Below are 867,826 nucleotides of genomic sequence, written 5' to 3'. Positions count from 1 at the left end.
ATATGGTATCTGACAGCCCGCAAAGACACTGTGCAGAAAGGCGGGGATTAGTTAATTTATTAATCAAATTAAATTAAATCAAATAAGCCTTTAGATATACAGCAGCTTTCATTAAGTTTACAATACAAAATGCTTCACAGAAATTAATAGGAGAATAAGTAGAAAGATCAACAACAATACTGTAATAGAAATCACAATGTTGGTAGAATTAAAATTATTCACCCCATCGCGCAAGCCCCCCAATGTATGCCATAATGCCTGCGTCCTGAGACTACCCAAAACCAGACATTCAGTACTCCTGGAACCAACTATGAGTGGAAGCAACAAACGCTGTGTTCTGGCTTCATTATTAAACCCTTAAGTCTCGGGCTGGGAAGGTTTCTTTTGCATTTATTCCTTTTTTCCACGGTGCAATTTTCAATCACTATGGTAACAGGATATACCGCTTGAAAGCTTTAAAACTCACCTATTTTAAGATGCCACTGTTTTAGTGACAATAGCTCTTTACTTTGTAACGTAATCGGGATGAAGTCCCCAAACACCTGTCTGACAGAGCAAAAACACTCTTCAGGAGGCAGGCATGCATGTTTCAGTGACTATGGTGCACAGAAGACTTCACAAACAGAACTACAGAGGCTAAACTGCAAGATGCGAACCACTAAATAGCCGCAAAAACAGGATGGCCAGGTTAAAATTTGCTCAGTACATAAAGAACATGCAGAGTCTCAAGTTTGAGACCAAGTTTGACTTGTATCAGAGTAATGGCAAGAGCAAACTGTGGAGACGAAAAGGAACTGCCCAAGAACCAAAGCTCATCCCTCCCCTCCCTCATCTGTACATATGGTGATGGGCATGGTTTAGACATTTAGCTGCCACAGGTACTGGCTTACTTGTCCTCATTGATGGTGTAATTGTTGACAGCAGGAGCAGAATTCATTCTGAAGCCTCTTATCTGCTAAAATTCAACCAAATGCCTACGAACTCCAATTGGACGATGCCTCATCCTGTAGCAAGACAATGATCCCAAATAGACTGCTAAAGCAACAAAGCAAAGTTTTTCAAATCCAAATCTGGACAATTCTGACTGGCTAAAGCCTGATTTATACTTCTGCGTTGAGTCTACGCATAGCCCCTACACCGTTGAAAGCATTTATACTTGTGTGTGGGGGTGTCTGCGTCGCTCTGCAATTACACCGCCAAAACGCTAGTTTTTGTCGTAATTAAATCCCACTATCATTTGCGATTAACTGTATGGATCTTACTTCCTTTAAATTAATGGCGGCTGAAAGCAGCGGCGGAGTTCACAAAGAACTGTAAAAGAGCTTGCCCACAAGTGCAAGTACACAATGGGCTCGACATTATGTTTTAGTTATACTTTCTAAACAACGTTTGAATTGCTTAACTCTGAAATAACGTATGTAACCTCAGTGAGCTAGCCAGCTAAATTGCCTAAACTGACAACTTTCTGCTTTCAAAGTGCGTCTCAATCGTGTGCTGTGAACACACCTCCAAAGTTGTTTGAAGGACAGATTACTAATCAGGCAACTAGGAAGTGAACAGATTTCGCTTTCGGACAGGCGACTGTAGGGTACACGTCTACGAAGAGGCTACGCCGTAGGGTACACGTCTACGCAGAGGCTACACCGTAGGGTACACGTCTACAAACAGGCTACGCCGTAGGGTACACGTCAACGCAGAGGCTACGCCGTAGGGTACACGTCAACGCAGAGGCTACGCCGTAGGGTACACGTCAACGCAGAGGCTACGCCGTAGGGTACACGTCTACGCAGAGGCTACGCCGTAGGGTACACGTCTACGCAGAGGCTACGCCGTAGGGTACACGTCTACGCAGAGGCTACGCCGTAGGGGACACATCTACGCAGAGGCTACGCCGTAGGGGACACATCTACGCAGAGGCTACGCCGTAGGGTACACGTCTACGCAGAGGCTACGCCGTAGGGGACACGTCTACGCAGAGGCTACGCCGTAGGGGACACGTCTACGCAGAGGCTACGCCGTAGGGTACACGTCTACGCAGAGGCTACGCCGTAGGGTACACGTCTACGCAGAGGCTACGCCGTAGGGTACACGTCTACGCAGAGGCTATGCCGTAGGCTATGCCGTAGGGTACACATCTACGCAGAGGCTACGCCATAGGGTACACGTCATTTTATGGGACCAAAGGTAATTGGACAATTGGTTTCTCTGATGTTTCGGATTAGTCAGGGGTATTCAATTGCTTCTGTAACCCATGTATTTTTCCCCTATATAAGAAAGGGTTCATATTTTCTATGATTTGTGTGTTTATGTAAATCCCCCTAGTTCCACTAGAGGGCGCAGCGGACTATGTCACGTAGGTCACGTTCCTATGTCACGTCAGTCTAGCAATTACCAGCAAACGGTTGTTTTTTTTTGTGGACTTTGAGAAAGCTGATTGGCGAGCCAGGACCCCCGAGAACGAGCGCCCTAGCTCAACTGCATGCACGCGCTCCACTCTGCATGTTCTCAACTCAGCACGCCAGGAACAGCATAACCATTTGTACCCAGGCTGCAGCAACGCACAGGAGACAGATAAGCAAATTGAGCGCTCCGAACTATTATTATTTTTTTTTCAATGTTGCAACCTATTAGTCACAGGAAATCTTATTGGCCAATGTGTACATATGTTTGATATTATTGATAAGGGATTTGATTATTGCTAATGAAAGACCGGCATTTAATATTTGTTTTTTTTATACCTTGTCCGTGTGCCTTGAATACTTGAATACAACCTAGAGTCTTTAAACCTTTACTATAACTTCTTTTTTTTACTAGAACAAACACAAATTAAGAACTCCGGTTCTAACCCCCGGAAACTTTTCTCTATTTTCTCCTCTCTCCTCAACGCACCGCCTCCTCCTCCTCAGTCCTCCTTCGCTGCTGATGACTTTGCTGATTTCTTCGATGAGAACGTCACAGTCATCCTCAGATCCTTTACAACCACCGCCCCCCTCACTGTGCCCTTCACCCCCTCTAGGCCCATCCCTTCCTCTTCCACTTTCTCCCCCCTTACAGACTCTGATGTTTCTCAACTCCTGCTCTGCCACCGCCCTACAACCTGTGCCCTTGACCCTATTCCCTCTTCTCTTCTCCAAACTATCACACCTGACATTCTCCCATTTGTCTCCCTTGTCAACTCCTCCCTGTCTTCCGGCTGTTTTCCGGCATCCTCCAAGAGGGCCCACATCACTCCGCTGCTAAAAAAGCCTACTCTGGATCCCGCCATCATCCAGAACTACCGCCCGGTATCTCTTCTTCCTTTCCTTTCTAAAACTATAGAACGAGCCGCTTCTACTCAACTTTCTTCTTTCTTTTCTAACAACAACCTGCTAGACCCCCATCAGTCTGGCTTCAGATCGGGCCACTCGACAGAGACTACGCTCCTCTCCGTCAGTGAGTCGCTCCATGCCGCACGAGCAGCCTCCCTCTCCTCTGTCCTCATTCTTCTAGATCTCTCTGCTACCTTCGACACTGTGGATCACTCCATCCTCCTGTCTGCCCTGTCAGCAACGGGCATCTGTGGCACAGCCCTGGACTGGATTGAGTCCTACCTCTCTGGTCGCTCCTTCCAGGTTGCCTGGGCTGGTTCGGTATCAACACCTCGGCCCCTTGCCACAGGAGTTCCCCAGGGCTCAGTCCTAGGCCCGCTTCTTTTTTCTCTTTACACTCGCTCCCTTGGCCCTGTGATCACTGCACATGGGCTATCCTACCACTGCTACGAGGACGATACCGAACTCTTCGTCTCGTTCCCGCCGTCTGATACGCAGGTTTCAGCCCGTATCTCTGCTTGCCTGAGGGACATCCAGAGCTGGATGGACAACCACCATCTAAAGCTCAACCCAGGCAAGACTGAAATGATATTCATCCCTGCTAATACCTCTCCCCATCTGGATCTCTCCATTTCCCTCAGGGATACCACACTCACGCCGTCACCCAGTGCAAGGAACCTCGTGGTAATGGACAGCAGACTGTCCCTTTCCGAGAACATTGCGGCGGTGACCCAGTCTTGCAGGTTCTTCCTATACAACATACGGAGAATCCGCCCCTTTCTCACCCCCTACTCGACCCAGCTCCTGGTCCAAGCGATGGTTCTGTCCCGCCTGGACTACTGCAATTCCCTCTTGGCTGGCCTCCCAGCGTCCGCCATCGGACCCCTCCAACTCATCAAGAATGCAGCAGCTCGTCTGGTCTTCAAACTTCCCAAATACTCACACGTCACCCCCCTGCTTACTTCCCTCCACTGGCTGCCTGTCATGGCTCGCATCAAATTCAAAACATTGGTGCTAGCCTTCCAAGCAGTTAAAGGGTCTTCCCCAGCTTATCTACAAAAAATCATCAGACCCTACACCCCTGCCAGACCTCTTCGTTCAGCCTCCACAGGCCGCTTGGCACCTCCCCCTCTCTGAACCTCCACCTCACGCTCACGACTACTGTCTGTTCTGGCTCCACGGTGGTGGAACAAACTCCCCGTTGAGGTCAGAACTGCAGAATCTCTCCCCGCCTTCTGCGCAAGCTGAAGACACACCTCTTCAAGCAGCACCTCTCCCCATGCCTCCCTACCTCCCTGTGAACCTTAATTGTTGTCTTTGTGACTTGCTTTGTGTATCGGTATTTTTAGTTGGCTAGGTAAGCAGTGTTTGGATAGTTAACTTTGGTCACTTTTGCTCCGTTTGTTTGTTTCTTTGTTCAAAAAAAACCCTCTAGGGTCTTTCAGCGAACTTATCCCTGGTTATGGGTATGCACTTTGTTGTACGTCGCTCTGGATAAGAGGGTCTGCCAAATGCCAATAATGTAATGTAACTAGAGTGTTTAACCCTTTGAGTTTTGATAAGAATTCATGCATCAGATATCTAGGCCCAAATAGGACCTGTTACACTTCCATAGTGCAAGTATAACAAAGCTTTCAGTAGCTAGTCTTGATTATAGGTTTTTGATTGCCTGAGTCTATTCTTGGTGTGACAATGGTAGATACGAAAAGAACCATTTCTCCAGAATATGTTTTCCATTGAGATGGAGAAACCTTTATTTTTGTATCTACTGCATATCTGGCAGCAGCGTGTTAGTTTGAGGCTGAATCTAAGTACCACCCACCCAATTCCCATACATATTCCCAGATATATTCAAATGCAAAGAGTTTTTGTATCGCTTGTAGGACAACCTGGAAATAAGATATCCAGACTGATGATGTTGATGGGTCACAGACATCAGGAGGCCATTTCATGCATACTATCATTTACACAACATTGTTGTGTCCCATACGTTATGGTGCCCTGAAATGGGGGGGACTATGTATGAACACTGTTGTATATCTCGTGGTGAAACCAAAATATATAAAAATGCCATTTATTAAAATCTGACAATGTGGCAAATGGAGTACAGAAGCAAATAAATAAATGATGGGTCTTTGTCCCAAACATTATTGAGTGCGTTGTGAGTAACTTAATTTTTGTATGCTCTGGTTGACATTACTAGGGGATTTATTTGTGCATGGCACAAGACATATTTATATAAAATCTACCAAGGTTTGTGTAAATATTATTTTTTATTTAGTAGTTAACAGCTACAATGTAAGACCTGAAAAACATACAATTACAAAGGGACTTAAACAGAACAAATGGGAGAAAATTGTATTTTTATTGGCTCTGAATTCAAGCTGAATTAAGCTTCCTTCATGTGCTTAACGTACATATTCTCAGAAAGGGTATTTTTCTGAGAATATGATTAGATTAGGAATAAAAAAAATTCTGAGAGATGAATTTTTGATGTAGCCTACTGTATTCCCACATTTGCAATTATTGAGGTGAAAGTCCTACCTGTATCCCAGAGAGGTATGCATTCACCGGACCAGGACCACACGTCTACACAGACTGACAGCTCAAGCAGTTCGCATTCAATCAAGTTATGTTATTTGGTTATTTTAAAAGTCCCACGATGATATACAGCTATGTAGCTGCTTGATGCTTGTAGACTATGATGTGTCCACATAATGCTACATGGTCACGCAAATAACATATAACCTCTATTATAAAGTAAAGAGTGAGGAAACACGCCCCCCTAATCAAGTTCTAAGGTCACACTAAATTACCATTTCCAGGGCTGATTACATTGCATAATGTTAAACAGGCACTTTCAGCACACAATACACCACACATTTCATGACGACAGACCCTAATTATGACAGGATATGGGATTTAATCATGAATTTAATATAGCATTCTTAGGCAAACCAATATTGCGGGCATGTGTCATGTACATACGGGCCTGTACCATCGGTAACATCGGTGCACCCATAATTTAAGCCATTATGCTGAGCCCAGAATCATTGTCCTAAGTTAACAATTAGACATGCCAGTGCCCCTCGACCTATGGAATGAAAGCAGCCCAAAAACATCACTGACCCACCCCCATATTTCAGAGGGCATGAGGTGCCTCTCTTTTTATGCATCCGTTTTGATGCTGAAGCTGTCTCTGACTAAAACATTCAATTTTTGATATTATTACGAATCTCAATGCAATCAAAAACGTGTGCATTACAGAAAAACCTTGCCAGAGGTGGATGCACCAAGTACTGAACCAGATGTGCCGACAATTATGAAAGCTTGATTGTAGTTATTTTTTATTTATAGATGATTTTGGTTGGCTAAATTGAAACATTAATAAAGTATAGTATTGGAAAGCACATAGCAACAAAGCTAGCTAGCACATAGCAACAAAGCTAGAACATAGGTTGTTGCTTCCACTCACAGTTTGGTTACAGGAGCACAATGTGCGAGTTGAGTCGGGAAGCCAGCTCCTTGACCACTAGGGGACTTGTGCGAAGGGTTTAAGGCAAAATGAAGTATTGAAATCTTGTGCTTATGCTGTAATGATGTGCTCATGTGCTGCATGATTATGGTGCGGTGCTTTAGTGCAGTGTGTTGGTGTGTCAAGTACTCACTCAGAGGTGGGGAGAGGTTCCTCAAGAAAGTAGGGGTCCTGCATGGCCTGCTCCGATGTGATTCTGCGAATGGGGTCCATGGTGAGCAGCTTCTGCAGCTGGGACAATGTTTGCACATCATCACAATATCACAGAGCATCAAATTAACATTCTTCCAACACAACAGGCATGCAATGCATGCAAGGCAGCTGAAATGCCATATAGTGTATTAAGCAGAAGTCCAGTTAATCTGGTGTTTAATGTGGAAACTCACCAGGTGGAATGCTTTGCTGTCTGGTTTGACTTTGTGTTTCTCCATGTACTTTGTGAGGCTGCAGTTGGTGTACCTGATGGGGATATTTAAAACGCACACAGAGGAAAAAAAAACACTGGGGTGACGAGGCTCTGCTGTATACTTTGACCATTTTTACTAGGAGCCACACAACCTTGTAGCATTCTTGCATTGCCCTGTAAAGCTACAAAACCAAAGGAGTGGGCTTGTGTACCCCTGCATGGACTGGTGACCAAGTAAAATTAAGTTGTACCCATGAGTCGGGATGCTGCTGCATATGCTCATGGGTTGTCTTTCCTCTGTATTCTCGGCTATGCCTTGTTCTCAGTCAACATGTGTGCACTAATCTCCGACCGGGTCTATGACTTTGATATCATCTGGAAAGATGATTCTTAAGTGACTATGTCACGCTACAGTTTTGTAGAAGTCACTCTAGATTATTTCTACTGCTAAAGCAGGGGTCGAAAGTGAAAGTAGTGATCAGGCAGACACTGTACCTTGATGCTTTTCAGGTGCATGTTCCAGTGAGGCTTACTATCAATAGTGTCATGCACAGCCAGGCTGGGCATCAAGATCACTGGTAGCACACAGTCTGCCCACCAGGCTGATGCCTCGTCTCTCTTGAAAGTGGTAGGAGAAACACGTACATACTTCAACAGGGACAGGCGTGAGCTGTTCTTTGAGGGCCATGTGGTTGAAAACCTTGACTTCTGGCTGGGATCCCATTCACAAATGAATTATATTTCTATCCAACCAGCGAAACACCAGCTCCAGGTCAGTGACTGTGTTTATCAATATGCCACCAATCAGACACCCATGGACAGACATTCTGTGAGAAGAGCTAATGTGCTCCATGCTCCCGCAAAGGTTTCCGTTTGGCCGGGTGAGTACACTGAACTTCAGCTGCCTACTGAGCTCCACAATATTGACAGTAAATTCACTGTCGAGCCACATGTAGGCACCGCATGCGACGCCAGGTACAGGAGCTTCAGCCCAAAGTGAGACCCTTGGGGTGGAAAAATTGGTGGTGCCATAAATGTAGCTTATGAGCACATATTCCCCTTTCAGAATAATGATTAATAACCCATTTTACCTTTATGTTATAGACTGTTTTCAATTGCAATTTAGAAACATATTATATTTTTAGCAACTGACGAACAGCTTAGTTGCATTTATATAGTGTTTCTCACACTCAAAGCACTTCACTGTGATGAGGCCACCCCCACCACCACCAGTGTGCAGCACTCACCTAGGTGATACAACAGCAGCCATTTTGCTCCAGAATGCTAACCACACATCAGCTTAGGTGGATAGGGAGAGAGCAATTTTTTCAGGGAATCGAAATGATTAAGTGGCAGGTTGAAAGAGCTAAGTTGGGAATTTAGCCAGGACACCGGGGGAACATCCTACTCTTTGCAAACAGTATTGTGGGATCTTTCATGACCACAGTGAGATTTAAGAAGAAGCCATTTCACCAGTGAAACCAAAACCCTCAAGAGGGCACATCAAGCCAGCATTAAAAGACAATGAAAATTGTTCTTAATTCGAACTTCAGCTCAACAGCTTATAATATAATATTACACAATGTAACCATGGTAACAGAAACAGAAAATATCCACACAACAAATAGTTTTTTTTGGCCTTGCTTTACAAAATCTAGGCACTTTGTTTGAAGGGGCCTGTTTTTTTGCACATTTACAGTTGGAGGACACTAGATAGGTTTCTCAGTGAGGTTGGTTATTTGTCTCAAGTTGGCAACACGGTGTGCAGCTCTTGCTCATGGTTCTTGGTCATAATTCACCCTTTGCCAAACACTACCCCCTTGGTTGCCGTTTCTTTGTCCACCAAGGTTTCTGGGAGCAGCAGAAATGCCTGCAGAACGCATCTGAAGTTGGGATGTGACAAATCATCAGTTTTTGTAAATGGCTACCATCCCATTTTTTAAACTGTTCACCATGTAACCAACATGGCTTAAGACCGCTAGGGGGGGTATCATTTTTTAGTGACAAATTTAATTGCATTTTCAAACTTTATTTTTGGCCATCTTAATAGTTAAATGTCAGATAATAGCCTAATTGCCAAATTAAAGATTTACATTTGCATTGACATTGTGCAGTGCAACCTCACAGTCTGTAGTTAAATCCCTGTACTTTACGTCCAAGCACGCTGGTCGATCATGTGTCATTGTTTAAAATGCATCAGTTAAAATGATAATTCTTCATGTTTTCATCCCTCTTCCCAAAGGGAAGTGCTCTCAATTCTGTGGTCACACAATATTTGCCTGATATAATATAACACCGGGTCTATTCTACCATAGGCGACTGGTCTAATAATTTTACTTTTATTCCAATACAGGTCTCTGTAGAATTTGATATATGAATATGTAACAGTAAACTTTGCCAATGCGTTTTATATGACGCATATAGTATGCATATTATATGCATAGAGTGGAAAGCAAAGTTCAGTTTGCCGGTAGTTTGAATTTGGGTGTCAATGAATAAACACGGATGAAGAAACGCCATACAATAAGCCATAAGTGAACTAACAGAGACAGATTTAAAGCACACAGAAATTAGCATTCTTGTTTGCATTCGTGACCCTCTGAAATGGCCGCAGATTGCTTGCTAGTACTACTGAATCTGTCGATTGCTAGTTTAGAATGTGAACATACATTGTATTGTAATATTACGTGCAATATTTGTCCAATGATGTATTGCTTTGTTTATTTTTATGTAGATACAGCATAGTGGAAAGCTACGTTCTCTTTGCCGGTAGTTTGAATTTGCGTGTCGACAAATAAACACAGATCTACTGTGAACCTTAAGAAACGACATAACGTTTCAATAAGCCATAAGTCAACCAACAGCTACAAATATTTTGTTGATAACGCTGATATTATAGCATTCAATTCCCTTTGGTGTTTGCATTTAAAACCCCCTGAAATGGCCAGATTGCTTGCTAGAACTACTGTAGCTTGTTGATGGCTAGTTTAGAATGTAAACTGCACTAATACGCCTGGTGGTGAATGTGCATTTATTTTAAACTGAGATTACCATTTCAGCTTCAGCAAAAAATATTGGTTATCGGTTAGCTATTTTTCATAAACGTTTACAAATCAGTTTCGGTTAACCATTTAAATGTCCATCTGTACACACCCCTATTGCTAACGAGGTTAAGTGCCGCTATGGAAGATATACCTTATATAGAGTTGACATTAGCTACAAGCTTAAATTCACCCTATGTTTAATGAATGAGCATAACTAAAACGTGAATGAGACTCTGAATGGAGCACATCCCTTGTAGTTTTTTAACCACGTCTCATATCTATGCGTGAAACACATGATTAACACCTCTAGTCCTATTGTTGGTTAGCGACTGTGCTACCCTGTATAAATTGATGATAATTTCACTGAAAACAAGATACTTCAGGACTAGACAAATTAAGTTCATCACACTGGCAAGGGTGGGCAGCTGTGCTCACATTTGCCACCTGGTGGTGCTTCTGTCAAAAACAACCCTAAACCTTTACCTTAACTACTATGGGCAATCTTGCTACAAATGACTGATCCGCCTGTTAAAAGGTCAAAATGCAACGCGACTCTCAAGTGTTTTTTCCCGGCAGGAGATATACCAGTCACTTGTGAAGACTAGTCTGCTCCCATATTATCAATTAATTACATAAACAAAGCTGATGGCAAGATGGGGTGATGAATAAACACTGAATAATTCATTCTGCTATTCAGAATCAACCCCTGTAAGTGTGTCATGAAAAAATTATACATAGATAATTATTCATTTTAACTTGTGCAGTAAAGTTTGTCAAGAGAAGGCATGTAGCGTAGTGGTTAAGGTAAGGTAAGGTAAATGACTAGGACACACAAGGTTGGTGGTTCTAATCCCAGTGTAGCCACAATAAGATCCGCACAGCCATTGGGCCCTTGAGCAAGGCCCTTAACCCTGCATTGCTCCAGGGGAGGATTGTCTCCTGCTTAGTCTAATCAACTGTAAGTCGCTCTGGATAAGAGCGTCTGCCAAATGCCAAAAATGAATGTAATATGGTATTTTCAATCATTTTTAGTGTTGGGATTTGTTTTTTATTTTCTAGATCAGCCCAGAATTGAGAAATAAGCTTTTTTTCGCTAAAAGAAATATAATCATCTGCCTAGAAAGATACACATCGGTCGACTTCCACTCATCTTCCTCCATAATCTGTTATGTAACACAATCTCTTTCATTTTTACACTCTTATATCCTGCGGTTTATCTGTAAGGGTTAGTTCTCAATTGTCCCATCTGGTTAAATAAATTAAATTAGAACATTAAACTCATAGGATTAGTTATTTGACCAGATCAGATTAAAACCTCCTCCTTCAGATCCACTGTTTATCACTGCAGCAAGAGACCTACGTGTTTCTCCTGAAATCTTTCATCAGGGTTGAGTGTTCTGGCATCTTCTTAATGTCTTCCCAGTCCTTATCTAACATACAAAAAGGGAATGAGGGAAGAAGTGAGGAGGAGAACAGGGGGACAGAGGAAAAGATGAGTGGAAAGAAAAACTGGAACATGAGGCTTCATCTACACCTGAACAACACATCCATGGAGGGTGATTAATGCCTTCATTAATATTGTACTTTGAAAAAAAGCACTGCTTGGGGAAGGTGATCATTTGGAGTGAAGGCATGTTTGGTAACGTACACATGCGGAAGGAGGATGCACTCATTAAAGACTTGCAGGAAAGAGTAAGTTTAGGGACTGGAGACGGAAGGAGGGGCCAGGCAGTGAAGCCAAGGAAGTAATGGGGAACAGCCTCTTCTGCGCATGTTTAGTGCAAAAGGCCCATTGGACTCATTACTGAAAATCAAATTGATTTGACAACCAAACAACACCTCAATGGTAAATTTTCTTCAATGTTGTAGATTCATTTTAAATGGATAAACCTGTCATTTTTGCCCATCAATATACAGTCAACTACAGTGATCGAGATTTCAGAGTTGACTAAATTTGCTAAAAATTCTATAACATTTGTCATAATAGGTTATTGAGTGTAGATAGGCAAAAATGGCTATTTGATCAATTTCAAATGAAATCTACAACACAATAAAGTGTGCAAAAAATTTAAGGGGCTGAATACTTTCTGAAGCCAATGTACAAATTTATGAGACCACTCTTAAAAACCTCTTGTTCACCATTACATAAGAACTCTCCTTTGACATAACTGGGGGCAGCGGGAGGTATTGAAGGAAAGTGCACATTAACTAGATAGCTACTATTTACTTGACTAGACGTTAAGTTAATTCGCTATCTATCCAGTGAGAATGCTAAAAACAGCCCTGGGTGCACCACAGTCTTTATTAAATGTATAATTCTGGCTAAGCCCCCAATGTTTCAAGATCCTAACAACGTCTCTGGCTTACTGTCAGCCTATATTTCCTTTAGCCTACTTTTTGTAATGACTATGCATGTGTACTGTAATAATAACAATAATAATAAAATAATAAAATATGGTTTGCAATCACAAACTTTTACACAAACTCTTTAATTTTCTTATTTATATCATAAGCAACCCTTAACACCCACCACCGTCCAGAGAATAGGCCTAGTAAAAAAAGTGCTGATAGCAGGGGGATAAATGGGAATGGGGAGTATCTGCCCGCTATAAAAACTGATGAGAGCGAGTGCTAAATAGGACTGGTCTACATGGAATATATAACTTTATTTAAAAAAGCTGATGCACTTATAACAGGCCGGGGGTGTCGAATCTATTCTTAATCAATAACTCATAACAGGCAGTGGTATATAGAAATTGTATCACAGCTAAGTGGCTTTGTTCCTACATACCATGTCCTGGAATGAGTTTTATAAAACTGTTACCACACATAATAATACAGATATTAAAGACACAATCCAATTATTTTTTTATGAAAAATTTCATTACAAGAATAATTTACAAGAAAATAGCTCTCCCCCATACTATTAAGTAGTGACAGGTGGTTGCTATGCAACGTTAGTAAACTACAATGTTATTCTGCCAAACACGCTAGCTAGTTAGCTCTCAAGCTACTGCAAGTGAGCAAACAAGAGTTTGTGCCTTTTTGATGTTTATTTGTACATTCTCATTGCAAGCACTGAAAAGCTGTCCAACATTAGTTGGAGCACGTTGCGTAGGTCTACTGAATTTATTATTTCAAGAAGCTCTGCTATTCTCTGCTTTCTCCAGTCCACCAAGTCACTCTAAAGCCCTCACACTTCTGCCTGCTCACAGACACAAATCTCTCTCTTCAAGACCCGCATCAGATAGTTTCCGATCACATGAAAGCGTCCCTGGGCAACATTGTTCCAAGTTAAATGGTAAATGGTTGTCATTTATATAGCGCCTTTATCCAAAGCACTGTACAATTGATGCTTCTCATTCACCCATTCATACACACACACCCACACCAACAGCGATTGGCTGCCATGCAAGGCACCAACCAGCTCGTCAGGAGCATTTTGGGGTTAGTTGTCTTGCTCAGGGACAAGGTGATTGAAAAAAATGATCTGAGGTAATATATCCACTCACTTCATGTGTATTTCAGTGAATATTAATCATCACGCTCTCGCTATGGATTTTTTCCCCCTGCCGGTGAAATTCGTACCGCAGAGGCAAACCGCCTAATAAAACATGAAACCACTGTACCTGGGTAGCTATAGCTTTCTCAGTTAAGCTGGGAAAATTTGGCCCAGTAGGTTAGGTAGTAGGCAAATACCTAGGCTAGCTATAGTTAGCTGCCTCTGCACATCAAAAAAAAAAAAAAAAAAAAAGAAAAAAAAGCTATTGAATTGATAAATATAATATGCATGTTATATTGAATGTAACAGCCGATTAATCAGGATTTACCATGCGATGCGGGTTCTGATTTGATCAAATCATTACATGAGACTGTGAAAAACTTTCCTTCCTGAATGTAGTAGGGACAGCTTCAGGAAAGTTTCAATTGACTTAGAAACTTACTCTGAGGTAACTCCACAAATGAATTCCACCGTGGTGATTCTGTGAAGCAGATGGTGTATATATTTGATCAATTCAATCGGCTGAGGGGGGAAAAACAGCCATTCAGTGGTTGACTATCTGTTATTCTGGACCTTTTTCATATTCCATTACGATTATGAAGACTTGCAAAAAAACTAACACCACTTCGGAAAGCGGTTCAGTCCAGCTGACTTACGATTGTAAACACACACATAAACTAAGAACATAACAGAAAACTTGTTTGTTTCCACAATATTCCCGATATAGCTAATGGAATTTATGGAATAAACACATTCAAAACCATATGTAGCGGCAACTGGTTCTCTGCCAAGCTACTAGTGCCTCATCACAACCAAAACCGCAATGCCCATAAAGCCACAAAACACATTTCCTAACATTTTGAAGTAATATAAGTAGCCAACTAAGACGGAAATGCCTCAATGAAGGAAGTAAATGTAGCCTATGGCAAAAATGGGAACTATATTACAACATTGCTCCTGGGTTCATGGGAAAGCAGTTTCATCACAGATATGTTCCCCAGGTTGACAACCTCCGAAGCCTTATCTTCATGACGAACTGCACCTGCTAGGACTTCATGGTTTCACCGATGACCACTTAATTTCCTTCTCCCTCCCTCTTGCTCCCCAACTTCCCACCCCTCCTCCCATCCCCACTATTTCAGTCTGGTGTAACTTCCGCTCCCTCTCAGCCTCTTCTCTTGCTCCCAGTCACCTTTTCTCCAACCTCCCCAATTACTCTGCATCTGCCACCCTGCTTTCATCTCTCTCCTCTGCCTTTGACTCTGTCTGTCCTCTTGTCCCTAGGCCAGCTTGCACATCTCCTCCCAGTCCTTGGATGTCAGATACCCTATGTACCTCCAGGGCCAACCTTCACGCAGCTGAGAAGAAGTGGGGGGAAATCCAGGGACCCATTGGATCTCTCAACCTACCATTCCCACCTGGCGGCATTCTCTTCTGCGGTCACCACCTCCAAGGTTACTGCTATCAAATACAAGTTCATAACTCTACTTCAAACCCTCAGCAACTGTTCTCTATTTTTTCCTCTCTCCTCAGCACGCCTCCTCCTTTGCTGCTGATGACTTCAGAGTTCTCATAAATGAGAAAATTGCAGACATCCGCAGCTCCTTCGCACACCACTGTCCCCCTCTCTGTGCCCGGCACCTCTTTCTCCACTTTCTCTCCCCTTACAGACTTGTCTGGTCTTCAGCCTTCCCTGACACTCCCACGTCACCTCCCTACTCACTACCCTCCACTGGCTGCCTGTTATGGCTCGCATTAAATAAAAAATATTGGTGCTAGCTTTTCAGGCAGTTAAGGGATCTGACCCAGCTGACCACTAAAAGATCATCAGACTCTACATGCCTGCCAGGCCTCTTCGTTCAGCCATCGCAGGACGCCTGGCGCCTCCCCCTTTCCGCACTTCTAGTTCTCAGTAATGACTACAGTCTGTTCTGGCTCCACGATGGCAAAACTACCTCCCCGCAGAGGTCTAAACAGCAGAGACTCTGACGACCCTCAAGTGCAGACTGAAGACACACCTCCTCAAGCTGTACCTCTCCCTGCCACTGCCTACCTCCCTCTTAATTTCTCACAATAGTGTGTATAATTTTTACTAGACTTGTGTTCACTAGGATGGTTTTATTGTGACTTTTGTTTGGCTTTGTAAGTGGTTAATTGTTGTTCCTACATAGGCATACATCATGCACTTTGTTGTACATCGCTCTGGATAAGAGCGTCTGCCAAATGCCTATAATGTAATGTAATGGTCAGGGGCACCCTATTTGCTTTAATTATCCTTGAGATGAGTCTAGAAATGCTGTTAAATGTCTAGTAAGCTTGCTCACCATGAGTAAATGAAAACCGATATCGCTCCTTGGTTTTTTAAATATCAATAGCCAAGAATTGGCAAGAATTTGCCTTGTTCAGAATGGTAGAACTTAAGGCTACTTGTATCTTACATCCTGCCGTATCATTCTGCTTCTGTTAGCCACAAGTACCACACTAAAATTCTGAATGGCATACATCTGTGTACGCAACCACTGTGTCCTTTCACTACCGAAACATGCTTTTCAATTGCTTATTAATAAGCAATGTTACAGCTTCATTGTTCATTCATTTTTGTACCAACGTTTACTTACAAGCAACAAACCTAAAGTGATTTCATGTTTCATTTGGCATTTTGCTTTTGCGGCAACAATGCCACCTGCCAGGAAAAAATACTTGCCAGGTCCCAACAGTAGGGGGCAGTGGGGGCAATGGGGGTCTTTCTCATCCTACTTAAACACCAGGCTTGTTAATCAGCATAAGACTCGGCTCTTGTAGTGTAGTTGAGGTTTACTCATTATCTAAATCAGAAAAATGAAGCTTGCTAAAATTGATTGCAAGAAAAATAGAAAAGAAAAGTAGGCTAAAGAAAATGTAGGTGCAGTAAAGCAGGCTACAAGGCCATGTTGTCTCACATCATTAAATGTAGAGGAACAACCTGTACTCGCCTGTACTCGTTACTGCCTTATAACCCACAAGACAGTGATTTAAATGACGTATATCTAGAGTGTGTGCCATTCACACATCATCAGTTAACTAAAAAAAACAAAAAAACATTACTTCTACAGTTTATTTCTGCTGCAGAACAAAGCTACACATTCTACAGCTCCTAAAACTTGATACAAAAAAAATACAAAATATTATATTTATGTCTGAAGCCAAAATGTTTATCATTAAACTCACAAAAAAGTGTATTCAAGAAACTCAAGAAGCCCACATAAGATAGCCCCATAATTAAGTAAAGTAGATATTTACCATTTACCATTTAGATATTGATGTGCAGGGTTCAAGAAGCTTGCATTATGTTGGCTACTCTATTCTCTTCGTTGATAATCTAGCTTTTATCTTTTGCATAGAGTAACCACAGAGAAAGCCAACCGATTAATTTGGTCTCCGCCCAGCGTTTCTACAGGAAACGTCCTGGAGAGATGCCCCTTCCCAAGGAGTTGATTAGTCAAAGGGACTTTCAAGCGCAGACTGAAACCCACCTCGTCAGGCGGCACCATTCCTTCCCTACCTCACTGATATAATTAGCCATGTAATCTACTTGAATGCTATAGGTTTGATTTGCACTTTTGTATAATTATTTTAGTATTCAGGGTATTCTATTTCCATCTGTGGCATGCTACTTGGAAACTTGATTTACTCTTCAAGGGTTCAAGTTTATTTTTGTGATTACTGTAGGATTTAGGATTGTACTTTCCTCAAGGGTCTCCAATGCACTTGTCCCTGGTTCTGATTTGCACTTTATTGTATGTCGCTCTGGATAAGAGCGTCTGCTAAATGACTTGAGTAATATGTAATGTAATTTTGACTATTTTCAACATAGGCTACGTGACCTCGCCTAGGCTTCTGAAAGTCGTGAAGATTTTTGATTTTGAATAAATTCGCAAAAATGTCTAAAAACGTGTTTTCACTTTGTCATTTTGGGTTATTCAGTGTACACTGGTAGGCAAAAAGTGCAATTCTATTAATGTAAAATTAAATCTACAACACAATAATGAATGCAAAAAAGTGAAGGGGTCTGAAGCCAACGTTTTTTGATTATTTAAGTAGTTAAGTAGTTCTGTCGCATTAGCTATTAGGATCGAAGTAAAGCTAACCTTCTGAACAGTAATGTTAGCAAAATGCAACAAGAAGCAAACGTTAGCAAACCTGAACTGGGGAAAATATATATGATTTATTGCCTGTTGATATGTGAGAATATCATTTATTTATTTATTATTTAAGTTTCAAAATACCATCAGGCAGGTTTTATTTTGCCTTTAAAAACTGATATTCCTCATTCACATTCACGGGGAGCTCCAGACATGCACAGTACAGGCTTACTTTGGGAGCTTCAGAGCTTAGCTTGTCTGAGGATCTGCTTTCCTGTCTTGTTAAATATGCAGGTCTAAGATCGCCATTCCATGTGAGTAATTGCACTGTGCTCATCTTCATTATGTGGGAGCAAGTCTTGTGTGTTGTCACACTACATGAGTAATCCCACATTCTGCAAGCATATTCCACTCCCAAGTCAGAATCTTACTACAGGCATTAATCACCCGACATATCACCTTTGATTACACCCATCAATGAACATGTCTCTAATGGTCATACCAGCAGGGAAGCCCATGACATTGAATATGCGATCCAGCTGGTCATGGTGGTATGGATTGCTGGTCTTTATGTCCTCCTGTCGACAGTGGAATATGGGCTCAGATGTCAGCAGCTCTGCAAAAATACAGCCAATCGCCCAGATATCTGTGAAGAGAGTTTGAGTTTTAAATAAACTTTTTGGTGTTTAACAAAACTCATATAGAAGCACATCTGAACAGAACAAAAAGCAAATAAAAATCAACCAAACATTACAAAACATACAATATTACCTGTAATGTTTGGGGAAAATACATTATTTTCTTGATTTGACCCTGTTTTTCACAGTTTACACAGACAATCTGTACCAAAACATTGCATAGCTGTACAATAATTCAAGCTCACTGGTTGAAAATTGTTTGAATTTACACAGCCAACGTCAGCGCGTTCACAGAGAAGAGCGGGATAAACAGGGTGTTTGTTGCTGCAATTCCTCTCTTGACCATTTGAAGTCCAAAATTACCTACTGTAACTTTAAGGAGCCCACATTTTTCAAATATGATTAAAAATACCTGCAATATCAGTGTTCTGAGATAATTCTATGGTCATTCTTGGTGCATACTATACTGCAATTATGAGTGTGTCATTGATAAAAGTGGGATTCAGTATTTGGTTTCAGATTCAGATGTTTAGTAATGGATTTGGAACAGACAAAGAAACCCACACCAACAAAAACAACCAAACACAGAAAAGTAAACAAACACACAAATACACGCAAACACATACACACGCCCTCTATGTTCTAAATATATCTTTGACATTTCCCCCTTTACTCCACTCACCGATGGCTTTGGTGTAGTGTCTGGCACCCAGCAGCAGCTCCGGGGCTCTGTACCAGAAGGTCACCACCACAGGGTCCAGATCTGCTAAAGGCTTCAGTGGTGAGTTAAATAGTCTGGCAAAGCCCATGTCCGCTGCAGAGGAAACAGAAAGTCAGGACACAGAGATGAAGTTGGGGCAGAGACAGGAAATCAGGAAAGTATGTTGAACAGAGCAAGGAGTAGGTTGGTTATGGTTAAGTACCTATTTTGACACGCCCCCTCTCTGGCCCTTCTCCCATAACTAGAATGTTGGCAGGCTTCTATGGAGAAAAACAACATGTACGACATATAACAACTAATCTTACAGAATAGCATACACAGACAGCATCTTATACACAAGTGCACACACACAGGTTCCTGTCATTGAGGTTGAAGGTGTGCACAGTATGAAGTAGCATGACTTACAAGGTCGCGGTGCAGGACCCAGTTGGCATGCAGGTAATGGATGCCGTCTAGGATCTGGTAGAGCAGGGACTTCACCATTCCCCTTGGGAGCTGCAGGGGCTTCTTATTGGCCTTGGAGGCTCTGTGGAATTTTATAATATGCTGCAGAGACAAGCATCACACAGTCAGGATTCCCCCATGTGTCTGTGTGTTGGTGCGTACATGTAGTGTACAGGGTGTGAGCATGTGCATGCATGTGTGAATAGTGCACAGAGTGTATGCATCTCACCCATAGATCGTGTTCAGCGTAATCGAACAGCAGCCACACCTTGCGGTCAGCATGCGATAGAAAAACCTTCTGTAGTGAGATCACATTTGGATGTTTCAGTTCCCGTAGCAGCTGGAAAAAAAAAAAAAAAACATTTCAAAATTAATATCCTGACCACAGACACATATTAAAAACCATATACAGTGAGCATGGCACAGACATTAATTCTTGATTTGGCTCTGTACAAACTTTACATCTGTATCAAACAGTTGACTTGTGGTAAATAGGGATGCTCCGATCGATCGAGTGCCGATCATTATCGCCCGACATTCACTCAAAATCAGGGGCGGTTCTATGATTTATTTACTGGGGTGGCCAAGGGGGTTACAAGGGTTGTCTGGGGGTGGCCACCATATCTCCTGGCTTCATGCGAACAAATCGTTTCTGGGGTTATTCATGTTTTTTTAATTGTTTCACATGTGAAAGTCTACTAAGCATTACTGGTCTACCAAGACTAAACGTAAATAAATAGGCTATCGGCTACAGATAAGCTAACGTACAGGATGACATTAGCAATGACAAATAAATAGGCTATCGCCTCATTTGTCATCAAGACCCTTCTCTGAGCACACTAACAAAAGTTAAGGCTTTTCAGGAGACAAAAGCCCTAAGCAAACCACCAAACAAAAATGCATTATGCAAACCCTGAGTTTTATCTAAGTCATGGACTGTGTTCTGCAGAACAAACTACAAGGTGTAGAGCAATCCCTGCCATGGTACACCAACATAATAGCAATACTTACAGGCTTGTTTCAATCTGAGAAGAAGAATAACATGAAGTGACTGGATAAGTATGCATCAGAGCTCGTGAGAATGTGATTTTGGACAAAGCAAGAATGTGTATTATCATGATGTACCTGAGATTTATTACAATAAATAATGCTCAGACCTACAGTACTGTCTTTATAGACTTTATTATATATGTTTATTTTTGAGTGTGTGTCAGTATAAAAGAACACATTTGAGATTTCCAAATATATTCATTTTCTAAAAGATTTAATTTTTGTATTTAATTTTAAAAAGTAACATATTACTGTAAGCAATTGACTACTTTTTACATAAAAACCTGATCAAGGCTGTCTGAGATCAGAAGCAAGGAGCCAACCAAAGTCTGCATAAGAACTGTGGCAAGTTCTCCAACATGCTTGGAACAACCTCCCTGCTGATTGTCTTAGCCAACACTGTCCTGCAGTTCTATGTCTCAGAGAAGTGATGCAGTTTTAACGCCGAAGGGTGGTCACAAAAAATATTGATTCATTTCAGTTTTTAACTATTCTGCCAAATTACTAAAATGTAATGTAAAATGTATAGTAGGTTTATTCAGGACCTTTCATTAAATTATTTTTGAGAGACTGTTATTCCGGGGCCTTAGACTTATGGACCAGAATTATGGACCAGAGCCCACACAGTGGGTACAATATTATTATGTAAATACACATTCTTTCAAACCATCTGTTACAATGTTTGGGGATCGAACCACCAACCTTCTGGGTCCCAGACATGTACCTTAACCACCATACTACAGCCCGCCCAGTTTTTCTCCTATGTAAGCCTCTGTTTATTGAAATATACCATTATGTCTAGTAGACTACATGGATGTGTAGTTATTTGGTTCATAGTCTGTTGTTAGCAACAGCTTCATGAAACATGATACTACCGTTTTATAAATGAGTCGTTTGACTCCTGAAAATGGCACAAATTTTCTGAGGCAAGGCTTTTATTTAAAAAACACATGCATTATAGAAAAGCCATGGAGGGCATTGCATTCATTCTGTTGCAGTAATTCAAAAATAAAAATAAGGCGTGGCATCCTGTAGTGTTAATACTGCAAATAGGTGTATAAATATAAATAGGCTACAGTATAAATACAGCAGAGTTTAAACCTGACAGTGCATGACGTAGAAGCTTCCCCAGAAAGCCATAATGGTGTCTATTACATTCTAGCTTACACCTGCTGCTATTGGTGATACCAGCACATTATTACGGTTGGGCTACTTTCTACTGGTGGCATAAAACGAACATCCCAATAGGTTTAACCTGCACGTTTGACTGGCTAGCAATCCCAGCAACCTAGCTTGCTATATCAAAACTGTGCAATGTCTTAGTCACTAAAAGACTGTTTACGATTACACACATTTGAATTCCTTGGCATACACACAGAATGCCGTAGCCAAAAGACCCATCCAATAAAACAAAATCACTTGCACTTCAAGGGTGCCAAAACAGACTTATAGACTTGGCCGCTTAAAACAGCTAGCTAGCTAGCTCTGTGTCTTGTATACAAGTATATAATTTGTATAGATAGATGTAATATATATTAAATATATTTTTTTTTTCTTTATTTTATTTTATATATTATATCTATCTATACAAATGATATACTTATATACAAGACACAGAGCTAGCTAGCTAGCTAGCTAACGCTACTTTACTGGTGCTGAGTATCTATCTCCAAATCGAAATCGAAATCTAATTAATTTATATAAATATCGATACAAATTTATATTGTAGACAGCGGTCTACATTCTAAAGCTCCACTTTGCCCCCCCCTAATAATACATTGTTTTATATAGATGGTAGGCTATCAGTTCTTAACTCATGTTAAGATTAACCACATAAAGATTTAGAGATTTAATAGAGATTTGCCTGCTCAACAGAGTGCAAAACTGTAGCAGCTAGTTCTGCTTCAGGTTGTGCTATTCGGAAAATTGTGAGGTGACACGGTTCGGAACAATTCACTTCAATGTATCCAAGTTGTGTGTGTCTGGGATCGCCAATAAGCAGCCATAATCATAAATGGCCCTCAGGAGAAAAACTACCGTTGAACGAACATTAAATTCTGGTGGGAGCAGCCGCTCGGGACACAGTGAATCTATGTTGGTTTAGCCAAGTTAACCAACTTAGCTTCAAAATGAGCTTATTTGGGTAGATGATCCGTTTGCCATTTTATCATTTAGCCACCTAAAATGCAACTGACAACCGAAAGTAAAGCATATTGCCGGAATTGTATATTATGTAGGCTACAATTACACCATATAACAGCCAACTGGCTAGCTTAAGCTAAAAGAATGACCTGTACACAAACTTATATCCTGAAAGCAATAATATATATGGGTTGACCCATGCTTATCAGTGCAGAAGTGGAACTGGACTATCACACTTTTTAAATTAAGAAAAAAAAAGATATAATATTATTTTGGTGATAAAATAGCTCTCCCATGAAACCAGAAGGGATGTTAAATATAACTATGAATGAAGGACATTTTATTTGTGGAATTACCTCAGAATTGCATTCTAAACCAATTCTAAAGTCAGTGGAAACTTCCCTGAAGCTGACTACAGTCAGGAAAGTCAGGAAGGTAAGAAAATGTAAGAATCTGTGTACATAAATTACGCCGATTTAGAGAGTTTGTTGGGGCTTTAATTTTGAGGTAATGAATGGGAATGAATGAAATAGAACTGCTAATGCAAATTCACTACCTAGAAAATATTTCAGCTTTCATTTGTAACTGAGCTACCTGAGGGCTATTGGAAAAAAACTGCCAGTTTTTCATAAAGAGAAGCATTCTGTAGTACTTGATGAAATTAAAAGCCGGCCATGTAATTTTTTTTTACTGTAATCTCCGCTAACAGAAAACATTATTCTTGCCTGGTCCCTACCAGTCCGGCAAAAACAGTCAAAGACATAGCCCAAACAATAGGCTTACCAGAACTAACTGTTTGGAACATCATTAAGAAGAAAGGGAGCACTGGTGAGCTCAGCAATTGCAAAGTAGGCCAAAGGAGACCTCTACAGTTAATTAAGAATTCTTCTCATAATGACAAAAAACCTGTCTGACAAATGAAGAAAACTCTTCAGGAGGCAGATGTGGATGCGTCAGTGACTACTGTTCACAGAACACTTCAAACAAAACTATAGATGAAATCAGAATGTTTGTAAACGGAGGTCACTACGATACTTCCGGGTGGCCACTCAGCTGCGGAACAAAGTAACGTTACTTCAAAATCGAATGAAGCAGAACTGTGTACAAACAGTGAGCTAGATAACGGTTTCATGTTGTGTTTTGGACTGGAATGCCAAATTAAATCAGGCACACAGTGGATTGGGATTTTTCTGATTCTTTAAAGGGTGGATAACCCAGATCAGGTGCTTGGCACAGTCAATAACAGCTGACACACGCCCGACATATGTTTCAAAGTGTCAGAAACAGGACAGGAACAACAAAAAACAAAACCAGAATTTCGGATTGTATTGCTCATGTCCTTCACAAACATTGTTGGCAGCTAAAGTTAGCTAATAAATACCAGTCGCTCATCGGTGGCCGTATAACTAGATAAAACACTGGGATGAAAACTTTATTACAAACATAAAACATTAAATCCGACCTAGGTAACTCGTTTTGTTAGCAAGCTAACTAGTTTTGGTGTAATGTTACAGTAATACGGTTTCCAATAATGCTAGCTAGCCAGTTTGCACTGGTTATTCATGTTAATGTTGGCGAGCTAATGCTAGCAACAACGTTAGGGGGTGCTGACAGCGAACATTAATGTTACATACTAGCTAGACCACATCGTACATATCATATGAAAAAACTTTGTTCAGTTTTCACAAATTATTTTTATAGTCTATAAACAGAAATTGTACCACTGTCCAAATAATTAAGACTGCACTGTATATAAAAACATATTCACACAAGAAACAGACACACTCACTGCGATTTCTCTGCAGGCTGACATTGAGATGCCTGTCCCTTCAATCTGTTTCAGAGCGTAATCCTTATTATCCTTCCTGTTGAACAAAGAGGGAAAGCCATCACATGCATATATTCATATAAAAATGGTCTGTGTATGTGTAAACAGAGGGCTCGTGAATTACTGTACTGGCACCCATGATAAATACACACAAAAAATCCCCACCACCAAAAAAACAGGTTTTACTATTATTAGCACCCTAATGATAGCCTTTTCAGAATCATTGATAAGAACATGGATGTTTGATTTGAGTTGTCCGACTGGACAATCCACCTAAACACGACCCACCTCCATATTTGACAGCCTGTATGTGCGTCTCCTTGTATGCATTCCTCTTTGACACCAAACATTTTGATGGTCTGTACCCAAAACCAAATTTGGTCTCATCTGAACATAGCACTCACTTCCAGTCATAATTACAATGATGTTCAGCAAACTCCAGATGCTTGGTTTTGATTATTGTGTTCAGTATGGGATGTCTACCTTCCACCCTCCCAAATAATTTGTTGGGATGCAACTGATCTCTGCTATTCTTAAACTGTGATCCTTGGACCTCACAGTCCGTGGGCACAACATGCACTAGTGTCCTGGAAAGTTTAAAGTTTGCAACCATTCCATAAGTTTGACTTTTTTTTATTGTCCTTAAAGTGCTACATGGTACGTATGTCTAACTGTTTATGCATTTTTGTACCAATTACCATTTTCGATGAACTCATTTATTTAACTCTAGGGAAACAGGAAGTGATGTGAAGACATAATATGGTTCCCTTTAAATTGAGATTTAACAAAATTAAGTAAAAAAGCTATTGGCAATATCACAATAACTGTTATGGGTGCCAGTAATTTTCCTACCTATGGTTTTCAGAAAAAAAAAAAATCAACTTTTGAATAGAATATTTATTAGATTATCTAAATTGTTTATTTATGCAGCTTTTTTTCTTCATTTTTATTAAGGGTGCCAATAATTCTGGTGTCTGCTGAATACAGATTGGTGACAAATTAAAGGAAAAACCTGAATAAATGAGTGGAGACACATTATGGAGGCAGGGAAAAATAGCGACTCTGCAGGCAAAGTAATCTAGTTATTCATGCGATCAGCCGTGGCAGCAGTGCAATGCAGACAGAAACACCTTGTTAATGAGAGCCATCAGAGGAGAATGGCCAGACTGGCCAAAGCTGACAGGAAGGTGACAGTAAAGCAAATAATATATTTGCACATATTACAACAGTGGTAGGCAGAAGAGCATCTCGGACAATTTAACTGCATTTTCAACCTTAATTTTTGGGCCATCTTAGTAGTTATACTTCAACATTCTAAGTCAGATAATAGCCTCATTGCTAAATTAAAGATTTACATTTATTTTACATTTATGCCAATGATATATTTTCATGCAACAGTAAACTTTGGCAATTCATTTTAATGCCGAGGTACAATCATGGTTGTGAGATTAACATGGAGAATTTTTCGCTGAATTTCTTTTGCTTTCAATATCCAATGGATAAATAGCCTAATGATAGTGCATTGCTTTATTTATTTTTATGTAGATACCACATAGTGAAAGCTACGCTCAGTTTGCCGGTAGTTTGAATTTGCGTGTCAACAAATAGACACACATTAAAAAACGCTGTACAATAAGCCATAAGTGAACCAACAACTACAGATTTAAAACACACAGACATTCTTTGATAACTATGGTACTGTAGCATTCAATTCTCTGTGGTGTTTGCATTCTTAACCCCCTGAAATGGCCACAGATTGATTGCCAGTTTAGAATCAAAACAGTGTATTGCAATATTGCTTAAATCGCAATAATACGGCTGGTGGTGAATGCGCATTCATTTTATTTTAAACTGAGCTTACCATTTCAGCTTCAGAAAAAATAGTTGGTTTACAGTTAGCAAATAAACATTTAAACTAGGACAAATTTGCTTTTGTGAATCAATTCCATCAATGTACAAATGATCTTTCTTATTGATCTTTCTAAATTTATCTTCTTAGCTTTACGCTCTGAAATTGCTTTTGATAGACATAGCCAACATCGGGATTCTCAAGTACATTTCTATGCTCATCAATATTAAAGGGGTTTCTTTAACTATGGGATATTGTGGACCAACGTGTTAAGGCGGCACTCTCCACCACTACCATCATCAAAACACCAAATGAGGGAATATCTTATGGAGGAATGGTGTGCCATCCCTCCAGTACAGTTCTAGAGACAATCTATGCAAAGGACTACTGAAGCTGTTCTGGCAGCTTGTAGTTGCCCAATTCCTTACTAAAACTGTTAATTCTTCCTTTAATTTGTCACCCTGTATAGTGTTTCGCGTTTCACCTTTTCAAGAATGGAAGAAATACTTGCAAGGTTCTGACAGTAGGGGGCTGGCGCACTGCATTATGAACTTGAACAGGCGGAGCAGTCATTTGTAGCAAGATCACCCATAATCCATAGTGGTGTTTTTCACACAACCACCACCAGGTGGCAAATGTGAGCACTACTCTACAACTGTCCTGAGCACACCCTTGCCAGCATGATGGACTTAATTTGCGTAGGTCTACCATTTCTTCACTTTACTTGAAATGGACAATTCTAGCATTATGGATGTGAAATTTGGACACAAATTCAAATTGGAAACAAAACTGTGTTAATATCCGAATCCAGAGCTCCCAGGAAACAGAAGGATTCGGCTTTATGATGGTGAAGATGTCAGCGTGGCATGTCACGAGCAATCCGAGGCAGTGGGTTGTCTCCAGGGGGCCCTGGGAGTGGCAGGCCCATGGAGGATTTATTATCCAGCCTCAGCAGGGGCTCCCACTCGAGGTGGCGTGAGGAGCGTCGTCCCCTATGTCCTGTTACCGATATCCATCAGTCGTGGCAGCAGGAGATGAGCAAAAAATGAATTTAGGTCCAGCTCCAGATTCGCTCCATGGAAGGCCAGTGGTGGAATTATTGGCCATAGCACCAGTGCATTGGGAGACCCAAAGGGAGTCAAGTAAGTCTTCTCCTTCCTTTACCTGGCGTAATGTTTTCAATTCTACCTTCCAGCTCTGTGATTTTCGGGCTCAATGCCACACAGCGAGAACATTGAGCCATGGGGATAGGTGCCACCATGAATTGAGAACAAAAGAGAAAAAACCCTATAGACACCAAAAGTCTAAAAGTACAAACCTAAAACAATTAAATACAGTAAATCCTCAAATTGTGTCCGGGATTCTATTTGAAGCCGGGCCTCGGATAATAGCCGGGGGCGTGGCTGATTCAGACAAATAAAGGCCGGCCCCCAAATACAAGCCGTGGTAATATTGCCTACCAGTAGGGCTATCAGTCCATGAGCACTAGAAGACATTGTTTCGATTTAACTCAATTAAATAAAAGAGCTCTTCTTAATAGAAGCGGCTGCCTTGACTCGCAATAAACAGACGGGTGGAAATCCCGACACTCTTTCAACTACATAAAACATAACAGTGAACCATCAAATACCCCCCAGATTTCAGTGCCCATCAGTCCCAACATTTAGCAATAGAATCAAACAGTCCAAAAGTAAATTAAATCCCAAACCAAAGCGAAAATCTTTTGATAGCCTACCGGTATGCTGCTCCAAACAAAACGCCTGTCTCACAATAAAACGCACTTTAGAAAAAAAAGATCCTTAACTTGCTGTTATCTACGCTAATTTGTTATTGTTCATGAAGGCGTGTCTGGCAAGTTGTTATTTTATGGATTCTGGACTTCCATGTCATTTATTGTGTTTGAGAACATTTGCAATAAACTAAGTCTGTTAAGACTGACACTATGACTTACCAAACGGTGTTCCTGATTAGCCTACACTAATTGATTTCTGAACGGTTACAGGAAGTGTTGAACAGTGTTGGCCCACTTTAAGTGTAGCCTTTTACTTTATTTCTAAGAATAAAACAACATTACAATACAACAGAAACCTAATAGGAAATAAAGGCCTGCCTCGAATACAAGCCTGCCCCAAATAAAGGCCTGTGCTTTGTGCAGCCTAAGTAAATAAAAGACCCCGGCCACAATTTGAGGATTTACGGTAATTAAATAACTAATATAATAACTAAAAATGCTCAGTAGCAAGCGAGCTGATGCATGAGAGCTGTTCAAAAGACTCACTGCAGCAGCTGTCATCAGCTATATACAAATGTCTGATCAAGACATTATAAAGCCAATTAAATAATTAAGAGCAGAAGTTGGCACAAAATCCTGAAGCGGACTGGCCCTTGCTGTGCACCCTTGGTCTATATACTTCAGGATTAATTTTGCTTCTACCATCAGCAGTTATATTATCAATGAAGATAAGCGAGGCAGTACCTTCAGCAGCCATACATGCCCAGGCCATAACACCCCCACCGCCACATTTCACAGATGAGGTGGCATGCTTTGGATTTTGAGAGTACTCACCAGTACTCTCTTTCTTCTTAATTATGTTCCAAACCAATCATTTTCTTTTAAGCTTAAGGTTTGGCCAATATCTCTAACCATTTTGTTATTGTTGCGCAGTCTCATAATGGCTTCTTTGACTTTCCTGAGCAGAACTTTGGTCCTCATGTTGATAAACATCAATAATAGTTTCCAAAGGTGATCAAAAGACAAGAGGACGTATAAATACTGTTGTAGTTTCTACATGGTGAAACCAAAAAGTATAAAAATACCCTTATTGAAATCTGAGAATGTGCACTTGAACCACATGTTAATTGAGTGATTGCAAATATAAAATTGTGGCAAATCAAGACATAATGGGTTGTTGTCCCAAACATTATGGAGGGCACTGTATTTAACAAAGTAGTAAACATGAATACTTTACTTTACATAACATTAATATGTCCAAAAAATTATGGCGTCTTGAAATGGGGGACTACAGTGCAGTCCGTTAGTATTTAGACAGTGGTACAATTTATTTTCTTTCGGCTCAGTACTCCAGCACATTGGATTTGAAATGAAACCATGAGTATGAAGTTAGACTGTCATCTTTAATTTTAGTTTATTTTACAGCCATGGTTTAGAATTATACATGGGTGATCCATGCAGAAATTACATCCTTTTATACATAGTCCCTCTATTTTATGGAACCAGAAGTAATTGGACAGTTGGCTTCTCTGCGGTTTCTGATTAGTCAGCCGTATTCAATTGCTGCATAGTGCAGCTATAAGAAAGCTTTCAGTATCTAGTTTTGATTCTAGGCTTTTAATGGCCTTTGGACTGTTATTGGCGTTTGTCAACATGAGAACCAAAGCAGACAGTCAAGGATATAGAGGATATGAGATATAGTCAGAGATATATGCCAAACAATATAGGCTATTTAACAAAATTAATTGTTTGGAATATCATCAAGGGCAAGTGTTGATTTTCTTTAAATAAGAAATAAGTAACTTCATTTTTGTATGCTCAGCTTGACATTACTATGGAATTAATGTGTGTGTAGAACAAGTCAGATAGCAAATGGTGAAAAAAAAAAAAAAAAAAACTTTTTTTATATGAAATCTAGTTTGCTTTTTAATTTAGTGGTTTTATGGGAAAAAAAACCCATGGGCGCAAATATGTTGGTACATCCCATGAGACTGACCAGCCCAGGATAGATAACATCATCTTTGTTGTTGCATTTGGTACAGAAATCTACCCCACCAATTATTCAACCATTAAGAATGTGAGTTTTGCACACCCGTACTTGGAGTACGTCAAAAGGTATAATAGGCTTACTTGTGCACAAAAACTTCATCAATACTGTAATGCATGTGCATGTTTCGATCGGTTGAAACAGGACCTCAATTTACAGGAACATATACAATCTTCAGTAGAAGTTGTTTAGAAAATGGTTTGTGGTTAGCTGCTGCTGTTCTTCTTTTTTTCCCATTATTTTCCCATTTTATATCAATGTGAAAAAAAGCTATAAATATATACACTAATGCAAAAATGTTTTGATCATTATTATTACTATCATTTAGCCACATTTTTTATGTTATTTATATGTAAATGTTCTTGTAAATTGAGATCAGTTTTGAACTGATCAAAACATGCTAAGGCACTGCATTATCAACTATTTGTTTGTACATAAGCAGGCCTATTATACTTTTTGAAGAACATAATTTCAATTTTATTGAAAATTTTCCACATACTTTGGAACTGTATAATTTTGGAATAAATTATCAATTTCACTACATTTCCTTGTGGCTATTCTTAACCATAATATCTACGAGTTTTAGAAGTTTCGAGGTCATAAACAAAGTGGTGCTGTTGTAGTAAGCCATCAAATATTGATGCGAGTTCACAATCTGAAAGTAGATAGAAAATTGCGTCAACCTGAAAACCTTTTTGGGTACCACCCCCCTCTGTTTTAAGAGGTAATATCTCTAGAATGACCAATCCAATGAGGCTAATGTTTGGGATGTTCTTTACTGAATATAAAAACATTTCCACAAAGTTTTAGCAAAGGTCAACTCCCACACCTCTAATTGATTTTAGACCGAATTTCTGATGCCCCTTTTTGGAAGCATCAAAATATGCACAAATTATCATTTCATGAGCTATATGATCATTGTTAATCACCTGATTCATTGGAATCTTTTATAGGAGACAGGCCTCTCATAAGACTTCTACAGACAAGAAATGAGCTTTTTGAGATGACACCTGAAATGGATTCTTGCGAATAATTTATCACTTTTAAGGCCCAATATTTTCAAAATGAACAGATTTTTTTTTTTCCACAGATTTGAAGTTTGCTTGTAGAATTGCTTGTAGAGATTTCATGCAACTTGACATTTCTTCAGTGATTGCCCCCTTAATAGTGAAGGCTCATTTAGAAGGTTCTAGCAAAAAAAAAAAAACGAAGTGGCGTTTGAAACTACTGCACACTGCCATACTGTACATCTTCAGGAAATGGCTCAGCATGCAGGAGTTTTATGCCAGTATTTCTCACACTTGGTCCTGGAGAATGGAGACCCGCTCTGTGTATGTGTTACACCCAATCTCTTGATTGATTAAGGTTATTGAAAATGCATCTCCTATAATTTTTTTCACCATAAAATTCAACATAATTTGCTTTGTTTCAGAACTTTTTAATTTCCCTTGGCTTCATTTAAGTGATTGGGTGTCCACTGTTTTCAGCAATGAGTGCCCAAGTGATTTCTCCTGCTGGTCTGTAATTGAATAACTTAAATTTTTTACCATTTTCTTTTAGACTGACTCCTCATTTCACACGTTACAGAGATCGAAAATTACAGTTATTGTAGCTGACGTGAACCAACAAACTTCCAGGTCAAGCACTTAAGACTGCCTACATGAAATGAAAGCAGATTATTCTGATTCAGTGTCCCAGGATGTGACTACGGCACGTTTATTTAACGTGTGCATAACTAGCTCCGACATACATTGCCTTAATCTGACCAGTCGGTATAAGTGACTGACAACGATTGATAACAGTTCGTTACAATTCAGAGACGGTTGGAACGAAAACTAGTATGACAAAGGGTCCCCATGGCCGAGTTTGGGAACCACTGCTATTTATGGCACTTGAGTTTTATGGCATTATTTTGTGATTACTTCGTCACAATAGTATGATTAAACCAGCTTCCAGTTACAGCTCGGACTTGGTAGCAACACAGTTTGTCCCGAGCGACCACCAGTGTCCCGAGAGCGTGACTTTATGCTTTGCAAAGGACAAATAAGCCTGCTTCTACATGGAATTCAGCTGCCATCGCGCAGCAACTAGACTAATGTCAGCGACACAAGCAGCTTTGTCATGCTCTTCAAGAGCGGAGCCCAGGGCAAGGCGTAACGTTAATGTGTATAAACTCATCGAATTTCCACCCGTCACCGCCATACTATGCTCCGTCTGTTAGTTAACTACCTCGGAGAAGACAAGGTAGATAGAATGCGGTCATAGGGGACGTGCAGATTCAGCTTCCTTTTAGTTTTATTACAGATGCCATATGGGTTCGAAGGCCGTAGCTAGCTCGCTATGAACTTACCCGTCTTTTCTCTTGGCTTTGTACACATGACCATAAGTCCCTCTCCCAACTTTGCAGCCCTCGTATTCAAACAAGTCTTCCACCCGTTCCCTCTCTCCGGTCAGCTTCACTTTGAAATCATAGTCCATTTTCACTGTTGTTTTGGTGTAATTTTTCCTTTCTTTTTAAAGCAACGCTTGGGAGGACACTAGACAGCCCCGCGGTGGTGCTCTGCGCTGCCGGCCCTCGCGTCGCTTGTTCCTCAGCCTATATTCAACATTTACCGGCGTAGCTAGTCAGTCAGTGTCGGAGATTAGCACTGGTTTTGTCGTCGGTAAGAGACCGGGTGAGAGCTAGAAGGCTTCCCTATTTAAATCCCGCACCTCCGCTACTGCGCCTCACTCCTCTCTCTGCCGGTATCTCACCAGAGAGATAAGCATCCACGCACGGCAGTGTCGTAAAGCGTCGCGAAACTATGGAACGCCAACTGTGCCAAAACGTCTTACAAAGACTCTTACAAAATACATTTTTAACCGGTTAAGACCGCAGAAACTGCCGTAATAACACCGAATTTTGCTGGCCTTAACAGCTTAAAAGCACTTCTGCCAATAACAATGTAGGAACTGTGTGCTCATTAGCATATTTACGTAAAGCCATGCGTCAACGCTATGACATTTCCCCAGCGTGTTTAAGCGCTCTCCTATATTCATGAGACTGTGACGTACGCCATAACGTAAGCCATGACGTACGCCATAACGTAATCTTCTGGAGCGTGTTATCGCGTTCTGGAATATTAATTACAATGTGATGTACCCCAGAACGTAAGCCTTCGTCACCGTAACACTCCTCTGACTATAACCAGCAGGTCACTTCCATGTGACCTCAGCATGAAAACTTCCTGTGATTACATTGAGGCTCCTTGGGTTAGGGCGGAAACCATTGAACTGGCTGAAACCTAAAGGAGCACTGTCACGCTTTTTTGACTTGAGCTTATTTGGATTATCGGTAAATGCTGAAATGATGTGTGTAGACATGGGGCAAAACTTATCAAAACAAACACGCCAGTTACGTCACTGGACGTGTTTGGCTTGACTCTCCAGCCTGAATGCAGAGTGGTTTATGTACGGCCACCCATCCTGGCGATCACGTAACCAAGTCTGCACAAGTTACATTCTGTCACATGAAGGACAATAGAGTTTTGCGCCCAAAGTTTATTAATGCTAGTACATACAGCACAATGCATATTGGGAATCTAATTTGCAATATTAATACTGACCTGATACAAGTAACGTTATGTTCACTGCCTTCATACTGTCTGTAGAATAAGAATTAACAGCAAATTGCTTAGTATATATACAACTACAATATTCATATGAAAGCAATATTCTTCATCATACAGTGCAGCTTTTGCGATTCCAAATTGATATTTTATCAGCGGTATCCAGCATATGAATTTAGACCGGTGATCATACTGATAGCCTAACAACATTTGCTAATACTGCCTTGATTCAAATATCTGTCTTAAATATCAGCTTCTGTCCTAGCATACGAATATCATAGAACCTAACTTGACTAGCCTGAACGATATGACGGACAGCTCTGACAGCCGAGTTAGAGTTCTTATTTAACTCCATAAAAATTATAAAGTGGGTGGCTATTCACATCGGCGACATCATCACAGCCCCAGTCTCTCAAAATAATTATGAGATTGGAGCTAGCTAGTTAGCTAAATTATCTGGTTACAATGAACCAGAGCATCGTTGCTTTAATCTAATGAGTGAAAACATCATAGCTGTCGACATATAAAGTGAGCTAGCAAAACACAACAGTAGGCTGTCAGATGTATTGATGATGGCGATGGCTGCAATGGAGCCGGTAGAATGTCAAAATGATGGCTGATGGCGATTCCAGTACAGCCGTGCCCTAACTCGTTGTACGTCGCTCTGGATAAGAGCGTCTGCTAAATGCCTGTAATGTAATGTAACTCGGCGAAGTCAGAGCTGTCCTCATACCGCTCAGAATAAACAAGGTTACAAGTTCTAGGTTCCCTGATATCTGTACGCTAACGTTACTGTGTTTTCGTTGGAGTGTCATGTGATCGCCTGAATGGGTGGCCGCTGTCACAACAAATTCTATCCCTTACAAAACGTATCCCCTCCGGGGTCAGGTTTCCGGTTCCGTCTCTGCGATGACGTCAATCATATTTGTTTACTGCTGTGTGTAATAGGCTCTGCATCAGCAAGCTAGCGATGCTTTTGTGAATATGCAGTGCTTCATATGTAACACATCGATTATTTATATACATTGAATCACGATATAGGCTACATCAAGCTAGCTAGATAGAAAGATCCCTAGCCAGCTAGGAATAAAAAACATCTATGGCTTATCTTCCTAGTTAGCAAGCGATCTATCCGTCTGGCTGTCTCGCTAGCTAGATATTTCTTGTTTTGCTAGCTAGGGAGCTAACTGAAATATATATACCTATGTCATGCTTATCCACTTCTCTACATATATTTATTGCCGAATGGTTTGCTGTCCGTTTCACAAACTAGCTAGCGGTACTGATACTAGTCCACCGAGAGATGAGCACTTGCTATCTCTATCGCCATCTTAAACTGAAGGGAAATTGGCACTTTATATGTTTCGCTAACTTGCATACACCGGACTAAATAAATGTTTATTGACAGAGTAATGATTAAGCGTATGCCGTTCACAAAAAGACGGGATAGAATTTGTTGTGACACCGCCCATAAATCAGTCTCTGCGTTCAAGAGTGAAGTTTGAGCTCCCGTTACCTTCTGGGTAACACAGGCTGGAGGTTCAAGCTAAACACGCCCAGTGACGTCAGTGGATGTTTGTTTTGATAAGTTTTGCCCCATATCTAGGAAACTGCTATACTGATGGTGATTTAAAAAATGCCTACATGTATCATTTATGCTTTTAATCCAAATAAGCTCAAGTCAAAAAAGTGTGACAGTGCTCCTTTAAATCTCGATTCACAAATGACTAATCCATGTAGTGTGCCTTATAGTTAAATAAACACAAATCCGCTGCTGTGCATGGCCACAAATGCTAAACATATCCTGTAGTTGGTTCTTAAAACATTACTCCAGAGATATTGTAGGGGTCCTCGCACGGGACTCCAAATTATGTAGGGTCCTCGCACGGGCCGCCAAATAACGCAGGGATTTTACTCTCTACGAAACCGGGGCGCCAGTTAAACGTTGTGTAGCAGTATAACTGCGAAAAGTCTCATAAATCAATCAGTCTCATAAAATTACTGTTATCAGAAATATCCAACCACAAATTTAGTATTTTAATTAATTCAAATAACCAATATTAATGATTGAACATACCGATAACCTGAAGGTTGGAAGTTCTTCGAAAGACTGCTTTAACTCGGCTCTCATGTCTATGCGATTCCAAAACGGACACCGGGGTTTAATAAAATATATTTATTAAACAAACATACAAACACATAACAGATAAACTAACGGGAATTAGTAGGGGAAGTTAGTAGGTTAAGTTAGGGCGTGTATGTGTGGGTCGCGCGAGCGCGCGTGTCGCTTGAACAAAGGAAAGGTGGGAGTAGCTAGCTTGAGTAAGCTAGAGTTCTGGGTGTGGTAATGAGTTAGAGTTAGCTGTGAGAAGGGACTACTTGCGTAGTTTTACTCTATATATGCGCAACAGACGGCGAATCAATTCACATACATATATGTAGCTAACCAAACACATTACAATGGTTGGATGGTAAATATTGAAACACAGATTCACAAAAACAGTTAAGACTAAACTAAACACTGGCTATGCCTGAATGTTTGTTTTCTTACTGAGTCCATAAGCATTGCTGGATCCAAAAGACATGCTGTCCTTGTAGTAGCGGCGATGGTGCTGTGAATGGTGTCCGGGAGAGATGCGCAGGCTGGGGTGTTCCCGTCTTAGCAGCGCGTTGTCGTCTGATCCGCTGGTCCTTTTCCAGGTGTAAAAGTTCGTTGCTGTTTCGTTGTTGAGCTTTATTGGGGTAAACTGATGTAGCGTTCCGCGTACACTAGTTTCCACTCGCTATAGGCCACGAAGTTACCACAAGGTAACTGGGTGTGTCCGTAGGCCTGGTAGTGCGCTATGCAGCATTCAGCCTCTGTCCGAGTCTCGGAGCAGATGAGCTGAAGCGAATGGCCAAAAATGGTGCGTCGAAGAGAAGAAGCAGAAAAGAAATCCCAAGAACGTGTCTTGCTCTTATACGGGACCGTTTATTGCTCCCGCCATTACGGGATTGGCTGAATCAAGTTAGACGTCATTCGTGGTGGACGTCGCAGAATTTTCCTGTGGGAATGTGGAAGTTGTAGTCCCTACATCCCCCCTGTGGTCTCAGGATGCGGCTGAAGCCAGTGTTCCTTGAGAGCACAAAAGTCAGTTCACAGTCCGCAGATCAAGTACATTGGGTCGGTAACACAGTTCACAATTGACTGACAAACATCCAGGCATTTATCAACAATTAACTAAACTGGTCTAAAACACATGATACAAACAATGTGAAACACTAAGGTCGAACAGTGAATACATTGTCACAAAACATGAGAAACCTTGGTGAAAGGGTTAGTCGTTTTGTTAGTTCAGGTGTTTTGTTAGTTATTGGATGGTGTCCAGAAGGTGGAGCACCAACAGGAATGACCCAGCCATGAAAATGTTCAGATGATGTAGGGGTCTAGGATGGAGAGGCTGTAGCCTTTTTGGAAGTCTTGTTCAGACTGACCAATTGTTCTAGTCCCTACAGTCAGGTTGCTGACGAGGGTTGTCATCTGAAATATGTGGGGGCATTTTCAAATTAGGGCAGCTTTCTGTATCCAAGTTTAACCTTATGGCTGTGTCATCAGGAAGGAAATGGAGAGGTGGTCTCATTTCTAAATGATGTGGTAAGCTCACAAGTGGTCTTGTCTTGCTTGGGGAAGAGGTGGAGTAAGGCACACTGGGGTGTGGCAATATACTTGTAAAGATTACACTGTAGTTTCTACATGCAATACTTTACGATGGTTCAGTAGGTGTAGAAAGAAGCAATGAACGTTTAGGAGTTATAACAGGTGTTGGATTTAACTCTACAGTACCTACTTACGATCTGCGTTTGCTGCTGCTACATGCAAATCTAAGTGGCTGCTATAAACTACCAGTTTATTTTGCCACCCCCCTTTGGTAGGAAAGGTGTGCAAAAGAAAGTGGTCAAAGCTTCAGCTGGGAGTCTGCCTGTGAGGAGACCATGGCTATAGATCAGTCTTATTCAACGTCTTTTGAACAACAGTGGTTACTCAAGGCATACACACTACTGAACAAAGGTTAGAGGCTTTAGTTGTCCTCAGAGGAACTGAAGAAGCTCTCTTCAGACAAGGTATCTTCCCTATTAGAGACATGCTGGTGACTCTGAGGCTTGAGCCTACCGGGTCGGTCTTCTCTCCAATTCTGGCTGGAATCAGAGTGTGAGAAGCGACCACGGTGGCTCTTAACCGGGAACTTACTCACATGCCGTTGTTTTGAGCCATTAGACTTTAATGGGGCAACTTGGGAAGTGCCGGCGGGCTTGGTTGGAACAACGTGCTTAGCTGTTTCCAATACCTTGTTCCTGGGCACAATCCTTAAAGTGTCCCAGACCATTTGGGCTTCATTTCTTAATTCAAGGGCTGAGTGTTGGCCCCTTGAAAACAGTGAAACATGAGTTCGGACACAGGGGTGCAGGTTGTGCACAAAAAGGGATTTGAAGGCTTGATCTTCATCTAAGCCTGGTCCGTTTCTGCCCTGGAAAAAAGCATGTTTAAGTCGTTGGTAAAAGTCTTTTGGTCGTTCTGTACGGCTATGTTTAACCTCCACAGATTTGATCATGGCTGTGGCCTGATCAAACCGTGGCAGGTACTCAGCTACCAACGCTTCACAAACCTTGGGATAGCTGGAACGAACCTGTGGTGGAAGTTGTTCCATAAATGTATGGATCTCTCATCTCTCTGGTTGAGGTTTTCCATACAAGTTGTACCTTTTCTCGATCGGTTGCCCTGGGCAGATCCGAGAGACAGTAGTCAACTTCTCTCAAGTAACTCAGAATGTTAAATTCGGAGTCCTTGGGGTCAAATGTGTGGACATACTTCGCCATGGCCTCTAGCTCCTCAAAGCGAAGACCATGTGAAGTTGCACTAGTCTGCCTGTTTGGAGAAGGAGAGACTGAAATCACATTTGAATGTGAATGCGTTTCATGCAGAGCTCAACGTCCTCGGTTTGGTTTAGGGGGCAGAGCTACAAAACAGTCATTCTCACAATGGTTGGCAGAAGATGAATTGTCGCTGTCAGTGTACTGTACAGAGCTGTCACCTATCCTCTCAGTAATAAAGGGAAAGCTAGCAGGATTAGCGTTGCTTTTTGTGTGCCCAATTAATAACACTAGATCTCCTCTACCGTGTCCACGGGAGGGTTCCCTGACCTCCTCACGAGAGGGGTGGGCATGGATGGTGCAGTCCTGTACTTGCCTGACTGTTTCTCCCTTGCGGAGATGGACCACCATTGGGATGGAGTCCCCCCTTTCCCTCTCCAGGGAAGAGGTGGGCAAACCATTGCATGGGTGGTCAACAGCACTGCAATCTGAGGAGACTGACGAGTCTCCATCAGAGCAAGCTGTGGAACCAGGATCTGACAAACCCGAATCAATTTGTGACCCCCCTTCCCCTGCCTTGTGGTGTAAGGAGGAAGCAGGAGAAGCTGGAGTTGGGCAAGCCTGAGAAAGCAGGCTTACAGAAGAGAGTGGATGTGGTAGCTTGTGGCATCCACTCTTCAACTGAAATAATTCCTCTCTGTAGGAACAAAGATCTGATTCGGCTGAATGCAGATCACACAAGTATTGTACTGCTTTCTTGCCAACAGTTTGAAGCTCAAGTAAAACACTGGTGTGTTGTCCTTTGAGGTATGCCATCTCTGATTCTAAGTTTTTGTTGCTCTGAAGAGCAAGACTAATCTGCCTGGCAAAATTCAAGACCAGACAACTTAGATTTGGGTCTTTTGAATAGTTGGGGGAGTGGCCTTTCTCGTTGATTAATGAGAACATTTCTTTCCTACAATCAGTGAGGTTCATCTGATTCAGGAAAGTTACGTAGCCAGGTGCTAAACCATGGGCTAAAAAGGAAAGGTACTCATCAATAGATATAGGTTCCATATCTCAAGCCAAATAAAGCTAAAAGCTAAATCAGTAACTTAAGAGGGTACTCGTGAAGTTAACAATTTGACAAGGGCCTTGAGCTCCTAACAGTTGGCAATTAATTGTTTCCCAATATCACAATCCAACATACAAGTTGTGATGAAGGATAAAGAATTTAAAACGCTCTTTGAATATTCTCTAACTATAGTACAAGGTAGCTATAGCATCACACAGGGACTCGAGTTGCACTAGCGGTACTGCAATGCAACAACAGCAAAATGACCTAACATATGGTGGATATTGAGACCGTAAAATAGGAACTGTGATGCTCATCACATTAATCCTAAATACCAGAAATTGAAATTACAATGAAATTAGAATTTAAAAGTAACATTCAATTAATTATTAAAATTACTTTGATAGAGTAATTATAATGAATAAAGTACGGCTAATACTATTATTGATAATACGTATTATACCGGAAAATAAATGCAAATCAACAGACTGCCGTGTAAAATTACGAATGTAATGCCACAATGTTACACGAGGGGGCAGTGTATTGAGAAAGCGGCTCATGCAGGCTTTCAAAAATGGTACAAGGGTGACATCTAGTGGTCTTTACAGAAAATTGCACTTGTGGCTATTTAGCTGAGAAAGCCAAAAAATGCCGAGAATTCCTTCTGGAGTCATGACATGAAATATGAGCCAAAGTTCGTCTTTCTAACGTAGAGCTCCAAATAATGAAGGGGAATCCGTTATGAAGTCACAAGACATGAAATGTGAGCCTAAGCTAGTCTTCCTCACACGGGGCGCCAAAATACGTAGGGGTCCTCGCACCGGACTCCAAATTATGTAGGGTCCTCGCACGGGCCGCCAAATAACGCAGGGATTTTACTCTCTACGAAACCGGGGCGCCAGTTAAACGTTGGGTAGCAGTATAACTGCGAAAAGTAATCAGTCTCATAAAATTACTGTCATCAGAAATATCCAACCACAAATTTAATATTTAATGAATTAAAATAACCAATATTAATGATTGAACATACCGATAACGTGAAGGTTGGAAGTTCTTCGAAAGACTGCTTTAACTCGGCTCTCATGTCTATGCGATTCCAAAACGGACACCGGGGTTTAATAAAATATATTTATTAAACAAACATACAAACACATAACAGATAAACTAACGGGAATTAGTAGGGGAAGTTAGTAGGTTAAGTTAGGGCGTGTATGTGTGTGTGTGGGTGCGCGGCTGCGCGCGAGCGCGCATGTCGCTTGAACAAAGGAAAGGTGGGAGTAGCTAGCTTGAGTAAGCTAGAGTTCTGGGTGTGGTAATGAGTTAGAGTTAGCTGTGAGAAGGGACTACTTGCGTAGTTTTACTCTATATATGCGCAAAAGACGGCGAATCAATTCACGTACATATATATGTAGCTAACCAAACACATTACAATGGTAAATATTGAAACACAGATTCACAAAAACAGTTAAGACTAAACTAAACACTGGCTATGCCTGAATGCTTGTTTTCTTACTGAGTCCATAGGCATTGCTGGATCCAAAAGACATGCTGTCCTTGTCGAAGCGGCGATGGTGCTGTGAATGGTGTCCGGGAGAGATGCGCAGGCTGGGGTGTTCCCGTCTTAGCAGCGCGTTGTCGTCTGATCCGCTGGTCCTTTTCCAGGTGTAAAAGTTTGTTGTTGTTTCGTTGTTGAGCTTTATTGGGGTAAACTGATGTAGCGTTCCGCGTACAACAATTTCCACTCACTATAGGCCACGTAGTTACCGCGAGGTAACTGGGTGTGTCCGTAGGCCTGGTAGTGCGCTGTGCAGCATTCAGCCTCTGTCCGAGTCTCGGAGCAGATGAGCTGAAGCGAATGGCCAAAAAGGGTGCGTCTAAGAGAAGAAGCAGAAGAAGCAGAAGAAGCAGAAAAGAAATCCCAAGAACGTGTCTTGCTTTTATATGGGACCGTTTATTGCTCCCGCCATTACGGGATTGGCTGAACCAAGTTAGACGTCATTCGTGGTGGACGTCGCGGAATTTTCCTGTGGGAATGTGGAAGTTGTAGTCCCTACAATATTAAACCTATTTTTTCTCTTGTAATGCCCAGTGAAGATGCAGCTCACTTAACCCTTATTTTCTGTGTGGGACATGTAATGTTAAAATAACACATTTTCTCTGAGTAAATACATCCCCCCTATACATTTATATCTGAAAATTGAACAGAACACAGCAGAATGTGAAGAATGTCATTGGCGCTTTTAGTCAAGGCTAAATGTAACCTACTCATTCGTTACAAATAACGTTACATTTGGCTGTCAGGGCTTGGGACAGAAGAACCATAAGCAGACTCAGGGATAAGAATACGGGAGGCTTTATTAACAGGGGGCAGATCCAAAACGCAATCCAAAGGCAGACAGGTACATTCGGGGCAGGCAGAGCGTAATCGTAAAAAATGCAGAGTTCAAAAACCAAGGAGACGGACCAAACCAGCAAAAGTACAAAAGCAAAATCCAAACAACACAGGGAGTCCAAATACCAGGCAGAGATGAAAAACCAGAATATCCGAAAACAGAGCAAAAACCAGACAGAAAAAATACAAGGGCAGAGGCACAGGGGACAGGAGGCTAGAATCGGGGACAGGAATATACATGGACAGACTATGAATATAGGATGACAAACTAGCACTGAACAAACAAAATAGACCAGTATATAACAGATATCAAGGGGAAAAAAGGATAAGGTGTGTGAAGTACATCTTATGTTGTATTATGTTGGAGTGGGAGGTGGAGACAACAAATGAGCACAGGTGAAACAAATGAATGAGAGGGAATTAAACTGAAAACAGACTACGGGGGAAACGAGGCAAAAACGCTAGAGACTTAGAAAACAGGAAAGAGAAACACAGGTGGCCAAAAGGGCACAGACATGACACTGGCATTTTCTTGCAGCCCACATACCACATGGAACGATGGCACAGAAACGGGCCGCATGTGGTTGCCGGAACTCCCTGTCACAGGAGGGCCATATCTCAGCCACCTTTAAACCACAGCTGCCGGAAACTGGCCCACTACTAAACCACCACAACTACAAGTGGGCCATTACTGGGCTATGTGTACAAAAATATGAATATGATTGTCACTTATTTAGTCTTAATATATGTCTTCATAAATCAATCAAATGAAATTACTCAAACATAATTCAGTATAAATGTTTATTAGGAAATAAGCATGATTCAGATTCATGCAGCTAAGTTCATAAAATACAAAGATGTAAAAATAACACACACAGGAATGGGAAATGTTCTTATCAGTAACGGACAGGTGTGTATTATGAGTATGTGTATATTAAGTAACAGTAAAACAAATTAATACAAATAACAGGCATCATTGTATATTGGGGGCGGCACGGATGGTGCAGTGGGGTAGCACTGCCGCCTCACAGCAAGGAGGTCCTGGGTTCGAATCCCCGTCAGCCGGGGCCTCTCTGTGCGGAGTTTCCTCCGGGTACTCAGGTTTCCTCCCACAGTCCAAAGACATGCAGGTTAGGCTGATTGGAGAGTCTAAATTGCCCATAGGTATGAGTGTGTGAGCGAATGGTGTGTGTGCCCTGCGATGGACTGGCGACCTGTCCAGGGTGTATTCCTGCCTTTCGCCCAATGTATGCTGGGATAGGCTCCAGCCCCCTGCGACCCTGCTCTTCTCTCCCATCTTGCATGCCTTCCTCCCTCACAATCTACTGCAAGGTTCAGCCACCGCTTCACCCAAATCTGTGAAGTCATTTAATTTCTTTTTACAGCACGCAAACATGACAATATCCAAACACTGATCAATTCTCTTCTGTACATCTTCGAACAGTTGGAGCATCCACATTTACAGAAACAGGTTTCACTGGCATGGTCTTGATTAACTCCTGTTAATGGTGGTATATCAGAGCAAGCCTGATTAGGCGTTTTGATGGATTGTTAACATAGTAGGGTCCAGAAGTTTGAGTTCACTACCAGTAACTTTATTATTATCATTTAAAGTTAATGCATCCTTTTTTCCCTGAATCAATACCATAATTTTTCACTGAACCCAAAATATTTGTTAGCATTTATTTAAAGTCAAAATATCTCAACATTTGGTGTGTCCATTTGTCCACAGTAGTGCTTGGATAAAGTGGTATTGGTTCTTTAGTACTGGACTGTAAATGAATGCCATAATTATTGAAACTACAAAGGCAAATGCAAAGCCACCATCAGACCAATTTTCCGACCTGTTTTCTGAGTTGTTGCCATCCTTTAGCAGAGTGAGTTCGGTTGAAAGTGCTACGTGCCCTCGTGATTAACATGTTTGGCACATTTAGAAACCAATTAATGGATTATTTAATTGATCGAGGGTGTGTGCAGTAATAGATGTCCACAGTGGTGATAGATTATAGGGATGTTAGGGGTATGTGAAGAAGTATGAAGTTAGGATAGTGGAAAGTGTTTTATAAACAAAACCCACCGAGTACCAAATCTTTTGTGAAAAGATTAAGCATGTAACTTCAGGTCTAAATGTGCCAAAAATAGCCAAATTGAATATTCCATATCTAAGCTAATGTTATTAGTGATGTGTTTATCGTCACACGGTGCCAAAGTGCTCTCAGATTACAAATACAGTTGTGTTCAAAATAATAGCAGTCCAATATGACTTACCAGATCAATCACTGTTTTTGGTAGAAAATATATTACTACATGGCAAATAATTTACGAGTAGGTGTAGTAGAGTCATAGAAACCGACAGTCCCAACATTCATGATACACATGCTCCTGAGTCTGTGTAATTGAATAATTAATTGAAAGAGGCGTGTGCAAAATAATAGCAGTGTGGAGTTCAATTAGTGAGGTCATTCATTCTGTGAAAAAACAGGTGTGAATCAGGTGGCCCTTATTTAAGGATGAAGCCAGCACATGTTTGCATGCATTTCTCTCTGAAAACCTGAGAAAAATGGGTCGTTCCAGACATTGTTCAAAAGAACAGCATACTTTGATTAAAACGTTGATTGGAGAGGGAAAAACGTATAAAGAAGTGCGGAAAATAATAGGCTGCTTGGCTAAAATGATCTCCAATGCTTTAAAATGGAAAGCAAAACCAGGGAGACGTGGAAGAAAAGGAAAGACTACCATTCGAATGGATCGAAGAATAGCCAGAATGGCAAAGACTCAGCCAATGATCAGCTCCAGGGTGATCAAAGACAGTCTGAAGTTACCGGTGAGTACTGTGACAATTAGAAGACGCCTGTGTGAAGCTAATCTATCGGCAAGAAGCCCCCGCAAAGTCCCACTGTTAAAAAAAAGACACGTGCTGAAGAGGATACAATTTGCCAAGGAACACATAAACTGGCCTAAAGAGAAATGGAGAAACATTTTGTGGACTGATGAAAGTAAGATTGTTCTTTTTGGGTCCAAGGGACGGCCACCAAACACTGAATTCAAGCCACAGTACACTCTGAAGACAGTGAAGCATGGTGGTGCAAGCATCATGATATGGGGATGTTTCTCTTACTATGGTGTCGGGCCTATTTATCGCATACAAGGGATCATGGATCAGTTTGCCTATATCAAAATACTTGAAGAGGTCATGTTGCCTTATGCCGAAGAGGAAATGCCCTTGAAATGGGTGTTTCAACAAGACAACGACCCCAAACACACCAGTAAGCGAGCAGCAGTTCTAGACCAACAAAATTAAAGTTATGGAGTGGCCAGCCCAATCCCCGGACCTTAATCAGATTGAAAACTTGTGGGGTGACATCAAAAATGCTGTTTCTGAGGCAAAACCAAGAAATGCAGAGGAATTGTGGAATGTTGTCAAATCATCCTGGGCTGAAATACCTGTTCATAGGTGCCAGAAGTTGGTCGATTCCATGCAACACAGATGTGAAGCAGTTCTCAGAAACCGTGGTTAGAGAACTAAATATTAGTTTAGTGATTCACAGGAATGCTAAATCCTGAAGATTCTTCAGTTTATACAGTAAATATTTGAGTTTGTATAGAAAAATGCAGACACTGCTATTTTTCTGAACAGCCCAATATTAATTTTTCTTCATTTTCTGTAAAGTAATTAAAAAATTGACACATTTTTCTTCATGTTTTGATTTAGGATATAATGTGCAGTGTTCCCAATGCATCGAAATAAAAACCATTATAAGGATTTTGAGCTTTACTCACATTTTTAAACACACTGCCATTATTTTGAACACAACTGTATGACACTAAAAATGTTTACTTTTGGAGATATGACCCTCCAAAATGGGTCCACAGTGAAGAAAGTGGTAGTAGATGCATGCTTTCTGAGGCCAGATATGAATTCTACATCAAATTACCCAAACATACAAATATAAAGATTTACAGCTTTTCTTTACAAAATTATGGACCTCTACATTACATTTTAGTCATTTGGCTTTTAATCCAAAGCGATTTACAAGTGCATAGGTTCTTCCACAAGTTAAAGCATTACATCCATAACTAGTATAATACACATGAAGTGCTGTTCTAAACAAAAAAATACAGTCGTACAATCATAAGTGCAATTTTTGATTTATTTTATTTTTTGGGTTAGACGAGGGATATTGGAAGGGGGGGGGGTGGAAAATCAGGAGGGAGGACTAAGGTACAGTTCGAAAAGGTGTTTTTTTAGTCTGTGTCAAAATAGGGGGATGGATTCTGCTGTCCTGACAGTGGTAGGCAAGTCATTCCACCACTGAGGAACCAGAATGGAAAACAGGCGTGAACGTGCAGCTCGACCGCCAAGCGCTCGTAGTGAGTGAACCATAAGGCGACTGGAGTGGTCTAGCTGGGGAGTAGGGAGTGATTAAGGATTGTATGTAAGGTGGGGCAGTCCCCTTAGCAGCCTGAAATGCCAACACTAGGGCCTTGAAGCGGATGCGTGCGGCAATTAGAAGCCAGTGGAGGCCAATGAGGAGTGGGGTGACATGAGCCGACCTGGGCTGACTGGTGATCAGGTGGGCTGCATCATTCTGGACCAGCTGGAGGGGCTTGATGGCACACGCTGGGAGACCAGCTAGGAGGGAGTTGCAGTAATCCAGGCGGGAAATGACGAGTGCCTGGACTAGGAGCTGGGTGGCTTTCTCCGTCAAGAGATGACGGATACGGCATATATTATAGAGGAAGAACCTGCAGGTTCTGGCAGTGGAGGATACATGTGGAGCCAGGGTGAGGCGGTTATCAAGAGTTACCCCAAGATTATTGCCCGTATGGGAGGAGGATACTACAAAGTCCTCAATAATCAGTGAGAGGTCGATTGTCGGAGAGGACTTAGCCGGGATGTAGAGAAGCTCAATCTTGGCAAGGTTAAGCTTCAGGTGGTGGGAAGTCATCCACACAGAGATATCAGCCAAGCAGACAGATCTGTGTGGTGACCTGGGTATTAGGGGGGAAGGAAAGAAAGAGTTGAGTGTCATCGGCATAAGAATGGTAAGAAAAGCCATGGGAAGAGATAACAGAACCAAGAGACATGATGTATAGAGAGAAGACGAGAGGACCAAGAACTGAGCCCTGCGGGACTCCAGTTTGTAGGGGGTGTGGGTCAGAGACTGAGCCCCTCCAAGTCACCTGGTAGGAACGACCACAGAGGTAGGAGGAAAACCATGCCACTGCAGATCCTGTGACACCCATCCCAGTCAGCGTTGAGAGCAGAATCTCATGGTTGACTGTATCGAAGGTGGCCGACAGGTCGAGGAAGATGAGGACAGAGGAGAGGGGTTTGGATTTAGCAGAGTGGAGTGCCTCAGGGACCGTGAGCAGGGTGGTCTCAGTGGAGTGGCCACTTTTTCCTGTCATGTTATGTTTCATGTTTAGTTCTTGTTACCATTTATTTCTTAGTCTTGCCATGTCATGTTATATAGTTTATTGTCATAATTTTGCAAACTTGTTCTGTCACGATTTATGTTTGTGTCATGTTATGTTCTGTTCACTGATTAGCATACACCTTTCTGTGTCTTTTTGCAAACCTTGCATTCCTGCTTTCTCCCTCTCCCTTTCTGTCACTCACACCCTAATTGTTTCAATTTCCCTTGTCTTCTTACTAATCTACTAATGCTAGATCAGGGTAGCTAGATTGGGTAATACTAACATTCTAACCATGTATTCATGTTACCTTACGTTTCTTGTGCATGTCATTTACTAATTTACTAACGCTAGGGCAGGATAGGTTTATTACTAACGATTACTAATTACCTCGTTAACTTGTCAATCCTCCACACCTGATTTCCATTCTCATGCTGCTCTCAAACTAATTGTCTACACCTGTCTACACCTGCATATAAAGCTCAGTTTCATGTCATGTCTTTGCAAAATTGTTGCCCCCCTGTTCGTCAGTGCACCTTTTGCACGTTTTTGTCAAGCCATTGTCTACCTGTTACGATCCAAGCCTGTTTATTGACCAAAGATTATTGACTTCTGTTTTGTTGACCATTGCCTGCCTGTACCACGACTTTGCCTGCTGTTTTTGTACTTTTACCCCGCGGAGCAGACTTCGGTCTTGAATCTTGCGCCGTCTTTAAACGACTCCAGGTTTTCTTCCGCTTCGATGATGTTGACTCCACCGCCCTGCATCTGTTGATTGAGATGATTGAGAGCATCGAAAATATCGGCCATGTACGCCAAAATGAGAATGAACTCAGAATTTTCGAAGCAATCTGCGTGACAATGTTGGTACTCTCGCAAAACAGGGCTAATTCCACACGCATGGCAAAAACACGAATTCAGAGCCCATTTCATTACACAGCTCTTTGAAGATGCGGTGCTTCATAGCACTATTTTGCACGTAGTTCACACATTCAACTACAATTTTTAACACTTCTGCCAGTTTTGGAGGCAAGGTTTTTGTTGCCAATGCATGCCTGTGCAGAACACACTGCGTAACAATGATGTGTGATGCATCGGATTTCACCAGCGCTCCAAAACCAGAGTGTCGTCCCAGCATGGCTGGAGCTCCGTCCGAACAAACTGCAGAAACCATATTCCACAAAAGATCTTTGTCTCTGAAGAAGTCATCCACGAGTTTCTTCACATCGCCTGCCTTGGTTGTTGTTATAAGAGGCTTACAAAATAAAAAATCTTCCTTTATCACGTCGTCTTTCACATAGCGCACGAATACAACAAGCTGGCTTAGATTGGAAACGTTGGCGGTCTCGTCGAGTTGGAGGCTGAATTTTGCTGGGCTTGAAATCAGATCTGCAACTACTTGAGCCAAGATGTCATCGGTCATGTTGTCTATTCTGCTGCTGATAGTGTCATTTGAAAGAGGAATTTGGGATAACTTCTCTTCAGCAGCTTTTCCCAGCATGATATTAGCCATCTTCAACGCAGCTGGTTTTACGAGTGTTTCACCAATGGTGTGTGGTTTGCCCTGCTTTGCGATCAGGTACGCAACTTCGTATAATGCTGTGAGGATCGGTTTGTCGATGGGTACAAAGCCGAGAACAGGCAGAGTAGCCTTTTCATCAAATCTGGCTCTCTTCACCTTGAATTCAGCGAGCGTTGTGTTCTTGTATTTTCCATCTCCATGCAGCTTTAGGAAGTGTTCCCTTAGTTTTGCCAGTGCTAGACTAGAATTGCTCAACTTCATCATGCATTGAGGACGCGGACGCCCATCACGTTCCTTTATACACGTGAATCCATATTGTATGTATTCGTCCAACCACTTTCTTTTTTTGCTCGACATAGTTAGTATGAAGGGATTGAAAAATTAAAATAAAATCCCAAATGACATACAATCACAACAGGCACAAGTCGACTACTGAGCGCATCAAGTTCCCTGCAGCACAGATATCAAAGCCAAGCGATGTGGCGTGATCAGCTGTAGCCAATGATGGTGGGCTGAACGGAACGGACACACACACATAAGCCTGGCCGATTTTTTGCCTTGTTCAAAACGCTTTTAATTTATTTATATTTTTTTTTGATAAATTTTTTTAAATATTGTTATAAAAATTCTTTCAATAAACTAGTTTATCATGGAAATTTATTTTGTGTAACAAATTTTTACTAAGCAACTAAATATTTGTAATCTAACACGGCAAAGAAAATTGTATGTTGCCAAATTGTCGGCAGCTGATTTTTTGATGGCCGACAAAAACGGGCCGACACTGCTAGTGTGAACCGGGCTATACTGTGTGTGTCTTGACCCCTGCCGAACCCCTGAGACTCTCTCAACAAACCCCTGGGGTTCGATCGAACCCAGGTTAAGAACCACTGGGCTAGTTCATTCTGTCATTGTGGGCTATGGGAACCAATTGCAGACTCAGAGGTAACAAGAAAATGGCGGGTTTAATAAAGGCAGGCTGACAGAGCGTAATCCGAAAAAACAAGCAGGGTTCAAAAACCAAGTGGTCAGTCCAAACAGGGCAGAAATCATAATCCAGAGAGAGAGCCAGGCAGGAGTCAAAACAGAAATCGATAAATAAATAAAAAAACTAAAAACAGATTTAAAACTGAGAGAAGAGACTTACATAGGGGAAACAGAACTGACAAACTAGCAACAAGAACTGAAAAAGGCTTAAATATACTAACAAATTAACTAAATGATAATCAGGTGTGGGGGAACAGCTAATGACAAAACAGCTGAGACAAAACAGGAAGCAAGTGCATATAACGAGTGGGGGGCAGAGACATGAAATGGGGAGAGAGGCAAAAAAAGGACCAGAGCGAAAGCAGAGAAAAGGAAAAACAATAGGAAAAGGGGCACGGACATGACAGGCCTTATTATGTCTGGAGTTTGTTGCCTCCCTTCATACAAATGAGAGTATACAGAGGAACCATGTACATATGTTTTCCATAAAGAATTTACTGTCATTTTACTGTTGAAGTCTTGAAGACTGACAAAAGCCAAGTGTCACAAGATTTTTGTGAACATTGTCAAATAATGCTGGGATAACATGAATCATCAGGTTTTGTCCTTGATTGTATGTTGCCATTAAAGCAAAAGGTGGACATACCAAATACAGTATATAGTTAATATGATTTCTTCAAAGATTCAACTTTTCACTCAAATTGTTATGCTGAAAATATAATTAGTAATTCAAAAGTTTGTATTAAATTAGAAAATAATGAAAAATAGAAGCATTTTCATTAGTGGTCTCAGACCTCCCCACTGTATATATACACCACCTTTTACACACATCTTACAAGTCCAAACAGCTCATATACATTTACTATACAGGCAATTCATATACTATACTGTTCACAAACTATACAATATACAGTGAAATTGCATCCTTTTTTCTTTACAGGTGACTGCTGCTGAGAGAGAACATATCTATCATATAGATAAAATCCAAAAGCGACCTTCTCCGAGGCAACTGCCATGCACATATTGTCCATAGCACTATTAAACATGCCCTGGATCAGCTCACAGTTAATGTGGAAAGTATTGTCCACAGTTTCTTTTCCACCTCTGCCAAAAGGTCCCTAAAGGCGTTTGTGTCTTTTGTAATGTTAAGTTCCATGAAATCCTGCGCCCCGTGGTGACCAGATGGCTGTCACTCAACCCTGCAATCATCTGCCTGCTGTAGAGTTTATTGACCTGTGACCTGTTTTTGTCTGCTTTGAATGTTTGTTATCGATCCTTCACCTGTGACTACGACCCCGTTTTGGATTATCCTTATTGTTCCTGTTTGCTGGTGTATTGACCCATTGCCTGAACACTTAACCACAAACTGCTTTATCCCTGCTGATTCTGTTTGCTGGCTACCGACATCCGTTTGTTTGACCCACCTTTATTTTAATAAAGACTCTATTCTAAAAAGCTACGCCTTGGTCTCGCATCTGGGTCTGGTGTTCTACAATCCTGATAGGAAAGGCCCAAGTGTGAGGAAAGAAGGGATCTGCTCATGATCCAAAACATATGAGCTCATCTGTGAAGCACGGTGGAGGAAGTGTCATGGCTTGGGCTTGCATGGCTGCTTCTGGAGTGGGCTCACTAATCTTTACTGATGAAGTAACTCATGATGGTAGCAGCAGGATGAATTCAAAAGTCTACAAAAAATCGACATGCGTTTGATTCATGCTGTGACAGGATATAGCCTAGCATTTACCCCCCAAACTTACATTTTAAGCCTGCAGACACCATATCATAAAACATCATACTTTATTTAATATGGGCTCCCTATATGCATTTTAACATGTTGGGCGTAGGTAATGACAGTATAAGCAAATCATTGAAGTAGCCCGACATCTTTTTCACTGGCCTACAACATGCTGTCGACCATAAATCAGATAGAACAATTAATTGTCCAGGAAATAAGATACTTTGCAATTAGTTCACATTATTTATTTTAACCTTCATTTAACGAAGGAAGCAACAGCCACAATCTCGATTCTTGATTCTCGATTCTTGCTTTTTGTGTCCCCAATTTTTCTGTTTGTGTTTCTGCACCCTGATTTTTGGGATTCTTTTGTTCTTCTACCTGGTTTTGACTTTCCCATTTTCTGTCTGTTTTTCTGCACCCTGATTTTTGGGATCTTTTGGTTTTGGGTCTTCCCTGTGCTTTTTGTCTGCCTGCTTATTTTTGTCAACCCTGAGTCTGCGATTGGTTCCCCCTGCCCGGGATCCTGACAGAACGAACTAGCCAAGATTGGAACCATTGAAATAACGATAAGTTAGTTTATTGTAATTTTAACCTTAGGTGGTGGTTGGTAGCCTAGCCAGCTACTTTAGGCTGACTGTACAGTAGTATACGTCAGACATCACTCGATAGCAAGGTATGGGGCAGTTTAGTTCTGACATTACTTATTTTGAAATGTACCGATTGTTTCTTTATGTTATATATTCAGAACGGATGACTCAACATTCAATTGTACAGCTATAAGTTTTATTAAAGATGACATGAATGTGACATTCAGTACTGTGCAAAAGTTTTAGGCAGGTGTGAACAAATGCTGTAAAATAAGAATGCTTTAGATGTTAATGTTAATAGTTTATTTTGATCAATTAACAAAATGCATGAACAGAAGAAGTGAATGAACAGATCAAATCAATATTTGGTGTGACCACCCTTTGCCTTCAAAACAGCATCAATTCTTCTAGGTATACTTGCACACAGTTTTTGAAGGAACTCGGCAGGTAGTTTGTTCCAAACATCTTGGAGAACTAGCCACAGTTCTTCTGTGGATTTAGGTGGTCTCAAATGCTTCTGTCTCTTCATGTAATCCCAGACAGACTTGATGGTGTTGAGATCACTGCTCTGTGGGGGCCATACCATCACTTCCAGGACTCCTGGTTCTTCTTTACGCTGAAGATAGTTCTTAATGACATTGGCTGTATGTTTGGGGTCGTTGTCCTGCTGCAGAATAAATTTGGGGCCAATCAGATGCCTCCCTGATGGTATTGCATGATGGATAAGTATCTGCCTGTACTTCTCAGCATTGAGGAGACCATTAATTCTGACCAAATCCCCAAATTCATTTGCAGAAATGCAGCCCCAAACTTGCAAGGAACCTCCACCATGCTTCACTGTTGCCTGCAGACACTCATTCTTGTACCGCTCTTCAGCCCTGGCTTCTGCTACAGCCAGATATTTAAAATTGTGACTCATCAGACCTGCTGCCATTTTTCTGCACCCCAGTTCCTGTGTTTTCGTGCATAGTTGAGTCGCTTGGCCTTGATTCCATGTCGGAGGTATGGATTTTTGGCTGCAATTCTCTCATGAAGACCATTTCTGACCAGACTTATCCTCACAGTATATAGGTGTACCTGGGTCCCACTGGTTTCTGCCAATTCTGAGCTGATGGCACTGCTGGACATCTTCCTATTGCGCAGGGAAGTATGAAACATGATGTGTCTTTCATCTGCTGCACTAAGTTTCCTTGGCTGACCATTGCATCTACGGTCCTCAATGTTGCCCGTTTCTTTGTGTTTCTTCAACAGAACTTGGACAGCACATCTGGAAATGTCTGCCTTGAAATTTCTGCCTGGGTATTGCTGATGCAGTATAACTACCTTGTGTCTTGTTGCTGTCCAGTTTTAACCCTCCTACACAGCTGTTTCTGTTTCAGCTAATGATTGTGTTTCAATCTACATATTAAATTGATGATCATTAGCTCCTGTTTGGTATAATTGGTTAAACACACACCTGACTGTATGCCTACAAAATCCCTGACTTTGTGCAAGTGTACCTAGAAGAATTGATGCTGGTTTGAAGGCAAAGGGTGGTCACAGCAAATATTGATTTCATTTAGATTTCTTCTTCTTCTGTACATCGTCACTTGGATCACTTCAACACCGTAGTAACATTACCATAACACATATCAATATAATAACATTTAACCATGTCCCAACTTTTTATTTTTTTTATATGTGTACCAGTGTACCATGACAGTTCATGCATAGTCTTTGAGGTAATGCAATCTAACCACAATACGACCCGATCTGGTTGTAACAGACTATGTTTCCCCAGTGTTACTTCCTTCAGGTGGGGCAGTCTCTGGTGCTGTGCTGGTTTCACCAGTCACTGGTTGGATTGGCTGTGTGCCCTGACTCAGTCTGAGGTGGCGTCTATTCCTCCTCAGAACATTACCACTGTCAAGTCTGACTTGGTCGACTAGTTTCACTACTGTGGCTCTCTGCCAGACAGTGTGAGGTTCAAATGGCTGGATTCTGACACTGTCTCGTGGGTTTTATGTGGCCATGTCCTTTGCTCTTCTGTTAAAGTATGACATCAGTCCCTGTGTTGTTTGCTTTACCTCTGGCTGTGGGAGATTGTGCTTGGTAGGTAGCAGTGTCCTTATCCTCCTACTCAGCAGTCTTTGAGCCGGGCTCACATTCAATCCTTGTGTGGGTGTGTTGTGATGGTCCAGCATGGCCAGGTAAGGGTCCTCACCTGCCATCTTCGCTTTCATCATAAGACGCTTGGCTGTCTTGACAACAGACTCGTTGCTTTGTGGAAACCTGTGTGACGAGGTGTCATGCTGGAACTCCCACTTTTGACTGGATCTCTGGAACTCATGTGATGTGGACAGCGGCCCGTACGGCAAAGAATCTTGGGGTGACTCTTGATAACTGCCTCTCCCTGGCTCCACAAGTATCCTCCACTGCCAGAACCTGCAGGTTCTTTCTGTATAATATACGCCGCATCCGTCATCTCCTGACGGAGAAAGCCACCCAGCTCCTAGTCCAGGCGCTCGTCATTTCCCGCCTGGATTACTGCAACTCCCTCCTAGCCGGTCTCCCAGCGTGCGCCATCAAGCCCCTCCAGCTGGTCCAGAATGCTGCAGCCCGCTTGATCACCAGTCAGCCCAGGTCGGCTCATGTCACCCCGCTTCTCATTGGCCTCCACTGGCTTCCTATTGCCGCACGCATCCGATTCAAGGCCCTAGTGTTGGCATTTCAGGCTGCTAAGGGGACTGCCCCACATTACATACAATCCCTGATCACTCCCTACTCCCCAGCTAGACCACTCCGGTCTGCCAGCTCTGGTCGCCTTACGGTTCCCTCTCTACGGGCACCTGGCGGTCGAGCTGCACGTTCACGCCTGTTTTCCGTTCTGGTTCCTCAGTGGTGGAATGACTTGCCTACCACTGTCAGGACAGCAGAATCCCTCCCCCTATTTCGACGCATACTCAAAACACACCTCTTCAAACTCTACCTTAGTCCTCCCTCCTGATTTACCCCGCCCCCCCCTTCTGATACCCCTATCCCTGTCTAACCCCCCACCAAAAAAAAAAAAAAAAAAATTGCACTTATGATGACGACTATATGTTTAGAACAGCAGTCCAGGTGTATTTTCCTAGTTCTGGATGTGATGCTTTGACTTGTGGTAGAACCTATGCACTTGTAAGTCGCTTTGGATTAAAAGCGTCTGCCAAATGACTAAAATGTAAATGTAAAATATGAAAAAACCCTGTCTGGTATACCCTGCCGAGCAAAATGGGCTTTAAGCTCTCTAATCACAGTACTCGACTTTCCCAGGGTCTGCTCGGTGTCTCATGTGGATGTAGTGTCTCTTTCTGTTGTTTTGTATCCTGCGACCTTCAGGTATCACACTTTGTTATGAATATCTTTGTGTTTGTTCATTCCTTGCAAATAGACACATTCTCTTGCTCTCCTAAGGCACCCTTCAATCCCCAGGTGTGACAAATGAATACGGTGGGTTCTCGCCTTTTTGTGGCCAATCACACCACCAATGGTTTTGATCAGTGTCTGCAATGTTTTGTATTGTTTTGTACTCCTTTGTAGCCGATCTAATGGTACTGAGTCTCTCCTGAACCATGTTGATGGTCTCTTTCAGGTGCTACTGACCCAGCCATTGTGGTTTGAGGTAGGTACGCTCTGCTCAGTGTATCAGCGAGCCACATGTCCCGACCAGGCACATAAGTCACATCTATGTCATATTTCTGCAGCCTAAGTGGCATTCTCTGAAGTCTCTTTGGAGCACTAAGTAAAGGCTTCTGTACGACGTTCTCTTGTGGTTTATGGTGACTTTGTACTGTCGTTTTCCGGCCATAAGTATATTGGTGGGATTTCTCCATACCAAACACTATAGCTAGGCACTCTTTTTCAATTTGAGCATAACCCCTTTCTGTCTGTGTTAGTGCTCTACATGCAAACGTCAGCAGCTTACCTCCTTGTGTGAGAGCAGCACCAAGCCCAGTCTCAGAGGCATCACACTAGTGTTAGCTCTTCCTCTGGGTTGTAGTACTTCAGTACTGGTGCTTTCGCTACCATCTCTTTGATTTTGAGGAACGGTTATTCGTATGTTTCTGTCCAGTCCCACAAGCTCTCTTTGTGTGTTAATTGTGTTCGATCCCCCTGTGTTGAAGTGTCCCTGAGCAAGACACCTAACCCCCAAATGCTCCTGAGGAACTGGTTGGTGCCTTCCATGGCAGCCAATCGCCGTCGGTGTGTGAATGGGTGAATGAGAAGCATCAATTGTACAGCGCTTTGGATAAAGGTGCTATATAAATTACAACCATTTACCTTTTACCATTTACCATTGGCATCCTCAGCTATCTGAATCTACCAAAGGGAGTTGCAAAGGTAATTAGATAGCTTGAGTCCTCTTCCAGCTGCACATGCCAGAACCCACTTTTCACATCACATACTGAGAACACCTTGGCCTTGGACAGGTCTGGGAGGATGTTGTCAATCGTTGAGGGGGGAAAATGACTCCATATCCTTGTTTTACCATTAGGTTTCTGAATCGTGACTAGGCTGCTTATCCAGTCTGTTATTTTCTCTACAGGTGCAATGATACCTCTCCGTTGCAGGTCTGCCAACTCCTTCAATGCCTTCATCATAGAAACTGGCACTCTCTGTTTAGGTAGCTTCACTGGCTCTACCTTGTCATCGATCTCAATCTTGTAGGCTCCTTTTACATTGCATTATTGGCATTTGGCAGACGCTCTTATCCAGAGTGACGTACAACAAAGTGCATACCCATAACCAGGGATAAGTTCGCTGAAAGACCCTAGAGGGAAGTACAATTTCAACTGCTACCTGTACAACAAAGATAAGGACATGGGCAATTTTTTTTTTTTTTTTTTTGAACAAACAAACAAACAGAGCAAAAGTGACCAAAGTTAACTATCCAAACACTGCTTACCTAGCCAACTAAAAATACCGATACACAAAGCAAGTCACAGAGACAACAATTAAGGTTCACAGGGAGGTAGGGAGGGATGGGGAGAGGTGCTGCTTGAAGAGGTGTGTCTTCAGCTTGCGCTTGAAGGTGGGGAGAGATTCTATAGTTCTGACCTCAACGGGGAGTTCGTTCCACCACCGTGGAGCCAGAACAGACAGTAGTCGTGAGCGTGAGGTGGAGGTTCGGAGAGGGGGAGGTGCCAAGCGGCCTGTGGAGGCTGAACGAAGAGGTCTGGCAGGGGTGTAGGGTCTGATGATTTTTTGCAGATAAGCTGGGGAAGACCCTTTAACTGCTTGGAAGGCTAGCACCAATGTTTTGAATTTGATGCGAGCCATGACAGGCAGCCAGTGGAGGGAAGTAAGCAGGGGGGTGACATGTGAGTATTTGGGAAGGTTGAAGACCAGACGAGCTGCTGCATTCTGGATGAGTTGGAGGGGTCTGATGGCGGACGCTGGGAGGCCAGCCAAGAGGGAATTGCAGTAGTCCAGGCGGGACAGAACCATCGCTTGGACCAGGAGCTGGGTCGAGTAGGGGGTGAGAAAGGGGCGGATTCTCCGTATGTTGTATAGGAAGAACCTGCAAGACCGGGTCACCGCCGCAATGTTCTCGGAAAGGGACAGTCTGCTGTCCATCACCACGCCGAGGTTCCTTGCACTGGGTGACGGCGTGAGTGTGGTATCCCCGAGGGAAATGGAGAGATCCAGATGGGGAGAGGTATTAGCAGGGATGAATATCATTTCAGTTTTACCTGGGTTGAGCTTTAGATGGTGGTTGTCCATCCAGCTCTGGATGTCCCTCAGGCAAGCAGAGATACGGGCTGAAACCTGCGTATCAGACGGCGGGAACGAGACGAAGAGTTGGGTATCGTCCGCGTAGCAGTGGTAGGATAGCCCATGTGCAGTGATCACAGGGCCAAGGGAGCGAGGCACCCATCTCCTGTGAATGCATCTCTGTACTCTTTCAGTATGTTCCCTTGTCCACTGACCCCCTGATGGCTTTTCCTTAGTCACAATACGGTCTATGGCTAGGATTTTCTTGTGCTGGACCTTCACTAGAGACATACCTTGGACTGCCTTATTGCCCAGTAGTGGCACTGTAGAGCCCTTGTCTCCCACCATGAACTCCAGCTGGTAAAGTTTTCTATTTCTTGGATTTTTCAGCTTAATTCCTTTGGCCACATTCACAGTCTCTGCTTTTATAGTCTCTGTAGTAACAGTGATGATCTCTTCATATTGGTCACTGTCCTCTTCCATAGTCACACTGTGCACAGCTTTTCCTTTCCTTCCTGGTTCTGGTTTTGATTTACATTTTACAGCGAAATGATTGTCCTTTCCACATTTTTAAAAACTTTTTCCAAACGCTGGACACTTCCTTTTATTTCTCTCATGTGTTTTTCCACAGTGCATGCATGCAATGGTGTACTTCTCTCTATACTGTCTCACTGTGTTTGTCACCGCGTGTACTTCCTCTGCTGCGGCTCTGGCAATAGCTTTGCTATTCTCACGTGATAACTCTGTGGCTGTGCATATATGCAGATATTTATCTCAAGTTAATTGTTTTTCTCTGAGGAGTCTCTCTCACATACTTGAACCATTGGTACCACACACTATTCTGTCACGGATAAGTGAGTCCTTAATAGGTCCAAAGTTGCATGTGCTGGTTAACATTCTTAACTCCATGACATACTTATCAATGATTTCATGACTTTCTTGATTTCTAATAAAGAAGCGATACCTTTCGACTGTTTCATTCATTTCCAGGTTACAGCGTTCATCAAACTTGGCCATCATGTTATCCAGAGTCCTCTCGACCGCAGGCACATCGCCCATCAGAGTCTCACAAAGTTCCCTACCTCTCTCCCTGATGAGGTAGTAGAAAAGCTTCAACTTCATAGATGCCCGCTCGTCATCCAGGGTCAGATCAACATACAGTTTAAAATCATCCGTCCCCGATTTCACCAGATTATGTGAATCCAGGCTCAAAGTAGCTGGTGCTTTCAGGCTCTCCATAGCGAATAGCAACGTCCTTTGTTTGCCAGTTGTGTTTGCTAGCTAGCTGCGCGCTCAAATTTCTCTCGCAGTCTCTCTCAGTAAAAGTTTCCTTCCTTTTCTTGACTTTTCACCGGGCGAAAGTTGTCCCCACTGCCACCATGTTTATGTTATATCTTCAGAATGGATGACTCAACATTCAACTGTACAGCTATAAGTTTTATTAAAGACAACATGGTTGTGATGTACAAACCGAGCCCGCAGGCATGCTGCATCTGGCTATATCTCTACCCAGTGTGTTTACCTCTAAAGTCCGTGCTGCAACAGCAACTATTAACAATAATACTGTTACACCGATAAAGGAGCACAATTGAAAAGATATCTATCCTCGCTACTTCCTGTACTTATTTTGATATTCTTTTTTTCTCAGGACATCTATTTTAACCACTATAGATTGGAAATCGTAATACATGGTGGCATTGATGGCTATAGCAAGCTTGTAGTCTTACTCCGGGCAGCCGACAACAACCACAGCAGCACTCTTGATCCAGCCAATGAAATGCACATATGGGGCATTTATGTATTTAAGTATTTAAACGCGGAAATCTGTAATCGATTTTGAAAACCACGCGCTCAGTTTCCCAATCCGTATCCTCTGTTTTGTAAACCGTGCAACACTGAGGATACAGTTTGGCAAACTGGGAATATGGATTTTCATGTAACACATTTTAGAACAAAGGCACTTCATTTCTTTGAGACGCTTGTTAATGTCAATTTCACATTTATATGTATTGGTTAATGAGAATTTGGTTTTGTATCATTGAATCTCATGTAGGCTACCAAGCAAATGCATATTCCAATATCATCTTTATCAAGAGCTAGGCCTACAGGACAGGCATTTTATGGTATACCAGCCAAATGACTTTACAGAAGTGAAATGGCATGATTGAGCAAGGAGATACTCTCACACATTATGAAAAAAAAGAAACATTAGCTGTATAGTGATGGAAAACCCCTTGTTTTCATGTTTGCCATCCATGATAATCCTGGCTCTGACTCATTCTATGTTCAGTCATATTCTACTAGGAAATAGCATGTACAAATAATGTGTCACCAATGCTGGCATATTGCTTTTATCTTTGGTAAGCCCTGCTCGGTTTCTCTCATATACAGTACTGTGCAGAAGTCTTAGGCACCCTAGTCTTTATTATATATATGTTTATTTTTTTATGTGTGTTAGTATAAAAGAACACATTTGAGATTTCCAAATATTCATTTTCCCAAAGATTTAATTTTAGAGACATTTTTGTATTTAATAAAAAAAGTTACATATTACTGTAAGCAATTGACTACTTTTTACATAAAAACTTGATCAAGGCTGTCTGAGATCAGAAACAAGGTCCCAACCAAAGTCTGCAGAAGAACTGTGACAAGTTCTCCAATGTGCTTGGAACAACCTCCCTGCTGATTGTCTTATTGAACTGCAGGATGTTCACATTAACCATCAGAATGGGGAAAAAAGTGATCTAAGGGGGTCCAGGAGGGAAACTAAGCAACAAGGAAGTAAATATCCAGCTAGCAAGCTCTATCAAAAATGTGGCTGTGTATACTTCTTCCAATGAATCCTCCTATTGCTGCAGAAGAAGTTGTAAAGTACTGCCGGATGTAGCAACGGTTCAAACAAAATTATTATTGGCAGTGATGCAATCTATGTCTTCGGTTGTCCATGTTCCTCCGCTGTCTGTCTCTCTAGCAGTAGTCACTCACCCATTATTAATGGATAAATGTATATTAAATGATAAAGAAGCTATGTGTTACTTGCCAATGAATTAGTCCTATCATTGGCACGTTTGCTAGTCAAGTGAAATGAATGAAAACAGATTGAGATTATTTGGTTAAAGGAAAGTTTTGAGCTTCACTGTCATAGTCCGCCATTTTAGGGCTATTTCTGAGTAGTCAGGCGTATTCAATCGCTTCCTCACAGGAAGTACAAGAAAGCTTTTTATTGCCATTTTTTTATTGCCATTGGAGTCTGTTTTTGGTGTTTGTCGACATGAGGACCAGAGTTGCGGCATTTAAAGTAGAGGAAGCCATTATAAGGCTGAGAAATAATAAAATAACAGAAGAGAGCATTGGTGCTTGATTGGGATCATTTCCTTGCTATGAGATGACGCACTATCCAATAAGTTTGCAGGCATCGGATTGAACATGGGCTGGTAGGGTCCTTCAGTACATTTCAGAATTAATTCCGCTTTTGATATCAGCAGTTACATTATCAATGAAGGCAAATCAGACTTCCAGCACATCCCACTGATGCTCAATCAGATTGAGATCTGGTGAATTTGGAGGACAGGCCAACACCTTGAACTCTTTGTCATGTTCTTCAAACCATTCCTGAACAATTTGTGCAGTGTGGCAGGGCACATTATCCGGCTGAAAGAGGCTAATGCCATCGGGGAATACAGTAGCTCCGTTCTGCCACTTTGTGCCGTCTGGCGCCTCCCCCTCACCACACCTGCACTTCTCGCTCACAACTGCTGTCTGTCCTGGTCCCACGATGGGCACTTCATTGTACGTTGCTCTGGATAAGAGCGTCTGCTAAATGCCTTGTAATGTAATGTAAAAGGGGGCTACCTGGAGCGCAACGATGTTTAGGTAGGTGGCACGTGTCAAACTGATGTCCACAAGAATACCCGGACCCAGGGTTTCCCAGCAGAGCATTGCCCAGAGCATCACACTCCCTCCCCCTGCTTGTCTTCTGTGTACCCTGGTGCCATCTCTTCCCCAGGTAAATGGTGAACACATACCTGGCCATCCACATGATGTAAAAGAAAACAGGACTCATGGGACCAGGCAACCTTCTTCCAAGGTCCAGTTCCGACACTTGCATGCCCATTGTAGGCCCTTCAAACGGTGGACAGGGGTTAGCATGGGCACATTGAGTGGGCCGTGGCTAAGCAGAACCATATGCAGCAGGTTGCATTGCGTGTTGTGATGCATTCCTTCTGCAACCATCATTTTCTGTGACTTGTGACAGTAGCAGTAACCCTTCTGTCGGTTCGGACCAGACAGGATAGCCTTAGTTGCCCTTGTGCATCAATGTGCATTGGGTGCCCAACACCCTGTCACTGGTTCATGGTTTGCGCCTCCTCAGACCACTGTCGGTAGGTAATCACCAATACAGACTACCCAACAAGCCTTGCCATTTCGGAGATGCCCAGACCCAGTCAACTGGTCATAACAATTTGGCCTTTGGTCTTTACGCCTGCCCCTGTATCTAAAACCTTGACTACGAGAGCCAACTGCTTGCTTACAGTTGAAGATATCCCAGACCTTGACGTGCCATTGTTATGAGATAATCAACATTATTTGCTTCATCTGAGAGTGATCATAATGCTTTGGCTCATCGGCGTAGGTATATACAGTGGGCTCCAGAATTATTGGCACCCTAAATAAAAAAGGCTGCATATAGTAAACAACATAGATAATGATCTATAAGTTCAAGCATATGGGAAAACAATTTACTCTCATGTTTAAATGTTTTTCATTTAGTAATCTAATTTCCTCTGAAAACCACAGGTGCCAAAATGATTGGCACCTCTAACAATTATTGTAAATAATATCAAAGTGAAATTGGCAATACAATTTTGCTTAATTGAGTTAGTCTCAGTCTAAAGGAACTATATTGTGTCATTTCATCACTTATTCTTTGTGTACTTGAGTATAAAAATCAGGTAACAAGCATGTTAAATCCCTTTGTCTTCAGCACCAACAAAAGCCTGTCAATTCAAAACATACCACTTCACAGTGCAAGAAGTAAAACAAATGGAATGGTTGCAAACTTGCCAGGACGAGATACAACAACAACAACAAAACAACTTTAAATCACGCTGGTCCAGAACATGGTGCCCAAAGCACTTGTCATGCACGTTGTCCCCACAGACGGTGAGGGTGATAAAGAACCCAATGATCACGGTTGAGAATTGCAGAGATCGGTTGCAACTTGGGGTCACCAAGCCTAAAAAAAAAAAAAAAAAAAAACATAAAACGTCACCTTCACACCAAACAAACGCTTTGGAAGGGTGGCGCAAAGAAAGCCCTTACTGAGCCCAATAAACAAAACCAAATGTTGCCAAACATCATTTGAAGGGAGTGCTATGGTCAGAGGTGAAGGCCATTTGTCTCCAGACTTAAATCCCATGAGAAACCTGTGGTCTGAATGGAATAGGGGGGTATCCCAAGAATATCAATGATTCTGAAAAGTTCTGAATGGAGGAATGGGCAATAATCCCCAAAAAACCCAAATGTGCTCTCTAATCTCATCACAAATTATAGGAAAAGGCTGTAATCTTTGCCTGGGGTATTTGCACAATGTATTAAATATTGATTAGTATTAGTATTAACACCCGTCCTGTCACTCATTCTGTCAGCTCTAGCCAAATGAATTGGCATGCATCTGCCCAATGACCAATCAAAACCAGCCCAAATAAAATAAGCCTAATAAGATTATGCCTGCATAGTGGAATTCCATTTATGCAAATCAATGCAAAAAGACATGATCTCTGGTTGTTATAAATAAAGCCATCGTATTCGAGTGTTGTACTTAGTGCAAAGTTTTTCCTTCACCAGATGTGTTTTTGCCAGATACAACATTAGTCAATTTATAGATAATGCAGTTATGAGAGGCTACTAGGCATGTGACGGCTGCAACTAATTGCCGTCCATAGTTGCCAGTTAACCCGTCGGTATCAAAACCTCTCACCCTATTTCCTCACTTAGTTTGTAGCACGTTTACTCACAATACACATATCATCACCACCATATAACTACACGACACATAGTTTGTTTTCACTTTATTAGCATTACTGATTATACATGTTTCTAATTTGAGTGCGCACATTTTAGTTAAACATGTCTATCATTTTGCTGTTATTTACTTTGCAACTTACATACTTTTCTCCTCCACCACCTCTCCTGACTGCCAAAGAGTGAGCAGCTGTTCCGGCCACTACTAAATACCGGAGGGGGGTGGTGGACTGAACCATCTCCCGGGAGACTGAAGGGGGGGTTGGCCTTAGTTCAGTTGTTTAGTTGTATTTATTTTGTATTAAAACTAGATCGTTTGATAATTATTTAGATGTTAAAGTCTTTATTTATTAAGGTAATTACTTGTGTTAGATGTATTTGAATATACAATTATATTTTGTGTAGAAGTTAATTACTTTATTCCCCCTGTGTTTAAATGTACCTGGCCAGGTCTTTATATACCTTGAGTTTGCCATTTGGCTAAAAGGCTCCTGTTCTGTTCAGTTCTATTTTCTGTTCCGTTATTTATAATATAGTTTGGGCCCACAATTTATGGTTTTTATTATCTTTTTGTAATTCACAATTGGGTTTGTTACCTTTTGCCTGATTTTTGGGTAAATTAAAACCCTTAATTTTGCACTCGACTTTGTGTCCTCGTGCCTGCTTGCTCGGTCCATCACAAGGCAGTATATGCCACCAAAGCACCTTTGCCACAGGACCTTCTTCAGTCTTGTTTTTTGCACACATCTTACAATCTGACATCACCATTTTCTCAAACTGACAGAGAAACATTATTTGCATTTTTTGGTTAAAGGTACACTAGGTAATATTTTTGTGTTAAACATCGTTTCAAGACCATTGTAAATCCCTTCCTATCACTGACATGTTGACTTTCAAAGTGTACATTTGTCAGGCCATCACTGTATCAAAACATTGTACACTTTTATTGCTTCCAAGCGAAGACTACATATCTAGTAAGAAAACAATACCAGTTCGCTATCGGTAGCAACAAGCAAATTAGCTATACTTAGCTTGACAAATTTACAAATATCCACTTACGATAAAATATAGGCAATATGAACATACAGTTGCGTTCAAGAAAATAGCAGTGCAACATCAGTAACCTGATGAACCACTGTTATTAGTAGCAGTGATATTTCTGCATGGCAAATACTTGTAGATGTAATAGAAAAACAACAGACCCAACTGTCATGACATGCATGCTGCTTGTTCTGAGTAATTGAGTCATTCATTGAAAGGGGCATGTTCAAAATAATAGCAGTGTAGAGAATAAGAGAATTCATTCATTCTGTGAAAAAAACAGGTGTCATTAACTGTCCTTTATTAAGGAAGAAGGGGAGCAAATGTTTCACACATTGTTATAAAATATATTTCTAAGTTGCTAAGTAAAATGGGCCGTTCCAAACATTGTTCAGAGGGACGTCATTTGATCAAAAAGTTGATTGGAGAGGGGAAAACGTATAAATAAGTGCAGCAAATTATAGGACGCTCAGATAAAATGATCTCAAATGCTTTAAAATGCAACAAAAACCCAAAACAAGCGGAAGAAAACGAGCAACTACTGTTCAAACGGCTCGAAGAATAGTCAGAATGGCAAAAATTCAGGCATTCATCAGCTCCAGAAAGATCAAAGATGATCTACAATGACCTGTAGGTACTGCTACAGTCAGAATACATTTCATCAAAGCAAAGCTATCAGCAAGAAGCCCCCATAAAGCACATTGTTGAAAAAAGGGCATGTGCAGAATCGGTTAAAATTTGCCAAGGAACACATTGAATGGCCCAAAGAGAAATGGTGTAACATTCTGCGGACTGATGAGAGTAAAATTGTTCTTTTCGGGTTGACAGTACATCAGACGGCCCCCGGGTACTGAATTCAAGATAGTGAAGCATGGTGGTTCAAAAATCATGGTATGGGAATGTTTTCCATACTACGGTGTTGGGTTCGTGTACCAGGGATCATGGATCACATCAAAATACTAGATTATGTTGCCTTATGCTGAAGAGGAAATGCCCCTGAAACAACCACAAACACACGAGTAAGTGAGCAACAAGATTGAGGTAATGGAGTAGCCAGCTCAATCCCCCGACCTCAACCGCATTGAAAACATGTGGGGTGACATTAAAAATGCAGTTTGCTAATGCTTTGATTTGGAATTGAATGTGTAATCTTTCCACAACTTGAGATATTGAACTTAAAGCTATTAAAAAATATTTGCACTTTATTCACTTTTTTAACGCACTATTTATTTGAACACAAATGTAGTAGGGATGCATAGTGCCCAAGCGTTGTGCTTCAGGTGGATATTTGTAAATTCAGGAAGCTAACTAGTAATAGCTCATTTGCTTGTTGTTACTGATAGCAAATTGGTATTGTTTTCTTACTAGATGAGCAATAGTATACGGAGTTTCAGTGATCACTTGTCTGGAGTGCAATTTGGGCAGCTACAGGTTCCTTTGATCTCTTTACGTGTTCAATCATCCGTGTCTAGCTAAATCTTTATTTCTCTCAAACTGCAAATTACAGTTGCATCATATCTTAGTCATATAGCCAGCTAGTTACATAGCCAAATAACTTGCTTGCTCATAATATAGCTAGTTAGTGAAAGTGAAAACTTCAAAAAGCATACCAAAGTCAAGATTTCATGAAGTCTTAATAGAACACTACGAAAAGACGGCAGGCACTGTTGCATTTGTCACTGTCAGCTTTCCAAAACAGTGCACAAGAACAATGAACTGTGTAATAATGCTTTACATTACGCCTTATATTCATAGACTGTGGGAACAATGTTGTGGTTTGAGGTTGTTGCTGCAATTCCTCTCTTGACCGTTAGGAGTCTGGAATTACCAATTGTACCTTTAAATATGGGCGGTAGTATACACTAAAACATGTTTTCAACTCAAAGTGCACCAGATTGGTGCATTCAGCCGTCAGAATGGCTGCTCACTGGATGTTTTTTGTTTTTTGCACATAAACTCTAGAGACTGTTGTGAGTGAAAATCCAAGGAGATCAGCAGTTTCTGAGATACTCAAATCACTGTGTCTAGCACCAACAATTATTCCAGGGTCAAAGTCACTTAGATCACATTTCTTCCCCATTCTGACATTTGAAACATAGCTGAACTGCTTGACCACATCTGCATGCTTGTATGCATTTAGCTGTTGCCACATGATTGGCTGATTAAATGTTTGCATTAACAAGCTGGTGTACAGGTCTACCTAATAAATTACTCAATGAGTACCATCAAAAACAGGTTTGGAAAACAGCAGGCTAATTGCCCATGTTTCATACAACAGGTTTGGACCAAAGACATCAGGTTTGGTTTGAACCAAAGAATTGGTAAAAGCTGTCTTATTGTACATCACTTGCATGTTCTAGGCCCAATGTCTATTATATTCCTAAGATCGTCCCACATCTAGTGAACTTAAGAAGCATTATTTTGGTTATTTGGCTTTACATCATCATTAGTATAATACAACAATTTCCTATTTTTGTGGGTAAAAATATAGCACAATATTTGAGTCATTTCATATTATTTTTGTTGATCTTTATGAAGGGTCTGTGAATAATTGTGGAGGGAATTGTATAAAACTTACCATCTTAAATGTTACATACAATCAGTCTACACAGATGTTCACTCAAGCGCATCTTTAATGCAGTGAAATTCTTGGATTTACTTTACAGAAAATTATTTTATGTAACAGAGATGAACTAACATTGATAAAGGTGTTCTGTTCCTCACACCTCAAACAACTGAACCCCCACCTCCCACCCACCAAAAGAACCCAAAACCAAAATCGAACATTGTTTAGCACCCTTCATGCATGTGATTTGACTTATTTTGGAAACTGAGGGAGAGAATGATATAGACGCAGAGATGGCACACACTGAAATAATGGCTCAAGAGGTACGTCAGTGCGTGTGAGTTGCAGAAGTCAGACAGCCCACAACAGACAATGCAATAAAGTAGAGCATGTCCTTTCAGCATCAGATCAGGTCCTAAACATAAAAACAGCGACAATTCAACAGAAACCCCCATCCTATTGACAGGGAGGTCCATGGCCCCTTTGCCATGCACATACACACAACCTACTAAAATTTAAACAAACTGTTCTGATGTCCTGATGATGGACAGTTGGTTTAGGTTTTCCGGGGTTAAAATGGCAAGTGTAAGAAGAAACAGCAGGTTTTGGCAGTGATATGTATTTACATGTCACTGTCATGTTCGTGGGTTTGGAGACTGAGAAAGGATTTGGCTTGGAAACCAATGAAAGGCAAGTATGAGGCTGTGGAGTCTGCAATTCATGAAAATGCTGCTGATGCATTCATTTACAATCATTTTTTCTGAAGCCATACATACGGAGACAAAGTGCTGCACTGGAAACTGAAAGCATAAAGATTAAATTAGAAGTTTTGCTGCTTGGCAATGTTGCCAATTATTTTCCTCTCCTGTTTGTTGTTTCTAGGTTCCACCTTCAATATCAGTTAAGAACAAAGTTAATATATTTACAGAGGCCACATCCTTTTTGGTGCGTGGGGGGGGGGGGGGGGGGGAGTGCTTGGCATGGTGTCCGTCTTGGTGGGTGGGGTCAGGTGGAGAGAGTGGGGTCGGTGGCCAGTATGGGCTGCCTACAGATGGGGCAGGTGTTATTCTGGGATAGCCAGCGGTCGATGCAGTGGATGTGGAACTCGTGCGTACAGGGCAGCTGCCGAAGCTTGTTGCCTTGGGTGTACTCGTTGATGCAGACACTGCAGGTGCGTCCTAGCTCACCCTCCAAGCTAGCCTGGCCATAGGTGCGTGTGGACAGATCGTCGATCTGCTCTTTGGTCAGGCCATGTGGGTGCTCATCCTCCTCTTCCTCATTTAGGAGGAAGAAGTGCGCAAGGCGCAGGATCGGCAGGGTGCCATTCTCCACCAGGTTGTTGGTGTCCCTGGTAGTGACTCGCGTCTCACCAGTAGCCCCACCTACACGCGTCCGCTCCTCATCCCCGCTCCCCCCCGCAGTACCTTGCCCTTCGGCACTGCGCTGCTCCTGGTGCCCCGTCTCTTCAGTGTGCATGCGGTAAGCCTGAGGTGGGCCAGGCACGGTGGCCACAGTGTCAGCCTCTGTCTCCATAAGGGAACTAAGTTCACCAAAGCCAGTCATGATCTGGCGCAGGATGGAGCGCAGCGCAGTGGAGCTGGGCTCACCCAAGCCGGTCTCCGAGATGCGGCGCAGTGGGATGCGGATGGTGCTGACATAGGTGCGAATTCCGGCACGCTCCGACCGGGAAATGGTACGACGGAAACCGCCGCTGTCGCTTTCAAAGGTGACCGTGTTTTCAGCGGTGCGAACGCGGGAGCGGGTGCGGCTGGCGATGCTGTCACGGTCTCGGTTCTCCCCGGGACGGATCCGCCGCACCTGCAGGTCAAGCATGATAGTGGGATGACGTCGGACTCCACCGCCCACAGTGCCTGTTGCTTGAGACTCTGCCTCCGTGACTGGCTCCGTCAAGGGTGCCACATCTACCGCTGGCTCCCCTGCCATATCCATGGCAACCTGGGCTTGCCCATAGGGCTCAGGTATGTCGGCCTGGCTGGTGCCAGGGGTAGGGGGTCTGTGCAGTGGGGAGCGACTTCGTCGTGAAGAACGGCGGTGGGCCCCACCTGTCCTGTGGCCCCGCCCCCGCAATCTAGTCCTGCTTCTACAGGGCAAGGCCCTCTGCTGGCCAGGCTGGGCCAACATTGAAGGTGGGCAGTCCTGGCCCTCCCGTGCAACCCGAGGAGGAGACCGAGTGTCACTGCCCTGGCCACCATGGGGCAAGACTGCTGGCTGATCCAGCGCAGTCACCCTGCTCAGACTAGTGCTGTGCTGTTCTGGCTCAGGCGCAGGGGGGGGTGGATTCAGAGCCGGGCCATGACTGCTGCGGGTGCGCCGTGCCTGTGTCCTCCTGCTTTGGGTGGAGTGGGTGAGTGTGGCGGAGGCAGGGTCACCTGTGGAGTCACCAGGCTCTGGCTGCTCGTGGTTGATGTTTATCTCTAGGCTGAAGCGAAACTCGCCGCTGTTGGGGTTAGTGCGGCTGACGGCACGCCAGGTCTGGTTCCCACTCTGCCCACTGCGTGTGGCATTGCCCGTGCGCCGGAAAGTGTTCAGCCACTCAAGCAGCGAGTCCCCATTAGAAGCCTCCCTGCCTGCATCCACACCCCCTGCAACACAGGGTACTCATTTTCATTATCCATGTTTAACACTTACAAATGCATTTTACCATCAGGGCAGTATTACCCAATACCCCCTCCCTCACCACTGCCCCCGTCATCATCTCCCGTCTCACTGCTCTGTGACCGGGGCTCGGAGAGCGGCTGGGAGGACCGACGCTCCTTGGCTCCATCCAGACGCTGCCGTAGCTCCTCTGCCGTCACCTCACCTGCAACACAAAGACTGGTGTGGAGTGGAGGGGGCAACGCTTTCAGTAGGTGGGTTGTAAGATGTGATACATGCCACATAATGGAATAAATACTGGACCAAATTAGCTTTATTTCCACAGTCAATCAAACTAGTTTGAGCCAAAGCCTAAGAAAATGTATCCCAAAAGCCTCATGATAACGACTGGTAGTGTTTGATCATCCAGCTGAAAAATATTTAATGGGCTTGCAAATACTTTGAGTTATTTGGGGAAAAATAAAATAAAAGAAATAAAAGTATTTAATGATTTGATGTATTTGGAAGTGCATTTATTTTTATTATTGGAATTATTTGAAAGCCAGTGTGAAGCAAATATTTGAAAGGAGGTATGTACATTTACTTTTGATTTTATGGATGTATCGCAATACTCTCAGTGCCTTTAACAAGCAGGACAATGTTTGACCTAGGGGATTTATTGTTTTCTGTATTTCATCAAGATGCCTAGAACATTTGACATTTCATGTGTTTACCATGAGTGTTTACCTTTTGATGTAATGGTGTTTTAGTGTTACTATCCCTAGTTTTCCCCATTTATTTGTATTGGAATTATTTTTTGGAATGACGGCACTATTGAATTCTGACATGAACTAGATGTTGAAAATGGTTGGTGAAGTGTTCTTTTCTTTCTATTCAATATGTGATATATACATTAATTTAAGTTTTTAGCAGGTGTATGCACCTTTTTGCAAGAGAGGGAATGTCAGGTAACTAGTTTTGATAACTGGCATTGAGACCCAGGCAAAACCGTTTGTAAATTATTTTCACAAACTTGCATTGCCCACATGACTGTAGTAGCCTGCTCCGTTAATCATGTGGAATGCTGTCAGTTCTGTCTCTATCACTCTATCATCAAAAACTATGCTGTTAATTACTTTATGGCTTGGGAAGAAGAATGCAGCAAGGAAGACGCACCTGGGGTCCAGCACAATTTTTTGTCTATTGTCGGTTACTTCTTTGTTTAAGGTAGCTGACCCTTGTCTTTAGATTTAGACTTCAAGTTTTATGTTGTAATTACATAAAATCGTGATAAATCTTAAGTTGTGCATTTTGATACACATTGATCCAAAAGGTTGCTTGGCACTTTATCTAATACATTTATATGATTATTTTTGTAATAATTAACAAATTAAATTGAATATTTATTTTACATGCTGGATAAGTGCAGAGCTTTAACAGTTGACACGCTTGTGTTCGGTAAGGGTGTTGGCAGTTAAAATGGCTGGATTCGGAAATCAACCAAATTTCACCTTAAACTTCACTTCCGCAACAGCTTCGTATACGGGAAACCCAGGGTTAGAGCTTGATGTTACCTCACTTAATTTAATTAAGTTACCTAACTTTATTTAATTACCATAATTTCGCTTCGTAGTACACCCCCCAGGTAAGCTGCCTGTCAATTGTTGCATTCTTTTACTATTGTACTTGGAGGAGAAGTGACTAAGATGGTTGGACAGTCCCCTAATACATGGAATAATGTGGCTGGCTATCACAATATTCAAACCTTGCATGCAGCATCGAGGGCCTCAACAGCATCAACAGCTTCACAAAGAACATTCTTCTCATCAATGGATAGTTTAGAAACTCCCAACTTAGTAACTCCCAACAGGTCTAACTCTGTTTTATTAAGCTCCATCTTGTGACACTGGCAGGCTGCCGTTGATTTTCCCCCTCCAAGATATTGTGCACAACAGTAGAATGGCGGTGGTGAGGGACTAAGTTTGATGCTTTTGAAATGGCCTTGTTATGGTATTGATTTTAGGCCGTCGTTGCTTGAAATGTCAGTAACAAAGGCAGATTCTCAGACAAGCAGGGGAAGAAATACAAGGCAGGCCAATACACACAATTAAAAAACATAATGCCAAACACTCCACACAGCTTGAATTCAGAATTGATATAGCATCATATTTGCCTGATTAATGTCAGGTGTGTTCAGTCTCCATCAGGCTATGACTCCACCTCCCCTAGCAGCAGAAGCCCATATTCCTGGGCACTGTATTAGATGGTATATACAGTGCCCTCCATAATTTTTGAGACAAAGACCCATTATGTCTTGATTTGCCACAATTTTAGATTTGGAATCACGCAGTTAACATGTGGTTAAAGCGCACACTCAGATTTTATTAAAGGGTACTTTTATACATTTTGGTTTCACCTTGTAAAAATTACAGCAGTGTTTGTAGATAGTCCCTCAATTTCAGGGCACTATAATGTTTGGGACACATGGCTTCAGATGTCTTTATAATTGCTCAGGTGTGTTTAACTGCCTCCTTAATGTATGAAAGGTATAAGAGAGCTCTAAGCACCAAATCTTTCCTCTCCTCCTTTGATCATATTTGGAGACTATTATTGCTGTTCATCAACATGAAGACCGAATTTGTGCCAATGAAAGTCAAAGAAGCAATTATGAAACTGAGAAGCAATGATAAAATAGAGGCCAAAACCTTAGGCTTACCAAAATCAACTGTTTGGAACATAATTAATAAGAAAGAGAGCACTGGTTATTATTTTTCTGGTGAGCTTATTTAATTATTAATAAAGGACTAGCATGCCAAGAAAGACCTCCACAGATGACAGAAGAATACTATGCATAATAAAGAAAAATCCCCAAACCTGTCCGGCAGATCAGACACACTCTTCAGAAGTCAGGAGTGAATTTGTTGTTTGTTTGATCCCAAACATACTGATAAAGCAACAAAGAAGTTTTTCTAAGTTTTCTAAGCAAGTCAATCACCTGATCTGAATCCAATTGAGCATGCCTTTCATATGTTACAGAGGGACTAGCCCCCGAAACAAGCATGAGCTAAAGATGGCTGCAATACAGGCCTGGCAGAGCATCACCAGAGAAGATGCTCAACAACTAAGGATATGCAAATACTAAACAGGACTACTTTCATTTACATAACATTGCTGTGTCCCAAACATTATGGTGCCCTGAAATGGGGAGACTATGCATAAACCCTGGTGTAATTTCTACATGGTGAAACCAAAATGTATAAAAATGCCCTTTAATAAATTTGACAATATGCACTTCAATCACATGTGATTTTTTGTATTACAAATCTCAAATTGTAGAGGCAAATAAATAAATGATGGGTCTTTGTCCCAAACATTATGGCAGGCAATGTATATTAGGAGTACAAAAGTATTTAAAATAGTATTTTTGGGAAGTATTTAAAAATATTTCAAAAATCCATCCACCCATCCATTATCTTAGCCCACTTCAAAATACTTCAAATACAAGTATTTGTTTTTTGCAAGAAAGTATTTAAATTGCTTCAAATACAAAACATTTGTTTGGGGCAGTTAATTTGAAAATAGTTCAAATGCATAAAAACGACCAAAAAAAAAACAACAACTGCATTTTCTAATAAAATATTTCATTAGTATCTGGATTTGACGCAGGTCCGTTACCCTCAATAGAAACATTATTGCTAGCCATAATAATGCCATCCAAGACCAAGATCATGGACCTTTACCCGTCTGGCCCAATGAAGATCAAGGGGACCAAGATGGCAGGACTGAATAACTGCAAAGCCCACAGCTGTGGAAAAGCAAGAAGGACACACAATCTCTCCAGGCATTGGAATGGCTGTGAAATGCAGATATTGAAGGATGAGTTAAAGGTCATGGATCAGGCAGTTACAGGGCAGGTGATGTGTGTGTGTGTGGGGGGGGGGGGGGGGCAGAGGGTGAACTGGGTGCAGTCTGACCAGGGGTGCCGAGCAGGTTGCTGTCCCTCATTAGCCGGTACTCCTCTTCGCTCAGCCCATTGATAAAGTGGTAGTAAGCCTCTTCCCTTTGCAGGCGTTCCTGCTGCTGCACACGCTCGTCTCGTCTGCCAGGAGGGTCCATCACCACGGAAACCACTCCTGCTGCACATGCCATGCACACATAGGGGGCATCAGAACACATTTCAGCAGACAATGTTACCCAGAGTGACTTATGTAGCCTGTGTAGCTTGCCTCGTTCGTTAGTAGACAGTGAGCTGCAGTAACGCAAAGGCCACTCAGCAAGAACCCTCAGGATCAAAATCACAATATCGGCCTTGACCAGCTGGGAACGCATTCTTCTTTGGAGCCTTCGGGCAAGTGAGAGGTACGGGTTCAAATCTCACCTTGGGTGAGCGCTCGTCAAAATCGATTGCACTGGATTTTAGACTATTTGTTTACTCAGTTTGAGGGACTGATGTCCGAGGATTAATGTCCCGTCTGGGGCGGTGAGGTGTGGTGAAGTCTGTGGCTGGGTAGGCATTGGAGAGAAAGGCAGATTTACTTTGAGTAGATCAATCATAACAGAACCAACGCTCTGAAGGACGCCAGGCGTTTACAGCTCAGGCTAGTAAATCATTTCCGTCACATGTGCAGCAGTTAATACAGAGTCATTATCATTTAACACAAATCCCACTGTCATTTCCATACAAGAAAAGCTGAATTTTAAGAATGAGTTAAAAAATGTTAACAAAATTGATGAATATTTAGGAAACCAAGGCTTCTACACATTTGCATTGGCAAAGTAATGAATAACCATTTCCATTTAAAGTGTCCTTTTCTCACGGATTGTCAGAGGCTTGTACAAAAGTGTGTAAAAGTATTAATGCTGATATGGTGTTGGAGTTAGGTTGTGATATGGACAATGGAAAAATGTAGGGCAGCCTCCCAATGACCATCAGCCAGATAACCTTTCCACGACTACGATTTTTTCAGTCGAATAGTCGCAGGCAAAAGTAATTCTCTTGTGCATTAGCATAAGTGTCTGGTCGCATGGTGTACCATGATAGCAAATGGTTCCTTAACAGCCAAAAGGCCTGAGCAGGAACCATCTGCATGAAATGTAAACTGATTTTATAAGTCGCACCTGCTCACAGAACGCAATCAAAGTTGTGTGTTATCTAAAGAATTTATGTGCAAGAGATAGAGACAGTGTGTGCTTTATGGAGAAGCAGCGGAATGTGAAACACTTTGTGTTTCTTTAATTAGCTTACTTTCTCGGTTTTGAGTTTTATCTTTGCTTTTCTCAGCGTGCATAATATGCAGACAAAAACAAAACTGCTATAATTTAGAAATAAAAAGCTGAAATCGATTCAGTTATGCCTTTTTTGGCCATTTAAAAAAATTGTTTTTCACTTTCATAATCTGTATGAAAATTGATGCCACCTTTCGTTAGGTCAGCTATAAGCTTTTTTTGTCATTAGACTGAGACTGACTGCATCTAATTCTCAGCACAAACATCAATGAGTGCGCTTTCACTTCGAAAAGGTGCCACAAAACTAGCAGGAAAACGTGACATTCAGTGTTCCTTCCTTATGTTATTAAAATAAATATTTCTGGACCTTTTCTTCATTGTTACAAAAGTAAAATATTATGGTCCATATCGTCTTTAAAGTATTCAGAAAGACAATCTTCATATCCTCTCAAAGCGTTTCCGTGATTTGCACTTTTATATAGGCCACAGTATTTGCTTTGGAAATGCGCTCAGCTTTTGCTACATAGCATTTAAAAACACATCTTGGCTAGTTTGCATAGCACTTTGGTGGACCAGAGTTGTGCCAGTGACTGTCAAGAAAGCCATTATGAAGCTGAAAAATAAATGTAATTGCAAAGGGGCTGGTAGGCCAAGGACGATCTCTACAGCTGATGATGACCAAATAATTCTCACCATAATGAAGAAAAACTCCCAAATACCCATCCAAGAAATTAGAAATACTCCTCAGGAGGCAGGCTTGGATTTGTCAGTGACTACACTCCAAAGACATCTTCACAAATATATATACAGACGGGATGGCCGGGTTAGCTATGTACAGTGGTGTGAAAAAGTGTTTGCCCCCTTCCTGATATTTATTTATTTATTTTTATTTTTATTTTTTTGCATGTTTGTCACACTTAAATGTTTCAGATCATCAAACAAATTTTAATATTAGTCAAAGACAACACAAGTAAACACAAAATGCAGTTTTTAAATGAAGGTTTTTATTATTATGGGAGAAAAAAAAAAAAACCTACATGGCCCTGTGTGAAAAAGTGATTGCCTCCTAAACCTAATAACTGGTTGGGCCACCCTTAGCAGCAACAACTGCAATCAACGTTTGCGATAACTTGCAATGAGTCTCTTACAGCGCTGTGGAGGAATTTTGGCCCATTCATCTTTGCAGAATTGTTGTAATTCAGCCACATTGGAGGGTTTGAGCATGAACCGCCTTTTTAAGGTTATGCCACAGCATCTCAATTGGATTCAGGTCAGGACTTTGACTAGGCCACTCCAAAGTCTTCATTTTGTTTTTCTTCAGCCATTCAGAGGTGGACTTGCTGGTGTATTTTGGATCATTGTCCTGCTGCAGAACCCAAGTTTGTTTCGGCCTGAGGTCAAGAACAGATGGCCGGACATTCTCCTTCAGGATTTTTTGGTAGACCGCATTTATGGTTCCATTTATCACAGCAAGTCTTCCAGGTCCTGAAGCAGCAAAACAGCCCCAGACCATCACACTACCACCACCATATTTTACTGTTGGTATGATGTTCTTTTTCTGAAATGCGGTGTTACTTTTACGCCAGATGTAATGGGACACACACCTTCCAAAAAGTTCAACTTTTGTCTCGTCAGACCACAGAGTATTTTCCCAAAAGTCTTGGGGATCATCAAGATGTTTTCTGGCAAAATTGAGACGAGCCTTAATGTTCTTTTTGCTCAGCAGTGGTTTTCGTCTTGGAACTCTGCCATGCAGGCCATTTTTGCCCAGTCTCTTTCTTATGGTGGAGACATGAACACTGACCTTAACTGAGGCAAGTGAGGCCTGCAGTTCTTTGGATGTTGTTTTGCGACCTCTTGGGTGAGTCGTCGCTGCGCTCTTGGGGTAATTTTGGTCGGCCGGCCACTCCTGGGAAGGTTCACCACTGTTCCATGTTTTCGCCATTTGTGGATAATGGCTCTCACTGTGGTTCGCTGGAGTCCCAAAGCTTTAGAAATGGCTTTATAACCTTTTCCAGACTGATAGATCTCAATTACTTTCTTTCTCATTTGTTCCTGAATTTCTTTAGATCTCAGCATGATTTCTAGCTTTTGAGGATCATTTGGTCTACTTCACTTTGTCAGGCAGGTCCTATTTAAGTGATTTCTTGATTGAGCAGATTGTGTGGCAGTAATCAGGCCTGGGTGTGGCTAGAGAAATTGAACTCAGGTTTGATAAACCACAGTTATGTTTTAACAGGGGGGGCAATCACTTATTCACACAGGGCCATGTAGGTTTGGATTTTCTTTCTCCCTTAATAATAAAAACCTTCATTTAAAAACAGCATTTTGTGTTTACTTGTGTTGTCTGACTAATATAAAAATTTGTTTGATGATCTGAAACATTTAAGTGTGGCAAACATGCAAAAGAAATAAGAAATCAGGAAGGGGGCAAACACTTTTTCACACCACTGTATTACCAAACAGAGCCTGGAGTTCTGGAAAATGGTCTTGTGGACAGATGAGACTAATATTGACTTATAGCAGACTGATGGCAAGAGCAAAGTGTGGAGTCTTAAAGGAATGATAGTTAAAAAAATTGCGGGGGTGTTATAGTTTCAGCATGTATGGCTGGACCTGTGGTGCCGGCCCATCACTGGCCTTTGGGGCGACATTGGCTCAGGCGGTAAGCAATTCTCTGCCAGTCGAAAGGTTGCCAGTTTAATCCTGCCCTGGCTGTGTCGAAGTGTCCCTGAGCTAGACACCTAACCCCCAAATGCTCCTGACGAGTGTGTTGGTGTGTGAGTGTGTGTATGAATGGGTGAATGAGAAGCATCAATTGTACAGCGCTTCGGATAAATGTGCTGTATAAATGCTAACCATTTACCATAATATGACAGCTGATAGCAAAAGCAGAATGTGTTCTGAAGTGTACAGATACATGTAATCTGCTCAAGTAAAATCAAATGCCTCCAAACTCATTGGACAGCGAGGCAATGATCCCAAACATACACCAGCACTGCATGCTCTCTTTCTTCTTAGTAATGTTCCAAACAGTTAGTTTTAGTAAGTCTACTGTTTGGCCAATATCTCTGTTTTTGTTTCTCAGCCTCATAATGGCTTCCTTGACTTAAATTGGCACAAATCTGGTCCTCATGATGACAAATGCCAATAACAAAGGCAACCAAGCCTAGAATCAAGACTAGATACTGAAACCCCACTTATACCTGCATAAGGAAACAACTGAACAAACCTGACTAATCAGAATGATGTGTGAAACCATTTCAAATCCAATGTGCTGGAGTACAAAAAAAAAAAAAAAAAGAATTGTCACTTCACAGAAATTGAAGGCCTAATTTAAAATCACAGCATTAAGTAATAACAACATTAAAACAAATAAAACCATAAAACATTGATATGTTGCAAGTTTAAACATATCAATCAATCACTCATGCTTTATTTATAAACCCATTAGTAAACACACCTTAGTAAAACATTACATATTTCTTATAAATTTCTTATATACAGTCCCCTCAAACTATTGGAACAGCAATACACTCATTTTGCAATACACTGAATAAATTTGTGGTTGAGATAAAAAGGTGAGCACGACACATGAGTTCAGAACTTCAACGTATATTTCCTGGTATTTACATCTAGATGTGTTAAATTATATAAAAATATAGCATCTTTTTTTTTCTTTTTTTTTTTTAGGTGAGAAAAAGTATGATAACCGAGAGTATTTAAGTAAATTAAAGTATATAGCACTGAATATTAGGTAGTATATCCCCTGCTTGCAATAACTGGTTCAATCCAGCGACCCAGTGACAATCACACAAGTGTTGCATTCTTCTTTCGTGATGCCTTCCCAGGCTTGGACTGCCGCGTCTTTCGGTTGTTGTTTGTTTTTGGGGGGCTATTCCCTTCAATCTCCTCTTCAGGAGGTGAAATGCAGGCTCAGTTAGGTTAAGGTCTGGTGATTGACTTGGCCAGTCTAAAACATTCATGACCCTCACCTTTGTTCAAGCCATGACACTTCCTCCACTGTGCTTGACAGATTAGCTTGTATGTTTGGATCATGAACAGATCCCCTTCTTTCACCACACTTTGGCCTTTCCATCACTTTGGTAGAGGTTAATGTTGGTTCCATCAGTCCAAATAACTTTGTTCCAGAACCTTTGTGGCTCATCTCTTCGCCTTCTGATTCTTACTACTGATGAGTAGTTTGCATCTTGTGGTTTAGCATCTATATTAGTGCTCGCAAAGTCTTCTTCAAACAGTTGATTGAGATACCTTCACCCCTGCCCTGTGGAGATTATTTGTGATGTCACTGACCGATGTTTTGGGGTTTTTCTTCATAGCTCTCACAATGTTTCTGTCATCAACTTTTGTTGTTTTCCTTGGTTGAGCTGTTTGATGTCTGTTGCTCAGTACGCGGTTTCTTTCTTTTTCAGGAGATTCCACGTTTTTGTACTAGTTATTCCCATTGTTTGTGCAATGGCTCTGATAGAGGGATTTCCCCTCTTTTCTAAGCTTCAAATTGGTTTGCTTTTCTCCCAAAGACAGCTCTCTGGACTTTGTGTTGGTTTAACTTTTCTAACACAAATGCAGTCTTCACAAAACCCAAGGCTAAATATGTCCCAAGTTGTTGCACAGATCCAGATAAAAATAGCAGGAAATAAAAGGTGAAATTCAGATCTGTCATCTCATGTACATCTTTTGACCTCAATTATCTTCAGCGTATAGCAAAAACAAAGGAATTAACATTGCTGTTCCAATACTTTGAGGGGACTGTGTACAGTGGCTTCAGATAGTATTCAGACCCATTTTTGAACACTTTGTGTTGTAGATTTAATTTTAAATGGATAATTAAAAATAATTATTTTTAAATTGCCATTATTTGCCCATCAATCTACACTCAATAACCCATAATGACAAAGCGAGAACATGGTTTTAGACATTTCTGCAAATTTATTAAAAATCAAAAAATCTCTCATTTACATAAGTATTCTGACCGTTTGCTGCGGCACTCCAAATTGTGATCAGGTATGTCCTACTTTAATTATCATTGAGATGTGTCCAGAACCTGATTGGAATTCACCTGTGGCAAATTGAATTGATTGGACATAGTTTAGAAAGGTACACACCTGTGTATATAAGGACAGACAATTCACACTGCATGCCAGGACAAAAGCCAAGCCATGAAGTCCAAGGAAGTCTCTGTAGACCACTGCAATATGTGGGAAGGCTTAGATCAGGGCAAGGGCATAAAACCATTTCTAAAGCGTTGAGTGTTTCCTGGCCTCAATAATCGTGAAATGCCAGACGTTGGGAACTACCAGGAGTTCCTAGAGTTGGCTTTCCGGCCAAATTGAGTAACCGGGCAAGAAGAAACCAAAGGTCACTCTAACAGAGCTTCGGAAATCCTCTGCAGAGATGGGAGAATGTGCCGGAAGGACAACCACCTCAGCACTTAAGAAGTTTGCCAATTGGCATTTACAGGACTCAGAGCAGGAGGAAAAACATTTTTGTCTCATCAGATAGTGCTTGACCAGAACTTCAAGTTCTATCTGGTGAACACCAGGCACTGCTCATCACCTGGCTAATGCCATTCCTACGGTGAAGCATGGTGAGGCAGCATCATGCTATTGGGGTGCTCAGCGCCAGGGACAGGGAGACTGGTCAGAATTGAGAGACGGATGAATGCAGCCAAATACAGACAGGTCCTTGGAAGAGAACCTGCTCCAGAATGCATGCGACCTCAGACTAGCGCAACGGTTCACCTTTCAGCATGACCTGAAGCATACAGTCAAAACAATGCTGGAGTGGCTTCAGGTCAAGTCTCTGACAGAGTGGCCCAGCCAAAGCCCAGACTTAAACCCCATAGAAAATCAGAGACCAGAAGATTGCATTTCACACATGCCTCCCATCCAACCTGATGGAGCTTGAGAGGATCTGCCAGGAATAATGGGATAAACAGCCCAAATCCAGGTGTGCAAAGCTTGTAGAGACTGGAAGTTGTAATTGCTGTCAAAGGGTCGGACTATTTATATAAATTAGAGATTTCAGTTTTCTAAAAACATGTTTGCACTTGAGTAGGCTATAGATTAATGGGCAAAAATGCCAATTTTATCCATTTATGGGCAATTCCACAGCAATGTCAACCTGAGCATGAAAAAATGTACTTACTTCCCAATTAAACCTATTATGTCCCAAACAGTTGATTGTGACCATTTTGAAATCTGATAAAATGTAGGCTAACAACAGGAAAATGCGTAAAAATTGATTTATTAGTCCCATTACCATAGGAAATCAATGCTATTTGGCAGCCATCTTGAAAACATTCTAAACCATTTCAGATGATAACAAATGTGTTTTGATAAAATGTGATTGGGTAGTAGATCGTCAATCAATGTGCATTTCAGACCTGTCACATCCATAACACAATGGCGCCATATCCATAACACAGGTATCTCCTCATATATATAAATATTAAAGAATTTCTATTTTTATGTTCAGCCAAGCCTCCTATATTACATGGATATCAAACTTTCTGCATTAGACTTGACAGTTTTTAGAAAGTATATAGTCTCCCCAAAAGCCTGTCCACACTGTAATCTGCTCCATATGACTTCCTTCCAATTCTCCAAATCTTCATTTTACTGACTTGAGTATTTGAAAGTAATGCCTCCCTTTATTACTGTCCCACTGACTTTGCCAGACAGCCATCCCCAATGATATTACTTCACTTCTGCCCAATGCTACTTGTAAAATGGCAAATGTCAGGCATTTATATAGCGCCTTTATCCAAAGCGCTGTACAATTGATGCTTCTCCATTCACCCATTCATACACACACTCACACACCGACGGCGATCGGCTGCCGACCCCAGGGCCCCAACCAGCTCGTCAGGAGCATTTGGGGGTTAGGTGTCTTGCTCAGGGACACTTCGACACAGCCCGGGTGGGGGATCGAACCGGCAACCCTCCGACTACCAGACGACTGCTCTTACTGCCTGAGCCATGTCGCCCTTGTAACCCCCTCTCTCCCCCCAGCAATCTTAGCCACCACATCTGCATTCTCATTAATTTCCAGTTCAACATGAGCAGGTAGCCAACAGAAACAAACCTTGACTCCCTTCCGCTCCAACCCCATCAACATCACCATTATGGCTTCTAGTAAATCTCCCCTATCCAATCACCGAGAGCCATTTGATACTGCAACAGTCAGAGCATATCACTGTGATTGGTTTTTACCTCCTCAATCCATTTTAATCCAATAATCATTGTTACCAACTCTGCTGTATATACTGATTGATGGACTGATAGCCGATTACATAACCTTATGCCAAATTCAGGAATATACAGTGCAAACATCTATATTTGGCAATCTGTGTAGGAATTACAGCCTTTTCATATAAAAAATAAGGGGAAAACAGTCAATATGGGCCAACAATATACTTACTCAATCAAACTATTGGGAACAGTTGCACTGGCATGAAGCACCGCCCAATGCATTTAGAGGCATTTGATTTAACTTGAGCAGATGCTTCTGTACCATTTAGAATTAATTCTGCTGCTGCTATCAGCACACTATTAATGAAGTCAAGTGAGCTAGCACCTGAGGCAGCCAAACATGCCCAAACTATAACACTCCCACCATGTTCCACAAGTGAAGGGAGATAATTTGGTTCTCTTCTTGTCATCTTGGTCTCAACTGTCCACAAGACCCTTTTCAGGAACTCTGCAGGCTAATTTAGGTATTACTCAGCAAACTGTAACCTGTTGCCTGACCATCTTGTTTTAGCAGCTAACTAGTGGTTTGCAAGACACCAAAGGCAATCAAAAGCCTAGAATCAGCTTTCTTATACATGCACTAAGGAAGCAAAATTAATACACCCGACTAATCAGAAACAGCTGAGAAGCCAACTGTCCAATTACACATGAAATGGGGGGGGGGGAGACTATGCATAAAAAGGGATACAATTACCACAAGGATCAACCGATACGGATGCAAAGAGCCTCAAATTAAAGATGACAGTCTGTATTTAACCTCATATTCATTGTTTCATTTCAAATCCAATTTGCTGGAGTACAGAGCCAAAAGAGCAGAAATTGTACCACTGTCCTTATTTACGGACTGCACTGTATACCTCTGCTCCCACCCTGCCACTGACCGGATCCTTAGTCCACCTCCAGACACTTTAACAAATGCATAACACTAACCATTCACATATCTCTGCACATGCCGAAGTCACTACATTCCTCCTTCTCATCCCAATGTCTAGCCATGCATTACACCACATGTTTCCAGGAATTAACTTATTTCATGATCCAAGGAAGTAAATAATTAGTGAAATCAGGTGGCGTAGTGCATGGCAGGAGCCGATACCTGCAGACACTGCAGCCCACCGGACTTGGGAGTTGAGTAGCGTTGGTGTACAGCCAGCTGGGGCTAGATAGCCGTACGTTGTTGACAGTCACAAAAATAAAGACATACAGATATTATGTACTATTCAGAACAACGCAACCTATTCGGCTCCTATTCGGCGACAAAAACATTATCTGCCTAATACCTGACAGTCCTACACGTGATACATGCCATACTGTAGGCCGCGATGAAGAAAGCAGAGGAGCTCGTCAGCTACCGACAGTGCCCCGAGCTACTAATCACTGCGCCGGAAAACGTTTTAGACACTCGGAACAACCAATAGTCTCAGCCGGGAGGTGGGATCTGACGTATTGAGCCCCATGTCGACTCGGTATTGGGAAGCAGACAATAAAGACGCTCACCTTTGCTAAACCAACCTGTGATAAACAATGAAACGTTCTCAAACCACTTCGACCGTCTTAGTTAAATCATGTCTTCGTAAAGACGCCAGGATGAATCTTAAATGCGCAATAAAACTGTTACCAGGCCATCGACAGCTTACTACAGAAACATTTTGACAAGCTATGCGATTTGACCGTGATAAATGAACACTACAATCTATTTACGCAACGTCATTGCTGGTTTTAAGTGTAATGCGTTGGCATGACAATGCATTTTAGACATAGTGTAGTACCTGAAACAGCGGCAGTAATATGGACGGGTCTGTTCTCTTCTCGTCGTTGCTGTCTGGATACAATTTAGCTAAGATGGGAACGTCGGTGCTACATTCTCTACTGTCCGTCCTGCATCTACAGGAACGCTACTAGTAGTTCCCCTCAACCCCTTACGATGAGCGAGAACAGATCGGTAATTCAATGTTCAGAATATAGATTTTACGAACTTTCTTCAGTTACAGCTGAAAGAGAAAAAAATGAAATGGCTATGTATGTGATCTTTCAATAGTTATGTGAATTTTTTACTGGCTACTTTTGGTTTCGGACATACTAATACTATTTTGACATCCTAAATAGTAGATAGTATATACTATACCGGACGCAGCCATAGATCGTCGAAACATAGATCGAAACATTGTATTAATTGACGTGGCTTTTGATTGACATTTGTATTGCGTCTTTATGAATGATAATTAACAAACTTGGTGGTGATAATGATGCTACAAGGTGGATCGTTTTGAAATCAAATAAAGACTGCTCTAATCAACTCGCATGCGGTCTTTTGTTAATTAATGTGTAGAGTTTGCACACGATATGATGGTTTGTTAAATCTCGTGTGGAGTTTTCATAATATTCAATGTGCCCTTTTGTTCATTTGTATATTGAGTTTTCATTCTTAGACATTGTCATTTGACAATAGGAAATGCGGCGTGGAATAGCTTCCATACTAACTGCGTAGCCTTTGTAATGAATGAGTCCATGGCATTTAATATCCTATAACTAGCCTGCATTGAAAAATATGCTAACGTTAACCACAAGAGGGAGCCATCTGCCTGCGAATAGTGGCTTGTATAGACAGACCGATATAAACGAATATTGAACGCACTGATTCGATTATTTTATTATGTATGTGATTAATAAACTTAAATGAACTAGTTCCATTATTGTTAATATAAAAAGCTTTAACTATGTTTATGTTTCAGCGTTCTTCTTTAGCTTTCAGAGATATATGGTGGTGGCGAGTAGTATGACTAATACGTTGATTGTTAAATGGAAGTGGACAAAATAGTTATCCGCTGTTTAAAGCATATTATTGTAAAGTAAGAAATTAATGTTGTATACAGATGTATAATTCCTACTCCCATGCTGCTAATCTTTATGAAAAATAGTGGAGGCTTTGTATATGCTAAGTCCAATGGCCTATATTGTTATAGCATACGAAAAAAAGTAACAAACTATTTCTGTGCAGTTTTGCAAGAAAATATCATGGCAGTAAAGTATCTGAACTGCATTTTACATGCCTTTATGGGAGCTGTGCGCTGTCTAACAAAGTGGTAACCAACCCTGTTGGGTTCCTAGAGATCTACTGTCTTATTGGTTCTCACTCCCAACCTTAACAAAGCACACCTCATTCAACTGCTAGATATCCTTTTGAACTGCTAATTAGTATAGTCAGGTATGCCAAATTGGGATTGAAATTAAACCATTCCATGACATTAATGGCATTTGGCAGACACTCTAATCCAGAGCAACGTACAGTTGATTAGACTAAGCAGGACATAATCCTCCCCAGGAGCAATGCAGGGTTAAGGGCCTTGCTCAAGGGCCAAACGGCTCTTATTGTGGCTACACCGGGGATCGAACCACCAACCTTGCGGGACCCAGTCATGTACCTTAACCACTACGCTACAGGTCTTTTCTGCACTGTACAACTTCTTCAGCTTTTAACCTCGACATGTCATTCCAACTTTATAATATTCACACTGGTCCAGAGTAGATTGATTGTATACACTGCTGTAAAATCCAGCTATTCCATCTTTCAAATTGAGTCGGTCTGCAGGTCAAGTCATAATTTGGTCACTATTCATAGTCACCACAATCTAAATCAATTTCTTATATGCTACAGTTTACTAACATTTTCTTCTGGTAACAGCTAAACAACTGCTGAAGTAACCACATTGATTAATTTCATGAACTTTACATTCTAGTTATTTTTTACTTTTAATTTCCTTACTTCTTCCTATTTTGGGCCAGGCGATTTGACTAGACTCCTGGATTTACCATAGAGGGAGGAGTCTTGGGGCTTAATCTCTCTTTCCGCCCAACTCGCTAGCTTGTGAGGAGCGTAGAGTAAGTGTTCCCTTTTAATAGACTTTCAAATAATTGCAGTAGTTATCCGTAACATTTTAAATATGGTACTACTTAATGATAATTACACAGTACACGACCGTGTCGTAAAATTTGACATAAGGCATGGCTGTATTATGAGAAAATATGAAATTATGGAGAACTATTATAGCCGAGCTATCGGAGCGTGGCGCTGCATGTGCGTTCGGTTAACTTTATGATGGTCAACAGCCGTAGTTGGACCAGATGTCTTTTGCGTGTAATGTCATAGCCGACACATGTTATTGTCCGGAACCCTTGATTTAATGTAAAAACAAAATCATGCAATGCCGATTGCATTCCCTGCAGTGGATCTTGCACAAATAACTCTCGACTGTGCCTGTGGAACTACAGTTGGCTAACAGGCTCTCGAGAATGTAGTCTAGCCTAACTCGGTGTTCTTACAGTGACCGACTTGGTTGACGGGTGTACTAGGCTGAGGGAGGGGCAAGGCGTAAAACGGTGTATATCAGGCGTATTGTTTTTGGCATATCCTTTTTTTTTCTGCTATCTTGCTAGCTAGAAATATCTCAACCCTGGTCGCTAGCGACATGAGTTGGGTAATTAGAAGTATTATTGAACTGAATAGATGGTTAACAATAGCCTGCTCGCCAGTGCCCTAAAAAAACTGTTTTGCCGCTAATATGACCAGTGGCGGCTGGTGGCCATTTACCTGGGTGGGAAGACTGAAGATTGAGTGTGTTTACCAGTTTTCTATTGCCCTTCAGTAAACCACCATCATGACCAACACCAGAGGCAAGAGGAGAGGGACACGGTACATGTTTGCTCGACCCTTCCGTAAGCATGGTGAGTATCAGCCTGCAGTTAGGGTGGTTGGGGGAATGTGTTTAATGGAGTATTGCCTTGAAAGTTTATGGCTAACCGTGTAATTCTCTTTGTTCAACAGGCCCTATTCCCCTGTCTACTTACATGCGCATATTCAAGAAAGGAGATATTGTCGACATTAAGGTTTGCTTGTTTTTCACCTTCCTGTTTTTCTCCTTCAAGGCCCCAAGGTGAACTTTTTTGGGGGGTGATCAATGATGATGTCTCCGACAATTGTCTTGTAAACAATATGAACTCGTCTTTACTGGCACAAAGCAAAATGTCTGTGTGAGTGTTGAAACTGTAGAATGTTATTTCTAGTATGAAAGTATTCAAGTATATTGAGCAAGACCATTGTTGACTGACATTTATATGAAAGTACTTTTTGACTTATTTCAAATAAGTTTTGGAGATAAAGCACACTTAAATGCCTGCTTATATTCATGTCCTTCCAAGTGTGCAGCAACAATATTTTTGGGTCCAGTGTTTCATGTGCCTGCTAATGTCTTCAAGGTAATATACAGAAGTCTTTCAGATAACAGCATATTTGTCTTCCCCAGGGATGTGAAACTTGTCTATTTTGGAGTCATTCCACACAAAGTGAACCAATTATCTTCTCAGGTTTAACTATAAACAGGCATACACATTGTTTTAAATGGGTTCTGAAAGATTGCAAGGTTTTTTTTCTCCATAAATAATAGGAAAAAATACACTTGCAAATTAGCATTTCATTTTAGGGCATTTTCAGAATCCTGTTAATATAGGTATCACCATTATGAGTGTTTTTGTGTGCATATTCATCGTGCCAAAATTGGGGTTTAAAGTATTTTAGGAAGTGCATGGAGTGTTTTGAACAATTGTATACATGATGTACAAACAGGATTTATAGACTTATAGAAGGTACATTTGACCTTTGGTGAATTTGGCACCAGCTGCGCACGAACACAACTTGAGCTGCCTGCATAGCCATGTGTGATAAATGGTAAAATGCTAAAATGTTTTCTGTCTTAAGACAGCTTAAAATTCTTCATGGTGATATTTTTATTCGAACAGGTTTTACAGGCTGCTGAAAATGCTCTAAAATGAATAGCAAATTTGTGAGTGCATTTTTTGCTATTATTTAGGTTTTGTTAAGAGGCATAACTCTGAGACCATGTGGTGGGAGGTTTTTCTAAAATGTGCCGTTTTCACATGGAATGATTTTTTTGTGTTCTACAGGGAACAGGAACCATCCAGAAAGGAATGCCTCACAAATGCTACCATGGCAAGACTGGGCGTGTGTACAATGTTACCCAGCATGCTGTGGGCATCATTGTCAACAAGCAGGTCAAGTACGTACATGGAGTAGAACAGTGTTTAGGTTGTTGTTGTTGTCCTGCAGGAGGTGTTGTTTGTCCCCACTTTCACTTTGCCACAAGGGAAATATAGTTTCCTTGATGGTCATTCATGTGGGGTAGAATATCCATCCTTTCACAGCTTAGGCAAACAGAACCTGGGTTTGCACTGAGGCCTGTCAAAGGAGACATGTGATCTTGTTTCACTGCTGTGTTCTGTGTTGGTGTGACAAGTGAGCTCTCCCTGCAGGGGCAAGATCCTGGCGAAGAGAATCAATGTGCGCATTGAGCACATCAAGCACTCGAAGAGCCGGGACAGTTTCCTGCAGCGTGTCAAGGAGAACGAGAAGAAAAAGATTGAGGCCAAGCAGGCGGGGACCTGGGAGGAGCTGAAGCGTCAGGTAAGTTCAAAAACTCAATACTGCAGTCCTGTACAGTACCACATTGCCCTGTGATCTTACATGCTCACAGCTTACACAACAACATGCTCATAATTGCATCCCAATGGGCTGCACTGTTTTGGAAACCTTCTGCTTCTATGTAACTGGCTTTTATTAATTTTTCAGCAATTTATGAAGTGAACCAGTAGGGCCAGTATGTGTCAACTCAAATGCGTCTCCAATTTATTTTTCATTTATGTTGTGGTTGGCAATGATGAATGGAAATCCAGAGAATTCAAGCTTCATGTGCTGCTTTGTTTTTCTGCTCGAGCCTTCTGAAATGTAGGGGGCCATCACCTAAAAAATGCTGAGTTGTGTGAAATCAGATTAATTGGCTATAATTCTTCAATCAAACTGCCAAATCATTTAATATTTGAGAATCTTCTGAGAACTTTATAGTATCTTGTTTTCACCTTAATCACATACTAATTCTACAATGTGGGTTATGTTGGAATACTTTGACTTAATTATTTGCATTAACGATTAAAATTCTTGACATTTAAAATGTCATATCTTCTGTACTTCCTGTTCTCTAATACCATTACAAGAGGTGATTAAGTGGTTTAAAGCAGGGTTGCACAACTCCAGTCCTGGATGGCTAGTCTCTGTGCTGGTTTTTGGTTTTAGTTTCCTACAGCACTATAACCTGAACTGTTTCACTCCTGTATTTGCATTCTGCAGCTGTAGTTGTTTCGCCAATGTGTCCTCTTAATGGTCTTGTGCAGCAATTTCTTTTTGTTGAAGAGAAATAACGGCGAGACACAATATACTAAACTTTTTTTTTTCAACAGTATGTTTATTGCGTTTTCAACATTTTACAAAATAATAATAAAATAAAATATAAATAAACCCTTTATGTATGTATCGGACAGCCACACAACTGGTATATACATAGATACATATATATTAGTGAACAAACATAACATTTAAAAATAAGGGCGAAAAAAAGTTAAAAAAAATAAACAAACAACACATGTCAAGGGAGGCACATTACAATGGACATTTTTACAATACTTAAACATTCATCACAGGATTTGCCCTATTTATTTATGTCAGCTGCTCATATAACCACTATTACAGAGTTAATTATCCTTCCCCAGAATCAACCAACATATGAGACAGATCCTTGTCCCTGAGATACAATATACTAAACTTAGTCTATATTTGCCATGAAGCCTGTTTTATAGCTGCTCCTTCATTGTAATGAGTGAAGCTGGGCAGAACAATTTAATGATTGGCTGTCTGACAATACCCATGAATATAAACTGAGGCATGTTTTTTCTGGCAGTTTTTTTTTGTCAGTCACAGTTGCCGGGTTGCTCAGCTTCATAAAAAAAATGAATGGGTTTCCGGCAACTGGTTAACGTAGTTGCTTACTGTGAACGGGGGTTGGCATTTTAGCGTGCCTGTAGCGTGGTTAAGGTAAATGACTGGGACAAAGGTGGGTGGTTCTAATCCCGGTGTAGCCACAATAAGAACTGCAAAGCCATTGGGCCCTTGAGCAAGGCCCTTAACCCTGCATTACTCCAGGGGAGGATTGTCTCCTGCTTAGTCTAATCAACTGTATGTCGCTCTGGATAAGAGCGTCTGCCAAATGCCAATAATGTAATGTCCAAGAAAAGGATTTTTTTTTTTTGCTGAAAAAATTCCAGTACTTGGACATACAAGGTGGTCAAGCATGAACTGAAGAGACAGAGGCAGTCTCCACCATTTTATAATCGAAAAAGTTTAACTATGAGTTAAAATTTCTACCTCTGATTGGTACATGGTTATTTGACTCATTTGACTGTCTTATCATATAAAATACTTAATGCATGAGCACACTGCAACCCCTAACCTCCAACATCAACAAATTTCTAAATCTGAATTATTTGGTCTCCCAGAATCCTATATTTTTCAGGATTGAAGATGAAGTGTCTCTAGTGATAAGATGGGCCATACATCCTTGAGCTTGGGATGCAAGTAGGTGAAAGGCTGCAGGCCTGCAATGTGAGGGAGAATGGAGAGAAAAGGAGGGAGAGGCTGTATTTTGCAGGCTACATTTTGACTCCTGCTTGGCATTGGGCAGCTGAGCCATTGCTTCCCTGGAAGGCCTGGCATCTATTGCCACATCTGCTTCTTGAGACCTCACAAAGGACTTAATAATTTAGTGAATGTATGTAAGTTTCACTTAATTTAATTACACAATGAGAACTCTTCTGTTTACATTAAATCCACAAGCTACAGTTGTACAAGCAAGCAATCTGCGGCCATTTCAGAGGGTTAAGAATGCAAACACTGCATGGAATTTAAAGCCACAGGATTACAGTTGTCAAATAATTCCTGTGTGTGTTAAAATCTGTAGCTGTTGTTCACTTATGGCTTGTTCTATGGCGTTTTTTCATCCATGTTTATTTGTTGACAAGCTAATTCAAATTTCCGGCGAACTGAACTTTGCTTTCCACTGCGATATCTACGTAAAATAAATAAAGCAACACATTATCATTAGCCTACTTATCCATTGGATATTGAAAGCGAGAATTCCCTGCTTTCAGCGAAAAATGGACACATTAATCTCACCACCACGATTGTCCCATGCCATATAAAATGCATTTGCATTTAAAATACAAGTTTACTGTTACATAAAAATACATCAAATAGTTCAGTGACCTGTATTGGAATCAAAGTAAAATCATTAGACCAGTTGCCTAGGGTAAAATAGCCCTGGTGTTACATCAGGCAAGTATTGCGTGACCATGTCATTTGGAGTGCACAATCCTGTCTGACAAAGTTGTTAGCAGCAGCATATTTTCAGATTTCATGCAAATGAAGTCTATCAGGCAGAAGCCATAGGGAAGACAGATGAAAACATGAAGAATTATTATTTTAAACAACGTATTAAAAAAAATGAATAAAAAATTTAAAAAGACTCCCGATTGGTCAGCATGCCTGGATGTAAACTACAGATTTTTGCTGTGAGGACACACTGCACGATGTCAATGTATATATTTAATTTGGCAATTAGGCTGAATTTCCATTATCTGACTTAGAATGTTAACATTTAACTTTTGAGATGGCCAAAATAAAGTTTAAAAATGGAATGGAATTTCTCAGTGAAAAAAGATACGACCTCTTGCGGTGATAAGCAGTATCGGTTAACCGGTTAACCGTTTAAAAAATGGGAATGGTAACCGGTTACAAAAACTGGTGATATGTCACATCCCTACTTCAAAGTGGACATGGCAACGGTTTACTGTAGTTTTCATAGCAAACCTGAAATCAAATATTAATTTACAATTCAATATAATGTTCTAGGGGATACAGAATTAGACTGCATCCATATTATTGTATTGTTCTTATGCGGTAAAGTTTCTTGAAGACCCGCAACCATGCAGCATATATTACATGTAACCGGGCGGGCATGGAGGACGAAATCAATGAGCTTGTCTTCTGGAATTATGTGTGTTAGGTACTCGTGGGCTGCTCAGAAACTGCCTTTGGAAACATGCTTAACAATAACTGCACGCGATTACTCATTTTCACTAACACCACAATTGCTACCGTTTTCCAAGTGTGTTATTGTTAAAGGGTCATATGCATCAGCACTCTCTTCCTGGTTTTAGTATCCAAGATGCCCACAAAACGTTGGCAATCTGTGACATAGGTTTTTTGAGAAGTCGATAAAATTACTTTTTCGCTAACCCTTCCCCCTCCGCCTCCTGTGAGCAGCTTTCTGTTAACATGCACCGTGGCAAAAGTGTAGCTGAAGTGGAGAGAATATAATAGTGTAATAGAAATGAAGAGGGATCAAGGAGCAAAATCACCAGTAAATAACTTAACTGACTAATCAGTAAGATCAACAGGGCTCTCAGAATGTTTCAAGGCTTTTGGCTGTTTTAGAGGCAGATTACGTAGACTCAGAGGTTGGGAAAATAGCACTTTGACTCTAAAATATGCATACTTAGACCAACGTTTTCTTTATTAAATCTTTATGGAACACAAATCAAAAACTCAGACATGAAAAGCTTAAAAACAAGGAAACTGTATGTAGGCCTTTTAACATTGCATGTACTTATAGATCTTTTGAAATGGTTTGAAATTCTGTTTCAACAACAGTTTAGTACAAGGAAGTGCTATATTTTTATTTAGATTATTTATCCCCACTGCCAAAAGCTCTGTGACCCCCCAGCCTTACTTTCCCTCAACACATTCTCTGTGGTTAATTATCTGTTTTTTTACATACACACGTAATTTTTTAAGCTATGCCAAAATAATTGCGCAAATGTGTAGGCCTAGCCTATGTTGTCTTGATCATGTTTTCGGACATGCCGTCTTAAAGTAATGGATAAAAGATGGTGCTGATGTCAAAGGGTTAAATGTTTCTATTTGTGTTAAGAGTTGCGCTTCTCTGCCATGGTCAATTATATGTTTTAATTTGTGAAAGTTTAGGTCTGTGTTGAAATGAATGTTTACATATGTCTTTAGTTTCGCCTTCTTGAAATGACTGAACTATGGACTAATCGAGTCGAGACCTATGCTAACTACACTGTTGTGCTTGGCTTTCTTTATATTTGGGCTATAGCTTATAGGCTTCATCCTTTCACAGTAACTTGGATGGATAGCTAACTAGCTAACAATCTTTGCTACTACCTGCATTCATTAGATAACTACCAACGTAGTTGTATAATAAACACATTGGTGCCAAGTCAATAAAATGTTTTACATTTTTACAACTCGTGAGCATTTTTCATTTATTACATTTTCCTGGCAAAAACCAAACACAAGCATAATTTTCATTAATGGCATTTGGCAGACGCTCTTATCCAGAGCGACGTACAGTTGATTAGACTTGTCTAGGTGACAGTCCTCCCCTGGAGCAATGCACGGTTAAGGGCCTTGCTCAAGGGCCCATTGGTTGTATGGGTCTTATTGTGGCTACACCGGGGATCGAACCACTGACCTTGCGGGTCCCAGTCATGTACCTTTAACCACTACACTACAGCCCCCCCCCCTTCAGTCATATATATTTTGGGTATGTAGCCATTTCGAATTTGTACTTTGGTTCTTGGTTACTGTAACATTAGTTAACTTGGCCATATCACAAAGCACAATTTCTGAGCTCATTGGAGAAGTTCAGAGTTAAATCCAGGACCCTTCCAAAACTGGACTGGAAATGTTTGGTCAGGGAATGTTTTCAAACTATTTTGTACATTAATCAGGCAACATTGCCGATTGCGGAGTAAAGGGTTAATGCAGCGTAACTTGCATTTATTCTAAGCCAATATGGGTAGGACTTTCTGCTAAATGAAGGTAATGACTTTGAAGCAAACTACTAGGTAGACTGGTGTTCCTTTTTTAGCTGTTGCCTTTTTTCAGACAGTGTCGTTAAATTTTTGCTCAGTCCTTACAAGTTAGTCTGTTTATCCATTAAAAGCTTAGCTTAACTGTATTCATGTTACCAACATCAGGCATCCAATCATTGTCCCCCACCCAATGAAATTGAAGGTGGCAGCAGTGCTTGGAGTGCTGGCCAAAGTTTACCATTTGCTTGTTTTTATTTGTACTTTTCTACGAAAATAAAAGTCCTTGAGCCGTTAAGAAATGTAGAATTCTGACCAGTGATGCCTCAAGTTACAATTGCACATCTGACCGGACTTGATCCATGGTGAATTGGTTTGCTTTTTGTATTTAACCCTCCACTAACATGCCTTATGCATGCCTACATTCATCATGCAGTCACATCCGTAATCATGGTCTGCTAGTTCTCATGTCTGTTTTGTCTCTGTTTGCAGCCAGCTGCCCCACGGCCTGCCCACTTTGTCAGCACCAAGAGCAACGAGCCCCAACTGCTGGAGCCAATCCCTTATGAGTTCATGGCTTAATGTAAATCAATAAACTTGTTTCGCTCACACTGATATGTTTCTGCCTTTTTCTGCCTCTGTGTCCGCACATGAACCTGACTCTCTGTTGCTACCTCCTGGTAGGACCCTTTGTCCTCTTATGTGAATCATGCCCCATTGGCTCCACCAGATGAAAGGCTTATGGAATGCAACCTATCACCTACCAATAACCTATCAATCGTCCTACTCCGAGTCCGGCCATGCCAATTGTTGGGCAAGGCATACATAAGGTAGAGGAAATTATATTTTGTTTACAGCCTAACAGCCTGGAATTGTGGACACCCTACTGACCAGCAGGGTTCACTGTTGTACTATGACATGCTGTTGAAACCCTCCCTTCCCTGTGCATCATCCTATGGGACTGCCCCCTGCAGCAAACACTGGTACTTTCCAGATTCAATACACTGGGCCCATAGATGCACAAGAAAAGTTAAGGTTGAGTCTCCCAGCAGCCCCCTCTTATTTAAGATGTGCTGATGAACAGTGCTTGTGAGAGTGTGTGCCTACATGTATGCCTAAAGTGCATATGTGAATGTGTGACTGGTGTGAGCATATTTCTACATTGGCTTCAGAAAAGAACCTGAAGATATATCCAGACTTTCATGATGTTGATAGGTCACATTAGGAAGTTGTGATTTAAAGGATTTGCAACAAAATGACTAAACATGACTACTTTAATTTACATAACATTGCTGTGTCCACTTTATGGGGCCCTGAAATGGCAGGGGGACCTCAAATTGTGTCCGGGGTCTTTTATTTACTTAGGCTGCACAAAGCACAGGCCTTTATTTGGGGCAGGCTTGTTACATTACATTACATTACATTACGTGGCATTTAGCAGACGCTCTTATCCAGAGCGACGTACAACAAAGTGCAAATCAATCACAAGAACAAGTGCAAAAGTAGACCTGAGAGGACAGTACAGTTCTCGTGTAAACATACAGAAATTCAGAACCCTTGAAGAGTACAATCAGCTTTCAAACTAACACCACTGTTGGCAGCTAGAATACAACAACAGCCAATAAAAACAACAATACCTATACAAGTAACGATATCTATACATAAGTGCCATTACGGTCTAAGGCTAATCACAGTGATTGTGAGTTGGGGAGGGAAAGGTGTAGCCTGAAGAGATGGGTCTTCAGTCTGCACTTGAAGGAGGTCAGAGACTCTGCCGTTCTGACTTTCACCGGGAGGTCATTCCACCACCGTGGGACCAGGACAGACAGCAGTCGTGAGCGTGAAGTGCAGGTATGGCGAGGGGGAAGCGCCAGACGGCACGAAGTGACAGAACGGAGGGGTCTTGTTGGTGTATAGGTCTTGATAAGGGATTGAATATACACAGGGGCTGATCCTTTAACTGCCTGGTATGCAAGCACCAAAGTTTTAAATTTGATGCGAGCCATAACAGGCAGCCAGTGGAGGTTGCTGAGCAGGGGGGTGACGTGAATGTCTGGGAACATTGAATACCAGACAGGCTGCAGCATTCTGGATGAGTTGTAGGGGTCTGATGGCAGATGCTGGAAGGCCAGCCAGCAGAGAATTGCAATAGTCCAGGCGGGACAGGACCATTGCTTGAACAAGGAGCTGAGTGGAGTAGGTGGTGAGAAAGGGTCGGATTCTCCGCTTGTATTCGAGGCAGGCCTTTATTTATTATTAGGCTTCTGTTGTAGAATTTTATTATTAGAAATAAAGTAAAAGGCTACACTTAAAGTGGGCCAACACTGTTCAACACTTCCTGCAACCGTTCAGAAATCAATTAGTGTAGGCTAATCAGGAAACACCGTTTGGTAAGTCATATACAAGTCCAGAATCCATAAAATAACAACTTGCCAGACGCGCCTTCATGAACAATAACAAATTAGCGTAGATAACAACAGGATCTTTTTTTCCCTAAAGTGCGTTTTATTGTGAGACATGCGTTTCGTTTGGAGCAGCATACCGGTAGGCTATCAAAAGATTTTCGCTTTGGTTTGGGATTTAATTTACTTTTGGACTGTTTGATTCTATTGCTAAATGTTGGGACTGATGGGCACTGAAATCTGGGGGGTATTTGATGGTTCACTGTTAAGTTTTATGTAGTTGAAAGAGAGTCGGGATTTCCACCTGTCTGTTTATTGCGAGTCAAGGCAGCCGCTTTCATTCATTCATTGAACATGCGCTGTGCTGTAAAAACATGGAAACCTTATTGCGTAGCCAAGTAGCCTAAATTGAGTTAATTTTTTATTTTGCCTGATTTACTTTTTATTAAATTCGTAGGCTGGAATGCCTTGCGGCAACAATTGTGTTTAAATGTATACTGCTTCAGCCTTTGGCAAGCTACTTAGAAGCGGGCGGTAAGCGACTGGTAGCTTGAGATCAACGTGTTGGAGAACCATGGTGTAGGACAACGACTTTTTATTGGCAACAGAATTAAACCAACCAACAATATAAAATATTAAGAAGAGCTCTTTTATTTAATTGAGTTAAATCGAAACAATGTCTTCTAGTGCTCATGGACTGATAGCCCTACTTGTAGGCAATATTACCCCGGCTTGAATTTGGCGGACGGCCTTTATTTGTCCGAATCGGCCACGCCCCCGGCTATTATCCGAGGCCCGGCTTCAAATAGAATCCCGGACACAATTTGAGGATTTACTGTATGTATAAACACTGCTGTAATTTCTACATGGTGAAACCGAAATGTATGAAAATGCAATTTTTTAAAATCTTACAATGCACTTTCGCTAAGTGATTTTTCTGTTACAGTCTCAGTACAGGCAAATGAATGATGGGTCTTTGTCCAACATTACAGAGGGCACTCTGTAAGGTCCTACAATTCACACTGCACACTGTAATTACTGCTTCTTGGGGCTTCTACAAAGGACTGAATTATATTTATATAACTGAGATTTCAGTTTAGAATTTTTTATAAATTCACAAATACATTTAGTCATTATTGGTTATTTTATCAATTTAAAATGAAATCTACAAGACAATAAAATGTGAAAAATGTTCAGGGGTCTGAATACTATCAGAAGCCTTGATAAGTGCAGGTGTGTGTGTGTGTGTGTGTGTGTGTGTGTGTGTATGGATTAGGAGCTCCCTGTCCTCTCTGATGCCTGTCAGGCTGTTTAAACAAGGAAACTCAATGTCCTACTTAATGTCTGACAAACGTGTTATCTCAGTCCTGCTGATACTTTACACAATATTTACTTCAATTACGGCCAGTTTATCCATGCACACAGGAACAAAGATGGGAACAGCTGCTCTGTAGTGTGGGAGGTGTTGTTCCACATAAGTGCGCAAGTGTTTGTGAGTAAGAGATTAAATTAGTCTTCTCAAAAATGGACTTCTGCATGTTCAATATGTGGTTAGAATGTGTCTAATGCTGTGCCTGATTCTCTCCTCTCTGTGACTGATTCTCTTCTATTGGGAGCCGAATTGTGATGTTAGAATTTTTCCTGCAAGCACCTTCATTTAAATTCTACCATTCATTAATCCATTTTTATGCACATTGGATTAAAATCAAATTAATTACAAGTTTGCGTTTCATCCTTTATTAGGCTTATATAGTATGTTTATTCCAAACTGGAATTTTTTTGGGAGTTTTGGTGTTTCAAAGTGGGAAAATGTCAAGGTGGTGTAATCATCCGCACATAGATGCAAAGAATAAAAGTGCTGTAAAAAGGCACTATTTCTCAAGAAAACAATAAATTAAATTATTTGGCATGTTTTTACATTAGATTACTCTTGAATTAGGAAATTGAATTAGGAGGTGGGCAAGAGGTTTGTTTGCTACTGTCCTTTTTATATTACGCCACCAAAAGCTTCTGTGCTTTATACATGTGCATGATTTAAAAAATAATTAAATTAAAATGTAAAATTGTTGACAAATTGCACCAGAAGGGTTTGTGAGATACAACTAGTGTTTCAGAGCTGGTCTCTGCAATTTTATGTGAGGTAAACAATAAGTAGTGCATGCACAGGTTGTTCAAAATTACTACAATGAGACAGAGGTTGAAATTCCTGAGATGACAGCAATAGTCACAGTACACAAAATGATGGAGAAAAGACATACACACATTTTTCAAAAACAACAACACATGGAACGTTATCAGAGTTGGAGTGTTTTAATCAGAAACTTGATTCCCTGGCAAAACACCATTTCAATTGGCTCCACCAAGCAAAAGTGTGCAGGGAACTGAAAGAATGCCTGAGTGAAAGTGAAATTAGCATTCACATTGATTTCTCTGAGAACTTTTCATGCAAGCTGTATAGTAAAATTCAGTCTTTTTATTTTGGAGAAAGTAGAAACTGCAGACACATGCTCAAGGAGGAAGATATGTACAGGCCCCAGAGGAACGGTATGATTTGTTAAAAAAAAAAGATTAGTATCCAGTATTGCAAGATAAGTAATGAGAAATTGGATTGGAAAATATGACAAGGCTGTTACAGACTACTTTCTTGTGATGAAAGGAAAGCTAAAGATTCACCAGGTGACTGACACTGACTGAACCAGTGCTGCGGTCCCTCAACATTGGAAATATCTTCCAAAATCAAAGCAAACAACCAAATAATAATAGTCCCTTTCATCATCCCTGAAGCCAAACAAGTTGAAGACCTGAATGGAAAATTCTTATTTGTCAGGGATGAAGATCAGCCCATTCAAAAGGAACCTCTAATATAAAAAATCTTTAATCACTTAATCCAGTTTTAATAATCAATGTAACTGAGCCTTTGTTCTTGTTCATTGTTCTATGATGACCACTATCTTGGCATTTTGTCTCATTGTTAATATTACCAATTAAATGTTGTTTATTGTTTTAATGAGCATACTTGCATGATGTTACCATTTACTGATGTACAATCCCCTCCAAAAGTATTGGAACAGCAAGGTCAATTATTTTGTTTTTGCAATACACTGAAGATAACTGAGTTTGAGGTCAAGAGATGTATATGAGATGACAGCTCCAAATTTCACCTTTTATTTCATTGTATTTTTTTATCTAGATTTGTTAAACAACTTAGGACAAATCACCTTTTGTATCAGAGCACCCACTTTTTAGGTGAGAAAAAGGTTGGCATTTATATAGCGTCTTTATCCAAAGCGCTGTGCAATTGATGCTTCTCATTCACCCATTCAAACATTATTTCAATTGCCATTGTGTAATTCAAAAACAATTGTATGAATGGGAGTGGTGGACAGTGTGACGCATTGTACTGTATCTCAGCTGCAGTGAAGTTGTCTGTTTGGGTATCCTCTTTGGGTTTTAATAGAAAAGTAAAACCTGGAACCCTCTTAACCCGCTTCAGACAAATTACAGTCCCCTCCAAAATGTAAAACAGAACCAACTGCGGCACTAGCTACCTAGCCAGCTGCTGCTACGTTATCAACCTAGTCTACTTCGGCTACAGTATATTATTTAGCTTCAAGTTAGAATGACATTAGCTATGTATGTTAACTTGCAGAGGTGTGCAAGGCCCTGCATGCCATTGATGGAGGTAAATTCTCTGGTATGGACATGCTTGAACCTCAACTGATAAAAACTGCTGCTGACATAATAGCAAGACTCCTGACTCACAATTTCAATCTCTCAATCTAAATCTCAATCTACTATGCCCTCATAGAAATTGGCATATGTTCTACCACTGCACAATAGTGGAGATCCTTAAAATTTGAATGAATGCAGACCATGCCAGTTCTAGACTACAGTGATGATTTATATGCACGCCACAACCTCTGCACTCCTAACTTTTGATTCCCTCTATCACTCAGCTTTATATTTTATCACTAACCTCAGACCATTGACCTCATCACCACATTAGCCACTGGTTATTGGTATACTGCCCTCTTACTTAACCACCCTCCACATATTCACTCATTTCTACAGTTTAAAGTCATAGTCCTGTATTTGTAAAATCCCCAGAATCAGAACTGTTTACTGATACGCTTCCCCAAAAATAACATATAGCTTTTATACATTTCATGTTGACAAATTAACGTTCAGCTCGTATACACTTTAACATTTTATTTTCCAATCAATCTACAGAGAGAGAAAGTAGATAGAAATTAAAATAGAAACTGAAGCAAATGCATTTTGGGCAATTTTGCTTCACTAAGTGATTTTGGCTCTGTTAGAGGGAGGAAAATCAAGGAATTGAGAGCGGTCAATGGATCCTCCCTCCACTTTCTTAATTTCGATTGGAATGCCCTCGTTGGTCTGGGCCACTGTGGGGATTCCTCCCTCCAATCAAGGGTGAGTGACTATGAGGAAGCAAGCAGTTTGGAATGGGGCCCTGCTCTCTGCGACTGATGTTTTCCCTTACGCGCCAAAGACAGGGATTCATTGGTTATTGCAGGCAGTAAAAGCACTGAAAGTTCACAAACAGGAAGGATAGAAGAAACAATTCGACAGAGCCAGTGAAACTGCCCAACATGAAAGACAAACCAAAAAGTGCATACGGACATTGATTTTTACATTGAACTCATCAAGAAACGTATTAGTCTAGAAAGCAGGTGTTAACTGCGCATTCAACCACTTTAATGAACCAAGTAAGTATTTTTTTATTTTTCCTTAAATTTGATTTAGCCAACTCTGTAGTCATTCTTTTACTAGCATAAATAAATAAATAAAACAAAACAAAATTAACTCTTCCCATTACTATGAGAGAATTTAAACTAGGATGATTGTTAGGTTTTGATGTTTATGTGTTTCTTGGGGGGGGGGGGGTCACTAATGCCTCCCGGTTAAAGCAGAGACAGTGATTGGCTCTATTTCTGCATCACTACCACTGACCCTCTGTTTGCTCTTTCCATCAGGAGAGGCACGGACCTGGTTAATATGTAACCAGTACTGTCAATATGACGATATCGGACTGCTGGGCTGTCTCATGGGCATAATCTCTCTGTGTCAAAAGACTGTGATTAAGGGCTCATACCTCACTGGCCCTGGCCTCTCTTCAGCCATCCTGTCACCCTGGGGGTGGGGAATTTCCAGTGTGTAACTCCCTGTGGGGGCATGGGTGGGGGGACTTTGGTGTAGTTGGTGGTTTTTGTCATAGATTATTAGTTATCCATTTGCTCCTGGTCACACAACTGAATAAGTTATGTGCAACTCAAAGGCTCAGAACAACATGGGTCTTCAGATTGTGATGTCACCCAACCTAACTAAAGAAAATGCACTTGCACCTTAAGGAGTGCACTGAGGCCTTAATCATGTCCCAGGAACTTAAAAGCAACAAACAGCTATCAACAAACACATGCTCCATTTACCTGTGATCCCAGCCTGTGTTCTGGACTGGACGGCAGGGGGGCGTTGACCGAACTTGAACTTTGTCAGAGAGAGATTTGGGGTAGCTACTGTTCTGAACTGTAAACAGTATTAGTTTGTGATTGATTGGCATTTTCTGATGCCTGCCCAAGTACCTGGCCATTGTAATCTTTAGTAAAGCAGGTAGTTGGAACATATGCAGATGTTTGGTGCTACATTTCTTCACTTTACATTACAGGTAGACAGTTGGCTGAGAGCTCATTTTAATCAGGAGGTCAACTGAAATTCTACAAGTAAAAGTTCATTTAAGGGTGGAATTCCCCTTTAAATGTTCACACAACACAAAGGTCAGAGTGCAAGGATATCTGCCTTATGCACACACATGCATGCATGCACAAACAGACACTCAAACCATGACATCAGTGTAGAAGGATAAACAAAATATCCCAATACAGGGTACACACAGTAGATTCCAAATATTAGAATTATGAACTTTCTCTAATGCGCTCTTCTACAACCTACTTTACTAAACATATTAAAACCGATTTGTTCTTAAATGTCTGTGGTGGCTGGGCTTGGTGTGCAGGAAGGAAGCAGGGCAATCAGAGGACTATGTCTACTGGTTAAGTAGGCACACACACCTTGACAGTGTTACGAATCAGTCCAGTTAAAAGTGTTAAAAAGTGTTAAAGTTAAAGTGTCCTTCTTTCCACAGTACGTGCCTGAGATCAAGCCAAGACGGCAGACATTCGAAAAGCCAGCCAGCTGAAAAGCTGCACATGAGTCAGGTTATTTCCTTTGCATTTCTTATTTTAGTTTATTATTTTAATGTGTGACAATGCCATAGTCCCTGTATGTGTGTCTCAGTCTCTTCTGTGACACTGGGCTGAGAGTGGCCACTGGTCATGTGGTGAACAGATCAGAAAGGAGGGTTGGCATGCTGCCTTTTATTCAGAAAACACAAAACAAAATGACTTTCTCAAACCAGAAATAAGCCTGGCATCCAAATAGGGTTGCCAAATGCCATTAATAATAATAAATACTGAACTCATAAAAAGAACAAGAAACTATCAGAAACAGCACCCTCAGAAATGTTCTTTCAGCCATGCCCACAAAACATCTTCCCAAAACTCAACAACTGTCTCAGACCTGAAAACTAGGCCTCTTATTTAGCCCCGTAATGAGATAATAAGCCACAGCTACAGTGATTGCAATTAATCACAGCTGTGGCCATACCTGTATGAAGCATATACAGTATACATATATATATATATACAAAAAATTCAAAAAATTCTTTAAACTGTATAAACTTGTCTATTTTGTCATATGTCATTATATGATATGTGTATATAAGCAGATAATCACAAGTGAATTATATCCAAAATTAAATTTTTAAATGAAAATGGAAATCTTGTAAACTCATTAGTAGGGAGGGGGTGTATTTTTTTGTTATTTAAATATCTTGGTACGTACTGGTATTCAGGATCATGTTTATCTGAACAGGTGCTCCAGGACCTGTAGATTACCTGAGAAGCTTCAGGTAATTTTCACATCAACCATCAGAATGGGGAAAAATTTTGATCTAAGTGACTTTGACCATGGAATGATTGTTGGTGGCAGACAGGGTGGTTTGAGAAAAAACGCTAATGTCCTGGGATTTTCACGCGCACTAGTTTCTAGAGTTTGTAAAGAATGGTGCAAAAAACAAAAATAAATCCAGTTAGCTGTAGTTCTGCAGACAGAAATGCATTGTTAATGAGAGACATCAGAGGAGAATGGCCAGACTGGTCAAAGCTGACAGGAAGGTGACAGTAACCACACATTACAACAGTGGTATGCAGAAGAGCATCTCTGAACACATAACACATCATGACTCTAAGTGGATAGGCAACAGCAGTAGAATTCAAAAAATAATTAGCAAAACAAACTTATAATTCTACCAAACCGGAATTATGTCGGCCAGAAATATGTGGAATAAAATGGTAAATGGTTGGCATTTAAATAGCGCCTTTATCCAAAGCGCTGTACAATTGATGCTTCTCATTCACCCATTCACACACCAATGGTGATTGGCTGCCATGCAAGGCACCAACCAGCTCGTCAAGTGCATTTGGGGGCTAGGTCTCTTGCTCAGCAACACTTCGACACACCCAAGATGGGAATCAAACTGGTAACCCTTCGACTGCCAGATGTCACCCCACTGAAAGTGAGCGAAGAGGGAAAAAAAAACAAATGTGTTTATTCATGCAACTTCTGAATTTTATATTTCTGTTCTTATATTGGAACATGATTTTTGATGTAGAGAAATGGTATCAAGGATTGTGTCTTTTATTGTCTGAGTCTGTGGCAAGGTGAGGGTTGTAAACCGTGAGTGTGGAGAGGGGAAGGTTGCTGATAAGCATTTAAACTGCTGTTCTCACAAGTTGATAGGGGTAATTCCAGCCATTACCATCTCCATGGTTCTTTGAATGTTGCAGAAGAGTTTGTGAGCCCTTGTGGCATATTTTGGAACCGCCAATTACTAAAGGGAGTGGTGAAGTGTTTTAGGCCAACGTTCTTTTTCCTGAACATCCAGCAGGTTGTAGCTTTTTTTCCAAGACACTAAACCAGCAAAAGTCTCCTCTATTCTTGGAAGAGCATCCGTCTTTTTACGGTTGTTGAGTTTACAATAATCTCCAACCATTCTGAGATCATCATTTTTTTCTCACTAGAACTACTGGTGATGCATAAGGACTGTTTGACTCCTCTATAATTCCAGTTGCTATAAGTTCCTTCCGGAGCTGTCTTAAATCTCTGGTGATACATGCCGCATACGCTCTTTAAGAGGAGTATAATCTGATAGGTCAATTTGATGAGTAACGCCAGAAACATGGCCAACATCCAAGTCATGGCTTGCAAATGCATTTGCCACTTTATTTGTTTACTCTTGCCTTTATATGTTTCTTGTACTATTCATACACTGGGGAATTTTCAAAGTTGAAGTTAATAAGATCGACTGTAGTGTTCATGAGGAGCTGCCCTTTGTTGGGAGCATCCCGAACAGCGACATTTGCATGAGCTGCTTTGACCCACTCTACTAATGCACATTCGGGAATCACTTTTGTTAGGCTGCAGAATGATGCTGTGGTCTGAGACATTGCAAACAAACACTTTTGTGTAGGATCTGGGCTTCACCTGAACTATCTGAGCCCTCCTAGATTGGAATATATTTCAAGCTCCTTCAAAATGGCTGTCCCTTCACCTCCAGACAATTTGGAACAAAATATACCAGCTACTTCACAAACCTTGTGTTTAGGAATGGTCACTGGTTTTTGACCACAAAGACACCCTGGCATGGTTGTGGTACACTGGTTTTGAGAGTTTCCCCACTGGTAACATATGCAGTTATCCAATCCAAAGAGTGGAGGGCAGTGTGCTGAGATACTGGTTGCCACCCAATGTCTGGCAGTCTTGAATTAGTCATCTAAGAATATTTGTACCAACTAGAAGGGGTACACTGTGATTATAAGACTGATCAGGGCATATTAGAATTTTCCGGACGATCCAGATGCCGCTACTTAGTCAAGTTAGTCAAGTACGAGCAGTTCATTGTCATTTTGATGTAGCTTATTGCAATTTTCCAATCAGACAGGTCTGAATTTCACCCTTTTGAAACAGTCAATAGATATTTCAAATTTCTTTGTAGAATTTGGTGACTACAATATTTATGAATGTTTAGATCCATTTTTACTGAAAACTCTTTTTGTGACAACCAGCCGGCAAACTTTTTGGGATGAACATCTGCCTTCCATTGTATTTATAGAGACTACGGAAATTGCCAATACAATCTGCGCAATATACTTGGGTCTTATAGTTAATGAAACAAGTGCAGTTGATTGGATATGAATTAATCAAGGTGTACAACACCCACTGATAATATAGTCAGCATAATCCAGCCAATTTTACACCTGTGCCATGCACCTTGAGCTGTGTCCCCCTTGCTTCACCATATGAAAATACCAACATTCAGAAGCCATGCCCAGTGTGCCACGCACCTCACCAGTGACTATGCCAATGCACCATATTTCCACTGTCAAAAACATTATTAGAAAATTGAAGATAAATGGAACAGTTGAAGTCAAGGCCAGGTCTGGAAGACTAAGAAAATGTTCAGATACAATGGCCTGAGACCTGGTGAAAATTGCTCAGAAGAACCCAAACCTTACTGCAAAGGAGCTACAAAAAACAGTAGGTCTTGCTGTTCAAAGGCCAAAAATACAATGTATTTTAACCAACATGGCAGAGTTGCCAGTAAGAAGCCTTTCCTATGACCTAAGCACACAAAAGCAAACACTGAGAATTCTGAAGCCTTTTAGAACAATGTGTTTTGGACTGACAATATTGTGCGAGTGGAAGGAAGAATGGATTCCACCACATCAATAAATTCTAGAGGCTAATTTTCGAAGGTCAGTACAGACATTGAATTTGAAGAGCGGTTGGGTATTCCATCAAGACATCATCATCCCCAGCATACCTCAAAATCAACCATGAAGTACCTCCAGAAAAGACGGATGAAGGTTTTGGAATGGCCACCACAGTCCCCAGACTTCAATATTATTGAAAATCTGTGGAGAGACCTGAAACATACCGTACATGCAAAGAGGCTGAAGAATATTTCTGAGCTAGAGGTATTCTACCAGGAATAATGGGGGAAATTGAAAGACTCAGAAAGCTGCAGAAAGCGTTTGCAAGCTGTTATAGTTGCCCTAGGAGGAGTTACCAAGTACAAACTGACAGGGTTCCCAAACTTTTGCACAGGGCCCTTTTATTTATAATTTTGAAACTGTAAAAAAAATACAGAAATCTTGCTTGCTTAAATTGTGAAGAAATGTGTCATGGTTAACTTAAACTGTTCACTTCTGTTCACCAAGATATTCATTGTAAAAGGCTTTTTGACCAGGGGTGCCAAAATATTTGCATACGACTGTATGTCCCTGAGACAGTCCGTTCCAAAGTACTGTCCTGGGCTCACTATCCCCGGGCCTGCCATCCTGGAGTCGCATGCACGATAGCGCTACTTACCTGTCGGATCTAGTGGTCGACCATGAGGAAGGATACTGCGGACTATGTGGCTACATGTGTATACGTTCTCACTATTGTTGATTGGTTCTCAAAGTCTGTTCACTTCGTTGCCCAGCCAAATCTACCCTCCACCAGAGAGACTGCAGAGACGTCTTTCGGCTACATGGCCTTCCCCGGTAGGTGGTTTCAGACCGTGGGCCCCAGTTCACCAGTAGGTTCAGGCGTCTGGCCGAAAAGACCCCTGCTTCCTGGTCCCGTACGCTCGTGTGGGCAGAGTACACACACAACTCCCTCCCTGTCTCCTCCACTCCCTCCACTGCTGTCGAGGGGGCCAGGTCCAAGTTTGGCATGTCACACCTGGAAAGCTGCCAGGGCCACCCTTCTATGTCACCTGTCCAGAATTAAGAGCTTGCTCACTATGCGGTTGGCCAGAAGATCTGGTTTGGAGTATATTCACACATGCAAATAATCACACAGTATATAGCTGGAAGTAACAATTGGGGGACCAAGCCCCTGTTATGTTGTCCAATGCAACCAGAAGACCTTATGTGATCTGGGAGAGCATTCTAGCGGTGTGGTCCCAAGAATACAGCACAGTTCAAAAGGTAAAATCAAAGGATTTGAAGGATAGGTCAGTCATTTTGACACCTATCTTTTAGGGGAATTAAATTATTCCTTGTGAAAAAGGAAACCTTGATCTGTAATTTTATTCAAATGAATACAATTTTCCCATAAGGAGCTTTGAGCATACAGTATAGAATGTTACATTTTTGTCATGTTCAGTCATGTTTTGCTCATCTTTACTTTACTTTTGAAGATGACTTGTACCTTTCCAAAGCAGGCTATTGGGGCCTTTTCTCCCAATAGAATGTTTAAATAAGCTCGTTCAACTAAAGTCAGTCTGAGTAATGCTGCTTAATGGCACCTTTGTGGAGGAAGGAAACTGTTAGCTGAAGGCAAGTCTGCAGTAGATGCAAATGTACAGCTGCAGTTACAGCTGCAGCCATGAATGTGATAAAGCACTTTAGGATATACAGCATCTACAAATGCGTGTAATGATTTTAAGTGAAAGTAAATACCATTTTGCCTTGCCAAAAGGGGAAGGCAATAGAAATAAAGTAATCAAACAAGAACCATGACTGCCATAAACGCTTTTAGTCACTTGTAAATTAGCCGGCAAAAAAAGAAATCACACACACATACACACAGTGCCACGAAGAAGTATGTGTTCACTTCCCGATTTCCTCAGATTGCAGATTGGTCACACTAAATAATTGCAGTTCTTTAGAAAAAATTTTTTTGTATTAACCCTTTCCACTTTGCCCCGAGAGGGCAATTTCCACCGATTTTGTTCTCATCTTATAAAAGTGTCAATATCTCAAAACTATTTACTGCACACACATGGTTGAAGACTTAAATTAAAGAAGAGACTTGTACCATTCAGAAATTTTAGACATTTTATGTCAGAGAATCTACATACATTGCACACAAAAGTTACACTAAAATACAAAAAGCTTTGTGTTTTTATAGTTTAGCAATGCATATCGCGAATCAATGACTAACCTAGAACTGTTATATTTTTATACAAATTTGATGTCAACTTGTATACAAAATATGGTAAAGATATCAACAGGCATTCAAATTCTACGAGTTTTCCCAAAACTGAACCCAGATGTCCTCAAGTGTTCCCAAATCTATACAAATACAAAACATCTGCATATCTTTTTATCCCGATACGTAAATGATCAGAAAAGCTTATTTTTTTCTATTAAAACGGATTTAAAAAAAATACAAAATGTGAAGAAAATGACTGATGCTTTAGACATTAGAAAGTGTCTAATGCTTTCTAACAAATCTGCATCAAAATGGAACGGCAAAAACATAGTTTTCTCAAAAATGGCTGAATGGATTACGAAATGTTAGTCAGAAAACAGTCATAGCTTGATAACCAGGTAACTCAGGGCACACACACCATTCACTCACACACTCATACCTTTGGGCAATTTAGACTCTCCAATCAGCCTAACCTGCATGTCTTTGGACTATGGGAGGAAACCGGAGTACCCAGAGGAAACCCACGCAGACACAGGGAGAACATGCAAACTCCGCAGGCCCCGGCCAACGGGGATTCGAACCCAGGACCTCCTTGCTGTGAGGCGACAGTGCTACCCACTGCACCATCCGTGCCGCCAGTTTCCTCACTAGCTCCAGCTAATTTCAAACCTCCCTCCATCTTAGCTTCTTTGTTTTCCTTGAGCAAGTGTATATCTGCACACATGCAGTAGAACATCCAACCTTCCCACATGGCTGTGCAAGCGTGCGGCCAAAGCTAACATGCATACGCATACACACACATAGTTTGTTGTACATCACTTTAGTGAATTGTGCTTTGCCCTGTTCGGTACTTTCCATAGTCCATTTTCTGTTCATACATTGTCATTCATTGGTTTCACCTGTTGTTACTTCCTTCTTAGTGTCCACACCTGATTCTCGTTTCCCCCTGTTATCTGTGCTATATATACCGGTCTGTTTCGTATGTTCAGTGTCAGATTGTAATGTGCTCCTGCCATCTCTCCAGCGTTTTTCTTGTCTGATGCTCCTGTTTGCCTGCTAATGACCTTTGTCTGTTTTACCTGCTGTAGGGTCCTCGCACGGGCCGCCAAATAACGCAGGGATTTTACTCTCTACGAAACCGGGGCGCCAGTTAAACGTTGTGTAGCAGTATAACTGCAAAAAGTAATCAGTCTCATAAAATTACTATTATCAGAAATATCTAACCACAAATTTAGTATTTTAATTAATAATTAAAATAACCAATATTAATGATTAAACATACCGATAACCTGAAGGTTGGAAGTTCTTCGAAAGACTGCTTTAACTCGGCTCTCATGTCTATGTGATTCCAAAATGGACACCGGGGTTTAATAAAATATATTTATTAAACAAATGTAAAACACAGAACTGATAAACTAACGGGAAGTTAGTAATGAAATTTAGTTGGGTATGTGTGTGTGCGTGTGTCGCTTGAACAAAGGAAAGGTAAAAGTGGGAGTAGCTAGCTTGGGTAAGCTAGAGTTCTGGGTGTGTTAGTTATTGTTAGCTGTGAGAAGACTACTTGCGTAGTTTACTCTATATATGCGCAAAAGACAGCGAATCAATTCACGTACATATATAGCTAACAAAATACATTCCAATGATAAGACAGCAAATATGGAAACACAGATTCACAAAAACAGTTAAGACTAAACTAAACACTGGCTCTGCCTGAATGTTTGTTCTCTTACTGAGTCCATACACATTGGATCCAAAAGACGTGCTGTCCTTGTAGGAGCCGCGATGGTGCTGTGAATGTGTGTCCTGGAGAGATGCGCAGGCTGGGGCGTCTTAGCCGCGCGTTGTTGTCTGGTCCGCTCGGTTGCTGGAAGGATGATCATTGGTCCCTTTTCCGGGTGGAAAGTTTGTTGCTGTTGTTCTTTGGTGAGCTTTGCAGGGGTAAACTGATGTAGCGTTCCCAGTTTCCACTCGCTATAGGCCACAAAGTTACCGCGAGGTAACTGGGTGTGTCTGTAGGCCTGGTAGTGCGCTGTGCAGCATTCAGCCTCTGTCCGAGTCTCGGAGCAGATGAGCCGAAGCGAATGGCCAAAAAGGGTGCGTCGAAGAGAAGAAGCAGAAGAGACAGAAAAAGCAGAAGAGAGATCCCAAGAACGTGTCTTGCTCTTATACGGGACCGTTTATTGCTCCCGCCATTACGGGATTGGCTGAACCAAGTTAGACGTCATTCGTGGTGGACGTCGCAGAATTTTCCTGTGGGAATGTGGAAGTTGTAGTGGCCGACTCACTGGCATGCACCCAAGCTACTCACTCCTTGTCTGTTCGTGTTCCCAAGCGTTCCAGTTCCTGGGCTTTCTTGTCTTCCGAGGCCAGTTAGAGATGGACCTGGAAAAGACCACGGCTGTCGTTAGTTGGCCTCCTCCTATCAACCGCAAGGAGAGAGAGACTAAACCCCCGCCAGGCAATGTTTTTTAACAGTTAGTAGGCTAATGTAGCTAGCTACATTAATCCTAAAATCGAGCTTGTGTAGACACACCAAAGAGGCAAGCAACATCTGCTGGTTTAATGCCACTCCATAGCTGCCAACTCTCACGCTTTCGGTGTGAGACACACGCATTTGCCTGTTTTCACACGCACATGCAAATGCGTGTGTCTCATGCTGAAAGCATGAGAGTTGGCAGCTATGCCACTCAGGATGTACGTTTCCAACACCTCAAGAGGAATCTCATAAGAGGGTCGTCCTACACTTCTCCCTTGTTGATTTTCTAATGCAGCACGATGCAGAATCATCTGCAGGTTGCTCCACACAACCTCGTCCACATCAGAATCAGTCAGTGCTGCGATTTCTACAACGCTGTCTACAAAGTCTTCCACTGTTTCTATAATATTATTGAGTGGTACATTACTACTATCAATGGTATCTGCCAGTCTTAACATTTAATTTCTTAGCTCCGATAAAAGCTCCATTTTGGTACCTAGCTAACCGGTACAAGTCACACTTGTAAAGAACTTGTAGACAATCCAATCCCAGCATAGGGCCACTGCAGTCCAATCAGAACAGCTAGCCCAACTGAAACCCACCCCCTTATTTGCATGTTGGAGCATGAAATCCTTAAATAAATCCATAAATAAATAAAAGTGTCAATAAATCATTAAATAAATAAATAAATAAAATGGTAAATAAATAAATAAATAAATAAAATGGATTTAATTAAGGATTTATTTATTAATATGTCACAAAGCGTCCTCCATGGTATTTAAGATCGCCCAGTTGTTCAGATATTTGGCAGATTGTAATGTGCTTCAGCCATTCTGCAAGCTAATAAAATAAAAATAAAATACATGCATAAGAACATGAAACATGAACATGAAAAAACACACTGGTTTCCGATCGGAGTGACTGCTGACTGAACAGATAAGGCGCCAGGATTAATAAAACCTGGCTGTTAGCCAGGCTAGCTGCACAGAATAAATCCCCATGGTAACATATATGCCACTGAGTCATGGCTAAATTCAGCCAGGATAATCGGAAAATCCCAGCATAGATAGTTACGTCAGAGGTTGAAGGTAATGGGTCAGATGTCGCCACTGATGAACAAAATGTTCCGAACTACCGTGCTTTCGTGCTCCAAGTGCGGACTCGGGAGCACGGAACAGCATCTTGTGTGAACAACCTGTCAAAACAAACGAACTGTTTATAATCATTGGATTACTGTCTGATCGTTTTTGCTAACAATAACGTCTTTTTGAAATATTAAAAAACATAATCAATACATTTTGAAAGATACGTTGTGTATGAGCGAAATACATATTTTGCTTTTATTTGGAAATTAAAGAGATAGTTTTGGATCGTTCAAGTGGTCATTTACTTGGTGTTTCTTGTCTCCACAGTGCTCTCCAAATGGGCAGGCCAACTCGAAATACGAGCATGCACATGATGAACAAAATGAGCTATCTGATGTGACGCGAGTCGTTCTTTGCCGCACCAAATTGCAATTTAGTCCGGCGTAGCATCAGCTCTCCGTCTGAATTTAGGGTAAGGTTGTGACAGCGCCTAGTGAATAAAAAAAAAAGGAAAATCTGTACTTTCTATTAACAGTGTAAATGGTCATATATTTTTTAAGGAACATTTACGTCTGTTCTAGACATATTACATTGCTTTGTTGGTGTGTGTATTTGGCGTGTAGATTCTTAGCGGGCTTTGGGAAGGACAGCGCTGCAGAAGGGTCCTGACTGGGGTCCTGAGTAGAGAGGAAGAAGCGGAAAATATTTGCCTTGGCGACCTTAGTCAGTTGTTCGGGGACAATATTAATATCATGGCTGACGAACAGGACTTGGAAAGGTCAGTTGTTGTCGTGCGGCCGTATATGAGTATGTAGCATTGGTAACCACATATATGGCATAACTTCGATTACAATACACATGTATTTCGCTTCCGTGAGGGAGAAGTCCTAGCAAAGATTTTACATGATAGGCATGCGCAGTAGTGCTTTTCAACAGCGAGTAACAGTAACATGTATAAGAACATATTATGATAAAATTCAGTGGAGCAACAAGTCGCTAAAGTTAGCTCAAAGTACTTGATAACTATAACTTATAATTAGAAAATTCAACGTTAGCTATAACTACCTAGCTGGAAATCGTTGCAGGTGCGATTCCACCTGGAATTTTACCTGGTGGAATTTTAAAGTGATAAAATTACTATTTTTGGGGACTTGCATATTGTATGTGGTTTGAGCTGGCTATATTATTGCCCTGTTTTTGTTGAGTTGTATGAGACTGTGAAAAGGGATAATTCAGGGTAAAATTAACGCAAGGCCTCTATGCATAGGGAATGAACAACTGAAAACGCCTGAACAGCTTAAAATTGGTCAAATTTATCGATGCAGCTAGATGTATAATTTCATCAAAGGCCCAAAGCTGAGTACGCTATGTATTTTTTCTGTTCCTCGCTACCTCAACTAGCTGGCTAGCTAGGGACAAAATTCATGCATAGCATGCTCATCTTTGAGCTTCTGATCGAATTTGCAGAGTTAACATTACTCCCAACCTTTGCAGACCTAGCCAGCTGGTCACGTCAGCTAAAAAAGGCTGCCACTGTTAGACACACAAATATTAAAATAGCAAGCCAGATACCTTGCACTAAGATCTTACGTAAGCGCGCCAGCCATCTGCGCAAAGGGACCATGGAGAAAACCTCCATACACTTTCCACATTTATAGATCGATAGCTAGGCCTATTTGTGTGTGGATTGCACAGGAACTGTGCAATATATTTGAGACTGGTTCATTGCAAAACAAATACACACACAATTCTGATACGTATTTTTACTCTTCATATTCAGAAGACACAAGACACAACTTGAGATATTTGTGTGTGGATATATAAAACACATTTGGAAATCATCTCTTATATGTTCGGCGCATTTGTGAATAATATTGAGACTAATTTCTCTCCCTACTGACAGGCTCATCAAAGACTTAAATCTTGCAATGTATGCCCTACCAATACAAACTTTAGATTTTTCCTCCTCTGTCGTTCAGTTTGCTACTGAATAGTGGATCAGACATTCCCACTAGGACTATTAACTTGTCAACATCTTGTGGTATCCATACCCCAAAGAATTTAGGCTGTTTTGAGAGGAAAGATGCTTTTAATCCAAAGCGACTTACAAGTGCAAGTTCTTCCACAATGTAAAAGCATCAAATCCACATATAGCAAAATACGCATGCAGAGCTGTTCGAAACAAAAAGACAATATGGTTAGGGTTAGACAAGAGGGATATCAGGGGGGGGAATCAGGAGGGAAGACTACGATATAGTCTGAAAAGATGTGTTTTTAGTCTGTGTCAAAATATGGGGAGGGATTCTGCTGTCTTGACAGTGGTAGGCAAGTCATTCCACCACTGAGGAACCAGAACGGAAAACTGGCGTGAACGTGCAGCTCGACCACCTGGTGCTCGTAGTGAGGGAACCACAAGGCGACCAGAGTGGTCTTGCTGGGGTGTAGGTAGCAATTAAAGATTGGATATAAAGTGGGGCGGTCCCCTTGGAATGCCCAAAGTATAGTATAGTGTTCTGAATAAAATTCTCAGTGAGTGTATCTCTGTTGTCATGGTCAATATATTTTGGAAATGCTATTGACACTGCCTTGTTGTATAAAAATTTTCCAGTCTCAAAAGCAAGGGCAGTGACGTATGATCTAGCATCCGTTTTTTTCTCTGTCTAGCTTATACATTTAAGTTGCTTATACATTCAAGTCAAACAGTCTACCCAGCGCATATACTGCAATATGCAAGTAAGCTTGTGTGTAATTCAAAGGCATACTTTGTGATCTTGATAGGCTACAGCCAAGCTAGACCTGGTCCATAATGCAATGTATTTGGAACTAGTGGTATAGAGATGTTGGATGTTGTTAACATTTGCTCATCAGTACAAACATTAACTTAAAGTAAACAAATGTTTGTTATACAACTAGCTGATGTTAGCTGTCCCTGGTGTAAAATATAGCAATGACCAGCTTGAGATACCAGCTACCCATCTGTTTCAGAACATATCTTGAGCTGGTCAAACCATGTTGAGTGGAGCTGTTCTAACTGGTCAACCTCCTGTTTCAAAACCTAGCCTAAGTTGTTGTTTTTTTTCTTCAGCTGAGGTTGTTATTCGCTTGCAGAGCTGGACAGTAATGTTATGTTACAAGCAATGTAACGTATTGTCTTAGGAACTTGTGAGGGATAAAGTGAGGTTTCGGATCAGTTTGTTTTGTCTTCACCCACCCCACCCCCCTGAGAAAATGCTAATGTGTGTAGCTATGGCCCGTTATTCCTTTGAATGACTGTAGATTTCAATGCTTTTGATATGGTGAAACTTGAGTTGATGTGTGTCCCTTGACTTCTTGTAAGATGGAGAAGAAAAAAGGGATTATTTATCCACATTGCACATACAAGTTAGCAAGCAACACGCTGGTTAGTCAAGTGATGTGTCAACATAACATATTTACGATATTAATTAATCAACAACATTATACAACATTACATTAAAAGTTATTGTAAATGTGGACTACGAATCTAGCATTGAATCATCTCGGATAATTGCACAATTTCTTTTTACTTCGGGGGCTTAATATTAAGGAATGCATTTCGAATTCCCATAACCTATGTTGTCGTATTCACAAATCAAACATGGCCTAGGTGGACAAAATTAGAGAGAAGCTGGCAGGTATTTTCAGATAAATAAAATTAGCAATAATAATTTAACTGAATGCAGTACTGTGCAGAAGTCCTAGGTACCCTAGACTTTATTATATATATGTTTATTTTTTTGTGTGTGTTAGTATAAAAGAACACATTTAAGATATCCAAATACTCATTTTCCCAAAGATTTTATTTTACAGAGACATTTTTGTATTCAATTAAAAAAATTACTGTAAGCAATTGACTACATTTTACATAAAAAACTTGATCAAGGCTGTCTGAGCAAGCAAGGAGCCCACCAAGTCCCCTGAAGGAAGATATTTAGACGTAGGCATCACGTCAAGTGATTGTCTTAGCCAACGCTGTCCTGCAGTTCTGCAGTTATATCTCAGAGAAGTGATGCAGTTTTAACGCCGAAGGGTGGTCACAAAAAATATTGATTTGATTCCGTTTTTAACTATTCTGCCAAATAACTAAAGTGTAATGTAGAATGTATAGTACGTTCATTTCGGACCTTTCATTGAATTATTATTGAAAGAATCTTATCTGTACAGAATGTTATACAGGTGCCTAAGACTTTTGCACAGTACTGTAAATGCATGGTCTGAATGGAATATACAACATTACATTAAAAGTTATTGTGGCTGATGCATTTATAACAGACGAGGGCATGTTGGAACACAGCGTTCCAATGTACCCCGGCTGCGCTAGTTGTACTCCAGCAAGGCTTGCATTGCTCCTGACGTGTCAAATCTATAAAGTCTTATAATCCACAAGACAGCCATTTAAATGACACATATTTGATCATCAGTTTTTCTAAAAATACTTTGGTGAAAAAACATTACTTTCATGGTGCTAAAACACAGATTTGTTAATGAATCTTTAATGAAGTATTCAAACCAGTCACTCACACATGATAAGCGTGTTGCCATAGTACATCAGTGAAAACAAACCCCCATGTTTGTACATGTCCCGTGTTAATTTCCGCCCCAGTCTGATGATGCTGATGAATAAAATCGTAATTTCGTAACCAATTACTTGTATAACTTAAAGTGCAAGTGGTTAACTTCACATGACATTTGGGAGGGCTATGGAAATATATATTTGTTTGTGATGATGCACTGGAGCCTGGGTATGGATTTATGTATGAAACGAGAGGACAATTAAAGTTTATAGTATTAATCGTTGGAGGTTACTGATTCCCTCATGACTAAATTGGAGGCGCTCAAATATATAACATTAAAAGGTGTCCCTTCTAAAAATGTTCCCTTCTAAATTATCTTCTTACAAAGATAACTTGTTTGTCGACAAGGAGCTGGCTTACAACAGCTGAGCTAATTAAAAAGTGTGATTTCACCAGGTGGTGTATATAGACTACGTACATGTTATCCTCCTAAATTAACCTTAAACCTAGGTTTTTGCAGGTTTGTGCTTAAGACACTGTTATCTATTTAATCTGGTGAGTATATTGGTACTGTTCGTTACTTACGGAAACAGACTTTTCAGATCTTTCATGATAATGAATGTGACTTGTGATGAAAAAGGATACTGCTGCCCTCCTACTGTCGGAACCTGCAAGTACATCAGGCCACTGTGGATTAGTGCCCTATGCCACCTGGTGGTGGTTGTGCGAATAACAAGTAATTACTGTAGAAAAAAAAAAAAAAAATCTCCCTCTTCCTGGCAGATCTCCAGAGGCAGAGGCAGCAAATGACACATGAAACTACTGTAGAAACAGAATGGATAAAATACTGTATTTTGCTTACTGAAGTATACAACACTTTTTATCGTGAAAAAAAAAATGTTTGCACCTCCTCCCTGTCTGTTACTATCCCCCTACCTCTCCCTCTTCTTGTGCTCTCCTCAGATAGCAACCTGTCGAGAAGATTGTAAAAATATGTACAATAATCACAGTAATAACATACTAATATATTGATTGACGTTTTTGTAAAATTCATAGTATTCCGTGACATCACTCAAAACTAACCACGGCCATATTGTACGGATGCATAGTGCACCAGCGGGCTAAAAGACCAACCTTTTAATACTTGATTCCTTGGAAATCCCCTGAAGGAAGATATTTAGACGTAGGTATCACATATTTTTTGTAAAATGTCAACCTTTTTGTTCATAAGAAGAGGTTTTGCCGAAGCATAACAGTCTCAGTGTGCATATTGAAATTTCGTTACACAGGCAAAAAGATGCTGTGTTGTTTTATGAAACCCTAACAAACTATACACCGTTGGAAACGAAATGCCATTCGCTAAAATGCTTCTCAGGTGTTACTTCAATACCATACCACTAGCCTGTTCTATGCTCAGCTTATTTTTTACTCACGGATGGGGATCACAGCTTTACTGTGCAACTGGATTACCAATACTGGTCAGGGAAACTCGTCCATGGGCTCTTATCAACAAAATGTAGATTATAGCATTCCTATGTACAAGTACTTTTGTAGAAGTATGCAATGGCAAATTGACAACAATGATAATTCCTCAAGAGAAATTCTAAGTAAACAATGGACATTCTATCGACATTTCTTTTAGTTAGCACATTTTTAGAATTGCATTATACATTTGGTTTGCTGGACCCGTGCTGTGAAAAGCTGGCATTATCTTATTTTGTGTAGTTTATGGACTTCCAAAATACAGGAAAGGCAAGGTCCCCCCACGCTTGTTTTGCCACCCACATGCTACAAAATAAGGAACTGTTGTCGCTAAAGCAATGGCATCTTAAAATAGGTGATACAGATAGAAGCGTGAGTTTTAACGCTTTCAAACCGTATATCCTGTTACCATAATGATTTTTAAAAAAGGAATGAATGCAAAAAAACCCCACTTAAGACTTAAGGGGTGAAAGCCTATTTTGTAGCTCTGGAATGTCACTGTTTGGCAATTGTCATACCATATATGTACAGCTACCAACTTTACCCAGATGGGGTGTATACGTTGAGCTAATGTCGATTATACAATGTCATTTTTGTTGGCCCAACTGTAGACAATAACACCGTGGAGGCGACTGTTTGTCCATCGACCCAATGCTGGTCAGACTTGCCAAACTAACCAAACGCATCTAAAAACAATAAGAATAACATAATGCCAAACACAACTGAACTATTTATATAGCATCTTTATTGCCTGATTGATCTCATTTTACCATTTCAATTTCAGTCGGGAGAAGTTCAATATCAAATTTAGAGCTATAGCTTGCTCTAATGGACAATGCTCAAAATTGTTCTGAGCTGGGGTTGTATTTTGCTCTACTAGAGGACTGGAAGCTGTGAAAGAAAAATGAAAGCTGTTTATGTAGCACATTTAGTTGTTGATGTAGTACATGTCTTAATTTCCCCCCAGGAAAGCAGTGGAAGAGCTGCTTCGGGAAGCTGCCCGAGCCAGGATACGAGCTGAGACAATCGGCCCTGCTGGATGGTGAGTTTCAGCCCTGTCAATGATGAGCGACTTTACCTGCTCAGAGTAGGAAATGTACATTTTAAAGGAGCATTTTCCAAATAAATCCAGGGGCATTTTCCAAATAAATGCCTTTTTACAAAAGCTTTTCAGCTTTGTAAAAAACTGTAGTAGTGACCTACTAGTGTCATATGTGGACTGCCATCAATAAGTAAAAACTACAAGCAGAGGACGTGAAGACTGTGGTCTCACAGGATTTCTGATCCCAAAGCGACATTCTGCTTGGCAAAACCTACCCCCTCCCGGGAGACGAAATCAGCACAAGCATTAGCAGACCTGGCCAATGCATTAAATGGCTGGAGAGCCAGATACCATCGGCTAATTCTCCGGTGGAGCCACTGGAGTGGGGCATGATCCGAATAGAGGACAAAGGATTTTCCCAGTACGTAATACTGGAGAGTCAGGAGAAAAGGAAAAGACAAGTCAGGGCCAATCAAGTGAGGACCGCCACACAAGCATGCTTTAATTCTCTGGTTTAATTCACCACCTGGCACTGCTCCGTCTAATGGAATGGATCTGAGGCTCCCTTTCCAGTGAGGTCAGTTAAGGGACTAGCGAGACTAGAATAATCCAGAATAAACCATCAATAGTAGTTCGCTAGCTGGTCCAGTCCTTGCCACTTGGGATGCTGATGGGAGTAATACCAGGACTTTGTCTCCCGGTTTGAATATTCCCACTTCTGCATTGCATTGCCGTCTCTAATGTTCTTGAGCCTCAATCAAAAAATGTTAGCGTGCAATTTTAGAGTGAGTGCTGCTTTGCTCGCAGGTCCAACACATATTGAATTTCGTTTTTAAATTGGCTTGGACTCATTTAACAGCTTCTAAATGCCACGGGGTCTTCGCCCATACTGTAGCTCAAAGGGGAAAACCCTGTGGAGGCTTGTGGAACCTCTCTTATGGCAAACGACAGGGGACCAATGAGTTTATCCCAATTTTGGATATCAGTGGAAGCAAACTTAGAAATCATTGTCTTCAGTGTCTAATTGAACTGCTCCACCCGCCCGTCTGTTTGAGCGATGCAGCTTGAAGAAGGCGTGTCGTTCTCCTTCTGGCTGCCAGGGGACAGGGTTGTAGCAGTGTTTCCTCAATATACATTGGCAATTGAAATGAATAGATAGGGTACAATTGGCCATCAAATTGTGAGAAAAATCAAGAACACATTTTTATTAAAAAAAGCATTGCAGTTTCAGAGATTGATTACGTTTTGGCATCACCAACAATAAAACACCAGCTCCATACCAACAAACTCCTTGGAAGGGTGGCACGAAGAAAGCCCTTACTGAGCACAATAAACAAAACTAAGCACCTTGAGCTTGCCAAACCTCCTTGGAATTATGACTGGAAGAGAGCTGCATACTGAAAAATAATTTGGAAAATGGCCATACACACCATCAACATGTTTGGCAGCAAAAAAGGAATGCATACAAGGAGAAGCAAATACTGTCAAATATGGAGGAGACTCAGTGATGTTTTTCTGCCAGTGGTCCTGGACAATTCAAGATCAGTGGCACAATAAATTCAACAAAGTACCACATTTTTGCAGAAAATCTGGTTGTCTCTGCTAGGAAGCTGTGACTTGGTCGTAGGTAGATTGTCCAGCTGGACAATGACCATTTCAGTCTCCGGACTTAAATCCCATCAAATGGGGCCCTTAAATGCAAGGAGACCCCATGGACGTAAATGGTAAATGGTTGGCATTTATATAGCGCCTTTATCCAAAGCACTGTACAGATGATGCTTCTCAGTCACCCATTCACACAGCAACGGCGATTGGCTGCCATGCAAGGCACCAACCAGCTCGTCTGGAGCATTATTTTGGGTTAGTTTAGGTTAGGTGTTTTGCTCAGGGACACTTCGACAGACCCAGGGAGGGATCGAATCGGCAACTCTCCAACTGCCAGACGACTGCTCTTACCACCTGGCCCAATGTTGTCCCAATTCTGAAAAGTTCTGCATGGAGGAATGGTCAAAAATCCCTCAAAATGTGTTCTCTAGACTCATGGCTGTCTTTTCCAGGGGTGCCAATAATTGTGAAACCTGTTTTTTAGGAAAATACATTTTTTATTTAAAAAAACAAGAATCAGCTTTGGTTGATTTGGCTTTGGTTGGTTCCATTGAATCATCATTAAAGCACACTACACATGTTGGAAAATAAAGTTTGTGTCAATAATGCTATCATTTGTTCGATTATAGTATTTTTGTGCATATTTATTAATAATAAATCATTCTGGAGCCCACTGTATGTCCATAGATTCAAAGGACTTAATGATCCATGCCACACCACCTTTAGACGCACGGCATTGCCCCAGAGCCTGAAAATAGTGCCCTTGGTCTCATTGACTTTAAATAGGTTCCAGTTAGATACTGTCTTACTATGTGAAATGAGGGTTCAGTACCAAAAAGCCATGGCTCAGACAATGTTCCCCACAGGCTGTTTCCATGGTCTGGTTGAACTAAGCTTTCATAGTCTTAAGATTAATTGTTGGGACCTGTTCCTGTTTCCCCCCCTTTCGGTCTCTCATTCTTGCTCTCTCAAATTCTCTCTCAGGGCAAGGTGTCCACTGCGCAGCACTAACAAACGCTTCCTACTTAACACCCTTCGAAAAACTACGCTGCAGCAACGCACAGAGCGTGCAGGATCCAGCAGAGATGGGAGGCAGACCACTGAACCTTGGTTCAGGAGACCTCAGCGGGTGTGGGCCAGTGACGACACTCGCTCCCGTTCCCCCGTTAAAACTCAGGCAACCCGCAGGACTCTCTCACCGAAAAACTCACATGTACAAACCCACCACAATGACAGACACAGACACATACACAGACCAACCATAACAGCACACACACCTACAAACAGATTGACCAACCATAATGACAAATGCACAGACCGCTCAACCAAAATGACAGACACACATAGACAGGTCAGGGTGACAAATAAACACACACACAGTGCAACAAAGCAAGCCCCCTCCAGCTCCCATAAATGACTGCTCTCTGACATCAGTGTTTATAACCGTGTTTGTTTGTGTAACAACATGCCTTTGCTTGTGTAAATGTGATTGTGCACATGTATGTATGCATGTGCCAGACATTAAACAAGCAGAAATATGCTGAAGATATGTGACTACTATGTATCATGTTCCTGCAATATTGTTGTACAAGGCTTTGTTTGGGACTATTGACAGCTTTTTAGTGTCTTGGCACTCTGCACGCAATCTTCAATAAAGTATGCCTTTATTTGTACTGTATCTTCAGCGTTTTAGGTTGTGGAATGGTAATTGATTACTGGTTTTCATGAATCTGATGAACTTGCACAACTCGCACCTGAAAAGCTACCTGTATTTTGGCCAGGCTTGACATTCATCTGGATAAATGTGTTCTAATTACCTGCATCCAGCTACCTGTCTGAAGAGATGACATGTTCATGCAACAGTCAGGTTCTGGCACATCACGTTCAGTCATAAACAAGCAGTTAAACTGATAGTAATATTAAAAACTAAAAATAAATTTATAAGCGGATTATCTTCTCTCTTCTCTTGATACACTTTTCAGAGTGCATTTTTATTGATTGTCCACCCACCAAAGGGGGGACTCTGGATCGGTGTCTGTTAGCCCCTTTGTTTGTTGGTTGGTTAGTCACAGTGACTTTGTGCTGCTAGGGAGCGACATTGACAATGAATGGGGGACATACAACATTTTACATTACATTTAGATTTTAGTCATTTGGCAGGCATAGGTTCTTCCACAAGTTAAAGCAACACATCCATAACTAGTAAAATACACATGAAGTGCTGTCTAAACATAGTCATGAAACACAGTTTGAAAAGGTGTGTTTTAGTCTGTGTCGAAATAGGGGGAGGGATTCTGCTGTCCTGACAGTGGTAGGCAAGTCATTCCACCACTGAGGAACCAGAACGGAAAACAGGCGTGAACGTGCAGCTCGACCGCCAGGTGCTCGTAGTGAGGGAACCATAAGGTGACCAGAGCTGGCAGTGGTCTAGCTGGGGAGTAGGGAGTGATTAAGGATTGTATGTAAGGTGGGGCAGTCCCCTTAGCTGCCTGAAATGCCAACACTAGGGCCTTGAATCGGATGCATGCGGCTATAGGAAGCCAGTGGAGGCCAATGAGGAGTGGGGTGACATGAGCCGACCTGGGCTGACTGGTGATCAGGCAGGCTGCAGCATTCTGGACCAGCTGGAGGGGCTTGATGGCACAAGCTGGGAGACCGGCTAGGAGTTGCAGTAATCCAGGCAGGAAATGACGAGCGCCTGGACTAGGAGCTGGGTGGCTTTCTCCGTCAGGAGATGACGGATACGGCGTATATTGTAGAGGAAGAACCTGCAGGTTCTGGCAGTGGAGGATATTTGTGGAGCCAGAGCGAGGCTGTTATCAAGAGTCAACCCAAGATTCTTTGCCGTATGGGAGGAGGAAACTACAAAGTCCTCAACAGTCAGTGAGGTCGATTGTCGGAGAGGACTTAGCAGGGATGTAGAGAAGCTCAGTCTTGGCCAGGTTAAGCTTCAGGTGGTGGGACGTCATCCACGCAGAGATATCAGCCAAGCAGGCAGAGATCTGTGTGGTGACCTGGGTATGGGGGGGAAAGGAAAGAAAGAGTTGGGTGTCATCGGCGTAAGAATGGTAAGAAAAGCCATGGGAAGAGATAACAAACCAAGAGACATGGTGTATAGAGAGAAGAGGAGAGGACCAAGAACTGAGCCCTGTGGGACTCCAGTTTGTAGGGGGTGAGGGTCAGAGACTGAGCCCCTCCAAGTCACCTGGTAGGAACGACCAGAGAGGTAGGAGGAAAACCATGCCAATGCAGATCCTGTGACACCCATCCCAGTCAGCGATGAGAGCAGAATCTCATGGTTGACTGTATCAAAGGCGGCCGACAGGTCGAGGAAGATGAGGACAGAGGAGAGGGGTTTGGCTTTAGCAGAGTGGAGTGCCTCAGTGACCGCAAGCAGGGCAGTCTCAGTGGAGTGGCCACTCTTGAAGCCGGACTGGTTGGGATCGTGGAGATTGTTCTGGACTGGATTGTTCTACAACAATGAATAGGGACTCAGCTGGGTTGACGTGTTGAAGTGAGAGTCAATGGAGAATTTTGGGGAGAACCTCTAATCACAAGACGGCCTACTTTTAGCACTTCGAGAACATTGTAGACATCAGACTGAGTTAACCAGTAGATACCCACAAGAAGGCCTGATCCCATATTGTAGAACATGGTGTCAGCCAATCAGCTTCCAGGATGGAAACAACCTGTTTACTGTTTTTTGAACTAATGGTATAGCTGTCATTTCACTCTCACCAAGTTGCCACAATTGGCTTTCCCCCGAAGGAGAGAAAAGTGACTTATTAATAGTAAATTCTGTTTGTTAGCAATGCAATGAATGTGTGTGGTTATGATGGAGTTATCTAGTTTGCATGCAGTTTACAACTAACTGGTGGTGTGCTCAAGCCTGAATGTATATATATATATATATATATATATACACACTTATGATGAATTAATGAGCAATGCAATGAATGTGTGTGGTTACGATGAACAGAATAGACTAGAATGTAATATAATTTGCTATTGAAACCACACATGCAAGGAAAATTGCTTGTATTTGTTGCACTTTTGAGCAACTGGAAAAAGCGACCAGGCTTTCTGCACTCGCTTAGTCATGACTCCCGCAGCTTTTTTGTCCATAGGTTTTCAGTTTAAACATAAAGTAACCTTTGCATAAAGTATTCTCTTTTCATGTTGACTCTTTTCATGTTACAACTTTCATGCCTGCGTTTAAAAAAGGGAAAATGTTTCCAGCTATTATTACAAGGTGGCATTTTAACACAACGTGCGCTTGTTCTGTGCGCTTGTACATATTTCTCTCTGCCACTTGCTGGTATATCTGGAGCATGCACAGATCTTGCAGTGGTTTCATGACAAGTCTTCAGAAGTCCTCTGCAGAGATGGGAGAATCTGCCGGAAGGACAGTGTAATAGTAGCCAGTGAACGAGTCGACAGACAAGGCCAGATCATTTATAAAGAGAACTGTTCTTTAATTTTTTTATTCTTTTTATTTTTTCTTAAGAAGTGCAGATATTTACAGTGCAAACATCAGGACACGTCAAAACAAAAACTGTACAAAAACAAAAGAAATAGGTATAAGTTGCCAGGCTTTGCCCAAAGACCCTAAATAGACTTTACCATTGGAATGTACCTTCTCACATGGCAATGCTCCCCATACTCTGGCCATGGGGCCAAATACAGCCTTAGGCTAGCTGTAGCCCCACCCACTGGGTAATGCCAACTCTACCAAGATCAATGAAATAACAGCATAGTTCTCACAGAATAATTAACAAAATGAGCAACCACAAAACATATTCAGCACTTTCCTTTCATCCAGACCACTCGGTGTAGATAAAATTCCCGTAATTGTAATTTACATTAAAACACCCCTGTCTACGTGGTCTAGTCCACCAGTAGCCTGCAAAATACCCCAACTTCCACGTAGTGGTATGGCCGTGCGGTTTCCCAAGTGAACCAGGAAGTGTACGGTGTAACAACATGCAGTTGAAAGGTGGTAAGTGAAAGCATATTAATGGAATAGTTAGCATTTGAGGATTTTCTAACATTTGTTGCTTACGAAAAAGCCTTTCCTCGCATTTTAATACAACATTGCATGCGTCCTGCTACAGACTGGGGCGAAGGTTCACCTTTCAGCACGACAATGACTTACAGCCAAGACAACACTGGAGTGGCTTCGGGACAAGTCTCTGAGTGTCCTTGAGTGGCCCAGCCAAAGCCCAGACTTAAACCCCATAGAACATCTGGGGAGAGACCTGAAGATGACACACAGATGCTTCCCATTCAATCTGACGGAGCTTGAGAAGATCTGCCAGTTATGTCAAATGCATCTTTAAGAAGGGTTGTGGGCATTCTGTGGGTTTCATATGAGACAATTTAACAACACTAAAGAAGAAGAAGGGCACACACTAGTCATGTTCTGTGTTTTTAGCAGAGATAGGCTAAAAGGATAATGGGTATTGTGGCGTTATGAATACAATGTAAACATACGCTGGAACTGGATGGATGAAAAACAAGACGGAAATTCGTTCAAACATATAAATGGTGGAAATAGCATGTCTATAAAGAAAGGTGCGCACGTGATGGTGCTGGCGTTTAGCTATATCATTTTTCTTTTTCTTTCACTATAGCCACTGGGCTACTGGGCTTCTGAAACTGTTCAGTATAAGATGTGTCATTTTCCAGCCCTCCTTCCATTATTTCTTGTCTTGTGTGTTTTATGTGTGTATTTTGTGTGGTTATTGTGGCTCTCTTGCCTACCTGGCCAGACCCTACCTACCCCCACACTTAGCTGACATAATTCTCTCTCTCACTCTCTCTCTGTCTGATTTATAGTAGATACTGTTAAAGATTTTTAAATTATTCATTTATATATAAGGAGCCTCCTCCCCATAATCAATCTTCTGAGAGTCTGGGTTGCTCAGAACAAACCTGATGTAGTTACTCTTTCTGAAACATGGTTAAATAATACATTTTGTATTGATGAGATCGGATTATCTTTTGTTATATAGAGCTGACGGGAATAGAAGGCATGGTGATATACACTCACTGAGCTCAATATTCGGGTAAAGGGCCTCCCTTTGCTCTCAAAATAGCCTCAATTATTTGTGGCATGGATTCCACAAGATGTTTGAAACATTACTTTGAGATTCTGCTCCATGTTGACATGATGGCACCACGCAATTTATGGACTGGGAAGATTATGAAGATACTGAAGAACTCATTGTCATGTTCATGAAACCAGTTTGAAACAATTTTTGCTTTGTGACATGTACATGGTAAATGGTAAATGGTTGGCATTTATACAGTGCCTTTATCCAAAGCACTGTACAATTGATGCTTCTCATTCACCCATTCATACACACACTCACACACACACACACCGACGGCGATTGGCTGCCATGCAAGGCGCCGACCAGCTCGTCAGGAGCATTTAGGGGTTAGGTGTCTTGCTCAGGGATACTTCGACACAGCCTGGGTGGGGGATCGAACCGGCAACCCTCCCGACTGCCAGACGACTGCTCTTACTGCCTGAGCCATGTCGCCCCATGGTCAGCAACAATACTCAAATAGGCTATGGCATTCAAGCGTTGATTGATTGGTATTAATGGGCCCAAACTAAGAAAACATTCCCTACACCATTACACCATTGCCACCAGCCTGGACTGTTGACACAAGGCAGGTTGGGCCCATGGATTCATGTTTTGCCGCCAAATTCTGACCCTACCATTTGCATGCCTCAGCAGAAATTGAGATTCATCAAACTATGTCTCTCCTCAACAAGGCCTTTATATCCACAGAAATGCTGCTCACTGGATGTTTTCTGTTTTTTAATCATTCTGAGTAAACCCGTCTGGCACCAACAATGCTCAGAATCTTTTTCCCATTCTGATGGTTAATATGAACATTAACTGAAGCTCCTGACCCGTATCTGCATGATTTCATGCATTATATGCATTGCACTGCTGCCACACGATTGGCTGATTAGATACTTGCATGAATAAGTAGGTGTACAGGTGTTCCTAATAAAGTAATCAGTGAGTGTACATAATTCCTTAATTATTCACTTATTTGTATTATTTACCCATTCATGGAGTAGGTATCTTATGTGGGTAATGTGGGTTGGTTGGGTGGGATGCATGGGTGAATGGGTAATGTTGTACAGTATGTGTTTGTGTCTAGTCTGATGTACTTCCAATGTATGTGTATCTGTGTTTTTGGACCCTGTTGAAAACAAGATGGTTCATCTCAGTAAATTGCTATACTTCAAACTACAGTGCCCATTGGGGTGTGTATTTCCTGTTCTATAAAGTCGATTCTTTCGAAGTCTTTCTGCAACCAAGCTACCCTATGAAGGAATCAGTTATGAGGAAATAACTGCCATTCAGGGTGGTAAACAGCTCTCTCCTTCACATCAATGCACATTCCATTCATGCAGAAAATTGGAATTTCACAGAGGTTATTTCCTTTTTTAAATTTAACATTGTTATTTAGTATATTTCATGCTATTTAGTGTTTCACGTTTTGTGCCTACAGGTTTGTTCCAGTCTATGAAATTAGACATGAAGTTTGGGATAAGATTAAAGATCACATGTTGTTCTTTTGATGATTGATAATTCTATGTTCCTTGTTTCTACATACTGTGCTTCCCACCCACACATACACACACGCACACCTATCATTGAGTGTACAGTACTTGGATGGATTTGGTCAAACTTTTTGTTCATTGTTGCTTTTACCATTTAATTTGCAAAAGTTTTTGTCATTTGTTACCATACTTCATACAAGATTTTCCTCCAAAATTTTGCTAATATTTTCATCCGTAATATCCATGTGGTGAAAGCATAGTGTATTCTGCATAGATTGATGTTGGACAAAGATTTGCCTGCAATGCAAACGCTCATTGATCTGTGTATTTTGTCTCTGTGTTTAGTCTAAGTCCCCAGCGTTTTGTCTCTTGTTTCCCTCTGGGTTCAACATAGTTCTGTATTCTACTCATCTGTTTCACCTGTTCATTGTTACCTGATTCCCTATTACCCCGCTGTTAGTCGTTGAATGCAGTTATCTGTCTATTTATACCCGCCTCTGTCTTCAGTTCAGTGCCAGATTGTTATGTGCTTGTCACCGCTAACGCTCCTGATTTTTCAGTATCCTGGATTTGTTTCCTGATTCTTGTTTTTGTCCCTGTTTGGATTTATTGGTTACAACTTCAGACCGAACTCTGTACTCACGATTATTGATCATCCCTCTGTACCGTTGCTCTGTTGGACTGCCCTTCCCTTGCCAAACTTTGCCTGTGACTGTGATTCTGATTTTGGATTATGTGAAGGAGGACTGAGCCCTGAATTGTAATTACAAAACAAAATAGAGGGTCCTGTGGCATGCTCCTCTGGATAATCTTTTTTTATATATAACCCTTTAAAGGCCGCTTCTGGTGGCATTTTAGGTAATAGTTTTAGACAAAATTAGGCCTTTTATAAAACTGAAACACTACACTGGTGTATAGTCATAGTCTTACTTATCTTACTGTCAGACATCATGTATTTCTTACTGAATACATGGTCAATATCTTAACAATCTAAGCAATTTATCAGGCTGTTAAGGACAATATCCACTTACTTGTTGTAACCAGTCTACTGTTGTCTAATGTGTCATTTATAGGCATACATCTGTCTGGGAGGTGGGCAAATAAAATAACAATTAACTACCTGATGATCACCTGGCTCCTGTGCTATCTTTCAGTGGCTCCTCCCCATCCTACTCTTTTTCTGATCTTTTCTGTCTTCTTCACAGGTTTTGGGCACTAACGTTAACTACTATCCAAATGTTTCCTCAGTTTTGGTGCACAGCCATAGAGATAAACAACCATAAACAACCAACTGCAAAAGAGGGAAAGGGAAGGACCAGAGTTGCTGAGTAGACAAGAGAGTTTATTATGATTTGTCACTGCCATTGTCAATGACTCAACCTCCAGGACAGATCACACATAAACTGGAGATATTTTAGGGGGGATGAGATGAAAAAAACCTGTAAAATCCATCAGAACATATTTGGTTCAGACAACTGGTTTCTTGTTTTGTTGTTGTTTTTTGTCCTATAATAAACCTATGCATTAGATTTTCCTAAAAAAACGTTGTGGTGTTTTAAACATGTTTTTGCCCTTTGGCTGATGGCCGGTTATTGTAACTCGGCAGTCTTCAGCAGTAACATGTTTTTCTTATAGGTATTATAGGTATTTACCTCTTTTATTTGCAGTAGGGGAGACTGGGGCACAAACTAAATCCATTTCCAGTCCGTTTTCTGACATTTCGGATGCTGTTTAAACGTGCCCCTTTAATACGCTTTGAACTGAGATAATCCATTTCCATCCACAATTCCATTCTGTTTCTGTTCTGTTGTCTGCTGCTTGCATAACTGATTTACATGTCATTCTATTTGCCTATCCACAAGAGCCATTGTTTTATGGAGCAAGGAAGTGTGCCTGTTAGTGGTCACAAAGCCGCACAACGACAGTGTGAACCGTCTCTGTGAACATCTCACAAATAGAAACCACTTAACTTCACCCGAGGCGAACTAATTCCCTTATCCTTATGGTTAGCACAAAATGCCCTGTTTACAATAAAGTAATTCCGTTCTATTCATTTTTTCTCCACTCACTCAATTGGAGTATGAGGTACAATTGGATGATTACTATATGAGATCTGTTTTTCAAATAGCCCAGTTTTATATCCCTCCCAAACACAACCCTAAGGAGGAAGTGAGAGTGAAAGGGAGTTTGTTTGCTAATGTAATTCTCTATCACGAAAGCAGATGAGATTAAATGAGTGGTTAAATGAGCCATTTTAATGGGTACATTTTTTCCAGAAATGCAGGCTGCAATTATACAAAGAGGACTCTGTAAACACGTCTGGCCTAGAGAGTGAAAGTGATGTTTGAAGTGTGTGTTTAGGTAGTGGCTTGATCTTTGATCCTATTTGAGTACTCCCAACTTACTGATGGTTTCCTCGGCAACTGCCTCGCAATCCCAATGTTTCTACCAGGGGCCAGTTATTCTGCAGATCTTGAACTTACAGTGGTCTGTAAAACGTTGCACCCCCCTGGTCAAAAAACCTTTTACAATTCATTTCTAAATGAACAGAAGTGAAACTGACCTCTAATTGGTACAACCTTAAATATGACACATTTCTTCACATTTTAAAGCAAGATTACTTCTAATTTTGAACAGTTTCAAAAAAATAAAAAAGCTGCCCTGTGGCCCTGTGCAAAAGTTTGGGAATCCTGTCAGTTAGTACTTTGTACATCCTCCTCGGGCAACTATAAAGCTTGTAAACGCTTCCTGTAGCCAGCCAGTCTTTCCATTCTTGCTTTTTGAATTTTTCCACATTCTTCCTGGCAGAAGACCTCTAGCTCAGAAATATTATTCTGCCACCTTGCATGTACGGCATATTTGAGATCTCTCCACAGATTTTCAATAATATTCAAGTCTTTGGACTGGAATCCATTCTTCCTTTTACTCGCACAATAGTTCCTGTGCCCCCAGCTGCCACACAACCCCAAAAGCAAAATGGATCCACCTCCATGCTTAACAGTTGACAAGGTGTTCTTCTCTACAAGGGCTTCACCCTTTTTTCTCCAACATAGCTTCTTTGATTGTGGCCAAAAAGTTACATTTAGGTTTTATCAGGCTTCTCAATGTTTTCTTTGACATACTTCAGATGCTTAATTTTGTGTTGAAGCGGTTCTTTCTGGCAACTCTGCCATGTAGGTCTTTGTTATTTAAAGTACGTTGTATTGTTGTCCTGTGTGTCTGCTACTCTTTTTTGCAGTTCTTTTGCAGTGGTGTGTGGGATACTTATCAGCATTTCTCAGCAGGTGTCGGGCCATTCTATCTATTCAATTCAATTCAATTTTTGATGGTTTTATGAAGCTAAATGGGTAAGAGCCCTGACACTACTGTATACCACGTCTTTTGGGTAATGTTTTCCAGAGCCACTTTGAAATAGGTGGATAGTTGTGACTTTTTAAAGATAAATGACATAAGAGGGAGACAAGTAAATACATTTTTGTTTTGTTTAGAATGACCATGGGAATCTGCAAGTAGTATTTAACTGATCGACTGGGCTTTCTCATCTGACTTCATGAGAAACATCACAAAAAACAATATCCAAATGAGTTCTAGTCGTAGGCAGGTAGTCGTGTTGTAGTCCGACAGTTTATTGCAAGATTCACTCATTGCCCCCGCCGTCTCCAGTGACACATACCGTAATTATCCGTTTTGTTCTCAATTTAAAAAAACGTCCACATGTCAATTACGAGACACACACCGTGCGTAGGCTAGGATAACCTGTAAACTACTGTAGGCAATGAATGTGTGTGGTTACGATCAACAGAATAAACTAGGATAGAACATAAATTGCTATTAAACCATGCTTGTATTTGATATCGTACTTTTGAACAACAAGAGAAAGCGACAAGGCGGTTGTCACTACCACTCGCGCAATCACAACTTCCGCAGCATATAATATAGTTTGTTATTAAACCATGCTAGCAAAGAAAATTATTTGTATTTGATTTCGTAATCTGTTTTCATGTTCATGACTACTTTCATGCCTGCATTTAAAAAAAGGGAAAATGTTTCCAGCTATTATTACAAGGTGGCGTTTGAACACAAGGAAGTGGGTGGGTATAATTTCATCACAGCTTGCTACTAGCCTACTAACAATACAGTTATTATAATTGTATGTTTGTCACACTGTAACGTTGACTTTGTGCAGCTAGAGGGCAGCTGGCAAACCATGTATGAATGTCTGTCCTGTTCAGTTGAATACATTCATGCAAATATATCACTGTAACGCGCAAATATAATCACTGTAACGTTGTCAGAGGGACTACATCGCTGGTGTGGGACGACATGTTTACTGTGTTTTTTTTCACCATTGTTTTCAGTGATTCAATCAATCAAATACAATTACAAACCATTTTCATTCAGAATTGAATTAATTTGAATTGAAATCACTTTTCACTCACTTTTCAATCCATTAATTAGTATAATTGTGATTTGATGCAAGTTGAAAATTGTTATTGATAGGCTAAGCATTTTTACGTTTTACAGTATATTATTAAACATTGTTTTCATTACATTCACAATGTTTTCATTACATCCCACTTTGTCTACCAAAGTGTCCCACTCAACCTGAATGTTACAGTAGCTAAAGAAGGGTGCCAGATGCTGTTTAAAGGGATACAGCATTTATTTATACATTGATAATATCAATAATAACTTCACCATAAGAATATTGATAAGGCCCCATTTAAAAAAACAAAATGCATCACACCCTACAGTAACAATTCTAAAGCATATAGGATTGTTAAAAGTGCAAATAAAAGCACAAACCACATGTAGTACCTATCTTATCTACACTGAGCAACCATCCCAAACCTGAGCAACCATTACATAGCTAGCTATTCTGGCACAAAACACCCAATATGTAATATAAGGTCATCAAACTTCTATGAGCTCAGGGTCTGTATTCCTGATAACGGTGTCGCTTAGCGATTTATGAAGACTAGAAAGGTATACCTTACTAAAGTTGTTTACTTTTCTAGGTGTTTTTCCCGAGCTATACCTTAGGAGGTTTCTTAAAACCTGATTTATACTTCTGTGTCAAATCTACTCAGAGGCTACGGCGTAGCCTACGCACAGCCATGTTTCCTACGCTGTAGGCTATGGAGAGGCTACGACACGTAGTTACATTTCTGGGGAGGTGCACGTCAGGCAACGCCTAAAGCCTAATTTATACTTCTGTGTCGAATCTACACAGAGGCTAGGCGTAGGCAAAAGTATGAATCAGGCTTTAGGGATAGCTTCTATGTGCAACGTTTCTAGGCCCAACGACTGCTCCAGGATTGTTTATTCACTCCATGCAGTGACTGCTTGACTGCATTATGAGAGAAAGTAGTGTTATTTATGAATAAAACACTGCAGGAATATGTAAAAATATTGCATTTATAATGACTAGTGGGAACTCATTAATAGAATTGAAAACTTACAAGCTGAATTATCCAACCATATATACGCCACCTGGCAATACACCTTCTTTGGCATGTCATGTTGTATTTACATTATTTTAATGTCTTTGTTGTGGTGCCTTAAATGGCTTTGCAATCAGGGTTGATTTGCCAGAAGCACCATCACATTACTGGTGTAATTCACCATTTTCTCTGATTGGCTGAGGTTTTTAATAAAAGCGCACCAACACAAAAACAACATAAGCTATGGCGGGAAAAAAACAAAAACAAAGAAAGAAGCGGTCCCACAGCTTCACAGAAAACAAAATGGAGATATTGTTAGAGGAGGTGCCGCTGAATAAAGAAACATTATTTTCCAGTTTTAGGACTACGGCGTCCAACAAAACAAAAAAGAACTATGGTTAAACATCGCTGACGGTTAAATATCACAGCCGACAGCTGATTTCAGAGACTTGCGTTCCTAACAGTGGTGGCCACTAGCGGAGTGAGCTTACAACATCAATAAGGTATAGCTAAGAATGGTCCAGACCAACCTTACGAAAGTACAACTTACAGAACGTATACTTAGCGAAGAACATTTCGGGAAACACGCTGAAACATTAAGCTAGAGCATGATTCTTAACCAATGTTAAACAAAAACATTAGATTTTTTTTTTTAAGTTACTACGTAGCAAACACGTGAAGTGTTTGGCAAGTTGAGTTAAACAAATGGTGCTTTCTCGGGACAAATAAGGGACGTCACCCTCAAAACAAGCCCTAATAACTGGATACCCTATCCAGTTTGCGATTGCGGACTGGTGCTGGGGGTTGAATAACTAAATGAATTGTAAAATTAAAAAGCAAGCTCGTGTTACATTTCCAAACAAGGTGAAAGCTGCAAGCTCTTGTCAGCCCAAAATTGTCAAGCGAATAAGGGGAAAAAAAGGGATGCCCCAATTTTTGCACCCGGCTGTCAATGCAATTGAATTAATTCCAAAAGGTTATTGTCAATAGTTCAAATACAATTGAAAGTTTCATTTCCCACAACAGCAGTCAGACTAGTCCTCTTCCCCAGCCTTCCTCCTATAAGCTATAGGCTAGGCCTATGAACTCAGAATTAGGCTGCTGTTTGCATTTCGTCCAGCTGTTCAGTCGAAACTGTGATTAGAGACATGTGTATTTAGCCAATCAGTGCCATTAGTCAGACACCTTCCGTGGATTCCCATGCTCACCTGTCTGTTTCGTTATTGGGAGAAAAGGATATACAAGTATAGGCCTATAGTACAGCTGCAAGCAAACACTCATGTTTGTTGAAGGAAATGATTGGCACATGGTCAAATCTTTTCAATTATTGTCGCATCGTGAGGCATGGGAGAAACAAGAAACATGGTGCGGTTCTGTAGCCTAGCTGAATTTTTTTGGGGGTTTTTAAATACGCTGATGGCTAAATGTAAATTGGGTCACGTGACACCAAAGACGCACCTATAGGCCCTTAGCCTCGCCAGCCAGAGGACCCAGCAGGTATACAGCACGAGTTCCTATTACGGCAGCACCGAGACTCATATGCACCTGCGGAGTTCCAGTCATCGGCAGCCATGAACAGGGAAGATAATTACTTCACTCACGGGGTACTTTACCAAAGACCCCACGGCGATAATTATAACAACAGCCCCCCACCCTGCCTTTATATGGGCCGACAGCCACAGTCCGTGTACGCCGCGCCTTCTCTCGGCGCGCTGGACCAGCCGACCCTTCCCGAAGTTCCATACGAAATGCCTCTAATTCGGGAGGACCCAGAGGCGCCGCAGCTGCACCACTCACAGGGGCCGCAGCCACCCATCGAGCAGGTTGGGGCTTACGGAGACGCTGCAAATCTGGCAATGCTCAATCAAAGAAGTCGGTACCAGCTGCCCTTTCCCTGGATGAAATCAACCAAGTCGCACGCACATACCTGGAGAGGACAGTGGGCAGGTAATTTGCTAGACTGGTTCACTGGCGATGGTAGTGATGGATGCGTGGCGCGGTTTTATCGGCTATGTCAGCACAGGGAAATTTTACAAAAGCAAAACTTGGAATGCTTGCAAAAGTCCTTTCAAATGGGAGCTTTCTTAAACGCGTTACCAAGCTAAATTGTCTATATCCTAGGATATTACGTGTAGATAGCTTACACAGTAAAATGTCCGGTGGTAGTGTTAATTCAACTAACAGTACGAGGCCAGTCGGTACCATGCAACCAACTCAGTGAAAGCGGTACGTGTGAAAGGGATACAAGAGTTGATTTAACGCAGGCCCTTCAAACAAAATAGGCACATAGAAAAATGTGCCATTATAAATTAAGCCAGATGATCAGATATGGTGCTTTCAGTTTGAGTGGGACAGTGACTTTACAGTGTCACTTTTGTATGTTAAGCCAAGATCAGACACTTCATGAATAAAGATGTAAAAAAGAAAAAGAAAGAAACAAATATATTACTATTTTTAATTTGTTTAGGCGAATGCATACAAAAAAGTACATAAATAGGTACAGGCCATATTTTAGGTAAATAATTACAGAAAAGACATAAAAAGCACCCACACAGCAGGGAAAGAGAATGAGAGAACAGGGAAGTGAAAGGGGAATAAACTAAATAAAGAAAGGACGCTATATAGGAAGGAATATACAGGTAGGAAGGGAAGAAAGGACTGGGGGGAGCTATAGAAGAGTGTCAAGAGCAAATGGGGACAGGGCAAGGATCAACCCCGAGTCATTTTTGGTGAGGGATTGGAACATCCACAAATCCACACTTCAGAGACTGGTAAGAGGAAAAAGAAAAATCAGGGATACTTATTTGATGGTTTTATGAAAATAAAACTTCCGCTGTCTCCAGTGACGCATGCTGTAATTATCCGTTTTGTTCTCAACTAAGAAAAACGTCCAAATAACGAGACACACCGTGAGTAGGCTAGGATAACCTGTAAACTACTGTAGGCTAAACAACGTGGTCGTGTAAGACATTGCAGCCACGAGAAGAGTGCAATGATTTCAGTGTATTCCGTTGAAATCATGCGTCTTGCATTTAGCATTTGTTTCTCATGCATAGCCTTGTTTGTGCAGAAAGCTTGGTGGGTAGGATATTTCAGTTTTGTCATTCCTAGATGTTCGACATGTTGGATTTGTTGGTTACGATGATTTACAACAACAAAAAAATCACGCACATGTACGCTATACTTGATGACATTCCGGTGAATACATACGTCACATATGTCTTCAGGTGTGTTTGCAATCTAAATGGAAAATGTCATTAAGAAGTTTGTGCTAACAAATTGTACTTCAAGGTATGCTGCGGAGTCAGTTTAAATATCCTTTCGAATCAAAAGAAATTAAACTTGCAGAAGTAGTAGAACATAGTTCATCACTTTCCCGAAACTGCTAATGCCTAACGCACATTCGTGGTAGGCTAGCGGCTAGTTTTTAGCTAGGTATTTTTTTTAGGCTTTAGGCTTTTCTAGGCTCAATTATTTGTCCTCTACCATAGCCTACAAATGGGTTGAAGTTATTTAGGTTGGTACCCGCAATATGGAATCTCATAATTAGTCCCAGGATGTCATGGAATTTTTTATTTTATTTCACATACGACTTGAGTAATGACGTTTCGGGAAACACTCGAGAACACTCGAGCAAGTCTTCATTCTTACAGCTACGAGATGATTCGGGAAACTCACCCCTGCTCGGCCACTTAGAAATTCAGGATATTATTCTCATTGTGTTGCCATGAGGCTGATGAAATACTATATTTGTTTTACCATTGTTTTCGATGTTAATTAAATCAATCAAATACAATTTAAAACTATTTTAATTAAATGAATTTAAATCACTTTTCACTCACTTCTCAACTGTTGAATCAATTCGTTAGCATAATTGTGATTCGATGCAAGTTCAATATTGTTATTGATGCTTTAGGCTAAGCATTTTTTTTTTTTACATTTTACAGTACATTAATAAGCATTGTTTTCGTTACATTCACAATGGGTTTTAATGATACGTGTCCCACTTTTTCTACCAAAGTGTTCCACTCAACCTGAAAGTTGCAGTAAAGAAGGGTACCAGATGCCATTTAAAAGGATACAGCATTTATTCATAAATCAATTATAACTTCACCATAAGAATGTTGATAAGGTCCCATTTAAACAAAAAATACATCACACCCTAGAACAGTGGTTCTTAAACAATTTGTCTGGCGACCCCACAAAAATAACTGGAGAGGTCTGGCGACCCCACTTTCCCAAAACCTATTCCAAACCCATGTTAACAACTGTCAATCAAGCAAAAACGAATAAGGCAATGTAAGAAATAGCCTAGGCTACAACAATTTATTAAAACGAACAAGAACAGGAACAAACAAAGCAATCACGATTAAACAAATGCACAAATCATCAGATCCAGTCCAGATCTAAAACGGGAGCCAAGAGTCACAACACCAGAGCAGCTAATCTGGAGGCGGAGAGAGACAGAAACACGGCTATAACGATCTCACTTTATTTATTTTAGTTTCTTCCTCTGGTTTATTTTCTTTAATAACATACATAGGCTATGTTAAAGAGAAGGATGGGCCTGCTTCCGCGAACATAGCAAGTTAATTCTTGGATTGATGCTGCACACGGCGACACGAAGATTTTCCTCCACGCCTCCACGCCGACATCTGTATTTATTTTTTATATAGGCCAGAGACGAAAATGTCTTCTCGCACAGATAGGTCGATCCAAAAGACGTGAGAATGTCCATGGCAGCCCTGGACAATCCGGGGTATTCCTGCACAATTGACAGCCAGAATTCATCCAGTGTTTTTGAGGCAAACAACGTCTGTAATGTGCGGTCGCTGGACAGCTCAATCAGCGCATCCTCGAGCTCAGATGGCAGGTCGTTTGAAGAGCAGCTGGTGAATGGTTTTAGTATCCAGTCATAATGCTCTACATTTTCCGTGAGAAAATATTGATGGAATTTGTCGAGGAGACTTCGGAGATTAATGGTAATTGAGGCTTTCAATGAATTGCCATTCATGTCATTCTCCTCCAAAAAGTCATGCAGCTCCGAAAACATTTCAAAATCCCCACTCTCCGCACGGGCTGCCCAACGCTGCAACTTTTTTGTGAAAGCGTTCACTTTGTCCGAGAGGGTCAGGATGTTAGTGTTGAGGCCTTGTAGTGACAGGTTGAGAGTGTTTAATTTGTCAAATATGCATGCCAGGTAAGCAAGACGTGATATCCATTTCGAGTCAGTGAGATGGAGCGCAAGAGGGGAGTGCGCGTCTGAGAGGAAGGTGCGCACCTCGCTTCGCAACTCAAACAGGCGTGTAAGAACCTTGCCCCGTGAAAGCCACCTTACTTCTGAATGGAAAACAAGGGATTCATGTGTAGACCCCATTTCCTGACAGAGAAGGGCGAAGAGTCTGGAATTTAGTGGGCGCGATTTTATGAAATTGTTAAGATCGGGCTCAAGTGTCTTGGATGCCAGGGCCTCCCTGTGGATAATGCAGTCAGTGAACTTGACGTGTGGTGCAACGCTAAGGACCTTTGCCTTCAGTCCTTTATTTTCCCCCAGCATAGCTCCGGCACCGTCAGTGCATATGCTTATGCAGTTATCCAATACAGCCCTGCCTCCTCCATCCAACCATCATGACAGTTAAAAATGTCACCACCGGTACACCTTCCTTCCAACGGAGAGCAGAACGGCATGTCCTCATGAAGTTTCCCGTCATAACTGTAGCGAATAAATACCATTAAGTGCGCGACATTAATCAAGTCAGTGGACTCGTCTAACTGCAAAGAAAAACAGTTTTTTTACTCGATTAGCTGGCATTACATGTCATTAGCGATCTCGTTAATGCGCTTGGACATGGTATATCATTGGAGAGGGGGATTTGTTTGAGCGCACTTGCAATCTTTTCACCATGCATTGCGGTGGTCATCGCAATTGCTGCAGGAAGGATGAGGCTTTCAGCAATTGTGTGTGGCTTTTGTGCTTTTGCTACAAGGTGACTTCGTATGACGCTGCCAAGGCTTTGGTGGGCATAGTAGCTTGCCCATGCACTAGTTTTTTTGCCCATGCAGCGAAGCTTCTTTTCGCAGAAAGAATGTCACAGGTTTCTGAGCATCATCGGGATGTCGGCTTTCGAGATGTCGTTTCATTTTGACATGTTTTAAACTCTCATTTGCCAGAACATCGCCACAAATTACACATTGTGGGTGGTCGAGCTCATTTTTAACTTGGCACGTGAATCCATATTTCAGAAATTCTTTCTGATAGTGGCGACGCCTCGTTGGTGTTTCTTTTTTATTCTCACCGGCCTGTAGTCCCATCTGAGGATCGCGGAAGAGTAGACGCACTGGTAAATGGCACTTCTGAGCTTTTTTAGCAGCCATCTGTCCATTTTCCATGCAAGTTATCGTGGCTAGTAACGCAAGAAACGTGGCTAGTAGGCTATGTCGTTTTGTTTTGTTTTATTTTAAAAAACCGGGAAGAAGTTGAGTTTGAGTTTGCGTAGTGGGAGCAGATAGTTACATTGTTTCTATTGGAGGACCAGTAGCCCATACTAAACCAGAGCCATTGAAAGACGGAGCACTTTTTATTTCTCTCGTCTCTTAACAGCGTGTAGGAATTAGAACATTTTATTGACACTTTATTTTTCGTTGTTTCACCTGGCGTAATAACGGGCTAATTTCCGACTGAAGAAACAAATCATTTGGCGACCCCACGAAAGTTTTTGGAGAATCACTGCCCTTGAGTAACAATTGTACAAATGTTGCATTGTTAAGAGCGAATGCAGTACGGGAGCAGTTAAGAGCGCATGCAGTATGGGAGACCAGGGATGGTTATGACATGGGTTGGTTGTTACACTGCTTATATCTTGCTCCCTAGAAGTAATTTCATGAATAAGCCAAACCAAACAAGCCAAGCATTGAAGTGAGGGTGGGAGGTTAAGGTTTTTCATGTCAAAAAATAAAATTTCAACTCATTGATGTTTTTCTTCTTTACTTTACTGCAAATAATTCACCTTATAACAATTATCAACATTGAAGACAGCGAAGGGATATAGTTTTTTTCGTTAGGCTACAACGTGGTCACTGACTATAATTCTAGCAAAAATGCACTGTTAGAGATGGTTTACCTTGGGGTTGGTTGTCATATGTCATTTTTCATGACAAATCTATAGCCTAAAACAAATGTCTGTCACTACGCATTTGAAGTGTTATCTGGTTATGTCCATCAAAGACGTGCTTTTTACCTAAGCAGTACCTTACCTCATTGAGAACATTTGGTATGAGAGGTTGGTGAAAAACCAGGAAAACACTCACATTTTTCTTTAATTACAGTCATCCATCCATCCATCCATTATCTGAACCCGCTTATCCTGATCAGGGTCGCAGGGGGGCTGGAGCCTATCCCAGCATACATTGGGCGAAAGGCAGGAATACACCCTGGACAGGTCGCCAGTCTATCTCAGGGCACACACACCATTCACTCACACACTCATACCTACGGGCAATTTAGACTCTCCAATCAGCCTAACGTGCATGTCTTTGGACTGTGGGAGGAAACCGGAGTACCCGGAGGAAACCCACGCAGACACGGGGAGAACATGCAAACTCCGCACAGAGAGGCCCCGGCCGACGGGGATTCGAACCCAGGACCTCCTTGCTGTGAGGCGGCAGTGCTACCCACTGCACCTAATTACAGTCAGTGTGTTCTAAATAAACATCTTTACATTTGGTTTTATTTAATATATATTTCAAATGTCTACAAATGTACAACTTATTTGGTGAATACTATATTTATGTTTAAAAATATCATTTTTTACCGAACACTCTTTTTGTGACAGCCAACCCCATCACCCCTTGTCTTTGTGAGTTTCTAACTTTTTCTTATATTAATGCAAGAGGATAACATGTATACAGTACCTACTATTACCTAAGACTTAAAGGGTTGCACTAGTGTTTAAATGACTTTTATATGACGTTCTGAAATGAGTGAATGGCAGGTGAGTAAAAAGTGTAACAACTCTCCTTGGTCTAGCCCTGTAGGGATGTAGAGAAATCCGTCGATATTGGAACCCCATATTCAAGTAGAGTTGTAACTCTTTTTGCATTTAGCATTAACACGCAAACACTATTGATGGTGAACATCTATTTACAAAACAACAAGCTTATCTAAATGCTTATCTAAAATCAGTTTAATCTGCAAAACACATTCATCTGCAGTTATTCAGGAATTACAATGCGATTGTTTTGGACACAGTGAACTGAATCAACGTTAAACAAAAACAGCTAGGATTAGATATTTTTTAGGAAAAATGTAAGTGTTTGGGCAAGTTGAGTTCAAATAAAGGACGTCACCGTCAAAAGAAGACTAAGTGTGTAGGGTTTTGCGATTGCGGACTGGGGCTGGGGGTTGAATGCCTAAATTAATTGTAAAATTAACAAGCAAGCTAGTGTTCTTGAACAATTGTACACTAACACAAATTTAAAAAAATAAATTTAAAAAAGCAGGTTGTTTGTTTCTAAACAAGCTTAAAACCGTAAATATATATGGCACTGTTCAAAAATCTAAATTTCAGGACAAACCATGAATTTCTTGAAGTACTCCGTGCCCGGTATACATGCCATCGAAAATGTGAATGTTTACTGTAGAAATGTGTAATTATGGGATTGATCATCCAAAATGGTAACTGTATTCAATACATCAAACTGTTTTCATGAAAAAACGCTTATATCTTGAAGACCCTCCCAGGGATACAGGCCATCGACAATGTTATTATGGGACACCAATAAAAAAGTAATTTGCTGCAAATAAAAAAAAATCTGTAAGTGATCCATTATCGATAACGATAACTTGTTAAGGTAGAGCTTAAGGTATAACTTCGGGAATAAATTATAGGCTTCGGGAAACGCAGAACTGATCGGTTTTTGTCATGCGCTTACAATGTTTTTAGCCTCGACCAAGTCAACTTCTTCTTTCGACCAGTTTCTCTTCTTGCATGGAGGGCGGTGTAAGACTAGTAAAAAATAAGCGTGAATGCAGCCGAATACAGAGAGGACATTGAAGAAAACCTGCTCCAGAGTGCACACAACCTCAGACTTGGACGACGGTTCACCTTTCAGTACGGCAATGACCAGAATCATACAGCTAAGACAACGCTGGACTTCGGGAAGTCTGTGACAGACCTTCAGAGGATCTGCCAGGAGGAATGGGATAAACTACCAACATGCAGGTGTGCAAAGTTTTTTTTAAATAGTGCCATGTATTGAGATTATTGGCCAATATTTATTTGACGTCCCATAATTCCAAATTCCTACACTAAGGAGGCACAGAATTCATGGCTTATTTTTCTGGGATGGTCTTCTTCAAGTATGTCATGGTGTGTCCTGAAAACAGTTTGATTTCAATTCTTCATAGATTTTTAAGTTGCGCCAGGTGTTAAATACAATTGCCATTTCGGAGCAATTTGAAATCCAACAATTCCACATTTGTACAGTATAAATTGTCAATGGCCTGTATACCTGGGATGGTCTTCTTCAAGGTACAAGTGGTTTTTCCTGAAAACAGTTTGAATTCATTTCTTCGTGGATTTTTAAATAGTGACATGTATTGAAATGAATGGCCAATATGGTGGAGTTGCCTACCATAATTCCAAATTCCTACCGTAAAAATGCACAGAATTGATGGCTTGTTTACCAGGGATGGTGTTCTTCAAGAATGTCATGATGTGTCCTAAAAACTGTTTCTTTTTTTGTTGTTGAGATATCTGAATAGCGCCATGTATTGAAAACAACTGCCATTCGTACAGTAAACATTCACCGAATCAATGCCATATAGACTTGGTATGGTGATCTTCAAGACTTTAGTGTTTTTTCCTGAAAGCATGTACACTGACAGAGCACTTTATTAGGTATTTATTATACTGTAGCCTATCCACGTACAGTTACAGTTGTGTTAAAACATTTTTTATCAGTAGTAGAGATATTTCTGCATGGCAAATAATTTACTTGTAGATGTAGTAGTGTAATAGAAAAACAACAGACCCAACTATAATGACATGCACGCTGCTTGTTCTGAGTAATTGACTCATTCATTGAAAGGGGTGTGTTCAAAATAATAGCAGTGTGGAGTTTAATTAGAGAATTAATTCATTCTGTGAAAAAACAGGTGTCATTAATTGTCCTTTATTAAGGAAGAAGGGAAGCAAATGCTTCAGACAATATATTTCCTTCTGAATTGCTAAGTAAAATGGGCCCTTCCAAACATTGTTCGGAGGAACAATGTCATTTGATTAAAAACCTGATTGGAGAGGGGAAAACGTATAAAGAGTAAATTATAGGATGCTCAGCTAAAATGATCTCAAATGCTTTAAAATGGCAACAAAAACCCAATCAAAAAACGGATCAAATAATAGTCAGAATGGCAAAAACTCAGCCATTCATCTGCTCCAGAAATCAAAGATGATCTACAATTACCTGTAAGTGCTGTTACAGTCGGGAGACGTAAGCTAGAAGCTAAGCTTGGTTGAAATTTGCCATGGAACAAATCAATTTGCCCAAAGTGAAATGGCGTAGCCTTCTGTGGACTGATGAGAGTAAAATTGTTCTTTTCAGGTCTAGACCCCTGGGTACTGAATTCAAGCCACAGTGCACTGTGAAGACAGTGAAGAATGGTGGTGCAAAAATCATGGTATGGGGATGTTTTTCATACTACGGTGTTAGGCCTATTTATCGTATACCAGGGATCATGGATCGGTTTGAATACATCATGTGTTGCCGTATGCCGAAGAGGAAATGCCCCTGAAATGGCTGTTTCAACAAGACAACGACCCCAACCAAACGAGTAATCGAGAAACAAGGATTGAGGTAATGGAGTGTCCAGCTCAATCCCCCTACCTCAACCCCATTGAAAACTTGTGGGGTGACATTAAAAGTGCAGTTTCTGAAGCAAAACCCAAAAATTCACAGGAACTGTGGAATGTAGTTCGTTCATCCTGGGCTGAAATGCCTGTTTCTAGGTGCCATAAATGGTTGACTCGATGCAAGGCAGTTGCGCAGCAATGATTATGCAACTAAATATTAGCTCAGGGGTGCGTTTCCCGAAGCCTTCTTAACGCTACGTCGTTCGTAAGTTGTACCTTAAGCTGTACCTTAACGTTTCAGCGTGTTTCCCGAAACGTTCTTAGCTAAGCATACCTAAGCATACCTTAGCGATGGTGTGAGCTCACTCCGCTAGTGGCCACCACTGTTATGACCGCAAGCCTCTGAAATCAGCTGTTGCACTTAGTTACATCTCAATCTGTTAAGCAATATATACACTAATACTTCTACAGTTGTAGTTGGCTAATACTATTACTAAAATAACACATTAATGGCATTGTTTTCATGCAAATAATACAATTGTAAATTACGAAGGGTGCATGTTGCACTTTATGGAACATGTTGCCTAATTGCCTTTTAAATGATATTCATAAACTGACGATTTCCCACTATCTCTGTGTGCTGGAGCGATGTTTAACCATAGTTCTTTCTTGGTTTTGTTGGACACCGTAGTCCTAAAACTGGAAAAGAATGTCTAAAAATATCTCCATTTCGTTTGCTGTGAAGCTATGCGACCGCTTATTTCTTACGTAAAAAAAATAGGTGCTCTTTTATTGAAAACGTCAGATAATCAGAGAAAATAGTGAATTTCACCAGTAATGTGATGGTGCTTCTGCCAAGTCAACCCTGATTGAAAAGTCATTTAAGGCACTATGACAAAGATAAAATAATGCAAATAAAACATGACATGCCAATAAGGCGTATTGTTAGATTTCATTGCTTCCCGTAAAAGAATAACGCAGACTTGATAAAATGTGTTAATGTTAATTGAATGTGTAATGTTTCCACTACATTTGAAACATGGAACTGAAAGCTATGAAAAAATATTTGCACTTTATTCACTTTTTTTACGCACTGCTATTTATTTGAACACAACTGTATGATGCGTTGTGTGTTCAGAGATACCACTGTTGTAATGTGTGGTTATTTGTATTACTGTTACCTTCTTGTTCGCTTTGACCAGTCTGGCCATTCTCCTCTGATATCTCTCGTTAACAATGCGTTTCTGTCTGCAGAACTTGCTCACTGGATTTATTTCATTCTCTTGTGCCATTCTTTGCAAACTCTAGGGACAAGTGCGTGAAAATCCCAGGAGATCAGCAGTTTCTGAGATTTTGGATTGACTTTGCAATGCCATAAATGCACAGAATCGATGGCATGTATACCTAGCAGTGTATTCTTCAAGAATGTCATGGTGTGTCCTGAAAACTATTTGGAGGATTTTGAAATCCTATAATTCCAAATTCCTACAGTAGAAATGCACATAGTCAATGTCATGTATACCTGGGTTCGTGATCTTCAAGAATAGCATGGTGTTTCCAGAAAACAGTGATTTCATTTAAAAAAAATTGTGCCATGTATTGAATAGTGAATATGTTGGAGTTTGCTTTCCAAAAATTCTAAATACTCACAAAAACGCACGGAATCGATGGCACGGCGGATACCTGCGAAAGTAGTTTTCATGAATACGGTGTTGAAAACAGTCGACTTAAGATTTTTATGGAATTTGAAAAATCGCCATTTTTTGTTATTATTTGTATTATTGAATGTTTAAAATAATCACGATATAATTTGGAGTATTAAACGAGCGAGTAGTGGAGTTCAGCTGTATTTTGTCGCCCAAACACGTTTACCGTAACAACGCAATGTGCGCACGAGGGTTTTTAGTGTGGACAGTTTGACCAACGTTTTTCGAAGTGCAGATGGCGTGACCGCAGTGATACAACTATTATGTTGCCTTTTCTGAAACTGTAAATTAATTACATTTTTTTTTTTTGCCATCCCTAAGTTTTTCCTTAAATGAAGCCCCTGAGCTAACTCTTCACAATTAGGCAGTTTAATAGCCTAGGCTTTATTGATTTATTTTGATTTGCATTACGAAATTGTGTACATTTTATCAACATTATTTGCAGACACGTGTACACTTCTTTCAGAGACTGGAAAAGATCTGCAAAGATTGTAAACAATCTTGAAGCGCAGGTTTCGTTATTGCTGCTTTTTCTGAATCATCAAGTAGCCTACACTTAACAAAAAGATACACAATTCTTTTAACGGATATTTAACGGATAAATTCAATGTATGATTTAATCCCCCGAACACAATATGAAGAAGCAGTGTGGTACTTGCCAATTGGTTAGTTCTATCGTTGGCACGCTTGTTAACCAAGACAAATTAACAGGTTGAGATCAATGATTAAAGTAGTTTTGTGCTCCACTAATTTTCATCTTACCAGATGCCATTGGTAGTAACACTCAGTAAAACCGACAGATAGCCTACTAGCCTATTAAAATGCCATTGCATTATCCTCCACATGTATTTGATTTCAATTCGGTCGGTCGTATGTAAACACGCACCGTATGTGAATTTTCAGGCTGCAAAAGTTTTATTAGCATTTTTTTTTTTCAAACAATTAACAATTTTATTTATTTTCTGGTTTATGAACGGATATCTGGATGTCAGAATTTTCTCACCGCCAGTAGGGGAGAACGGGGACCAACCTAACACTTTTACGTTTTCGGTTAATTAAAAAATGTATACACATATTGAAGCAAATATTTTCATCCCGAATGAAGACAAGCCTACATGTCTTTGCTATGGCAATAGACCATCAGTAGCCAACAGTTATGCAGTCTTTCATGCTCAGCTGATAGTACAAGTAAAAATGAATAATAAATAATAATAATAAAAAAAGATTAAATTCAGAATTATCATTCGTTCTCATTGTACATTTTTAACGAAATCCCATTTACTCCGAAATCAATAGAGATAGAGACGGAGATCCCATATCTTATGACACACAACTTGTACACGTCCTTCACTATTATCGACTGTAATTTTCATTCTAGGATATATGAGTTTAACATAAATATCCCGAGAACGGACCAACTGCAACGTTACTTTTGTCCCTGCTCAGCGGAGAGAGTCGAAAGTAACGGTAAACTAGGGGTGCCCAATGTGCGTCATATCTGTTTTTCGGGTTTGTTATTCTCTTTACTTTCATCACATGTTTGTAGACTAATTTTCAATTATTATGTCAGTTGATTATGGCAACAGTGACCCTCGAATTGTAGCCGAATGTTTTATTAAACCAGTAGATAAATATTTGTCGTGAGGACTCAAAGCTTATCAAGCAGTCACAATGCTAATGATGCGATATTTGTTCACTAATTTTCAAACATTAGGCAGTTGATTTTGGCAGTGAACTAGAGGAGACAACAAACTTGTTTTGGTAATTTTTTTACTGCAAGTAGCCTGAACAACGCGTAAGAGTAGACATAAGAACGAGCAAGAAAAAAACATCTGGAATTAAAAACTATTAGTTATATATATACATATTGGGCCTCATTTATCAAACGTGAGCCGAACGAAATTCACCATATATCCATCGGAAATGCTTTTACACAAATAATGTGGGATTTATCAAAGTTTTCGGAAGTCAGTTTTTTCGTAGGAGCCGTTCTCACGCTGTTCGTATTATGCGCGGAAATAAAAGCGCACGGTTGTAAAGCGTGCTTCCATTCATTTATATTTTATTTTGATTTTGATTATTTTTTTAATGAGCCAATTGAATGTTATGATTATTCATATCATATAAAAACGGAACATTCCGGTAATCCTGATTAATTAATGCTTAAGTGGGGTTTAATATAAATTCCATAAACACGTAAAACGTTTGTTATAAATAGGGCGTAGCCTGCATAGGCCGTCATTTATATGTCTGGTCTCTCTTTACATAACTTTAGCCTATTAGAAGATTTGGGGCATGGGTTTAGTTTTTTGTCTCGCGTTTAATTTCCGAGGTTGACGTGAACCGTTTTTCCCAATCGGAAGGTGGTAATTCGGTCATTCCGATATTACGTGAAGAAGCATGAGACAGTCTTTACATTCCGTTTAAATATATTGCTTATATTTAAATATTTAAATATTTATATTAAAGCATGGTTTACTTCCAGAAAATGGTCAGATTCTTTCCGTCCTCAGCTTCTTGCGGACTAGCAAAGGATAGTGAAAATGATAATCGCTCCTTGATAATCCCAGACAGTGACGTCTCTCCTGTAATTGCATAACTTTGCCTCCGGTTTTATGTCAACCATTTTTGTTTTACATGTATATTACAGTCCTACGTGGCGCGTACGTAGTTTATGTAGCCTATATAAACAAACGTAAGCTAATTACTATTATTTAGATGTTAGTTTGGATGAAAAAAAGGAAGCCTGCACACTTATATGCGCCTTGGTTTCTCCACCAGGACAATCATCTTCATTTCTTCGTTCATCGTTCAGAATAAACAATGGCCAATAACGGTTCAAATTCAAGTTCAAGTATATTATCAGTCCTAAATTAGTTTTCATATATATTTTCATGTTCGCAAAGACAAGTTACAAAGTGTGTTATGATCTTCCCTGTTTTTATTTTGTTTAGTAAAACTTAAGAAATACTTGAAAGTATTTATTTCCTAGTTATAGAATAGCGCGTTTAAAGTAGCCTATTGAGCTATATGTTTAATGGAGAAATGCAACTAGCCCGTAGTAAAGGTTTCGGCGATGTTTTATTGAAATTCTGACAGAAGAAAATAGGTAGGATGAATTTTCAAAATGAAAAATAAAATAAATACTATGCTATGAGGAATGCAACAAACAAGCACTGATTCAATGAGAAACAGGGATTAAATAGAAAGGCACAATCAAACCACACGGCAGACAATTGGAATCAGTCGTCAGCATGAGAGAATTGATTATCTAATCGGCATTCATTGCCAATGTGAAACTAATTCAAACAGGCAGAAAGTGCCTGAAAAGAGTCGAGCTGAGAACCATGAGAAATACTGTTTTTCCATGACACTGTTCATCCTGGATGGGTTGAGAAACAATCCTGTAAGCACAAAATATATAGTTAATTATAAATCAGGACTATGATATTTTAATGTAAGTCCATTTGAGACAGTGAAACTCTTGGTGGTTTATCCTCGGATAAGGAACCAACCAGACAAGACAGGAGAACAATTTTTTTTATATAGGACCAATGAATTGGATGTGAAAATAATATTATTCTTGGACTTATTGACTTTAATTCAACCTTTCTCTAATATCAAAATGCAACATGGTTATGAATGAACAGTTTCCCATTCAGTAATCATAATAATAATAATAATAATAATAATAATAATAATAATAATAATAATAATAATAATAATGTTCAGATGGAACACTCAGATTTTCATGCAAGGTGCAAGGTATCTTTGTTGTCATGCAAATAAGCCTGTTACAATTCAAACTATAACAGCAATAACATTTTGTAACTGTTGTCACTACCTTACAACTTCTGCCTTAATTTCTAGCAACTGGTAAGTGAATGAAAAAGATTTTACTTATATACAGATATGTTGTTGCATGTATAAATATATATATTATGCATAATTAAAAAAATGGCGGCACGGATGGTGCAGTGGGTAGCACTGCCGCCTCACAGCAAGGAGGTCCTGGGTTCGAATCCTGGTCGGCCAGGGCCTCTCTGTGTGGAGCCTGCATGTTCTCCCCATGTTTGTGAGGGTTTCCTCCCACAGTCCAAAGACATGCAGGTTAGGCTGATTCTAAATTGCCTGTGGGTATGAAGGTTCTCATGAACCTTCTCCAGCATTGCACTCTATGCTTGGCCCCTGTGTATCACTGCTATACAGCTACAGTGGGCTCAAAAATTATTGGCACCCCTGACAGAAAATGAACAAACAATACCAAAAAAATTCTAAACAATATATTTATAGACAACCTCAAAATACCAACATGTGATAAATACTGTGCTATATTAATATTTCAATGGAACCAACAAAAATCATTTACTGATTTAATTATAAATCAATTTCCTCCAAATCAATGTTTCACAATTATTGGCACCCTTAAAGATTATTGTAAATAACACCTACCAAAATTAAACCAGGTATTAAATTCCACTTATTTAAGTTTATCTATGTGTTAAGGAACTGTATTAAGTGATTACATCACTTCCTGTTTCACTAGGGTATAAAAATGAGGTAACACACTTGCAATATCCCTTTGTCATCCAACACCATGAAGACAACAAAAGAATTGGCAGTTCAAAAGAGGCAGATGGTCGTAGACCTTCATAAACGTGGTAATGGCTACAAGAAAATTCACAAACTATTGAATATACCACTGAGCACTGTCAGAGCAATTATAAAAAAGTTCAAAAGATATGGAACTGTTGAAAATCTCATGGGTAGAGGACGCAACTGCATCTTGCCCCCCAGGATACTGAGGAGAATGGTAAGAGAAGCAACAAAATCCCCAAGGATCACAGTGAAAGAATTGCAGGCCTTGGTGGCATCTTGGGGTCACCAGGTTTCAGAAAGCACCATCAGACGCCACCTTCATAACCACAGCCTCATTGGAAAGGTTGCCAGAAGAAAGCCTTTTCTGACCACAAGACACAGAAGAAAGCGCTTGGAGTTTGCCAAACGTCATTTACATTATGACTGGAACAAGGTTCTCTGGTCAGATGAGACCAAAATTGAACATTTTGGTCAGATACAGCATCGGTATGTTTGGCGTAGGAACAGAGATGCATACAAGGAGAAGCACCTCATACCCACAGTGAAATATGGTGGTCGGTCAGTCATGTTTTGGGGCTGTTTTAATTCCAGAGGTCCAGGGGCACTGGTTAGGATTGATGGCATAATGAATTCCAGCAAGTATCAGACAATTTTGGCTGAAAATCTGGTTCCCTCTGCCAGAAGTCTGGGACTTACCAGTCGTAGGTGGACTTACCAACAAGACAATGACCCAAAACACACCTCAAGATCCACACAGAAATGGTTCCGTGACAACAAAATCAACGTTCTGCAATGGCCATCTCAGTCACCAGACCTCAATCCAATCGAAAACCTGTGGGCTGAGTTGAAGAGGTTAGTTGATAAGCACAAACCCAAGAACGTGAAGGATCTTGAAAGGATATGCAAAGAGGAATGGTCCAAAATCCCTCCAAATGTGTTCCTTAATCTTGTCAAAAATTACAGGAAGAGACTCCATGTTGTTATCCAGAGGTGGTTGCACTAAGTACTAGGTGAAGGGTGCCAATAATTCTGAAACCTTGATTTTGTTGAAATTTATTTTTTATTAAATGATTGTTATGATTTTGGTTGTTTCCATTGAAACATTAATAAAGTACAGTATTTGGCACATGTTGGTGTATTACCTTTCTCTATAATTATATTATTCTTTTTTTTTTTAAGCCTTGTTTGTGCATTGCTGGTGAGGGGTGCCAATAATTCTTGAGCCCACTGTATATTTATTATTAACATTGTTAATATTATTGGGTAAAACGACCATTAGACAGGATTATTATAAGAACAAAATCCTAAAATGTCAGCTTGAGTAATTGTAACATAAGCACTGGACAAATAACAAAGCACCGTATTTTTGCACTTCAGGATCCTGGATATGTTTGCACTTACAAGAATGTGCCAAAAGAAAAGAAGACACAAAGATTTTGGCAGTCACAAGTCCCCTCAAAAAGTATTGGAACAGCAAGGTCAATTCCTTTGTTTTGACAGTTGAGTTTGAGGTCAATTGATGTACATTAGATGAGAGATCTGAATTTCAGCTTTTATTTCCTGGTAATTTTATCTAGATTTGTTAAACAACTTAGAACACATCACATCTTTTGTATCAGATGACCCAATTTTTAGGTGAGCAAAAGTATTGGAACATGTGACTGACAGGTGTTTCTTGTTGTCCAGATGTGTCTGTTTGATAGATAGGTTAAAGAATACATCGTTTTGAATGTCTACCATTGATTTTAGCCTGGGATCGCCAGTGAAGACTACATTTGTGTTAGAAAAGATAGACCAACATGATGAACAGAGAGCTGACTTTGGGAGAAAAGCAAGCCATTTTGAAGCTTAGAACTTGGAATGTCCTGAAAAAGAAAGAAATTGCTGGTGTACTGGGCAACAGACATCGAACAGGTTGACCAAGGAAAACAACAGCAGTTAATGACAGAAACATTATGAGAGCTGTGAAGAAAAGCCCCAAAACATCAGTCTGTGACATCACAAACAATTTCCTCAGGGCTGGGGTGAAGGCATCTCAATCAACCGTTCGAAGAAGACTTACAGACCAGCAATATAGAGGTTATACCACAAAGATTTATGGACTGATGATACCAAGTTTAACCTCTACCAAAGTGATGGAAAGGCCAAAGTGTGGAGAAATAAGGGATCTGCTTATGATCCAAAACATACCAGCTCATCTCTGAAGTACGGTGGAGGAAGTGTCATGGCTTGGGATTGCATAGCTGCTTCTGGAGTGGGCTCACTATTCTTTATTGATGATGTAACTCTTGATGTTAGCAGCAAAATGGATTCAGAAGTCGACAAAAAATCTGCCAATTTACAGGGAAATGCGTCCAAACTACTTGAGAGGAAGCTCATCATGCAGCCAGACAATGACCCAAAACATAAAATAACAGATGCGTCTCTGACCTGTGCCTAGCCACACGCATCAAAGGACTTAATTAGGGAGAAAAAGCGGAAGGTTTTAAACTGGCCGAGTCAATCACCAGACCTTAACCAAATTGAACATGCATTTAACCTCGTAAAGAGGAGATTGAAGGGAACCCCCCCCCCCCCCCAAAAAAAAAAAAAAAAACAACTGAAAGAGGCTGCAATAAAAGCCTGGAAAAGCATGGTGGCCTGGTGAAGCCAATGGCTTGATGCAGTTATTGCAAGCAAAGTATATCCTACCAAATAGTGTTATCTACTTTCATTTACTTAAAAACTCTCTGTTCTAATACTTTTAATCACCTAAAAATGTCTGATACCAAAGGTGCTATGTTTTTTTTTGTTGTAGTTTTACACATCTAGGTCTAAATACCAGGAAATAAAAGCTGAAAAGCTTGTCTCGTGTTCTTTTCATTTCAACCCCAAAAGTTTTAAGTATATTGCAAAAACAAGGAATTGGCCTTCCAATCCAATGTTCCAATACTTTTGGAGGGAACACATTTTCTCTTTTATCAGGAGTGATATAATAATGACACAATTGTCACAATGACATCATTATATGAGAAATTGGAAAAATGCTTGCAGGAGAAGGGATTAAAGTCGACAGAAAGAAGTAAAAAAAATTCTCAGCAGGAAAATATCTGCAGAATTTAACAGCTCCATTCAAATAATCCATGACCAGAGTGGGAACTAATGATTGTGCCAAACAGTATATCATTAAAAGATGTAGTCTTGGAAAATCAGGTCTTCATGAGCTGAGAATCAGAAGGTTCTATCTGCGTTTTGAGATAATGAGTGTCATGTATCAACTCAAAATGAAGGTAAACACAATGACGGGGTCTTAGTTCTTTTTATTTGCTAACCCAAAAAGCACGGTTCATGCTCAACACAAGCAAAACAGACAAAGAGCATATTTTTAGGCATTCAACTTGAGAGCACGCCAAATGCACAGAGTGGCGCTATTTAACCTGGCACGCTCAGCCAATCCTGATCCAAGGGCAAAGGTTATCCAATCATTAATTAATACATAAAATGTCTTATCCTTTCTCACTTCCTTTTAATTAAACACATCTTTTCTGCTGCCTATAGTATATAACATTGAGCTTCAAAGGTTCCAAAATGAATGGGCAGATAGAAGCAGATAGAACTTACAATTTGGCATTTGTTCATACTTTTAAACAGTATTTTTGTATAAAACTTGTACACATGTATTTAGTGCCCTATAAACAACAGCTGTATGACAATAACACATTTTTTCAAAACCATATAATTCTCAGCTCATGTTTGGCGGAGAGAGCTCAACACTTCCATGTCCTCTGATTTAAGGAATTTCATTGACAAGACAGCATCACATCTGTGAAATGCTATAAAGAACAATCAAAATGTAATCACATGGCCATATCATCCAACTGTTTTGTAGAATGATGCTGTTAATATACCTGAGCATTTTTGACCGGTTTCTCACTGTTCTGTTAACTGGAGACTTCGATAACAAGAGCATTTCTCAAAGAGTGAAGACATGAATACAGTCTTTCAGTCAAGACATAATCCATGCAGTGACATGTGGGATGTGGCCAACAAAAGCCTTCGAAGAATTTCCTGTTGCCATATGCAGTAAGATGTTGAACTAATACAGACAGTTCACAGACTGGGACATGGAGTCTCTTATAGCCAGCTTGAATAAAATGATAAAGCTAAAGTTAGCTGCTGTTCAGCAGACACTCCTCCCAGCAACTATTCATCCACACATCTTTATAACTCCTGGGATAATATTGATTGTCTGGACCGCCTGAATGGCACTGCAGTACAGGCAAAGGTTTTTGGACCCCATCCTCCTAAGCCTTCCTGCTGTCTCCAAACTGAAACAGAGATCTATTTCTGGTGGGAATCAAGAGCTGTGTTTGTATATCACCGGAGAGAGAACTGGACCTTAACCTCTTACAGCTGATGACTACATAAGAGAGAGAGAGACAGGCTGCCATAGCTAGAGGTAAAACATTTGTTTGGATCCTCACAGGACAATCTGAGAACAACAACCACAGTATTCGAAGTTGGACAGGGTTTAACACGAGCAGAAGAGAAACAACAGTCACAAAGGACACAATTGCTTATCTTCCATCAGGAAGAACTGGCGTTCATTTATTACATTACATTACATTACGTGGCATTTAGCAGACGCTCTTATCCAGAGAGACATACAACAAAGTGCAAATTAAACACAAGAACAAGTGCAAAGTGGACCTGAGAGGACAGTACAGTTCCGAGTCCAAGTGTAAACATACAGATATTCAGAGCCCTTGAAGAGTACAATCAACTTTCAAACTAGCATACCACAGTTGGCAGCTAGAATACAACAATACAACAGCCAATAAAAACAACAATACCTATACAAGTAACCATATCTATACACAAGTGCCATTACGGTCTAAGGCTAATCACGGTGATTGTGAGTTGGGGAGGGAAAGGTGTAGCCTGAAGAGATGGGTCTTCAGTCTGCGCTTGAAGGAGGTCAGAGACTCTGCCGTTCTGACATCCACTGGGAGGTCATTCCACCACCGTGGGACCAGGACAGACAGCAGTCGTGAGCGTGAAGTGCAGGTGTGGCGAGGGGGAGGCCCCAGACGGCACAAAGTGGCAGAACGGAGGGGTCTTGATAAGGGATTGAATATACACAGGGGCTGATCCTTTAACTGCCTGGTATGCAAGCACCAAAGTTTTAAATTTGATGCGAGCCATAACAGGCAGCCAGTGGAGGTTGCTGAGCAGGGGGGTGACATGAATGTCTGGGAACATTGAATACCAGACGGGCTACAGCATTCTGGATGAGTTGTAGGGGTCTGATGGCAGATGCTGGAAGGCCAGCCAGCAGAGAATTGCAATAGTCCAGGCGGGACAGGACCATTGCTTGAACAAGGAGCTGAGTGGAGTAGGTGGTGAGAAAGGGTCGGATTCTCTGGATGTTGTACAGGACGAACCTGCACACCCGGGTCACCGTAGCGATGTTCTCGGAGATTTATGAAGCCCTGATGAGAATAGCCTGGCAGGAATTCATTATCAATTCATTATTCATTATCATTATTCAAGAAAAACATCCAAATACGTATAACTTGGAGGCAGAGGAGGTGTGGGAGTTAATAGCATATTCAGCCCAAGGCAACAGTTGACTCCACGAGGAGGTGTTATGCTCACATAAGCACCTAAGCACAGTTTCGATAACCCGGTTGGCCCGCTCAGTCTGGCCATTGGTCTGTGGATGGAAACCCGAAGATAAGCTGGGAAGTGGACCCCATGAGTGTACAAAAAGCTTTCCAAAAGCGTGTCGTGAATTGAGGACCTCTATTGGTGACTATGTCAGAGGGAATATCGTGAAGACAAATAACATGTTGGGTAAGTAAATTAGCTGTTTCTTTGGCTGAGGGAAGTTTAGTGATGAGAACAAAGTGCACAGCTGCAGAAAACCTATTGACTATGGTGAGTATGCTGGTGAAAGTGTTGGAAGGAGGCAAGCCAGTGACAAAATCTAGTGCTATGTGGGACCAGGGGCGGCGAGGGATAAGGAGAGGCTGTAACAGACCTGACAGGGGTGAGTGAGAAGGTTTACCTTGAGGACACCTGAGCAAGCAGCAACAAAGTCCAAGACGTCTCTCTTCATGCCTGACCACCAGAACCTTCTCTGAATAAATGTGGTAGTGTGTGAGATCCCGGGATGGCATGAGAGAAGAGAGGAGTGTCCCCATTGTAACACCTGTGATCTGGCTGCTGGTGGTATGTACAGGCAGTTGTCCGGACAGTTACTGGGGCCTGCTTCGCCATTCTGAGCATTGCGGACGATGTCCTCGATCTCCAGCTGTATAGCATTGACAAAGCAGTTGGATGGTAAGGTGGTGTCCAGTTTCTCCTCCTTGCTGGAGGGTTCGAACCGTCTGGATAGTGCGTCAGGCTTGACGTTCTTGGATCTGGGACGGTAGGCAAGTGTGAAATTTAAACGTGAGAAGAATAATGCCCACCGGGCTTGGCGAGAGTTGAGCCTCTTGGCGGTTTGCAGATACTCCAAGTTCTTATGGTCGGTCCACACCAAAAAGGGGACTTGAGCTCCCTCCAGCCAGTGCCTCCACTCCTCTACGGCCAGTTTGACTGCCAGAAGTTCCCAGTTGCCGATGTTCTAGTTTTCTTCTGTGGTTGATAGACGGCCCAAGAAGAAAGCACAGGGATGGATCTTATTGTCTTTGATGGAGCGTTGTGATAGGACAGCCCCTAACCCAATGTTAGAGGCGTCCAATTGTCTGGTAGGTTCTGGGTGGATCAGGATAGGGGCTGTGGTAAACCGCTCCTTGAGATCGAGGAATACCTGATTGGCCTCATTGTTCCATTGGAATACTTTCTTGTTGGAGGTGAGTGCAGTGAGGGAGGCAGCAGTGGTACTGTAATTCCGGATTAATCGGCGGTAGAAGTTGGCAAAACCCAGGAAGCGTTGCAGGTCCTTGTGACTGGTGGGTTGTGGCCACTCGACCACTGCAGTAACCTTCTTGGAGTCCATACAGATGTTGCCGGCCGAAATGATGTATCCCAGGAAAGATGTTGTGGAGCAGTGGAAGACACATTTCTCAGACAAACAGATGGTTTTCTAACAGACGCTGAAGGACTTTACGAACATGCATGATGTGTTCTTCCCTGGTCATGGAGTGAATCAGGATGTCGCCAAGGTAGACAAACACAAATGTATTGATCATGTCCCCCAGCACGTCATTGACAAGGTTCTGGAAGAGGGCAGGTGCATTCGTTAGCCCGAACGGCATCACCAAATACCCCCAATGGCCAGTAGGGGTGTTGAATGCTGTTTTCCACTCATCCCCCTCGCGGATATGCACCAGATGGTAAGCATTGTGTAAATCTAGCTTGGTGAAGATGGTAGCCTCCTGTAGCTGTTCAAATGCCGATGCCATGAGGGGGAGAGGTGATGGTGATGTCATTCAGGGCTCGGTAGTCAATACATGGGCGTAAGGAGCTGTCCTTTTTGCCCACAAAGAAGAATCCTGCTCCAACAGGAGATGATGAGGGACGAATGATGCCTGCATACAGAGACTCCCTGAGGTATTTCTCCATGGTCTCGGTCTCAGGGCGGGACAAGGAGAACAGACTGCCTCTGGACGGGGTGGTTCCTGGAAGGAGACTGATAGCACAATCGTAGAGTCGGTGAGAGAGAGGGAGAGAGGTGGCTTGGGACTTGCAGAAGACCTCTTTCAGGTCCGGAACCTTCTCAGGAATGCTTCTCGAGACAGGAACGTGGGCTTGGTGAAGGCAATGAGCAGAACAGAATGGGCACCAGCCCAAAATCTCATGCCTTTTCCAGTCCATTTCAGGATTGTGTTTCACAAGCTGTGAGTGGCCCAGGACGATGGGGGAATGTGGGGAATCTATGATTTGGAGCACCAGCTCCTCTTGATGGTTGCCGGAGATCAGCATCTTAAGGGGGATGCTTGTGTGGGTGATACTGGCAAGTCTTCGGGTAGTTCCCAGGTCAACAACTCGTCCTTCATGCATTCAGCCAGGCCGTTAAGTAAGGTGTCATACAGGGCTCGGCTCGCCCAACCATAGGTTGTTCCCCCTGACGCATGCGCAGAATCTCACGCGCAGCTTCATGACCATGCCTAGACCGGTCGAACATCCTCCTCATCTCCTCAGTGAACAGCCCTGAGGTCTGGACACAGGGTAGTCCAGCTTCCCAGGCCGCTGTTCCCCACTTCTTAGCACGTCCTGTGAGTTGCGTGATGATATATGCAACTTGGGAGCGCTTAGTAGAGAAGGTAGTGGGCTGCAGCTGGAAGATGACACTGGGTGATGAAGGACCGGGGTTGGTGGTGCCGTGGGAGCAGCCAGAGCAATGGGTGGTGGAGCGCCGGGGTTGGGGTTCACAGATTGAAGGGTCATGGTCAGGTTAGCCAGACAGGTGGTGATGGACTGCAGCTGTTGGGAGTCTAACTGTTGCTGCTGGCGTTCCAATGCAGCTCCGTGGTTCTCCAACACGAAGTGCAGCTGGGACTGGTCTGCTGGGTCCATGATGGTCAGAACGTACTGTTATGTACGGCACTGAGGACCCAGACGCAGACCATGGGATAATCCATAATCCTATTTATTTATTTATTTATTTATTATTTAAGTAAAAACAAGGCAAAAAGGTAAAAAATTAAATGAAATAAATCAAAGGGTGAAAGTACAAAAGGGCAAATGCAAAAATCTAAGTCACAAAATAAAGCAAATTATCAAAACCAAGAAAGCAGATCGGCAAACAAAACCAGAAGGCAAGGCAAGCTTGAAAATCAAAATCAAAGGGGTGTCTTCAGGAATCTCAAGAATAGGCGTACAAGGAACTCGGCACTATAAATGATCAATGTTCTAACAAGGGATGAAGTGGAGACTGAGGTTTAAATACATGAGGGAAGATAACAATCTCGGTGGGGCTGGGGAGAAGGTGGGCTAAACAAATAGACAATAGGTGGGGAAACATAATAGGGTAATAATACAATAACGAGGGGAGACGAAAACACGGACTGGATGAACGTTAACAAACATGTAAAACATACGGCTCCTGATTAGGGAGTAGACATTTGCATTGATTGAAGACGTAGTGATAGTCAGAGACAGGTGCGAACACTTCGCTGCAACTAAGCAAGTAATCAGGGATAGCATAGGGAGGCGGATTTGTAGAACAGTACGGATCAAGAATGAAAAACTGTAATGGGAAACAATAACCAGGGATGCATGTTAATGAATAAATAACAAGAATAAACAATAATAAACACTAATACAGACAGGACAGATACAGAAACATTACAGCAACGTGATTCAAATTTCAACACTTGGTAACTTTGTTTACAAATAAAGTTATAATCACTATTCTTGAGTCGCAGATGCAGATTACGCCTAGTCCTATTCCAAATTTTATTGGAGATTATCCATACAAAGCTGCATTTAGTCCAGGATTAATCTTAATATGTATTCATGTAACCAGCCCCTATTATTGACCATCATCTTATATTACAGCTCATGGTAATGCTAACATTATGTCACATGAGTCACACAGAGTTCTTAGAAAATAGAATGATATATCAATTACCTGCCAAGCCAGACCTGAGGTTTTGGCCAGACCTGAAGCCTTTCTCCAGCCATCTTGAGAAAGGCTTTGCCAAAACGTTGGCTCAGGCATGGTAGTTCATTGATATAGGAATAAATAAATGAAATAACCACTATCTTTTTGTGTGCCCCTGATAAGACTGCTTCTTCAGTTGCAGTTCATTTGTCACACACTTCATGTCATATACAAAATATGTCTTCTACACTTCTGCCTTCTATATCTTCAATTAGCATAGGAATCGTGATAATTTGTTTTGCCATACTGTTGTTTAGGCTGCACCAAGAGACTTGACTCGGACTCTAGCTCAGACTTGAGGCTTGACTTGGACATGCATTTGATGACTTCCGAACATCTCTGCTTCAGCCACTTAACGTTATGCATATTATTATATTAGGCTACTGTGTAACTCTGCAAAACTTTGACCACGGTTTTACATTCCGTAATGGCATCAGCGATTGAGTTTTGTAAGACAAACAAAAGGCAACACCAGCAGCTGTTATAATTCTCAATGTATATATCCTGTTTTACAAGCAGTTTTAAAATCTTGTCTAAATGAACCAGTTGTAAGGTTAGTTTTATAACGTCTCTGATTTTATTTATGCGATGTCTTTGCAGTGGAAATGGCAGATGTCCAAAGTCATAACATGCGCAACATGTGTAAACTAACTAGTGCGCAATTAATGAGTCACATTCAAGATATAAATAACTTCTCTTAAAATATGTTTGTTCAACAAATTTGAATTTCAATGTTGCCATGTCCAAGTTTAACATCACCCTAATAAACAAGTAGCCATGTGCATACTGTGTAGTGCACAGATGAACAGAAATACAAGCATCCGCAAGTAATCATAGTGCAGCCCCTCCATTGGATAATCTCATAAATGTTTTTCAACATGTGGCTACAGGCATAGGTACAATTATATATAATGAAAAACAATGTCATAGTAACTGGTGGGTGTTATATTCAAGATAATAAAGTAGCTATAATGATTCAATACATTAAAAGCAGTAAGACATGGCATGTAAGTGACTCGCCCTACATGTATACTATAGTAGGCATCCACACTACACAGCATGCATAAATAAACTTCATGGCTCATGATGAATATTATTATCAATATTATTAATATAATAAGTACAAATCTTAATATAAAATCTAATTGTAATTTTGAAGTGTACGTGTAAAATTGTGCAACTGTGTCACTTACTGTAACTTTTTTCTTGCACTTTCTTTCTCCTAGTAAAATACTAATCTGTGTGGATGATTTGAGCTCTTTACTCACTATGTACTATGGGTCTCCTGCAGGTTGAGAGAGAGGCAACTACCCAAGTGATTTAAGGATAGTATTATCGCACTTCAAAAACATGTCAATGCATTTTGACATGTTCAACTGGAAATTGAATCAATTGCCCCCCCGTAAATTAATAATTTAGATTAATTTCAGCCCTTAATGTTAGTTAGTTTCAGCCCTAAATGTAACACCATGTGCAGACTCAAGTCCTGTGCAAATCAGCCTAATGATGAATTATGAAGATGACTATTAAACTGAACTGAAAAGCGAAGGAAATTGTTTTTTTCTAAATGAATCTGGAATGTCCACTTCACACTATGTACAAGCAGGATCTTATATAGCTCAGGAGAGTGGAGACAGACCACGGTCCTCCTCCAAGATGTACGTCAGTTATTGACTGCTTCTTTTCACACCATTGTGACAAGCCTTGCACAGAACGAGGCAGAGGAAACCCATTCATGTGGATGCTCAGAAAGCAACCTACAGACATCTTGATGGACAGCAGGAGTTGCTCGAGCAACAAACTAACTATCCCTACCTTTTCTTATATCCACAAGCAGCACAAAGCCAATTGTGTGCTATTCCTGCGGGCTTCCAGCTAGCAAGTGGTACTACCAAGTGAGCTAGCCAGTAGCAAAAATGTTGTTTTACAAATTATTGTGGGATATAAAAGTATTAGAACACCCTCATACTTGCAGACACACTGTTGCAGAGATTAATCAGTTGCTAAATGTATTTTTGCAATTTCTCATTATTTAGAATCCTAGTCAATAGATTCCATTTTTGCAATTTCTCATTATTTAGAATCCTAGTCAATAGATTCCAATGCAGGTCCCCAAGAAATGTATCGAAATTCTGAAGCCCCAAGTTGCAATTCTTCTCATGAAGAGGGTTATTTTTACTGCTATATAACATTAATCGATTTAAAGCTTATTTTGTGTTATTTCAACTACTACTATGGGGAGCACCAGACAAAAATGTATAGGGTGGTTAAACCTTGAGTAGGTGCATTGTCAAATTGCATTATGATATCATAAGACATCAAAGGTCAAGTTCTATTGATATCAGGGTACCAAATATTGCACTGTATGTATGAGATGTATGAGATTGTAAGCTTTCCATACATATATGACTTCATCATATTGTACATTGTTTACTGCTTTTTATGAGTTGTTTTTTTTAAAGAATATTTTTATTGCTTTTTTTCATATACAACACAAAACACAGCTCAGGCACAACATGACAAATCGGATGAGTAGATAATTAAAAAATTTAAAAATAGGTTTAAAAAAGAGAACATTCCATTCTTTCCTTTCCCCCCTACCCCCCACAGCCAATGGGGAGAAGAAAATAAATGAATAAATAAAAAAATAAAAAAAATATATATATAATAATAATAATAATAATAATAATAATAATAATAATACAGGCAGCATCATAAGAATGGATACTTAGATATAGGAGCTACAAGGTTACTACAAAGTTACATGTAGACTGGCTTCCCTCAAATGAAGTACCAGAAAAGGTTAGGCCCCTTAAGGAAACCCCTTTAATAAGGAGGAGGATAGCGTAGAACCAATATAATTTAAATAAGGGTCCCAGACTACAAAGGTACCTATGGAGGAGTGCAACAGACACAATATGTATTCATTTGGAATACACTCCATTACCAATTTGTGGCACGATCTTTTGGTTGGGGCAGTATCCTTGATCCAGAATAACAAAATATTCTTCCTGGCAGCAAAGGACAGTAAGTTGAATAACCTCTTGTGATTGTTATTTGTTATATGACAATCTGGAAGGCCCAGTAGTAGGTACAAAGGGTCTAATTCAATTCGAATACCAAAAATGAGACACAATTCATCTACAGTACCAGACCAGTACCGTTTCAACTTCACACATTACCACAAACAATGAATATAATTACCAGTCTCTGTGTCACACTTCCAGCAAAGCAGAGATGTATTTGCATTCATTTTGTTTTTAAGAACAGGTGTTATATGTGTATGGTGTAAAATTCTAAGCTGTGTGGATTTAGTTCTGTTACAAATGGAAATTTTACCCGCATGCTCCCACACTCTCTGCCAGGCTTGCTTAGTGGCACCGGAGGTTAGAGATAAATTGGAATTTAGGGCTCTATAGAATATACTAATGCGCTTTCTAGTTATCTGTAAAGAGAAGACTCTTTCCACATGTGAAATAGTATTATTGGTCATTAATGTAGTCTTTAGCAATGAAATGTCTAATCTGCAGATATCTAAAAAACTCAGATTTGTGTAGGCCAAAGCGGTGCTGTATCTGCTGAAAGGATAATAAAATCTGGCCCTCAAATAGATCTCCTAGCTTTGTTATCCCCTATCTGTGCCACCTTTTAAGGCCCTGGTCTTGACAGTCTGGGAGAAAGTCTGGGTTGTGCAGAATGGGAGTAAGAGGAGATGTAAATTGAGCACAGCCCTCTATATTGCGAACAGACCTTACGAACCTTAACTGCGCTTAAAGTGATAGGGTTACTGCAGAGGTCCTTAACAGACTTATAGTTCTTTACAAACAGCAGGTTCCACAGGGGATATCTGGACTGAGCGGATTCAATATCAAGCCAGATTGACGCCGGGTCGGATTTGAGCCAGTCAGCCAACACCCGAAGATGGGCAGCTAGCTGACAGAATCTCACATTTGGTACATCTGCACTCCACCCCCCCCCCCCCCCATCTCGGAGCTAGCCATTTGGAGTTTTGCCATCTTTAGTCGGGGCTTCCTTTTGCTCCAGGTACTCAGCCAGCCCTAAAGAATCTTAATAACCTTGTTTGAAAGTAAAATAGGAATCATTTGCAGTGGGTAGAGTAGTCTAGGCAGAATGTTCATTTTTATGACAGCAATTCTGCCCAACCAGGAAAGCCCAACGCTCCAAGTCCGCCTTTATAGCCTCCAAAAGGGGAGGGTAATTGGTCTTAAACAGCTGACCAAATGTAGGTGTTATATGTATTCCCAAGTAAACAAAACCAGCGGGTGACCAAAGGAAAGGAAAGGGTTGAGACAGGCCTGGAACAGACGATAAAGATCCCAGTGGCATGGCCTCAGATTTTACCAGATTGATCTTATAGCCTGAGAAGGTGCCGAATGTAGAGATAGTTTGAATCAGACAGGGAATAGAGGTTTGTGGTTTTGATAAAAATACTAGCACGTCATCGGCATATAGAGTCATTTTGTGTTCCCTCTCACCAATGGAGATACCAGATATCAAGGCATTCTGTCTTATGGTCTGGGCCAAAGGCTCAATAGCTAGATCAAATAGCAATGGACTAAGAGGGTCACCCTGTCTATTTCCATGATGAAGGGGAAAGTTATTGGATCTCAGTCCATTAGTCAAAACTGCTGCAGTTGGGGAGTTGTACAGAACCTTGACCCATTTGACAAAGTTATCAGCCAGACCAAACGCCTTCAGTGTATAAAACAAATAAGACCATTCAACCCGGTCAAATGCCTTCTCGGCATCAAGAGAAAGCACAAGACCAGGATCCCTACGGCCCTGAGACAGCTGAATAATATTAAGGAGCCTTCTCATGTTATCACATGAATTTCGACCTTCAATGAAACCAGTCTGATCCTCCCCAATAATGTGGGGCAGCACTTTTTCCAGACGCAGGGCTAATATTTTGGAGAGCAACTTTTGGTCGGAATTGAGTAGGGCTATTGGCCTGTAGGAGGCACAATTGTCAGGGCATTTTCCTTTTTTGAGGATAAGAGATGTATTAGCCTTCCTGAGTGATTGAGGTAGGATCCCCTTGTCAAATGAATGATTCAGCATGGCCAGCAAAGGGTCCAGAAGAAAATAGTTGAACTCCCAAATCCATCCGGCCCTGGGGCCTTCCCTGATGGCATGGACTTCAGAGCAAGCAGTGCTTCCTCTCTTGTGATGACATCATAAGACATTTTAGCATTTAGCTGTTGTTTCTGAGCTTCAGAAGCATTCGGGAGTCTCAAATCCGAGAAAAATGAATGCATAAGGGCTGGGGCATTGTCAGGCTGTTCCGACTTGTATTAGCATAAAATAATTTTTAAATTTTAAACCTTATTAATAGTTTTGGTGTCAAAAGATCTAACATTATTGACATCTGTAATTGAAACAATAATTTGAGAATCTGCATTTTTTTTTTTTACCAGATTGGCAAGATATTTACCGGGTTTGTCCCCAGACTCATACAACTTTTGTCTGATTTGTCTGCAAACTTAAGGGAGTGTTCAGATTGTTGAAGCAACAAAGTATTGAACGCAGTACGAGAGGCCTTTAGTTCTTTGAGTGAATCTGAGCCCAGGCTTAATATGTACTGTCTCTCTAGGTCAGCTAGCCTACATTCTAGGAGCTTGCACTGTTCATTCTTCCGTCGTCTCCTGGACGCCACAAAAGACATAATCAGGCCCCGGGAGTATGGTTTACATGTCTCCCACAGAAAAGAGGGGCTGTCCGTAGAAGGAAAGTTAATTGAATAGAATAGAAAAGAACTAAAAACATTTTAGATGAGGGAGTTAAAAAATAATTGATCCTGACATTTATGGGGGGGCAGAGAAGAAAGTGAATTTTGAGTCATTTGGATGACACTCCCTCCAGACATCTGAGTACCCTATGTCCTTACATATGGAGGAGAGCATCTTGACTTGCTCAAGGACAATACCTGGAGGCAGTTTATCAAGAGAGGGATTAAGATGGCAATTGAAATCTCCTCCCACAAAGGAGTTCTCAGAATCCAGATCTACAAACCAAGGTCTTTGTAAGAAAATCAGGGGAATAGCCCGGGGGCAATATATACTCATAAGTGATATAGCTTTGCCAGAGATTATTCCCCTAACTATTACATAGCGGCCCTCCCCATCTTTAACACAATCCAGGAGCCTAAATGATAATTTTGTACTGACCAAAATGGCCACACCCCTATTAAAAGAAGAATACGATGTTGCAAAGCCTTGTCCCACCCACTTCTTTTGCAGCTTGGAGATATCTTTGTCTACCATATGAGTCTCCTGGAGGAGAGCAATGGAGACATCTTCTTTTTTCAGAAATGATAATACTGCCACTCGGGCAATATTTTCCAAAGTGTTCGCCATGATACAACCTGTGCATTTGGTTTGTGCTTTTGGAGATTATGATCCTGGCAGATAGTTTATGTACTCGCGTTTCAATTCCGGAGTGGTTTCTTTGCGCCTCCATGAGAAACATGCAGCGTAGCCGGGAAAAGCATAGCGTACGAGATTCCCTTTTCTCAGAGGCGTTTAACCCCATCATATGCCTTGCGTTTCTTCATCACTGCAGACGAAAAATCGCTGTAGAACAAGATCCTGGAGCCGTTGTAAATGATGGCACCCTCCTGACTGTCACGGTGAGCAGCTTCCATCACCATTTGCTTGTCTCTGAATGTGTGAAGTCGCAGCAACACTGACCTGGCGCTCTTATTCGAATCGGGTCTAGGAGCTAGCGAACGATGTGCTCTTTCCCGTTTAATGTGCCCGTTTTTGGTATTCATTTTAAGAACAGAGGGCAGCCAAGATTCAAAGAAATCCACCGGGCGCTCTGTTTCTGTGCCTTCCGCTAGACCCACAACCCGAATATTCAGACGCCTGTTATAGTTCTCTGCTATATCCAAACTCTCAGTTAGAGCACTGACCTGCTTTTCCAATTCTAGGAGCCATGGCTATAGCGCTGCATCAGAGTTTTCAATGGTGTTTATTCTTGCCTCCACTTCGTTTAGAAATTGCTAGCAATTTCGAGCTCCGCAGAATGTTTATTTATGGTCTCGACCAGGGGGCTAAGTTTGTCATCGATCACTTTTACAATATTAGCGGTCATAAATTTGAAAGCTTTGGCGAGGGTTGGGTCAATTTCGTCGACGCATCCGTTTCAGCATGGTCGCCATCTCGTGTGCCTTCCTCTGGCGCGATCGACATGTCTTTTTTGCCTTTAATCCTCTGGCTCCTTCCTATTTCTACAAAAAAACTGAGGCCAAAAGCTTTCTAGGGACATAGCACGAAATATTCATACCAACAAAGGCTTCAAATGCACAGCTGTTATCCGGCTTTTTTAATAATTATAGCCGAGTGGCACGGAGCTCAAGTCGAAAGGCTGTGTTCACCTTGCCGCCATCACGTGACCCCCTTTTTATGAGTTTGAATAAAAAAATCAATGAAAAATGTATTATGATGGAGGGATGAAAAAAACGAGTATAAACATTGTGGCAAGGGTAGCTTTCTATCATCCATTTCCTAATACAAAAATCCATCCATCCATAAACCTTACAAAAAAACACTATGGGACATAGTTCCTCAAGTGAGCATGATGGCCAAAATTTGAGGGTCTTGACTCATGCACTAATATTGACTAAATCTAGCTTCGACTATGTGCCTTGTTGATGTTTTTGACTGAAAAGCAACAGATAATAATATTAGATACTAATCTTTTAATGTTTTATGCGGAGAAACGTATGCTTCTGTTATTTTGCTTCAACATGCGGGGCATCATCTCAATATTTGGGACGCGGGAGAAAGGGTCAAAATGCTGTGCAGTGCAACGTAAAGTGGGTCACCCTACCTGGTGCAGTCACCTGGCAAGGTGTGTGGCATACTGGGTGTGCCCCTTGCTTGACTTCGTAAAATGGCAACAGTAGCCATGCCGAGTACGCCATGCACCTTGCCAAGTGACTGCGCCAATGCAGCATGTGAAGTTGATTCTGGAAAATATGGCCCTTAAAGTCCAGCAGAGGCGTGTCTATGGGTCTAAGCCTTGCCCACCCAGAGGAATCTGCCCATCCAATAAAAATGGGAAAAATTACTGTTATAGTTATTTTTTGGAGCATTTTTTGTAATTTTGTCATTAGTCATCAAAAAATGCACTGCTTTCCTATTGGCCATTTTGAGGGTGTGGGTGTGCTTAGTCAGTGCTCCTCCTTTACATTATCGCCAAACCATGACACTTCTTCACACATGCGGTTGTTACGACCCGGTCTAGGGTCAGGCTGTGACAGGGTAGATGATAGGGAAATGTAGTGTAGAATGGTGGGTGGGAACAAAACGAACACTGCAGCCTAAACAAATCTAAATACACCGTGGCTAGTCTTCAAAGGCTTACTGGGCTCAAAGTGGCCCAATGGTGATCAAGTCTCCTCCCGGGATCGCCTTCAAAAAAAAAAAAGGAAAAATAACAGTAACAAACAATGTCCCGTTGGAAGGGTGCAATTCTGCTGGAGACACTCTTTACCAGAGTATACAGTGAGCAGAGGGGCGAATCAAAGTCACAGTCAGGGTGGGCAAACAGAGTCGAGCACTGGGGCAAACAGATCAAAACAGGCTGGGCAGGAATCAGAGTCGTAAGGGATGCCAAGGTCAAAATCTAATCAGCAAACAGATCCAAAAATGGGCTAGGCAATAATCAAAGTAAAAAATAAACGAGGCATGGGGTGTCTCGGTGGCACAGCCTGCAGAGCACTGACCGCATGCTCATTGTGAGCCGCGACGTCAACGGTTGGAATCCGACGGTCTGACAATTTGTCGCATGTCTTTCCCTCTCTCTCGCCCCCATTCGTCCTGTCTCTATATACTGTCCAATAAAGCTGAAAAAGGCCTAAAAAATATCTTTAAAAAATATCAATAAATAAACGAGGCAATGGTCATACACAGACGGCACGGATGGTGCAGTGGGCAGCACTGCCGCCTCACAGCAAGGAGGTCCTGGGTTCGAATCCCCGTCGGCCGGGGCCTCTCTGTGCGGAGTTTGCATGTTCTCCCCGTGTCTGCGTGGGTTTCCTCCGGGTACTCTGGTTCCCTCCCACAGTCCAAAGACATGCACGTTAGGCTGATTGGAGAGTCTAAATTGGCCGTAGGTATGAGTGTATGAGTGTGTGAGTGAATGGTGTATGTGCCCTGTGATGGACTGGCGACCTGTCCAGGGTGTATTCCTGCCTTTCGCCCAATGTATGCTGGGATAGGCTCCAGCCCCCCTGCGACCCTGTTCAGGATAAGCGGGTTCAGATAATGGATGGATGGAATGGTCATACACGGTATCCGAATAGTGAAGAAAGCAAAAAGGCTAGGTGAATCGTAGGTCAAACAAAAATACGGACATACAGAAGTGCAGTCACAAATCCAAATCCAAAGTCAAACGCAAAAGGGTCGCAGAGCTAGTCTACCCTGATCGGTAGGATCAAACGAACGACCCGGTAGCGGAAATGACCAATTCTGTGGCAAACCGTTAGTAAACAAAGGTGGTGGTGCATCCAGCAAAGATGGACAACCGCAAATACAAAAGCTTACAACAGCGGTCGTTAAAGACATGCAGTGAGCTACTTTTGTGGAAGCAAACTAGCTGCCCAATACAATGTGATGTTGATTTTTCAATTGTATTGGCCACCTATTTTAGTTCCAATCCTGATGGTCATATATTTTTACTCCAGCCCTCTTGGTCAATTAAAACCAATACAAACTGCAGCATGCTCAAAGATATTGGTTGCGCTCAATTATTAGCTCTTTGAGCAACCAATGGCTCTGAATTTCCCCATGACCAGAGAACCCTCGGAGTGTTAATAAATGAACGTATTAAGTGACTGAAATGTAGGCTACTTGTTTCTTGACTCTGTTTCAGGAGGCAGGTTAAACACCCCTTTCTACTTTGCTCTGGTGGAGTGCATTACAGATCTTTTCCAGTCTATTCTGGGGAGCAGCTTGTCTATTCAGTGGGGCAGCCTGTACATAATTAGGAACCAGAAGGTTGGTGGTTCAATCCCTGATAAGATCTGTACTGCCCTTGAGCAAGGCCCTTAACATTACATTGCATTACATTAATGGCATTTGGCAGACACTCTTATCCAGAGTAACATACAACAAAGTGCAAATTGTATACCCATAACAAGGGATAAGTGCGCTGAAATACCCTAGAGGGCAGTACAATTTCAACTGCACCTTAAACAAGGCCCTTAACCCCTGCTTATTATGGGATTTTTAGGATTAATTGGAATAGCCAAATGTTACCAAAAATGTTTTCATGTATATTGGTCCCAGAATGGCGAAATGACACAATTTTTGCATGTAAGTGTGGTGCGGACATTATCTAATCTAATTATTGAGAGCACTAATCAGGGCATGGCTGGTGCAGCCGATGTGCCTTAAAGAGTATCACTGAGAGAACTGAAGTGATCCACTGAAAATTGTTAGATCATATCCAATGCATTCAATCACTTTTCCTTGTTATTGAAATGTTCATTAAGCCACAAGATAAATATGTTCACTCTTTTTTCCCCAAACATGCAGGAGACAAACATGCAGGAGAATAATAAATACATTGTGTCTGTTCTGTTCTCTGTCAGGCTCCTACTTTGTTGAGGCAGAGGAGAATAAGCGCACACGGACAGCCTACACACGTGCTCAGCTGTTGGAGCTGGAGAAGGAGTTCTTGTTTAATAAGTACATCTCACGGCCACGGCGTGTGGAGCTGGCAATCATGCTCAACCTCACTGAACGCCACATCAAGATCTGGTTCCAGAACAGACGGATGAAGTGGAAAAAAGAGGAGGACAAGAAGAGGGTTAGAGGGGGAGACCCCGAGCAGGACTCTTCCATCAGTTCTGGAGACCCTGCTACCCCCTCCTCCCCCCAGAGCACCCAACATCCAGCCCAGAAGCCCAACAGTGGCACACAAGTACTCTAACTGGCTGGACCAGCACTGTGCAGCTCAGTGCCTTATTGCTGGCAATTTATGGGTAACCAATAGTGTTTGTGTATTTCAATGGCAGACTACTGGTTTGGTGTAATATTGGCTACAGGTGTATCTCTGGTCTCCCTGCTGCCACACCACATACTCCTCTCTGCTTCCATGATGGACAGCAGGGCAGGGACAGATGACCCTGCAGCAAAGCTCCACCCCCGGCTGAACTTTTTCCAGTGACTATCAAGTGGAACTTTTTGAAATAACCATGAATCACAGAGGGATGGATCAACTACACATCCACCATATATCTATTCAAAGTAATAACTGTAATAACACACATTTCATTCAGACATAAATTCTGTATGTCAGGATTGTATTAGTGTGGTCTGGACTGCCTCACCACCCCACCTCCTTCCTCAACTCTTCCCAAAATGTACTACCAACAAGTAAATCATATTAGTGAAGGAGGGAGACTGGAAGAGGGATAAGATCTATAGAGGTTGGTAGATTAAGAACTAAACAATAACAAGATGCAAACTCCAGATCGAATGACTCCCAGTTGGGATTCAAACCCTTGACATTGCTATCCACTGCATCACCATGCTACCACATAGCTCATGCTACAAATCTCTCTATAGAAAATCTCTATATACAAATCTCATGAAACTATGAGATGAGATATGCCATTAGGCCTGAGAATTCTTGATGTCACCAAGACTCTGACCCAATAGATCAGAGTCTGGTAATAAATTGAACTCCACCCATTCAATCTCCACATAGGAATAGATGAAAATGTTTACACTGATTGTTTTACAAGATATTGCAATGCATTTGATTTCTGTAATTTTACTGGTGCTTAACCCCTGGGCCAGAGTGGGTTTTTTGCATTCCATCCTTCATTTTCAATCAATATGGTCACATGATATACTGTTTGAAAGCATTAAAACTCCCAGTTCTATCTGTATACACTATTTTACGATGCCTTTGTTTTATCGACAACAGCTCTTTATTTTGAAAAATGTGGGGTGGCCTCACCTTCTCTGCATTTTTCAATCCACAGGCTATACAAATCAGGGTAATGTCGGTGTCATTTTCACGCCGAGAGCCCAGCAAACCAAATCCATTTTAGTTTAGAATTCCAAAAAAATGCTAACTTGGAGAAACATGGATAGAATGCCCTTTGTTTACTAGAAATTTCTCCTGAGGAAACTTTTGTCCATTTCACTGTTGCATATGTTAACAAACATACTTAAACATAGGAATGCTATTACCTACGTTTTGTATTGCCTCTTGAGCATGATCACTCTTTTATTTGCACCAGTTCCGGCTGACTTTGGACCATATTCAGAGAAGATCTGGCCTAGAGATGCTTGCTATCTGGGAGGTCCACCTATGGGTTCAGCTCAGTCAAGAACAGCTGGTGAGGTGTACATACAGTACTGTGCAAAAGTTTTAGGCAGGTTTGGAAAAACTGCAGTAAAGTAAGAATGCTTTCAAGAATAGAAATGTTAATTGTTTATTTTTATCAATTAACAGAATGCAAAGTGAGTGAACAGAAGAAAAATCTAAATGTAGTCAATATTTGGTGTGACCACCCTGACCAACCAGCATCAATTCTTCTAGGTACACTTGCACAAAGTCAGGGATTTTGTGGGCATATAGTCAGGTGTGTGATTAACCAATTATACCAAACTAATGGTAATCAATTTAATATGTAGCTAATGATCATCAATTTAAAATGTAGGTTGAAACACGATCATTATCTGAAACAGACACAGCTGTGTAGGAGGGTTAAAACTGGGTGAGGAACAGCCAAACTCTGCTTCCAAGTTGAGGTTGCTGAAGACAGTTTAATGTCCAAAGTCATACACCATGGCAAGACTGAAGACAACAACAAGACACAAGATAGTTATACTGCATCAGCAAGGTCTCTCCTAGGCAGACATTTCAAGGCAGACAGGGGTTTCCAGATGTGCTGTCCAAGCTCTGCTGAAGAAGCAAAAAGAAATGGGCAACGTTGAGGACCGTCAATGCAGTGGTCGGCCAAGGAAACTCAAAATTTTTAATATTTGGCTGTAGCAGAAGGTAGTTTGTTCGCTGAAGGGCTGGAGAGCGGTACAAGAATGAGTGTCTGCAGGCAACAGTGAAGCATGGTGGAGGTTCCTTGCAAGTTTGGGGATTTGGTCTGAATGAATGGTCTCCTCAATGCTGAGAAGTACAGGCAGATACTTATCCATCATGCAATACCATCAGGGAGGCATCTGATTGGCCCCAAATTTATTCTGCTGACCCCAAACATACAGCCAATGTCATTAAGACTATCTTCAGCGTAAAGAAGAAAAAGGAGTCCTGGAAGTGATGGCCCCCACAGAGCTGATCTCAACATCATCGAGTTTGTCTGGGATTACATGAAGAGACAGAAGCATTTGAGGCTGCCTAAATCCACAGAAGAACTGTGGCTAGTTATCCAAGATGTTTGGAACAACCTACCTGCCGAGTTCCTTGCACAAAACTTGCACAAAAACTGTGTGCAAGTATACCCAGAAGAATTGATGCTGTTTTGAAGGCCTTTGAAGGCTGGTTACCACAAATATTGATTTGATTAGATTTTTCTTCTGTTCATTCATTTCTTCTGTTCATGCATTTTGTTAATTGATGAAAATAAACTATTAACATTTCTATTTTTGAAAGCATTCTTATTTTACAGCATTTTTTCACACCTGCCCAAAACTTACTGCACGTCTTCGCAGGCAGTTTTTATTTGATGTATTTTGATCAAATCTATCTGAGGCTATGTTATCAAGATAAGATAGTTTGCTAATCTGGCCCTATTGGTTCACTTGTTCAAAAAGTCTCCAGTAGCCACTGAGGGAAGGAAGTAACAGTAACACAAGTGTTTAAATGTTCACTCAGTAATTGTATTGGCAATAGTATACCTGTAGTTATAACCCTGTGGTTTGTGCTGAAATCACAAGCTGAATTTCCAGTAGCCAATGAAAATGTAACTTTGAGGAAGGGGGGTGGGGTTTGGAAGTAAACACAAGAGCCAATGTTTGCGATTGCTAAGCTGAATAAATGTGTAAAATCCCGTACAAATTATAGCACAAAGCAAAATTATCGCAAGCTGTGTGTGCTCCATTTTTGTTTTGGTTTCAAAATATGGTGGAAAAAAATCACACAAAATTATTTGTGCCCTCAAAGACAGTAAAGTGTGCATCTCTGTGTTAGGAAATTGCTTACATTTCCAGATGCCCTTTTGTGTGTCGGCATTTGGAATTTCAAGCATTGCGTTGTCCTGTTTTTCAGGGGTTTTTTTGGGTTTTCACCTACAAAGAAGCACGCTAGCAAGTTCTAATAACAAACCACCAATAAGAATATAACTTATTTTTATGATCACTGATAAAAATGGTGAGTATTTACAATACAGTCCGTAAATATTTGAACAGTGGTACAATTCCTGTTCTTTTGGCTCACAAATTCAACATTGGCTTTGAAATGTAACAATGAATATTAGGTTCAAGTCCGGACAGTCTCTGACAGTTTTTTTTCAGCCTCATAATCGCTTCATTGACTGTCATTGGCAGTCATCTAGTCTTCATGTTGACAAATGCAAAGACAGAATCCAAAGGCAATCAAAAGCTTAGAATCAAGACTTTCATATACCTGCACATGGAAGCGATTGAATAGACCTCACTAAACTGAAACAGCTGAGAAGCCAACTGTCCAATTACTTTTGGTCCTGCAAAATGGAGGGACTACGTACAAAAAGGGATGCATTTTCTATACGGATCACCCAATATGGATGATAACAACCTGAAATGAATAATGAACCAATGACTTTTACCTCATATTCATTGTTTCATTAGAAATCAAATGTGCTGGAGTACAGAGCCAAAAGAATATAAATTGTACCACTGTCCAAATACTTACAGACAGCACTATAGCTGAAACAGGATTTTTATTTTCATTGACTTAATTTGCGCATGTTGGGGGTGCATTGAAAAGCAGTGAGTTTGCAAACTGCTGTTTTTTTTTGTTGTTGTTATTTTCAAGGATTTAGAGCTACAAAATGAACTTAAAATGCCCTTAATTTGTGGAACACTTGCAAATAAACTGCAATATCTGCCTATTTTGGACTGGTTCCTCATCACCGATGTGTTGTCTTGGGAAATACTAATAATACTAATAATATTAATAATTGGCAGGGGCGGGGTGTTTGGGGTGGCAAGTTGCCTTAGAATAGAATATTAATACATTTTGGGTGACCGCTTGATTGTCCCTAACATTAAGTTTTAATAATAACTAGAATATACATTTCATGTGAATCGGCTCTCAAGTGCACTGTAAGGGGGGAGGTTGGAACGATTCCAAGGGTCCTGAGCAAACAGGGGCCCTCAAAGATTTTACCATTTATTTTGGTTGCACATATAATTCTGTCAGAGTTAAATTATTCTTAATTTGAATATGTTATTGGTTAAGTAATACTTTAAAAAGTACTTTTAGAATACTAAAAGAAATGCATTCTGTCAGCCCTCCAGTGTGCCCCCTACAAGTAAGCGCTCAGTGGTTTAGTCCCTCCATGGTCTGTAATGTTGCAATCTGAGCTGACTCATTAAATCAAATTGAAGATTGATTGCCACCAAACTGGCAGTTTTTCAGATTGTGATACAGGTAGCTAGGATAACAGGAAATATATTGTCAAATATTAACTAGCTAGCCATTTTTCAACTTGCTGTTGCTAACATTTGCTAGCTTGTTCATTCATATCACAAATATGTATTCATATTGTGTTAATCATAATCTGCTTGTTCTCTAGCATTTCATATCTATTTTTCTTTCTGTCAATTGATAGCAGCATAACGGGTAGCACACTATCGTAGACTGACTGTGTTCCGAGCAGAACACAGGGAAGCGGCCGCTTCCACCAGAAGTCCGTAGTTTTTCTCCTGAGGAATGTTGTTTATGATTATGGATTCATGTGAATTGAACCAATAATTATAGAGAAAACAACAAATAACTATAGAACTTTCCTTTGTTTGGAAGACTGTGTTACTCACAAACAGCACCTGAAGCACAACTACTACAGTTTTGTACTCTGTTATGCAAGTGAATCTTTATTAAATCGTTATCTGGTTAATCTTAACATTAATTAAAAACTGATACTGTCAATATAAAATGGTTTGTGTCAGTGCGGGAACAATTTTACAAGGAACACTTTTGACTGAGCCGTTTAAGCCTACCCACCTTGTAGTCTCTCTTTAGCAACAGCTTCCCCACCACACTGTCACAGGGGAGCACCATTACCTTGTCACTGTATGCTGAAGTGGATCGCGTATGTGACTTGTACAACATTTTTATGAAACGGAAGGAATTACACACACACAATAACCAAATGATCTGGAAGTAATTACTTATTTATTCATCATGAAAGTTGCACTGTTTTGAAACATTGTGAGGTAGCTTGGTGTTCACCTAGCTGGCTTTGACTGCATGTCTTCTGGCCATCGACAGAATCTAGGCGGAATCTAGAATCTTGTTTCTCTGTTTCAGTTCTCGGCAAATCGATATCAAAGTGATAAGCAGCCTGTTTTTCATCACGCCATGTTTATAATTTTGTTGACAGCATGCAAGAAAAGAAAACACATTATTTAATCATTTTAATGTCTGTTTGTTTTTTCTGAGATTTCTTTCTCTGTAAAGCAGGCGAGCTACCCCAAACATTTGGTGACAATTGTTACCTTGCAATAATTCTCATAATTACTTTAACTTGGTTCATTCTTATATTAATGTGGGGAAACTGTTTTCTTATTAATATCCCTGTTGCTGGCTGCTATACCCATCAAAATAAATCACTTAATTCAACTTATGCTTGCAGAGGAGACAGGTTGTGAGGCAAGGGGCCCAGTGCATTAACCTTCCAGGGGGCCAAAATTTCATACAAAGGGTTTACCCATTTCCGGTTTTGCTCTCTGATTGATTGAGCAGAGAGCTGCCTCATGCACAGATCTCACTTTTCATCAATTCTAGCCTACAGTAGATTATTCTAGTGATCAGAACTGCATACTATCACATTTATTTTATTATTTTGTCAAGGTTAATGCAAGTGCATGGAATTACATTTTTTTCAATAAAAATAACCTTGTTTGAATCTATATACATGCAAAAAATGCAACGCAAATGATATAAAATAGGTACACATTAATATCAGCTAACATTAGCAACTAAACTACTTTAAGGAATTTAATGAATATTTTACTGGCAGAGTATGACTTTCATTTCCCTTCCTCTGACGTTCAGTTTGCCGCTGAATGGCGGGCCAGACACATTCCCACATAACACAGCTATCAACACCTCTTGACTATTGTCCAGCATAAGACTCACCCTCTCATCTGGTTGATGGCTAAATATCTAAATCAGGGAAATGAAAAGCTTGTTAAAATTCTGTGGTTGCAAACCATAAAAAGGAAAATGGAAACTGGTTTTATTTTAATTGTATTATTTTTACAGTGCACATGCATAGCCGTTACAGAACAGTAGGTTAAAGAAAGATGCCGCAGTAGGGGATGAAGGCTATTAGTCATGTGAGCGAGTCATGTTGTGTCTGGAGAAGTTGAAGGGGGGGACAGACGAGTTCAGTTTGGGGATGAGTTGTAAATAGAAGCTTGAGGGTGAAGAGCTACGTTTTTGAGGAATTCTCAAACTGGGGTTATTCGTGAGCCATATTTGGCAGGGAATAAAACTGGGCCAGCTGGCTAGCAAAGCAAGCGCTGTGTTTTCAGTCCCTTATTTAGACATTAACTGTTGGCGCTCGCCATAATATGAAGTCATGAGAATTTAAATGACACAGTGAATGGTAAATCCATATCAGCACATACAGTACAAAAGCTATTTGTGAAATGGCAATGGTCTATATTTTGGTACTTATTTGTTGGTTGTGGCTACATTGAACAGAGGATGGAATTATGGTACAAATAGGCCTATGATAATTATCGTAGCCTACATCTGGCAATGACATCCATTTCACACTGTGTATGTTTTCACACATGTATTTGTCATACCCACTTAGAAAACGCAAGTTAATTTAAAACATACAAAACACTAAATTTCAATGTAAGCTCTGGCCTACAGGTCAAGTATTGCAAGGAAAGACAGATGAAAGTTTTAAGTCCCCAGATTTAAATATTATTGAAAATCTGTGGAGAGATCTCAAATATGGCATACATCCAAGGTAGTGTTGCCACATTTGATTTGTGAAAAACCGGGACATTTGACGTGCGACGCGAGGCGTTAAACCATATGTGCAAATATACTATGTTAACAGTTGTAGGACTCCTTTTTGCCTCTCTTACCCCTATTTGTCCTGATGTAGATGCACTCTGTGGCAGATTTTGTCTTTTGTCTGATTTTGTTCTCTTGTCCTCCTAAATAAATCAGAAGTATTAGGCGATTACCTCTAGGCTAGTAGCTAGCTGAACTTTCCCACGGTGGGGTCATTGAAGTGAATGCACGCGCCAAACTAACAGCCTGTGCAGCAGTTGCTAGGTGATAAGGTAAACTTTCGTATTTCTGCTACCAATGAAAAAGAAGTATATGCATATGGCCAATCGTCGCTGTTTTTTACTCATTTTTACCTGTTTACAGACACGGGATTGGATGTCTAAACGTAAAGAGGAAAAAACAGAATAGCAGTAGAAGAATCCGTGTCCTGGGAAATAATAGTCATTTTCCGGGGCAGTCACTCAAAAAAGAGAACAATCCCGGAAAAACCAGAACGTGTAGCAACCCTAATCCAAGAAGACCAAATAATATTTCTGAGCTAGAGGTGTTCTGCCAGGAAGAATGTTGAAAAATGTAAAAACTCTTAGCTGGCTACGGGAAGCATTTACAAGCTGTTATAGCTGTCCGAGGAGGAGTTACAAAGTACTAACTGAGAGGGTTCCCAATTTTGCACACCACTGTAAGTTTAGTCACAAGACTTTTCCAAATAGAAATGTTTCCCTCCCAAGCACCAAGACTGTTCCATATATACAATTTCCAAAAAATCTATCCTCCATTGATGGTCTGACAGTGATTGTAGGAGTTTCCATCTTAGGCCTATCTTCTTTTTTTTTTTTTTTTTTTTGCAGCTGTGAATATAAAATTAATTTGAGAAGCTTAGATATTAAAGGATAGCTAGGAGGACAAATTTTTTCAAAATTCCCACTCCATATGCAGTAATGTACCCACTACTTGTGGGAAAGGAGCTGTTTGGGTTGGGGACCCTTTTCATTTGAAAACGTTTCTGTGGGGTGAGATGAAGCCGATGCACAAATGTATAATAGGTCAGGGTTTCTTGAGGAGAGATGGATGTTTTTCCAAACCATATTCTAATTGATTCCATTGTCTAAATTAAAGTCTTTCATCCATACAAGATCAATTGGAAGTGGTTTATAGGAAGACCCTCAACATTGTTACATATAACTTACATATACTAAACACTTTGTTTTACCTTTAATGCACAAGAAACTGCACAGTGGATGCATTGTGACCTTCTGTTTCCAGGGTAAACCATGGGCTTTTAGTCCTCACCTAAGTTCTAAATAAAAAAAGAATAGATAGGTATGTCAAGCTTAGTCTTTATGTATGCAAGAAGGCCATCGTCTCCCAATATGTACTGCTCCTTTGGAGGAAAGTGTTTTGGTCTTGTTTTTTTTCCTTGTAGGAGTTTGTAATTATTGAAAATTGGGGTATGAGGATGCCATACTAAGTATATTTTCAGATGTTTTTCTACCTAGCTCCACACAGAGTTCTGATATTATCGGCCCAAAATATACTTTGCGCCATTTAATATTTCAGAAAATGACATCTTTAAGCCTCTAAGGATAGCCTAGTATTTCTTCTGCATAGATACACCCTCAGTACTTCTTTCTCTGTGGATTTTTTTTCCCATCTTTTACTGTTCCAGATAAATGTAGAAATAACAGAATCTGCTTTACCCCAAAAATCAATAGGTGGTAATAGGAATATATTTATACTTTTAAATAATGTTGTTAAAATGTGCACAATTTTATGATACTACAGACACTGGAGTTCAGTCCCACTGCTATAGTGACTGCTATAAAACTCGGAGTGACGCACTACAGCAACCTGACAGCATAGGGCAAGTGAGCGCATAATTCTTTCTATTTCATGTAGCATTCTAGGGGTATATATATATATATACAATATAACAGTGACTTACACATTGAGACTAGCCATGTTATTAGCATTTTGGCTATTGTATTATATGCATTATACTGCTTTTTCTCCAGTATATCATTGACTATTTATGAGCAGTTGTCTCACTCTCGTAACTGCTTGGGGTTTCAATCACAGTCCATGTTGCTATGCAGCCATAGATAACTCCAGGGAGGACCACTTCTACAATCCCCAATGTCCCTGTTAATACCTGTTTCTCTCTTCCCTAACAGCCGACTCAATTTTCCCCTCTCCGTAGTGGCAGCGGGGGTTTGCCCCAATGCTGTAATCTTAACTCTGTTGTCTGGCCACCTGGTAAGACGGAGGAAACATGAGTATCTCACTAGTTACCTAGCTATGGTTGAACGAACTAAGAATAAGTAGTTTTTTAGGCTGCTATATAATATAAAATAGGCACTACTGGACAATTATAGCAAATGTATTTGAAATAGAACTACAATTCCCTGTAATACATCCAATGGTGCTAAATAGGAAAATGGCGCCAAATTGTAGTTCGCTTTGATGGAAAAAATAATAATAATTGTATTAATATTAATATATTAAATATTAATGTTCATGTCATCCATCATAGGAACTGGCTAGAGTGAGCTACTCTAGCCAAATGCTACGCCATAACTATGTATACCAAATGGCTACTCAAATAACAAAAAGAAAAATGTTTTTACAAGCTATGATCTGATATACCAATTTCCTATATTGATATTATTCTCACTGTAATGAATACTCATTATTACATCATATGTACAATTTCTAACATTCATGTGATGACAATTTTATCTATATAAAATATTATTACTATATAGCTACCATCAGGTTTTAAAAGACAAAATTGCCAATATATGAATATACTCTGCACATAACGTACTGCAGTATTTGTATGAAAATTCACAGATCACATTAGTCAGATTATTCACAATTAAATACATTAATACATTACATTAAAGGCATTATCAGACGCTCTTATCCAGAGCGACGTACAATGGAGTGCAAATCAAACCCAGGGACAAGCACATTCAGGACCCTAGAGGAAAGTACAGTTCCGAGTCCAAGCATGATCATATAGCTACAAACTGAACCCTTGAAGAATACATCAACTTATCAATGAGCATACCATGATTGGCAGCTAGAATACCCCGAGTACTATAGTAACTGTACATAAGTGTTATTATAATGTATGGCATAATAATGGTAGTGAGGTTGGGAGGGAGCTAACTGCTTGCTTTTATAAACCAGTTAGCCAGTGAAGTTGCTGTAGCTACAAACATTATGCTCTATAAGCTAATGATGAAGACAGACAAAGTCCAGCCATTTTGGATGGCTAAACTAAATAAATATTTGAACATGAAATAAATAAATTACTTACCTTACTTGCTACATCTGTGATGGAGACAAACGGCTCCAGGCTGCTGCTACCGTTAGAATTGCAGTCCAACACCCACTGTAGACCAACGTCTGGCAGTCGGCGCTCTAGCAAAGGCTCTCTGGGCTTCTGGAAATAGCATATCTATGACCCAGGGGTGTAGAAATGTGCACCCCGTCAGGTTTCTGGCAGCAGCCAATCAACATGGCAAAAATTGAAAGAGAAAACACACCCCTCCAATTGATCCCCCATGTGGGCGCAATCCGATCTCGGTGGCGAGCTAGCTAATGTTAACTGAAAAGAGTATCGCTGCTGTAGCCATCATAAGCAAGTTGTTATCCAGTAACATGACAGACAATATATAAAACAATTGCAGCCTCTTATGTCAATACTGCGACTACACATTCACCTGTCAATACTGTATTGTTCTCACAATAGCCAGTTCAATAAATAAATATCCTACTATTTATTATTATTATTTTACTAAAATTTATTTATATTAAAATAATAAATAATAATAAAGAAAATTAGCTAATAGCTAACTCGGGTATAGCTTAGAAGGTGTGCACTGTCCCAGTCAAATAAACAAACAAAGAAATTAATTATACATTGATAGTTATATACACAAGGCATTGGAACATTGGCTATTATTATTTCAATGAAGCAATTTAGAAGATAATTTAAACAATGTTAACCATCTATACATACAGATTTTTTTTTTAAATGTAAAAAATAGATACTAATTTTCAGAAGAAATACTCTGAACTCTTGGTAGAGTCTGAAACGAGTGACCACACCCTACCACGATTGCTACTGATGCTCCAGCTGCTTTTTAAGTTCTATGTGGGCCCCAACATATCATCCTCAATTGGCTCTGACCGACAGCATTGTAACATACATTGTGAATGATCAGAGAAACCTCAGAATCTCACACCTCAGGGTGCCACCACTGCAAAAAAATAATTTGATAAATCAGATGCAAAAAAGTGATGATGTTTGCCTGACTAATCTATGAGGTCTTTTTTTGGCACGACTGGTCATTTCGTTTGAAATTTTACATTACAAAATGTTGTGTAAATTGCATATCTTTGTATGTAATTTGTAAATGTAAGTTAGGCTACTTTGGGGGGCATTAACAAGGCACTGCTGCAAAAGTCAACTACACATCCTCAGTCAACTTAAATAATGGTTAATAAAATAACAAATAAAATGATAATAATGTTGAGCTGCCAGCATTTCAACGGGAGGCCACATACAGTCACAAGGACAATTATTTTGTTTTTGCTATATACTGAAGACAATTGAGTTTGAGGTCAAAAGATGACATGAGATGACAGATCCGAATCTCAGCTTATATTTATTGGTATTTTTATCTAGATTTGTTAAACAACTTGGAGCATATCACCTTTTGTATCACCAATAGCTCAGACTCAAGTAATAAACTGAATTTAATCCTCACATAGGAATAGATGGAAATGTTTAGACTGATATACTGTAAGTCAATGTTGCAATGCATTTTCTTTCTCTAATTTTGTTGATGCTTAATACATACCATAATAACCCCATACAATGTAGTATGAATCCATTCACAGATTTTCCTTTCCAGTCACTTTAACTACTCAAGAACACCCCTGTGCACTTGAGATATGCTATAAGTATATACATACACCAGCCCTTTCCCTGATGCCACTGGGAGAGGAATTCAGCACGTTTCATTCAAAAACTGCATTGTTTAAAGAAAAAATCAGATAACAACAAGCAATTGTAGATTTATAATTGAATACATAGAACCATTGAATTCCATAGCTATTACGTTTTACTCAAACATACACTGAACAGAAATATTATTGTTATATAGACATAGCATATTTTTATATAGAAGAAGCAAGCAATTTCTGAAGGTGTACATTGTAAATACTTAATACAATTAGGTGGATTGGTTTACATGGGCTTTACAGATTTACCTGAGAGTGTGACCACCTTGAATAAACCTTGAATATTTACTCCAGTTAAATGGTTAAAATGTGCGTGATGTGTTTGTGTGTGTATCTTTTTGACTGAAAGTTTAATCTGAGGCAATGACACTGCGGTATTGCTATGGAGATTGGATCAGTTCCACTGAGGTGCTGGACTCCGGAATTCCTCTTAGGATCTGAGGGATGTTCTTGTAAATTCTGGATGAGCTTCCTGTGATGTTGGAGTACACCTAAAGAAGAAGGGTCCCTGTCAACTGAATGTACTTTTATAGTCTTTTTATATATACTGCTCCACCCTGAACACTGCTCCACACTGAACACTACTCTATACTGACCACTGCTTCATATTGTTACTCTGACCAACCACACTTCTGCTTGACACTGATCACTACAGATTGAACTGTGGTCCACACTGCCATTCTATGCTGAATACTGCTCAATACTAACCACTGTTCCACTTTGCTGTTCTCTACTGCTTCACATTCTTACTCTGGCCACTGCTCCATAGTACAAGGACAGTTCTCTGTCTCACCTTTTCCTCTATGTCCTCCAGCTCAGTCTCCATGAAGGCCACCAGTCTTGAGAATGTTGGCCGGGCATTTGGCTCTAGTGCCCAGCAAAGATGCATTACCTGGTACCTGAAGATAGCAGATCATAAAAATGTTATTACTTTATGTTATTACTTTCACAAACTCATGTATTGCAGTGTAGGGGTTTTACGCTCTATGAAATAGTGATGATGACTATTTGAAACATATACGTCTCAGTGCTCACACGAGGCACCAATTATGTGGGGGATATGCTCCTACACTGTATGTATAGATTTGCAAGGATTGATAATTAAGACGTTTCCTGTAGTGAATTGTGCTTTGCCCTGTTTGGTACTTCGTGTATAATAAACTTTGTTATATCTTCAAAGGTTGTTCGTATGAATATTGCTCCTATGTTGAATGAAGTCAGCCTCTGCTAATTTAAAGAACTCCCAAAATGCCTTCACCTTCTTCGCTGATTCATTCACATTAGTTTGGTATCAACTGAATGTATTGTATTTTGATTTAGGTAAGATTCATTATGAATGCGTAATTCTAATAATAATGAATTAAATTATTCATTGAAATTACCAATTTATAGTTATTATAAAATATTTTATGAGACTGATATTTGTAGAAAAGTGGTATAACCATCTATCTCACCTAATTGGCGCCATACGTGAGGATTATTAAGGAGGAAACATCTTAATTATCAATCCTCGCAACTCTACACATATCGTGTAGGAGCATATCCCCCACATAATTGGTGCCTTGTGTGAGGACTGAAACCTATACATTTCAAATAGCCTCACTATTTCGTAGAGCGTAAACCCCCTAAATAATTGGTGTGAGGAATACGTAAATTTGTCTCAAATGATGCTCTTGTGATATCTGAACTGCAATTCTAGCTTGCCCTGCTTTCCCTAAATAGCCGTGGAGTGCCCTTGCAACACTTTTGAAAGCCTGCATGCCAGCTTTCTCAATACACTGCCCCTTCGTGTAGCATTGTGGTATTGCACTGTGGTCTGTTAATTTGCCTTTACCTTCTGGAATAATACATATTATTGATAATAGTATTATTAACCGTACCATATTAATAATTAATAAAAATTCTCACAATAATATTCTTTATTAATCGCATTTTACTTTTAAATCAGAATTTAAAAGCAATTGTAATTTTTACCCCTTTTTCACATTTCAGTACTTAAGATACTGTCATCATCAGTTCTAATTTGTGGTCTGAAGAATTTGAACATATGCTGTATGTTCTGTAAGTGTGCTGTTGTTTCATTGCATTCCTGCTAGTGTAAGGGAAGTCCTTATGTGGTTCTGTAGCTACCTTGTACTATAGCTAGAGAGAATCTGTATGTTGGATAGTGATTGATAGTGTATAAATCCTATTGTCACTGCACTAATAGGTCTAAGGCCTTGTGCAATAGTTAACTTGAACCCATATCTTATCTTTCGCAACCTTCCTTTCTTTCTTAGCCCAAGGTCTAGAACCTGGTTATATAGAGTTTCTGAATCAGATGAACCTCACTGATTGTAAGAAAGAAGCTTCCTCGTTTATCAATGAGAAGGGTCACTCAGTCACAAGGCCTAATTCTCTCATGTCTTGTCTTGAATTTCTCCCGACAGATTTGCCTTTTTTCAGCATGTAGCTACAGGCATAGATTCATTGTATATAATGAAAAACAATGTCACAGTAACTGCTGGGTGTTTTATTATTTTAAGAGAATAAAGTAGCTGTATGTATATCAATAAGACATCATACTGCAACAAAATGTCAATACATTTTGAAATTGAATCAATTGCCCCCCCCCCTCCCCAAAGTAAAGTTATCGTTTAGATTAATCCACTAATCGATAAAAATAATCGACAGATTAATCAATAACAAAATAATCGTCAGTTGCAACTCTACCAGGTATATGAAGATGAAGATCAAGCCGTCAAGTCCCTGTTTGTGCACAACCTGCACCCCTGCATCCGTACCCATGTGTCCCTGTTTTCAAGAGGCCAACACTCGGCCCGTGAACTAAGAAATAAGGCCCAAGCGATCTGGGACACGTTGAGGATTGTGCCAAAGTATGAGGGGCTAGAAACATCTCCACAAGGTGTTCCACACAATAATATATATATAATATCCATTAGTTCAATATTTCAAATTTCAATATTCCAAATCAAAGCATTAGTACATTTTATCAAGTCTGTGTTATTCTTTTACAGGAAGCAAAGAAAAGGAATTTTAATCTGTTCAAAAAAATGGCAGTGTCAACATTTCTTCAAACTGTATAAACTGAAGAAATGTCTCAATATTTAACTTCACTGTAAATTACTGAACTAATAACCATTGTTTTTTTCTGCATTGCACTGAGTCAACCAAGTTCTGGCACCTAGAAACAGGTATTTCAGCCCAGGATGAACAAACTACATTCCACAGTTCCTGTGAATTTTTGGGTTTTGCTTCAGAAACTGCATTTTTAATGTCACCCCACAAGTTTTCAATGGGGTTGAGGTTGGGGGATTGAGCTGGCCACTGGTAATCCTTTTTGTCTGGGACCAAGATGTTGCTCGCTTACTCATGTGTTTGGGGTCATTGTCTTGTTGAAAGATCCATTTCAAGAGCATTTCTTCTTCGGCATATGGCAACATAATCTCTTCAAGTATTTTGATGAATTCAAACTGATCCATGATCCCGGGTATACGAACCCAACACCGTAGTATGAAAAACATCCCCATACCATGATTTTTGCACCACCATGCTTCACTGTCTTCAGAGTGTATTGTGGCTTGAATTCAGTACCAGGGGGTCGTCGACAGTATGTCAGAAAATAACAATTTTACTCTCACTAGTCCACAGAATGTTAACCCATTTCTCTTTGGGCCAATCAATGTGTTCCTTGGCAGATTTTAACCGATTCTGCACATGCCCTTTTTTGAACAATGGTGCTTTACAGGCTTGCTGATAGCTTAGCGTTGATCAAACGTCTTCTGACTGTAACAGCACTTACAGGTAATTGTAGATCATCTTTGATCTTTCTGGAGCTGATGAATGGCTGAATCTTTGCCATTCTGACTATTCTTTGATCCATTTTAACAGTAGTTGCTCATTTTCTTCCACGTGTTTCAGGTTTTTGTTGGCATTTTAAAGCATTTGAGATCATTTTAGCTGAGCATCCTATAATTTGCTGCACTTTATATATTTTCCCCTCTCCAATCAACTTTTTAATCAAATGACGTTGTTCTTCTGAACAATGTCTGGTACGGCCCATTTTACTGAGCAGTTCAAAAGGAAATATATTTTATAACAATGTGTGAAACATTTGCTTCCCTTCTTCCTTAATAAAGGACAATTAATGACATCTGTTTTTTCACAGAATTAATGAATTCTCTAATTGAACTCCACATTGCTATTATATTGAACATGCCAATTTCAATGAATGAGTCAATTACTCAGAACAAGCAGCGTGCATGTCATAACAGTTGGGTCTGTTGTTACACTACTACATCTACAAGTATTTGCCATGCAGAAATATCACTACTACTAACTGGTTCATAAGGTTACTGATGTTGTACTGCTATTTTCTTGAACAGAACTGTACACCTTCATAGCTTCTCCCCACACTGACACTTGTATCCGTACCTCCTGTTACACCTTTTCCAAAACATCATTTACTAACAAAACAACTGACTCTTTCACCAAGGTTTTATGTGTTCTGTTACCATGCCTTTCATTGTTATGTCATGTCTTAGGTCAATTTTGAACCACCTTTGACGGTCACATGAATTGCCTAAATGTTCATCAGCATGTCCCCAGCGACTGGGGACTCAGTAAGACTGACCAAACATCCCAGGTATTGGCTACTGTTTAGTTTAATCTTAATTGTGGTTTGCCTGCTGTGAATGTATGTGTTTTCTGTTTGTAACGTTAGTTCACTGTATTACGTAAGTATGCTGTTAGCTGTGTAGCTTATTTATATGAATTGGTGCGCCGTTGTCACGTATATAACCTGTATTATACACACACCTGTTTTACTCCTTGCCTACCACTGTCAGGACAGCAGAATCCCTCCCCCTATTTCGACGCAGACTCAAAACCCACCTTTTCAAACTCTACCTTAGTCCTCCCTCCTGATTTCCCCCGCCCCTCCTTTCTGATATCCCTATCCGTGTCTAACCCCCCCCCCAAAAAAAAAAAAAAAAATTGCACTTATGATGATGACTATGTTTAGAACAGCATTCCATGTGTATTTTCCTAGTTCTGGATGTGATGCTTTGACTTATGGTAGAACCTATGCACTTGTAAGTCGCTTTGGATTAAAAGCGTCTGCCAAATGACAAAAATGTAAATGTAACTCCTAACCACAGCTAATTCTTCCAAACTCCATGAATAACTACTAATACACACTACAGAAACACACTGTGTCCTCTCTCTTTTTTTTCCAGAGACAAAAAGAGTTACAGAGTTAATAACGCACACAGAAACTGCTGATCTCCTGGGATTTTCAAGCACACTAGTGACTTTGCAACTTTTTTTAAATCCAGTGAGCAGCAGTTCTGCAGACAGAAACGACTTGTTAATGAGAGATGTCAGAGGAGAATGGCCAGACTGGTCAAAGCTGACATGAAGGTGACAGTAACGCAGATGACCACACAATGGAATGCAGAATAGCATCTCTGAACACACAGCACATCATAACTCGATGTGGATAGGCTATAGCAGTACAATTAAGTCTAATAAATACCTAATAATGTGCTCACTGAGTGTATAATTACGATATTCCAACCAATGTTTTTCATCATACATCATACTCTTGCTATTCCAAGTTGATATTTTATCGGCGGTAGCCAGCATATGAATCCCCGTCGGCCAGGGCCTCTCTGTGTGGTGTTTGCGTGGGTTTCCTCTGGGTAATCCAGTTTCCTCCCACAGTCCAAAGACATGCAGGTTCGGGATAAAGAATTCATAATTGATATGAAGGTTCCCATGGCTAACTCTTTCTTCCCCAGCTCTGTGTATGCATGCCTTACCACAGCAATGTGAAAATAACTCACAAGATGAATTCCTAGTAAATCACTTGTGTTATGAAGCAAAATCCTCAGGCGCTTAAATGAGCTATGTACCATAAGTGAATTGGTGTGTTACAGAGCAAAACCATCAGCCGGCTGCTGGAGTTTAAGACACATACACTGGCTCACTGGAATAGTATGGCCGGTCCATCTGAAAGCCATTTTCAATCAGACCATAGAAGTTCTGATCCAGCTTCATCCCTGGATATGGTGTAACACCTTTGGAGGGGGTGGGGAAAGGGGGGGGAGAGAGAGAGAGAGAGAGAGAGAGAGAGAGGGGAAGTCAAACTGTTTAAAAAACTATAGACGTGGGGTATGTTGAGTTTATGAATAAATGTCTCTGTATGTGGGAAAGCAGGGGCGGACTGTCCCCATAAGAAGAAAAAGAAATCTGAACCAAAGTGAACGCTGGAATATGATTCTATCAAACAAGGTGAATTTACATTATAAACTGAATAATAGGAAAAATAAAAAGAACAAGTTTTGTAATGATTGTGGATTACATTCATATTCAGTAGGCCTTCTTTCCAATTCTTGAGTTGAGAATCAATTTATTTTCTCATCCACAAGAATGTGTCCTTTACTATGATGACCATATTATTATTTATTATTATTATTATTATTATTATTATTATTATTATTATTATTATTACTATTATTATTATTATTATTATTATATGGAAAAATAAAATGAGTAATAAATAGTAGGGGTGAGCAACTAGTGCATTATTCGTATCTGTTTCCGTATCCGTTCAACCAATTAAATTATCTGTATCCATAGGCTACTTGTACTTGGAAGTGGGCGTGACATAAACCAGTAGTACTACATTGCGATTTGCATTACATTGAAACCAAGACTTTCACCTGAAGCACAACTACTAGAGTTTTGCACTCATGCAGGTACATCTCCATTAAATCTTTATCAAGTTAACCTTAACATTAATTAAAAAGTCTGTATAAAACGACATGCGTACGTGCGTGAACAATTTTACAAGGAACACAATTTTACAAAGGCCGCCTGGCCTTTCGTATAAGCACCACTATCCACATTCCTATCACACTTGCTCTTTAAACACATACCCACGCTGTCCTAAAACACTATACTCTTAAGCAACACATCTGTCAGTTTGTTACATTAATGAAATAATGCAGATAAAAATCACTGAAATAAAATACCGTAAATCACTGTGTAGAGGTGACTTAACAAATCCAAATCGCCTCTACTTAGGTGAGTCGGAGATCCCAACAAACAGTTCCATACAAAACGGAGTGACGTGGGTATAAAATAAACACATTCCTTTATTGCCTCCAAAACATATTGCAATCAGCATTAGCCATTACTACTGCTGTTGAAAACCTATTTGCTCCCAAAAGACTCCCCATTTCCTGTTCTTATATACTGTATCCTACATATCCAGTCAATTCAAACACAAGGGGGCGATGACAACATAAATAAGTCAAAATAGCATTCAATAGAGAATATACACTTAGAAGCAAATATCAGAAGCAAATATTATCATAATCAAAGCAATCAACATCATTGAGAATTCAAAATTAATATTAGGGAATAAACAAAACTAACATGTTGGCCTAAATGGCTCCGACACTTCTGGCCCCTAATTGTTACTCTGGAACAATTATACTCAATAACACATAATGCAGGCGGCATGGATGGTGCAGTGAGTAGCACTGCCGCCTCACAGCAAGGAGGTCCTGGGTTCGAATCCCAGTCGGCCGGGGCCTCCCTGTGTGGAGTTTGCATGTTCTCCTCGTGTTAGCGTAGGTTTCCTCCGGGTACTCTGGTTTCCTTCCACAGTCCAAAGACATGCAGGTTAGGCTGATTGGAGAGTCTAAATTGCCCGTGGGTATGAGTGTGTGAGTGAATGATGTATGTGTGCCCTGTGATGGACTGGCAACCTGTCCAGGGTGTATGCTCCAAGAGGGCCCACATCACTCTGCTACTAAAAAAGCCTACTCTGGATCCCTCCATCATCCAGAACTACAGCCCGGTATCTCTTCTTCCTTTTCTTTCTAAAACCATAGAACGAGCTGCTTCTACTCAACTTTCTTCTTTCTTTTCTAACAACAACCTGCTAGACCCCCATCAGTCTGGCTTCAGATCGGGCCACTCGACAGAGACCGCACTCCTCTCCGTCAGTGAGTCGCTCCATGCTGCACAAGCAGCCTCCCTCTCCTCTGTCCTCATTCTTCTAGATCTCTCTGCTGCCTTCGACACTGTGGATCACTCCATCCTCCTGTCCGCCCTGTCAGCAACGGGCATCTGTGGCACAGCCCTGGACTGGATTGAGTCCTACCTCTGTGGTCGCTCCTTCCAGGTTGCCTGGGCTGGTACGGTATCGACACCTCGGCCCCTTGCCACAGGAGTTCCCCAGGGCTCAGTCCTAGGCCCGCTTCTTTTTTCTCTTTACACTCGTTCCCTTGGCCCTGTGATCACTGCACATGGGCTATCCTACCACTGCTATGCGGACGATACCCAACTCTTCATCTCATTCGCACCATCTGATACACAGGTTTCTGCCCGTATCTCTGCTTGTCTGAGTGACATCCAGAGCTGGATGGACAACCACCATCTAAAGCTCAACCCAGGTAAGACTGAAATGATATTCATCCCTGCTAATACCTCTCCCCATCTGGATCTCTCCATTTCCCTCGGGCATACCACACTCACGCCATCACCCAGTGCAAGGAACCTCGGCATGGTGATGGACAGCAAACTGTCCCCTTCCGAGAACATTGCGGTGGTGACCCGGTCATGCAGGTTCTTCCTATACAACATACAGAGAATCCGCCCCTTTCTCACCCCCTACTCGACCCAGCTCCTGGTCCAAGCGATGGTTCTGTCCCGCCTGGACTACTGCAATTCCCTCTTGGCTGGCCTACTTTGTGTTTCGGTATTTTTATTTGGCTAGGTAAGCAGTATTTGGATAGTTAAGTTTGGTCACTTTTGCTTTGTTGTTTGTTTTTTTATTTGTTTGTTTAAAAATAATAATAATAATTGATAGGCCCTGGTCCTTATCTTTGTTGTATGGGTAGCAATTGAAATTGTACTTCCCTCTTGGGTCTTTCAGCGCACTTATCCCTGGTTATGGGTATGCACTTTGTTGTACGTCGCTCTGGATAAGAGAGCCTGCCAAATGCCAATAATGTAATGTAATGTAATGTATGCCTGCCTTTCGCATAATGTAATGTAATGTATGCTGGGATTGGCTCCAGCCCCCCTGTGATCCTGTTCAGGATAAGCGGGTTAAGATAATGGATGGATGGATGGATGGAACACAACGTAATAAACGCAATGAGCTAATCTATACATATGAAATAATATATATATTTTTTTTACAGGTCAATTCATTTTCTTAATTCACAGTAATATCACATTATAATGTCCACTTTTCACGCCATGCTTGTGAGCGTGTCCATAGATCCCAACTTTCATTGTTGGCTTGCATCGTTTCGTTCACAGTTTAGTGTGTGTGTGTTCTCTGGCAGAGAAAGAGTCCAGTGTTGACTGTGTGCTCTCCAACAGAGAGAGAATCCAGTGTTGACTCTAAAAGACCCTCACCCTCCCTGTTTGCACATGACCCTCTGTTGGAGCTCAACCCTTTGGTCTTCTCTTTACCTCCTATCCTTGGACACTGAGTAGCAGGGTGTTATTTGTCTGTAGAGGTTCCTGCAGCAGACACATCTTGGTGATTGGTCGCTTGATGATGCTAGTCAGGCAGCGTTTCAATCACTCGTCCAAGTTGCCATGAGTTGAGTTGTGTGGTGCTGTATCATCCGCCACTAGCACTACATCTCCTGAAGCAAAACTTCTCCTCTCCCGGGTCCACTTTTGCCACTACTGCACGAGTGGAAGATACTGGTATTGCTTGTGAGCAATTGTAGGCCATTTAAATAGGCGTGTCAGAGCGACGCTAGCGTATATTAGACTGGCGAAAGTTGTCCTTAGTCAGTAAGTGCATCATTCTGACCAGGTGTTTAGTATCGCTGCGGGTTTTCCTCTAGACGCGGTAACGTTGATTTTTTTAAATTGCTCATTTGAACAGCAAGGGTTAGGGCTTGAGCCAGGTTGTTTGTCTATTACCTGTTAATCACTTCTACTGGTTGCATACCTGTAGAGTGATTGAACATTTGTCTTAAATAACTTAAATAGCTGTGGAATTTATCAGTAGATTATCTTTGATTTGGTATTGCTTGCCTCAGCCTCCCTGGGAAAGCTTAATCTAGGGTACTGGAAAGGAGGCTCCGACCGACGGTCGAACCTCGGATTCAGGAGGAGCAATGTGGCTTCCGTCCTGGCCGTGGAACAGTGGACCAGCTCTTTACCTTGGCAGGGTTGCTGGCGGGGTCATGGGAGTTTGCCCATCCAGTCCACATGTGCTTTGTGGACTTGGAGAAGGCTTTCGACCGTGTCCCCCGGGGAACCCTGTGGGGTGTACTGCGGGAGTATGGGGTACCGGGGCCGTTGTTACGAGCCATCAGGTCCCTGTATAACCAAAGTGAGAGCTGTGTCCGCATTCTCGGCACAAAGTCAAGCACGTTTCCGGTGGGTGTTGGACTCCGCCAAGGTTGCCCCTTGTCACCGGTCCTGTTTGTGGTATTCATGGACAGGATCTCAAGGCGCAGCCGAGGTGAGGAGAGTGTCCGGTTTGGTGACCTCAGAATCGCATCTCTGCTTTTTGCGGATGATGTGGTTCTGCTGGCTTCATCGGACCGTGACCTTCAGCACGCACTGGAGCGGTTTGCAGCTGAGTGTGAAGCGGCCGGGATGAGAGTCAGCACCTCCAAGTCCGAGGCCATGGTTCTCTGCCGGAAAACGGTGGATTGCTCCCTCCGGGTTGGGAACGAGTCTTTGCCCCAAGTGAAGGAGTTCAAGTATCTCGGGGTCTTGTTCACGAGTGAGGGTAGAAGGGAGCGTGAGATCGACAGGCGGATCGGTGCAGCGTCAGCAGTAATGCGGGCGTTGCACCGGACCGTTGTGGTGAAGAAGGAGCTGAGCCGGAAGGCGAAGCTCTCGATTTACTGGTCGATCTACGTCCCAACCCTCATCTATGGTCACGAGCTTTGGGTAGTGACCGAAAGAACGAGATCACGTATACAAGCGGCCGAAATGAGCTTCCTCCGTAGGGTGGCCGGGCTCAGCCTTAGAGATAGGGTGAGGAGCTCGGACATCCGGAGGGAGCTCGGAGTAGAGCCGCTGCTCCTTCGCGTCGAAAGGAGCCAATTGAGGTGGTTCGGGCATCTGATCAGGATGCCTCCCGGGCGCCTCCCTTTGGAGGTTTTCCGGGCTCGTCCAACTGGGCGGAGACCCCGAGGGAGACCCAGAGCCCGCTGGAGAGATTATATATCTCTCCTGGCCAGGGAACGCCTCGGGATCCCCCAGGAGGAGCTAGAATGCGTTGCTGGGGAGAGGGACGCCTGGAATACCCGGCTTTGCCTACTGCCCCCGCGACCCGACTCCGGATAAGCGGGTGATGATGGATGGATGGATGGATGGTATTGCTTGTGAGCAATTGTAGGCCATTTAAATAGGCGTGTCAGAGCGACGTCCCAGTTTGTGATGTTATGTTTCACCCCATCCCAGTCTGCTCTCTCCCTCGAAGACCCCCCCTGCGACGTGGGCCTCCACGGCGTCGGAACCCCTCAAACCTCAGCTATCCCCCGCTGACCCCCTGTGAGGACTTTGCTGTCACAGGGGGACTATGGAACTGCCAGTCTGCCACTCGGAAGGCTGACTTCATCCCTGCGTATGCCTCCCTCCAGTCCCTACAATTCCTTGCCCTCACGGAGACCTGGATCACACCTGACATTAACACCGCCACTCCCGCTGCCCTCTCATCCTCCTTCTCCTTCTCGCACACTCCCCGGCCTTCCGGCCGTGGCGGTGGTACTGGTCTTTTAACTTCCCCCTCAAGGAAATTCTCTGTTCTCCCCCTCTCTGACCTGTCCATATCCACTTTTGAATTCCATTCTGTTGCAGTATCCTACCCTACTAACCTTTTCATTGCAGTTATCTACCGTCGTCCAGAGCCCCTGGGAAACTTCCTTGATGAGCTAGACACCCTTCTCAGCTCCTTCCCTGAGGATGGCACCCCACTGATTCTCCTTGGAGACTTCAACATCCACCTAGAAGCCTCCCAGTCTGCTGCCTTCCTACCGCTAATCCACTCCTTCGGCCTCTCCCTGCAACACTCTCCTCCAACCCACAAGGCGGGCAATGTCCTAGACCTTGTCTTTGTGAGGAACTGCTCATGCTCCGATTTCACGGTTACCCCTCTGCATACATCTGATCACCACTTCATCTCAGTCTCCCTCCCTCTTCCTCCCCATCCTCCTCCCCCTCCTCCCACCCACACTTCCTCAGCCCGCCGTAACCTCCGCTCCCTCTCACCCTCTTCCTTTGCCAGCACCGTCACCGCCTCACTCCCCCCTCTCGAATCCTTCTCCAAACTCCCCGCTGACTCTGCATCTGCCACCCTCCTTTCATCTCTCTCCTCCGCCTTTGACTCTCTCTGTCCCCCTGTCTCAAAGCCACCTCGCACATCCCCTCCCAGTCCTTGGCTATCTGACACCCTCCGTACCTCCAGGGCCAGCCTCCGCACAGCGGAGAGGAAGTGGGGGAAATCCAGAGACGCTTCCGACCTCATGACTTACCAGTCTCTCCTGGCGGCATTCTCTTCCGATGTCACTGCAGCCAAAGCAAAATACTATCAAACACAAATTCAGAACTCTGCTTCTAACCCCCGGAAACTTTTCTCCATTTTCTCCTCTCTCCTCAACGCACCGCCTCCTCCTCCTCAGTCCTCCTTCGCTGCTGATGACTTTGCTGATTTCTTCGATGAGAAGGTCACAGTCATCCGCAGATCCGCAGATCCTTTACAACCTCACTGTGCCCTTCCCCCCCTCTAGGCCCATCCCTTCCTTTTCCACTTTCTCCCCCCTTACAGACTCTGATGTTTCTCAACTCCTGCTCTCCCACCGCCCTACAACCTGTGCCCTTGACCCTATCCCCTCTTCTCTTCTCCAAACTATCACACCTGACATTCTCCCATTTGTCACCTCCCTTGTCAACTCCTCCCTGTCTTCCGGCTGTTTTCCGGCATCCTCCAAGAGGGCCCACATCACTCCGCTGCTAAAAAAGCCTTCCCTGGATCCCTCCATCATCCAGAACTACCGCCTGGTATCTCTTCTTCCTTTCCTTTCTAAAACTATAGAACGAGCCGCTTCTACTCAACTTTCTTCCTTCTTTTCTAACAACAACCTGCTAGACCCCCATCAGTCTGGCTTCAGATCGGGCCACTCGACAGAGACTGCGCTCCTCTCCGTCAGTGAGTCACTCCATGCCGCACGAGCAGCCTCCCTCTCCTCTGTCCTCATTCTTCTAGATCTCTCTGCTGCCTTCGACACTGTAGATCACTCCATCCTCCTGTCTGCCCTGTCAGCAACGGGCATCTGTGGCACAGCCCTGGACTGGATTGAGTCCTACCTCTCTGGTCGCTCCTTCCAGGTTGCCTGGGCTGGTTCGGTATCGACACCTCGGCCCCTCGCCACAGGAGTTCCCCAGGGCTCAGTCCTTGGCCCGCTTCTTTTTTCTCTTTACACTCGTTCCCTTGGCCCTGTGATCACTGCACATGGGCTATCCTCCCACTGCTACGCGGATGATACCCAACTCTTCGTCTCGTTCCCGCCGTCTGATACGCAGGTTTCAACCCGTATCTCTGCTTGCCTGAGGGACATCCAGAGCTGGATGGACAACCACCATCTAAAGCTCAACCCAGGTAAAACTGAAATGATATTCATCCCTGCTAATACCTCTCCCTATCTAGATCTCTCCATTTCCCTCGGGGATACCACACTCACGCCGTCACCCAGTGCAAGGAACCTCGGCGTGGTGATGGACAGCAGACTGTCCCTTTCCGAGAACATTGCGGCGGTGACCCGGTCTTGCAGGTTCTTCCTATACAACATACGGAGAATCCGCCCCTTTCTCACCCCCTACTCGACCCAGCCCCTGGTCCAAGCGATGGTTCTGTCCCGCCTGGACTACTGCAATTCCCTCTTGGCTGGCCTCCCAGCGTCCGCCATCAGACCCCTCCAACTCATCCAGAATGCAGCAGCTCGTCTGGTCTTCAACCTTCCCAAATACTCACACGTCACCCCCCTGCTTACTTCCCTCCACTGGCTGCCTGTCATGGCTCGCATCAAATTCAAAACATTGGTGCTAGCCTTCCAAGCAGTTAAAGGGTCTTCCCCAGCTTATCTGCAAAAAATCATCAGACCCTACACCCCTGCCAGACCTCTTCGTTCAGCCTCCACAGGCCGCTTGGCACCTCCCCCTCTCAGAACCTCCACCTCACGCTCACGACTACTGTCTGTTCTGGCTCCACAGTGGTGGAACGAACTCCCCGTTGAGGTCAGAACTATAGAATCTCTCCCCACCTTCAAGCGCAAGCTGAAGATACACCTCTTCAAGCAGCACCTCTCCCCATCCCTCCCTACCTCCCTGTGAACCTTAATTGTTGTCTCTGTGACTTGCTTTGTGTATCGGTATTTTTAGTTGGCTAGGTAAGCAGTGTTTGGATAGTTAACTTTGGTGACTTTTGCTCTGTTTGTTTGTTTGTTCAAAAAAAAAAAAAAAAAAAGGCCCTTGTCCTTATCTTTATTGTACAGGTAGCAGTTGAAATTGTACTTCCCTCTAGGGTCTTTCAGCGAACTTATCCCTGGTTATGGGTATGCACTTTGTTGTACGTTGCTCTGGATAAGAGCGTCTGCCAAATGCCAATAATGTAATGTAAAAGATACTCCCTGAGCCACCGTTTCCAGAACAGGTCTGCGAGGTATTGAACTTGTCTCCACCGCCTCCTTGAGTACGTATCGTCATGCTGGAACAGGCCAGGTGGCATAATTGGTTTCCTTTTAATAAGCAGCAGATTGTTAGATGTGAGAGGCTGTAGGTCGTTGGGATCAGTGGACGTCCCACCATTCGCTCCCATATTCCACCATGGTGGGCACCAGAGTGGGGATTGAATGTCCATCTGATGCCATCTTTAATGTATCTCACAGCTCCTTTTCAGCTCTGATGAGGTTTTTGCCATTGTCTGATCTCATGTCTGTGACCTGACCCCTTCGGCAGATGAACCGTCTTATGGCATTTATACGGGAGCTGGTGTTGAGCGAATATGCCATCTCCAAGTGAATAGCTTGGGTTGCCATACAGGTGAAGATTACCCCATACCTCTCGACATTACCACACCAACGGATGTAAATGGAGGGTTATCAGGCGACACCCTGTCCAGAGGGAGATCAGCCATCTTTTGCTGTCCAGTGGAGGCACGTTGGAGTCGACAGGTGGTGCATGATAATGTCTGCCAGCATGTCCAAGTCTCTTGTGAATATCAGTCAGAATGAGTTTTGAAATGTGGTTATTCTTGGGAATGATTGGATGTTTCATTTCCATAGGCATAGCACACCTGCTGAGCCATCCTCCAACCCTTGGGGTGCCATCATCCATCCGTGGGTCCAGTCTATAGAGAGAACTTCTCCTCTGGATGGGGTTACCCTTTTGCAGATGGAAATCTCCTCTCTGAAGAGTTGCCTTTGAACAAAGGATATGATTGCCTTTTCTGCTTGTTGTAGGTCTTCTACTGAGAGACTCTGCAACCCTCAAGAAACTGCCTGCTTGTTTCGGTTGCCCAATCCAGTATAACCAATATAATATTTACGTGCATAACCATTGTTTTTGATAACTGCTGCCCATCTGCATTGCATCGATTCGACTAACTTCTGGCACCTAGAAACAGGTATTTCATCCCAGGATGAACAAATTACATTCCACAGTTCCTATGAATTTTTGGGTTTTGCTCCAGAAACTGCATTTTTAATGTCACCCCACAAGTTTTCAATGGGGTTGAGGTCGAGGGGCCACTCCATTAGCGCAATCCTTTTTGTATGGAACCAAGATGTTGCTCGCTTACTCGTGTGTTTGGGGCCGTTGTCTTGTTGAAACAGCCATTTCAGGGCACTTCCTCTTCGGCATATGGCAACATAATCTCTTCAAGTATTTTGATGAATTCAAACTGATCCATGATCCCTGGTATACGAACCCAACACCGTAGTATGAAAAACATCCCCATACCATGATTTTTGCGCCACCATGCTTCAATGTCTTCACAGTGTACTGTGGCTTGAATTCAGTACCCGGGGGTTGTCGGACATACTGTCAATGACTACTAGACCCAAAAAGAACAATTTTACTCTCATCAGTCCGCAGAATGTTACGCAATTTCTCTTTGGGCCAATCAATGTGTTCCTTGGCAAATTTTAACCGATTCTGCACATACTCTTTTTCAACAATGGTGCTTTACTGGGGCTTCTTGCTGATAGCTGAGCTTCAATCAAATGTCTCCTGACTGTAACAGCACTTACAGGTAATTGTAGATCATCTTTGATCTTTCTGGAGCTGATGAATGGCTGAATCTTTGCCATTCTGACTATTCTTTGATTTTAACAGTAGTTGCTTGTTTTCTTCTGCATGTTTCTGGTTTATGTTGCCATTTTAAAGCATTTGAGATCATTTTAGCTGAGCATCCTATAATTTGCACTTCTTTATATATTTCCCCCTCTCCAATCAACTTTTTCATCAAATGACGTTGTTCCTCTGAACAATGTTTGTTACGGCCCATTTTACTTAGCAGTTCAAAAGGAAATATATTTTATAACAATGTGTTAAACATTTGCTTCCCTTCTTCCTTAATAAAGGACAATTAATGACACCTGTTTTTTCACAGAATTAATGAATTCTCTAATTAAACTCCACACTGCTATTATTTTGAACATGCCCCTTTCAATGAATGGGTCAATTACTCAGAACAAGCAGCGTACATGTCATGACAGTTGGGTCTGTTGTTTTTCTATTACACTACTACATCTACAAGTAAAGTATTTGCCATGCAGAAATATCACTACTACTAATAACAGTGGTTCATCAGGTTACTGATGTTGTACTGTTATTTTCTTGAACACAACTGTAGGTACAGGCAGACAGTGTGCTACAGGAATGTCACTTCTAGATGAGAATCTGTGACAAACGCTCACAAAACTCGGAAGGCAAATTTCTCAAAACCACTTCTGTCGAACACACATATTTTAACAAGCCATATATGGATAATGATACCCCCTTTACTGCACCAAGTCACATTTTCGTAGTTGAGAATAGGATACAAGACTAGGAAATCCTGTATAAAAATTCATGAGAGCTAGCATTACTAGGTACTTGTAAGAGTGTGTCTGTACAGTAGAGTATGCAAGTATGTACACCGATCAGCCAAAGCATTATGAACATTCACAGATGAAGTAAATAACGTTATCTCATAACAACAGCATATGTCAAGGTCTATGATATATTAGATGGTAAGCAAAAAGAGAGTAGTCTCGTAGTCGATAGTCTCATAGTGTTGGACAAGGAGGAATGGGCAGGCGTAAAAACCTGAGCGACTTTAACAAATCATTGTGGGCAGACGACTGGGTCACAGCATATCATCATTGCCCTTGCACCCAAGGCTCATCGGTGCAATCAGGGCTCTGGTCCAAACCGACTGAAGGGCTACTAAGTCACAGAAAAGTTTAATGATGGCTACAGGAGGAATGTGTCAATACATGGCGCCATGCTGTGTATGGTGCCATGTAGCCGCAGACTGTTTGACATGTGCCACCTACATAAACATTGTTGCGGACCAGGTAGACCCCCTTCATGGAAACTGTATTCCCAGATGGCAGTGGCCTCTTTCAGCTGGATAATATGCCCTGCCACAGGAACATGACAAAGAGTTCAAGGTGTTGCCCTGGCCTCCAAATTCCCCAGATCTCAATCTATAGGGATGTGCTGGAACAACAAGTCTGATCCTTAGCGGCTCCATCTTGCAGGAACGGCTGTGAACGTCTTGGTGCCAGATACCACAGGGCACCTTCAGATGTCTCACAGAGTCCATATCTTGGTGGGCCAGAGCTTTTTTAGCGGCACGCAGAGGACCGACAGCATATTAGGCATATTAGGCTTGTGGTCATAATGTTTTGGCTCATCGGTGTATGTGCGTGCTGTGAATTTTATGTACCGAGAGAGAATATTTCCCACAGTAAGATTCCATAAGACCAGACATCACTTTGCATGGTGTACACTCCCTTGAAAAGAGACTCTGGAGCCATCCACTTCACTGGTAGCCGCACCTGGAACAAAAAGCCAAGCCCACACCTGAGATAAAGCCACACCCACATCTACAATGCAGACCAGAAACAGAAACGCCTACATCTCAGACACAAACACACATGCACATGAAACGCTGACCCACCTGGACATGAAACAAAGCCACACCCACATCTGAGACAGCCATTCCCACACATTGCACACTGAAACACCTCAAACAACCACATCCACACATAAGACTTGAGTACACATTGAATTCACCAGTTTTCTTGTTGTATTTTTGAGGACCGTAAATTGTAGTCGGCCCCGGAGCACATTTTCCATTCTCAGTAGTCATTGCATTTTCAGAGCTGACAGCAAAGTACAATTGAAATTTTTAATATTCAATCAATTATAACAGAATATATCTAGCTAAAAATACAATGTAGCAGCTAATGAGGGCATGAAAAATGCCTGTGGCACTGGGGATGAGTAACGTTAGCCAGAATATCACTTTTCTCAAATCTTAACCATAATATAAATGAAGCATTTTTTTCTTTTTTACTTCATAAATAAAACTAAACCAACATAAGTTCACCTCAAATTCGTATAACAAATGTTTTTCTAACGTAAATAGGATGAGTTCACAAGTACACAAGTGTGCAATTTCAGACAGCCATAAACACATTGTCACCAAGCATACTGTATTCCAACAGCCCTGGTTTTGTGGTCTACTCACACATGGTCTTAGCAACACCTACATTTCCCCTGACAACATAGTTGGAGTCTTTCTCAATGTCCCTGGCAAGTCCAAAGTCCCCAATCTTCACAGTTTTGTTGCGGGTCACCAGCACATTCCTTGCAGCCAAATCACGATGTATACACTTTCAAAAAGAAACACAAATCAGACTAATCAAAACAGGAATCAAAACAATGTTAGAATCACCCACTGTTTTGTTGCTTTATGGAGATATACAATTTGGGTGTTGCATTTATGTTCTATGTATTATTTCATCAGTACACACGCTTTCTGCACATGCAGAACTCATTACATGAGTGTGCACTCCATTCTCAAATTACATGCATTTTGGCAATACAGTGGATTCATAAACTATTCAGACCCCTTTATTTTTGCACACTTTATTAATTCATTCATTATCCTAACCCGCTTATCCTGAACAGGGTCGCTTGAGCCTATCCCAGCATACATTGGGCGAAGGTAGGAATACACCCTGGACAGGTCGCCTAACCTGCATGTCTTTGGACTGTGGGAGGAAACCCACGCAAACACGGGGAGAACATGCAAACTCCACACAGGAGTTTGCATGAGGCCCCGGCCGACCGGGATTTGAACCCAGGACCTCCTTGCAGTGAGGTGGCAGTGCTACCCACTGCACCATCCGTGCCGCCCTTGCACACTTCATTGGTTGTAGGGGAGGGACTTGGCAGGGTTAGTGGGATCGCCGCATACAGTGCCCCGGGCGCCTCGGAGTAACGGTCTAATTGAGACGAGACAGCTTTGAGAAGGCCTGTTGCTCTCAGGGTCGCAAGATCCTACTGGGCCGCCGAGGGATGGGGTCGTAAGATGGTGTATCCCCAGCTAGCGCTAATTGGATTAGATAGGGTATAATTGGCTACCAAATTGGGAGAAAAAGGGAAAAAACTGAAAGACCTCTCTTAAAGGTGAACTAAAGTGTTTCTCTCACGCATATCCTTGTGTTTTGTAAGCATTGAGGTTCTTGGCGTTACAAGGTTTGTTTGAAGCATGCTGAAGCCTAATGGCTGGGTGTCGGTATTGGCTAAAGTTACATAGCAGTCGGGAAAAATCTCAGAAAACTGAAAAGGCGGTAATCGCAGTGTTAAAACATGAATCTATTAAATTCATACATCCAATGCATACTAGGAAATTATGAAAATAAAGTGCCATTGTAATGTGCTTCTGTTAACTTTTAACTATCACGCATTGGGGAAAAGAAAGAGTAGCCCAGGAAATGCTTTTTGCCTTTGACAGAACACTGTATAGAAATCACATGCTCACCCAGGGACATCTTATAAGATACTCGACATGACATAAAAAAATCTAAGTGTAATTGACCACAAATAAGCCAAAGCGTATTTATTTTAATTTGTTCCTTTTTTATGGGAGGCACAGAAACAAGGTTTAATGGCTGAGTTACTGTATCTAAAAGGTTCTCATTTTAGCACTGTATTTAATATTGAATTGCCTTTAATAGGCCTTCTTTTGAATTACATACTGTGATTCAGGGGTGTGAAAACATGATCACTCGAGAAATTAGCAATTCAGACCATCTTTGATTGCTACCACTGATGAATAGCATTGTTGAGATGTTGACATTAAAAAACATTTCACTGAACACTGAGCTGTCATTAATGGCAAATGTCACATTATAGTGGTGTTTTATGACACTTGTCATGACACTAGTTACAGGGAATAAAGCACATAACCAAACAAAACCATATTTATCTCTTTTTTCAATGAATTTTCATATTTCATATTGGACTTGGGGCATTATTTCATCCACACTGATTGATTGAAAATGTTAAGCAATTCCACTAATTGTGAAAGGGTTATAAAAGAGCTGGGTGATGACCGTGTGTAACGATGCGCAATGGCTACTTTAGCACTGTTGGAGGCTTCAGATGGAGAGGGTGTTCAGGGACCACAAGGATTTTCCAGCCCAGATTTTCCAGGCTTATGAGCCAATTTCGATTCCGAAGAGCAATTCTGTAGGAATTGTGTGCTGAATTGGGCTCAGCATTAGAGGGACCAACCTACAGAAACAGGCCAGTACCAGGCCCTTAACAGATTTTGACCACTCCTGGGTTTCTGGCAAACAGCACGTTCCAGAGGGAATTGGTGGACAGGTCGGGGATTTCACAACCCTCATTGAGCCTTGTGATGCCATCCGTTTGGGAAGTCATAATAGGAATGACCCAGCATTACATACGGTTTCTCTACACTGTGGATGAACTGGCCAACATCAAAGCGCAATTTGCTGCACGTTCCCAAATGTAATCAGTGTTTGTCGATCGCGTGTCATTTTTAAAAATGCATTGGTTGAATTCTCCCTGTTTTCATCCCTCTTCCCTATAGCTTCTGCCTGACAGACCTGGTTGGCATGAAATGTGGCATGTAAATATGCTGCTGTTAAGAACTTACAGATGGGGTTGTGCATTCCGTTGGAAGTGCAATATTTGCCTGATATAATATGATAACACAGGGTCATTGGTGACTGGTCTAATGATTTTACATTTATGCCAATACAGGTCTCTAAAAAATGTGATATATTTTGTATGTAACGGTAAACTGTCAAGTCAGCAGTCTTCTCCATGATTGCCTGACCAAGTATTGAGTGCATAAATTAACATACTTTTCAGAAGGTTGACATTTCTGTATTATAAATCCTTTTTTTGATTGGTCTTATGTAATATTCTAATATTCTGAGGTACTGGATTTTTACAGCTGTAAGCAGTAATCATCATGTCATGTTTTATGCTTGTCACTTCATGTTTTCATGTTATTGTATTGTCATGTCACGTATTATGTTAGTCTGGTCTCGCCACGTTTTTATGTTTTATTTCTTGTTACATTTCATTTTCATGTCATGTTACGTTTCATGTTTAGTCTTGTTACGATGTATTTTCTAGTCTTGTCATGTGACGTGATAATTTATTCATGTCACAGTTTGCTAACTTGTTATGTCACGATTATGTTTGTTTCATGTTATGTTGTTCCGTTCATTGATTAGCATACACTTTTTCGCAAACCTTGCGTTCATGTTTTCTCTCTCTCCCTTTCTGTCGCTTACGCTTCCCTAATAGTTTCATTTTCCCTCGTCTCCTTACTAATTTACTAACATTAGATCAGGATTGGGTAATACTAACATTCTAACCATGTGTTCATGTTTACCCTACGTCTCTTGTGCATGTCATTTAATAATTTACTAACGCTAGGTCAGGATAGGTTTATTACTAACGATTATTAATTATCTTGTTAACTTGTTAACACACCTGATTTCCATTCACATGCTGCTCTCAAGCTAATTGTCTGCACCTGTCTACACCTGCATAAAGCTCAGTGTTCATGTCATGTCTTTGCAAAATTGTTGCCTTCTGTTTTTCAGTGCACTTGAGCGTTTTTCCAAGCCTTTGTCTATCCGTTAAGATCCAAGCCTGTTTACTGACCAAAGTTATTGACTTCTGTTTTGTTGACCACTACCTGCCTGTACCATGAACTTTGGCCTGCTATCTTTGTGCTCTTGCCCCACAGAGCTGACTTTGGTCTTGACTCTTGCACCGCCTTTGACTTTAAGACTGCCTGCCGTCCATCTGCATTACTGCCCCACTGACAGCTTTCCTGGTTACTGGATTATTTGCAGGGTGTACCAATTACAGGATTGCCTTCTCCCTCGGTACTGTACTTTGGTTTTGGCTGGATTTCACGTGTATGAACTTTGCTCGTTTTCTACTACGCTCATTGGACATTCCTTTAATAAAGCCCTTACGGGACTATCACATCTCTGTTGTCTCAGTTGTGCATTTTGGGTCCAACCCCCACGCACCCGTCTCAGAACAATTTCGCCACGATGGACCCTGCTGACTCAATGGCCGTGTTCTACGCCCTCCATTCGTTTGGACAACCGTGCCAGACAACACCGAATTGAGAGACAGGTCCCACTCGGCCAGCCATACCCCAGACAAGGGTCAAGTTCCCGACCAGAGGAGAGGCAAACTGAAGGAGTCGAACCCATGGTCCTTTCCCGTGCGGGTATGAAAATCTCACCCGAGGAACGGACACGTCGGAGAGCTACTGGTTCCTGCTTCTATTGTGGGAAGCTGTGAAACACCCAAGTTCGGTGCACCCTCTGGTGAAGTGAGAGCGCTCGACAGACATGAAGGGTCTGCCAGGAACGACCATCGCCGCAAACATACTGCTATGTTGATGCTTCCCGACAGAGCAATCCAGTTTAACATGTTGGTGGATTCCGGAGCTGACGGGAACCTCATTGATGAAGTAATAGTAATGGAACTGGACATTAAAACCTTCCCACTGCCCCACCCCGAGAATGCTCGGTCGTTGGATGGAAAGACGTTTTGCCGCATGACCCACATCACCACACCCATCCAGCTGATCATTTCTGGAAACCATGATGAAATGATTCAGTTCCGCGTCATCCGGTCCCCTAATGACCAGCTCATTTTTGGATTACCCATGCTCCAGAGACACAACCCCACCATCAAGTCCCCAAGCCCTCCCTGGAGAAGGTGCCCACCCCTTACCACGACCTAGACACAGTCTTTTCCAAAATGCAGGCACAAACGCTCCCCCCTCACCAACCCTATGACTGTGCCATCGAGTTGCTACCCGGTTCCACACTCCCCTCAAGCCGTCTCTAAAATATCTCCAGACCGGAAAGGGAGGCCATGGAAAAATACATCTGGGACGGCCTAGCCAATGGACTGATTCGCCCGTGCTCTTCACCTGTGGGTGCCGGATTCTTCTTTGTCCAGAAGAAAGCTGGCTCATTGTGTCCCTGCATTGACTACAGAGGACTCAATAACATTACTGTCAAAAACAAATATCCTCTGCCATTGATGGACTCCACTTTCCATCCACTACAGGATGCCACCATCTTCACCAAGTTAGACCTACGCAATGCCTACCACCTAGTTCGTATTTGAGAGGGTGACGAGTGGAAGACCACCTTCAACACTTCAACACTTCGACACTTTGAATACCTGGTCATGCCGTTCGGCCTCACTAATGTAACCGCCGTGTTCCAGGCATTAGTGAACGATGTTCTTCGGGACTTACTGGGCCGACATGTATTTGTTTACCTGGACGATTCTAATTCTAATTTACTCCACCAATGCCAAGGAACATGAGATTCACGTCAGGCAGAGACTGTTGGAGAACAAACTGTTCATCAAGGAGGAGAAGTGTGTGTTCCACACTGACACTGTCAAGTTTCTTGGCTTCATTCTGGAAAAGGGACAGATCAGGGATCCCAAAAAGGTTCAGGCGGTCACTAAATGGCCCATATCTGTCTCTCGAAAACACCTCCATTGCTTCTTGGGATGCGCCAACTTTTACAGAAGATTCATCAGGTCCTAGAGCCAGGTTGTCTCCCCCCTCACCAAGTTTACATCCACTGCCATGCCATTCCATTGGGGTCCCGAAGCAGAGGGGGCATTTCTCAAGATCAAGAGACTATTCTCCCCCGCCCCCATCCTGGTGCACCCCGACCCCTCCTGCCAGTTTGACGTGGAGACGGATGCTTCCGACACTGGGGTGGGAGCTGTGCTGCCGCAAGTCTCTGCCTCCAACAACCGGTTACACCCATGCGCTTCCTTCTCCAAAAAGCTATCACCAGCGGAGAGAAATTATGACGTGGTGAGTGGAATTGGCGAGTGGAAGCATTGGCTGGAGGAATCCAAGTAACCTTTTGTCATCTGGACAAACCACAAGAACTTGGCGTACCTCCAAACGGCAAAAAGACTCAACTCACGCCAAGCTAGATGGGCACTATTCTTTGGAAGATTCAACTTCGCACTCACCTACCACCCAGGTTCCAAGAACGTTAAGCCAGATGCCCTGTTACGACAATTTAACGCCTGTCCCAAGCGTGAGGCACATGAGAACATCCTCTCAGGTTCCTGCACTGTCGCTTCAGTAACTTGGAAAATTGAGGAGGTGATCCAGAGGGCTCTACAAGAGGAGCCCGATCCCAGGTCCAATCCCGGAACACGCCTCTACGTCCCCTCAGCTGTTCAGAGACAGGTGCTTCAATGGGCTCACTCGTCTCCCCTGTCCTGCCGTCCCGGCTTTACCCGCACATTGGCGGTGCTTAATTGGAAGTTCTGGTGGAGCACCATGATCCCCGACACTAGGCACTTCATCAAGGTGTGCACCACCTGCACCAGAAGCAAGGCCTCCCACCAAGCCCCTGCTGGTCTGCTCCAACCTCTGCCTGTGCCCAGCCGACCCTGGAGCCACATTGGGGTGGACTTTGTTACTGAACTTCCCCCTTCCGAAGGTAACTCCACCATCCTTACTGTGGTGGACCAGTTCAGTAAGGCGGCCCACTTCATCACTCTATCTGGATTACCCACCGTCCAAGAGACCGCGTGTTCTGCATCCATGGAATTCCCTCAGACATCGTATCTGACCATGGCCCACAATTTCTCAAGTGTGGAAGGCTTGCTGCTTCTCCCCAGGCCCTGCTCCTACATTTGCGCCCTGTCAGACCTGTCTCTGTATTACGCACTACCACTCCATCCCAGATCCCGTCTCCTATTTCACACCGAGTCCAGCTTCTACTTTCGTCCCAGGTCCAGCCTCCTGCTTCGTTCCACACTCAGCTCCCTGAACTATGGCAGGTCCATCTTCCTGTTCCGTCCCAGGTCCGGTCTCCTGTTTCACCCCAGACCCGGTCCCCAGCATTGCTTTAGGCCCAGCTTCCAGCTCAAGCTCAGGTCCAGTCCGCAGCGCCTCTCCCTGTCCAGTTTCCAGGACCTCTCAGACACAGCTTCCTGCACTTCACCAGTTCCAGTCTCCAGCTCCTCCCCAGAATTAGTTCCCAGTGCCCTCTTGGACTCTGCTCCCCGGGTCACCCCAAGTCCTGTCTCCAGAGCTTCCCTGGGCTCAGTCTATAGTTTCGCTCCAGTTCCGGTTCCCAGTACCTTCCTAGATCCAAGCTCCAGCTCTATCACAGGCGCCTTCTCCTGCCTCCCTTTGAACTCTGTTCTCTGGGCACCCCTAGACCCTGTCTCCAGTGCTTCTCCTGACCCAGTCTACCCAGCCGCCCCAGGCCTGGTCCCCGGCTTTGTCCTAGGGCCCGTCCTCAGCACCGTCCCAGGCTATGTCCAAAGCTCTGTCCCTGACCCGTATCCAGTCCCAGCACCGTCTCTGCTCAAGGACCTGTGTCCGGTCACTGTGCCATCTCTGACCCCTGAAACCCCACTACAGACACACACTCTAGTCTTCTAAATGCATTGTGACAGAGACATTGCGTAAACAAGCAAGCAACAGACATGGAACGGTAATTCACTATAATTTATTACATTACATTCCATTAATGGCATTTGGCAGATGCTCTCATCCAGAGTGACGTACAGTTGATTAGACTAAACAGGAGACAGTCCTCCCCTGGGGCAATGCAGGGTTAAGGGCCCAACGGGGCTGTGCGGATCTTATTGTGGCTACACTAGGGATCCAACCACCGACCTTGCGGGTCCCAGTCATGTAAACTAACCACTACGCTTCTGTCTAGCCACTCTACCATTCAGTCAGAACCCTTCACTTTTTGCACACATAATTGTGTTGTAGATTTAATTTGAAATGGCCCATCGATCTACACTCAATAACCCATAATGACAAAGTGAAAACATGTTTTTAGAAGATTTACTGAAAATCAAAAACTGAAATCTGTCATTTATATCAGTATTCAGACCCTTAATTCAGTACTCTGTAGAAGCCCCTTTGGCAGCAATTATTGCTTCGACTCTTCTTAGGTTAGTCTCAACAAGCTTTGCACACCTGAATTTGGGCAGTTTATCCCATTCTTTCTGGTAGATCCTCTCAAGTTCCATCAGATTGGATGGGAAGCATCTGTGAACTGCCATCTTCAGGTCTCTCCACAGATGTTCTATGGGGTTTATGTCTTTGGCTGGGCCACTGAAGAACAGTCAGAGACTTGTCCCAAACCCACACCAGCATTGTCTTGGCTGTATGGTTCAGATCTGTTGTGCTCAAAGCTGAGCCTTCACACCAGTCTGAGGTTGCGTGCACTCGCGCAGGAGCAGGATTTCTTCAAGGACCTCTCTGTATTTGGCTGCATTCATCCTTCCTCCAATTCTGACCAGTCTCCCTGTCCCTGCTGCTGAGAACCACCCCCATAGAATGATCTTGCCACCATCATACTTCACCGTAGGGATGGTATTAGCCAGGTGATGAGCAGTGCCTGGTGTTCACCAGACGTAGTGCTTGGAGTGCCGCCCAAAGAGTTCAATTTTTGTCTCATCAGACCAGAGAATTTAATATGCTTTTTACTCAAGATTGGCTTCCTCAAAAGTCACCTCTCTGACCAAGGCCCTTCTTGTCCAGACAGCCAACTCTTATATCTTTGCCAAGAATTATGCCTCACCACAATTCTACCGCAAAGGTCTACAGAGCGTTCCTTGGAATTCATTGCTTGGTTTTTGTCCTGACATGCAGTGTGAATTGTGGGACCTTACAGTGGGCTCCAGAATTATTGGCACCCTTAATTATTGGCACCCTTAATAAAAATGGAGACAAAAGGCTGCATATAATAAACAAACTGGATAATGATCTACACTCAGTGAGCACTTTATTAGGTATTTATTAGACTTCTACTGCTGTAGCCTATCCACATAGAGTTATGATGCGTTGTGTGTTCAGAGATGCTCTTCTGCATACCACTGTTGTAATGTGTGGTCATTTACATTACTGTCACCTTCCTGTCAGCTTAGACCAGGCTGGCCATTTTCTTCTAACATCTCTCATTAACAAGGCGTTTCTGTCTGCAGAACTGCTGCTCACTGGATTTATCTTTGTTTTTTGGCTCATTCCTTGCAAACTCTAGAGACTATTGTCTAGAGACTAATCACAGGACATCAGCAGTTTCTGAGATACTCAAAACACCCTCTCTGCCACCGACAATCATTCCACGGTCAAAGTCACTGAGATCACTTTTTTTCCCCATTCTGATGGTGAACATTAACTGAAGCTCCTGACCCGTATCTAGACCTACATGATTGTTTACATTGCACTGCTGCCACACAATTGGCTGATTAGATAATCGCATGACTGAGTAGGTGTAATAAAGAAAAATGTTCTTAATAAAGTTCTTGGTGAGTATATATTTTGTGTTCAAACATATGAGAACATATGAGAAACTAAATACTTATATTTCAATACTCTCATGTTTCAATGTTTTGTATTTAGTAATCTCATTTTTCTCGAAACCACAGGTGCAAAATTATTGCCAACCCTAACCAGAATAAATTGTAAATAAAATCAAACAAAGTGAAATTGCAATACAATTTTACTTAATTTGTCATTCTGTCACTTCCTGTTTCACTATAAAAAGTATAAAAATGAGGTAACAAGCATGCAAAATCCCTTTGTCAACCATCAGCATGGAAAAAGCCAAAAGCAAACGTCAATTCAGGAGATACAGATGGTAATTGAAACCCACAAGTCGGGTAATAGGTACCAAAAAACAAACTGTTAAACAAACCGCTTAGCACTGTAAGGGCAATAACAAAAAGGTGTAAAACATATGGAATGGTTGCAAACTTGCCAGGAAGAGGAAGTGCATATTATCGCCACGGAGGGTAAAGAAGAGGGTGAGGTCATAGGTAACCCAAGGATACATATTAAGTATTAAACCAGGAGTGCCATTAATATATATATTTTTAATCATTAATAAAGCACACTGCTTCACATATCAATCAATCTCATGTCAATAACTGTATGATTTATGAGTTTACATGATTTTTGTGTATATTTATCAAGGGTGCCAATAATTCTGGAGCCCACTGCAGATATGTGGATGCACAGGTTGAAGGTTGATGCACCTGATCTCAGTTTTAGATTTTTAATAAATGTAAAAATCATTAAATAAAGTAGAAATGTAAACTAAAAAGATGTTTTCCTTCCGTCATTATGGGTTATTGAGTATAGATTTAATAGAAATGAAATCTACACCACAATAAAGTGTGCAAAAAGTGAAGTCTGAATACTATCTGAAGCCACTTTATGTCACTTTTGCAAGTGGTGTTCCTTGAGATTCTGTAAATTTGGAAAGTGTGAAACAGTGCCCTAAGTATCAACAAAGGCAAACTTCCACCTTTTCAACCGGAAATTAAAATGCCAGTACTCGTACACTAGAATTCTATCAGCGCCATCCTGGACAAATAGTCTAATAGTCTCGCACAGCAATTTCTGAGCTTTTTAGTTTCCCAGTACATTATGGATACTCAAACCAAACTAATACAACTACATCATTATTGATAGGCAGTACAATCCTACTGCCAGAAGCAAACCTCTAATGTGATGCTCTGGTTGCAAAATATGTGTATTATAGTGAAATAAATAGCGTCACAAAATCACTTTTGGATAATGAATGGGTTCGGGGGGCTACAGCCTGGGTGAAGGGTGTGCCGCTGTGTAGAGGTAAAACATATTATTCAATGTAAATGTATTACATTACATTACATTACTGGCATTTGGCAGAGGCTGTTATCCAGAGAGACGTACAGTTGATTAGACTAAGCTGGAGACAATCCTCCCCTGGAGCAATGCAGGGTTAAGGGCCTTGCTCAAGGGCCCAATGGCTGTGCGGATCTTATTGTGGCTACACCGGGATTAGAACCACTGACCTTGCATGTCCTAGTCATTTACCTTAACCACTACACTACAGGCCGCCAGGCCGTATTAATCACATTATGGTAGGTTTTTCAGTGAGGGTGCAGTGTTCACTCTGCTCTACGGCATGCAGAGGGTGCAGTGTAGTGTGGCACTCAACTCACATTTTTTGAGGAGAGATATTCCATGCCCTTGGCCACTTGGTAAGAAAAGCTCAGCAGGTCATCATAGGTCAGCACCTGCAGCTCGTCCTCGTAAGATAAATCGGTTTCCTCATAGATCCCTGCAAAACAGTATAAAATATACAGTGAGCTGTTTGGGACAAAGATATGTCTTTTTCCTGATTTAGCTCTGTGCTCCATAACTAGAATGGTTGCTCAGCAACCACACTGTATGGTCTCTTGCATACTTATTTTATTATTATTATTAGGGGCTAACACCAAAGTTTTATTATTTTTCTTCCGCCATGGGAGACTATGGCAGCCCATAGAACCATATGGCAAAAAGGTTTAAAAATTTTGCACACTGATGATAAAGAATCCAATCAATCCAATAACCTATATTGGGATCTGTAATTCAAGCTCTCTAGTGCCGCCAACAGGCCAATTTCTGATGTATGTTTGTGGTCATAACTTTTGACTCATTTTGAATTTTTGAATAAATACTTTATTTCCTCTGAATCATTGGATCATACTGAGTTTTGCTACCCCTCCTACACATTTTGTTGAATGTTCACTTGGCTCATATCACCTTGAGACCATGCCTCACAGAAGTTATCCAAAGTTATCCACATTTGAGATACTCAAAAGCATTTGCCTGCAGTGCTCAATAAAGGTTCTGGCAAAGATGCCAAACAGGAAGTAAGCTCATATCTCAATGCTTTTGGATATTGACATCACATTTGATAGATATCATTGTGACCCCTTTCCGAGAGAAGGCAAGGCACCAAGTTTGGCACCAGTTGATCAATAGGGAGTGCTATAAAGAAAATAACTTTGTATGTTTTTGGGTCAGCATCATGATTCTCATTTCCAATGATTCCTTGAGTTTGGCTGAGGTCATCTGATGTGAAATTGTCATGCTTACCATACCTCTTGGTGAAGTCACCAAATAGGAAGTAAGGCTATATCTCCGGAATACTTTTGCATTTTGACATTACACTCAGTAAAATGGTAAATGGTTGGAATTTATATAGCACCTTTATCCAAAGGGCTGTACAATTGATGCGTCTCATTCACCCATTCATACACACACTCACACACCAACGGCGATTGGCTGCCATGCAAGGCACCGACCAGCTCGTCAGGAGCATTTAGGGGTTAGGTGTCTTGCTCAGGGACACTTCGGCACAGCCCGGGCGAGGGTCGAACCGGCAACCCTCCGACTGCCAGACGACTGCTCTTACTGCCTCCAGCCGTGTCGCCCCTCCACTCAGTACGTGATCTGGATCTGACCATGAGACTGTCTAAAATGTAAAAAATTCAGGTGTAGGGTGACCACCCGAAAATGGAACGTTTGTCCCGTGTCCCGCATGAACAGAGCAATGTCCCGCATTTCAAAAATCATGGTCAAAAAAAAAAAAATGTAGTTCCTTTAATGCCTCGCTCCACTTACCCTCTTATATTTAAACAAGACTAGGCAAGCCTAGCTCAGCTGGACCCGGATGCAGCTAGTTGTTAGTGGGGAAACGTCATTGGTTAAAAACATTTTTTGATAACGCGCGCATCTGTCAAAAATCAATGCGCAGCCGTGGCGTGGTGCGTCGTTTTTATGTGGAGAAGACAGCTGAAAATAAAGTTTAGCTAGCAAAACGAGAAAATGGAGGAAACTCCTAAGAAAAAAAGACTCTGCTCATACAACAGAGACTGGGAGAGGAGATATACGTGGCTGAGATCTGCTTCAGACGATCCCCAAAAGGGCGAGTGCAGGATTTGCCGCCGGAGTTTCACCATCACCCATGGAGGAGAGGGGGACATTAAGAGGCATAGCGATGGTGAGGCTCACAAAAAAAATGCACAGCAAAAGAATACTAACACTAGTATGACAAGCTTTTTCTCAAAACCTAAAGACAGCAACACAGATAAAGTCACAGCGGCTGAGGTGACCAGTGTCTACCATAACGTGCAGCATGGCTTATCATATAGATCTGGCGATTGTGGATCTAAACTTTCCCCCGTCATGTTCCCCGATTCAGAGATAGCTAAGAAACTAGCGTGCGGACGCACCAAGAGCGCAGCTATCGTTACCGATGTACTTGCACCTGCATCCGTGGAGACATGCTTGAAACACTTAAATACACCAATGGTTGCAGACAAACCAGATTCTCTTCCATTTTTCTCAATTGCGTCTGATGCGTCAAACCACGGCACTACCAAGCTATTCCCACTAGCAGTGCGATTTTACACCCCAGAGCTTGGCGTGCAGAACAAATTGTTGGACTTTTACGATGACCACAAGGAAGACTCCGACGCGATATTTAACCAGGTCGTTTCGAGGCTCGAGGAGAGCAACCTGGGGTTAGAACGGGTCTCTGCATACTCGGCAGATAACGCCAGTGTGAATTATGGGGTACATAAATCTGTGTATAAAAAGTTGAAAGACAAGAATGGTGCAATCATCAAAGCCAACTGCGTGGCCCACATTCTGCATAATTGTGGGAGGTGACAAGCTTAAAGTGGACATCGAGAGCGTAGTCACGAAAATATACAACCACTTTTCAGCATCCGCTAAACGTGTCCAAGAACTGAAGGACATTTTTGATTTTGTGGATGAGGAGTACATGACGCTTTACAGACACGTGCCAACACGGTGGCTCAGTTTGTGGCCAGCTGTCAAACGGCTTCACGACTGCTGGCCTGCTGTCAAAAGTTACTTTTTGTCCCTTGGAGAAGACAGCTGCCCAACAACTCTTTGGAAGTTTTTCGCAAATGACGAGGATGGCGAGGGAGTGCCCTGTGAACTGCAGGCATACCTGATGTTTTTGCAGAATAGCTTAAAGCTTTTTTACGACGCAGTGCTTGAAGTTGAGGGGAATGAGAAAACTGTCTGTGAGCTTTTCTAGCTCATGACCAATCTAAGACTGAAACTTGAACAAAGGTCAAAGGACCATTTTTTTGGATTCCAGACCAGCGCTCTCCTGCAGAGGTTTCCTACCGCACAGGCTGCTGCAATCGAACAGGACTTTCTAATGTTCTATCAGAGAGCGCTCGCTTACCTAAACAAATGGTTTGATTTTTCTGATCAGAATTACCTGAAACAGATCTCATGCTTGGGTCTCAAGACAGAATTCAGCTTCCAAGAACTTCGCGAAGCAGCTGAAGCTCTTAACATGAGCAGCAAACTGGACATGGACCAGTTTTACGATGAGTTCTGTGTTCTGTTGCCACGGGTGAGAGAAGTCGCAGCGACAAGAGATCCTGTCACAACAAAGTGGACAGCACTGCTCAAACACGCAATTGCGCCAAACATGACTACTTTGGTATCCTTCGCATTAAGCATCCCAGTCACCAACACTTTTGTCGAGAGACTGTTTTCATTGATGGTGGGGGCCTGGACCGATCAAAGGAACCGCTGCAGTGTTGAGCAGGAGTTTTACACCCATGTGCTAAAAGAGAAGGCCCTGCTAGGTGCTGCCCGTTCCGACAAGAAATACAATTTCAAGCACTGAATTAGGGAAGAACAGTTAATTTACAAGCTTGTTTTAAAAGCAACGGTTCAAGATGCAACAATGTATTTGATTCAATACCAATACGATTTGATACTGGTATGGGGCGAATCGATATCGATATATTGCTATATTATATGATGAAAATGTATACAAACAGTGTATCATCTGATTATTCTGATATGACAATATGCATTACTGATGTACTTTAGGGTACAAATTGAGTCAAATACAGAATGCACTTTAATATTCCAATTTCTCTATTAGAAATGAAATGTCAAATCTCATAAAAATATATATGTTTTTAACACATTGTGTTTAACAAAACAAATCTCATAATTGAAAAGAAAAGAAAAGGAAAATCACTCCCCAAATAAAGATATTTATTGCATAGCGACGCCGTTATTTCCCGGGAGGTTGGCGCAGTGGTTCGTCCACTAACAAAACCGCCCGTTGTCTCCGTTACGTCGTTCCTACGGCAGTAACGTGGACTTGTTATACGCCGGATTGTTCCCCACACTCATGTGACAGATTCGGCGTTATCCGCTAAGTCGTGACGTTTACGGTTTTCGAGAAATCCCCGTTTGAATCTCGGCTGTCGGTGTATGAACGCTTGCATGGCCGCAGCTATGAGTCTTCGTTTAGGCTCTGTTTTTTGGTTCGGCAGCTTATAAAAACTTGTTGTGGGTTCTTTCCCCTGTTGTTAGTGCATCCCACTACACAGCAGCTTTTAGGCATTTTTATTTTGTTTGATATCAGACGGAACAGTCAAGGAAGCTCCTTCGCACAATGTTGTAAGTCAATGGGGACCGGAAGGGAAGCTTCCCGCTAGGTGTGGGCAGGACTTAAATGCGCTCTGTCTCTATGTGCTATTTTTGGCTGCAAAATATGTCAAAACAAGGTATCGATATTAGGATTTGCCGAATCGATTCACAGCGATGTATTGGTGTATCGATTTTTTTGCCCAGCACTAATTATTATTATTATTATTTCCCTCTCCCATGTGTCCCGCATTGTCCCGCAAAAGCAGTTCTGCTGTCCTGCGACTGAACAATTTTGACCTGGTCACCCGATTCAGGTGCACCATATTGCCTTGTCCGCCATTTAGAATTTTGAGGACAAATTTGAAGAATCTTTACTTGAAGAAACTTGGCTTATATGATCTTGAGGCCATGCCTGAAATTTGGTATCATTTGACCACAATGTGGCACTATAATTAGGAAGTTTAGGGTAATGCTTAATTACGCCAAGCTTCTTCAAAACTATTTAGGTCCTGTGTTCAGTTTATCATTGCAATCTCACTTGGTGAGACTAAGTAAATATTTTTGGTATGATTTCTTTGAATGTTGCATTTTTGCAAAAAACTGCTAAACTGGAATAATAAAATAAAATAAATAAAAGCACCGCCAGTCCTGCCCTTAGCTACGCCCCTGGTCAAGGCTAACTAATGTGCATGCACAGTCACTCAATGATAGTGTCACCCACAGATGACATTGATTCTGTTATCATGTTCTGTTACATTTATGAGATTGAAAATAAATGATCTCACAATAATAATATGCTGCCAATGCTATGCAAATAATTGGGTTTAAATGAGAACGCTTTGTTCTGCACAAACTGAATATAAACTGTAGCATGTTGTGAAAGATCTGTACTAGTACACCTTGATGGAGAGCAGGCTGATGTTCAAATGAGCAGTGGCGTTACCAGCATCGCGCTTCCGGGGATTCAGCCGGGAATCTTTTTTGACTAGCCCCCTGTGTTCGCGAGTGTTCTCGATGTGTACAGTTGTCAGTTGTTTGCTAACTTTCCAACTGGCCAATACAAACATAAGCACCAGTTCTGTCCACACTCCTCCACAGCCAGTGAGTATAACAGGGCGGGCTGTCTGAGACTACTCCAGCCTTGAGAAGATAACATTTTTACTAAGAACACTTTTGGCTAAGCCGCCTTCCCATTCATATCCGAACACCAAACCGCATTGCCATCACACACCCACGTTGGCCTAAAGCACGATGCTCTTAAGCAACAGATCTGTCACAGTTTGTTACATAAAATAATTCAGATAAAAATCACTGAAATAACATAGGCTACCGTAAATCACAAACACACAGAGAGGCAATGGAGGCAATACACCTCATTCAATATACTGGGCTCGCATGGATTATCGATACGTTTCAAAATAAGTAACAAAACTGCCCCATACCTTGCTATCGGGTGACGTCTATCCATCACCCACACTACAGTACAGTCAGCCTAAACTAGCCGGCTAGGCTACCAACCACTAAGGTTACAATACACATGCTTATTTCAATTCAAGATAAAATGTATTCATTGACATGATCATTAAAACCCGATAGATTTCTTTAACAACTCTGACCGGAGAATGCAGTAAATCTGACCCAGGTCACTCCATACAAAGTGCCAGCATTAATACTTTGAAATATTTGGGGCGTTATGGGTTTATTCAGCACAGTAATCCTGTTTTGTGAAATACCACCAGTTCAGATTGCTAGCTAGCTGTAGAATTCCATTTTAGCTACAGTATCTGCTGTACTAGCAACACCAAGATAAGGGTTTAACATTATAGGAGACAAAATGTTTCACACATTAAATTGTGTTCGAACCACTTCAGATCACAGGTGATCTGACCGGAAAAATCAAGCAAGCTCACTAGCAACTACATTAAAATTACAGCAATCTAGAAAATCCACTGGAACATCACCACAAACAACTTCAACAAACAAATCAAGCCAATGGTAATCGCCATGTGTCACAGCACAATCCCAGTACTTAGCTAGCTGGCTAGTAAACATGTTTAAAAGTGAATAACTAAATAACAAGAATCACCTTCCATCCGAGTTGTCTGTAATGCAACATTACCTATGACATTGTGATCTTGACACTGCATGATGATTGAAGCAGGTGCTTCATTACACAGAAAAGGTAAGTTTAAAAAACATATATGACAAGACAGCTCATAAAAGTAAGTGTCAATAGTGAGGGACAATGTTAATTAATGTTACATGAATGAGGTTACCCTAGGGTATCTTTAGTGTTGTCTGATTTTTAACTTTCCAGCATTTTACTTAGCTATGTATGTAACATTAGTTATGTAATGTAATAACTATGTAAGGTTAAAAAAAGGAGACCCTTGTGAACCACTGCTGTGGATTGTGCGAGCACGAAATAGCAATAGGAACTTGTTGTAAGCCTATGCATAAAAAGAAACAAACAATACAAGTTTTTAACAAATTTTGTTTATGTGCAAGTAATTATCATGGAAGTAAAGTATCTGAACTTAGAAGTCTGGAGCTATATTGGAGCTGTTTGCTATCCAACTCAGTTGTAACCAACCCTGTTCCTGGATATATACTTATGTATTTCGCCTAATGTTCTATAATGGTTATGCATGTGCACTGTAAAAATAAAAATACAAAATAAAAGTTTCCATCTTTCATTAATCTTTTTATGGTTTGCAATACAAAAATACAATACAATTAGCATGTTAGCCAGGGGATGTGTCAAAAAACCAGCTTGCTAGCTGCTTACACCAATCCAAGATATTTTTTTTAACTATAGTAATTAAATTCAGCCTTACTCCATTATATAAATGTGAACTTTGATTTGATTTGTGAATCTAGCATTGAATCAGATAAAAAAAAATTTTTTTTTACTTTGGGGGCTCGATACAAAGCAATGCATTTCAAACTCTCATAGTGTAACCTATGTTGTCTTTTGCTCGCAAATGAATGATAGTATGAGCAGCCAAAATGAGAGAGAAACTGGTATTACTGGACAGTATTTGCATTTAAATTCAATTCGTAATAATACTTGGATTTACTTGCTTTCTAATAATGCCAGTACAATTAAACATGAAATTATATCATTTCTGTGCTGGGAAGATTAGAAAAAAAAAGCAATGTTTCAGTATTTCAGCAATTTCGAAAAAGCAAGTAAATCAAAGTATACTTATGAATAATAGCGTAAATTCATCAACAATTACTTGTACAGCGTAATAGGCAAGTGGTTAACCTCACAGGACATTTTGGAATGCTATGGAAATATGTATATGTATATAATTATGCATTGAAACCTACATTGCATTTATTTTTGAAACAGAACAAATTCAATGTATTGTATTAATCGCTGGAGGTAAATGATTCCTGATTTATGAGGCGCTCATAAAGATAACATTAAAAGGCCTTGTTGAAAAAACAAGCTAAATGCTGTCCGAAGCCACCATTACTAAGATTTTGCTGTAAAATGATTTTATTAGTGCTCCTACCATTATATGTAGCCTTAACCTTTTCTGTCTGGGCAGTCTCTGCCTCCCTGCCCATTTCATTCTGTATCCTCCCTGGCCCCCCATTCTCTAGTTTAAATAATCCAGTGCTACCCAAAGCATATGCTGACCCAGAGCAAAGGTTCCCCCCCGGTTCAGGTGCAGCCCATACAGCTTGTACAGCTCACCCCTGTCCCAAAAGGAGTCCCAATGCCCCATAAACCTGTACCCCTCTTTTCTACAAAACATTTGTAGCCACGTTAAACCTCCAGATAAACTTATGCTTCCCTCTGCCAGCACGTGGTACAGGTAGAATTACGGAGAATCAAATCTGCCCTTACCTATGTTATTGGTCCCTAGGTGGACCATGACCACTGAATGCCTTCATATACATAATGCTTCATGGCTCTTTCTTTAGTGTACAATTAGTGCATTAATGGGGAAACCATGCGTTTCAAAGCTGTATGGTGTATGTGTTAGTGTGTGTGAAAGTTACGTTTCAAACATGTATGTCCAGATTGTCTGATGGGGTTGGGTTGGTGGGGGGGCTTTCCTTATCTTTTTTTGCCAGCTAACTATTAAGCCTTTGCTTTTGTTTATAGCCTTACCTGGAAGCACCAGACCATTATAGTCGCTAATAGAATTCTGAAATAACTATTATTTGCTAAAGGAGCCAAATTCACGTTGAAATGTAATTATTGTCTCTCATTAATGTCTGAAATTACCATTACTTTACATTACATTATTGGCATTTGGCAGACGCTCTTATCCAGAGCGACGTACAACAAAGTGCATACCCATAACCAGGGATAAGTTCGCTGAAAGACCCTAGAGGTAAGTACAATTTCAACTGCTACCTGTACAACAAAGATAAGGACAAGGGCCATTTTTTTTTTTTTTTTTTTTTTTTTTGAACAAACAAACAAACAGAGCAAAAGTCACCAAAGTTAACTATCCAAACACTGCTTACCTAGCCAACTAAAAATACCGATACACAAAGCAAGTCACAGAGACAACAATTAAGGTTCACAGGGAGGTAGGGAGGGATGGGGAGAGGTGCTGCTTGAAGAGGTGTGTCTTCAGCTTGCGCTTGAAGGTGGGGAGAGATTCTATAGTTCTGACCTCAACGGGGAGTTCGTTCCACCACCGTGGAGCCAGAACAGACAGTAGTTGTGAGCGTGAGGTGGAGGTTCTGAGAGGGGGAGGTGCCAAGCGGCCTGTGGAGGCTGAACGAAGAGGTCTGGCAGGGGTGTAGGGTCTGATGATTTTTTGCAGATAAGCTGGGGAAGACCCTTTAACTGCTTGGAAGGCTAGCACCAATGTTTTGAATTTGATGCGAGCCATGACAGGCAGCCAGTGGAGGGAAGTAAGCAGGGGGGTGACATGTGAGTATTTGGGAAGGTTGAAGACCAGACGAGCTGCTGCATTCTGGATGAGTTGGAGGGGTCTGATGGCGGACGCTGGGAGGCCAGCCAAGAGGGAATTGCAGTAGTCCAGGTGGGACAGAACCATCGCTTGGACCAGGAGCTGGGTCGAGTAGGGGGTGAGAAAGGGGCGGATTCTCCGTATGTTGTATAGGAAGAACCTGCAAGACCAGGTCACCGCCGCAATGTTCTGGGAAAGGGACAGTCTGCTGTCCATCACCACGCCGAGGTTCCTTGCACTGGGTGACGGCGTGAGTGTGGTATCCCCGAGGGAAATGGAGAGATCCAGATGGGGAGAGGTATTAGCAGGGATGAATATCATTTCAGTTTTACCTGGGTTGAGCTTTAGATGGTGGTCGTCCATCCAGCTCTGGATGTCCCTCAGGCAAGCAGAGATACGGGCTGAAACCTGCGTATCAGACGGCGGGAACGAGACGAAGAGTTGGGTATCGTCCGCATAGCAGTGGTAGGATAGCCCATGTGCAGTGATCACAGGGCCAAGGGAGCGAGTGGGCCAAGGACTGAGCCCTGGGGAACTCCTGTGGCGAGGGGCCGAGGTGTCGATACCGAACCAGCCCAGGCAACCTGGAAGGAGCGACCAGAGAGGTAGGACTCAATCCAGTCCAGGGCTGTGCCACAGATGCCCGTTGCTGACAGGGCAGACAGGAGGATGGAGTGATCCACAGTGTCGAAGGCAGCAGAGAGATCTAGAAGAATGAGGACAGAGGAGAGGGAGGCTGCTCGTGCGGCATGAAGTGACTCACTGACGGAGAGAAGCGCAGTCTCTGTTGAGTGGCCCGATCTGAAGCCAGACTGATGGGGGTCTAGCAGGTTGTTGTTAGAAAAGAAGGAAGAAAGTTGAGTAGAAGCGGCTCGTTCTATAGTTTTAGAAAGGAAAGGAAGAAGAGATACCGGGCGGTAGTTCTGGATGATGGAGGGATCCAGGGTAGGCTTTTTTAGCAGCGGAGTGATGTGGGCCCTCTTGGAGGATGCCGGAAAACAGCCGGAAGACAGGGAGGAGTTGACAAGGGAGGTGACAAATGGGAGAATGTCAGGTGTGATAGTTTGGAGAAGAGAAGAGGGGATAGGGTCAAGGGCACAGGTTGTAGGGCGGTGGCAGAGCAGGAGTTGAGAAACATCAGAGTCTGTAAGGGGGGAGAAAGTGGAAAAGGAAGGGATGGGCCTAGAGGGGGGGAAGGGCACAGTGAGGGGGGCGGTGGTTGTAAAGGATCTGCGGATGACTGTGACCTTCTCATCGAAGAAATCAGCAAAGTCATCAGCAGCGAAGGAGGACTGAGGAGGAGGAGGCGGTGCGTTGAGGAGAGAGGAGAAAATGGAGAAAAGTTTCCGGGGGTTAGAAGCAGAGTTCTGAATTTGTGTTTGATAGTATTTTGCTTTGGCGGCAGTGACATCGGAAGAGAATGCCGCCAGGAGAGACTGGTAAGTCATGAGGTCGGAAGCGTCTCTGGATTTCCCGCACTTCCTCTCCGCTGCGCAGAGGCTGGCCCTGGAGGTACGGAGGGTGTCAGATAGCCAAGGACTGGGAGGGGATGTGCGAGGTGGCTTTGAGACAGGGGGACAGAGAGAGTCAAAGGCGGAGGAGAGAGATGAAAGGAGGGTGGCAGAGAGGATTCGAGAGGGGGGAGTGAGGCGGTGACGGTGCTGGCAAAGGAAGAGGGTGAGAGGGAGCGGAGGTTACGGCGGGCTGAGGAAGTGTGGGTGGGAGGAGGGGGAGGAGGATGGGGAGGAAGAGGGAGGGAGAATGAGATGAAGTGGTGATCAGATGTATGCAGAGGGGTAACCGTGAAATCGGAGCATGAGCAGTTCCTTACAAAGACAAGGTCTAGGACATTGCCCGCCTTGTGGGTTGGAGGAGAGTGTTGCAGGGAGAGGCCGAAGGAGTGGATTAGCGGTAGGAAGGCAGCAGACTGGGAGGCTTCTAGGTGGATGTTGAAGTCTCCAAGGAGAATCAGTGGGGTGCCATCCTCAGGGAAGGAGCTGAGAAGGGTGTCTAGCTTCACACATAGCTTTGTCTGTAATACTGTGCAATGCACCCTAGTTATCCCAGTGGAGCTGAGAAATTGAAAAATATGAGAAGAAAAATTACAGTATTTTTAAAGCACGTATTTGCATAAAACGTATTTTCTGCAAAACTGTTTCCATAATTAATAAAGTATTAATATTCTTTCACCACTTTTAAGTGTTCTAAGTTATCTTCTCAAGCATCTTACTCCCCATGTTATAATTTTCCCAGTTCCAAATGGTAGGGGATTACCTGTTATGTACTAACAATCCTAACTAATCCGATGTATGGACAAACATAGACTGAGCTCCGGTCTAAATTATTAAACACACCCCTGATCCTTGTCTGATTCTAGACAAACTGACACATCTGCTGGAAATCCTTTCAGATGCATAACTCACAACATTGTTGTGGCAATGAACATTCTGTACTGAAACACAGCACTAGAAACTCATGTTATGAGCAGGGACCTCTGGTACTAAAAAGTCAGACAGAAGGAAGGACAGAACAGAAGGAAAGTAGGAGCTGAGCAGTCACCCCAGACTGACCATCACACTGGTCTTCAGGAGGGTCCAGGCCAGTGAGGAGCTCCTGAGTCTCTGGCTTTCTGGTTGCAGCAGGAACCACGTCGGGGCTATGGAAGGAGGTTGGCCCACCACTGCCAGAGAAAACATATCTTTTATATTAGTCACATAACTGAACTGTTCGCGGTTGTATCCAAGGGGAAAAATGACCCACCTGTGCGTGCACTGTGACTGGAAATTGTGGTACAGGCAGCTGAAGTGGTTTTTGGTGAAGACGTCAGTCAGAGATTGGTGAAACCTTTCTCTGTTTGTCTTCAGGTAATTGAGAAGGTCTCCCTTAGCGCAGTACTGGAAGATGAGGTAGGTAGGCCCTATAAATGAAACACAAAAAAAGGCAGTATCCCTCAGCAAGATGCCTTTCCCCCCCTGTAATTGCTCCTGACGAGCTGGTTGGTGACCAATTGTGTGCGTATGAATGGGTGAATGAGAAGCATCAATTGTACAGTGCTTTGGATAAAGGCGCTATAGAAATGCCAACCAAGATCACCCTGTCTGGCACCAACAATCAGTCACTTAAAGCACATTTCTGACATTTGGTCTGAAAAACAGCTGAACCTCTTGACCACATCTGCATGCTTTTATGCATTTAGTTGGTGCCACATGATTGGCTGATGAAATATGTGCATTAACAAGCTGGTGTACAGGTCTACCTAATAAAGTGTGTGTACTTTTCTGCCTTACATACCTGAGCCAGTGCAGGCCCCCAGCAGGTTGACAATGTTGACATGGTTACCAATATGCATCATCATCTTCAATTCTGACATCAGAACTTCCTTCTCCACTGTCTGGTGCTTCTCTGTACAAGAACACATACAGTTAGTGTTGCACAGTCTGTTATTACACTGGTTCAGTGTTGCACTCTTACCTCAATCTCAGTGGTACATAGCCTGATCTCTTTGGCAGAAAAACAATGGCTATAGTACAGTGAATTTCAAACTCAGAACATCTACAGTGGGCTCCAGAATTATTGCCACCCCTGTCTGGCAATGCTCAAAAAATACTTAAAAAAAAACAAAACAATATTACTACTGAGATAAACCCAAAATTCTAAACATGTGAAAAATACTATTGATGTCTCAATGAACCAAACAAGCATTGATTTAATAAAAAATAGATTTCACCAAAATCATGGTTCCATAATTATTGGCACCCCTGGTTTAGTATTTGTTTGCATCTACCTCTGGCAAGGATGACAGCATGGAGTCTTTTCCTGTAATGTATGACAAGTTTACGGAACACATTTGGAGGAATTTTGGAGCATTCCTCTCTGCAGATCCTTTGCATTCTTGGCTTTGCCGTTGTCGACTGCCCTCGTCAGTTCAGCCCACAAGTTCTAGATTTTAGAATTGAGGTCTGGTGCCTGAGATAGCCACTGCAGAACATAGATTTTGTCACAGAACAATTTCTGGATTTTTTGGGTCTTTGTCTTGCTGGAACATTCACATAAAGCCAAGTATCAGCATCATGGTCGAAGCTACCAGATTGTGTTCCAAAATTGCCTGATACTCGGTTGAATCTATCACACCACTTAATTTACCCAGTGCCCCTGGACCAAAACATCACTGCCCCACCACCAAATTTCACCGTAGGTATGACGCGAAAATGTTCTATTTGGTCTCATCTGACAACAAGAGCTTCATTAAATCATACTTGAAATAACCAAATGAGACTAAATGAGACCAAAACTGATTTCTGAGATGGTTAGAGAACTCATTTGGAGGGATTTTTGACCATTCCTCCATGCAGAACTTTTCATATCATTGATAACATTGGGATACCCCCTTCTTCAGTTCAGACCACATGTTTTTCATTGGACTTAAGTCTGGAGACTGACAATTTGAGATAAAAAAAAAAACTTTACCTGTTGAAATGCCTGATGAGCAGTTTAATATCTAAATACAGTACTGTGCAAAAGTTTTAGGCAGGTGTGATAGAAATGTTAATAGTTAATTTTGTATCAATTAACAAAATGCAAAGTGAGTGAACAGAAGAAAAATCTAAATCAAATCAATATTTGGTGTGACCACCCTTCGCCTTCAAACCAGCATCAATTCTTTTACGTACACTTGCACAAAGTCAGGGATTTTGTAGGCGTATAGTCAGATGTGTGATTAACCAATTATACCAAACAGGAGCTAATGATCATGTAGGTTGAAACACAATCATTAACTGAAATAGAAACAGCTGTGTAGGAGGTGGGTGAGGAACAGCCAAACTCTGCTTCCAAGGTGAGGTTGCTGAAGACAGTTTAATGTTAGTCATCCACCATGGCAAGACTGAGCACAGCAACAGGACACAAGGTAGTTATACTGCATCAGCAAGGTCTCTCCCAGGCAGAAATTTCAAGGCATACAGGGGTTTCCAGATGTGCTGTCGAAGCTCTGTTGAAGAAGCACAAAGAAACAGGCAACGTTGAGGACCGTAGCTGCAATGATCGGCCAAGGAAACTTAGTGCAGCAGATGAAAGACACTTCATGTGTACTTCCCTTCGTAATCCAAAGATGTCCAGTAGTGCCATCAGCTCAGAATTGGCAGAAACCAGTGGGACCCAGGTACACCCATCTACTGTGCAAAGTAGTCTGGTCAGAAGTGGTCTTCATGGAAGAATTGTGGCCAAAAAGCCATACCTCTGACGTGGAAACAAGGCCAAGTGACTCAAATATGCACGAAAATACAGGAACTGGGGTGCAGAAAAATGGCAGCAGGTTCTCTGGACTGATGAGTCAAGTTGAAATATTTGGATATAGCAGAAGGCAGTTTGTTCGCCGAAGGGTACAAGAATGAGTGTCTGCAGGCAACAGTGAAGCATGGTGGAGGTTCCTTGCAGGTTTTGGTCAGAATTAATGGTCTCCTCAATGCTGAGAAGTACAGGCAGATATTTATCTGTCATGTAATACCATCAGGGAGGCATCTGATTGGCCCCAAATTTATTCTGCAGCAGGACAACGACCCCAAACATACAGCCAATGTCATTAAGAACTATCTTCAGCGTAAAGAAGACCAAGGAGTCCTGGAAGTGATGGTATGGCCCCCTCATCTGCCTGGGATTACATGAAGAGACAGAAGCATTTGAGGCTGCCTAAATCCACAGATACCTGCCAAGTATACCTAGAATAATTGATGCTGTTTTGAAGGCCAAGGGTGGTCACACCAAATATTGATTTGATTTAGATTTTTATTCTGTTCATTCACTTCTTCTGTTCATGCATTTTGTTAATTGATAAAAATAAACTATTAACTATTTCTGTTTTTGAAAGCATTCTTATTTTACAGCATTTTTTCCACACCTGCCTAAAACTTTTGCACAGTACTGTATATATGGATGGGAAAGAAACCCAGAATAAATATTACACCCAACAAATATGACAATAGGTATAAAAGTTTGATATCTAATGGCTTATCAGCTTATTGCACCTTCATAAATAAAGGTAAAACTGTGGGTTTCCAGGAACTTAAGGACAACTACTATTTACAGGACCAAGATCACTTTAGGTACCTGCAAATAAGAGATTATTAACAAGACAATTCTAAAATAAAGAGATGGACCATGCTGAAGAACAATTTCAAAGTTGAATTTAGGCCTCCAGCAGGTGAATGAGAAGCATCAATTGTACAGCGCTTTGGATAAAAGCGCTATATAAATGCCAACCATTTACCATTTTACCATAGCAGGAAATAAAAATACCTACTTTAGCTCATGCTTGTTTCGGGTGCTAGTCCCCTTAGGTTTTCTCTGTAACATATGAAAGGTATGTTGAAATGGGTTCAGATCAGGTGATTGACTTGGCCACACAATAATTGAAATTTCTTTAGCTTTGAAAAACTCCTCCTGTTCCTTTAGCAGTATATTTGGGATTATTGTCTTGCTGTTGAATGAACCACCATCCAATGAGTTTTGAGGCATTTGTTTGAACTTGAGCAGAGAGGATGTGTCTATACACTTCAGAATTCACTTTCAGCAGTTATATCATCAATGAAGATAAGTGAGCCAGTACCTTCGGCAGCCCAGGCCATAACACTCCACCACTATGGTTCACAGATGAGGGGGTATGCTTTGGATCTTGGACAGTTCTCCTCCATACTTTGCTCTTGTCTTCACTCTGATATCACTCTCATCTGTCCACAGTACTTTCTTGGCAAACTGTAACCTGGCCATCCTGTTTTTGCAGCTAACCAGTGGCAATGCAGCCTCTGTAATTCTGTCCATGTAGTCTTCATCGGATAGTGGTCATTGACAAATCCACACCTGACTCCTGAAGATTGTTTCTGATTGGTCGGACAGGTGTTTGGGGATTTTTCTTTATTATAATCTTTATTATTATCATCAGCTGTGGAGGTTGTCCTTGACCTGCCCGACCCTTTGCGATTAGTTGGCTCATTATATTTCAAACAGTTGATTCTGGTAAGCCTAAGGTTTGGCCAAGGGCTTTAGCCTTTTAAAAAAAATAATGGCTTCATTGGCACAACTTTGGTCCTTATGTTGATAAACAGCAATAATAGTTTCCAAAGGGGAAGTGCTGAGAACTCCCTTATACCAGCATTAAGAAGGCAGTTAAACACCTGAGAAATTACAAACACATGTGAAGCCATGTGTGCCCTGAAATGTGAGGCTTATGTATAAATGGCGCTTGAATTTCTACATGGTGAAACCAAAATGTACTGTGGTTTTGCGTTTCATTTGGCGCTTCTGCCTCATAGGATCTGGCAGGCAGCGGCAAATTATCTTACTAATCCACAAGTACTCCAGAGCTCTCTGAAATACTTGCAATTTTCTGATAGTAGGGGACAGCAGTAGTATTTCTAATATAGGCTTACATTTCAAGAACATTACATTACATTACATTACTGGCATTTTGGCAGACGCTCTTATCCAGAGCGACGTACAGTTGATTAGACTCAGCAGGAGACAATCCTCTCCTGGAGCAATGCAGGGTTAAGGGCCTTGCTCAAGGGCCTAACGGCTGTGCGGATCTTATTGTGGCTACACCGGGATTAGAACCACTGACCTTGCGTGTCCCAGTCATTTACCTTAACCACTACGAACAGTCCACAAACTCCTCCAAAGCTATCTAGAGATACAGGAAACTAGAAATATGCATAACTTCATTCTGTGCAATAACTGTCATTTCATAAATAATGATGTTCTGGATCATCTTAGCGTTATATTGTAGGCTAAAATGCTGATGGAAAATCTGATAATTATATTCACTCCAGCCAAATGCTAGAATGCTAGATCATGCACTCAACGAGCAGGTCTATGGTCATTACAATAAAGAACATAATTCAACTGTTTTGTTTATAATCCCTCTCTACGTGCACCTGGTGGTCGAGCTGCACGTTCACGCCTGTTTTCCGTTCTGGTTCCTCAGTGGTGGAATGACTTGCCTACCACTGTCAGAACAGCAGAATCCCTCCCCCTATTTCGACGCAGACTCAAAACCCACCTTTTCAAACTCTACCTTAGTCCTCCCTCCTGATTTCCCCTGCCCCTCCTTTCTGATATCCCTATCCTTGTCTGACCCCCCCCCCAAAAAAAATAAATAAATAAAATAATTCACTTCTGATGACAACTTCGTTTAGAACAGCATTTCATGTGTATTTTGCTAGTTTCTGGATGTGATGCTTTGACTTATGGTAGAACCTATGCACTTGTAAGTCGCTTTGGATTAAAAGCGTCTGCCAAATAACTAAAATGTAAAATGTAGAGTGAGTTAAACCAGTGATTGCTATTTCATTGAATACAGACATCGATTGTTCATATTCAACTTGCCTGCTTCTATTGCTTCATTTAAAAATACTCAAGACAAAATGCAAGTTCATGTTTTGGCATGGCAAATGTACCCCATGCATTCAAATTTTTTCCTTTAATCTTTGAAGATGCGACCAGAAAACGATCTGTTAGTGGATTTAAAAGCTCAGACACCAGGGGCCTCATTTATAAAACTGTGCTTAGGATTTACGTCAAAAGGTTGCGTAAGCATGAAACCTAGGACGTGCGTACGCAAAAAAATATTCTGATTTATAAAACAGTGCATACGCACGTCCCACGCCAGTTTTCCTTTATAAATCACAATCAACTCGAAATGTGGCGCAACTTTGCCAGCTTCATGTCCCGCCCACAGTTGCCTATAAATAGGCAGTGAAACACCCCTAATGAATATGCATTTCACGAAGACGACAATGGCAAACGCTGAAAAGAAGGCCAAGAAAAGGGATTTCAGCCATTTGATTGCCTCTGAAAAGCTACAGGTGTGGGAATTACCCTGATTGATTGTAAATGACGAACAGTTCTGCACAACGAATGTGATGATGACGATGATAATAATAATAATAATAATAATAATAATGTATTTATGTAATAATGTATGTAATATATGAATATGATAACAATATATGAAACTTTGCTCGTATCTGCTGACTGACGCATTGTAAACGGCATCAGTGCAGCGCAATTTGTCCGACTGTTCACCATATTATTTATGAGAATACATTTAATAACATGAAGTATTGTTTAACAATTCGTCTACATATTTGAGGGATTATTTTACAACAACATCTCCGTTTATATTTATCATCCTAAATCATATTTTTTGGGCACTCCAGGGAGCATCAATCAAACAGCTGTTTGTTTATTCGTTGTGAGAGGCTTTTATCCATTTTTGCAAATTAACTCTTCGTATATGATACGTGAGAGGTAATATTTCATTACATTACATTACATTACATTACATTGCATGGCATTGCATGGCATCTTAACCAGGGCGACGTACAACAAAGTGCAAATTAAACACAAGAACAAGTGCAAAGAGGACCTGAGAGGACAGTATAGTTCCGAGTCCTAGTGTAAACATGCAGAAAATCAGAACCCTTTAAGAGTACAATCAACAACAATCAATTTCGATTTATTTTACACAGTGGTATCTGTTGTGTATCATTTTCGACTTCTCTCGTCGCCAAATGTTGTGTTGCACTTAGGAAGGGAGAGAACCCGTATAGCGAGATTCAACAATACAACACTTTAATAAGTATAACAGGGACGAAGCACGTCCTTACAGCAGCCATACCCAGCCACAACTCCCGGCAAATCTTTATACCTTTTTACATCCTGTTTCACTTCCCGTTTTCCTGGTCTTACGTCACGAGCATTAAAGGCACAGTTTCTCATTTCTCCAGTTAATGTGCGTACGCATGGGTCAGAGTTTCTGTGGAGGACCGCACATTTTCCGGTCAAGTTCGTTTTTTATAAATGCCAAAGTTTGCTTAGAAAGTGCCTTACGCATTCTTTTGTGCCTACGCAACGTTTATAAATGAGGCCCCAGAAGAGTATCTCAGAAGTTTGCTTTCGCCAGAGTGGCCGGTGGTTTATGTGAAAAATTTACCTATAGTCTGAATATGTTAGCCTTTATGAAAAGACACTGACCTCTTTTTTTTCAAAGCAATGCTCAGCAAAGACGGTACATTTTAAGATCTGCTTTTTCAGAATTTATAAACACAATCTCTGAAATAGCTCTCAATGTTTTACACGATAATATGCATATATTAATATGAGATATCTATAACTGAAGAAATTAAAGAAACAAAATGGAGGTAATAAATTGCTTGCCGAATAAATTAAAAGTAATAATCAAACAAGCAGATTTATTCTACCTGTACTGAGTGTAGTAATACAGTATCTTACCAGTTTGTTTGCACCGTGGAGCATGTGCAAAAGATGTTTCTTGTCCCTCTAATTAAATGACAAACTACGCAAACTTTCATTGATGCCAGAGCCCATCAGACTGTTGAAAATGAACTGGATGGAACCATATGCGGTATATTATTAATAACTGATACAATAAGACTAAACTGTTCATGGCAGCTCTTCAAAGGTTTTTGGCTTTTGTGAAACAGGGTCAGTGAAACCAACACACTAACTTTAAGGAGGCCGATGAAACTTGGGGAGCCAAAGAGAAACGGCATATAAATGATAGACAAAATACCAAGCATCATGATATTGCAACTTGGAACGATTGTGGGATTGAGGGTTCACACATTGATGATTTGATTACAGATATTACAGCAATAAGACTGCTGATGATAAAAGACCCCTCAGGTGGCAAACATTTATTGAGGCATTAGCTATAATTCATCTGCCTCTTTCTGTCATACCAAACCAAAATAAGTTTGTACAAGAAATTACCTACCGCATCTATAGCACTTCGGCCAAAGGCTCGTGAACCAGACCCCAGTCTAGAAGACTATGAAATACCTCAGCCTGTTTTTTCCACCCATTTTAGACCATTTGACATGGATAGTATGTCAATAGTATAAAGGATCCGTTGCAATGAAATAAAATTATTTTATTAAAACAAAGACATTTTACATGAATTTGACTGCCGTCTTTTTCTGTTTACTGAAAAGCATGACATTTTTTAAAGTTTATTAAATGGTTTACACCATGGATTTTTTTAAGTAGAGAAAGGAGTACCCCAAGGATCCATACTTGGACCAATTTTATTTACAGTCTATATAAATGATATTGCTAGCAAGATAGCAAATTGTAAGGCTCATTTTTATGCTGATGACACAGTGCTTTACTCCTCAGCACCAACGGGCACCCAGGCCCTTACTTACTTACTTACAATCAGCTTTTAATGTTATACAGCATGCTTTAGTTGGTCTTAAACTTGTTGAATACTGAAAAAACGAAGTACATGATCATTTCTACAGGGAATACAACTATGCCAAATACTGCCATATCCTCATTGACTGGTGCTCAGATCAGTACTACAAATATTTAGGTATCTGGCTGGATCAGGATTTCTCTTTATCCCCAAAAATTAAGACCAAAATCAGGTTTCTTTACAGAAATAGATCCTGTTTTTCATTGGGTAACAGGAAGAGGATTATGCACGTGACAATCTTACCCTTATTTGACTACAGAGATGTCCTGTACAGGCATGCCTCTAACAGTACTTTACGGCCCTTGGACGCAATTTATCATAGCACATTGCGCTTCACTACAGGAGATGGTTTCCGAACACATCACTGTGCTTTATATAGTTCAGTAGGATGGTATTTTCTTCATTATAGAAGGAAGCAAAATAGCATTCTATTTATTTATAAAGCCTTGCTAGGCAAATGTCCTCTTTACCTGACCGGGCTTCTGTCCATCAAAACCACAAGTCGTCATATCAGATCTCAATTCTGGGCAATACCTTATATGTGGAATAAATGTCAGGATATATTGAAGTTAGTTTGCCTTACCCCGATCGAGTCCTTCAAGAAATTAGTGATGGATATGATACTAAAAGAGGCCGAATGTACCTGCCTTTAGTGATAAATTAGGACATCACTATCTTCACAACTTCATTGTCAGAACGTTGATCGTGACTCAGAGCCGAGATACCTGTACGCCTGTTTTACGAGATTCATTACGACAACCATTTGCCTTGTTTTTCGAGTTTGCCTTGCCCTCTTGTTTAGTCTGCCCTTCTGATTATTTGGTTTTTATTATTTGCTACGACTTCGACTTTAGCCCTTTTTGTACCTTTGCCTTCTGATTTCTTGTTTACCGACCCCTGCTGGTTTTTTTCAACATTTCTTTGCTTTTTGTTTTGGCTGTTGTCACTTGATCTCTTGGCTGTGAACTGTGTTTATTGGACTGAATAAACACAATGTTTTTGAATTATCCTCTGGTCTGCTTTTGGATCCTCAGTACTGTACGTAACAATTTATCCAGTCACTTCATGTTATTCTTCTTCTCATACTGAAACAAGCCTGGAAATATTGGTATTATGTTGCTCTACAGTTAAATAGCAGTGCGTTAAAAAAAGTGAATGAAGTGCAATTTCTTTTTATAGCTTTTAGTTCAATATTTCAAATGTAGTGGAAACATTACACATTCAATTCCAAATCAAAGCATTAGCAAATTTCATCAAGTCTGCATCATTTACATTTTACATTTTTGTCATTTGGCAGACGCTTTTAATCCAAAGCGACTTACAAGTGTAATTATTTTACAGGAAGCAAACAAAAGTAATATGAATCTGTTCAAAAAAATCACAGTGTCGACATTCTTCAAACTCTCTTCAAACTGTATAAACTGAAGACATTTTTCAAGATTTAACTTCACTTTAAATTACTTAACTAATATCTAGTTGCATAACCATTGTTTTTGATAACTGCTACACATCTCGGTGGCATCGAGTCAACCAACTTCTGGAAAATTCCACAGTTCCTGTGAATTTTTGGGTTTTGCTTCAGAAACTGCATTTTTAATGTCACCCCACAAGTTTTCAATGGGGTTAAGGTCAGGGGATTGAGTTGGCCACTCCATTACCTCAATCCTTTTGGCTTACTTGTGTGTATGGGGTTGTTGTCTTGTTGAAACACTGATTTCAGGGGCATTTCCTCTTTGGCATATGACAACATAATCTCTTCAAGTATTTTGGTTGCTTACTTGTATGTTTGGGGTCGTTGGCTTGTTGAAACACCGATTTCAGGGGCATTTCCTCTTCGGCATATGGCAACATAATCTCTTCAAGTATTTTGATGTATTCAAACTGATCCCTGATATACGAACCCAACACCGTAGTATGAAAAACATCCCCATACCATGATTTTTGCGTCACCATGCTTCACTGTCTTCAGAGTGTACTGTGGCTTGAATTCAGTACCTGGGGGTCTTCGGACATACTGTCAACGACTACTAGACCCAAAAAGAACAATTTTACTCAGTCCACAGAATGTTACGCCATTTCTCTTTTGGCCAATCGATGTGTTCCTTTAACCGATTCTGCACATGCTCTTTTTTCAACAATGGCGCTTTACGGGGGCTTCTTGCTGATAGCTTAGCGTTGATAAAACGTCTTCTGCTTGTAACCGCACTTACAGGTAATTGTAGATCATCTTTGATCTTTCTGGAGCTAATGAATGGCTGAATCTTTGCCACTCTGACTATTCTTCGATCCGTTTTAACAGTAGTTGCTCATTTTCTTCCGCTTGTTTCGGGTTTTTGTTGCCATTTTAAAGCATTTGAGATCATTTTAGCTGAGCATCCTATAATTTGCTGCACTTCTTTATACATTTTCCCTCTCCAATCAAAGTTTTAATCAAATGAAGTTGTTCCTCCGAACAATGCTTGGAACCCGTTGACCCCCTTGGCCACCCCAGTAAAAAAAACCTTGAACCACCCCAGTTCTCTCCCTTTCTGCCCCTTCCCTTTTGCAAAAAAAAAAAAATGCTTTTTTTGGATTAAAGTTTTCTGTCTCCACTGCGGTTTTCCGTCATATACGTATATTCTGTAGAAGCCTATCTGTAAATTTAAGTAACAGAAAGAAATGGTCGCAATTCACCATTGTCAACACAGCCGCCCAGACATTAATCACTTGGAAGTCTATTGGACCCGTTGCTTTACTGTAAATTCTACATATACAGGTTTTTATTTTGTGGGCATTAGCCAGGTAGGCAATGTCCCAGGATTCTGCAATAGCGAATGTCGTAGTAGCCTACTGTACTACTGTACTACTGCTTGGTCATAACGCATTTCAAACAAACTCATGTTTCCATTTTGCTAGCTCCCGATAATACATTTGCCTATATTTATCTTAGAATTTAACGTAATAATATTAGATGAGAGATAATTAAGGCTTTGGAAGTTCAACCGGGGACAAGCCCGATTGATAAAAATGGGCAAAAGGGGACGTGGGCTTGTGAGGATTAAAGGAGCACTGTCACACTTTTTTCAGTTGAGCTTATTTGGATTAAATGCTTAAATTATGTGTATAGGTATTTTTAAAATAACCATCAACGTAGCCATTTCCTAAATATGGGGCACATCTGACATCACTGGACTTGTTTGGCTTGAATCTCCAGCTTGTGTTACCCAGAAGGTAACCGGCGTTCAAACTCCACCCTTGAAGACAGAGACTGGTTTATGGGCGGCCAACGAAAATATGGTAGCGTTAGCATACAGATATCACAAAGCCTACCTTGGCTAGCCTGTGGGATATGAGGACAGCTATGACATTTTGACATTCTACCGGCTCCATTGCAGCCATCAACATCATCAATAAATCTGACAGCCTACTGCTGTGTTTTGCCTGATCATTTTAAATTGGATGTCGACAGCTATGATGTTTTCACTCATTAGATTAAGCAACAATGGTTCTGGTTCAGTTATAACCAGCTATTTTAGCTAGCTAGCTAGCCGATTCTCTAACTTTGACACTGCCATCAAATGTTACAGTGGAGCCGCTGTCATTAATGACAATGGATTTGTTCTCTCAGCATCCGATGGCTGATGGTGATTGCTGACATCATAGTTTTTAGCCGGTATATACAAAGGAAGAATTGCGTGAGTGAGACAAGGGGTAATTAATAATGTGAACATCAGTAGCTTGTCCAATGGGGCTTCCATGGGCTCTTATGATTTTACATCGAAGCTGTAAAAGTGTATTGCTTAGGTAAATGTAATCTTCCCTATTTCCAGCTGTGAAAAACTCAAGAGGACCTGTGTCTGAAACAATGGTGGTATGTCCACATATACTCCCATCCAAAAGTATTGGAACAGCAAGGCCAATTCCTTTGTTTTTGCAATACACTGAATACATTTGGGGTTGAGATAAAAAGATGCACACAAGATAAGAGTTCAGAATTTCAGCTTTGATTTCCTGGTATTGACACCTAAATGTGTTAAACTATTTAGAAAATAGAACCTTACTATACACCTTTGGTGTATAGTAAACAGCTTTCATACTTCTCAGCATACATCCTTCAAAACATTTGGAATAATGAATACACTGTAAGCTTTTATTTTCAAACCATTGTACAAGTACATCAACTCTCCTCTGAATATAAAATCATAGGTGGATATAACATGACACATTGGCCCCCCTGTACACTCCACCTCAGGGTGTCGGCATCTGGTTCTGACTGGAGAGCACCATCACTGTCCCAGATTTCTCTCTTGACATCACAAATAATTTTCTCACCGACAGGCCCCTCGGCGGTCCGTCTCATCTCCTGCAGCTTCTCTCTGATGTGAGGTTCCTCCTTGAGATCCGAAGCGAAGACATCGATACCTCCCTAAATTCGGCCCAGTGCTGGTTTAAGACCCAGCACACTGAGAGCTATTAGGCTATTAGGACTGACAGCCACACACGGCTGCTTCAGTTTTCTGGTGAGTTTGCAAAGTGTTGCATGAAGTAGAGTAGAGCTCAGGATTGCATAAACAGAAATGGCGCCTCTGGCTTGGGTGGTTCACAGCACAGCCCAAAAAGTTTAATCTAGTTGTGTATCCTTTGTTAATGATGAAATAATAGTCACACCGAAAGCCTGGTTCCAAACGCCACTCCTGATGGTGTATACATCGCCGTACTCTGCGCAGGGTTGTAGCGGTTTTCTTTGGAGCTTTGGGTGCTGTGAGAGTCGACATCTTGACATCTAGTCAAGCCAGAGTGGTACAATTTTTTGGCAGGGACTTGCTAGTGGGTTGTCTCCTCCCTTCCACACACTTGCTTGTTTGTTTCAAAGTCCAGTTTAAAACATTTGTCTATCTGCTTGTTAGCCTTCATAAACATAATATAGTCCTTTTTAAAACAGTCTTTAAGCTTGTTTTAAACTCCATTATTATAAGGGGTATATCGATATGATTTCTTCCTAAAACTTTGCTAAACTTACCGCATGGCTTTTCTCATAACCATTTTATCAAAATTGCCTTTAACACACGCATTACATTACATTACAGGCATTTAGCAGACACTCTTATCCAGAGCGACGTACAACGAAGTGCAAATCGAACACAGGGGCAAGTTCGATGAGGACCCTAGAGGAAAGTACGGTTCCGAGTCCTAACGTTACCATAGAGATACAATTTGAACCCTTGAAGAATACATCAACCTACCAACTAGCATACCACGGTTGGCTGCTAGAATACCCCAAGTACAACAATACAATATATACATTGTAAGTGCCATTATAATCTATGGAATGCACAAGGCTAATCATGGTGGTCGAATCACGCTATTCAATACACAGATTTAAAACATTGCTTTCTGGCTTGTTTTAACATTATTTGTTTTTTATTCATTAGTACAGAAGTGTAGTATACTATGTTTAACCATTTATTTACTTTTAGCCATTACCAGACTTCTGTCTTCTGAATGGACAGTTCTTTGTCTTTTCCCTTGCTTATGATTGACAAAGGGATTTTGCTTGCTTGTTACCTTGTTTTTATACTCCAGTTAAACAGGAAGTTATGACTCAATGTAGTTTAGACTGAGATTAACTATATTAAGTAAAATCGTATTGACAATTTCAGTTTGTTTGATTTTATTTACAATCATTGTTAGGGGTACCAACAAATTTGACACCTGTGGTTTTCAGAAGAAATGCGATTACTACATTAAAAACATTGAAACATGAGAGTAAATGTAAATGAAATAAAAGTATATAGTTTTTCCTTATGTTTGAACATAAAATTTGTATCATTATCCATGTTCTATATTTTATGCCACAGTCTTCATCCATTTTTATTAAGGGTGCCAATAATTCTGGAGCATAATGTATATAGAAGAACAGAAATCTTACCACTGTCCAAATAAGACTGCACTGTATATTGCAAAATACTTAATCTGAGTGATTTACAGTCCTAGGATTTGAATGCAAGTGGAGTGGGGAAACCTGATTGATAGCTGCTTGAGTGGAATTGAGAGGCAGATTGTTATTTTATACCTTTCAGCATCTTCACCGCCACCTGTTCGGAGACTCCTGGTTTGCAGATCCCATAGGCTGTGGCCTCCACCACCATGCCGAAAGCTCCTGACCCAAGCTCCTTCCCTGAGGGCCACAGCAAGGGTTAATTCTGGGACCCAGAGAACCCCATACCCAATTCACCCAACTCTTATTTCACCCTTCTCTTCAGCACTCACTCATCCCATTTACTAATCTGTCTATTCACTCCCCTCTCCAAAGCCGATCCTACTCTCTCTCCATCCATCCATCCATCCCTCCATCCAGTCACCCCTCTATCCATTCACTCATCTCTTCTGGCACACGTCACTCATCTCTCCTACCCAGCTCCAGGTTCTCACGAGGAAATTCCCAACGCTGGTCATACTGGAACTGTTTAAAATCGATGTAAACGTAGTCATTGTCGATCATCTGCACGATCCTAAGCTGGCTTTCATACTGGGGCTTCTGAAAAGAGAAATTATGTAAATGTTTTGACAACCTTTTGATGACCAAAATTTCATACTTTGTTTATTAGGATAGTGACGATGCTATACTAGGGGTTTCTGAGCTGTTGACCACAAGAATCTGATCTTTTCATGTCAGATTTTGGCCACTTCCATGTGGACCAGACCTGAGTGAAATATGTAATTGTTTAGTATTCAAATACTTTTCTATGCTTTACTGAGTTTGTCTGGTGTGTCGCAATCTCTGAAAAAGTGGAAACCCCACCTTCTGTTCCTCTTGGTCTATCTGAACAGGTGCAGATCACATGTTGATTTTGTTGCTAGCCCTTTAAAGCTCAGTGTAGACATGGGCTTTAATCTCTGTGTATGACCTACCCAGCATTAATTTTAGGTAATGAATGAGGATAAATTAATTAGTACTGCTCGGTGCTAGAAAAACAGAATTTGGCAGTACACCAGTCTGTCTTTATGTGCGTCTGTGATAACCACAATGATTACACATCAATTATTTATTGTTGGGTCCAAACATTTACATTTCAGCTGTCTTTGTATGTATAGTTCTTCATTGAATGAACTGAACTTTATGAATAGTTAAAAACACAGTTATGCTTTTTTTCCCCCCACAGTCTCATGTTACCTAGTGACAGGAGTGTGCCTAGGCCCTGGCTATTGGGCACAATTATTATGCAATTAATTATCAGGATTGAGAATGCGAAATATAATGTGAAATAAATGCTCAAGAATGATACTCTTGGTATCAAGCCGTGTATTCCTCTCTGCCCCACATATGCGGAGGAGGAACCTAGGCTATGAAATCAAGGCGAGTGAATGTGTGTCCCCCTCCACATGTTAGAGAGTTTCCCTGCCACCTAGAGCCATGAATTCCATACAAATGATTGAGAAAACTCCAAATTCAGTAGCGATGCCATTATTGCCAAATGTAGGCTAAGCCCATGTCATATCAATTCGACACCCATATCTGCTTCAGGATTGCTCACGTTTTTGAAATTTTATTTAAAATAGTCTCCAAATATGTCAAACGTGCAGAGAATGCTGATATTGTAAACACATTTAATGAAGTTATCTGTGGTAGCCTAGTTTCTTTTCGAAAGCAGTATATTTCTGATAATATGCAAACATAGCAAGTGTCTATTTTTTTTTTGATGATGCAGAATTATTTAGCTTACTGTAGCTAGTTTTAGTGGTGAAGTTTGAACATCAGCGACAGCTAGTCATGAAGAAAATAGCAAAGATGAGTGAAGCAAATTAAAATGCCTTAAAAAAGGGGGATCTCTCAAGAAAATAGACCAGCAGAAAAGGTAGCCAAGTTGTTTTTTTAAAAGCAATTGCAAACCCGCAACCATGGCAAAACTTCTGTGCAACTATAGCAGGCTACTGTTGTCAGCAACGGTTAGAGATTCATCAATACAGTTGGATGTAGATAGTCGGGCTGAACAATTAATCTATTTCACACTGAAATCGGGATTTAAAATCGTGTTAAAATTAAATTTGCAAATCGCGCAGGCTGCAGCTTTTATAAGATAAATTAGTCCTTAGGTTTTCAGTGCTTAAAAAGTTGTCCATCTGGAGGAGGTTTGTGACCCAATCAACAGGAATAATGCATAATGCAAAGCCTGCAAAGCTAGTTCGGGCAGACAACTCGAGAAGTGGTGCCCCCTCACATGATCCTTATGTCTAATATGAGGGGCTATATAAACCAGAGCCTGACCTGTTCAGGCCCTTGCTCATTTCACACTGCTCTAGAAATCATGCAAAAGCTACCCTGCTGCTTGGCTCATTCTGCATGCTAAAGCCATAGTGCTACCTGGTTCTTACTGCTGCATTGCAGTCTAAAAAAGTCTAATAAATACCTAATAAAGTGCTTGGTGAGTGGAGAGTGCAGGTGAGTTTGGTATAGTTAGAAAGCTCTTTCGGACAGTTTCAAAAACTCAAAATATATTTTGAGGTCAATACAACTGATTTTGATAGAGCAGGTCACATATGTTGTTGCCTTCCACTGGCAAATATGTAACACAACTCAATAGGGTGAACTGCACATACAACATCGGGAATTATTTTGCATGCTTTGCCTAGGGACGCTTGACCATCATGACAGGATGGTTACTTTTTGTTACTTTTTTGGTTAACACTGGACCACATTTCTTAGCATTCCACAAGGAACTTCCTTGACATTTACAGCATAACATCTAGTTACTGTAACTCAATAATGTAGCACCAGAAGCAATAAAACCTACCTATAGTATAAAACCTAGGACACCATTTCCTTGTGGTAAAGCTTACCTAGTGGTAACATTTATAGAACTAATTAGCACACGCTAAAGACCCCAGCTTTGCGAGTATCCCAACTGAAGACATCCACAGGATTCCCAGCTCCCTACCCACAGCCATTCTGGAGACTATTTGTTTCCATTTGTCTTTGTTTTTATCAAGTGAATGCATTATGTTAGCTCTATGTTTACATGAACAGGTTTGCAGTCATTTGTGTGTGTATAGCATTAACCTACACACGTAGTCTCTCTCCCCTCGCAGCTAACCAACTCTCCCACTGAGAGCTCTAACTAACCATCTTGGTCTAGTTTGTGAATGGCCTAGTAGTTACTTCTATCGCTTCCCTCTCTGAGGAATGATACTTGTAATATAGTTAGGTTAATTCCACCACGCTGACAGGCCCACTAACACTACCTTTACCCTTTTCTTCCTTTGTTCAGAGAAAGGAAACATGTGCCTACATGCCCTACTGCCCATTCCTGTACACCCACACACACATCTCTCACCTAGCTCTCCCTGTTATTGTAACCATTTTTGTTCTGTGTTTGTAAATACATTTAATGCATTAATCGAGATCTTGAAAACTGCAAGGAGTAGGCGGACAAAATAATAATCAACAAAACTTTCAGTTAATAGTAGTGTTTTGTAGTGGACTATTGCTACTACTGCTAATACTATGGCGATTAAATGTTAGCATTTACAAGCTGGTGTACAGGTGTACCTAATAAAGTGAGTATATTGCATACAGGAACCAGAACCGAAACTCACAAAATGATGGCAAATGCTACCGCACAGTCTAATTAACAAAGTATCCCAGTGAGCAAAAGCCAGAATCTAGACATGTAGACTGGTGGAAATCTAGCTTGAGACGTTTTGACATAAACCCACAGTCTGATTGACTGTAGGCATGTAATTATGACAATTATGTGTTCGTTTACTTGTACAATACGTTTAATATTACTGTTTTAATCTCTGACAGAAATTCATTCTGTAACACAAATGTTTTATTTCCATGTTCCTGTCCTGCCTTCCATAATCCCAATGTCCCAATCCCAATTCTTCCCCCACTGATTGAGCCCACTTCAATTTCTAAACAGTAAAAATAGTCTAAATCAGGGGTCGGCAACCCTGGTCCTGGAGAGCCACAGGGTGTGCTGGCTTTCGTTGTTGCTTGGCATTAATTGATCAATGAAAGCCGTTGATTACACAGTTAACTCACCTCACCTGGTTTCTTGGGTCTGAGACGCTTGCTTATTTTAAGGTGGAGACGAAAGCCAGCACACCCTGCGGCTCTCCAGGACCAGGGTTGCCGACCCCTGGTCTAAATAGTCCACATTGTTTTAAGACCAGAGAAGACTTCAGGATACTTCACCTGAATGTCATACGCTTGCCGCAGCATCAGAAATGTGATCATTGGAATATTTTGATTTTAGAATGGAACCCCGATATTCTGGTTTTGCCTGAAACTGTTTTCCCTCAGACTAATATGTTATGCAAAAGGCTAACAATTGAGCTAAATATTTTACGGCACCCTTGCTCAAAATAGCCTAGCAGGCAATGCAACTATGAAATTTCCTTGCTAAGATTTGATACTATTCAATTAATATTTTTACATTAATGGCATTTGGCAGACGCTCTTATCCAGAGCGACGTACAGTCGATTCGACTTAGCAGGAGACAATGGAGGCCCTGGAGCAATGCAGGGTTAAGGGCCTGGGTTAAGGGCCTTGCTCAAGGGCTGTGCACATCTTATTGTGGCTACAATGGGGATCAAACCACCAACCTTGCGGGTCCCAGTCATGTACCTTAACCACTATGCTACGGCCTACAAGGAGGGCGACATACAGAGTAAAAATATCAAATAAACATTTGAATAATGAGACGTGCTGTTTTCAGTGAAATTCTGGTGAAAGACCTCACACTGAAAATGTCAGCCTGCACCAGTGCTTCCAATCCTGTGCTGACAGGGAACAGAGTTAGACATCACATTACCTCAACCACACCCGCACAGTCAACCACACTTGCACTTACTCAGCTACACCACATTTAGTCAGTTGCTACAACTAACTGAAGCAATCTCTAACTGCTGTTTTTCCTCCAACAGAACCAGACACGTAGGAGACTGTAATGACACACATTAAAGTGTCCTTGACAAATTGACAATGTTGGCATTTATGTGCGATTAATGAACACGCAAGAACATCAGTCTTACAGCTCACACTGGGTTGAGAAAGACTGCAATATCGGACACTGTTTTACAGACCAAAGCACTGGACGGCTGTCAGACAGAATTAAACACATCACAAAACTCAGAAAATGTGCGCCGTTCATTCACATGTGCAACAAACAGCCACCGGGCAAATGCCGAATGGCCCTTTCTCCTGAAAGCAAATGCTTATTTTGGCATGTCATTTTGCAAAGCTCCAGTCAATTTAACAAGATGGCGGAAATTCAGCAACAGTTTGGAAAAATTATCCAGTCTTGGAGGCCTATTTGATTTCATTTTTTTATTTTTTCCCGGCGATGAAAGTTTGCCTCCCGAATATAATGTTTTAGGCTGTGGGGAATTATTTATGATGGTATTGGATAGAGAAAATGTACTATGTTTATGATGCTTCGATTGCAAGATGTTTCTACGAGCCTAGTGTTACTCTATTTATTGTAAATTTACCCTCTTTTCAAATGTTGTGAAATCAATCTTATTATATCCTGCACGGTTTTGGCTACGGTTACAAAGAAGCACTGAGACATTCTGGCGAAAATATTGAAATCAAAAAGGGATGTCAATTGTTCTTAGTTATCGGTTTACTGGAAATAAGTTATTGGCTGCATCTTTACTGCTGGTGTCAGTTTTTGCCTGAAACGCAGAAAAAGACAGAAAAAGGGGTGTTGTAAAAATGTATAAAGGCTGTGGCTGGAGAGGACAGACACAGAACATAAGCAGTCCTTATAGGGTGATTTATAAGGGCTTAATGGGCCCAATGGCGATCCCTGTATATCTTCTCCTGGTATAACAGACCTGGGCTCCATTGTACAGAACCAGTGTGGTGAAGCGCTGACCGGCGTCTTTTCCCCGTCCCTACAGGAACATGCGCTCCTTGCTGTGGGAGAAGCGCGTGTTGAGCTCCTGGGACGTCTTGAGCAGAGACTTCTTCTGCGCCTCGTCGAAGCAGTTGACCTGCAGGTCGTTGTCCCTGTCGAAGGGCTACTGTTCCGCCGGCTTCTCCTCGGCCTCCGCCCGCTTCTTCATCTTCTTGCTGTGCATGCTGATGAGCGACTCGCCACGCTTCATATCATTGTACTTGGACACCTTCTCCGCCATCTGCAGGTCTTTCTGGGAAATGTGCGGAAGCTCCTCCTCCTTCTTCTTCTTCTTCTCCTCCTCCTCCTCTCCACCCTGCTTCCCCTCCAAACGCTGCTGGGCCTTTCCCTGGCGGTCTGCAGGAGTGTCGGTCCAGATGGAGCGGTTCTTGTTCTCCGGGCCGGACCTCTTCTTGAAGGTTCGGGCACCCAGGCCGATGTGCTGGAGCTCAGGGGGCAGTTCGGTCATCCAGGTCTCCCGAGCCAACTCTACTGGGCCATCATCACCAGAGATGAGTTTCTCTTTCATCTTCTGTGCCCTCCGTTCAAAATCCATGGCAATGGTGTTCTGGACACCCCCTTTGGATGGTAGGGGCCCTAGGATGTCATCATCATTGCTGGAAGCCTCTGCTCTGTAGCCAGGAGGCAGTGCTGGTCCAGGGAAGCCTTCACTGTCTCTGTCATCATCATCATCATCATCATCTTCTGCTGGTCTCCGGAACCCTGGGGGCAGGGCTCGGCCCAACACTGGACACCTTTCAGGTGAGCTCTGCTTCTTCTGATACCCTGGAGGAAGGGCGGGCCCAAAGAAACCATCATCATCCTCCACAGCATAGTCCATAGGTCCATCTCTACTCTCTTCTCTGCCCGTGCTGGGTCTTCCTCTTTTGAACACCACCTCTTCCTTATCACTATCCTCCGAAGAACTGGACAGATCCCTCGCCGAATAACCCGGCGGCAGCGCTGGACCTACAAGCGTGTCTTCTTCGTCGGAATCGTCATTGCTGCTTTTCCTGAAGCTTGGAGGTAGGGCAGGTCCGACTAATATAATTAGTCTATTCAAATATCTAAACACCAAATGTTATCTAACTAATAGGTGGGTAACGATACAATGCTTACATCTTAGCTAATTTCCTCCCAGTTAAACAAGCCCTGCTTATTGAACCATACCAGTCTCTCCACCACAGGGAAATTCTGTTGTAAGTTGACAAAGGGCAGAGAATGCCATCAGTTGGTTAAAAGTTCCATCCTGTATTTTTTTGTCTTTTTGTTTTCTTCTTGTCTCAAAAAAATCATTTTGATGTCACTCAGGATACTGGATTATCTATTAAGCAACTGTAGCCGAGAAGTAGATCTTCAAAGAATAAGGAAATTAATGGAAACCAATGGCTGTGTGGAAGGTAAATAAAACAAATTCAGTAATGTAAAAAGCTGTTGTATGCTTTGCTAATTTTTTCACAAACTTTGTAGTAAATGGGCTTGATTCAAAATACCTGTATGATCCTTTATGTTTCATAACAGTAAACATCACTACTTAAAGTGACTGTAAAGGTAAATCTGTGAATGGCTGCAAACTGAATTGTGTTATTATGGTATGTATTAAGCATTAGAAAAATTTGAGAATTCAATTGCATTGCAATATCAACTTATATAAGTCTAATTGATTGAATGGGTGGAGTTCAATTTATTACCAAACCTTGATGACATCAAGAATTCCCTGACCTATAATGTATAATGACCAATACATTTTTATCTGAATAAAAGCACTTCTTCAAAGAAAAGTGGGCTAAAATACCTCTGCAACAAAAGACTAATAGTAGTTATTGCTGATAACGGTGGTGCAACTAGTTAAGATTAAGGGGGCAATTACTTTTTCACAGGGGCAATTTGGATGTTTGATAAGAAATCCAAAAGTACATTTTGTCTAAAGATTTGAAACCATTCTGTGTGGAAAAATACAAAATGAGGAAGGGGCAAATGCATGGCACTGTGTACGTAACACATTACAAAAAAATATTACACATTTTCTGTGAATTTTCTTGTGTTTCTTTGAAGAATCTTTTGTGAGACTCCTAGCTGTTATGTTCCTGTGTTCTGTGTGTTAGTGTATCATTGTTTAGTATTATTTATTCTTGTAATTTATTATTTTTCATATTTCATGTCTGGTTCTGTTTATTTTCATTTGTCTTTGCACTCGTCCTCCCCTGTTATGTCTGTGTCTGAATGTTTTCCAGTCGAGTCACTCCCCTGTCTGCGTGCCCCACTATTCAGGTGTTTACGGTATTTTCAGGTTTCCAATTAATTCCTCACTCGCGTTTCTTACTTCCTACTTTGTCTTGGTAGTTAAATGTTGTAAAGCACTATTCTTACTAACCACTACTAATCTAGGTTTTGTACAGTACTAATCTGATTAATACACTTACTATCTGTCTAACTAACTAACTAACAATCACTTTTATTGGGTAGTTTAGAAATATTCACGTTACTAACTCACTAATGCATCTCTTAGCATTTCTGCGCTGTTCTATAACTCCGCCTTCCTATGCTATCCCTTATTACTCGTTTGTTTCAGCGAAGTGTTCACACCTCTCTCTTAACTATCACTACGTCTTCAATCTATGCATTGTCTACTCTCTAGTCCAGAGCCGTTTGTTTTACATGTGTGTCTTTGTGAATCCAGTCCGCGTTTTTGTTTTCCCCCTTGTTATTGTCCTATTACCCTTTCATGTGTTTCACCTGATGTTTATTTGTTAGACTGCCCTCACTCCCATGCCCCGCCTAGTTTGTCTCATTCCCGTGTATTTATACCTGTCCTTTTCAGTTGCACGCTGCTAGTTCGTCTTGTCCTGTTCTGTTCCCGAGCCCTTGTTTCCGTCCCCCAGTTCTAGCCTCCTTGTTTCCTTGCCCTTGCCCTTGCCCTTGCCCTTGCCCTTGCCCTTGCCCTTCTGGTTTTGACCCCTGCCTGCTTCCCCGGACTCTTCTTCGTTTGTTGGATTTTGTACTTCTGCATTTTTGGACGGACCTCCTGGTTTTGACCCTGGCATGTTTTTCGACTCTGCTCTGTCTGCCCCTGCTGTAATTACATCGCCATTTTTCTGCACCCCCGTCTGCTTCTGGTTCCTCTGTTCCCCCCAGCATAACACTAGCTCATAGAGCATTTAACAGGTTTGGATGTCAGATGGTTGACCTTGATCGATTTCCTGGTCAGTCAAGGACCAAGGAGACAAGGACAGATAAAATAAGTGATTGCAATGGCCTGAAGAGATGACTGTTTTAGTTGGAAGTGACTAAAGTGTATTGCTGCCGTTGTTTGGTTCACTATGATGGACATCAACCAACCAGCAAACCAATCCTTTTTAGACTCAATATTTGTCTGTTCACCACATGATGCAGAGGCCCTCCCCATCCATCACAATGTGTTTGTGGAGTGTGTGTGAGGAACAGTTTACATGAGCATATGACATTAGCATATGTGTCTGTGGTGTATACCTTGTAGGTGTGCATGAGTCTATGAAAACATATCTAAATGGGCATGTGTGTATACACTTGCGGGAGTTTGTGTCTATTAACTGAATATCTTTGAGAGTGTGTCAGTGTGTCAGAAAGAGACGGACAGATGACACACCTTCTTCCTGAAAGAGGCGATCAATGTAGTGGTGAGTAGTAGCAAGGAAATGCCCATCAAGCCCATCAGCAATAGTAAAGTAGTAGAGGAATTGTCTGAAAGAAACAACATGACTTTATATAATTTGTATCTCCTCCCTCTCCACCTTTAATAAGATCAATCTTTAAAATTTTAATGAAACATTCGTGATTTTGAATAGTAAGAATGTATAGAAACATCAATATGTAGAACAATGATATTTAGCGTGCATATTGAAAAAAATGAAATGTACTGAAATAACATTATATAGTTTTCCTATACAATTGAACATAACATATAGATTGTTATTTATGTTCTTTATGATATGCAACCTTTTTTCTACATTTTTAACAAGGGTAGCAATATTTCTGGAGCTGACTGTATGTATGCAGTAGGCTCTGGAAGTAATGGCACCCCAGACTGGCAATGCACAAAAATGAAACAATGTAATAATTTAGATGAACTCAAAATGGCAATGTGAAAAATACTGTTGGTTCCATTGAAATGGTTCAATAGAACCAACCAAAATCAAGCATTCATAAAAAAAAATATATTCAGTACTGTGCAGAAGTCTTAGGCACCCTAGACTTTATTATATATATATATATATATATATATATATATATATATATATATATATATATATATATTTTTTTTTTGTGTGTGTGTTTTAGTATAAAAGAACACATTTGAGACATTTTTGTATTTTATTTTTAAAAAGTAACATATTACTGTAAGCAATTTACTACCTTTTACATAAAAATTTGATCAAGGCTGTCTGAGATCAGAAGCAAGGAGCCAACCAAAGTCGGCAGAAGAACTGTGGCAAGTTCTCCAACATGCTTGGAACGACCTCCCTGCTGACTGTCTTAGCCAACGCTGTCCTGCAGTTCTATATCTCAGAGAAGTGATGCAGTTAACGCCAAAGGGTGGTCACAAAAAATATTGATTTGATTCATTTTTTAACTATTCTGCCAAATTACTAAAATGTAATGTAAAATGTAAAGTAAGTTTATTTAGGACCTTTCATTGAATTATTTTTGAAAGAATCTTATCTGTACAGAATGTTATACAGGTGCCTAAGACTACTGCACGGTACTGTATATTTATATATGTATGTTTTAGGCAGCAAAATTCTGTAAAATAAGAATGCCCTCAAAAATAGAAATGTTAATAGTTTATTTTCATCAATTAACAAAATGCATGAACAGAAGAAAAATCTAAATCAAATCAATATTTAGTGACTACCCTTTGCCTTGACTACAGCATCAATTCTTCTTGGTATACATGCACACATTTTTTGAAGGAACTTGGCAAGTAGATTGTTCCAAACAGCTTGGAGAACTTGTCACAGTTCTTCTGTGGATTTAGGCAGCCTCAAATGCTTCTGTCTCTTCGTGTAATCCCAGACAGACTCGATGATGTTGAGATCAGGGCTCTGTGGGGGCCATACCATCACCCCCAGGACTCCTTGTTCTTCTTTACGCTGAAGATAGTTCTTAATGACATTGACTGTATGTTTTGGGTCGATGTCCTGCTGCAGAATAAATTTGGGGCCAATCAGATGCCTCCCTGATGGTATTGCATGATGGATAAGTATCTGCCTGTACTTCTCAGCATTGAGGAGACCATTCATTCTGACCAAATCACCAACTCCATTTGCAGAAATGCAGCCCCAAACTTGCAAGAAACCTCCACCATGCTTCACTGCTGCCTGCAGACACTCATTCTTGTACCACTTTCCAGCCGTTCGGCGAACAAACTGCCTCCTGCTACAGCCAAATATTTCAAATTCTAAAAATTCAATGAAAGGTCCTAAATAAACATACTATACATTTTACATTACATTTTAGTCATTTGGCAGAATTGTTAAAAACTGAATCAAATCAATATTTTTTGTGACCAGCCTTCGGCGTTAAAACTGCATCACTCTCTGAGATGGCCAACGCTGTCCTGCAGTTCTATAAGAAAATCAGTCCTGGACAGCCGCAGGGTGTTTGCTGGATTTTGTTGTTACTTAGTTAAAGTAGCTAATCACTACTCACCTGGTTTTTACATAGACGGCAACAACTTCATAAGCAAATTAAGCAAACATAAACACAAAATTACAAGGCTCCAGATCATCTGCAAATTGGCGCTATGCAGCTTTTATTTTATTTTTTTAAATGTTTGTAGTTATGAGCATATGGTTAGATTTGTGTACTAAATGCTACAACAAAGATGATGTTATCTAACCTGGGATGGCCAGTCTCACGGGATGGAGCAATACATTCGTGCCTATGAGGTTTTTTCCCCCAATTGACATTGATTGCAGGTCACCATCGATAGGCCAGTTAAGTCGCATTTTCTAAATCACACGAGTTGTGGTGATAAATTAATACAAACACACTGTCAGTGGCATTAGAATGGTCCAATTGTGGAAATTTTGTCACTATGAAAGCATTATGGGAGGCTGAGTTTTAGCTTCACTTGGCAATCTAAAAGCACAGAACATGACTTTTACGAAATTAAATCCCATCAAATTCATAGCTATGTATAAAATCAAATATCAATGACTATAGCGATTGTGTATAGCCTACTAGGCCATCCGTAAAAATATTATATACATAATATGCATATAATATGTAACATTTAATATATGGGCCTAGCCTACAGTCAGTAGAGGCAGCTGGCATGCAAAAAAGAAAAAATCTTAAAACAAACAGTAGCCACCCATTTCATTTATATTTCTGGATTCACAATCAAACAAATTGGCTGAATAATCAAAACCAATATGTAGCCTAGAGCAGTGATTCCCAAAATCGATCCTGGAGTACTCCTGGTTTTTGTTCCAGCCACAACTGCAATCCAGAACAAGCTGTTAAGATACATACCATAGAAAATAAAATTCCCATGTTCATATCGTAGTAAATTGTAAACAATTCATACATTTTGCTGAAAAATAGCACAAAAAGTTGTTGATTATTTTAAAATGATCAAATTAAAGACAATTAAAGAAACTATACACCTGGCCACTAAAACCAACCATTTGGAAGATAAGGAAGAATTCAAAGGCAAAGCAAATGATAACAAGGCAAACCTGCATTGTTTTGATACGTTTAAGGAAAAAAAACTCAAATGAATCATATATTCAACTACCTAATTAGGGGCCTGTTAATTATCCGCAGTCTTTTATTTGTTACCTTTTCTGATGTAATCGTTTGCAAGATGGTGCAGTAAGCTAAGCACAATATGAACATGGTAATTGTATTATTCATGCAATTAGAAAACTATTTCTGGCATAATGTGGTTTAAGGTAAATAATACACCTAATTAAGAAAGATTAACAGCTTGTTAAAATTTTAGATAGCAAAAAAATGAACTCAAAATCCCAAAGCTTTCTGAATTCTATCTCACTTTGTAACGTTTCCTTCTCATAAAGTTATGGAATGTACGCTAATTCAGTAAAACGCCACTCCATTTATTCAAAACGATTTCAGGCACACAACGGGTTTGATTCAGGCTATAGCAAACAAATTTATGAACATCTTTGAACTGCAGATTAAAGTCTTCAAGTGACATTTTCACAAATCAAATTCACTAATTATAAATGTGGATAGGAAAATTCTGTACAAGTTTATGATGTAAAGAACAGTAATAGATTCTCAGAAAAAAACTGGTAGGCTAATCATTTTACCTATTGGTCTTATTTAGTGAATTAATTGTCTGATTGTTAATCAGGCAATCAGGGGCGTGGGGGAGTGTGGGGGAACCCCTGGTCACTTCTCATCGCTTCGCCTCTTTGCCTGGCATCGGCAGGTATCCCCTCCCTTGCGGAATGCGAAAAATCTCCTCCCATTGGAAATAAATGATGTTGATGTGATAGTTGCTTCTCGTCACAGGATGTATGGCTTCAAGCTTAGGGGACCAAAGTAATTGGATAATCGGCTTCTCAAATGTTACTTGGACCAGTGGTTAAGTTTCATCATCAGTTTATGCACAACAGAGCTAGCAAAGGGTCTAGAGTTGATCCTAGGAGAGCTATCTGCATTTGGAGTCTGCTGTTGTTATCACTCAGCATTTATTTAATGTATTTTTACTTTATTTATTCAGGTAGCCTCATTGAGATCAATATTTAATTTGCAAGAGGGACCATTAAGAGAAGACTACGCCAAGATAACCTCTGAGGTTTCACCGCAAGATGCAAACCCCTCCCTTATGAAAATTAGCCATGGTTTTACCATGGTACGCAGACTATGGTTAACTATGTTTTATTGGTGGAGATCACATCCTGACTATCAATGAATGAACAAAGAGCTTTGTATTTGGATTATAGTAAGCCATGATAATAAATGAACAAAAAATGGTTCCTCTCTTTTAGCCATAACAAACAATGTTAGCATCATCAATAAGGGTGCAATAAGCATAGATACCATAAAGTGCCATAGATAAACCATGGTAATACCATGGTTAGGAGCATAGGAATCATAATTACCGTAAAGTACCATGGTAAAACCATAGTAAATTAATTTCCGTACAGACTGGCAAGCAAGTGTTATGGACAGAGGATACAAAGATCAATTTGTACCAAAGTAATGGAAAGAGGAAAGTGTGGAGAGAAAAAAAAGTAACAGCTCATGATCCAAAGCATACCACCTCATCCGTCAAACATGGTGGAGGTAGTTTTATGGCTTGAGCATGTATGGCTGCCACTGGAAGTGGCTTACATGTCATGGTGGCAATGCTGACAACAGCAGCAGGATGAATGCTGAGGTATAGAGAAACATATTTTCTGCTCAGATCCAAGCAAATGCTACAAAACTGATTGGACAGTGTTGATCAAGACAATGATCCAAAACAGAGCCAAAGCAGGAATGTTCTTGAGTGGTCAAGTGAAAAGGAATGTTCTTGACTGGTCAAGTAAATCACCTGACCTCATTCCAATTGAGGATGCATTTCACTTGCTAAAGACCAGCCTGAAGGAAAATAGTCCCCAAAACAAGCAGAAGCTGAAGAGGGCTACAGCTGAGGCCTGGGTGAGCATCATCAGGAAGATACCCAGCATCTGGTGATGTATATGGGTCATAGACTTCAGGCAGTCATTGATTGTAAAGGATTGCAACAAAATATTGAATATGATTATTTTATTTCAGCTTGTTTTAATTTGTCAAATTACTTTTGGTCCTACATGGTTCAACCAATATGCATACAGAAACCCAAAAAAATCACAGAATCAGTGCTTTTATTATTTATACATTTTGGTTTCACCATGTATTAATTACAGCACTTTTTATATGCAGTCCCCCATTTCAATGTTTGAGACAAATTAACAATGTCAAATAAAAGAGTCATGTTTTGGATTTGGTTGCATATCCTTTGCATGCCAAGACATCCAGATGTCTGTGACCTATCAACATCATCAGAGTCTGGATATATTATTTGCAGCTGGGCATGAGTGCATGTACATCCACATCAGGTGATCCATGTAGGAACTGCATCCCTTTTTATACATAGTTCCCCATTTTAGTAATGGACCCATGGCTCTGTTACCCGAATCCGACACACATAAAATATTTTTTTTTTAAACAAAGACCCATACAGAAATGGTTCAGAGGACATTTGTACCCATTCCAATATAGACCTGAGGGCAAGCGGACCTGATGGTCCATAAGTTAAACTAAATTGCATGGCGCAAACCCTAACCCTAACCTGCCTGGTGCTGGGCAGCATGCACCACTGTGCCCCATCACTATACAAAATGAGTTACCAATAGCCTACCATGATAATGAGTTAATCGCATTACCGGAGATCGCAGTCATTTTTCACATGTTTCAGTATTAGCATTTAGAATTTTCCAGTTTTTCTCAATTGGACCATTCTTCACAACATTTTTAATGTTCTAGTAAATGTTGGTGCATTTGCTGAAACATTTTCTGCATACAGCACAACATTATGTTTCACCTCCAAAAGCGGTCCAAAAATATTCAAAATGTTTAATGTTTAATGTTTAAAAATGAAATAATTGTTTCAACGAATTAGTCAGTGTCAAAAGTCCCTTCATCATTGTTTCAAACAATGTTTGAAGACAGTTCACATATTGACAGTGCACCCTGGAAGAATGTTTGTTACAGTAACTTCAAATCGGTCTCTCTTTCTGCAGAACAATATTTCAGATTGAAATATGTAAAAGACCACTTGCAAGAGACTGACAACAATCTTACCTGCTGAGAATATATTTTATTGATACTGTGACACAGTGAACAGTAAACAGAAGACACAACAATGCAGGGGAATCAGTTGTAAATCACCAATGCATCATAGTATAGTTCATGTATTCATTATAAACTTCAAGTATACATTTACTGAAATAGCGTGAAGAATTACAATATTCCATAATTGATAACATCATGGACCAGGCAACATTAGGTTGCACTCTTCAACTAGCCTCTGTCATTGTAAGACTGTGACTGATTACATGGTCCACAGTGGTTGCCCTCATTTCATTGGAGACAACCATGTGCCTTTGTCCTCATCTGCCTCTCTTTTCTGGTCTTTACCTAACCATACCTCCACACATCCTTCCTCTTCCTCTTGGATGAGCAGGCACTTCCCGCTGTTCAATGTTTGCAGCAGGTTTGTTGCAGGTTCCTTCATGTTCAGAGACTGTAGTACTGTAATCGTGTTGCACCTGTGCCGTACAGTACAGCTTGACTGCAGATGTGACTGGTTGATCCCTTTAAGTGAAATCCAAAATTCACCTGAAAAACAATTTATTAATTTAGCTGACATTACATCAATACCATGTCATTAAAATCTAGGGAATTTCTACTTGACATATTATGATGGTTGGATGGACCATTTTGCATATGATGTGCATAGATGATTTACAATTTGTAGAAAGCAATGAGAAATGGTGTTCTGCTATGAACAAGTGATGTTATGGCGTGGAGGTTTTCAGATGTGTCCCAATGCAAATACACCCTCCTCATCATGGCAAGATATTTTTTTGAAAGGAGAGCATAACCATGGGCAGTTGCTACATGGTCAAAATAAGATGGCTCTGGTTGTAATAATGTTAACATACTTTATAATAGGCTATATCAACTAACTTTAACGAACTTTACCAGCTACCTAACATTAGCTGCAGTGAACATAACATTAAACTCAGTGCAGCTTGCATCTGAGTGAGATTAAAATATCATTTTTGCCGAATTGTTAATTATTTAATTATTTAATGATTTAAGCACCAGAACACTGAACCCAAGAGCAAGACCACAGGCAACAAAATCCAAGTAACAGTCTTTATTAGATTTTGAACAGTTCAGACAGGCTAGGGTCAATTTCCAGCAAACAGTAATAACAGAGATCAGGCAGTTAGATAATGAGAGTCCAAGCAAAGGTTCGGTACACAGGCAAACAGGTACAACTGGGATAATCCAGAGAGTAGTCGATATCACAAGCAAAGGGCAGTCCAAACAAAAACAGAATCCAAAATCAAAAACCAAATATCCAAACAGAGTCCAAACATAGTGGGTCAAAACAGAACAAGAGGGTAATTCCAGAGACGTTGGTCGAAGACAAAACGAGTCACAATGGGTATTAAACAGGAATAAATGCTGGAAAGTATGGATAAGGCTCATGACAATCTGGCAAAGAGTGACACTAACAAAGGGGTTTAAATATACGTAACTAACAAGCATCAAAACGAGGAACAGGTGAGTGGAATGACAAGAGACAGGAAGGAAGTACATATAAAGAAATGCTAATGACTTACACAGAAAACTGATACAGAAAACACGGAACCTGACAAACAGGTTGTATGTAATAGTCCTGTGTCCTGACAACGTAAGCATACATCTAAAAAGAAAAGGGGCACACTATATTTGTTTATGTCCGTCTAGAAATTACTTGTTAAATGAACCCTTTTTAGAAAAGAAAAATCAATTGATCTCCAGTCATTGTGAGTGGTTGCTTAGTTGGTTACTGTTTTTGAACCCTTTCTGATTGCCCTGACTGTACAGTCCCCTCCAAAAGTATTGGAACAGCAAGGCCAATTCCTTTTTTGCAAAACACTGAATACATTTGGGGCTGAGATGAACACGAGACACAAACAAACAAATCTAGATAAAAATACCAGGAAATAAAAGCTGAATTTTTTTTTACATCTTTTGACTTTAAACTTAATTGTCTTCAATCTATAACAAAAACAATGCCTGCCTTTTTTGTGTTATTCCCGGGTCTGCGTTTGGTTCTCCTGTCCAGCATCCTGACTGTGAAAAAAGCTGAGAACTGTATTTTGCAAAAGAATAATGTTCTATTTTGTACTTTAGTTTCATTTGATGAAATAAAAATGTAAATTTTGGAAGTCAGATAAGTTCACTGGATAGCTACAATTATTGTTTTAATGTCACTTACATTAAAGCGTAGTAAACGTCTGCATTTATATATGGAATGCAGATGAGTGCATCTAACTATAGGCTACTGATTAAGTTTTGTTTCTTGGTTAATCATCCATCCATCCATCCATTATCTGAACCCGCTTATCCTGAACAGGGTAGCAGGGGGGCTGGAGCCTATCCCAGCATACATTGGGCGAGGAATACACCCTGGACAGGTCGCCAGTCCATCACAGGGCACACACACCATTCACTCACACACTCATACCTACGGCCAATTTAGACTCTCCAATCAGCCTAACATGCATGTCTTTGGACTGTGGGAGGAAACCGGAGTACCGGGAGGAAACCCACGCAGACACGGGGAGAACATGCAAACTCCGCACAGAGAGGCCCCGGCCGACGGGGATTCGAACCCAGGACCTCCTTGGTGTGAGTCGGCAGTGCTACTCACTGCACCATCCGTGCCGCCACCTTGGTTAACCAACTAAAGTCAAATTAATTATTTTGTCAAATAAATGATCTACCCAATCCTATTGGGTATTTCGTGTGAAACACACAATTGAGTTTGTGGCAGAAGGAATGAAAACTGCAGGTTTTTATTTTATATTTCAAATGTTCTCTTTCACATTTGAACATGGTAATTCTAATATGATTCGAAGTTCAAATGTAAACGCAAGAGCCCTACTGCAAACATACTGCCCAGGATCTGCCACCGACAGAGTAGGCTACGTCATGTGTCAACAGCGTGTAGATTTTTTTAGCTACAAGCACGGCTACAGCATCAAAAGTAGCATTTCGACTTCCATTTCCATATATGAAAGATTGCGGTAAACAGTCAAGCGTGCCTTCAATTTGTGAGGCAGAAAAGATAGTGAGAATGAGATGAGAATGAGCAAGAGCAGGTGCATGTAAATACGATAATCTATAGGTTCTGGGGATTTTTTTTTAAATAAGTATGTTCTCTATGTGTTTAGCCACCTTTACGGTATGTATTTTGTGAACATTCTCAATGAACATTCAAGATCTTGAGTTTAGTTATTTTAATGAAAAAACATACTTGGTTGTAGTGTAAACAGTTAAAAGAATTTTTTTTAAAAAGTGTTTTTTTGTATTTCTTGGTTACAATGCCATTTTGTCATTGATGTACAGCAAAGTAATAATTCTCACCTCCCCCTCCCTACATTTCTTTACAAAATCAAACTGAATAAATAAATAGCAATCCAAAGTAGAAGTTATATACAAGTGATCTCTGAAAGGGCTCCAGCTAATTCAAAATGCAGCAGCTCGTATTCTTACAAGAACAAGGAGATTTGAGCACATCAGCCCAGTGTTAGCTAAATTCCGAATAGATTACAAAATACTATTTCTGACTTTTAAAGCCTTACATGGGCTTGGCCCTCTGTATTTAAACAATTTACTTCATCCTTATACTTCCTCACGAATACTCTGTTCGCAGGGTGCAGGCCTCCTTGTTATTCCTAGAATAACTAAAAGTTCCATAGGTGGCAGAGCCTTTTCCTATCGTGCTCCTTTCCTGTGGAACAAATTGCCTGCTCATGTTCGGGGTGCAGACACTATCACCTTATTTAAAGCTAGGCTAAAAATGTATCTCTTTAGTCTGTCCTATAGTTGAGGGGCAGGAGTGGGTGGCTGGCATAAGCTATAGAGTCTCTGGTGGACTTGGCGGTTGGTGCTATCAGTGGATCATTGTTGGTAATGCTGTGTTAAGTTCACCATGGTCTGGTGGTGACCGTCTCAAGCCTGCCCTCATGGCTGTGTTGGCCACTGCCTCCGTTTCCCTTAGCTACGCTGCCATAGCCTTATTCTGCCGGGGTTCTCCTTATCGCACGCAGGTACCTCTCCCTCCTGCTGTGATTGACCAATTACTATCTGGACCCCCTAACAATGTTACTTTCCTCTTCTCCCCGCTCCGGGAACCAACTTTCCTGCGCACCCCCTCTTGGCCCGGAGCGCCAGCCCAAGACCAGCTGTACAACTCCCTCCTGCCACTGCTGATTCAGCTGTGCCACCCATTGGTGTTCCTGCCATTGTTTCTACAAACTGGTGTCAACCAGCGGCAGATGGGTTCCCCTACTGAGACTGCTCAAGGTTTCTTCCTGTTTCCAGGGAGTTTTTCCTTGCCACTGTTGCCCTAGGCGTACTCTTGGGGCCCGGTTTCTAATTCTGTAAAGCTGTTTTGCGTCAAAGGCCCTTTGTAAAAAGCGCTATACAAATATAATTGAATTGAATTGAATTGAATTATGGCCAAACATTTTTAATTGTTAAGAAACAATGCCAGTGCATATATAATCATTTTATAATGAGGCTATATGGGTCTTTCAAAATTCCAAGGCACACTTGACATGGCACACTGTTTGAAAACCACTGTTCAAGCATTTGACTGGAGAGATATTAATTGTATTTCATAAAAATACATTCGGTGCACCTTGATACACAGCTCCATGTAAGGGCGCGGGGGGCGGGAGACTAAGAGCAACGGAAGGGATCACAAAGTTACCAACAATAAGTTGAATAACCACTGAAATAAGCTATGAACCCCTCACGGGGCCACTAGTAGAGGAATATAAAAACCGAAAAACTCCCTGGCGAAATGCCAACTGAAAGAAAACCATGAAATTGGTCGAACAGGATAACTAGCATGGAATGCCCGAAGAAACGGGCGAGTTTTGTGTGAAACAATAACTGAAAAAGGAAAGGAAAATCCCCGGCGATTCGCCAACCGAAAATTTTACCTGAACTATAACGATCAGGAAAAGAACAAGATTCCTGAATGGCAGAGTCTCAAAAGGGCGAACTCCGCCGCTCGCTCCTCTAAACAGAAGAGGGCTTAAGCAACCACCCCAAGAGAAACCGAATTGCAGGTCCCTATACTTCTAGTTAATTTCTAAAGAGATAACTGAATGCTTTTCCAGACTAAAAGCAATTCAGTCCTCCAACAACCTCTGTACCGGCTCAGTGTACGTGTCAAAATGAAACACCAAAGCACAGAGCAGTGCCAGGAAGAGACTTAAATAGCTCTCCACGCAGCTGACAGCAATCAGCCATGATTATACCCGCATTCCACATGCGGGAGGTAATTTTCTCCTGCTCAAACTACCGGCACGCCCTCTCAAGGTCTATTTCCAGAAGTAGGCAGGGAAAACCATGACACTCCAGAGTGAATTTGCAATTATGTGCAGATCTAGCATCAGATTAAAAAAATAATAAATCTAACCATTGTAGCCTAAAATATAATGCTAAACTCATCCTGAACATAATTGTGAGATGACAGTCATCGCACAGATCGAAGTTCTGAATATTTCGAATTTACTGTATCTTTACATTGTTTCGGAGGAGTTTGTGGACTATTTTTGAAATGTAGGATTATATTAGAAATATGACACTGAGCTACTGTCGGAACATTGCAAGCATTTCAGACAGCTCTGGAGTGCTCACATTTGCCACCTGGTGGTGGTTGTACGAACAAAAAGTAGTTACTGTGGAAATATTAAAAAAGATATGCAAATTTTCCATCGTCTGGCAGATCTCCGGAGGCAGAAGCGCCACATGAAACATGAATCCACTGTACATCTGCATGTGTTTTTCCCAAATAAGTATTGTAATTAAAGGTACAATAGATAATTTCAGACTTCTAACGGTCAAGAGAGGAATTGCAGCAACAAACATGCTCAAACCAACACCCCTTCTCTATGAACGTGCTGAAGTTGAAATGCCATTGGCTGTGGCAATTAGAACCAATTGTCAACCAATGAGCTTTCATTATTGTACAGCTATAGATGTTTTGGTAACGTGCCGGCCCGTCAACTGCCTATTTTGAAACCCAAATTTAAGGACTATAAACACAGGCACAGGCTGAGTCAACATGTCAGTGAGCCTTTTTCAATCATAGGAAGGGATTTACAATGCTCGTGTAACAATATTTTAACACAAAAATCTTACCTATTGTACCTTTTCAGGTCAAATACAGCGATAATCCAGATGTATAATGGTTTCATTTTTGCGCAGTTCATGGTTGCTGAAATTGAACTGATTAGGAGATAAACAAGCCATTCTTATGTTTTCTTTAAGATTATTCTGTGTTATGTTCCTGAGTCTGTCTGTTAGAATATATTGTTATTCTTGTCATTTATTACTTATCTTCTGTTTATTTATACCTTACTATTCATTGCATTCGTCATTCCCCTGTTATGTATGTGTCTGAATGTTTCCGAGTCAGAGTCACTCCCCTGTCTTCCTCACCTGTTGTTTAATTGTTTAGCCCTCCTCACTCCCGTGCCCCGCCTAGTATGTCACTTCCCTTCATGTATTTAAACCCCAGTCTCTGGTAGAACCCTTGTCAGAACGTTGATCATCTTTCCAGTGCTGACTCTAAGTAAACCTGTATTGTATGAGATTCCTGAGACACGCCTTTGCTCGACCTTCAGTTTGCTTTTGCCCTTTTGATTTGTCATTTTCCGAGTTTTTTGGTTTTGATATCCATTTTGTTTCTTTGACTTCCCATTTGCCTTATCCTTTTGTACTTTTGCGCTTCTGCTTTTTGGATTTTGATCTTGGACTGTTTTACCCACTATTCTTTTGCTACTCGATTTGGAACTGTGTGTATTGGAATACCTGGCTTTGACTACTGGACTGATTAAACTACGATTCTGATTATACCTTGGTCTGTGCTTGGGTCTCTAATCGGACGTCACAATTCGGAGAAGAAACACAAAGGTTTTCAGAGGAAAGAAGAGCAAAGTCGATATCCAACATAAGTACGCAAGGTATGACAAGATTTCTTCTGATGAGTAAGTTTAGGCTACTTTGAATGTGTTCTATCGTATCACTTCCTCCTATTAGTGTTGGGATGTTTGATTTATTCAAATAAATCAGTTGGTTTGAGTCAGTGCAACAAAATGAATCAAACTTTCAAGCTCTTTCAGAGTAGAGTATGCCATTTGTATTCAGTACAGTGCAAGGGGATCTTTCCACACTCGGTGTAAATTCACCCATAGTTCAATAACTATTGATACAGAAAGTGCTGTTAAGCACACGTTACTACTACTAACCATCCCCATTTTAGCCGCTATAACATTTATTCCACAATATCTGAATAAATAAATTTGATGCACCGCATCTTACTATGCACAAATAATGTTGTGATATCTCTAACAGCAGCAAACGCTATAGTATTAAATATGAAAGGCTATGTGGTGAACAATGATAAAACAACTGTGCCTTCAGAGCGTGTTTTTCCAAAACCAGGACAAATTGTACAAAACAGCATGGTCTTCTTGAATGCCAATTTCCATTCCATATTATGTAGCTTACATTTATTGGTGTAACCAAGTCCTAGAGGGGTTTTGTATTTTTATTTAATTTATTTTCCTATAATTATATAATTAGTCTATTCTTATTCTTTATTAATTTTATTATGAGTAGAAGTATTACCATTGATAGTTCAGTACGTAATGAGTTTAAAAACATTACCTCATATTCAAGCTAGCATTAGCCAGTGAGCTACAAAGGGCCAGTTGCATTACATTACATTTACATTTACATTTTAGTCATTTGGCAGACGCTTTTAATCCAAAGCGACTTACAAGTGCATAGGTTCTTCCACAAGTCAAAGCATCACATCCATAACTAGGAAAATACACATGAAATGCTGTTTTAAACATATAGTCTTCATAAGTGCCTTTTTTCTTTTTTTGGGGGGGGTTAGACAAGGAGGATAGGGATATCAGAAAGGGGGGGTGGGGGAAATAAGGAGGGAGGACTAAGGTAGAGTTTGAAAAGGTGTGTTCTGAGTCTGCGTCGAAATAGGGGGAGGGATTCTGCTGTCCTGACAGTGGTAGGCAAGTCATTCCACCACTGAGGAACCAGAACGGAAAACAGGCGTAAAAGTGCAGCTCCATCGCCAGGTGCTCGTAGTGAGGGAACCATAAGAGCGACCAGAGCTGGCAGACCGGAGTGGTCTAGTTGGGGAGTAGGGAGTGATCAAGGATTGTATGTAGGGTGGGGCAGTCCCCTTAGCAGCCTGAAATGCCAACACTAGGGCCTTGAATCGGATGTGTGTGGCAATAGGAAGCCAGTGGAGGCCAATGAGAAGCGTGATGACATTAGCCGACCTGGGCTGACTGGTGATCAGGCGGGCTGCAGCATTCTGGACCAGCTGGAGGGGCTTGATGGCACAAGCTGGGAGGGAGTTGCAGTAATCCAGGCGGTAACTGATGAGCGCCTGGACTAGGAGCTGGGTGGCTTTCTCCGTCAGGAGATGACGGATATAGCGTATATTATACAGAAAGAACCTGCAGGTTCTGGCAGTAGAGGATACTTGTGGAGCCAGGTTGAGGCAATTATCAAGAGTCACCCCAAGATTCTTTGCCGTATGGGAGGAGGAGACTACAAAGTCCTCAACAGTCAGTGAGAGGTCGATTGACGGAGAGGACTTAGCAGGGATGTAGAGAAGCTCAGTTTTGGCAAGGTTGAGCTTCAGGTGGTGGGAAGTCATCCACGCAGAGATATCAGCCAAGCAGGCAGAGATCTGTGTGGTGACCTGGGTGTCGGGGGGGGAAGGAAATAAAGGGTTGGGTATCATCAGCGTAAGAGTGATAAGAAAAGCCATGGGAAGAGATAACAGAACCAAGAGACATGGTATATAGCGAGAAGAGGAGAGGCCCAAGAACTGAGCCCTGCGGGACTCCAGTTTGTAGGGGGTGAGGGTCAGAGACTGAGCCCCTCCAAGTCACCTGGTAGGAGCGACCAGAGAGGTAGGAGGAAAACCAAGCGATGGGAAGCGATGAGAGCAGAATCTCATGGTTGACTGTATCGAAGGCGGCCGATAGGTCGAGGAAGATGAGGACAGAGGAGAGGGATTTGGCTTTAGCAGAGTCGAGTGCCTCAGTGACCGCGAGCAGGGAGGTCTCAGTGGAGTAGCCACTCTTGAAGCCGGACTGGTTGGGGTGATGGAGATTGTTGTGAAGAAGATAAGTGGACAGTTGGGAGCAGACCGCCCGTTCCAGAGTTTTGGCGAGAAAGGGAAGAAGAGAGACAGGCCAGTAGTTGCTCAGAGCAGAGGGGTCAAGAGTAGGTTTTTTGAGCAGGGGAGTGACTCTGGCCCTCTTCAGGGAAGAGGGCATGGTGCCGGAAGAGAGGGAGGTGTTGATTAGAGAGGAGAGAAAAGGGAGAATGTCATTGGATATAGATTGTAGAAGGGGAGAGGGGATGGGGTCAAGAGGACAGGTGGTCGGGTGGTGGGATGTAAGGAGTTTCAATGTGTCAGAGTCAGAGAGGGGAGAAAAGGAGGTTAGGGAGTTGGGGAAGGTAGGAGGGTCAGCGGGGGGAGAGGGTTGGGAGAAGGAATTGCGAATGGCGTCAACCTTCTTTTCAAAGAGTTGTGAGTGATGAGGGGGGTGGGGGGGGAGGGGGGGCCAGAAGAGAGGAGAAGATTGAAAACAGCTTGCGGGGATTAGAGGCGGCCGCGTTAATTTTCGAGTGAGAGAAGGAAGATTTAGCTAGAGAGACAGAGGAATGGAAAGATGATAAGAGGGAAGGAAGCTATATCACTGGGGAGACAGGACCTTTTCCATTTTCTCTCCGCTGCCCGCAGTTCGATTCGGACAGCTTGTAGAGCATCAGAAAGCCGAGGACTGGGGGGGGGGCCCCAAGCTAATTTGGTGGTGAGGGGACACAGAGAGTCAAAAGAAGATGAGAGGGAGGACATGAGGGTTGTAGCAGCATCATCGGGAGACATTCAAGAGAAAGACTCTGTGGATGGTAGGGAGGAGAGGATTGTAGATGAGAGGTTGGAGGAAGACAGGTGGCGTAGGTTCCGCCGACAGTGGATGGTGGGAGAGATGGATGGGTGTTAGAGGAGAGTGGAAGAGAAAAAGAGATGAAGGAGTGGTCAGATATATGGAGTGGTGTTACAGAGAGGTTGGTTGTTGTGCAGCTCCTTGTGAAGATGAGGTCAAGAAGGTTGCCTGCTTTGTGGGTGGGAGGGGAAAGAGTGAGGGTAAGGTCAAAAGAAGAAAGGAGGGAGAGAAAGGTAGACTGGGTGGACTCTGAGTTGAGGTTGAAGTCACCCAGGAGGATCAGGGGGGTGTCATTGACTGGTGAGGAGCTAAAGAGGATGTCCATCTCATCCAAGAAGCTCCCCACAGGACCCGGGGGGCAATAAACAACAAGGGCCTTTAACCTTCCACACCAGAACCTTGCCATTGATCAGCCCATGGTGGCCATGAAGGCACAGCACGGGATGAAGCAGTTAATGAAGAATAAACCGGCAAGATGGGGCTTCAATCTTCAATCTGGCTGACAGCAAGACTGGCTACACATGAGACTTCAGCATCTCTCAGGGAAGATTGCTCACCCCTAGCAGAAATAGACTGAGCTATGATGCTGTCATGAATCTCATTCAGGTGCTGTGTCTTGGAATGGGTTACTACATTTATGTAGACAACTCCTACACCAGTGCAACACTCTTCAGGCAGCTCAACCTGATCAGATATAGAGCCTGTGGCACCATCAGGGAAAACAGGATTTGTTTTCCCAGGACCAAAGTGAACGCACTTCCCAAGAGAGCTGTGCGAGGGGACATGAGCTGGATCAGGGACGTTTCTGTACTGTATGTTTAGTATGAGGTACATGGAGGGTGTCATCCAGTACTACAGCGTCAGACAGAAGACCTCGCGCTGGTACCGGTTGCCATCGCTGTGGTGAATGGCTTCATCATTCACCACAACTCCGCAGGAAGGTGTGCAACAGTACAATCTTCTAGTGTCGTTTTTGGGATGTCCCTCTCTGCACTGGAGCACACTGCATCTGTTTTAAGGAGTGGCATGACCTATGAAGGCATGCACTGTGAAGGAATGAGCATGCAGCCAGGTGTCTTGTGTAAGTAGTTCACCATTTTTGAGTATTTTTGTTTTTACCTTCCATTGCCTCCTAAAGTCCAACCCCTAATGCATGCTATATGAGGTGGTAACAACACATGGTTTTCTTATAGGTTGCTATTATGGGGCCAGTCTTTTTTTGGTATTCTTAAATGCTTATTTTGTTGAATAACTGTGCTGGCTAATGAGGTTCTGGTGAAAAAGTGACCAAAAATAATAATATTTGAAAGGTTTTGCATAGGTTTTTGGAGCACAACATTTTAGGACCCTATGCTGATGACAATATAGTAATTCCCATATATAGTCCAAATATAGTAATTTTCTTCATAGATCTTTAGTGGTTCAATCACACTTGTGGTCAAAGAGTATAATTCAGAAAATTATTTTAAATAAATAAATTTACCTCCTACCTGTTTGTGATGCTTCTTATTTCATTGCAAGGAGAACAACTTTTTTTTGTATTTGAAGCACTTTATATATACCTAAATTATCAAGTTATTGTAAATGGTATTGCTTCATTTAAGCCATTTCTCATGTCTCTGTGATGCTCATCTCTGGAGTTATAAAGCCTCAAACACTGCAAAATGGGTGAGGGTTTCCAGATCTTCAGGGTTGCCCAAAGGGGTTAAAAGGGGTTAAAAGTTTAAAACTATATCTTTACTTAATTTGGCATGAAGACATACAGATTATGAAAGCCGAGATATTGTTCTACAACAGGCCTATTCAATTAGCGGCCCGCGGGCCACATGCGGCCCAGAACCAACCCCCGAGTGGCCCAGCCTGTGGTCCAGCCCGCCTGAATTGAATTGAATTGAAGCGATGCAGAGGGCAACTCGTTTCGCAAGATTTCAGAAATTCCTACAGTGCTTCAGACCGTGAATGCAACACTCCACGTAGCCTAGCAACAGTCTACCCCCAAAGTAGCGCGTTGTTTTGAAGCGTGGCTAGCGGTGCTGACAGGAGTAGTGCCTAAGTGTCTAAAAACATGTCCTTTTCAACTCTGAAACATAGAATTGACAATGAAAACCGTAGATTTAACCCTGTCTGGACGGACAAATACTTGTTTATTTTACCATCAAGTTCAAACGCCAAACCCATGTGTTTAATTTGCCATGAGTGCGTTGGGGTACTAAAAGATTACAATGTCCGGAGGCACCACATCGAGAAACACCCGACTTTCCGGACAAACTTCCCAGAGGGATCTCAGGAGAGAGCGGTAAAAGTGCAGAGTTTGATTGCATCTTGCAACCGGAGCTGTACTACGATGGTGCGGACATGCACAGCTCAAGAGAGAGCTACAGCTGCTTCCCTCCGTGTTTCGTGGATTTCGGCGAAGAAGAAAAGGCCATTTACTGACTCTGAAGCTGTGAAAGATTGTATGCTGGCCATCGTGGATGAAGTGATAAATGACGACAAAATGAAAACGAGTGTGACATCTGCTATTAAAAATGTACCCCTGTCAGACACGTCAAACATTCGCAGGGTTGAAATTCTAGCTACAGATGTATTTGAAACGCTGTTAAATGAACTGAAGAAAGCCGATGTCATGTCTATAGCAGTAGATGAGTCCACGGACAGAACTGATACTGCACAATTGTGCTTATACGTCCGTTTTTTTTATGGCAAATGCTTCAGAGAGGAACTGCTTGGCTTACTGCCGTTAGAAGGACACACAACTGGCGAGGTAGTCTTTGAGAAGATTTCAAATTTTTTCAAAGACAATGGTCTTGATATGGAGCGTGTGTGCATGCTTGTGACAGATGGGGCTCCATCCATGGCAGGTAAAGTAAGTGGATTGGCAGCACGTTGGTCCGCTGTTGCACCCCAGATAACATCCTTACACTGCATCGTGCATCAGACGGTGTTGTGTGCGAAACTTAGCGGGGAGCTTAAAACGACAATGGACAGTGTGATGGCTACAATTAATTTTATTCGTTCCACATCAAGCCTCCAACATCATCTATTCCGCAAGCTGCTGTCAGAAATGTCTGCTGAGCACCACGACCTTCTTTTGCATAATGACGTCAGGTGGCTGTCCAAAGGTAAAGCACTGGAGCGTTTCTGTGTTCTCAGAGAGGAGATTACAACTTTCCTCCACAGCAGCAAGCAAAAAAAGGCGGAAGCACACTTGAAACACATACTGGACGACAACTTCATGTCCGATGTTTGCTTTCTGTGTGACATATTCAAACACCTGAATGACTTAAATGTGGGACTACAGGGTAGAGACAAAACTGTCACTGATCTTGTGGAACAGATGCGCGCATTCCAAGTCAAACTGGACCTTTTCGCGACCGACTTGAGCACCAGCAGAATGCTGCATTTTTAGACGCTACGCAAAAGCATCTCATCCCCGGCACATATCACGGATGTGATGACAGATTTCATTGCGAGGTTGAAAGAGAATTTTGCCAGTCGATTGGATGGACTTGCTCTGGACACAGAAGTAATGGGCTTTGCCAGGGACCCTTTCACTGTTGCAACAGCAGGGGGAATATCCACCAGAGCAAAGGAGGTGGTCCACTCCATAGACGAGGGGAAATTCATACTGGAACTTGTGGACTTGCAGTCATCCCTAACTATGGCACAAGAACTTCGTACAAAGGGACCTGTGAAGTTTTGGAGTGATGTCAACAAGCACCAGTTCCCCAACGTTCATAAAGTAGCCATCCGCGTGCTCAGTATGTTTGGATCAACATACACATGTGAATCAAGCTTTTCACACATGAACTCAATAAAAAGCAGCACTCGCTGTTCCCTGGCTGACAGCACTCTTCACCAATGTCTTCAAATTGCACTGACATCTTATGAGCCAAAAATTACTGCTCTTGTTCAGAACAAAAAATGTCACTTTTCCCATTGGAAAGTCAGCGGGGTACTGTGGGATGTGTAACTAAAAAGAGTTTCCTAATCACACATGTGGTGATTCAAAACAAACTGCAGTAGTAGATGTGTGGTTTAGTTTCATTCATATGTTTGAGAGTTTTTTTATTCAGTTAAATGCACTTTGTAATGACCAGAAACAAATGTTATTGCTACAACTGTGCACATTTTGTTTTTATGCACTTTGAGATATGCCTGGGTAAGATGTGACCAAAATGATTATTTACAGAATTTCATTTTATTTTTTCATTCTATTCATTTTATTTTTATTTAAGTGAAAAAATATTTCTACTACCTCAGGTTCTGTTCAATTACAGCTCTGTTATTGTGTTTTTATGCACTTTTTGATGTGCCTTTGTCATGTTACCAAATTTAAAAGGGAGACTATGAATAAAAAGTGCATATTTTTCATCACATTGATCTGTATTGGTTTGAAATTTGTCATTACCAGCTGCTTACTGGGCGCTTAACATGTCTGGCCCGGCTACATTTCTTGATTTTAAAATTTGGCCCAAATGAATTTGTAATTGAATAGCCCTGTTCTACAATATTAAGATGAAAGTCTAAAACAGCCAAAAAGATTTTTTTACAAAAACATTGATTTATGTAAACTTGGTCATCGCTGATTATGATTGAACAGGTCACATATGAAGCAACTTAATTTACACAATAAATGGTAAAACCATCTCACCACATACAGTAGGCTACAAAAGCTATTTGTTAAATGGAAAGGTTATCGTACATTTTGGCACCTTTTGCCATCATTTATCGTACATTGAACAAAGAGAAAATTGTGGTATGAATACGATAATTATCATAGCTTGCATGTGGCAATTCTATCCATTTCATTCTATCCTTGTGACAAGGCACTCATCATACCCGCAAAGAACAACGCAAAGGACAAGTAAGTCAATTTAAAAGATATGATAGCCTTAACCTCAATATTAGCTCTGATTAAAATATCAGCCTATATGCCTTCTCTGTCAATCTTTGTATGTCCTTTCATTAATCTGTGACAGTACATTAACAGTTGCTCTACCTATTGTTTTATATCAAAGATAGTATCAAGTAAATGTTGCATGATGCAATCATGTCAACATGGAACAGAATCTCAAAGGAATGTTTACAACATCTCGTGGAATCTATTCCACAAAAAATTGAGAGCAATTGTTGTGAGAGCAAAGGGAGGCCCTATCCAGTATTAGTATAGTGTTCCTAATAAAGAGCATCCAACGTTACAATTGTAAATTATGTGCTGGATATTTGTGAGACCAAAAACACTTGGTTGAAATGACCATGTTCTGCATGGATGTTTAACCCAGCAAACAATTAGGAATGTATATTAGTTTATTGTGAAATCACACAAGTTGTGGTTTCGCATTTTTGTCTCAGAAATTGTGCCCCTTTCAAAGAAATACATATTTAAACCCATTTAACTGATAACAAAACAAAACATAACCATGATTCAAATGTCTATGTTGTTAATTTGATTGCCACAGAATTGTGGTATGAGAGTTCCGTGTTTAATGCATGTTCCCTCCTCATCACATTCCCTATGATGTGTACTTGTACTGGTACTGTATTTACTTCTGGAAACAAACGTTTCACTTTTAGAATGATAATGCAATTGCCTCATGATGAAAAAGGACACTGCTGCTCCCCAACAGTCTTTCAGAACACTATCGATTACAGTGCTCACATTTTAAACCTGGTGTGGTTGTGCGAACAGCAAATAGTTGCTGTGGAAAAACCATAGACCATATAAAAATATGGAAAAAGTGCTCAGGACATCTGATAGCCGATTCAGGCTGCTGCTATTGCACCATTTGCAACCAATGCAAGCGCAGTGGAATGAAAGGGTGGAGGACTACAGTGGAATCCAAAACAGGATTATTCAGAGTTAATAGCTTTTTCTTTAGTCCATGTTCCAGTTTTGGAAGTGCTGAAATGTCAAATACATTCCAATAGCTATTTTATTTGCTTACTACTCGTTTGCTGCAATGCTGCTACTGTTTTAATATATTTTTTTCATAATACAGAATTATTGGAGTCAGGTTGCCTTCAGCCCATTAGAGCAACATTGTAATTACTTATTACATCCTGTTATTAGTCTATAGTAATGTTGTGACTGGTCTCCTAGCCAGTAAGTTGTTGAAGAATAAAGTTTGAGAATGGTATGAAGACCATATGTAACTGTTAAGGCAGAGATTGATTGCATCTTGGAATCACCAAGTAATAAAAAGAACCTTACAATGGCACCTCCTTACCAACAAACTCTTTGGAAGGGTGGCACAAAGACAGCCCTTACTGAGCACAATAAATAAAACCAAATCTTGAGTTTGCCAAATAGCATTGGAATTCTGACTGAAAGAGAGTGCTATGGTCAGATGAATGTTTTAGCCATACACACCCCTCCACACCCCTCCACAAGTTTGGCGGTATTTGTCCTGTGTGTATTTATGTTTATTCTTATCCATTTTTCATACATCCTTGGTTATTGTTTTCCATTACAGTTCATCCCCTGTTATGTCTACCAGCCTAGTCACTCCCCTGTCTCCGTGTCCCACTATTCGGCTGTCTCTGACTATCACTACGTCTTCAAATGTCTACTCCCTAATCCAGAGCCGTATATTTCACGTTTTGTTACATGCATCCAGTCCGCATTTCGCCTCCCTCCCGTTATTATGTTATTACCCTATTATGTTTCCCCAGCTGTTGTCTATTTGTTTAGCCCACCTTTTTCCCAGCCCCGCCTAGATTGTCACCTTCCCTCATGTATTTAAACCTCAGTCTCTGGTTGAACCAGTGTCAGAACGTTGATCAGTTTTAGTGCCGAATTCCTCGTAAGCCTAATTCTTGAGATTCCAGAAAGACACCCCTTTGCCTTTGATTTCCGAGCCTGCCTTACCCTATTGTTTTGTTTGCCATTCAGATTTTCTGGTTTTTGATATTCTGCTTTGTTTACTGACTACGATTTTTGCCTACGCCCTTTTGGACTTTTGCCTTTTGATTTTCTGGATTTCTGACCTTCTTGCCTGTTTTTTCCACCATTCTTTTGCCTTCTGTTTTTGTCTTTGTATCGGATCTCCTGGCTACGATTACGGACTAATAAATTACGATTTCGGATTATCCATTGGCTTCATGCTGTTTGTGCCAAATTCTGACCTACCATCTGTATGCCTCTGCAGAAATCGAGATTCATACCAGGCCAGACCAGGCTATGCTTTTTCAGACTTCATCTGTCCAGTTTTGGCATTTCTGCCCGCCAAACTGCTGCTCACTGGATATTTTTTGTTTTTTGCACCATAGAGACTCTAAAGACTGTTGTGCATGAAAATCCCAGGAGATCAGCAGATATGTAAATACTCAAATCAGCCCGTCTGGCACAATCATGCCATGCGATAAATGTTTTTCCCCATTCTGATGGTTGATGTGAACTACTGACCTGTATCTGCATGATTTTATGCATTGCACTGCTGGTACACAATTGGCTGATGAGATGATGAATAAGTGCTGAATAAATAAAGTGCTCAGTGTGGGCATATACATTTTTTTAGTATGATGGAATGTAAATTTACATATGGAACAACCTCAATATTAAGCACATGAAAACAGCAGTGTAAATGAAAAATGATTAATGTGTATCAAAAATGTAACAATATAAAAGACAAGTGAATATATAGTATGTAATACAGAGGGGAAATATATAGCTAGCTTACATATCAGGAGAAAAAAACATTTGAGGCTGCTACAATGGACATATTAAGCGACATGTTGTCTAACTCTACAACGTTTAAGTAATCAGTTAGGCTAACGTTAGGAGCCTATTTTGCATTACACAGGATTTCATTTCATTTCCTGTGCTTATTGGTCCTGTTATGCTAAGTTTAAGATTCTTTCGCATTTCTTCACACACAATTTTGAAGAATGCAACCCATTACTGTTATGTTCCTGTGTTCTGTGTGTTAGTTTATCATTGTTTATTATCTTTAGTCTTGTAATTCATTATTTTTCATATCCATGTCTGGTTGTTTATATTCATTAGTCTTTGCACTCGTCTTCCCTTTTGATGTCTGAGTCTGAATGTTTACTAGTCTAGTCACTCCCTTGTCTGCGTGCCCCACTATTCGGGTGTTTACGGTAGTTCCGGGGTTCAATCTTCCTTCCAATCTTGCATTCCTTACTTCCTGCTTTCTCTCCATTTCATGTTTGTACAGTACTAATTATACTAACACACTAATATGTTTGTCAAACTAACAAACTAACATTCACTAGTTTTGGGTATTTGTAATTTAAATCACTTAACTAACTTACTAACGCATCTCCAGTTTTAATTCTGTTCTGTAACTCCGCCTCCCTATTCTATCACTGATTACTTGCTTAGTTTCAGCGAAGTATTTGCACCTGTCTCTCTGTATCTCTGCATCTCCTGATTCCCTGCAACTGTCTACTCCCTAGTCCGGAGCCGTTTGTATTACATGTGTGTCTTTGTGAATCCAGTCCGCGTTTTCATTTCCCCCTCGTTATTGTCCTATTACCCTTTCATGTGCCTTACCTGATGTTTATTTGTTAGACCGCCCTCACTCCCATGCCCCGCCTAGTTTGTCTCATTCCCCTGTGTATTTATACCTGTCCTTTTCAGTTGCACGCTGCTAGTTCATCTTGTCCTGTTTTTGTTCCCAAGCCCTTTATTCCTTCCCCCCAGTTCTAGCCCCCTTGTTCCTGAGCCCTTGCCCCTGTTGATTGGATTTCCAGTTTTGACCCCTGCCTGCTTCCCTGGACCTTTTCTTTCGTTGTTGTGGATTTCTGTACCTTCGCATTGTTGGACTGACCCCCTGGTTTTTGACCTTGGCCTGTTTTGTAACTACGCTCTGTCTGCCCCATCACCTGTGAGTAAACTTGCCATTTTCCACACCCCTGTGTCTGCTTCTGGTTCCTCTGTCCCCCCTGCCGTAACAATTACAGTACAAATTATTGAATGATGATTCCATTTTTGAAACTTCACATGTACATTTAGCTTTTTCTCTGGACCTTGTATGCTACCAGCCTGTAGAATATTTTCTCAGGTGGTAAAAGGCTGATCTGCTAATTAGTTCTCACTAACTATTAATACAAATAGCCTATATTTAAAAACATATTTAAACATATTTAAGGAGCATAATGGTTTATTATAAAACTTGCAGCTGTACCTTTTGTTTACTATAGCCATCAGCACAGGTTATCTCCTGCTTGGTCAGTAATACCGCTGCACAATGATCGCCACCATGCTTCCGTAGGTCATGGCCACTACATACTAAGCTCGTTCCAACGGATTACCAATGTGCCAGCAAGCAAAGCAGTAGCTATTTTGAAGGGCGGGGAGTTGAATTCAGTGACATAAAATGAGGAGGGGGAAGAATGCATGCCACTGCGTGTAAGGGGATTGATTGGAGGGAAACAGAAAATTTAGTACAGTACCATGGTCAAAAAGCCTTTTACAATTAATATCAAAGTGAACAGAAGCGAACCTGACCTCGAAATGGTACAATGTTAAACATGACACATTTCTTCACATTTTAAAGCAAGATTAATTTTTTACAGTAAAAAAAAAAAAACTATAACAGCTTGTAAATGCTTCCAGAGTCTTTCAATTCTTGCTTTTGTAATTTGTCAACATTCTTCCTGGTAGAACACCTCTAGCTCAGAAATATTCTTCAGCCACCTTGCATGTATGGCATGTTTGACATCTCTCCACAGATTTTCAATAATATTCTGTAGTCTCGGGACTGTGGATATTCCAAAACCTTCATTTGTCTTTCCTGGAGGTACTTCATGGTTGATTTTGCGGTATGCTTTGGATCATTGTCTTGCTGGAATACTCAACCTCTCTTCAACTTCAATGTTTGAACATTAGCCTCGAGAATCTCTTAATATTTGGTGGAATCCATTCTTCTGTAATGTTTCTGTATTTGTCCTGTATGTATTCATGTTTATTCTTGTTAATTATTCATTTTTCATAGATCATTGAATCAGATCATTAGTGTTTTCCATTACAGTTCTCATTTGTCTTCCCCTGTTATGTCTGCGTCTGAATGTTTACCAGCCGAGTCACTCCCCTGTCTGCGTGTCCCACTATTCGGGTGTTCACGGTAGTTTCGGGTTTTCAAAATTTCCTTCCCAACTTGCGATTCTTACTTCCTGCTTTTTCTTGGTAGTTAAATGTTGTAAAGCACAATTCTTACTCACTACTACTAATCTTGGTTTTGTACAGTACTAATCCCATTAATACACTTACTATCTAACTAACTAACAATCACTTTTATTGGGTAGTTTAGAAATATTCACGTAACTAACTCACTAACGCAATCTCTTAGTATTTCTGCACTGTTCTGTAACTCCGCCTCCCTATGCTATCCCTGATTACTCGTTTAGTTTCAGCGAAGTGTTCGCACCTGTCTCTATCACTACGTCTTCAAGCTAAGCAAATGTCTACTCCCTAACCCGGAGCCGTATGTTTTACATGTTGGTTACGTGCATCCAGTCCGCGTTTCCGTCTCCCCTCTATGATTATGTTACTACCCCATTATGTTTCCCCACCTGTTGTCTATTTGTTTAGCCCACCTTTTCCCCAGCCCCGCCTAGATTGTTACCTTCCCTCATGTATTTAAACCTCAGTCTCTGCATTGTTCCTTGTCAGAACGTTGATCAGTCTTAGTACCAAATATTTCGTAAGCCTAATTACTTCGTAAGCCTTTTGATTTCCAAGCCTGCCTTGCCCTTTTGTTTTGTTTGCCTTTCTGCTTTTACATTTACATTTTACATTTTAGTCATTTGGCAGACGCTTTTAATCCAAAGCGACTTACGAGTGCATAGGTTCTACCATAAGTCAGAGCATCACATCCAGAAACTAGCAAAATACACAGGAAATGCTGTTCTAAACATAGTTGTCATCAGAATTTTTTTTTTTTTTTTTTTTTTTTTTTGGGGGGGGGTTAGACAAGGATAGGGATATCAGAAAGGAGGGGCAGGGGAAGTCAGGGGGGAGGACTAAGGTAGAGTTTGAAAAGGTGGGTTTTGAGTCTGCGTCGAAATAGGGGGAGGGATTCTGCTGTTCTGACAGTGGTAGGCAGGTCATTCCACCACTGAGGAACCAGAACGGACAGGCGTGAACGTGCAGCTCGACCGCCATGAGCCGACCTGGGCTGATTGGTGATCAGGCGGGCTGCAGCATTCTGGACCAGCTGGAGGGGCTTGATGGCACACGCTGGGAGACCGGCTAGGAGGGAGTTGCAGTAATCCAGGCGGGAAATGACGAGCGCCTGGACTAGGAGCTGGGTGGCTTTCTCAGTCAGGAGATGACGGATACGGCGTATATTATACAGAAAGAACCTGCAGGTTCTGGCAGTGGAGGATACTTGTGGAGCCAGGGTGAGGCAGTTATCAAGAGTCACCCCAAGATTCTTTGCCGTACGGGAGGAGGAAACTACAAAGTCCTCAACAGTCAATGAGAGGTCGATTGACGGAGAGGACTTAGCAGGGATGTAGAGAAGCTCAGTTTTGGCAAGGTTGAGCTTCAGGTGATGGGAAGTCATCCACGCAGAGATATCAGCCAAGCAGGCAGAGATCCGTGTGGTGATTTGGGTGTCAGGGGGGAAGGAAATGAAGAGTTGGGTGTCATCAGCGTAGGAGTGATAAGAAAAGCCGTGGGAAGAGATAACAGAACCAAGAGACATGGTGTATAGCGAGAAGAGGAGAGGCCCAAGAACCGAGCCCTGCGGGACTCCAGTTCGTAGGGGTTGAGGGTCGGAGACTGCGCCCCTCCAAGTCACCTGGTAGGAGCGACCAGAGAGGTAGGAGGAAAACCAAGCAAGTGCAGACCCTTCCCAGACAGCGATGAGAGCAGAATCTCATGGTTGACTGTATCGAAGGCGGCCGATAGGTCGAGGAAGATGAGGACAGAGGAGAGGGATTTTGCTTTAGCAGAGTGGAGTGCCTCAGTGACCGCGAGCAGGGTGGTTTCAGTGGAGTGGCCACTCTTGAAGCCAGACTGGTTGGGGTCATGGAGATTGTTGTGGAGAAGATAAGTGGACAGTTGGGAGCAGACCGCCCGTTCCAGGGTTTTGGCGAGAAAGGGAAGAAGAGAGACAGGCCGGTAGTTGTTCAGGGCAGAGGGGTCAAGAGTAGGTTTTTTGAGGAGGGGAGTGACTCTGGCCCTCTTCAGGGAAGAGGGCATGGTGCCGGAAGAGAGGGAGGTGTTGATTAGAGAGGAGAGAAAAGGGAGAATGTCCTCAGATATAGATTGTAGGAGGGGAGAGGGGATGGGGTCAAGAGGACAGGTGGTCGGGTGGTGGGATGTAAGGAGTTTCAGTGTGTAGGTGTCAGAGAGGGGAGAAAAGGAGGTTAGGGAGTTGGGGAGGGTACGAGGGTCAGCAGGGGTGGAGGGTTGGGAGAAGGAATTTTTGAAGTAATGTTTTTTTGACATTCTGCTTTGTTTTCTGATTTCGATTTTTGCCTCCGCCCTTCTGTACTTTAGCCTTTTGATTTTCTGGATTTTTGACCCCCTCGCCTGTTTTCGACTATTCTTTTGCCTTTCGTTTTTGTCATTGTATTGGATCTCCTGGCTACAATTTCGGACTAATAAACAACGATTTTGGATCATCCTGTGGTCTGCGTTTGGGTTCTCAGAGCCGTACATAACATCATCTTTCCACTGGCACAATATTTCCTGTACCCCCAGCTGCCACAACTCCAAGGCGTAATAGATCCACCTTCAATCTTCACAGTTGGCCGGGTCTTCTTCTCTACAAAGGCTTCACCCTTTTTTCCCCAAAAAATACCTTCTTTGGTTTTGGGAAGTTCCTTTTAGCATAATTTTTTGCTCTTCATCTGTGCATAGCACTTTGTTCCAGACGTTTTGCAAAATGTGACCTGGCACTATTCTTGAGACTTGCCAGGGGCTTGCATCTTGTGGGGAACCCTCTGAGCTAATGCTGGCATAATCTTCTCTTGGTGGTCATCTTTGACACATCTACACCTACAACCTGGTGTTCTTGATCTGTTGAACAGTTACAAAGGTATTTCTTCACCATTCGAAGGATTTTTCTGTCATTCACTGCACTGGTCTTCTGTGCTCTACCAGGTTGTTCGCCATTGCTCAGTTCACCAGTGCATTCTTGCTTCTTAATGTACCAAACAGTTGAGTTTGACACTCTTAATTTTCTGGGCATGTCTCTTGATTTATTCTGATATTTCAGCGTAATGATGGCCTGCATTACTGGCATTGACTCTCAAACAACAACTACAAATGCAGGTGGCACTCCTAGAATCAACTCTAGACCTTTTGCTAGCTGGGCTATGCTTTTGTGCATGAACTAATGATGAAAATTAACACACATGTCCAAGAAACATTAGAGCAGCCAATTGTCCAATTACTTTAGGTCCCCCTAAAATTGGAGTGTATTTAAAAAAAAACACTACAATTCCTTCACTATTCACCCAATATGGATGAGAATGAATTAACCTATACTTGCTAATAATGATAAACATTGCAGGCCATTCCCGCAAAGTTAGTCTTGCTGACAGTCTTCCATTCCAAAATGTCATAGCTCTATGACAATTCTTCAATGATTGTTTCACAATTTTTAATTAAAATGAAACAATGTACAGGCAAAGTTGACTTACCTGATTTAGAGATGTTTTTGTTCTCCGGTGGTTTCAAGTAGCCTCTCTTCTCTTGCATGTCGAAAACAAAATGTATATTCGCGCTTCTGTTTTTAAACACGAGTTGCAGTGCACAGTAACATGATGAGAGATGTGAGACTGCAGCAGTGCCTAGCCAATGTGATGTATAGCCTTCTAATCTATCAGCACCCGTGGTGGCCAATCACATTTCTGGTGGGCATGTGCCCCCCCCCCCCACGACACCCCCATTGCCGCCCCACCCCACCCCACCCAACCCCACCCCCCACCTTGGACACAACTCTGACTCTCTGACTCTCTCACATTTCAGCAGTGATATTTCCTGGCTGCAACGCTCGCCTGCAGAGTTGTAGGCACAGCATTTCAGTTTGGTTTGGTGCTCCAAATCGGCCAGGGGCAAGGAACTGGACACTTCCTTCTGACACAGCCTTTCAGACTTTGACACGTGCAGTGGTTGATCTCGCTCACCTCTCCAAGAGGAAGCATCCAGGCAGCTGCAGACATGAACACATTACATGACATTACATTACATCACATTTGGCAGATGCCAAATCCAGAGCAACGTACAGTTGATTAGCAATCTCCTCTCCTGGAGCAATGCAGGGTTAAGGGCCTTGCTCAAGGGTCCAACGGCTGGGCGGATCTTATTGTGGCTACACCGGGGATCAAACCACCACCCTTGCGGGTCCCAGTCATGTACCTTAACCACTACGCTACAGGCTGCCCCATACACAGGGACACACACAGCCAGATCTCATTAATTAAAACAGCTATATTTGTTCCACTCTTATGTATGTGGACCAAACACTTGTTAGTACAACTATTTTCACATGTCTCAATACACCTGTTACTCAGTTTCATATAACTTTTATTCTGTTTCCACCTGTTTCTATGTCACTTTTTTTCTTACCCATCACCTGTCTTACCTATGTTACGTCATACTATTGACTCTCTCATACCTACAGTAGTATTCAGACCCCTTCAATTTTTGCAGACTTTGTGTTGTAGATTTTATTTTAAAGGGATAATATTGCCATTTTGCCCATCAATCGACACTCAATAACCCATAATGACATGAAAACATGTTTTTAGAAATGTGGGCAAATTTATTAAAAATCATGCTCTGAGACAAGAAGATTATCTGGTCTGATGAGACAAAATGCTAAAGGAGTGCTTCTCAGTGGCAGGGACAGAAAGACAGGTCGGAATTGAGGGAAGGGTGGATAGTTCACCTTACAGCATGACAGCCAAGTAGCAATGCTGGACTGATTTCGGGACAAGTCTGCCCTTGAGTGGCCAAGGAATGCCAGGAAGAATGGGATAAACTGCCCAAATCCAGGTGTTTAAAGCTTGTACCCAAGAAGACTCAAAGATGTCATTGCTGCCAAAGGGGCTTCTACAAAGTACTGAATGAAGAGTTCTAAAAACATGTTTTCACTTTTGGAGTGAACCTCACGCTTTCAGGCTCTGTCTCCCACCATCACATTGCATGTTTTTTTTTTTACATAGAGGGCAATGCATCTCACACTAAAAAATTATTTTGGAGGGAAGCATTTAATCTCATGCCAAGACAGCCCTGAAAATTGGCATTTTGGGTTATTGAGTATAGATTGGCATAAATGCCATCAATCTAAATCTACAACACAATAAAATATGCAGGGGTCAGAATACCTTCTGAAGCCACTGTATTTCTCTCAGGCTTCACTCCAGAATAGAAACAGCCAGAATACAGACATACTTGGTAGAGGGTGGGCAGGTCTTCCAGGTGATCTTCAATGGCATAGTGCTGTTGGTTCTGCAGCTGAACCTGTCTGCCTCCTGAATGAGACTCACACTGGGCATGTCTGCAGAGAGACAATAATAAGAATAATACAAACTATTCTAATTCTAATTTGTGGGGGCAGATCTCGGAATGCTTTACATCAAAGCAAGATAAATCAGGCAAAAAAAAACCTTGATGGCCTGTCGGTAAACAAGGGTTTTGTGGCCTGTTTTGAAAGCATAAATAGATGGGGCAGTTCTAAGGTGGTCAGGGAGGGAGTTCCAGAGGCAAGGGGCAAAAGAGCAGAAGGCTCAATCGCCCATTGTCTGAAGGAGAGTACGGGGGACCTGGAGCAGAAGGGAACGGCTGGAAGAAAAGGAGCATGCAGGTTCATGGATGGTGATGAGGTCACTGAGGTAGGTGGGGCCTTGGCCACTTAGGACTTTATAGGTCAGGAGAAGGACTTTGAAATGTATCCTGTAGTGGACTGAGGGGAGCCAATGGAGTTGGCCAAGTATATATAGGCTAACTTCTTTGATCTGGTAGCAGTGCTGTTCTGGATAAGTTGAAGGTGACTGGGAGACCAGAGAGGAGGGCAAAAATGACGTTTGTTAGCATCAGGTTTGGAGAGGAATGTGGCTATGTTTTTGAGATTAAAATTAGGTTGAGTAGATTGTGTTTGATGTCGGTTTGGAAAGAAAGTGTCGGATCAAACTTATACTTAGGTTGGTGATGACAACACAGGAAGGAGGGACTTGCTTGGGCATGCCGATCAGCATAGCCTCTGTGTTGTTCGGTTTAGCTGAAGGAAGTTGGCCTTTACCCACCAATGGCTGTCCTCTAGACAGTTTTGGAAATAGTGTTGATGGGGTTGGGTTCTGATGTACATATGGATATCATCTGCACCGGATTGAAAATTGATGATGTGGTAGCTGATGATTTGACCAAGTGGATAAAAATACTGTAGATTGAAAACAGGATACTGTAGAATGAAAGCACTGACCCTTGCGGGACGCAGCATGTCACTGCGATATCGTTGTATCTGGAGCCCCCCAGGGAAACGTGACACCACAGGTTGATGAGGTAGGAGGAAAACCACTTCAGCACTATATGTAGGTTCCGAGGCGATGGAGGAGGATGTTGTGGTCTGCAGTGTGAAACTGGGTGAGCCAGAGTCATCTGCCATCAGCAGGTCATTGGTCACCTTTAACAGATCTGTTTCAGTGCTCTTTCCGGCGGGCTATGACTTTCTCCCAATATTTTGGAGAGAGGTTGGAAATTGGCCTGTAGTTGGATAGTTTTTAAGGCATACTTTGCAGGATATGCACATAGACAATATTACAAAACAAAGATTCTCAGTCATTAATATGATACACTGGAAACCTGTGTATGTTATACTTCTGCCCAATACCTTGCTTATCTACTTGTATATGTTATTTTGCTTGTGCCTCTGCTGGCCTCTACAACTCATCAATCATTGCAGAGCAGTAAATTGAGCAGGCAGTTTTTAGGGTAGCTGCATAGGCAGATTGGTGGTCTCTGAAGGCCATCAGATGGACATTGAGGTCCTATTTCTTCCCCAGCATCTCCAGCTTGCAATCATAGGTCTTCATACTGCCCAGATTGTCAGTGAACCACGAATAAGAGCATTGGAAGGTGACTTTCCTTACTTGGTCTGGGGCCAGGGTGCTATGGGAGGTAGTCAGTATGGTATGCCAGTGACAGCATGACAGCATTGTGGTCAGAGACTCCGAGATTCAAGATGTTGAGGTTAGAGGTAGATACAAGAATCAATCAATGAATCAAGATGGTTCAGGAAAGGAGCAGCCATGGAGGAATTGGGGGAGTCCACATGTATATTAAAATCACCCAATATCATCATATTGGAGACAGTGGGACATACAGTTTAGAAAGTAAAAAAATTCTGAGATAAAGGATGAGAATGGTCGACCAATACATAGGTCTGCCGATTAATTGGGCCGATATCTTTATATCTTATATCTCGGTGAACCTATGACTGTGTCCATGTGGCAAATTGCCTGATAGCGCTCCTCCTTGTGTCAATTCAGTCATCTGCAGACAGGACCAGAGATGGGGACTTGAGTCAGCGAATTGGACTTGAGTCGCACTTAAGTCGCACATACACAGACTCCATAATTGATTCGGACTCGTCAATAAATACTCGTAAACAATGAGAGTTTGGCCAATGCCATCGTGAAAATTACAAAGTGAATAATGACAGCCAATGATTATTTTTCCATTATTTATATGAAAGATATTCCTTAGTTATGTGCCACACTGTACGCCTTTCAGTTGCAACTATACCAACACCCTACGCTGTATTTCTTGCAGCATAGCTCATCAAGATTACAGTTCCGCATGTTGTGGCCTTTGAGTTTAAATAATTCAGGTTCATCGAGCCAAACAAAATGATTGCAACTACCAAATTGTGCAGACGTCAAATTTCAACAGACATTTGAAAACTGATACAGAAAGGTAAATCAGGTTACCAGCACAGGATCTGAACCCGCCGCTGTTCACTGTTGTGTTTACGTAGCTTGTCTAAACTGTTGTGTTGGCTAAATGATGCGTTTCAGACTCAGTATAATGTTCCTGTCACCATTTAATCTGCACCACAGAAGCACATATTTTCTTATGTTTTGACTGGCTAGTTGTAGTGATGTTGGCTTGCATTTCAAATGGTTGATCTTGAAAAGCTATGCAAGCTAGAGAACCAGGAGCGTAAGGTACAGTAATGTTAATGTAATGTTATGTACTAGTTGCGTGGACATTGTTTGGTATTCCAGTGTCATACAAATATGAACTGTATTTTCAAGAAAATACAGAGTTTTTGTTTGTAATTGATGTTAACATTAAAAGCTACTGTAGAACCCGAGTTTGGCATGTACTATAGTTGCAAGCAGCTTTGAAATCATTTATAATTTTACGATGCATTGGTTAATGGCATTCCTTAGCATTCAAGGATAGGATGTTTTTTTAGGATTTTTTCAATAGCATAATATAGACATAGTGCCAAAACATAGCTCCCTTAACTCACAGATGCAGATTAAGCCTAGTTCTAGATTAAATTAAATTGGAGATTGTAGGGTCCTCGCACGGGCCGCCAAATAACGTAGGGATTTTACTCTCTACGAAACCGGGGCGCCAATTAATGTTATGTAGCAGTATAACTGCAAAAAGTAATCAGTCTCATAAAATTACTGTTATCAGAAATATCTAACCACAAATTTTGTATTTTAATTAATTATTAAAATAACCAATATTAATGATTAAACATACCGATAACCTGAAGGTTGGAAGTTCTTTGAAAGACTGCTTTAACTCGGCTCTCATGTCTATGTGACGCCAAAACAGACACCGGGTTTAATAAAATATATTTATTAAACAAACATACAAACACAGAACAGATAAACTAACGGGAAGTTAGTAGGGTAAGTTAGTAGGGGGGTGTGTGTGTGTGTGTGTGTGCGTGCGTGCGCGTGTGTGAAGCGCGCACGTCCATTGAACAAAGGAAAGTAAAAGTGGGTGTCTTAGTTATTGTTAGCTGTGAGAAGACTACTTGCGTAGTTTACTCTATATATGCGCAAAAGACGGCAAATCAATTCACGTACATATATATAAAATACAAAATACATTCCAATGATAAGACGGAAAATATGGAAACACAGATTCCCAAAAAAAGTTAAGACTAAACTAAACACTATGCCTGAATGTTTGTTGTCTTACTGAGTCCATACGTGCTGTCTTTACAGGAGGCGCGATGGTGCTGCGAATGATGTCCTGGAGAGGTGCGCAAAGCTGGGGAGTTCCCGTCTTAGCCGCGCGTTGTTGTCTGGTCCGCTCGGTTGGATGTTCGCTGGCCCTTTTTCCGGGTGGAAAAGTTTGTTGCTGTTGTTCGTTGGTGAGCTTTGCAGGAGTAAACTGATGCAGCATTCCACATACACCAGTTTCCACTCGCTATAGGCCACAAAGTTACCGCGAGGTAACTAGGTGTGTCCGTAGGCCTGGTAGTGCGCTGTGCAGCATTCAGCTTCTGTCCAAGTCTCAGAGCAGACGAGCTGAAGCGAATGGCCAAAAAGGGTGCGTCGAAAAGAAGGAATGGGAAGAAGAGAAGAAAGAGAGAGATCCCGAGAACATGTCTTGCTCATATACGGGAAAGTTTATTGCTCCCACCATTACGGGATTGGCTGGACCAAACTAGACGTCATGCGGGGTGGACGTTGCAGAATTGTCCTGTGGGATTGTGGTTGTGGTTCCTACAAGATCATCCATACAAAGCTGCATTTAGTCCACGATTAAGATTAATCTGGGTCCATGTAACCGGCCCCTCATCTTATATTACAGGCCCATGGTAATGCTTACATTATTTCCCAGGAGTCACACAGTGTTCTTAAAATAAATAACAATTATATTTTTTATCTTATTCACTGATATATCAATTACCTACCACACCAGACCTGTGGTTCTCCAGCCAGCTTGAGAAAGACTTTGCCGAAATGTTGGCTAAGGCATGGTAGTTCATTGATCTATGAAAAGACAAATTAAATAACCACTATCTCATTTTGTGTGCCCCTGATAATATTGCTTCTTCTGTTGTCACAAACTTGATGTCATATACAAAATATGTCTTCTACACTTCTGGTTTCTATATCTTCGATTAGGCTAGGAATGTGATCAATTTCGCTAGCCATACTGCTGTTTAGGCTGCACCATTCTGGAGACCTGACTTGGACTCTAGCTCAGAGACTTGAGAATTCACTTGGACCTGCATTTGATGACTTGTGAGCATCTCTGGAGGGAATGGTTGGAAATGTACTGCCAACACTGAAAGTGCCTGAGAGAAAATGAAAGACTGTACACCTAACTTTCAAAGCTTAATGTATTTAATTGGCCATTCTTAACATCATAACTAAATTTACAATGCTTATTATATGTATAATTTTAATGTTTCAGGTCTTTTAGTGAGAATGTGATTCTGGTTGGAAATTGACGTTATCCAGTGCAAGCTAATATGACAATTTTAGCAAGCTTGTTAAGCCGCTAAATGTAAGCTTTTGCTCAGCATAATTAAATTCATTATTCAAACAATGTCTTTGTTAACTTGACTACTTTGACACTTTGTGCAAGTCTTTGTTTGTATTGGAAAATAACGTTATCTGTAATTGTTACTTAAAGCCAACTCGTGCCTGTCAGATTGGATAGTTTGTGACCGAGAGACGTGACTTGACATAACGTTACTGCTGTGATTTATAACCAATCAAGTGCCATGTAAGATGCTATTACCATGATTACATGACTCAAATTCCTTTGAATGAAATACGCTGGTAAAGTTGCTAAGCTAGCCAACAAATTTGCATTCCTTATTCAATTAGGTTAAATTCGGTATGTTTTCAAAGAAGAGAAAATGGACTTTCAACGCACAGTTGAAAAATTCTGTATGTAGTGTTGGGAGTGGAGGAAGAACCTCTATTAAAGAGCACGAAGGAGTTAGCAAACATCAAGCTGCACTGAGGGCCCATGCCAGCTCCACCTCTGTGACCACTTTCTTTAGGAAAACTGAGCCATCCAAATTTGAATATGATTTGGCTATACAAGAGGGCATTTTCATCTATCATACCATGCGACACAATCATAGCTTCAGGTTGATGGACTGTACAGCAGCTCTGAATATAAAGCTGTACGAGCCCAAGTTCAGCTGCGCAAGAACAAAATGCGATGCTATTGTAACAAACGTGTTGGCACCCTGGGCTAACAATGAGGTGAAGAGAGATCTGGACTATGTTGAATTTGTGTCACTATCAGTGGATGCTTCTGACCATGGCCACATTAAGTTGCTGCCCATTCTGGTCCACTATTGCAAATTGTATGATAGGACCATGTCAGCTGAGACAAAACTGCTTGATTTTGTGGAGCTGCCCTGGGAGATGGCCGAACAGATAGCCGACAAGATTATTGTCGGTCATTCAAAAGTTTAACCTTGAGAACAAGGTGGTTGCCTACTCAGCAGACAATACCTACACCAACTTTGGGGGCCTGAACCGAGCTGGGAGGCAGAATGTCCACACCAAAGTTAAGCTAGCGCTTAACGAGGTTATTGGCCTGGGGTGCCCCGCTCACATTGTGCATAAGAGTACGCACACAGCACTCAATATAATTCCAGTGGATGTTGAATATATCCTAACAAAAATATTTGGATACTTCCACATTTTCACAGTGCGAGAAGAGCGTCTGCGAGGGTTTTGTGAATTTGTGGGTCACAACATCCTGGGCCACAGCAATGTGAGGTGGCTCTCCATTCTCCCTGCCTTTATGCAGTTTGTTTAAGAACTGTCCTAGTTGTCTTGTCTTTGTTCATTGTTTCATGTCTCTGTAAAGAGTTATTGTTTTGGATTATAATGTGTGCCTATATTTCATGTAGCTGATGGTTTCTGCTAATTCATAAATTCACTTTCACAAATGTTATTAAATTATCAAATCAATTATTATTTGAAAAAGATGGTGATTTTTTTTCTTAACGTACATGCTCTGCTGTCGCACAGTTACACCGAATGAAAATTTCCCCGGATTTGCTCCAAGAAATCTTGTCACCTTAATGTGTGAGATTCACCCATTGACATGCTTGAGTACATCTACTCCCTGTGCTTATTGTTAACTGTGCTGGTAACTGTGGCATCAGGAGAGAGGGGTTTTCCACATCTCAAACTTGTATTATCTGTAATCAACAATGTCACAAGATCGTTTGAATGGGTTGGCCGAAATTTCAATAGAGCACCAAATCGGTTGCAAATTGGATTACTGCAAATTATTACAAGAATTGAAAAGTTTGCAGCAGCCAAAGCCAAAAGGTCCCCTCTTAAATGGTGAGTCAACGGTATTAATTAATTTATTACACCCATCTTAAGTCAAAAATAGGGGTTAGCCCTAGTTTGCTCATTAATACATAAGGTAAATATTCCGATTAAAAACTAAGAAATCACATGAGTAATTCCATTATTTCATGCAGATTACAATCTAATATAAATCTTATCCATTAACAGGTTGTATTAGATGGCATTTTATTAATTGAGATAGAAATATGCAATATCATGATCACTGTGGGGTATAATAGCCTATTAGATTGTAATGTAGTTGGAATAATTGAATTGTACACAACATTTCTTAGTTTTAAACCAAATACTGATTGTGATATTGCACGTATTTTCTATCATAATTAATAAAATACCATCAAATACAACCTCTTAATGTATAAGATAATCATTTATATTAAATTGTAATGCGCATGGAATAATGGAATTACTCATGATATTAGTTTTTATATATTTTTATTTTTTATATATTATATATTTTATATAATATATATTGAGATATTTTTGTATGTTATTACACCTAATCCAAACATAAAGCAAGACGAGCAAGCAAACAGCTGAACGACCCAAAAAAAAAAAAAGGAACATGTTTCAATGAAGATGTCTAGTCTGACAACAAACCCAAGTGGGTGTTGGAACATCAATGACCATTGCAAAGGCTGCTGGGAAGGAAAATAATGTTTTTGTTTGTTAAATAGCCAAGTTTTACTAAATGTAATTTAGAAATACTCTGGAAAAGAAGAAGATGGCGCAAAACCGGGAGACTGCTAGTTATCAGTGTATTATCTGATTCGTTCCAATGTCATCAGGACACAGTTATCGGAATATCAAGACAGGTTTGCGATATGACAAAGCCCTCTGATTGCTCACATCACAGTGTGTTTGGATGTTGTGTTAGGTGCAAAAAAATTTAAAGATCTATATATGGGCATTATATCAGCTGTCGCATCAACTATCAGCATCAGCCATTAAAAAAACATATCGGTGGACCACTAGGATTGAGTTTCAGATGCTGTCAGTGGTGGGAGGGATATGCAATAGATTCTTTATAAAGGACAGCAATACCCTGCCATGGCCACGAGCATGTGCTTTTCCAATGCATTTATGTAGATGGTAAAGATCACCCTCTTCAAGTGAGTCATTCTCAGAGGTAAAGTGTTCACTCACCCACACTTGAACAATCCCACTTAAACACACAAACACCCACTGACACACCCATGCATACACACATTCACAATAACCCTATTGCACACATCTTCCTAAATAGACCCTCACACATACCACACTCACCTGTGACACAGAGGGACAAGTTCCTTGTGATGCATGCCTTGCTGTTTTCCACATGAAACTGATACAGGCCTGGAGCAAGATCACACAGCTCAAAAGTACTGGAGGAGGAAAACCACATCAACCACAATCCTGAAATGCATGCTTCAAAATTCACATATAAGCAATATGAACCACTGGGTGAAAGAGATGTGTGTTTGAGATAGAGACAATCAGAGTCGACGGAGCTCACCTGTTCCCCCAGAATGCGCTGCGCTCTGGGCATGGTACCTTCCCATTTGGAGTAAGCCAGTGACAATGTGGCTTGGGTTGGGCAAAAAGTACTGCTCGGAAGCAGAACTTGGCCCTGTCCCTCGCCAATACATTGTTCACTTCATTCAGCTCCACCAGGTTTATAAATCCTCCTTCTGCAATGAAATGGGATAGGCTAAATTGCTTCCAGATCTTGATGCACTACTGGTCCATGAATCAGGGAGGTACCATACACTCAAACAATGGAAATCACCCTCCACACTGAAGGTGAACAATGAAATGGCTTTTATGAAAATATTGCATACTGTACTGTTGCAAGATCTGTCATAGAGGAAGGTTTAGATGCATGAATTATCCAGTATTACAGCTGAACATTTAAAGATGAAATAGTGAAGTTCAAATATTTGAGTATAACATGGGATAGGCTGAATGAGGGAACATGAAAAGGCAGAGTTGCAATGAAGAACTGTAATGGGGCAGAGGTTTAATATTTTTGCATATTAAGGGTGTAGTTTGCATGTCTGGACATACCACGAACTTGCACATAGGTGGACTTTGTTCTGTTGTCATGGGATATGCAGGTGTACATGCCACTGTGATCCTCATTCACAGAATCGATGAACAAATAGGTCAGTGATTGAGAGCCCATGTCATCATGCAATACCTGGGGGACAATCAGAAATATTGGAACTGTGGCCAGACTCAGACAAATGAGAGTGAGAATTACTTTTTCAACTTTATTGAACCATCAGTTATTTTCAAGAGAAATGAAAAGCATGATGTATCCATGAGGGTGCTTTCACCAGTGCTCTTAATTATGTTCCAAACTGTTGATTTTGGTACCAATCAAACCATTTTATTCTTGTTTCTCAGTCTCATAATGGCTTCTTTGACTTGCATTGGCACTTTTGTTGATAAGCAGCAATAATAGTTTCCAAACGTGATCGAAAAACAAGAGGAAAGACTGAGCTCTCTTATAGCTGCATCAACTAGGCAATTAAACACACCTCAGCAATTACGAACACCTGTAAAGTCATGTGTCCCAAACAGTGCCCTGAAATGGGGCTACTATGTACACTGACCTAGCACTTTATTTGGAACATTTTACTTTATTACACTTACTTATTCATGTGATTATCTAATCAGCCAATTGTGCGGCAGCAGTGCAATGCATACAATCATGTAGATACGAGTCAGGAGCGGGTAAGTAACTCTGACCGTGGAATGGTCTTATCAGGGCCACACAAAAAGGTAGTGGTTATTTCATTAATTTATTCATATAATCAATGAATGAACACCTGAGCCAACGTTTTGGCAAAACCTCTTTCAGGCTTGAGAAAGGCTTTGCCAAAACATTGGCTCAGGTGTGTTCGTTCATTGATTATATGAATAAATAAATAAATAACTAAATAAATAAATGAAATAACCACTACCTTTTTGTGTGGCCTTTCTCAAGCTGGCTTGAGAAAGGCTTTGCCAAAACCTCAGGTCTGGTATGGTAGGTAATTAACATACCAATAAACAAAATAAAATAAATAACTCTATTTTTGAGTGACTCATGTGACATAGTGTAAGCATTACCATGGGCCTGGAATATAAGATGAGGGTCAATAACAAAATAGGGGCCGGTTACATGATTTGTACATGATTTACATTAACCCCTTAAGTATCATCCCTTTTCTTGACATGTTTTGTGACTCCAAAAGGACACGTGGAAACTAAATATTATCATGGGTCTCATGAGGTGTAAAATGATGAATTTTTCTTACTAAACTATACAACACTTTTTATCCTGAAAAAAAGCACTCCCCCCCCCAAACGCCCTCTCCTTGCAGCTATCCTCAGACAGCAACAGGTCAAGAAAAATCACAAAAGCTAAATACCATAATCACAATAATACCATGTTGTATACTAATATATACATTGAGGTCCATTGTTTTTGTCAAATACCCAACCCCCATCAACAAGATAAAAACACATTCCATAATTGCACATGCTATTTATTATTGAAAAGCAGGCTGGTCCCTTATTTCTAAGCATACTAAATAACAAAATATCCTGAGAATGTTTTTAGATGCTCACCGATATAAAATGGGGTCATGTCACTGAAAATGCCCTCTATTGTGTTGTCAACAGTGTTACATTACATTACATTACATTACATTACATTACATTATATTATTGGCATTTGGCAGACGCATACTTGGCAGGCGAAGAAGTGCATACCCATAACCAGGGATAAGTGCGCTGAAAGACCCTAGAGGGAAGTACAATTTCAATTGCTACCCGTACAACAAAGATAAGGGCCAGGGCCCATCATTTATTTTATTTTTTTTAAACAAACAAATAAACAAAAAAACAACAAAGCAAAAGTGACCAAACTTAACTATCCAAATACTGCTTACCTAGCCAACTAAAAATACCAAAACACAAAGTAAATCACAAAGACAACAATTAAGGATCACAGGGAGGTAGGGAGGGATGGGGAGAGGTGCTGCTTGAAGAGGTGCGTTTTCAGTTTGAAGGTGGGGAGAGATTGTACAGTTCTGACCTCAAGTTTGTTCCACCACCGTGGAGCCAGAACAGACAGTAGTCGTGAGCGTGAGGTGGAGGTTTGGAGAGGGGGAGGTGCCAAGCGGCCTGTGGAGGCTGAACGAAGGGGATGTAGGGTCTGATGATTTTTTGCAGGTAAGCTGGGGAAGACCCTTTAACTGCTTGGAAGGCTAGCACCAATGTTTTGAATTTGATGCGAGCCATGACAGGCAGCCAGTGGAGGGAAGTAAGCAGGGGGGTACCGTGTGAGTATTTTGGCAGGTTGAAGACCAGACGAGCTGCTGCATTCTGGATAAGTTGGAGGGGTCTGATGGCGGACGCTGGGAGGCCAGCCAAGAGGGAATTGCAGTAGTCCAGGCAGGACAGAACCATCGCTTGGACCAGGAGCTGGGTCGAGTAGTGGGTGAGAAAGGGGCGGATTCTCCGTATGTTGTATAGGAAGAACCTGCACCACCGCAATGTTCTCGGAAAGGGACAGTCTGCTGTCCATCACCACGCCGAGGTTCCTTGCACTGGGTGATGGCGTGAGTGTGGTATGCCCGAGGGAAATGGAGAGATCCAGATGGGGAGAGGTATTAGCAGGGATGAATATCATTTCAGTCTTACCTGGGTTGAGCTTTAGATGGTGGTTGTCCATCCAGCTCTGGATGTCCCTCAGGCAAGCAGAGATACACAGAAACCTGTGTATCAGATGGTGGGAATGAGATGAAGAGTTGGGTATCGTCTGCATAGCAGTGGTAGGATAGCCCATGTGCAGTGATCACAGGGCCAAGGGAACGAGTGTAAAGAGAAAAAAGAAGCGGGCCTAGGACTGAGCCCTGGGGAACTCCTGTGGCAAGGGGCCGAGGTGTCGATACCGTACCAGCCCAGGCAACCTGGAAGGAGCGACCAGAGAGGTAGGACTCAATCCAGTCCAGGGCTGTGCCACAAATGCCCGTTGCTGACAGGGCGGACAGGAGGATGGAGTGATCCACAGTGTCGAAAGCAGCAGAGAGATCTAGAAGAATGAGGACAGAGGAAAGGGAGGTTGCTCGTGCAGCATGGAGCGGCTCACTGACGGAGAGGAGTGGCCCGATCTGAAGCCAGACGGATGGGGGTCTAGCAGGTTGTTGTTAGAAAAGAAAGAAGAAAGTTGAGTAGAAGCAGCTCGTTCTATGGTTTTAGAAAGAAAAGGAAGAAGAGATACCGGGCGGTAGGTCTGGATGATGGAGGGATCCAGAGTAGGCTTTTTTAGCAGCGGAGTGATGTGGGCCCTCTTGGAGGATGCTGGAAAACAGCCAGAAGACAGGGAGGAGTTGACAAGGGAGGTGACAAATGGGAGAATGTCAGGTGTGATAGTCTGGAGAAGAGACTATCACACCTTTTTTCTCATCGAAAAAATCAGCAAAGTCATCAGCAGCGAAGGAGGTGGAGGAGGCGGTGCGTTGAGAGAGGAGAAAATGGAGAACAGTTTCCGGGGGTTAGAAGCGGAGTTCTGAATTTGTGTCTGATAGTATTTCGCTTTGGCGGCAGTGACAGCAGAAGAGAATGCCGCCAGGAGAGACTGGTAAATTGTGAGGTCTGAAGGGTCTCTGGATTTTCCCCACTTCCTCTCCGCTGCGCGGAGGCTGGTCCTGGAGGTACGGAGGGTGTCAGGTATCCAAGGACTGGGGGGGGATGTGCGAGGCGGCTTTGAGACAGGGGGACAGAGAGAGTCAAAGGCGGAGGAGAGAGATGAAAGGAGGGTGGCAGATGCAGAGTCAGTGGGGAGTTTGGAGAAGGATTTGAGAGGTGGGAGTGAGGCGGTGACAGTGGTGGGAAAGGAAGAGGGTGAGAGGGAGTGGAGGTTACGGCGGGCTGAGGAAGTGTGGGTGGGAGGAGGATGGGGAGGAAGAGGGAGGGAGAATGAGATGATGTGGTGATCAGATGTATGCAGAGGGGTAACCATGAAATCAGAGCATGAGCAGTTCCTCACAAAGACAAGGACACCTAGGACATTGCCCACCTCGTGGGTTGGAGGAGAGTGTTGCAGGGAGAGGCTGAAGGAGTGGAGTAGCGTTAGGAAGGCAGCAGCCTGGGAGGCTTCAAGGTGGTTGTTGAAGTCTCCAAGGAGAATCAGTGGGGTGCCATCCTCAGGGAAGGAGCTGACAAGGGTGTCTAGCTCATCAAGGAAGTTTCCCAGGGGCCCTGGAGGACAATAGATAACTGCAATGAAAAGGTTAGTAGGGTAGGATACTGCAACAGAATGGAATTCAAAACTGGATATGGACAGGTCAGAGAGGGGGAGAACAGAGAATTTCCATGAGGGGGAAATTAAAAGACCAGTACCACCGCCAAGGCCGGATGGCTGGGGAGTGTGAGAGAAGGAGAAGGAGGATGAGAGGGCAGCGGGAGTGGCGGTGTTGTCAGGTGTGATCCAGGTCTCCGTTAGGGCAAGGAATTGTAGGGACTGGAGGGAGGCATACGGGGGATGAAGTCAGCCTTCCGAGTGGCAGACTGGCAGTTCCATAGTCCCCCTGTGACAGCAAAGTCCTCACAGGGGGTCAGCAGGGGGTAGCTGAGGTTCAAGGGGTTCAAACTGGGACCGAGCGACGCTAGCGTTGCTCTGACACGCCTATTTAAATCGCCTACAATTGCTCACAAGCAATATCAAATCAAAGCTAATCTACTGACAAATTCCACAGCTATTTGTCAGTATTTGTTAATCACTCTACAGGTATGCAACCAGTATAAGTGATTAACAGCAATAGAGACAAACAAACTGGCTCAAGCCCTAACCTCTGCTGTTCAAATTAGCAATTTACAAATCAAACGTTACCGCGTCTAGTGTTCACGTCTTCCTCAGAAATATTCACTCAGATGAGAGATTCCTTGGACCTCCTCCAAAAGAAGTCCTCAATTTAGAAATAGGCATCGCAAAAAAACTGCTTTTGCCGACACGCAACATTCATTATGCAGGTGAATGTTGTGTTGATTTTATGCAAGCCTAACAAATGATACACTGTGAAATGTCATTAGCTAAAATGCTTTTCAGTCGTCACAATGACATGCTCATAGGTTCTTTGATGAGCTGAAGTTAATTTTCTTATACACGGATGGGTGTAATGAGGGGTCTTCAGCTCTTTGTCGGACAGAGCATTGTCTGGCAGTTGTACTTGAGCTCATCGTGTTTGAGAGAGCCTATACAAAACGTAGATAAGAGCACCTATATGTACAATGGACAACAGTTCCTCCAGAGAAATTCTGAGTAAACAATGGACATTCTATCAACGTTTCTCATTGATTTTAGAATGAGAAACTATTATGCATTTGATCCGCTGTACACTTGTTGTGAAAAAGAAAACTGACATGACCTTATTTCTTGTAATATGTGGATTTCCAAAATGCAGAGAAGGTGAGGCCCCCCCACACTGGTTTTACCACCCATGTTACAAAATAAGGAACTTTTGTCTGAATTAATGCAAAAAAAAACCCTCACCGGCCCACGACTGAAAAGTATTTTAATAATTTGTTAATAATTACTTCATGATAAACTATTAACTTATCATTTATAAAGCTTACTTAATATTATTATTATCATTAATAATAATTACCTGTATGGTCCTTCCTTAACCTTTTTGCCTTCCATTGTTGCTAAGATAATGTTACACGTGATATACCCTTCTCCACACATTTATGTCTGCAGGAACAGGGACTTTGAAACTTTTGAAACCACACTTTGAAACAGGAACCGCACTTTCATTCATACACAATACAAAAAGCAGCTTGCCTATTCTGAACCAGTAACCACAGACATAGGCTATGACACGGAGGTGTGAAAAGCCCATTACATTAGTCAGCTACTACCCCAAACCATGAAAGCCCCTTCATTTTTCTTTCTTATATCTGTTCTTGATGTTAATGGGAATGCGTTTGTATAAAACTTGTAACGTTCCCCTTAATTAATTTAAAACAAAGCTAATTTTGTCAGAACATCTAGTATATGACCATATGCGAATATGCAATTGCTCTATCTCATAATAATAAAATATATCAATTGCATAGCTACCGCATGTAACTCCCCTTTTATCCTTACAGTACAGTAACAATACAATGTTTATAACTTGATGAATGTTCTTGAAGAAACCGTGGGCGGACATTCATGGAAAATTTTCTCCATTCAATAGCAATTGGTTTTCAGTATAGAAGCATGGCTTGGTACATAGCTACTGACCCATATAATGGTAGAATGGCCTCAAGCCAACTGGATGTGACTGGCTTCTTCCAGTAGCCGAATGTCAATCACATATTTTTTATTTTTTTATTTAATGGTCTATTTGACAGGGACAATGCAGAGCACATTATAACAGGTTCCAACACCATGAAACAGATGTGTTGCATGTAGGGTTTCTAGCCAAGGCTAATTTGCAACCCCTGTCCCTGGTTAGGCTTTTCTAAAAATAAGAGGCTCAATACAAATGTTACAGCAATTACACAATCAACAGTTACATCATACAATAATTACATCACATTAACAATTATATCACACATATGTGTGTTCACTGATTCATGGCGATATACTATGTGTATGTATGTATGTATGTATGTTTATAAGTGTGTATGTGTCCGTGTGCATGCGTACTTGTAATCTTTATGAGTATGTTCATCAGTTTATGTATGTCTTTTCCTCTTTGATCAGTGATTGCATGTTTGGCTTTGTTTCAGCCACTGTTTGACCTCTCCATTAAACATTTTCAGCTCAGCTTGTCTTTTTATTTAATTTGGTAGGGCATTCCAAAGATTTATCCCTTTTACTGAGAAAGATGACTGACCGAAAGTGGTTTTGCGCTGTGCCACCTTGCAGTCATCACATCTAGTGTCCTTCTTACTAACAGTGTGTTTGTGTATGGTTGTTTGTGGGTTGGTTCATGGTTATGACCTGACTTATTCATGTAAGCTTGTGTGGAGGTCTTCCAGAACAGAGCCATTCCGCCAAATATAACTGCATTGCCTAGGATTGTTAATAAAGATTCTAACTTTCACAACAGTTCTGACTGAAAGTACACAGTAAAATGTCTCCAGACTCCCCTGTCTTTGATATATTTTCATAAACTTATATATATAATAAAATGTGACATAGTCAAAATAGGCAATTCTCAAAAAATAAAGCCTTTTTTTAAAAATTGAAATGCAGTGAATTTAAAAGTACATACAAATACAAGTGAATATAACTGACAGATCCTCTCAATGGTTTTCAGAATGTTTTCAGAAGATCCCTAGATGTTGTTGTCTTTTACTTTTGCAACATAAAAAATATATTTGCCATGCCAACAAAGCCCTTTTCAACATGAACTTGAGAAATAGAGAGCGAATACCTGGAGGCCATCTTTCTTAGGCAACCAGCGTAATCCAGTGGTGTAGGGTTCTTTATCACTGCAGCGTAATAGCAGAGGCTGACCTGGGGTCAGTGCAACCACAGAAACTTCAGTGGAGTCTGGAAGCCATAGGTCTAAAACATACAGGACACTCAAATTCAAATTCACATTAAAACTCAAATAAAATTCAAATAAATGTAAACTTTAATTACATAACAGCTCAGTGTGCATAACTGCTGGGTTTGTAGGCATGAAATACCCAGGCAGCAACCCACCACTCTTCTTTCGACATGTTAACCAGCACAGCCAGTGACAACCCTCCAGACCCTGGACCATCTCTGAGATAGCACACATAGCCCTAACAGACCCTGTACCAGTTCTGACATTATACACCATTCCCTGCCACATACTCTGCACTGGCTTGACCAGTAGTTACCCCACCCAACCGCAGACACTGTACCAGCTCTGACATTACACAGTTCACAGTACCACAGGTCTCACATTAGTTACCATAATTGTACAGTCTGGAACACTCCTTGCCCAGACTGTTTTCAGCACAGCATAGAACAGTCTTGTTGTAGAGTTCGAAGCTTGACACCATGCTCACAGCTGTGCTCCCCTGAGTAGACAATGGTATGGGCCTGCTGTACATAGGGAAAGAGACACATTATGCTGTTCAGAGACACTTGGGCCAACTTAAAGATTAACAGTGCTTTTTGCTATTTTTCTTTCATTATTTTTTCTAACCCTTTAATGTTCCCACCCATTAAAGAGTCATGGAAAACATATGATATGCTCTACCAAACGGTCAAGCAGTATATTAAAGGGTACCATATTTCCAGTTCCAAATTCCGAAACAAGTTCATTATTGTATTAAAAGTATATTTTTAAGAGTAAACATGTTGATGCTATATCTGACCAAAACACTCAATTTCGGTCTCATCAGACCACAGAACCACAGTACGTAAATAAACCAACAAACAAGGAATCACAAACTATCGGAAACTGATCTCAATCTGAATCTTTTTAGAACAGCTTAACCGCACGAGTGAAAACACAAATAATAATTCCATTATGTGGGCAAACACAGTGGAACTGCATAGTACAATGGATACATAATTCACACATTGTGATTGTTCATGTTAGAGAGCCTTAACCGATGAGCTCGGAAGTTATTGTTTATTGTTTACTTCCTCTGTGAAGTTCATGTCTGCGATTACAAAGTAAAGCACAATTATTGGCACCCGTGGTTTAATACTTTGTGCAAACACCCCTAGCAAAGATGACAGCCATGAGTCTTTTCTTATCATTTGTGATAAGGTTAGAGAACACATTTGCCCTCATTTCACTGTGTAGGATTTCTCTTGTCCTCCCTAGTTCCCTCCATGTGTTTCCTTCCCATCCCTGTCCTCTCTCCACTCCCCAGGTCCCAGTCAGGTAGGAGGTTCACTTCCCGCCAACATGGGCAGAATATCTCAAACCTCATCTTCCCTCCCAGATCCGCTGGTATTGATCTCTGTGTGGCTGGTGGCCTCTAGAACTGCCAGTCCGCCATCCAGAAAGCAGACTTCATGTCAGCCTATGCCTCCCACCTCAACCTTCACTTCCTTGCTTTAACCGAAACGTGGCTCTCACCAGAGAACACAGCCACCCCAGCTGCCCTTTCCTCCGCCTTCTCTTTTTCCCACACACCCAGAACCTCTGGCAGAGGTGGTGGCACAGGTCTCCTAATCTCATCCTCATGGAGATCTAGTGTCTTCTCCTCATCCTTTGCCTTCTCCTCTATTTCATGCGGTTTCTGTTACTTTGCCGCGCAAACTGTTTATTATTGTTGTTTATCGCCCCCCCGGGTCCTCTGGGGAGCTTCTTGGATGAGATGGACATCCTCCTTAGCTCCTCACCAGTCAATGACACTCCCCTCATCCTCCTGGGTGGCTTCAATCTCAACTCAGAGTCAACCCAGTCTACTTTTCTCTCCCTTTCTTCTTTTGACCTTACCCTCACACTTTCCCCTCCCACCCACAAAGCAGGCAACCTTCTTGACCTCCTCCTCAAGGAGCTGCACAACAACCAAACTCTCTGTAACACCACTCCATATATCTGACCACTCCTTCATCTCTTTTTCTCTTCCACTCTCCTGTAACACCCATCCATCTCTCCCACCATCCACTGTCACCTGTCGGCGGAACCTACGCCGCCTGTCTACCTCCACCCTCTCATCTACAATCCTCTCCTCCCTACCATCCGCGGAGTCTTTCTCTCAAATGTCTCCCGATGATGCTGCTACAACCCTCATGTCCTCCCTCTCATCTTCCTTTGACTCTCTGTGTCCCCTCACCACCAAATTAGCTTGGGCCTCCCCCCCCAGTCCTTGGCTTTCTGATGCTCTACAAGCTGTCCGAACCGAACTGCGGGCAGCGGAGAGAAAATGGAAAAGGTCCTGTCTCCCCAGTTTCCTTCCATGTCCTCCTATCATCTTTTCACTCCTCTGTCTCTCTAGCTAAATCTTCCTTCTTTCACTCGAAAATTAATCTCTAATCCCCGCAAACTGTTTTCAACTTTCTCCTCTCTTCTGGCCCCCCCTCCCTCATCACTCACACCTGATGACTTTGTCTCCTTCTTTGAAAAGAAGGTTGATGCCATTCGTAATTTCTTCTCCAAACCCTCTCCCCCTGCTGACCCTCCTACCTTCCCCAACTCCCTAACCTCCTTTTCTCCCCTCTCTGACTCCGACACATTGAAACTCCTTACATCCCACCGCCCGACCACCTGTCCTCTTGACCCCATCCCCTCTCCCCTTCTACAATCTATATCTAATGACATTCTCCCTTTTCTCTCCCCTCTAATCAACACCTCCCTCTCTTCCGGCACCATGCCCTCTTCCCTGAAGAGGGCCAGTGTCACTCCTCTGCTCAAAAAACCCTACTCTTGACCCCTCTGCTCTGAGCAACTACCGGCCTGTCTCTCTTCTTCCCTTTCTCGCCAAGACTCTGGAACGGGCGGTCTGCTCCCAACTGTCCACTTATCTTCTTCACAACAATCTCCATGACCCCAACCAGTCCGGCTTCAAGAGTGGCCACTCCACTGAGACCTCCCTGCTCGCAGTCACTGAGGCACTCGACTCTGCTAAAGCCAAATCCCTCTCCTCTGTCCTCATCTTCCTCGACCTGTCGGCCGCCTTCGATACAGTCAACCATGAGATTTTTCTCTCATCGCTAACTGGGATGGGTGTCACAGGATCTGCACTCGCTTGGTTTTCCTCCTACCTCTCTGGTCGCTCCTACCAGGTGACTTGGAGGGGCTCAGTCTCTGACCCTCACCCCCTACAAACTGGAGTCCCGCAGGGCTCAGTTCTTGGGCCTCTCCTCTTCTCGCTATACACCATGTCTCTTAGTTCTGTTATCTCTTCCCATGGCTTTTCTTATCACTCTTACGCCGATGATACCCAACTCTTTATTTCCTTCCCCCCCCGATACCCAGGTCACCACACAGATCTCTGCCTGCTTGGCTGATATCTCTGCATGGATGACTTCCCACCACCTGAAGCTTAACCTTGCCAAAACTGAGCTTCTCTACATCCCTGCTAAGTCCTCTCCGTCAATCGACCTCTCACTGACTGTTGAGGATTTTGTAGTTTCCTCCTCCCGTACGGCAAAGAATCTTGGGGTAACTCTTGATAACTGCCTCACCTGGCTCCACAAGTATCCTCCACTGCCAGAACCTGCAGGTTCTTTCTGTACAATATACACCGTATCCGTCATATCCTGAGGGAGAAAGCCACCCAGCTCCTAGTCCAGGCGCTCATAATTTCCCGCCTAGATTACTGCAACTCCCTCCTAGCTGGTCTCCCAGCGTGTGCCATCAAGCCCCTCCAGCTGGTCCAGAATGCTGCAGCCTGCCTGATCACCAGTCAGCCCAGGTCGGCTCATGTCACCCCACTTCTCATTGGCCTCCACTGGCTTCCTATTGCCGCAAGGCCCTAGTGTTGACATATCAGGCTGCTAAAGGGACTGCCCCACCCTACATACAATCCTTGATCACTCCCTACTCCCCAGCTAGACCACTCCGGTCTGCCAGCTCTGGTCGCCTTATGGTTCCCTCACTACGAGCACCTGGCGGTGGAGCTGCACGTTCACGCCTGTTTTCCGTTCTGGTTCCTCAGTGGTGGAATGACTTGCCTACCACTGTCAGGACAGCAGAATCCCTCCCCCTATTTCGACGCAGACTAAAAACACACCTTTTCAAACTCTACCTTAGCCCTCCCTCCTGATTTCCCCCGCCCCCTTTTCTGATATCTCTATCCCTCTTGTCTAACCTCCCCCAAAAAAAAAAATTATGATGACTCTATGTTTAGAACAGCACTTCCTATGTATTTTCCTAGTTATGGATGTGATGCTTTGACTTGTGGAAGAACCTATGCACTTGTAAATCGCTTTGGATTAAAAGCGTCTGCCAAATGACTAAAATGTAAAGGTAATGTAAATTTGGAGGGACCTCTCCAAGCATAACTTTTCAGAATCAGTCATATCTTTGGGATACCAACCTTTTCAGTTCAGAGATTTAAATCTGGAGACTGAGATGACTGTTGTAGAACATGGTTGTTGTTTCAACGTAATCTCTGGGTGGAATTTGATGTGTGCATTCAGGTGAATCAGATGAATCAAATTTCAGTTTCAGTGCACACTGTGGAGGGCGTACTATATATCCCTTGATGATGCTTATTTCATTTTTTCCTTTTTTTAAATCATCCCCAATAGTAATAGTTTACAGAATTTGGAGACAGCTCCATGATTAGGGCATCTTCTACTGCACTGGACTGCTGTGTGTATTTACCTGGAGGTTTTAGGGGTCCAGCTGATTGTTGGTTTGGGGAAACCCATTGAGCTACACTCATAAGTACTGGAACGTCCTTTTCCTCCAGGCAAAATTTTCAGCTGTGGCGTGGATGGTCCTGGTGACAAATTCAGAGGAAAACTAATTGTAAACATCTGCATTTCACTGTCCATGTAAATCTGGTTCTGAATTTACAGTAGGAAATGGGTTGAATGAGCCAGTCTAGCTCCAAGTCAAAGAAGGAAAACAAGTCAGAGAATATTTGGTGGGGGTGCCTGGAGTTGAAATGAAAACTCAGATAACAAGGTGTGGTCACTCACGGGACTCAACTGTCACTGAAAAAGCCACACAGATGCGCTGGTTGCCAGACTCACAGCACAGGGAAAAATTCCCAGAATCCCTCTCAGTGACCTGGGAAATATGTACAGTGTAGATCCCCCTGTGGATAGAACAGGGAACTGCAAATACTGATTTAACACTGTTTTCATTCACTGGTATGTGCATTTTAAACTGATTTAGCCATGGATTTAACTTATAAATTATGAAGAACATATAATAACAAATAACTTTTCTAAAAATTGAACATAAACAAAGCATAGATGCAGCAGACAAGATAATGGGCAATTATTAATTTAATTCCCTCACACACACACACTCACACACACACACACACACACACACACACACACACACACACATACTCACTCTGTGTCCTTCTCAGAGTAGGTAGAGCTATTTGTGCTGTAGTTCCAGGAGCAAGTCTGTGGAGATGGGAAGTGTTCAACACTGATCGTGGCTGTTTCGTGTGGTTGGATCTTCACTTGGCTAATATTTGGGCTCTGCACATTCCACTCAAATAGCCAGCATGGAATCTTCTTTGTGTCCCAATTGCTGCAGTGGCTCTAAATAAAATCACATCCAGGTGAAAGAAACTCAAAGTCAACAGTCAACAGCCAATTAACAACCAACCAACCAACCAATCTATCACCTAGGCATATAAGCAATGCAGGCACAAATCTTTTTTCCATTTCAGAAGAGCTGCAGATCTGAGTAGTTCCGACACCATTTTTTCTATACCGAGTCCGATACCTGAACTTGTGTATCGGCCGATACCGAGTACTGATCCAATATCTGTGCGTTAAAAAATTAATAAATTAATATAATATTAGGGATGTGAAAAATCATCAGTTTTTGTAAACGGTTACCATCCCTTTTTACATTTAACTGTGTATGACTGACAAATTTCATTGCAAATTAAAATTTTCAAACTCTATTTTAGTGGGCCATCTTAATAGTATAGTTAAATGTCAACATTGTAAGTCAGATCATAGCCTAATTTCCAAATTAAAGATTTGCATTTACATTGTGCAGTGTATCCTTAAATCACTGTAGTTTACATCCATCCATGCTGGTCAATCGTATGTCATTTTTTAAAATGCATCAGTTAAAATTATAATTCTTCATGTTTTCATCCCTTTTCCCAATGGCTTCTGACTGATAGACTTGATTGGTATGAAATCTGTAAATATTCTGCTGTTAAGAACTTTGTTACACAGAGGGTTGTTGTCCACTCAAAATGTTGTGGTTACGCAATATTTGCCTGATATAATATAACACTTGGTCTATTTCACCACAGGCGTTCATGGTGTTGACATTAACGTGGTAAATCTTTCGCTTAAAGCAGGCAGTTTTCGCTTGTATTATCCGATGGGTAAATAGCCTAATGATAACGTATTGCTTTAATTATTTTCATATAGATACTGATAGTAGAAAGCAATGTTCAGTTTGCCGGTAGTTTGAATTTGCGTATCAACGAATAAAGAAGGATGAAGAAATGCCATACAATAAGCCATAAGTGAACAAACAGCTACAAATTTAAAACACACCAAAATGATTTGATAACTATAGTACTGTGGTGTTTGCATTCTTAACCCTCTGAAATGGCTGCAGATTGCTTGCTAGTAGGCTATTACTGTAGCTTGTCGACTGCTAGTTTAGAATGTAAGCCGTATATTGTAATATCGCGTGCAGCATTTGTCCAATGATCTATTCCTTTGTTTATTTTATGTAGATACAGTCGGCTATAGTGGGAAGCTATGTTCAGTTTGCCGGCAGTTTGAATTCAATGAATAAACATGGATCTTCTGTGAACCTTAAGAAATGACATAATGTTACAATAAGCCACAAGTCAACCAACAGCTACAGCAACAGCAATTTGATGAATATAATACTGTAGCATTCAATTCCCTTTGGTGCTTGCATTTTAAACCACATGAAATGACCTGATTGCTTGCTAATAACTACTGTAGCTTGTCGGTTGCTAGTCTGAACAAAAGTAATATGCCTGGTGGTGAATGTGCGTTCATTGTAAACTGAGCTTACCATTTCAGCTTCAGGAAAAAAATATTGGTTATCGGTTATCAATTTTTTGTAAACATTTACAACTCAGTTCCCCATTTCCTTGGAGAAGTCATCGTGCTCTTTATAAGATTGCTGGAGTTGAAATTGGAAACACTGGCACCACCCTTCGAACTAAAGCCAAGCATACTATGCACATGGCCATTTACTCTCTCCGCTAGCACCGCACGTGTTGTTGTTTGCCTGAGTAGTGCAAATGACCTATCTTCACATGATAAATTATGTGGTATCGGATCGGTGCATAGACTTGTGTACTCACCGATACCCAATCCAAAATTTAGGCTGTATTGGAGGTATTTCTGATACTGGTATTGGAACAAATCTATGAGAAGATAAGGTTGAGCAGGATTTAGGACTAAGGTTCAGGGCTCAGGTTAAGGAATTGGGTTTAGAGTTCAGGTTTACAGTTAAGGGTCAAGACTAAGACCAGTGTTTTTCAGGCAACTTGGTTACAAACAATTGTATTTATTGCCTTTTAGTTGCACTATGTAGCACCCCATAAAAAGTTGCTTGTGAACAGATCCTGTGAATATTTTTGAGGTTAGTGCATCAACTTTAAATATAATATTGTCTGCAGTATTTCAGGTAATTTCCAAGTATTTCAAGTAGGTTTCGATAGTTATCTTGGCAGGGAACTTGGCTAACTGTCAACTAGATTATGTAAGGAAACTTTATTGATTGTCATGGTGGGAGGTTATTCCCGCTGTTGCCACGAGAGGGCCAAGGATCATTGGTTCCACCTGTTCCTTGTTAGCACCAGGGGAATTACCTTCCTGAGAGTATATAAGACCAGCGGGTACTATCTTTCAGTGCTTTTGTGTTCAACCGTACGCCCTTGACACAAAGCCGGTAAAAGCACCTGGTAGACTCTGCACTATTACGAGTCAGGTTCGGTGCTGGTGGTTTATTCGCAAAAAAAAGAATTTATGAGAAAAGGTAAGGAAGGCGTTCAGCTGAGAGTGTTTATGTGCTGTCGCCTTCCTCAAGGGTTTTGTTTTTCTTTGGACTTGTGTGAGTCAGCGGTAGAGGGACGGTGTCCCCGGTACATGTATTTTGGTTTGCGTTTTGTCCCGAGCTGCGTCTCGAGGTTTTTATTTTCGTTCCTGGTCTTTTTCTTGCCAGGTTGTATTTTATTTTTGTTTCTTGGTCTGTGACCATTTGTGCCCAGCTATTGGCACATATCCTGAGTGATTGGTTTGCCCTGTTTGTTAAGGGTTGTTTTGTCACGTTTCAGGTCTGTCTCACCATGTTTTATGTTGATTTATGTTTATTCATGTTGTCTTAGTCACGTAGTGTTTTATCATGTATCATGTTGTCTAGGTTCGTCATGTTGTTTAGTTATGTTTCGTTACGATTTATTTTCTTGTCATGTTTAGTTATGTCTCGTTCCGATTATATTACCTGGTTATGTTGAGTGATTATCGTCTGAGTTCCGCTTTGTGTTATGTTTCGATGTATGTTTATTGTTACGTTAACTGGTCGTGGTTATGCATACACTTTTACATGTTTTTCCGCAAACCTTGCGTTCCGCCTTTTTTTCTCTCTCTCTCTCTCTCGTTCTGTCCTTCACTCCCCCAATGTTCTATTTGTCTATTTACTAAAACTACTAACGCTAGATCAGGATTGGGTAGAAACTAACAAGACTAATCATGTGTTCATGTTACCTTACGTTTCTCGTGCATGTCATTTACTAATTTACTAATGCTAGGGCAGGATAGGTTTATTACTAACGATTACTAATCTCCTTGTTAAACTTGTCATCCATCGCACCTGTTTTCCATTTCCTTGCTACGCTCTTACTAATTGTCTACACCTGTCTACACCTGCATTTATAGCCCAGTCGCGCAACTGTTCACTGCGAAATTGTCTGCCTCTGTCTTTTCACGCAACTCTTGAGCATTACTTACTGTCTTGATTACACGTTACGATCCACGCCTGTTACTGACCATCGACCATTGATTTCTGTTTTGTGACCTTCGTTTTGTTTTTCGACTACGTCCCCGCCTACCGTTTATGTACTTTTGCCCCGCTGATTGTTTCATGGTTTCGACTCCCGCTTCGCCCACGACTACGCCTCTGCCTGCCGTCCGCCTGTTCATCTGCCCCGCTGACTGCTCTCCTGCTACCGGACCTCCCCGCACGCCTACCGACTACGAGATTGCCTCTTCCCTCGGCACCGTGCTTTTTGTTCGTTTTGTATTTGTTTGGCTGGATCTTCGTGTATGGACTTTGTTTGTATTGACTACGCTCCTGGGACTCGTCCCGAATAAAGCCCTAACGGGACTTTATCTTACTATTGTTTCTGAGTCGTGCATTTTGGGTCCAACCCCCACGCACCCGTCTCAGAACAATTTCGCCACCATGGACCCTGCTGACTCAACTGCCATGTTCCACGCCCTCCAGGAACAAGGAGCCATCGTCCGGCAGCATTCACAAGGAATCTCCGAGCTTCACCTAGAGATTCGTGAACTGTGTGCAGAGATGAGGAGGCTCGCCGTTGCGGTCCTGCCACAACCACGGGAGGAACCCACCCACCCACCCACTTCCCCGGCGGTCAACCCCTCGGGAGCCTGGCAATTCCGGGAGCCCCAACAACCCCCCCCGGAGAGGTTCGGTGGAGAACCTGAGAGGTGCAAGGCGTTCCTACTCCAGTGCGAGTTTGTATTCAGACAACAGCCCCAGACCTACAACAGCGACGACCGTCGGATTGGCTATGTGATGGGACTACTCAAGGGGAGGGCGTTGGATTGGGCTACGGCGGTGTGGTCCGGGGGATCTTTCCCTCCCCGTTACCCAGCCTTCGCCGACGAGATTCGTAAGGTGTTCCAACACGCATCCAGTGACCAGGAGCCATCCCAGAGACTGATTGCTCTGCGCCAGGGACAGAAGACCGCGGCAGACCACTCCATCGACTTCCGCACCCTCGCAGCAGCTACTAGTTGGAACGATGCAGCCTTGGCGAATCTCTTCCTGGCCAGCCTGAGCGAGACGCTCCAGGACGAGTTGGCGCGACTGGACCCCATCACCCAGCTCGACCAACTCGTGCGCACCACAATCCGCCTGGACAACCGCGCCAGACAACGCCGGTCGGAGAGACCGATCCTTCCCGGCAACCCGTACCCCAGGCAGGGCCCAAGTCCTCGACGTGAGGAGCAGCAGTTGGAGGGACCAGAACCCATGGACCTGTCCCGGGCCGGTACCAGGGTCTCGACCGAGGAACGAGCACGCCGCAGAACCACCGGTTCGTGTTTCTACTGTGGGAGGCCGGGTCACACCCAGGCTCGGTGCTCCTTCAGGACCAGGCGACCAGTAGAGGTGAGAGCAGTCGACAGGCATGAGGGTGTTGACAGAGAGAACCATCGTCCCACGCTCACCACGCTGTTGATTCTTCCCGACAGAACAACCCGGATTAACGCGTTGGTGGATTCTGGAGCGGACGCCAATCTCATCGACGAAGTGTTGGTGTCCGAACTGAACATTCCCACCCTCCCTCTACCCCACCCTGAGAATGCGCGGTCGCTGGATGGAAGGACTTTCTGCCGCATGACGCACATTACCATTCCCTGTCAACTGGTCATTTCTGGGAACCATCGAGAGATGATCCAGTTCCGCGTCATCCAGTCCCCCAATGACCAACTCATCTTGGGATTACCCTGGCTCCAGAAACACAACCCCACGATCAACTGGAGTTCCAATCAAGTTCAAGCCTGGGATTCTAGATGTCATCTGTCCTGCTTGCGTTCCGCTCCACCACCAGCTGAGGGAGCACCAGCTCCACCACAGACTCCCAAGCCCTCCCTGGAAAGGGTTCCCACACCTTACCATGACCTGGGCGCAGTATTCTCCAAGATTCAAGCTCAGTCTCTGCCGCCTCATCGACCCTACGACTGCGCCATCGAGCTCCTTCCTGGTTCGTCACTTCCCTCAAGTCGCCTTTACAACGTCTCCAGACCTGAAAGGGAGGCTATGGAGACATACATCCGTGACTGCCTGGCTAACGGACTAATTCGCCCTTCTTCCTCTCCCGTCGGTGCGGGATTCTTCTTCGTCCAGAAGAAGGATGGCTCCCTACGCCCGTGCATCGACTACAGGGAGCTGAACAACATCACGGTGAGGAACAAGTATCCTCTGCCCCTGATGGACTCCGCGTTCCACCCACTTCACGAGGCCACCATCTTCACCAAGCTGGATCTTCGCAACGCGTACCACCTGGTCCGGATCCGCGAGGGCGATGAATGGAAGACCGCCTTCAATACCTCTCTCGGACACTTTGAATACCTGGTCATGCCATTCGGCCTCACCAATGCTCCTGCTGTGTTCCAGGCCCTGGTGAATGACGTTCTTCGGGACTTGTTGGGTCGCCATGTGTTTGTCTACCTGGATGACATCTTGATCTACTCCACTAATGCCAAGGATCATGAAAACCACGTCAGGCAAGTTCTACAAAGGCTTCTAGAGAACAAATTGTTTGTCAAGGCAGAGAAGTGCGTCTTCCACTCCGACACAGTTGAGTTCCTTGGGTTTATCCTGGAGAGGGGACAGATCAGGGCGGATCCCAAGAAGATTCTGGCGGTCACCGACTGGCCCACACCCACCTCACGCAAGCAACTCCAGCGCTTCTTGGGATTCGCCAATTTCTACCGTAGGTTCATCCGTTCCTATAGTCAAGTGGTCTCTCCCCTAACCAAGCTCACGTCCCCAGCGGTGCCATTCCGGTGGAGCCCCGAAGCTGAGACGGCCTTCACCAAGGTCAAGAGACTGTTCGCTTCCGCTCCCATCCTGGTACACCCCGACCCCACCCGCCAGTTTGTGGTCGAGACGGACGCTTCCGACACAGGGGTGGGAGCAGTGCTCTCTCAGGTGGCGGCCGCTGACAACCGACTACACCCCTGCGCCTTCTTCTCCAAGAAGCTGTCCCCGGCGGAGAGGAACTACGACGTTGGAAACCGTGAGCTGCTGGCAGTCAAACTGGCGCTGGAGGAGTGGAGACATTGGCTGGAGGGGGCCGAGAAGCCGTTCATCGTTTGGACCGACCACAAGAACCTGGCATACCTCCAGACAGCCAAAAGGCTGAATTCTCGACAGGCAAGATGGGCGCTGTTCTTCGGGAGGTTCAACTTCTCTCTCACCTACCGTCCAGGTTCGAAGAACGTTAAGCCCGATGCCCTGTCCCGTCAATTCAACACCTGTTCTGAGCGTGAGATCCCCGAAAACATCCTTCCTACCTCCTGCACCATCGGATCCGTCACATGGAAGATCGAGGCGGTAATCCAGAGGGCTCTACGGGAAGAGCCCGATCCCAGGTCCAACCCCGGATTACGCCTATACGTCCCCTCAGCCGCTCGGACACAGGTGCTGCAATGGGCCCATTCATCCCTCCTTTCCTGCCATCCCGGCTTTACCCGCACCTTGGCGGTGCTGAAGCGGAAATTCTGGTGGAGTACCATGATCCCCGACACCAGACGCTTCATCAAGGCCTGTACCACCTGTGCCAGAAGCAAGGCCTCCCACCAAGCCCCTGCTGGCTTACTCCAACCTCTGCCTGTGCCCAGCCGACCCTGGAGCCACATCGGCGTGGACTTTGTTACCGGACTTCCCCCTTCCGAAGGTAACACCACCATCCTCACTGTGGTGGACCGATTCAGCAAAGCGGCACACTTCATCCCCCTGGCTGGATTGCCCACCGCCCAAGAGACCGCAGAGGTTCTGGTGAGAGAAGTATTCCGCATTCACGGACTTCCCTCGGACATCGTTTCTGACCGCGGCCCCCAATTAATCTCCCAAGTTTGGAAGGCATTCTGCGTGGCCCTCGGGGCCACAGCTAGCCTCTCTTCGGGCTACCACCCTCAGTCCAATGGCCAAACGGAGAGGGCCAATCAGGATCTGGGGGCCGCTCTACGCTGCGTATCGGCAAAGAATCCAGCCGGGTGGAGCAAGATGCTTACCTGGGTGGAATACGCACACAACACCTTACCCTGCGCTGCCACCGGAAAATCACCTTTTGAGGTCTCCCTGGGCTACCAACCTCCACTGTTCCCTGACCAAGAAGCCGAGATCGCTGTTCCCTCCCTCGCCATCCACATGAAACGGTGCGCCAAGGTTTGGAGGGATGCCAAGGCCGCGCTGCTAAGCACGGCAGACCGTAATCGGCATTTTGCTGATCGCCACCGCACTCCAGCCCCGGCCTACAAACCAGGTGACTCCGTCTGGCTGTCCACTAAGGACATTCCCCTCCAAGCCACTTCCCACAAACTGCAACCCCGCTTTATTGGTCCCTTTAAGATCCACAAAATCATCAATCCTTCCTCTGTTAAACTGTCACTCCCTGCTTCCCTTAAGATTCACCCCACATTCCATGTTTCATGTATTAAGCCCGTATCCTCTCACCCCATATGTCCCCCGGATCCCCCACCACCTCCCCCCCGCATTATTGACAACCACCCCGCATTCACGGTTAAGAAACTCTTGAACATTCGTAAGAGGGGCCGTGGGGTGCAATACTTGGTTGACTGGGAGGGCTATGGCCCTGAGGAGCGTTCCTGGGTCGCTCCCAGTCTCATTCTGGACAAATCGCTTATCAGAGACTTCCATCGTGACCACCCTGATAAATTCCAAGGACCGCCAGGAGTCGGTCGTTAAGGGGGGGGTCCTGTCACGTTTCAGGTCTGTCTCACCATGTTTTATGTTGATTTATGTTTATTCATGTTGTCTTAGTCACGTAGTGTTTTATCATGTATCATGTTGTCTAGGTTCGTCATGTTGTTTAGTTATGTTTCGTTACGATTTATTTTCTTGTCATGTTTAGTTATGTCTCGTTCCGATTATATTACCTGGTTATGTTGAGTGATTATCGTCTGAGTTCCGCTTTGTGTTATGTTTCGATGTATGTTTATTGTTACGTTAACTGGTCGTGGTTATGCATACACTTTTACATGTTTTTCCGCAAACCTTGCGTTCCGCCTTTTTTTCTCTCTCTCTCTCTCTCGTTCTGTCCTTCACTCCCCCAATGTTCTATTTGTCTATTTACTAAAACTACTAACGCTAGATCAGGATTGGGTAGAAACTAACAAGACTAATCATGTGTTCATGTTACCTTACGTTTCTCGTGCATGTCATTTACTAATTTACTAATGCTAGGGCAGGATAGGTTTATTACTAACGATTACTAATCTCCTTGTTAAACTTGTCATCCATCGCACCTGTTTTCCATTTCCTTGCTACGCTCTTACTAATTGTCTACACCTGTCTACACCTGCATTTATAGCCCAGTCGCGCAACTGTTCACTGCGAAATTGTCTGCCTCTGTCTTTTCACGCAACTCTTGAGCATTACTTACTGTCTTGATTACACGTTACGATCCACGCCTGTTACTGACCATCGACCATTGATTTCTGTTTTGTGACCTTCGTTTTGTTTTTCGACTACGTCCCCGCCTACCGTTTATGTACTTTTGCCCCGCTGATTGTTTCATGGTTTCGACTCCCGCTTCGCCCACGACTACGCCTCTGCCTGCCGTCCGCCTGTTCATCTGCCCCGCTGACTGCTCTCCTGCTACCGGACCTCCCCGCACGCCTACCGACTACGAGATTGCCTCTTCCCTCGGCACCGTGCTTTTTGTTCGTTTTGTATTTGTTTGGCTGGATCTTCGTGTATGGACTTTGTTTGTATTGACTACGCTCCTGGGACTCGTCCCGAATAAAGCCCTAACGGGACTTTATCTTACTATTGTTTCTGAGTCGTGCATTTTGGGTCCAACCCCCACGCACCCGTCTCATGTTTACTGTTTCCCATAACCGTCTTTGGGCTATTTCTGTTTCCCCCTTATAAGATTTGTGCTGTTTATTTCTTTTCCGGGAGAAGTCTTCCCGTGGCTGTGTACCCCTATCTCTGTCTACTAGTCTAGGGTTCTAGCCTTGGTCGCCCCTGGCTCTCCGCCCCGCTCGCCACCTTACATTGATTGAAGCAATATTTATTGAGATTTCACAGTTAGGTGGTGGTGGGAGCACAAAAAACTTTAAAAAGCCATAAATAAAGGTGACATTAACCATGTAATATGTGTTATGGAATGATACCTTAAACATGGTCTTCCTTCTGTCATTGCAGTCTATAAATGGTATGTGCTGCCTTTTTTTGCACTCATCCATTTGTCATAAAAAGATTTTTTTAAATCCCTTCTCACTTGCCATGCCCGGTTTATTTATGCGCTGACTGAACCGGTCATCTAGGATAGGCCGACAGGGTTCAGGCTATCTAGACAATAAAAGAATTGCAAATAGCATGTACAGTGGGCTCCAGAATTATTGGCACCCTTGATAAACATGCACAAAGAGTTCTGTGAACTTAAAAATAATAGTTATTGACATTAGCTTTATATTCCAACATATGTAGTGTGCGTTTCCTTTTCTAGGCATGTTTCCCGAACTATCCCTTAGGAGGTTGCTTAAGGGTCGATCAATTATTCACTCCATGCAGCAACTGCTTGACTGCGTTATTAGAGGAAATTGTGTTCTTTATTAATAAAACACTGCAGGAATACTTTCAAATATGGCATTTATCATGACTGGTGGGAACTTATAAATAGAATTCAAAATTTACAAACTGAATTATGCAACCACATTTAATGCCTTCTTTGGCATGTCATGTTTCATTTATATTATTTTAATATCTTTGTCATACTATTTTGACACTATACTCTGAAAATAATCATTGGATTACTCTACCATCAATAAGGCGCTCCAAGTTGCCACCGCGTCCTATATCATCCACAAGCTCACGGAATAATTACAGGCAGATAAAACGTAAGTTATTTACGAATTCTAATGGCGGTTTTCGGTTCGCCGGTATCGTCCATCTCTCACCCTGGCCTTTCCTCTCCTTCTTGGGCTGTCTCCTGCTCTGTGTGCGATATGTTTACTTATTTCTTCTCCGCAGTTAATGATAACTTTACCTGTGATAAGTGTAGGTTAAATGCTAGGCTGACGGAGAAGATTGTTGAATTGGAAACTGGCATCCGTACCTTATACGAAATTCGAGATAATGAAAAGTTCATAGAATCCTTCTCGGTTCCGGATGCACAAGTTAGTCTGTCTCCAGGTAGCACCCCGGCAGACCTTATGCAGCAAGGCGGGTGGATTACAGTTCAGGAACGTCGTCGAAAACTTAAGCCACCAGTGCACCAACAACCCATTCACGTTTCCAACAGGTTCTCCCCCCTCAGCAACGCACCGGCTGTGAAACCTGTTGAAAAAACTGGTAATTCGCGACTCTTTTAAGAAACGTGAATTTAGCGACACCAGCGACTATAGTGCAATGTATTCCTGGGGCTAGGGCGACCGACATCGAGGCAAATTCAAAAGTGCTGGCTAAGGGTAATCGAAAATTTTCGGAAATTTTTATTCTTGTCGGCGTTAATGATGTCTGATTGAAGCAATCGGAGATCACCAAAGATAATTTTCAATCGGTGTGTGATCTGCCAAAACGGATGTCTAAGTCAGTTATTTGCTCTGGACCGATCCTCTCTCGGCGTGGTGATGAAATCTACAGCAGATTAACATCACTAAATCACTGGTTGTCTGTTTGGTGCCCAGCAAATGGTGTTGGCTTCATAGACAATTGGAATACCTTTTGGGGGAGGCCTGGTCTTTTGAGAAGAGATGGTATTCACCCTTCGTGGGACGGTGCTGCTCTTCTTTCTAGAAATGTATCGTATAGTCTCAGAAATTAAATTTCTTGACACACCAGAGCCAAGGCCAGGCAGCAGACCTTCTGTCTTACACAGATTTCTGCTTGTTCCCAAGAACTGCTGCCCAGGTTTCATACTGTTGAGACAGTGTCTGTGCCCCGACCTAAATTAAGCCTTGCAAAAAAGCCCATCAAGGGTGTTTGTATGGCTAATCTAAAAAAAATCAGACCCTGTCATTCTAATTATAATGTGGCTAACCAAACTGAGCTAAAATGGGATTGATTAATATCATATCACTAGCTCCTAAAGCAACTCTTGTAAATTAATTAATTACCGATCATCAAATTGAAATCCTATGTTTAACTGAAACTTGGCTTAAAACTGATGAATATATTGCCCTAAATGAATATATTGCCCCCGGTTATAATTCCAATCTCCTACTTTGGAATCTGGCTTTGATTTTAACTTTTTTTAAGTGCTTGTTCTCAGTTTTGCACATCCGGACAAAAAAGCAGTCAGTTTTGTCCTTGCAATTGCATACAGGCCACCAGGGCCATACAGTGGTTTCTTACTTGAGTTTGCCGATTTCCTTTCCAGCCTTGTTGTTAATTCAGATAAAGTTGTAATTGCAGGGGATTTTAATATTCACATGGATCGTGAAGGTGATCATCTCAGATCAGCATTCCTGTCCATCACTGAATCTATTGGCTTTGATCAACATATTGTTGTTGAATTTATAAATTTATGTGATTATTTTATTATTAATTGCTTATCCTTGAGTGATCCAGATCATACATAATGATATACATAAGTATCATAATTTGCTTTGTGCTAATGAATATTATTTTCTGAGATGTCTCTCTCCTTCTGAACCCTGTGAGCCTCCAAGGCTACGGCCATAAACTGTGTGTTCTATATTATCTTGTCTTGGGAGCCTGTGAGCCTGCAGGACCAAAAACATAAGACCTCAGCACAGAGGTTACCATGGGGATTATCTTCCCCCTGGAGATAGGGAGTTAAAACAAGATAAGATAAACTGCAGGCCCTGCGTATACATCGTCCTGGAATGTTCTGAGAACATATATCTGCATAAACAGTACCTCGAGGGGGGGAGATATGAATAAACATCTGTAGTATGAAGAGTGGTGGATTGTCTTTGAATATTGAACATTGAGAATATTAATCAAAGGGGGCGTACATTTGTTGTGCTCTGCGCATACATATATCCAGACAAAGGAGATAACCTTTGTTCTTGTTTTTGCATGCAACTTGGACCCTATGTGCATAGTGAAGATTGGATTTTATTTACTGTCTCTTTCTCTGAGTGTTTCTTACAGGAATAAATTAAAATTCTCACCACAATATACATCAGCCCACACATTCCCATAACCATACTCTCGATCTGGTCTTAACTTATGACACAGAAATAGCAAACATAGCAGTCATGCCTAATAATCCTGTCTTATCAGACAATTATTTAATTACTTTTCAAATTTCACAAGTTTTTCATGTGTCACCAGATCCTACTTTCTACTTTAGCCATAAGCTTTCCTCCAGGACTGCAAATGCTTTTATTAATGAGCTCCCAGACTCGTTTGTGCACTGTGGGGATTTCCTTGGCTCCAGCCAAAATGCATACACAACTAGCATTAACTCAATTGATCAGCTGACTGACAACATAAATAACATACTTTGCAGAATCCTGGATACTATCGCACCTCTTAAGAAAAGAGAAGTTGGCCATAAGAAATTAGCACCTTGGTACAACGACCATACTCATACTCTCAAGCAAGCTTCACGCCAACTTGAGCGCAAATGGCGCTCCACGAAATTGCAGGTATTCCTCCATGCCTGGAAAGCTTTTGAAGGAGCTACTACCAGTGATTGTAGCACCACTCCTACATATTGTCAATGCTTCTTTAGCATCTGGACACATACCACAGACTCTTAAACTTGGAGTCATCAAACCACTTCTTAAGAAGCCAAACTTAGATGTGAATGATTTGTCCAACTGCAGGCCCATTTCGAACCTCCCGTTCCTGTCTAAAGTACTAGAGAAGGTAACTTTGTTCATTTCTGCACCCCAATCATATATTGGAAGTTATTCAATCTGGATTTAGACCCTTCCAAAGCACTGAAACAGCCCTGGTCAAAGTACTCAATGACCTACTCCTCGCTTCTGACAGTGGCTGCATACTCTGTGCTTCTAGGTGTAAGTGCAGCATTCGACACCGCTGATCACCTGATCCTGTTGGATAGACTTGAAAATCTTATAGGCCTCCGTGGACAGGCTCGCTCTTGGTTTAGATCATATCTATCAGATCGATATCAATTTGTGCACTTTAACAATGACTCCTCTTATCAATCCAGGGTTAGATACGGAGTACCACAAGGATCTGTGCTTGGGCCCTTGCTTTTCTCTATATATATGCTTCCCCTGGGATGAATTATTCGCAAACATGGCATTAACTTCCACTGCTATGCTGATGACACACAGTTGTATCTATCAGTCAAACCTGAGGAAGTTGTCCAGCTGTCAAAAATGGAAGCTTGTCTTAAATACATAAAGAAATGGATGAATCATAACTTTCTTTTGCTAAACTCAGATAAGACTGAGAGTAGTGGGGCCCAAGTCCTTGAGATGTAAATTATCTGATAATATGCCAAACATTGATGGAATTTGCATCACCTCAAGTGCTGTCATCAAAGACCTTGGAGTTACTTTTGATCCAGATCTTGCGTTTGATGCACATATTAAAAACATCTCTCGGGTTGCTTTTTATCACTTGTGGAATATCTCCAAAATTCGGAAGATTCTGTCCCTAAATAATGCAGAAAAGCTAGTGCATGCTTTCGTTACCTCAAGACTAGATTACTGCAATGCTCTTTTGATGGATGTGCAAATTCCTCTCTGAAAGGGCTCCAGCTAATTCAAAATGAAGCAGCTCGTATTCTTACTAGAACAAAGAGATTTGAGCACATCAGCCCAGTGCTCACTTCACTGGCTTCCTGTTAAATTCCGAATAGATTACGAAATACTATTTCTGACTTTTAAAGCCTTACATGGGCTTGCCCCTCTGTATTTAAACAATTTACTTCATCCTCACGAATACTCCGTTCGCAGGGTGCAGGCCTCCTTGTTATTCCTAGAATAACTAAAAGTTCCATAGGTGGCAGAGCCTTTTCCTATCGTGCTCCTTTCCTGTGGAAGAAATTGCCTGCTCATGTTCGGGGTGCAGACACTATCACCTTATTTAAAGCTAGGCTAAAAATGTATCTCTTTAGTCTGTCCTATAGTTGAGGGGCAGGAGTGGGTGGCTGGAATAAGCTATAGAGTCTCTGGTGGACTTGGCGGTCGGTGCTGTCAGTGGATCATTTTTGGTAATGCTGTGTTAAGTATAACCAGTCATGGTCTGGTGGTGACCGTCTCAAGCCTGCCCTCATGGCTGTGTTGGCCACTGCCTCCGTTTCCCTTAGCTACGCTGCCATAGCCTTATTCTGCCGGGGTTCTCCTTATCGCACGCAGGTACCTCTCCCTCCTGCTGTGATTGACCAATTACTATCTGGACCCCCTAACAATGTTACTTTCCTCTTCTCCCCGCTCTGGGAACCTGCCCGGAGCGCTAGCCCAACTTTCCTGCACACTCCCTCCTGGCCCGGAGCTCCAGCCCAAGACCAGCTGTAAAGCTCCCTCCTCCCACTGCTGATTCAGCTGTAGCACCAAGGCTGTCCCCTTGCCTGACAGTGACACCCATTGGTGTTCCTGCCATTGTTTCTACAAACCGGTGTCAACCAGCGGCAGATGGGTTCCCCTACTGAATCTGCTCAAGGTTTCTTCCTGTTTCCAGGGAGTTTTTCCTTGCCACTGTTGCACTAGGTGTACTTAGGGTTTCTAATTCTGTAAAGCTGCTTTGCGACAAAGGCCCTTTGTAAAAAGCGCTATACAAATAAAATTGAATTGAATTTAATTAAATTACCTGCCTTAAATGACTTTGCAATCAGGGTTGATTTGCCCGAAGCCCTATCACATTTCTCTGATTGGCTGTCACGAAAACATAAGCTATAGCTATCATTTAAAAGGCAATTAGGCTACATGTTCAATAAAGTGCAATACGCATCCATTGTAATGTACAATTTTATTCTTGAAAACACCCATTAATGTGGTATTTTAATAACATTATTAGCCAACTACAACTGTAGAATTATTACTGTACATATTGCTTAACAGATTGAGATGAAACTACATTACATTATTGGCATTTGGCAGACGCTCTTATCCAGAGCGACGTACAGTTGATTAGAATGAGCAGGAGACAATCCTCCCCTGGAGCAATGCAGGGTTAAGGGCCTTGCTCAAGGGCCCAACAGCTGTTTCATCATGTCCAGGGATCTGATGCTTCGTTTACCGCTTTCCTTCTTCTGAGTTGAGATTCTCATCCTCATCCTGGTCTTCAATGCTGGATTTAGTGCTCTCCTTAGTCACTCCATTGTTTGCGTTGTATCCTTCTGCTGCTCCCTGATAAGGTGAAGTCACAATGGACCTTTCTGAAGAAACTGAATTTGTGCTCTCTGTAGGAACATGCTGACCTGTCATGGGTTCTGTATCACTGTCAGCTTTTACCAGTAGGATGGCCAGAGAGCAGGAGATGAGAACATTCCTGCACAGCATCTTCGGGAAGTGAATGACTCTCACGTACTGCACAGTATACCACCCAATATCACACTGCTCTGACCAGCTTACCATCACGCCAGCCAAAATGTTGCTTATCCATCTTGGACGAATGAAAATATGACCAGCGACTACTGGCCAACTAGGAGCAACAGCTGATTTCAAAGGCTTGAGGTAGGAACAGTGGTGCCACTAGTGGAGTGAGCTGACAACATCGATAAGGTATAGCTAAGAGTGGTCTTGACCAACCTCACAAAAGTATCACAGAAGGTATATTTATAGCTAAGAATGTTTCGGGAGACACCTGAAATGTTACAGCTTTAAGTTAAAGTACTCCCTGACCCTGGATCAGTTTCAGCCACATGCATATACGTAACAAAATATGAGTGTGTTTAAGTAGTGAGTGCGTGTTTTTGAATACTGTGGTTACTTTTCCTCTGAGTGTGCTGCTCAAAAACATGTTACTAAATGAAAACTGTAGTTCAGTAGTTGTACTGTATGTCTCATTTATATAATATATGCAGTGAAACAAAATGATACATGAAAACAGAAGGAAGTTTTGAAACCCCACATTTAGGGGGTTCATGTTTCAAGCACATCAGAGTAGGACAGCTGAATCTTATCATTACTTATAATCAAAGGTAAAACAAGTCTCAGGTTAGCACAACTCTATGCTGACATTTTGGTCCATGTCAAGGCTTTTCATGTGTCTGGGATAAACATTCCTTTTTATGCATTTTAATTAATTTAAATCATTTATTGCACATGTTTTATGTTTTGTTATTCCTTTTCCTGGAATAAAGAGATGATTAAGGTAAATGTGATGTCAGTGTGTACTGGAACTGTGCCACACTTAGGAAGTGTACATATTGGAAAGGTGTTTCCTTCTCAAAGAAACCACTGATCTAATGTGACTGAATTGGTCTAAACAACTGAGCACTGACTAACTGCATTCCTACATCTAATCTGTAGTTTCTTCATGGAATAAGGTTCCATGTTATGAACACAGTGTGTCATTATGGATTTCAAGATTCAGACCTTATGTCTCCAACTTGCAGAAATATACCCTCGTGATAAAGTAAATGAGACGGGTGCATGGGGGGTTGGACCCGAAATGCACAACTCAGACAAGAGAGATGTAATAAAGTCCCGTCAGGGCTTTATTCAGGGAATGTCCAGTGAGCGTAGTCAAAAAACAAGCAAAGTTCATACACGTGAAATCCAGCCAAAACCAAAGTACAGTACCAAGGGAGAAGGCAGTCTCGAAAACGGTAAACCATGCAAAAAGTCCAGTAACCAGGAAAGCTGTCAGCGGGGTAGTAGTGCAGATGGACGGCAGGCAGGCTCGGGGGTCGATGACGGTACAAGAGTCAAGACCGAAGTCCGCTCCACAGGGCAGAAGCACAAAGACAGCAGGCAAAGTTTGTGGTACAGGCAGGCAATGGTCAACAAAACAGAAGTCAATAACAATGGTCAATATACAGGCTTGGCTCTTAACGGGTAGACAATAGCTTGACAAACCGCTTAAAAGTGCACTGACGAACAGGAGGCAACAATTTTGCAAAGACATGACATGAAACTGAGCTTATATGCAAGTGTAGACAGGTGCAGACAATTAGCTTGAGAGCAGCATGCGAATGGAAATCAGGTGTGGAGGACTGACAAGCTAACAAGATAATTAGTAATCGTTAGTAATAAACCTATCCTGCCCTAGCATTAGTAAATTAGTAAATGACATGCACAAGAAACGTAAGGTAACATGAACACATGGTTAGAATGTTAGTATTACCCAATCCTGATCTAAAGTTAGTAGATTAGTAAGAAGACAAGGGAAATTGAAACAATTAGGGAAGCGTGAGTGACAGAAAGGGAGAGAGAGAGAAAGCATGAATGCAAGGTTTGCAGAAAGACACAAAAAAGTGTATGCTAAACAATGAATGGAAGAACATAACATGAAACAACATAAATCGTGATATAAGTTTGCGAACTGTGACATGAATAAACTACATAACGTGATATGACAAGACAAACAATTAAATTGTAACAACTAAACATGAAACGGAACATGACATGACAATGAAACGTAACAAAAAATACAACATAAAAACGTGGAGACTAGACTAACATAATACGTGACATGACAAAAACGTACCCAAGAAAATAACTAAACATGAAACATGACGTGACAAGCATGAAACCTGACAGGAAATAAAGAAAAAATGATTTATACAAATTAGTTGAACTCAACTAATTTGTATAAATCATTTGGAAATGCAGTTACACAAAGTTCAACTAAGTCAAAATGCAACTAGATTCAAAATTAAAATGGGTGATGTTTAATTCTGGTAATATAAATTCCATAGAACACATGAACAAAGTTTGCTCCGAATATGGCATACAAATCATAGCTTAGACCTTCGTTGCTATGGCTGACCTTTCTTTACATTACTTTTACATTTATTGCTTTATTTGAAGATTTTGGCGAATGACGTTCTTCAGAGGGAGAGCATTTTCAAAAACCGAGCCGATTTCTTTGGTGAGGTTCACGAGTCAGTTCCAACCATAGACCATATAAAAACTGCCCAGACACCTCCTTCTGAGTTTATGCAACACATCGGAGACAGAACTTAGAAGATCCACACACGTTCCTGTCCAATACCAGAACATGTTCAGGTGCTTTCCGTCTTTAGCATTTTGGGGACTGGCACAAGACAGTGAAAACATCGCTGTCACCCTCCTGGATAATTCCAGGTAGCAACGTCTCTCCAATAATTTTATAACTTTGCCTCCGGTTTCAGGTCAAACCATTTTTGTTTTACTTGTTCCATAGTGCATGGAACTCAAGACAGAGTTTACAACAACAGCAATATCTTCCCAGGCTTTAGTCTTCCCCGGCCGTGATATTTCACTGCTTACCCCCATGTTACTCTGCACGTAGCAAGGCTCCGATGAGTAAAGAGCACATAGGATGCCGCACCACATTTTACACCAGCTCTTTTCCTAATTTTTACTCTTGTCCTATGTGGTGCACATGTAATTTATGTAGCCTATATAAACAAAGATGTTAGTTTGGCACATTGCCTACTTATCAGAAGCTCCAACAGCGACGGCACTCTTAATATTTTTCAATGTTGTCTTTATACAGCCGGTTCCGCAAGCAACAATAACAGCGAACAACTGTTAACTCGCCTAATATTTTAATGTCTGCAAAAACAAGATGTTACAAAGTAGCTGGAGCACACACTGTAATATGCTAAAAGAAAAAGGCAGATCATGTGTAGGCTAAACAGCATTTTAAAGCCATCTTTTCTTGGCCATCTCTTTAAATAGCCTGAAATTGAATTTCATGCTCTTTTATCTTCAGGGTGTCATTTTATGCTAATCATAAGTTCTGTGATTGCCTACTTGCCTAGGGAATGTTTCAGGTCTTAGGAATGCTGAGCTGCAGTGCATCTCTAAAGAATATTTGGTACAATGTCTCAGGACACTGGTGACTGTCCAATTGTCTCACCAGAAAGAAATAGGTCTACCTGTTTTCAGAAAACAAATGGGGAATCCCAGCCACATTTGCATGGTTGTTAATCAGTGGTTGATCACTGGTGAAGTTTAAAATGTATCTAATAAATGAAATGAATCTTTCAGAACTTAATTAAATCTATTGGTTTCTGCTTAGAACTGCTCGCACTTTGTTGTACGTCGCTCTAGATAAGAGCGTCTGCCAAATGCCAATAATGTAATGTAATGAATGGAGTCACCTCGCCTTTGGAGAAGGGATGGCACCCATATGCACCAGCACGATATGTCCACAAGGTGGCAGTACATTAAAGCATTTGCCAGAGAAGAATGCCCAGGATAGTATTCAGTATCTGAGTCGGCCTGCTGATCTAGAAACAGATTTCCCTGGTACTTATCCTAACCTTATCCATTACAATCTAAAAGATAAAGAATATATAAAAGAAGAAAATATATCCAACTGCTGTATATTTAATGAATAAGCAGGTCCCCAGAGCAGCAGTCACAACAAAATCAACAATTGACAAATATTTGGGTACCATACTCAGCTGTTGGAGCACAAATTCAACAAAACTGTATTTTCCACTACTGTACATACTAAACACTGACCATTAATGTTCTGACTAAAGGCACTCTTTGGTATTCCTTTAGCCATAGATACATTTTGAACCTTGTGAGGAAGTGAAATTGATACCTGACTGTAGACAGTAGAAAAGACAGTTCTTGCAGCGAAAGAAAGTCCCTCTCAAAGTTATTGTATGAAAAAAACACATTAGCACCAGCTTGTGTTTAAAAGAAAAAACAAAATATTCAAAAGACAATTGCTAAAAGAATTCTGCATTGTGGGGTGGCATTTGTGAGACCAATTTAAATTTCCTCTTCTAAGCTAGGCTTAATGTCGTTTTAATAGCTGTTATTAACATAGCAATTAAATGGGGAAAAAAGTGTAAAACTGTAGAATGATAATCGAAACGAAAATTAATACTCGTTACAAGGGACCATAATAGCAACAAACAAGCAAAAATAAACAGAAAATGACGCCCTCGCTGTTTGAGTGTTTACCTCCTTAATTGGTGCTTGCAGCTATATTTTATGTATTGGTTACTGTTTCACAAATAACATCATATTGCATTTCTCTTTTCAACCTTGGTAATCGTTGGTTTATCTGTTTTTAATTATCAGCAAACAGCTGAGATTTCAAATTAAAACTCTAAAACACGCTAAGAAGCTACAATTACCTGAAAGTAGTCTATTTTTTATTTAATCGAAGGGATCGTTCACTTTCAGTTATATGCGTTTGATTCACTCAGACAGTTTTTCTTCTGTGATGAAAGTGATTTCGATTTTCGAAGTTTCTTTACCTTCCCGCTTTAGAATGACAGGAAGGGCATTACGTGGTTTGTGGTCTAAAGGAAGAAAAATGTAGCAACACTTTGATAAAGTAATTCCAAAGCAGCTTGTAAACACGTTAAGCATCCATATGATGTAGGCTAATTTTACAAGGCTATTACGCTCAAAAAAATAAGCATATGGCATCATATAGGCTAAAACGTAGTCTATTTCTGTTTGTACTTGTGAATAAACATGTTCATATGTAGGCGACAGCCCCTGGAAACCGTCACTTATTTTACAATTTTAGCCCCTTTGCAAATTTTTTATATGGCTACATGAGTTTGATAGCGTGATTAAATTGAGATTTATTACATTTTTATTTGTATATCGCTTTTCGCAGAAGACTGTCCCAAAGACGGTTTATTTAATTTGTACCCCTATAAGTATAGGCCTTCTACAGCTACAAAGATATACGTCGATTATCTAACGTGCCTGAACTAGGTAGCTAAAACTGATAGACCAAGCTTTGACCGAACATGTAGGCTACCTTCCGGGCAATGGAGCAGCGCGTTTCCAGCGAATCTACGCCACCCTCTGCAGGAGTTCGGGACCCCGCTCCGGTCTGCAGAAGTACAGCTAGAACGAGAAAAGAGAAAATAGGCTAACCCATGTTGTCTACTGTAGGACATAGTACACTATACGATACCAAGTAGGGCCTATGTAAAGGTAATGAAACGTAATACAGGCAGTGAAATGCTAAAAACGCTCAAAGGTAAGAGGATCAGGACTGAACAGAGGAGCCTGAACTGAAGCCCACGTCGGTTGCTCAACGCCACACAAAGTAGCTGACATGGTAGTTACCTAGCTAGGCCTATATAACTACAGCAACGTCTTAATGCCGACCCCATCACCTTATAGGCTACCTTATTAGTCTTATTGGCAAGCTGCCCAGTTAAATTTAGAACAGGCTATAAGCGTTGTCCCCCTGGCAGGTAAGCTAATTCAGACGCTGGACTAAAGGTAGGTTATGTTTGCGGTTTGCTGTTAAATTGGTTTCCCTAACCATGTTGTAGCGGTAAGAATGTCTTGAAGTAGCCATCTCTTCAAGACATTCGCTCATTTTACGGAGTGTTTCCCGAAACATGTCGTAACTGAAGAAGTCTAGTTGCAAATTTAGAATTTTTCCACGACATCCGGTTACTAGTCTTGAGATAGCTGCGTGAAGTTGGCAAATGTTGCTGGCCACAATTGGAGACTTCCGGTTCGCATTTATCAAAATAAAAGTTCGGTGAATAAAATTATTTATGAACTGTAATTTTGTCCATTTTAATTGTTAAATTAATACAGTTGGATATGATTGTGATGTATTTGCAGAGAATATACAATTGTGCACAAATTTCAATAAAAACTGTTTGCCACCTGTTGTTGCTGTCTGTCAGGTGTGGTATGGGCATGCATTGCCATAGACTGTCAGTTGCCACCCAACTCATTTGCATAGCTCATAACTCAAAAACTATAAATTGTTTCAAAATGAAAGGGGGTATACATTTGTTAGCTGGACCCTTATCTTTAATATTCTACAGTCCTTTCTGCAAAATCCTGTTCCGAGCAATTGTTGCTGTGTTTCTAGTGTGGGATGGCCAGACGTTGCTATTGACTGTCAGTTGCCACCCAGCTCATTTGCATAGCTCATAACTCAAAAACTAGAAATTGTTTCAAAATGAAAGGGGGTATACATTTGTTAGCTGGACCCTTATCTTTAATATTCTACAGTCCTTTCTGAAAAATCCTGTTCCGAGCAATTGTTGCTGTGTTTCTAGTGTGGGGAGGCCATACGTTGCCATAGACTGTCAGTTGCCACCCAGCTCATTTGCATAGCTGATAACTCAAAAACTATAAATTGTTTCAAAATGAAAGGGGGTATACATTTGTTAGCTGGACCCTTATCTTTAATATTCTACAGTCCTTTCTGAAAAATCCTGTTCCGAGCAATTGTTGCTGTGTTTCTAGTGTGGGGAGGCCATACGTTGCCATAGACTGTCAGTTGCCACCCAGCTCATTTGCATAGCTCATAACTCAAAAACTAGAAATTGTTTCAAAATGAAAGGGGGTATACATTTACTCTATATACCCATATCTTTAATATTCTACAGTCCTTTCTGTGAAATCCTGGAAACAATTGGCTAAATGATTCCATTATAAACACATACCTGTCATTTTTAATCAGAACAGTACCCGAAAAAATAATTCTTGCAGTCCCCTCTACATTTGTTATCCAGGAACTGTATAGTTTGTACTGCAAGACAATTGAGGTCTTGCCAAATTTAAAAAGAAATTGGTGGAGATTTAAATTTAAAAGCAATATTAATGGATTCACTGAAGCACCACAACTCATCTTTATTAGCAGTTCTTGACCGTCTCTCACTCTATTTATCTTTACAGTATTTTGGCATTACAGGAAAACTACATCCAGTAAATTTTGTTTTTGAATATGCTCACCAATGGCGGCACGGATGGTGCAGTGGGTAGCACTGCCGCCTCACAGCAAGGAGGTCCTGGGTTCGAATCCCCGTCGGCCGGGGCCTCCCTGTGCGGAGTTCGCATGTTCTCCCCGTGTCTGCGTGGGTTCCCTCCGGGTACTCCGGTTTCCTCCCACAGTCCAAAGACATGCAGGTTTGGCCGATTGGAGAGTCTAAATTGCCCGTAGGCATGAGTGTGTGAGTGAATGGTGTGTGTGCCCTGCGATGGACTGGCGACCTGTGCCAGGGTGTATTCCTGCCTTTCGCCCAATGTATGCTGGGATAGGCTCCAGCCCCCCTGCGACCCTGATCAGGATAAGCGGGTTCAGATAATGGATGGATGGATGGAATATGCTCACCAATGTCCTTCCTTTCCAGGTCAGTTAGATGGGAGCAGCTGTGGACTTTACGTTTGTGTTTTCAAAAAGTATAATACTTGATAGTAATCAGTTAAATTGCAGTCCAAGTAAAATGCGAAAGGTTGTCCTAGATGACTTAACTTAAAATTAAATACTCATTAGAATTAGCCCAACAGTAAATCCTCCTTACAATTAAGGCCTCGGTTTGTTTCCAAGTCCCATCTGTGTCCCTACTTACTTCCCACTGCCATATTGTAATTTTTTTCCCCCTTGTCTTCATCACAATCATACTGCAGCGCTGAGACACCCCCCACATACTGCCCCAGGACCGCCACCTCCTTCATCTGCACCCTGCCAATCTCACACACATTCAAAACCCATCACATGAACAAATTGTTCAAAATTAATTGTTAATTGTTTTATCTGACCATCATTGTCACCCGTAAGCCAGCCAGAGGAGGATGGGCCCCCCCACTTAAGTCTGGTTCCTCCCAAGGTTTCTTCCTTCTCCACCTTGGAAGTTTTTCCTTGCCACTGTTGCCCTAGGCTTGCTTTTGTGGGGGGAAAGGCTGGGGCTTGCTCTAAAGCTGTGTTTCTCAACTCTAGTCTTGCCGGAAGGTTTTTGTTGTAACCAGAAACTGAAACAACTAATTTAATAACTGAACCAATCATACCACCAAAAATGCCCTAAATTAAATAAATCAATTCATAAATTCCTGGTTGAGAAGCACTGCTCTAAAGCATGTACTGACAAATATAGCATGAAATGTGCAACACAAATAAAGTTGATTTGACTTTAATTTCATTGTAAAGTTGCATGGTTTGGGTTTATCCCTGGGTATATAGGTCTATAATGAGCAGCTTGTGAATTGACAGTCTATATCAATGAATGCCCACCCTGCACCTGACACACAGCAACAATTGCTGTGAACAGGATTTCACAGAAAGGACTGTTTAATATTAAAGATATGGGTCCAGCTAACAAATGTATACCCCCTTTCATTTTGAAACAATTTCTAGTTTTTGAGTTATCAGCTATGCAAATGAGCTGCTTGTGAATTGACAGTCAATAGCAACGTATGGCCACCCCACACTAGAAACACAGCAACAATTGCTCGGAACAGGATTTTGCAGAAAGGACTGTAGAATATTAAAGATATGGGTCCAACTAACAAATGTATACCCCCTTTCATTTTGAAACAATTTATAGTTTTTGAGTTATGGGCTATGCAAATGAGCTGGTCGTGAATTGACAGTCAATGGCATTGCATGCCCTTACCACACTGTAAATACAGTAACAATTGCTCGGAACATGATTTTAGATAATAAATGTATCATTTAATATATATTATACATAGATTTAATGTATGCCCCTTCATATTTGGCAACATTTTTTTCAAACAGTAAGCAGGTATGCAAATGAGCAGTTATTGAACCGACAGGGTCAAGCAATTTATGCTTGGCCTACAATATAGTAACTGTTCAAATAGCAAGCTAGTTGCTTGCTGACTTTTATAAGTTCTATCAGCAATGAATTTAAACAATGGTAATTATGTGAGGAAGCGCAGCAAACGCGGTAACTATGTTCTCATTATTTAACGTTACTCAGCAGCTCTTATTTTGACGGAAAATCACAGGAAGTTGAAACCGGAACTTCTGTACAGGAAGTCTAATTGTTGCCAACTTCACGGAGCTTCGTGAGATTCCAGGTATTATGCGCACCATCCTTTTCAGGACAAAACAATTACCTATAAAATCTAAACATAGGCTTGTTAAATCTATGTCTCCTATCCTACCACAAGAGTTTTTCCAGACATGAGCAGTTTTAGGAAAATTATACTATGTACTACTGCTTCTGCGAGTTTAATTTTTGTTGATTAAAAATCAGTAAATTGGTTGCCGATTGTCTAATTTCAATTATGTTGAAGAAAGTGCAATTTGTTAGCACGAACGTTATGTCATTTTGATTCCGTATTGTAAACACACATCTGGGGTTAACCGAAGGGAAGGCTAACTTCAAGTAACTAACCCTTTACAGTTACTCTTGAAAAACACTCCTGACGTCATGTTTTGGGAAACACTTTTTAGGAGATTGGAAATTGTGCGTGAAGTATGTTGTGCATTTTCAAGACTCGTCGCTATCGGGAAACTCACCCGATTATTTAAATGCAGACACTGCGGAAAGCACAGAAATAGGCTACATGCAACTCTTGACAGCCTACATGTTGGCTACAGAAATAAATAAATAATAAGGGCAATGCATAGGCTAGTGTTGAGACGATATTTTATTGGTAGGCTATATTCTAGTACAAACACGCTCGGCTACAATTGTTAGGGAATAGCCTAGTCCAATGTTTCTCAAACTCGGTCCGGGGGGACCCCTGTGTATGCTGGTTTTTGTTCCAACCACAATTGCAATCCCAGAACCTCGTGTTCATTTTTCTTAAATATGTGCTATTGATGTTTCAAGGGATTATTTACCCTTTGACTCGTTATGGTGTCAGATATGGCCAGATATGGCATTTCTCATGCTCATACTGTGTTTATTGGGCTATATTGCAAGCCATTACGTAAAGTCCACTTATGTTTAATTGATCAAACTAAAGACTGCGGTGAATCAATAGCCTGAATCAAATTGGTGAAATTGTGGACACCAGGCCACTAAAACTAACTATGTGGAAGATGAAAAACATTTTTTAAACAAAGCAAATGATACCGAGCCAAACTTGCACTGTGTTGATACATTTGTGAAATAAATGAAATGCATGAGTTCAGCAAACAAAGTAGGAGCCCTTTGATTAACCCCAGTCTAGCAATTAATAAAACAAATTACCTCTATGTAATTGTTTGCAATATAGCACAATAAAAACATTAGTTTTATTCTTTTTGAGAAAATGTCGCTTAAGAGGATAAATAATCCCACTGTACATGAACAACAAATAAGAAAAAAATGCTATCTCAACTGTGTATGCTGGGGCCCCCAGGACCGAGTTTGGAAACCACTGGCCTAGACTATATAAAATTGGCCAAAGAAACATCAATTTTCAGTAAAAAAAATTAAATAATAATTCAATCATTCGTGACTAAAAGTCATAAATCTTCAATGCCGTAGCCTAAATAAATTTGCCCACCGTTTAAAATTAATGCAGCACATTTGTTATATAATGTGTGAAGTACATTTTTGAATTGCCAACCCGGGAACGCATGCTTTTTATACCATTGAATGACTTACCAAAGTAAAGAATCCATCCTTTTTGCCTGGCATGCTTTCTTAATCCCATTGTAAACCAGTGCTGTGCCAGTCTGCCTCAGATCGCGGACACGACAATCTGGCTCAATGCAGAAGTTATTTCACTCGTGACGTCCGTGGGAAAATATGAAACCATGTGCTCTGAAAATCGGTGTGAATCAGCATTGCATTTAAAAATGTGTTCGGTTTGGCTCAGATTGTTGTAAACTTTTAGGAAGAGAGGGGTTACAATTTAAATTAATAAACAAGTATAAATTCGGCTCTTGTTTTGTGTTTATTTGTTGCGACTCGTCTGTAGGCTATTTGCTGTATATCTTTTTCAATGTGGTTTCTTGCTATGCAGTAGTTGAATCCAGATTCGAAATTACCGGTGTCTGTAAATTATCATGGTAATGTTGTGTTTCTATTTATACACAATTTAAATATGGATTGCTTCGAAAGGGGCGCAATTTCTGTATCTTTCACAGAACTCATCCAATCTCGCAATCAGTGACGGCTCTTGAGCTCAAAATTGAGGAGGTAGAAATCCCCTTAAACTAATTATTGGTCTTGACCTGTTTTCAATAATTTTCCTTTATTAACAAGTTTGCCAATGATGGGAATAAAAATATAGCTTCTTTGTTCATGCCATATTAGAGAGATTAATCGATTCAATTTCAGACGCTTCGTCGCTACAAAGTCTGCAAAATGTAAGTCAATTTATGGGGACGACGTTGTATTTACAGCAGGGGTGCACAGCACCGGTCCTGGTGGGTAGGTCTGCGAGCTGTTTTTTGTTACAACCAATTACCTTAATTTATTTTTTCTGACAGTTCTAGAAATGATGTTGATTCACTCCGGTACTTGAGCACAGTACAATCTTTAGGATACACTTATACACAGTCTGCAGCTGTAGCTGGAGCATATACAAATGTCTGATCAAGACATTATTTAGCTCATTAAATCAATAAGAGCAGAAGTTGGCACAAAATCCTGAAGCGGATCGGCAGGTTGGCACCCCTGATTTACAGCATACACGAAAAAATGTACTGCGTCTCAATAAAGGTTCTCTAACCTGAGCTCGATTGTATAAATGACTGCATTTGCGCGTTGATAGATGCATATTTGCAATGAATATTCTCACAGTATGAGTGCGGAAAACAGAGGAGCTACCTGTGTCAACAATTGTAAATAAATTCGATTGAAATGTGCGCAAGTAGAGTTTTTACTTTTTTGTTTGACCAAATTGAGTGAAGTGGCTGACCTGCTAGTACCAACACTTTGTGACTTAATCGCATTGTTAATCAAGGACATTTTTCAAGATCAATAATTAAGTGGATATTTTCTGCCTCCTCGATTTTGAACTCAAGAGCCGGCACTGATGCACTCACTGAGCCATTTATTAGGAACATATGTACACCTACTTATTCGTGCGATCATCTAATCAGCCAATCGTGTGGCAGCAGTGCAATGCATGGATAGAATCATGCGGGTCTGGGCTGCGTTTCCCGAAGCCTTCTTAACGCTACGTCGTTTGTAAGTTATACCTTAAGCTCTACCTTAACGTTTCACCGTGTTTCCCGAAACGTTCTTAGCTAAGTAGACCTTCTGTAAGTGGTACTTTTGTAAGGTTGGTCTGGACCACTCTTAGCTACACCTTATTGATGTTTTCAGCTCACTCCGCTAGTGCTCTTAGTTACATCTCAATCTGTTAAGCAATATGTAAACTAATAATTCTACAGTTGTAGTTGGCTAATAATATTACTAAAATACCACATTAATGGGACTGTTTTCATGCAAAGAATAAAATTGTACATTACGAAGCATTCATGTTGCACTTTGTTGAACATGTTGCCTAATTGCCTTTTAAATTATATTTATAAACTGACGATTTCCAACTGGGCTGGAGCTATGTTTAACCATAGTTCTTTGTTTTGTTGGATACTGTAGTCCTAAAACTGGCTAATAATATTTTTCTTCTGAATCTTTATTCAGCACCACATCCTCTCTCCTGAGAGTTTCATGTGCACTAGAATGTGAAAGTAATGCGAATAACCACACATTACAACAGTGGTATGCAGAAGAGCATCTTTGAACATGCAACACATTACTGTAAGTGAATAGGCTACGGCAGCAGAAGGCAAAAATATAAGTCTAATAAATACCTAATAAAGTGCTTGTGAGTGTATATTACTGCCTAACTTACTGTATGTTTGGGTGCGCAAATCTGTATTGGAGAAAACAATCAATCTGTTATGTTATTGTGTGAGCAATTGTAAGTAGTTTCTCAAACAGATTATTCAAGACAATAACTGACCACTGAATCTTGAAAGGGACATCTCCAGGTAAGAATATATATATTCATTCCATATTTATTGGCAGATATAGATAGTAGAATGATGTGGTAATATTACACAAGAATTCCTCTTGTTTATTTAGCTATTGAGTGAACACTGTTTTTCACCGCTGTATTGCAATGCCTGTGGGATATTTTTGGCTTTATTTTGTTGCTGTGCTGGAATATGAATTTTTGCTGGTGAAGAGTTCATGCTCCCAGATGGACACTATTGTCCAATGTGTCACACTGGTTGCAGATGAAATTGGGCAAGGGGTGCTTATTAACTGGCCGAAATATGCAACAATTGTGGAAACTTTTTTGAACTTTTCGTGTTTCACTTGCTAATGAAACTGGAACAGAGACTTTCTTGCTTCCTCTCATAGTTTGGTTTCAGGAGCACTGAATGTCTGGGTTGAGCCGTCTAGTGACGCTGGCACCAACAACACTGCTCATTGAAAAATAATGTAAAAGTGTGGTATTCAATGTGATATCAATGCATGGGGCCCGGAGCCTATCCCAGCATACATTGGGCGAAAGGCAGGAATACACCCTGGACAGGTCGCTAGTCCATCGCAGGGCACACACACCATTCACTCACACACTCATACCCATGGGCAATTTAGACTTTCCAATCAGCCTAACCTGCATGTCTTTGGACTGTGGGAGGAAACTGGAGTGCCCGGAGGAAACCCATGCAAACACGGGGAGAACATGCAAACTGAATTTCATTAAATGATAGGCCCATATTTTTTCTTCTGTCAAAAAGATTCTGGGCTCGTCAAAAACATTCCCGGCTACAGCCCTGGAAGCCTGATGCTGGTGACGGCGATGGGATTTTGTGCAGTTAATTATGATTCAGAAAATGTGTAGGTTTACCTGTTTTACATTTGTGATTTGCAGTATTTCATTGTAAAAAATATTCTGCATACATTTGTAGCACTTAATTTAGTTTTTCATAATTTAGGGATAAACAGACTGTAGTAAATAGTACAAGTGTCTTCATTTAGCCATTTTTTAAGGCTCACATCTGGTGTTATAAAGCCTCAAAGTAGAACACTGCAAAAAAGGGTGAGTGTTGTCAATTGGGAATCTTAAGGACATTCTAATCTGTTAAATATTAGATCAAGGAGTTTTTAAGATTTATTGAACAAGGAAACGACAGCATATCATTTGTGGAAATATTTGTGCGGAATGTGTGTAGTATAAATGATCGACCTGTGGATCCATTATTCCCCATTTGTTGCAGACATGGCTTCAAACTGATCAAGGAGTAAGGACTTAATTTGGCTTATTCATCTTTTCTCAATTCCTCTGTCTTCATGTCCTTTTCTTGCTTCCTTTCATTGCCTGTCCCAATGGGTGGAGCTAGGAACAAGGAAAGGATGCAGGGTCTTGCTTAGTTGCTATTAAGTAGTCAGGCATTTACGATATCTCCAGGAAAAGGATTGGTTACCACTGTTCTAGACAAAAATCTTGAATGTTTTCTGTGGGGTTTTGAGGCTGTGCAGTGATGGATCCTTTTTGCTTTTTTGTCGGGATAGGGGGTGTCCCTATTTTAGATAGATCTTAGAATTCAGAATGAGTAAATATTTGTCCACCTAGTACCCCCTCCCAACAACTTACTTGGGGTTGGGTTGAGGGGCAGATTGAGTGGAGTTTCGGAGAGGAGCAGGTTTAGTGTTAACGCTGGGATAGAGTTAAGGAGAGAGTCATATTGAGTGGTTGGTGTGGTTTAAGCGGAAGCAGAGCTATAGGTGTGATTAAACGGGAACACAAGAGAGGAAGTAAAACTGCACAAATCCCATCCCTGCTCGCAGTACTGCAGTACTAGACCATCCTGTAAAAATATCTGCAACTAACAAAATATACATGCACAAATACACTGTGCCGTACCTTAGTGCTGTGTGTCCATTAGAACTGCTAGAGTGGGCTCCAGAATTATTGGAACCCAATAAAAATAATAATAATTTAAAAAGGCTGGGTATAATATATAACATTGATAATGATCTATATTTTATGTTCAAACATACAGGAAAACTGAATACTTTGATTTCAACACATTTTTACTGTCATGTTCATTATTACTTTACTTGGAAAAACCACACCCAAACAATTATTGTAAATAAAGTCTTAATGATTCTGAAAGATTATACATGGAGGAATGATGAAAAATCCCTCAAAATGTGTTCTCTAACCTTATCACAAATTATAGGAAAAGACTCATGGCTGTTATCTTTGCGAAAGTATTAAAAAAAAGTATTAAACCCAATAATTGCGGAGCCTGTTTTTTGAGGAAATATTTTTTTCTTTGAAAATTATAAAACATTGGTTGATTATATTGAATCATTAATAAAGCACACTACTTTATGCATGTTGGAAAACAAAGCTAATGTCAATACCTGTATAATTTTTTAGTTTCAGCACTTTTTTGCAGATTTATCAAGGGTGCCAACAATTCTCGTAATCCCAAAGTAAATAACTGATTTACACCGACATACACACATGCTGTGTGTCCTGGGAAATGGACACACAATTTCCAGCCTCAGTCAACCTGAAAGATCCTCAAGTTTCATTCACTCAGTTTAATTCCTGAATAGTGAAGTGTTTTGCATTTTACATTCTGATGAAAAATGGCTCCTGTGCATCACAAGATAATGGTGCTGCACATTGGTGCTGCACTTTGAGATGATGTGATGAAAGGCACTATATGAATGCAAAATGTATTTTTGGCTGAATGTGGGGGTGTAACTTACTGCCATCAGAGAAAGTTTCATGTAGAGAAAAAGGAAACTGGCCTTAGAATCACAACATCACCACAGAGCAGAACCAGGTACTCTCACTCGATACAAACACGGGTAACTTCCTACTCTTTCTCAGAGCGTGTGGAGACACACACACACACACAGTTAAACTAACAAAGGACACACTGAGTTAATTTGTGCATTGTTCACATTTTAATGTTTTTATGGTGTCTGAAGGAAAGAAGTGTGATTAGTAATTAAGTAAGAATTTTTTTTAATGAAGATGTACCCTGAGAACCAATGATATTCAGATATGCGGTGAAAATGTGCATTTGTACTTCTGCAGTGTCTACCCCTTTCACCACTTGTATCTTCTCTCAGAGAATATCTCAGGGGCATACCATGCAAAAGCACTCTTTGTTTGGGAAATTCAGATTATCATATGATCAAATTTCTTCCTATTTATAAAACCATCCTGCATATGAATCAAGGTGGGACTAATATCTGAAGCTATTGAAAGACTGTTATGCTGACTGGAACATTGGACACAAGAACAGGAAGAACCCAAACTATATGGGCATAGTCCCTCCCACCTGTCACCTTCCAAGAAACAAAAAACAAAACAATTAACAAAATAAAACTGAAAATTATCAAACAGAACATAACAAACATGGCCATGACAATAATAATAAACAACTAAACACACAAGAACAACAAAGGGGGTACTAAATGGAAATTAAAACGATAATATTCCCCCCTTACACTGACAAACAGGTGGTAGCTTCTGCTAACCCCCCTCCAGAAATACCACCTGGTTCCCTTCACTTCCTGTCTGGTAGTGAACGGACCCAGGTAAACGCAACTTCATTTGTAACATTTCCAATCAAGTTTTAAACCGTGAAACCCTCAATAAACATTTTTAAATGCACTCGCTGTTTGTTGTGTTTTCATTACCATTACAGATGCCGGCAAAAATATAAAGAGTGTTGTGTTGCAGTGTTTGTGTTGCATGTTTGTAATAGCATAACTCTTGTCATGGCGCTAGTTCGTAAGAGTAACAATATGGCAGTGTCACTCACAGCGACCCCCCCCTTCCTGTGAGAGGAAATTGGCACAAGTGTTTGCAGACCCCAACCAATGGATGAATATTGGCGTTAGTGTCCTTCATCCATTGGAGCCACTGGAGCGGGGCATGATCAGAATAGGTTTTCTCAGGAGGTAGTAACGAACAGTGAGTACTGCCCATTTTATAGGGAGCTTCACATGGAGGAGAAAGTGCCACAATAGGTCTATGAGTCTCACTGAAAAGACAAAACAAACGTTCAGAAGCCTGGATCATGAAGCAGGATTGTTGAGTTAGCTGGAAGTCTGCTCCGTGGGGCAGAAGCACAAAGACAGCAGGCAACAGTCTTGCACCTTTGCCTTTACCTTTTTTATTTTTTCCAAAGAAAAACTATTCTAAAACTGTTCTAAAACTATTATCATGTTTTGATTCATCTCATAGATTTTGTCGCGAGAGTTAATGAGGCTGGTGGACTACTGACACTGGGCTAACAGAACTCTGGGGCTATAACTTGTCATCGTATGTATAAACCCTTTAAAACTATAGGTTTACTCTGAATTTGGCATTAAGACATGCAGATTATGAAAGCCAAGATACTGTTCTACAAAATGAAGATGAATGGGTGACATATGTTCTCTATATTTTTTATTATTGCCCTTACAGTATGTTTAACCGTTTATGTATTTTCTTCTACGCATTACCAGACTTGTGAAGGTCAATTACCATTTGGCTTTTCCCATGGATGACAAAGGGATTTTGCATGCTTGTTTCCTCATTTTTATACTTTTGTGAAACAGGAAGTGATGAAATGACACAATATAATTAGCAAAAGTTCTATTTCCAATTTAACTGTACATTTTACTGACAGGGGTGTAAATAAAATGTATTTTTAGGGGTGCCAATAAATTTGTCACGTATGGTTTTCAGAGATTACTGAATAAAAACATTGAAACATGAGAGTAAATGTGTTGAAATAAAACAATATTTATTTATTTGATAGAAAGAAAACATGGAAGGCTGTTACATGCTACATTTGAGGCATTTCTGTGGTTTATAGATATAGTCCAGGGCTGCCATGTTACACATGCTACCATAAGTACAATATAGATCTTGTAATGTAGTGTTCCACATGTTAACATATTATAAAATAGGTTATGATACTAAAAGATGCAGATCCAGTGCTTTCATATTCCATGTGGTAACATCAGAGAGTAGGTTACAGACATTACTAAATAAAAAGCAATGTGTGATATGTTTCACATGGTTATCATGAGCAAATAGGTTACAGAGATTAGCATGCTGAGAACCACAACATTACTGTGCCCTGTGAGTATGCTTTAAGATGAATAACATTTATTATTAATATAAATATGAAACATTATTATTAAAAATAAGGTATGAAAACAACACTATCAGGATACATTGTTAGCAGTAAGAACATATTGTTTTTTATGATAATATTGCTATACAATTATAAAGATAATGAATAGTACCAATACATCATTTAATAATGACATGAACAGTGTTGTATTAAGCAGCAGATGGCAAACCAGCAGGTAGTACATGTTGGTAACTCCTTTCAGCTGCTCTAGCGAAGCTGCATTACTTGGGGAGAATGCCGGCTCCAAGTGCAGCTCACATCCACACATTTTCTGAATGGTGTTAGCTGCCTAGGAGGTGAGGGGCATCTGTGTTTTACTGAGTAGATGTGGGTCATCTGGGTTTTGCTGTGCATGATGTTTTTTATTGCAGAGGAACTGCAGGGAGGCCGTTGAGATTTTGTGGGGCATCAGATAAGCTATGGGGAGTATGCATTTATGGTTGAGGATGTGTGGGAATCGGTTTATCGTTAAGGTTTGGGGCATCTGAGGTGTGGGTGTGAGGTCTGTGTTTTATAGTTGAGGAAGTGTGGGTGTATCTTTCGCGATAGCTGTTTTAATTCACATGCATTTCTGTAACCTTAGAATGTTTTCCAAAATTCCAGTATTATCAAGACTTCAGTATCAAAGCTGTCACTGCCCACATTATGTAAGGCTTTCTAAAATCATGAAATTCCACTTTTGCAGACAAAAACACTTTTTGAAAACCATTAAGAGCTGTTGTGGCTAGGTGACAGGCATGTCAGGTGTTGTAATGTACGTAGTGTGGGTATTCATTGTTATGCAAATATATGGATCTTGGGTGCTGTGTAGTTGCTGTATAGGTGGACATGTTATGAAGAAGGAGGCAGAGTAAGGCAGAAAACTACTCTTCCTCATGGCCACTAGGGGTGCTTTGTGATGGGACAGATGGAAGACTCCCTGATCCTACTGGCCCCAAGTAACCTGTAACACAGTCCCACATCTGAATACACAGATGTACACCTGGAGACACAATCCAATACCTGAACACACAAGCATATGCAGAATTATTATTAATATATTGTATAAGCAAGGCAATGAATCCTAAAAAAATTTGGGGTTTTGGAACCACCCCCAGAAATGGGTGTACAGGGTGTATTTAATTCCCTCACTTACCTGTTTGAGGGCAGTGTCATATTTCTGTCACTCCATTTCATAGACTGTAACTGCTCTGAAGGAAGAACCATCCCACTGTCTGTCTGGTAATCCTGTAGGAAAATACTTATATATAATTGCCCATTAGTAGTGATGGACACCTACTCTGTCCATTAATCTATAATCCTTTAAATCTTTCTTTACATTGCTTATTTGAATTGTTTTACCCTCACCCTCTAATTTGTTGTTATTTGTTTCTTTTCAAAACTTCCATTAATTAAATGCATTTTACCAGGCTTTTATGGCTATTTTCTTATGTATGTTCATGTATTTCCATTTTACAGTGTATTTAACAACATACATACTGTCCATCGTAGTCCAGTGAAGAACAGTGTGACCAAAACAACCTGGTGTGTCAATGCTGTAACATTGCAGCATACACATTAACATAAGTCACATTGCCACCCCCAATTGTAATTGGTACTTCTGTTGAAAGGACTCACTCCAGGAAGAGGATCTGTGTATGGCAGCTCCTCAAACATGATCAGGTTAGCTGAGGGCTGGCTGCTAAATCTGAAAATAACAGAAAAATCTGTCCTCAGCAATACATCCTACTGTCAAAATACACTGTTATATAAGGAATATTATATCAGCTCATTTACACTTGCCTCACCTTTCTGCCATAGGAAGTTTAGGTTAGACCTGCCTAAACATGTTTTTTTGTAACTCCTTCCTGTAACTCCTTATATATATATTTATCCAGAGCGCTGTACAATTGATGCTTCTCATTCAACCATTCATACACACACTCACACCAATGGCGATTGGCTGCCATGCAAGGCAGGCATATTTGGGGGTTAGGTGTCTTGCTCAGGGATACTTCGACACACCATGAATTCAACATCTTTATGAAATTCCACACCATTCTAGTAAAAAGCGAATTAACCTCTTGGGCGAGGCATGGGCAGGACATTTCTGAACATTTAGCACCTTAACTAATGAAGGGAATGTCCGATTTCCATGAAACTTGACCACTGTCATCACAATACTGTATGCTTTACCAACTGGTGGAACTGTAACAATTTAGTTTGTTTCATTAGCTGATAGTAAGTTGAAATTGTAAGTCACTTTGGATAAAAGCTTCAGCTAAATGATATACACCAGCCACATGAGCCACAACATTAAACGTTTTTTCATGATTAAAATGCTTTACACTGTATAAACTTGTCTATAAACACTTAATATTTCATTATATGATATGTGTACTTATATAAGCATATAATCATAAGTGAATTGCATTTCAAATCTAAATTTTTTAATGAAAATGAAAATGGAAATCTTGTAAGCTCATATGGGGCGACATGGCTCAGGCAGTACGAGCAGTCGTCTGGCAGTCGGAGGGTTGCCGGTTCGATCCCCCACCCGGGCTGTGTCAAAGTGTCCCTGAGCAAGACACCTAGCCCCCAAATGCTCCTGACGAGCTGGTCGGCGCCTTGCATGGCAGCCAATCGCCGTTGGTGTGTGAGTGTGTGTATGAATGGGTGAATGAGAAGCATCAATTGTACAGCGCTTTGGATAAAGGCGCTATATCTAACCATTTAAATATCTTGGTACATACTGGTTTTCATGATGACATCTATCTTAACAGATGCTCCATTCAATTCAATGCTTATATAAGTACACATATCATATAATTAAATATTAAGTGTTTATAGACAAGTTCATACAGTTTAAAGCATTTTTAATTGCAATTATGAAATAATCCTGCATGGTTTGATCTGTCAGTAAATGTCCCACATCAAGACTTGTTTGAAGAAACATTTGGAATTTTTGGCAAAAACATTTGAAAACCTACTATCATAGGCCGTCCCAGTCCAATTGCTAGAAATAATCTGAAGTCACATAATTACCTAAATATGTTATGTCTGCCATATGTGACTGAACATGGTTAAAGGGGTATCATTGACAATTAGTGAAAACTAAAAGATCTTTTAATGATTATTACATAATCTAATGCTATAATGCTGGACAAGCGAATAGGAGGTTAAAAAATGCTGCCTTTTATTGTTTCTCCCACCTAAAGCTCCTACATTTTGCACCTAGATTATTATTACAAAAATAAGGTCTCGCTTATTGGGACTGGCCAATCTGTTTTGTAACTGGTTGTTAAATTATGTGTCTGCCAGAAGTGATTTTGAAAAATCAGCCTGCAAAGTTTGGTGAGAAATTGTCAGATTCTCATCTAGAAGTGACCTTTGTGTAAAAACTGGCTCATCAGCCACTGCTGTGAAGGGGTCAGCCTGGGTATAAGTATGAGTATAATTCCAGGGCTGAACTTTTTATTCTGAAATTACTCCTTGTGACTTGGACCGAATAAAGACTACATTTTTGGATAATCCTTGGTCTGTATTTGGGTCTTCGGAACCGTACATAACACCTGCACCTGCAATCTCCCTTTATATAGGGAGGATTGTGTCTCCTGCTTAGTCTAATCAACTGTAAATGGTAAATGGTTGGCATTTACATAGCGCCTTTATCCAAAGTGCTGTACAATTGATGCTTCTCATTCACCCATTCACACACTCACACACCAACAGAGATTGGCTGCCATGCAAGACACCATCCAGCTTGTCAGGAGCATTTAGGAGTTAGGTGTCTTGCTCAGGGACACTTCGACACAGCCAGGGCGGAATCGGCAACCCTCTGACTGCCAGACGACTGCTCTTACCGGCTGAGCCAATGTCGCCCCATGAGTACAGCATGTACAGTACAGCAACTGTAAGTCGCTTTGGATAAAAGTGTCAGCCAAATGACATGTAATATAATGTAATGGGTTCCTCTAAACAGTTGAATTTCAGAATGAAGATGGTTCATTTCCACCGAGAGAAAGCTACAAAAAATCTCTCAATATTTCAAACTGCTTATTTCCACTATCCGAAAAAATATTAGAAAATGGAAGGTAAATGGAACAGTTGAAGTCTAGGCAAAGTCTGGAAGACCAAGAAAGATTTCAGATAGAATGGCCTGAGACCTGGCGAGAAATGCTCAGAAGAACCCACACATCACTGCAACATTTAGAACGCTGAAGCCTTTTGGAACAATGTGTTTTGGACTGACGAAACCAAAATTTTTGGCCACCACCAAAGAAGGTATGTTTGGAGAACATGGCGGCCTGTAGCGTAGTGGTTAAGGTAAATGACTGGGACACGCAAGGTCAGTGGTTCTAATCCCGGTCTAGCCACAATAAGATCCGCACAGCCGTTGGGCCCTTGAGCAAGGCCCTTAACCCTGCATTGCTCCAGGGGAGGATTGTCTCCTGCTTAGTCTAATCAACTGTACGTCGCTCTGGATAAGAGCGTCTGCCAAATGCCAATAATGTAATGTAATGTAATGGAGAACAAATGGTGAAGCCTTTATAGAGAAGAACATCTGGCCAACTGTGAAGCATGGAGGTGGACCCATTATGCTTTGCAGTTGTGTGGCAGCCAGGTGCATAGGAAATATTGTGCGAGTGGAAGGAGCAATGGATTCCATCAAATATCGAGAAATTGCTAATGTTCTAAGGTCCAGACATTGAAGTTGAAGAGAGATTGGGTATTCCAGGAACGACAGATGTAGATTTTGGAATGGCCACCACAGTCTATGAATATTATTGAAAATCTGTGGAGAGATCTCAAAGATGCTGTACATGCAAGGAGGCTGAAGAATATTTCTGATCTAGAGGTGTTCTGCCAGGAAGAATTGGGAAAAATTCCAAAAATGAGAACTTGCCCGAGGAGGACTAAAAAACTTTTGTGCAGTGCCTTTTTCCTTTTTTATTATTTTGAAACAATTTGTAAAAAATAAAAATAAAAGTAATCATACTTAAAAATTTTGTCACAGAAGAATAAATGTGTAATGTTTAACCTTGTACCTTTTAGAGGTCAGGTTTGCTTCTGTTCAGTTTTGCACTGTTCACTTTTGCATATTAATTGGAAAAGGCTTTTTTACCGGGGGTGCCCACATTTCTGGCTACATTCTAATTTCTAAAGTATTGCATTTTTGTTATAGGCTAATTAAGGGACAGAGGTGGAATTTGCGGAGGAGCTGTAGGTTATTTGTATAAGCATACACATTTTAGTATTTTAGCATTGTCAGCTTGTTGTTTGTGAATGACTGTACAGTCCCATCATTTTAAAGTAAAAGGTAAAAGACACATTCTACCTAGCTAACCTATTAATTCACACAGACATTGTTGATTCTTTAGCTTCTCTGTGAGAATGATTAGCTAGGTTTTAGCCCCTGTTTTGAATAGACAATGAACATAACATAGCTGATTTAACTTGGCACTCATTTCATGCAACACCAAAACAGACACCGGGTTTAATAAATTAATTAATTAAACAAAAATACAAACACAGAGTAGACAAGGACTAATCTAATCATGAAGAATGAATGCTAACAAAGAAGAAAGGTACGGTAGGAATGTGTGGGCCTGTGTGTGCATGTGTGTACGTTTTGTGTTAGACAAAGGAGAGGTGTGTGTGTGTCGGTGCGGGTGTGCACGTAATTGCACCAGTAACTCTTTCCTCTGGACAAAGAGAGGGGAGGATAGTGTTTGTTGTAGTGTGCGTTAATAGTTATTAGTGGAATTTGGAAGAGTTAGCTGTAAAACACGTGTGTGATTAACTCTAAAAGTTACATATGTGACCGATTCACATAAATAAGCTACACAGCTAACAGAGGGTACTCGCATAATAAAGTGAACTAACGTTAAAAACAGAAAATACATGCATCCACAGGTGAACCACAATTAAGACTAAACTAAACAGTATTTAATGCCTGGGAGTCCATTTACGCATTGCCTTCTCCGGTCTTGGGTGTCCTGGAGAGACGCGATGGTGGAGCCATGAATGAGGAATGTCTGTAGGGAGCTGGTGCCAGTTGGTGTCCTTGGCTTTAGCCTATGCAACGCAATGTGTGGGTGTGTACCAAGTTCCAGGTTGTTTGGACGTTTTCCCGGTGGCTATCTAGCGCAGCCCGTACACTAGTTCACCGGGTTGAAAGTGTCCTTAGTTACTTAGTTACTGTGAAGTAAGCTAAGTTGTGTGGTAGGATCTCAGCCTCTATCCAGAAAGGTGAGAGAGAACCTCTGCCGCTCTCCGAGCTGGCAGGAAGGTAAGAGAGTGGTAAAGGGAAGAGAAGAGGCCAGACAATGCGATTATCCTAGCTCTTATACTGTGAAAGTTTATTGCTCCCGCTGTACAGTATTGGCTTAACTGTAACTATACGTCACACTGGGGCAGTGTTATAGACGTCATGGAAGTGTCCTGTGGAATCATGGGAAGCGTAGTTTCATGGTCCCTACAGATATGAGCTCTTTTATCCATTTAAAACGCTTAAATGGAACATTTTCAGCAGATTCTGGGCTGGAAATTTGAGCAGGACCTGTCCAATTAAAACTAAATCCAACTAAATCCAATTACTCGTACGACGTTCATATTCGTAAAAAAAAGTTCGGATGAGTACTCGGATGAAATTAATACTGGGCTCACACTAATAACTATCATAAAGCGAGACCATGATAATTATTATTGGTTACACCAGTAGTACACTTCACTACTGGTCAAAGCTGTTTTCGATTTACGCCTGTGTTTGCAATTAGTCAGGGGAAAAACAATTTTAAAAAGAGCAGTCTTGTATGCCAATCCCAGCTGATTTGGTGTTGTAGTTAGTGCGACTGTCTCGCATGCAGGAGACTAGGGTTCAAGGCTCACCTGTTGAATATTTTCCTCTTTGTTTCACTCAAAAAAAATCTATAGATATATTTTTCAACTCAGTCCAAGAGGTTTGGTGAAAGGCAATCTTAACTGAAACAGGTCCATTGGAATAACTCTCAGTTCAGACCAGGGATGTACAACTCCATTCCTGCCAAAAAATGCATCTGCACTACAGCATGTGGCACGTGATTATTTGGCAGGGGTACATTATTTTATAGTGTCACTAGTGTGCACTTGAGGCCTTGATGAATTAATCCATTTGTAACTGAAATTGGCTGGAAAGCTTCAAAGGTTCAAGAAGAATCATCTCGTCATCACTACTGTATTGTCCTGGTTGCTGAGCATCTTATAGTCCTAGTTTAAGTAACCAGCTTGAAGCGAGTTGGACTTTTTATACATGCCGTCCCTGCATTTACATTTTGATTTACTTATTTTCTTTAATTTATACAACAGTTCATCAAGCTACATAAATACAATGGGCTGTATCACAGATATATTCAATGGACATGAGTCCAGGAGAAGGGCAGAGACCAGGCAATGAATTTAAATCAGTTTCTGTATGATTTATTCACTTTTTCATAACTTTTAAACTTTTTATTGATTGAAATTGATGTTAATTTTACACATCAGGCTTGCACCTTTCCTTCAAGACAACAGTACTGACACATTCAGCAGCCAAATCCCACCATCCCACATTGCCTGAGAATTGCATGTGTTTCTCAATCACAGCAGATGAAAGCTGGGCATTTCAACATTCATGTGCAAAGATTGACACATTTATGATTCAGTCATTACCTTATACTCCCCATGCTGTTGCCATGCAGTTGCAAGCCAAGCTGCATGTTGTTGAGCTCAGTCTGAGCAGTGCAATCCAGGAAGGAGTTAAGGGGGATATAGTCTTTCCCATCCTGTTCAAGAAACAAACACCATTTTTTACAAAAGGAGTTTTGGGAGATGTAGTATTTTTCATGAGGCATTGTTTGGGATCGTACTGTTTGCAGTGAATTAATTTGGTGGGAAGGTTTGCAGTGGTGCCAACTGAACTCACCTGCTGCACACGCTGCTGAAGCAGGTCTCCAAGGGTCTCCACCAGTGCTGTGAAAGTGGGGCGCTCTAATGGGTTTGTGTTCCAGCATGACAGCATAATGTTGTAACTGTAGAAGGGGGAGACAAATATGTTAAACTTTGGGCTGTCTGGGGCTGCTGCACTCTTCAGCACTGCTCCACTCAACAGTCCTGTTATACCTAGTACTCTTCCATTCAAAACTGCTCCCCACGACTACAGCCAACACTGCTCAGGATTGCTCCACTCAACACCACCTGAGTCAACCCTGACCTTGCTCTCTATTTCGAGTACTCTACTATAGGGGCAGGTCAGAGTGCTTTATATAGAAGAGCTGACAAGTGAGAACTTTAAAATGTGTGTTTAGTGTGTTTCCAGATTTTTCATTATTACACTTATAATTCAATATTATATTTCATTTACATATCATTTGCTACCAATCTCTCAGCATAACATTAATATGATAATAATGCAGATCTTGTAAATGTCAGAACGATGGCTTTCTAATACTTTCTGTCACATATTCAAAATCAATTAATTTTATTGTAAAGTGCTTTTTACAGAGATCTGTCACAAAGACACCAAGAGGCAAATTGGGCAAAAAACAGACGTGAAACGTCAAAATGTAAGCAGTGAGGTAAAAAAAGAACTCCCTGAGAGGAAAGAACCAAGCTATAAAGGGGGGTCCATCCTCTGCTGGCTGGCCTGGCGTAGAGGTAGAATGGATGTAACAGAAATGTAATAAGGAATCTTATTACAGCAGGTTACAGCCGAGGTATTCAACTAGCAGGTAAAGTTAAAGTACTAAATGAAGAGATGCATCAGGGGCTCCATGCTGCATCAAGGTGTGGGCTTGAACTGTTGGAGGGACAGGGCTGGAGCCCACATTGAATTTGAAATAAAGCAATGACTATGAAGTTAAAGTGTAGACTTTTAGTTTTAATTTGAGCTAGAATTTTTTACATCCATAGTGGATGAACAATGTAGGAATCGTCTCCCCAATTTTAGGGGACCAAAAGTAATTGGACAATTTAATGGATGGCAGAAGAACCCTTCATAAAAAAATTAAAATTGCACATGTTTAAACAACGTTGTATGAATTTATTTGATTCGCACCATCATTTTTTCCTGTGAAACCAACAACAATTGAAGAATATTCAAACACTAATACTAACTCTAACTCTAAAAAACTAATTATTACATCACCAATCAACAAACAATATAACCCAAGATCGTTTTCTCAGCTACAGTGGTAAGAAAAACATTGTGATGTCACAGTAACTGTCACATGAATCCGGCGGAATTTGTCAGTTTGTTTCTGAACACGAATGACCAAAATATTGATAAATGAGGCTTGTTTTGGTATACTGGCCAACATGTTGTACGTTGCTAGGTTTGGTCTTCTTGTCACTCAATATTACCAATAGTGATGATCCGAGTACTCGTTTTAGACAAGTACCCGTAAAGATTATTGACTTTTTTCTCATGACGGGTGTTGTACAAGTAACTGGATCATTATCCGAGATCGGGGATATATTTGTTTATTTTTTACATTGGCTGCAGTAGCTGTACATCAGTGACTAATTCATTCATTCATTATCCTAACCCGCTTATCCTGAACAGGGTTGCAGGGGGGCTGGAGCCTATCCCAGCATACATTGGGCGAAAGGCAGGAATACACCCTGGACAGGTCACCAGTCCATCGCAGGGCACACACACCATTCACTCACACACTCATACCTACAGGCAATTTAGACTCTCCAATCAGCCTAACCTGCATGTCTTTGGACTGTGCGAGGAAACCGGAGTACCCGGAGGAAACCCACGCAGACACGGGGAGAACATGCAAACTCCACACAGAGAGGCCCCATCCATGCCGCCTCAGTGACTAATGTGTAACATAAAGTTTTCACTGTTTTGTGACCGGTTCCTCCCTGTTTCTCCCCCCCAGTAAAAATTACTGCCTGCTGCTATTTTCCTCACTTTTCTCTTGTGCATGTCAAGAGACTGTTGTGTGGTTGTAGATTAAATATATAAATATTTCACTAGTATATTGTCATAGTGTGACCAGATGTGCATTCAAGATCGCAAATATTAGCAAAGAATTTGAAAAGGTATTGCGCCGCGAAAAGAAATAGCTGCCGACGGGGAAGACGCGGAGAGAACAAATGTAATATGTAATATTTGTTCTTCTTAAAAAATAAATCACAGATAAGCAAAGAATAAGCTAGCTGGCATTGTTGGATCTAAGGCGCATCCATTTGTATTCAAAATGCGGTGGTGGCAAACTCAATGGAATGTTCATTTAAACTATTCAGAACCATTTCAGATAACAACATGGATTATGGTAGAATTTGATTGGGAAGCAAATCGTCAAATAATGTGCATTTCAGACGTGTCACATCAATAACGCAATGCCATCACCAATGCCATCATAAAAATCTAAACAAAAATATAAATTATTTTGAAATTTAAATGTTTATGTTCGGCCAAGCCCCCTGCATTACATGGATATAAATTTCTGCATCTTTAGAAATGTTGCATGTATGAAAGGTTCTATTTAAAGGTGTTGTATAAATAAAGCTTAGAATTATTATTTAAAAATGCTACATTTGAAGTGTTACCACTCCCACCTCCTGCCTACATTATGCAGTTTGCTGACACCCCCAGAGCTATGCCCTGCCCCCAATCTCTCAAAACCCTCCAAAGCAGTGGCTGATTCGGCAGCTCTTACACCAGGGTCACTTCTAGGTGAGAATCGGTGAGAACTGCTCACAAAACTTTGAAGGTTGATATCATAAAATACTTCTGTCAGACTGAGCTGATAATTGATTTTAGACAAGACAAAGACGCCATCATAGAGAGTCGGTATGCCTTACCTGTGAAGGCAAACATATAGCCGTATAGCACCCCCCTTATTAATTTGTGTACAGTCCCCTCCAAAAGTATTTGAAAAGCAAGGTCAATTCCTTTGTTTGTCCTATACACTAAAAACAATTGAGCTTGTGCTCATCTGTGAAGCACAGTGGAAGAAGTGTCATGACTTGCTTGGCTGCTTCTGGAGTGGGCTCACTAATCTTTATGGATGATGTAACTCATGATGGTAGCAGCAGGAGAAATGAAAAAACATTCTGTCTGCCAGCTTATGGAGAAATGCGTCCAAAATAATTGGGAGGAACTTCATCACTCAAGACAATGACCCAAAACACACTGCCAACACAACAAATAACTTCATTAGGGAGAACGAGTAGAAGATTTTAGACTGGCCAAGTCAATCACCAGACCTTAACCCAATTGAGCATGCATTTCACTTCCTGAAGAGGAGATTGAACAAACAAGAACTGAAAGAGGCTGCAGCAAAAGCCTGGAAAATCATCACAAAAGAAGAATTTAGTGGTCTGATACTAAAGGTGCTATGTTCTAAGTAGTTTAACACATCTTGGTGTAAATACCAGGAAATAAAAGCTGAAATTCTGAACTCTTGTCTCTTTGGTTCATCTTTCCTGAAGCCCAATTGTATTCAGTCTATTGCAAAAAGGCAGGAATTGGCCTTGCTGTTCCAATACTTTTGCAGTACTGTGTATACATGTGTATTGTCCATGTATTTTTCGATGTTGCTGCAAGCTGTCATATGCAATTGCCCTTTTCGGGATGAATAAAGTTAAAGCCAAAGTCTTGACTTTACTTGACTACTTCCAAAATGGATTGGTCAATCCCAACAAGTGATACTTCTGAGTGTCACATCAAATAAAAAAAAATGAGAGCAGTGCGATGATACCCTTTACCACGTGAAGTTACATATGATGACTTGACGTGGTGTCAAGACTTGACGTGACGTGCTCAAAAAACCTACTCTTGACCCCTCTGCCCTGAACAACTACCGGCCTGTCTCTCTTCTTCCCTTTCTCGCTAAAACTCTGGAACGGGCGGTCTGCTCCCAACTGTCCACTTATCTTCTCCAGAACAATCTCCATGACCCCAACCAGTCTGGCTTCAAGAGCGGCCACTCCACTGAGACCGCCCTGCTCGCGGTCACGGAGGCACTCCACTCTGCTAAAGCAAAATCCCTCTCCTCTGTCCTCATCTTCCTCGACCTGTCGGCCGCCTTCGATACAGTCATCCATGAGATTCTGCTCTCATCGCTGTCTGGGATGGGTGCACTCGTTTGGTTTTCCTCCTACCTTTTTGGTCGCTCCTACCAGGTGACTTGGAAGGGCTCAGTCTCCGACCCTCACCCCCTACGAACTGGAGTCCCGCAGGGCTCAGTTCTTGGGCCTCTCCTCTTCTCGCTATACACCATGTCTCTTGGTTCTGTTATCTCTTCCCATGGCTTTTCTCATCATTCTTACGCTGATGACACCCAACTCTTTATTTCCTTCCCCCCCGACACCCAAGTCACCACACGGATCTCTGCCTGCTTGGCTGATATCTCTGAGTGGATGACTTCCCACCACCTGAAGCTCAACCTTGCCAAAACTGAGCTTCTCTACATCCCTGCTAAGTCCTCTCCGTCAATCGACCTCTCATTGACTGTTGAGGACTTTGTAGTTTCCTCCTCCCGTACGGCAAAGAATCTTGGGGTGACTCTTGATAACTGCCTCACCCTGGCTCCACAAGTATCCTCCACTGCCAGAACCTGCAGGTTCTTTCTGTATAATATACGCCGTATCCGTCATCTCCTGACTGAGAAAGCCACCCAGCTCCTAGTCCAGGCGCTCGTCATTTCCCGCCTGGATTACTGCAACTCCCTCCTAGCCGGTCTCCCAGCGTGTGCCATCAAGCCCCTCCAGCTGGTCCAGAATGCTGCAGCCCGCCTGATCACCAGTCAGCCCAGGTCGGCTCATGTCACCCCGCTTCTCATTGGCCTCCACTGGCTTCCTATTGCCGCACGCATCCGTTTCAAGGCCCTAGTGTTGGCATTTCAGGCTGCTAAGGGGACTGCCCCACCTTACATACAATCCCTGATCACTCCCTACTCCCCAGCTAGATCACTCCGGTCTGCCAGCTCTGGTTGCCTTATGGTCCCCTCTCTATGTGCACCTGGCGGTCGAGCTGCACGTTCACGCCTGTTTTCTGTTCTGGTTCCTCAGTGGTGGAATGACTTGCCTACCACTGTCAGAACAGCAGAATCCCTCCCCCTATTTCGACGCAGACTCAAAACCCACCTTTTCAAACTCTACCTTAGTCCTCCCTCCTGATTTCCCCTGCCCCTCCTTTCTGATATCCCTATCCTTGTCTAACCCCCCCCCCCCCCCAAAAAAAAAAAAAAAAAAAAATGCACTTATGATGACAACTATGTTTAGAACAGCATTTCATGTGTATTTTGCTAGTTCTGGATGTGATGCTTTGACTTATGGTAGAACCTATGCACTTGTAAGTCGCTTTGGATTAAAAGCGTCTGCCAAATGACTAAAATGTAAATGTAATGACTTTACTCGAATTTGAGTTCATTTATCCAATTACTTTTGATCCTCTAAAACTGGGGGGACTATGTATAAAAACGTCTGGATGTAAAAACCCTCAAAGTAAAGGTGACCACATTTTGATTGTTTTTGATTGTTTTTCAACTGTTTGTTTGCTGGAGTAGAGAGTAAAACAACAAAAAATGAGCCACTGTCCAAATACTTATGGAATGCATTGTATCCACTTGCCACAAAGAGTCAATTCTAAATGTGGTATTTTTGTCTCAATATCCGATCAGTGACAGAAGGAGCAGGGCCGTCCTGGGTACCGTCGGAAGATGTATACACTTACATTTCTGGGGTGCTGTATTCCGGGGCACACATTCGGGTGCCCCCCCTCAGTCTGTGGCAGAACTCTTCATCGATATGGAGACCAGGATATGGAGATGCCCCTGAAGAGGACAAAGGGTTTATTGGTGACATCATCCCCCAAATATTCACCGCCTAAACTGCTCATACCCTGCTCCAACGATTGCCCTTATGCCTAGACCCAATCTGAAAATCTTGTCCTTGCACTCCATATCAATCCCCTCCCAAAATCTCTTCATCTGGCCCAACTCAATCTTGCTCACATACCATTGTCCCTGTCACAACTCTTGCATGAGCTCTACAAAGTCACTCTTTTAGCAGCTTTGTGCATCTGTGAGTCTATATGTTTTGAGAGCTTGTGAACTGCAAGGTGGAGAGGGTATGAGGAATGTATGTTACAGGCATGTTTGGAATGTATCTAATGGAACTCACCCAGAGAGAATATCTCCCACAGGAGCACACCAAAGGACCACACATCACTTTGGGTGGTGAATACCTTATCGAAGATGGACTCTGGGGCCATCCATTTCAGTGGCAACCTGGCCTGTAGATATACCAACACCTGTCACCTTTTACTCTCACCCAATTGCTTTAATTCAAAATTCAATATCTTGATTCAAGATCTACATTTGTGTGTCAACAGTTGCTGGTGGCCGCAGACTCACGTCTCCTTTCCTGATGTAGTCAGGGTCTTTGTAGAGATCCTGTGCCAGACCAAAGTCACAAATCTTCACTACACTGTTCTCAGAGAGAAGAATATTTCTGGCAGCCAGATCCCGATGGATACACTGTAAATCACAGAGAATCACACCCCAATTATACATACACACAGATTTGCACACACACCCATAATCACAATTACTTTTGCAACAATGGTGACTATCTCAGAGGATCACGTTTCCTAGTTCTCACAGTCTGTCTCCCTATCCTGTGGCCTCATCTGAATAGAGCCTAGGTGCTACTAGGATCTTTGGATGGGCATTTGGATTATTGGGATGGGCAGCAACGAAAATGTTGCTCTTTAAACAAGGGCGTAGTTTAAATTAGTTGTTTTTTTTGTAGGGGGGTCTGGGGCCAGTACACCGTGAAAAAGAAACTTTTAACTGAATAAATAATTAAATCTGTAAAATTCATATTTAGATTTCATGATAAGAATTTGTATGACGAACTAGAGAGCAAAACTTTAGCATTTTGGTTTGGATGTAGGCTACCATAGAATAGAATGCACAGGGTCAGGCAGCAGTGCCTGTATGATGAATATTAGTATGATCTGGGGATAGAACCAATATGATTAGCAGATTTGATATGATCTTTTTTTGTATTCTTTTTCACTTTTATACATTTTTACTATTTTCTACTTTTCTTTGTTTGTGTGTGTAAAGGAATGTAGAACTCCTAAAATGCAATTGATAGCTAGCTATGGGTAAATATCAATAAAGGTAAAAGAAGACAAATGTGAGTAAGCTAGAATGGAGTATAAGTTAATGTTCTGTTTGCCTACTGAGTGCAATTAAATCACACAGGGTAATTGCTGAATGACTGTTAATGTTCTCCCCGTGTTTGTGTAGGCTTCCTTCAGGTACTCCGGTTTCCTCCCACAGTCCAAAGACATGCAGGTAAGGCTGGAGAGTCTAAATTGCCTGTGGGTATGAGTGTGTGAGTGAATGGTGTAATGTTCTGAGTTTGTTCTGTCTGTTTTTAGTGTTGTTATTGTTCATTCTTGTTATTTATTCATCATCTGGTTATTGTTCCCATTTCCTAACCTGCATGTCTTTGGACTGTGGGAGGAAACTGGAGTACCCGGAGGAAACCCATGCAAACTCCACACAGAGAGGCCCCGGCTGACCGGGATTCAAACCCAGGACCTTGCTGTGAGGCGGCAGTGCTACCCACTGCACCATCCGTGCCGCCGTTAGTTAAATGTTGTAAAGCACTATTCTTACTAACTACTACTAATCTAGATGTTGTACAGTACTAATCCGATTAATACACTTACTGTCAGTCTAACTAACTAACAGTCACTTTAATTGGGTAGTTTAGATTTATCACATAACTAACTCACTAATGCAATCTCTTTGTTTTCTGCACTGTTCTATAACTCCGCCTTCCTATGCTATCCCTGATTACTCAGGGGCGACATGGCTCAGGCAGTAAGAGCAGTCGTCTGGCAGTCGGAGGGTTGCCGGTTTGATCCCCGCCCAGGCTGTGTCGAAGTGTCCCTGAGCAAGACACCTAACCCCCAATTGCTCCTGACGAGCTGGTCGGGGCCTTGCATGGCAGCCAATCACCGTCGGTGTGTGAATGTGTGTATGAATGGGTGAATGGAGAAGCATCAATTGTACAGCGCTTTGGATAAAGGCGCTATATAAATGCCTGCCATTTACCATTTACTTGCTTAGTCTCAGCGAAGTGTTCGCACCTGTCTCTTACTATCACTATGTCCTCAATCTATGCAAATGTCTACTCCCTAATCCGGAGCCGTATGTTTTACATGTGTGTTATCGTGCATCCAGTCCGCGTTTTCGTCTCCCCCGTTATTGTATTATTACCCTATTATGTTTCCTACCTGTTGTCTATTTGTTTAGCCCACCTTTCTCCCGAGCCCCGCCTAGATTATCACCTTCCCTCATGTATTTAAACCTCAGTCTCCGCTTTGTTCTTTGTCAGAACGTTGATCTTTATCAGTGCCTTGTACGCCTGTTATTGAGATTCCTAGTGACACCGCTTTGATTTGTCTTCCAAGTTTGCCTCGCCTTCTGGTTTTGTTTGCCCATCTGTTTTCTTGGTTTTATTTGCTTTTTTTCTTGACCTAAATTTTTGCCTTCTACTTCAGATCACTTGGATTTTGACCTTTTGCTTGTTTATTTGACCATTCTTTTTGCTTTCTGTTTTTGGCATTGTCTTTGGATCTCTTGGCTTTTAACTTGGACTATTAAACAACGTTTTTAGATTATCCCTGGGTCTGGTTTTCACACCTGCCTAAAACTTTTGCACAGTACTGTGTATATATATATATATATATATGGAGAAATCATATATATATTTATTTATTTACCAGGGACAGTGCCCATTAATCAACATTTCAGTTTCCACATCAATGTAAATGTGCCAGACTTAGCTGATGAGCTTCTGCGGTAAGAATTTCATAGGCTGGGAAAAAATAATTATGAGGTTGGACAGTAGGGGCAGTGACGTTGCATTTTGGCCTGTAACAGGTGGAGAAGTCATTTGTAGCAAGATTGCCCATAATCAAATGATGGTTTAGGGACTGTTTTTCACGCAACCACCATGAGGTGGCAAATGTGAGGGTATGGGGTATATATTCCACCGTAGCACTTAACCATGTTAGCACAGGCAGCTTTTAACTTTTAACATTTTAAATTGATCCTATAGTGGGACTTTTGCTGTTTTTTAGCTAGCAGCATGGGTCAGCCTTAAAGTTACCACAAAGAGCTTGTGAGTAATGACCTTTCACACGTTGATGACCATCCAGGAAATTATAGTGCATGGAGGTTGTCATTCATCAATACGATAAAAGATCTAGATCTCACAGCTAGTCAATAGTTGGACTTGCTGTCAAAATGGCTCGGTAAGGAGTCCTCAGAATATATCAGACGTGCTCTTTTAGAAGCTATTGTTTTCCCAATATCTCAAACAAGAATAACTATAAGTTGAGAACTTGATTTCTTAATGGAGCTACTCTCAGCAAGGGAAGATGGCTATCTAGCTGGCTTCGCATACTTGGACATCAAGCTGCCATACAGCTTGCAGGAGAAATGGATTTCCCAGGGCTTGAAGTATAAGAAGGATCACCACATTGCATACCCCACCCTTTTCCTTCTTCCCTGGTTTTATTTGCTATCAAGCTAAAATCAGAAACGACCCCAGCTTTGCTCTTCCAGAAAACAACTGTCCTCAAAGTGAAAAACCCTGTCATAAGTACATCGGAATTAAACTCCATCCAAGGAAAATCCAGTCAAAAACTGTCCCATCCATAACAAGCCATACCCACTAAAAGTGCCGTAGCTTCAGATTGAAAACCATCGAGGAACGTAAAAATTATCTGAAGGTGCAAGGGATTTATTTCAAGTGCAGCTCATCGTCTTTGCATTTTGCCTGCAACTGCAAACCCATGGTGAAGTGTGATGAGTGCAACAGCAAAGTCACCTTACAGCCTTACATCCTGGTCCACCTCTATGGGCATAAAAGGACCTAAAACACCCATCAGGGAATGGCGGGAAGGAAGAAAAAGAGAATGCTTCACGAACACCTGCTGTGAGCACTTTGTGCACTGAGTTTTGCGCCAGCAGCCTTACTTCAAAGTCATGCTCAAAGGTATGCCTCGTCAAAGTATGTCCTCGAAGGCATGAAGAGAGCATGGCATACAGTCAGGATGTATGCTGTGCTCAATGACCAAAGCAACAGATCACTGGCCAGGTCAGAGTTTGTTTACCTGTTCAACATCCGTGGTGATTCAGGCAGAAGATTGAAGCATTGGATGGTGGTGTCAGCTTTACACTTCCAACACTGATCAATAATAATGACATACCAGTCTGCCGTGATGAAATCCCGACCCTTGCGGTCGCTCTCCATCATCCCCACCTGAAGTACCTTACTTCTGAGATTGCAGCTCTAGACCATGATGCCATTGCCCTTTTGCTGCTAGGAAGGGACTTTCTAAAGATCATGGACGAAGAGGTTTGCTAGGATGAACCTCTCATTTTTAGGTCTCCTTGGCCACCTCTACCAAGCCATGACTAGTCTCTCTTCTTGGGGCTTCATAAGATTACATCAAACAGCATAGATGTCCTGAAAGTGTTTCCCATGAAAGACCACGCCAAGGACCTGCTGCCGACACATTCATCTGCATCTGTTAGCAACAAGTCATTCACACGCTGTTGCATTCTGTCGACAATTAATAGCCTATTTGACCCTCTTGAGTTTGCTGCTCCCGTCACTGTTCAAGGAAGGTTTCTACTCAGGGAAGTGTCTATGGAAGCAAGTAACTGGGATGCCCCACTCTCACAAGAGAAACGTAGTTGTATGGGGGGCATGGAGAGACTCATTACAAGACCTGCAGCGGCTTCACGTCCCTCAAGCCTACACAGCTGGCTCTCTGTCACAGGTGACGCAAAAGTAAATCTGCATTTTCGCAGACGCCTTGACCAAGGTCATTGGTGCTATAGCATACCTCAGGAAGATGGCCAGACACAAACCAAGCCAGAGAAGAGCTGTGTGCTCTGGTACTAGCCGTGGAAATGTCAGAGTTTATTGTGCAGGAGATCGACTTCAAGCCTCATGCTATGACCCCCTACTGCGACAGTAAGGTGGTGCTCGGATATATATAATGAGTCAAATCTATTTTATATATACGTCCATAACCGTAAGTACATGCCCACAGAGCATAATCCCGCTGATCATGCTTCCAGGTCTGTTGAAGCATCTTAGTTACCAACTGGCTCACAGGACCAGCGTTCCTGCATAAACCTAACAAAACCTGTGTGGACAGCGAGACATCTTTGAGATAATTGACCCCGACTCAGACACAGAGATCCGACAACAAGTGACAAGCTGTGCTACTAGTAAAATGGATAAGCCTCTTAGGATTGAGGGATTCTCTTCCTGGAACTTATTACAAAGAGCAGTCACAACAGTCATTCATATAGCTCACTCAATCAAGACTGAGAATGATCTGCAATGGTTGGCATAAATGTTCTCATATGGTCAGTGGATTTTCCAAGACAATGAATGCAATAATCCGCTCTGTCCAGAATGCAACCTTCTCTGAGGAATTAGACACCCTCTCTAAGGGAGGTGTCATCAACAAGAAAAGCCCGCTGGCAAAGCTAAGTCCACTCATGGATGAAGACGGCTTGCTTTGTCGAAGACACGGCCCTAGGCCCGCCTGATGAGAGATTGACGGAAGATGGGTTGGGCAGGAATGCATCGTTAACCCCTCACACACACCAGTGGGGTGGTAGTAAGCACGCCCGTAAGAGGAAATGTAACAAATGTACAACCGTTTATGGACACTGAGGAGTCTGAAGTCAGAGGACTTAGATTTAGAGTACTACAGAGCAAGGCTAAAGGTCTGACTGAGGCCATGCGTAGAATGTGTTCCAGCATGACCTTGGAGGAGACTCAACATGCCGAACGGGCGGTTGGTGACCCAGGGGGTCTGGCTTTCACAGAAACGGTGAATATAATAACATTCTTGGTTGAGAAGTGTGGGCTTGCTCCTACAGGGGAGGGGCATAAGGCCTGGTTAAAGCAAAGAGATGAGGAAAACTATGTGGACGATTGGGAAATAAAAGAGTATGAGGAGATGGAAAAATGTAGGAAAGATAAGGAAGAAGGGAGGGATGTTAATACCGAAAGAAGATTAAGAGGCTTTAAGGGCCTCCCTGATTATAGCACTGACAATTTGACGGATAGATTCAAAGGACTGACTGTGGAGGTGTTAGGAAGTGAGCTACACACAGCCATAAGTTGAATGTCCTTTGTGGATCCGTTACGGCAACACACGAAGGAGCATCTAGAGAAAGTGCTAGGATGGTGGAAACTCCCTACTGGAGGGGTATATGAGATAAAGTGTTGGGAAACTCCCTTTCAGGTATGGGGAGACGACAGTGAGACAGATAACAGTGATGATGAATAGGCCCATTAGATGGGTCGCGAGAGTTAGTGTTGTGCCACTCGGTACAACAGGTACTTTCTGTACCAGTTTATTATCAGTATAGGTACATTTTGTACAAGTTTCAGGATATATAAGGAGTGAGCTTTTAGACGTTAAAAACGGCTCTTAGGACTTCGCTTGACGAGGAGGGCGGGACGGTGCGAGACGGCTATATTTAGGGCATGGGTGGTAATTATATTTTGTGTTACTTATAAGGTAGAAGGTAGCATTGTTAGGTGATTTAAAGTTATACGTTTCCTTTCTGTTTCTATAATTCATATAATTATCTCCGTGAAGGGGGAGCCATAGGATAAGGTAAAGGCCAAAGAGGACGGATATTTGAAGGGCGTATCTTGACATTAACATCTGGTGGAAAGGTGAATTAGAAAAACAAAGGGGTTATATGAACCTTATGTGAATCACGTAAAGGCACCGGTATACGGTTGAAAGAATATAAAGCAATGTATGTGATTAGCAAACTGAAAGATTATATTTAACCTGTGAGCTGTATAACTCTATTCTTTTTATTATAATAAAGTATATCTGACTATAATCATATCTGAGAGAGGGTGAATTCATAAAGAAAGGGTCTTTTAGAGGAATACAGTGAATACAGAAGATCATATAACAGCGTTGCCTCACCCCACTTCACTTCGAGACTGGGCTGGAAGTTCAGTAGAACTTACCAGTTCTCCAGGACGTTCGAAAGTACTTAAAGGAAAAGTGAGTTCATCCCCAAGACACCTCCTCGTGGGGTACTGCTCGTGGGAACGTGAGGTCTGAGCCCGGCATGGGGTCCGGGCTCAGGACAGCTTAAAGTTGGAGGCAGACTAAGGGAAGCGGTCATGAGTAGCCAGATCATTTTGCCTGGCAAGCCTCATGTTTCCACATTGCTCATAAGCTATCATCAACGAGTGGAGCACCAAGGCCGCACGATCACAGGGGGAGCCATTCGAAGCGCTGGCCTATAGCTGAATGGTGGAAAAAGATGTATAAGCAGCATTCTTCATCGGTGCCTCACTTGTCGGAAGCTTTGAGGTAAAATGGAGAGACAGACTAAGCACTTCACCACCTTTTATTTACACTGGCCTGGACACTTTGGACTCTTGGACTGTTGCTGCAAAGCGCACAAGAGCAGGCCTAGCTCTCAGTAAGCACTGAGTAGTGCTCCTCACCTGCCTGAGCATTCGTGCTGTCCACATAGAAGTGATCGTGTCCATGGATGCTTCGTCCTGCATCAACTCCCTCAGCAGATTCTTTACCATCCTCTGTTCTCCGATTGAGAACCATTGATTGTGAAATTTTGTTGGTGCCTACAATGAACTCGATGATGAATCAAAGGTGCAGAGGTACATCAACAGTGAAGGCTGCACGTGGGATTCCAAGCCACCACACTCTTCCTACAGTTGTGTTCAAATAAATAGCAATCCGTTAAAAAAAGTGAATAAAGTGAAAATATTTTTTAATAGCTTTTTCAAATGTAGTGGAAACATTATACATTCAATTCCAAATCAAACCATTATCAAATTTGATCAAGTGTGCCTTATTCTTTTACAGGAAGCAAAGAAAAGGAATATTAATCTCGAAATGTTTCTGTTCAAACTCTCTTCAAACTGTATAAATTGAATACATTTATACATTTTTCAAGATTTAACACTTTAAATTACTGAACTAATATTTAGTTGCATAACCATTGTTTTTGATAACTGCTGCACATTTGCGTTGCATTGAGTCAACCAACTTCTGGGGCCTAGAAACAGGTATTTCAGCCCAGGATGAACAAATTACATTGCACAGTTCCTGTGAATTTTTGGGTTTTGCTTCGGCAACTGCATTTTTAATGTCACCCCACAAGTTTTCAATGGGGTTGAGGTCGGGGATTGAGCTGGCCACTCCATTACCTCAATCCTTTTTGTCTGGAACCAAGATGTTGCTCGCTTACTTGTGTGTTTGGAATTGTTGTCTTGTTGAAACACCCATTTCAGGGGCACTTCCTCTTCGGCATACGGCAACATAATCTCTTCAAGTATTTTGATGTATTCAAAATGATGTATTCAAACATCCCCATACCATGATTTTTGCGCCACCATGCTTCACTGTCTTCACAGTGTACTGTGGCTTGAATTCAGTACCCAGGGGTCGTCTGACGTACTGTCGATGACCACTAGACCCCAAAAAGAACAATTTTACTCTCATCAGTCCACAGAATGTAACGCCATTTCTCTATGTTCCTTGGCAAATTTAAACCAATTCTGCACATGCCCTTTTTTCATGATGGTGCTTTACGGGGGCTTCTTGCTGATAGCTTAGCCTTGATCAAACGTCTTCTGACGTCCATGTTTCTAGTCCCAGTCCCTACAAATGCAGACTCGCCAGATACTTACCCCTGCAATGCTCCTCACACAGAAGGAGAGTGTGCCACCTCCACCTGGGAAATTCACAGAGAAGGATCTCTATAAACAACAATTGTGTCAAGTGCAGATCTTATGCAACCACTTAAGGGGTCGTTGGAAGAAAGAATACCTGCAAACCTTACAAGTTTGTCACAAATGGAAAGAGTCATGCCCTAACATTGAAGAGAGTGACATTGTGCTCCTGGATGACAGCCAAGCAGCCTGAAATGACTGGCCTATGGTCTTTCCAGGTGATGACTGGGTTTGCTAAGTCGAGCCCAAGGTGACCAAGCAACAGTCAAGCAAGAAATTTCTCAGACTGAAATCATTCAATCATTCTCCTTCTTTGTTTGCGATTTGCAGTTTGTAGCAGTCTATATGTCCTTACAGATACCAGACGAAGAGTGTTATGCCCTCAGGTTCGGCAAACTCGCGCCCTTTCCGGGACTCTTATTTTGATAATAGTTTGATAGTTTGGGATGCACTTTGAGCCACAACCGGAAGTCAACCATTTTAGTTCTTCCATACAATCGCATTTTTGCATGCTCACACAGAAACCATCTGTTGCAATCCTTGTTTTTGTTCATGCCTTCTACACCATTGTCTGCAAGTATTTGTCTTGCACATAACATAGAGTAATACTTGGGACTGCATTTTCGTGAAATATATTGTGTAAGCCTCATTTTTGTATATTAGCTCATTGTTATTTAGCTATATTCCTTGTTAACTATACCAAAACTCAAGATGGGCTGTAAGGAGTTTAATACTTATTGTCATTTATTGCCAGTATTGTTTGTTGTCATTGTAGAGTTACAGAAGCTGCATTTAAAGTCTATGTACAAACTCTAGCTTTATATTTATCTCCTCTAGCATTACCATAGCTAGTGGACTAGCCTTTCACCTGCAATATTGTATGCTTACAGAATTCATTAATTCATAGTAGATGTACAGAAGCTATATGGGAGCTTATAGTATACTATTTGATTCATTAGACATTTTGCTCATAGTATTCATTGTCTATTTTTCTCAGTTTCACTCTTGTTCATATTTTATATGAGGATGCTGCCAAATAAAGCACCTATATCCTGACCCTCCTATTCATTTGAATGGAATTTGGCTCGCTGCTGTATTGTGCAGATACGCACTGTGGTGGCCCGATCAGGAATCGGTACACCACTGGAGTGGAACAGCCCGTGCGCCGGCGCCAAGTGCTAGGAAATGTGATTAACCATGTGTATTTCCCCAGTTCATATTTAACAGAGCCGCACCGGGGAGAGAGCCGGCGAGGAGAATCAGCACCATGGCCAGCGACACGGGGAAAGACGCGTGAGGAATGCGAGGAAGGAATCACTAACATTTCTTATTGGACAGGCGCAGCCGTACCGACTCCAAGAGAGAGAGAGAGAGACCTTACAAAAGGCGGGGCGCAACCACAGAGCGGGGCTGAGTATGGAGGGAGACGGATGCGAAGCCCAGTGATAAGAGAAACAGCCACTAATGCGAGTGGCGACAACACGGTGGAGCCGGGGGTCTTCGGAGGCTCGGAAAAAGGCGTGGGCGGAACGGACCACCCACAACCACCAACGGACCGGTGTGACTTTTTTTTCTCATTTTGCTGGGAAAGCAACTTTGTTTGGGACTTGTGAAGGTGCCCTGAAGGCACGCCAGAAACTAATTAAAATATAGTTTTGATGAACTACTCTTGCTCTCTCTGCCTCTCTCTCCCCACGGGTCACCACATATGGTGGAGAATGCTGGCACAGAGACCCCAGCTATAGAGAGAGAGAGCAATTTATCACCAACCCAAAAAAATAAATGGAGGACGCCATCAACGCCCTGCTACGATCACAAGGCGCCCTGCAGAAGGCCGTGGCAGAATTGTGCCAAAAGTCCAGCCCGGCGACAACCCATCGGACTCCCAAAGACGTACTGCTGAAGCAGACCCCTGATGACGAAATTGAGGCCTACCTCGAAACCTTCGAGCGGGCGGCTTACCTGGAGAAATGGCCTCAAGGCACCTGGGGCTCCCTCCTGGCCCCATTCCTCAGCGGGGAGGCCCAGAAGGCTTACCGGGGGCTGCCTCCGGCCGAAGCCCACGACTACCCCACCCTAAAAGCTACCATCTTAGCCCAGTATGGCTACAGTCTCCCCGCCAGGGCACAGCGGTTCCACCAATGGGCCTATGACCCCGCCCTCCCGGCGCAAGGACAGGTGATGAACCTGGGGAGGCTAACCAAAAGTTGGCTAGTCGAGGGCGACGGGCCACCCCTACTCAACCGGGTGGTGTTGTTGTACGTCGCTCTGGATAAGAGCGTCTGCCAAATGCCAATAATGTAATGTAATGTAATGGACCGCTGTGTCCGAGCACTGGCTCCGAACGTCAAGAAATATGTGGCCCAGCAGGGGCCCCGCTCCATTGATGCCCTGGTCAACCTCCTGGAGAACCACCAGGTGGCACAAGAGATGGTCAGGGGAACAAAAACGGAAAGCCCACGAAGAACCCCAATCGCTGTCCGACCGGAGCCACAAACCAGACCATGGTGGAGAGTGGACGACAGGGAGGAGGGACTCAGATGGAGGGAGACCAGACGGTGCTTCGCCTGTGGCCAGGAGGGCCACCTGAGCCGGGATTGCCCAGGGCGGGAGGAGTCCATGGTCACTGCACCTGAGACGGGCCGACCCTGCCACTACCTCACCACCTGCTGGGCCCACAAGGGCACTGCCGCCCCTAGGCTACCCGTCCGGATCAGGGGTCAAGACGCGGAGGCCTTGCTGGACTCTGGGAGTGCCATTACCTTGGTGAGGCCACCCCTAGCAGGGGGGAGAAGGGGAGAAGACATCGCCGTCACCTGTATCCACGGTGATGTACAAAACTACCCCACCACCGAGGTGACCATCATCACCCCTAGAGGCCAATTCACGGGAAGGGTGGGAGTGGTCGAGAGCCTCCCAGTGGAGGTGCTGTTGGAAAGAGACTGCCCCCTATTCCTCAGCTACTGGAATGAGAGGGCGACCCCTGAGAGGCCAGGCCCCACCCCCCGACCCCGCCGGAAGGGCCACAGGGAACCACACCCGGTTTGGGTAGCCCCTGTCGGGGAGAGTGAGGGGAGGAGACCCCACCCCAAGGGGGGAGAGGACAGACAACGCGACCCCCTACGGAGAGCACGGATACAGCCCCGGAACGACCGGACCCACCACCACCCCGGGAGGTGGAAGGGGGTAGCACGGGGGGTTTTCGGATTTCCAGCCCAAACTAGAGAGGGCCCCAACGGACTTCGGCTCCGCCCAGCTGCAAGACCCCTTCCTCGCCCAGGCCTGGAGAGCCGCCGCGTACATTGAGGGCGTCCCACAAGACGGGGTGAGTAGACCGGCCTACCCGTATTTTAAAGTGAAGAATAACTTGCTGTATCGAACCTGTAACAGTGACCCGGGAGAGCTAGACCAACTTCTGGTACCCCAGACCCACACCTCCAAGGTGCTCTACCTCGCCCACACCCACCTGTTGGGGGCCCACCTGGGAAGGGAGAAGACGTATGAGCGGATCCTATCTCACTTTTACTGGCCTAGCATCAAACGTGGAGGACTACTGCCGACAGTGCGCGGAGTGTCAACTTCACAGCCCCCGGGTAACGTATCGCAATCCACTAATCCCTCTCCCCATTATAGATGTGCCCTTCCACCGAATTGCTATGGACATAGTGGGACCCCTGCCCAAGTCCAGCCGGGGTCACCGGTACATCTTGGTGATCGTCGATTACGCCACCCGTTACCCGGAGGCCGTACCCTCACAGGCCGCAACAGGGAAGAGCATCGTGAGGGAGCTGTTCCTCCTCTTCAGCCGGGTGGGGATCACGGAAGAGGTCCTGACGGACCAGGGGACATGTTTCATGTCGGGTGTAATGAGGGAGATGTGCCGCCTGCTCCGGGTCCGGCAAGTGAAGACGTCCGTCTACCACCCCCAGACCGACGGGCTGGTAGAACGTTTTAACAAAACCCTCAAGTCGATGCTGAGGAAAAGGATAACAACGGACGGTAAGGACTGGGACCATTTATTACCTTACCTGTTGTTCTCTATACGTGAGGTCCCACAGGCATCCACGGGGTACGCCCCCTTCGAATTGCTGTATGGGAGACGTCCCCGAGGGCTACTGGACCTCGCTAAGGAGGCCTGGGAGCAGCAGCCATCCCGACAACGCACCCTCCTGGAACATGTGGAGGCTATGGACTAGCGGATGGCAAGAATCTGGCCCATGGTCCGGGAACACATGCAACAGGCTCAAAAGGAGCAGGCTCGACTATACAACAGAGAAGCCCAGGTGAGGGAATTCCAACTGGGGGATAAGGTCATGGTGCTGATCCCCACAAATGAGTGCAAGTTTCTGGCCAAATGGCATGGCCCCTACGAGGTGGTAGCCAAGGTCGGCCCAGTAAACTACACGGTGAGACAGGTGGGCCGGAGACACCAGCTCCAAAATGATCACATCAACCTGCTAAAGAGGTGGCACGAACCCGTGCACGACCCTGCTCCCCTCTGCTTAACCACAGGAGGCGTCACCGGAACTCCGGAAGTGGCCACTGGAGACCTGCTGACTGACCGGCAACGACAAGACCTCCGCGAGCTGGTAAGCCAACACCGGGACGTGCTCTCCCACCTCCCGGGCCGGACTACAAGGGTCCACCACGACATCGTCACGGAGCCCGGGAGGAGGGTTCGACTGCGTCCCTACCGGATCCCGGAGGCGAGAAGGCAGACCATCCGGGAGGAGGTGGCGAGGATGCTGGACCTGGGGGTCATAGAGGAATCCCAAAGCGCCTAGTCCAGCCCTATAGTGTTGGTCCCAAAACCGGAAGGAAGTTGGCGGTTTTGCAATGACTTCCGGAGGTTGAATGAAATCTCACGGTACGACGCCTACCCCATGCCCTGGGTGGACGAGCTGATCGAGCATCTGGGACCCGCTCGCTACATCAGCACCCTGGACCTCACCCGGGGGTACTGGCAGGTACCTCTGACTCCACAGGCGAGGGAGAAGACGGCCTTTGCCACCCCGGACGGCCTGTTCCAGTATCGGGTCTTACCCTTCGGAGCGCATGGAGCCCCCGCCACCTTCCAGAGGCTCATGGACAACCTACTGAGGCTCCACAGAGAGTATGCTGCTGCCTACCTCGATGATATTGTTATCCACAGCGCAGATTGGGAGAGCCACCTCAGGAGGCTGGAGGCAGTGCTAGGGGCGCTCCGGGAGGCCAGCCTGACAGCTAACTCAGCTAAGTGTCGCCTGGGCCTGGAGGAGGCCGACTACCTGGGCCACACCGTGGGACAAGGGTGCGTCCGACCCCAGAGCCAAAAGGTGGATGGGATCACAAACTGGCCACGACCCACCACAAAAAGGCAAGTGCGCACATTCCTGGGTCTAGTGGGGTACTATAGGCAGTTTATAGCGGCCCCCCTGCACAAGCTGACAAAGAAGGACCACCGGCACATGGTAATATGGACTGAAGACGCCAACCGCGCCTTCCTAGACCTGAGAGCCGCCCTGGGGAATGAACCAGTCTTAACCACTCCTAACTTCTCACAAAAATTTGTTTTGCAGACCGACGCCTCCGAGACCGGACTCGGTGCCATCCTATCCCAAATCCAGGACGCAACAGAGCACCCAATCACGTATATCAGCAGGAAATTGCTGAAACACGAAAGAAATTATAGGACGGTGGAGAAGGAGTGCCTGGCCATAAGGTGGGCGGTCGGGAAGCTTAAGTATCTCTTGGGAAGGGAGTTTATCCTTATCACCGACCATGCCCCACTGCAATGGATGTACTGGTGTAACGACACTAACGCCCGGGTGACCCGATGGTTTTTAGAACTACTATGGTTTTAGACGTTTTAAATTCAAGGTGGAACACCGAGCCGGGAGACTCCAAGGGAACGCAGACGCCCTGCCCCGGATGAACGAGGGCCTCTTTGGTGACGCTGCCGCCAAGGGCGTGGAGCTGAGGGGGAGGAAATGTGGTGGCCCGATGAGGAATCGGTACACCACTGGAGAGGAACGGTCCGTGCGCCGGCTGAACGGACCACCCACAACCACCGATGGACCGGTGTACCTAATTTTGTGAAGGTGCCCTGAAGGCACGCCAGAAACTAATTAAAATATAGTTTTGATGAACAACTCTTGCTCTCTCTGCCTCTCTCTCCCCACGGGTTGCCACAGCACACACACAAGAAGAGCAGAACAGCTTGGCTGCATTGAGATGACAAAGTCTATCTTTGAATAATACTCAAGCTTACCTGCATATTGCAGTATAAGTACAGAGAAAGTGAAGTGAATTTCAATATTTTCTTTCATTTCATTCAATTCAGTGGGGAGGTTACCAGAACACTCCTTCCACTGTTCTGGTAACCTCCCAGACATGCCAAACCTCTGGTTTCCCTTCCAAGGAGCCAAGCTAACACCAGCAATACATTAGCCAAGCTGTCTTTCATTTAAAAATGCTCTCTGTCTGCAACATGTCAAACCATGTTGAGTATGGAGCTGGTCTAACTGGTCAAAAACTAGCTTAAGCTGTTTTTTCAGCAGGAGTTGATATTCGCTTGCAAAGCTGTACAGGGATATAAAGTTACAAGTGACCAGATTGTGTTCAAGCACCCCACCCCCACAAGACTCTGCTAATGTATGTATGGCCCGCTATTCAGCTCACTGAATGAGTAGATTTCAATGCTGGTTCTAAGGTGAAACATAAACGGATGGGTGGCCCATGTTCAAGAAAAAAATATAGAAAAAAGGGGCCGTGAAAGGGTTTATTTATCCACATTGCAGATACAAGTTAGCAAGCAACATGCTGGTTAGCCAAGGGATGTGTCAAAAAGCCAGCTTGCTAGCTGGTTACACCAATCCAAGGTAATTTCTTTACTATATTAATAAAATTCGGCCTTAAACGTGAACTACGATTGGATTAGTGAAACTAGGATTTAATCATCTTGGATAACTGCACAGTTTTTTTTAACTTCTGGGGCTCGATACAAAGCAATGTATTTCAAACTGTCATAATGTAACCTATGTTTTCTTTTACTCGCAATCAAACATAGAGTGGCCAAAATGAGAGAAATTGGCAGGTATTTGCAGATAAATTAAATTCATAATAATATTTAGATTGGCTTGCTTTATAATAATTTAATGTTTCATTGTGCTTGCATTGTGTAATTTTTCCTGACTTCACATATGCTGGGAAGATTAAAAAAATAATATAATTCAATGTTTCAGAGTGGTGGCATTATAGAAAGAGAGTGTAAATCAAAGTATACTTAAGAATAAAATCGTAAATTTGTAACGAATTACTTGTACACCGTAATGGGCAAGTGGTTAACCTCACCTCCTTTGGGAACACTATGGGCATATTTTTTTGTTAGTGATTATACACTGTAGCCCAGGTTGAATTTATGTATGAAACGACAAATAAAGTGTATTATATTTTCAGCGTCGCCAAGCGCACTTTAAAATGTGCCTGTCCCAGATTGCAATAGTATCGGCAGGGTTCGCTTTGCAAGGAGGCACTCATCAGAATCACTTTATTCGCCAAGTAGTTTTCACATACAAGGAATTTGCTGTGGTTAGTGGGTGCATGCAGACTAAATATTTACAATACAAGATAATACTGAAGCGGGGTAGGTGAAATATTATTAAAGTGCAATCTAAAGTCTTTGGGGGCAGGATAAGAGTCTGCGACAATGGGGGGTCCTGGGCCTTGTTTGACGTTGATCACAGGGAGACATTACGTTGATGTAACGTGTCTATTGGGGTGGAGTAAGGGTTCTGTGACAGTGGGGGGGTTCCCCAGGCCTTGCTGATGGGAAGAAACTGCGGTCCTGATGGACCGCAGCCTCCTAGCAGAGGGAAGTGTTTCTAACAGTCTGTTTCCGGCCACAATCCTTCCTGCACGCCTCAGGGTCCTGGAGGCATACAGGTCCTGAAGAGATGGCAGATTGCAGCCAATCACCTTCTCTGCAGAGCGGATGATACGCTGCAGTCTGCCCTTGTCCTTGGCATTGGCAGCAGCATACCAGATGGTGATGGAGGAGGGAAGGATGGACTCCATTATGGCAGTGTAGAAGTGCACCATCATTGTCTTTGGCAGGTTGAACTTCTTCAACTGCCTCAGGAAGAACATCCTCTGCTGGGATTTTTTGGTGAGGGAGCTGATGTTCACTTGAGATCCTGGGAGATGATGGTTCCCAGAAAGTGGCAGGAGAGTCTCTCAAGGTGATGGGGGCGGGTGAGGCTGGGTTCTTTCAGAAGTCTACAGCCATCTACACTGTCTTCACAGCGTTGAGCTCCAAGTTGTTCTGACTGCACCAGTTCACCAGATGGTCAATCTCCCACCTGTAGGCGGACTCATCCCCACCACAGATGAGTCCAATAAGGGTGGTGTCATCCGCAAAACTTCAGGTGCGGCTTCCTGGCAGACAGGAAGTCTGTGATCCACCTGCAGGTCAAATCAGGCACGTTCAGCTGGGAGAGCTTGTCCTGTAGCAGAGTTGGCATTATTGTGTTGAAGGCAGAGCTGAAATCCACAAACAGGATCCTGGCGTAGGTTCAGAGTCCAGGTGCTGTAGGATGAAGTGGAGAGCCATGTTTACTGCATCATCTACAGACCTGTTGGCTCAGTAGGCAAACTGCAGGGGGTCCAGGAGGGGGTCTGTGATGGATTTGAGGTGGGACAGCATAAGACTTCATCACCACAGGGGTCAGGGCGACGGGTCTGTAATCATTCAGTCCTGTGATCCTTGGCTTTTTGGGGGCTGGAATGATGGTGGAGGTCTTGAAGCAATCTGGTATGTGACAAGTCTCCAGTGAGGTGTTAAAATGTCTGTGAACACCGGAGACAGCTGATTAGAACAGTGCTTCAGGGTGGATGGAGAGTGGAGTCTGGCCCGACTGCTTTGTGGGGGTTCTGCCTCTTGAAGATCCTGTTGACATCTCTTTCCAGTAAGGACAGAAGTGTCTCTGAGGTGAGTAGCTGTGGAGTGGCCCAGGCTCCTGCTGTGATGGAGGAGGTGGGGGAGGAGGGGGACTGGAGCTGGAGCTGGTGTCTTGGGGGATGGTGTCAGGACTGTCCCATTGACCTTCAAAGCGACAGTAGAACTAGTTCAGGTCGTTGGCCAGGCATGAATTGTTCATGGAGTGGGGGGGTTTTGTTTTGTAGTTTGTGATCTGTCTGAACCCTTTCCAGACAGAAGCAGAGTCATTGGCTGAGAACTGGTGTTGCAGCTTCTCTGAGTACAGTCGTTTAGCTTCTCGCACCTTTGCTGTGAACCAGGGTTTGTCATTGTTGTAACCCACCCTGGTGCGTGATGGTACACAGCTGTCCTCACAGAAGCTGATGTAGGAAGTCACTGCCTCTGTGTACTCATCCAGATTGTTGGTAGCAGTCCTGAAAACATCCCAGTCGGTGCAGTCCAAACATGCCTGAAGATCTTCCACAGCTTCACTGGTCCATTTCTTTGATGTCCTCACAACAGGTTTAGAGAGCTTTAATTTCTGCCTTTATGCAGGAATCAGGTGGACCATGATGTGGTCAGAGTGTCCCAGTGCAGCGCGGGGGACAGCATGATAAGCACTTGCTGTGGTGTAACAGTGATCCAGAATGTTCTTCTCTCTGGTCGGACATTTAATAAACTGTCTGTATTTGGGGAGTTCATGGCTGAGGTTTCCTTTGTTAAAGTCGCCGAGGACAATAACTAAAGAGTCCAGGTTTGTCCACTCCTCACACAGTATCTGATTGGCGAGCATGCGCTGTGCCTCCTGCACGTTAGCCTGCGGTGGAATGTAAACATCGACCAGTATGAATGAAACAAACTCAGATTCCAGATCAGGAGAACAGTATTGTAGGATCACTGTGACGTCATTACACCAGCCACTGTTAATGTAAAAGCACAAACCTCGGCCTTTTGTTTTGCTGTAAAGTTCTGTGTCACGATCCGCTCTGAAGAGTTGGAAGCCTGCCAGCTGCAGCGCAGAATCCGGTATCGATCCACACAGCCACGTCTCCATGAAGCACAAAACAGAAGATGAAGAAAAGTCTCTGTTTTTACCCAACAGTAGCTGAAGTTCATCCAGTTTGTTTCCCAGTGAACGCAGGTTAGAGATAAATATTCCACGTAACGCTGTGCGATATCCGCGTCGGTGGAGACGCACGAGCACACCAGCTTCCTCTCCTCTTTTCCTCTTTTCACTGTTCACAGGTGACTTTTGACCACAATGTTCAGTAGTTCCACAGATGTGGTGATGAATTTGGGAAATAAATCCGTAGGGGTTGTAGCCCTGATGTTCATGAGCTCTTCTATGGTGTACAAGCTCCCAGAATTATCGCGAAACACTGAACTAACGAACAAAACAAGACAATATAATACGCACCGACACACCGAGGCGACCATCCATGGCCCTCTTGAACATGATAAAGATAACATTAAAAGGTCTTGTCCTTCTGAAAAACACATTCACTTCTAAATGCTCTTCTTACAAAGATGGCTCATTCCAACTTAACTTTAAACCTGCGGTTTTGCAGGTGTGTGCTTTAGACACTGTTGTCCCAGCAACAAGCCTGTCTAAATTGTGAAATCCCTTTATGAAACAGATTACCAACCCTGTAATCCTGCTTCTTTGTACACCCCCCAGCTCCAACTGGATCAACATGGATTGACCAATTGACCAATCAAACTATATTTTGAAAGCTCAAGCTATATTTTGAAGCAGATGTTAGTTTATCATTTCTAACCAGTCATAGCTGGACAGAAAAAGAGACAGAAATTGTACTCCAGGAACTGTACTGTCCTCTAGGGTCCGTCCTCTTCACACTTGTTCGTGTTTGAACTGCACTTCGTTGTACGTCGTTCTGGATAAGAGCATCTGCTAAATGCCTTGAAATTGAATGAAATCTGAGATATGTATAAAGAGAAACAAAATATTTAGGGTTCAAGGGTGTGCAAGACCCTATTGAAATTGGAAGGTAAATGAGCATTTTTTAAGTGCTTGCCATGTCTGAAAACTCACTGCATACATATCAGAAGTTATGGTCATCAGGTTCTTTCAAAAGCTCAGACCTGGGCATAGCCTAGGGACTCCACAGCACCCCAGATCGCGTTGTCTTATATTGTGGGCACCTCAATTCACCTACATGCACAAAATTTGGTAGGCATGTGGGTCTACTCAAGACAGACACATTTTCCATTCACAACCATTAACTTATCTGAACAGGAAGCCAGCCATTTTGTATTTTGCGTATTTTTGCACATACCAAACTTTTAAATACTCCTCACATTCACACCAAGTCAGCATGGTTAGCATGATCTCAGGATAGTCCTGATATAAGAAATCAGGTAAGAATTTAGTATCTCAAACGGTATGGCCATGGCGAAGCATATCATTTACACATCATGCTGCGAAAACAGGAAATGGGTTAAATTTCACTCTACATTGTCTGAAGTCTCATAAACTTTACACTTATGTTTGTTGTTGGAATGTGGTCAGCATGATCTCAGGAAAGTCCTGACACCGAACCGTTTTTTTATGTCTTGAAATGGTCTGGCCATAGTGAGGCATATCATTTACACATCACGCTGTAAATCACAAAGTAGTCTTAATTTAATTTCTTAATTTTTAATTTCATTGCCTGAAGTCGCTGAAACTTTACACATATGTTAATTGTTGGAGTGTAATCACATCCATAAACCAATAAAGGCTAACTGTCATCGCGCCACCAGTTGGCAACAGGAAGTGAGGGTTATATAATAGTTTTTGATTCTCCTCCTTGAGGATTCATCAAATGCATACCAAAGTCATTTAGCATGATGTTTAAGTGTTTTGCTGCTACACTGCACAAGAAACATTTATATTGTGCACACTGTTGCCATGCCATGTATTTTAGGTCAAATGCTGCTGAAACAGGAGGTGAGACATCATTTCATTGTGTATTGTTTGAAGTGGATGAGAGGTCACATTTATGCTCCGTGCTGGACCATAATTACATCATAGCGCTACCAACTGGAAACAGGATATCTTCAATGATCAAAGGGGAAGTGAGGCATTATTCCAGTGCACACTATACATTGTCTAAGGAAGCTATTTGTTTCCAAAGTGTGTTAAAATATTGTTCCTCATGTCATTGGCACAATTATGCCACCAACCTTGGGCTCGGCCATTGCTGCCAGCAGCTATGTTTTGGTACTTCCGGAAACAGACTTTTCAGCTCATGATGAGGCACTGCTGCCCCCCTACTGAACCTGCACGTATTTCAGACCACTGTATATTAGAGTGCTCACATATGCCACCTGGTGGTGTTATAAGAACAACAAGTAATTACTGTGGAGAAAAGGTTTTTGTTGCCACCCGGCAGAAGCGCCAAATAAGACATGGAACCACTGTACCAGAATGATCACTGATGTGTTTTGGAACAGACAAGCAAGTGTGAGAGCGCAAGCTGAGAGACATATCAATGTCACTCAAACAAAACAGAGAAAATAAAGTTAAACGATATTACTTGGATACAACTGAAGAAAATAAAACAAGGAAAAAAGTGGATTCTACCGAGATTCTGGGGTCCGAAGCCCTGTCCAATGAATTTGGAGGAATTTAAATTTTGGATTTAACTTAAGCAGATAATGCTTCTGTACACTTCAGAAATAGTTCTGCAGTTATCAATGAAGGCAAGTGAGCAAGCAACTGTGGCAGCCACACGTCTAAACCATAACACCCCCTAACCCCATGTTTCACAGAGGAGAGGGGGTGCTTTTGTTCCTTTTAGCCTCCATACTTTGCTCTTGCCATCACTCTGATACAAGTAAATCTTTGTCTCTTCTGTCCACATGACCTTTTTATAGAACTCTGCAGGCTCTTTTAGGTACTTCTCAGCATACTGTAACGTGGCCATCCTGTTTTTGCAGCTAACTAGTGTTTTTCATCTTGCAGTGTTGTGTCTGTATGTTCTGTTTGTGAAGTTTTTTGTGGATGGTAGTCACTGACACATCCACAACTACCCCCGATCAGTTGGACATATTACAATATGGAAGATGTCGATTATAGTATTCATAAGATTATATTCTCAGTTATAGTGGCCAAAATGTTTTGTTTTCTGTGGCAAAGGGCAGGGCGGGGGCAAAAAGACCTTGCCTTATGTAGGCGCATATGGTGATAGTTTGTCACAATTGTATTACTGTTGCACTGTGTTGGAATTGAAATATGCCATAGGTATTGAATACTAGCAACTAGCAAGCCTCTGATAGAACTGTGTTTTGGTTGTGTTTGTTGTTAATGCACGCCAACATTTATTTAAATTCAACGTGTCTCTGGATTCATTTTACCATCCAATTATGTTTGGGGTAAATTTGACCCAATTAGTGTTTGACATCTCTTAAAAATAACCTTAACCTTGTTTCATATTGATACTGTATGATTTTTCTGTTTTTCTAATTTGGTGGGATTAAATGGTAAACATGCAATATTTCTTTGGAAAGAAACCATTTAAAAATTGGTTGGTGTATCACCTTGAGCCCCACAAAAGCACAAGCATGCACATGCACAGGCACATGCACACGCACAAATGAAGAGTAATGGGACCTTGCGGGAGGACAGGAACTCCATCCCCCGGGCCACCTGGAAGCTGTAGGAAATCAGGTCCTTCAAAAGCAGACAGGTGCCAGATCCTGAGAGGGATCCTGGAGACAGAAGGTAAGAGGGAGGGGGAGAGGAACAGTAAATAGAAAGAATTAGAAGAATGTGGAGAAGAGTACATGACAACTTTCAGTATATCTAACCAAACATCCCCTTTCCTCATATCTTCACCCTCCTCTCACAGACTCACCCTCCTCGTCCTCTGTGTTTTCTTGCTCATCATCAAATCCAGAACTGGTGCTGCTCTGGCTGCTGGACACACTGCCCAGCCTCTTCTTACCCCCATTGTCCCAAACATGGTTCTGTCCCAGAAAAACAATTCAACTCAGAGTGGAGTAGTGATCGGAGCAGCTATCAGTGTGGAGCAATGATCAATATCGAGCAGTGGTTATCAGTGTTCTGCAATCTTAAGTAGAATTTTTTTTTTGCTTTGAATGAACAAGAACAAGAATTTGTGTCTCATTGGTGTAGGGTTATAGGGGGGCAGTGGGACAGGGCGGACATATCCCCCAAAGTTTGGAAAGAATGAAATTGTCCCCCCTGAGAAGGGTTTGCTAATTTCATTCCAATGTCTGATAACCTCAGGAAAGCTAATGGTTGCACAGAGCTGTGAAACCTTCCAGAAATAATTTTAGAAAAATACAAAAAAGTAGGCCTATTGTTTCTGAACTAGATCCAAGAGAGTACATTTAAAATGCACTTTCTTTTTACTTTCTAGATGTAAATGGGTTTAAAATAATTAAAGGTTACCACTTTAGGTAGCAGATGTTAGAATAAATGTTATATGTATAGAATTAATGGTGTACTTAGTAGCAAAACTTCCCAAAACAATACTAAGAGCTGTCTAGCTAGCAATTTGTCTCTGCATTCAAGGCTGGAGTTTGAGTGCCCATTATGGTTTTGAGAATTTTTGCCCCATATTTAAGAAATGGCTTCACTGATAGTGATATCAATGGATATCAATGATTCTGAAAGGTTCTGCTTGGAGGAATGGCCAAAAATCCCTCCAAATGTGTTCTCTGACCATATCACAAATTATAGGAAAAGACTCATGGCTATCAGCTTTGCCAGGGGTATTTGCACAAAGTATTAAGCCAGGGGTGCCAATAATTATGGAACCTGTTTTGATTCTGTTGAATCATTAATACAGTCCACTACTTTACACATGTTGGAAAATAATGTCAATAACTGTTACTTTGTAGTTTACAGCACATTTTGTGTATACAGTATCGATCAAGGGTGCCAATAATGTCACTGTCAGCTTTCCAAATCAGTGCACGAGAGCACTGAACTGTATAATAACGCTTTATATTACGCATTATATTCATAGACTGTGGGAAGCTTAAACAGTGTTGTGGTCTGAGGTTGTTTGTTGTTGCAATTCCTCTTTTCACCGTTAAGTCCGAAATGACCTATTGTACCTTTAAAAATTAAATTGCAAAGCGTTTTAATTTTAATTATGACAGTTTTCACTGGAACCCTAACAGACCTGCTTGTGCAGGAACACATTCCTCTTGGTCTTCAGGTAGTTGGACAGATTACCATAGTGACAGTACTCGACTATCACCATCAGAGGCCCTGAAATCACAAATACACATTTATTATATACACCAATCAGCCACAACATTAAACCAGTTTTTTCATCATTAAAAATGCTTTAAACTGTATACTTTTTTCTATAAACACTTAATATTATATGATATGTGTACTTATATATACAGATAATCATAAGCAAATTGCATTAAATGGATGCAATTGACTTATGTTAAGATAGATGCAGAAGACATCTATCTTAAGAGGTGTTCCAGGACCTGTAGAATTTTTCATATTGTAAAAAAAAAGATTGTCTGCAATATTTAAAAATGTACGGCATCTAATCCTACATCAGTTTCACCCTCCGTCCCTCCATTGGAATCACATTGTAATGCATGTGGTGAAACGAATGTAGGAATAGACCCCATGCATTTTGAAATAAGTCGGGTGGTCTTTATTTTTTTACAATATGAAAACTTCTACAGGTCCTGGAGCATCTGTTAAGATAAACATCATCATGAACACCAGTATGTACCAACATATTTAAATAACAAAATACATCCCCTGCCAATGAGCTAGCAAGGTTTCCATTTTAATTTCAAAATTAAACTTTTGAATTCAATTTTGATTATCTGCTTATATATCATATAATTAAATATTAAGTGTTTATAGACAAGTCCATACAGTTTAAATCATGTCGTGTCAGTTGACCAAATTCTGTTATTTTGGCTCTGTACTCCAGAACATTAAGTGTGAAATTAAACAATGAATATTGTCAGGGCATTTACCCTTATTGGGTTATCCATGTCGGAATGACATCCCTTTTTATATATAGTGGTTTTGTGTTTAATTTGGCACTTCTACCTTGGGAGATTTTTTTTTTTTTTTCCACAGTAATAACTTGTTGTTCACACAACCACCACCAGATGGTACATGTTAGTGCACGGTCTGATGTACTTGCAGGTTCCAACAGTGGGCAGCAGTGTCCGTTTTCATCACTAGAAGCATCCATTATCAAGAAAGATCTAAAAAGTCTGTTTCTGGAAGTACCCAACAGAACCAAAATACTTGCCAGAAGGAAACAGACATTTCAATCATGGTTATGTTTTGTTTCTTTTTATACACAACTTGGATTAAAAAGTTTGGATTTCTTTGTAAGGGGTGCAATTTCTGTCTCTTTTTCTCAGAAAGCAGACAACCCTGGTGTAAAATAGACGGCACCAACCTGCAAAACCGAGGTTTAAGGTTAATTTAGGAGGAAAACATGTATCAATATACATCAATATATATGTATCAATTCACCTGGTGAAATCACACTCAGACAGCAGAAATGAGCTCAGCTGTTGTAAGCCAGCTTCTTGTTGACAAATGAACCATCTTAGTGAGAAGAGCATTTAGAAGGGAACATGGTTTTCAGAACGACAGGACCTTTTAATCTTATTTTTATGAGTGCCTTCGATTTAATGGTGAGGGGAATCCGTTACCTCCAGCAATTAAAACAGTAAACTCTATTTGTCCTCTCCGTTTCACACATAAATGCAATGTATGAAATATTTAATTATATATATTTTTTCCAGTGCATGGGATGTCATGAAAAATCCATCCATCCATTATCTTAACCCGCTTAACCTGAACAGGGTCGCAGGGGGGCTGGAGCCTATCCCAGCATACATTGGGCGAAAGGCAGGAATACACCCTGGACAGGTCGCCAGTCCATCGCAGGGCACACACACCATTCACTCACACACTCATAACCATGGGCAATTTAGACTCTCCAATCAGCCTAACCTGCATGTCTTTGGACTGTGGGAGGAAACCGGAGTACCCGGAGGAAACCCACGCAAACACAAGGAGAACATGCAAACTCCTCACAGAGAGGCCCTGGCCAACCAGGATTCAAACCCAGGACCTCCTTGCTGTGAGGTGGCAGTGCTACCCACTGCACCATCCGTGCCACCATTCATGAAAAATTACTAATTTAATCTTTGTCTGCTGCCATTATTAGAAAGCAAGGAAATCCAAGTATTATTAAGATTTTTATTTATCAGCAAATACTGTCCTGCCAGGATCTCTCTCATTTTGGCTGCTCAGGGTATGTTTGATTTGGAGGTAAAAGACAACATAGGTCACATTATGAGAGTGTGAAATAAATAGTTTCGTATTGAGAGTTTTTCCAGATGATTCAATGCTAGATTCTTAATTCACATTTATGAAATATGGTAAGGCTGAATTTAATTAAAGGAGCACTGCCACGCTTTTTTCAGTTGAGTTTATTTGGATTAAACACTTAAATTATGCGTGCAGGCATTTTTAAACTTTTCAAAACAAAGATGAACTGAAAAAAGTGTGACAGTGCTCCTTTTATATAGTACCTTGAATTGGTGTAAACAGCTGGCTTTTTGACACAACCATTGGCTAACCAGCGTGCATGAAGAGAGATTAGTCTTCATATTATTCACAAATGCACATAACATGATCCAGAAATAAGATGATTCACAAATGTGTTCTATAGCCACGTGTTCTACAGTATATCTCTCAACTTGTGTCTTCCGATTTGTACAAATGCATACATATTTGTATATGAAGAGCAAAAATACGTATCAAAATTCCTTCTTTTTTTTGCATTAACCTAGTCTTTCTGATCAAACGACACGTGTGCATTCAGTGATGTGAGTTGTATGTTGCTTTTTAATTTTTTTCATTTAGAGATTTTATTTTCTTCCACAGTTCCTACGCAATCGATCCACAATGTGGCAAGCTGTGTATAGAATGCCAAAAGGGTCACAATTCACCAGGTTTTCTCCATGCTCCCTTTGCTCAGAAGGGTAGCGTGCTTAAATAAGACCTTAGTACTTGGTATCTAGCTTGCTACTGTGCCTAACAATGGCAGTTTGCTAGCTGGCATGACCAGCTGGCTAGGTCTGCAAATGCTGGAAGTAATGCTAAATTAGCTCAGCAATTCTAGTCCGTGCCCTTCTATTGTTTTTCCCTTTTCTGTGTTCTCTGCTTTTACTTTTCCGGTCCTTGTTTTACCTTTCTCTCATTACATGTCTCCACCCCCCTCTCCTTATATGCATTTCCTTCCTGTCTTGTCCCAGCTGTTTCTCGTTGTCTTTCATCATCTGTTCCCCAGCACCCACACCTGTTAATCGTTTAGTTCATTTGTTAGTGTATTTAAACCTGCCTGTTTTGTTCTTTGGTTGCTAGCATGTCAGTTGTGTTTCCCTTGAGTAGGGTTGTTCTCTGTTCCGTTCTCGCCTGTTGTCTGTCTGTTTATATTCTGTTCTGTTTTGGATTTCTGGATGTTTGTTTTATGACTCCTGTCTGGCTCTTTGGCTCTGTCTTTGGATTGCGATCTCTGTACCTCTGCCCTGTTTGGACCGACCACCCGTGTCTGGATTACGCCCTGTCTGCTTGCTTTATTAAATCTGCTATCTTCTCGTTACCCCTGAGTCTGTGCTTGGTTCCTCTGGCCCAGAAATGTGACTGAATGAGCAAGCCACTCCTAGAACCAGCGGACTAAGGGATTTCTGTTTGTTGGTTTGTTTGTTTTTCTTCCGCTGACATGAGGAGATTCTCTAACCGGCCAATGGTGGGACACTCCGCAGCAGCTTCTCTGCCTGCACCAAGAGTTTTGTCCAGTATCTGCCTATGCTTTCAGATTTTGTACCCTGGCAAAATCCACAGGTTTTGATAAGGCCCTGTGCAACATATTTTTTCAAGTACTCTCTGATCGTTTGAGGGATGAACTTAGGTTTGGTGGTCTCCCTCAGACTTTAGAAGAGATTATTGACTCTGCAATCAATGTAGTCTCGATTGGATTGGCAGCAACACTGGCAACCACAGCTTCCAGTCCCGGTCAAGGTCCAACCTCCTGCTTTGCCCCGGACCCAAGTCTGCAGTTTCGCCCAAAGACCCACACCTGGCCCCTGCACTGCTTCTGCCCAGAGAAGACCCGTGTCCGCCTGAGACCCTGCACCCGCCTGAAACCCCATTTGCTGTACTTTTCCGGTTCTCACTCACTACTCCTGTTGCCCTGATCATCCCTGTGCCTCTTTGCTCTGCTTTCCTTTGTTTCCGCCCACCCTCCCTGCTCCTCCTCCCCGTGGTGGTAATGTGGGAGACCGTCCGGTGTCCGGCATTTCCTTCCCGTCTTGTCCCAGCTGTTTCTCATTGTCTTTCATCATCTGTTCCCCAGCACCTGTTCTCTGTCTGTTTATATTCCGTTCTGTATTGGATTACTGGACTCCTGCCTGGATCTTTGGTCTCCACACATCACTGCAGAAGAGCGAGAATAAGAAATCCTAAATAACTTCTGACACGACCAAGATCAATCAAATAACCCTCCTCCAAGGCGCGTAACAACAGGTAGATAACGCGACTGCCTATTCAAGGGAAGGCCGTCCTGGAGTGGAAACCAGACCTCCGGCTAACATCTACCTAATTTGGTGTCATGGCAGGTCATGACGAAAGCTGTACACCCACCAAATTCCACTACCGCAGTGAGTGAGCTACCAAAACGAGGTGAGAAGGGAATAGGTACAACCCCCTATTCAAGTCCCAAGTTCCTACATCGCTAACCGTATGGCATCCAGACCGTGCAAAGCTGTGTGGCTTACTCAGTGCTATGTGTAGGATTGTAAGTAGGATGTTCTAACTCTACCCACAGCACAGTGTTCATTTGTGGCATCATCGCCCTACCCACTATGATGTGTTCATAATGGTTTAAAGAGTGCAGTCTCTGGATAACGCTACCATGGCTTTGTAACCAACAGAAAAGAGAAATGAAAATGATTGCATAAAGCCACCCAGCCTCCCGTACTTCTACCGGTGAGGAAACGGTTAACCCACTCTACAAATCATGACAGAGCAGCCAATCGTATACATGGCTTAGTGAATAACTTAAAAGTGACAACAAATTTAGATCGAATAAGGCTCTTGCCTCTAGCTCTTTATTGTGACAGAGCAGTGCAAGGTGAACACCGGAAATACACACGTAACTGCAGTATTAAGTGCAGCGACAGTCAAGAGAAATAACCCCAGTCCAGGGCGAAAGCTCTGGCCCAAACTAAACGGTGTTTCTGAGTCTCTAACTGAATAAGATTAACTTGCACAGATTGTACTGTCTATGGGTAAATTACTAAATGAAAATATAAGACAAAATATAAAACAAAAGTAAATGCACAAGGCAGACTCCGCCTCCAGCTAACCCTGAAGGGAGACAGCTGGTATGCGAGCCGTGCATTTTTTCCACTAGGCGCGTGCATTTTTTTCACTAGGCGCGTGTAGTTGTTGAATACCTCCAGAGAGCTTAAGTATTGTTTCTGTTTTTTGCGTGTGAGCATTAGGTATTAAGGAAACCTTGTGGGTTTATCAGCTGTTGTAGATTTATTAGTCAAATTGCTGTGTTAGTTAGACCAGGTGTGTTGCATTATGTTATTAGTTAGCGAATCTAGTGGGTTTTCCACCAGCCGCCGGCAGTTTCACTCGTTTCTGTTATTCTGATTAGGTGATCAGAATCAGTTAGATACTTTGGACGCTGCAATTGTTAGGATAATTATTAGATCGCTAGTTTGCATTGGTAATTAGCAGTTTATATAGGCGTGCTCAGAGCGACGCTATATAACAGTGGAATTGTTTGTAATTCGGTAGAGAAGTGCATTTTTTCTACTAGGCGCGTGTAGTTGTTGAAGACATCCAGAGAACTTAAGTATTGTTTCTGTTTTTTGCGTGTGAGCATTAGGTATTAAGGAAACCTTGTGGGTTTATCATCTCGCCAACTGTTCTCCATTTTCTCCTCTCTCCTCAGCACACCTTACATTACATTACATTAATGGCATTTGGCAGACGCTCTTATCCAGAGCGACGTACAACAAAGTGCATACCCATAACCAGGGATAAGTGCGCTGAAAGACCCAAGAGGGAAGTACAATTTAAACTGCTACCTGTACAACAAAGATAAGGACCAGGGCCTATTTGAATTTTTATTTTTTTATTTATACAAATAAACAAACAAACAACAAAGCAAAAGTGACCAAACTTAACTATCCAAACACTGCTTACCTAGCCAACTAAAAATACCGAAACACAAAGTAAATCACAAAGACAACAACTAAGGTTCACAGGGAGGTAGGGATGGACGGGGAGAGGTGCTGCTTGAAGAGGTGCTTCTTCAATTTGCGCTTGAAGGTGGGGAGAGATTCTACAGTTCTGACCTCAATGGGGAGTTTGTTCCACCACCGTGGAGCCAGAACAGACAGTAGTCGTGAGCGTGAGGTGGAGGTTCAGAGAGGGGGAGGTGCCAAGCGGCCTGTGGAGGCTGAACGAAGAGGTCTGGCAGGGGTGTAGGGTCTGATGATTTTTTTGTAGGTAAGCTGGGGAAGACCCCTTAACTGCTTGGAAGGCTAGCACCAATGTTTTGAATTTGATGCAAGCCATGACAGGCAGCCAGTGGAGGGAAGTAAGCAGGGGGGTGACGTGTGAATATTTGGGAAGGTTGAAGACCAGACGAGCTGCTGCATTCAAGTTGGAGGGGGTCTGATGGCGGACGCTGGGAGGCCAGCCAAGAGGGAATTGCAGTAGTCCAGGCGGGACAGAACCGTCACTTGGACCAGGAGCTGGGTCGAGTAGGGGCGGATTCTCCGTATGTTGTATAGGAAGAACCTGCATGACCGGGTCACCGCCGGGTCACCGCCGCAATGTTCTTGGAAAGGGACACCTCCCCCGCCATCTCAGTCCTCCCTCACTGCTGAGGACTTTGCAGTATTTTTTTATGAGATGGTTGCAGATATCCGTAGCACCTTCGCGACCACCTCCACCTCTGTGCCTGCCTCCCTTTCTGTGCCTGCCCCCTGTTTCTCCTCTTTCTGTCCCCTTACAGATGCTGATGTATCTCACCTCCTGCTCTCCCACCGCCCGACTACTTGTGCCCTGGACCCCATCCCCTCAAACCACTTTCAGGCAATCACGCCTGACATCCTCCTGTTTGTCACCTCCCTTGCTAACTCCTCTCTGTCCTCTGGCTGCTTTCCCTCATCATTCAAGAGGGCCTACATCACCCCACTCCTAAAGAAACCCACTCTAGACCCCTCCTGCATTCAAAACTACCGTCCGGTATCTCTCCTTCCTTTTCTACCCAAATCCATTGAACAAGCTGCATCCAACCAACTCTCTTCCTTCCTCTCACAGAATAACCTGCTGGACCCCCACCAGTCCGGCTTCAGACCTGGCCACTCGACGGAGACCGCACTCCTCTCCGTCAATGAGTCCCTTCAGGCTGCACAAGCAACCTCCCTCTCCTCTGTCCTGATCCTTCTTGACCTCTCTGCGGCGTTCGACATGGTCAACCACTCCATCCTCTTAGCCTCCCTGGCATCTACAGGGATCTGTGGCACAGCCTTAGAGTGGATTAAATCTTATCTCTCTGGCCGGTCCTCCCAGGTGTCCTGGGCTGGAAGAGTGTCAACACCTCGCCCCCTTGTTACAGGAGTCCCCCAGGGCTCAGTCCTCGGACCCCTCCTCTTCTCCATTTACACAAGATCCCTTGGCCCTGTTATCTCTGCTCATGGCATCTCATATCATTGTTATGCCGATGACACCCAACTCTTTCTCTCCTTTCCCCCATCAGACACACAGGTCTCTACCCGTATCTCTGCCTGCCTGTGAGACATCCATAGCTGGATGGGCAACCACCATCTAAAGCTCAACCCAGGTAAGACGGAGGTAAACTTCATCCCTGCTCTAACCTCTCCGTTCTCCGATTTTTCCATCTCACTAGGGGATACCACAGTGACCTCATCCCCTAGTGCAAGAAACCTTGGAGTGATGATGGACAATAGGCTGTCCTTCTCCGAAAACATTGCTACGGTGACCCGGGCGTTCTGGTTCTTCCTGTACAACATCCAGAGAATCCAACCCTTTCTCACCACCTACTCCACTCAGCTCCTTGTCCAAGCAATGGTCCTGTCCCGTCTGGACTATTGCAATTCTCTGCTGGCTGGCCTTCCAGCATCTGCCATCAGACCCCTACAACTGATCCAGAATGCTGCAGCCCATCTGGTATTCAATGTTCCCAGACACATGTCACCCCCCTACTCAGCAACCTCCACTGGCTGCCTGTTATGGCTCGCATCAAATGTAAAACTTTGGTGCTCATGTACCAGGCAGTTAAGGGATCAGCCCCTGTATATATGCAATCACTCATCAAGACCTATATACCAGCACGACCCCTCCGTTCTGCCACTTCATGCCGTCTGGCGCCTCCCCCTCGCCACACCTGCACTTCCCGCTCACGACTGCTGTCTGTCCTGGTCCCACGGTGGTGGAATGACCTCCCGGTGGATGTCAGAGTCTCTGACCTCTTTCAAGCGCAGACTGAAGACTCATCTCTTCAGGCTACACCTTTCCCTCCCTAACTCACCACCATGATTAGCCTTATATATGCCATAGACTGTAATGGCACTTATATAGTTGTATAGATGTTGTGTTTTGTATTTGTTATTGTATTGTTGTACTTGGGGTATTCTAGCTGCCAACTGGTATGCTAGTTTGGAAGTTGATGTATTCTTCAAGGGTTCCGATTATATCTGTATGGTTACACTAGGACTCTGAACTGTACTGTCCTCTCAGGTCCTCTTTGCACTTGTACTTGTGTTTGATCTGCACTTCGTTGTGCGTCACTCTGGATAAGAGCGTCTGCTAAATGCCATGTAATGTAATGTAATGAAAGGCAAATCTCAGGTAGAGAGACCAAACAGCTGAAACGTCAGGCGGTGAGTCTCCAGGCTAGTACCCACCCAAATGTGACAAAGAACACCATGCCATGAACTTGGTTACCTAGCTACAGAAAGGGCATGGATTCCTTTTACTTTGAAACATTCCCGTCTTTCCACCACCGTATACCTTGCATATTGGGAAAATAAGGAGTGATACAAACTCCATTCACAAGCCGACTCGCCTTCAGCTCTGCTAACACTAAACAAGGTGATAACCCAGGTGAGAGGAGATTTCAGAGAGCGATATCAAACTGCCAAAGTGTTAGGCAGAAACGGTTCCCCAAAATCTGCATCAGCCCTAACTAGGGAAAGTCCCGGAATCCAGTCCTGATTCTCTCTTTACCGGTTTTGTGAATGAAATGACGTGAAATGTAACGCAGACTTTTATAGATCATTAACACCTGTTTGCGAGCTCCTTGTGCAATCAGCGATACTAGCTACACAAGGGAAGCATGAATGTGTAAGGCATGCCCTCTCATAATCCCAAGAGTTAATGCCCAATGAATCAAGGCAACCATGACACTAGGGGTACAAAAAATATTGTGTGAGTGAAAGGAAGAATGGATTCCACCAAATATCAAGAAATTCTAGAGGCCAATGTTCAAAGGCCAATCCAGACATTGAAGTTGAAGAGGCCAATGTTCAAAGGCCAGTGTAGACGTTGAAGTTGAAGAGAGCAAGACAGTGATCCAAAGCATACATCGAAATCAACCATAAAGTACCGCAAGGGAAAATGGATGAAGGTTTTGGAGTGGCCACCAAAGTGACTTGAATATTATTGAAAATATGTGGAGAGATCTTCAACATGCTGTGCATGCAAGGAGCACAACAAATATTTCTGAGCTAGAGGTGTTCTGCCAGGAAGAATGGGGAAAAAGGGAGAATTGAAAGATTCTTAGCTAGCTACAGGAAGCATTTACAAGCTGTTATAGTTGCCCAAGGAGGAGTTACAAAGTACTAACTGACTGGGTTCCCAAACTTTTCCACTGGGTCTTTTTTCTTTTTTTATTATTTTGAAACTGTAAACAATTCAAATAAACAGTAATCTTTTTTCTAATTTGAAGAAATGTGTCATGTTTAGTGTTCTACCATTTAGAGATCAGGTTCGCCTCTGTTCACTTGGATATTAACTGTAAAATGCTTTTTTACCAGGGGTGCCCACATTTTAGCACACAACTGTAGTTGGCTGAACAGATACAGATAGAGATACAGATAATGCTCACCCCTAGTAAATACCTTTCAAAAGTATTTACAAACAGGGTGCAATTTTTAAAATACTACTGAAATTGTAAATTAAGTAATTAATTTAGAATTGATTTTGAATTCAGAAATACAAATATCCATCCATCCATTATCTTAACCCACTTATCCTGAACAGGGCCGCAGGGGGGCTGGAGCCTATCCCAGCATACATTGGGCGAAAGGCAGGAATACACCCTAGACAGGTCGCCAGTCCATCACAGGGCACAAACACCATTCACTCACACACTCATACCTATGGGCAATTTTTAGAGTCTCCAATCAGCCTAACCTGCATGTCTTTGGACTGTGGGAGGAAACCGGAGTACCCGGAGGAAACCCACGCAGACACGGGGAGAACATGCAAACTCCACACAGAGAGGCCCCGGCCGACGGGGATTCGAACCCAGGACCTCCTTGCTGTGAGGCGGCAGTGCTACCCACTGCACCATCCGTGCCACCAAATACAAATATGTAATGGTAATTTACCCTGGTCTGATAAACACACACTATTAATTGGGAAGCTGTAATGGAAAAAAGCACAAAAAATTGGTGTTTACATTTTTGGATGTTTTTTCATGGCATCATTTGCACCTGCAAAGTAGATGAGTTACTTGGAAGTGTTTTTTACACTGCTCAGACATACCTCCTGGTTTGGTACAAGCTCCAAGCAGATTGACCACATTGAGATGATGCCCAATGTGGATCAGGATCTTCAACTCAGTCATCAGAGCTTTATGCTCACTGGGCGTGGCTCCATCTGGTACAATGACATAACACATCATGACAAATGCATAAAGTGTGGCACAAATTTCTGGGTGACAGGACATGTGAGGTGTTGTGCATTCTTGGTAATGGCCTTTTTGATGTGCTTCTTTCTGTACAAAAAGAGCATATGACGTATGGTGGATTCTGTGTAATGACATATGAACTAACATCCCACCATGGCAACAGAGTATGTGAGGCAAGATTCATTTGTATTACAGGGAATGTAAAATGGGATGCATTTTTCATAACAAAGAATGTGAGGTGAGGTGCATTTTTGCAAACAAGGTATGTGTTCTTCATTTTTGTTGCTCTGAAAAAGAGTGACTGGTAAGTGAATGTAATGGATTGTGAGGTGAGGTTAATTTAATGTTAGAAATGTCAAATTAGTACCTTTCAGCATCTTCACAGCCACAGTTCTACAGCTGCTGGAGTTACTGATGCCAAAGGCAGATGCCTGCATGACCTTGCCAAAGGCACCATGACCTAGAGGCTTTTCTATAGTGAAAAAACAGAGCAAAGATCACACAACATCTGAAAATGTAACTTATTTTGATGATGAACTGACACCATCTGAAGAACAGCACACCGGGCTAAAGTTGACCACATGTCATCATACCCAGTTTGAGGCGATCCTGTGGGAATTCCCATTGACCAGGATCATAAGGCATCCTCTTATACTGCTCATCCAATGGCCCCTTCCCTGGTGCAAGAATAATTGACAGGTACTCCGCCTTGACGCCTGGGGAACTTGGCTATAAAGACAAACATCCTAAACATCAGCAGGGCATGGACCCTTTCTATGGCATTCATTAAACCACTGTGACGAAATACTAGTCCTAAAAATCTCAAACTACCAAATGTGTATTGTTACTCTCACCTGTCTAGGGGTTATGACTATGCATCTGAAGGTGGCTCTGGGATGGAACGACCCAGACGATCTTACATTGGGAACACTCACTGCCATTTGCCATTTCCTTCACTTCAGCTGATCCAAGATCCAGTTCATTAGCAAACAGCTCCATTGTTTGTGTTGTTGTAGTTCAGTTTTGTTAAAATTGGTGTCTTAAAGTACAGATGTGTGAGAACAGAAAAGATGGAAACAAAGGAAAAAGGATAGACGTGATGGGATAATAAGACAGTGTACAGGGTAGGCCCAACAGACCCAACAGCATCAACCCTTAATCATGATAAATCCTCATCATCTTCTTCCATGCTCCTTTAATCTCTTCAAACAAAGGTCATAACGCAATCAAATTACATGGGTGTGTTCTCTATTGCACTCCATCCTGTGATCCCAATTCACGCAGCCTCACAATTAGAATGTTATCCTAACTATATTACAAACAAAAATACAGAATAAATAAAATAACCAACAGGATAATTAATATGCATATCTGTGCTTGGCCTGAGTAGGATCACATTCAGACATAAAAGGCACACACCTAAGCATGTGAGAATGATGTGCCTCTTTTCCTCCAGCTTATGCGAAATGGTTTGGAAACATGGCACAGTAGAGTGGACGTTTCTCCATATGAAAATAGTTCACAGTAAATGTTAACAAATACTTCAGATTTTCTTCTGTAGTTCTGTAGTTCTTAGATAGCACTACAGTATGAATTCAATATCATTATTACATGGCTTTGCTGAATGCTCAATTCTCATTGGTTACTTCAGGCAATCACCAATACATGTTTGGGTTTCTTGGTAAATCTAACTTAATCAATTATTACGGCTATTACAGTCTGTTTGCTGTACAGCATATTCAGTTAGCTACTTTTAGCTACATAGCAATAAGGTTGTACAAAGTCATACCAGGAGTTACAATGATGAGGTAACATGTTATAGTTATGCCAAAGAGGTTATAACCTAGCTACTGAGAAGAGTCAGATGCAGGCTAACATTTCAGCCAGAACAGGTAATGTAATGTTAACAGTCAATGTCTTGCTCCAATACTCCCATTACTTCAGAATTGGCCTAAGTTGTATTATCTCTGAGAACACCATGGACATTTTTATCTCATATTTCAATTAATTTGAAATAACAAAATCACTTTAAATCACAATTTTGTGCCAAATTACAGATCGGTTCCTTTTGTATGGCAAAAAGTAAGCCACTTCCGCTATCATTGAATAATGACCTTCCAGGAGGCAACTGTCCGGATTGATCGTTATTCCATGATAGCTGCCCACCTATTATCCCTTACTTAATTGCATGGTTAATCAAACTGGCTAACCGGAATGGACACTTATCTCGAATTGTGCATTATAGCGTTATAATTAGCTTAATAAAAAAAAAAATACAAAAATAGAAACTCTTTTCTAATCATGTTTTCATTAAATCATATAGACTATTCTAGGCACTTGAAACAAGCATGAGTTTGTGGCAGAAAGAACCGCAATGTTTTTTCACAGTCAAACATGGCAATTAACAGCCCTATTGCAAAAATACAGATCAGTCCACCTTCCACCGTCTGAGTCGATTTCTTTAGCTATGAGGACAACTAGAGCATCATAAGCCGCATTTCCATAGGATGAAAGATGGGCCACGGTAAACAGTCAAAAGTGTGGCTTCATTTCATGAGGGAAAATGACAACCTAGCAAGAAAGAAAATAATGTGAATGTGAATGTGGAAGAAGGAAAACAGAGTGAGAAAGGGGAGGAATAAATATATGATAAAAATAGCTCAAATTATATTTGATAAGGTCTTTATCAGGTTTGCCAAACAACCGGATCCAGTCGCAGAAATCCAGCAGGCAGGAGTAACTTCAGAGTCTTTATTAGAATAAGGGCAGGTCAGACTGGCGGAGGTCAATAGCCAGCAAACAGAATCAGCAGGAGTAAGGCAGTTCATAGTTTATAGTCCAGACAATGGGTCAGCTCTCCAGCAAACAGGTACAATACGGATAATCCAAAACGCAGTGTTCACAGGCGAAGGATTGAAAACAAACAGGCAAATCAGACAGAATCGGTATCCGGTTCAGAACTATACAGACGGGATAAACAAAAACGTGGGGGCGAAACAGGTCGTAACAGAAATCAATCATATAATAACGCTTGAGAATATGATAAAGACACATTACAATCTGGCGACAAGACATACAAAACAAGGGGGGTCATATAAGACAGCTAACACCAGGAAATGTCAATCAGGTGTGGGAAACAATCAGGAAGTGAAAATGCAGGTGAAACGAATAACAATGAATGAACGAACTGACAGGGTGACTACGGTGTGGACAGAGGGTAACCATACTTTTAAGGAGCTCACACAGAGAGGAAGAGGCAGGGCTATCTTTGGGTTAAATCACAGTCCAGTAGATCACAAAGGAAGAGGCGGATATTTTCATTAAAAGGCTGCCGTACCATTTTAAAATTGAATGTAGGATCTGTTGGACAGTCTGCAGTATGTTCATCAGACAACTCATATTTTGAGGACACTGTAGTTTCAGGAATGCTGACACTCAGTGAAACCATGGAAGTACATATATTATCAACACTACATTTAGAGAAACATTTCACCTACTTTCTCATTTAGTGTACTCAATTTACAGTGGTGTGAAAAAGTGTTTGCCCCCTTTGTCACACTTAAATGTTAAAGATCAAACAAATTTAAATATTAGTCAAAGACAACACAAGTAAACACAAAATGCAGTTTTTAAATGACGGTTTTTATTATTAAGGGAGAAAAAAAATCCAAACCTACATGGCCCTGTGTGAAAAAGTGATTGCTCCCTAAACCTAATAACTGGTTGGGTCACCCTTAGCAGCAACAACTGCAATCAAGCGTTTGAGTCTCTTACAGCGCTGTGGAGGAATTTTGGCCCACTCATCTGTGCAGAATTGTTGTAATTCAGCCACATTGGAGGGTTTTTGAGCATGAACCGCCTTTTTAAGGTCATGCCACAGCATCTCAATAGGATTCAGGTCAGGACTTTGACTAGGCCACTCCAAAGTCTTCATTTTGTTTTTCTTCAGCCATTCAGAGGTGGACTTGCTGGTGTGTTTTGGATCATTGTCCTGCTGCAGAACCCAAGTTCATTTCAGCTTGAGGTCACGAACAGATGGCCAGACATTCTCCTTCAGGATTTTTTGGTAGACAGCAGAATTCATGGTTCCATTTATCACAGCAAGTCTTCCAGGTCCTGAAGCAGCAAAACAGCCCCAGACCATCACACTACCACCACCATATTTTACTGTTGGTATGATGTTCTTTTTCTGAAATGCGGTGTTACTTTTACGCCAGATGTAATGGGACACACACCTTCCAAAAAGTTCAACTTTTGTCTCGTCAGACCACAGAGTATTTTCCCAAAAGTCTTGGGGAACATCAAGATGTTTTCTGGCAAAATTGAGACGAGCCTTAATGTTCTTTTTGCTCAGCAGTGGTTGTCGTCTTGGAACTCTGCCATGCAGGCCATTTTTGCCCAGTCTCTTTCTTTTGGTGGAGTCATGAACACTGACCTTAACTGAGGCAAGTGAGGCCTGCAGTTCTTTGGATGTTGTTGTGGGGTCTTTTGTGACCTCTTGGATGAGTCGTCGCTGCGCTCTTGGAGTAATTTTGGTCAGCCGGCCACTCCTGGGAAGGTTCACCACTGTTCCATGTTTTCGCCATTTGTGGATAATGGCTCTCACTGTGGTTCGCTGGAGTCCCAAAGCTTTAGAAATGGCTTTATAACCTTTTCCAGACTGATAGATCTCAATTACTTTCTTTCTCATTTGTTTGTGAATTTCTTTAGATCTCCGCATGATGTCTAGCTTTTGAGGATCATTTGGTCTACTTCACTTTGTCAGGCAGGTCCTATTTAAGTGATTTCTAAATTGAGAACAGGTGTGGCAGTAATCAGGCCTGGGTGTGGCTAGAGAAATTGAACTCAGTTTTTATAAACCACAGTTAAGTTATGTTTTAACAGGGGGGGCAATCACTTTTTCACACAGGGCCATGTAGGTTTGGATTTTTTTTCTCCCTTAATAATAAAAACCTTCATTTAGAAACTGGATTTTGTGTTTACTTGTGTTGTCTTTGTCTAATATTTAAATTTGTTTGATGATCTGAAACATTTAAGTGTGACAAACATGCAAAAAAAGAAGAAATCAGGAAGGGGGCAAACACTTTTTCACACCACTGTATGTATGCAAGTCAGCTGTTTTTGACATGGCCTCGGTCTAATCTGTGTGACAGCTGGGTCATTCTTGTTATCCAGTAACTTTGTGATCTTGTAAAAAAATTAATTTGATGTTTTCATTATTCTGTCAGAAATGTTTATCTTTCAAGAAAACTGGGTAAGCTCAGGCACTTAAATCCTAATGGGCAGACAGTTCAGACATGGACTGTGAGAATATTCCACCAGTGCTTTACAAAAAAAAAACATTCTTAGACATTATGTGTCCATTATTCCATAATATATATATATATTTTTTAACTAAATCTAAAACATTTGGGATAGAGTGGAATGTGTCTGGTTTTTTTATATGCATTTTTGTACCCATTTTTGGTAAGAAATTGTGAACAACAGAAAATATTTTTGGTTTAATTATGTGCGCAGTTAATCAATCTCTGCAAAAACATGCAAATCATTTGACATAACTGTCTATTTTTTTTTTTTTATATACTTAGCTAACAGGGTGGAATGGAGCATAACATGGTGGAACAGAGAATAACAGGATGGAATTAGCAGAAGCGACTCATTGTTAATTGATTTTTATGAACTTTAAGTAACATAATATGCCACTTAGTTCATGGAAAATACAAACAACACAAATATAATAAAACAACAATGTAGTAACTCAATTGAATATTAAAATGCCCTAATTTACACTTCTAAACCTTGAGGGCCCTGCCATTGGCTCTGGTTCAGGAGGTGAGGGTGTGGTTGCAGGGAAGAGGGCATAGCTGTCCAAGGTTTTTCTCTGACTTTTGCCACTCTCTTCCTATCTCTCCATTTTCTTCTTTGCGAATGCTTCTCCCATTCACTGAGGTCTCCTATTCTTTTCTTTTTCCCTGTCTCTCTATCTGTCTTCAATTTCACCTTGCTCTTCTTTCTGGGTTGGAATCTCTCTGTGCTCTGTACCAGCCCTGCATTTTAGCAGCAAATAGCAGTGGAGCCACTTCCTCACAAATCCATACCATTTTACTATCTTGGTAAATCTCAGCATCAGTACATTTTGAGTCAAACAGACATGCACAATAGAAGATGCAGTCAGTGATGTTTTGGGGCTGTTTTCATTCCAGAGGTCCAGGGGCACTGGATAAAATCAATTGCATAATGGATTCCACCAAGGCAATTTGAATGAGAATCTGGTTGCCTCGACCACAAGGCTGAGACTTGGCTGTCAGTGGACTTTCCATCAAGGCAATGACCTAAAGCATACCTCAAAATCTGCACAAAAATGGTTCTGTGACAACAAAATCTATGTTCTGCAATGGCCATCTCAGGCGCCAGATCACAATCCAGGAATACAGGATTGAGGTGAATACAGGAAAAGACTCCATGCTATTATCCTTGCCAGAGGTGTGTCGAGGACCCGGCTCTAGGCCCCCCTGATGAGAGATTGACGGGGGATGGGTTAGAAAGGAATGCATTGTTAAACCCCTCGCACACGCCATCGAGGTGGTAGTAAGAACGCCCGTAAGAAGAAAAATATGTGGTTCAGAGAATGAGCAGCCATGCTTGTCAGTAGAGGAGTCTGAAGTCGGGGGACTTAGATTTAGGGTTTTAAGGAGCAAGGTTAAAGTTCTGACTGAGAATACCCCAACCCTACAGGGGAGGGGCACAATGCCTGGCTAAAGAAAAACAAAAATAAGGAAAACGGAAGGGATGTCAATACCGAAAGAAAATTAATGATTAATGGCGGATGATTTACACTCAGCTATTAGCTGGATGTCCTTTGTAGATCCCTTAAGGCGCCGCGGAGAGGGGCACCTGAAGAGTGTGTTGAGATGGTGGCAGGCTTTAACGTCTGGCTTACATGAAATCAAAGTTTGGAGGAAGCCAAGGAGAGATTATGAAACTGACACAGACACCAGTGATGAATAGGTTCATTAAAAACAACATAAGGGCTAGTGTTTTTCCACTCATATATTAAGTTGGGGGAAATTCCCAAACCAGAGGGGCCCATGAAATAAAATATTGGGGACAGTTCTTTTGAGGTATGAGAAAATGACAATTGGAAAAACAGAAATAATTAATATGGTCATTAAAAAACAGGTTATATAAAAGATAAATGTCTTCCCGCTTGACATAATGGGGGCATTTCTTGTCAAAAAAGGTACACTTTTGTATGCAAAAAAGATATATAAGGGATAAGTTTTTAGACCTTAGAGCAGGATCCCAGAATTTGGCTTCAGAAGATATCTACGAGCTGTTGAAGAGAGAGCAACGCAAGACAGTCAAGCTGGAGTGGCGCGCTCCCTCTGCGCGCCACTCCAGGATATGGATATGGAGAGAGGAGTGACGTACGTGGTGCGGACTCAGCTGAAGAAAGAGCCACGCAGAACAATTATAACCAAGCTGGAGTGGTAATTATAATCTATATTACTTGTAGAAGTAGGAAAAGTAACATATTATAAGTTTACTTTTAAATATCTTTTATTTCTTATTAGGATACTATATAAAGTAGAAAAATGTAGAGAAATTATCATATTTAGATAAATATAATATTATAGGAATAGTTTCTTTTTAAACGTCAAGAAGGGGGAGCTATAGGATAAGGCTAAGGCCAAAGAGGATGGATATAGGAAGGGTGTACCTTGATTTTTAAACATCGTGGTGGAAAGGTAATTTAGAAAGAGCTAATAGGGGTATATGTAACTTGCATGTGATTAGCAAACTGCAAAAGATGATATGTACACTGTAATCTGTACAACTCTATTCTTTTGATTGATTATAATAAAATATATCTTACTATAATCATATGTGACAAAGAGTCTTTAGAGGAAATACATTGAATACAGGACATCGATTACCAGATTTGCATCACACCCTTCACTTCGAGACTGGGCTGGAAGTTCAGTAGAACTTACCAGGGCTCCAGGACGTTCGGAGTACTTGATTTCGTCCCCGAGACACCTCATGGTGAGGTACTGCTCGTGGGAACGTGAGGTCTGAGCTCGGCAAGGGGTCCGTGGTTCACGACAGGTGGATGCACCAAATACTAAAGCAGGGGTGCCAATCATTATGGAACCTTGATTTTGGTGAAATCTATTCTTTATTAAATGTTTGATTTTGGTTGGTACCATTGAAATATGTATATGTTATTATAAATTAAATGCAGTATTTTTCACATTTTTCAGTTTATTTAAATAATTATATAGTACATTTTTTATGTATTTTTTGTGCATTGCCAGTCAAGGGTGCCCACTGTATATCCACCAGATCTCATTGTATATAATTTATTTACTACAGTTTCTATCAGCAATTCCACCATATTAGGTGTATGTTCCACCATGTTAGGTTTATATATCTAAGAGGGTGGACATTATTGTACTAAGTTAGCCATAGCTCTGTGAATGATAAACATTTAGCTTATATGGGATTTTAACTTTTATATGTTTCGAAATTATAACATTTTATTGACTTTCTTCATAACTTAGACTAACAGGGTGCAACTTGGTTAATATCATAAAACATGGGGAAAAAGATACAACTGAGACTTGATACTTACTTCACTGTGCTATATTGGGTTCCCTCTAATAAAAATGATGTCATTTCCTGAAAGTGATGTCAATGCAAGTGAAGGCTAAAAACGACAAACTAACCGGGTAGAAAAGGATTTCAGGGGCACAGTATATCTTAAAAATAATATAATTACTACAATTTCCATTACATAAATATGTATAAGAGATTTTAACTTCATGGCGTCTTGCAGTGATTCAAATAAAATGTTAAAAAATATATAAGATCCCAGTTTTCTGATTATATGATAAATAATTGACGGCTTTTTGCAAATATGAAGAGGTATTTCCTGGGGACAAGAAATACTGGGAAATAACAGGTATGACCCACCTATTAATGGCTCTCTCCAGCTTGAGTATGCCACAATTGGCTCATCCGCTTCAGTGAGTATGACTGACTCTGACTCTCTCCTGCTTAAGTGTGCCTCATGTGTTTGAGTGACTATAATTGACACTGTCTTGTGTGACTCAGCAGTGACTGGCTTTGCCCTGTATGAATCAGCTGCAATTGGCTCTCAGCTATTTGAGTGTACTGTGTTTGAATCGCTGGTATAACTGAGATGAGTCTCACCTGTTTGAGTTTGCGTATGAAGAATGCGAGCAGCAGCCAGAAGAGAGTGGCGACCACACATGTACAGGTAAGTGTGGGTATCTCCAGAGATGAGGAAGCAGAGTCTACAAACACACGCAATCCTTTGTGTCAGTGTCAACAATACAAACTGTCAGATAGCCCTTTGCCTCCACCACCACTGAGAGAAAATAAACCAACAAAAGTAACAAAAACATGCATATTGTTGTTAAGTAAACAATGATCACATTTTGATATGTGTAGATTTACCAAAAACATACTCACATACAGTTAAATACAAAAATATTGGGACAGTGAAATTTTGTTTGTTTTAGCTCTGCGCTTTAGATTTGAAATGAAATAATGAATACAATAATAGTGCAAACTGTCAGCTTTAACTTGAGATAGTATATACATCCATATGTCTAGGAAGTACAGCCCTTTTCATATATAGTTCCCCCATTTTAGGGGGGCAAAAGTAAATTAATAAATTAACATTATACTTGGTTGTTAATCCCCAAGTTTGTTTTGCTAATTATTTGATACAGACATATTTATGGAACCAAATATCATACCTGGTTATGAAGCTATGTCTGTTTTCTGAATAACGTTGAAGTTGATTTTGTAATCCGTTCATCCATTTTCAAGAATACTATATTTTTGCCAGGATTATAACAAAGCGAATGCTGTCTTTAATTACTTCTTTGTCATGTTTTTATCACTGCCTGTTAGTTTCACCGTGGGGACGATATCATCCTTTTTTTCAATTAGTTACCTAGTGGGTGTGTACCTGACAACCCTCCCACTCGTTACCATCATTCGCGCCAGCTGTGGGAGGGCTATTTATACGCTCTCTGGCTGTAGCTCGGCACTTCATTGTCTTTTTGCCACATCCTGAAGTTGGTACTACAGCGGTCTCTCTCACTAGTGTGTTACTGATGATATCCTTGAGGTTATTGTCATGCCCCTTTATGTTTGTTATTTTTTGCTTCCTTTGAGCTCCTTAGTGTGGGCATTGGTAGCGTTCCTTATTTCACTCCCTCTGTTTTCTCCCTCTAGCTTACTATGAGTTCGCCCAGTTTTAGTGGTTTGCTTTATTTTGGCACTGCCTAGAGATTATACTCTCCCTCTCGTGTACTACGAGTTCACCCAGTTTTAGCGGGTTGCTTTATTTTGGTATTGCCGAGAGGTTTCTCTCTTTTCTTCCCTATTTTCGCTGGGGAGTTTCTTTTGTTTCCTTGTTTAGTTCTTGGTCGTGTCGCACCTGGGTTTCCACCCCGGCTGCTCCCCCCCCCCCCCTTACATTCTTATTGTTGTGTAAATGCATTGCTAGGTCATTGCAGTACCAAACTAATGTAAAACATGGCAAGCTTCTTGTACAGGTTATCCTACCCTCTCAAGGTATAATGGTATATTCAGGTGACACATTCAGTTTAGAAATTTTGCTGCATTTGGATAGTAGAATGAATATACAAGGATTTGGACTTGATATAGATAGACCTGGAAATGTACTGGCTAACAGGGCTCTGGTTAACCTAATTTTTAAATAAAGGTCCATTTTAAATGTAATGCAGATTGGTTAGAAAGTGTTAGGGAGAGTAATCCTTTTTGGACACTTTGGGCATGCTTCATATACGCATACCCTCGTGTATCTGAATAAAATTAATTTTCTTTACATTTTGTATCAAAAATCTTTTTTAATAAAAGAATTTGATTTTCTGATCATTCATGTGGCAAGACAAAAAGATTTGCAGATGTTTCGTATTTGGAGAGGTTTTGGGACACTTGAGGACATCTGGAAGCAGTTTTGGGAAAACCCATATGGAATTACAATGCCTGTCAATATCTTTACCATTTTGACAACCAAGTTGATATCAAGGTTGTGCAAATATTGACAAATATAAAATAGATCTGGGTTACCGACGACTTAGAAATTCAGTGCTAAACTATAAAAACTATATTTTTGTGTACACTGTATGTACATGCTCTGACATGCATTTGTTCTGTCTCAAATCCCTGAATGGTACAAACCTCTTTAATTTAAGTCTTCAACCATGTGTGTGCAGTAAATATATTTTGAGATATTGACACTTTTAATAGGACAAAATAGGTGGAGATTTCCCTCTAGGGCGGCCAAAGTGGAAAGGCCAAACCAATCCCCCTTGGTTAACTCAACAAAACAAAAATACATAAAAAACATATAAATACAAAATAATAATGATACTTTTAACATAAGCAATGAATTATATCAACTTCAATACATTATAATACCACACAGACACTTTTTGCAGGCAACACTATTGTACCCCCTGTAACACTAAATAAATGGCTTTTCCCATTCCTGAGCGTGGTACTCCCCTCTATATTTGATTGCTTGATTTCACCCCTAATGATAGATTCCAGTATTTTACATGTGATACAAGTTAGACTGACAGGCCTGTAGTTTCCTAGATCGGTACGGTCCCCTTTCTTATATATTGGTATTATATTACCTTGTTTCCAGTCATCCGGTATTTCTCCAGTTTCTTATGATTGTCTAAAAATACTTGCCAGTGGTTTAAAAATGATCTCACTTAACTCTTTGAATACCATTTGGATGCACATGCCAACTGGGCCTTGTCTTTAGTTTATGTAATTTATCAAGAATTTATTTATCCCCTATCTTAATATTGGCTAAGACATTCTTAGTATTGAGTATGCCTTCCAGCCTACTAGTAACCTCCTCCCTGGTAAAGCTCTCAACAAAGTAGCCAGTTAAGGCATCAACAATATCTTTATTGTTATAAAGCAGTTCTCCTTTGATATTCTGAATGCACTTGACCTTTAATCTTTAATTTTCCTTTTCCTACTACAGTATTGAATGAAGCATTTGGGATTGCATTTTGCATCATCTGAGATTTGCCTTTCAAATTGCCTTTTGGCTAACCTTAGTTATTTTTATTTTTATTACTCAGTGCTGTCCTTTTTATACATCTGATACAGTTTAAGTTTTTGCAAACTCTTATGTATAGCTGTATTCATCCACTGTTTTCTTAATTACTTTTCTGCACCTTAGGAATGAATTTACTCTGTGCACCAAGTAAACCCTTTTGAACCTGCTCCACTTTTCATTCACAGTCCTGCAGTCAAGAACTTGCTCCCAGTCTACATTACTTAAATTTGATCACAACTTTTTACAGTTTGCACGCCTAGAAATCCTGGTCCTGGAGAAGCCCCTCTTAATGTGCTAAAACTATTGTGGAATGGTCACTTGTCCCAAGTGGTTCCATTACATTACATTAATGGCATTTGGCAGATGCTCTTATCCAGAGCGATGTACAACAAAGTGCAAAGTGCATACCCTTAACCAGGGATAAGTGCGCTGAAAGACCATAGACGGAAAAGCAATTTCAAAAACAAAGATAAGGACTACGGCCAATATGAGCGGATTTTATAAATATATATATATATATATATATATATATACAGTCAGGTCCATAAATATTGGGACATCGACACAATTCTCCTCTTTTTGGCTCTATACACCACCACAATGGATTTGAAATGAAACGAACAAGATATGCTTTAACTGAAGACTTTCAGCTTTAATTTGAGGGGTATTTACATCCAAATCAGGTGAACGGTGTAGGAATTACAACAGTTTCTATATGTGCCTCCCACTTTTTAAGGGACCAAAAGTAATGGGACAATTGGCTACTCAGCTGTTCCATGGCCAGATATGTGTTATTCCCTCATTATCTCATTTACAAGGAGCAGATAAAAGGTCTAGAGTTCATTTCAAGTGTGCTATTTGCATTTGGAATCTGTTGCTGTCAACTCTCAATAAGAGATCCAAAGAGCTGTCACTATCAGTGTAGCAAGCCTCATCATCATTAGGCTGAAAAATCTAACCAAACCCATCAGAGAGATAGCAAAAACATTAGGTGTGGCCAAATCAACTGTTTGGAACATTCTTAAAAATAAAGAACGCACCGGTGAGCTCAGCAACACCAAAAGACCCGGAAGACCACGGAAAACATGAAGGTATGGTGGATGACAGAAGAATTCTTTCCCTGGTGAAGAAAAACTCCTTCACAACAGTTGGCCAGATCAAGAACACTCTCCAGGAGGTATGTGTATGTGTGTCAAAGTCAAAAATCAAGAGAAGACTTCACCAGAGTGAATACAGAGGGTTTACCACAAGATGTAAACCATTGGTGAGCTTCAAAAACAGGAAGACCAGGTTAGAGTTTGCAAAACAACATCTAAAAAAGCCTTTACAGTTCTGGAACAACATCCTATGGACAGATGAGACAAAGATCAACTTGTACCAGAATGATGGGAAGAGTATGGAGAAGGAAAGGAACTGCTCATGATCCAAAACATACCACCTCATCAGTGAAGCATGGTGGTGGTAGTGTCATGGCGTGGGCATGTATGGCTGACAATGGAACTGGTTCCCTTGTATTTATTGATGATGTGACTGCTGACAAAAGCAGCAGGATTAATTCTGAAGGGTTTTGGGCAATATTATCTGCTCATATTCAGCCAAATGCTTCAGAACTCATTGGACGGCGCTTCACAGTGCAGATGGACAATGACCCGAAGCATACTGCGAAAGCAACCAAAGAGTTTTTTCAGGCAAAGAAGTGGAATGTTATGCAATGGCCAAGTCAGTCACCTGACCTGAATCCGATTGAACATGCATTTCACTTGCTGAAGACAAAACTGAAGGAAAAATGCCCCAAGAACAAGCAGAAACTGAAGGCAGTTGCGGTAGAGGCCTGGCAGAGCATCACCAGGGATGAAAGCCAGCGTCTGGTGATGTCTATGCGTTCCAGACTTCAGGCTGTAATTGACTGCAAAGGATTTGCAACCAAGTATTAAAAAGTGAAAGTTTGATTTATGATTTGTAGGAGGGAGGCGAAGTGTGATTCTGCCATTTGTGAGGAGCCTGTGAGCTGGGGGTTCTGGTATGTGTCAAAAGGGACAAAGGACAATGCTGTTTGTATTACCTTTTGGGGAGTTTCAGACGATTGACGCCAAGAAGATAAGGGATAGATATATGGTGGGTGGATGAGCGGTTCCCGGGCAATTAGGCCATGAGGGCCATTAAAACTCCTGGGAAAAGATGTGCCTAAAACATTTATGACCTATCTCATGACCCCACACCTGGTCAATTCCAGGGGGAAAGACTCCGGGCAGTACCACAGTGCCCTCCTTTGGGCACTGCTGTCATTACCCCAGGGACTACTCTCTTGGATGAAAACTTCAAAACTGTTGTTGAGATGGTCAATAGACCTGGTAAAATATTATAAACATTGCCCATGTGATCCTAGTTGTATTGCCTTATGCCCATTGTAGTAATAACATGAATTACATGTAAAATGGATACACAGGAGGGAGGTTTCATGATAACTGCACCATAACAAAACATTAGGATAATCTATTTGGTATGAATGTAATCTGGTAAAATCAAGGAATCAGATGAGATACATTTCATACCAAATGGATTTTAATAAACCATAGTTTCAATAACTCAAGGGAAAACCTACACGTCCTCTCTTGGTAATCATCTTTTTTCCCTACGCAACAACCCCCAACGGTGGGGGTCTAAATTCCAGATTTGACAACCCCACCAGTCTAATTTATGGTACTGCCACCTGGATCAAACACATGATTTGGCATAAAAGCCAGGGAGACAAGCCTATCAGGGAAGATCGCACTCGACTTCCCACACTGTGCATATTCTGTATATGTGTATAGCGAAAGCAGGCTGGGTAAGACTATTTCACTCTATTATTTTTATTTTCAATTTGTCTATTCATAATTGACTGTGATATTTTACGCTAACTGCCTACCTGTCTGCAAATAAATTATTTTATTTGTAACTTGCGTGATCTCCATGACTCTAATTCATCTTGTACCTTTTCAGCCTAAATTACAACTGAATATTGAGGGGGAAAATGGGGACCAAAGACTGACCGATCGGCAGTTTGGTACAGTTGTGATAGTTCTAAGCTGTGAGGCCAGCAAGTTTTTGCCAAGTAAAGAGTCGGTGAGGCATGGCTCTTGTGGTTTGGTGCGAAGGGAACCCTTGGGCGTTACGGCGCTGGTTCCTGCCAAATTAGTTCTAAGGAGCCCAGTTAATGCTACGCCGACCTGGGCTCGCAACTATCATGGCAGTTTTGCATGTATTGTGTTGACTGGACCCTCAGCCTCTGAGTTCTACACTGAACTGAGATTTCAGCAATAATGTTAATCGCGAGAACATATATTGAGTAATAGTGGCGCAGGTACGAGTCGAGTGTAATCACTCCCGAGGTTCGCGTAAATTTCAAACCCAAATTTCTAAATTATATATCTTAAATGGAGTCAGATAAACGAGTGGAACGATAGTAACCACTAAGTTTACAATACGGCCCCGGTTACGAACAGAGAATATTAGGAATTCTACTGATCTGTTTCAGGCCAGCTGTAAGTGGGATATGGGGCAGGTCAATCCATATCCGACCCGTGGCAACGGACCCAGTATATTCCTAAACATAATTGTGCTCTGCCCTTGTGCGGAGGATGATAATTAAAATCTCTCATTCACTTCACAACAGCCAAGGAAAAACTCGTCGTCCCTTCACCTCCAGCTATTCCCTCATTGGTCTAGCTGTGCAGGTTTTACAGATTGTTAGTTTGTCCCATTACTTTTGGTCCCTTAAAAAGTGGGAGGCACATATAGAAACTGTTGTAATTCCTACACCGTTCACCTGATTTGGATGTAAATACCCCTCAAATTAAAGCTGAAAGTCTTCAGTTAAAGCATATCTTGTTCGTTTCATTTCAAATCCATTGTGGTGGTGTATAGAGCCAAAAAGAGGAGAATTGTGTCGATGTCCCAATATTTATGGACCTGACTGTATATGTATATATATATATATATTTTATACCACACCACACAAATATATGAATAAACAGCTTACCTAGCCAAACAAAACTAGCAAAGGTATCATCCTAATAACACAAGTAAATAACACAAGTAAAAACAACAGTTAAGGTTTACAGGGAGGTAGGGAGGGGCAGGGAGAGGTGTACCTTGAAGAGATGTGTCTTCAGTCTGCACTATCCTGCAAATTCTGTCTGAATCATTACACATCACCAGATCTAAAACCGATTGCCCTCTTATAGGCTGACTGACATACTGTGTCAAATGTTAATTTATAACATCCTCCTTGCCTTTTCCCAGTCTGGTCACCAAATTCCAGTTAATATTTGGGTAATTGAAGTCTCCGATGATAATAGTCTCGCCTCCCTGGCAAGCTTGTATATTTTTAAAGAGCATTGAATTCACGCTACTATCTGAGGCTGGCGGTTGCTAACACACTCCAATTTTAAGACCCTCATCTTCCTCCCCAATAAACTTCATTCACATATCCTCACTAGGCATGTGTTGGTCAATTTCTGGAATCTCCTGCACACTAAGATTTTCTCTTACATAAACAGCCATACCCCTACCTCTCTTACTGGATCTGTCCTTCCTAATAAGTTTATACCCTCTATATTATATTCATCCCCATTTTCATCCCAAAGCCATGTCTCTGTCCTTAAAATGCCCCTACTTATGAGTTCCAAAAACATATTTTTTACGCTTCTAGCATTTAAACAAAGTCTACACATCCTCTTAAGTTCCACTCCCTGCTGTCCCAAGCCACTTGATTTTTGCCCTGAAAAGATTTTGTTATTGCTCTCACCATTATATGTAGCCTTTGCCGTTTTCCATATGGGCAATCTGTACCTCCCTGCCCATTATACTCTCTATCCTCCCTACCCCCAAAGTTCCTAGTTTAAATAATCCTGTGCTACCCTAAGCATACGCTGACCCAGTGCAAAGGTTAGGAAGTGGAGGGTACATGAGGCAGTTGACCAGGCTGAATCACGGCTGCGGCATAGTGTGTTGGTGAGAGCAGTGGCATCAGACGTGCAGGGCTCAGCAGCAACCCAAGACCTCACTTCAACAAGGTCTGGGGAAAAGACGCCAGTTGGTCCAGGAGGAGGTCCATGAAGGGGTGGAGGAAGCCTGATCCAGTAAGATAGTAAAGAGGCGGTAGCAGGGAGCATGGACTTGATGGGAGCAGGCAGTGGACCGGAAGATCTTGTGGTCAGAGCTCTGGAAGGCTGAGCCACACCAGATAAGGTTCCTGATCCAGTCAGTCAATGATGTCCTCCCCAGCCCATCCAATCTCTTTTGCTGGGGCCTGGCAGATACTCCAGCATGGCAAATTTTTCAAAGAGGCTCACATTCTGAGCTGTTGTCCAAAAGCCCTGGGAGGGGGGCGCTAATTCTGGTGCCACGAGCAGGTGCTGAGGGCCAAGTATGAGGAGCTGGCAGGTGAATACCAAAGCAGGACCCGATGTAAACCCATCAAGATGAATAGTACACAGATCCCACTAATCGTTTCAGCTGTATACTGTCAGTGACAGGTCAGGTGCAGAGGCTTCGTGAGCCAGTCCCTCTTCAGGGCACTCAAAATGCTGGGGATCAAGGGAGCCATCAAGAAGATCACTGATGCCACAGAGAAGGCATCAAGATGGCTGTGGATCAAGCAGGGTGATCCGTGGACCATACAAGCTACTTAGACACAAACTGGGGCCTGATCAACGCCATCTGGGTCGCCTGGGCGAGGATGTCTGACGTTCAAAGACCCGAAACACCCTCACTGATGATGTGTCGAGAAGTGTGTGTTAAAACCAGTTTAATCTGGCCAAGCCAGTGACTTCCGGGAACAGGCCAGATGACTACCATGACACTGGAAAGACAGCAGACAACTGGAGAGACAGTAACCAGGGAAGTGAAGGTTAGCACCCCAACCTCCTCCAGAACCCACCTTGGTGTTTAACATCAAGGAGCCATCCCGGAAAGGAGGTCATCACAGCCGCCAGAGCTAGCTCAGCACCTGGTCCCAGTAGAGTGCTATATGTTGTCTACAAGAGGTGCCAGACTCTTGCAGTGACTATGGAAGATCCTCAAGGTCATTTGGAGGAGGGGGAAGGTGGCCCAGCAGTTGTGGTATGCAGAGGGTGTCTGGATTCCAAAGGAGAACTCCAGTACCATTGAGCAGTTCAGAAACATCTCATTCCTCAGTATTGAGGGCAAAGTATTTTTCAGTATTGTCACCCGACATGACGGAGTGCCTGCATACATCAACACCTCTGTGCAGAAGGGGGGGGGGGGGGGGGGGGATGCATTGAGCACACCGGCGTTGTCACCCAGCTGCGCCGGGAGGCACAGGAAGGCAAAGGAGACCTGGCAGTCCAGTGGCTTGACCTTGCCAATGCCTACGGGTCAATCCCACACAAGCTGGTGGAAACCTCACTTGACTAACACCATGTTCCAGGCAAGATCAAGGACCTCATTCTGGACTATTATAGCTGCTTCAATTTGAGAGTCAGCTCTGGAACAGCACCATCTGCGTTTCATTGCCTGGAGAAGGGCATAATCACTGGATGTACTGTTTCAGTTTGCCTCGGCCATGAACATGCTGGTGAAGTCAGCAGAGTTGGAGGGCAGAGGCCCACTCTCCAAGTCAGGTATGTGGCAGCCCCCCATCAGAGCGTTTATGGATGATCTGACGGTGACCACAACAACATGTGCTGGGCTGTAGATGGATCCTCCAAGGCCTTGAGTGCCTCATCAACTGGGCTCGGATGGATTTCAAGCCAGCCAAGTCCCAGTCCCTGGTTGTGAAGAAGGGGAAGGTCACAGATAAGTTCAGCTTCTCTCTAGGTGTCCAGATCCCATCTTTCGGAGAGAAGCCAGTTAAGAGCCTGGGCAAAACCTTGGACTGCACCCTGAGGGACACCGCGGCACTCCAAGCAACCAGCAGTCAGTTGGGAACCTGGCTCACAGTAGTGGATAAGTCAGGGCTGCCAGGCAAGTTCAAAGCGTGGATCACCTTTGTCAAGGCTTGAAGAAGACGCAACTGCACCCAAGTCAGACAGGGGGACTTTTGGCAGCTGAAGGTGGACCTAGGGAGACAGCTCAAATTCCCAGACACCATCGCAGTGACCACACTCAGGCCAGACATGATTCTGGGGTCGGAATCAACAAGGCAATTGGTCCTGCTGGAGTTGACTGTTGCCTGGGAAGACCGGATGGAGGAGGAATTTGAGAGGAAGAGGGCCAAGTATGAGGAGCTACAGCAGGTAACATCACTGATTATGTTGCATCGAGAGGTATGCGTTAAAACATTTGGTACTGTCCTTTTTATATATTATATTGTTTTTTCTTACGTATAGCTTTACTCATCCACTGTGGAGACTGATTTTTCAACATAATTTTCTGCACCTTTGGAATTAATTATATTGTGCATCAAGTACAACCCTTTTGAACCTGCCCCACTTTCCATTCACAGTCTTGCAGTCAAGAACTTGTTCCAAGTCTCATTGTTTAAATTTGATTGCATCTTTTTTAAAATTTACATTTAAATTTTAAATCTAAATTAAAATCTACAATACAATTAATTCAGCAAAAAATTAAGGGGTCTGAATACTTTCTGAAGCCAATGTACACTGTACAACCAATGTACAACATTAAAACCACCTGCTTAAACCATTTTTTTCATGATTAAAAATGCTTTAAACTGTATAAACTTATCTATAAACACTTAATATTGAATTATATATGTGTACTTTTACATACGTAATCATAAGTCAATTGCATTCAAAGGTTACATTTTTAGACGAAAATGAAAATCTTGTAAGCTCATTGGGGGGGTGCATTGTGTTGTTTAAATATCTTGGTACCTACTGGTGTTCATGATGACGTCCATCTTAACAGATGCTCCAGGACCTGTAGAATCTTCCATATTTAAAAAAACAAAGACCACCTGCCATATTTCGAAATGCATCTTATGTATCAGTTTCACCCTTCTTCCCTCCATTGGAATTACATGGTACTGCATGTGATGAAACTACATTTTGCAGTATTTACCAACTTCTTCTGCAGCAATAGGAGGATTAAAATTATCAAAGTATCAAAATTTTGGTTATGGATACTCCTTCCAAAGTATCTGTGTAGTATACTTCCAATTTATGAAGTAAACTTACTGAAATACTTACAAATATACTTTTGAATACTTTGCATGTTGGTAGTTCACTTCCATTATTAAGTATACTGAACTACATGCAAATATACTTTAGAATACTTCAAAGTATCTGGGTAAAATAAGGATTTGGCCATATATCAACTCAAAATCAAACAATTAACACAAAAAGTTAGGCCTCAACCAAAATACACCCAGGTCGAGAAGAAAATGGATCTATTGGTTCAGACATTTCAGAACTTGGGTCAAACCGTGTGCTGTAGAAAAACAAGAAATGTACTAGCGTGAAGGTTTGAATGTAGTTAGCTAGCACAAAGACACTTCGCTATAATGAACATTTACATGATTTTTTGCATTGCGTTATGCTTATGTTTTCTTGCAAGGGAACACTTCCATTCTATAAGAAGTATGTGGTGTGCTCATCTAACATTGGAGTCTCTGAAAGAGGAGTTTGAATATGGTAGATAGCTGGCTTTCCATTTTCTAACTGTAATAAGCATCTAACTACATGGTTCTAGCCATAGTAGCATTATATTATACAGCTATGCTATCGATATAACGTTATATTTGGAAGAGGATGCATAATTCCAATACAATAGTCTGCAAATTTACAGTCGGAGCCCCATTCTGTTATGATAAATCAAACAATGCTAACGTTAGCGCACTTGCTAATCTTACAGCAAATACATCCATTATTCCAACTGTATATCTTACTTGGATTCCTGCAATAGATAACAGCTCGGAGTAACGTTACCAAATGCTTGTTTATTGCTACATTCACTGACAACCTATGGAGAGACACGGAGACAGCCCAGCCCACCTATCATAGCTCAAAAGTCACAGAAGTGAATTCCAAATTGGAGAAGCCTGTAAAATGAGAGGTAGCTGTAGCTGTAACATCAACTAATACTATAGAAAACACACACACGCACACACAAAAAAAACATTTTAGTTGATAACTTAAAGAATCATTCCATTGACTATAGTGACACTACTGTATATAATATGAGGCTTCAGCTTGTATGTAAAACTTCCCGAAACATACAATGCATTTCCCTCAATTATTATGTAAAATGTGTTTCTTTTTTTTCCTGTTTGCATTTCTAAAATGTTGGTATTTTGCTAGTAGTCTGATTTTTATGTCCTGTAGCCTGTGTGTCTGGGACACTACTTTCAGTCAAATGACTATGAACAAAATGTGGAGCAAAATAATTATAAAATCAAATTAGATTATTATTAATAGTATAAGGGTATAAAGCCATGCCTTCAGTATAAAATATATCATGTCATTTACTTAATATCTACAAGATAAAAAAAGACATTCTTGTGTATAATGGAAATGGACTTATATGACTCCAATATGAATCTACACTACTTCTTCCATTAGGGAAAAAATGGAAGTATAATGTTCAAGTAAAGCATTTTCTTTGTATACTTCATGAACATATACCGAAAGTAAACTAAACGACTACTATTAAATTTGAATTTAAAAAGGATATTAATGTGTTCTATAAGTAAACTATTTTTAATTAACTAAGTTTAATTCTTGAAAACATATTTTAGTATACTTTTATAAACTTATTTTTCATAAGGGACTCAACCTTTAAAATCTTTTCAAAATTGTGTCCTAGGGAGCAGCTCACATCTAACGACTGTCTCACAACTGTCTTTTAAAATGAGCTGCTGTCACACATGCACTAAGACCAGGAATCACAGTGGGGTCACACATTACACAATTTATTCAAGGCTATGTGGCTGGAGCTGGCAATAGGAAAAATGTTTACCAATTTATTTTGATAGCATTCTAGTTCTTAGCATCAAACTTGTGCAGTATTTTTCTGTAAATCTAAATTATGCGTAGTGTCCAACCGTGACGCACGTGAGCTAAAAAGAGGTTTAAATTTATGCTTTCTAATGTTTAAATAGTTTTGCCTAAAAAAAACACTACAATGTGAGCCAGTAGGCTGCAATTCAGATTATTTCCATCCTTATTAAACTATCATGCTGTAGCCTGTCATTTTAATGTATTTATCGTTATATGCTACATACTGATTATTAGCAAATTAATTTGATTGCTAATGAATAAAAAGAAATGGCAACAGGTTCAGGTTTGGCTACTGTAGGGTGTTTTATGCTCACCCTTTTCCAGCGTAGGCAACCGGCCACTGCATAGGCTACGGGACACAATTTTATTACACAAGGAACAATGCTATCAGCACATTCACAAGTCGTTATCTTTCATTTTTGCCTATTTGTCAGTTAATTAATTGCTTGATTGATAATCAAGAAATGTAAATGGAAACCTTAGTTATCAGTTTAAATAGGCCTGGTTCTACAACTGACTATCAACTATCACTCACGACTGCTGACAAAATCAAACCAGTTTGAAATAATTGTCCAGGGGTCCCCAGATAAATTCTAGAAATTCAAGTTTGGAACGTTGTTGGCCATCTGACACAAGATGACTTTTATGCCACTCAGGAACTCCAAAATCAGGGCGAAAGTAGTGCAGTGTGAGCTCCTCTTTAGCCTACATCTCATTTTTTGTTGTTTTATAATCTCCCTGAAATTAATTTAAAATACAGTTTAAGATAGTAAGTTATTTTCTGGACTGAATAGGCCTACAAGGTTTTGAAGAATTCAAACCAAAGGTTTCGTTATAATTTATTGTATCCTTCATGAGAGTGACTTATCCTGACCTTGGATGAATCTATTTTTAGTTTCAAAATAATAAAAAAAGGAAAAAGGCCCTGTGCAAACGTTGTGAACCCTGTCAGTTTGTAACTCCTCCTTTTGGCAACTATAACAGCTCGTGAATTGCATACTTCAAATGGCCATAGAAAAGGCTTTCTTTTGGGCAACTCTGCCATGTAGTTCTTTGTTGTTTAAAGTTGTATTGTCGTCCTGTTAACAGCTAGACATGCGTCTGCTACTCTTTTTTGCAGCTCTTTTGCAGCGATGTATTGGTTCTTCTGAGCATTTCTCACCAGGTCTCAGGCCATTCTCTTTGAACATTTTCTTGGGCCCTACCATGACTTCAACTGTTCCATTTATCTTCCAATTTCTAATGTTTCTGACAGTGGAAAAAGGCAGTTTGAAATGCTGATGCATACCATGAAGAATAAAATTCCCATGTTAATATTGGGCTTATTGTGCTATATTGCAAACATCTGAATAAAATAAGTGGAAGTAGATTTGCACCTGTGTTGGCATAAAAGTAAAATTGTTAGACTAGTATTATTACTGGGCAAATTGGGAGGGGGTTGGGGTCATTATGTATAAATTAAAACCTGTATTTCCTGCACAGATCACACAATATGGATGTAAATATGCTCAAATCAGAGCTGACACTCTAACCTCATATTCATTGTTTCATTTCAAATCCAATGTGCTGGAGTGCAGAGCCTAAATCCATTGTGCCAAAATCTGTGAATTTTAGTCTATAACTGGGGCTAGAGTAAATGTTCAGAGTATGAAAGGTTTATACATTAGAGGACAAGGTATAGCCCTGGAATTTTGTTAGGCCAGTCTCCCAGTCGCATGTAACTACCATCTCATGACTAAACTGCTTTGCTCAAAAATGTGGTTTGGTGGCACTCAAAAAGCCTTGATATCTGGAGTACAGAGATACTTTGGTAGAAATACTCTTTTGAGTAATATGTTTTGGGGTCAAATCAGTTTTCTAATTGAAAGCAATCACTGCTAATCTGGTGCACTGGTGGGATAAGGGCATAAGTCAAGAGCACCCACAGAGAATAGAGAAATAAGAGGACAATCAATATGAAGAATAAATAAACATATTGCCAATCACTAAGATTAGAGACACAAGAGGCCAATTATTAAGTAGTACTACTAAGTATAGTGGGAAAGGGGCCAGGGATCAATGAAAAGTGGAATTCATTTAGGTTTCATTATCTTTACCATCAACCCAGATGTTGGCAGAGCTCTCCACAGATCCTCTCTCATTGGTGGCCTCACAGGTATACATCCCTTCATCCTCTGCTGTAATTCGCTCAATGTGTAGGGTCCCACCTCCAGGAGCCAACATAATACCTGTTTCACAATACCCAGAATTCACCAGAATCAGTCTCATGAGGAATCCGCTGCCTGAATTAATGACAAAATATCATTATGCCCCTGTGAAATAAAAATAAACAATACTTTACCTTAAAGCTGCCTTATTCTTCAGGTAGTCCTCGAATCACAACCAAGTGCTAAATACTTTATTCATGTTTATGTTAATTTGTCCAATTACATTTGGTTTATAAATGTATAAAAAGAGCTGTAATTCCTTCATGGATAACAGTATATGAATATAAATACACTTAATTTAAAGCAGTCAGTCTGCACAATAACCTCATATTGTTTCATTTTAAATCGCTGTTTCATTTTTTAAAAAGTGTGCTGGAGTACATAGCCAAAACAACACAAAATGTGACACTGTCCAAGTACTTTTTAGACGTACTGCAGTGTACGTGTAAAAATATGTGGAATGCATTCAGGTTTGGATATTTTAAAACTTGGTGGGTAAGACAAACGACACTGTGGGAGTAGAATCATTTTAGTGGATTCCGTGACCACTTATGCTTATATGCTTTGCTTATACCTTCTTTATTATAGTTTGTTTTACTGGACCATTTTAGAATATAATAGCTCTTATACCCCTCTGGAAACTTCCAGCAACTCCCAATAGAGAGAAAAATTCAAGATGACTGCTGTTGGCCATTTTGTAAATCAGATGTGCTGTTTCGTTTGAACCTAATCTAAGATCTAAACAAAGATGTTTGTTTAGGTGAAAGGTGTTATTAAAAGGTAGGCTACTTCAGATGGGCTAAAATCTATTAGTCTGGCCTGCCTAGCATCCGCTAAGAAATGTTATTTAATGGACATGCCAACCCCTGACCTAGAATATCAGGCCAAACAATAAAGAAAATCTGATTACTATTCTCAAAAAGTGGGTTCATATGAGTAGCAGAATCAACCTCCTCCTTTATTTATTAGAATGTATTTGTAGACACTGAGATCATGGTAATATTATGATTAGTCATGAGGTATGGAATTTATTATTTTCAATTTAAGCTTTCATCCTTCATCATGCCATCTTGGATTTCAAGGTTGAACTGACTTTAAAATGCCAAAACAACCGCACCATTTTATTTGCTTATCTGAAATCAGTGGGGAATGACAAACCATTCATATTTCTAGTCTACATGTTTCAAAACGGCGGCACGGATGGTGCAGTGGGTAGCACTGCCGCCTCACAGCAAGGAGGTCCTGGGTTCGAATCCCCGTCGGCTGGGGCCTCTCTGTGCAGAGTTTGCATGTTCTCCCCGTGTCTGCGTGGGTTTCCTCCGGGTGCTCCGGTTTCCTCCCACAGTCCAAAGACATGCAGGTTAGGCTGATTGGAGAGTCTAAATTGCCCATAGGTATGAGTGTGTGAGTGTGTGAGTGAATGGTGTGTGTGCCCTGCGATGGACTGGCTACCTGTCCAGGGTGTATTCCTGCCTTTCGCCCAATGTATGCTGGGATAGGCTCCAGCCCCCCTGCGACCCTGTTCAGGATAAGTGGGTTAAGATAATGGATGGATGGATGTTTCAAAACTATTTACAAATGGTCGACGGCAGATGTTGCACTCTAGAGGGAGCTACCACATTTCCAGAGGGGTAGATATAAGAGCTATTTTTACAAAGTGGTAATGGAATCCACTGAAATGACTATACTATAGGTTTAGCTCATAAACAATGAAGTGAGATCACAGAGTTTTAACAAAATAATATTTACATTGATTTGATTTTACTAAACAAAGTAGCCAACTACAGTATATAAATTGTTGCTTCTCCGTATCTGTGTATCTGTCAGACAATCAGCCATTAGATCAGTTTTTCAAACACTTATTTGATTCACCTGCTCATGGCTGTGTCCAGGGACGATCAGGACTAAAAATGAGGTCCTCTGGGATTACATTACATTACATTATTGGCATTTGGCAGACGCTCTTATCCAGAGCGACGTACAGTTGATTAGACTAAGCAGGAGACAATCCTCCCCTGGAGCAATGCAGGGTTAAGGGCCTTGCTCAAGGGCCCAACGGCTGTGTGGATCTTATTGTGGCTACACCGGGATTAGAACCACCGACCCTGTGTGTCCCAGTCGTTTACCTTAACCACTACGCTAACGGATGTGTGGGTAACTTATAAAGTTGTGTATTTACCCGAATGGGTGATTTATTTATGCCTTTTGTCCCAATTTGGAATGTCTTAATACATTTTTTTAACAGTGCCTACTGCTACAACCACTGATATACCTCTAAATGCAAGTTGGCTTCTTTCATGACAGTGCTGTAGTCAGGCTTGCATAGACATGAGTTGAAGGAAGACACATAATGTGAGTTCAAGAGGAGTCGCAGATATCCATTAAAACAAAGGGGGTCCTGACAGATTCAATACCAGACTACAGGGCCCATCCATTCACGAGAACAGTGCCTTAAAATGAGACATGGAGGGTTTAGGGGTATTGTAGGGTATGTAGTGGTTTGTTGTTCTTGCTAATTTGTTGAAAATTCTAAAAAGCAATAATAAAAAAAGCTTAACCAAAAATAAAGGCTGATTGATTGATCAATTTAGTACCGTCACAAAGAAAAGCTGAATACTCCCCGGCCCCCCCCCCTAAAGAAAGCTTCTTTCCACTGTGTTGCCTCATAGCATATACATACATTCAGTATGGGACTGTGCATGTCTCTCACCAGAGCCCTGATGTATCCTGCGGTGGTCCTTGTACCATGTGATCTGTGGTTGTGGTACTCCAAGAGCAGGGCAGGACAGGGTGATGGAACTGCTGACATTAACATTGCATTCACTGAGATTCTGGAGGAGCACAGGGGCCTCCAGAGCTAGCATCACGTGTCAGAGGACAGGGGAAAAAAGAGGTCAGAGCATAAACATTGGGACAACTTAGCAGCTAATTTCAGTAATAACATTTAAAACACATCAAGATTACCACTAGGAATGCAGATACTAAAGTGTAATCACCTGGAAGTGTTAATTTGCCATTTGCCTGGGACACGTTGGGCCTCGTACAAGAACCACTTGTATGAACAGGTTTGTTCGGAAATAGCAATCAATTTTCTCATATCTAGAATATTTTCTTTGGAACAAACTACATTTAAGAGTGGTCTTGACCTGTCGTATGAGTAAAATGTATTGGCTAATGGATTTCATTTAAAAAAATTCAGTTTAAATACACACATACAGGCTATAGTATGTATAAATTCTCTATAAGAAATGTACTTCATAATGTATGAAAATGTTGAAATTACCCTGTTTGACAGTGGTATATGATTGATTTACTGTATTTTAATAATAATTATGAATTTATCAATATATTGATATTAATTTAAATTTAAATTGGCTATTGTATAATCCTGTAACATCAATAAAATATTAAATAATATACACTGGTTGTAATTGCCACAGGCAATGGTGTTTCAACATCAGCGCGTTTACACAGACGGGAGAGGGATGAACAATACCCTGTTGGTTTGAAAGTGTTTGTTGCTGCTATTCCTCTCTTGACTGTGAGAAGTCTGAAATTACCTACTGTACCTTTAACCTTTTTGGCTAACCATTAATCAAGTGGCTAGCCATCTTTTAGTAACATTAGATAGCTGCCGCTTTATTGGCTATTTTGTATGTTAGCTGACCGCCTGTGATGCAATGTGTGCAATGTTTCCTTCTAGGAGGGGTAGAAATCTTCTGCTTCATTCTGAGCTAATGTTTAGCACAATTAAATTAAATTTAGCTAACTAAATACAAACACGAGTAATGTCAGATAAATAGCTAGCTAAATGGCTTGTGTGGAAAGCAACCACTCAAATGTTTACAAAACATATTAAACCGTGGTTTCTTAGCTCATTGCTATCACTACACAGAATGTGGCATATTCATTTTTGCTGGACCAGTAGGGAACGGCCAACAGTTGTGTTTTCTATTATATGTGACTGCTTATCATTATGCCGCAAAAGAAGCGGAACTATCCTGGACGGACTACGAGAGAGCCCCGTTTCACGAAACGAAACCCTGCGGACGAAACCTCCAAAAGCGCGGAGTCACGTGAGAAAATCACCCTCTCCCTAACCCCGCTAATCTGTCCCTCTCTGCCCGCAGAACGGAGCATCCCAGGCGGACGACTAGGCGGCCGGGACACCACGGGAATCAAACAGATCCAACGGACGAAAGACGGATGAACGGATTTTTCTGGCCACTGACATTTTTTTCCAGTTTTTTTGTCTTTTTTGATTTTTTCTTTTTGGGTTTTTTTATTTTTGATTTTTTATTTTATTTTTTTAAAGAAAAGCACCCGGCTGTGCTGACTAGCTGAGCAGTGCCCTGAAGGCACATGTGGAAAACAACCAGCGGCTCGCCACATATGGTGGAGAATGCAGGCATTGTGAACCGAGCTACCACGAGAGAGAACCAGCCCGAAAGTAAGGTCAGGCCCAGTGACCATGGTGGAAGCAATGAACGAGACGAGACTGTGCCAGAAGGCTGGTTCAGCAACGCCCCCCAGAGCTCCCAAGGATGTGCTACTGAAGCAGACGCCGGATGACGAGGTCGAGGCATACCTGGAGACCTTTGAACGGACGGCACACCTGGAAAAATGGCCCCGCGATGCCTGGGGCTCTATCCTGGCCCTGTTTCTCAGCAGGGAGGCCCAGAAAGCCTACCGAGGCCTACCCCCTGCCGAGGCTCATGACTACCCCACCCTGAAGGCTACCATTTTAGCCCAGTAAGGCTACAGCCTACCAGCCCGGGCACAGAGATTCCATCAGTGGGGATATGACCCCGCCCTCCCTGCGCAGGCCCAGGTGATGGACCTGGTGCGGCTGACTAAGAGCTGGCTGGTAGAGGGCGACGGACCGCCCCTCCTCGACCGGGTGGTGCTGGACTGCTGTGTCCGGGCCCTGGCCCCGGAGGTTAAAAAGTATGTGGCCCAGCAGGGGCCCCGGACCATTGACAGCCTGATCAGTCTCCTTGAGAACCACCAGGTGGCGCAGGAGATGATCCGGATGACGAAAACGGACAGCCCAAGAAGACCACCAGCGGCGGTCCGACCTGAACCTCAGTTCAGACCCCAGTGGAAAGAGGACGACCGGGGGGAGGCTGCCCGAAGGAGGGAGATGGGGCAGTGCTTCGGCTGGGAGGGCCATCTGAGCCGGGACTGCCCCGGCAGGGAGGAATCCATGGCCACCGCCTCAGAGAGTGGCCGACCCTGCCATTACCTCACCACGTGCTGGGCCCACCAGGGCACGGCCGCCCCGAGACTACCTATCCGGATTGGGGGCCAAGACGCCGAGGCCCTGTTGGACTCTGGGAGCACCATCACGCTGGTGAGGCCCGCCCTAGTGGGAGAGAGGCGAGGTGAAACAATCGCCGTCACCACCGAGGTAACCATAACCACCCCTAGGGGGCAATTCACGGGGAAGGTGGGGGTGGTAGAAAACTTACCAGTGGGGGTGCTGTTGGGGAGAGACTGCCCGTTGTTCCGTACCTACTGGGATGAGAGGCCGACATCGGGGAGACCACCACCACCCGAACCCGCCGTAGGGGCCACCGGGAGCCACACCCGGTCTGGGTAGCCCCGTTCGGAGAGAGTGACGTGGAGGAGACCCCAACCCCAGTAGAGAAAAGACCGCCGCCTATATCGAGGGTGTCCGGCGTTACCCTATTTCCAAGTCCAGAAGGGTCTCCTATATCGTGTTTGTAGGGTTAACGAGGAGAAAGTGGAGCAACTACTGGTGCCCCAGACTCACACCGCCAAGGTCCTGTATCTCGCCCACACTCACCTGCTGGGGGCGCACCTGGGGCGCGAGAAGACACAGGAGAGGATTTTGTCCCAGTTCTACTGGCCGGGAGTCAAGAGGGCCGTGGAGGACTATTGCCGGCAGCCCGAAGGTGACGTATCGAAACCCCCTAATACCCCTCCCCATCATAGATGTGCCATTTCGCAGGATAGCCATGGACATAGTGGGACCCAAGTCCAGCTGGGGCCACCGCTACATCCTGGTGATCCTAGATTACGCCACCCGCTACCCGCTACCCTGAGACCTTGCCATCCTTCCCTGAGGATGGCACCCCGCTGATTCTCCTTGGAGACTTCAACATCCACCTTGAAGCCTCCCAGGCTGCTGCCTTCCTACCGCTACTCCACTCCTTTGGCCTCTCCCTGCAACACTCTCCTCTAACCGTCCTAGACCTTGTCTTTGTGAGGAACTGCTCATCCTCTGATTTCACGGTTACCCCTCTGCATACATCTGATCACCACTTCATCTCATTCTCCCTCCCTCTTCTTCCCCATCCTCCTCCCCCTCCTCCCACCTACCCTTCCTCAGCCCGCCGTAACCTCCGCTCCCTCTCACCCTCTTCCTTTGCCACCACTGTCACCACCTCACTCCCCCCTCTCAAATCCTTCTCCAAACTCCCCGCTGACTCTGCATCTGCCACCCTCCTTTCATCTCTCTCCCCCGCCTTGCACATCCCCCCCCGTCCCCTTGGATATCTGACACCCTCCGTACCTCCAGGGCTAGCCTCCGCGCAGCGGACAGGAAGAGGGGGAAATCCAGAGACGCTTCAGACCTCACGACTTACCAGTCTCTCCTGGCAGCATTCTCTTCCGCTGTCACTGCCGCCAAAGCAAAATACTATCAAACACAAATTCAGAACTCCGCTTCTAACCCCCGGAAACTTTTCTCTATTTTCTCCTCTCTCCTCAACGCACCGCCTCCTCCTCCTGATTTCTTCGAAGAGAAGGTCACAGTCATCCGCAGATCCTTTACAACCACCGCCGCCCTCACTGTGCCCTTCTCCCCCTCTAGGCCCATCCCTTCCTTTTCCACTTTCTCCCCCCTTACAGACTCTGATGTTTCTCAACTCCTGCTCTCCCACCGCCCTACAACCTGTGCCCTTGACCCTATCCCCTCTTCTCTTCTCCAAACTATCACACCTGACATTCTCCCATTTGTCACCTCCCTTGTCAACTCCTCCCTGTCTTCCGGCTGTTTTCCGGCATCCTCCAAGAGGGCCCACATCACTCCGCTGCTAAAAAAGCCTACTCTGGATCCCTCCATCATCCAGAACTACCGTCCAGTATCTCTTCTTCCTTTCCTTTCTAAAACTATAGAACGAGCCGCTTCTACTCAACTTTCTTCTTTCTTTTCTAACAACAACCTGCTAGACCCCTATCAGTCTGGCTTCAGATCGGGCCACTCGACAGAGACCGCGCTCCTCTCCGTCAATGAGTCACTCCATGCCTCACGAGCAGCCTCCCTCTCCTCTGTCCTCATTCTTCTAGATCTCTCTGCTGCCTTCAACACTGTGGATCACTCCATCCTCCTGTCTGCCCTGTCAGCAACGGGCATCTGTGGCACAGCCCTGGACTGGATTGAGTCCTACCTCTCTGGTTGCTCCTTCCAGATCACCTGGGCTGGTTTGGTATCGACACCTTGGCCCCTCGCCACAGGAGTTCCCCAGGGCTCAGTCCTAGGCCCACTTCTTTTTTCTCTTTACACTCGCTCCCTTGGCCCGGTGATCACTGGACATGGGCTATCCTACCACTGCTATGCAGACGATACCCAACTCTTCGTCTCGTTCCCGCCGTCTGATACGCAGGTTTCAGCCCGTATCTCCGCTTGCTTGAGAGACATCCAGAGCTGGATGGACAACCACCATCTAAAGCTCAACCCAGGCAAGACTGAAATGATATTCATTCCTGCTAATACCTCTCCTCCTACCACACTCACGCCGTCACCCAGTGCAAGGAACCTCGGCATGGTGATGGACAGCAGACTGTCCCTTTCCGAGAACATTGCAACGGTGACCCGGTCTTGCAGGTTCTTCCTATACAACTTACGGAGAATCCACCCCTTTCTCACCCCCTACTCGACCCAGCTCCTGGTCCAAGCGATGGTTCTGTCCCGCCTGGACTACTGCAATTCCCTCTTGGCTGGCCTCCCAGCGTCCGCCATCAGACCCCCTCCAACTTGAATGCAGCAGCTCGTCTGGTCTTCAACCTTCCCAAATACTCACACGTCACCCCCCTGCTTACTTCCCTCCACTGGCTGCCTGTCATGGCTCGCATCAAATTCAAAACATTGGTGCTAGCCTTCCAAGCAGTTAAGGGGTCTTCCCCAGCTTATCTACAAAAAATCATCAGACCCTACACCCCTGCCAGACCTCTTCGTTCAGCCTCCACAGGCCGCTTTGCACCTCCCCCTCTCCAAACCTCCACCTCACGCTCACGACTACTGTCTGTTCTGGCTCCACGGTGGTGGAACGAACTCCCCGTTGAGGTCAGAACTGTACAATCTCTCCCCACCTTCAAGTGCAAGCTGAAGACACACCTCTTCAAGCAGCACCTCCCCCCATCCCTCCCTACCTCCCTGTGAACCTTAGTTGTTGTCTCTGTGACTTGCTTTGTGTATCGGTATTATTAGTTGGCTAGGTAAGCAGTGTTTGGATAGTTAACTTTGGTCACTTTTGCTCTGTTGTTTGTTTGTTTCTTTGTAAAAAAAAAAAAAAAAATTGGCCCTCGTCCTTATCTTTGTTGTACAGGTAGCAGTTGAAATTGTACTTCCCTCTAGGGTCTTTCAGCGAACTTATCCCTGGTTATGGGTATGCACTTTGTTGTACGTCGCTCTGGATAAGAGTGTCTGCCAAATGCCAATGATGTAATGTAATGTTACGGGCCGCGACAGGGAAAAGTGTCGCGAGGGAACTTTTCCTGCTGTTCAGCTGGGTGGGGATAGCTGAGGAGGTTCTGACTGACCAGGGGTCATGTTTTATGTCTGGAGTGATGAAGGAGATGTGCCGACTGCTCCAGATCAAACAGCTGCGGACCTCGGTTTACCACCCTCAGACCGACGGGTTGGTGGCGTGCTTCAACAAAACCTTGAAGGCGATGGTAAGAAAGATGATAGACATGGACGGCAAGGACTGGGATCACTCTCTCAACCAGCGGCTCGCCACAGTACCCATTCAAATTGCCAACGATAAGGAGTCAGAGCTGCTAGAAAGCAGCCTCATCCTTCGCTGTTGGTCTTTCTCGCTCACGCAATTACCCTGCTGGGTAACACAGGCTGGAGATTCAAGTTTTGATAAGTTTGCCCCATATCTAAGAAACAGCTACACTGACAGTGATTTTAAAAAAGCTTATACACTTAATGTAAGCATTTAATCCAAATAAGCGTGACAGTGCTCCTTTAAATATTTGCATTAACAAGCTGGTGTAAGAGTCTACCTAATAAATTGCTTACTGAGTGTACATTTTCAAGGACATTAAAGGCAGAAGACATGCAAATACATCTGTACCTACTACACTCTCCCCCTTTTTCTTGTTAGCTATAAAATAATTACTTCAGGGATAAAAGTTTGCAGTTGAAATGTACTAGGCTAAACAGTAGGGATTAGTACTGCATTATTCGTATCCACTTCCATATGCATTAAACCAATTAAATTATCCATATCCATAGGCTACTCCTACTCGGAAAAGTGGAGGTCACGTAACCCGAAAGTGGAGTCGTTTCATCAAAATTTCTTGGATAGGGCTTATGGTGGCTTAAATCCTACCCCGAACACAGTGGTAGTGGGCCCAGATAAAAACTATTAGCAGGCTATATTAGGCTTTAATGTTATATGCTGGAGCAAGGGCGCACAGAAACACATTGAAAAGCTCTTTGTTTAATTTACTCATTTGATTCTCAATGTGAAAACCTAACAGCCAGTTATAGCAGATAAGTAGCTATAACTTCATCCTCATAATTTTCATTACAAAGATTTTTGCAAGTTCATAGACTGTGATGTGTTGAACGATTCTGGCAGTTGAGCTATTATATTACTGTTATAGCTGGAGCCTGCTGTAACGTTAGTGTTCACATAAGTTTTGTCTCAGATTGATGACTACATAAAAAAGCCATCCCACTTTGACAACTTGGCCACCTTTTCTGCTGGTGAGATTCTATTTTGATTTCCTTTGATAACTCACTTCTCCACTGTAGCTATCTTCTTCCCTAACTAGCTGATGATCACAAAAAATAGACACTTGACATTGGACAAAAACATACACAAGTATGTTTCCCAGCAATCTTTGCATACCAGGAAAGATGACTTGCTGCTAACATTACCAGCTAGCTTGCTATCAATAGCCAAGTTAGCTATATGTCACCTCAATTAAATATACATTTCTGTAATTAATAAAAAACGGTCCGCCTTCTTTTCTTGTAATTTTTAGAAAATTGGAGGTTGTGGTCATTACAGAGAGACAAAGTTTCAAATAACAGCATATTTCACTTGAAATAGCCTTAATTTGTAGAACCATGTAACACATAGCCATCATTTCTATTTCTGTGATCTATTTCGGTGATCATATTCTTGACCAATTCTTGATCATATTGTATTGAGCATGGAGTCTTTTTATTGGTGTTAAAGAGCTCCACCTGCTGGCTGTTCAATGTAAATTCACAATTGGTTGGTATAGAGAATGCATACAGTTATTGTAGTTAGCTAGCAAGGTAAAAAGAATAAAATAATAATAATAATCATCATAATAATCATAATAATTCTCTATTCCTAGCCTCTTTCTCGCAAACCATTATAATTTTGAAGACTTGTATGATGACATGGGGAAAAGAGCTGTTGAATACAAAGCAGTCCGAAAATGTGAACATAAATTACTTAAATGACTTAAATGATGTAATGACGTCACGCAACCAGTCAGCACCAGTAAGATCTTGGTCGTTACAGCGCCTATGTTGCGCACTTATAAAGAAGGAAGTTTCCTTGGTCCTGACAGGGTGTGATTGGTTGATTGCCGAGTGACCACGTGAAGCAGTGTTTGGTGACACCACAGGAAAAGCTATTGTTTACTATTCCCCCCAAGCACTAGTCATTCCCATATGAAAGAGGTGCTGCACTGGACACAGGCTGGCACCCAGAGGAAACTGTATGTCCTTGTTCTGAATCACATAGACAGATAGACCATTTATATAATGTTTTTCTAGATACTCAAAGCACTTACAGTGATGAGGGGGAAACATGCCTCAACCACCACCAATGTGTAGCCATTTGGCAGGAGCTGGGTGCATGATGGTATGGCTGCTGGTTCATGATGGTATGGCTGATGGTATGGCTGCATGACGGTGTGTGTATGTGTTTGCTTTGTTTTGTTTGTGTCAATGTGTTTTTGAGTGAGTGTGTTAATGTTAGTAAATGTTTATGTATGTTTGAGTAATATGAGTGTTTGTATACTGTATGTATGTGATTCAGTGTTGGGTACTATTGGATTACATGTATCTGGATTGCTTAATCCGATGACAAAATCTTGATTTACTGTTATCAACCCAGACTACTTCTTAGATTATGAATAATCTGATAACAGTTAATTTTCCAAATATAACATTTTGGATGACTTCAATGCACAATATACACACACATACACACAACACATGTACAGCTTCACACAATAATGATCAGGAAGTGTGTGCATGTATTGTAGCTGCACATTTGAAGATGCACATTGTAATCCAACAGATTACATTACAATTACATTTTTTGTCATGTAATTTGGAATTAGTACCAGATTCAATTTTAAGCAATTGTCAACACTGGTGAATGATCACTGATGTGTGTATGTGGTAGAAAAATGGCAGACAATGTATCAGGTGACTCACCAATGACCTTCAGCTGGGTCTCCAAGTGCAACTCCTCCCCAGAGAGCAGATGATGGGCAATGCAGATGTAAGTGCCGGAGTCCTGCACAGTCAGGGTTGGTAATGTCAGGCGAACAGTGTGCGAGAATTCTCCTATCAACCGCTCAGTGACCAGGCCAGGTCTTGTGGTGTTAGCAACAATGTCCTGGATAGGAGCTGTGGAAGTTAGAATGGGTTTGATGTCCTGGGTGGGCCCTGTGGGCATGACTGTGTGTGTGGGCATGGCTTGTTTCCAAGAGAGTACAGTGTACAGGTACTTATTGGCTGTACATGCCAGGTGACCATCACTGCCCTCCCTTGGCTCCTCCTCCAGATCAATGTGGAAGCCATTGGGTACATCTGGGGGAAGAGGGGGGTAGGCATTACGAAAAGAAAGGGATGGAGATAACATTAGAAAAAGAAGCTGAGGAAGAGAGACAATTTGAAAGAGATGGAGGGATCATTAGGAAAAGAGTGGGGGGAGATCGATGACACACTCGGACAGAGCACCCAAGACACCGCAGGTCTAAAACAGCCCTGTATTTTCAAAAACTTGAGTTTTTTCTTTCTTTTTATAATGTATCACACTGATTCAATTTATCATTCTTTTTAACATCTCCAATATGTCCAAAAAGTGCTGTAATTTCTACATGGTGAAATCAAAATGACCCTTTATAAAAAGCTAAGAAACTGCACTTTAACCACGTGTGATTTGTTTGATTACAAATCTAAAATTGTGGAGTACAGAGCCAAAAATAAATTTCTCTGTCCCAAACATTATGGAGCTCACTGTATATTCACCCTAAACAGTTTGATGTTTGGTTTATTTGCACAAATATACACATGTATGGTATATGTCTTAATGCATTGCATTTTCAAATGTAAAAGCACAAGGACTATAAAGCAATATTACTGAAAATGTACTGTTTTAACAAGTGCTGTTTTAATACTGGGTAGATGAACCCTACTTAGGGTAGCTGTGTATCTCACTGGCAGAGTACATTTAAAGCAGGACAGGCTGGAAGTTACAGTATATGTGGGAGATTGTGTGCACTGTGTGTCTTAAGAGTCAGTGTTTAGGCTAGTTGTGTTATGCTGAAGGGCGTCTCATTGGGGGACACACATAGAGGCAGAACGCAGCACCATGAGATATGGTTGTTTTTTTGGGGGGACCGGGAGCTTATTTGGCCAAAATAATGCGTATGTTAAAACATATTATTTATTTCCCTCCTTGATCACTGGAGTAGGGGGCAGCCTGTAGACTAGTGGCTAAGGTGCATAACTGGGACATGGTAAGTTGGTGGTTCAAGCCCAGCTGTAGCCATACATCCATAAGATCCACTCAGGTGCTATAATTACAATTATTATCATTATTATTATTATTAGTAGGAGTTTGATAGCCGGCAAGCTAAGTAGCAAGTATTGTTACTAAAGTAATAGGCCTAATCATCTAACAATAAAGTCCACCTGTTATCGCTGTGTAACTCAAACGTTACATAGAGTAATGCACAAAGACATGCCCCAAACTATGAAACATCTGAAAAAACGTATAAATCCAAAGATATAAATATACCACCTGTAGTAATTAGCTAATTTTCCAAATCAAACAGATTTCTTAAACAGACCCTCACCAACCAATAAATTATAGAGAAAATAAATACACAATTTCCCTGTGTTCGGAAGACCATGTTAGCTCACGATGTTCCGAACACCTACATGTGTTCACAATGTTCCGAACAGCACCTGAAGCACAACTACAGTTTTACACTAAAACGGCATGTATAAGTGTGTGAACACTTTTGGCTGAGCCGTATAAGTCTGCCCAGTTTGTAGTCTCTCGTTAGCAACAGCTTCCCCACCACACTGTCAGAGTAGTTTGAATGGGCCAAACATTGCAGGGGACAGATAAAGCTTTTTCAGATGTGTATATGACACTTATGGTTATGCTATAAAATAATCTTCCTTGTTATTCCTTAAGACACTACTCCACAATACCATTTGACAGCATTCACTGTAGCATGATAATCAATTACCCTTAAGATTTGAGGCTATATAACTCCAGATATGAGCATCACTTAAATCAGAGGTGTCCAATCTTATCCTAAAAGGGCCAGCGTGGGTTCATTATACTAATGAACTAATCGTGGTCTTTAATCAAGACCTTGATGAGTCGAATCAGCTGTCTTAGTCCTGTGCTAAAACAACAACCTGCACACACACTGGCCCTTTCTGGATAAGATTGGACACCCCTGGCTTAAATGAAGAAAGACACTTGTACCATTTAAAGTACCAAATGTAATATAATTTACTTTATTTTGGTAATTTAGATATAAATAAAATTGTACCAATACAGTAGGTGGAAATGCACAAAAAGATGAAGTATTACCATCAGGTAGGAGGTAAACCTATACATTTGGAAAGGAGGCATTGCAGAAAATTGTAAAACATGTTACCACAAATTTTAGTTGTTTTAACTCACTTCTACATCAATTCCACAAGCAAGCACAGTAACTCATCACAGTAAGCATTAACAAAAAAGAATGCCACAATAATATCAACATGTAAGAAGACAATGTGCTGTTACCACCTCCTACGTTGTGGACAATGGATTGGAATTTAGGAGGCATAAACAATTAACATTGAAATGTGAACAGAAAAATACTCTAAAATGGTTAAAACTTGTTATGTTCCTGCTTTCTATCCATTAGTTTATTTTATATTTTTGTAAATGTATTATTTTTCATAGTCATGTCTGGTTTTCTTTTTACTTTCATTATTCATTGCATTCGTCTTCCCCGGTGATGTCTGTGTCTTTATGTAGTTCTGAGCCCGAGTCACTTTCCTGTCTGTGTGATTCACTATTCAGGTGTTTTCTGTATTTTCCGGTTTCCCATTCCTTCTGAGTCTCGCTTTTCTTACTCCCTGCTTTCTCTCCACTCATGTTTGTAGATACCACTAATCTACTAATCCTGACTAACATAGATTTTGTACAGTATTAATTATATTAACACACTAATATGTTCATCTAACTAACTAACATTCACTAGTTTTGGGTAATTATAGTTTAATCATATAAACTAACAGATTAACATTATTCCTATTTCTGCACTGCTCTGTAGCTCTGTAGGAGATGTCCTGTTCTATCTCTAAATTGCAAAGTGTTCGCACCTGCTCTCCGCTATCACTAGATTCCTTAAGTCTGTGCAATTGTCTACTCCCTAATCGGAGAAGTTGGTATTACATGTGTGTTTATGTGAATCCAGTTCCGTGTCTTTGTGTATCCCTTGGTATTGTATGATTGCCTTTTCATGTATCTCACCTATACATGTCTATTTGTTAGATCATCCTCACCCCATGCCCTGCCTAGTTTGTTTTATCCCTCTGTGTATTTAAACCTCTGTCTGAGCATTCACCAGCATCAGGACGTTAATCATTATTTCAGTGCCGATTTCTTGTAAGCCTGTTATATTTGAGATTCCTGAGACACCCTTTGCCTGTTTACGATTTTGCCTTGCCCCTTCTGTTTTGGTTGCCACGATTTTTGTTTTTTTGTTCTTTCGCCTAATCCCTTTTACCTTTGATTTTCTGCTCTTTTGGATTTCTGACATTTGGACTGTATCTTGACTACTCCCTTGCAACTCGATTTGGCACTGTGTTTCTGGATACCTGGCTTTTGACATTGGACTGTAATAAACAGACATTTCTGGAATTCCATGGTCTGCATTTGGGTTTCTGGTTCTGAACATAACAAAAACTATTTTCAGGCTGTTGCAGTGATTATTTTCTCGCTTCTCTCATCTGATTCACTGTCCAAATTCATATTAGCTAGGCGAGGATATGCCTTACCCATACCGAGACGTTCTCAAAAATCTATATTTTGTTTCTATAGAACACTCATTACAACCGCCTTATCTTTTTTTTTCCTACCAACCAAGAATGCATAAGGCAGACACAATAGAAGTTAACTCATCGTTACACTAGCTTCTATAAAGCTCTATGGAAGCTTAAATGGGGCAAATGATACATTGTTGGAAACTAGTGACTGTACTATACTGGAGGAGCGGCATGTCACTCAAATCATAATTAACTGGAACGCCCTACAACAAACTGAACAGCAAGTAGGGTTTTACGCACAGCTAATTTAGACGATGGACAGGCTCTGCGGCAAATGATAAATGGCCACCAAATCTTGAAAAGATGGTGAGATTTATATGTATTACATATTTAGTTGCAGATATTGATAGTAGAATGATGTGGTATAATTACACAAGAATTCATCTTGTTTATTTTGATATTCAGTGAGCAACGATTCAGGCGTTTTTGTTTTATCTTGTTGCTATGAATTTTTGGTGGCAAATTATTAGCTTGTAAACTCCTGTTCATGCTTCCACATACATCAGCCACAACATTAAAACCACTGACAGGTGACGTGAATAACATTGCTCATCTCCTCCTCCTGATGAACTGGTTGGTGCCTTGCATGGCAGCCAATCACCGTTGGTGGGTGAGTGTGTGTATGAATGGGTGAATGAGAAGCATCAATTGTACAGCGCTTTGGATAAAGGCGCTATATAAATGCCCAACCATTTACCATTCATCTTGTTACAATGGCACCTGTCAAGGGGTGCAGTAAATTAGGCAGCAAGTGAATAGTCAGTTCTTGAAGTTGATGTGTTGGAAGCATGAAAAATGGGCAAGCGTAAGGATCTGAGCAACTTTGACAAGGGTCAAATTATGATGCCAAGACGACTGGGTCAGAGCATATCAAAAACAGCAGGTTTTGTGGGGTCTTCCCGGTATGCAGTAGTTAGTACCTACCAAAAGTGCAAAAGTCCAAGGAAGGACAACCAGTGACAAAAGTGCCCATGATGACCGCTATCCACCACTGAAAGTGCCTATAATGGGCATGTGAGCATCAGAACTGGACCATGGAGCAATGGAAGAATCATGTTTTCTTTTACATCATGTGGATGGCACCAGGATGCACCCTGCCGCACTGCAAAAATTGTTCAGGAATGGTTTGAGGAACATGACAAAGAGTTGGAGGTGTTGACTTGGCCTCCAAATTCCCTAGTTCTGAATCCGATGGAACATCTGTGGGGGATGTACCCAGATAAAAAAGTCTGATCCCTGGAGGCCCCACCTCGCAACTTACAGGACTTAAAGGATCTGCTGCTAACGTCTTGATGCCAGATACCTTAGGACACCTTCAGAGGTCTTGTGGAGTCCATGCATCAACAAATCACTGTTTTGGCAGCACGAGGGGGACCTACACAATATTGCGCAGGTGGTTTTAATGTTGTGGCTGATTAATGTATACTTGTCCAGCGGGTCACTGTTGTTGCATATGAGACTGGGCTAGGGGGTGCTGTTTGACCGGTGAGCTGGGTGAACTGCGGGACAGCACTGGCACTTAGGAAACCCTTTATTTAACCCTTTCCCTCCGTCATTAGTAATGAAGTAATGAAGAACAAAAACTTTGTTTCATCTCATTGTGTGGTTGCATGAGCACTGAAGTCAGCAGTCACGTAACAGCAGTCACGTGACACCCGCGTCGTGGCCACTCGGGGGCTTGCGTGAAAGGGTTATACTGCCTGTCCGAAAATATACTATCCAGTCTTGTATAACAAAATGTATTATACGGCAGACAAGTGTGTGGCCTGCTCACAGAATTAGGCCAAGTATTGCTGACTACAATGACTTACAGAACAGTTCAATTTTGGATCCAAATTAAAACAGTGGCACACTTTGTGAGGCAAGACTTGCCTTTTGTCCGAAGGAAAGGGAGTGATACTAAAATAACATCACCCTTTATTTGGAAATGTGTAGTTTTTATTTGTTATTATTGTAGTGCATTTATTTCTTTTTGTTGTGTTATTTTGGCATGCTGATAAAACCAAGTTAAATTAATCTATTAAAAGACAAGGAGGCAAAGAAGTTGGCAGGGAGACAGAGGAGAGAGAGAGAGAGAGAGAGAGAGAGAGAGAGAGAGAGAGAGATCATTGCAGCTTATACACAAAGAATGAGCAGCTGCAGAATATGTAATCAGAGTTCAACTGTAGAAAACTGTTTAGTATTAACACATTTATAACACATTTTTATAGCCTTTGATGACAACGCTGAATAACCATTGTAGGTATAAGTAGCCAAAAGAATATGGTGAATACAGTTTTTATTTACTTTAGCTATGTGAAACGTCCTGTGGAAACAGCCATCAGATTTCCTGATGGGGGATAATGTTTATCTTTCCAAAACACCACCAGGACTCTCAAAATAAAATACATTAGGCGGTACAGGGAAGTGGGCTGATAAGACCCACAGGTTCCTGTTAACTTGCAAGTAACACCCCCACCCTGTAGTTCTGGCAACTAGCAGCCCCATGCACAGTTCATCTGATTTCAGTATGACTGAGTGTCTTTCAGATATAGAAAGTGAATCCCCTGATTCCTTGAGAGAAAGCTTTTCCTAAATGGCCAAAAGAAATTTATGAAAACTGTGCAAACTGTGGTGAAGTGGTAGCTGACATAACATAACAGGGAGAATAGATCAACAGTAGAGGTTGCAATTTGCATTGTAATGAGAGCATGATTGGACATGCTCTCATTACAATGTTCCACTTCTTTTTATTGGTGGGTCCAGTGTGTATGAATGCATCATGACAGTGAATTTAGCTGTGGACGTATCAGATGTCACATTTTGTTATTTATTGGGGGTGTGTCTGAGTGTGAGGAGCACTGTCCTGGAGAGACTTTGGAAGAAAATGAACACCAGAAATTGTCTTATACCTGTGATATAGAAGTGGATGTCTCGGTGGTCTTTTCCTATATGGTTGGAAGCGATGCAGCGATACACTCCAGATACAGCAGCCCGAGCCACCATGAGAACCCCCACTGTCTGTGGAAACACAACCACAGTCAGGCATCACTTGATGAGATTTAGTAAATATTTCTGGAGATAAGACTGTTGAATGTTTGAATGTTGTGTTTTTGAGAAAACTGGCTTTCTCAAACCAGGAGCTCTTATATGAAATTGTTATATTTGTATAGTCCCTAACCCAGTGCTTGTTATACATTTTAATACATTTGATTAATAATTTGACAAGAATGAGCATCTCTGGTTTAACCTTACTTTATACCCTGAACCTTTATCAGTCTTCCTCTTCCCTAATTATTTTGGCATGCCATTATCATGTAACTTGAAAACACTGATAACTGCTCTCCCTTTTGAAATATAATAATAATAACAATACTTCAAAGACTGCCCATACATTTTGATAGCCCTCATCAATAGGTATTTACTTATTGCCAGGTAGCTAAGGTTGTGTTCAAGAAAATAGCTGGACAACATCAGTAACCTGATGAACCACTGTTATTAGTAGTAGTGATATTTCTGCATGGCAAATAATTTACTTGTAGATGTAGTAGTGTAATAGAAAAACAACAGACCCAACTGTCATGACATGCACGCTGCTTGTTCTGAGTAATTGGCTCACTGATTGAAAGGGGCATGTTGAAAATAATAGCAGTGTGGAGTTTAATTAGATAATTCATTCATTTTGTGAACAAACAGGTGTCATTAATTGTCCTTTATGAAGGAAGAAGGGAAGCAAATGTTTTGCCCATTGTTATAAAATATATTTCCTTTTTGAAAAAAATGGCTTTAAGTCATCAAGGGTCCAAGGTATCAAACCAGCCTCAAACAGTCGTGCTGCTACTAGACACTTCAAGGGTTGTTTCTCCTGAACAATTCTTCCATTGAGTTCAACAGGAAAATAAGTCAGGAGAAATGTCCCTTGTAGTATCTACAGCATATCTGGCAGCAGCAGGATGGTTTGAGGCTCATTTGATACCTTGGACCCATGATGACATAAAGCCATTTAGCCAAAAAATTTGTTCTATACTGTATCAGCATAATTTACAGCTGAATCTAGTCCAACCACCCAATTCCCATAGAGATCCATTCAAATGCAAAGAGTTATAGTATCGCTTGTAGGACAACCTGAGAACAAGATATCCAGACTCATCATGCTATGCAATGGATATGACTATTTTATTTGACATTATGTTAAATTGTCTCAAACATTGAAATGGGGGGCTATGTATAAAACGTGCTGTAATTACTACATGGTGCAACCAAAATGTATAAAAACATGGTTTAATAAAATCTGTACTTTTAGCACATATGAATTGCTTGATTACAAATAGTGGAATTAAAACGGCAAGGTGCATCCAAACTTTTTACTGGTACTGTAGTAACCATTGTATAAAAGCTTTATAGAACTCAAACCCCGCTAGCTGTACCAATATCCACAATGTACCACGGGTTCTCATTCCATAATGATTAATTAACTATTTACATCCATTTTTGACTTAAAATAGTTTGGCAGTCAGATGTTAGATGCTGTAGAAAAAATATGTTTACCATCAATAGTGTTTTTGTGCGAATGAAAAAACTGTTACAACTGTACTCGGTGTCTGCTAATTAACATATCAATTGCTGTGGCTTCAATCTACACCTCATCATATCATAAGCAAGGTGGTTAAAAGACAGTAGGCTAAAAAAAACTGCAGAACTGGATGATTGTAAAGGAAACAAAAAAAAGCCATGAAACCTTGCATGAATGTGTGGGATGTTCATGTGTTTTGGAATCTGCATACAGTTGAAACACTGATTTGTCCTTTAAAAATGACATCAGCCTATTTCCTGATCCTAGCTGTGAGTGTTAAAATCGCAGACTCATTTAACTCTGTTCAGAAAACCAGAAAACAGAAGAAATGTAAAGAGAATAATGTTGTAGCAACGATAGACCCTGGTTTCTAGATCTGTTTCATTGTTTGAAAAAAAGACCATGTTAAATCTTTCACAGCATGAAAATTTGCATAGGCTAAGGTTCGTATTTAGGCAATTGCAACAATAAAACAATATTTAATAGTAAGCCAAATTTAAATCAAATAACCCTACAAAATTTGTTGTGGACTTCCTACCAGGAATTTACATGCGTAGGCCAACACAATCTGTGCTTGTAAAAAATACCCATACACATCTGTGAGCCTACTACATTTAGTTACATTAAAAAAATAGATGAAATCAGCATGACCTCACAACAGCAAAGAATTTAGGATAACTGCTAAGAAATTAGCAATGTTATCGGCATCATTTAACCAAGGTATGAACACGTAAAGTCAATTTTGGAAGAGAAAAATAATTTATGAAAACTGAAGGAAAATGTTTTATTCATAAGATTTATACTATTTATATTCATACATTATTACATTACATTACATTATTGGCATTACATTATGTATAACATTATGTACAGATAAGATTCTTTAAAAAATAATTCAATGAAAGGTCCTAAATAAATGTACTATACATTTTACATTACATTTTAGTAATTTGCCAGAATAGTTGAATAGTTGAAAAACTGAATCAAATCAATATTTTTTGTGACCACACTTCAGCGTTAAAACTGCATCACTTCTCTGAGATAGCCAACGCTGTCCTGCAGTTCTATAAGACAATCAGCTTTTGGAGTGGAGGTTGTTCCAAGCATGTTGGAGAACATGCCACAGTTCTTCTGCAGACTTTTGCTCCTTGCTTCTGAACTCAGACAACATTGATCAAGTTTTTATGTAAAAAGTAGTCAATTGGTTACAGTAATATGTTACTTTTTTAATTAAATACAAAAACCTTTTGGAAAATGAATATTTGAAAATCTCAAAATGTGTTCTTTTATACTAACACACACAAAAACATATATATAATAAGGTCTAGGGTGCCTAAGACTTCACAGTGCTGTATATATATATATATATATGTTTAAGCATATGTCCACAAACTACTCTATTTGACCAAAATGTGTATAAAATGCTATACAATATTTTGGACACTGTTATACAAATTAAATATAACATCTGTGTTTATAGCCAACCAGTAACAGTAACGTTATGTTGTTGGATTCAGCAAGCAGAAGTTATTCAAGTTCAAATTCAAGTCTTGATCTAACAAAGCAAAGTCAAACCAGTAATAGTGTAGAGTTCTGCTTTATAGATGAAACTGTGCACTGTTCGTTATTTATTGTTTTCTGAGGGAAGCAGCTATCCATCCATCCATTATCTTAACCCGCTTATTCTGAACAGGGTCAAGGGGGGCTGGAGCCTATCCCAGCATACATTGGGCGAAAGGCAGGAATACACCCTGGGCAGGTTGCCAGTCCATCACAGGGCACCCACACCATTGACTCACACACTCATACCTACAGGCAATTTAGACTCTCCAATCAGCCTAACCTGCATGTCTTTGGACTGTGGGAGGAAACCGGAGTACCCGGAGGAAATCCACGTGAAAACGGGGAGAACACGAAAACTCCACACCGAGAGCCTGACCAGGATTCAAACCCAGGACCTCCTTGCTGTGAGGCGGCAGTGCTCCCCACTGCACCATCCGTGCCGCCCCGGGAAGCAGCTAACTTTAAGAATAACGTTACCCAGTAAGTAACTGTTAGTTAATGTTAACTAGTGAGCTATATGGTTAACTTGGCACTAGCTAGCCAGCAAATATAGCAACCCAACAAAAACTTATTACTTACCTCTGTCCTCTGCAAACCCGGTCATGTGTGGTTGGTTGCCAGCATGTCGCCATTTTAGTAGATACGTGACCGCCCTTAAAACGGACTGCATATCCTCCTTTTTAAGTCTCTGAATCAACAGGTTCCGTTGGGTCGATTTAGACTTCACAGCAGGGAATCGGAAAAATCCCAATACACACAGTGGATTGGGATTTTTCCGCAAGACGGTTTCAGCATCTTTAACTAGCTAACGGTTTCGAAACAGCTCTGGTACAGTCAATTTTTAAGTTACTGCGTTCCATGGCTAAGTGGCCACCCGGAAGTATCTGCGCGGCCTTTGTTTACAAACATTCTGATGATATCTAATGCTAATGGATAATGCTAACCAACAGGAATGTAATCCATTATATTACATTGTGAGCAATGCAATGCCATTTCAGGAAATGTATGTAAAGCCTTTCCAGTAGGTTTTTACCATTCAGAAATTTGAGACAGAACAATTTTATGCCAGAGCATGTACATACAGTGTACACAAAAGATTCACTAAATCCAAAGAAATTACAAAATGGAATTTAAAGGTTTTTATAGTTTAGCACTGAATATTTCAATTTCTAAGTCAAGGACCAATCCAGAACTACTTTTTATTTGTGCACAAACTTGATCAACTTGTGTACAAAATATGGTAAACATATCCACAGGCATTCAAATTCCACATGGGTTTTCCTCAGGTGTCCCCAAATCTCTCCAAATACAAAACATTTGCATATCTTTTTGTCCAGGCACATGAATGATCAGACAAAATCTGAAAAATATTTTATTATACAAAATGAAAAGAGAATTAACCTGTTTTATTCAAATGTATTTATAATCTTTTTATAAAGTATGCCCAAAGTCTCTAAAAAGCTCTCCAAAAAGGATTACTTGCCCTAATGTTTTCTAACCAAACTGCATCACATTTAAAATGGAACTTTATTTAAAAATTAGGCGAACCAGATCCCCATTAGCCAGTACAATTATCTATAGCAAGTTCAAATCCTGTAATTACTCACATCATATTCATTCTGCTATGCAAGCGCAGCGATATTCCTAAACTGTCTGACCTGAATATGACATATTATATCACTTAAATTGTTCAAAGTATGTTCAACTGAAAAATGCATTGAGATTATATGACTGGTCATAGTCTGTGGGACCTTAATTCTGTCTTTGTATGAATGGGTTCAAAATCAAAATTAACTTACAAAAAAGTAATGATAAATAATATGAAACATGTCAAATTGTTTCAGTTAATGGCTATCAGTGGTACCGGCAGCCGTAATCCTGTACGCACTGTGCATACATTTTTTTAAATGATTCTGTTCGGTTTTTTTCCCCCGTTTTTTTTACATTCTGTCTTGAAAATAACAACAGCAGATCCTGTCTTTGGATTCTTTTTTATTGAATAATGTGCTTGAGATGCATTTTTGGCTGCGTCCACTCTCTAACGTTACCCTAAGGCCATGAACACTCAAGCCGTTAGTGTAGTAAGTTTCAGCCGCTTCTGAAATATTGTGCTGAGGGAGATTAGTTGCTGAAACAGTATGTTGAAAATGCACCAGCTAACGCAAAATACTGTAGTCATCAAATTCAGAACGAGCTGATTGAGATATGTGGAAAACAGATTCAAGACAAAATTCTCTGCGGATGCCAAGTGGTTTTCCCAATTGGCTGATGAGACAGCTGATATTAGTAATGTTGACCAAGTGGACTGGCAGCTACTCAGTGCGAGAGGATTTTTGGGGATTTTGTTCCACAGCTGACACTACAGGCAAGACCTTAACCCAACTTTTGCACTTAATGCTAAATTTTATTGCGCATTTCTCTGGGCTATATTGTAGCCTGTTATTTAGCTGGCTATTGTTTTTCAGGCCTGTTCGCTGGTCTTTGAAATGCTTGCGGTAGGCTAACCAGAGTTTTATGGTGGTCTCTCTCTTTCTCGCTCGCTCGCTCATTCGCTCGCTGAGTAGACTGTGTATGTGCGCACATGGGAACCTAGACATTAAAGGTAGCCTACAAGTGGGTTCTTGTGCGTACTATGAAATAGAATCCTGCCGGCGCCACTGAAGGTTATTAATGGAATTTTTTGTTAATGCACAAAGCTAGTGGAGAATTGCATTATCATACAATGACAGGCCTACATTCTATTAACTCTCTGTGGTCGGCATTGTTGCCAACACTGACAAGATCAGATCAACTTTCCTTTCTATTTGGATGATTCACTTTGTGATATTTTACCATACAGATGCAACAAACATATTGACAGAAACCTTAGAATCTTGACTTCGCAATGCACCTATTCACACATAATATTAATAGTTTTAAAAATAGTTTTAAATTATGTGAATAAGACCACTGCGATTTCTTCATCTTTACTCATTAATATGCAAGTTTCACCTTGCCTGAATTCTGGCCCCTCTCATTCAAATTGAAACAAGTTGATAATTATTCTCTGGCAGGGGAGGGGTGATGCCATGCGCAAGAACGGCAACTGTAACGCTCAATACAATGACATATAGAAACATAGGCTATTTACTTCTTTTGAGGTAAACGTTTTTCATCACAGAACACGTTTCATTACAGAAAATGGCACGGATGACTGGACGTCATGAGTAAGTACATTTCTTCCGTGTCTACTGCAACTTCTCCAGCTTTGTTTCAATATTCAGCAATATGCGCGTTAGTAAATTCCCACACTCTAACCATTGCATCTCAAAATAATACATACGTGTAGTGGCGAAGCCAGGATTCTAAAACTGGTTGTCCTCGCACAATTGATATTAGCATACTGTATCTACATTCAAGGAAAAAGCAGAAATAACTTGGCTAAACAGACCAACTCCAAGAGCAAGTGTATTTCTTACGATCATATTGATAAATATGTGCGCTGTATTGCAACTTCTCTCTGTGTTCGTCTGAATATCCAGTAATATCCAGCTCTGCAGGATGGACATTGAGTGCAAAGAGTGTGATGCCCCCTTGTGCTTGCAGCTAAACAGTAACTGTTTTGGAATGGCACGCAAAATGTTGAGGTGTTTGTGAATGGCATCTTCATTGTATGTAGTTTGTGTGGTGATTTAAATAAATTACTGAATCAAAAATGTATTTGTTTCTGTCTTCTAAATGGCTCACTGAGTATTGCTTTGTAGGAAGGCTTTGTCTTAGAGATAGGGAGGGTTCAGGCCAGGTGTGAAAAGCCTACTTAGACTGCAGGACCGCATACCACATTGTCAACTGGTGCTGAAAAATAGTAGTGACAACACTACGTTTTTGTAATTTATTTTATATTGCTAATTGGATTTGCTACAATATTTCGTCATCTCTTGATCTAGATGAACAAATTTCAAGGATGCAAACATTTTGTTATAATAGATAAGAATAAGAAAATGACAGAATTTGTGCACATATTCAACACTACTATTTTCAATTTCTAGATCAATTTACAACCAACATATGATTCTGACCTACTTACTGTTACCATAATATTGTAGCTGAGTGTGTGCTGAAAGCAAATGTATTAAACACTTTGGAATCACAGTATATAAAGTTGATTAAAATGTCAGAGCATGGCACAGTCTCCAGTTTTCCTCATACCCCAGAGGGTTAAGAACATGTCATACAACACTTTGCAACAAACAAAAGCGATTGGAAACGATTTTTATGTCAAAGAGCAGTTATTTAAAATACATGTAGTATTTACCTGTGATTGCCGCAGTTCAGGGGGGCAACTGACATTTTTGCCTTTTCGTCGAACAAAATGTAGAATTACATAGACTCTTTTTATATAGAGATTTTAACTAAATGACTGATTGTAGGTTTAGATCTTGGGGAACTCCCTGGTTACGTCCAATTAGTCTGAGTTTGAGTATCTCAGAAACTCCTGGATTTTCACACACTCTATAGTTTGCAAAGAATGGTGCAAAAACAAAAAAAATCCAGTGAGCAGCAGTTCTGCAGACAGAAACGCCTTGTTAAAGAGAGGTCAGAGGAGAATGGCCAGACTAGTGAAAGCTGACAGGAAGGTGACAGTAACACAAATAACCACACATTACAACAGTGGTATGCAGAAGAGCATCTCTGAACACACAACACATCATAACTCTAAGTGGATAGGCTATAAAGTCTAAAAAGAAGTCTAATAAATACCTGATCAAGTGCTCACTGAGTATATATTCTACCACTATGGATAGTGAAAAAAACATAATAACTCTTGATGAAGTTTTCAGGCCATCTTGCCACATATGAGAAACACGTTGCATGTGAAAGCCCTGAAATTAGCAATATGCCATAGACTGGGATGCGACTTGTGACTTATACCCGGGTTGAGCAGGCAGGTGGCAGAAGGGTGAAATGTGGACCTGTCTGACTGGAAAATTGCAATAAGCTACACCAAAATTGCAATAAGCTACACCAAGAGCTGCTCGCACTTGACTGACACACCCTGAGAGATAACTTATGTTCTATACTAACCCCCAACACAGAGAGCATGTTCTATACTTCCTCCTCCTGCTTCTTTCTCTAACCCGCCTGTTGATGTTGCTACCTCTGCCTTTAACCCATGCCTCTCCCACTCCGTTAACTCACTTTGTCTTCTTGTTTCCAAATCTGCATGATAATCACCCAGGGCGTGCATTCCATTATTTTTCACTCTACCCTTTACTCCACTCCCCCACTACCATTTCTCCACTCCAGCAGAAGTATGTGGAGCAAAGGAGTGGAGTTAACGCGTGGTGAAAAAAAAGAAGAGACAAGCTTTTCGGCTTTGCCGTCATCTAAGTCGATGTCCTGTGTTGAAGAAATAGCCCTATCATAAGCGTTATTTTATGCCATGGTCTGGGTGAATACTTGATTCTGATTCTGATTCTTGATTCAACATTTTGCAGGTCAAGCCTAATCACCATTCTAAATGAATACACTGCCTGCATTTAAATGGGTTTTTTGTATTAACCAAGACATTGTCATGACAATAAATCTATTTGCACTTTGAACTCTAATATTTTGGTGGATTGCTTTTTTGCTGTGAAATTGCAAACAGGCAGTTGCGACAGCAGTGTAAAAAAGGTGGATCAGGAATTACGAATAAGAAGTAATTTAAGATGCATTTAAAACCTTGAATTTAACCAATATGAAAAATAATAAAAACCTGAATTAACTATCTGGCAAGCTCCTCCATTTTTAGCAGAACATAACTAATATACACTCAGTGAGCACATTATTACTGCTGCTGTAGCCTATCCAATTAGAGATTTGATACGCTGTGTGATGCTCTTCTGCATACCACTGTCTACAGTTGTTCGTACTCAGTGAGTGTGGGCTGTACATAAGCATATATAACTACATCACATTTCATAAGCTACCAAAGAGATGTTGACTAAGAGCATGAACACAAATTTCAGCAGTAAACAAACACATTGCTCTTTTTTTATAAAGCCAGTGATTGTCTGCTGCCCACCACTTGCTTGGGCTTCTTTTTTCTTTGGCCATGATGGGAGCTGTAAGAAGTCAAAGTGAAGATCGCACTAGAACAGGGAAAATTGCAGGCACTACCCGTAGGCTATCAATATTTTCTGAATGATAGCCAACTGAAGTGGTAGCATAGCTACCAGGCCGGGCTCCACAGTTGAGCCAACTTCGGCCTGGGTCACCTGATCATGTAGCAGTGGAGGCTCCTCCATAGAGGTGGAGGAGGCCTGGCCTCCCCAATAATTTGAGAAAAGAGAGAGATTTAAAAAAAACAATAAATATATTTATTTTATTTATTTATTTTAACAAAAAACATATTTTTTATTTTTTATATTCATATTATTTTAGTTTTGTTCATAAATCTAAATTTTCCCATGGCTAAAACCCAATATTGCAATTGTAAAGCAACAGGCCAGATTTCCCTATCAGTTTGTATTAAGGGAGGCCAGGCCTCAATGTAAGTCAATGTAATGCATTTTTTTTCATGCCAATATGTGATTGGCCAGATCACTGAAAATGGGTGGGCAACGGAGGCCTGGCCTCACCATGCATTGTGTCCAGGGCTGAAAGATTGACATTTTGTTCGTCCAATCACATGCTACTGGTTCATTTGGAATCAACTATCCTTTCCTTTCCTATTCAACACAGAAGCCATTTTGAGAATTCGCCAGTCACTTCAGTCAAACAAACACTCGCCATAGTGGCTACGAGTGTCCTATCAACTTGTACTTTTCAGGAAATTTAGAGAACACCCCTCGCTATCATCACTGAAGGTTATAGCTCATTTGGCCAAATACTTTTGCTTAAAACGACCTCGGAAGTCGGCGAGATTCTGGCGCAATTTGAGATCTTGGGCTGGAGATAGGCAGATTCCAGATACTAGGGAGTGAGAATGACATTCAATAGGTCATGTTAGACACCATTTGGGATTTATTGAACAGTTTTATTTTTAATGTAGTCCATTTCGTTTTATTACAAGTCAATTTAATAATCTTCCATATCAAATTACTGAATTGTTGCTCTGTGAGGAAATTCACTCTAAATACGAATAGAGTGCTGCCCTCTAGTCGATAACGTTAACGTTAAACCCTTCACTCTAGGCATTTCTCCTTGAGTTGACAACATCTCTGAGACAGATTTCGAAAGCAAAAGCTGCTGCTGCTAATCGCTCGTTGACATTTATCTCTGAATATCTGTAGTTTGGACATTTTTACAGTTTACAGTTACAGTTTAGCTCATTGTTTTCCATCCAGTTAGCTGTGTGTGTTCGAGTAAGCCTAGATTAGCCAGGCAAAATGGATGTGAGAGAGGAAAATGTACATGGAACAGGTGCTTGTGGTGGTGGCATGGGTCCATGTCTCTACCAGTGTTACACCACTAGTTCTCAGTAGTAATAACACTCCATTTTGTCTGTGTTTCTCAGCAGATAAAGCCAACTGGAACCATATTTTTACATATTTTATATTAAATATATTGAATAAAACTACATATGATAAAGAAAGTGTTATCTTATCTTTTTTATATGTTAAACTTGATTAAATTGGTGATTACATGTTGAAGCTGTAGAAGAATGAAAAATGTAAGCTAAACAAAATTGTTTTTAACTACATAATTAAAATTCCTGCCTTTTACACATGTTCACTTGGCATTTATATTACATCCAAATGTCATTTCTCAGCTTAATTATCAGGCAGGCTCATAGACTTACAGCAATGTCATTTCTTCAGGAAGGCTAAGCTCTGCACAATGAATTTCATCAGCCAGAACTTTCTGACTGTAGCTTACACTCCAAATAGTATGCCTTTGGCCAGCACAAAGACAGATAAGAGAACAGGGAACATTCCATCGCGAGTGAAGTGAGCAAGCGGAAAAAAATGGCCTCCTCAATTCTGGAAGTCACCAGCCTCCACTGTCATGTAGGTATCACCTAATCACGTTCTCGGATAGTGGGCACGGAAGTGGTGTTGTTTAAACAGTCCCCCATACTACATTGCGATTTGGAGTACATTGAAACAAAAACGTACACCTGAAGCACAACTACTACAGTTTTGCAGGTAAATCTCTATTAAATCTTTATGTGGTTAATCTTAACATTCATTAAAAACCAAAACCGTCTATATAAAACGATGTGTGTACACACGTGAACAATTTTACAAGGAACAATTTTGGCTGCGCCACCTTCTGGTTCTTATCAGAACCATTTTCCCGGTTGCTGTCGCACTCGCCGCTCTGAACACACACCCACATTTTCCTAAAGCACTGTGGGGAGATGGACAAATTTGTGTATTGGACCACTTCACATGTATATGCTAATGACCGCTATCAGTTTCAAGGTTCCCCCTCTGGGGATTTTCCCCTGGGCTCCAGGGGGGAGTATTAGGGATTTGATTGGCCCAATCCAAAGTGCTCGGGATAGGTCCAATTCCTTACCGCCAATCAGAGGTTACACTTGATTTGTAGACATATTTGAATGTATGCAAATGTAACCCTATAAACTCCCCAAACATCATTGGGGCGACATGGCTCAGGCAGTAAGAGCAGTCGTCTGGCAGTCGGAGGGTTGCCGGTTCGATCCCCCGCCCGGGCTGTGTCGAAGTATCCCTGAGCAAGACACCTAACCCCCAAATGCTCCTGATGAGCTGGTCGGCGCCTTGCATCGCAGCCAATTGCCGTCGGTGTGTGAGTGTGTGTATGAATGGGTGAATGAGAAGCATCAATTGGACAGCGCTTTGGATAAAGGCGCTATATAAATGCCAACCATTTACCATCATTGCTTTTCGGAACATTTTCCTGACTGTATAATAAACTTTCCTGCTTTTTACTGTGAATGGTTGATCAGCTTCTTCACTGGAATAAAGGTAATTTTCCCATTCCTCAGTAAATTCAGAATTTACTAACAGCGCTATACTCCTAAGCAACACATGTGTCACAGTTTGTTACATAAACAAAATAATGCTGATAAAAATCACTGAAATAACATACCGTGAATCACAAACACTTGTGTGACCAGCGACCACACTCCCGTCCAGATCCCAGTACTGCTAACTCTCATGGCAATCTGTGACAGCGTCAATGGAGGCAATACACCTCATTCAATACAGTGGGCTCACATGGATTATTGGTACGTTTCAAAATAAGTAACATCGGAACACAACTGCCCCATAGCTTGCTATTGGGTGACGTCTATTCATCACCCACACTACAGTACGGGCAGCCTAAAGTAGCTGGCTAGGCTACCAACCACTAAGGTTACAATAAACAGGATTATTTCAATTCAGCTACTTCACCACTTTAGGAGCTAAAAGTGTATTCATTGACTTGACCATTAAAACATAAGTATGATTGATTTCTTTAACAACCCCGACCAGAGAATGAGCAGTAATTCTGCTCTGTGAAATCAGATTGTTAGCTAGCTAGCTACAGCAGATACTGTAGCTAAAATGCTATACATGCATGTAGCAACAACAGAAATAAACCAACAGGGTCCACCAAGATACATGAAGGACCAGAAACAGAGGTGTTGAGTAGTTAAACGTAGGCAAAGAATGCCTAGACATTAAGGATTTTCAGCCATCCTTACACATTAAAGTGTGTTCAGATCACGTCAGATCACAGGAAATCTGGCCAGAAAAATCACAAACTAAGCTCACTAGCTAGCTACATTAACATTACAACTTGAAACAAATCAAGCCAATGGCAATCACCCACATGTTCAGCACAATCCCAATACCTAGCTAGATCGCTAGTAACAAAACAAAAAAATCACCACCCAAAAAAAGCCAAATTGAAAAAAAGAAACTACCTCTCACTAATGTCCATGACTACAAAATTGACCGCATCCTCCAATTAAGCATTTTTAATCCTGGATCATTTATGTCTAAAGTTACCTCTGTACTGTAGCTTGTTTGAAGCACATGGCTGTGCTTCCATTACCATTTCAAATTGTAACAGAAAAAAGTTTTAATATGTTCGCTAACGTCTTGACATGCACAAGAGAGTAGTAAGGAACAGCAGGCAGTAGCTTTTACTGATCCAAGGGGGAGGAATTGGCCTATCACGAAACAATGTTAACTTTATGTTACACATTCATCACTGATGTACAGCTACTGCAACCAATGTAAAAAATTTTATAAATAAAGCAGGCCAATTCTCCAATCACGGATAATGAATCCAATTACTCGTACAGCATTCGTATTCTGAAAAAAAGTAATTACTCGTTACGAGTATTTGTATGAAACTCTCCCCTATTAACAAAGATTTGTTATCTGTAAGATAACCTATATTTCCAATAATTTATCATTGCTAGCTAAGCTAGCTATGTAAGCCCTGTGTGCTTGAAAACATGTACTATGTACTATAGATAGTATTTGCAAAATCCGGATGTAGTCAACCACCGCCATTCGGTTGACATACAAAAGACTTCTGTGTGACATTGGCCACAGTCATTGAATGGCCACAGGCCCATACAATGTTACATACATTTATTTTCTGAACCAATTCATTAAAACAGTGGTATTTAAAAAATGCTTATCTATATTTGTGTAATAAAAAAGAACTGAAGGCCCCTGTTTGCAATACATCCTTTTTGTTTTGATAACATTTCGAAATGTAAAAGCATCACACTTTCATTGGATAGTTCTGAAAATGAAAGACTGAAGCTTAACCCAAAGGCTTCACTGGACAGCTAGAAATTGTTATTTATTGTTTAAAATACCTTGTAAATGCTGAAAATTAAATAAATTATTACATTTTAGGCAAATTGCTAAGTTTTTGGGCCTGTAATGTTTAGGACTATTTAGACCATGTACAGGCCCAAAATATAATAACTGCCCAAAACGTAATAACTTAACCATTTTGGGTATTATTACATAATGGGCATGGTAACAGGCCAAAATGTAATAAATGATTTGGCAAAATCTTGGCAAATTTTGTGACATGCATTCAACCCTGTTATATTAAAAATGTGAAGGGGTTCACGTTTTTGTGCTAATCAAAGGCTAATGCATTTATGCTAGCAAAACAGTGGACCACGTAGCATCATTCAATGAGATATTTTCATACTTCGGAAATAACAACACTTTTTTTGTAAAACCTTGTTAACTATCAGTTTTCCCCACAACAGTGTTGAAACACTAAGATAGACAAAGTCTACATGAGCATAAAGAGAATTAAATATTAGGAAGATTTACCACTTGCTGCACCATGCTGTTCAAAAGACCTTGATAATGTCACTTCCTCAATGATGTCAGAAGGATAAAAACTTAATTTTTATGGGGGAGAAATGTTGTTGCGTTACGGGGTTGAATGAAGCATAAGGGACGAGGGTAAATGCTGTAATTTCTCAGAAAATCCTATGTCTTTTAAGAAGCATATACATATAATGTAAAGGCATATTAACTAAAATTGAACTGAAAGATTGGTATTATTCTAACATTTTGTACACCACATTTGCAATGTTATTGTGATGTAATCAGTGGGGACATGCAAAATTCCTGATACTCCAAGGAATTGCAACTCGTAAATACTAAAATAATTATTTATTTTAATTTGTCTTTTGTCTTGCATACCAAACTACTGATTGTGCTGAGCTTAGCTGTGACAGGTTTGGGCAATAGGCTAGCTAACGTTATATCTGCTGGATTTGTTTGTTTGATTTTCTGGATTGCTGTAATGTTAATGTTGCTAAATCTTGCAACCTAGTGATCTTGCTGGTTATGTCCAAATTACCGGTTGGATTACCTGTTATCTGAAGTGGCCTGAACACACTTTAATGTGCGAGGATGGAAGAAATCCTTGATTAATTCTGGCCAGCCATACCTCACTACTCAACACCTCCATCCTGGCTTGGGAGAGTACATAGTCTTATTCAGTGCAGTTATCTAGCTAACTATAAAGTAATAATTTGTTGTTTCTATGACAACAATGGCTGCGACATGTCAATTACGTCAATCAAATACTATCTCAATAGCCCTATTTACATGGAGCCGTTTATCCCATGTTTAATCACATTAACAGGCTGATCGGAATAAAAATGCTTCATGGAACCACATATTATCCTACTCTGATTGACATTTTATTCCGTTTAAAAGAGGTTGTCTAAACCTTTTGACAATTCCTTTACAGGAGAATATGTGCCATGTAAAAACTTAAACCAACTACTTTCTTTGAATGAACTATATATTCTTTCTGTTTATGTTAATTTGTTTGTTCGTTCATACCCAGCCAGGGAAATCATCCGTCTTTTTTCTTTTACAAACAACATTAAACATTAAAAGAACTAAAAATTGTTAAATGCTGGTCGAAAGGCTTGAAAGAATACGTTATTCATGTAAGCGGTTCATTTGGAATCTTCAATCGCAACAAATTATTCAGAATGGAGAAATATTCAGCATGTAAATGCGGTAAGATTTTGACCCTGGAAAACTGTGAAATGATACTGCCTGCTTCTATTGATGACAGGAATGTGGGCTTTGGGGCAGTAATTCATGCTGAAGTGGGTATGAGTATTTCATGAAAACACACAGAAAATGAATGGGAAGATATTTCCGGGCCAGGCAGCCATCTTGCAGCAGTGCCACTTGTACTTTGTCTGTATTATTAGCCTTCCAGCTAAGTTAAAGTGTGCTATTAGAATTTAGCTACATTTTGTCAGCATTTAGCTACATTTTGTAAGTGGCTCTGATAGATTTGTTTAATTCTTGTGCATATTCTAGAATTCTTTACCAGATGTATTAGTGAACATATATTGGCAGATGTTTTTTTGTTTTAGAATTTGAAAGATACTTAGCCAATTCTGATGCAAATAAATATGCACTAACACATTGGTGCACTGCTCCACAAATATAGTCCTGTTAAAAAAAATAGCAGTACAACATCAGTTACCTGATGAACCACTGTTATTAGTAGTAGTGATATTTCTGCATGGCAAATACTTTACTTGTAGATGTAGTAGTGTAATAGAAAAACAACAGACCCAACTGTCATGACATGCACGCTGCTTGTTCTGACTAGTTGACTCATTCATTGAAAGGGGCGTATTCAAAATAATAGCAGTGTGGAGTTTAATTAGATCATTCATTCATTCTGTGAAAAAACAGGTGCCATTAATTGTTCTTTATTAAGGAAAAAGGGAAGCAAATGTTTCACAAATTGTTATAAAATATATTTCCTTCTGAATTGCTAAATGGGCCATTCCAAACATGTAAGATAACAACGTCAGGAACAACGTCATTTGATTAAACACTTTGGAGATTGGAGAGGGGAAAATGTATAAAGAAGTGCAGCAAATTATAGGATGCTCAGCTAAAATCATCTGAAATGCATTAAAAAGGCAACAAAAACCCGAAACATGTGGAAGAAAACGAGCAACTACTGTTAAAACGGATCGAAGAATAGTCAGAATGGCAAGGATTCAGCCATTCATCAGCTCCAGAAAGATCAAAGATGATCTACAATTACCTGTAAGTGCTATTATAGTCAGAAGACGTTTGATCAAAGCTAACCTATCAGCAAGAAAGCCCCGTAAAGCACCATTGTCAAAAAAATAGCATGTGCAGAATCGGTTAAAATTTGCCAAGGAACACATCGATTGGCCCAAAGAGAAATGGCGTAACATTCTGTTAAATTGTTCATTTCAGGTCTAGTAGTCATCGACAGTATGTCAGATGAACCCCGGGCACTGAATTCTAGCCACAGTACACCATGAAGACAGTTAAGCATGGTGGCTCAAAAATCATGGTATGGGGATGTTTTTCATACTACGGTGTTGGGTTTGTGCAGTGCATCCGGAAAGTATTCACAGCGCTTCACTTTTTGCTATGTTACAGCCTTATTCCAAAATTGAATCAATTCTTTTTTTCCTCAAAATTCTACACACAACACCCCATAATGACAACATGAAAGAAGTTTTTGAAATTTTTGCAAATTTATTAAAAATAAAAAACAAGGAAATCACATGTACATAAGTATTCACAGCCTTTGCTCAATACTTTGTTGATGCACCTTTGGCAGCAATTACAGCCTCAAGTCTTTTTGAATATGATGCCACAAGCTTGGCACACCTATCTTTGGGCAGTTTCGCCCATTCCTCTTTGCAGCACCTCTCAAGCTCCATCAGGTTGGATGGGGAGTGTTGGTGCACAGCCATTTTCAGATCTCTCCAGAGATGTTCAATCAGATTCAAGTCTGGGCTCTGGCTGGGCCACTCAAGGACATTCACAGAGTTGTCCTGAAGCCACTTCTTTGATATCTTGGCTGTGTGCTTAGGGTCGTTGTCCTGCTGAAAGATGAACCGTCGCCCTAGTCTGAGATCCAAGAGCGCTCTGGAGCAGGCTTTCATCCAGGATGTCTCTGTACATTGCTGCATTCATCTTTCCCTCAATCCTGACTAGTCTCCCAGTTCCTGCCGCTGAAAAACATCCCCACAGCATGATGCTGCCACCACCATGCTTCACTGTAGGGATGGTATTGGCCAGGTGATGAGCGGTGCCTGGTTTCCTCCAAACATGACGCCTGGCATTCACGCCAAAGAGTTCAATCTTTGTCTCATCAGACCAGATAATTTTGTTTCTCATGGTCTGAGAGTCCTTCAGGTGCCTTTTGGCAAACTCCAGGCGGGCTGCCAAGGAGTGGCTTCCGTCTGGCCACTCTACCATACAGGCCTGATTGGTGGATTGCTGCAGAGATGGTTGTCCTTCTGGAAGGTTCTCCTCTCTCCACAGAGGAATGCTGGAGCTCTGACAGAGTGACCATCGGGTTCTTGGTCACCTCCCTGACTAAGGCCCTTCTCCCCCGATTGCTCAGTTTAGACGGGCGGCCAGCTCTAGGAAGAGTCCTGGTGGTTCCAAATTTCTTCCATTTACGGATGATGGAGGCCACTGTGCTCATTGGGACCTTCAAAGCAGCAGAAATTTTTCTGTACCCTTCCCCAGATTTGTGCCTCGAGACAATCCTGTCTCAGAGGTCTACAGATAATTCCTTTCACTTCATGCTTGGTTTGTGCTCTGATATGCATTGTCAACTGTGGGACCTTATATAGACAGGTGTGTGCCTTTCCAAATCATGTTCAATCAACTGAATTTACCACAGGTGGACTCCAATTAAGCTGTAGAAACATCTCAAGGTTGATCAGTGGAAACAGGATGCACCTGAGCTCAATTTTGAGCTTCATGGCAAAGGCTGTGAATACTTATGTACATGTGATTTTTTATTTTTTTATTTTTAATAAATTTGCAAAAATTTAAAAAAAAACTTATTTCCTGTTGTCATTATGGGGTGTTGTGTGTATAGAATTTTGAGGAAAAAAATGAATTTATTCCATTTTGGAATAAGGCTGTAACATAACAAAATGTGGGAAAAGTGAAGTGCTGTGAATACTTTCCGGATGCACTGTATACCAGGGATCATGGATCAATTGGAATACATCAAAATACTTGAAAAAATTATGTTGCCATATGCTGAAGAGGAAGTACCCCTGAAATGGTTTGGGGACAACGACCCCAAACACACAAGTAAGCAAGGAACATTTTGGTTCTAGACAAAAAGGATTGAGGTAATGGAGTGGCCAGTTCAATCCCCCGACCTTAACCCCATTGAAAACCTGTGGGGTGACATTAAAAATGCAGTTTCTGAAGCAAAACCCAAAGATTCACAGGAACTGTGCAATGTAGTTTGTTCATCCTTGGCTGAAATACCTGTTTCTAGGTGCCAGAAGTTGGTTGACAAACAACAATGGTTATGCAACTAAATATTAGTTCAGTAATTTAAACTGAAGTTAAATCTTGAAAAATGTCTTCAGTTCATACAGTAATGTTTGAGTTTGAAGAGAAAAATGTCGACACTACCATTTGTTTGAACAGATTGATATTCCTTTTCTTTGAAATATAATGTGTAAGGTTTCCACTACATTTGAAATATGGAACTAAAAGCTATTAAAAAATCTTTATTCTTTAATACACTTTATTCACTTTCTTTCATGCACTGCTATTTATTTGAACGCCAAGTCAAAGATCAATGTATATGTGTCTAACTCACGTAAACTCTTCCCTGCTCATTCCTCCTCATCTGGCTCAGGAGGTAAGAGAAGTCGTCCAGCAGTTGGAGGGTTGCTGGTTCGATCCCGCCCTGGGTGTGTCGAAGTATCCCTGAGCAGGACACCTAACCCCCAAATGCTGATAGGTGCCTTGTATGGCAGTCAATTGCTGTTGGTGTGTGAGTGTGTGTATGAATGGGTGAACGAGAAGCATCAATTGTACAGTGCTTTGGATAAAGGCACTACATAAATGGCAACCATTTACCATTAGTACAAGGAACTATTTAAACGACGTCACACCCACTTCCAAGTACGAGTAAGGGATATGGATACGTGTAATTTAATTGGTTTAATGGATACGGAAACAGATACAAGTAATGCACTACTTGATCACCCCTAGTGGCTAGTATCCAGAACTGCTTGGGTAGTTCAGGATCCTAGTGATGCCATCTACTCCCCAGAACAAATCCAGCGATGCCATCGACTCCCAAAAACAAACCCACCACTACACTGACCTTCTTCAAGATGCTGGAGGACACGCATACTTCAACTCATCACAACACTTTGTGGTGTCTGCTTGAACCTATCCCATCAGCAGTCCAGTCTAAATTCAGTAAACTCCTTCCTAATCATCCCTCCATTATTAACAGCTGCATACTCAAAAGCATTATGCAGTTCTTAATAGAAGGAGAGGACCAAGAACTGAGCCCTGTGGGACTCCAATTTGTAGGGGATGTGGGTCAGAGACTGAGCCCCTCCAAGGTAGGAACGATCAAAGAGGTAGGAAGATAACCGTGTGAGTGCAGGTCCTGTGACCCCCATCCCAGTCATTGATGAGAGCAGAATCTCATGGTTGACTGTATCGAAGGCGGCTGACAGATCAAGGAAGATGACAGAGGAGAGGGACTGTGGTAGCCATTCCAAAACCTTCACTCGTATTTCCTGGAGGTACTTGATGGTTGATTTTGAGGCATGCTTTCGATCATTGTCTTGATGGAATACCCAACCTCTCTTCAATTTCAATGTCTGGACTGACCTTTGAACATCACCTTCTAGAATTTCTTAATATTTGGGGGAATCAATATTTCCTGTACCCCTAGCTACCAAACAATCCCAAAACATAATGGTTGGACCTCCATGCTTAACAGTTGGGAAGGTGTTCTTCTCTACAAAGGCTTCATCCTTTTTTCTCCAAAAGATTTTCTTTGTCTTCCAGACCTTGCCTTGACTTCAACTGTTCCATTTATCTTCCATTTTCTAATAATGTTTCTGACAGTGGAAATAAGCAGTTTGAAATGTTTAGAGTTCTTTCTTGGTGGAAATGAACCATCTTCATTCTGACCCCCTTGGACAGCTGTTTAGAGGAACCCATGGTTGTTAACACCAGACTGTAATACTCCATGTTTTTTTTCTGTTTGGCATTTTCTGTTTCTTGTCCTGTGTTCATGTTTTGTGTCCCCCTCTCTCTTTCCGTAGTCCTGTTCCACTGTTGGAACGTTACCGGTTCCCCGCACTCACACCTGTTTGTCATTGCAATTCATTGGTCTGTGTAGATATACCCATATGTCGACCTTAGTTCCCAGCCAGATTGTAATGTATTCACTCCATTCATTCCAGCACTTCTCTGATTGTCTGATTGTTGTTTTGTGTATCGACCTGCTTGGTGTGCGCCAATCTCCGTCTCTTGGATTTTCCTTCTGTCTGTGTTTTGACCTGTCCTTATCGAAGTTGGCTTGGACTTTAGTTTTTTTATTTCTGGATCACCCTCTGTACCTTTGCCATGTCGGATTGCCTCTCTGTGTTTGGACTCTTGGTACATCAACTATGTCTTAGATTACCTGTGTTATATCTATCTGCCTGTGATTGACCACTGTGTGTCTGATGTGCCCTAGGCTGAATAAACACACCCATTCTGCTTATTTCCTGGTTGCACTTGGTTCTGAGTCCTGACATAGACAGAACAGCCACTATAGTTGGATTCTTTAGAAGTCGTGGAGTTACTACAAAATAAAAAGTTATATTCACCTGACTCATTGAAGCCCTAACGAGTGAATCACCTCGTTCTTGGCATTAGTAATCATCATGTGATTATCTTATCAGGTGTAGAAGCAGTGCAAATAATAAAATCATGCATGTAAGGGTCAGAAGCTTCAGCTATATTCACATCAATTTGATTTAAGTGACTTTGACCGCGGAATGAGTGTTGGTGGTAGACAGGGTGGTTTTATTATCTCAGAAACTGCTGATCTCCTGGGATTTTCGCACAACAGTATCTAGAAAAACAAAAAACATCCAGTGAGCAGCAGTTCTGCGGGCAGAAACGCCTTGTTAATGAGAAAGGTCTGAGGAGAACAGCCAGACTGGTCAAAGCTGACAGGAAGGTGACAGTAACGCAGATAACCACACATTACAACAGTGGTATGCAGAAGATCATCTCTGAACACACAACATCATAACTCTAAGTGGATAATAGAGTAGAAAAATATGCCGAATAAATACCTAATAAAGTGCTTGCTGAGTGTATATACACCTGTAAACAGAAATGGGATTAATTTTTCCTAGAATATGTAGGCTATGTATTAGCATATTACGCACAACACTACCTAAGCCATCGTTAGCTGGAGATGATCAGCAAAATTTTGGAGGGAAAGTCAAAATAAGGATTTCCCGTTTTGCTACCTATAGCGTACCTTGCATCTCTCCATTGAAATGCATGACTTCCGGTTGTACGGTCGGTTTGCTTTGCAGTGGAGAAGTTTAATTAATCCATCGCACCCAAGGCCTTAGTTGGACACGAAATCTCTGCATCGTACTGGGTCTGAATCATTCGCAAGCTGGTTACAACTCCCATAGGAAATGAATGACTTCCAGTCTATCATTGCCGTTTGTTGGAGACTGTGTGAAGGTGGCTAACAGTTGTGTTATCTTTGCAGCTCAGCAGCTGAGGAACATGTATTCAGACTTGAGAAATGATTCAAACTTTTTAAAAAAACTAAAAAGAGACAGAAGAAACAAAAGGCCCAAAAATAAGTCTACAGGCTTCCATTCTATCCTGGGTCTGCATAGCTCAGCTGGGGGAAACTCTCTAACATCTTGGAAGAATACCTCAAACTTCCTATAAAACAGTTGTGAAATAAATATTGTGACATGGTTGGTTACTGTCCCCCTGCCCAGTGATGAATTCACCTTCTTCTTCCCCTCTAGGACTTCCTGTCTCTGATCGACACTCAGGATGGCGTTCTCTCCAGACGTGACATTGGTTTTCATGAAAACGGGACGTCTCTTTGTGTAGGACGGCAGTTCACACCTTTGAAAGGAGGAAGACAACAGTTGTCTCAGTTCAGCAGTGTTGACTTAATTATGTCAGGAGGAGAGCAGCAGGCCTTGCAGGTATGCATGGCTTATACTAAAAATCCACAACCTGCCTCCATCAGTGCCATTACCACCCATGAACCTTACAGTAAGTGCCTTTGTCAGCTAAATAACTGTAATGAACAGATGTGGGTCTGCCTTGGGTCTCTAAGTGCCACATTTTAGTGGCTCCTACTGTGCCCCCCCCCATCCTGAGTTTGTCAGCAGATGATTGTGCAAACCACCTCTTCCTAAAACCATGACTAAAGATGCAAGATTTTTCAGTCTTCAGGAGGAGCAGTAAGTAGATCCTGGAACCTCCTCCCTCCCCTTCCCCCCCAAGTCTGGATCAGAGGGGAGTCTCTGATTGCTCTTCCTCTTGGCTGTGATAATTAGTGCCAGTGTCCTGTCCTGAGCCGCAGGGCAGTGTCCTGTCCCACCCGTCCCATCAGAGATTGCCTGTCTCCCACGCCTCCCAGGATACTGCCTGCTGTTTTGGTTACACCTTTGAGAACACACGCCCCGCCCCCCCCTTTCAAAGTCCAGAAAAACAATGAAAAAGACTGATCTGCAAGGAGACAGCTCCACTGTACTGTAACCTTCACAGGGAGACCAGGAGTGGGAGGCAAAGGCCTGTGTTTCAGCTATCACTACACACAAATATACACACGCAGTCATACACACACATAAATACACACTCACATGAAGAAATGCACACACACATACAATCAAAAACACATGCACACACATACTATCACTGAGCACTTTATTAGGTAGACCTGCACACCAGCTTGTTAATGCAAATATTTAATCAGATAATTAAGTGGCAGTAACTACATGCATAAAAGCATGCAGATGTGGTTAAGAGGTTCAGCTATTTTTCAGACCAAATGTCAGAATTGGAAGGAAATGTGATCTAAGTGACTTTGACCATGGAATGATTGTTGGTGCCAGAGAGGGTGGTTTCAGTATCTCAGAAACTATTGATCTCCTGGGATCTTCGCACACAAGTCTCTAGAGTCTGCAGAGATTGGTGCGAAAAACAAAACCATCCATCCATTGAGCAGCAGTTCTGCGGGCAAAAACATGTTGTTAATGAGAGAGGTGAGAGGAGAAGGGCCAGACTGGTCGAAGCTAGCAGGAAGGTGACAGTAACGCAAATACCCACACTTTACAACAATGGTAAAAGAGCATCTCTGAACACACAACCTGTGAAACCTCTAAGTGGATAGGCTACAGCAGCAAAAGACTTAATAAGTCAAAAAAAGTGTAATAAATACCTAATAAAGTGCTCACTGAGTGTACATACACAAACATGTGCACAAAAACAAACACACACGCGCATGCACACATAGGCCTCAAGCAGACTGAAACACTTGATTGATTGCTTCACAGCTGTCTTCTGGACATAACTTATACAGTATAGAAATATTTTAAGGTTTAAAGAGCAGTTTATATATATATATTTTGGTTGATCTTAAATTTGCCCAAGGGAATATGATACTGAAATATACAGTACATGTTTAATGTGTTCTTACTCAGTGACTACTTTATTAGATATCTATAAGACTTATTTTTTGGCTTATTGGTCTTCTGCTGCTGTGGCCTGTCCACTTCAAGGTTCAACATGTTGTTGTCAGAGATGCTCTTCTGCATACCACTGTTGTAATGTGTGGTTATTTGAGTTACTGTCGCCTTCCTGTCAGCTTGAACCAGTCTGGGTTTCTCCATTGACCTCTCTCATTAAAATTAAGGCGTTTTTCACTCACTGGATGCTTTTTGTTTTTTGCTCAATTCTCTGACTGTTGTGTGTGGATATCCCAGGAGATCAGCAGTTTCTGAGATACCCAAACCACCCTGTCTGGCACCAACAATCTCTCCATGGTCAAAGTCACTTAGATCATATTATTTCCAGATTCTGATGTTTTGTCTGAACAACAACGGAACCTCTTGACCAAGGCTGCATGCTTTTATGCACTGAGTTGCTATCACATGATTGCCTAATTAGATATGGTGTACCACAATATCCACAGATTGTCAAATCCATGCCACAAATAATGAATGCTGTTCTGGGGACAAAGGGAGATCCTAGAAAGCATTATCATCCTAATAAAATCTTCACTGAGTGGTCACAGTCTGTATATATATATATACTTTATTAGGAACAACTGAACACCTACTTATTTGATTATCTAATCTGCCAATTGTGTGGCAGCAGTGCAATACATAAAATCATGCAGATACAGGTCAGAAGCTTCGGTTAATGTTGATGCCAACCATCAGGTATGGGGAAAATGACTTTGTGACTTTGACCGTGGAATGACTGTTGGTGGCAGAAAGAGTGGTTTGAGTATCTCAGAAACTGCTGATCTCCTGGGATAGTCACACACAACAGTCTTTAGAGTGTACAGAGAATGATGCAAAAAACAAAAAGCATCCAATGACCAGCAGTTCTGCAGACAGAAAGAACTTGTTGAGAGATGTCAGAGGGTAATGGCCAGACTGCAAAGTCACTTAGATCACATTTCCCCATTCTGATGGTTGACGTGAACATTAACTGAAGCTCCTGACCCGTATCTATATGATTGTACGCATTGCACTGCTACCACACAATTGGCTGATTAGATTATCCCATGAATAAGAAGGTGTAATAAAGTAAAAATGTTCCTAATAAAGTGCTTGGTGACTGTATGTATATGCATAAAGATTTGCTTCCATGCGTGTTTGTTTACATGTTGTTTACCATCATGATACAAACCTAAATCACAACCATAAATCAATCCTTTCATAATATTTAATGTCAAAACACATACATTTGATACAGCATATAAAAATATTTTAACATTTTATTAGCCTAAAAAATACATAGATTAGTTAGTGGTAAATTTATTAAATATGAGATTCATATATTACTTATAAAATATCTTTGCAAAGTAAATGAATCACATTGGGACAAACCCGTAGAGTGTAACATCACCATGTGGTGATGTCCAATACGCACCCACATACACTCTCTCTTTCTTTCTCTCTCACACACACACACAAACTCTCATATGCGCGCGCACACACACACACATGCGCAGTACAGCAAACAGAGAGTCATTGCAATACATTACAATTACAAAGCACATCATGCTGAAAGACATGTGGATAGGCCATCACTGACACGCAGCAGGTCGCAGAGGATCTTTAGACTTTGAGACATCCAGCTGATAAATAAACCATGTGTTTGCCCTGCCATGGTCAGCCACACAGATATAAATAGGGTGATGTGAAACCTGAATTCACAGCTTGTGCGGATGTGAGAGGCAGAGCAGAGGACCTGGCCAGTGGTGGCACTCTGCACACCCAATAGTACCAGTTTCCAGGCAGTGGTAAATACAGGCCAGCCAGAGGGCAGTAGACAGCTGGGATTGCTCATCCAGTGGCTCAATACAGCTGAGAACACTGTAAGATGGGAGGAATACAGGTCTTGCTTCATAGCAAGGAAGAATAAATAAAGGGAATATCTTCAGAATGTTTGGTGTCCTCGTCATAGCCCTGCATGCTCTCCCTTACCAGGGTACCCCCTCTACTCCACAACTAAAAACAGTTCCCATCAAATTTGCTACAGTTCTTCAGGGTCACACCGAAGGCAAAATGTCTCATGTGATTGGCTTTTTTCATTTGTGAATGAAAATGTCCACATGCAAATGTGACATGAATTCACGTGAAACTACAATTTTCAGATGTGAAAACAAAACATGTGACTTGATTTAGCATAGTTTAGCTTTTCATGCTCTCATGAAGTAGGATTATTTTTGTAGTTCACATGTGCACTCATCACATGTTGGATCTTCACATGTGGTTTTTTGACATGTGATTTTTCATAAGGACTAGCACTGTCAGTGAGGCCACTTCCATAGAACAGTCTTGATGAGCTATGATGTGGGGCTGGGGGGGGGGGGCGTGAGAGAGGAGAGGGTTGTGGCTGAATGCAGGGGGGTGGGGGGAGGGGGGTCTCAAGAATAGATCAAGCTCTTGAGGAAGCGGACTGTGCCACGTTTGAAGACGGAGGGACAATCACTCTGGTGGGAAGCGTCTTGTGTTGGAGAGGAAGCCAAACAAGGAGAGGAAAGCGCTGTGGATTTGGCACAGGAAGCTGGCCGTGCCTCCTGACACACACAGATAAGAAGGGTCCCATGGCCGAGAGCGTCCCTTGGCCTCCGCGGCCGGAGCACAGTGGAGTGGGGCGGGGCAGGGTGTCAGGCTAGCGCCGCGCCGGGGCTACAAAGAATAAGGGCTTCATAAGGAATGGGTCCAGTCAGCTCAACATCAGCAGCACCATCACTGGGATGCTGACAAAACCTTCAGTGTCACAGTATCACACACCTCTCTCCATTTCTCCCAAGCACACTCTCTCCCTCTTTCTTTCTCTCTCCCTGATTACAGACCACATCAATCCTGATGTCAGTGGTATTTAATACTGACCAATCAGTTGCACAGTTCTTTTATAAAAAGGAAGATAATATACAGTTTAGCTTTGATTATTATTTCTATTTGGAACAAAAGCTCTTAACAATCTCTTATGGGATTGGTATAAGTTATAAGGTATATTTGTATCAGTATAAATTGTTATACTGGCATCCAGTCAGGCTCTGTGTGGTGCAGGGCAGAGAGGTCTGCAAATCTATAATAATTAAAAAGGTATCAATAGGTGCACCTGCAAGGTTTTGTCATGATAACAGCGATGTCACTGTACAACACCTACACACAGGAAAGTCTGTATGTGGGTTAGTCTTTACATCTGCACACATGATCAAGCAGAAATACAGATCAAAGAACATAACATATCATTCTGTCTGAGAAAAAAAATTACAGAAAACATGAAAGACAACAAAACAAGATGTTTCCCAGGATTGCACCCATGAAATCATGAAGGATGACTGCTATTATAGCCAACCTTCAGGTGAGGGAAGGATGTGCCCATGATGAGCACATGATGTGTGCCAGGTGAAAGTAGGCTATATGTACAGTGCAGGTAAGGTGTGAGCGGGATGTGTGTAGGGTGTGTGGTGTAAGGAGAGAGTATAATAAATGTAGGCTCAATGTTACCACAAACAGGAAAAGGGTGTTTGTGTGGTCAGGGATTATCAAAGTGAACAGGATTCATGGCCACAAAATTGGGAGCATGTTCAATGTCCTGTACTGATGATGCCATTTGCTCAATCTCAGCATGGCCATATACAGTGCAGTCTATAAATATTTGGACAGTGCTACAATTTCTATTCTTTTGGTTCTACTTCAGCACATTGGATTTGAAATTAAACCATGAATATAGGGTTAAAGTACAGACAGAATCACCTTTAATTTGAGGGTATTTACATCCATGTGATCCATGTAGGAATTCCATCCCTTTTGATACATAGTCCCGCCCATTTTAGGTGACTAAAAGTAATTGGACAGTTGGCAGTTGTTTCTGATTAGTCAGGTGTATTCAATTGCTTCCTTAGTGCAGGTAAAAGAAAGTTTTCAGTGTCTAGTCTTGATTATAGTTTTAATTTGATGCTAGATTGATTTAATCTGATACTGATTCCTTTGGTTTCCTTTGGAGTCTGTTATTGGTGTTTGTCAACATGAGGACCAGAGTTGTGCCAATGACAGCCAAGGAAGCCATTATGAGCTTGATAAATTAGCCTAACAATAGGCTTACCAAAATAAACTATTTGGGACATCATTAAGAAGAAATAGAGCACTGGTCAGCTCAGTAATTGCAAAGGGGTAGGAAGGCCAAGGAAGATCTTTGTCAGCGTCGACTCTCTGCAGAATACTCCACAAACAGATCTACAGTTACGCTGCAAAACACTTGCTTGTTTCAAAAACAGGATGGTCAGGTTTCAGTTTGCTAAGTAGTGCCTAAAACAACCTGCAGAGTTCTGGAAAAATGGTGGACAGATGGGATCAAGATTTACTTGTATCAGAGTTATGGCAAGAAAAAAGTGTGGAGGCTAAAAAAGAACCAAGATACAAACCTCCCCCCTCATCTGTGAAACATGGTGGGGGTGTTACAGTTTGGGCATATATGGCTGCCACAGGTGTTGGCTCATGTGCCTTCATTGATAATGTAACTGCTGATAGCAGCAGCAGAATTAAATTCTGAAATGTACAGAAGCATCTTATCTGCTCAAGTTCAATCAAATGCTAAATCCAAACTCATTGGATGGTGCTTCATCCCACAGTAAGGCAATGATCCCAAACATACACCAGTGCTCTCTTCTTAATGATGTTCCGAACAGCTTATTGATTAAGATAGATACTGAAAACTTTCTTATACCTGCTCTAAGTAATTGCTTGAATACACCTGACTAATCATCCAGTGTGGATGTAAATACTCTGAAATCAAAGGTGACAAGTCTGCACTTTGACCTCAGTCCAATCTAATGTGCTGGAGTACAGAGCCAAAAGATCATAAATACTTACGGACAGCACTGTATACCAACACTTACTGTATATGACTACACATTTCACAATAAATAAACGTGACATACTAATATATGTACATTTCAGTGGAGAAATCATTCTCACCATTTACAAAATACATGCATACTGTCACAATCACAATCATCTGACTCTTTAGTTTAAGCATTAATAACATGCATGTGTGTGAATGCATATCAATGTGCATGTGCATATTGTGTTTGTTCTGGGTGTGAGGGTACAGACGGTAGAGTTGCAAGGATGCGACAGCTGTGGGTGTAGCCTGTCTCACTGTTTCTCATGAGAACTTAAAATAATTAGTGTGTCACCTTTTAAAAAGTGGCCACAGGACGCTTCTCAACACAGCAATAATAAACAACCATTTCAGACTGCGTTCAGCGGAGGAAATCCATCAAATCACAGAATCACAGCACTGCAGATCGTGACTGAGAGCACGGAACTGTGGTCCATTGAAGTGTTTTTCTCTGTTCTTTCAACACAAACGTACACACTCACTTTTGCTCTGTCTCTATTTCTTTCTCTCTCACTCACACACACACACACACACACCATGAAAGACTTACAGGGGCATTATGAAGAGGAAACACAGACTGAATACACACTGAGATAGACACAACACCGGATTCAGACATGTCTAAACATATTCACACACTCACACACATATGAAACTGCAGGCAGAAACACAGACAGACCCACACTCTTACACAAGCAAACACTCACACCACAGGCCCCTGCCTACTCAAACCCATTTACACATTTTAAGAAAGGCACCATAATAATCAGTTTCAAGAATGTTGAAGAAAAAGTAAATTACAGAACATGAATCACTAGTTTAGCAATACATTGCTGTTGAGCAACAGCATTGTTTTAGGTGTAGATAGGTATCGACTAGAATATTTACAGCACTGTGCAAAAGTCTTAGGTACCCAGTGTGTCAGTAGAAAAGAGCAAATTTGAGATTCAAGAGCATTCATTTTCCAAAATTTATGGTAGAAAATATATTTATTATATAAATTTATATTTCATTAAATAAAATAACATTAAGTAATAGACCACTTCTCAGATAAAAACTTTATCAAGGCTGTGGGCATTGGGCTCAGATTAGCTGGATAGCCAGAAGCAAACGACAGCCAAAGTCTGCAGAAAAACTCCACTATCTCCAATATGTCTGCAACAACCTACCGATTTTTCTTATATAACTACAGGACAATGTACCAAAGATAAATTATGCAGTTTTACAGGCAAATGGTGCTCACAACAAATATTAATTAGGAAAATATGCATTTTTAACTGTTTACTGCTCTTTATAGATTCAATATTTAGAAAGTTTTAATTATTTTTGAAAGCATCTTCACTTCATGGAATTTTTTTTACACGTGGCTAAGAATTTTGCACGATACTGTATGCTATACTGTATGTATAGTTTCCCTGAAAATTGAGTTTTATATTGCTGTAGCTCACCTGGATAAAATAGACCTTGCGGGTTCTTAGCCATGTGGCTTCAAAGCACCAAAAACTGACATTTGATATATTCAACTCTTTTCAAATATAATCCTGCAGTTACACACAAACATCCTCTGAGCTTAGTTTCTGCATGGTTCCAACAAACTATCCTACTTCTACTGAACTATGCCAACTGTGTAGCCAACAGGTGGACGAGTATGAAACTTGAGTGGTGGTGATGTGACGTGGTTGAATGCCACCTTTAGTAGTTTCAACTGGCTTACCGCGACTTGTAAGCAACTTACTTTAGGAAATCACATAACAGCTCCAAAATTAATGAATGAGATATTAGCAGGTCTAATTTCTACAACATAAATTACAAGCAGATCTGTACAGTCTCTGCACATCTCAATCCTATACTTTCTGTATGGGGCAATTTCACACTACTTTTTGAGTGACTTTTATTTGGCCATTGAAAATACCCAAAACTTCATAGAAGTTAATAGAAGGTGTTTTTCACAGTGCTTGAATTGCATCAGTAACTTTTGAGTTTTATTACCAAAATAAAGGTACATTCTTGTATAAAGCCTATATTGTGGGTCAAAGTACAGCCCTCTCCCAACTCCTATTGAGGTTTTATTATTTGTGATGCCAACCAAATGATGGAAGAAACAAACAGGGAAAGGGTTTTTAGAGAGCTATGCCGGTCCTGTATAGCTCTCAGGCTTTATAGAAGTTCTGTTCTGCGCTGTATGGAATAATACTTTAGACCCATATTATTCAAAATCTTCGTGGGTATGTGAATATTACAAATTAAGTTAATCCCTTAAATCTCACCGGCCCAGGGCTGGGGTCTGGTTTATTTTTGAATTCATTCCTAATTTACCGGTGGAATTTTCAATCGCTATGGTAATGGGATAGACTGTTTGAAAGCGTGATCCCAATCCGTGAGCAAAAAATGCAGTATAACTTCAGCTGAGCCTAGAACTGCCTAGTGGTATGGTATTGAAGTAATGACTGAGAAGCATTTTAGCTACATAACATTATGTTTCCAACGGTGTATAGTTTCTTATGCTTTCATAAAACAGCATAGCATTTCCCAAAAAGTTACCTTTCAGAGGACAACAGGATTATGGCTGCAGTCAAAAGGGTTCAAGAATAGTAGCCATTTTATTTTGGGTATGTAATTTTCAAGCTTGTGTAAAGAAAAGGGGCGATACTTTGATTGGCACACGCCTCTCTATGGAACCATGCAGAAATTAAGCTCTGTGGATGTGCATAACTGTGGGATTATTTTTCTAATGTAAATTTTTGGTGCTTTGAAGGCACAGGATGAAGGACCTGCGAGATCCGTTTTATCCTTTTTTTTGGTGAACTGCCCCTTTAAGGGGCGAGCAGGATGTGTGACACTGGTGGAAGGGGTTAGGCAGGATACATTAAGATTGTGTTTAAAGTGAGACTAGCAATTTTGTAGGACGTGTGTACAGTGATGCCAGGATCTATACAGGGTGTGTGTAAGGTGAGAGGACTAAATGTGTAGGGTATGTGTAGGAAGTGAGTCAGGATAAGACTTACGGGCCTCTCTGTGGACAGGGGTGCCAAAGCCAGTGTATTTGGGGTGGAGGAAACCCCTGGGATGTGCAGAGCAGGGTCTGTCTGCTCCCATGGGGGTATGTCCCTGGATCCTGCAGAGCCACCGCCCTCTCCCCAATCTGGGGCTTTACTGCACAAGAGTGAGGACACATGAATAACGTTCTCCCCAACGTTCACCCCTCCAACACTGATTATCGCCCAACACTCAACATTATCCCAATTCTCTGCATCCCCCCAACACTGAATATCAGCCTAGCACCCCAACTCTCAACATCACTCTAACACTGAGAATCACCCCAATATAAAACATTACCCCAACACTTAATATCAACCCCATACTCTACAGTACATCTCTCCAATGCTGAATATCACCCCAACTAAAAAAAAAAAAAGAATATGAATTTGATATGCCAACAAAATTGGTCAGTGTGTGCTTTAGTCTGATGGTCATTGTAGACCAGTCTGGTTTTCTGTTGGCATTAGTGTTATTGTAATTATGGGTTAGTGCGGGCATAAGTGTTATAGGTAGTGTGGATTGGTGCAAGTCTTAATATGTCTGTAGTTCACAATGGTTTCAGTGTAGGACAGTGAGGGATCTGCATAGGAGAGTGTGGATCAGTGATTGTCAGTTTATGCCTATGTGAGGTTGGTGTGGGTCTGTGTGTATAAGTGATTACAGTGGGACTCACCATTCACCATTAGTGAAACGGAGAGGTTCCTGTACAGCCCATACTGCTGGATTCCTGCCAGCACAGTGTAGACTCCAGCATCCTCTTCTGCCACATCACGAATAAGGAGTGAACTGCCTTCCACATGATAACGAGAGCAGCTCTCTGCAGCCACCATTCCATCCTTCAGCCTGACATAGCAAACACATACCAGCGCTACTCACTCTATGCACAGAGCACTCACTATATGCTTACAGCACACTCATTGCATACTCGCTGAACACATAGAACAGTTTTATATGCAGAAGATTTAGGGAACCTACCAAATGATCTCTGGTGTGGGAAAGGCACGGAGTTTAGGGGATAGGCGATAGAATTTCTGCCCAGCAAGGGCATCCACCACGGGGCCATGTCTGTGCTTTAGCCGAATGAAGGGTCGGTCTGAAGGGATACATAGATCAGGTCACATAGAAAAGGGAAAAATGTAGACATGAATAAATAAGTATGGTAGAAGTCAACATTCATTGGGGCAAAAAGATTTTAATGAAATAATGAATTTGTATTTCATCATGAGCAGGATGTTCTAGGAGTATTTTGGACTGTCTTTTGGGAGAGTTAGTGCCCAAGTGGGTCAGTAATCCTAATGGTTTCTATACTCATTTATCATTTCCTCTCCGTGTAAGTTAGGAAATATGTGTTTAGCATGTCGAATGGAAATGTACATATTTAAAAATGATTAGGTGGTATAGATTGTCATTCTTATGCATATACAATGCAATGCAAATTCACAGAAGACAATATTTTTAAAATATGTTTTATATTTTTTTGTATGTGGGAATATTTGAATATAGCATGCAATATCAGCTTTTGGTAAAGTAAGCTAAAACTACAGGCTAGTTGACTACTAGCCTAGACAAAATTACAAACTTAGTCACAGCCTACAGTTTCCTTTAGTTTGAGATTTAAAATTGGATAGATTTTAACACTGCACCAGCACTCTTTTCAGACACATTTTTTCTTTTTTGACACATTAACTATACCATGATTGATGCCAAAACATTGTATGTGTCAAAAGCAACAGTTTGATTGGATGGCGCTTCACCTTGCAGCAGGATAATGATCCCAGTCATACTGCTAAAGCTTGTTTTCCAAAGCCAAAAAGTGAAATATTCTTGACTTGCGCACTGGCCATTTATTATTATCATGTCTTGGAGACAAAAAGGGAAAAAACACTGCATGTTTAAACCTCTCACCATTGATAGTGGAGGTGGATGCAGTTTGAACTTTCACTATAGGCATAGACAGAGGTGGGCATGGTTACAACTCTCACCATAGCTAATGATCAGTGTCGTTAGAATGCTCACCATAACCAGTGACAGCAGTGCGTGTTGTTAGAATTCTCACCATAGAAAAGAGACAGAGGTGGGTGTGGTTAGAACTCTCACCATAGACAGTGACAGAGATGTTGGTTTCACGTAAGGTGGGGCCACTCTTGACATGACAGGTATAGATGCCACGGTCAGAGCGGCTTAGCTGTCCAATGGACAGTACACTGTGGAACATCACGCTGGAGCTCCCCTTAACAATACGCCGACTGATGGAGGCTGAGTTGTTAGCCTTCAGGAACAGAGAGAGGGAGGATAAGAAAAGGACAAATGAAAAAGACAAGAAAAGATGGAGATGAGGTAAGGGAAGATGTAGAGGAGGCAAGGGAAGAGAGAGAATTTATTGCAAAGCAAACAGGACAATGTCTTCCCCAGATGCCCAGTGGGGTGGATAGTTTCGATATAAATTAGGGAAGGTAAACAGGCGCTGTTGCCACCTGTGTGGGGCACAATGGATCCATATTACTTGCAGCAGTACAGTCTCACCTGCCCTGGATAGCTCCAGCTAATGGACACTCTGGAGTTCCACTCAGCTGTGACGATGCAGCCGAGTGCAAAGCTCTCCCCCCGTAGCTGACGAACAGGACCTGTACTGTTCAAGTACACATCTAGAATCTTATTCACTGCAGTAAAGAGAGAGAGTGTGTGTGTGTGTGTGTGTGTGTGAGAAAGAGAGAGAGAGAGAGAGCAAGAGATCATACATCATATAGGGAGGTAAAATGGATGTTTCAAGAACGATACTTATCGATATACTGCTCCCTATTAAATAGAGTGGTGAAAGCTAAATATAAGCAAACTACGTAGTGTTGAAGTCTGGGTTCAAAGTATGTGTTTCATGGTTTATACACATAGCTATATACTGAATACCAAGGGCAACAACATTCTTTTGAATTTGAGGGTTACGTCATCAAGGAGTGTTGTCGCGGTAACCTGCTACGAGCCTTCACTTTCCTGCACTTCATTGTGCTTACTAGCGAACTAGCCGAGCTAATCCTGCTACACTGGTGTGATTCTATCTTGGTACGCCCCATGAAACTGGCCAGCCAAGGATAGATAATGTCATCTTTGTTTGTGGATTTGGTATGTAAATCTGACTTGTGCTAACTACGATATTTTAAAAAAAGTAATGAAAAGCTGGATGTCGATCATTTGCTGATAATACAGAGCCTTGACATTTTGTAGTTGCAAAACGATTTAATGAATCATGTCCTTATATAAAGTTGTTCCTCCTATCGTCAATGATGAAATACATTAGCATAGCATTTAGCAGTATACCGGAAATGCTATTCAGCGGGACATTCGCTTTACCTCCCCATTCTTTCAACGGGCTGTGCTACTGAAATACTATCAAATAACTTTTGAAAATTTTAGCGGAAACATATGTGTAGCAGGTATAACACATAACAAAGTCTAGTGAATAGTTACACTTGCAGGTCATTACACACAACTAATATCTTCGACACTGGAATAACATACACATTTATTGTGCAGTAATGTGTAAAGGTTATGGTACAAATGAAAACGTTACAAAGCTAAACAAGTTATTACCTGAGCACTTACAACTGTTAACGGCAGTTGTGCCCTTGAGCAAAGCACTTCAACCCAATGCTCAGGAAGATGCTGCAATGTGGTGCCAGGGTGTACTTACAAAGTACTTACTACTTGAATGTATACCAAAAGTAAACTAAATGGGTACGGTCAAATTTCAAGTTCAAAAAAGTATACTAATGTGTTCTATTAGTAAACTTTTTCCTGAGTTTAGTTCTTGAAAGCATGCCAAAATTAAACTGAATGTATCGTATGCTTTAAAAAGTATCACAAAAACAAGGAGAGTTGATTTTGCTTCAATCTGAGCAGTTATGCTCATGCTCACTTTTCATACATTGTATCTATCCATCAGGATTAGTAGATAAAAAGTTTAAACACTGCTCAAATGTACAGCAAAGGGTGAATAAGATCATAAAAAAGGCCTTTGTCATATGGATTTTTTGACAAAGGCCTTTTTTATGATCTTATTCACCCTTTGCTGTACATTTGAGCAGTGTTTAAACTTTTTATCTACTAATCCTGATGGATAGATACAGTGTATGGAAAGTGAGCATGAGCATAACTGCTCAGATTGACCACTGTACTGACAGTATGTCGTATTATCATTCAATCTCAGATGTTGTTCTGCAAACTAATAGTTTGTCCAAATAGTGCTCATGAGTCAACTGTAATCATTGCTAAAAAAGTCTCTCATGACCTTTTCTACCAACAAGATGTGAGCTCTGTTTGTACTGTACTGTCTGTCTAGTTTATAGCACCTTTACATTGTAATTATCAGGTTAAGGTAGTGATCTGATGAAATATACACTTCATATCATATCCACACAAATACATCAAAAAACAATTTATCTTTGGCTTTAGTGAAACACAGTGCAGTAGATTTGGGATAATGAAACAAAGCTGGAGAAATCTGATGGTTATTGCTCTTCAAATAGGCCTACAAATGACAGCATACCAGCATATATCCTCAGCAAGCACAGCCTAACCTTACAAGAAAAACAATATGGGCTGAAGTCATGTGACCACTGTCAAGCAGGAGAGGTTAAGATAAAGACATACCTCTTCCCACACATACAAAAAAATGCTAGCTCAGCACTTTATATGAAATTCCAGAATTACTTCAGGAAAATTTCAGGCAGAGGAAAATGAAAGTTCATGAAAGTAATGTATCATTTAGTTATTCTGTTGTGATTGGTCATTTGTCTACAAATATTAGCAGAGTCATTGATGTTGATATTCTTAAAAAACTCTGGCTTCTGGTACTTTTATGCCACATAGACATTATATATTGAAACAGCTCTAATACAGTTTTAGCCATGCAGACTTTCAATTAAGCTGATAATGGGTAAAAGAGACAACACAATGTACTGTATACACTGACAGTGCACTAAGCCTATATACATTGTGACTGATACAGGTGAACTCACCTGGTCTGTGGGTCAGATATTTCATACTGTACAAAACCCCATTGAGTCTAGTCTCACAGGAGAAGAGGCCAATGTAGTGGTAGGTCGGTTTTGGGATGATGAAACCCTGTTTACTGTCCCAGATTATATCCTTCTGGTCTGGAATCAGCTTTTGTCCTGGAAACTGTTGGGAACAGAACATTTCATGATAAGGACACACCACACAATTGCATACCTGTTGAATCTCACAGAAACCTGCCCTCATGAAGGACACACTCAGAAATAATTTTATGGACCTGTTCATGAAGTCCTGAAGCAGTGCTGCCAGTGTCTTCAGAACACACCCTGAGAATCCATAGCAACCTCTCCCACGGTCACAAGATAATGTACAGTATTATGGCTAATAACTCATGACACACTTCCATGGCTACCTTATTATAACTTAAATTTAAAACCTAAGCTGTAAATGGAACAGGAGCAATCAAACTTCAAACTTCCTCCCCACATGATCACTTCTTCCAGTCACAATGCCTGTCTGTACTGGCCCCACAGTACTGGAACAAACTTCCCAAAGTGGCAAGGACAGCAGAATTGTTGACTCTCTTCAGGCACAGATCAAAGACCCAGCTCTTTAGATAGCATCTATTTTCCACCTACATTGTAACTTGTGCTGGTTAAGAACATCTGCTAAATTCATTAAATATTATGTCATTTATATAGAATTAATGAAAATATTACAGCATCATTAGTACTATCTCTACAGTACTATGGGTAATATTTCTACATAATTATGGGTACTATTTACATAATTACGAGTCATATCGCTACACTGTAGCACTGTGGGAAGTATCACTACACAGTACATGGCAGTGATGAGTTGTCCAAGGAGTTCTTTTCTTTTCTTGTATCCCTGAGGAAACACCCCCAAACTCTCCCCCCCCCCCCCCCCCCACTGCCCCCCAGGAGCCATGTCCTGTGATACTGCACCCCCCCACCTTCCCACCTTTAGTGAGCGGGGTGAGACCAAGCTTATAGGGCTGAGTGGGGGGGACTCAGGAAGAGGGAAACGTGACTTTAGCCCATCTCCTCACATCCTGCTACTGGAGGATACAACTCCCAGGGCTGTATCCTACAGAGGTCAGGGTAAAGAGCTGCTGGGTATGCTCACATTATCCAGTGAGAGTCCTGCCTCCTGGGCATTGTGCAAGATGCTGGGCTGGAACTACTGCCAAAGTGTCGAATCCATTCAGGAAAGAGAGAGTGCTTGGCAGTGTAATAGCCTGGGAGGGGAGTGGTGGTTGGACGTGCAGTAATTTTGGAGTAATCACCTCCATGGCTCCAGAGCTGTGCGCAGATTGGGAGGGGTGGGGGCACATTAGTACTGATACAAATTTTTCCACAAGGTTTGCCACAGTCTGCCCTTCCTGCCACAGTCACAGGTAGCGAACACTTTGGAGTGTTATTATCCTAAATCTGCAGCAAATATATTTTCACTGACCCCCTTAATCTCTTCTGGTGGCCAGGCTTCTGATCAGCAGTCTCTCCTTCTTGTGATTATGATTATTAATTAATTGTTGAACAACTTTTCCTTTTTCTTCACTGCCTCAATTTTTGAATGCCCGTTCCTAACTGAAAGCACATCCCATCCTTCCCCTCCTTCAAGTCAAAGGGGTGCACACTCGCATGAAATCATATATGAATAGGATTTTTCCAAATCTGATATGAATTGGGCTGGGCCAGTGCATTCATTCCTTTTTGCAGCCTGCCATTTTCAATCACTATGGTAACAAGATATACCGTTTGAAAGCATTAAAACTCGGTTCTATCTGTATAACCTATTTTAACATGCCATTGTGTTAGTGATAACTGTTCCTTATTTTGTAACGTGAGTGGTAAAACAAGGGACCTCCTCTGCATTTTATAAATCCACACACTACAGGAAATAAGGTTATGTCAGTGTAATTTTCATGGCAAGTGGACCAAATGCATTATAGTTTTTCATTCTAAAAATAAGCTGGAGAAATGTTGATAGAATGTCCATTGTTTACTTATAATTTCTCTGGAGGAATCATCATTGTTGTCCGTTTCACCGTGGTATACTTCTACAAAAGTACTTGTAGATAGAAATCTATCTATGTTTTGTATAGGCTCTCTCGCCTAAGTACAACTGTCTCTGAAAATGCATCCTTGTGGATGAAAATTCTGTATAACTTCAGCTCATCAAAAAACCAACTATGGCATGGTACTGAGCTGACAACTAAAAAGCATTTTAGCTAATGACATTATGTATCCAAAGGTGTATAATTGGTGTATAGCATTTTAAATACGCACACAGAGTCTGTTGCACTTCGGCAAAAACAATTCTTGAGATTTTATGCCGAAAAAAGGTTGGTCAATTTTGCAATGCCTATGTCTAAATAGAGGACTTCCTTTGGATGAGTTCCAAGGAACCTCTTGTCTGAGTGAATATTTCTGAGGAAGACAGTGAAAACAACGTTGACAACACAATAGATGGCATTTTCAGTGACCCCATTTTATATTGGTGAGCATCTAAATACATTCTCAAAATATTGTATTATTATTCAGTATGCTTATAAATAAGGAGCCAGCCTGCTTTTGAATAATAAATACCATGTGAAATGATGGAATGTGTTTTTTCATGGAGGTTGGGTATTAAACAAAAACTTCAATCAATGGGCCTCAATGAATATATTAGTGTACAAGATGGTATTATTGTGATTATTGTACTTTTCTGATCTTCTCGACCTGTTACTGTCTGAGGATAGCTGCAAGGAGGAGTCTAGTTTGGGACAGGGAGGTAGGGGAAGGTGACAGGTGGGGGGGAAGTGCAAACACTTTTTTTTATTGTAGTCTAGTAAGCAAAATGCAGCATTTTACACCATTTAAACCCATAATATAATTTATTTCCATGTGTCCCTTTGGAGTTCTCAAATGTCCTTTTTGGAAAACTGCCTAGACATACAGTACTGTGCAGAAGTCTTAGGCACCCTAGACTTTATTAAATATAAGTTAATTTTTGTGTGTGTGTCAGTATAAAAGAACACATTTGAGATTTCCAAATATTCCAAAAGATTTAATTTTACAGAGACATTTTTGTATTTAATTAAAAAACGTAACATATTACTGTAAGCAATTGACTACTTTTTACATAAAAACTTGATCAAGGCTGTCTGAGATCAGAAGCAAGGAGCCAACCAAAGTCTGCAGTAGAACTGTGGCAAGTTCTCCAACGTGCATGGAATTGATTGTGATTGTCTTATAGAACTGCAGTGATCTCAGAGAAGTGATGCAGTTTTAACGCCAAAGAGTGGTCGCAAAAAATATTGATTTGATTCAGTTTTTAACTATTCTGGCAAATTACTAAAATAGAATGTAAAATGTATAGTACATTTATTTAGGACCTTTCATTTAATTATTTTTGAAAGAATCTTATCTGTACAGAATGTTATACAGGTTGGCAAAGTATTGTAGATTAGAAAAAAACAATGCAGAATGCTAATTGTTGGTGATTTTGTCAAATTTGACCTCAAACTGTTGTTACTTGGCTCCAATGTGTTCCATTGTAGCTTTGGCACAAGCCACAGCTACAATCATTTGTATCCAGTCAAAACAGAAAATCTTTTCAGTGAGAAAAAACTTCACTGTGTTAAAGCTTCTGTAACTTTGTTTCAGTAATATTTGGAGTAATACTGACTTTGGAGTAATTATGTGTGTAGTCAAGAAAAATTACATCAATTACATCCAATTAAAAAAATGTCTTGCATACACTTCTTTCCTTGATGCCATAAATGACAACTCAGAAACAGAAAGCAATAAACAATGCCTATTGAATACTGAAGTTGATTTCAACAATGTAATTGCACACATAATGCAAATTACGCATTGACTTTTACAATGATTCCCTCAAAGTTGCTAAATGCCATTCATAACACATAATGTTCAGATTGGGACACATGCCAGTGGCATCTGGCCTAACAATTTCCCAAAAGCTGACAAAGTCACTTAGATTAGTCAAAGAGAAGTTAAAGTATTGTCTAAGCAGAACTATTCACTACACAGCACTTCTAAGGGGGCTTATGTTGCTGTCTCTGTCTTACACAGCTATTTCTGTCTCATACAACTGGCTCTGTCTTAAGCAGCTGTCTGTCATACACAGCTGTATGTCTTTTGCTGCTGTCTCTGTCTTATGCAACTGTTTCTGTCTAATGCAACTGTTTCTGTCTAATGCAGCTGTCTCTGTCTTACACAGTTGTCTGTCTTACACAGCTGTCTCTGCTGTGTGTAGCTGTATCTGTCTTACATAGCTACTTCTGTCTTATGCAGCAATCTCTCTGTAGTTTATAGCTGGCTCTGTCTTATGCAGCCCTCTCTCTGATCTATATATCCGTCTCTGTCTAAGACTGGAATTACATTGGACGCATGGTGTTCATGGTGCAGAGCTCGCTTTCTTTTGTCACCTCTGCTAGTGTAAGCACCGAGTAGCATACTTTCTCCCTGAAGGCGAATTTCTCCTCAACTCGCGTGCTGTTCAAATGCACTGTTGATATTCACATTTGTACCATACCACCCTAAAAGCATGGTACTTGATTATACAGTAGTGTGCAGTGATGATTATACACCACCACGTTTGCCTAAAAGAGGTCTTAATATATTACTTCTTTTAAAAAATTAGGTGAAAATGTACTGAAGAATACTATTGTAGGCAATGAGAACTAAAAAAAATATTCCCACAATTACATTGAGGTAAAAGTATGGCTAATAAACAGAAACACTGAAAACATCATTTTTTCATTAAAAAATTCATAATAATTTTTGCATATCATAAATGCATGTTTGAATTGTTGATGCTAAACAATTTGTTTAGACTGGTTTGAAGCAACATTATACTGCAAAATTACTTCTGATGGTCAGTTGTTCCAGTACTTAAGGTAAGACGAACTTTAAGCAGTGTCACAGTGTTAAACAGTGGAGCTCTCTGTTTACTTATTTTCATCTACATGAACCAATATTACATGAAATAAATACTTGAATAGTACTTGGCTTCTGATTTATCTTCATTGTGTTAAGTGTATAATCATCACTGCACACTACTGTATTTGCCAGTATAGACATTTTCTGTTTATATGTTTTGTCCTTTATCACCGAGTGAATGAAGGTTGATTGAAATGGGCTAATCTACTTTGAAAGAGTGGTTTCACAAAGAAATATATGTCACCTTGAAAAAAACTAGACCTACAGCAAATAACACTACAGCAGCCTACTTTAAACGGTTTAAAAAATGCAAGCAAAATGTGACTAATTGTGATATTAACGAAAGTTTCATTACCAATAATGTGCGAGGGATTATTAACCATTCTAATGACTGGACTGTGTGTAAAAGAGCGCTTCATGTGTAATTTAAAAGCCACGACTGGCACACTTCACGTCTGCTATGTAAACGCAATGCGTTTATGCAGCTTGATCTGTCTTGTACAGCTGTCTCTCTGACTTATGCAGCTGTTTCTTCATGGTACATAGCTGTCTTACACAGCTGTTTCTGTGTCTTAAAGAGTTGCCTCTGTCTTATGCAACTCTCTCTGTCTTATGCAATTTCTGTGTCTCTCTGCCACCAACAGAACCATCATTCTGTCTCTCAGAGCTCTCTTGGTTTCTCATAGATGATGCTTCCTGTTTGTGGGAGCAGAGGAAATTAGGGGCGTCATTTCACTCAGAACAAAGTGGGAATGCTGGGAAAAAACCCAACACCACAACACCTTCGGAAGAATATACAATCTTTGGCAATGACTTACACGAATGCTGTCTTCATAACAATCTGTTACTACATACTGCCAATTTTTTAAAAGTTAGTGTCCCTGCTGCATTAGAATTATAAGTTAAGTGAACTTCAGAAGATACTAATTAGTGTAAATTACTTGTTTTCTCAAGTTCATTTAACTTAAAATTCTGCAAAGAATTTTATTTAAAAAATGCAGCAAGGGCACACTTTTAAATTCAAACACATTCCTTTACAGTGCAGACCATATCTATGAATGCACATGAGCTTTTCAAAATATATGAATTATAACCATACTAAACAATGTGTATTTATGCATTATGTCACCAGCTGGGATAGATCTGAACTAAGGTTCACAGATCTTGGACTACTACACATAATACATTCATAGTTGCGCCAAAAAGCATACATAATATTCACATTAAGTGTTTATGAATTATTTTAAAAGTTGGTACAGCATGCTGTGAGGCAGTTATATGGACTACCCTATATTCATGAATGTATACTCATTCATGACAACCATCTACAAATGCATTACCACCTGGGATAGATCTTATCTGAGGATCACATACCTAAGAATACCAGGAGTGTCTTGGCTGCAGACCTCCACAGCCAATCATCTCCCCACCCATTACGTCAGGGTCTTCACTGAGGAGATGGAAGTGACATACACCCCCACTCAAAAATACCTTACCCCAATTGAGACAAATTAACAGAATGCCTAATAATACAGTCATGTTTTGTATTTGGTTACATATTCTTTGCATGCCATGGCTTGCTGATGTCTGTGACCTATCAATATCCGAGTCCAGATATCTGATTTTCTGGTTGTCCTACGAGTGATACTAAAACCCATTTTGAATGGATGCCTATGGGAATTGGGGGGTGGGACTAGATTCAGGTGTGAATTATGCTGATAGTTTATGGAACACATTTGTTGGTTAAATGGTTTTGCATGTAAGTCATGGCATGCAAAGGACATGCAACCAAATACAAAATATGACTATAAAAACACCCTTTAATAAAAGCTCTGTCTGAGCTTTGACCACGTGTGAATTGTTTGATAAGCCGAAAGAACATATTAAGCAGGAAAAGGCAAGATGATTCCAAACTTTTGAGCAGGGGTGTATATTTCCAATGTTTTCATTGGTTAACTCGGTCTGAAAGGCAGCAGCTTTCAGTTGAGGTAGAAATGGAAGATAGTTTACATGCTTTTATAGGTTAATTTAAAGAGCTGGAGAAGTAATGAATAATCCATGACATGGAGTTCTTTACAGTGATATGGGTAGCAATGGTACCCTGATGGTGAAGTAATGGTGTATAATGGTGCACAGTGATGGGTGTAATCTGTACATTTATAATCCAGTAACAGCATAATTTGTCAATGGACCGTGGACATCGGTGTGTGTGTGGAGTGGAGAACTTTACCTTGACTAGAGACACAGGTATGTGTGGAGCCGTGACCCTGCAGGGGAACACAAGGGGTTCCCCCTCTTTCATGTACACTACATCAGGGATCTCTGTCTGCACCTCCACAAATGGCTGCTGACTGCCTGAAATACACATAATGTAGTGAGAACACACACACAGGCAAGCACGCACACACACACACGCACACACACACACACACACAGTCACATGCACTAACACAATGGATAAAGAACTTCTGGAGTACAAGTACACACAGCAATGGATTGTTCTGGGCGTATGAAACAGGCTCAGTATTCTTGCCATTTAAACTGGGTGTTGTTCCTCCATTGTTTGCTGCAACTGCATTATTAAAAGAAAAAAATACCTCTGAACATTTAACAAAAGTACCCCAAGGACATATCAGCCCACGGCTGGTCTTTGATTCCATACAAGGAGAGAGGGTGTGCAAGGGCAAGCAGGAGGGCAAAAGGGAAAGAGGGCATAGGATTGGAAGAAAAAGAGGGAGGGCAAGCAAAGGGAAGGTACAGGGACAGGTACAGGGACAGGTAAAAAGGGGTTGAAAATGGGGAGAAATAGATGGAGAAGGAAAGCAAGGGAGAATGAGGAGCTACTGGAAAAAATGGCCCTCTGGGCTGGTGGCCAATGCCCTGCCTTAAAACCAGGAACCCTTTAGGTAGTGGTGCTCCTATGTATCTGGACGCCCCACAATGCCCCATGGCCCACACGTCCCCCCTTCCCCCAACACAAACACACATCTCCCCCTGCCCTCCCCAACAGCACAGGATGTGGCGTTCAGGGCTGGGGCTCTCAGATAAAATCACAGCCCTGGGAAAAAAACAGCTCTGCCCTGCCCGGGGCCAGGGAGCCGGGGGCCATCTCTATTTCTGTCCTAACAGCAGCACGCAAGTGAAAGACTCTCCTAATATATAGATTAAATCCAGTGGGCCGGATACAATCAACACATTCACTGACTTCAGTGAATTTGCTTAATACAACTGCTATGTTTTTTAACATACCACATTTGAGATTAGTTTTTCCACCTTCTGAACTTCCTGGTTCACAACAGCACAGCAGTGATACAGAGGAAAAATAGATAGAATGGGCAAAGAGAACTATAATGCCCAGTTTACTCCAGGGGTGAAGTGAATGCATAGCGGAAGTTACATGTGCGCGTCGCAGCATAGTATTGACACCAAAAGCATTCTTCGACCTGCAACCCAGCTTTTGAGCTAAAAGGTCTATTCTTTAAATGCAAATTTATTCTACTAAATCTATTCTATGCCTGTCAGTGCAGAAGTGGAACTGGACCCTCTCTCTCTTTTTTTAGAACAAAAATATATCATATCTTCACTCACTTAATGCAGCGGAATGAACTGACATTTTATTTGTGGAGTTACTCGTGGTTACTTCAGAATTCACCTAGGCACCGAAAATGCAGCAGGGAAAAGTAGGAATTGACCTCGACTGCTCCATGAATGGATCAGAGACAGGTAGTTTCGGAGATATGGTTGAGGAGTTTAGCAAAGAAAAAGGGGATAAGACAAGGCGATTGGAGAATATGAAAGGATAATAGTAGTGAGGAATCGGGTTGAGGAAAAAATGTGCAGAACAGACAAAGACCCAGGAATATCCTTTGCGATATTAAGATTTAACGAGAACGCGGGAAAATATGAAGTAAATGAACATATTAATACTGACAACAGCCTTGGCTAAATTGGAGAGATTTTGTATGCAAAAGTACTTAATGATGGCAACTTAATGATAGGATGTGAGGATGAGGCTGAAGGTTATAAGCTCAGGGAAGGTAGGTGCATACAAATATAGAGGATGTAAGGAGTAATAAGCAGAATGCCTGTGTGTATGAGCATGTAGCATAGTGGTTAAGGTACACACAAGGTTGGTGATTCAATCCCTGGTGTAGCCACAAAAAGTCCTGCACAGCGGTTGGGCCCTCGAGCAAGGCACTTAACCCTACATTGCTCCAGGAGGGATTGTTCTCTGCTTAGTCTAATCAACTGTAAGTGGCTTTGGATAAATGAGGTGTGGACATATGGCAAGTATTGCAGAGAGCAACAAAGGTGTGCAAGATGAGGGGGTGACCATGAATATGGGAAGTGTGGTGCAGCAGGTCACCTGTGGAGGGGCCCACAGTGTAGCATAGAATGGTTATGAGGTAATGAGGCAGGATAATCACATCCGAAGAGTAAGTTTGGAAAAAGGATATTGTTTGTAGAGACAGTTAAAGTAACCAGAGAACAAAACAATAAGGCTGAAGAGCAGAAAGATACAGCTATTAAGGTGGTACAAGAACTATCAAATTACAGAATATACACTCAGTGATCACTTTATTACGTAGACCTGTACACCAGCTTGTTAATACAAATATTTAATCAGTCATGCATGTGGCAGCAACTAAATGCATAAAAGCATGCAGATTAGGTTATTTGGGGTCTTTCGCAATGTTCCGAACAGTGCAAATTTCATGACGAATAAATAAGAAATTAATTCAAGATCGGCTTCCGTTTTTGAGTGTGTGTATAGTCGATTCATTTTCATAAAAACTTTGGTTTCAGCCATAGAGCGTACATGTCTATGGTTTCAACATACAGTTACGAGGTAATGGTGTTCCCCTGTGGATTTGTAGTGTGGAAGCTGTTGCTAACAAGAGACTACATACCGGGCAGGCTTATACCGCTCAACTAAAAGTGTTCCTTGTAAAATTGTTCACGCACGTACAGACATTGTTTGATATAGACAGTTTTTAATTAATGTCAAGATTAACCAGATTAAGATTTAATAGACATTTGCCAGCATAATGAAGTGCAAAAGTTGTTGTAGTTGTGCATCAGGTGCTGTTTGGAATATTGTGAATAGGTGTTTGGAACATTGTGAGCTAACACGGTCTTCTGAACACAGGGTAGTGTTGTGTTGTTATTTGTCATTTTCTCTATAATTATTGCTTCAGTTCACATCAATCAAAGTGTTTTAGTGTCTGGGATATCCATTAAGCAACCACAATCATAAAGCACATTCCTCAGGAGAAAAACTACAATTGAATGGACGTTAACTTCTGAAGGAATTGGCCATTTCCCTGTGTTCTGTTCGAGTCTATAAAACGTGTAGGATTGGCAGAATGCCGGTCTGTCCATAGATTTGTCCATGATAACGACACTGATTACGCACCAATTCGGTATCTACCATTGGGTCTAAACATTCAAATTTCAGCTGTCGGTGTTCTTATAGGTAGCTTATTTTCTTTATTTAATTCACTGATCTTGATTGATAGGAAATTGTAATGCTTTTGTTTCCAAACAATTTGATCGAATCAGAACCTGCAGCTTGTTGTAAGATCCTGACCAATCAGCTGAAACATTCAATATAAAATGCACATAATATTTATTGGTAAAGCAACAGCATGTTAGCTAGCCTAGGTATTTGCTTACTGCCTGACATGCTAAGCTAACGTTATCCAGTTTAACTGAGAAAGCAATAACCCAGTAAGCACTTTATCACTGCAAGAGCTACCAGAAAAAGCGGACAGCTTTTCATAAAGAGAAGCATTATATAGTACTTCATTGTGTTCACAGTGTTCATTGAAAAGATTGCTATGTAATTTTAACTAAAACACTGATATTTTTTTACTGTAATCTCCACTGCTGTCTGAATTGCTTGCATTGCAGCTTGAATTGTCTCCTAGCTAGCATGGACCTGAAGTGTAAGCTGGCTCGGCATAGATACACATGGCACATATGGGCATTTTGCGTGAATTTGGAGGTACGCCCTCTTTGCAATGTAAAGGTAATTGCATTTTAAATGCCGAGTCCATAGGATCCACTGCAATTCAGCTGTATGTATGTATGGTGTCTCATTACTGACATACAACTGATTCCCTTCTTTTCACAGTATTTCTGAAACGTTGCATCTTTATTGCCAGTGAAGGGAATATTGAGGAAATATAGTCAGGTGGGCAGGGTTTAAACTCTTACGTTCTGAAAAAGTAGATCCAGATATTGCCATGACTTCACTATATTAAACTGCTTATATTTTAAAAAATTGTTTCAAAATTTTAAAACATGTTTTTCAAAGCTATAAAGGTGAGTAACACAAATTCCACCGTTTCGTGATAATGATCTTAATAATCAATATCATCCAATTTATTGCCGTAACATTATTTGTATGGCCAATCATTACTTATCAGTGATAAAGTGCTTCTGGCACATGTATACAAATGGCAAGTTTTCCCTCTTCGTCCTGCCTTCAGAATGCCTGCCGCCATTTCAGTCCCCTTTTTTTTGAACGGTAATTAATAAAAAGCGTTTGTTTGCTGTTGCGTGGTTGACGAGTGACGTATATATCATGCAACAGTTTAACTTCTAATGTCACTGATGCTAACACTTTTGAGACACAGATGGAGTGATTTTCTAGTATATTGAGATGACAGATATTTCACGTTAAAAATGACAACCCAAACATATGGAAAACTTAGAACCCAAAAAAATCTACCTGAGATTACTTTGATCAAAATGTATTAAATGATAGTCGCTAGATCAAATAATATGGCCACTGTATTTTTTTTGTATTGTATTGTTGTTTTATTGTATTGTATTGTATTGTATTTGGGCTGTTATAGCAGGAAAAAATGTTATATGCAAATTACTCTGCAAGGAAAGCCGATATTCCAACCAATCTTTTTCTGAACTATTGTGGCAAACACCCTGACAGGGAAATTATACTGTATTTTTTTTGTGGTTGGCCATTTTGTTTGCCTTGGTTTTTGTCAAAAGCACATTCAGGCATCTCTTCTAAAAACTATCACCAAAACTACCTGCGATTTTGGGTTCTAGAATGGTTTGTGACCAGACCAGTGTTAAAAGTTGCTTTACTAAAGAATATTGCCACCATGTAGGGGAGAATAGCATCTGTTGTAACACAATGTTTTCTGAGCACTAAATTGACACAAAACTGGTCTGTTGAAATGTGAGGTAAAAGAGGACGTGTATGAGGGTGTGCAATATGATTTTCGTTTGGCTAGCTTGTTTCTAATCTCTTGTGTATTGGCATCAAACCACTTTTCATAAAATGCTGCCATTTGGGGATGCTTTCAGTTTTCTACCCCGACAATTAACTTTCTGTCATCCATCTTAAATTTCTTGAAAGGCTCTTGCACAGCATGTGTTCATTTTTGGCTTGTTATAAAGGTTGTGTTGTGACTTGTGATGGGTTATTTTTTTGTGAAGCCAAGAGGACCTACAGTGCTGTGAAAAATAATTTTCTCCATTTTCTGTATTGCATATTTGTCACACTGAATGGTTTCAGATCTTTAGACAAATTGTAACATTAGACAAGGGGAACCTGGGTAAACACAGAACATTCTTGTTATTTATTCATTCATTCATTCATTATCCTAACCCACTTATCCTGAACAGGGTCGCAGGGGGGCTGGAGCCTATCCCAGCATACATTGGGCGAAAGGCAGGAATACACCCTGAACAGGTCGCCAGTCTATCCCAGGGCACACACACCATTCACTCACACACTCATACCTATGGGCAATTTAGCAATAACCTGCATGTCTTTGGACTGTGGGAGGAAACCGGAGTACCTGGACGAAACCCACGCAAACACGGGGAGAACATGCAAACTCTACACAGAGTTTGCATGGCCGACGGGGATTCAAACCCAGGACCTCCTTGCTACCCACTGCACCATCCGTGCCGCCTTGTTATTTATTATTTAATTGATTTAATGCCACAAATAGATTATTTTCTCAAATCGTTCAGCCCTACTGCATGTGGAAGTGAAGTTCACATTATCCTGTACTGATGAACTGTTGTGAATTGAGGAATGTAAAAATGCAGGAATCGCCATAAGTTTCATAATTTGTGGGGAATGGAACAATGAAAGAACAAATAATTGAAAAAGTGTTTTTTAGTTGCACCAGTGCAGAAAAAAATGTACCGCCAAGAAAACTGGGTACAGTCTGGAGCCCTGTTATGTACCATGCAGTTTAGTCAATGATATACTGTAGAAAAAAAGTTATCAAACACCCCTGTGAAAAAGTAATTGCCCCCTTCAATTTAATAACTAGTTTCACCTTTAGCAGCTATAATTGCAACCAAACACTTCCTATAATTTCAAAGCCTAAATTGGTAGGTTTTTCAGCATGAACAGCATTTCCACTTGAGTGTTAATAGACATATGACTTTTGTTATGATGTTCTTTTGGTATCTGTTTTTTGAAATGCTGTATTTGCTTTACGTCAGACATAATGGAATCCATATCGTTCAAAACATTCCACTTTTGACTCATCTGTCCATGGAACATTACCTTGCTACTCTCTTCTACTCTTGTCCAGTCTCTTTCTTATTGTGGAGTTATAGCTGAGGCTAGAGAGGCCTGCAGGTCTTTGGATGTTTTTCTGGGATCATGTGTGAGTTCCTGGATAAGTTGTCATTGTGCCCTTGGATGAATTTTGTCAGTCCAGCGACTCCTGGGAATATTCCCCACTGTTCCAGTTGTTATCCATTTGGTTCGGTGGAGTCCCAGATCCTTAGAAATGGCTTTGTAACCCTATGCAAGACTGATATATTTACACTTTTTTTCTTATCTCTTTTGGAGTTTCCTTTGATCATTGCATATCAAGCATATAGTGGCTTCAGAAAGTAGTCAGACCCCTTCACTTTTTGTACACTTTATTGTAGATTTAATTTAAAATTTATAAAATTGCCATTGTTGCCCATTAATCTACACTCAATAACCTATAGTGACAAAGTGAAAACGTGTTTCTAGAAATTTGTGCAAATGTATTAAAAATCAAAAACTGAAATCTTTCATTTATATAGGTATTCAGAACCTTAATTCAGTACTTTGTCCCTTTTGGCAGCAATTACAGCTTCTAGTCTTCTTGGGTAAGTCTCTACAAGCTTTGCACACCTGGATTTGGCCAGTTCATCATCAACAGATCTTCTCAAACTCTGTGAGATTGGATGGAAAGCATTTTTGAACTGCCATCTTCAGGTCTCTCCTTATATGTTCTCTGGGGTTTAAGTCTGGGCTTTGGCTGGGCCACTCAAGGATAGTTAGAGACTTCTCCCAAATCCACTCGAGCATTGTCTTGACTGTATGCTTCGGCTCATTGTCGTGCTGAAAGGTGAACCATTTTACCTTAAAATGTGAAAACTGTACTTGTAAAACTTATATTAATTCCTAGTGGTAAATAATTATTTAATAATTATATTCACCAAAAGCTATGAATGTGTTGGATTCTCTTGTTACTTATGGACATAAGTTAATCAAATATTTAAACACATTTAGCTTATAATGAGTTAATTACATTGTAATGCACAATGACAAAATACATTATATATCTAAAATCATAAATATGTATCTCTGAGGTAAAACAAAATAAATGTTATCCTGTGTGACGTAATTGTTATCCAGAATGAGTGATGAGTGTCAGCTTTAATCAGCCAAATGTTTTGGTTGCCTATTGAAATCTATGACCTTCACCTTCAACTACTAAATGTACATGCATATCAAATAAACAAATTTGCATGAAAATGCATTATAAATGCTTTTTAGGCATTATCCAGTATGACTCACGATTCTGCGACATAGTGTACTAGTGAGTAAAAAGAGTAAAAATAGTTTAACAGAGACCTACTAAGCTTTTACCACAGCTTGGGGGTCTTTCAGAAGCTTCTGCATGATGCCACTTCCTGTTTAATGACTTAAAATATTTTATTCATTTGCACCAGAGTATCTGTTATCCAGGATGACATAGGATGAAATTCCAGTGCTGGGACAAAGAGATTTGAAGACAAAAATCTATTGATCATTTTTTTTAAATATTTTCATATGTTGACAGAAAGACCCATATAATTATGCCCAAGGGAGAGATGTAAGTTTTTATTTTATTTGTAACTATTTTGTTATTTAATGTTTGTTTGTGATAAATTATTTTAGTAACATTGGCACAATTTAAAAAATGGTCATTTAAATGTTTAGATGTCTCAGCTCTCAAGAGCCACTTTGAGACACATGAAGCCTGATAAGTATCGAGCTTGCACTTGCCTGTCAAACTGAGTTCATGATCTTCAGATGTTCCTTCGGCAAAGCATGCAGTGTAATTTAAAAGTCCCAATGTTGTACAGTCCCCTCCATAAGTATTGGAACAGCAATACTTTGTTTTTGTTATACACTGAAGTTTGAGTTTAAGTTTGACAATGAGATGTACAGTTGTGTTCAAATAAATAGCAGTGCGTTAAAAAAAGTGCAAATATTTTTGAATAGCTTTTAGTTCAATATTTCAAATGTAGTGGAAACATTACACATTCAATTCCAAATCAAAGCATTAGCACATTTTATCAAGTCTGCTTTATTCTTTTACAGGAAATAAAAAACAGGAATATTAATCTGTTCAAAAAAATGGCATTTTTCTCTTCAAACTCTCTTCAAACTGTATAAACTGAAGACATTTTTCAAGATTCAACTTCACTTTAAATTACTGAACTAATATTTAGTTGCATAACCATTGTTTTTGATAACTGCTGCGCATCAGCGTTGCATCGAGTCAACCAACTTCTGGCACCTAGAATCAGGTATTTCAGCCCAGGATGAATGAACTACATTCCACAGTTTGTGCAAATGTTTGGGTTTTGCTTCAGAAACTGCATTTTTAATGTCACCCCACAAGTTTTCAATGGGGTTGAGGTCAGGGGATTGAGCTGGCCACTCCATTACCTCAATCTTTTTTGTCTGGAACCAAGATGTTGGTCGCTTACTCCTGTTTTTGCAGTCATTGTCTTGTTGAAACACCCATTTCAGGGGCATTTCCACTTCGGCATGCGGCAACATAATCTCTTCAAGTATTTTGATGTATTCAAACTGAGCCATGATCCCTGGCCTACGAACCCAACACCGTAGTATGAAGAACATCCCCATACCATGATTTTTGCACCACCATGCTTCACTGTCTTCACAGTGTACTGTGGCTAGAATTCAGTACCCGGGGGTCGTCTTACATACTCTCGAAGACCACTAGACCCGAAGAGAACAATTTTACTCTCATCAGTCCACAGAATGTTTCTCTTTGGGCCAATCGATGTGTTCCATGGCAAATTTGAACCGATTCTGCACATGCCATTTTTTTGACAATGGTGCTTTACGGGGCTTTCTTGCTGAGAGCTTAGCTTTGATCAAACGTCTTCTGACTGTCCCTATTTTCCTCCACGTGTTTCAGGTTTTTGTCGCCTTTTTAAAGCGTTTGATATTATTTTAGCTGAGCATCCTATAATTTGCTGCACTTCTTTATATGAAAATCAAGCTTTTAATCAAATTACGTTGTTCCTCTGAACAATGTTTGGAACGGTCCATTTTACTTAGCAATTCAGAAGGAAATATATTTTATAACAATGTGTGAAACATTTGCTTCCCTTCTTCCTTAAAGGACAATTAATGACACCTGATTTGTCACAGAATTAATGAACTCTCTAATTAAACTCTATTATTTTGAATACACCCCTTCCAATCAGTGAGTCAATTACTCAGAACAGGCAGCATGCATGTCATGACAGTTTTCCATCCATCCATCCATCCATCTTCATCCACTTATCCGGAGTCGGGTCGCGGTGGCAGTAGGCTAAGATGGGTATTCCAGGTGTCCCTCTCCCCAGCAACGCATTCCAGCTCCTCCTGGGGGATTCCGAGGTGTTCCCAGGCCAGGAGAGATATATAATCTCTCCAGCGGGTTCTGGGTCTACCTCAGGAGGCATCCTGATCAGATGCCCGAACCACCTCAATTGGCTCCTTTCGACGCGAAGGAGCAGCGGCTCTACTCCGAGCTCCCTCCGGATGTCTGAGCTCCTCACCGTATCTGTAAGGCTGAGCCCAGCCACCCTACGGAGGACGCTCATTTCGGCCGCTTGTATACGCAATCTCGTTCTTTCGGTCACTACTACTAGCTTGTGACCATAGGTGAGGGGTGGGACGTAGATCGACCGGTAAATCGAGAGCTTTGCCTTCCGGCTCAGCTCCCTCTTCACCACGACGGTCCGGTGCAATGCCCGCATTACTGCTGACGCTGCACCAATCTGCCTGTCAATCTCACGCTCCCTTCTACCCTCACTTGTGAACAAGAGCCTGAGATACTTGAACTCCTTCACTTGGGGCAATGGCTCGTTCCCAACCCAGAGGGAGCAATCCACCATTTTCCGGCAGAGAACCATAGCCTCGGACTTGGAGGTGCTGACTCTCATCCCGGCCGCTTCACACTCGGCTGCAAACTGCTCCAGCGCGTGCTGAAGGTCACAGTCCAATGAAGCCAGCAGAACCACGTCGTCCGCACAAAGTGGAAACATGTCTCACACCCACTGGAAACATGCTTGATTTTGTGCCGAGGATGCAGACACAGCTTTCACTTTGGTTATACAGGGACCGGATGGCTCGTAACAACGGCCCCGGTACCCCATACTCCCGCAGTACCCCCCACAGGGTTTCCCGAGGGACACGGTCAAAGGCCTTCTCCAAGTCCACAAAGCACATGTGGACTGGATGGGCAAACTCCCATGACCCTGCCAGCAACGCCGCCAAGGTAAAGAGCTGGTCCACTGTTCCAAGACCAGGACGAAAGCCACATTGCTCCTCCTGAATCCGAGGTTCGATTGTCGGCCGGAGCCTCCTTTCCAGCACCCTAGAGTAAACTTTCCCGGGGAGGCTGAGGAGTATGATACCCCGATAATTGGAGCACACCCTCCGGTCCCCCTTCTTGAAAATGGGGACCACCACCCCGGTTTGCCACTCTACAGGTACTGTCCCTGACCTCCACGCGACACTGAAGAGGTGTGTCAGCCAAAACAGCCCAACAATATCCAGAGTATCTCAGGGTGAATCTCATCCACACCTGGCGACTTGCCACTGAGGAGCTTTTTGACTACCTCAGCAACTTCCACCAGGGATATAGGAGTCTTCGGGCTCTGCCTCTTCCATAGAGGATGTGTTGTTCGGGTTCAGGAGCTCCTCAAAGTGCTCTTTCCACCGCCTGACAACATCCCCAGTCCGGGTCAGCAGTTCTCCTCCCCTGCTGACAGCCTGAGACAAGCCCTGCTTTCCCTTTCTGAGTCGTTGGATGGTTTGCCAAAACTTCCTCGAGGCCAACCAAAAGTCCTTCTCCATAGTCTCCCCGAACTCCTCCCATACCCAGGTTTTTGCTTCAGTGACTGCCGAAGCTGCAGCCCTTCTGGCCACCCGGTACCTGTCTACTGCTTCAGGGGACCCCCGGGCCAGCCAAGCCCGAAAGGCCTCCTTCTTCAGTTTGATGGCCTCCCTCACCGCTGGTGTCCACCAGCGGGTTCTTCAGTTGCCGCCCCAACAGGCACCGATGACCTTCTGGCCGCAGCTCCTGCTTGCCCGTCTGCAATGGAGGCTTTGAACATGGCCCACTCGGACTCAATGTCCCCAGCCTCCCCCGGGATGCACGAGAAGTTCCTCCGGAGGTGGGAGTTGAAGACCTCGCGGAGGGGGACCTCCGTCAGACCAGACATTCCCAGTTCACCCTCACTACACGTTTGGGTTTACCGGGTCTGTCCGGCAGCCTCCCCGGCCACTTGATCCAACTCACCACCAGGTGGTGATCAGTTGACAGCTCTGCTCCTCTCTTCACCCGAATGACCGAGACATACGGCCGCAGGTCTGATGATGGTGTTCATCCATGACCAGCACAGAAGTCCAATAACAAGACACCACTCGGGTTAAGATCAGGCAGGCCAATGACAGGTCATGACAGTTTTGTCTGTTGTTTTTCTATTACACTCCTACATCTACAAGTAAAAAAATTGCCATGCGGAAATATCACTACTACTTATAACAGTGGTTCATCAGGTTACTGATGTTGTACTGCTATTTTCTTGAACACAACCATTTAGAGTTCAGGTTTGCTTTCACACCCTACTGTATGTTCTATTTTTCATTATTCCTGTTGATTTGGTCACTAACCTTCCAGACTGATGACTTTATAAGCATTCCGAAATGAACCAAAACAGTAATTTATCTCATAAAAAATGCAGCTATTGTATAAGTTCAGTGTGAAATAGATTAATCGTTCAACCCTAACATACACTGCTCCTGCTGTCATTCAGTGGTAACCACCCAGCCCTAGCAAAAGAGGGTATGTAGTCTAATGTATAACTCAGTCTATCAGAACCTGAGACTTGCATAGATAAAACTGTGCATCTGTCGGTTAAATTTGTGTTCTCATTCACCTTTGTGGTTAAATTATTATTTATATACTATATAATGGAGTCCATACATATCTGGTCTTTGTCTCTGTAAGTTTTTTTCTTATTTCTCAGGCTCATATTGGCTTCCTTGATTGTCATTGGCACAACTCTGGTCCTCTCATTGACAAATGGCAAGAACATGCAATCAAAAGCTTAGAATCAGAGACCCCCCCCCTTATTTTGCTACCTCATGGCAACACTGTATCATTACGGTACTAATGCACCAAGAAAAAAAGTTATGTATTTCCTGAAAATACCCTCAGTGCGTACTTTATTAGCTATTTATTAGGGCCCAAGCACCGTAGGGTGCGAAGGACCCTATTGTTATTGGAAGGATTATTATTATTCTCTCTCTTCCATCAAATGGGCATTTTTGAGGGCCTTGCCATGTGTAAAAAGTCTTTTTTTTACTTAATTTTACTGACTTTTGTCTTAATTTTGCCCACACATCAGAAGTGGTGGCCATCAGGATCGTTCAGATGCTCAGACCTAGGTGTGGCCGAGGGACTCCACATCCCTATCGCGTTGTCTTCTATTGTGGGCAGGCACTTTGAGCTACATGCACCAAATTTGCTTTGCCTGTGGGGTTCCTCAGGACAAACACATTTCTAATTTGCATCCAATCAAATTTGTGAACAGGAAGTCAGCCATTTTGGATTTTGTGCGTTTTACACGTACTATACTTTTAAGTACTCCTCCTAGGCGGTTCATCGCATTCACACCAAATGTGGTCAGAATGGTCTCAGGATAGTAATGATCCTAAATTGCCAGGATAGTTTTGATATCTCAAACGGTACGGCCAAGGTGAGGCGTACAATTTTACGTCTCGCCGCATCAACAAGAAGTGGCCGTAATTTCATGGTCTACATGGTCTGATCTGGCTGATATTTTACAAATACGTTCATTGTGTGAGTGTACTCACATCCATGTCCCAAGAAGAAGTCAATGTTATAGCGCTACCATCTGGCAACAGGAAGTGAAGTTTTTATCATATTTGAATGTGTTCCTGCTAGGGTATTCATCACATTCACACCAAATGTAGTCAGCATGATCTTAGGATAGTCTTGACCCTAAAAGCCAAACGGATTTTTGATATCTCAAACGGTTTGGCAATGGCGAGGCGTACAATACACACGTTACGAGCAAAAACAGGAAGTGGGCTTAATTCCGTTCTACATCGTCTGATCAGGCTGATATTTTACAAATATATTCACTGTTGGAGTGCAATCACATCCATATCCACATTCATCTGGGCGTGGCTACGCAGCGCCCCCTATGGTTCTTTTCTAATATTGTGGACATATACTTTCACGTAAATTCACCGAATCTGGTATGCATATGAGTCTCCTCAAGACACACACATTTCTCATTTGCATCCCTTAACTTTTCCGAACAGGAAGTGAGCTATTTTGGATTTTGTGTGTTTTTTCACGTACCAAACTTTGAAATACTCTTCCTAGGGGGTTCATCACATTCACACAAAATGTGTTCAGCATGATATTATAGCCCTGACACACAGCTATAAACTGATTTTAATATCTTGGAATGGTATGGCTATGGTCAGCCTTAAAATTAACATGGAATGCTGCCCAAACAGGAAAATTATGTATTAAATAATTTCAAAAAGGTATTAAATTCTACATTGCCTGATTTTGAAGCTACAACTATTCACATATGTTCATTGTTGGAGTGTCATCACATCCATTAACCAATAATGATTCACTATTTTCGCTGGAGACTCATTATATCCAGTCTTAAAACCTCAACGCAAGTCGCAACTGACTTCTAATACGCGACTGCCATCTATTGGCAAAGGATGGTATTCTTTCTCTTTTTCTTGGATAAAGTGATTTCTCAACGACAGGTTTTGTTTCTTTTTGCGAGCCAGTAACCATAACGATGTATGAGTAACAGCGGCAGCCTACGTGACAAAATGTCCTGACAACACCCAGCCCACAGCAAAGTTTTTTCTCATCTACCTTAATTATATGGATTGAGTAACTAAAATAAAAGACAGGCTTTTACTGGCAGGAAAGTATCATATATTTAAAAGATTAACACATATAATGCATATCTTGCATTGACGTTCAATGTTATTTGGTTTTTAAAAAAAAAGGATTGTAGCATTTTAAGGACTCAACCCAAAACAGCTGTTCGAAAGTTAGCTTGAAAACCAAGAAGCCTTATTAAGGAATTCGAGCCGTTTCTATTTGACTTAATTCGATTGAAGTGAATGCCGTAACCCAATTAAATGTAATTCGCGTCGGAATACACATAATAGCCTACACTGTCATTTCTGAAACGGGGATTCCATTTATTGGCAAAAAGTGGTAGTTTGATTTTTTTCTTCCTTCAAGTGATTTTTCAATGATAGGTTTTTTTATTTTTATAGCGAGCCAGTATGCATAACAATGTATGAATTACAGCTGCAGCCTACGCGACAAAATGTATTGACAACACCCAGCCCGACGTTTCTTTGCATCTATTTTCATTATATGAATTGAATAACTAAAATAAATATTGAAGACATTTAAAGACTTAAAGACAGGCTTTAACTGGCAGGAGAGTATCATATATTTAAAAGATTAACACATGAAGTCAAAAAGAAACGTTAGCGTTTGAGGTGTCTCTGCTCGAACGCTGTGTTAACATGAGACCGTTATGTTCAACAAAGGTATCGCATGCAGGTCGTTGCGAGATGACACGCACGGGCTAACAGCAGCCAGCCTGTCCACTGTCTGTGTGAGTCAAAAAACAGGTCAGCTACGTTGGTTTACATGAATAGAAAACTTTCAGTTAAATCGCCAGATATGTTAGTTTATTAGGTTTGTGACTAAACACGAATTAAGAGAACATACAATTTTGCTCGGAATGGTAACTTAATATGAAAATACCGTATTGAGGGCAGAGCGGTGGCATCTCCTTTAGATTTGGCTGAACAAATGCGTTTCAGGCAGCATAATTACCGGTGAAATGGAAAAGAATGATGCTGGCTAACTAGACGTTTAATGCAATATTATCCGGCACTTCGTAGAGAAATGATTAAACCAAGATAAAAGGAAACATACAACTTTTTACCAATAGATGGCACCCGCGTATAAGGTGGAGTATAGCGTTATGGTTAAGCCTGTGGACTAAGATACACAAATTCCGCGGTTCGAGCCCTGCTGAAGCCACAATAAAATGGAATAGTTTCTTTAAGCCAATGGTTTTATTTTGAGTGCATATTTATAGCCTAATGACTTTTCAAGCATAAATTGTGCCTCCCGGTGTAAAAACTATGGAAATTAATTAATCTCTGCTCTCCATACAGGACTGTAGCATGTTATCACAATGTTCAAGCAAGAAGTTATTTTTGTTTCATTCTACATTGTCTGATGTGGCTGAAACTTCACACATGTTCATTTTTGGAGTGTAATCTCATCCATATACCAATAAAGGCTCAATGGCATAGCGCCACCTGCTGGCAACAGGAAGTGTGGCTTAATTTCATTTCACATCGCTTTAGAGATATGTTCCATGTTGGATTATAATCACATCCATGTTCCAATAAATGGTCAATGTCACAGCGCCACCTGCTGGCATAATTAATTTCACTCGACATCTTCCGATGTGGCTTAGAATTTCAAAATAGGTTCATTATTGGAGTGTAATCAAATTCAAAAACCATACACGGCTCAATATTATAGCACCACCATCTGGCAACAGGAAGTGAGGCTTATATCATTGATGCATTCCAATAGCAGCACCAACATATTCATTGATCAAAGGGGAATTCCTGTGCACACTATACGTTCTCCAGGAAGGTGATTATTTCCAAAGTGTGTACATATTGTGAAACATGTCATTGGCACAACTATGCCACCAAGGTGGTTGCGCCCATGGTGCTTGGGCCCGTTCATTGCTGCTTGCAGCTATATTTATACTTGTTTTTTGGACATTTTGGTATTCTGCTGCTGTAGCCGATCCACTTAGAGGTTTGACACATTGTGTGTTCAGAGATTTTCTTCTCCATACCACTGTTGTAACGTGGTTATTTTGTGTTACTGTCACATTTCTTCCCTATTCTGACATTTCACATCTCCCTATTTTGACATTCTGACTATTTCATATGTTGGCAAAAACAGTGACCAAGGCTATGATTTTACATGAAATTACAATGGACCTTGATATTGCGCTGAAAGATACAGAATGTTGCCCTGAGACAACAAATAGAAAACAGACATTTTCCTATTTATACACTCACTGAGCACTTTTAAGAACATTGTTTGCATTGGCAGCAGTGCAATGCATACAATCATGTAGATACGGGTCAGGAGCTTCAGTTAATGTTCACGTAAACCATCAGAATGAGGAAAAATTTGATCTAAGTGACTTTGACTGTGGAATGATTGTTGGTGACAGGTTTGAGTATCTCAGAAACTGCTGATCTCCAGGGATTTCTACACACACTAGTCTCTAGAGTTTGCAAGGAATGGTGCAAAAAATCTAATAAAAAAATCCAGTGAGCAGCAGTTTTGCAGACAGAAATGCCTTGTTAATGTAGCTCATATGACATGGATGTGGGGTTGGATTTTAGGAGGTAAACGAACATAAAACTATTTACAAAAGTACAATATTGAAATATACACAGACAGAAAGCACTTTGATGTCTGTTGTACCACCAAACTTCAACCCACGCAAATGCAAATAAAAACTGTCCTCTGATATTGATGTATCCTACAGTAATTTATGCACAATAAATACCATATAAATAGCCATATAAATACCACCAGGATTAGCTACAAACAGTTTTACAGTGATATAGCCCATCCCTGTGGTGAAAGCCCTGTGTATTCTGCACAGATTTATGTCGGACAAAGATTTGCCTGTAATGTAAACGCTCATAGGATGGTTTGGCACATCTGTATATTCATTCTGCTATGCGAACGCAGTGATATTCCTAAACTGGAAAGGGTTGGAAACCCTGTACAGGGGTCTTACCAACATCTTACCATTTTACATTAGTTCAGTACTGAAATTACCTAGCAATGCATTTACTAAAAAATAAGTAGTTTCAGATGACATTCGCTTAGGTATAGTCCCGGCAAATATATTGTCTTCTCAAAAATAGCTGATTGGATTACGAAATAAACTTCAACGTTAGTCAAAAACAGTCGTAGCTTCATAACCAGGTGGGATATTTGTCCATAAATATATCTATATCGAATAACAAACTTATATTTCTACCAAACCCGAAATATGTCAACTGGACTGTGTTTATTCAACTTCTGAATTGTATATTTTTGTTCTTATATTGGAACATCATTTTTTGACATAAAGAAATGGTATCAAGGATTGTTAGAATATGCATTTTATTGTCTGAGTCTGTGGCGAGGGTTGTAAACTGTGAGTGTGGTAAGGGGGAGGCTGGAGTTGTATTGCCGTGCTTTGCAAATAAGAGCCTGATAAGCCTCTAAACTGCTGTTGACACAAGCAGAGTTTTTTAACAATCTGGAATCGGTTTTATTATGTCAGTTTTTGTATGATATAATTATGAACGCAACAATAATTTGGGATGTTAATGACTCAACCAAAAGGGGGCACAGTTAATAGGGTTAACATTAGTTATTTTCATGTAAACTGACAACATACTGAACTTTAATGCACCATTTCACCAGACCATGGATTGCTTCCATACTGCAACCTGTAAACGAGTCCTTTTCAAATTATTACATCATTCCCACTTCAGCACCTCATTGATTTGATTGCAGACATGTCATCAAACACTACGATGTGTAAAAAATAAACTTGTGGGGAGGTGTTAGGGGGCAGAAATGTCTGTTGCCTGAGGGCAATGCTGTGCAGTAGAGGACTATAACCATTTATTTGGTTAAAGCCAAAAAGAACAGAAATTATATTACTGTCAAAATACAGACTGCACTGTAAGTATGTAGCTGCTGCGTCTGTAAGTATGCAACTGTGTGGTTAAATGTGTGTACGTGCAATGTTAAAATTGTGGGCCTGTATAAGTCTGTACCTTTGTAGCTAAAGGTGTAAAAGTGTGTAACTGTATAGGTGTGTACTTGCATCATTACAAGTTTTGTACCTTTGTGTGTGCCTGTGTGGTTACAGGTATGTGACTGCCTTGATAAATGTGTCTACCTGTATAGTTAAAGGTTTGTACATGTGTAAATGTGTCCATGGTTAAAGGTGTTTACCTACAGTCAGGTCCAGAATTATTGGCACTTGATGAAAATTAGCAAAAAAGACTGTAGAAAACAAATAATACCATTACTCAGATATATTGTAATTTTCCAACATGTGGATAATATTTTACTTTATTAATGATTCAATGGAATCGACCCAAATTACACATTTTTCAAATTATTAATTTCTTTCCAAAAAAAGAAGGTTTCACAATTACTGCCACCCCTGTTCTTAGTACTTGGTGCAGCCTCCCCTGGCAAAGATAACGGCACTGAGCCTATTTCTATAATGTTTAATAAAGTTGGACAAAACATTTTGAGGGATCTTGGACCTTTCCTCCATGCAGAACCTTTCAAGATCCTTCATATCCTTAGGTTTGGACTGTGCTCTTCAATTCAGACCACATGTTTTCGATAGGGTTTAAGTCCGGAGACTGAGGTGGTCATTGCAAAACATTGATTTTGTTTTCACAGAACCATTTCTGTTGATTTTGAAGTATGTTTGGGGTCATTGTCTTGTTGGAAGGTCCACCTACAGCCAAGTCTGAGCTTCCTGGCAGAGGCAACCAGGTTTTAGGATAAAATGTCCTGGTACTTGGTGGAATTCATTATGCCATTGATCTTAACAAGAGCCCCTGGACCACTGGCAGCAAAACAGCCCCAAAGCATCAATGATCCACCACCATATTTGAGGTAGGTATGAGGTGCTTTTCCTTGTATGCATCGCTTTTTTGACGCTAAACATGCCGACGGTGTACATGGCCAAAAAGTTCAATTTTGGTCTCATCTGACCATAGCACCCTGTTCCAGTCATAGTTCCAATGACGTTTCGCAAACTCCAGATTCTTGAATTTGTTGGTTGCTCTCAGTAAGGGCTTTCTTCATGCAACCCTTCCAAAGAGCCTGTTGGTATGGAGGTGGAGTCTTATGGTTGATTTTGAGACTTTGCGACCCCAAGACACAAGTCTGCAGTTCTTGAACTGTGGTCCTTGGGTTCTACTTTGCCTCCCTCACCATCTTCCTCACTGTGCGTGGGGGCAATATGCACTAGCGCCCTCTTCCTGGAAAGTTTGCAACTGTTCCAGATGTTTTAAACTTTTTGATTATTGCCCTAACAGTGGTTAGTGGTATGTTTAACCGTTTATGTATTTGACAGTTCTTTGACTTTCCCCATGGTGATGGATGAAAAAGGGATTTTACATGTGTGTTACTTCATTTTTATACCCTAGGGAAACAGGAAGTGATGCAAGGCCACAATACAGTTCCTTAAGACTGAGATTAATTAATTGCAGATTTAACACCTACATTTTTCATAAAAAATAGTAATACTCAATAAAAAGAAAAGAAAAATTAGAATAATTTTATTAGGATAAAAGTATATAGTTTTCCCATATGTTTGGACATAAAATATAGCTCATTATCTGTGTTGTTTATTTTATACAGCCTTTTTTGCTCATTTTCATCAAGGGTGCCAAATTCTGGACCTGACTGTATATGTTTGTTTGTGTGTATCGGTGCAGCCTTTTACCTGTGATGTAGACGTAGAGTGATGTCTGCTTCCTGTTCCTTTGATGGTACCGGCAGTGGAAGGACCCAGTGTGTTGGGGTTGGGCGGAGGTCAGTGTGAGGCCACTGCAGTATAGATGCTCTTGTTTCCCACAGCGTGACTGCACCACCACCATGCTAGGCTGCTCCTTCGCCACTCCCACAGGATATGCCCATGAGAGCTCCCATCGTCCCCTGACACACAGCCACACCAAAAACGGTGAGAAATATCCACTGCTTACCCTCTCACTGCAGCTGCATCTGTCTTATTGCAGCCCATCACTTCAATCACTATCACACTAGACTTACTATAACAATTTTACCATGCCAACGGGCACTGTTATGGTGTCAATTTGGTAAAACAGTTGGCAGCAGAAAAATGCATGAGTTAAAGGGCTCTATTTTTTGGCCGGTGCCTGCCATGTTGCAAACTGTCTAAAGCAAATCAATAGTCTTCTTGGATCATACTGTTCAGTTTGTCTTTGATATAAATCCCACAATCAAGAAAAATGCCTACTTTTTATCATTTGAATTCCTATATTTACTTAATTGTTTATGGCTGTTTGTATCCTACACTGTGGTCCTTGGTGTACTGTATTGGGTAATTCCAGTCAACACACTTTTGATTTAAGGTTTTTTTTGCAAGAATGTCACACCAGAGAGGCACTTGAGGAACTGAAATGCCCCTCTGGTGAGACCTCAGGGCATATAAGGTGCCCTAGCAGTGCCCCTCTGGTTCGCCTATGGTAGAGAAAACTATTTTCTCCCCAAGTTTCTTAGCACAAAAATAAAGCAAGGAAATCTCTGATTAGGATGCCCCTTTGTATTAAAAACTGAAGGTCTCGTGCTACTAGGGTGCCCCATGATAGAAAAATCACACTTCATTTTTGCCCTAAGGTCACACCCAGAGGGGCACAGGAGCTGCTGAAGTGCGTCTCTGGTGTGCCAGTAATGTATATGCAAGCTACATGAATGACGTGAATGAGGTATTTCCTCCCAAGCTAATCATCTGGTTGTGCTCAATACCAAAAAGGCTCATAACAACAAGGCATGTTATTTTTTGTCTGGTGGGTAGGCTACATTCTTAAATAACATTAAAATGAAGTACAAATATGTTGGTCATCTGACAACATAACACAGAATAAGGTTACCTGCCACATGTGCAAGCAGCTTCTGACCCTTTTTTCCCTTCAAAGAAAATCGCTCAGCTAGGTTTAGTTGAAGAAAGCCATGCCATTGCTGTGAATTAATTATTAGTTACTCATACATTTTCTATTTCAAGTAATTTTACTACTGTAAATGGGATCCTTGACATTGTTATGATTTCATTGTAGTTTTCATAATTTTGTTCTTTCCTTTAAGCAATAGTTCATTCTGAGTCAATTTAATGCTATGAATGGGATCGTTGCCATTGTTATGATATTCCCCTGTTTTTATTTTGCTTAATAAAACTTCAAGATACTGCTGTCATTATCTCTTAGTTATCTCTTAGTTATAGCACATAGTGTGTTTAAAATATCCAAATATGGGAAATTAAAACTTGCCCATAATAAATGTTTATGCAATGTTTTATTGAATTTCCGACCAAATAAAATTCCCAAAAAAAAAAAAAAGTACTTCTCTTATTTATGAGATTCCTTATGAGAAAAAAAAAAGAAAAATAAGAGAGAGACAGCACAACTCCTGCAAAACAATGACTTGGGGAATTAGTTTAGTGTAGTGGCTATGAATAATTCAGTTTGAACATGCACTATGCCACCAGAAAATAGGGCCCAAAGGCTTGACTTAATCTTAAACTGTAAGCAGTCACGCTGTGAGTTAGATGATGCTCACTACTGGCACACCATTCCTGACCCCCAATCCCAATTACTGGCCCCCATTACAGGAAAGTACAGTGTAGGACTGATCCCTAGTGATGTCTTTCTTTCGTCACTCACCTGCAGTTAAGTTGTAGAGAGTGGTTTGTCTCCATCACCAATTCCTTTCCCCCCACATCCAGCACTGGATAATTCAGTCTGCCTTTGGTATGGTGGTCTTAGAAAGAGATAACCACACATTAGCAGGCTCTCCTTTTAACCATTACAGTTACTACAGTACTTTATGTTGCAATTATAAGGCAAAATTAAGTATTAAGAGAAATTATGTGTTCTGCATGCCTTTTGGCAGTCATACAGTTTCACATGTGTATAAAAGCAGGACCTTATCTGCCATTGTATTATAAGGACACCATTTTCTTCACAGACAGCCAGACAGCCATAATTTGAATTTCTGTCTGGTTCTGTGTTTTCTGTATCTGTTTTTTGTCTAAGTTGTTTTCGGTACTTTTGTACTTTTGCTTGTTTGTTTTCAACCTTCTGCCCATGACCACGGCCATTCTCTGGATTACCCTTGTTATATCAGTTGTTATAAACCAAACCTTTGCCTGGACTCTCGTTTACAAACTGCCTAATCTCTGACATTCCTGTTTGCTGGTTATCGACCCCTGCCTGTCTGATCTGCTGTGAAGTTAATAAAGACTTTCACTTTCACTACTGTTATTTTGCTGTTGGGTTCTTGGTTCTGGTGCCTGGCAAATTTCAATACCATGCATAGTGTATATACATTATATCATCAATATAGTTCCCAACTCATTCCTGGGTCTCCCTGTGTATGCTGGCTTTTGTTCCAACCCTAATTCCAATTCCTGAATCTTGCTTTTCATGTTAAGAGGGATTTTTTACCCTCTTAAATCACATTATGAAATCTAATTTATTCATAAAGCACATTTAAAAACAACCAGAAGTTGACCAAAGTATTGTACAGAATAAAAGTAAAAGTAAAACATATCATACAAAAAACAGTCACAACAAATGACAAGGACACAGATGATGTCAGAAATAACTATTTACAGTACATTAATGGCATTTGGGCATTCTTTTACAACAGCATTCTTATCCAGAGCGACATACAGTTGATAAGCAGGAGACAATCCCAGGTCCCAGTCATGTACCTTAACCAGTACGTTACAGGCCGTCCAGTATGTCATGAAGAATGAACCTCCCATGTTCATATTGTGCTTATTGTGCTATATTGCAAATGATTGCATAAAAAGAGGTACATTATTTTTAAGTGGTCAAATTGACGACTAAGTTGAATCAATAAGCTTCAAACTGGTGAAAGTGTGGACACCTGGTTACTAAAACTATCCATCAGGAAGATAATAAATTAGAGGCAGAAAGCAAATTATTACGAGCCCATAAGGCCAGAGCAGGGGCTGGAGTGGACATAAGGGGATGAAAACGTACTCCGCCGTCTTCAGGTGGGAAGGAACATGGGACTGCAGAAGACCATGCTGCAATGTAGGCACTGGTGCAAACGCCCTGGCACTGTCCAGGAGGGCGGTTCGCTGTTGTGTTGTGGACCAAGGGCTGGTGGTGTTAGGGACAAAATCCCCCAGCACCCGCAGTGGTGACCATAAACTAGCTTGGCAGACGAGCACTGTAGGTCCTCCTTAGGGGCCGTCCTTGCCCTGGGAGATCGCATTCCAAAGCTCTGACTGGGGACCTCTGTCGGCCTCCGGCCACCGAGCGGTTCAGTCGATCATTGCGAGGAGGTGAGTGAACCTGTGGGAGGGCGGCAGGGGCCCCACCAGGTCCACATGCGCATGGTCAAAACGTTTCACAGGAACCGAGAAAGGCGCCAAAGGGGCCTTTACATGGCAATACACCTTACAATGTTGGCATACGATGCAGGTGTTGGCCCATTCTTCTTGAGCCAAGCCGACACCATCCTCTGAGACAACTTCTTTCCCGGGTGGGAAAAACCAGGAATGGCATCGAAAACCTGTCGTCTCCACCCGTCGGGTACTACCGGCCGTGGTTGCCCTGTGGAAACATCACAAAGTAGCATGTTGCCGGCGTCATCGAACGCGATGTCCTGCAGCTGAAGCCCCATGATGGCACTCCTACAGGCCAGTACACCTGGGTCCGAGGCTTGATTGACTGCCATCCAGGTGTAGTCGATTGGCCCAGGATAGACAGTCGGCTACACGGTTGTCTTTACCAGCAACATGCCGGATGTCTGTAGTGAACTCGGAGATGAAAGCGAGCTGGCGCTGATACCTTGGCCATGGCAAACGACAATGGTTTATGGTCAACAAACGCTGTGAACAGCCGGGCTTCCAGCAGGAAACGGAAGTGACGTATGGCCAGGTACAAGCCCAGGAGTTCACGATCGTTGGGGCGCAGTTGGCGGCTGAAAAAGGTGAGTAGCTGCCATTAAACCACTGCTCAAATATGGCGCCGATGGCATAATCTGAAGCGTCTGTGGTGAGGGCGATCGGCACCTCAGGTACAGGGTGCGTCAGCATAGCCGCGTTGGCCAGAGCTTTTTTGGTGGCTGAGAAAGCACTGTCCATCTCCCCAGACCAATCGATGGACTTCTTTGGAGGCATGCCGTTGAGGGCCTCAAAAAGGCTTAAAGAGCCACTTAAAGAGAGTTTGAAGGTTAGACATGTGTACCATCATGGAGGCACTGGCAACGAGAATATCGTCCAGATAGACCAAAAGGAACGGTAGATCCCACAGCACCATGTCCATCAGGAGCTGGAAAGCCTGTGCTGCATTTTTCAGGCTGAATGGCATCTGCAGGAATTCCCAAAGGCCAAATGGCTTGATCACTGCCGTCTTCTGGACGTCCTGAGGCTGTACAGGAATCTGGTGGTATCCGAGCATGATGTCAACCTTGGAGAAGATGACTTTCCCGGCCAGGCGGGTGGAAAAATGCTGGATGTGAGGAATCGGGTATCGGTCAGGAATTGCAGTTTAAGATTAAGATGCCTATAATCTCCACCGGGCTTCGGCACAATGTGGAGAGGCAAGGAACTCCATGGTGCGGAACTCCGCCTGGGCTACAGCGAGTTTCCCCGAGTCGAGGCGTCGAGAGCGGGCATGGACAGGCGGGCCAGTAGTCGGGATACAGTGCTTAGAGGAGGCAGCAGAAAAGGTGGGCTCAGTAAGGCTTGGGAACTTGGCGAGGAGACGGGAAAACACGTCAGCAGTCAACTGCTAGACAGCTTCGACGTGCCAGAACTGCCAAGTGAGCATGGAAGCAAACTGAAAGGTTTCAGTCTTAACACTCCCAGGAGGGGAGTGGCCAGTCAGTGCCAGTAATAAATAACAAGCTCCCTGTATGGCCGACGCTCATCGCAGCTAGTGAGAGCCGGCCCTGGTGTTTCCTTACGCCTTGAAGGTGCAAGGGGAATGGCACTTTCTAGCTTTGGTGCTGTACTGTGCATGGTGAAAGCACAGCCCCTGCTGTTGGATTGTATTTGTAGTGCCAGTAATGGCCACTGCATCCACCTGCAATGTAGAGTCAACTTGAGCGGGACCTTTTCCTGCCGGCGGAAAAATTTTTGTCCGCTTCTCTGACCAAAGCCCGGAAATCCCTAATGGCCGTTAGCCAGGGCAGACCGCACTTGCGCAGGAAGCTGTTGCATGAACAGCTCCGTGAAAAGAAAGCACAGTTTATGCTTTCCCAGGAGTCAACATATAATCCATGAACTCTGAGGGCTTTGAATCGTCCAGGCCAGGCAGAGAGAGCAGCTGACGAGCGCACTTGGATTCAGTCAAACTGAACATGTCAGGGAGGTAAGATTTCAAAGTCTCATATTTATCTACTTCTGGCAGGTCTTCGAGAAGTAAGTAAGAAAGTAAATTGTATTTCTATAGCACCTTTCACAGACAGAGTCACAAACTGCTTCACAGGATCAAAAATAAATAAATACATAAAAGAACAGTCAATAAAACCAACAAATCACAAATAACAGGACATGAAACAAACGGAACTACAGTCACAAAAACGGCTAGACAAATGCCTGTCTGATGAAATGAGACTTTAGCTGCTTTTAAAAATTTTCCACAGCTCTTAAGACCAGTGGAAGAGTATTCCACAATTTAGGAGCCACTGATTTGAAGGCTCGGTCACCTTTAGTTTTGAGCCAAGTGCGAGGGACAACTAGGAAGCCCTGATCAGAAGACCTCAGAGACCTGCTAACAACATATGGGTGGAGTAGATCATGAAGGTAAGCAGGTGCCTGACCATGGAGGGCTCTATATGTGATCACAAGAACCTCGAACTGGATCCTGAAATTGACAGGTAGCCAGTGTAAGGAGACCAAGATAGGAGTGATACAACATGACCTCCTGGACCTGGTCAGCAGCCTGGCAGCAGCATTTTGGACCAGTTATAGCTGGTCCAGAGATGATTTGCTGATGCAGATAAAAAGTGAGTTACAGTAGTCCAGGCATGATGAGATAAATGCATGTATAATCATTTCCAGCTCAGAATGTGATACAACAGACCTGAGTTTAGTAATGTTTCTAAGATGGAAAAAACATGTACGGGACGAAGACTTAATGTGCTTGTCAAGATGCATAGCCTGATTAAAGATAACACCAAGATTTCTCCATTTCGAGCGCATATTTGACTTAAGAGACCCAATACAATTTACAACATTAGAAACAATATTATCAGCAGCAATGATGAGGACTTCAGTTTTGTCTGCATTTAACTGAAGAAGGTTACTGGCCATCCAATCCTTAATAGCAGACAGTCATGCAGTACATTGAGTTTATCGATCCTGTCAGGTTTAAAAGAAACATATAACTGAATGTCGTCATGAGAATGCTCACGAGCCGTGGTGGAACTGCTGAGAGCTGAAACAACATAATAATATTTCATGTTTCTCTGATGTGCAAACTGTGCCTCCATTTGGGCAAACCAAGCCTCAGATTGCTGTTCCCAAAACTCTGGTAATTTAAGGGAAACTGCATTCGCCCCTTCCATGATGCGTGAGTTCAAAAATAATCCTTGGAATCGTCCAAAGACGTTGAGGTCACCAATGTAGGAGTACAGGAAATAACCAAACTGTGAGACTCCTTTGCAGGTCAAGCCACTCTCAACAAAGCAGCCATCTTTATTTATATACCTTATTTATCCCCAAAGAACAAGTCATAGAAGTCACAGCCTATGACGTAGCCATGAAAGCATTATGAGGTGAATTATAGAAGTAAGACCAATGCCAGTAACAAATGTACAAAACATGCAAAAGTTTTCTTTGGGACTCCAATATTTTAGTGATTATAATGTCTGGTGAACAGGGTAATTGGGCTAAGTATGGGCCTGATTCACCGTCCTGGCAATAGCTTGGGTGTTACCGATTTTAATCAGTTAATCCAAATTCATTATCTGGCCAGATAATTCTGTACTGTGTGCCAGGGTGCCATGAAAAGATCTTATTGGGCCACACCACCCTAGAATATATATATATATATACTCAGAGAGCATATATATAGAGAGATTTTTTTTTAACTTCTACTGTTGTCGCCTATCCATTTACAGTTATGATGCTTTGTGTGTTCAGAGATGCTCTTCTGCATACCACTGTTGTAATATGTGGTTATTTGCATTACTGTCACCTTCATATCAGCTTTGACCATTCTGGCCATTCTCCACTGATTTATCTCATTAACAAGGTGTTTCTGTCTGCTCACTAGATTTTTTTCAAATCCCAGGAGATCAGCAGTTTATGAGATACTCAAACCACCCTGTCTGTCACCAACAATCATTCCAAGGGCAAAATCACTTGGATCACATTTTTCCAGATTTTTCCCTTTTTCTCCCAATTTGGTAGCCAATTGTACCTCGTCTGATTCAATTGGAGGTAGTCATATTAGATGTACCGCCCATACCCCGTCCCTCGGCAGCCCGAATGAGAGCGACACGCCTTCTTCAAGCCGTCTCGTCTCGTGCCCGTTGCCGTGATTCCGAGGCGCCCGAGGTGCTTATTGTGCGGCGATCTAATAACCCTGCCAAGTCCCTCCCTCTGGAGCAGCGAGCCAATTATTGCTGCCCCACGTGAGCCGGCCAAACTTGGCTTTTGGCAGGACTGAAAATCGAACCCCGGTCCCCGGTGTGCAACTGCAGCAAACTGCAACCGCAAGTCTGCTGCGTCTTAGCCTGTTGCGCCACCGCGGCTCTACATTTTTCCCCATTCTGATGGTTTATTAACTGAAGCTCCTCACTCGTATCTACATGATTGTATGCATTGCACTGCTGCCACACAATTGGCTGATTAGATAATCACATGAATAAGTAGGTGTAATGAAATAAAAATGTTCACAATAAAGTGCTTGGTGAGTGTATATACAAATGTGTAACCTAGCAAGCCATATAGTGCAAATGAAACTAGACAACAAACGTTACAGTGTCATAGCCTAGACCAGGGGTGCACAACTTCAGTCCTTGAGGGCCGGTCTGCGTACTGGTTTTTGTTCCAGCCAATTGCCTTGTTGTTACTTTGCTGACAGCTCTATATTACATTATTGGCATTTGGCAGACACTCCTCCCCTGGAGCAATGCAGGGTTAAGGGCGTTGCTCAAGGGCCCAACGGCTGTGCGGCTGTGCGGCTGTGCGGCTCTTATTGTGGCTACACCGGGATTAGAACCACCGACCTCGGTGTCCCAGTCATTTACCTTAACCACTACACTACAGGCCGCCCATGTTCATAAATGACCCTGGTTCAAGGGTAATCATTAGGATACACTTGCAGGGTGCAGCTGTAGCGGGTACTTATATACATGTCAGATAAGATATGATTGAGTCAATTAAATAATGGCAGAAAATCCTGAAACGGATCTGCCCTTGTTCTGACAAAAGTAACTGTATGAAACTTGTGATCACATTGTAAGGCTCCCCTTTATGAAGACAAGTTTTTTGGCTCTGTGAAGGGGGAGTGCTGCTGTTGTCGTCATGTTGTGACTCATTTACAGCTTTAAATGTCCGAAAAGATGCACACACACACACACACCAACGCAATAGTTCTAATGAATGGGTCTCCAAACACACCTTTTCTTATTAAATGTTCTGACTTTACTTTGTGGCAGTTTCCCGCATATGAGTCACTGTAGACTAGGGGAAATGCTAACCGATCAGCCCATCTGCTTTACAATAAATGGAGCCTTAAAGGTACAAAACATTGTAGTATAATAATAAAAGCTAATTAATTGAAAATTGGTTCTAATTGCCACAGCCAGGGGTTCAATGTCAGCACATTCACAGACAAGGGGTGGGATAAATAGTGTTGTGGTTTAAGGGTGCTGCAATTCCTCTTTTGACCTTTAGGAGTCCGAAATTACCTATTGTACTTTTAAAGTGCAGACTGTACCCTTTAATTTGAGGGTATTTACATATCGGATGATGTGAATCGGAATCAGATCCCTTTTTATACATAGCCCCCCAATTTTTGGTGTTTTCAATTGCTTCCTTAGTGCAGGTATAAGAAAGCTGTCAGTATCTAGTCTTGATTCTAGGCTTTTGATTGCTTTTGGAGTTATTGATGTTTGTCAGGAGGGTTGTGCCAATGACAGTCAAGGAAGCCATTATGAGGCTCAGAAATAAGAAAAAGGCCAAACCAACATAATGGTTATCTTGACATTGGCTAACTGAAATAAACTGTTTGGGGTCATTGCCTTGCTGTGGGTTGAAGCACAATACAATGTGTTCATTGCAATCAGCAGTTACATTATCAATGAAAGCAAGTGAGCCTTGCGAAGTCTTCTATGGATAGTAGTCACTGACACATCCACAACTGTCCCCTAAAGAGAGTTTCTGGTCAGTTCGACAGGTGTTTGGGGGGGTTTTTTTGTCCGTTGTCCATTCTTTGTCCATCAACTTGTCCATGTGATTAATTGATAAATCCTGCATCAGCGTGTTTATTATGGAATGTAGTTTTGTTGCACACATCTGTCATAATGCTTGCCTGGTCATGGGCTGTTGTCTATGCTGCCTTTATAATTGTCCCTTGGGGATAAGTAAAGTTTTCTGAATCTAGAGTGTATATTGCTGTGATCTCATTCATATAGGCCTACTGTATGGTGTCACAGCTTGCTACTTTGCATACACAGTCACTCAATGGTAGAGTCTCCCACAAATCACTTTGATTCACACTGTTGGGAATACATGTTATATGTTGCAATATATTGAACTGGTCCATTTTATTTTGTATCTGCTGATTTTCTCAAAATAATAATAATAGCCTATGCTGCCATATTATAATATTAATGCTACGCACATAATTGGGTATAAATGTGAATAAAGTATTATTCTGCTGAATATAAACTACCCAGGGCTTTAGCATGTAGTATACAGTAGTTTTGTATGTATGAATAAACATATTTTTTGTTTGCTGTTATTGTATATTATTCCTGTACACCAGTTTGAATTTCAGCAGAATTACGAGTTTAGAAAACCTGCATCATAAAAAATGCATCATACCAATAGTTGTACCAATTACCAATGTGTAAGTAGGCTACTTCATTTTAGGTAGACTTTTTATTTTCTTAGGTTTTTGATAACTGATAATAGAGCTCTGTAGAATCAGAACTCCAGTGTCGTCAGAGGAACTACTTATACCAAGTGGCGGATGTTTACATAATGATTTAGCTTTGTACTTAAATGTTTTATAAAAGCATTTTAACCACCCTGAAGTGTCATAGATTCTTGTCCTGGGGCTGCCCTGTGTATGCTGGTTTTCGTTCTAACCGCAACTGCAAAATCCCAGAATTTGAACAAGCTGTTCAATCTTCTTAATTATTCTCATTGTTCATATTGTGCTATATTGCAAACAATGACATGAAAAGGGGTGAAAAAATGTTTTTATCAAATGAAAGACTGAGGTTAATCAATGGGCTCTTAAGGATAGACTTGGGCGCACGTGTCTGCAATTCAAACAAAACATCTGACTTATCCAATGGCCACTCACTATGAGCAAGTGGGGCATGGGAGTCGATTATCTTTGAAAGCTGTGGCTCTTGAAGTTATACCTAGCCATATACGGGGTGATGACTGATTTAAAAAGCCTACAAAGAGAGACTTAATGGACTGCTACACTTACTGCCAGAAAAGGTATCATCCTAGTGTAATAACACAAGTAAACACACAATAACAGTTTACAGGGAGGTATGGAGGGGCAGGGAGAGGTGCAGCTTGAAGAGCTATGTCTTCAGTCTGCACTTGAAAGTGGTAAGAGATTCTGCTGTTCTGATCTCCAAGGGGTGTTCGTTGCACTTGTAAGTCGCTTTGGATTAAAAGCGTCTGCCAAATGACTAAAATGTAAATGTAATGTAACAGACAGTAGTCGTGGGCGGTCGAAGTGCGGAGAGGGGGAGGTACCAGGCATCCTGTGGTGGCCGAAAGAAGCGGTCTGACAGGCGTGTAGGGTCTGATGATCTTTTGGAGGTAAGCTGGGGCTGACCCTATAACTGCTTGGAAGGCTAGCACCAATGTTTTGAATTTGATGCAAGCCATGACAGGCATCCAGTGGAGGGAAGCAAGCAGGTGGGTGACGTGAGTGTTTAATAACACTTAAAGGTAATTTTGGACTCCTCATGCTCAAGAGAGGAATTACAGCAACAAACAACCTCAAACCACAACACTGTTTATCCTTCACACAGTCTATGAATATAATGTATAATAGGCTATAAAGCATTATTATACAGTTCAGTGTTCTCAGGCACTGTTTTGGAAAGCTGACAGTGACAAACGCGACAGAGCCTGCCATCTTTTCAGAAAATGTTTGCCGAACAGGTGACTTTATGAAATGTTTACTTTCGTGTGCTATGCAACACTATTTGTATTTTTTGTCTCTTTGAAGTTTTCACTTTAGCTAACCAACTATATTATGAGCAAACAAGTTATTTAGCTATGTAACTAGCTGGCTGTATAACTAAGATATGATCAGTCTACCACAAATGATGCAACTGTTACAGTTTGAGACAAATAAAGGTTTACCTAAACACGGATGATTGAACACATACAGAGATAAAAGGAACATAGAGCTGCCCAAATTGCACACCAGACAAGCGATAACTGAAACTCTATACTATTGCTTATCAAGTTATAAAACAATACCAGTTCGCTATCAGTAACAACAAGCAAATGAGCTACTACTAGTTAGCTTCCCAAATGTACAAATATCTACCTGAAGTACAACGCTTGTGCAATCGCTACTATATTCGTATTGCCTATTTTTCGTAAGTGTATGTTTGTAAATTCGTCAAGCTAACTACAGCTAATTTGCTTGTTGCTACCGATAACAAACTGGTATTGTTTTATAACTAGATATGTAGTCTTCCCTTGGATAATAAGCAATAGCATACAGAGTTTCAGTGATCGCTTGTCTGGAGTGCAATTTGGACAGCTACACAAAGAATCAGAACAATAAGCCACCACGCCATTGGCTATAGCAATTCTCAACCAATGAGCTTGAATTATTCTGCAGCTGAACAATGCTTTGATACAGAGTGACAGCCCGACACAGGTACACTTTTAGGGTATAGGGGTAGAGGTGAAGGTCATATGGCCAATTGAAAAAGAGGTGTGACCTGGAACTAGTCTTGTACATTACATTACATTAATGGCATTTGCCAGACACTCTTATCCAGAGCGACGTACAGTTGATTAGACTAAGCAGGAGACAATCCTCCCCTGGAGCAATGCAGGGTTAAGGGCCTTGCTCAAGGGCCCAACAGCTGTGCGGATCTTATTGTGGCTGCACCGGGATTAGAACCACTGACCTTGCGTGTCCCAGTCATTTACCTTAACCACTACACTACTGAATTTACTGAAGTTGTGCAACATCTACTTGCTTTGTGATGTAAACCTACTTTTTGTCTGATAGGGTGACCATCTTAGAAAACACTTTTTCCCTGATCGCACAGTGATAAGAATTTCTAGTTAGTGTTATATTTATTTTATCCTTGGGTAAAATGCAAGTCTCTCAGCTAATAGCATTATATGGATGGAATGCTGACACATGAGGTTGGAGAGTTGGCTATAGTGCATGCATGTACACTATTATGTTCATGTTTATTATTCTGATGTTCAGTTAATATATCTAAATTGTGAAACCATACTTGTTAATGTTGTATCTTAATGGCAATACGTTCTGGCCCTCTAATGGACATAGCTAGTACAACACCAGATATGTATGATCAGTGGTCATTGTTTGATGTTATAATTATCGTAAAAATATTGTTTTGGCCAAGAGGGCAATTTCCACCTATTTTGTACTAGTAATATAAGTGTCAATATCTCAAAAACTATTTAATATTTAGGCATGAACAAATTTATGTCAGAGGATGTACATACATTGTACACAAAAGTTACATTAAAATACAAAACAATTACAAATAGTTTAGCATTAAATATCTCAATTTCTAAGTCAAGGACCAACCCAGAACTTCATATTTGTGTACAAATTTGGTGTCAAGTTGTGTACATAATATGGTAAAGATTCAAATGATAATATGATAATATGATCATGCATTCAAATTCCACATGTGTTTTCCCAAATCTCCGTAAATCTCCCTACATTTGCATATCTTTTTGTCCAGACACAAGAATGATCAGAGAAGCATATTTTTTATGAAAATTAACTTTCACGTGTGTTTTATTCACATATATGACAGTATGTTTCTAGAAAGCATGCACAAAGTGTCCAAAAAGCTCTCTAAAAAGGATTACTCACCCTAATGCTTTCAAACCAACCTGTATCACATTTAAAATGGTACTTTATTTCAAAATTAGGTTAACCAGAGCCCCATTAGCCTGTACAATTACAGGTTTATCTATAGTCCAAATTCTACAATTATCTGTTACCAGCTCATACGACATGGATATGGAGTTGGATTTTAGGAGGCAAACAAACTTAAAACTATTTACGAAAGTACAATATCAGTTTATACACAGACCGATATATACAGCGATGTCAGTTGTACCACCAAACTTCAACCCACGCACATGCTAAAAGAAACAGCCCTCTGATATTGATGTATCATACAGGAATTTATGCATAACAGCCAGAAAAATACCCCAGGTACCCCCCAAGGCTAAAAATAGTTTACAGTGATATAGCCCATCCCTGTGGTGAAAGTTTAGAGTATTCTGCACAGATTTATGTCAGATTTATGTTATGTATATTCATTCCACTTTGCGAACGCAGTGATATTCCTAAACTGTCCGTTACCTGAATATGACACATTATACCTTGTTGGAAATGGTAGCAAACCCTGTGCAAGAAGCTTACCATGATTAGTTCTGTACTGAAATGACCTAGCAATGCATTTACGCAACAGTTCAAGATGACATTTGCTTATGTATAGTCCCAGCAAATAGATAGCTTTCTCAAATGGCTCAATCGATTATGAAATAAACTTCAACGTTAGTCAGAAAACAGTTGTAGCTTCATAACCAGGTGGGATATTTTGTTGCATAAATATGTCTGTATCAAATAATTTACAAAACATAATTTCTACCAAGCCAGAAATATGTCGGCCGGATGTGCAAAAAAAAAAAAAAAAAAAAAAAAAAAAAAAAAAATTGGGGGTTTATGCATGCAAATTCAGAATTTTATGGGGTCTTTTATACTCTTATATTGGAACATGGTTTTTGATGTAGAGAAGTCCAGAGCAACTTTATGTCATACACCATTGAAGATGGTTGCTGTGAGAGGTGCCTACTCAACATTCTCCTTGACTTTAGCGTTGTATGTACTTATTATCCTCATGTACTATTTTAGCCGGTCATCCTAGTTATGGTTTTATAATTTCTACGTGTTTTAAACTGGTTTCGCTGATAACCAACACAAGCAAAAGCAAAAGCAAAGCCTGAGGATGACATACTGCCTAACCAGGCTACTTCAGTCACCTATGATTATCATGCCTCCACTCCAGTGGAGGCTGGTGACTTCCAGAATTGAGGAGGCCATTTTTTTCCGCTTGCTCACTTCACTCGCGATGGAATGTTCCCTGTTCTCTTATCTGTCTTTGTGCTGGCCAAAGGCATACTATTTGGAGTGTAAGCTACAGTCAGAAAGTTCTGGCTGATGAAATTCATTGTGCAGAGCTTAGCCTTGTGCCTTCCTGAAGAAATGACATTGCTGTAAGTCTATGAGCCTGCCTGATAATTAAGCTGAGAAATGACATTTGGATGTAATATAAATGCCAAGTGAACATGTGTAAAAGGCAGGAATTTTAATTATGTAGTTAAAAACAATTTTGTTTAGCTTACATTTTTCATTCTTCTACAGCTTCAACATGTAATCACCAATTTAATCAAGTTTAGCATATAAAAAAGATAAGATAACACTTTCTTTATCATATGTAGTTTTATTCAATATATTTAATATAAAATATGTAAAAATATGGTTCCAGTTGGCTTTATCTAACGTTAACGTTATCCACTAGAGGGCAGCACTCTATTCGTATTTAGAGTGAATTTCCTCACAGAGCAACAATTCGGTAATTTGATATGGAAGATTATTAAATTGACTTGTAATAAAACGAAATGGACTACATTAAAAATAAAACTGTTCAATAAATCCCAAATGGTGTCTAACATGACCTATTGAATGTCATTCTCACTCCCTAGTATCTGGAATCTGCATATCTCCAGCCCAAGATCTCAAATTGCGCTAGAATCTCGCCGACTTCCGAGGTAGTTTTAAGCAAAAGTGTTTGGCCAAATGAGCTATAAACTCCAGGGATGATAGCCAGGGGTGTTTTCTAAATTTCCTGAAAAGCACAAGTTGATAGGACACTCGTAGCCACTATGGCGAGTGTTTGTTTGACTGAAGTGACTAGCGAATTCTCAAAATGGCTTCTGTGTTGAATAGGAAAGGAAAGGATAGTTGATTCCAAATGAACCAGTAGCATGTGTTTGGACGAACAAAATGTCAATCTTTCAGCCCTGGACACAATGCATGGTGAGGCCAGGCCTCCGTTGCCCACCCATTTTCAGTGATCTGGCCAATCACATATTGGCATGAAAAAAAATGCATTACATTGACTTCTATGAGAATCTCATTTCCTAGGGGAGGCCTGGCCTCCCTTAATACAAACTGATAGGGAAATCTGGCCTGTTGCTTTACAATTGCAATATTGGGTTTTAGGCATGGGAAAATTTAGATTTATGAACAAAACTAAAATAATAGGAATATAAAAAATAAAAAATATGTTTTTTGTTAAAATAAATAAATAAAATAAATATATTTATTGTTTTTTTTTAATCTCTCTCTTCTCTCAAATTATTGGGGAGGCCAGGCCTCCTCCACCTCTATGGAGGAGCCTCCACTGCTCCACTCACCTCTCCGCCTTTTCTGAATCATTCTGAATCATTCGCCTTCCTGATAAGTTACTTCCTGCAGGCTGTTCAATAAATTAGCTTGTTGACCATGTTCAACCTGCCTTAGAAATACACTTGATGCAGGAGAGCAGAACCAAAATGGAGAAAACTTACAGTGCATTATGATGTGCAGTCCCCTGCATGTATTGGAACAGCAAGGTCAATTCCTTTGTTTTTGCTATACACTGAAGATAATTGAGTTTGATGTCAAAAGATGTACATGACATGACCGATCCGAATTTCAGCTTTTATTTCCTGGTACTTTTATCAAGATAGGTTAAACAACTTTGCCCAGATGTATCCTATTAGACTGATTGGTTACATAATAAATAGTTCTGAATGTCTACTCTTGGTTTTAGCCTTGGGTTTTTGCCTGTGAAGACTGCATTTTGTTATTAAAGATAAACCAACATGAAGACCAGAGAGCTGTCTTTGGGAGAAAAGCAAGCCAAGCTTAGAAAAGAGTGGAAAGCATTGAGGATAGATTGTACAACTTGGAATGTCCTGAAAAATAAACAAACTGCTGGCGTCCTGAGCAACAGACATTGAACGGGTCGACCAAGGAAAACAACAGCAGTTGATGAAAGAAACATTGTGAGAGCTGTGAAGACATCAGTCAGTCAGTGACTGAAAATTTCCATTAAAGATAAATTCCTCTTTAAAGAGTGGTGTTTTCCCAGAGTCTTTTAATACTGCAATTGTCAAGCCTCTACTTAAAAATTCCAGGTTTGATCCCTCTTCCCTAAACAACTACCACTAATCTCAAAACTTCCTAAATAAAGTAATGGAGAAAGTATTGTATTGTATTTAAACAAATGACTAAGCATTTGTTTAATGCTTTGTCACCAAGCAGCTTTACACACAAGTGTAACAGTTGCAAGATAAATCTCCCTGGCCAACAAGAAGAAACCTTGAGCAGAACCTGACTCAGTAGGTGAGTTATTTACAAACAGTACAAACAGTACAAACAGATTAATAAAAGTACATAAATGTCCAATCCGAATGAATTAAGTCCAAGCCGAGATGAGGTAGAGGGATGGCAGGAACACCAATTGGTGGCAGTGTCAGGCAAGGGGGCAGGCTTGGTGCTACAGATGAATCAGCAGTGGCAGGAGGGAGGGGCACAGCTGGAGCTCCTTGCCAGGAGGGGGTGCTCAGGAAAAGTTGGGCTAGAGCTCCAGGCAGGTTCCCAGAGCAGGGAGAAGACAAAATGGTTCAGATGGTATTGGACAATCACAGCAGGAGAGAGGTGCCTGTGTGCAATAAGGAAAACCCTGGCAGAATAAGGCTATGGCTAAGGGAAACAGAGGCAGTGGCCAACACAGCCATGGGGGCAGGCTTGATACAGTCACCACCATACCATGACTGGTTCAGCTTAACACAGCACTACCAACAATGATCCAGTGACAGCACTGACTGCTAAGTCCACCAGGGTCTCTATAGCTTATGCCAGCCACCCACTCCTGCCTCAACTATAGGACAGACTAAAGAGATATGTTTTTAGCCTAGCTTTAAATAGGATTATTGTATCTGCACCCTGAACATGAGCAGGCAATTTGTTCCACAGGAACAGAATTTCGTTTTTTAAATGTTTTTTTTACTGATTGTCACATTCAATTCCAGGATGTACTCTTCAGTCCTCCACAGCACGCCTCTTAGGAGTTCCCAGGGTTATCACAAAAATGGGTGATGCTGCTTTCAGTATGTATACGCCTAAACTGTGGAACACCCTGGCCCCACATCAAAGAGGCTGATTCAGTTAACATGAAAAAAATGCCTTAAAACACACCTATTTAAATCTGCTTTAGCTACATTATTTATTTTACTTTTTTATTGTTATTTATTGCGTCCCTCCTTATTGTATTTTATCACTATTACCATTTGGTATTATATTTATGATATAGTCTTGTATGGCTTGACCATTTTATATTAACAGAGGCATGGTCAATGTCCGAACCACACTTGCATGTAAAACACGAAAATCACCAGCCTCGTCGTTTTGCCGTTCTGCGACCAATATGCATGAAAAATATTTTGGTAAGGCAGAAGCTCTATTCCAAATAAACCTGAAAATCTCATAAAAATCCGTTTGGCAGTTATTATTCAAAATATGAGTGAAAATATTAGCATTTTCGGAGGTTTTTTTTTTGCTCTTCTACAAACTTTTTAAAGCGTTTTACAGTTTCTCACCCAATTAGAACATGTCCTATAACTAGTGACTAGTGCCTTTTCCTAAAATTGGGTTTTCATGTGCTACGGTTGTGATTAAAATTGATATTTTGAGAATGAGGACCCGTTGAAAATGAATGGTGAAAACTTAACTTGTCTGTTAGCCAGTGACCCTATAATGTAAGGCATGACGCAACTGCAAGCCACGCGCCTCACGGAACATACGGATTATACATTGCCAGGTATATATGGGGCCAAAATGGCGGAACGGAAGTGACGTCACTCCAGCAAATAACTTAATGGCTCTGCTGGGTGTGAGCATGATGAAGTCACTCAGAAATGTGAAAAGACTTCCATTGAAAGATACATTATTGTACACTATGCTGGGGGAGTGGAGGAGGGCGGAGTTTTAGCTGTTTTGTTCCTACACTTCGAAAAACGGGACAGTGCAGGGAGGGAGTCCACAAAGATCGATTTCTGGAGCACAGAGTGGAGGAGGGTGGTAGTGGAGTTAAGGAGTATTCACTTACCAGCTAATGGCAAGCACTTATTGTCATGACATGCTATTTCTAATAACTAATTGTCTGACCCTGGATAAATGGGTAACATACTTTACACCACAAAAAAACAGCATCTCTGGCTGGTCTGTAGCTATCCTAGCCATCGATTGTCTATTGTTGTGTCTTGTGGGGATAGCTACCTAGCTCCATGCTTCTATGCTTAGCTAGCTAATCTATATTGGTTTGGTGGTAAAGTAACATTAACATTACTAGCTAATTGCATTAGCTAGCTAGCAATGTGATGTTAAATAGGACAATTTAGCTATAATGGCTACTTCTAGCTAGCTAGCTATGTTATTGAGTCTTGTAAAGCATACAGATTAAACCAACAATAGCAGACTAGTTGTCACTGCCAAGCTTACAAAACGACGTACCAAAACATTACCTCCAGATTTGCAGCTATCAACAGCCAGCACATCCTGGCACAAGGCATGACATCTTCTCTGTTCATTCTCTTTCACTGCCCGCCACCACATTAATTACATGGATAGCTATTATAGCTAGCAATATAGGCAGAGCTAGCTAGTAACTGTCTTCGATCATGCTGTAACATTAGTTAGTGTGAACAGTATAGTTAGCCAAAATTTTTCACCTATGGTTGGTTAGTCACGTGGCTAGCTAGCAAATATATATTTAGCTAACCTGTGTAGTCAGCAGCTATTGAAATGATCTTGTAATGGACCTCCCCAAATCCTAACCTTAACCATTAATAAATGAAAAAAACAACAGACCCTCGATCACAATGAAAAGTCTTATGTTCTTGTTTTTATCCGGTTTTTTTTTTTACTTGGGGCAATGTTGCTCCGGCAAGCTGGAAAGAAAAAACGTAATATTCTTAATATTCAACCCTACAGAAGTTTCACCACATGCAGTGCCATGTAATTCCAATGGAGGGAAGAAGGGTGATGAACTGTTATGTTCCTGTGTTCTGTGTGTTAGTTTATCATTGTTTATCATCATCATTCTTGTAATTTAGTATTTTTCATATTCATGTCTGGTGTTCTGTTTATATTCGTTAGTCTTTGCACTCATCTTCCCCTGTGATGTCTGAGTCTGAATGTTTTCTAGCCCAGTCACTCCCTCTGCGTGCCCCACTATTCGGGTGTTTACGGTAGTTCTGGGGTTCAGTCTTCCTTCCAATCTTACATTCCTTACTTCCTGCTTTCTCTCCATTTCATGTTTGTACATAGCACTAATATACTAATCCCAACTAACATAGAATTTGTACAGCACTAATTATACTAACACACTAATATGTTTGTCAGACTAACAAACTAACATTCACTAGTTTTGAGTATTTGTAATTTAAATCACTTAACTAACTTACTAACGCATCTCCAGTTTCAATTCTGTTCTGTAACTCCGCCTCCCTATTCTATCACTGATGACTTGCTTAGTTTCAGCGAAGTATTCGCACCTGTCTTTCTCCATCTCTGCATCTCCTGATTCTCTGCAATTGTCTACTCTCTAGTCCGGAGCCGTTTGTTTTACACGTGTGTCATTGTGAATCCAGTCCGCGTTTTCATTTCCCCCTCGTTATTGTCCTATTACCCTTTCATGTGTCTCACCTGATGTTTATTTGTTAGACTGCCCTCACTCCCATGCCCTGCCTAGTTTGTCTCATTCCCCTGTGTATTTATACCTGTCCTTTTCAGTTGCACGCTGCTAGTTCGTCTTGTCCTGTTTCTGTTCCCGATCCCTTGATTCCGTCCCCCAGTTCTAGCCTCCTTGTTGCCTTGCCCTTGCCCTAGTTTATTTGGTTTTCTGGTTTTGACCCCTGCCTGCTTCCCTGGACTCTTCTTTGCTTTTTTGGATTTTTGTACCTCTGCCTTTTTGGACGGACCCCCTGGTTTTGACCCTGGCATGTTTTTCGACTCTGCTCTGTCTGCTCTGTCTGCCCCATTTTTCTGCACCCCCGTCTGCTTCTGGTTCCTCTGTTCCCCCCGGCATTACGGAAACTGATGTAGGATTAGATGGATGCATTTTTAAATATAGCGGGTGGTCTTTGTTTTTTTTAAGATTGTCCTGGAGCACCTGTTAAGACGTGATCATGAACACCACTATGTACCAACATATTTAAATAACAAAACAATGCACCCCCGGCCCAATGAACTTACAAGATTTCCATTTTCTTTTAAAAATTTAACTTTTGAATGCAATTCACTTATGATTATCTGCTCATATAAGTACACATATCATATAATGAAATATGAAGTGTTTATAGACAAGTTTATACAGTTTAAAGCATTTTTCATCGTGAAAAACTGGTTTAAGCAGGTGGGTTTAATGTTGCGGCTGATTGGTATATGCAACATATATTTACTGATTACAGACATCTTTATATCAGTGGTCACAATAATGCAGTATATAACCAGAGGAAATTTTTTTAATGCAGATTCAAATTTATCTTGCGTCCCAAACAAGCAGATGTTTACTGCTTGTACAGGATAACTTTGTCATATTAAAAGGTGCTGATTTGAGAAGCTACAGCAACTGTGATTGACCCTGTGGAAATAATTGCTGCCACACACACACACACACACATAGACTGACCCTGTGGAAATATTTGAATGTGTTTCTAAGCCAATCAGCTTTCGGCATCTAGCATGTGTTGTAGTTAGTATCATAATATTTACATGGTCCTGGGTAGCAAGGTATCAAAAGTAAAGTGCATTCATCTTGTTCGTTTCTTCTCTTTTTGCACTTGCTTAGTGACCAAGCTAACTAGTTGATTTAAAACAAACTTTCAAAAATCCACTTGCCATGGCACAAGCTAAACTGTAGCTTGTGCCATGGTTACCAAAGGTTACCAAAATCAGCCATCGCAATGCTTCCAGACAATTACCGTAACTTCAACTATTTCATTTTTGACTCAGTCCAGAAAAGGCGGAAAAGAATGTGGTTCAAGGGGTTCAAGGCCTGTTGGCTACTTCTAGAAATCAATTAGGGAAGTTGATTAATGTTGATTAATTTCTAGAAATCAATTAGGTAAGTATTTTGTTGCTATATGTACTAAAATGTACCAGTTATGTGTCTTGTTACTTTCTAACAATTAATGCTCTGAAGAAGAAAATATATATATATATCACTGTCACATTCAAGGTATGACAATGAAAATAATATAGTCATAGAGGAATATCAAAATCCATTTGTTTCAGTAAGTATATATCTCCATATCTTAATTTGAAAAATACACATGTATTTCTAAATGTTAAACTGTTAAATAGGTCTTAATATCAAAATCAATGGAAAAAATGCGAACCAACAAATTTCAGCCCAAACGCTTTCCTATCTTTACCATTAATTTGTGATTGAGCAAGGTATGGAAAAGATCCTTTTGAATGTGAATTCATTTTGCCATTAGACTATTTTGACATAATAAATCAGCTGATAATTGTTCGGTGAATTATTGCTATAAGGCTCCATCTTCAAAATATAAGTGCTAGTGCAGTGCTGGGTACATTTATTTCATAAATGATTTACAGTATATGTGTAATGTCTATGTGAGCCCACACAAAATATTAATGTGGGATGATAGACATAATAATAATAATAAAGAAAATTGTATTTGCAATTGTATATAGCACTTTTCAAGAACCCAAATACTTTACTAAATCTGGGGGGAACGGACAAATACTATGGTGACTGGTGGTGACTGGTATTTTAACTTATTCTTTATTTACACAGGCAGGACTCATTGAGGCGTGTCTCATTTTCAAGAGTTCCCTGTTAACAACAATCAGTAGAAGCAGGAAATATGACAGGAAATACATTAAAAATAGAACTATACATTTTAAATGTAAAATCAATCAAATCACAAATTCTACAAAACATGTACAAATCTTTTCTGCTGTTATGTTCTCTCTTATTGTAAAGTTGTCTGACCATTGTGAGTTAGTTAGAACATTTTCATGGCAACTACCATTAGTTCAGATATACACTATGTACATATGTACATAGTGTATTACCTTTTAGTTTATTTTACAGAGCATTAATTACTAGAAAGTAACAAGACACAATTAGTACACATAGCAACGAAATACGTACCCAATTGATTTTGAGGAAATCAATCAACTCCTGCATTCCTCTGAAAATAATCTATTTGGTTGTTGATTCAAAGAGAATATTTGATTGAATCCTCAGCAGCCTGCCCAGTCAGCCAAGGCTGGTTATGTCAGTGCATAGGTCAAGATAATGTTCTTGGTTCTTTTGTGAATTTCCTGTCTTTTTCAGCTTTTGCCAATCATTATCGCTTCTTTAAAATGTAATTTTAGGTTGTATTTCCTGTCTTTTCCAGCTTTTGCCATTATGACATTATTTCTCACTTTAAACATAGTTTTTGTGTTAATATATTATTGCTCTGTAAAGCACTTTGAGTTGCATGCTTTGTATTCATGATATTATGGGTCTTATGAGGTGTAAAATACTGCATTTTGCTTACTAAACTATAACACCTTTTATCCTGAAGAAGAAGAGTTTGCCTGTCACCCTCTCCTACCTCCTCCTATCTGTCCCAAACTCCCTCCTCCTTGCAGCTATCCTCAGGTAGCAACAGGTCGAGAAGATCATGACAACAATAATCGCAATAATACCATCTTGTATACTAATATAATGTATAATACTAATATTAATTGAGGTCCATTGATTGACGTTTTTGTCAAATACCTAATCCCAATCAACAAGTCAAACACATTCCAGAATTTCACATGGTATTTATTAAAAGCAGGCTGGCTCCTTATTTATAAGCATACTGAATAATAATAAAAAAATGGTATTATTCCTCAGAAATATTCACTCAGATGAGAGATTCCATGGAACTCATCCAAAGGAGGTCTTCTATTTAGACATAGGCATCACATAATGTTTTTGTCGTAGAACGTCAACCTTCTTTGGCATAAAATCTCAAGAACAATTTTTGCCGATGCGCAACTGACTCTGCATGTGCATTGAATATCTACTCTTGGTTGAGCCTTTGGTTTTGCCAGTGAAGACTGCATTTGTGTTGGAAAAGATAAACCAACATGAAGATGTCTTTGGGATAACATTTTGGAGACATTTTGAAGCTCAGAAAGGGGAAATCGTTGCATTGGAGGGATAGCTTGCATTGGGGATCACTTGTACAACAACTTGGAATGTGCTGAAAAAGAAAGAAACCACTGGCGGACTGAGCAACAGGCATGGAACAGGTCGGCCAAGGAAAATAACAGCAGTTGATGACAGAAACATTGTAGAAACATCAGTCAGTGAAATTAGAAACAATCTCCACAGGGCAGGAATTGAAGGTATCTCAATCAACTGTTCGAAGATGACTTGGAGAGCAGTAATATAGAGGCTATACCACAAGATGCAAACCACTCATCGGTAGTAGGCGAGATTACAATTTGCAAAGAAGTACAGAGATGGGCCACAAAATTCTGGTTTTGTGGATTGATGAGACGAAGATTCACCTCTATCAAAGGGATGGAAAGCCCAAAGTGTGGTGAAAGAAGGGATCTGCTCATGATCCAAAACATACAAGCTCATCTCTGAAGCACATTGGAGGAAGTGTCATGGCTTGGGCTTGCATGGCTGCTACTGGAGTGGGCTCACTAATCTTTATTGATGATGTAATTCATGATGGTAGCAGCAGGATAAATTCAGATGTCTACAAAACATATTTATTTGCCAACATCTAGAGAAATGTGTCCAATGTAATTAGTAGGGACTTCATCATGCAGCAAGACAATGACCCAAAACAAACTGCCAACACATCAAAGGACTTCATTAGAGAGAGACAGTAGAAGGTTTTGGACTGGCAATCACCAGACCTTAACCCAATTGAGCATGCATTTCACCTCCTGAAGAGGAGATTGAAGAGAAAAAGAAAAACAAACAAACACTGAAATAGGCTACAAGTGTTATGTTTCTGAGTCTGTCTGTTAGTTTATTTGTTTAATTCTTGTAATATATATTTTTTCCATTATCACATATGTTTTTCTGTTTATCATCCATCACTGTTCATTGAATTTCGTCATCCCCTGTTATGTCTGTGTCAGGATGTTTTCGAGCCATAGTCACTCCCCTGTCTGTGTGCTGTACTATTTGGGTGGTTTCGGAGATTTTCCAGGTTTTGACGTTTCCTTCTCCTTCTCGCATTTTCTCACTTCCTGCTTTTCTTGCTAGTTAATGTTGTATAGCAGTATTCTTACTAACAACTTCTAATTTAGATATTGTACAGTACTAGTTATATTAATACACTCACTGTCTGTCTAACTAATAAACTAACAGTCACTTAATTTTGGTAGTTTAGATTTAATCACGTAACTAACTCACTAATGTTATCTCCCGTTTTCAAGTCTGCTCTATAACTCCGCCTCTCTGCTCTATCACTGATTACTTGCTTAGTTTCAGCGAAGTGTGAAACTATCACTACGTCTCCTAACTCTATGCAATTTTCACTCGCCGTCTGTATTACGTGTTGGTCTATGTGCATCCAGTCCGCATTTTCGCTTCCCCCTTGTTATTATTTCATTATCCTATTATGTTCTTCACCTGTTGTTTATTTGTTCAGGCCTCCTCACTCCCGTGCCCCGCCTAGTATGTCACTTCCCCTCATGTATTTAAACCCCAGTCTCTGCTTGATACCTTTGCCAGAACGTTGATCAGTTTTCAGTTGCCAATTCATGGTAAGCCTGATTATTTGAGATTCATGAACGACACCCTTTGCCATTGATTCCGAGTTTGCCTTACCCTTCTGTTTGTTTGTCTTCTCATTATTTGGTTATTTTGACTTTTTCCTTCTGCCTTCTTCGACTTAGTTTTTGCCTAGTCCTTTTTGTACTTCAGCCTGTGATTTTCGGATTATTGACCCCTGCTTTGTTATTTGACTATTCTTTTACATCTCGATTCTGCCATTGTTTGAACTCTGATTACCTGGCTTGAAATATAGACATAAAGAATAAAGACAATGTTTTTGTATACTCCCTGGTCTGCATCTGGGTTTTCTGAACAGTACATCACAAGAAGCCTGGAAAGGCATCACAAAAGAAGAATGCAACAGTTTGGTGATGTCAATGGGTCGCAGACTTGATGCAGTTATTGCAAGCAAGGGATATGCTACCAAATATTTAATGTTATTTGCTTAATTTCTGTTCCAATACTTTTACTCACCAAACATTGGGTGGTCTGATACCAAAGGTGCTATGTTTAAATAGCTTAACACTTCTAGGTAGAATGACCAGAAAGTAAAAGCTGAAATTCGGAACTCTTGTCTCATGTTCATCTTTTTATCTCAACCCAAATTGCTGTTACAATACTTTTGGAGGGGACTGTACATCAGGGTCTGGCTAAACCAAGAGGCATCGGACTGCAGGATGCTAGATATGCCCCGCCCCCCAATGCCAAAAGCAAGCCTTCATAGAGCAGCCCATTGCATGAACAGTAACCATTGAACTCTAATATAACTGGAAAGGAAACGTGGTCACGTGGTTCCATTCAAGCTCATTCAATTCCATTTTTCTGCAAGTGGCACCACAGCAAGATGGCTGCCATGGCCCGGAAATAGAATTATTGATGAGCCTGCCATTCATTTTCTATGAGTGTGGTCTAAACGCATACTCTCTCCAGCATGAATTACAACAACAAAGCTCACATTCTAGTCATCAATAGAAACAGACAATATCATTTTTCCATTTTCCAGGGTAGGGGATTTTTTTACCTAGGCTGAACTAAAAAGAAAGAGAGATCATCATACTCATGCAGCCGTTGGTGCTTCACCATTTCATCATGTGACAAGGCCTCACTCCACTGTAGCGTCCAAGCTTCAAAATGTATACCCCCCCTCTATCTATCTCTCACTCACAGTTATCAATGTCTTTTTTGGTGAGAAAAAAACAAGGGCCCCATGCCTGTTTTTGCCTGGGGCCCCCACTGACCCTAGAATTACATCTGCAAGCGGAGTAAGCATTAAAACAGAAGGATGTCATAAGGGGTCAATTCAGCCCAACATGATTTAGCAGACACAAAAAAAAAAGCCTGGCAAAAACATCTTGCAAACTATGAATTCCACTTGCACTAAACAAATTCCAGATGAATCTGAGGATTGATTGTACATATCCTACATTGCACAGCAAGAACGTCTCAGAGCTCTCTTTCTAACCTACGCTATACATACAGGGGCCTCACCTGGGACCTCAGGAGCTATGCTACGCACAGGTGTGCTGTCAATAACTCAACAACCTGGGGTAAGCCTGCAATCCTCATAAAAGCCACTATGTTCTGACGGATGGTTCCGAGATGCAGAGGGAAATAAATTAAATTTGTGACAACTGTCAAAGCCTTGATAATGGCACGTATGACTCTACCTATTAATTGATGTTATATTATTTTGCATTATTGCATGCATTTGCAGAATATACAAACAGAATACCCCAACGATCAAGACACTACTTTTCCACAATTCCGTCTCATCAGACAGTTCAAATATGTCCTTTCTTGGTGGAAAAGTATATGGTCTCTGCCTGTGCACGCACCACAGCCATCTGCTGGCAACTCCTAACCGAGTTAAGACACCTGCCAAGCTCTCTTAAATAATTTAGGAGCCATTCTAAGTAAGAACACCATTCTTCTTACACCAACAATTAAGATTCAAAATTGGGTCTCAGTATTCTGATGCACTTGAGACCTATGTTTTACACTAAGCTTCTTTATACATACCAGCCCAGACTATTTTTTATTTTGAGAGGCTTGATACATATTACACAAAATTTTAAAAAGATTTATTTTGAATACAGGATTTAAAATATTATGGTAACCAACATATTTAAATTGCCTATTACAATGTTCTTAAGTAATTACATTATAGTAATTTAGCAGACGCTGTTATCGGGAGCAACATACAATAAAGTGCAAGTCAGAACCAGGGACAAGTAAGTAATTTGACAAACTAAAAGAGAAAGCAAAACTTGCCACCATGTTTCCCGATTACATGTGAACATTCCAGTGAAAAAATATTGTATGATCTGAAATGTAAACATACACAACAGACCTAAAATCTTGATTATTTTAGAAATGTTGCTACTTTTTATGTTATGTGAATATGCAGTTTTGGTAGGAGTTGAGACCTATTTTTCAATCAAATCGTTGCATTTATTAGAAATCCTGGTTTTGCCAATTCATGTACAGATTTTGGTTCATTTTTCAATGATTTTACACCATGAAAATGGGCTGGGCCATAGCATCTGTCATAACTTGATAGAAAATTAGTGTTTGATTGACACTTTGCACTGAGCATTTTTCCAACAGACTTTGCTTACATTATGAACTTTGACCTTGAAGTTGACCCCCTATATGTATTTAAATGTGAAAATGCATGTGTTTCCTTTGAATTCACATTAAAAACAAGATGAAAATTGGATTCTACACCTCTTATTGGAACTCTTAAAAGTTCCATATTCACATTTATGACTAAAATAGCAGTGGCATATGCAACAGTCAAAGAGCATTTACAAAGCAGTGGCACAAGATTGGCCTGATCTTGTCTGACCCCTAGAATGCCAACACAGAAAACAAGCAGAAAAGGGTAGCCAATAACAAACAAAATGAAAGACTTAATGTTTCCTTTCCTTCAGATAGTGTGGACAGAGTTGATGCATCACAGTCAGAACTCTGATACATGACTCATTTAAGGCTTCCAAAAGACACAAACCAGCAGTAACAGTTTGCTACTCATTGAGTGAACAAATATCTTTCCAGCCCACAGTGTCCAGCTCCACGTGTCTCTGTCACTGTATGGGGCTCAGGCACAAGTCCCAGTATGTTCCCTGATTAATACCATATAATGTCATCACTCATTGGCCAAAATAATCTGTTGGGGCCAATGGAGCTCTTCACGAGAGTAACATGCTCTGCATCAATATCAATGATTTTCTTGTACTTGCACATTTTAAATTGGGACAAAACTGGTGAAATAATATGTCTATTAGTTTCCGCCACATCCTGCCAGTAACATCTTAGCCATCAGTGTTGGGAATGACTGTTGTGGGAATGACAAAAGTACAATAATGGCAAGGCTTTGCATGCTATGGCAAAATGTGGTTGCTAACATTTGATGTACACTAAATATAAACAATTAAAGTAACTTTTCATGAAATTTCATGAAATTGGAATCAGACAATAAAAAATATTCTCTATTTACCTTGATTACCTTCACTTTCAGGGCATCACTTCAGGAATCTTTATCCTCTGCATACATGTGCTTGACTGTCACTGTATGTTTCTATGGTAGCCGAGCAACTTTTAAATTGAAAATACTTTATTTACAAGTATTGTTGCTGTTGTAATGCGATTGACGCAACTTGCCGGTATATTTTGAATGAATTTGTACTAAAATAGTATACTTACAGTAGCTACATAGGTTACTACATTTTGTAGTACATTTCGTTCATTTTATTATTTTTCATTTAAATATATTATCCATCCATCCATCCATCCATTATCTGAACCCGCTTATCCTGAACAGGGTCACAGGGGGCTGGAGCCTATCCCAGCATACATTGGGCGAAAGGCAGGAATACACCCTGGACAGGTCGCCAGTCCATCACAGGGCACACACACCATTCACTCACACACTCATACCTATGGGCAATTTAGACTCTCCAATCAGCCTAACCTGCATGTCTTTGGACTGTGGGAGGAAACCGGAGTACCCGGAGGAAACCCACGCAGACACGGGGAGAACATGCAAACTCCGCACAGAGAGGCCCCGGCCGACGGGGATTCGAACCCAGGACCTCCTTGCTGTGAGGCGGCAGTGCTACCCACTGCACCATCCGTGCCGCCTCTAAATATATTATTTGTTTTCTAATTATTTATGTTTTTCTCATGAAAATACCTAGCCTAGTTAGAGATCAAATCGACTTCGGGCAACAACAACTGAGATTAGGGGATAAAATGAATCTAAAATGGATTGAAAATGCTGTGTAGAAAGGTGTTCAAGTGATTCTAACATGATTTTAGTGTTAAGATATGAGGGAGAAAAAATAATTAAAGAACATTTTATAGGAAATATACACAAAGGACATAATTGTGTTATCCAAATCGCCAACGCCATGAATGTAGTCAGATAACCCACCGATAAATTCAAGCATGCACATGAAGACATATTGGTAAAATATGCTGGGCTGGGAATAAAAAGGTCCACTAGAGACCCACCCCTAACTTGTAAACTGGCTACAGTCCTGGATTTTAACAGCGCTAACTCTACAGTAATTAAAAACGATGCCTTAAAATATGTGGACAGTGTACCGTAAACAAAGACCGGGAGTCCATACCGCCCGTGGATTTACAAGTTAGGCTACTTCCATAATTCCTGCGAGTCTGTTTTAGCAATATACCCTGATTAGCACTAGTTCCTGTCCACTGTAAAGCTTCCTTGGGGTGGTCATGACCCCAAGTAGCCTAAAGTACCTCAGACCATCCATTTAACAGATTCAAGTAGAGGAAGTAACGCCCTTGCTGATTCAACCGGGGCCAAAGCAAGACACGAAGGTCAAGACACGACAGCAAGGTTCTTGTTTACTGAAACAAAATCTACCCATATAGACTAAATGTAGGGCTAGTGCACTTTGTGGAAACGGGCTCTTAATTTGTGCGACAAAGTTCAATGTAGCCCATTTCAGGAGTTAGTCGGGAATTATTAAAAAGGTCCGTTTATTATTAGAGATCCCCGGTTTACAATTCGTGTTGTGGCCAAGGCTTCCCTGCCTAAACGTGTTCCCTCTATGAGCACTGCGACAGACAACGGTTTATTTTTCCTTATTTAGTATTTTTCTTTTTCCTTATTCAGTATTTAAATGAAAACAACATTTAGCCATTCCAATATCCATCCACGGGCTGTACGTGTCGCGTAGGAAATATGTCCAAACCGTTTTCGCCGTGTAATCACAGCATCATAGGGTTGTTGTATCGTACTCTCATTACATTCCAATGAAAATGAGCCTGAAATGTTGTAGTAGTAGCCTATGCTAGTACTCTGCTTTGAACACGGCCAGACAGACAGCACCATAACACATAATGTTTTCAGAATACAGTAATATGATTAGTAATGTGAGTCAGGTGAGCAATTTCCGTAGGCAAGTTTGTACAGTAAAAGTTTTTTAAGAATTCTGCTGAACAGTCTTCCATCGACAACAGTCGAACAGCGCCCCTAGAGGGAATGTATTTGGGCAATGGGGCATCAGAGATTTGAGCATAAGACCTTAAATTTGCATGGATCTGGCCTCAACTGAGCAAGTTGCCACGCATTCAATTAACATATTCACACTGAGTGCTTGCGAGGATTCCATAACCAGACAAATGATTAACTTTGTTTTTACTCCAATGCGCAGCTTTAACAGCTAATACTGACATCAGCATGTAAACTGGATACTGTTAGGAACATACAATATCATACACTGAGTGTAACAGTGCAAGCAATTAACATTTAAATAGCAAATGTCGCAGAGAGCTATTAATAAATCGACTCACCCTTGGCTAGCGAACCTCGCCGTGCACAAAGAAGAAATAAGACGAAATAGATCATGACCAAAATGAAGACGTTCCGTATGGCAGAGAAAAAACGCAATTCCTTTATTAAAGCTGGCTAAATTCTCCAGAGCCTCTAAAGAGTTAAAATGTTGCCATCCTTTGGATAAAACATCAAATGTAAAACAGTGATGCCTGTAATTATTTCCAGTGTCGCGATGTTTGTAGGGGTTCAGCTGTAGGGTAAGACAACTTAGCGCCAGTGTAACTTTTTCATTATAGCTGTGTGCTTAGTTTTATACATTTCCCACCACAAACGGGATCCCAGTGACGTCAGTTTTAGACACACCCATGTAGTGCACCTCCGTTTATAGATGCCTTGTTCCCATCTGTGCGCATTCCCTGTCATGCTCGCTCTCTATCCCACAGGCATTCACACGCACGCATACACACACACACACACACACACAGATCCGTGCACAACTGTGCCTTTTGTATTTGCATGTTTCTGACTCGAGAGAGAAAATACAGGCGGGGTCGATTGCAATGAACCGTGAATTTGACATTAACATTCGATTTCTATATGAAGAACATTATTTAGACCAAACTTCCTCACTATGTGCTAGTATACCTACTGCTCATCACCTGCAGTGTAATCACTTAAGGAATGCAAAACGTGCCACTGATCAGGTTTTAAAGACCAAACTGTGAAGTTTGTCCCTGTCCCTGTGTACCACGTCATGTCACTGACTTTATATGGCTGATTTTAGGTAACATTCACACTCTTTTGTAATCCTTATTGGTACACTTTTTATTTACTTTGTTTATCATTAGATGTAAATTAACACCAGTACTTAAAACATCTGGGCCATTTCCTTGTAATAATCTCAACAGACCTGATGGTATCGCCTGAATGACAATTGCAAATTTTCTACTGGAGTGTCATACTTCCTTACAAATTCAGTGTATGTGCATTTTCACTTTTCATTGAGTAATTGAATCACCAATAAAATGTCATATATAGTCTTTGTAAAAATGGGATGTTCCTGTTGTTCCAAATAGATAAATATATTTATTTTTTATAAATAATCAACCTGAATAAAAGTGCCTATGTAAATGAGGCACTTATGTATTAATTAATTTAATCATTAATTTAATTTAATTAATTAAATAATCAGTATGTTTGAGTCAGTACATCAATTTTTTTTCTAGTTTCAAGCTATTTTAGACAGACAGTAAACAAAAAGGCAAGAAAAAAAAAAGCTTTTGCTGCTTTCTTTATTTCTGTCAGGCACCAGCTAAATGGAAACTATAACACTAACTGTAAAAGTTCAGATGATAGGCTTTGGCGTATGTGTATTTATTGGGCCCATTTATTTAACATTTTAAAACATTTTTCTTGAAAATCACAATTAATCAGTAAAAATATCACCAATCAAGACACATTGATAAAGCAAACAATCTTCAAACATATTTGAAAAACAACAAAAATCAATAGTCAATCATAGCATTTAACACAATATTTTTTGCACAAAGTAGAAAATTAGGAATTGAAAATAATAAAGCAATATTCAGAGTAACATAATTCAATACAAATGGAAAAAATCAGAATTGGCAAACAATGTATACCTTTGAAAAGGTAAGGATATAAAGGCCAAAAAGATGGCATAAAATCATTGGGTCCATTTCGCTCAGGTTAGAGCTGGTGCTGGGGAACAGGTGTCCCTTTAAGTGGGTGGACTATATGATCAGTTCTTTCCAGTGGTCCACCCCTCATTTCTCTCTACCTAGCGTGCTGCTTTTCCAAAAGGCCACTAAAATGGTGTTCTGGAGGAGATTCTGGATCCTCCTCCCAAGAGTTAGGTCTGTTGTTTTTTTGGTAGACCTTGATGTTCATCATCTCTCACAGGACCTGCTTCACAGTGTTCATGATCCCCCACTGATGCTGAAGCTAGATAGTCTTACATCTACCCAGAGGACCGTAGAGGGCGCCGTCAGCCTTCAGGGAGGACCTTGGCAGGAGCCTGCTTAGGGAGATAGAGTGTTCAGTGTATCAGTGGGGGCAGCGGTCAGTCAGCGCTAAGTGCCTGCGATACATATATGTTCTTGTGGGGAGACACCTATGGGCAGTCATCCCGGCAATGTCATTTTTAAAATTTGTCAAACACTTACATATTACATTTGCTCAGATGACTTGTGGGTCCCGGTCCGGCCCATCCCTCAGGAGTGTAGTCATTTGGCCAGATTTAAAAAAAGCCATGATGGGGGGGGCTGCGGTGGCACAGCAGGCTAAGATCCAGCAGACTTGCGGTTGCAGTTTGCTGCAGTTGCACACCGGGGACCGGAGTTCGATTCCCGGTCCTGCCAAAAGCCAAGCTTGGCCGGCTCATGTGGAGCGGCATATCTCATCGCCGCTCCCCCTGCCAGACCTCTTCGTTCAGCCTCCACAGGCCGCTTGGCACCTCCCCCTCTCCGAACCTCCACATCACGCTCACGACTACTGTCTGTTCTGGCTCCACGGTGGTGGAACGAACTCCCTGTTGAGGTCAGAACTGTAGAATCTCTCCCCACCTTCAAGTGCAAGCTGAAGACACACCTCTTCAAGCAGCATCCCTCCCTACCTCCCTGTGAACCTTAATTGTTGTCTCTGTGACTTGCTTTGTGTATCGGTATTTTTAGTTGGCTAGGTAAGCAGTGTTTGGATAGTTAACTTTGGTCACTTTTGCTCTGTTTGTTTGTTTCTTTGTTCTCAAAAAAAAAAAAAAAAAAGGCCCTCGTCCTTATCTTTGTTGTACAGGTAGCAGTTGAAATTGTACTTCCCTCTAGGGTCTTTCAGCGAACTTATCTCTGGTTATGGGTATGCACTTTGTTGTACGTCGCTCTAGATAAGAGCGTCTGCCAAATGCCAATAATGTAATGTAATGCTCCAGAGGGAGGGACTTGGCAGGGTTAGCTAATCACCACACAATAAGAACCTTGGACGCCTCAGAATCACGGACACGGACACGGACACGGCCACGGCCGTTCCTCGGCCCGCCGGGGTGCGGGGTGCGGATGGTGTATCTAACACTAACTCGAATTGGAATAGAGGAGGGTACAATTGGCTACTAAATTTTAAGAAAAAGGGGAAAATCTGAAAAAAAATATATATATAAATGATAATTTCATATGTCCACGAGGTCAGGCCAGGCCAGCCCTGGACAATCCCGCCCTGAAAGCAAAGTCCTTCAGGGCTTGATACACATATAGGAGGGATCCCAGCTATAAGTTATGGTCAAGCCAACCATTTTACCATTTACGTATAGGCTCGTGAATTTCATTGAAAAATGAAAGGTTTCTAGCTGACTAAATGCTAAATGACTGGCTTTTACATAGCGCCTTTATCCAACGTGCTGTACAATTGATGCTTCCCATTCACCCATTCACACACACACTCACACACCAATGGTGACTGGCTGGCATGCAAGGCACCAACCAGCTTGTCAGTGCATTCAGGGGTTAGGAACACTTCGACACAGCCCAGGCGGGGGATCGAACCGGCAACCCCTCGCCTGCTAGACAACTGCTCTTACCACCTGAGCCCCTAGGACATACCCAGGCTATATTCAGGTGAAACGTGGGCTAAATTGGAGATAAATGAGTCAGTTTCAAAACATCCCTCAGTCCTAGATTTCCAGCCCTCTAGGCGTCCAAATATCGTATTTTGCTCGCCGACCTGGTTGTTTTCTTTCTTTCTTCTTTCTACTCAATTACAAGCTATATAGACAGAATATAAGGTTAATATATACCATTTAACTCTGCTAGACCATTTATCAAAATAAGTGAGATTGTGAACCCTTCAATCAAAAAAGTCAAATAATTTATTAAAACAATTCATTGACTAGCATTGCCATGATTCAGCATTACACTACATTATAGACATTTGGCAGACGGTCTTATTCAGAGCGACACACAACAAAGTGCATAGCCATAACAGCAGAGGTGTACAGCCATTTACAGATATTTAAACAGAGGTGATAGCTACATACGGCTTAGGATGAAGTCCACAAGAAAGACCTGGCATGGCTGGAGAGGACAAGATGTGGTGGAAAGGGGAGCTGAGGGATGGGGAAGAGCAGGGGCGGTTGGGTAAACAATGTCATGGCTACATTACTCATTATTAATAAAAAATTAGTAATTACATTAAAAACACTATACAAATCACCACAAAGTTTGATACCTGACTCTGTCTTTAAGGGTTATAAGGAAAAATATATAATTTCCCATAGGGGTGAAATGAACACCATATTTTATACAGAGGTCAGAATTTTTACAATTTATGTCATGATGTGGGTAAAAAAAAAAACAATTCAGTCAGGACCAGTCTCGTGTGGTACAATAGATAATAAATAGTGATTCATTAAAACATTAAATAGTAGGTAACTTAATGGAATGGCTTAGTTTGGGGGCTACGTCTCGACATACTGGAAAAGATATAACAGAACAGAAAAACACAAATCAAAGACAAAATAGAGCAATGTGGTTGGTGTTGGTGAATCAGCAGGGTGTCAGCTGATGTCTGAGAAGTATGCAGACTACTATGGCCTGCCTGAACTAACGCTACGCTTAATGAATAAATGTGGCCATGATATTATTCACCCACTTCCTGGACCCGTCCGTCTTCCCTGGATTGGTAATGCCCCATGGACATCGCTGGGTGATCCCAGAAAAGATTAATTTCATCCCTTGGTCTTGCAGGTTCTGCCTCATTCCTGCAGCGAGATCCCAGCTCTTGGTCTTGGTCCAGGCCATTCTGGTGGCAGGAAATGAGCAGGACATCCAGGGTCGCTCTTCCTCACTGGGACTGGTGGATGAAAAGGGAGAAAGCAATCCCACATCAGGCTTCCCCAACCACATTAATGGACCCTGGCATCCAGACCCAGGATGGTCTCCCGTGCTCTCTCCTCCCCAGACCAGATGTAGCTTTTGCCCACAATACAGATGTTTTCTGCTGTGAAATAAATATATAATGAATATATATGGAAGTACTTCTCATTCAGACTGATATATACACTCAGTTAGACTTAAGTCTTCTGCTGCTGTAGCCTATCTATCCACTTAGAGCAGGCATGTCCAAAGTCCGGCCCGGGGGCCAATTGCGGCCCGTATTCAAATTTCAACCGGCCCGCAGCCTCTGTCATAAAATCAATAATATGCGGCCCGCCAGCACTGTTGACCACAGTATAAAATACACACGTACAAAAAAGCTATTTTAGATTTCACCAGAAGATGGCAGTAGACCTGATGGCCGCACTCTCACCGCGTGACCGTTGTGTGATCCTTTCCAGCCCGTTTCTAAAATGGCGACTGTAACTAAAAAAAGGAAAGTTGACAGCGAGGGCCGCCGCTTCCAGGAAAGTGGAAATTGGAGTATTTTTTCACTGAAATACGAAACAACTGTGCCAAGAGACTGTGGCTGTTTTCAAGGAATAAAATATCAAGAGGCACTACCAGACGAAACATGCTAACTACGACAAGCTAACTGGGAATGAACGCGGCAAAAAATTTAAGCAACTGGAAGCTGTTTTAACGGCACAGCAGCGCTTTTTCACAAGAGCCCGTGAGTCAAATGAAAATGCCACAAAGGCGAGCTACGAGGTGGCAACGCTGATTGCCAAGCACTGCAAACCTTTTATTAAAGACTGCGTGATGAAAATGGTGGAGAAAATTTGTCCTGAGAAGAAGCAAGAGTTTGCCAATATTTGCCTGGCTCGTAACACTGGTACGGAGAATTGAAGACGTTTCATCTGATATTAAGAGACAGTTAGAGGCAAAAGGAGTGGAGTTTGACTTTTTTTCGTTAGCCTGCGACGAAAGCACGGCTCCATCTGACACCGCTCAGTTACTGATTTTTTTTGAGAGGAGTGGACAATGAAATGAACGTGAGTGAAGAGCTACTTCACCTCCAGAGCCTTAAGGACCAAACAAGAGGAACAGATTTATTTGTTTCTGTTTGTTCCGCCGTAGATGACATGAAACTACCTTGTAATAAAGTCACTGGGATTATTACGGATGGCGCACCTGCCAATGGCTGGCGAGCGAAGTGGATTATCAACCCTAGTCTGTAACAAAGTCAGCGAAGAAGGAGGCAAAGCTATAAAACTCCACTGTATTATTCACCAACAAGTTCTCTGTGCCAAACATCTGAAATATGATCATGTTATGAAATGATAAAGGCTATTAATTATATTCGCTCCAAAGCCCTGTGCCACCGCCAGTTTCAACAGTTTCTACTCGACATCAATGCTGAATACGGAGATGTTGTGTATCACAACGACGTAAGATGGCTCAGTCGGGGGTCTGCACTGCAGCGCTTCTACTCGCTTAGGGAGGAAATCGGACAATTCTTGGAAAAAAAGGGACAACCGATGCCAGAATTTATCCTGTTTGGCTGGCAGATTTTTTATTTTTAGTTGACATAACACGACATCTGAACACGCTGAACACGAGCCTTCAGGGGCAAAATGCAGTGGTAAGCCAACTGTATTCACACATCAAAGCCTTTTGGACCAAGCTGCTACTTTTCCAAAGGCACCTGTCACAAACGCAGCCCAATACCACACATTTCCCATCGCTGCAGGAAATAATGACCAGTTTTCCACAGAACAATATCAGTGCGCAAATGAGGAGGTATGCAGCAGACATCTCATCTCTGGCTGAGGAGTTTCAACAGCGCTTTCGGGATTTTGCAGCTATTGAAAAGGAGATCACGCTTTTTTCCTCTCCTTTCTCCGTGGACCCTGATGACTCTCCAGACCACCTGCAGCTGGAGCTCATTGAGCTGCAGTGTGTGATGACGCTCCAGACCACCTGCAGCTGGAGCTCATTGAGCTGCAGTGTGACGCCGAGTGTCGCAGTCGGCACCAACAGCTCCCTCTTGTCAACTTTTACCGCCAGCTGGATAAAGGCAGGTTCCAAGAGATTCGAACATTTGCCAAGAAAATGCTGAGCTTGTTTGGCTCAACATACTTGTGCGAGAAGTCATTCTCGGTTATGAACATTAACAAGAACCGCGTGAGGACGAGACTAAGTGACTCTCACCTGCGTGACGTCTTGCGCATCAAAACCACTGTTTTTGAGCCAGACCAGGCCTATTTACTGCATTCGAGATCTCAGTATCACCCTTCACATTAGGGCAGGCAAGTTATTTGTTTAGTCTTCTCAGGTGAATAAATTCTAAAATCTCTGTGAATTGATTTTTTTTGTGTTGATCACCACAGTTTTGAATATGCACTGAGTCTTTTCAATCTGTGTATCATTTGTTCTTTTGTTTTTCAATTGACAATCAAATCGGGTCTCGTAAACCCGACAAATTAAATATTAAAATCAAATTCGGTCCGGCAGCCCGTTTTTCCATTTCGTATTTTTGATCCGAGTCTAAAATTGCAATAATGAAAAACACGGCCTTTTTCGTTTTTGATATCCGATTCAAAATCAAATATCATATTTTCGTTTTTTGATGGCCAATTGAAAAACGAAAGAATGAGTGATACACGGATTCATATGGCCCTCAATGTTTTGTACTTTTGTACCTGAATAAGATAACTGTTAGTATTATTTTCCTGTTCACATGTTTTAAATTCAGAAGTTTACAGTGAGCATTTAATTGTGAATATGTAATGTTTCAAATGAACCTAGATATGTTTAATCTTCCTGAAAGTTTTTTTTCCCAGACAGATTTTTTCTTCATTTTATGTGGTCTTCAAATATGAAAGGCAGAGTGATTTTGGTAAAAACCTGTTTAGATTTGTGTTCTGTGTGAAGAAATGAAAAGTATGCCATTTGCAATAAAAATTTCATAAAATAGTTCATTTGCATTTAATGTTAATGGTTCAAAGAATGTCATGCTGAATGGTCGGCCCCCACACATTTTCACCTCATCAAATCTGGCCCTCTTTGCAAAAAGTTTGGACACCCCTGACTTAGAGGTATGACGGGTTGTGGACTCAGAGATGCTCTACTGTATACCACTGTTGTAATGTGTGGTTACTTGCATTACAGTCAGCTTTGACCAGTCTGGCCCAACTCCTCTGACCTCTCTGATTAACAACATGTTTTTGCCTGCAGAACTGCTGTTCACTGGATTTTTTGCACACCATTCACTGCAAACTCTAGAGACAGTTGTGTGTGAAAGTCCAGGAGATCAGAAGTCAAACCACCCCATGTGGCACCAACAATCATTGCATAGTCAAAGTCACTTGGATCACATTTCTTCCCCATTCTGACATTTGGTCTGAAAACCCTGAAAAGGCTGAACCTCTTGACCACGTCTGCATGCTTTTATGCCACATGATTGGCTGATTAAATATTTGCATTAACAAGCAGGTGTACTGGTCTACCTAATAAAGGGCTCAGTGAGTGTACATTCATATGCACTCTGGATGTAAGATATTAAAAACATAATTTGCAATCGAGATGTAACAGTTTTTCATGGCGCTATGGTGCATGTGTTGCACATTTTATTACACAATCTGGAGGAAATGTAGGAGGAAGAAAAGTGTTCAGCGCTAACATATATCTCATTCTTTTATTTGTGTTTAAACTGGGTTAAAATATGGTAAAACATGCACATTTTAAAATGTTACTTTCACCAATCAGCCACAACATTAAAACCACCTGCTTGTCTATAAACTTGTCTATAAACACTTCATATTTCATTATATGATATGTGTACTTATATAAGCAGATAAATAAAGGTAATTGCATTTAAAAGTTTAATTTTTAAATGAAAATGGAAGTCTTGTACGATCATTGCGGGGGGGTGGGGGGTCTCCCAAATAAAATCTTGGGGAACCACTAGAGGAGGAAAACGAAAAATAGGACAGAAAACTCCCTCAGTAAAACAATACTGAAAACTTGGTAGAAGAGAGTTTATTTAGACTTAAGAGGTGCTCCCAAACACGGAAGAGTATCTACAAAATCACGGGGAGCAGGGTTCTTCCAGTTGACTGAAAATATCCAAATCTAGCTACTCATTTCGCTATATTTGAGGAAAAACTGATACAGTTACCCGAATATGGGGCAACAAGCCTCTAAATATATAAATATATAAAGACAATAAGACTTCCAGGCTATCTCTAACTGGCTCGGTGAAGTGAAATTCAACACTCAGAACAGAGGGACAATGAGCCTTAAATAGTGTAGAGCCCGCTTACCAATAATACATAATTGGTTTTGTAATCAGACTGCACCTGGATACCAATTAACTAAGGCAGCAATTTACATGCATGAGCCAAAAAAAAAGGTGCTGCCTGGAAAATTAGTCAGAAACCCTGACAGTACCATGCAGTTCCAATGGAGGGAAGAACTGATGTAGGATTAGATGCCATGCATTTTCAAATATGACCCAGCTTCATCACGCTTGCCTGCAATTAGCCAACAGCTAACTAGCTTGCTGACTACTTCTCAGCTAACAGTTATAAAGTTCTAGCCATAATTGCCATTATCTTGTGCATGATGTACAAGAAAACATTAGACTATATGCGATGAGGAAAAGTATTTCTTGAGAAACCCATTTACCAAATTAGCAAGCGGCTCTGGGCCAGTCGGTGCAGATAACCAACCCTCGCTGTCTTGGTGGCCTACTTTTGGGAGTAGCCTAACAGTTAGCCTTTGCGCAGCCGATATGAACAATGAAATGGTGAGTAGCCAAATGGGTAACTAAACAGCTTAGCTAAGTACAGAATTATTTTGTTTAAACACTCGCAGCTAGTTTCTTGGGTTTCGCGATGGCATTTAGGAATAAGGCTTGTATGGCCAAATATAGCAGCGTATTGTCTGTGATTTAAACTGGGGAAAACCGGGCCCTGCAGCTGTATATAGCCTAGCCTAGTTGCATTTTTTGTATCGACGTTGTTGTATTAAAAACCCACAAAAAACATCTAGGATAGCAGTATTAACTAGCCCACTTGTCTGCATCCAGCAGCCCTGTCAATCTCCCTGTCTCCAGGCTTTAGCACATGGATGAAATCAAGGGCTTCATTCGATCGGTGGCCGTTTCATTGCAAAAGCCACTGATACAGGCTTGCTCCAATACCACAGGAAAAAAATCCAAAAGTAAAGGAAAAAAAAGGATAATAATCCCTTTTTTTACACTTCACAGTTTGTTGCCAATAGTTTGCCTATTTGTATATATGGCTGACGTTTAAATTTTGTTTATGTCGAAGGAACCTGTCGGATAATAGTCCTAAAACTAGAGTTTGTGATATATCTCAATGCTGAGTGATACAGGAGGTCAAGCTTGGATAGGACCTATAGATAGTATCAAGTTGAGGCAGAAATAAGCTGCAACTAACCGTTTTCTTGATACCATAGAGAAACAGGACTTTAGCCTGTACAAGAAACCCAGTGTAAATTTTAATTAATTTGAAAGGTTGCCAATATGACATTTAGAATTTAGGTTATTGTTTAACCAAATTCCCAAATATTTTTAATGGTCTACAGACTGAATGGAAACACCATCAAAAGTACTGACAGAGGAGGTTGTAGCCTCAGCTCTCCCAGGAAGGAAGATCGTGGATTTAGTTTTTGTTGAGTTTCAGATCAGATCAAGCCATTTCAGACCAAGTAAGGTATGCTGCAAGGTGTCAAAATCTGTCAGCAGAATTGAAATGGCCATCTATCACAGGAATACATATTTGTATCTTCTGCATCCAGATGGCACTTGCAGCACTTAAACTGATCACTTATGCTGTTAAGATACATTTTTAAAAAGCAACAGCCCTAGATCCAAACCTTGTGGGACACCCTTCATTAAAAAGACTGGGTCAGGCATGTTTAACAATCTGAGAACGATTAGACAGATTGCTGTGGAACCACTTTGTTGCTTTGCTTCCAATACCAGCACTCACAGATTGTTAATGAGTAACAGGTGGCCCACAGTATCAAAAGCCTATTTAAGGTCTATAAACAAAGCAGCACAAGTAAGTTTATTATCTCAGGCCTTTTTGATGTCATCCATGAGTTTCAAAGTGCACAGTATTATGCCTGGACTGGAAACCAGATTGCATGACGTTTAAAACGGTGTGTGAGTCCAAGTATGACTTCAGTTGGGAAACGACTAGTGATTGTAGATGATTTTAGAAAGGACAGAAAGATTGGAAATTGCTCTATAATTCATGTCAGATCAGTTGCCAGCTTTAAAAAGGGGTGTGACATAGGCTTGTTTCCAAGTAGTTGGTACCTGATTAAGACCAACTGACATGTTTAAAATGTGGGTGATGGACTCTGCAATTACTAAATGCAGCAGATTTCAGGAGAAAGGGGTCTAAACCATCAGGCCAGACCCATTTCAAGTGTTCAAAGTCCAATGAAAGGACAGTAGATCTGGACCTACCCAAAGAATTCCAATATGCTGAGGACTGGGAGTGAAGGGGGCTTGCTGATCAAAAATATGACCTGCCTTCTCAAAATGACTATTAAAAGTTAAATGATACATATTAGAGTTATCCGTAATTATGACCTCACCCATTTGCAACTGCTGAGGAAATTCAGAAGCTTTCCTATTTTGTAAGACTTTGATTGCCTTCCAGAATTCTGAATAATAATTAAAATTGGGTGAAAGTCAGATATTAGTCTGAATTAGCTTTCCGAATTGAGGAAGTGCACTGAGTTTTGATGCGATGCCAATCTTCTTTACTTTTGGTCTTTCTTTCTAGGTAAAGGTAAACTGCTTGTTTCTAATAAGTTCTTCGGAAAACCAAATAAATTATCTCTATTCTTGATTCTGAATTTTTTAAAAGGGGCATGTTCATTTGCAACCAGTGAAAACTGTTGTTGCAAAAAAGGCAACCCATCATCAACTGTAGGAATCAATGTAATTCCATACCAGTTTTGTCTTGCTAAATCATGTTGAAAGTCTGTTCAGTGAAATGTTTAAAATAGCATCTATGAACAGTAATACCATTAGCTTAAAATAATTTGGTATTTCACACACAAGCAATTATATAGTGATCGCTCATATAATTTGTAAAAATGCCAAATGCTGTGAGCTGTATTAGTAAGGATCACAAAGTGTCACTGTTCGGCTTTAATGAGTTAACTCTGGTAGGGTTATCAATAAGTTAAACTAGGTTTAAAGAGCCGCAAGCATGCTTAAAATTCTCTGATTTGTCACTAAGCCAGTCCCAATGTAAGTGTCCAATCAGAATAATTTCATTTATTCAAATTAGAGAGCGCATCAGTTAAATTTGACAGTCTCATTGATAACGGAGAGAGTGTCACGTTTCAGGTCTGTCTCGCCATGTTTTATGTTTATTCATGTTGTCTTAGTCACGTAGTGTCTTATCATGTATTATGTTAGTCTAGGTTCGTCATGTTGTTTAGTTATGCTTCGTTACGATTTATTTTCTTGTCATGTCTAGTTATGTTTCGTACGATTATATTACCTTGTTATGTTGAGTGGTTATCGTCTTAGTTTCGCTTTGTGTTATGTTTTGATTTATGTTTATTGTTACGTTAACTGGTCGTGGTTATGCATACACTTTTACATGTCTTTCCGCAAACCTTGCGTTCTGCCTTCTCTCTCTCTCTTTCTGTCATTCACTCCCTAATTGTTTCCATTTGTCTATTTACTGAAACTACTAACGCTAGATCAGGATTGGGTAGAAACTAACAAACTAATCATGTGTTCATGTTACCTTACGTTCTCGTGCATGTCATTTACTAATTTACTAATGCTAGGGCAGGATAGGTTTATTACTAACGATTACTAATCACCTTGTTAAACTTGTCATCCATCGCACCTGTTTTCCATTTCCTTGCTACGCTCTAACTAATTGTCTACACCCGCATTTATAGCCCAGTCGCGCAACTGTTCTTCGCGAAATTGTCTGCCTCTAGTTTACTACGCAACTCTTGAGCATTACTTACTGTTTGTTTTCACGTTACGATCCAAGCCTGTTACCGACCATTGTTTATTGATTTCTCTTTTGTTGACCACTGTTTGTTTTTGACCACGTCCTCGCCTACCGTTTTGTACTTTTGCTTCGCTGATTGTTTCATGGTTTCGACTCCCGCTTCGCCCACGACTACGCCTCTGCCTGCCGTCCGCCTGTTCATCTGCCCCGCTGACAGCTCTCCTGCTACCGGACCTCCCTGCACGTCTACCGACTACGAGTTTGCCTCTTCCCTCGGCACCGTGCTTTTTGTTTGTTTACTATTTGTTTGGCTGGATCTACGTGTATGGACTTTGCTTGTTTTGACTACGCTCCTGGGATTCGTCCCGAATAAAGCCCTGAGGGGTCTTTATATTACTATTGTTTCTGAGTTGTGCATTTTGGGTCCAACCCCCACGCACCCGTCTCAGAGAGGCCTATAACAACCAATCACTGTGATTGGGGCATTTGCAACCTTGATTTGTAAAGCCAATAGTTCAAACTGTCTAGGGATAGACTGAGCAATATAGAAACATTAAACTTTTCTGAAACAAAGATAGCAACCACACTTGCCCGCCCTTTATGGTCAGAGGGTTTTAGCCATTACAACAATGGCTGGAGCAGTCATCATAAACCAGGTTTTCATTAGACCCAATTTGGGTAATGGACTTCTAACATTAACATGGAGAAAGCCAATTCCATGCCTATTGGCAAATTCAGTTGGGAGTTGAGAAATGGTGTAAACTTTCAGAAGTAGACAGGGGTCCCGAGTTTATGTTAACATAACATAAACCAACAAGAGCAATATAAGTTCACATAAAAATGATTTGTTGACATTTTGCGGTGGTTTGTTGGAAGAGTCAAATATCCAATCAAATCGGATGCCCTGTCTCCAACAACAGAGCAACAGGCTAAAGCAGCTACACAGAAGATTTGCCTACAATAACCGACCAGCTGCAACCAGCTCCAACGCAGAGTCTCCAACAGCCAGATGAGAGCAGCTCCTCCGATCTGCTTCCCGTGTGCAAACACAAACTATCACTGAGCCACATTGACCACATACAACATTGTCACGCAATGCACTGTGCTTGATGTGGCGTCGTTGTTGCGTGGCAAAGTAAATCAACAACAATGGCAGCCAAAACAGGCTTAATGAAACTGTTACTCCAGAGGGCGTTTTTCTCCTTTCTTTTCCTTAAGATCTTCTTTAAAATATTATTAATTTAAAATATTCAAATGCTGCTACAGGGCAGAACAAAGACAAGACCCCAAATACCAAGACACTAAAAACAAAGATGTTATCGTACCATCTTGGATTGCACTCAAAATGATTCTTTTTTTTGAGGTATCCCCTAGGGAAATTGAGAGATCCAGATGGGGAGAGTAGGTGATTCATGACAATAAATGGAAAACAAATAAAGCTGGTATATTGCACTTAAATTAAGATGCTATTATGCCGATATGATTCCATCATATTATTATTTTGACTACATTACTAAATTGTTGCTACCTACTCATATTAAAAATGTTCTTAGTTGTCGTATTTCTGTCTTTGCATGATGATGGTGCTGTTGATGATGAAGACACATCACATTACGTATGAAAAATAAATAAGCCAACATCAATAAATAATGAGAATAGCTCATATATTTAATTTTTAAGCTTTATTTTTGAGACAATATATGGTGCTGGTTAAGGTGTTGGTGATGATGAGGATAAACCTGCCAATTACAAAGATGAAAACCTTATGAATATAAAATAATAGCCTATACAAGACTAATTTATCAACAGCTTTAACATATTTCTTTGTATTTTATGCATATATTATTTATTGACTACCCTCATTGCTGAATGTGCTCAGTAAGCGCAAAAAATAGCCTATGTGCTATGATAGGCCAAACATTAAGTCAGTGGGGACAATAATTTAATACTGCTATTTGTATTTACAGGACTTAACATGTTGAAACCCATGATTCTTCAGATTTATGAACCCAGTGCACACGAAAGCCCCATAGTCCAGCATGGCCACCTCCATGAATTGGATTCTCACACCATTGAGCAGCTTCCATAGTAATCCATGGGACCAGAAAATGGACACTGTCTCCAGTTCTTGTATATCTCGATGAGTGGAACCAAATGCAGCCCTGATTTGAGAATTCATATTTTAGACCAAGGATTATCAAAAAGAGGTCCGAGAACTTTTCCATCCTCCCTTTACCTGGGAATCAGGTGTGAAGGCAGTAATTGTTCATCTTATTACCTAGGAGAAAATAAAACCATGGCTTTGAATTAGATTTGAGGTCCAGATTTTATGATTAGTGTGCTAGACCAATAAAACAGTACACTATATATTGAGTAGATGGCCATTGCGAACACAGCCTAGGACACAGAAAACTAAATACAACCTTATGGTGCACAAACAACCTACAGAATAATGTGAACAAACTTGGGTAAGAGAAACAGTGCAGTAGGCCTATGTAAATAGAGGCTACAGATTATTCAAGTGAAAAAACGTTTTATGAAGGATAACAAAGGCATGGAAGTTTCAGTAGGCCTACACTTTTTGCCAGTTCAGGTATGCTAATGTAGTTTTAACAGTAAGCTATTCACATAGCCTATTTAAAGGTACAATAGGTAAGATTTTTGTGTTAAAACAATGTTACAAATCTATTGTAAATCCCTTCCGATCATTGAAAAAGACTCACTGGCATGTTGACTCACCCTCTGTCTGTGTTTATAGTCCTTCAATTCTGGTTTCAAAATATACTCTAAATATAAACTCATGGATTGAAAATTGGTTCTAACTGCCACAGCCAATGACGTTTCAACCTCAGCGCGTTTACACAGAAGGGGGATGCATAAACAGTATCGTGGTTTGAAGGTTTGTTGATGCTATTCCTCTTTTGACCGTCAGACGTCCGAATTACCCTTTGTACTAAAGGAAACAAGATTACAATGTAGGATTTAAATTCTGATTCAAGCCACTTCAGTAGGTGGCGGTAATGCTCCGCAAAATGATTGAAATCCGTGAATAAAAACTTATATCAACCAACCAAGAGCAGAATAGCGCTACATGCAGTTATTCCCTGCCCCGCCCCTGACGTAGCCCAGGGTTACCATCGTTCACCTGAGCGGTTCGACAGGTACCCACTACGGAAGAAGCTGAAAAATAATAAAACGACAAAGAAAACTAAATGAATTGATTCGGCTCCCTCCAGCTGTCGCAGTAGGTTTTTTCAAGGGTTCCGCCGTGTGCGTTTTCACTGCTCCATTCCATATATTAATATGATTAGACTGCTTTTTGGCACAGGTGGTTTGCGGAAATTATGCTGTTTGTTCTTCTAAAGTCGGTACTGTCAGACAATTCATTTGCGATTTCTTCGCGTTGGCTATGATGTGAATGAGTTTGTTCTTAACGTTGGACCACCTGTAACTCCTGCAGAATTACACTATGTAGTGTTTACGTTCAAACTGTTGAATCTATCGGTTTGCCAATAATAAAGTAGGCTAGTGGGTACTAATGTTGCTTAGAGTAGGGTAGTATTAGATGTGTTTTTAGAGAGCATGTAACTCATTAATTGTTTTTATTTATTTTTTGATGGCAACACTATTGCAGTCAGGAACAAGATCGTGTTTATCGATTTTATGGAGTTTGTGCCTCTGTGTGATATTTGCGCATGCGTATATCTGCGTGTGCGTTTCTGAGCGTTTGAGGGTGTGTCTGCGTGCATTTAGCCTACATATACCGTGCGCTCAGTAACGTTTGGGTCAAAGACCTTTTTTTTTTTTAACCGCAATTTAATTCAAATGTGGTTAAAGCACATTTTTCCCCTTTTCTTGAATGGTGTTTGTATACACTTTGGTTTCACCTTGTAGAAATGACAGCGCTTCAGGGCGTCATAATGGGACATCTTATGTAACTGAAAGTAGTCATGTTGAATACTTTATCACATATCCTTTGCATGCAATGACTGATTGAAGTGACCCATAGACTTATCACCAGGTGCTGAGTATCTTCTCTAGTGGTGCTCTGCCATGCATGAGCAGTTTCTCATTAACTGCTGTTGTTTTCCTTAGTTGATCTGTTCGATATCTGTTTCTCAATGGCTCAAACCAATTTCTCTTCTTTTCTAAACTTCAACCTTGCTTCTCTCCCAAAGACATCTCTCTGGTCTTCATGTTGGTTTATCTTTTCTAACGCAAATGCTAACACAGGTTAAAATAAATTAAAAGGGTAGACATTCAGAACTATTTATTGTTTAAAGGTACAATAGGTAATCCTATTGGTATTGTACTCTCAACAGTCAAGAGAGGAATTGCTACAACCAACAACTTCAGACCACAACACTGTTTAGCTTCCCACAGTCTATAAATATAATCGAATATAAAGCATTATCATACAGTTCAGTGCTCTCGTGCACTGTTTTGGAAAGCTGACAGAGACAAATGCAACAGAGCCTGTTGTCTTTTCTCGTAAGAAAATGTTTGGCGAATAGGTAACTTTATTAAATTTTAACTTTGGTGTGCTACACAACACTATTAAAAATCTTTGTTTTTCACTTTACCTAACCGACTGTATTGTGACCAAGCAAGTTATTTGACTACGTAACTAGCTGGCTATATAACTAAGATATGATCGTCCACCACAAACGATGCAACTGTAACTTCCAGTTTGAGAGAAATTAAGTTTAAGCTAAACACGGATGATTAAACATGTACAGAGATAAAAGGAACGTGTAGCTGCCCAAATTGCACTCCAGACAGGGGATCACTGAAACTGTATACTATTGCTTATCTAGTTAGAAAACAATACCAGTTCGCTATCAGTAACAACAAGCAAATGAGCTATTACTAGTTAGCTTCCAGAATTTACAAATATCTACCTGAAGCACAACGCTTGTGCTATCGCTACTATGTTCATATTACCTATATTGTAAGTGGATATTTGTAAGGTTGTCAAGCTAACTACAGCTAATTTGCTTGTTTTGCTTGCTTTTGCTTGCTACCGATAACAAACTGGTATGATTTTATAATGAGATATGTAGTCTTCACTTGGATAATAAGCAATAGTATCCAGAATTTGCAGTCTGGAGTGCAATTTGGGCAGTGACACGAACAATCTGAATAAGTGCCCACACCATTGGCTGTGGCAGATAGAACCAATTTTCAAGCAATGAGATTGAATCCTTGTACAGCTGTACAATATTTTGATACAGAGTGATGGCACGACAAATGTACACCGAATTTAAGGACTATAAACACAGGCAGAGAGTGAGTCAACATGTCAGTGAGCCTTCTTCAATGATAGGAAGGGATTTACAGTGGACTTGTAACAATGTTTTAACATGAAAATCTTACCTATTGTACCTTTAACCAGTCAATCTAAGAGGACACATCTGGGCAACAAGAAACACCTCTCAGTCACATGTTCCAATACTTTTTCTCACCTAACGATTGGGTTATGATGATGTGTTATAAGTTGTTTTACAAATCTAGATAAAAAATACAAGGAAATAAAAGCTGAAATTCAGGTCTGTCAACTCAGGTCTGACATTTTTTTACCTCAAACTCAATTGTCTTCTGTGTATAGCAAAAACAAAGGAATTGACCTTACTGTTCCAATAGTTTTGGAGGGGACTGTACGTGCACACTGAATACATTGATCCGATTAAAAGTATGCATTTACATGCCAAGCATGTAATAAGAATACAACATTTTGACATGTGCAGAATGATCTTGCACAGCTACACAATACACATTTCTTCCACATAGATTAAAAAATGTACTGGCCAGACAGTTGCAATTTGCTATTATTATTATTTAGCATTGCATCTTGGTCTCATATGCGATTCTCAATCAATATGATAGTAGTGTGCAGTAATAATAGTAGTAACATTAACTGTACATTTTGTTACTAATATTAGGTAGCTGGCTAATCAATGTTAACTTAGCTAGCTATGTAACCAAATGCTAATGTTAGCTAACTTGTTCTTAGCCAGCTAACAAAACAATGAAATTCAATATGTGAAAGGTGAAGAACGTGCTCTTTGCTGGGTAATATTTATACTATAAAATGTGAAATCAACTTACTCGCACAGAATTGGGTCTCATTTTCTTGGCAATGGCACGTGCAGTTCCGAAAATGATGGTCATCTTCCTAGCGGTAGCATCAGACAGTTTTGTGAGGGCCTTTACAGATGGGGTAGCCTGGAAGTTCACCTGTTTTATTTTTTTATCCTGGGGGCTCCACTCCCGTGATAAATCTTCACATAGCTAGCTCTTTCAACTTTTACCTCACATAACATTACTGTAACCAAGAAGTATCATTGCTATAACTTGTCACACAACAAAATTGTGGGGTTTGTTTCACTTCATTTAATGAGTCGCCCACAGACCTCGGACACGTTTTTTGATTTCCCTAGCTGGGCTGAAACTCGGTGGCATCACTTACCCTGTGAATAAACATGCGCAGAATAAATATGTATGTAGTCCAAAGAAAGTAGTGGGTTTAAACGTTTACATGGCAAAAACTTAATGAGCACTTCAGTATTTATTAGACGTATTTTCTAGACTTATTAATAGGGGTGAGCGAGTAAGGCATAATCCGTATCCAGGTGTGGCGTAACTCACAAAGACAAGACACAGCAAGACATATTCCCTCAAATGAGGAAGTTTAATAATTTCATTATGTTACAGTATACCATGGGCTGGGTAAATAAAGCTATTTGCATTCAAAGATTGTGAACTGGAATCTGATATAACTTGGAATGGTTTTGTGAAATACGTTACCGTTACATCAAGATATTAGCCAGCTCTCTTTGTGTTGCTAGTTTGTTAATGTTATGTAAACAAACAACTCTCAATTAGCTATTATCTTTCCCTGTATCCCTATATCACCAGCACAAAATAGAGAAGGCTAAATTGTGTGATATTTGTGTTATGTGTGTGCTGCTCACTGGATTTTTTTGGCACCATTCTCTGCAAACTCTAGAAACTGTTGTGTGTGACCATCCCAGGAGATGAGCAGTTTCTGTGGTACTCAATCCACCCTGTCTGGCACCAATGATCATTCCACAGTCACTTTTCCCCATCTGATCTGAAAAACAGTTGAACCTCTTGACCATGTCTGCATGCTTTTATGCATTTAGTTGCTGCCACATGATTGGCTGACTAAGTATTTGCATCAACAAGCTGGTGTACAGGTCAATCTAATCACAGAAGAGCATCTCTGAACACACACAAACCTCTAAATGGATAGGCTACAGCAGCAAAAACAAATATATATCTAATAAAGTGCTCAGTGAGTGTATGTCCTCAATCCAACTGAAAACCTGTGGGCTGAACTGATGAAGGCAGTTGATATGAACAAACACAAGAATGGCAAGGATCTGCGTAGAGGGATGGTCCAAAATCCCTCCAAATGTGTTCCTTAACCTTGTCAAGCATTAGAGAAAAAGACTCCATGCTGTTATCCTTGCCAGAAGTGCACCAAGTACTAAACAAGGGGTGCCAATAATGTTGGAATAATTATGAAACTTGTTTGTTCTTAGTATATTTAAGTAATTATCAGTGTTTCCTGCAGTGGTTTATAGTTAAGGTGGCCCGCCTGAACAAAAAACGGCCCCGCTTTAGCTAACATTGGATTAAAAATTGAATTAAAATGTTTAAATCTGACTGGATCGCAAGTTTGTCATTCAATCTTGGTCAAATGGGACCAACTTTGAAGTGAGAGTGAATTATTAATCTTAATTCCATAAAATACCAGCATAACCTGTCAAATAATTTGCTAGTTAGTAAGATAATTTCCTCATGCTATTGGGAAACCATGTGTTTTGCACGTCTGTTTCAAGACATTTATCAGTAGACTAGCGGCTAGGTAGAGTAGGCAAATTTAACTTTTCAAATGAATAAATTTCTCTCATATTATAAGGAGAGATGGCAGATAAAAATCTGCCCAAAATATCAGGCTTCTTCCACCCAAGCCATAGGAACTGGAGTGGTATACTGACAAAAAAACTCTTTACAAAAAGACTGTCTTTACAAAACCAAACTTGATGAGTAGAATGTTATTTATTTTCACATAATATATCATGAATGAGAATGAAAAGGCTACATTATAAATCATACACAAAGACCCATTCAAATAACTGCACCTGTATGTATACTGCACACATGTATTTATTGATAGTTTATTTGTATATATACTTTTTTTTTTTACTGTGCAAAAGTTTTAGGCAGGTGTAAAAAAAAAAATGCTGTGAAATAAGAATGCTTTCAAAAATAGTAATGTTAATTGTTTATTTTTTATCAATTAACAAAATGCAGAAGAAGTGAATGAACAGAAGGAAAATCTAAATCAAATCCATATTTGGTGTGACCACCCTTTGCCTTCAAAACGGCATCAATTCTTCTCGGTATACTTGCACACAGTTTTTGAAGGAAATCGGCAGGTAGGCCAAACATCTTGGAGAACTAGCCACAGTTCGTCTGTGGATTTAGGCAGCCTCGAATGCTTCTGTCTCTTCATGTAATCCCAGACAGACTCGATGATGTTGAGATCAGGGCTCTGTGGGGGCCATACCATCACTTCCAGGACTCCTTGTTCTTCTTTACGCTGAAGATAGTTCTTAATGACATTGGCTGTATGCTTGGGGTCGTTGTCCATTTGGGGCCAATCAGATGCCTCCCTGATTGATAAGTATCTGTCTGTACTTCTTAGCATTGAGAAGACCACTCATTCTGACCAAATCCCCAACTCCATTTGCAGAAATGCAGCCCCAAACTTGCAAGGAACCTCCATTCTAGTACCACTCTCCAGCCTTGTCGCTTGGCCTCCACGTCGGAGGTATGGCTTTTTGACCGCAATTCTTCCATGAAGACCACTTCTGTCCAGACTTCTCTGCACAGTAGATGGGTATACCTGGGTCCCACTGGTTTCTGCCAATTCTGAGCTGATGGCACTGCTGGACATCTTCCGATTGTGAAGGGAAGTAAGCATGATGTGTCTTTCATCTGCTGCAAGTTTCCGACCACTGCGTCTACGTCTACGGTTTCTTTGTGCTTCTTCAACAGAGCATGGACAGCACATCTGGAAACACCTGTCTGCCTTGAAATTTTGGCCTGGGAGAGACCTTTCTGATGCAGTATAACTACCTTGTCTTGTTGCTGTGCTCAGTCTTGCCATGGTGTATGTCTTCTGACATTAAACTGTCTTCAGCAAACTCACCTTGGAAGCGGAGTTTGGCTGTTCCTAACCCCAGTTTTAACCCTCCTACCCAGCTGTTTCTGTTTCAGATGATCATTAGCTCCTGTTTAGTATAATTAGTTAATAACACATGTGACTTATATGCCTACAAGTGTACCTAGAAGAAATGATGCTGGTTTGAAGGCAAAGGGTGGTCACACCAAATATTGATTTGATTTCGATTTTTCTTCTGTTCACTCACTTCTCATTTTGTTAATTGATAAAAAATAAACTATTAACATTACTATTTTTGAAAGCATTCTTACTTTACAGCATTTTTTCACATCTTCCTAAAACATTTGCACAGTACTGTGTATGTATTTATTCAAGGGAGCGGAATGCCGTTATCCATTGAAAAGCTAGTCTTGTAAAAATACACAAACTGTATAAAAATTATATAAATGATAAATGCATGCATAAATATTTTGTAATGTTAATACAACCTTGTTTGGAATTCCTATATCGCAATGATTAATTGGTATTCCAAGATTACGTGGCTTCTTGGATTCAAACCTAACTTTACTATGGATAGGGTGAATTCAGGTAATTTGGGACACATTATGTAAATTTAGTCTGCCCTCACCACCATAGCCATAACACTGAACATTTTTACAATACTCATGTTCTTAGCTATTCTAATATAGATGCTACATTTTTATATGTGAATGTATAGCAAACTATTTTGTAATATAAAAAAAACTCTGAAATCTGTTTTTTAGTTCGCGTTTTGTAATTTAGGACACTACATTAGATAATTTGGGACACTGCATGAATGCATAGACACAAATATACTTCACTTAACCTATAGATCATTATGCAAGCATCAGACATTTCCAAATACTTTCTACTGTTAATGTGGAATATATTATATGATATTTCCCATACTCTGCAAATCTGGGAGGAAAAAAGAAAATCTGAATCATTCTTAAATTGTCCCATTCCTTGCAATGGGCTAATTTTAATAACAAACACACACACACGCACACGCACACACACACGCACACATATGCACACACATCAACAATTTTTTTTCAGTTGTGTAGAGCATCACATTTCAAATCCATTCACTTAAAAACTATTTAAAAATTAATAATCCCCCCCCCCCCATCATTCTTATCACCTATTAAACAGGTGTAACAATTAAGGCTAGTAACATTTTAGGTTGTTTACAAAAACAGGTGTTTTACAATGTAAAAATGAGGGCTAGTAACATTTTAGGCTGTTTACAAAAACAGGTGTTTTACAATGTAAAAATTAGAGCTAGTAACAGGTTGAGCTGGAATTATAGGTTGCGAACCCGGCTGGATTGTACCAAAAATGCCCTAAGTTCCACCTCTGCCATTGCTTTGACTCTGGTAAAAAGCATATTATACACAAGATTAAATAAATTTATTTACAAGCACTCAAATGTCAGTCATGTTCTATGTTGCTAATTTGTACAAACTACTTTTTTAATGTCCCAAATTACCTGAAACCATGTGGTCCAAATGACCATAAACATGAAGGTAATTTGGGACAGTTTCAAAATGATAAAATGTTACAAATTTAAACATTATATTCAAATTTTTTAAATGTATTTTCTTGCATTAAAATGTCATACTTAGATATACATCATAATAAGACAGGCTGTATCATGCATGACATTTTCATCATCTTAACAAATAACAGGTTCCATTGCTATGTCCTTCTACTTCATGTATCCTGTCTCCTGCCTACTTCCTGGGTGACCGTCATCATGCCCACCTCAGTGAGGTCACATTATAAATGCTACGTGATCATGATCATTTAGTTTGTGAGGCCTTTGACGTGAAAATGCTGAATGACAGTTATTAGTCAAGAGGAAAAACTCAAAACACTGTCCCGAATTACCCAATATCCCAAATTACCTGAATTCACCGTAGTTTCTCGTCCTTTAACTGCTGCAATAGATTTTATCAACAAAAGAACAGTTGCCATCAATGCAAGATATACATTATCTGTTATCATTAAAAAAATATAAGATACTTTCCTTGCAGTAAAAGCGAGTATAGGAGTGTGACAGTTTTGTTTTCTTGAAAGGCTCTTCTACAACATGAACATTTAAAAAAAAGTTTGAATAAGCCCTATAATTATAATGATCAATGTCTAACATGTCTATTTAGTCAACCTATTGAATTAAGGTAGATGACAATAAACAATTGGCTGAGTGTTATAAACACATTTGTCATGTAGGCTGTAGCCTACGTGTAGTCAGTTTCAGGTTTCCACAAGGCACAGGTTTAAGTTTGCAAAATAAACTGGTGAGTAGATGGGATCATTTACCTATTTTTGGGAAGCGAAATTATCATAGAGTTGAATGCATGCTAGCTTTTACAGCTTAGAGTGGCTCCACTTGTAGCAAAATACAGAAAAAGAAAGACTGCTACTGCAGCCTGTTGCACTAGTATAACGTATATTTTATGAGAGCAATACATATCAAAGAGAAATCGTGTTAAGGTAGTCCAAAGCCCATAATGAATTGCCAGCTAGAATAGTTGTTAGCCTACAGGCTGTAGGCAGCCGTAGAATAATTTAGCCATCATACATATTACAGTACTTGACGTTGAAGGGCACGAGACGCGAATAGTGATTTGTTTTTTAAATGTGTGTGATTGGTCTGAATATAGACACATCACGAAATATAGTCACATCACGGAACATCCAAACTTTCCCCTATACAAAGTATGGATGTTCAACCTACATTACATTACATTAAGCCTTTGTTAAGCAAATGTTACTTTGCATGTGAGTCATGAATATGCCAAACCATTAGGCCTACTCATCAGCCACAACATTAAAACCACCTGCTTAAATTCACGTTCATGATGACGTCTATCTTAACAGATGCTCCAGGGCCTGTAGAAGGAGTAGATCCTATTCATCTTTATTTATTTATTTTTATATGAAAAATTCTACAGGTAATCATTTTGAATGGTTTAAATGGGTGGTTTTAATGTTGTGTTGGTGTATGTTTGAGTGTGTAATTCTTTAAGAATATTTTTTAAGGACTCTGCATCCCCTATTATTCTATTCATATTTCTTCTTGCAAATGAGCTAAGCATTGCTGCAATAATACAGTACCTAAGAAACCTGTGCTAATTCAGCAAGAAGTTACCACTTGCAAATACGAGACCCATCAACACAAAAATGTTTTGACAATAAAATCTTATTGTAACTAAGATCTACCAAGAAAATATTATCGTTTTTATAATTCACAAAAACGATTACTTGGGTGGTCAACAACAAACATGTTGCTTTTCCTAAATAGGGTATGTATTCATGGCCTTGGTTTAATGTTGGGAACAGGAGGGCAAAAGGGTAAAAAAAAACGCAAAAAAACAAATACAAAACATTTTAAGACCATTGAAAGTCTTCACAGTCATTGAAAGTATAAGGTAAAGGAGGAGCACTGACTAAGCAAACCTACACCTTCAAAATGGCCAATAGGAAAGCATTGCATTTTTTGAAGCCCAATGACAAAATTAACGCTAAAAAATGGCTTCTTCTTTTTTTCATTTGATGGGCAGATAATTCCTTTGGGTGGAACGCCCACCTGTAGAGACAACCCTGAGTCACAGTGATGAAAACACAGGGTAATGACATGAAGACAAGGATGAACCAATGAAAAGCTTTCATCAGAGCATTTTTTGGGAAATTAAAACATCGACAGTGGGTTCCAGAATTATTAGCACCCTTGATAAATGCATCATGCAAATACATTTTCGAACATGCATAAAGTCTTGCACTTTATTCATTATTCAATTAATTTATTGCCACCCCTTGTTTAATACTTTGTCAAAACACCCCTGGCAAAGAAGACAGGCACGAGAAGTCTCCTATAATTTTAATATATCTAATATATATAATATTTAATATATATAATATATAATCTTATAATATTTCAATAATTTGTTGGAAAACACTTTTGGAAGGATTTTTTTACCTTTCCTCCCTGCAGAATTTATCAGAATAATTGATCATATATTTGACAGTAGGTATGAGGTGCTTTGCCTTATATTGTTACAACTTCTGTCATAAGCTTTTGTTTACAGTTGTGCATTGTGGCTGGGTGCATGACTATCTTTATTGTTCTTCTGGGTTGCCCTAGCAGTTTCCATAATTGGCATTTGGCAGACACTCTTATCCAGAGCGATGTACATTTGATTAGACTAAGCTGGAGACAATCCTCCCCTGGAGCAATGCAGGGTTAAGGGCCTTGCTCACGGGCCCAACGGCTGTTCAGATCTTATTGTGAACCGGGATTTGAACTGCCAACCTTGCCTGTCCCAGTCATTTACCTTAACCGCTACACTACAGGCCACCGTATCGGTGCTTTCCGGTGCTTTTCTTTGAAAAGGCCGCCAGTTGTATTGTTTGAGGTAGCTCTTTGCGTGTGCAAGACTCGTGGATTGATGATTACTTTGACGTTGTGTATGACTGTATTTTTGTTTGACTTACGACTCATGTCTAGATTTTTTGATTCATGTACTGATTGGATTTTGTATAACACAATTGGTTCATGTTTTTCAACTCTGACTCTCACCTAGCCCCATTTGTTTTGTTTGCTGGTCGGATTTTGACCCTTGCTTCATCCTTTACTACTCTGATTCCTACCCCGCCATTTTTTGGTCCGTTTCATTCAGAACTATTTACTATTTAACCTAACAAGAGCCACCTGGGAAACAAGAAATACCTGTCAGTCACATGTTCTAATACTTTTGTTCACCTAAAAATGGGGTGGTCTGATACAAAAGGTGATATTTTGTAAGTTGTTTAACAAATCTAGATTAAAATACCAGGAAATAAAAGCTGAAATTGGGATCTGTTATCTCATGTACATCTTTTGACCTCAAAATCAATTGCCTTCAGTGTATAGCAAAAACAAAGGAATTGACTTTACTGTTCCAATTATTTTTAAAGGGAATGCATTTTTAGGACACAGTAGTTAGTCAAATTATCAAGTTACTAAGTCAGGCCTTAGTCATGTTATCATCTCTTGTTGGACCATATGACAATATATGAATGATATTGTCAGATATCCAATGAAGAAAAAATTTAAGATAAAGTTAGGCTTAAAAATGTAAACAGCAGCTGCTTAATAAAGCACACCGAATGTTACACAGTGCGAAGTAGGATGAAGGTAGTGTAGGATGAAGGTAGCCAGTAGGCAGTGAACTGCAATTTGGCAGTTTCCAAAATAAAGGGTAAGGTTACGACTATTATTATTATATTAGTTGTAGGCCTATATTATAGTATTATTATTATTGACAATAATTATCAGTGCTCCTATCAAGGGCAACTGTGCGAAGGCTAGTGTGATGTAACAGTCAAATTCTAGAATAGTTGTTGGATGCATAAAAAAATCTCCATTGTAAAAATTTTACTTATGGTATGCGCAAAAGGGTTAGATACTAAAAGCCCTCTCATACCTGAACTAAGGAAGCAATTGAACACAGAAACAACATTTGCCCCAAACATTATGGTGCCCTGAAATGGGGGATTACATATGGGAAGTGCTGTAATTTCTTCATGGTGAAACCAAAATGTATACAAATACCCTTTAATGAAAATTTAAATGAGAAGGACCGCAGGTCTTTTTCATTTTATTTATTAGCACAGACTCATTTTCGGCAAATGTTTTACATTAAAAAAAAATAATAATAATAATAAAAGATTCCCCTAAAACGGGTTTTGGAATTAATGGCAACCCTGGTTTAATACCAGGGATGAAAATATCCCTGGCAAAGATGACAGCCATGGATGTTTTCCTATAATTTGTGATAAAGTTAGGGAACACATTTGGAGGGATTTTTGACCATTTCTCCATGCAGAACTTTTCAGAATCATTGATATCCTTAGGGTATTGATGTTGTGGAGATGCTTCACTGTCAGTTGTCCAGTAACGCTATTTAAGATCAATGACACAATGAATTCAACAAATTACCAGGCAATCCTGGAAAAAAATCAGGTTGTCTCTGCTAGGAACGTAAGACAAATTATGAACTACCATAGGTAGATTGTCCAGCAGGACAATGATACCAAACATAAATCAAAAGCAATACAGAAATAGATTAGTCAAAAGAACATCCATGTTCTGCAATGGCCATCTCAGTCTTCACTTAAATCCCATCAAAAACCTGTAGTCTAACATGAAGAGTGGGGTCCATAAGTGCAAACCCAGGGATATCAATGATTCTGATAAGTTCTACATGGAGGAATGGTCAGAAATCCCCCCAAATGTGTTCTCTAACTTTATGAGAAATTATAAGACTGCCAGCTGTCATCTTTCCAGGGATGGTTGCACAAAGTATTATTTTTATCAAGGGGACCAATAATTCAGGAGCCCACTGTATATATAGGTCTCCTCTTTTTTTTTCTTTGGTCAGTACTGTTGGCCATTTTATTTGATTTTTTTTACACATGAGCGTGTGTATTTGTTTAGTGGCCTCCAAGCCTATGTCCCTCTCTTAATCAGCCCCTGACTCAGTTGGATTTGTGACAGATGGTGAAGCAGCACTATGGGAATCATCTGGCTTGAATCATGAGGAGATGGAAAGTGTCCAGATATCAGCTGACGGCAAGCCAAGTGGAGCACATTTAACACACAGTCTTGGAACGCAACACTGCACAAACTGGGTATGCTATACAAACCAAGTATAGAATGCAACACCAAGGGGTTTTTATTTTTTTGTTTTTTATTTTTACATGAGTGCCACTCAGGCTCCCAGGGGGCTTGGGGTGGGCAGAGTCTTTGCATTTTTTATACCACTTTAAGAGCTCTACAATGCTGCGAAATTTTGTGAGGGAAAAGAATGAAGTTATACTTTTTAAAACTGGATGCCAATTGGTAAATACAGCTTTCTAGTCGTGCTAAAATACTCTAGCCTATATAGAAACCGCTATGATGCGACACATCTGGTCATGTCAACTGTGTGTAAAATCTCTGCAGGTCACAAAGGAGAGCTTGGATCCCTGAGAGTAGCTCCTGTTAAAGGGCCACTTTGACTTTGGTTCTATGGTTCTTCAGAGCTAACTCTGTGTCTTCATACACTAGGCAGATTAATTTTCTAAAACAATGTTGGCTACATGTGACAAAAAAAAAGATTCTGGATTGCGCTGTGGTGCCTTGTCCTTTTCAGATGTTGCATGGCCCTTGTCAACAGTGTTGATACCCAGCGTTCCTTCCCCTGTTACGCTATCATCAATGGATGCTCATCAAAGACTCAAATCTTCAATGTACAGTAGGATTTAAAATAATAATAAAAACGGACACACAACTTTGTTTTATTTTAGTAATGCTCTATTTGTAGCAACATTTTGTTAAATTCAATGATAAAATTAAAGGCTATTTCTTCCCATGAGGGTCCAAATTAAGTGGTTAATGCGTCAATGCACAATGTACACAGCTGCCATCCTGGCCTGTATGCATTTCAATCCCTGCAATATTCCAACTAAAAGTATGCCCCTGCATGTGATAAAAACGTCTTTTTTGGAACCGTTCTATTAAGATTAAGTTCTATTATTTTTATTTATTTTGACCCAATCTTTGACAATGGGGATTTTGTGCAAATCTGACAATGGAAGAAACACTTTTACTTTTCTTTTTTTGTTGAAGAAAAAATTGCTTCACCAAACTTGAAATGCAAGTGCTGCCCACGGTCTTAAGCCATAAGCCATAGGTACATTGAACATGTAGAAGGATCATTAAATGGCAGTGTTACTGTTTTTAAGAGAATGCTGTGTCTACTGAATGTACTGAAAATGCTTGAGGAAAGACTGAATGATTTGTTGTGAAAGGTCTACATTAATTCAACACAGTCCCCATGGATATATTTTTGAGTTTGTAATTGCTCGAATAGGTACTGCTGGGCATTTATTTCTTGGTTTTTGCACAGTAACTACTTGTTTGCAGCAAATGTCATTGTAGAGTGTGTACACCGATCACATTAAAACCACTAACTGGTGAAGTGAATAACATTGATCATCTTCTTACCATAGCACCTGTCAAGGGGTGCGATATATTAGGCAGCAAGTGAACAGTCAGTTCTTGAAAATTAGCAAGCTTAAGGATCTGAGCGACTTTGACAGTTTCACAATATCAGTCAAGACTAAGCTAAACACTGAATGTTTGTTGTTGAGTCTTACTGTGCAGTGCTGTGCAGAATTCAGCCTCTGTCCGAGTATCGGAGCAGATGAGATGAAGAAAATAGCATGGAAAGAGGGTGCGTCGAAAAAGAGAGGGAAAAAAAGAAGAGACACCGAGGTGAAGAAGAAAGAGCGTGCCTTACTCTTATACGGGGAAAGTTTATTGCTCCTGCCATTTCGGGATTGGCTGAACCTAACTAGACGCCATGCGGAATTGTCCTGTGGGATTGTGGGAAATGTGGTCCCTACAATATTCTCTGGGATTTTGTTCAGAAGCCAAACACAGTAGTCAAGTGAAATTTCTACGCACTACCCAAATATCCTTCCTGCAATTGGTAGTTTACAAGTTCCCATCAATACACTGACTGAGAACGCACACACGTTTCTGTATAGAAATGGGTAGGCTACCACTCAGGCTATGACAATTTTTACTTTGTGCTGCCACTTACAGATATGCTATTAGATGCTGTGGTTAAATAAACTGGGAGCATACACAACAACTACATTTGAAGCAACTGTGATATGGGTTGCCGCTTCATCACAAGTGATGAAGGTGACAATGTTAGGTTTAATTTTGATACTACAAATAACAAAATATTACTATAAAGTGTAGGCTATATGGTATTAGGTGTACCAGGTGGACTCAAATAGTTCAAATAAAACAAACCCTTAAAATAAAAATGTTATTTTACAACGTACCAAATTTTTAAATCTGACTGCAAGATTCATTTTTACACCCTCTGGTTACCCTTTGAAATATCGGTGTCTGAAACCCATACTTTGCTGAGGAGTGCTAATGCTGTGCAAAAATCCAGAAGTTTGATAAAAAAGAGGACGCAGACGGATGAGAACAATAGGCAATTTACTGATTGCCTAACTGAACACTCTTGCGACATTGGTTTGAGGCTTGCAATTGCAATTTTATGTGAAACTCTCCAAAAAGTGCAGGAGAAATCTGTTGCATCTGGCAGATCTCCATTTGCACATCACAACATTTGTGAAACGAGTCCCAGCTTGTTAATGCAAATATTTAATCATGTGGCAACAAATAAATGCATGAAAGAATGCTGACATGGTCAAGAGGTTCAGCTGTTTTTTAGAACAAATGTCAGAATGGGGAAGAAATATGATCTTTACCTTGTAATGATTGTTGGTGCTAGACAGGGTGATTTGAAGAAACTGCTGATCTCCTGGGATTTCCACACACAACAGTCTCCAAAGTTTGCAGACAATGGTGCAAAAAGCATCCAATGAGCAGTTCTGTGGGAAAAATGCCTTGTTAATGAGAGGTATTACAACAGTGGTATGCAGAAGAGCATCTCTGAACACTGTATATGAATAAATATCAGTGGATATAACTTGGGTGGTCCTGTCGATCTTCCAGAATTGTTTTACGGGCAGCTCTGGGGCACTGTCTACCTCCAAGGGAATGGTGGAGTTTGAGGCCAACTTCCTGTTTTCCAGAGTGGATATGAGGGCTGGTGGAGATGATCATACTGGGAGATGGGAGAGGCCCTCCTTCCTTTGGCTACCACAGGAAGAGTCACCCTCTGTGGATGGGACCAGCCCCCAGGGAGAAGAGCCACAGCCGCCACTCTCACTGCAGAACTCAAACTCTGTCAGCATGGTATGAGTCCATCACATTGGTGGGGGTGTTAGGGTGTTACATCCATTTCACTCCACATTACAGTAAGTGTGCAGAATGAGCAGTTCCCAGGACCAGGCTGTCTTTTACATTTTTGTTTATGCACTTTCTCTAACTGCTCATATCCTGTATACCAGCAATCATTCAATCTGGACCTCAAATCCACATTGGGCCCTGGATCGGCCAGACTTTTTTCACACCTGACTCCCAGGTAAAGGGAGAATGGAAAACCAGCTGTTCACAGAGGAGACCTGTTGGCAGCAATAATTTTCATATCAGTCTTTCACATCGACGTGGAGGAATTATACCCCACTCTTTGCAGAACTGCTTTAATTCAGACAATTCCTTTTGGGTTGAAACCTTGACTCGGCCATTCCAAGTATAAGTGTGTTTCTTTTCAGCTGTTCCTTGAGGGCTGACTTCTCGTGTATGTTTTTGTGTGTAGGAAGACCCTTGTTTGACATCACCTCACCAGTCCAGCCTGGACACACCCCTAGATCGGCATGCCTCGGGGAGGAGCTCCAAATGCTCCTCCCTCTCACTGGATCTGAATGCCAATGAAGACCGCATTTCAGAGCGCAGAGAATCGGAAAGCCCCGAGGAGGGTGAGTTAACAAAACAAACAGATCAAGACTAAACAAACCACAAGCAGGATAGGTGGGAGGCAGTCACACTGTTTATAGGTGTGCATTATTATAATGCAAGGGCAACACTTTACATTTGTTAGGGGAAGATGCCCTTTTTAACATTTCACAGGTGAGCATCGTCTGATGAAACAGATCCAGTAAAAAACAACAATAGCTATTCTTCAGTTTAACTTCCGTATTTATTTGCAAAGAAATGACAGAAAGTGAGAAAGCTTACCGGCTTTCTGATTTGAATCAGACACAGTATACACACTTTTCCTGAAGGGGGGGCTTTACCAAAACAAAAAGACATGAAGCTGGCCACGAACATTTATCAGTATTTTGTCTTCTGAATACCCCTTGTTGATCTTGCTGTAAGACCAGAATGTGCTAGCTGAGAGGCAGAGACATTAAGGTCAAAGGCTGTCTGTCTGCTGGAGAGAGACAGAGAAAGACTCATAGTAAGCACTTAATTCAGAAAGTGGTCTAATAGTAATAAGGATTATCACTAAAAGGTTATTTGTAATCATGTGATTGTCTTTATGTTAACAGACATTGTCAATTATAAACTATAAAATTATTAAACAATGTCAGTTTTGGGTATTTATCCCCCACCTGATGAAATTTACATTTCCACAATGTGAGCATTTTTTCATTTTATTACGTGTTCCTGGCAAAAACCAAATACGAGGATTTATCAAAAATGATAACAGCATCAAACCAGTGATAACATTGGTTATTGACATGAGCTTTATTTTCCAACATGCGGAAAGTAGTGCACTTTATTAACGATTCAATGGAATTAACAAAGGCTTACATTTTTCAAATAGAAAATATATTTCATTAAAAAGCAGGTTTCACAATTATTGGTACCCATGGTTTAATACTTTGTGCAAACACCCCTGGCAAAGATGACAGCCATTTAACAATAATTTGTGATAAGATTAGAGAACACATTTGGGAGGATTTTTTTCACCATTCTTCAATGTAGAACTTTTCAGATTCATTGATATCCTTGGGTTTGTACTTATGGACCCCCCTCTTCAGTTCAGACCACAGGTATTTGATGGTAAGTCTACTTTGGGGCGACATGGCTCAGGCAGTAAGAGCGGTCGTCTGGCAGTCGGAGGGTTGCCGGTTCGATCCCCCGCCTGGGCTATGTCGAAGTGTCCCTGAGCAAGACACCTAACCCCCAAATGCTCCTGACGAGCTGGTCGGCGCCTTGCATGGCAGCCAATCGCCGTCGGTGTGTGAGTGTGTGTATGAATGGGTGAATGAGAAGCATCAATTGTACAGCGCTTTGGATAAAGGCGCTATATAAATGCCAACCATTTACCATTTAATTTGTCTGCAGAAGAACTGTGGAAAGTCATCCAATATGTTTTGTTGATGCTGATGCCATTTTAAAGGAAAAGGGTGGTTACAACAAATCGTGATTTGTTTTAGTTTTTGACTATTCACTGCTCTTAATAGTACATATTAAAAACATATTGGTTTTATTGTCTGTATTTTTGAAGTTACAGTTATATTTATTTTTTATTTTATAGATATATATACACCTAAGACTTTTGCACAGTCAGTATATACACTCTTAGTGACCACTTTATTAGGTACACCTGTATACTTGTTAAGGCAATTATCTAATCAGCTGACTATGTGGAAGCAACCAATGCATAAAAGCAAAAAAAAAAAAAAAATCATAGAAAAGAAAGCCTAATGAAGTGGCCACTGAGTGTGTCTATATATATATATATATATATATATATATATATATATATATATATATATACAGTGGTGTGAAAAAGTGTTTGCTCCCTTCCTGATTTCTTTTTTTTTTTTTTTTTGCATGTTTGTCACAATGCAATGTTTCAGATCATCAAACAAATTTAAATATTATTTATTTTTATCTCCCTTAATAATAAAAACCTTCATTTAAAAACTGCATTTTGTGTTTACTTGTGTTGTCTTTGACTAATATTTAAATTTGTTTGATGATCTGAAACATTTAAGTGTGACAAACATGCAAAAAAAAAAAAAAAAAAAAAACAATCAGGAAGGGGCAAACACTTTTTCACACCACAGTATATAACAGATAGGTCTGTTCCATTGTCTCAATTGGTCCCTTTGCTTTCCAGCCATGCCACTATCCACGATATATGCATGGCTAAATGGAATGTTCACATATCTTTTAATATTGCTTGTTTCTTGATTACCGTTCTCTACTTTATAACCAAAATGATCCTAATGAAATTATCCATCATTTTGCTGCTAGTAGCCTGCTAGTAGTGATTTTAAAGTGTCCTTTGGCAACATCCTCAGATTGAAATACCAGCAGTTATCTGGCAGTGTCCAGATAAATGTCAACAACAAATGCAAATAACTTGTGTTTCAGTGTCATCAGGTGTAACGTAAACTAGCAAGCAAGTGTAGTGCAGTGGAGATACATTATTACAATAGCTTTGCTTAGCTAAGGTTAGTGCAGTGGGGATATATTATTGCTGGCCAACCTTTGCTATACCGTTTCTTAGCAACCAATAAACTGTTCAGCAGAATACATTTACCATAAAACCTAGTTCCATTAAAAATACATTCATTTAAAGTTTGTCTTTCTTTTGTGAAATTTTGAAAGATAAAGGTGGTAACCATTGTATAAAAGTGTTATGGAATGAGAATCTGTGATATATCACGGATATTGGCACGGCTAGGGGGTGTAACGGCACTCCGTTTCGCATCGTGCCTAACCACCCCAATATCCATGATATACCACGGATTCTCGTTCCATAAAGCTTAAATATATATACACACACACACACACACACATTGCTTGTTCTACACTAATGGTTTGTCTCTTCTTAGAGGAGCATATGCCGCTGCAGGCCCAGGGTCGGCTCTATGTGAATCGTGTCTTCCACATGAGTGCAGATAAGATGTTTGAGCTGCTTTTCAGTGACTCTCTCTTCATCCGTCGGTTCATGGAGGCCAGGAAAATTACAGGTAACTCCTTACCCGCTTCCAAAATGACCCCTCCTCCTTCAGCTAATCTTCTGCTCACTATCTATGTTTTTAATACTCCAAAACATGAGAATCAGAGTACTTTTCTGCTCTGTCATCTGTTTGTATTTGCTTCCGTGCATGTGTGTCATCAGGTGCAACGTCCACTCCTTGGCAGAGAGATGGCAGTGGCTCTCTGAAGAGAACTCTGAAGTACACAATCACCATTACCAACCCCCTGGTAGGCAAATTCTCTACAGCAACAGAGATGCAGGTAAGCTGATGGATACCTCCTGCAGGTATCTCTGAAGTCACAGAAGTGTTTCTGTGAGTCTACATTCACTCTCTTTCCCTCTCTCAGACTCTGCACAAGGACAGCCATGAAGGCCAAAACTACATGGTTGATGCAGAAGTGTACACACACGATGTTCCATACCATGACTACTTCTACACATTCAATCGCTTCTGTATCATACGCAACTCCAAACACAAATGCCGTCTCAGGTAAGAATATTATGACTGTATGCACACCCTGAATGAGTAGATGAGAGACTGACAGCGACTGAGAGTAAATGAGTGAGTGAGCAGATGTGTGACTGAGAGTGTGTGTGCAAGGCAATATGTAAGGACCAGAATGTAAAAGTAAGCATGGGAGCGAGATGCAATGGGTATGTCCCTGCCCAAACGTGGGCATTAAAAAAGGGAGAGTAATAAAAAAAAAACTGTAAAAATATGATTGCAAAACAAAGGAGTACACAATACATCAAGAAATTCCGTTTTCTGACACAAGATTGTCTCAGCCTGGGCAGGGACAGTGGGCAGTCCCCCCTCTCCTGCCTCATCCTTCGTTTCTCTCTGCAATCACTCCTCCCAGCACAAGCAGTAGCTTAGTAGTGAGAGAAGAGAGTTGCAGTTTGTGTCGAGTATTGGAAGTTGTGCGCTATTGAGTCAGTTTGGAGGTAAATGGATGCTAACTCTGCATCTGACCCTGAGGATGAAAACATTGAAGTTGACCCTGGCTTTGACTCTGGCAATGGCATTGAAGCTAACCCTGCATCTGACCCTGAGGATGAAAACATACCATACTTGCCTGTTGAGATCCTAACCAAAATTATCAAGTTGACCCTTGCTATGGACATTACTATGTTTGGCAGTTTCAATAGAGAGACATTTTCCTAGTATACACGTGTCTAGACCATATCTTTCCTGAATCATCAATGTCAGAGACTCTTTGGCTCAACAGCAGGACTTAAGTCGACAATGGGACAACCCAGGGGCTTCAGTATGCTGGACCTGGAGAGGCCCGAAGTCTGAGTCTGTGTAGGGACCGGGCCCGGAACCTGAAGTGTGAGAGTGTGGGAGAGCGGGGGCCTGGGCCAGAGTGGGCAGAGCAGGGGCCGGAGACAGTGCGAGGGCCGAAGACTGATCCTTCAGCAGAGGTGGCGCAGGGGCCGTAGACAGGTGCTTGAGCAGAGAGTGTGCAGGGGCTGGATACGGGTCTTGGGGCAGAGACGGCATGCAGGCTAAAGATGGGTCCTTGAGCGGAGACTGCACAGGGACTGAAGATGAGGCCTTCCACAGCGCTAGAGCAGGGGCCTCGGACAGACCCAGGGACGGTGTTGGAATGGATCCGGAGACAGAGCCATGGGTGGAGCTGATGCAGGGACTGGAGACAGGTCCTGGGGCAGAGCCAGCACTGGTGCTGAAGACAGGCCCTGGAGAAGATCAAGAGCCAGTCCAAAAAACAGGCAAAGTACCAAAACCAGGTAGTCAGTCCAAGCGGGGGAGAGGTACAGAAATCCACAATTAAAGTACAAATAGCCAGGCAGAGGTTGATAACAAAACACAGAACAGAATACCTCACGGGTAACTGGGCAGAGAACAGAGGCCAGAACAGGTGATTTGCTAACACAAGGAACAATAACTAGCAATGAAAAGAAAGAACAGGCAGACAAAATACAAAACTAATGAGGGACAATAAGGAACAGCTGAGACAAAATGGGAAGGAAATACAAAAAAGGAGTGGGGGGCTGAGACACTAATAGGGGGAAAACAGGTGACAGGAACTACAGGCTGACAGACTGAAAACTAAGGACAGAGAACTGGGACAAAAGGCATGGAGATGAAGTAGAATACAGAAAACGCATAGCAAAGGGAAAAACAACGGGAAAGGCCATGGATGTGACACAAACCTGCCAGTTACAGCCTCTGGATTATTTGAACATGGCTTTCTTTCACCTATCTCCAACGTTATTTTATCACTGGAACACAAAGATAGAGCCCAGTCTGTTTGTTTTGGATTGATGTTGAATGTTTCTTGCTTGTGCTCAGGATTAGCGTTGTGTTTTTTTGTGTTCAGGGTCTACACAGATGTGAAATATAAGAAGCAGCCATGGGGTCTAGTGAAGTCGTTTATCACAAAGAACTCCTGGAGTGGCCTGGAGGATTACTTTCGCCATCTGGGTGTGTTTCAGTGTGTTTCTTGCACATGTCTTCCTCTGACTCTGTATCTGTGTATCTCTATCTAACTCTGTAACTGTGTGTTTCTGCGAAACTGAAATACAGGATTCTTGGATAATAATATTAATAACGATAATAATAATAATAATAATAATAATAATAGTTATAGTTATTATGTTTTTTTATTATTATTGTTGTTATTATTCTTGAAAAAGATTATAATAATTCAAAGCCATTTTGAATGAAGGTTGGATACTGACCTCAATGTCATTAATGTGTAGCACCTACCTGGGTGATACAAACCAAGAATTTTGTACCTGAATGCTTACCCACATACAGTATTAGCTCAAGTAGAGATATAGGCCATTATTCACCCAGTTAAACTGTGGAGTGATTATGTGTCAGGTTGAGAGAGGTAGCTTGGTCCTTTTTTCTGGACACTGGGGAACCCCCTAATCTTTGCAATAAGTACTGTGGAACCTTTAATATGATAGTCAGGACCAATGTTTAAAGTTTCACTCAAAAGATGGCATAATTGGAGGCCTTGGGGACTATTTGGCCAAGATAGCCTGACCCAGCAACACTGTTTCCATCAGCAACATAGTCTTCCAAACCTGCAAATGGACGGTATTCTCAGTACAGCTGATATAATTGTACAGCTGATATAATTATGCAGCTATAATATTTCTGCCATGGAATACATTTAGACCTAGAATTTTGTCTCGTCTTTGTGTGGGTATCTTGGCGAGGGAAAACAGTTGGGCCTCAGTTTTGCAAAAGTTGCTTACTGTCTGGAATCTCCCCAAGCATCCCATATAGTGATTATAGCTGTGTCTGAAAGCTCTGCTCTACTGCTGCAGGGAGTTCGTTAGCCACTAAATCACAGATAGCAGCCAGCTCTTTCAAGAGGAACCCATGTCGTTGCTGCATAATTATTCTTTAAATCTGACTATCCATAAAACACAATTTAATGTGCTATGGCCCATTAAGTGGATGTATAATGGTGTGGTATGTGTGTAGGGTTGTACCTGTGCTTTATGTTAAATGGCTCTAAAGTGGTTATATTTAGTGTGGTGAACTGGTTGTGTTGATTGTGCTTACTGACTCCTTCCAGAGACAGAGCTTCTCGAGGAGGAGGCAGAGCTGACCTCAGGGGGCGGGGACTCAATTAAGATCAGTGCCCTGCGTCGCCGCCGGAGAACCTACAGCCGTTCCATCCCTGAACACCTCAAACAGAGCAAGCAGTACAATACGGATACAGAGCACCGCGGAGAGAGCCTATCAAGTCAGATAAACGCAGATGCTCACAACACATATATACTCATACATGCACAAACACACACATGTGCACACAACCACCCTCACGTATACACCAGGGTTCTCTCCAGAATTCTTAATTATTCAGCAGAGTCGTACGTGGGCCCTGTCTTCAAAGTGGATACGTAGGCAAAGGGTGGGGGGGGGGGGGTGTTTTGGACATTATAGAGGAGGTCAGCGGAGCTTTTGCACCTTACCTGCATTCAGGGGCATTAAAACCACCCTCCAAAAAACCTTCAGACAATAAGCGTTAAGAACCAGAAATCATTTACTCTAAAATTTATTTTCTGTAAACAAATTTCAAAAAGAAAATTAATATTAAAAGTGGAGGATTCATCTCTCACTTCATGGTTTTCGACTTGATTTGGGTCTAGTATTCGGACCCCTTCACTTTTTGCGTTTTTTTGTGTTGTAGATTTAATTTAAATTGTAATTTTTGACCATCAATCTACACTCATAACTCATGATGATGAAGTCTTATAATATTAGAAATCAAAAACTTAAATCTCTCATTTATATAAGTATTCAGACCCTTAATTCAGTACTTTGTAGAAGCCCCTATGGCATTAATTACTGCTTCGAGTCTTCTTGGGCAGTTTATCCCATTCTTTCTGGCAGATCCTCTCAAGCTTTGTGAGATTGGATGGGTATGTGTCCTGCCATCTTCAGGTCTCTCCACAGATGTTCTATGGGGTTTAAGTCTGGGCTTCGGCTGGGCTACTCAAAGACAGTCAGAGACTGGTCCTGAAGCCACTCCAGCGTTGTTTTGGCTGTATGCTACGGGTCATTGTTGTGCTGAAAGGTGAACTGTCGCCCAATCTGAGGTGCACTCTGGAGCAGGTTTTGTTTAAGGACCTCTCTGCATTTGGCTGCATTCTTCCTTCCCTCAATTCTGACCAGTCTCTCTGTCCCTGCCCCTGAGAAGCACCCCCATAACTGAAATAACGTGCTGAACCATAGTGACAGTAACTAGTGTTTAAAAAAATCGCTGCTGCTAGTAAAGAATATGTGTAGGCTGAATGCATTGATATGCTCTTTTAATCACTTTTGCCCATCGAGAAATACATGCTTTTTGCCTTTAACAGAACATTGTTAGAAACAGAGCATGCTCAACTGGCATTGCTAAAATAATAAAAACAATTGTTGTGTGTTTGTTTTCATTAGTTATTATCCTAAACAAACATGGAAAAGCAACAGGGAAAGACTTCTGTGACAAACAACCAGCCATAAAAATAATTGTGCTTCTGGGAGAAATTAAGATATTCAATGCACCAAACACACATTTTGACTGTACAGTTCTGCCTAATTCGCAAAATTAGGTTTGTCGGCAGTCCCATTAGCCTTGTAAATAAGTAAATAAGATGGCAGACTGCAACCACACAAGCTTGTGCCTTTCTAAGCTATGTCTAATTTGCCACATTGTCTAATCAAGTTGGCGACACATCTCAAGGATAAATTTGGAGTGCCACAGCCAAGGGTCTGAATACTTATGTAAATGACAGTTTGCAGTTTTTGATTTTTAATATTAATATTTGCAAATATTTTTTTAAAACATGTTTTCACTTTGTCATTATGGGATATTGAGTGTAGATTGATGGGCTACAACACAATTAAGTGGGCAAAAAGTTAAGGGGTCTGAATAATTTCGAAAGCCACTGTACTTGGTATGTGCCATGATTTAGATTTTCAGTACAGCAGAAAAAATGCTAAATATAAATATAAATATTTTGTTAGCCAAGGCCTATAGGTGTGAAAACCTTACAATAAATTTGCTTAGATATTAGATTTGTGAAAGAGCACAAATTACACATATAGGCTAGATAGATAGATAGATAGATAGATAGATACTTTATTCATCCCGAGGGAAATTTTAGGCATTCAGTAGCTTATACATACACATGTATACACACAGATCTCACACACATGAAGATCAAAAGTTTAAAAATCTGAAATAAGGTGCTATGGTAATAAAAATAAGGTGCTATGTTAAATGAAATAAATGTGCAATCAAATAAATGTGCAATCGTGGTAGTGCAAAAACTACAAAGTAAACAGTAAACAGGCTACCCTTTCTTTGTTTGGTTTTGTTGGCTACCGTAATTTCCTTTTAAAAAAAAAACATTATTTTGTGTAGGTTAATTTTATATTTCCCATCTGGCAACGCTGAATGGAATACCAAATGAAAACCATTGCGTCGCAAGCTAGTGAACTTTAAAAGGACAATTATATGTATGTGAAAATGAATTTTAGAAGTCAGATTTCTCTCCTGATTGTGAGTAGCTGGAGGGGCAACTATATACAGGTGACACCCGCTATTTTCTTTACACAGTAGTGTCAGTGAGGGAACAGATTGGCACAGCACCACTGTTACATTCTTTGAGGAGAACCCTGGACCCAGTAATATCACATTTATTTGTGTGTATTTGTTTATGCATTTGTGTATGCTGTAGGAGCTATGGATCTGAAGGGACCACACAGATGGAATATGACCAATATGACTATTGTGGCTGGTATGAGTCTCATGTGAGTTCCTTTACCTGTTTCTAAAAGCTGTGTGTGGTGTATACACTCACCGAGCACTTTATTGGGTATTTATTGGACTAATTTTACAGACTTTTACTTTTGAAGTAAAAATCTTCCTGATAAAGTGCTCGGTCAGTGTATATGCCAGTGTAGGCATTGCTATATTTCTTTTATTTTAAATTAAAAATGCACCCTAAAATGTACCCTAAAAAATTTGACTATTTGTACACTTGCATTTGCAACAATATATGTGCACAAGTGTATATGATGGCGATTGTGCACAGTTGTGTGTATATAGGTGTGTATGTATATGGAATCTTTCAGCAGTGTATGAATTACAATGTGTACTCACATTGTTGAATGTGTAGAGGTAACCTGTATGTTTCATGAAGTACAGGGCAGTCGTTAAGTATTTGGACAGTGGTACAATTTTGTTATTTTGGCTCTGTACTCTACCACATTGGCTTTGAAATTAAACAATTAATTTGAGGGTATTAACATCCATATTGGGCGATCTGTGTAGGAATGACATTCCTTTTTATACATACCCCCACCCATTTTAGGGTGCAAAAATGAATTGGCTAGTTGGCTTCTCAGCTGTTTCTGATTAGTCATGTGTATTCAAACTTGCAATAAAAAAGGGCTATAGAACACATTTTACAAAACAAACGAGTACACAAAACTTCAAGGAACATGTTTTCTGATGCAAAAAATTGTCTGAGCCTAGGCACCCACAGTGGTTTAGTCCCCCTTCCCCCGCATCATTTCTTCCTCTGCAATCACTCTGCCCAGCACAAGCAGTAGCCTAGCACTGAATAAAGAGAGTTACAACGTTCCAAATTAGCTTATGGACTAAGAACTAGCTGAAGTGTCGCTAACCAGCCCACATACAGTATCACAACTGTGGCATCATTATTGCTAACATCAGCTAATGCACATTTCATTGTTTTACATTCATTAGCTATCCATCCAAACATGCATTCTTTTTGAAAATATACTTGCGGCATTCATGGTTGCTTTGAAATGTAGCTGCCCGCTGTCTGGTCTGATTTTCTTTCTCTTTGTTTAAATGGGAAGAAACAGCCTGAGGTCTTCCAGCTCACGAAGCAGAACTATAAATACAGCAATAATGAAGGGAGGGGGAAATTATGTTTTTCAATCAGCAGTAACACAAACTAATCTTGTTGTTAGTAATGTTTACACAGGTAGCCCACAACAGCACAAAACAAAAGTACTTATGTAATATAAGGTGGGAAATTACTTCATGACAAAACTGATTTAGTGGAATTTTAAGATAAGTCCCCCAAATCTTTGAGTTGAAATGGCAGGAAATTGCATCATTATTTTCATAATTGTATGATAATGTTATCCTTTCGCCCCAGTCTGTTGGTTCTGATGGTTCTGAATCTTGGCCTATTCTTCAAACTGTGGGCGATGGAGGATGTAGCACACAAAATGTACCTGAGCACCAAGCAACACATACGGGAAAAGATGGAGTCGAGGTGAGGCCCATCCACTTTCACCTGGACCTTTGTCCTGTGGGTGTAGCCATGTTTTTGGGAGGTGGTGCATCTGTGATTAATCGCTCTACATGCCTACAGCTTGAACCCTGAGCTGGGCTCCAGGAGCAGGGACGAGACTCAGCTTTTAAAGACTGTGCTCCAAGACTCTATACACTTGCTAGAACAGGTGAGTCTGTAATGAGTGATAGGTGTGTTACCTGTGCCATGTGCGTTGAATGTGTTACCAGACCCCTCTCTCCTCCACAGCTGCGCAGCTCTCTGAAGGCACTACAGAGGAACTTTGAGGTGTACAACAGAACTGCTCTGTGAGCTGCACAGGTCTCTCCGGGCTCCAGGCAGCCAGAGAGGTTATTTCAGTGACGTCCCTCTGGAGATGTTCTGTTTCCATGCTTCTGCCATATGGTTACAGGCAGTTCTTTTAAAACTGTACTTTATACTGTGTGTGTTCAACCTGATATCATTGGGGTGCTTGGGTCCATGTCAACTCATTTATGAAGTTTTTCTCTCTGAATAATATTGCAGCAATACAATGTGACAATTGGCAAACCTGACAATGTGATAGCAATAACAGTCAGTGTGCTGATATTTACAGTTCTGTATCTGCATTTGTGTCCTTGTTTGTATGTGTATATGAGTTTGAGTGTGTGTAAGGACCTTGGTCACATGCAGCACGTTTCTCTCTTGTTACCATGTTAATTTCGAGTTAATTTCTAATCTAGATGAGAAAATGTTCTTTATTTTCTTCTATGAAAATTTTATGTAAATTTTGTTTCAGGTGGTTTTTAACCATGTTTATCATTTTAATATTTGTTTACTTTTTTAATATTTATCTTTGGAGTAATTCCTTAACTGAGTTTCTTGTATAAACTGATTTACTGTATTCTCTGAGAAGTTTAAAATTGTGCATTTTGGCAGTTTAAGCACATTTAGATTTGGGTGCATATTATGTGTGTAGGTGTAAGGGAACATGATGTATGCATGGAGCAGTTTGAGGGTGCTTCCCATGTTAGATCAAACGAGCATATACAAACTGATTTAAGTCCATTTTATCCACACTAATTTTAAGCACAGGAAAAGGTAGACAATCTAGTGTGCCCCATCAATAATTGTGTGTAACTACAAGACTACAAGTGGGTTCAATAAAAATATTTTTTTGCATAGGATACTTAATTAGTGAAATATTTTTAATTATCTGTCAAAAATATCTGTCATCCAAATAGTTCTCTGTGACCTGATATCTGTTTTAAAACAGATTAATGGATTCAAATGTTGATTTGCATAGACACTCACTGAGCACTTTTATTATTAGGAACACCTGTACACTTACTTATTCAGCCAATCGTGTGGCAGCAGTGCAATGCATACAATCATTTAAGTGACTTTTACCGTGGAATGATAGTTTGTGCCAGAGTGAGACAGAGTGGTTTGAGTATCTCAGAAACTTCTGATCTTGTGGGATTTTTATGCAGAACAGTCTCTAGAATTTGCAGAGAATGGTTTGAAAAACAAAAAACATCCAGTAAGTAGCAGTTAATGAGAGGTCTGAGGAGAATGGCCCGATTGGTCAAAGCTGACAGGATGATGATACTACGCAAATAACCACACATTACAATAGTGGTATGCAGAAGTGGTATATCAAACCTCAAAGTGGATAGGCTACAGCAGCAGAAAACTTAATAGGTCTAAAAATAAGCCTAATAAATACCTAATAAGGTGCTCACTGAGTGTAAATGCCCATCCGAGGCTAATACAATTGTATAACCCTGTGCTGAAACCCAGGATAATTCAAAGAGAGTCTTTTAACCAAAGTTTTAAAGTTTTCAATCAAACAAAAGCAGATATTTATTTTGAGTCATCATTCTTTTTTCCCATGATCCTTAGGTTCTGCCGAGTTAAACGCACCAACCCACATCAATTTCCATTTTGCTACTTTGAATGTTTTGAAAAACTTGTTTTACATATTTTAAACATCTCCTCCTAGTATGTTGAACGGATCACCACTAAAATTTGGCTTACATCATTTTGAAGGCACTGTCACCAAAAGTTCAAAGATGGTTGCATGGTAAAAAACAGTATGGCCACTGTATTCAAACAAATTTGATGGCATAGGTGCCAAACAGGAAGTCAGCTGCATCTCCATGATGCTTTTTTTGTAATGCCAGAGAACAAGTGATTGTAAGTAGAGCAAGAGAAAAGAGAGGTAAAGCCCCTGGAGCAGTTTTTTTGAGTTCTTTCTCTTCATTGTTTAGAGACCCATCAGTAGTAAAAAGTCAGCATCACTATATGCCCATGAACCAGGTTCTAGTCAATGTGCGGTAGCAGTAAAAAAAAAAAAAAAAAGGCCAACAGGATGCTAGGATACATAGCCAAGAGTATTGAATATAAGTCTTAAGGAAGTTATACTCACCCTATACAATACTCGTTTGACTGCACTTCTGGGGACCGCACTTCTGGGAACCGCACTATGAGAAAGATATAGAGGCGCTGGAAGAGGCTCAGAGAAGAGCAACTAGATTGATTCTAGGTATAAAAGATAAGAGAGGATAGATGTAAGCTGCTTAATCTCTTTAATCTTAGTAAAAGGAGACTTGGGGGGGAATTGATTGAGGCTTTTAAATTCATTAAAGGGTTTAAGAAAGTGAACTATAGGTGATTATGCAAATATGCAAATATTAGGAAATATTTTTTCTCGCAGCAAGTGGTCACTGTGTGAAATAGCTTACCCAGTACATGTAGTGGAGGCAGAAACGCTGGTGGTTTTCAAGACCAGGTTTGATACCGTGCTAGATACTATTCAGCCTTTAGGCAACTAAGCAGTAGACGAGTACTGCTGGGCTAAATGGCCTGTTCTCGACATCACATTATGTTATGTTATGTTCACTCATTTCAATTAAGAATCAGTTAGTCAGAATAGTAAAACATATTTTTTTAAATATTTAAAGACATCCAATTAATTAGAATTATCACATTAAATAGGCTGCATTTTACAATTGAGGCCTCTCATTCACCCATTTACACACACACGGTGATAGGCTGCCATGCAAACAACCTATCAGCAGCAATTGGGGCTTAGATGTCTTGCTCAGGGACACTTCGACTTACCCAGGGCAGGGGATCAAACCGGCAACCTACTACCACTCTGTGCCCTAGACTGGACTTGCTGCTGCTCGTCTTGCACCTGCTCCAACCAGCACTGTGCCATGCAAATTGTAACTCAAAAAAGGGAAGCTTAAAGGCATACTATGCAGGATTTTCATATTTAAAATATTATAGAACATACATGCTCAGTCATTTTTATGATCTACTGACAAAATGTGCCTGTGTTCACTCCTGCCAAATACCTTGCTTTTTGACCTGTATTTGTTTTTCTAAAAACTCCATGGGCTGCTTTTGGGCATGGGCCTTTTTTATTTGTGTACTGCATCTGAAAAGCATGTGTCCAACACACTTAACTCATACGTTCTATGATCCAATAGAAGGAGGGCACAAGGAGACATGTTTGGATTGGCTACCTTGGTGAGCCGGGTTTTCTAGAGATTAGCCTTTATGGATAATCATTAAGCAAGTGGCTGGCTAGCATGCAAAATTTAGTTTCGGACATCATCTGGTGGCCAAGATAGCTGGGTCCCACTCCATAGTACTTATATTTTTGGGTGATTCTACCGCCTTATTTCCTCTCCTGGGCAGGGAGCTCATGACTAGCCTCCTGGACTTTCAGAAGACTTGAGATGTCTGATAAAAGTAAAAGCAACAATGAATTGATGTTTTTGTGAGTAGGCATGCTTATGTAAGTGTTATATAAGTGTGCTTCCTTCCAGGCAGGCGAGAGGCAGACTGAAATACACTGATTAAGCTAGCTAAATGGCTTGTGTGGAAAGCAACTACTAAAGCAGATGTTTTACAAATCCTATTAGACCATGTTTTTTTTGTTTTTTTTTAGCTTATTGCTATCACACTGTAGTCTGCAATGGGCAGAATCATCTTGGAGGTGTCAGTGGGCCGGGTTGAGAATGGGGGCGTGGACTTTTTTTGGATGTAAACAAAGGGGTGCATCAAGGTATCGACTGATTGGTTAAACAGTAAATTGTTTTGAATGTCTACTCTTGGTTTTAACCTTGGGTTTTGCCAGTGATGACTGCATTTTTGTTAGAAAAGATAAACAGAGAGCTGGGAGAAACGCAAGCAATTTTCAAGCTTAGAAAATAGGGGAAATCATTGTACAAGCATTGGGGATAACAATGCAACAACAACAATGTCCTGAAAAAGAAAGAAACCACTTGTGTCGGTTGCAGTTCACTGCAGTTGCACACCGGGAACCGGGGTTCGATTCTCGGTCCTGCCAAAAGCCAAGTTTGGCCAGCTCACATGGAGCAGCATAATTGGCTCGCTGCTCCAGGGGGAGGGACTTGGCAGGTTTAGTAGATTGCCGCACAAAAAGCACCTTGGGCGCCTCGGAATCACGGTTACCAGCATGTGGCGAGACGGCTTGAAGAAGGCGTGTCACTCTCGTAGGGCCGCCAAGGGACGGGGTGTGGGCGGTGTATCTAATACTAGCTCTAATTGAATTAGACGGGGTACAATTGGCTACCAAATTGGGAGAAAAAAAAAATCCGAAAAAAAAAGAAACCACTTGTGTACTGAGCAAGAGACATCAAACAGGTCAACCAAGGAAAACAACAGCAGTTGATGACAGAAACATTGTGAGAGCTGTAAAGACTTTGGGAGCAGCAATATAGAGGATAGACCACAAGGTGCAAACCACTCATCAGTAGTAAGAATTGGAAAGTGAGATTACAATGTGCAAAGAAGTACAGAGATGAGCCAAGTTCCGTAACGAAGTTTTATGGACTGATGAGACCAAGATGAACCTCCAAAGTGATGGAAGGGCCAAAGTGTGGAGAAAGAAGGGATCTGCTCATGATCCAAAACATACAAGCCTATATGTGAAGCATGGTGGAGGAAGTGTCATGGCTGCTTCTGGAGTGGGTTTACAAATCTTTATTGATGATGTAACTCATGATGGCAGCAGGATGAATTCAGAAGTCCACAAAAACATTCTGTCTGCCAACCTATGGAGAAATGCGTCTAAACTCATTGGTAGGAACTTCATCATGCTACAAGACAATGACCGAAAACATAATGCCAACAAAACAAACTTCTTTAGGGAGAAAAAGTGGAAGGTTCAAGACTGGCAAAGTCAATCACCACAATCCCAATTGAACATGCATTTCCCCTCCTAAAGTGGAGATTGAAACAAACAACTGAGAAGCTGCAGTAAAAACATCACAAAAGAAAAATGCAACAGTTAGGTGACATCAATGGGTCACAGGGTTGATGAAGATATTGCAAGCAAGGGATATGCTACCAAATAGTAAGTGGTATTTACTTTCATTTCCTTAAATACTCTCTGTTCCAATACTTTTGCGCACCTAAAAATTGGCTGGTCTGATACCAAAGGTGCTATGTTCTAAGTGGATTTACACATCTAGGTGTAAATACCAGGAAATAAAATCTGGAACTATTATCTTGTGTTTTATCTCAATGTTACACGTACCGGGCGTGGTACGCATAGACAGTGATATTTTTAAATATCTGGAAAACAGTCACAAAAATGAAGAGGCAGTTAGACTTGACCTGTTTTCACGAAGTCTCTCAAAGTTATCTTTATTTACAATTATCACAAGTATTAAAATTATCACAAGTATTAAAATTATCACAAGTATTAAAATTATCACAAGTATTAAAATTATCACCCCTGCCTGCACTGTCCCTTTAATAGAGTTACTTGTACTGCTGTACAGATATAACCATTGTCTCTGTCTCTAGACATTTATCTCTTGTTCATAGAACACTCAAAATAAAATGGTCACTATCAAAAACAATATCTTCCCCATACACTTTCCATATCTCTATTCACTAGACATTTATATCTTGTTTATAGACACTCAAAATAAATGGTCATTCCTAAACATGTGTCTATATTCTGCATCAGCATCCTCAATGCACTTTACATACTTCCCAGTATCCTCGGACATGCATCGCAGTGATGAATAATTAACTTGTATATTATTCTATAGTTTAAACAATTGAACCCTTCATTAAACTTGAAACTATTGAGCCAGCCAAAAATATATAATTAAAAGGAATGGGATACGTGAAGCCATTTACACAAGATACAAAGCTATCAGCACCGAGTGCTGAATCCTGTTGTCTCTACAACAACGACACATAACGTTAATTGGAGAAGAGAATACGTTCATTTTAGCTAGAATAGCGGCAGTGCCAATCTGGGCTAACTTTACATAAGTAACCGAATTGATTTCCAAACGAATATGAGCATATGCCCTTGGTAGCTAACATTACCTAATTTCGCGCCAAACAGGAAAACAAGCAATGTTCGCTAACTTTCCAAATTTCACAGAAAACTAACGTAGGGCTAACGTTAACTTTGCTAACGTTAACTTTGCTTAGTAACAGTAAAATTAATTCAAGTAAGTTATATAGTTAGCTAGCGTTCGGAGCATTCTTAACATTACTGGCGAACGTTAGCTAACTTCTCACATCTTAGTTAGCCTACATTAGCTAATTTACACTAAACTAGACAAACTGGACATTCACCAATCTGACAAACGTAAATCAAACTCCATACTGATTTTATAAAACTGAATTACACAATACATGGTGCTTGTGACACTTTACTAACCTGGAAAACAGTCACAAAAATGAAGAGGCAGTTAGACTTGACCTGTTTTCTCGAAGTCTCAAAGTTATGGAGAGCCCTCGCCAAGTCCAATACCTAGACTCAACCATGTCACAGTGCCATCTGGTGTCGTATAATTGCTATTACAGGCAACTTAGGTAAAATCATTATCGTGAAACAAATAGACAGATTTCACCTGTAAAACAAAACTATAAACTCGCAAAAACAACATCACTAATGTGATCACATTTTAGTGGGCATCACATCAACCCCAAATGTATTTACTGGATTGCAAAAATAAAGGAATTGGCCTTGCTGTTCCAATACTTTTGGAGGGGACCGTATAAACTTGATTACAAACAGGATACATTCTATAATCAGTAGTCTATTGATGGCAAAGCCCATAGGTGTGAATGTTTTGGTACATCTCATGACACTGGCCAGCTGAGGATAGGTAACGTTGTAGGAGTACGGGAAATAACCAAACTGTGAGACTCCTTTGAGGGTCAAGCTCTACTCAACCATCAGCCATCTTTATTTATACACCTCATTTAACCCCAAAGAACATGTCACAGCCTGAAGTATGTCCCAGAGGTAGCTTGTCATCTTTGTTGTTGGATTTGGTACAGAAAGCTGACCGTGGACTCGTAACTATGATATTTTAAAAAACTCACGAAAAGCTGTCAATGTCAATCATTTGCCTTTTTTGTTGTTACAGAATGATTTAATGCCTCATTTCTTTATATAAGTTCTTGCTGCTGTAGTTTATGAAACAATGATCGTTTGGTCCATATGTTTTGGGAAAATATAGAATTTTAATACCTTTTTTACAATGGAAATCTCCAATCTCTTGTCTATGACATCTGCAAGAATATAAATATATAGCTATATGCTGAATACGATGGGATTTCAATTCATATAAAGTGTTTTTAGATCGACTAAAGATAGCCAAGATAGGCTAAAGCGCAGTCTCCCATAGCGCTTTCCCTTTCATAATGATGACATTTCCACATTTGGACCATCCCATTTCCACCGACAGTGGTGTTTGTATTCATGTATCGGCCCAACTTGTGCGATTTAAAAATGGAGCATGATTTTAACTTATAAACTTGATTACAAAAAGGATACATAATCAGTCGCTTATCGATGGCATCCTGCAACCGATGTCAAGTGCAATTGGGGAGAAAAACAATGGGCATGAATGTTTTGTACGTCCCATGAGACTGGCCAACCGAGGATAGATAACGTCATCTTTGTTGTTGTGTTTGGTACACAAATCTGACTGTGCACTCTTAACTGTATATTTTTGAGTAATGAAAATAAAAAGCTGCGTGTCGATCATTTGCTATGATATGGAGCCTTGTAATTGTGTGGTTGCAGAACGATATAATAGTTATTTTGCTTGTATGAAGTTGTTGCTGCTGCCGTCTATAATAAAATGCATTAGCATAGCATTTAGCAGTAAACCGGAAATGCAATGCAGCGGGACATCTGCTTTACTTCCCCATTGAACTGTATAATAACCAAGCAGCCAAAACCAAGCTTTCATTTCCTGGTCCTACTGAGAGACAGGGAGAAACCGTGTTCACTAGCGCCACTGCAGTTGGCTCCAGTATATGTTATTCAAAAGCAATGGTACAATAACTGTAAAAATATATTTTTTCCCACAAGAACATGTTGTCACAATCTGTGGTACAATAGGTCATTTCAGACTCCTAACCATTAAGAGAGGAATTCCAGCAACAATTAAGGACTACAAACACAGGCAGAGGGTGAGTCAACATGTCAGTGAGCCTTTGTCAATGATTGGACGGAATTTACAATGGTCTTGCAACAACGTTTTAACACAAAAATCGTACCTATTGTACCTTTAAGTGATCGTATTACTACAACAACAGGGCAATACTTTGTTGACGAATCAGGTACATATTACGTCACTCTCTCTTAGTGGAGGAGCCACACTCCGCTTCCCTACTGCGCAGACTGTGACTCAAAAGGTACAATATGGCGGCACCAGTAAACTCGACTTCCTGGGCTTCAAAACAAGCCCATGGATAGTCGACGGGTGACGTAACAGGCACTTGGTCCATATTCTTCTACAGTCTACGGTAATAACCCTCCCAACCTCTCCAGTTCTATTGACGCTCTATGGTGCATACGTTCAGGCCCGGAGAGCGGCCTCTCACACCGCCTCTTCCTCTCGAACACAACACAGGATTTGGCCTTACACTCCTCCCTTTTGTCATTTTATTGGATGCCACTTTACTTGGCTTGATTGGGATTGGGCTTTTTCCGCTTACCCTGGCCCTATCCGCTGCGTGCGGATTTGGGGTTAGGTTGATACTGGAATTGCTCGCCGAGGAAAGCTAAAGTTTTGACAGGGACGTGATCACAAACATGTTGACGCTACAGGTTAGTACAATACATATGCGTATTATTATAGCGATACACAAAGCCTAAATTAGCTTTGGTGCCCATACGTGGCTTTGTGAGGCTCTTTTTGTATCTCAAATAGACTATTTTCTATGGTGGTTGCTCTGCAGTTAGCTTGCAGGTAACGGTATTTTGCTAAATCGTTAGCTTTGAGTGGAAATACAAACACATATTCCATGTCATGCTGTTAACACATATTTTTATGATATAATTTTTGTTTTGGCTGTTGCTACATAGCTAGTGAAGTGCCCATTGTAGTGAGCGGAAAAAGTACCTGCGAATCGTTTATGCTAGCTAGCTAGCTTCAGAACTTCTATAGCATAGCTTCCTAGCTAGCTAATCAAAAGCAGGAATTTGCTGTTTGTGTAACGTTAGCAATGTGTTTTCATGACTTGAATGGAATTGACTAGCGAACGTTAGCTTGCTCGCTATCAATATTATGAATCGATAGCTAACAAACTAATAGTTTAATAGCGTTAGTCTGATTCCGCTTTAGTCTTTAGTATAAATGAGTGGTTCATGTTAAACCATTTTTATTTTATAGCATTCAGTTACTATCTACACATATAGAGACCGTAGCACAAATGCATGCATTTATTGGATTTAGGCTTATAGAAAAACATTGCTGTTCTCAATATAACCAACTAGCTTGCGTTGCGTGTATCAAAGTGTAGCAATGTCGACGTTGTGTTTGATATCTACTTGCCTAATTGTTCTCGATTGTCCCACATTATAACGCAAGAGAGTATGTTCGACGGCATTTAGGGTAACTCCTGTTACATTGTGTTCGAGACAGTATACTGCGAGAGCAGAAGTATCCGCCAAAGCACACCAGTATTCTGGGGAAAAGTGTTCATGTCTTTGTGGTCCGACATTGCGAGCTATATGAGTTCCTATATTGTCTTTGCAGAATTTCTAAACTTCACAGCTGGCTAATGGACACTTTGACACTTTGGATGTTTGAATATGCAAGAATGCCGCAACAGCTGGCTAAAACACTGATCAAAACATTTTCCACTTCCCAGAATACTGGTGTGATTCATCTACTTTCGCGGTGAGCCCTGGCAATTTAAGAAATGGCTATAGATTAAAATGTGTTTTATTTTATTTTTATATTTTTATAGTTATGTTGTGTTCACAAGTAACTGAGGCATTATATTTGGAAAGAGACATGGCTGTTGAGTCTTGAGTGTAAATTGTCAGCACTTTGATTTCCAGAAAAGGAGTGGTCCATAGAGGTACATTTTATCCAGTTGAACTGCATCTAAGAAAAGTTGTGAAATTTAGAAAATGTGTCACATTTAGCGATAATATCTTGAGAAAAGAGATGGTACTCTGGTTATGTGGGAACATACTTTAATCACATTTTTATTGCCCCATTAAGTTGAAGACGTCGCATGTCAGCAACTCAAAAGATGTACATGAGATGACAGATCTGAATTTAAGCTTTTATTTCCTGGTATTTTTTTTATCAAGATGTGTTAAACAACTTGGATCATATCATCTTTTATTTCAGACCATCTAGTTTTTTGTTAAACAAAAATATTGGAACATGTGACTGACAAGTGTTTCTTATTGCCCAGATGTGCCCAATGAGATTGATTGGTTAAACAATAAATAGTTCTGAATGTCTACTCTTGGCTTTAGCCTGTGAAGACTGCAACATGAATACTAGAGAGCTGTCTTTGGGAGAAAAGCAAGCCATTTGGAATGTTCTGACAAAGAAAGAAACCGCTGGCATACTGAGCAACAGACATAAAACAGGCTTGATACAGTTATTGCAAGCAAGGGATATGCTACCAAATATTAAGTGTTAAGTACTTACTTTCATTTACTTAAATACTCTGTTCCAATACTTTTGCTTGCCTAAAAATTGGGTGGTCTGATACCAAAGGTGCTATGTTCTAATTAGTTTAACACATCTAGGTCTAATAAAGGCTGAAATCCTGAACTCTTGTCTCAAGTTCATCTTTTTATCTCAACCCCAAATGTATTCAGTTTATTGCAAAAACAAAGGAATTGGCCTTGCTGTTCCAAAACATCTGGAGGGGGCTGTATATATTTTGAGGGTAGTAGGATAGTGTTCTATAGCCTATATCTAGTGTTGGACAGACCTACAAGTAGTGTACCTTGTGTGTAGGTTAACTATTTTCTATATCAAGGTGAATTTTACCTGTTTTTGGCATACAAGTAAAATGATACCATTGCTGGACAATGAAAAGCTCCAGCTTTAGGTTTCAAAACAGCATTATCCATTGGATTTTTAAAACTGTATCCCCTTCCATAAAATGGACCGGATTTGTCACCACCACGAGTGGCCTGCACCATATAAAGGGTGTTAATTGCAAAGTTTATTACTATCAAGTAAAAATATACGCCAGATTGTATAGAAACATGTTTTGGAGTAAAGCTGTCCCATCATATCTGTTTTGACAGCTTTAGTATTGTCTTTAGTATTACTAGATACCCAAGGAAGCCTACTTTTATTCTGTCTTTCTGACTTTACCATCTTTAATTGATCAGAATTCAGAAACTTTGAAGGGTTATGAATTATTTATGAAATGGAGCAGCATCTGTCTTGCCTTCTCTGGTGATGCTCATTCATCCACTGTCGAATGGTGTTCAGGTGTATGCCAAAACACTCAGTTGTGGAATAACCACAGTAGAAACCACTCCAAAGTATCCGGTGAAATATGTAAATGCAGTCTCCCTGTGTGATCAAGTCTTTCAGGCTGCACATCAATGTAGAAATCCGGTTACTTGTTTATTTGCAACTGTTCAGATCTAGTGAAGTTTGTTTAAAATAATATCCCTTCCATCAAAATCACTCTGGGGTTATGTGGGCCATGGCAGAGAGTGATATGGAGAGATGGATGGAGATTGAGAGATGGAGATTAGCTAGTTAGCTAGCAACCTGCTAGTGTCGGGAATTTAGATTCATTCAAATAAATTTGTTCATTAGGGTCGGTACATCAAAATGAATCCGATCGTTCAAGGTTTTGAGTTTCAAGCTAATTTCACTCAGACAACCAAAACTAAGAAAACAATGTTAGGCTTCCACATCAAAAAAAAGTGTGTTCTTTTTTGTTCGGCCAGTTTGTTCCACATCAAACAGTGTCCTCAAAATAAATAAAAAAAAGTTTTATTTAGCCATTTCAAGTTCTCTGAGCATATTTCTGCTCTCCTTGTATTTCTATACATTATAAAGAATTTTTTTTTTTTTTTTTTATTAACTTGGTTTATCTTCTGTTATATTGGTAGAATGCTCTATTATTAAAATAGTCTCTAGTGACTACCCTACTTGTCAGTGATTCACATTTGAGTATTTTCTTCTCAAGTGCAACTTTTTGTACATCTTGGACATGCTTTTGTAGCACATGGTTTTTAAAATTATTTTTTAAAAGAAACTCTAACCCCCGTATACGATGATTTCTAGCAAAGATCCAAGTATGGCTTACAAGCCATAAGTTCCGGTTCACTGGTTTATAAGGATACGGTTATCTGTTTATGATATTGTTTTGTTGATTATTTATGTAATATGGCATGGGATGTTTTTCTTGAATCTTGAGATTTCATGCATTTTTTCTGTGCGTATCTGTTTTTGTGACGTTTTGTGTTCCGTGACATTGTGGTATTGTCTGTTCCCCTTCTTCATGGCCATTATGGTGCAGGCTGAAAGGGATGGGGCTCAAAGACCTGCCCAGTGGGCATGGTGACTGCGTGCTTACGTCACCAGGCTCCGTCTGCACTGGACTCGCATGGAGCTGAGAGGTAAGCTGTCCATTTTTCCAGCTACCCGTCTCACTGCGTGTGTGCGTGCGTGCATGTCTGAGTGTAGTCCTAGCTGCATTGATGTTTATCAAACTGGTCTGACTTGCCTTTCACGTTTGTATGTGTGTGCGTGGTTGTGTTCTGTTATAAACTAGAGCACATATCAGAATGCCAGAGATAATGAAGAAGCAGACCCCAGCCCACAAACCTCAGCGGTAAGTTGTGTTTCTCATCTGCAGCAATCCCACTTTTTGTCACTGATCATGAGCACATGCTTACTGTCCAGCACTTTTTAAAGTGCTTTTGAACAGTGCGCTGTTCAAATAATGAAGAGCTTATGTAAAGTCACAATCTGAAAGGCTGATCCAAGACAACTTAGATTTATCTGCATCCCTTATTATTTTGCATTGCCAATATTGAGGCAGAGTCCACATGGTTTGGTAAAGAGATGTTGCCATCACCCTGCTACCTCTGTAATTCTGCCACGTCAGTGGAATGCTCACAGAACTAAGATATTATTATTACTGTAATGTAAGTCTTTGTTCAGTGTAGCTTCTAGGAGTCCAGCTCGTTTCATTGCCATTGTTGTTGAATGAATCTAATGTCTCACCAATAGCATTCGACTGGCATGCAATGTGTAGTGAATGTACACGGAAGTGATTGTCAGATCGATTGCTGTTTACATTCCCGCTGTATGGCCCCTGACGAGGTAATTAGTAGTAAGAAAGATACCTACTGTAGTGAACTATGGCTAACCACAAGCAAGTAAAGACGCAAGAATACATTCTATTTTTATAGTAGCACTTCTCATTTGCTTTGACAGGTGTGCCTTACAGAGCGCTTTACAGCTAATTTCAACAGCTTTACAGAGTTGAAATAGCATTATGTAAACCTTTGGTATTCCATTTGTGGTATAATCATGTTTAGTGTTTTTTGAAAGCCCATGTCATGGGGTGCAGGTTGGGGTCATTTCTGGCCCCACGGTGGTGGAATGACCTTCCTGTGGATGTCAGAACAGCAGAGTGCAGACTGAAGACTCACCTCTTCAGGCTGCACCTTTCCCTCCCTACCTCTCCACCATGATTAGCTGTGTGCATCCCATAGATTATAATATCACTTGTATATAGTTATTGTAGTACTCGGGGTATTCTAGCTGCCAACCGTTGTATGCTAGTTGGTAAGTTGATGTACTGTAAGGGTTCAAATTGTATCTATGTGGTCACGATAGGACTCTGAACTGTACTTTCCTCTAGGGTCCTCATCGCACTGGTCACTGTGTTCGATTTGCACTTCATTGTACGTCGCTCTGGATAAGAGTGTTTGCTAAAAGGTTTTAAACATGGATTCCTTTGTAAGGGGTTCAATTTATGTCTCTTTCTCAGAATGCGGACAACCTTTCTGGAAAAAAGACAGGCTTGTTGCTTGGGAAAACAGTGTCTTAAGTACAAACCGGCGAAAACCTGACCTTAAGGTTAGGTCAGGAGGATGTACATAGCCTATGTAAACCAACTGGTGAAATCACACAGCAGAAATTAGCTCAGGTTTTGTTAGCCATCTTTTTAAGAAGAGCATTCAGAAGGGAACATGTTTTTTCAGAATGACAGGACCTTTTAATGTTATCTTTATGAGCACTTCCGATTTAGTCATGAGGGAATCAGTTACCTCCAGCGGTTAATACAATTAACTTTATTTGTCCTCTCATTTCATACATAACACAAGCCTATGCACAACGTAGGCTTCAGTGCATAATCGGACAAATAAATATTTCCAAAGTGTTCCTAAATGTCCTGTGAGGTTAACCACTTGCCCATTAGGCTACGGTGTACAAGTAATTGGTTATGAATTTATTGTTTTATTCATAAGTATACATTGATTTACTATCAATAATGCCACCACACTGAAACATTGAATGGGAAGTCATGAAAATTTTAGTATTTTAGTATAATTATGAATTGTATTTATCTGCAAATACCTGCCAGTTTCTCTCTCATTTAGGCTGCTTGATTTGCGAGTTAAAGACAATATGAGACATTATGGGAGTTCAAAATACATTTCTTCCTATTGGATGGATTGGTGGAAACAGCTGGCTTTTTACACATCCCTTGGATAACCAGCATGTTGCTTGCTAACTTGTATCTGCAATGTAAATAAATAAACCTTTTTTCTCTATCTTAAAGAAGGCAGGGTATGGTTTTTTTTCTTGAACAAGGGACATGCCTCAACATAAGTTTCACCTTATCACGAGCATTGAAATCTACAGTCATTCAGCTGAATAGCAGTGGGGGTGGGGTGGGTGAAGACAATACAGCAAACTGAATCCTCACTTTGTCCCTTACAAGTTCCAAAGACAAACGTAATGTTACATTCCTGTCTAGCTTTTCAAGCGAATATCAATCCCTGCTGAAAAAAACAATTAAGCCAGCTCCATAGGCCTACTCAACATGGTCTGACCAACTAAAGCTATGTTTTGAAACAACAACTGGGTAGTAGCTGGTATCTGAAGCTGTTCATAGCTGGATTTTCCACCAGGGACAGTTAATGTCATCCAAGTTGTATAACAAACATAAAACCTACATATTTGTAGTGATGAGCCAATGTTACAACAACTAGGTCCACTTTGGCACGACACGTTTACAATTTAACGTAGCTATAGTTTAATTTTAATACGACTTTCGGCTAAGGTACTAACGTTAGCATAGTGGTGTTGTAAATAGTGATGGGCGTACGAACGAATCCAATGAACGAACTGAGCTGAGGCTTCTCCTGAAAGATTTGTTTGTTTGGCTCTCTCCCCAAGCGCTGAGATCTGCCCGCCCCGCTTAGCCAAAGACAGTGATTTTAGTGGCTTGCACAGTAACTAATGGCTACTTATCAGGACAGTATTGTGTGATTAAGCCGATAGGCTTACCTACATCAGCGAGCCGTGGAGCCATACTGAGCCGGTGAACGAATGACCGAAAAGAGTGAACGAATGAAAGCCCCACTGAGCCGGAGAACTAGTTTGTGAACAAAGAGCCGAATGAGCCATTGAATGAGTGACCCAAAAGAGCCATTGCACAACTGAACAAGCGAGCCATTGAACGAACGAATGAACAAACGAGCCATGAGCTGTTGTTGAACTGAAAGTACAGTGCAGTTGAGCCGTAAGGCGTAACGTTAATGCCATCAGCAGGCATTCTATGGACCAGCTGAATAGTTAGGATATCACAAATAATATTTAGCTAAACCATGTTGGCTTTTAATTTTCTGTAATATAGTCAGCTAGGCTTTGCAATAAAAGTGATGAATGGCTTTGCAAAGACCACAAGTTTAATTTTACCTAATTAATTGGCCAAAACAATATAATTCATGCAACTTCACAGCTTGGACACAAAAACTGCATCTACATTTCTTAACCGATTGACACAATTCAAATTTTGTATCATTCGGAACAACATGCCCAACAAGTAGATGTGCGTTGCAATACTATGAAAAAAATCTAGAATGAATGAAGGATATTTGCATACTGTATGCATAGCACAGCAAAAAAAACTTGCTGTAGTTTCTACATTTCTTACCCGATTCACCCCATTCAAAAAAATTTTTATTCAGATGGACCTTTTCGACAAGAAGATATGAGCTGCATATTTTTATGGAAAAGTGTTCACTGTTTTATATATAAGTTTATATATGTATGTTTTAAGAAGTATAGCTGTTTTAGTAAAATTGGCCACACCTACAAACATTTATTGGTGCCCGGCGACCATTTTGTAATGGATAGCCAAAATCCTTGTCATTCTTATTGTATGTCAGACTATTTAGATTATTCTTAGACCTATTTGGTGAAAGTGGATCAAAAACTCAGAGACCTGTTTATGAAAGTAGATTTAGAAAATAAGTAATAATTGCGGAAAATCTAAATGGCTGGCAATGTTGCTTCTTGAGGCAAAGTTGTTCAGTTGGAGGCCTTACATCAAATGATGTATACCGTAAATCCTCAAATTGTGTCCGGGGTCTTTTATTTACTTAGGCTGCACAAAGCACAGGCCTTTATTTGGGGCAGGCTTGTATTCGAGGGAGGCCTTTATTTCTTATTAGGCTTCTGTTGTAGAATAATTTTATTCTTAGAAATAAAGTAAAAGGCTACACTTAAAGTGGGCCAACACTGTTCAACACTTCCTGTAACCATTCAGAAACGCAACTTGAGTAGCTAAACCATTAATGAAAGCCAAAACAGATGCATCTTCATAAAATACCAACTTGCCAGACACGCCTTCATGAACAATAAATAAAATTAGCGTAGATAACAGCAAGTAAAGGATCTTTTTTTCCCTGAAGTGCGTTTTATTGTGAGACATGCGTTTCGTTTGGAGCAGCATACCGATAGGCTATCAAAAGATTTTCGCTTTGGTTTGGGATTTAATTTACTTTTGGACTGTTTGATTCAATTGCTAAATGTTGGGACTGATGGGCACTGAAATCTGGGGGGTATTTGATGGTTCACTTAAGTTTTATGTAGTTGAAAGAGTGTCGGGATTTCCACCCGTCTGTTTATTGCGACTCAAGGCAGCCGCTTTCATTCATTCATTGAACGTGCGCTGTGCTGTAAATACATGTAAACCTTATTGCTTAGCCAAGTAGCCTAAATTGAGTTAATTTTTAATTTTGCCTGATTTACTTTTCATTAAATTCGTAGGCTGGAATTGTGTTTAAATGTATACTGCTTCAGCCTTTGGCAAGCTACTCAGAAGGGAGCGGCAAGCGACTGGCAGCTTGAGAGCAATGTGTTGGAGACCCATGGTGTAGGACAACGACTTTTCATTGGCAACAGTATTAAACCAACCAACAATATAAAATATTAAGAAGAGCTCTTTTATTTCATTGAGTTAAATCAAAACAATGTTTTCTAGTGCTCATGGACTGATAGCCCTAATGGTAGGCAATATTACCCCGGCTTGTATTTGGGGGCCGGCCTTTATTTGTACAAATCGACCATGCCCCCGGCTATTATCCGAGGCCCGGCTTCAAATAGAATCCCGGACACAATTTGAGGATTTACTGTAGTATATAATTTTCCATTGATACACTCTTTGAAACCTGCATATTTGCTATATATCGCCCCCTAATGGCTGATTGATTCCAAATCTAGCAAGTCGAGAGGTCAACATACCAAGTTTCATGATCGATCATGTCTAAGCCTGTCAAATGGCAGCTGATTACTGATTGCCTAATAGTGGCCATATTTTTTTAGATATATTTTTTCCTTGGACAGCATTTTAGGGATTTTAGTACAGATAGTGTATCCAACATGATGTCAACATGATTGGTCAAATGGTTCAAGAGATGGAAGCATTTACACATTTTTGATTGTTATAGGGCCACCTATGGGCGCAGTGACACCAAATTGGGGGTGCTTCTACAGAATCAAGGTTTGCATATGTCTACTACTATAGCTACCTAATTTCATTAGGATTGATCAAAGCAGTCACGAGTTACTGTTGTTTTAGCTAACTTGGCCATGCCCACAATCATATAATTTATCACAGCAGGCAGATTTTTGGACATAGAAACTTTCTTTATATAACTTTTAAAGAGAAGCGTCCCCTGAACAGAAAGGTTCAATGCAAATTGGTCAGTCTGCTTCGGGGAAGATCTTTTAACCAGCATGAGCAGGGGAATCTAATGAACCTAGTCCCGTCGTTCTAGGACAAACGGTTCAAAAGTTATGAGTGTTTATATATGAATAACGTTACAGCGCCAAACAGAAGTTGTAGACCCAGAAGTGGAGAGAAATCGGAACGTATTTGTATTAGTTTTATTTTCTTCGTATTAATAGGCTAGGCTACAACAGGGCAACACGTGGTGTCAATGAATGCTGTCTAAAAGAGGGTCTAATGATTATGGCTATTTACCCAATTACACTTTGGTTGTGGTTTACACGTTATATTAAATTATCCGCAACTAGACTGGGTGATATTCCGAGGGAGCCACACGCAGGCGGCTTGTTTACGCTTGTACCAATACAATTCAATGCTGCAAACGAACTGAGTAACATTTGAGACTCATGCGCGTACTTTCCGGAAGTACAAGTGAACAAACGAGTGAGCCAAATGAACAAATCTTTTGAATCTTTTGAAATGATCCGGCTCACCAAAATGAACGAACGTTTCCGTCACTAGTTGTAAACCGAGAAACAGTTTTTCGCTGGCAAAGATCATTTTTAAATGAAACACGGTTTGGCGAAGTTATTGCTGATGCTAGCTTGGCTGTATCGAGATGGCAAAGTATGCCTTTGAATCACACACAAGTTTACTTGCATATTGCTTGCATATCTTTTTGGTAGAAAGAGATTGTGAATGAAGCACGTTGAATGCTAGCTAGAGAAAAAGCGCATGCCAGATTATATGTCAATGCTCTTGCTTTTGAATGCGAGACCGGCAACTGCGCCTTTAGAGCTGGAATAGCAGATTTAAATTGCCGAACTTTTATGTAACATGGCAGTGTCAATAGCATGTTGTATTTCCTAAATATATAGCATTTAACAGATATTCCAGACATTCCTTTACTGTAGGTGTTGATGGCTAAGTGAGAATGTGTCTGACCCTGCTATTCAGTTGCAAACAGAGGAAGGGAAATCAAAAGGTTTAAGTCTTTCATGAGCCTGTCGGTGAGGTTATCATAACAGCAGAAGGAGCGGTATTCCCACTGAATTGTAATTTTTAAAAATAGTCTGAGGTAGAATATCCATTCACTTCATCTGTATTTCAGTGAATATGGTATGATAAGATTGAGTATAATTCAAAGACAGACTTTGCCATCTTGATGCAGCCAAGCCAAGTTTGTCATTGAAAAATTCCCTCTGTCAGCTAACAACTCCGTTTCTCTGTTTACAGCTTTGCTACGTGCCACAAGAGAGCAGGTAGGCTACTGGTTATGAGATAGCCGACCTTCTTTCTGAAAGTCCTATTAAATTGTAAACATGTGGTGCAGGGTGGAGCTAATCCAGACTGCCATTTAAAGGCCATAATACAATGTAGCTATTCTGAACTAGTTACAGAACCGTGGATGTTATTAATGTTAGCTCAACATTAACTTAAAGGTCCAATAGGTAAGATTTTTGTGTTAAAACATTGTTACAAGACCATAAATCCCTTCCTATCATTGAAAAAGGCTCACTCACATGTTGACTCACCCTCTGCCTGTGTTTACGGTCCTTCAATTCGGGTTTCAAAGTGTACATTTGTCGGGCCGTCACTCTGTATCAATACATTGCACAGCTGTACAAGTATTCAAGCTCATTGGTTAAAAATAGGTTCTAACTGGCGCAGCCAATGGCTTATTCTGATTGTTCGTGTAGCTGCCTAAATTGCAGCTACAAAAATTCTATACATATTTGTAAAGAATTAATAGATCCAAGCGATAAATGAAACTGTGTATACTATTGTTTATTATCCAAGAGAAGACTACGTATCTAGTTATAAAACAATACCAGTTTGTTATCGGTAGCAACAGGCAAATTAGCTGTAGTTAGCATGACAAATTTCCAAATATCCACTTAGGATAAAATATAGGCAATACAAACATAGTAGAGATTCCACAAGCATTGTGCTTCAGGTGGATATTTGTACATTAGGGAAGCTAACTAGTAATAGCTCATTTGCTTGTTGTTTCTGATAGCAAACTGGTCTTGTTTTCTAACTAGATAAGCAATAGTATACAGAGTTTCAGTGATCGCTTGTCTGGAGTGCAATTTGGGTAGCTTTTATCTCTTTATGTGTTCAATCATCCGTGTTTAGCTAAACCTTTATTTCTCTTGAACTGTAAGTTACACTTGCATCGTTTGTGGTGGACTATCATATCTTAGTTATATAGCCAGCTAAGTAACTTGCTTGCTCACAATGTAGTTGGTTAGTTAAAGTGAAAACGTAAAAAAAAGAAAAATATAAATAGCGTTGTGTAGCACACCAAAGTCAAAATTTCATAAATTCACATTTGCGTGAACACTACGAAAACACGGCAGGCTCTGTTGCATTTGTCACTGTCAGCTTTCCAAAACAGTGCACGAGAGCACTGAACTGTATAATAACGCTTCATATTATGCGTTATATTCATAGATTGTTGGAAGCTTAAACAGTGTTGTGGTCTGTGGTTGTTTGTTGTTGCAATTCCTCTCTTGACCGTTAGGAGTCCGAAATTACCCATTGTACCTTTATTGTTCAGTAGGCCTAAACAAATTTGATTACGGTCAATGGTTCGCACCATCCATAAACACTAACAGTCCAAAGATTACAGATACTAGTGGTGTGAATGGTTAAACACTTAAATGGCAAACCAAAACTGAGTCGTAAAACATTTACAAAAAATTTACCGATAACTGACTAACGTTTTTCTGAACCTCAAATTGTAAGCTAAGTTTCATACCATAGTACCAGTTCTATGTTAAACCATCTTAAATGTAAGCTATTTACCATAATAATGCTAGTGAATCAACTACTTGCAATGCAAAGCCCTCAACAGCAGTCCAAAAATGTATGTATAGAATTAATAGATACAGTGCAATTAAAATGAAATAACATGCCGCACAAAACTGCAGCAATGGTAATAAGTGCTTGAACTTTCAAGAAATCAACTGGCAGTTACCGTCTATTTAGGAACAAATGGGCTACGAGTTAAATGCATTCATAGGCTGGTGCTTTTAATGGTCTAATTTGGTCCGTTATGGAAAGAAAGCATGTTAATTGCGTGAATTTAACAGAACATTGTTTAACAAAACAAAACCAGGCGAGCCTAGTTTAGCCGGACCTTGATGTAGCTAAGCGGGTGTATGTATATCAAACTATATGTGTTGACCCATGCCAGTCAGCGAAAAAGTTGAACTGGACCCTCTCTCACTTTTTAAAAATTCATAATAAAAAATATATAACGTTATGTTGGTGATAACTGCTCTCCCAAGAAATTAGAAGCAATGTTAAATATAACTCCCATTTATAGGCTAGATTTACTTCCTTCTTTGAGGCATTACCATCTCAGTAAGCTATTTATATTACTACAAAATGTTAAAAAATATGTTTTGTGGCTTTAAGAGCATTGCACTGTGGGTTTGGTTGTGATAAGGCACTTGTTGCTTTGAGATTACCTTGGCAGAGAACCAATTGCTGCTATACCCTTTCAATATAATGATCCTATTAACTACTATATCGGGAATACTGTGAAAACAAACAAGCCATCAACAAATATCATCTGCTTCACAAAATCAGTTGACGCAGAATTTGGCTCAGCCATGTTCTGAATCTGGATGCCTACCAAAGTACTATCAGGAAGCAAAGTCAGGAATGGTAATAAGATGATGTTGGAATGTTTCTACATAAAATAATACTGATTTAGAGAAGTGGGGCTTTAATTTTGAGGAAATGAATGGGGAATTAATGAATTGGTACTACTTGGTGCTGGATCAGCAGAACACAAGTTTTTCCTTAGATGTCTGTAATATATATATGTGTTGGTGTGATTATATAGGCTATTAGTTCTTAATTGAATTTACTGTACTATACGAATAGATTTTTCTAGTCTTATTTGATTTGATCAAATCAGAACCTGCATCTCCGTGGTAAGTTGATGAGCAGAGGTAGCTATTTGCCTCACATAGGTGGTAGCTAGGCAGCTATGTTAAAGTTACCCTGTTTAACTGGGAAAGCTGTCGCTAGCCAACTGACATGGAATACAAACTGGTAGAAGATAACTATAGAAGATAACGATTAGCTAAAGTTATATTCAATTATTTCTCAGATAAAACCTGTGAGCTAGCTATCTAGCTACCTAAGGTTTGCGACGGCAAATTCATTAGCTAGCAAATATTTCCACATCTGTTTACCAAGCTATCTGTGGGCTAGCCATAAAACTGGTAGCAATTCATACAGAGAAGCATTATATAGTACCTACAGTGTTCAAATTATAAGACCGTTATATAATTTGAACTGAGACATTTTTGATATTTTTTTACTGCAGTCTCCACTGATTCATGAATTGCTTGCTTTCTTCTAGGTAGCTAGCATGGACTTAAAGTGTAAGCCTACTCGGCATAGCTGTTTTAATTTTCCATACCAGACAATACATACCCTGCAAGCCTCATTTGATAGGTTTGTATTATTTGTGTCGACAGGAAGAAGAACAAGGAAAGTCACAATGCAGGTGAGATTTCTGGAGCCGTTTTCTTGATGCAGGGGTTCAGTTATAAGGTGGGTGCCTTGCACCCTGCTTTCAAGGCCCTGTGCACCTGTGAATGACTGGAAGGATAGAACCAGGCCCAGGCATGTGTTATACAATTGCACCCCCAAAAAATGATATCCTACTGATGTAAATTTCATGGGTTATTAGTATTTCATCGTTTCTCTGAAGCTGTAACGCTGGCCTACTGGACTACCCAGATTTACACCGGTCTTACAGGGAGTGGGAAGAGATCTACCACAATGTTTCTGAATTGTGGAAAAAATAAAAGAATAATTATGGAGCTGATGAGCCAATCATTCCCCCACTTCTGTAGTTGAGAGACATCGGAAGAAGAAAATTAATGCTGGAATCAACCGCATTGGAGAACTGCTGCCTTGCTCACCAGCCCTGAAGCAGGTAACATGCACACCTGCTGCAAATTCTCTGGAAAATGACTTGTGTGCACACAACTGATCTTGTACAGCCAGTAAAGCACAATAGTCCATTGTTCCATTTCTCTATTTCTAGCATATATGCAGAATGAACAGTTAGTTGTGTTTCCTGCTCTATTTGCAGAGTAAAAATATGATTTTGGACCAGGCTCTTCGCTACATCATACAGCTCAAGCAGCAGAACGACATTCTTCTGCTCAATGGAGGTGACAGAGTGCAAGGTACAACCCTTTGTTTGGTTTACTTCTTATTCTGTGCCCCCCACTTAAACCCATTTCTCCTTGCTCTCTCTGCTTCAGTATGAAGAGTGTCTATTGCTGTGGCACTGTGAGCATGTATGTCTTTAGAAGTTTGATTGTGCATGTCTGTAGCACTGTGAGTGTGTATATCTGTGGCACTGTGTGTATATCTGTGGCACTGGGAGTGTGTATGTCTATGGCAATAGGAGTGTGTACGTCTGTGGCACTATGAGTGTGTATATCTGTTCCAGCGGAGGAGATTTGTCGTTTGCGGCGGCAGTTGGAGGAGCTACGTAAGGAGAGCGCTCACTACATGGAGCTGTTAAAGGTCAATGGCATCAGCTTCCTCAATGACCCTACTGTGCATTGGAAGGGCAAGCTGCGCTGTGCCAAGGTGGCTAAAGTCACGCCCACGCACCTTGTGCCTGACGGCATTATCGTCTACTCCAATGGAAATGTGTTGTGTCCAGCTGCAGAGGACCAGTCTACCACAAGTCCTACCCAGGATGTGAGGAAGCAACCAGCGGAGGCCTTAGTGATCCAGTCTCACTGTGACATTATGGCAGGTGTAGGACCAAAAGTGTGCCAAAATGGGTCTATGCTACAGGATGCGCCTGCCTCTTCGGCTCCGCAGGTCCTGCTTGGGGCCAGTCTTGCCCCCCCAGTATGCACACCTGGTGTCAGGTTGGTGGAGCAGCAGCCAGCTGAGGCGCATCCTGCCACAAAGCTGGCCCCTTCCCTGTCCTACATCACCTTTCAGGGTCCATGCCCCCTCCCTACAAACAGCAGCACTATGCAGCCCCCTGCATCAACTTCCACACCAACACCAAGCCCTGCAGCTTTAACCAGCCAGCCTACACCCCTCTCCCTCCCCCAGGCCCCGTTTCATACACAGGCTGCTATAGCAAATTCCCCCAGTCCCCCTATATCTGTGAGCTCCATGCTGAGCAGAAGCGTACCCTCACCAACCGGTGCCCCTCTGGCCTTCCAGATCAGTATGGCGGGGAGCACTCAGACCACGTGGACCACTCTGCAGCTCGGTGGGAACTCCCAGCCTGTCTGTCACCCGGCCCTCACCCCCACCCCCAGTATCAACAGCTCCACTGTGTCTTATAGTGGACAGCAAGGGCCATCCACATGCTTCCCTGTTGCAAAGTCTTCAGTTCAGCCTGTCCTTGCTCCTCCCCAAATCCAAGCACAGGCCCTTGCTCCACCCATACCCCCCCCACCACAATCCCAGTCTGCTTTTCCACCTCTGCTGCAGGTGTTGCATATGAGTAGCAGCCAGTCCCCTGCTGTCCCCCAGACCCCCAACAAACCCAACGTGTTCATCCTGCAGCCAGTTAATCCTTGCCAACCAATGGCTACAGCTAGGAGCAGCCTGCCCAGTCAGAACCCATGTCAGCATATTGTCATAATTCAAGCACCCAATCAGAACCCTGTTCCACCAACCTCCCAGGGCAACACAGGGCCAGCTACAGTTTCTACAAGTGATCAGACTAGCACTTCCAGTGTGGTGGCCAGTGGCGGAAGTGGCGTACAGACTGTGGGGGGGAAGCAGCTTGTGCACATCTTACCCCGGCCAATGACATCTACACAGAAATCCCAGACAGTCACAGTAAGCGGGCAGGTGTTTTCCTTGCAGGCTATGAAACCTCCTGGTGGGGCGGCAGCTCAGCCCTCACTGCAGATCGTCCAGCCTACTACCAAGGAGGATCCTAATGTCAACATTACCCTGCACTCTCTGGGGGCCCTGGCCAATCTCAATCAGAGCATCTCAAATGTCCCCACCCAGAGCCAGGCCCAGCCCCCTGCAGCTGCACAGCCTGCTCTGCCCGTTACCACAGAAACTGTGAACTGCAGCTCCTCTGCTGGGCTCACAAGATCTGCCCCTTTGGCTTTAGCGCCGATAGGTGGCACCACTACTATTCTTCTTAAGGCTTGCGTCCCACCCAGAACCAAACGCACAGGCAGCAAGAAGGCCAGTACAGGCCAGAGGTCTATATCTAAACAGGGAGGCCCTGCCCTTCAGATCAACACTGAGCCTGCCGAGAAACAACCACCTACCATTACAACAAAGACTGGGGAAATTTCCATGTTCCCAACTACAGAACTGGCTACACTCTCAAAGATGTCCTCTCTAGCCTCCAGGGTCACAGAACCCTCCCACACTGCCACGGATATTACAGTCAGTTCATCAGTAGCTGGACCCACACTGAGCACCATCTTTTCTCCAGTTGTAGGACCCACAATGTGTAGTGCTAACTCCACAGTAAGTTGTGTTAGTTCTATAGCTACTAATGCCATATCGAAAGTAACTGGACCCACAGCAATTTGTGGCACCTCCACAGTGACTGAACCCACTGTAGCAAGTGTTACTTCCACAATGACTGGACCTATAGCCACAACTGTCAGTTCCACAATGACTGCACCTATAGCCACTAGTATCTGTTCCACAGTGGCAGGATCAATAATTAGTACTGTCAGTTCCATAGTCACTAATGTCAGTTCCACAGTAGTTGGACCTAGAGTAAGTAGTAGTAGTTCCACAGCCACTATTGTCAGAGCCACAGAGACTGTCCCCACAGCCAATAGTGTTACTTCAACACAGACTAGACCCATAGCCACTAGTGTCAGTTTCACAGTGACTGGACCCACAGCAAGTGGTGTCAGTATCTCAGCTAGCAGTGTTGGTACGACAGGCCATACCATAACACCTTCTCCACAGGTTGCTTTTGTGACAGCTGAGTCCAGTCGGCCAGCAGACCTCCAGAATTCCCTGTCCGCCTCCCTGCCCCTCACACCATCCACTTCTGTCTCAGCCTCGCCCTCTGTGACAACCCCCCTCTCTCACATGTCAGAGTGCAGGAGGCCCCCATCTCACCAGCATGACCCTGCACTTTCCACCATTGCACCTGACTCCACCCTTATGGAAGCCAAAACCAGCAAACTGGATATGGAGAGGGATCTAGGGGATGCGGACTTGGGAGGACATGCCCTTCCCAGGAAGGATCCTTCCTCACTGCAGCAGGTGTGTGTGCTGGAGCAGGATGCATTGGGACAGTCCCTGGGCTCTAGCAGCTGTGGGGGCAGTCGGGGGTTCTCCATCGCATCCATGCTCCCAATGGGTCATGTGGCCAGCACTTCATCCTCTGCTTTTGGAACCTTCACCTTCACGTCTGAGCAAGCAGAGATCCTTGCCCTGGCTGCGAGGGCCTTCTTTGAGCAAGATGGCCCTGGCACAAGCAGGGGGAGTGGCTGCAGCTCACATACCCCTGCTCCTACTGGCTGGGATGTGCCCAAACTCCCACAGAGCTCCCATCGCAAGGACAGGGCCTCTGGATCACAGGCAAAGAACACTTCTCTGATGGGGCCCAGCCTTCTGGTAGGTGCAACTGAAAATATTGCTTCTGTAAACTGAAGTACTAGAATATAAATGACAGTTCATTTTTAAAATGTTCTGAAAGAAACAGTGCCCGGAAGTAAAGGCTTAATTTTTAAATTTAAATTGAACATTCTTTCAATAAGGTTAGGATCCTGATGTACCAAAACACAGTAAACGATCAGTGCCTATTATTGTCCACTTCTGGGGTATAACATGTTCCTTCTCCTTTCCTCCTCCTTTCCTGTGATGGTGAAGATTGGAAAAAAAAATGTTTTAATGACCACCCTCTTTTTCAATATTTCAAGTAACACAATGCATTTTCATATTCATACACATACATTTTGGTTAAAACAGCATTTCATTAACACATGGTCCTATGTCCAGCAGATTGTCAAAATTCCATGTTCGTGTCAAACAAAGTGTACCAACTGCTTACTGCCTAAAAGTCGGGGCGACATGGCTCAGGCAGTAAGAGCATTCGTCTGGCAGTCGGAGGCTTGCCGGTTCGATCCCCCGCCCGGGCTGAGTCGAAGTGTCCCTGAGCAAGACAACTAACCCCCAAATGCTCCTGACGAGCTGGTCGGCGCCTTGCATGGCAGCCAATCGCCGTCGGTGTGTGAGTGTGTGAGTGTGTGAGTGTGTGAGTGTGTGGGTGTGTGGGTGTGTGAGTGTGTGAGTGTGTGAATGGGTGAATGAGAAGCATTAATTGTACAGCACTTTGGATAAAGGTGCTATATAAATGCCAACCATTTAAATAGTATCTAGCAGCGTATCAAGCCTGGTCTTGAAAAACCCAGTGTTTCTGCCTCCACTGCATTCCACAGTGACCACTGTCTGTGTGAAAAAATACTTCTTAATACCTGTGCGGAATTTATCCTTTGCCAATTTCCATTCATGCCCTCTTGTTCTGCTGACCAAACTCACCCTTAAGAATCGGCTGTAGTTCGGTTTGTTAATCTCTTTAAGGAATTTAAAAGTCTCAATCAAATACCCCCCTATGTCTCCTTTTACTAAGCTTAAAGAGATTAAGCATCTTAAGCATCCTCACAACTTTTATCTTTTCAACATGGAATCAATCTGGTTGCCCCTCTCTGAACTGTTTCCAGCGCCTCTATATCTTTCTTATAGTGCAGGCCCCAGAGCTGCACACAGTACTCCGAGTGTGGTCTAACAAGGGTATTGTTTCAGGTGAGTATAAGTTCCTTAGATTTATAGTCAATACTCTTGGCTATGTATCCTAGCGTCCTTTTTTTCTGCTACCACACATTGACTAGAACCTGAAAGATCAACTGTTACCACCAAGTCTTTTTCAACTTGAGCAACTCCAATTATGTACCCATAAAGTAATCCTGCTATATGTTTTCCCATATGTAGAACTTAATTTGCCAGGTTTCCGCCCACTTCTTGATTCCATTGAAATCTTTTGGATTAGTAGATTCTTTTAACAAACTTAACTAAAGTACTTTCAATGTCTCTGTCAAGGTCATTTAAGTAAAGTAAATAAATATCAAAACACTTGGTAGCTTCCACAAAGAATGTTTGTCAGACATGACTCATTTTTTAATCCTGTCTGTATTTGAGAAAAGGTTGACATTTCCATAGGATCACACACACCAAGGGGGGAAAAAATAGAAAAATAATCAAATGTATGTACATGCATTCATACCTACATACATGCATACATACATTCCTATCTATACATGTACATATGTAGAAATAAGTATAACATCTATAATTTTTATGCCTGTTTGTAGGCCTATATAACTAGTAGGCCTATATATTTGTGAAGTAAAAAGAAAAGGCCTACTGCATAGGCCTAGACAAGGTTTTGACCCTCCGTATTGAATCAGCTTTTTTTTGCTGATGGTCCGCCTTGTTTTCCTCTTCTATCCAATCTGTCAGCTTTGTTCCAGGTCAGTCTTTATCTGCTCAGTAAGGGTCTCTGGTGGTTTGATTATCGTGACAGGCAATCCTCTTTCTGCCATGTCTTAAGTCGCATCCTCTGCAGTATTGTAAAATCTAGGACTGTCTCCATAATGAACTCTAAGTTTGGCTGGGAATGGGGTCTGGAAGCGAATATTTCTCTCTTTCCGGAGTTTCTTTACCTCTGCCTATTGTTTGCGTTTCGTGAGCACGTCAGGAGCATAATCGTTGTCGATGTTTTTTATTTTGCCATAAAAGTCCCTTCTTTTGTCACAATTGCTTCAATATCTCCTCCTTTACCTAGTAGCTGAGGAATTTAACTATTATGGACCTCGGCTGTGCATCCACCAGAGGTTTCGCTGTAAGGGCGCAATGTGCTCGTTCAATTTGTATGTCCATATTAATATGGATGTCTAGACTCTCTCTCAGCATGTTTTCTACAAAGGAAATAATTCTGACAGTTTATTTTCACATCTAGCACGACCCTCTTGATCAGTTATTCTGGCTAATATTATTAAATTCAAGGTGTTTGGTAGGGTTATTTGAAAATTTGTTGGGAGCCTACTTTCTTACATTTTTTCCTCATGCTCGTGCCTCTACCGGAGAATGTTAATATTTTAAATAAATAATTCCAGTTTGTCTCTAATGGTAGATTGCAGGATTGTACATGTGATGCAAGTTAGACTGAGAGACCTGTACTTTTCTGGATCAGTACGGTCCTCTTTCTTATATATTGCTGTTACAGTATATTAGCCTGTTTCCAGTCATCTGGTATTTCTGCAGTTTATAAAGGAGGAGAGGCGGCACGGATGGCGCAGTGGGTAGCACTGCCGCCTCACAGCAAGGAGGTCCTGGGTTCGAATCCCCGTCGGCCGGGGCCTCTCTGTGCGGAGTTTGCATGTTCTCCCCGTGTGGGTTTCCTCCGGGTACTCCGGTTTCCTCCCACAGTCCAAAGACATGCAGGTTAGGCTGATTGGAGAGTCTAAATTGCCCGTAGGTATGAGTGTGTGAGTGAATGGTGTGTGTGCCCTGCGAAGGACTGGCGACCTGTCCAGGGTGTATTCCTGCCTTTCGCCCAATGTATGCTGGGATAGGCTCCAGCCCCCCTGCGACCCTGTTCAGGATAAGCGGGTTCAGATAATGGATGGATGGATGGATAAAGGAGGAGACCCTCTTCATTTGCCAAAATACATCAAAACATTATTATGATCACTTGTTCCAAGTTGCTCCATTACCTCTATACTGCACTTTCTGTCAGAATCATTACATGACACCAGATCTAGAATTGATTGCTCTCTTATAGGCTGTCATACCGTGTCAAAAAATTCACTCACTCATTTCTTGCACATTAAGATTCTTACATATTCATTCACACCGCCGCCTTTCTTACCCCTCTATATAATATTCATCCCCATCTTCATCCCCAAGCCGTCATGTCTCTGTAATCCCTATAATGTTATAGCCCCCACTCATGATAATTGCAAGTTGAATGTATCGCCAAAATCAAGAAAGTTACTCTCCAGGTGGAGGCACCAAAAGCCTCTAAAAGGTGGCTCCGAACAGTTAGCAGCCATAAACTGGAGAGATAACTTTTCTTATTTAGCTAGCTAAAGGATTTTTGCACAAAGAGAACTATCAGGCACAAATGTTAAGTCAATAATATAATCAGGTAACCTAAGTGTTGCTACTTAACAAAGGCTCACTAATATTTTATATGTCACAGGACCAAATATAACCAACAATTTATCTGGAATTCTTTTAAAATATGCTACAGCCAATGTTAATGTTAGCTAGCCTAGCACTTAACAATGGAGGCAACCTATCCACAACAGTTAAGATTGGTAAGTTAACTCAAAGAAAAGAGCCCTTGTACTGGGTAGCTAGTGTGGCATGGTTATCTCAGCTAGCATGGTGAAGTGCAGTGAAAGTGAAGGCTTGTAGCAGGTTACTTCTACAACACTCCCTGATGACGTAACCCTCAAATTCAAAAGAATGTTATTGCCCTCGGCTTGGGGCGATTTCGTCTTTAGCTGACTGGTAACGCATTTGTTCAACAAATATTTGGACGAGTGAGAGGCTGGGGTTCAAATCCCACCTCGGAGGCAATTTCTCACCCGTTACACTAGCTAACTAGCTAGCTAGTAATTTCATTTATCTCACACACCCAAAATGGTATAATTTCATGATCGACTGCAGTTAACGTTAACACTTAACGCTGGAGGCAGACTATCTACCAACAGTAAGGATTTGCTTCCTCGCCACCCTCGCTTTACTGCATATTTTCACAAATTGAGTGCTTGTCAGTAGTGTCGTTTATCTAGCCACTACCTACATGTGATAATGTTGCTCAACATACAGTAATGGTTTCATGTTAGTTTAGAACTTTAGATTGTTACATTATTACATTACATGTTATGGGACTAAGCAGGGGCCAATCCCCCCTGGTGCAATGTGGGGTCTTTCTCAAGGGCCCAATGGCTGCACAGATCTTATCTTGGCTACACTGGGGATTGAACCACCAACCTTGCCGGTTCCAGTCATGTATCTTAACTACCGTCTCTCTCCATGTTAAGTCTATGGACAATTCATCGTCTAAACTTTGGATTTTGAGGTCTAATTCACATTTTATCAAATGTGCAGTCACAAAATTAAAAAAGGCACGCATTCTTCTGAATTACAGACATAATGAGTGGTCTTGGGTCAGGATCTGTTGCAAAAAAGGTCTGAATTTCTTTGGCTAATTTAAGGGAATCCATAACACAGAAATGCAGCAATGTAGCAATACCAAAATCAGTAGCTGGTGAGCCCATTGCCATTGTAGTAAACAAAATGTGTACTATTGGTCAGTCTGTACTAACTAAAATTTGTTGACAATTGAGCAGTAGGGGGCACTACAGTAATTTATCAAACTTGCACAAAGTTTAAGAAATAATGTCCGCAGCCTCTTAGACTTTCTACCATATTGATTATATTTAAAAAACATTTTGTTTGGCTTTTACAAAATTGATCCAATATTGACCAAATTTGACAAAGAGCACACCTGGTGTAACCCAGAATTTTATTTTTATTTTTATGGAGCAATACCTTTATCCATGACATGTCAATCAATTGTTATGGCCATTTTTACAAAAGAGCTGTAACTCATGATTGCTTTGTCCAATCATCACAAAACCTGGTGAGTATATTGAAGCTTAATCTACTACAAATTTGGGATCAATTGGCTTTTAGATGGCACTATAGCAAATGTGCAGGTTAATTTTCCATGAATAATTGGGTATTATTAAGGGGAAATACTATAATAACCTAACCTGAAGTAACAACATCAGGAAGCATTTTTATTTCCTCCCATTTTGTATTTTTTCTAGAACAAATCCACAAAGTTCATCTAATTTTAACACAAGCATGCTGGGAGTAACCCCAATAAAAGTTACTAATGTTTTTTTGATGATGCAAACCATGACATGTCAGTAAATTATTGTAGGTGTGGCTGTTTTTACTGAAACAGCTGTCATTATCTGATCATCATGCAACCTGGCAAACTAGGAGCATCTGAGGCAGCATGCCAATGTAGTAGTTTCATATAGTTTCAGCAATAGGTGGTATTGTAAGATGAATATAAATAAAATTCCTCAATTAATTTACCAATCAAATTTTAACTTTGCATGCTATGTCTTTGTTAGCCCCAAAAATTATTGGAACATGTGACTGACAGGTGGTTCTTGTTGCCCAGACGTGTCCCGTTTGATTGGTTAAACAGTAAATTGTCCTGAATGTCTACTCTTGGTTTTATCCTATGGTTTTGCCTGTGAAGATTGCATTTGTGTTAGAAAAGATGAACTAACATGACGACAACTAACTGTCTGGGAGAAACGCAAGCCATTTTGAAGCTTAGAAAAGAGGGGAGATCGATCAGAGCCATTGCACAAGTATTGGGGATAGCTTGTACAACAACTTGGAATGTCCTGAAAAAGAAAGAAAGCACTGGCGTACTGAGCAACAGACATTGAACAGCAATGCAGTTGATAACAGAAACCTTGTGAGAGCTCTGAAAAACTCCAAAACATCAGTCAGTGACATCACAAACAATCTCCACCTGGCAGGGGTGAAGGCATCTAAATCAACCATTCGAAGAAGACTTTGAGAGCTGCAATATAGAGGCTATACCACCAGATGCAACCACTCATCAGTAGTAAGATTCGGAAGGCGAGATTTCAATTTGCACAGTACACAGATGAGCCACAAAAGTTCTGGAACTAACTTTTATTGACTGATCAGGCCAAGATTAACCTCTACGAAAGGGATGTAAAGGCCAAACTGTGGCGAAAGAACAGAACAGACCAGAACAGCTTAAATCGCATGATGAGAGAGCAATTAATTAAAATAGTTCATTAATGTGGTAGTCGTACTGCTGCGGCTTAAAAAGAAACACTCTAACACTTTAACAAAAATAAAAAAAGGTGGCGAAATGCAACTGTATGAAGTGTAACTTGGAATAACATTTTTAATACCCGTACTATCTAGCTAGTGTACACACACTGTTGTCTGTGTTCTGAAGCTCCATTTTGCTGTTACTACTGTAGGTGCCTCTCGGAGTTCAGCCTGCGGTGGGTACCACAAGCGGACCAGTTGGATCCAGGAACCCTCTGTCCCTGTCCTATACCTCATCACCACGCTCTCAATCTCAACCTTCCCATTCACAGCCCACTCAGTTGCAGCCCACCCAGTCACAGACGCAACCCACTCAGTCACAGCCTACGCTGTCACAGGCAACGCAGTTGCAGGCCTCTACTGTGGGCAGTCTCAGTGTTAATAATCTGATCAGGCCACTCAGTTCTGGACAGCAGCCCTACACCTGCTCCCCCAGCCATACCCAGCAGGGCTCTGTCCCATCACCGATAGCAACTGCTGTCCCTGTGGTGCAGTCCTCGGCCCCCCTGCTCCCACCATGTTCTGAGTACACACCACTGAAGAACGCCCTTATGAGGCCACATGGGACAGAGCACCACATGAAGGACATGTCCAAGCGCCCTGCCCCTGATGACACCCTACTCCCCAGTAGCAAACGCCCAAAAACCTCCTCTGTCCCCAATATGGGTCAAATGGACATGAAGGCTGCACCCACTGACCACACCCAGATGATGGTCAGCTGTAGTAGCAGTAGCTCCTCTAATTCTGTTGGGCGGGGTTATCCTTCTGATGGGCTCAGTGGCCTTTTCCCGGGCAATAGCTTCATGAGCTCCATGCTGAAACCAGTAGACGGGCACTGTGCCCCTCAAGGAACTTCCCATCAGCAGAGTCACTCCCAGCACATCCCCCACCCACCTGGGCACCATCTGCCGATGGGTAACCCCTACCTGAAGCAGCAGCAGCAGCAGCAGCAGCAGCAACACGGCCAGAGACTTCACCTTTATCAGCTACAGCATCACTTGACACAGCAAGACCCAACACAATTCCACAGCGTCCATCAAAGGACATTGCAGCAGGATCAGCACAGTCAGAAGAAACGGGGCTTGGTGCAGGGTGGGCAACCAGGGGGCCCTATGGGTCTACCACAGAAAGCACACCATGTGGACAAGGGCAGAGAGCAGCAGCAACAACATCAACAGCAACATCAGCAGCAGAGTTCCCACTCACGACACCAGCACATTCAGCACATCCAGCAGCAGCAGTTTGGTGTTCGTCCCCAGGAGAAGAGCTGTGAGGGTCAGCCAGTGGTGCCCCGGGCTCTCCATGGTAGCCACCTGGGCCAGGAGCGACAGGCAGGCCAGAACCACAGTGCTCTTCAGCGGCTCATGAGTTCCCGGGCCCTAGAACAGCTGACCTCACAACCGGGAGGGGCTGTATCACGTCACTCTGACATCACCTGCACCCCATCTCGGCAGGAGCGCCACCGTGTCTCCAGCTACTCTGCTGAAGCACTCATTGGGAAATCCACCTCCAGTGTTGACCAACGCATGGGGATACCCTTGCAGGCAGCACGTGCACCACAGGATCAGGCCGACCTACATACCTACCTAGATGCTTCCAGGGGGAAAGGCCACAACCCCCAGGGCCATTCAGGGCCCCTGAATGTCTCATGTGGCTCTACAGGGCAGCACCAGCTTGGAAGCTTTGAGGTGCAGGTGTCCCGTGAAAGCGAAATGACCCATAAACCCACACCCCCATCCCACAGGGGCCTGCAGACACAGGGCATCAGGATGGGGCTGGGCTCAGGGGTGGAGCGGCAGCCACGGGGGGCGTTTCCTGGAGCACAGGGTGTGCCCATGGGGTCGGGGCAACGGGAGCATGAGAGTTGTCACCAGAGCTTTATGCAGAGTCTCCTGGCGCCCCACTTGTCTGAGCAAGTAGGCCACCAAAGTGTGGCACAGTGCTGTCCCCCAGTCAGCATGGAGTATAGCTGTGGGTCTGGTGGATCAAGCACAGACCTGCAGGCTAAGGCAGGCAGTCCCAGTATGCCCCCCGCACAGAAAACTCCCAACATGCACATAAGCGAGGGGAACAAGGGCCATCTCAACCCCCAGGTTGGAACCAACATGCAATTACCTGGAGTACGAGGAGGGCTCCCCCCTCACCCCACCACACCCCAGAGTAACTCTGAACCGGGACGTGCCCCTGCACGCCCTGTCAACTCTGTTAATCAGCGTGCTCGCCACCCAGCCCAGGACGTCCAGGGTACCAAAATGCGCCCTGGGGACCGAGGAAGGTCTGGAACACTGCGTTCTGGAAACTCCTTCGAGCCTGACGGGCAGCCCTCCTTGCCAACAGGTGGTGGCATGCTGTTGGGACGGCAACAGACTGGTGGAGAGGTGAAGCGTGGCAGCATTGTGCGCTTCATGGCTGATGGTGCCCAGGTTAGTGGGGACAACCTGGTGTCTGATCAACACCTGACCCAGAACTTTGGCTTCTCCTTCATCCCCGAGGGAGGAGGGATGAACCCCCCAACCATCAATGCAAGTCCCTCCTTTATTCCGCCTGTAACCCAACCCAGTGCAGCCCGCACACCTGCCATCCTGCCTGTTGAGGCCCAGAACACCCTGCCCTCGTTCTACCCCTCCTACTCCCCCGCAGCCCACCCCAGCCTTCCAAGCGACATTCCCCTGCAGTACTTTTCTAATCAGATGTTCACCAGCCCCAGTGCGGACAAGAGCAGCAGCACACCCCTCAACAACCGCTTTGGTTCCATCCTATCCCCACCGCGGCCTGTGGGTTTCACTCAGGCCAGTTTCCCCTTGCTCCCTGACATGCCTCCCATGCCGATCGCAAACTCCTCTAGTATAACTCCTCACCTGTCCAACTTCAACCTGACCTCACTCTTCCCCGAGATTGCAACAGCAATGCCCCCTGATGGCACGGCCATGCCCATGTCCCCCCTGCTGTCCCTCACCAACACTTCTTCAGCTGATTCCAGCAAGCAGCCCAACCGGCCTGCCCACAATATTAGCCACATACTGGGGCATGATGGAAGTTCTGCTGTGTGATCCCTCCCTGCCCCCCTCACTGTGCATCTTGCCACAACAGAGGTGATACTGATTCTTCAGTCTCCAGAGAAAGACTCAGGACAGGTTAACTGCTCAGCGGTGCCACATTGACCATAATACAAAGTAATGACTTGGTAACTGATACCATGGTAACCTAGGTCATAACATTGCACTTCTGACCTCTTTTGTGATGACATGTAAGCTGCTGTCACTTGTGTATTTATAGGTCTTTGTACAGCTGAGAATGGCTCTCAGTTGGTTTGTGATCTGGAATATGGCCTGGCTTTGTACTGTTGACTTTGTACTTTTTGACTTCTCAAAGATGACTCCCCAAGGATAAGGACAAAAGCACAAAACTGAGACTGTTTTAGCAGATCTATAATGCTATCAGAGTGAATTTTAAATACATTTTCCGCTGGAGGTAAATATTTATTTCTAAGAACTGTCATATGTCGATGTGTAAATGTGTAAAAAGTTTATTATTAAAGGTTTTTATAATTTAAAATGAACTGTTTAGACTGTATTGAACTAATTTTGGTTTATTTTCTCAGCTTCTATTACAATGTACTATACAGTAACTATTGTATTGCAATACTTTCTGTAGTTAGCTAGCTTGCTAAATATTCATTTTCCAGTTTAACTCAAGATATCTTTATGCCAACAAATGTTCAAATGTGACCTGCTCTGTCAAAATCTTTCGTATTGACCCTAAAACCTATTTTGAGTTGTATAAAAAAAATCAAACGAGGAGAATGTAAGATTTCTAACGATACCAAAGATATCTCTCTCAAAATGAAGATAAAAGCCAAAATGATTATTTTTAAATAAACATCGATTTATTTGAAATTGACTGTTGCAACTTACAACTGATTATGATAGAACGGGTCACAAATGAGTTTGGATATATTTTGTCTTACTTACATATTTGCTGTCGGGATCACAGTCACAATTATTCGAATTAATGTACATGCTATATACAAAAGCACTTTCATTGGAAGTGCTACAAATATTTCTTAACATTTTATCAGCTGGTATACATTTAAGTGGCTCATAAATTACTAGTAATTTAGATTCAATGATGAATTAAATTTAGAAAATCAGTTTTAATCATTATATTACATTACATTATTGGCATTTGGCAGATGCTCTTATCCAGAGCGACGTAGAGTTTATTACACTAAGCAGGAGACAATCCTCCCCTGGTGCAATGCAGGGTTAAGGGCCTTGCTCAGGGGCCGAACAGCTGTGCGGATCTTATTGTGGCTACACCGACCGGGATTAGAACCACCGACTTTGCATGTCACAGTCATTTACCTTAACCACTACGCTACAGGCCACCCCTGTATAATGTAATCCTTTAACAAAAAATTCACCCTCAGAACTATTGAACTCCTTTTTAGCACAACACACAATCGCAACAAAGGTGATCTAACAAATCCTGCCCCTCAGGATTGTTTAAAGGTACAATAGGTAATTTTGGTCTTCTAACGGTCAAGAGAGGAATAGCAGCAACAAACACCTCCAAACCACAACACTGTCTATCCTTCCCCCTTCTCTGTGAACGTGCTGACGTTGAAACGCCATTGGCTGTGGCAATTCGAACCAATTTTCAACCAGTGAGCTTGAATTATTGTACAGCTATACAATGTTTTGGTAGTGTCGGGCCATCAACTGTATATTTTGAAACCCAAATTTAAGGACTATAAACACAGGCAGAGGGTGAGGCAACATGTCAGTGAGCCTTTTTCAATGATAGGAAGGGATAGGAATGGTCTTGTAACAATGTGTTAACACAAAAATCATACCTATTGTACCTTTAAGTTACAAATGCGGAAATGCTTTACCATGAATATCCTCTGAGTGTGAATGTGGAGTCTGAAGAATACATACAGCTCTGGAAAAAATTAAGAGACTATTTTTTTTTTTATGTTTGCATTTTTCTGTGGCAGCCATTCCATGTATACAGTCCCCTCCAAAAGTATGGAACATCTAGGTGTGAATACCAGGAAATAAAAGCTGAAATTCTCGAGTTCATCTATTTATCTCAACCCCAAATGTATTCAGTGTATTGCAAAAACAAAGGAATCGCCTTGCTGTTCAAATACTTTTGAAGGGAACTGTAGTTTTACAGGTGGTGATTGAACGGGTCTTGACTTTTTCCATCACAGTATGGTATGGCATCTCTGCCTTCAAAGTTATTGGATGCCCTCCTCTCCAGTATTGAGGCAATCTATACACCAGACTCATGCGCAAAGCCAAAAGGATCATGGCTGACCCTTCCCACCCTGTCCACCCTCTGTTCACTTTCCTCCCCTCTGGCAGAAGACTTGGGTCCATTGTCAGGGAATTGATGTTTAAGATTATGTTCCACACATCTTTGACCTACCATATAATTTCTGAGGTACATAGTAAAATTATCATGAGGTATGGACTTGAAACAATACATTCCAACAATATATATTAATGAGATAATTTGCATACTTTATTCCAGATGGATTTTATTACCAATACCCAATAGTAATTTTTCTAGAAATTTCAGATTTTTCTCATGATTTTAGTCTCTTTCTAAGGATACCAAACATTAATATTGTAAGAGTTACTCAAGCTCAGTTATTGTAGTTTCCTTCTGCTTCTAAGAATAGAGGTAATACTTGTAGACAAATATTTGTTAAATACTGTCAAGATTCAACAACCATTATCTGTGTATCAACTTTGAGATTTTCATTCAATAATTTCAGTTCGATGTCTTCACTTCAAAGCGAAAGGTCTTTGTTCCCTTCAGCATGTGGAATGTTGGGGGTGTGTGCTCCTCTTCCCAAGCAATAACCTCTCAGCATAGTTATTTGGTGAGGCGGGGGCAGTGATTGAGACAGAACAGATAGCAATCCAAATGATTAACGGAACAGGCCACTTCAGTTATGTGGAGATGGCAAGTTTGCAAAAATACTTTACAAAAGGGTAATTTAATAATTTGCCTGGGTCTCAATGTCAATAATCAAAACACCATCAAGACTGGGACTGTCAGGCACCATTGTTGAAAAAAATGGCATGCACAGAATCTGCTAAAATTTGCCTAGGAACACATCGATTGGCCCAAAGAGAAATAGTGTCACATTCTGTGGACTGATGAGAGTAAACTTGTTCTTTTCCAGTCTAGTGGTTGTCGACAATATGTCGACAGTATGTCAGACGACCCCGGGTACTGATTTCAAGCCACAGTACACTGTGAAGACAGTGAAGCATGGTGGCGCAAAAAATCATAGGAACTGTGAATGTAATTTGTTCATCCTGGTTTGAAATACCAGGTGCCAGAAGTTGGTTGACTCAATGCCACACAGGTGCGCAGTAGTTATCAAAAACAATGGTTATGCAACTAAATATTAGTTCAGTAATTTAATGTGAAGTTAAATCTTGAAAAATGTTTGAAGAGAAATATTAATATTCCTTTTCTTTGCTTTCTTTTGCTAACGCAGACATAAAATTTGTTAAAGCTTTGATTTGGAATTGAATGCGTCATGTTTTCACTACATTTTACTACATAAATATTTGCACTTTACTCACTTTTTTTAATGCACTGCTATTTATTTTAACATAAACTGTACATAAAGCCCCAGCCTTTGGTCTTGATGATCCAGACTTTTTACAACACTGTGAACAGATTTTAAATAAATGTTCCCTAGAAATCTGTTCACAGTGTTGTAAAAAGTCTGGGTCACCAAGACCAAAGGCTGGGGCTGGTACTGGTCATTGAAAAGACAAAAAAAGAAAATGAGAAAACAGTTTGGCAGCAATGGAATTGGAAGCTATCAAAGATATGGTTGACGTGGATATGTTCACCTCTATTATGTCTAAAATATCTGCTTTTTTGGATCCATTCCAAAAAGAACTAAAGACATTCAAACTCAAGAAATATGAGAGACACTTTAGACTATACCAATTGTACTGTCTATGATTCGCAAGATCCTGCCCAGCCTGGCCCTGAAAGAACAGAAATCCATCAAAGAAGGGGGGAGGGGGGTCCTGTGTGGCACAGAGGAAGAAGCCCTCCACCTGGAGATCCTTTCCCATTACCTTTCCACATGCCCAGAAGGGCTACTGGAGACAGCACTAACAATGAACTATTTCCAGCAGAATGGGCTGGGTTCTATCACTGTGATCATTGTTCCAATTCCGACATGGCTCAGGCAGTAAGAGCAGTCGTCTGGCAGTCGGAGGGTTGCCGGTTCGATCCCCCGCCCGGGCTGTGTCGAAGTGTCCCTGAGCAAGACACCTAACCCCCAAATGCTCCTGACGAGCTGGTCGGGGCCTTGCATGGCAGCCAATCGCCGTCGGTGTGTGAGTGTGTGTATGAATGGGTGAATGGAGAAGCATCAATTGTACAGCGCTTTGGATAAAGGCGCTATATAAATGCCTGCCATTTACCATTTACCAATTCCAGCAACGTCAAAGCGTTCCACCACACATGTATCCGTTCGAAAATCAACAATGGTCAGACAAAACAACCCCATAAAAGTCGCACACAAAACCACAAATCTGAATATATACACCCTGAATGTGTTGAGTTTTTGTAACATACACCTTTTTGATCAATTTAGCCCGTATTGGTTATTGTTCCATTTTGTTTGAGGACAATGAATGAATGAATATAGTTTATTTTGGTCACACTTTATAAGGAACAAATTGAACAAATTGTGTGAATATATGACAGACAAAACATCACCATACATGTTCACACCAGTCCATTTCACACAATAAAATTCACACAGGCAGTCACCAAAAAAGGAATCGGCTGAAGCCAAAGGCTTATTGCTGCCTATCCTAAATAATCCTTAAATTCAATTAACCCAGAATATCAGTACAAAAAAAGTAAATAAATGACTCCAAATTGTAATCCTTAATTATTTTACATTCTAAGGCTTTTTTGAAACTCAACAGAGAGCTACACAATTTAAACTTGTCTCTAAGCCCATTCCACAGTTTGGCTCCCAAAACTGAAACGCATATATATTTTACATTGGTTCTCACTTTACATGTTTCAAAGATGCACATACCCTCTTAAATTATATTTTCCTTCTCTTGATATTTCCAATGTTTCTAAATACACAATGTCTAAAACGTCTAAGGTGTGAGACCTTATGAATAATGGATTTGTTGGTTCACATTAACAAGCATTATTCTAATTATTCTGTTATACTTCTGTTATTCTAATCTCTTTTCTGGAGTTTGATTATAGGATCTATATTTGTTTTATAAACATTCCCCCAAACCTCAACACATTAGTGAACTATACAATATATGCAGACATGTCTTATTCAACAGATCCCAGGTTTTGTAAAGAATTACAATAGATTTAGATAATTTCTCTCTGATATGTTCTATATGTGGCTTCCAACAAAGTTTATGATCTATTATCACTACTACTCTTTCAATTTCACTCCCACTCTTTCAATTTCAATTTCAACTCTTTCAATTTCAATTTCAACTCTTCACAATTTACCCTGAAACCACCTAACACCATAAATTGAGTTTATGAACTATTTTCATTTAGTCATAATTTATTAGTATCAAACCTTTTTTTTTAACATTATCAATTCCCTTTTTACCTTTTTCAATAGCTCTATCAAGTCCTCTCCTGAACAAAATAACTTCGTATCATCACCAAAAAGAACACATTTCAATGTAGTGGATACTCTACAAATATCATTTAAATAAAGCATAAATAACTTGGGTCCCAATACCGAACCTTGTGGAACACCACAGGTTACTTTTCTTGAATGTTATTCAGTATTATTAATTATTACACATTGAAATCTATCATTTAAATAACTTCTTAACCAATGCTTTGTGACACCATAGTGTTCCAATTTTGGCAGAAGTAAGGAATGATCGATTGTGTCAAATGCTTTACGCAAATCAATAAATACACATACAGTATGCTGGTTTTTTTCTGATGTTGCTATGTTTTCTACAAGATTCATCACTGCTAAAGATGTCGACTGCTCCTAAACCCATATTGATGGTCACTCAATAACTCATATTTCTCAATAAAGTTATCAAGTCTATTAACAAATAAGTATTTTTGAAAATTGAGGTAGCAAGGTTGACACAGGTCGATAATTTGATGCAGTATGTTTGTCACCACTTTTATAAATTGGAACCACCTTAGCCATTCTCATTTTATGAGGAAAAAAACCGGTTTGAAAGGATTTATTACATACATAAGTTTATGGCTTAAGGATACACTCAATTATTTATTTAAAAAGTGTCGTATCAATAGAGAGTTACCATCCGTGGATTTTTTATTTTTTTTAAACTTTCTAACCACTTCTAAAACATCACTTTCACAAACTCATTTAATTACTGTTGTTAAATGCAAAGTCAAAGTTATTGTCATCATCTGTAGGAAGATTAATTTCCTTTGCCAAATTTGAGCCTACATTAACAAAATAATCATTAAACTCATCAACCATTTCCTCTATATTTTCAATAATTGAATTATCACTTCTTTTTTTTATATGTTGGAAAATAATTTTTTCGACAATTTTTTATCATGTCATTAAGCACACTCCACTCTGATTTAGCAACAACTGATTGTAGTAGTCTTTTTGTTGCACTCTCAAAATAAATGTCAATCTGTTTTTGTATTTTTTGTACAATCATGATTCAAAAGATCTACCTTCAGCTCCATAATTTCCTCCGGTGATTTTATTCTAACCAAATTGTTAGTCTGCCTATTTGTTCTTAATTTTGATTTACTGTTATTTTTATTAAACTGTAAAAACAGGCAAATAAGCACTTACATCCATCACTAATGGTCCACTTTTTATCTTCCCTTCAATTACATACATAAAAATACTGTCAATTAAAGCTATCTTTGTTATTCTAAGTTTTACAATTAATAGATAGAAACAAAACCCCTGAACATAATATAAACAAATTCTGTAGTTTTCATATGATCATTAGATTTCAACAAATCAGTGTTGAAATCACCACAAACAAAAATCACCTTATCATTATGTTTTTCATATAATTACACAATCTTCTTATTAAATTGGTCGATTCTATAAATGCAACTAATTAATATGTTTTTGGATCTTTCAACCTTAATTTTAACAGTTACACATTCCATCAAATAATAATAATAAATAATAAAAAAATAACAGTTGTCATATTACCTATCACCTTACATTTAAGGGCAGACATCACAAACAGGGCAACACCCCCTCCCCTTTTATTGGTCCTGTTTTGCCAAAACATTTCATCCATCCTGCAGTTCTTTATTATCACTCAGCCAAGTCTCTGAAATTGCCATTACAACTTTGCTGCAACTGTTGAAGATAGACTTTAATTTTAGAGAAGTTACTGTAGAGACTTCTACTATTAAAGTGAATCATTGACAACCCCTCCATTTTCACACTGGAATTGAATTTGTCTTCCAAATAATATTCAGTTCATTCTGGTAAAAGTGGGTCTCTGGATCAATGTCATTTTCTAACTCATAAAGTTTGTGATCTCTAAAGTCAAAAGATTTAAGATCTGTGTATTCACACATTTTCTTATACAAGATTTGTCACTCCCATTAGCAAAGTTTTAACAAAGAATGATTATAAGCAACAGGGACACCAACAACATTGCACCTTATGTTTCACAATACAACTAAAATGAAAGTATGACATTTCCCCACTATTCCACCTCTCTACCATAATATTAATCATTTTCATTTACAGTGCAGCCGGAAAGTATTCACAGCTCTTCACTTTTCCCACATTTTGTTATGTTACAGCCTTATTCCAAAATGGAATAAATTCATTTTTTTCCTCAAAATTCTATACACAACACCCCATAATGACAACATGAAAGAAGTTTATTAAAAATAAAAAACTAAGAAATCACATGTACATAAGTATTCACAGCCTTTGCTCAATACTCTGTTGATGCACCTTTGGCAGCAATTACAGCCTCAAGTCTTTTTGAATATGATGCCACAAGCTTGGCACACCTATCTTTGGGCAGTTTCACCCATTCCTCTTTGCAGCACCTCTCAAGCTCCATCAGGTTGGGTGAGGAGCGTCGGTGCACTCCCATTTGCAGATCTCTCCAGAGATGTTGAATCGGATTCAAGTCTGGGCTCTGGCTGGGCCACTCAAGGACATTCATCTTGGCTGTGTACTTAGGGTCGTTGTCCTGCTGAAAGATGAACCGTCGCCCCAATCTGAGGTCAAGAGTGCTCTGGAGCAGGTTTTCATCCAGGATGTCTCTGTACATTGCTGCATTCATCTTTCCCTCAATCCTGACTAGTCTCCCAGTTCCTGCTGCTGAAAAACATCCCCACAGCATGATGCTGCCACCACCATGCTTCACTGTAGGGATGGTATTGGCCAGGTGATGAGCGGTGCCTGGTTTTCCTCCAAACATGACACCTGGCATTCACGCCAAAGAGTTCAATCTTTGTCTCATCAGACCAGAGAATTTTGTTTCTCATAGTCTGAGAGTCCTTCAGGTGCCTTTTGGCAAACTCCAGGTGGGCTGCCATGTGCCTTTTACTAAGGAGTGGCTTCCGTCTGGCCACTCTACCATACAGGCCTGATTGGTGGATTGCTGCAGAGATGGTTGTCCTTCTGGAAGGTTCTCCTCTCTCCACAGAGGAACGCTGGAGCTCTGACAGAGTGACCATCGGGTTCTTGGTCACCTCCCTGACTAAGGCCCTTCTCCCCCGATTGCTCAGTTTAGACATGCGGCCAGCTCTAGGAAGAGTCCTGGTGGTTCCGAACTTCTTCCATTTACGGATGATGGAGGCCACTGTGCTCATTGGGACCTTCAAAGCAGCAGAAATTTTTCTGTACCCTTCCCCAGATTTGTGCCTCGAGACAATTCCTTTGACTTCATGCTTGGTTTGTGCTCTGACATGCACTGTCAACCGTGGGACCTTATATAGACAGGTGTGTGCCTTTCCAAATCATGTCCAATCAACTGAATTTACCACAGGTGGACTCCAATTAAGCAGTAGAAACATCTCAAGGTTGATCAGTGGAAACAGGATGCACCTGAGCTCAATTTTGAGCTTCATGGCAAAGGCTGTGAATACTTATGTACATGTGATTTCTTAGTTTTCAATTTTTAATAAATTTGCAAGGATTTCAAAAAAACTTCTTTCATGTTGTCATTATGGGGTGTTGTGCGTAGAATTTTGAGGAAAAAAATGAATTTATTCCATTTTGGAATAAGGCTGTAACATAACAAAATGTGGGAAAAGTGAAGAGCTGTGAATACTTTCTGGATGCACTGTATATTGGTCAAGATCTTTTACGTCTCTGACGATTCTTACTTTAGCCTGTTCTGGTGTACCATTCAGTCTTTACAGTTCCTTGTCCAAGTGTCCTGAATTTGCTTTCCCTTTCTCAGGATTCTAGCTTGTCTTGCAATTTCAGCATTTCTCTTTGTGAGATGCTCATTTACATATACCCCTGTGCCCTTCAATTTGTTTTACGTGCTTTTGCACCTCAATTTTATGTTTTATACTCACAAATTGCATGATGCTTGAACTATTGTTTTGTTTTTGGAGTATAGTGTGACAAGCAGCCATATTTCTACTGTCTATAGGAATGCCTTTGCTGTTGAAGAACTTAGACTTGCAGCTCAAGTGAGTACAAGGTGCATCCTCATCCCACTGGTCACCTGCTGTAGTCCATGCATAGGTGCGATCGGTTGTGTCAAGCCCAGATATCACAAGGTCATCCATCCTTGTGTACTGTTCCAAATCTTCTATTGTCTTTTTCTTGTATCACAGCCTTCAATTGTCACACTTCCATCAATTAAATCCAGTAGGCCCATCTGTTGATTTGCTACATTGTTTAGTTCCTCTGACATGAAGTTCAGAGCCTTTTTAACCTCTTGCATTTCTTCAGCTAATTTCTTAGTCGCTATTTCTTTCGTTGATTATGAAAAAAACTTAAATACAAAAAAGGACTTCTTGTCTACAGAGATTCTGGGTAATCCAATCTTGCTGGCATGTCAATACATGGTGGTACATGTTATCAAAAGTGCCCAAAACATCAAAATAGAAATAATCATGAAAATTGAAGCATAGCTTTCTTATGAAGTTGTCAACATGTCAAGTGCGTGGAAGTTATTTTCAAGATATGTGATGGATAGGATGGATTGGAACAATGCAACTAACCAGCAGCCATCTTGGAGTAAAACAATTAAATCATTTCTTTTTTTCCCCCTTTGCATACAAGATTTAATGTACCATTGATCATGTATACTATGAAATTGGAGTATTTATATACCTCTGGGTGAGGCCCATGTTTTTTTTGTTTTTTCCTTGACATCATCTGACATCGAAACGTCAGTCTCACCTGTACATTAGTGGGCGCCACCGCCTCTTATTTCAGCACCATGTTTCAGATGACTTTGTTTATTGGGCATTTCCTTTCAGCCTCCACACCTGGCCATTCATCTGTCCACAGAGCTTTTTCCACAACTCAGCAGGCTGTATTATGATAACTTTATTTGAATAACTTTATTTATATAGTGCTAGAAACATGGCACCCAAAGCACTTAATAAAACATAAAACATGAAATTGGACCAACAGCACAGACGGCACAGATAACAGCACAACTTGAACTTAAATTAAAATTAACATTTTTTCCTTAAAAAATATAATTCATCCAAAGGCCGAACAAAAAAAAAGTGTGTTTTTAAAAGTCACTTAAAACTGTCAACCGTCTCTGCCTTTCTAATGTCAACATATAGTGCATTCCAGAGCTTAGGAGCCCTCACAGAGAAGACTCTATCACCTTTATTTTTAAATCTAGAGCACGGGACTAAGAAGATCCCTGTGTGGACCTGAGCAATCTCCCAGAACAATATGGTACTAAAAGCTCAGAAATATATGAAGGAGCTCTGCCATGTCTAGCTTCATGTACTACTTAACTGTAACCTGGCCATCCTGTTTTTCCAAGTCACTAGTTGTTTACATCTTGCAGTGTAGCCTCTGTAGATCGATTTCTGCCTTCTCCTGAAGAGTATTTCTGATGTGTCGGATAGGTGTTTGTTGGTTTATCTTCATTGCGGTGACAATTCTTCTGTCATCAAAAGTAGATATCTTCTTTAGCCTACCAGCCCCTTTGCAATCACTGAGCTCACCAGTATTCTCTTCTTGATGATGTTCCAAACAGTTTATTAAACCTATCATCAGCTAATATATCTAATCAGCCAATCATGCAGCAGTAACGTAATGCATAAAAGCATGCAGACATGGTCAAGAGGTTGAGTTGTTTTTTCAGACCAAACTGCTTAGCCTTTTATTTAGCACAAAACGTGTGGGGTGGCAAGTGTGTGTGTGTGTGTGTGTGTGTGTGTGTGTGTGTGTGTGTGTGTGTGTGTGTGTGTGTGTGTGTGTGTGTGTGTGTGTGTGTGTGTGTGTGTGTGTGTGTGTGTGTGTGTGTGTGTGTGTGTGTGTGTGTGTGTGTGTGTGCCTCAATGTGAATATGAAACTGATCAAAATAATTGTCTTTTTATTGCATTAGTTATTACATGATCAACAACATACCCCCATAAATAGATAATATTCTTAAAAGTTGAGAATTTTGAAAGTTATGAACATTCACAAAGTGACACAAAGTGTTCATATCTTGTGTTGTTCCACAGTATATACATGAATGGATGTGTAAGTCATTACCCCAGTAGAAGTAGGAGGGGAGCACACACTGCTTACATTAATTTCCAACAGAAATAAATGGTTCCTGTTTGCTAGAATCACAGCAATATTATAAAAATACCTGAAAATAAAAAACAATTTCTAACAGCTGATTTCTAATTACTTCCCCTTAATGTATTTCTCTGATCTGCCAATGCTGCCAGAAATCATGTGGTGCACACCAAATTTAAAGGCGTTTTTGGTGGGTGGAGCAGGGTGTGGTCCTCACTGAGCCTTGTCAGTGGCAATGGCCTCCCTCTCTCTGTGTGCTTCCTCCCGCCACTGGGCTTTCTTTTCCATGTTCCAACTAGTGAGAGATTCATGCCTTCCTACAGCCTGAAAAACACAGACCCACGCTATTGTACAGCCTTAAAAACATGTGCACACACACACCCAAATCATGACCTCTTACAAATTACATCATATATTGTCATAAAACAAACACAAAATATGAAATACTATAATTATGAAATACACAACATTGAAAACATTCAATTTTCTATTCCAGTTTTCAAGCTGTATGTAAATGAGGTTGTATCATTTATTCAGTTATTTATTTTCTGAAAAAAAGGTCTTATCAGTTAACTAAGTCTTCGTAAAAAACACAGCAGACTGCTCTGTTGATACAGGTGGTCATACCTCATAGGTGGCCAACTCATCCACCTTGTTAACTAATGAGTCAAAGATGGTCCCATTATTTCATTAAGCACAGTAAGGTCATACCAGGAGTCAAACATGGTGATGGTAGTGTGATGGCATAGGGGATGCTTTGCTGCATCATGACGTGGACAACTTGCCATTATAACTGAAGGAACTACGAATTAAGGAGAATGTCTAGTCATCTGGCTGTGAGCTGCAGCTGAAGCTCAATTGGGTTATGCTGCAAGACAATGAGATGAGATGTGCGTTCAATTTGTTAGCTAACGTCTGCGGAAATTTTTAACAGTTTGAAAAGGTAGTGCGTAGTGAACAAAAATGGCTGGGGAAGATTTAAGTTGTATCCATTTGTAATCAAAATGCGTTGGTAGCAAACTAAATGGAACGTTCATTTAAAATCGTTCAACAGCAATGGTTTACTGCAAACATAGTTTGCTGCGAATGCTTGCGGTTTTGAACGCACGTCAGGTTCCCATGTCCAAGATTTTCTCGAAACTTCAGTATGACAAATATGCAAACAAGGAAATCAGGAAGGGTGCAAATACCTTATTTACCGAACTGTAAGTCTCATAAATTGATTTAAATATATGGTTAATTGCTCACATTGGCTTGCATTCTTGAGAAGAGTATTTGAAGGCTGTATTCAGAAAGTATTTTGAGTACATTTCAGAAGTACAGTTTGCAGGAAGTATACAGAAAATATGAAATCCCATTTAAAAGTATTAGAACAGCAAGGTCAATTCCTTTGTTTTTGCGATACACTGAAGACAATTGAGATTGAGACTGATTTGTGGATTTTTCTAGTGCTTTTAATACCATTCAACCTCACATTTTAATCAGTAGACTTTTAGAACAGTTCAACTAAAGCAACAATCTGGTGGGCTGGATCCTTGATTTTTTAACTAACAGGACACAGAGAGTGAGGGTAAATGGAACCCTATCAGACCAAGTCTGCTTATTTACATTTACATTTACATTTTAGTCATTTGGCAGACGCTTTTAATCCAAAGCGACTTACAAGTGCATAGGTTCTACCACAAGTCAAAGCATCACATCCAGAACTAGAAAAATACACCTGGACTGCTGTTCTAAACATATAGTCGTCATCATAAGTGCAATTTTTTTTTTTTTTTTTTTTTTTTTTTTTTTTGGGGGGGGTGGGGGGTTAGACAGGGATAGGGGTATCAGAAGGGGGGGGCGGGGTAAATCAGGAGGGGGGACTAAGGTAGAGTTTGAACAGGTGTGTTTTGAGTCTGCGTCGAAATAGGGGGAGGGATTCTGCTGTCCTGACAGTGGTAGGCAGGTCATTCCACCACTGAGGAACCAGAACGGAAAACAGGCGTGAACGTGCAGCTCGACCGCCAGGTGCCCGTAGAGAGGGAATCGTAAGGCGACCAGAGCTGGCAGACCGGAGTGGTCTAGCTGGGGAGTAGGGAGTGATCAGGGATTGTATGTAATGTGGGGCAGTCCCCTTAGCAGCCTGAAATGCCAACACTAGGGCCTTGAATCGGATGCGTGCGGCAATAGGAAGCCAGTGGAGGCCAATGAGAAGCGGGGTGACATGAGCCGACCTGGGCTGACTGGTGATCAAGCGGGCTGCAGCATTCTGGACCAGCTGGAGCGGCTTGATGGCGCACGCTGGGAGGCCGGCTAGGAGGGAGTTGCAGTAATTCAGGCGGGAAATGACGAGCGCCTGGACTAGGAGCTGGGTGGCTTTCTCCGTCAGGAGATGACGGATGCGGCGTATATTAAACAGAAAGAACCTGCAGGTTCTGGCAGTGGAGGATACTTGTGGAGCCAGGGAGAGGCAGTTATCAAGAGTCACCCCAAGATTCTTTGCCGTACGGGAGGAGGAAACTACAAAGTCCTCCACAGTCAGTGAGAGGTCGATTGACGGAGAGGACTTAGCAGGGATGTAGAGAAGCTCAGTTTTGGCAAGGTTGAGCTTCAGGTGATGGGAAGTCATCCATGCAGAGATATCAGCCAAGCAGGCAGAGATCTGTGTGGTGATTTGGGTGTCAGGGGGGAAGGAAATGAAGAGTTGGGTGTCATCAGCGTAGGAGTGATAAGAGAAGCCGTGGGAAGAGATAACAGAACCAAGAGACATGGTGTATAGCGAGAAGAGGAGAGGCCCAAGAACCGAGCCCTGCGGGACTCCAGTTCGTAGGGGTTGAGGGTCGGAGAGTGCGCCCCTCCAAGTCACCTGGTAGGAGCGACCAGAGAGGTAGGAGGAAAACCAAGCGAGTGCAGAACCTGTGACACCCATCCCAGCCAGCGATGAGAGCAGAATCTCATGGTTGACTGTATCGAAGGCGGCCGACAGGTCGAGGAAGATGAGGACAGAGGAGAGGGATTTTGCTTTAGCAGAGTGGAGTGCCTCAGTGACCGCGAGCAGGGCGGTTTCGGTGGAGTGGCCACTCTTGAAGCCAGACTGGTTGGGGTCATGGAGATTGTTGTGGAGAAGATAGGTGGACAGTTGGGAGCAGACCGCCCGTTCCAGGGTTTTAGCGAGAAAGGGAAGAAGAGAGACAGGCCGGTAGTTGTTCAGGGCAGAGGGATCGAGAGTAGGTTTTTTGAGGAGGGGAGTGACTCTGGCCCTCTTCAGGGAAGAGGGCATGGTGCCGGAAGAGAGGGAGGTGTTGATTAGAGAGGAGAGAAAAGGGAGAATGTCCTCAGATATAGATTGTAGGAGGGGAGAGGGGATGGGGTCAAGAGGACAGGTGGTTGGGCGGTGGGAAGTAAGGAGTTTCAGCGTGTCGGCATCAGAGAGGGGAGAAAAGGAGGTTAGGGAGTTGGGGAGGGTAGGAGGGTCAGCAGGGGTGGAGGGTTGGGAGAAGGAATTGCGAATAGCATCGACCTTCTTTTCAAAGAAGGAGACAAAGTCATCAGGTGTGAGTGATGAGGGGGGTGGGGGGGGAGGGGGGGGAGGGGGGGCCAGAAGAGAGGAGAAAGTTGAAAACAGTTTGCGGGGATTACAGGCGGCTGCGTTAATTTTCGAGTGAAAGAAGGAAGATTTAGCTAGAGAGACAGAGGAATGGAAAGATGATAAGAGGGCATGGAAGGAAGCCATATCACTGGGGAGACAGGACCTTTTCCATTTTCTCTCCGCCGCCCGCAGTTCGGTTCGGGCAGCTCGTAGAGCATCAGAAAGCCAGGGACTGGGGGGGGAGGCCCGAGCTAGTTTGGTGGTGAGGGGGCACAGAGAGTCAAAGGAAGATGAGAGGGAGGACATGAGAGTTGTAGCCGCATCATCGGTAGACAGTCGAGAGAAAGACTCCGCAGATGGTAGGGAGGAGAGGATTGTAGATGAGAGGGTGGAGGAAGACAGGTGGCGTAGGTTCCGTCGACAGGTGACAGTGGACGGTGGGAGAGATGGATGGGTGTTAGAGGAGAGTGGAAGAGAGAAAGAGATGAAGGAGTGGTCAGATATATGGAGTGGTGTTACAGAGAGGTTGGTTGTTGTGCAGCTCCTTGTGAAGATGAGGTCAAGAAGGTTGCCTGCTTTGTGGGTGGGAGGGGAAAGAGTGAGGGTAAGGTCGAAAGAAGAGAGGAGGGAGAGAAAGGTAGACTGGGTGGACTCTGAGTTGAGGTTGAAGTCACCCAGGAGGATCAGGGGGGTGTCATTGACAGGTGAGGAGCTGAGGAGGATGTCCATCTCATCCAAAAAGTTCCCCAGAGGACCCGGGGGGCGATAAACAACAACGATAAACAGTTTGCACGGCAGAGTAACAGAAACCGCATGAAATTCAAAAGAGGAGAAGGAGAGGGATGAGGAGAAGACACTAGATCTCCATGAGGATGAGATTAGGAGACCTGTGCCACCTCCTCTGCCAGAGGATCTGGGTGTGTGGGAAAAAGAGAAGGCAGAGGAAAGGGCAGCCGGGGTGGCCGTGTTCTCAGGTGAGAGCCACGTTTCAGTTAAAGCAAGAAAGTCAAGGTTGAGGTGGGAGGCATAGGCAGATATGAAGTCTGCTTTCTGGACGGCGGACTGGCAGTTCCAGAGGCCACCAGCCACACAGAGATCAATACCAGGGGATCTGGGAGGGAAGATGAGGTTAGAGATATTCTGCCCATGTTGGCGGGAGGCGAACCTCCTACCTGACTGGGACCTGGGGAGAGGAGAGAGGACAGGGATGGGAAGGAAACACATGGAGGGAACTAGGGAGGACAAGGGGAATACTACACAGTGGAATGAGGGCAGGCAGCAAAAACAAAATCAAACATCAGGCTCTCAGACAGCCTCGATGGACACCCGTAGATAGACACCCCCGACTTTGTACACCTGCGACTTCGTACGCCGAGGCAAGTAGCCGAGGCTGCCGCACACAGCTGCCGCTGGTGCGCTACACAACAGCTTAAATAACACTGACGCTGAATACAGAAAATGCAACCAACCCACTGCAGAACACTAATGCACACACTAATGATCCACTGGCTCCCCACAAGGGTGCGTGCTTTCACCACTTTTATTCATTCTCTACACAAATATGTGTCAGAGCACGTATGACAACAGGACCATTTTAAAGTACGCAGACGATACGGTCATAGTCAGCCTGCTACAGGATTCTGAAATTGGCCATGGTCCAGTCATCGATGACTTCGCCAAATGGTGTGAGGCATCTTATCTTCATTTAAACATATCTAAGACTAAAGATATGCAAATTGATTTTAGAAAAAAGGCCCACACACATGAAGTTGCATCCATTAAGAGCCAAACTGTCGAGTGTGTACAATCGTACAAATATCTTGGGACAATTATTGACTCACAATTGAAGTTTGAAATTAATTGTGAAGCTGTGTGCAAAAAGGGGCACCAGCGTTTATATTGTTTGAGAAAACTGTCCCGGTTCCATATTGACAGAACCATGATGACCCTATTTTATCGTGCTTTTATTGAGTCCGTCATGTCTTTTTCTTTGGTGTCATGGTTCGGTAATCTTTCTTTGAAGAACAGAAACTCTTTGAACCAGATTGTGAAATGGTCTAGTAAATTGATCGGGGGGGAGCAACAGCTTAATCCTGAGTTTCTATACATCAGGCAGCTACGGCGAATATCCAGCTCAATCGTAAATGATGAGTTCCACCCTCTGCATAGTGAATTCCGGCTTCTCCCTTCTGGGTGTAGACTTGCCGTCCCAATGTGCAGAACTAAGCGCTATAGAAATAGCTTTGTTCCAGCAGCCATTATTGAGTGGAACAAGTCAGAGCGCTGATAAGCTTTCCACTGTCTGATGCGTCTATTCTGCGTTGTATTTACCGATTCACTGGAGGATTGGAACCCCTGAGCACTTTTTGCACCCTGCACTTTATACGCTTGTTGTATTTTATGTGTTTTTAAGTATTGTGTGACTCTCTCTGCAAACAAATTTACCTACGTGTACAAATAAAGTAACTTGAACTTGAACTTGACTGGTTAAATAATAAGCACTTCTGAATGTTCTGAATGTCTACTCTTGGTTTTAGCCTTGGGTTTTGCCTGTGAAGACTGCATGTGTTACAAAAGATAAATCAACATGAAGATCAGAGAGCTGGTCTTTGGGAGAAATTTTGAAGCTTAGAAAAGAGGGAAAATCCATTGCACAAGCATTGGGGATAGCTTGTACAACAACTGAAAAATAAAAAAATACTGGCGTACTGAGCAGCAGGTCGACCAAGGAAAACAACACAGCAGTTGATGACAGAAACATTGTGAGAGTTGTGATGAAAAAATCAGTGTGACATCACAAACAATCTCCACAGGGCAAGGGTGAAGATCACTCAATCAACCGTTCAAAGAAGGCTTAGAGAACAGCAATATAGAGGCTATACCACAAGATGCAAACCACTCATCAGTAGCAAGAATCAGAAGATTACAATTTGCAAAGAAGTACAGAGTTGAGCCAAAAAAGTTCTGGAACAAAGTTTTATAGACTGGAAAGGCCAAAGTGTGGAGAAAGAAGGGATCTGCTCATGATCCAAAACATACAAGCTCATCTGTGAAGCACGGTGGAGGAAGCGTCATGGCTTGGGCTTGCATGGCTGCTTCTGGAGTGGGCTCACTAATCTTTACTGATGATGAAAATTATGATGGTAGCAGTAGGATTAATTCATAAGTCTTCAAAAACATTCTGTCTGCCAACTTATGGATAAATGTGTCCAAACTATTTGTGAGGAACTTCATCATACAGCAAGACAATGACCCAAAAGACACTGCCAACACAACAAAAGTGGAAGGTTTTAGACAGGCCAATTCAATCACCAGACCTTAACCCAAGCATGCATTTCACCTCCTGGCGAGGAGATGGAAGGGAAAAACTCCCTCCGAAACAAAAAACAACTGAAAGAGGCCGCAGTAAAAGCCTGGAAAAGAATCACAAAAAAATGCAACAGATTGGTGATGTCCATGGGTCACATACTTGATGCAGTTATTGCAAGCAAGAGATATGCTACGAAATGTGTTAATTACTTAAATACTCTCTGTTCCAATACTTTTGCTCACCTAAAAATTGGGAGGTCTGATACCAAAACTGCTATGTTCGAAGTAGTTTAACACATCTAGGTGTGAATGCTAAAAACAAACATCAAGCTGCACAATAACTATCAGCTGCTATGATTAATGTTTCTAACTGGCTGGAAAGTTCTCATTTACATCTCAATGTGTCAAAGACTATGTTTTTTTCTAAAAAGGCAAGTGCTGATATAAATCCTGACGTGCTTGTACTTGGAACAAAACTGGAAGTACATGAGCTCAAATATCTAGGAATGATTATCAATTCACAGCTCTACTTTAAACAAGTGAAAAAAACTGAATAGACTAAAATTTAATGTGTCAAATTTTAGATGCATCAGAAATAACTATTGATTCAGCCAAACTATATTTTAACGCTATGACTATGCCACATATGACAATTACAATATAACAAGTTTGGCACTGGCACGTAAGTCCACACTAAAACCTGTTGAAACTGTCTACAAGCAAGCTCAAAAAAATCTACACTAAAAGCCCACCAGGTACCATCATTCTAACATCTTGAAGAAATATGATATTCTGAGCTGGGAAAATGTAATGAAATACGCAGACTCTACCTTAGTTTACAAAATCCATGGTCTAGCCCCACCTCCTCTAAATGAGTTTATAAAGACAAACAGGTCAACTAGAGCGGGCTCCATGTACTATGGATGGGAGTTTGTGATGACTTCTGCGGGATTAAATTGATGTGTTTGTTATCCTTTGATAAAAAATGTGTTGCCATCAACCTGCCAAGGGACAACAGATGAAAATTAGCCTTGTCCCCGTTTTAAAATAATAGAAAAATACCAGGAAATAAAACCTTGTCTCATGTTCATCTTTTTATCTCAACCTCAAATGTATTCAGTGTATTGCAAAAACAAAGGAATTGGCCTTGCTGTTCCAACACTTTTTGAAGGGACTGTATGTTTAAAGGAATTTTGCAATTAGAAAACATGGCATACACCTACCTGTTTCCCCAGGTAAACCATGCCCAGGCAGGATATTACGGTCATGGCTATCATGACATAACAGACCTTCACACGAACCCTGTTCCTTGCTGTGTCGATCATCACAAACCTGCAAAACAGGAGTGCTGATGTCTCACACACATCTCACGTGTGCACACCCCTTCTTAACACACACATGGCAAGATATACACAGCTTCTCATGCATAAAGCGTCTACTCTCAGACTGGCTCACACAAAAGGTCTCACATAGATCAGAGATTGTTGTGACCAGCAGTATGTGGCTGAGAGCTGGCATAGGATTAGTGTCATAATTGACTCTTCTGTGTGTGGGATTTTCACTCCATGAGCTTCTGGTGACAGGAACAGACAGAAAGACTGAACCCAGTAGGGTTGCACAGTGTACCAATAATACTGTATACCATGGACGCCTATATTGTGCTTTTCTGAATTTTTATTTTTATTTTTTTATAAAAACGTGTTCGTTTTTTTGCCGTACCAGTAGGGACCAAGTAATAATCGAGTTTTCTATAATCAAATGACTGACATACCTTGTTAAAACACGCATGCCTGTGATGGCTTATGCAGTATGTATGAAGGTACATAACCCTGTAAAATGGCAGAGCAAATGGCTATTCCAAGTCCAAGTCTCTTCATAAAAAGCAGGCAATTATTTCCGGTAGCCCACAGGTAACTCGGTTAACAAATATAAGTGGAAATATTTGCTATGTAGTGAGTTTGCTGTCGCAAACCTTAGCTAGCTAGCTTGCTTGCTTATTAGGTTTTATCTGAGAAATCATTTCATATAACTTCAGCTAATCGTTAACTTCAATAGTTTGATAGTTTGGATTCCATGTTACCTGGGTAGCTATAGCTTTCGCGGTGAAAACTGGGTAAAGTTAGTAATAGCCCATAGATGAGGACTCGAGTCACACTTAAGTCGCACATACTTGACTCCATATTCGACTCAAATTCGTCACTAATGATTCATGAACAATAAAAGTCTGCCAAATGCCATCGAACAATGTCACAACCAATCATTATTTTTCAATGATTTCTATGTAAAATAATCGTTGGTTAAACACCCCGAATGTCGTCTTACATGCCACACCGTGTGCTTTTCATTTGCAACCATAGCAACCCCCTACACTGTATTTCTTGCAGCATAGCTAACGTTACAGTTCTGCATGTTGTGACCTTTGGGTTTAAAGAATTCAAGCTCATTGAGCCAAACAAAATCATTACAAAATTTTCAGCATTAAAATAAAAGATGCAGGAACAACCGCATCAATTTTCATCAGACATTTGAAAAATCATCCAGGAAAGGTCAGAGTTTACTACCACAGGAGCTGATGCCACAGCTTTTCACTGTTGCCTAACATTGTTGTGTCTGTTGTGTAGGCCAAACAACGCATTTCAGACTCTTGTTTGTTTGAGTCACCATTTAAATCGGCATCACGGAAACTGTCAAGTAGCGATGTTGGCTTGCATTTCAAATGCTATTTAAAATGCATTTCGAAAAAGCTTTGCAAGCTAACAAGAGAAACACTAGCGTAACATAAAATAACATTACAACAAACGTCTTTAGGTTGGCTTCTTTAGGTTGCCCCTTCCATTTTAACTGTCAACGTAGATCACAGAAGCAATTTTCAATAAAAGTCATGTAATGGGGGGATTTGATCTGGAGCATGAGAAAAGGGTTGCACCATTTTAAAAACCTTTGAGTATGAGCTTGATATGCAAGCAAGCAGGACAGCAAGTCATATTTAATGTCCTGTTATGTAGTAGTTGCATGGACATTGATTATTATTCCAGTGTCATACAAATATGAACTGTATGCACTTTAGCTTGTTTGTAATAGACATTGGCAATAAAAGCTGTAGAACCCAAGTTTGGCATGTACTGTAGATTCATGCGGTTTTTGAAATGATTCATAATTTCATTATGCATTGGTTGATGGCATTCCTTAGGATTCCGATGGTAGGTAGGTAGGTTTTCCGATGGCATAATGTAGATGTAGTCACAAAATCATAGTTCCTGATTTCTTGCATAAAACATATCTAGAACTATAAGTAAATACTTAAAACCTTTCATTGAATTTTTTTTAAGTAAGAGTATATTAACAAACCAAAATGATTGGGTTCCAACAGTGTAATTCCGTTTACAAAAAGTTATAATTATTACTATTAAGTCACAAACGCAGATTAAGTCCTCAGCTAAATTCAATTGGAGATTCTCCATATGAAGCTGCAATTAGCTTAAACTTAATCCATGTAACAGGCCCCTGGTTTGTTATGGTTCCTTATTGGCTATCCCAGACACTAAAATGCTTTGTTTGATTAGTGCAATAATTATTGAGAAAAACAAATAACTACACAACTTCCCTGTGTTCAGAAGACCGTGTTAGCTCACAATGTTCCGAACAGCACCGGAAGCACAACTACTACAGTTTTGCCTGCCTGCCTGGTTCGTAGTCTTTTGTTAGCAACAGCTTCCTAGCCATTCTATCACAGGGGAGCACCATTGCCATGTCACTGTTTGCTGAAACGGATCACGTGCGTGATTCGTACCAAGCTTTTCTGAAAATGGAAGGAATTAGACCTTACACACACACAAAAACTATGCTGATCTGGAAGTAATTTCTAATTTTGTAAACAGACCCTCACCAACCCGGTTTAGTTTTGGAGCTTGAAACTTCTGGTGCTTTAAATTTGAGAAATAGTGCATCTGCATTACTTTACATTGTCCTTAATATAAGTTTCTTGGTCAGTGCTTACAGTTAGAACTGTTTTGACTAGGAATTACACACTGACATTCCTTGTTTTCTTTAGTTTTTTTCCCCTTTTTTATTTATTTTGGCACTTGTTGCTGTGATATCAGGCAAATGCTCTGAAGGGTTCAATTAAGCGACCCTCATGTGTAAAAATGAGAGGCTTAATATTGCTCTTCTGAACATCAGGTAGATGACAAGCAAGATGTTTGTTTTTTTTCTATGATTTTGTCTCTGAGCATAAATTACTTTCTTTAATGACAGAAACCTGGCTGTCGTCAGCTGGTTCAACCATACTCATTGAAGCCTCTCCTCCCAATTATAGCTTTCTTCAATCTGTTAAGGAAGGGAAAAAAGGTGGCGTAAAATAAAAAATGCTCTCGTAGCCAAGTTATACCGTGGAAAAACAGTACTACCTCTCAGCTGTAAAGGAACTGCGAGCTGAGCAAATATGGCGCAAAACTAAACTCCAGGTCACTAATATTTTTACGGAACGTGCTACTGCTCACAATAAAATTATGTGGAAAGAGAGACAAGCCCACTTCTTTAAGATGATCTGTAATAATACAAATAATCCTAGAGTACTGTTCTCAACTATTCTCCGACAATTGTGAGAAATTAGCATCTTTTTTTAAGAGAAAACATAAAATCTGTGCTAGTATAGCGAGTCCCAGTGGAAGTCCTACTGAGAAGTGAAACAACTCTTTGGGACATTATCTCTAAAATGAAATCATCCACATGCTCTATAGATCGCATACCGACTAAATTATTTAAAGGTGCATTTGACTGCCTATCTCAAGATACTCTACAAATTGTAAATTCATCGTTAATGATGGATATTTTCCCAGATGTTAAAACCGCCCTGGTAAAACCACTATTCAAGAAAGCAATATTTCTGGATATTTCTGATCTGAACAATTACAGACCTATGTCCAACCTGCTGTTCCTAAGCAAAATTCTAGAAAAAGTAGTTTTTAGACAAACAAATTCCTATCATGTCGAAAACAAAATTTTTTACAATTTCCAGTGAGGATTCTGTGCTAATTATAGCACTGAAACGGCTTTAGTGAAAGAGGTGAATGATTTACGGCTAAGTGTTGATAGTAACAATGCTTTGGTTCTTGCCCTGCTTGATTTAAGTGCTGCTTTCGACACTATAGACTATAATATTTTCATTCATCGCCTTGAGAAGTGGCTCGGTCTCTCTGGTAATGTGCTAAAATGGTTCCGTACCCATGTAACAGAAATAACATTTTTCATGCAACTTGGCGAAAACGTGTCTAAGTGAACAGATGCAAACTGTGGCATAGTGCAGGGGAGCATTCTATGACCTCTTTTATGCTCCTTGTACATGCTTCCTTTAGGCAAGATCATCCAATGTTAATTTCCATTGTTAGGTTGATGATACACAGCTTTATGTCTCCATTGAGCCAGATGGCCAACGCCATGAGCGTTCTTGCAGCCTGTCTAGCCAACATAAATAAATGGATGAAAAAAAAAAAAAAAAAGATTCTTGAAATTAAATGAAGAAAAGACAGAGGCACTTCGAGCGTCCCCTAAATCAAAAAGACTGGCTAAACAGACAAAATTTGAGGTCAGAAACCTGAGAGTTATCTTGGATGCTGACATCAATTTTATCACTCACATTGACGGTGAGTGTGGTAAACAAGACTGCTTTTTTTCACCTGAGAAACATAGCCAAAGTAAGACCCTTTTTAACTCACAAAGCTACTGAAAAACTGATACTCACTTTCATCTCTAGCCACTTGGATTTCTTTAATACTCTTTTTACCGGACTGCCTAAGAAGTCTATTGATAAACTCCAACTTATCTAAAAGAAAATAACTTATTACACCCATCCTTGTTGCTTTGCACTGGCTTCCAGCTTCTTTTAGAGTTGATTCTACAGTCTTACTACCTGTATAAGACTGTATAAAGCTTTAAATGGCTTAGCACCTTTTTATATCACCTTATGTACCAACTTAGATCATCCACAGTGGGCTTACTTAATATACCTGTGGTTAAACAGAAATAAAGTGGTGAGAGGGCTTTCTGTGTTTATGCATCAAAACTCTGGAACACTCTCCCACAAAACATTAGAATAGCAGACTCATTTGGAAATTTTAAAAAGCAGTTAAAAACCTTCCATTTTAATTTGGATTTTAACTTTTTTATCCAGCCCATTGATACCCATTTTTGATTTATATTGTCTTATAAAAGTTTTATTATCTTTTATTCTACTTATTTATTTTTTACTTATTATTTATGGCTTTCATACTATTTTATTCATGTTTTTATTTCAATATACATTGCTCTTTTATTCTCCATTTTTAGGTTTTCATTTCAACATGCATTGTTTTATTTTTTCTATGTTTTAAACCTTTTGTAACTGATTGTGGTTGCTATGCCTTTCCTTGTTATTTGCCTTTTGTTTTTATTCTTCCTGTTAAGCACATTGAGCTGCAGTCTGCATGAAAGGTATTATAAAAATAAAGCTATTATAATTATTATCTGACCGAGTTTGAATAGGAGCCGAAATTGGGGGACAGATAAGGCTTTTTCAGAATATTGGAGGGGGGACGTTTCCCCCACGTAAACGACAAGTGTTTGCAGGGCATAAACAGGAAGAGGGCACTTACGAGATCTGTTCAGGGATCTGTTCCTTGTTCTTGAAGCGACCAGACCAGATGAGGATTTTCTTATCAAAGTCTGTGGGTTTGTAGCCAGGTACCCTGAAACCATGGTCGGCTGATATGTGCATGTGAGCACAAGAGAAGGGGGGAGAGAATTTAATAAAAACATGAAGTGTGCATATTTCTGTCGTTTATCCATTTACACAGTCCCTGCAATATAAAAATATCAGTGACAATATAATGAGTCCAGGAATAAGTTTCAATATCTTTATTGGATGGCCCTAAGAGTTGCAAGGATATGGGACCTGGACAGAGTTCCCAATCACTCTCTGAATCAATGTCACCTTCATCTTCAATCACCTGTATAAAACATTGCGCAGGTTCTGCTAGAGTTCTAGAGTTTTGGCTCTGTACTCCAGCAAACAAACAGTTGAAATAAAACAACCAATACGTTGTTAAACGCAGACTTTCAGCTTTACTTTGAGGGTTCTTAACATTCATATTGGGTAAACAGTGCAGGAATTACCTCCCTTTCTATACATAGTTCCCCAATATTAGTGGACCAAAAGTAATTTGACAAATTAACAGAAACTGAAATAGACATCATATTTAATATTTCGTTGAAAATACTTTGGCATTCTGTATACTTTCTGTATACTTTGGCATTCATCCTGCTTCTGCCGTCAGCAGTGACATCAACGTGAGCCAGTTACAGTGGCAGCCATGTAGTACATGCCCAAGTCATAACATTACCTCCACCATGTTTGATAGATGAGGTAGTATGCTTTGTATCATGAGCAGTTCCTTTTTTTCTCTCCAGCCTTTCCATTACTCAGTCTCATCTGTCCAAAACACTTTGTTCCAGAACTCTACAGGTAAGCTGGCCATTCTACTCTTGAGGCTTGCCAGGGGTTTGCATCTTGTGGTATGGTGTGGTGTGTGATCCTTCTGAGGTTATGTTGGTGTAGAATGCTACATCCTGGAGTGTGTTCTTGATCTGTTGAACAGTTACAGTACAAAGGGATTTTTCTTCATATTCAAAGGATTCTTCTGTCATCCGGTACACCGTCTTACAGGTAATTTGCCATTGCTGGGCTCACCAGTGCGTTTCTTGCTTCTTAACAATGTACCGAACACGGCACATTTTTTACTGTGTCTCTGATTGATTTATTCAGATTTAATGATGGCCTGCTTTACTGGCATTCACAGTACTTTGATCCTCACGTTGAGACAACAACAGACTCCAAATGCAGATGGATAGCACTTCTGTATGAACTAACAATGAAACTTAACACACCTGTCCAAGAAAGGTTTGAGTAGCCAATTGTCCAATTACTTTCAGCCCCCAAAATTGGGGGGCCGGGTATAAAAAGGGCTGAAATACCGACACGATTCACTCAATATTGAAGTAAAATCCCTCATATTTCAAAATTCAACTGCATGGGGAAGGTGAAAGAAGTGAAAAGTGAAAAAATAGTTAAAAAATAGAGTTTCCCAAGCTGGAGTTCAATAGATGATTGCAAGCCACAGAGAAAAGTGGACTGCCAACAACATCTTAATGTTCACGGTCATATCCGTTTTTATTGTTGTACACCTGAACAATGCATTTCACCACTATATGGCACCATGTATTTTGCCATGCCAAAAATATTATAAATATAACAAATATAAAAGTATCATTCTCCACTGTTTTCATTGTTTTACAATACTGTGCACGGATGAATATTACCATAGTGTTACTTTATGCTACTGTACATTAAATGCTCGGTAACATTTGGTCCTTTCTAAACTTGTAGTTCCAAAGTTTAGATAAAGAACAGTTTATTAACAAAGCAAAAGTAGTGTCATACTGGGTTAGTAAAAGCAGGACATTTCTATTACAATAGAATGTTGTTCAAGGACCTGCTTTGTATCCTTATCCCAGAACAAATGTACCAATAAGGTGTCAGGTTACCAAATGGTAATTTTAAGTCTGTATACATGTCTGATCCTCTCCGATAGATCAAAATACGCCCGCCCCCCTGTACTTCTACATCTATGGCAGGTGTAAGGGTAATTTTCTTAATTGATTCTTGTGTGTTAACATAAAGACAATCACGTGATTATAAATAACCTTTTAGTGGTAATCCTTACTACTATTAGACCACTTTCTGAATTAAGTGCTTACTATGAGTCTTTCTCTGTCTCTCTCCCAGCAGACAGACAGCCTTTGACCTTAATGTCTCTGCTTCTCAGCTAGCACATTCTGATCTTACAGCAAAGTCAACAAGGGGTATTCAGAAAACAAAATACTGATAAATGTTTGTGGCCAGCTTCATGTCTTTTTGTTTTGGTAAAGCCCCCCTTCTGGAAAAGTGTGTATAAGAGCCTTACTGTGTCTGATGCAAATCAGAAAGCCGGTAAGCTTTCTCACTTTCTGTCATTTCTTTGCAAATAAATACGAAAGTTAAACTCAGGTATAGCTATCGTTTACTGGGATCTGTTTCATCAGATGATGCTCACCTGTGAAATGTTAAAAAGGGCATTTTTCCCTAGCAGTTTGGCGATGAGGATGGGATCGCTAATGTGGTTCTTCCCTATACAGAACAGTCTCAGAGTCTGTGACGCAGACAGACAGTATACACTGGGGTTAGAGTCCCTTGAACCGAAAAACCACCCCACGAAGGGATTGTAAGCAATCGCCTATGGGGAAGGATGATGGTATGAGATGTTTATGTGTGGGGTAACCAATACGCGATCCTAAAAAAAAAAAAAAAGGCCATAGTAAATCACCTCGTTTGACTAGGGGACTCAGGGAGTGATTCAAACATGAGAGCCGGTATGCTCTCACGAACACTCGACCGGGTCCCAAGCGCTGAGAGTGTTAGACAGTGATCAGTAGTAATACTAACACTCTGGGACTGGGTCCCAAGCGCTGATAGAAGTAATAGTTAATAGTTAACTATTAGAATTGATTGGTCTTAATGAGTAAATGCGTATAAAAAATAACTGAGCTCTTAAGTAAATTACCTGTGTAATATGGTATGTTTTGTTGTCCATGAGAGTGCAAGCTGAAAACAGGCCAGTGGGATAGAGCCGTTGTGTAGCGGCTCTGTGTGTGTGTGCGCGCGCATGTGTGAAAGTGTCGACATGGGAGACAAATTGTCTTTTAGATAGTGCAGATTTTGAATCCGACTGATTAGGTCAGGTGCACCCTAAAAAAAAAAAAATTAATTAAGTAAAAAAAAAAATGTTTCAAAAATAAAACTTGCGCATTCAAATAATTTAAAAGGAAAATTATTAATAATAAGGTACACACTAGTAGTGGGGTGAGGTAATAACCATGAGCTCGAAGAGTTCAAAGAGGCAAGACCCAGAATTTACGGGTCCTATGAAAATATTGCATGACAGAATGGGTTGGCAACCACACACCAATGTATTAGAATTTTATACTGTAAAAATAAACATAAATGGAAATATGTTTGAAGTAGATTTGTGGAAAAAAGAAACAATGCCAAAACAGGAAAAGCAGGCTAAGAGGGAAGAAGGAGATACATCTGCAGTAAAAAAAATTTTAACTGCTCTTTTGATCCAAATTTAGTATAACTTGCCAGCATATACAAAATTGACCTGGACCTAGATTACCCTGCATGTCTGCCAGACCACTATCAGCAACACCCGGCACAGCTGCCCCTGCACCCACCCACCGAGGAGTCCAGTGCTGCGAGACCCCCACTTTCCAGCAGTGGGGCTGCGGATAGCCGAGTCAGGCAACAGCCTCAGCAAGCCCAGATTCCACGGGAAAGGTAATTTCCACCACGGGCGAACTGCACAGAATGCCCAAACCCCAGAGTGGGTCAGGAAGACCAGACCACCTGCAACTTTTCTCTGGAAGCTGTGAAGAGTTGCAGGCTGTGTGTGTGTGTGGACCTGCAGATCCGAGTCAGGTGGGTGGAGGAAAGATTGGTGAAACTGTTAATGATGTTCTTGAGAGACTTACAGAAAAATATGATGCACACAGCGGAATGGAGAAACCTGGAGATAACATGCCAGTCTCACCCCATACGGAACCCAGCTGACTAACATGGACGGTTTGCGGAAAGAGCTGGCTTCAGCAAAAGGATACTGGACTTTGGGAAACGGCTCCCCAGGGAAATGTCACGATCCAAAACCCTGGTGGCTGCCCCGGATGGAATGGCTGGACTGCCACAGGGCGCTGGTGTTTTCCCGAATCCTGGCAGCCAAACTGGATTGCAAGGACAATGAAGGTGTGCAGGGTGCACGCGCGGGGTGGTGAGTCCACGGGTTTTCTATATCGAACGCCTGCAAATTCATTACCAATCAGGTCGTTAAAAGTAAATAGGTGAGCATGAGACTTTATTGTAAATATGGGGGCTGGTCATTCTGTAACAGCAAAATTGGGGGGATCAAAGCCTCCACCTTATGGAAAAACTATGGTCAGTCAAGATGCTGGAGGAGGTAATACAACAGAAAAGTTTATAATTCCTTTACTGGTTCAGGATAACAATGCGGGTTCTACTATCATTTTAAAACATGCATTTATATTCTCTCCTGTATGTCTGGTAAACCTGCTTGGTAGAGATATTAGGATTGGTTGTAGAATGCACAAATCACGGTTTAACAATTGGTAGAATTAACAGTGTAGAAAACGTTGAAATGTACTTCTATGCCTGGGATCTGGACAGATGCCCAGGCACAGCTAAGGCCAGGTAAATATGCCAGTGATGGAGGAACTAGATGTAGCAGAGGGATTGAGAATGTGTAGAAGATTGATGTAAAAGATGTACTGAACAGATGAAAAAGGGGTTTGAGTGCCTTGCTCAGACGAAATGAGGCACTGATGAAAATCCAGTGGGAATTAAAAGAAAGCTGCATGTAGGGAAGTAGGGAAGGGGTAGAGATTTTGAAATGAGGAGAAATGGTATGGTGAAACAAAAGATTTTTGCATTGTCTGTACAACTGAGCTCAGCACAACAGCCATTTTGTATCATTTTGGGAAGCGCATCCCATGTGTCTCTGTGTAAAGCCTCAAACAAAAAAATGGGAGGACACAGGACCCTGGGTTAAATTATGTTTGGACTACAGACTGTGAAGAGACAGAACTCTCCCTCTCTGTGCGTTACTGCACACCAGTTTCCAGATTCTCCGACAGCATTCACGCATTGCCTTGTGACACTCACATGTATTTGCATGTGTCAGACACAAAACTGAGTGCAATTCCCTCTCAAATATGATGTGGGGCTCATGACTGGGGCTACTCTGTGCTCCAGTTGTATCTAACCTAAACTACTAGTTTGGCCCAAGTCCCGGGCAATGCAAAACATTTCACTGTGATCGATCTTGCTAATGTTTTTGATTTTTTCAGTATGCCGGTTGATATTGATTCCCAGTACTGGTTTGCTTTTACGTTTAAGACAAAACAATACACCTGGTCTAGACTACCACAAGGGTATTCTCTGCTGCTCTGTAGGAGAATTCCAAACAGTTCCATATACTAATTCAGTATGTTGTAGACATTCCAAATTCAATATTCGCTCAATCTGCTAAAATTCCTAGCAACAGGGCCACAAGGTCAAACGAGAAAAACTCAAGTTCACCCTAATTAAGTTATACATCTAGGCCACAAAATTTCTAAAGCAGGAAAATCTTTGGGAACTGACAGAATCCAGGCGATTCTCGATTTTCCTAAACTCCAAAGTAAAAAAACAAAACAAAATGATCTTTTCTAGGCATGACAGGTTATTGTAGACATTGGATCCCTGATTACTTGGCCCTTGGCCTAAATCTCTCTGCTAACGATAAGGTTACATGGACAGAGACTGCTGACATGTATTTTCAGAAATTAAAACGAGAACTGACGTCAGCCCCAACTTTGGGCCTTCCTGACATAAACAAACCATTTATTTTGACCGTGGATCAGAAAGCTAGTTATATGTTCTTCTGCAAAAACATGATAGAAACAGGCCTGTTGCATATTATTCTCAGAGACTTGATGCTGTCACTAGGGGTCTCCTCCCTTGTCTGCAATCAATTTCAATTTCCTAAAAACTAGGAGTAGACATTCAGAACTATTTGTTTAAACAATCAATCTAACAGGACACATACGGACAACAAGAAACACCGGTTCCAATATTTTTGCTCACCTAAAAATTGGGTGGTCTGATACATTACATTACATGTCATACAGTTGATTAGACTAAGCAGGAGATAATCCTCCCCTGGAGCAATGCAGGGTTAAGGGACTTGCTCAAGGGCTATGTGGATCTTATTATGGCAACACCAGGGATTGAACCACCAACCTTGCGGGTCCCAGTCATGTACCTTAACCACTACACTACAGGCCGCCCTCTTGATACAAAAGGTGATATGTTTTAAATTGTTTAACAAATCTAGATTTTTTAAAATCTATTTATTTTTAAACAGAAAATAAAAGCTGAAATATAGATCGGTAATTTCCTGGACATCTGGACCTCAAACTCAATCGTTTTCCGTGTCTAGCAAAAACAAAGAAATTGACCTTGCTGTTCCAATACTTTTGGAGGGGACTGTACCTGTACTAATTGGATATTGTGATACTGAATGGCCCCAATAGCAGGCCTGTCAGAATATTGCCTGTATTCAGTATTTGAGCAGTTTCATATTTTTTTCCATGAATGGACTCACAACAGTGTATCAGCATGCATACAGGACTGGTCACACAACCTGCACTACTATAACATGAACATCTGATAATTTGTTGACTGGGATTGATAGGTCAATGGTGGTGGGCGCAGAAATGCTAGATTTCAGTACCGCCTTCAATGTGATCGATCATGACATTTTAATCAGTAAACTTAAGTGCTATGGTTTTAAACCTTCACCTAGTTTGTGGTTAAAGAGCTGTCTTCTTGGTCACAGAAAGTCTATTTTAATGGCAGCCTGCAGTAGTAGATGGCTGGACTGTAGTGTGCCGCAGGGCAGCTGTCTTGGGGCCCTCCTCTTTTCCATATTTACCATAAACTCCCTCCTGATATTGGACAGGCTAGCTTGGTTCTGTATGCGGATGACTCCACCCTTTATCATGCTGCACCCACATGTTCAGAGCCTTACCAGGTTTAATTTTTCACTTTTATACACTGTAAATATTGCAACATTTTTCCACCTGACTCAAAGCAATAAATCACACCTTGTTAGCACAGTCTTAAGAGTACCTGTGTCTTTGGCTTTTACACCTCCGCAAGGTAATTCTGCTACTGGGAACACGGTGCTGATCTTGCAGCTCATCTTGCTGAGGCTAAACACAGTCCATATTGGACTGATTGAATTTGGACTATAAAGGGCATCATTTGTCTGTTCTCTATCAGCTTGACAGTAAGGGTTGTACCTACCAGGGACCACTGGAGTTGTATGATTTGTGTGTGGCTCTGAGCTGCGGTCCGTTGGCTTGCTACACATTCTACGTAGGCTGCCATTGTCCAACACCTGCCTCCTCCAGGGCACTGCAGAGAGGAGTGCATGACAGGTCTTACACTGGTGTCACCCATGGAAAAAGTTATTTTTTATTACATTTATCAACCATAACAATCTATTTATAGACAGAAGGACTAATGGCTCATGATATGAAAATAGCATTAAGCAGATATTTGCTTAAAAAGTTCGGCAGCAAAAGTATAATCCTGCCTCAGAAAAATCTAATAAATTGAAGTTCCCCGACTGATTTCTTATAATGATAACTAGCCAGCATATATGCAGTAACACTTTACTACCCCTCACCATAAGGCTGACATAACAAATGACATACCACCTGTTACAAGATGGCATTACAGATTATGAAAACAATCTCAGCAATTACTAAAGTACGTTCCTTGGGTTATTATTGGCCTCCTTCACCATGTTCCTCACCAACCACGGGGACAACATGCACTTGCTTCCTCTTTGACAAATTTGTAATCGTTCCATACGTTTTACACTTTGTATTATTGCCCTAACAGTGCTAGGTAGTTTAACCGTTTATCTATTTTTTCATACATTACCAGGCTTGTGATGGTAAATTACCATCCAACTCTTCTCAAATGGCAGTAATTTGGTTTTTCCATGCTGATACATGACAAAGGCATTGCCAATTTCACTTGATTTTATTTTAAAAAATTGTCAGGGGGACCTATGATTTTCAGAAAAAAATTTGATTACTTGGAAAAAAAGATTGAAACGTCAGAGTAAATGTATTGACAAAATAATATAGTTTCCCATATGTTTGAACATAACAGCGGTTTATTATTGGCAGTCTTTCGTCTTCATTTTTAATAAGGGTGTCAATAATTCTGGAGTCCACTGTGTCTATGGGGCAGGCGGTGAGCCGAGGAAGATCGCCTCTACTGCGCATGTTCCCTTGAATTAAATGTAAAAAACATAGATAATTTGACAACCTCATCGGTCATTTTTTTGCGATCATAAGTTTCGTGATGTCTAACCAGCTGTTCGTTTGTGAAATTAATGTCCATGTTCCATTATTAATTAGCCGACATTTTCACAAACTGCTTTTCATATGAAAGGTTTCAAAATTCTATCGGAGAAGTAATATTATAGCCTATGCACGTCTATGGACTGGATCTAGTACACAGCCTAGTGTCTGGACTGAAGTCCAGCGGTAATTAGACCTAACCCAATTCAGTTCGGAAACTCGCGAACGCATTTACGTCGTCGGGCCATGGTTTGTTATTGTCCACAATGAAGGCCTAACAGACATTGCATAAAATAGGAATTCAACAGCTCGGTTGAATAGCTCGTACATTTTAAAACGACACTCAAGTCAAATCTTTGTTCATGAAGTCCAGAGGCTGAGTTACAGACTACCAGCTTCAAATGTGACCTGCGAGTGTGACAAACGAGAATCTAGCCAGACACACTGAACTACTGCTGGTAATAGCTAGCTAACTAGCTAGCTAACATTTTGTTATTATACATGAAATATGTTAGAATAAAAGAGTTCCCATTGGATTAAAGGCATCACTGTCTGTTGTGATCTCGTTTGCGACGTAAAGTTACCAACAATCAGCCTAACAAATTACTAAACCTACGGCAAACTATTTAATGTTAGCTAGCTTGATAACTCGCTAAGCAAGATTTTGGAAAATACCAGTTCTTCCAATATCAAAACAACAGAGAATAGTCGTGCATTACTAACCAAACGCAGAGCAGGATCTCTTCAACGCGTTGAATATAATCATTGCTTTGTTGGATTATTTGTATTTCGCTTGGAACAAACTGTTACAGCAACGGACTTCTTCTTCAGTAAGGTTTAATCATAGACATACGATGACAAAACAGGTGAGAAAAAAAAAATGGGCGTCATCGCCCAACCTTTACGCCCCGAACCCACCAGACGCGCAAGCGCACAGACGCTTATTGCGCGGGCAGATTTGAGCAGAACTGAACACACCAGATACACACGGCATGGACGCTCAGGTAAAAAAAGGTTAAAAAAAAAAAAATGCAGTGCAGGTCTTCTCACGTGCATTTGTTTTTTTCCCAGCTAGTGTGTAACTTCTGATTGGATGGTACTGGAAGCATGTGGAGATGATTAGGCTAGTGGGCTTCGAGTATTTAGATCGGTATTAATGCGCTGATCACACTTTTCATTATGTTAAAACACATATCTAAACTATATACAATGTTGTTGTTTTTTTAAGCTGTAGCAAACAAGACAATGCCTCCTTCATATAGTTCACTTTATATTATTTATTAGGGACAGTAATTAACATGTTCTAAACATGTAGCTTTATTGCGCGAGCAGATTTGAGAAGAACTGAACCCACCAGATACACAAGGGTACAGATGCGCATTTCGTTATGAAAACTTATCCGACTCTGTGGGTGCGTTCGTTAATAAGCTGTGAATGCGCTCCGGGGTGCTCTCTGGTCGTTCGGAAATGGAGCACTCCGAGCATCCCCGTTCGAAAATTCTGAGCACACGCTGGGCGCTCTGACTGAAAAGCCGGTTTAACCGAGTTTATCCATGGTATTAATTAACGTTCATTTGAACGAACAGGAGACTGTTGTTATTCATTATTTGAATACGTATTATATATAATATAGTAAAATTATTTGTAGGTTAAAAAACATTAACATGTGGTGATATGATGCAGATATTGTGCAAATACAATGTATTTCAGACACGCTCATTGAAGCCTCTCCTCCCAATTATAGCTATTGTCAGGTTCTGCGTTTTTAATTGTCTAGTTTTTTTCTATGTGCTTAGCGTTTCCGAATTTTTTTTACCCTCTGTGCACACCATAGTGTGTCTGTCAGACTATTTCATTCATTTGTTTCACCTGTATTTCACTTCCTTATTGTTTCCCACAACTGATTGCCATTTCCCTCTTGTTACCTGTGTTATATAAACCACTTTGTCTCGTTCGTCGCCAGACGTTTATTTATGATTGATACCCTGTAATGTTCCCGTGTTGTTGGTTTTTTCTCTTGCTGTTTATTATTATTATTATTATTATCATCATCATTCATATCTGGTTTATTGTTTCCATTACAGTTATTGCATTCGTGATCCCATGTCTGAACGTTTCTGAGACCGCGTCACTCCCCTGTCTGTGCCCTTTACTATTCGGGTGGGTCCGGGTTTTCAACATTTCTTCCAGCCCTCGCATTCCTTAATTCCAGCTTCTTTAGCTAGTTAATGTTGTAAAGCATGATTCTTACTAACTACTACTAATTTAGATATTGTACAGTACTAATCATATTAATACACGTACTGTCTGTCTAACTAAAATAACTAACGGTCACTTAATTTGGGTAGTTTAGATTTAATCACGTAACACGTAACTCACTAACGTTACCTCCTAGTTTCCATGCTGTTCTATGACTCCGCCTTCCTATGCTATCCATATGCCAGTTTATTGAGAGTTTATTGTGAAGCTACAATTAGACTTCCTATACAGAAGTTCCGGTCTCAACTTCCTGTGATTTTCCGTCAAAATAAGAGCTGCTGAGTAACGTTAAATAATGAGAACATAGTTACCGTGTTTTCTGCGCTTCCTCACATAATTACCATTGTTTAAATTAATTGCTGACACAACTTATAAAAGTCAGCAAACATCTAGCTTGCTATTTGACAAGTTACTATAATGTAGGCCAAGCATAAATTGCTTGACACTGTTGGTTCAATAACAGCTCATTTGCATACCTGCTTACTGTTTGAAAAAATGTTACCAAATATGAAGGGGCATACATTAAATCTATGTATAATATCTATAAAATTATACATTTATAATCTGAAATCATGTTCCCAGAAATTGTTGCTGTATTTACAGTGTGGTAAGGGCATGCAATGCCATTGACTGTCAATTATCTTGCATAGCCCATAACTCAAAAACTATAAATTGCTACCAAATGAGAGGGGGTATATATATATATATTTGCTCTTTGGTTCGTCTTGAGTGTAATTGAACATTTTATTCACTTGTTTTATGCTTTTTTTTTTTTTTTTTTTTTTTGGTTGGGTTACTCTATAGACCCATATCTTTAATATTCTACAGTATTTTCTGTGAAATCATATTCCCAGCAATTGTTGCTGTGTTTCCAGTGTGGGGCGGCCATACGTTGCTATGGACTGTCAGTTGCCACCCAGCTCATTTGCATAGCCCATAACTCAAAAACTATAAATTGTTATCAAATGAAAGGGGGTATACATTTGTCAGCTGGACCCATATATTTAAGAATCTACAGTACCTTCTGTGAAATCATGTTCCCATCAATTGTTGCTGTGTTTCCAGTGTGGGGCGGCCATACGTTGCTATGGACTGTCAGTTGCCACCCAGCTCATTTGCATAGCCCATAACTCAAAAACTATAAATTGTTACCAAATGAAAGGGGGTATACATTTGTCAGCTGGACCCATATATTTAAGAATCTACAGTACCTTCTGTGAAATCATATTCCCAGCAATTGTTGCTGTGTTTCCAGTGTGGGGCGGCCATACGTTGCTATGGACTGTCAGTTGCCACCCAGCTCATTTGCATAGCCCATAACTCAAAAACTATAAATTGTTATCAAATGAAAGGGGGTATACATTTGTCAGCTGGACCCATATATTTAAGAATCTACAGTACCTTCTGTGAAATCATGTTCCCATCAATTGTTGCTGTGTTTCCAGTGTGGGGCGGCCATACGTTGCTATGGACTGTCAGTTGCCACCCAGCTCATTTGCATAGCCCATAACTCAAAAACTATAAATTGTTATTCCCGTTTGCTGGCTATTGACCCCCGCCTGTCTGACCTGCCTTTATTATAATAAAGACTTTGAACGACAAACTATGCCTTTGTCTCGCTACTGGGTCTGGTGTTCTACATACCTGATACCTATAGAATTGAGAGATGCTCTTATTGTTTTTAATGATGACATTCACTGGTAAAATTGCGGCCTGTAGCATAGTGGAGAATGACTAGGACACACATGGTTGGTGGTTCTAATCCCAGTGTAGCCAGAATAAGATCAGCACAGCCATTGGGCCCTTGAGCAAGGCCCTTAACCCTGCATTGCTCCAGGGGAGGATTGTTTCCTGCTTAGTCTAATCAACTGTACATCGCTCTGGATAAGAGCCAAATGCCAATAATGTAATGTAATGTAAAATGTGTCGAAGAGCATAACTTTATATATATATAGTCTAGATTCAGCTTTCTTCAATCTGTTAGGAAAGGGAAAGGGGTGGTGGCATTACCCCCCAAAATTTTGAGGCTTTTAACTGTATAGCAACTTCTTTTGGGAACTTCCAAAGCTGTGAATATCTAGCTATGTCACTCAGATAAAAGTCCCACACCCTTGTACCTTTTATCGCCCTACGAGACAATGCCCCAGGTTTCTGGCTGAGTTCTCTGATTTTATGTGTATTATCCTTACTTGCTACGACAGTTTTCTTTTAACTGGTGATTTTAACCAACACATTTTAGCCACCAATTCCAGGACCACTGAATTTATTAATCTCCTAAACAGCCTAAATCTGGTTCTATAGTCACACATAACCATGGCCATACTTTAGACCTAATTATCTTGAAGGGTAAAGATGTTGATATTTCTTCGATTCTAATTGTGTCGGATCTGTCAGGCACCAGAACAATGAACCCAAGAGCAAGACCACAGGCGACAAAATCCAAGCAACAGTCTTTATTACAGTTCACACAGTTCAGACAGGCAATGGTCAATTTCCAGCAAACAGAATACAAAAACCCCTCTGAGGAATCGCCACCTTAACGTGGTGGAGGGGTTTGTGTGTCCCGGTGATCCTGGGAGCTAGGTTGTCGGGGGCACTGTTAGCCCCCAGTAGGGTCTCCCAAGGCAAATTGGTCCCGGGGGAGGGGCCGGACTAAGAGCGATTCAAAGACTCCCATGATACAGCCACACAACGACCCAGTTACCTCGCCCGGAAAAGGGAAACCGGGGCCCCCTGCTGGAGCCAGACCCGGGAGGGGAGCTCGTCGGCGAGCATCTGATGGCCGGGCCTTATCCCATGGGGCCCGGCCGGGCACAGCCCGAACTGGTCACGTGGGGTCGCCGCCCTGTGGGCTCACCACCTGCAGGGGTCGGCATCGGAGTCGGGTGCTTTGCCCAACGGGCAGTAGGCAAAGGCGGGGATCCGGGCGTGCTGATCCTCGGCGTCGCAGACTGGTTCTGGGGACGTGGAACGTCACCTCTCTGGTGGGGAAGGAACCGGAGCTAGTGCGGGAGGCGGAGCGGTACCAACTAGATATAGTTGGGCTCACCTCCACGCACAGTACTGGTTCCGGAACCAAACTCCTGGAGAGGGGCTGGACTCTGTTCTTTTCTGGAGTTGCTCAAGGTGATAGGCGCCGGGCGGGTGTGGGGATACTCACAAGCCACCGGCTGAGCGCCACTGTGTTGGAGTTCCACCCGGGGAACGAGAGGGTCGCCTCTCTGCGACTACGTGTCACTGGGGGGAAAGCTCTGACTGTCTGATTTGTGCTTATGCACCAAACGGCAGTTCAGAGTATCCGGCCTTCTTGGAGTCACTGGGCGGCATCCTGGAAAGGGTGCCACCGGGAGACTCCATAGTTCTGCTGGGCGACTTCAATGCTCACGTGGGCAATGACGAAGAAACCTGGAGGGGGGTGATTGGGAGGAACGGCCTGCCTGATCTGAACCCAAGCGGTGTTTTGTTATTGGACTTCTGTGCTGGTCATGGATTGTCGATAACAAACACCATGTTCGAGCATAGGGTAGCTCATAAGTGTACTTGGTACCAGAGCACCTTAGGCCAAAGATCGATGATCGACTTTGTGGTCGTATCATCAGACCTGCGGCCGTATGTCTTGGACACTCGGGTGAAGAGAGGAGCAGAGCTGTCAACTGATCAAGTGGATCAAGTGGCCGGGGAGGCTGCCGGACAGACCCGGTAAACCCAAACGTGTAGTGAGGGTGAACTGGGAACGTCTGGCGGAGGCCCCTGTTTGCGAGGTCTTCAACTCCCACCTCCGGAAGAACTTCTCACACATCCCGGGGGAAGCTGGGGACATGGAGTTCGAGTGGGCCATGTTCAAAGCCTCCATTGCAGAGGCGGCAAGCAGGATCTGTGGCCAGAAGGTCATCGGTGCCTGTCGGGGCGGCAACCCAAGAACCCGCTGGTGTCCACCAGCGGTGAGGGAGGCCGTCAAGCTGAAGAAGGAGGCCTTACGGGCTTGGCTGGCCCAGGGGTCCCCTGAAGCAGCAGACAGGTACCGGGTGGCCAGAAGGGCTGCGGCTTCGGCAGTCGCTGAAGCAAAAACCCGGGTATGGGAGGAGTTCGGGGAGGCTATGGAGAAGGACTTTCGGCTGGCCTCGAGGAAGTTCTGGCAAACCATCCGACGACTCAGAAAGGGAAAGCAGGGCTTGTCTCAGGCTGTTTTCAGCAGGGGAGGAGAACTGCTGACCCGGACTGGGGATATTGTCGGGCGGTGGAAAGAGCACTTCGAGGAGCTCCTGAACCCGAACAACACGTCCTCTGTGGAAGAGGCAGAGCCCGAAGACTCGGGGCAATCTGCACCTATATCCCTGGCGGAAGTTGCTGAGGTAGTCAAAAAGCTCCTCAGTGGCAAGTCGCCGGGTGTAGATGAGATTCGCCCTGAGATGCTGAAGGCTCTGGTCATTGTTGGGCTGTCTTGGCTGACACGCCTCTTCAGTGTCGCGTGGAGGTCGGGGACAGTACCTGTAGAGTGGCAGACCGGGGTGGTGGTCCCCATTTTCAAGAAGGGGGACCGGAGGGTGTGCTCCAATTACCGGGGTATCACACTCCTCAGCCTCCCTGGGAAAGCTTACTCTAGGGTACTGGAAAGGAGGCTCCGACCGACGGTCGAACCTCGGATTCAGGAGGAGCAATGTGGCTTCCGTCCTGGCCGTGGAACAGTGGACACAGCTCTTTACCTTGGCAGGGTTGCTGGCGGGGTCATGGGAGTTTGCCCATCCAGTCCACATGTGCTTTGTGGACTTGGAGAAGGCTTTCGACCGTGTCCCCCGGGGAACCCTGTGGGGTGTACTGCGGGAGTATGGGGTACCGGGGCCGTTGTTACGAGCCATCAGGTCCCTGTATAACCAAAGTGAGAGCTGTGTCCGCATTCTCGGCACAAAGTCAAGCACGTTTCCTGTGGGTGTTGGACTCCACCAAGGTTGCCCCTTGTCACCGGTCCTGTTTGTGGTATTCATGGACAGGATCTCAAGGCGCAGCCGAGGTGAGGAGAGTGTCCGGTTTGGTGACCTCAGAATCGCATCTCTGCTTTTTGCGGATGTGGTTCTGCTGGCTTCATCGGACCGTGACCTTCAGCACGCACTGGAGCGGTTTGCAGCCGAGTATGAAGTGCCCGGGATGAGAGTCAGCACCTCCAAGTCCAAGGCCATGGTTCTCTGCCGGAAAACGGTGGATTGCTCCCTCCGGGTTGGGAACGAGTCTTTGCCCCAAGTGAAGGAGTTCAAGTATCTCGGGGTCTTGTTCACGAGTGAGGGTAGAAGGGAGCGTGAGATCGACAGGCGGATCGGTGCAGCGTCAGCAGTAATGCGGGCGTTGCACCGGACCGTTGTGGTGAAGAGGGAGCTGAGCCGGAAGGCGAAGCTCTCGATTTACTGGTCGATCTACGTCCCAACCCTCACCTATGGTCACAAGCTTTGGGTAGTGACCGAAAGAACGAGATCGCGTATACAAGCGGCCGAAATGAGCTTCCTCCGTAGGGTGGCCGGGCTCAGCCTTAGAGATAGGGTGAGGAGCTCGGACATCCGGAGGGAGCTCGGAGTAGAGCCGCTGCTCCTTCGCGTCGAAAGGAGCCAATTGAGGTGGTTCGGGCATCTGGTCAGGATGCCTCCCGGGCGCCTCCCTTTGGAGGTTTTCCGGGCTCGTCCAACTGGGCGGAGACCCCGAGGGAGACCCAGAGCCCGCTGGAGAGATTATATATCACTCCTGGCCAGGGAACACCTCGGGATCCCCCAGGAGGAGCTAGAATGCGTTGCTGGGGAGAGGGACGCCTGGAATACCCGGCTTTGCCTACTGCCCCCGCGACCCGACTCCGGATAAGCGGGTGATGATGGATGGATGGATGGAGAATACAAAATCAAAACCCAAATATCCAAACAGAGTCCAAACACAGCAGGTCAAAACAAGAGGGTAATTCCAGTGACAGTGGTCGAAGACAAAACAACGGCAACGAATCAGAAAATAACGCTGGAGCATATGGTCATGCCACATAACAATCTGGCAAAGAATGACACTAACAAAGGGGTTTAAATACTCTTGGAGAGTCAGCTGATCAGAGAAAGGTGCCAGTTTCTTGAAAATTGTTTGATGGATTATTTGTTTTTTATTAAATGTTATTGTTTTGGAACAGAGATGGGATTGCGGATGAGTGGACTTTGAAAATATTAAATAAGAGTCGAGGGGGGTAAAAAGAAAAGGAAAAAGGGAGTTGAAATTGAAGATTACGAGGAAAAGAGATTTGTTATTAGAATGAAGGTTGATGGACTTGGTGGGAAGCAAATGGTGTTTTTATGGATAGCCACGAAGCAGAAATTAGTAAAATTGGAGATTGGGGAAGTGAAGGCAGTGTTATCAAGGGGGAGGAGGAGGTTGTAATTGTGGGGTGTCAAACGAAAAGACAAAGAGACAAAGCATTGAAAATCAGAGCTTTTGACACTGCAAGGATGAAATGGGAAAGTGCATCAGTGAAGGGAGTAGTGAGTGGTGTCCCACTCTGAGTAGAAGCCTATTGTTTCCTAGAGTTGGTCGGTGTTCGTGGGACAAGGCGGTTGAAATGTTATAGGGACGGAAATAAAGAAGACAGTGGATCAGTACTAATAGAAGTCATTGGGGAGCTACCAGAGAGGGTTTTTTTGTTAGACTATATTAGCTATAGAGTGAGGGCATACGAGAGGGTACCACTAAGGTATTAGTGGCATCAGGAATACGGACATGTAGCTGCAGTATGTAGGAAAAGGATGCACAGAGGTAGAAGGTGCGGGAAGGATGGGGGTTCAGAAAAGGACTGTTCAAAAGAGGTTGTCTCAAGATCAGGTTGTGTGTTTTCACTATGGGGGAAATCACGTGATGGAAGTAAAACATTGTGAGAGAAGGAAAGTGGAATGTAGTTGAAAGGACTAGAGTTAAGAATAAAATGTCATTTACGGAGGCAACAAGGAGAGTGAGGGAAGAAAAGGGAACTGGAAGGAAAGAGGAGGTCAGGCCTGTGACAGTGGAAAAACAACAAGGGAATATGATAGAGAGACTATGAACATGGTGTTGTATTCTATGCCACTAGGTGTCAGGCTATGGTGATTCTGATTACGATAGGGAGGATGTAAAAAGGAGAAGAAGAAGGGAGAAGTTCCAGTACATGTAATGCTGTACTCATTGTTAACGATGTTCCAGTAAAGTAATGGAGCCAGCCTCTTCATTGACGTACTACAATACATAACAAATTGGCGACGAGGTTACTGCTTGCTGTACGAAGATGGCTTTTGCTTCCACGCCGTTTCCTCCGCCTTTTCTACCTTGCCCGGGAGCCGCCTATTCCGCTCGTTACATGGGAAAAGAGGTTCCAAAACTATCTACTGGTCAAACAGAAGAGGAGGAGGGCTACGGCGTTCAAGTCAAAAGTATAATTGAAGGTGCTCTTTGGTCCAAAAACATGGGGAAACCATCCAGTTAAAAGAGCAAAAGAAGTGGATCCAAGGCACTCTTCCAATGAAGTAAAAAACAGCTTTATTATAAAAGGCTAGTTCATAGTTGAACACTAAAAAATGCCAACATGTTTCGGCCAAATAGTGGCCTTCATCAGGGCAGACAAAGAGAGAACACACAGCAGTAGTATATATACACCTAAGGGTGTCATTAAGGTGCTTGACCACAGCTGTGCAAAGTGGGAGGGCTCAGGAATAAATCTGAATGCAAGACAAACAGAAAACACTAGAGGTCAGTAAACAAACAATATATAGAACTGCTGTACAATACATAGAACTGCTATAAAGGATAGTAAAAATAGAGAGCAACTAGTAATCACTATATAAATTCAAATACTATCCTGCTTGTTATGCCATGTAACAGTATTAACATATAGTAAGAGGAGAAATACAGTCAGTAAGAAGACAAAGAATGCACTAAAAAAGGGCCCATATCTAAGGGGTCTATAAAAAAGATACCATATCTATAGAATCATTTAGGCCCGGGAACTCCATAGCTTTGAGTTTATAAATCCAACGGCTTTCTTTCTGATTTAGTATTTTCTCTCTATCACCTCTTCTAATGTTCAAAGGGACATGTTCAATACCAAAAGCTGAAAAAGAGACAGATCTGCATTTATGAGCGTCATTGAAGTGTTTCACAATAGCATAATCAAAGTTGTTAATTTTAACAGCATATTTATGCTCTGCTAACCGATCCTGTAATCGTCGCTTAGTACGCCCCACATAAAAAGCATTACATAGCGAACATAACAAAATGTAAATTACATGTGTGGTCTTACAGTTGATAAACTGATTCGTAGAGTAAAACATTTGTGTTATAGGATGGGTGAAACCTTTAGATTTTATTATGGTGTCACACTGATTGCAATGGCCACATTTAAAAGTGCCGTTAGGTACTCTAGGCAACCATGTGTCACGTTCTTTGGCAGGTAAGTGGCTATGAACTAGTTTGTCTCCCAAGGTAGGTGCTCTCTTGAATGTAAAAATAGGGGGGTCCGGGAAGACCTCCCGTAATGTGTCATCACACTGGATTAATCCCCAATTCTTTCTGATGATGTTACGTATACCAAAAGCCTCAGTGCTAAAACGGGTAGAGAAATAAATCCGATCTTTCTTGGTAGTCAACAGAGGCTTCCTAGTTAAAAGTGTGTGTCGTTCAAGGGAGTTAGCCTTGGAAAGAGCTGTGTCTAATACCTTGGGAGAATAACCACGTTCCCTAAACCGGCTGTACATCTCTCTTCCCTTCAATTTGAAATCGTTGTCATCATCACAAGTCCTGCGTAGTCTTTGAAATTGACCGAAGGGAATATTATTAATCAAAGTAGTGGAATGAAAACTGTTAGCATGGAGTATAGTATTCTTATGTATACTTTCTAAATATAGAAGTATGGAGGTAACCATTGTCATCTTTACTGATTTCAATATCTAGAAAATTAATCTTATCTTTATGATATTCCAACGAGAGCCTCACGTTGGTGTTGGCATTATTAAGAAAACCATGGAAAGATAACAACTCTTCTTCAGTACCATTCCACCACAGAATAATGTCATCTATATAGCGGGCCCACCAAATGATCTTGTCTAAGAAGGTATTGTTAGCATTAAACACTACATCTTCCTCCCATTTACCCATATACAAGCCCGCATAGGATGGACTAAAACATGCCCCCATGGCGCAGCCCTTCATCTGTTTGTATAGTTTATCCTGAAACAGAAATACATTGTTATTAAGAGTAAACTCAGTCAAGTCAGCAAGAAAGCCAGTGGGGGGGTCATGTGGGTAAGGACGTTTGTCTAAAAAGCTCTTTTAACTATCTACTGGTCGTTGGTGTGATGGGGGATGGAAGGCCGGAGGAGAGGAAAAAGGCACTTTTGCTGCATAGTCTCGGAACAGAGGGTCAGAGACTGTTTTATACTCAACAAGGTACGACGATGGCTGAAGCCCTTACGGCTTTGAAAGCTCACTTTAACCCGAAAAGAAATACTGTTGCTGAACGACATGCCTTCAGAAAGAAGAGTTCAGGCTCAAAATGAAAGTATCCTGCAGTATGTTGCCGCGCTACGAGATTTAGCTACTATGTGTGAGTTTGCGGACAAGCAGGATGAAATATTAAGGGACCAATTGGTAGAACACATTTCTAGTCAGCGCATATGAGAACGTCTGCTGCTGGAGACTAATTTGACATTGGAGAGAGCAATCACACTTGCCACTCAAATTGAAGCTGCATTAGAGCAGGCCAAAACAATCTCTGCCGCTACGGCTCCTGTCGCCGCTGTGCATACAAAACCTGCAGACGGCCGAAACCGTCTCCATAACCCCCGCCCTAGGAAACCACCTACTGCTCCTGCTGCTGCCTCTACGTCTTCGCGTTCATGTTATAGATGTGGTTCTGACAAACATATGGCAAACCACAGGAACTGCCCTGCTGCCACAGCCAAGTGTAAAAACTGTCAAAAGACTGGTCATTTCGCGCACGTTTGCCGCTCCGCGCAGACAATTCATGTGGATTCAGTGGAGTTGCCTGAGATTCAGATCTTGTACTTTTACATTACATTACATTACTGGCATTTGGCAAACGCTCTTATCCAGAGCGACGTACAACAAAGTGCATACCCATAACCAGGGATAAGTGCGCTGAAAGACCCTAGAGGGAAGTACAATTTCAACTACTTACATGATAGTGACATGCCTGACAGAATTCGTTGTACAGCCAATGTTAAAACATCGTCTACCACTGCCCCTATAGAGTTCATTGTGGACTCATCAGTTTCCATAATACCGAAACCACTTTATGAGGTTAAATTCATCCATGCTACACTGCAAGCCCCTACTGTCAATCTAGTCACATACTCCCGCTCTCCAATTCCTGTGCTGGGGTGTCTACCTGTCCTGGTGTCACGTAATGATGCCTCTTGCTCTACAAGGCTGTTCGTTGTTGAATCAGGGACTGCGCTACTTGGGATGGATCTCATAAAGAGACTTAAACTATGCTTTGATGGCACTACAGTACAGGACGCACAAAGGCCTACTACATCTGCTCCTGTGATGGATCTGTCCACCACACCGCCACTGCCATCGGCCTACGGCTGCGCAAAACAGTTCGTTCACAAAGTGAAAGTCTCGAGTGCAGTTACCCCACTGAGACAGAAACTGCGTCGCTTGCCGCTGTCAGTGCGAGATGCGGTGAGTAAGGAAATCGACAGACTTCTCAAAGAAGGAATAATAGAGAGAATCGATGCTTCACCGTGGGTTTCCCCCATCGTGGTCATTCAAAAAAAGTCAGGAGGCATTAGAATGTGCGTGGATTTGCGAGAGCCGAACAAGGCTGTTGTTACAGATAGTTATCCACTTCCACACATTGACGAGTTGCTGTTCAAGTTGCTTCTCAAGGGTGCTACTGTCTTTTCTACTATCGATTTGGAGGCAGCATACTTCCAATTGCCCCTACATGAAGAGAGTCGTGATCTGACAGCTTTCGTTACGCACGATGGGCTGTTCAGATTTTGCCGAGTCCCATATGGGTTAGCCTCAGCCCCTTCTGCATTCCAGAAGATGTTGGCTAGAGTGCTGGAGGGCTTGCCCAATGTAGCCCATTATTTAGACGATATAATTATTTGGGGAAAAACACTAGCTGGACACGATGCCACCCTTGCCTCTGTTCTAAAGCGCTTACAGGAGGCAGGCTTACAGCTTAATAGAGACAAATGTCAATAAAACCACCATGCGCTTTCTTGGGCACACAGTTACACCGCAAGGGATCCAACCAACTGACGACCATCTCTCAGCTATCCTGAATGCACCACCTTCCGATGCACAAACACTGCATTCCTTCTTAGGACTGTTATCCTGGTATAACAAATTCATTCCAAATTTCGCCACAGTCGTCGAACCACTGTGCGCTTGCATCCGTCAAGATGTAGAGTTTAAGTGGACAAAGGAGGCTCAGTGCAGTTTCGAGGCTGCCAAAACGTTGCTGGTAGACAGTCCAGCCCTGGCTTTGTTTGATCCTGACCTGCCTACAATAGTTTCAACTGATGCGTCCATCCACTATGGATTAGGTGCTGTCCTGACCCAAATGCATGGCCATACAGAACGCATTGTTGCCTTTGCCTCAAGGACATTGTCATCTGCGGAACGCAAGTACTCCACTATTGAAAAGGAGGCTCTCGGCTGCGTCTGGGCCGTGGAAATGTGGAGAATTTATCTATGGGGACGTAATTTCACACTGCCCACGGACCATCAGGCATTGACTACGCTGCTCACTTCTAAAGGGACTGATCGCATGATAAAGGGACTGCAGGCATGAGAATCGCGCGCTGGGCTGCGCGTCTACTGTGCTTTACCTATGATGTCATATACAGGCCTGGTTCACAAAACAACACTGCAGACTGTGTCGAGGACCGGCCCTAGGCCCCCCTGATGAGAGATTGACGGGGGATGTGTTAAGAAGGAATGCATTGTTAACCCCTCGCACACGCCATCGAGGTGGTAGTAAGAACGCTCGTAAGAAGAAAAATATGTGGTTCAGAGATAATGAGCAGCCATACTTGTCAGTAGAGGAGTCTGAAGTCGGGGGACTTAGATTTAGGGTTTTAAGGAGCAAGGTTAAAGTTCTGACTGAGAATACCCCAACCCTACAGGGGAGGGGCACAATGCCTGGCTAAAGAAAAAAAATAAGGAAAACGGAAGGGATGTCAATACCGAAAGAATATTAAGAGGCTTCAAGGGCCTTCCTGATTATAGCACAAATAATTTATCGGATAGATTCAAAGGACTGACTGTAGAAGAAGTTGGGGGATGATTTACACTCAGCTATTGGCTGGATGTCCTTTGTAGATGAGACGGGTGCGTGGGGGTTGGACCCAAAATGCACGACTCAGAAACAATAGTAATATAAAGACCCCTCAGGGCTTTATTCGGGACGAATCCCAGGAGAGTAGTCAATACAAGCAAAGTCCATACACGTAGATCCAGCCAAACAAAAAGTAAACAAACAAAAAGCACGGTGCCGAGGGAAGAGGCAAACTCGTAGTCGGTAGACGTGCAGGGAGGTCCGGTAGCAGGAGAGCTGTCAGCGGGGCAGATGAACAGACGGACGGCAGGCAGAGGCGTAGTCGTGGACGAAGCGGGAGTCGAAACCATGAAACAATCAGCGAAGCAAAAGTACAAAAACGGTAGGCGAGGACGAAGTCAAAAAACAAACGATGGTCACAAAACAGAAATCAATAAACAATGGTCGGTAAACAGGCGTGGATCGTAACGTGTAATCAATGGTAGTAAATGCTCAAGAGTTGCGTGTAAACAGAGGCAGACAATTTCGCGAAGAACAGTTGCGCGACTGGGCTATAAATGCGGGTGTAGACAGGTGTAGACAATTAGTTAGAGCGTAGCAAGGAAATGGAAAACAGGTGCGATGGATGACAAGTTTAACAAGGAGATTAGTAATCGTTAGTAATAAACCTATCCTGCCCTAGCATTAGTAAATTAGTAAATGACATGCACGAGAAACGTAAGGTAACATGAACACATGATTAGTCTTGTTAGTTTCTACCCAATCCTGATCTAGCGTTAGTCGTTTTAGTAAATAGACAAATGGAAATAATTAGGGAGTGAATGACAGAAAGAGCGAGAGAGAAAAGGCGGAACGCAAGGTTTGCGGAAAGACATGTAAAAGTGCATAAACAACGACCAGTTAACGTAACAATAAACATAAATCAAAACATAATACAAAACGAAACTAAGACGATAACCATTCAACATAACAAGGTAATATAATCGTAACGAAACATAACTAGATATGACGAGAAAATAGATCGTAACAAGAAATAAACTAAACAACATGACGAACCTAGACTAACATAATACATGATAAGACACTACGTGACTAAGACAACATGAATAAACATAAAACATGGCGAGACAGACCTGAAACGTGACAGGACCCCCCCCTTAACGACCGACTCCTGGCGGTCCTTGGAATTTATCAGGGTGGTCACGATGGAAGTCTCTGATGAGTGATTTGTCCAGAATGAGACTGGGAGCGACCCAGGAACGCTCCTCAGGGCCATAGCCCTCCCAGTCTACCAAGTATTGCACCCCACGGCCCCTCTTACGAATGTTCAAGAGTTTGTTAACAGTAAATGCAGGGTGGTTGTCAATAATGCGGGGGGGAGGTGGTGGGGGATCCGGGGGACATATGGGGTGAGAGGATACAGGCTTAATACAGGAGACATGGAATGTGGGGTGAATCTTAAGGGAAGCAGGGAGTGACAGTTTAACAGAGGAAGGGTTGATGATACTGTGGATCTTAAAGGGACCAATAAAGCGGGGTTGCAGTTTGTGAGAAGTGGCTTGGAGGGGAATGTCCTTAGTGGACAACCAGACGGAGTCACCTGGTTTGTAGGCCAGAGCTGGAGTGCGGTGGCGATCAGCAACACGCCGATTACGATCTGCCGTGTGTAAGAGTGCGGCCTTGGCGTCCCTCCAAATCTTGGCACATCGTTTCATGTGGGTGGCGAGGGAGGGAACAGCGATCTCAGCTTCTTGGTCGGGAAACAATGGAGGTTGGTAGCCTAGAGAGATCTCGAACGGAGACTTTCCAGTGGCGGCGCATGGAAGGGTGTTGTGCGCATACTCAACCCAGGTGAGCATCTTGCTCCATGAAGCCGGATTCTGGGCAGAGACACAACGTAGCGCGGCTCCCAAATCCTGGTTGGCCCTCTCGGTTTGCCCATTGGATTGAGGGTGGTAGCCGGATGAGAGGCTGGCTGTGGCACCGAGGGCCAGGCAGAAAGCTTTCCACACTTGAGAAATGAATTGTGGACCCCGGTCGGATACAATGTCTGCGGGGATTCCATGGATGCGGAACACTTCCTTGATAAGTACCTCCGCAGTCTCCTGAGCAGTGGGTAACCCTGGCAGGGGGATGAAGTGGGCCGCCTTACTGAATCGGTCCACCACAGTGAGGATGGTGGTGTTACCTTCGGAAGGGGGAAGTCCGGTAACGAAGTCCACGCCGATGTGGCTCCAGGGTCGGCTGGGCACAGGCAGAGGTTGGAGTAGACCAGCAGGGGCTTGGTGGGAGGCCTTGCTTCTGGCACAGGTGGTACATGCCTTGATGAAGCGCCTGGTGTCAGGGATCATGGAGCTCCACCAGAATCTCCTCTTCAGCACCGCCAAGGTGCGGGTAAAGCCGGGGTGGCAGGAAAGGAGGGATGAATGGGCCCATTGCAGCACCTGTGTCCGAGCGGCTGCGGGAACGTATAGGCGTAATCCGGGGTTGGGCCTAGGATCGGGTTCCTCCCGTAGAGCCCTCTGGATCACCGACTCGATCTTCCAGGTGATGGACCCCACGGTGCAGGAGGCCGGAAGGATGTTCTCTGGAACCTCACGCTCAGGACAGGTGTTAAACTGGCGAGAAAGGGCGTCAGGCTTAACGTTCTTAGAACCAGGGCGGTAGGTGAGTGAGAAGTTGAACCTCCCGAAGAACAGTGCCCATCTGGCCTGTCGGGAGTTCAGCCTCTTGGCTGTCTGGAGGTATGCCAGGTTCTTGTGGTCGGTCCAAACGATGAACGGCTTCTCGGACCCCTCCAGCCAATGTCTCCACTCCTCCAACGCCAGTTTGACTGCCAGCAGTTCGCGATTTCCGACATCATAATTCCTCTCCGCCGGGGACAGCTTCTTGGAGAAGAAAGCGCAGGGGTGTAGTCGGTTGTCCGCGGCCGCCACCTGAGAGAGCACAGCTCCCACCCCCGAGTCGGAAGCATCCGTCTCAACCACAAACTGGCGGGTGGGGTCGGGGTGAACCAGGATGGGAGCGGAAGAGAACAGTCTCTTGATCTTGGTGAAGGCCGTCTCAGCTTCGGGGCTCCACCGGAATGGCACCGCAGGGGACGTGAGCTTGGTTAGAGGGGAGACCACTTGGCTATAGGATCGGATGAACCGTCGGTAGAAGTTGGCGAATCCCAAGAAGCGTTGGAGTTGCTTACGTGAGGTGGGTGTGGGCCAGTCGGTGACCGCCAGAATCTTCTTGGGATCCGCCCTGATCCGTCCCCTCTCCAGGATGAATCCAAGGAACTCAACTGTGTCAGAGTGGAAGACGCACTTCTCCGCCTTGATGAACAATCTGTTCTCTAGCAGTCTCTGTAGCACTTGCCTGACGTGGTTCTCATGATCCTTGGCATTATTAGAGTAAATTAAGATGTCATCCAGGTAGACGAACACATGGCGGCCCAACAAGTCCCGAAGAACGTCATTAACCAGGGCCTGGAAGACAGCAGGAGCATTGGTGAGGCCGAATGGCATGACCAGGTATTCAAAGTGTCCGAGAGAGGTGTTGAAGGCGGTCTTCCATTCATCGCCCTCACGGATACGGACCAGGTGGTAAGCGTTGCGGAGGTCCAACTTGGTGAAGATGGTGGCCTCGTGAAGTGGGTGGAACGCGGAGTCCATCAGGGGCAGAGGATACTTGTTCCTCACCGTGATGTTGTTCAGCTCCCTGTAGTCGATGCACGGGCGTAGGGAGCCATCTTTCTTCCGAACAAAGAAGAATCCCGCACCGACGGGAGAGGAAGAAGGGCGAATTAGTCCGTTAGCCAGGCAGTCACGGATGTATTTCTCCATCGTCTCCCTCTCTGGTCTGGAAACGTTGTATAGGCGACTTGAGGGAAGTGACGAACCAGGAAGGAGCTCGATGGCGCAGTCGTAGGGTCGATGAGGCGGCAAAGACTGAGCTTGTGTTTTGGAGAACACTGTGCCCAGGTCATGGTAAGGAGTGGGGACCCTCTCCAGGGAGGGTTTGGGAGTCTGTGGTAGAGCTGGCACTCCCTCTGCTGGTGGTGGGGCGGAACGCAAGCAGGACAGATGGCACTTAGGATCCCATGCTTGCACTTGGTTAGAACTCCAGTTGATCGTGGGGTTGTGTCTCTGGAGCCAGGGTAATCCCAAGATGAGTTGGTCATTGGGGGACCGGATGACCGGAACTGGATCATCTCCCGATGGTTCCCAGAAATGATCAGTTGTAAGGGAATAGTGATGTGCGTCATGCGGCAGAAAGTCCTTCCATCCAGCGACCGCGCGTTCTCAGGGTGGGGTAGAGGGAGGGTGGGGATGTTCAGTTCGGACACCAATACTTCGTCAATGAGATTGGCGTCCGCTCCAGAATCCACCAACACGTTAATCCGGGTTGTTCTGTCGGGCAGAATTAACAGAGTCGTGAGCGTGGGACGATGGTTGTCTCTGTCAGACCCCCCATGTCTGTCGACAGCTCTTACTTCCACAGGTCTCCTGGTCTTGAAGGAGCACCGAGCCTGGATGTGCCCCGGCCTCCCACAGTAGAAGCACGAACCAGTGGTTCTGCGGCGTGCTCGTTCCTCGGTAGAGATCCTCGTACCGGCCCGGGACAGGTCCATGGGTTCGGATCCCTCAGACTGCTGCTCCTCCAGTCGAGGACTTGGCCCCTGCCTGGGGTAATGGTTGCCAGGAAGGATCGGTCTCTCCGACCGGCGTTGTCTGGCACGGTTGTCCAGGCGGATCGTGGTGCATACGAGCTGGTCGAACTGGGTGATGGGGTCCAGTCGCGCCAACTCGTCCTGGAGCGTCTCCCTCAGGCTGGCCAGGAAGAGATTCGCCAACGCCACATCGTTCCAGCTAGTAGCCGCCGCGAGGGTGCGGAAGTCGATGGTCTTCCGTCCCTGGCGCAGAGCAATCAATCTCTGGGATGGCTCCTGGTCGCTGGATGCGTGTTGGAAGACCTTCCGAATCTCATCGGCGAAGACTGGGTAAAGAGGAGGGAATGAATCCCCGGACCACACCGCCGTAGCCCAGTCCAACGCCCTCCCCTTGAGTAGCCCCATCACGTAGCCAATCCGACGGTTGTCGCTGTTGTAGGTCTGGGGCTGTTGCTTGAACACGAAGTCGCATTGTAGTAGGAAAGCCTTGCACCTCTCAGGTTCTCCACCAAACCTCTCCGGAGGGGGTTGTTGGGGCTCTCGGAAGTGGTAGGTTCCCGTGGGGTTGAGCGCTGGGGATGTGGGTGGGTGGGAAAGCTCCTCCCGTGGTTGTGGCAGGACTGCGACGGCGAGCCCTTTCATCTCCGCACACAGTTCACGAATCTCCAGGTGAAGTTCGGAGATTCCTTGTGAATGCTGCCGGACGATGGCTCCTTGTTCCTGGAGGGCGTGGAACAAGGCAGTAGAGTCAGCAGGGTCCATTGTGGCGAAATTGTTCGGAGACGGGTGCGTGGGGGTTGGACCCAAAATGCACGACTCAGAAACAATAGTAATATAAAGACCCCTCAGGGCTTTATTCGGGACGAATCCCAGGAGAGTAGTCAATACAAGCAAAGTCCATACACGTAGATCCAGCCAAACAAAAAGTAAACAAACAAAAAGCACGGTGCCGAGGGAAGAGGCAAACTCGTAGTCGGTAGACGTGCAGGGAGGTCCGGTAGCAGGAGAGCTGTCAGCGGGGCAGATGAACAGACGCACGGCAGGCAGAGGCGTAGTCGTGGACGAAGCGGGAGTCGAAACCATGAAACAATCAGCGAAGCAAAAGTACAAAAACGGTAGGCGAGGACGAAGTCAAAAAACAAACGATGGTCACAAAACAGAAATCAATAAACAATGGTCGGTAAACAGGCGTGGATCGTAACGTGTAATCAATGGTAGTAAATGCTCAAGAGTTGCGTGTAAACAGAGGCAGACAATTTCGCGAAGAACAGTTGCGCGACTGGGCTATAAATGCGGGTGTAGACAGGTGTAGACAATTAGTTAGAGCGTAGCAAGGAAATGGAAAACAGGTGCGATGGATGACAAGTTTAACAAGGAGATTAGTAATCGTTAGTAATAAACCTATCCTGCCCTAGCATTAGTAAATTAGTAAATGAAATGCACGAGAAACGTAAGGTAACATGAACACATGATTAGTCTTGTTAGTTTCAACCCAATCCTGATCTAGCGTTAGTCGTTTTAGTAAATAGACAAATGGAAATAATTAGGGAGTGAATGACAGAAGGAGCGAGAGAGAAAAGGCGGAACGCAAGGTTTGCGGAAAGACATGTAAAAGTGTATGCATAAACAACGACCAGTTAACGTAACAATAAACATAAATCAAAACATAATACAAAACGAAACTAAGACGATAACCATTCAACATAAGGTAATATAATCGTAACGAAACATAACTAGACATGACGAGAAAATAAATCGTAACAAGAAATAAACTAAACAACATGACGAACCTAGACTAACATAATACATGATAAGACACTACGTGACTAAGACAACATGAATAAACATAAAACATGGCGAGACAGACCTGAAACGTGACAGTAGATCCCTTAAGGCGCCGCGGAGAGGGGCACCTGAAGAGTGTGTTGAGATGGTGGAGGGCACTAACTTCTGGCTTGTATGAAGTCAAAGTTTGGAGAGAGTCCAAGGAGAGATTATGACAGGGAGACAAATACCAGTGATGAATAGGTTCATTAAAAAATTACATAAGAGCTAGTGTTTTTCCACTCGTATATTAAGATGGTGGAAATTCCCAAACCGGAGGGGCACATGAGATAAAATATTGGGGAAATTTCTTTTGAGGTACGAGAAAATGACAGTTGGAAAAACAAATAATGAATATGGTCATTAAAAAACAAGTTACATAAGAGATAAATGTCTTCCCGCTTGAAATATTGGGGACATTTCTTATGAAAAAGGTAAACTTTTGTATGCAAAAAAGATATATAAGGAATCAGCTTTTAGACCTTAGGGTAGGATCTTAGAATTTTGCCTCACAAGATATCTACGAGCTGTTGAAGAGAGAGCAACACAAGACAGCTGTAGTCAAGCTGGAGTAGCGCGCTCCCTCTGCGCGCCACTCCAGGATATGGATATGGAGAGAGGAGTGACGTACGCGGTGCGGACTCAGCTGAAGAAAGAGCCACGCAGAACAACTATAACCAAGCTGGAGTGGTAATTATAATCTATATTACTTGTAGAAGTAGGAAAAATAATACATAGAAGTAATACATTATAAGCTTCCTTTTATTTTAATGTCTTTTATTTCTCATTAAGGTACTATATAAGGTAGAAAAATGTAGAGAAGTTATTATAGTTAGATAAATATAATATTCTAGGAATAGTTTCTTTTAAACGTCCAGAAGGGGGAACTATAGGATAAGGCTAAGGCCAAAGAGGATGGGTATTTGAGGGGTGTACCTTGACTTTTAAACATCATGGTGGAAAGGTAAATTAGAAAGAGCTAAAGGGGTATATGTAACTTGCATGTGATCAGCAAACTGAAAAGATGATATGTACACTGTAATCTGTATAACTCTATTCTTTTGATTGATTATAATAAAGTATATCTTACTATAATCATATGTGATAAAGATTCTTGAGAGGAATACATCGAATACCAGATTTGCATCACACTCATCACTTCGAGACTGGGCTGGAAGTTCAGTAGAACTTACCAGGGCTCCAGGACGTTCGGAGTACTTGAGTTCGTCCCCGAGACACCTCATTGTGAGGTACTGCTCGTGGGAACTTGAGGTCTGAGCTCGGCAAGAGGTCCGTGGCTCACGACAACTGTTTGTCGCACTTACCGCTCCCTGCCGTTGCTGACGGTTGCGTGGACTCTGAACCAGAGTTCGTTGCAATGTTGTCTACTACTATGACAGCTGTATCACCCACTGAGTTTGCATCTGCATCTGCCTCTTGCCCAGAACTTACTGCCCTGCGATCACAGATTGCTAAAGGCTGGCCCCGCTCTTCCTCTATAGTCCCTGACACTGTACGCTCTTATTTTCGCTTGCGAGATGAGTTCAGTGTGCAAAATGATTATGTGTTTAGAGGCACGCGTCTTGTTGCTCCACTCTCTCTGCGTAACACACTGGTAAATTTAGCGCATGAGGGCCATCAAGGAATTGTCAGGACGAAACAGAGACTCCGTGACCTATACTGGTGGCCAGGCATGGACGAGCAAGTCAATCAACAAGTCAAGAGATGCCAGTTATGCCAGTCATGCGACAAAACTGCTTCTCCTGCCGCTGCTCCACTACAACCGGTGCCGTTCCCATCTCAGCCGTGGGAGAAGTTGGCTATTGACATAGTCGGGCCAATGGAAGTCGTTCCATGGGACTGCAAATACGCGATCACATTGACTGACTATCACAGTAAATGGTCAGAGGTGGCCTTCACTGCCACTGGTACGTCTGACAATGTCATAACATTCCTCACATCAGTCTTCAGCAGATTTGGAAACCCCAGTAGCATAGTGACAGATAACGGGAGTCAATTCACGTCTGCTGAGTTCGCTGAATTTCTTAAATCCAGAGACATACAGCACATACGCACATCTGTCTATCACCCTGCTGCAAATGGCGCTATTGAGCGTTTCCACCATGTGCTTAAAAGCTGCATTCAATCTGCCATCCTAGAGAGGAAACCCTGGAAAAGACTGTCAATGATTTCCTTCAGGTGTATCGCTCTACTTCCCATTCAACTACCGGGATTACTCCTTTTGAATTACTCGTCGGGAGAAAGATGCGCACTCGCCTAAATATTCTGACACCAGTGTCTTCCTCTAAGGATGATGCAGCCCTGTCACGAAGAGTCACAGCTCAACAGAGTAAGATGAAAACTTACACTGACTTCAGACGAGGTGCGCTCACTCCTACATTCAGAGAGGGAGATAGCGTGCGCGTTCGGAAACCAACACATGTGCCAAAAGCGCACCCAAGGTTCACAGAACCAATGCGGATCCAACGGAAAGTCGGTCCTGCGACTTATCTGTTACAGGATGGGAAGAAGTGGCATGCTTCTCATTTAACTTTGTCCAATGCTCCTGCAAGGCCGGTTAATTCGGACTTTCCTGTAATTGACTCACCTACTGAAGACCCGCCTACAGTTCTTCAGCCAGATATTCCTCAGGATGCTCATCGTATTCCAGCCAAAGAGGTTCCAGCTCGCGTGAGACGACCGCCACGTTGGCTGGAGGATTTTGTGGAATGATAATCTTTTTCAGTTAATGATTAAGAAGGACTAATTAAAGAGATCAATGGTGTTGATGTATGCTTAAGTTCAATATAGAGATATACAGTTAAAAACAAGTGTATAAGTTACTCAATTACAAAAGGTCATTGATAGACTTGTGTGAGTTATAAGACATTACTTTTAGGTTGTTGCTTTCATACTAAGTTCGGTATGTGTTGTTCTTAAGTGAGAGGGGAATATGTTGTATTCTATGCCACTAGGTGTCAGGCTATGGTAATTCTGATTACGAGAGGATGGAAGGATTACGGGAGGATGCAAAAAGGAGAAGAAGAAGGGAGAAGTTCCAGTACATGTAATGTTAACGATGTTCCAGTAAAGTAATGGAATCGTATTACACAGCCTCTTCATTGACGTACTACAATACATAACACATGGATAGGAGAAGGATTTTGGCATTCATTGCTATAGTAATAAACTGCTGGTGAGATTGAAACCAAGAATTAAGATGGTGGTGCACACAGCAAAGATTTGGGGCATTTTCGATGTGAAGGGGGACAAAATACAGGGGATTTTGGAAAAATGGTTTGGTGGGAGTCAAACATTAGGAGAAATAGAGCTGGTTAAGAAGGGGTTTAGGAAAAGGTGTTTTATATATGTATATATATAAATTATGATAACGTTTGAAAAGATATTCAGTAGGTGGCGGTAATGCACAAATCTTAGTTTTCAGATCTCCTTTAAACAACACTGAGAAGAAGATTTTAACTCCGCCTCTTCCTCTCTGTTAAGACCAGATGGTTAAGTGTGGTTTTCGCTTCTCAAAAAGGGAGGTAAGCGCGTGAATTACATATTTCTACGATTTTGTTTCACAGATGAATTTTCCCCCTGCTGCTCACTTTCAATCTGTCTGCCTATAGCTAGCTAAACTAAAACTCACAACCTTGGATAATGGTAGCAATCGAATGCAATCTAATGCTTTGCAATCTAATATTAGCCACCAGGTACATTACGCTGTTTTTCAGTTTCGCAGCTACATTCGGTAACTTGCTTTAAAAAGTAACTCGTTTGTTTCTCGGCAAACCACAAAGTCGTTCTTAAGACGTTTACTTAGTGGCTAGCTACCCACTGGACAAAAACACGTTGAGACGCCTTATAATGACGGCGGCGCCTGTGTCACGAAAAAGTTCATTCCTGTCGCTATGATGTCACAATTTTAAGTGAATGACGGTTGCAACGAGAACAGGACAGTAGCCCCCTTTCCGTTATATTTTGTGCCTTTAACACTAACCCTTTTTCAATTACATTTTGTAGCGATTTAGTGCCTGTGTCGTTATAACATGGGTCCGGTCCTCGATGGCTGGTCTGCGTCCTGCTTTTTGTTCCAACAAATTGCCTTGTTTTAATTTGCTGACAACTCTAAAATTACCATGATTCTATATGCGCTATAAATTTGTAGCAATTTATGATTCCTGAGAATCACTTTTTGGACATGTTGGTACTGTTAGCCTGGTCAAATTGACCCAGATCAATATTGGGATTTTAAAGTAATACAGACATTTAAATTGTTGTTAAAATATTTGTTCAGTATTTTATCTTATTCCCAAATAATATAGATGAAACATATGGTTAATGCTTATTAATTACCTCTGCTAGATCACATTTAACAATTATAGAACCGTTCCTTTTTGGGAAAAAGTTGTAATTAAATCCATGGATAAAATCCATGATAATGAAGGCATGGGTGGCATGAATCATCTTTATCTTGAGAAAATGCAAATGAAACAAGGTTTTCATGACTTTCATTCCTTGATTTAAGAACCGAATGTAACAATTTTCATCACGGTAATGGTGCTTGTGCATCTGTATACCTGCTTGCACTGGATAGAACAGAACACTTTCTGCATGCCTGTCTACACACTGCAAGATGGACATAATTTAAATGTATGTATTACAAATGTAGGCTTATTTGTTGCACTTGTTGCATGTGGTCTTTGTGTGCTCTTATAGTCTTCTGATCATATTGTTGGATTGTAGAAGTGACCGACAGACTGTGATGCAAAGCAATTTATATTTTGTTATTTTTCTATTTTGTCCCTCCCCAAATATATTTGCGTGTGTGTGTGTGTGTGTGTGTGTGTGTGTGTGTGTGTGTGTGCGCGCGCGCGCGCGCGCGCTTGATGTGATGGCACAAGCTGGGAGACCATCAAGCCCCTCCAGCTGGTCCTGTATGCTGCAGCCCACCTAATCACCAGTCAGCCCAGGTCGGCTCATGTCACCCCACTCCTCATTGGCCTCCACTGGCTTCCTATTGCCGCACACATCCGTTTCAAGGCCCTAGTGTTGGCATTTCAGGCTGCTAAGGGGACTGCCCCACCTTACATACAATCCTTAATCACTCCCTACTCCCCAGCAAGACCACTCCGCTCTGTCAGCTCTGGTTGCCTTATGGCTCCTCAGTGGTGGAATGACTTGCCTACCACTGTCAGGACAGCAGAATCCCTCCCCCTATTTCGACGCAGACTAAAAACACACCTTTTCAAACTATACCTTAGTCCTCCCAACTGATCTCCCCCCCCCCCCCCCCTTGCAATATCCCTCTTGTCTAACCCCCCAAAAACAAAAATACACTCACAATGACTATATTTTCGTTTAGAACAGCCCTTCATGTGTGTTTTTCTAGTTATGGATGGGATGCTTGTGGAAGATTTGGGTGCTCAATTGGGTTAAGGTCTGGTGATTGACTTGGCCAGTCTAAAACCGTCCGCTTTTCTCTCTAGTGAAGTCCTTTGTTGTGTTGCCGGTGTGTTTTGGGTCATTGTTTTGCTGCATGATGAAGTCCCTACTAATTAGTTTGGACACATTTCTCCAGATGTTGGCAAATAAATATGTTTTGTAGACATCTGAATTCATCCTGCTGCTACCATCATGAGTTACATTATCGATAAAGATTAGTGAGCCCGCTCCAGAAACAGCCATGCAAGCCCAAGCCATGACACTTCCTTCACGGTGCTTTACAGATGAGCTTGTATGTTTTGGATCATGAGCAGATCCCTTCTTTCTCCACACCTTGGCCTTTCCATCACTTTAGTTAGGTTAATCTTGGTCTCATCAGTCCATACAACTTTGTTCCAGAGCTTTTGTGGCTCATCTCTGAACTTCTTTGCAAATTGTAATCTCGTCTTCCGATTCTTACTACTGATGAGAGATGAGTTTGCATTTTGTGCTATATAGTGTTTATATTGCTGCTCTATATTGTGTCCCCTCTTTTGAAGTCTTCTTCAAAACGGTTGATTGAGATGCCTTCACCCCTGCCCTGTGGAGATTGTTTGTGATGTCACTGACTGATGTTTTGAGGTTTTTCTTTACAGCTCTCACAATGTTTCTGTCATCAACTGCTGTAGTTTTCCTTGATCGACTTTCACTGATGAATTAATTAAACTCTTTATTAACGTTTCTATTACATTACATTACATTACATTATTGGCATTTTGGCAGATGCTCTTATCCAGAGTGACGTACAGTTGATTAGACTAAGCAGGAGACAATCCTCCCCTGGAGCAATGCAGGGTTAAGGGCCTTGCTCAAGGGCCCAACGTCTGTGCGGATCTTATTGTGGCTGCACCAGGATTAGAACCACCGACCTTACGTGTCCCAGTCATTTAACTTAGCCACTACGCTACAGGCCGCCCCCATGTACGTCAATGGTTTCTTTCTTTTTCAGGACATTCTAAGTTGTTGTACAAGCTATCCCTAATGTTTCTGCAATGGTGCTAATTGATTTGCCCTCTTTTCTAAGCTTCAAAATGGCTTGCTTTTCTCCCAAAGACAGTTCTCTGGTCTTCTCTGCCCTCTGTCTTCACAGGCCTAAAACCAAGAGTAGACATTCAGAACTATTCATTGTTTAACCAATCAATCTATTAGGACACATCTGGGTCACAGAAACACCTGTCAGTCACATGTTCAAATACTTTTGCTTACATAAAAATTAGGTGATATTTGGACACAAAATGACAAACAAAATCCCTGAGAGAAATTATTCTTCTTACATGATAAAAAATGTTAATGCATATTATCATAGCACCCACTTGGCTGAGGGGAATTTTTTACAAAATATTGTTAAGCCAGAATCCGTTATGGATGTGATGCAAAAAGACGGGTATTTTGGGGAGACTATACACTTTCTAAAAACTCTGTATGGCAGAAAGATTGATATCCATGTAATGTAGGAGGCTTGGCTGAACCTAGAAATAGCAATTCTGTTTTTGTTTTTATGAGAAGATACCAGCATTACACATCTGAAATGCACATTGTTTGACGATCTACTCCCCAATTTTGTCATTACACTTTTTCTTGTCATTTGAAATGACCTCCAAATAGCATTAATTTCAGTGGCAATGGGAATAGGCAATTTAGCCTTCATTTCATCAGAAAGTCAAAATCAACTGTTTGGGACATGATAAGTTTAATTGGGAAGTAAGTAGGTTTATATTTTCTTGCTCAGGTTGAGATTACTGTTGCCCTAATACAAAAGGTGATATGTTGTTTAACAAATCTAGGTAGTTTGAAACATTTTGAGTTTTTGTAGCCTTCTCCTTCTTGGTGGAAATGAACTATCTTCATTCTGACATCCTTGGACAATCCTTGGAGAACCCATGGTTGTTAACAGAACAGCAACTACAGTTGGGTATTTTATGAGGCATGGAGTTACTTCAAAACAAAAAGTTCAGCCCTGGAATTATACTCACCTGACTCATTGAAACCCTAACAACAAAATCACCTGGGTCTGGGTCTTAGTAATCATATTTTTAAAAAGTGGCAAGGAATAATCCTAAAGGGTTCCCAAACCTTTGCACAGGGCACTTTTCCTTTTTTTTTTAGAATTTATACAAAGCAATCCTGCTTTAAAATTTGCAGGTCTCATTGAACTGTTCACCAAACATTGTCTCCCAAAATCAGTTCATCCTTGAGTCCAAGTGGATGTTTGTTCTTTGAACTCTAAATGGTACCAAGTTAAACATGAGACCTTTCTGAAGGTCGTTGTGACTACAAAATACGTTTTTTGGCTATTCTCAATTCTCAAAACTCAATATGCTAATTTTGGCAAAATGTCACAAGTGTAATAAATGTCCAAGAGGATAAATAATGAAGTGATGAAATTATGAAATTTTCTATCCAAAAGATCAAAGGTCAACTTCACTGTGACATCATGTTTTGCTTACCATTGTAGCTTAGAACTATCTTGGGTTATTTTGTTTGAATATTCTTCAATTGTTGTTGGTTTGACATAAATTCATATGTTGTTTAAACATCTGCAATTTAATTATTATTATTATTATTTTATTTTATTTTTTTTATGTTCTTGGTCTTATTACACTATTCACACTACCTACACTACCTTTAATTAAATATTCAGGTTGTAATGAGAAGAAATATTTTATTCAACATTTTTACACCAATGACAAATAAATGGCACATGAATTCTTGAATGAAATGTATACAAATAATACATAAAGCTCTCATTGTTGTGGATTCAAAGTTTGGAAGTTAGTTATTGCTGGACAGACAGGGATGTGAACTGCAACTTTACATCTGCGAGGCAGTTGTTTCGCTCTATTTTTACCATGTGTTTCCTATGCAGGTATAGAAGAGTGAAGAGGGATGAGGCTTGAGCTGTGTCGTGTGCTGCAGCAGTGTCGCCGGGGGGTGCTGTTGGATTTGGGGAACAGTGGGGTGCACAGCCTGGAGCTGCCAGGTTGCCTGCTGTACACTCGCTGTGGAACAGTCCCCCACCTAACCCACCACACACTTAGCACATTGAAACACCTGCCTGCCGCCACCCAGCTGACCCTGGACTCATTGTGAGAACACAAACACTACACACATGCAGATGCAGCACTGTTGGGTGGTTGCAGGTAATGATGATTATATCTTTCCTGTTCTGTAGGGGGGAACACCAGGAGGTACTAGAGGAGTTCCAGGAGGGAGTCAGGAGGTTTGCAGGTACGTGTGTGAGCATCCATCTTCAAGTCTTTCCAACAGTGGCCTCCACTCAGACAGAAAATTAAACTGCAGTACAGTACAGTGCTATATCTGTTTTGAATAGCAATGCAATTACATAATATGGTATTTGCATTTAATATTCTTCAGACAAAGCACAACATTACAGGCATAGTGTGGTCCTGAGTTGATAAAAGCATGTGACATAGGTCTGTTTCAGGTAGTAAATTTAAAGCACCTCATATTGAGAGAGAACACCTCCAACTTTTCCTATTCCATGCCCCCCAGCACACCAATCTCAATATTGTATGATTGCTGCAACAAACAGCTACTGTAAATACTAATCATTATGATTGTACTCTATTAATCCCTACAAGGGGAAATAGTACCTTCGAAGGATAATCACATGATTGAATCTTTCATACTTACTGTAAATACTCCTTGTCAGTATCTTTCAATTACTTTAAAATGTGTGACATCCTCGGGTGTAATAACCGGGTGTATAGTATTTGACGTATTTTCAAGCAACTTCCCTTTTTTAAAATTGTTGCGCACCTCTATTTTATGTTGCATACATGCACTCAGTGACCACTTCATTAGTTACACCTGTATACCAGCTTGCTGCTAATAATAATAAAATAAACTTTATTTGTTTAGGACCTTTGGTACAAGCGATGTAGCTCCAGGTGCTTTACTTTTCAGCACAAAGAAATTCTGAAAATAAAAAATAAAAACTAAAGTTAAAGAAATCACACAATCAAAATAAGAGTGGATGACATGAAATACAAAAAATGAAATGATAAAAAAGAGAATTTCTAATTATAAGATAGATTAAAAAGGTACATTTTCAGTTTGTTTAAAAATGTCTACTGAGCCCACCTCTAACACTTTTTGGTAACGAGTTCCATAATTTAGGAAGCTGCTTATAGTGGATAACAGCAGCTTCCGCAATTTTCATTTGGGGAACCTTAGGAATGTTTAAAAGACCCGCTACAAAGGACCTAAGGGCTGGTGAAGAGACATAAAACAACAGGAAATCTGTGATGTAAGAGGGTGTTAAACCATTAAGAGCTTTGTATACAAGTAAAATAACTTTAAAATCCATTGTAAAAGATGGAGGGAGCCAGTACAGTGTAGCTAAAACAGGAGTAATATGCTCTCTCTTCCTTGTTTTTGTTAAAGGTCTAACAGCAGAGTTTTTAATTAGCTGTAATTTCACAATTTACTTTTTTGGAAGACCAGTGAAAAGGGCATTACCAGTGTTTTCACAAAAAATGTAAGTACTAGGCCAAAGAGAAAAAGTAGCTGGCCAGGGGGGATCAGATGTCCCCTGGCATTTTTTTCTGATGCAATTTGGAGGCTTCTTGTGCATTTTAATATGTTCAATTAATCCCTAATAAATGGCTTTAATCTTTAGCATTTTGTTAAATTTACGTTCAAATATACTGACATCACATAAAATGTAATTTTGTCGTGCCATTAACCAGAATTTCTTTCTTTCAGAAAGAAGAAAATATGGTAATGGTATCTCTTTACTTGAATAGTATTATGTATTTTACAAAGCCTAAAAGATAAATGTTTCACTTTAATGATATTGCACAATAACTCTAATATGACTGTGTACAGATTGAAACTATTATGTTTATATACTCATCCATGTCAAACCCTAAGTCTTCCCAGTCCATGTCAAGAGACACCAATGCTCTGCTAAGCTCCTCTCGGAGACTTGGAACTGATGTGTCAATTTGAACAGTTTTGTTCATTAGGGCATGGGCTTCTTCCTCCTCTATCTCTGCACTGCATGTGAGGCTGACTGGGGCTTGACTGGCTCTGGGGTTCGATTCCCGGTCCTGCCATAAAGCCAAGTTTGGCCGGCTCTAGTGGACCAGCACAATTGGCTTGCTGCTCCAGAGGGAGGTACTTGGCAAAAGCGATCACGAGCATGAGACGAGGCAGCTTGAAGAAGGCGTGTTGTTCTCAGATCGCCAGGTCTCTTCGGGCCGCCGAGGGAGAGGGTGCGAGTAGTGTATCTCCCAGGTAACACTAATTGGATTAGATATGGTACAATTGCCTACCAAATTGGGAGAAAAAGGGAAAAATCTGAAATAAGTAAAATAAAAATAATAAAAAATGTAGAATGCAATTGGAATCACTCAGGTCTTTCTTAATATTAAAATACCCTCTTGGTAAAATCACGATTAATCACCAATCAAATTTGGAGCATGTTTGCCAATTCTTAGTCTCTGATTAATTCATTTAACTCTTTATTAACGTTTCTATTACATTACATTATTGACATTTGGCAGACGCTCTTATCCAGAGCGACGTACAGTTGATTAGACTAAGCAGGAGACAATCCTCCCCTGGAGCAATGCAGGGTAAAGGGCCTTGCTCAAGGGCCCAACGGCTGTGCGGATCTTACACGCAAGAACCACCGACCTTGCGTGTCCCGGTCATTTACCTTAACCACTATGCTACAGGCCACCCCTGTTACGTAGCCTAAATAATATGCACACTTCATTACATTACATTACATTATTGGCATTTGGCAGACGCTCTTATCCAGAGCGATGTACAAAAAGTGCATACCCATAACCAGGGATAAGTGCGCTGAAAGACCCTAGAGGGAAGTACAATTTCAATTGCTACCCGTACAACAAAGATAAGGACCAGGGCCTATTTATTTATTTATTTATTTATTTTTGAAACAACAAACAAACAACAAAGCAAAAGTGACCTAACTTAACTATCCAAATACTGCTTACCTAGCCAACTAAAAAATACCGAAACACAACGTAAATCACAAAGACAACAATTAAGGTTCACAGGGAGGTAGGGAGGGATGGGGAGAGGTGCTGCTTGAAGAGGTGCGTCTTCAGTTTGCGCTTGAAGGTGGGGAGAGATTCTACAGTTCTGACCTCAACGGGGAGTTCGTTCAACCACCGTGGAGCCAGAACAGACAGTAGTCGTGAGCGTGAGGTGGAGGTTCGGAGAGGGGGAGGTGCCAAGCGGCCTCACATTACATAATGTAAAAACCAGCAACTCACCGACTGGCAGACGATTGCTCTTAGCGCCTGCGCCAATGTTCCCCCATATAAATTACTATATCAACAAGGCTGATGTTTTTAGCCATTGAAGGCCCTTTCAATTGTGCTCAGGTGTTATACAGGTGGCTCACCTGTTCAGAGAGGGCACAGAGAGCATAATTGGCCCCCATCAAGAATACTCTGAAATGGCTGATAAGTTCAGTTTCTGCCATATTGCTTTCACCTGTCCATGCTACAAATAAGTTGATAGTTCCAATTCTCATCTACAATGAAATATAATGATTGATGTAATATCGCAAATCAATCCTGTTTTTGATAGAAACTCGTGTTCTGTAGTGTTTTACACACAATCACCAGGCAATGGATTTTGGTTTAAATGTTGTGCACAGCCACATGTTACCCCCAGGGCAGGGAAAGTAGAAGCTTAGCTGGGGCAAGAAGATGCAGGGTAAGTAGGGAAAAACCTTAACGTTGAATCCTGGTTTGCATCTTGTGGTATAGCCTCTATAGTGCTGCTCACTAAGTCTTCTTCAAACGGTTGATTGAGGTACCTTCACTCCTGCCCTGTGGAGATTGTGATATCACTGACTGATGTTTTGGGGTTTTTCTTCACAGCTCTCGCAATGTTTCTGTCATCAACTGCTGTTGTTTCCTTGGTAGACCCGTTTGATGTCTGTTGCTCAGTATGGCAGCAGTTTCTTTCTTTTTCAAGACATTCCAAGTTGTTGTACAAGCTATCACCAGTGCTTGTGCAATAGATTTCCCCTCTAAGCTTCTAAATGGCTTGCTTTTCTCCTAAAGACAACTCTCTGGTCTTCATCTATTCTAACACAAATCCATGGCTAAAACCAAGAGAGACATTCAGAACTATTTATTGTTTAACCAATCAATCTGACTGGGCACATCTGGGCAATAAAAAAAACACCTGTCAATCACATGTTCCAATACTTTTGCACACCTAAAATTTGGGTGGTCAGATACAAAAGGTTTATAAGAAATTTGGATCCATCATCTCATGTACAACTCAGTGTATAGCAAAAACAAAGGATTTGACCTTTCTGTTCCAGTACTTTTGGAGGAGACAACCAGCAAAGACAGCAACTTTCAACACCTAAATTAGAGGACCTGATCTGTTTTTTTTGGCAGACTTGGGCATTAGCTTAGTAACTAACTCTAAATGCATGGAATAATAATAATAATAATAATAATAATAATAATAATAATAATACCATATGGAGTACAAGTCTGGAGCAGGCTGAATATTACAGGCAAGGGCAATTACGTGAAGAGTTTTCATTATGCAGGCCCTCTACAGCAACTGCTTTTCCGATTTTTGCCTTACTAATAGCCAATGTAACTTCCTCTACATTACATTACATTACATTACGTGGCATTTAGCAGACGCTCTTATCTTAAGTGCAAATCAATCACAAAGTGTGGTCCTCTAGTGTGAGCCTGGCATTTAAGAATTGATCTTTAAGTTTTGTAGTATTCCCTACTGTATGTCAGTCAGGAACTTCTCATCTGAAATGGGTGGGATAGTCAGGTTAGTAAAATAATTTCCGCAAACATTCAGCACACTTATGTTTGTGATCATTATGTGGTGATTGTAATGCAGAAAATAGGATTGTGATTGTTATGCTGATGATGGGTCATATGCTTTTTTCAGGTCTCAATGACACTTTACTATTCTGTTCGCTCCATGACTCGGCAGTACACCACCCCCCTGGATACACCACAAACAAGGTCAGCTGCACGGGCAAATGTGTGTGTTTATTGTGGAAAATGGATGTATGGCGTCTGCTTGTACAGGGATTTTTGGGATGTATGGCTGTATGTGTTTGTACAGACTGTGGAATGGTAGTGGTGCTTAGCTGCAGGTGTTTTTACTGATGGTGTAGCGATCTAGTGGTACAGTGTTGTGGGGTTCTTGCAGTATATGGTTGTTTGTGTCTTCAGACGGTGTCCGTGTGGGGTTCGGGTGGTCGGATGGAGCTGACCGTTGCTCAGTACATGGCGCTGCAGAAGGCTATCAGGCCAAACTGGTACCAGAGCATGGCCGACGGAGAGACACGGCAACTCAACCCTGCCCGCAAGAGAGTCTGCAAGGCTGTGGACCGAACACTCAGCCATCTGGATGAGTGCCTGTCTCTGCATTTCAAAACAGAGGTACGCACAGCAACACAACGCACAAGCACGTACAAACTGCACCTAAGTGTACATGCACAACATTGCTCTTTCTCTCCTAATCAGGAGTTGAGCGGGGCAGAAATATTTGGGGTGGTGGAGGGTGGCGATGTGTCGGAGGAGAGGGTGCGGTCGGCACGTGAGACTGCAAAGAGGCCGGTGGGTGGCTTTGTTCTGGATGGCTTCCACACTGCGGCCATGAGCCAAGAACTACGCAGCCAGCTCATCACGGCAGTAGTCAAGGAACTGCCTGAGAATAAACCCAGGTATGCTCTTCACTTTACTACTCTATCCAATTACCCCCTTTTCCTACACCCTTTCTTGAAATTCCTAATAAATATAGAACCCCCCACCTTTTCTACTTAGTACAAGACAAGTTGTTCTTTGTCCCAGATGGTGCTTTTGTCTTGCATTTTTCTGTGTGTTTTATGTTCATTTTTTTTATTAAAAGAAAATTAATTGAGCAGCCGATAATGTGTCCATACAGGATTCTCCTGGGCGTAGGCCACCCAGAAGAAGTACTGGCATGTGTGGAGGCTGGTATTGACCTGTTTGAGGGCTTCTTCCCCTTCCAGGTGACAGAGCGTGGCTGTGCTCTTAGCTTCAGCTACACTCTTGACCCCAACCCAGAGAGAACCGGTATAGTGCCACCTGCTCATTGTGTTATGGATCAAACTTTTTTCTAAAATTGTGTCAAAACTCACTCCTGCCTGTACAGTGCCTTTCTACTCCCTTAGAATCTTTTCAAATCTTGCTTGTTATTTGCTATTTTCTTTGTTGAATGCTCTTATTTATCACTTATTCAGACACTATTATTGACTGCTGCTCTGGGTAATAGACTGCTTTGCCAATAATTACTTTCAAATCACTCCGCAGAAACAAATATTTATGCACATTGTAGTATGAGCTTTCAGCATTGGAAAATGGGGGGGGGGAATACTTCCTGAAGGCAGAATATGCATTTACTAGTTTGATTGATTGAAGTTGTCAGTAGGCAACTGAGCTTTTCTGCCTTTCTAAAAGTTCTCATAAGTTTGTTTCGGGGCACTGTTGGATGGAGTCTGATTGCTATGCTTTGGTGCAGTGTTTGAGAGAAATGGGAGTGAAGTGGAGGAAATTCCACAGCACAGAGAGAACGAGACCCAGGAGAACTGGGAGCAGATGACCCGATTTGAAATAAATTTGAAAGACAAGAGGTGTGTTTCACCCTTTGTGTGTGTGTGTCTGTTTTTCAGTGCTTGAGTCTTCTTGTTGGTAGTGACCTCTGACCTGTAACTTACAGGTACCAGGATGATTTCCGCCCCCTGGTGGTCGGTTGTGGCTGCTACTGTTGCAGGAGTCACCAGCGGGCATACCTGCACCATCTGCTGATGACCAATGAGCTGCTGGCAGGAGTGCTGCTGATGGTGCACAACCTGGAGCATTACTGCGGTTTCTTCTGCTCCCTACGGGGGGCGCTGGAGAGTGGCCGGCTCGACGCATTCAAGAGAATGGTCCTTCATGGGAGGGTTTGAGGAGTGTGTAGGGTATACAAAACATTATGGTCTCTTAAATCCATTGATGTCTTTTTTTTTATTTTTTTATTTTTTGGAATGGCAAATTGTAGATCATCACTCAATAGTGGATGCTAAGCTATCAAATAAAGACAGTACAGACAAGCATGTGCTCTCCTCAGAAGCATGTGAGGCCCAGCACCACTTATTAGTGCAGTTTGCAAGTCAGGCTTGCACAGAGGTGAGATTGAGGAAGATGCTTCATGTTCAGCTTAACAGGTCGACTAGAGTAAAATGAGCAACAGGTCCCTGCTTATTGAACCCTCTCCAATCTGGGATATGAGTCAGACTGCCACAATATGCACTGCCATGGTCTGGATTCCCCTATGATGGGGCCAATCCATGCAATACAACAAATTTCATTCATTTTAATGCATATTTTCAAAACCAAAAATCTAAATAAGTGTGTCTAATGTGAAGTGCACATTGTGTATATATACAGTCAGGTTTGGGACATCGACACAAAAATAAATAGATAAAACGAACAAGATAAGCTTTAACTGCAGACTTTCAGCTTTAATTTGAGGGTATTTACATCCAAATCAGGTGAACGGTGTAGGAATTACAACAGTTTCTATATGTGCCTCCCACTTTTTAAGGGACCAAAAGTAATGGGACAATTGGCTGCTCAGCTGTTCTATGGCCAGGTGTGTGTTATTCCCTCATTATCTAATTTACAAGGAGCAGATAAAAGGTCGAGTTCATTTCAAGTGTGCTATTTGCATTTGTAATCTGTTGCTGTCAACTCTCAATATGAGATCCAAAGAGCTGTCACTATCAGTGAAGCAAGCCATCATTAGGCTGACAAATCAAAACAAACCCATCAGAGAGATAGCAAAAACATTAGGTTTGGCCAAATCAACTGTTTGGAACATTCTTAAAAAGAAAGAACGCACCGGTGAGCTCAGCAACACCAAAAGACCCGGAAGACCACGGAAAACAACTGTGGTGGATGACACAAGAATTCTTTCCCTGGTAAAGAAAAACCCCTTCACAACAGTTGGCCAGATCAAGAACACTCTTCAGGAGGTAGGTGTATGTGTGTCAAAGTCAACAATCAAGAGAAGACTTCACCAGAGTGAATACAGAGGGTTCACCACAAGATGTAAACCATTGGTGAGCCTCAAAAACAGGAAGACCAGATTAGAGTTTGCCAAACAACATCTAAAAAAGCCTTTACAGTTCTGGAACAACATCCTATGGACAGATGAGCCAAAGATCAACTTGTACCAGAATGATGGGAAGAGAAGAGTATGGAGAAGGAAAGGAACTGCTCATGATCCAAAACATACCACCTCATCAGTGAAGCTTGTTGGTGGTAGTGTCATGGCGTGGGCATGTATGGCTGCCAATGGAACTGGTTCCCTTGTATTTATTGATGATGTGACTGCTGACAAAAGCAGCAGGATGAATTCTGAAGTGTTTCGGGCAATATTATCTGCTCATATTCAGCCAAATGCTTCAGAACTCATTGGACGGCGCTTCACAGTGCAGATGGACAATGACCCGAAGCATACTGCGAAAGCAACCAAAGAGTTTTTTAAGGCAAAGAAGTGGAATGTTATGCAATGGCCAAGTCAATCACCTGACCTGAATCCGATTGAACTGAAGGGAAAATGTCCTAAGAACAAGCAGGAACTGAAGACAGTTGCAGTAGAGGCCTGGCAGAGCATCACCAGGGATGATACCCAGCGTCTGGTGATGTCTATGCGTTCCAGACTTAAGGTTGTAACTGACTGCAAAGGATTTGCACCAAGTATTAAAAAGTGAAAGTTTGATTTATGATTGTTAGTTTGTCCCATTACTTTTGGTCCCTTAAAAAGTGGGAGGCACATATACAAACTGTTGTAATTCCTACACCGTTCACCTGATTTGGATGTAAATACCCTCAAATTAAAGCTGAAAGTCTGCAGTTAAAGCACATCTTGTTTGTTTCATTTCAAATCCATTGTGGTGGTGTATAGAGCCAAAAAGATCAGAATTGTGTCAATGTCCCAATATTTATGGACTTGACTGTATATACTGAGTATATATGTATGTATATATATATATATACACATATGTGTATACATATGTGTATATGTGTGTATATATATGCAGGCACACACAGAGTATGATATTTGCGGTCAGTGGTCATAGCACCTGGCTGTTAAATACAATGCAGAACAGAGGGGGACCCTGATGACTGGACAGCACATATAATGGCATCACATGACCAGTGATCTCTGAAGTCCCTAAACACATAAACTATGTTAGTCAGTGAGAGGACAGTAAAGAACAAAAGATCCAAGAAGAACATCCAAAGAACTGCCAAGAATCTCCAGCCACAGTGCTCATGACTCCACAATAACAAAGAGGTTAGACAAACATGAAATTGATGGGAGAGTTGCAGTACAAAAAACCACTGCTAACGAAGAGAAAGATCAATGCCCATCTCACATTTGCAAAAACCTGTTTGATCCCAAAGGCTTTTGAGATGATGTTCTATGGACAAATAAGTTAAAAAATGAAAATTTTGGACCCATTATGTTTGGCATACAGTAAATATATAATTTCACGGTAAGACATACCAAGTCAGTGATGTGAAGGACCAATATCAGTTCCCTTGTCCTTTTGAGTCCACAGACTGGTCCATGTTCGTTAATTCAACAAAGGATATAAATGAACTTACTGATGTCGTGAGTGGCTACTTGTTGAGCACTTTATTGGGAACACCTGCACACCTACTTATTCATGCAATTATCTGATCAGCCAATTGTGTGGCAGCAGTGCAAAACATACAGTCATACAGATATAGGTCAGGAGCTTTAGTTAATGCTCACTTCAACCATAAGAATGGGGGAAAATGTGATCTAAATTACTTTGACCGTGGAATGATTGTTGGTGCCAGACGGGGTGGTCTCAGAAACTGCTGATCTAGGATTTTCACGCACAACTCTCTGGAGTTTACAGAGAATGGTGCAAAAAACATCCAGTGAGCAGCAGTTCTGTGGGCAGAAATGCCTTGTTAATGAGAGAGGTTCGAGGAAAATGGCCAGACTGGTGAAGGTGATGACAGTAACACAAATAACCACACATTACAACAGTGGTATGCAGAAAGAGCATCTCTGAATATACAATGCATCAAACCTCTAAGTGGACAGGCTACAGCAACAGAAGACTTAAGTCTAAAAAAAGAAGTAATAAATACCTAATACCTAAGGGCTCACTGAATGTATATTGCTTTTACTTTGTGACTCCATGTACACTACTGTTCAAAGGTTTGAGGTCACCTTGTCTTTTTCTGTTATATTTTATTTTCTCTGTAATCAAACAATTGATTACACTCAGAGCTTTTATGAAAGGGTATTTTTATACATTTTGGTTTCACTGTGCACTTTTTATATGTAGTCCCACATTTCAATGTTTGAGACAAACAATGTCAAATAAGAGAGTCATGTTTTGTATTTGGTTGCATATCTTTTGCATGCCGTCACCTCCTGATCCCATGAACATCATCAGAGTCTGGAGTCAGGTTGTCCAACAAGTGATATTAAAACTCTTTGCATTTGAATGGATCTCTATGGGAATTGGGGGGTGGGACAAGATTCAGCTGTAAATTATGCTGATACAGTATGGAACACGTTTGTTGGCTAAATGGTTTTAAGTCATCAAGGATCCAAGGTATCAAATGAGCCTTAAACCACTGTGCAGCTCTCAGATATGCAGTAGATACTACAAGGTGGGTGTCTACTGCATTTCCTGGGTCTTAGGAGGTTAATATGCATATAAAAGGTACCATAGGTAATTTCGGACTTCTAACAGTCAAGAGATGAATTGCCGCAACAAACAAGCTCAAACCACAACACTGTTTATCCCACCCCTTCTCTGAGTGCGCTGACATTGAAACGCCATTGGCTGTGGCAATTAGAACCAATTTTCAAACAATGAGCTTGAATTATTGTATTGCTATACGATGTTTGGGTACAGATTGCCGGCCTGTCAACTGCATATTTTGAAACCCGATTTTAAGGACCATAAACACAGGCAGAGTCAACATGTCAGTGAGCCTTTGTCAATGATAGGAAGGGATTTACAATGGTCTTGTAACAATGTTTTAACACAAAAATCTTACCTATTGTACCTTTAAGTACAACAGTGTCAGAGAGGGTCAGATTCAGATTGGGCAACGTAGCCAATACTGATGCTGGTGTCAGGAGACAATAACCTGATCAGGAAATTTGTGGTCCATTTAAAAGAATTTCCAAAAGAGAACATCACAGTGCTTATTAACATGATCACTGGCACACCAAAAAACAAGGAATGTGTGATAATGATAATGAAGGGCTGATAAATCTTTGGCAGAATGTGGCAGGTTATCAAGGATTGCCCCCTCATATTTAAGCAGTGAGCCCAAGACTGAAGGGTACACTAAACTGTTTTCCTAAAACATTTGCCATTAGCTTAGTTCAATAGAACAGCTTAGTTCAATAGAACATTACAAATTACATTTTACTATAATTCATGTTTAATCATTTTAAAAATTCTTTCAAGATATTTTAATTCCGCAATTGAAACCAACTTGGCTGTCATTTTAATTTTTCAGTGAATTTAATCATTATCAGACTTTTCTTGTATTCAACAGACCCCTGGTCACAACACTGGATATGTGGTATTACTCTCTATATAATATACAGTGGTTTTGTGTTGTATTTGGTGCTTCCCCCCTGAGGAGATCTACCAGGCGGCTGCAAATTGGCAAAAATCTTTGGTTTTTCCAAAGAAACTGCTTTTTCTCACAAGCATTCAGAAATACTTGCAGGTTCCAACAGTAGGGGAGCAGCAGTGCTCTTTTTCATCATGAGCTTGCATTAGCATCATAGAGCTGAAATGTCTGTTTCAAAAAAGGCCAACAGTAACAACATACTAAGGAATTTGATGAGGAGGGAACATGCATTAAACACAGATTGTTCATACAGCTCACAACCGTTCTGTGGTAATCAAATTAACAACATAGACATTTTTAAATAGACATTAAATAGTTTTAGATATGGATTTTTTGTAAGGGGCACAATTTCTGTCTTTTTTACAGAATGTGAGAGGACTATATACTAAATATACTAAAAAGAAATGGCATTCCTAATCGTTTGCTGGTTTCAACATCCATGCAGAATATGCTGATGTGATTTTTGTGATGGAAAATAATATATATTAACGATTTATTTATCTTTGTTATAATTGTGCCATAACTCTTACAAATGTTCCGCACATGTAACATCTGACGATGCTTACGTTTGTTTAAATTCTACACGAACAGTTTGTGATCACCTCAAACATCCATCCATCCATCCATTATCTGAACCCGCTTATCCTGATCAGGGTCGCAGGGGGGCTGGAGCCTATCCCAGCATACATTGGGCGAAAGGCAGGAATACACCCTGGACAGGTCGCCAGTCTATCGCAGGGCACACACACCATTCACTCACACACTCATACCTATGGGCAATTTAGACTCTCCAATCAGCCTAACGTGCATGTCTTTGGACTGTGGGAGGAAACCGGAGTACCCGGAGGAAACCCACGCAGACACGGGGAGAACATGCAAACTCCGCACAGAGAGGCCCCGGCCGACGGGGATTCGAACCCAGGACCTCCTTGCTGTGAGGCGGCAGTGCTACCCACTGCACCATCCGTGCCGCCCACCTCAAACATAATGTGACTTATTGTAGCAGACAAGTATATGCCGTCTGAAACGACGTTTGATAGCTTTTAATCGCATTGTTTTGAGTAAGTGAAAAATGTGCTGGCTCTCCCGTACGATAACTTAGCGATTTCACAAATAGTTTTTGTATTATATGTGGTGAGATGGATTTACCATTTATTGTCATAATTAAATTGTTGCTTCTTTTTTTACGAGTCTCATGACTCGAGTTTTCAGTCTATGCAGTTTGTTCTGCAGGCTAATCATTTCCCCATTGTTTGCGGCATTTTCATTATGATGATGATGATTATTATTATTATTAATAAATGTGGCTATTATTTAGCCTGCGTCCTTTATCGACATGTGTTGCTGACAGTATAGTTTTAGTTATTGGTCGGTCCGTCCACGGTTTTTTGAAGAACATTCATAAACATTGTAATGTTACTGTACTGTAAGGATAAAAGAGGAGTCTGTTACCTGTCAGTAGCTATGCAATTGATACATTTCATTATTTTGAGACGGAGCAATTGCATATTCGCATATGACCATACAGTAGACGTTCTGACAAAATTAACTTTGTTCAAAGCTTCACATTGCAATGTTCCCCTTAATTTACTGAAAATGAACACATTCTCATTAACATGTGAAGAATAGAGATAACAGAAGAAATGTGGAAGCTTTCATGGCTTGGGGTAGTAGCTGAGGAATGTATCATTTTTTAAATAAATCCACTTTTTAAAACGCATTAAAAATAATTTGTGTGTGGTGTTAGTTTCATCTCTATTGTGACACCACGGACAACACATCCTTAATTCATGTTATAAATTGCTGCGAGAAGTAACACCACAGACAGTTCTTTATAGAGGTTAATAAAAACAAATCAATTTTCTGACAACAAGTATGTTTTAAAATGTTTTATGTAATGTGAAATTGCTTGGACATGATTTGCAACAGAAATCAAAGAATGACCCAGCTGTGGAGTAGTCTCACATTTGCCACTTGTTGGTAGTTGTGCAAAAACCCAACCCGAAACCATGGATTATGGGTCATCTTGCTACAAATGATTTTGCAAGTATTTTTTCCCGGCCAGCGGCAATCTTGCCACACAATGTTTTCCCCCATCCTTAGTAGCCCTAGACTCTCTTCCTCAGGAGCTGGTTTTCCACAGGACACACAAGACACAGGACTTCCATACGCTCACCACCAAACCAGGGACACAAATGGTCATGAGAAAGCACTTCATTGTTATAAAATCCTTTTGCATGTTTTGTAAGAAAAGAGGTTTTCCGGGAGGTGATCTTCCATCGGATCGGCACCACAGTTCGGTTCCAAGTCCAATCAAGAAACACCTGTAGGAAAAACTTCTCCACACCATACGAAACCAGCCAGACCCTTCTCACTGGACCTTTGGAGGGGTGTAGTGGATTCTGCATCTCTCACGGAACACCTGAGAAAGGAAACATCAGCATAAGTTTAATATATACAACGTGTACATAAATTAGAGTACGGATACCCGATAGGACAGTGGCTAAGCGGAGGAATGTTCCCTCACCTTCAAGCTTCGATCATTGACCACTTCTTCAACATTCAGCTCTGACTGCATGAGTTTTAACTGCAAATAAAGTGCCGTTTAGACATTAACACACATGGGTTTTACATGGATTTTCCTTACCACATTCGAAATAAAGATCAAATGAACACTACATTAAATCAGTTGTGCAGTGGGTGATTAGACCAGGTCCTACATCTTCGTAGCTAGTTGTGTGTGTAACTTAAAGTAACTTGTTATCTTGTGCTGTTATTTTGTTAAATTATTGCTCTATGCTTAGCATGCAGTAGTATAACCTCAGAATTTATACAGTGGTTACTACAGAATTGCAAATTAGCTGGGTGTGTTTTCTCAGCAGCAGTGGCCTTTATTAATCAGCTGATCAAGCAGCTGAGTGTCTTACCACCTGCATTAATTTGCTGCTAATAGTGAATTTAAGTAGGTCCACTGAAATGCCACAGCAGCCTCATCTGACCTTACTTGGTTGGTGGGTGTTGACGGCATACCTATAAACCTGTTTGCACAAGCCCTCAGTCCCTATGGCTCTGGCGGCCAAAATACCCTAGCAGCTTAAACACTTCTTCTAAGTATAAATAATGGTTATATGCATCATAGACTTTCATTCAACAAAAATGCTTTTATGCTTCATATACTTCAATTAACATCTCACTTCTCTAACTGGCTGTTATAAATGCCTATCAACCACCTAGCAACCACTGAGCAACCATCTAGCAACCACCAAGCAACCACCTAACACGCTTTAGCCACCATCTTGCAAGACCATAGCAAACATCTAATATCATCTTAGCAATGACCTAGCAACACCATAGCAACCACATAGCAAGTACCTAGCAACGCCATATCAACCACCTAGTAATCATGATTAAAAATGCTTTATACTGCATAAACTTGTCTATAAACACTTAATATTTCATTATATGATAGGTGTACTTATAGCAGTGGCATAATCACTTCCCTCTTTGCCACTGCTATAAGTGATAGTACAAATTAGGTTCTTCAGCCACACTGATACTAGTACATAAACACAACCAACACAGTAACTTTGTCTTTGTCCTCTGTTCACGCACACACATCTCCTACATAGCTTCCCAGGTTACAGTAGATTAGCCTGAGTATGTTCTGTATTTTAGCATGTTATTTAACCCTTTCGATACCCAATTTGAATAAAAATGCAATTTTCCCTGGTTTGCACTGCTCTTAAGCTCAGTGCCAGCATAGGAGCAAAATAAATGAGTCTCAACCACCTTCTCAAGCAAACCTATGCTGTTAGCAATGTCTGGTATGATATGATTGCTCATAATAATCTGTGAGTGCATTTATGTTTCTGCTACACTGTAATCCCTCTGGAAAAGAGCATCTGGTAAATTATGTAATGCAATGTAATGGATCAGATCTCCTATGTTATAGTAATAATGAATATTTGAAATGAAAATTTGTGGTGTGTGGCGCAGGGGGATATTACCTTGGTTTGCTCCTTCCTGAGTTGTTTGATGAGTGACAGGTTGTCACTGTACCTGGCCCTTTGCTCGTACAACTGGTTGACCGCACTAGAGGTCTGGGCTATACATGTCTTTATGGCTCTATCCCGGCTGCTGTGGGCCTCCATTAGCTGCAAGAGAAACAGTACACACACTAAGAATTGAACACACAAACTCACACAGACACACAGATGCTCGCACAGGCATACAAATACACTTACAGATTCATAGAGCTCCTTACAGGTCTGCGTAGCATCCACCTTGCCCTTGAAGGAGGCCGTGGGTACAGTGGTGTTCAGAGCATGAATAATCCGGTCATCAATAGTGCGCATTAGCTTTAGCACCTCCTGGTGGACACAAGAGATGGAGAACGTGAGGGGAAATTAAAATAATCCCTTACTGCATAGGGTGTCACACCTTTGAGGGTTACCTGTGTCTATGATATGGACAGGAGAGGTGCAGACAGATGTGGCAGTAATCACTGCCCTGCAACCCTAAATTACTATTGATCTAATTTGTTCAGATCGAGTTGTCCTGAAGGAGGAAATGCATGCTCAATTGGGTTAAGTCAGTTTGACTTGGTCAGTCTTCTCCCTAAAGAAGTCCTTTGTTGTATTGGCAGTGTGTTTTGGGTCATTGTCACATGAAGAAGTTCCTTGAAATTAGTTTGGATGGATTTCTCCAGACGTTGGCAGACAGAATGCTTTTGTAGACATCTGAATCCATCATGCTGGTACCATCATGAGTTACATCATCAATAAAGATTAGTGAGCCCACTCCAGAAGCAGCCATGCAAGCCCAAGCCATGACACGTCCTCCACTGTGCTTCACAGATGAGCTTGTATGTCCCTTCGATCCCTTCTTTCACCACACTTCGGCCTTTCCATCACTTAATCTTGGTCTCATCAGTCTATAAAGTTTTGTTCCAGAATGTTTGTGGCTCATCCCTGTACTTCTTTGCAAACTGTAATCTTTCCTTCCGCTTCTTATTACTGATGAGTGATTTGCATCTTGGGTTATAGCCTTTATATTACTGCTCTCTAAGTCTTCTTCAAATGGTTGATTGAGATACCTTCACCCCTGCCCTGGAGATTGTTTGTGATGTCATGGACTGATGTTTTGGTGTTTTCTTCAGAGCTTTCAAAATGTTTCTGTCATCAACTGCTGTAGTTTTCCCTGGTCGACCTGTACGCCAGTGGTTTCTTTCTTTTCAGGACATTCCAAGTTGTTGTATAAGTGCTTGAGCAATGGCTCTGATCTATTTCCCCTCTTTTCTAAGCTTCAAAATGGCTTGCTTTTCCCCCCCCCAAAGACAGGTCTCTGGTCTTCATGTTGGCTTATCTTTTCTAACAAAATGCAGTCTTCACAGGCCACATCCAAGGCTAAAACCAAGAGTAGACATTCAGAACTACTTATTGTTTAACCAATTAATCTAACACATCTGGGCAACAAGAAACTCCTGTCAGTCACATTTTTGGACATTTAGCAGACGTTTTTAATCCAAAGCGATTTACAAGAGCATAGGTTTTTCAACAAGTTAAAAACATCACATCCACAAAACCAATACTTTTGCTCACCAAAGAATTGAGTGGTCTGCTACAAAAGGTGTTGTGGTCTTAGCTGTTTAACAAATCTAGATTAAAATACCAGGAAATAAAACCTGAAATAAATGTCATGTACATTTTTTGACCTCAAACTCAATTGGCTTCAGTGTATAGCAAAAACAAAGGAATTGACCTTGCCTGTTCCAATACCTTTGGATGGGACTGTATATACACATGTACTGAGCACTCACTATAGTGTTATTTGGAACACTATACTAACACTGGGTAGGGCCTCCCTTTGCTCTCAGAACAGCCTATATTCTTCATAGCATGGATTCCACAAGATGTTGAAAACATTCCTTTGCCATTCTGTTCTATGCAACATGGAATTACTGCAGATTTGTCAGCTGCACATTCATTCTGCAAATCTTCCATTCTACCACATCCCAAAGGTGTTCTATTGGATTCAGATCTGGTGGCTGGGAAGGCCACTGAAGAACACTGAACTATTGTTATGTTCATGAAACCAGTTCATCACATGGCGCATTATCATGTTGGAAGTAGCCATTAGAAGATGAGTACATTGTGGCCATGAAGGGATGCATATGATCAGCAACAATACTCAAATAGGCTGTGGCATTCAAGCGTTGATTGATACTTTTTTGCTTTAAATCATGTTTAATATTAAATCAGTTGTGTCATTCTTTATTTAAAGAACATTGTTTTGCATCATATGGTCTAATACTTTTCAGTATTAAATTAAACTAGAAATATTCTTTGTTCTGTTCGATAACACATTTCACAAAGATAAGTAAGTATTGGATTTGGGGAAGAGCGGTGTGTCAAGGTGCACCCATTTTAAATAAATAATTTTCATAACTCTCCAGCCAATCACTAGAAGGCTAGATCGTATCAAGATTTTATTTATTTTTTACGACAAATTAGCGAGAAGACCGCAATGATCGGGAAAGAGAAAAATGTATTATGCAGCGTGGATACACGCAACTGAAGCGGGGGGCAAACTGGGGGGAGATTTTAAAAAATACTAAAAAAGGAGGTTAGAAAAGCTAGCAGAATAGCTTCTGGTAGGGTCCACAGTATTGAAAGAAATTCTAAAATGCAGACCAAATTGACCATTTCTAAGAAAAGCAATATGTGCAGTTACAATTACTGGAAGGGTGCACAGTAATACAAGACATTCTAAAGACAAGTAGCCTACATACTGAATTATACTGTGTTGGTTGTGAGCATAGTTTCTCTTTAAATATCGTAACCGCATTCAAAACACTTGCCTCAATAGACTACATTTTGCTGTTAAAATAAACAAAAACCTTTGAAAAGGAGGAAAATTTAAGAAAACATTCAAACGTGATCTCTTCTAGTCTCATCCATTTCAAACACCTAAATGGGACAATATATTTGGGTTAAAGCTCGTTTTAAGTAATTTGGGGTGGGTTTTGAACAAGCTGGTGAGGGTCACTCGCTCCCATCGTGAAATGTAACGTTATAGTCGGAGTAGAAAGCTGCCTGCCGCTTCTGCAAAGCAGGTTTCTAAAATACTAGGGAAAGCATAGTCTTGCAACCCCAGAAAAGTGTATAGTTATTAAGTTTACCTGAAACATTGAAAAGTCCTCACAGTTTAGAGTTCCACTGGGCGCCGCCATGATAGACGAAGGGGTCCTCAATGCTGCTACGTTAGTACTGGCCGAAGCAATGCCAGACTGAACTTAAAAAAAATGAATCCTACTACTTCCCCTGTCCGAAACAGCCTCTAAACCTTTTAAATATGTACTGTCTAATAAAGATACTTCTTAGTTATATTAGATGTTATGTACTGAAAAAGAAATGTACCAAATGGCGCTGACGTCACCCACTTCTTCTTTTTGAGTTTTTATGGAATGTGTAAAACGAAGTATATACTGCATTACCGCCACCAACTGGATGTATTATTGCTTCTGTTCTTTAATGAATAGTAATTGAAAAACATTTTTTTAAATGTAAACCCACCATATCTTTATTTCACTGGCATCTGGCTACCCCTAAACCCTTTCTCAAATATTCCCTGAATCTCATTTCCCTTTACATCAGATATAGCCAAGATTTCTCTAGCTGTGTCTACCACCATCCTGGTGCTCTCTGATTTCGTTTAAATCTTACTTGCACAGGAAATAACCATTGCAGTAAAAGTTTCTTCTGTCCAATTTACAATTTCTCTTTCATATCCACCTTATTGTTTTTCCCCTGTCCCAACGCTGTCCTGTCCTTTCCTCCCAACTCCCTTTTCTACCCTTACTCTCTTCATTGTTTCCGCATACAACATCTTTTTCTGAGCTCTCATCCTTTCCACCTCATTTTCCACCTCTCACGCTGCTTTGCACCTTCTTCATATTTTCCCACAATGACAACATATAGCCTGTTCTTTAATTAACTTACTTTCTCCCTCCCGTCACTTTCACACCTACTCCATCTGTGCACTAGTTTTGAGAAACAGCTGCCACATGTCACAATATTCCAAAAACATCTTAAAAACACCCTTTGAAATGCCCTCATCCTGTATGCCCTCACATAGTCTAAAAACACTCTTTCTCAAATCAAATTCTAAGAGAACAGATTCTAAGAGACTGCTTTCTTGCTCCATTCCAATCTCCTTTCTCTCAAATCGCTTCACTTCAGGGGATCACTAAAAACAAGATTTGATAAACTTCCATTCGCATCCACTTCCTTCATCATGTTAATGTTCAATTCCTTTTTTCCTTCCTCTACCACCTCATACTCCATATTTGTAAAGTCTATTAATCCGTAATCCAAACTCTTGCAATGAAATGTTAAAATCCATCAAACAATTAAAACATTTTCCTGCCTTCTGGCTGCACACAAGCTTCTCTATTCTCGACTCCCTTCCAATAGACCCAGTCGGCAACACACCATAGGCATGTAGGCTGAGTCTTCCAAAGGGAAAAGCTAACCTGCATCTGCCATTGTTCTGAATAAGGCAAGCACAAACAAGTAGCAATTGCAACCTGTCACACCTAATTACCTTTTTATTCTCATAAAATAGAAGCAATAAGACTGCATGCTAATTAAAAAAAACAGAGAAAATACATTCCAACTGCCTGAAGCAGTTAAAAGCTGAACAAAACGGCATTTTCACTATATGCAAGGAAAAGAAACAATAGAACTTGACGGAAAATTTCTAAAAGAATGCTTCTTTTCACTTCAGTGTGGTCCGTATTTGAACGTATACAGATTAAAAATGGCAAATATACTGTAGTATGTACAGGGCAGGCACTGACAATGTAGGAGCCCTAGGCAAGATTTTAGATTGGTATAGCCACTAGTTAGTCTTTTTTGAAGAAAAGTTCATTGAAAATAACAAAACATTAATGATGCGCAGTCATGGTGAATCTTACCTTTATATTGTTCTTTCTTCTGCTCCTCTTCTTTGTGTCGCTTCCTGCCTTGTGCACCTGATAATTTTGTCATTTTTTTACTCACTTTGCAGCTGCAACTCAAAGGAAGGATAGTGTGTATTATCATGTTAAAAAAATGTTGTCTTGTGGTGCCCCACTGGCATTTTGCACCTGAGGCCACCTATGTCACCTATGCCATGGGCTGCCCCCTGAGTATGAAAAACTTGTTACTCATTATTGCTATATTTGCTGTAGCTGGACATGCATTCAATCTGGGGGTGATGGTGTGTCCTTCTCATGGAGCACTTTGGGATAGAGGGGTATGACAACTAATGTAGCGAAATCAATTCATTTTCTCTCGACAAAATGAGAGGTGAATTAATTCATAATTCTATTGAACTATTGAAAAATTCTCACATTTAATTTAAGTAGTACAATCAACAAGCTTTTTGCATTTCAGCAAGAACTGTAGAATGTGAACTCTAAAATATGAATAAATGTCAACAAGGCCCAAAGACAACTCTGAAATGGTTAATTCAGTAGAAAATCTAATTTCATTGTTGAATAAAAAGGGACCAAAAAAAAGAAGGGAAAGAATTATTGCGAGCAGTTAGGCTGATCTTTATTAAATAGTTTTGGAAGAGTGATGGGTGTTAGCTCTGCAATAAGTTCATTCCTTTTGTAAAATGTTATTTGGTCAATAGGTTCTCAATTGCCGACATTTTATTTTTTTGTAAAATGTGTAAGCGAAATTCTATGAGCTAATAACATGCAGTATATAAATGGAATAAATGCATCTCTCCACCAATTCCATTCCATAAAGATTAGCCTAAACTAATGGACAGCAGGGCCAAATCTAACACGGGTCAAAATGTAACACAGACTTCTGGTGATTGCATTTGAACTTGAGAAACGTATTTCAGCTTAAACATTCAGAACTATGATCTCTTTGTCTCCAATGAATGACAGGAGTTTCTATAAATATTTCGGGAGATATTGCCAAAAGTTTGTTTTGGCTACCTGCAAGTGCAGTGCTTTTCAGATCCTGCATTGTGTGTGTATGCCAAGGAATTCTAATGTATGTAAATGATAAATGGTAAATGGTGGCATGGCGCCTCCATCCAAAGCACGGTACAATTGATGCCTCTCATTCACCCATTCATACACACATTCAGATACCAACGGCAATTGCCAACCATCCGACTGCCAGATAACTGCTCTTACTACCTGAGCCAATGTCGCCATAAGCAGTCATAACTGCATAAGCATAAAGTTTTTTAGTGACTAAGACATTGCACAGTTTTCATATAGCATGCTAGGTTGCTGGGATTGCTAACCAGTCAAAAGTGCAGAGACACCCCTGGGGGGTTAAACCTAATGGTGTGTTTGTTTTATGCTGCCAGTGATAGAAAGTAGTACCAATGTGCTGCTGCTTATACCACCAATAACAGCAGGTGTAAGCAAGAATGTAATAGATTCCATTATGACATTTCTTAAGGCTACACATATGAAAGTGGGGTAAAGCCAAGATTTCCTGAATAGGAAATTATTAGGCCTAAACTATACAAAGCGAATAAATAGCCATAGGAGCAATTACTGAATGTAAGCCTGTATCAGATGATGTAGAACAGCTTATATTGTGTATTTTATACGGTTTTATTTATTCCCCTTGTGCGGTTTAAGCCTATTAATGAGCATTCAATGTTTTCCCCAATATCTTTGTTTATTAAGCATCAATGTAGGCTATTATAGCAAATTACAAAATGTAAAACACACATCACTACACAATGCAGAACAGATAGCTCAAACAATCAACAGTTACCTTTGTTCACAGAAATGAGTAAGGAACTTTATATAGGCCTATGTTGGAAATAAAAATGAAATTAATAGCCAGCTGTCAATAGACAATACCAATGCATTGGATCAGTCCAACCTGATCTTTGTAACTAACCTATATGTACCTGGATTTAACATCAATGAAAAATAGCTAACCCTATCTTTACATGGTGACATCGTAGTCTTAATGTACATAGATTTTCACTGATATAGGTAGGCTATGAAACTTTTTTTTAAAAATCAATTAACACATTAAAGACTGTGTTTGTATCCTATACCATTGAATTGTATTGAATGCCTTGTGTGAACTTTTTAAGTTATGGTAGGCGTACCCACCGCCTTGTTAATTCACCCCCATCCACAGGGTGAAATCTAACTCCTGTTATTAATGGCGAAATTGCTAGTATGTCCCAGAAATTTCACTATGATATGTAGTCATAGGCAAGGCTTGAATGGTGTTCGTATAAAAAAAATATTAATCTAGCTCTGGTAATATTTTCATGCGATGCCTACATCTAAATAGAGGACTTTCAAAGAAGCTCTCGTCTGAGTGAAAACACAGTTGACACAGTTGGCAAATCCATGTTTTTTAAAACTGTTTGTTGTACATTAAGCTACACAGCAAAAACATCACTATGGGTCATACATGAAGCTCCAAGTACAAAATGCGGCTTGATGAGAGTGTGTTGGTGCGGTCACAGTCTGCCTGCAATTCATGTCTTATTTACGAAGGCTACAGCTCATTATACAATCAGAAAATGGAATTCCCTACAAACCACATTTTTGCGAAAGAGATAGATCTTAAACAGCGCAGTTAAAACGGCTGACAAGTTTCCCTTTTGGGTTTAATGATAAGGAACAGCTGTTCTTTTGAACAGCACCTCCAGCAATATTGAGGATGAGGAAGAGATAGCCAGGCTGAATGGGAGGATAAGACGAAGACAACAGCTCAGTTGCAACCAGTGGTAGTACTAGGCCTATAACAAAGAAGAGAGTTATAGTTTATCAATCGCGTGGTCTATTGCCATCTCCAGATTAAATGGTAAATGGTTGGAATTTATATAGCGCCTTTATCCAAAGCGCTGTACAATTGATACTTTTCAGATTAGTGGAGTGGGCAGTAGTATTCCATCTGCTCATGCAATAGACAACAAATAATTTTTTATTATTACTTTTAAGTCAAGAATAATGAAAATAATAACAATTAAAACAAAATGGAATTTTAAAAAGTCTCCCTTTTCCTTTGAGTTATACTTTTGACACTGTTTTGACTTCATACTATATGCGTATGGGCCTTTAAGAAATCAACATCTTTCGAAGCTTAGCTCATTGGTGGGCGGCAGAAAGCAACGTGTCCGTAATGGCTTGACTCAATAGCCTTACCAAACCACAACAGGTCCTGCTGAAATGTTATACAAATTTATTGAATAAGATCATTCTAATTTGCGAGAGGAAGACACGTCTAAAACAAATGCCACTGAAGCAAAACCTACTTGGCCTCATATTTTGCTGTTTTTTTGTGATCTCATATTTCACGAATAAGGTGAGTTTTAACTATCAGTGACTGGCGACTTTAGTCCCGTTAAAGATGCTTTCTAAAATCAGTTCTCTGTCTGCTTCAGCGCAAATAACAGTATAGTTTCTTTCAGAATAGTTTGGACTACTTTACGAAATGAGCCATGGTTAAACATTACTCGCTAGTAGGAGTGTAAGTGAGTGAGAAAATCTGACATTTCCTGGCTCTGTGCGTCATTACTTCACTTCGGTTTCTCAACAAAGCACAGCTTAGTTGCAGTTGTACGACACGGCTGTGAGATTAACAGATTCATCTTTAAAGAAAGGAATTAACCTCAGCAAAAATGAAGTATTTAATTCACGATTAATCGTACGCACCTTTACGGTATTTCCTTATTTGCGTTGTAATGACAACACGACGATTTCCTGTATGGCGTAACTACATAGAAAGCTTGCAATTTATTGCATTTAGCAAACTGGTTTCAGATGAAAGAATAATATCATAAAACATTGTGACCCTGCTTCCCTTTGTGTGTTTGTGCTTATTACAGTCGTGAATGCCTATACATTTTTTGTTTGCTTTACAGTATGTCCTGTCTGTCTTGAAATTCACGTTTCCCACTCTATTTCAGGGGTAAGTGGTAATATCCTGCTCCATTCTGTTTATTTTTCATCCCCTTTCTTATGTTTCAAATTGGCGACTCTGAATGTCCACTGATGTATGAATGATGTTAGCACCTAGCTATGTTTTGACTTTAGAAAATTAGATCAGGACATTTCCTGGATATAAACAAAGCTAGGCTACTTTAACAAGATTACTGTGTAAAGTTGTACTGTGTTAAGAGCCTTAATTTTTACCATTTAAGACAGGCAGATGTTGCAGGTTGGTGATCATCTCACTGCTTATCACCTCGAAATCCACTTACAGTGGTGTGAAAAGGTGTTTGCCCCCTTCCTGATTTCTTATTTATTTGCATGTTTGTCACACTTAAGTGTTTCAAACAAATTTAAATATTAGTCAGACAACACAAGTAAACACAAAATGCAGTTTTTAAATGAAGGTTTTTATTAAGGGAGGAAAAAAAATCTAAAACTACATGGCCCTGTGTGAAAAAGTGATTGCCCCCTAAACCTAATAACTGGTTGGGTCACCCTTAGCAGCAACAACTGCAATCAAGCGTTTGCGATAACTTGCAATGAGTCTCTTACAGCGCTGTGGAGGAATTTTGGCCCACTCATCTTTGCAGAATTGTTGTAATTCAGCCACATTGGAGGGTTTTCGAGCATGAACTGCCTTTTTAAGGTCATGCCACAGCATCTCAATAGGATTCAGGTCAGGACTTTGACTAGGCCAGTCTTCATTTTGTTTTTGTTCAGCCATTCAGAGGTGGACTTGCTGGTGTGTTTTGGATCATTGTCCTGCTGCAGAACCCAAGTTCGTTTCAGCTTGAGGTCACGAACAGATGGCCGGACATTCTCCTTCAGGATTTTTTGGTAGACAGCAGAATTCATGGTTCCATTTATCACAGCAGGTCCTGAAGCAGCAAAACAGCCCCAGACCATCACACTACCACCACCATATTTTACTGTTGGTATGATGTTCTTTTTCTGAAATGCGGTGTTACTTTTACGCCAGATGTAATGGGACACACACCTTCCAAAAAGTTCAACTTTTGTCTCGTCAGACCACAGAGTATTTTCCCAAAAGTCTTGGGGAACATCAAGATGTTTTCTGGCAAAATTGAGACAAGCCTTAATGTTCTTTTTGCTCAGCAGTGGTTTTCGTCTTGGAACTCTGCCATGCAGGCCATTTTTGCCCAGTCTCTTTCTTATGGTGGAGTCATGAACACTGACCTTAACTGAGGCAAGTGAGGCCTGCAGTTCTTTGGATGTTGTTGTGGGGTCTTTTGTGACCTCTTGGATGAGTCGTCGCTGCGCTCTTGGGGTAATTTTGGTCGGCCGGCCACTCCTGGGAAGGTTCACCACTGTTCCATGTTTTCGCCATTTGTGGATAATGACTCTCACTGTGGTTCGCTGGAGTCCCAAAGCTTTAGAAATGGCTTTATAACCTTTTCCAGACTGATAGATCTCAATTACTTTCTTTCTCATTTGTTCATGCATTTCTTTAGATCTCGGCATGATGTCTAGCTTTTGAGGATCATTTGGTCTACTTCACTTTGTCAGGCAGGTCCTATTTAAGTGATTTCTTGATTGAGAACAGGTGTGGGAGTAATCAGGCCTGGGTGCGGCTAGAGAAATTGAACTCAGGTTTGATAAACCACAGTTAAGTTATGTTTTAACGGGGGGGGGGGGACTTTTCACACAGGGCAATGTAGGTTTTGATTATTTTTTCTCCCTTAATAATAAAAACCTTCATTTAAAAACTGCATTTTGTGTTTACTTGTGTTGTCTTTGACTAATATTTAAATTTGTTTGATGATCTGAAACATTTAAGTGTGACAAACAAGCAAAAAAAAAATAATAATAATAATAAATAAATCAGGAAGGGGGCAAACACTTTTTCACACCACTGTACATAGAGGTACGAGGAAACTGGCGTTGGCTAGTTGTAAAAGGTCAGTTCAATTAAATTCAGCAGCAAATCTCTACATTTAACAGTCTGCTGCATGCAGATGTGATGTGTGCATTTCGTAAAAGGAAATCTGAAAGTGTTCTCAAGTTTATGTATAAAAATGTATCCAAATTAAAATGGATTACATTGATAATGTATAGACCTACCTGCTGTATGTATCACATTTAACATGTTTTTCCTTATCTATACTATAGCAGATATACATATTGAAAAGCCATTTTTGTTTAAGCAAAAACAATCACATTAATGTCCATAGTCGGAGTGTTGAAATTCCTTTGGTAAAATTGTCAAACTAGTTACTCTAGTTTAGATCTGTTGACAAATCGGCCAGTGTATGAAGCTACACTGTGATTTTCTTTCTTTTTTCTATTTTTATCATTGCTTACGAAGTATCAGAGTCCAGACAGACTCTTTTAACACCTTGCTCTCAGAGTTATTGGCACCCATGATAAAAATGAAAAATAGGGCTGCATATAATAAACAACACAGATAATATAGGTTCAAACATATAGGAAAACTACATCCTTTTATTTCTATATAAGTCTATCCCTTATGTTTCAATGTTTTGTACTAATTCATCAATTTTTTCTTTTTATGAAAACCATCAGTGTTTAAATTGGCACCCCTAACAAATATTTTCTTTGACTACGGATTAGAAAAGGACGCAGATTGGGCGCCGTCAATTCATTTATTCATGCATTCGTTCTTTCATCACTCTGTAGTATTATTTGGCAGCTACCTTATGGCAACGAAGCCCAGTCTTGGCTTGACCTACGGGCTACAGTTCAGCAAGAGCTACTGTGTCTGCATTACACATAGAATGTGACTTACCGGTAAGACAGTTAATGTTTAAATATCTAAACGTTTAAACATAGCCACCATGAAATGGCTAAGCCACGCGCTAGTCGAGTAGAGACCTGTGCTTGCTACATCATTTTGCTTGCAGTGCTTGGCTTTATGTTTATTGTTAGGCTATAGCTTATTACATTACATTACAATATTGGCATTTTGCAGACGCTCTTATCCAGAGCGACGTACAGTTCATTAGACTAAGCAGGAGACAATCCCCCCTGGAGCAATGCAGGGTTAAGGGCCTTGCTCAAGGGCCCAACGGCTATGCGGATCTTACTGTGGCTACACCGGGAATCGAACTGCCGACCTTGCGGGTCCTAGTCATGTACCTTAACCACTACACTACAGCTTTCAGGCTTTGTACTTGTACAGTAACTTAGATAGCTAGGTAACTACCTAACAATCTTAGCTACTATTTGTATTCATTAGATAACTACCTACTTACATAGCTATATCATAAACACACTGGTTTATAAAAGCAAGATATAGGCTAGGCAACCAATTCCTCACTCACCATTTGGCCATGGGAGACTCCAAAGTGCCAGTTCACAGTGGGCTGCAGATAATAGACAGAGCAGGAACTAGTTAGTGTGTGTGTATGTGTCTGCATATGTGTGTATCTGTCTCAATGGGGGGTAGCCTAGCAAACTTCACTCTGGCACCTCTCATACTATTAAGATTCCAGATCATAAAAATGGTTCATTCACCTTCAGCCACTATTTTGGGGATTCTGGATGAGCCCATACCAGAATAACATAGAAGTGTCACTGTTGTCTTCATAACTTGGTGTAATCACTGGCTGATCTAGTCTCTCCACAAAGTCTACCCAAGCATTTAATTAATGGCTATAGCTGTCACTTCCAAAAGTAGACCTCAATATTCAATGCCACAATAATGCTCACTAGGAGCAGGTTAATTTTCCTATAACCTTAAAAAGGGATGTGTTGTAAGCAATATGTAAAAAAAATATCTTAGATACTATAACCGCCCCTCCCCAAATCATTCATAAAATATGGGCTTTCTTTAGTTTTTTCCGAGTTGGAAGTCCTGCACCTTGACCTGCCATTCTACATTTTCATCCCTGGTCATTTTGGAATATTTGGCTGTTTTTGAGCATTGACTTTGACCTCTTTGACTAGAGGTGTGAACGGTTAAATATTTAAATGGTTAACCGAAACTGATTTGTAAATGCTTACAAAAACTTGCTAACCGATAACCCATTGTTTTGAAGCTGAAATGGTACATCTGTAGCTGTTGGTTCACTTATGGTTTATTGTATGGCGTTTCTTCACCCGTGTTTATTCTGGCAGACTTAACATTACTTTCCACTACATGGTATGTATATAAAAATAAATAAAACAATACATTATCATAAAAATTCCCTGCTCTCAGCAAAAAATGGACCACATTAATATCTCACCACCGCGATTGTCCCGCGCCATATAAAATGCATTGGCAAAGTTTACTAGTACATAAAAATACATAAAATTGTACAGAGACCTGTATTGGCATAAACTAAAATCATTAGACCAGTCGCCCATGGTAAAATAGACCCATGTTATCATATCAGGCAAATATTGCGTCACCACAGAATTTTGAGTGCACAACCCCGTCTGTAACAAAGTTCTTTACTGCAGCATATTTACAGATTTCATGCCAATCAAGTCTATCGGGCAGAGGCCACAGGGAAACATGAACAATTATCATTTTAACTGATGCATTTTAAAAATATCTGACTTACAATGTTGACATTTAACTATTAAGATGGCCCAAAATAAAGTTAAAAACGCAAGTAAATTTGTCTGTACTCCAGTTAAAAAAAAGAAAGAAAAAGATATGACCCCTAGCAGTATTGGTTACACGGTTAACCATTTAAAAAATGGGATGGTAACCATTTACAAAAACTGATGATTTGTCACATCCCTACTTGGGACTAATTTTGGGAGAAAATGAGCTGTGGTTCGGTATTTTCATTCATTAATTTCTTGTGACTGTTACTTGTCTCTGTCTGTGAACTTTTTTTAAGCCAATTGAACCCATCCCAAGATTAGACGTGTTGTTATTTAATACATTTCTTACTTTTAATCTGGTTGTGCGTTGTACATATTGATGAAGGTTGATCCAACAGGTTGCTCTGCCTATCAAAGAATTTAATTGATAATTGATATCTTTGATCATAATTTGAGATATATCACTATCACTATATAACTATACTTTTGTGTTGGTTGGGTCTTCCATTGAAAATAGCATAATTTGAACCTCACTATCTCACTTTCAAAACCAATCTCAATGCCATTTAACAGGTCCACTACAATGGCCAAAGTTTTTGGTATAGCTACGTTGCACCATTTCTCTGCTATGCATACCCCCAAAGACTTTTGTGCAAGAATAACTCGATTTAAATCCAGCAGAACCCAACACAAGACCACTCATTCTGTTTAGAATCCAGAAGCATGCATGCTTTTTCTAATTTCATCTCTGTACAATTTGAATTGTACAAAATGTTTATGATTAATTGTCCATGGACTTGGGAGACACGTGGGGAGACACAATTCTAACATGAATCAGGCTAATCTAAAGTTCTAAACAAACATGAGACCGTTATGTTCACCAACGTTATTGTGTGCAAGTAGTAGCTAGATTACATAGCACAGTAGCCTAGCAACTGCCAGTCTCACTGACTTCTCAAAGTGGCATGCATTAAATTTGTGAAAACCGTGTTGGATACAGTAAAGTGAGTTCGGCCAGAAAGAGACCATCTAGATCAGCATACATAAACCTAAAACTCGCAGCTAAATCACCAACTATGTTAGTTTATTAGGCTAGTCATGAACACCAACAAATTGAGTTCACTAGGCTAGCCAGCTAAATAGAAAAATGGCAGTGACAGTGTTAATGCCTGCTAGTTAATTTTATTTTTTAAAGGTAATTTGCCGGCTGATATAGGATATTTCTTATTACACATGAAAGAACATGCAATCTCGCTAGCAAGATGTAACTTAATTATGTTGGCAATAGGTGTCTCCTTAAGATTTGACTGAGGAAATACATTTCAGACAGAATGACGCTAACTATTCTTTTAAATCATGCATCCTTATGAACTCAATTCAACCAAGAAAAAAGAAAAATACCACTTTTTGACAGTAGATGGCATCTGCATATAATAAATGTTAGTTAAACTTGTTAGCTAGTAGGCCGAATAGATTCTTTAAGCCAAGTTCAGGTCCATAAATATTTGTACATCGATAAAGTTATTGTTATTTTAGCAGTCTACCACAGGATATTGGAGTTGGAAGTAAATAATTAATATGAGCTCAAAGTGCTTGAAGTAATCCATCCATATCTGAAAACATCATGGCCCATTTGATACCTCGGACCCTTGATGACTTAAAGCCATTTAGCCAACAAATTTTTTCCATACTGTATGAGCATAATTTATAGCTGAATCTAGTTCCCCCCGCAATTCCCATCAAGATCCATTCAATGGCTTGTAGTTTCAGTATAGCTTGTAGGACTACTTGAAAATAAGATATCCAGACTCTGATGTTGTTGATAGGTCATGGACATCAGGAGGTCATGGCATGCAAAGGATATGCAACCAAGTATAAAAAGATGACAATTAAATCTATGATTATGTTCATTCATTCATTCATTCATTCATTATCCTAACCCGCTTATCCTGAACAGGGTCGCAGGGAGCCTATCCCAGCAGACATTAGGCGAAAGGCAGGAATACATCCTGGACAGGTCACCAGTCCATCGCAGGGCACTTACACCATTCACTCACACACTCATACCCACAGGCAATTTAGACTCTCCAATCAGTCTAACCTGCATGTCTTTGGACTGTGGGAGGAAACCGGAGTACCCGGAGGAAACCCACACAAACACGGGGCGAACATGCAAACTCCACACAGAGAGGCCCTAGCCGACGGAGATTTGAACCCAGGACCCCCTTGCTGTGAGGCGGCAGTGCTCCCCACTGCACCATCTGTGCCGCCCTATGATTATGTTAATTTGTCCAATTATTTTTTAGCCCCTAAAATTGGGGGACTATGTATCAAAAGGCTCCTACACTGTTCACCCGATTTAGATGTAAATACCCTCAAATTAAAGCAGAAAGCCTGCACTTTATTTACTTCAAACTTCAATATCCTTTGGTAATATATATTCACTCACTGAGCACTTTATTAGCACTTTATTCCACCTCCTTATTCATGTGATTATCTTATCAGCCTATTGTGTGGCAGCAGTGCATACAATCATGTAGATATGGATCAGGAGCTTTATTCTCTATTCCATTATACTCACCAAGCACTTTATTAGATATTTATTAGACTTATTTTTTAAACTTCTACTGCTTTAGCCTATCCACTTAGAGTTATGTTGCATTGTGTGTTCAGAGATGCTCTTCTGCATACCACTGTTGTAATATGTGGCTAATTTGGGTTACTGTCACCTTCCTGTCAGCTTTGACCGGTCTGGCCATTCTCAGCCGTCTCTCATTAACAAGGCATTTCTGTCTCCAGAACTGCTGCTCACTGGATATTTTTGTTTGGTCTAGAGACCAGTGTGCACGATTATATTAAATAAACACAAATAAAGGTGGTGCAACCTGTTAAGTTTAAGAAGGCTATTACTTTTTCATAACAGAGTACCAGTCAAAAGTTTGGACACACCTTGCCTTTTTCTGGATTTTTTGATTAATGTTTTATTTCCACTGTTTGTAATCAAGCAATTCATATGTGGTAAAAGTGCAGATTCTCATATTTTATTAAACCATGTTTTTATACACAGTTGCACCATATAGTAATTACAGCACTTTTTATACATAGCCCCCATTTCAATGTTTGAGACAATTTAACATAATGTCAAATAAAATAGTCATGTTTTGTATTTGGTTCCATATCCATTGCATAGCATGACTTCCTGATGTCTGGGACCTATCAACATCGCCGGAGTCTGGATATCTTGTTCTCAGGTTGTCCTACAAGTTATACTAAAACTCTTTGAATTTGAATGGATCTCTATGGGAATTGGGGGGTGGGTGTAGATTCGGCTGTAAATTATGCTGATACAGTATAGAACACATTTGTTGGCTAAATGGTTTTAAGTCATCAAGGGTCCGAGGTATCAAACCAGTCTCAAACAACCATGCTGCTACTAGGTATAAAGTACTTCAAGGGTTGTTTTTCCTTAACAATTCTTCCATTAGAATTAGAGTTAAACAGGAAAATTAGTAAGGAGAAATGTCTAAGGTCAGACATTAGCCTTCTTAATACAAATCCTGCATAATTTAATGCGACAGCCTACTTGAGTATTGTTGCTGACTGTGTGCATAGGCTATAGCCAAAGTCTAGCCATCTTCCAATAGCTACTTCCAGCAGGAAACACGTCATGTCACAAAACACGTATCATCTCAAACTGGCTCCACGAATGTGACACTGAGTTTAGTGTACTCCAGTGGCCTTCACAATCACCAGATCTGAATCCAATGGAGCACCGCTGCGATATAGTTGAACAGGAGATTCGCCAGATGAATGTGCAGTTGACAAATCTGCAGCAACTGCATGATGCTGTCAAGTCAACATGGACCAGAATCTCTAAAGAATGTTTCCAGCACCTTGTCAAATCCATTCCACAAAGGGAGACAAAGGGAGGTCCTACCCAGTACTAGAAATGTGTACCTAGGAAAAAATATGTATTTTCATTCTAGCCTGCTCTTGTTACGCTGATGTCGATGTATAACATTCTTGTGAAAAGAAGCTGAGGTGAAAAGAAGTCTAATTTAGAGTATAGAGAAATGATATCTGACATTATGTTGATTTTATTTTCATTTGGAATTGACAATTGACATCCTTGTTATGAAATGTAGGATTGTACTATATAATGACTGTGGAAAGTTAGAGTGAATGGACAACTGAATTGAATATTGTAGACTACATTTATTACCCTTTATTAACTACATTTCTACATGTTTCTTTAACTTTTCCCTGAAGTCTAACCCCTGTTTTTACAATGGTTCTAAAGAATTATCTTGTTGTTTAGATGGCAGACCTTTGCTGGGGGCTTGCTGCTCCTGGTTTCTGGAAAGCTTGGATTGGTTGAAATGACTAGTTTTACCAGGTAAAGTTTCAGATATATATATATACACACATATATATATATATATATATATATATATATATATATATATATATATATATATATATATATATATATATATAATATATGGCCATATACTGTGTGCTTTTGAATGTTACAAGATCTCATTAGGGGTCCAAGAAGCAAAGCTTTTAACCAATGGCAGACAGGCCATCCTGATTACAAGAGTTTTCCCGGTGCAATGAGAGCGAGAGGGCTGCCGACCCACTACTGGGTGAGGGGGAAGGGGTTAGATTCTTCAAATCTGATCGGCTAGTCTGTATCATTTCTCCCTAGAAAATGTTTCACATTTGTTTACACCGTGCCCTTTGCAAACTTCCCTTGGGAGGATATGACCCAGCAACAAAAGAACACGAGTCGGGACTTGAACTGATGGGGAGGAGCGAGAGAGAAGCAAGGCAGGGGGTGGAACTATTCTCATGGAACCACACTTGGGCAGTGTCCGAAATGGCTCACTATTCACTAATTACTAATCCCTAACTAATGAATGGCTATATAGTTTACTAAATAAACAGTGAATTCAGACAGCATACGTCGTCTTTTGCAGTTGAATAACATCATTCACCTAGGCTAAACGCTACTGCATATAGCCACAAAACCACTAACAAGTATCATGACGTCTAGCTCGGTTCAGCCACTCCCGTAATGGCGGGAGCAATAAACTTTCCCTTCTAAGAGCAAGGTATGTTCTCGGGAAAGTCCCTTCTTCCCATTTCTTCTTTGACGCATGGCCTTTGGCCATTCTCTTCAGCTAATCTGCTCTGATACTCGGACAGAGGCTGAATTCTGTACAGCACACTACCAGGCCTACAGTAGCTATATAAGGGTAGTTGTACTATTATAATGCTCAATGGAAACGTATTTGTCATCAACATGGCAAAAGCCAGAAAAACTATTCTTTATTTTGAGTTGCTCCTGTCTCACACAGCTTAATATGAGAATGAATAATAAAGTTTGAGAAAATGCTGGTCGCAATGCATTGTGGTTCGTATCCACCTTTGTAATGACCACTGTTGTTCAGTAGATTTTACAGTACATTGTGGGTAAAAATTTGAGTAAAATGTGATTTTTGAATTCGGACACTAGAACAAGATGGCTGACGGCCAATCTGGTTTACTAGTTAGTGAATAGTGAGCAATTTCAGACACAGCCTTGCATTTCCTTTGCTGTTACCCATCTTCCGTTCGTCATTCAATTAATTTGGACTGACCAGAAGACATTTTCGTTAGATGAATGTTTTTGGAGAACATGATATAATTGCTGTTTTAACTAGCTGGCGAGTTTTAGGGGCCGATCACACCAAACACATTTTAATTGCTTGAAAACATGAGGAGCACTACATGCTGTTTTATGAAGCCCACTCTGATGCCCACTGATGTCTGCTGTCGCTAGGCAACTGCACTCCACTGCTGTTCTAAGGGTATGAACGGTGTCGCAAATTTGATTTCACTTGAAAGTTTGGTGTGCTCCTCGTCTCTTAAAACAATCTAGTTTCTTAAAACAATTAATAGGCGGAGGACGCTTGCTGTTTTGGAGAGTGAGGCACTAAAACTTGTGTACAAAATGTTTACAATTTACCAAACCCTGCCACTATTTCCATGCGAATGGACAGCAGAGAAAAGAATGACAGAGACTCGGTGCACAAATAGGATCTACAGCTCGATGTGAACCTAAAATCCGCGAGGTACCCGGGGCTGATGCCCGCGGTTGCACCTGCTTTTCGTAAGTTGGAACTTAAAGCTGACATTATAGGCTTAGTAACTACCAGTTAGTTTACAACTAGCTAGCTACAGTTGCACTGTCGTTAGTAGGGCATAAGCTCATCGTAAAGTGATGTGCAGTCGCACAAAATTACGTCAATGTTGCTTAATCCAATCATTGAACTTCATGATAAGGTACAGACATGACCCTTATCTGTAGCAACCAATATTGCCTCCTGTGTACCAATGAGTTTGAAGGCATTAGGCTGAACATGAGCAGATAGGAGACTTCTGTACACTTCAGAATTAATTCTGTTGCTGCTATCAGAAATTACACCATCAATGAAGACAAGTGAACCAGTACCTGTGGCAGCCATACATACCCAAACCATACAGGTAACACCCCCACCAAAGGCAATCAAATGCCTAGAAAAGGGATGGGCAACTGGCGGCCCGGCTCTGCCCTCTATGCGGCCCATGACACCATTTCAAACTGATTCAAATTTAGTATAAAAAATAAAAAAAACACACTGACTGCTATATTTTAACATCCAGTAATACTAACTTTATCAATGCCGTCCAAAATGAGCTAAAGGATAATTGAGGATGAATTTGAAGGTATAAATGTCTTATGTTGAATGCTTCCTGTATATTAGTTTGAAGCCGAATTACATGATTTGTGTCACAAAACACTCCCTTTAACTCTCTCGCAGGATTATTTTTATTTTTTTTGTTATTCAGGGGTGATCTGAGACCTTCAAATATATTGAATTGACAGACAGTAAAAGGGGGGTTGTGTTTGAAAATCACGTCTACATTTTACTACATTTCGGGTGTTTCAGTGAGAATGTTTATTTCCATACTGCAGGACGACATAGACTAATTGAGAACTAACTGAAAACAAAACTACCGTGAATAGCGCTATTGTAATTCTATGTGTTATTTTCACTGTTTCTGCAATAAAGGTTAATATCCATATGTTCTACGACTGTTTTTACCGTTATAATTATTGGAATATAACCATTTTGGAGGTAATACAGTGCCTACCTTTCGGAGGCAGTTTATCACCTGCTTCAGTAGCGTAATCATTCAGTTCATGGCAAAACATAATAGTTACGTATAATGTTCATTTTTATTTTACAATGTATTATTACTGTACATAGGTATTTATTGCTTGTTTAATTGGATGCAATGTCATCCAAAAAAGGATGGGCTTCAAATATTATGGCTCAGTTGTAGTGTATACTGGCCTCAGCCAGCACCAAAGTTGGCCATCCCTTACCCAGGTTCAGTAATTTTTGTAGCACTGTTGTTAATGTAGTAGTCTCTGTCATTACTGATCTCATTACTGAATCACTGTTAAGTCTAATATTTACAGCTGTAGTGATTTATCCAAGCCTATGGTGTTTAAGTGTATTTACATTTCCCAGATCTGCAGCTCTTTCCTGGTTTCCTGGTTCCCTGCTGTTTGTAGGGAACATATATGCTGGATCAAGAGCTTTGTCATGTTTGGTGAGTGACACCTTTACTTTGTTTACTTGAGTGGTCTTCAAACGGGCCTGTATGACGAAAGTATCTGAACTTAGTCCAGTGAAAAAAGCAGGGTAATTATAATCTCTCGTTGCCAACTGTGGAAGAAAGTCCGAAGCTATCTGCGCATTCACATAAAAAGGGCGGGGTTTGTAACAAGTCATGGAGAGAGCCAGAGTTTAGCGTAGGTCTACATAGGGCTGCTCAATTATGGCAAAAATCATAATCACAATTATTTTGCATGGTATTGAGATTACAATTATTTAACACAATTACTAATTGACTTTAAGAACAACATGCATTCATTGAAGTAAAAAAACTTGAATTCATTGGATTTCCTTGAACTTTAAATATAATTGAACTGAAAAACAAATTAATCATAAAAAAAGAAATAAGTGAGATATAATGAATAAAAATAAAATTATATGAAATAATATATAAAAATAAATCACCTTGGGTGATCGGGCCTTGGGTGATGTTTTGCCCTGTGTGATCTTCATGGAAAAACTCAGTTTGGGACATTTCATCATCATTTTGAAATCTGCATTGATGAAATGAACTGTGAGCCTAATGTAAGGCCTGAATTCCTCCAGATGCGCTGTGCACACATTGCCGAAGCGGAAATGCAAGTTTCAGGCATTCTGTCACACCAGAAGCGTTCTATGCACGGAGCACCAATGTATTCTCGAATTCATTAAACTTTTGTTAATATCATTCTTACCTTTTTAAAGTCTGCTTGCATTTTCATACAGTTTTCATAAAGTAGGCTACTGTTTTCCTATTTGCTGTAATTTCATGTCCAAGGTCATGTATCATTAGATTATCGACACATTTAAGTTTTGGCTTTAGGTGTCCAGGCTGTCTGACAACTTCTGTTCACTCTGTGATAAAGGATAAAAATATACAGAAGTTATATATACGGCAATGTCTATACTGGCAAATAAGACTCCATATTTTTGTTAAAATACAAGGCATCCAAAATACTTCGATTGGCTGCATCATGCAATATCTGCTGCCATAGGCACACCCCAAACTGTTTCTGTTTTAAGGTGGCTTGGAGGTCTTAGTTTGCAACTCCTGGTGCTTTACCACCTTGAAAATGAACTTCCTAAATTCCATCTTTGGAATTTGTGACTGGTGATTAGTTTTTGTGAAGCCAATAGTACAATTTGGCTATGCATTTAAATAGCCACCAAAACTTTTACAAAACGCAACCTCTCTCTGGAGTTGATCTCCACTCGAGATGAACGACATATGCCACATCGTGTTTGGCTTTGGGGGAGTGCCCACTGTGAAGGAAAGGGGTGCGCTGGATTGGCAACACAAGACAAAATGAGAACAACATTACTAGATGGAATACGGCACCAAAATAATTTCTCTTGATTTTCTTCATTTCATAATTGTGCGAAGCCAAAATCGTAATTTAAAATAAAATGAATCCCCCCGCCCTAGGTTTACGTAGAGCTGCATTTTATTTTGCTGGGGGAGTGTGGTAGGTTTGTGTTTGTGAATTCATAAACTCATCTTGAGGGGGGATTAAGAATTGATAATTTAACTACAATGATTGATCATTTAGCCTACACGTTCTTGTGTTTTTGAGTGAGACTCACAAAAAATCCTATGTGCAAGAGTGAGATCAAAATAGGGATGAATAAACCATTACAAAATCTCAATGTCATATTAAATTATTTCTAATCTTTGGAAAAATTCTGCTATTGAAATTCTGTTTAAAAATCTTCAACAACAACACCCTCAGACAGGGCAGTCTAGTTGTGCTTTGCTTGGTGCTAAGGGTTGTGGAGGACAGACAGGGAGGCAAATCTCACTGTGCCTCAGGGTCTTACAATATCAATCAATGCAGTGGTTCCTAAACTCAGCCCTGGGGCCCCCCTGTGTATGCTGGATTTACTTCATTATGTGCTATTAATGATTCAATGATTTGTTTATCCTCTTAAATATGAGTCATAGTCCACAATGAGGTGGTCTGCTATTGTGGGATGATGACCGTTGCAGAGACGAAGAACCCCCTGTTGCAGAGCTCATTGTTCCACAATAGCAGACCACCTTGGAGTGGATTATCCTGCTTATTGACACAAAATATTGATTTAAAGACATTTTATTAGTTCAAATAAATTAAAATGATATGAAACAGATTTTCCATTGTGTTCTCCGAGATAATATTGTCCAATTTGAGATTTATTCCGCTCGGGGATATTGATCGGTTAGACGGTAGCAGTTATTTCTGGCTGTGGTTTTGGCTCACTGTCACCCTTCTAAGTAACTTCTTGTCCCATGCAGACATGCATTTCCTCAGTCGCCTCTTATGTCATCGCTAAGCACTTGGCGTTTTGGCAAATTTTGTAAATATAGCCTTGTATCACTTGGCATTTTCAGTTGAACATTGGGGAGATGCATCTAGGCGGAACGCAACCTGAGATATGTTTTTTTTTGTTGTTTTTGTTTTTTGGGGGGGGATAACACAATGTATTCTGCCCAGTGCATACAGTCAGGTTCATAAATATTGGCACAATTCTCATCTTTTTGGCTCTATACACCACCAGAATGGATTTGAAATGAAACGAACAAGATGTGCTTTAACTGCAGACTTTCAGCTTTAATTTGAGGGTATTTACATCCAAATCAGGTGAAGGGTGTAGGAATTACGACAGTTTCTATATGTGCCTCCCACTTTTTAAGGGACCAAAAGTAACGGGACAAACTAACAATCATAAATCAAACTTTCACTTTTTAATACTTGGTTGCAAATCCTTTGCAGTCAATTACAGCCTGAAGTCTGGAACGCATAGACATCACCAGACGCTGGATTTCATCCCTGGTGATGCTCTGCCAGGCCTCTACTGCAACTGTCTTCAGTTCCTGCTTGTTCTTGGGGAATTTTCCCTTCAGTTTTGTCTTCAGCAAGTGAAATGCATGCTCAATCGGATTCAGGTCAGGTGACTGACTTGGCCATTGCATAACATTCCACTTCTTTGCCTTAAAAAACTCTTTGGTTGCTTTCGCAGTATGCTTTGGGTCATTGTCCATCTGTACTGTGAAGCGCCGTCCAATGAGTTCTGAAGCATTTGGCTGAATATGCAGTTAATATTGCCCGAAACACTTCAGAATTCATCCTGCTGCTTTTGTCAGCAGTCACATCATCAATAAATACAAGGGAACCAGTTCCATTGGCAGCCATACATGCCCACGCCATGACACTACCACCACCATGCTTCACTGATGAGGTGGTATGTTTTGGATCATGAGCAGTTCCTTTCCTTCTCCATACTCTTCTCTTCCCATCATTCTGGTACAAGTTGATCTTTGGCTCATCTGTCCATAGGATGTTGTTCCAGAACTGTAAAGGCTTTTTTAGATGTTGTTTGGCAAACTCTAATCTGGTCTTCCTGTTTTTGAGGCTCACCAATGGTTTACATCTTGTGGTGAACCCTCTGTATTCACTCTGGTGAAGTCTTCTCTTGATTGTTGACTTTGACACACATACACCTACCTCCTGGAGAGTGTTCTTGATCTGGCCAACTGTTGTGAAGGGGTTTTTCTTCACCAGGGAAAGAATTCTTCTGTCATCCACCATACCTTCATGTTTTCCGTGGTCTTCCGGGTCTTTTGGTGTTGCTGAGCTCACCGGTGCGTTCTTTCTTTTTAAGAATGTTCCAAACAGTTGATTTGGCCACACCTAATGTTTTTGCTATTTCTCTGATGGGTTTGTTTTGATTTTTCAACCTAATCATGGCTTGCTTCACTGATAGTGACAGCTCTTTGGATCTCATATTGAGAGTTGACAGCAACAGATTCCAAATGCAAATAGCACACTTGAAATGAACTCTAGACCTTTTATCTGCTCCTTGTAAATTAGATAATGAGGGAATAACACACACCTGGCCATGGAACAGCTGAGCAGCCAATTGTCCCATTACTTTTGGTCCCTTAAAAAGTGGGAGGCACATATAGAAACTGTTGTAATTCCTACACCGTTCACCTGATTTGGATGTAAATACCCTCAAATTAAAGCTGAAAGTCTGCAGTTAAAGCATATCTTGTTCGTTTCATTTCAAATCCATTGTGGTGGTGTATAGAGCCAAAAAGAGGAGAATTGTGTTGATGTTCCAATATTTATGGACCTGACTGTATGTTAGCCAATTATTTATTTCCAAACTAGGGGGCACGCTGTATTGAAGGGGTGAGAGGGGCCACAGAGAGCCTCCATTATTTATTAATTTTTTTATGCAAAGTTCAGTTTCTCAACCGATTTATTCAGCCAATTTTCATTTAGGTGTGACACTAATTGCTTTGAAAAAAAACATTGCAAACAAAAACAAACTCATTCATTCCAGGTTTTTCAAGTCCCACTTTTCCCCCCACTATGATGCCCCTGGCTTTATCTCCCTCCTTTGGCCCCTTTCTTCTGTCATTAGTACGGTAGTTAGCTAGGGATGCCAACCATAAATAGCCAAAACTAGCTAATGTATCTGCATCATCGTATTATAAAAAAACACATTGGACAACCAAATACGCTGGTTGGTGTAATGGTTTTGATGCTGGATTGATAATGTTCTCATGCCGTGCTCACATTTAGCTGTTAAAATCTGAAAGTAAAATAGAGTAGTTTGCCTTAACTTCTGTGGCCTAGATTGGGGTAGAAGGGACAAGAGGATCTGTCCCTTCTGACCGAGTTTGAATAGGGGCCAAACATTGCGGGGAACAGATAAGGCTTTTTCAGATATATCACATATTACATGTCCCCCATGTAAATGACACCTATGTATGTAGCTAGCGAACTGAAAATGGTATAGCTAGCATAGCTTAAATCTCTTGATTTAAATAGCTTAGCTCTCTTGAATACAGAACTTTAAATATATGGAAAAAATTCATAGAGTTCACATTGGTAAAGCTGGACCGACCGCATTGGCTTTTTTCAACAGTGTCACCACCAAAGCCCTTTTTTGAGCCAGGAGATCACACCAGTTACTGTTACTTTCATCTAAAGCGGACTGTACTGCTTTTTGACCCTGTTGGCAAGGTGGCTAATTCACCTGAATTGGAAAAGCCCTCCTACGCTTTTTTCTGGATTGAGAAAAGGAAAAGCCTACTCGATTAGCATGGCTTGTGTAAACCTTATTAGGTATTGTACTTTAATACCTGGCTGCTATTTGGAGCTTAGATTGTGAATCAATTTTGTTAATTGTAAATCATTTTAATTAATTCATTCTGCCCTCTTTAGCCCATCCCTTTTTTCTTCACTCTCCATAATGCCTCAGAATTTGTGACCATCATAACCTTGAAGCTGACGCAAAGGGAGGTATGGCCCATTTGAAATAATGTTTATTAAATAAAGTGCGTAATCACTTACACTTTTTTAAAATACAAGGTATATCCGTAATTATTTCATTTCTATTTTGTTGTTGTTTTGTACAGCGCACATCTGGGATAAAGCTCTTCAGGTATTTATCTTCAAATAATGTTTTCTGGATTGTATAATTTGTATCATCGCTCATCCAATTGGATTGGTGGATTGTGTCATTTGTGTTTTGTCACTTGATATTGAATACTTCATTGAGAAAAAAATTCATGAAATGAAAAACTTAATATCAGGTGTAAATTGTATTTGAGAAAAGATTATGGAAAAATGGATCCTTTGAGGAATTGGTCTTGAACAAAGTGGAATAATGGCTACTTAGGGTAAAGAAGAAAAAGAGTATGAAAATATGGCAGAGAACATAAATAAACTAAATTAATATCTATATATATTTTTTATGCTTACAGAGGTTGATATGCAAACTTGAATAACCAACAATGCTTTCAAGGTATGTCCTTGGCTGAAAATAGGTTACTTTATGTGACAGCAACTACGGTCGGTCCAGCTTTACTGCCCCTGTCAACTCGATGCCAGTGTTACAAATAAAAAGAAAATTAATAAAAATATTTTTTGAAGGGCTATAAGGGTTGTAAGTGGCCATTATACAGATATTGCAATATGTCACAAAATGCATTAAATGTTTGTCACTCAAAACTTTGGGTACAATATTAACCTTAACTTAATGAATCTACACAAATCCCTCCTTATTTAATGTAAATTATTTAATACATTCACTCACAAAATGCTTGCACCATCCTTTCTCTCACAGGCGTACCTTGTAACAGCATAAAGGTTTTTTGAAATTTTATTTCTCAATTCAATCTGCACATGCAGGCAAAAACAGTGTAGGTTTATGATAATACAGTAGAATCCACTTAATTGCATAACAGATTTTCTCATAATTCAGGCAGCCTATTTGCATAGAATTGCTTAGTCCAGAAATATATACCATTCATTTCATTGTATAGGTTGCATATTTGCCTAAACCATTATCGTATATCTCACATATTGTCATGGAATTATGTCCATTTACATCGCATAATGATCTATATACCTTAAAAGTCATCAGATGCCTCATAAATAGACCGACAATTACCCTATAAAGACCCTATAAAATTATCCAGCTGGTTTCTTTTGAAAATCATGTCTATCTCATTCTTTTATGCAATTAAGCAGATTCTACTGAAGTTAATTTAGCGTGTAAACTTGAAAGCTGTCAAAACAAAACTATTTTAGTTTTTTAGTAAACTATTTGAAACTATCAAAAACTATTTTTCAGTGCCCTAGTAAAATGAACATTAAAAGTACTGACCACTAACTGTCAGGCAAATTATAGCTACAACTAAGAGGAAAAAACTTGCCTGCTGTCAACCACAGGTGTTGTTAGGCCTGGGCATTCAGGGCTAAAGCACCAAATGTTTTCTAGTTCCGAATACTTTATCCAGCCTTATCAAAATGTATTTGTTTACCACTCAAAGTATGATATTGCAGCGCATTGCTCATGCAGATCAGACTTGCTGGCCTCTATTAATGTTGTTTACAAGTTTCCAGTGGGGAATGCAGGTTATGTTGAATGTATATTTGTGAGTTTATCCTCTAATCACAGGGAAAATCACTTTGCTCTTTTCTCCAGTGTTAGTCTGTTGCTGGTGTCTGCTGTCACCCTCCCTCTCTGTGACCCACAGGTGAGCTATATACTGTACTGACAGTGGCATGCAATTGAGAGAAGTCCCATTATTCAACAATAAATGATACAGCCTTGAACATGAATGCAAGTAACCCCCTCCCCTTAAAAAGCTTTGCCTAGATTCTATAAAACTAAAATGTGCAAAATATGATCTTATAATTTTGATATGCCATAGAAACAATGGTTTAAGTAGTGAAAAATTAGTTTTTAGTTGGCCATGCCTTGTAAAATAGTATTATAGAATACTTCCTCTTTCTCCATGTCATAATAACCATTTTGTATGCGTAAAATATGCACTGTTCTTAATTGGGAATCAACAGGATGAAATGTGTTTCATTTAATTACGTATGACCTTGCTCTTTCAAGTGTCCAGTACTATAAGACCATAATTCTTGCAGTTTGATGTATGTGTAGAATTGGATTACATCTGGTGATAGGATGGGTATCCTGAAAAGCTTAATTTCAGTTTTTCAGGCTTGTGTGTGGTCTGGGCATTCTATGCTTCTGAAAAATGGAAAAGCTTTTGCATTACGAGTCCAATTCTACAAGCCTCTTGTAGGCAGAATATGCTGGTAAGGCATTGAGAACATTCGCTTAGGCCTTAGATTTCAATCCTAAATCATTGTTAGTTCACTGAATAGTTTTAAAGCCACAATCTTTTGGGTTCATCATTTATGTTGGGATGTGTCTTTTGCCTACCTTTATTATTTTTCTACTTCCATTTGCCACCACCATGTGGCTTCTACAATCTACCACAATCATACAATGGTGCTTTTCTTCTTCCAGTTTAATCCAGGTGGCTACATGTGGGCTGTGGTTCATTTCTCCTGTGTAGGTGAGATATGTGTAGCATATTTTTATGATAAAGGACACATTTATGAATAAAAGACAACATGATATAACATTAGGAGCTTGTAGGGTTTTTAACTTAATTTATCACTTCATTTCAGGAGGATACAGAGTTCTTCAGAAATCCAGCCATTTAAGGTATTTTAAACAGTGCTTTGGTTTTTTTCATTTCAAGATGACAACATAGTATGAGTGGAGGGGCAAGTTTTGATGAAATAGAGAGTGTGTATCATGCCTGCATTATAGTGGAAAGTTGATGTCCTTGGTTATTTATCTTTATGCATGTTTCAGCAGCCAGTTTTTCTAATTATTACTGGTAGTCTATGCCCAAGGTTGATTGGCTGGAAAAACTGCCCGTTCTAGTTTAAAGTATGAATGAATGCTTTTGAGTGGGGAAAAAAGAGAATGCAAGTTGAAGGCATATCCATTGGGTCAGGGCTAAATCCTTCTTTCTTTCAAATTGTTATGATTATAATATAATTTGTAATGCAAAAGTTTGTATTAAATAAGAAAAGAAGCATTTTCATTAGTTGTCTCAGACTTTTGGACCCCACTGTATATGTGTCAGTATTCATATCATTATATATTTTACCTGTTGAGTCTTTTGTCTGACCCTGCAGTGGCTCATCCAGATAAAACTGAATATACCAGCTAATGGGTGTTCACCGTCATAGGAGAAACCAAAACAAACAGGAGGTCTCAGTGAGGTGAAGAAATCCAATATCAAACTTTTCAATATGGCACTTAAATTAAAAACATTCTTCCAATGAGGTTTCAAGTTTGTCATTCATCTCATTCAAGGGAAGTATCTAGCCTTTTTAATGTTTTTGGCGATCCAACAAAAACCCCTTAATATCCTCCACATTCATAAGGAGCATTACAGTTCAAGCAAACTTTAATGCATTTATAGTATCCTCGGCAGTATATGAGCATACATGCATAGATACTGTAGGAAGAGATGACTATGAGGGTCTCCATTAATTTGCCTAATCCAACCCGAGGCCTGTCAGAGAAGGCATTTTGGGGAAAGATGAAGTGCTCGTCCACAATTGTGTTTTTAAAAATCTTTCATTTAACCTGGTGGCACATTGAGATAAAAAAAAGAAAAAAAGTCAGGCCTACAGTGGGCTCCAGAATTATAAATTTTTTCCGGTGCAATTTTCCATCACTATGATAACAGGATATATCATTTGATTCTGCCGCGGTGGTGCACGGCTAAAGCATGATGCATGCATCAGTTTGATGCAGTTGTACATCGAGGACCGGGGTTTGCTTCCCGGCTCTGCCAAAGCCAAGTTTGCACGTGGAGCAGCATAATTGGCTCACCACTCTGAGGATGGGGGGAGGGATTTGGCAGGGGTTGTATGATTGCACTTGAACATAAAAAACATTTTAGCTAATGACGCCATGTTTCCAACGGTGTAGTTTGTTAGGCTTGCATAAAACAACACAGCATTTTTTTTGCCTGTGCAATGAAACTGTAGCATTTTCAATGTGCACACTGAGACTTTTGCGCTTTGGCAAATACAGTTCTTGAGATTTCATGCCAAAAAAGGTTGACGTTGTACAACAAACAATGTATTCTGCGATGCCTAAATCTAAATAGAGGACTTCCTTTGGAGGACTTCCAAGGAATCTCTGATGAGAGTGAGTATTTCTCCACAATAGAGGGCATTTTCTGTGATGTGACCCCATTTTATATTGGTGAGCATCTAAATACATTCTCAAAATATTGTATTATTATTCAGTATGCCTATAAATAAGGTTCCAGCCTGTGAAAATGTGGAATGTGTTTGGATGTTTGGTATTCGACAGAAACTTCAATCAATGGCCCTCAATGAATATATTAGTACACAAGATGGTATTATTGTGATTATTGTACTTATTTTTTATGGTCTTCTCGACCTGTTGCTGTCTGATGAGAGCTGCAGGGAGAGGGAGGTTGAGACAGAAAGGTAGGGGGAGGGTGACAGGTGGCAAAAATACTTTTTTTCCGGATATGCAGTTTTTGCAGTATTTATACCCAGAATATCATTTAGCTTCCATGTGTCTCCAAATGTCCTTTTTGGAAAACCACCTAGACATAGCTTAGAAAAATTCTGCGGCTGTGTCTCCATTGTATTTCTAACCGCACCAGCCACAGCTACAATAATCTGAGACTCAGGGGGTTAAATAGTGCCCCTATTTCAACTCACAGCAAAACATCAATGACTCACCACCATATTTGACAGTAGGTATGAGTTGCTTTCCCTTGTAGACATTGTATTTTGCCACCAAATATGTGCATGGTGTGTATAGCCAAAACATTACATTTTGGTCTCATCTGACCACTCTCTTCCAGTCATAATTCCAATGCGGTTTAGCAAACTGAAGATACTTGGTTTTGTTTATTGTGGTCAGTAAAGGCTGTCTTCGTGCCACCCTTCCAAACAGTTTGCTGGTATGGAGGTGCCATTTTATGTTATTGTTTTAGACAAATTTGCATCCATTCCATATGTTTTACACCTTTTTATAATTGCCCTTACAGTGCTAAGGAAGTGGTATGTATTTTTTTTGTACTCGATACCTGACTTGTGACGGTCAATTGCTATCTATCAGTTCTTTGGCTTTTCCTGTGATGGTTGACAAAAAGATTTTGCATACTTTTGACCTCATTTTTATATTCTATAGTGAAACAGAAAGTGATGGAATGACACAATATAGTTTCTTTAGACTGACATTAACTAAATTAAAGTAAAATTTAATTGGCAATTTCACTTTGTTTGATTTTCTTTACAATAATCATTAGGGGTGGCAATAATTTTTTATTACGACATACAAAACATTGAAACATGAGAATGTAAATTCTGTATGTTTCAACATAATCCATTTATTTATTATATGCAGCTGTGTTTCCTCCATTTGTATTGAAGGGTGCCAATACTTCTGGAGCCCACTGTACCTATGACAGTGGGATACAAAAATAAGATTTTTGGCTAGATAACTAGATTTATATTTCATACATAGATTGCATTTCACAAGAATACTACTTCTAAAAACAGGAACGGCTTAATAAGTTTATAGAATGTATGATGCAGAAGCAAACTATTTCATAATCGTCTGCATTTTAATTCCTCTGATGTGATTATGTGAGCAACTTGAAAATCTTTATGGGTCAGGTTCCATGACTATAACCCTTCTGCAGAAAACAGTCTTGGGAAGCATCAAACAATGCAACAAACCTATTTGAGATTACTGATCTTAAAATGATCTTCTATTGATTACTTATTACTAGTCTGTACTATGATTATGAAAAGAATCAAAGTAATGAGGAAAGTCCTGCATTATTTATTTAGAATAATATCTATTGTGACTTGTCAGTTGCCACATGGATACACATACTCTCAAAAAATCCTGCTTTTTTCCTTGTTGCAGTGACCTTGAACAGCAGTACATCAACTACTTATTCAGGTAAGCTGGACCTTTCCATTAGTTCCAGGTATCATCAGATGAAAGTCACTAAAAAACGCAATCCATTATTACTACTAAAAGAGCATTTAAGTACTTTAAAAATCTTTAGACTTCCACAACAGTAAGAGTCATGGTTTACCTTTGTACAGCATATCCCAGAAAATTGAATCTTTATTTCCAAATTGAAATCCTTGTTTCTAAAAAGAAATCTTTATTTCCAAATTGATATCCTTGTTTCTATAAAGAAATCTTTATTTCCAAATTGATATCCTTGTTTCTATAAAGGAATCTCTAAAAAATCCTTGATCCTTGTTTCTAAAAAAATACATCCCTATTTTGAAATTGAAAAAAGCAATTCTAAAAAGACATCCTTACTTCTAAATTGAAATCCATGTTTCTTTAAAATAAATACGCTTTTCTGAAAAGCAATCCGTATTCCGATATTGAAATCATCTTTCATGGCCCAGAGGTGCAGTCCACATTTCTAAAAGGTCTGACTCTATTTCAAAAAGCAGAGTGCGAAATGCTACTGTTAGCCCACACATGTAAAGCATACTGGGGGAACAAGACATCTGTTTGTGTCTCTTCAGTCAGAGAGCCAGCCAGAGAACTCCTTCTAAGCTCTTTGCTGCAGTGTGTTGTCTGAAAGTGCTGTTTGTAGCAAAGTTCAGCTGATGAACTTTTTTGTGCTTGGTAAGTTAACGTTAGCTATTTTAATGCGTGTGTGTGGCAGTTTGTTACATTATCTGTCATGGCCTGAAGACCAAAGCCGAGCGAAGCAGGCTACAGCAAAGATTTTTCCCTGCTAACCAGCTAGCTACTGCAGAGTTTTTCAGTTCTGTGCTAGCCAGCTGTAGTTGCATGCGTGCTGCTTTAAAAATGTGATCTAAGTGACCGTGGAATGATTGTTGGTGGCTGACAGGGTGGTTTGAGTATCTCAGAAACTGCTGATCTCCAGGGATTTTCACGCACACTGGTCTCTAAAGTTTGCAAAGAATGGTGCAAAAAAAGACAGAACACCTTGTTAATTAGAGACGTCAGAGGAGAATGGCCAGGCTGGTCAAAGCTGACAGGAAGGTGACAGTAACACAAAAAAAACACATTACAACAGTGGTATGCAGAAGAGCATCTCTGAACTTTTATGAGTCTTTGTGCTCATTTTTGGATTTTTGTTCTCCTCAGTGTTCTGCTTTTGGCCTTCGCAGCTCATCCTACAGGTACAGTCAGTGATCTGACAAATATTACTCCCTCGTTTTTGATAATATTCCTAATCTGAAGTCTGAACTGTGTTTCCACTTGAAAATGTGGTTTCATCAAAACTGTCGGCTGTGACTGAATTAATGAATGTGTTGTTGGAGACCAAATCTTAGTTAACAACAATTATATCTGTTTTGAACAAAGAGCATATGTGAAGGGGATGCAGCATTGTTTTGCTTTATGACTGAACCTGACCTCATTCTACCTCTCTGGTCGCCTAGGTGACCTGTTCGGTGCCTTAGATTTCCCTTTCCTTCTATCTTACAAGTTCCACAGTGGCTGCTGTGCAAGGTGAGATTTATGTTCCATTGCAGTATAGCAAGGTTACATACAGTAAATGGCCTTGTAGTGATGCTTTGTCTGCCTCTTAAAATTAACATCAGTGTCACAGAGAACTGTGGGTTTTCTGTTGAAGGCACTAACATAGCATATTTTTATTTTATGGCTCAAGGATCATGTTGTTTGTATCCTATAATCTGACCAACCCTGTTCCAAAATGCAGAGCCTTTATGTGGTCCTCACTGCCCACAGATTTTTGTTCTACCTGAGCATCTGGTTCATGAAAATGCCCCTCGCTTTTTTTTTCAGTCTCTTTGCTTTGGATACATTCTTTGCAGTTAGCTGGAGGATCTGTGAGTCTCTGTGTTCCAACACAGGCATGTTCTCATCTTGGTGATGATGATTAAATTTTCGCACAGTGCACTGCTGGGCTTCTTCCTGCTGCTTGCCACGGTCAAACTTAAGAGCAGCCTGCCTTCGGAACATTGTGAACCCTGGGTTTTTCTGGCCAAGGTAGGCTTCATATTGGTTTATTTTTTATGTATATTTAATCTACAGGTGATCTTACTGCTGTCAGTTTATAGAAAACAAAACTAAGGTTGCTGTTCAAATAATACAGTTCCCTTCAAAAGTATTGGAACAGCAAGGTCAATTCCTTTATTTTTTATAATTGCGTTTCAGGTGAAAGGATGTACATGAGATGACAGCTTTCATTTCCTGGTATTTTTATCTAGAGTTGTTAAACAACTTAGAACATATCACCTTTTGTATCAATATTGCCACACGCAGAGATTTTACTGCACTGCTTAAGATGTCTTTTTCGCAAAATGCACTTTGTGGGCAGTCCCATTCACTAATTGCGTAATGAGCTGTAGCCTTCGTAAATAACAATAATAATTTCAGGCAGACTGCATCCGCACCAACATACCCTCGTCAGACCGCATTTTGCACTGTAAGATTCATGTGTGTAAATCTGGCCCATAGTGATAGAAAACAACAAAAATGTGTCACTGTCCATATACTTACGGACTGCACTGTATAATCCTTTTTCTAGCATTTAGAGCCTTCAATAAGCCAGAATAATATTGCCAGACCTGGGGCTTGTTTCATGAAAGTTGCGAGGTGCGAGCTGACATTTGCCAGGTGTGATAGATTTTCCTGCTCTTTTTGGAGCGTTTCACATAGAAATAGCAATTGTAAGACTCAAACGCATGCCGAAAGCACCTCCGTATAGACAATGAGTAAATCGGCTATCTTTCTCATCCACCTGCTTCCTTTTGATTTTCTCTTTTGGTAGTCAGAAACAGGCAAATTCAGGTCACTCAGGGAAACTGTTTCATAGGTTTTCAGGCACGTGACATTCCTCACAAGTGCCTGTCACATGGCTGCATTTGCTGGCTAGCTGTCATTCATATTCTTTGCATTTGCACACCTAATTGGGATAGCCAGCTACAGTTTGCAAATTAGGTTTTAAATGCTACCTGATTAACAGTTTATTTATAGGAAGACTGCTGCCATTGGTCAAGGTGCTTTTATTAATTGCATTGTTTCAGGATGTACTGTACACAGTATTGGCATTGTTAATTAATGTATGGATCGTTCTTCAACCATGTGACAGTTTTCTTGATGACAAGATTATCCATCATGTTGGAAGACAAGCAGCCGTAGCAACCTGTTCATTTTAATGGTCAAACACAGGTCAAACAAAGCCTGGATGAGATGGCATCAGTTAATCAATGTCATCAAAGGGGGTTATCATTAAAGGGTAAAACCAGAAGAGTATAATAAAAAGATCTAATTTATTAACCTTCCAGAAGGATAATGCTCCATGTCACAAAGAATCAAACTAGTTCCATGTGTGACTGATGTGTCTATCTTTGTAGTCACTGTCTGAAGTATAAACTGTTTATGGTGTTGGTTTTGTAGTCACTGTAGCCTACAGTAGGCCTGTTACTGATTAGTGTTGTTGCATTGCCCACAGTGACTTCTATTCACTCCAATGGCCTGCACAGTCCCCAGATCTCAATCCAATAGAGTACTTTTGGGATGAGGTGGAACAGGAAATTTACAACATGAATGTGTGTTTGAATAAAAGGAACTGTTTGATACTATCAATTCAGCAAAATCCCAAAGGATGTTTCTAGCACATTGTTGAATCCATGCTGCAAATAATCCAGACTGTTCTGGAGGCAAAAGTTGAAGCAACCCAGGGCTAGATACTAGGTAGTAATCAGGTTGATAAAAATTTCTGTCAGGTGTGATGAGTTGTTTGCTTAAAAAACTTGCATTTTTATGTCAGTGATAATAAAGAGCTTGCTAGGTTGATAAGACACCAGTTTCATAATGATATGGCACTCCCATTGAACATTTAATGCAATTGCAGATCTCTTTTTACACCAGTGTTGCCGCTTTGAGTCCTTTGACCTGTGATGGTGTTGCTTTGTGTTAATTTTGTCTAGGTCCTGGCTGCTTGCTTGTCACCATTTGTGTTTGACATTGTTGTGAACATACCAACACTTTTTTGGTGAGTACAAACACATTAACGACCAATTTACTAAGACTGTTAATCATTACGAAGCATTTTTTGCAGTAGGTAACACCCTTAAAACATGGAAATATGGAATGCTTACATGTGCAGATTACAATACACTGAGAAATGGGTATGGAGCTACCACAAGAAAAATAAAAATAAAATTTACAGAAAAGGAAGTATAAGTAGCCTCATGGGTGTAGCTGCTTCAGGCCGTATTACAGCAACGGAATGCAATGGCACTGCAGAAGGAAAACGGGTGGGAAAGAAATAGCTATGCCAGAACTTCTAATGGGTAAATTAATTATATACCCTAATGAACGCATATGCAGAACAGTTGTTTAAATTCAGAACTGCAATTTTATACAAACTGCTATTTGACTTCAGTAGAAGTATTGTGTCCTTCCTAAGATAATTTCATGTGATATCTGAAAATACATAAGAGATTTGAAGAAACAGGTGTGGAAAAAAATTAAGTCCTCTCTCCTTTCTTGAGTGTTAAGATACATTAGTAGACCCATGCTGCTGTGGATGTGTGTAGTCTACAGGTGAATACCCATCATTCATGTGAGCTATAGGCTATATTGGCGCACCAAAAAAAAACGCCTCTTTTCAGGAGTTCTTTTCTAAAAATTTGAATGAAAAGAAGTTAGTAAATCAGACTTATTTTGCCCAATTTAAATAATATCCACCCTGTTTTAGCACCTTTGCTCCAGGTATATATATGTATGAACATAGTTACCTATGCATCAACAGGAAAGTGATAATAGCTAATTAGATACCTAAATTGCGACCGTTTAGTCCCACATAGATATTGTGACCTTACAGTGACTGTTGTTAGAACTGAAAAGAAGTCGCAATCGTTTAGTAAATCTGGCCCTCAGTATCTAGTCTTAATTCTAGTCTTTTGATTGCCTTTGGTGTCTGTCATTGCCGTTTGTCAATACTGTATGTTTTGACAAACAAACTGTTTGGAACATCATTGAGAAGAAACCATTGCTGTATGTTTGGGATCGCTGCCTTTCTGTGGGATGACGCACCGTCCAATGAGTTTGGAGGAATTTGATTGAACTTGAGCAGATAAGATGCCTTAGTACACTTCAGAAGCCTGCAGGCTCTTTTAGGTACTGTAACCTGGCCATTGTGTTTTTGCAGCCATCTAGTGGTTTGTCTCTTGTGATGTAGTTTCTGTAGATACGTTTGTGAAGTCTTCTGTGGAGAGTAGTCAGTGACACATCCACACCTGCCCTGTGAGGAGTGTTTCTGATTTATCGGGCAGATGTTTGGGTTTTTTTAATTTATTTTGACAAGGAGTTTTCAGTCTTTAACTGCATAGGTCTTTGTTAGCCTACCAGCTCCTTTACAATTACTGAGCAAGTCCTTTGCAAGTACTCTCTTTCTTCTTAATGATGTTCCAGACTGTTTGTTTTGGGATGTTAATTGTTTGGCCTAATCTCTGGACTATTTTTTTCTTATTTCTCAGGCTTATGATGTCATTGGCACAACTTTAGTTATTATGTTGACAAATGCCAATAACAGATTCCAAGCAATCAAAAGCTTCAAGACTAAATACCCTCAAATTAAAGCTGACAGTCTGAACTTTAACCTCATATTGTTTCTTCCTTTCAAATCTAATTTGCTGGAATACAGAGCCAAAAGAACAGAAATTGTAGCGCTGCCCAAATACTTAGACTGCACTGCACATGTGACAAGACTCTTACTATTAATGATTGATAATATGGCTGCCCTCTGCCCATGTACAATAGTAGTTTATTCCATGTAATTTACATGTATGTAAGCTGATGGTATATCTTTACATTTCTATGTACCATGAAAGTAACTGTTTTCAGATGCCAGTAGATGACTAATTACCTCTATATCTGTATTAGGGTGCTTTTTATATTTATTTTAAAATTATTTACCAAAGAATAAAACTTTGGAATGTTGATCCTTCAGGCCGCATGTGTGACTGTCTATCTTTGCAGTCACTGTCTGAAGTATGAACTGTTTGTGGTGTTGGTCTGTAGTCACTGTAGCCTACAGTAGGCCTGTTACTGATGAGTGCTGTTGCATTGCCCACAGCCTCCTGATCAGCATCTGTGGAGAAGCCATGCTGGTGTATTCAGAGTGCAGAGGTCCTGAGAGATGAGCTCAAGCCAATGTGGAGAAAACACCAAAAAAATGCACCACTTACAGACCTCAGGAAAGGTGGTTACATTCAATGGAGGAACAAATGCACCAGAGGAGTGCTGAAACCAAAACAAACCAAAAGCCTTCATTAACTGCACTAGATATAGGATTAGAGATTGCTTGATTTACTGACAGCACTATGCAAGAAAAAAAAGGTCCTTGATTACTTGTTTCAGGATTTGTTGCACTTCTTGGAGGTTTCCTTGCAATATAATGAATATACCTCTTCAGGTTTCAATTTTACAGGGTATAGACTAATGCCAGGCAGCTAACAGATAATTATCATCAAAGCCTCTTAAAAACTTTCCTGGTTAACAAGACCTTTCACCGAATTGCGTCTGAAATATTTCAAACCAAAGTGCAGATTACCTGAAGAGAATTTTGAAATCGAATAAAGTTGCGACTAATCAAACACTGGCTTCAGCTTTCTTCAGACATGTCACAGCACTGTGACACTGAAGTACACAAACCTAAATATGTAATCACTCATTCTTGTACATTTTTCTGTACTCTCAATTGTGTAATCATCTGTTGCATGGGGACATTTTATAAAGGTTACTGTCTATATTTTTACATGAATCTCGCACATATCAGCACACAATAAATGTGTATTTTCCATGACCTAATTGACAAGTATAGCAATGGTATTTACACATTATATATAAGTATATCCCGCTTTATGTCCTGGATCACCTATGAACAGTATGTGAAATGTCCACATTAGAGAAAATCACAAACCTCTTGAAAGACACTTAAGCATTTCAGTGGTATGAATTATATAAATTCTGACAAAGCAGGCCACGATGAGCCAGTATACTAACACTGAACAGGATATTCTAACCAGGCTCGGTTCCAGAATAACATCACTAAGGGTGCATCTGAATTGAGTGTGGGTGCAGTAGTGGGGGAAATAGGAAGTGGGGGTTCACAGAATATCAGCCACACATAACCCACTTATATTTAGAACATGTCTTTGAATCCTTGAATCCATTGCCACAGTTCCTCTGCAGACTCTCCAGATAAAAAAACCTGACCACGAGTGGGATTATCAGAAAGGTCTATTGCTCAACATGTTTTTATTTAATGAAATACAAAACAATATATATTTTAGGAAAATGAATGAATTTCTACTGACACACTAATGCAGAAAACAACATTTAAGACCAAATGTGTGTATATAGCGTACCTAAGACTTTTGCACTGTACTTTATTTCAGCAACTTTATTATTTTTTTTTCATCTTTTGTGGAATTTTATTTGATCATATGAAATCTATGCATATGACAGAATTAGAATTAGAGCAGTTATGCAAATAAAAGTGGGCTACTATTCCAATATTATCATAAGAAATTACAGGAAGTGTTTGCAGTTATTGCTGCTGAAGGTGGCGCAACCAGTTAAGATTAACTGGGTGATATGGGTGTTTGATAATTCACGCAGTGCTGTAAATGGTGTATCATATTGCAGATCATTTTCATTATTTGATGTGAAACTAGAAGATCAGAACTACAAAATGAGTTATCACTTGTCACAATTGGCCAATCCTTTGTGTGTCTGACAGAAGTCGTTTGTGAAGTTTTTTGAGCACTTGTTAGTTTCTCACCTGGCACATCAGCCACTGCTTTGGAGGGTTTGGAGAGATTAAGGGCAGGATATAGGTCTGGGGGGTTCAACAAGCTGCATAATGTGGACATGAGCTTTAGGAGGGACACACTTCGAAATAATAATTATAAACTTTATTTATATAGCACCTTTATATGGTGCATTTCATAAAATATAGCTCAAATTGCTTTAAATTCACCTCTAAGATCACAGCTTTCTGGTTTCTGCACCCATAACGACCTATCACAAAGATTATGAAATTGTATGTTACATTCTTATTTGTAAAGTATTGTGTTTTTGTAGTTTAAAAAATGTGTTTTGTGTTTACTCAGGGTCCCTTTGTATATTTTAGCTAAATATCTGAAAGCATTCAGTAAGAAATATACAATAAATGAGGAAATCAGAAATTACCGTTTCCTTTTCCATTCAGTCCACAGTAATCAATGCTACTAACCTCAAAACTGCACAGTGGCACTTCCAGTCCCATATGTGAGAAAGCTACTCAGGAAACACGGCCCCTTCCCCCCTGGCTGGGGATGAGGACCTACAAGGGAACGGGAAAGGGAGAGATAGGGAGTGGATGTTGGGAAAAGTGGGCAGGAAAAGAAACGCATACCAGGTACAGTCTTATGAAGGTTTAATTTCCAGCTAAGAGATTTTAACCCCTTCGAACAAGCCGCCTAAGTCAGAAGCAGACCGGTGGTATGCCAAGCTACATTAAATTCAATTCATTTTATGCTATTTTTTAGCTCTCTCTCAAAATGGGGCAGGGTGGACAAATACCTCAAGGACTGCCTGACTTTGGGCCACTCAAAATTGATTACTGATCTAAAAAGGAAAATAAAATAAAAAGAAATAAAAAAGAAGCCTGGTTTTGGCCATACCCGAGTCAAAAGTGAAGTTTATTTTTCTAGCAAATGCATGCAAATTTTAATGTAGGCTCATATCTAATCTAAGGTACAAAGCAAACAAACCACCAAGAGCCACATTGCCAGGCCCCATTTAACAAAGCCTGCAGGGTGAGCAAAACAAAAATGAGTACAGGGAATTAACTTAATTGTATATATAATACATTCATTCATTATCGTAACACGCTTATCCTGAACAGGGTCGCAGGGGGGCTGGAGCCTATCCCAGCATACATTGGGCAAAAGGCAGGAATACACCCTGGACAGGTCGCCAGTCCATCACAGGGCACACGCACCATTCACTCACACACTCATACCCATGGGCAATTTACTCTCTAATCAGCCTAACCTGCATGTCTTTGGACTGTGGGAGGAAACCGGAGTACCCGGAGGAAACCCACACAAACACGGGGAGAACATGCAAACTCCACACAGAGGCCCCGGCCGATGGGGATTTGAACCCAGGACCTCCTTGCCTCATCCTGCAATGGTACTACTCAATCATTGAATAGTATCAAATCTAGACCGTGCCAGCGCTGACTGTATAGCCAAGGTGAAACACAAAGGTCTAGCATATCCCAGGGATATGTGGGTTTTCCAGCATCTCATCATGCAAATGACTCCTGTAAATCTGCCGGTTAGGTTTCCTCTGACTAAATGCATGTCTGTGTCTGCCTGACCTGATAAACTTTGGTGTGATGTGGAATCACATGCTTTGGAGAGCATATGCCTGTCCTCAAAATAAACTGCTGAGGTTGTAGCAATGAGCACTGAGAGAAATACACTACCTGGCCAAAAGAAAGGTCACTTGTTTGGATTTAAATAAGCAAATACTTATGAGCCTATGATTGAATAATCACTGCAGTCATTAGTGTTTAAGAGGGCAACAATTATTTAATCCTTACTGATGCAGTGACTAGCTTCTAATTTCTTAACCATGTCGGAAGACATATCCCATGGTCATGGAAAGGATGTTATTGTGTTTCAGAAGGGTCAAATTATTGGCCTGCATCAAGCAAGAAAACAATTAAGGAGATGGAAAGATAGTGGTGAACCATCAACTTCACGGAAGAAATGTGGCCGGAAATGAATCTTTAATTATCGTGAATCTTAAGAATCAACACTTTAAATATAAGGTTAAGCCTGGTTAACATACCCCTTCACTGCCAGCACGCCTTCCTCCAATCACTGCCCTCGTACTCATGCCAGGGTGGCGTGTTATTTTAGTGTTCGAGGTGAGCTGACGCTATAGCAGCCAGCACCTGGTTTTCTGGAATAATTATTTTAAATGATTAAAGGAAATCTATTTTGCTTCTGGTTTATTTTAAGAGGCGGAACCTCTGGTTTGCCCGAGTCACTTCTTTACAGCCTTGAACCCACAAAAAGCTGCAATTCATTTTAACAAAGATCTATTACAGCATAAATGTTAATATGAACAGAGGATGATGTAATTTCAAAAAGAAAATATCTCGGAAAGAATTTATTCAAGATTTAGCTATATTGTTCATTAGGGAAAAAATGAATGATTGTGTATAAAAAATAGTTTTAAAAGTTAATACTACTTTTACAGTAACCAAAGGTTGCAAAAAAAATTGACATTTTAATTAAAAGTGCTCAATTAAACTTTATCATTTCAGTTACTCAGTGGTTACAGATGTACAAAGCCTCAAAGTAAAAATCAGAGACTTCAGTGTACAAGCATAATAGCATGCTTCCAGCATAATATGTCATCAAACAGACAAAGCGCATGATATCAAGTAATAATTTTTAGTAATAGCCCAACAGTTTAAAGTCACATACAGTACCACACAGAAATTGCACAGAAATTTAAGATGAACCAAGTTACTTCAACAATGCTGAGACAGTTTGTTGAATTTGTGTACACACCAAAATGTATGGAACATCTAGACTGATGTTTTGAGACATTTTACTAATAAGGGATTTGGAAAGTCCGGAAGGGACATGACTGCAAGCAGCAGCATGTCTGATGAAACTGGTGGTTACGGCTTCTGCTGCTTCCCTTTAGGAGAAAATATGGCATTGTACGGTCTCCTCCTCCGCATACGCAGGTCCGGTTCATTATCCTCTTTAATGTAGCCTGGAGGAAGCAATGAAATATCTAATTTATGTAAGATCCATGTGTTTACATGGAAACAGTACAATCCAGGGCAGCTGTGAAAGTGTGCCAATTGAAATTGCAGGTTGAAGAGCATTGCCTGAGCTACCTCGCTGCACGCAGATCTGAGTAGAGGGGAAGCCCACCTCCCAGAAGTTCTCTGGGGTAGAGGGGGGGATGTAACGGAATCGGTGCCGGGAGCAGGCCGACAGCTTCTTTTGCCGCTCAGACTCTGGGAGATCTGCATAGTACTGAGATGAAATATACACACCATAAGTTAGTTTGAGAATAATGATACATGAAGCTTTACTCCTGTGTGAATGCTAGATTGTTCAATTACTTACACAAATGCTGATGATGCTAGCAAAATATTTTTTTTGTCATGGAATTATTATATACAGAGAGCTCAATAATATCTGGGACAAAGACATACTTATTTTCTTTATTTGGCCATGTACTCCACAATTTTAGATTTGTAATAAAAAGAATAATAATATGTGGTTAATGTGCACATTCTTATGCTAGCCTGAAGAATATGTTTTTGTGTGCCTATCTATAACCACTAGAAATTTATTTGGCACTCAGGAGAGGTCTATAGTAAGTATCAAAAGGATGAAAAGCTTAGCCTGACCGAAAGATTAGATATACAGATTTACAGCCCCCTCCAAAAGGAACAGCAAGGTCAATTCCTTTGTTTTCGCTATACACTGAAGACAATTGAGCTTTTACATTACATGAAATTATTGGCATTTGGCAGACGCTCTTATCCAGAGCGACGTACAGTTGATTAGACTAAGCAGGAGACGATCCTCCCCTGGAGCAATGCAGGGTTAAGGGCCTTGCTCAAGGGCCCAACGGCTGTGCGGATCTTATTGTGGCTACACCGGGATTAGAACTACCGACCTTGCGTGTCCCAGTCATTTACCTTAACCACTACACTACAAAAGATGTACATGAGATGACAGATCCGAATCTAGATTTGTTAAACAACTTAGAACAGGTTTCTATATGGAGTGGTTAAAGAATAAATAGTTCTGAATGTCTACTCTTTGTTTTAGCCTGTATGAGAACACAAACCCCCCCCCCTAAAACATAGGTCAGAGCCATCACAAACAATCTCCACAGGGCAGGGGTGAAGGAATCTCAACTGTTCAAAGAAGACTTAGAGAGCAGAAATATAGAGGCTATACCACAAGATGCAAACCACTCATCAGTAGTGAGAATCGGAAGGCGAGATTACAGTTTGCAAAGAAGTACAGAGATGAGCCACAAAAATTCTGGAACAAAGTTTTATGGACTGATGAGACCAAGATGAACCAAAGTGATGGTATGGCCAAAGTGTGGATGTTAGGGAAAAATGCCCTTTTTAACATTTCACAGGTAAGCATCATCTGATGAAACGGATCCCAGTAAAAAACAGCTATACTTGAGTTTAACTTACATATTTATTTGCAAAGAAATAACAGAAAGTGAGAAAGCTGACCGGATTTCTGATTTGAATCAGACATAGTAAGACTCCATACACACTTTTTCAGAAGGGGGGGCTTTACCAAAAGAAAAAGACACAAAGCTGGCCACCAACATTAATCAGTATTTTGTCTTCTGATTACCCCTTGTTGACCTTGCTGCAAGACCAGAATGAGCTAGCTACCCCCTTGTAGCAACCAATAATGTAATAACGGCCAATAACGTAATACCTGCCAATAACGTAATAATTTTGGCCATTTTAAATGTAATAAAGCCAATAACGTAATAACTTGCCAATAATGTAATAAAGTTTTTGAGCCAATAACGTAATAACATTTTGCCAATAACGTAATAAGTTATTACGTTATTGGCTGGTTATTACGTTATTGGCCTAGCATTAAAAAAATCCTTTGAAAATGTAATAACTGCAGCCGATAATGTAATAATACATAGATAGGACTGCATTTCTTGGAAATAAAATATTTTTTAGCAGTTTTTGTGCAGTTTGCTCATCAAAAATAGATATAGTGAATGGTATAGTTGTCATATTCCTTCTTTATTTAGAATATTTTTTATTTGCTTAGATATGTAAATTCATAATTTCATGTATGGAGGAATAGTATTTTATTCATTACTGTGAAGTGTATTTGGTAGTTAGATCACTTAGTGGAATGTGCTAGAATTCAGGAAGAGAACAGTGGTCATGTGACCTACATGTGTTTGCTCAGTGTTAGGTGAAAATGTAACCGATAATGTAATATATGTATCATTTTTCTATTTTCTGAGTAGAAAGTGACACACAGACACCCTCACACCCCCTATGCAGGATGGCTTAGAGGAGCAATTATGAGTTGATTGGGTTTTATTTTCTGGGGAGAGAACATGTAGAAAATATTCTCTTTTGCAGCACCCGCATTTGACCACTAGATGGCAAATGGAGTAGCTAATTCATGTCAAGGTAGCGAAGTCATGTGACTGACTAGACTGATTAGACTTTCCTTAGTTGTCTGCAAACTTCCTTACTTCAAACATGTTGAAAGGTAAAAAATTATCTGATTTACTACAGTTAACACCCTTAATTTAATGGAATCCTTGTTCATACATTCTTATATAATTGAGAAACATTTAAGTTAACACACAAATAGCTAGTCTAACCATAAGAAAATTGCTAGCATGATACATACACAGTTGTATAGGTATAGATCAGGGGTCTCCAACCCTGGTCCTGGAGAGCTACTGGGTCTGCTGGTTTTAGTTTTCACCTTAAAATCAGCACCTGTTGAGACCCAGGTAACCAGGTGAGGTGAGTTAATTAATTAAATTAGAGCAGTTGATTATAGTTACTTGTAGGGTAAGAACGAAAACCAGCAGACCCAGTAGCTCTCCAGGACCAGGGTTGGAGACCACTGGTATAGATTTATATCTCAGTAGATATTGTTGCAGTTGCATTCTTTTGTATAAGTTGTTGTGTAGTGTTGCACGGAAATTTCTGCGATAATAAGACAGCTGAAGGAGCTGAGGTTTATATCAATGTAGGTTATGATTTTTTCCACTATTATTCGAGGTGGCAGTGTAGGATAAGGAATTAAATGGTGTTAGCTAAACCTGATGTAAAAATGAAATGTGACAAAATAAAAGCTTAGTAAACAATGTGTACCAACCTACTGAGCTCATCAGCATGCTTTACTATGAAATATCAACTTTAACAGTACATTAAGCCTGTGCATTGTATACTTTATTTAAAACTCTCTTTTGTAGGTTTGCAGGTCATATTATCCTCTGTTTAGAGTTGAAAAGGGAATAACTTGCCAATAATGTAATAAATGTCTTGAATACCATTGCAGGTATTTTACAAACAATCTTTATCCTCTCCTTCATCATTTTGGAATGCAGAGGACATGGACACAGACAAATGTCTGATGAGACCTACGATGTCATACTCAAGGCACTGAAGGGGGAATTTAATGTTCCTGTAGCACAGAGATCCAGGACCCAGCGCTCTGCACTTATTCAACTGTGGCGGAATAGGCAGCATTATGCCCTCAGTGAGGATGGTCAGTCAGTTACATTCGATGGAAAATTGGTACCCAGAAAGTCAACTATCTCTGCAGTTGTAAATAAGGCTCTTGATGAAACAAAAGGCTCTGGTGTAAGAAAATTAAACATATACCTTAGGGAACAGTACTTGGGAGTCAGCCGAGCAAGTGTGAAAGACACCTTGGACAGATCAAGATGTTACCAGCTCCACAAGGCAACATTCCGGAACAAACCCATACCAAAATCTATCACGGCCAAAGCAGTTCAAGATCGACACCAGGTAGACCTTGTTGACATGGGTAAATGGAGGGTCAAGTATGGCCAAGTCACATATAGGTACATCCTGACTGTAATAGATGTGTTCAGTAGATATGTATGGCTAAGACCACTGAAAGGTAAACACAGTGCGGAGATTGCTAGACACCTTGAAGACATTTACAATGAGCATGGTCCACCAAAAGTCATACAGCATGACCAAGGGAAGGAGTTCAAAGGTGCTGTAAAAAAACTTATGGAGTCCTTACAAGTAAAAATAATTCAGAGCTCTCCATACCATCCCCAGAGCCAAGGTAAAGTGGAGAGAAGCCACCGTGTCCTAAGGAAAAAAATAATGTATGACTTAGTCCGATATCAAGAAGGAGGAGTGAACTGGGTTAAGCATTTGCCAATTTATGCAAAGATAATGAATGAAGACCCAAAGGAAGTTTTGAGTTGGATGTCTCCTTTTCGGATTTATTATGGAAGACAAAGTCATGCATTATCCAATCGCTTAACTTCTTCCCGAGAAGATCTTGAAGAACACTGTCCACCAGGCAACAAAACACTGCCCACCCAAAAGCAGAGGCTTTTGTTTGAGGATGAAAGAAATAGGATCAGGGAAAGGGCACAAAAAGCAACACAACGCTGCATACGCCGACAGACTCAATCTGTGAATTTTAAAGTCTCTATATATAGGCTACATGATAATGTGTTGGTCAGGGTCAAGAGTGGCCATCACAGAGTCTCACAGAAACAATTTGTGATACCAGGTGTCGTTGTGGCAAGAAACCTTAAGTTGCACAAATACAAGGTTGAGTTTCAAATGCCAAATAGCCCCACTCCAACACAAAAGTGGTTCTCAGTTTCTAATGTGACCAGTGTGACAAGACTAGAAGAAAGGCAGCGCTCAAAGTCTCAGCCCAAATCAGTTCAACAAATGGACCTGCGAATACCTTACACACATGAAGACAGATTGGAGGAGTTTGAATCATCAAACCTGAACATTCGCTTTGACCCGATCCCTGATGGCAACTGCCAGTTTGCTGCTATTTCTGATCAATTGGCCAGTATTGGAATTTTCCGTTCTGCAGAAACATTGCGTGAAGAAATTGTGTCCAACCTAACATTTAATCCATATGGAGTGGATGGAACACCCCTTTCGGAGTATGTTGAGGAGACATGGGGGGGATATTTAAAGAGGATGGCACAACATGGCACATATGGTGACCACCTAACTCTTCAGAGAGCATCCCAGATCTTTAATGTTCAGTTCCTTATTGTGTCGACTCTTGGTTTGGATGCTACCTCTGTAATATCACCATCTGGTGATTACTGTGAAAGCTTGCCTCTTTTGTTTCTTGGACATTTCGCTGAGGGGCAGGGGGAACATTATGTAAGTTTAAGTTTAAGTTTAGATGGACCTATTCCCACTTACATTCAGGCCATTCAAGAGGCAGAGATGCATATCTGCCCCTCTGTCTGACACTGAACTTGGTGCTCTGTCTGATGCCGAACCTGCTTCTATGCCTGTTGCCAAACCTGCCTTGCCTGATGATGAACCTGGCTTTCTGTCTCAGCCTGAACCGGGGTTTCTACCTAATGCTGATGTTCAATCTATAGCTAACCCTTTGCTTGACATGGTTGAGGATGCTGGCAATGAGCCTGGAGTTCAATACCTACCTTCAGAGATCTTATCAATAATTATTGAATTTTCTCTCAAGCAAGATATGTCAATGCTTGGGACATTCAATCAAGTCTCACTCTTATTCCGTGAACTGTCTGCTCCATTCCATCCAAACCTATATATAAGAGAAGCACTTGCAGAGAGCCTAGAACTGGACAAAGAAGATGACTGTTCCATTAGTATTATGAAGCTCTACAAGGCTGCTGGACGCAACAGTGGTCTAAGCTTACACATAAAACAGTTATTTGGCAAGGACAGCCGATGGATGAAAGCCTGGATTCTTCTCAGTAATGTAGCTTTTGGGCAGTACAAAGTTAAGGACATTTACTGGAAGAAGTAATGGCAATTTTATGTTGATGTTTTCCCCTTAGTTCAACTCTCTTCAGTTTTTTTTTTTACATTTGTAAATGAGTGTTCATGTTCTATGTTGTATATTGGAGTTAAGTGCCATTATAGTGCCAGTCCAGTTATTTAAATACAGTTTTAAGTGAGGACTGAATCGTTTAAACAATTTCCTTGAGAAATGTTTGAAAAAAGTTTTAATTAAATGTTTTCCAAGAAAAAAATGTGGTAAATTCATTTGACAATGCAACATCCAACAGAGACACTGACATGACATTATGAATTTACATATCTAAGCAAATAAACAATATTCTAAATAAAGATTTTGTACAACAAATAATTCTCAAATTGGCTCTTACAACCATAATTAAGGAGAGAGAGTGCTGCATAGTACGTATCCTTGATGAAGGAATATGACAACTATACCATCCACTATATCTATTTTTGATGAGCAAACTGCACAAAAACTGCAAAAAACTATTTTATTTCCAAGAAATGCAGTCCTATCTATGTATTATCGGCTGCAGTTATTACATTTTCAAAGGATTTTTTTAATGCTAGGCCAATAATGTAATAACCAGCCAATAACGTAATAACTTATTACATTATTGGCAAAATGTTATTACGTTATTGGCTCAAAAACTTTATTACATTATTGGCAAGTTATTACGTTATTGGCTTTATTACATTTAAAATGGCCAAAATTATTACGTTATTGGCAGGTATTACGTTATTGGCCGTTATTACATTATTGGTTGCTACACCCCTTCTAGGAGAAGCAGAGACATTAAGGTCAAAGGCTGTCTGTCTGCAGAGAGAGAGACAGAAGAGAAAGACTCCTAGTAAGCACTTAAGTCAGAAAGTGGTCTAATGGTAATAAGGATTAAAAATAAAAGGTTACATGATTGTCTTTGTTAACACATACAATTAAGAATCAATTAAGAAAATTACCCTTACAGTAGATAAAGAAGGGATCTGCTCATGATTCAAAACATATGAGCTCATCTGTGAAGTACGGTGGAGGAAGTGTCATGGCTTGGGCTTGCATGGCTGCGCTTCTGGAGTGGGCTCACTATTCTTTATTGATGATGTAACTCATGATGGTAGCAGCAGGATGAATTCAGAAGACTTACGGAGAAATACGTCCAAACTAATTGGGAGAAACTTCAATATGCAGCAAGGCAATGACCTTAAACACACTGCCAACACAACAAAGGACTTCATTATGGAAAATATGTGGAAGGTTTTACACTGGCCAAGTCAATCACCAGAAATAGGCTGCAGTAAAAGCCTGGAAAAGCATCACAAAAGAAGAAAGCCAGGGATATATGCTACCAAATATTCTTATTTACTTGGTTACATAAATACTCTGATCCAAGTAGTTTAACACATCTAGGTGAAATTCTTGTGGTAATCTTTTTATCTCAGTCCTAAATGTATTCAGTGTAGTAGAAAAATGAGAATTGGCCTTGCTGTTCCAATACTTGGAGGGGACTGCATGTATGAAATGTATAGCAGACATCATAACATTCAAATACACAAAGTGAGAAATAGGCTGACTACACCATTAAATCCTTGTGTCAAAACTGTATTTTATTTTACCAATGATGTATTCATATGTAAAACATGCTTTTCAAAATCTAAATTGTTTTTTTTTTTTTTTTTTTTTTTAAAGGCAACCAAAGGGAAAAAGAAACATCAAGACTGCTTAAGACTTCAGTCCTGTAGTCCAATAAAAATGTTCCTCTTGACACATTTACATGTACATAAAATCTGTTTAGTTCTGACTTACAATTTCACACTCCTTGCAGGTATGGCCCTTTAATTTTTTCCTCTCCTCTTTATTGCGCACAACCTCCATGTGAGCAAAGGATGCATTTGTCCTGGTGAGAAAAAGGACAGGCCAACTGCATGTGATAACTCTGATGTGATGTATATGATAATATGATAATGAACAGATATCACACCCATGAATCATACAAGTATCATACACATACACACATACATGTAGTGATCACTTTATATTAGGTAGACCTGTACACCATATGTAATCAGCCAATCATGTGGCAGCAACTAAATGCAGCAAAGCATGCAGACATGATCAATAGGTTCAGCTGTTTTTCAGACCAAATGTCAGAATGGGGAAGAAATGTGATCTAAGTGACTTTGACTGTGGAATGATTACTGGTGCCAGACAGGGTGGTTTGAGCATCTCAGATGCCAATGCCTCAAACCTCCAAGAAGATAAGCTACTGCAGCAGAAAAAATAAAAAATAAAAATAATAAAGTCTAATAAATACCTAATAAAGTGCTCACTGTAAACACACAAAGTGTGCAACACTCACCTTTTATTGTGATTTGCTTGAGGCTTTACTACAGCCTGAGTTGGAAGGGACTGTCCTTCCTCTTCAGACACTGATATGAGAAGCAGAAAACAAACATTAAATGGGACAGGTACCTTGGGGGTTCTATGAGAGTGCAACTATGGTACAATTTATTTTAAATTTTTTATTATGCACTCGCCAAGTACTTTATTAGGAACATTTTTACTTTATTCCACGTCAGAGGAGAATGGCCAGACTGGTCAAAGCTGACAGTAACGCAAATAACCACATATTACAACAGTGGGATGCAGAAGAGCATCTCTGAACACACAACGCATCATAACTAAGTGGACAGGCAACAGCAGTAGAAGTCTACAAAATACCTTATAAAGTGCCTGCTGAGTGTATAAAGGATGTTTTTATTAAAGTGAGCCCACTATATGTTTGCATTCGTTAGCAAATGCACCTAAATATCTTTATATCCATTTGAAAACCAATCTCAATGCTATTTCTCGGTCTACTACAATGGCATCGAGCTTGCCAACTACTTATACTGCTACATTGCACCATTTCTGTGTTATGGATACACTATTTTATGGATCACACTATTTGAAAAACTGTGTGCTACGTACCGACACATTGTGGACAAGCGATGTTGAAAGAATGATTGATAGATCCTGCATTAAAGTGTATATTGTAGAGTGTATATTGCGATCTCATTCATAATAGGCCTACTGTATGTCATTCTGGATAAAAGTATAGAAGTAGATATACAGTATAGGCTACAGTATGTACAGTGGTAGTTATTTTTTTTGCATGTTTGTCACACTTAAATGTTTCAGATCAAACGAATTTAAATATTAGTCAAAGACAACACAAGTAAACACAAAATGCAGTTTTTAAATGAAGGTTTTTATTAAGGGAGAAAAAAAATCCAAACCTACATGGCCCTGTGTGAAAAAGTGATTGCCCCCTAAACCTAATCAGTTTGAAGCACAAGTATCTCTACTTGCAAAGCATTGCTGCCTGACGCACCTCCGCCGGTGCCATTGGGCCAGCTGCAGGGTCGTCAGCTGGGAGCCACCCTTCACAGATGTTTCGCCCCTTTAATCCCAGAACAACTCCAGGTGGTGGGGCAGCGATAGGGACGTCTCCCTACCGCCCCCTGCAGCTGGCCTTACGATCCTCCCCGTTCCCACTTTGGGTCTTTCCTTCTGAGCCAAATCCAAAAACTCCCTTGCTCTGCCTCCTCAGCCAGCTCCTTGAGAGCCTTCCTCTGCTTGAGCCCGGTGATTCCGAGAGTCTTCAGGAATTGCTGTAATGACTTTCCAGTGAAGCCTCTGCAGCCAACTTCTACCGGGTAGGTGGACGCCCTCCACCCGGCTTCTGTGCATTCTGCAGCCAGCTCACTGTACTTTTCCTTCTTCCTCTCGTAGGCTGCTTCCATGCCTTCCTCCCATGGCACAGTGAGTTCAGCCATGATCACTGTTCTTGCAGAGGTTGAGGATGATGTCTGGTCTTAGGGAAGTTGCACTGATCTCCTGAGGGAACTGGAGCTGCCTGTCCAAGTCTCCTCCATGTGTCAGGACAGACCATTGCTTCTGGCTGGTGTTCTGCGCCCCTGTTCCCTGCCTGATGAAGTTGATCCGTGGTTGGGAGCTTGATGGACTGATCATGTTTGCCTCGCTTCTGTGTACTTCCAGGATCTCAGCCAGTTTTCGCAAAACCCGGTCGTGGCGCCATCGGTACCGGTTCAGAGCTACTTTGCAACCTGTTAGTATGTGCCGCAGGGTGGGGTTCTGTGCATCACAGAGATGGCAGCTTGTTTCGGTGCCAAACCACAAATGGGGTTTCTGGGACTTGGGAGGGTGTCATACGTGGACCTAATGAGGAAGCTCAGCCTTGCCTGCGGGATCTTCCACATGTCGGCCCATGTTATGGCCCTGTTGGTAACAGCTTCCCAGGTATTCCACCTTCCCTGCTGCTATTGGCTAACAGCTGAGATCTTGTAGGTCTCCTCCTCCAGCCTGTTCACCTCCGAAACCATCAACTCTTACCTCTCCTTTCTAGAGGCCCCAAGACCACAGCTTGGGGGCTGGTCCCCATCCGAGCCCAGTCTTGCCTGGCTGCAACCACCCAACTATCTCCCGATGCTTCAATTGGCTGACGGCTTGTGCAACTGCTTGGTCAGCCTTCCACTTTCGCCCTGTTCGAACCGGGACCTCCGCGTCTTGCATGACTGGGTCGGCTGAGTCTTTCAGCTCAAGGATGAGCCTAACCTTCTCCTGCTTGTATCCCAGGCTGAGCGATCTCAATGGCAGATGGAGTGTGTTTCTCCCGAAGAGGCCTGCAGTGGAGAGACACCGGGGGAGACCTAGCCACTTGCGGATGTAGTTATTTGCCTTAGAGTCCATCTTCGTAACTGCTGTTGAGGAGATTTCGCTCAGCTTTAGTGGCCACATCAGCCGTTGGTACAAGGTGAACTGATAGCATCAGACTTTAAACTTCCCAGGAAGGTGGCTTCGGTCCATCTTTCCCAGGCCTTCTGAGAGCTGCGCCATGACAGACGAAGCCATGTGTTTGTCTGACAGGTCGGCTGTGTACTCCCTTCCAAGGCTTCTCACTAGCTGCTCTGCAAGAAGGGGGATCTTTTCCCCTTTGACCGAGAAGGAGGTGTTATCGCTTCTTCCTTTCCGGATTGATAAGCTCCGAGATTTTGTTGGCTTGAATTCCATCCTCGCCCAAGTGAGGAGTTCTTCAAGCCTTCTCAAGAGCCTGTTGGTGCAAGCAGCTGTCTGCAGGAGAGTTGTGATGTCATCCATGTAACCTCTAATGGCCGGCAGGCGCTGTCCTGACTGACTTCTGACTCCTCTGACCATCTGTCTCCCTCCGATCAGGATGATTTCGAAGGCTGCTGTAAATAGGATGGGTGAGATCGAACAACCTATCGCTATGCCTTTTTGGAGTTGCTGCCAGCCTGACGTGGCTTCCTGCGATGTGGAGCAGATGTAGAAGTTGCCGAAGTAGCTGGATACCAGATTTTGGATGCAAGTTGGGATGTGGAAGAAGTAGAGAGCAAAGGAGATGAGCTGATGTGGGACAGAGCCATATGCATTTGCCAGGTCCAGCCAGACAATGTGCAGATCTGATTTGGCACGTTTAGCTGTGGTTAAGGCTCTGCACCATGCTGATGGGATGGACTGTGTCTTCCAAACGGTGCACATCAGTCTCAAACTAATAGCCGCTGGCAGTTTCGCTCGGTTCTGTGATTCTGATTAGGTGATCAGAATCAGTTAGATGCTTTGGACGCTGCAATTGTTAGGATAATTTTTAGATCGCTAGTTTGCATTAGTAATTAGCCGTCTATATAGGCGTGCTCAGAGCGACACTATATAACAGTGGAATTGTTTGCAATTCGGCAGAGAAGTGCATTTTTTCCACTAGACGTGTGTACTTGAAGACCTCCAGGGAACTTAAGTATTGTTTCTGTGTTTTTTGCGTGTGAGCAGTAGGTAAAAAGGAAACCTTGTTAGTCTATCAGCAGTTGTAGATTTGTTGTCAAATTACTGCGTTAGTTAGACCAGGTGTGTTACATTTTCTGTTATTAGTTAGCAAATCTTGTGTGTTTTTCACCAGCCGCCGGCAGTTTCGCTCGGTTCTGTTATTCTGATTAGGTGATCAGAATCAGTTAGATACTTTGGACGCTGCAATTGTTAGGATCATTTTTAGATCGCTAGTTTGCATTAGTAATTAGCAGTTTATATAGGCGTGCTCAGAGCGACACTAGCGTCGCTCCCTCCCATTTTGGAATGGTATGGTGTGTCAGCACCCCATTACGGTCTGCTCTCTCCCCTTCAGAACGCGCTTCCAGCGACGTGGCCCTCCACGGCGACGGAACCCAACCAACCTCTGCTACCCCTCACTGACCCCCTGTGACAACTTCACAGTTGCAGGGGGGCTATGGAACTGCCAGTCTGCCACACAGAAGGCTGACTTCATTACTGGTTATGCCTCCCTCCTGTCCCTACAGTTCCTTGCCCTCACAGAGACCTGGATTACACCAGAGAACACTGCCACCCCCGCTGCCCTCTCATCATCCTTCTCCTTCTCACACACCCCCCGGCCCTCTGGCCGTGGAGGTGGCACTGGCTTGCTGATCTCCCCTTCGTGGAAATTCTCTGCGATTTCCCACACTGACCTATCCCTATCCACCTTTGAATGCCACGCTGTCTCAATTACTCACCCTGTTAAACTTTATATTGTCGTTGTTTATCGTCCTCCGGGTGCCTTGGGAAGTTTCCTTGATGAGCTTGACACTCATCTCCGCTCATTCCCTGAGGATGGCACCCCACTTATCCTCCTGGGAGATTTCAACATCCACCTGGAAGCCTCCCAGTCTGCTGCCCTCTTACCACTACTTCACTCCTTTGACCTCTCTCTGCAGCACTCCCCCCCCCAACTCACAAGGCTGGAAACCTTCTCGACCTGATCTTTCTGAGGAATTGCTGCTCTTCTAACCCCACTGTTACCCCCTTACACAAGTCCGATCACCACTTAATTTCCTTCTCCATCCCCCTAGCCCCTCTGCCTCCCTCCCCTTCTCTCACCCCCACTGTTTCTGTCCGATGTAACCTCAGCTCTCTATCACCCTCCTCCCTTGCCCCCAGAGTCACCGCTTCCCTCCCTCCTCTTGAATCCTTCTCCAAACTACCCACTGATTCCGCATCTTCCACCCTGCTTTCCTCTCTCCTCAGCCCTTGACTCTCTCTGTCCTCTTGTCTCCCGGCCTGCTCGATCCTCCCCTCCCAGCCCATGGGTTTCTGACCTTCGTGCAGCTGAGAGGAAGTGGAATCAAAAGACCCATCAGACCTGTCTTCCTACCAGTCTCTCCTGGCGGAATTCTCCTCCGCTATCACCACTGCCAAAATAAATTACTTCCCAACAAACTTCCAACCACTCCATCCTCTTAGGTTCCCTGGCATCTACAGGGATCTGTGGCACAGAGTGGATCCAATCTTATCTCTCTGGCCGGTCCTCCCAGGTGTCCTGGGCAGGAGGAGTGTCAACCCCTCGCCCCCTTGTTACAGGAGTCCCCCAGGGCTCAGTCCTCGGACCCCTCCTCTTCTCCATCTACACGAGATCCCTTGGCCCCGTTATCTCTGCTCATGGCTTCTCCTATCATTGTTATGCCGATGACACCCAATTCTTTCTCTCCTTCCCCCCATCAGACACACAGGTCTCTACCTATATCTCTGCCTGCCTGAGAGACATCCAGAGCTGGATGGGCAACCACCATCTAAAGCTCAACCCAGGTAAGACGGAGGTGATCTTCATCCCTGCTTTAACCTCTCCCTTCTCTGATTTCTCCATCTCACTAGGGGATACCACGGTGACCTCATCTCCTAGTGCAAGAAACCTTGGAGTGGTGATGGACAACAGGCTATCCTTCTCCAAGAACATTGCTACGGTGACCCGGGCGTGCAGGTTCTTCCTGTACAACATCCGGAGAATCCGACCCTCTCTCACCACCTGCTCCACTCAGCTCCTTGTTCAAGCAATGGTCCTGTCCCGCCTGGACTATTGCAATTCTCTGCTGGCTGGCCTTCCAGCATCTGCCATCAGACCCCTACAACTCATCCAGAATGCTGCAGCCCGTCTGGTATTCAATGTTCCCAGACATTCACGTCACCCCCCTGCTCAGCAACCTCCACTGGCTGCCTGTTATGGCTCGCATCAAATTTAAAACTTTGGTGCTCGCATACCAGGCAGTTAAAGGATCAGCCCCTGTGTATATTCAATCCCTCATCAAGACCTATACACCAACAAGACCCCTCCGTTCTGCCACTTTGTGCCATCTGGCGCCTCCCCCTCGCCACACCTGCACTTCACGCTCACGACTGCTGTCTGTCCTGGTCCCACGATGGTGGAATGACCTCCTGGTGGATGTCAGAACGGCAGAGTCTCTGACCTCCTTCAAGCGCAGACTGAAGACCCATCTCTTCAGGCTACACCTTTCCCTCCCCAACTCACAATCACCGTGATTAGCCTTAGACCATAATGGCACTTATGTATAGATATCGTTACTTGTATAGGTATTGTTGTTTTTATTGGCTGTTGTATTGTTGTATTCTAGCTGCCAGCTGTGGTATGCTAGTTTGAAAGTTGATTGTACAAGGGTTCTGAATTTCTGTATGTTTACACTAGGACTCGGAACAGTACTGTCCTCTTAGGTCCACTTTTGCACTTGTTCTTGTGTTTGATTTGCACTTTGTTGTACGTCGCTCTGGATAAGAGCGTCTGCTAAATGCCACGCAATGTAATGTAATGTAGTAACTGGTTGGGCCACCCTTAGCAGCAACAACTGCAATCAAGCGTTTGCGATAACTTGCAATGAGTCTCTTACAGCGCTGTGGAGGAATTTTGGCCCACTCATCTTTGCAGAATTGTTGTAATTCAGCCACACTGGAGGGTTTTCGAGCATGAACCGCCTTTTTAAGGTCATGCCACAGCATCTCAATAGGATTCAGGTCAGGACTTTGACTAGGCCACTCCAAAGTCCATTTTGTTTTTCTTCAGCCATTCAGAGGTGGACTTGCTGGTGTGTTTTGGATCATTGTCCTGCTGCTGAACCCAAGTTCGTTTCGTCACGAACAGATGGCCGGACATTCTCCTTCAGGATTTTTTGGTAGACAGCAGAATTCATGGTTCCATTTATCACAGCAAGTCTTCCAGGTCCTGAAGCAGCAAAACAGCCCCGGACCATCACACTACCACCACCATATTTTACTGTTGGTATGATGTTCTTTTTCTGAAATGCGGTGTTACTTTTATGCCAGATGTAATGGGACACACACCTTCTAAAAAGTTCAATTTTTGTCTCGTCAGACCGTAGAGTGTCAAGAGAGTATTTTCCCAAAAGTCTTGGGGAACATCAAGATCTTTTCTGGCAAAATTGAGACGAGCCTTAATGCCGGTTCTCAAACACGTCGGACAAGATGATTGAATCAATTAAATAATTAAGACCAGAAGTTGGCACAAAATCCTGAAATGGAACAGCCCTTGTTGTGCACTCCTGCACTACTTTTTCTCAGCCCGGTCAGCATATTACAGTGCGTTTAACATGGTGACACATGGCGTTACCTTAAATACTGGAACAACTGGCCATCAGAAGTAATTTTGCAGAATAATGTTGCTTCAAACTAGTTTAAACAAATTGCTTAGCATCAACAAACATGGAATGAGCCTTCAAACATGCAAATGTAAAAAAAGTAAATTTTTCTAAAAAAAAAGAAAAGAAAAAAGAAAAGAATGTTTTCAGTATCTGTTTATTTGCCATACTTTTACCCCAATGTAATTGTGGGAATTTTTGTTCTCATTACCTACAATAGCATTGTTCAATACATTTTCACCAAAAATGTTTCAAGTAGTAATATATTAGGACCCCTTTTAGACAAACATGGTGGTGTATAATCATCACTGCACACTACTGTAGATACCGCATAGTGGAAAGGCGACATTCAGTTTGCCGATAGTTTGAATTTGCATGTAAACGAATAAACACGGATCCTCTGTGAACCTTAAGAAATGACATAACGTTACAATAAGCCATAAGTCAACCAACAGCTACAGAAATTATTTGATAACTATAATACTGTAGCATTCAATTCCCTGCGGTGTTTGCATTTTAAACCCCCTGAAATGGCCAGATTGCTCACTACTGTAGCTTGTCGATAGCTGTAAACCGCAATAATATGCCTGGAGGTGAAATTTTTTTGTCCTTTACAACTGGTGGGGGAATGTTTTCATGGCATACATTAGACCCAATTAAGTATCATTTGAAAGCTAGTTTTCCGAAGCATCATTACCGACCATATGCATCCCTTGATACTTCACCATGTCACTTAAAGCCAGTTCATGAGATTATTTACAATTATTATTTACTCCATTAACTTGTACAGTGCCCATATCTCAATACAATAGAGTACCTTTGGGATGAGGTGCAGCCAAAAAAATCTGCACAAAACTTATTGAGTCAGCATGGACCAAAATCCAAAAGGAATGTTTCCAGCACCTTGTCAAATCCATACTGTGAAGAACTCAGTTATGGCTGCAAAAGATGTTCCTATCCAGTGTCCAGTACTTACAAAGGTTCACTAAATAAAATGGCCACAGTACATATATGCCCAATATTAATAGAGAGCATTCACTGACCAAAGAGGCACACAGAAATTACTTACGGTCCAGAAGTTCACCGTCCTCTTCTTTGTAGGGGTTATCCTGCTCCAGGTCAGAACCCTCATCCTGTGGGCATGACTCATACTCTCCATAGGCAGTTTTATCAAAGATCTCTGCCAGGCTGTCATTGGCTTTTTGACCAAGACCTGGGAAGAGAAAAAAGAAAAGAAAAGTATGCATTCAATAATGATCAACAACAATAACATTCCCCCACTGAGTGGAACTTAAGAAAATACCACAGGATGTCTAAGTTGTTTGGTGGCCATGCTCTTGCTGTCCCACATAAGCATTATTGATGCATATGACAGTCACAAGTCAAAGGAGAATTTCACAAATCTGCTTATGAGAAGCCATCTCATGATCTTTGCATTTCAGAGAAAGGTCTTAATCGGTTTGGTTTTGTTTTCTTGAGTGGTCAGCACTCAAATTGTATTGTAACAGCCACTAAAATAGTACAGTACATTAATGGCATTTGGCAGACGCTCTTATCCAGAGTGACATACAGTTGATTAGACTAAGCAGGAGACAATCCTCCCCTGGAGCAATGCAGGAATTGGGCTCTGGGGGCAGGGTTAGGGACATTTAAAATGTGGAGCTATGTACAGCTAATGTGCCCTGGCAACCGGAATGAGAACGACACGCCTTCATCAAACTGACGTCTCTCGCCCCCGGACCGTGGTTCCGAGGTGATCAGGGATGCTAGCATGCCGCGATCCTCCCCTCTGAGTCCCTCCCACCACCCTCTGGATGGCGGCTCAATCATTGTGCTGGCCATACTTGGCAGGACCGTGGTGTGCACCCTGCTCCTCGGTAGGCAACTGCATCAAACCAAAGTCAAAATAGATTATGAAAGTACCCGTGTTCTCTCTCAGGGCTTTGAGGAGCATGCTTTGGCTAATAAAGGTGCAGTCTGTATCCATCGTCTCCCCCTCTGCTCTATGTATGTCCAGCTAAGGAGAAAGAAACACACCGTGCCTTTATGATTCTCGTATAAATCCTTAAACACACAAACACACAGTCCCCATTTAGGACTGCAATACCATGTCATGTCAAATTAAATGCTCTCTTCAGTTTCTTTAATTCCATAGCACCATTGCCTGACAGCAAGAGGCTCCTGGGTTCGAACCCCACCCGGGCCTTTCTGTGTGGAGTTTGCATGTTCTCTCTGTATCCATGTGGGTTCCTCCAGGTATTCTGCTTTCCTTTTACCATTCAAAGACATGCAGGTTAATTGGACCAAGGCGCCTGGTGTCACGCTGTTTGCCCATTCTTCCTAAGTAATTAGGATAGGTTACATGCAGAGGACGCATTTTGTTGCCTGAGAAGACAATGACAATTACGAATTAAAGAAAAATGAAGAGTTAATGGCCCCCTCAATTTTAGAAAACTCTACAAAAACAGACCAGCGTATGAAGCTCAAATTGTCAGGATTTCTATTCATCATCATTGCCTCAAAACAGTCAACACAAAACATGTAAGAAATTGAAGATTGAATTGATGCTGCGGTGCACTTAATTTCAGTTTATACAGAATGGACCAATGGCTTACAGCAGAGGGAGCTCCTTGTTTGAAACCATTTGTGCACAATGAATGCCAATAGAACAATAAAGTGCATCTATGAATAATGTCCTACCTCAGGGAAAGTTGGACTGCCTGCCACATTCTTAGAGCTACAGGCAACCCGTTCCATGGCCCATAGCTTGTCATCTGTGACAGCAGGCTTGCCTTCAAATACCAAAAAGGGAATGAACAGTTACACAACACACACAATTTTTTATTTAGTAATCACTTAAAATTATTGGCACCCGTAACAAGTATTGTAAATGAAATCATTCATTCATTCATTCATTATCCTAACCCGCTTATCCTGAACAGGGTCGCAGGAGCCTATCCCAGCATACATTGGGCGAAAGGCAGGAATACACCCTGGACAGGTTGCCAGTCCATCGCAGGACACACACACCATTCACTCACACACTCATACCTATGGGCAATTTAGACTCTCCAATCAGCCTAACCTGCATGTCTTTGGACTGTGGGAGGAAACCGGAGTAACCGGAAGAAACCCACGCAGACACGGGGAGAACATGCAAACTCTGCACAGAGAGGCCCCAGCCGATGGGGATTCGAACCCAGGACCTCCTTGCTGTGAGGCGACAGTGCTACCCACTGCCCCATCCGTGCCGCCGAAATTAAATCAAACAAAGTGAAATATGCAATAGGATTTAACTTAATATAGTTAAATCTAAAGGAACTATATTGGGCCATTCCATAACTTCCTGTTCCACTGAAGTATAAAAATGATGTAACAAGCATGAAAAATGAAATGGGAATTTACATATAGAAAAGCCAAACAAAAACCAGCACTAACACCTAAACAGAAGAAAACAAGGTTGCAGTGGGCTAAAGAGAAAAAAAATCATGGAGTGTGGATGATTGGATGTGATAAGTGATATTCAGTGATGAATCACGAAACTGCATTGGCCAAGGCGATGATGCTGGAACCTTTGTCGGGTGCCATTCCAAAGAAACATACAAAGGTGATGAGGAAGTCATTTTTCAGGATGACAATGCATCTTGCCACAGAGCAAAGAGTTGTTAGATTTCAGTGTTTTCAAGATGTAACTGAGCTAAAAAGTTGACACGCAAGTTCTGCTACTATTCAAATGCATATCCCCACAATCACCCTGTTTTCCCCCACTCTATTTACATTTCCTTTCCTGGCGTTGATTTGAGGTCTAGGTGCCGACAACCATTTGTCTGCACAACCATTTGGCCTAACCAGGAAACCTGTCAATAGACATTATCATATCTAAAGGAGTGTTTTGTCACCATGGATGAAGCATTTCCTTTCAGATACTGAAATAAACTCTGTCATTCCCAGTAAGGAGTGTGTAAGATTGGTGAAAGCTCAGGAAAACGTGCACACTACCTGGAACCACGAATAAAGAGCTGAAACTTGTCTTACATCCTCGAATTTCGAGTAACAACTCTTTCTTTCCTGAAACGCGATTCGAAGTACCAGCAGCGAAACAGTTATAGTATTGAAGAAGAAACAAGAAGTTCTTCAGAGTGTTAAAGCTTTTCTTCAGGAAAGGCATATCAACTCAATGATATGGCCAGCAAACAGTCTGGATCTTAATCCAATTGAAAATGTATGGTGGAAATTTTAAAAAAATGGTCCATGACAAGGCTCCATCCTGCAAAACTGATCTGTCAACCGCTATTCGCGAAAGTTTGAACCTGCTTGACGGAGAATATTGTTTTTCATTAGTGCAGTCCATATCTGGAAGAATTCAGGCCGTCATAAAAGCCCGAGGAGGAGCAACAAAGTACTAATTGTGATTTATTTATTTTTGTTGATGAATCCATAATTTCTCTCTCAACATTGAGTGATTCCATTTTTTTTCCTCTCCTTGATCTGGAAAAAAAATTAAGTTAAAATAAATGCATTTAATTTATTTGAGCTATGTTTCACCAAGCCAGAATGTTCAGCTGTTAAACAAAAATTGTTTTGTGTCAGATCTGTGATTTGTTTATTTGCTATGGAGTAAAAAGGCTTAATGAACATCCTCCAAGTGTGCTGATTCCATAATTTTTGCCAGGGGTTGTATTATCCCCATGGATGGTAAGGAAGATGGTGATGGAGCCCATTAGCAACCCAAGGATCACAAAGACAAAGAAAATGTTAAGTTTGTGGCAGGCCCTCCACTCCCATCCTGTACGTGAATGTACGAACGGAAACCACAGAAGCCTACGGATGAAACAAGTGTTGCGAGTGCAGAGATGCATAGCTTGCATGGCACAAACCTATGGCCGTTTGAACACAGTTGTCATTGTTTGTTGTAACTTTACAACCACGGATGAAAGTGATCAAAAAAGGAAACCACACCAACAATAAGAAAGAGAAAAAGTGTGAAAAGGCTGTCTGCCATGGGGAACTATGGGAATTGAATTGTAGAATAGACCTGTTATAACTGCCAGCCATCATGGGTGGCAGCTAAATCCACCAGAACTGAGGAAATCAGATTGCCACTTTAATTGCCATTTTCACTGGAAAGTAAATAAAATAAAGAGTGACCTCTAACTTTTGCACAGTACTCTTCTTCCTGTTAAACTAAATTCTTAAAATGTATAGAAGTTCCCAGATGGAGGGTGAAAGTGTGATACCATTCTCATCCGGTAAGGTGCGCCTCTCCACCCGAGTGCAGGGATTAAGCAGCAGTACAGGGTTCTGCTCCTTACTCTCAACCCGGCTCTTCTTTCCAACTGGCTCCTGGACATCGGGGGTCTGCTTGGCCAATCAAACACATTTGTGACTGGATGCTTCAGATCCATGTTTCAAAATCTGACTTCTTCAGTTGTAACATTCCATGTTTAAGTACAGAATGAGAGCTACAATTAGGTACCACCTGGTGAGATTGAGTAAATATTTCTGGAGATATGGTCGTTAGGCCATTCCATGCCAACTCCAGGAGGTTGCACCACAGCATCTCTTGGATTTGTCTCTTTTTTTGTGTGTTGGTATACAATTATGAGATATAAAATTCCTGAAAATCATACTCCATTTCATTTTTTCCCAGAAGAGCCATTTAAAGTTTACTTGGTGTCTCGATGAAAAACAAGTTGTGATACATTTGTATCTAGAGATAATTTTGTATGTAGAATTCTCTCACCAGAAGACATGCATATACTTTATTTTTTGAGATATTTGGCCCCAAAATAATAATTTGGTCAGAAACAATTTGCTTTGGTACGAAATAGGAAGTGTTGTATAAACAAAACCTACTATCCTAACTTCACACGTCTAAAATGGAATAGTCTGATTGCAGTTGCATTTAGCTCTAATTTTCATTCATTGTAAAGCATTTTGTATTGCACTAAGATGTATGACATTACATAAAGGATGATTGATTGATTGGTTGATATGTTTAAACTTGTAAAATACAGATGTTTTCTAATACAAGCCATTTCTTGATGCTGTGCTTTGAAATTTATGCCTTTTAAATAAATCCCCTGAACAATTCTATTTTCAAGTAGCATTGGAGTGATACCATAAACAATAAACCATATTAACAGATTACTTTTGAAGATGATTAAGGATTGTTATCACCTGTAGTAAGCTTTTGTATTTATGCACAGCTGGATGCATGACTATCTTCGTGCATCCAGAATGCGTTTGATGTTATTTTCTTTTGCCCAGGGTGTATTCTTTCGCCTCCAGTCGTACTGATCTAGGTAGACTAGTTCTGCGAACCTTTGCATGACTTGAGAAGTTTGTTCACCCCAGTGTATCACTCATGTTTGACCACCCTGACAGACTCTGTTTTGCCCCTCTGCTCACCATATGTATATATTGGCTCTGGTAATCCAGCTGGATTGCATCCTTCTAACTGGTAAATGGACTGCATTAATATAGCTGTTCAGGCACCAAGATACCAATTAGCTTGTCAAGAGCAATTAGGGGTTACGTGTTTTGCTCAAGGACACTTCCACACACCGAAAGTAGGGGATCGAATCTGCAACCTTCTGACTGCCAGACGACCGCTCTTACCTCTTGAGCTAACGTTGCCCCCCTTACTGGACTTTGGACCTGATCTCCATTGGGGGTTGACTACATGCCGCTTTGAACCCGTAAGCTTTCGAAGACTAGCTGAGGTTTATTTAGGTTTGTTATGTAGACAGGACCGGAGGTAATTGTCGACCCTCAGTGTTTGTTATATTCCCACTCTCCGTTCAACATTCCACTTCCCTATCCTTAACCCTGTCACGGCCTGACCCAAGACTGGGTCGTAATAGAATGTACGCAGTACGCTAATCCCCATTTAAAAAGAGGAATAGTCCACAGTGGCTAAACCAGTAATGGCAATCTTTACAAAGTTATGGACCGCCAATATCATATTTATCACAACACGATTTTCATTGCAACACCCGGCAAACTTTAAATGGCTTTACCGGGAAAACGAAATGGAGTATGAAGCTCAAGTTTTCATGAATTATATACCTCATAATTGTCTACCAACACACAGAAAAAGAGAAAAATGTGGTGCTGTGGTGCAACCTCATGGAGATGACATGGAATGACCCTGTTTGTAACTTGCATTTTTGCAAAACAGTTTTCTGAAAACTGCTCTTAAATATTTTGTTGTGAATTTAGCTTTTTCTCAAAGAAATATACCCAGAAACCATGAACTATTCTATGAAATTGGTATACTGGAATAGTCCCTAACCCAGTGCTTGCTATGAATTTTATTTTTAAACCATAAACGATAATTTCATGAAAATATGAAAAAATGCATATCTCAGGTTTAACCTCTAATTTAGCATTTGTCATGACTCCCCCCCCCCCCCCCCCATTATCGTGTAACTTCATAACTGCTCTCTCTATTGAGATATAACAATATGGGAGTGCCCATACATTTTGATCTCTCATCAACAGGTAATTACTTCTTGCCAGATAGCTATCCCATAATAACTTGGGTATGAATGCTTAGCTTTTGTTTGCACTCAACTGCACTCCCTTTATATGTCATGGGATTACAGTAAAATCATTGAAGTTGGTAAGTGAATGGGGATGGTAAGTGAACTACTGAATACAAGTTTGAGTCTTGAATAAATTGAGAGATATAAAATGGAAACTAGTTCAGGCTGCATTTACAAGATTGGTTAGGTACCTACTGTGCATCATAGGAATCAAACAATGACTGAAAAAAAACCCTGTCTGGTTGACTTGGCAACTACAAACATTAGCAGCGTGGCTATTCTTGTTTCGGCGTCCGACAGACACTGATCATCGACATACTAGCAGTAGTATAGCTTAATGTCATAATGATGGCAACAACAATGCAATAATAGAGGAAAAAAAACAAAAAAAACAATGAGTTAACCATGTGCAAATCCAATGTGAAGCACACACTAGTTGCTAAAGGCAGCATATCCGAAGTACTGGAATCACTCCTACATGATACAAAGTTTCACAAGCGTATAACTGTATAATATCCTTCCACAATGTTTCACTATATCATTCTGTGAAGCGTCATTTGGAAGACGGAGGAAGACTCATCTCATACTACTGTACTCGCTTTTTAAAATAGAAGGCAGTCGCATTGCCTATGTCAGCCTCTTTTGTGGCAAATTTACAATCACCAGCGGCCATAACTTTTAGTTAAACAATAATGGCTTATAATTACTTTATTATTATTTACTTTATTACATTATTACATTATACTGCGACTTGTCATTACAGAGGCCGATAAAGTGTGATATCCATCTTTCAAACCATATTAATGATGAACTTATATGAACACGCAAAAGTTTGTTTAGGACTCCAAAATGTACATTGTCTATTTGTAACGTTTATCAGAGATTGGAGGACAAAGAAGTCTGAATATTTAACAGAATGTCACATATTAACACAATGGCTTGAATTTTTAATTTTATATTCAGGAATGCGATACTGGTATTAACTCAATTTTGACAAGATAGTTAAAAGTGCTTCATCTGAAGTGTGTGCCGGGTCATATTTGTTATTCAAGAGGATAGCCCCGAGAAAGTGTTTATATTTTCAACAACCCAGAAAACATAATTCTGTGCTTGCCTTTTTGTACTCTTAGGCTGTATACATGCAGGAAAGCAAATCAAATGTGGGTGAGCTACAGTAGATTTGTGCCAAATTATGCCTTACCTGGAAATCAAATGGCTGCTGTATGTGGGTCCTGCCCTGGAGCGGGGTTGATGGCTGTTTGAAGACAGCGGTGTGTTTGCGTGGCCCCTGGCCGCTGAGAGAGAGAGGCCTGCACATGGCCTCTCTCACGCATGGGTCATCCTGACCATCAGGGCCTGAGGAGCAGCCACCATTGTAGTCCATGAGCAGGGCCAGTGGGGACCTTTGCAGGGTTTTAGGCAGCTCTGCTTGTGTACCCAGACTTGGTCCATCTTTGCACAGAGCGCTGCCCTGCCTGTCATTCTGGTGCCCACACAGCACAAGCTCAGACAGGTCCAAGGAGTTATCTGTCACATCGCTGCTCTCCCCATCATTGCCTTTGCTACCCTTTCTGCGTTCCTGTCCTGGCTGCCTCAATGCCAATTCATCCCGGGGAGTAGGAGCTACTGCGGTCTTCCCATTCGGAAAAGCGTGTCCATTGAAACTGCATGCTTTAGGTGGTGCAATTTGGGGGATGCCATCTCTAGTAAGACACTGCTGCTCCAGAGGACCAAGTTTTATGTTCTGTGAGATGGAGGGCAACCTGTTCTCTTGGTTTTTGAAAGGCTTTGCAGATCTCCCAAACACAGGAGAGACCCTCTGCTGCAGGAGCCATTCCTTGTCCTTTGATAAATCTGGTGACATGGATCGCCTTGAGAAATAAATGAGAATACTGCCAATTAGAACACACTCTTATTTAGAGCTTAAATCTATATTTTGAAAATAAAAATGGAAAGCGATACTTGTATCTAGTTAATGGTGGGCAGGAAAACAGCTGATCTTTGGTTGGGGGGGACACAATAAAACTTAAAGGGTAAGCATCACATTACGACATCCCCTATCAATTATTTTTATTCTATATGAACAAATATGAAAACATATTGATATGAACTTTCAACTGAACAATAAAAATTCATAACTTAAAAGCCTTGAAGCCTTAGGAAAACATTTTAGCAACATGAAAGTATAAATATTTCCACAAATATTTCCATATCCAATCACAGATCTCACACGTGGTCATTCCAATTAAATTATTATCAGATATACTAATAATAAAGATGTCATTTGGAAACAGTTGGTTGAATAAATTATTTCATAAATGTTCACATACTGAAATAATGGTAGCTACCGAAGCTGCCATGCTTATTTATGTTCAGGGTCATGTTGATTTAATGTAACCCGTTTCCCCCATCCTAATGTGCTGAATTTGTTTGTAGATCAGCCGCAAAAAACAAACTGACATTTTCTTTTCTGCTGTTAGAAATCTTGCCTTCGGATAGGAGGAATTGTCACACAAAATTAGAGTGACACACAAATCTGGCAAATTCAATTGGGGGAATTAAAGTTCTCTAGCAAACTCCATTTCTCCAGTATGTCCAGTGGATGTAGGGAGTGCACAAAGATGGTTTGTTAAAGTGAATGTTGGTTTGTTAAAGTGAAAAATTAAAAAAGACAAAAAATTGAAATAGTGTTGTGTAGCACAACAAAGTCAGGATTTCATAAAGTCACCTACCTGTTTGGGGAACATTTTCTCAATAGAACACTACGAAAAGACGGCAGGCTCTGTTGAGTTTGTCACTGTCACCTTTCCAAATACGTGCATGAGAACACTGAACTTTATCATAATGCCTTATATTACGCGTTATATTCATAGACTGTGGGAAGTGTTGTGGTTTGAGGTTGTTTGTTGCTGCAATTCCTCTCTTGAACGTTAGGAGTCTGAATTTACCTATTGTACCTTTGACAAGAAAGAGGATAGTCGGGTTAACTTTTCTTTCAGCCCAGGAATATGGGGACATAGTCTAAAGATATGCAGCTGCTCCTGCATTGAAGCCTTTAGATGCGGTTTACCAGTTTAAGCTTACCTGCACTGGGGCCATTATTAATTAAATTTTCTCTGGAGTAGGGCTCAACAATTCTTTTAAAAACATTTTTTATTTATCATTCTCAGTGCACATTGAGGGGGTGGGACCCTGGTTTAAAATGGTGCCGAGGTACAATTAAAACAAAAAGAAAATAAGATATTAGTTAAAAAAAGGAGTACAGTTCCAATTGGCTAGATTCACAATCGGGGATCAAAAATGTCCCTCTGTGTTACAAAATAATCAGGTCATTCCAGGTATAAAGGGCACAGAATTCAAAGACAGTTTTTCCAAGTCCTGAGTTAACTTAAGGTACATGAGGAATTGGACAACCTGTGTAATGATTTTCCAAACCGAGAGAGATGATGGATAGAAGGGCATTTTACAAAGAACGGCTTTATAAATATACAAAAACAAATGCAGAGAGAGGGCCAACCCACTTTTTTGTACAAGATACAGAAGATGTGTATTATAATTGTCATTGTAAATCTTTCATTTGACCAGCCTCATTTTAGGTAATTATTTGCAATATAGCATGATGAGCACAATATGAGCATGGGATTGTTCATGGCATGCATAGCAAATTCAGACATAAAGTAGCTTAAATATTTAGAGAAGTTGACAGCTCCAAATTGTGGGATTGCAATTGTGGAAGAAAACCAGCATACACAGCGGCCCCCCAGGACCAAGTTTCATAACCACTGGCAAAGAGATCCCAAATTTAGAAAATTGATTGCAAATGTCACTGGCTTATCATCACTTGCTTTGTCTTTAAATTCTTAATTTATTCCAGACTTTCATTTGAACAATTAAACATATTTATTATCTAGATGTAGATGAAGAGATATTAAAGTTATTAACCGTTAGAATTCTGGAATTGCCATTCTGGTTGGAATAAAAACCAGCATATACAGGGGGAGGCTCCGGAGCAAACCACTGCTGCACCCTTCTCGTTTGTATTACAAACACAGTAACTTAACTAATTATAATTAATCTAAACTGTTCAACTAACAATTTTACCTGGGGCAATAATTTCCTGTTAGTGAGACTCCCTCTTGACTGTCAGCACTAGCCTGAGAAGTCCCCAAGGCGCTGAAGGATTCAAGTACACTCTGGGACTCCTGGAAAGACAGAGCATAGTACATCAAACAACCCAATACTTGGTATCTCATTAACTCACCATGCCATGGGATTCTAGAACGCAATCCCCTATAGAACCAAGCCAATATGGCTACCTAACCTTCTAACTGCTCAGATTTAAATAAAACTTACATTTAAGAACTTTTTATGGTTTCTAACTTTCGATAAAAGTGCAGATCTTTTCGGAAAACTAATATCTGCAACAGGAAACACAAAAATTACTTGAAATATTATTGATAATTGTGCCCTGAAAATGAAAACGAGAAAGAAATATTAGTTATATATTAGTTAAAACATTTATTTCCAGGCACAGGGACATGGGTTTTGACTGAGCCACCACAAAGATAAAGGGGGTACAGGCGAGGAAGCATTTAGCACCGTCGCAATATTTAAACCGTATTTGGGCAAAATCGCATTGTGTGGATTTTTTATATCAGCGATTACGTGCTTATATTAAATCCCTATTCAATGACAGTCGAAGAACACACACACATCATCTGATAAACTTTTCATTTTGTGGAGCATTTTGTGGACTGTTGAGCAACTGTAAACTCTGTAAACTCTGACTGAACCAATTCGGTTTAGCTTTAGGAGAGGTGTCACTTATCAGATCAAAAAAAGTCTTTGCTCTTCAGAAACTTGTACAGTAGGTTGCATAAGTAAAAAAAAATACTCAGCAGATTCCACCGACATCGCATGAAGGAAGTTGATGGTTTGTTGGATGTAAGGTATCTCTCTCCCTAGCTGGTCTTGCACCAGTTTTTGAACACCACCTAGCCTGCCGGACATGAGAGATGCACCATCATAAACCTGGCCAAAGGTTTTGTCAGGGCTCAGTGCAGTTACTTTAAGGTATCAATGATGACACTCAGTGTCTCAGCATCACCTTTTTCTGCAATTGTCATGGCCAACAGACGTTCGGACACCCCTTAACTCTCGCTTACGAAACGCACAACAATGGATATATTCTCTTGCCCTGTAGGAATGCTAGACCCTTTGACGATTCTTAAAACAGCGGGTTCCTGCAATTGGTACGCCATTGCTTAATGTATATCAAGCCTATACTCAAGAATCTGGATCAAAATGAACGATCAAACTACAGGCCTCAAACCTCCCGTAACCTGTCAAAGATTTTAGAAAAAGCAACTCTGCTCATTTCTACAATCCAAAAGCACTCGGGAAGTCTTTCAGTCTGGGTTTAGACCCCATCACAGCTCTCCTCATCATCTTACTCTGAAAGACCGACTCAAAAAACTTGTTGGCCTAAGTGGACAGGCCCTCTCCTGGTCCAGGTCCCATCTATCAAAATGACATTATATAACATAAATGGCAGAAGCTCTTATCCAGAGCAACCTACAGTTGTTTAGACTAAGCAGAAGACAATGCAGGGTTAAGGGCCTTGCTCAAGGGCCCAACGGCTGTGCGGATCTTATTGTGGCTACACCAGAAATCGAACCACCGGTGTGTCCCAGTCGTGTACCTTAACCACTACGCTACAGGCCGCCCTAAACATCAATTTGTTTATATTAACAATGAGTCCTCAAATCACTTTTAAAACATCCACATTGGATTATTGTAATGCCCTCTTGTCAGGATGAGCAAATGCCTTTTCCTATCGAGGCCCTCTCCTGTGGAACGATTTCCTCACTGGAATTCATGGAGCAGACTCTCTACATTTAAGTCTTGGCTCAAAACTTACCTATATAGCAAATCCTTTAGTTGAAGGACACAGGTTGGTGTTGGCATGGATCATAGAGTCTCCGGTGGACTACAGTAAGTGGACATTGCTGTCACTATATCATGGCACAAACCCTCAGTGTTGACTGGACCTGGCCGTGGTCTGGTGTTGATCACCTTAGGGTCGCCCACGTGACTGTGCCAGTCCCTTGCCTCTTGTTCCTTAGTTATGCCATTTTCCTCATTTCCCACAGGCACTCTATTTCCCCCCCTCTTCTGCTGTCCTGCTTCTCTTTTCCAATCTTAACACTTTTACCATTCACTAACAATGGTTTTGTCTCTGCCCTCCTCCCCGTGCTCCAGACTCCGGCCTGGAGCTGTAGCTCAAGCACTACAACCTGACCCCCGTTTCAGCTAATCTGCCACTTCTGCATAATAATCTTTTAGTTAATATTAGTTGCATAATTATTATTTGCATAATTATTAAATTTATGAATTTATATATTATATACAATACTGCTATTGAACTTGTGGTTTGCCAAGCGCCGGCGACAAACAGCCCCCCTTGTGAGCCTGGTTCTGCTCAAGGTTTCTTCCTGTTAGTCAGGGAGTCTTTCCTTGCCACTGTCACCCTCGGCTTGCTCTGAGGAGGTCTAAGGCCTGGGTTCTTTGTAAAGCTGCTTTGTAACAATTTGTGTTGTAAAAAGGGCTATACAATTTTATTGAATTGAATCTATTCAATTGGCTAAATTGTGAATTGCTGTAAATCATAAAATAAACATATACAGACATATGAAAAAAGTTGGTTACCCCTACTCAAAAAGCCTTTCATAATTAATATTTTGCCGAACAGAACCAAACCTGACCTTGAAATGGTACCAAGTTAAACATGACACATTACTTCACATTTTAAAGCAAAATTACTTTAATTTTTTTTACAGTTTCAAATTAATAAGGAAAGGCCCTGTGCAAAAGTTTGGGAACCCTGTCAATTAGTACATTGTAACTCCTCCTCGCGCAACTAACAGCCTTTTCCCAATTCCTCTTGGCAGAACACTTTTAGCACAGAAATATTCCTCCTTGCATGTATGGCATGATTGAGATCGCGCCACAGATTTTCAATAATATTGCAGTCTGAGGACTGTGGTGGCTATTCCAAAACCTTCATCCATCTTTCCTGGAGGTACTTCATGGTTGATTTTGAGGCATGCTTGTGATCATTGTCTTGATGGAATACTTTTTTTTTTTTTTTTTCATATTTGGTGGAATCCTTTCTTCCTTCCACTTGTACAATAATTCCTGTGCTTTAAAATCTTGCTTTAAAATTTTCTGTTAAACTAACATTTACAGTTCAGGTTTGCTTCTCTTCACCAATATATTAATTGTGAAAGACCAGGGGAGCCCAAATTTTTGTATACGACTGTATTGTACAACAAATCAACAGTTCTGACTCACTTCAGCATCATCGTTTCATCAGCTTAGGATCTTAAAATATCTAGGGTCCAAAAACCTCTCAGAAAATTACTTGCTTTCTGTTCATTACAAAGCATATAATTTCCCTTACATTGGATTAAGAAGAAACATTTAAAAATGTTACCAAAACATGCAGTCATCCACTCTTGTAAGTTGGCTGTACTCGAATGTATATAATCTTTTTTTGTGAGATTTCAACACTCAATTTCATTGCTCACTATAGCACTGCCCTGGGTAAGCAGTGTGTCTATACTCAGCTGCAGCAACTTAGCCTTAACTAATAATGCTTGTATTTGGGCTAACAGTAGTCTGTTATGGCTAATGCAAATATAACTTTGAAATGTACAACAAAATACATTTTTGAAATGTTACAAACAGTAATATGTCCATCTTATGTACAGCAAGTTTGCATTTTCCCAGAGTTCATACTTCCTCATCCACTGATCCATTCGCCCAAATCCATGTCAGCATGGCTAGACATTGGGACTGAGTCAGCAAAATCGGACAAAGCTTCCAATAACCAGATGAAAAGAAAAATTAGGACAAATTAAGCATGCCTGTATAGTACTGCGTAACATTATAGATGACTGTGTAAAGACGCAGTGTGTGTGTGTGTGTGTGTGTGTGTGTGTGTGTGTGTGTGGGGGGGGGGGGGGCACAGAAAGGTCCTGGATATGACGGGACTGAAGTCTGACCTACCTCCTCCTCAATTTGGCAAGTCTCAGCAATTACAGTGACACCAGAACTCCTGCACCTCTTTGTAGAGCCTTCTGAAAGACAAAAACAATACCTTGTCCGAAAACTGTCAACACTTCAACAGCACAGATGAAATCCCACGTCAACCCACTCTATGCATTATGGCATTTAATGCAGTATTTGCCCGTATGTGTGGAGTTTGCATGTTCTCCCCGTGTTCGCATGGGTTTCCTGCAGGTACTCCGGTTTCCTCCTACAGAGTCTAGATTGCCCATGGGTATGAGTGTGTCAGTGAAAGGTGTGCGTGCCCTGCAATGGATTGGCAACCTGTCCAGAGTGTATTCCTGCCCTTCGCCCAATGTATGCTGGGATAGGCTCCAGCCCCCCTTGAGTGTATGAGGCGAAACATTAGTCGACACATGTTGCGTATTTAAATGTGTAACCACACTGTGACTTCTTGTAAATACAATAAAGGTACACTCAGTGAGCACTTTAAGTATTGATTAGACTTATCTTTCAGACTTATTGGTCTTCTGCAGCTACAGCCTATCCACTTAGAGGTTTGATGTGTTGTGTGCTCAGAGATGCTCTTCTGCATACTACTGTTGTAATGTGTGGTTATTTGCGCTTCCGGTCAGCTTTGAACAGTCTGGCCCTTCTCCACTCACCTCTCACATTAACAAGGTTTTTGATGAACAACGAACACTGTTTTTGCCTGCAGAACTGCTGCTCACTGGATGTTTTTTGTTTTTCGAACTATTGCACTCTCTAGAAACTGTTGTGCGTTAAAATCCATGACATCAGCAGTTTGAAACATTCAACCTTTCTGGCACCACAATCATTCCACAGTCAAAATCACAGAGTCGCTGCCGCAAGATTGCAAATAAATATTTGCATTAACAAGCTGGCATACAGGACTGGTCTACCTAAAAGTGCTCAGTGAGTGTTTTCTTTTTGTTATTTTTTTTTACATGTTAAAGATCCAAAATGCATCCTAAATATTATGGTATGGTGCCCTGAAATTGGGGGACTATGTAAACACTGCTGGAATTTCTACATGGTGAAACTTTATTAAAATCTGACAATCTGCAATATAACCACTTGTGATTATTTTTATTACAAATCTCTAATTGTGGAGCAGAGGGAAATTAATGATGGGAGCACAATGGAGTTCTGTCTGAGTTGAGCAGCATCATGGCACCAGCAACATGGCCACTAGGGGGTTATACCTGCATCGGATCACTTCATTTTTTCAATAGTGACGAGGAAGTATGGGGGTTTCAGTGACAGTGTTCTCACCTGTAATCTGGAAGACATTCATCTCACATGTTTCCGCCACAAATACATCATTGCCATGGCAAAGTGACTTGCTTGAAGAAATACCCATCCTAGATTCTACAAGATAATGAAATAAAACACACAATTAACATGAGTGTTCCCCAACTAAAATGACCTGAAAATAGAAGACAGTGAAATACTAGCAGTCACTTTGTTTCACACAGGGCTTTTTGCTGAATAACTTTACCCACATTGAATGTGTTATTGAGACCACAAATGTTCACAATGTTTCCACACAGACAGAGACAATTTTCAGCATAGCATACCTGGTCTACTAAGCTAATAGAAGTGTACTGTAACTGTTATTTGACTGAAAGGAGTAACATGGTGGTTGAATGACACTTGCCAGTTGTCATCAGAAACAACAAAACAATTGTGCATATTTTTTTTATTATTCAGTCATTTAAATGCATTTTAAAACCATCTATTTCTATGCCTAAATTTCCCACCATAAAGATTCTGGGCCTGGTAATGAGAACTGTCAATTAGCAATGATTGACAGACTGTGCTCCCACTTTGCACACATTGATATTGAGTGTTTTTGACTGGTACAAGGTCATCTGTGAAGCACAGTGGAGGAAGTGTCATGGCTTGGGCTTGTATGGCTGCTTCTGGTGTGGGCTCACTACATTCCAATACATCTGTTCTTGGAGGAAAGGTGCATTGTCTCCGCCTCTGTGCACACACCACAGCCATCTGTTGGCAACTCCTAACTGAGTTAAGACACCTCCCGAGCTCTCAAATAATTTAAGAGTAAAGACCATTCTTGACACAAATGACTTTTTAGACAATGCATCTATTCTTACTCCTACATGCAAGATCACATTTTCATCACTCTCAGAATTCTGACGCGCTTCAGACCTAAGTTTTAATCTGAGTGGCTTTATATATACTGCACTCCATTTTTGGCATTCCTCCTTTGATTCCTCTTCTTGGTGGTGGACAGCACTACCAAGAATATACCTGAAGGAGGTGGGGTAGAGATCCCAACCAATTACCCTTAGGTCCCCACCAATTACCCATCATGACCTGGTCGACACTCCTGTTCCTTTACACAATAAAAAAGATGTCTTGTCTATTGATTATTTTCAAGGACGAAAATACATTTGACCTTTTACTAAGATTTTGGAACCTTAGCATATGACTGAATGTGGTGAAAGGGTGTCCCCATGATGCTGGCTTATTAAGCTTGAGAAGAAGCACTGAGCTCTAAGCTGGAGATGAGGCTGCTACCCAAATCAGGCAGAGTGCACAATGCAGCCAATGTCCCTCTCACCTCAACTTATTAAAGGACAGATCACTGGAATGCTCCTTTTCAGCCTGATTTACGATACAGAGCACCTGAATGAGTGATACCTGTAATTTCTCAGCTTAATTGGAAATATTATACAGTGGCGTGAAAAAGTATTTGCCCCCTCCTCGATTTCCTCTACTTTTGCAAATAGATTGAAGATTTGAAACAATTATTTGCAAACAAAATGTAATATAAGACAAAGATGACCTGGATAAAGAGAAAATGCACTTTTTAAATGATCATTTCATTTATTGAAGGAAAAAGGTTATGAAACACCTATATCACCCATGTGAAAAATTAATTTCCCCCTTAAACTTAACTGGTTGTGCCACCTTTAGCAGCAACAACTGCAACCAAACGATTCTGAGATCAGTCTTTGACATCGCTGTGGAGGATTTTTGGCCCACTCTTCTTTGCAGAATTGCTTTAATTCAGCCACATTAGAGGGTTTTCAAGCATGAATTGCCCGTTTAAGGTCCTGCCACAGCATCTCAATGGGATTTAAGTCAGGGCTTTGACTGGGTCACTCCAAAACCTTTTTTTGAGCCATTCAGTGGTGGATTTGATCTTGTGCTTCGGATTGCTGTCTTGCTGCATAACCCAATTGCGCTTGAGCTTCAGTTCACGGACTGATGGCCGGATATTCTCCTTCAGGATTTTCGGGTAGAGACCAGAATTCATGGTTCCATCAATTATGTCGCCCAGGTCCTGAGGCAGCAAAGCATCCCCACACCATCACAGTGGTTTTCGCCTTGCAACTCTCACATGGATACCATTTTTATCCAGTCTCTTTCTTATGGTGGAATCATGAACCCTGACCTTATCCGAGGCGAGTGAGGCCTGCAGTTCCTTAGACATTCGTCTGGGTTCTTTTGTGACTTCCCGGATGAGTCATCAATGCACTCTTGGAGGAATTTTGGTAGGCCAGCCACTCCTGGGAAGATTCACCACTGTTCCAAGTTTGCATTTGGAGAAAATGGCTCTCACTGTGGTTCGCTGGAATCCAAGAGCCTTAGAAATGGCTTTGCAACCCTTTCCAGACTGATATATTTCATAAGATTATATCTTTCTCTCTCATCACTTTCAGAACTTATTTTGATCGTGGCATAGTGTGCCACTTGTTGGGACCCATTACTTCACATTGCTGGAATGGTTCTATTTAAGTGATGTTTAGATTCACCAGGGCTGGCAGTAATCAAGCCTGGGTGTGTCTCGTCTAATTGAACCCAATTATCAATTAAATGTGGCTATTGACTGATTGAGTAACTAAGGGGGCACTTACTTTTTCCACACAGGGGCCATTGCTGTTGGATAATCTTTTTCCTTCAATAAATGAAATGATGTTTCAGAAACTGTACTTTCTGTTTACTCAGGTTATTGTTTTCTTATATTAAATTTTGTTTGAAGATTTGAAACAATTAAGTGTGACAAATATGCAAAAAGAGGAAATACTTTCACACCACTGTATTAATAAGTCAAATAAATTATGTGAACCTAAAACTATAAGTTGCATCCACAAAGGTTTAAGATTTGGTGAATGATGATGATAATTGTCAAAGAGTCACAGTTCATCAGTAAAAATTGACACCAAAAACTAGAGAATTAAGAAAAACGTAATTGTCTTCGTGTCCCTGTAAAAAGCACTATACAAATAAAACTAAATTGAACTGCGGATGTGATGGACATTTTAAGAAATCAACTCGCCCATTTAAACTTTCTGGTAATATTTACACTCACGACCAACCCTCACCACAAACATACCGGCACTGGGTAGGGTTTGTCCTGACAGAGGTGCAGGCTTCTCAGTGTAACGCAAGAGCATGTTGTCCTTTTTACGCTTCATCTTATTGACAGTAGTCAGGGAAAGCTGTTGGACCGGTGAATCTGGGATCACACCATCTTCTGCATGTGGGTATGGAGCTTGTGGTAGTCTGGACATTTGGGGCAGGGGGATGAAAGGTTAGTGTCACAGTAGCTGTGCAAATGGATAAGTGTATGGCATAGGCTGCCTTCACACTCACTGAATGATCCTCAGCTGCTCCACTTCCTGGCTCAGCGTCCTGTTCTCATCCTGGAGGCTGTTCCTCTCTTTCACTGGCAGTTTGAAAACAATTTAATCCAAACAGGTAAATTCCAGCACTCAATGACTTGACTTCAACAAGGCAACAAAAATAAAGCTAAACTATGCTAAATCAGTAATGCCAAGTGTATACTTATGCGACAGGCTCTTTTCAAGATCTGAAGAACAGAATTTGCAGATCCCTGCGCGAACCAACAGCAGTTTAATCTGTGATGGTCTGACCCTCAGTTGCAGCTGTCCCAATCTAGTCTTGAGATAGTCTGGGACACTTATGAGAGTATAAAATTGATTTGACTTTTTCACCAGTCTTTAGGATGTGATGCACAAAAACTACTTTTTCCACACAGAACCGTCAGTAGCCTACAAGCTTTCACCACAACAGTAGCTTGAGATAAACAGGACACTGAAGAAACCCAGTAGTTTGTCAGCAGGGAAGAGAAAGAGGTGTTGGCAGAGCTATGAAGGCAAAATTAGTCTTATCGATTCTTTATAACTCAATCAAATAGAAAAGAGAGCTGGGCTGAAAGTGCTTGTTGTTCTTTTTGGTAAATGAACACAAGGAACAATTATATGACTTTTGGTGATAATGGTAGCTAGGGAAGTTCAAAACAATTGTATCAAAATCGTACCATAAAATATTGGCAATTAATATTAACCTTAAATGTTAATATTAACCTTAACCTTAAATGTTAACCTTAAAATTAATATCACTGACTAATTGATGCGCAAGTGTACACGTTAAGAATGGCGATTGATGTAGTAGCATCATGGCAAGTTTCAGTTAAGCACTTTGTGAAGGCATGTTACAAATAAAGTCCCTTGTTATTACAGCACTTTGCATTTATCCATTTTCCTCCTTTAATATTATTGCACTATGAATCATGAACTCCTTGTATCATGTATGAGTGGGCATGTCACTACATCCCTAAGTAACATTTGCAGTTGGAGTCATTTAAAATGTGAAGAAATGTAGAATTTCGCAGGAAGTCTCAAATGCTTGGAGAAACAAAGAGTGCGATAAATACTTGAGCATCTATCAATGCATTTTAGCCCTCTCGTGGTATTTTTTCCAAGGCAACTCCACTTACTGTTGCTACAGTTGGACATTATTTTAATAATTTCCCAGTGAATTAGTTCTATTAATTTAATAAACTCATGCTTTTTGTTTTCTTCAAACAATTCATATAACATTTCCGCTGCTCTAGTTTTCTGTGACTTTGCAGAGACTGCTCCGTAACTTTAGCCAATATTTTCCTAAACTGAAACCCAGCCTTGAAAATGGCGGAAAGATTTGGCCAAAAATAAATCTGCACCATCAGACTACACCGGAACATACCTGGTGAGTTTCCTAGCTCTCGGTTTTTGAGGCCACTCTGTTTTAGGGAAGAATAATAAGAAATATAACTCCAAGCGTTAATTAACGGGGTCCAAGCAGCATGTGGCAATTATACATTTTTACACTGTAAAGACACATATTGATCAATGGATCAATTGGATCTGAAAACCCATTCATGGAAGAAGTTATGGTTCCATGGGGCAAATTTGTTGTCCATGCCCAGATGCATAATTTTCACACAATTTTTTACATGGTGTGAAAAATATGTACATTTGAATATTGCAACTTTTGCCTGTTGGTGGTGGGACCCTAAAATTAGGATTGCTCGGCACTAGGGGTGCTACGAATAATCGACGTAGTCGACTAAAATCAATGATCAAATTAGTTGGCAATAAATGTAATTATCGATTAGTTGGTGACATCATCGCATGTGTTTTTCTCTCTGACTCAGAATGCTCCGACTTGTAGGCATTACCGCTTGCTGGAGTGAAGTGAACAATAGTATGAGGGCAACATCATCACGATCAAAAACCACCCTGAAGTGGTTTATTTCCTTAGAACTGGAGTAGTTTATTCCGCTTATACCAGGGCTACTAACCAAATAAATCATTCTGAACTTATTTTAAATTCCTATTTTATTACTTTGAGAAGAGTTTTACAGTTATACACTCAGCGAGCACTTTATGATTTATTTATTAGACGTATTTTTTAGACTACATACCACTGTTGTGTGGTTATTTGCGTTACGGTCACCTTCCTGTCAGCTTTGACCAGTCTGGCCATTCTCCTCTGACATCTCATTAACAAGGCATTCCCTCTGCAGAATTATCATTTTTTTGCACCATACTTTGCAAACTCTAGAGACTAGTGTGTGAAAATCCCCAGGAGATCAGCCGTTTCTGAGATACTCAAACCACCCTGTCTGCCACCAACAATCATTCCAGGGTCAAAGGCACTGATGTGAACATTAACTGAAGCTCCTGACCCATATCATGTGATTGTATGCAATGTGGAAACTATGACTAGACCACAACGTATTCATTTGTTGAAACCACACCGTTTCTATAGCGATATGAAAAAAAAACAGATTGAAAACGGCACCTTAAACAAGGGATACCGGAGACCAGCCATTTAGATTTTTGTTCATGTTGCGGTGGGCGAGAATTCCTTTAAAGGCAAAACATTATTTAGCCTAGGGCGGCCTGTAGCATAGTGGTTAAGGTAAATGACTGGGACACACAAGGTCGGTGGTTCTAATCCCGGTGTAGCCACAATAAGATCCGCTCAGCCATTGGGCCCTTGAGCAAGGCCCTTAACCCTGCATTGCTCCAGGGGAGGATTGTCTCCTGCTTAGTCTAATCAACTGTACGTCGCTCTGGATTGCTTATCTAGTAATACCAGTTCTCTATCAGTAACAAGCAAATTAGCTATTACTAGTTAGCTTCCCAAATTTACAAATATCCACCTGAAGCACAACGCTTGTGCAATCGCTACTATGTTCATATTGCCTATATTTTATCCTAAGTGGATATTTGTAAATTCGTCAAGCTAACTACAGCTAAGTTGCTTGTTGCAATCAACAGCAAACTGGTATTGTTTTATAACTAGATATGTAGTCTTTGCTTGGATAATAAGCAATAGTAAACAGGTTCAGTGATCGTTTGTCTGGAGTGAAATTTGGGCAGCTACACAAATAAGCCCCCATGCCATCGGCTGAGGCAGTTAGAACCAATTTTCAACCAATGAGCTTGAATTGTTGTACAGCTGTACAATGTTTTGACACCTTTACACTTTGAAACCCGAATTTAAGGACTATAAACACAGGCAGAGGGTGAGTCAACATGACAGTGAGGCTTTTTCAATGATAGGAAGGGATTTACAATGGTCATGCAACAATGTTTTAACACAAAAATCTTACCGTCGGCCTGCCTTACTAGCACACCATTGGTAATTGAAGATTGGATCGGAGGCATTCAGAACAAAAACAAAGACACGTGGAATCACGTTATGATTTACATTTACGTTTTAAGACCTAGGGTTGCACGTTATAAAAGAAGGGATATTATCATATTGATATATTACACGGAATTTAATTCATCCTGTATACACTATCATTTTAGGGGGAAGGTTGCAAAGTTATGTATTATCTTGACTTGGCCGGGGAGTGGTTGTTGCGTTTTTATTTGTAAGCCCTGCATTATGACAGACAGACCACTTTTTACTGGACTGTCTGGCAGGTTATCGGTCATAATAATATAGTATAAAAACACAAAAGGTTTTGGAGAATCCTTTCTTTTTAGATGGCAATATAATTTTTTTGACGGGTAACGCGTTATGTTGTTGTTGCTAGATAACTTTGACCGAATTGATGCCGTCATGTTCAGTATACTACGGATAGGTCCAGTCCATTGTATCTATTGGTAAGTTAAATAAAATGAGTAAGTGTAAAAGTGTCCTTTAGGAGGAGGAGTAACGATACTGAGTTATTTCAGTAACTGCACGTTATCTGGCAGTGTCCCGATAAACGACAACAAAAACGAATTAGTTGTGTGTGTCAGTGTCGTCTGGGGTAACGTAAACTAACAAGCTAGCTAACGTTAATCCAGTGGGGATACATTATTGCAATAGCATTGCTTTGCTAAGGTTAGTGCCGTTCGATAGTAGAGTGGGGATACATTACTGCTAGCTAGCATTCACAATACCGTTGCTTCGCAACCAATAGACTACTGTTCAGCGGAAGAATACATTTACCATAAAACATAGTTCCATTAAAAATAAATGTAAAAGTTTGTCTTGTCTCTTTAGTGAAATTTTGAAAGATAAATGTGATAACCGTTGTATAAATGCGTTATGGAACGAGAGCCTGTGGTATATCGTGGATATTGGCAGAGCTAGGGGGTGTAACGGTGCCTAACCACCGTGCCAGCGGTGCCAATATCCACAATATACCACAGGTTCTCGTTCCATTATGCTTAATTACCATGCATTTACTGGGAAATAATGCACACCCCTCCAGCCAATCAGAAACAGGTTATGTAACCAAGTCCTGATAGAATAGAATAACCAAAGACTCTGTTCACACACACAAAAAAAAGGATATTGGAATTTGTATTTATCTTTTGTATTAGCGGGAGAGTTAATTAAGACGTATTTTTTAATAAAGTATTCATCTTTATTATTAGCACGTGCCTAAAACAACCTCAAGCTAAATTTAAAGTCTGAGGGATACATAAGACTGAGCCATTGAGTAATTGTGCAATTCATAATCCGAACAGACGATTAATGGAAATAGAAATGGAAAAAGAACAAGAACAAAAACGAACAACTGAGGCCCCGAAGCTTTGCTGCTTGGACCCCTAATAAGAAAAATAACAAAAGCAATAGGGTATCAATAGCAAAGCTGTTTGGGTCCCTAAAAATAATAATAAAAATCTGAATAAAATCAAAAGGGTTCCAGGGAACACTCAAGCCTAACAGGAGTCACTAAACAGCAGGCAGAGGGGCTAAATCGGAGTTGGGTCGAAGATAAGCAAAAGGAAACGACAAACAAAACAAAACTTACGACAAAGGTTGAAAAACGCAAAACTGTGATTCAGAATAATGCAATTGCCATTACTGCATAGGAGATGTGGCATAAGCATGAGGACTCACTGAGTTCACTTATGAGACGCAGGTTCTGCTGCCGCACACTGTCAAACTCCACCTGCTTCTTCCTCATATGGTCATCTGTCACTGCGCAGCGGTCACACAACCCAACCCGCAGCCTGTGAGGGGAAACCAGAGACCCTGATCACCGTCACTTAACTCCCTTCATATTGATCTCAATCCAAGCATTAATACTGCACATCAGTAAATTCCTTTGAACACATAATACAATGCAGCCATTACATTACATTTTCAGTACTTTGCAACAAATTCAGTTACAGGACACTGAAATGACAGTATGTAATAGCTTATGTAAATGATAACAGACACTTACTTCCTTGCTCATAGGATTTGACGGTGAAAATAATTTGCTTTAATGCAAAACAATAAACAGCCCTGTTTGAAAACATTTAATATGAAAACATACACTTGCTGAGCACTTTATTAGAAACACTTAACCTACTTAAACATGCCATTATTTAATCAGCCAATCGTGTGGCAGCAGTGCAATGCACAAAATACAGGTCAGAAGCTTCAGTTCATGTGTACATTGCACTGCTGCCACAAGATTGGCTGATTAGATAAGGTGCTCAGTGAGTGTTCATGATTGAAGAATTTAATATCTGCACAAAAAACAATACTGTATATCATACCTCATGCTCCAAACAGAAAAATTTAATTCATATTTTAATGGTTATTGGCATTTCAGTTTTTTCCATTTGCAACTAATTAAAAAATGTATTTGTGTGACAATTTGTAAAACGAAACCAAAAACAAATACAGCATACTACGGGACTCTGTGTACAAAATGTCTCCTTCTGCCAAGTTGTACACATGGACTGAACCTTGTTTGGAACTTTCAGGAACTCATCAGGCACTTATAAATATACAGGTGAAAAAGTGGGGCATCTATGGGGTATATACCTGTCCTCCAGAACTTTCACATTTTCTTCTAAGGTTTTTTGGTGTTCACGTAGCTGCTGGTTCTTAATGTAGAACTCCTCCAGCTTCTGGGCATCTCTAGGGACAAATTATGTCAAGAATACTTCTTTACTGTATCATACTTAAACAGTAAATCAAATGTAATGCAAACATTTTCTCATCCAAGAATTTGCGGCAGTTCATAAAAGTATTTTCTGAAGAGAACCCAGGGAGATACAATTTGGCTCCTGTACTGCAACCTAATGCAGTCCAGCTCATTACTCTTCTGTGAAAGCCACAGTGTGAAAGAGGTCTTTATGAACCATGGTATCAGCTCTGATACAGTACTGTGCAAAAGTCTTAGGCACCTGTATAACATTCTGTACAGATAAGATTTCAAAAATAATTCAATGAAAGGTCCTAAATAAACGTACTATAGATTTTACATTATATTTTAGTCATTTGGCAGAATAGTTCAACTGAATCAAATCAATATTTTTTGTGACCACCCTTCGGCGTTAAAACCGCATCACTTCTTTGAGACATAGAACTGCAGGACAGTGTTGGCTAAGACAATCAGCAGGGAGGTTGTTCCAAGCATGTTGGAGAACTTGTCACAGTTCTTCTGCAGACTTGGTTGGCACCTTGCTTCTGATCTTAGACAGCCTTGATCAAGTTTTTATGTAAAAAGTAGTCAATTGCTTACAGCTACTTTTAAAAATAAAATACAAAAATGTCTCTGTAAAATTAAATCTTTTGGAAAATTAATATTTGTAAATCTCAAATGTGTTCTATTATACTAACACACACAAAAAAATAAACATATATATAATACGGTCTAGGGTGCCTAAGACAGTACGTACATGAAACCTACCATACTAAGGCTTTATCATTGCAATGGCCACTTTCTTTGAAACGTATTATGTCTACAGTAGAGAAAGCAGTTATGTTCTTTGTTATGACATGCTAGATTCCACAAACGTGAAGCACATGATTCTGCTATGAACATCAATAATAATGGGCCACGGAGACATGCTACGACCACAGCTTCAACAATAAATGATGGAATAGAGACAAATGCTGTGCTATCAGTTTCAACAGTTATTTTGCCATATGGCTAAGAAGATGAATAGGTTGATGTGTATACGTCAAAGAGTGCAACAAAAGTTCAGGCAGCACAGGCATTCTGCATACAATGTTCAATAAAGAAAGAATGGAAATTAACTTACAAACAACGCTCCTTCTTCAGCTTATTTATTTTTACTTGCAGTCCTATACATCACATAAAACATTTAAAAAAACATTATTTAAGAGTAAATAATTCAACATTTTTCCCAAAAAACACTTTAAATCTATTAAGGTTCACCACAGCCATTCACACAAAGTTGGACATCTGTTATAATACTCTTCAAGAACCATATATTTTAATATAAGCCCTACACTGCCACCCAAAATGAATCACCCTTGATCACAAGCCCTCTGATTTTCCATTTTAAAATAAACTGTGACATTTAATTGATTCATTGATTGAAAATCTTAAATATCTGTATGGATAATGGTCGTGAAGGTCTGACTCCAAGAACATAAGGTAGCTTTAATATAATGGTGCACTGATACCATTTTTCCAAAGCCAATATGGAGTACCAATATTAAGTATTTTTCATAAATGGGAAGGGTTAAATGACATTACTTTGTTCATTTCCACGGCAGCAGAAATGCCTAAATTATGAGTAACTTTAATTAGTTATAGTAATAGAAAATAGTCTAAACATTTGAAACAGAAGATCAGATTTAACAAAAACAATAACTAGAATGTATTAATAAACTTTAATGCGATTGCTTCAGCAGTCGTTTAGCCGTTACCCTATTAAGTTGTAGCATCTTAAAACATCACCAGTGTAACCCTATGACCGCTTTTTCAAAGTCTACAGAAGCCAATTATGAAGCAACCACACAAAATAATACATAATTATCAAACATATTCAGGTTACCTAGTAATTAGTTCTTGCTGGCTGCAGTGGGAGGAAAAGCGCTTCTCTTGGCCTGCGATTACTAAGGTGATGTCTTTTTCAATGGTGAAAGGTGGGATGGCATTGCATACCTTGCAACTCCATGTCATGACACTCCTTCAGCCGTGCCCACAGCTCCCTAAAGAGGTCACTGGGCATCTCCCGGGAGACACTGGACATAGGATTCATGCCAGAGCTGTTGATCCACCGGTGTTTGACTGACCACGTCCGTACCTTTCATCTAGGATGTGAGAATGCCTCCGATGTCCTAAAATGCGAATACATTGCATGGCAGTAAGGAAGGAACCAAAAAACTGACAATTATAAATAGCATAAACATCACTTATACAAAATGACATTTTTGTTACAAATGGACATAATATTTGGTAACATATAGTTATTGTGCTGGCTGAGCAGTGATGGAATGAAATGCATGCATTTCTGATACATGCATATGAAATACAAAATACTATTTTGAAAAAAAAAATAAAGACCACCCCACCATATTTAAAAATACATGGCACTAATCCTTCATCAGTTTCACCCTTCTTCCCTCCATTGGAATTACATGGTACTGCATGTGGTGAAACTTGTTAGGAATAGATCACATACATTTTGAAATATGGTGGGAGGTCTTCATTTATTTTTTTAAATATGAAAAATTTTGCAGGTCCTGGAGCACTTGTTAAGATAGACGTGATCATAAACACTAGTACATAGCAAGATATTTAAACAACAAAACAATGCTCCTCCTCCCACTTACATTAAACAGCATGAAAGCAAAAACTGCTGGATTCAACTCACTGGAAAACATGGGAAATACTATCTCACCATTAACAACAACTATCAAGGATGTGAAGGTTATTATGGGGAATATTTTGCAACTGGCGTTACAACAAACATGACTGATGTTACATATGACTGAAGTTAAAGATCTCATCCCTTGGCCTATTAGCAAATTGCGGAAATAGAGTTATGTTTGCTATGAGAGAATTTTGAAAGACACATCTGGATCCTGAAGGAAGTCTTCACAGCAAAATAAATGTATGTTTTTTGTGACTAACATTGCACATGTGGTAGAGCTGTCTTTTGAAGCATGTGAAGAGAAAATATGGACTTTTTTTCAAAAGCTTTGTAAATGAATCCATTAACTGTAATCAAAGTTTGAAAATGCATAGGTTTTCACAAGGCTATCAAATTCTGGGATTTTTTTTTTTTTTAAATGACAGTTAAGTGGCATTTATTTATGAGGGCCACACAAAAATAGGAGAGGCCCCAAGAGTCCAAAGCTGTCATAACTATCAGGTCCCATAGAATAACTGCACCTGTAAATATTTTTGACAGTAAAATATATATTTTTGGCCTGCGATTCATGGATTTGCTCAACAGACTGGAAGGCAAGCAGTAAAATACTGAAGTTATTTATTCAGTGATATCGTATCTGTTCCCCACTCCTTTTCTATCAGACACCCCATAACATTTCACAATTTCTAACACTTGTCTGTGTTGCCGATGTCAGTTATCAAAGCACATTCCAAGAAAGTTTAAACTATCCAAATACTAGTTCCTGATCTTAAAGTCTTAAAAACAGCATTGATGCAGTCTTATCTTCATTCTTATGAAACAGCATTTTGGTTTCCATTTAACTGAAGAATTAAATGAAAAGCAAAAACCTCATTTCAGCACCTATTCCTTTACTTTTTGTACTGCCTCTTGTAATACACAATTCCCCCAATTTTCCACATTCTGCAAACAGCAAAACTCAAATGTTGAAAAATACATAACGTTACCTCGATGGTCCTACAGAAATGTGAGGTTAACGCTACTAAACTGTAATTTGACGGGTTGCTGGAGGTTTTGTCTGGGTTACGAACAGGGATAATCACTGCTTACTTCCATGCGGTTTCCCCTTTCCCATTTGGTACAGTTCTATAACCTCCTTTCCTTCTGAACTTACTCTAGCTAATATTAGCAGGGGTGTGCAGGTTGTTGTTTCAGCACAGGACTAAGACAGCTGATCCTACTCATCAATGTCTTGATTAAAGACCACGATTAGTTCATTAGTATAATCAGGTGTGTTACTGCTGAGCTAAAACAAATACCTGCACCCACGCCGGCCCTTTTAGGATAAGATTGGACACCTCTGAGCTAATGTAACAACTTAATGTAACGTAGCAAACCTCGCTTGATGCGCATTATAAGCGCAGCTTTACTAGGCTAACCATTAGTATTATTTTCTTTTCATGACTCTCTAGGACGAGCGTGTTGTTATTGTTTTTGCACTCCTTCATTATTCGTGTTCTCTGAACCATGTAGCTATCTGGATAAATATTTGTAAGTTACAAGCGTTTCTGTCGTTTCTAACTTAGCGTTAAACACCACTGACGTTACATTATCCAAGACAGGGAACCACAATTCCCTAGTAATGCCGAATAATTCTAAGAAAATTTTTATTTCTATCAACAGAGTATCACAACTTACTCTAATATCCTCTTTTTGACATTAGAATAGCTTTTCTGACTACTGCTTGAATTTCTCCAAAGCACAAACAAGTCATCTCACCTTATTCTGCAGCAGCTTGCTATTAGGCACTATTTCCGTTGTTAATATTCGCGCTTCTTCGTCTTCTTTTCTTCTTCGCTTCTTCTTGTTCCTCTCACAACTCAAAAGTGCATTACCGCCACCCACTGGATGTATGTCATAATTTCATTGGAATTTAATAAATAAATAAAAATGACGACAACACACATTAATTTCGATTTCTCTTGCGCCATTTCCCTATTATCTGACCCCCCCCCTTCAAATCAGTAATACGCAAAATGTATTTTGCTGCATATCAAATATACAGATACAAAGGACATAACTGTGGAGGAATGGTGGTTTCAGTATGGCACATGTCACACAGTGGGGACACAATTTTGTGGAGTTTGTTAAGTGATTTTAAATTGAATATTCCAATGGTTAGTTGGTTAGTGTTAGCAGAGCATTTGCAGTTGATCAAAAGAGGCAAAGCCTGACTCTAAGAAAATGTCACCAATAGAGAGAGAGAGAGAGAGAGAGAGAGAGAGAGAGAGAGAGAGAGAGAGAGAGAGAGAGAGAGAGAGAGAGAGAGCTTATTCTTGGACTCATCGACTGATACGCTGAAAAGGGTTGAGAGAGAGCTTATTCTTTATACAGTCTATGTTTTCAACCGAAGAGACCGATGATTACTTGAATCAACAATCAATCAAACAATATTATCACTGTCAATATAACTAATAATAATGTTACCTGCAAAGTCGTTCTTGTGTCCATTGTTCATGGTGATGAATCAAAGAATAAATTAAAAATGAATAAAGCGAGTCGTATTCCCAACAATAGCAACAGAAGGCTACACACGAGAATCAGAAATACAGGTAAAGGTCGCAACCAGGTGGCAGTCGGCAATTAGTGGCCGAGGGTGTGTCCAGACATGTCGTTGTAGTTAGTCATGTGCGTGGGACCGTTTGAACTGAGCAAAAAATGTTTGCTGAGAGTTTGCGAGCACCAAGCGCACTGGGTATGTCTTGTTATGATTGCACATTCAGACTCTAGCCATGTGTGAAGGCCAAGGACTCGACTGAAGCGCTCTATTCCTCGGCCTAGACGAGGAATCGGTCCGGAGATCCGTTTTGGATAGCAGACCTTGAGTGAATTAAAAGATTTTAAAAAATTACTTTTGAGCAGTTCAGACTGTTCATTAGCCATGTAATTTGTATCCACATGTACTATGACATTGCGAACATGTGGGTAATCACCAAGAAGGCTGGGGATCTGCTCTAAAATGTCCAAGATTTCGGCACCAGGGAAACAGCGGGTAACAGTCGATCTGTCCTTTATGTGCCTGACGATGGAATCGGCAATGACTAAATAAGTTGGAGGAAGAGGTGGCGGCGATGCCGTGGCTCCAGGGGTGTGCTGCAGCCCGGGGAGGGCAGAGGAGGCCGGGGGCAGAGCTCCTAGAGCCGGCTGCAGCCCGAGAAAAAGGCTGTCCAGGCGCGATGCGCCTGCCTGGTTACAGACTTTGGTGATGAGGGCAGTGTCCGTGGGGCAGCTGACGACTGAGGGTGGAGGCAACCACCCAGGGAGGTGTCATCTAGTTTGTCCAGGGTGATGAACGTATTATCAGTTTGGAGGACCCAAGGTGGAGGAGGACGGGATGTTCGCCTGCCACGGTGTTTCCTCCCACGGGCTGCGAACCAGGGTGCTGTCTGATGTGGCATGGAGCTGACGAGAGCCTTGTGTCTCGCTCCAAGTTGAAGCCAGGGGTCTTCAGCCTGGTTCGGTTCGGCAGCGGCTGGACAGGTGATGGTGGAGTTCTCCTCTCCAACTATAGTAGTAGCGGTCACCAGGGAGTCGATGAGCTGCTCATCTGCCTTTATCTGGTAGAGGATGGATATTCTGGCTCAGGCAGACACAACTCACGCACCCGTTCGGAGAGGTAAGTGAAGACATTGTTGTATATGGTGCTGCGGTTACACTGCAGGCGTATCCGACTTCTGCCTGCATGTTTTGGTGCGGATTGAGGTGGTGGTGTGATTGACCTGTCAATTACAAAGATTAAAACTTTATTAATATAAAATAATAGCCCACATTCGATTAATCAACCAATTTAATGTATTTTCTTGCGTTTTATCCATGGATTATTTATTGACTACCTTTGTAGCTCAATGCACTCACGAAAATGTACAAGGTTATTTCAATGGCATTTCTTTTGCAGGCTATTCGTGTCGGTACAATAGGTCAGATTTTTTTGTGTTAAATTGTTACACGACCATTGTAAAACCATTCCTATTGTGTTTATAGTCTTTAAATTGGTTCTAATTGTCACAGCCAATGGCGTGGGGGCTTATTCTGATTGTTCGTGTGTAGCTGCCCAAATTTCACTCCAGACAAGCATCACTGAAACTCCGTATACTATATAACTACGACAAACGATGCAATTCTAACTTCCAGTTTGAGACAAATAGACAAAGGTTTAGTTAAACACGCATAATTGAAGAAGAGAGATAAAAGGAATGTGCAACTGCCCAAATTGCACTCCAGACAAATTATTACTGAAACGCTGTATATTACTATTGCTTATTATCCAAACGAAGAATACATGTCTTATCGTTATAAAACGATACCAGTTCGTTATCGGTAGTAAGCATATGAGCTATTCGTTAGCTTGTCGAATTTACAAATATCTATTGCTGTCGATAGCGAACTGGTGTTGTTCATATATGGATTTATAAGCTTGCTTATTTAGAAATGTGTTTATTTAAGGACTTGTCTCGGTCATGGTTATTACACTTTCTTTGTACAATATGTGATCATGCTAAATTTATACCGTGTGTCTATTTTACAGAAAAAAGGCTATAATGTATAAACTATTCAATTAAATAACTTGTGGCAGGCTAATTCATTTGGTGCTGGTTTTCTGATATGCAAAGAGTGCTGCTGGGAAATATGTTTGCTGTTTTCCAATGTGAACTGTCTTGACCATGCGTTGATATGCCAAATGCCAATAATGTAATGTAATGTAATGTAATGATATTAGCTAGTCTAATGCATAAAATGTTAAGCGCCATTTAGCTGCCTAGCGTGAAAATTCCCTTGAAGCACAAAAGTCGGTCGCAGAAAAGAAAGGATAAAAAACTACCAGGAGGAAAAGGTAGCAGAACTACCTAAACTGCACGGCTTGAAAAAATAATCGCTCAACTGCTACCCTGTTCGCTATTGCAATCACTGCACCCGACGGCGACGAAACCTTGCAGGTAAGATTATAACCTGAGCCTACTGTACTTTTTCAGGAGAAAATTCGGCTAAATTTGGCTGAAAAGTTAAAGTTTTCTAGCAACTAGGACGTAGCCATGCTATATCCAGGTAAACCCTGAGCTGTATTGGAGTTAACCTAGTCTATATGTCAAAATGTCATTCAATCTATATTTCCACCCCCTAGACATCTAGATTCCAGTTTTGCTCAACGCAGTAACGTTCATGTGAGCGAACTTCATTCTTACATCGCTCAATGTTGTAATCATTAACATTCGTCAAAGTTAGTTGATTTGTTGACTTGTTGATTTGATTCTATGACCATCCACGTTGGTCCATGATTCTGATTTGATGGACCTTTTTTTGGACTTTTTTTACAAATATATAGCGAGCCCAGTCGCAGAATAGCTACCCAGTCGAATGTAAAGGCCCGGACACACCAAACCGACGGTCCGCCCGACGGCCGAGTTGCACGTACGTTCTGCGCCTGCGTGGTGGTAGTCTGTATTTGTCTTTCAAAAAATGGAAACCGGAAGACTGGGGAATGCGTTTGCATTGCGTTGGACCTAGAAGCAGCCATTGTCTCGCTCACAACAAACAGTTTGCAGCAATTTCCTTGTTCTCTCGCTATTTAGTAATACTAATCGAAAATTATGTCTGGTAGTGATAGTAACTTTGGAATGGCTTGCTTTCGTCGCTTCCGTTTCTCTTTTCCTGCACTGATTCGCTAGCTGGACAGCCAATCAGAGAGCTCTCTCTCATCGACGGCTCCGGGGGCTCCGACGCCGATTCAACATGTTGAATCGGCGTCGGAGCCCTCCAAAACACGCCGGGACACACCGGAAAGACTCGGCCGACAGGGCGCCACCGACGTCCGACGGCCGACCGTCGGTTTGGTGTGTCCGGGCCTTTAGTACTCTCTCTGGCCCTATGGACACTTTTTATCACGGTCAAATCACCAGTAACCACAGTATGGACAGATAAAGGATAATAATACACTAACACACAAGGCAGGCAGCAGTAATACTCAATGCATGGTTCTCTCAGTGAATACCTAATAGTGAGTGGTTTGATACAACAATATACTTCCACACATTTATATGGGTACATATTGTCTATGCATGTCTATTTATCACATTTATCTGGAGCCTAGTGTATTTTACCGATCATGAGTGCATATATTGATTTCACATTTGTGGCTACCAATCACATTGTTTATGTTGATTATCACCAACCAGCTTGTCAGGAGCATTTAGGGGTTAGGTGTCTTGCTAACACTACGACACTCTGGGCAGGGGATCGGCAACCCGCTCTCTTACCGCCTGAGCCAATGTTGCCCCCCAACACAGACAACACAGATGAGCCCCTGCTGGGCGACTGAGGAACAAAGGTGGATGTGGCAGAGCTGACAGAGCTGCAGGATGGAGTAAATGCCATAGACAGCACTTTCACTCTGGGAAACTAAAACTTTCAATGTGCTTCATTATTATTTTTGGAAAAATAATGTCGGTGCCGAATATATCTTTTGCTAATTTCCGTTTATGCCCCCTCGTTGATCCCTTTACTGAATTTAAAATCACCTCTATGTCTCCTTTTACTAAACTAAACGGATTAAGCATGTTAAGTCTTTCCTCATAAGTTCTTTTAAACATGGAATCAATCTGGTTGTTCTTCTCGGAACCTTTTCCAGCGCCTCTATATCTTTCTTGTTGTAGAAAGATTTTGTAGAGGCTGAACCCTGAATTTGGTTTTCTATGAATGTCCTCTGCCATGCCGTGTTACAGTGTGCTGTGGATGAACAGAAGGGGCCACTGGGAGATGTGGAAGTAGACCATCTCACAAAGACCTCACAGATAATGTGCTGCGGATGGAAAATGGTGAAATGTATCTTTTCCTTTTTAGTCCACTGCGTATAAATATTCAATTATCCAGAAGCCTGGTCATTCACTCCTAGACTGGGTTGCTCGTCCACATGAGTGAGTTGCCAATCTCCTAGACTAGCAACTCACAATCTTAGACTAGCATCCCACCTGCCTAGACTAGCAAACCACTCTCCTTGACTTGCAACTCACTCACCTAGACTAGTGACCCACCTGCCTAGACTAGCAACCTACCGTCCTAGGCTGGCAACACACTCTTAGACTGACAATGGACTTGTTGGAGTACTGTTTTATGGTGATTCTGATGTTAAACATGGGGTTTAACATTTACAGTCCCCTCCAAAAGTATTGGAACAGCAAGGCCAAGAATTTCAGTTAAGAATTTCAGCTTTTATTTCCTGGTATTTACACCTAGATGTGTTAAACTTCTTAGAACATAGCATATTTGCTATCAGATCACCCAATTATTAGGTGATAAGAAGTATTGGAACACAGAGTATTTAAAGGTACAATGGGTAAGATTTTTGTGTTAAAACATTGTTACAAGACCATTGCAAATCCCTTCCTATCATTGAAAAAGGCTCACAGGCTCTGCCTGTGTTTATAGTCCTTAAATTTGGGTTTCAAAGTGTACATTTGTCGGGCCGTCATTGTACAGCTGTACAGCAATTAAAGCTCATTGGTTGAAAAATTGTTCCAACTGCCACAGCCAATGGCATTCTGAGGGTTTATTCTGATAGTTTGTGTCTGCCCAAATTGCACTCCAGCAAGCAATCATTGAAAATCTGTGTACTACTCCTTATTACCCAGGCGAAGACTACATATCTAGTTATAAAACAATACCAGTTTGTTATCGGTAGCAACAGGCAAATTAGCTATAGTTAGCTTGAAGAATTTACAAATAGCCACTTATGATAAAGTATAGGCAATACGAACATAGTAGGGATTGCACAAGCGTTGTGCTTCAGGTGGATAATTTCAAAAGTTGCAGTTGCAGTTGTGGTAGACTATCATATCTTAGTTATATAGCCAGCTAGTTACGCAGCCAAATAACTTGCTTGCTCACAATATAGTTGGTTAGCTAAAGTGAAAACTATAAATAGTGTTGTGTAGCACACCAAAGTCAAGATCTCATAAAGTCACCTGTTCGGTGAACATTTTCTTACGAGAACACTACGAAAAGACGACAGGCTGTTGCGTTTATCACTGTTAGCTTTCCAAAACAGTGCACCAGAACACTGAGCTGTTTAATAAAGATTTATATTACACATTGCATTCATAAACTGTGGGAAGCATAAACAGTGTTGTGGTTTGAGGTTGTCTGTTGTTCCAATTCCTCTCTTGACCGTTAGGAATCTGAAATTACCTATTGTACCTTTAAGTAAATGAAAGTAAATAACACTTAATATCTGGTAGCATATCCCTTGTTTGCAATAACTGTATCAAGCCTGCAATCCATTTGACATCAGCAAACTGTTGCATTCTTCTTTTGTGATGCTTTTCCAGGCTTCTAATGGAGCCTCTTTCAATTGTTTGTTTTGGGGGGGGTTTTCCTTCTTCAGGAGGTGAAATGCACGCTCAATCGGGTGATTAACATGGCCAGTCTAAAACCTCCCACTTTTTCTCCCTAATGAAGTTGTGTTGGAAGTGTGTTGCGTTGGAAGTTCCTCCCAATTAGTTTGGACTCATTTCTCTGTAAGTTGGCAGACAGAAGGTTTTGAAGACTTTTGAATTCATCCTGCTGCTACCATCACAAATTACATAATCAATAAAGATTAATGAGTCCACTCCAGAAGCAGCCATGCAAGCCCAAGCCATAACCATGCTTCATAGATGAGCTTGTATGTTTTGGATCATGAACAGATCCAGGTTCGTATTTTGCGGCACAGCTTTGCACTTCTTTTTACAAATAGTAATCCTGCCCTCCAATTCTCAGGTCAGGCGAGTTGGCTGGCCAATCAAGCACAGTAATACCATGATCAGCAAACCAGTTACTAGTAGTTTTGGCACTGTGGGCAGGTCCTGCTGGAAAAGGAAATCAGCATCTCCATAAAGCTCGCTCTCCATTAACCGCTCCCCATAAATCAGCATCTCCATAAAGCTCGTTCTCCCAACTTATCCAGAATGCAGAAGCTCGTCTGGTCTTCAACCTTCCCAAACACTCGCATGTCACCCTCTGCTTACTTCCCTCCACTGGCTGCCTGTCATGGCTCGCATCAAATTCAAAACATTGGTGCTAGCCTTCCAAGCAGTTAAGGGGTCAGCCCCAACTTACCTCCAAAAAATCATCAGACCCTACACGCCTGCCAGACCTCTTCGTTCGGCCACCACAGGCCGCCTGGTGCCTCCCCCTCTCCAAACTTCCACCTCCCGCTCACGACTACTGTCTGCTTTGGCTCCACGGTGGTGGAACAAACTCCCCGTGTAGGTCAGAACAGCAGAATCTCTTGCCATCTTCAAGTGCAGACTGAAGATGCACCTCATCAAGCTGCACCTCTCCCTACCTCCCTGTATACCTTAATTGTCTTTACCTGTGGTAAGCAATGTTGGCTAGGTAAGTGATTTGTTCATACATTTGCGTGTTGCGGTATTACAATGAAATGTATTTTATTTTTTTTAAATAATAAAAATACGATGATCAAATACGCCCTGGTCCTTATCTTTGTTGTGCAGGTAGCAGTTTAAATTGTACTTCCCTCTAGGGTCTTTCAGTGCACTTATCCCTGGTTATGGGTATGCACTTTGCGCTTTATTGTACGTCGCTCTGGATAAGAGCATCTGCCAAATGCCATTCATGTAATGCTTGTCAGCAGATGGAAGCATGAAGTGTTCTTTGGGAGTGCTGGGGTAGCTGGTGTGCTTATTTGATGAATTGAAATACTCCCAATAGGCGCTAAAAAAAGTAGACAAACAGATGTGCGAAAGTCATGGTTTCGCAATACCAACAATTAGTTTAATAATTAGCTAAATAAGTTATGCAGGTATTTTATGGAGTTATTAATTTTGTTAACCACTGCAATAAACACTGAATATGCTAGATGCTGTGTTATAACCCTGCCAAGATCATCATCATAATGGCCAACTAGGACATGTTCAGGCTTGTAGACTCATCAGCATTTAAGGAAAACATTCCTTTTTTCAACTTGTCAGATAAGCATTGCTACTGCTGTGTTTCCTGTCACATACTGTGCAGAAAGAACTTCAGAGTTTCTTGCACCAAGTGTTAAGCGGTTGCCCGTCCCCACCATTTTCTTCAACCAAAGCCCATCTCCATTCATTTTTCCTCTCAATTAGGCTTGTGTCTTCCGTAGTTTGAATGAACTTCGCTTCTATGTTTCAGTGGATAATTTTGTGCACAGCACGAAGACTGACATGGTGACTGATGGACTGACAGTAGCTTCCCAACTTGCGCTCCATAGGTAATTGAAGAATGAACGTGATTGGACAGGACACATCCAGAAGAAAAACAGAGACATGTTATGACATTTAACGTTTTATGACGTTTTAAGACCTTGCATGTTACAAAAGAAGGGATGTTATATTGATATATTACACAAGCTTAAATTCTTCCTGTATATACTAACTTTAGGGGGAAAGTTATGTAGCACCATGCCTGAAAAATGTAAGCCCTGTTAAACTCTTAAAGTCCTGTGTTCCTCTGAAAAGAATAGAAATCTCTTATTATGAACGATGCCATTTTCTTAACACAGTTCTTGAACTGTAAGTTTCAGATGCACAATCAGAGGAACATGAAGCTCAAGAACACTCAGCACAAGCACTGAAATGTGATGTGCACTGACGAAATGTTGTGAAGAAATTTGATTTATTTTCTTTTTAGAAAAACAAAAAACAAACACATTCATTTCAAAACAAATTTTCTTCTTTCAGCACCCCAGAGTAAACATGATAGACAACACACGATGACCTTCATCTACATTGTCGGCAGCATTGCATAGAGCATAAAACTGCAACTACAAGCCATGTATGCAATAATTCACCCTGAACACAGCAATAGTATCTTTTTGAGCATTGCAAACAACAGTAATCAATTTTCAATCATTTTAATCAATCCTTTATTCTGTTATTACAAATTCATTTCTTGAACATTTAAAGCGGTTTTAGAAATGGTTAAAAATAACCAAGAGCTATTTCCCAAGTCTTGCCACTGATATTGATATTTCTGTTTTGCAAAAAACACAATAGTAGGCAACATATTTGTGCAGAATATGCCCCTCAAGCAATAATCACAAGCAAACTCCATTTACACCAGTGGTTAAGAGCATATCAGGATTCCAAGTCAACCAGCTATTATGCAGTTTGCAAATGAAAGCTGCCAGAGGCCTCTAGCATTCTCACCTCCTCTGAGATTAGTGACCAGCAGGGGCCATTATCCCATTTTGTTCAACCCATACTCCAAATATCAGCTCTTTGCGACTGAGCACGGTTTTGCAGCATTGCTAATCATCATCGCTATTTAATAGAGGTGGCCCGACATCACTCATGATGGCAATGGCCTTTTTTCCACTCTGCTGTACATGGTCTTCATTCATCCTCTCCAATGCTTCAATCTACAAGGAAAATAATCATACAACTGCTCAAATAACTGCAGAAGCCTCACAATGAATGGCATGTCTACAATCCATACTGTATTTTGCACAAAGGACCACTCAAACTTTTATCCTCTTCTTGATAGTTCAGTTTGTTGTATAGAATTGTACAACTTTAAAGATCAATAATACATCTATGACAATGACAGAACAAGAGATGACATGTAGATAAACATTGCTTAATAGACAAACCTGCACCGATACCCCCAAACCAATGTACCGTAATGGGTTTATTAAACTACACCGGCCATAGGTGCAGGCCATATCACCTGCGTGGTACCTTTTGATCCTACCCTACTCAAGATATTGGAGGAAATCCCAATGTCAACATATTAAAGGGTCTATACACTACAGACCCATTAACTAGTTGATCTCACCTGGGCGAGGAACTCTGCCTCATTGTCAGCATTGATCTGAAGGCCAGACACAGCGTTGAAGAGATCATGAACATTCATTGTGTCAGCTACACCAGCTTTCTGGAAGAACTGTTTATCAGAAAGGCAAAAAGTATTTTAAACGACATGAAAAAAAATCAGATCTCAAAGAAGTTTAGATGTTCATGGTCAACTGTCCAACCAAAGCAGAATATGTTATGGAGTAGTAAGCAAATTACTAGTCACACAAAAAGACACCAGTTATCTTTTTAACCAAGAACTGTATTTATTAACTGTGAATGGTTGTATAGATGTTTACTGTAGATGCTTATTCGTATGACTAGGTGGTTCTTCATAGATGTTAAAAACAAGCAAATTCATGGGTTCCATAGACTTAACGAGACACTATGCTAACATCAGTGCTAATGTGACAGTCTACATGGACCATTATGTTCAGCTCAATTTGTGTCAGATACAGTAAAGCAAGGGTGACCAAAGAGAGACCAGCTAGGTCAGCGTACATAAACGGCTAAATCACCTGCTACATTAGTTTATTAGGCTAGTCATGAACTCCAACAAAGTGACTTGGCTAACCAGCCAGCACTGAAATATGGCAGTGACAGTGTTAGCTAAAGTCAACTAATTAACTAGGTAGCCTATAGTTACACTTTTAAAAGTAGTTTGCGATCTACCTCACTAGCGAGCGGACTGACTGATATGGGATATTTCATTACGCATGAAATTGGAGAACATGCAATATCGCGAACAGGGTAATATGCAAATACCATGTTGATGGCAAACAACTGGCTACTCCTTAAGATTTGACTGAAGAATTGCATTTCATACAGCAGAATTATCGTTAAAGTGGAAAACAATTATGCCAACTATACTTTTAAATCACACATCGGTTTTGCATACTAGCTATAAAAACAAAACCTTCAATTGAGAGAACTCAACCAAGAATTTACTATCATTCATTCATTATCTTAACCCGCTTATCCTGAACAGGGTCGCAGGGGGGCTGGAGCCTATCCCAGCATACATTGGGCGAAAGGCAGGAATACACCCCGGACAGGTTGCCTGTCCATCGCAGGGCACATGCACCATTCACTCACACACTCATACCCACGGGCAATTTAGATTCTCCAATCAGCCTAACCTGCATGTCTTTGGACTGTGGGAGGAAACCGGAGTACCCGGAGGAAACCCACGCGAACACGGGGAGAACATGCAAACTCCACACACAGAGGCTGACCGGGATTCGAACCCAGGACCTCCTTGCTGTGAGGCCGCAGTGCTACCCACTGCACAATCCGTGGCGCCCTAATTTACTATCAATGAATGGCAAAATACCACTTTTTGCCAGTAGATGACATCAGTGTATAAGAAATGGGATTTTCTTTAGTTAGCTAGTGGGCCGAATACATTCTTTAACGCAAGTTCTCAGCCAAGGGTTTTATAAAGGTATTAATTGAACCTCCTGGTGTAAAAACTAAGGACATTAATCACAGCAGGCTGAGATTAGTGTTAGGGCTGATTTAATATCCTGTCTTTTGAGGCTTTCAGCAAATGCAAACATTTCACTTAAAATGTTTTTTGTGATTAATATGTACAATCCTTGTTCCCTTTAATCAGAATTAAAAACATGGTATGTATAAAAATAATACTCATGGACGTTTTTGAAATCATTAAAATGTATCATTTTAAAGTACAACTTAAATACTTATGTTTCATGTCTAGTACTCAAAATCATGAAATATGATTAGGAATCCATTAAATATATTCCGCACTTGCGGTTGCGGGCTGAGAGGATTCATACCGTAGACACATTCCTGCAGTCTCGGAACAGGAACTCCAGTCCATGGGGGTGGGTAGGTTCCACCGACTGACTCACATCAATAACCCACACCTGCAACAGATTGCAGCAATCATATGCATGTGGTATTATCATTTCGAGGCAGAAACTACACTTCATGCACCAAGTTTTTAGCAACCATTTCAAAGGATTGAGCTTGCACCAAAGAAGAAACAGTCAATTTACTTCCTCTAGCATGGCAATTACCAAATTACCATGGCAATTTTTTAATCCTAAACTAGATCAATGTCGTAAACAGAGTCCTACCTTCCCCTCATGCCACAGCATGTTGTACTCACTAAGGTCAGCATGAACAAGGTTACATTCTTGATATAACTGCTGCATCATCTAGGAAAAAACACACACACAAAGGGTTCATATCAGACGGAAAGAAACATACAGTATCTACACTGCAGTGAAAAAGTACACCCTTCCAGATTTCTTCTATTATTGCATATGTCACACTGAATGGTTTTCTATCTTTAGACAAACACCCATACAATGTGAAAAAGTAACATTAGTTATAGCTATAGCTTTCCTTTCCTTTCCTTTCCAGACACACGTGTCTGCATTTTTATACATAAGACTATGCATAAAAAGGGCTGTAATTCCTACATGGTTTACCCAATATAGATGTAAAAAGCCTCAAACTAAAGCAGTCAGCACAGTGATTGTTTTAATTCAAGTTTGTTTGCTGGAGTACAGAGCAAAAAATTATGGACTGCACTGGAGGTGCATTCATTTCATTCCAATTCAATATCAATTTAATACTGAACTGAGATACTTACTCACTAATGAATTACTATGTTGAAGGTACTTACATGTAGCACCTGGTAGTAGGCGCCCTTCATATCCTCACTGCCCAGCTTGACCTCCTTCAGTTTAGGTGCTGGCACATGGTTCTGGCCAATAAAAGACATCACCAAGATGTGCTTCTTCAGAATGACCACCTCAGGGCAAAGAATTCCTGCATTCTTCATCCTGAGCAGGAATATCAAACAATCAGTTTGGTCATACATTTCTTCACACAGACTTACTACTTACTGATGTTCAGGTCCCCTTGCAGAGAAGAAAACGTGACATGAAGTTAAAATAAAATCTTAATTTGGTTTTCTCCTAAAAAAAAAAACCCCAAAAAAACATCACTCAACAAACTGGAACTAAACCTACATCAGCACTGCAGCTTACCGGAGAATCACATTTATATATATATATATATATATTTTTTTAATACACTCAGTGAGCACTTTTTTAGGAATTTATATTTACTTATTTTTTAGACACAAGTCTTCTGCTGCTGTTGCCTATCCACTTAGAGGTTTGCTTTGAGCAGATAAAATATTTCCGTCGCCTTCAGAATTCATTGTTCTACTTCTGTATGCAGTCACAACGTTGATCAATAAAAATGAGCCCACAACACACACTGCTGCATATTGTCCTTTCCCCTTTCTATCCTAACTACAGTATGAATAAAAGACCCACAGACTAGATGGGACAGGTGAATATAGATGATCTTCTAGCATGTCTCTCACCTGGCCAGGTTGTGCATCTCCTTCTCGGCCCACATGCGAATGACCTTGCGTGGGTTCAACTTGCTGAAGCGGTCCTTGAAGCGGTAGTCATCCTTGATGTACTTGTCTCGGTTCTTGAATTCATTCAGGGTTGTCTTGAACACCTTAAGAACACACTCTTCAGGGACAGCCTTGTCCTCCATACTGCCAGAAGAGAAGTGGAACACTGAGTGAGATCGCGTAAAATGCACACAATTTAAAATAGCTTTAACTCTAAGTCCCAAGAGTGCCATCTTGAACATACCTTCTGAATCAATCAAAATGACTGCTATACTATTGTTTTGAGCCCCTATTAAAACCAAAACTTGGGATTTGGGCAGAGCAACTTCATATTAGGCTTGGGACTGAAAAGGTTCAATGGTAAATGTACTGCATTTATATAGCACTTTAATCCAAAGCACTTTACAAATCTCATGCTTTTCAGTACCTCATAACCATTATCATTGAATATACAAACTAATCAGGTGTAATATTAACTACTTTTAAATTGACACTATACTCGCACAATGACCTTCCAACTAAATGCTTGTTTTAAACTTAAATCTTTATAATAGAATTCAGAGCAACTAAAAATAGCAGATCTCTCACCTTCCTCCATCGGCATGGAAGACCACCGACTCCTTCCCTGTGCTAATACAGCCATTGATATTCTCCAGAATTCCAGCATTCACCATCTTGTACATGAGCAGACGGGTCTTGGGATCCACTGCTTGTTCCTAAAGAAATAAATTAAATAGCCTAAAAAGCCACTTCCTGATGTTTTTTGTTTTTTTTCTCAGTAATAGCTGCTGTAGCTTTGGCACTTTTGAAATGCCCAACAAGGCGTCTGCCCACAGCACTGTTTCGACAGATTGGATCTTGTTTCAGAGCCACATTTAAGCAAAACTGTAATGTGTGCCCCGCACATTACCCCAGGACAGGTTATCAGACAGCAGTTGAGCGCATTAATATCACCATATTAAGGGCATTGTGTACGACTGCGACTCACTTTTCTGCAGGAATCTCAAATTCCTCCATTACTTCAGAGTGACACTGCAATGTTAGCAGCTGTGTGGCTCACCTCCAACAGTTTTGTTTCAAACACGAATTAATGTAGTCGCCAATCTCCAGAAATGAAGTGTGCAGTGACTCATGTAACCCTCCATCTGGTTAGAGGTAAAGTGGACTGCTGTACAACTTCAAATGTTTCTTCAAAACTTTAGTTGTGTTGTACTTGCTTGTTATGCTGTGCATTACAGTGTCACGTTTGGGAGCCCTGGCTCAAGGAATTTGTTTGAAACCTTCACCACTGACTATGTGCATAAATATCATGGTAGGTACTGGCGTTCATGATCACATCTATTTTAACAGGACCTTGTACAACCCACCATATTTCAAAATGCATGGGATCTATTTTTACATAAGTTTCACCACATGCAGTACCATGTACAAAACAAAGAGCTTACAAGATTTTCATTTTCATTTCAAAATTAGACTTGAATGTAATTCACTGCAATTGCAATCCCCCTGCTTATAAAAGTACACATATCATATAATTCAATACTAAGTGTTTATAGACAATTTAATACAGTTTAAAGCATTTTTAATCATAATTAACCTGGTGAAACCAAAATGTAGTCTATAAAAATAACCTTTAATAAAAGCTCAGATCTGCACTTGTACCACATGCAAATTGTAAATTAAAATTTTATAGGAACCGTTTATGATCACCTCAAACATAATGTGACTTATTGCAGCAGAACAGTGCACACTCTCTGAAGTCACATTTCACAGAAGTGAAACATTTTACAATTGAGCCTCTCTCCTACCCTACTGAATTGAGGGAAGGAAGCGTCTGCATTATTCCAAGTGGCATTTAAGGGGCTACAGTAATAATGCGCGTCAAAAATTCAAATGTTTCATTACGTTTTTCTGTTCAGTGGAGATTGAGTGCAGCAACATAGGCCTATTCCTGAAACAATTATTCTAATTTGTTAACCAAATATTTTTTTAGTTAAGAGAAATATTGGAAAATCTCATTCGGTTTTATTACATTTGGTGGCGGAGTGCAACAGCCAACATAGGGCTATTTGTGAAACAATTATTAATTATTTTGCAAGTTAAGCAAAATGTTGGTAAATCTAATTTTATTTGTGTAGCTTACATATATTTAATAATTTAAGAGACAATAATAACCCCATAATGCTGCTTACCTATAATTTGTTATCCTGATTTTGTATTTTTTAACATTTCTTTATGCGTTTTCCCTGTTAAATCATGAAATGATTTGCTTAAAATGACCACAAGCCTATCAAAACAGCTGACATGGTCATTGAAATTGTTATTTTTTAAAATTTTTATTTTTTTTAAATGACAAAATCTAAGTGAAGGCCATTATGTTAAAGATTATGGGAGTAATCTTTGGGAGTAGATTGTGGGCGGTCTGTAGCGTAGTGGTTCAGGTACATGAGTGGGATCGATCCCAGGGGTAGCCACAATAAGATCCGCACAGCCGTGCCCTTGAGCAAGGCCCTTAATCCTACATTGCTCCAGGGGAGGATTGTCTCCTCCTTAGTCTAATCAACTGTAAGTTGCTCTGGATAAGAGCATTAATGTAATTAATGTAATGTAATAACAACATTTGGGTTAGGCTGCATCTGCTGTCACCTCAAGAATCTATGCATCTTGATGTATGATCAGGTTCAGAAGCAAAATTGTTGGGCTGAGGATTAAAAGTTAGGCTTGACCAACAGCTTCCTCTCACTCTTTGTACTGCTTACCGCGGTGGAGTGCTCCTTCTTCTCGTGCACACGGGCACTGCGGCGCTGCTCGCTATAGCAATGTTGTTTTAAGGCGTTGTAGACCTGATTTGATAACTTCAGGTCCATCCCGATGCCATCGCCCACCTGAACCTCAGGAGCAAACTGGGGGAGTGAAGGAGACAGTAAAAATACAAACTTGATCTTATGCCAGTACAAATATAATCTAACTATCTAACTAATGATCAAATGACTAGTGGCTATCAAAATTACACTAATGTGTCCAATTTTTTAATTAAAATATTTGCTCACCTCAAAGACCAAAGTGTAATTGGGCTTGAAAATAACATACTCTGTGAAGCTCTTCACATTTTCACTTGTCACTTAGCCAGCTAATGCACTTGCCACTTAATTTGCCACATAACTTGTAACCATCTTCTCAAAGTAACAAAGGCTGCTTTTAAACTGAAAAGCATTCCTTAATTTTTCAAAATAACTGCTTCAGAGAATGAAATACATCATCGCTTGACAAACACACAGACCTCTGAAACGGCTTACACACTGATGGATAGGAGCACATCTTTGCTCAGAACACTATCATGGATTTAGAGTAGAGACTTAATTCGAGCAAGCAGTGAGAAGCAAAAGAGAGGTACAAAAGGGAATTGAAAAGTATCAACACTTGCAACAATGCATAAACCTTCCGGGAGAGGTGCGTAAACTATTTCTGAAATAAAGAGATGGGTAAATAGTGTTTACATGCCTTTACCCTCCGCTACACCCATGCTTAAATGTGTTACTGTTATGCACTCAGTGATTTAGGTAGACCTGTACACCAGCTTGTTAATGCAAATATTTAAACAGCCAATCATGTGGCAGCAATTAAATGCATGCAAGTATGCAGACATGGTCAAGAGGTTCAGCCGTTTTTCAGACCAAATGTCAGAATAGGAAGGAAATGTGATTTAAATGTTTTTGACCGCGGAATGATTGCTGGTGCCAGACTTGAGTTGGCTTGAGTATCTCAGAAACTGCCGATCACCTGGGATTTTCATGCACAACAGTCTCCAAAGTTTGCAGACAATGAACAGCAAACTAAAAACATCCAGTGAACAGCAGTTCTGCAGGCAGAAACGCCTTCTTAATGAGAGGTCAGAGGAGAAGGGCCAGACAGGTCAAAGCTGACAGGAAGATGACAGTAACGCAAATAACCACACATTACAACAGTGGTATGCAGAAGAGCATCTCTGAACACACATTACATTACATTAATGGCATTTGGCAGAAGCTCTTATCCAGAGTGATACCCATAACCAGGGATAAGTGCGCTGAAAGACCCTAGAGGGAAGTACAATTTCAACTGCTATCTGTACAACAAAGATAAGGACCAGGGCCTTTTTTTTTTCTTTTTTTTTTTTAAACGAACAAACAAATAAACAAACAAACAACAAAGCAAAAGTGACCAAACTTAGCTATCCAAATACTGCTTACCTAGCCAACTAAAACACAACATGTCAAACCTCTAAGTGGATAGGCTTCAGCAGCAGAAGACAAATAAGACAAATAAATAAGTCTAATAAATGCCTAATAAAGTGCTCACTGAGTGTGTATCATAGGTAATGAACAAATTGTTCAATAGCACAGCCATTATAAAGAACAGCTATAACATTTTAACTCATTAACTGCCTTAGGTTCCCGCAATTCAGCCTCATAATGGCGTCCTTGACTTTGACTTTGCCAACTCCATTCCTCATGTTGATATACTTCAATAACTCAAAAAGCATTCAAAAACCTAGAATCAAGATTAGATATAAAAACATTTGTCCAAAACATTGTGGAGGGCACTGCAAATAGATATTACCCAATGGAGAAAATTGATGGCAGTACCGGTGGCAGAAGACTAGAAAGAATATGATACAGAAGAAATGCCAGGAAAACATAAAAAGCAGCAAAATCTCATGTATTGCAATTATTCAGTCAGCCAGGGTGCCAAACAGTGGATAGCATCAGCTGATTAAATCATGTGCGTTGGCGAATCAAGCTCACATTCTCCATGCGCGCCGTGTTTTTCCTGCCGCACACCACCTCATCGTGCTTGGTAGTGATGTTCTTTCCTTTTCCAACAAATCCCTTCCGTGGAGCAGTCATGGGCTTATCTGGGTGACCAAACATAAAAATTAAAAATATATATATATACACATTTCCAACATTGTTTCAAACATATAAAATAGCGTGCAGTTTCTCTGATGGTTCCATTACCAGCGCGGTAGGGGTCATGGCGAGTGTCCTGCCAATCCACTTCATCCTCAGAACAGTCGCTGTCAAAGGGGTGGACCATCCGATAATTCTCAAAAGAGATTGACACTGCAATACAGAGAAGAGGGGTTTATCAATCCTCTAAACTGATATGGGACAGAATTGCATCCCTTCCATGCTACTAACATTAAAGAGGACCAGTAGCTGTACACTGGCTATATGCCTGTACACATTTTGTCCCGGTCAAGAAAGAATCAACACTGCTCTGTCCCTCTGAGCTGCCACAGGCCAGGATTTTCCACCCACGACCTGCAATACACATAATACTGTCTACAGATCCCATGTTTTTGCCTCATTATTTAAATATAAAATGTGGTTAAAATTTGCTTACCACATAGCCTGAATGAAACAGTCATAACAGTCCACTACAGGTATAATCGCAGTACCATTCACGTGGGTAATGATATTGCTGTGAAGGTATGACAATGTTTTATGATACTGTCATCTCATACAGATATAAATTGCATAAATACAATCATACTGTAGGAATATTCCTGATACTTAGTTAAAACTTTACTTTCAAATTTATATTACTATTTTACGGTTTGTATTTTTCTGTTGCCCTTAATTTTTTTTTTTTTTTTCCCATTGTGCCAGGTTTATTTTCAATCAATCATGTACTGCTGAAGAAACACTGCTACAACCCTGCCCCCCGGCAGCCAAAAGGTTGATTGACAGGTCTTCGTCAAGCCGCATCATCTTGAGCCCTGGACTGTGATTTCCAGGGCACTTGTATGCTGCAATCCTCCCTGCAGTGGCCCTCCACCTACCCTCAGAGCGGCAGCCCAGTTTTGCAGTTACCTCATGTTCTGATCATACTCAAATCTGGACCAGGACAGAAACTCCGGCACTCAGTGTGCAACTGAACTGAACCAAAGTGCCTTAACCATGCGCCACTGCGGCAATTCTCATTAAGAGTATACTGAAACAAACAAAGTCCTTTTTTCCTAGTTCCAGTATAAGTATTAAAGTCATATTTATTTAGAATAATATAAAGGTGAACATTCATGAAAAGAATTTGTCATTTAGTTGACAGTTGATTAGACTAAGCAGGGGACATTCGCCCCTGGAGCAATGTGGGGCCTTGCCCAACAGCTGAACCACCAACCTTCCAGGTCCCAGGCATGTACCTTAGCCACTAGGCTACAGACTGCCCCTACCCCCAGAATGAAGAAAGGTTATTCATGAATTACGTGACTTCAAGTCACAATCTTTCCATGTGAGAAAATATTTGCAATCTCACCTTTACTGTCCCCATTGAATTTCTTCTCCTCTCTACGTAACTGTGTGTCAAACTCTCGGTCGAACTCCATCTGCAACATCTGTGCAAGCATCAGGTCACTGGCGGTATCTGCATCCTCGCCCATAAAGAGAGTCTCGCTCACACTGCAACCACAGGAAATATTACAAACATTAATTTATGCATTAGAATTAATTAGCTGGACTAGCAGTGCATTTCAATGAATTAACACTTTCAGGATAAAAACTATGCAACACATAGTTTACGCTTTCAGCTATCCTCAGATGGCAACAGGTCGAGAAGATCCTAAAAAATAAGTAATCACAATAATACTATCTTGTATACATTCATTAAGGTCCATTGATTGATTTTTTTTGTTAAATACCAAACCCCCATCAACAAGTCAAACGCATTCCAGAATTTCACATGCCAGTCACAATTCAAAATCATACTTATTTATTGTTTATAAGCATACGGAATAATAATAAAAAATGTAGAATGTATTTAGATGCTCACCAATATAAAATGGGACCATGTCACTGAAAATGCCCTCTATTGTGTTGTCAACTGTGTTTTCACTGTCTTCCTCAGAAATATTCACTCAGATGAGAGATTCCTTGGAACTCCTCCAAAGGAAGTCCTCTATTTGGACGTAGGCATAGCAAAATACACTGTTTTAAAACGTCAACCTTTTTTGCTATAAAATCTCAAGAACAGTTTTTGCTGTGTTGTTTTATTCAAGCCTAACAAATTAGGTCATTAACTAAAAAGCTTTTTAGTTGTTGCTTCAATAATGTGCCCACGGTCGGTTCATTGATGACCTGAAGTTATACTGAATTCTCTTACACACGGACGGTAACGCATTTTCACTGCAACTTGCACTGCCTTTGAGTTACCTGCCCACCTACAGTATGGTGTGAGACAAAGTATTAAATCTTGTTCCCATTTTTTTCCCTTCCTATGACACAGTATATACACCATTGGGAAATTATGGGCATACTAATAAAGTGAAAATTAAATCATAAAATTGTGAGGCAAATGGAATGTGTCATTTCAACTGACTTGGGGCATGTGGGGAAGGAGCTGCACTCTTGGTCCAGCTGCTTGGCCAGCTCCTCACTCATGACATCAGACAGGGAACAGGGTGCCCCCACTTGGTTAGGTGCGCCCCAAGGACTCTGAAGAAGAAACACACGTACGTGACAGTTTTCATTTTATTAGGCTTTAAAAAAGTAAGCATCTTCGCTAATGCAATAGCCCCAGTGAAGTGGATTTCTTATGCTTTGCTTAAAAAAATATTAAAGCACTGAACCAATATGAAGTATTGGTAGCTGCTAGATTAATTAGTCAGGTTTTGCGACCTTCCACTTGCCACTGTTCCACTTTTTCAGAACAGAGTCATGCGATTTCAGCTAACTACTTCAAGTTAGTCTACTGTGCATCAATTAAAAGCGTATACCATTATAGTCATTGATCTACAGTCACTTATTTTAATAATTCCCTGACATGCCTCTGTGAGCACCTGCAGCTTTATCCATTTTCTACTTTCTTTCGGATCTCTCGCAGTTTTATTCATCATTTTATTTTGTTTTTAGTTAATTATTTTATTTGTCACATGCTGCCGGCTAAGATAGACTAAAGTTACCTGTACTAACGTCAGCAATTAAATTGCGAGTTAGCGAAAAGTTAGCGAGCAGGCAGTTAGCGTCGCGACAGAATCGTAACCGTAGCTAGCTAGATACCTTACCGGAGGCAGTGAAACGTCAACATATGAGTGCAAGGTTCACAGCCATACAACTTGCCAGTTAAGGGCAGCAAAGTTATATGAGGAAGCAAACTATGTTGGCTGACTAAAATTAATTGAAAGTGAAAATCAAGCGAGCTAACTTTGGGTTGGTGACTTTACCTTACCTAACGTTAACTAGCTCGACTAACGACACGTTACGTAACCAAAGAATGTAAGTTAACTACGTCAGTGGTTCCCAAACCCGTATTCGATGCTGTTAAGAGTGAGGTTAACTGATCGGTTCATAATTGGGTAACTTAGTTGAACATGTGTTTAATTTCATTTGTCATTTATTTCCTTGAATGTATCAACACAGTGCAGGTTTGCCTTGTTATCGCTTGCTTTGCCTTTGAATTCTTCATTATCTTCCAAATGGTTAGGTTTGGTGGCCAGCTGTCAACACATTCACCAATTAGGAGCCTACTGATTAACGTCTTAAATTTGATCAGTTAAAAATAATTTACCACTTTTTATGCTATCATTATGTAAGATGTATGCATTGTTTGGAATATAGCATGATAAGCACAATATGAACACGGGGATCTTATTCTTCATAACGTAAGCTATCTGACAAAATTTACGAAGGTTAACTCCCTCTAAACATTAAAAGCACCTAATTAATACAAAATAAATTGGATTGGATTGTTTAAAATTGGATTACAATTGTGGAAGGAACGAAAACCAGCATACACAGGGGTACTCCATGACCGAGTTTGGGAACCACTGTACGTACTACTAGTACGTCCTAGTAACTTGGCTAGCTAGGCCCTATGTTGGACTAAATAGAAAATATAGATAGCTAAACAGTACATTAACGTTACCTTTGTTTCTTTGGCAGCGATTCCAACTTGATCCATGGTTGAAACTGACAAAATCGCCTTGTACGTTACTGACAAATAAAGTGAGCTATATAGCTAATTAACTCAACAATAACCAAGTGCCGTCGCTGGCTTACAGTTGACGCTAACTTTACTTGCACTAACTAGCTAGAAACGTTTCTTGAAGATTGTCAGAACGAATAAACTTCTTTTTTAAATACGTTTTTTCAAACACTTGGTGATAAGTGTGAGACAAAATATATAGCTATAATAAAATGTGATAAAATTAGGAAATCTCTAGAGATTATGCCAAAGGCAAATAATACAAATAGCTAACTAGCTAGCTAACGTTGTGCCTAGTAACCACTAGCTGCGTGAAGTTGGCAAATGTTGCTGGCCACAATTGGAGACTTCCGGTTCGCATTTATCAAAATAAAAGTTCGGTGAATAAAATTATTTATGAACTGTAATTTTGTCAATTTTAATTGTTAAATTAATACAGTTGGATATGATTGTGATGTATTTGCAGAGAATATACAATTGTGCATAAATTTCAATAAAAACTGTTTGCCACCTGTTGTTGCTGTCTGTCAGGTGTGGTATGGGCATGCATTGCCATAGACTGTCAGTTGCCACCCAGCTCATTTGCATAGCTCATAACTCAAAAACTAGAAATTGTTTCAAAATGAAAGGGGGTATACATTTGTTAGCTGGACCCATATCTTTAATATGAAACAGTCCTTTCTGCAAAATCTTGTTCCGAGCAATTGTTGCTGTGTTTCTAGTGTGGGGAGGCCATACGTTGCCATAGACTGTCAATTCACAAGCAGCTCATTTGCATAGCTGATAACTCAAAAACTATGAATTGTTTCAAAATGAAAGGGGGTATACATTTGTTAGCTGGACCCATATCTTTAATATTAAACAGTCCTTTCTGCAAATCCTGTTCCGAGCAATTGTTGCTGTGTTTCTAGTGTGGGGTGGCCATACGTTGCCATAGACTGTCAATTGCCACCCAGCTCATTTGCATAGCTGATAACTCAAAAACTATAAATTGTTTCAAAATGAAAGGGGGTATACATTTGTTAGCTGTACCCATATCTTTAATATTCTATAGTTCTTTCTGTGAAATCCTGTTCCGAGCAATTGTTGCTGTGTTTCTAGTGTGGAGAGGCCATACATTGCCATAGACTGTCAATTGCCACCCAACTCATTTGCATAGCTGATAATTCAAAAACTATGAATTGTTTCAAAATGAAAGGGGGTATACATTTGTTAGCTGGACCCTTATCTCTAATATTCTATAGTCCTTTCTGCAAAATCCTGTTCACAGCAATTGTTGCTGTGTGTCAGGTGCAGGGTGGGCATTCATTGCTATAGACTGTCAATTCACATGCTGCTCATTATAGATCTATATACCCAGGGATAAACCCAAACCATGCAACTTTACAATGAAATTAAAGTCAAATCAACTTTATTTGTGTTGCACATTTCACGCTATATTTGTCAGTACATGCTTTAGAGCAGTGCTTCTCAATCAGGAATTTATTAATTGATTTATTTAATTTAGGGCATTTTTGGTGGTATGATTGGTTCAGTTATTAAATTCGTTGTTTCAGTTTCTGGTTACAACAAAAACCTTCCGGCAAGACTAGAGTTGAGAAACACAGCTTTAGCGCAAGCCCCAGCCTTTCCCCCCACAAAAGCAAGCCTAGGGCAACAGTGGCAAGGAAAAACTTCCAAGGTGGAGAAGGAAGAAACCTTGGGAGGAACCAGACTTAAGTGGGGGGCCCATTCTCCTCTGGCTGGCTTACGGGTGACAATGATGGTCAGATAAAACAATTAACAATTAATTATGAACAATTTGTTCATGTGATGGGTTTTGAATGTGTGTGAGATTGGCAGGGTGCAGATGAAGGAGGTTGCGGTCCTGGGGCAGTATGTGGGGGGTGTCTCAGCGCTGCAGTATGATTGTGATGAAGACAAGGGGGAAAAAAATGACAATATGGCAGTGGGAAGTAAGTAGGGACACAAATGGGACTTGGAAACAAACCGAGGCCTTAATTGTAAGGAGGATTTACTGTTGGGCTAATTCTAATGAGTATTTAATTTTAAGTTAAGTCATCCAGGACAACCTTTCGCATTTTACTTGGACTGCAATTTAACTGATTACTATCAAGTATTATACTTTTTGAAAACACAAACGTAAAGTCCAAAGCTGCTCCCATCTAACTGACCTGGAAAGGAAGGACATTGGTGAGCATATTCAAAAACAAAATTTACTGGATGTAGTTTTCCTGTAATGCCAAAATACTGTAAAGATAAATAGAGTGAGAGACGGTCAAGAACTGCTAATAAAGATGAGTTGTGGTGCTTCAGTGAATCCATTAATATTGCTTTTAAAAATATTTTTCCCTCTAATATCCTGCAATGTTCCATTGTAATATGAATCATGGTCCAATGTAACAAATCTAAATTCACTGGAACAAGGACAAATTTAAATCTCCACCAATTTCTTTTTAAATTTGGTAAATTTGGCAAGACCTCAATTGTCTTGCAGTACAAACTATACAGTTCCTGGCTAACAAATAGTTGCAGTAGAGGGGACTGCAAGAATTATTTTTTCGGGTACTGTTCTGATTTAAAATGACAGGTATGTGTTTATAATGGAATCATTTAGCCAATTGTTTCCAGGATTTCACAGAAAGGACTGTAGAATATTAAAGACATGGGTATATAGAGTAAATGTATACCCCCTTTCATTTAGAAACAATTTATAGTTTTTGAGTTATCAGCTATGCAAATGAGCTGGGTGGCAACTGACAGTCTATGGCAACGTATGGCCTCCCCACACTAGAAACACAGCAACAATTGCTCGGAACAGGATTTTCCAGAAAGGACTGTTTCATATTAAAGATATGGGTCCAGCTAACAAATGTATACCCCCTTTCATTTTGAAACAATTCATAGTTTTTGAGTTATCAGCTATGCAAATGAGTTGGGTGGCAATTGACAGTCTATGGCAATGTATGGCCTCCCCACACTAGAAACACAGCAACAATTACTCGGAACAGGATTTTGCAGAAAGGACTATAGAATATTAAAGATAAAGGTCCAGCTAACAAATGTATACCCCCTTTCATTTTGAAACAATTCATAGTTTTTGAGTTATCAGCTATGCAAATGAGTTGGGTGGCAATTGACAGTCTATGGCAATGTATGGCCTCCCCCACACTAGAAACACAGCAACAATTGCTCGGAACAGGATTTTGCAGAAAGGACTGTAGAATATTAAAGATATGGGTCCAACTAACAAATGTATACCCCCTTTCATTTTGAAACAATTCATAGTTTTTGAGTTATCAGCTATGCAAATGAGCTGGGTGGCAATTGACAGTCTATGGCAACGTATGGCCTCCCCACACTAGAAACACAGCAACAATTGCTCGGAACAGGATTTTGCAGAAAGGACTGTTTAATATTAAAGATAAGGGTCCAGCTAACAAATGTATACCCCCTTTCATTTTGAAACAATTTATAGTTTTTGAGTTATGAGCTATGCAAATGAGCTGGGTGGCAATTGACAGTCTATGGCAACGTATGGCCTCCCCACACTAGAAACACAGCAACAATTGCTCGGAACAGGATTTTGCAGAAAGGACTGTAGAATATTAAAGATAAGGGTCCAGCTAACAAATGTATACCCCCTTTCATTTTGAAACAATTTCTAGTTTTTGAGTTATGAGCTATGCAAATGAGCTGCTTGTGAATTGACAGTCAATGGCATTGCATGCCCTTACCACACTGTAAATACAGCAACAATTGCTCGGAACATGATTTTAGATAATAAATGTATAATTTTATATATATTATACATAGATTTAATGTATGCCCCTTCATATTTGGCAACTTTTTTTTCAAACAGTAAGCAGGTATGCAAATGAGCAGTTATTGAACCGACAGGGTCAAGCAATTTATGCTTGGCCTACAATATAGTCACTAGTCAAATAGCAAGCTAGTTCCTTGCTGACTTTTGTAAGTTCTATCAGCAATGAATTTAAACAATGGTAATTTTGAGGAAGCGCAGCAAACGCGGTAACTATGTTCTCATTATTTAACGTTACTCAGCAGCTCTTATTTTGACGGAAAATCACAGGAAGTTGAAACCGGAACTTCTGTACAGGAAGTCTAATTGTTGCCAACTTCACGGAGCTGTAACCACTGATACGGCTGTAGCGCTAACGTTAGCACTTCTTCTTCTTCGAATAGAATTTCCGGCAGTTTCACGTAGTGAAGCGTATTACTGCCCTCGACTGTCAGGAAAGAGTAGTGTGTCCTTGCTTGTTGGTCATGTCTAGATTCAGAGAGAAAGCAGTCGCAGAATCATTTCAGGCAAGAAAGATGATGATTTTATCAACATTCCAGCATTCCATAGTCATTTGCAAGACTAAATTTTGTTAAAAGGCTTCAAAGGAGTCTGTTTCCTAAGCCGTGTAGCTAGGCTAAGTTACCTCTCCCACTGGGATTCTCAATGAGTTTGTGGCCATATCTACCTCGTTGCGTGTGAGCTAGCTACAGTATGTTTGGCTACATGGTCACTACGGGCCAGTCAGAGAAAGGAGAGAAAATTCACGTGTTCTGTGATTTCATCTGTGCCAGTTCCGTTTTTCCACGCGATTGATTAAATAATGGGATTTGTGTGAATATCGGTAAAATGTATGGGTTACATAAACACGGTAACTAATGTAAAACCCCACGCTAATCCAATGACGGAATTTAGCGGGGGCCGAAGGGGGTTTTGCGTGCTTGTCCTTCTGGCGTTGCTGGGAGAACATTAGTAGGGTTAATTATTATCCTCCGTATAAGAACAGAGCACAATTATGTTTAAGAATATACTGGGTCCGTTGCCATGGGTCGGATATGGATTGACCTGCCCCATATCCCGTTTATAGCTGGCCAGAAACGGATCAGTACAATTCTTAATATTCTCCGTTCTCAAACGGGGCCGTATTGTACGCTTAGTGGTTACTATAGTTTTACTTGTTTATCTGACTCTGACTTGTTTATCTAAATATAATTTAGAAATATGGGTTTGCAACTTACGCGGACCTCGGGAGTGATTACATTCGACTTGTACCTGCGCCACCATTACTCAATATATACTCCCGGGATTAGCATTACTCCTGAAATCTCAGTTCTGTGGAGAACTCAGAGGCTGAGAGTCCAGTCAACACAATACATCCAAACCTGCCATGATAGTTGCGAGCCCAGGTCGGCGTAGCATTAACTGGGCTCCTTAGAGCTAATTTGGCAGGAACCAGCGCCGTAACGCCCAAGGGTTCCCTTCGCACCAAATCACAAGAGCCGTGCGTCACCCGACCCTTTAAGGGACAGAAATTGCTGGCCTCACAGCTTAGAACTACCACAGGTGTACCGCCCCGCCGATCGGTCGGTCGGTCTTTGGCCACCATTTCCCCCTGCGTATTCAGTTTTAATTTAGGCTGATAAGGTACAAGATGAATTAGAGTCATGGAGATCCCGCAAGTTACAAACAAAATAGTTTATTCGCAGACAGGTAGGTTATTAGCTTTAGAATATCACAATCAAGTACAAAATACACAAATTAAGAATAGAGAAAGAGTAAATAATCTGCTTGGACTACACACAAACACAGAGTATAAAATATGCCGTGTGGAAAGTCGAATACGATCTTCCGTTGCTACACATACATGCATATACATACACAAGACATGTTGTGTGGGAAGTCGAATACGATCTTCCTGATACTTACATACACGTACAATATGCTGTGTGGGAAGTCGAATACGATCTTCCCAGATTGGTCTGTCTCCCTTGCTTTTATGCCAAATCATACGTTTGGAACCAGGCGGCAGTGCCATAAATCAACCTGGAGGGGTGGTCACATCTGGAATTTAGACCCCCACCGTTGGGGGTTGTTGAGTAGGGAAAATGAGATGATTACCAAGAGAGGACGTGTAGGTTTTCCCTTGGGATACTGAAACTGTAGTTTATTAAATTCCATTTGGTATGAAATGTATCTCATCCGATTCCTTGATTTTATCAGATCACATCCATACCAAACATTACCCTTATGTTTTATTATGTTGCAGTTATCATGAAACTTCCCTCCTGATTATCCATTTTACATGCAATTCCTGTTACCATTACATAAGACTTAATGTAACAATACAAGGATCACATGGGCAATGTTTTCAAGGGTCTATTTACGATCTTAATAGCAGTTTTGAATATTTAATCTAAGAGAGCAGTCACCGGTGTAATGACAGCAGTGCCCAAATGAGGGCACTGTGGCATTGTCCGGAGTCTTCCCCCTTGGAAGCGACCAGGTATGGGGTCACAGGGAGGTCACCAATGTTCGGGAGGATTCTTTTCCCATGACCAAACTGGCCTTGGACCACTCATACATCTTAACTCCCCAACAGGTAGTCTAAACAACATTGAAACCCCAGCTCTCAGGCCCCTCACAAATGGCAGCCCTTCCTGACCTTAACCACTATGCTACAGGCCACCCCATCATATCTATGAATGCTGTAGTTGGGAGTTTTCATGATAACTGCATTATGCTGTAAATATGTATTTGTGCCTCTCATGGTAATATACCTTTTGGTTAAACCTGATTTGGGTGAATGAAAGGAAAGGAGACACCCCAGACTGTTTGGTTTCTTCTCCTTATCTCCGAAATCCAGGCCTTAGTTCTTGACCCTAAAAGTGAGTCACCCATCTATAATTTACAGCCAGGCCCACCAGGCAGGGGGCTAAAACACATGGCTTCTACAGAGACAGCTTTTGCCCAGTTTCCCTCGGCTCCTGAATGGTTATGATATCAAAGGTAGACTGTTACAACAACTAGACCATTGCACCAGTCGCACTGAACCAATCAGAATAACACCAAACATTACTATATTCTGACCTGGGATTATCATGAAACATCTTTATGCCATCTCCAGTACTCCTGTACTCAAATCCTGTAGGAATGTGAGAAAAGGGGGGCCCCCAGGGCCCAAGAAGGTGCCTCTAAGAATCCTTCTCTAGCTCTCTCCCACAGGCATGTGTGCCAACAGTGGGGGCTAACAATGTATGCTCCAGGAGGGGGAAGTCAGCAAGCTGACCAGCGCATGAGACCAAATGTTACTTATGACTGGCTTACACTAATCATGCTATAGGTTTATGTATTGTTCAGGTTGCAGACAAATATGATCAGTCCTTCACAGCTGAAAAAGAATGCCTGCGATCGATGCATTTGTAATTTTACTAGAAATTCTATAAATTGTAAGTGTAAATGGATATACATTGATATTTTATTTTTATTATTGTATCTTGGCTTTGTAGGAAAGTTTTGCAAGGTTCTAGTCTATTAATTCACGACACTATATGTCCAGTCTTCCCCATCCTGCAATATTTTTACAAATAAAGTCTATTATGAAACACATTTGCCCTTCAATGTGCATTCTCAATAGTTGCTCATTAGGAGTATGTTTTTGTGGCAATGTGAAATGTCAGTGAATCTAACATTCCAAAAAAAAATTTTTTTTGATTCCCAAAAATTCCTAAAGTAGATAGACCATGTATTCTTGTGTAAATATGACAAGTATTTTCAGTGTTTCATAATGTTTTACTGATCCTGGTGGGAGACCCATAACAATGGTGGCAGGATTCACTTAGTGCACTACTTGGTTTTCACAAAATACCTGGTCGACTAGGTTTTAGGTGAAATGTCCCTGTAAGGTACACTAAATGCATAAATTTGTCGTACGACCAGATTTGACCATAAAAATTGAATGTGCGCCGAAATCCATGACAACATTGATTTATAAACTTGAAATTATTGTGAAAATGTCCAAACCTTAGCACACACTACAGACCATCCGTATGAATTAACTATTCCTTATGGATGTTCAGCAGAACTGCAGGTATGTGATATTATCTTGTCGAGGACCCAGCCCTCGGCCCGCCTGATGAGAGATTGACAGAAGATGGGTTAGGCAGGAATGCATTAACCCCTCGCACACGCCAATGGGGTAGGAGTAAAAGCTCCCGTAAGAGAAGTATATGGTACAAGATAAATGTACAACCGTTTATGGACACTGAGGAGTCTGAAGTCAGAGGACTTAGATTTAGGGTTTTAGAGAGCAAGGCTAAAGGTCTGACTGAGGCCATGCGTAGAATGTGTTCTAGCATGACCGTGGAAGATACTCAACATGTTGAACGGGTAATTGGTGACCCAGGGAGTCTGGCTTTCAAAGAAACGGTAGATGCGATAACATACTTAGTTGACACGTGTGGGCTTGCTCCTACAGGAGAGGAGCACAATGCATGGCTAAAGCAAAAAATGAGGAAAACAATGTAGATGATTGGGAGATCAAAGAGTATGAGGAGATGGAAAAATGTAGGAGAGATAAGGAAAACGGAAGGGATGTCAATACCGAAAGAAGATTGAGGCTTTAAGGGCCTTCCTGATTATAGCACAAATAATTTATCGGACAGATTCAAAGGACTAACAGTGGAGGAGTTAAATGATGAATTACACTCAGCTATTAGCTGGATGTCCTTTGTAGATCCCTTCAGGCGCCCACAAAAAAGGGCACCTGAAGAGTGTAGTGAGATGGTGGCAGGCACTAACTTCTGGCTTGCATGAGGTCAAGGTGTGGAGAAAGTCAAGGAGAGACTATGAAATTGAGACAGACACCAGTGATGAATAGGTTCCTTAAAAAAAATACAAAAGAGCTTGTGTTTTTCCACTCGTATACTGAGATGGTGGGAACTCCCAACCGGAGGGGCACATGAGATAAAGTATTGGGGAAATTTCCTTTGAGGTATGAGAAAATGACGGTGAGACAAACAAAAGTGATGAATATGGTCATTAAAAAAGTTGCATAAGAGATAAATGTCTTTCCACTCGGTATACTGGGGACATTTCTTATCAAAAAAAGGTACACTTTTATACGAGTTAAGAATATATAAGGAATAAGCTTTTAGACCTTAGGATAGCATCTTAGAATTTTGCTTCACAAGGTATCTATATGGGCTGTTGAAGAAAGAGCAACGCAGAACAACTATAATCAAGCTTGAGTGGGAATTATAATCTATATTACTTGTTGAAGTAGGAAAAGTAGCACATAGAAGTTCAACGTTATAAGTTTCCTTTTATTTTTATGTCTTTTATTTTTCATTAAGATACTATATAAGGTAGAAAAATGTAGAGAAGTTTTTAGAGTTTAGATGAACATAATATTCTAGGAATAATTTATTTTAACGTCCAGAAGGGGGAGCTATAGGATAAGGCTAAGGCCAAAGAGGATGGGTATTTGAGGGGTGTACCTTGTCTCCTGGGATTTTCACACACAACAGTCTCTTGTGTTTGCAGAGAATGGTGGGAAAAACAAAAAACATTCAGTGAGCAGCAGCTCTGTGGGCAGAAACGCCTCGTTAATGAGAGGTCAGACAAGAATGAGAAGTCTAATAATCTAATACGTAATAAAATTAATTAATTCATTATCCTAACCCACTTATCCCGAACAGGGTCGCAGGGGGGCTGAGCCTATCCCAGCATACATTGGGCGACAGGCAGAAATACACCCTGGACAGGTCGCCTGTCCATCGCAGGGCACACACACCATTCACTCACACACTCATACCTACAGGCAATTTAGACTCTCCAATCAGCCTAACCTGCATGTCTTTGGCCTGTGGGAGGAAACCGGAGTACCCGGAGGAAACCCATACAAACACGGGGAGAACATGCAAACTCCACACAGAGAGGCCCCAGCCATCCGGGATTCGAACCCAGGACCTCCTTCCTGTGAGGCGGCAGTGCTACCCACTGCACCATACGATGGAGTAACTCCAACTCCTTGGGGAAGTGTGCCGTCGGATATTTTCAAAAGCTGCTGAAAACATCTCTCTGTAGCCTTGCACACAGCCATGATCCCTGCCGATGGTTTTTCTTTACATTTTTTATTTTCCGATTTTTTCCCTTTTTCTCCCAATTTGGTAGCCAATTGGACCCCGTCTGATTCAATTAGAGCTAGTATTAGATACACCGCCCACACCCTGTCCCTCAGCGGCCGACAGGAGAGCCTTCTTCAAGCCGTCTCGTCTCACAAGTCGTGACCGTGATTCCGAGGCGCTCGAGGCGCACCTACTCTTGGTTTTAGCATTGGGTGTTGCCTGTAAAGACTGCATTTGTGTTGGAAAAAATAAACTGACATGAAGACCAGAGTGCTGTCTTTGGGAGAAAGCAAGCCATTTGAAGCTTAGAAAAGAGGGGAAATCGACCAGAGCCATTGCACAAGCATTGGGGATAGCTTGTCCAAGGAACTTTGTTGAGGGACGACCAGGATGATAAAATTGGTTCATCTGGTGGTAAGGTTGTAAGAGTAATGGAACTGATGCAGAAGATTTCATACGTAGGGAGGTGTGATGCTTAAGTGATTTGTAAGTGAACAGGTGCCAATGAATGAGCCTTATTGTGTGAAGGTTATTCTCCAATGAAGCTCTTCTTTGCAGTAATGCCAAAATGGCAACATTTTCAGACATCATTTCATACCTGACAAAACTAAATGAGTAAATGTATACATAACTTTATTCAACAATATGTATTTTTTTAAAAGAGGTTAGAGCCAATCAATTAATTTATACATGCTGTAAGGACACACAACTGTTTAAACTGTCAGAGGCTTCATTAAGGCTTGTTCCCCAAACACTTGCTTGAAGTAAGTGGTGTGTTCTTCACAGTGTTCTCCTGTGGGAAGAAAAGATGAGACGTTGACATGAAGTACAGTTGGGCAATATGTCTATCACCACCCAGTCACCGTCAGCCCTGCAATTGCCGATAACCAATGTATTCATCCCACAAGGTATGGCTCCACATCGTGACCTATTTATGCGATTTATGTATGTTTTTTTATTTATTATAAATTTGACATCTCCAATCAACTTTATGCAGAGGTTGCAACGTTCAATTTAAAAAATTGAAATTATGAATTCCAGACAACTTTCTTACTGTCATTGTGACTCAGGAAATGCTTTTGTCAGCTGTGCTTTTTCAGCATCTAGTCCAAACGCACCCAGGTACACAGTATATAATAACACAGAGGCGTCTCAATCAGCAGTCAATACTATGTGTTTTTCATGTTCACACATATCTGGACAAGCAGACTGATCTACAGAGACCCACAGAGTGGTTTCTGCTAGCTGCTGGTTATTAAACATTAAAGGCATACGATGCAGGATTTTCACCTTGACAATATTATAAATCTTAACACGCTCAGTCATTACTATGATACAACCTGTGTCTGTGTTCACTTCTGCACAACACCTTGCTTGTCTACTTGTATTAGTTATTTAAAAAAATCCTCAGGCCACTTCTGGGCTTTTTTTTTTTTTGTGTTCTATCTGAAAAGCATGTGTCCAATACACTGAACCCATGTTTGCTGGGTCCCATTGTACAGTAATACTGCTTATATTTTCAGCAGGCTCTACTGGCTATGGAGCTAAATTTAGGTAAATAAAATGAATACAAGTAACGTCAGTTAAAAAACTAGCTAAATGGCTTGTGTGGAAAGCGACTACTAAAGCAGATGCTATAAGAATCATATTAGACTGCGGTTTTCAAATTGGTCCTGGGGGAGGGGCCAGACTAAGAGCGATTCAAAGACTCCATGATACTCCATGAGACCCGGGAGGGGAGCTCGTCGGCGAGCATCTGGTGGCCGGACACAGCCCGAACTGGTCACGTGGGGCCACCGCCCTGTGGGCTCACCACCTGCAGGGGTCGGCATCGGAGTCGGGTGCTTTGCCCAACGGGCAGTAGGCAAAGGCGGGGATCAGGGCATGCTGATCCTCGGCGTCGCAGGCTGGTTCAGGGGACGTGGAACGTAACCTCTCTGGTGGGGAAAGAACCGGAGCTAGCGCGTGAGGCAGAGTGGTACCAACTAGATATAGTTGGGCTCACCTCCACCCACACCTCCGGAACCAAACTCCTGGAGAGGGGCTGGACTCTGTTATTTTACGGAGTTGCTCAGGGTGAGAGGCGCCGGGCAGGTGTGGGGATACTCACAAGCCACTGGCTGAGCGCCACTGTGTTGGAGTTCCACCCGGGGAACGAGAGGGTCGCCTGTCTGCGACTATGTGTTGCTGGGGGGAAAGCTCTGACTGTCATTTGTGCTTATGCACCAAACGGCAGTTCAGAGTATCCGGCCTTCTTGGAGTCACTGGGCGGCATCCTGGAAAGGGTGCCACCCAGAAACTCCATAGTTCTGCTGGGTGACTTCAACGCTCACGTGGGCAATGACGGAGAAACCTGGAAGGGGGTGATTGGGAGGAATGGCCTGCCTGATCTTAACCCGAGTGGTGTCTTATTATTGGACTTCTGTGCTGGTCATGGATTGTCGATAACAAACACCATGTTCAAGCATAGGGTAGCTCATAAGTGTACTTGGTACCAGAGCACCTTAGGCCAAAGATCGATGATCGACTTTGTGGTCGTAGCATCAGATCTGCGGCTATATGTCTTGGACACTTGGGTGAAGAGAGGAGCAGAGCTGTCAACTGATCACCACCTGGTGGTGAGTTGGATCAAGTGGCCGGTGAGTCTGCCGGACATACCCGGTAAACCCAAACGTGTAGTGAGGGTGAACTGGGAACGTCTGGCGGAGGCCCCCGTCCGCGAGGTCTTCAACTTCTCACGCATCCCGGGAGAAGGTGGGGACATGGAGTCCGAGTGGGCCATGTTCAAAGCCTCCATTGCAGAGGCGGCAAGCTGGAGCTGTGAAGGTCAGAAGGTCATTGGTGGCGAGGGAAGCCGTCAAACTGAAGAAGGAGGCCTTTCGGGTTTGGCTGGCCCGGGGGTCCCCTGAAGCAGCAGACAGGTACCGGGTGGCCAGAAGGGCTGAGGCTTCGGCAGTCGCTGAAGCAAAAACCCGGGTATGGGAGGAGTTCGGGGAGGCTATGGAGAAGGACTTTCTGTTGGCCTCGAGGAAGTTCTGGCAAACCATCCGACGACTCAGAAAGGGAAAGCAGGGCTTGTCTCAGGCTGTTTTCAGCAGGGGAGGAGAACTCGCATCCTCGGTACAAAGTCAAGCACGTTTCCAGTGGGTGTTGGACTCCGCCAAGGTTGCCCCTTGTCACCGGTCCCATTTGTGATATTCATGGACAGGATGTCAAGGCGCAGCCGAGGTGAGGAGAGTGTCCGGTTTGGTGACCTCAGAATTGCGTCTCTGCTTTTTGCGGATGATGTGGTTCTGCTGGCTTCATCAGACCGTGGCCTTCAGCATGCACTGGAGCGGTTTGCAGCTGAGTGTGAAGTGGCTGGGATGAGAGTCAGCCCCTCCAAGTCCGAGGCCATGGTTCTCTGCCGGAAAACGGTGGATTGCTCCCTCTGGGTTGGGAACGAGTTATTGCCCCAAGTGAAGGAGTTCAAGTATCTCGGGGTCTTGTTCACGAGTGAGGGTTGAAGGGAGCGTGAGATTGTCAGGCGGATCGGTGCAGCGTGAGCAGTAATGCGGAAGTTGCACCGGACCGTTGTGGTGAAGAGGGAGCTGAGCCGGAAGGCGAAATTCTCGATTTACCGGTCGATCTACGTCCCAACCCTCACCTATGGTCACAAGCTTTGGGTAGTGACCAAAAGAATGAGATCGCGTATACAAGTGGCCGAAATGAGCTTCCTCCGTAGGGTGGCTGGGCTCAGCCTTAGAGATAGGGTGAGGAGCTCGGACATCCGGAGGGAGCTCAGAGTAGAGACGCTGCTCCTTCGCGTCGAAAGGAGCCAATTGAGGTGGTTCGGTCATCTGATCAGGATGCCTCCCGGGCGCCTCCCTTTGGAGGTTTTCCGGGCTCGTCCAACTGGGTGGAGACCCCAAGGTAGACCCAGAACCCGCTGGAGAGATTATATATCTGGCCTGGGAACGCCTCGGGATCCCCCAGGAGGAGCTTGAATGCGTTGCTGGGGAGAGGGATACCTGGAATACCCAGCTTAACTTACTGCCACCGCGACCCAACTCCGGATAAGCGGGTGATAATGGATGGATGGATGGATGGATGGTGTCAAGAAGAATGTACAGATTTTTTTCCCACAATTCAAAAAGTAAAACTTTCATATATTCTAGATTCATTACACAAAGTGAAATATTTCAAGCCTTTTTTTTGGTTTTAATCTTGATGATTACAGGCTACAGTGCCACAAAAATCTAGTATCTCAAAATATTAGAATATTACATAAGACCAATCAAAAAAAGTATCTATAATACAGAAATGTCGACCTTCTGAAAAGTATGTTCATTTATGCACTCAATATTTGGTCAGGGCTCCTTTTGCGCGAATTACTGGATCAATGCAGCGTGGCATGGAGGCAATCAGCCTGTGGCACTGCTGAGGTGTTATGGAAGCCCAGGTTGCTTTGATAGCGGCCTTCAGCTCGTCTGTATTGTTGGGTCTGGTGTCTCTCATCTTCCTCGTGATAATACCCCATAGATGGGGTTCAGGTCGGGCAAGTTGGCTGGCCAATCAAGCACAGTAATACAATGGTTAGCAAACCAGTTACTAGTCCTTTTGTCACTGTGGGCAGGTGCCAAGTCAACCATGGAAAAGGAAATCAGCATCTCCATAAAGCTTTTCAGCAGACGGAAGCATGAAGTGCTCTAAAATCTCCTGGTAGACGGCTGCGTTGACTCTGGACTTGATAGAACACAGTGGACCAATACCAGCAGATAACATGGCACCCCAAATCATCACTGACTGTGGAAACACACTGGACTTCAAGCAACTTCGTTTCTGTGCCTCTCCACTCTTCCTCCAGACTCTGGGACCTTCATTTCCAAATGAAATGCAAAATTCACTTTCATCTGAAAAGAGGACTTTGGACCACTGAGCAACGGTCCAGTTCTTTTTCTCCTTAGCCCAGGTAAGATGCTTCTGATGTCATCTCTAGCTCAGGAGTGGATTGACACTAGGAATGTGACACTTGTAGCCCATTTCCTGGACATGTCTGTGTGTGGTGGCTCTTGATGCACTGACTCCAGCCTCAGTCCACTCCTTGTGAAGCTCCCCCAAGTTCTTGAATCGGCTTTGCTTGACAATGATCTCAAGGCTGCGGCCATCCCTGTTGCTTGTGCACCTTTTCCTACCACACTTCTCCCTTCCAGTCAACTTCCATGAATATGCTTTGATACAGCACTCTGCAAACAGCCAGCAATCACCTTTTGTGGCTCACCGTCCTTGTAGAGGGTGTCAAATGAGTGTCTTGTGGACAGTTGTCAAGTCAGCAGTCTTCCCCATGATTGCCCGACCAAGTATTGAGCACATAAATTAACATACTTTTCAGAAGGTCAACATTTCTGTATTATAAATCCTTTTTTTGTTAGGTATTTTGTAATATTCTAATATTTTCAGATACTAAATTTTTGATTAAAACAAAAAAAAAAGCCTTGATATATTTCACTTTATGTGTAATGAATCTGGAATATATGAAAGTTTCACATTTTGAATTAAATTACGGAAGAAAATGAACTTTTCCACAATATTAATTTTTTTTTAGATGCACGTGTATGGTATAGAGCATTTCCCCGCTAGAGTGCAAAATCCAAGATGACTGCTGTTGGCCATTTTGTAAAGCAGATGTGCTGTGCTGTATTTTCCCTATCGCCAACCCCTACAATCTTGGATATCTGGGTAAAGATGATCTTGAAATGCAAAAACAACCACACCATTGTATTTGTAGATCTGAAATTAGTGGCTGACAACCCTTTCGCATTTCTAGTCCACATGGTACAAAATAAACAATACAGTCCCCAAATTACTTTTGAGCCTCGGAAAATGGAGGGACTACATATAAAAATGGTTGTAATTCCTAAATGGTTAATGCAATATTTTTGTTAAACCCCTTGAATTGAAGCTGAATGCCTTTAAACACATCTTGATTGTTTTGTTTCAAATCCATTGTGTTGGTGTTCAGAGGCAAAATTACAAAAATTGTGTCACTGTCCAAATATTATGGACCTGACTGTATACACAGCCACTATTTAATTCAGGTTCAGGTACAATGACAATGGAGGAATAATTGGAGGAGGGACAATTATTCAAAAATAAAATACATTTTGTTCAAAGGCAAAAAAATGTGTAATTTTTACAATAACACATTTTAGAAGTGTGCAATACTATGATTCTGTAGGCTATACTGCATGACACACTGTATGTTTTTATCATACCTTCAAAATCTCATACCAGCCCATGCCTACATGTAATGAGTGAGACCTGAAGTCCATGTGTTTCATGTATTTGACCAAATACTGTAATAAATGATCTTGTCTGATTGGCTCAAGCATGCTGTTGTTTTGTCTTTACACAAACAATCTCTTTGCAAGAGCACTTAAAAGCACAGATAAACCAAAGCACATATTTGTCCTATTAAGGTGGTTGGTTGCCCAAAGGACAACCACATGTATGTATAATTTGTCCACCACTGATGTCTATAGCAGTGTATCATCGGTAATATTTCCAAATCCAAATATTTCGAAGGCATGACACTGACAAAAAGTGATTGCATGAAATGGCAACTCTAAACATCAATACCAAGATATTCAGCTATAGGCTACTCGCTGAACAACAGACTATAGGACACTACCTGCGGAATGGCACGGAACAGCATAGGCTACCTGTAGACAGAGTCGCCCGCCAATATGCAAAGTTCTGGGTTTGAGGTTTTTGGCTGGTTTGAAGAAATCCGGTTGCTCCTTTGCATGGAAATGTTCAAGCAACCAATTTTTTTTTTCACATTTATGGCTAGTCTACTGTTCCACAAAGGCACTAGCTTGCGCTTTAATTTCACAATTGGTTCAGGTATTCAACTCCCAGCCACGGTCCGCAATCGCAAAATCCTATAGTTGTTTGGGCTTGTTTTGACAGCAAGGTCCTTCTTTTGTCTCGAGAAAGCTGGAAATACCAGTTGTTAAACTGAACTTGTCACACTTGAAGTGTCATTTCTCATTGTCATTTTTCCGATAAAGCCCATGTCATGCTGTTTTTTGTTTCATTTAGTTTCATCTAACTTGTAATACGAATTATATAAGTGGCATTTCTGATTCTAATCAGATCTAAGATTAGATGCAGTGTTTTCAGCTGTGTGCATTTCATCTAAGCTGTGAGCTTGCAGCACAGCTGTTTTAATTTACCATCCGTGAACATGTTACGGTCACGTAGCCTATGCCCTGGTATGGTAACATATTAAAATATTTTGCCACTTTCAGTGTAACTACATTTATACCAAAACCAACCAATAACTTGCAAACCATCCTTTGCCAAATGTATGTAATGTAACCTTACGTACATTTGGCAGCTTAACACACTTTTGTTAAACTGAAGTAAAAGATTTCACAAATCCACCACCTGGGGTAAAGTTTGGACTCCCTCGTAGTCGCTGATTTCTTTGTTCAAAGAACCTGAAGATGGTGTAGAAGAGCATTTGGTCCTTGGTCTGGCGTGCAGCATCCAGGAACTTGCGTGCAGAGACGTTATCATGGCTGCCCACACTCCGGATGAAGCGCAGAGCTCCCAGGACCTGCTGCTTGGATAGCAGCACCTCCACAATCTCATCATTGGCTGTTGATAGCCTCTGTTAACACATGGGAATAGCACACTCATACAGTAGCTGGTAGAAAAGTTTATTTTACATTACATTATTGGCATTTGGCAGACGCTCTTATCCAGAGCGACGTACAACAAAGTGCATACCCATAACCAGGGATAAGTTCGCTGAAAGACCCTAGAAGGAAGTACAATTTCAACTGCTACCTGTACAACAAAGATGAGGACGAGGGCCAATTTCTTTTTTTTTTCTTTTTTTTTTTTCTCAATGTTGTGAAGAAAGAACCACACGAAAAACTGTAGACAAGATATGCTATACTTGTAACTTGGGACACTATGAGATGAGGTAGGATGAGAAGTATTTACCAGTGTTAGTGAATGTCGTAGACATAAATTTGATATTGTTTGTTGCAGACACATAAGAAAGTGCACTGCCATGAGATGTTAAAATTGTTCCTTGGTGCCAAGCCTTACCTTGAGCATATCCAGAGAGAGCTGATGAGCAGGGGGATAGGTGCTCTCGAGTGACAACAACAGGCAGGCCTGGAGGGGAAACACTGTCACACTCAGCTGCTTCATAATTCTTACAAACTTTCAAATTCTGTAGCCCTGGAGTTAAGGAATGTCTATGGTTTCTGTTCCTCTGTAGTATTTGTTTTTAGAATTGGCTCAGGTATGGTGCTAAATTAACACATACACCTCAAGCACATGGTAAACACTCCAATTAAGCATAATAACCTATTAAATACAGTAATAGAAATGATCAAATTATGAATTATCTGAAATAATAAGCAACTCCAAATGATGTAAATGGTTTTAATACCTCTCATATTGCCATTGATTGGGATTTTAGAAGGGTTGGTTGACAGCCCTTTTGAAGTCGAGGTGGGCATGCCATTTCAATCAGTATGTCTGTTACATGTATCCATTATTCTTAAAGACATCAAAGTAACGTCAAACAAACTCACCAGGGGTTTTGAGTCACTGAGAACATGGTACTGAAGGAATTGATGTAGCATGTAAAAGAGGTTGTGATGCACCAGGGTTTTGATGACAAGTTCATAAAGATAGTGCTGGAATAGAAAAATACACAGTCTGTATCTCAGTGTAGAGGTAAGTGGAATTAAAGGATGACTTCATTTTGTTTTTACCAATTTTTCTGAAATTCCACCATGCAGATCAGTATTGAAATTTTTTTTTTTTATGATTGTTGGTGCCAGACATAGTGGTTGTAGACAGTCTCTAGAGTTTACAGAGAATGGTGCAATCAACAAAAAAAACAAGTGAGCAGCAGTTCTGTGGCTGAAAACACCTTGTTAATGAGATACAGTGGGGCAAAAAAGTATTTAGTCAGCCACCAATTGTGCAAGTTCTCCCACTTAAAAAGATGAGGCCTGTAATTTTCATCATAGGTATACCTCAACTATGAGAGACAAAATGAGAAAGAAAAAAATCCAGAAAATCACATTGTCTGATTTTTAAAGAATTTATTTGCACCCCCATGCTTCACAGTAGGTATGGCGTTCTTTGGATGCAACTCAGCATTCTTTCTCCTCCAAACATGACAAGTTGAGTTTTTACCAAAAAGTTCTATTTTGGTTTCATCTGACCATATGATATTCTCCCAATCCTCTTCTGGATCATCCAAATGCTCTCTAGCAAACTTCAGACGGGCCTGGACATGTACTGGCTTAAGCAGAGGGACACGTCTGGCACTGCAGGATTTGAGTCCCTGGCGGCGTAGTGTGTTACTGATGGTAGCCTTTGTTACTTTGGTCCTAGCTCTCTGCAGGTCATTCACTAGGTCCCCCCGTGTGGTTCTGGGATTTTTGCTCACCGTTCTTGTGATCACATTTTGACCCCACGGGGTGAGATCTTGCGTGGAGCTCCAGATCGAGGGAGATTATCAGTGGTCTTGTATGTCTTCCATTTTCTAATAATTGCTCCCACAGTTGATTTCTTCACACCAAGCTGCTTACCTATTGCAGATTCAGGCTTCCCAGCCTGGTGCAGGTCTACAATTTTGTTTCTGGTGTCCTTTGACAGCTCTTTGGTCTTGGCCATAGTGGAGTTTGGAGTGTGACTGTTTGAGGTTGTGGACAGGTGTCTTTTATACTGATAACGAGTTCAAACAGGTGCCATTAATACAGGTAACGAGTGGAGGACAGAGGAGCCTCTTCAAGAAGAAGTTACAGGTCTGTGAGAGCCAGAAATCTTGCTTGTTTGTAGGTGACCAAATACTTATTTTACCGAGGAATTTACCAATTAATTAATTTAAAATTCTAAAATGTGATTTCCTGGATTCTTTCCCCCCATTCTGTCTCTCATAGTTGAAGTGTACCTATGATGAAAATTACAGGCCTCTCTCATCTTTTTAAGTGGGAGAACTTGCACAATTGGTGGCTGACTAAATACTTTTTTGCCCCACTGTAACATACTAACTAAGTGACCCAATAACATAAGGACCCAATTTCTGAAATATATACAGTACTGGGCAGGTGTGAAAAAATGCTGTAAAAAAAAAAAAAACAAAAAAAAAAAAAATGCTTCAAGAAAAGCAGGATGAAAAAAAAAAGGTTGGAACAGCATACAAAGGATAATCCAGCATCACAGGTTAGAAGAGTGGTTCTTGTATATAAACTGGATGGATTTAATGACAGTTGGGGGTAGCACAGAGGTATCACTGAATTGTAAAATATAAAATATAAAATATACCATTGAAACATTTCCAGCTAGATTACCTGCGCTGTGATCTGAAATTGGTTCAGCGAGCGGATGTACTCCATCAGCACAGCAATGATGAACCTGTGTGATACATCCTGTCCAGAGAGATAACATATCACATTCAGTGCTGTGGTGTCCACAAGGCTAGGCTGATCTGTTTCCTCCAGATCATTAATCAGTTTAACTGGCAGGCTAAATAACTGCTGAAGTTGCAAAGAGTGCTTTCACCGGCGTAGAAGGTCAAACAATTCAGCTCTCCTGCATAGACTGTGAAAGGGCCCACTTTGAAGGGAAGGTGGCTGGTATAAATGATCCGCACAGCCGTTGGGCCCTTGAGCAAGGCCCTTAACCCCACAATGCTCCCCGGGCGCTGCACTGTGGCTGCCCACTGCTCCTAGGTAACTAGGATGGGTCAAATGCAGAAGACAAAATAACCCACAGGGTTCAATAAAGGATATCTTATCTTATCTTATTATCTGGAACTCCTTCACTCATCCTTTCTTACCACCTACTCCCCAAAGCACACCCACTGCTGCGCTGACCTCCTTCACAATGCTGGAACCCACAGACATACTTCAACTCATCACAAACCATCATGCAACCACCTGTCAATTTAACTGTATCCCATCAGATGTTCTCTCCAATCCATATCTGGTGAGCTCCTTCCTGATCTGTCCTCTATTATTAACAGCTCCCTTGCCTACCAGTGGTAATGTTCCCCCTGACTTTAAACTGGCTTGTGTTACCCCACTCCTTAAGAAACCATCTTTAGACCCCTCTGATGTTAGGAACCATCGACCAGTATCACTACTTCCCTTCCTGTCCAAAGCTCTGGAATGAGCTGTACTTAACCAACTCTCTTCTTTTCTCCAACAGCACAATCAGTGTGCAAGCCTAATGTAATGTAATGTAATGTAATGAAAGTGTTCAGCAGGCTAGGCCTTGTTCCATGTACATGGCTAACTAAATTAATCTAATTCTTGACATTTTTTGATAATCTCAGGTTTTTCATTTTTCACAAAGCCAGTTCACAATTTAGTGAGACTTATTACCGCAGCAACAGTGTCTTAAGTCCAAACCTGAGAAATTGCAGCTTTAACAAAGTTAGCTGGATAAGATGAACATAGGTCACACAGTGAAATCACACATACACACCAACAGCAGAAATTAATGCACAGTTTGCAAGAGGGTCTTGTCCATGAATAAGCCATCATAAAAGAGGAGCATTTAGAAGGGAATGTCTTTTTAGAGACCAACAAGACCGTTTAAACGCTACCGATTTTGTATTATTTACTTTCAGCAATTAATAGAAGTATACACTGTGAAACGAAACAAGCCCTACACACTGTATTGTGCTCCATTTCTTTGCACAAGCACATTGTTATTTGCTGTTGCCAATATTGAAAATATAACAATAAACTCTATTTGTTCATTTCAAATGCAACGCAAAGTGCATGTAAATTTGATATAATTTGCAGGAGGGTTCCACAATGCCAATATTTACATAATTACTAACAAATATATATTTTCATAGCATTACAAAATGTCCCGTGAGGTTAACCACCAACTTGTACATTACCTTCAACACTTCAAGAAGTGATAGATAATCAGTAAAGCTGAGATTGTTGGGAGAATGCAAACATTTATTTGTGTATTTTGTTTCATTAATGTTATTCTTGGCAAAGAAATATATTATATGTATATTTATGCATGTGCTTTTATACAGTGCATTTGAAAGTAATTGGACAGCTGGCTTCTCAGCTGTTTCTGATTAGTCAAGTGTACTCAATCGCTTCTTCCTAAGTAAAGGTATAAGAAAGCTCATCTAATCTTGATTCTAGGCTTTTGATTGAGTCTGTTATTGTATTTGTCAACAGGAGGACCAGAGTTGTCAGAGACATAAAAAAATCTGAGACATAGGCCAAACCATAGGCCTAGCAAAACTTACCACACTGTTTGAACATCATTAAGAACAGAGCACTGGTTTGTGTTTGGGAACATTGCCTTGCTATCAGATGAAGCACTATTCAATGGGTTTTGGAGGCATTTGATTTAAATTGAGCATATAAGATGCTGTATATTTTCAAATTCATTCTGCTGCTGCTATCAGCAGTTATGGGAGAGCGGGGCATACACTCTTTCATTTCTTGGGCGAAATACATCAGAATGGAATAAATGGCTTACCAAATGAAAGAATGAAGTCTCAGGCACATATGTATTACATCCTCATACCTTTTTTAAGTAATAAGCATCTCTTAAGAAGTAAGTTTTAAGAGTTACAGACAGTTAAGTAGAGGGAGTGCACTTGTGACATGCCCCATCAGTGGTTAAGTTGTCACACTATGTGAGATAAGTTGCCACATAGGATTTCTCATCAAATATGAACACAACCAAGAGCAAGACACCTAACCGCCAAATGCTCCTGACGAGCTGGTCGGTGCCTTGCATGGCAGCCAATCGCCGTCGGTGTGTGAGTGTGTGTATGAATGGGTGAATGAGAAGCATCAATTGTACAGCGCTTTGGATAAAGGCGCTATATAAATGCCAACCATTTACCATTTCAAATCTAATGTGGTGGAATACAGAGCCAAAATAACTCAATTGCACCACTGTCCAAATACTTACAGACCGCACTTTATAAATGCATATACACATCCATACATGCAAAAGGGTGTGTATGCCATGTATGTATGAAAAGGGTATGTGTATAGGTAGTTAAATGTGTGCATTATGGCTGTAGATTCCAGGAGAATTTCAATTTTTTACGAATTTTGGGGTCATTTTGGGAATTCTGAGGTAATTTGGAGAATTTATCATTTTGACAATATGTTTGCAGATATGTCTTCGGTTTTTCATAAAATGGGACTTATTTTCACTGAATTAATTTCACATACATTGCATAAACATAGGGAGAAAACCACAGTTTGGTGCCTTGCACAGCAGCCCATCGCCGTTGGTGTGAGTGTGTGTGTGTGTGTGTGTGTGAATGGGTGAATGAGAGGCATTAATTGTAAAGCGCTTTGAATAAATTCAGTCAATTTACCATATTTGACAATTTTATGATCTTCACGCTTCAAGATACTGTAGTCATTATTTCTCATAGCATAGCACATAGTAAATCTCATAGCAAAGCTATTTAATCACAGGTTTAATGAGGAATTTAAAACTGGGCCACAATAATTATTTATGTAGGCAATGTTTAATTGAAATTTTGAAAAAATACTAGAAAATTGAAACAAATGTATGTTATTTATAAGATTTATGATACAGGCACAGATAATACATTCAGACTAATCCAGCATGTTTTCCACCTGTACTGTGAACTGTGCATTCCTCACCATCAAAAAACCCCCAAGATTCAGTAGTTCTGATTCTGAAAAATAGATCGAGCCCAAAGTCTTACCTTCCTCTCTGTGAACACAGACAAGACATGGGTGTACATGTCGGACTGGTCGATGACTGCCTGTGTACGGACTGGTCTCCTGTGAGTGGTGCTACCCCGACTCGGACCAGACTCCATTGCCTATACAGAAGACAAGCACACAAGGACATTATTTTCTGAAATATGACCCTGCAGGTAATAGTTTAAGATTGATGCTGATTTTCAAGTTTTATTTTACAAACAAAATATTTCTGGAGCATATCCCACAATAGCAAAATGTACTGTTATGGGTATGCCAGTCTAATGCTCTGTTCCTGTTGGCAAGTGATGTTAAATTTTGCAAATCACAGAGTTGCTGTAGCATTTATCTGTATGTTCTCGGGCTATGTAGATTTTTTGTTTGACTGAGATTGTTGTATGGCTCTGCCACAGAACTTGAATGTTCTTTGTGTTGGAGCCAAGTATGTCTTTGATATGGAAACAAGTTATTGTTTTGTTACTTAATAAAACACCTGGAAGATGGATTGTGTTGTGGATCCATCACCCTCACCTCCAAGACAGTGAGTTAATTGACAGCTAATTGGCTTAGCTGTGGCTGGCTACTTAAACAAGCAAGCCTAAATAATCATCAGCACCGTGACAGTATTCTCAAAACCTTCAGTGACTGTAGCTACAAACAATGGCCACAGACAATTGGCAAAACATTTGAGAGGGACTCCAGATTGAGAAAAAAATACTCACCATGGTATAGCTCTGCTCTGCTTCCAAGTATTCTTTATAGACCTGGTTGAGTTTGTCAAAAACAGTGGCCACCACTGGAAGGCTCCCCTTTTCTCCTCCATCAAGCACTATGAACAAAGGGCAGGTACCACAAGTGCCACACACTTTTACTGAAGCTGGTGTTATAAAAGCCCTGTGGTATAGTAGGGAACAAGCAACTAAGCACATCAAAATTACTGCATGGTAATATCCTTCAAATGAGAACTAGTAATGAAAAACATGCTATCCTGAGAATGTAATTTAAGACAAAAGGTTTTTGGAGGAAATATTTCCTCATACAAATCTTTTTAAACTATATTACGATTTCTTGTAAAGTGTCCCTTCTGCGTCTGTTTGATACTGAGCACATACTTTGTGAGCACACAGACAGGATGACCATCTTGCAGTCACGTCTGTGCAGCAGGAAGTCCATCAGCTTTCCCTTGTCTTGGAAAAGGTTGACTGCAGGCTGCAACTTCATTTGCAGGTACCACAGATATCCTGAGTTCACAGAGAGAAAATGTAAATTTTCTAAATTTCTAGACTTCTTTAGATGCAGTTCACTATGATATAATGGACATCTACACTCACCGAGCACTTTATTATACCTACTTATTCATGCGATTATCTAATCAGCCAATTGTATGGCAGCAGTGCAATGCATACAATCATGTAGATACGAGTCAGGAGCTTCAGGTAATGCTCACATAAACCATCAGAATGGGGAAAAAATGTGATCAAAGTGACTTTGACCGTGGAATGATTGTTGGTGGCAGACAGGGTGGTTTGAGTATCTCAGAAACTGCTGATCTCCTGGAATTTTCAAGAACAATCCAGTGAGCAGCAGTTTTGCAGACAAAAATGGCTTGTTAATGGGAGACCTCAGAGGAGAATGGCCAGACTGGAGGTGACAGTAACATAAATAACCACACATTACAACAGTGGTATGCAAAAGAGCATCCCTGACCACACAATGCATCATAACTCTTATAAGCTACAGCAGTAGAAGTCCTAAAAATAAAAATAAAAACCTAAAATAAGTGCTTAGTGAGTGTACGTCATTTTCGTTACCACTGCTTTTGCAAACCTAAAGCTGATGCACCTGCAAAGAAGAGAGTGAAGGACCAACAGGAAATGCGACTGGACATATTTTCTCACTGTGACGCATAATGTATTTAGACGCATTTTTTTATATTACATCTAATTTTTGACCAAAATCTAATTAGAGTTTTTTAAAGTGTTCTGTAAAACTAAGAATCTAGCACCACCTTAGCAACCACCCAGCAATACCCAAGCAATCACCTAGCAACGCCCTAGCAACCACCTACCAACACCTTAACAACCACTGATCAACACCCTAGCAACCACTTCCCAACCATCTAGCAAAACACCCTAGTAACCACCCAGCAACGCCTTAGCAACTACCTTGCACCAACCTAGAAACCACCCAGCAACACCCTAGCAACCACCTAGCAGCACCTTAGCAACAACCTACCAACCCCCAACCAACACCCTAGTAACACCTTAGCAACCACCTAGCAAACACCTTGCAACACCCTAGCAACACCATAGCAACCATTTGTGATAGATATCACAAATGCCACTGGCAGCTAAACTGCTGCCCCTTCAGCTGATGATGTCACCAGGCTCTCTATCACCATATACTTGCCTGGCCTCAATTGCCTTGCATTATACAAATAGCCACACATCCAACCTCTCTGATAGGCCATCAACAAAATCTAGCAACCCCCCTAGTAACACGCTAGCAACCACCTAGCAACCAACTAGCAACACCCTAGCAACCATCTAGCAACACCCTAGCAACCACCTAGCAACTGCTCAGCAACCACCTAGCAATACCCGAGCAACCATCTAGCAACACCCTAGCAACCACCTAGCAACTGCTCAGCAACCACCTAGCAAAACCATAGCAACCACTTAGCAAACACCAGGTATTAGCAGTAGCAGCAATAGTCCACCAATTTGCCACAATCACCCTCCGCATTTTCTTTATGAAATGCACATCTATAGTTACATTTTTTATTTTAACTAATGCTCCTCTAATGTTTAAATACAGTATTAAATTTGGGAGAAAGGTAGTCACAGAAATACCACTTTTCACCTAGGCTCTAAGAGCACTTTTAATAGAGTAGAAACCCAGCTGGACAGCAGTCCGAGACAAGCAATGAGGATGCAGACTAGGCAATAAATGAGCAATAAATGCAAATGATTACCTTCACTGGCACTGATGATGATGTCTGGCTGAAACACACTCCAGGTAGAGGAGTCTGAATGTCAAGAGAAATCCCAAACATACAGTGCAGTCTGTACTCCAGCAAACAAACAGTTGAAATACAACAAGTGTAGACTTTCAGCTTTATTGTGAGAATTTTAACATCAATACTGGGTGAACCTTTTAGGATTTTCTTTTAGAAAATCATTCCACAGTCAATTCACTAAGATCACATTTCTGCATGCTTTATGCATTTAATTGCTGCCACATGATTGGCTGATTAAATATTATCATTAACATGCTGGTGTACATGTACCTAATAAAGTGATCACGGAGTGTATATTGACCAGTATATTGAAAAATTATTGAATTAACATCCTTAATGTTGTGGCCATGATGCAGCACTGCTGCTCCACAAAAAGGATACAGAGTTCACAGCGTACTGGAGCCTGGGTAGCCACAGCAACAGGGCCTTGGGAGAGTGAAGGACAGACAGTAAAACTAAGTCACAGATAGTCAATATGTAATTAAGCCTTATAGTTGTCATTCATGATCAGTTCGTGGGCAGTCACAGACAGTCATAATGTATGTGAATGGGCTCATTCGGGAAGTCAGACAGTTTTACAGACAGTCATGATGTAGGCGGGTCAATGATAGGCAAGGCACCTCGTACCAATCAGCGGAATCTTATAGGGGTGGATGGAGCGAGCAGGAAGAACAGGCTGGTGGATATTCAAGACGCTGTCTGGGTCCTTCAGCTTGATGTCAAATATAATGGACGTCTAAAAGGAAAGTCATAGGTGGATTCTTTTTGGAATATTTACTGTGAACTATAACATACAGTGGGGTGCAAAAATTTGGGGACCCCTGGTTTAAATGTCTGTTATAATGAATCTGTCTGTGATCAAAAGCAAACCTGAACTCTAAATGGTACAGAGTCAAACAACGTTTTGGAATGGCCAACACAGTCCCCAGACTTGAATATTACTGAAAATCAGTGGAGAGATCTCCAAAATGCTGTACATGCAAGGACATCGCCAAGACTGCAGCCCACAGTACGTGGAGTTGAGTAGCGCTGACTTAAGATATTAATTGTAAAAGGCTTTTACCCTTTTAAAAAGGCCTAAGCCTTTTAAACATATTAGCAAATATTGTGAGTAACAAGTGCAGCAATGTTTTTAGATTCTGGAAAGCACTGAGATCAAGATTCTCATCCCTATTTTGTTGTAATTAAATGCTAGACAGGTTGATGACAAGGGCTCCTTCCCCCTTAGTGACAATAGACACTCCATCAATGACTCTAACCTTGGAGTGTACAACACGTTTAAAGAACAGACACAGAGAAACTATTTTTTCTTATTTTAGTAATGCAGTTTGAGCATGCGCTTTCTTTTCATAATGGATCGAAGCCATTAAACGTGCTCAGCCTATCAATGCATTTTACTCATATTTGTTCCTGTTGGTGACTGATCGCTGATTTTCTTCAAGCAAATGACACTGCTGCTACAATTACACATGTTATTTCAATTGTTTCTCATTGCTGTAAATTAGCTCTATTAATTAATTTAATAAATGAATGTTTTCAAAACCACACTGCTTCATAGCCAATATTTTCCATGACAAACAACCAGCACCGATTACTGTGGATTGCAACAATTACATTACATATATAAATTAAATTAACTGTGGATTCTATGTACAATGATAACCTAACATGATCCGCAGTGGTTTTTAGGGTTTTTAGGCACATTTGAAAGTTACCATTCAATTCAACTGCTCTGTGGCTGTGTGTGCATTTTGTCACCTGAGAGCTCTGGTGATGTACCACCACTAGATTGTCCACCACATTAAGAGCAAACTTCCCTGTAGTGTTCAGCTTCAGCACATGGGTCTTCTTACAGGGTCCGTCCCTGCATTAACAGGAAAGAATGCTCAAAGTCATTTACCTTTTATAGCTATTTCCAGTACAAACTTTGGAAAACTACAAATCAACTTTGGTGATAGCTACCTGGGAAGATGATAAAGGACCACTTCAGCACCTGGACTGTTGGCTGTTCTGGAGTGATGCTTCAGGTACATGACATAAAGGTCGCCATAGCTGTGGATGCAGGCATATCAAAGGTAGACATTAAACTGAAACACTGAACAGCATTAATTAATAAATAGCAGAAATACCATCAATCAATAAGCAAAGTAATTACAATGTATGATACAAGAGATGCTAAATATTTATCCTAAATGGCTGACACTCACATTGTGGCCACAGCAATGTCTCGCTCCGACAGGCTAAGCTTGGCTGGTTTCGGGACCACTGGCAGCTCTATCTCAAATTTTGTCATTTTCGACATTGTTCCACTCTAATTGCAATCAAGAGAAGGAATTAGCACAGCGTGAAGAATGGTTTACAGATTAATTAAATAAAATAATAATAAGGAACAACAAAAATACATGGAATGAAATGATGAGTTTTATATCCTCTCAGAACATAAATGCGTATATATTACATATATTACAAAGAATTGTATTATATGGAAGTCTTAGGGGTAACACGTATCTTTCAGTTAAAGCATTATACAAATCCACTATAACATCCATGTTTGAGCACAGAATTCACTGCATCACAGCATTCACTGACCTTGAAGAAAAAAGGCTGCAGCACGTTACCCTGCACAGTGGTGGACAGCAGGATGACTGAAGTCTCTGGGCAGTACATGTACCAATTCACATTTATGCTCTGACTCCTCAAAAGCTTCAGACTACGCTTATCTGGCTGCACCTGCAGAGAAAGAGGCCTGTGCATCATCATCATCATAATCTTTATACCTCATCCACTTCACTTGTACCTTTATTCCTGCGTAGCTTATGAATTCTGAAATCACAGAGTTATCGCAAAATTATAATATACAGTAGTTCTATTGAAAATAACAAAATATAATTGCAAAACCACTCACAACCTTAGTAAGAACAGCAATGAGTGTACATCTTGGAACATACCAAATGCAAGATGTGAAAATGTAGGCCAAATAGGCAAAGGACATTGTTCTAATCATTAAAACAAAAACAAAGTGCACAATAGTATGCATATGAGACTTCTTTTTCATTTATACTGGTCTTTATCAGTTACCACTATTTAGCAGTTTACCATTTAAATCATAAACTAGGCATCACTATAAAACCTTTTACTTAAAAAATGTACAATATACAATGCAGTCCTCAACTATTTGGACAGTGGTACAATGTCTGTTCTTTTGGCTCAGTGCTCCAGCAAATTGGATTTGAAATGAAACAATGACTATGAGCCCCTTTGCAATTACTGAGCTCATCAGTGCTGTCTTTCTTCTTAATTATGTTCCAAACAGCTGGTAAGCCTATAAGCCTATGTCTGTTTTTTTCTTATTTGTAAGCCTCGTAATGGCTTTCTTGACTGTCCTCATTCGTAAAACTAGTTCTCATGTTGACAAACGACAATAACTTGACTCCAAAGGCAATCAAAAGCTAAGAATCAAAACAAGATACTCAACGCTTTCTTAAACCTGCACTAAACAAGCAATTGAATACACCTGATGAATCTGAAACAGTGGAGAAGCCAACTGTCCAATTATTTATGTACTTCTAGGTAAAATTGGGGGGGTGGGTGGGGGTGGGGTGGCTATGTATAAAAAGGTATGCAATTCCTACACGGATCACCCAACATGGATGAAAGTACCATCAAATTAACAGTGGTTGTCTGCAACCTCATATTTGTTTGATTTCCAATCCAATGTGCTGGAGCACTGAGCCAAAAGGACAGAAATTGTACTAATGTCCAAATACTTACAGTCTGCACTGTAGATGGGCTAAGGAGAACATACTGCTGCAGTTCAGTGAAAAAGGAGGAACACATGACATGCAATTAGTTAATACAAAATCAATCTGACCATGTGCACAGTCAAGCTCTTTAGCAGGAGAAAACTTATAAATCCCATGTAAGTGTAAGGGAATCTACCTGATAGAACTCTATTCCCTGGTCGGTGATGAAAACTATTTCATTCCAGTTGACCCAACAAAAACCGAGGACACAGGCATTCTTGGTCTGCAGCACAAGACACAAGACCAAACATTAAATGGTTAACTAAACATTTATAACATCCACACCAGCAATCTGAACATCCTGTTGTAGTGGCTAAGTACCTTGCATTCCTGGGAGTATTCCAAGTGTGAGAGATCAGGCATAAAGTTGATGAAGTCCTAAAAGACAGTGGATTAGTTGTGAATATTACTGTGTTCAGTCTGAATGACAGTCTATTTATTTATGTATTTATTTATTTATTAACTAGTTAAACATGTTTAATGTGTAAAATTGTTCTTACCACCGATTTTGGTGTTCTCTGAACAGCTAAAATCTTGTTTCCAAAAGAAAACTTGATACATTTCACTTCACCTTTGTCATCCATTCTGGATAGAAAGATAAGTAGATAGACAGATCATTTCATGTTCAAGATACATGTTCTGTTCTCCAATAATAATCATTTCTGAGCCAATACCTAAATATGACAGATGTATGTTACAAATTGTACCTGAATGCAATCGAATTTTTGTCATCTGGTCCCTTAACCACAACCCCCGTGGCACCCCCTGATCGAACAGCGAACACCTTTCAAAAGAACAATGATGTTACTGCCGACACACAGACTGACAAAAAAACAGCAAATGTTGGCCTTTCAGAAAAAAATAAACATCTGACCAGCTAACGTTAACTTCGGAGCCACTGTATTGAAATAAAGATAATTAATAAGACACTGAGCGTAGCTTCACGCACCATTACCTGCTTATTTGCTTCATCGAAAAAGACATTGTTGACATTTGATGCATTTTCAAATTGCACCGGGTTTTCGCAAAGTTCTAGGTAATGTTCTTCGCTCATCGTACCGACGTCTGTTTAACTGATCTTCCACAATTTCCTGGTAGTGCTTGGCCTGTGGTAATGTCACAGAACAGATCAGTAAGCGTAACGTCTTTGCCCGGGTTCCTGTTTTTCATCACCACGTGATTATTTTCCCTTAAAGTCGCAGGACACACTAAAATCGTTATGTTGATTAGATTGTATAAAATTAAAATGCATACATTACATCAAAAATGTGTCACAGCATGCCTAAAGTTTTCTGGGTATGAATTTGATTTATTAATGCAATTTAATCTGACATTGACTGTAAAGCCTGATTTATACTTCTGTGTTGAATCTACAGAGAGCCTATGGCGTAGCCTATGCAAGTGGCCTCTACCCCTAAGTGTGACAATAAAGCACACTGAATAAAGACAGAGGTTGACTGACAAAACTCGGTAGTTTGTGCCAAGAAGTGGGGAGGAACACACGACATGCTATTGCTTATTATCCAAGAAAAGACTACATATCTAGTTATAAAACAATACCAGTTTGCAATCAGTTGCAAATTAGCCATAGTTAGCTCGACAAATGTACAAATATCCACCTAAAGCAATACAATACAAACATAGTGAGCGTTGCGAGTACAGTTGCACAAGCGTTGTGCCTCAGGTGGATATTTGTAAATTCGGCAAGCTAACAAATAGCTAATTTTCTTGTTGCTACCGATAACGACTTGGTATCATTTTCGAACTAGAAAAGTATTCTTCGCTTGGATACTAAGCAATAGTATGCAGAGTTTCAATGGTCACTTGTCTGGAGTGCAATTTGGGCAGCTACACGTTCCTTTTATCTCTTTACATGTTCAATTATGCGTGTTTAGCTAAACCTTTATTTAGCCAACTAGTTACAATTAGCCAAATAAGTTGCTTGCTCATAATATAGTTGGTTAGCTAAAGTAAAAACGTCAATATAAACAGTGTTGTGTAGCACACTACAGTCCACATTTCTTTATAGTACACGTTATATGTATATTCGTGTTGAATAATACTGGTTGGAGTACCAATCAAGCCACAACCATCACATTTTGCAATGATTTTCTCTGCCATTTTTAGATTGGAATGTTGAGACGCTCAGATAAACCGTCTTTTCAGGGTGCATTCGCAAATATGCTCTGAGAGCGCTGGAGCACCCCCAGGGTTGCTCTCTGGTCGTTCGGAAACTCAGTGTCCCTGTTCAAAGATTCAGAGCATGGGGCTCTGGGAGCACTCAGAGCGCTCAGTTAGTCTGATAATTATAGGATAACAATACCCTGGTCTAAAATCCAGCTATGATCAGCTTGAAATACCAGCTTGCTGGTTTTTTTCAGCAGGGTATGTAATGATCATGTACATACTATTATACTGGCTGGTGCTGCATTCTGTTTTTTTCAATCTACGGGCATGTTAAACTTCCAATTTGATCGTTTCCCTCCTTTTTGCTAATGTTTTGAAGGGATTTTTCCAATATAAATTGAGTAGTTCTCATTATTACCACTTTGGAAAATTAACCGAAAAAGAAGACTGCTCGCTGTTGCTCTGCTTTATCTACAACGGAGGAAGTGCCGGAGGGTTTGGGTGCATGTCATCTTACAACGTTGCCAGCAGCTGGGCAAATTTCACCAGCTAGTGCAGGAGCTGCGCTTCAATGGTCATAGCTTCCAGCGTTCCGTACTGGATTCCAACCAGTTCGAGGACCCCTCATTGCAAGGGCAGACACATCCCACTGGCTGAATGACTTGTCATTTGTCTCTGGTGAATGTGGATGTTTTTATTTCAATAAAGTGATAGAGAGCTATGCAAACGCTACTTACTAGGCGCACAAAAATAACACTCAGTGAACACTTTATTAGGTATTTATTAGACTTATTTTTTAGACTTCTACTAGAGGTGAGCCTAGTATTTGTTTCGTACGAATACTCATAACGAGTATTGACTTTATTCCGAATACGAATGTTGTACGAGTAATTGATCCATTATCCATGATTGGAGAATTGGCCTGCTTGATTTTTTTTTTCATTGGCTGCAGTAACTGTATATCAGTGACGGATGTAACATAAGGTTAACACTGTTTCGTGATAGGCCAGTTCTTCCCCCTTTGATCAGTAAAAACTATTGCCTGCTGTTATTTTCTTTCTGCATATCAAGAGACTGTTGTGTGAACTTGTTCTGATCGAAGATTAAGGATATAACTCCCTAACTAGGATCTTGTCATCGTGCGATCTGGGTATGTTCAAGATCGCAAACGTTAGATGACATATTAAAACTTTTTTCTGTTACAATTTGAAAAGGTAGTGTGCTGCTAACAGAAATGGTTGGGTAAACATACAGCAATGTGCTTTAAACAAACTATAGTACAGAGCTAACTTTAGACATAAATGATCCAGGATTAAAAAAGCCAAAGTTAATTGTAAGGATGGAGGATGCGGTCATGATTTTGTGGACATGGACATTATTTTACCTAGAGATAAGGTAGCACATTTAGTCAATTTAGCTTTTTTCTGCTATTTAGGTTTTTGTTATTTAGTTATTCACTTTTAAACTAGTCAGCGAGCTAGGTACTGGGTGCTGACTGTGTTGGGCGATTGCCATTGGTTTGATTTGTTTGTTCAAGTTGTAATGTTAATGTAGCTAGCTAGTGAGCTTGCTTGTTATGTCCTACCAAGTTATGTCAGTTTACCAATGATCTGAAGTGGTCTGAACACACTTCAATGGATGAGGACAGCTGAAAATCCTTAAAGGCTAGCCATTCTTTGCCTACGTTTAACTACTCAACGCCTCCGTTTCTGGTTCTTCATGTTAGTTAATCCAACAGTTGGTATACTTTAACATTAAATGCTTATGTTGGTGGACCCTGTTGGTGTACTGCTGTTTTTGCTACATGCATGTATAGCATTCTAGCTACAGTATCTGCTGTAGCTAGCTAGCTATCTGAACTTGTGGTAGCTAATTCACAAAGCAGGATATGCTCTGAATATGCACAGACTGCTCTGAATAAACCCATAACACCCTAAACATGCTGCATTCTCCAGTCGGTGTTGTTAAATAAATCAATCGTACTTGTGAGTACAAGTGTTTTAATGATCATTGGCGTATTGCCTCCATTGCTTCTGTCACAGATTGCCATGTGAGTTAGTGGTCCAGGAGCCTAGACGGGAGTGTTTGTGATTTACAGTATGTTAATCGAGTGATTTTTATTTTATTTATGTAGCAAACTGTGAGGCTCATGTTGCTAAAGAGTATATTGCTTTAGGAAAACGTGGGTGTGAGTTTAAAGAGGCAAGTGTGAGGGCAACGCGGTCAGTTGTTCTGATACGAACGACCAGGGGGCTCAGCCACGTACACACATCATTTTATATAGACGGTTTCGGTTTTTAATTAGTATTAAGATTAACCAGATAAAGATTTCATTTAGATTTACCTGCATAACACAGTGCAAAACTGTAGTAGTTGTGTTTCAGGTGAAGGTCTTTGTTTCAAAGTACTGCAAATTGCAATGTAGTACTGGGGAGTGTTTAAACGTCACCGCTTCGGGGTTACGTCACGCCCACTTCCCAGAACGAGTAATGGATCATTTAATTGGTTTAACGGACACGGAAACGGATACGAGTACTGCACTACTCGCTCACCCCTAACTTCTACTGATATAGCCTATCCACGTAGAGTTATGATCCATTGTATTGTCGTGAGCCACGGACCCCTTGCCGAGCTCAGACCTCACGTTCCCACGAGCAGTACCTCACAATGAGGTGTCTCGGGGACGAACTCAAGTACTCCGAACGTCCTGGAGCCCTGGTAAGTTCTACTGAACTTCCAGCCCAGTCTCGAAGTGAAGGGTGTGATGCAAATCTGGTAATCGATGTCCTGTATTCAATGTATTCCTCTAAAGACTCTTTATCACATATGATTATAGTAAGATATACTTTATTATAATCAATCAAAAGAATAGAGTTGTACAGATTACAGTGTACATATCATCTTTTGCAGTTTGCTAATCACATGCAAGTTACATATACCCCTCTTAGCTCTTTCTAAATTACCTTTCCACCACGATGTTTAAAAATCAAGGTACACCCCTTCAATATCCATCCTCCTCTTTGGCCTTTACCTTATCTTATGGCTCCCCCTTCACGGAGATAAAAGCTACTGAACTTCCATTAATACAATGGGTACGAACACCCCTAAAGTCTACTACTTATTTATATCGTATATAGTATCTTTCTAAAAAATAAAAGATATAAAAATAAAAGGAAACTTATAATGTATAACTTCTATGTATTACTTTTCCTACTTCTACAAGTAATATAGATTATAATTACCACTCATGCCCTAAATATAGCCATCTCGTTTTCTGCGGGATTTGATCCCTCCTCCTTGCTGTTGATGAGCTCTTTGAACAGCTGCATTGGTTTGGGAATCTGGGGCAGGATCAGGACCCAGACTTTCGAAAGACGTGACTTTGCACTTCGTACTTCTCCTGCCTGTTGTCTGGGATGTGCACTGGTATTTCTTCGAACACGTCGGGGGTTTTGCAGTGCAGCCGCAGCATATGCCTCTCCTCACTGACACTGAGGTTAGGGGGGGAGGCTTCAGGTTCTTGCGTGGGTCCAGCAGGAAGGTGTTCTGTAGCGTGGAGGAACCCCGCGTCCCGTCTGTTGGCCTCCAGGTGCAGTTCACGGCTCCAAGCATGTTGTAAAAGCCCTTTAACTCTTTCACCAGCTTTTCTGTATGATGAGGGATGCGCGTGAACACCTCTTCGACATCAGTCCCGCTGCCACAACTCTTGGGCTGAGTCCGCACCGCGTACATCACTCCTCTCTCCATATCCATATCCTGGAGTGGCGCGCAGAGGGAGCGCGCCACTCCAGCTTGACTACAGCTGTCTTGTGTTGTTCTCTCTTCACCAGCTCGTAGATATCTTCTGAAGCCAAATTCTGGGATCCTGCTCTAAGGTCTAAAAACTTATCCCTTATATATCTTTTTTGCAGACAAAAGTGTACCTTTTTTGATAAGAAATGCCCCCATTATGTCAAGCGGGAAGACATTTATCTTTTATGTAACCTGTTTTTTAATGATCATATTCATTATTTCTGTTTTTCCAATTGTCATTTTCTCATACCTCAAAAGAACTGTCCCCAATATTTTATGTCATGGGCCCCTCTGGTTTGGGAATTTCCCCCATCTTAATATATGAGTGGAAAAACACTAGCCCTTATGTTGTTTTTAATGAACCTATTCATCACTGGTGTCTGTGTCAGTTTCATAATCTCTCCTTGACTTCCTCCAAATTTTGATTTCATGCAAGCCAGACGTTAAAGCCTGCCACCATCTCAACACCCTCTTCAGGTGCCCCTCTCCGCGGCGCCTTAAGGGATTTACAAAGGACATCCAGCCAATAGCTGAGTGTAAATCATCCGCCATTAATCATTAATTTTCTTTCGGTATTGACATCCCTTCCGTTTTCCTTATTTTTGTTTTTCTTTAGCCAGGCATTGTGCCCCTCCCCTGTAGGGTTGGGGTATTCTCAGTCAGAACTTTAACCTTGCTCCTTAAAACCCTAAATCTAAGTCCCCCGACTTCAGACTCCTCTACTGACAAGTATGGCTGCTCATTCTCTGAACCACATATTTTTCTTCTTACGGGCGTTCTTACTACCACCTCGATGGCGTGTGCGAGGGGTTAACAATGCATTCCTTTCTAACCCATCCCCCGTCAATCTCTCATCAGGGGGGCCTAGGGCCGGGTCCTCGACAGTATGTGCAGAGATGTTCTTCTGCTTACCACTAATGTGGTTATTTGTGTTACTGTCACCTTCCTGTCAGCTTTGACTAGTCTGGCCATTCTCCTCTGACGTCTCTCAGTAACTAGGTGTTTCTGTCTGCAGAACTGTACCTCACTGGATTTTTTTTTTTTGCTAACTCTAGAGACTAGTGTGAAAATCACAGGAGATCAACTGTTTCTGAGAAACTCAAACCACCCTGTCTGCCACCAACAATCATTACACGGTCAAAGTCACTTTGATCACAATTTTTCCCCATTCTGATGGTTGATGTGAACATTAACTGAAGCTTCTGACCCGTATCTACAGTGGTGTGAAAAAATATTTGCCCCTCCCCGATTTCCTCTATTCTTGCATATTACATCACTTAAATAGAACCATTCCAGCAATGTAAAGTAGGCTAATGGGTTCCAACAAGCGGCACACTATGCCATGATCAAAATAAATTCCGGAAGACATGAGAAAGAAAGTTATTGAAATATATTAGTCTGGAAAGGGTTACAAAGCCATTTCTAAGGCTCTTGGATTCCAGCGAACCACAGTGAGATTTTCTCCAAATGTAGAAAACTTGGAACTTGAATCTTCCCAGGAGTGGCTGGCCTACCAAAAGTCCTCCGAGAGTGCATCGACAACTCTTCCGGGAAGTCACAAAAGAACCCACACGAATGTCTAAGGAACTGCAGGCCTCACTCGCCTCGGATAAGGTCAGGGTTCATGATTCCACCATAAGAAAGAGACTGGATAAAAATGGTATCCATGGGAGAGTTGCAAGGCAAAAACCACTGCTAAGCAGGAGGAACATAAAGACTTGTCTCACATTTGCCAAAAACACATTGATGACCCCCAAGCCTTTAGGGATAATGATCTGTGGACTGATGAGTCAAAAGTGGAACTTTTTGGAAGAAATGGGTCCCGTTACATCTGGCGTGAAGCTTACACAGCATTCCACAGTAAGAGCATCATACCAACAGTCAAACATTGTGGTGGTAGTGCGATGGTGTGGGGATGCTTTGCTGCCTCAGGACCTGGGCGACATAATTGATGGAACCATGAATTCTGGTCTCTACCAGAAAATCCTGAAGGAGAATGTCCGGCCATCAGTCCGTGAACTGAAGCTCAAGCGCAATTGGGTTATGCAGCAAGACAACAATCCGAAGCACAAGAGCAAGTCCACCACTGAATGGCTCAAATAAAACAAAATGAAGGTTTTGGAGTGACCCAGTCAAAGCCCTGACTTAAATCCCATTGAGATGCTGTGGCAGGACCTTAAACGAGCAATTCATGCTTGAAAACCCTCTAATGTGGCTGAATTAAAGCAATTCTGCAAAGAAGAGTGGGCCAAAAATCCTCCACAGCGATGTGAAAGGTTTGGTTGCAGTTGTTGTTGCTAAAGGTGGTACACGTTATATGCTTATTAAGTTTAGGGGGGCAATTACTTTTTCACATAGGTGATATAGGTGTTGTGAGATCCCAGGTCAAAAATAAGGCAGTAAAAGGTTTTAGTGAAAAGCTGAGGTTGATTTATTCTCACAAAAACAGTGAAGGGTAAGGGGTGGTGGGAAAGGCAGCCTATCCAAAACTGATAGGTTCCCACTTCCTAAACTTTCCTTTTGTTAGTAGGCTCAGCACTAGTCCGGGCCTGTGGCAAACTGGAGAAAAACCGCAAAAATCAGCACAGTCACAAAGTTCACCATAACACTCATTACATTATTGACATTTGGCAGACGCTCTTATCCAGAGCGATGTACAGTTGATTAGACTAAGCAGGAGACAATCCTCCCCTGGAGCAATGCAGGGTTAAGGGCCTTGCTCAAGGGCCCAACAGCTGTGCAGATCTTATTGTGGCTACACCGGGATTAGAACCACCAACCTTGCGTGTCCCAGTGTCCCAGTCATTTACCGTAACCACTACGCTGTAGGCCGCCCCACACCCAGGACGTGCGTACGCACAAAAATAATCTGATTTATAAAACAGTGCATACGCACGTCCCACGTCAGTTTTCCTTTATAAATCACAATCAACTCTAAATGTGGCGCACCTTTGCCAGCTTCATGTCCCGCCCACAGTTGCCTATAAATAGGCAGTGAAACACCCCTAATGAATATGCATTTCACGAAGACGACAATGGCAAACGCTGAAAAGAAGGCCAAGAAAAGGGATTTCAGCCATTTGATTGCCTCTGAAAAGCTACAGGTGTGGGAATTATCCTGATTGATTGTAAATGACGAACAGTTCTGCACACGTCTGAATGTGATGATGACGATAATAATAATAATAATAATAATAATAATAATAATACACGTTATTTGTCTAGCACCATTGAAAACACAGTTACAAAATTAAGAGATAAAACGAACAAAAATCCATAACAGTAAACACATTATAAAACATAATATATGAATATGATAACATATGAAACTATGCACTCGTATCTGCCCGACTGACGCATTGTAAACGGCATCAGTGCAGCGTAATTTGTCCGACTGTTCACCATATTATTTATGAGAATACGTTTAATAACATGAAGTATTGTTTAACAATTCGTCTACATATCTGAGGGATTATTTAACAACAACATCTCCGTTTATATTTATCATCCTAAATCATATTTTTTGGGCACTCCAGGGAGCATCAATCAAACAGCTGTTTGTTTATTTGTTGTAAGAGAGGCTTTTATCCGTTTTCGCAAATTAACTCTTCTTCATATATGATACGTGAGAGGTAATATTTATTTTACACAGTGGTATCTTGTGTATCATTTTCGACTTCTCTCGTCAAATGTTGTGTTGCACTTAGGAAGGGAGAGAACCCGTATAGCGACTCCCGGCAAATCTTTATACCTTTTTACATCCTGTTTCACTTCCCGTTTTCCTGGTCTTACGTCACGAGCATTAAAGGCACAGGACACAACAGTATCAATTTCACACCATTTCTCGCGTTTCATCCCATTGCCATCGGAGTCGCAGTTTCTCATTTCTCCAGTTAATGTGCGTACGCATGGGTCAGAGTTTCCGTGGAGGACCGCACATTTTCCCGTCAAGTTCGTTTTTTATAAATGCCAAAGTGCATTTGCATATGCAACGTTTATAAATGAGGCCCCTGATCAGCTCCAATCATTCAATTATTGTACTAGATACTGGTCCTTCTTTCCATGGTCCTAAAGCCCTCCATCATATCAGCAGGAAAATACCTTCCCTCAATCACATGACCAAGAGGTATCCTCCAGCGGCAGGCCCTTGATGAGTGCCAGGTTGGCCCAGTGGTACCCCAAGGGCACCTCAGGGGGCCACAGTGTTTCATAACCTTTTTCCTTCAATAAATGAAATGATAATTTAAAAAGTGTCTTTTCTCTTTATCCAGGTCATCTTTGTCTTATATAAAATTTTGTTTGCAAATAATTGTTTCAAATCTTCAATCTCTTTGCAAAAATAGAGGAAATCGGAAAATAATCGGAAATAATTTTTCACACCACCAACTGGGGATTCCTACTGGACCATCACCAGCAGCTACTGGACTGGATTCACAACTGTGGCCTTGATAGTCCCCACTATTGCCAGGGCAATTTGTAGCACTCTGGTCACAGAACACATGTCTGTGCCAAGGCAGTAGGATTGGCGTGCCATTGCTGAGGGGTTTTGTCAGCGGTGGACCTTTCCCCAACTGTGTGCTCCATAGATGGGAAACACATTGTGATACAGGCTCCACCTCACTCTGGCTCCGTCTACCACAACTATAAGGGCACCTTTTCCATTGTACTATAGGCTGTAGTGGATGCAGAGTACCTCTTATGTGTGGTGGACATTTGTGCTTATGGGAGACAGAGTGATGGGGGCACCCTGGCTAAATCTGCCTTTGGCAAGAGCCTGGTGGCTGGCACACTCAACCTGCCTGAGGACCACCTTCTGCCTGGAGCTGAGCATCTGGGAGCCCAAGCCCATGTCTTCATCACTGATGAGGCATTCCCTCTGTAGAGACACCTCATCAGGCCATTCCCCGGGTCCAGTCTGCTACCCACAAAAAGAGTGTTCAACTCCCAGCTTTCTCGTGCCAGGACGGTGGTGGAATGCACCTTTGGCATCCTAGCCTCACAGTGGAGGATTTACCAGTGCATTTTTAAAGGTACAATAGGTAATTTCTGACTTCTAAAGGTCAAGAGAAGAATTGCAGCAACAAACACACTCAAACCACAGCACTGTTTAACCCACCCCTTGTCTGTGAACGCGCTGATGTTGAAACACAATTGGCTGTGGTAGTTAAGACCAATTTTCAACCAATGAGCCTGAATTATTAATTATTATAGCTATACCTATGTTTTGGTGCCGGCCCGTCAAGTGCATATTTCGAAGCCCGAATTTAAGGACTATAAACACAGGCAGAGGGTGAGTCAACATGTCAGTGAGCCAATGATAAGAAGGGATTTACAATTGTCTTGTAACAAGCAGTACATCCTCAAATACAGTTTTTCTTATGGAATTCCACATTATTTGAAGACTCATACAAGTCTTTACACATTCTGATCTTATTTTCACAGCAGTATGTACCTCCCCGTGTTAAAATGAATTAGTACAAGTATCTGTATTAAGATCATCTACCATATAAGGTCAGTTGCATGTTTGAGTCAAATAAAACAATATCAGTGAAATGTATTGGCTGATTTAGATTCTTTAATACATGCACAGACATGCACATTCGGGCAGATGTACGCACACACATACATACATCCATACATGCATGTTCACACATACATAGACAAATTAATTTGTCTGGCAGTATTCAGCTTGAAATACCAGCCGGTGAATACAAGCTGCCTTCAGAGCAGGGTAAATGCTCTTTAGGAACATCATGTCCTCATCAGTCCCTTGCTCTGGCTCCTTGTCTCCACCAAAACACAGATTCACAATATCAGTTAAGACTAAGCTTAAAAACTGGCTATGCCTGGAATATTTGTTAGTCTTACTGAGTCCACCGCATTGCTGGATCCAAAAGGAGGTGCGGTCCTTGTAGAAGCGGCTGTGAATTGTTGTCCTGGAGAGGTGCGTGAAGGTGCTGAAAGATGTGGAAAAGTTTGCTTGCTGCAGTTTATATTGGTGAGCTCATGTAGCGATTCGTGCACACCAGTTTCCACTCACTATAGGCCACTTTAAGTTACCGCGAGGTAAGCTAGGTGTGTCCATGAGTGGTGCGCTGTGGAGGCCTCTGTCCTAGGCAAGAGGCTGCTGAGGTCAAGAAAAGGGCAAAGAGTATTGTTCAAGAGAGGGCCGGACAATCCTTGTCCTAGCTCTTATACTGTGGAAGTTTATTGCTCCCGCCGTGACAGTATTGGCTAAACCGTAACTAGATGTCATGCTGGGGTGAACGTCATGGAAGTGTCCTGTGGGATCATGGGAAGTGTAGTATTGTGGTCCCTACATAGACTAGGAAAATGAGGAGGAAGACAACCAGAGCATGTCAGTATGACACGTCACGATCAATTATGCTATTCAATTGCACACAATAACTGGGGGATGGTAAGTTTTTCTACCCACCTGCCATATACAACATACTGCTAAGTCAAGTTATAGATTCAATTATCATGTTGGCTCTTGTAGGGCAGGGCTATATACAGCACAATAGCACAATAACTATCATTGTGTTGTACACTGATTTAGATTGACATTGCATTTAACGCGCAGAGTCGCTTGCTGTGTGGTCAGTAACTTACTAAATATACATACTGCTATTATGCTTATTCGATTATCGTTGGGTCTTTTGTCTGTACAGACACAAACACAACAACAACAACCAATATACAACTCTCTGAAATAAGTGACATGTAGTTAAGTTAGATAGGCTACCTGTGAACAGATAATAATACATGTCCATAATTTGGCTAGCTAACTTAACTAATGTAGCTAAACATTAGCATTTTATCTAACATGATCATCATGTCAGTGTTTTATTCACTTTTACTTCAATGACATAACATTATCTCAATACCAACCTTCCATGCCAAGGGCAGTGGTAACAGTCTTCCAAACATAATTTTTAAGTCCCTGTACTCTTTTTTAAAAACGTATAAAATCGGGTTGGATTGTACCATCATCATGAGCTGTTCTTCCATTTTTCTGCGCTGAAACTAGGCAACTGAAACTTATTTATGACATGGTATTACATTACATTAAATTACATGACAGGCATTTAGCAGACGCTCTTACCACAGTGACATACAATGAAGTGCAGCTCAAACACAGGGACAAGTGTGATGACCTTACAGGACAGTACGGTTCCAAGTCCTAGTGTGACTATATAGATACAATTGAAACCCTTGAAGAATACATCAACTTACAAACTAGCATACCACATTTGGCAGCTAGAATACCCTGAGTACACCAAGACAATGTCTAATAAATGGTAAATGGTTGGCATTTATATAGCGCCTTTATCCAAAGCGCTGTACAATTGATGCTTCTCATTCACCCATTCATACACACACTCTCACACACCGACGGTGATTGGCTGCCATGCAAGGCACCAACTAGCTCATCAGGAGCATTTAGGGGTCAGGTGTCTTGCTCAGGGACACTTCGACACAGCCCGGGCGGGGGATCGAACCGGCAACCCTTCGACTGCCAGACGACTGCTCTTACTGCCTGAGCCATGTCGCCCCATGGCGCCACAATACAATACAACAATATCTATATATGACTATATATAAGTGCCATTATAACCTATGGCATGCACAATGCGAATCATGGTGGTGAGGTAGGGAGGGAAAGGTGCAGCGTGAAGAGATGAGCCTTCAGTCTGTGCTTGAAAGTGGTCAAAGACTCTGCTGTTTTGACATCCACAGGAAGGTCATTCCACCACCATGGGTCCAGAACAGACAGCAGTGAAGGTGCAGCCGGGGGGGGGGGGGGGTGCCAAGCGTCCCAAAGTAGCAGAACAGAGGGGTCTTGCTGGTGTATACGTTCTGATCAGTGATTGAATATATGCAGGGGCTGATCCTTTCACTGCCTGGTACGCGAGCACCAAAGTTAACCTCAGATGACCTCAGGGACCTGGTTTGCTCATAGCCCACAAGCAGGTCAGAATTTGTAGAGCCAGGCCATTCAATGCTTTATAAACAAGGACTAATTTATTAAAAAATGTAAAACATTGGTGCTTGCATACCAGGCATTTAAGGGATCAGCCCCAGCATACATCCAAAAGCTAATCAAACCCTACACAGCTCCCAGACCTCTCCATTACACTACCTCTGGATGCCTGGTGTCACCCCATCATCGCACCTGCACCTACCAGTCACGACTGTTGTCTGTTATGACTGCACAGTTGTGGAATGACCTTCCTGTCTACATCAGAGTCTTTGACCTTCAAACGCAGACTGAAACTCATCTCTTCAGGCTGTACCTTTCCATCCTTACCTCACTGTTGTAATTAGCCATGAATGCTATGTTTATGCTATAGGTAATAATTGCACTTGTGTTTAACTATTTTAGTATTCAGGGTGTTCTAAGCTGCCAACTGTGGTATTGCTACTTGGATAGTTTCTGATTTTTCTACAAGGGTTCAAGTTATTATCTATGTGATCACTCTAGGGTTTTCACCGCACTTGTCCCTGGTTCTTATTTCCACTTTACAAATCCCGTTCCATCCAAAACAGTGACCAGAATCAGATGTCGGATTGGCATCGTACATTTAGAACAGTAACGTCAAGATCTCTTTTCGGCAGAGAGGTGACTGAGGGGCATGATTTTAATATACTTCGAATGCGGGACAGCTTATCGACAACATATCATTAGAACGCGATCAAGTGTGATACCGAGAAATTCAACGCGTGTGCGGGGGCCTATGGTTTTCCTTTGAGACAGAGGCACATTTGGGAATGAAAATAGTCTTTGGAGAGTTATAATAGAATGAGCTGGAGGCAAATCAGGAAAATCGACCACTAGGAAATCATCTAAAAGATTGAGAACGAAAGGTAATTTGCGAGAGTTGGACAATATAGAGCATAATGCTTCTGACAACGTATCAAAAATGCATGGATTACCAAATGTACATTTTTATTTAGAATGCCATTTAACGCCAAAGAGGTTCCACTGTGATGGATGAAGTGGCATAACTTTAAATGCATTGATAATATCCGCTTTCCTTAACCAAGCGCCTGGGCCTGCTGATTTTATCATTTGAATTGCATTATCAACTGAAAACATGGAAAAATGATCAGGTGGGATCAAGCTATTTATTCTGGGAACTGGGCCCCCATGGTGAGACGAAAGATCTATTATTAATAGTTTTTTTACCAAATATTTCCTAGTAGCTATGGAGATTCTGAAATTACGGAAGGGAGGCTTGGAGAAAGGGTCAATCATATAACCTTTTTTCATTTTTGAGAAGCTTGTCGACTACTCTAGGCTGTTTGGTTTTTGCATATGTGGCAGTCTTGGGGAGCCAGAAGAGCTCGGCTAAAAAGCCCTGAACGAGTCCTGATATGAAGTAATTGACAAAGCATTGGTTAGGATGTTTTCTAAGAACTTTGGAGAGGGCCGGAACATTCACCGGTCTTGATGGAAACTTGGTATTTATTTGGCTATAGCCCTCTCTTGCTACCCCCAATGAAATGCCCAGGAAAAATCAACGTTCTAGTGGATTGGAAAATTTTTTGCAGGGTTTTCTGCCCTGGTATATTGCTACGAATAATTCACATGAAATTATTCATATGAATATGAATAATGAAGTTGGGTTTTGCCCTAGAGATGGCAAATTAAATAGTGCTGGGATTTGCTGTAGTAAACCCAGAAGTAAAAGCTGATACACTGGTTTAGTGTTTCATTTGGCGCTTCTACCTCAGGAGATCTGCTGAGCAGCGGGAGATTTTCCTTTTTTTCCACAGCAATACTTGTTCGCACAACCAGGTGGCATATGTCAGCACTCTAATACACAGTGGTCTGACGTACTTGCAAGTTCTGACAGTAGGGGGGCAGCAGTGCCTTTTTCATTATGACCTGAAAAATCTGTTTCCGGAAGTAAATACAGTACCAAAATACTTGCCAGAGGGAAACATATTCATGAATCATGGTTATGTTTTGTTTCTATTTATTTGAGTAAATCCAAATATTATTACAAATTTCATTTATCTGCAAATACCTGCCATTTTATCTCTCATTTTGACCGCTCAGGCAATGCAAAAGAGTAAAACGCAACATAGGTTACATTATGAGAGTTCGAAATGCATTGCTTCATATCGAGGCCCTGAAGTTTAAAAAAATGATGATTCAATGCTAGATGCACTAATCAAATCATAGTTCAGGTTTATGAAGTAATTTCATTAATATAGGAAAGAAATACCTCGGATTGGTGTAAACAGCTAGCAAGCTGGCTTTTTGACAAATCCCTTAGCTAACCAGCGTGTTGCTTGCTAACTGTATTGCATTGCTTTTTAATTTATATTAAGCTTTGCAACTTCTGTGGTATTCATGATTGCTTAATGTAATCTTTACGACTTTCAGATAGAAGACTAGGCGAGGAATGTCATGTATGTCGCCTATGTTTATGTAACTCGTCAAAATGCAGGTGATGCATGTTGATAATTTGTCTAGCTGTTAAAAATGTGCACTATTTACATTGCATTGCAGTGTAGGCTACTATTTGTAGGAGGCTCAATATTGAGTAATTATTGCATGTCTCTCTAAGAAATTTTAGTTTAGTTTAGTTAGTTTGTTGCTCGTTATAAGACAACCGAGCCACAAAGACTGTATAGGAGCCAAAGTATTCTTAGATGTGTTTTGAATTAGGATTAGGTTTACACCTTATTTCTATAGGCTAGTTGCTTACAGCCTTAGCCTACTTTGGACATTATAATTCAGCATGGCTGTATTAGGATTATTGTTTTATATTCTCCTAATTACTCTATAATGTTTACGTTGATAGCTGTGGATAGAATCTGCATTAGATATGTTGTTTTGACATAGATAAGCATATGAGAACGTTTTATTTAGCTCAGAGCTCATGATAGAATATTAGGGCTACTGTCACTTTAAGAAGAACGCACCTTTCTGTTCTCATGTTCGGGTGCGGCTAGGTTTGTCAGTGTTGAGTCGGTGGTGACTTGGGAGACTAAGTAGCTATTAGTAACGTGGCATAAAGAGCCAGCCTAAGTAATAGTTTTGGAAATTCCTATTTTGAATCCTCCTGTATGAAGATTTCGCTGTGGAACGTGAATAAATATTTGTTTGTCATCTTTTTACACCGGAGTCCTGTGGAGGTTTTTCCTTGCTAACAAGAACGTAACGTTACTGTGCACGAGTAGTTAACTTTAGCCTTGGACCGTCGGGCCTCACATTAGTAAGAAAACTTTACAGCAAGTGGAAAAAGGACTCACTCCTGAACAGCTGGACCTCTAGAGGGAAGAAAGACAATCAAATACTGTGTCGTGAGTAATGAAGAGAAGGAAGGTAGGCGCCATCTAGGCCTCTTCTATCCACTGGAAACATTGATGGTCATCATGATTAAAGAAAGTCAATGCTAGCTGACGTTATCCAGCACTTGGACCTCGTGTTTGACATTGCCTTCACGTGATAGACCAGCACGGTCAATTTTGAGGAAGCCATCACTAGGCCTACAGTGAACTTTTTGACGGGCAATATATTCCCAAAGTAAATATAAGCCAAACAGAGAAAACCCCATCAGCTCAGCCTACTCAGCCTGAGCCTACAGTGCTTAGACAGGTTAAAATCACAGCAAAGGCCTTTGATGAAAAGGTGAAACATGCCATCAGCAAAAGGAAAGCTAAGCTAAGTCAGCTAACTGGTAAAATGAATCAGATGCATCAGTTAATGGATGACGGCGACGACAGTAACCTGCAAGTTATACAGACAACCATGACAATTGAGTTCAACAAGCTATTTGGAGAGTTTTGTGAGCTTAATACCTCAGTTAAGGCGTTACTAAATGAGATATCAGAAGAGGAGATGAATACAGATCAGGATGGATGGTTTACTCCCAAAGCTGACAGATTTTACAGCTTCACCGTAGAGGTTGAGACATGGATGAAAGAGGTTCATCTTCGCTTAGCTGAGTCAAAGAAGCACAATGATGTACGAGGGTCTCCGAGCCTCATCCAAAGTGACCAATGGGGATGGAATGAACTCTTACTTAGAGAGCAGGAGCCCTTGGAATCACAAGCTCACAAACAGGCTATGCCTACTCCCCATGCTGCAGCTATGGTAAAAACAGAACCTGCTAGCAGTAACAACCACAGTGCACCTGCTAGTGCTAAGCAGACAGAACAAGAGTCTCTGCAACAAGAGTCCACACGAGCCATCATGGATTTCCTAGTGAAACAACAAAACCTCACTACTCTGCCCCCACAACAGATTCCTATATTCAAGGGAGACCTTATGGAGTATAGGCTATTCATCAGGGCCTTCAACATGGAGTGGAGGACAAGACAGATAGTAACAAAGACCGTCTGTACTTCATGGAGCAGTACACGGATGGACAGCCAAGAGAGCTGATAAGAAGTTGTCTTCACATGGAACCAGAGCGTGGCTATCGCGAGGCAAAGAAGCTCTTGAAAGTGCATTTCGGAAATGGATACAAGATCTCAATGGCGTATATCGACAAGGCACTGAACTGGCCAACTATCAAGTCTGATGATGGAGAGGCGCTTCACTCCTTTGGCCTCTATCTCATTGGATGCCTCAACGCAATGGCGGACGTGGAGTACATGGAGGAGCTTGACAGCGTATCCAATATGCGTGCTATCGTAGCCAAGCTTCCGTACAAGCAGAGGGAGCGGTGGAGAAGCAAAGCCTATGCTCTCCGAGAGAAAGAGCAGCGCAGCGCTAAGTTCAGCGATCTTGCCGACTTTGTAAACCTACAAGCCAAAGAAGCCCTGCACCCTCTCTTCGGCAACATGACAGATGGAAACAGGAGCCAAGCTAAAGCTCACAAGGACAAGAAGTCAACCAGAAAGAGTGGCGCTCGGAGAAGCTTTACCACTGCTGCTACAGCAGTCAAGAACCCAGCAGAGATGAAAGCAAAGGCCAAGGGGGATGCACTCTGTGCTTTCTCGAACCCTTGTCTCTTCTGCCAAAATGAACAGCACGCCATGGAGCACTGCAAAAAGATGAAGATTTCTCTTCACAAAGAGAAGATAGACTTTCTCAAGAGCAAGGGTCTGTGTTTCAGCTGTCTGAAACAGGGACATATGAGCAAGGCCTGCAATGAAAAGATGAGCTGCCAAGTCTGCGAGCTTACTCACCCGACAGTTCTGCATATGAAGAACAAAGCTGCAGCTGATGAAATAAGGCACAAGAGCATGCCAGCAGAAGAAGGAGAAACCAGTTCAGTGATCAGTGGATGCATCAATGCAGAGACAAGGACCTGCAGAGCTTCTGGGGCCAGCAACGTTGACAGCATCTTGGCGATCGTTCCGGTCCACGTCAAAGCCAAGAAAGGCAACAGGGTGGTGGCTACCTACGCATTCCTCGACCCAGGCAGCAATGTCACTTTCTGCACCGAGAAGTTAATGACGGAACTCAACGTCACCGGCAGGAAAACCAGAATCCTGTTGAAGACCATGGGAGGCGAGCGGGTCGTGAGCAGTCAGACGGTATCTGGCTTGGAAATCTCTAGCTTGGATAGTAGCAACTTCCTGGAGCTACCCAACATCTTCTCTCAGAAGGCAATACCAGCTCGTAAACAGAACATCCCGCTACAAGTGGAAGTGGATAAGTGGCCCAATCTCAGTCAAGTGGAGATCCCAGAGATTCAGGCGGAGATAGGGCTTCTCATCGGGACTGACGTACCCAAGGCAATGGAACCATAGCAGGTTGTACCCAGCGTGGGAGAGGGGCTGTACGCGGTGAAAACATGACTGGGCTGGATCGTCAATGGCCCCCTTCGAGGAGATAGTGGCCATAAAACTACCAGTGGACTCATACAGGTCACATCCAACCGCACATCAGTGGCCACGCTAGATGAGCTGTGGAGTCAACAGTTCAAGAACGACTTCCCAGAGTGTCAAGACGACCGGCTGGAGATGTCGAGGGACGACATCCAGTTTCTGGAAATGGTCTCGGAGTCTGCGAAACTGACGGAGGGACACTACAGCATCGGCATACCACTGAGGAACACAGTCTTCAAGATGCCGAACAACAGAAGAGTAGCTGAACAGCGAGCTCTCAACTTAAGGAAGAAGTTCATGAAGAATCCTCAGTTCCAGGCTGATTACTCTGCGTTCGTGGATGACTGGATCGCAAAGGGCTACGCAGTAAAGGTTCCCAGTGAGGAGCTTAGCCGCAGCGATGGAAAGGTGTGGTACCTACCACACCATGGCATGTACCATGCCAAGAAGATGAAGATCCGAGTGGTGTTTGATTGTGGAGCGTCGTTCCAACGTACCACATTGAACAACCAGCTGCTACAGGGGCCGGATCTAACCAGTACTCTGTTCGGTGTCGTCACTAGGTTCAGACAAGAGGAGGTGGCTGTCATGACAGACGTGGAGGCCATGTTCCACCAGGTCAGGGTGCCAGTTGAGGATGCAGACCTTCTCCGGTTTCTCAGGTGGCCTTTCGGTGACATCAGCCGAGATTTGGGAGAGAGAGAGTTCAGGATGACGGTGCACATATTCGGTGCCACTTCATCTCCAAGTTGTGCCAGCTTCACCCTACAGAAGTGTGCACAAGACAACAGAGAACAGTACAGCGCCGCTGAAGTTGACACAGTGCTACACAACTTCTACGTCGATCACTGCCTCAAGTCAGTTAGCTCAGAAGAGGAGGCTGTGTCCCTGTGCAACGACTTGAGGGCTATCCTTGATTCAGGAGGATTCCGGCTAACTAAGTGGGTGAGCAACAGCCGAGCCATGCTGTCCGTGATCCCTGCAGAGGAGAGGGCCGAGGAACTTAGGGAACTGGATCTGGACCTGGACATGCTCCCAGTCGAGCGAGCTTTGGGAGTCTGGTGGTGTACTGAGAGTGACAACTTCAAGTTCAAGATCGTCCTACAAGAAAGACCACCCACAAGAAGAGGCATCCTCTCGGTAGTTGGCTCAATCTACGATCCGCTGGGTATCCTAGCGCCAGTGGTCTTGACAGCGAAGAGGATCCTCCAAGAGCTCTGCAGACTCAAACTTGGATGGGATGATGACATTCCTGAGCAGCTCGCTCTACAATAGTCCAGCTGGATGGAGGACCTTCGTCTGTTGGAGGATTTCGGACTGTCTCGGTGTTTCAAGCCTAAGGGCTTCGGCGAGGCAACAAGCAACCAGCTGCATCACTTCGCAGATGCTAGCCAAGAAGGATATGGAACGGTGAGCTACCTGCTACAGAAGAGCGACGACAACAAGCTTCATGTTGCCTTCGTCATGGCAAAGGCCAGAGTGGCGCCGCTCAAGCCCCTCACCATCCCGCGCATGGAACTAGCGGCGGCCACCATGGCAGCGCGCATGGACAGGACCCTGAGATCTCCGCCTAGAGGAATCGATGTTCTGGTCAGGCAGCACCACTGTGCTCAAATACATCAGGAACAGAACCAGCAGGTTTCGCACCTTCATAGCTAATCGAGTGGAGACCATCCTGAAGCTGTCAGAAGTACGACAGTAGCGGTACGTGAATACTGCAAAGAATCCTGCTGACTACGCGTCAAGAGGACTCAACGTGGAGTCTTTCCTGCGCTATGAGACTTGGATACAGGGGCCGGACTTCCTCACCAAGCCCGAGGAGGAATGGCCACAGAACCCAGACCACCCTGGGGACCTAACCATGGAGGACCCAGAGGTAAGGAACGCCATGGTCAGCGCTACTGCAGCTGAAGTTGGACACAGTTCAGCAGTTCCTGGAACACTTCTCTTCTTGGAACCGCCTCAAGAAGGCAGTCGGCTGGATGCTGAAGCTGAGAAGCACTCTGCTGATTCTGTGTCGCAAGAGGAAAGAGATGAATGCTGGTGCTCACGCAGCCATAAGAAGAGTCCTCTCCAAGTGTGTAACATGTCGACGCTCATATAGTGCTGCTGGACAACAACAGATGGCGGACTTACCCCAGGACAGGGTCCTTCCAGATGAACCCCCTTTCACCAACACTGGGGTAGACTACTTTGTTCCGTTCGAAGTCAAACGTGGAAGAAGCGTCATGAAGAGGTGGGGCGTTATCTACACCTGTCTGGCTATCCGTGCTGTCCATTTAGAGGTTGCGTCGTCGTTGGACACGGACTCGTTCATTGACGCTCTTCGTCGCTTCCTAGCGAGGAGAGGCCAGGTGAAAATCCTCCGTTCGGACAACGGGACCAACTTTGTTGGAGCGGAGCGTGAGCTAAGGAGAGCTATGGAACAATGGAATAGCTCCAAGATCGAGAACACTCTGCGTCAGAGGGGGATCCAGTGGATCTTCAATCCCCCAACCGGTTCTCATCATGGCGGAGTGTGGGAGCGGATGATCAGGTCAGTCAGGAAGATTCTCAGCACCACCTTAAAGCTCCAGACTCTGGATGAAGAAGGCCTACACACTGTCTTGTGTGAGGCAGAAGCCATCATCAACAGTCGACCGATAACCAAGGCTTCCAGTGACCCTACGGACCTGGAAGCGCTTACCCCCAACCATCTCTTGCTCCTCCAGTCAAAGCCATCCCTGCCTCCAGGCCTCTTTGTGAAGGAAGATCTCTACTCTCGCAGGAGATGGAAACAAGTCCAGTATATGGCAGACATATTCTGGAAACGATGGACAAGAGAATATCTACCTCAGCTACAAGAGAGGCAGAAGTGGACGCGTGTGTCGCGCAACTTCGCTGAGGGGGACGTCGTCCTGATCGTCGATGACTGCGCCCTGCAGACTGTTTTTAGATTGTGTCAGTGGAACCTGGATATTGGTTTGTTTGTATCTGCAATATGGATAAATTAACCCTTTCAAACAAGTCAGGGTAGGCTTGTTTTGGGTAGCATGTGTTTTTTCGAGAACAAGGGGCATGCGTCATTTTACATTTCACCTTATCACGAGCATTGAAATCTACAGCCATTCATACAGCTGAATAATGGGTCACATACACATTAGTACTCCATGGCAGGGTGGGGTGGGTGAAGACAATGAAACAAACTGGGAATGGGGGTTTCTGATATTTTTGCTATTCTGTTTCCAGAAAGTAATTTTATAAATTCTAAATCAATAGGCTTCTCTTGGTTAACACATGTTTCAATCTGTCCATATTCCTAAATATATTGCATTTCACAGATATATTATATACACAATGACTAAACTAGATATAAAGCTACATAATTCATTTTCAAAGTGGCCAGCATGCTTTGTAGGGAATGTACGTATGAGCATTTATAGATGAAGTTTCGGCAAATGTTAGTTCAGCAATTGTAGCCTATTCGTGACCTAGATCAAGTATTTCTGCATGATTGCTAAATCCTGTCATTATCTGTTTCCCTTAGGCCACACATGAAACCATTAGCTAGCTATTTAAAATTTTAGGCATTTGGAGTGACCAGTGAAGTAATATTCAGTCATGCTCTTCATGTGTCCGTTCACAAGCATCAAGTCGTTATAAAAAATAAATCCTTTCTTTTGACATGGGTAACGTAGGCTATTATTTAGGCTTTAAAGCCCAGGGCTGCATTTCCTAATAATGGAATCTCTTAGCATTTTACGAAGACTGAAAAGGTATACCTTACTAAAGTTTACTTTTCGAGGCGTGTTTCCCGAACTGTCCCTAAGGAGGTTGCTTAAGGGATAGCTTCTACGTGCAACGTTGCTTGGCGCTGTCCATAGCGATGGTTCTGATTTCTTTGGTATCGATGGCTCCAGGATTGATTATTCACTCCATGTAGTGACTACTTGACTGCGTTATGAGAGAAAGTGGTGTTCTTTATAAATAAAACACTGCAGGAATACTTATAAATATTGTATTCATCATGACTGGTGGGAAGTAGTTGAATAGTAGTAAATAGAATTTGAAACTTTCAAACTCAATTATCCAACCGTAAATATTATTTTTGTGAAATGGATTCACAAACCCAGCACCTCAGATTGCAGTATCACACCTCATCCCGCTATGCCACCTGGCAATACGCCTTCTTTGGCATGTAACGTTGTATTTACATTTTTGTTATAGTGTTGGCCACGAGCGGAGCAGACCAAGACCAACCTTACGAAAGTACCACTTACAGAAGGTATACTTAGCCCAGAACGTTTCGGGAAACATGCTGAAACGTTAAGGTACAGCTTAAGGTTGTAAGGGAATGGGGTTGGAGGACCAAACGTGACCAAGTTGAGTTCTAAAAGCTACTCACAAAACGTGAGATAAGCACAGATTTTTTCTGGGGGCATTCCAAGAGACCAGGGATGCACCCCAGAGGAGGAAGGGGTAAACCAAAAAAAAAAGGGATTTAATAACTCCCCAGCAATAGCCAACCTATTAAACCTATTAAAACTGGTTGATAAGTTTGATCTGAAACCAGTGAGGAAATAATAAAAGGATTGTTAACTCCACCTCTCGTCCTACTGATTACTTTGGTTGTGGTTGGATGAGAAGAGTATGAGATAGGTAGCCTACGCAAACTGCGCCAGGGAGGAAAACTATGCAGGCTCCCAACTGCGCAATAGCCTACCTAGGACCGGGGACGTAGTTTGACTGGCGAAGCAGGAATCCTAATAACGGGATAGGATGTGTACATACACAGTGGCGGGGGTCTCAGTTCCGGACCCCTGAGCTTATTTGCGAATTTGTGAAGTTCCCAATGGAAAGGGGCAATCTGCCAATGACCATGTGCACTACTTGACTTTGAGGAAAGTCAGCAACCACAGAGATTCACCAGGCACTCACCTAGGCTGACCGACTGTGCAGGAGACTTAAAAATGTGGCAACAAAATGCACCTACGGCTCCAAAGGATATCACTCAGCACCTGGGCGGTCTTCCACGACCATGCATTTAATCTTGCTGAACTCAACGAACTAACGACAAATATACATTATTCAAAAATAAACAAACAGTCACAAAGATGCCCAATATAGAACACTGGGCCATCGGAGCTTCACACCATCTTACTAGCAAGAACGGTAACTCCACGCTTGCATATCTATCATGAGTGTAATACGTATAAACAAACAGGCGCTAAGAAGGGAACAAAAAGCAAAAAGTACCTTGGCCTAAAGGCTGATGTGAAAGTAACCCAACTGCATAATCCGCAAGGGGATCTCCAACTTAGATCCCCAAACTATCGGGGGTGCGCAGGGATCTCTAGTTTGGATGTTACCTCCACCAGTGGGGAAGTGCTGTATATCCAATGACAGACAAAAACAATGACAATCACAAAAACAATGCGTTTAGAAAGTGACAAAATGAAACACCTTACTATACTAAACATCAGGTGGCTGCCAAACTGGGAAACCACACACTACAGGAAAAAGACACACAATGATGCCAAGAATAATTTCCACGGTCCTGTGCACCAAAATAAAATGTGAAAGTGATGGTGCGACAGACTGTCCTCACTACCCTAAGTTGACGGAAGGAGAATTGCTACAGATTTAGCTCCCATAGACTCCGTCACAACTCAGTCACACCTCACATAATGCACAAATGAAAAATAAAATATTGCCCCGATTCAATGAGAAACAGGGCTTATATAGAAAGACACGCAGCTGACCTTGAGCAATCAATGGGCAATCAAACCACCCGTGGCAGACTACCTAATATTCATTGCCACAGTGAAATGAATTACCAAAATAGGCAGGAATGCCCAAAGGTAGTGCCTGAAAATCTTTTCAGAGTCGTGCCAAGAAGCATGACAAAGGTATAACTCACGTACAACATACTGAATGTCTATTTCCACTTAACACTAAATAAAATTTTGTGATGTTATCCATGAAATGGCATTAAGACAATGCAATACATAACATTATGTGTTGCTACCAGACTTTAACCTAGCAATAGATAAATTTGTATGAGTGTGTGAGTGAATGGTGTGTGTGCCCTGTGATGGACTGGCGACCTGTCCTGCGTGTATTCCTGCCTTTCGCCCAATCTATGCTGGGATAGGCTCCAGCCCCCCTGCGACCCTGTTCAGGATAAGCGGGTTAAGATAATGGATGGATGGATGGATGGTTATTATGGCTTGTTTGTCATTGACCAGCCCCAAGACACTATCAACTCTCAGTCAGGATCTGTTGATGTTGTGAGAAGTCTTCCTTCTGTGAATTGTTTGAATACCAATTGCAAACATGTGAAGATGTAACAGGAATCATATTTATCAACATTCTGTTATTTGTTCCATGGAGATGCCAATCAAGTAGTATGATGCTGGTTCCAAGATACTGCTGTTTGTGCAAAGCCATTGATATTGCAGGTCAAATGATCACAGCACCTGGTATTTCCTGGTGATCTACCTTAGAAACCACCGAGCAACACCCTAGTGACCAGATAGCAACATTCCAATCTCCTGGTTGCTACGGCATTGCTAGGTGGTTCTTAAGGAGTTGTTAGGCATGAGATGAGGTGTAGCTGGGTGGTTGCTAGGTGGTTGCTAGGTGTGTTAGTTGGTTGCTAGGGTATTTCTAGGTGGTTGCTAATGTGTTTCTATGGTGTTTCTAGGTGGTTGCGAGGTGTTGCTAGGGAGCTGCTGGGGTGTTGCTAGGTAATTGCTATGGTATTGCTAGGTGGTTGTTAGGGGTTGCTAGGGTGTTGCGAGGCATTGCTTGGTGGTTGCTTAGCAGTTGCAAGGTGGCTGCTAGGTGTTTGCTAGGGTGTTACTAGAGTTTTTCTGGGTGGTTGCTAAGGTGTTACTAGGGTGTTCATAATACCGGTGAGGCCTGAATGCAATTGTTTGGGGAGCCAGGTTATGCAAAGAAAAGCTAGGTATGTTTAGCTTCCTTCATAGTACACCCCCAAAAAAAGCATGGCAACCACCTAGCAACCAACTACCAACAGCAGAAAAACCACTTAGCAACACCCTAGCAACCATCTAGTAACACCTTAGCAACCACTTAGCAACACCATAGCAACCACCTTTCAAAACCCTACCAACCACCTAGTAACACCTAGCAACCACCTTGAAACACCCTAGCAACCACCGAACCACAACCAAGCAACCCCCAAGCAACCACCTAGCAATGCCTAGCAACCACTTAGCAATTGCTTAGAAACAACCTCGCAACCACTTAGCAACAACCTAGCAACCACCTGGTGACGCCTACGAACCACCTTGCAACACCCTAGAAACCACCTAGAAATGCCTAGCAACCACCTACGAAAAACCCTTGCAACCACCAAGTAATGCCTAGCAACCACCTCGCAACACCCTAGCAACCACTAAGCAACGCCTAGCAACCCCCTCGCAACCACCTTGCAACACCCTAGCAACGCGTAACAACCACTTAACAACCCGCAAGGAAGACCTAGCAACCACCTAGCAACTGCTTAACAACCACCTTGCAACACCCTAGCAACACCTATCAACCACCTAGCAACTGCTTAGCAACCACCTAGAAACACCTCGCAACACCCTTGCAACCCCCTAGCAACCACCTTGCAACACCCTAGCAATGCCTAGCAACCACCAAGCAACTGCTTAGCAACACCCTAGCAAAGCCTGGCAACACCCTTTCAAGCACCAAGCAACACATAGAAACTGCTTAGCAACCACTAAGCAACGCCTAGCAACCCCCTAGCAACCACCTTGCAACACCCTAGCAATGCGTAACAACCACTTAGCAACCCGCAAGGAAGACGTAGCAACCACCTAGCAACTGCTTAGCAACCACCTAGAAATACCTCACAACACCCGAGCAACTCCCTAGCAACCACCTTGCAAAACCTTAATAACGCCTAGCAACCACCAAGCAACTGCTTTGCAACACCCTAGAAAGGCCTGGCAACACCCTTGCAACCACCTAGCAACACATAGCAACACCCTAGCAACCACCTAGCAACACCCTAGCAACCACCTAGCAACTGCTTAGCAACCACCTTGCAACACCCTAGCAACACCTATCAACCACCTAGCAACTGCTTAGCAACCACCTAGAAACACCTCGCAACACCCTTGCAACCCCCTAGCAACCACCTTGCAACACCCTAGCAATCCCTAGCAACCACCAAGCAACTGCTTAGCAACACCCTAGCAAAGCCTGGCAACACCCTTTCAAGCACCAAGCAACACATAGAAACTGCTTAGCAACCACTAAGCAACGCCTAGCAACCCCCTAGCAACCACCTTGCAACACCCTAGCAATGCGTAACAACCACTTAGCAACCCGCAAGGAAGACATAGCAACCACCCAGCAACTGCTTAGCAACCACCTAACAACACCATTACAACACCTAGCAACCACCTAGCAACTGTTTAGCAACCACCTAGAAACACCTCACAACACCCGAGCAACCCCCTAGCAACCACCTTGCAACACCCTAGCAACGCCTAGCAACCACTTAGCAACCCGCTAGGAAGACCTAGCAACCACCTAACAACTGCTTAGCAACACCCTAGCAACCACCTAGCAATCACTTAGCAATTGCTTAGCAACCACCCAGCAACACCTAGCAACCACCTCGCAACTGCTTAGCAACCACCTAACAACACCATCGCAACACCTAGCAACCACCTAGCAACTGCTTAGCAACCACCTAGAAATACCTCACAACACCCAAGCAACCCCCAAGCAACCACCTTGCAAAACCTTAATAACGCCTAGCAACCACCAAGCAACTGCTTTGCAACACCCTAGAAAGGCCTGGCAACACCCTTGCAACCACCTAGCAACACATAGCAACATCCTAGCAACCACCTAGCAACTTCTAGCAACCACCTAGCAACAGCTTAACAACCACCTAGCAATGCCTAGCAACACCTAGCAACCACCTAGCAACCCCCTAGAAACCACCTAGCAACACCCTAACAACGCCTAGCAACCACCTAGAAACTGCTTAGCAACCACTAAGCAACGCCTAGCAACCCCCTTGCAACCACCTTGTAACACCCTAGCAACACCTATCAACCACCTAGCAACTGCTTAGCAACCACCTAGAAACACCTCGCAACACCCTAGCAACCCCCTAGCAACCACCTTGCAACACCCTAGCAACGCCTAGCAACACCCTTTCAACCACCTAGCAACAGCCAAGCAACGCCTAGCAACCCGCTAGGAAGACCTAGCAACCACCTAGCAACTGCTTAGCAACACCCTAGCAACCACTCAGCAACCACCTAGCAATTGCTGAGCAACCACCTAGAAACACCTCGCAACACCCTAGCAAACACCAAGCAACCACCTTGCAACACCCTAGTAATGCCTAGCAACCACCTAGCAACTGCTTAGCAACCACCTAACAACACCATAGCAACACCTATCAACCACCTAGCAACTGCTTAGCAACCACCTAGAAACACCTCGCAACACCCTAGCAAACACCAAGCAACCACCTTGCAACACCCTAGCAACGCCAAGCAACCACTTAGCAACCCGCTAGGAAGACCTAGCAACCACCTAGCAACTGCTTTGCAACACCCTAGCAACCACCTAGCAACCACCTAGCAATTGCTTAGCAACCACCCAGCAACACCTAGCAACCATCTCACAACTGCTTAGCAACCACCTAACAACACCATAGCAACACCGAGCAACCACCTAGCAACTGCTTAGCAACCACCTAGCAACCACTTTGCAAAACCCTAGCAACGCCTAGCAACAACCTAGCAATCCCCTAGCAACCACCTTGCAACACCCTAGCAACGCCTAACAACCACTTAGCAACATCCGAGCAACACCCTAGCAATGCCTAGCAACACGCTAGCAACCTCATTGCAACCAACTAGCAACAGCATAGCAACGCCTAGCAACCACCAAGCAACATCTAGCAACCACCTTGAAACTGTTTAGCAACCACCTAGCAACAGCTTAACAACCACCTAGCAATGCCCAGCAACACCTAGCAACCACCTAGCAACCCCCTAGAAACCACCTAGCAACACCCTAACAACGCCTAGCAACCACCTAGAAACTGCTTAGCAAACACTAAGCAACGCCTAGCAACCCCCTCGCAACCACCTTGCAACACCCTAGCAACACCTATCAACCACCTAGCAACTGCTTAGCAACCACCTAGAAACACCTCGCAACACCCTTGCAACCCCCTAGCAACCACCTTGCAACACCCTAGCAATGCCTAGCAACCACTAAGCAACTGCTTAGCAACACCCTAGCAAAGCCTGGCAACACCCTTTCAACCACCTAGCAACACATAGAAACTGCTTAGCAACCACTAAGCAACGCCTAGCAACCCCCTCGCAACCACCTTGCAACACCCTAGCAACGCGTAACAACCACTTAGCAACCCGCAAGGAAGACGTAGCAACCACCTAGCAACTGCTTAGCAAGCACCTAACAACACCATAGCAACACCTATGAACCACCTAGCAACTGCTTAGCAACCACCTAGCAACTCCTTAGCAACCACCTAGAAACAGCTCACAACACCCAAGCAACCCCCAAGCAACCACCTTGCAAAACTTTAATAACGCCTAGCAACCACCAAGCAACTGCTTTGCAACACCCTAGAAAGGCCTGGCAACACCCTTGCAACCACCTAGCAACACCCTAGCAACCACCTAGCAACACCCTAGCAACATCTAGCAACCACCTAGAAACTGCTTAGCAACCACTAAGCAATGCCTAGCAACCCCCTTGCAACCACTTTGCAACAACCTAGCAACGTGTAACAACCACTTAGCAACCCGCAAGGAAGACCTAGCAACTGCTTAGCAACCACCTAGAAACACCTCACAACACCCAACCAACCCCCTAGCAACCACCTAGCAAATGCTTAGCAACCACCTAACAACAACATAGCAACACCTATCAACCACCTAGCAACTGCTTAGCAACCACCTAGCAACACCTAGCAACCACCTCGCAACTGCTTAGCAACCACCTAACAACACCATCGCAACACCTAGCAACTGCTTTGCAATCCCCTAGCAACCACCTTGCAACACCCTAGCAACGCCTAACAACCACTTAGCAACCCGCAAGGAAGACCTAGCAACCACCTCGCAACACCCTAGCAACCCCCTAGCAACCAACTAGCAACACCCTAGCAACACCATAGCAACCTCCTAGCAACACCCTAGCAACCACCTAGCAACACCATAGCAACCACCTAGCAACTGCTTAGCAACCACCTAGAAACACCTCGCAACACCCTAGCAAACACCAAGCAACCACCTTGCAACACCCTAGCAACGCCAAGCAACCACTTAGCAACCCGCTAGGAAGACCTAGCAACCACCTAGCAACTGCTTTGCAACACCCTAGCAACCACCTAGCAACCACCTAGCAATTGCTTAGCAACCACCCAGCAACACCTAGCAACCATCTCACAACTGCTTAGCAACCACCTAACAACACCATAGCAACACCGAGCAACCACCTAGCAACTGCTTAGCAACCACCTAGCAACCACTTTGCAAAACCCTAGCAACGCCTAGCAACAACCTAGCAATCCCCTAGCAACCACCTTGCAACACCCTAGCAACGCCTAACAACCACTTAGCAACATCCGAGCAACACCCTAGCAATGCCTAGCAACACGCTAGCAACCTCATTGCAACCAACTAGCAACAGCATAGCAACGCCTAGCAACCACCAAGCAACATCTAGCAACCACCTTGAAACTGTTTAGCAACCACCTAGCAACAGCTTAACAACCACCTAGCAATGCCCAGCAACACCTAGCAACCACCTAGCAACCCCCTAGAAACCACCTAGCAACACCCTAACAACGCCTAGCAACCACCTAGAAACTGCTTAGCAAACACTAAGCAACGCCTAGCAACCCCCTCGCAACCACCTTGCAACACCCTAGCAACACCTATCAACCACCTAGCAACTGCTTAGCAACCACCTAGAAACACCTCGCAACACCCTTGCAACCCCCTAGCAACCACCTTGCAACACCCTAGCAATGCCTAGCAACCACTAAGCAACTGCTTAGCAACACCCTAGCAAAGCCTGGCAACACCCTTTCAACCACCTAGCAACACATAGAAACTGCTTAGCAACCACTAAGCAACGCCTAGCAACCCCCTCGCAACCACCTTGCAACACCCTAGCAACGCGTAACAACCACTTAGCAACCCGCAAGGAAGACGTAGCAACCACCTAGCAACTGCTTAGCAAGCACCTAACAACACCATAGCAACACCTATGAACCACCTAGCAACTGCTTAGCAACCACCTAGCAACTCCTTAGCAACCACCTAGAAACAGCTCACAACACCCAAGCAACACCCAAGCAACCCCCAAGCAACCACCTTGCAAAACTTTAATAACGCCTAGCAACCACCAAGCAACTGCTTTGCAACACCCTAGAAAGGCCTGGCAACACCCTTGCAACCACCTAGCAACACCCTAGCAACCACCTAGCAACACCCTAGCAACATCTAGCAACCACCTAGAAACTGCTTAGCAACCACTAAGCAATGCCTAGCAACCCCCTTGCAACCACTTTGCAACAACCTAGCAACGTGTAACAACCACTTAGCAACCCGCAAGGAAGACCTAGCAACTGCTTAGCAACCACCTAGAAACACCTCACAACACCCAACCAACCCCCTAGCAACCACCTAGCAAATGCTTAGCAACCACCTAACAACAACATAGCAACACCTATCAACCACCTAGCAACTGCTTAGCAACCACCTAGCAACACCTAGCAACCACCTCGCAACTGCTTAGCAACCACCTAACAACACCATCGCAACACCTAGCAACTGCTTTGCAATCCCCTAGCAACCACCTTGCAACACCCTAGCAACGCCTAACAACCACTTAGCAACCCGCAAGGAAGACCTAGCAACCACCTCGCAACACCCTAGCAACCCCCTAGCAACCAACTAGCAACACCCTAGCAACACCATAGCAACCTCCTAGCAACACCCTAGCAACCACCTAGCAACACCATAGCAACCACCTAGCAACACCTAGAAACCACCTAGAAACTGCTTAGCAACCACTAAGCAATGCCTAGCAACCCCCGCGCAACCACCTTGCAACACCCTAACAACGCCTAGGAACCACCTAGCAACCTGCTAGGAAGACCTAGCAACCACCTAGCAACTGCTTAGCAAGCACCTAGTCATTGCTAGTGTTGCTAGGGTGTTGTAAGGGGGTTGGTAGTGTGTTGCTAGACGTTGCTAGCGTGTTGCAAGGTGGTTGCAAGGGGGTTGCTCTCGAGTTGCTAGGCGTTGCTTGGTGGTTGCTATGGTGTTGCTTGGGTATTGAAAGGTGGTTGCGAGGGGCTTGCTAGGCGTTTATAGGGTGTTGCTAGGTTGTTGCTAGAGGGTTGCTAGGCATTGCTAGGGTGTTGCTAGGTGGTTGCTAGGGGGTTGCTAGGGTGTTGCGAGGTATTTGTAGGTGGTTCCTATGCAGTTGCTAGGTGGTTGCTAGGTTTTGCTACGGTGTTGCTAGGAGGTTGCTAGGCGTTGCTAGCGTGTTGCAAGGTGGTTGCATGGGGGTTGCTCAGGAGTTGCTAGGTAGTTTGTCAAAATGTGTATATCTTGCAGAAAGACCAACAAATTCCATATGTATTTTGATGGAAAGTACTGTCTCATACACAAATTAGCCATGTAATGCTTTTGCAGCGTGAGACATGAACAAAATGAAAACTTCAACTTTTGTTGCTAGGGTGTTGCTAGGTGGTTGATAGGCATTGCTAGGGTGTTGCTACATGGTGGCTAGAGGGTTGCTAGGGTGTTGCTCGGCATTTCTAGGTGGTTGCTAAGCAGTTTCTAGGTGGTTGCTAGGTGTTGCTACGTGGTTGCTAGGGTGTTGCATGTGGTTGCTAAGGTGGTTGCTAGGTTTAACTAGGTGGTTGTGAGGTGTTTCTAGCTGGTTGCTAAGCAGTTGCTAGGTGGTTGCTGGGTCTTGCTAGGGTGTTGCATGTGGTTGCAACACCCTAGCAACCATGAGCATAATGAGCATTTCAAACCTTTCTGCTTCAGGATCCTAGTTTGACACAATGTGGTTATCTTGAAGAGAGAATACTCTAATACTCTTGCTAGGCATTGCTAGGTGGTTGCTAAATAGTTTCTTGGTGGTTGCTAGGTGGTTGCTAGGGGGTTGCTAGGGTGTAGCTAGGTGGTTTCTATGTGGTTGCTATGTGGTTGCTATGTGGTTGCTAGGTGTTGTTATGGTGTTGCTAGGTGGTTGCTAGGGGGTTGCTATGTGGTTGCTAGGTGTTGCTAGGCATTGCTAGGTTGTTGTTAAGCTGTTGCTAGGTGGTTGCTTGGTGTTGCTAGGTGGTTGCTAAGGTGTTGCTATGTTGTTGCTAGGCATTGTTAGTGTTGCTAGGGTGTTGCAAGGGGGTTGGTAGGGTGTTGCTAAGGTGTTGCTAGACATTGCTAGCGTGTTGCAAGGTGGTTGCTCTGGAGTTGCTAGGCATTGCTTGGTGGTTGCTATGGTGTTGCTAGGGTGTTGCAAGGCATTGCTTGGGTATTGAAAGGTGGTTGCGAGGGGCTTGCTAGGCGTTTATAGGTTGTTGCTAGGTTGTTGCTAGAGGGTTGCTAGGCATTGCTAGGGTGTTGCTAGGTGGTTGCTATGGGGTTGGTAGGGTGTTGTGAGGTATTTGTAGGTGGTTGCTATGCAGTTGCTAGGTGGTTGCTAGGTTTTGCTACGGTGTTGCTAGGTGGTTGCTAGGCGTTGCTAGCGTGGCGCAAGGTGGTTGCTCGGGAGTTGCTAGGCGTTGCTAAGCAGTTGCTAGGTGGTTGCTAGGGTGTTGCTAGGCGTTGCTTGGTGGTTGCTGCGCAGTTGCTAGGTGGTTGTTCCTAGTTGGTTGCTAGGGTGTTGCTAGGTGGTTGATAGGCATTGCTAGGGTGTTGCTACGTGGTGGCTAGGGGGTTGCTAGGGTGTTGCTTGGCATTTCTAGGTGGTTGCTAAGCAGTTTCTAGGTGGTTGCTAGGTGTTGCTACATGGTTGCTAGGGTGTTGCATGTGGTTGCTAGGGTATTGCTATATGGTTGCTAAGGTGTGTTAGTTGGTTGCTTGGGTGTTGCTAGGGGATTGCAAGGGTGTTGCTATCTGGTTACTAGCGAGTTGCTTGGTGGTTGATACGCTTTTGATTCGTGGTAACTAACACAGAAATAATCTGTAAGACAGTATGTGATATGATAGAATTACCCTTTAAGAGCATTATGAGAGCTTAAAAGGTTTCACCAAACACATTCACAGTAGGCTACTAGTAATTAGCTACATGTTGCTAGGTGGTTGCTATGGTGTTGCTAGGATGTTGCTAGGTGGTTGCTAGGCGTTGTTCGGGTGTTGCCAGGTTGTTGCTAGGTGGTTGCTAGGGGGTTGCTAGAGTGTTGCGGGGTGTTTCTAGGTGGTTGCTAAACAGTTGCTAGGTGGTTGTATATGTATTACGGTGGAAGGTACTGTCTCATCTACAATCAAATTACCCATGTAATGCTTTTGCAGAGTGAGATTTGACCAAAATGAATTCTTCATGTCTTCCAGTCTTCAGGAACAAAGTTATTTCAAATTGCGCATATTTTGAACAAAGAATACACTGGTTCCTTCAAAATGATATGTGAAAGATGATAGAAGATTCCTTATACTATACATACACATTAGCCCTAAACACCGTCAGGATTTTAAGATATGACCATGATGAGCATTTCATACTTGCCTGCTTCCAAGGTTATAGTTTGTCAAAATGTGTATATCTTGAAGAAAGAATACTATCGTGGCCAACAAATTCCATATGTATTATGATGGAAAGTACTGTCTCATACACAAATTAGCCATGTAATGCTTTTGCAGCGTGAGATATGAACAAAATGAAAACTTCAACTTTTCCCGCCTTCAGGAAGAAAGTTTTTTTAAATGTGCATATCTTGAAGACAGAATACTATAACTGCTTACAAATGACATATATATTAGGGTGGAAGGTACCATGTCATACATTGTCAATTTAGCCATGTACACCTTTTGCAGCTTGAGATATGACCAGAATGAACACTTCAACTTTTCCGGTCTTCAGGAACAAAGTTTTTCAATTTGTGCATCTCTTGAACAGAGTATACACTAGTTCCTTCAAAATGAAACATTTTTGATGGTGGAAGGTTCAATATGATATATGTACACATTTGGCTTTTACATGTTCTGGAGCTAAAGATATGACCATAATGAGCATTTCAAACCTTTCCGCTTCAGGATCCTAGTTTGACACAATCTGGTTATCGTGAAGAGAGAATACTCTAATCGCTTTCAAATGACAAATTTATGATGGTGGAAGGTTCCCTGTCATACGTATGTACACATTTAGCTCAATACACATTTTGGAGCTTGAGATATGACCAGAATGAGCAATTCCAACTTTCCTGCTTTCAGGATCCTAGTTTGTAAAAATGTGCATATCTTGAAGAGTGATTACGCTAGTTGCTTCCAAATGACGAATGTACAATGTAAATTATATACATTGTGATTTGTTCACAACTAAACACAGAAACACATTTCTGAACAGACCAAATGTAAAAAAAGGATTACCTTCTCAAATATGATGTTTGGTGAACAGAGCACGAAAATTACATGAAACTGATCCGAGGTGAAGAGTGTGTATGCAAAGTGTACCACAGTGTACCAAAATAGCAGTTAAGGGACATGAGTGGGATCTGCAAGGTCGGTGGTTCGATCCCTGGTGTAGCCACAATAAGATCCACACAGCCATTGGGCCCTTGAGCAAAGCCCTTAACCCTGTGTTACTCCAGGGGAGGATTGTCTCCTGCTTAGTCTAAATCAACTGTATGTCGCTCTGGATAAGAGTGTCTGCCAAATGCCATTAAAGTAATGCAAAATGGTGTTTTATGAATTTGAAATGGTGAAAAATGCGTACGACACAGCGCAAGGCAAGGTAACAAGTTTCCCACATTTCTCGACGGATTTGTGAGCATAGTAAACCTGAAACATCAACGTGACACAACCTTTGTGCTTTCTTTCTATCAGGGGTGGACACTATAATTAACATCACCTACCCTGCATTCAACCCGGTATCATCCACAATAATAAGTCTGCAAAGCAGAACTGGGAATGGGCCATAGTACCAGAACCTACCAGAATCTTTACAGTACCAGAATCGTCTGTAAAGAAACTCCTGTATCTTGACAGTTATTTTACCAGGTTTTCATTCTCTTTTGGGACATTTCACGGTTAGAATTTGCCAACTTACAAGTTCTGAAATTCTAAAATGTTCAGGCGAGTGCGGTAGAAATGCCTTCACAGTGTTGCTAACATTGTGGCTACCATGTGGCTGATGGAGGTAAACTTTGGGTGGACAAGCTGCTGGATCAGTTGGGCACTGCTCTTTTTTTTCCACACCCATCTCCCAGCGTCTGATGGACAGGCTGTTATGACCGCATGTTGCATACACTGCTGCCTATTTGGATGACATTATCATCTACAGTAATGACTGGCAGTGGCGTATGCAGGTTTTGCGAGCCATCCTGAAGACCCTATGAAGGGTGGGGCTCACAGCAAACCCAGGGACGTGTGTGATTGGCCGGAGGGAAGTACATTACCTGGGAAAGCTCTACAGGCAAGGACAAGTCAGTCTTCTGGTTGATAAAATCACGGCCCTTTCGGCGGGTCCCCAACCCAAGTTCAGAAAACAAGTGTGCTCATTCCTGGGGCTTGTGAATCACTATCGCTTCCTATCATAAAAGTATGTTCTATACCAGGCGAGAGCATGTTTTGAAGACTGACTCTTTGTGATGCCGCAGCTAACTTGTGCGTCCTCACGCGTCCTTATTGTGGCCGAACTGAATTCTAATATGCGCTTTTTATAAATTATGGACTTGCGTTCATAAAATGCATATGTTCCCTTCACGTTTATTCATTTGTATTGTGAGATGCGTTATGTGTTGAGTTTGCGTGAGTATAAACGTATGGGTGCATACATGCATTTAGAACTCGCCAAACATTTCACACGCATTAGTTTCATTCATTAAGTTATTCACGCGTTTCTGCAAATACGGTTGTGCTCGGATAAAATATGCATGTTAACCCAAAAGATATGTGCCTTTGGACAATGTCTGTGAGTAAGTTAAATAAGTTATTTATTTAATATACCGTGCTTGGTATAGGCATAGCTTCTTACCGCCATATCGGCTGGCTCTCTTCCTGGTGCTTCTAGGGAAGCGCGCTCCCGTCCTTAGACGGCTATATGGTTGGGTACGTTCGCGATCTGTGCATTTGCGTTATCATAAAATCAATTATGTGTTGTGTAACACTTACGGTAAGTTTAATGGCACGTGTCCATGTAGTGTTTTAAACATAAAGGCCTGGTGTAGTGTTTGAGTAATAGGTACCCTTTTTGAATGTTTAATAATATTTGTGTTGTGATCAGTAAACACCCCTGTGTTTATGGAATGTCATGGTGTGTGCCAATTTGGGGTGGTCATGCCTTCCTGTTAAAAAGGAAGGCATTGCATTTGTGGAGAGATCTCTATGAAGAATGAACCAATGCCTAGGTTCTCCTCGTTTACTATAACTGCAGGAAGAAAATGCTAATGATTCATGCAGGCAAAATGATGAAGTATAATCCCAAATTACTGCAATGGTCAATTGTATGACGATCCATAATGACGTTGTAGATTGATATAAATACACAATAATAATATTTTGTATGGTAATCTTTATATTTTTATGCATGATTGTGTCCCTACGTGTGTAACAGACAGGATGGTCGACAGTTGCACAGTAGCCGTGTTAAAATCACAATGTAACTTCCGCATTCAGCTGCAACACCATAGCAATACGCTGAGATTTACCATGCCCACACTTCATTAAAAGACCAACGCCCAAATATGCACATAGTCATTTGCTATTTGAACTACATGAATACAGTAAACAGCCACTATTCTCCAAGTATTCATATGCAAGGTATTGTGGAATAACTACCTGGCACAAAGTAATTACCTATTGATTGGAGCGATAAAAAATTGTAGGCACTATTTGAAGTATTTGTTATATCTCAATAGGGAGAGCACTTATCACTGTTTTGAAATTACAAATATACTGTAACTATTTCATACAATAGTTCCTGTTTTGTGGGTGTATTTTATGATGAGAAAAGGTTAAATGACCAAATATTTAAAGCCAGTTTTCTCAAAGCACGGTCACATATCTGAAGCACAGCCACATATTTTCAGTTTTTCATAGAAATTGATATCTTGTGTAAACTCAATAGGCTTTACTGAATAGGCTACATGGCAACTGTGTGAACTTGAGAGTGGTGTAACTAGGTTCTCCGTTTTATGTTCCAAGATGGCTGCAAGCAGGATGGTGTATTTGTTTGTCTTGTAAGTTATTCTTATGTCTTTTGAGTTTTTTGGACGTTTTATTCACTTTAAGGATATTATTTTGTTGTTGTTGTTTTATATCACATATGAGGAGTTTTTTAATGTAATGGAATAATAGGCTTTCAGTAGTCTCAAGTCTTCAGGGAGCAGTTCTATGACTGGAATTTTAACTTTAACTCAATACCACCTGAAAACAACCCAGCACTCGCTGGATTCTGGTTTGCCTGATTTTTTGGTTATAGTGTATTCCCAACATTGAAACATACGGCCCCGTGAAAAGCACTTCCAGCTGCCCAAAGGGCAATTCTTGCGTTCCTTACTCACTGCGTCCATACAGGGTCTCCCTAAACCCCATACCTCAGTGAAGGGTTTTACTCATGCGCAGTCTCACTCGACAGCCTCCATTCAGCGTGCCGACGGCCCAAAAGGTACTGCAATTGAGTGAATTGTACACCATATATTTTTCAAAGGGACCCTGGTTTTCATCTGCGCTGCTTCTGTTGGTTCTAAGCAACTATTCCATTCATAACCAACCCAGTGATGGACATCATCAACTTATTCATTTTCAGTATCTGTCTTGTACCGTGTCCCACTTTGATTCGGCCGTCAAACCTATTCATTGTGACAATGTGTTGGAACACATACGAGTGAAATCGTTAAATTTTACTATGTTACAATGTATCTTTGCTTCTGTTGGCCCTTCCCACACCACCTTTCCAATGCTCTGAAGAAGAAATCTCATCTTCTAGTTCTGCTGCTTTTAACCTCGGGTAATATTGAACCAAATCCTGGCCCTGTGTCTTGTTCTAATCTGCCCACCCCTGCTGATTTTAAAGAAAGAAATGGTCTTGGTTTACTGCACATGAATGTTAGAAGTATTGTTTCTAAAATAGATTTAGTCCGTGTCTGGGTTTATACTTATACTGGGATCCTGATATTCTGGTTTTATCCGAAACTTGGTTGAAAAAGTCTGTCGGATAACTCTATAGGTATAGATGGTTATAATTTGTTTTGTGCTGATCGACCAAGTAAAGGGGGCGGAGTTGCTATTTACGTAAAATCCAAATACAATACTAATATGATTAAATCATTCTCTAAACCTAAACTTCTTGAATTCCTGGCAGTAAGACTGGCCCTGTCCAGTGATACGCATATTACAGTTATAGGTTCATACAAAGCTCCCTCCACCTCCAAGGAATCGGTTTGTTTTCTTTCAAATATATTGGCTGAATTTAATGATTCTGAGTTTATGCTTTTGGGAGACTTAAATTGGGATTGGTTCACCCCTGCCTCAGACAGTTTGAAAGGTGTCTGTTGTGAGCTGAACCTCTTCCAGCTTGTTAATTTAACAACTTGTCCCAACTCTAAACATCCAAATAAATCTACTCTCTTGGACTTAATCATCACAAACAATCCTCATAAATTCTCAGCTGTCAGAGTTGTTCCAAATGATCTTAGTGACCACTGCGCTATTGCGTGTGTAAGGGATACTGGGCTAGTCCTTATAAAAATTTACTTTGGGCAGAATTAATCTGATCCCAGATGTGGACACTGCGTGGAATTGTCTTCACTCTGTGTTCTTGTCTATTACAAATAAACACACACCACTCAAAACATTTAGAATTAAGGGAAGAGACAACCCTTGGTTTTCTTCTGAGCTTTCTAGTGTAACGTAATACTTCCTGGGCTAAAGCCAGATAATTATATTCCCCTTTTCTCTGGGCTAGATTTTGGCATCTCCACAATAAATGCAC

At 41.3% G+C, this 867,826-nt stretch overlaps 16 protein-coding genes, 1 long non-coding RNA gene, 1 other non-coding gene and 1 pseudogene across 52 annotated transcripts in view; 8 read left to right on the top strand and 11 right to left on the bottom strand.

Moving 5' to 3' along the window:
* The window catches only part of cdk8 (cyclin dependent kinase 8), a 37,490-nt gene extending 4,162 nt beyond the window's left edge, over nt 1–33,328 (bottom strand). The window contains exons 1-11 of the mRNA XM_061237848.1: nt 32,718–33,328; nt 24,701–24,776; nt 19,949–20,059; nt 19,681–19,821; nt 19,478–19,535; nt 19,237–19,368; nt 18,419–18,562; nt 11,654–11,723; nt 7,230–7,302; nt 6,977–7,074; nt 1–28 (exon numbers count right to left, since the gene is read on the bottom strand). The exon at nt 1–28 is cut by the window's left edge and continues 51 nt beyond it. Of these exons, the coding sequence (XP_061093832.1) occupies nt 1–28; nt 6,977–7,074; nt 7,230–7,302; nt 11,654–11,723; nt 18,419–18,562; nt 19,237–19,368; nt 19,478–19,535; nt 19,681–19,821; nt 19,949–20,059; nt 24,701–24,776; nt 32,718–32,845 (1,059 nt within the window). The 5' untranslated portion in view covers nt 32,846–33,328. The remainder of the gene's footprint in view (nt 29–6,976; nt 7,075–7,229; nt 7,303–11,653; nt 11,724–18,418; nt 18,563–19,236; nt 19,369–19,477; nt 19,536–19,680; nt 19,822–19,948; nt 20,060–24,700; nt 24,777–32,717) is intronic.
* A 34,546-nt stretch (nt 33,329–67,874) lies between these two features.
* On the bottom strand, nt 67,875–84,887 carry rnf6 (ring finger protein (C3H2C3 type) 6). 2 transcript variants are annotated; one of them, XM_061237891.1, is made up of 4 exons: nt 84,747–84,877; nt 74,452–74,610; nt 70,581–70,703; nt 67,875–70,485 (listed from the first exon to the last, which is right to left on the bottom strand). In XM_061237891.1, the coding sequence occupies exons 2-4, from the start codon at nt 74,591–74,593 to the stop codon at nt 68,888–68,890; spliced, it is 1,863 nt and encodes a 620-aa protein (XP_061093875.1). In that variant the 5' UTR covers nt 74,594–74,610; nt 84,747–84,877; the 3' UTR covers nt 67,875–68,887. The 2 variants fall into 2 exon arrangements, with proteins under 2 accessions (XP_061093875.1, XP_061093874.1); XM_061237890.1 differs by having other exon boundaries at nt 67,876–70,485; nt 74,452–74,613; nt 84,747–84,887.
* Nucleotides 84,888–86,776: 1,889 nt separating this feature from the next.
* On the top strand, nt 86,777–95,385 carry LOC133126076 (large ribosomal subunit protein eL21). 2 transcript variants are annotated; one of them, XM_061237893.1, is made up of 6 exons: nt 86,777–86,856; nt 87,621–87,699; nt 87,800–87,861; nt 88,936–89,048; nt 89,302–89,452; nt 91,375–91,455. In XM_061237893.1, exons 2-6 carry the CDS (start codon nt 87,633–87,635, stop codon nt 91,438–91,440), a joined length of 459 nt encoding a protein of 152 aa, XP_061093877.1. In that variant the 5' UTR covers nt 86,777–86,856; nt 87,621–87,632; the 3' UTR covers nt 91,441–91,455. The 2 variants fall into 2 exon arrangements, with proteins under 2 accessions (XP_061093877.1, XP_061093876.1); XM_061237892.1 differs by lacking the exon at nt 91,375–91,455 and adding an exon at nt 95,263–95,385 and having other exon boundaries at nt 86,778–86,856.
* Nucleotides 89,111–89,245, top strand: LOC133127807 (small nucleolar RNA SNORA27). The gene has a single exon (XR_009708669.1). It is a non-coding gene; the product is annotated as a small nucleolar RNA SNORA27 (small nucleolar RNA).
* A 13,936-nt stretch (nt 95,386–109,321) lies between the features above and the next one.
* On the bottom strand, nt 109,322–113,359 carry LOC133127349 (uncharacterized). Its single transcript, XR_009708616.1, has 3 exons — nt 113,105–113,359; nt 112,789–112,909; nt 109,322–111,620 (listed from the first exon to the last, which is right to left on the bottom strand). It is a non-coding gene; the product is annotated as an uncharacterized LOC133127349 (long non-coding RNA).
* On the top strand, nt 113,062–123,138 carry si:ch211-140b10.6 (protein POLR1D-like). The gene is made up of 4 exons (XM_061240154.1): nt 113,062–113,271; nt 113,423–113,577; nt 119,781–119,855; nt 122,445–123,138. The coding sequence occupies exons 2-4, from the start codon at nt 113,552–113,554 to the stop codon at nt 122,875–122,877; spliced, it is 534 nt and encodes a 177-aa protein (XP_061096138.1). The 5' UTR covers nt 113,062–113,271; nt 113,423–113,551; the 3' UTR covers nt 122,878–123,138.
* A 12,789-nt stretch (nt 123,139–135,927) lies between these two features.
* Nucleotides 135,928–172,808, top strand: pdx1 (pancreatic and duodenal homeobox 1). Its single transcript, XM_061240742.1, has 2 exons — nt 135,928–136,442; nt 171,867–172,808. Exons 1-2 carry the CDS (start codon nt 136,067–136,069, stop codon nt 172,205–172,207), a joined length of 717 nt encoding a protein of 238 aa, XP_061096726.1. The 5' UTR covers nt 135,928–136,066; the 3' UTR covers nt 172,208–172,808.
* Nucleotides 172,809–184,142: 11,334 nt separating this feature from the next.
* Nucleotides 184,143–330,777, bottom strand: flt3 (fms related receptor tyrosine kinase 3). Of its 5 annotated transcripts, XM_061240732.1 has the most exons (24): nt 330,629–330,777; nt 325,066–325,154; nt 303,610–303,806; nt 303,225–303,343; nt 302,905–303,022; nt 298,582–298,715; nt 298,072–298,205; nt 290,717–290,849; nt 290,166–290,340; nt 289,937–290,034; nt 281,736–281,841; nt 280,301–280,491; nt 250,144–250,238; nt 241,026–241,149; nt 240,685–240,789; nt 226,655–226,765; nt 226,124–226,280; nt 225,934–226,043; nt 214,154–214,272; nt 203,338–203,460; nt 202,509–202,620; nt 190,500–190,599; nt 185,313–185,418; nt 184,143–185,010 (listed from the first exon to the last, which is right to left on the bottom strand). In XM_061240732.1, exons 1-24 carry the CDS (start codon nt 330,675–330,677, stop codon nt 184,900–184,902), a joined length of 2,916 nt encoding a protein of 971 aa, XP_061096716.1. In that variant the 5' UTR covers nt 330,678–330,777; the 3' UTR covers nt 184,143–184,899. The 5 variants fall into 5 exon arrangements, with proteins under 5 accessions (XP_061096716.1, XP_061096719.1, XP_061096720.1 ...); XM_061240733.1 differs by lacking the exon at nt 184,143–185,010 and having other exon boundaries at nt 185,353–185,418; nt 190,510–190,599; XM_061240735.1 differs by lacking the exons at nt 325,066–325,154; nt 330,629–330,777 and having other exon boundaries at nt 303,225–303,362; nt 303,610–303,740.
* Nucleotides 246,517–249,562, bottom strand: LOC133125933 (GPALPP motifs-containing protein 1-like; annotated as a pseudogene).
* Nucleotides 330,778–337,789: 7,012 nt separating the features above from the next.
* flt1 (fms related receptor tyrosine kinase 1) lies at nt 337,790–525,840 on the bottom strand. Of its 2 annotated transcripts, XM_061240512.1 has the most exons (30): nt 525,596–525,840; nt 496,078–496,174; nt 494,124–494,335; nt 474,130–474,254; nt 466,929–467,091; nt 464,440–464,576; nt 464,014–464,185; nt 462,892–463,009; nt 462,590–462,759; nt 461,883–462,030; nt 452,223–452,343; nt 429,726–429,834; nt 422,923–423,300; nt 413,947–414,093; nt 411,126–411,257; nt 396,136–396,239; nt 387,513–387,648; nt 387,287–387,391; nt 386,775–386,888; nt 376,072–376,160; nt 374,773–374,884; nt 374,529–374,626; nt 352,521–352,643; nt 352,288–352,399; nt 351,839–351,938; nt 346,070–346,175; nt 345,817–345,929; nt 339,766–339,835; nt 339,284–339,375; nt 337,790–339,091 (listed from the first exon to the last, which is right to left on the bottom strand). In XM_061240512.1, the coding sequence occupies exons 1-30, from the start codon at nt 525,648–525,650 to the stop codon at nt 339,031–339,033; spliced, it is 3,819 nt and encodes a 1,272-aa protein (XP_061096496.1). In that variant the 5' UTR covers nt 525,651–525,840; the 3' UTR covers nt 337,790–339,030. The 2 variants fall into 2 exon arrangements, with proteins under 2 accessions (XP_061096496.1, XP_061096497.1); XM_061240513.1 differs by lacking the exons at nt 337,790–339,091; nt 339,284–339,375; nt 339,766–339,835; ... (15 more) ...; nt 429,726–429,834; nt 452,223–452,343 and adding an exon at nt 456,348–456,653.
* A 15,756-nt stretch (nt 525,841–541,596) lies between these two features.
* gramd1c (GRAM domain containing 1c) lies at nt 541,597–570,161 on the top strand. 4 transcript variants are annotated; one of them, XM_061237228.1, is made up of 13 exons: nt 541,597–541,732; nt 554,271–554,404; nt 557,378–557,540; nt 558,004–558,163; nt 561,041–561,178; nt 561,331–561,449; nt 561,537–561,679; nt 563,535–563,638; nt 564,750–564,920; nt 567,403–567,475; nt 568,858–568,977; nt 569,077–569,164; nt 569,245–570,161. In XM_061237228.1, exons 3-13 carry the CDS (start codon nt 557,385–557,387, stop codon nt 569,305–569,307), a joined length of 1,335 nt encoding a protein of 444 aa, XP_061093212.1. In that variant the 5' UTR covers nt 541,597–541,732; nt 554,271–554,404; nt 557,378–557,384; the 3' UTR covers nt 569,308–570,161. The 4 variants fall into 4 exon arrangements, with proteins under 4 accessions (XP_061093212.1, XP_061093211.1, XP_061093210.1 ...); XM_061237229.1 differs by having other exon boundaries at nt 541,605–541,732; nt 554,244–554,404; XM_061237227.1 differs by lacking the exon at nt 554,271–554,404.
* Nucleotides 570,162–577,345: 7,184 nt separating this feature from the next.
* Nucleotides 577,346–606,073, top strand: LOC133126078 (basic helix-loop-helix domain-containing protein USF3). 5 transcript variants are annotated; one of them, XM_061237896.1, is made up of 8 exons: nt 577,346–577,470; nt 581,803–581,902; nt 582,058–582,117; nt 592,041–592,069; nt 592,422–592,504; nt 592,664–592,760; nt 593,030–596,163; nt 602,667–606,073. In XM_061237896.1, the coding sequence occupies exons 2-8, from the start codon at nt 581,841–581,843 to the stop codon at nt 605,562–605,564; spliced, it is 6,363 nt and encodes a 2,120-aa protein (XP_061093880.1). In that variant the 5' UTR covers nt 577,346–577,470; nt 581,803–581,840; the 3' UTR covers nt 605,565–606,073. The 5 variants fall into 5 exon arrangements, with proteins under 5 accessions (XP_061093880.1, XP_061093881.1, XP_061093879.1 ...); XM_061237897.1 differs by lacking the exon at nt 577,346–577,470 and adding an exon at nt 577,788–577,806; XM_061237895.1 differs by lacking the exon at nt 577,346–577,470 and adding an exon at nt 577,981–578,110.
* A 9,998-nt stretch (nt 606,074–616,071) lies between these two features.
* fam162a (family with sequence similarity 162 member A) lies at nt 616,072–640,137 on the bottom strand. 2 transcript variants are annotated; one of them, XM_061238370.1, is made up of 5 exons: nt 639,945–640,129; nt 638,149–638,259; nt 630,788–630,896; nt 625,382–625,490; nt 616,072–617,602 (listed from the first exon to the last, which is right to left on the bottom strand). In XM_061238370.1, exons 1-5 carry the CDS (start codon nt 639,985–639,987, stop codon nt 617,492–617,494), a joined length of 483 nt encoding a protein of 160 aa, XP_061094354.1. In that variant the 5' UTR covers nt 639,988–640,129; the 3' UTR covers nt 616,072–617,491. The 2 variants fall into 2 exon arrangements, with proteins under 2 accessions (XP_061094354.1, XP_061094355.1); XM_061238371.1 differs by lacking the exon at nt 616,072–617,602 and adding an exon at nt 617,613–618,146 and having other exon boundaries at nt 639,945–640,137.
* A 37-nt stretch (nt 640,138–640,174) lies between these two features.
* Nucleotides 640,175–675,860, top strand: qtrt2 (queuine tRNA-ribosyltransferase accessory subunit 2). Of its 3 annotated transcripts, none has more exons than XM_061238369.1 (9): nt 640,175–640,225; nt 668,610–668,829; nt 668,916–668,971; nt 673,685–673,761; nt 673,975–674,184; nt 674,269–674,468; nt 674,690–674,841; nt 675,287–675,398; nt 675,485–675,860. In XM_061238369.1, the coding sequence occupies exons 2-9, from the start codon at nt 668,630–668,632 to the stop codon at nt 675,714–675,716; spliced, it is 1,239 nt and encodes a 412-aa protein (XP_061094353.1). In that variant the 5' UTR covers nt 640,175–640,225; nt 668,610–668,629; the 3' UTR covers nt 675,717–675,860. The 3 variants fall into 3 exon arrangements, with proteins under 3 accessions (XP_061094353.1, XP_061094352.1, XP_061094351.1); XM_061238368.1 differs by lacking the exon at nt 640,175–640,225 and adding an exon at nt 663,695–663,798 and having other exon boundaries at nt 668,611–668,829; XM_061238367.1 differs by lacking the exon at nt 640,175–640,225 and adding an exon at nt 663,695–663,801.
* Nucleotides 675,861–682,334: 6,474 nt separating this feature from the next.
* mix23 (mitochondrial matrix import factor 23) lies at nt 682,335–687,915 on the bottom strand. 2 transcript variants are annotated; one of them, XM_061240065.1, is made up of 5 exons: nt 687,664–687,915; nt 684,705–684,830; nt 684,468–684,614; nt 682,988–683,047; nt 682,335–682,882 (listed from the first exon to the last, which is right to left on the bottom strand). In XM_061240065.1, the coding sequence occupies exons 2-5, from the start codon at nt 684,813–684,815 to the stop codon at nt 682,832–682,834; spliced, it is 369 nt and encodes a 122-aa protein (XP_061096049.1). In that variant the 5' UTR covers nt 684,816–684,830; nt 687,664–687,915; the 3' UTR covers nt 682,335–682,831. The 2 variants fall into 2 exon arrangements, with proteins under 2 accessions (XP_061096049.1, XP_061096048.1); XM_061240064.1 differs by having other exon boundaries at nt 687,641–687,913.
* Nucleotides 687,916–692,602: 4,687 nt separating this feature from the next.
* LOC133125897 (transmembrane protein 241) lies at nt 692,603–725,252 on the top strand. 5 transcript variants are annotated; one of them, XM_061237618.1, is made up of 16 exons: nt 692,760–692,816; nt 693,376–693,422; nt 696,104–696,214; nt 702,282–702,359; nt 705,529–705,610; nt 710,868–710,945; nt 711,062–711,087; nt 712,636–712,687; nt 713,476–713,524; nt 713,640–713,676; nt 716,953–716,988; nt 718,171–718,205; nt 718,467–718,536; nt 718,902–719,037; nt 720,984–721,048; nt 723,137–725,252. In XM_061237618.1, the coding sequence occupies exons 4-16, from the start codon at nt 702,343–702,345 to the stop codon at nt 723,201–723,203; spliced, it is 750 nt and encodes a 249-aa protein (XP_061093602.1). In that variant the 5' UTR covers nt 692,760–692,816; nt 693,376–693,422; nt 696,104–696,214; nt 702,282–702,342; the 3' UTR covers nt 723,204–725,252. The 5 variants fall into 5 exon arrangements, 4 of the variants coding, with proteins under 4 accessions (XP_061093600.1, XP_061093599.1, XP_061093601.1 ...); XM_061237616.1 differs by lacking the exon at nt 696,104–696,214 and having other exon boundaries at nt 692,603–692,816; nt 718,944–719,037; XM_061237615.1 differs by lacking the exon at nt 696,104–696,214 and having other exon boundaries at nt 692,603–692,816.
* Nucleotides 725,253–726,830: 1,578 nt separating this feature from the next.
* rbbp8 (retinoblastoma binding protein 8) lies at nt 726,831–774,069 on the bottom strand. Of its 7 annotated transcripts, none has more exons than XM_061237608.1 (19): nt 773,952–774,069; nt 771,482–771,657; nt 770,610–770,652; nt 769,384–769,479; nt 768,466–768,578; nt 763,420–763,492; nt 763,160–763,329; nt 760,066–760,161; nt 758,770–758,840; nt 754,801–754,901; nt 751,901–752,570; nt 748,387–748,510; nt 745,850–745,941; nt 745,073–745,166; nt 744,219–744,362; nt 736,003–736,072; nt 735,450–735,540; nt 727,979–728,120; nt 726,831–727,851 (listed from the first exon to the last, which is right to left on the bottom strand). In XM_061237608.1, the coding sequence occupies exons 2-19, from the start codon at nt 771,576–771,578 to the stop codon at nt 727,754–727,756; spliced, it is 2,385 nt and encodes a 794-aa protein (XP_061093592.1). In that variant the 5' UTR covers nt 771,579–771,657; nt 773,952–774,069; the 3' UTR covers nt 726,831–727,753. The 7 variants fall into 7 exon arrangements, with proteins under 7 accessions (XP_061093592.1, XP_061093596.1, XP_061093597.1 ...); XM_061237612.1 differs by having other exon boundaries at nt 748,387–748,507; XM_061237613.1 differs by having other exon boundaries at nt 758,770–758,837.
* Nucleotides 774,070–782,850: 8,781 nt separating this feature from the next.
* Nucleotides 782,851–796,732, bottom strand: riok3 (RIO kinase 3 (yeast)). 4 transcript variants are annotated; one of them, XM_061238769.1, is made up of 13 exons: nt 796,353–796,732; nt 794,808–794,923; nt 793,749–793,891; nt 792,449–792,553; nt 792,236–792,345; nt 790,211–790,354; nt 788,040–788,167; nt 787,413–787,595; nt 786,702–786,861; nt 786,148–786,228; nt 785,845–785,934; nt 784,029–784,136; nt 782,851–783,612 (listed from the first exon to the last, which is right to left on the bottom strand). In XM_061238769.1, the coding sequence occupies exons 1-13, from the start codon at nt 796,386–796,388 to the stop codon at nt 783,502–783,504; spliced, it is 1,515 nt and encodes a 504-aa protein (XP_061094753.1). In that variant the 5' UTR covers nt 796,389–796,732; the 3' UTR covers nt 782,851–783,501. The 4 variants fall into 4 exon arrangements, with proteins under 4 accessions (XP_061094753.1, XP_061094754.1, XP_061094756.1 ...); XM_061238770.1 differs by having other exon boundaries at nt 792,275–792,345; XM_061238772.1 differs by lacking the exon at nt 796,353–796,732 and adding an exon at nt 795,657–795,776.
* Nucleotides 796,733–806,955: 10,223 nt separating this feature from the next.
* On the bottom strand, nt 806,956–864,939 carry rmc1 (regulator of MON1-CCZ1). 4 transcript variants are annotated; one of them, XM_061239888.1, is made up of 21 exons: nt 864,869–864,939; nt 827,865–828,021; nt 827,623–827,699; nt 827,416–827,500; nt 827,237–827,293; nt 827,052–827,138; nt 825,702–825,842; nt 825,320–825,423; nt 825,075–825,164; nt 824,871–824,976; nt 823,740–823,848; nt 823,494–823,538; nt 823,068–823,121; nt 821,206–821,334; nt 820,816–820,922; nt 820,096–820,215; nt 816,710–816,787; nt 814,937–815,041; nt 814,443–814,511; nt 813,771–813,996; nt 806,956–807,132 (listed from the first exon to the last, which is right to left on the bottom strand). In XM_061239888.1, exons 2-21 carry the CDS (start codon nt 827,967–827,969, stop codon nt 807,053–807,055), a joined length of 1,974 nt encoding a protein of 657 aa, XP_061095872.1. In that variant the 5' UTR covers nt 827,970–828,021; nt 864,869–864,939; the 3' UTR covers nt 806,956–807,052. The 4 variants fall into 4 exon arrangements, with proteins under 4 accessions (XP_061095872.1, XP_061095875.1, XP_061095873.1 ...); XM_061239891.1 differs by having other exon boundaries at nt 827,871–828,021; XM_061239889.1 differs by lacking the exon at nt 864,869–864,939 and adding an exon at nt 864,841–864,858.
* Nucleotides 864,940–867,826: the final 2,887 nt, after the last annotated feature.

The sequence above is a fragment of the Conger conger genome, chromosome 4, assembly GCF_963514075.1.
Source record: "Conger conger chromosome 4, fConCon1.1, whole genome shotgun sequence".
Taxonomy (NCBI): Eukaryota; Metazoa; Chordata; class Actinopteri; order Anguilliformes; family Congridae; genus Conger; species Conger conger.
The sequence above is the reverse complement of the archived record's forward strand: the minus strand, read 5'-3'. Positions and strand labels throughout refer to the sequence as shown.

Coding starts and splice junctions, on each gene's coding strand:
- rbbp8 (XM_061237608.1), bottom strand. CDS start 771,578: ATGAATCCTATGTCCAGTGTCTCCCGGGAGATGCCCAGTGACCTCTTT. Junction 769,480..770,609: donor CTGAAGAAGGAGCGTTGTTT/GTAAGTTAATTT, acceptor ATTTGTCCCTAG/AGATGCCCAGAAGCTGGAGG. Junction 758,841..760,065: donor GAATGTCTTCCAGATTACAG/GTGAGAACACTG, acceptor TTTGTCTTTCAG/AAGGCTCTACAAAGAGGTGC.
- fam162a (XM_061238370.1), bottom strand. CDS start 639,987: ATGATTATATTCAACGCGTTGAAGAGATCCTGCTCTGCGTTTG. Junction 630,897..638,148: donor TACAACTCCAGTGGTCCCTG/GTAGGTACAACC, acceptor TGCACATATCAG/CCGACCATGGTTTCAGGGTA. Junction 617,603..625,381: donor TGGTTTACCTGGGGAAACAG/GTAGGTGTATGC, acceptor TGTGTTTTTCAG/GCTGTAGGAAGGCATGAATC.
- LOC133126076 (XM_061237892.1), top strand. CDS start 87,633: ATGACCAACACCAGAGGCAAGAGGAGAGGGACACGGTACATGTTTGCT. Junction 87,700..87,799: donor TCGACCCTTCCGTAAGCATG/GTGAGTATCAGC, acceptor TTTGTTCAACAG/GCCCTATTCCCCTGTCTACT. Junction 87,862..88,935: donor GAGATATTGTCGACATTAAG/GTTTGCTTGTTT, acceptor TGTGTTCTACAG/GGAACAGGAACCATCCAGAA.
- rnf6 (XM_061237890.1), bottom strand. CDS start 74,593: ATGGACCCTCCTGGCAGACGAGACGAGCGTGTGCAGCAGCAGGAACGC. Junction 70,704..74,451: donor CAACCTGCTCGGCACCCCTG/GTCAGACTGCAC, acceptor TTTGTGTTGCAG/GTGAGGTGACGGCAGAGGAG. Junction 70,486..70,580: donor AGATGATGACGGGGGCAGTG/GTGAGGGAGGGG, acceptor CCTGTGTTGCAG/GGGGTGTGGATGCAGGCAGG.
- flt3 (XM_061240732.1), bottom strand. CDS start 330,677: ATGGGATTAAGAAAGCATGCCAGGCAAAAAGGATGGATTCTTTACTTT. Junction 298,716..302,904: donor TGGACCCCTAAAACCTCCAG/GTAAATACACAC, acceptor CCCTATGTACAG/CAGGCCCATACCATTGTCTA. Junction 226,766..240,684: donor GGCGGTGAAGATGCTGAAAG/GTATAAAATAAC, acceptor GTTCTTGTACAG/AGAAGCACCAGACAGTGGAG.
- rmc1 (XM_061239888.1), bottom strand. CDS start 827,969: ATGAGCGAAGAACATTACCTAGAACTTTGCGAAAACCCGGTGCAATTT. Junction 827,139..827,236: donor AATACTCCCAGGAATGCAAG/GTACTTAGCCAC, acceptor CTTGTGCTGCAG/ACCAAGAATGCCTGTGTCCT. Junction 807,133..813,770: donor GAGTCCAAACTTTACCCCAG/GTGGTGGATTTG, acceptor TTCTTCCCACAG/GAGAACACTGTGAAGAACAC.
- mix23 (XM_061240064.1), bottom strand. CDS start 687,691: ATGGCGGCGCCCAGTGGAACTCTAAACTGTGAGGACTTTTCAATGTTT. Junction 683,048..684,467: donor TCAGGAAGGAGCAAACCAAG/GTAATATCCCCC, acceptor CTTTATTTGCAG/TTAAAACTCATGCAGTCAGA. Junction 682,883..682,987: donor TCAATGATCGAAGCTTGAAG/GTGAGGGAACAT, acceptor TTCCTTTCTCAG/GTGTTCCGTGAGAGATGCAG.
- LOC133125897 (XM_061237615.1), top strand. CDS start 692,745: ATGCCACTGAAGCAAAACCTACTTGGCCTCATATTTTGCTGTTTTTTT. Junction 710,946..711,061: donor TGAAGCTGACGCAAAGGGAG/GTATGGCCCATT, acceptor TGTTTTGTACAG/CGCACATCTGGGATAAAGCT. Junction 716,989..718,170: donor TACATCAACTACTTATTCAG/GTAAGCTGGACC, acceptor TGTTCTCCTCAG/TGTTCTGCTTTTGGCCTTCG.
- riok3 (XM_061238769.1), bottom strand. CDS start 796,388: ATGGATCAAGTTGGAATCGCTGCCAAAGAAACAAAG. Junction 794,924..796,352: donor TCGCTGCCAAAGAAACAAAG/GTAACGTTAATG, acceptor TTTCTTCTTCAG/AGTCCTTGGGGCGCACCTAA. Junction 790,355..792,235: donor ACACGGCGCGCATGGAGAAT/GTGAGCTTGATT, acceptor TCACTCCCCCAG/TTTGCTCCTGAGGTTCAGGT.
- si:ch211-140b10.6 (XM_061240154.1), top strand. CDS start 113,552: ATGGCTGACGAACAGGACTTGGAAAG. Junction 113,578..119,780: donor GACGAACAGGACTTGGAAAG/GTCAGTTGTTGT, acceptor ATTTCCCCCCAG/GAAAGCAGTGGAAGAGCTGC. Junction 119,856..122,444: donor ACAATCGGCCCTGCTGGATG/GTGAGTTTCAGC, acceptor ATTCTCTCTCAG/GGCAAGGTGTCCACTGCGCA.
- pdx1 (XM_061240742.1), top strand. CDS start 136,067: ATGAACAGGGAAGATAATTACTTCACTCACGGGGTACTTTACCAAAGA. Junction 136,443..171,866: donor CTGGAGAGGACAGTGGGCAG/GTAATTTGCTAG, acceptor GTTCTCTGTCAG/GCTCCTACTTTGTTGAGGCA.
- flt1 (XM_061240512.1), bottom strand. CDS start 525,650: ATGATCTATTTCGTCTTATTTCTTCTTTGTGCACGGCGAGGTTCGCTA. Junction 494,336..496,077: donor TCTCTACAACTTAACTGCAG/GTGAGTGACGAA, acceptor GCTGTGTGTCAG/GGGACGATGGGAGCTCTCAT. Junction 462,031..462,589: donor CGTTTCACTAATGGTGAATG/GTGAGTCCCACT, acceptor ACTCTTGTGCAG/TAAAGCCCCAGATTGGGGAG.
- LOC133126078 (XM_061237896.1), top strand. CDS start 581,841: ATGGTGACTGCGTGCTTACGTCACCAGGCTCCGTCTGCACTGGACTCG. Junction 581,903..582,057: donor GACTCGCATGGAGCTGAGAG/GTAAGCTGTCCA, acceptor GTTATAAACTAG/AGCACATATCAGAATGCCAG. Junction 592,761..593,029: donor TGGAGGTGACAGAGTGCAAG/GTACAACCCTTT, acceptor TATCTGTTCCAG/CGGAGGAGATTTGTCGTTTG.
- gramd1c (XM_061237226.1), top strand. CDS start 557,343: ATGGTGGAGTTTGAGGCCAACTTCCTGTTTTCCAGAGTGGATATGAGG. Junction 561,680..563,534: donor AAACACAAATGCCGTCTCAG/GTAAGAATATTA, acceptor TTTTGTGTTCAG/GGTCTACACAGATGTGAAAT. Junction 569,165..569,244: donor CTATACACTTGCTAGAACAG/GTGAGTCTGTAA, acceptor TCTCCTCCACAG/CTGCGCAGCTCTCTGAAGGC.
- qtrt2 (XM_061238369.1), top strand. CDS start 668,630: ATGAGGCTTGAGCTGTGTCGTGTGCTGCAGCAGTGTCGCCGGGGGGTG. Junction 668,972..673,684: donor GGGAGTCAGGAGGTTTGCAG/GTACGTGTGTGA, acceptor TGCTTTTTTCAG/GTCTCAATGACACTTTACTA. Junction 674,185..674,268: donor CTCTGCATTTCAAAACAGAG/GTACGCACAGCA, acceptor TCTCCTAATCAG/GAGTTGAGCGGGGCAGAAAT.